The sequence below is a fragment of the Pseudorca crassidens genome, chromosome 18 (assembly GCF_039906515.1).
Source record: "Pseudorca crassidens isolate mPseCra1 chromosome 18, mPseCra1.hap1, whole genome shotgun sequence".
NCBI classification, from domain to species: domain Eukaryota; kingdom Metazoa; phylum Chordata; class Mammalia; order Artiodactyla; family Delphinidae; genus Pseudorca; species Pseudorca crassidens.
The window spans coordinates 62,845,129-63,864,768 of NC_090313.1; the positions used below are offsets into that span (position 1 = coordinate 62,845,129).

The following is a 1,019,640-nucleotide window of genomic DNA, read 5'->3' on the forward strand; positions in this document are numbered from 1 at the left end:
CCCCTCCGCGTTCAGGCTCAAGTGCAGGCCGGGGGTGGGGGCGGGACTCTGCATGGGCCCTTACGCGGAGCCGTGCTTCCTGGCCCTGCACTGGGAGCGTGCAGTCCTAGGGGAGCTTTCGCACGGGCCACACGGGGCAGCAGCAAGCCTGCCTCTATTTGAGAAACCTTTCCAGGTTTGGCTTTTTTTTTTTTTTTTTTTTTAATAAAGGGGGAGACCTTAGGCCATGGGTTCATCGATGTAGGATACGTGTGCTTTGCTCGCCATAAAGAGGGAGGCGAGATGAAGAAAAGCGAGCCTGTGCAGTGGTTGCTGGGTTTCCAAAGCGCAGAGCTGAGTGGACCGGCAGCAAATGGGACTAGGCGTTAGTCCCCTCACACCTGATGGTGCTCAGGGCCTGGTGTGGGAGCCGGATCCCGGCTGTCGAGCCTTCTCTCTCGGTTTCCTTCCAGTTTAGTGAAAGGCCCCGGCCTCCTCTCTTCCCGCCTTTCTACCCTGCCTATTCTTCTGTATTTGAAAGGCACAGTCCTATGAAGGCGAATTCGTTTCCGCGCCAATTTTGTTGCATCAATATCTACAAATCACGTTTCTTTGCGCGAAGAAAACAAGCCAGGGCCACCTGGTTTTTCTCGCCCCTGAAAGGGACAGGGGTACCCAGGCCTCAGCCTGAACCTTCCCCTCCCCCCGGCCCGCTTCGGACCGAACAGCGGTGTACCCATCACTTTGTCAGGACACGCGCTTTTCACCCCTACTTTGTTCTTTTGCAGTCTTCCCAGCTGCGGAGAGAAGGGAGCGAAAGCAAAACGAAAGCACCCGGGGCGCATTAGTCGCGGCGGCTTCCCTGAGCGCGGCGGTGGGAGGCCAAGGTCTGGGGTCGGAAGGCAAGGGTGGGCGCGGGGGCTGCGTGGAAACCGGGTGGCGGGTGGTCCCCGCAGGGCCCCCGGGAGCTGCCGGGAGCTCCATCGCTCCTCCTCCCTTGGGAAAAGCCACCGCGTGTGAGAATATACCGGCCCCGAAGGAAAAGTTTGGTCTGGGTCTTCAGTTGAAATTCGAGACTGATTGGGACCGTGCGGAGGGGTCGCAGAGGCAAAGGATGGTGGCGCGGGCACGAGCGTTGGCCCCCGGCGGATGATCCCGGGGAGAGGTCCGGGCGAGCGGGAGCGCAGCGAGGGCGCGCAGAGGCCGCCGGGGAGTGGAGGCCCACGGAATTGTTGCCCCACTGAGGTTGGATAAGCAGCCCGCTTCCCCGCAAAAACCAGAGTTCTACGCGGTATAAGGACTTAAGGGAACTTTGGTGACAACCTCCGCGCCCGCCCGCCCTCGCGGTAGTCACTGTGGGGACAAAGGCGGCCTGCGCAGACTTGGACGAGGCGCGGCCCGTGTGGGCGGCCTTAGCGGCCGCAGACTTTTTCACTTAAGAGAAGGATGAGTATCTTTATGAGGTGAAGGTAACCTCCACAACCACCCCTCAGGGGTGACAGCTACAGTCTGATCAGCTAAAAGGCGTCCTCGTTCCCCCACCTGCCCCCGCAATGAACAAACACTGGGAGATTGGCCTGCAAGATGCTCGCCCTGTCACTCCAGTACATTTGTGTAGCCAAACGCCCGAAAAGCCCCACCTTGCCCACATAAACAGCTAACTTTATTCCATTGCATGGTACCTTTCTTGTAGCAATAGCTGTGGGTTTTGGCAAGTGTTAAAAAATCATTTGATCCTAAATGAGTCGAGTGTGGAAACATAGTTTTCTGTGCGAGTAGTTTGGGTTTGTGTTTTCTCTCACTGGCGCCTAATGCACGGCGCAGCGCATAGCTGTTACACCTCTACCTGTGCAGGGGCGCTTTCGCACCGCGCCCTTTCACTCTGTAAATAAGTAGACTTGGAATTATGTACATGTGTGCATTGTTTAGATATTGCATCTCTGGTTATTCATTTCACCGAAAGGACTCAAAAACGGCTATAATTTTAAAAGATGCAAAATTGAATTCTTTTAAGCGAATCTCGAGAAGGCAGTCTTGGTTTCCTGCTAATGTTATGCCGGTAACAGGCAGCAGCCAATCCCAGACTAATTTTGTTCGTTTTTATTCCTTCCCTCTTTACCACAACTGCAAATACCAGAAAGTTCTGTGAAAAACATGGCCCACTCCACCCAAATTTCTTTATACAATGATGAGAGGAGACCTGCAGGTGAAATAGACCCGGAGGCTATTACTTTTGGAAAGACTCTTCTATTTCTTTAAAAAAAAAAAAAAACTCAGCAAAAGCTATTTTTGACTCACTCAACAGACTGATTAAAATGCTTGCTTTCACCATGCTCGCCCTTTGGTTTCATATGTGGCCGCTGTTCTCACTTTCTTACAAGTTTTTCCTCTTGTAACTTATTTTCGTGAAACAGATTCCATCAGGTTATCTTGCTAAACTGGGCGTCTATAATTATGAAGTTGGTCTTTTCTCCTCCGCCCCACTTAAAAAGTACACACACGGCCTTGAAACCCCGCAGTTGTCTTTATTTCGCACCCCTCCCCCTTTTCTTTTTATTTTAAATCTTCGCATTCGCAAATGATGCTTTGCCTGGGCTAGGTTCAGACTACAGCATCTAAAACGTTACCCGTCCGGGTAGTCCCTTAAGGCATCGAAAGCCCAACCTTGCGCAGGCCACTGGAACCCGCACCAGAAACCTTGATCTGGAGTCCAGTTTGGAAACACATCTGTGCTTTTCGCAGTAAAATGGTAACTTGCCCAAGCGATGCATCTGGCTTTAGATTTTATGCGGAATATGATCTGGAAAAGGGAACGCCTGTTTCAGGCGCGGCAACATGCCCCGCGCGGATCCCCGGGGGCTCCCTCCTGCTTAAGAGCGCGCGGGGCCTCGACCCGCAGGGCCTCAGCCAACCTCTGGGCGCCCTGGTTTGGGTTAACCCCACACTAGCTCTCTCCCTTCCCGGCCTCGCCTGGGGTCGCTCTCCGCGGCAGACGAAGCTTGTAGACGAGAGGAGAAAGTTGGAGACTGAAGATCAGATGTCCTTAAAGGGGCTGGGGAAAGGGAGAAGCTCTTCGCAGCTAGTGCCAAGAAACTCGGACACCCCGCGCTCGCCCCGAGGCGAAGAAAACTGTCCTGGGGGAGCACAAGTGTTCCCGAGACTTTGCCAAAGATTCGGGAGTCCGGAGGTAGCCTGTCCCCCACCCGCGCCCACCACCGAGTTGTTTCATAATCCCCTCTGGGCCGCCTTAGGTGAGGACCGGGCGGGGTGGCGTGGGGGTGAGGTGAGGTGAGGATGGCGGCTCTTCTCTGTTTCCCGCCCTCTTCGCAGCGGAAACGTCCAAGGGGTTAAAATGGCGTGGCGGAACGGGCTCGAGGAGCGGTGCCAGTGTTCGGCCCCGACGGGCGGGAGAAGTGGGGTGGGGGTGTGGGATCCCGGAAAGGGCTGGGAAAGCGGGGACCAAGGGGAGCTGTGAGGCAAGAGTTTCTGCTCTTGGGGGTTGTGTCCAAGGCAGTTGCCGGCGGTAGTGGGGACGGCAGCGGCAGCAGGGGAGCCAAGCGATGGTTAGTGCACGTCTTGGCCCACCCTGGGCAAGGTTATGTCAGGAGAGCGCTCTGGCACCGAGCTCTGGCCCGCGGAGAAGATACTCCCCCCTCGGGCTCTTTCCGCGAGCGGGGCTGGGCGGGCGCGGAGGGGCGGGCGGTGCGCCGCGCGAGCCCAGGGCGCTGAGGTCGGCAAGTCGCGTTCGGAGCGGGCGGCGGCCCTTCTACGGTCTACGTGGAAAAAAATCATCTAAAAGAGCACCCCCTCGGCAAGCAGCCCTTTAGCGCCGGTAAAGAAGATAGAAAGGGACTCAGGGAACGAGGGAAGCTCAGTTTAGAACTTCCAGAGTTTCCAGGTTTGTCCAGCGAGTGGGACTCTGGATAGCTCTCGAAGAGCTGAGCCCATTTTCCCTTCCAGAACAAAACTAGAGGAGCATTCCTCCAGGGGAAGGCTTAAGTTCAGGCCCCACGTGGAACCCGAGCAGCCCCCGCCGCCTGACCTCGGGCTCGCTTCTCCCAGGGCGGCGGGGAGCGTCCTTTCTGAACCGCCCCGGGCGGGAAGCGCGCGATTCGGAGCGCGCTCCGCTCTGGGCCCTGCTGCGGGCTCGGACGTTAAGGCAGGAAACGCCTCGTCCCGTTTTCAGTCTCCCAGTCAAAACATTTGGCTGAATCTCGAAATAACTTTTTTGATAGTCTGGAAAAGAAGCACGACAAATGGACTCACCATCAGCCTTGCGTCAGCGAACCATTTCCCCTGGACTACAGTGAGATTGGTTTTTTCATTAGTTGCAGGAACTGAGTTTTTGATGATTTACCTGGCTGCTCAGGCTCCTGGGTGTATTCTCCTCCCCTCCTTTCCCACTTCATCTGTCAACTCCCTTCTCATTTTTTTTTTTTTTAAAGCTCCGCATACGCAATTGCATCGTATTCTTTGTAACATATGTAGCCTCTAGTCTAACTCAGCCTCTATCAGTGGTCAGCACAAGCCACAGTGTTTGCATAGCCCTTACAAAACGGGTCATGTTTTCGGTTCCTTTGATCCACAGAGACGAAAAAGTTTTGCTTTGCATTTCCCTCCCGCCCCCCCCCCCCACCCCCCGCCATCGCTTTCAGTGACAGTGCTCTCCTCCCAGTTACAAGTTCCTTCTCCTCCCGAGCAGTTCGGGATTTATTTTTACAGGGACCTAAAGAGTTAGGAGAAATTCACCGTGTGCTGACTCACCTTCACTTCCCCACCCCGAACCCCCCGCCCCAGACAGGATTAACACTAAAAGATGTAATCAGTTAAACTAACAGACTTTAATATCATTAAACATGGATCTCTCCACTAACCTTAGCAGTTACGTCACTTCGAAGAAGGAAGTAATAAAAACAAAATTCTTGCAAATAAAATAAAATTATGGAAGCTGTCCCTTTGAGGTCCGGATGCAGAAGAAAGTGTTTGGTCTTTTTAAAAGAGCTCTTATTGATAAACAATTATTAATATTAAATAAAATTTATAAAGCCAGCCCTATCAGGTTGTCTGCACATAGTAGGTACTCAATGAATATTTAGTCTCCCTTTCTTCTTCCCATCCTTGGAATTTTGGCAGGAGATAGACTTCCCAGTGGCTAAGAAAATTATGCTCAAACTTCGCTTCTGGTTCATGTAATCTCCACTCACTCAGACAAACAAAACAAAACAAAACAAAACAACCAAACAAAACGCACACACAAAAACCCCAAAAAAACCCTCACAAAATTTATCCAGGGAACTTTGATAGCTTATTAAAACTTAATGGAAATAGCTAGACAAAATAAAAAGTATGGTGATTACATACATATAAATCCGAAACACATTAAATTATTTCGAACTTTTCAGTGGCTGTAATAGGTAACCATTGCCATTTGATTTCGTTTACCAATTTCTACAGTAAAAACGAAAATTGTGGGCTCCCGCTCACTTCTCGAGTTTCTGCTAGAGCAGCCTTCACCCACGCACTGATCTATCTCGACCTCATGTTTTTCATAGCGCAAATTTTATCAGACGCTATTCAGCTATCCACTTTTAAGACTTGTGCGCGCGCTCTCTCTGTCTTTTTAATTTTAAAAAATAAAATGAGAAAATAGAGAAGGAGGTTGTAGCACTCAGGGGTGGAGGAAACCCACCTGCCCGCTCCTCTCTCCCCGGTCTCGGACTCGCTGGAGGAGAGAGTCGCCGGGAGCGGCTTTGCGGATCTCGCCGGGTCACCTGGTCCAAGCATATTTTCTTTGAGGCCCATTCGCAGGAGTAAACAGTCACGTCGTAGTGAGTTTCTTGGCAGCTTTGCACTGCTCTTCAAACAGCAGAGAATTATCGCACGTTCGTCTCCGCTTACAAGGCTCCTGCCTCAAACTGTCAAGTATTAAAAAAGGGTTTCGAGCAGCCCTTTTGCCCTTTCTCCTTCTAAATGACGAGGCCGGTCACGGCGGGTGACTTTGGCGTCTGCCGCAGGTCTCAGCCCCTTGGAGCCGGGCTGCCCCGTCGGCTGAGCGGGAGAACAGGGGCACCTAATTAGTCCGTGGCTCCCGCCAAGGTGAGCGCGTGGGCGCAATGCGCGCTTCGCGAGAGCTGCCCCCAAGTTCAACCCAACGCGCCTGAGGAAAACTTGGGGCTCCAAAGTCCCCTCTTTAGACAAGCGCCCGGAGGGGATCTTTGGAGAGACCTAGGGGCGCGGTCGTGGCTTCGGGACCAGGACTTTACGGTTTTGAGATCTATTTATCTCGTTCTAGAAAAATACCCCATACGTGAACCCATACGAATACCTCCCCGCTCTCCCCTCCAGTGGTCTGCAAGCCCCGGGTGCGAGCATGAATCCTGAGTCCCGCACCGGGTTCCCGCTCGCGCAGAGCCCAAGGCGGGCCGCTGAGGTCACAATAAGTTCAGAGCCACGGATCCGGGTCAGATTTGAAAAAAAAAAAAAAAGTATGTTCCAAGTCCGGCCCGGAGCTGATGTCTGGGGCTCAGTCCAGCTCCCCCTCAAAATCCTTCCCAGAGTGCAGAAGTTGGTGATTACTTCGTGCAAACTGGACGTCGCGCTTGAAGGGCCGGCGGAGCCACCGGCTTGCCTTCGGGGGGTTCCTGGCATCAGTGGGACCAGGACGTGTCATTATTGTTGCAAACGGAGACGTGAATGGAACCCCCATCCTCCACCACCCCCGCGGCCCGGAATAACTCCAGGGCTCTCTGGTTTGGATGTCTAGGGGTCGGAAGGGCCACGGCTCCCAGGACCCCTGGGGTCCCGATCGGGCCTCGCACCGAGGGGCGCGGGGCAGCGGGGACGGCTTCGCGCGCTGAGCCGGGGCCACCGAGCAGCGGCGGCCCAGGGCAGCCCACGCGGGTTCCGGCGCCGCAGCGAAGTCAGAGGCGCTTCCAAGCTCGGCCTGGAGCGAGGGGCGCGCAAGGGGAACCGCTTCTCGAGCTTCGTGGAGCAGGCAAGTTTGGCGGGGAGGGGAAGGCGGGGAGGAACTCTCTGTTTCTGAGGGTCTGGTCGGTCATAGGAAGCGCTTGGGGTGCGGGTCGCAGGATTCTGAGAGCTCGAAGCGGCCGCGCTGGGCCTGGCCTGAGCGACCCGGCGGCGCTCCCAGCCCAAGCGGCGCGGCGGTCTCCGCCTTCTGCGTGCGGGCCGCAGTCGGGCCACAGGTCGTCCAGTTGGGGCCGGCCTAGCCCTCAGGGAGGCCTCTGAAGATGGCCGGACGGCAGGGAACCCCCAGGCCCCGGCCTAGACGCGGAGAATTCACAAGGGTATTTCTAGGCCCCAGCGGCCTCTGGTCAGGGGTTAGCTCAGAGTCAGGTTTCTGCTTCCACCAAAAAAGAATTACACAAGTTTTCCAGATCTGCAGTGATCTTAAGGCCGACTGCTTTCTTAGGAGCCTATAGGTATTTTTGCCTGTAGAAGTGAATTTGAGCCATTCCTCTTTCCCTCTTGTGAGCTGGTCACAGGCCTGGTAAAGATTTATACCAGGCACATTCAGGTCTGTGCCTCCTTCTTGGGACGTGGTGTGTCCCACACACTGCTGGGCCTGCGGGGTGGGTGGGGGGAGGAGGTCCTGCCCTGTGATGGGGAGGTGAGCTTCCCTGCAGGACTAGTCTGATGGGGGTGAGAGGCCTACCTGGAGGACGGCAGGGGAGGCACGGAAAGGAGGAGGAGACAGGCCCTGAGCTGTGTGTGGAGGGCTGGAGGTGGTGAGGGTAGCCCTCTCCCTAAGAAAAAGAGGCCTGTGGAGTTTTGCTGCCTGGACTAAGAAGACAGGGTGGGTACGCCCAGTCTAAAGGTGGATGGCACAAGACTCCCACCTCCCAGAGACCAAACTAGGATGGCATATCTATATTTTCCTGGCTGTTCCTTCTATTTTAATTCTTTCCCATTTGTTTTCTGTTTACTCTTTAGTAAAGTGTTTCTGAAACTCTTGCCAAAAGGAGGTCATTCAGTTAACATATTTATTGAGAGCCCATTGCATGCCAGGAATAGGAATGGGATAATTAATAGGACGTTTCCTGACCTCACAGGGCTCACAATCCAATTTTCTCTATAGAGAAAAAACAAGGCAATTAAAATATGCTGTGAAAAGGGACACATGGGCTTATATATGGTGAAGTGAGCGTGGCTGTTTAGGGCTACTTACAAGAAATTCAATATTTCTGGAACATAGAGGGGAGAGGACTGGGTGGGGGTGTAGAGAGACAGCCTTGGGTGATTAACCTGGACCCAAAAGAGAGGTTTAAAGTGTGAGCAGTGCATCATGGGGCCTTCATGGTGGTGGCAGGAAATGATGCTAAGGGGGGCATGGTGCTGCACTAGATCAGATGCCCTCTAGATTTCCCTTCTGGTGTTAAGATTTGAAGATTCACTTTTATTTTATTAAAGGATCTGGTATTCTGTGCCAGCATCTGCTGAGGCATGTATAGATTAAAATATATATATATATATATATATATATATATATGCTTATTCTACCTACATGGTTAATATTTCACACCTTGAAAAGAAAAAAAGAAACCTAAAAACGAATTTAAAATATTTAAAAAAGAATTTTTGGCCGTGCTGTGAGGCTTGTGGGATCTTAGTTCCCCGACCAGGGATCAAACCCGGGCCCTCGAGTCCTAACCACTGGACCACCAGGGAATTCCCCTTAAAAATTAATTTTAAGAGAACTCATCTAGCAGAAAATTTTGTGAAGATACTGCAGTTAGAAAATTGACATTTGAGATGAAACCTAAAATAGTGAAGAAGATACTGCCCTGACCTCATGGAGTTTACAATCCAATGGAAGATACAGAGAAATAAATACAAGTTGTTCAGCATCCCTGGAATATAAAGGGCACCAGACAGGGCAGGCTTTAAACTCTCAGAAAGTCAGATCATGGGGGTGGGGCATTTAGCTCAAGGTAGCTCAAAGAAGTCCAAAGGAGAAATCTGGAGAGCATTCATAGGAAAGAGAAAGCTTTCATGGGTTGACACAGCCCTTATCCTCTCTGGAAATGCCGGTGCCTTCATGACATTTGTGAGTCTCAGGACTGCTATAAGCTAATGACTCTTCTCTAGAGGGACAAAGGAAAAGTCTTGCAACTAACTGGACTTTAAAAAATGTTAGTTTGATGTCTTAATGATTAATTATGAAAATACCTAGATGTTGTACTTTTAATTGGAACCACTGAATCCGTTTGTAGCATTTTGGTAGGGGCAGGAGGGACAATAAATTGAGTCCCTGCTGTGTTTCATAGGCACTTCACGTACATTGCCTTTCCTAACCCTCATAACAACTCCATGAAGTAGGTGTTTATATTTCTATTATATTTCCATTTTATAGATGAGGAAACTGAGGCCTAGTGAGTTTATTATGCGAGGTCACTTGGCGAGTCAAAGTGGCAGAGCTATCTGACTCCAAGTCTGTTCACTCTTCTCATGAGGGCTTTTCGCAGCCCAGAGGGTGATGATCCTTGAAAAGAAAATCATATTAAGAGTATTCACATTTGAGGACTTTCAATCCCTGTGGAAAAAATAGGGTTGAGTGAACTTATAGTATCCCTATAAGTTATTTTAGGGTTGCCAATATAAAAATTAAGGAGATCACAATAAGTAGGAATGTTTTATACAGATTGAATTCACACATGTGATTAATTTGTCTTTACCATCCTTGCTTGCTAGAAAATTTCAGAATAAAGAGATGCTGATGTATTAGTTTTGTTTTATTATACAGAGAAACATATGTATAGTCTTATATTTAAATGGAAACTCCCTCTTTATTTCACAGTTTGTAGTCTCTAAGTCACTCTCCTTGGGTTGTGACTGAATATAGCTTGTCATTAGTATGTAGACCATCTGGGGTTTGTGATTGGGGGAGGGATTATGGTAATATTATAATTTTATAGATTGATAACATTTGATAGGTAAAAGGAAAAGACGTTTGTGGGGTTATTTTTAATCCTAGGATTACGTTAATCAATCAATTCAATAAATATTTGTTGAGCACATACTACTGCCAGGCGAAGACAAATCGAGTCCTTGCTGTGGAGAGTGTGTCAGGAAGGAAGGAATACAATGTGTGCTCAGCTCCTGCTATGTGCCAAACACTCTCCTAGACGCATTTAATGCTTCAGACAAACCTGCTGTCTGTCCCTGTGTATAGAGTACATGCAAAAAAAAAAGGGAGGCTCAGAAAATTTAAATAACTTGTTCAAGATCACACAGCTTGTAAATGGCAGGGCTCCAATTCAAGCGTGGCAATAAAGAGTATGCTTTTTCACTACAACACACTGCATTCTTGCCTGTGCAAATACTAAAAACTGTGAGTACTTGCTAGTCATTTTATCCTTCCTTGGCCTGTGTCCTCAGCTAAAACAGCTGGATAACTGTTCTTATCCTGTTTACCTCATGGAGCACTCTTAAAACTCAAACTGTAAGAAACTTTTTTTTAAAAAAACTGTCCCTAATTGTTTAGCTGAATTGGATCTCACAGGAGAAAAAAACATATTAACTCTAATAACAGGTTTATTAATAGTAGTCTATTGATGGAAAAAATAGTTTAGTCCAGTAGGATCAGAATTTGATGAATTACTGCTGTTCTTTGTTTTATTAATTAATTTAATGCCAAACATTTATTGGACATAGTAGAATTGCACTGAGCCAGTGGATACAGCGACTATGTCAAGTTACTTTTCCAAAAGGGGCTTCAAATCTAGTGGGTGAAATAGAATATATAAACAGGTAAATAATGAAAATGTGCTATAACAGATGCCCAAGGTTTCTTGAGATCTAACAACATTCTGAGCCTCCCTCACCAAGGCTAGAATCTTTGTCTCCAAAAGTGTTTATCAAGCTAGGAGACACCTGGGCAGCTCGTTAAAAACATGGAATCCCACTTCACTCTCATATAATCAGATTTTCTGGAGGTGGGGCCTGACTCTCCATTTTAAACAAATTCTCCAATAGTTCTTATTCTAGTTCTAGACCAGAATTTGGGAAAAAGAGCTAGACCACTTGATTATAGTCAAGTGGCCTAAAGAAAAACAGTCCCCTGGTCCCTAACTGGGATGTGGTTATACTCTACCAGCAAAGGTTAAGAATTCAAACCCACTTAGGGAATTTGGTATGCTAAAGGGTGGGAAAGGTTGATGGGAAATTTTCAAAGCAGATGATGATACCATACAATTATAACACATCATATTGGGGGGAGAAGCATTTGGGCTAATAGTCTTACCCATGAGTTAATTTAAAATTGTGAGTGGTTGCCACTCAACTCCAGAGCATCTAGTTGATTAAATAAGAGTAGAGGGCTTCCCTGGTGGCACAGTGGTTGAGAGTCCGCCTGCCGATGTAGGGGACACGGGTTGGTGCCCCGGTCAGGGAGGATCCCACATGCTGCGGAGCGGCTGGGCCCGTGAGCCATGGCCGCTGAGCCTGCGCATCCGGAGCCTGTGCTCCGCAGCGGGAGAGGCCACAGCAGTGAGAGCCCCGCGTACCGCAAAAAAAAAAAAAAAAAAATTGATAATAAAATAATAGGAGAGTAGAGAGTTCCAAACGTTCTTTTATTTTTTTAAGCCAAGGAATCTTTTATTCCAGTGAAACTTTAATGGAAGGCTGACACATAAAGAACTGCCGTGGCTGAAGAAAAGGATGGGTGAGGAAGAGGTGGGTGCCCTGAAAACCACAAGTGCAGCTGGGAATTCAGCAGCCTGTGAGGGATTTGAGCCAAGGACCAGGCTTGTGTTCCAAGCCTGGCACCATGTGGGCACATAAGAAGTGCATAGTGTTTGATGGCTTCTATGGACTGAATGTGTCCCACCCCTGCCAGATTCCTATGTTGAAACCTAATCTCCAATGTGATGGCATTTTGAAGATGGGGTCTTTAGGAGATGATAGCTTATGAGGGTAGAATCCTCATGAATGAGATTACTGCCCTTGTAAAATAGACCCCAGAGAGCTCCCTTGCTCCTTCCACCAGGTGAGGCTACAGTGAAAGGACTTCTGTCTATAGACCAGGAAGCAGACCCACACTGGACACTGACTCTGCTGGCACCAAGATCTTGGACTTCCCAGCCTCCAAAACAGTGAGAAATAAATTTCTCTTGTTTCTAAGTTACCCAGTCTATGGTATTCTGTTATATTAGCCCAAATGGACTACAGTGACTGAATGAATAAATGAGTAAAATGGCATAATTTCTGCTTCAAAATGTAATTGAAGAATGCAAAGCTTGCTAATATTTTTTTATCAGTAAAGACTAAAGTAAATAATCCATTTAGTGGCTTATTTTCATCACCAAATTCTTTTGGCCACTTATGGTCTTACTTGCCTTCTTTGAACATGAATTTATGAAGCATTTGGTCTTTACAGTCTAATTTCCTCCAGGACTGTTTCCACTTGACTTAAACAGGAAAAGAACCCAGGTGAAGTCAGGAAAACTGGTGAAATTCAGGCTGTTTGTTTTTGGGGGGTGGAGGTGTAGGATAGGACAAAAAGGAAGAAAGGAAACCATTTCTCTGTAAGAATGACATGTGATTAATTTTAAAAATAAAATTTATTTTTTACCTGATGATGAAAATAATATATTTTCACCGTAGAAAGTATGGAAAATACAGTAAAACACAAAGAAGGAAATAAAATTTACTTTTCCTATCATTACCCAGAGATAATGCTGTTATTGATGTCTATCATTCCAGTCATATCTTTATACAGTATTCTTTTTTTTCAAATTAGGATTACATCCTAATGTGTTTTTTTGTTTTTTTTTTTTTGCGGTACATGGGCCTCTCACTGTTGTGGCCTCTCCCGTTGCGGAGCACAGGCTCCGGACGCGCAGGCTCAGCGGCCATGGCTCACGGGCCCAGCTGCTCCACGGCATGTGGGATCTTCCCAGACCGGGGCACGAACCCGTGTCCCCTGCATCAGCAGGCGGACTCTCAACCACTGCGTCACCAGGGAAGCCCCCTAATGTGTTTTAAACTTGCTTTTATCATTAAATAATATACATGAATATTTCCTATGTCATTATTGTTCTATAACATCATTTTAAAATTTCTACATCATAATCTATGGAAGAATATACCACATTTTGTCAAACTAATTTCTTATTGTTGAACATTTGGGTTATTTTCCATTTTTTCACTAGTATGAAGTGTGTGACATTGAGTATCCTTTAATCTTTGTGTGTGTGTGTCTGTGTCTCAGTATTTATGGTATGTTTATTTTTTAAGGCTTTTGACCCTCCAGAATGGTTGGACTCTTGCTGAAAATGGATGCAAGTTCTTGGTCCTCACACTGCAATGACCATCTGGCTATTTATGATCTGTACTGGTTATTTGACAGGGAGCACACCACTTTCCTAGATTTGGGAAGGAAGGGAGGGTATTAAAGCCCTGGGTGTAGTGTAGGTATTTCCCAGATATTTGCAGTTAAAAAGCTATCTCAATATTTTGTTTTTTCTTAAAAAGCAGCATAGTCTGAGGAAGGAAGGCTGATTAGCTGGCTCCATGGCTGCAGCCTCATGCCTGCAGGGTGTTCTGAGTGTTTTCTTCTCCAGAGCCTCATGGTTGTGCCTAAATGAGACATTACCCAAGAAGAACCTCCACCACCATGACCACCACTGCTTCTGAACTGAGTCTGTCTTTGGCTATAAATTTGCTTTGGAGACTTCTCTAGAAGTTAAATTTGTTTGTGTGGAGGCTGAAACTAGTCACTTGCTCACATGTGTAACATGAGTCACATTAGAATAAAGATCTAGGATGGTGGTAAATTGTTCTCCCTAAACTGAATCAATAATGGCAGTGGATATTAGCACTTATAACTTACAAATGATATCTTTCCCAGTCCCTCTCAGTTCAGTCTGGGTTTGACTTTTTTTTTCATTACCTATACACGAAGGGTGTGTGTGCGTGCACGTGCGTGCGAGTTATTTTGGAAATTTTGAACAAGATTTTCATATGTTATTGTGGTATACTGCTATAACCAAGTGTTAATTCAATACACACACACACAGACACACATACACACACATACACACACACACACATTACTCGTTTAGGGAAATACACTGACTTCTCTTGCTCACAAAACTGAAAAATTGGCAGAATCTTTAACTTGTAACTTGGCAGTATTGCAATTTACAGGCAAGGAAGGCAAGCTAAATTGGGTGAAAATTGTTTGAAAAAAAATTTTGAGTCTTAGACAGTGAAAATCATGTGGCTGAGTGCGCACATTCGGATGTTTTCTGCTTGATTTTTAACCACATCCATTGGCACTGCCAGAGGCAGTTAAAGCTTCCCAGTGAAGACGTGTGATGTCCAGGGGAAGGTGTGGGGATTTATGGCTATCCTGTCCATGCTGTTACTGTTAAAATGACTGTTGGTTTACTTGTTTTGAAATATTGATTAGGGAAATATGAAATGTGATTTTATCGAGCTTCATAAATCCACCTTAATTATGAATTATATAAACACAGACTTGGGGGTTGGGAGGACAAAATCAGACATGTTTGCAGGCCTGAGCTTTTTCTGTGGGTTCCTGGAACATTCGTGGTGACTGAGACGCAGCAGGAACCTGACAACGCTAAGAACAGGCTTTCTCTTCTGAATGCTGGGGGCTTTGAAACTGTCTTCATAATGAGGGAGGATTCATAAAGTAATGAAAAGCTGTTTCCTTTTTAAAACGTTCAGACAGCAACACAAACATCTGGGAATTTATTTAAGTACTCTGGTTCCCTGAATTACCCATTTCCTTAACATATACTTTACTTATTTTTCCGAGAGGGGGTAAATTTCCACTTTGTGTTTTTCCCAGTTCAACCGTGTTAGGCTCCTCATTTTAGCATTTAGTTTGCTTGATATTTAAGAGTACAAAGTAAGGCCCTATCACTCGAGCTATGATTTGGGGGGCAAGGGGGACTGGGATGTTATCAGGTGTGTGGGGCGAAGTGATTTTTGTGTGGTCAAGTTTCATTACATTATAGTTTCACATAAATCAAATAAAGGAATAGATGGCTAAAAAGATCTAGTGTATCTTTTAAAAGATCATTAAGCAACAATATTTTGCTCAATACTTGAATTAAGCAAAACTTCCATTCTTTTCTCCTTTTCAGAATTTAATTCCTCTTTCCAGTTTCTGAAGTCATGAGACTTCTCTTTCTTTCTCTTTCTTTCCCTCACCCTGCAATGTCTCAAGTGGTGAAAATGCATGTGTGGTGAAGGGAGGTGGGGAGTAGTGGTCAGAATTCCCAGAAAGCTAGGATGAGAGGACCCAGCTTGATTTCTGCACTTGGAAAATAGTTTATGTCTATTTAGGGATGCGAGATCCGGATGGGTATAAAAGTCGGGACATACTTAAATATTTCAGTATGTAATATCAGATGATGAGTCAGTGCAGCATTTATAGCTTCCTGGGTTGTCAGTGTGGTTTGGTCTCTTCTTCTGTTTTACTTGTCATATTTGTAGTAGGTAAAGTCAGTGTGGTTTTAAATGTTCAGGATTGGGCTATTTTTAACTAACTGGACAATATTATCATATGTGGCTTGCCAGTTTATAATCAATTAAAATATGAGAAAAAATATGAGATCTATTGATTAGCATGACTATACTAAATAGAATTTAATTTAGTTGATTTATTTAGTAGGAATTTTAGGACATCACAGTTACTACTGTGAACTTCAATGGCTTAGAAGCAACAGTTGTTACTATGCAGCATTGGACATGGAAATGTGAGGACTGGGCTTAATAGATACACATCTAGTGGTATAACCTGTCAGTTGCCTAGTTTAATATCCTGTTGCCAGTTGAAATACTATTCATTTACCCTCGCCTCGTAAAAGTAGGTTGCAGGACATATTTTAAAAAATTCTAGCTATATGAACTGGTTAGTTTATTTATTAAAAAAAATTTAAACAGTAGTTAATTGTGATTTGTGGGTAATTCCTTTTCCCCCCATTCATTTAATTTCTGCTTCCTTAAATAAATGAACGAGTATTCTGGATGTCTCCTTCTCCACCTCAAATTTAGGAGTATTGTGAAGTGAGACTAATACACTCGACTATGGAAAGGTATATATTTACACCGTATTACCTGGGTTCTCTTCTCAGTGTCTCTTTCTGGTTCAGATGGAATTACCAATTTTATATCTAGGTCTGGTGAAATAAAAACTGAGGGAGAGGGGCCTCCCAGGCCCCCATTTTCTGAAATGTCATGTTGCCTGACATGAATGAATACACAGTCACACTCTGGTACCTTGGGACTGTCAGTGAATATATGCACAGATCCCAACTAGGAGAGGATTCCCTGTGAGGAAAAGATAGGCCTAAGGCCCTCTAAGTATGAGGATGTGTTGCAACAAGTCCCAGAAGTAGTTCATTGTTGAGATCCAGAATTACATGTTTGGTTTTGTGATACATGGAACCAAAGCGAGACTTTCATTAGCAAAGGTGAAAGTGCCTAATTCTGTGATATCAAACTTAGTTGATTAATGAGAGGGCTGACAGTTTTGGATGTTTTTGTTTGTTTTGGTGTGTGTGTATGTGAAGAGGGTGTTTGGTGAGAGCTAGGCAGTGTGAGAACAGTTCTGGGGGTCTGATTCCTTTGGGAACAACCCCAAGTTTCTCATCTGACCCTGGTAATCTTTGATTATCATTCAGCACAGTACCTGGCTCTTAATAAACGGGTCTGTTTCATAGCTGCAATAGAAATCGATCCCTCTACCATGTGGTCACCTCTTCCCTGTCTCCACCCGCCTGCCCCCAAATTTGGCCTTTCATCTTGAGATTTGGGTCACAACCTCTGTGGAAGAGGGTGGAAAAAAGCAGAATTGGCAGTTATCCCAGTGATCTGAATTCTAATAAATCAAGGTCTACTTTATTCTACTCTTTTGGGGGGAATTGTGCCTGTTGGCATTTTGTGGGAAGGATGCATTTCTTAATGACTGACTCTACCTCAAACTTTTTTTGGACCAAGAGGGGCTATAAAAAATAAATAGTTAAAAGGGGCACAACTGAAAGTGTAAGATTTACACTCAAGCCAAGAACTTTATTTGCATATCAAATAAATGACAGAGTCATGCTTGTAGTCTCAGAATCTCTAGCTATCATAATCAGTAAAGAAAGTGAAACCAGATGTTTTCATTTAAGCTTTGAATTGTGTTACTATTAAAATAAAAATCAAGTTTCTTTAAGTATTCTTCTAGGTCCAATCTAATCATTTTTTTCTACGTAGAATTCTTGGAAAGGCCAGTGGCATTTTGAGAGTGGAACCTGGAGTTTTGTTGGATTTAACAGTTCTCCATGAAGCTACATACAAATTTTGTTCATTTGCCCTTTTGCTGTATATTTCTTAAAGCGCTATTTTTGTTGTGGTTTCAGTGATTCTCATCCAAAAACATAGCAGCCTCATGTCATGGAAAAACACTGGACTGGGAGAATCAAGTCTCGTCTCAGTCCTTCCATTAAATGAAAAGATTTGAGCTTTCGGAAAACCACTTTAACTCTTTGCACCTCAGTTTCGTCAGCTGCGTGTTGGTCTGCCACGTAAGGTCACTTCTTATGTCTACTATTTTTAGTCTTTATTAGAACAAGCACATTTCAATTGAGCTACAAGGATACTCGTCCGTAGAAATTAGACATCTCAAGCTTCAGCATAACACTGCTTAGCGTTTAAAGTGAGTGTCAATGTTGGCAGAGTGTGTAAATCTTAGCATTAGAAAAGCAAATACCATTAACTTATTGAACTGTTTGAAATATTTTAATGTATTAAGAATAACATTTAATGTTTTTTCTGTTATGCTAGTAATTCATGTTTATTGCAGAACATTTACGAAATTCAGAAAAAAAGAAAAAAATTGATCTTAATCTCATCACTCAGAACTAACCAGTAATATTTTGATATATTTTCATTCCTTTTGGCTCTTTATATTTCTCTTACATTCTATGCCATATATGATTTATTTTTACAAAGTTTGTAAAATATTTTTACATTGTTTGTGCTATTTTGTATTTTTTTTCACTTGAGAAAACATTGTGAGTTGCTTCCCATGTCCTTATTGTGAAACATGAGTTTTGAAAGCTTTTTATTTTTGACTATAAAACATATATTTACCAGATATAAAGATTTAAGCAATAACTAGTTTTATAAAGCAGAAAATTAAACTTTCTCTCTCTTCACACACTGCCAACTCACTTTGTCTCAGTCATATTCCCTGGAGGCAACTCCATTTAAAGCTTGGGGTATATTCTTATGGTCATTAAAAAGTGTAAGTATATAAATATATATGTATGTCTGTGTGTATGAGTTTTTTTCTTAAATAAGGTCATTCCACTCAAGCCACTTTACACTTTGTGGTTTTTCAGGCAGCATCACAGGTGCATAGTTTATTTTTTCTTCCAGTTTTATTGAGGTATAATTGACACACAGCACTGTGTAAGTTTAAGGTGTACAGAATAATGCTTTGACTTACATTGTGAAATGATCATCACAATAAGTTTAGTGAACGTCTATCACCTCATGCAGATGCAAAATTAAAAGAACAGAAAAAATTTCCTTGTGATGAGAACTCTTAGGATTTAGTCTCTCTTTTTTTTTAATAAATTTATTTATTTATTTTTGGCTGTCTTGGGTCTTCGTTGCTGTGCGTGGGCTTTCTCTAGTTGTGGCGAGAGGGGGCTACTCTTCGTTGCAGTGCATGGACTTCTCATTGCGGTGGCTTCTCTTGTTGCGGAGCACGGGCTCTAGGCGCGTGGGCTTCAGTAGTCGTGGTGCACGGGCTCAGTGGTTGTGGCGCACGGGCTCAGTAGTTGTGGCTTGTAGGCTGTAGAGTGCAGGCTCAGTGGTTGTGGTGCACGGGCTTAGTTGCTCTGCGGCATGTGGGATCTTCATGGACCAGGGCTCGAGCCCGTGTCCCTTGCATTGGCAGGTGGATTGTTAACCACTGCGCCACCAGAGAAGTCCAGGATTTACTCTCTTAATAACTTTCATATATAACATACAGCAGTGTTCATTATCTTTATCATGTTGTATATTACATCCCTAGTATATACTTATAACTAGAAGTTTGTACCCTTGGACTGCTTTCATCAAATTCCTCCTCTCCCCACTCCCACATCTGGTAACCACAAATCTGATCTCTTTTTTTCTGTGACTTTGTTTTTGAAGTATAATTGATCTCCAACACTATGCTAGTTCCTGTATGCAACATAGTGGTTCGATATTTCTATACGTTTCAAAATGATCAGCAGGGTGGATATTTTCTAGTGGGTATGTACAGTCAGCATTGCCCCACAGTGATTCCATTCATGGTTGACCAATTTTATTTAATCAATCTCCTATTGCTGGACATTGTGGTTGATTTGAAATTATTTTATTTTGCTTTTAAAAGTGTTGCACAAATATCTTGTATGTAAATTTTGGGGTCATCTTTGATTATTTCCCTAGAATGAATTCCTAGATGTAAAATGACTGGGTCAAATGTTATATACATGTAATTTTTGGTACATATTGCCAGTTTTCCTACAGCAATATCTTCCTGGTTTACATTCCTGAGAGCCATGTATGAGAAGCTTTTGTCCTGTCCTTTTCCAATTCAGAACTTGTCAAAATTTAAAGTAAAATTTTCATCATCACTGAGTCAATTTTTACCTCAATTTTAGTTCAGGATATTCCTTTCAAAGTATAGGAAAAAAAGTAATTCAAAATCTCTGGTGCCTTCATCATCTTTGATTCCTCTGGTGAGACTTTGTAAAGGACCCTTGGAAATTTTGAGTTCTACTATACTATATTTCTGTTTTTATTTAGTATCATGAACTCACAGATTAATGATTTATATATTTCGTCTTTTAAATTTTGAAACTGGCTGGCTTAGATTTCCTCTCCTATTAAAATATAAAGTCCTTTGGGAATGAAACCTATTAAAGGACATTGTTATTTATAGCCCAGTAACTAGAATCTGGTCTGATTGAGCTTCTAAAAATCTTTGTTAGTGGGAGGTGAAGAGAGCCCAAGATTGGAGGATAGGGTGCCTTATCTAAGGGGAAGGGTCATTGTTGGAAGAGGGAAAGGGGACCAATGGAGATCCAGTGTAATGAATAGCAATTTAAATACATTGGAGTTAAAAATTGCCAAGATCCAAAGCTTTTTCTTAAGCATATAACAGTAAAGGTAACCATATTTTATATGCATTGAAAAACAGACTTTAACACTTTGGTTTTAGCAAACTGTGACCATTAGTAGCAAACCACAGTTTCATTCAGTCTTTAAAGAAATGTGTGTTACATCTTAGTTGAACGTTTTCCTGGTCTTTAGATTTTGTGACTGGAGATACATTGGAGTTATTACTAGGCTTTTTTCCTAGAAAAGAGAACTCCCAAATGGGCAATGTTTTGAAATATAGCCAGCACCATTTTAATACAGCACTCTACCGTGGGGTTCAGTTTATGACAATGGAATGCAACAGTAACTAGTCACAAAGGAATTGAGGTCATAGTATAATGGGGAGCAGGTTCAAGCCTAAGTCAGGATGCTTGTGTTTGATTCCTGGCCCTGGATTAATTAATAGTCCACATTACTCTGGACAGGTAAGGTAGGTCATGACAGTATAGGCATCTAATACATAATAGTGTGAGCGAGCAATGCCACTTAGGGTCCTAACACTCCATGATATCTTCATTAAATCAGGTGGTCAAAATACAACTGGAAAAAAGAACACCTAACCACCGAGTTCAGTTTAAGCCATACAGACAGGACTTTTCTTCCTCTTCTCCTGAGTTTGTCCAGCTATAGCAAAATATTGGTACCAGTAAGATATAAACTAGAATCTGTGACCTTTTTTCTTCATTCATTTATTCAGCAAAGGTTTATTGACTATGACTATGAGTCAGATCCTGTGCTAGTCACTTAAATTTACAGTGGTAGGAGTCAGGGGAGTCAGACTGGAAGGTACACAGAAAAGGAGCCCACCCTACATCTGGCATCCCTCGGTTCTGCATTGAGATGCAGATGCTTGGGCCTGTCGAAAACTTCATCACTGGCTCCCCTGTGAGAGATAAGAACCCGTCTTTGCAGTTATTGCTGCCTGACCCTTCTTCAGTACACAGAGGTTGGAAGGGGGAAAAAAGCAAAATTTGAATATTAAAACTATCCCTGTCCTCATAGATCTTGATTCTTGAATTTCGCTGTCATGCTAATATCTTGAGTCATTTATTTCATAGATGGTAGCGATTTGTTTTTGATAAGTAGCTCAGTACCTTTTCAATCATCAAAAGACCAACTTGTCCACACAACAGGATAGTAAATTAAAGACACATTCTAAATACACTTTCACACACACAATTCACAAATGTATGCAGGAACACGCATACAACTGTTAAAACACCCTGCCTTGCTGGTTCTTTTTTTAATTAATTTATTTGGTTGCACCGGGTCTTAGCTGTGGCAGGCGGGCTCCTTAGCTGCGGCATGTGAACTCTTAGTTGTGGCATGCATGTGGGATCTAGTTCCCTGACCAGGGATTGAACCTGGGCCCCCTGAATTGGGAGCATGGAGTCTTATCCACTGCACCACCAGGGAAGTTCCCTTGTTGGTTCTTAAGAATAGAATTAGACCAACAGTTGAGAAATACAAACTGAACCACATATATTTGGGGAAAAAATTATACCTTAAGAAAAAAACAAGTTCTGAGGCGGAAATGTGCTATTTGAGAAACAAGAACTTGTAAAACACCACACTTTGTCAAAACTGGCTTAATGGAAGCAGCATCTTGCCAAAGTGTATCTAATCAGTATTTCACTGTATCGAGGCCACAAAGTAGGGAAGGTTTCATCTTCAGTTTTGCAAAAACCGTTTTTCTTTCTGTTTTTTAAAAAGTATCCTGTCGTAATCAAGAGTAAAATATTTAACTTCTGAATACATTTATTGGATTCTTATTTAATAAAAATTGAGAAAAAGACTTGTAAAGAAAACTCTTGGTGTATTCAGTGTGGCACGTTCTCCGAGGCACAGGAACCCAGGGTGCTCTAAGAAACACTTTGACATTTTCAGGACTTTCTGCCGTCTGGGATGTAGATCAAACCTGCAAGGCATATCTGACCACCTCAGGACAAGGAATGATCGTCTCAGGCATCAATCATGCTCTATGTTTGATGAAAGATTGGGATAGAGTCGAACCATGCATTTCAGTGTGGGACTTTAACATTTGCATTCGGCATTTATTAGCTGATGAGTTACTGGAGATTGGCATTCTTTTGGAGAGCCGATATTATCTAGTCATTTAATTGCGGCCTAGAGGTGTACGGAAGGGTGCCTCGGACAGCATGTTTTCTGAGTGTTGGGCAAGACTGATGTTCACAAAACTTGTAGCTGAACGTAACATTATCCAATGCTAGTCTTGAAAATACATTGACTCTGCAAGAGATTGTGGAAAATTTAGAATAACTAAGACTTACATTTCCAAGACTACCTTGGCTTTATGAATTAAATTCCAGTATCTTTCTCCAGTTTTCTCTCTGTCACCCCATCTGACCATCCCTAGACCCTGTTTAACAATCCTCAAACCCCTTCCCCAGTCCACTTTAATGGACTCAACATCTCAGATTTCACTTTTATTTTTAAATTAATTTTTAATTGGAGTATAGTTGATTTACAATGTTGTATTACTTTCTGCTGTACAGCAAAGTGAATCAGCCATACATATATATATATATATCCACTCTCCTCTAGACTCCATTCCCATATAGGTCATTACAGAGCACTGAATAGAGTTCCCTGTGTTATATAGTAGGTTCTTATTAGTTATCTTTTATATATAGTAGTGTGTATATGTCATCGGATTTCACTTTTAGTATTCTAGGAATTTATTATGTAAATCAGAGCAAGAAGCAAACACAGACGAAAGAAAAAAATTGATCAAAAGTGTGGAAAAATAGGACTATATGAGGGTTAAAGGAGCCAGGATTATTTAGCTTGGAAGAGAGAAACTTGTGGGTGGCTTAATATAACTTTTCAGGTATATGAAGGGTTATTGTATGGAGACTGGTGACCAGCTGTTCTCTTTGCTGCTGAAAAGAGGACAAAAGGAAATGGTCTTTAACTTCAGCAGGGGGTAGCTAGGTTGAACATAGGGAAGAATTCCCCCAAAGTGAGGTTTGCTAAGCATTGGAATGGATTACCGTGGAATCTCTTTCTGGAGATGTTTAGAAATAAGTCAGAAACTGATGTGGGAGGAATGGTTTAGGTAGGTGGAGCCTTGCTTAAGGCACTGGAGAATCAACCAGATGACCTGCCCTTTGCTGGTCCCTTGAGTCTACACCAAGCCAGCTGGACCTCAGTCTGACAGGGTATGGAGGAGTGCCAGGCTAGTTCATGCCTTTGACTGTTTTAGCAGATGCTGAGCCAGTGTTCACGCTGCCACTGGCTTGATTTTCTTGGTATCTAATTATTATTTGGTGGGAAGTAGTGATCGGGGCAGGGGTGGAAGGAGGTTAAGAATACTGCCTTGTCATAGGCAAAAATATACATAGGCCCCCTTCAAAGAATTCTGAGTGAGTAAGGGTAAATTCTATGAAGTGTGAGAGGCCCTTGTAATTTTGTTCTTTCTTTTTTTTTAGGCCTCAAATACTTTTTTCCCCTCAGCAATATAGCTTCTATGTGTTCATTAAAACTGCTCCTTCCTTAAAGCTTTTGAGATACAGAAGTATGTGTATGTCTCTGAAGAAGTGTCCTATTTAGTTCTTGTTAATAAACTAATTAGAATAGTAGAATTTTAGGCTTGGTTGGAATCTTGGAGTGACTATCTTGTTTAAAGCAGTGGAAAAGTTTTTCCAACCTTATTAATAATCCCCAAATTGTATTGCCATGACAGTAATAAATAATATAAATATTACCACAAGAATTAAGTAAAATCACATTAACCAAAATAACTCAGTGTGTTATTTTTAACTCAGCTGTAAGTATAATACTTTTACTGAATTGTTCTATTTTTAAAAAATTTAATTTGTCATTTAGACACGACTTAAGAGATTTGACAATCTTTACTCAGTTTTAAGTGCTAAAATTTTGAATACTGGCTAATAAAATATTCTTGGTTGCTTCAAACATGATTATTCCAATAGAACCACAGTGAAAGATTGAATCAATACTAATAGCTGATTATGAACACACACACAATCAAATGTAAACCCTTTGTTACTGAACAGTTCAGATGAAAGATTATACTACTGCAGTTTTTAGCCTAGAGATTTTTCTCTTTCAACTATTTTAAGAAGTTTTGAGATTAAAACTGTTTTAAACTTTACTTCTGACATCGTCCTACAAAAATGTCATTAAAGAAAACGAAAGTAACATTTCACTGTGCAGCATCAGACTAATGAACGTGGTGTATTCTTTCTCTTTTAGTCATTTCCTTTAATGCTCCATTCACAAAGATTCATAAAGAAGCAACTGCGTCGAGGATGTGCTTTGGCAGGCAAGGAGAGGACATGTGTTCAATTTCCCACCCCGTTGTCTGGCTTTGAACTATTAATATAAAGCCCAGAAACCTGAACTCTCACCTTTCCTTCCCCAATAGGGGTAACCAGACCTATTCATATTAACCTGGTGAACATCCAAAAAATTAATGGGTCAGTCTGATAGTCTTAGGGCTTCCTAAATTTTCTTTGTTCTTGCAAGATATTCAGGTCTATAAAACCTAATTTATTCTTAGGGACACCAGCAGACTGTCTGAAGTCAGATATTTCATCTAAAGAATATGACAAATGGGGAAGTAAGGGCAAGAAGCCAGAGGGAGCTCGATGCTTCTGGCCCAGGTAACACTTGATAAAGTCAGGTCAGCAAGTCTCTCAGCTTTACTAACAATGACAGCCTGAAGCTTGGGTTTGGTCAATAGCCTGTACGTGACTTCTCTCTAACTGGAAAGGTCATATGTCAGAATATTTTTTCAGTTTAAAAAAAATCTGCTGGCAGTTCATCCTGATTTCTTGACACAGTTTTGGAAAGGAGCAAAGCTAGAATATTTGATGCATCTCATGGGTCTATGGTAGAGTTCGACACATGTGCACGCACACTTGTTCTTAAGATTTCTGTGTGGTCAAGAGAGCTTGCTGTTCAGAACTCAAAGTTGGCCTAAGACACCAGACTACAGTACTTGCTTTCTTTGTTCTGTTTGACTGAACTAAATGTCTTCAAGTTTCGTTTTCAATTTTTATTGTAAAAACTGTGAAGGCAAGGTATTTGCTTACTGCTGGGATTTGATTCTATCTTAAAGACCTGGAGCAGAAGTTTTATACAGGTTTCAGAAAGCTGGTGTTTTATGATACATATATAGTACAAGGTATAAAAATGTAAAGTAACCCAGTAAGAGTAAAAACACCATAACAAAAACTAAAAAAAAATCCAAAGTTGAATACTTAGTACACCTCTTGCAATAGAAACCCAGACTTTTAAGTGATTGCAGCATGCATTTAACGTGAGGAATCTGTGAACGTTGTTCCCTAACAGTTAAAAGATCTGATGGTGTTATATGTTTCTGTCCTCTTATTCATGTTGGCCAGCTATTCATATATTCAGATGCAGTAGATTCATGGGAGAATTTCTAGCAGGAGTTCTGGTATATTATTCTGTGTTATGCTTTCTCTATCTTTTTTTTTTTTTTTTTTTTTTGCGGTACGCAGGCCTCTCATTGTTGTGGCCTCTCCCGTTGCGGAGCACAGGCTCCGGACGCGCAGGCTCAGCGGCCATGGCTCACGGGCCCAGCCACTCAGCGGCATGTGGGATCTTCCCAGACCGGGGCACGAACCCGTGTCCCCTGCATCTGCAGGCGGACTCTCAACCACTGCGCCACCAGGGAAGCCCTCTCTATTTTTTATGATGCACATCCTATTGATTCTGCTCATGATGGTAGAAAGGACTTATTTTGGATTATGATTGCACTATTGATACACATTTGATACTTTGTCTAAGATAATCAAAAATCAGGTAAAGGCAAGAGTATTTTAGCTTTTTAATTAAGATATGCATTTCCCACCTGCTCAGCCTAAAAACTGTCTTGTAGGATTAAAGGGAAGGGGAGTGTTCATGGGAAATCATTTTTAAAGGAAAAAAGAATGATACATAGAGTTAAAAAGCAACAATATAAACTGTTAAAGGACCAATGTTTCAACACAAACAATATCCAAGTTATATAAAAGCCCTGAGTATGATCCGTTTATTGTTATTAGTTTTTAGGCTTTGTAGTCTTTGGGGACTTTGCTGGCCTGGATATCTAGTTCAGTAGAGTACATTCAGCTGCATTGTGCATTTTGAGTTCTATGGAACTGCTGTGCTTCATCCCTATTTACCTCATCCTTGTGGGCAAGCATCTGCTTTTTCATCTTACTGCTTAGAACTGCAGCTGGATTTCTGGAATTTTGTGGCTGTCTGGTATTTTCTTCTGCATATTAATATGATTAAATTGTACCAATGGTTCTCTTTTGATCCCTTCAAAATGAATATACTCCTAATATTTTTAGATTATAAAAATAAGATAGCTTTGTTGGAAAATATTCGAACAGTATAGGAAAGTACAGAGGTTAACAACAAAAAAGACCCCAGGATAACACTGGTAGTATGATAACACATTGGTGATCATCCTTACAGATGTCTCTCAATGTACATATATTCACATATAAAAATGTATAAGTAAATACACATGCACTTTTACATAAATGAGAATACTAAACAAACTGTCTTGTAACCTTTTCCCATACTAATAACTACAGATATACGTCACTATTTTACTGGATGCATTATGTATAATGTGTATGGAATGCTGCCTGGCATTCAGTAGGCCCTCAACTAATAGTTGTTGAATGAATAAGCAATAATTTAGTTAACCAATCTCCTATTAATGGACATGATTTATTTCCAAGTTTTCAGTATTGTAAATTACGTTGCCATGAATATCCTTTTGCACCTTCTTGGGTCACATGTGCAATGATCTATTTAAGGAAACTTCTTAGAAGTGGAATTGCTGGGTCAAAAGGTAGAAATATTTAACAGTTTGACAGTGACAAACTTGCAGAGTTGCTAAATTTATGCTAAAGTTGTTCAAAATTATACCATCAGCCACAGTACACGAAAGCGTCTGTTTCCACACTTTCTTCCCTACACTCTGATAGTTACCAGTGTTTTAGAATTTGCCATCCTGATAGAAAAATGGCTGTACTGGTTTTATTTGCATTGTTCACATTACAAGCAAAGCTGAATATCTCTTTACATATTTACTGGCTGTTATTCATTGTGTGTTCTTTGTCCAATGGTTTTCTCTTGAAACACCAGAGACCTGTTTTATTCTGCTGAAGGCATCTAATTTTATAGTCCCCAAATATACCCCAAACAGGTAATAAAATACTTCCTTTAGTTGGGTATACTGGTAAGTGAACATGGGGAACCATAGTCCTCCCTTGTCAGAGAGAACAAAGAAGAGAATTTGGAGATTTTACCTCTTAGCGTAGTGTCTCTTTGTCTGAGGACCACTACCAAAGTTTTAAGAGGTTTGTTAAAGAGGCAACAGTCATCTGGACCAAAGATTATGTTGTTCAATATCTGGATTCCAAAAAGTGGGGAAAAATCAGCTTATTATTTATGTATATTAAAATGACACACTATTTCCAACTGCTAGATACAACGTTCACCTTTCCTCTGTTTTTGTTTTTTTTAGCTTCATCAACAGGCTTCTGAAATGTGTGTGTGTGTGTGTGTGTGTGTGTGTGTGTGTGTGTGTGTGTATTTAATTAGAGAGAAACTCATTCCTAACTTCATATGTAGTGTTGGGACCAAAACTTATTCAGTGAGGCTAATTTTTTTTCAGATCAAAGTTGCTACTGAATTCCCAATATGAATAAATCACAAGGGTTTTAGTACCCTTCCAGAAAGTGATAATAAAATGCTTGTTTTTAAAAACAGTAGGTATGTTATGTCCAGTGGGGTTAGTTCAATTCTTAATTTTGCAGACCAAAATGCCAGAAAATGAACTTTGGTTTCTTGGTGAACTGACTTCCAGCAGAGAGATTGTGAGGCGTGTGACGTGTCTCCATACTTCCCCCTTCTTCAGCCTCCTTTTTCCACTTGGCACACCTTGCTCAGCCCTCTAGCCTTACTTGGAAAAACGTCCTCATCAGTGAGTACTTGTGGGGTTAGGGTGATAAGGATTCTAAAGGAAAGAGTGCCTTGTTTCAATTCAAATAGCTTGATTAGTCACAGAGATACTTAATCCACTACAAATAGTAAAATCCTCCAGCAAGCTTCTTTGTGTTCATCAGAGTATTTTGTGCTTGTTTAAGGGGAAAAAAAATGAACAAATGAATGCAAACTATGCAGGAACTGTCCAGTTAACAGAGCTCTAATTTTCCTGATTCTAAATTGTGTAAGCATTTGGGTATTTTTAAAATTTAATTTTTAACGTATTTTAAATTTGTCTTTAAAATGTACATAACATACAATTTACCATTTTAACTATTTTAAGTGTATAGGTCAGTGGCATTAAATACATTCATGTTGTTGTGTGGTCGTCACCACCATCCATCTCCAGGACTCTTTTCGTCTTGTCAAATTGAAACCCAGTACCCATTAAACAGTAACTGCCCATTCTCCCCTTCCCCCAACCCCTGGCAACCACCATTCTATTTCGTGGAGATTTTTTTGAGGGATAGTGTATTATATCTCTTTCTTTTAAAAATAGGATAGAAATCCATCTATCAGGAATGGTTTTAGTTGCGTGTCTGCCTGGACACACAGTTGGACAGTCCTATAATTTAATGCATCTTCCTGAAATGCGTTTCGGGTCATTTCTACACATAACTTTAAAAAATACTTCATATGAGTACTAGAGGTTCTTGCATCTCTTATCCCACTAACTTTTTGCAGCCATAAGAATATCTTATTAAGGATTATGCAAAATAACCTCCTACAAATCCTGATATTATTACACTGCCCAAAAAACTTCAAAGCATCAGGAAAGTTTTTTTTTTTTTTTTTTTTTTAACTAAACCAGATTCAGCTGGCTACCCCAATTGGCTACAGAGTACTAAAGAAGAGACTGAACTTGATCCTGCTGCCCTTGCATACACAACACTCCCATTGACTCTAGAGAAGACTTAAGTGCATGAAAGGATTCCAAGATCAAAAGGTTAGCTCTACGGGGAGCTGTGTCTGGCTCAAGCAATCCATTTTTTTTTTCTATTGACAGTGAAAACGTTTTATAGTTCTTTTTCAAGGTTTTTCAAACTTTTACAAAAACAGGCTACTTGTGAAAAAGTGAGAAGGCATCTAATTGAACTATATCCAGAGGAGATCATGGCAGAGACCAACCGGGAGGAAAACATTTCTAAATCAGAGTGATATTGGCCAATCATTTGTATTAAAAAAAAGTTTTTGAGGCACCAGCTGAGGGAAATTTTCATTATGAGACCTGGTTGGGCTGTGAAGCAGAATGTGAGATAAATTAAAACACAAAGTTTGTGAGTTTTTATCCTTGTCTGTTAATGACAACACTTTCAAGGTTATATAACCTTTACATTTTATGAAATCTGTGAAATAGGAAAAAATACATGCTTGGGCAGATGATCAACCAATATTTAATTCATTTCTGGGAAGATAAATGCCTTAAAACATTTCAAAAGAGAAATATCCTTTAGGAGAGTAATTAACAAGCAGGAGTAGTAATAGCATTTTTGAGGCAAGTGAGATACGGTTCTACATGTGAATTTTCTACATCTATTGCAGCTCCTTAGTATATCTAAGAATTTATTCATTTATCAAACATGTTTTTGGGTGCACTTACTATGTGCCAAACGTTAATCTAATAGTTTTCCAAAACTTCAACTGAACAAGTGTACAAGGAAGTGGATTACATTTAGTAAAAGAGGATCGACAAAATACTTGAGACAAGTATTTTGTATTCTCAAATCACTCTTCGTTAGTAAATTTACCTCAAGAATTTTCTCCAGCTTCACCTGGAATGTACAAATTTTTATGGCAAGTGGCTTCTGTGATCTGTCTCCTAGGAAAAACTGTTCTAATGTTTATCCTAATATAGGTACCAGGACAGAGAACGGTACATTGAACTGACTTGAAAAGCATGTTTTATAATCAGAAAACCGATTTAATGCCATTAAGTTGTTGTTTTTTGTTTTTTGTTTTTGCCATTAAGTTTTGATCTTAAGCATCCTCCGTTGTATGAGCAATGGAAAGGCTTGGTGAGGAGCTTGTCTGAACAGTTCTCTCGCATTTTCACATAATTGGGCTTGACAGTTTTCTGCCATTGCACAGGATAACTGCAGTTGATGGTGTTCATGTTTTTACTTAAGGGCCATTGAATTGTATTAGAAACTTTATACTACTCTCTTGTAATCCTGTAAGTCATTTTTGAGTTGCATGATTGAAAGTGAATAATAATGTACCGCAAAACAAAAATTACTCATGCAGTTAAAGCTTTCTGTGTGTAGTTTTAGAAACAACCAGTCCACAGAGAATAGGGCTCATGAAAGAAATGAAAATACATGTTCATCCCTACCCACTCCTTGTTGTCTAGGCTTAGTCAGATCTGGTGAAAACATTAAGTCACTTACCCTAAGTGGTATTGGATAGCTAATTTATTCAGCTTCTGGAAAGTACTGAGTTGATGCTTACAGAGGCAGGATTTAAAATTTGGGAGGGTGGAGGAAGGTTCTAGCAAACTCTTCCACGTGCCCAAAGGCCCACAGAAATCATGTGCTTTTTTTTCAATTACCTTAGGTTTTCTCGGTAATTTTTAGGTGTTTCATGGGTCATGTTCTTGTATAGTGGTTAAGTTGGCTTGCTGAAATGGATCTAAAAGAAAAGACTGAGAGCAGTGACTGATTGAAAAAGAGTTAATGAGTGGGTACTCAGAAAATTGAGGAGGTATAACTCCCAAATTTCTCTTCTAGCCAATTAATAGTAAGGTCTGAAACTTTCCCCATTAGTGTCAATCAGGCCATTGTTTCCAAGAAGGGGCCTGCTAAAATTCAAATATGTCCCTTTGGAGTCTTAGCACATTAATTTAGGTGATTTTGTCAGGCTACCTAAGCCATTATCTATGGAACTAAGAAAGAAGGGTCCAGGAGGAGTAACTTGATAGATACTCAGGTATTAACAGAGAAGGAAGTTGGAAGAAGAAAGGTCCTGAGAATATAATACCATCTGTTGAAGGCAGGCCAGGTGTAGGCACATAGCATGGAAATTTGGCAGCTTGAGGTGGCATAAACATCCTAGAATGATGGCTTTGTTGGGGTTGGGGATATTAGAAACAATGGAGTCACTCTGGTAAAGAGGGTTTAGGTGTCACTGAAGACAAATGCAACCTGTTTCACAACCTGATTTGGAGTTTGGTCTTTACAGTAGCTCTTCATAGGAGATTAGAAAGCCTTAGCCTATATACGGGGAAAGGCTTCATCTCAAGTCTTCACTCTGCTTGATTGAGGCTGCTTGGGTTGGGGTGCTGGGTCAAAGGAGAAGTTCTGAAGCCAAGTCCAGACTCAGGGGAAGGATTCTATCGTTTAATGATTTCTGCCATAGGTCCCAGGGGAACAAGTGGTCGGTTATTGCAGCCTTAGATTCTGCTGCATTTTTGAGAATTAGGTACATCAGCAATGACAGTGACAACTCAGTCCAGTCCTGACAAGTGTGAGAAGAGCTTGGGGACATCCAGCTAATGAATCTACAGGAGTTCTGGGCAGCCTTGATGGGCTGAAGTATTCTCCTTGCATATTTGTATAAACCTGGAAAATTGTTTCTTGAAGAGATAAGGAAGTGATATGTTTAGACTTGGATCAGCATTTCCAGCACATCTATTGATGGGCTAGCTCTTCAGTGTGTACATGGCAACGGGATGAGCTATTATTAGTACTGCTCATATCATGGGGTATCAGAATGTTTTTTGCTACACAGATGAGGAGGCTGAGGGCATTGATTTATTGAAATTACTGTTGACCTTTTAGCTGTGATTCTTAGTTTTTTCTCTAATGTCAGACTGTAAATTCTCATGTTCTTGAGAGAAGATTTTTGAAGACAATAAAACACAGACTCATCTTTAGTGGAAGAGTTTTTCTTGAATGTTTGCTATGTTTTTGACATTGTGCTGAGTGCTGTGAGGATACAAATGAAGGAGGAAATACCCTCAAGGAAGTTATCATTTATTAAGAGACCCAAGGCATTCCTGGACCACTGAAATAATGACAGTATATGAGATATACTGTATATATATATATATATATATAAGTATATATATATATACTTATAATGATTTAGTAGTTTAGAAAAAGGAAGGAACAGTGGGATTATTTAAGGAGCTAAAATACCATAGTCTGCTCTTCTCATTTAGTGGTCAGTGACTCTGGAGTTCTGTGAGAGAGGGGCTAAGGAGAATGGAAGAAGGCTTATTCATCTCTTACTTCCTCACTCAGCAGTGTTGCTCTTGTAAACTCAATGTCGACAGAAATTTGGGAATTGATGGGAAAATTATTTTCAGAAATGGAGATGAAGGTAGTAATGGTAGAATATATTTTTTAAAAATTAATTAATTGATTTATTTTTGGTTGCGTTGGGTCTTCGTTGCTTGCGCGGGCCTTCTCTAGTTGCGGCGAGTGGGGGCTACTCTTTGTTGCGGGTACGTGGGCTTCTCACTGCGGTGGCTTCTGTTGCTGCGGAGCACGGGCTCTAGGGTGCACGGGCTTCGGTAGTTGTGGCTCGCGGGCTTTAGAGCGCAGGCTCAGTAGTTGTGGCGTACGGGCTTTGTTGCTCCGTGGCATGTGGGATCTTCCTGGACCAGGGCTCGAACCGGTGTCCTCTGTATTGGCAGGCAGATTGTTAACCACTGCGCCATCAGGAAAGCCCTGATGGTAGAATATTAACCAAAGGTAACTCATCTTCTGTCCACCAACCCAAAGAGCTGAGTGCACATATGTACTCTTCTAGGTACTGCAGCCCATTCCTGGATGGTCACAGGTCTGTCTGAGGTCACAGGGACTCACCTTGATTTCTGGTTTTCCAGTCAAATGGATGTTTCAGGCAGGGAGAGGCAAAGAGCCATATATGGATTTCCTTTCTTCCTCATTGCTTCTTCCCTCCTCTCACCTCCCTGCCCCATTCCTTGTGTTTTTACGGATTTCTTTCTCTCCCTTCCTCCTAGTGGTACATCTACTTTCCCCTAGCATTCCTAGTTTCTTTTTCACAGCTCTTCATGGCTGTCTACATGCCATTGTCTCTGTCTAACTCTGAAGAAGGGAAAAGAGAAAGAAACAAGTGTTGCTAAGCAAGACCCTTCCCTTCCTTGCATGTTTGGAAAACCACCTCATGGAATATAGCTCTTGAAGTACAGGGTTTGAATTATCTTTGTTGTTCTGTACACATCCCAGTGTGCTTAAGTCATTCCATTAAGTTTAAGTGAGAGCAATAACAGTCACCTGTCTTATACAAGACATTCTGAGCTTCATCCTAGATGCGTGGTGCATTGCTCTATCTCTCTCATTCATTAATTCATTCACTGAATAAAGAGATAAGCAGAAACCAGATCCCGTTAGGCCTTCTAGGTCAAAATGAAGAGTTTAGTTTTGATTCTAAGAACTGTGGAAGACCGGGAGACTGACACAGTCTCATTGGGGTTTTTAAAAGATTTGGCTGCAGTGTGAGAATGGATGAAAGAGGTCAAGGGCAGGATGAGGAGAATGCTCCTCTGAGAGGCTATTGCAGAATTCCAGGCTAGAGATAATGATGTTTTAGACTAGGCTGGAGTAGAAATGGGGAGAAGTGGACCAGTTCTTGCCAAAATGTGTATTTGCAGGCCCAGTCCTATTTCTCACACTGCTGTAGACTTCATTTATGGCTGGGGACTGGCTTCAGCATTCACATGCTTAGGTTAGTGTCTGAGCAGCTGGGTTACACCCATAGCAGCCAGGCCTCATTGGATCGGATGTAATCTTTACCCACGAGCCACTCATGCATATCGTAGGGGCCTGATGCTGCTCAGAACGTTTGTTTGACAACTTGATTACTACATTCCACTGGCTTAAAATATTTTTTAATAAAAAAGAGATGCTGGAACTGGTGGTTTAATAAATTGCAAAATGCTTCTCCCACCCATTTCCTGCTTTATGTGCACTGTCATGTGAGTTATTTCATCCAATCAATCTGCTGAGAAAAGAATTTTAATATTTGGGGCATAAGGATGCCAGTGTGGCTTTGGAAAACACCAAAAAACACTGGACACGGCAGGGGTCATTTTCACAGATATTTGCTAAGGGTTGGGTGTGTGCAAGATAAGAAAAATGATGTGGCTTCTGCTTCCAAGAAGCTTGAGAAGAAGAAAAAGTAACAAAGTTACCGAGTATCTTTTAAGTTGCTGGCCTTTTACAACCTCCACCTGTTCAGTGCCTCTGAGGTGGGTGCCATTCTTACCCCTATTTTATGACAAGGAAAGAGGCACTGTCATCTGTCTCGGGCCACACTGCTGTCCTGTGCAGAGCCACAAGCTAAGCCCAGAGCCCATGGTCTCCCCACTCCGTGCTGCAGGTACCACTTCACAAGATGTCAGAGATCTTCTGTTTGAATGCTGCCCCTGCTGCTTTACAGCTACAAGATCTAGGCAAAAATGCCTTACTCTCTCTGAGCCTCAGTTTCCTTATCTAAAAAATATGGATAATGGTATTTACTCAAAAGGGTATGTGTGAAGCATGTATGAATGTTCCTGGAACACAGTAGCCAGGAACTAAATTTTGCATTCCATTTATTTTGTGAACCAGCATTATGGCAAGAGGAAGTGTGATATGATTCTGTTGTAGAGTACTAAGCAACCATGGCAAGATTTTTTGTTTCCAACCGCACAACTGTTAGAAAATCTTGCATTAGGCATTTGGGTATAGGGGTTAGGAGAAGGATGTAAGACTATGGGATTTGTGTGCAGAATATCTGTGGGAAGGGAGACATTCCCAAGCATCCTGGATCATCCTACCCAATTCAGGTAGCAACAGGAGGGGAAAGAGGCATTGTTTATATAAGACATATAAATGAAGCCCTCACATCCTGTGGGGGCAGTTTTGTGTGTCCTTTGGAGCTGAAATTAATGGATATTTCCCTTTGAAAGATCAGCTCTACAGGCAATATCAAAGGGACCTCATACTGTCTTTTTGTGAGGGATCATATTTATGTTTTCAATATGATGAAAACCAGTTTGCCCCCCCTGAAACTAGACATGTAAGCTTTGATAAGCTGACAAGAGGGGAGAGAAGACAACAGCTGCAACCTTCCAATCTATAGCAGGCTCTTAAAAATAATGTGTGAGACAATAGTCCTGCTAAGTTTTCTACAAAGTCACCCATCATATGCATGTGAAGAAGATAAGAAACTACGACTCTGGGAGAAAAAAAGGGCCAAAAGGCTAATCTTAATCATTGAACTGTATCACCGTATTTGTCCGAAGTTTTTTTAGAGTAGATCATGGAGGCAACATTTGAGGGGGGATTCTCAGTCTCACTGGCTGACTGTGCTTTATTAAAATCATTGAAGCATAGATGATTGCTGGACCTTTACTCTTCTTTCCTTACTTGGTGTCTGCTTTGAACCAAATCTCACTGGATATATAGGAGCACCCAGAGCCTTTGTTAGACTCATCGGTGTCCTCTCCACCCTTGGATTGCTTCTCTTCCAATGCTGTTTTCCTACCATGTGGTCTATTCCACACCAGTGGCCAGTCTCCAGCAATCGAATAATGAAAGCTCTGTAAAAGGTGCTACCAGTGTGTCCACAGAATTATGTGTTTCTAAGTCTTGCAAAAGCAAGATGTTTTGGGTACAATCACTCAAGGTCACCTTCTCTTTCACTCTGACTTCCTCCCCATCACCATTTGTCAGCTGCCATCTGAGTGATGGGCATATTTTGGATCCGGCTAAAAGGAAGTTGAATTGGGGATCCAAGTAGTTTAGTGGGATAGTTTTAAGTAGTTTGCAGTCCCTTTTGTAACCATCTGGGTGAGGAATGGCTTCTACAAATACTCCTACCACCTTGGATGGCTCACCAGCATGGATGGGGAGCTCAGGTGAGGGCCAGAGGTCCTAAGGATGTGAGCCAGTCCTATGGCATTCATCACAGGAAGTAATGGGGGTAGGTGGAGGGGAAGAAAGTGTTGAAGCAAGGTTTGAGAAGCTCAACTGTGGAAAATACTTACTTCAGCAGACATAAAATTGCGAGCAGAATATTGATGCCTAGCCAAATATATTCTCTCTTGTCTGGAATATGCTTGATTATGTCAGATATCCAATTATAAACTCACTATATGTATGAATAGTATGGAATAGATTTGATCAGAATTAGGCAGAACAGCAAGAATGTCTGGGTGAGAAGATGCATGTTTTTGGCGTCCCATTCTGGATCTCGTCTTATTGTATCTGTTGCATCTTGTCCCAACAAAATTTGGTGGTTTCAGGGGGGAAGGACGCACAAAATTGCCACCAAAGCACGAGAAACGCCCTGAGAAACAAGTGTTCTGGTGACAAAATTCTCACACACATTCATCAATAAGCCACAGTATGTGGTATAAGAGGAATTCACTTATCCAATTATGTAACTCAATGCAATGTAGAAACATTAGAATTGTTCTTGTGTATGTCATAGTTTCAGATTAGTTTTGTATTTTTTCCAGAATTATTGTTCATACAAAAATTCAGGTGTGACAGGAAGGATGTATCTCTATTGAAAGCCAAAAGTGAAAATTGAAAGAAAATATTTGCAGTACTTGTCATCTTTAACAAAAAAATGTAACTTGTGTAATTTCTTTACTCATTCTCCATAAATATTCATTTTTGTATCGAATTTTGTATTTTATTTTCCTTAAAGAGGGTCGCAACATTTGTATAAGCTTTAGGCCCTCTAAAACCTGGATCCTTCGTTCCTTGTGTGGGCGTGTTCAGTAGCAGCTGGGCAGCTGGAGGAACGTGTGTAGAGGGGAAGCAGCGTGCTGAAACGGAAGGAGAAACCTTGATTCTACCACCTACAAGCTGTGCGGCTTCAGCAGGTTCCTTAGCCTCTCTAAACTTTAGTTTCCTCAGCTGTAAAGTTTGGATGGTCCTACTTCACAGGATTGCTGTAAAACCTAAAGGGATACTTAACACAGTGCGGGGCATGTGATCAAAACTCCATATATATTTTTATCCTTTTTTTCTTCTTCTCTCTTGCATGGTTCATGGGTTTATCTTAGGTCAGGGACCCAGGGGAGAAAATATTTTGTCTTTTCAAAATGAATTTTTTTTTTTTTACATCTTTATTGGAGTATAATTGCTTTACAATGGTGTGTTAGTTTCTGCTGTATAACAAAGTGAATCAGTTATACATATACATATGTTCCCATATCTCTTCCCTCTTGCGTCTCCCTTCAAAATGAATTTTGATAAAAGGTTATTAAAAAGAGAGCTGGGGTTCTCCCTGTGATGCTGGTCTTTAACAAGCCCTAGACAAGATGAATCACCATGGTATTTTCTCTGAGTATAAAGCAAAGAATGAAGTGCTTTCATCAGTTATGTAGAGTATTGGGCCAAAAGTTCCAGTTCAGTGTGTCTGCCACCACACACACACACACACACACACAAACACACACACACACTCACAATCATTTGATATGGCTCAAGGATTAGATAATTCTGAATCACTGAAGTTTTTCTTCAAAACTTCATCTGTCAATCAAAAAATATTGATAAGCAAAGCCTCAAGTCATATGCTATATTCTCATGAGATGCAGGAATCTGGGAACTTGGGTTTGCGACTTGTGGGGTGTCCTTGTGAGCAAATAGTTTTTTGTGGGGTGTACCCTGGAACAAACAGCACAACCTTTCTGATAGGTTTGCTTCAGCCACATGCATGCAGAGATAGTCTCTGTGTGGTGGAGGGTGGGAAGTGGAAACAAAGTTCGCTAAATACTGACTTGCTGTCAGGGTACGAGTTAGTCTGCAGAGCAGACTAGACTAACGTCTGTGATGCTGGACTATGAACTCTTTTCTTCGAGGGCAAGATACAAGAATACTTTTTATTTTTCATTTCCTACCAGTGCTAGTACATAGTAGGTGTTTGTAGTATGCATCGAATTGAATTATAGTCTATCCACATACAGTAAAAGTAAAAAGAAAGACTTTTAAGGTTTCCAAAGGGTGATTAATAAGCATGATTATTACGTCCCTTGTCATGAAATTTTAGAAGAAGGGGAATGTTCTTCAAATGGGGAATCAGAATTGGTCTACTTCACACACTTTGCTGATAAGCTCTTCCTTCTCTGTGTGAAAGAAACCAAACGTAAACAAGTCCAGGGACGTCTGAGAAGTTAGCATACTTGTAAAGACCAAACAATCACAAGTAGACTGTCAGCTGAGTGAAGACAGGTGTGGACTCTAACCTGGAGGCAGTTAGAAAGAAAACTTGTTCTGAGACTACCTCTGTCCCCCTGTAAGTGGCACACATGACTGATTTCTAGTGAAGAGGAATTGTTGGTCAAGTAGGAAAGAGTCTATGTAATATGTGTCCTGACGAGTTATACATTTGCCCTCGAATTAAGAAACCTGGGTGCGTATAGCTTATCCATATTTTATTTGAGGCCATCTTGGTTAATTTTCCTGCTTTCTAAACTACTGAGTGAAATAAACTCAGGTGTTGTCAAAGTGAACCCACCAAATCTGGCTGACATCTTGGTGTCTGGGTGAGATCCACCTGGGATGTAGTCTATTGGCTGCTAACACACACACACACACACACACACATACTTGTTTAGAAATATTTATCCATGCCCACTGTGTGACAGGGGTGTGAGCAGGCACGATCCTGTCCCCAATGCAGAACAAATGAGCACACGGCCATGTCACTTATTTGGCTATCGCAGGAGACCTGGACCTTATCCTAAGCTTCTAGCAGTGTTTCCAGAGGTGGCCGGGCTTTCTCTCCCAAAGGACAAGACATGCAGGTTACCACTGAGACAAATGCCCCATCCATTGTCTTCTGGGCCACTTAAACCTTGATCTATTAATTAATCATATGAAACAATAGAAAAAATTTGAGAAAGATAGTCTCAAATAGCCATATTTTAAATTTAGAATATTTAACGGAAGTTAATTGATAATTTTAAGGCCCTTAATAATAACTACCCTTAATTACATCAGTTTGCTTTGGACTGAGATTCCTGGGATAAGTTTTATTTCTGGTTGGAAAAGAGCATTGAAATAGTACTTACCTTATATTGTCAAATTTTTAGTGCTTGGGTATTTGGAGTCACACAGCTGTACTCTTTGTGGGCTCAGGAATGCTAGTTATTTCAGACTGCACCGTGACTGGCTACAGCTAGTTGAATAAAATTCCTGCAGTTCATCCATTCTTCTTCTACCAGCAGGTGTCATTATGGAAATATGAAAATACTGTAAATTCCAAAGTTGTAGGAACTGGCTGTAAGAAAGAGCAGTAGCACTCTGGATATTAAAAAACAAAAAGAAATCATTTGGTGCTAACCAAGAGCAGCATGTTTAATTACTAATTTGGCAATGTTCTACAATATAATGTAACTGGCACAGGATTTCAAGGCACATACGTAATTTATTTTAATTAAATTAAGCAAATATTTATTAAAACCTACTCTGGGCTCATAGGAGTCTCAAAAGAAAACTAAGACCATTTTTATCCTTAAGGAGCTGGCATGATATCTGGGGAGAAAAGGATACATTCATGAAATTACAGTGAGCAGAATGAATTAATCCTTTTTTTTAACATGCTGGATTGAAGTGCATAGATAATAAAGGTAGCAAAAGTTCCAGTTGGAGCAGCTATGTAGTATTGTCGATTCTGGGCTCTTCAAAGAATATTTTTTACATGTTTAAGTAGAGAGGAGCTTCAAAATTATTTGGAAATTAGATGGCTCATTCTTTCCTTTCTTGCTAACTACTATCACCTATGTTTCTCCATACATCTAAAGTAATAATTACAATAATTACATGTGTATTGGTTAACCAAGCATGTAGTAATTGCTTGTAATAGTTTGCTATAATCAACTGATTAATATGATCAAATCTTTCTAAAAACTAAGGTAAATAATACAAGTGGGCATTTTTACAGGGAGACTTACACCAGGAGCCTGGGTAAGAGTATTAGTGTACTAGATCAGGAGCAATGCTTCATCTACTCTATTTCCCCCTCTAAACTCTGAGTTCTTCCAAGGCATGGGATATGTGGCATTCCTCTTTGCATTCCCGCTACTCTAATTCTGTATCGGTACATGTTTGTTGAATGGCTAGATGAATGATACTATCACCAAAGAGTAGGGTATTGGCAATCCTTCCTACGTTATGTTGTTAGAATGTGTGTTGATATTAGACTAAGAAATCTCAGGTTGAATAATTCAGAAAACTGGATTGAAAAGTTGAGAGCATAGATCCTAAAGTTTTCTCCTTTGGTTCCATTAGTCCACCCAAGGAAACTTGTCTCAAAAATTATTTCCGCATACTCTATAAAGGACATTATAATTCATCTAAATAGAATGTGCTTAATTTTAGACCAAAGGATGTATGTATTATTCTTTATTTCATAACCTCTTCAATAGCTTGTTTCTGTGGTAGTAATCCACATTTTTCAATGAAGGCAGCATGTTTACTGTACTCATACTAGTTCTTTTTATTTGAAGGTCATTGTTAATTCACCAGCTGCTACATGATGAAAATGATGTTCTCAGCCTCCTTTGGTAGATTGAACTAGCTATCATTTTTGCCTCTCTTACTTAAATCTCTAGCTGTTTACTGACTTTCCCATCTTGCTTTTTTCTCTTGTCACCTCCAGCTTAACATGTGAAGAGGGAAATCGTTTTAGCTTGTAAGCCACTTACTTCTGTTGGTCATACCTTTTCTCTTAATGGTACCATCATTTTTCCAGTCGCAGGCTAAAAACTTGGACGTTTTCTTTTTGTTAAATCCGTCCCCATCCAGTCAATCAACAAATCATTTATACTTCCTTTGTGTTGCTTTGTTATAAGTTCTTTTCTTCCTTTCTATTTCCATTACCAGGACTCTGGGTTAGACCATGCATGGAGGAAGTAGCCTCCTGGATCATCCTGTTGTGTTTCTCCTCTTTTTTTACTCCATCAATGACTGTGAACATTTTAGTTAGAATAATTCAAACATCAGCACGAAGTCCATACTCTTTATGAGCGTTGCCATGGATCCTCATAATATGCTATCTGGTAACTACTCTAACTCAAATCTTGTATACTTCAAATGCTTTGCTTCAGTTATGTGGAAAAATGCAACCTCCCAATCCACGAATTCTCTCTCCGACTTCTAGATTTTTTTTTTTTATTGTGGTAAAATATACGTACCATAAAACTTACCATTCTAACAATTTTTAAGGGTGCATCTCTGCAAAGTGTACTCTTTGAGAGGGATGTTTTTGGAACAGAACATTAACTGAGGTAAGAAAGGAGTCAGATTCTGCTTTCTACTTTCCCTTTCTGGCAGTCCTCGTCTGGGTACTTTATTTATTTTATTATTATTACTATTTTGTTAGTTTCTGCTTTATAACAAAGTGAATCATTTATACATATACATATGTTCCCACCTCTCTTCCCTCTTGCGTCTCCCTCCCTCCCACCCTTCCTATCCCACCCCTCCAGGCGGTCACAAAGCACCGAGCTGATCTCCCTGTGCTATGCGGCTGCTTCCCACTAGCTATCTACCTTACATTTGGTAGTGTATATATGTCCATGCCTCTCTCTCACTTTGTCACAGCTTACCCTTCCCCCTCCCCATATCCTCAAGTCCATTCTCTAGTAGGTCTGTGTCTTTATTACTGTCTTACCCCTAGGTTCTTCATGACATTTTTTTTTTCTTAAATTCCATATATATGTGTTAGCATATGGTATTTGTCTTTCTCTTTCTGACTTACTTCACTCTGTATGACAGACTCTAGGTCTATCAACCTCATTACAAATAGCTCAATTTGACTTATTTTTATGGCTGAGTAATGTTCCATTGTATATATGTGCCACATCTTCTTTATCCATTCATCCGATGATGGACACTTAGATTGTTTCCATCTCTGGGCTATTGTAAATAGAGCTGCAATGAACATTTTGGTACATGGCTCTTTTTGCATTATGGTTTTCTCAGTGTATATGCCCAGTAGTGGGATGGCTGGGTCATATGGTAGTTCTATTTGTAGTTTTTTAAGGAACCTCCATACTGTTCTCCACAGTGGCTGTATCAATTTACATTCCCACCAACAGTACAAGAGGGTTCCCTTTTCTCCACACCCTCTCCAGCATTTATTGTTTCTAGAATTTTTGAAGATGGCCATTCTGACTGGTGTGAGATGATATCCCATTGTAGTTTTGATTTGCATTTCTCTAATGATTAATGATGTTGAACATTCTTTCATGTGTTTGTTGGAACTCTGTATATCTTCTTTGGAGAAATGTCTATTTAGGTCTTCTGCCCATTTTTGGATTGGGTTGTTTGGTTTTTTGTTATTGAGCTGCATGAGCTGCTTATAAATTTTGGAGATTAATCCTTTGTCAGTTGCTTCATTTGCAAATATTTTCTCCCATTCTGAGGGTTGTCTTTTGGTCTTGTTTATGGTTTCCTTTGCTGTGAAAAGCTTTTAAGTTTCATTAGGTCCCATTTGTTTATTTTTGTTTTTATTTCCATTTCTCTAGGAGGTGGGTCAAAAAGGATCTTGTGATTTATGTCATAGAGTGTTCTGCCTATGTTTTCCTCTAAGAGTTTTATAGTTTCTGGCCTTATATTTAGGTCTTTAATCCATTTTGAGCTTATTTTTGTGTATGCTGTTAGGGAGTGTTCTAATCTCATTCTTTTATATGTAGCTGTTCAGTTTTCCCAGCACCACTTATTGAAGAGGCTGTCCTTTCTCCACTGTACATTCCTGCCTCCTTTATCAAAGATAAGGTGACCATATGTGCGTGGGTTTATCTCTGGGCTTTCTATCCTGTTCCATTGATCTTTCTGTTTTTGTGCCAGTACCATACTGTCTTGATTACTGTAGCTTTGTAGTATAGTCTGAAGTCAGGGAGCCTGATTCCTCCAGCTCCGTTTTTTGTTCTCAAGATTGCTTTGGCTATTCGGGGTCTTTTGTGTTTCCATACAAATTGTGAAATTTTTTGTTCTAGTTCTGTGAAAAATACCAGTGGTAGTCTGATAGGGATTGCACTGAATCTGTAGATTGCTTTGGGTAGTAGAGTCATTTTCACAATGTTGATTCTTCCAATCCAAGAACATGGTATATCTTTCCAACTATTTGTATCATCTTTAATTTCTTTCATCAGTGTTTTATAATTTTCTGCATACAGGTCTTTTGTCTCCTTAGGTAGGTTTATTCCTAGATATTTTATTCTTTTTGTTGCAATGGTAAATGGGAGTGGTTTCTTGATTTCACTTTCAGATTTTTCATCATTAGTGTATAGGAATGCAAGCGATTTCTGTGCATTAATTTTGTATCCTGCTACTTTACCAAATTCATTGATTAGCTCTAGTAGTTTTCTGGTAGCATCTTTAGGATTCTCTATGTATAGTATCATGTCATCTGCAAAACAGTGACAGCTTTACTTCTTCTTTTCCGATTTGGATTCCTTTTATTTCCTTTTCTTTTCTGATTGCTGTGGCTAAAACTTCCAAAACTATGTTGAATAATAGTGGTGAGAGTGGGCAACCTTGTCTTATTCCTGATCTTAGTGGAAATGCTTTCAATTTTTCACCATTGAGGATGATGTTGGCTGTGGGTTTGTCATATATGGCCTTTATTATGCTGAGGAAAGTTCCTCTATGCCTACTTTCTGCAGGGTTTTTATCATAAATGGCTGTTGAATTTTGTCAAAAGCTTTCTCTGCACCTATTGAGATGATCATATGGTTTTTCTCCTTCAATTTGTTAATATGGTTTATCACATTGATTGATTTGTGTATATTAAAGAATCCTTGCATTCCTGGAATAAACCCTACTTGATCATGGTGTATGATCCTTTTAATGTGCTGTTGGATTCTGTTTGCTAGTATTTTGTTGAGGATTTTTGCATCTATGTTCATCAGTGATATTGGCCTATAGTTTTCTTTCTTTGTGACATCCTTGTCTGGTTTTGGTATCAAGGTGATGGTGGCCTTGCAGAATGAGTTTGGGAGTGTTCCTCCCTCTGCTATATTTTGGAAGAATTTGAGAAGGGTAGATTTTAGCTCTTCTCTAAATGTTTGATAGAATTCGCCTGTGAAGCCATCTGGTCCTGGGCTTTTGTTTGTTGGAAGATTTTTAATCACAGTTTCAATTTCAGTGCTTGTGATTGGTCTGTTCATATTTTCTATTTCTTCCTGATTCAGTATTGGCAGGTTGTACATTTCTAAGAATTTGTCCATTTCTTCCAGGTTGTCCATTTTATTGGCATAGAGTTGCTTGTAGTAATCTCTCATGATCTTTTGTATTTCTGCAGTGTCAGTTGTTACTTCTCCTTTTTCATTTCTAATTCTATTGATTTGAGTCTTCTCCCTTTTTTTCTTGATGAATCTGGCTAATGGTTTATCAATTTTGTTTATCTTCTCAAAGAACCAGCTTTTAGTTTTATTGATCTTTGCTATCGTTTCCTTCATTTCTTTTTCATTTATTTCTGACCTGATTTTTATGATTTCTTTCCTTCTGCTAACTTTGGGGTTTTTTTTGTTCTTGTTTCTGTAATTGCTTTAGGTGCAAGGTTAGGTTGTTTATTCGAGATGTTTCCTGTTTCTTAAGGTAGGATTGTATTGCTATAAACTTCCCTCTTAGAACTGCTTTTGCTGCATCCCATAGATTTTGGGTCGTCGTGTCTCCATTGTCATTTGTTTCTAGGTATTTTTTTATTTCCTCTTTGATTTCTTCAGTGATCACTTCGTTATTAAGTAGTGTATTGTTTAGCCTCCATGTGTTTGAATTTTTTACAGATTTTTTCTTGTAATTGATATCTAGTCTCATAGCGTTGTGGTCGGAAAAGATACTTGATACAATTTCAATTTTCTTAAATTTACCAAGGCTTGATTTGTGACCCAAGATATGATCTATCCTGGAGAATGTTCCATGAGCACTTGAGAAAAATGTGTATTCTGTTGTTTTTGGATGGAATGTCCTATAAATATCAATTAAGTCCATCTTGTTTAATGTATCATTTAAAGCTTGTGTTTCCTTATTTATTTTCATTTTGGGTGATCTGTCCATTGGTGAAAGTGGGGTGTTAAAGTCCCCTACTATGAATGTGTTACTGTCGATATCCCCTTTTATGGGTGTTAGCATTTGCCTTATGTATTGAGGTGCTCCTATGTTGGGTCCATAAATATTTACAATTGTTATATCTTCTTCTTGGATCTATCCCTTGATCATTATGTAGTGTCCTTCTTTGTCTCTTGTAATAGTCTTTATTTTAAAGTCTATTTTGTCTGATATGAGCATTGCTACTCCAGCTTTCTTTTGGTTTCCATTTGCATGAAATACCTTTTTCCATCCCCTTACTTTCAGTCTGTATGTGTCTCTAGGTCTTAAGTGGGTCTCTTGTAGACAGGAAATATATGGGTCTTGTTTTTGTATCCATTCAGCTAATCTGTGTCTTTTGGTGGGAGCATTTAGTCCATTTACATTTAAGGTAATTATCGATATGTATGTTCCTATTCCCATTTTCTTAATTGTTTTGGGTTCGTTATTGTAGGTCTTTTCCTTCTCTTGTGTATCTTGCCTAGAGAAGTTCCTTTAGCAGTTGTTGTAAAGATGGTTTGGTGGTGCTGACCTCTCTAAGCTTTTGCTTGTCTCTAAAGGTTTTAATTTCTCCATCAAATCTGAATGAGATCCTTGCTGGGTAGAGTAATCTTGGTTGCAGGTTTTTCTCCTTCATCACTTTAAATATGTCCTGCCACTCTCTTCTGGCTTGCAGAGTTTCTGCTGAAAGATCAGCTGTTAACCTTATGGGGATTCCCTTGTGTGTTATTTGTTGTTTTTTCCTTGCTGCTTTTAATATGTTTTCTTTGTATTTAATTTTTGACAGTTTGATTAATATGTGTCTTGGTGTATTTCTCCTTGGATTTATCCTGTATGGGACTCTCTGTGCTTCCTGGACTTGATTAACTATTTCCTTTCCCATATTAGGGAAGTTTTCAACTATAATCTCTTCAAATATTTTCTCAGTCCCTTTCTTTTTCTCTTCTTCTTCTGGAACACCTATAATTCGAATGTTGGTGCATTTAATGTTGTCCCAGAGGTCTCTGAGACTGTCCTCAGTTCTTTTCATTCTTTTTTCTTTATTCTGCTCTGCAGTAGTTATTTGCACTATTTTACCTTCCGGGTCACTTATCCGTTCTTCTGCCTCAGTTATTCCGCTATTGATCCCATCTAGAGTATTTTTAATTTCATTTATTGTGTTCTTCATCATTGTTTGTTTCACCTTTGTTCTTCTAGGTCCTTGTTAAATGTTTCTTGCATTTTGTCTATTCTATTTCCAAGATTTTGGATCATCTTTACTATCATTATTCTGAATTCTTTTTCAGGTAGACTGCCTATTTCCTCTTGATTTGTTAGGTCTGGTGGGTTTTTATCTTGCTCCTTCATCTGCTGTGTGTTTTTCTGTCTTCTTATTTTGCTTATGTTACTGTGTTTGGGGTCTCCGTTTTGCAGGCTGCAGGTTCGTAGTTCCCGTTGTTTTCAGTGTCTGTCCCCAGTGGCTAAGGTTAGTTCAGTGGGTTGTGTAGGCTTCCTGGTGGAGGGGACTAGTGCCTGTGTTCTGGTGGATGGGGCTGGATCTTGTCTTTCTGGTGGGCAGGTCCACGTTTGGTGGTGTGTTTTGGGGTGTCTGTGGACTTATTATGATTTTAGGCAGCCTCTCTGCCAATGGGTGGGGTTGTGTTCCTGTCTTGCTAGTTGTTTGGCATAGGATGTCCAGCACTGTAGCTTGCTGGTTGTTGAGTGAAGCTGGGTGCTGGTGTTGAGATGGAGATCTCTGGGAGATTTTCGCCGTCTGATATTATGTGGAGCTGGGAGGTCTCTTGTGGACCAGTGTCCTGAAGTTGGCTCTCCCACGTCAGAGGCACAGCACTGACTCCCGGCTGCAGCACCAAGAGCCTTTCATCCACACGGCTCAGAATAAAAGGGAGAAAAAGTAGAAAGAAAGAATTAGTAGAAGTAGAAAGAAAGAAAGAAAGAACGAAAGAAAGAAAGCAAGGAGGGAGGGAGGGAGGGAGGAAGGGAGGAAGGAAGGAAGAAGGAAAGGAAGGAAAAAAAGAAAGAAGATAAAGTAAAATAAAGTAAGATAAAATGTAATAAAGTTATTAAAATAAAAAAATAATTATTAAAAAAAGAAAAATTTTTTTAAAAAAAGGACGGATGGAACCCTAGGACAAATGGTGGAAGCAAAGCTATACAGACAAAATCTCACACAGAAGCATACACATACACACTCACAAAAAGAGGAAAAGGGGAAAAAATCATAAATCTTGCTCTCAAAGTCCACCTCCTCAATTTGGGATGATTGGTTGTCTATTCAGGTATTCCACAGATGCAGGGTACATCAAGTTGATCGTGGAGCTTTAATAATCCGCTGCTTCTGAGGCTGCTGGGAGAGATTTCCCTTTCTCTTCTTTGTTCTCACAGCTCCCAGGGGCTCAGCTTTGGATTTGGACCCGCCTCTGTGTGTAGGTCGCTGGAGGGCGTCTGTTCTTCGCTCAGACAGGACGGGGTTAAAGGAGCCGCTGATTCGTGGGCTCTGGCTCACTCAGGCGGGGGGGGGGGGGGGGGGGGGGGCGGGGGGGAGGGAGGGGCACGTAGTGTGTGGGGGGAGGGAGGGGCACGTAGTGCGGGGGGGGGGAGGGAGGGGCACGTAGTGCGGGGGGGGGGGGAGGGAGGGGCACGTAGTGCGGGGCGGGCCTGCAGCGGCAGAGACCGACGTGACGTTGCAGCAGCCTGAGGCGCGCCGAGCGTTCTCCCGCGGAAGTCGTCCTTGGGTCCTGGGACCCTGGCAGTGGCTGGCTGCACAGGCACCCCGGAAGAGGGGTGTGGACAGTGACCTGTGCTCGTACACAGGCTTCTTGGTGGCGGCAGAAGCAGCCTTAGCGTCTCATGCCCGTCTCTGGGGTCCGCACTTTTAGCCGCGGCTCGCTCCCGTCTTTGGAGCTCCTTTAAGCAGCGCTGTTAATCCCCTCTCCTCGCGCACCAGGAAACAAAGAGGAAAGAAAAAGTCTCTTGCCTCTTCGGCAGGTCCAGACTTTTCCCCGGACTCCCTCCCGGCTAGCTGTGGTGCACTAGCCCCCTTCAGGCTGTGTTCACGCCGCCAATCCCAGTCCTCTCCTGGCGCTCCGGCCAAAGCCCGAGCCTCAACTCCCAGACCCGCCCGTCCTGGGGGGTGAGCAGACAAGCCTCTCGAGCTGGTGAGTGCTGGTCGGCACCGATCCTCTGTGCGGGAATCTCTCCACTTTGCCTTCCGCACCCCTGTTGCTGTGTTCTCCTCCGTGGCTCGGAAGCTTCCCCTCCGCCACCCGCAGCCTCCGCCCGCGAAGGGGCTTCCTAGTGTGTGGACACTTTTCCTCCTTCACAGCTCCCTCCCACTGGTGCCGGTCCCGTCCCTATCCTTTTGTCTCTGTTTATTCTTTTTTGTTTTGCCCTGCCCAGGTATGTGGGGGGTTTCTTGCCTTTTGGGAGGTCTGAGGTCTTCTGCCAGCATTCAGTAGGTGTTCTGCAGGAGTTGTTCCACGTGTAGATGTATTTCTGGTGTATCTGTGGGGAGGAAGGTGATCTCCGTGTCTTACTCTTCCGCCATCTTCCTCTTACTCTTCCGCCATCTTCCTATAATTCTTTATTTTTGGCTGTGTTGGGTCTTTGTTGCTGCGTGCGGGCTTTCTCTAGTTGTGGCAAGTGGGGGCTACTCCTCGTTGCAGTGCGCTGGCCTCTCACTGCAGTGGCTTCTCTTGTTGCGGAGCACGGGCTCTAGGCACATGGGCTTCGGCAGTCACAGCACGCGGGCTCACCAGTTGTGGCTCATGGGCTCTAGAGCGCAGTCTCAGTAGTTGCGGTGCATGGGATTAGTTGCTCCATGGCATGTGGGATATTCCTGGACCAGGGCTCGAACCCGTGCCCCCTGCATTGGCAGGCTGATTCTTAACCACTGAGCCACCAGGGAAGCACTGGGTACTTTTAAATCATCTGGTATCAGCTTTGTCTCACACAAGTACAGGTACATCAGGACATTAGCTTATCAATGCTCATTGTTATTTTATTTTTCTTTTAATAAATATAGTTTCTGATAGAACAGAAAGATCAATAAACAATGTCAAGGAGAGCAAAGACCTTGGTCTCAGTCTTGAGGATAGCTTTCAGAAAACAGTGGCTGGGATTTCCTTGTCTTTGATCTTGTTTTCTAACTGCCCAAATCTGCATTGTCACAGATGGGCATACTTTTGCAGATCAAGGAAAAGATGAATCCTGTGGCTTAGGAACAACGATTTCTTCAATTCCTTAACTGCAGGCAGGATATAGTCTTTTTGAGAAATGGCAACTGGACTGCAGGCATCTTTCTTCCCTCAGAAGAAGAAATGGATCCTCAGTCGGCCTTAACCATATACAACCCTTGCTTTATGTTAACCTGTGTTGAAATCTTATAGATTCTGTCCTCGATTTCTGAACTCGAAAATCTCTTGAAATACTATACATTACCCTTACTGGCTTCCCTTTTTGAGCTCTAGGGAATAATCCAAGTGTTCTCAAATTTCTGATATAAATATGTTCCTCCAGGGATCTGCAGTGAAAATGAAGCGTTGTTTTACCACTGAATACTGTGTGAACCCAGTCCCTGCTTTGATTTTGAAACGGACCATATTTGAGGCAATTCTGCTTACAGCTATGGCTGAATTCTCCTCTTCCTTTCATTGCCTCCGGGGCTGGGAGCCTCTGATTGCATGAAGGTGGGGTGAGAACTGTGACCTGCCATAAGAAAAGGAAAAGTCGGTGCTTACTCACCCAGTGAACCAGGGACCCTCAAGAAAAAGGGCACTGGAAACAATCCCCCCTTAAGACAATCAAACATAAGAAATGCACAGCAGAGTGCTGTGCACATAATAGATGCTCAATCAGTATTTGTTGAATAATAGATGGATGCAGCAGAGGGCAGCAGTCATGCTCCCAGCTCAGCCTCTCTGGTGGCAGCCTCCATCTCTGTTTATCCTCTCAGACCTTAATTCTTCATCCCTTGCCCTCACATCGCTGCTGTCCCATTGTTGCTCTGGCTTATCTTCTCTAACCCAGGGGAAAAGACAAGGACTGGTTTGGGAAACGCATTCTTAGGCAGGACTGGACTGATGGCAATTAGAGGACATAAAATGAGGATGCTTCAGAATCAGATCCCTATGCAGCTTCTTTCAAATGCAGACATAGACACCTGCCTCTACCTTGGGTTTTCCTGTCCTGATGCTTCAGTAGGTGGGATGGTCATTGGTGGCCAAAGGGCTTTCGTGGAAGAGTGACTATTCAGTGTCCAAGTTGGGCTTCTAATGCTTTGTAAGCCAAGGGGTTTAAAATCATCTGTGTTCACAGCACATCTTATTCCAGCAAGCTTTGGATGAATTGCATGCTGTTGACTCTGGAACTGGGATATGTTCTCCTCTAGCTTCTCACCTTTTTAGAACATGGTTTGTGTCTGTCGTGTTGTGTCACCTCTGGCTTTCATAGGGCCACAACTATCTGTTAAGCAGTGGAAACCGAGTGTGGCTTTTCTTAAACTCTTCTGGGGCAGTTTCTACTCTGGAGGAGGTTTCTCTTTTCACCACCTTTAGGATAATTCTGAGAATTCAAGGAAATTTTGGTATCTTTTGGACTTTCAACAAAGTGTATTTGCTGGTAAGACTAAATATTCATGCAGATTTACTGTGAGTGACACTGGGTCTTCATTTGTAGGGTCAAGTTCAACACTTTGATTAGGGTCAAGTTCACTTCGATGTGTCTTCTTTCCCACTGTGTTTTTTCTTCTGACTAGATTGGAATCTTATCAACTGTATGTTTAGCTTAAACAAATACAATTATACTTAGATAATTTTGCTCCCTACTCCAACCAGTGAGTGCTTGCTTTGGGGCACACAGGAGATGATAGAAAAGAGCCTGCCGTTCCCTGCGTTGTCTTAGTTTCCATGTGCTGCTCATGGTGTGAACTTTTCCTTGTGTTGAGAGTGATTTTAATGTTGATTGGTACAACATATTGTTGTTACCACATAGTCTCTAAACAGAAGCTAGGTCTCTGGTTTTAACCAAAACCATGGTCATCTGTTCTACCTTTGGAGGAAAATATGGATGTGTTGGCCTGAACTGAGGGACTGTGTCTCTCCAACATGGTGCCCTCCTTAGGGATTTTGAAGGGTCTTTTTTTTTTTAAAAACATCTTTATTGGAGTATAGTTGCTTTACAATGGTGTGTTAGTTTCTGCTTTATAACGAAGTGAATCAGCTATACGTATACATATATCCCCATATCTCCTCCCTCCTGCATCTCCCTTCCACCCTCCCTATCCCATCCCTCTTAGGTGGTCACATAGCACTGAGCTCATCTCCCTGGTGCTATGTGGCTGCTTCCCACTAGCTATCTATTTTACATTTGGTAGTGTGTATATGTCAATGCTACTCTCTCACTTTGTCCCAGCTTACCCTTCCCCCTCCCTGTGTCCTCAAGTCCATTCTCTACTTCTGTGTCTTTATTCCTGTCCTGCCCCTAGGTTCATCAGAACCGTTTTTTTTTTCTCTCTTTCTGACTTACTTCACTCTGTATGACAGACTCTAGGTCCATCCACCTCACTATAAATAACTCAATTTCGTTTCTTTTTATGGCTGCATAATATTCCATTGTATATATGTGCCACATCTTCTTTATCCATTCATCCGCTGATGGACACTTAGGTTGCTTCCGTGTCCTGGCTATTGTAAATAGAGCTGCAATGAACATTGTGGTACATGATTCTTTTTGAATTATGGTTTTCTCAGGGTATGTGCCCAGTAGTGAGATTGCTGGGTCTATTTTTAGTTTTTTAAGGAACCTCCGTACTGTTCTCCATAGTGGCTGTATCAATTTACATTCCCACCAACAGTGCAAGAGGGTTCTCAAGGGTCATTTTGATCATATGTAATTTTAGCCCTAAGCACTGGTTTTAGAATCTGTCCCCTAAGATATTACACTATAGTAGTGTCTGATTTCTCTTTATGGTGCCTTTTGTGGCATAATTCAGAGTGGTGACATTTTGTGCTCCTTTTTTTTTTTTTTTTTTTGGTATGCGGGCCTCTCACTGCTGTGGCCTCTCCCGTTGCGGAGCACAGGCTCCGGACGCGCAGGCTCAGCGGCCATGGCTCACGGGCCCAGCTGCTCAGCAGCATGTGGGATCTTCCCGGACCGGGGCACGAACCCGTGTTCCCTGCATCAACAGGCGGACTCTCAACCACTGCGCCACCAGGGAAGCCGTTGTGTTCCTTTTTTATTGTAAAACATTTTCTAGTCTTCCTAGGTGATGAGAATATAATTGGAGCTGGTATTTGTTGCCTTCTCTACATGTGCTATATAGGGTCTATGTAACCTTACTGTTGATCTGGGATATTATGGAAGAAACTTAGAGCCACGCCTGGAGTCAAAATATTGGACACATCCCAAGTTGCTTTTTTAGAGTTAATTGATGGATGCTTATGCCACAGGATACTAACAGTCATAAAAATAAGCTAAGATTTCACCAAAGCTCAGTCTTTCCCCATTCTGCTTATTGTGGATCGTAAGCTGTTATAATAAGAGGAAAGGTCTGCACTGAAAGGGGCTTGGGAAATATGTTGAAATCTGAAGATGGACTTTGCCTAAATGAAACTCACATAAAGCCAGGCTTCCTTGTATAGGTCTAATCTCTTGTAAGTGCAACTTTCAACAACAGTCTAATTCGAGAAACCTTGAAGCATAATGTAAATATTTACCCTAAGGTTTACTTTAAAAATATTGCAGTATAGGGATTTCACGTAGTGAAACCATACAGAAAGCTTCCTAAAAATTCCCTTTGCATCTCTTTCCTTCTTGCCAGTTTTGTACTCAGGACAACTGGGAAAATCTCTCTCTTGTTCTGCGAAGAGTGTACTTCTGGGTGGCTTTCCCATCCTGTGCTCTCCCACACCACACACTGGTCTCCTCTGGAATGTGTACTCCCTAGCTCAGGCGGGTTTTCTTGTGAGCATACGCTACCCTTGCTCCAGAATTCTGGTGAATGGAAATTTCAAATCAGTATGAAAGTTTTGCTCTTATTTACACTTTGATCTTGGCTGAGACATGCTTGTTGTTACATTGATATAATGTGTTGAGTCAAGTCCTCTAAGACCCTGCAAACCAGATCAGTCTGCCTTCATTCTTTCATTAAATCGGTGGGGCCACTAAGAGGGGAGGTGTACAGTTATAGTTACAGTATATACCAGACGGTGGGCCCAAAGCATCACTCCTCCCTTCCCCTCTCAGTCTCTCCTTAGAAATTATGTTGTTTAAAGCAGCCTGCTTCCAGAAGGCTGTATGAAGGTAGTAGATTTAGATGTAAATGGCCCTGACTGAATCTGGCAGCTCTGAATATGGCGGTGTCAGTGGGGACTTATTTCCTTTTAAGTCTGTGTGTGCCTTTTATTCCAGATCATTCTTTGAGTTACTGCCAGAGCAGGACATATGGCTGTGGGTCAAGGGGAGAGGCAAACAACTAAGACTACTTGACATATCTTTATCTTTTACACAAGTTTGCTATAAAATTTGTAGAAGCATCTGTATTAGGGTTCTCCAAAGAAACAGGATGTGTGTGTGTGTGTATATTTTATATATATATATATATATATATATATATATATATATATATATTTGGCTTATGTGATTGTGGAGGCTTAGAGGTCCCAAGATCTGCAAGCTGAGCTTGCAAACTGGGGACTCAGGAGTGCCGGTGATGTAGTTTTAGTCTGAAGGCTGGCAGGCTTGAGATGATGTTTCATTTCAAGTCTGGAGAGAGGAAAAAACTGATATCTCAGCTTGAAGGCAGTCAGGCAGAAGGAATTCTCTCTTACTCATCCCTTTTGTTCTATTCTGTCCTTCAACTAGTTGGATGGGGCCTACCCACAGTAGTGAGTGCAATCTGCTTTACTCAGTCTACCCATTCAAATGTTAATCTCATCCAGAAACACCCTCACAGACACACTCAGAATAATCTTTGATCAAATATCTGGGCACTCTGTGGCCCGCTGAGTCAAGTTGACACATAATTTTTTCCATCACAGTATCCACAAGATTGTAGGAATATATAATTTACAATTCAATTTCATTCATATGTATGGATATTACTTGATGGATATGATCATACTTTTAGACTTCAGTAAAAGGAAAGGCATGGGAAAGTTGTAATAAAGTTATTTATTTCACATGTTTTTCTTGAAGAGTTATATTGATCCATAGATCTTTCCTCCACTTCATTTAACAATTTAGAGTATATACTTTATATTGCTGTCCTGACATCAGGAAATGATAAGAGTTCTTTCTCTGTTCTATGAAAAGATGACGCTCTTTTTCTCTATAGAAGGTGCTTATATCCACTCCATAAAGTCTCTAAATGGTTTACCCACCTCAAAAGTAACAGTCAGACCAGAGTTTCTGCGTGAATCATAGCTTAAAAAAATCCTGTGGTTTTTTTTTTTTTTTTATTCTCTTCATCTAACTTGGGTTGTCTCAGAGAAGCCTGCTTGAGCTGACTCACCTCCATATTATGCCTTCTGGGTTTTGTATTGTCAGCTTTCTTCATCTGAGAATTTGACTGAGAGACAAGTCTGTCAAAAGATTACAGCTTGATCCACTTGGTGGAGTTATTTGGGCCACAGTGCAGGGAAATACCTGTTGGGTGGGATAGGCTTTCTGGGTGAGGGGCTCTTTCTTTCAGAGGTGGCTTATGCCAGAGGGGTGAAAATATAGCTCCTAACTTCTTAATGCAATTAACTGGGAGGCAACATATGCTGTAGTGGTGTTATTTCTGTGGTAAACCTTCTCAGAGGTCTTTGGACCAGTAACTGGTCCAAAAGAAAGACTAAAGAGAAAGACTGGCTTTACTTGAAGTCTATGGTCTTTCTTATTGCTGTCCTTTGTACCTTCAAACCAGACTCCCTCCTTGGTCACCCGATCCCTCTCCCACCCATGTCATTTCCTTTGCTGCTGGTACAAGTGTGCCCACCTTGTTCCAGACCTTCTCCTGGACTGTTCTTTATGCCCATTCAACTAATATCTCAAACTTGACCTTTGTCTTTTCTTTCCAGCTTTGTGCTTGCCCCTTTGGGTTGATGAGATTTTCAGTTTCTTCCACTCCCGACTCGTTTCTAACTCTTCTTATTTCTAGGCCCTTGAAATAAATACTTTTTCCAACCCCACTCTGGACTCTGGGGCCTCATCCTGTGCTTCCTTACCCAGGCCATGGTGGGAGGGGTCAAGGAGGAGAAATCCGACAAATACCCTATGAGGTCCAATTTTCAAAAATCCTGCACTTAACCATAGCAACTCTAGAAGTAGCAAGCTCATTTCATGGTGATTTGGATTAAATTTATGTATCAAACAAACAAAAATAAATATATGTATAATGATTTCGTTCCAAGATTATTTTCTTTCCAGGCTTGTGCTTGCTCAGATCGGAATTTTACTCCTCTAGGACGTTAATAGTAAATCACCAAGGGAAATGTAAACTCTGCCACTCATAAACAGCCTCTAACATGGATGAGCTAGAGGGCTAAGCCAAAGGGAGAAAAATAGGAAATGTGAGAAATATCAGTTTTGGAATGGATAATTTTTAGATAATATATCTATCTAGTAAGTTCCCAGCATTTTAAGGGGCAACAGGAGTTTGATGACAAAAGAATTAGGTGATTAAAACATACAGGAAGCCAATCCTAGTAATTAGCCGTATTTAGGTAACGCAGTGTCACTTTGCTCAGGGACTCAAGCAAAAAGTCTGTTTTCAAAACTTTTCTAAATGATAAAACTTTGTTATAATTGAGTAAAATTTTTTTTACTGCAAGAACACTCTTTGTCAGAAGGAATTAAGAATTAATTATCCTCATATAATTGGACTCGGTTTTTCTCATTAACAGTAAAAATTTGTGGCAGCTTGCATTGTTTTTACCCTGGGGCTTGCTGGTCATAAAGCACTCTAGAAACAGATTAATTTGTAGAGCTTATTCTGACAAGAAGTAAATACAAAGGTAAAGTATAGTTTGTATAGTACTATTATCATGGCAGTCTTGGGCATAATTTATATATAAAGAAAATAAAAGAGCAAACATACTGTCAAGCTGATTGCCTGTAAAGAGCTTTATTGAAAACAGTTTTCTCCTTTTAAAAAGTGATTTATTTTAAATGTGCTTTTAAAAACAAAGGTCTTATTGATAACCATTTTAAGTATATTATCTCAATGTGGGATTTAAGTAAAAGGTCAAATCTTGTAGAAGTATTTTTGGTATGACTCAGTTCTGATCACAGACAGACTTTATCAAGAAAATGAAATTAGTTAACATTTTCAGGCCTGAGTACTTGTTTAAAGAGGCAGCAACTTTTTTTTTTCTTTCCACAGATAAAGAGTTCAAGGAGAGAACTTTGATTAAGAAACATGGGAGGGGCTTCCCTGGTGGCGCAGTGGTTGAGGGTCCGCCTGCCGAGATGCAGGGGGCATGGTTCGTGCCCCGGTCTGGGAGGATCCCACATGCCGCAGAGCAGCTGGGCCCGTGAGCCATGGCCCCTGGGCCTGCACGTCTGGAGCCTGTGCTCCGCAACGGGAGAGGCAACAATGGTAAGAGGCCCGCGTACTGCAAAAAAAAAAAAAAGAAAAAAAGAAAAAGAAACATGGGAAATGAAAAATTCAAAAACCTGTTGTGTACATGTTCTTTAAACGAGTTAACACTATATAAGAGGGGAAAAGCACTGGCTATGCTACACTAGAAGAAGGAACTTAATTCACACCTGTAATTTTTACAGTGTGGACAGATGAATCTCAGATCTTTTGTGCTTGAAATTATTTATTCAACTTGTTCAACTAAAGGGCCTACATTTTATATCAGAAAAGCTACTGTGGAACTTTTAATTTAAGTCCTGTCTAGGAGTTAGTCTTTCGCCCACCTTGGACCCTGTCCTGAGCATCTATGACTTGTCTTTTTCCTGGATCTAGTATGATTCCTACAATTGGCCAATGAGAGTCAGGCACCCAGTCACAGTAGGGCAGGCTCCATTTGCAGATGGGCTGTGTGACTCAGTGCCCACAGACGTTTAGTCATTTAGCTCCTTTCCCACGGAATAAGCCCCAACCATAAAAGTAATTAACCTTAGGTAGTCTAGAGGTTCATCAGAGGCAGGGAAAGAAGGACCTTTTCACTTTCCTTCTCAGTCCTGCTGCTCTCCCCAGCTTTGTGAGTGACACCTGAAGTGTGTACTTAGCAAAGAGCAAGTGGGACTCAGGTCCCTGGAAAGCACTGCTTGGTAAAAGCTCTGAGCATCCTAAAGTATTAAGCAACAAGAATCTATTATTCCCTAATTTTCCCTGATGGGGAAACCTCTTTAACATTGAACTTCATTTTCTTTACCCCCATTTCCTGCTCTTGAAGTGGCGAAAAAGAAAGCTTCCTCTAGGAGTCTGAGGGGGCCACTGCTCAGGCGGCTAAGCCCTCCAAGCATTCCCTTCTGTTTGCACCCCTAATAACCTCTGATTAGATATGAGAGATACTGCCAGGCTCTTCCTGCATTTCCATCTTAAGCTCTGGCAAAACAAATGCCAAATCTTGGCTCTTTTCCATTTAAAATAATCCTTCCTCTTTGCTGTGTGCATTGGGGTTAGAAATACTGACTTAAGTTGTGCCAGACTTGCTTCCAGCTTGCCTGTTCTCCATCACCCCCTTCTTCCTTGCTAACAGAACCCGATTTTGTTCATTATTGGCAGCAACATGCCCTATCCCGGGCAGTGGATCTTGACTGGTCTAAGCCAATTGGGATATCTTTCCCAGTCTCCCTTGCAGGTAGGGATGGCTGAGTAACCTAGTTCTGACCAGTAAGACTTAAGCAGCCTAAGTCCACTGGGAGGAAGTGAGTGGGGAGGGGCAAGAGAAGGCAGATTCCTGGGGAAAGTTTTTGTGCTCCTGATAGAAGAGTACAGAAACTGCTGGACTTCTTGCCCCTTTATCTTGGCTTGTCTGCAAATGTATTGCTTGGAGCTGGTGCAGCCATTTTGTGGCCATGAAGTATAAGCTTGACTCTGTTATGTGAGAACAATAAACCTACACCCACATAAGCTACTGTCATTCCTTCCATTACTGGGTACAGAATTTTTAATTGACACACACCAAAATGGAGATGTACAAGGAAAATATAGTTTCTTTAATTTTTTTGTAACTGATTTCATTTTCTTCTCCAGCCTTCACATTGGAAACGATGGTGGTGGAGGTAGTAGTAGATACTGACATTTATTAATTAATGATAATTTAATTTATTTGGGTAAATGACCCAGTTGTTTGATTTTTCTTCCACTAACCCTATACCTCTCCAAGATGATATTTGGAGAAAATGGGCAGGGTTTCTTAAGCAGTGGCATGCTCTAGCTGGCTTGCACTGGCTTACCAGAACTGATTGTTAAATCCTGGGGAATTTTGTAAGTCAGTTTTTAAATACAGTCTTTATTAATAACTAAGTTATACAAACTTACAATTAAAGAAATAATACTGACAAGAAAGGTAATACTCAAAACTCATCACTTCCTAATTATTTGACTATATTTTACTGTTATCTATGTTACTGAAGTTATGTCTCTTGTATCTGTAAGTGGAAATACTATAAAATTGTATGCTTCTATGAACCTCATCTCTTCCCAACTCTAAGTTCAATGGTGCAAAGGTGAAATCTTCCTTGGTGGCAGTATTTACACCAAGAAAATCTCTAAATGCTACAAACCAGGGCTTTTCCTCTCTGGAGAGTCTGTTGTTAAACATATATTGGAGCACCACTGGTATTAAGTGACCTCAAGGTCTATGCAGAGACTTAGGCCTTTGTGCTGCCTTCTGTTCTCCACACCAGTGTCACTTCTCTGCAGGTCGCTGACCATCTGCTGGCATCTGCTTCTGATGAACCTGGGCCTCTCTCTTATTCTGGTTGGGCCCTGGTGGTTGGTCTTCCCTAGATGACCTGACCCACCTCATCTCTTGTTGACACTATACGCACTCCTGTGGTCTGTTGGGATTCTCATTTATTTCCTGACTGGGTGGTTTGTTCTGTGGGCCTCGGCTATAGGATCTTTTCACTTTTGCCCTGGCAACCTCCTTGGAAATCCCCAGGAAGCCCTCCATGGGGCACATGGGAATTTCTGGATCCCTTCCATGCCACAAGGGAGCTGAGGAAGACCTTGGGGTGCTACCTCAGACCTTCCTCTCATCATACCATTTTCCCTCCCGGGAGACACCTCCATACTGGTGAGGAAGTTATTCTGGGATGAGGTTTCTTCTTGGAGTCCCAACAGGAAACGGGGGCAGAAACCCCTCTACTTTTGACTTTCCCCTCAACTTTTACCTAACAACCTCTTACTTTGAGAGTTAGGCCCAAGGCAAAGAAACCATGCCTTACCTGTCTCCCTACTTATGTCTCTTATTTTGAAGTCACCATTCACTGGAAAGTTTAATTTCCCCTTCTGGTTGGTAGGAAATATTTCTAAGTTATGTCCTTTCTGCAGAAGGAGTTGCTTTTACCCTTTCTCTGAGGGCATAACGGTGGAAAGGCTGTAGAAAACCTGATTTATAGGAGAGAATGAATTAAAAATACAACTTAACGTATATAAAAAATGATCCCCATCGTGCTTATCCATATGAGTCGTCTTGCCCAAACTTTCACTCCTCAGAACTCCATTAACTACTCCAGGGTACCCCAAATCTGAGAGTAAGGAGGAATAACTGACAGACATTTGTCATTGAAAAAGCACCAAAAAAGAATGAGTAGTTGCATTATCCTTTATGTATCAGTACTTAAAAAGAGATCTTTTGTAATTAATAAAATCTTTGAGTCTTTTTGGGTACTAGAAATAAAAGTGGGTGTAAAAATAATAAAACGGGCTTTAAGATGTTAAAATATACTGTTACAGGGGCAAATTAGGAACACGGCAAAGACTATTGCCAATGCTTTGCTACTCCCACTTGCAACAATTCTTTCAATGCCCCTGGCATGTCTATGACTTCAACTGAGTCCCAGCCATCTGTCGAGCAATGTCTCCCTTTATTGTTTTTTTAAAAAGATTTATTTATTTTTATTTTTGGCTGTGTTGGGTCTTCGTTGCTGCATGCAGACTTTCTCTAGTTGTGGCGAGTGGGAGCTACTTTTTGTTGCGGTGCGCGGTTTTCTCATCGCGGTGGCTTCTCTTGTTGCGGAGCATGGGCTCTAGGCGTGCGGGCTTCAGTGGTTGCAGCACGCAGGTTCAGTATTTGTGGCTCACGGGCTCTAGAGCACAGGCTCAGTAGTTGTGGTGCACGGGCTTAGTTGCTCTGCGGCATGTGGGATCTTCCCGGACCAGGGCTCGAACCCGTGTCCCCTGCATTGGCAGGTGGATTCCTAACCACTGCGCCAATAGGGAAGCCCCCTTTATTGTTAATAGTTTAAGATGTCACCACCTCCTTAATTGCATTTAAAAGCTTAAATATGCTCTTATTCTTTCTGGTCATAAATAACAATTCATGTTCATTTTAGAAAATACAGATAAACATAATAAAAGTCATTGTCTAGAGACAACCACCATTAATACCTTGGTGTACATCCTTCATTAATCCTTCTTCTACAAATTACCTTAAATGGCTGCACAGGATAGGTCACGTTCATTTTTATCAGTTATAAATAAGAACTTATTTGTGGTCTAACAATAACTTCAAAACCATTAACTGACATTCAGAACCTATTGAAAAGTCATGGGGAAGATATCCTTGTTGGGGAGATCTTCCTGGTGTACCTTAAATCACTCTATGCCTTTGTCATTTTGCTTCTCAAACTCCGAAGTCTTTTCCCCCTCTTTTACATTGATCAAAATCCTCCCTGTCTTTCAGGGTCCCTTGAAGTTCTACCTGTTTAACCTCCTTCAACTATCCCGCTCACAGTATTCTTCCCTTTCCACGGATCCCTTATTACATGTGTTGTTCATTTCGTACTCATTTGTACATTTTCTCAAATTTTTGCCAAACTGTTTAATGTCTTGTAGAAGTGTTTAGGGCCAGAAAGCACTTTCATGATCACCCAGTTTATTTAAAAGAGATCTTGTTATTACAGAGATCTTGTTATTACAAAGATTCTGTAACTGGGATTAAATCCCTGTTCCCCTGACTCCCAGTCTGGCTTTCCATGATCTCAGATTGCACCTCTTCATTGACTAAGCTAGCTAATAAGCCTTAAATGCTAGGAGCTACTATTAGCACATTCTCCATTTTAGGGATGAGGAAATTGATGTGCAGCTAAGTAATTCAACTCAAGGTCAAAGAGTTTGTAATAGGGTGGAAACCAACTGCACCCAGACCACTGACTGCAGGATTCCTGCTATTAATCCCACTTGGTATCACCTCCTGGCTGTGCTGTCACTTCAGAAAGGAGAGTTGGATGAGAACTGAAGACTGGGTTTGACAAGTAGGAAATTTTTTACCTTTGCCTGGGAAAAAGTTAGATTAGATTAGATTAGATTAGGTTAGTTAGATTCTAACTCATGGGGCTCAATTACAAGAAGTTGAGGAATGAATGGGAGATGAGGTGGCTGAGGGCCTGAGGACCACAGATAGGCTTGGTGGTGAATGCAAGGGCGTACAGGGCGGTGGTTTGAGGAGTAGGTGGAATTGAAGGAAGGCTGGCGTTATTGATTGATTGGTTGGATGGAAAAAGCTCAGTAACTGATGAAACATCCTAGAAGAGGAAAACAAGGATGGGGTCAAGATGCAGGAGTGACTGGCCCTGGAAAGGAGTAGGAGACTTTTCTTTTTGGACAAGAAAGACGTGGGGAAGATGAGTGGAAATAAAACCTGAAAGGTGGAAGGCGTGGAAGTTGTGGATAACTGTTTTGTTTGGAAGTTAGGGGCTGGGGTTGGGGTAGGGGACTCAAAGAACACGGAGCAGCTTTGGAAGTGCTGCTATAGGGAAAAACAATAGAGGAATATTTAGGGTAGAGCTGAGGTTGGAGCTCTTAAATTTGTAATTTAGATAATCAACAGTGCTTTGAGAGTCTCTCCTGTAGTACCAGAACACTCAGAACTGGGGAAATCAGAGAGCTGCTGGGGATTGTTGGGGAGAGGTGACAGGTCAGGACAACGGGACAAGAGAACGGAAATGTTGATGAAGATGTTGATGTGAATGACCAAGTGTCATTGTCTGTATTGTTGATGACCAAGTGTTCAGAACTTGTTATGAGTATGTCTCATATATTTTACATTTTTGGTATGCCTAAGGACAAAGAATACACAGGCATAAATATGCTTTCACATTAAACAACAGAAGTCCACTGAATTCACTTCTCAACTCCCCCTGCAAACTTTGGTGCTGGAGAAGAGGGAAGGGAGGTCTCTATTGAAGAGTACATTTTATCACCCATAGTGGTGAGTATATGTTGATGGATGGTAAGGGGAGTGAGGATTTTTTCCAGCCACCCGTGGGACCCCTAGAGTGCTGAGTCACTGTCTTCAGGGTGGAGAGAGACAGCCTGTCTTTTAGTGGATGCCAGGAGTGACATAATGGTGAGAGTGCTCCTGTTAGACCAAGAGCCCCAGGAAGAAGCACAGGGCGTCGTTTTTACGGGGCTAACTGGGAGTAGCCATGGTTCTTATCAGTTGCCACCTGCCGTCAGCTGTTTTCTCTCTACTTGGTCCCAACCAGTCTAACACACTTATTATAAGTTCAAACCAGCACTTACATCAGCATCATAACATTGCTTACAATTGTAGGCCTAGAGGATTTTACTAATTTAATCAGTAATCTGGTGATCAAAGGGAGAGGGTTCATAACGTGGGCATTGGGCCAAAGAAACAGTCTCACAGGGGTTTTCCTGGCCTTTTCTCTGGCCACAGGTATGGAAGGAAGAAGTGTCAGGAAGGGTTGATTAACTGGGAGAAAAGGCAGGGATTGAGGAGTTGGATGTTTGGTGAGGCAGAGGAAGAGGTTTAGTGGGAGAGGTAGCAAGGCAAGAGTACATGGATAGAGGGCAGGATCTTCAGGTTTATGTTTTAGTTGCATTCTGACGCAGGGCTGGAAAGAGAGGAGAGCATGAACCTGGGAGTCTGACCAGCATGGTTTAGCATCCCAGCCCCTGTTATCTCTGAACAGGGGTGCTATAGCCAAGCTTTTGGTTTGTTGTGAGGGTTATAGAAAACGACGTGAAGCTGCTGGTATAGTGCCTGTCATTTGCCGAGTACTTGGGAAATCGGATTGGCCAAGTCATCAAGGAGAACACTGAAGTTACCCAGATGCTGGCAGGAGTCCAGGGGCGAGAAAGACCTTGGAGCCGGATGCCAAGGCCTTCAGACGCCCTGGGGGAGTGGATGGAAAAGGACGGTATTACATGATAGACGCACATGCTTCAAAGGAAGAGGCTCTCGAGGAAAGACAGAACAGCAATGGTTTGGAAAAGACAATGAAGAGTGAGGGGACAGCCTTTTTATGGGGTGGGCCTGGAGGAGTATGTCACCTCCGCATCACTCAAGGCTCTTCTACTGTTAAACCCCAAGGCCAGTTCAGAGGCTCATCCTGCCTCTTATTTTTTTTCTTCTTCTTCTCTGCTTCAGGCTCCTGGGATAGAAGCTACTTTTCTTTCCTTTTAGCAATTGCTAGCACTCCTTCTTTCCCTTAGGTTTCTCATCTCAAAATTAGCTGTGAAGTGGGACACATCCACCTGGTTACCCTTCTTTTTTCTTTATTGACCCTGAAGATTAGCAAATACCATTAATTTTTAAAAACTGTGGTACAACACACGTAACATAAAATTTACCATCTGAACCATGTTTATGTGTACCGACCCGTAGCCTGAAGTACATTCACACTGTTGTGCTACCATCACCACCATCCATCTCCAGAGTTCTTCTCATCTTGCAAAACTGAAACTGTATACCCATTAAACAACAATTTCTTATTGCCCCTTCTCCCAGCCCTTGGCAAACATCATTCTACTTTCTGGCTCTGTGAATCAGCAAATACCCTTTTTGTTTTAAGGACTTCAGAGCTCTTTACTACAAAGGAGCAAACAGAGGGGAGAGAGAACAACCGTAGGAGTCAGCCGTGTAGCTCCTGTGTGGCAGGAGCTGCACCCTTCTCCTCTCTCCAGGGTGTTCGTTGTCAGTCTGCTGTAGGTAGGGAACGTCAGGACGTGCAGTGTTGCTCCTCTCACTCCTGGGCGTGGGGTGTCTTGGCTGCCGCTGCACTCTAGGTCCCCCCACCTCCCACCCCTGCAGCTAGTGATACCCAGGTCTCCAGCTCTCCTCCACAGAAGGCCCATGCTTTGCCATGGATGGAAGACTCTGAATGATGACATGACCATGAATTACCCCTTTTTCTCTAGGACCTCCTTCCTTGCTGGTCTTCCTCAGGCAAAATCCGCCCAGGACCATTACGGATGCGAAAGGTTGATTCACCTGCTCGGTATAGAAAAAGGGGCAAAGGTTGTGACTTAATCCAATTTACTCATTAGATTGTTCCCCACAGATGTTTTCTTTGGGAGAACACAACCACTCCTCTTCACTACAGCAGGCATCCCTCCTTCCTGCCTCCCTTTCTTGTTCCTGGGGACCCTTCCTGGGGGAGGGGTGGGCTCTGGGTCCTTTTGCCTGCAGGAGGCTTATGGGCTCTAGAAGTGGGGAGCTCAGCAGTCCCTTCTCCCTTGGGACTGGGTGGGCTTGGCTGAGCACAACTTTGAGGAGAGCAGCTCTCAGGCTCTCCCTCAAAAGGCTGAGCAGGCCCTCTCCTGGCACTTACTTCACAGTGCATGCTGTGTTTTGTTTCTCACCACTAGGATCACTCTGTAAGAGAAGCGTGTGTGTGTGTGTGTGTGTGTGTGGTGTGTAATTCTTAGAGCTGCCCTGTTGGTTGAGGCATAAAACTGAAAACCGTCACAAGCTCAGATTTGTATTCTGAAGTCAAAGCTAGCCTGATAAAGCCATCTTTTCATTCAGCCGCCGCTTTGTTACAGTCAGGCACTGACATACTTTACTGAAGTGAAAAGGTGAAGGCAGATTAAGAATTTATGGAAAAACAAACTATCGGAGGCATTATACTCACTAGAATTCCACACATTTAATTTTGTTGTTTTTACTTTCTTGCATCAGGCCTTTTAAATCTTGGAAGGAGAGCAGATGTTTGGGATTTCTTTTTCTTTTTTCTGTTCTGTTTGGAAATAAATTCCCTTAGTGTGACAGTTCAGACAAGCTGTTTGGACTGCCACTGTGGAATGCTCCAGAGGTGGGCAGGGAGGAGGCGTCTCGATTCCATGATTAAGGCGTGACTGCACTGGGAGCTCCACTCAGCCATCTCCAGTGAAATACCATGAGAAGGTACAGTTGGAATCTGACCCACAAGAAATAGCCTGAGTCCTCAGGCCAAAGTCATGATTTTAGATTTGCTTAGTTGCTTAAACTTGGTTCCAGAGGCAGGCTGTGTATCCTTTGAGCAGGATTTGTGTACCCGGGATCCTCAGGTGTGCCTGGTGGCTCTAGAAGGCTGGCCGTTAGAGCTACTGATGTCTGCTTGGGGCACCTAAGTGGAAACATTTGCTGTATCTCAAATGAGCTGGCAGAGTTTTAAATTTACTACTGTACGTTTCTGCCGAAATAATAATACGCCACGTCACATATGTGATTTCCCTGCATAGTACAGTGGTTGGGGAAAAAGCCTGTGGGGTTGGCCTCCTGGGTTTGGATACTGGTTTTGCCTTTTGGTGCCTCTGGTTTTCCATTTATGAAAGAGGGATAGTGGTACCCACTTTTTAGGATTGCTGTAAAGATGAAATGAGTTAATGCCTAAAAAGTGCTGAGGGTAGTGGTTGAGACATTGAAAATGCTCTGTAAAGCTGCTATTACCATGACATGAAAAGGCACTTTAGGGATATAGCTCTTACGAAGGTTTTTCTTTGTGTGTGTGGGCAAGATGGTGGGACAGGCTAAGTTTGAGCTCGAGGTCTTTTAGATAGGCTGTCTTTTATCAACCTCTTCTATGTGGCATCTCTCCCCTACGTCCAACCCAGGGTATTGACACTCTCGTTGCTCTCAACCCTCAGCGGCTCTCGAGAGAGGTCAGCTGCCCTGAGATGTTCGTTTCCCAGGGATCTATGCATTTCAACAAAGCATAAATGGATGAATGTAATTGAGGAAGGAATTTGGGAGACTGGTTAACGACTTAGATCACTGACCAGAAGTCAGACCCTTTGAGAAAGGGGGTTTGGGAGAAGAGTGGGAGAAGTTGCCCAGAGTCATCAAGTAACACCCCAAATGCACCTTCCTGAAGTTATCTGCCCCATGCACTCGGCCAAATAGAGATTCTTTGGTTTACCATCTCCTCAGGCATGTGTACGCCTTATGTACACGCTTGTGTAAATTGCTTTAGATATTCAAATGGCTTTTTTTCCCTGAAAATCTAGTAGAGATCTGATTCTGAAGGCCTGGGAGTTTTGTTTGTGAAGGAAGATGAATTTTGGGATACAGTGGAGGAGGGGTGGTTTGGGTAGGGCCTTGGGTATCTAAGGGCCAAAGAGAGGTAAAAAGGAGATGGGTTAGGGCTCAGAAGAGAGGTGAGAGCCTGCCCAGGAGAGCACAGGATGGAATGATTATGTTTGAACAGGCCTGGGTCAGACTTCAGATCTTTCACCTAATAGCTCTGAGAGCAAGTTATTTCATTCCCTAATCATGTTTTGTTTTTTTCTCTTTGGCGCCCTAATCAAATATCTGGTGCTACTACTTAATTTCTGTGGTTTAGCATTTTATATTGCCAAAGAGGAGCAGGATTTTGGAAATCGAATCCCTTTATTTTTTGGTGTTTCATACTTTTTTCTTTCCAGTGCTAAACGTGGGTGGAGAGGTTTATTAGTTTGCTAAGGCTGCTGTAACAAAGTGCCACAAACTGGGTGGTTTAGAACAATGGAAATTTATTGTCTCACAGTTATGGAGGCCAGAATTCCTAAGTACAGATGTCAGCAGGGTTGGTTCCTTCTGAGGGCTATTGAGGGAGAAATTTGTGCCTCTCTCTGAGCTTCTGGTGGCTGTCTTCTCCCTGTGTCTCTTCATGTTGTCTTCCCTCTATGCATGTCTGTCTCTGTGTCCAGATTTCTCACATTGGATTAGGGCCCAATCCTACTCCAGAAGGACCTCATCCTAACTTAACTAATTACATCTGCAATGACCCTATTTCCAAATGAAGTCACATTCTGAGGTGCTGGGGGTTAGAACTTCAGTATACGGATTTTGGGTGGGGCACACAATTCAACCCATAATGGGAGGGTTTTTTTAAGTAGTCTCCGTGCATCTGGGCTCATATAGCAAGGACCAGTTTTCTCCAGATTCTATTCCTTCATTGGAGTGATATCCGCATGTCATATGTTTCCATCCTTCCCTCCAAGGTGTCTGTTTACATATCTGGCCACCATTTGATAATCTTTTCATCTTCATGTGTTTTGAGTATGGAATGGCTATGATAATTCTCTGATACTAAGGCCTTATCTGGTGAAGACTGTAAGATTTATTTCTCCATGGGTCATTCCCCTTGGGGGTAGTTGTATAATTTGAAGCAGAAAATGACTTGCCTAACTAATTTACAAAGATACTTTAATATTACTAAGTGTCAGATGACAGGATAAATTCTGGGATGCCTTTGCCAGCGTCTCCATGGTATGGGCAAATGTAGCCTGTGTCAAGGGAGTCTAACACCAGCCCTGGGCTCCAGAAGCAGCCATTTCTTTCTCACACATTTGACTTTGTCATTCCTGGGCCCGTGTGCCTGCATAATTGTACACTTAAAATAAGGACATTAAGCAGAGTATGGTGGAGGGAAAGGCTTTTCAGTTTACCCAGATGTTTCCAGTTGTTTGAGCCTATGGACTACTCTCCAGAAGAAGGCATCTTATTGGAGTAAATGTGAGCATGCTCACTACACTTATAATCTGAAAAGGTGGTTGGTGCCCCTAAGCAACCAAAAGAAGCCAAAGAAAATCCAGAACCCCTAGAAAATGTTGGTAAGTTTAAGGAGACATGCTGCAGAAAAGAACATGGAAGAACCATTTGCAAATTTATCTAATTTAATCTTATTATAAACTTGTTTCCAGTAAGAAATTCCTTCTAGTGAGTAGAACACAGCAAAATTTGAAGCGCTTTTTAAATTTGACTGAAGAATTGTACTGGGAATTTATCCCAAGGAGATTACTGGACAAGTAAATATGGATTTATGTATAAGAATGTTCATTTCTGTGTTCTTTATAACAACCAAAACTAGAAATCATTTAAACACCCAATATTAGGGGACCAATTGAATACATTATGATGGTATGTCCATTTACTGGAATATTATGCAGTTGAACAATCATGTAGAATCTATTGACATTGACACATATTTATAATATATAGTTAAGGTTACAAAATAGTATGTATAAATGAAACATTTTTATAGGAAAAATTGTTTTCATAAGCCTAGAAAAAAGTGTAGAAGGATATAGAGCAAAATATTAATAGTGATTATCCTATGAGATTGAGTTATTAATCACCTTCTATTAAAATTTTTTCCATATTTTCTGATTTTTTTCAATAAGTATGCATTACTTTTATAATAAAAATAACAATGAATCAATATGAAAATTGCCTTTGGAGTCTCTAGATGACCACTTAATATCTGAAAGTTTTGCTTTTCCCAGCTTCATAGTTCTTGAACAATTGGCCCCATTCAGATTCTGACATTATAAACTGCCACACTTTTGATCAAAAGGCTTATATTTTGATCAAAGCTCAAGGACTGTTTATTGCTACCAAAACATTTAAAACCCATTCTACCTAGTGAGCTCTGCTCTTCCCTAGTTTGTTGACCTTGATTAACCTCATGAGTCTGAGCTCATCTGGGTGGGTCCAGAACAGAGTCTACCCCATTTTCAAAAAGCATCAGCATGTCACCATCTGCTTGTGAGGTTTTTGAAGCATATGGATCAGCTCAGAGCACCAACAGTCCAGGCCCTGCAAGAGCATGCCACCTCAAATTGTCTGCTCTTCATCACCTTCATCGAAGCTTGGCTGAGAAAAGTGACGTTTATGGGAGATTGTTTAGAATTCACCTTTTCCTCTAGATGCTACAAGTTCTATGCTTGAATCAAGCCAAACCAACGGAAATTTCCATTCTTGGAATATATTTTCTAAGCTTCTCATGACATTATATTCATTTAAATATTAGTCTAGAAAAACAGGAAGTTTATTAAAAGGACACAATGCTGTTGTCTCACAGAATTCTCTGAAAGAATTCCCCCAGGCCATAGGGAGGACCAGAAAGAAGACCAAAAATCAGAAAGACTCTTACTTGCACCTCTAGTTTCTGCTTCTTATTGTGTCAGTTTCATTCTTTTTTTTTTTTTTTTTCTTTGTGGACCCAGCCTTCTGAGTGTCTCTGATCCAGGAACCCACATGTCCATGAACAGAATAAACAAGGTGGCTTGAGCACCCCCTCATCCCCAAGGGTGGAGGAGATTGGCCAGGGTAGGGGAGAGTAGCAGTAGGGGGAATTGGGTAGTTTTCACAGAAAAGGCATCTATTACATTCTGGCATTTTTAAAGAAAAAAGTATTGTCATGTTTTTCTCATTTATAGGGCATAGACTATGACAGAAAGCCTTATTTTATTTACTTCTATTTTATCTGCTTCTATCTATTCCACCACCTTTGGAGGTGGCATATATTTCTATTACCTGGAATTCCCTTTACTAGAAGTTCTTGCTTTGGGAATAACCATTCTTATGTCCTAGATTTTAGAACTGAAGAACGTGGGAATTCCCTGGTGGCCCAGTGGTTAGGACTTGGCGCTTTCACTGCTGTGGCCCGGGTTCAATCCCTGGGGAGGAAACTAACATCCTGAAAGCCATGTGGCATGTCCAAAAAATAATAATATAAAAAATAATAAATAAAATTGCAGACTGTTACAAGAAATAGGTGTAGAAAATCATTTAATGCATTTTTGGGTAGGAATGGTTTGAGGTGACTATCAGGGACATCACTGCAGCATCTCGATAACGTTCACATGACAAAATTGCTTTAGAACATTGTGATAAATATTAGATTAGAAAATTAAATATAACTAATTCTTACTTTTCTCTGTGGCTCAGAGACAAATGTGAAGCTCAGCTGTAGCTATTATCCTAGGCTCCTATGTTGTGTATTTGTGTTTTTCTTTTTGTTGGTCTAAAACCCCTACTTTTGTTTATATTTTCCCTGGTCCTGATGCTCTTCTTCTTATTTAGTTTTATCAATTATTGCACGTATTTTTATTGGAAACACCACAAAATCTTTAGGAGGGAAGCCAGTCATAAATAAAGACCAAATTGTTAATCTTCAATAAGAGTTTAATTCCCAGCCCACTGCACCATGCACCTTTCCATCTGTCAAAGTTAGTTTTAAAATTGCTGCTTCTTATAATCTAAAGGGGTTAGCAACGTAGAAAAGTCATATAGGGATAGACACAAGGAGAGATGTAGGGGAGCTTTTACTGTCACCCTACATAGAACATTATGTACCAGTTCCCTAGAATATCTATCCATAAGGTTGGTGTCCAGGATACTTCTGTGCATACTTTTTTCATGTAAAACTGTGTATCGATAGATAAAAGTTGTCTTCATGTTAACAGGAGTCAGCTTGTGCATGTGGTAAAATAAAATCTATTTGATATTGTTTGTTAATTCATATGATGCCTTTTTAGTCACTATTATTTTAATATAAAACACAAATTATATGTATGTGTATCTGTGGCATATGTACACATATAATAGCTGTATTATATGTATATATTATATAGATATGAGAGTCAGATATAACACCTGTCCCCATAAGGATATACTTAAATATGAAATCTCATACCCAGTAACACTCATCAAGTGCTTTTTTTGGCCACTTTATAATAAAATTTTCAAACTTTCAGAAAAGTTGAAAAAATTTTATAATGAACAACCATATGCCCACCATTTAGATTCCGTAATTAACATTTTACTATACTTACTTTATCACATATAGATATCTACATACCTATCCCTCTATCCATTCATCAGTACATCTTATTTTTTTGGATACATTTTGAAGCAAATTAAAAACATCGAAACATGTCATCTTGAAACACTTCAGCATGCATATCTTCAGCTAGAGTTAAATATTTTCTATGATTTTTTCCCCCCTTTGAGGTGAAATCCACATACAGTGAAATGCACGTACCACTGGAAAACTTTTGATAAATGCATACAGCTGTGTAAACCACTATTAAAATATAGAACATTACTATCATTCCAGAAAGTTCCTTCCATGCTCCTTCCCAGTCAGTCCCCATGCCCAAACCCCTAAGGCAACAATAGTTCTGATTTTTTCCTATCATAGATTTGTTTTGCTTATTCTAGAACTTACAACTAGAATTATATAACTGCTTTTGAGAATAAAAGGGAATTTTTCTTTTATTGTTAACACTATTTAAATTTCTGCGATACTGATACATGGCCCTCAGGGTCCTAAAGTACATAGAATCATAGATTATTATCAGTGGGATATTATCCAGGGCAGAGCAGTAGTTTACCCTTGGATCTGGTTGACAAGAGATAGCTTGGACTATGTTCTTGGGCAAGTTGCTTCCATGAAATTTTTTCGTTGTGGTCTGAAAAAGTGAAGAGCTTTTGGAAGAGAGTCTAGTGAGCAATCAAATACCCCAAAGTCTGCAGGTGTCTGGCCAAAGATTGTTAGTCAGCTCAGAGAATGGAGACACTCTGCTGGCTGGCTGCCCCCAGGGACGGGGACACATCCTGCCTTGAGGCCCCCAGCTGGGGGGAGGGGCAGAGGAAGAACAGCTAAAGGATGGGCAGCTCACTCTCGACCACTTCACCCCAGACACTTCTTTTCTTTTTCTCTTTTTTTCCATTGCCTCTCTGTCCTATTGACCTTTAATTTCCTTTCTTTTCATTCTCTTCCTTCTCTGCCATTCCCCCGGAGCAGCCCAGCCTTCTGATCCTGTGCTCCAGGTCTTGCTTGTAGCTCCCAGCACCCGCCAGACGCTCTTTGGGGTGTTCCTTCCCAGAGCCCTCCCGAGAGCGTGAGGACAGTTCCGTTGCCCCACTTAGCAGGGCTGGGGAAGTGAGAGCTGCTAACCCGCCGAGGCTATGAGTCAGCAGTTCTCCCCTTGGACGCGGGCCTGGGGAGAGACCCTGGGAGAGGATGTGGAGGAGGCGCGCTTTCCTTTCCCAGACTGGAGATCAGACGTCTCCAGGGGCGGGGGTGGGGAGTTGGGGGCTGGAGGGCCGGGAGCACAATTGTTGTAGTGCTGTGTTCACGTGCTTGTACACATCACTGAGTTTGTTTCTGTGAACTAGTGTCACAGTTCTAAAATCTGTTCTTAAAGTCTTTAGCTCTTAAAAAAATTTACTTGAAAATAAATTTTATATAGGTCTCAGAAGGTTGAGAAAATATACCTACTAAGTGTGAGAAGGAAAAAAATACATACAGGCTAGTTAAATTAATCATCATGTCAAAAATGTATAATGTGATTTTCAAAACATGCTGAACAGTAAGACATCTTTTTCTTTATGTTTAAATTTTCAGTTTGATGTTTATAAAAAGCTTTATACAAACTAGGCACATAATAGGTATTCAGTAAGTTTTTGTTGGTCACAGGAAGTGCAATAAATTAGAGATCATAAGAGATTACTCTTATTTAAAGGATTGAGATTTTCTACTATTTTTAGCCAAAGAACAATGTGCACTTTTGAATTCAAAGAGTCCTTATTACTGATTGGGAGTTTGGCTATTTTGCAAAAACTGGTTACTACATAATGTTATATGATGGTGTGATATCTTTTTAAGTTTAGGCTTGATATATAGTGAATTATGGGGCTTTTCTCCAATTTTGAGTAAACACACTTAAAAAAAAACCCTCTGGTTTATTTATCTTCATGTAGCTTGCGTCACAAAGTTTATTTCAGTAGTCACTTAAAATTAAATTCTTGAATTCTCACGTTGTATAGAAATATCCCAGGAACCCTTTCTCGGTTGAACAAGACTTGTATATCGGTTCATGAGGCATAGTGTTATATTCTTGTAGTTGGCTGTGGCTATAGCCAGTTTGCATTTCTGAATATGGTGACACAATTTTTAATTAGTTACAGCCACTGGTGAGGATCGTTGACTAATTTAAAAAAAGGCTCGGCAAACACTTGGGCATTGTATCCTGCTAACACTCTTCACAGATTATTCCTTTTCTAAACTAGATTCCTCTTGATGAGATTTAGACTCATTTCCTCTTGTTTGGCCTTGAAAGGTGACTAAGGCCAGCTATACTCCAACCTCTGAATACAGCCGGAGCTCCAAAGCCTGGTTTCTGTGTCCTTGTCTTCTCTATGGGGAAGGTGGAATTGCTTTCCCTGGGAGGTGATTATAGCTTAAGCCATATTGCTTCTCTCAGTGGTGTGATTCATCAGGCCTCTGGTGAGAAAGGTAGACTTCTTTCAGGAAAGAGTAGCCAACATTTTGGCACCTCTGTTGTCACTAAACACCACAAGGTAATGGAGTACTTCACACACCCTAGAGATCCACATATGCTCTAGATAGAGCCAAACTATTAATCAGTGCCATATGAAGAGGATGTCTGTGGAAACGGCCTCTCTCTTCCATGTCAGGATTTTTTCAGTTTAACATGAGTGTATGTGTTAAGAGGCATATCATAGAAAGTATCCTGAGACTAGAGGGTCTATTTGAGTAACTAAGAGAGTTTATATCTAGAATAATGGAATGAACTCTGTCCTAGGCCATAAATCCAGGTATCTTTGTTCTGAAATGAAACAATGCCTAGTTATAAAGAGTTCATTTTCTAGGGCTTCTAGGGAAGCCCTAGAAAATGGAACTCTTATACATTGATGATGGGAATGTAAATATTGTAGTTGCTTTGGAAAACAGTTTGGTAGTTCCTGAAAAATAAAAACAGGTGCGTCCCTGGTGGCGCAGTGGTTGAGAGTCCGCCTGCCAATGCAGGGGACATGGGTTCGTGCCCCGGTCCAGGAGGATCCCACATGCTGCGGAGTGGCTGGGCCCGTGAACCATGGCCGCTGAGCCTGTGCGTCCGGAGCCTGTGCTCCGCAATGGGAGAGGCCACAGCAGTGAGAGGCCCGTGTACCGAAAAAAAAACCCCAAAAACAAAAACAAAACAAACAAACAAAAAACCCCAGCAAGGTTGGGATGAGTTTTATAAATAAATAAATAAATAAAAAAAAACAGAGTTACTGTATACAGCCTGGCAATTCCACTCCTAGGTATATACCCAAGAGAATTGAGAGCAGATATTCACACAAAAATTTATGCATGAATATCAGCATTATTCACAAGCTAAAAAAGTAGAAACAACCCAAATGTCCATCAACTGATGAACGGATAAGCAAAATGTTGTATATCCATGTGATGAAATATTAGGGATCTATAAAAAGGAATTAAGTGATGATATATACTACAACCTTCAGGAACTTACACTAAATTAAAGAAGTCAGACACAAAAGGCCATATATTGTATGATTCCATTTATATGAAATGTCCAGAATAGGCAAATCCATAGGGACAGAAAGTAGATCAGTGGTTGGCTGGGACTGGGGGGAGGGGGGAATGGGAAGTAACAGCTAATGAGTGCTAGATTTTTTTTTTAAGGCACTGAAAATGTCCTGGAATTAGATAGCGGTGGTGGTTGTACAACTTTGTGAATGAACTAAAACCACTGAATTGTACTCTTTGAAAGAATGGATTTTATGCTATATGAATTGTATCTCAATTTAAGAAAATGCCAATTGAGGGACCGTATACAAAATACCTGTTCAGTAATTCTCAAAATTGTCAACGTCACAAAAAACAAGGAAAATATGAGAAACTGTCACACCAATAAGAGTCTAACGATATCTGACTAGTAAATATAATGTAGTATTCTAGATGGGATCCTGGGTTAGAAAAAGGACATTGCAGAAAACCTGAGGAAATTTGAGTGAAGTGTGGACTTTAGCTAATAATAATGTAGCAATGTTGGTTCATTCATTGTGAAAAATATACCATTCTAGTAGAAGATGTTAGTAATAGGGGAAACTGGGTGTAGGGTATATGAGAATTCACTGTATTAATGTCACAATAATCTCAAGTATTGTAAAATAAAAAGTTATTAAGAAAAAGTAAGTAACAGGGGAACAATGTAATTAAGAGCCTATTGGGTTATTAGACATTAACTCCTAGAGATAAATAAAATATTGAGTCCTTCTAACTTTAGAAATGTGATTTCCTGTACAGTTTGGCCAGTTGAATTTTGGGCTGTAAGTTTCACCAGCCAGCTTCTCAGCCAGTCTTGGATTAATCATCTGTTTGTGGACTCCAGGGAGAGAGAAACACTGAGGGAGGAGTGTTCCCATCAGTGGAAAGCCCCCCTCTCAGACCCTCCCCTCAACTGGCCTGCTGTGCAACTTTATTCTTTTGAACTGTTATTATATCACGTAAAGGTGATGCAGTCCTGTTGTGGCAGGTATTTGCTGCGTGCCCATTACATCAGGCATCTGGGAGAGACCAGGGTGAACACAGGCACAACACCACACATTTGAAGCTAATTGCACACATAATTAAGTACATTGTGATAATGAACATGATGAACAGGGTACTTTGAGAGTATATAATAGGATCTCACCCGGTTGGCAATTGGAAAAGGTGATGGAGGGAGTGCAGTTTAGCTGAGGGGGGGTGGGCAGTAGGAGTACTTGGGGTGAAGAAATAGGGCCTTTCTGGCAGAGGGAATGGCATTGGCAAGTGTCTAAAGGGGACAAGGATTTGGGAGGAACTGAAAGAAGACGCCCATAGCCCTGAGGTGTAGGGGCAGGTGCTGGGGTGAAGGGTGGAGCAGGAAGATGGGTGTGTGATTAAACTGGAGAAGTAGGAAGGGGCCATTAGAAAGTCACTGACAGTTTTTAAGGCTAGAGGTGTCTTGGTCAGACGTGTATTAAAAAAATAATTCTCTTTGCAGTGTATAGAATGGACAGGGGGAGCAGCAGTGGAGTGGGGAGGCCTGTTAGGAGGCTAATACTGAAGGCAACGGTTACAGGGGCCTAAACAGGGTGCTTGTGGTGAAGAGCAGTCAACTGAGTTGAGAAAAAATTAGGAGATGGAATCAAAAAAAAGATTATGGGGCTTCCCTGGTGGCACAGTGGTTAGGAATCAGCCTGCCAATGCAGGGGACACGGGCTCCAGCCCTGGTCTGGGAAGATCCTACATGCTGCAGAGCAACTAAGCCCGTGCGCCACAACTACTGAGCCTGCGCTCTAGAGCCCGCGAGCCACAACTACTGAGCCCACGCGCCACAACTACTGAAGCCTGCGCGCCTAGAGCCCTAGCTCCCAACAAGAGAAGCCACCACAATGAGAAGCCCACGCACCACAATGAAGAGTAGTGCGCCGCTCGCTGCAACTAGAGAAAGCCGTGCACAGCAACAAAGATCCAATGCAGCCAAAAAAAAAAAGATTATGGAGTGATAAAGAACATTATTTATACATACAGATAACATAATACAAAGACCGTTTTACTAAAAAAATATCAACACAACGTATTTGTTAAAAAGCAAGAGAGAAAGCAACAACCTGACTAACACAAGGAAAAATTAAAACCAAGGCTCTGGTAAGAAAAACCAAAAGGAAATGCCTGGTATTTTTTTCAAGCACAATTATTCTTTCAAAACAGCCACTACAGTGTTTTTCAGAAAGTTGGCTTGCTCTTTATCAAATTATATAAGATTTGTCACATATGATTTGTGTCTGTTTTTTACTTTGCCAGTGGTTTGGAGAATAGTGATGTGTCTTACGAAGTTAGACTAAAGAGACTGTTGATTTGAAAGGAACTCTGAGGCAGGCCTGGCTCAGTCGTCAGTGCCCAGTGAGACAGATTCAGGACCCTATCCCAGTGAGGGTGTTCAGTGACAAGGCAGGCCAGCGGCAGGGTCAGCTGTGACTCTGCAGACAGACTCACACCCACAGCTGCCGCCTGGCTGCATTACAAAGGTGTATCGGCAGAAGAATTTTGGCTGTCTGAACACAGCCTTCACATAATCCTTAGCCTATATTTTACAAGTTCATTTTGTAACACACAGGCACGCTTTTTATGGCATCTGGAGCATTTTGCTGAATGAGTCGGTAGTACACTGCTGACCAGACAGCACATTTCCAGATTTAGATTATAAGAGAAAAACAGCAAGTGGTAAGTTCAGCTGCAGGGCATTGAATACTTATACTGCAATTCTCTCCCCAAGCCCTGGGCAACTGTATCCCATGGGGACAGTACTGTAAAGCACGTTAGACAGAGATGGTCCTAGGTGTTTGCTTTTATGACTGTTGGTTACACTCTCTCTGAGACTGTGCTGTTATCACATTGGAAACATTCTTCTTTTTTATTTTTTTACATCTTTATTGGAGTATAATTGCTTTACAATGGTGTGTTAGCTTCTGCTCCACAACAAAGGGAATCAGTCACACATATACATATGTTCCCGTATCTCCTCCCTCTTGCGTCTCCCTCCCTCCCTCCCACCCTCCCTATCCCACCCCTCTAGGTGGTCACAAAGCACCGAGCTGATCTCCCCGTGCTATGGGGCTGCTTCCCACTAGCTATCTATTTTACGTTTGGTAGTGTATATGTGTCCATGCCACTCTCTCACTTTGTCACAGCTTACCCTTCCCCCTCCCCATATCCTCAAGTCCATTCTCTAGTAGGTCTGTGTCTTTATTCCTGTCTTACCCCTAGGTTCTTCATGACATTTTTTCCCCCTTAAATTCCATATATATGTGTCAGCATATGGTATTTGTCTTTCTCTTTCTGACTTACTTCACTCTGTATGACAGACTCTAGGTCCATCCACCTCATTACAAATAGCTCAATTTTGTTTCTTAATATAAGAAAGAAAACTGGGGGGAGTGTCAAGAATTGGCATGCAAAAACTATGATAGAATGGCCAGTGGATGGTTGTACTGTTTTCTGACCATTCATGAGCCACAGGAGGTAAGTGCAGCTTGTAAAAAACAGAGGTGGTGAGAGACAACCAGTGTTTACTGAGTTTGCTTCAAACTGTGTGCATCCTACATTTTTTAGGTTCTTGGTGATGTTGGGATAATTTGGAGGGGACATAATGATGTTCACCGACAAACAGCTTTCTGAAGGAGCTGAGAGTTCATACACTGTTCCACATGGATCAAAGACTCCCAGAGCCTTTCAAATTATGATCACATTTACCATTTAAGGTTTTTGCCCAATTTGTCCAATTTGACTTTTAAAGATGAGGGAGGATTATATGTCAATTATATCTCAATTAGAAAAAAGAATGAGGGAGGATTAAAAATCATAGTAGAGTTAAATATATGAAACCTTAATTTTAAATGGTGTCTATTAGCAAGTTTGCCCTCAGTGAGAACAAAAATTTAAAAACGTTTGTACTGGAGATGCCAGGCGTTGCTTGCCCACCCCCAGTCCCTTAATAATTATGTTTTGTTTTGTTTTGTTTTGTTTTTTTGGTTTTTTGCGGTACGCGGGCCTCTCACTGCTGTGGCCTCTCCCGTTGCGGAGCACAGGCTCCGGACGCGCAGGCTCAGCGGCCATGGCTCACGGGCCCAGCCGCTCCGCGGCATGTGGGATCTTCCCGGACCGGGGCACAAACCCGCGTCCCCTGCATCGGCAGGCGGACTCTCAACCACTGCGCCACCAGGGAAGCCCAATAATTATGTTTTATCCTACACAATTTCACCCTGTCTGTCTAGACCTTGGTGGGCTCTCAATTTCACATTCAGGGATGGCTCCGGCCAAGACTGACTCGTTACCGAGGACCTGTGTACACTCACTTACGAAGATCTTATGGGTCCTTCGGAGTCAGAAGATGGGAAACAGAAGTCTAGGCCAGCTAGCTAGAAAGGTCCTGTGGTAGATTTAGCACAAGGAGGCCACTTTGGTCAGGTGCAAGCTGAAGTTACAAAGAGGCCAGTTGGTAGAGGGAAAAGAATGAAAGTAACGTGTGGAGAGGGAGAGATGTGGTTAAAGAGAGAAGGAAGAGTAACTTCCTATGATCCTGATGTTTTCTGAGCCAGGTCTAGCCCATTTATCTTTAAAATAAATCTAATTTTTCCTTGAGGTAATCTGAATGAGATTCAATCTTTAAAAGAGAAATTATCATTTTCAATGACATCTGCCTGCGTGGTTGGTGAACAGTTAAAACTGGCAGCAGGAGGGATAAATCCCCCTGGTAATCAAATTTAGCTATGAAATTTGGTTTTAAATAACAGAATATTTTAAAGATTGCTACTTCCTTGTTCAGTCCAGGTTACTTTGGGGGCAACCATCATTATTTCCATTCATCCAAGGCATACTTGCCTATATATAAGTTTTGTCTCACCTTTTGTGAGATTTCCTTAAAAAAATACTCTGTTATGGCTTACTCTTTGGCTTTCATGAAACAAAACACGAACTAAACAAAACCTGCCTGGGTCCTCTGAGGTTGGATTGAAACAAAGGGGGAGGTTGTGAGACCCAGCCATGTGCCTGATGACTAAGATGGAACCCATGTAGGAGTTAAGTCAGTAATAACATGCCTATTGCTGCAGCTCAAGTTGCCTGCAAACTCTCCACACTTTTTAGCAAACATTATTTTGAATGTCGTAGTGCACAGAGCTGTTCTTGAGGGTTGGGCTAAACTTGACTCTGTGGGAGAATAAACCTAGAATTCCAAATGTGGTGATCCCAACAGTGTATGTGATGCAAGACCAATTTTCCACTTGTGCTGGGTGGGTTTGTTCAAATCTCACACAGAAATGAGAGATGCCAGACAGAGTGTTGACTTGCCCCAAACATAAGGTAGTAATTTAGGTTTTATTTTAAATAGGCATTAGAGTCTGGGTAATCCAAAATTTTAATTTAGGAAGGAGCCTGGGAGAATAGCAGAGGACAGGAGCTAGGTGGCCCTCCGATGAGGGGCGGGAAGTGGAGGAGTAGAGGCCTCACATGCTTCCGTCCATTTCTGGAAGAGTTATTTTGTGATAAACTCAAGGCAGAGTCTAAGTCTATGTCTTAATATGAGTCTGTAACCAGACCTAAAGGAGATTTTGGCGTTGTGATTTGGGGTAATAGTTTCTTTCTTTAACATGCAGATGATAAACTTTAATGATTAAAGCATTATGGGCCGACTGCAGTGTTTAAACACTGACCCAGTTTCGACAGTGACCTTAATCAGGGTGGCCTGGGAAAAAGGGGGCTTGGGGAGAAGCTTGGAAGAAATAGGTCAGAGGGATTTCTCCCAGCTCTTCTCAGGTAGTCACAATGGGCTTTGCGTTCTTATTTTGTTCTTTTTTAATTAATTAATTAATTTTTGGCTGCATTGGGTCTTTGTTTCTGTGCGTGGGTTTTCCTCTAGTTGGCGTTGAGCGGGGGCTACCCTTCGTTGCGGTGCGTGGGCTTCTCATTGCGGTAGCTTCTCTTATGGTGGAGCATGGGCTCTAGGCACGCGGGCTCAGTAGTTGTGGAGCATGGGCTTAGTTGCTCTGCAGCATGTGGAATCTTCCCGGACCAAGGCTTAAACCCGTGTCCCCTGCATTGGCAGGCAGATTCTTAACAACTTCGCCACCAGGGAGGTCCTGGGCTTTGTGTTCTTTAAGCAAAGCCCAGGGGTTGCGTGAAGAATTCTCGTCCAAAGGCTGCTCTAAGCAACTTACTCTTGGTTCAAGTTGATGCTTGTGATGCTGGGTCATTCTCTTGGTTTGTGGAGGATGTATGGTATATTTATTTAATAAATATTTATTGAGCACATACTGTATCCCAAAAAACCATGCAGATGGCTGAGAATATAGCAGTAAAAAAAGCAAAGTCTTTGTTCTCATGAAGCTTGCTTACTAGTGCAGAAAAGCCTGAGTTCAAATTCTGACTCCATCAGTTATTAGCTTCTTGGGTTATTTAACCTTGATTAAGTTAACCTCTCTGTGCCTCTGGTTTCCGTATCTGTAAAATGGGGTGACAAAATGGTACTTTCTTCCTAAGGTTGTTTTGAGGATTAAATGAGGTAGTACATGTAAAGAATTCAACAACAATGGATGCATTGTAGTAAGAACTAAATATAAACCATTACATATCAAATGAGCTTCAGCTGCTATCCAAGGGCAGGAAAGAGCAAGAAAGCATTCATGCATCTGGTTAGTACAGAGCAAGTGTTCAGATGAAGTCTTCTGCTGAATGTGGTTATTGGATGTGGAATTCAAAACTTGTGAAAAGCAAAGGGACTCAGAAACTTTCATTTAGGTAAACATTAGTCTTTGAAAAAGAAGCCTAAGTGGAAATGTAGTATAGAAATTCATTGACTGTTCTTTCCACAGGGCTTCAGTGATCACAATTGTAGTCAAGAGATCTTGCTTGGAATTAGTAGGTAAAATAAAAAATTTGGACCCCTTTAGGAGAGGAAATGCTCCCCAGCCCCAGTGGAAGATGTGCTATGTGGATTTGCTGTTGGGTCACCTGGTGTTCTGAAACATTGATACCACACTTCTGCTTTGTATGGGGGAGAGTGATTTGGTAACTCAATTTTTATATGAAATCTTGAGAATTCTGTGATTTCGAATCCTGGCGTTAACAAAAATCAGGCTGTTTGAGCTCACCTGTCATTCTACTACCTCCTAGCTCACTTTATCTGCAAAACAAAGCAAGTTCAAAGAGTAACCTTTGGTTAAAGCAATAGGACTTAGGAAGCAGTTCTACATGAATGGATGCCCACATGGGTAGGATGCCTGTGATATCGTGTAGCAGATGGCAAAGCACATGTACCTTGCTTCAGGACAATATGTACTCATACCTGGAGTAGATTCTGATGGGCAATGTCAGTTCTCTTATGTTTAGAGACACAACACTCTTTAAATAGAAAGCCAGTTGTTCACCCAGATGCTTCTAGTTTGTATGGTCTGCTCCTTTGAAATTTCCAAATATGGTTCTGGGGAAAATGGGTACAAGTTCTTTCTTTTTGGAGCAAAGACTTTTTGGAACAAGGGCCGTGTTACTGATGAAAACGTTATACTGGGTCTCATGGCAATTCATTTATTGCTTTCTTGACCCTGTGTCATCCAGGGAGTGTCAAAAACCACATGGTGCTTCTGAGCCCTGCAATTTTTGCAGTTAAGTCTCTGATTTAGCTGACAGATGTTAAAACACAGACACAGCCAGATAACTCCCCAGTGACAACACAGATGCAAAAACTGAAAAAGGCAGTTATTCCAGCTTGGGAGGGATTATACTGACGCTCCAAAGTTTCCTCCTGATAACCCTTACATTTTTTTTTCCTGGTAGCCTAATATGGCTTAGGTTAGAGGAAACTGAGTCTCTTCCCTTTTTTGTGGATTCGATCTCCCCATCCATACACCTAAGAAAATGTGCCTATCTGAAGCACAGCAGATCAGGGGAATATTAGCAATAATAACGGGCTTAGGTCTCGTTTACGGCCAGCCCAGCTCTGACTGAGCAACTTTTGGCTCTGAAGAGAAAAAAAAAAAGGAGATCTTAGATCTGAAGGGAACTTTCCTTGATGCTCACCAAGGCATTTTTATGGATTAGGACTTTCTGTGGGTCACAATGGACTAGTGGATGCAGGACTAGAACCAGGTCTCCTAAACTCCAGGCAGGGTCTTTTCCCATTGGGTCTTGCCCTTTTGTGCATCCTCAGCCTGTCCTCCAGCTCCCACCTCAGGTTTCCCCTTGACATTGGTGTTGGGGACCAGGGATGCACAGTGGAAGTTAGGGTAGGGCCTCTTACTCTGCCCTGTGTTGGGTGTGCTTCATTGAAGCCCATTTCCTTTCGGGAAATGCTAACCACAAGCATGGTTAGATTTTTTGACTGCAGAGCTAGTTTAAAGATGTGAGTTGATAAATGAAGAAACTGAGTCTCAAAGAGGGTATGTAACTTACTCAAATTTCCATAGTTCACCAGGAAAACAATTAACAAATATTTATGGAGCAGTTATGATGGGTCAGTCCTGTGGAACCTGCTGAGGATTTGACTGAGAAGAAGACAGTTGTGGTTCTTACCCTGGAAGAACTTCCTGTCCAGTAACAGAACAGACAGAAAACAAACAGCCACAAATGGGAGGAATTTTATGAAGGGGAAGTGCAGGGTCTAGCTGAGAGCTTAACCTGGTCTTTCAGAATGTTAGTGGAGAGTTAAAAGAGAGGCAAAGATACCTTTCAGTGATCTGCTTTCTTACCCTATTTAGATATTTGGATCAATTTTTAAAAATTCTCTTTCATGTAAAGTTGTTCTGGCACTTTTCAGACCCTTTCTATCATTACCCTATTATTATTATTTTTTAATAAATTTATTTATTTATTTGGCCAAGTTGGGTCTTTGTTGCTGCGCGTGGGCTTTCTCTAGTTGCAGCAAGTGGGGGCTACTCTTCGTTATGGTGCGCGGGCTTCTTGTTGTGGAGCACGGGCTCTAGGCGTGCGGGCTTCAGTAGTTGTGGCTCGCAGGCTCTAGAGCGCAGGCTCAGTAGTTGTGGCGCACGGGCTTAGCTGCTCCGTGGCATGTGGGATCTTCCCGGACAAGGGCTCGAATCTGTGTCCTCTGCATTGGCAGGCGGATTCTTAACCACTGCTCCACCAGGGAAGCCCCTCATCACCCTATTATTTACTACACTGAAGCATCTGTTCAAATTATGGCCTCATCACAGGCCACCCTAGGAGAAACTGAGGTGGGGTGGGCGGGCTTGCAGGGCTCATAGGGGAACTGAGGCCCAGTACACTCCCAAGGGAAGCTGCTGTCTCCATGGCTTCTGGTTGCCTCTAGAAAAAAAATCTAAAACTTCATTCATAGATTTATGACATTTGCCACTTGCCTGCGTTTGCCTGGGCTACCATCACGTATCCTGGTAAGATGGCCCCTTCCGGCTCACAGACTTCTTTTCTCCATGTTTTACTTCTCAAACTTTGGAACTTTTCTACATGACAGCCATTTTACTTGCACCATCCCTTTCTCTGAGCCATGCTGCTTCAATTCACCCTCTTCTGCTCAGAGCTCACCTCTTCCTGACAAGCCTTCCTCCATCAGCCTCCCACAGCCCTTGTGTACCAGCTGCAATTGGTTTTGTATACAGTTATGTATTTAAAACAATTTGTGTTCCTGTCTGTTTTCCTTATGTGCATCCTTTCTTCTCCTGTGGATTACAAGTGTCCTGAAAAGAGGGTTTGGGGCTCCCATTTCCTTTAGGGCTTAGATTTCCAAGAGAGCAGCGACTGACGGCTGGGCAGACTGGACCCCACTACTTCAAAGGCAAGATGGGAGAGCAGGTGTCGGGGGATTCATGACAGGAATACAGTGGGCAAGAGCAGTTGTCTGAGGCAGGACGGTAGGCCGAGACATGGATTTGCTGTGTGACTTTAGACTGGGTTTCAGGTTCCTTGCCTATAAATGTGTGCAAGCACAGTGTCTTCTCCCTTTGGGATCTAGTGATGTACTGTTTAGGAGGGTGCCCTGAGTGATGTAAAGCATTAAGACTGTGTCATAATGTCCTGCTCTCAGACCCTGCCAAGTAATGTAGAGGGCCAGGAAATGTCACACAGGCTTTTTTGAGTTGGGTCTGGACCCAATCTTAGTCTTTGCCGGAGGGATGGACAGTGTTGGGTGACCCAGATGACATAGTCAACATGGCTGTGGGCACTGGCAAGGAGGCCCCTCAAATAAGAAAACGATGTCTTGGAAAAGTTTTAGAATTTGATATATGTGTAATAGTTGATACACACACATGTGTGTATAGTCGTCCCTGGGTACGCAGAGGGGATTGGACGAGGACCCCTGTGGGTACTAAAATCCTCGGGTGCTCAAGTCCCTTATATAAAATGGTGTAGTATTTGCATATAATCTATGAACATCCTCCCATATACTTGAAATCATCTCTAGATTACTTACAATACCTAATACAAAGTAAAAACTATGCAAATAGTTGCCTGTGTGTGATAAACTCAAGTTTTGCTTTTTGGAACTTTCTGGCATTAAAAAATATATATTTTTGATCTATTGATGGTTGAATCCACAGATGAGGAACCCTCAGATATGGAGGGCTGACTGTATATAAAAGCATTGAGGTTTATATATATGATAGGGAAAACCAAAACTTAATGAGATTTCATTATACTCATTTTAGGGTCTAAACCCCAAAATTGTTTGCAATTTTAATTACAGTTGGGGAGTGGGCATAATAATCTCTTTAGTGCTCATGGCCTCAGAAGCCCTTAAATCATCGATGTGGGAACTGTCCCTCCAACTCAGAGTGCCAGGGTTATGTCTGCGACCCGTTCTGGTTCTTTCCCACCTTCTTCTGTTTTCCATGTTGGTAAAGACACATAAATGTCTCGGCTCAAGCCCAGTCTCCAAGCCATCAAGACAGAGTGAGGCTCTGCACACTGTCTGCACTCAAGAAAGGATGGCCAGACTCAGAAGCCTTGGAGAGGGGATGATCCTCTGTTAGAGTGGAGTGCCTCAGGTCATACCCGGTTTGTTTATTGACGGCAGAGTCACTTATCACCACCTTTTATGGACATTTAAAAGGCCAAAGGCAGAAAACCCAGTTCTAAGTGTACACTCCAAAGATTTGAAAACGGGGTCTCAGAGAGATTTGTTATCGTCCCTCTGGATTAGGTCCCCAGCAAAGGCGCTCCTGTCCAGTGTCCTCTGAGCCAATAGAACGAGACTGAGTTTGATTCAGAAGCAAAGGAAAGCTTTGTTCTTTGATCAAAGAATGGAGAGGTGCAAGCTCGGGCTCTAGAGCACATGCTGTCCCTGCCAGGCCGTGCGCAGGGCTGCTTTATAGAGTCTCGATGGCGGGGAAGGGTCCGGGTTCTTGCAGGGCGGGCACAGTCGCTCTGCTCACCGCTGCAGGTCCGGTGCCAGGGACAGCGTCTCCGCACGCAGCCCACCGCTGCCATCTTGAATCGAGGTGCCGTGTACGGCTTCTCACACGGCCCACCCAGCTGAGGTGTCGGCACCGCCATTTTGCCCCAGGAACTCTAGTCTGAAGTGCTGGCTGTGAGGCCTCTGCACTTGGCCGCCTATGAGCAAGTGAAACTAGACTAAACACACAGGGAAAAAAGGTTAGACTTTATTTTATTAGCCACCCAGATTCTATTTTTATTTCCCAGGAATTGTTAATGGGCTCTACCAGTGACAGATTTGCACACTCATGTTCATAGCAGCATTATTCACAATAGCCAAGAGGTGGAGACATATCTAAGTGCCCCTCAGTGGATGAATGGATAAGCCAAAGGTGGTGTATACATATCATGGAATATTATTCAGCCTACAACATGATGACCCTCAAGGACATTATGCTGAATGAAACAACCCAGTCACAGGAAGACAAATACTGTGTGATTCCTCTTATATGAGGTACCTAGAATAGTTAAAATTATAGAGACAGAAAGTAGAATGGTGGTTGCCAGGGACTGGCAGAGGGGAGAATGGGAAGTTATAGTTTAATAGGTGGCGAATTCAGTTTTGCAAGATGAAAAGAATTCTGGAGATTGGTTGCACACAGTCTAAGTGTACTTAACATTACTGAACTGTACACTTACAAACAATTAAGATGGTAAATTTTATATTAACTGTATTTTACCATAATTAAAAAAAAAACCCTCTAATGCCCAGGCTGTACCACAGACCAATCATATCAGAATCTCTGTGAGTGAACCTCAGGTATCTGTATTTTAAACTTTCTTCAGGGTTAAACCAAGATAGAGAACCACTGGGCTCAAGGCAGGTAATCCAATCCCCAGGTCACTGCTGTAATCCTGGGGTGCAATGGGAGGGACTGGAGTCATGGGATAAAACAAATTGCATGGTTTGAAGAGAGAAATACCAGCATTCAGTGATAGATTAGCTATGGGGAATAAGACAAAGAGTGCATTAAAGAGGTTCCCAACGTCTTAGAGTAAATTGTGGATTTGTGGAAAAACAGTATTTATCGGGAAGTGTTTGGGGAGGTTTCTGGGGATGATGATTTATTTGATGATTTGGTAATGTACTTGGGTAGAAATTTCTTAGAGGCAGCTGGAAATTTTCATACTCAAAATAATTCATCCATTTTCTCCATAGATACCAGAATTCCATTTTTATATTAAAAATTAAATTTTATTAAAAAATACCAAAGGCAGAAAAATTGCCCTATAGCTATAATATCTTCAGGAGCCAATGATATACCTCTTATTTCAGAGCTCCTTTGGCATAGCTGTGAAGCTGGAGGGCTATGTCCTTCCCTTGTCCTTCTCTTCCCTGCCTCTGAGTGTTCTATGCAGCCCCTTTCTCAGGACCCCATTTAAGTGTGGTTGCCAGTTCCTCCTACCTTTCTAGAAAGCTCATAGTCATCAAATTCACATTAAGGCAATATAAACTTCCTGCAGTAGTTTTTCTAACAGCACTCACGTTTTTGAAACAAACTGAATGAAGAGAACCATGTTTAACGAAAAAGAATAAAACTTGAAAGGTGACACTTGCAGGAAGGAGAAATTCTGTATAAGAAATTTTGATACTCTCAGGTCTCTGGAAAGCACCTCCCCAAAAAGCCCTGGTTAGATGTTCTGACTGAGGTGAGTGGGTGGGGGATTCAGTGAATCACATGCATCTAAAGAGGTAGATGGGCCCTGGGAGGAGGTCACCGAGTCACCTAGGTGACCTAGCCTTAGAGATGATGGGGACAAAATCAGTGGGACATTAAATAATTTTCCTCTGTCATAGAATCATATTTTCTAAGCAGAACAGAGTCATGCCTCCCTACTTTACCCCGGAGTATTCAGTAGACCGAGGATTCAAGGAAGGTCTTTGAAACTTTACCCCAAATGGACTTTGAGATGCCTTCATCACAGTGCCCACAATTGCATGCTATGACTTGTAGCCGTTGCCATGTTTATATTGGACAGTTTAAGGGGGAAAGCCCAGGCTACCCTGGAGAGAAGCAGAAAGAAAAATTAGACAGAAATTCTGGAAAGCTGGCAGATATGTTGGTTGAGCTTTTATCTCTCTTTCTATTTCATTGTCTGGCACGTATAGGTAGTAAATAGACCCTTGTTGAATGCATGAAGACATAGTAGAAATAGTTTCTGTGTGATGAATTTTATGTTTGTAATTCTGTTGTGCTGACTATGTCTGGGTGGCATGTTGAAGCAAAACCCAGAAGGCCTGGATTCCAGTTTTAGTTGTGTCACTAATTTGTTCTGTGATATTGGCTCAGACACTGACTTCTCTGAGCTCGTTTCCCTTGTAAAGAGGGGACAGTGAAGCTGTCTTTCTCACTCCCATGGTTGTTATTCCCCATTAAGTGAGATAAAGGACGTGAAAGTGACTGAAAACTCTAAGGTGTGCTACAAATACAGAGTACAATCATTTTGAAAGCACTTGACTTTGTAGAGGATTGTGTGAATTAATGCATATTGATCGAGACACTTGTCTCATTAGGTAAAAACTGAAAGTAAAACTCGTGTACTTTAGAATGAGAAAATAAACTCAGCAACTTGTGTAACACTAATTTCAAGAAGTAGATATTAATTTCAAGAAGGAAATTTGTGAAAAAAAAAACAAACCCCAGAACTGAGATGTGAAGAATGTTCAACACTGTTGCCTCTAACTCCCAAAGTCCAACATTTTTACAGTTCTCCATAAGAAATTTACATTAGGGTTAAAACCCATCAGTATCTGTGACCAAATACTGAGATCTTGCCATGTGCCAGGCATACACCATCAGGCACCAGGTATCAGAGTTATGTTTCTATTGCTATTCTTAGAGTAATCACTGGTTTATTTGGCCAATGGCTGCTAGTGTTTCCAGGTGTGTGTGTGTGTGTGTGTGAGTGTGTGTGTGTGTTTCCTATCACAACAGTTTCGTTACCTTGGCAAAGTGCTATATCCACTTATTTATATGACAAAGGCCTTTTTGATGTGTTAACGACCTTACAGGGTTTAGTGCCACCAGGACCTGTGTACATATTTTACTTTACCTAACTTTAGTCTTAAGTATATTCTTGGATGGCCACTGAACATAAGTTTAATATTCGCTGAATTAATAAAGTATTAGTTACTGTATTCTCTTCAAAATAAACATAAACTTAATACAGCACGGAAAGGTGAGCTGACCTTTTATTTGACCTTGGCTAAGTGAATTGTGCTTAAACATTTTGTAGTGGTTTATAAAGTTGGGCTACTCTATAGTATATTAAAGGATTTATTTAAAGGTTGACTATAAATTTGGTGAAAGTGAAAAAGCATCTTGCACTTTTTGATGATTTTCATTTTTTCTCCTAAATACAGCTAAAGCTTTATCTGTCATAATGAGAGTTAGAAAGGTCAAATGACCACATCTTTTTTAAACCAATAGATCCTTGCACAGTAATTTTCTTTCTTACATTTTGCAAGTGCTATAATCTGGGAAAAGTAGTGATAAAACTCAGATACATTGCAAAAAAGAGTGAGTAAACATACTGTTGATGCTGCTTGCCTGTTATATACATCTGGTGCTTATGTACTTAAACTAAATAGGAAAATCTTACTCATCTCGGTAGAAAAACAGGGTAAAGATTACAACTTGGGGACTTCATGATATTTTGTCTGTGTGCAGTTTGTCAAAAGGCAATTTATCTAAAGCTGGAAAAGGATACGGTTTGGCTGACTAAACTGTGGAGTGATACAAGTGATACGTAACGATAAAAATGCTTAGGGGAATTTTTGGGGCGCTCAGATCAAGTGTACAGTACTGTGTGGGTGTAAAGAGCAGACTTCTCCCTCTGCCTCTCTTTTTGCACAGTTTTCAAAACTGTGAAAGTTGCTGACATTTTACACCACATGCTGGACCGTTAAATCACAATTTTTGTGGTCACTTGTAAATCTGTCTGGTGGTGGAGGGAAAGCTTGTTTGTGCACACTGGGACATGCTTCTTTCTCATGTGCTTCTCCTCTTTTCAAATCGCACTGGATAGTTTTGCTTCAGAATCCAAGGCTCCCTAATCTGAGAGTGATTTGGGTGAGAACGCCGGAGCTGACTTATTTTCATATGTGCTCTCTGAAGGGAGGCTTGAAGGATAATTCAGAAACGCAAGTCTCCCAACGCTCAAACAAAAATTATCTTTCTGACCAGCTTGCTGCATGCCTGAAATTCTGACCTGAAGGGATTTCTTCCTCCCCAACACTGGGATTTGGAAGTCCCTAGGATATTTTAGTGGGGCCAGTTATTTAAACTCATTTTCTGTCTCGTCAGTAAAATGGGGCTACTGATAGTTACTGGTAAATGATCAATACTTGGTAAAATGATCAGTATTGGTAAAATGATACTAATACTTTAAATGGGGCTACGGACTCTTACTCAAGTGGGTTTTGTGGAGATCAAATGAAACAATGCAAGGCCAATGCTTGATATGATGCTAACTAGTAATAGTTGTAGTTATTACTATTTTTCTTTTTGTTGGGAGGGAGAAAGAGAAGGAGGAATAGGCCATTAACATAGCGGGGGATTTTTTTCCTTCCCAGTTACACCCTGGGAGGTCACAGAAGTGGTGCTGAAGGAAGGCTTTGCTGTTCATTGTCTAAGAGGGCTTCTTCGGGGTGGGTAGAATCAGCAAGAGAAACCCCAGATAAGATGAAGAGAGGGGATGTGGGAGGGGAACCACATACTAATATGTTCATTTGCAAGGCTCTTTAACTTTTCAAAGCACTAAGTCATCTGCTGACCTGTTTTCACAATTTATGGGTAAAGTTGGCAGGGTAGGTATTCTTTTCCTGCAAGGGAGGAAACCAGAGTGCTGATAGGTAAAGGAACTCACCTTCTGTCACACAACAAGTTAGTGGTAAAACTGGGATTAGGACCCATATCTCCGATTCTGAGCACATCACCCTTTCACTGTGTGACATCCTCAGAATTAAATGGTCTCCTTCACAGGTGTGTGTTCAGACCTGGGTCCCTACTGATGAGCCTACTGTTGGCATCCTGCAGAATAGCAGGGATGAGAAATATTATAGATTCGTGATCCAAAGGACTAGTTTCAGCTGGAGATGGCTGAAGTAATAGCACTCGAGTCAGGTGAGTTTTCACTTCCTGGCCGTGAATGGGGGTTTCTACCTGAAACTGGGCCAGGCAGAATCACTGACTAGGGAGGTCCAGCTCTAGCCCAGAGTTCTCTCTAACAGCATTGCTGCATTAAACTTCAGAGTCCCGTGGCTACACTGAAAGGAACAAAGAGGAGATGCCAATAATGTCGAGAAATATCAGGAAAGTGTGGTGCTGATGGCTTTCTATCACCTTTTCTTGTCCTTCCTTCTTTTTTTCATTTGACTGATACAAAATAATTCTAGAAAATTAGAGAGGGGTTCTGTAGATGTTATGCTTTTGTGTTATGACTTTAACTGCAAAGCCCTCAGGGGCATTGGACTTCCTAATGTTTAGGGGTAATGGCAGGATTTAATTTTAGGTAGAAAAGGGTTGAGTGGGAGTCAATGTGTTTCCCAAATCATCAGCATGCAAATCATGTAAGCATATATGAAAAATTCAATAACTTGAAGGTAATTTTCTGGAAAGTAAAATTAATACACAGATCTTTGGCCAGAAATAAGGATTTGGAACTTTCTTTATGCATAGAGAATTCCCTAGTAGGCAAATCATAAGTTAATGTTGAGTATTTATAGTTTATTTATTAATTTAACATATTTTTTTTTATAGAGGAGAATTAAGGTGGTTTAGGTAAGAACACAGATACACTAAAACCAAAGCAGATGAACTCAAGACAAAAACTAGAAAGAAGAGGGCTTCCCTGGTGGCGCAGTGGTTGAGAGTCCGCCTGCTGACGCAGGGGACACGGGTTCGTGCCCCGGTCCGGGAAGATCCCACATGCCGCGGAGCGGCTGGGCCCATGGGCCATGGCTGTTGAGCCTGCGCGTCCGGAGCCTGTGCTCCGCAACGGGAGAGGCCACAGCAGTGAGAGGCCCGCGTACTGCAAAAAACAAAAAACAAAAAACAAAAAAAAAAAACACTAGAAAGAAGAAAGGAAAAAGGAGAGGGTCACAAAACATCAGTGAGAACTCCTGGGTGTGGAAGTGTGTATATAAGTGTGTCCTTGAATTTCCTTGTGGCCTGAGAAAAGATGGTGCCAGAATGAGTTGGATAGCTCTCATTTCCTTTCTAATACTAGAGTGCCTATTTCATTCATTCATTCACTCACTCATTTCAATGAAACTTACTTGATCTGTCTTGTATTACCGAGGCTCTATGCTGAGCACTAATACAGTAGTGAACATGATCCAGAAGTATTTTCCTTCATGGAGCTTATAGTTTTCTAGGTTGGCATGTAGACAAATTATTACAATATGCTAAGGTCCTCAAGATGTGCAGCAAAGTATGGGAGCATGCAATAGGTGCATTAAACCTAGAGTGGGGGTTAGGGAAGTTTCTGTTACCCAGTGAAACATTTGAAACAGCTCTACCTGGCTGGTAACATAAATAGCTTGCTATTGGATTTCAGGACTACTTTTCAAAAGGAGAGTCTGATTTATTTGCACACGACTTAAAAATTAATTAATTAATTGAACGAATGTCAGCAAGCACTCTACTAGTTTTTATTTGGTGATTTATGGCTTGAAATAGGGTCTGCATTATTGGATGTTTTCCTCAGTATGTGATCTTTATCCTGTTTCTGGGTCCCTTTGCTATCTCTACAGATACTTTTAATATGAGAGCTTGGCTTAGTCATAAAGACTCCACTTCTGTTGGTTTACCCCAGTCTTGAATGATAAAATAGGATGAGATAATTAATCAAAATATTAATACTCCCAGGACCGTTTGGAGAACTAAATAAAGTTTTTAATGCAATTTGAAATGTAGTGTAGGGCAATACAAAGCTGAAAAGCTTTGTGTTGAAAAAGATTGTATGATACATGTAAAATATTTCTGCTGAACCAGCAAAAGAGTCCTGTATTTTATAGTATAGAGAATTCCTCTAAGATGGAGGAGGGGGTAGTGTATTTAAGAATGTGGAATAGCTCTCTGAGCCTGCCCGTGTGTCTATTCACGCGTACTTTTCCCCCTCCTAATAAACACTTTACTTGTTTCACTAAAAAAAGAAAGAAAGAAAGAATGTGGAATAAAGTCAAGTTCTGGTTCTGCCACTTTCTAGCCATGAGAACTTGGGTAGTTTACACAATCTGTTTGTGCTTCCATTTCTTCATCTGTAGCAAGGGGATAATAATATTTATCGTATAGCATTGTTACGAGGTCTCTATAAAGGCACTTAAAGTACTCAGCCTAGTGCCTGGTACATAACAAAGCCTCAATGAATGTTAGCTGTTCTTAATATTAGGATAGAAAATGTAGTGTTTTTATAGATACAAAAAAGTATTTTAATTTGCTATGATATTTGAATTGGAATCTACAAAAGACATGTCTTTTAAGAGGAAGTAGGACCAGCAAGGACAAATGGCAACAGCTTTGTTAACCTAAAGATTCTATGAGGTCAATATGAATGGAAAAAAAGGGTTATGTAGTAAACATCTACCTTGTTCTTGTAATCCTCATCATATTGGAGAAGTCAGAGAAGCCCAGGATTCTGCAGAGAAGCGATTTTTGAAGGAGGCAAGACCTACTGAGGCATAGAGAAGCATTAATGCATGGTGGTTAAGAGCACAGACTCTGGAGCCAATCTGAACCCCATCTACATTTGGTAGCTGTGTGATCTTGGGTGAATTACCTAACCTCTCTGTGCTACAATTTCCTCATCAGTAAAAGAAGACAATAAAAGCACCTATCTCATTGGGTTCTTGTGAGGATTAAATGAAATGAAAAAGTGTCCCAAACAGTGATGCCCCATGGCTCTCAGTAAAATTAGCTACTACTATTCATCTTATTAGGATGTAAGCTTCTTGACAGCAGGTATTTTTTGCCTGTTTTCTTCTTTTCACTCATGTATCTCCAGTACTTGAAAAGTGCCTGACATGGCAGCTGCTCAGTAAATACTTGTTGAGTGAGAAAATATATGAAAGCTCTGTTAATCAAATAAGAGGATGAAAAAAGCTGGGCTAAAATGTTGAAAATGATTGAAGCTGGGTGGTGGGTCCATAAGAGTCTATTAGATGATTCTCTGTACTTTGTGTATGACTGAGAAATTTTATAATAAAAGTTAAAAAGAGACTAGACTGATGTAATAATTTGGAGATAACCAGACATTAAAAAAAATTCTTTGTATCCCTTTTTCTTACAGCTTAAATACAAAACATATACGATGTTTTGTATATACACTACAGTACTACTAGAGACTGGGGAAACTGTGGTCCCCAAAGGACACTTGTTTCTCTTTTAAGGGTTCTGAATGCAAGCAAGAATTTCAATAAAAATTAACAGAGCTGATCTGCCAACCGGCACTGTTCTTCTTTATCATCACCCTGTCATCATACACCCAAGGGGCTGAAAGGAACCTTGGAGTTGATTTGTCCACCTCCCTCGGAGGTTACTCAGGTAGCTGTCGGCATTGTCCGCTCCCTGTCAGCACTTCAGCAGCTCCCCTCCCTCAGGCCAGAGGTCACCATCCCCACTTCTAACTTCTCAGGGGACTCCTGATCCAGACACAGTCGTCCCTCCAGACTCTGCCTTCCTATCTTCCCTTTGAACCTCTGCCCAGATCACTTTCTGACCATCTTGGTTCTCCTCTTGACTCTCCCTTCTCATCTTGCCCCATTCAGGTGTGATGATCTGGTCACGGAATACACACCTTAGTCCTGATGTGACTCTGTGTGGGATGCAGCCTCTGGGAGCTGCCCGTGGTTCCTCATGACAGCTCTGGTTAGAGGGCTTCCCTCTGTAGGAAACCCTGTTCAGGCCCCCAGGGGTTGCTGGTCAGGAGTTTCCTCCTGGCCCCTTGCCCCTGGGAAGCACCATCTGATAAGCAGCGTAAAGAAACCCATTTTAATAGCTCTAAGGTAGGGTCAGTGGAAAGAGAACTCCATAGTCATACTCCTTGAGCCTTCGAGGTGGGAATCATGGAAACCCTGGAAAGCATTTGTGGTAACAGACGAGCTTATTTTAAATTTAATACAGTTGATCCTCATTATTCATAGGAGTTCTGTTCTGTAAAGTCACTTCGACCGCTGAATTAGTGAATACTGAATCATTGCTTTTAGGGGAAACATGAGGTTCAGTTCCTACCACTCTGTGGTCACATTTTTGTCATCGATCAATACAAAACCTTGTTTTAGGTGTGTTTCTGTTTAGATGATTTATTTAATATATTCATTAGCCACCAGCACTGTAACTGATGCCTGAATGACTTATCTAACAGGTCTGTCCTCTGGGAGGCACATCACAGCCTTCTCGCACCTAGAAACACTAGACGGCACTTCAGCTCTATGTTTGGGGTCATGTTAAACAGTGAAATTACGAATAAAAAGTACAACGGGGCTTCCCTGGTGGCGCAGTGGTTGACAGTCCGCCTGCCGGTGCAGGGGACACAGGTTCGTGCCCCGGTCCGGGAGGATCCCACATGCCGCGGAGCGGCTGGGCCCGTGAGCCATGGCCGCTGAGCCTGCGTGTCCCGAGCCTGTGCTCTGCAACGGGAGAGGCTACAACAGTGAGAGGCCCGCATACAGCAAAAAAAAAAAAAAAAAAAAAGCACAACGATGTGAAAAACGTGGAACTTAGTTGACCTTGAAAAGGATACTTGTTTATACCGTAAGAGTTGAAACAAGAAGGTAGAGTATTGTCTTGTTTGACCCCAGCTGGGAACGTGTGCACCAGGCGAATCAAAATTTTCACTGCCCCTCATGTCTTCAAATGACCATGAAAGTGCTGTTGAGTATTGCTTTGGGGCTTAACAAATAAATTTTAGCAAGTAGAGGAACTTGCAAATATGGAATCCGTGAAAAATGAGGATTGACTGTATATCCATGAAGCTTGCACAGTATGTCATTATGTTTAATAAAACAAAACATACAATTTACTACATGTATGCTACAAAATATTATATATAGTCATGCAAAATCATGGTTCTTCATTCCATATCTTTGATCCAGCAGATCCGAAATGAGAAAATTAGATTATAAGGTGAGCTGCAAATTTTTAAAATATGATCTCTTAAGCTTTAAACCTTTAGGCTATAGATATTGTTTATATATTTATATACATTTTATGTATATATTATATTACATTATGTCATGTCATATTTTGTCATTTGTATAGCTCACTATCTTATGTTTTTTTTGGCTGCATTGTATCTTCGTTGCTGCACATGGGCATTCTCTAGTTGCAGCGAGCAGGGGCTACTCTTCCTTGAGATGTGCGGGCTTTTTACTGCAGTGGCTTCTCTTGTTGCAGAGCACGAGCTCTAGGCATGCGGGCTTCAGTAGTTGCAGCACACAGGCTCACTAGTTGTGGTGCACGGGCTTAGTTGCTCCGCAGCATGTGGGATTTTCCCGGACCACATTGGCAAGTCCGTGTGCCCTGTGTTGGTAGGCGGATTCTTAACCACTGTGCCACCAGGGAAATCCCATAGCTCACTATCATAAAGTTTCCTTTATTGCAGTGGAAAAAGTTGAACTGAGATAATTTTCAGTGATTACCTGAAATATCATGTTTATACCTAAAGAATATATTAAAATCTATTTTTTATTGAGATATAGTTGATTTACAATATTACATTAGTTTCAGGTATATAACATAGTGATTTTTATAGATTATACTCCATTTAAAGTTATTATAAAAAAAAGTTATTATAAAATATTGACTATATTCCCTGTGTTTTACAGTATATCCTTGCAGCTTATTTATTTTATACACAATTTTTTTTCTCACTTTTATTTTATACATATTTATTTTATACATAGTACAATTTATACATATTTATTTTATACATAGTTGTTTGTACTGAACACTGTACATATTTATTTTGTACATAGCATAAAATACTATGTATAAAATATTTATGTTATACATAGTAGTTTGTACTGAACACTGTAAATCTAACCTGAAATATTTTAAAGTTTTTCTCCTTCATCTTGATGAAGAATTATCAGTAGGAGATATCTATGGTTATTGTCACTCCACAAAAATCATTTCCAAATTTATGTCTCTAATATCTTCAAATGGCAAAGAACTTTCACATTTAAAATATTATGAAGGCAAAGTTGCCTTAGCTTTAAGTGGAAAACTAACCATTCCAAGGGCAATGGTCATATGGAATATATTATTAGGAGCTTTCACTGAGAAGCAAAGGAGAGTTTTGTCTTGCTGGGTTAGCAAATCAAGGGATAGGAAATGGAGGTTTCAGACTAGGAAGGCATCCTTAACTCTGAGCATCTAGAGGTTTCCCAGATGTGTTTCTGCTTCCCCAGTCTTGGGAGTTAGCCTCTTGTAACTTCGTTATAGGGTGCTTATACCATTGTCACCTCATCTTCACGGATGCAACATGATGATGGAATTTGGGGGATGACTGGACGTTTTTCAATGCCTATTGATCACGAGAAGGGCACTTTTTAGGATTCACTGGTGCTTGATGCAGTGGTAGAAAAAGCTATCCAGGAAGATAAGTTAGAACAGTATATAATCTTTTACCCCCAGGATCCAAAATGTTCCTGCATACCACGCCAACAAGGCAGATAAAAGACAGTGTCCATCCAGATGCTAAGCGTAGGGAGAGATGTGATAAAACACGCCACAGGTAGCCCAGACATGGAGTGGGTAGACTCCCTGCAGGTGTGGGGTCCTTTAGCCTGTGGACTTTAACTTGGTCTTGGGATGTGTTACAGGAAGTATAGTCTAGTGGATTCAGTTGGAACCCTCTCACTGGAGTGCAGCGTTCCGTGTGGACTTGGTTTTACACAATGGAAAATGAGGAAGTGATTTATGAAACAGTTAAACCCAAGGAGTGTAGTTCTTAAAGTGTACACAGTCACCACAGAATAAAGAAACACAAGGGATGCTGGGACGAGGAGAAGGAAGCATGGAAATAAAACCGAGATTGGATTTGAGAGTCTGATTCATACCCAGTGGAGTTGTTTGGCCCATTGCAGACATTAATCACAGCACATGATTTCTCAATTGGGTGCTGGGCATGAAAAGTGCTGGGAGCTGAACCCAGTTCCCTCAGTGATACATCTTCTCTCAGTCCCCAGTGTGTGGTCAGGCTCACTGCTCACAAATTCCACCGAAAATAGTTTTTCTTTTTCACACTTAAAAATTCTTTCCAAACAAGTGTTTCCTTTTAACATTCCCAAAGCAGATGGACTTTTTGAGCTTCGTGTTGCTTCCAGCTCTGTCAGTGTCAGAGGCCTCAAATTAATTCCAACATCTCATTGCTGTTTTCCCTTAAGAAGTCCTGATGGTATTGTACTGACTTTGGGTTCAATCTGCTTATGCTTAGTGGAATGCCCATTAGACTAGCATTTCCACCACTTTGTCCCATCGGTCTTGGTCCAGGAAATGCTGTGATTAGCATGGGGGTCCTGATAGTCATTCTCTATCACCTTTACTTCAGCCCATTGGTTGTGAAACAGTTATACCTAGTTAAAAGAGGAAAGAAGTCAGATGGAGAGAAGAGGGGTGGGGCATTGGATATTATTAGAGCCTTGAAGAATGAAGGCCACAGAGTGAAAGCCATGGCATATTAAGTTGCTCAGCTTAGTAAAAGCCACAGGAAACAGCAGCAAATTGTTACAGAAAATTCTTTTGAGCTGTCCTCAGCCCATTCTCTCCTGCTTCTGTTGGTGATATTTGGACACACTGTGTCTCCACACACGTTCACACATGCCCTGCCCTGACTTCTGACTCGGTTTTATCCCTGGGCATTAGGTTCTAGGCCATCTTTATGTCTTTTGTGTGAAGGTTCATGCCTGATTGCTTTTTATCACCCAGTAAGGAAAAGACCCAACTAGGTGAGGCAGTGCCCACTCTCCCACCTTTTCTTCTCTATTGCATCATTTCATTTTATTTCTCTGTCTAGCACTTAATACTCTCTAGGGTACTCATTAGTTGACTGGTTTATTTTCCATCTCCCCCAACTAGAATGTAATTCTATGAAGGAACTCTGTCTTGTTCAATGTGATGTGATCTCTAGGACTAGAACTGTCTTTGGCACATAGGAGCCCCCAGGAAATATTTATTTACTCACTGACTATGAAATGATGAGAGAATAATCTTGCATCACGTGTTGTGAGTGTATGCAAGCATCCAGCAAAGTGACTGGCATGTAGCAGCAGTTCACAGTGACTCTCCCTTCCCCCATGCTCACTCTAAAACGCATGCTCAGTTACAAGCCCAAGGGTAATAGGATCACTGTATTGTTGACTCTACTTTTAACTCTTTTAGCTCTGTTTCTGACTTAGTTTCGGCCTTTGGCACAGGCCAGGAGGGCACAGTGAAAACAAATGCACCTGACTACTGGAAGTGGGGATCTTGGCTTGGGTTGCAATCTTGGTTTGAGCTCTGATTCACTGTGTGAACTGTGGGCAACCTACTTAACCTCTCTGATTCTGTTTCTTCATCCATAGAATGAAGAGGTTGGATAGATGATGCTTAAGGTCCCTTGCAGTTCTTGCCTTTTATAATGTCACCTCTTTACCTTTCTTTGAATGTGAGCACAGACCACTCTCTTCATACGAGAGTAAACATACTTACAAAGTGTTCTGCAACCTTTAGGGAAATGCTGAAAACACTCAAAGTGTAGTATCACTATGAATATGCACCACTCTCCTCTTTGTTTCATCAAAGATCGCAGATCACACGTTTCTCTGCCATGTACTTTAGGAGTCTTTGTACTTGAAGTGGATTTAACAAATCACCCTTTATATTTGCATAGCATTTTCATTTGAGGATATCAGTATTTATTTACAATCTGTCATGAAGTGCTATTATTTTTTTAAAATAAATTTATTTATTTATGGCTGAGTTGGGTCTTTGTTGCTGTGCACAGGCTTTTCTCTAGTTGCAGCAGGGGCTACTCTTCATTGCGATGTGTGGGCTTCTCATTGCGGTGGCTTCTCTTGTTGCAGAGCACGGGCTCTAGGCATGCAGGCTTCAGTAGTTGTGGTGCACAGGCTTAATTGTTCTGCAGCATGTGGGATCTTCCCAGACTAGGGCTCAAACCTGTGTCCCCTGCATTGGCAGGTGGATTCTTAACCACTGCGCCACAGGGGAAGCCCAGTGCTATTGTTTTTAAAGAAGTGAAAGGATGAACTGTTTGAACTCTTAAGGGTCATCTATATGTTTGATTCTGTCAGTGCTACATGTTAGAAGTCCAGAGTTACAAAATACATTTTGTTATCATTAATGCACTACATAATCCCATCATAAGAACCTACTTATTACCTGAGTTAAGAGTATCACTTGCCAAAATGTTACCCCACCTGTAACTGGGTCTTGAGTGTGCTTCCTGAGACCTTTATTTACTCTTCAATCTATTGCAATTTGAACCCTCCTCCTTGGTTCTCTGAGCCTGCTCTTGCTTTGTAGTAGGTGCTACCATCTACAATCCAAATGTATATGGTCATTTGTTAATCTGTATCTTATTTGATGGTTCCATGGCAGGTTTCCCCGTGCCCTCTTACTATGTCCTATCTCGTTCTTGCCCTGAATCCTACATCCATGCTTTGTACACCCTCTTCTCTGACTGGAGTGTTCCCAACCTCACCCACCTGGCAAACTCATGCTCATTTTTGAAGATGTGGCTCAAACATCTCATCCTCTTTGAAGCCTTTCTGACCTACTCTCCCTATTCTGGGAAGAACTGGCATTTCTGTTCTTTGTACCAGCATTATGACAATACATACCAAAATTAGAGTATTTATTCTATATTACATTTTTTTTTTTTTTTTTGCAGTACGCGGGCCTCTCACTGTTGTGGCCTCTCCTGTTGTGGAGCACAGGCTCCGGACGCACAGGCTTAGCGGCCATGGCTCACGGGCCCAGCCGCTCCGCGGCATGTGGGATCTTCCCGGACCGGGGCACGAACCCGTGTCCCCTGCATCGGCAGGCGGACTCTCAACCACCGTGCCACCAGGGAAGCCCTCTATATTACAATTTTTTGCATGTCTGTATCACTTACTGAGAATTCATTGTAGATAAGAATTTGTCTTTTTAAGTTTTTATATTCTTAGGCATAGTCTAGTGCTTTCATTAAATGTCTGTTGAATGAATGAAGGAATGAATGAATATATAGGATTTAATTTCTGGCCCCAACATCAAAGTTATAAAGGATTTTGATCTGTATATATGAAATACTCTTTGAAATGGCTTTCTGGGTAGTAATAGGATTGAAAGGTAAGTTCAGAGGATTTTATGAATCCTATGAAGGATGTTGTAGTTAAGGCATGAATCAAGTTGTGTTTTAGTTTAAATTAATTCATCCAATTAAGGGATGTTAATTAGATCAACCTGCTAGCAAGGGGATTAGAACTGGTATTATGATGACTGGTTTCTTCTCCATAAAATGTAGCTTGCATAGTCTCTGGACACACTAATGAAGTGAAATTTGTGCAGCAGTCTGTGAATTGATTCAACTGGCAAAACTTCAAATATGTTTAAAAAATATGGCTCTCATAACTTTTTACTGCTTTATAATTTTTAATTGAAAAAATGATTTAATATCCAAACTAAAGAAAAACTTAATAGAGAAATCAAATCACTGATATATCTGTCATCCTAACCAACAGATATTTTAATTGTTCCATGTTACCTTCCCATACATGCTTATTTTCAGATAGTTGTAATCATGGGATGTTTTTGTTTTCCTACAGACTCTCTATATATGATCATCTAAAATGGATATATAACAATATTTACCAAGAGATATTTTACAAATGCTAGTTTCTTTAGCTAGAAAAATTTAGCTAGCTAAAATCTCTAGATTTTAGCCAACGTCACTTTAGGGAAAAGAAAACATCTCTGAGATCAAATAAGTTTGGAAAGCTGTAAAAGTAAACACATTCCTTTACTGTAGGATTTTCCAAAGCCTATAATATTGTCATAGGATTTAATAAAAAAGAGGATAGTATAACTCATTTTCTTCAAATTAATTTTAACATGAAACTATAAAAAAATACACAATAAAACATCTGTTCCACAGGTAAGTGCTTAGAACACACTTTGGAAATCAGTGATGGGTAGTATTCTGTGGTGTTGCTATAACCTAATTTACTAACCCATTCTTCTACTGTTGGACAAAGGTATTCAATCACACTTGTGATAAAGCCCAAGATCCTTAACATGGCCTACAAACACATATGATCTGGTCCCCCTTGGTTCATCTTCGACCACTCTTCCACTTGACCACTGTGCTGCTCCCACTCTGGTTTCGTTCAGTCCTTCCAACTCACTAAGCTCTTTCCCATTGCAGGTAGGGCTTTTTTACATGCTGCTTTTTGACTTTTATATGTAATAGCACATTTATCCTATTTCCTTTCATTGAGTCATTTATTAATTTACTACCCATTTTTCAGGAAATATAATTAGTAAGAAAGAAATATAGCACTATTGGTTTCATCGTCAACAAGCACTATGTTGCATGACATTTCCCTGTCTTTTCAGGAACATCCAATCATGTTTCACTGTTATGGGTGTTCGCCTAGCAAAACCAAAAGAGAAAGGCACATAACAGATCACAATGCCAAATAACAGTGAATTTCAGACCATTTATTTTATTCCCTTGGTTGATAAGATTGTTAGCTCTTTTCTTTCAGGGATTTTCAGAATATATGTTTCACATTGTCACACATCGTAGCTCATGAGGACTTTGCTCAAGAGTGTGACAAGGAAGTGGCAATTTGCTGTCTTCCACTCTCTCGAAGGCCTGTGGTGCTCTAAAGGAAGTGAGGGATGACTGTTGACCTACTTAACACAGCCTCCCAAGAATGCAAAATGAAACCTGGGGTACACACATGCTCCTCTGTATTTTGCTTCTAGTCTGTAATTTTATCATTAAATAGGATGAAAGCATAGAAGAAATATTTATCAAAAGTATGACCCCCCAAAGCATAGAATGAGGTTTTGGTCCAACCCGTTGATTTTACAGAGGAGCAAGGCAGATCCTGAGCTTGGGCCACTGCACAACTTCAGAAGGTGCCATTCACGTAGAGTGTGATGTGAATGAGGCTTCTGGAGTTGTTCAACTTGGCAGCCCCGTTCAGAGAAGTTAAGAGACTTGCCTGAGGTCACTTTGTGGTCTCAGGCTGTCACTCTTATATGTTTGATGATAGAATCAAGAATTAAACATTTTTGACAGGCTTGAGAGATGGTGAAATTAATGTAAAGCAAAAAAGTGTAAACTATCCAATTTAGGTTTTGAAATCAATTGACCCAGTCCAAGCTGTGGAAAACCTGACTTGAAGGTATTTAAATTGGAAAGGTCTTAGACAGAGTTAGTTAACTAACCACAAGCACTGTGTTAGGCAACCCAAAGGCTGTAGCTGTGAAATGGTCTCGTGGAATCCTAGGCTGAAGTAGTAGAGATAGAGCATACTAAACTCCCAAATTGGTCAGAACACAACAGAAATATTGTGCTCAGTTCTAGGCGTCATATTTTTTAAAAAGTTATATTGAAATACAGTTGATTTACAATGTTGTATTATTTTCAGGTGTATAGCAAAGTGATTCAGATATATATATATATATATATATATATATATATATATTCTTTTTAAGATTCTTTTCCATTATAGGTTACTACAAGATACTGAGTATATAGAAGTCATATTTTTAAAATTGATACTAACAAATCTCTGATCCCCAAGTCACATGCCTGGTACCTAATAGCAACTCAGTATTCAGCTAGGCTCTTGCTGAATCAACTATGCTGTATGCAAAGCACCTGGCATATAGTAGGTGCTCAGTAATGTTAGGTCTTCCTTATCTTCTTTGCAAGGAGGGCAATCAGAATGCTATAGGTCCTGGTAAACATGCTGACTAAAGACCCTTTCAAGAGGTTGGGAGTTATTTCTGAGTCTTTGAGTCTTCAAAAACTGAGAGCTTGATTCCCTACTTTTACAATGTTTGTTGTGATTCCTTACAGACATATAGATTTGTTATTATTAAGACTTCATTGGATTTGTAGAAATGTCAACCAGTCAGACTTCCCCCCCTCCCTCCCGTCTTTCCACATTTATTGAGGGCACAGGCAATGCGCTAGTCTCTACGTATTCAAAACTTAATACTTTATGATTTCTTTGAAAGGACTTACTGTGAAGGGAAGTAGATAGACATGAAAACAAATAAATTACAATATAGTGTGATGGTTGTAGCAATAGAAGTATGTAGAGGACATAGATATAGCAATTCAATTCAATAAATACTGGCTTTGAGGATCTTCTATGTACCAGGCACTGGTGTTAAGTCCTGGGAGATACAGATAAAACAAGGCACACACATCTCTTGTGAAGATTAAATAAGTAACTACATGAGTGTAAGTATTTTGAAAGGGGAGGCACAGGCCACCATAAGAGTGAGAGTCAGGAGAGGAGAAAGGGTTTGAGCTGAGGCTGAGTGAAGGATATGAGTTCACCAAGCATGAAGAGAGGGGAAGAATGGTCCAGGTAAATATCACAGATGAGCTGAGTGTTGTTGGATTTTCCCTGAAACTTAGTATCTTTCGTAATAGGCAATATTCTTTTGCAAAAGTCAAGTGTGATAATCATTTCAAGTTGCTTTCATATTTGCTGGAAAGAAATAACCCAAGAAGCACACACACTTAGCAAACTTGGAAAGCCATATTTGTTCTTGCGGTGTTGGCCTTACTTCTAGGCAGAATACAAGGTCTTGTCTGTTGGTGTGAATGAAAAGACTTGGAGCAGATCCTCCATTCTTATATGGAGACTCATTTCTTAGGACAGCAATTTCTCTCAAGGGCCTCTTACAAAACTTGCCTACCATAAGAAGATATAAAACATTTACGGGAGTGAGTGCAACAGATTACTTTTTGAAGAAAGAGAAAGGGGAAGATGGGCAAAAAACTTGTTGGAGTGGGGAAAGTGAACAGAAATTAAGAATAATGAAGATGTTTAAAGGTGTTGTGAGGTCCATAGAAAGGGGAGGTCTTGGAGGTGGATGGCAAGGTCTTCCAGACTCAAACTGTCTAGAGCTGACCTTGAGGGTTGGGTTAAAAGAAAATATTGAAAACTTAAACGATTTGCACCAATCCTTTGAATGTAGGAATAGTCTTTGAGGAAGTACGAGTGGAAGATCTTCCTTGCAACACGTACTCAATGAGACTTCTCTGGCCACCCTCACCTGGATGGGATTAATCACCTTTTCTTCTGTACTTTGTATATATCTCTATATTTGCAGATATTGCATAATGTATTACTTTTTTTTTTACATGTCCTTATCTCTTATCCTTCTCTGAACTACTTATTCAGACTTATTCTCTCAGGATTCTCAGCACCCAGATCAATAGCTGAGATTTGGCACCTTTCTGTTTTTTTTGGATGAATTAATGAAGAATTTTGAAGGAATGGAAAAGTGAAGAATGACTTTGATAGAAATTATATTGGGTTGGCCAAAATGTTTGTTCTTTTCTTCCTGTAACATGGCTCTAGTAGCACTTAGTTGTCTTTAACTTCATTCAAAACAATTTTGTTAGATTGTATTGTGACAGCTGTCATATCAGCATGCATTTAAAAAAAAACTCATCAAAATTGGTGAATTTTTATGTAGCCATTTTAATATTGAAGATGGAAGAAAAAGGCAACATTTTCAGCATATTATACTTTATTATTTCAAGAACAGGTAAAAACACAACTGAAATGCAAAAAAAAAAGATTCGTGCAGTGTATGGAGAAGGTGCTGTGACTGAGCGAACGTGTCAAAAGTGGTTTGCGAAGTTTCTTGCTGGAGATTTCTCACTGGACGATGCTCCATGGTCAGGTAGACCAGTTGAAGTTGATAGCGATCAAATCGAGACATTAATGGAGAACAATCAATGTTATACCACGAGGGAGATAGCCGATATACTCAAAATATCCAAATCAAGCATTGAAAATCATTTGCACCAGCTTGGTTATGTTCATCACTTTGATGTTTGGGTTCCACAAAAGTAAAGAGAAAAAAACCTTCTTGACCATATTTCTCCATATGATTCTATACTGAAACGTAACAAAAACATTCCGTTTTTAAAACAAATTATGACAGGGGATGAAAAGTGGATACTGTACAATAATGTGGAATGGAAGAGATCGTGGGGCAAGCAAAATGAACCACCATCAACCATACCAAAGGCCGGTCTTCATCCAAAGAAGGTGATGTTGTGTGTATGGTGGAATTGGAAGGGAGTCCTCTATTATGAGCTCCTTCCGGAAAACCAAACGATTAATTCCAAGTACTGCTCCCAATTAGATCAACTGAAAGCAGCACTTGATGAAAAGCGTCTGGAATTAGTCAACAGAAAATTCATAATCTTCCATGAGGATAATGCCAGACCGCATGTTTCTTTGATGACCAGGCAAAAACTGTTACAGCTTGGCTGGGAAGTTCTGATTCATCCACCACTTTCACCAGACATGGCACCTTCAGATTTCCATTTATTTCAGTCTTTACAAAATTCTCTTAATGGAAAAAATTTCAGTTCCCTGGAAGACTGTAAAAGGCACCTGGAACAGTTCTTGGCTCAAAAAGATAAAAAGTTTTGGGAAGAAGGAATTATGAAGTTGCCTGAAAAATGGGAGAAGGTAGTGGGACAAAAGGGTGAATACGTTGTTCAATAAAGTTCTTGGTGAAAATGAAAAATGTGTCTTTTACTTAAAAACCGAAGGAACCTTTTGGCCAACCCAATACAAAAGATAAAAATGTTGCGGAGAAAAGACAGGGAAAGAAGTGTTAAGTAAGAAAAGCTGTGATAGCATCTAAAGGGGCCTGACCCAGTTTGGGACATCAGAGGAAGTTCCCTGAGGAAGTTATATTGAGTTGAGGTCTGAAAGATAAACAGGCATTAACTAAAAAAAAGGGGAAGCTTGAGGGAGCAACCTAGGCAAGGCTACTGGGTGGTGATGGAGATGACTTAAGAGATAGATAGCAGGTAAAGTCAATAGGGCTTTATTATTTCAGTAGACAAATATTTTATTCCAGACATACCTCTAGCTCTGGAGGCATGATGGTGAATGAGAGAGATTTCAGCTCTCAAAGGGCTTACATTGTAGTGGAGGGAGACAGATCACAAACACGCATGCAAACAGATCATTTGTTGATGGTGCCCGAGAGGGAATTGACAAGAATGCCCTCAGGGCTCTAGGTTGGGCAACTGGATGGATGCTGGTGCCATTCACCAAGACAAGGAATGCTGAGGGAGGACCAGACTTGTCTGGGAAGAGCATGGGTTCAGTTTTGGACGTGCTCTTTGAAATGCCTTCGAGATGAACAAGTGGGTGTCAAGTAGTCAGTTGTAAATACATGTGGGTTTGAATTTCAGCATTGCTGGGTCTGAGATAAACATTTTGCAGTCTGTAATGTATATATGGTAATTAAAGCCACAGGAGTGGATAGAACTGCCCTTATGGCCACACAAGCCACGCACTGTACAACTTGAGGGGGAACCAGTTACATAGACCATGGTGTGCATAGTGTCTCCTGGAATTGCGCAGAGTGGTGGCCATTGAAGACCTAGGGAAGGAATATGGGGTGAGAAGGAGGGTGACCTTTTAGGATCAAATATTGAGTAACTTCAACATTTAAAGGCCAGGCAGAAAGGAAGGAGCTATTAAGAGAAAGTGAGGAGGAACGGTAAAGAGCCGAGAGGAAAACCTGGAGAGTGATGTCAGTGAAACCAAAGGAAGAGAAGTCTTCAAGGGAGCAGTGGTCACTATGTTCAACTGCTGCTGAGAAATCTAGTAAGACAAGGTCTGGACATATGGTCATCTCAGGTCTTGTTGGCCTTACTGAAAGCTGTTTTGGTGGAGTTATAGGGTGGAATAATAAGGCCCCACAACTGATGTGTCCTAGCTTGTGACACTTGGAAAAATGTCCTCACCCAGTCATACAGGATGAGCCCCAAGTTGGAGTGATTCACTTCAGAGAGAGCTGGTAACTTTGCAAGAACCCTAATTTGGAGGTGTTGGGTTTGGTAGTGGTTAGGTTTCTGAGCAGTAGTTTTTCTTCTTCCTCTTCCTCTGCCATTTTATTGTCAGGAATATGACATTGATTACAATGGCAGTGTCTGAGGTGATGACAAGAGAGTGTTTTTGGAAAAGGGGCTGGAATTTCCAGCACACACATTGAGTTGATTCTACTGTTATATTTGAACAGCACTAATAAATTGGGAAAGCATGGTGCAGACCACACACGACTTTTGGAAAGTCTTCCACTGATGTAAGGAGCATATTCCTTAAACCCTTTTGTTTAAATATATACCACGGTTGCCCAGTCCATCCATTGCTCTTTAAGGGGTATCAATCTTCTGATCAACTTGCAGCTTATGATGTTTCTCAGCCTCTTCAATAGAAACACATGCAAAACCAGTGTTCTCTACGTGGGAATTAGTTTGGGGGAAGAGTCTAGAGAGCTCAGTGACTTTAAGACACGGTTGTTGGGACTGGCAGGTCCCCCCTCTTTCTCTTGTCCTCAAGGTTTCTGTGTATCGCGTCTACCCAAGGATCTGCTCTCTGAATGTACAGCATGGAGCTGCCCTCCAAAGTGCTCTTCAGAAAGAGCCCCAAGAATTGGGATTTATGCAGGTTCAGAAAAGGATCTTTCGAGTCCATTTTCAAAGACATTTCCCAAGAAATTAAAGAATCTCTTATCGAAAAAAATGGTTTTGCTGTTTATGTAGGCTTGAGATAGACCATTGTCAAAATTCAGTGCATGTTGCAATGTAATTCACTGGAAGGAAAATATGCTAGCAACATCATTTCTAAGCAGGGAGCCTGGCACTAATTATTGGCTTCTTCTTAATGCCTGTACTTGCCAGATCTAACATGTTTTAACCTTATACAGCATAGCTGTGACCCTGAGTGTTACTCTCATTCACACAAAACTTGTGAACTCAGGAATTCACCACTAAGTACAGCCAAACCATATTAAAAGAGTGGACATATATTCACTTTTCTAATGTAACTCTGCACACACAAAGAATTGATAACCTGAAAAAGTAAAGAATATATAAAAATGGTAATGTGAAACAAAAAATTCAAGCTAAGGGAGGGTGTTGTTTTGTTGTTCAAAAGTAGAGAGTCAACAGAATATTTAATTTCACCTATAGGTTCACTGGAAGCAGCTCTGCCCTTCTAGCACTCCTTCAGTTTGCAATGAATTCGTGTTTAGAACAGACTTGGGGGATGGGACCCTCTCTGATTCTTTGAGAACAACTGGGAAGCTAATGAAAAGAGATCGGTCTTGTCTTGAGGAGTCCTATTGACAATATGCCTAATAGAATAAAGGTCAACCTATATTTATTTTTCAGTCCCCGAATATTTCCATCGTTCTGGAGTGTGCATAGGAATTGCATTCTTTATTTTTGGAATGAAAATCTCTCAAGAGGTAAGTATTATTCTTTCAAAGAAAATACCACAGCCACCAGCACGGTGGACTCTTATTCTTGTTCTCACTATTACTTTTACCACTTGCTTCTCTTGTATTCTCTGTTTGAATGGTCAAATGTCAAGTATTGCAAGAGTTTCTGGGCAGGAAGCCTTAGTCTGCTAAGTCAGTGACAGGCATGCTGTCAGTCAGCTGAACCTGGGACAACTGTTACTGGTTTCTGCTGTTGTAGTGCCTTGGAGATGACATCCCAGTGATAACTCTAAAAACTGTCACAACCATTTGAAGTCTTTCAAACACTGATATTGTCATCAAGGCATTCACTGACCTGCACGTTTGGAACAATCAAGAGATTTTTAAAGCAATGTTGCATATATACAATGTTGAGAAGTTAAAGAAGCAAAGAAGGAAGGCCCATTCAATATTAAAAAAATTTTAAAATAAAAGTGATACTTGCTTATTGCAGACAACTCGGAAAAGACCATTTAATAGTAAGAGGAAAATGTTCCTTTTATGGAGACTATGTCTTTTATCATCTGCATGTATTCTTGGGGACTTGACTTCATGTTGATATAGGGCAACAGTATCTCACACCACTGCCCTCTCTGCTTTGCACCTCTGCTCCAGTTTTCTTTCCTTTCACAACATGATAAACAAAACCACATGTTATTTGTGTGGTCAAGTTAAAGGAAAGAACATCTCACCAAAATAAAAGAACTACAAGTGAAATATAATAAACCCAGTCTTATTACAGTTTTTCTTTTCTAAGTTTTTCATACAAGCTTGAAATAGTCAATATGAACCTGTGGTCATATCTCTAGCCATCTATTCTCTCTGTGGGCTGCCTCCAAGGCTGGCTTTCAATCCACTGGAGAACGTTTATCCCAAACGACAGGAGTTTTGATGTTTCAAGTTCCTTTTCAACTTCAGCTTGGCTTTATTGACGTTGAATATATTTCTTCACTGTGTTTGCACTGGTACTAGAGCTGTCTGTGTGAACAGATTTGACCAGGTTGTGGATTATGCATTATTCATTCTTCACAATTTCTCTTGACAGCCATTTTTTCTTCCTCAATCCAGTTTATAGAATGCAGGTGTACCCAACAACATCCCACGTCCTCAGATATATTTAAATCCCTCCTGTGTTACACACGTACACACACACACACACATACACATACACACATACACGTAAAGGGCCTTACAAGAGCCCTTTAGCTAATAGTTCTCATGTTTCCTTCTTGGAGTGTGATAGGATAAAGGTTATTAATATAAGAACACTTCTAGTTTTTAAACTTGTCTCCCTTCCTGAGCAGGCCTGGGAGAAGGAAGGTGAACTGCCAAGGGGGTCCTGGGAGCAAGGTGCTGGAAGAGCATTTGGGGTAAAATATTAGGGAGAGATCTGTGGTGACCTAAATGGGAAGGAAATCTAAAATAGAGTGGAGATATATATAACTGATTCGCTTTGCTGTATAGCAGAAACTAACACAACATTGTGAAGCAACTGTATGCCAATTAAAAAAAAGTGTTGGGGGCTTCCCTGGTGGCGCAGTGGTTGAGAATCTGCCTGCTAATGCAGGGGACACGGGTTCGAGCCCTGGTCTGGGAGGATCCCACATGCTGCGGAGCAACTAGGCCCGTGAGCCACAACTACTGAGCCTGTGCACCTCAACAAGAGAGGCCGCGATAGTGAGAGGCCCGCGCACCGCAATGAAGAGTAGCCCCCGCTTGCCACAACTAGAGAAAGCCCTCGCACAGAAATGAAGACCCAACACAGCAAAAATAAATTAATTAATTAATAAACTCCTACCCCCAACATCTTCTTAAAAAAAAAAAAAGTGTTAGGGAGAGAGGTTTGGAAGCAGTTTAATATGTGAAGACAATAGAGGGAGAAGGAAGAAGGTGAAGTATAAATGTCATGTCATTCATGTTTTATGTCATTCATGATGCTTGCATTATTCATGATGTTTGCATTATTTTCAAATTATTTTTGCTTGCATGAATTGGGATTCAGACACAAGGATGGTAGTCTTATAAGCCTTACAGAGATATATGTTGTATCTGCCCTTGATGTTCATTTTAACCACATTGCGTTGTATAAATGCCTGTTATGGTGCTGGTGGGAATGAGTGGGGTGGAAGGCTCACATGGCCCATGGCTTGAACTTTCATCCTCAAGTCTCCACCACAGACCCTGGAACTGTCCCTCCTTGATTACTCTCATGCTCTGGGCTGTGCCCCCTGCAGAATTCCATAGAATTGTGCTAGTGCCATGAGAATAATACTGAAGCACATTTCCCAACCCTCCAAGTTATGTGCTGAGAGTAACACCTGACCACTGTGTGAGTGGAGGGGAACCATCTCCTGACTATATGTTTCCATGTTTTGAGTGGCCTGTTGCAGATTCAGCTTCCCTGACATAAGGGCTGGAACCAAGCTCTTGAAATGCTCTCATTAAAGTAGGCAGCATTCTTGCTTTGCTGGAGTCCATAGCCAACCCCTAAACTGTGACCCAAGGTGGCCCCCAAATAAAGCATACCCCAGACATTCCTGTTGATTCTTAGGTCACTCTTTGCTGTCACCATCAAGATTCCAGAGGATCCAGTGACTTAGGTGGCAGTCTTTTCCATCTTCACATCCTTTACAGTGACTCTCGCTTCCCTCTCTACCACGTCCATTTGCTGCAGCATGCTTGCTTAGCTGTTTAGTGGAAGAAATTGTGAGATTTTCTCTGGTTGCTTGCAATATCTAGATGATTGACATATGGCCCCCGACTTAAAGTGGTTAAACATATGAGTTTTTTGATGTTACTAGGGTGTGAAAGTGATGTGCATTTAGTGGAAACTGTACTTCAAATTCTGAATGTTGATCTTTTCCCCGGCTAGTGATATGTGGTATGACACCCACTCATGATGCTGGGCGGTGGCAGCGAGCCACAGCTCCAAGTCAGCCACATAATCATGAGGGTGAACAACTGATATACTTACAGCCATTCTGTACCCATACAACCATTCTATTTTTCGCTTTCAGTATAGTATTCAATAAATTACACGAAATATTCAACACTTAATTATAATATAGGCTTTGTGTAAGATGATTTTGCCCATCTGTAGGCTAAAGTAAGTGTTCTGAGCACATTTAAGTTAGGCTAGGCTAAGCTAGGATGTTCCGTAAGTTAGGTGCATTAAATCCATTTGACTTATGATATTTTCAACTTATGATAGGTATATTGGGATGTAACCCCATCATAAGTTGAGGAAGATCTGTATATATATATCTGTATATAAATATCTCTGCATGAAGACATATATATATATATATATACATATATATATATGCGCACCCACACTCATATTTTTTTTGGTGTATGGAGTGGGAAGAGATGTTATATATATATATTCATATATGTGTCGATATATTTGGTATTTTATATATCAAAATATTTAAATATTTATATGTATTATTATATTCATACATAAATTTTCTTATGTTTTCTTTCCTATTTTCTTTGTTTTTACTTTCTAGGAGACTTCTTGAATTTTAACTTCTAGACCTTTTAATGGGTTTTCCATTTTTGCTATCACATTTTTTTTAAACTTTATTTTTATAATTAATTAAAAAAATTAGGGCTTCCGTGGTGGCTCAGTGGTTGAGAGTCCACCTGCCGATGCAGGGGACGCGGGTTCGCGCCCTGGTCCGGGAGGATCCCACGTGCCGTGGAGCGGCTGGGCCCGTGAGCCGTGGCCGCTGAGCCTGCGCGTCCGGAGCCTGTGCTCCGCAACGGGAGAGGCCACAGCAGTGAGGGGCCCGCGTACCGCCAAAAAAAAAAAAAAAAAAAAAAAAAAAATTAGTTTATTTTGGCTGCTTTGGGTCTTCGTTGCTGCGTGCGGGCTTCCTCTAGTTGTGCTGAGCGGGGCCTACTCTTTGTTGTGGTGTGTGGGCTTATTGTGATGGCTTCTCTTGTTGCGGAGCATGGGCTCTAGAGTGCGGGCTCCAGTAGTTGTGGCTCATGGGCTTAGTTGCTCTGCGGCATGTGGGATCTTCCCGGACTAGGGATCGAACCCGTGTCCCCTGCATTGGCAGGTAGATTCTTAACCACTGCGCCACCAGGGAAGCCCTCTATCACATTTTTTAATTTCTAAGACTTTCTTTTGTTCTCTGAATACAATAAAAAATCAGTTTTTAAAAAATAAGTGCAATAGTCTCTTATCTCTCTGAGGTTATTAGTGACAGATTATTTTTTGACGCTTTCTTTTGCTTCCAGAGTCTGTTTCCCCAGAGTGCTCTTTTTCTGTTTATTTTGTATTTGTCTTTCAAAATGGAAGTTCCCCTCTAATATTTCATATCTTTAGTTGCCTGCTCATAGGTAAAAATGGGGCCTCAGAAGCAGATTGGAAACCTGTGTGTGTGTGTGTGTGTGTGTGTGCGCGCGCACGCGCTACACCTGAGGGTCATCTGGCTGGGCCGTTTGTAGGGTGAATTTCTAATGTTAATAACTTTAGGTTTTTTTTCTCTTGGGCTGGTTGGAGAAGTCTCTTCCAAGCTCCTGCCAGAGGGTATAAGCCTCACCCGTAGTGTTAAGGGAGTTGAATGAGAGAAGAGCCTGGGAGTCTCAACATCTTCCTGCTTTTACTTCATCCTCCTGTTTTCAGTATGACACACCCACCCTCAGTGGAGCCTGTTGTCTCAAAATCCAGAGACCTATTTTACTCTTTCTAGAGAATAAGCCTCTGTCATCTTACGGGAGGGCTGCTGGCGGGGGGGGGGGGGGTGGTGGTTTCTGAAGACCTCTAAAGAAACCTACTTTTAGCCTGTCCTTCTTCCTATTTCCAGAGATGCCCAAGCCTTCTGGAGATTCAGAGGTATAAACTGGGTTGCTTTAGGGCTTTCCCCAAATGCCAGTTTAGGATTCAGCTTTCTTTGTTCTGTGATGTCAGTTACCATTTTTTCATCAGCTTTCTGGATTCTAATTTTTATTTTTTTTTGCTGTTATTACCTCTCCCTTCTTCATACTTATCCTTATGGGCTTATGCCTCTTTATAGTTATTTTGGTAGGATTGGGGGATGGAACAGTGTGAGTCCAGCCCGTCATTTTTAACAGAAACCCTTTTACAGAGATTTTATTTGTGTTTCCCCCTGCCAGCTTTTTATTGCTAGGCTGACACCATGCTGTGCCCTCTAAGACCTGGCTGGCAGTGGGGTGGGGTGGGGGGGGTGGGGGTGGAGCACTGATGTAAGGCCAAGCTCAGGCAAATGTTTTCCACCTCAGGGTGAGTTATTTTCAACTGATTTCTCATATCAGTTCCTTAAATCACTGCCTTCTAGTTGAGCTGCTCCACTTATTCTTCAAGCAAGACCCCTACAGTCTGAGTTCTAGCCATAGAAACAGCTTAGGCTCAAAGTAGAACCTCTTTCTCTCATCACAGCTTCTTTTTCCACTTAGGGGAGTTAGGGGTTAGCTATTCAAACTGGTCATGGTGTTACACTGTTCGTTCATTAATAGTTGAACATTTTCCCTTGTGTGAGCATTAAAATCCTAGCTATGGAGGCACTGTGCAGATATTGCATGTGCTGGGGCTCGTTGGTAGAGAACTTGGTTGGAGATATTCTGATTTTCTAGAATATTTGTTTCCAAAGATACTTTGTTTAAATACTGAGTTATATACTACAGTTCTAAACACAGTTATGTTCTGAATTGTATTTTCAAAGAAGCATACGTGTTGACATGATTTTTTTTTTTTTTTTGCCTTGGATGGCTGGTGATATAATAAGAAAACAAATAACATAACATCCAGAGAGGTCTATGTAAAACGTTAAGACTATCAACTCTAGTACTTATAGCCTGCATAAATCTCCGTCCTTTGTATGACATAAAATTACCAAAAAGATATCCAGAGATGTTTCATCTTAATATTTTCACATGTACATCAAAAGAATATGAATGCTTCCAAGATGTTAGGCTGTTTCATTGAATTTCACAGCTTTGCATCCCGAGTCAGGAAGCTGTAGTGGAGTTGTGCTGATACACTAGCACTGAATGCCAGCACATGCATATGCTGACACATATGCTAAACGAAGAGTCAAGACGCCAGCACTCAGATGCATCCCATCCCAGACTCTTCTCATCTACATTCAGAGCCAAGGTGGCCCCTGCTGGCCTTCCCTAAACTTTCCCTCTGGTTATGATTCGAGACTAATCATTTTATAATCTCAGGTTAATAGCACTGTCCATATAGTTGAAGCATGGCTCTTGATACATTTCCCAAGCCTAAGGCTGCAGTCTTTATTGCCAAAGTAGTAAACCATGGTATGCAGTCCTTGTGGTCGGCCAGCTTTTTATCTTCCTGATATCTCTGTGAGTACCATTCCTTCGCAATTCTCAGGCCTTGAGGTTCTGATGGGGCTGACTCCAACCTCTCGACCCAGAGGTGGGCACATGACCAGACCTGGGCCATTAAAGAACTCGATTCACCTGACTGTAGCAATGGCTTAGGTGTGGACATTTGACGCAGCCCACCTGTCTGAGCCTGCCCTGGAGCTCTTGCTGGAGCTGTCTGGGAAGAGGTACAGTCTTTTTTGTGGCTCATTAGCTGTAAGGACAGTATACGTCTAAAGCTACTAGTGGCCCTCTTGCTACTCCTGGGGGAGAGACAGACTGAGAAAGGAGTCAACACAGAGGAAGCAGGGCTAAGGGATGGAGGAATAGAGACAGATTCCCAGTGATATTATTTGTACCTCAGTATTGCCCCTGGACTTTCTAACTATGGGATTCCAATATATTCTCCTTTGAAAAGTGCTGGTTTAATGGGAGTTTTATACCCGCGATGGAAGGAGTCTTGACTAATATGGTTGTACTGGTCTCCACCAACTGTACTTTGCCGAACTGTGTACATTTGGTCAGATTACAGATGGCAATCAACTTGAATTATCCAACGGGGTGTCTGTTTTGATTCATTGAACTTGATATTTACTAAATCTCCAGTTTGTATTGTGTGGACACCAGTGAACCAGCAGTAATGAACTGACATACTAGCCGCAAATAATTCACTTTGGCAAACTGTCTACCTCCCAGGGCTTAGAGTGCTTACCTGTAATATGATGAAATTACTCGGTTCATAGAGACCCTGGGGTAAGTACTTCACATAAATCCTTTAGGGCTCCTGATTATACTTAATTATAGTAGCAAAAGTGATTTTACTGTCATTATAAGATGGCTGTTAATCTCTCAGTTGATCAGAATGTAAAAGAAATTTCTCAAACTTTATCTAATTCTCCTTTAAAAAATTTTTTTAAAAATTATTTTTATTTATTTATTTATTTAGGCCATGCTGTGTGGCATGCGGGATCTTAGTTCCCCCACCAGGAATTGAACCTATGCCCCATGAAGTGGAAGCACAGAGTCCTAATCACTGGACTGCCAGGGAATTACCAACCTTTATCTAATTCACAAGTGATTTATTAAAATAGGTTTTTCAGGATAAAATCTGAGAAAAATCCACATAGTTTATTCTTTTGTGTGCTCAGGTTATAAATATGACTTATTTATGAAATGTTGATAGGTAGTGTTCTAGAGTATTGGTGTGGCAATTCTTAAAATATTTAAAGAAGACAGTTTTTAAAATAATGCCAATAATAAGTGATGTAACATAACATTGTTAATGCAGGTTGTTAGGGTCTCTAAAGAGTATGCATACCAACAAATCAAATATATTTCAAATATTAATTGACTTTTGTCAAATTCTCTTCCAACCTCTCTTTCTGTGTCGTGTGTACTAGAACTCTTCCTTATCTACCTTAATTTGGTCTTCTGTCCTTCCATTCTATTATTCTTTTTTTTTTTTTTTTTTGGCGGTACGTGGGCCTCTCACTGCTGTGGCCTCTCCCGTTGCGGAGCACAGGCTCCGGACGCGTAGGCTCAGCAGCCATGGCCCACGGGCCCAGCCGCTCTGCGGCATGTGGGATCTTCCCGGACCGGGGCACGAACCCGTGTCCCCTGCCTCGGCAGGCGGACTCTCAACCACTGCACCACCAGGGAAGCCCTATTATTCTTTTTAAAAAATGACTTTATTGAGATATAATTCACATACCATAAAAGTCACCCATATAAGTATACAATTTGGTTTCCATCCCATTATTATTACACAGAAAATAAGTATTTTTTGTTTCCTTCATTACACTTATCAAAATTTGTAATTACCTATTTACTTCTTTACTTACTGTTTTATGCAACATGATCCCAATTTTGTGAGAAAAAATAATGTGTGCTTCAGAAAGGCAAAAACCAAAACAAATACAGGGTTGTGATATGTTTTACTTTCTTCCTTGAATTTTTTGCGTTTCCTAAAGTTTCTACAATGAGCATGAATTTTTTAAATTATCATTAAATGGAGGTCACTTTAAAAATAGCCTTCAGTGCAACAGTATGGTGAATCTTAGCATTGTAATGTTTAGCTAAAAAAACGTTCCAAAGAGAACAAACATGATGTATTTATAATAGGATCCAAAATAACCAAAATAAAAATACAATTTTTGTGAAGAGTATAAAGCAATAAAACTATATAAAACAAAAGCAAGGGGGTGGTGAATATGGGACTTGGAATGATAGCTATTTCTGGTGGGTGAAGTCAATGGGATGGAATGGGGAACCTGTATAGTTAGAGAGAGGCTATGGTTAAGATTCTAGCTTTTGTTTGTTTTGTGGGCACTTATTATTAAAATGAAGAAAGAGAGAGAGACTGGATGGATGGAGAGATAAATAGATAGATAGATGCAGGCCATATTTAAAAAACAGTTTTCAGTCTTCTTATTCAAGCTGCCTATCCTGCAGATTATAGCACTTTGCTAGTGGATCCTGTCACTAGAAAGTGCTGGGGTACCCAGGGCCAGAATTGCAGGCCCAGTACCACCCAACCATGTCTCTGTGTCCTCCTTCCTCTGAGAACAGCCAGAACAGGAGTAAGAGTGGAAGCAGGGCACAGCTGACACTCAGCTGGGACACACCTGTCTGGCAGGCCAGCCTGTGTCTGTGCTGTTAATTGTGTGCCTGTTCTGATTGATTGGACCCTGTTCTGGTTGCTCAGCATTTTCAACATTTTGCCTGGTGTGGGAAAAGCTACCCAAGCTCATTCATTGACAGGCTAATCAACCACATTCCTATGCAGCAGCACGATGGCAATCAACTTGTACTTGGGCTGATAATTGCAAAGAGGGGGAGGAAAGGAGGTAATTGTAGGTTCAAAGAGATAATACCTTTTATTGTGGTCAGTTAGATCTGTATGTAAAGGGAAGAATTTTAAGTCAGAAAGTGGCTCCACATTTCATGGTGCCCCCAGTGTCTGCTCTGCTCTGTTTTCTCAATATTTCCCAATGCGAGATGTGTCATCACCTCTTGTCTCTGCTCCTCATTTTAGACACATACTTTAGGTGAAAAAGATTTCTGAAGGGAGGAAGGAGAAAGATGACAAAATGCCCTTTGGTAAATCCTTCCAAATATAGAACCAGGAGTCTGGAGTGGTCCTCAGAGAGATATCCACTCAGCTCCCTCACTGCACAGACATAAGGCACAGACCCTGAGGGCCTCAGAACTCTGCCAGTATTGGCAGGTCACCACCAGGACCCAGGTCCCCCACCTCGCATCCCAATGTGCATTTCACTATACCACATAGTTTATAGCATGTTTGCATGTAGAGAAATATGGTTTACAGCCACTTCAGAACCATGTCCTGCCATGCAGCCAGCCACACCGGGACCCAGTCTCACTTGCCAACAGGCTGGCAGCCACCACATGTAGCAGGGCCTGGCAGCTAATTGACCGAGGGTCAGCCCCACCTACCAACATGCCCACGATAGCCCCACCACAACAGAGGGACCCATGCAGCCCACTCCTAGAGAATATAGGTCTGTTGACCAGGGGAGAGTGTGCTGCTAGGTCCCAGAGGACATCTTCTACATAAGGCCACTTCTCCAAGATGAGAAATGTAACTGACCTACCTAATACATAGAAATAAACAGAATTGGGCAAAATTAGGAGAAAAGATAATGTTCCAAATGAAGGAACAGAATAAAGTCCCAGAAGAAGAACCAAGTGAAGTGGAAATAAGCAATCTATCCAATAAAGAAGTCAAGGTAGTGGTTATAAAGATGCTCAATGTACTTGGGAAAAGAATGGATGAACACAGTAAGAAGTTTTATAAAGAGTTAGAAAATATAAGGAAGGGCCAAACAAAGCTCAAGAATACAATAACTGAAATAAATAAGATACTAGAAAGAATCAGCAGTAGATTAGATGATTAGATGAGATGATACAGAGGAATGGATCAGCAAACCGGAAGACAGAGTATTGGAAATCACTGAAGCTGAACAGAAAAAAGAAATACAATTTAAAAAAATGAGGATAGTTTAAGAGACCTCATAACATCAGGTGTACTAACGCTTGCATTATAGGGGTTCCAGAAGGAGAAGAGAAAGGGAAAGGGGCAGGAAACTTATTTGAAGAAATAGTAGCTGAAAACTTCCCTAACCTGGGAAAGAAAACAGACATCCAGGTCCAGGAAGCACAGAGAGTCCCAAACAAGATGAACCTGAAGAGGATCACACCAAGACACATTATCATTAAAATGACAAAAACTAAAGATAAAGAGAGAACCTTAAAAGCAGCAAGAGAAAAGCAACTAATTACATACAGGGAACTCCCACAAGACTATCAGGTGACTTTTCACCAGAAACCTTACAGGCCAGAAAGTTTAAAGTGATGAAAAGGAAAAACCTACAACAAAGAATACTCTACCAGGCAAGGCTATCATTCATATTTGAAGGAGAGATAAAGAGTTTTACAGACAAGCAAAAGCTAAAAGAGTTCAGCACACTAAACATGCTTTATAAGAAATGTTAAAGGGACTTCTTAAAGTAAAAGAGACCATAACTAGAAATATGAAAAGCACAAAAGGAAAAATCTCATTGGTAAAGGCAAACATACAGTAAAGGTAGTTGATCACTCACTTATAAAGCTAGTAGAAGGGTTAAAAGGCAGAAGTAGTAAAATCATCACTATCTATAATAAGTAGTTAAGGGATACACAGAACAAGAATATGTAAAATATGATGTTAAACATAGTAAACATGGAGGGAGGGAGTAAAAATGCAGGATTATTAAAATGCATTCAGACTTAAGAGATTATCAATTTAAAATAATTATATATGTATGTGTGTTGGTATATATGAACCTCATAACCACAAACCAAAAATCTAAAATATATACATACAGAAAAAAGAGAAAGGAATCCAAGCCACATTAAAGATAGTCATCAAAAGAAGAGAGCAAAAAAAGAAGAAAGAAACAAAAAAGAACTACAAAAACAACAAAATGGCAATAAGTACATACCTATAGATAATTACTTTAAATGTAAATGGACTAAATGTTCACATCAAAAGACATAGAGTGGCTGAATGAATAAAAAACAAGACCCATGTATATGCTACCTACAAGAGACTCACTTCAGATCTAAAGATAAACACAGACTGAAAGTGAGGGGATGAAAAAAGATATGAAAATGGAAACAAAAAGAAATCTAGGATAGCAATACTTATATTAGACAAAATAGACCTGAAAACAAAGACTGTAACAAGAGACAAAGAAGGATATTACATAATGATAAAGTGATCAATCCAACAATAATATATAAAAATTGTAAATATATATTCACCCAACAAAGGAGCACCTACATACATAAAGTAAATATTAACAAATATTAAGGGAGAAATTTATAGTAACACAATAAAAGTAGGAGACATTAACATAGTACTTACATCAATGAACAAGACAGACAGAAAATCAGTAAGGAAACACTGGCCTTGTATGACACATTAGACCCCATTAACTTCACAGATGTATAAGCATCCAAAAGCAGCAGAATACACTTTCTTTTCAAGTGCACATGGACCATTCTCCAGGATAGATCACATGCTAGGCCACAAAACAAGTTTCAATAAACTTAAGATTGAAATCATGTCAAATATCTCCTCAACCACAATAGTATGAGACTAGAAATCAACTACAAGAAAAATGCTGCAAAAAATACCACCATGTGGGGGCTAAACAATATGCTACTAAACAACCAAAAGTCACTGAAGAAATCAAAGAAGAAATAAAAAAATACCTGGAGATAAATGAAAACAATAACACAACAATCCAAAATCTAACTGCAGCAAAGCAGTTCTAAAGGGAAGTTTATAGTGATACAAACCTACCTCAGGAAACAATAAAAATCTCAAATCAACAATCCAGCCTTTCACCTCAAGGAACTAGAAAAGGAACAAAAAAAAACCCAAAGTTAGTGGAAGGAGAAAAATCATAAAGATCAGAATATAAATAAATGAAATAGAGACTAAAACTAGAAAAGATCAATGAAACTAAGAGCTGGTTCTTTGAGATGAAAAACAAAATTGATAAGCCTTTAACCAGACTCATCAAGAAAAAAAGAGAGAGGGCTGAAATAAATAAAATAAAAAGTGAAAGAGGAGAAGTTAATACTAACACCACAGAAATACAAAGGATCATAAGAGATTACTATGAACAATTTTGCACCAATAAAATGGACAACCTAGGAGAAATGGATAAATTCCTAGAAATGTACAGTCTCCCATGACTAAATCAGGAAGAAATAGAAAATATGAACAGACTGATTACTAGTAATGAAATTGAATCACTAATAAAAAAATTCCCAGGAAACAAAAGCCAGGACCAGGTGACTTCACAGGTGAATTCTACCAGACGTTGAAAGACTTAACACTTATTCTTTTCAAACTCTCCCAAAAAATTGAAGAAGGAACACTTCTGAACTCATTCTGTGAGCCCAGAATTCCCCTGATCCCAAAAGCAGACAAAGATACTGCCCCCCCACCACAAACACACACTGAAATATTACTTAGCCATAAAAAAGAATGAAAACTTGACATTAGTGACATGTACGGACCTAGAGCGTATTATGCTAAGGTGAAATATGTCAGAGAAACACAAATACCCTATGATTTCTACAGTATGGAATCTAAAAAACAAAACAAATGAACAAAGATAACAAAACAGAAACAGACTCATTGACACAGAGAACAAACTGGTGGTTGCCAGAGGGAGGGGGGATCAGTGAAATAGGTAAGAAAGATTAAGACAAATTTCCAGTTATAAAATAAAGTTACAGGGATGTCATGTACTGTATAGGAAATATAGTCAATACTATTGTAATAACTTTGCATGGTGATGGATGGTAGCTTGATTTATCCTGGTGATCATTTTGTAATGTGTAAAAATATCGAATCACTAGGTTGTACACCTGAAACTAATATAATATTGTAAGTAAGTCAATTATACTTCAATAAAAAAGGAAAAAAAACAAAGTACTGACACATGCTACAACATGGATGAACCTTGAAAACATTGTGCTAAGTGAAAGAAGCCAGACACAAAAGACTACATATTGTATAGTTCCATTTGTATGAAATACCCAGAATTTACAAATATATAAAGACAGAAAGTAAATTACTGGTTGCTTATGCCTGGGGAGGGGATGGGAGAATAAGAAGGTGATAGTTAAAGGGTGATGAAAATATTGTAAAATTGATTGTGGTGAGGGTTACAAAACCCTGTGAATATTCTTAAAAATCATTGAATTGCGCACTTTAAATGGTTGAATTGTATGGTATGTGAATTATATCTCAATAAATCTGTTACCAAGACAACAAACACACACACACACACATGACAATAGGACTGCACTAGACCTGATTTGCTCTTGGGGTAGTGGTGGTGTCTTTTACTCTGATTCCTGGGAATCATTGTGTCTCTTCCCTGCTTAGTATGTGAGCCATTCTAATAAAAGTTTTTGACCTGTGGTGTTTACAGATGGCGTTAGTTATTTGATTTAATTTTCCAAGGTAATGTCTACATCTTCAAAGGGATTTTTGAGAGTTTTATTCCAAAGGGGAACGTGATATGGGAATTTCAGGCTGTTCAGGAGAATAGAAGCAGTAGTTTGTGGATAAGGGACTTTCAAGCCACAAAAGTCATTCTTGGTTTCTACTTTGCAGAACGCATTCTCGGGGTAGGGCTGCTGATGGTACATCCTCTTGCAAAAGGTGGTCTTTATTATTCAGAACACAGGAATTCCCCTTACTCTACAAATCTTTGTTCCTTGATGACCATAAATTTAGGTGAATGAAATCTTTTTGTGCATTTTCAGAAACCTCCAAAGTTTGGATTATGTTAGGGTGTCAGCTTTTTTACATGCTGAAGCTGAGTTGGGATTGGGCGATGGCCCTGAAACAATATCTTTATCTCTGTTAGCACCAGGCTGTCAGTCTCCAGATCCACTGTTCACAGCCACATGGATCACTGAGAAGGTTCACATCTTAGTATGGTTTGGTGGCCCTGTCTGGGCATCCACTGAGTTCTACCCACTGGTTCTTGCAGTGCGTCTGAGGTGTGCTCCCATAAGGGGCCCTGGACTTGCAGAAATTAATTTTGCAGCCAGAGAATTTATAATTTGCAACATATGGCGAGTCATTTTTAGCAGCTTTCCTTCTTTCTTTTGCATTTTCCCACACCCACTCCCACTTACTGTTGGCTGCCCTCCCAGTACCTTCTCACCACTAGGGACTTATATTAAAAGGCAGATTTCTGTAGGCTCTGCAAGAGCCACAATTGCATTATTTGCCTCTTGTTTTCTTTTAATTATCATTTTTTCACATTACTGTTCCTTTATGCTTACAGATTACACATTAAATAAGAGTCAAGGATACAGACATTGGGCCAGGAGGAGGAATCTACATGTCTTGACTGCTATAGGATGGGCAGGGGACAGAGCAGCATGGTAGTGGTGAAAGTTGCAGTCTTTGGCTTCTACAGAGAGGCAGTGTGGAATGGAGGGCTGGGGTGAGAGGCTGAGTGATAGAGATGAAAGAGCATGGTGTTTTGGAGTTGCACAGACACTAACTGGAATGCTAACTCATCCACTGATTGGCTGTGTGATTTGGGGCAAGTTACCTGAAGTCTTCAGCTTCAGTTACCTTTGCCTTGTCTTGTCAGATGAACTTGCAAGGTTGTTATGATAATCAAACAAGGTGATGAATATGAGTATACTTAGTGGCACATATAAAGCACTTCATAAATATTATTTTCCCTTTCCTTTCATTAAGAGAGAATGAGAGGGCTTCCCTGGTGGCGCAGTGGTTGAGAGTCCGCCTGCCGATGCAGGGGACACGGGTTCGTGCCCCGGTCTGGGAAGATCCCACATGCCGTGGAGCGGCTAGGCCTGTGAGCCATGGCCTCTGAACCTGTGTGTCTGGAGCCTGTGCTCCGCAACGGGAGAGGCCACAACAGTGAGAGGCCCGCGTACGGCAAAAAAAAAAAAAAAAAAAAAGAAAAAAGAAAAAAAAAAAAGAGAGAATGAGAAAAAAAAAGCCAAAGACATGAAAATCCCCATGTTCTATTAATAACAGTCCCCATTTTTCTTTTCCATAATATTTTCATAATGCTTTAAACCATGTGGGTAATTGTTTCAACATTTAATTTTTCCACTGAATTATTTAACTGCATTTATGACAAGCACGTATTTATTTTGAGTATGTCAGTGGAACCATTAATTTATTATAATGGATTTACAACATGCCCAGATATTTTTTCACTATTATCTTTGTGGTGATAGAAAACTATGCAGCCTCCCATAGATTTATCTTGTTTCAATCACACTTTAATCAAAATGAATTCCTGAAAAGTCTAGATAAGAGTCCCCCAAGAGCAAAGGAGTAAGAAGATTTTCTCCAAAAACTGTATTTAAGCCTGATAGTTTATCAGTCCGGATGACTCCCACTTTTGTCCTCAAGTTTTAGCAGAGGAAGCTTGGTGGGCATTTTATCTCGGGAGGGGGCATAGTGACGGAAGAGAAGTAATGAGATTAGAAATTTCTTTTTCTAAAGAAAATGGTTATTTTGCACATCTGGAGAGTGGTCCAGTCGTTTGTTTGGTTCCCAGATGCTTCTGCAGCCCACACTTCTGTAAAGATTCTCTGCCTGGCATGTCTTCATTGCCTTCAAAGGGATTTCTTTTTGAGCAAGGTAATAAAGTTCATTTCCACAGCCTTCCCTGATTGATGCCTCCAGACTGGACTGCCAGTCCTGATGGGCAGATGAGTACTGAATTCCCCATTTAGCACTCTCAGGCTTTAAACATTCAAAATGACATTACATAAAACACATGCCTTTCATCACGTTTATTTTCCCATCAGCTCGTGGCTTGAGAGTTTAGGTTAACCTTTCAGTTGTAACCAGGGTTTAAAATGAACAATGAAAGCTTCATAACAGCTCTTTCTTGAAATTTGTTCCTTATTAAATTTTAAAAAATTTCCTTTATTTATTGGCAGGGGGTGGGAGGCACTGAGGTGTGAAGCTTGGTCATGAGGCTTAGTTGCAAAAGAGGACTGTAAGCATAGGTAGTTGCAGATTAAAAATACGTTAGCAATTAGTGTTTTCCACCTAATGGTTTAAAACTGAAAAAAAAAAAAATCTCCAGCTGCTAAAGGTATTACAAAATAAGGACAGGCTGAACAATCCTGCATTAAAAAAAAAAAAAATCTCATTCTGGGAAAAGCTTTGCCCTTCTCATTCTTAGCCATAATTAAGACGAGGCAATAACTATTTAAATTTGTGTGCACAATGATACAAATTTCTCCATGAAAAATTTACAAAAGCTGCTAAATAAACACGTGGAGAATGTATTATTTACTAATCGTAACCTCAGCTATCAAACACACAATTTAGATCTACCTATTCTATAAATCAAACATTCCCCAGAAGGAACACTGACAGCTATGTTTAGAGCTTGAAATGGGCCTGTTTATTTTAGGATGAGATAAAGATCGACATTAAAAGGTTATTAACCAACATTTATTGCCCTTTCTATGGACTTTACCTAAGAATGGTTTGATACTTAAAACTTGATGAGGTAATTTGAATGGTGCTAGCTTTTTTTGATAGTTATTAATGCTTTGTCACAACTGTTTCATTTCTTTAAATATATGATTTCAAATGTTTTATCATATTTTTTAATCTAACTGTATGTCTTAGGTACAAAATGTTTATTTTATGAGAGTGTAACTTCATGAAAATCAAGGATAAATGTGGTTTTATTTATAAAAATTTGCTTTTCCCCCAACAGCTTTGAGTTCTACTTCTGCATATTTTATTCACTCCCAACTAGGGTGGGGAATGAGGAAAGAAAAACTGGCCTTCTAGGTTCTTGAAGATGAAAGCTGCCACTTGTGTGAGGGTTTTTTCCCCACTCAAGCTAGGAGGGACTTTACCAGCAAAGGCCCAGGACACCACTGACAGCATAGAATACCCTTCTGTGGTTCTTCCATGAGACTACAGCTGGAAGCAGGCCCAAGGGCACACTAACCCTGTCCACTCAGTGTGTCCTGGTCAGACACCTGGCTTTTTCAAGCCTCCAGAGTAAACTCCCAGGAGATCCACAGTGAAACAACAGGCTGGGAGGAAGACCACAGCCTACATGCAAATGGTCTTCTCAGATCATGTATGTACACAAATCTGAAAGCTTAGGGAAAGAACAAAATAAAAGGCAAGAATGCAGGCAGTTTTCATCAAGCTAAAGCTTCTAGATGTACTCCAAGTCAGCCTGAGCTATCGAAGTGATTGGACCACTGAAACAATTTATATATATATATAATTATTTATTAAAATTTTTTAACATATTTATTGGAGTATAATTGCTTTACAATGGTGTGTTAGTTTCTGCTTTATAACAAATTGAATCAGCTATACATATACATATATCCCCATATCTCCTCCCTCTTGCCTCTCCCTCCTACCCTCCCTATCCCACTCTAGGTGGTCACAAAGCACTGAGCTGATCTCCCTGTGCTATGCGGCTGCTTCCCATTAGCTATCTATTTTACATTTGGTAGTATATATAACTCCATGCCACACTCTCACTTCTTCCCAGCTTACCCTTCCCCATCCCCGTGTCCTCAACTCCATTCTCTACGTCTGCATCTTTATTCCTGTCCTGCCCCTAGGTTCTTCATAACCTTCTTTTTTTTTTTTTAGATTCCATATATATGTGTTAGCATATGGTATTTGTTTTTCTCTTTCTGACTTACTTCACTCTGTATGACAGACTCTAGGTCCATCCAACTCACTACAAATAACTCAATTTTGTTTCTTTTTACGGCTGAATAATATTCCATTGTATATATGTGTCATATCTTCTTTATCCATTCATCTGTTGATGGACACTTAGGTTGCTTCCATGTCCTGGCTATTGTCAATAGAGCTGCAATGAACATTGTGGTACATGACTCTTTTTGAATTATGGTTTTCTCAGGGTATATGCCCACTAGTGGGATTGCTGGGTCGTATGGTAGTTCTATTTTTAGATTTTAAGGAACCTCCATACTGTTCTCCATAGTGGCTGTATACATTCCCACCAATAGTGTAAGCAGGTTTCCTTTTGTCCACACCCTTTACAGCATTTATTGTTTGTAGACTTTTTGATGACGGCCATTCTGACTGGTGTGAGGGGATACCTCACTGTAGTTTTGATTTGCATTTCTCTAATGATTAATGATGCTGAGCATTCTTTCATATGTTTGTTGGCAATCTATATATCTTCTTTGGAGAAATGTTTATTTAGGTCTTCTGTGCATTTTTGGATTGGGTTGTTTGTTCTTTGATACTGAGCTGCTTAAGCTGCTTGTAAATTTTGGAGATTAATCCTTTGTCAGTTGCTTCACTTGAAAATATTTTCTCCCATTCTGAGGGTTGTCTTTTCATCTTTATTATGGTTTCCTTTGCTGTGCAAAAACTTTTAAGTTTCATTAGGTCCCATTTGTTTATTTTTGTTTTTATTTCCATTTCTCTAGGATGTGGGTCAAAAAGGAACTTGCTGAGGTTTATGTCATAGACTGTTCTGCCTCTGTTTTCCTCTAAGAGTTTTATAGTGTCTGGACTTCTATTTAGGTCTTTAATCCATTTTGAGTTTATTTTTGTGTATGCTGTTAGGGAGTGTTCTAATTTCATTCTTTTACATGTAGTTGTCCAGTTTTTCCAGCACCACTTATTGAAGAGGCCATCTTTTCTCCATTGTATATTCTTGCCTCCTTTATCAAAAATAAGGTGACCATATGTGCGTGGGTTCATCTCTGGGCTTTCTATCCTGTTCCATTGATCTATATTTCAGTTTTTGTGCCAGTATCATATTGTCTTGATTACTGTAGCTTTGTAGTATAGTCTGAAGTCAGAGAGTCTGATTCCTCCAGCTCCATTTTTCTTTCTCAAGATTGCTTTGGCTATTCGGGGTCTTTTGTGTTTCCATACAAACTGTAAAAAAATTTTTTCTAGTTCAGTGAAAAATGTCATTGGTAGTTTGATAGGGATTGCATTGAATCTGTAGATTGCTTTGGGTAGTATAGTCATTTTCACAGTGTTGATTCTTCCAATCCAAGAATATGGTATACCTCTCCATCTGTTTGTATCCTCTTTAATTTCTTTCATTTAGTGTCTTATAGTTTTCTGCATACAGGTCTTTTGTCTCCTTAGGTACATTTATTCCTAGGTATTTTATTCTTTTTGTTGCAATGGTAAATGGGACTGTTTCCTTAATTTCTCTTTCAGATTTTTCATCATTAGTGTATAGGAATGCAAGAGATTTCTGTGCACTGCTACTTTACCAAATTCATTGATTAGCTCTAGTAGTTTTCTGGTGGCATCTTTAGGATTCTCTATGTATTGTATCATGTCATCTGCAAACAATGACAGCTTTACTTCTTCTTTTCTGATTTGGATTCCTTTTATTTCTTTTTCTTCTCTGATTGCTGTGGCTAAAACTTCCAAAACTATGTTGAATAATAGTGGTGAGAGTGGGCAACCTTGTCTTGCTCCTGATCTTAGTGGAAATGGTTTCAGTTTTTCACCATTGCAAACGATGTTGGCTGTGGGTTTGTCATATATGGCCTTTATTATGTTGAGGTAAGTTCCTTCTAAGCCTACTTTCTGCAGGGTTTTTATCATAAATGGGTGTTGAATTTTTTCAAAAGCTTTTTCTGTATCTATTGAGATTATCATATGGTTTTTATCCTTCAGTTTGTTAATATGGTGTATCACATTGATTGATTTGTGTATATTGAAGAATCCTTGCATTCCTGGGATAAACCCCACTTGATCATGGTGTATGATCTTTTTAATGTGCTGTTGGATTCTGTTTGGTAGTATTTTTTTGAGGATTTTTACATCTATGTGCATCAGTGATATTGGCCTGTAGTTTTCTTTCTTTGTGACATTTTTGTCTGGTTTTGGTATCAGGGTGATGGTGGCCTTGTAGAATGAGTTTGGGAGTGTTCCTCCCTCTGCTATATTTTGGAAGAGTTTGAGAAGGATAGGTGTTAGCTCTTTTCTAAATGTTTGATAGAATTTGCCTGTGAAGCCATCTGTTCCTGGGCATTTGTTTGTTGGAAGATTTTTTTTTTTTTCTTTTTTTGTGGGCCTCTCACTGTTGCAGCTTCTCCTGTTGCGGAATACAGGCTCCGGACATGCAGGCTCAGTGGCCATGGCTCATGGGCCCAGCCGCTCGGTGGCATGTGGGATTCTCCCGGACTGGGGCACGAACAACCTGTGTCCCCTGCATTGGCAGGCAGACTCTCAACCACTGTGCCACCAGGGAAGCCCCTGTTGGAATATTTTTTGTTGTTGTTGTTGGAATATTTTTAATCACAGTCTCAATTTCAGTGCTTGTGATTTGTCTGTTTATATTTTCTATTTCTTCCTGGTTCAGTCTTGGAAGGTTGTGATTTTCTAAGAATTTGTCCGTTTCTTCCAGGTTGTCTACTTTATTGGCATATAGTTGCTTGTAGTAATCTCTCATGATGCTTTGTATTTCTGCAGTGTCAGTTGTTACTTCTCCTTTTTCATTTCTAATTCTATTGATTTGAGTCTTCTCCCTTTTCTTCTTGTTGAGTCTGGCTAATGGTTTATCAGTTTTGTTTAATCTCTCAAAGAACCAGCTTTTCGTTTTATTGATCTTTGCTATTGTTTCCTTCATTTCTTTTTCATTTATTTCTGATCTGATCTTTATGATTTCTTTCCTTCTGCTAACTTTGGGGTTTTTTGGTTCTTCTTTCTCTAATTGCTTCAAGTGTAAGGTTAGGTTGTGTATTTGAGATTTTTCTTGTTTCTTGAGGTAGGATGGTATTGCTATAAACTTCCCTCTGAGAACTGCGTTTGTTGTATCCCATAGGTTTTGGGTCGTCCTGTTTTCATTGTTATTTGTTTCTAGGTATTTTTTGATTTCCTCTTTGATTTCTTCAGTGATCTCTTGGTTATTTAGTAGCATATTGTTTAGCATCCATGTGTTTGTATTTTTTACAGTTTTTTTCCTGTAATTGATATCTAGTCTCATAACATTGTTGTTGGAAAAGATATTTGATACAATTTCAATTTTCTTAAATCTACCAAGGCTTGATTTGTGACCCAAGATATGATCTGTCCTGGAGAATATTCCATGAGCTCTTGAGAAGAGAGTGTATTCTGTTGTTTTTGGATGGAATGTCCTATAAATATCAATTAAGTCCATATTGTTCAATGTATTATTTAAAACTTGTGTTTCCTTATTTATTTTCATTTTGGATGATCTGTCCATTGGTGAAAGTGGGGTTTTAAGGTCCCCTACTATGACTGTGTTACTGCCGATTTCCCCTTTTATGGCTGTTAGCATTTGCCTTATGTATTGAGGTGCTCCTATGTTGGGTGCATAAATATTTCCAATTGTTATACTTCTTCTTGAATCGATCCCTTGATCATTATGTAGTGTCCTTCTTTGTCTCTTGTAATAGTCTTTATTTTAAAGTCTATTTTGTCTGATATGAGCATTGCTACTCCAGCTTTCTTTTCATTTCCATTTGCATGGAATATCTTTGTGCATCCCCTCACTATCAGTCTGTATGTGTCCCTAGGTCTTAAGTGGGTCTCTTGTAGACAGCATATATATGGGTCTTGTTTTTGTATCCATTCAGCCAGTCTATGTCTTTCGGTTGGAACATTTAATCCATTTACATTTAAGCTAATTATCAATATGTATGTTCCTATTATCATTTTCTTAATTGTTTGGGGTTTTTTATTGTAGGTCTTTCCTCCTCTTTGTTTGCTACCTCGAGAAGTTCCTTTAGCATTTGTTGTAAATTGGTTTGGTGGTATTGAATTCTCTTAGCTTTTGCTTGTCTGTAAAGGTTTTAATTTCTTCATCAAATCTGAACGAGATCCTTGCTGGGTAGAGTAATCTTGGTTGCAGGTTTTCCCCTTTCATCACTTTAAATATGTCCTGCCACTCCCTTCTGGCTTGCAGAGTTCCTGCTGAAAGATCAGCTCTTAAACTTATGGGGCTTCCCTTGTATGTTATTTGTTGTTTTTCCCTTGCTGCTTTTAATATCTTTTCTTTGTAGTTAATTTTTGATAGCTTGGTTAATATGTGCCTTCGCTTGTTTCTCCTTGGATTTATCCTGTATGGGACTCTGTGCTTCCTGCACTTAATTGACTATTTCCTTTCCCATATTAGGTAAGTTTTCAACTATAATCTCTTAAAATATTTTCTCAGTCCCTTTCTTTTTCTCTTCTTCTTCTGAAACCCCTGTAATTTGAATGTTGTTGCGTTTAATGTTGTCCCAGAGGTCTCTAAGACTGTCCTCAATTCTTTTTATTCTTTTTTCTTTGTTCTGCTCTGCAGTAGTTATTTCCACTATTTTATCTTCCAAGTCACTTATCCGTTCTTTTGCCTCATTTATTCTGCTATTGATTCTGTCTAGAGAATTTTTAATTTCATTTATTGTGTTGTTCATCATTGTTCATTTGCTGTTTAGTTCTTCTAGGTCCTTGTTCAATGTTTCTTGTATTTTCTCCATTCAATTTCCAAGATTTTGGATCATCTTTACTATCATTACTCTGAATTCTTGTTCAGGTAGAATGCCTATTTCCTCTTCATTTGTTTGGTCTGGTGGGTTTTTACCTTGCTCCTTCATCTGCTGTGTGTTTCTCTGTCTTTTCATTTTGCTTAACTTACTGTGTTTGGGGTCTCCTTTTTGCAGGCTGCATGTTCACAGTTCCCATTGTTTTTAGTGTCTGCCCCAAGTGGGTAAGCTTGGTTCAGTGGGTTGTGTAGGCTTCCTGGTGGAGGCAACTAATGTCTGTGTTCTGGTGGATGAGACTGGATCTTGTCTTTCTGGTGGGCAGGACCGCGTCTGGTGGTGTGTTTTGGGGTGTCTGTGACCTTATTATGATTTTAGGCAGCCTCTCTGATAATGGGTGGGTTTGTGTTTCTGTCTTGCTACTTGTTTGGCAAAGGGTGTCCAGCACTGTAGCTTGCTAGTCGTTGAGTGGAGCTGGGTCTTAGCGTTGAGATGGAGATCTCTGGGAGAGCTCTCGCCATTTGATATTACGTGGAGCCAGGAGGTCTCTGGTGGACCAATGTCCTGAACTCGGCTCTCCCACCTTAGAGGCAGAGGCCTGACATGTGGCTGGAGCACCTAGACCCTGTCAGCCACAAGGCTCAGAAGAAAAGGGAGAAAAAAAGAAAGAAAAAAATAAAATAAAATAATGTTATTAAAGTTTTAAAAATAATTATGAAAAATAAAAAAATGAAAAAGTACTAAAGAAAGAAGAGAGCACCCAAACCAAAAAACAAATCCACCAATGATAACAAATGCTAAAAACTATACTAAAAAAAAACCCGAAAAAAACAAACAAAACGGACAGACAGAACCATGGGACAAATGGTAAAAGCAAAGCTATACAGACAAAATCAGACAAAGAAGCATACACATACACACTCACAAAAAGAGAAAAAGGAAAAAATACATATATCATTGCTCCCAAAGTCCACCCCCTCAATTTTGGGATGATTCGTTGTCTATTCAGGTATTCCAGAGATGTAGTGTACATCAAGTTGACTGTGGAGGTTTAATCCGCTGCTCCTGAGGGTGCTGGGAGAGATTTCCCTTTCTCTTCTTTGTTTGCACTGCTCCTGGGGTTCAGCTTTGGGTTTGGCTCCGCCTCTTCGTGTAGGTCGCCTGAGGGCGTCTGTTGCCCACCCAGACAGGAGGGGGTTAAAGCAGCGGCTGATTCGGGGGCTCTGGCTCACTCAGGCTGGGGGGAGGGAGGGGTACGGAATGCGGAATGCAGGGCGAGCCTGTGGCGGCAGAGGCCGGCATGAGGTTGCAACAGCCTGAGGCGCGCCGTATGTTCTCCCGGGGAAGTTGGATCACGGGACCCTGTCAGTGGCGGGCTGCACAGGCTCCCGGGAGGGGAGGTGTGGATAGCGACCTGTGTTTGCTCACAGGCTTCTTGGTGGCTGTAGCAGCAGCCTTGGCATCTCATGCCCGTCTCTGGTGTCCGCGCTGATAGCCGCGGCTCGTGCCCGTCTGTGCAGCTCCTTTAAGCAGCGTTCTTAATCCCCTCTCCTCGCGCACCAGGAAACAAAGAGGCAAGAAAACGTCTCTTGCCTCTTTGGCAGCTCCGGACTTTTTCCTGGACTCCCTCCCGGCTAGTAGCTGTGGCGCACTAGCCCCCTTCAGGCTGTGTTCACGCCGCCAACCCCAGTCCTCTCCCTGGGATCTGACCTCCGAAGCCCGAGCCTCAGCTCCCAGCCCCGCCTGCCCCGGCGGGTGAGCAGACAAGCCTCTCGGGCTGGTGAGTGCCGGTTGGCACTGATCCTCTGTGCGGGAATCTCTCCGCTTTGCCCTCCGGACCCCTGTTCTTGGCTCTCCTCCGTGGCTCCGAAGCTTCCCCCCCCCGCCCCCTCCCCCGCCCCTGTCTCCGCCAGTGAAGGGCCTTCCTAGTGAGTGGAAACCTTTCCTCCTTCACAGCTCCCTCCCAGAGGTGCAGGTCCCGTCCCTATTCTTTTGTCTCTGTATTTCCTTTTGCCCTACCCAGGTACGTGGGGGAGTTTCTTGACTTTTGGGAGGTCTGAGGTCTTCTGCCAGCGTTCAGTAGGTGTTCTGTAGGAGTTGTTCCACATGTAGATGTATTTCTGATGTATTTATGGGGAGGAAGGTGATCTCCACTTCTTACTCCTCTGCCATCTTGAAGGTCTCAGCAATTTATATTTTCGTAGGAGTTTCTTTTGAAGATCCAAAATTCCAAATCATTGCTGAAGGCAGTCTAGGGAGCCTAATGATTCTGTCAACAAACTGTAAAACACTGTAAGCAGTCAGTGGAAGCATGTAAAACAGAGTGCTTTTTGAATTATATCTGGATCTTCAAAAACAGGGTTTTCTTGGGGGGTGGGGTCAGGGAATATTCTTCCATTTTGTTTCAGTGGGCAAGGAGAAAAGAAATGTCCAGGATACCTAAAGATGGAAGGAAAGGGAGAGGGAACGGTTAAGGACATGGAACTGCAGCTGCCTTGAGGAAAGGGAAACATTAATAAATTATTATAATAAGTCCATATTATAAATAAATAATTGTAATAATTACAATATAATAATAATATAATAAAATAACATAAGAAAATAAATTATATATATATACATCTTTGTATGACTTTCTCCTGTATACACCTATATCCAGAAATGGTTTGAGATGGGTTATCTTTATCCAGGCCAGTCTTGGAGTAGGGTAGGATGTGGATGACCAACAGGGATCACAGTCTGATGCTGTTCTTTTCTGCCTGTAGGCCAATAATTGGGCTGAATGATGAGTCCAGGTCTGAGGTGGGGGTGAGGGTCAGGGGTGGGGAGATGAAGGAGATGGTACCACCTGCTCTTACTAAAGGTGCTCAATTACTAGCCCCACAGAGTTGGTGTGTTGGGCAACATAAGATAGGGTGGCTGGTGGTAACCAGCTTCCTCCTTCTCTTCCTCCACACATTCTTCTGGGACTTTAAGCTGCCAGTTTTGACAGTGGCTCACCTTTTCTTGTTCTTCCTCCCTGTAGAATATCTCTACCTTCTGTTTATTTTTGTTTTCTCTGGTTAAAATTTTGACTCCATCGAATGAGATTGGTCTTAGTGTTCATTCACATGAGATGGTACCTGTATTTGCCTATGTGTACATGTGTGGATGGACACACTCATATATGTTTGCGTTTGTGTTGGGGAAAGACACACCTAGTGATTTGCTCTGTATTCGACATCCTTTACAGAGAATGCTAATTGTTTCCTAGCTTAAATTTATCAAGGAAATAAAATAAACTAAAAAATATTTATCAAGAAAACAAACAAATGTTTTCTCTTTTATAACTTGTCATCAATCTTCTCTCATTAGGAGCTGGAATAAAGTCATGAGAATTTGTTCTTGTCTTGCATTACTGATAAGGAGAGTCATAACAAAAATGCTAGCATTAATTTATATAGTGTATAAATTATACTATATTTGTATACAGTATTGCATTCCATAGAGGTCTTTGAGAATCTCATACCTTAATCCAAAGGAATAACTTATAGTAGGAATGTTAGGCTAAGTGAAGAGGCTTTCAGCGTCCTTCAGATCACACATAGTAGTTATCACCTGCTGGCTCCAAGAAACTGGTGTGATTTTTTTTGAGAGAATGGTAGTCATGTTGAATTTGAGCTGTCTGCGAGACATTCAGATGAATATGTGGATGGATAATTAGAAGTATAGTTTCGAAACTTGAGGGCCAGAGGTGTGAAATTTGGGAGTCATTGGTCTGTGAGTGGTAGCTGAAGTTGTGGACATATGTAAGATTACTGGAGGAGAAATGAGGAAAGAAGCTATCTAGGACAGGCTAGGACAGAAGTGTGAGCTGCACCAATGTGTGGGCTATACTCTTAGTGACCTTCAGTCTTCTTAGGCTGATAGCACATATACAAGAACTTACTGCATAGCACTGCAAGTGTAAGGGATGAAGTTTAGTGGAAAGTTAAGGCAGTCTGTTTAAATGTTGCTGAAAATAAATTGATTAGATTGCCTCTTTCATGCAAAGATGGAAGTTAATGGAATTCAACCTACGAAAGATTTACTAACTGTAAAGGACTGTGTTCCATGCCAATGGAGAAAAATCACAGATGAATTAGAACAGTTCTTACTCCCAAGAAGTGAGGGAGACAGATGTGGAAACATCTAACTGTAATATAAGGATGAATGAAATAAGAGCTATAATAGTTGAATGAAATGGGAACTTAACAGAAAGAACAACTAATTTCAAAGCGGGTTCGAGGGATGTTTCACAAAAGAAGAAGGATGACTAAGCTACAAAAGGCAAAGAAGTGAGGGGAGAGACTCTCAGTGTGACTGCCCCTGTCATGCCCAGGCAGGAGGCACCACAGGGTTGAACGGGGCTGAACCTGCTGGTGGAACACTGAATATTCTGGAGTTATCTGGTCACTCTCCATGTGCAACCTCTCTACCCTCCACATCCCAGACCCTACACAAGAGCCTCCAAAACACAAAGCCCTCTTCCTAACCAGCAGTTAGGAAGTTAACAGTGCCTTCCCATTGATACTCTCAAGCAGTTAAAAATGGGTACTTCACAGTTTCTCACACATCGGAGAGAAAACCCCAGAACAAACAGTGCACTTCACATAATATTCCTATTGAAATATAGTGGGAATCACTTTAATAGCACTGAGAAAAATTCAGCAAGATATAGTTTGTTTAAAAGATAAAAAAGGGGCTTCCCTGGTGGTGCAGTGGTTGAGAGTCCACCTGCCGATGCAGGGGACACGGGTTCGTGCCCCGGTCTGGGAAGATCCCACATGCCGCGGAGCGGCTGGGCCCGTGAGTCATGGCCGCTGAGCCTGCGCGTCCGGAGCCTGTGCTCCGCAACGGGAAAGGCCACAACAGTGAGAGGCCCGCGTACTGCAAAAAAAAAAAAAAAGATAAAAAAGTATTGCTTTAGTGTTACCAGTCCTCCCGAGTCTGGCCCCAACAAGGGTCCTTTTGCCTGGTGTCACTCAAGCCAATAGAATGAGGCAGTGCTCGGTTCAGAAGCAAAGGAAAGCTTTATTCTTTGATTAAAGAATTGAGAGGTGGGCGCTCGCACACTAGAGCAGACGTTCTCTCCATGGGCGGGGCTGCTTTACAGAGTCTCGTCAGCTGGGGGGTGGGGCACAGAGGAAGCGGAGTTCTCGCGGGGCTGCCGCAGCTGTGCTGCTCACGGGGCAGATCCCGTGCCGTTAGCGTCTCTGCGCACGGCACGTCTGCACCGTCTTGAAGCGTGGTGTCTGCCACACGGCCCGCCCAACTGAGGTGGGGATGCAGCCATTTTGCTCCAGAAGCTCTGGTCTGAAGTGCTGAGTGTAAGACCTCTACACACGGTACCCTACAGGCAAGTGAGGTTAGTTCCATCTTATTTTTCCCAGGGACCCCAGTGGGCTCTGTCGGTGATATTAGTATCTGAAAAAGAGCAAACAATAATGGACCAAAGCCGGCCAGTTTGAGGGGAGTTTATTCTGGTGGAGACCAGTGCCTGGAGGCATAACCACTGGGTTTTTGAAGGAGAAATAACAAAAATGAAAGAGAAAGGTACTACTTTTCTTACACTTCAGTCTTTCCCTGGTACACACGGTGCTGTCAGTTCATTTGTGAGGTCTTCATGTGTGAAGAACTTTGCCGGGTGGATGCTGAAGTTTAGCCTCTGCTTCATCTCTTTGTTATGTGAGATTTATTTTAAGTGATTCTGTCAGTCTTATATATGGTTCTTGCCTCTTTGTATTGCGTTTAGTTAGTACTTGGGCTAAGTTGGAAGTCCACCTCAGCAAGGTCTTGATTTCTTTTCATGCTCTCTCCACAAAAGTGAAAAGCTAGTTCGTTTGCTGACGTAACAAAAGAAGCGCTCAGGGTATGATATAAATATAAGTAGGATATCCTTTCTTCTCTGAAGCCTCTTGGGCTATCTTAGACATAATACCTCCTGTCATTTTACTACTTCTTAGTCCGTTCGGGCTGCTATAAGAAAATGCCATAGACTGGGTGGCTTCTAAAAAACAGAAATTTATTTCTTTTAGTTCTGGAGTCTGGAAATCCGAGATCATAGTGCCAGCATGGCTGGGTGAGGGCCCAGGTCACAAACATTTTGTATCTTCACATAGGGGAAAGGGTGAGCAAGCTCTCTGGGGCCTCTTTTTTTTTTTTTTTTTCTTTGCGGTACGCGGGCCTCTCACTGTTGTGGCCTCTCCCGTTGCGGAGCACAGGGTCCGGACGCGCAGGCTGAGCAGCCATGGCTCACGGGCCCAGCCACTCCGCGGCTTGTGGGATCCTCCCAGTCCGGGGCACGAACCCGTGTCCCCTGCATTGGCAGGCGGACTCTCGACCACTGCGCCACCAGGGAAGCCCGCTGGGGCCTCTTCTAAAGGACACTAATCCCAGTCATGAGGGCTCCCTCCCAACCCCTGCCCCCAACATAATCACCTCCCCAAGGCCCCACCTCGTAATACCGTCACCTTAGGTATTAGGTTTTCAACATATGAATTTTGCCGGGGTACACAAACATTCAGACCACAGCATGTACCTTGTAATTACAACTACTGTATATCACGATGGATAATAAGAATTCAAATATTGACATCGTTGTCTCCTCCATTGAACTGTGAGTGACAGGAGGGCAGGAACTGTCTTGTTAAGTAGTGTCAGCACCGCACACGGTGCAAGCCACATGGTATAAGCTCCATAAACACTTTTCAAACTGAATATATGAGTATTATAGAAATTATTGCATCCTAAAGATCCTATTTGGATTCTCCGAAGCCATTCTTTTCTATATGGGTCAAATTGCTGAAGAAAATTTGTGAATACGAATTATGTTCCTGAACACATTCTACTCCTAGATAAGACAATGCCAAAGATGGCTTGGAAGAACTATAATATAGTGGGGAAAATCAGTGGTCTAGATTAACTGGGTCTTAGCTCTGGCTTTGCACTATAAACCTTGTAATGGTGGGCCTTCTGCAAGTGTTGTTGCCATTTTTAAAATCATACCATGGCACCCAATCAGTATTGCAACCTGCTTGGGGGTATGCTCAATGAAGACAAAGTAGGATTATTTTATCCTGTGATCTGCGCTTTTGTGAATTTATTTATTAATGCAGTCTCAGAATCTCCCTCTCTCCTAATTTTTTAGAGTCGGCATGATGTATTACTGCATTTTAAGAAGCTTCTGGTTAATTAGAATTTTTAGATTATTCAAATGGGACAGCTGGTAATATTCTGCAATTTTGAAATGTATTTTTGGGACCTGAAAAGGTCTTTACAGTAACTCTTAAGTTTGTTTTAGCTTAACATTTGACTAGTTGTGATACATTTGAATACTGATTCTGTATTTTAACATATTAGTTATCTTGCTCATTTCCAGGTCATCTGTAGATCTGATAAATGTACTTGCTAAGTGTTCATATAAATCATTAGCTTAAACTATTAACTAGAACAGATTTAAGGACAGAGGCCTGTAGTACTCTGTCAGAGACTTTCTTCCATGTTGATAACAAGTGATTAATTAACACTCTGAATATACTTAATTATAACTAGCTGTAAAGCTATTCTGCTGAACTATCATTCAATCATATGCTTATAAAGATTCTACTTCCTACCTGACCCTAAAATTTCAGAGGACTCACTAGGTTGGGATGATTTTAATTTCTACTACCTGAAAGTCCAAAACAAATCTAAATGTGGACTCCCCCCTGCTGCTCACACGGCAGCAACCAAGATTCCCAAGGGGGCCCTGGAGCCCCTCCCTGCCCCCAGTAGAGATTTTACAAGTTTGAAGCTGTTTGGTCAGAGATGGATCTTAAAATTGGTATATGTAAGCCCTTGAAAAGCTCAGCTATCTAGTTCTGTCCAGTGATTTTCTTTTTCCTAGTAGGAAAGATCCTTTTATTGGGGTGGACACTGAGCACACACTAGTCCATGCTAAAATAACTTAGAAGAAATATCTGGAAGGGCTGACTTCTCCCCCTTAAGCACTCTCGGAGCAAGGTCTGAGCACAGAACAGGTCCCGGTGGAACTCAAGATGAGGCAAAGTCTTTAAGCCAGGAGAAGGGCTCCTGTCACCCAGCCACTTCAGGGCCCCATCCTGAGACCTCTGCAGACTCGCTCCAGTTTTCCAGAGGAGAACTGTGGGGCATGAGCAGGGGGAACTGGAGCCAGGGAGGTGAATAAAAATCTTGTTTTTTTTAAAAAGCGTCTACCAACATCACACTACTGGGTCTGACGTCCTCTTTAACCATTGCTTGGTACATTTTACAGCATAAATAAAAACTCAAGGAAAATAAATACGTCGGCTCCTATGAGGTTGGGAGTGAGCAGATTGGCTTTAGGGAAAATTAGAAAGTAGACTGTAATTACTCTCCCAGTTTGGGACAACTTTCCCTTTTTCTGTGACAGATATTTTTGCTCCTGGAGGTTGGTTGGTCTTCCTGGTTTCTCCCAGCTTCCCTTGCTCTGTCTCTCACCAGCCTGGACACACCCTCTTCTCTGAGATTCCTTTTTCCTGTTCAGATTGTCACTCTATGGTGACCATTGCATGCTGCTAGGTAATGGAATGGAGATATCTGCTTGCATGAGTGCAACTCTCTCTCTCTCTCTCTCCCCCCCACACACACACGTCAGTGATGAGCCAGGAAACCTCTGGTCTCCCAGCTACACACAATTTCGGAGAGCTACTTTTCTGACTAGTGTCTATACTACCCTGCTTGGCCCAATTTACTGTTGTGGATGAAGAAAGAGCAGGGCCAGTGTCATGGGCAGGTGACACATGGCCCCATATTCAGAAGGGCCCTGCATTGTTTTAAGGCTGTGCTGTTGCCATCTTTAAATTCTTAATTGTTTTTGAACACGTAACTGCATTTTTATTTTTCATTGGACACCACAGATTATGTAACTAGTCCTGATAAAGGGTTAAGTGTCCTGCTGCATGATGTACCTGTTTCCTATAGCTGGGGAATCTGTTTTCCATGCCCGCAGCTGCTCAAAGAATCTACTTCACATTTATTTTCTAGCTGCATATTTTCCAATAAACCATCTTTTAAAATGATTAATGGGTGTTTTCGAAGAAAACGATTTCACCCAGGCATTCATCTAATGGAACTATTTGTTTTACTATGCTGAGGTCGCAGTGGTCTCCAATCTTGACTTTATTTAATTTTTATGTCTGTATGTTCTCTAAATTAAAAAAAAACCCAATCAGAACAAGTCTGTATACCAGACCAGAGGAGATGTAACATATATCTGAGATTCAACAAAGGTTTAATTGGTACATACTATGTGCTGGACCCTGTTCTGGAGGCTGGAGATGGAGCAGAGAATGACAGCGTCCCTGATGTTGTACAGACTATATTCTAGTGAGTGGAGACAGACAATAAGCTGTTAAATGAATACATAATAAACTAGTAAACACATAAGCAAGTGTGATAATTTCAGGTACAGATAAGTGCTAAGCAGAAGGTTAAATTGGGTCATATGTTAGAGAGTGACTAAAGGTGGCTTTAGCTTTGTGGTCTGAACAAGTCTCTCTGAGGAGGTGACTTCTGAATTGAGACCTAAATGATTTACAATGTAAGTTTCAAGTTTTGGTAAAGCTTTAAAATGTTAGCTGTAACTCATACATTGTTCACTGTTTCAGTGAACTGTGAAATCCATTTAATAGTTGTTCAAAGGGCAATGGTATTTGTTCTCAGTGAAAACAAACATGTCTCCAGAAGGCATCAATCCTGAACTCTGTGGATGGAGCCTTAGAATGGTTCTACTCCAGGGAATTTACGTGCTCAGTGGTAAGTTCTGCTTTAGTTCACTTGTCGTCAAGGCTGTTGGCCTTGTTTACGTGCCCCATATGTGGGGAGCACTTTATTAGGAGTTGTTTGTAGTTTTAGAGGAAGTAGAAGTTACAGAACCCACCCTTCCAATTTACTGGAGAAGGCAGGGCAGAACCAAGGAAAGGTAGATAAAAGCACAAAGCACAGAAATCCAGGCATCACCAATGACAGCTGTACATGCCCAAGGGCCACAAGGGATGCTAGAGTCATTGGGACCGGATAGGATCACTCACCATGTACACTGATTTCTCCTACACTGTTTCAAGCTAACCTTTTCCCCAGCTTCTCCATTTCAGAACTCCAGATTTTTCCCTTCTTTAGGTTGGGTAGGTGTAGTAACAAAATTTTAGGTCTTCCCATAGCTCCATGTTATTAAACTTTTCTGTGGAAAATAATAAAGTTTGGGGATTAGAGATAAAAAAAGGAGGCGGAGGCATCTTTCTTTACCTGATGGCCATGTTACCATAATGGTTTTCATCTTGTTTGACCAGTTTTGACAGTGAGACATCTTTGGTGAGACTTATGAAGCATTTGCAAATTGTTGCAAAACTCCAGTCCTCCAAGCTGCTGGATTTTTTTTCCTGTTTAATTTTGTGGCTTTGTGACAGAATTATAAGGAAGTAGAAGTTAGTTTTTGCTTTTGAAAAAAGTAATAGTTTTATTCACACGTGCACACATTTGAAAGAAGTAGTGTGGAGGGTCTGACCGAGATACTCTAAACCAAATTGTTAAGAATGTTAATGGAATTAAATGGGAGGCTGCACCTGTTTTATAAGAGGTGCTGGAAAATGGATTGTCTGTCACCAGTACTGGATATTCAAGGATGGAGACAGGAGGACAAAAGAATTGTGGTGTGTAAAATGAACAGGAGATTTTCATTCTGAAGAAATAAGAGCAGATCAGGAGTGTTATTTGTCTTGTCTCAGATGGGGGATGTCACCAGGTAAAGCCAGAAATGTCTGGCCAGAGATGATCTTTAAGGTGTACGACATCATCATTTTCTTGCTCTGGTCTCAAAAGAATGGTCAGTGTTGAGAACAGTCACCTCTGAGAGTAACCTGGATTTCAGGTTTCTTCTTTCCATCAGTCTATGGTGATATGAAAAAAACTAGAGGTGGCTTTTCATCAGTAATAAAAAAAGAAAGATCTCTTACATTTATTTCTTTAAGGACAGGTTTATACTTCTGCTTTTCTGCTTATTAGGACAAAGATGATGAACGGCGGTTTCCAGATGTATTTTTGAAAAAGATGAAAAAGAAAGAGCTGTGTTTGATTGACCCTCCTATTCCTGGGAGCAGGTGATTGAATGGGAAGTAGAGGCAGATGTGGATCATAGAATGAGCCATGTGAGCAGTTGCTTTGACCATCCCTGTGTTGCATGTATTGTGCTTGTATGTGTGTTTAATCTAGGATGTTAACTATGCTTAACCTAGGATTTAATCTAGTGGAATTTCAAAATTAAGCCTTCAACAGTATATGTGAATAAATCATCCTTCAAATGAGTTTTCTAATTTACAAATTTTAAGTTTGCTTTCTTTGGCATTATAGCTGGACTGTTCTACCCCAAATGCAGATCTAAGCTTGTTACCTCCCTGATTATGGTCCTGATGTGGCTGGTCCCCAAGCTCCTAAGCAACAGGATATGAGCCCTTTGTGCATTGCCTTCTCTCCGTCTCCACAGCCTCATTTCCTGCCCTCTCCCCACTTCACACTTGACCTCTTATACTCTAGTGATCCTTTCACACTCTGTGCTGCTCTACATTTCACAACAATCCTTCTCTCTGGAATACGCTTCCTGTTTTCCTCTACTTGGCTGACTCCTACTGGATAAGCCATCATTCTCTCCAGAAAGTCTTCGCTTAAAATATGGGCCCCATCTCTAGGTTCTTTGGCTTCTGGCTTACTACTGAATATATTAAAATTTTTGTTTCAGATGTAATTTGACCTTTTAGCCTATAAACATCTTATGGGAGGAGACTATGCCTTACTCATTTTTGCATACATTGAATGCAATGCCAAACACATAATATGTGCTTAGTGTTTGCCAACCACTTCTGAATATTAGGCACTCAACTAGTATTTCAGTTATTCCTAGTTAGTAGTAAGATTGAACTGAAAAAATGCAAGAAAGTTTCATAATGGTAAGTGGTTAATAGCAGTTATGTCAGGAAGTGAGTAACAGATTATTTTTTCCTCTCAGTGGTAAGGTCGCAGTATTTTTATTTTTATTTTTTTAATTTTATTATTATTATTATTATTTGCGGTACGCGGGCCTCTCACTGTTGTGACCTCTCCCGTTGCGGAGCACAGGCTCTGGACGCACAGGCTCAGCGGCCATGGCTCACGGGCCTAGCCGCTCCGTGGTATGTGGGATCTTCCCAGACCGGGGCATGAACCCGCATCCCCTGCATCGGCAGGCGGACTCTCAACCACTGCGCCACCAGGGAAGCCCAGGTCGCAGTATTTTTAATGAGTTTAGGTAAATCCACCGCCCATGTAAAGTGTATGTATGTATATATATATATATATATATATACACACACATATATATATATACACACACACACACACACACACACACACACATATAGCATGTGCAGTAGGGATCACAGGTAATACTTAGAAGTAAGGGCTATGAGAATTGGGAAAGGTCCTTAGATGTCTTCCAGGCTAATCATCTGTGATGCAAGAGTCCTTTTATAATATTTCTGACAAAGAGTCATGTAATTTCCACCTAAACACCTCTTGGTAGTGGCCCCTTTTTATCTCACTAGGCAGCTCATTTCATTTTGGGGCCATTTAAATTTTCATAAAGCTCTATACTAACCCAAGTCTCCTTTCTTATAACTCCTATCTACTGGTCCTAATTCTTCCTGTTGAAGAAAAGGAAGATACGGTAAATCTAGTCTTTCTTCTTCCTTTGTAGACATTATTGGTGAATCATCAGGTGTCCCACAGAACCTCTCTCCAGGTTAAGTTTCCTTAAGTCTGGCAATTGCTCGTCATATTTTGGGGATTCTGTTCCCCTCACCATGCCAGTCACTTTACTCTGCTGTGCTTCAGGTTTTCCAGATCTAAGCATGTTAGTCCAGGTTCCCTTATCAGTACAAATTTGAGCAGTACTCTGGCAAACATTAGACTGAACTGACGCCTGAGATTACATTAACTTTTTTGGTAACCATGACACTTTGCTGACACTAATGGAATTTTCAATCAATGAAATCTTTTAGGATTGTCTTCATACTGTTGCTAAGCCTTTTTGTGATCTGGTCTTCTGAATGATGCTTATGTCTTCTGAATGATGCTACCCAAGAAACTTTCAAATCCACAAACAGTGACCAACTATTGATAATATGTGTAGACCAAAACCAGGATGAGACAATGCCCATGCCTGAAGGTCTAAAAAGTACTTTCTAATAGTTTTTATTTTATTTATTTATTTTCCTTTACGCATGGAGACAGAGACTGTAAAGTCATCAAACCATTTGAAGACTAAGATTTCCAGAATTTATTTATTCAAATTAGTATTGCTCTTTAAATCAGTGACCTTGCAAGATTATGTACTTAGTCAAATGATGTCTCATTATTTGAGTTATTAGGACAAAATGTTTTTCAATTACCTACTCTGAGCTAAGCGCTCAACTACTTTTTTAAACTTCTACCTTTGAATAGTTTTTAAAGCCAGTGAATGAACCACACAGGAAAATATTCTATTTTCAGTGGAGGTTTTTTTTTTTTTAAATCCCAAAGTTCTAGTTCAGCCGACTTGGCTCCCTATGACCTTTAGTAATCTCCAAAAATCAAATGTACTCAAAAATGACAATTTAACAGATTAACAAACATCCCCATGCAGGCCCCTGGAGCAACTGACTGCTGGGATGGCCAAAAAAAGCTTCACCAAGGCCTTGCCGGCACCTTCTCTATTTAAAAACAGGACTCCTAGAAAATCTGTCTGGAGGTCCTAGCTCCTGCCAAAAAAGATTTTTTTCCTCCTCTAGTCTCAGACCAATTACCAAATCACTCTACAGAGAACCCAAATGAAATATTACTCTACTTAGTTGGTCAGAAAAGTAATTAAACCAACCTGCCATGGTGAGCAGGCCTCCAGCCATTGTTACAGTTACAGCAACTGCTGTGGATTCCAACTCAGATGAAAGCAGGTGTTAGACAGGTCTGTGCATTTCACAACCACAGTCCTTAGCAGTGGTAGCGAAGGACTCTGTCTTAGATTCAGAAAGGCAGCTCACAGCCCTTGTGGGTATGGTGTGAGCTAACATTACAAAGCAAAATTTTTAAAAAAACACACATTAAGTATGGCTGGTGATGGTTGTTCAGAGAACTGAGAGAAACGGATTTAAGTTTAATCCTAACTGAATCTAGGATTTGTTTGCTCTTAAGAGTTGGAGTGATCCCAAACTCATTCAATGAGGCCACCATCACCCTGATACCCAAACCAGACAAAGATACTACAAAAAAAGAAAATTACAGACCAATATCACAGATGAATATAGATGCAAAAATTCTCAACAAAATACTAGCAAACTGAATCCAACAGCACATGAAAAGGATCATACCCCATGATCAAGTGGGATTTATCCCAGGGGTGCAAGGATTCTTCAATATATGCAAATCAATCAATGTGATACACCATATTAACAAATTGAAGAAAAAAAACCATATGATCATCTCAGTAGATGCAGAAAATGCCTTTGATAGAATTCAGCAACCATTTATGATAAACACTCTCCAGAAAGTAGGCATAGAGGAACCTACCTCACATAATAAAGGCCATATATGACAAACACACAGCAAACATCATTCTCAATGGTGAAAAACTGAAAGCATTTCCTCTAAGATCAGGAACAAGACAAGGATGTCCACTCTCACCACTATTATTCAACATAGTTTTGGAAGTCCTAGCCACAGCAATCAGAGAATAAAAAGAAATAAAAGGAATACAAACTGGAAAAGAAGAAGTAAAACTGTCACTGTTTGCAGATGACATGATGCTATACATAGAGAATCCTAAAGACGCCATCAGAAAACTACTAGAGCTAATCAATGAATTTGGTAAAGTAGCAGGATACAAAATTAATGCACAGAAATCTCTTGCATTCCTATACACTAACAACAAAGATCAGAAAGAGAAATTAAGGAAACAATCCCATTTACCATTGCAACAAAAAGAATAAAATACCTAGGAATAAACCTACCTAAGGAGGTAAAAGACCTGTACTCAGAAAACTATAAGACACTGATGAAAGAGATCAAAGATGACACAAACAGATGGAGAGATATACCATGTTCATGGATTGGAAGAATCAGTATTATGAAAATGACTATACTACCCAAAGCAATCTACAGATTCAATACAATCCCTATCAAATTACCAATGGCATTTTTTACAGAACTGGAACAAAAAATCTTAAAATTTGTATGGAGACACAAAAGACCCCAAATAGCCAAAGCAATCTTGAGGGAGAAAAATGAGCTGGAAGAATCAGACTCCCTGCCTTCAGACGATACTACAAAGCTACAGTAATCAAGACAATATGGTACTGGCACAAAAACAGAAATATAGATCAATGGAACAGGATAGAAAGCCCAGAGATAAACCCATGCACCTATGGTCAACTAATCTGTGACAAAGGAGGCAAGGATATACAGTGAAGAAAAGACAGTCTCTTCAATAAGTGGAGCCAGTGGGAAGACTGGACAGCTACATGTAAAAGAATGAAATTACAACGCTCCATAACAGCATACACAAATATAAACTCAAAATGGATTAAAGACCTAAATGTAAGACCCGACACTATAAAACTCTTAGAAGAAAACATAGGAAGAACACTCTTTGACATTAATCACAGCAAGATCTTTTTTGACCCACCTCCTAGAGTAATGGAAATAAAAACAAAAATAAATAAATGAGACCTAATGAAACTTAAAAGCTTTTGCACAGCAAAGGAAACTATAAACAAGAAGAAAAGAGACCCCTCAGAATGGGAGAAAATATTTGCAAACGAATCAACAGACAAAGGATTAATCTCCAAAATATATAAACAGCTCATGCAGCTAAAAATCACAGAAACAAATAACCCAATCAACAAATGGGCAGAAGACCTAAATAGACATTTCTCCAAAGAAGACATACAGATGGCCAAGAGGCATGTGAAAATCTGCTCAACATCACTAATTATTAGAGAAATGAAAATCAAAACTACAATGAGGTATCTACTCACACAGGTTAGAATGGGCGTCATCAGAAAATCTACAAACAACAAATGCTGGAGAGGGTGTGGAGAAAGGGGACCCCCCTTGCACTGTTGGTGGGAATGTAAATTGATACAGCCACCATAGAGAACAGTATGGAGGTTCCTTAAAAAACTAAAAATAGAATTACCGTATGATCCAGCAATCCCACTACTGGGCATATACCCAGAGAAAGCCATAATTCAAAAAGACACATGCACCCCAATGTTCATTTCAGCACTATTTACAATAGCCAGGTCATGGAAGCTGCCTAAACGCCCATCGACAGATGAATGGATAAAGAAGTTGTGGTACATATATACAATGGAATATTAATCAGCCATAAAAAGGAACGAAATTGGGTCATTTGTAGAGATGTAGATGGACCCAGAGACTGTCTTACAGAGTGAAGTAAGTCAGAAAGAGAAAAACAAATATCGTATATTAACACATATGTGGAATCTAGGAAAATGGTACAGATGAACCGGTTGCAAGGCAGAAAGAGAGATACAGATGTAGAGAACAAACGTATGGACACCGAGGGGGGAAAGTGTGTGTGGGGGTGGTGGGATGAAATGGGAGATTGGGATTGACATATATACACTAATATGTATAAAATAGATAACTAATAAGAACCTGTTGTATAAAAAAAAAAGAGTTGCCACAAGCACAACTTTTAACTAAAGGTAGCTTTTGCTCTTATCAGCCAACACTTCTGGGCTTTGTCAACATCATCAAGTTCAGGAAGTATACGACTTCTCTTAATACTAAAAATCACTAGGTGTCCTGTAACCCACAGTCAATATTTAGGACAATCTGAATTTCTGTAATTTCTTTTATTTACCAGATGTTACTGAAATTCTGCAAAACTACAGAGTATCTTCAGTGTTTGAAAAGTGAAGCAACACACATTTTGTTTCAGATGGCAAACTGAACAAATTAGTTATAACTTGTCCTACAGCACTGCATAAAATTTGGTTAAAAAGTATGTTCAGTCCTTCTCAGATTATTAGGAAATAAACAAAAATGATAAAAAAGGAAGAAGAAATGTCAAGATGCCTAGCTGAAACAAGGACCATATTTCAGTTAGTTAATAATAATAATTGTATTCTAATGCGTTATGTTACAGCATAATGAGACCATGGATTTTTTTTTAGCTGGGAAAATTGGCCATAGACCAGCAGTACTTAAGAAGTTAGTCTGAGTAACATAATTTTAAAAACTAGTGAAGTAAGGATTTTAATGCTTTCAAAAAGATTAATAGCGTGTATGCACATAGCACTGTGAAATTTATGAAGCATTTTCACATTTCAATAAAGGATTTTGTGGAGGAGGTGGCAGAGCTCAGATGTTTAAGTGGCAGGACCTGGGTTTGCTGTTCTGTGTGCTACCCGTTATTGATTCATTAAAACTCACTCAGTCAATCCAAGTCTTCCTGATTGAATAGATTTGTGAAAGCCTGGGTATTGTGTTCATATGTGGCATGTAGACTCTTGATCCTAATGGTGACACAAGTATTTGTAATGTAGATGACATATTAAAATTTTTTTCCAGGTGTATTTCCATCTGTTGTAGATCTTGATATTTGGGGGGTTTCCTACTTATTGAGATGATGGGCTCAATCGACCAATGAAAGAGGCTTTTCTAAATATCTGAAACCTATCAAAAATAGGGTCCGGTGGGCTCAGATCGTTCAGTTTCTTCCTGACGTGTTCAAAAGATTCCTGTTCTGCCTCTGTAGGCTGATCCAAGGGTCTTGCTGCCCTCGGGTGGGAGGAAGATATGATGTAGAGAGCAATACACAAAGCTTGCCCTTCCAGTCTGGGATGATTATGGGAATAAGGAAGTCAGATGTCAGCGTCCTTGTTTCTCTTCTTCCAGGGCCCAACGTGGGATAGGGAAGGGGATGGGGCTTTAGAAAGTGTCATTCATACTGGAATGAGGGAGCCAAAGAAACCCTTTGCTCCTTTGGACTAGTGTGGTGAAGACTGAAGCCCTGCAGGAAAAATGCAGCTGTGGGCTTGGTACCATGGCCAGTGTGGCATATGAGCAAATGGTGTTGGGAACCTAAGTCAGCAATTCTGGATCCCCTGGGCCTGTGCATGGTACATAGAGGACTTTTAAGTTACTTTATGCCTATGGAGGGGAGGTTGAGATGCTGAGGGTCCTGGTGAACTAACAGAGGTCCTGATAAAGGACAGAATTCATTTTTGGTGAGATCTTAAAGATGAGGATAAATAGCTTAAATCATGGGTTCCAGCAGTGAGCCCTAGCATGTGACCTCAAATGGCCAGGCAGACTCATTTGCACCTCTGTGGTCACCAGTTCAGGGAGAAGCTCAGTCCAGCCACTCTGCAGAATCCAGATGACCCCATATGGCTCTGAGGACCCGCTTTCCCTCTCTGTCACATAATCATATATGATCATTGCTGTCTCCTCCAACAAGCCATCATCTTGGATTGGAGAATGAGGAGGGAGAGGAGACTTTACCCAAATAAATCAAGCAATTAATTAAAGGGACTGCAGTAATTGTTGCATTGAATCAAGTTTGCTGGATTGGAAAGACCTTTAATTTTTTCCCAGGCTTGCTCTAGAGGATAGGGGCTTATGAGTGTGATCATATGGGTTACGGAATGAAAGTAGAAATTCCTGTATTTTATCAAAGCTAAGATGCCATTGATTAATAGAAAACCATTATTTTATGAATTACTAAGAAAAAGTAGAGCTACTATGTCAGTCAGTGTTCAACTAGAGAAGCAGAACTAGCAGGAGATATGTATTAAGAGATTTATTACGAGGAATTGGCTTATGAGATTGTGGGTATTAGGGAAGGTTAGGAAGAGCAGGATGCAAAACTTGGGCATGAACTGAAGTTGCTGTCCACAGGCAAAATTCCTTCTTCATCAGGGAAGTCTCAACTTTGTTCTTAAGGTCTTTCAACAGATTGAATCAGTCCCACCCAGATTATCTAAGATAATCTCCTTTACTTAAAGTTAACTGATTTTGTAAATAAGTTCAGTAGTATCATGTTTTTTAGATTCCTCATATAAGTGATATATGATATTTCACTTTCTCTGTCTTACTTCACTCAGTATGACAATCTCTAGGTGCATCCAAGTTGCTACAAGTGGCATTATTTCATTCTTTTTAAGAGCTGAGGGGCTTCCCTGGTGGCGCAGTGGTTGAGAGTCCACCTGCCGATGCAGGGGACACGGGTTCATGCCCCGGTCTGGGAAGATCCCACATGCCGCAGAGCAGCTGGGCCCGTGAGCCATGGCCGCTGAGCCTGCGCGTCCGGACCCTGTGCTCCGCAACGGGAGGGGCCCGCGTACCGCAAAAAAAAAAAAAAAAAAAAAAAAAAGAGCTGAGTAATATTCCGTTATATATAGGTACCACATCTTCTTTATCCATTTCTCTATTGATGGACATTTAGTTTGCTTCCATGTCTTGGCTATTGTAAACAGTGCTGCAACGAACATTGGGGTGCATGTGTCCTTTTGGACCATGTTGTTCTCTGGATATATGCCCGGGAGTGGGATTGCAGGGTCATATGGTAGCTCTATTTTTAGTTTTTTAAAGAACATCCATTCTGTTCTCCATAGTGGCTGTACCAATTTACATGCCCACCAACAGTGTAGGAGAGCTCCCTTCTCTCCACACCCTCTCCAGCATTTATTGTTTGTAGACTTTTTTTTTTTTTTTTTTTTTTTTGCGGTACACGGGCCTCTCACTGTTGTGGCCTCTCCCGTTGCGGAGCACAGGCTCCGGACGCGCAGGCTCAGCGGCCATGGCTCACGGGCCCTGCCGCTCCACGGCATGTGGGATCTTGCCGGACCGGGGCACGAGCCCGTGTCCCCTGCATCGGCAGGCGGACTCTCAACCACTGAGCCACCAGGGAAGCCCGTTTGTAGACTTTTTGATGATGGCCATTCTGACAGGTGTGAGGTGATACCTCATTGTAGTTTTGATTTGCATTTCTTTAATAATTAGCGATATTGAACATCTTTTCACGTGCCTCTTGGCCACCTGTATGTCTTCTTTGGAGAAATGTCTACTTAGATCTTCTGCCCATTTTTTTGATTGGGTTGTTTGTTTTGATGATATTAAGCTACGTGTGCTCTTTGTAAATTTGGCGACTAATCCCTTGTTGGTCACATCATTTGCAAATATTTTCTCCCATTCTGAGGGTTGTCTTTTCATCTTTTTTATGGGTTTCTTTGCTGTGCAAAAGCTTTTGAGTTTAATTATGTCCCATTTTTTTTTTTTTAATTTCCATTACTCTGGGAGATGGATTGAAAAAGATATTGCCGTGATTTATGCCAGAGAGTGTTCTGCCTATGTTTTCCTCTAAGAGTTTTATAGTGTCTGGTCTCACATTTAGGTCTTTAATCCATTTTGAGCTTATTTTTGTGTATGGTGTTAAAGAATGTTCTAATTTCATTTTTACAAAACAGAGGGAGACTCAGAGACTTAGAGAAGGAATTTATGGTTACCAGGGGGAAAGGTAGGGGGAAGGGATTGTTAGAGAGTATGTGATTGACATGTACGCACTGCTATATTTAAAATGGATAACCAACAAGGACCTACTGTGTAGCACAGGGAATTCTCCTCAATATTCTGTAACAACCTAAATGGGAAAAGAATTTGAAAAAGAATAGATACATGTATAGGTATAACTGAATCATTTTGCTATGCACCTGAAACTAACACAACATTGTTAATAAACTCTACTCCAATATAAAATAAAAAGTTAAAAAAAGATAGAAATGAACTTATTTTTTAAAAAGTTTACAAAGAAACTCAACTGATTATGTATGTTAATCACATCTATAAAACACCTTATAGTAATACCTAGATTAATGTTTGAGTGAATAGCTGAGGACTGTAGCCTAGTCAAGTTGATACATAAAACTGACCATCACAGCTACCAATTAAACTATGGTAGGTTATGGTATGGCATATCTCAATTTTAGAGATGTTAAAATACAAAAAAAATTACATTTTAAACTCTATGAAATATGGTACATTTTCTGGGTGTGGTGAGTAAATTTAGAACTCTGCTACATAATTTCATTTAGTAACTCTGGAGATTAGTAGTGATTTTGTAACACTATAATAGCTTGTAATTCTAGAGATTAGTAGTGATTTTTGACTACTCATTTGCAAACAGGAAATCTGAGATACAAAGAAGGGGAAGTCATTTCCTGAGGGTCCCTTCAGGCAGGGCTAGATTTAGGAAGCAGTTTTCCCCCTCACTGTTCTTTGAGTCTAGATCTCACCATTTTATAAGAATCACATTCAAAACAAATTGGTGAAATGTGAATTTTGATTCCCAAACTGGTGTCCCTGATCACCTGACTGTTCCAAAAGGTATAAAAACAATTTTAAGGAGCCAAATGGAAAGTGTACACTTAATCTGAGGCCAAGTGTCATGGGCTAAATAAGATGTTAAGTTGCTTTGCTTTTGGCCAGAGTTCTATCTAGTCCCTTGGGGCACTTTGTTGTCATATACTGATCAGAAGCTCTGATTACCAGTCAAATGGCGTAATGTAGATCACTTACCTTTCTGCACTCAAATTCATTGTCCACCTTTCCTTGCTCTGCTCTGTATCATAGGGAATTATATTTCCCAGGTTTACTTGCAAATTTACTTATGAGTAGGTTCAGCTAATGGAATACATCAGAGAAAGTCTAGAGGGTGGAAGAGGGGGAGAAACCAGGGATCTTTCCCTTCTGCTCTGCCTTGGGCTGTGCCTCCTTCGTTGAATGTGTTTTCTCAGTGGCTCTAACGTCCACTGGACAGTCCCTCCCTTTATGGTCCTATCCCACTAGGCAGCCTCCACTGTGGTTCTGGTACCTGCTGGATGGCTGCAGCTTTGGACTCTAACAGCAACACCCCCTCTTATTGTTTCTTCAGACATAAGAATGGCCGTGGCTTTCTGCTCTTGCTGGGTTCTGGGTTGTCTCACCATTTCCTGGGTGCTCCTTCAGCTCTCCTATCATCTGTGCAGTAAATTCCTCATGTTAAATCTTCTCTGTTTGGAATACCTTGAGTGGTTTCTGTTTTCCTCACTGGACCCTAAATGATACATATAATTTTTTTTATTATTAATTACAATGGGAAAAATAAATCAATTATTCCTTGAGAGATACAAATTTGGGTAGATCCATCATTCTAAGGATGGCTTCCAAGAGGAAAACTACAAGAAAGAAGAAAAGGTCCTTGGTAGTGGAAGGGTTGGGAAACCCCGTGCAGTGGGGGCGTATGAGGTAGTGCTGAAGGAGGCTTGGGAACCACCATTTCCATATGAGGAAAAGAAGCCCCAGAGAAATAGGGGGTCTTGTCCATGGTCACTCAGTGACTTGGTGAATGAATAACCAGAACCAGCACTCAGTTGCTTCTACATTTTGCATAGTAGAATTGTAAGGGCATTTGCAATCAGAGTGAGCCAGTTAGAACCCCAGATCTACTGCTCATTTGCTCTGTGACTTTGGGCAAGTCACTTACTATCTCTGATTGTCAGTTTTCTCATCTCTAAAATGGAGATAAACTTCACAGGGTTTGTGAAACTGAAAGCGGTTACTGTAAACATACTTGGCAGAGTGCTTGGGCAGAGTAGTTACTAAATATGATATCTTTCCTTCCTCCCAAGCATGATTTTTCTTTAACACTATCCAGGAATAATAAAAATTTCCAAGAAAGTGTTTTTTAAAAAAACTTTCTTAAATTTTCTCTTTTTCTTTTACTGACTTGCAACAAAATTAAGTAAAGGAGCCAACAAAATGCTTCAATAATGTAATTCAATGCTTTAAAAAAATACTTGCATTGTGTTCTAAACATCCTTCTCCATGCTATCTTTAGTTGCTGTTTGACCCTTAAGACATCAGAGTGACAATTACATCTATATGAAGTTATAGTTGCTGTGGACCTGCTGTATGACACTTGGCAATCAGTAATCACTTAGGCCTGCTTTCCTTTGTTTTCTGATTGATTACAGACCAGAAATAGATCTTGTTACTCCAAATATGATTCTTTCAGAGTTCTGCTTCTATGTGCCCATAAGCTGGACGTTCCCACCCTTTGGCCCAATTGAAAAGCTGAGCTGCATGAAAAGATGTCAGCTCCATAGTCACAAGTGCTCCAGTCCCAATCTTGTCATCTACTGCTGCATTGGTGTAAAGAAGGAGTTATACTCCTCAACCTTCTTTTCTCTCTCTCTTTTTTTTTTTTTTGTGTGGTACGCGGGCCTCTCACTGTTGTGGACTTCCCGTTGCGGAGCACAGGCTCCGGTCGCGCAGGCTCAGCGGCCATGGCTCACGGGCCCAGCCGCTCCGCGGCATGTGGGATCCTCCCGAACCGGGGAAGGAACCCGTGTTCCCTGCATCGGCAGGCAGACTCTCAACCACTGCGCCACCAGGGAAGCCCAACCTTCTTCTCTTTTGAGATCCTACTGGATTAGAGAACATCTGAAAGAGCAAGGTTGCTTTTGCTTTCAGAAGGCCAGTGCCTGGAGCACAGGGAGCCATCTCCTCTTACACCGCCCCTGCTTGCCTTACCAATCCCATGTTTTGGAGAATGTGTTGCACTGATCTTTTATTTATTGCCTTTGAATATTGTTGTCACTCATATATTGCACCTTGATATTCTTGGTTGCATATGGGAGCTTCTTCATTTTGAAGTGAGATTGGATTTAGGAGGTTATGGTTTTTCCCAGTTTCCTTATGTGTGACTGTGATGCAAAGCAGGCAGTGAGCTGGCTTAAAGCTTTAGAATGGAGCAGAGCTATGGAAACAGATCTTCCCCTGGTTAATGCTTTAGATTTGCTGTTATTGAAAAAATGGATGAAATAGGCTGAGGAGGGTAGGTTATGGAGTCCATGCTTGCCTAACCAAGGCCACTAGAAAAGCTGGTGGATATGGTTATGTTTAGAGGGTTAATCAGAGGGTTTAAATTCTATGCAGACTGCATTTCAACTCTCCATTTTAAAATGCTCTTTATTTTTTGCTTGCAGAGTACCAGAAGCAGGGGCCTCAGGAAAAGCAGTCCTGTGCATGACCTGGGGGTGATGGGACACCTCTATTTATGGCAAATGGCTTTGACTTCTGTGGGATTGGGTCATATTGTTACAGCTGCAAGACTAAAAAGGATTTGAATGATTATATTTTGACTAGTATTCTTCCTACACTTTAAAGAAACAGGGAAACTTTTGTTTCTCTCTTTCTCTCACTCAATCTTTCTTTACTTTTCCCTCATTCCATTTCTCTTCCACTTCCTCCAAATCCCCTTTTTGGAGACTGTGTTGCAGTAGTCTTTTCTTAATTGTCATGGAATATCGTGTGCCACTCAGAGTGTGCACCTTGGTATTCTCAGCTATTAGATATGGAGAACTTCACTTTGAAGTGAGTTTGGGTTTAGAAGATGATTGCTTTCCTTGTGGTTTCCTTTCAGGCAACTCCATTGTATGTGATAATGATGCAAAGCAGGCAGAGGATTGACTTAAGGCTTTAGGGTGGGCCGGAACTATGGAAACATATTCTTCTTTAGTTGTTACTATTAGTGGGCATGACTTCATTGCCAGCCCAATGACACAACTGATTGTTGTCAACAAAGAGAAAGTAAACAAAAGAGAATGACGAGGTAGCATATAATTAAGAACAGAAAGAGAAACTGTCAGTGTCTGTAATCATTAGATGCCAAGAACATGTCTAAGCATCCTGACTTTCCATCATAGTTATTATTTTTGTTTGAAAAAACTGGTCTTTGCAGTTCAGTGTACTTTATACTCAGTAGTAGTAAAGAGACTTATATTTACCCATGTTTGCAATTTACCAGACACTGTACTGAGCACTTTATTTCCTTTAAGCCTTGCAATAACACTTTGAGATAAGAATTTATACTAGTACATGGATCAAGTGCTTATCACACATGCACACACACACATACATGCAGGCACACATATGTGCCCAAGCCCCTGTTGGAATTTTTCAATTCAGATAACTGGGATGGTAGTGAAATGGCCCCAATTTTAAGCCTATTAAGCTACTAAGGAATTTGGTCATCTCTCAATACAACCATCTCTCCCATTCATTACAACTATAAACACTGGACAAAATACAAGCCAAAAAACCCCCCACAAAAACATGCTATTTGAGGATTCTGAAAACTGAATCAAAGCAGACAGATTGTTGAGGAAGGGCAACACATGGATAAATCACCACATGGTGGTGAGATTCCCTTTTCCCCCTCTTCTTTCTTACAGCTTTACCCCAAGGGTGGGTACCATTATGGAACAGTGAGGGAGTGATGGCAGTATAGGCAGATAAAATTGTAATGGAAAACCAGTCCTTCTGGCTATAGAAACTAGGAAAAGGAGCCCTTGGGGGCTGGAGACTGAGAAGAAAATACTAGAGTGGAGAGAACTGGAAAACAGATCCCTAATTCTGTATATGAATCTGCACGTCTCAGAGTCATTCTTGAAGTACAAATGGGAGTGACAGACTCAACCAGCATAGCAGGGGCTTTGACGACTAAACTGAAATTTGCACCAGTGCCCATAGATGGGAAGATAGAACCTGCGATGTGAGCCTAAACAGTTGATTGCTACTGAAACAAAAACATCAACATTGTCCAGACAATGATAACAGGACTTAGTGTCTACAAAATATAACATTCGAAATGCCCAGATACATTTCAAAAGTTACATAAATATTTAAAAAACCAAGAAAATGTATCCACATCTTTGCCCCAACAGAAAAGATAATCGGCAAAAGCCAAAGTCAATGTGACTAGATGTTGGAGTCATCAGACAGGCTTTAAAGCAGCTCTTATAACTGTGTGCCATGAGGTAAGGAAAACATGCTTGAAAAGCATGGAAAAAAAGGAGCTCTTAACAGGGAAATAGAAAGAGAACCAAATGGATATTTTAGAACTAAAAAATAATATAATGGAAAACGTAGAACTGAAAAAATACAATATCTGAAAACTGGATGGGCTCAATAGCAAAATGGAAATGATAGAGAAAAGAGTCAGTGAGCTTGAGGATAGATCAATAGAAGTTATCCAATCTGAAGAACAGAGAAAAAAATTGAAGGAAAAAAAAAGAACATAACTTTAGGGCTCTGTGGGACAATATGAGTATGTGTGACTGTAGTCCCAGAAGGCAAGGATAAAGAGACTGAGATAAAAAAAAGAAATTGAAGAAATAATGGCCAAAATACTCCCCAAATTTGGTGAAAAATGTAATTTATAGATTCAGGAAGCTCAATGAACCTTAAATAGGATAAAAATTAAAAAACAGTATGTTAGAACTCATCAAACTCAAACTTCTAAAAACCAATGATAAATTAAAAAATCTAGAAAGAAGCTAGAGAAAAATAGCACATTATGTACAGGAGAATACAAATTCAAATGACTGTAGATTTCTAATCAGAAACTAAGGGAGGCCAGAAGGTATTAGAACAGCATAATGTGCTCAAAGAAAACAACTGTTAACCCGGAATTCAACATCCAATGAAAATGTCTTTTAGGAATGAAAGCAAAATAAAGACATTCTCAGATGAAGAAAATTTAAGAGAATTTATCCCCAGCAGATGAACATTTCAAGAAATGCTAAGATAAATTCTTCACACTGAGGAAAATGATACTAGAGGGAAGCTTGACTCTTTAAGAATGAGAGAACAGCAACAGGAATGGTAAATGTTTTTCTTCCCTGTACTTATGTATGACCACTGAAAAGAAAATTTATAACATTTTGAAGGGATATATATATATCATGTATAACATTTTGAAGGGATATATATATATCATGTATAACATTTTGAAGGGATATATATACATATGAAGGTACAATACATATGACAACTCTATTGTAAAAATCAGTTAAGGCATATGTGGTTGCAAGACTTCTACATTTTATGTTAGTGGTGGCATATTAATTCTATGTAGAATGAGAAGATCAGGTATGTATATTGTAATCACTAGGCAAATCACTAAGAACAAAAAAAATACAACAAAATAACTCCAAAATGGACAAATAAAACGAGAGATATAGCCAAAAAGCCAACGACAGGTTACAATGGAATATTAAAAAATATTCAAATAATCCAAAAGAAGGCAAGAGAAAAGGAGCAGATGTAAGAAAATTACCACAGCAATAACAACAACAGAGACAAACAGAATACAAATTAAAAAATGGTGCATCTAAATTCAACCACAGCAATAATTTCATTAAACATTAATGGTCTTAATACTCCATTAAAAGACAGAGATTGACAGAGTGAATAAAAAAGCAAGACTCTGCTATGTGCTGCCTCTAAGAAATACATTTTAAATATAAGGACACAAAAAGGTTGAAAGTAAATACATGGAAAAAGACACATTATACAAACAGTAAACATTACAAGATTGGAGTGGTATTTAAAAATTTTTTTAAATTAATTTTATTGGAGTATAGTTGCTTTACAATGTTGTGTTAGTTTCTACTGTACAGCAAAATGAATCAGCTATGCATATACATATATCCCCTCTTTTTTGGATTTCCTTCCCATTTAGGTCACCACAGCGCATTAAGTAGAGTTCCCTGTGCTATAAAGTGTGTTCTTATTAGTTATCTATTATATACAAAGTATCAATAGTGTATTGTGCCAATCCCAATCCCCCAATTCCTCCCACCCCTCCTTCCCCCTTGGTATCCATACATTTGTTCTCTATGTCTGTGTCTCTATTTCTGCTTTGCCAGTAAGATCATCTATACAGTTTTTCTAATTCCACATATATGCATTAATATTGATATAGCCACTATGGAGAACAGTATGGAGGGTTCCTTAAGAAACTAAAAATAGAACTACCATATGACCCAGCAGTCCCACTACTGGGCACATACCCAGAGAGAACCATAATTCCAAAAGACACATGCACCCCAATGTTCATTGCAGCACTGTTTACAATAGCCAGGTCATGGAAGCAACCTAAATGCCCATCAACAGACGAATGGATAAAGAAGATGTGGTACATATATACAATGGAATGCTACTCAGTCATAAAAAGGAATGAAATTGGGTCATTTGTAGAGTCGTGGGTGTACCTAGAGACTGTCATATAGAGTGAAGTACGTTAGGAAAAAAACCAAATATCTTATTAACGCATATATGTGGAATCTAGAAAAATGGTACAGATGAACCAGTTTGCAAGGCAGAAATAGAGATACAGATATACAGAACAAACGTATGGACACCAAGGGGGGAAAGTGTGGGGGTGGGTGGTGGGATGAATCTGGAGATTGGGATTGATATATATACACTAATATGTACGAGATAGATAACTAATAAGAACCTGCTGTATTAAAAAAATAAATAAAATAAAATTACAAATCCCCCCCAACAATTTATGATTACCAAAGGGGAAATATGGTGGTGGTGGTGGGGATAAATCAGGAGCTTGGGATGAACATACACACACTAGTATATGTAAGTTAGACAACCAAGAAGGACCTACTGTATAGCACAGGGAACTCTACTCAATATTCTGTGATAACCTATATGAAAAAATAATATCAAAAAGAATGAATATATGTATATGTATAACTGAATCACTTTGATGTACACCTGAAACTAATACAACATTGTAAATCAACTATACTCCAATAAATTTTTTTTTAAATGTTTAAATTTTTTTAAATAATAAAAAAAAGAAGATGTGGTACATATATACAATGGAATGTTACTCAGCCACAAAAAAGGAACAAAACTGGATCATTTGTAGAGAGGTGGACGGACCTAAGAGTGTCATACAGAGTGGCTATTTTAATACTTCAAGGCAAAGAGTATTTCTAGAGATAAAATGGGAGGAATATCAGAATGATAAAAGGGTCATTTCATCAGGAAGACTTTTCAATTTTATGTGTATGCACTTAATAAGAGAGCCTAAAAATACATGCAGTAAAGATTGACCAAACTGTAGGGAGAAATAGAAGTTCCACAATTGTGATAGAAGATTTTAATATTCTCTCTCAGCATTTGATAAACAAGTACACAAAAAATCAGTAAGGATACAGTTACATTTAATAACACTATCAACCTTCCTGATTTAATTGACATTTATAAAACACAACATTCAACCACAGCAGAATACACATTCCTTTCAAGTGCATATAACATTCACCAAGATGAAGTGATAATGACCAAAAACTGGGTTATGGGCCATAAAACAGAGCATACTTCTAAATATTTCAAAGACAAATGACAAGACAAATTAGAGAGTATTTTCACTGAATGATGGTGTAAGTACACAAAGTTTGTGAGGCAGAGCTAAAACTAGTCTAAAGCTGGTACATCAGAGTGAAAACTATGGTTTTAAGTGCTTATGTTAGAAAAGAAGAAAGATTTAATATCAGTGACCCAAGGTCCCACCTTAAGAAACTAAAAAAAGACAAGCAAAGCCAACCTAAAGTAGAAAGAAGTGAATAATAAAGAACAGAAATAAATAAATAAATATCAGACAGGTAATAGAGAAAATCAACAAAGACGAAAGATGTTTTTTTGAAACCACGAACAAAACTGACAGATCTCTAGTAGGATGGTCAAGGAAAAAGGAGAGTCAAAACAATTCACCAATATCAGAAATAAAAGGGTTTTAACCACAGGCTATATAATAGGGTAATAAGAGAACACTATGAATAACTTTATACCATCAAATATGACAACTTAAAGTGGACAGATATTTTGAAAAATGCAACTTACTAAAATTGATGTAAGAAAAAATAAAAAATTCTGAATAGTGCTGTATCTATTAAAGAAATCAATTTTGTTACAAAAAAATTTTCTCCAAAAGAAGTTGTAGAGGTCTTGAACATCTTTTGTAAGATTTAGTCATAGACATTTTATGACATGATATTACTGTGAATGGGATTATTATTTATTTGTTTGCTTAAAATAAAAAAATTATTTCTCCAGCTTTAACAAGATGATATAATTGACATTTAACATTGTGTAAGTTTAATGTGTACAATGTAATGACTCTTCTCTCTCTCTGTCATGATTACCACAACAAGGTTAGTTAACACATCTGTCACATTACGTAGTTACAATTTTTTTGTGTGTGGTGGGAACTTTAAAAGCCTACTCTTTAGTAACTTTCAAATATACAATACAGTATAGTTAACTAATGTTGTACATTACATCCACAGAATGTATTCATTTTATATCTGGAAGTTTGTACTCTTTGACCATCTTCACCCATTTCTCCCATCCTCCACCCACCCACCCACCCACCCACTCCACCACCACCACCAATCTATTCTGTCTCTATGAGTTTAGTTTTTTTAGATTCCACATATAAGTGAGATCATACAGTACTTGTCTTTCTCTGTCTGACTTATTTCACTTAGCATAATGCTCTCAAGATTCATCCATGTTGTCTCAAATGGCAGGATTTCCTACTTTATTATGGCTGAATAATATTCAGCTATATATCTATACCTATACCTATACCTACATACATATATAGCATATCACATTTTCTTTATCCATTCATCTGTTAATGTACACTTAGATTGTTTCCATGTCTTGGCTATTGGAAATAATGCTGCAATGAGCAGTGTAGTCTAGATATCTCTGAGACAGTGATTTCATTCCTTTCAGGCCAGAAGTAAAATTGCTGGATCATAGGGTAGTTCTATTTTTAATTTCCTGGGTAACCTCCATACTGTTTTCCATAGTAGTTTTACCAATTGATATTCCCATCAACAGTGCACCAAGGGTTCCCTTTTCTCTTCATCTTTGTTGGCACTTATCTCTTGTCTTTTTGATAATAACCATTTTAACAAGTGTGAGGTGATATTGTTTTGATTCTTCATTTCACTGATGATTAGTGATGTTGAGTACCTTTTCATGTACCTGTTAGCCATTTAAATATATTCTTTGGAAAAATGTCTATTCAGGACATTTTCCCAATTTAAAAATGGATTATTATTATTATTTTCTGCTGTTGAGTTCTATGAAATCTGTATATATTTTTGAATATTAACCCCTTACCATTGCAAATATTTTCTGCCATTCTGTAGGTTGCCTTTTCATTTTTTTGATAGTTTCCTTGCTATGCAGAAGATTTTAGTCTGATGTAGTCCAATTTGTTTATTTTTCTTTTGTTGCTTGTGCTTTAGGAGTCATATCCATAAAATAATTGCCAAGAACAATGTCAAGGAGCGTTCCCCCTATATTTTCTTCTAGGTGTTATTGTTTCAGGTCTTACATTTAAGTCTTTACTACATTTTAAATTAATTTTCGTGAGTGGTGTAAGATAGGGGTCCAGCTTCATTCTTTTGCATGTGAATATCGAGTTTCCCTAGCACCATTTATTTAAGAGACTCTTTTCTCTATTGAGAATTCTTGGCTCCCTTGTCAAAAATTATTTGACCGTATATTCATGGGTTTATTTCTATGTTCATGATTCTGTTCCATTGATCATGTGTCTGTTTTTATGCCAGTACCATACTCTTTTGATTACTATAGCTTTGTAATATAGTTTGAAATCAGGAAGTGTGATGCCTCCAGCTTTGTTGTTCTTTCTCTAGATTGCTTTAGCTATATGGTGTCTTCTGTGGTTCCATACAAATCTTGGGATTATTTGTTCTAGTTCTGTGAATAATGCCATTGGAATTTTGATAGGGATTGCATTGAATCTGTAGATTGCTTTGGGCAGTATGGACATTTTAACAATGTTAATTCTTCCTATCTGTGAGCATGGAGTATCTTTCCATTTATTTGTGACTTCTTCAATTCCTTTAATCATTGTCTTATAGTTTTAAGTATACAGATACTTCATCTCCTTGGTTAAATTTACTCCTAGGTATTTTATTCTTTTTGATGCAGTTCTGAATGGGATTGTTTTTTTAATTTCTCTTTCTGAGAGTTCATTATTAGTATATAGAAATGCAACTTATTTTTGTATATTGATTTTGTATCCTGCAACTTTACTGAATTCATTTATTATCTAACAGTTACTATTATTATTTTTTTGGTGGAGTCTTTAGGGTTTTCTATCTAATATCATGCCATCTGCAAATAGAGACAATTTTAGTTCTTTCTTTCTGATTTGGATGCCTTTTATTTTTTCTTATGTTACTATTATGGCAAGGACTCCCAGTACTGTGTAAATAAAAGTGGCAAGAGTGGGTATCCTTGTTTGTTCCTGATTTTAGAGGAAAAGGTTTCAATCTTTCATCATGGAGTATGATGCTAGCTCTGGGCTTGTTCTATATGGACTTTATTATGTTGAGGTATGTTCCCTCTACACTCACTTTATTGAGAGATCATGAATGAATGTTGAATTTGTCAAATGCTTTTTCTGCATCTATTGAGATGATCATATGATTTTTATCCTTCATTTTGTTAATGTGGTGTATCAAATTGATTGATTTGCACATGTTGAACCATTCTTGCATCCTGGGAATATATCCCACTTGATCATGGTGTATGATCCTTTTCCATGTGTCATTGAATTAAGTTTGCTAATAATTTGTTGAGGATTTTTACATCCATGTTTATCAGGTATATTGGCTTGTAATTTTCTTTTCTTGCAGTGTCTTTGTCTAGTTTTGGTATCAGGGTAATGCTGGTCTTGTAAAATGAATTTGGAAGTGTTCTCTCTCCTATTTTTTTGGAAGAGTTTGAGAAGGATTAGTGATAATTCTTTAAGTGTTTGGTAGAATTCACCAGTGAAACCATTTGGTCCTGGATTTTTATTTGTTGGGAGATTTTTGATTACTGATTCAATCTTTTTACTAGTAATTTGTCTGTTGAGATTTTCTTTCTTCATGATTAAGTCTAGGTAGACTGTATGTTTCTGCAGTTTATCCATTTCTTCTAGGTTGTCTAATTTGTTGGCATATAGTTGTTCATAGTAGTCTTTAGAGATCCTTTGTATTTCTGTGATATCAGTTGTAATTTTTCCTCTTTCACTTATAATTCTATTTAGGTCCTCTCTCGTTTTTCTTTGGTGAATCTAGCTAAAGTTTTGTCAATTTTGTTTTTCTCTTTGAAGAACCAACTCTTGGTTTTGTTATCTTTTCTATTGTTTTCCTATTCTTTATTTTATTTCTTTTGGCTCTAATCTTTACTATTTCCTTTCTGCTACTAACTTTGGTATTAGTTTGTTCTTCTTTTTCTGGTTCCTTGAGGTCTAAAGTTAGGTTGTTTTTTGAAATCTTTAGTTTTTGATATATGTGTTTATCACTACAAACTTCCCTCTTAGAACTGTGTTTGCTGCGTTTTTAGTTTTGGTATGTCATGTTTCCATTTTTATTTATCTCGACATTTTGTGATTTCCCTTTTTTTCCCTATTCTTCTTTGATTCACTGGTTGCTCAAGAATATGTTGTTTGATTTCCATGTATTTGTTAATTTTCCAGCTTTCTTCCTGTTATTGATCTCTATTTTCATTCTACTGTAGTCAGAAAAGATATATTTTTTTTTTTTTGCGATACGCAGGCCTCTCACGTTGCGGAGCACAGGCTCTGGACGCGCAGGCTCAGCGGCCATGGCTCACGGGCCCAGCCGCTCCACGGCATGTGGGATCTTCCCGGACCGGGGCACGAACCTGTGTCCCCTGCATCGGCAGGTGGACTCTCAACAACTGCGCCACCAGGGAAGCCCCAGAAAAGATATTTGATATAATTTCTATCTTCTTGAATTCATTGAGACTAGTTCTGTGGCCTAACATATGATCTATCATGGAGAATATTCCATGTGCACTTGAGAAGCATGTATATTTTTCTGCTTTTGGATGGGAAGTTCTGAAAATGTCTCTTAAAGTTCATCTGGTCTATTGTTTTGTTTAAGACCAATGTTTCCTTATTGATTTTGTCTGGATATCTACTCATTGATGAAAGTGGGACATTGAAGTCACCTACTACTATTGTATTGCTGTTTATTTTTCCCTTTATGTCTGTTAATATTTGCTTTATATATTTAGGTGCTCCTGTGTTGGATGTATACCTATTTACAAATGTTATATCTTCTTGTTGGATTGACAAATTTATCATTATATAATGACCTTCTTTGTCTTTTACTACAGTCTTTGTCTTAAATTATACTTCGCTTATTATAAGTATAGCTTATGCTTTTGGTTTCCATTTGCATGGAATATCTTTTTTCATTCTTTCATTTTTAGTTTCTATGTATCCTTAAAGCTGAAGTGAGTCTCTCTTGTAAGCAACATATATATGTTTTTTTAAAAATTTAATCCATCCAGCCACTCTATGTCTTTTGATGAAAGAATTTAGTCTTTTACATTTAAAGTAATTATTGATAGGTATGGACTAATTGTCATTTTGTTCACTGTTTTCTGGCAGTTTTGTAATTTTTTTGTTCCTTCTTCTCTTGCTATCTTTGTGATTTGATAGTTTCTTTCATGATATGCTTAGATTTCATTCTCTTTCTCTTTTGTGTATCTACAATAAGGTTTTGCTTTTTAGTTACCATGAAGCTTACTTAAAACAACTCATATTCATAGCAGTGTATTTTAAGTCAATAACAACTTAAGTTCGAATGCAATCTAATACTCTATATTGTGTAAATGTCACAATTTACATATTTTTTATCTTGTGTATACATTAACACATTATTGTAGTTATAGTTATTTTTTACTACTTTTGTGTTTTAACCTTCACATTAGATTTATAAGTGATTAACTCACTTCCGTTACATTATTCTGATTTTAACTATATAATTACCTTTACTGGTGAGATGTATACTTTCATATGTTTTCCTGTTACTAATTAAAGCCCTGTTATTTCAGCTTAAAGAAATCCCTGTAACATTTCTTATAAGGCTGTCTAGTGGTGATGAACTCCTTCAGTATTTGGTTGTCTGGAAAACTGCTTATCTATCCTTCAATTCTGAAGTACAACTTTGTTGTGTAGAGCATTTTTGGTTGGCAGTTTTATTTTCCTTGATCACTTTGAATGTATTATGCCACTCTCCTCTGGCCTATAAAATTTCTGCTGTAAAATCTTCTGATTAGTAGTCCTGTGGGGGCCCTTGTATATAATGAGTGTTTTTCTCTTGCTGCTTTTAAGAATCTCTTCTTAAAAAGGGAGGGGGGAAGGGCAATATGGGGTTAGGGGAAAAGAAAGTTAATATGGGATTATATGAAATCATGTATGTGAAACTTTTGAAAATTGTAAAACACTATAGAATTTAAAGAATCATTCAATAAAAAAATCTCTTCTCTTTAATTTTGACAATTGTGATACGTCTTGGCATGGGTCTTTTTAGATTCATTGTATTTGGAACTTTCTGGGCTTCCTGGATCTGGATGTCTGTTTTCTTTCCCAGGTTAGGGAATTTTTCAGCTATTATTTCTTCAAATAAGTTTTCTGCCCCTTTCTGTTTTCTCCTTCTGGGATCCTGATAATGTGAATATTGGTCCACTTGGTGATCTCCCATAGGTCCCTTAAACTCTCTTCAGTCTTTCTTCATTCTTTTTTTCTTTTTGCTGCTCTGAATGAATGAATTCCACTATCCTGTCGTTGAGTTTGCTGATCCTTTTTTGTGCTTCATCTAGTCTGCTGTTAAGCCCCTCTATTGAATTTCCCAGTTCAGTTATTATATTCTTCAGCTCTGTGATTTCTCTTTGGTACTTTCTGTCTGCTTCCTCTGCACTGAGCCCTGGGGGTGGGGGGAATAGGTGGTTAAGAACTATTTCTTTCTCTGCTACCATCCTGTTGAGCCTGTGAACACAAGCCCCACTTGCCATGCTGTCAAGGCATTGCAGGCTATCAAGGAATATGTCCTCTGGGCAGCAGCCATAAAAGCTGGGGCACAACATGTACATACAAGCTCCTTATTCAGAGACACCGCTGAGCTGGAGTAGACAGAGGGAAAGCACAATGATAGAGTCTCCGCCTCCCTGGTCTCTGGAGAGGATTGCAGTCAGCCTCTAGATGTGTGTTGAATTAGAAGCCTACCCCTCAGGCCCCAGCTTTTAACATAAGCACGCAGGCCTCTTTCAGGGAAAGGCTGGGTGTTTCTGTTTGCTGCCTCTGCGTTGTGGCTTGGAGTTATAGCCAGTAAGAACTGTTTCTGTTGGTTACAGTCCCAAGGACCCATGAATGTAAGCCCTACTGGCTACCAGAGCCAGTAGATTAAGATGAGTCCTCTGGGCAGCAGCCACAAAAACTGAGGTGCCAGACCTGTGCTTAAGCTCTTTTCCAGGAGATATCAATGACTTGGAGTGAGGCAGAGGGAAAGTGGAAAGTCGATGCCTGCTGTCCTCTGTGGTCTCTGGAGATTATTGCAGTCAGGTCCCTAGATATGCTTTCAATTAGAAGGCTACAGCTTTTTTTTTTTTTTTTTTTAATCTTTACTGAGGTATAATTGCTTTACATTGTTGTGTTACTTGCTGCTGCATACCAAAGTGAATCAGCTATATGTATACATATATCCCCATATCCCCTCCCTCTTGCCTATCCCTCCCACCCTCCCTATCCTACCCCTCTAGGTGGTCACATAGCATGGAGCTGATCTCCCTGTGCTATGTGGCTGCTTCCCACTAGCTACATTTGGTAGTGTATATATGTCCATGCCACTCTCACTTCATCCCAGCTTACCCTTCTCCCTCACTGTGTCCTCAAGTCCATTCTCTACATCTGTATCTTTATTCCTGTCCTGCCCCTAGGGTTTTCAGAACCTCTTTTTTTTTTTTTTTTTTTTTTTAGATTCCATATATATATGTTAGCATACGATATACCACATTTTCTTTATCCATTCGTCTGTTGATGGGCACTTAGGTTGCTTCCATGACCTGGCTATTGTAAATAGTGCTGCAATGAACACTGGGGGTGCTTGTGTCTTTTTGAATTATGGTTTCTCTGGGTATATGGATTGCTGGGTCATATGATAATTCTATTTTTAGTTTTTTAAGGAACTTCCATACTGTTCTCCATAGTGGCTGTATCAATTTACATTCCCACCAATAGTGCAAGAAGATTCCCTTTTCCCCACACCCTCTCTAGCATTTGTTGTTTGTAGATTTTCTGATGATGCCCATTCTAACTGGTGTGAGGTGATACCTCATTGTAGTTTTGATTTGCATTTCTCTAATTAGTGATGTTGAGCAGATTTTCATGTGCCTCTTGGCCATCTGTATGTCTTCTTTGGAGAAATGTCTGTTTAGGTCTTCTGCCCATTTGTTGATTGGGTTGTTTGTTTTTGTGATATTGAGCTGTGTGAGCTGTTTACATATTTTGGAGATTAATCCTTTGTCTGTTGATTCGTTTGCAAATATTTTCTCCCATTCTGAGGGTTGTCTTTCCGTCTTGTTAATGGTTTCTTTTGCTGTGCAAAAGCTTTGAAGTTTCATTTGGTCCCATTTGTTTATTTTTGTTTTTATTTCCATTACTCTAGGAGGTGGTTCAAAAAAGATCTTGCTGTGATTTTTGTCATAGAGTGTTCTTCCTGTGTTTTCCTCTAAGAGTTTTATAGTGTCGGGTCTTACATTTAGGTCTTTAATCCATTTTGAGTTTGTTTTTGTGTATGGTGTTAGGGAGTGTTCTAATTTCATTCTTTTATATGTAGTTGTCCAGTTTTCCCAGCACCACTTATTGAAGAGACTGTCTTTTCTCCACTGTATATCCTTGCCTCCTTTGTCATAGATTAGTTGACTCTAGGTGTGTGGGTTTATCTCTGGGCTTTCTATTCTGTTCCGTTGATCTACATTTCTGTTTTTGTGTCAGTACCATGTTGTCTTGATTACTGTAGCTTTGTAGTATAGTCTGAAGTCAAGGAGTCTTATTCCTCCAGCTCCATTTTTTTCCCCTCAAGATTGCTTTGGCTATTCAGGGTCTTTTGTGTCTCCATACTAATTTTAAGGTTTTTTGTTCTAGTTTTGTAAAAAATGCCATTGGTTATTTGACAGGGATTGCATTGAATCTGTAGGTTGCTTTGAGTAGTATAGTCATTTTCACAATACTGATTCTTCTAATCCATGAACATATGGTATATCTCTCTATCTGTTTGTGTCATCTTTGATTTCTTTCATCAGTGTCTTATAGTTTTCTGAGTACAGGTCTTCTACCTCTTTAGGTAGGGTTATTCCTTAGTATATTATTCTTTTTGTTGCAGTGGTGAATGGGATTGTTTCCTTAATTTCTCTTTCTGATTTTTTTGTTGTTAGTGTATAGGAATGCAAGAGATTTCTTTGCATTAATTTTGTATCCTGCTACTTTACCAAATTCATTGATTAGCTCTAGTAGTTTTCTGGTGGCATCTTTAGGATTATTTATGTATAGTATCATGTCATCTGCAAACAATGACAGTTTTACTTCTTCTTTTCCAATTTGTATTCCTTTTATTTCTTTTTATTCTCTGATTGCTGTGGCTAGGACTTCCAAAACTATGTTGAATAGTAATATTGAGAGTGGACATCCTTGTCTTGTTCCTGATCTTAGAGGAAATGCTTTCAGTTTTTCACCACTGAGAATGATGTTTGCTGTGGGCTTGTCATATATGGCCTTTATTATGTTGAGGTAGGTTCCCTCTATGCCCACTTTCTGGAGAGTTTTTATCATAAATGGGTGTTGAATTTTGTCAAAGGCTTTTTCTCCATCTATTGAGATGATCATATGTTTTTTAATTCTTCAGTTTCTTAATATGGTGTATCACATTGTTTTGCATATATTGAAGAATCCTTGCATCCCTGGGATAAATCCCACTTGATCATGGTGTATGATCCTTTTAATGTGCTGTTGGATTCTGTTTGATAGTATTTTGTTGCGGATTTTTGCATCTATATTCATCAGTAATATTGGTCTGTAATTTTCTTTTTTGTAGTATCTTTGTCTGGTTTTGGTATCAGGGTGATGATGGCCTCATAGAATGAGTATGGAAGTGTTCCTTCCTTTTCAGTTTTTTGGAAGAGTTTGAGAAGGATGGGTGTTAGCTCTTTTCTAAATGTTTGATAGAATTCACCTGTGAAGCCATCTGGTCCTGGACTTTTGTTTGTTGGAAGATTTTTAATCACAGTTTCAATTTCATTGCTTGTAATTGGTCTGTTCATGTTTTCTGTTTCTTCCTAGTTCAGTCTTGGAAGGTTATACCTTTCTAAGAATTTGTCCATTTGTTCCAGGTTGTCCATTTTATTGGCATAGAGTTGCTTATAGTAGTCTCTTAGGATGCTTTGTATTTCTGCCTTGTCTGTTGTAACTTCTCCTTTTTCATTTCTAATTTTATTGATTTGAGTCCTCTCCCTCTTTTTCTTGATGAGTCTGGCTAAAGGTTTATTGGTTTAGTTTATCTTCTCAAAGAACCAGTTTTTAGTTTTATTGATCTTTGCTATTGTTTTCTTTGTTTCTATTTCATTTATTTCTGCTCTGATCTTTATGATTTCTTTCCTTCTACTAACTTTGGGTTTTGTTTTTTCTTCTTTCTCTAGTTCCTTTAGGTGTAAGGTTAGATTGTTTATTTGAGATTTTTCTTGTTTCTTGAGGTAGGACTGTATTGCTAGAAACTTCCCTCTTAAAACTGCTTTTGCTGCATTCCATAGGTTTTGGGTTGTCATGTTTTCATTGTCATTTACCTCTACGTATTTTTTGATTTCCCTTTGATTTCTTCAGTGATCTCTTGGTTATTTAGTAACATATTGTTTAGCCTCCATATGTTTGTGCTTTTTATGTTTTTTTTCCCTGGAATGGATTTCTTTTTCTTTTTTCAAATTTATTTATTTATTTTTGGTTGTGTTGGGTCTTCGTTGCTGTGTGCAGGCTTTCTCTAGTTGTGGTCAGCGAGGGCTACTCTTCGTTGCTGTGTGCAGGCTTCTTATTGTCGTTGCTTCTCTTGTTGTGGAGCACGGGCTCTAGGCGCACAGGCTTCAGTAGTTATGGCACGTGGGCTCAGTAGTTGTGGCTTGCAGGCTGTAGAACTCAGGCTCAGTGGTTGTGGCGCACGGGCTTAGTTGCTCTGTGGCATGTGGGATCTTCCCAGGCCTGGGCTTGAACCCATGTCCCTTGCATTGTCAGGCAGATTCTTAACCACTGTGCCACCAGGGAAGCCCCCGTGTAATTGATTTCTAACCTCATGGCGTGGTGGTTGGAAAAGATGCTTGATATTATTTCAGTTTTCTTAGATTTCCTGAGGCTTGATTTGTGACCCAAGATTTGATCTATCCTGGAGAATGTTCTGTGTGCATTTGGGAAGAAAGTGTAATCTGCCATTTTCGGATGGAATGTCCTATAAACATCATTTAGATCTATCTAATTTAAAGCTTGTGTTTCCTTATTAATTTTCTGTCTGGATGATCTGTCCATTGGTGTAAGAGAGGTGTTAAAGTCCCCCACTATTATTGTGTTACTGTCGGTTTCCTCTTTTACAGCTGTTAGCATTTGCCTTATTATTGAGGTGCTCCTATGTTGGGTGCATATATATTTATAATTGTTATATCTTCTTCTTGGATTGATCCATTGATCATTATATAGTGCCCTTTCTTGTCTCTTGTGACATTCTTTATTTTAAAGCCTATTTTATCTGATATGAGCATTGCTACTCTAGCTTTCATTTGATTTCCATTTTCATGGAATATCTTTTTCCATCCCTTCACTTTCAGTCAGTATGTATCCCTAGGTCTGAAGTGGGTCTCTTGTAGACAGCATATATATGAGTCTTGTTTTTGTATCCATTTAGGGAGCCTGTGCCTTTTGGTTGGAGCCTTTAATCCATTCACATTTAAGGTAATTATTGATATGTATGTTCCTGTTACCATTTTCTTAATTGTTTTGGGTTTGTTTTTGTAGGTCCTTTTCTTCTCTTGTGTTTCCCACTTAGAGAAGTTCCTTTAGCATTGGTTGTAGAGCTGGTTTGGTGATGCTGAATTCTCTTAGCTTTTGCTTGTCTGTAAAGCTTTTGGTTTCTCCATTGAATCTGAATAAGATCCTTGCCGGGTAGAGTGATCTTGGTTGTAGGTTCTTCCCTTTCATCACTTTAAATATATCATGCCACTCGCTTCTGGCTTGTAGAGTTTCTGCTGAGAAATCAGCTGTTAACCTTATGGGAGTTCCCTTGTATGTTATTTGTCATTTTTCCCTTGTTGCTTTTAATAATTTTTGTTTGTCTTTAATTTTTGTCAGTCTGATTACTGTGTCTCAGCTTGTTTCTCCTTGGGTTTATCCTGCTTGAGACTCTCTGCGCTTCCTGGACTTGGGTGGCTATTTCCTTTCCCATGTTAGGGAAATTTTCGACTATAATGTCTTCAGATATTTTCTCGTGTCCTTTCTCTCTCTCTTCTCCTTCTGGGACCCCTATAATGTGAATGTTGGTGTGTTTAATGTTGCCCCAGAGGTCTCTTAGGCTGTCTTCATTTCTTTTCATTCTTTTTTTTTCTTTATTCTCTTCCGTGGCAGTGAATTCCACCATTCTGTCTTACAGGTCAATTATCTGTTCTTCTGTCTCAGTTATTCTGCTGTTGATTCCTTCTAGTGTATTTTTCATTTCAGGTATTGTGTTTTTCATCTCTGTTTGTTTGTTCTTTAATTCTTCTAGATGTTTGTTCTTTAGTTCTTCTAGGTCTTTGTTAAACATTTCTTGCATCTTCTCGATCTTTGCCTCCATTCTTTTTCCAAGGTCCTGGATCATCTTCACTATCATTATTCTGAATTCTTTTTCTGGAAGTTTGCCTATCTCCACTTCATTTACTTGTTTTTCTGGGGTTTTATCTTGTTACTTCATCTGGTACATAGCCCTCTGCCTTTTCATTTTGTCTTTGTTTCTGTGAATTTGGTTTTCATTCCACAGGCTACAGGATTGGAGTTCTTGCTTCTGCTGTCTCAGAAATTATTGGTATGAACAAATTTTGTTGGTTTTGAAACACATTATCAGCAGACTTTTTAATGTAATGTAAAATTTAATGAATTTTAGTGAACTTAAATTCACTAAAATATCTTCAGTGCTTGTAAATATTTGAATGATTATATAATGTTAAAAAAATTTAATCACCTGCTGGTGCAAAGTTTCTCTTTGATGGTGACCAAGAATTCTAAAGAGATCATGGTTTAAAAAGCCTGTGTCAGAAAGTACATATACTTAATTTATCCATAAAACCTTATATGACAAAATTATTTTCAAAGGAGCAAACTTAGTTTCACATTAAAAGCCTGAAAAGATCTTATTTGGAAGTTTTAAGTATTTCAGTACTTATTATCTTCCCTAATACTTTTAGTTTATTTTAAAATCATAAATATATAATAAAGGAAAATCTAAGGATTTTCCTCCAGATCTCTAGTTTACCCCATTGTGCCATTTTCTCTGAGCAGCATGGCATGACAATGTTGGGAAACAGTGATTTAAAGAAGAGTGCATCATATAGTCGTTGGCTACCTATCTTGTTGTCAGGTCTCCAGTGAGCTGTCTAGTATCTTGCCTTCATCAGCTTAACCCATTGGCAAGAATTCTTTATGTCTGTTCTTTGCATTATGAAGAAATTTTGCTCTAAAGCTCTTAAGTTCTTGTAAATCAAAGTAGGTGTTAGGGTGTATGAGTACAGAGATTGTGGATAGCAAATGTGAGTTTCTTAATTCATTCCAGCCTCAGCTCTACCCTTGGAAAAACAGCTCAAGCCACATGGCCCTTAGAGTGAAAGATCACTGCTGATCAAGAACAAAATCCTTCTCCCACTAGCTGTTTTTTCAGAGGCTCCTCTTGTAGTAAATGGAGGTGGTTGCCTTGCAACCAGAACTCAGAGCTCTCCTGGTCCTGAAAGAGATGGCATTTGGCTGGTGACATATGCTTCCTTTCCAAAGTTACTAGAGTAACTTTGGGGCTTCTTCTTGGGGCTGGAGAAGTTGTGTGGTGGAAATTACAGGCATCTTTCTGCCTGAAGTAAATTACTTCATACTGGACTTCAAGTTCTTAGGCCCAACTTTTTAGGTTCTAAAATTGGTAAAGGTAAATTTAATAAATGACTATTTCTTATGACCAGTAAACACTCAACCCTGGATTGCACGGTTTTATGATGACCTTAGCTCTGGCACTATGATATAGCAAAAAGAGCACAGCCTTTGGAACCAGGCAGGCTTAAGTTCAAATCCTAACTCTGTCACTTAGTAATTGGCCTTATCCTCTCTAAGTCTCAATTTCCCCACCTGTGTAATGGAAAAGTACTTTATAACTCATGTAATTGTGACACAAATTAAAATGGGAAAACATATGGCCAGCACCCAGTTTAATGCTTGGCACACAGTATTCAGTAAATGATGGGTATTATTATTATTGTTATTATATCCTATAATTACATTCAAAAGGACAAATATTCAGACTAAGATTGCTAGCAGCTTGAGTGAGGGATAGCTCATTTAACTTTTGTGCTCATTTCAGACTTAAATATTAATTACATCATCTCAGAACTAAGTCAGAACTACTTTCTTCCCCCTCTTACCCTGAGGTGGGAGTAGGAGGCAGTTGACTAACTTTCTGTGGTTTAAAAACTAAATGGAGATTTTAAAAAATGAGAATGCTAATAGTGGTTCTCTCGGCTAGTGGAATCCCAGGTGCTTTTTTGTTTCTCCTTTTCACTTTTTCTGTATTATTCTGTAGTCTGTAAAAACTAACCTGTTTTCGTTTTGTAAACATAATCCAGAACAACCAAAGTAAATGAGTTTTACAATGTAAAGATTTCTTTTATTTCACTGAAAACTTGCACTGGCAGCAGGGCACATCCCACCCCACTCCGCTCTCCCCAACCAGGACTTGTGTGCTGCAAAAATCTCTGTCATCCCTCCATCCCTGTTCCTTTCAGGTGGTGGCTGGAGCAGCCCTGATAATGGTGCTGGAAAGGTTTTCTCTTTTTCCTCCAGGCAGGAGGGAACACGATCCGCATGGCAGGCGATCAGTGAAAAGCAGCAGCAAAACAATACGGTTAATGTTAAAACATAAAGCAGAATAAAACAGAAAACCTAGTGCAGGTTTAAGAATCTGGGAGACCAACTAGAAAAGAGAGGAAAGGAAGCGGGAGGTGGGGTGGGGGTGGTGGAAGCAGGATGGATAAAACTACAGTTACAACAAGAAGGAAATGGAAAATAAATAAAGGAAATTCCTTAACCCAGAGTAAGCCCCTTGAGGGAGTTTCGTTAGAGTGGGTGGTGGGGGGATGGATAAAATTCATATAGGACTGTATAATTTGTCGGGGATTTCTCTAAAATCAATTAAAAAAGAACAGCTTAGAAGAATTCAGGTAGGACTCATTTGAGTTTATTTCCCTCTCTGGCAGTCTACACTTTCTGAATGTGTGGATTTATGAGTTTTAGATCATTTGTTTCCAGTCCCACTGAGGTAAATAGCTCAGTGCAGTTGGTGCATTTATGACTCTTGTACAGAAGAATGCAGCTGATGAATTACTTCCTTTTATTTGTCTCTTGACCAGAAAAATGTATGGTTTTCTAGCAATTTGACTTTTAATCTGTAGCATTTTTCTCTTCATTTTCGTTGCAGGTGTAGTACAGTTGCAGGTTGTAATCCAGGGATGTACAGCAGTCTGGTAGGGTGACCCAGAGGTTACAGATCGGTGTCATGCAATATGGTAGCCACTAGCCACATGGGCTATTAGTCCTTGATGTGTGGCTAGTCCAAGTTGAGATGTCCTAGAAGAGCACATCAGGTTTTGGAGATTTAGCATGAAAAAAGGAATGTAAACTATCTCATTAATAATTTTCACTTTGATTTACATGCTAAAATTGTATTTTGGCTCTGTTGGGATAAATAAGATACATTATTGTAATTAATTTCATCTGTTTTGTCTTACCTCTTACTTTTTAAATGTGGCTACAGGAAAACTTAAAATTGCATATGTGGCTCGCATTTGTGGCTTGCACTGTATTTCTGTTGGATGGTGTTGAAGTAAGAGCAGGCACTTAGGAAGTTCAAGTCCTCGCATTGCTGTTTCCTGCCTCATGACTTTGGGTAAATTATTAAAAATTTCTAAGCTTCAATTTCCAATACCCAGTTAAATGGGGGTAATAATACTTACCTCACAGGATTGTGAGGAGTATTAGCTGAAATAATTGTAGTACCTGGCACATAATATGTGTTTGACAAATGTTACTTCTCTTCCTTGTGCATTTTATTTACTGCTAGTAAATGTAGCCACGTTATTTACAAAGAGCTGTTTGGGATCAGGATAAAGTAGCCTGTACCTGTGTGGTACTTTTTATCCAGAAGGTTAAAGTGCTTGGCAAATATCAGTCACACGAGGTCTGAAAAGGGAAGACCCCATTTTTGGCTCTGTGGAGCATGAGACTGTGGCTGAGCTTTGTGCCTGCTGGCATCTCTGCATCATTCAGGCTGACCACTGTGATTGTTAGACATACTTGGAGGCACTGCTTAGTGGTCTGTTAAGCTGCTGAAGTCCCTTAGGTTCTATTTTAAAGCCCCCAGATACGTTTCTGATCTTGCCAAAAGGGCATACCTTCAGCTTCCTGTGCTAACAAGTAGAGTATTCCTGCAGGCATTTTAAAGCACACAATTAAGAAACAGGGCCAGTCTCTTCACAAGCCATATTTCTTTTCCTCCTCCTTATTCATTTTCAGCCTTTGAAGAGTAAAAGCATGAAGTATGGAGTTGGCTTGCCTTTTTGAGTGCTAAGCTACTATAACCCTTGGTTGTAGGTTATCTTCTTTTTTTTTTTAACATCTTTATTGGAGTATAATTGCTTTACAATGGTGTGTTAGTTTCTACTTTAAAACAAAGTGGATCAGCTATACGTATACATAGATCCCTGTAGGTTATCTTTAAGGATGGCACTTTGTCAAAAATCAACCCCCATCAAGCACTTGTGAAAACACACCCTTCTGTACTGCCTGCCTGTCCTTCTCTACTTGCAAGCTCTGTGTCCCCAATTGCTAGAACCATGAAATGTGAATTTTTGGTAGCCCCCAAGGTGGCTTTTGCCCACAAAAGGCAATTCAAGGGACTTACTTTGGTTTTAAAACTAATATTCAATTTTTAAAGTTGCATTTGAAAACTTAGTTTTTCCTTTAATTTTAAAACTTAGCTTACAGATCTTACCACTCTATTTCAATAAATTTTAACAATTACTCATAAGATGGCTTTTGAATAAGGTTTTAATTTACAAACTTAAACTCCTCGCTTTATTTACTTATTTTTAAAATTAAATACCTTGATTTTTATAAATATGTCAGTTGTCTGACTTAAAACTTTTCTGAAGATTTAGGTAATGCTTATAAATCTGTAAAATCAACTTATAAATATGCTGATTCCTAAGTTGTCTTAAATATTCTAATAGTGCACATAATTATAGTAAGATTTATATTTAAAAATCACAAGTCTATGTCAGTTACTCAATTAACAATTTTAAATTGGAATAACAAGGCCGACCTATTGCTTTTTTAGGTCAAAAATTGCTTAAACATTACAAGAATGCTCAGACTCCGCCTAACTCTATTGGGGAAATGACCTTGGAAGTTGTAAAAGGTAGACAAATAAATGAGATATATCCGGAATTCAAAGGAGTATCATTTTAATATCTCTTCAAGTTGTATGGTCCTAAGATGTAGGAAACATATGAAAAGAATGTAGGAGTACTTCAAGGTTCTTTAAATGGAAAACATTTTTCTGTAATGTACAAGACCTTCTCATGGACATTAAAAGGATAATAAAGGAATATTATGAACAACTCTATGCCCACAAATTTGATACCTCAGAAGAAATGAAAGCTAGTTATTTGAAAGACACTATCCAAACTCACAAAAAGAGAAACAGATAACCTAAATCGTCCTATATTTACTAAAGAAATTGAATCAACAAATTAATAAGCTTCCAAAAAAGAAAGCACCAGGCCCAGTGAATTCTACCAAATATTTAAGGAAGAAATGATACCAATTCTCCATAATCTTTTCTAGAAAAATAGAAACATAGGGAACACTTCCTAATTCATTCTATGAAAGCAGCATTACCCTAATACCAAATCCAGGTAATGACATTACAAGAACAGAAAGCTACAAACCAATATCTCTGATGAACATAGATGTAAAAATCCTCAACAAAATGTTAGCAAAAATTCCCAGCAAGCTATTTTGTGGGCATCAATAAATTGATTCTTAAAGTTTATATGGAAAGGTAAAAGACCAAGCATAGCAAACATACTACTGAAGAAGAACAAAACTAGAGGAATTACACTATCTGATTTCAAGGTTTATTATACTGTTAAAATAATCAAGACAAGACATCATGGTACTGGCAAAAGGATAGCTATGGAGCAAAGCAGAGAACTCAAAACAGGCCCACACAAATATAGTCAACTTATCTTTGACAAAGGAGTTAAGGCAATTCAGAGGATAAAGGATATTCTTTATCTTTTCAGCAAATGGTGCTGAACAATCAGAAGTTCATGTGTTATAAAAAGTGAACCAAGACACAGATCTTACATCTTTGAATAGCTGATTTTTAGCTGTGATTTTTTAGTGTGAAATTTTAATTAGTTTATAGTATTGGAACATTTAAGAGAACTTAAGATTCACCATATTTATAAATTTAATTTATCAGATATATAAGAATTACTTGAAGTTCATAGGATAATTTGTTGGCTAAATATAATTGAAGTACTTTAAAAAGTAAATTGAATATATAAAATTTATACATTTAATTTTAAATATTTGAACATTAGAATCAATATCATCTAAAAGTTCTTAAGAGTGACTGCTAAAATTTGTTAGCATTACAAATATAGAAATATTTGTAAGCTAAACTTAAAAGTTTAGGAAATAATGAGGTTTATGTCTTTTTTTTAATCAAATGAATATCAGGTGCTCAGAATTGGGTCAACTGGAATCCTTGGCTCATGACACATTCTCATCATTGGCCAATGCCTGGTGTTTATTTGGTTGGTAATGTTAATAAATTTAACACACTTAATATTAGTTTTTAAAACCAAAGCAAACCTCTGAATAGTCCCTTCTTTATGCCAAAACGTTCTGTGAGCACACATTCATAGGATGGGGGTGGGATGTGTAAAGTGTCTAAGACGTGTTTTTATGTATAAAAGTGACTGATCAGAAATAGTAGCATTTAACTTATTAAAGGCAGGACATTTGAGCAATAAAAAAAACCAGATAAAATGGGAAAACACTCTGCAGATGAGTCTCTATTATGAAAGGCCAAAGGATAAGAAATTTAAAATAAAGAGTTCTATATCTGGAATTAAATGGATAACTAATAATTAGTTAGATCCAGTAACCTAAAGTAACTGTCATATTTTATAACTAAAAATAAAGCAGTTTGCACAACAATTAACACTTTCAGTGATCCCAGTCAATGCTAGTTAATAGTTTTCATCATTCTTCAATGAGGTAAGTGTTATCTTCATTTTAGACAAATAACTGGAATCCTGCAAAGTTACTAGATGACTCCTGATACCTGTCTAAGTACTGTAGTGGGTGAGGTAGTATTCATGATATTTTGCTGAATCTACAAATAAGTTTTTGTTGCACAGGATATAATTTCTTTTAACATCTTTATTGAGGTATAATTAACATACAATAAACTGCACATAGGTATAGTGTACAATTTGATATGTTTGAACATTATATACACACATACGTGCGCGCGCGCACACACACACACACACATATATATATATGCTAAAACTGTCATCACAATCCATCAAGATAATAAATCCACTATCTTCAGAAGTTTTCTTGGGCCCTTTTGTAATATCTCCTTCATTCCCCTCATTCCCCAGCTAACCAATGATCTTTATGTCATTGCACTTATTAATTTGCACTTTCTAGAATTTTATATAAATTGAAATACACAGTATGGGCTATTTTTGGTAATCTTCTTTCTTTCACTCAGAATAATGATTTTGAGATTTATTGATGCTGTTAATGTATAAGTAGTCCATTCCTTTTTATTGGTGAGTAATATTCCATTTTATGGTTATATTACAATTTGTTTATCCATTCACTTGTTGATGGACATTTGGGTTGTTTCTAATTTTTGGCTATTATAAAAAAAAGCAGCTATGAACATTTGTGTACAAGTCTCTGTGTGGACATATACATTTTTTTCCCTCTGTGGCAAATACCTATGAGCAGATTGGTTGGATAATATGGTAAGTGTATGTTTAACTTTTAAGAAATTGCCAAACTGTTATCTAGAGTGACTGTACCATTTTACATTCACACCAACAGTGTATGAGAGTTCCAGTAGCTTCACCTCCTTGCCAGCCTTGGGTATGATCAGTCTTTTAAATTTTAGCCATTCTGATAGGTGTGGCATGGTACCTCGTTGAATTTTAATTTGCATTTTGCCAAAGACTAATGATGTTGAACATCTTTACATGTGCTTATTTGCCAGTTGTATATCTTATTTTGTGAAGTGTCTTTTCAAATCTTTTGCCTACTTTTAAATTGGGGTTTTTGTTTTTTATTATTGAGTTCTTTATCAGATGTGTGATTTACAAATATTCTCTTTCAGTTTGTAGTTGGTCTTTTCATTCTCTTCAGTCTTTTAATAGCAGAAGTTAAAAACTTTAATGAGTTTTATTTTATCATTTTTTTCTGTATGGGTTGTACATTTGTTGTTATATTTAAGAAATCTTTGCCTATCCTAGTGTCACAAAGATTTTCTCCAATGTTTTCTAATAGATGTTTTATAGTTTTAGGTTTTACATTTAGGTCTGTGTTTCATTTTGAGTTAATTTTTGTATATGATGCAAAGTATAGATAAAAGTTTATGTTTTTGTATGTGGATATCCAATTGTTCCAGCACCATTTGTGGAAAAGTCTATCATTATCATCCACTAATTTGCTTTTGTAGCTTTGTCAATAATCAATTGTTCATATACGTGTGGATCTATTTCTGTACTCTCCAGTGATTTATCTGTTCTGTTGATTTATCTGCTTGTCTTTATGCTGATACCACACTGTATCAATAACTGTGACTTTATAATAAGTCTTGAAATCAAGGAATGGAAGTCCTCCAACACTGTTCTTCTTTTTCAAAGTTGCTTTAGCTATTCCAAATCCTTTGCATTTTCCATATGAATTTTAGAATTAGATTCTACAGAAAAGTTTGCTGTCACCCATTACAGAAAATTGGATTTTGATTGAAATTGCATTGAATCTATAGGTCAATTAGGAGAGAATTGAGGTCCTAACAAAATTGCGTCTTCTGAGGTTGCTCACAAATCTACTTAATTAGACACAATGACAGAGAATCCCACTGCCAAATGCTCTGTGTCATGGAACTCCCACTCTTCCCTCAGGCAACATGTGGCATCTGATGTTCAGACTGAGTAAGATGTCAGTGCTGATTTGTATAGTAAATTCAACACCAGTAAAGCTTAATTCTTTTTCTTTTAAAAAAATAAAAATAAATTAAAAGTCAACTTCTAATATTTTCTTCCCATACCTCAATGGATCAATACTGGGAACAATGTTCCCTGCTTAGGAGAACACTGGTAAAATTCCTTTCTATCTCTAAGGTGCTACAAAAGAATACAACATTGCACCCTGTTCATCCCAGTGATCAAAATTTTATTGTGTTCTGTGATTACCGAACTCGGTCTCCAGGGGAGCAGCCACTTAGCTGTTAGTCTCCGTGACTTGGGGGAGAGAAGGGATAATAGACAGCAGTTGGCAGCCTAGCTTGGCTAAGTGTTAGAAACAAAACACAGCTATTACTTCTTAGCCATATTGCTCTGATTGCTATTTGTTGATGAAATCTGTGGGAAGAAATGGCAATGCATATAAACAGGAGAAATTTAGTCATAATTTATGTCTTTAGAAAATGCCAGCAGCAAAAATCACTACCAAAATATTCAAACCACCTATGACTAATCACAGTAATCACAGGATGACCTGTTACCCTTGTGAGGTGGTAATCAAGCGCGTTAAAGACATTCCCCCTAATTTTGAGCATTTTAAAGCAATATGATGCCACGATTCAGATTTTCCTAGTGCAGGTGTCCACAATGTTTCCAACTTTATGATATTTTGGAACTTGAACATTTTTCCCTCTAGACATTGATGGCACACACTAAGTAGAACTAGCAAAGTGAGGCCTTGGCTTGCTAGGCAACCCTTAGAGTCACCCCTGGCTGGATCCCTTTCAGGTCTGCCACAGTGGCTCTTCCAAACTTTTACATGCACTGACGTTCAATAAATTTTGACTGAAGTCTTCTCTGTAGCAGGCACTGTACCCCCACCTTTCTCCATGTGTTCTTCATTCTTAGCAGATAAATAAAAACGACAACTTTTCAGTGAAACTTTCTCTTTACTTCCAAGTATGTCCATTTCCCCACGTCTTTACCTCTGCCTTCCTATCTCTCAGGAAGAGGCATCCTTTCTAAATTTATCCTCACCCCCTACTCTCATTCCAGCTGATCCTTCAGCGTCACTTCGAAATTTGTTCAGATATCCTGCTTCTGGTATATCTTCAACCACTCCACCTGGACCTATCATGCCAGAAAGCAAATCTGATATCTCCGTGCCTGCCTCCCCACCCCCAGATACTTAAACACTTCAGGGGCTGCTATTACTCTTAGGAGATCCTAGGAAAAAACTCTTCCGTGTGATCTCTAGAGCCCTATATAGTCTGGCTTCTGCCTGCCTCTCCATTCTTACCTTTCACTTGCTCTTCCTCTCTCTGCTCTAGACATACTGGACTTTCAGCCCCTCAGACACATCTTGGGCTTTCCCCTACTGTACAGCCTTGCATGAGCTCTTTCCTCTTTACTTATCTCTGCCATCTTTGTTCATTTCTATAGGGAAATCTTACCTGACAAGCATCATTTCTGTAGGGAAACCTTCCTGGCAAGATCCAAGTCTTCTACTGTAGACTTCTGTGGCCTGGCATGGGTCTTTTCCTTGGCCCTTATTATAATTCCCATTTTACATTTAGTTTGTGTTACTATTTGATTAATGTCTGTCTCCCTCACTAAGTTATAAACTCCATGAAAGTAGGAGCCTGTGTGGTTGTGCTCACCATTAAAGACCAGAGGCTGACCCAGTGTCTGGTATTTCAGAGATGTACTTCAGAAAATACTTGTTGGATAAAGAGAAGTGGGTATTTCTTGTCTCAGAGGTCACTTGTCACATTCAGATTGTCACATTTGACACCTCCCCTTTTCCTGATCTTATCCTATTTGAACTCTGCCATATTTGACACTGCTAACCACCCTATCCTTGAAATTCCTTCTTCCCTTCTTTCTGACTTAATTCACTTTTTTCTTTTATTGCTCTTCTCTCTTTTTTGTCTCTTTTACTATCTTTTCTTCTTTTTTTCTATTTATAGCTTCATTGTAGATAATAAATAAATACATGTTGGAGGAATGAATGAAATGTTAGTTTTTTTTAGCGTTCTGTCATTGGTCTTTTTTCTCCTCCCCTCTTTTCCTTGGTGATCTTATCCAACTCAGTGGCTTCACTATCATCAATATGCTGGTCCAGACCTGTATTTCCAACTGATTACCTTCATGGAGCTATCCTAGAGGTATCTTAAAATCAACCCAATTAAAACCAGAGGGATTCTCTTCCTAAATGTTCTTCTCCTGTAACCTGCTCTCAGTAAATTTCCCCACTACCCAGTTAGGAGGGTCTAAGCCCAAGACCTAAGATCATCCTCTACTCCTTTCTTCCCCTTCCACCAATACCAAATTCTATTAATGCATGTGAAATGTCCCTCCCTGCTCTCTTATTTATATGTTCCTAAATACTACTGCCTAGTTTTGTAGTTCTCAAACTCTTTTTTTTAAGAAAGAAAACCCTTTTAAAAGATGAACTCTTACATAGGCAATTTTTATATAAGGCAGATGAAGAGGAGCTACTTTGGTTGAAGGTGAGGGAAAGGATCTTGGAGCACTCCCCTTGCCAAATGAGGTGGTACCAGAAGATGCTGCGGTTTGAAAACCACCAGCCTATGTGATTGCAGCAGCCTTTAAAAAATGCTTTAAAATTTTTCAGGTGTAAAACACAGAAATAATACTTACCCAGGAGAGTTACTATGAAACTTAAATATAGGGCCCTTGGCATGTGGTACACACTCAGCAAGTGACAGCTGAAATCACTATTATTCCTTGTAATCTTTCCACAAACTAACTTCTTAATTTCCACAAACTAACTTCTTAACAGCCTTTGCTGTTTTCTTAGATATATTCAATTAATCACTCAGTCTGGATACTTCTTAATATTTTCTCTTTTTCATTTTCATTCTCACCTTTTCAGTCCAGACCCTCATGGCCTCATTGCCTTATAACCAAACCATCTCCTAATTAGCCCTCATTCTGCCCATCAGTCCCCCTATAGCTCATCTGTACATTTTATTACCAGGTCACATATACTTCTTGGCTCTATACTAACCACAGGACAAAATTCAGACACCTTAGCTTGGTAACTACCATGCTCTGGGACTGGTCCTTACTTTCATGTCAGCATTTTCTCCTTTTACTCCCTCACACAGACCCTCTGCTGAAGGCAAGCTAGGTTTGTCATTGCTCTGGAACACACCAGGAATATTCCTGCTGCTACTCCGTGTTTTTTCCTCATTTACAGTGGAGGAAGCACTCCGATTCTTTAAGTTCTAGGCGTCATTTATTACACAGTCCATTCTACCTCACCAGTTCCTGAAAGACTCCAACTGGGTCCACTTTTGCCTGTTAGGAGTTTTCTTTCTTTCTTTCTTCCTTTCTTTCTTTTTTGGAATTGATGTTCTTTTTTTAAATTAATTTTTATTGGAGTATAGTTGATTTACAATGTTGTGTTAGTTTCCTCTGTATAGCAAAGTGAATCAGTTATACATATATCCACTCTTTTTAAGATTCTGTTCCCATATAGGTCATTACAGAGTATTGATTAGAGTTCCCTGTGCTATACAGTAGGTTTGAAGCTTTCCTAAATGCACACCAAACCCCAAGCAGTTAGGAACCAATTTATTTATCTATTTAATTTTTTACCTTTTAATTTCTTTTTTATTGAGGTATAATTTGTATACTGCAAGGTACATAAATAAATTTATACATATGTATACATTTGTGTAAACATAATATATACAGAAGATTTAAGGTATTGATATATAAGATATAGAATGTTTCCACCACCCTAGAATTCTCCCTTTAACCCCCAATCAGTTGATACTCCCCCTCCCCGCAAAGCTAACCACCGAGGAACCACTTTATTAATTGGTTCATTCGTTTATTTAATAGGTGTTTATGAAACACATACTATGGACTTAGCACTATAGTAGGTGCTGTGAATACCATAGTGACAAGATAAATACAGCCCTTGCCCTCAAGGAGGTTATATCTAACGAGGATGGCAGAGGAAAAAAAGCAATTATGACAAAGCAAAGTAAGTGCTCTGATGGGGGATGTAAGGAACTGTGGATACATATAGGAGAATATCTAATATAGTGCAGGGGCATGTCGAGGAGTATGTCAAGGATGGCTTCCTATGGAGAGAGACTGTTAGACTGAGGCCAGAAGGATGAGTGGAGTTGAGTGATGAAGAGGAGGGGAGATGTTCCAGGCAGAGGAAACATTGCTATTGGTGTCTTAGGGGCAGGTCAGTTACTGGGAGGTAGAAGAGCAGGAAGTATTCCTGGCAGGGTACATCTTTAGCTTAAAAAGAACCAAGGAAACTCTGGAGAGGCTGAGGTGTAATGGGTGTAATGCTTTCTCCGTCCCTTCCTTGGCCCCTCTCACCTTCCCTTCCCCTTAAATGCACACACACCTCCTTCTTTCAGGTTTGGCCCTCTTAGGGATTATTTCCTCACTTCTAAGCTTGAAGTCAATCTTTGATCTGAAGCAGATGACTTTCAGCAAACCACTAGGAGCCTGCCCCTTCCCTACCTCTATGTGACAACCAAAAATAATTTGGACACACAAATCATGAAACCACCCAAGCCCTGCCTAGAAGCCTCATAACTCTTTAAAAAAATCTTCCTCAAATAGTGGAATTTTGTGGGTTTGTTTGATCTTTTTATGTTGCTGTTTTCAGGATGTAACTTTTCTCTTTTCCTCTCAAGCCTGGGCTCCAGGCAGTTATCCAAGAGAGGAGAGATCTGGAGTCCTTGGCTGGTCCCGGGGCACACATCAAGGCAGAGATGAAAATATAGGCAAATGGTCTGGGATGTCTTTATGAACACCACTCAGATGACTTGGCTGAAATCTTCCTCTTACATCAGAACTCAATGGTTTTAACAACACAGTTTGATAAAAACATTTTCTTTAGCAGTTGTGTTACCGTCATTAAGATGTAACCTTGGTAACTCTATGCATGATTTAATTCCTTTTTGAACTAATTGCTCTTGTTTTATAGAAATTTACTGGGTTTCTTTCCAGGTTCAAAAGGAGTTTTAAAATTGACAGTCATATGGATTCTCTGCTTAGCAGAATCCTCTACTAGTTTTTGAATGTCCTTACCTAGAGATTATTATTACACACAAAGCAAAATAAAAATTAATTTGAGATTGAACCACTTTCCAGTTTTAAAATGGAGATAATAATACAGGTCTTCAAGTTCTTGTCTGAAATTTCTGGGGCCAGATATATTTAAGAATTCAACTTATCGTGGTGCATGGAAAATAAATTTTTGGTGGTGAGGCTGTTGTAGGGTGTACAGAAGTAGAAATATAATGTTGTACACATGAATCTTATGTTATAAATCAGTTTCCTCAATAAAATATTTTTAAAAAGAAATCAAAATTTTGCAGATATTAGAGAAATAATGTGCTGGCTGTATTACATAGTATCTCAGTCAGGGTCTCGGGTCTAACCTGATGTGGAACATATGAATGCCCACAGCACATCAGATAACCTCATGTTATTTCACCAAATGAGGTTTTGGTGCCAAACTTAGGAAATAAACTTTTGGTTTTCAGAGCATTTTGGATTTTGGAATTACTGATAAGGAATTCCACATCTTGCTTCACTGAAAGAGTTGTATCAAGTGTGGTGTTAAGTCAAAAAATGTTTGCAACATAAAATATTATTTTAGAGCCACTGGAGCATCTTTGTCCTTTTTGACACATATGTTCTTGCAAAATCCTTTTTGGTTATAAATACAGTAATTCCTGTATCTGGAAGTTCCATATACTGCTCTCTCTTCTCACTTACTACCTTACTATCTGTTGCTCTTTGTTGAGCAGGCCGGCTTTCCAATACAAATTTCCTTTACTACAAATGGCAGGGTTGTTCTTTCCAGACATCTTATTGCACACAGCCTTTATGTCTCTGTCACCTGTTTTGAGAACCTTTTCTGAAGTTAGTTGTTTAGTTGACTGTGGCGGTCCACTGGGTAGCTCAGACTTAGTTATCTAGAAACCATGCTACTTGGGGGCATGGAAAGAGTAAAGTACTTAGAATCCTCAGAACTCCTGGAATTTCACTTTATTTCTGCTTTTTTCTATCCATGGTGATGATGGCACACAATTCGTCTGATTTGTCTGAATCTTAATTTCTCAACTTCAAAATATGGGCCTTTGCTACTTTTCAGGCATGATGTGAGGTAAAATGAGAAGATGTTGCTGCAGGCAAGGAGATTCACTAAAATTCAAATTCAAGGAAAGGGAACTATCTGTTTTCAAGGTCTGTACATACTTAAGGTAGTATCTATTAATAAATGTTGGGTTATACAGCTTTATTCCTGCTTAGATCTGGATACGGACCATTTATTAAGTGTCTGCTGTATCAGGAACTGCAGGAGGCATTCTTATTTAATTCTAACAACACCTCTTTGAGGTGGCTGCCATCATTCTCCATTTGAGAGATGACAGAGACTCGGCCAAGGTCACACCACTATCTAGTGCCTGAGCCAGATTGAAAACCAGATTTGTTTGATGGTTAAGTCAGCACCCCTTCTACTTGCAAAGACTGTTTTGCAACAGTGAATGTTTTGGGGTTATTGTTTTGCAAATTGAGAGCAAGATGGGATTCATAAAAATTTAGATAATCTTTTTCTCTTGAATATAAATTCCAGACAATATCAATAAATCACACACTTTGGAAGCTCAGGGGAAATTAATCATTATTTGATGCATTGGAAAATCTTCATTTTCTCTTCATTCACTCATTCTTTGTGATAGAATTTATTCTCATCATTCAATCCTCATAAACAAGCAGAAATGTACTAGTTTAAAAAACCTTTATCAGTCCAGTCTTCCCTTTTAAGTCTCAGAAACAGTAAAACAACATAATTTTTCTTTACTATCTTCTTGGCCTAATTGTTCACTTGCCCTGAATGAATTGTTGAATTGAGAAACCCAGATGAGACTCCCAAAGCATACTTCTTTCTTATTTCCATTAAGTGGCCAGTTTGCAATGCTTTCTTAGTTATCAGTGACTGCATTTACTGAGACCCTGGGTGTCCTCACTCAGAGATGAGGGCCTGGGGGAAAGGATGGGTTGGAGATGGGAGATTGGCTAATAAAGACTGTGGAGTCTCTTTATTTTAGTCTCTCTCTCTCTTTCTGTCTCTCATTTAAGATGATCAGAGAAGGTCTTTCTGGCTGTGAGAAATACACCCCAAGGGATGTTGGAAGGCCTATGGCTCACAAAGACCTTCCTTGCCCCATCCTTTTGCTAACTGGGATTTCATTCTAGAGAGTAAGAGCCTCTTTATGGATTCAGACACCTCCTGGCTGCATCCAGCCAAGTGTTAATTAATGTCTAAGTGTCAGTGGCTCTAATTAGGTAAAATATCTAGATGGAATTAGTCTTTGTGAAAAGGACTTTAAGTGAGAATGAACTTGAGGAAAAGAGAAGAAAATTTGGATTCCAGATTTCATATGACTTCCTTCTGGGTGGTGACTGTGGGGACAGGGAAGTAGGATGTGAGATAAGTAAGAGTTTTACTGGCAAATGTCACATTCATTTAGAGGCTTCATGACCTGAGATGTCCTTGATTTTTTTGTCTGTCTTTTCCATAACTGATTAAAAATCAGTTATTGAGCACCTCATATGTGTTCAGACATACAGCCCTAGATCACATGCTAGTGATCAAGCATGAAGGTAGCCCTTGCTCTCCTGGAATTCTTAGTCTAATAGGGGAGATGGATGTTAATCAAATAAACTACACACAATATTGTAAAATTGTGACTGAAGACATTTATGGTGCTGTTAGAGAAGACTTGTGATGGATTAACCAGTGGTGGGATTACTATACCCTATTTTCTTGTAAATGTCAGGAGCCTTAGATACTTTATTAGGTATTAAAAGGAATATACTAGTTTAAAAAAATGATTAGTCATGTAGTTTGTAAATGGACTGCTGGATTGAACTAGTTTTTAAACACACGCACAGAAAAAATATATATATCTGTGTGTGTATACATTCAAATGTAAATATTATATACATATAATTTGTTTTGTTTTGTTTTTTTTCACTACCATCTTTACCTGATTATAAAAGCAATGTAAAGGTATCATAGAGAGTTTGGAAAATCATAAGAAGTACAAAGAAAAAATCATAATTCCCCAGAAATAATCAGTGTTAACTTTAAAAAAAATTAAATATTTATTTATTTATTTATGGCTACGTTGGGTCTTTGTTGCTGCGCGTGGGCTTTCTCTAGTTGTGGTGAGTGGCAGCTGCTCTTCGTTGTGGTGCGCGGGCTTCTCATTATAGTGGCTTCACTTATTGCAGAGCATGGGCTCTAGGCTCGCGGGCTTCACTAGTTGTGGCACATGGGCTTAGTTGCTCCGTGGCATGTGGGATCTTCCCGGACCTGTGTCCCCTGCATTGGCAGGCGGATTCTTAACCACTGCACCACCAGGGAAGCCCTAGTGTTAACATTTTGATGTATATCTTTCTAGTCCTTTTTCTAGACATATGTATGTTTAAAAACATAATTTGGATCATATTGAAAAATTATTTTTCACTTTAAAAATACTTTTCGTTGAATTATAAGCATTTCTTATGTCATTTATTTACTGCATTATATTCTACATTTGCATCGTAATTTATTTTATTATTCCTTTATTGTACCCAGTGATGTATCCCATTTTGCTACCATAAATGATACTGTGAAGTACAGGTTTCTATAATTTATGACAGCTTTCTCAGGCTAGATTTTGAGAAGGAAAAAAAAAGAAAACAGAGTCAAAGGGATGAAATTTTAAGGTTTGTAATATGTCCTACAGAACTGCTTTCCAGATAGATAATATAAATCCAGTTCCTATTAACAAAGTATGAGAGTGATTATATTGCTGATCACACTTATCATCATTGAATGTGATAATTGTTATAAATAGTTGAAAATATTATTTTCTTTTAATTTGCTGTTTTAGTCTACTAATGGAATTAATTTTTTAAGATGTTTGTTAGCCATCTGTATATCTTTTATGAAACTCAGTTCATGTTCTTTGATCATTTCTTTAATGTGGTTTTTAGTGTTTTTCTTATTGTTTGGTAAGAGTTTTTGTTTATTAAGGATACCAATCTTTTGTCATCTACGAAGTTTTCCAGGTCTTTTTGTTTAAAAGAAATTTCTAATTTTTATGTAGTCAGATCTACTTGTTTCTTCTTCTTGATTTCTGTTGCTTTTATGCTGAGAAAGTCTTTCCTTAACTTATTAATCAGAAAATATTTTGTCTATGTGTTTTAAATCTCGATGAATTTTCATTGTGGGGCTCATAATATACTTCAGCAAACTGGTGCAGTGCCTAACATGGCACATCTGAATATGAGATATGGTCACTTCATGTTTGAATAATAGTTTGATCTCAATAGAGATGGGTCATTGGGGCAGTTCTTTAAGCCACATCTTGAAAGAAGAGGAAGTATTACCCAGTTAAACAAAAGGGTGAAGATCATAAAAGATGGGAAATCATCACAAGGTTTTAAGCAGGAGAGGAACATTATCAAACTGACAATGGGAAATTTAGGTAAATTATTCTAATTTACTCTAAACAGCAGAGGAAAGGATTGGAGAAGATAAGATTTGAATCTGGGCAACAATTAGGAAAGAAAACGTTACATTTATCAACAATATTTAAGAAATGGGGGAGGTAGTATTGTATGGGCTAGAGATAAACAGACTCAAGAAATATTTAGATTGTAGAATTTGTCCACTCCACCTCTGGCCTTTTATTGACCTTAAATATGGACAAAGAAGGCAGTAGAGCATAGAGGAAATATATAGTGATTTGGGAATGAGGGCCATGGCTCTGACACTAGCACTGTCATCTTTACTACTTACTTCTCCTCTGAGGGCTTCTACTTCTTTATTATTATAAGTGCTTTCTGGGCTTTCTATCCTGTTCCATTGATCTATATTTCTGTTTTTGTGCCAGTATCATACTGTTTTGATTACTATAGCTTTGTAATATAGTCTGAAGTCAGAGACCTTGATTCCCCCAGCTCCGTTTTTCTTTCTTAAGATTGCTTTGGTTATTCTGTCTTTTGCGTTTCCATACAAATTTGTTTGTTCTAGTTCTGTGAAAAATGCCGTTGGTCATTTGATAGGGATTGCATTGAATCTGTAGATTGCCTTTAGTGGTATAGTCATTTTGACAATATTGATTCTTCTGATACAAGAACATGGTATATTTCTCCATTTGTTTGTGTCACCTTCGATTTCTTTCATCAGCATCTTTTTTTTTTTTGGGCAGTATGCGGGCCTCTCACTGTTGTGGCCTCTCCCGTTGTGGAGCACAGGCTCCGGACGCGCAGGCTCTGCGGCCATGGCTTACGGGCCCAGCCGCTCCGCGGCATGTGGGATCTTCCCAGACCAGGGCATGAACCAGTGTCCCCTGCATCAGCAGGCGGACTCTCAACCACTGTGCCACCAGGGAAGCCCTCATCAGCATCTTACAGTTTTTGGTGTACAGGTCTTTTGTCTCCTTAGGTGGACTAGATTATTTTTAAAGTCTCTTATAGCTTTAAAAATTCTCTGTTCTCATAGTTTTAGGTACCAGTTTAGTGCTTTGAAACTGCAAAGTAGCCTGAGAAATCTTGTGAAAATATGAACTTGTACTTTTCTAGGATTTTTACTTCCTGTTTTTATAAAATTTGAGCTAGAGAGGACTCTAAAGAGTGTCAGAATGAGCCCCTGCCTGCTGCTTGGCCAGCTGAACAGAGGAGGTTTCTGATGCCCAGAGGTGAGGGTTGTTTAAAGGGAATTGACAGCAGAAGCACAGCCCTCTTACCTCTCCAGTGTGTCTTATAGTTGGCATCATTATTATATTCTGATGTCTTGGGACCAAAAATGAAAATAAAGACATGCTCAGAAATGACAGCCATGTAGTAAACGAAATACAGCTATTAGAAATTCAAAAACTGAGGTTCAAATTTGTTGGCAATTTAGGTAAAATTTGGGGTCTTGTTCATTCAATTAGAAAATGCTTGCCCAGCTCTGTGGCTAATTACGTACTGAAACAATTTAGCTTACTGTCATTTTAGTCTTTAGTGCGGGCAGAAAAACTGAAGGATGTAAAAGAGACATGCCTTGCATTTTGGGAGTTCCTTGTTAATGATACAGTACTCAATTCTTGTTCGTCAGAATTCGTACTATGTGAAATACCTTAGAATAAAGCAAGTATACGAAATTAAAAAAAAAGAAATGTTTTTCCCCCCTGCCGGCCATACAATTTAATCAGTGTGCTCTTTGGTATTTACTTGGCTATTCTCTGTCATTTTTGTCTTGAGGCATTAGAATTGGGTCTATATTCTGCTGTCTGTTTTCCAGTCTTATCTAAGGAATGTATAAGCAGCTTAACCCTGTCAAGGGTAGAGTGTACTAAAATGGCCTCTTCAGGAAGGACCAGAATTCCACTCCTGAAGCCATTAGCTGTGTCTTGCTCACATGAAGCTTATCATGCTACCCTCAGAAAATTTCCATCTTATCACGGGCTGCATCATAAATAATGGAAAAAACTGTCTGAAGCAGCTTGAGTGTTTTCTTAGGTTGTTTGGAAATTTCCAGCTCCATGTACTTGACAGAAGACCTCTGACCTCAGGGATAACAGCATGAAGGCGAGGTATGGCTCCTCATCGGCCAAGGAGAGCCCATAATTGCTCTGCAGATGCTTTCTATTATTTTTGTCGTGAAATTTCTGACTGTGGTCACTAAGAGTATGGGAAATGAATTCACTTCAGGAAAAAAAGCCTAGCAGAGAGAATTCGTTCCTCAAATGGAAAACTTTTAAAAGCCTTTTATTTATGTGCCTGTAATTGTAAGAAGGAGTTTTAAATTAAATGTTGCTATTGAAAATTTATTAGTTCTTATAAGAAGCAATTTTAGGGAAGGCTTAGGTTAATATCTAATTTTTAATGTATTTAAAATTCTTCTAGGTAAATTTAAAAAGATGAAGTTTATATTAGTTATTACAAGTTGCCGAAGGTTTAAAAATGAAATTTTCTCAGTCCTCTCATTTTTTGTTTCTAAAATTCTTTGCACACAGTAACAAACAGTCTTTACATATTGTGAAGGCACTGTTTCTGCCTTTGGTCTAAAATAGAAGCAAAGTGTTGGTTAACTCATAGCTATGCACTTTTGTTAGCCCTCAGTTTTGTTCATTCTGTCGTCTAACCTAAAATGTCCTTTCCTCTCAATTTCTGACTGTAAAAATTGTATTTGTCTTTTAAGATTCAGATCAAATGTTACCTTCTTCTATCTCCTAAAACAGATTTCTGAGCAAAGACAGGTCTGTGAACATTTAGGAATAGAAGCAGTAACCTGCATGGATTTTTTTTTTTTGGTACACGGGCCTCTCACTGTTGTGGCCTCTCCCATTGCGGAGCACAGGCTCCGGACGCGCAGGCTCAGCGGCCATAGCTCACGGGCCCAGCCACTCCGCGGCATGCAAGATCCTCCCGGACCGGGACACAAATCCGTGTCCCCTGCATCAGCAGGCAGACTCCCAACCATTGCGCCACCAGGGAAGCCCACCTTCATGGATATTTGATAATCTGCAAGAAGTCGTTCCACACTAACCTCATCTCTTTTTTACATTATTTTTTACATTGTTACTCATTTTTACATTACTCATCTGATAAGTATTTTTTACATTATTACTCATCTGATAAATAAAGAAAATGCAATAGACATGATCTTTGGATTTCAATAAGTCTTTGATAAGGTCTCTCTTGATAGATTTGTGGTCCATGTGATAGTACAGTTAGGTGGATTAGTAACTGGTTAAATGGCTGAAAGTAAAAATGACTGATTAACGGCTTTTGGCCTATGAAATACTTCCTGTGGAATGCTGTCAGGCTTTGTCCTAGGAACTATCTTAGAGAAAAATTGTATTAATGATGAATCAGTTGGGATGGGTTTTAGTCCATGCTGTAGTAACAAACAATGCCCCTCCTCCCAAATTTAGTGGCTAAAAATAATAAAGGTTGATTTCTCTCTCAAACTACAAGTCCATCCTGGGGTGATGGGGATGGGTGGGAGGTCTTGATCTGTGCCTTTGTTGTCCTCATCATTTGGAACATTGCTGGCTACCTACAGCCACACCTAATCTCAAGTGGGTGGGTGTGCGAGTTGGCACGTGCCTGCAAGGAGAGATCTGCCATATTTGTGAAAACCTCTAGTGACTATCACACTGATGGGACAAACAAAAACATAAAATAGCCGTGGATGACATGAAATTGGGGGTATAGTAAATGGGATTTCGGTCAGAAGACCCGGTAGCAGGTTCTGAACTCTTCGACTTATTATTTGTATGGCCTTGGGCAAATCATTTAACTTTCCTGTTTCCTTATCTATAAAATGAGACCGTCAATGATGTTAACATCCCAGGTTATTATGGGGTGTACTGGTGTCTGGTACTAACTGGTACTTGTGTCTCTTGAGTTTGGAATCAGCTTTATATATAGGTACTTTATTCTTGGATGTATAAAAGATTTCTATTGCAAAAGAGGATTCATAATATTATCTTTATCCATGTAAAAATTTTGCTTCTTTCTAAATTTAATGTAATTTGTTTTGAATTGCATCTTGCATCTGCTTACCTTGCCAATCTTAAATGATACGTGAACTCACTTAAACATAGCTCATTGTTATTTATCTAGTCTGAAAGCCTTTTTTTTAATTTAAAAATTTTATTTATTTATTTATTTTTAACGTCTTTATTGGAGTATAATTTCTTTACAATGTTGTGTTAGTTTCTGCTGTATAACAAAGTGAATCAGCTATATGTATACATATACCCCCATATCCCCTAGCTCTTGCGTCTCCCTCCCACCCTCCCTATCCCACTCCTCTAGGTGGTCACAAAGCACTGAACTGATCTCCCTGTGCTATGCAGCTGCTTCCCACTAGCTATCTGTTTTACATTTCGTAGTGTATATATGTCAATACTACTCTCTCACTTCGTCCCACCATACCCTTTCCCCTCCCTGTGACCTCAAGTCCATTCTATATATCTGCGTCTTTATTCCTGTCCTGCCCCTAGGTTCATCAAAACATTTTTTTTTTTTAGATTCCATATATATGTGTCAGCATACGGTATTTGTTTTTCTCTTTCTGACTTACTTCACTCTGTATGACAGACTCTTTGTCTATCCACCTCACTAAAAATAACTCAATTTTGTTTCTTTTTATGTCTGAGTAATATTCCATTGTATATGTGTGCCACATCTTCTATATCCATTCATCTGTCGATGGACACTTAGGTTGCTTCCATGTCCTGGCTATTGTATATAGTGCTGTAATGAACACTGCGGTACATGTCTCTTTTTGAATTATGGTTTTCTCAAGGTACATGCCCAGTAGTGGGATTGCTGGGTCATATGCTAGTTCTGTTTTTAGTTTTTTAAGGAACTTCCATTCTGTTCTCCATAGTGGCTGTATCAATTTACATTCCCACCAACAGTGCAAGAGAGTTACCTTTTCTCCACACCCTCTCCAGCATTTATTGTTTGTAGACTTTTTGATGATAGCCATTCTGACTGGTGTGAGATGATACCCTATTGTGGATTTGATTTGTATTTCTCTAATGATTAGTGATGTTGAGCATCCTTTCATGTGTTTGTTGGCAATCTGTATGTCTTTGGAGAAATGTCTGTTTAGGTCTTCCACCCATTTTTGGATTGGGTTGTTTGTTTTTTTTCATATTGAGCTGCATGAGCTGCTTGTATATTTTGGAGATTAATTCTTCGTCAGTTGCTTCACGTGCAAATATTTTCTCCCATTCTGAGGGTTCTCTTTTCGTCTTGTTTATAGTTTCCTTGCTGTGCAAAAGCTTTTAAATTTCCTTAGGTCCCATTTGTTTATTTTTGTTTTTATTTCCATTACTCTAGGAGGTGGATCAAAAAAGATCTTGCTGTGATTTACGTCAAAGAGTGTTCTTCCTATGTTTTCCACTAAGAGTTTTATAGTGTTGGGTCTTACATTTAGGTCTTTAATTCATTTTGAATTTATTTTTGTGTATGCTGTTAGGGAGTGTTCTAATTTCATTCTTTTACATGTAGCTGTCTAGTTTTCCCAACACCACTTACTAAAGAGGCTGTCTTTTCTCCATTGTATATTCTTGCCTCCTTTATCAAAGATAAGGTGACCATATGTGCGTGGGTCACACTCACATATGGGCTTTCTGTCCTGTTCCATCGATCTATATTTCTGTTTTTGTTCCAGTACCATACTGTCTAGATTACTGTAGCTTTGTAGTATAGTCTGAAGGCAGGGAACTTGATTCCTCCAGCTCCATTTTTTTTCCTCAAGATTGCTTTGGCTATTTGGGGCCTTTCGTGTTTCCATATAAATTGTAAAATTTTTTGTTCTAGTTCTGTGAAAAATGCCATTGGTAGTTTGATAGGGATTGCATTGACTGTGTAGATTGCTTTGGGCAGTATAGTCATCTTCACAATGTTGATTCTTCCAATCCAAGAACATGGTATATCTCTCCATATGTTTGTATCGTCTTTAATTTCTTTCATCAGTTTCTTATAGTGTTCTGCATACAGGTCTTTTATCTCCTTAGGTAGGTTTATTTCTAGGTGTTTTATTCTTTTTGTTGCAATGGTAAATAGGAGTGTTTCCTTAATTTCTCTTTAAGATTTTTCATTATCTGTGTATAGGAATGCAAGAGATTTCTGTGCATTAATTTTCTTTCCTGCTACTTTACCAAATTCATTGATTAACTCTAGTGGTTTTCTGGTAGTATCTTTAGTGTTCTTTATGTATAGTATCATGTCATCTGCAAACAGTGACAGTTTTACTTCTTCTTTTCCGATTTGGATTCCTTTTATTTCTTTTCTTCTCTGATTGCCGTGGCTAAAACTTCCAAAACTATGTTGAATAATGGTGAGGGTGGGCAGCCTTGTCTTTTTCCTGATCTTAGAGGAAATGGTTTCAGTTTTTCACCACTGACAACGATGTTGGCTGTGGGTTTGTCATATATGGCCTTTATTATGTTGAGGTAGGTTCCTTCTGTGCCTACCTTCTGGAGAGTTTTTATCATAAATGGGTGTTGAATTTTGTCAGAAGCTTTTTCTGCATCTATTAAGATTATCATATGGTTTTTATCCTTCAGTTTGTTAATATGGTGTATCACATTGATTTTTTTTGCATATGTTGAAGAATCCTTGCACTCCTGGGATAAACCCCACTTGATCATGCTGTATGATGTTTTTAATGTGCTGTTGGACTCTGGTAGTATTTTTTTGAGGATTTTTGCATCTATGTTCATCAGTGATATTGGCCTGTAGTTTTCTTTCTTTGTGACATTTTTGTCTGGTTTTGGTATCAGGGTGATGGTGGCCTTGTAGAATGAGTTTGGGAATGTTCCTCCCTCTGCTATATTTTGGAAGAGTTTGAGAGCGATAGGTGTTAGCTCTTTTCTAAATGTTTGATACAATTCGCCTGTGAAGTCATCTGGTCCTGGGCTTTTGTTTGCTGGAAGATTTTTAATCACAGTTTCAACTTCAGTGCTTGTGATTGGTCTGTTCATATTTTCTATTTTTTCCTGATTCAGTCTTGGCAGGTTGTGCATTTCTAAGAATTTGTCCATTTCTTCCAGGTTGTCCATTTTACTGGCATGGAGTTGCTTGTAGTAATCTCTCATGATCTTTTGTATTTCTGCAGTGTCAGTTGTTACTTCTCCTTTTTATCCTTTTTTTTTTTGTATAGGCACTTGATCCATTTACATTTATTCCCGTAATTTTTAAACTAAAATTTTCTTTTGGGCATGGTGATTTATACTTTCTGTTTAAATATTTCCCTTTATTCTGACTTATGCTATATATACCATTTGCTTCGCATTTTCCTCTGAATGTAAACATCCTGTTTTTCATTCTACTAATATATACCTTAAAGAAATAAAACCCAACCCCATAAATGCTGTCTTTTTTTGAAATATCAAAATCAAGAATGAAATAATTACTTATGACTCCAGACTTTGAACACTGGTCTTTTTTTTCATCTTTGTGCTTTAGATTATTTTCATATGCCCAGATTTATTTCTCTTTACTTGTCCTTGAAGGACCAGTCTTAAAGTACAGACAAGACATGGAAGTTATCCAGTGGTGCACAGCTTCACCTAGGTAAGTTACGAAGGGTCCTCTTTGGGGTTAGATTAAAAGACTAAAAAGGACATATAGCAGGTGCTGAGTTGACAACCAAGTAGTGGTAGTGCTGGAAAAAGTGGCTCCCGTTCTGGGACTTCTTTTCCTGGAAACTGCTCCTGAGTCTCTCTGGCACAGATTCCAATGGCTCCTTGGAGAAAAGACACAGTGTTATGCTCCCAGTCAACAAATAAGTTTTCTGGACCCACAAGCAAACTGGATCAGCTGGGAGCAGGCAAAGACAAATGCATAGGTAGAAGGAAATCAGTATAAATGTAGTTTCCTGTGGTAATGTGGAAACAAACTTGTCTCAGGGTGACGCAAGATGTAAGACCCACTCTAGAGCCTGAAACACTGAAGTGGAATAAGCACAGATGCTGGTCGCCTGCTGTGGATTAAGGAGGATTATTTAATTTTGCATTGGAATCCAGAGTGCTATAATTTCTAATGTTCCATGTTATTGCATAGATGGTTTTTCTTATTTCATATTTTCTTTGTTCATGTAAGTGGTTTTGGAGGAAGGTTTTTAGAATGTTCTCTCATTTCGTAGCCAGAAGCCCAAGGGCATTTTTTTGTCTCAGAGGACAGAGCTCCAGCTCAAAGGATTTGTGCTTAGGAATTTCAGGCACCAGTTGGCAGACAGGGGCTTGTGTCAACTCTCCAATCTGAATTCGGGATGGATCTAAGAAGCCATTTAAGGCACAAACTTAGGTGAGACCTATGAGTGAGTTTCTGAGAAAGGATTGGGGCAGTCCAACTCAATCCCTGCAGCCATGCAAAACATTTGCAAAATTCAAGCACTTTAGTGAAACACAAATACACATTATGTAGCAAACAGAATTGGGATGGGTTTTGCAGAGCTAAGGCATTACCTTACCAAAAACAAACAAACAAAAAATTCCAGGATTTTAATAGCTAGGCACAAACAACTTTAGGATCTGTGAGTAGCAGCTGCAGCGTTTAAATAAACACTCAGCCTCTGCACGTGCATACGTGGAAAGGCCTGTCAGTATCACTTTTCAGCCACACCTGCACTCCCAGATGGCGACCACTGCCAGCAGCCTTGGCTCCTCAAGAAAGGATAGTCCCAGATTGTTTCAGAGAGGTTTACTGACGGGAAAATAGCTACCCATAATCTCAGGCCAACACTGGGAACATTCCTGTGCATTTCCTTTATCATGTATTAGAAAAGGTCCCACGTTTTTTCCCCCCCCCCCCGCCAAAAGACACCAGTTTTGAGAACTCAAGTCTTTTGCAATGAGTCTGGAACACAAGCCCATTCACTTGTATGAAAGTGGATTTGCAGAGTCTCCATGAAAACTGCCAGGGGCTAGGTGGGACTGTGATGACCCAGGGCAGAGCCACTGAACCAGAGCTGGCTCTGGGATTTGAAATGATAGCCACTTGCTGAGTTGCTTGGGCTAAATCTGAAATGATAGCTCAGCTGCCCATGTTCTTTGACTTCTGGAAACTCTCTTCCCTCATGGCTTTCCCAGCATGGCCCATCTGTTTTACCTCCTCTTTCTCTGTATTCTTCCTTAGTCTCCTCGATGCTTTTTCTTTTCAGGCCCTGAAATGTTACTGTCTTCAGAGCCATGTCCTTGGCCCTTATCCTTTCCTCCTCTGCATGTCGTCTGTGGGTCTTCCAGATTCCTGACTTCAGCCCCACACCCACATGGCCATCCCCCTTTGGGACATCTCCTGGGTCTCTCTGAGCTCCTCAAACGTCCCTGTCCTAACTGTGTTCTCTGTCTTGGCTACTAAGTGCCTCTGCCCCTCCTGAGATTATCTATCTTTCCTCACACCACCCTTGTCCTCTCTTTGATTTTTCTCTGCAGCGCATTGCCTTTGCTCTCTCATTTGGAAAGGTCTTTATTAAAAAAAATCCTGTTCGTAGACTAAAAGCTCTGTGGAACTTTACCCAACCCTCCTCTCTCTCTGCTGGAATTAATTGCTGCCTTCATTGGTAAAATAAACATTACTGAGGACCTGCTGGGCGCGAGGAACAGGGCAGGTACTAGGGACCCTCAGGAGTCTGGTGCAAGAGACAGACTATGGTCAGTTAGCATTTGAAGTGGTGCAGTAAAGACATGTGCTAAGTGCTGTGGGAGCACAAGGGAGGGCGTCACTAACAAACCATTTTCAGAAATCCCCAAGGTAGGGAGCTGGGAGCAGAGGGCGGTGAGTATAGAGCACTCCCAATCGAACAGCTGGACTTGCTGGACGATTTCTTCTTGACTATCCCTCCCAGCTTCTAACCTATCTTTCTTCCTCCGAACTCATCTATTGTCTATTACTCCCATTGGGAAGCTCCACAGAGTGAAGACAGTTTCATTTCTCCCTTTTCCTCTTTCCAGATCTCACAGTGAACTCATGACTTTAATGTCTTTAACTCCTTCAATGAGACATGGTGGTGTTGGCAAAAATACACCTGCAAACTGAAAGCAAATTTTCAATGGTGCACACTCATGATGAACCTCCATTTTCTGTTCCCTTTAAAATTGTCTCATCAGAAATCATCCCCTGCCCTGTGGCCTGTTCATTTCTTCCCTGTGGGCTTTGTTGTTTGACTCATGCTGTACTGATCATGCTGTCCTTCTTTTTCCTGGTGAAAATGATCCTGGAGGTGCTATATATGTAGCACATCACTACATCATGCTTCACTGTCTAACATGTTCTATCAAATTGTTATTCCAAATGAGTGGAGAGACTAGACTCCATTTGGGAGCTAGGACAGCAAAGGGAATTAGGCATCTTGGTCACTGCCCCATCACATGGAATCTGGCACGGAGTTGATATGTAGGATGAACTCAGGGACGATGAATTTGAGAGATAGAAGAGAGTTTAGCAATCATCTAGTTCAACATGCTTATTTTACAAATGGCAGAATGGAAGCCCAAAGAAGTAAAGTGATGTGTCCATGGTTCACAGAGAATTAGTGGCCAGTTTGCCTAATGTCCTGTTCAGTGGTGCTCTTTCTACTTCACTGTCATACCTGGAACTCTGTAGTTGCTTATAGCTCTAAGCCTTAATCTAATTAAAATAGTCCTTTGAGGTAGGTTTATCCTAATTTACAGAGGAGGAAACTGAGGCATATAGAGGATAAATAATTACCCAAGATCACATGGAACCTTTTTAATAATCTATATTCTCACATACAAAATGGGAATTAAAATATCAATCTATGAAATGATAAGAAATTAGGGACGTAAAATTTGTGAGATAGTATATCATGAGCTATTAATTTATGTGTTTCTTTCCTTCACTTTCACTCCCTTTCACTTTTTGATCCTCTTTTATTTAGGCAGCTAGATAAGAGGGAATCAGAGAATTGACCCAGATATCAAAGACTAAAATTCTTAACTCTTAGTTTAGAAAAAAGTCCTTGCAGTGAATATTTACTTTTTTTTGTCTGTTAACAGTTCTGAAGCCCCTCTTATGTTAGGGATTCTTCAGTCACACAAGTCTTGGTGGAAGGCAGTCTCCTGCCACTCACTGTGGAAATAAATGGTGGTTGGATGTTCCATCTTTCTGCTACCTGGCAGCCAGCTTGCGGATGTGTGAACTACTCTTGGCTCCCACCAAAGACTGTGTGTGAAGGTGGTGATCCAGGGATAACTAGTGGTTAGTCACAGTGGTCACAAAGGCATGCTCAGGGGTGGCAAGGCCCTAACTATTCAGTGTTTGGTTTCTGCTGTCCAGCTCTTTGTATTCTCAGCTGATTCTCTAGCCTTCCCAGTGATTCTGTGAACCACCCAGTATTGGTTCAATAAATTCCTTTTCTGCTTAAGTTAGCTGGAGTTGTTCACAGCAAGAGCCCAGACTGCTACAATCCAAGTTTAAGACATAAATATTTGAAACTGAACCTGCAAAACAAATTTTCTCCAACAAAGACGTGACAGAGCCCTTGGTGACAGAGAGCTGGATAAGTAGGGATTTCAGAGAAGGGACTGTGTGTCTTGCCTCTCCCTCTCACTCTGTGTAACAGAATGGAGAAGTTTGTGTTCAAGAAGCGAAAGGATATGTGTCCCATTCTCCTCGAATCCGCGTAGGAGGCTGCCTCCTACAGGTTCCTCATGCTGCCAGTAGTGGAAGCTGAGAGTTAGGGTGGCTTCACTGGGTAGGGTACCAGGTAGTGAGGAGGCCCACAGCTGAGCTGCCCATCTGGTCTTCTGTTACTCTCAGAACATCTAAGTTTTCCTGTGTCCTGTGGAAGGTGTGGAAGTTGGCTGAGGGAAAGAGGAAGGATGAAACTAAATAGCACCAGAAAGCAGGAGGGCCAGTGGAACTGAATGGGTCTTAGGATTCCACCTAGGGGTTTGCAGCAGAGGGTGGTACTGGTCGCATAGTCAAAGACAAGGTGGATATACAGACATCTTGGTAGTGCCAGCCTGGAAAGGTGGCCACACATGGAAACCAGGTGAGACTAAACAACTCAGGTATCCTGTAGAAGAGAGAGGACAATCCCAGACCAAAAACACCTCTGTCCCCAACGCTGACACCAAGACATTCTATAAACCCTCTGGAACTCAGGTCAGTCCAGGGCGGAGGGAGAAAAGGATAGAAAGAAGAAAACCTGGAACTGACTTAACAAAAGTAGCAATGATTGAGAAAACCCCGAAGGTTGGAGTTTATCCGGAATCGATGAGATTATGTTTTCTGCCACTGCTGAACTGGAGTTCAAGATAGAAAAGCAGAGTCGCATTTTTGCAAACCTGAGATTTGCGCTTTGATGCAGAAAAATTGCTTTTAGTAATTCAGGCTTTGGGCAGACATTATGATTAGGAAGGTGTCCAGTGCCGTCCTGGTCAGGAGGACCACCCAGCTAAACAGTTTCATCTCTGAGCCACTTCTCTGTTGTGATGGAAACAAGGCAGTCCTCAGCTTTCTGGAAATGTATTCAGTTCTGGTGCATGCAACTTTATACAGCTGGGATGTAGCCACATTGGTAAACAATTCACGGGACTGTCTGAGAAGCGTGATGAAAACCATAGTCAGAACACCAGCATCCCTGATACACAATGGAGCTGCTTGCGGAGAGCACCTGGACAGCCACATGGGATTCCATTCCTTTTTTTCTTGACGTTTCATACTTAAAACAGTTTAAAAAAATTTTAGAGACCTTTCCAGGGTAGCAGTTGCAAGCTGGATATTGAGAATATCTATTACTCTTTGTCATGGATTTGAAGGACTGGTTAACTAATGATCTGTATGGGTCTGGCAAATGGAAAAATTTTAGAGATGCTTAGCATCACCTGCAGTTTTCCATCACTTTCTATTGTTCTTTGAGATTCAGTTTTCTCCTGTGCAGGAAGTTGCATCCTCATATGACTGATGGTAAAGATTCAGCTTTGGGCCTTTGCCAAACACTCACAATTGAGAACTGCCCAAGAGAAGCCAATGTGGTAAAAAGAAAGAAATAGCAAGACTAATGACTATTACTAACGCTTATTGTCCGCACTTACACACATGGACCAGTTCCTTTTCAACACAGCCCTGGCTATATCACTTGAGAATACAGGCTGTCTAAGTGTACACTATCCTGCACTAACTTTGGAGTCTGAAGGTGTTTGGTACATGTGTTGAGGGGTGGGAATGAGGTGAATTTGGAGTTAATAGAAGACATGAAAGTGAGTCCTGGGATTCTGTAAGGCTGATTTTTTTCTGATGCTGAATGTGGTGCTTTGGTGTGTGCTGGAGTGGAAATAGGAGTCGGGCACAGTCCAGACCACATCAAAGTAGATTAATGTCCTTCTTTAAATGAGGCTTAGAGGATCTGGTCATTGGTGGGAACCTTCACACTGAGGGTGAGCAGGTGTGGGAAGGACCTTTGAAAATGCCTCTGAAACACATGCAGGGTGTGATTCCACCTCAAGTGGGAAGGTGAAAAGCCAGAGTCCTGCTGGTCTTCTGTGATGAGATTGGAGAGGTGCCTCGACCTAACTAACCAAGCCTCGCCCCGAGCTTGGGGCAGTGGGAGGCTTAATCATAGCTCTGCAATTAGCCTTTTGCATGGGATCCCGATGAGTCCCTTCACCTCTTTATGCCTCAATTTCTCCTCATGGACAGGAGATGACTTACTAGTTCCCTCCCTTCTAGAGGATTAACTTCAGAAGGAAAGGTGAATGTGTTGTGGACCATTTGTTTTGTGTGTGGCAGTTTTAAGTTATTAGTTTTTAAAATCAGTACTTTTTAATGGAAACAACTTGACCAAAAATCTGTCACAGGATTTGAGACCCATTAAAAAAGTTTAATGAAAAAAAAAAAAAAGGGCTTCCCTGGTGGAGCAGTGGTTAAGAATCCGCCTGCCAGTGCAGGGGACACAGGTTCGAGCCCTGGTCCGGGAAGATCCCACATGCCGTGGAGCAACTAAGCCTGTGCGCCACAACTGCTGAGCCCGTGTGCCACAGCTACTGAAGCCTGTGTGCCTAGAGCCCGTGCTCCACAACAAGAGAAGCCACTGCAGTGAGAAGCCCGCGCACCGCAGCCAAGAGTAGCCTCCACTCGCCACAACTAGAGAAAGCCCACGCGTAGCAACGAAGACCCAACACAGCCAAAAATAAATAAATAAATTTATATTAAAAAAAAAAAAGGAATCCTCAGCATTTTCACACATCAAATGCTTCATGAGAGCTTAAGAACACTGTTATCCCGGCAGCATTTCATCTCTAAATGTTAATTTAATATATATGTTCTCTACTAGCCATGATAATTCTTAAGATATCCGTGTGGTAGGTTTAATGCAATAGAAAAAGAGTGTCAGCCTGCACTTGCACTTCTGAGGCTGGGTCAGCATATGCCCCAAAAGTGAGACACAAAGAATTAAGTCAGTCATCTAGATTCTGGCTTCTTGGTATTGTGCAGACAAATTATCTGGGTGATGAAACTGGGGTGTCTCAACATCGTGTTTTGGAATGTGTCTGTGTATGTATGTTTGTGCATTGTGTTTCTGTCAAGTGCGTGACCTAAATCATTCTTCTTGGAGATGTGTTCAGGCTCAAAGCTCAGCTTTGTGGCAAATTCCAGTTTTCTCGCTCGAGTGTTCCAGGTGTTGATTTCTGTTTCTCATTTCCTCCTCTGATGCCTTATCTCTTCTGTTCTTGTGCCTCTCACCATGTAGCTGGAGGCTGATGGGCTGAAGTGATTAGGCCCACAGACCCCTGAGCACCAGGCCTGCTTCAGCAGCACCTGCTACCCCTTTATTTCTTGTTTCTCTCAACCTCAGATCCTGCTTTTTTATTCATCTGCTATTTGGCAGTCACCCTACATTTCATTCCATCACCATGGGGATGAGGCCCGGGGCAAACCAGAAATGGCAGTTGCCTTGTTTGATAGACTGACCAACTTTCCAGGAGGCCATGGCCCAAAAATGCAGGCGATGGTGCAAGGAGAACAAGTCAGCTGTGCATTACTAGGCCATGTCTAGATATCTAGAAAGTAGCCTTTTTCTGTGCCCTGCCACTAAATTCCACTCGCCTTGATTAATATTCACAGAAGGGCGTACAACTTTTTAAAAAAATTGTAGTTAAAATGCACATAACACAAAATTTACCATTTTTATAATTTTTAAATATATAGTTTGGTGGCCTTAACTACATTCACAATTGTGCAACCATTACCATCATTCATCTTCAGAACCTTTTTCATCTTGTAAAACTGCAACTCTATACCATTAACAATAAAGATTTTAAAAATATCCATTCTCCTAGTCCCTGGCAACCACCATTCTATGTTCTGTCTCTGTAGATTTGACTACTCTAGGTACCTCATATAAGTGGAGTCATGCAGTATTTGTCTTTTTGTAACTGGCTTATTTCACAGGGCATAATGTCCTCAAGGTTGTAGCATGTGACAGGATTTTCTTCCCTTTTAAGGCTGAATAGACCATATTTTGTTTATCCATTTATCCATTGATGGACATTTGGGCTAAGGTTGTGCAACTTGTATATGAGGTGGTAAAAACACCACAACCTTTATGGTCAGACAGATTTGGGTTCCAGTTGTGGCTCTGTTATTTTTAGTATGACCGTAGCAAAGTTACTTAGCCTCTCCTTAAAAAAGTACTTTAAAAAATTTAAAGTATATCTTACATACAGAAAAGAGTATAACTTACATGTCCAGTTTGAAGAACGATAACATAATATATAATATAATAGTAACACAACAATAGAACAAGCAGCCACATACTAGCCACACAGACTAAGAAACTGAACATTACTCCAACCTTTGAAACCCTTCAGTGCCCCTCCTGGTTCCCCTTCACAGCTTTTTCTTGACCTGAAAATTTGTTCACATTATTCCTTTGTTTTTCTTTCTTTATTATATGTGTAGATCTCTAAACAATGTATTATTTAGTTTTGGTGTGATTGTTAAACTTTATGTAAGTGTAATTCCACCGATTTTTTTCCTCCAAGCTTTAAGTTTTGAGATTCATTTATGCTGAGTGTGTCACTGTAGTTGATTCATTTCCATCATCATAAAAGTATCCCACTCCCATTCTATGGGCATTAGGTTTATTTCCTCCCTTCCTTCCCTCCTTCCTTCCCCGTCCCTCCCTCTCTCCCTCTCTCCCTCTCTCTCTCTCTCTCTCTCTCCCTCCCTCTTTCTTTCTTTTCTTCCTTCCTCCTCCCTCCCTTCCTCCCTGTCTTTCTTTCTTTCTGCTACAAACTTCTGCTCTGAACTTTCATGCACATATTTCCTGGTACACAGGTGCAAGAGTTTGTCTAGTGTACCTACATAGCAGTGAACTTACCTGAGCATAGGGTATATGCAAGTTTCTAGGTAATATTCAATTATTTTCTGAAGTTGCGCTCTCCCAAGTTGTGCTTCCACTGTCAGTATATGAACATCTCCATCAGGTCACATCTTTGCCAACATCTGGCAATGCCATTGAACAATTTTCTTCCCCTGGTGGGGACACCTGGTGGGTGTGAAATGGTCTTACACTTTCTTTTCAAATACTTAATCTCAGTTATCTTTATTGAGTGCTCTCTGGTGATAAGTGCAATGTATATAGTGCACAAATGAGAATTATTTTAAAACAAGATTTTTCTTCCATGAATGTGAACCTGGTTGAACAACATAACAACATAGATACTTGGTAACTCTATGTAGAGATGACCTGTTGTTGCTGGGAATCAATACTGATATAAATATTGATTAATCCCTAAGTTGACTTCTTACCTTCATCCAAGGAGGAATGGAGACTTTTTCCAAACCATTGTGTCAGTCATCCAGAAATATCTATCAGGCTTTGACTAGGGACATAACAAAGCATGGAGAAAATATATGTCTTAATTTATTAGTAAAGGGGAAGAGAAACACAAGGGAGGGTCTGCTGAGTTCAAGACAGAGTGATAGGTACTTTCATATATGTTAATCCCCACAATATACTCTTCAAAAGAGGTATAACATCTGAGTTCTTAGAGATGGGGAACTAGACCCAGAGAATTGTCAGTCAACTAAAAATATATTATAGTTCTGAGTGTGTTCCAAACACTGTCCTTGAATACAAAATGAATACACAAGATTCCTGCTCTAAAGAATTTTATACTCAACCTGGCAAGGAAAACAGATGTGAATACAACTGTAATTGCATTTTCATGTGTTAAGAGGTATGATAGGGCTTCCCTGGTGGCGCAGTGGTTAAGAATCCGCCTGCCAATGCAGGGGACACGGGTTTGAGCCCTGGTCTGGGAAGATCCCACATGCCATGGAGCAAGTAAGCCTGTGCACCACAACTACTGAGCCTGTGCTCTAGAGCCCGCGAGCCACAACTACTGAGCCCGCGCGCTGCAACTACTGAAACCCACACGCCTAGAGCCTGTGCTCCGCAACAAGAGAAGCCACTGCAATGAGAAGCCCGTGCACCGCAGCTAAGAGTAGCCCCCACTCACCGCAACTAGGGAAAGCCCTCGCGCAGCAACAAAGACCCAATGCAGCCAAAAAAAAAAAAAAAAAAGAGGTATGATAGAGGTATGCTCTATATACAGTGAAGGCTTCTCAGGGAAGAAGACACTTGAACCAAGCTTTGAAGGGTTAATAAGAGCTGGTCAGGTAGCAAGAAGGGACACTCCAAGTAGAGGGGACAGCATGAGCAAAGTCATGGGTATGAGAAACAGCATTCCCTTTCTCAGGAAAGTGCAAAAGAGGGCAGTATCTGATGTAGGGAGATTATAAGGGGTGGGAGCAAGGGTAAGAAAGAGGAGTTTTGGAGACAGGCCAGGGTTAGATCTTGTAGGACTAGTGGGAGTCCTAGAAAGGAGTTTGAACTTTATGGGAGCCTTCAGTAAGGCAGGGGAGTAACATGGTTGGATTTTGGTTCTAGCAGAATCACTTGGATGGTTATATAGATCGGTGTACAAGGCTGGGTGCAGGGAGGTTAGGATATGGTAATGATGATTCAAGTAAGAGATGAGGAAGGCAGAGGCAACAAAGGTACATTTCGATTCTGTTCAGGTTTTAGTGACTAGTGGACGCGATGGCTGAGAGACCTGTCAGTATTTAGGCATCATTCACTGAGATAGTGAATAAAAGGTGAGCAGGTTTGAGATGAATGGATAAAGAAGATGTGGTATATACATACAATGGGGTACTATTCAGCCATAAAAAAGAATAAAATTTTGCCATTTGCAGCAACATGGATGCATCTGGAGGGTATTATGCTAAGTGAAATAAGTCAGACAGAGAAGGACAAATACTGTATGATATCACTTACATGTGGAACCTAAAAAACACAACAGACTAGTGAACAAAATGAAAAAGAAGCAGACTCACAGATATAGAGAACAAACTAGAGGTTACCAGTGGGGAGAGAGAAGGGAGAAGGGGCAACATTGAGGGTGGGAAAAAAAGGGTTATTATGGAATTATATAAAATCATGTGTGTGAAACTTTTGAAAATTATAAAGCACTATAGAATATAAAGCCTCTTTCATTCAGGAAAAAAATCAATTAAAAATTTTTGATTTCAGAAGGTTAAAGTGATGAGCAGGTTTGGGGTGGGATGTGACAATGATTTCAGGGATGAACATGTTCAATTTGTGGTGCTTGTAGGACCTTCAAGCAGAAATGTCTAGTAGGTGCTTAGAGTTTCTAGGCTGACTGACTCATTTTACTTTACCTGAGATTTTCTCAGTCTTAAAGTCCTGAGTCTCAAGAAATCCTTCAGTCGGAAAATGGGATGGCCTAAAATTCAGTAGAGTCTGGACTAGAGAAACCGGTTTGGAATTTATGGAATGGCTTCCATAGGGAATGTGGAGAGTGAGAAGAGAACAGGGCCAAAGATGGCTCCGGAACAAACCAACCTTTGCTGAACAGCTGAGGAAGAGGAATTCATGAAGGAGCTCAGCAGGGAAGTCCAGGGAAGCAGCAGAAATCTGAGGTGGTGAGGTTGTGAAAGCCAAGGGAGAAAAACATCTGTAAATGAAGGAATCGTCAGCTGTACTGAAGACTGCAGAAAACTGACTATCGGATTGGATTTTAAAAGTAGTCAGGACTGTTTGTAATAACAGATTCATTTTGTAATAGGAATGAAATCAGCAGAGGGGTGACCAGCAAGCAAAGAAGGGGGCACAGACTTTTAAGAAACTATATGGTGAAGTGACAAAGAGAAGAGTTGTATAGTATAGAACACAGTGATGAGGGAGAGTTTTGAAAAAATGAGAGAGAGAGGAGCTTGATTATATGATAAGAGAAAGAAGTCAGTGGAGAAAGAGATCTAAGGCACAGGGAGGATAATTGTTAGAGTAACTGGGAGGGATGGGGTCAAGAAATGGGTTGGACCACAGTAGACTCCTCTTTTGAGACCAAAGATATCAGTGTGTGGAGGGAGTTTGTGGCAAGGTCATGTAGCCACTTAGCCACAGATTTGGGATTTGAATCAATGTGTGCCAGACTTCAAAAGCCATATTATTTTCACCTCATCACAGAAAAATATATTCAAGCTCAATAAAAAATGTCTACATATATGCTTAATCACTTAGTGCTACACACATACAGATATGTGTGTAATTGGGGAAGTGACTGGAGCAATTGGAACCAGGTATAATTCATCTAGGGAGCTTAACAGGAAAGGTGAACTTTGAAGAGATTCGTTGAGAATAGAAGAATATGGTGAGGCAAGAATTAGTTTAACATTAAAAAAACTTAAGTTGTTCTTCAAACCATACTTCCTTTTAAGAAACTTGCCTTGACAAAATAAGAAATTTGCTTCTTGTCCTTACTAGTATGTAGATTCTCAATAGATGAAATGGATGTAGAAATGTATTTATTCCATGTAGCAGCAGGATTACTAGTCCCCACTTCTCCCATTTCCATGTTTCCTCTTCTTCCATAGTAAAAGAATTTTAAAGTGAGATCATGACTACTCAGCTAACCACTACATTTCCTAATATTCCTTGCTAATGTTCTTGACCAAGTTGTGGCCAATTGAATGTGATCAGAAGTGACATGTATACAACTACTGGTTGTGCTTTTAAAGGGAGAGATGTGTCATTTTGCCCTCCTTCCTCCACCCTGCTGCCTGGAATGCAGAGTAGTAATGGTGAGTCATCTTGGACCAGGCAGGTGAAGGCAATATCCTAGCGATGGTAGAGCAGCAATATAAGTGGAGTGGGGTCCCTAACACTGAGGGGCTACCATATATAAGCCATTGGTAATTTGCATTTATGTTACAGCATTTGAGCTATATACCACATTGCTAGTAATAAAACGAACATAAAGTTACTTATTTTCTTTGCAGGATTCATATACATTTACAATATTATACTGATGTCTGAATTCTTTGCCTATTTCAGCTTTCTCTTAAAGGCTTCCAGAGAGAGCATCCCTATGAATTTAAATTCCTTTACCTGGAGACTAGCTCAGAGTGATACTTACATACAGAAACACCCAGGAAGGATGGGGCAGACTCAGAGTTGGTCCAGATCATCCTTGTTCACAATCTTTACCTTTGGTCATCAGGTGCAATATATATTTTCTTTTTCATCTACCTCATTGTTTTTGGAAGCTGCTGATAAATTGGTTTATCGATTAGCACTGCATAGAGCTGTGAATAACAGAAACCTGACTAGTTAGTGGCTTAAACAAGTTACGGTTTTAATTTTTCTTGTGGAACAAGAAGGCTGGAAGTGCTTCACAGTGCACTCAAGGATCCCCTAGGCTGCCTCTGTTTTCTGCCCAGCAATCTTTAGCATGTGGTTTTTGTTCTCATGCTTGTCACTTCATAGTTCCACGTCAGGCATCACAACTGTGTTTCAGGCAGGAAAAGGGTTAAAGGTGAAGGAAAGAGTGCAAGCTAAATGAGTTGGCTCCTTCATTTTCATAAAAACTTTATAATAATATACATACAGAAAAGTTTACAAATCACAAGTGTATAGCTTGGTGAATTTTTACAAAGTGAACATGTCAATGTAACTGGCACCCAGAGCAAAAACCAGAGCACTCTCAGTACCTTAGAGTCTTTTTTACTGCCCCAAAAGTCCATCTTCTACACCCAAAGGAAGAGCATAGATTATTTCTGCCTGATCTTGTACTTTATCGAAGTGTATATAGCATGTAATCCTTTGTGTCTGGCTTCCTATGTTTAATATGTTGTTTGTGGGATTCACCCATATTGTTGCATGTAATTGTAGAACATTTATTCTCACTGCTATATTATTCCAATGCATGAATATAAATTTTTAAAAATCCACTCCAGTATTGGTGGGCATTTAGATAGCTTGCAGGTTTTAGCTGTTATAAATAGTACTTCAATGACCATTCCAGTACAAGTCTTCTGGGGAACAAATGTCCACATTTCTGTGGATATATTCCTAGATGAAGAACCTCTGAGTTACAGATTATGCTTATGTTTAGCTATGATACTGCCAAACAATTTCCCAGAGTATTTGTACCAATTTACTAATCCACAGCAATGTGTAAAATTTTTGGTTGTTCCACATCCTTGTCAACACTTGGTATTATCTGTGTCTTTTAGCCATTCTGGTGGGTGTGTAATAGTCTCATATTGTGTTTTTAGTTTTTATTTCTCTGATAACTAGTGAATCAACTAAAGTTGAACAACTTTTTCTATGTATAAGTTTATTAGCTATTTGAATATTCTCTTTTGTGAAATACTTGTTCACAATTTTTTGTTCTGTTCTCACTGTGCTTGTCATTTTGTTTTGTAGAGCTCTCTATATCTTCTGGATGAGAGTCTTGTATTAATTTGCTAGGGCTATGATAACAAAATACCACAGACTGTTTGGCTTAAACAACAGAAATTAATTTCTTTTTGCTGTGGAGGCTAGAAGTCCAAGATGAAGGTGTCAGCAGGATTCGTTCCTCCTGAGGCCTCTCTTCTTGGCTTGCAGATGGCCTTCCTCTTGCTGTCTCTTCACATGGTTGTCCCTCTGTGCATGGGTGCCCCTGCTATCTCTCTCTCTCTGTGTCTTACTCTCCTCTTCTTATTAGGACATCAGTCAGACAGGATTAGGGCCCACCATAATGGCCTAATTTTAACTTAATTACCTCTTTAAAGGCTCTATCTCTAAATATACAGTCACATTCTGAAGTATTAGGGGTTAGGGCTTCAACATGTGAATTTTGTGGGTGATATAATTCAGTCCATGACAAGTCCTTTGTTATATACATGTATTATAAATATTTCCCTCACTGTTAGTTGCCTTTTTATTCTCTTAATGGTGTCTCTTTGATGAGCAGAAGTTCCTAATATTGTTTAATTTATCAATTTTTTTCCTTATGGTTAGTGCTTTTGGGGGCCTATTTAAAACTCTTTGTCCATTCCAAGGTCATGAAAATGTTTGTTCTCTTGTGTTTTTTTCTAAAAGCTTTATTGTTTTACCTTTTACATTTGGATATACAATGTTTCTGGAATTAGTTTTTACATATGGTGTGAGGTGGCAGTCAAGACTGATTTTTTTCTGTGTGGAACCAACATTGTTTATTGAAAAAACCATCCTTTCCCTATAGCACTGCAGTGTGTTATTGTAAATTAGGTGATATCTCATTGTGGTTTTAATTCTCATTTCCCTGATGATTAGTGATATTGAGCACCTTTTCGTGTACCTGTAGGCCATTTGAATATATTCTTTGGAAAAATGTCTATTTAGTTCTTCCCACTTTTTAATTAATTTTTTTGTTATTGAGGTATGTGAATTCTTTATATATTTTGGATATTAACCCCTGATCTGATATATGGCTTACAAATATTTTGTCACATTCTGTAGATTTCCTTTTCATTTTGTTGAATATTTCTTTTTTTAATATGTATTTTATTTATTTTTGGCTGCATTGGGTCTTAGTTGCAGCATGTGGGATCTTCGTTGAGGCATGTGGGATCTTTTTCGTTGCAGTGCATGGGCTCTTCATTGTGGTGTGTGGGCTCCAGGGTGCGTGGGCTCTGTAGTTGTGGTGTGTGGGGTCCGGAGCATGTGGGCTCTGTAGTTGACGCCTGCGGGTACTGTCGTTGAGGCACGCAGGCTCAGTAGTTGTGGTGTGTGAAGGCTTAGTTGCCCCGTGGCATGTGGGATCTTAGTTCCCTGACCAGGGATCGAACCTGCATCTCCTGCAATGGAAGGCGGATTCTTTACCACTGGGCCACTGGGGAAGTCCCTGTTGAATCTTTTTTTTTGCTACTCAGAAGCTTTTTAGTTTGATATAGTCCCGTTTGATTATTTTTGCTTTTGTTGTTTGTGCTTTGGGTATAATATCCAAAAAATCATTGCCAAGACCAATGTCAAGGAAGTTCTTCTCTATGTTTTCTTGTAGGAGTTTTACAGACTCAGGTCTTATGTTTCAGTCTTTATTCCATTTTGAGTTAACTTTTGAGAGTAGTTTAAGATAGGAGTCCATTTTCATTTTTCTGCATTAGGTTATCCAGTTCTCCCAACACCATTTGTTGAAGAGACTATCTTTTCTCTATTGAGTGTTGTTGGCATCCCTGTCAAATGTTAGTTGATCATATACGCAGGGGTTTATTTCTGGGCTCTCTCTTCTGTTTCATTGGTCTATGTGTCTGTTTCTATGCCAGTACCATACTGTTTTGATTACTATAGCTTTGTAGTATAGTTTGAAATCAGGATGTGTGATGCTTCTGGCTTTGTTCTTCTTTCCCAGAATTGCTTTGGATATTCAGGATCTTCTGTGTTTCTATACAAACTTTAGGATTGTTTTTTCTATTTCTCTGAAAAATTCCACTGGAATTTTGATAGGGATTGCATGGAATCTGCAGATTGTTTTGGGTATTATGGACATTTTAACAATTAATTCTTCAGATCCATGAACATGGAATATCATTTCATTTGTTTGTGTCTTCTTAAGTTTCCCTCATCAGAGTCTTGTTTTCATTCTTTCACGTCCTTGGTTAGATTTATTCCTACGTATTTTATTGTTTTTGGTGCTGTTGTGAATGAGATAGTTTTCTTTATTCTTTTCAGATGTTTTGTTGTTAGTGCACAGAAATGAAACTGATTTTTGTATGTTGATTTTATATACTGCAAATTTAGTAAATTTATTGATTAGTTCCAACAGTTTCTTGTTTGAGTCTTAAGGATTTTTTATGTATAAGATTATATCATCTGCAAATAATGACAGTTTTACTCCTTCCTTTCTGATTTTGATACCTTTTATCTCTTTGTCTTGCCTAATCACTATAGCTAGGATTTCCAGTAATATGTTGAACAAGAGTGGTGAGAGTGGGCACTCTTGTCTTTTTCCTGGTTTTAGAGGAAAGGCCTTCAAATCTTTCACCATTGAGTATGATGTTAACTGTGGGTTTGTTGTATAAGCCACATACATTTTAGAATCAGTTTATTATTTTACATATGCAAAACCCTTTAGTTGACTCTCTTTTAAAGAGGTTTCCTGTAAGCCCCGACCAGTGACTTCTCATCACATCTCATTGGCTAGAACTATGTCACATGGCCATCTCTAGCTGCAAGAGTGACTAGAAAATGTAGTATTTTTAGCTGTATATATTGTACCCTGAATAAAATTGAGATTTTCCTTACAAGAAAAAAGGTGAGAATGGACATTGTGTAGGCAACGAGCAAGTTCTGACTTAGTTGCTAATTCTTCCAAAACTAGTGGAGATGAAGGAAGAAGATAGGAAGTGATAACCTTCCCCACTTATCAGATGAGCAGAGTTCCACGGCTTTTGCTGTCACAGCTGGAATTACATTGGTGCAACTCAGGGAAATTGATGGTTCCTATTATTCCCTTGTCTGCTAGAATTGGACCGAACAGGAATGAAGGTCCTAGCAACTCTTCTAGTGAGATCATCTGTTCCTTACTACACTGGTTTTGTCTGTTTCCTCTAGACTGTGCAGAAAGTAAGAAACGTATATTTGTATACTAATACCCCAGTTTTTCCATATTTATTGAAAAGGACCAAGAATGAAAAATCAAGCTGCATTAGCCAGTTTCTCTGAGAAGCAGCCACCAGGATGGCGCAAGGATTTTATTAGGGGAACACCTGTGCGAGAGAAAATGGAGAAGGAGTTGGCAGAGCCGTCAGACTATGATGCAAGTCTAACCACAGTGAAAGAGAGAAGGAAGGACGGTTGGGTGGAAGAGTCCTTGCAGCCTAAGAAAGGTTCAGCATAGCCACTGGGGAGCCCTTGAGCCAACACTGGCCATCAGGGGAGTCTGCTTCCCTAGAACAGGACTACCTGCCATACCTAGTCATTGGCTGGGAGCAGCCTGTGGCAAGAGTGGCCTTGGTACAGATGTGACAGTGGGTATCAGAGTGCAGCAGTTAGAGACCTTGGTCAATGACATTCCTGTAGTTGGAGATCAGCAAGTTACAGTCTCATGACAGCCTCAAAACCTTAATAAGCTTTTGCTGGAAATTAAAGAGAGAGCTGGATGCCCCTTACTTTTGTGAAATACAGAAATCCAAACTGGTCAACATCTGTTAACATGAATTACTTTAGGAAAGGAGTGAAATAATGGTGAATCAAAAGAGAAGGGATAAACCATATTGGATGTCCCCAGAAGTCTGTAATACTAGAACTGAGTTATTCTTGAATTATTTTCTTAAGTTCTACGGAGTCTTCTTGATTAGGTGCCATTAGCTTTCTTAAAAATTTAAACAAAAACTTTTCAAATAGGTTGACTTCTCAGGTCCAAAAACATCTGCACCAGACATTTGGAGTGTAATGACAGAGCAAAACAAATAGAGGGCAGTGTCTTCGACCTATGACTTGACAGATTCACAGATGAGAGTGCTTTTGTTTTAAAAACAGACAACCTGGGCATATAAGCAAGATATCAGACATGTGAGAATCAACTTTTCACTACTTGTTTTATTTTTATATTTCACACTATCAAGTCCTAGTGTGGGCAAGAACAAGAAAGCACCAACACTAAGTTTGCCAAAACGCCCAGACAGGCATGTGACATCCACAGCAAAAGGGCCTTCAAACGTGATTTATTCTTCTGTCTTCTCCTAAGTCACTGTTTGTGCTGATAAGGTGACCTAATTTACTTAAAAGTGAAATGGAGAAGCTCAATGAAAATTGAGTGAATCCCAGGTTTATGTGTTGAACATCTCCATTAGCAGAAGGGCCATAGGCAAAAAGGGTGGGGGATATGCAACCAGAAACAGGTTTTCACTCTGAACGAGATTAAGAGACTAGAAGGTGCATGAGATAATTTCAGTTAACTCCCCATTTTGCTGCCCGAAAGACCTGGAAGAAGAGGAGGAGAATGTCCTAAATAACCTATTTTCTGATTCTTTCTTCCTCTTTATTATACATGGTTTAGCTGATGGCTTTCCTGCCATTTCCCTCAGGGAGATAGTCTTCAAAAAAAAAAGCCATTGGTAGCAAGCAATTTTCTCAGATGATTTTCATTTTCTCATGAATGATTTTTTAAATTAATCTAGAACAGCCCTGAAATTCTTTTTGTCCTCATATTCACTCTCCTAAGATACCTATGAACCACTATTCATCGTTTTAGTCTTCCCATCACCTGGCTGTGGCTCTTCTTCCTTTTCTGACTTGTGGGCAAGTCACATCCTTTGAGAGAATTTACCACACATATAATTTTGTCAGTGGCTGTTGGACACTTCTTAGCTCTTGAGAGGTCCCGCAGCTTGTGACTGAATGACAAATTTTAGTGATTTCTTCCCAAAGGAACTTATTCAAATGCAACAGAATTTCCTTTCACATTTGAATCTTTTCCTGCAGCAATTTGAAGCTGTGAGCCCCAGCTCTGTGAAATGAACTATTAGAAATCACCAGAGTCTATAAGGCTTGGAAATATTACAGAACATTTGGTAAATTAAAAAGCAGTCTTGGGACTCTCTTCAGCATACAGGGGAAGTTTCAACACATTTTACAAGAGGAGAAAGTAACGCAAAGAGTAATTTCAGTCTTCTCTGCTGATTACCCCTCTTAGAACTCTCCCTCCCCTCCCTCCAAGGGGGTTAGCAAGGGCAGCTGGTTGCAAGGCTGCAGCTGTTCTTAATTGTTGATTTTAGCTTTGCAGTGGTCCCTGGTGGGAGAGGATGCCATATCTGCCCCCTGGAATGGACTTACAGGTGTTTGAGGAATGTTTTCTTTCCTATGGGTTACTTGACACTCTTAACAGACAAGCTATTATGATATACCAGCTGATGTCGGGAGACATGGTCTTAAATAGCTCCTGTCTTCTCCTTCCCCCATTCCTCTCACATATAGACCTGCTGAAAAAGATCTGCTTTCTGTGCATTTCCCAGTCATTCTTCTCTCCATGCTCCCTGCAAATGGGCAGGGTGCCTCAACAGCAAAAGAGAACGTCAGGTATAAGATCTTTATGAACTTGCTCAAAGCAGGGCCAGATTAAAATGGGTTCCAAACTGAAATGCCTTGTTTAAAAAAAATGAGTATATGAGAAATATTAGCTTTTTTTAAAAAAAATAAAAATGCTACTTGGGCAAAAACAAATCTGATTTTATTTTTGTTTTGTTTCCTAAGAGTTAATATGCTAGAACTTGGGTTCTAAGTTAGGGCTGGGCATGCCTTCATGCTTGTTCTGTTGATGTCATGATAGAGTTTCATTAGCTGGCTGTGGATGTCACATGTGAAGATAGTAGCACATTGAATGCATTAACACTAGCACAGTAATTGCCACTCCTTCCTCCCTTAGGTTTTGGGTACCTAAGGCTCCTTCCTTGGACCCCATGCCTATTCTTGCCCACCTCTGACCAATCCCTCACCCCTACCCTGACAACCCACTTCTAGACTATGCTCTGAGACCAGCACCTAGACTTCTGTGTCTACCCTGGTGTGCACACACCTAGGTCTGAAGAGTGGCTATATTTGGAAGTGGAATGAGAGGGGACAGAGCCTGCACGTGCTGGCTACAGTGTCCACATGCATGTAATCAGTGCCCCTCAGGTGCAGCTCAGAGCTGGGTGAGCAAAGAAAGGGGCTCCCTGGGCCTGGTCTCCACGTGTGTTCTTGCCTGGATCTTATACATATTAGGGATGGACCTGCATGCTACCTCTCCTACTGGCTGATGCAATACTTCAAAAAAGGCAAACAAACACGGGTTTTAATTTCAAAACTAGGTTAAATTTCTCACTCATTCTAGATTTTAAGGCAAGCACACAGGAAAGTAGTCTCAATGTAAACAGAAAGTGAAACTAACCAGTTTGAGTCCCCCCTTTTTTTTTTGCGGCATGCGGGCCTCTCATTGTTGTGGCCTCTCCTGTTGTGGAGCATAGGCTTCGGACGCGCAGGCCCAGCGGCCATGGCTCATGGGCCCAGCTGCTCCGTGGCATGTGGGATCTTCCCGGACCGGGGCACGAACCCGTGTCCCGTGCATCGGCAGGCGGACTCTCAACCACTGCACCACCAGGGAAGCCCTAGTCCCCTTTTGAAGATACATGAATTGCTTCCTTTGGCAGACAATGAATTATTCTGACATTGATTTGAATGTTTGAAAGTTATTGATATTTTAGTAAAGTACATCCAAAGGATCAATAGTAACATTTTGTTGCAGTGCAATGAATGTTGAACAGTATTTAAAAAACCCACAAATTTTGCAAGGGTCTTGAAGGCTGTTCAGGTTCAGAGCTATAGTAATTAGCATAACCACAACTCTGAGTTCTGTTAGTTCAGTTAAACACCTGGATTATCAATCAGGTAAAAGGCTCCACAAATTTATTACAGTGTTTAGCCTAGTAAGGGCTCAGTAAATATTTACTGTATTTTAAAAATTGACCCAGTGTCTGGAAATGTTTGGTTACAGTAGTTTGTGCAATAGTCCAAGATAGAGTCAACATAAATCTCATGGTGTTTCAAGGTGTTTCAATAGCACTGAAAGCCAGCCCTAGCTTCCAAAGCCAACAGCTCTGACGACTGGTTATAGATACTTTAAAGTGAGAAAGTGGAGCTAACTTTTCCATTTACTATCAAGTAGATATAAGAGTGCACTCACCTCAGTGTGATTTGACTCATATCCAGAGAACTGGCCCACTTCAGTCTCAACTTCATAATGGTTTCAGTCCATTCATTGGTCATTGTCTCTTTGATCTTCAGTTCACTGGTTTGAAGTGGTTTAAGATAAACTATGCACAATGATTTCCGTTAGGTTCTATCCAGGAGGGTGCATTATCTTTCTGTGATTGTGGATGAATTTGGGAATGGGTGAATAGAGGGGGAGTTATGTAGTCAGAAGATTGATGGGCTCTGAAGAGGGTGTCCACTGGGAGCCCAAGGTAATTCATGAAGTGGTCCCAGCCTCCCACTTCCTGGCTCCCACTTTGCCTTAAAGCATTGTGGGGTTTTCCCCTAAGGATCCTATTTCCTTACCTTGAACACCTTAATTCGTATTTTATCTGTTATGTTCCTAAATGGCCTTGAATTTCAGTACTTTCAAATTGTGACTCTTGACCCATTTATGGTTGTTAAATTAAATTAATGGATCAAACCAGAACTGAAAAATGAAATAGAATGAAACAGAGTAGAAACTATCAGCACACATCTTAGGGAGCGGGGAAAGTATTGGTTTTGCAGAATTTCTGTTTCGGTTGTGTATGTAGGAGACGGTACTGAAAAGTGCTGTAAAATTTGTATTCTTTACACGGGTGGTAATGAGAAAAATGTGAAAAGCACAGACTTAAGGCAGGTTGTTTGATTTTTAGGCAGATGGCAGGCATTAGGAAGGAGAGGGAGGTATAGGGGAAGGAGACTTTCTGTGCATAACTTCTACCACTCCATGTAGGCAGTCATCCTCCCAGTTTGCCTACTCATTCAGATCATACTTTTTTTTTAATAAAATAATAACTTGGATTATTTAAAAGTAGATTCAGTTGCAGGTCATACCTTTCGATATTGCTTCTTTATCCTTGCTTTGTAGAGGACCATCACAATATCACAATATTCTTCAGTGAATACTTTTCTGATTGTAAGGTGCTTTTGCCCATTCCATCCCACTTTATTTTGGATTCTAGATTCCAAAACCTAGGTTCATCCCTAGGTTCAACATCCTGCCTCTGAAAATCCTCCAGCAGATTATTCTCTAGCCTATTTTGATGACTCAGTGTTAATATAACCACTGCCTAGAAGGTGATGCATTTAGCTGAAGGTATTTCCTGTGTCTGATTAACTTTTAACTTTGGCAGTTATGTTGCTGTTACTTAAGTAAGGTATGATTGGCCTTATGACATCTCCAGTAGCCAAGGGATGGTATTAGAAGGGAGTGAAACAAGCAAGTGACACTGGTTTTCAAGAATGAGGGTCACAAGTAGAAGATGATGACTCCTGGATGCTAGGCAACTCTAAGGGGTCAGGGATGGCCCAGCATTTTATTACTCACTGGCTCACGGAGAACTCCACTGAGAGTCACAGACAGACTCAGGCAGCCAGCTGTTTTTCAGAGAGATGGTTTTGTTGTAGTGTTATCCTACTACCATTCTGGGGGCCCACCTATTCCATTCTGGGAACCTGCTATTGTTAACAATCCACTCCCTCCAAATCAGTTGCTGTTTACTAAAAGCCTGCTGGTACTATTCCCCTGGGGATCTATACAGGAAAGGTAGAACTCTGGGATGAAAAGATGGGGGCTAACCTCTAGGGCACTTGGTTAGTGGAAGCTATTTGTTTTCAGACCTCTTCCATTAAGTGACAGTGGCTGATGCCAAGGAGAGTGAGAGTCATATTGGCTTTGTGTCTCTGTTGAAAGCTCCTCACATTCACCAAAGCAAAATGCCTCCTTGGAGAACTCTCAAGACCAGAAAGAGTTAAGCTGTGTGTCTGCACTGTGTGGCTTTGTTCTGGCAACGTCCCATCAGTTTAGGTCATTTCTGATGACTTCACTCTCCTGGTGACATCAGCCTCTAATCTCCTGAAGGTGAATTCATGTGCGATTGCTTCAAAATGCTCACTCCCTGAGTTCTAGGCCATTCCTGTTGATATATGGACAGAGCCTGTCTTTCGCAGGCCACAGTCTGTTCTGTTCACCGCATTTGTGCTTACCGTATCATATTACCGTGTGGACATTATGTCACTAACTGGCACAGCCCGGCTCAAAAATGAAATGTGCTTTTGCAAGCAAAAAACCAAAAGCTAACATCACCTCTCCCCGTGCCCTACCCCAGGTATAAAATAAAAAGGTTAGAAGGATGGCTTGACTATATTTTGGTTGGATATTTTTCTAACTGCTCTCTCTTTCTGTACCCTCTATGTGGTCTGACTGTTGATAGTATCTTTGTCTTAGTTTTCAGTTCATTATACCCACTAACTCTTGAAAATGTTTGGTTACTGATGGCACAAATTAAATCCAAGACCTTGAAATAGTTTAGCCTTGTTCTAAAATATCAATCTATAAATGAAAGTAGCCTGTTTACCTTCTAGCACCATTTCCTTTCCTTTACCATTCAAATGTCATGAAAGAAAAAAGAGTTGTCAGGAAAGCAACCTGGGCTTATTGGGTGAGTGCCCAGGGTCCACTTCAACCAAGATGATATAGGCGTTCACTTGCCCAAAGCTGACAGGGACACGATGCCTCTAAGAATTGTGGGGCATGGCCTGGAAGGGTCCCTGGAGTTTGCCTAGTCTTAGGCCAGTGTAAGCACATATTATGCCCCTTTCTGCCCTTCTTCTGCTATCCACAGGCTGTGGTGACACCCAGTTATGTCACTAGGGATTCAGAATGCCACAGGGTCTCCCTGAGCCCTGCTGTCCCCCCATGGCTCCCACTGCTGCTGGGAGGGAGTGTGCTCTGGGGTTCTATGTCCTCAGATGGGACCTGGACGGAAATGAGGCAGAGGAGGGGAGCCTTTCTGGACAGAAGCAGAATCCCCACACCATTTCCAGGACCCTGTGCATCCATTTCTTCTTCTGTTTAATGGCTCTTGGCAGTCAACGGTACCTTCTGGTGTAGAGCTAGCGGGGTACACACTGGGGTTTAAAATCATGTCAGGAAAATTTCATACTAACAGTATTTTTAAGAGGAGAGTCTGATGTTTAAACAAGGCAATACAATGCCACTTTCACTGTTTATCTTTATTTCATATTGAAGGGAAAGAAAGACATGAATAGAGCAGTTCACCCTTACAAGTGTCACAGTGCAGTTTTCAAATAGTCATGACCAAGTATATTCAGTTTTGGGGTCATCCACAGACTGCAGGGTACTGAAAAGATACTCTTTTTTTTTTTCTTTGCCTCTTCACGGAATAAATTTAGAGGCTCTTATTTTTTTGAGGAAGGAAATAAAGTCCTTGGATGGCTTGAAAATATATTTTTAAATGAAGGATTGTTAGCCTTTCTGAGTTTCAAATCTGTTTTAGTTGAGGGCGGGGATGGGGGTGGGGGATTGGCTGCCTCAGAGGAAACTGGGGGAATCTTAGTCCAGGATGCTGGAACCATCACCATTCACATCTGCTCAGGATATACGAAGATATTGGACCTTTTTAAGGTCTAGTATGAAGTAAACCAACTTCCTTTCTCCTCCTGCTGCATCTCCAAGAAGGTGGAAATATTAGAAAAGCCTCTTTATAAACACATTCTCAATGCCATCCTCTTTCTTCGTTCATGTAGAGAAGAAAATAGAAAAAAAGAATAATACAAAAACCCAGAAACCTAACTGAAATAAGTGAAATTTTAATATTTGTGTTTTGTACCCAAATTCTTACTTGTCTTCTAGTAGCTTGACTATTATACACGCACACAATTTATACGTGCACGTGCTTTACACATGGCCTTGCTTACTCCCTTCCCCCCAAATAAGTACTCCCGAGGAACTGAAATTTCCCACTTCCTTGCAAGATCCTGGAGAATAAGAAGGTAAAGCTGAGAAGACTGGAGGAACTCCTCCTTCCTAGCAGTGAAATGTGTCACGTGGACAGTTGGGCTGCAGCCTTATTTGAGGATGAAAATAGTGGTAGGTGTCTGCCTATTTCAGGAGGGAGGGTGTGGGTGGGTTGTAATAAGGAGCCCTGGATGAGCTGAGCCCTGTGTCTTTCGCACATGCAGTATTGTGGTGGTCCCTGTAGAGGGAATGCTTCCTATCTGTTTCTGAGGAGGTTGAGACATGTTTGCTTTTGCAGCTGGAGAGGAAAGGCAGGCAGTAGCAAACTAGGTAGTTTGCCCATAGTATCATTACTTTGGTGATGGCATAAATCACCAATCCTGCAAAACTAACGGGTTCTTTGATGAGCATGCCCTGCCATCAGTTTGCTGAGCACTTGTTCTCCAGGTGGGATTGCTAAGCCACCAAAGGGGCACACTCCCCCCCAGTTTGGGATCTGAAGTTGACTGCATAGTGTCCACTGTCTCACCAACTTCTCCTGCATCCCAGTGGGGAAAGCCTCCCACCCCCTACCTCCCTCTTGGAGTATTGATATTTTGCTTAATTAGGCTCAGGCCATGCCCAGCTGCAGCAGCACCATCAGCTAGATGCAGACTTGGGAAGATGCTGGTAGCTGGAAGTATAGAGGAGAGGGAGCCTGTCACCGAAAGGCTGATGTGCACATGTACATCCACCAAAGGATGTGATGGACACACTCACATCAGCAGATCTTTCACTGAAGCTCTGCCATCTACTGTTGGCGTGACCCTGAGCGAGAACCATAGCCCCACACAAGATATTTACCATTTGTCCTGGGACTCTGGATCAGAAGGGAAAAAGTCCTTGCTGGAGCCATCAGTGCCTGCAGCCAGTGGAATGATAAACACTGATGTAGTTGGTGCTGAGTATTGGTTTATTTAATGAAACAGCCAATACAGCCAAAAAGGTTTTTGAGGAGTCTACCCTATCTAGAAGCCAGCTGAGGGAGTCCTGATAATGTGTGCACAGTCATTGCCTGACCTGCACCACCCCATTGAGATCCTTTGAGTTTGTGATCTGATGTGACATTCCCACTCGGGACCAGTCACCCCAGGAGGACCTTCTTTAGCCCCGGTGGTCACCAATGCCTGTAGTCTCCTTGAATGCTGGGGCACTCACCTCTCAATATGGCACCTTCATCTTTGTTTCCTATGCCGAGAGCAGAGCCTGGCATACACAGGTCCTTGGGAACTACTTGATGAGTTGAACTGTTGAACTAATTAAAAATTTGCTGTCTAAAATAAACCCTGAACACGAAAACAGTCTATAGATGAAACATTAAATTTCAGTGTCCCAAGGATGCAAAACATGTAGTTCTTTGAAAGGACCCATCTTGATATACGTATACAAATCCACCAACTTTTCTTCCATTTGACATGTTTTAATAGTGTGGTCATGGAGTGGGCTTCCAAACAGGGTTAAATCTAAGGATGGGGATTCACGGTTTTCTCCAAAATGGGAGATCTTAATCTAGCATCTTGTTGGTCTGCTGTTTAACTTCTCTGTTAAGGAATTCAAGGAGGTGTCTTCCATAGAGGTGGCTTCTCAGATGATCTTTTCCCTCTAATATCCTCATCCAGCTTCTTCTTGACAAAGAAGCAGTAACACTTGTTCACGTCACACAATTTTTGTTATTAACTTACCCACCCCTGCCACCCAGCACTACATTGGGAGAGCTCCGTGAGGACAGTGATCATGCCTGCCACCATAGCATCTTGCCCAATGCCTGGAGCATAGAAGATACTTAATATTATTATGTTTAACGAATGAATTGGTAAGAATAAATGATGGCTAGTGAAAACAGAGGGGTTCCTGCCCTGGCTTGGTATATTGCACTGGATCCTGACAACTATCAGCACATGTGAAAAAAGAAGTGGAAGTCAGTTCTCCGGTGAATCTAGTTTTGGCAGTGCATGATAGGTGTTTGGCCAACAGCCTCTCACTGTAGGCATTACTCACACATAAGCCATAGAAGCCTTCCCAGAGAAGTTTGGGACTTTGTGTGTGGGTGTCTGTGTATTGTTGTTGCTGTTAATTTAGCATTATAAACATTGTGGAATATTACATGCATAAAAACTGCACATGACAAATACATCCAGCTTAATATTTTATCATAAAGCAAATAATTGTAGAACTACTTACCAATGGCCTACATATTTGCCAATATTGGTATTGTCAATCTTTTTAAATTTAGCCACTCTGCTGAGTATTTCATTGTGGTTTTATTTTGCGTGCTCTGATTACCTATTACCCATGCAGTGGAGTATATTTTCACATGTGAGTTAGCCATTTGGATATTAACTTTGGGAGGTGCCTTTTCAAATTTCTTCCTCATTTTTTCTATTGTGATATTTCTTTTTCTTACAGATTTGTAGGAGTTGTTTATATATCCTAGATATAAGCCCTTGTTAGATATATATGGAAATATCTTCTCCTACTCTATAACTTCTGAATGGTATCTTTTGAAGAACAGAAGTTCTTTTTTTAAGTTTTTTTAAACTTTTTTTTTTTTTTTTTTTTTACAAATTATACCAAACACTTAAAACATTTGGGAACATTAAACATTAATTCTTAATTCAAAATAATGACATTCATAGAATATATCCTGGTGTTGGCCAATATGAAGTTGACTTAAATTTAGTATTAAAAAATTTTTTTTATTGGAATATAGTTGATTTACAATGTTGTGTTAGTTTCAGGTGTACAGCAAAGTGCATCAGTTATACATATACATATATCCAGTCTTTTTTAGATTATTTTTCCATATAGGCCATTACAGAGTATTGAGTTGAGTTCCCTGTGCTATACAGTAGTTCCTTATTAGTTATCTATTTTATATATAGTAGGGTGCATATGTCAGTCTCAATCTCCCAATTTATCTCTCCCCCTCTTACTCCCTGGTAACCATAGGTTTGTTTTCTACATCTGTGGCTGTATTTCTGTTTTGTAGATAAGTTCATTTGTACCCTTTTTTAGATTCTACATATAAGTGATATCACATGATATTTGTCTTTCTTTGTCTGACTTACTTCATTCAGTATGATAATCTCTAGGTTCACCCGTGTTGCTGCAAATGGCATTATTTCGTTCTTTCTTATGGCTGAGTAATATCCTATTGTATATATGTCTCCCATCTTCTTTATCCATCAGTGGACATTTAGATTGCTTCCATGTCCTGGCTATTATAAATAGTGCTGCAGTGAACACTGGGGTGCATGTATCTTTTGGAATTATGGTTCTCTCTGGATATATGCCCAGGAGTGGGATTGCTGGATGCTCTATTTTTAGTTTTTTAAGGAACCTCCATACTGTTCACCATAGTGGCTGTAACAATTTACGTTCCCACCAACAGTGTAAGAGGGTTCCCTTTTCTCCACACCCTCTTCAGCATTTATTGTTTGTAGATTTTTTGATGATGGCCATTCTGACCAGTGTGAGGTGATACCTCATTGTAGTTTTGATTTTCATTTCTCTGATAATTAGTGATGTTGAGCATCTTCTCATGTATTTTTTGCCCATCTGTATCTCTTCTTTGGAGAAATGTCTATATAGATCTGCCCATTTTTTGATTGGGTTGTTTGTTTTTTGATATTGAGCTGCATGAGTTCTTTGTATATTTTGGAGATTAATCCCTTCTCGGTTGCTTCACTTGCAAATATTTTCTCCCATTCTGAGGCTTGTATTTTTGTTTTGTTTATGGTTCTCTGTGCAACAGCTTTTACGTTTAATTAGGTCCCATTTGTTTTTATTTTCATTACTCTAGGAAGTGGATTGAAAAAGAACTTGCTACAATTTATGGCAAAGAGTGTTCTGTCTATGTTTTCCTCTAGGAGTTTTATAGTATCTGGCCTTACATTTAAGTCTTTAATCCATTTTGAGTTTATTTTTGTGTATGGTGTTAGGGAGTGTTCCAATTTCATTCTTTTACATGTAGCTGTCCAGTTTTGCCAGCACCACTTATTGAAGAGGCTGTCTTTTCTCCATTGTATATTCTTGCCTCCTTTATCAAAAATAAGGTGACCATATGTGCGTGGGTTTATCTCTGGGCTTTCTATCCTGTTCCATTGATCTATATTTCTTCTTTTGTTCCAGTACCATACTGTCTTGATTACTGTAGCTTTGTAGTATAGTCTGAAGGCAAGAAGCCTGCTTCCTCCAGCTCCATTTTTCTTTCTTAAGATTGCTTTGGCTATTCGGGATCTTTTGTTTCCATGCAAATTGTAAAATTTTTTGTTCTAATTCTGTGATAAAAGCTGTTGGTAATTTGATAGGGATTGCGTTGAATCTGTAGATTGCTTTGGGTAGTATAGTCATTGTCACAATATTGGTCCTTCCAATCCAAGCACATGGTATATTTCTTCATCTGTTTGTTGCATCTTTGATTTCTTTCATCAGTATCTCATAGTTTTCTGAGTACAGGTCTTTTGCCTCCTTAAGTAGATTTATTCCTAGGTATTTTATTCTTTTTGATACATTGGTAAATGGGATTGTTTCCTTGATTTCTCTTTGTGATCTTTCATTGTTAGTGTATAGGAATGCAAGAGATTTCTATGCATTAATTTTGTATCATGCAACTTTACCAAATTCATTGATGAGCTCTCTAGTTTTCTGGCAGCATCTTTAGGATTTTCTATGTATAGTATCATGTCATCTGCAAATGACAGTTTTACTTCTTCTTTTCCAATTTGTATTCGTTTTATTTCTCTTTATTTTCTTATTGCCATGGCTAGGACTTCCAAAACTATGTTGAACAGAAGTTCTTAATTTTAACAGAATCAATTTGATCTATATTTTCATATACAGTTAATGCTTTTTGTGTTCTGTTTAGGTAGTCTTTCTCTACCTAGCGGTTATGAATATATTCACCAATATTATCTTCTAACAGGTTATTGTTTTCTCTTTTACATTTGATCTATAGTACACCCAGAATTGATTTTTTGTGTATAGCGTGAGAAAGGAAGTTGACTTTCAGTTTTTTTCCATATGGGCATCCTATCACACCATCTTTGTTGAAAATTTATCTTTCTGGATTCTTCCATCTATTTCATCATATTCGTCTATTCTTGGTCTTATATTATATTGCCTTATTTAGTATTTTTTTTAAGCTAGTTTTGTTATTGAGTAGATGGAGTCTTCCAAAATTTTTCTTTTTTAACAATATCTTTACTATTTGTAGGCCTTTGCATTGTACATATAAATATTGAAATAAGCTTATCAAGTCTGTCCTCTCATCGTAAAAGTTGAGATACTGATGAGGATTTCATAGACTCTAAAGATCAGTTTACAGAGAAATTATCTCTTTACTATATCAAGTTTTCGAATCTAGGAACAGCTTCCCTCTGGTTTATTTGACTTTTATTTTTTTAATTAATGTTTGGGTTTTCTGAGTTAACTTTTTTTTTTTTTTTTGCGGTACACGGGCCTCTCACTGTTGTGGCCTCTCCCGTTGCAGAACACAGGCTCCGGACGCGCAGGCTCAGCGGCCATGGCTCACGGGCCCAGCCGCTCCGTGGCATGTGGGATCTTCCCGGACCGGGGCACGAACCCGTGTCCCCTGCATCAGCAGGCGGACTCTCAACCGCTGTGCCACCAGGGAAGCCCCTTCTGAGTTAATTTTTATATGTGGTATAAGTTACATATCAAAGTTCATTTTTTGAACATAGCTATCCAATTGTTCCTGCACAATTTTATAAAAACATTTATTATTTCTCCATTGACTTGACTTTGTGCCTTTGTTGAAAATCAATTGTCCATATGTGTTTGCGTCTCTTTTTGGACTTTCTGTTCTGTTCCAGTGATCTATTTGTCATCCTTATGTCTATCCCACTCTATTGGTTATTGTATTTTTAGGTAGTGTAAATCATCCAACTTTGTTCTTTTTTGAAATTGTTCCAGTGACCGCAGGTCCTTTGCTTTTCCACATGAATTTAAAAATCATTTTGTTGATTTCTACAAAAAAGCCTACTGAGATTTTTATTGGGATTACGTGTTGCAGCTATAGGTCAGCTTAGCAAAATTTGACATCTTAAAAATATTACATTCTCCAATCATGAACAACATATATCTCTCCATTTATTTTTTATTTTATTTTATTTTTAAAATTTTATTTATTTATTTATTTATTTTTGGCTGCGTTGGGTCTTGGTTGTTGCACCCAGGCTTTTTCTAGTTGCAGCAAGCGGGGGCTACTCTTTGTTGTGGTGTACAGGCTTCTCATTGCAGTGGCTTTTCTTGTTGCAGAGCATAGGCTTTAGGCACACAAGCTTTAGTAGTTGCGGCATGCGGGCTTCAGTATTTGTGGTGCACGGGTTTAGTTGCTCTGCAGCATGTGGGACATTCCTGGACCAGGGCTCGAACCTGTGTCCCCTGCATTGGCAGGCAGATTCTTAACCACTGTGCCACCAGGGAAGTCCCTCTCCTTTTATTTTGATCTTCTTAAATTCTTTTTTTTTAAAGTTTTGGTGAGTGTTCTGGAAGCTCATCACCTACTGGCTGCCTTTCCCTGTCTCTTTCACTTTCTCTGAAGTAATTGCTCTGTTTTTTGAAAATTTTTATTTATTTATTTTTGGCTGTGTTGGGTCTTAGTTGCGGCACGCAGGATCTTTCATTGCGGGGCATGGGCTCTTCGTTGTGGCACATGGGCTTCTTTCTGGTTGCAGCGATGGGCTCCAGAGCATGCGGGCTCACTAGTTGCAGTGCCTGGGCTCTCTAATTGTGGTGTGTGGGCTCCAGAGTGCGAGGGCTCTGTAGTTGTGGCACATGGGCTCTCTAGTTGTGCCCCATGATATGTGGGATCTTAGTTCCCCAACCAATCGAACCCACATCCCCTGCATTGGAAGGTGGATTTTTAACCACTGGCCCACCAGGGAAGTCCCAGATCTTCTTAAATTCTTTCAGCAATGTTTTCTAATTTTCCTAAGTTTTTCATGTTTTTTGATGTTATTATGCATGATATTGTTTTTTTAAATTTCATGTTCTGATTGTTAATTGCTTGTATGTAGAAATACAATTAATTTTTGTATATTGGTATTGTAATACTGCAACCTTGCTGTGTTAGCTCACTTTAGTTCTAATAGCTTCTTTGTACAGTCCATCAGATTTTCCATCCTGATGATCATGTCATCTTCTTCCTTTTACTTCTTGCTTTCCAATCTTTATGCCTCTAATGTCTATTTATAACCTTATTGCACTGGTTATAACCTTCAGTGTAATGTTGAATAAAAGTGGTAACAGTAGACATCCTTGTCTTGTTCCTGATCTTAGAGGGAAGTGTGATGTTGACTCTTGGTTTTTGGTAGATATCCTTTGTCCATTTGAAGAAGTTCCCTTCTATTCCTGGCTTGCTGAGAGTCTTTATGAGAATGGAGGTTGGATTTTGCCATATACTTTTTATACATGTATTGAAATGATATATATTTTTTCTTTTTTTTATTAATATGGTGAATTACACTGATTTTTTTAACATCTTTATTGGAGTATAATTGCTTTACAATGTTGTGTTAGTTTCTGGTGTATAACGAAGTGAATCAGCTATATGTATACATATATGTCCATATCCCCTCCCTCTTGCGTCTCCCTCCCACCCTCCCTATCCCACCCCTCTAGGTGGTCACAAAGCACCGAGCTGATCTCCCTGTGCTATGTGGCTGCTTCCCACTAGCTATCTATTTTACATTTGGTAGTGTGTATATGTCAATGCTACTCTCTCACTTCATCCCAGCTTACCCTTCCCCCTCTCTGTGTCCTCAAGTCCATTCTCTATGTCTGTGTCTTTATTCCTATCCTGCCCCTAGGTTCATTAGAACCATTTTTTTTTAAAGTCAGCCTTGCATTCCTGGGACGAATTGCACTTGTTTATGATGTTTTATCCTTTTTATATATTGTTGAATATGATTCCCTTAAAATGTCTGTGGTTTTGTTTTAAGTGTAATGATGGCCTTGCAGAATGAATTGGAAAATAACCCCTCTTCTTTAGCTTTCTGAAGAGTTTTTATAGCAATGGTATTATTTCTTCCTTAAATATTTAGCTGAATTTACTTGTGAGTCTTTCTGGCCTGGAATTGTCTTTGTAGGAAGGGTTTTAACTATGAATTCTACATTTTTGGAAATATAGGACTATTCATTAAAGTAACCTATTTAATTTTGTGTGAGTTGTGGTAATTTGTGTCTCTCTAGGAATTTTTGCATTTCACTAACGTTATCAGATTTATTGGCATAAGGTTTTAACAATATTTCATTCTCCTTTTAGTATCTGTAGAATCTGTAATGATTTTACCTCTCTCCTTGCTGATATTCATAAATTGCATTTTCTCTCTCTTTTCCTTATTAATCTGGGGAGAGGTTTGTCAGTTCTTTTGGTTTCATTAATTTTCTCTGTTTTTTTCTTTTTACTATTTCATTGTTTTCTCCTCTGATATTTTTACTTGCTTACTTTGGTAGTTTCTTTAGTTGGAAGCTTTATGCTAGTGATTTGATTCCTTTTCTGACATAGGTGTTAGGGCTATAGATTTCCCTTTAAATTATTGATTTAGCAGCATCTTACACATTTTGATATATTGCATATTCATTTTCATTCAGTTCAAAATAGTTTCTACTTTCCCTTTTGATTTCTTTTTTGATCTGTGGGTTATTTGCAAGTATTTTATTTAATTTCTAAATATCTGGAAGATTTTCCAGAGATAATTCTGTTATTGATTTCTAAGTTAATTCCATGGTGGTCAGAGAACATACTTTGTATGACCTGCATCCTTTTAAATTTATTGAGACTTCTTTTACAGCCAAGAATATGGTCTATCTTGGTCATGGTCAGTGTAAGATAGAAAAAAAAAGGGTATTTGCTGTTGTTGAGTGGAGTTTTCCATAAATATAAATTAGATCGAGTTGGTTGATTGTGTTTTTTAAATCTTCTATATCCTTACTGATTTTCTCTGTCCTTATTCAGTCAGTTATTGAGAGAAGGTTTGAAATCTCTGATTATAGTGGGGGCTTCAATTACATGTATATTAGGGTGTTTGAAGGCATACTATAGCTAATGCTCTGTTAATTATTTTTTAGTCTTTTGCCTCTTTGCGATATATTTATTTTAGTGTTATTTTCTTCTTCAATGTCTTATCTACTGTGAATTCTTTCCAGTGGTGCTTTCATCTCGACAAGTTTGATATGGTTCTTTTTGTAATATCTTCTCTCTCACTACTTAACTTTCTGAACATTTGGAATACAGTCAGAATATCTTTTTAAATGCCCTTTTTTGTTAATTTTAACATCTGTGTGAGTTTTGGGTTGGTTTTGATTGGTTGATTTTTCTCCTCAATATTTTCCTGTTTTTTGCATGCCCAATAATTTTTGATAGAATGGCGGCCATCGTAAATTTTACATTGTTCATTCTGGTTATTTTATTCTTATAAATTTCTTGAGCTTTGTTCTGGGCTGGGATTTCATTAAATTTCTTAGAAACTGTTTGATCCTTTAAAATCTTACCTTTAATATTTGTTAGGTGGGAGTAGAACACTGTTTGGTCTAGAGCTAATTGTTTCCCACTACTGAGGCAAGAACTTTCTGAGTACTCAATTCTCTGTAAATTATCAGGTTTTCCAGTCTGGCTGGGGGAACAATCACTTTTCCTGTCCTTGTGTGAGCTCTAGGAATTGTTCTTTGTAATTCTTCCCTGGCTTCTGCTAGTTTCCCCCATGTATACACTGATCAATACTCTGCTGAGTGCACAAGGGAGACCCTCTACTGATGTCCAGTTCTCTTTCCCTACAGCTCTTCCTTCTCCCTCTATCCAGCCAACTTTAGCCACATTGGTCTTTCCAAACTCTTAGCTGCATCTCTTCACCGTAGGAAGTCTGTTAGACTACATCCCCCTTCCTCTGTCGTGGTCTGGAAACTATTTCATGGCAGTCTGCTGGTACCATTGTAGGGCTCTTCTCTTTCTTTTTCTGTCCTATGCTTTCTCTTGGGTTCTGTTCTGATAATTATTCACTATCATTTTAACTTTCTTATGCCGTCAAACATATGTTTTTTATATTTTATCTGATTTTTGTAGTATTCTTTTGTAAAAGGTTTGGTAGTCATTACTGTTTCCACTTGTTGGAATAAGAAGCCCCAAACCTTTTAATTTCAATGACGTTTTCTCCAGAGGAGTGAGCAGTTATTTCAGGTCTGGTGGGGTCCCCAGGTAGATTCTAAGTGAGATTCAGAGATGGTCATCTGGCATGTCTGACAGTTCTTGAGGAAGAGCCTAGTGGAAACGTCTTCTCTGGTGAGGATTGAGCAGACAATTGAGAGGGTGCTGATCCTGAGGGGAGAAGGAGCCAGACAGAATGAACTTCACCCAAGAACTGAATCTGGGTTATTAGAGAAGAGGAGGAGTAAGTATTATGTCAGTCATTCATATTTCTTTTCTGTCCAGCTCCCATTAGATTTACATAGAGTTGCACAGAGAGAGTTGACTTTATGTTAAAACAGAAAGGGCACTTTTACTAAAAATTCTGCCAAAAAATAAAAGGAGCCAGAGGCCCTCCATCAGCAGCTGGGAACAAGAACCAGTGAAATTTGAGTTATTACTGTTAATATGACCCTTTAAGAACACCCTGGCTGGTGAGGCTTGGAGAAATCAGGTTACATACGGGCCAGGTTAGCCTGGAGCCAGCTGAAATTTTATGGAGTTTCTTTAATAGAAAGAGTCCCTGGAATCCCCCTCCCTCCCCCCTGTAAAATAGACAACTAATGAGAACCTACTGTGTAGCACAGGGAACTCTACTCGATGCTCTGTGGTGACCTAAATGGGAAGGAAATCCAAAAAAGAGGGGATATATGTATATGTATAGCGGATTCATTTTGCTGTACAGTAGAAACTAACACAACATTGCAAAGCAACTATACTCCAATAAAAATTAACTAAAAAAAAAAAAAGAGTCTTTGGCACAAACCCATTGTCCATCAGAAACTAGCCTGAGGCCAGAAGCTCATTTTACCTTGACCTCAGAATGTCCATCAGATGGTGAGGCTCTTGCCTGGCACTGATATTTTTCTGGGCTGGTATTCAGATTGACTTGAAGTCCTTAAAATTTTGCAATGAGTCATACATAGGTCCAGGTTTGCTGAAACTTAATATGGCAATTTTTGGTAAACTGTAGTCATTGTGAAGATATAAAATGATTAATATGGGGACTTCCCTGGTGGCGCAGTGGTTAAGAATCTGCCTGCCAATGCAGGGGACACGGGTTTGATCCCTGGTCCGGGAAGATCCCACATGCCACGGAGCAACTAAGCCCGTGCACCACAACTCTACTGAGCCTGCACTCTAGAGCCCGTCTGCCACAACTACTGAGCCCGCGGGCCTAGAGCCCATGCTCCGCAACAAGAGAAGCCACGGCAATGAGAAACCCGCGCACCGCAACAGAGAGTGGCCCCCACTCACCGCAACTAGAGAAAGCCCGCGGGCAGCAACAAAGGCCCAACGCAGCCAAAAATAAATAAAATAAATAAATTTATTTAAAAAATGATTAATATGATGCATAAAATGAAAGACAGGTATTGGAGGTGGGGCGTGGGGAAACTATTTCCAGTGAACATAGCTCTAGTTCATCAGATGAAATCTATATTTCACTCAGCAGAAGGTACAAATCTGTATTGCATTAACTCTGCAATTCTAACAAAAACAAAGACAGGATGGCAAATATTTAAACAGTGATTAAAACGTTGCCCAGGCAATAGGAAATGTCTCCTCTTGCCATCTGTTTGCTTGGACGAAATAAAATAAATGAGGGGCACACAAACCATGTCTTCCTGGTTGCTCTCAGGGACCCTTCTCTGGCACAGGGGCAGCACCCTCAATCATGAACTTGAGTCCTGCGGATCCCACTGGAAAGACCCTATTGAGAAAGAACTCTGACATCTGTAAAGGCTAAAAGGGTCTCCAATATATATTTTTCTTTTAACATATTTTACTTATATAAATGGCAGGGTGCGATCAGAGCAGATTTCTCTACCAGAAGTTTGAATGCTTGATTCAGAACAAACCCATATTTGATTTGGTAGTATAATTTTTCCCCCCAACTCCCTCATTTGGCTGCTTGCCAGCTGTTAGTCTAATTGCAGGGGTGGCAGCCTGAGATTCTACAGCCCTCCAGGGCAACTTGAAGAAAATGTTGCCATTACTAATTACGGTGATGCTGTGATTGAAAATAATACTCTGCTTTTGAAAGACCTAAAATGATATGACAGCACAGAAGCACCTAAGTGCACCTCACAAATCTATATTCTATTAAAGTTCAACATTACATTCATGTCAAAAGTGACACTGAGAAGGTCTCACTCCAGCTTTTAGTCAGGATGACCACAACTTTGATCCAATCCCACTCAGCGTTTGCTTTAGTCATCTTGAGAGCGGAGCTGTTTGGTGTGTTGGCACAAAGTTGTCGCAGTGCTGCTATGCTCTTTTGCAGGTGGACAGATGGCCTGGTGACTTAATTCACATTGGTAAATAGCATTCACTGTCACATTCTCAGCTCTGGACTAAATACTGCAGGTGAGCAGCCAAGGGAAGAGGCCGTGTTATGAAGTGAATTGTGTCCCCTCAGCGCCCCCACCCCCCAAAAAAAGGATATTTTGAAGTCCTAACCCCCAGTACCTCAGAATGTGATCTTATTTGGAAATAAGGTCATTGCAGATGTAATTAGTTAGGATGAAGTGACCCTGGAGTAGAGTAGCCTCCTAATCCAATATGACTGTGTCTTTATAAGAAGATGGCCATGTGAAGACAGAGACACACATGGAAGCATGTAACAATGAAGGCAGAGATTGGAGTTATGAGGCTGCAAGCCAAAGATTGCTAAAGACTGCCCAAAACCACCAGAAGCAGAAGAGAAATGGGGAAGGATTCTCACTTAGAGGTTTCTGCAGGAACGTGGCCCTGTTGACACTTTGGTTTTGGACTTCTAGCCTCCAGAACTGTAGACAATACATTTCTGTTGTTTTAAGCCACTTGGTTTGTGGTACTTTGTTCCAACTGCCCTAAGAAACTGCCACAGTGTGGAATGCCTTGTGTCCTTGAGCAGCATGGGACTGGTGATGGATCTGTTACATATGCACAGTGTAGTAAGGATGACATGTGGAATGGACAGAGGACCAATGGAGACAGAGTTACTAGAAGAGGCAGTTTTTTTTTTTTTTTTCCGCCACATTTTGCGGCATGTGGGATCTTGGTTCCCTGGCCAGGGAAAAAACCCGTGCACCCTGCGGTGGAAGCATGGAGTCTCAACCCCTGGACTGCTTGGGACGTCCCTAGAGGAGCAAATTTTAAGCTGATTTCAGGGTGTCATCATGCGAGTCCTCAAACTCATTTGAAGTGATTTTGTTTCCCCCCTGTGCAGTCTGGACCCAAGAGAAGGCAATCTGTAATCTGGGCTGAAGTGGCCAAATCTTTCTCCTCCCACCACAGAGAGTACACTCATTTGAATAACATGAACTAGTCCCGGCTTAATAGACACCCTCTTTATTACTAGTGGGTCAACAAAAGTATAGGGTAGCCTAATTGCAAAGGAATTCGGAATGTAGAATGTTAAAGCCAAGGGTCCAGTGGCTAATTATTCCGCATCCAGTATAACTTATCCTAACCCAAGTAGCTGGTCTAAAACCCAAATGACTAGAACCCTGATGAAATTTCCTTTTAAGGTGCTAAAACAGAGATTCAGACTTTGAATTTGTTGAATTAGTGCAAATTTGGTTCCAGCGCCAGTCTAGCAGCCCATTCCAGCCCTCATAATGTGAACGCAGCTCACTTGGTTCCATGCCCATGCTGGGAGCTCCAGGAAGCTCTGGTGCTCCCGGCTGGCTTCCTACCATACCAGAGCCATGTCCACTCTCTAAAATGAGTATCTCACCATGTTGCTTCCCGTGTACAACCTTTTGGTGGCTCTGACTGCCTATGGATCAAATTGAAGCTTGATGTTTTAACAAGCCTCTATGATCTGTCCCTGCTCTGGACTCCTCTCCTGCCATCCTCTCCTTTTAATTTTACATCTAGCTTCACAAAATTACTTGTCGTTTCCACAGTGCATACTTATGTGTCCTGCCCCTGTGGTGTTAACTTACTATCCCCTAAAGATACAATGTCATTTCCTTCTTTTTCTACTAGGAAGACGCTAGATAATCTTCAAAACCTTGTAAGGAACACTTTCCTATGAAAGCCTTCCTTGACCTCTGCCTCCAAATAGTCTTAAAATAGCTTCTTTCTTTGTATTATTTTTTACATACTTATTTACTATGCATCTCACACTGTATTTAATGATTTGTTTATAAATCATCTCCCAATTAAACTGTAAGGGAAGGAACTATATCTTATTTATATCAGGATGCGCAGTAGTACCTACAGAAGGTGATTAGTAGCTATTTAAATGCATTTGTTCACTCAGCAAATATTTATTGTGGCATTTAATGTGCCATTCATCGTTCTGGACCTTGAGTAAACAAGACAGATGAGGAGATTGCCTACAAGGAGCTCACATTCTGGTAGAGAAGAAGGATAAACAAGTAAACAAGCAGAAATGATATATACTTTCAGGTAATGATACGTGCTATGCAGAAGAACAGAGGGCTGTTAAGAAGTTGTTGGTCATTGGAGATCCTCTTAGACTCACACGTCAATGAAACTTACTAAAAAAGGCAGACTTCTCTCTAATCAACCTTGATTGCTGATGGCTTTCTTATCCATATCAGCTTAACGTTCTGGTAGAATCATGGTGGAGGGATGGGAACATATGAGACATACCAGGCCAGGAGCTTTGCATACATTATCTTGTCAGATTTTATAATGCCCTTGAGACAGGTGCTGTTACAGATGAGCGAATAACCTGAACTTCAGGGATGTCAAATTATGTGTATATGGTGTAGTGTCTGAGTGTGTAAACCAAGATTCAAATCCAAGTAGTGCTGGGCTACTTGGTTAACACCAGTTCTACAAATGAATTCAATAAACAAACACAATAAAGGGCTGACTTTTTGCCAACCCCTGTTGAAGTGCTTGGCATATACTAGTGAATAGAACAGACAGAAGTCTCTATGTTTACAGAAAATAACAAGTGTTGGTGAGGATGTAGAGAAATTGGAACTCTTGTGCACTGCTGGTAAGAAAGTAAAATGGTGCACCCACTCTGGAAAACGGTGTGGTATTTCCTTAAAAAATTAAAAATACTATTAGCATATGATCCAGCAATTCCACTTCTGGGTATATACCCAGAAGAATTGGAAGCAGGATCTCAAAGAGATATCTGTGCAGCCATGTTCACAGCAGCATTATTCACAATAGCCCAAAGATGGAAGCACCTCACGTGTTGTCCATCAGCGGATGAATGGATAAACAAAACATGGTCTATACATACAATGGAATACTATTCAGCTTTAAAAAAGGAAGGAAATTCTGACACAGGCTACAACATGGATGAGCCTTGAGGACATTATGCTAAGTGAAATAGGCCAAAAGACACATACTGTATGATTCCCCTTATATGAGGTACCTAAAGTAGTCAAATCCATAGGGACAGAAAGTAGAATGGTTGTTGCCAGGGGCTGGGGGAAGAGAGAAAGGGGAGTTGTTGTGGGTACGGAGTTTCAGTTGGAGAAGATGAAAAGAGTTCTTTGGATGGCTGGTGGTGACGGTTGTACCACAATGTATATGTACTTAATGCTACTGCACTGTACACTTAAAAGTGGTTAAGATGATAAATTTTATGTTATGTGTATCTTCAATTAAACAAAATCCCTGCCCTTGTGGGACTCACATTCTACTTGGGGGAGACAGACAATGAACACTAAAGAGATCAAAGATGTATATTATAAACTTTTTTGGGAAGAGAAGAGTGATATAGAACAAAGCAGAGAAGGTTAGGAAGAGGATTGGGAGGGCTGGGGGCAGGGAGAGACTATTTTCAGTTTTTAAGAAAGGTGGCTAGCTCTATGGTCTTTTTCAGCTAAAGTTAATACGTTGTCGATAAGTGTGTCAGCCATGAAACTGTGATATTTTCCTTGGCATCTGTGTTTTGCCCAGAAATCTCTGGCTTGTTGGAGTCTTGAGTTACAGTTTAAAGTCTCTCAGACATAACTTTCAAATACCAGTGGGAGGAGTCCTTCCCAGTAAGGCTGGTGGAGTCTCACATGGGAACACCCAGAGGGGCTTGTTTTCAAATTTGTGAGGAAGACAGCCAGGAGGGTCATGTGCATCACATTAGGGAATAATAATCAGTAAGAGGGAGCGTTAGGAGCAGAGGTGGAGCAACTTGGTGGGATGGGTAGTTCTAGGCAGGGGAAGAGGCTCTAACACTGTAGGCTAGATGATGGTAAGTAAGTGCAGGGTTTCTACTGTTAACTATTTACCTAATCCTCTGACTCCTTCAGCAAGTGTTCTGAGGGCCACCTCTGCATGTGCCTTTGGGCTAGTTCCTGAGGGTTGAGATAGAAAGAGTCGTGACCTCAGGGAGTGCATAATCTAGTAGGAAAGTCAAAATATATGCCCACTGTGAATAGTTAAATAACAACAGCATACCGTTTATGACAAAGTACCCAGTTGAGTGATAGAAACAATAAATGCTATAGACAAGAATGGAAGTAAAAATATTTAACAACTGCTACTGCACAGGCATCAGAAGGGCTTAGAATGGATGGGACCCAATCAGAACCTACTCTAGGAGTGAACAATCCATGACCAGGAATATCAGTCCTGGTTATGGGAGCTTTGAGGAGCAAGGGATGGGGCTACCACAAGACATTTCAGGAAGGAGATGGAACTCGGACTGAGCCTGGAGTGGTGGGAAGGGAGAGAGGAGCAGGAGTAATTAAGTTAGTTTCATGATGTAAGTGGGATTCTTGGAAGATGATTCTGACAGCTGTGTGTGGGATGGAGTCACGTGGGGAGAATGAAGGAGGAAAACTGGTGAGGAGGTTGTTATAGGATCTGAGATTTGCAGTGAGGAGAGTGGAGGACAGGATATTGGATAGAGAAAGGCTCACCCATGAGAGAGGGAGCATTGAGGGGTGGAGAGTAAGTAACTCTATATCGTACTGACAAGGGCCAGTGCATTTCTTTCTTGCAGTGAATTGTTCAGATGTGACTAGGAAGTGTAATAAAAGCATAATAAGGTGTCAACTTAAGCCACTGACACTCCTCCCACTCCCCTCCCTGAAATTCCTCTTTTATGACACAACAGGGAGTTGGAAAATAATATTTGTGAAGATGGCTTGCAGAATAGAGCCGGGTGCCCCACAGGAGTAGCTTTGTCAGCAGGAATTACTCTGAGGTCTTCAGTATTTGAGGGCACAGAGGCGGGCATCTCAACCTTAGCCTCTGGCTTGGGTCTGGAACAATGTTTAAAATTCCTTGAAGCCTCCAAACACTGGAATCTCTATCCCAGGGAGTCTCACCTTAGAAGCTATATCTGGATATCCAGAACCATGGGAAGTGTCCTGACCTGCAAAGCCCAAGATTATCTTCTTAAAACTGGACTTTGGGCATGCAGCTCTCTGACTCTCCATCTAGATAAGCTTTATGCGGAATTTAGGAGGCCCTAAGAGTTGTAGGGCTTCCCTTCTATAGTTTTTTTTTTCCCCAGTGTTTTCTTTTTTTTTAAATTATTTTTTATTGGAGTATAGGTGCTTTACAGTGTTGTGTTAATTTCTGCTGTACAGCGAAGTGAATCAACTATATGTATACATATATCCCCTCTTTTTTGGATTTCCTTCCCGTTTATGTCACCAAAGAGCACCGAGTAGAGTTCCCTGAGCTCTACGGTAGGTTCTCATTAGTTATCTATTTTATACATAGTATCAATAGTGTATATATGTCAATCCCAATCTCCCAATTCATCCCACCCACCCCTTTCCCCCATTAGTGTCCATACGTTTTTCTCTATATCTGTGTCTCTATTTCTGCTGTGCCAATAAGATCATCTGTACCGTTTTTCTAGATCCCACATGTATGTGTTAATATTGATACAGCCACTATGGAGAACAGTATGGAGGTTCCTTAAAAAACTAAAAATAGAACTACCATATGACCCAGCAATCCCACTACTGGGCATATGCCCAGAGAAAACCATAATTCAAAAAGACACATGCACCCCAATGTTCATTGCAGCACTATTTACAATAGCCAAGACATGGAAGCAACCTAAATGTCCATTGACAGAGGAATGGATAAAGAAGATGTGGTACATATATATACAATGGAATATTACTCAGCCATAAAAAGGAACGAAATTGAGTCATTTGTAGAGACGTGGATGGACCTAGAGACTGTCATACAGAGTGAAGTAAGTCCCTTCTATAGTTTTAATTTGAGTCCTGATCAAAAACTCATCAGGCAAGTGGTAATGTTTGTATAGATCTCTTTGAAAAGAGGATGAGGAAGATATATGACTGAATGCATTTCAACTTCCAGAAAAACTACTTAAAGGTGAGAAGTAAAAAAGAAATAGTAGGTGGGTGGGGTGGCAGACCAGTTGGAGCTCACTAACTTTAGCTATGGGAGTTTTAGCTAAGATGACTTTAGAAAACTGCTAGATACTTTATATCAATCAAAAGTACATTTGAGTTAACGTGCTAGTGGATTACAGCATTAAACATAAGCACCATCACATTTTGTTTTCTTGTTAAAAATTTTTTTTAACATCTTTACTGGAGTATAATTACTTTACAGTGTTTTCTTGTTAAAAATTTTTTTTAACATCTTTACTGGAGTATAATTGCTTTACAATGTTTCTGCTATTTAACAAAGTGAATCAGCTATACGTATACATATATCCCCATATCTCCTCCCTCTTGCGTCTCCCTCCCTCCTGCCCTCCCTATCCCACCCCTCTAGGTGGACACAAAGCACTGAGCTAATCTCCTGTGCTATGCAGCTGCTTCCCACTAGCTATCTATTTTACATTTGGTCGTGTATCTGTATCCATGCCACTCTCTCACTTCATCCCAGCTTACCCTTCCCCATCACATTTTATTATGATTTACTATGTAGCCAGGAAAGTCAACTGGGATCCTCAACTCAGGGAATAGACTTGATTGAGCAGAGAAGGCAGGAGTAGGAGGATGTGGGGATGGGAGGGATTTTGAAGCTGTGAGCTACGAAGACCAATTTAAGCAGGTCAGTTGCAGGCAAGAGAGGGTATCCGAACAGTGAGAGGGCAGCATGGAACGTCAGGATGGGTGTGAGGCAATTGGGAAGGAGCAGAGATTGACGCGAGCCATGATGTAGAGCTGAGAGCCACTAAAAAACAAAGCAAGGACCACATACTAGATAGTGTAAAAGAGGAATAAAACATGGTTCCTGTCCTTGGGTGTTCGCAGCCAAACAGGCAAACAAACAAATAATTTGTGTGGGAAGGTTTTTAGTTGAAATTTACAAAAACTCTGGGAACAAGGAAGAATAACTGCGAACACCCACTGAACACTTTTATGCCAGACACAGTTTTAGGTGCTCTGTACATATTATCCCAACACCCCTATGATGGTCACTATCATTATCTTCATGTTTATGGGTAAAGAAACTGAGACTAAAAAAACAAAAAAAAACAAAAAACTGAGACTTCTTAGCAGAATAAGTAATTTGCCTAAGCTGGTAGGTGGTAGAGCAGGTATTCTCTAAATTTAACATGATCCCAATAAATCCTGGGATTATTACTTATTAATAGGGTGTAAATTTAAGCTGCTGATACTCCTCTCTCTCCCTTCTCTAAAAAAAAAATGTTTTGGTGGCAGGGACTAGATTTTAAAGTTCATATTAAAATTTCTGAAAATTCTGAAAAAGAGCAATAAGAAGAAAATAGAACTACTAAACATTAAAGCATTACATAAAGTTATAATAATTTAGATATTATGATGCTGGTTCTATGAATAAATAAATTAATGATACAGAATACGAGTACATCTGGAAATGTCTGATACTTATGTGCTAGGAATGTAGTGTATGATAAGGATGTACATTATGTCTAATGGCAATGGTTGTTTGTTCTGTAAATACAATGAGATAATTGGGTAGCCATTTGTAAACATATACACACATATACACACCCTGCATACAGTCACAACCCTACTTCATTTTGCACACCAAATGCACTCAAGATTTAAATATAAGACAACAGATATCATAAAAGTACTACAGGAAAACATGGTGGTATTTTAAAATAATTTACCACAGGAAGGCCTGTCTAAGCCTGGTAGACACTTCTGAAGCTGTTCAAGGAAAGGTTAATAAAATAAGCAGCATAAAAAAATTTTTTTGTCATTAAAACACTGTAAACAAAGTTAAAAGACAAACAACAAACTGGAAAACATATTTGCAATGTAAGACCTAGATGAGGCACTACTGTTTTGTTCTTACATGGTAGTATGAGATATCTATGTGTTTAAAGTCACTGGGGTTTTTATTTTATTTTATTTTTAAATATTTTAAGAGTTTGTGTTATGTGTGTGTATTTAATTCCATTGAGTATTACCACATGTTCTGTGTTTTATTTGTGTATGTACCACCACAATCAAGATATAGAGCAGTTCTATCACCACAAGGAATTTTCACATTACTCTTTTATAATCACATCCACCTCCCTCTTGCCCCACTTTCCCCAACTCAGACCCCAGACAATCACTAATCTGTTCTTCATTTCTATAATGTTGTCATTTAATGAATGTTATATACATGGAATCATACAGTATGTAACCTTTTGGGTTTGGCTGCTTTCACTCCACATAATTCTCCCGAGGTTCATTCATTCAGTTTGTTGCATGTATCAATAGTTTGTTCCTTTTTATTACTGAGTAGCAGATCATGGTATAGATGTACCATGGTTTTTTAAACCATTCACTCATTGAAGGACATCTAGGTTGTTTTAGTTTTTGGCAATTACAAATAAAGATGTTATGAACACTTGCATGCAGATTTTTGTGTGAACATAAGTTTATCTCTCCGGGATGAATGTCCAGGAGTGCAATTGCTGGATCATATGGCAAAACATGTTTAGTTTTATAAGAAACTGACAAACTTTTCTAGGGTGGCTGTATTATTTTACATATATGTATATATGTGTGTGTGTGTATATATATATATATATATATATACAGTAAGTCCCCTACATATGAACCTTTAAGTTGTGAACTTTCAAAGATGTGAGCATGCTACTACCCAGATATCACTGGATCATTTTGTCAAGAGGGTAGATAGAATTGAATCCAGCAAGGAACGAGAACCTGTGCCATCAACGTCAGGCATGAGTGAAATTGCAACTCGCCCTCCGTCTACTACTGCTGATGATCCTTCAGCTCTACCATCTCCCACCTCCTCTCCCTCCTCCAGTCAGTAACTCTTCTTGCCTGTTCACTCGATGCCAGCCCCTGTATGCCGGCTGTTGTACTGTACTACTGTACCTTTCAAGATAATGTACTGTAGGATTAAAAATGTTTTCTTTATTTTTTGTTTGTTTACTTTTTATGTGTTATTTGTGTGACAAGTATTATAAACTTATTATAGTACAGTACTATATAGCCAATTGTGTTAGTTGGGTGCCTAGGCTAACTTTGTTGGACTTACGACCCAATTGGACTTGCGAACATGCCCTTGGAACAGAACTCATTCATATATAGGGGGCTTACTGTACTATATATGTAAGTATGTAATGTATAATACCAATAATTAAAAGATTAACAACCACAAGGAATTAGCAAAGGGCAAGAACAGGTAGTTCACAGAGAAATAAGTACAAATGGCTCTTTGACATGAAAATGTACCTAACCTTATTCATAATATGAAATGTAAAAACTAAAATTACAGTAGATACCATTTTTTTCACCTACCAAACTTGCCAAGGACAAAAAGTTTGAGAACACATTCAGTGTTTGGGGAAACAGATAAATTCGTACATTATTGATGGGGATATAAGCTAATAAAGCTTTATGAAGAACAACAACAATATTTTTGGAAAATTTTAATGCCAATACCCTTTGATTCAGCAGTTCTACCTCTAAGAAACTTTTCAATAGATATAGTTATATATGTGTGAAATTTATCAATTCACTCAACAAGTATTTATGTGCCAGAATCTGTTCTAGCTGCTTGGGATACATTGTGAATAAAACAAAGATCCCTGCCTTTGTGGAGGTTGTATTCTAGTAAGGGGAGATAGACAATATATAATAAACACAGTAAATAAGTGATAAAATATAGAGAAAATGATAGGTGCTCTGGCAAAACAGAGCAGGATAAAGGAGATTGGGTGTGCTGGAGGTGGATATGGTTTGCAATTTTATTTTATTTTTTTCTTCCAGCTTTACTGAGATATAATTGACATACAGCATTGTATAAGTTTAAGGTGTACAGCATCATGATTTAATTAACATGCATCATGAATTGATGACCACAGTAAGTTTAGTGAACATCCATCATTTCATACAGATACAAAATTAAAGAAATAGCAAGAAAACTTTTTTCCTTGCGATGAGAACTCTTAGGATTTACTCTCTTAACAGCTTTCGTATATAACATCAGCAGTGTTCATTCTGTTTATCTCTAGTACTTATTTATCTTATAAATGGAAGTTTGTACCTTTTGACCACCTCCATCCAATTCCCCCTCCCACCCCCACCTCTGATAAACACAAATCTGACATCTTTTATATGAGTTTGTTTTTGAAGTATAGTTGACCTACAATACTATGTTAGTTCCTGTTACACAACATACTGATTTGATATTTATATACATTTCAAACTGATCACCAAGATAAGTCTAATTACAATATGTCACCATACAAAGCTATTACATATTTATTGACTATATTCTTCACACTGTACATTTCACACTCATGACTCATGTATTTTGCAACTGAAAGTTTGTACTTCTTAATCTCCCTCACCTATTTCTTTCCTCCTCCTGACCTCCTCCCCTCTGGTAACCACCTGTTTTTTTTTCTCTGTATCTATGAGTCTGTTTCTGTTTTGTTTTATTTTCATTTGTTTTATATTTTTAGGTTCCACGTAGAAGTAAAGTCATACAGTATTTGTCTTTCTCTGTCTGACTTATTTCAGCTTAGTGTAATACTCTAGGTCCATCCATGTAGTCACAAATGACAAGATTTTGTTCTTTCTTATTGTTGAGTAATATTCCATTATATATATATATATATATATATATATATATATATATATATATATATATATATGGATGTATGTATGTACTGGCAGCATATGTAAGGGTTTTTGTATCCATTCAGCCACTCTGTTTCTTTTGATTGGAGCACTTAGTCCATTTACATTTAAAGTAATTATTGATAGGTGTGTACTTATTGCCATTTTGTTAATTGTTTGGGGGTTGTTTTGGTAGTTCTTTTTTTCTTCTTTCATTGTCTTCCCTTATGATTTGATGACTATCTTTAGTGTTACATTTGGATTCATTTCTCTTTTTTGTGTGTGTATTTATTATAGATTTTTCGTTTGTGGTTACCATGGGGTTTATATATAGCAATCTGTCTCCCTCTCTATATATATGTATATATGATTATATCTACATATATGTATATATACATATATATGATTATTTTAAGTTGCCAACCTCTTAAGTTCAAATGCATTTTAATGACCCTGCTTTTTTACTCCCCTCCTCCCATGTTTACTGTTTTTGACATCATATTTTACATCTTTTTGTTTTGTGTATCTCTTAACTACCTATTGTGGATACAGGTGATTTTACTCCTTTTATCTTTTAACCTTCCTACTAGCTTTATACACAGTTGATTCACTTTCCTTACTGTATGTTTGCTTTTACCAGTGAGACTTTCCCTTTCGTAATTTTCATGTTTCTAGTTATGGCCTTTTCTTTTTCACTTACAGAAGTCCCTTTAACATTTGTAAAACTGGTTTGGTGGTATTGAACTTGTCTGTAAAATTTTTGATCTTCCCATTAAATCTGAATGAAAGTCTTGCTGGGCAAAGTATTCTTGGTTGTAGGTTTTTCCCTTCCATCACTTGAAATATATTGTGCCACTCCCTTCTGGTATGCAGCGTTTCTGCTGAAAAGTCAGCTGATAGTGTTCTAGGAGTTCCCTTGATGTAACTTGTTGCTTTTCCCTTGCTGATTTTAATATTCTCTCTTTATCTAATTTTTGCCATTTTAATTACAGTGTGTCTTGATGTGATCGTCTTTGGGTTGATCCTGTTTGGGAATCTCTGTGCTTCCTGAACCTGGATGTCTGTTTCCTTTCCCGGTTAGGGAACTTTTCAGCTATTATGTCTTCGAGTATGTTCTCTGCCTCTTTCTCTCTCTCTTTGCCTTCTGGTACCCCTATAATGAAAATGTTAATATGCTTTACATTGTCTCAGAAATCTCTTAAACTGTTCTCATTTCTTTTTATTCTTTTTTTTCTTTTCTCTGTTCAGCTTCAGTGATTTCCACTACTCTGTCTTCCAGTTTGCTGATCTGTTCCTTTGTGTCATCTAATCTACTGTTGATCCCTTCTAGCCTAATTTTTATTTGTTATTGTACTCTTCATCTCTGTTTTGTTCTTCTTTATATTTTCTAACTCTTTATTAAAAAATTCTAACTTCTCACTCTGTTCATCCATTTTTCTCCTGAGTTCTTTGAACATCTTTATGATCCTTGCCTTGAACTCTTTATCAGGTAGATTGCTTACCTCCACTTCTCTTAGTTCTTCTGGAGTTTATCTTGTTACTTTGTTTGGAACATATTCCTTTGTCACCTCATTTGGCCTAATTTGCTGTTTTTATTTCTATGTTTCGGTAAGTTGGTTATGTTTCCTGGCCTTGGAGAAGTGGCCTTTTGTAGGAGATGTCCTGTGTGTCCCAGCAGCACACTCCCTTCTGGTCACCAGACTTATGTGTGCCTCCTATTTGGGCTGTGTGGGTCCTTCTGTTGTGGCAGGCTGACTACTGTGGGCAGTCTGGCAGATATGGCTGACCCTCTAGTTGGTTGGTTGCCAGGCCCTTCCTTATGTGGAGGCTGCCTGCAGCTGGTTGGTGGGGCTGGGTCATGAGGAGGCTGAAGATCTTTTTTGCCAGTCTTGTGGTCTTTTCCATCAATAGTTTCTCTGTAAATGGTTGTAATTTTGGTGTGCCCATGGGAGGAGGTAAGCTCAGGGTCTTTTTATTCTGCAATATTGGCCACTCCTGGGTTGCAATTTCAAATGTATGGTTGGAGTTAGCTTCATTGAGGTGACTTGAGAGCAACAACTTGAAGAAGATCCAGCAGAGATATTTAGTGATTACAGAATATTGTGCTTCCCTACATTTTCCAGACCCCTGCAATTAGGCAGGGCCCTGTGACTAGTTTTGATCAATAAGCTGTAATTGGAAATGATTTGGGCAGAAATATTTGAGAGTTGGTACATGACCCCCTCTTTTCTTCCCTGCTGTGGCAACTGCAGAAGCCTCATATGACGATAGCAGAGCCCTAAGATGGAAGCAGCCCAACTATTTGGCTACCACTTGAAAGAATACCATCCTTATGAATAGTCTACATAGGAATTTTATGTGTTTAAACCACTGATATTTTGAGGTTTGTTTGTAGTTGCAGTCTAGCCAAGCCTCACAAATTCAGGAGGTAAGAGAGTTAGCCATGTGGATATCTGGGGGAAGGGCATTTTAGGCAAAGGGAACAGCCAGAGCAAAGGCTCCAAGACAGGAGAATGCCTAGATGGTCTAGCAATTTATGTACAAGTTTATTTATGAATCAATGTTTCAGTAGCAGAAGGTTGGAAAGAAGCTAAATGTTCTTTGATAGAGGACTTTTAAGTAATTGTGGCACATCCATTCAAGGAACTACTAAGCAGCTAATACTATAATGTAGCTTTGTAACTAATTAACAATATAACAACATAATTTGTAACTAATATTACAAATAATTAAGTGGCCCTTTTTGCAATGATATGTAATGATCTCCCAGCTATGTAATTAAGTAAAAAATGCAAGACTAGAATAGTGTGAATAACATAACATGGTTTTAAACAAATGGTCTATTTATTTAAAAAATATGTGTGTACTCATCTGTATATGTTTATTTAAGAACAAGTTTATGAATGTTAGAGACTCATCTCCATGGAAATATTAAGATGTGTCACATGCAAAGAGTGGAAGAGTGTCAGGGTTCTCAGCTGGGGGTGATTTTGCCTCCCCAGGGTCTGGAGACATTTTTGGTTGTCATGAGAGATGCTACTGGCATTTAGTGGGTAGGAGCCAGGGACGCTGCTAACATCTTACAATGCACAAGGACAACCCCCATAACAAAGAATTATCTACCCCCCAAAATCAATGATGCTGAGGTTTAGGGGGCCTTGAGTAAAAGGTTTCAATTGGGCTACTCTGAAATGGTGAAATGTACTAGTGTGTATTACCAATGCTTCAAAACATCTACTTTTTCATCTGTAGCGTATGAGCTAAGGTCTTCATAAGAGCCAGCTGCTGGGCAAAGAACAATTGAACAAGAAATTCTCGTCAGCTTTCTTTCTTTTAACCAATCCTTTTTTTTTTTTTGGCTGGTTAGAAGAAAAAAATGACTTTCTATTTTCTACCAAAAGCTGCATCTGTATTTGAATATACTCTTATGGTTATAACAAATAATGTGCTTCAACAAATGGAAAAAGCATCATAAATGGCAACAGATGTAGCTTAGTGCTGACTTTACATGGTGGCAAGCTCTCCTATAAGACAAGTGATGCTGCCTTCTTCCCACTCAGAGCCATCAAACACAATGCTTACAAATTAGAAAGTGATGGCCATTGCTTTGCTTGTTATGATCAACTAGAAAAACAGGCTTCGGCTTATTGGATCTATTATTGAGCCCTAATTAACTGTGGTGTTTGGACATTCTGAGGCCTATGGTAAGATAAATAATATTTATGGTTTCTTCAATGTATCAAATCATTGTTTATAAAATACAGTGTAGGATAAAATACTCGCCTTTCTCAGAGTTTAGACCACAGAGTGACCAGGCACTCATTCTGGGGTTGTGATTGAAACACTGGAGCCCAGCATGGGTAATCTTCACGTAGACACTCTAACCACACATGTCACAGTGCTCAGCAGCGTCTCAGGCCCATGCAGACTCCTCGACGGGTCCTTAACCAATGCCCTTAACATCTCCATGTGAGCTTTGGGTGGAATTGAGGAAGGGTAGCATTAAATACACTGAGTAATCTGAAAATGAAGGGTGGGGGAATGAAAAACAAGTTCAGTTGGGTTCAAAGAAAATTTCTGAGAATGTCAGCATTTTCCATTTTGGAGAAAAAAAGATGTCTTTAAAAACTTTTCTGTAGGAGAACTTGCTAGAATCTCATCAGTGCATATATGAACTGAAATAGTATGGAGAAAAAAGTAAACAAAAAAGTAAAGTCTTAAAGACCCAAAATAAAATCAGTGACGACAAATAGACCTCAGTTTCCTTATCTGTAAAACAGGGAGAAACAATTTGAAATCCTTGGAGCCAGATGAAGTTTCAGAATTCAAAGTGTTCAGTATTTTAGAAAAGTAAAAATAAAGTAAACATGTCATTTATTGTCTGGAATCCTGAGAGGGGTTTGGGACACTATCCCCTAATGAAATACACTAGTATTTCTGTGGTGAAATGTGCATCAAATGGGTTAAATAAAGACTATAAGCTGCCTCACGTTGGGTCACGTCAGCTTTTGCTGCCAAGTAAATTTGCTCTAGACTTAACGAAAAAACTTTTTTTCCGAACTTTTGGATTTATGAATTACAAATGAGATAGAATTAAAAAAACGCTATAATGGATAAACTGTGTGTAAACTGTGTACAGTGCTGGGATACAGTAAGCATGAAACAACAATGGCTATTGTTGTTATTAGTAGGTTGAGCCATATGAAAGTTTTGTTTTTATAGGTAAAAAATAATCAGATACTTTAATTATAATATTATTGTCACCATTGGAATTCTTTGGATTGATATCTATTTGGCTCTATTACTATTCCATTTCTTTTCTTTCCTTCCTTTACATACCTTTCCCTCACCCCCTCCCTCCGTCATGCCCCCTTCCTAAAATCCTTGCATATGAAATGTGATGTGAGTAGTCATCTTTGGTTGGGTTACTAAACAGGCTCTTTAAGCATCATCTACTTGTATAGGGGTAGAAGGCGTGCTTAAAGAAGACAAAAACCAAGACCAAAACAAAAACAGTAAAACAGGCAGCAGGCATTTTACTTGTCGTAGATTTCCATGCCTTTCTTTCTCAGCAAGCCCTAAGTGTTCTAACCACAGTGATTCTGATGAACAGCATTTCCAGAGCTGGTAGTCTGGGCTGAGTTAGAGAGATTTGAGTCGCATCAGCACAGAGTCCAGGCCAAAGTCATGGTGAACTGGCATGAAAAAAAAACACAACACAACACAAACACAGAGCAGCCAGCTGCCAACCACCTCAAAATTGTACCTAAATGACCTGCTGTTCATAACTCCATTTCTCTGCATTCCTTTCTGACTGTAGACCTCGGCCACTCAGATCATTTTCAATCTTAAATAATGTTATGGACCATCCACAGGAGCAGAAAAGCCAACAAACTCACAAACTACACTCTGTTTACAAGTTCACTTCCAAGGCTGATTATTTATTTCTTTGATTAAGAATTTCTATATCCTTAAGAGGACCTTAGTAATTGAAAACTGCTTTTATTTCACTAATATGTAAATACTCCTGACTTTTATAGTAGGAGTCTCGTCAAATATTTTCATGGTAATTCCTCTGATGAAGATAGAAGATCTTAATTAACCAAATAATTTATTATGAATATAAAGGCATAGAAAAATGGAATAAATATCATTGTTAATTGTTCTTTCCTTCTGGAAGATTGTTTGCTCTGTAGCAGTAATTCTTAAACTGGGGTTAAGAATTAAACCATGGTTAACTGGTGTTAGTAGGTATTTTGGGAAAAAGAGAAAGGATTCTGTGCTCGAATAACTTTGGGAGACTTTTCTTTGAACAAAATCAAGCAGGTGTTATTACTGTAGAAACCGTCATAGCTTTATTATTTTTTGAAAGTTTTATTTGGCCGTGCCCCACGACTTGCAGGCTCTTAGCTCTCTGTCCAGGGATCAAACCTGGGGCCCCTGCAGTAGAATCATGGAGTCCTAACCACTGGACCCCCAGGGAATTCCCCCATCATAACTTTTAATATACTAGTTTACGTTATGAATCTCCAAGAGGAGACTGAGTTTGTAGGAACTCCTAAGGCTGTTTGCACATGAAAATTTTCCTTTTGCCAACAAACTTAATATCTTGTGGAACACCAGTGTTGCAGGCAGTACAGTGTCTGAAATATTGTCCCTGGCCTATACTGGTAGGTCAGTTGTGATGCCTTGATACCCACAGATTTAACTGAGTAGTTAATAAGCCACTGATCATAAGCATTCATAATTTGACCTTTCACGTCCTCATGGCTGTTTGGAGTAGAAGTGGACACCTGATCCCAGGTGTCTGGGACTGGCCAGAACTGAGAAGCATGAAAAAGGCCAGCCACTTATTAAACATATAAAGAGGCTGCCATGAGAGAATAGGGTTCTTGAGGGTCCCTGAGTAAATCATAGACATGCATAGGTAGAAGTTTTGAGAAAGAGGCAGGAAAGATATGCAGAGTGGAGGGTGAGATGGTTGATGGGCTGTGTCAAGAGTTGTGGAAACAGAGACAGGGCATGTGAATCACCAGTGAGGAGGTAAATTTTGACTACCTGCCCTGGAGGGGCAAGGAGGTAACCTCATCCCTGGAGCAACTTGGGACCTTCCCATTGCTTTTGCCAGACTGGGACGTGCCCTTTCCTGGGTTCCTCAAGATAGTCTTGTACTTTTTTCCAGTGACTTATGGTTATAAACTTTCTCATTATCCAATACATTCTCATAAGAAATTCCATCATAATTTGAAGTAAACTGAGAACTCTTCACCTTCCAACTTAAAAAAAGTCGGATGAGCACTTCTGGTGTATTCCAAAGGCTACTTTTTTCCTATTAAAAATACTTTTTTTTTCCTTGCAGCAAAATTGATGCATAGAAAAATTAAAAGTGCAATAAAGTCCAAAGCAGACAATAAAAATTACCTACAATTCCCCCCAACCTGGATAATCACTGTTAAATTTTAATGTATATCAGTGTAGCACTCTTTCTCTTTCTAATTACAGAAGTGGGAGCACTCTGTTTATGCGATTTTGTGTTTTTTTTCACTTAACTGTTGTAAATATCTTTTCCTTTTTATCACAACATATTTAATGGTTAAACCATATTCTATTGTGTGTACAATTAATCACCAATGTTGGACATTTTGGGTGTTTATTTTTTCACTACTATAAACACTTCTGTGATCAATAACTTCGTAGCTAAATGTTTGCACATGTATGTGATTGTCTCTCTGATATAGTCTTAAAAGTGGAGTTACTGGATCAAAGTGTAAGCACAGTTTTAAGGATTTTAATTCTTAGGGGCAAATTACCCTCCAGAAAATCTGTGCTGATTTACATATCAAATCCAGCGTTCTCAGACAGTCAAGCTCTCTTTTCTGTGGCTTCTCTCTGGGAGCTTTTCACTGCTTCTGCATCGATATTGCTTGTCCTAAACTTGCAGCGCTGGCTCTAGCCACTTCGTCTCAGAACACTATCCCAATCTTCTCTTTCTTTTTCTGCCACTGGATCTCCCTCGATCGAATTGCCTATTGAGCAGTAGAGGAGAAAAGTGAACCCAAGTTTTTTTTTGCACCCCATCCAGCCTGAAGGAGGCAGCAGTAGCAGCAAATTAAACTCAAGCCTTACAAGATTTGCTTTCCACTAGGAAATGAAAGACCCACAAGGTTCAAGGAGCCCATTAGTGGCAAGAAAATTAAGAGCATAAACCCAGAAAATGCCCGTAGCTTGCAGCTTGGTATTACATGGTTGCTTATGGTTCATATAATCGCTCGTTTCTGAAATGTGTTTAAAGACAATGACAACTCCAGTTGCATTCCTGATATTCTACCTAGCGCCGACCACCTGTGGCCCCAGCCAACAATCAAAGAAGGTTGTGATAAATGCTACATGAGAAAATAACAGGGGAATAAAAGCATCAGTGCTGATTTTTATTCTGTAACTTTTCTTCTTAAGTGTTTAGGGGAACAGGGACTGACACGCCTATTTGTGGCCTTCAGGGTCTCTCCTACTTCCTGAGGAGCATTCTTATTTTTGCATGGCCTTCTTCCATACTGCATATCACCTCTTTTTCTTTATTCCCCCAAAATACTACTAGTATAAGACTGTTGCATGAAGTAGATTTTTCTGAGGGTTTGAGGGGTATTGCAGGGTAATTGCAGTGGAGTTTGTCAAACTTGCAAGGTCTGGGGGAACAGTCCCCACACGACTGTCCTCATTTCTGACACCAACTATAATTTCAGGGGGCTCCAGAAGGAGTCACAGTGTTACCAAACCAAACTTGGGTCCACTCACCCATGCACAGTAAAGCCAATCTACTGACACCAGGTTGTGGTGAAGGAAAGTGCAGCTTTATTTTAAGGCACCAGACAAGGAGAACGGGTGGCTTGTGCTCAAAAACCCCCGAACCCCCAAAGGGTTTCAGCAAAGCATTTTTAAAAGCCAAGTGAGGGAGGACGGTCGCAGGAATGTAATCAGCTTGTGTACAATTCTCTGATTGGTTGATGTTGAGGTAATAGGGTGGTATCACAGGGATTAACATCAGTCCTTAGACCCCACTAAGCCTGGGGGCTACATGCTTATTGTCATCAAGTAGTTAAAGTCTTCCACTTGGTGCGGGTTTTTGCATTTGTAAAACAACTCAGATATCTAGGTACTTCAAAGAGGAGCTAAAGCAGAGGATATAGGGGGAGGGTTCTGCCCTGGGAAGGCCCCATAGGGTCTTGCTCAGTTAAAACAGAACCCATTGAAAGGAGAGGGATACAGGTTAACATCACCCAAGGGAAGAGATGTATAGGGCAGAGTCCAGGAGGAGTCCCAAAGTCAAGCTTCCAACTGTCCTTTCCCTGTTGAGTCATGATGCTGTTACCTCCTCCTGACCACAGTGTGTGACAGTATGCAAAGTATTGCCCACCAGGGAATCCCACTCGAGCCTTCGGTGTCCAGACTTTTTATTGGTGCTCATTCACACACTGCTTGTGTGACTAACATTTTATTTTTATTTAATTTTAACATCTTTATTGGAGTATAATTGCTTTACAACGGTGTGTTAGTTTCTTCTGTATAACAAAGTCAATCAGCTATACATATACATATATCCCCATATCTGCTCCCTCTTGTGTCTCCCTCCCACCCTCTCTATCCCACCCCTCTATGTGGTCACAAAGCACTGAGCTGATCTCCCTGTGCTATGTGACTGCTTCCCACTAGCTATCTGTTTTACATTTGGTAGTGTATCTATGTCCATGCCACTCTCTCACTTCGTCCCAGCTTACCCTTACCCTTCCCTGTGTCCTCAAGTCCATTCTCTACATCTGCATGTGTGACTAACTTTTAGTCTGCAGACCTCTCAGAGGTTCAAGCTAATACCTTTAGTCTCCAATTTCTCTGGACCTGGGAATTTATACATTTCCCAAAGCCTCCATTATAAATCACATAGTTAGACCATTCAGTGACCAGATCCCCCTGAATGGCGTTAAAGAACCCCACAAAGACACTCCTGTCACGTAAAACATTCCAGGGGCCTACAGATCACCTCCTAGTAGCCAAGGGGCAAAAGCCAGATCTCTCTTTGGGTAAGGTTAATTCCTCAGTACACAATTACATTAATGAGACGTTTCTAGAAACTTACTGGTCAATCTTAAATCTCAGTAACTGGGACCACACTCCCTATTAATTATGTTTTTCAAGGTTCTCTCTTTCTCTAAACTTCTTAATGTCTCCCTTTTACCTCATTTCTGGATGTATATGCTGTTTTTGTCAGGCTGCCCTTAGAAATGTAAAGTTCTCTCTTTACTATGCAGAACAATCCATCTCTTTTGGATTTGCCCCAGTACAACCAGATTGAGCCCTGGAAGGCCTTTCTTGTCCTAAAAGCGCTTCAACCAATGAAGGTATTTTCCTCAACAAAAGAACCGTCTATTCTTGATTCATGCCACTCTTTAAGAAGGCAAATACTGAATGAAAGTAACCATCAGCCATAGATTTCTATACCCAGTTAAACTATCTTCAAAAAAGAAGATAAAATAAAGACGATTTTAAACAAACAAAAGTTGAAAGACTTCACTACCAAAAGTCCCTTACTAAAGGGACTTTCAAAGGATGTACACTGAGGAAGAAGGGAAATGGTCCCAGAAGGAACATCCATGATACAGGAGAAAAGTTGAGTAAACAAATAAACTAAAAGGTTAACAAGTGGGTTAATATTTTTTATTTTTTTCTGTAAGATTTATTTATTTTATAAATTTATTTATTTATGGCTGCATTGGGTCTTCGATGCTGCGTGTGGGCTTTCTCTAGTTGTGGCAAGCAGGGGCTACTCTTCGTTGCGGTATGTGGGCTTCTCATTCAGTGGCTTTTCTTGTTGCAGAGCACAGGCTCTAGGCATGCAGGCTTCAGTAGTTGTGGTGCATGGGCTCAGTAGTTGTGGCTCGCAGGCTTAGTTGCTCTGTGGCATGTGGGATCTTCCTGGATCAGGGCTCGAACTGCTGTCCCCTGCATTGGCAGGCGGATTCTTTTTGTGGTGCGCGGACCTCTCACTGTTGTGGCCTCTCCCGTTGCGGAACACACGCTCCGGACGCGCAGGCTCAGCGGCCATGGCTCATGGGCCCAGCTGCTCCGCGTCATGTGGGATCTTCCTGGACCGGGGCACGAACTCGTGTCCCCTGCATCGGCAGGCGGACTGTCAGCCACTGCGCCACCAGGGAAGCCCGGCAGACGGATTCTTAACCACTGCACCACCAGGGAAGTCCATGATTGCTTAAACTTTAAGTTCAAGAAAACCGGTCTGGATGGCAAACTGTACTTTGTAGTGTAGTTTAGTAAATGAACAAACAAGATCACAGAGATCAGCTTCTCTTTAGAATTGATTGCTTTGGAGCTGGAAGAGCTCACAGAGCTTTTCTATACCTGGTAGAAGAAATAGAGAATCAGGAAAGTACAACAGAGCTGCTGTGTTCTGACATAGAGAGGTGGGGCCATTCAAGAGCTCTGACCAGATCTCCTGACTGTCAGAGGACTGTGGAGATTTTCAAACTTGCAAAGCTGACCTGTTCTTCTCCACCTTGGGCTTCTCCACTGGGGAACTTTTGTGAAGCCTCTTTTATTTTTTTATCTTTATTTTTTTACATTTTTTTCACACCTTTATTGGAGTATAATGGCTTCATGGTGTTGTGTCAGTTTCTGCTGTACAACAAAGTGAATCAGCCATATGTATACATATATCCCCATATCCCCTCCCTCTTGAGCCTCCCTCCCACCCTCCCCATCCTATCCCTCTAGGTTGTCACAAAGCATTGAGTTGATCTCCCTGTTCTATGCAGCAGCTACCCACTAGCCATCCATTTTACATTTGGTAGTGTATATATGTCAGTGCTACTCTCTCAATTCATCCCAGCTTCCACTCTCCACCCGTGTCCTCCAGTCTTTCTTTACGTCTGCATCTTTATTCCTGCTCTGCCACTAGGTTCATCAGTACCGCTTTTTTAGTTTCCAAATATGTACGTTAGCATATGGTATTTTTTTTCTCTTTCTGACTTACTTCACTCTGTATGACAGACTAGGTCCATTCATCTCACTACAAATAACTCAGTTTCATTTCTTTTTATGGCTGAGCAATATTCCATTGTATATATGTGCCACATGTTCTTTATCCATTCATCTGTCAATGGACATTTAGGCTGCTTTCATGTCCTAGCTATTGTAAATAGTGCTGCAGTGAACATTGTGGTACATGACTCTTTTTGAATTATGGTTTTCTCAGGGTATATGCCCACTAGTGCATATGACCCAGTAGTGCTGGGTCATATGGTAGTTCTATTTTTAGTTTTTTAAGGAACCTCCATACTGTTCTCCATAGTGGCTGTATCAATTTACATTCCCACCAACAGTGCAGGAGCTTCCTTTTTCTCCACACCCTCTCCAGCATTTATTGTTTGTAGATTTTTTGACAATGGCCATTCTGACCGGTGTGAGGTGATACCTCGTTGTAGTTTTGATTTGCATTTCTCTAACAATTAGTGATGTTGAGCAGCTTTTCATGTGCCTCTTGGCCATCTGTATGTCTTCTTTGGAGAAATGTCTATTTAGGTCTTCTGCCCATTTTTGGATTGGGTTGTTTGTTTTTTTGATATCGAGATGCATGAGCTGTTGTATATTTTGGAGATTAATCCTTTCTCAGTTGCTTCATTTGCAAATATTTTCTCCCATTCTGAGGGTTGTCTTTTCGTCTTGTTTATGGTTTCCTTTGCTGTGCAAAAGATTTTAAGTTTAATTAGGAGCCATTTGTTTATTTTTGGTTTTATTCCCATTTCTCTAGGAGGTGGGTCAAAAAGGATCTTGCTGTAATTTATGTCAAAGAGTGTTCTGCCTATGTTTTCCTCTAAGGGTTTTATACTGTCTGGCCTTACATTTAGGTTTTTAATCCATTTTGAGTTTATTTATGTTTATGGTGTTAGTGAGTGTTCTAGTTTCATTCTCTTACATGTAGCTGTCCGGTTTTCCCAGCACCACTTATTGAAGATTCTGTCTTTTCTCCATTGTATATTCTTGCCTCCTTTGTCAAAGATAAGGTGACCAAATGTGCATGGGTTTATCTCTGGGCTTTCTATCCTGTTCCATTGATCTATATTTCTGTTTTTGTGCCAGTACCATACTGTCATGATTATTGTAGCTTTGTAGTATAGTCTGAAGTCAGGGAGCCTGATTCCTCCAGCTCCGTTTTTCTTTCTTAAGATTGCTTTGGCTATTTGGGATCTTTTGTGTTTCTATATAAATTCTAAAATTTCTTGTTCTAGTTCTGTGAAAAATGCCATTGGTAATTTGATAGGGATTGCAATGAACCTGTAGATTTCTTTGGGTGGTATAATAATTTTCATGATGTTCATTCTTCCAAACCAGGAGCATGGTATATCTCTCCATCTGTTTATGTCATGTTTGATTTCTTTCATCAGTGTTTTCCAGTTCTCTGAGTATGGGTCTTTTGCCTCCTTAGGTAGGTTTATTCCTAGGTGTTTTAATCTTTTTGTTGTGATGTTTTTTGGGGTTTTTCTTGCAGTACGCAGGACTCTCACTATTGTGGCCTCTCCCATTGCGGAGCAAAGGCTCCAGATGCGCAGGCTTAGTGGCCATGGCTCATGGGCCTAGCCGCTCCGTGGCATGTGGGATCTTCCCAGACCGGGGCACGAACCCGTGTCCCCTGCATTGGCAGGCAGACTCTCAACCACTGCGCCACCAGGGAAGCCCTGTTGTGATGTTAAATGGGATTGTTTCCTTAATTTCCTTTTCTGATCTTTCATTGTTAGTGTATAGGAATGCAAGAGATTTCTTTGCATTAATTTTGTATCCTGCAACCTTACCAAATTCATTGATTAGTTCTAGTAGTTTTCTGGTGGCATCTTTAGGATTTTCTAGTATAGTGTTATGTCAAGGGCAAACAGTGACAGTTTCACTTTTTCTTTTCCAGTTTGTATTCCTTTTATTTCTTTTTCTCCTCTGATTGCCATGGCTAGGACATCCAATACTATGTTGAATAATAGTGGCAAGAGTGGATCCTTGTCTTGTTCCTGATCTTAGAGGAAATGCTTTCAGTTTTTCACCATTGAGAATGATGTTTGCTGTGGGTTTGTCATATATGGCTTTTATTATGTTGAGGTAGGTTCCCTCTATGCCCACTTTCTGGAGAGTTTGTATTACAAATGGGTGTTGACTTTTGTCAAAGGCTTTTTCTGTATGTATTGAGGTGATCGTATGGTCTTTATTCTTCAGTTTGTTAATATGGTATATCACATTGATTGTTTTGCATATATTGCAGAATCCTTGCATCCCTGGGTTAAATCCTACTTGACCATGGTTTATGATCTTTTTAATATGCTGCTGGATTTGGTTTGCTAGTATTTTGCTGAGGATTTTTGCATCTGTGTTCATCAGTGATATTGGTCTGTAATTTTCTTTTTTGTGGTATCTTTGTCTGGTTTGGTATCAGGGTGATGTGGCCTCGTAGAGTGAGTTTGGAAATATTCCTCCCTCTGCAATTTTTTGGAAGAGTTTGAGAAGGATAGGTGTTAACTCTTCTCTAAATGTTTGATAGAATTCACCTGTGAAGCCATCTGGTCCTGGACGTTAGTTTGTTGGAAGATTTTTAATTACAGTTTCAATTTTATTACCTGTGATTGGTATGATTATATTTTCCAGTTCTTCCTGGTTCAATCTGGGAAAGTTGTATGTTTCCATGTATTTGTCCATTTCTTCAAGGTTGTCCATTTTATTGCCATGTGTTTGCTTGTAGTAGTCTCTTATGGTCCTTTGTATTTTTGTGGTGTCAGTAATAATCTCTCCTTTTTCATTTCTAATTTTACTGATTTGAGTCATCTCCCTTTTTTTCTTGGTGAGTCTGGCTAAAGGTTTATAAATTTTGTTCATCTTCTCAAAGAAGCAATTTTTAGTTGTATTGATCTTTGCTATGTTTTCTGCATTTCTATTTCATTTATTTCTGCTCTGATCTTTATGATTTCTTTCCATCTACTCACTTTGGGTTTTCTTTGTTCTTCTTTTTCTAGTTGCTTTAGTTGTAAGGTTAGATTTTTATTTGAGATTTTTCTTGTTTCTGAGGTGAGCTTGAATTGCTCTGGACTTCCCTCTTAGAACTGCTTTTGCTGCATCCCATAGGTTTTGGATCGTTGTGTTTTCATTGTCATTTGTTTCTAGATATTTTTAAATTTCTTCTTTGATTTCTTCAGGGATCTCTTGGCTATTTAGCAGTGCACTGTTTAGCCTCCATGTATTTGTGTTTTTTAGAGTTTTTTTCCTGTAATTGATTTCTAATCTCATAGCGTTGTGGTCGGAAAAGTTGCTTGATACAATTTCAATTTTCTTAAAATTTCCAAGGCTTGATCTGTGACCCAAGATATGATATATTTCGGAGAATGTTTCGTGTGCACTTGAGAAGAAAGTGTATTCTTCCGCTTTTGGGTGGAATGTCCTAAAAATATCACTTAAGTCTATCTGGTCTGTTGTGTCATTTAAAGCTTGTGTTTCGTTATTGATTTTCTGTCTGGATGATCTGTCCATTCGTGTAAGTGAGGTGTTAATACCCCCACTATTATTGTGTTACTGTCGATTTCTTCTTTTATGGCTATTAACATTTGCCTTATATATAGAGAAGCTCCTATGTTGGGTGCATAAATATTTATAATTGTTATTTTTTGTTCTTGGATTGATCCCTTGATCATTATGTAGTGTCCTTCCTTATCTCTTGTAACAGTCTTTATTTTAAAGTCTGTTTTATCATATGAGTATTGCTACTCCAGCTTTCTTGTGATTTCCATTTGCATGGAATATCTTTTTCCAACCCCTCACTTTCTGTCTGTCTGTGTCCCTAGGTCTGAAGTGTGTGTCTTGTAGACAGCATATATAAGGGTCTTGTTTTTGTAGGCATTCAGCCAGTCTGTGTCTTTTGGTTGGAGCATTTAATCCATTTACATTCAAGGTGATTATTGATATGTATGTTCCTATGACCATTTTCTTAATTGTTTGGGTTTGCTTTTGTAGGTCTTCTTCTCTTGTGTTTCCTGGTTAGAGAAGTTCCTTTAGTATTTGTTGTAAAGCTGGTTTGGTGGTGCTGAATTCTCATAGCTTTTGCTTGTCTGTAAAGGTTTTAATTTCTCCGTCGAATCTGAACGAGATCCTTGCTGGGTAGAGTAATCTTGGTTGTAGGTTTTTCCCTTTCATCACTTTAAATATATCCTGCCACTCCCTTCTGACCTGTAGAGTTTCTGCTGAGAAATCAGCTGATAACCTTATGGGGATTCCCTTATATTTTATTTTTTGCTTTTCCCTTGCTGCTTTTAATATTTTTTCTTTGAACTTAATTTGTGTTAGTTTGATTAATATGTGTCTTTGTTTGTTTCTCCTAGCGTTCATCCTGTATGGGACTCTCTGTGCTTCCTGGACTTGAGTGGCTATTTCCTTTCCCATGTTAGGGAAGCTTTTTACTATAATGGCTTCAAATTCTTTCTCAGACCCTTTCTCTTTCTCTTCCTCCTCTGGGACCCCTATAATTCAAATGTTGGTGTGTTTAATGGTGTCCCAGAGGTCTGTTTTCATTCTTTTTTCTTATTCTGCTCTGAGGTAGTTATTTCCACTATTTTATCTTCCAGGTCACTTATCCGTTCTTCTGCCTCAGTTATTCTGCTATTGATTCCTTCCAGAGTATTTTTAATTTCAGTTACTCTGCTGTTTGCTCTTTAGTTCTTCTAGGTCCTTGTTAAATATTTCTTGTATTTTCTCCATTCTGTTTCTGAGATTTTGGATCATCTTTACTATCATTACTCTGAATTCTTTTTCAGGTAGCTTGCCTATATCGTCCTCATTTATTTGGTCTTGTAGGTTTTAACCTTGCTCCTTCATCTGTAACATATTTTTTTGTTGTTACATTTTTTTTTTTTTTGATAGGTGGGGTGTATTTTTGTCTTACTGGTTGTTTGGCCTGAGGTATCTAGCACTGGAGTTTGCAGGTAGTTGGGTAGAGCCGGGTCTTGGTGTCAAGATGAGGATCTCCAGGAAGCCTCACTCCGATTAACATTCCCTGGGGTCTGAGGTTCTCTGTTACTCCAGCAGTTTGGACTCGGCACTCCCACCACAGGAGCTCAGGCTTGACCCCCAGCCTTGGAACCAAGATCCCTCAAGCAGAACGGCCCCAGTCACTGGGGGTTCCTCCCATCCCCTTAGGTGTCTGTAGTCCCCCACCAGTGTCTGGTAGGTGCCCTAGTTTTGCAGAGATGCGAATTCCACGTCCTCCTAGTCCACCATCTTGACTCTGTGCTAGAAATTGGGAAAAAAGTTCTATGTCCAAGATGAACAGTAGGAAGGAAATGGCATCCTCTGCTGTTGCAGCAGGGCCCCTGAAGCCTCTTTTATTTCAGTGCATGGTTCTCTTGTTGCCAGCAATGGCTGCACAGCTGTTTTCCTTAAAACAACAATACTTTTTTCCTCCAGAAAGTTTTGTGATCAGGTGACAATTATATCTGGACAAAAGCATTTGGGGAAACTTGAAGCCAGGACAAATTTATCTAAGATCATTGTTGTTGCTTTTAAACATGTGGCCAGCCTTGCAAGTTTATGGATTGGCTCCCAAAGTTTGTGCTCTGTGACTACTCTTTCTTGACAGGTTAGCAATGGAGAAGAAGAGAGACGAAGGCCACACTCCTGGGAAGAGCCGTGGGGGTGTTGCGAGATTGAGGGGTGTGTGTGTGTTTGTGTGGTGGGGTGTGTGGCTGTTGCTGGAGAAAGATGATTAAGTATAGGAGAGAAAGGAATGGCTGCCACACTTTTATATTTGGAAGCAATTTCAAAACTTGTATGTAGAGATTGCTATGCATGGATATAACTGGGAAAAGCCTCAGAAAGTTGAATGCCTTAGACCAGTTTCTGTTTCTTCCAAGAGAATGCCTGTATGGGTATGGTAGGTGGCCTCTGGATGTTCATGAATATGGTTGTTATATGTCTTCTCTTCCTGGGACTAGAACTCAGCCTGAGTGTGGCATTGGCCTCGACTGTGTGGATGGTGCAGGGTTTGTGCTGATGTCGGAGACTTCATGACTGACCCAACCTCTGTCATTGCCAAAATGTTCACAAGGACTATGCATCCTTTGCTCCAGAACAGCTGCTTTCATATGTCAGTAGTGGTGTATCTACACAAGTGACACTCACCTGTCACCAAATCCTGGTGAGCTTTTCTAGGGCCCTTGCCTCTCTCCCTCTCCTGGGTGACAAAGGTGTGAATTGTGTGGGGTTCAACTGAGGTGTTTTATTGAAATAGAGGGTTGTATTTCATTAGCCTCTATTTGGAAATGGGGATTGCAGAGGTCTTTTCTTATTGTTTGGTGTTATAAACATATGCAGGTGAGGAAGAGCAGAGGAAAGCAGTTCAGGAACTTAAAAAGGGTGGACAAATTCCTAAAATGTTAGCTCTGTGGTTCCATCTCGTAAGCCAAGTCTGACTGGCTGAGACACAACGAAAAGAATAGTAGGAAATTTAATTAGAGGAATGAGTAAAAAAAAAAAAAAAAAAAAGAATGGATATGAAAACCTGAACCTCCGAACACTTAGAGACTTCTGGAATTAAAAATACCTCAGAAATAGTTTTTTCTGACACTGCCTTGCAGATGAGCAAATAGAATGAAGATGTCCCAACATCTAGCCTGCTTTCTAGCTTAGGGCACATCATTAGAGAGCCTGGGAACTTGGCCTTGAATCGAGGACCTTTGACTGGACGAGATGGGGGTTTGCTTAAGAGCCTCCAGCTTTGTGCTCCTACCTTGGGGACATCTTCATTCAGTATCATCCCAGGTTCTCTGCCCAGATGATCCTAGTGATATCTAGGCAGAGATGATATGATATCTAACTTTTTATGTAATGAAAACTTTTTTTACTGTGTATTTTTGCATTGAGACTATTTTGTTATAGTGATTTAAGTTCTTTTGTCTTTTTCTTTTAAATCATTGCCCCGTATAGTATTATCTTCTCTTTTTTTCTAACATTTCACATTTTCTGCTTCTTTAACTTTTGCTTTCCAGTATCTGTTTCATGTGGTGATGATGAGGGTGACAATGACAGAAAATGGTTACATAGCAATCACTGTGTACTAAGCACTGTTCTAGGTGCTTATGTATGTAACCTCTGGAGGCCTGTTGTTATCCCCCTTTTATAAATGTACATGCACTCAGACATTTTCTTTTGATGAAAATAGATTTTAATTCTGATTTTTATTCACTTTTCACCCCAAGTTTTAGTTCCTTTCAAGTTTATCATTCTTAAACTTTTATTGCTAAAATTCTTTCTATTTTAAGGTCTATTGTCCATTATTTTCCATTTTCCTCTTATTTTTGTATTTTATTTGCTGAACTACCTTTGATAATTATTTTCTTTTTTGCTGCCTTAGGTTTAATATTATTTGTGTATTTTAGCCCATTAAAAAAAAATTCTTCCTTCCATACAGGAGACTGAGAAGAAGTTAAACAGTAGCAGGAGGTCATATTCAGACAAATCCAGGAAAGAGCCAACATTATGGGGGTGGGGGGAAAGATGGGGGTGAGACTGTCACAGGCTAAATAAGGGAGACCAAAGAGAATTAACAAAATATAACTTGTGAACCTTGGTTAGATGCTGGTTCTAGAACAGTAACAACAACAAAAAAATCCAGCCCAGCTAGCAAAGACATTCTTAGGGCTATTGAGAAAATTTGAATATGGACTAGAATGATTGTTTATTTTGCTAGGTGTAATAGTGGTATGAGAGTTTTGTAGGAGAATCCTTACCCTTAGGCCATGCATGAGAGAGATGGATAAAGGAAATATGGCAAAATGTCAATTATTGAATCTAAACAAAAGATGTATAGCTGTTGACTTTACTATTCCTCAAATTTTCTGTAGATTTGAAACTTTTTGTGATAAAAGAAAATACAAACTAAGCAAAAGGCCCTTGTTGATTATCTATTTTATATATAGTAGTATGTATATGTTAATGCCAAACTCCTAATTTATCCCTCCCCCCACCTTTCCCCTTTGGTAACCATAAGTTTGTTTTCGAAGTCCGTGAGTCTGTTTCTCTTTTGTAAATAAAGTTCATTTGTATCATTTTTTTAGATTCCACATATAAGTGATATCATTTGATATTTGTCTTTCTCTGTCTGACCTACTTCACTTAGAAGGATAATCTCTAGGTCCATCCATGTTGCTGCAAATGGCATTTTTTCATTCTTTTTTTATGGATGAGTAATATTCCACTGTATATATGTACCACATTTTCTTTATCCATTCATCCATTGATGGACATTTAGGTTGCTTCCATGTCTTGGCTACTGTAAATAGTGCTACAGTGAACATTGGGGTGCTTGTATCTTTTTGAATTACGGTTTTCTTTGGATATATGCCCCGGAGTGGGATTGCTGGGTCATATGGTAGTTCTATTTTTAGTTTTTTAAGGAACCTCCATACTGTTCTCCATAATGGCTGTACCAATTTACATTCCCACCAACAGTGTAGGAGGGTTCCCTTTACTCCACACCCATTCCAGCATTTAATAGGCTTTTTGATGATGGCCATTCTGACCAGTGTGAGGTGATACCTCATTGTAGTTTTGATGTGTTTCTCCAATAATTAGCTATGTTGAGCATCTTTTCATATGCTTTTTGGCCATATGTATGTCTTCTTTGGAGAAATGTCTATTTAGATCTGCCCATTTTTTGATTGGGTTGTTTGTTTTTCTGATATTGAGCTGCATGAGCTGTTTGTATATTTTTAGATTATAAAAGTAATGCATGAGTATATGTTTATTATTAAAAAATACATTTTTTCCCTCCTGTGAATCTTCCACTTGGAATTCCAGTACTAATTCTACTCTTTGTGCAATCCCCTTGAACATGCTCCCTCATTCGTCTGGATCCCTCAAATCAGCTCTACTACGCCCAGCTAAAAGGATTGAAAGGAAAGATAGGACCCCCATCACAGAGTATTTGAAGTGGTTACTTACTAGGCCTGTATATGCATATTAAAATTCTCTGAGTTGTTATGGCAGCTGTTGCAACTGAAAATAATTCAGCAAACAGGATCATTTTCTGTGTAGTTTATGGGCTCAGCAACAGTCCAGAAGCATTGGTATTTGAGTTACTGTTAGCCTGCTCAGCCAATCTCCACATGTCACAGGCTGGTAATTCGATCTATAGCTCCCTTGAAGTGAGTTTGCACTAAACACAGAAAGCTCTTTTTTTTTCTCCCTTTTTGCCAAACATTAAATGGACTTTTATGTGCGTCCTTTTTTCCCCTTACGAAATCGTGATTTGATTCAACAAAAATATTACACACCTTCCTGAGGGTTTTGTATCCTTTTCTCACAGCCACACATTTTCTGCAGCTGCCTGCCCTCTGTTCACCAGAAGGCCTGAGTCCCTAAGATGGGGAGAGACTAGCTTTGAATATAGCTGGGCCTAAGAAAGCACAGATGGCAGTGAGAAAAATATCTTCCAATGACTTTTCCTTTCAAGACTCAGGAAGTCTGCTGCTTCTCAGTGCTCTTATCATTGCTGTGAAGTTTTGATTTTTACTATCTCCAGGGGTGGCTTTCCAGGTGAATTAGAGCTGAAGCTGAAAGAGCCTCCTCTATTTAGAGAGCTGGAGGAGCCCTCCTCAGGATGGAAGCAGCCCCACCTGGCCTCTCCTGACCACCTTCCAGCAGCCAGGGCCAGGGGCGTGTCTGATGATGGAGACATTTGGAACCACGTCAGCAATGGAAGCTGGCGCCGTGTTTATTCCATCTGCAGATATGTAGATTGTGGTGGGTAGGGCAGAAGGCCTGATGATGCCATTGACTCACCACCATGCAATAGGCAGCCTGCTTTCCAGCCACTTTGCATGATATCCAGACTTCCTGGCAGTAAGACTGGTGGTTCATAGAGCCTGAAGCAGCACCTCTGAGCTCAATTGCTTCCAGTTTTTAATGATACCCTAACCAGAGGTTGAAATACCTAGGTAATAGTAGTCACAGTGATGTGCTATTTTGGGTTACTGAAAACTGAAATTTGGTTTTTGCTGAAGACAGTTTGTCAGACAATTTCGTAACTTTTATATCAGTAATATGAGGAGTCCTGTCTATCTAATTAGCCAGTTGTACTACAAGGAAAGGTTAAATATCTGTCTTCAGAGTCACTGAGTTCTTATAACATTTTAAGTTAAAATCCAATACTTTCTTCCCTAGAGACATCTAAACTTATTTGATCCAAGTTCAGGGATGCCAAAAGCCATTGTGGTTTAGATGATACCTATTTATGATTGACACAAATAGTCACAAGTGTACATAATCTTGAGTTGTGGGATCTTGCTGTCCATCTGAAAGGCCATTGAATAAATCAGAAATCTGTGCTTGTCTGGGGCACCCAAGCCAGGGGAAGTGGGAGTTTAGATGGATGAACTTCAGGGTTCAAGCCACATACACACGATATCCCAATAAACAAAAGCACCAACTACTGTAATCTACTTCTTGATTTTTCAAGACAGAGATTGATTATGAAGAAGGCAAAAAAAAAAAAAGAAGAAAGAAAAAATCAACTCAGAAAACCAACCAAACAAAAACACAACCACATATTTAATTATAACATTAATTTTGTGATCATTTCAAAGGGAGTATATAAGAGACATTAACTGGGTTCTAACTCTGGAACAGACAGGTCTCTGGCTTTGAACCCAACTCTTCAGAATGATGTCCCCCAGAAGGCCTTGCTTGTGCCTTGACACTTGACAGACAATACCTGAGGAGTAGGTTTTTCTGAAGCTTTCCATGGACAGATCTTGGAGGGCAGGCTTAGTGATACTGGCCCTGCTCATGCCCTTAGCAAAAGGAAGAAGGCAGATTGAAGGCTCCCCCAAACACTTAATGGAATTTTGGGATAAAATATTTAAAAGGTTAAAAAGCCTTTTTATAAGGGGGGAACTTCTGGTCTTCCTGTGGAAGATGACCAAATGCTATTAAAATATTCCCATTTCTGGTGAGTTAATCAATCCCCAGATATTTATAGCATGCCTTGCACAGTCAAAATCTGGATCCAGAATCGCTCATTAGAACAATTTCATCTGCAGAAAGAACTTCCCTACATCAAATGGCAAGGTCGTAACTACACACAAGAGCAAACTGCACAGCCCCATTTTAGCAGAGTGCCCGTTTGCAGCTTGCTGTAGGAGGGAGTGTCCTCCAATCCAGACACTATACTAAGAAATAAGGTAATTCAATGACAATAATAATTTTAGCTGCAGCTTAAGGGAAATTTACAGCTTTAAAATAGGAAATGGAAAGCAATAAGTAAGGAACTATAAAATAAATTGAGCAGACAGCTTTCTGTTACATTTTATACCCAGTGGTACATAGCATTTACTTTAGGAAATGACAGGCTTATTTAGAAGGCCAGCAACTTCTGGAGTTTCCCTCTTTTTTTAAAAATTGAAATGGAAGTGGGAGCAGTGTTGGATACACTTAAGGCTTAGATTTCTATTTCTTTTTAAGTTTCTAATTAGGGAGCTTTAGTCTGTGTCTAAAAGTTTTTTTTTTTCCTTTAATATTTACGTGCCATCTTATGGCAAAATAAATTTTACTGTTGATTTGAATCTGGGTATTATTAGCCATGTTTTATTAAATGATTACAGTTAGCCAGGCCCTATATTAAACACTACAATGCATTAGCTTATTTAATTAATTTAACATTATGATGTAGGTATTATTATTATCTACATTTTACAGATGAGGAAACTGAGGATCAAAAAACTTATGCTGCTTGCCTAGGACACAGCTACTAGCAAGTATTGTACCAGGAACTCAGATCTACTTGTCCCCAGAGCCCAAGATCTTCATCTATTCTGCTTTTATTCTATATCATGAATTTCACAATCTGAAGTGTGGGAACTCCTGGGAAGCCATGGGACAATGTTTAAGAAATATTTAAGGGTGCTGTATACATTGCAACTCCCATGTTGAATCATGATTTCTTTTAAATAAAGTTTCTTTAAAATAAATGCGAGAGGGGGTCTCTGACTAATGAACTCAGATCTCCAAACTGGCTGAAATTGTCATGTGCCATTCCTCCAACATTTGGACTTTAATAGACAAAGTGTGAGTGACCACTCCCTTCCCTGGGCTTCATGGACTTTAAAAATGTCCTGCCTGCCCTCAAAGTTAGAGAACTCTGATTTTTAGCATTGGTGGTGTGTGTTATCTGAATGGCAAGGGTCAGGGTGTAGGGGGAAGATGATAGGATCCGTAGTCTAAAGAAGATCTGGGAATCCTAGTAAACCCATTTCCATAGAGTCTGAGTATTCTCACCTTTAATGGAAATGATATCAATACCTATTAAATCAGAGTGTTGCTAACATTAAATTAGACAATGCATGTGAGTGAAATTTATGGGTTACTGTTTTTAGAGGTACTGAAGGTCTCCTCTACTGTTTGACCGCATGTGGGCTGGTACTTAACATCCTCTCTTTCTAAGACCTGTTAAAGTCTTTTTTTTTTTTTGTCTGGGAGTGCTCTATCCTTCAGGATCCTGGCAGGAAACAGATGGTGCACTCATACTGGGAAGAGTTTAATAAAGGGACTTTTTACAAAGGTGTGTGCTGGATTTAGGAAAAGCACTGAGGGATGTTGCAGTACCCCAGCAGGGAGCCATTTACCAACCCTAAGTCTGAAGGGGCAAGCAGAAGGAGTGTTTACCAGAATCTAGAGTTTTTGGAGAAAACCGTCTGACAGGAACTATGGCCTTTGGTGGAAGGATGCAGTCAAGCCACAGAAAACTACCAGGGAGAGATCTTGGGAAAAAAATTTCCTGACCTCACTTTTTTCCCTTGCTTTGATCTCCTGCAGGTACTCACCACTGGCTGAATCCAAATGGAAGCCAGAAAGGAAGGGAACTCTTGATGCATCCGTACAGGTTGGTCCCAAGGCAGAGAGCAGAGGAGAAGAGTGGAAAGTGGATCTGGGCAAGCAGAAGGTATGGAGCACAGCCTCATGGCCTTCCAAACATGTTAACCAATAATCTTTATCACTCTGGTCAGATTTGGCTTAATCGACGGTAATGCAAAATTATGTTGTCTTTAGTGGCTCTACCTCCCCTTCTGTATTTTCTCTTTTTAGAAACGTTCACTCTTCACTTCCAATCTGTCTTGTGTTCTTTTACTCCTCTAAGTCTTCTTGTGAAAAAAATGAACACAAGAAATTAATTCACACACTTAAATATCTTATGCCTAATTTTTATTTTTAAAAATGCATACTGATTTTCACTCCTGGGATGGCTAAGTTGCTACCAAACTGACTTCAGATGGAAAATACAAAGAACTACCTTTGAAGGCACTGGAAAGTGAATAAATGCAAGGAGATTATGGAGGGTGGTTGGCACTTGAAAGGACAAGGCAAGGAATTCCTTCCCTTATTTATAGTATTTTAGCTTAAGAGTTGGCTGTAGGCAATGTCCATAGTCTTTCTGGCCTGAAGAACTAGAGGAACGAGTTGAGAGCAGCTATAGCCATTGAAAAGTGAGGGGGAAATCTCTAAAAGGAGAGAGCCCGAGAGGCGAGCCCTAAATTCTGTGTATAAACTTCCCAAATTCTTGGCTGATCCCATGAATGTATGTGGCAGACTACAAGCAGCTCTGTAAAGGGTAAATGCACTAAACTGAGATAAAAGCTGTTGCTCAAGAAAGAGTCCTTTTTAATTTATTTTTTTGCAATTTTGCCAAAACAAAAATATCATACTCTTTGGGAGAAGTATAATATAGTTCAGAGTCCTCACAAGAAATCCTCCACAATATCCAGGATACCATCCAGAGTTACTGACATACACAAGAACAAGAATGGGGTTCTTGACCTCTTCTTAAGAGAAAATATAATCAGTATAGATCAACCCTGAGATGGCTCAGGTATTAGAATTATCAGACATGGATTTTAAGGCAGCTATTCTAACAGTAATTAGGGGAAATTTTATATCTTTAAGGGCTTGTATTAGAAAACAAGAAAATTATAAATTAATGATCTAAGGTACTAACCTTAGAAATCTAGAAAGACAGAGCAAATTAAAACCCCAATTCAGTAAAAAGATGGAACCAATTAAGATAACAGAAATCAATGAAACTATGTTGGTTACAAGAAGTGCACTTTAAATATAAAGACAGGTGTAAAGTTGACTTTTGAAAAGATAGAGAAAATTAATAGACCCATAGCTAGACTGACTAAGAAAAAATGAGCGAACACAAATCACAAATATCAGGAATGAAAAAGAGGATTAACTGCATATCCCATGGAGACATAATAAGACAATATGGTGACTACTCTTTTCCTCTGTGATTCCTGGGCTCTAGGATGCCAGAGTGCCCTGTCAACAGTCATAACTTATAGTTCAATGGGACTCTTGCTCTGTCTTCTGGCAAGAATGTACTCTTCAAGGGCCAATGCCTCCAACTCTGCAGAGCCCAGAATTGTGGAGATGGGAAGGACAAAATCCCCCAGTGAGTCACTGGAAGCTATGGCAAATGGGGTCTCTCTGGTTTCCCCCCTTGGTTACACATTTGGAACACAGAAACATTTCAGAGCTTTTTGGTTGTGGATATTTGGGTACAGGAATACTGTCATTGAGAACTCTTCTCTGAAATTCCTTCTATAAATACTGATCCATCTCCCTCATCACTATAACCTGATTTCCATGTCTTTTTTCCCTCTGTCCATGTAACATACCTCAAAGCAGACCCTTTGCTTAAATAGTTTATCTACTTGCTCCCCTACCACTTCTGGAGGGGAGAAAGTGAGTAGAGTGAGGGAAGGAGCTGGGTTTATCTGCAGGAATATAGTTAATGCTCACTACATGCTCGTTCCCCTGTATTTCCCAGTCATTTTTGCAGTTAGTCTGGCCCATGTGATTAGTTCTGCTCAGTGGACTGTGGGTGGATCTTCTGAGTTGAAGCAGTTAAGAGCCAGTGTACCTCCTCTGTGGCGCTCTTGCCCTGGTATGGCCACACTGGAGGCCACATGTTAGAGATAGTGCAGCTATGAGATGAAGGAGGCCTACCTAACACGTATCAACTAAACCTTTATTATGCTAAGCCTCTAAGATTTTGGTTTATTTGTTGTGGTTGTAAGTGTTAATTACCTTGATTAATAAATCTATTCTCTCCACACCCACCAATCATAAACATTTTAGGACCTTAATTGTAAATGTGTTTACACTTGGAAAAAGATTAGTCAATCAAGACTTTATTGAGGGTTACATGCACTTAGGATTATGCCAGGTGTTTCACTATTGAGTGCCCACTCTGGGTATGTGGAACCTTCTTTCCTGGTGGTTGTGGCCTTTCTGGACCAGATAGAAGTTAAGATATTTTAAAAACATGCCAGGTCAGCTTATTCAGTTCTTAGCAAGGCTTGGAGAAGGTTATAGCCTGCCCAGATATGCAGAGAATGTACAGTGCTACATATTCAGGGTTCTTCTTTGGCTGACTTTCTAATCCCTTCTAAGTCCCATTCCTAAAACTGGAACATCACCAGTTAATCTCTTAATGTATGTGCATGTACATGTACATGTACATCTTTCTATGTATTCTCTGTCTAGCCATGAGTATTAATACTGCTGTCATAACAGTCTTGGGGTTAGTTTATGTGCAGTTCCTACTGCTGTGGTCTTTGGTTCCTTCTTTAGTCTCTATCTTATCAGTCTTTCACTTTGAATCCACACTTTGTGGCCTCATCCTTACAACTTCTCTAATTTCCTCCTTATCCTATTATTAAATAAAAGTTAATAACTCTATAATCAGGCCAGTAGAATCCAGCAGCAGGCACAGATGTTGGGTGATTTACGTGTGTGATTTTGTGTCCAACTGTGAAGTAGGTTTTTTTTTTCCCCCTCTTCACAGATGAGGAAATGGAAGCTCAGTGAGGACGCAAGAGAAATGTGATGTGATTCTCATAGGTACAATCTAGGTAGAGAAACAATATGGATATGAGAGAAGTTTTTAATAATAGCAATATTTGTATACTATAAACAACTAAGCCTTGCTAAGAGAAATTAAAGGACAGCTATATAAATGTGGAGATATGCTGTATTCCTGGAATGGGAGACTCAGTGTTTTTAAGTTGTTAATTTTCCCCAAATTGATCCTATAGATTCAAAGCAGGCTTTTTTTTGAGTAGCAATTAAAGAAGCTGATTCTAAAATTCATATAGAAATGCAAAAGATTTAGAATAGTCAAACAACTTTGAAAAAGAACAAAGCTTGAGGACTCCCATTACCTGATTTCAAGACTTACTATAAAGCTACTATGATATAGATAGAGTGGTAATGGTGTCAAGATGGACAAATATGTCAATGGATATAATGGACAAACAAGTCCACATGTATATGGTCAATTGATTTTTGATAAAGACACAAAGGGTTCAGTGGAGTAAGAGTGGTCTTTCCAACATTGGTGCTGGAACAATTGGACATCCATATACAATAAAAGAAAAAAAAAAACCTTTGATCTGAACCTTGAAACATATATAGACCAAAAAAGGATCATAGACTTAAATGTGAAATCTAAAAGAATAAAATTTCTGGAAGGAAACATAAAAGAAAATTTTGGTGCTCTGGCATTAGGCAAAAATTTCTTAAATTTCATATCAGAGACATGATCCATAAAATAAAAGCATATAAAAATTGGACTTCATCAAAATTAAGAACCTCTACTCCTTAGAAGAGAATAAAAAAGCTAGCTATTGGAAGAAAATATTTACAAATCACATATCTAATAAGAGATTTGCAAACAATACATAAAGTAGTAAGAGAAAAAGCAGTTCAATTAAAAATAGGCAAAAGATTTAAACTGGCACTTTACCAGAGAAAACATCAGATGGCAAATAAATATATTAAAATGCTCAATATCATTATTTGTTACAAGCAAATTAAAACCATAATGAGATACTGTTACACACCTAGGAGAATGAAGACTGACCATGCCAAGTTGAGGATGTGGAGCAACTGGGAACCCTCATACACTGATGATGGATATGTAAATTGTGCAACCGTATGGAAAATAGTTTGGTAGTTTCTTAAAAAGCTAAACACATACCTACCATATGACCCAGCCATTTTACTCCTGTGTATTCACTGAAGAGAAATGAAAGTATTTGTCTATATAAACACTTGTACATGATTATTCATAGCAGCTTTATGGTAACAGTAAAAAACAAGAATCAACTCAAATGTCCATTGATAGATGAATGGACAAATTACAGTATGGTGTATCTATGCAATGGAATACTTAGCAATAGAAAGGAATGAACTATTGATACATGCAACACATGAATGAAATTCGACATAACAGATGAAAATGAGTCCAAACTGTATGACTCTATTTATGTAAAAATCTGGAAAATTCAGGCTATACTGTAGGCACAGAAAGCAGATAGGGGGATGTGGGGAGTGGGGAGTGGTGGGAGGGAAGGATTACCAAGGGGCTTGAAGAAATTCTTGGAGGTGATGGATATGTCCTCCATCATATTGTGATGGTTGTGGTGACAATTGTGGTGACAGTTTCACAGGTTGTGGTGTGGTTGTGGTGACAGTTTCACAGGTGTATAATATGTCAAAACATATTATACATCATATTGTACATCTTGAATATGTACAGTTTATTGTACATCAATTATACTTCAATAAATGTGTTAAAATAGCAATAACAATAGGGAATATTGAGAGGCAGGAGATGATAGTAGGGAGACTGAGTCTGGAGCCAGAATGCCTGAGGTACCAATTGTGGCTTTTCCACTTGTTAGTTGTGTGACTTTGGATGGGTTAGCTCTGGACTTGTTTTTCTGTATACAAAATGGAGAAAGTTCCTGCCTTGGTGTGTTGTTGTGAGTCTTGTTAGTTCATTAATGTAAAGCCCTTATGGTATTCCCTGGCATGTAGAAAGTACTTAACAAATATTAAGAAATCGCGTGCTGGGCATTATGCTGAATGCTTTATAAGAATTATCTCATTTAAACTTCACAATCCTATGAAATGAGTACTAATATTCTTATTTTACAAGTGAAAAAACTGAGGTACCAAGAGGATGTATAACCTTGCAGAGGAGGCAAGTAGCAGAATCCAGATTTGAATAAAGGCAGTCGAATTCTGCACACTTTTAATCCTATGAATAAGTGTTAACAGATGGGGCACTGACTCAAGTGCTAATAAGAAAGTTGTCCATACACTGTCCCTGTTTTCTAGGATGTTATTATCTGAGATATGTGAAACTATTGAAGACCAACATATTTGGGCAGCTTTCTGTGAGTTCCTCATGTAATTATTCCTGGCAACTGGCTCAGTGCTCACCAAACCTGTTTCTTCTTCCTGGGAACATGGTCAAACTGTATTTACCACTCCTCCTGTATCTAGTAAGGTCATGTGACTAGTTCTTGCCAATGGAACATGAGCAAAAATGGTTGTGTCACTTCTAGGCCAAGGCAGGTAGGAATGGGTGGGCTTTCTCCATTCTCCACCTCCCTTATTCCTGTCGACTAAAACATGACCTGCAATGAACCACCTTTGATGTGTTAAGCCACTGACATTTTGAGATTTGAGACTGTTTATTATAGCAATTAGCATATTCTGACTAATGCATTAGTCTTGTGCAGTATTACCTTTGCTGACATATTCCATCTCTACAAATTTCTGAAATACAGGTCAAATACCTAGATCAATTCTATTGCTAGGAGATGGACCACAGAGAAGTTAGAGTAGAAGTTTAGTTAATAAAAATAATATATAGTTAATAGGAGATAATAGATATATGAACAGTGCATGGAACCTAAGTGTTTCAATATTTAAATTCTTTCCAAAATTCCAATATTTAAATGTCCTTTATCTTACTCGTGGTAGTTGAGTGGTGGCATGTGTTCTTGGTTCAAATTCCCTATTGGCTTTTGCCGTGTGTGCTCCCTGTTTCTTGAGGCTTCAGTCATGGCATCAACTCTAGGTATTCCAAGACTTACAAAAAATTGAATCATTCCTGGCCCTCTCAGATGCATTAAATTGTCTTCCTCGGTTATTTTGAAACCTTCCATTCACATCTCAAAAACCTATTTAAAGGGACAGGTTGCCACCATCTGTTTTTCAACTGCCATTTCCGTCCCCCCCGCCAACCTTCTTGCTCATTGGAAGGTTTGCCTTCCACTCATTTTACCAACTTCCCCATCTGTGGTGTGTCTTCTTTCAGACCGTATCCTGTCTCAACTATGACAATTCATGGTCTGCTGACAGTCTTCTGGTTCCTGGCCAATTACAGCTGGTTCAAGACTCCATTAATCTCCTGGCACAAGAGGCTTCTCTCTGTTTCCTAGGGCTTCCGAATGAGAGAAAAGAAAAGGAACACTTACTTACCCTGGCTTGAGGACCATCTGTGACAGCCTGAACATGTAGCATTACTTTTATGTTCCATCTCTCCCTTTTCTAGTTCTGGATTAGGAAAAAAAAAAAAAAGCCCAGAGACAGTACCTTTTGTTCTGCTTGAATTTGAGAGGTTTGGGGAGAGAACAGCTGTTCACAAAGCTGGACAGTGAGTATCTCATGCCATTGTCATGGAGAAGGGACTTGGTTCTGGGCATCTGGTTCTGCAAATCTGCTGTTTTTGGCAGAAGGTGATCACTTATGATAGCATTCCAGGGACTATCTATGAAGGAACATGCATGGGAGATTTGATCCTCTGGTCTCATACTCTCATTTTACTGATGAGAAAACTGAGTCAGATGGAGGGCTTCTCAGAGTGTGGTCCTCAGACTGGTGCCAGTCTGAGAACCACTTACTACTGGTTGGTATAGGTACGGAAAGCAAAAGTAAGAAGCATTTAGTTAAAATAAATGAGCTACAGGGATACATTGTACAACACAGGGAATATAGCCAATATTTTAGAATAACTTTAAATGGAGTATAATCTATAAAAATTTTGAATTACTATGTTGTACACCTGAAACTAATATAATATTATAAATTAATTATACCTCAATTGAAAATAAAGAAAAGAAAAATGGAAAAAAGAAGCACTTAGAAACTTTTATAGTAATTTGAGAGAGAAATTTTAAGTCGATTGACACTAATAGTTTAAAGAACTAGGCTTATATTATATACGCCTCTTAAAAATTCTTGTATATTTAATGTATTTTATTTTTTATAACAAAATTATTTTTAGAACAATTTTAAATTTACGGAAATATTGAGAAGATAGTACAAAGAGTTCTCATAGCATCTGTCCAAGTTTCCCCTATTATTAATATATTACATTAGTATGGTGCATTCATTACAATTAGTGAACTCATATTGATACATACTTAGCTAAAGTTCATATCTTATTTATACTTCCTTAGTTTTTAACCTAATGTCCCTTTTCAATCCCAGGATCCCATCTAAGCTCCCACATTACCTTTTGCTGTCATGTCTCTTTAAGCTCCTCTTGGTTGTGACTATTTTTCAGACATTTGTTGGTTTTGATGACTTTGACAGTGTTGAGAAGTAGTGGTCAGAAGTTTTGTGGAGTGTCTTTCAGTTGGGATTTGTCTGATGTGTTCTCATGATTTAATTGGGCATGTGGGCTTTTGGGAGGGAGACCAGAGAGGTAAAGGGCATTTTCATCACATCATGTCAAGGCTACAAACATGACTTATTACTGTTGGTGTTGACCTTGATCATGTGGCTGAGGTGGTGTTTGTCAGTTTTCTCTACTGTAAAGTTATCTTCTCACATCTCCTTTCTATATACTCTTTTGAAGGAAGTCACTATATGCAGCCCACACTTAAGGAGTGGAGAGTTGTAATTTATTTTATTGTACTTTATAAAAATATAGTTTGTGATATATATTAAATATATATAGCGTGTGATATAAAAATATAGTTGGTTTGTGATAGATTGAAAACGAAAAAGGTCTTTCACCACTGATCATTTGAGAAGCACTGCTCTAAAAACCTGCTTAAGGGCACACAGATGAAGCACTGGAACTGAGCCCAGTGCTCATGGACATGTTGGCTCCAATCCCAGCTCTTTTCATTCCCCAGAGCCCAACCTGAGTATCCATCTTATTGTGGAGCCAAGAGCCAAGCTGGCTCTGTAATACCATAGACGACTCCATGATATTTCCATGGATCTTAAGAAGGGCTTCAAGTCTTAGTGAAGTTTCTGGAATATCAGTCTCACTGTGCCTTGAGATGTTACCTCTGAGCTATTGTTTATGTCAGGTTCAATGGCAAACAGATACTGAGATGAAAATTTGCACTCGGGATATTTATTAAAAGTGAGGGGAATGGTATTGGGCAGAAGGAGAAGTTGAAGGGCAAAGCAGTCCAAACAAAGGCTCTCATCAATGATATGGGGAGCACTGGATCTGGGATGTCCATTCAGAGTTGCTCTAAATTTAGGCAGAGAGACCAGGCTTTGAACACCCACACTGACCAGGTGTTGAATGCTGTCTGTCTTTGGGAAGGAGGTGTAACCTTGGGAGCGGTGGCTCCCTTAGCCCAGGGACATAACCTAGGAGGGGACTTAGCTGTGCCACCAGCAGCCTATACCTCTGGCAGCTAGGGGAATGAGCTAATGGGGGGATCTGGATGGCACCCCACAGCACTTGTTATAGATACTATTGCTGTTTTTATTTCTTTTGCCTTTGTGTTGTGTCTAGATTCTAGGAATCAGAAGGTTGTTTGCTCCACTCCTCCTTGCATTGTTAGCTGTCTCTAGTGCCTGAATGCACTAATTGTACTTTGGCTATGGATGAGGTAATCCAGCAAAGGAATGCTGGGAAGAGAGGCCATATGAGAAGGTTAGTGTGGGTGTAAACACAATGCAGAGGATTTGTATTTGTGCAATCTGCCTGCTTCTATGATTCATCTGGGACTCTGCACCCTCATAATCAGCAGCCTCCAGTGAACTAAGTGTTGCTTTCTAAAGAAAAATTGAAGCTGGAATTTCAGCAGGGAGGAAGGCATATGCCCAACAGTAATGAGTGCAAACAAACACGCAATACCAGGGAAGCCACATAGAATAAAGCTACGGGAAGATTGTTATAATTTTTTTTCATGGAAAGGGGTGTAAGTGACAGAACTGTTTTAATTGGTCAAGAATTTGTCTCTCCAGTCACTTGTCTTTCATAGGATCTCAAGCTTGCTCTTTCCCACCCATTTTGAATGGGGGTGAGACCAAGGGAATTTTAATTACAGGGCAAAAGATGGAATTTGAAAGCAGAGCAAATTTGGTACAAGTAATTCTTATGTAAAAAAACATGCTTCCTGTACTTGGCATCTTGCTTCCCCAACTCTGCCTGATGTTCATTTCTTTTATTCCTTGCAGTTTGAATTTAGACATGCATCTTCCCTTTCAGCTTCACCCTGGATTGGAGGATGCTTAGCATGAATGAACTCAACCTGGTTGATAGGATAATCTTATACTTAGATAAGGGGACTCAAAAGAAAAAAAACCCCTTTCCCTCAAAGAGCCTTTTGCACCAACAGCCTCAGGACATGGCACCCACCATTTGGATTATATGTAGCTGTGGGACAGAAAAGGGTTAAAGGACTCAGAAAGCATTGCAATGGATTTTTTTTTCCTCTTGAGATAGCAGAATGTGATCCACCATTTCTGCATAATAACCACAGACATATTACCTAACTGAGCTCTGTCTAGGTTCTGGGCACTGTGTTAAGCACTTTATAGGCATCATCTCATTTTATGTTCATAATGTTGTGACGATTATTACAAACCCCTCAACACAGATGATAAAACTAAGAGTTGCAGAGCTTAGGTAAGTTACCTAAGTGTGGAGACGGGATTCAAATCTAGGTGTTGGATACCTTTGCACCACTTCCTGTGTTGCTTCAGTAGCCATGAAATTGGGAAGGGGGAGTGGTTTGAATAGGAAAACAGGAAGTGTGCTCAGAATGGCTTCCTAGGAAAAAGGTCTTCTGAGGAACATCCTACTGTAAGCTCCTTCTTTTAGTTCAGGCCATTTTCTTTTAGTCCTAAAAGGAGAGACCAAAGGGACAATTGAGATCTGAGAGTCAGGACCTTAAGACTGAATTTGGAAACTCTTATATTGATCTGTCAGTTTGTGACATGAAGGTGGTGATGGAGGCCCATAGGTGTGGATAAGATTGTCCAAGGAGAGAAGGTACAGCAAAGAGGTTAAAGGGCACAGGCTGGATTCCTAGAAACCAACACTTAAGGGCTGTGTAGAGGAAGACAAACCAATAGGAAGGTCCAAAAGGAAGAGCCAATTTTGCTGCAATCATCTAGGTCAGGGTGGTGTGTGGTCATTTAGGAGAGGGTGGTGTGTGGTCGTCCAGGACAGAGTGGGGTTTGGTCATCCAGAGCAGGGTGGGGTGTGGTCATCCAGGAGAGAGGAGCGATCAGAGTGGAATGATGCAAAGCTGTTAGGTTAGGTAACATCTCATCTTCTAATCGAGGAGAGAAGGAAGGGAAGATGGGAGGAAAGGCAGATACATTAGAAAGTGTAGAGAAGACAAAGTTAGGGAAGGTTATGTCAGTGCCCATATATTCTTAAGGAAGTATTATAGAATGTTCTTTGGGTTTTTCTGGCTCAATTCCTTCCTTCCCAAAGTATCCTTTCAATAGTTCCTCTCATGCTGTGCATGAGCAGGAGCACCTCAAGCACAGGGTAACCCTGCTGCGGACCTGCCAGAGTAATGATGCCTTGTCAGGGATAGGTGCATCTGAGCCTTTGTTGGACCACTGGTGACTGTGGTTGCACCACATGGCCCTGTTGGGTGGTTTTTCATCCCCTGAGGATGTTCTCCAAACTTTCTTGGAAAACTTTCTCAGAAAACTGGGTGATTTGACCTTTTGTCTTAGATAGAGCTCATTTCTATCCAAGTTTGTGTTCACTGCCAGTGGAGCATCCAGGGACAGTGGCATGTGGATATTCAGCTGACTCGTCTTTTAACTGAGAACTTGGGCTGAAGGAAACTCTTGTGAATGCTAAAGTGGTCAAGTGTTGGCAGATTCATGGTAAACACTAAGATCAGATGCTTGTGAGATATTCGAGATCTGTGCTTCCTGAGTGCTCACCTCCCAGAGGTCTTCCTTGCTCTTCAATGTTCTGGTCCCTACTAGAACTTTCCTGCTCCATTTATGTGACTAGTTGAATATTCTGTTCTTTGAAAAGATATGAAACACATAAGTCAGTGTAGTAGGATCTTTCTCATAATTTTTACCATATTTATATTTCTTGCTCCCAGTAATTCAGGTTATAACTGACTTTGTCTTTCCAGGGAAGTATACCCATAGCCTCATCGCCATGGCTAAAACAAGTCTATCCCCTGAGTCTTTCCTAATTACAATATGGCTCTTGAAGTTTTAAAATTTGTGAACAAAGCTCTTCTTTCCACAGCTAGAGATACACCCATAAGACAGCTATCTTGGAGAAATCTGATTTAAATTGGAAGCAAATTATAAAATATCAGTGTAAGATGTTTTCCTGGGAGCAGGCGTTTAATGGAGGTGGGAAGAGATTGCAGTAGTGGCTCGATGTTGGGTATTTTGCATACTCTATTCTAAGTCTATAACAACACTGGGCATTGTTCCATTTTATTGCACAGGAAACTGGGTCACAAAGAAGCTAAGAAATTAACCCAGGTCCCCTAGGGTTAATTATGTTAATTAAGTGGCAGTGCTGGATTTCAGATCTTGGTTTATCTGCCTCCAGTATCTGTGCTCTTTCTATTACCCAATAGTTCTCTAACTTGACGTAAAATCTTTTGGGAGATTTGTTTAAAAAGCAGATTCTACCCGACTCAGGGGTTCTAATTCAGCAGGACTGGAGTAGGGTCAGGAATCTGTCTTTAAAAAGTGCCTTCAGTGATTCTGTTGTACGGCTTGTTGGGAAATACTGGATGGTAAAACAAGAAAGGGGGGCAACAAGGATAGATGGTGGGTTCCCCTCTTTGATAGTTTGGGGGCAGGCCCACACACCCCCTGAGGCTCACAGCCTTTCTAGACCTGGCCAGTGTTCTCCGACTCCAAAGGTGGGGGGATTCTCCTTGAGCTCTGCTAGAGGAACTTGCACTAAGGCAAGGCTTGCCAGCATGGAGGTCCAAAACTGGCCCAGAAGTTTTCAAGTTAGAAATGAAATTCCTGTTATCTTCTTCCAAAGGAAGGACCACTTACAACCACACTCTAAGCCCAGAAATGGGATCTTCCTCATCTCTGTGTTCTTAGTGTCTGGCACAAGTATCTGGCACATGGTGGGTGCTCAGTGTACATTGGGTCATGCGGGGTGGTGGGTGTGCTAGTGTCCAGTCCTGGTAGGTAGGGCTGAGGGCTTACATTTTTAAATATCTCCTGTTTGGAGGCCACATTCTGTTTGGGGGGGGGCACCCTTCTGGCATGTAGCTCTGAGGAGGCATAGCTGAGAGTCCAGATGTAGCCAGTTTTCTAAGGTACACAGTGATGAGTGTGATAGCCTTTTTTCCTTCATAATGTTTTATAAGTTGAATCTCATTTACTTGTGGGAAAGCCCCATGGAGATTAAATTTCTAATCTAGTCAGCCTGTAATTATTTCTTTGGCCGATTACTGATATTTCAGGTGGCTCCCTCCCAATTCAGAGTCAGCAGTGAGTATCATTAACTTGCCTTCTAGTGTTTCTCCCAGATCATTAGTATGAGATGAACAATCAGGAGATTCCAAGAGCCTGAAGCTTAATCAAAGAATCGTGTCTTCTTGTTCTGAGATAGCGTCACACGTTCCACAGCTCTAATTTCCCATGCCTGCAAACGTCGAGTGCTCAAGTGAAGGCCTTTGATGATTTTCAATAATGTGATTCCACGTTTTATAGGATCCCATGCCTGCCCCCTGGCTCCAGCTGTACACTATATTTAAAGTAAACCACTCATGCAGAGGAGACACGAGATAACTCACCAACCTGATATTCAAAACTTTATCATATGTACAAACTCCAGGTTTTCCTCTTAGTCCATGTTGTCCGGAAAACTGAAAATGGTCCAGGCACAACTTAATGAAAGAGTTGGATGGAAGGCATCAGGAAGTTGTAGTCGCTACAGTGGCCTGGCAGGGCCCCCAAAAGAAGCAGTAGTAATATTTTAGCAAAATAGGGGCTCCAAGGAGACTGGACATCTTCCTCCCTCCTTCCCTCTCTCTCTCTTCCTTCTTTCTTTCTTTCTTCCTTTCTTTCACAAACACTTCTTAAGCTCCCCCCCCCCACCGTATTCCAGCCACTGCACTAGGCCTCTGAGAATACAAAGAAGCAAATGACATGCCTTTGCATTTTGAGAGCTTAAGGCTCACTAGAGCTAATAGTTTGTCCAAGTGGAGCTGTGAATGGAGCGCCCGTTTTCTGAGCCATCATTTCTGCATCATTGACCCCTGACCTGGAGGCTGCTCTGATGCAGAGTGAAGTGGCAGGAGGTGCTTGAGTAATGCTCTCCTGTATCACATGCCCCCCTCCCTCCAGCTCTCCCTTCTATCCAAGAATTTCCTCATTTAGATCAGAACTGGTTCTTGGTTTATGGGAGCGTGGCAGAGGGGAGGGGGTTCAGAAAGGTCTCATTTCAGAGTCACTTTTCTTTGGGAAGATTGGAACATGATTGCTGTGCAGTCAAAACAACTGCAACTCTGAGTGCTCATGGGTTTGAGGATGTGTAGCCACTGATTCTATAACTTGGCTACTGGTGGCTGGTGGTGATAAAGACAAAGAGAGAAGAAACCTTCATGTTGGAGAAATGCAGTGTTTGTAATGAACAAAACCTTGTAACATTTCTAAGAAATATCCAGATAAGTAAAATATTCAGTACACTGTGTGATAGTTTGGTCCATACAATGCCTGTTTGTTCATTCACTCATCCATTCTCCCATCCATCATGGTGAGCATTGGGTTTGGAGCTGGGTGGACATGAGCTGCAGGCCCTGCTCAGTCCGGTGACTGGGAAACCGATGTTTCCAAACACTGGATCTGAGTGTCTTGGCATCAGGAAGAAAAGGACTTGTGACTGCAGATGTCTGGTGGGTAGAGAAGGTGGCTCTTGGCATTTAATCTATGTTAAAAAACACTTTCCACTATCATTTTACCAACACCCCAGAGCTGTAAAATATGTTATGAAATTAAAAGAGAAAAATCAGAGAAGAAACTGTTAAAATGTAGAGTATTTTAGCTGAAAAACTTGGACATTAAAAAAAAATTTTTTTAATTTGGGACAACTTTGTCTCAAAGGAGGTTTAAAAAATCTTAAAAATAATAGAAGCTTCAAAGTAGGTGGTCATTTACTATATACAGGGCTTACTGTACTTACTATATACAGGGCTTACTGTTTGCTAATGTTAAACTTATGATGCTTGGTAATTTTAAAAGTTAATTATTTTGGCACTCTCTCACTTCGTCCCAGCTTACCCTTCCCTCTCCCCATTTCCTCAAGTCCATTCTCTGCGTCTGCATCTTTATTCCTGTCCTGCCCCTAGAACCAATTTTTTTTTTTTTTTTTAGATTCCAAAAGGGTAAGCTGGGAAGAAGTGAGAGAGTAGCATGGACATATATACACTACCAAATGTAAAATAGATAGCTCGTGGGAAGCAGCCGCATAGCACAGGGAGATCAGCTTAGTGCTTTGTGACCACCTAGAGGGGTGGGATAGGGAGGGTGGGAGGGGGACACAAGAGGGAGCAGATGTGGGGATATATGTATATGTGTAACTGATTCACTTTGTTATAAAGCAGAAACTAACACACCATTGTAAAGCAATTATACTCCAATAAAGATGTTAAAAAAAAAGTTAATTATTTTGGGGTAGAAAAAAAAAGTCTTATTTGTTCCTCAACTCCAGTCACTCCAAAGTGGGAGATGGATTCTGCTCCCATCTTCCAATGCAAGCGAGTTTCCATTGGGTTGAGACCAAACTTGCACAATTTCAGCCTGAAATGATTACTTTCTGGAAATTTTCAGTGAGTGGAAAAAGTCACCACATAGAGGTGTGGATCTTGCTACCTGGATCAATAACTTTAGCTAGTTAAGATTGTCGCTGAGGAAAGTCAAGGAAGATCAAATTTCAAAGACCTAGCAAACCATTGGAAACTTCTTGCATGTGTATGTTCAAGGATTGCTTTTATGATTTATAGAAATCAAAGCACTCACTGGAATATGAATAGTAGCTAACATTTATTTGTCATTTATTATGCTGGCCACTGTGCCAAGTACTTTATATACATTGACTCATTTAATCCTAATGACAACCCACGGGCAGGTACTATTAGTTTTCCTCCTTTATAGATGCGAACATTGAGGCACAAAAAGCCTAAATTACAGAGTAGGATCAATGTGTCATTCACTTAGAAAATGAGTCAAGCACCATATGTGTGAATAAAGTGAACATTCCTATTTCCTTGTCATTTCATTTTCCTTCTCAAGTTTGGTGTGTTTTCTGTGTCTTCAAAGGATGTTGGTGACTTCTAAGTCCTTTGAAGAAAAGTCAAAATTTGAATGCAGAAGACGGTTTTGAAACCCACAGCATGAATTCATGAAGCTAAAAGAAAATCTTACTTCACAAATAGGATACTAACAGCTTGGAAAAATCCATTGCTTTTGCAGGGTTTGTTCTTGGGGTCCTTTATCTTTCTCTCTGAACACCTCTTACATTTTCTTCTCAGATAAGAGGTAACAAGATGCTACCAACTAACTCATTTCCTAAGCAAATGACACATTTACCTACTCTTATAAGTCTAAGCTTTCAGCAATTCCCTAATGCTTAGGACACATGAGATGTAATTTTCTCTTCCTGAAATGTCTAGCCTTCTCCACCATGGCTTCCCACAACTCATTCCTGACGATGCTCTGGCACCACCTCTCTCCTGTACTGAGGAAGTTTTCTGGAATGTCCTTTGAAAACAGTGTTCAATCCGTCCTCCACTGGTGTCTTAGCTCCAGCCTTTTCCCCTTGTGTTCTCCTCACATCCATTCTTCTGAATGACTCCAGTATTGGGCTATTAATCACTACATTTTATTACTGAATCACTTCCAGCCACAGGTGTTCCAGTCAGAATGCCTCCAGAGCCTGGACCTGCAGGAAAAAGTTTGCGTAGCTTCTGGCTCTGGCACCAAGCCAGGGAATCTTGGTGAATCATACAATTTCTCTGAGGCTCAAAGAAGGCACTTTGTAAATTTTAAGGCATTAACCAAAGGAAAGGAGAGATCAAGGGGTTCTGTTCTACACTTACAGGTAGGTGTCTTACTTCATTGTGATAGCCATCATCCTTAGAAACGTGTCTGAGATACATGCCCCTTGACATGCTTGGGCCTTAGGGAACACGTGTCCAAAGCCAGTGTCAACAGGGTCAGCTGGACGAACATGTTTCAGTGGCTAAGGCTGTTGGAAATTACCACTATGTTACATTTCCCTTTAAACTCCTCCCCTTGTAAAGAAGTAAAGTCAGGGCAGAGAACTGGATGGATTTGCCCTTGGCCACAGGATCAAGCAGTAAAGTAAATGGAAGGAGAGTAATCATGTATGTTAAAGACTGTCAGCATTTGCGAAACCATGGTCTTTTAAAAATATATACATATATTGCACAGAGTTTGACATTATAAAACGGATCATGTAAGCACCATAGTCTTTTATCCAGAACATTAATAAGAACTTTTTATTAAAAATTAAGATGCCTTAGAAACCACATAAAATTTTAAAAGTCTTTTCAAGGGCACCTCAGGAGATACAGCAGAATTCTCAAGCAGTTGGAGAGCTCTGCAGAGGGACACTGCACTCAGCCAATATGTCTCCATACTGGCCCAGGGCAGCCATTCACCAACTTGTTTGGTTATTTCAGCTGCTGTTAGGAGTTCTCCTTTACACACACCTGCATCATAGCAGGCAGAACGCGGTGTGTTCTTGTGAGCTGTTGACGTGGGCCCTGCAGCCCTGTGTGCGCCTCTGTCTGACCTCACCTAGCTCTCCTGAAGTTTTCTGGGTTTTGTGTGAATTCTCTTACATACTGTGAACTTAAGTACAGGATCAGCCTCCTATTCATCAGTGCAGTTTTCTTTGTTCAACTCAACTGAGCACAAACGGGGTCACTTCATTTTGAGGGCCTCAAGCAATCTGCCCTATTGTCCCCTTCTTTGCTTGCCCTCCTTTTCTCCTGGACTAACATACGGACAGTCTTTCTAAGTTTTTCCTGGACCAAGAGACCCTTCTCATGTCCAAGAAATCCTTTGCCATTCTAGGATACTGTGATTTGGCTAATAAGTTATATGTTCCTTCCCACCCTTGCTCATCCCACTTATCCCCTTCCTGGGTTCCTCACCTTGGTCCTGTCCTTTCAGCTTTTGCTTTTTTCAGAGGACAGCACCTACCGTTTTGTCTGCTGTTCACTGTGACCCCTTAAATTCCCTTCTCTTGGGTGCTCTTCCATGTCTTTTTTGTATTGCTCTAATAGCAAGCTTGTAGGCTCAGTTTGTAAAGGCATGTATTTTCCTCCTTCAGCTCCATGTGATCAGTCAGACCTGCCTTACTGTCAGCTCTTTTGGTTGAAGACCTGAAAACTCTGAGTTTGTCCTCTCCTGAGATTCTCTCTTTTGCTCATGGAGTACCGATAGAAGCTGAATAGAGTCAAGAATTTTCTGGCCTCCTGCAGTTGTTCTTTCATGTAGGAAATATTTTGTGGAGTCCCTTCTTTATGCAAGAGTGTCCTCAGTGCTGGGGATACAGAGGCCCTGTCCCAAAGGGGCTTGCATGCTTGTGTGGAAGATAGACATAGTGACACATCCTACTCTCTGTTGAATACCAGTATGCTGCGGTAGAGTTGGAGGAGGGTTGTATGGGATGCTCCATCCCACACAGAGAATGGACCACCTAATTCAGCAAGGGAGAGGTGTCAGGGAAAGTGCCACCCAAAAGTCCTAGTTGAACTGAGTTCTGAAGCATGATGAGGTGTTCACCAGGCAAAGTCAGCCAGGGCCTTCTTGGTGGAGGGAGCAGCACTGGCAAAAGCTCAGAAGTATGAAAGAGGATTGATGATGTCCAATCTGTTTATGAACCTTGTTAAAGATCAGATAGTCTTGCCTATGTGCATTTCTTGCCAGCCCTATAAGCAGAATGTGCTTTGAGTGGGTTATCAGGAAAGGTTAAAGCCTGCATAGCTGGTGTGGGGCTTGGCTGGGGAAGGGTGAATCACTTGGAAATTTTGTGTGCTGTGACAAGGCTCTTAAAGGATCCCCAGGGTTTTTGCAGAGGAGAAAGTGCTTAAAGGCAGATTTTGCAGCCAACGGTGAGACAGGAAATGGTTTCACTGGGACCAGTACTGGGACATTTTGACAGCCCTTTTTATTGGGCTTGGGGCTCTTTGGCTATCCAGTACCTTTGTGACTCTCCTTTCAAATGCCCAAGAGGGGGTTAAGGTGAAAATTTAGAGCTTTTGAGCACTTTAATGTGATTTCAATTGCTTTTTAATTTTTAATAAAACTTTTAATAAAGTTGTGCTTTAAGAGCCACAGGGATCAAGATATTCCATTTAGTAGGGAGTCCAATATTATAGTACTGGGAGATAGATGGGTTTAACAAGCCTGTGGTACATCTCTTCAAATAAGTGCAATAAGTGGTTCTGTTGGAATGGGAAGAAAGGGAGGGTGCCTACATACATGCATATATCTTTTTATTTTTCTGTGTAGCCAGTAATTTCACTCTTTGGAAGTAATTGCTGAGCTTCTGGCATCTTTGACTAATACCCTTTTCATATGATAGTTACAAGGCTCCAAAGACAGTACAGACATCTGAGCCAAACACTTTTCTCTTTCGTTTGCAAGAAATTGAACTGACAGATATACCTGTCTCTTTTGGTTCCAAGAAAATGTCTTGTTAGAAATGTGTGAAAATATATTATATGACAGTTGCTGAAAATGTTTCAGATGCAGCAATAAATTGATTGTGGTTTTGGGACCAGATGTGCACCATGTTTAGAATTTATTGTGTGTCTCCATATTCTAGCTTGGTGCTTAAGTAAACAGAAAGAAGTACTTTGCTTTTCAGTGGAACTCCTTGTGTGAATGGATGACATTTTTTCCCCCATTTAGTAATAGGAAATGATAGAAATCATGCAAATTGGAAATACTCAGTCTCCTCACATCCACTGTGTAACTGACAGGACTCAAATTAAGGGCCTATTGTTTTGTTCTGACTCCTGAGGCTGACAGTGAGACTTAACCAGCAAATGACCATAGCTTAACTGTGCAACATTTTTGAGCTCACATACAAACTAAAGAAATGTTTTTCCTGTCTTATCATAGTATTTTATATTCCTGTCTTGTGATTTAATGTGTGATAGGACCTAATCAGAACTCAGTTAGTTAGAAAGCCTGAAGGAGACATCTTTTTATTGCATATCCCTGCAAGACTCAAGGAAGCCTCTTTTCAAGGTGTTAAGACATTTGATTTTCTATGTGTGTTCAATAAAATATCCTTCTCATATGGAAATGATCTGTGTGTTGTGACTGGTCGGTTTTTTATGCTATCTCATTTTCCAGTTCAATTCTAGAGGCACGTTGTCTTGAATGGTTAAAGATGTCTCTCATTTCCTCACCAACTGAGATTATGTGTCTAGCTTTTTGTTAATTCTAGACATTTCAGCAGTTCCTGCTGATCACGTCCCAAGTCACCGTGCTAGGCAATCAGTGGACCTGGGAACCAGTGTAGGAAATGGTCTTGCCCTCAGGAAAGCCATTAGAGGGTTCACGAAGGACAGGAAGGCCAAGAGCTTCACATTTGAGACCTCATTTAATGGATGGCAACCCTCAACTTTGTAAGGGGGTGTTTATTTCTTCATTTTACAAATAATAAAACTGGGCCTCACATAGCTCAAAAATTAAGCTCCAGAGCCAACAGATGCTTGACTGCAGAGCCCACACCCTCTCTCCAGCTCACTGGCTGGCTGGTTGGAGAGTCAAGACAACAGTGAATACCAGGCTAGAAAAATTTTGAATAAAGGCTAACAAAGGTGCTATAGCATTAAAATACCACGTGGATTAAAGAGAGATCTCTGTGCACCCCCTAGTCAGTGAAGGCTTTCTGGAAGAGCATCTGAGCTGTGACTGGAAGTCTGGAAAGATGAGGGCGAAATCACGGATGCAAAGATATTGAGGGGATGAGCTTGCTGTGGTGTTGACAGGCTATATCAGATAGCTATAGAGCTGGGCTGCAGTGGGCAACCAGGAAAGGTATAGGTGGGGGCCGATGATAAAGGACCCTGGATGCAGAACGGAGGTGTTTAGACCCTTGTGAGAAACTGTGTGTGTGTGTGTGTGTGTGTGTGTGTGTGTGTGTGTACACATGCATTTCCAGAGAAAACTTTTAAATGTGGAGGTAAAATGCCATTTAACTAAAAACTGCAGCATCTGGGGGCTATACAATGTTAAACTTTTCCTTGCAGCAAGAAAAATAGTGTTTTAATTATGAGGAGAATGTCACGTTTCTTTTTCCCACCAGGGAATAAAATAAGTCAACCTCTTTGCTGAACTGAAAGCGTCTGAGAATTGTTGGCAAAATGAACAAATTTTCTTTGAGTCTCAGTGAGAGAAGGAGGAAACTGGAGAGGGGGCAATGGGGCACATGAAGGAGGACAGGAGTGCAGACTACCCTAGTCTGGCAGTTCCTCTGATGTTCTGGAGATGCCTGGACACTCGGAGGCAGATGAAAATATAAAAGAAAGAAAATTCAAAGGGAAAGGCTGATGAGCCCAGAGAGCAGCAGGGAGCATGTGGGTCTGCTCTTTGAACCTGGGGGAAGAACTGGCATTTGGGAGGGGTTTATCTTCTCTCCCAGAGAATATAACTTTTTAAATGTTTCCAACAAATATTTTTTGTGCCAGGCAGGCACTGCAGCATAAGGCCCCCCTTTTTCCTTTTTGTTTATAGAGAGATACAGAGCAAGATGCTGTACAATTTTAAAGGTGATTATGACATGTGAGAAAGGCATGTGATTTTATAACTAGGCAGAAGAAAAAAATCTAAGAGGTATGGATGACTTAAGAATTCCTTTGTAGTAATCACGTTGCCTATCTATTGATAACCCTGTTTCAAACATGGAATCTAAATTTAAGAGAAAGGGGCACACAAGTCACACCTGTATTTTTCTGGTGGTTTGAAAGAAGGCATGGGAGTTTTGTCAAATGTTTGAAAACTTAATATGAAATTTTCAGTGTGTACATAATCATTTATGTAGTGGAAGATTGGCTAGATGCTGGGGTTACGAAGAGGAAGTCCAGGGAGCTTGCAATCCCTTGAGGGAGGCAGAGAAATATGTATACGAAGTGATTGGTACTACAATATATATATAAAGAGTGGTGAAAATATAGAAGAGGAGTGATTCACATAGTCTGGGTAGATCAGTGAAGGCACTATCAAGAAGATGACAGTTGAGTGGGTTTTGCAGTGTTGATAGGAGTTTGGGTGAAGAGAGGTGAAATAAAGGAGAATGGTGAGGAGCATGATAAGCAGAGAAATATACAAATAAAAACTCAAGCAGAAAAACATGGTCCTAAAGGATACATGCACCCCAGTGTTCATTGCAGCACTGTTTACAATAGCCAAGACACGGAAGCAACCTAAATGTCCACCGACAGAGGAATGGATAAAGAAGATGTGGTACGTATATACAAAGGAATATTACTCAGACATTAAAAGAATGAAGTAATGCTATTTGCAGCAACATGGATGCACCTAGAGATTGTCATACTGAGTAAAGTAAGTCAGACAGAGAAAGAGAAATATAGTATGTACGGAATCTAAAAAAAAAAATGATACAAAAGAACTTATTTACGAAACAGAAACAGACTCACAGACTTAGAGAAGGAGCTTATGGTTACCAGAGGGGAAGGATGAGAAGAAGGAATAGTTAAGGAGTATGGGATGGACGTGTACACATTACTATATTTAAAATGAATAACCAACAAGGACCTCCTGTATAGCACAGGGAACTCTGCTCAATGTTGTGTGGCAGCTTGGATGGGAGGGGAGTTTGAGGGAGAAAGGATACATGTATATGTATGGCTGAGTTGCTTTGCTATGCACCTGAAACTATCACAACATTGTTAATCAGCTATATCCAATATAAAATAAAAAGTTTAAAAAAAAAACTCAAGCATGTTAAGGTGTACCATCTACTTAGAGAACTAACAATAAGGCAACAAGTGTGGTGCATGATGTACAGGAAGGAAAGAATGATAGGAAATAGGGTTGCAAGGATAGATTAGAGACAGATTTCAACAGCCTTAAATACCTTGCTGAGAAGTTTGAACTTTATTCCTTAGAGTAGTGCTTCTCAAGGCTTTTTGTTTGTTTGGTTTTGTTTTTTTGCATGGGGTTGCTTCCTTCCTTCCCTCCCTCCCTTCCCCTTCCTTCCTTCCATCCTCCCTCCCTCCCTCCCTCCCTCCCTCCCTCCCTCCCTCCCTCCCTTCCTTCCTTCCTTCCTTCCTTCCTTCCTCCTGCAACATGCTCTGGAAGAAAAGGATTCTGTGGTCACAAGTTTGGGAGAGATGCTGTAAATATGCACCCTTCCTCTTGGATATGCACAATATTTTCACTACACGAACACATTTTAGCATTGCTAAAAGCCAAATAAGCTCAAATAACAAGCCCTGAGAATTCCTGAAAAATCAGCACAACCAAATGGTCTAACTCTGTTTTACCCTTTGCTTCCCATTTATGTTAACACAAGGTCCCCTATTCATGTAATACCTTCTCAGATTCCCTGAAACTAATATCCCCCAAACTAGATCAGGAAATGACACTGGGGAACCACTGAGATTTTTTAGCAGGAGGGGCATTTAATCTGGAATGCACTGGAGGAAGGGAACTGGTGCCAGCTTGGAGGCTGGAAGGGTGGTAGACCCAGCACTGGCACAGAACGCGGAAAGCTGCCCCTAATCCCAGTAAGTTCTCTGTCATAAGAATTTAACTTTGTGCTGTAATTTCCATCTCCTCCACTGACCTGTGACTTCCTTGTGTTAGTTATTTTGCATCCCATGCCCAATACACAGTAGATTCAGAATAAGTCTGTGTTAAAGGAGTCAAGGGAAGAGTGAGCTACTGGAGTTGTTTAGTTAAGAGATACTGATGAAGATATGAGCCTCTTAAAAAAGGCAAGATTCTTTGAAGCTAGAAAATAAGAAAAAGCAAATGCCTAAGTCCGGTTTAGACATAGCTCTCACTCTTGATATTGACTCTGATAAAGCAGTCTGACTATTTTTTCTTAATTTTTATTAGATGCGGTATTTCACATGGATGTCTTTTCTGTAAACCACCAATAAGTTCTTTTGTCCACACTGAAATGTTTTACCTGTTCTTATGAGAGAATAAAATATAAAAGGGAAAGTGTTATTTAATATATTTATGAAGATGGAGAAATACAACAAGGAAGATAAATTATGAGCCTTTTGGTGTGGACTGACAGTTATTTTAGCAGGTAAAAGACATGTTTTCTTAATGTTTATCACAACTTTTATAGAAAAGGCAAAACAAGGAAAGAGGGCAAATCTCCATTAACAATTTACTTTCTCTCAGATTTCACAATTTGAGACTCACTCTAAAGGCAAATCTTAAAGAAAACGAGGTAAATGGTTCATCGTACATCACCATTGTCACATGTGAAATGGCAGAACCACAGAGCCCTCAATTTTGCTGAAGCTTAGAGATACCTCTCTGCAGCTTGGCCAACATCATCTGGAGGAAGTGGACAGTGAAATCAAGGCCTATGGCCGGAACAAAGCTTTGTGAGGCTGTAGGGTCCTCATGCACTGTGGTGGGGCAATATTTTGAAGTATCAGCTGAGGATTTTTCTAGTATTTCCTTGTGTTGCTTGGTTCTGGCTTCCATTTAATACACTAGGCTGGTCTAGTTTTATTGCCTTAGGGAAGGTAGGTTGTAGAGTAAGCACAAGATATAAAGTCAGTCTTGGCTTTTGGGTTCTAAAATCCTAGCTCCTTCAGGAGAGAGAAGAACCTCAGGGCATGAGAAATAGATGAGCTAGAATATCACAGGGAGGGTCAGCTTCCCACCATGAGGGGGACAAGAGTCGATGGAGCAGGAAGCATCAGGGAGTTGTGGGAGCACATTTGGGAGCTTTGGTATGGATAACCCCTGAGAAAGAGGACTGGCACCCAGTCCTTACCCAGGTCAAGCCCTGGGTAGGTGTGACTACAGAGCCCCTAGACAGATTTGTCGGAACTGGATGCACACAGGACGTGCACCTCGCTGGTGGTGCTCAGAGGGGAAATGACTGTAGGGGAGGAAGAGCCTTAGCATCAGTTTCTCATGGCCCAGTGGGGCGGGAAGAATGATTCTCTGAGCCAAGTGGATGAGTTCTTGGGTGACCCCACAGTTTCTCTCTGCCCAGCATGGTATGGAGCAGTAAGTGAATTCCTGGGCACAAGAGAGGAGCACAGAAGAAGCAAAAGCAGAGGCATTGATGGGAATGTGGGCTGGGCAGCAGTGAACTTGTTGCATGGTAACCAGGGCCAGGGTCCCAGGGGGCATCTCAACAGATGCCGCTGTGGAAAGCAAATGACGATGACTGGGAACTCAATGTCCACCACCCCCATCCCTGCCTCCTTGTTACCACTCAACCTCCCCCCACCCCTCTAGAATCCTGAAATGAGTGGACTAAGCTTCTACCCCTTCAACAAGGGCTCTCAAAATAGAAATTCAGTTGTGGTATAGAAAAATAAAGTCACACTGCTTATACACATGACTCCAGGGATTGAGATTCAAGCCTCCTTTTTGTATAATGAGGAGAAATTCCATTTGATGATGTCTAGTCAAGAATGGGCACTTCTCTGTCCTGCAGAGATCAGAATGCCCTTAAACTCAGGCCAATACAAAGAAGGGTTTGTTGAAAGGATACACAAAAAATCTCTTAGAAACCAAGTGCAGAGTAGTATAGATGGGTCTGAGGGGATTCTTGGAAAGTGGAAAATGAGGTTCTACTGTAACTAAGGGGCTGCATGAGCTCTTTAATCTCTCCCTGAGTGCCCTTCCCCTCCCTCTTCTTTCCTCGCTTTGCCTGCCTCCCCAGCCTGGGCAGTCTGTGACGGCCCTGGCCCAGGTCTCATGCCTGTGCAACCACCCTGCTAAGGAGCTGACAGTCTACTGTCCACACAGCAAGAATCTGATTGGTTCTCTTTGGTGAGGTGTCTGCTGTTGGTCCAATCACTGGCCGGCTGTTGGTGAAGTCACAGCCACATTTAGATCATCAAGAGCAGGGATGCCGTATCAGATGTTCATGGTCATCAGAAGGAGATTACCTTGTCAACTTGGGTGGTTCCTGGTTAGTACAGTGGTTTAGAGGATGTGCTTTGATGTTCAACAGACTGCATTCAGATTATAAAATGCAACGTTGGTAGAGTTACTTGATTTCTCTAAGTCTCGGTGTCTTCACTGATAAAGTGGGGATGATCATTTCTATCCTACAGGGATTCTTATAAGGATTACAGGGTTCAACACATTTAAGGAATTTAGGCTGGTGTCTGGTGCTCCACAAATACCTTATAAGTGCCAGATATCATCAATTCTATTATTAGTGATAATAAACCATATAAATTATGCAGTCATGAAATATTGACCCATTATATGAAAAGCATTTATTTATATGCATTCAAGGTAATTACTATGTGTTTGGTTAAGATCTATGGAGTTAAAATTAAAATCAGAATCACGATGTTATGCCAAATTGATACTGGTAATAATTAACGACAATTACAGTGACATTGATGATGAAAGGATAAACCTGGATAAAATTCCGTGTGGCACATATGTATTGTATCTAATTTGGATTTTATTTAAAAATCTTTGTCCTAATGGCTTTTTCCTTATCATCTTGACCCTATTGTGACATCTAGCAAGATGTGATCTTTTTCAAGATACGTGTTTCATAAACAAAATGTATGTTTATATCTGACTGTACCCAAGCTGCTAATTATGGGCATCTCTTTCTATAGCTCACTATTAATCATTCATGTCTTTGGGGTTATATAGAAAACAATTTATGTTACAAAATAAAATCCTCCCTCAAAAATGTTTGCCCTGGGAGTGAGGAGAGAGGAAATCACAAACTGTTATTATTTTCCCTTAGATAGATCTAAATATTAACATTCCCTTAGCTTTAAAGATTATTTTTATGCCGCTCCTTTATAAACAGTCGAAATACACTCACTCTTCTGTTGTCTGGGGTTCTGTCTGCAGCATACCCAAACAACCAAGCTAAAAAAAATGAGAAAATCAATTCAACAGGTTATTTGGCATTGCATGCAGAAAATAAATATGTTCGAATAGCTTAAAACATTTTAAAAAGCACAGCATATAGTAAACTGATTTGAATATTAAACACAGACTAAGGATCCCTTGCACAGTGGAGAAGTTTCTAGGTTTCATTGCAGCTGTGTTAACTACCCAGCTTCTAGGAGGACAGCAGCAGCATAATAGGAAGAACTGGAGAAAGAGGAGGAGGAAGCTAATATGTTAATAACAGCAGAAGTAGCTGTACTAGTAGTAGTTGTAATGATAATAGTTAATGCTATGGGCAGACAATGTTCTAGGCACTTTATGTATTGTAGCAGTCACTCTTTACAGCAACCTTAAGAGATGGCACTGTTATTTCCCCATGTTCCTGAAAACTGAGACTTCAAGGAGTGAAGTACCTAGTGGAGGAATCAAGATCAGAAAAACAAGAACAATGATTGACACTGATGGAATGTTTCATGTTTCTTAGCTATTGATGTGCATAACCCCACTGAATTCTCAAAGCAATCCTAGGAAGTAGCCTTCTTTATTATGCCCAGTGAACACAGGAGGACACTGAAGCTTGGAGTCTTGACTAATCAAATGGCAGACAAGGGACTGAGACCAGGGATCTAAAGCTACAGCTGGAAACTGGCCTTTCATTTTGGGGTTTAGAAGTAGTATCTTGCTGGTTTTGCTTGGACTGATGTGTTGAGAGAGAAGGAGAGTCCTGTACCTAGAGATTCCCTCAGGACACCACTCTCCCTGATAACAGGTTTTCCTTGAGCTGCTCTCTCCTACTGCCTGGGTGGAAACAGGTGCTCTTCTGCTGAGGGACCCTGATGGGACCCCCACTGCTGGAGGTGAGGCAGTAGGGTAAGGCAAGTGAGATGTTTGCCTGGGGCACAAAATTTAAGGGCCCACCAAAAATTCAATAATCAAGATAAATAACATTTTAATGTTGTATTTTAAACTATGTAAATAATAACTATTTAAGATAAATATTTTTGAAAAATCTATACCTGAACAAATTATCAATATTTAAAATAAAGACAGGATCAGTGTGGCCCTGGGTCATCTGGTACCAGGCCCCTGGATGGAGACAGACAGGAGGGTGAGCCCGATGCTGGCCGTCTGCTCATGGCCACCCTGGCTGTCCTCACTCCCACAGGGCCTTCTTGGGCCCTTTATAACATTTTGGCCCCTCTGTCCACCTCTCTACACCACTGCACACACAGGCCTCCTGTACAGAGTCACCATGAAAGAGAGGAACCTGTGTGGTGGTGCTTCTGTAGGCAACACCAAAACAATATGTCTTTATTCAATACTATTTTTAAAATTGAGGATGGCATTTTCCAATGATACGCTAAAAATGTTAAGCCTCTTCTCTTCCAACTTTTCTCTCCAAAACTCAACTAAGGGAGCTGTTTTAGAAAGAGACAGTCAATGCCTTTCCAATTTTAGATCCGTGTGTTGGACCACTCTTAGTTTCTCTTTTCTTATTTACTACTTGGGGTGTCAACTTAAGAAAACACTGGCTCTCCTGCTGGCGCGTCAGCTGGGACACATGTGTCCTGCTGATCTCTTCCAAAAGCATTGAGGAATTGTCTGGTTCCAGTGGCCTTGGGCTTTGAGGACTCAACCCAGCATTCATGATTTTGAATACAAATATGACTGCTTCCCACCCCAAAAGACATTTTATTTATTATTTTAAAAATATTTTCTTTGGGCTTCTTTAATCCTAGGGGACATTTGCTTGATGAATAGCAAGTAAGTTCCCTAACCAGACTGTTGTTATAAATACCCATGGCATTAATTCAAACCATTCGCATCGGAAACTTTTTTTTTTCTGGAGGAAAAAGGGTGGCTGACTTAACCTCAACATTTGGGACATGATTTTCCCTAAAATAACCACAACATCCATCATTTTTTTTCCTGCTGGTGTGTCGATTTTTTAATGAGAGTCTGGGTCCCTCCAGTACCTTTGGTCTCCATAGTAACAATTCCATGTGTTTACTCTGGCTTACTGAAATAAAACACTGAGGAAAAGGTCAGTGACTCATTTTTGATTGGGGGTTGCTCTAATTAGAGGATGATTATTTAAAAGCTGATCACTAACACAAAGATACTGTGTGCTTAGAAATAAGATCCATGGCAAGGATTTTAAATGACAAATTATAAAACTTTTAGATAGTGAGATGCTTCCAAACTCTGGCTGTTTCTTCACAGGTGCAGGTGTTTTCAAGATTATTATTGTTTCACCCATGTATAACCAACCTTGACTTCCTGCCATTCTGTCCTGGTACCAGGATCTGAGTAATGCATTAAGTAATGGATTAAAGTGTCTAGAATGACTAATGCAGTTATAGGAGTCTATTTGGACCTATGGTATATGCATCTGAGATGAGCTGAATCAATACAATAAAGTTTTTCTGAGGTGGCCACTGGATGGCCAGGAGAGGTGGAAACATTGCTTGAGTCCCAGTCTTTTCATCTCCCCTGTCCCTTCAAGTTGGGTTTTGAATCTGTGGGAAGGCAGAAAGGGGCCTGCCATACTTTTTGATTGTTGCTTTGGGTTGCCATTGTTTGATTTAGTAGGTATTATGCCTCTCTTTCCTCATCTGTAAAATGGGAGCAACAGCAGAATCTGCATCATAAGGTGTTTGAGGGGATTAACAATAATAATTAAGGAGGTATGTGTGGTGTTTAGCAAAGTGCAGGCTCTTATTAAACACCAAATTAGTGTTAGCTGTTATAATTACTCTTTTTACTTTCATTATTAGATCAGCACACAGGCCTTTGGATTGAGTTCCTTTGTTCAAAATTTATTTAAGACTCTGAGTGGCAAATGAAATGCTCACTTCAAGAGGCAAGAAATCATTCTGAGCAGGTGTGGATGTGTTCGTCTGTGAGGAATTCTACTCCTTTAAGCCTCTGTGAAGCTCACTTAGCTCTCTCACGTTTGAGAAGTATGGGGTATTTTGTCCTCTTGAACCCAGGCTCACGTGGACTGGCTCCCAGGACTACATATGGGCAAGGCTCAGGTGGAGAACCTGGCCCTCATGCCCCAGGTGGTTGAATCTTGATCAGTATATACAATATAAAAATATGAGGAACCTAAAAAAGTCAAGCTCCAAAAGTAGAACCAGAGAATACAACAGTTGTTGCCAGGGGCTGAGGGTGTTAAATGGGAAGATGTTGGCACAAGTGTTCACTTTCAGTTATGAGTTGAATAAGCTCTGGGGATCTAATGGTAACTATAGTTAATAAAACTATGTGTTCTTGAAGTTTTCAAACAGTAGATCGTAAGTGTTTTCACCACATGCACACACAAAAGTAACTAGGTGAAGTGATGGATGTATCCATTAACTTGATTGTAGTAATCATTTCACAATGTATGCATATATTAAATCATCACATTGTACACCCTATTTTAATCTGTCAATTATAACTCAATAAAGCTGGAAAAATATAAAACGTAAAGAGATCCAGTCTTAGCTGACAGAATTGGAAGTCAGTTGCATCCCTGTGATCCCTTGTCAGTGGCCTCACTTGTATGAGGCACCGTGAGACCAGCGTGGACACAAGTTGGGTGGGCTCTAAGAGAAGTTGCAGAAAAAAGCTGGTATCTTTTAGATAGAATTTGGGCATTTGCATGAGGTGTTTTTCTGGGTACTCGTGAAAATCCATCCCTTTGATGACTCTTAGTAGACCCTAGAAGCCAGGTCTTTATCAGGGAACTTCAACCATTCACTTACTTAACAAATATTTATGCCTATGATGTGTCAAGCGTATGGCTAGGTCAGCTGTTACCACGAATGCCATGATTCTTCTCTCTTGGAGCTTTCATTCTAAGTCGAAGAGATAGTAAACAAGTAAGAGAAAAAGAAGAAGATAATTGCAGATATTAAATGCTACAAAGGAAGGGAAAAACGTGTGCTAGAGAGCATTTATGCTCATCTCTGTATTGCTCCTAGAGGAACATTGTGTCTTCTGCAGCAATGAGGATGGATAATGTTCTGGTTGCTTCCTCTGTGGTTAAGACTGTGGAATGATTCCTTCTCCTTAAGTGTTGATACCAGTTCAGTCTTTCCTGTCGGGATGTGCAGTTGGACTGAGCAAAGTGATCGCTATTGCTATTCTTATTTTAGTTGTGAATAATAATGTTGCTAGGGCCCTGAGTCTCTGTTAAATGCTGTAATTACTGTTTTTACCATCATTCTCAGAAAACACAGTTTTGCAAACTTATTTGCTCACTATTTGCTTTTTTCTTCACAAAGCATCTCACGGGCCTAGTGCTTTCCAGAGCACCTTTTGGGAAACAGTGTTTTAGAAAGTGCAGTTTGGATGGTCCTGTGTTAATGTATTTCTGAAGAGTAATATGTCTTTGAAGAGAAATACTGCAGATAAGGCATGTCTACTTGTTGGCTATCTTAGGGGTCTGAGTGCCTGGATAAGGCCACTATTTTTGGTTCATCTTCTAGGTCTCAGCCACCTGCCTACGATTCTTTGAGATTCAGAACCCACCTCCACCCCTCCTTGTCAATGTTATTGCAGAGAAAACTATAAGTAGCCCCCCACGCAAAGCAAAGCAAAACAAAACAAAACAAAAACAACCAGTGTTTGATGGCACACATATAAGGAGATTCCATCTTAAAGATTAATGCAAAATAGATGGATATAAATCAGGCTCGTTTCTAAAGTTTACAAAAGGATAAAATGACACAGGAATTTCTTGGGGAAAACATTATACATGCCAAAAAATGTGCTGTGCTTCTCTTTTCCATCCTTAGATCATTGTAGTTCTTAAAATATTAAAAAAAATTTAAAACTATCTTCTTTGCTTGAAGTATTTTAAAATAGTGTAGCTGTAAAGGGAATTCACTTGCATATCCATTGGGCTGTCATATCCATCAGAGAGTGCAGTAGCCTGAGTCTAGTTTGCTGCTCTGGGGACCCAAACAGTTTCCAGCTTCTCCTGACCATCTCCAGCTCCACAGAATCTGGATGCTAATCATCTGGGGTCAAGTTTGAGGCCTAGAACCATGGTAATAGGTCTGAAGGAAAACTGTGATGTTTTTCTGTGGTATTTTTCCATGATGTACTAGAAACAGATTTTGGTGAGATATTTTTGAGAAAATGTTTTTGTTGTTGCTTAAAAGTATTGGGAATTATGTCCAAAAGACAGTGTCCATACACATGCCAATAGATGACCAAATGGTTCTATTAGGGGAAACCTCTCCCACCTCCTACTTCCCCTATGGTCAAGATAACACTGCACCTTGTAGCTAACTGATTAAAAGAAGGGATGCCCGGCTACTGGGTAGAGTAGAGAAGATGGCACTGCTTCACAATAGCCAATTTTGCCTCATGAGTTTCAAATACATTCTGGAAGAAGACGCTTCTTTACAATTCAAGGCATGAAGCAATAAGTCCAAAAGAGATTACTATGATCGGGGTCCCACTTCCCATACTCTAGCCCTATAATTACCCATTGTTTGTGTTACCCCTCATTTAGTTCTTTCTGTGCCTTCCTCAGAGCAAACTCTCTTCCCCACATTGTTGGCTCTTTTATTTTTGGGCTCTTCCTTCAAATGTGGAAATAGTTCTTAAACATTAATGTGTATCAGAATCAGTTGCAGAGCTTTTTAAAAAGTGCAAAATAACAGTAAAGAATATATAACTAGAAAGCAGTGTTCACCACTTAGTAATACTAATACTCATGTTTGGAGAGTATAATGTCCATGAACAATACTCTTGTACAATTTGAATGTTTCCCTATTCCAGCATCCATGGGCTGCTCATTGCTTATGTGCCTGTTGGGTTATTAAACCTAATATCATAAACTTTCTCCACCATCCCCCCCCTTTATTTAACGATAGGAAATTACATTTAATAAATTATCCTTTTCCTACTTCTAGCCTCTTTCCACTCAAGCCTTTCCTCTCCATAATTTATGCATATTTGTTCATTCATTTTTTTCATTCAGCCAGTCAGAAAACGTGCTGTCTGCAAAGAATCAACCACTCTGCTAGCTATTCTATTCTGTCATCTTGAATTCTCACAAAACTCTGAAAGGTAGATATTTTTATAGATAAAAGCAGTGAGACAGAGGTAGAGTAACTTTCCTGAAGTTTTGTGCAGCTGGACTGTAGCAGAGCCAGGAGTTGAACTCCTCACAAAAAAGCCTCTTTGGTTTGTGGGCTTCTCACTAGCTAGAGAGGAGTTTTCTGTTGATACTGCCAACTGTGTCCTGGAACAATAACCCTGAAAGTTCACTGGTGCCCCAGAGAAAAAAGAGGAGGGAAGGAAGCACAGAGCAGACACCCAACTTTATGAACTAATAAAACCCGAAAACAACCTTGGAGTGTCTGATGTGGAAAGCCTGTTTTTGATAACTGATAGAGCACATGAGGTGACTTTTATTTTGATCTTGCTGAATTTGAATACAAAGCAAAGAGAAGGTCCATTCCACCTGAAAGGAAATAAGAATGATACGGCCTCTGAGAAGATTAAATCCATGGTGGATTTTAAGTTATTTGGGCAGTTTTTGTCAAAGTTTCAAGTGCACAAAAATCACCAGGAGTCTTGTTAAAAAATCTGATTTTCTAAGTCTGGGAGGAGCCTGAGAATCTGCATTTCTAACAAGTTCCCCGGGTGATGCCCTGGACTACACTTTGAGTGCTAAGGTTGTAATGTGCTGGGAACTAATTGCACCCTGACACAGACTGGGTCGTGGGGTACTCTCTCTCCGAGGCTGACAGCTGTGGTCCCAGGTTAACTAGATGTAGAGTCAAGAGAGTTGGAATTGAAGCCAATTTTGTAGCTTGAAACAAGACACAAACTTTCTGAGCCTTTCTCTTACTTGAAAGGAGGACAACAGCTCCCATTTTACTGGGATGTTGAGAAGATCAAAATGAGATAATATGTGAAAGAACTTTGCAAACTCTGAAGTGTTAGGTTATAGCTTGGATTAGTCTGTGACTCAGTTATCCTTGCGTAATATTGGGAGAATGCTATTATTGAACCTCAGCTTGACAATTAATTCCCTAAGTTTGAGAATAAGGAATGAAGGATCTCTGAAACATGGAAGAAGGAAAGAAGGATGGACCTGAGTGAGTACCAGTATGGAAAGGGAAGTAGTATTCATGTGAAGTATGGCAGTTTGGAAAACAGGCAGTTTCAGTGAGCTTGGATGCAGGACAGAATGTACCTTCCCTGGGTATAGTTTTTCAAGCGTGCATTGAAGGAAGGTGACCCTAGGTGAGCAAAGTTAAGGAAAGTACATGGAGTAGAGTTCTTTTATCCCTGAAAAACATATTAAAAAGAAATGAGACGTGGATGGACCTAGAGAGTGTCATACAGAGTGAAGCAAGTCAGAAAGAGAAAAATATTGTGTATTAACGCATATACGTGGAATCTAGAAAAATGATATAGATGATCTTATTTGCAAAGCAGAAATAGAGACACAGACGTAGAGAACAAATGTAAGGATACCAAGGGGGAAAAGGGGTGGTAGAAGGAATTGGGAGATTGGGATTGACATATATACACTATTGATACTATATATAAAATAGGTAACTAATGAGAAGATACTGCATAGCACAGGGAACTCTACTTAATGCACTGTGGTGACCTAAATGGGAAGGAAATCCAAAAAAGAGGGGATATATGTATATTTATAGCTGATTCATTTTGCTGTACAGTAGAAACCAACACAACATTGTAAAGCAACTATACTCCAATAAAAATTAATTTAAAAAAAAGAAATACAGGTCCATTTTCAGTAGCCCAGACAAACCAGATAACCTGAAACCCTCCTGCTGAAAAACACTTGGAAATGCTGGGTAAAATATAACAAACATCCTTTTAAATGCATATTTAAGCTCTCAAGAAAATAGGGGAAATACATAGGGATATAAAACAAAGAGGAATCTGACAATTAGCTGTTGTTTCAGTTACCTTTTATTTTGTAAACTTGTTTTAGTAATTGGGGAGTTTGGGTTTAACAATAGCCTTCCAGGGTCTGAGACAAGGCATGAAGTTGTCCAGAGGTGGGTTGTTGGAACTGAGATCCCTCCCTGCACAAGCCTAAAGCTGAGACTCTCGAATTCCTGTTCCCAGCTCTGACCCTCACTCTCCTTTCACCCATTCTGTAGTTTATTCAATAAGTATTTATTCAGTGTCTCCTTTGTGTCAGACACACAGTGCTGGGCCCTGTAAAGAGAGAATTCTGGTTATTCTGAGGTCACACTGATACAATGCATTAATGCAAAAAAAAAAAGGGTTCTGAAGACTGTGAATTTCCGTACCAACATGCCATTAAGGTCCTATGAGAGTCGCCTGGAGGAAGAAACTAGCTCGTTTAACACCACCCCCCAGCCCCATCTCAGCATGCACCCTCCCATCCCTGAGGGCAGCAGTAAAAGCCTTGAAGATGCCGGCAGAGGATGGACTTTCCACAGAGGTTGGCTCCGGGGCTCATCCTGCCTCATCCTCTGAGGAATGGCCCCCTCCATCCACTCCAGGGTCTGGTGGATATCATGGAGACCCTCCAGAAAGCCACCTCCTGAGGTAGTTTCTCAGACCCCTGAACAGTACCACACATAAAGCTGGAGGTAGAATGAAGCCATGAGAGGAAGGAAAGGGTGGGGGCAGGGAGAATTCCAAGAGCCAGGGGGTTTGCACGGCCACCCCCAGGCAAGGCCTAGTCGTCCTCAGGTTGATGCTTTACAACAGGAAGACCTGGTGCAGTAGAACACACAGCCTCCCACTGTTGGAAGTCTCACAGTGCTGAATACAGTCCAGGGCCTGCGATTCTGGGGGCTGTGGGGCTGCTGGCTGGGATCCCGAGTGCCTGCTTTGCTTTGAGACAGAGTGGAGAGCGAGGAACTTTGGGGAGTGGCTGACTAACCACCCCGCAACCCCTACCCCGCCTGCCCCAGGGATGGAGCTTCTCCCATAGATGCCTTGCTGTTGGATTCTCAGGCTGGCAAACAGAAATTCTAGTTTCTGAGTCATTTAATTGGTAACATTCAAGAGGCACTATTTGTTGGTAAAAGTATAAAGGGCAGAGCTTGCCTCTTATTTCTGGGGCTGCTGTGTGGTTGGAGCACCTCCTTCTACAGCCTATTTTCAAAGCTTAGGAAACTGAGCTGGTTGATAGGCTTAGTTGAAGGTTGGGTCATTGGGGGGGCCACTGTCAACAGCTGTTTGCTGTCCAGTCAAGCGTATGTTTTCGGGTCATTTGTTCAGCAAAGTGGATCCCCTTTGAGGCATGGGCTACTTTAAAAGTTGATGGGAAAGTCCATTTTTCTTTAAAGACTGGCATCCTCCTTCTTTTTTTTTAGAAGATAGCATATGATTTTGGTGACAGAGAGATGTGGCTCTCTACGTCTGGGCATTACCACTTATTAGTTAATTGAACATAGACACGTCCATTAAACTCTCAGAGACTCAGTTACCTCACCCTGATGATAGGAATGCTTGGCTTGCTCTGGTAGAAATTGGATGTGTCGGTATTTTGGTGACTTCTGTTTGTGTGTGTGTACTTTTCAGGACATTTTTGTAAAAAGTGCACAATCAGGTTTACTTTTAGTCCCTTGCTCATCTCTGGTTACACATACACAGAGATAGAGCTCAAAGATGGACGAGGACCCTCGAGCCTGTGCCACGAGGCTGGGGGAAGTTCTCCCTAGAGAATCTCAACTGTTAGGAATCCATAGAGTTTGTCTTAGAGACATTGCCCACTGATAATGTTCAGTACACCTAGAAAGTAGGACAGCAGTCAGAAATAAAATGTAAATTTGGGTTGACAGTGTAAAAGTAGTACTCATCACCATCAGCACTCGTTGTCATCTACAAATCACTAGCTCAAGCAGTGTTCAACACAAACTTGGAGTGAATGAATATTAGTGAGGCAGAGCCAAAGACTCATTCATTCATTCATCAGATTTTTGCGAAGCTACTGCCAGGTGACAGGCAAGAGTCTCAGAGGTGGGAGCGTGTTAGTGAAGACAGCAAAGTGCTGCCCTTTCAGAGACAGACAAACTAAGAAATTAAAATGTGACATAATGTTAAGTAGTGACCAGGTATTTGAAAAAAAGTAAAGCAGGGAGAGAAGATAGTCATTTTCCAAGAGCGAGATCAAGGAAGACCTCTCTGAGAAGATGATGTTTGATCAGAGACCTGGATCAAGTGAGGGCATGAGTCATAGGGATATGAGGGGAAGCACCTCCTTAGCCATAAACCAGGATTGTCCCCCCAGAACTAAAACCTTTGGTTACTCTCGAGGCCCCAGTGAGGACTTTGGATTTTATTCTAAGTTCAAAGAGTAGCCATCACGGAGAGACATGATCTGATTTTTTTTTAAAAAAGATCACTCTTGCTGCCATATGAATGTGGACCTTAGGAAGGCAAGAGTGGAAAAAAAGAGACCAGCTGGGAGGCCACTGCAAAAGCCCAGATGGGAGATAACAGCTCATTTTTAAATGGGGTTGGCTTACCACAATTTTATTTGACTCCACCCTGAGCTCATCCTGAGCGTTCAGCCCTCTTATTCATTCATGAAGCAGGATCACTTGCTCTCAGTATTAAAGAAAATCAGAGAGATCAGTGATCCTCATCATCTCCCTTCCAAGCATGGTGCTGGGCTGGTGGATGTATCAATACACAGCAGCTCTCTCCAGTGTTTCACTGTCTTCCCTCCTTTGCCCTTCCCAAGGAGAATGGAGATATCAGTCCCTCTTCTTGCTCTTCATTTTTTCACAGACTTTTAGTTCCAGAACTGAATGTCCTCTCCTCCTTTTAACTTTCCATCTTTGAATCAAAAATTTCCATTAGTCTTCTGAAGTAATTTTGAGCATGCACCAATTGCATCCATGAACAGTCCCATCAGGGACATTTTGTATTTCGTTGAAGTTGGTCCAAAGGTTATGATATATGAATTTGGAATTGTCAGTAAAACTTGGAAAAGTTTTATTAGGTACATGGTGGACCTGGGAAAACATGTTGGAACTTGTATGTTATGTAACTCTAATAGCATAATTGCTAGAATGCTTGGGACTCTTACCAATGACTTCATTTCTCCTGAATGTGGGTTTCATGCATCTTGTTGCTTGGCTGTTTTCAGAAAGTAAGGGTAATAGCCACATTAATGTATCATCTGTTCCACGATTAGAAAAGAAACCTGAGAATGCTTTCCTAGCAAATATGTAGACACAGTTTCCTCCAACACCTGTTCTCTCAAGTCATGAGATGTTTGAAAATAACCACACAAGTTCCTGTGTCTGATCCAGTCTTTTGAATACCTACTAGGGCAACATAAAAATTTTGCTAGTGTGAGCAAATGTCATCATGGCCCTTCTCTTGCACCCCTGCCCATGGATTCAAGGAGAGTAAATACCTATTAATTTGGAACGACCAGTGGATGGTTATTTTGGTTCCACGTAATTAATCAGCAGATGAAAAACTATGTTTTTGGTTTTTTGTTTTGTTTTTTTTTGCGGTACGCGGGCCTCTCACTGCTGTGGCCTCTCCCGTTGCGGAGCACAGGCTCCGGACGCGCAGGCTCAGTGGCCATGGCTCACGGGCCCAGCCGCTCCGCGGCATGTAGGATCCTCCCGGACCGGGGCACGAACCCGTGTCCCGTGCATCGGCAGGCGGACTCTCAACCACTGCGCCACCAGGGAAGCCTGAAAAACTATGCTTTTTAAAAGTAAAATGCCTAATGTTATATTGCTTTTAAATTAAGGAGCTGGAATTCCATATTCCAGATACTCATCCACCCTGCTATACTTTGAAAGTTTAAAAATTATGCAAAAATACTTTCTAATTGTGGAAAAATTAGGAAACACAGATGAATTTTAAAAATGAACCTCAAAAAATATTTCCACCATTCAGAGATAACCACTGTTAACGTTTTGGTTCACTTATTTCCAAACATTTTTCTATACAAATATAATTACAAATATCTTTTCAAAGATGGATACTGCTTTACAACTTCATTTCCCCTTTAATAATATCTTGTGCTTTGTTAATGTCGTTCTATGGCATGAATATCGATCTGCACTGTCATTTTTAAAACTTGCATTGTTCTCCATCCCAGGATGCTAGTACTATTTATTAAATATTTCATTATTTTTTTTCCTCTTCTGAGTTGGACTACTACTTGATTAACCAATCCCCCTGCCTTAGGACATTTATTGAGTGCTAATGATATTCTAAGTGTACACTAGCACTTTACATATGTTATTTCATTTATTTAACTTGTTTACAATTTCTTGGTATTACTGACTGCTTATTCTTTACATACATTTCTGTATGATTATGCAGTGGTTATTTAAAGGTTTTGTCTTAAATACTGTCAAAGTAACCTTCAGAAATGTTCTAACAATTTATGCTCACAAAGCATCAAAAGTATTTAGCTCTTCACATCCATACAATCAGTGGGCATCACCAATTTTTAAAATCTTCTCTAGTCTTGTAGGAAAAAATGGTATCATTATTTTTTAGCTTAGATTTATTTGATCACTAGAGAAGCAAAATATTTTTCTATTGGTGTATTCATCTTTTTCCTTAAAATATTTAAAATCTAACATATTTTAAATAATACATGTTTTAACTATATGTACCCACATATACATAATTTGGTCAAATGCAAACCTTTAAAATTATGAAGTGCTCTTTTTACTGCAAGTTTTTCTTTTTCTATTTTGTTTGCTTCATTCTGTTCCTTCCTTTCACAACAGCCTCTCTACCTCCCAAGTAGCAACTAAAACAGCATCAAATGTGTCTTTTTCTGCATGTTTTATCTATCCTCCATATAATCTTCATATAATGTATAATATACATGCATACACACAATATCATATTGTTTGATGTGTTTTTTTATGGAAGTAGGATCATATGTTACATGCTTTTCTGCATCTTGCTTTTCTCACTCAACAGTGTCTCATTTGAAAATCCTCCAAGTCATCTGGTAGAGCTCCAACTCATTATTTTTAATGACTGGAATTTTTAAAAAGGCATTTTCCTATTGATAGGCATTGCTTTTGTTTCTCGTTTTTCTTTTTTCCTACCACAACTCACAATGCTGCAATCAATATCTTTTTACATATGTCTTTATAAAGAAATACTTTTATTTTATTGGAATATCCATGAATGTTATTGCTGGATGGGTCAAAGTGTGAGTATGTGTTTTACTTATAATACATGATGCCAGATCGCTTTCCCCAAAGGCTGTACCACTTCACATTTCCACCAGCAATATATGACAGTATCCTTTTCATTATATCCCAGCCATCAATAGATATTGTGGCCCTTTCTAATTTTTGTCAGTCTGATGGGTATAAAGTGATAATCATGTAGTTACTATAATTTACATATTCATGGTTACTTCTTGTGAATTTGTACGTCTTTTCATTTGCAACTTACCACAGGATTTGTCTGTGAATTGTCTTTTTCCATTATTTTATTGGGTTACCTCTTTCTTGTCTATTTGTAAAAGATTTTTGCATATTATTAACTTAGAATTTTATCATCCGTGTTACAAATTTTTCCACATCTATTATTTGCCCATTATATTTGTATATGAGATTTGTTGTCATGCAAAAGCTTTTAATTTTTATTTAGTCAAATGCATCAAGCTTTAGCTTCTGTGTTTCTAGTCAGAGTTAAGAAGTCATGAATTCTACACAACACTGGGTTGTGAGGTCTCAGATTTTTCATGTTTATTTCCTTCCAGATATATATCTAAGATATTAATACCAATTATTTTTTCTTCCAGTTTTACTGAGATGTAATTGACATACAGCACTGTATAAGTTTAAGGTGCACAGCATGACGATTTGACTTACATACCTTGTGAAATGATTATCACAATAAGTTAGTGAACATCCATCAACTCATACAGATATAAAATTTTATATATATATATATATTTTTTTAAATCTTTTTTTTCCTTGTGATGAGAACTCTTAGGATTGACTCTCTAAACAACTTTCATGTGTAACATACAACAGTGTTAATTATTAGGTTGGCCAAAAAGTTCATTAGGGTAATTCCATAACATTGTATGTAAAAAGCCGAATGAACTTTTTGGCCAACCCAAGATACTAATCATGTTGTACATTACATACGTAGTACTCACTTATTTTATAACTGGAAGTTTGTACCTTTTGACCACCTTCATCTAATTCCCCTTCTTCCTACCTCTTGCCTCTGGTAACCAAAAATCTGATCTCTTTTTCTATGAGATATTAGTATCTCATATATGAATATTAGGATATTAGTACCAGTCATTAAACAATCTATAATTTTTCTATTGATAATACTCCATGTTTATATTAGCTCTCATCTACACTGGGATTTATTTCTGGAGTATCTATCATGTTTTACTGCTCCATTTACTTGCTCCTATTTGATTATAATGATAATGATAGATAGATTATAATGATAATGATAATTTATAATATATTCTGATAATTGTTAAGGAAAATCTTCTCCTATCATTTTTTCATACTTTTCTTAAATACATTTTCTTTCACATACAATTTTAAAATTATGTACCCAATTAAAAATTTAATGGGATACCAGTTGATACTGCACTTAATTTGTAGATTAATTTTTGTAGAATTCATGTTTTTCTATTAATTATTCCCTTCTAAGAGCATGGAATGCATTTTCATATTTTCATGTATTACATATTTTAATAAGATTCTATATATCCTATGACTTTTTAATGAAATTACTTTAAAATTATTTTATAATTTTTGTCACTATTGTAAAAAGATTTGATTTTTCATTTCTTGATGCTAATTGTCAGAAAAAAGCTGTTAATTTAAAAAATATTTGTTTTTAATCCAGAAATTAGAACAAATTAGTAGTCTAAGAATGTTTTGTACTAGAATTTCTTGTTTTTTTCTTTTTTTTAAACATATTTATTGGAGTATAATTGCTTTACAATGGTGTGTTAGTTTCTGCTTTATAACAAAGTGAATCAGCTATACATATACATATATCCCCATATCTTCTCCCTCTTGCGTCTCCCTCCCACCCTCCCTATCCCACCCCTCTAGGTCTTTGCAAAGCACGGAGCTGATCTACCTGTGCTATGTGACTTCTTTTCACTAGCTATTTTACATTTGGTAGTGTATATATGTCCATGACACTCTCTCACTTTGTTCCAGCTTACCTACCCTCTCCCTGCATGTCGTGTCCTCAAGTCAGTTCTCTACATCTGCGTCTTTATTACTGTCCTGCCCATAGGTTCTTCAGAACCTTTTTTTTTTTTTAGATTCCATATATATGTGTTAGCATACGGTATTTGTTTTTCTCTTTCTGACTAACTTCACTCTGTATGACAGACTCTAGGTCCATCCACCTCACTACAAATAACTTAATTTCGTTTCATTTTAGGGCTGAGTAATATTCCATTGTATATATGTGTGACATATTCGTTATCCATTCATCTGTTGATGGACACTGAGGTTGCCTCCATATCCTGGCTATTGTCAGTAGAGCTGCAATGAACATTGTGGTACATGACTCTTTTTGAATTATGGTTTTCTCAGGGTATATGCCCAGTAGTAGAATTGCTGGGTCATATGGTAGCTCTATTTTTAGTTTTTTAAGGAACCTCCATACTGTTCTCCATAGTGGCTATATCAATTTACATTCCTACCAACAGGGCAAGAGGGTTCCCTTTTCTTCACACCCTCTCCAGCATTTATTGTTCATAGATTTTTTGATGATGACCATTCTCACTGGTGTGAGGTGATACCTTATTGTAGTTTTGATTTGCATTTCTCTAATGATTACTGATGTTGAGCACACTTTCATGTATTTGTTGACAATCTGTATATCTTCCTTGGAGAAATGTCTATTAAGGTCTTCTGCCCATTTTTGGATTGGGTTGTTTGCTTTTTGATATTGAACTGCATGAGCTGCTTCTAAATTCTGGAGATGAATCAGTTGTCAGTTGCTTCATTTGCAAATACTTTCTCCCATTCGGAGGGTTGCCTTTTGGTCTTGTTTATGTTTTCCTTTGCTGTGCAAAAGCTTTTAAGTTTCATTAGGTCCCATTTGTTTATTTTTGTTTTTATTTCCATTTCTCTAGGAGGTGGGTCAAATAGAATCGTGCTGTGATTTATGTCATAGAGCGTTCTGCGTCTGTTTTCCTCTAAGAATTTTATAGTGTCTGGCCTTCCATTTAGGTCTTTAATCCATTTTGAGTTTATTTTTGTGTATGGTGTTAAGGAGTGTTCTAATTTCATTCTTTAACATGTAGTTGTCCAGTTTTCCCAGCACCACTTATTGAAGAGACTGTCTTTTCTCCATTGTATACTCTTGCCTCCTTTATCAAAGTATAAGGTGACCATATGTACATGGGTTTATCTCCGGGCTTTCTATCCTGTTCCATTGATCTATATTTCTGCTTTTGTGCCAGTACCATACTGTCTTGATTACTGTAGCTTTGTAGTATAGTCTGAAGTCAGGGAGCCTGATTCCTCCACCTCTGTTTTTCTTTCTCAAGATTGCTTTGGCTATTCGGGTTTTTCTTTTTTTTTTTTTTTACAGCTTTATTGGAGTATAATTGCTTTACAATGGTGTGTTAGTTTCTGCTTTATAACAAAGTGAATCAGTTGTACATATACATATGTTCCCATATCTCTTCCCTTTTGCATCTCCCTCCCTCCCACCATCCCTATCCCACCCCTCTAGGTGGTCACAAAGCACCAAGCTGATCTCCCTGTGCTATGCGGCTGCTTCCCACTAGCTATCTATTTTACGTTTGGTAGTCTATATATGCCCATGACACTCTCTCACTTTGTCACAGCTTACCCTTCCCCCTCCCCATATCCTCAGCTCCATTCTCTAGTAGGTCTGTGTCTTTATTCCTGTCTTACCCCAGGTTCTTCATGACATTTTTTTTTCTTAAATTCCATATATATGTGTCTTGATTACTGTAGCTTTGTAGTATAGTCTGAAATTAGGGAGCCTGATTCCTCCAGCTCCGTTTTTCGTTCTCAAGATTGCTTTGGCTATTCCGGGTCTTCTGTGTTTCCATACAAATTGTGAGATTTTTTGTTCTAGTTCTGTGAAAAATGCCAGTGGTAGTTTGATAGAGATTGCATTGAATCTGTAGATTGCTTTGGGTAGTAGAGTCATTTTCACAATGTTGATTCTTCCAATCCAAGAACATGGTATATCTCTCCATCTATTTGTATCATCTTTAATATCTTTCATCAGTGTCTTATAATCTTCTGCATAGAGGTCGTTTGTCTCCTTAGGTAGGTTTATTCCTAGATAGTTTATTCTTTTTGTTGCAATGGTAAATGGGAGTGTTTTCTTGATTTCACTTTCAGATTTTTCATTATTAGTGTATAGGAATGCCAGAGATTTCTGTGCATTAATTTTGTATCCTGCTACTTAACCAAATTCATTGATTAGCTCTAGTAGTTTTCTGGTAGCATCTTTAGGATTCTCTATGTGTAGTATCATGTCATCTGCAAACAGTGACCGCTTTACTTCTTCTTTTCCGATTTGGATCCTTTTATTTCCTTTTCTTCTCTGATTGCTGTGGCTAAAACTTCCAAAATTATTTTGAAAAAGAGTGGTGAGAGTGGTGGGCAGCCTTGTCTTGTTCCTGATCTTAGTGGAAATGCTTTCAGTTTTTCACCATTGAGGACGATGTTGGCTGTGGGTTTGTCATATATGGCCTTTATTATGTTGAGGAAAGTTCCCTCTATGCCTACTTTCTGGAGGGTTTTTATCATAAATGGGTGTTGAATTCTGTCAAAAGCTTTCTCTGCATCTATTGAGATGACCATATGGTTCTTCTCCTTCAATTTGTTAATATGGTGTATCACATTGATTGATTTGCGTATATTGAAGAATCCTTGCATTCTGGGAATAAACCCCACTTGATCATGGTATATGATCCTTTTAATGTGCTGTTGGATTCTGTTTGCTAGTATTTTGTTGAGGATTTTTGCATCTGTGTTCATCAGTGATATTGGCCTGTAGTTTTCTTTCTTTGTGACATCCTTGTCTGGTTTTGGTATCAGGGTGATGGTGGCCTCGTAGAATGAGTTTGAGAGTCTTCCTCCCTCTGGTATATTTTGGAAGAGTTTGAGAAGGATAGGTGTTAGCTCTTCTCTAAATGTTTGATAGAATTCACCTGTGAAGCCATCTGATCCTGGGCTTTTGTTTGTTGGAAGATTTTTAATCACAGTTTCAGTTTCAGTGCTTGTAATTGGTCTGTTCATATTTTCTATATCTTCCTGATTCAGTCTTGGCAAGTTGTGCATTTCTAAGAATTTGTCCATTTCTTCCAGGTTGTCCATTTTATTGGCATAGAGTTGCTTGTAGTAATCTCTCATGATCTTTTGTATTTCTGCAGTGTCAGTTGTTACTTCTCCTTTTTCATTTCTAAATCTATTGATTTTAGTCTTCTCCCTTTTTTTCTTGATGAATCTGGCTAATGGTTTATCAATTTTGTTTATCTTCTCAAAGAACCAGCTTTTAGTTTTATTGATCTTTGCTATCGTTTCCTTCATTTCTTTTTCACTTATTTCTGATCTGATCTTTATGATTTCTTTCCTTCTGCTAACTTTGGGATTTTTTTGTTCTTGTTTCTATAGTTGCTTTAGGTGCAAGGTTAGGTTGTTTATTTGAGATGTTTCCTGTTTCTTAAGGTAGGATTGTATTGCTATAAACTTCCCTCTTAGAATTGCTTTTGCTGCATCCCATACGTTTTGGGTCGTCTTGTTTTCATTGTCATTTGTTTCTAGGTATTTTTTTATTTCCTCTTTGATTTCTTCAGTGATCACTTCTTTATTAAGTAGTATATTGTTTAGCCTCCTTGTGTTTCTATTTTTTATATTTGGGGTATTTTGTGTTTCCACACAAATTGTGAAATTTTTTCTTCTGTGAAAAATGCCATTGGTAGTTTGATAGGGATTGCTCTGAATCTGTAAATTGCTTTGGGTAGTATAGTCATTTTCACAATGTTGATTCTTCCAGTCCAAGAACATGGTGTATCTCTCCATCTGTTTGTATCATCTTTAATATCTTTCATCACTGTCTCATAGTTTTCTGCATACAGGTCTTTTGTCTCCTTAGGTAGGTTTATTCCTAGGTATTTTATTGTTTTTGTTGCAGTGGTGAATGGGAGTGTTTCCTTAATTTCTCTTTCAGATTTTTCATCATTAGTGTATAGTAATAAAATTGATTTCTGTGCATTAATTTTTTATCCTGATACTTTACCACTGATTAGCTCTAGTATTTTTCTGATAGCATCTTTAGGAATCTTTAGGGTTCTCTATGTTTAGTATCATGTCATCTGCAAACAGTGACTGCTTTACTTCTCCTTTTCAGATTTGGATTCCTTTTATTTCTTTTTCTTCTCTGATTGCTGTGGCTAAAAATTCCAAAACTATGTTGAATAATAGTGATGAGAGTTGAAACCTTGTTTTGTTCCTGATATTAGGAGAAATGGTTTCAGTTTTTCACCATTGAGAACAATGTTGGCTGTGGGTTTGTCATATATGGCCTTTATTATGTTGAGGTAAGTTCCCTCTGTACCTACTTTCTGGAGGGTTTTTTATCATAAATGGATTTATAATGGTTTATCAATTTTGTTTAACCTCTCAGAGAACCAGTTTTTAGTTTTATTGATCTTTGCTATCGTTTCCTTCATTTCTTTTTCATTTATTTCTGATCTGATCTTTATGATTTCTTTCCTTTTGCTAACTTTGGGTTTTTTTGTTCTTCTTTCTCTAATTGCTTTAGGTGTAAGTTTTGGTTGTTTATTTGAGTTGTTTCTTGTTTCTTGAGGTAGGATTTTATTGCTATAAACTTCCCTCTTAGAACTGCTTTTGCTGCATCCCATAGGTTTTGGTTCATCGTGTTTTCATTGTCATTTGTTTCTAGGTATTTCTTGATTTCCTCTTTGATTTCTTCAGTGATCTCTTGGTTATTTAGTAGTGTATTTTTTGGCCTCCATGTATTTGTATTTTTTACGATTTTTTTCCTGTAATTGATATGTAGTCTCATAGCGTTGTGTTCAGAAAAGATACTTGATATGATTTCAGTTTTCTTAAATTTACCAAGGCTTGATTTTGACACAAGATATGATCTATCCTGGAGAATGATCCATGAGCACTTGAGAAGAAAGTGTATTCTGTTGTTTTTGGATGGAATGTCCTATAAATATCAATTAAGTCCATCTTGTTTAATGTATCATTTAAAGCTTGTTTTTCCTTATGTATTTTCATTTTGGATGATCTGTCCATTGGTGAAAGTGGGGTGTTAAAGTCCCCTACTATGATTGTGTTACTGTCGATTACCCGTTTTATGGCTGTTAGCATTTGCCTTATGTATTGAGGTGCTCCTATGTTGGGTACATAAATATTTACAATTGTTATATCTTCTTCTTGGATTCATCCCCTGATCATTATGTAGTGTCATTCTTTGTCTCTTGTAACAGTCTTTATTTTAAAGTCTATTTTGTGTGATATGCTAATTGCTACTCCTGCTTTCTTTTGATTTCCATTTGTGTGGAATATCTTTTTCCATCCCCTCACTTTCAGTCTGTATGTGTCCCTAGGTCTGCAGTGGGTCTCTTGTAGACAGCATATATATGGGTCTTGTTTTTGTATCCATTCAGCCAGTCTATGTCTTTTTGTTTGAGCATTTATTCCATTTCTATTTAAGGTAATTATCGATATGTATGTTCCTATTACCATTTTCTTAATTGTTTTGGGTTTGTTTTTGTAGGTCTTTTCCTTCTCTGTGTTTCCTGCCTAGAGAGGTTCCTTTAGCATTTGTTGTAAAGTTGGTTTGGTGGTGCTGAATTCTCTTAGCTTTTGTTTGTCTATAAAGGTTTTAATTTCTGTCGAATCTGAATGAGATCCTTGCTGGGTAGAGTAATCTTGGTTGTAGGTTTTTCCTTTCATCACTTTAAATATGTCCTGCCACTCCCTTCTGGCTTGCAGAGTTTCTGCTGAAAGTTCAGCTGTTAGCCTTATGGGGATTCCCTTGTATGATAATTGTTGCTTTTCTCTTGCTGCTTTTAATACTTTTTCTTTGTATTTAATTTTTGATAGTTTGATTAATATGTGTCTTGGGATGTTTCTGTTTGGATTTATCCTGTATGGGACTCTCTGTGCTTCCTGGACTTGATTGACCACTTCCTTACCCATATTAGGGAAGTTTTCAACTATAATCTCTTCAAATATTTTCTCAGTCCCTTTCTTTTTCTGTTTTTCTTCTGGGACTCCTATAATTCGAATGTTGGTGCATTTAATGTTGTCCCAGAGGTCTCTGAGATTGTCTACAATTCTTTTCATTCCTTTTTCTTTATTCCTCTCTGTGGTAGTTATTTCCACTATTTTACCTTCCAGGTCACTTATCCATTCTTCTGCCTCAGTTATTCTGCTATTGATTCCTTCTAGAGAATTTTTAATTTCATTCAGTGTGTTGTTCATCATTCTTTGTTTGCTCTTTAGTTCTTCTAGGTCCTAGTTAAACGTTTCTTTTATTTTCTCCATTCTTTTTCCAAGATTTGGATCATCTTTACTATCATTACTCTGAATTCATTTTCAGATAGACTGCCTGTTTTCTCTTCATTTGTTTGGTCTGGTGGGTTTTTACCTTGGTCCTTCATCTGCTGTGTTTCTCTGTCTTCTCAACTTGGTTAACTTACTGTGTTTGGGGTCTCCATTTCACAGGCTGCAGGTTCATCATTCCCATTGTTTTTAGTGTCTGCCCCCAGTGGGTAAGGTTGGTTCAGTGTGTTGTGTAGGCTCCTTGATGCAGGGTACTGTTGCCTGTGTTCTGGTGGATGCAGCTGGATCTTGTCTTTCTGATGGGTAGGATGATGTCCAGTGGTGTGTTTTGGCGTATCTGTGAAGCTACTATAATTTTAGGCAGGCTCTCTGCTAATGGGTGGGTTTGTTTCTGTCTTGCTAGTTGTTTGGCAAAGGGTGTCCAGCACTGTAGCTTGCTGGTCATTGAGTGGAGCTGGGTTTTATCGTTGAGATGGACATCTCTGAGAGAGCTTTTGCCGTTTGATATTACTTGGGGTCGGGAGGTCTCTGGTGGACCAATGTCCTGAACTCGGCTCTCCCACCTCTGAGGCTGAGGCCTGACACCCCGCCGGAGCACCAAGACCCTGTCAGCCACATGGCTCAGAAGAAAAGGGAGAAAAAGAAAGAAAGAAAGAAAGGAAGGGAGGGAGGGAGGGAGGGAGGGAGGAAGAAAGAAAGAAATAGAGGGACAGAGGGAGGGAGGGAGGGGAAAAAAAGAGAAAATAAAATTATTAAAATAGAAAAAAATTATTAAAGATAAAAAAATGAAAAAGTGTTAAAAAAAGAAGGAAAGAAGGAAGAGAGCAATGAAACCAAAAAGAAATCCACCAGTGATAACAAGCACTACAAACTATACTAAAAAAAGAAAAAACAAAAAACAGACAGAACCCTAGAACAAATGGCAAAAGCAGAGCTATACAGAGAAAATCACACAAAGAAGCATACACATACACACTCACAAAAAGAAAAAAAGGAAAAAACATATACATATATAAAGAAATGAAAAAAAGAAGAGAGCAACCAAATCAATAAACAAATCTACCAATGATAATAAGCTCTGAATACTAAACTAAGATAAACTTAAAATCAGAAACAAATTAGATGCAGAAAGCAAACTCCAAGTCTACAGTTGCTCCCAAAGTCCACCACCTCAATTTTTGGATGATTCGTTGTCTATTCAGGTATTCCACAGATGCAGGGTACATCAAGTTGATTGTGGAGATTTAATCCACTGCTCCTGAGGGTGCTGGGAGAGATTTCCCTTTCTATTCGTTGTTCGCACAGCTCCTGGGGTTCAGCTTTGGATTCGGCCCTGCCTCTGTGTGTAGGTCACCTGAGGGCGTCTGTTCTTCACCCAGACAGGATGGGGTTAAAGGAGCGGCTGATCAGGGGGCTCTGGCTCACTCAGGCCAGGGAGAGGGAGGGGTACGGAATGCGGGGTGAGCCTGTAGTGGCCAAGGCTGGCGTGACATTGCAACAGCCTGAGGCGTGCCGTGTGTTCTCCTGGCGAAGTTTTCCCTGGATCACGGGACCCTGGCAGTGGCGGGCTGCACAGGCTTCCAGGAGGGGAGGTGTGGATAGTGACCTGTGCTTGCACACAGGCTTCTTGGTGGCTGCAACAGCAGCCTTAGCGTTTCATGCCTCTCTCTGGTGTCTGCGCTGATAGACGTGGCTCATGCCCGCCTCTTGAGCTCGTTTAGGTGGTGCTCTTAATCCCCTCTCCTTACTCACCCCTGAAACAATGGTCTCCTGACTCTTAGGCAGTTCCAGACTTTTTCCAGGACTCCCTTTCGGCTAGCTGTGGCACACTAGCGCCCTTCAGGCTGTGTTCACACAGCCAACCCCAGTTGTCTCCCTGGAATCTGACCTCTGAAGCCCGAGCCTCAGCTCTCAGCCCCACCCACCCCGTTGGGTGAGCAGACAAGCCTCTCGGTCTGGTGAGTGCCGGTCGGCACCAATCCTCTGTGCGGGAATCTCCCCACTTTGCCCTCTGCACCCCTGTTGCTGCGCTCTCATCCGTGGCTCTGAAGCTTCCCCCCCCTGCCACCCGCAGTCTCTGCCCATGAAGGGGCTTCTAGTGTGTGGAAACTTTTCCTCCTTCACAGCTCCCTCCCAGTGGTGCAGGTTCTGTCCCTATTCTTTTGTCTCTGTTTTTTCTTTTTTCTTTTGCCCTACCCAGGTATGTGGGGAGTTTCTTGCCTTTTGGAAAGTCTGAGGTCTTCTGCCAGCGTCCAGTAGGTGTTCTGTAGGAGTTGTTCCACATGTAGATGTATTTCTGATGTATTTGTAGGGAGGAAGGTGATCTCCATGTCTCACTCCTCTGCCATCTTGAAGGCGCCCCCCCATTTACTTTTAATGTGATTATTGATATGGTTAGAAGTATAGCTGTCATATTGCTGTTTTTTTCTGTTTGTCCCATCTGTTTATTGTTCCCTTTTCCCTCATTTTGATCATTAGGATACTTATAATCTTTAAAAATCTTGTCCAGTTAAAATGAGAAGTTCATTTTTATGTTGAATCCAAAGCTTCTCCCCTCTCTCTGCCCAGGTCTGACCCATGGTTCCAGGGTCCCTTTTTGTTCTTCGTAGCTCTTTCACTTCTCTTCCCCAGCTCTTTCTGATGTTTTTGCCCTTCTCCAGGTTTGAGGTAGTGTGAAGCTAGATTTGAGTTAAAAACACCATAAGTCTTTTTATTCAATGGTAGCAGTAGCAACCAAAATCTTTGTTTTTATCTTATTTATAGAAGCCTCAGGTATTTAGCCCATAGAAAGCTTTATATATTGAAAAGCAGACCTTGGTATTAGTGTATTTACAACTTTTGCAAACCTGTTGGATTTAAATGCAGGAGACAATGGATGTTGGAGCTTGGTGTATAATTGCTTACCTTAAATAGTTATTAGTAACTTAATTACTCATTGTGTTATCATTCTGAACTAAGATAGGATGTCTGCTAAGGTAATGTGAGGTACTGTAACAAAAAAATCTTTTTTTTTTTTTTTTTTGTGGTACGTGGGCCTCTCACCATTGTGACCTCTCCCATTGCGGAGCACAGGCTCTGGACACGCAGGCTCAGCGGCCATGGCTCACGGGCCCAGCCGCTCCGCGGCATGTGGGATCTTCCCGGACCAGGGCACGAACCCGTGTCCCCTGCATTGGCAGGTGGACTCTCAACCACTGCACCACCAGGGAAACCCACAAAAAATCTTAATAAGGGTTTATTTTATCGTCTAAATTTGGTTCCCTTTCAAAAGACAACTCTCTTCTCAGTAGTGATTCTGTGTTCCTTCCATCTGTGGCTCTGCCACCTTTGACATCTGTCTTCTAAGGTTGCCATCGTCATCTACATCAAGGTGGCATTGCTTGGGGAGATAGTTTTATGTGCTAAAGCCTAGGGGTGGCATACAGTACTTCTGCTCGCATTCCAGTGGCTGGGGCTCAGTTATACTTACCTGAAGTGTGGCTGGAAATATGGTTATGTGCCAAATGACGACAGAAAAGGTTTGGTAAAGAGCTAGCTAATTTCTGTGTACACGTGTTCCATATATTTAAATTTGAAATTAACTCTCAGTGAACGTGGCTCTTTTTCCCCTCTTCTGTGGCAGTATGTTGACATCATACAGCCAGGCCACTCACCTCTAACTCAGCCCTCAATAGGACATTTCTTTGTGGGAGGAAAAAAAGATTACCCATCACACTAACACTAAAGTTCCCAGAAATGTCTAAACTTGAATTTTTAAGAAAATGTTTTTGAGGGACCAGGTCTTTATATGATAATTTTAAAAGAACACTTATTAAGGTCAAGCAGTGATGTCTTCATATTTTATCCTGAGAGGATTTTATTTTTAAAAAGTAACTCTTGAATGTCTTTCTAAAGATATTTTTCATTTAAAAGTAAGAACTTAAAATTCTATTTTCTGGAGTTTTGATTTTGGACAAAAATGCATTTGTATAAAGAGTCTTGTAGAGTGTTTATGATGTCTCTGTGTTTATTATTTTTCTTACAAATCCCAATCCTCTGGAGTCATGGGGTACTCTGGGCCCAGGGACTCCAGTTTACCATTAGTTTAATGGTTCTGACCCCTGCTCTGAAGTGGATTTATACAGAGGAGTCATGCCTTGCATGTCCTGAAGTCATTAGTTTGGCATGAAAGGGTCCCACTGCTTGTGTTGTCTTACACACAATTATTTCTGAGTTGGGTTTCTGTAAAATGACCATGTCTACTTGAAGACCTAAATAATTTAAGAGCAAAATGCTTGTGGGGATGACAGCATTTGAGGGCCAGTGACTATCTGATCCTACATTTAGGTCAACTGTCTCTTCCCATTTAGTTACTTAGGTTGTAATCACTTAATAATTTGGGTGGTATCCCTTTCTGAGAATGGTAAATATTTCCCAACTTGGCCATAGAAATGGTTCTGCACATTTGTCAAACCAGCTCTGAATAGTCTGTTGGGAAATTCGTATGCTTATTTTATTACTGAATATGCTGCTTATGAATTTGGGGTCCTAACTGTATCTGTTTTTTAATGTGTGGTCTTCAGATACAATAGCTGTCAACTCATATGCCAGGAGTCAGGGCTTTTAATTGCTACTGTTTTCTCAGTACGATATGGAGGAAGGTTATAATCTGGGAGTGGGAATGGGAAAGGACTTTTGGAGCTTTGAGGAGAGAAGGTGTGATGTGATTGCCTAGGAGAGAAGAGGATGGAATGGGGCAAGGAAGAGTACTGTGATTTCTGGGTAGCATTTTGCTGTCATAGATACAGAAGACTTGAGAGGTAAGAATTGGGGTCTGTGAGATGAGTGGGGGTCAGACCTAGTAGAGCCTTGCAGGCTGTCATAATGACTTTGGATTTTGTTTGAAGTGAAATATGTAGCCATTGGAGGGTTTGCACAGTGTCATGACACTATCTGACTTAGAGTTTAAAAGGATCACTTCAGTCACTCTGTGCAGAATATTCTGCAGAAGCAGGAAGAGGTTTATTCAACAGTCTAAACAAAAGATGCTAGTGGCTTGAACTATGCTGGGAGTGGCGGAGGTGACGAAAAGGGGTTGGATTTGAGTTATATTTTGAAGCTAGAGCTTACAGGATTTGCCAGTTAAAAGTAGAGTGTGATAAAAAGGCATCAAGGATGAATTTAAGGTTTAATCCTGAGCAATGCATGGATGCTAGTGCCAATTATATATCAGGTTTCTCAGCCCCAAATAAACATACAAGATCAATGCCAACTGTGCTGGTATCCTCAAAACAGCAAAATAATCTCCACGTTATTTTGGAGATTTATTTAGGTTAATGTTGCAAATAGCCTCACATTGAAGAAAAAAAGGAGGAAAATTTCAGCATGAACACACCAAACAGGAGGTCTAAGATGTGTAATTTTTCTTAGTATTTTAGCATATTTTCTTTTAATTTTATAATTCCAAGATTAATTAAGTAGATATCAATTTAACCTAACTTCTGGAAATATGCTGGAAATTTCTTCTTTCAAAAAAATGACAGATACAGAGTGAAGTAATTCAGAAAGAGAAAAACAAATACTGTATGTTAACACACATATATGGAATCTAAAAAAAAAAATGGTTTTGATGAACCTAGGGACAGGACAGAAATAAAGACACAGAGGTAGAGAATGGACTTGAGGACACGGGGAGGGGGAAGGGTAAGCCAGGACAAAGTGAAAGAGTAGCATTGACATATATACACTACCAAATGTAAAATAGCTAGTGGGAAGCAGCTGCATAGCACAGGGAGATCAGCTTGGTGCTTTGTGACCACCTAGAGGGGTGGGATAGGGAGGGTGGGAGGGAGGGAGACGCAAGAGGGAGGGGATATGGGGGGATATATGTATACATATAGCTGATTCACTTTGTTATACAGCAGAAACTAACACAACATTGTAAAGCAATTATACTCCAATAAAGATGTTAAAAAAAAATGACAGAATTCAGTTAGTAGTCTGGAGCTTGTTAGAGTTTTCCAAACAATAAAACAAAGTGTATTTATTTTAATGGGAAACTCTGCTCTGTCCATTCAGTATTTTAATATTTTTAACTTTTTCTTCTTTAAAACTGAAATAAAACAATAGAAGTCTGAAAAATGAATACGCTGTTAACTTTATAAAGAGAGATGACACTTCGTTCCTCCCTGTTAAAGTTTGTCCCAAATTTTCCCAGTCTGTTTTTGTTTTTTAATTTTACTAGCTTTTTGAGTGGGCTAATCACATTTCATACCCTCTTACTACTTCAGCTACTTCATTCCTTTTTTATCAGCTCATCAGCACACTTTCTGGACAACTGAGAAACAAATGTCTTCATTTCCGTCCTTTTAAATGTAAGGACTTCAGAAGTTTCCGTAACTGCTCACTAACCAGAGAAAACCAAAGGATGCTAAGACATTTCCCCCCACAGTGCAGTTTATCCATTTTCTTTATTGTGTTTGCAAATGATGCCACTGGGACTGAGGGAGGAAATGAATGTATTGCGCAGGAATCTTTGTTTTGCGATTTGGAGAGATCAAGAAGAAAAATAGTACCTGGATCTTTTAGTTACTTCTTCAATTTGTTTCTTCTGCTCGTCTTGTTTGGTGAATGATTAATTTCAGGTGAAAGGAAGCAAGTCCTTTAGGGTCTTTCCCCTTAATCAGAGAACTTGATGGCTCTAGTTGGTGCTTTAAACAGCTGTCAGGTTTGTGGATTGGTGCTGCGGCGGGAAGCCCACTCTGATTTCAGAGGTAAAAGCAATGCAGAGCTTGGGTTTTGGAATTCGACTTGGGTACAGATTCTAATGTCACCACTCTCTAGCTGGCCAGGTCATTTAGCCTCTCTGAGGCTCCACTTACTTGTATATAAAACAGAGATAATAGTACTTACACAGTAGTTGCGAAGATTAAAATGAATAATGTATCATGCAATTACCATAGTGCCCTGCGTATAATAAATACTCAATAGTTGCTAGCTATTATTATTTTTCAGTTTTATTAATTTGTAATTTAAGGAGTATAGTAAGATAGGAGTATTACAGATATATTATTATATTTTTTATTTATAAGATGTTTTGTTTGAATTTTGGGGAACCAGACAGTGCTGGCCCCAGATACTTTCAGTCAATCCCTTGACATGGGAAGGAGAAAGTCTTACCATGATACCCTTCAAACAACAAAAAAGAAGTGGTACTTCTGGGTCTTATATTTGTTTGTTTTCTTTTTAAGATATATCATACCTTATCGTATAAATTATTATATATACATGTTTGTGTATATATATGAATGTATGTATGTGTGTATATATGTATGAATTATATATATATATATGAATAAGAAAATGTTCAGATTAGAGAAAATAGTACTCTACTTTCTCTAGGTACCCCTAAAGATCTAAACCAATAGTTATTAAAATGTAGTCTCCAGACCAGTGGTATCAACCTCACCTGGGAACTCGCTAGAAATTCAGTTTTTTGAGCTGCACTCTAGAAACTCAGCAATCTATGTTTCAGTGAATCTTCCCAGTAATCCTGATGCCCTGTAAAGTTTGAGAACCGCTGGAATAGACATGTTGCAATTCTAGGTTAATGATTTTCTATCTAAAACATACTTGGTTTAGCTGGTGTCTTGTTTCATGTAGTAACTTTTAAGCAACCTGTAAATGCTGAACTAAAATCAGACGGTAATATTACAAACACAAATGCTTTGTTCGAGAAATGTTTATTGAGTGCTTACTAGGTGCAAGGCATTGTGGTAACATGCTTTAATGCACATTTATTATCACTGTGTTTGGCACAATGGGCAAGTATAAGACCCAGAAGTACCACTTCTTTTTTGTTGTTTGAAGGGTATCATGGTAAGACTTTCTCCTTCCCATGTCAAGGGATTGACTGAAAGTATTTGGGGCCAGCACTGTCTGGTTCCCCAAAATTCAAGGAATGGGACAGAAAACTGATGATGGTGTCAATCCTGTTAGGCGTTTACCGGTTGGACAGCAAGGGGACACACCATAGGAGGAGGAGCATGGGTGCCTGCCAGTTCCCCCACCTACTAGTGGCATCCTGTATGACCTCACCAGGTTGCAGAAGGACACTCCTCCCCCACCAAAACCTTAATTCAGTGAAATGTAAAACTTTTATGACCTCTTGGGAGGTGTTGGTTCTGTATCATTGTTTTTAGTATGACTAAAATGACTAATGTTCCCCTATATCATCTGTCAGATTAAATAATGACTACATATGTTAAGGGAATATTTGGAATAAAATAAAAAGCACAGGGAATAATATAACATAGTCCTATACAGTCACTATTTAGATTTAACAAACATTAATGTTTTGCCATTGTATTAGCTCAGGTTGCTGTAGCAGAATACCGTACACTATATCGCTTAAGAACAGAAATTTATTTTTTCACAGTTCTGGAGGCTAGAAGTCCAAGATCAATGGGCTGGTTGATTGGTTCCTGGTGAGAGCTCTCTTCCTGGCTTGCAGACTTCTTGCTGTGTCCTCACCTGGCCTTTCCTCAATTCCTGTTCATGAAGAGAAAGTGAGATCTCTGGTGTCTCTTCTTATAAGGACACATTTTATTGGATAAGGCCCCGACCTTATGGTACATTTAATCTTCATTACTTCCTTAGAAGCCCTTTCTCCAAAAACAGCTATACTGGGGATTACAGCTCCAACCTATGAATTTTGGGGAGACACAATTCTGTCTATAACCACCAGGCATCTGATTTTACCCTCCTGACCCCCATTCCCCCTTCTTCCTCCCCACAGACAGATTTTTTGAAGTTAGCATGTGTTCTTCCTCTCCTGACATTATACATTTACTGTACACATACATGCACAATTTATGTCAATAAACACTCTATTAATGCATATAATGTGCTTCACATTTGAATGATATTTGCTTTTTTCTCTCACCATTTTATTTCTAACATTTATCCATGTTGATGCTTTTAGATCTAATTAACTCATTTTAACTGCTAATTGATGCATTATTGAATGAATCTATCATGATTTATTTACCTATCTAATAGTAATAGACATTAAAAAGTAGTTTCCGTTATTTTCACCATTATAAGTGATCCTGCATTAAGTATCCTTGTGCATGGTTTCCTGTGGATATGTTCTAGAGTCTCTTTAGGGGATATACCTAGGCTTGGAATTCCTGGGTGGTAGGGTATGTATCTACACAATCAGTTTTATTAGATATTGCCAACTTCCTCTCTCTTTTTTTTTTTTTTTTTTGCGGTACGCGGGCCTCTCACTGTTGTGGCCTCTCCCGTTGCGGAGCACAGGCTCCGGACGCGCAGGCTGAGCGGCCATGGCTCACGGGCCCAGCCGCTCTGCGGCATGTGGGATCTTCCCGGACCGGGGCACGAACCCGTGTCCCCTGCATCGGCAGGCGGACTCTCAACCACTGAGCCATCAGGGAAGCCCTCAATTTACTCTCTTAATAAAAGTTTACACAAATTTTAACTTCTACCAGTAGAGTTTTAATTTCTACACATCCTTCATAACTCTTGTCAGGTGTCTTAATATTTGTTTATCTCATGAGTATAAAACACTATTTTATTGTTATTTTAAATCTACATGTCCCTGATAATTCATGAGGTCAGTAATCTTTCATACGTGTATTGGTCAGTCAGATGGTTCCTTGTGAATTGACTGTTCATGTCTTTGTCTACTTTCTATTGGGTTGGTTGTCTTTATGTAAGTTCCTTATATAATTTTATTGTTAAAATTTTGTTTATTTATAATGATTGCAACTATCTTCTCCTTGTCTGTAGCTTGATCTTTTTCACTTCTAAAAAAATAATGTTCTAAGTAAATAGAAGGTTTATATTTCAACATAGTTGAATGTATCAACTTTTTTCTTTTATGGTTTGGGCTAATTATGTATTATTTAAGAAACTATTTCCTACCCAAGGCCATAAAGATATTTTCTTTGACAAGTTTTAATTTCTGAGCTCTCCATTCTTTTCCATTGGTCTGTCAGTCTTTTTGCACATTGTTTTAATTATTATAACTTTATAGTAGCTTTGGTATCTGATGGAGCAAATCCCTTTTCTTTAGTCTCCTCTAAAAAGGTCTGGACCATTTTTGACCTTTATTCATCCAAATAAAATTCAGGAAAAGCCTGTCAATCTTCATGAAAAACTACAATATTCATTGAGATTTCCTTGAATTTGCAGATTAATCTGAGAGGGATTGACATCTTTATGATATTGAGAGCCTTCTGGTAAAAGAATATGGCATATCTTTCCATTTACTTGAGTGTTCCTTTAGATTTTTCATTAACGTTCTATGATTTCATTCCTTCAGATAATATAGAATTTTGTTAGATTTATTCTCAAGAAATTTACAGATTAAAAATAATTCAATTTATTATGGAATGAATATTTTAATTTGTCATCCATTTTCTAATTGGTTGTTTCTTATGCATGGGAATGCCATTGATTTTTTTAAATTAATTGATCTTGTATTCAGCAACCTTACTGAACTCTCTTATTCTAATAGTTTGTGAATTCCTTTGGATTTTCTGTGACAATAATATGTTCTACAATTAATGCCAGTTTAGAACCCATCTTCTCTTTCCTCTTATATCTATTTCCTGTCTTATTGGATTGGAGAAAACCTCCAGTTACAAGCTGAATGGTTGTGTCAAGAACAGCCATGTTCTATTTTTGACTTTATAGCAGATGCTTCTATCACTGATCACAAAATAGGAGGCTCATTTTTTGTGGATACTTTTTCTAGATGAAAGAAGTTTTTTCTTCTTCCTACTTTGCAAAGACTCTATATTATGAAAGAATGTTGACTTTTTTCATCATGTAATTTTTCTGTATCTATTTTTTCTTAACCTATTAATACCGTATTTACAGTAATAAATTTTACATCCATTAAATCATCCTTATATTCCTGTTTAAAGCTTGTTTGGTTGGCTAATATTAGAATGAAGAACTTTTGCATCTGTGATCTATAATCATGAAAGTGATTGAGGCTATAATTTCACTTTCTCATACAGTTTTTGTTTAGTTTTGATATTAAGGTTTTGCAAGCCTCATAAAAATAACTGGACAGCTTTTACTCTTTTTTGGTCTCTGGAATAGTCTGAATAAGAATGAGGTTGTATAATATTTAAAGGTATGGTAAAATATACCTGAAAACCTCTCTGGTTTGGATGCTTTGGTGCTTCTTTATGGGATAGTTTTTTATTTTCAACTACCAATTCATTTTCTTTAATGGGTATATATTTTTTTCCAGGTTTTTCTGCTGCTTCTTGAGTCACTTTTGCAATGTTATTTTCCAGGAAGCTGTCTATATTTAAGCTTGTAAAATTTATTGACTAATTTGTTCATGGTATTCTTTTATAATATTACAAATTTTTACTGTAGCTCTATTTTGTCTCTTTTCATTCCTAACTTTGTTTATTCTGCACACACACTCTTCCTCTTTTGTATTCTCTCGCCAAAGATTTATCTATTCATAGAAAGAGCATTTGATCTTGTTGATACTATTTTTTCTTTCTTTTCTATTTAATTAATTCCTTCTCTTACTGTTATTCTCTTTGTTTTTATCCCCCTCTGGGTTTACTTCATAGTTTTGAAAATAATGTCTTCAGTTGAATACATTAATTATTAATTTCGAAAATTTCTTTTCCTACTCTAAGTCTATATATTTTCCTGTAGGTATCACTTTAGCTGTATACTATAAATGCATTGTTTAAGTCTATTATTGTTTATTTCTAAATAATTTCATAATTTCCATTGCAATTCTTCTTTGATCCTTGAATTATTTGGAAGTATATTTTTAGTTTTAAAGTACATGAATTAAATTTTTTTATTGATTCCTTATTTTATTGCTTTATAGTTAGAGAATGTGGTCTATATGATATCATATCTTTTTTTTTTTTTTTTTTTTGCGGTATGCGGGCCTCTCACTGCTGTGGCCTCTCCCGTTGCGGAGCACAGGCTCCGGATGCGCAGGCTCAGCGGCCATGGCTCACGGGCCCAGCCGCTCCGCGGCATGTGGGATCTTCCCGGACCGGGGTACGAACCCGCGTCCCCTGCATCAGCAGGCAGACTCTCAACCACTGCGCCACCAGGGAAGCCCTGATATCATACCTTTGATACTTGTTGAGACATCCTTAATTCAATAATATTTTTGAAATTGTTTCATGTATACTCAAAAAGAATGGCAGTCTCTATGGTCATGCTCATTAGATCAAGCTTGTTTATTCTGTTGTTTGAATCTTCTGTAACTTTATTTTTTTCCAATTGTTTTAGGAATGTTGCAATCTTTCATATAGATGTGATTTGTGAGATTCTCTTCGTAACTCATCAACTTATGGTTTATATAGTTTGAAATTATCTTGTTAAGTGAATGTAGCCAAGTGTCTATAGGGATGGGTATAGAATTAGAGCATAAGGATTTGGCAGATGTCAAATACCAGAGATAGAAACCAGAGGAGCTGGAGAAGAAATGCTTTTTCCCAAACTCTAAGCCAAGAGTTGACATAAAAGTGCCAGGCTATGTCTGCCAAGTTCATGGGAAAAAGACTCATATCAGGGACCATGTACTGGATGAGGAGTGAAAGCATAAAAAGGGGGTCCAAGATGAAGTCAGCTGGATGTAACTCACAGCCAACTGTTTTTAACTGCTTCCATACCTGTGTATTTGTTTGAAAGAGACTAGAATTGAAAGTTGTTACCTGTCACTGAATGCTGACAGGAAGAAATTCCTTTGGTTGAATAAAACATATCAGAACAACTTCTAACATTTAATCAATTACCACCCACACTTTCATTTTGGAAGGATATTCCTGACTTTTGTATACGTCTTTTTAAAATCTTAATATCACATTTCGTATAGCCCTTTGTGTTTTGAACTCCAGGAGGATGAATTATTCCGACTGTCTTACTTAACTGGCTGTTATTGTCTGGAGGAAACTTTAGTGAGTTCAATTTACCTGGTAGCCTTTCCTGCTGAGATTTTGTTTCTGGTAGACTTCACCACTGAGCAGAAATACTCCTATTACAGCACTCGGTTTATCTGTAGATGAAAACCTTTGCATCTTAAATAAAACACTCAGCTAGTGGGGTTATGTTTGGCTCTGTTTCTCTTCATCAGTGCTTCTAAGTCTGTTTGCCAAGTCTGAGGTCCTGGACTTAGACATCTTGGAGGAACACTGGGGGTAAAGGTGCTTTCCATTTAATGTGCAAAATAGCATTTTGCTTTAGGCTATTTTGCTCAACTGCTCCGAAGTAATTTACCTTGGGGAGCAGAGACCAAGACTGAGACATTCAAGTCTAAAAGGAAACTAATTTTTTAAAAAGTACATATAGTTGTAAGCAATCAACAAAGGGGAGTTCATGAAAATTATTCTTCAACCCTGACAGGGACATTCTCTGTGCTAAAAGATGTAGCTTTCTCATAAACACAAGGAATATGTAACCCCTCTCTCCTCATTCCTTTATTACTTTCAGGTCTCTTAATTTGGGGTGAAGAAACCAAGCAAAGTTTATGGTGATGTTCATTTTAGTAAAGCAGACAACTTCTCAGATGATTTAAGATTCTGCCCTTCTCCAACTCCATACAAACATTTATCTCCTATGTTTAGCTTATGCAAATAAAAGGGACTTGTGGGGGGTGGGAGTGTATGCCAAATACCCTATAACTGCACAGTCTCAAATTTTAGTTTCCTAGTACAGACTGATATCTAAGCTGGTGTGACATTTTCAGTCTCCAGAAACCTTATAACAATCTTTACAAATTCTGTAGTTGAGTCTGAGCATTTTCTTCTTTGGTCATTAGATTATACTGCTCCAAATTCTACATGGTAGGTCTGGCAACAGATCCCTTCCATGAATAACTATTGCTTTTCCAAATTCAAAAATACAAACACAGAATAGCTACAATAAACAATAGATGATCTGAGAGTTAATTTTTCAGGAGGGAAAAGAACAAGAGTCCAATTAGACAGCATTCACTTCACGACTAATGTTTAATCACAGTAGTTCCAGAATTATCTAACTCAACTGTAGCCTCCATACTTTGATTATGTCTCTTTGCTAAATTAATCAGAATTAATTTTGAACTTAGATCCTTTCCAGGGTAGATCCTAAGTGCTGGGTCTTCAGGCCACCTTTCTGTTAAAATTCCCTTCACTTAACTTTTTTTTTTTTTAATGGTTACTAGCAACTTTTCTCCTTCCCAGCTAAAGGTGGTATACTTACCCTGCTTATGTTGGTAGAGTGTGGACCTACTTAGATTCTTAGCTTGTCTGTATACACTCACTAGGGAAAAGCCATGCTGCTTCTCTGCCCCCTGTCCATTGGACAGAAGGTAAAAGAGCCCACAGGCTGCCATACATTGACAGTGGACATCTTTACCCGATTAGGGGTTGACCAGTTAAAAGGAAGTCCTTGTCCATTATAATCACAAAGAAGAATAATTTGTGCCACACTTCTTTTCCCAACAACCTATGAAGTTGAAAGCAAGAAATTTATACAAAAACAGAGGTTAAAATTTTTTTTGATCTAAACATACTATAAATATTTCAAAAATTGTTGAAAACCTGTAGTTTGCATGGGACTTTACTCAACAATGCGTGTGATTCCACATTTTACAAATTAGGAGGAGAGATGAACATGTATACTAGCAACTGTAATTTCAAGTAGTTATAGAACAAGGATACTATGTACAATACAGACAAGCAGTGTTTACACAGTGATCCTTTCTGGCCAGGGAAGTCTTCTGGAGAAAGGTGCATTTGTATTGGGCCTTAGAGATGGGTAGGAATTATCAATGGGCAGACATATTTCAGTGGCACTAGGACTACTTTAAATGGAGCATGATTGTAAGTCCAACAAACTGCATGAATAAGACCAAGGAATAGGAGAGAATGAGTCACGCTCAAAAACAAAGAAACTCAGTTACATTGGGTAGAAAGGGGTATTAAATGGCACTGAGAATTTAAGGAGGTGTCAGACTGTATAAAGACGGAAGAATGATAGAAGACTCAAGATGTAAGTAGAAGTCAGATTATGAAGAGTCATTGATGACGGGGCTTTGTAGGCAATGGGAATCACTGAATTTGGGCAGGGCAATAGTATGATGACAGTGTATTCACAGGACTTTTCCATGGTGCCTGTGGTAGGGATTAGAACCAGCAACCTGCAGGTGAGGAGACCAGCTAGGAAGCTCTTGCATTAGTCTGAGAGTTAGAGTCTTGAACTGAGAACAAATCACATCTCTACCTATCTTGTAAGGGACAGATCCAGGTTTGGTGGAGCATAAAGCTTGTATGATTTTGGGGAGTCCTCTTTAGGAAAAATAAAACAAATTTACAAGTAAAAATTGCTATGTTTCTTCTTGGACCTTCAACAGGGACATGTAAATGAGGGGCCTTGAGCCCCACTTCATGGTAAATCAGCCTCTGGGTGAAAACCATGAGAGTTTTTGAGTTAGAATGATTTGCCCCTCTCATTATTGTTAAATGCATCTGCTTGTTCCAGAGAGGGAGGTTTTATGACAATTGGCTCAAATAGACAAATGAAACAGTTTAGGCCATAAGCAGAAACTGCCTATTTGTACAAAGCCTGGGTCAAGTGGAAAAACCTTGTTTATTTCATCTTTACAAATTTTAAGTTAGTCATTTGCAACATCCAAACCACTTCTAAAATTTAAGAACGTTTGTATGATTGAAAGTGGAAAATAAGGATTGGCTGTGCAGCGCCTTTGGTTCAAATCCTATGTCATCTGTTTCACTATGAAAAGTGCTTAGAATAGTGCCTGGCACATAACCAGTGCTGAGTAAAATATTAGATATTATTGCTATCAATGGGGAGTTTAAAGAGAAAATGAATGAAAATGTGTTGAAAACAAGATGCATGTTAACTGCTTTTAAACAGATCACTTGCCTGTGGGGATTGTTACCATTGTCACCTAAATTTAGATTTGCGAAATGAGTTCCAAAGAAGTTGCTTATTTCCTTGTGATTTTAGGTTCAGGTAGTTTTTAGCTGGCCGCATATTGAATTACCTGGGACACTTTTAAGTCATACCTTTGCCATGGCCCCAACCTGGTCAATTTGACCAAAACCTCTGTGGTTAGCGTGGGCATCAGGATGGATTACAGGCTCCCTGATGACTTTATTAGACAGCAGAGTCAGAGCTGGAAGCCAGCGTGTGCGACCTCCCAGTGTTTTGTGATGACCTAGCTGTTAGGCCCAGAGCAACCTGACTTCAGCCACAGGTGAGATTACCTGAGGAGGGTTCAAATTTTCTTTGTTCTATGTTATTATTCTATCAAAATAAACGATAACTCATTACTAAAATAGGTAAATGTTGAACAATGAAGAAGATACTCCCAAGAGTAAATTAAAAAAAAAAATCTTTCACACTCATTCTTAACTATATTAATTTATTCCAAAGCCTAATTGCCTCACAAATCTCCATTACAATGGTTCTTGTAACCCATTGCTGTTTCTTTTAACTTAAATGTAAAAGCCCTTCCTGGAGCATTCATAAAACCCTGAAAACAGTGGTCCTTACATCAAAAATCACATACTGAAAACTTCCTAGGGATTGGGCCTTGTGTTAGCTCTGTATGTACATGATCTCTTTGTCCTTATAACCCTCCATATGAGATAAGCACAATTATCATCCCCATTTTACAGATGGGAAGTGAGTTTCCTTGGTCATACACCTGGTACGAGGAAGAGTTTAAGGGCATGTGTACTAGAAGGGATGAAGAACAGAATAGTGGCTAAGAGCCCCATGTAGGGGTCTGACAGAGCCAGCAGGTTGTCAGCTTCTACTCTCTGCACTTTGGTTTCCTTATCTGTAAAATGCGATAGAAGTACTCACCTTGTAGATTCATCATAGTTATTATGAGGATAATAACCATAGAAGTGGTAAGTGCTCAGAAGTGACAGCTATTAATTAATGAATCAGATGTGCTGCTATGAGAGAGTCCTCTTTTTCGAATGCACTCTACGTTTTTAGTAAGTTAAAATTTTTATTATATCACAAAGAAATGCATGTAATTGTAAAAAAAAAATAAGAAATCAAGTAAACAAAAATTTAAATCACTGTTAATTCTCCAACTGAGAGAGAACTTATTTTTTCTATCCTTTGTATTTTTTCTGTAATTTACACACACATTATTTAGAACGTGATGGTGTACGTTATTGTTCTTTTAATGAGGTTTCATTCAGTAATGTTTATGTTTTCTATTTTGCGTATAGTCTTGCTATTATTCTTTCACATGGGTGCTTATGCCCATAGACGGTTAATACCATTAAAGATAAACCAGGCTCTTGCCACAGGATCGTGCATGATTCAAGGACTTGCTGTTTTATATAATTTGCTTGTTTTTTGTGGGCAAGGCTGGTTCTTCTTACCTTACACAGAGTGGAGTCAGTGCAAAGAGGCAGGAAGGAGCTTGCTTGGAGGAAGTCTGTCAGGCATTCTCCTTGTATGAAGGTCATGAAGGCCAGAAGTTGAGCATGTTGGGAGACACTAAGGCGGTCTAGGTGGCAAGTTCCAGAGCTGCTCATACTACAAGGGGGAGTTAATGTCAAATGGAGTCCTAGGGCCAGGACACAATCAAATCTTAGGCTTGTGAGGGACCTAATATACAAATGGACAATTGCTGGACCATATATAAGAATAAAACTCTGACATACAACCTGCAGCAACCAGTCCAGGATACCAACCCCTTATCAACGATAAATAGCCCAGAAAGCCAGCCTGCTAGACGTCAGGCTTGCAGGAAGTCAGATTGACATCTCTAGTGACAGTACAGGAAGCTAAGCAATTGGCACCAAGGACTTGATTAATAACTGACAGCTTCCTACAGTTTTGTCCCCACTTCCAGCTTAGGACCAACTAAAGGAAGACAAACATGCACCCTGACCAATCACATCGGATGCCCCGCTTCTAGTTAAACCACCTCCAGCTTTCTCAGGCCAACAGCCTCCAGCCAGGGCATACCTGAAGGCTTCCTTTTATCCCACTATCAAGCTTTCCCATTCCTGTACCTGCCTTTGAGTCTCTGCTGAAACACAAGTGATTGTGGCTGACAACCTTGCTACAGTAAGCTCTGAATACATAGCCTTTGCTCTTCTCATTTGCTTGGTCTTCATTTATCTCCACACTTGCTTGATGCCCAAGATAGGCTGCTCATGTGTGACCACTGTCAGATAGGGCCCTATGCCTTTGATGGAACTATATTTGATCTCTTTTTGTGAGGTAAAGGCTATTTTTCTGGAAGGCAGTGATCATAACTTACCTCAGTATTTCTAATGCCTAGCACTGCTGGCTCATAGAAAAGACTGCTGAAAGGAGAGGGAATGAGGTCCCACTCACAAGGATTAGGCCCATTCTTTTCCAATATGGAACCAGGAAAGCCCAGTGTGACTAGTCTGTCTTGTTTTGATAGAATTAAATGTCATTCCAAATTCCAGCTTAAATATAAACCAAACTGGAATTGACCTGGGAATGAGGGGAATTTCACAGCCTGAGGGAGTTTGTAAAATCTCTAGAGCACTATTTTAAAATCTTTTGGGCACAGCTTGCCCCTTTTTTGTTTAACACCTTCTCAACCTGCATGAATTTTGAGGGAAATTGAATTTAAAAGATTTTTTTCCTTAGCTAAATGGAAGCAGGTGCTATTCAGACAGTAAAGAAAACCATGGCTAAGTTAGTTTGGCTTGCTTGTTATCCCTGTTTTCCAGGAAGATAATTGAAATGTGACCTGTGGCCAGTTAATTGTCACTGAGATCGAGTTTCATGAGGCTTCTCCGCTGATACACATCTACACCAGAACCCTGACCAGAAGCCCCACATCTCAGTTATGGCCCATATCAGCTCCAGGCTCCCTTTTTCAGAACAGAAATACCTGTCCAGCATTAGCACCGGGGCCTGGAATACTACACTTAGCCTATATATTGACCTTGATTGGTATGTTCTTCCAGAAGACTCTCCACATTCAAACACTGAAGAAATTTTATTGTGTAGCTAAAGCTACTTCACGTGTGGGAACAAAATCCAAAGGTGAGTAACTCTAGAGCGATTCATTCTCAGAAATTCTACACAGATTTCAGGACTGTAGTGTTGTTGCTTTCTCTGCTAAACATCTTTTTACAACTTGTCACTAGACTATAAGCCCTACCAGGGCAGGGACCTCGTCTGTCTTATTTATTTCTGTGTCTCTTGTACTTGACATATAATAGCACCTACCAGGAATTTGTTCAGTGTGTTATGGGATCTTGGAATTCAGAGTCACTTGACAGAAGGTGCTGAAATACAGCAGACAGCAGAGACAGAGAACAAAGACCCTGTTGTAAAATACATGCAAACAAGAACACTACAGCAACTCTAATTGCACAAAGAAAACTGTTTTGGCTAGATATTTATTAACAAATAGACAATTTTCTATTAGTAGAGCTCTCTCCTGTTAGAGTACTTGGTGAGTCTGGAAGTTCTGCCTAATAGGCTTAGGTGAATCTCAGATGAGTAATCTGATTGCCTCATTCAGAAGAGAAGATTTAAAATAATGCCAGGTTACCCTATAGTGGCTTGTGGGTAGGGCATATAACAGAGTGGCATAATGAGCTCAGACCACCGGTGGGAGGAAAGCAATCCTGTGTCCCCTGAGGGTCCTAAGGGGAACAAAACTTTTTCTTAAATGTTGCTGGCTAATGGAGAGAAAGTTTCCTCAACTTAGTTGTAACCTCTCCCCCTAAGCAGCCTAGTGTGAACAGCTGTGCCAACTCTGAGCCATCTATTTGTACAACCAAATTCTTACTACATTTATCACCTAGTTTTCCCACATCTCTCTCAGCAGTCTTGGTGGGTGGGTGGGGAGGAGAAGGGATTGTGAAAAAGATGAGTCTCTTAACATTGACTTACGTGGTGGGGCATGAGGGGTTGTAATACAGCATCTGTTTCAACCTCCTTTTACTGTGCCTTCCTACACGGCAGGGCCTGAAAAGCAAAAAACTACATTTCCCAGGCACCCTTGCAGCCTGAGTTGTGGGTGGGGCTTAGATACTCTTATTTGAAAGGCAGACGTGTTGCTCCTGCTGGCAGGGAGGATTAAGGAACATGTGTTTTCTCTGTAGCCTTATTCGTAAAGGCTCCAGGGCGCGGCCTCTAGTATAGTGTGTGTTGAGAGGCGGGTCACTCGGCATGCATATTGCCAGTGCACATGGTCCTCTGGTGGAGTCCTGGAACCAGCAGCGATGGCAGGGCATGAGGAAGTCTCTTCCTCCTGGCAGGGGGGTGTGTTTGTAGACCAGCTTCCCAACCAGCAGGCAGCAACCTAGGTGGCCTGGTTCTGCTGTGTGGCTTGGGAATTGTTTCTGCAAGAACCTAGAGTTTGTTTCGTTAACCCTCCCAATGTCCTGTAAACCATTTAGCTCACTGTAATAAACCCAGTTCTGCTTAAACTAGCCAGATTAAATTCTTTTCTCTGCGGTGGAACCCTGACCACTGAGGGGCTGAATCAAGCTTTCTGAGTTAGATACTACTGAGGGTTGCCCTCCCCCATTGCTATTGGCTTGGTTTTAGACAATTATTTGGAAAACCACTGATGTGTTACTTTTGGTTCCTGAATTCTAAGCCATTGTGGATTTGTCCACTGTATTCTAGTAAGTGGTAAGCAATTAGAAATACAAGGTTATGGGGTTTATTATGTTTAATAAAATATTGAATCTGTTACATGTTAAATTCTGTTTTGTTCAGAAAAGTGTTGAGCCTACTAACGTATCTATCCAGGGGCCTGAGCTGAGAATTGCCTTGTCTGTTGTTAATGAGCCTTTGTTCCTGGGTGTCTCAGAAACCTCTAGATGATGTATAATATAAAAGCAATACCAATAACCATTATAATAAAGCATTATGTTTGTGTCCTTTATTATGGTTTTTGAAAACATGATCTCTTATATCAGAGTTAAGGGAAGGTATTGCAAAAAAAGAAAAGTTCTGAGATGTATGATAGTTTGTTGAAAGTCACGAAGTTAGTTAATAAATAGAGGAATCAGGCCTATACCAGATCAGAAAAGCTTATCTTTGACAACAAGAAAAGCAACTGCCTGATGTAACAGGTTTCCTCCAATAACCAGCCAAGAATAGCCTGATATAGCTAAAGGAGCTAGGTCCCCTTAAAAAAAAATTAATGGGGAAAGGTTCATTGGATGGTACGAAAAATTGCTGGTGCATTTAGAGCTGTCACTTTGGGTGCAAAGGACTGTGTTATTGACAGGAGTTGGGGGGTGAAGGGCTAGAGACAGGAGTCAAGCTCAAGTGGTTCCTTGCAATATCTATTAGTGCTGTGAGGTAAGCTTGCATTACAGCTTTATTCCACCAAAGAAGGATGTGAAAAGTGGCCTTAAGGAAAAGACATTAGGGTGGGCTGAGGCAAGAGAGGAGGAGTGTAGAGCGACTTGTGGAGAAGGAAAACAGACTACCTGCTGGGCTTAGTGCCTCAGTTAACGCTTTTTTGTTTTGTTTTGTTCTTGCTATTAATTCCTATTATTAAAGGGTTCTTCAAAAGGACCCTGTGGGTTTGAAACAGAGTGAGAGTAAAACATTCTTTTCCGCCAGATATCTCTTCGTCCCTTCTGGCTAAAACTTTCCTGGACTTAAGTTTTAATGTTCCTGGTACATGAGGAGGTGGTTTTTTTTTTTAATTTTTAATTTTTTTTTTTTTCTGTGGAAGGATTTACGTGTAGCCAAATGTTTCATGGTCCTATCTGTAATGTGCTTTAAAGCCTTTTCTGAAAGTGAAATTTGTTTAAAGGAAAGGCTGTTTCCTACCAGTTGGAACAGCATCTAGAAGTATGACTCATGCAGCTGGTCCCAAGGGTTCTGATAGTAGAAGCTTGCCACAGAGCAAGCAGAAAGACGTTAACCTTTATAACGCTGCAGATCTGTCTTTGGCAGCCCTGCCACCAAGAACCTAAGCATTGCTAGTGCCTTGTGTTGTTTTGCTTCCATTGGGAGGACAAGGCAACTGACTGATATTAGTAACTAAAGACTGAGGTAAATTGATGGTTGGGAGGAAAGTAAAGTGGCAGCTCAGCTCTCCAGTTCCAGGACTTGCCTTAAAACCCTTGCCTGGTCTGTGTATGGGCTGGAAAGGGGCTCTGGCCATATCCTTATATCATGGAAATCAGGCTTTGCACACAGGTAGACCTGGGTTTGAGTAACTTTACTAGATGTTTGGTATTGGGAAAATTATGTAATCTCTCAGAGTTTGGGTTTCCCCATTTGTAAAATAAAGGTGATGTGAGCATCAGAAAGCTGTTGGGAGCACTAGAAAAAATGCTTTAAAGACACAAGCCGGGCTTCCCTGGTGGCGCAGTGGTTGAGAGTCCGCCTGCTGATGCAGGGGACATGGGTTCGTGCCCCAGTCCGGGAAGATCCCACATGCCGCGGAGCAGCTGTGCCCGTGAGCCATGGCCGCTGAGCCTGCGCATCCGGAGCCTGTGGTCCACAACGGGAGAGGCCACAACAGTGAGAGGCCCGCGTACCGCCAAAAAAAAAAAAAAAAAAAAAAAAAGACACAAGCCACGCTGCCTCCTGAAACATAATATGTACTCAACGAATGGCAAATGACCGTTCTGATTATGCTCAGGTTATTTGCTAGTTAATTCCTTAACCTTGTGCTGAATTTCTCTTTTCTACTTGTTTCTAAGTTTCTCAGTTTCCTACTCAAATCTATCCTTCCCTATTTCTCTGTGTGTTATGAGCATGAGGTTTACATATAGTGTTTCTATTTCTGTTTCTCAGAACTCTTATGTATATTAAAAAACAATCCTCATAACAGTCTGCAAAGCAGGCAGCCAGGAGGGTGCATGTCCTTATTTCAGAGATGGGAATCATGAGTTGAGACACTACAAAAAAAGAGGTAAAGAGAGCATACAACAGGAGCCCCTTATTCTGGGGTTTATCGGCTTTAACTCCCTGAAAATGAATGCAAAAAAAATTTGTGGTGCATTTTGATTAAGAGATGGTCTTTGGCTTTCATTGGATTCTCAGAGGGTCTGGGATCCGTACCCCCGCCGCCAAAGCTTATGAACTACTGTGGTTAAAGACGTCCGAGTCTAGAGAACTACTGGAAGGCATTTCCTGGTTTCTGCATTGATGCAGGCAGAATAGCAGTGTGTGGCTGGTGAACCACTTCCATTAGAGTTCCCTGGGCTGCTTCTAAGATGCAGATTCCTCACCCCAGCTCAGACCTGCAGAATCAGAGTCTCAGGAACTGGAGCTGGAGAATCTGGCATTTGAACAAGTTCTCCAGGTGATTTTTATGTCTTCTAAAGTTTGAAAATCCATGATGTGGTAGTAAAACTTGCCTTTGGAGTGAGATCCCCATGCATTATGGACCTACCACATACAGCTATGGGAACCTGGGGCTGTTACTTCAGTTTTCTCAACTGCAAAATGGGGAGGATAATCATACCTCCCTCATAAAACATGTGTGAACATTGAAACAGATGTCTGTACAGTGTTAAATTAAGGGCTTAATGTGATAATTACTCAGTAAGTGTTAGCTGAACTGATAATAATGATTATTACCAGTGTTATTATTATCAGTACTATTATTTGGAAGGTAGGAGCAAACTGAAGGCCCTGACTCTGTGGGAAGTTAATGGATAGATCCAACTGAGTGTTTACTTCAGTAACTTTTGTGAGTCATCTGGTTCAACCACATAATATTTGTCAGTGATCGATTCTGTATTATGAAGACTACTGAAATGAATGAATCAGTTAGATTATAGTTAATGGGAAATTTCCTTTCCTTCTTTCCTAGTTTCCAATTTTCTACTATAAGTATGTATGATTAAAAAAAAACCAAACTCTTGTTTCAAAAGAGAGCCTTTTGTACAATTTACTGAAAAATAATTTATTGTTTATTATCTGTGACATGTTGTAAGTTCTTTAGTTAATTGGTCAGAAACTTCACCCCTTCTATTACGTTGTTTGAAAAAATTAAATTGTACTTAAATTACTTTGGCTTAAAGGGCCTTTTTCAGGAACTGAAACATATTCTTAGTAGGAGGCCCATCTGGGGAAGCATGATATTCTTGCTGCAGGTATTAGAATTCTAAAGGATGTTTCCTGATGTTGGAATTGTTGCCTGTCCTCTTGAAAGACTGGAAAATTCATTTAAGAGTCTCCTGCTGAAAGAGCTTACAGAGAGACTGAGAAAACCTTTTAAAATGCTCTCATTCATCTTCAGAAGGGCATACAGTACTTTCCATATATGTTAGGCTTATTTTTTAAAAGATAAATGAATTTTTTAAAAAGAACGGGTAAAACACATCATTATAGAATTACACACACATATATATATATATACACATGTATATATATATATTTATATATATACACACACATATATATGTGTATCTCATATGTACATGGATTATAGATTGAAAATCACACAGTTCAAATCAAGACCAGGAGCAAAGACAAATGAAAAAATACAAACTATTAATAATGCTACTACCCAGCATTGAACCTTGGGCTTAGTATTGGTTGTTAAATTTTTTAATGAGTTGCTCATGAGAGGAACAAGTGGCAAAGACCTATGGTGACAGTAAACTACTCACGTAAGAAAGATGCAGCAAAGGACAGCAAAACCCAGGGACATAAGCCAACCAGGAGGAACAGCATGCAATTAAAATTCAAAGCAAATTCACAAGTCTCACAAGGAATATTTCAAGGAAACACAACTGTGAGGGTGAATTAAAAGTTTGTGGCAACTGGTGAGGAAGAATAAAAGATAGTGGAATGGAAACAGAAGAATCTGCTGAGAAAAGTCTCCTTCTCTTTTCTCTTTCGTCTTCTCTTGGACAATGAATTGTCTTCAGTTGCCCTTGAGTTCCTTATCAAGTACTGCTCTTGGCTTTATGCTTTTGTCGGATATGGCTGCAGCTTGAGCTCATGCTTCAAATGATACTCTGGCACTGTGAGGTGTGTGTCATTGCCAGACATTGTCATGGCCCCATTCATTGCAGGAACAACTCAGCAATGTGATTGAGTGTGAAGGAAACACCCAGAGGGTGTCAGGGAGCAGTTTAGGTGGTTTGGGCCCATGAGATAGTGGGTGAGCATGATCCAGCTGCACAAGTTGATAGAACCACTGTGTCCCCCAATCATTTCCTCATGCAGAGCCAAAAATTAAAACTGCCATGAGCAGGAAAATGCCTGGGCTGAGCCTGTGATCAAGCCAAGCTGGTCCATGGTCAACTGAGAAGAAAATGGCCTAATCGGAAGCCCAGGTCATCTGTCTTCTTCAGATCTAATGTCAGTCACCATAATGTCCACTGTGCCTTGACCTGAGGGAATTTCCTCTGCTCCATGTGTGCCCAGATCCTCTCAGACCTCCCCTCTCAGTCTCTAATTTTTCAGTTCAACAGCTACAGCCAGTCTTCACGCTGTGGTGCATTCTGTACTCTTGGTTTCCAGTCCTGTTCTCATCTTCAGCTCCTAATCTTCAGGAGTAGGGCTGGAGAACTGCTTCATTGTTTCACTCAGGTAAACCTCTAGAAAAAATTGCCTCTGCAAGTCAGGCTTACTCTGTTATGCATCTCATTCTCTGGGTCTCTGTCTCCAAATCTCTCTCTCATAGATACATTTATGATGTATGCATTCCATGTTTTCTGTCTTTGCTCTCTCCTTATTCTTAAAGGTTTCCTCCTATCTTTCACACATAAGATTCCTGCTAACTGTAATTATTTCCCTTGCATTAATAATAACTTTTATTATGGGTCCAATTCTCACGATCTTCTTCTTTTATTGCCTCAATCCATTTTCAATTTTGCTGAAATTATATATATTATATGAAATTATATACATATGTATATACATATACATAATGAAATTAAAAGGGAGAGAGCCTTCTCTTCTGAATCAGATGTCTGTGGGAACCTTTACCTTTCTCAGCTCTCTTGTTATAGAGTGATGTCTCTCAGCCCCATACAAACAACAGTTGACATAGTACTTCTAGGCTGAAGATTGGACTTAGCTGATGGTATACTTGAGGTTATCCTGCTAGCTCTTGAATGATGTACAAACTTTATGAAAAAAAAATTGAAGCCTTGTAAGGAACATTTCCAGTCATTCGTTTCCTGTTGGAGCATTTTCTTTTGACAGAGTCAACTCAAAAGTATCCTTGAGAGACAGTGGGGTGGGCTGCACCAGAGGAGGGAAGGGCCATGAGCATCAGGGTTCTAGCCTCCCATAAGTCCGGTCATCAGGCTGGCTTTCCAGGCACGGAGACAGGCACGTGAGTTTCCCACAGAGCCTGAATAAATCAAATAAGGAAATGGATGAAGGTGTCGGTTTCCAGCACTTAATTTCTCCTGTGGGCTACTAGGCAAAGCCAGGGACCATTTCAAACTTGAGTTTCTGCAGCACGCAGTGTTGCATGAATAAAAGTAACAGTTAAAAGTTGGCAACTTCACACAGGGGCAATCAATCTTAGCATCTCAAGGGAATGGTTTGGTGAAGTCGATCCAAAAGTATTTAGGAATGAAGTTCATGGGCTATAATTTTGGTCTGCTTCCAGGCTTGCTGTTAGTATGCTATGTGACTGGGTCAGTGCCTCAGTTCCACTCTCTTAATACACTGGAAGACACCATCACATCAGCTGAGCTGGCATAAGAATTTACTAATATAGGTGAGGCAATTTATTTTTTTTAACATCTTTATTGGAGTATAATTGCTTTACATTGTTGTGTTAGTTTCTGCTGTATAACAAAGTGAATCAGATATATGTATACATATATCCCCATATCCCCTCCCTCTGGCGTCTCTCTCCCACCCTCCCTATCCCACCCCTCTAGGTGGTCACAAAGCACTGAGCTGATCTCCCTGTGCTATACGGCCACTTCCCAGTACCTATCTATTTTACATTTGGTAGTGTATATATGTCCATGCCACTCTTTCACTTTGTCCCAACTCACCCTTCCCCCTACCCCTGTCCTCAAGTCCATTCTGTATGTCTGCATCTTTATTCCTGTCCTGCCCCTAGGTTCTTCAGAACCATCTTTTTTTTAAGATTCCATATATATGTGTTAGCATATGGTATTTTTTTTTTCTCTTTCTGACTTACTTCACCCTGTATGACAGATTCTAGGTCCATCCACCTCACTACAAATATCTCAATTTCGCTTCCTTTTATGGCTGAGTAATATTCCATTGTATATATGTGCCACATCTTTATCCATTCATCTGTTGATGGACACTTAGGTTGCTTCCATGTTCTGGCTATTGTAAATAATGCTGCAATGACATTGTGGTACATGACTCTTTTTGAATTATGGTTTTCTAAGGGTATATGCCCAGTATTGGCATTGCTGGGTCATATGGTAGTTCTATTTTTAGTTTTATAAGGAACCTCCATACTGTTCCCCATAGTGGCTGTATCAATTTACATTCCCACCAACAGTGCAAGATGGTTCCCTTTCCTCCACACCCTCTCCAGCATTTATTGTTTGTAGGGTTTCTGATGATGGCCGTTCTGACGGGTGTGAGGTGGCACCTCATTGTAGTTTTTATTTGCATTCCTCTAATGATTAGTGATGTTGAGCATCCTTTCATGTGTTTGTTGGCATTCTGTATATCTTCTTTAGAGAAATGTCTATTTAGGTCTTCTGCCCATTTTTGGATTGGGTTGTTTGTTTTTTTGATATTGAGCTACATGAGTGCTTGTATATTTTGGATATTAATCCTTTGTCAGTTGCTTCATTTGCAAATATTTTCTCCCATGCTAAGGGTTGTCTTTTTGTCTTGTTTATGGTTTACTTTGCTGTGCAAAAGCCTTTAAGTTTCATTAGGTCCCATTTGTTTGTTTTTATTTCCATTTCTCTAGGAGGTGGGTCAGAAAGGGTCTTGCTGTGATTTATGTCATAGAGTAGTCTGCCTCTGTTTTACTCTAAGAGTTTTACAGTGTCTGGCCTTACGTTTAGGTCTGTAATCCATTTTGAGTTTATATTTTGTGTATGGTGTTAGGGAGTTGTTCTAATTTCATTCTTTTCCATGTAGCTGTCCAGTTCCCAGCACCACTTATTGAACAGGCTGTCTCTTTCTCCACTGTGTATTCTTACCTCCTTTATCAAAGATAAGGTGACCATATAAGCATGGGTTTATCTCTGGGCTTTCTATCCTGTTCCATTGATCTATATTTCTGTTTTTCTGCCAGTACCATACGTCTATATTACTGTAGCTTTGTAGTATAGTCCAAAGTCAGGGAGTCTGATTCCTCCAACTCCATTTTTTTTTCTCACAATTGCTTTGGTTTTTCGGGGTCTTTTGTGTTTCCATACAAATTGTGAAATTTTCTGCTCTAGTTCTGTGAAAAATGCCATTGGTAGTTTGATAGGGCTTGCACTGAATCTGTAGATTGCTTTGGGTAGTAGAGTCATTTTCACAATGTTGATTCTTCCAGTCCAAGAACATGGTATATCTCTCCATCTGCTTGTATCATCTTTAATTTCTTTCTTCAGGGTCTTATAGTTTTCTGCATATAGGTCTTTATTCTCCTTAGGTAGTTTATTCTTTTTGTTGCAATGGTAAATGGGAGTGTTTCCTTAATTTCTCTTTTAGATTTTTCATCATTAGTGTATAGTAATACAAGATATTTCTGTGCATTAATTTTGTATCCTGCTACTTTACCAAATTCATTGATTAGCTTTAGTAGTTTTCTGGTTGCATCTTTAGGATTCTCTATGTATAGTATCATGTCATCTGCAAACAGTGACCGCTTTACTTCTTCTTTTCCAATTTGTAATCCTTTTATTTCTTTTTCTTCTCTGATTGCTGTGGCTAAAACTTCCAAGATTATGTTGAATAATAGTGGTGAGAGTGGGCAACCTTGTCTTGTTCCTGATCTTACTGGAAATGGTTTCAGTTTTTCACCATTGAGAATGATGTTGACTGTGGGTTTGTCATATATGGCCTTTATTATATTGAGGTAAGTTCCCTCTATCCTACTTTCTGGAGGGTTTCTATCATAAATGGGTGTTGAATTTTGTTGAAAGCTTTTTCTGTATCTATTGAGATTACCATATGGTTTTTCTGCTTAATTTGTTAATATGATGTATCACATTGATTTGCATATATTGAGGAATCCTTACATTCCTGGGATAAACGCCACTTGATCATGCTCTATGATTCTTTTAATGTGCTGCTGGATTCTGTTTGCTAGCATTTTGTTGAGGATTTTCACATCTATGTTCATCAGTGATATTGGCCTGTACTTTTCTTTTTTTGTGACATCTTTGTCTGGTTTTGGTATCAGGGTGATGGTGGCCTCCTAGATTGAGTTTGGGAGTGTTCCTCCCTCTGCTATATTCTGGAAAAGTTTGAGAAGGATAGGTGTTAGCTCTTCTCTAAATGTTTGATAGAATTCGCCTGTGAAGCCATCTGGTCCTGGGCTTTTGTTTTTTGGAAGATTTTTAATCACAGTTTCAATTTCAGTGCTTGTGATTGGTCTGTTTATATTTTCTATTTCTTCCTGGTTCAGTCTCGGAAGGTTGTGCTTTTGTGACAATTTGTGCATTTCTTCCAGGTTGTCCATTTTATTGGCATATAGTTGCTTGTAGTAATCTCTCATGATCCTTTGTATTTCTGCAGTCAGTTGTTACTTTCTCCTTTTTCATTTCTAATTCTGTTGATTTTAGTCTTCTCCCTTTTTTTCTTGATGAGTCTGGCTAATGGTTTATCAATTTTTTTTATTTTCTCAAAGAACCAGCTTTTAGTTTTATTGATCTTTGCTCTTGTTTCCTTCATTTCTTTTTCATTTGTTTCTAATCTGATCTTTATGGTTTCTTTCCTTCTGCTAACTTTGGGGTTTGTTTTGTTCTTCTTTCTCTAATTGCTTTAGGTGTAAGGTTAGGTAGTTTATTTGAGGTGTTTCTTATGTCTTGAGGTAGGATTGTACTGGTATAAACTTCCCTCTTAGAACTGCTTTTGCTGCGTCCCATAGGGTTTGGGTCATTGTGTTTTCATTGTTATTTGTTTCTAGGTGTTTTTTGATTTCCTCCTTGACTTCTTCAGTGATCTCTAGGCTATTTAGTAGCATACTATTTAGCCTCCATGTGTTTGTATTTTTTACAGTTTTTTTTTCCTGTAATTGATATCTAGTCTCATAGCATTGTGGTCGGAAAAGAGACTTGATACTATTTCAGTATTCTTAAATTTACCAAGGCTTGATTTGTGACCCAAGATATGATCTATCCTGGAGAATGTTCCATGAGCACTTGAGAAGAAAGTGTATTCTGTTGTTTTTGGATGGAATGTCCTATAAATATCAATCAAGTCCATATTGTTTAATGTATCATTTAAAGCTTGTGTTTCCTTATTTATTTTAATTTTGGTTGATCTGTCCATTGGTGAAAGTGGGGTGTTAAAGTCCCCTACTATGACTGTGTTACTGTCAATTTCCCCTTTTATGGCTGTTAACATTTGCCTTTTGTATTGTGGTGCTACTACGTTGGGTGTATAAATATTTACAGTTGTTATATCTTCTTCTTGGATTGATCCCTTGATCATTATGCTGTGTCCTTCTTTGTCTCTTGTATTAGTCTTTATTTTAAAGTCTATTTTGTTTGATATGTGAATTGCTACTCCAGCTTTCTTTTGATTTCCATTTGCATAGAATATTTTCCCATCCCCTCACTTTCAGTCTGTATGTGTCCCTAGTTCTGAATTTGGTCTCTTGTAGACAGCATATATACAGGTCTTGTTTCTGTATCCATTCAGCCAGTCTATGTCTTTTTGTTGGAGCATTTAATCCATTTACATTTAAGGTAATTATCCATATGTATGTTCCTATTACCATTTTCTTAATTGTTTTGGATTTGTTATTGTAGGTCTTTTCCTAATCTTGTGTTTCCTCCCTAGGAAAGTTCCTTTAGCATTTGTTTTAAAGCTGGTGCTGAATTCTCTTAGCTTTTGCTTGTGTATAAAGGTTTTAATTTCTCCATCGAATCTGAATGAGATCCTTGCTGTGTAGAGTAATCTTGTTTGTAGGTTTTCCCCTTTCATCACTTTCAATATGTCCTGCCACTCCTTCTGGATTGCAGAATTTGTGCTGAAAGATCAGCTGTTAACCTTACGGAGATTCCCTGGTATGTTATTGGTTGCTTTTCCCTGGCTGCTTTTAATATTTTCTCTTTGTATTTAATTTTTGATAGTTTGATTAATGTGTGTCTCAGTGTGTTTCTCCTTGGATTTTTCCTTTATGGGTCTCTTGCACTTCCGGGACTTGATTGACTATTTCCTTTCCCATATTAGAGAAGTTTTCAACTATAATCTCTTCAAATATTTTCTCAATCCCTTTCTTTTTCTCTTCTTCTTCTGGGATCCCTATAATTCGAATGTTGGTTCGTTTAATGTTGTCCCAGAGGTCTCTAAGACTGTCCTCAATTCTTTTCATTCTTTTTTCTTTATTCTGCTCTGTGGTAGTTATTTCCACTATTTTATCTTCCAGGTCACTTATCTGTTCTTCTGCCTCAGTTATTTCTGCTATTGATTCCTTCTAGAGAAGTTTTAATTTCATTTATTCTGTTGTTCATCATCGTTTGTTTGCTCTTTAGTTCTTCTAGGTCCTAGTTAAACGTTTCTTGTATTTTCTCCATTCTATTTCCAAGATTTTGGATCATCTTTACTATCATTACTCTGAATTCATTTTCAGGTAGACTGCCTATGTCCTCTTCATTTGTTTGGTCTGGTGGATTTTTACCTTGTTCCTTCATCTGCTGCGTATTTCTCAGTCTTCTCATTTTGCTTAACTTACTGTGTTTGGGGTCCCCTTTTTGCAGGCTGCAGGTTCATAGTTCCTGTTGTTTTTGGTGTCTGCTCCCAGTGGGTAATGTTGGTTCAGAGGGTTGTGTAGGCTTCCTAGTGGAGGGGACTGCTGCCTTTGTTCTGATGGATGAGGCTGGATCTTGTCTTTCTGGTGGGCAGGACCACGTCCGGTGGTGAGTTTTGGGGTGTCTGTGAACTTATTGTGGTTTTAGGCATCCTCTCTGCTAATGGGTGGGGTTGTGTTCCTGACTTGCTAGTTGTTTGGCATAGGGTGTCCAGCACTGGAGCTTCCTGGTGGTTGAGTGGAGCTGGGTCTTAGCATTGAGATGGAGATCTCTGGGAGAGCTCTCGCTGATTGATATTATGTTGGGCCAGGAGGTTTCTGGTAGTCCAGTGTTCTGAACTCGGTTCTCCCACCTCAGAGGCTTAGGGCTGACACCCAGCTGGAGCACCAAGACGTTGTCAGCCACATGATTGTTTGGTGGGAAGAGTCTTGGTAAAAAGCAGATTCTGGGGAATTCCCTGGCAATCCAGTGGTTAAGGCTCTGCGCCTGCACTGCAGGGGGCATGAATTTGTCCCCTGGTTGGAGAACTGTGTCAGGCACCCAACACTTGAGAGAGCAGAAGAAGTGGATGAAGTGATGCCTCAGTTACTTGCTGGTTGTGGAACCCAGGTACAGCCCAAATCTCCCTGAAACGGTTTCTCACCTCCACTCAGCCCCAGGGCTGTTCCAACGTTGTTGGGACTCCACCTGTCACTAGGGACTGGTGCACCTGGTCCCCAGTGTCCGGCCCTCAGCTTGATGAAGCAATTTGTAACCCTCAAATTGATAAGCAGTAGCACGTGATCATCTCACATTGTTGAAAACTAGCCATACTTGATATAATGTATTCTAGTCTATCAGCTCTTAATAGTTATTAACAAAATATGATTGTATTTATTCTGTGTTTAAATCTAGTTGACAATATCTGCATTGCCTTGTGCTATTTTAAGCTATATATTTTCTTTGAAGTACTTCTCCAGCTTAATTATTTGCATGTGGTATTCCTATTAGATTATTTCTATGTTTTTTTCCCTCTACTGCTTTCCAAGTGTTCTCTTCCTTAAATGTCCTTTCTCTGTCTTTATCCTAGAATTTTGCATTAGTCCCAGTATTTATTGGACCTCTTCTCCAGTGTTTCATTAGCATTTCATCCATGCCTTCTCAGAATTCCTTCACATGGTTCAGCCATTTTTATACTTCTTAAAACTTTTAAGCCTTTGATTAAATAAATACATGTGCCAAAACACATAAAAAGTCTTTGACTGGGGTAAAAAAATGTCTCAGAAATGAATACAATTCTTATAAACATGTTTATGTACTACATTAAGTTCAAAATAGTGTGTTTAACATTGCACTTGGTACAAATTCTAAGTTTAATTTCTAAAAGATTCAGTAAATATATACTCAGAAATGCCTATAATTCTTATAAGCAGTTCCTACCTACCTGTCAATTGTCAATATTAACATTTGCAAGTTAACAGATGACACGCTTTGACACAGTCACTAAAACCTTGTCTGTTTATTTCTGGAGGGATCATGTGAAAGCCACATCAAGCTGAACCTTGGAAAAATATACAAATTTTACATAGAAGGAACACATAGAAAATAGAGGTTTTCCAACAGTGTATCTATCCAGATGTCTTAGGGCCTTTATCCAATTGGTCTAACTAGACCAGTTTCACCTCTTATGGCCACTCCTATGCTTTAGAGACAGTGGTGTTTGATAAAGTATTTGGTTGCCAAAATATTTTTACTAAATGCTGCCCATTATCAACTGAGACCTTGTGTACACACACACACACACCCCCCAACACACACACACATACAATACATAAACAAATAAATATAAGATATAAAACATCAAGAAAAAATCACTCCAAATCTCACCACACAGAGATAGCCATCTAAGTTAAGATTTTGCTGAATGTGTTTAAAGTTATTTCTCTGCATGTATGTGTGTGTGTGTGTGTGTGTGTGTGTGTGTGTGTATATATATATATATAAAAAACCATATACACAAAATTTCTACCTAAATTAAATCATATTATACATGCTTCTCTGCAATATTCCTTTTCAATCAGTAATGTGTCATGGACATTTATTCATGTCATGGACACTAATATTATTCAATATTAGTCTGTTTCATCAATTTTAATGACTATATAGTATTCCATTACACAGACCTATTGAAATTTATTTAGTCATCCCTTTATTGATATAGGCTGTTTTTAATTTTTTTAATTTACAAAAAATGTTGCCATGAACATCCTTTGTGTTCAGATCTTTCCAATTATTTCCTTAGGATAATTCTTAGAAATAGTTTGGGTAGGTAAATATATTTACATCTTTTATGTATAATGCTAATTTGCCTCCAGAGAGGCTATGTTTCTTATATGAGTTATAATATAACTTTGAAAACACTAGTCCTGAAGGAGACAGGACTTTTGTTGTAGATGATAAGTTGAAGAGAGAAAAAGCTGTGGTCTTGGGGAAAAGAAAAATAATGGAGTCATTATGAGTACAACTACCATGCATGTTGATTTTCTGAGAGTAAGGGTAGGATTGGGGAGAATATAGGATTGGAGTCATCACTGTGGAGGATGAGATGTGAGTTGGGAAGTTGTGTTAACAACAGTAACAACAAGAATAGTGACAAAAAGCCCAACTTGAACAATTAACAACTACTAAGCCTTTGTTCTATAGATGTACAGTCCTATGAACTTATAGCACATCTTGGATTCTTGAAGTTTTGAAGCCTTTATTTGGGAGGAGGGGCAATGAGTAGATGACAGCTTTATTTGGGAGGAATGTGTTGAAGACATTTTCATTTGGGAAGATGATGAGTAGAAGGCACCTTTATATAAGGGGAGTGACGAAGGGAAGGTACCCAGTTCTAGGGATTGGGGAAAAAATGGCGAACTAAAGATGAAGGCTCTTAGGTGGCAGGTGGTCCCTTTTGAACAACCGACTATGTGCTCCAAGTTCTGAAGGAAGACAGAGAAACCTGCCTGAAACTAGTAGATTGCCTAGATGGAACATGGCTGATGGAGTCAATCTTATAAAGGTCCAAGGACAGAGGGGGTCAGAAATTGTGGCCAGACAGGAAATATGTGCCTTGCATGGTTACTTGTTCTGTTCCATTCTTGATGTTCCTTCTATATTCTGTTAAAGAAATAGTTTTATTCCATTATTCTATCTCTCCCCATTATATATATATCTCCCCATTAGACTGCAAAGTAAAAAGGAGAAAATGAGGGGACACTCCTACATCAATACAAAAACTAAAAGCAAACTATTATCAAAGTGAACTCCACAATAGATTTTAAAAATACATCATGACTAAGTATGATTTTTCCCAGAAATTTAAGGATTATTTGATGTTGAAAAAAGATCTATCAATGTAATTAAAAATTTTAACAAAGCAAAAAGATAAAATCTATCTCATTGGATGTAGAAAAAAGGAATAAATAAAATTCAGTGCATTCATCATTTTTTTAAATGGTCTTAAAAGTTACGGCTGCCATGACAAATTATTGCAAACTTGGTAGCCTAAATCAACACAAATTTATTCACTTATAGTTCTGAGGGCCAAAATCCAAAAACAGTTTTAAGGGGCTAAAACCAAGGTATTGTCAGGTCTGGTTCCTTCTGGAGAATTTAGGGGAAACTATTTCCTTGTCTTTTCTAGTTTCTAGAAGTTGCCTGCATTCCTTGTCTTGTCATCTCTTCCTCACATCACATCATCTTTCTTCCCCTGCTTTCATCATTACATTTTATTTTTCCTTTAATTTCTGTACTCAAATCTCCCTTCACCTCCCTGTACCTTAATTACTTCTGTAAAATCCCTTTTGCCATAAAGGTAACATTCGCAGGTTCTAGGGATTAGGATCAGGGTAGCATTGGGAGCCCTTATTCAGCTATAGAAAGTTAAGATTAAGAGTATAAATTGGTCAGCTACTTTGTAGAGGCCAATTTTGTAGTTTCTTACAACACTGAAAGTGTACATATTCTGTGAGCTGGGTTTTTGCTTCTGGCACATGTGCAAAGGAGACATAGCCAAAGATGTTCATCGTAGCATTGTTTACATTAAAGTAAAAACCCCATAATATTATTATAATAGAGGGGCAGTAAAGTGCAGTGCTGTAGTTAGAATATAGTCTTTGGAGCCAGCCAGATGTAGATTTGAGTCCTGGTGCCATCATTTACTAGCTAAATGATTTCAGGCAGACTAGTAACCTCTTGGGTTTACTTCCTTCCTCCATAAAATGGAGGTAGTAACAATAGCCACATCTCTGGGTTACTGTGAGAATTAAATAAGTAAATCCATGTAAAATGGTTAATTACACAGTGCTTAATACAAGATACACTCTAAAAATGTGTATAACAACACCACCACTAACAATGATAATAGTACAGTTGAAGGATTGACTTAGTTGATTGTGGAACAATTAAATGCTTAGGGGACCAAAGAAAAAATCCTCTTTATACTATGTTGCTCCAGAAGACATGTGCAGGACCTGAGTGGATACTAGAGGCTGACATATTTTAAACAAATGTAAGAAAGAGCCTTCCAACAATTACAGCTCTCCAATGATAAAGCAGGCAGCAGAGCAAAAATAAGAGAACTCCCTGTCTCTGGATGTTTTTAAACAGTATAAAAGACTATCTGGCAGAGATATTGCCAAGGAGATTCCTGTTTGGGTAGGAGTTGGAAGACATACATTCTCAGGTCTCTTCCAGCTCTAATAATGAAATTATATTTTATTTATTTAAAATATTTAATTGGGTTTTTCTCTGAAACTAGCATACCTGTAACAAGCCAAACCACAAAGCAACACAACAGGGTGGAGAAGGCCAGTCTCTACACCTAATTCCATTCTTCTGGGGTAACTGGTATTGACAGCTTGGTTTGATGCAGATGTACATCACTCCTCCACTCTCTTTTCCCGTCCTAGTGTTTCCTATTTTTTAGACCATAAGATCATACTATATATGCTGTTCCACAGCTTGACATTTTTTACTTAACATATCATGGATATAACTGATTTTAAAGTTCGTGTAGAAGAATGTGTTCTTGAAACACTAAGACAGTTTTGATAATTGTCTTATCAGATATTAAAATTTATGATAAAGCTACTTAATCAAAATTTTGTGGTATTAGCACAAAAATAGCTAGGTAAATGATAATAGGGAGTCCAGGAATAATTGTAAATTCCTATGGGAATTTGGCCTTTTAAATTAGTAAGAAGGGACTTCCCTGGTGGTGCAGTGGTTAAGAGTCTGCCTGCCAATGCAGGGGACATGGGTTCGAGCTCTGATCTGAGAGGATCCCACATGCCGTGGAACAACTGGGCCCGTGAACCACAACTACTGAGCCTGTGCTCTAGAGCCCGCGAGCCACAACTACTGAGCCTGGTGCCACAGCTACTGAAGGCTGCATGCCTAGAGTCCGTGCTCCGCAACAGGAGAAGCCACCGCAGTGAGAAGCCCGAGCACTGCAATGAAGCATAGCCCCCCCGCTCGCCACAACTGGAGAAAACCCACGTGCAGCAATGAAGACCCAGCACAGCCAATAAATAAAAATAAATAAATAAATAATAAGAAAATGATTCCCACTCCTCCCATCTGCGTGGATGCTTGCTGTGTACCAAATATAAAGACGATTATATAAAAATAAAAGAAAATTTAAGGTATTAAGTGCAAAATATTAAAAATATTAGAAGACAACTTAGGACATCCTTTGTATAACCTTGGGGGGCTGTGTGTGTGTATTGAGGTAGACTTCTAAACAACGTAAGAAATCTAGAAGCCAAGAAGATTGATAAATTTAACCATATAAAACATAAAGACATTTTCTTGGAAAAATAAAATAGACAAAGGTTGAAAGCAAATCATGTAGGGAGAAAATATTTGTAATACATGTAACAGTCAAGGGGTTAATGTCCTAAGGTTCTTATTATATTTTAAAACCCCTACAATTGATAAGGAAAAAATAAGTAACCCAGTTTTAAACTGGACAAAGAATATCAACAGGTAGTAGATGAAAGAGGAAATCAGGTGTTCAATACACAAATGAAAAGATGCAAACATCACATGTTGTGAGGGAAATGCAAATCAAAGTAGCAACAAGCTCTCATTTTCATGCATTATACTGGCAAAAATGTAAAAGACTCATAACATCTAGAAGTAAAAAGAATGTGGGGAAATAGCTCTCATAAATTGCTCTTGGGAATGTGAAATATTCTCTTTGGAAAGTGATCTGGTAGATTAAAGTAAAAACTAATCATCTTCTTTGACCTGTCAGTTCTGCCTTTAAGAATCTCTCCTAAAGAAACGAAGTCATGAAGATGGCGGAAGAGTAAGACGCGGAGATCACGTTCCTCCCCACAGATACACCAGAAATACATCTACGCGTGGAACAACTCCTACAGAGCATCTACTGAACGCTGGCAGAAGACCTCAGACCTCCCAAAAGGCAAGAAACCCCCCACGTACCTGGGTAGGGCAAAAGAAAAAACTAAACAGAGACAAAAGGATAGGGACGGGTCCTGCACCAGCGGGAGAGAGCTGTGAAGGAGGAAAAGTGTCCACACACTAGGAAGCCCCTTCGCGGGTGGAGGCTTCGGGAGGCGGAGTGGGGGAGCTTGGGAGCCGCGGAGGAGAGCACAGCAACAGGGCTGCGGAGGACAAAGCGGACAGATTCCAGCGCAGAGGATCGGGCCGACCGGAACTCGCCAGCCGAGAGGCTTGTCTGCTCGCCCGCCGGGGCGGGCGGGACTGGGAGCTGAGGCTCCGGCTTTTGTCGGAGCGCCGGGAGAGGACTGAGGTTGGCGGCGTGAACACAGCCTGCAGGGCGTTAGTGCACCGCGGCTGGCCGGGAGAGAGTCCGGGGAGAAGTCTGGAACTGCCGAAGAGGCAAGAGACTTTTACGTCCCTCTTTGTTTCCTGGTGCACGAGGAGAGGGGATTAAGAACACTGCTTGAGAGAGCTCCAGGGACGGGCGCGAGCCGCGGCTAAAAGTGCGGAGCCCAGAGACAGACATGAGACGCTAGGGCCGCTGCTGCCGCCACCGGGAGGCCTGTGTGCGAACACAGGTCACTAGCCACACGCCCTTCCGGGGAGCCTGTGCAGCCCGCCACTGCCAGGGTCCCGGGATCCAGGGACAACTCCCCCGGGAGAACGCACAGGCGCGCCTCAGGCTGCAATGTCTCCCTGGCCTCTGCCGCCGCAGGCCCGCCCCACACTCCGTGCCCCTCCCTACCCCCGGGCCTGAGTGAGCCAGAGCCTCCGAATCAGCGGCTCCTTTAACCCCGTCCTGTCTGAGCAAAGAACAGACGCCCTCCGGCGACCTACACGCACAGGCGGGGCTAAATCCAAAGCTGAGCCCCTGGGAGCTGTGAGAACAAAGAAGAGAAAGGGAAATCTCTCCCAGCAGCCTCAGAAGCAGCGGATTAAAGCTCCACAATCAACTTGATATACCCTGCATCTGTGGAATACCTGAATAGACAACCAATCATCCCAAATTAAGGAGCCCTGTGGATGAAAGGCTCTTGGGGCTGCAGCCAGGAGTCAGTGCTGTGCCTCTGAGGTGGGAGAGCCAACTTCAGGACACTGATCCACAAGAGACCTCCCAGCTGCACATAATATCAAACAGCAAAAATCTCCGAGAGATCTCCATCTCAACGCCAGCACCCAGCTTCACTCAACGACCAGCAAGCTACAGTGCTGGACATCCTATGCCAAACAACTAGCAAGACAGGAACACAACCCCACCCATTAGCAGAGAGGCGGCCCAAAATCATAATAAGTCTACAGACACCCCAAAACACACCACCAGACATGGACCTGCCCACCAGAAAGACAAGATCTAGCCTCATCCACCAGAACACAGGCACTAGTACCCTCCACCAGGAAGCCTACACAACCCACTGAACCAACCTTAGCCACTGGGGACAGACACAAAAAACAACAGGAACTACGAACCTTCAGCCTGCAAAAAAGGAGACCCCAAACACAGTAAGATAAGCAAAATGAAAAGACAGAAAAACACACCGCAGATGAAGGAGCAAGATAAAAACCCATCAGACCTAACAATTGAAGAGGAAATAGGCAGTCTACCTGAAAAAGAATTCAAAATAATGATAGTAAGGTTGATCCGAAATCTTGGAGATAGAATGGACAATAGAATGGACAAAATGCAAGAATCAGTTAACAAGGACCTAGAAGAACTAAAGATGAAACAAGCAACGATGAACAACACAATAAATGAAATTAAAAGTACTCTAGATGGGATCAATAGCAGAATAACTGAGGCAGAAGAACGGATAAGTGACCTGGAAGATAAAATAGTGGAAATAACTACTGCAGAGCAGAATAAAGAAAAAAGAATGAAAAGAACTGAGGACAGTCTCAGAGACCTCTGGGACAACATTAAACGTACCAACATTCGAATTATAGGGGTTCCAGAAGAAGAAGAGAAAAAGAAAGGGACTGAGAAAATATTTGAAGAGATTATAGTTGAAAACTTCCCTAATATGGGAAAGGAAATAGTTAATCAAGTCCAGGAAGCACAGAGAGTCCCATACAGGATAAATCCAAGGAGAAATACGCCAAGACACATATTAATCAAACTGTCAAAAATTAAATACAAAGAAAACATATTAAAAGCAGCAAGGGAAAAACAACAAATAACACACAAGGGAATCCCCATAAGGTTAACAGCTGATCTTTCAGCAGAAACTCTGCAAGCCAGAAGGGAGTGGCAGGACATATTGAAAGTGTTGAAGGAGAAAAACCTGCAACCAAGATTACTCTACCCAGCAAGGATCTCATTCAGATTTGATGGAGAAATTAAAACCTTTAGAGACAAGCAAAAGCTGAGAGAGTTCAGCACCACCAAACCAGCTCTACAACAACTGCTAAAGGAACTTCTCTAGGCAAGAAACACAAAAGAAGGAAAAGACCTACAATAACAAACCCGAAACAATTAAGAAAATGGGAATGGGAACACACATATCGATAATTACCTTAAATGTAAATGGACTAAATGCTCCCACCAAAAGACACAGATTGGCTGAATGGATACAAAAACAAGACCCATATATTTGCTGTCTACAAGAGACCCACTTCAGACCTAGAGACACATACAGACTGAAAGTAAGGGGATGGAAAAAGGTATTTCATGCAAATGGAAACCAAAAGAAAGCTGGAGTAGCAATTCTCATATCAGACAAAATAGACTTTAAAACAAAGACTATTAGAAGAGACAAAGAAGGACACTACATAATGATCAAGGGATCGATCCAAGAGGAAGATATAACAATTGTAAATATTTATGCACCCAACATAGGTGCACCTCAATACATAAGGCAAATACTGACAACCATAAAAGGGGAAATCGACAGTAACACATTCATAGTAGGGGACTTTAACACCCCACTTTCACCAATGGACAGAACATCCAAAATGAAAATAAATAAGGAAACACAAGCTTTAAATGATACATTAAATGAGATGGAGTTAATTGATATTTATAGGACATTCCATCCAAAAACAACAGAATACACATTTTTCTCAAGTGCTCATGGAACATTCTCCAGGATAGATCATATCTTGGGTCACAAATCAAGCCTTGGTAAATTTAAGAAAATTGAAATTGTATCAAGTATCTTTTCCGACCACAACGCTATGAGACTCGATATCAATCACAGGAGAAGATCTGTAAAAAATACAAACACATGGAGGCTAAACAATACACTACTTAATAACGAAGTGATCACTGAAGAAATCAAAGGGGAAATCAAAAAATACCTAGAAACAAATGACAATGGAGACACGACGACTCAAAATCTATGGGATGCAGCAAAAGCAGTTCTAAGAGGGAAGTTTATAGCAATACAATCTTATCTTAAGAAACAGGAAACATCTCGAATAAACAACCTAACCTTGCACCTCAAGCAATTAGAGAAAGAAGAACAAAAAAACCCCAAAGTTAGCAGGAGGAAAGAAATCATAAAAATCAGATCAGAAATAAATGAAAAAGAAATGAAGGAAACGATAGCAAAGATCAATAAAACTAAAAGCTGGTTCTTTGAAAGGATAAACAAAATTGATAAACCATTAGCCAGACTCATCAAGAAAAAAAGGGAGAAGACTCAAATCAATAGAATTAGAAATGAAAAAGGAGAAGTAACGACTGACACTGCAGAAATACAAAAGATCATGAGAGATTACTACAAGCAACTCTATGCCAATAAAATGGACAACCTGGAAGAAATGGACAAATTCTTAGAAAGGCACAACCTGCCAAGACTGAATCAGGAAGAAATAGAAAATATGAACAGACCAATCACAAGCACTGAAATTGAAACTGTGATTAAAAATCTTCCAACAAGCAAAAGCCCAGGACCAGATGGCTTCACAGGTGAATTCTATCAAACATTTAGAGAAGAGCTATCACCTATCCTTCTCAGACTCTTCCAAAATATAGCAGAGGGAGGAACACTCCCCAACTCATTCTACGAGGCCACCATCACCCTGATACCAAAACCAGACAAGGATGTCACAAAGAAAGAAAACTACAGGCCAATATCACTGATGAACATAGATGCAAAGATCCTCAACAAAATACTAGCAAACAGAATCCAACAGCACATTAAACGGATCATACACCATGATCAAGTGGGGTTTATTCCAGGAATGCAAGGATTCTTCAATATACGCAAATCAATCAACGTGATACGCCATATTAACAAATTGAAGGAGAAAAACCATACGATCATCTCAATAGATGCAGAGAAAGCTTTTGACAAAATTCAACACCCATTTATGATAAAAACCCTGCAGAAAGTAGGCATAGAGGGAACTTTCCTCAACATAATAAAGGCCATATATGACAAACCCACAGCCAACATCGTCCTCAATGGTGAAAAACTGAAAGCATTTCCACTAAGATCAGGAACAAGACAAGGTTGCCCACTCTCACCACTCTTATTCAACATAGTTTTGGAAGTTTTAGCCACAGCAATCAGAGAAGAAAAGGAAATAAAAGGAATCCAAATCGGAAAAGAAGAAGTAAAGCTGTCACTGTTTGCAGATGACATGATACTATACATACAGAACCCTAAAGATGCTACCAGAAAACTACTAGAGCTAATCAATGAATTTGGTAAAGTAGCAGGATACAAAATTAATGCACAGAAATCTCTGGCATTCCTATACACTAAGGATGAAAAATCTGAAAGTGAAATCAAGAAAACACTCCCATTTACCATTGCAACAAAAAGAATAAAATACCTAGGAATAAACCTACCTAAGGAGACAAAAGACCTGTATGCAGAAAATTATAAGACACTGATGAAAGAAATTTAAAATGATACAAATAGATGGAGAGATATACCATGTTCTTGGATTGGAAGAATCAACATTGTGAAAATGACTCTACTACCCAAAGCAATCTACAGATTCAGTGCAATCCCTATGAAACTACCACTGGCATTTTTCACAGAACTAGAACAAAAAATCTCACAATTTGTATGGAAACACAAAAGACCCCGAATAGCCAAAGCAATTTTGAGAACGAAAAATGGAGCTGGAGGAATCAGGCTTCCTGACTTCAGACTATACTACAAAGCTACAGTAATCAAGAGAGTATGGTACTGGCACAAAAACAGAAATATAGATCAATGGAACAGGATAGAAAGCCCAGAGATAAACCCACGCACATATGGTCACCTTATCTTTGACAAAGGAGGCAGAAATGTACAGTGGAGAAAGGACAGCCTATTCAATAAGTGGTGCTGGGAAAACTGGACAGCTACATGTAAAAGTATGAGATTAGAGCACTCCCTAACACCATACACAAAAATAAGCTCAAAATGGATTAAAGACCTAAATGTAAGGCCAGAAACTATCAAACTCTTAGAGGAAAACATAGGCAGAACACTCTATGACATAAATCACAGCAAGATCCTTTTTGACCCACCTCCTAGAGAAATGGAAATAAAAACAAAAGTAAACAAATGGGACCTAATGAAACTTAAAAGCTTTTGCGCAGCAAAGGAAACCATAAAGAAGACCAAAAGACAACCCTCAGAATGGGAGAAAATATTTGCAAATGAAGCAACTGACAAAGGATTAATCTCCAAAATTTATAAGCAGCTCATGCAGCTTAATAACAAAAGAACAAACAACCCAATCCAAAAATGGGCAGAAGACCTAAATAGAGTAGGGTATACTGGGCATATACCCTGAGATAGGGTATACTGGGCATATACCCTGAGAAATATGCCCATATGCCCATATACTGGGCATATACCCTGAGAAAACCATAATTCAAAAAGAGTCATGTACCAAAATGTTCATTGCAGCTCTATTTACAATAGCCCAGAGATGGAAACAACCTAAGTGTCCATCATCGGATGAATGGATAAAGAAGATGTGGCACATATATACAATGGAGTATTACTCAGCCATAAAAAGAGACGAAATTGAGCTATTTGTAATGAGGTGGATAGACCTAGAGTCTGTCATACAGAGTGAAGTAAGTCAGAAAGAGAGAGACAAATACCGTATGCTAACACATATATATGGAATTTAAGAAAAAAATAATGTCATGAAAAACCTAGGGGTGAAACAGGAATAAAGACACAGACTTACTAGAGAATGGACTTGAGGCTATGGGGAGGGGGAAGGGTAAACGGTGACAAAGCAATAAAGAGGCATGGACATGTATACACTACCAAACGTAAGGTAGATAGCTAGTGGGAAGCAGCCGCATAGCACAGGGAGATCAGCTCGGTGCTGTGTGACTGCCTGGAGGGGTGGGATAGGGAGGGCGGGAGGGAGGGTGACGCAAGCGGGAAGAGATATGGGAACATATGTATATATATAACTGATTCATTTTGTTGTGAAGCTGAAACTAACATACCATTGTAAAGCAACTATGCTCCAATAAAGATGTTTAAAAAAAAAAAAAGAAAATGAAAAAAAAAAAAAAAAAAAGAAACGAAGTCATCAGACTGTAAGACTGTATATTCAAGGATTCTCACTATAGCATTGTTCAAAGTGTGAAAAAGCTGGAAAAGTCATCAATGTGTATAATTAGGGCATTGGATGAATAAATCATGGTACGTTTGTACGTATTTTTTTTTTTTTTTTTTTGCGGTACGCGGGCCTCTCACTTTTGTGGCCTCTCCCATTGCGGAGCACAGGCTCCGGACGCGCAGGCTCAGCGGCCATGGCTCACGGGCACAGCCGCTCCGCGGTATGTGGGATCTTCCCGGACTGGGGCACGAACCCGTGTCCCCTGCATTGGCAGGCGGACTCTCAACCACTGCGCCACCAGGGAAGCCCCACGTTTGTACGTATTTTAAAGAAGAGATATTGACTTGGTGGTTAGATCATAATTTTATTGATTAACAAGAAACATTTTTAAGTTATGAAAGTAGCACATAGTCAATATAGAAAATTCAAAAAATAAGTATTAAAATTATAAACTTCTAATTTATGTTTCTTAGAGTTATGTTTTGGCTGGTTTTCCAGTTCTCTGTGTGTGTGTGTGTGTGTGTGTGTGTGTGTGTGCACGTGCACACACATGTACACGTATATACACAACATATATTTATATAGTTATATTTATTCCTACTTATATTTGAATTTTTAAACTTAACAATAAATGGTATTTTCTTTCCATAAAGATGCATTAAATACTATTTTAAATGCCCTAATATTAGTGCATCCTGAGGCTATAGCATTACTTGTTTTTGCCACTAGAAACTGAGGTGGTTTACTGTTTTCAGTGTTTAAAATAATACAATGGATTACTCATACATTGCGGGTGGGAATGTAAAATAGTACAGGCACTCTGAAAACATTTTGGCAGCTCCCTAAAAAAAATAAATATGCAACTACCATATGACCCAGCAATTGAACTCTTGGGTATTCCTCCCAGAGAAGTAAAAACTTATGTTCACAAAAAGCCTGTACACAAATGTTCATAGCAGCTTTATTCATGAATCTCAAACTGGAAACAACCCATGTATCCTTCAGTGGGTGTATGGTACATCTACACCAGGGACTACTACTCAGCAATAAAAAGGAATGAACTATTGAGACATGCAACTTGGATGAATCTTCAGGGAATTATGTTGAGTGTAAAAAGCCAGTCTCACAGATTTCATACTGTATGATTCCACTGGTACAACATTCTTGAAATGACAACGTTATAGAAATGGAGAACTCATTACTGATTGCCAGGAGTTAAGGAGGAGGTGGGAGAGAATAGGAAGGAGGTAGGTGTGGCTATAAAAGGGCAATGTGGGAGAGCCTTGTGATGGAAATGTGCAACATCTTGACTTTATCAATGTCAGTACCCTAGTTTTGATATTGTATCATAGTTTTGTAAAATGTTATTATTAGGGAAAATTGAGGAAAGGTTATACAGGATCTCTTTATATTGTTTCATAGAACTGCATGTGAATCTACAATTATCTGAAGATTAAAAGTTCAGATTTAAAAACATCAACACAATGAGCATTCCTATACATGTAGAGGCTGCATTTTGTTTCTCTAGGCTATATTCCTGGAGGTGAAATTTCTCCTGCAAATTGTACTATCACTTTTTTTTTAAAGTTTTTGTTTTGTTTTGTTTTTTTGATGTGGACCATTTTTTAAAGTCTTTATTGAATTTGTTACAATATTGCTTCTGTTTTATGTTTTGGTTTTTTGGCCGCGAGGCAGGTGGGATCTTAGCTTCCCAACCAGGGATTGAACCCACACCCCCTTTGCACTGGAAGGTGAAGTTTTAACCACTGGACTGCCAGGGAAGTCCCTGTACTAACGCTTTTAAGGATTTCGAAGCACATTGTCAAATTGCTTTTCTGGAAGCTTTGTACAGTTTGTATGAGCCTGTATTTTCAGATAAGGTAGATTGTGGCTACAGTTTTTCTATAAAAATAGCCAACATTATTGAAATCTTGCCATTTGTGGGACACTATATTAAGCAATTTGTCTTTTATTTGACTCCCCAAAAGGCCTATGGGGCAGGCCTGATGTTGTCCTGACTAAGTGGATGAGGAAACAAACTCAGACAGTTGAGGAACCCCTCCAAGGTTCCCTGCTGGCAAGTGACATGGTAGAGACACATACTAGGTTCATTTAACGCCAAAGCCAGTGTGCTGATCACTGTACTATCTTATGCTCTTATTTATTACACTACCTGTTAGTTTCCAGGCATGCAGTCTAGGGATGAAGAGAATACTGTGCAGAGATAGGAAAAATAATTTCTGTCTGAATAGCACTGGGACTTCAGAAGACCTAGCGTTGTATGACACAGATGACACTTCTAGAATCAGTATTCACTGAAGTCAGGCTTTTCTGTGGCCTGTGGCTCTTTGGAGCTCTGCAGAACTAAGTGGTGAGCCTAAGGCCTCATAATGGTTTTTTTCCCCAAGAAGTATTCTGCTTGCTTTTAAAGCATAGAGGTAATGATGGTTGCCTGTTGCTGGTGCATTTCTATTAAAGACAGTCCTAATTTTTTAATTACTATATAACACGTGTAGTTTTGTTCTCAACTCATTTATAGGCCACATGGAATGTTAAAATAGGGAAAGGTACATTATACATGTTGTTGTGTGTACTCCATCTATGTGAGGCCGCTCATCCTAACTCTCATAAATGTACCAAAGCTTTCATCCTCCAGTTGTTCTAAGTAGGAGTTAATCATTTTTATTAAGTGTTTCCCAGAAAGTGTAAAGCTTCTTTTTTGTTGTATGATTTTCAAGTTTCATTTTATGTGCTGGGTTGAGTCCTCCAGGAAAATGACATTTTCATGGCAGTCCTTTGTTTATGTAGGTCTGTATTTCACTTGAAACTACTTAATTTGATCTATTTGTCTAATTTATTAAAGTGTAGCTGATAACATTTAAATTAGGGGTTGATAGTTTTTCTAGTACAGAAAAAGTCAGAAACCAATTTGTTTTGCTAGTCTTTTAAGACTTGGAGTTTTATATGATTTTATATAAAAAATCATTGCCTTTAATTCAATTTAAATAAATGCTCTAAATCAGTTAATAAAAACTGGGTAAAATGTTTGAATTATTGTTATAATTGTGGCTCTGTAGGTTCTGATTAAAGTGACTTGGTTAATTTGTATAGCATGCCATTCATTCATTCGTTTTACTCATTTTGTTCCCCATTACACATTAGTTCACATTTCCCTAATTACTCTGAATTACTGTCCTCCTTTTCAAAAAACAAAGTTCCAGCCTTTTCAATTCCTCTGTATGTGAAAATCCTCACCCTGCCTTGCTTCTTTTTTATTGCTCTTTTGTGGAATTTTTGTCCCTTTTGGGAGAAGATGTTAAAGATAAGTTATGGATGATTTATGAAATAGAATAATAATATATCCCATATTTTTTCCAAATCTTTTTGCTTCTACTGCCTTTTTTTTTTGGATTACCAATGTGTACTGAGCATACATCTTTATCGAGCTGTCCAGAAAGACGACTAAGTCTTTTTACAGGTCTGGAAGCTCTCCATGTCTTCTTCAGGGCCAATGTTAAGAAGGGTTGTAAATTGCCAAGAAAGCAAAAATAAAAATTCAGATGTAATGAACATCTTATGACAGAGGTGATTGAGTTCTTGGAAGTGAAAAGTAATTGGATCTAATTGTGAATCCCAATTGTTTATAGCAGGAACATGTGTAGAATTTATGAGTTTGGATGGTCTACTCCACACTGAATGTAAGTAGTGTTAGCTCCAAGTAACTATATAAGTAAAGTGTGTTACTTCAAATCATGCTCCTTATTGGGCAAACCAGATGACAGTAATGCTGTTCCAATGATGTTTCAGGCTTTTCCACTAAAAGGAGGTCTGGAGCAAGAGTGCCCCATGGTGGTTCTCAGCACTTTTTTTATGACTTCATGCTGTTTGTGTGTGTAATCTGCACCTCTCACTAGTTGTTCTCGCTAGTTGTTCACTTCAGTGGTTCTCAACAACGACAGGGCCAAGAGTGGGTGGCAGTAGGGTGCACTGGGCACATTTGGTGCAATGTTGGGGCATGTGCTCTTAAAGATGCCTCCAGGAGATTATGATCCACTACTCCCACTGCTACCTGCCCTACTCCTGTTGAGAATAACAGAGCAAGGGATATAAGGAAATACTACTTTAAACTCTATGCCCGTAAAATGGAATTTTCCAATATACTGCTTTCTTAGAAAATTGTGAACTATCAAGATTGACCATAAAAGGAAAAAATATTATAAAGACAAATATGAAAAAATTTTACTGTCAAAGATTTATATCCAGGGCTTCCCTGGTGGCGCAGTGGTTGAGAGTCCACCTGCTGATGCAGGGGACACGGGTTCGAGCCCCAGTCCGGGAGGACCCCACGTGCCGCGGAGCGGCTGGGCCCGTGAGCCATGGCCGCTGAGCCTGAGCGTCCGGAGGCTGTGCTCCGCAACGGGAGAGGCCACAACAGTGAGAGGCCCGTGTACCACAAAAAAAAAAAAAAAAAAAAAAAAAAAGATTCTATCCAAAAATGTTTTAGAACCATAGGGTTCTATGGGTAAGTTCTTTCAAACTTTCAAGGAACAGATAATTCTAATGATATAAATAAGCTGTTCCTATATAACCATATATGATTCCAATATTTTTTAAACAAAATGCATATGTACGCTATTATTTGGAGGAAAAAGAATGTAAACAAAGACTCCTAAACATTAAAGGCATTTGTATCTGTTTGGTGGAATTTAGGGTTTTATATTTTTCTTCACACTTTATTTTCCAAATTCTCCACATTGAACATGGAATATTTTTTAAATTTTGTCTTTATAATTTTTTTTTTTTTTTTTGGTACGCGGGCCTCTCACTGTTGTGGCCTCTCCCATTGCGGAGCACAGGCTCCAGATACGCAGGCTCAGCGGCCATGGCTCACGGGCTCAACCGCTCCGCGGCACGTGGGATCTTCCCAGACCAGGGCACGAACCCGTGTCCCCTGCATTGGCAGGCGGACTCTCAACCACTGCGCCACCAGGGAAGCCCTTGTCTTTATAACTTTATAATTCAAAAATCAGTGCATTAACCTTTCTTGAAGAAAGAAAGTAGATATGACTACAATGAGTGACAGGTCACCTGAACAAGGTGTACAAACCCTGTGACAAATACCCACCTTACACTGAAGAGGCCTCCACAGAGCAACTTTTGTCACTGTTGTTAACAGGTCCTCAGCGATTCCCCTAGCCTGGTGGCTGTTTGCCCTGGCTGTATGTTAGACTCATCTGGGAAGCTTTGAAAATTATCTCCCAGGCACTGGTATATATTTTTTACACTCCCCAGGTGATTCTAACACACAGCCAGGTTGAGACCATTGTCAGAGGCTCCCTGTGTATGTGTTAGAGAGTTCTGACATTTTGGTTCATTCTAGCAGCCAAGGAAGTGGAAGCCAGGGGTCCCTCTGGCAGGATAAGCTGAGGAAAGCGAAAGCCCATCCCCACCCTCAGTCTGTTTTTTGGCCGTTTGAGTATAGGACAGAGCCTGCACTTCACCACTGTGTTTGCCAGGTATTCAGTCTGAATATCTGTCCTTCACTGAGATACCATTTGGGATAATAGCTCTCTAGTGAATATTACTCACTATGAGGCTATTGTTTACATGAAGTCTTCAGTTCAACCCTTCTTAGGGAACGAGAGGTTTAGTTTAGTTCCTGGTGATGTGCAGTTCTAAGAATTTCCATTACACCTGGCATGGATGTCAATTCTATTTCTTATCACTCAATAAAAACAATTTATTAGGAAAATAAGGTTTAGAAGTGCCAGACTACATACAATTCAGCCCTTGGAAATCGTAAATGTCCTAAATCTTGTTGGACATCAGGAGAGGCAACTTAAGATATGTCTTTCCTTAAGGCTCCTGGCTGGGAGCTGCGTCCTGAGGTCTGCACTAGGCTGGGGAATGAGACTGTGCAGATGGTTGTAGGCCAAGTGAGAAGGGCTTGGACAAAGCCTGTTGGCTCTGGTCTGAAGTCTGGCTACAGGCTTTGGTCTTGTCCACTCTAGATACACTTGGTTATTATCACAAATAGGAAGCCCAGTTTTTTGGCAGTAGCCAAGGATGAGGAGCCAGGTGGGCTTAAGGAATGTGACACGAAACAGGGCTTTATTATGCAGTTCTTGGTTTTTCCATTGAACTTTAAAGGAGGGGGCATAAGGATAAATGATCAGGGAAAGAATGGAGAACAGAAATTTTTCTGTCTTTCCCAAACATCCTGTAAGTCCTGTTATGTCCCTGCCCATTTTAGGTAATTTATCTTTAAAATATACAGCCCTCTGGAGCAGTAGGAAAATCATTACTGTATCTATCTAGCTGCAGGAACATTTAAGCTTTCATAAAGCCCAATCTCTCTTCCTTCTTGCCCTCATCATCCAGTGCATCACAAAGATTTTGTAGATGCAAGTATTTTCCATCAAGCTTATGAATAACACCACTTGGCAGAAAACCCTGAACAAAGAACCAGACTGCAATGTTTTGTAGTGACTTTACATACAATGTGCCTTAATTACTGGCAAGCCTGTCAGGAGCTTATTCCCACATGTGTCAACACTTTCTTAATACACTGTAATTCATCATGTTATCATGGCAGAAATAAGGTACTCTACGTCCTTGAACTCATCTTTCTTCAAGTGCTGGTCTTGAACTGTGTATCCCACTGCAGTGTCTTCGTCTGGTGAACAAAGACCAGTATATAGCACTGAAACAGTAAGATCCCTGGAGTCCATCACCAAGCACTTTTGCCTGGGCTCTGCAGCACACTACATCCAAGAAGCACTGCTTTACTGTCAAAAGGACATTATCTTAATAGTGGCAGTAAATCCTGAAAAGCAGTCTAATTTTAGACAGACAGCTTGGCTAAGAAGGAATCCTATCATTTACCCCTTTTGACAATTTTATTCATTGAGTTAATTTTCATGCTAGTTGTGTGGTTAAATTAAGATAGAATTTTTTCTCTTTATTAAAAAAAAGAATGCCTTTTGAATTGGGGGAAGGAGGGAAGGATGGGGAAAAAAGAATTCTCAATAATAAACACTGCATTTCAATTGGAAATAGAGTAATTTGAAAAGCTATATTATACTTTCTGGATCATCTCTTAACCCTTTGGCTTTTTTGAGTGAATTTATAAGTGGGCTTTGAGCCTAATTGTAGATGGTTTGGAGAAGGAGTGATGAATCTGAGTCTTGATTCAGGGAAAAATTGGCATTGAATTCCAAAGCAACGTTGAGTTTAATAGTTATTCAGGTTGCTTATTTAACTTTTGCATTTCATTTTCATAGCTTAGGAGAGAGAAGATAAGTTTATCTACCCAGAGTTTAGATTGCTTGATGTATGCTTCATATGATCTCTTGGGTAAGACAGGCATTTTAGAGAGTTCAGGAGGAAGGCCTAAGGATCTGAGTATGGGAAGCAGAAGCTTTCTTTCTGGTACTGCTGAGGCTTCAAGGAAAGTTCTCTCAGTGTGTCCATCTTGCCATTTCTTTCTTTCGTTTTTTGTTTTTTTTAATAGATCTTTATTGGAGTATAATTGCTTCACAATACTGTGTTAGTTTCTGTTGTACAACAAAGTGAATCAGCCATATGCTTACATATGTCCCCATATCCCCTGCCTCTTGAGCCTCCCTCCCACCCTCCCTATCCCGCCCCTCTAGGTCATCACAAAGCACCAAGCTGATCTCCCTGTGCTATGCTACTGCTTCCCACTAGCTAACTATTTTACAATCTTGAGAAAGAAAAATGGAGTTGGAGGAATCAGGCTCCCCAACTTCAAACTATACCACAAAGCTACAGTAATCAAGACAGTATGGTGCTGGCACCAAAAACAGAAATATAGATCAATGGTACAGGATAGAATACCCAGAGATAAACCCATGCACATATGGGCACCTAATTTACAACAAAGGATGCCAGAACATACAATGGAGAAAAGACAGCCTCTTCAATAAGTGGTGCTGGGAAAACTGGACAGCTACATGTAAAAGAATGAAATTTGAACGCTCCCTAACACCATACACAAAATAAACTCCAAATGGATTAAAAGACTTTAAGACCAGACACTATAAAACTATTAGAGGAAAACATAGGAAAAACACTCTTTGACATAAAGCACAGCAAGATCTTTTTGACCCACCTCCTAGAGTAATGGAAATAAAAACAAAAATAAACAAATGCGACTTAAGTAAACTTAAAACCTTTTGCACAGCAAAGGAAACCATAAACAAGACAAAAAGACAACCTTCATAATGGGAGAAAATATTTGCAAATGAAACAGCAGACAGAGGATTAATCTCCAAAGTATACAAACAGCTTATGCAGCTCAACATAAAAAAACAAATAATCCAGTTAAAAAATGGGCAGAAGACCTAAACGGACATTTTTCCAAAGAAGACATACTGATTGCCAACAAACACATGAAAAGATGCTCAACACCACTAGTCATTAGAGAAATGCAATTCAAAACCACAATGAGGTATCACCTCACGCCAGTCAGAATGGCCATTATCAAAAATTCTAGAAACAATAAATGCTGGAAAGGGTGTGGTGAAAAGGGAACCCTCCTGCACTGTTGGTGGGAATGTACATTGATACAACCACTATGGAAAACAGTATGGAGGTTCCTTAAAAAACTAAAAATAGAACTACCAAATGACCCAGCAATCCCACTACTGGGCATATACCCTGAGAAAACCATAATTCAAAAAGAGACATGTACCATAGTGTTTATTACAGCACTATTTACAATAGCCAGGACATGGAAGCAACCTAAGTGTCCATCGACAGATGAATGGATGAAGAAGATATGGCACATACATACAATGGAATATTACTCGGCCATAAAAAGGAACGAACTTGAGTTATTAGTAATGGGGTGGATGGACATAGAGTCTGTCATACAGAGTGAGGTAAGTTAGAAAGAGAAAAACAAATACCTTATGCTAATGCACATATATGTAATCTAAAAAAACGGTACTGATGAACTGAATGGCAGGGCAGGAATAAAGATGTAGACATAGAGAATGGACTTGAGGACACGAGGTGGGAGGGGGAAGCTGGGGCAAAGTGAGAGTAGCATCGACATATATACACTACTGAATATAAAATAGCTAGTGGGAAGCAGCAGCACAGCACAGGGAGAGCATCTTGCCATTTCTTAAACCTATTCTTTGATGACCATTTCTTATCTTCAACTGTTGAAATACATGTGTGGGGTCAATGGTGGCATCTTGGTCAACAATGGAGAGACCACCTGTTTTGCATCAATTTTTTATATTCACACGGCATTTTTCAATAATTGGAGCAAATTACATGTGGTAGAGGTACATTAACAGTCCTTAAATTTTAACATTTGTCAAATATGGTGCATAAGAATGCCATAGTATAAAACATATGAATAATAAGCAACTCTTCTGCTCATCATAGCAACGATTCCATCTCTCTCTCTTTAGGCACGTAATCATGACACAGTTATGACGAAGTTAAGGAATAAAAAGAAGAATACATTTTCTCTTCTAGAGACCTGTATTTCAGGTGTGTGGTTTGTGTATGGTGAAGTGCCAGTAGGAGGGATGCTGTTGGTAAATGTAAAGACTGTGGAGGGAAGGGATGTAGGGTAGTTAGTTTAGGTTCTAGGGAGGAGTTGTCTCTGGAGTTAGACCCTTACTGATAAGAGCATTTATCAGAACAGAAGAGAGAGTGAATTCCAGGAAAAGAGAAAAACAACATACAATAACTTTTCTGAGGATGCAATGCAGACAACTCTAAAGGAAGTTTTCTAAGTTTCTAGTGAGATGCAGCATGTTAAAATATACATTGAATGACTTGAGAGGATGATAAAGCTTAATATATAGGTTTTTTCTTCCAAACTTGCTTCTTTTCTTGTGTTCCTTTGTGTATTCATGGAACCAACATCCCATCTGTTTTCCAGGTTCTAAATCTCAACAGGATCTTTGCTCCTTCTCTTTCACTTTTGCCTGCATCTGAATGTGCAGCAAAATCCTGTTGATTTTCCGTAATATCTCTGCAAGGCCTTCCTCTGCTCACTACTCCCTTATCCCTGATCTCAGACTAGCAATAACTTCTCCACTGGGCCCTCATCCTCCAGTCTCCCTGCCTAATTTATTATGCTTCAGTTGTCAGGTTAGGTTTTTTGGAAGCACAGTCTTACACTCTCCTGCTCAAAGCTTTCAGTAGTGCTCACTGCTTAGAGAAAAGTTTCCAAATTCCCTTTCCTACATGCAATAATTTCTCCATTTTGGCTCTGTAGAGCTTTTTATCCTATATAATGCAATTGAGCCAATGCTACTCCATGCTTGTCTCCTTTCTTGATTGTTCTTTCTACTTTGAACTCAATGCCTGTACCATCTCTGCCACAGAAAAGAAAGTTAGTGAGAAGTATGCTGGTGGAGCCCTAAGTATTAATGTAGAAGATAATCATTTGCCTACTACTAGCTGTGTGACATTTGGCCTTTTGTTGAACTCTCTGTGCCCCAGTTTTCATATTTATGTAAAATGTATATGATAATATTTAATAATAATAATAATAATGCCTATCATGTAGGGTTATAGTGTTTATAATTCCTATACAGCAGTTGGAAGAGTGCCTGGAACGTTTTAAGTCTGAGTTGATGTTAGTTATTATTATTATTAATATGGAAAACAGGGGATAGGAGATAAAAGGAACCATGACTTGGAATAAAGTTCTTAAAAATAAGCTTAGTGGGAAAAATAAAAGTACCCTTAAGCCTTGACAAGCTTCGGGGAAATAATTACAGTGGCCAATTTGTCTATGAGGATTTGGGATACAGGAGAAATATGGTTGTTTTGCTGTTATTATTCTTTTAAGGGAGTCTTTCTGAAAATTATGCTCAGAAGACCACATTTTAAACTTATGGCATAAAGAGGCTTTGGTTGATAAGACCAGCCTTTTAATCATCAGATAGCAGAATGAACTGGAGGATGATCTTTTTTTTTTTTTTACATTTTATTGAAGTATAATTGATTTACAATGTTGTGTTAATTTCTTCTGTACAACAGAGTGACTCAGTTATACACACACACATATATATATATATTCTTTTCCATTATGGTTTGTCACAGGATATTGAATATAGTTCCCTGTGCTATATTAGTAGGACCTTGTTGTTTATCCATCCCATATATAATAGTTTGCCTCTGTTAATCCCAAACACCCAAGCCTTCCCTCCCCTCCCCCACCTTGGCAACTGCGAGTCTGTTCTCAATATCTGTGAGTCTGTTTTTGTTTTGTAGATACGTTGATTTGTAGTGTATTTTAGATTCTACATATAAGTGATATTGTATGGTATTTGTCTCTCTCTTTATGACTTGCTTCACTTAGTATGATAATCTCTAAATCCATCCATGTTGCTGCAAATGTCATTATTTCATTCTTTTTGATGGCTGAGTAATATTCCATTGCATATGTATACCACATCGTCTTTATCCATTCACCTGTCGATGAACATTTAGGTTGTTTCCACGTCTTGCCTATTGTAAATAGTGCTGTTATGAACATAGGGATGCATGTATCTTTTCAAATTATAGTTTTGTCTGGGTATATGCCCAGGAGTGGGATTGCTGGATCATATGGAAAATCTATTTTTAGTTTTTTGAGGAAGCTCCACACTGTTTTCCATAGTGACTGCACTAATTTACATTCCCACCAACAGTGTAAGAGGGTTCCCTTTTCTCCACACCCTCTCCAGCATTTATTGTTTGTAGATTTTTTGATGATGGCCATTCTGACTGGTATGAGGTGATACTTCATTGTAGTTTTGATTTGCATTTCTCTAATAATTAGAGATGTTGAACATCTTTTCATGTACCTATTGGTCATCTGTATGTCTTCTTTGGAGAAATGTCTATTTAGGTCTTCTGCCCATTTTTCAATTGGGTTGTTTGGTTTTTTGTTGTTGAGTTGTATGAACTGTTTGTATATTTTGGAAATTAAGGCCTTGTCAAGTTGCATTGTTTGCAAATACTTTCTCCCATTCTGTAGGTTGTCTTTTCGTTTTGTTTATGGTTTCCTTTGCTTTGTAAAAGTTTGTAAGTTTGACTAAGTCCCATTTGTTTATTTTTGTTTTTATTTCTATTGCCTTGGGAGACTGACCTAAGAAAACATCGGTACAATTTATGCCAGAGAATGTTTTGCCTATGATCTCTTCTAGGAGTTTTATGGTGTTATATCTTATGTTTAAGTCTTTAAGCCATTTTGAGTTTATTTTTGTGCATGGTGTGTTCTAACTTCATTGATTTACATGCAGCCGTCTAACTTTCTCAGCACCATTTGCTGAAGAGACTGTCTTTTTCCCATTTTACATTCTTGTCTCCTTTGTTGAAGATTAATTAACCATAGGTGTGTGGGTTTTTTTCTGGTCTCTCTGTTCTGTTCCATTGATCCTTATGTCTGTTTTTGTGCCAATACCACAATGTTTTGGTTACTGTAGTTTCGTAGTATTGTCTGAAGTCTGGGAGGGTTATGCCTCCTGCTTTGTTCTTTTACCTCAGGATTGCTTTGGCAGTTCTGTGTCTTTTATGATTCCATGTAAATTTTAGGATTATTTGTTCTAGTTCTGTGAAAAATGTCATGGGTAATTTGATAAGGATCACATTAAATCTGTAGATTGCTTTGGGTAGTTCTGCCATTTTAACAATATTCTTCCAATCCAAGAGCATGGGATAGCTTTCCATTTCTTTGAATCATCTTTAATTTCCTTTATTATTGTTTTGTAGTTCTCAGTATATAAGTGTTTCACCTCCTCAGTGAGGTTTATTCCTAAGTATTTTATTGTTTTTGGTACAATTTTAGTTTTTTTATTTTTGAGTTTTTGCGGTATTATATTTAGTTATTTTGGCTGGTTTAATCGCGTTGTTGTTTTTATTTTTTGGCCATGCCACGCAGCACATGGGATCTTAGTTCCCTGACCAGGGATTGAACCCGCGCCCCCTGCATTGTATGCATGGAGTCTTAACCACTGGACCGCCAGGGAAGTCCCTAATGTGATTTTAAAAAGGACTGTTTGTTTACACTCCCTTTCTGGTATTTCATTGTTAGTGTAAAGAAATGCAACCAATTTCTGTATGTTAATCTTGTATCCTGCTACCTTGCTGAATTTGTTTATCAGTTCTAGTAGTTTTTGTGCAGAGTCTTTAGGGTTTTTTCTACATAGTGTCATGTCATCTGCATATAATGACAACTTTACCACTTCCCTACCAATTTGAGTACCTTTTATTTCTTTTTCTTGTCTGATTGCTGTGGTTAGGACTTCCAATGCTATGTTGAAGGTAAGAGTGGGCATCCTTGTCTTGTTCCAGATTTTAGCAGGAAGGCTTTCAGCTTTTCACCATTGAGTATTATATTGGCTGTGGGTTTGTCATAAATAGCTTTTATTATGTTGAGATATGTTCCTTCTATACCCAATTTGGTAAGAGTTTTTATCATGAACGGGTGTTGAATTTTATCAGATGCTTTTTCTGCATCTTTTGAGATGATCATGTGGTTTTTGTCTTTTCTTTTGTTGATGTGGTGTATCACATTGATTGATTTGCATATGTTGAACCATCCTTGTGACCTGGGATGAATCCAACTTGGTGGTTGTGTATGACCTGGAGGATGGTCTTTATACTCCCAGCAACAGAAGATGGTAAAGGCATTCATTTATAATGAAAAACTACACCTGTGGTTTCCAGATGAACCTGTTAATGCAGTATGGGGGCATGGTTGGTTACAACGTACTCCCTGGAGCTGGGCAGTAGGGCTGCAAGTCCAGAGTCTGCCTCTTACTAACAATGCTGCCTTAATACTCCTGTGCCTAAACTTTACTGTCTGTAAAACGGGATTAGTAATTGCACCCAGCCAACCAGTATGGTCATTGTGAAGATTCAAGACATTAATATATTTAAAGTACTTTGAAAATGCTAGCTCCATAGTAAATGCTCATTAATTATTAGCTGTGGTTATTATCTACCTGAGGACTATGAAGTAATACAAATCATAGTAAAGATGCTCAGGAGAGTAGGACTAAAAATCTTGATGAAAAATGGAGAAAAATGTCAACAACACTCAGCAAATACTGACAGTGAAATATGTGAAATTGTGGAACAGAGTCACCAAGGATGAGGGGGAACGTCTGTAGTTTAACTCATGTAAGCTCAGGCAAAATACAGGGGAAGTATGCCACGGGAAGTGTTCTTATGCTTGCAAGATTATGGACAAGATGACCTAATAAAGTACTTTTACCATGAATTTCTCTGGTAACTTGATTAGAAGGGTGGAGAGACTGTTCTTTTCAGTGAGGGAACTACTTTAAGTGTTTGTGCCAGGTGAGTCTGTGCTGATTTAGTCAGAAATGCTGATTTCTGAGCTTGGTGTTGACATGCATCATCACATTAAAAGGTAGGGACTCTTCAGGTTCCAAAGTCCAGTGCAGAATGGAGTTATCCACCTGACTAATTTGGGCTAAAATTCCACTGCAAAATGAGGGGAAGGAAGATTTGAATTTAAATTATCTGGAAAATTACTTTAATTCTCACTACCATTTTGCATGTTACAAACATTCCTGACTTCTAGATATTTTGGAAAACAAAGTTTGTGGATTAAGGGGTTTTTGATGTGCCTTCATAAAGAATGTTTGATGTATTTTGATATTTCTTGGCATCACTTTCAATGTGTCAGACTAAACACAGATGCCATGTACATCTTCAGATAAGTAGTCTCTACTTTCAATTTTGTTTTTTCTTAGGAGGAGGACACTTAGGTTCATTTGTAGAAGTAATGGAGAGAAAGTTTAGCATTCCCCACAAAGTCATAATAGTATATGGGGGTTGGGGGCATAGTGTGTCTTTAAAAAGCCTTTTTAAAATAATAACTGTAATAATATATTCTCAATATTATATTATTTACATTTGAAAATAAATGAAAACTTTCATTTTCTTAGTATATGTTACTTAAAGATTGTAAACGTTTTGGCAGATATAGAGAAGATGCAATGATTCTTAGTGGTTTTCAAGAAGGGGTATCATAATATAATAAAGGGAGCCCTGTATGTGTGAACCTGTTCACTAAAATATGGTTCACTTATTTTTTAGTGAACCAGTTCAGCATCTCAACAGAAGGAAGACCAAAATTTTTGACTGGGATAATCTCAGTTTACATACATATTAGGAAAAGTGAGATGGTGCAGTAGAAAAGTTCTGGGTCAGAAGTTCAAGATCAGGGTTCCTGTTGAGCTGGGGTTCCAATTCTGAAACCTTGAGCAAGTCACTTAATCTCATCAAGCCTGTCTACTCATCCATAAAATAGGAGTAATAATAATATTCTTTTATGATCCGTAGAGATAAAATATACACATAATAAATGTCAAAATACTTTTCCAATTGTAAAATGCTAACAAATGAAGACACTGTTATTATTGTGATACCATCACTGCCATACCTGAACTTAACTTAAAAAAGATAACAAAGACCCACTTACTGTAAGTCCATGCACACACACACACAAGTATTGTTAAATATGCCATGATTTATATATTTCTGGTTAAAGTATTCCTTTTTTTAAAAAACAAATGTTCTTTCTACTCTCAATTTAGAAGAAAGGAGGACAAGAGGTACTTTAAAAATAGATGAAGGAAGCACAGTAACCATCTCCTTTATCCTAAATTTATCCAGCCCCTATGCTTGATAGTGAGTGATCTGTACATGAATACACTTTTGAGACCATAAAGAATTATTTCAACTTTAGCCTCTTCTCTAGGGGAATGGGAATACTTAATATTCAGGTCTAAAACAATTATTTCTCTGAAAATAACATTCTTCTGATTATTCAGACTTCATCCTCTTGCTTCTGGTGTCTTTTTGGCATGAAACAGACAGCTGGAAACTGCAGACCTTCTGAGATTTTGACTTCTCCCTTAAGAACTCATGATTGGACTCTTGACCTTTGATCTTCTCCATCCTGCTCTCCTGGAGAGCCCTCATCTGACAGTCCTGGTGAATGAAGGCAGAGATAACTATAGAACATCAAGTTATTGCACAGGCTTGTGTCTCTATGGTTAAATACTGGGTTTCTGTCTCCAAATTAGTAGTTTACTATGTTTTCTTAAGTGCTGGAAATTTATGGAGCTATCATAGTTGAATTCTTGTTCCTAAAACAAAAACAAAAGAAAATACCACTTGCTGATTTCTTTCTATTTTTGTCTTTGGATGGCTTATATTGCCTTGCAGTAGCAATCAAGAGTGTTATAGAGTTGTTTTCCTCAGAACCAAATTGTTTTGTGGGGGGTATTTCATTTATATTTTTTATGAATGATGCTGTCCTCAGACCCAGGTAATTACTGATAGAGAGAGTAGTGTTTACATTATGTTAAACTGCTAGCTATTTCTTTGACTTTCTAATATTTTGTCTGACAGTAGAGGTAATTGGTGAAATGTGAAATCTACTGTATACTGACAAGTACCTAGAAGACTTAGAAAATATTTCAAATTGTTTAAAACTAGGGACAAAATCTGTGGAGGGGATGGGATTCCTAAAGCTAATTCACAGTATCATAAAAACTCAAGTTAAAAGGCACTTTGGCCCCAAATAACTTACGTAGATATTCCCCCTGCCTTAAGGAAGGGGAGCATAACTCCCATTCCTTATGTATGATATGCACAGAGTGACTCCCTTCCAAAAAGTATAGTATGGAAATTGGGCAGGGCGGGGAAGGATTGGAAGGAGAGGAAGAGAAACTTTAGAGAAGCTTGCCGCATACTACCTCAGCTGGGTGATCAAGGCCAACACTGAGAGTCACAAATCATATTGATAATAATGTGCCTTTGATATGATGTGATGAAGAAGGCACCTTATCTTGAGAAAAACAACACACAAATTCCAATACTGGGGCATCCTACAAAATACCTGACCAGGACTCCTCAAAACTGTCAAGGTCATCAAAAGCGACGAATTCTGAGAAATTGCCACAGCAAAGAGGAGCCTAAAGAGACAAGACAACTAAGTGTAGTATCGTATCCTGGATGGGATCCTGGGACAGAAAAAGGGCACTATGTTAAAACTAAGGAAATCTAAATAGACTATGAACTTCAGTTATCAATAACGTATCCATATTGGTTCATTACTTGTACAAATGTATCACACTAATGTAAGATGTTGATAATGGGGGAACCAGATGTGAGGTATATGGGAAGTCTCTGTACTATCTTTCAATTATTCTGTAAATCTGAAATTACTCTAAAAAATGAAGTCTACTTTTTTTTTTTTTTTTTTTTTTTTGTGGCGATACGCAGGCCTCTCACTGTTGTGGCCTCTCCCGTTGCGGAGCACAGGCTCTGGACGCGCAGGCTCAGCGGCCGTGGCTTACGGGCCCAGCCGCTCCGCGGCATGTGGGATCTTCCCGGACCGGGGCACGAACCTGTGTCCCCTGCATCGGCAGGTGGACTCTCAACCACTGCGCCACCAGGGAAGCCCTGAAGTCTACTTTTTAAAAGACGCTTTGTCAGCTGTTCAGCTGATGTCCTTCTAGTGATCACAATTATGTCAAGACTCAATTTTCAATTCAATTTTCCTGAATTCTTTGAATAACAGGCAACTCATCATTTTGAAAGTGGTACTTTGATTAATGCACAACTCTTTGTATTTTGTCTGTTTGTTTGTTTTTCAGTAGGTAGGAATAGCTACCAAAGAAATTTGAGGTGGCTAAGATTGGCTGCTCCCCGAAGAACTTCCCACGTGGCTGTAATAAAAATGTCTCAGAAGAGATTCTTCCCCTGTACATTTATTGCACTATCATTCATTAGCAAGCAAGCACAAAGCACTTCCAAGGATCTGTTATGTGAGTTTGATGAAGTCTAAGCTCTCTTTGCTTTTCAGCACTTACCACATATTGTTTAAAATATTTACTCCAAGGAGGCATGATATTCCAGAGTCAGGATTTTGTGCCCTCCCTCCAGTAGGTACCATGAAATCAGAAATCCTCTTAAACCAATGACTGGAATCAGGCATCATTCCTAATCATTCAGGTTGTAGGATTCATTGGATTTTCAACTTCTCTTCATGCAAGAGTATTTCTAAACTGTTTTGGCCAATTCACATATCTTGGCATTTCTTATTTCACCTATGAGAGCCCATTTCTAATATTCATTATGCTCAATAGCCAGTCACTCATTTAACCAACAAAACCCATTTTTAACATTCAGGATGCTAATTAGTAAAGTAGTTTGTTCATTGAGATGCTGGGAGCTGAAGGACTTCTAATACATACTCTGGAGCATTGCCTTTTCTGATGTAACGTAGGTGACTCCCCATAAACGATGCATTCTGGGCATCATAGTAGCTAACCATCCTTAGAATTAAAGCTTTAGTTGGTCAGACATTATATTACATTGATTATATGGAATGTTTTGAAGTAAATTACAGACATCTGTACAAGTAAATTCTGTTATTTTTAAACAACTCAACCCAGAAATCTGCTTCTATCCATTCTTTCAATTGAGGCAGTGAAGCATGCTTAAGTTTGCCTCTGAGATGAATACAATGCTTGGGTACGGTATTCCTGAGAGTGAACTCCAAGTGTTAGTACTTCTTGGGACAGCATGGTGGGAAGGAGGAGAAGGGAATAAGGTGGGGTGAACACAGTGACAGAGAAGTGCTTTGGATTCACTGTCAGAGAACTACAGTGGGCTAGGCAATCTTATTTTCCCTTAATCTAGAATGTTCTATTTTTTGGACAATAGAACTAGCTTTGAACACAATGTTTCTTAATATTCCACAGAAATGTGATACATAGTTCACTCCCTTATCAACAGTATAGTAGAACCTCCAATGGGGAAGGACTGGAACATGTATTCCCTTGATAAAAACAATACAAATAAGAAACATGATCATAATAATAGTGGCTGACATTTATGTAGTATTTACCATGTGCCAGGTATAACTTCTATTAATGGTTCTAAGTACATTATATATGCTAACTCATTTAATCCTATTCTAGGAAATCTAGGAAATCTATATATGGGAAACTATTACCAGTCACTGGGTAGACGATCTCACATTGTATACTGGAAAAAGTTACAGTTCTATGACAAAATGGCAAGATGGCAGTGTTAAAGAAAATCTAAAGCAATTAAAAAGAATGGCCACGGGCTTCCCGGGTGGCGCAGTGGTTGAGAGTCTGCCTGCCGATGCAGGGGACACGGGTTTGTGCCATGGTCCGGGAAGATCTCACATGCCGCGGAGCGGCTGGGCCCATGAGCCATGGCCGCTGGGCCTACGCGTCTGGGGCCTGTGCTCCTCAACGGGAGAGGCCACAACAATGAGAGGCCTGCGTATCGCAAAAAAAATAAATAAATAAATAAAAAAGAATGGCCACGTAGAGAACAAGCAATTTAATACCATCAGCATTCATTGAACCCCCACAGATTGCTTGTCTCTGTACCTAGATAATTGAAAAATTACTAGAAGATTAACTCACAGTCCTTACAGGTACTGGTGCAAAGCATATTTTACTTAAATTTTTATTATCTTCTAAGCTTTTATTATCCCTTACATGTCCCATAGATGTAGAGATGAGATATGATTTGTAGAAGAAAGAAAAGTGACTTATTTTCAATCTCTGTTCTATAAGAAATTAGGAAAACAAGAATTCTGGGAAGATGGCAGCAGTGGCTTTTTATGGCTGAGTAATGTTCCATAGTATATATGTGCCACATCTTCTTTACCCATTCATCTGTTGATGGACACTTAGGTTGCTTCCATGTTCTGGCTATGGTAAATAATGCTGCAGTGAACATTGTGGTACATGACTCTTTGAATTATGGTTTTCTCAGGGCATATGCCCAGTATTGGGATTGCTGGGTCGTATGGTAGTTCTATTTTTAGTTTTTTAAGAAACCTCCATGCTGTTCTCCACAGTGGCTGTATCAGTTTACATTCCCACCAAGAGTGCAAGAGGGTTCCCTTTTCTCCACACCCTCTCCAGCATTGGTTGTTTGTAGATGTTCTGATGATGCCCATTCTAACCGGTGTGAGGTGATACCTCATTGTAGTTTTGATGTGCATTTCTCTAATGATTAGTGATGTTGAGCATCCTTTCATGTGTTTGTTGGCAATCTGTATATCTTCTTTGGAGAAATGTCTATTTAGGTCTTCTGCCCATTTTTGGATTGGGTTGTTTGTTTTTTTGATATTGAGCTGCATGAGCTGCTTGTATATTTTGGAGATTAATCCTTTGTCAGTTGCTTCGTTTGCAAATATTTTCTCCCATTCTGAGGTCTGTCTTTTGGTCTTGTTTATGGTTTCCTTTGCTGTGCAAAAGCTTTTAAGTTTCATTAGGAACCATTTGTTTATTTTTGTTTTTATTTCCATTTCTCTAGGAGATGGGTCGAAAAGGATCTTGCTGTGATTTATGTTGTAGTGTTCTGCCTATGTTTTCCTCCAAGAGTTTTATAGTGTCTGGCCTTACATTTAGGTCTGTAATCCATTTTGAGTTTATTTTTGTGCATGGTGTTAGGGAGTGTTCTGATTTCATTCTTTTACATGTAGCTGTCCAGTTTTCCCAGCACCACTTATTGAAGAGGCAGAGCACAGGGAGATCAGCTTGGTGCTTTGTGTCCACCTAGAGGGGTGGGATAGGGAGGGCGGGAGGGAGACGCAAGAGGGAGGGGATATCGGGATATATGTATATGTATAGCTGATTCATTTTGTTTTACAGCAGAAACTAACACACCATTGTAAAGCAATTATACTCTAATAGAGATGTTAAAAAAAAAAAAGGTAACCAAGAAGGACCTACTGTATAGCACAGGGAACTCTGCTCAGTATTCTGTAATAACCTAAATGGGAAAAGAATTTGAAAAAGAATAGATACAGGTATATGTATAACGGAATCACTTTGCTGTACACCTGAAATTAACACAACATTGTTACTCAATGATACTCTAATATAAAATAAAAATTAAAAAATCAGACTTTGGGAGATAATTAGGAAATTATTAATATAAGTAAAATAAGTTCACTTATTGCCTTAAAGGTAAAATTGAGATTAAAATGACATTATTTCAAGTTAGATACTAGAGAGGTGGAAGCAATGGGAGATGTATTTACTGGCTGATTTCAGTCATGCATATAATAGGGAACCAAGATACTGTAGCAAACAAAACAAAACAAAATAACACAAACAAACACACAGTTGAGGGAAACTAAAGAGGAAAAATTTTCAAATTTATTTTTTAAATGAGATATTATTGATCACCAAACCTGGTCAAAAGCTGCACCAAAAAGAGAATATTACAGAATAATTTCAATATGAATAGTGATAAAATTTTTTAAATAAAATATTAGCAGCATATTAAAAATAATACATCATTACCATGTGGGATTAACTCCAGAAACACAAAGTTCATTCAGTATTGGAAATCCAAAGAAGAAAGGAAAAGATTATAATTATCTTTGTAGGTGCAGAAAAAGCATTTGACAAAATGCATTGTCCTTTCATATTATGAAACAGACAATAAAAAAGGACTCATGAATATTTTTAAAACATTATAATATACCTCAGTGTTAAAGCCTTTTACTTAGTTGAGAAATACTGGTGTGTTTCCTTCTAAAGGCAGATTCAGGAACGAGACAAGGATGCCCACTATCTCCACCACAATTTAGCATTGTGTCGGAGGTATCAGCCAAAGCAATTAGAGGAAAGACAGCAATTAGCTGTAAGGAATTGGAAAGGAAAAAGTAAATTATCTTTACTTATAGATTATATTGGATTGAATGTCTAGAAAAGGTATCAATTGAAAAGCTACTATAAATAATAAAAGAATTTCATAGAGTGTCAGATTATGAGATCAGCATACAAAATAAGTAGGTTTTATACATAAAAAACAAAAACTGTTCAATTTATATAATGGAAAAGAAGACTCCACTTAGTCAATAAAATAAAATAAAATAAAAAATGAAATGAAATGAAGTGAAATAAAATTCCTAGGTGTATATTTAAAAAGATATTCAAAAACTATGTGAAGAAAACTATAAATGTTTCCCCCAAAATACAAAAATAAATGTGAGCAAATAGAAAGGAATACTATGCTCTTGGACAGAATGATTCAACAATATAAAGTTGTCAATCCTCCTTATATTAATTTACACATTTAATGCTGTTTTTTAATTTTTTATAATCAATTATACAAGTTGATTAAAAAGTTCATTTGGAATAACAAATAAAGAAGAATAGTCAGGAAAAGGACAAAAATAGAGAATGGAGCAAGTGCAAGCTGATAATAAAACACATTATAAAGCCTTTATAATGAAAAGACAGTGGTTTATGTACATGAATAAACAGATCAATGCATCAGAATAGAAAATCCAGAAATAGATCAATTACCTATGCAAATCAGTAGGGAAAGAGATGGACTTTTAAAAAGTGTTGTTGGGAAAGCTGGATGGACTTATGCAAAAAAATAAAATTGCACTCATTCTTCACCCTGCACATCAAGATAAACTTCACATGTATCTGAGATTTAAAGGTAAAAAATGATACCCTACAAGTACCAGAAGAACATACAGTGGAGAAAACTTTTCTAGAACTCAAAAATCTGAAACAATAATAGAAAAGATGGATACACTTGATAATATAAATACAAAGAAATTTTTCATGGCAGAAAAAAATCTACCATAAGAAAAGCAAAAAGACAAATGACAAACATGGAAAAATATTTGAAATTTATATCATGAACAAAGGGTTGTATGCCTTACATAAAATGAATACCTAAAAACAGAAGGGTAAAAGATAACTCTACTGAAAAATCAGTTAGAGATAGAGACAATTCACAGAAAAAGAAATGCAAATACCCTTGGCCATATGAAGAGATACTTAGTCTCACGTATAGTAGGAGAATCACAAATTAAAATTACATTGAGATAGCACTTAACTGGCAGATTGATTGTCATTAAGAGCCAGAATTTTTGACTGGGAAAAGAAAATACAAATGTCAGATGAAGGAGGTTAAGTAAAAATGCAGTAGTCTTAAATTGAAATTTATTTTATCTCAAAAAATACCAAACACGCTCAAAAAAAATACCACCATCTTTTCAATGCAAAGAAGTAAAGACAATTACCAATCCAGTGATAATGAGGATTCAGATTGTGTTATTTAAATCTCAATTCCCAATAAAAAGAATCAGGACTATAGAGAAATGACTGATTCTAGGTCTGAGTCAGGAAATGTACCAGCTTAGCCTGGAACATCTTGTCATACAAGAAAGCAAGGAAGCTTTAAGATTACTGGGATCTGTGCAAAGGGAACCGTTTGGAAGTTGCTCCTACTGGCTAAATTTTGAGCATTAATAAGGACAGAAATGTCAATGAATTGTGATACATAAATATATTTAAACCCATGAGTTCTAATGGTTCTAAAAACATCACTTTGTATTTTATAATAACTATAAATAGAGTATATATAACCTTTAAAAGTTATGAATCACTATATTTTATACCCATAACTTATATAATATCGTACATCAACTATACATCAATAAAAAAGAAACCAAAAAACCCCTATCACTTTGGTCACTTTTGGAAGACTTAGGGAACCAATTCAATATTTTGAGGAATAGAAAAGAAATATCAGCATTTATCCTGCCTTTCCTATATTAAAAATACTTCAGGGTAAACCAGCAACTGATGAAGAGAAATTTCTCTTGGCGATGAATTCTAGGTAATACATAAGACAAATAAGAGAAATGAAACATCATCCTTTTGCAACCCATAATGAATGAGTGAACCTAGGCAATAATCATCAATAGCTGCTCACATCGCCAAAAGAGAGACAATTAGACATTATATGTCCTTCCTGATCAAATTTCACATTACCACTATGAAGTATTCTGGCCAAAAAATTGAACCTGAATCCGTTTGTCTCTAGGTCTAGTTACAGTCTTACAGGATCAGAAGGAACGGCAGAACATATTCAATGAGGCCATGGGGATGCAGTCAGCAAAATCTGGATTGAAGAAAACTCTGTAGGATAAGCAATCTGATATTCTCAACAACAGAAAAAAAAAGGGCAATGGAAAAAAGGAGAAAAGAGACCTACATTAAAGAAACATGTCAACCAATAATAATATATGGACCTTATCTGAATCTCAATTAAAAAAAAAAACAAACTCCTCTAAACATTAACAAGATATTTGATACTGCTAAGAAATCACTGTTAAACATTTTTAAGGTATGATAATGGTATTGCAGTTTTATTTTTAAAAAGAAATTTTATCTTTTATCTAAAAAATCCTTAGAAATATTTATGGGTGAAATGATATTTTCTTGGATGTGCATCACATAATCAGGGGATAGGGGAGTGGCTTGGGGTACAGGTGAAACAAAACTGTCAGTGAATTGATAGTTGTTGAAACTAAGTCTTAGGTACTTGGGGATTTTTTATACTATTCTACATTTGAATATGTTTGAAATTTTCTGTGGTAAATGGTTTTAGAAGAATTAGGGAATGTCTCTTTTTTTAAAACACAAGTTAGAGGACTTCCCTGGTGGCGCAGTGGTTGAGAGTCCGCCTGCCGATGCAGGGGACGCGGGTTTGTACCCCGGTCCGGGAAGCCACATGCCGCGGAGCGGCTGGGCCCGTGAGCCATGGCTGCTGAGCCTGCACGCCCAGAGCCTGTGCTCCACAATGGGAGAGGCCACAACAGTGAGAGGCCCGCGTACCGCAAAAAAACCCAAACAAACACAAGTTAGAGTTTAGGTGTAGAAAGTGTTAACCAAGCATATAAGAACTTCTTGAAAACACTTTTTGGAATCACTGCAGTCCTAAACACTATGCCAAATACTTTCCCTCTTATTTGACAAATCATTTATATTTTTAAAGTAATTTAATTTAGATGTTTCTACTTAGCTCATTCAAATATTGCATGAGAACTATTGGATGTTCAATTTCCACTCATCCAGTAAAACAAAAACCCCAAACCAAAAAACAAACAACAAATGCTTATCTTTTAAGTTGTGAATAGACCATAAAAATAGACAAAAATAGACAAAAGAGACCCCCCCCCAAAAAAAAGCAGAAGCTGCCAGAACTTCTTAATATCTGGGCTCAGAAGTCCCAGAACATTCTTCTACTTTCTGTTGGTCAAAGCAGTCACAGGCCAGCCAACATTCAAGGCAAGGAGGAAATATACTCCATCTCTTGATGAGAGGAGCAGCATGTACATGCAAGGGAGAGTGGGTCTGTTTGGGGTCATCTTTGGAGACTAGCTACTACAATTAGCTTATGTGCAAAGTCAGAGCATGCCTGCTTATCACAGCCTGCCTCCTATCAGCTGGGATGATATATATATTTCATACCTCTCTACATATATAATACAATATATAAAAATAATCTGTACAATATAGTATATTGTATATGTATATATACAAAAAGTAAAGTATGCTTTGGTGCCAGCTCAGCCAGGTAGGCCCACGTGAATGACACATACCTCTATTTCTGCTTGAAAGGAAAAATTACATGGTATAGGAAGAGAGCGTAAGGACCTGAATGGGAGTCTAAGAAAGCATACAAGTTATATTTTAAGAGCTCTTCAATCCACTACATATCTCACAGATATATGGGTACAGTTTCTAAGTCAGCTACTATCTTGTGACTGATGCGATACATGGCTTTTCTTGGGGGAAAATACTTTATCTTTGCTTTAGGCATTTCTTCTCTGATTTGCCTTTTTGGTTGTGGGGACTATGTTTTTAAACCCACTAAATGCAGGGAAACAATGTCTTTCTTAGCTACTTGTAAAAGGTCATATGGAAAATGAGCTTGGGCAGAGTGGGTCCAACTAGACATGCAAGCACATGCATAAATGAACACATTTAGAACATTGTTTGTCAGTGTTAACCCTTTGCTTACACGGAAAAAAGGAGACTCTTTCCCTATCTTCAGATGGTTTTAAGCTAAATTTGCGTGAAGTAGAAAACAGAAGTGAATCACTAAAATTTTTACTGATCTTTTTAATGCTAGAGCTCTGGGAAGACCAAGTATGGAAGTGGGCGGATGCTCAGGACCTTTCCTCTCTGGTCTAAATTAGGACAATAAGCAGACCAGAGCTTCAGGAAAACTTTTAAAGGCCTCTAGCACTATAAAGATTATGCTCCTCCAACACACATAAAAAGAAAACTAACAATACACTGTAATTAAGTAGAAGATAGTAGAAGATATAAATAAAATATTCTGACTTTTATGCTGATTTTTCCCGTGTGATTAACAATTTTTGTAAAACAAAATCATGTTCTTTCAAAGTTTTTTTTTTTCTTCTCATGATGTAGTGTTCTTGCTTTATTGGGGCCTCCATACCTGCATTGCTTTGGGGCAATATAGCACTGGCCCAGATCCATCTTCTCAGGAAGCCCAAATAATTACCTGTCAAGAAACCTGGTAGGATGGTCTGCTCACCAGTGTAGTTTATTGACTGATAGTTTTGCACTGATCTAAGAGTACTGTTTACTTTTGGTTGGAATATGGCTCCTTTGGGGAGAAACTGATGAGGTTAGGTCATCCTCAGATTTCTGGAAAATATTTTATTATAATAGACCTAGCCATACTAAGAAGGATTATGATACCTCATGGATCACCTGCGAGGAAAAACTCTGGTCTTCAATGCCATTATTTCAGCAGCAAACATAAAAATATTTTAATCCATTTCCCAGAATGTAGGTTTCTAAATTTTTAAAATTCTGCTTTATGATTGCCGCATATAAAGAAGAAGGGACTTGAATGTATGCAGTGCTGAAAGAAACTCTTTTGTAGAGGAGTATAACTAATGGGTTTAGATAAATGCTTTTGGTAGAGATATTGAACACATATGCAAAAAGAGGGTTTGCTTCTTAAGGGATATAGGAGAATCCTGTGTGAGATGCACACATGGAAATAAACAATTGTAATAAAAGTTTTATAAAATCCAGCATGTCTTTCTATCAAGATGGAGCAAAAGAGTAAATACCCATGGCACATCAGTAATGTCTGAAAGGTTGAGAGCTTGTATGATCTGAATTAAATTTTATGAAAATAGTGTAGGAATTGATGATTTCATTTTGAGTGCACAAGTCATTTTTCTGCTTATATTTTTTTCTTCTCTCTTCTTTCCTTCCCTCCCTCCCTGTCCCAGCACCCCTCCTCCTCTTTACTTCTAAAAGAAGAGAGCACTGTTCCCAGAACTCTCTCAGGCTTTCTTAATTGAAAGCAATGGTTCTGAGTCACTCCTTTACATTAAGTGAAACACTTTACATGAATCTCCAGGGATGAAGTGATTAGCACAGCAAGAAGCCGGTGGACTCTGGTTGTCCCTGCAAGTGGTGGAAAGAATTAAATACAATTTTGCAAAGATAACACTGAAAGAATGGTATTTTCTTTCAAAACATGTTCCTCTCTGAAACATCAGTGCAGACATACATCGAGATAGAAACCAGATCGTATTTCTAACAGTTGAAGACTCAGATTTCGTCAAACCAGACTGTTTGTTCTCATGCCCAAACTGTATCCTACACTGTCCCCTTGTCTGGACTCTAATGGAATATAACATTAACTTCGGACAGTGGAGGCTGAGTTGGTGCCAACCTTGCTAATGAACATGTGGTTTCAATAATAATGTGGCTACTTGTGTGTTAGGTGGCGAGGTGCCAGGTACTTGATGTCGAGGGGGCAACCGATGTAAAAAGTACCATCTCCTGATATGATTGTATTTCCAAAAATGCTCTGGGCCCAGAGTGAGACTCAGCGAATCAAGGGGTGTCACTCAGTATCAGGGAGCTTAAGGCATTGACAGATGAGGAGGAGGCCTGCAGATCTCTCTGCGAACCTGAAGCATCTCACAGTCTTGGTGATAATGAAATGGATAACACTGTAGTGTGGAAAAACTTATCCTGCCCCAGGAGGGGAGTGGGAGGGGAAAGGATTAGAATCACTCCCTGCTTCAAGTTCTTGGTGTTCTGGACTCTGGGACTTGAGGGTCTGAAAGCTAGAAGACAGTGAAATGAATTACAGTTTAATGATATTCCCACTACACTGACAAAATGGATTCAATTACATAATGGTAGCATTAAATGTTATTAAGAAGGGTTCCAGAGTCTTGAGGCCAGACTCTCAGAAAATCACGATAAGCTGCTTAAAACAGCTGAAATAGCACATTTATAGGCTTTCCAGCCCTCGGTTTGTTGAAGAGGAAAAGAGTTACATTTACTCAAATATTCTGCTGTGCTGGTCTGTTATCAGGGCCCTAGTACATGGTGAGGGAGTGTTAGGATATATCTGATTTGATTATTCTATTTTAAAATGCACTTTTCCCCCCAAAATGCTTTGTGAAGGGCAGAGCTAAATGGCTTGCCTGAGGCCCTGGTGGCCTTGGATGACTTGGTAGGGCAGTGATTTTTCTTGGAGGCAGGATTGCTTCTATAGGTGACCAGGTTTATAGAGGATGGACAGTTTTTCTTCAATTCTATCTTCTCCTATGAATGAAAGACTTTTTATTTTTGTTTTACTTTAAAATTTGCATACTATAAAATTCATTCTTTGTGGTGTACAGTTTTGACAAAAGCATGGAGTTGTTTATCTGCCACCATAATCAACAGAGTATTCCATCGCTTCAAAAAATGTCTTCTGTAGTCAGTTTTCTTCTTCACCTCCAACCCCTGGCAACCACTGACCTTTCTCCATCTTAAAGTTTTGCCTTTTCCTGAACATCACATAAAGGGAATCTATAGTATGTGGTCTTTTGGGTCTGACTTCTGTCACTTAGCAAAATTCATTTGAGATTCATCCATGATGTTCATGTATCACTGGATTATTCCTTTTTATTTTTGAGTAGTATCCCATTGTATGGATGCACCATAGTTTATTCACCTGTAGGACATTTGTGCTGTTTCCAGTTTTCCGTGATTATGAATTAAGTGGCTATAAACGTTTGCATACAGGCTTTCTGTGTAGACACAGGTTTTTATCTCTCTTAGGTAGAATCCTGGGAATGAGATTCCTGGGTCATATATAGTAAATATAGGTTTAACGTTACAAGAAACAGCTAAATTGTTTTCCAAAGAGGCTATACCAATTTGTTCTCATTGGCAAAGTATGGGAGTTCCAGATCCTCTGCATCCTTACCAACTCTTGGCATTGTCAGTTTGTTTCTTTAATTTAAATCATTGTAGTAGGTAAGTAGTAATAGCTCATTGTGATTCTAATTTGCATTTCCCTAATGATTAATGACGTTGAGCATCTTTTCATGTGCTTATCTGCCATCTGTTTGTTTTACTGGTGAAGTGTCTGTTCAGATCTTTTATCTGTTTTTAAACTGAGTTATATTCTCATTGTTAAGCATTGAAGGTTCTTTATATCTTCTAGATACAATCATTTGTCAGATATGCTAATTGTAAATATTTTCTCTCAATATTTGACTTGTCTTTTGATTTCCTTATGGTATCTTTTACGGAATAAAAGTCCTTAATTTTGATAAAGCACGATACAATAAATATTTTCTTTTATAGATTGTCTTTTGATATTATATCTAAGAATTCATTGGTTAACACAAGGCAACATTGATTTATCCTGTTTTCTTCTAGGAATTTTCTAGTTTTATGTTTTACATTAGGTTTGTGATCAACTTTGAGTTATTTTTTGCATAGAGGGCAATGTATGGGTTGAGTTTCTTTTTTGTGTATACATATTCTAATGCAATTTGTTAAAAAGACTATTCTTTATCCTTGGAATCACCTTTGCAAATTTGTCAAAAATCAGTTGGCTATATTTGCGTATGTTTTTTCTGGAATCTGTTCTGTTTCATTGATCTATGTGCCTATCCACACACGGAACATGTGTTCTTTTTACTGCAGCTTTATAATAAATCTAGAGAACAGGTAGCGTGCGTCCTCCAACTTTGTTCTTTTTTTATCCCAAAATTGTTTTGGCTACTCTGTTTGATATTTATAAAAAAAATTTCTATTGAGATACTGATTGCATTTGCATGGAATCTATAGATCAATCTGGGGAGAATTGACATCTTAACTATATTGAATCTTTCAATTATGAACTTGATATATCTCTGCTTATCTCAGACTTTACTTTCTTTCTATCAGTGTTTTAAATTTTATAGCATATATATTCTGTATGTATTTTGTTGTTTATAACTAAGCTTTTTTTTTTTGGTGCTGTAAATGGCACAGGTTATATATTTTGAATTCCACTAACAGTTGTATTTCTGTATTGCTGCTATATAGAAATACAATTGATTTTTTGCATTGACTTTTTAGCCTACGACCTTGCTAAACTCACTTATTAGTTCTAGGAGCATTTTGCGTGTGTGTGTGTGTGTGTGTAGATCCCATGTATCTCCTTAGAAAAACATTTGAACTATGAATAGAGAAAGCTTCACTTCTTCCTTTCCAACCCATATGCCTTTCTTTTATTTCTTTTTCTTTCCTTATTGCATCAGCTAGAATTTACAGTGTGATGTTGAATATGAGTAGTGAGAGAGGACCTTCTTGCCTTGTTCTTGACCATTTGAGAAAAGTATTCAGTCTTTTACTGTTAAGTATGTTATCTGTAGAATTTTTGTAGATGCCCTCAGTCAGGTTAAGGAAGTCCTCTTCTGTTCCCAGTTTGCTGAGTTTCAATGGTAAATGGTTGTTGAAATGTGTAAAACGCTCTTTGTGTCACCATTAAGACGATCATATTATTTTCTTCTCTACTTTATAATATGGTGAATTATACGGATTGATATTTGAGTACTGAACCAGCCTTGCGTTTCTGGAATAAATCCTACTTGTAGGATCTTTTAAAATGTATCTTTATATATTGCTACCTTAAATTTACTAATATTTGTGACTATGTTTATATAAGGATTTAATGTTAACATTTTCCTCTAAGCACTGCTTTAGGTGCATCCCACAAAGTTTTATACTCGTTTTTAATTTTCATTCAGTTCAAAATATTTTAAAATTGACCTTGAGACTTCCTCTTTGACTCTTGCATTATTTAGAAGTGACTTAATTTCCAAATATTGGGGATTTTCAGATACCTTTCTGTTACTGATTTCTAATTTAACTTCAGTATGGTCACAATCTTAGTATGATTTATTTTTTAAAAAAATTGGTAAAGTTTGTTTTATGGAATAGAATATGATCTATCTTAGTGAATATCACAAGTGCACTTGAAAAGAATATGTGTTCTGTTGTTGGGTGTAATATTATACAGATGTTACTTAGGTCAAGTTGGTTGATGGTACTGATCAGGAATTCAGTCTACATTGTTCTATTAATTATAGAAAGAGGAATGCTGAAATCTCTACAATTGTGGATTACTCTCTTTCTCATTTTTGTTCCATTAATTTTTGCTTCAAGAATTTTGAAGCTCTGTTGTTAAGTGAACATGTATTGAGGATTCTGATATCTTCTTGGAGAATTTGTCTGTTTGTCAAGGGATTATTTTCCTCTTTTTCCCTGGTAATATTCTTTTTGAAGAATACTTCATTTTATATTAATATGAGTATGCCAGCTTTTCTTCTGGTTATTGGTTGTATGGTATATATTTTCTATTCTTTTACTTTAAACTTAACTGTGATTTTATATCAAAGTGAGTTGCTAGTAGACAGCATATATTTGAGTCTTGCTTTTTAAATCCAACCTGACAATCTCTGTCTTTTAATTAGTATACTGAGATTGTTTATATTTACTGTTATTATTAATATGGTTGGATTAAAATTTTCCCAGTTTGCTGTTTCCTATTCTATCTGTTCTTTATTTTTGCCCTTTTCAACTTTTGGGGGGGATATTTTAATTTTTTTATCACTTAATTTTATCTTCAGTGTTGGCTTGTTATTTATACCTCATTCTTATTTTTACCTTTTTTGTGATTTTCCTAGGGTTACAACATGCATCTTTAATTAATCTGAATTTATCTTCAAATAGTATTATATTGCTTCACATGTAGTGTAAGGACCTTACAACAGTATATTCACAATTCTTCCATCCCATACCTTGTGCTATACATTTAAATTTTTCTATGATATAAGCACACAGTAAACTGCTACCATTTTTGCTTTACACAGTCAATGATCTCTTATAACGCTTAATAATAAGAAAATACACTTAACAAAAAAACCTTTATTCATTCTCTTTCTGGCATTCTTCATTTATTTGTGTAAATCCAACTTTCTGTCTGATATTGTAGTCCTTCTGCCTGGAGAACTTCTTGAGTATTTCTTATAGTGTAGCTCTACTGGGGATGAGTTCTCTGGATTTTTTGAAAATCTTTATATTTCCTTCATAAAAACATGTTTTGCTGGGTATGGAATTCTGGGTTGACTTAAAAAAATCTTTGCTTTAAACATTGTCACCCCATTTTTTTTTCTGGCTTTCATGATTTTCAATGAGAAGTTTGTTCTTAACTTTCTTCCTCTGTATGCAATGTGTCTTTAGTTTTGTCTTGTTTTTAATAAATTTTTTTAGATCAGTTTCAGATTTATAGAAAAATTGTGAAGGTAGTTACAATACACACCATACCCACTTTCCTCTATTATTAATTTATATTAGTATGGTACATGTTACAATTAATGACCCGGTATTGCTAAATTATTATTAACTTGAGCCCATATTTGGTTCAGATTTTCGTAAGTTTTACCTAATGTCCCTTTTTGTGTTCTAGGATCATATCCAGAATACTGCATTCCTTATACTCCTCTTGGCTGTGACAGTTTTTCAGGCTTTCTTTGTGTTAGATGACCTTGATAGTTTTGAAGGGTACTGGTGAGGTGTTTTTAGTGTTTTCTCAGTTTGGATCTGCCTGGCAGTTTTCTCATGTTTATTAATTTTAAAAAATTTTAATTAATTAATTTATTTATGGCTGTGTTGGGTCTTTGTTGTTGCACACGGGCTTTCTCTAGTTGTGGCAAGCAGGCTCTACTCTTCATTGCGGTGTGCAGGCTTCTCATTGCGGTGGCTTCTCTTGTTGCAGAGCACAGCTCTAGGCGCAAGGGCTTCTGTAGTTGTGGGACACAGGCTCAGAAGTTGTGGCTTGCGGGCTCTAGAGCACAGGCTCAGTAGTTGTGGTGCACGGGATTAGTAGTTGTGGTGAACCTGTGGCATGTAGGTTCTTCCCAGACCAGGGCTCGAACCCGTGTCCCCTGCATTGGCAGGTGGATTCTTAACCACTGCGCCACCAGGAAAGTCCCTCTTTCTGTCCTCTTTAGAAGCAAGTGAGTGTGCACAGCTCAGGCTTAAGGAGTGGGAAGTTATGCTCCACTTCCTTGAGGGTGGAGTATCTGCATATTTTATTTGGAATTCTTCTGCAAGGGAGATTTGTCTCTTTTCCCTTGGTGACTTATTTATTCAGTCATTTATTTATATCAGTACTAATGCATCTTTTATTTTTGTCTGCCTTCAAAATTTTCTTCTCCTTTCTTTGTTTTTTAGCAGTTTGAGTAGGATATGTCTAGAGTTTGTTCGTTTTGTAATTGTGTGTATCCTCCTTGATGTTCTTTGTGTTTCTTGGATCTGCAGTTTGATATATTATCATTCATTTTGGAAAATTTTTGGTCGTTATATCTTCAAATGTTTCTTCTGCCATATTCCTTCTCTATTCTTACAGGATTCGAATTAAGCATTTCATAGATATTTGTCATTGTCCTACATCCTTTGGATATTCCATTCTGCTTTTTTCACTCTGCTTTTCTCTTGTCTTTCTATTTGGTTAATTTATATTGAACTATATTCAGGTTTACTGATTCTTTCCTTGACTGGGTCAAATCTACTGATGAACCGCTCACTGGCATCCTTCATCTCTCTAACTGTGTCTTTTATTTCTAGCATTTCTACTTGAATCTCCTTTGTAGTTGCCATCTAGCTGCCGAAATTACTTGTCTGATTCTGCATGCTGTCTCCCTTTCCCTTAGAACATTTAACATATTAATTATAGTTATTTTAAAATTCCTAACTTACGGTTTCAACATGTGTGTCCTATCTGAGTCTGGTTCTGTTGATTGACTCTTGACAGTGTGTTGCTTTTTCCTTGCTTTATTTTTGTATGCTTTGTAATATTCTGTTGAAAGCTGGACACCTTCTGTAGGACAGTAGACACTAAAGTATGTGTTTTGTGTGCAGAAATAAACACACTTCTCTCTGCTAAGATTTAATGTGGATTACTGAGTCAATATAGTTATGAATTGAGCTGAGATTGGGGAATCTTATTGTTGCTATGGTTACCCATAAAGAACTATAGACTTAAGATTCCTCTAGGGATACTTTGTGTTTAGTGTTGAGACTGGTTTGCCAGAAGGTTTTTTCTCCATGTCCATTCTCAGCTTTTGGTCGTTCCCTTTGCACTATGCTTCACACAGAGTCTCTTTCCACACATATAATTCTTCCAGCACTCCTGCACTGTTGCTTGCTACTTGATGCTTGTTATCCTGGTGATGTGGAGTCAGGAGTACATTCTCTGTTGTTCTCATTAAGCCTGTCTTAGGCAGGAACTTCATCCCTGCAGACCTTTTTCTACATATTTTTCAATTTTTAATTTTTTACTTTAAAATATATGGTGTTTATTCTTAAAGATCTGGGGAGAAGTAAGGAAGTATCCTGATGCAGTTTAGACCAAAAAACATATTTGAAAACCACCTCTATGCCAGACACAGTGCTGAAGGCTTGAGATGCAAATGTGACTACAACTTTACTCATCCCATTCAGAAGCTCTGGGGCAGAGAACCACAAAGTGGTAAATATTACAACCTAGTGTTTGTCATGATAGGAGTAAACTCTAGGTGCTTTGAAACTCAACAGAGGGCCTTTTAGCTTAGTGTGGATAAGGGTGAAGTTCAGGGAATTCTTCCTTTAGGAAACCCAGGCAGATCATCCTCTATCTAGGATATCTTATTATACTTTGTATTTCTTCAGTCAAGTGACAGTGGATTTGGGATGAGAGAGCGAAAGACCTGAGGATCTGAAGTAAGAATGCGAGAGGTAGATGATTAAACAATGGAGAAATACAGCACCTGCTGGAAGTCATAGTCTCTGCATTACTTCAGGTATCTTCATGGTGTTATCTCTAGAAAACTCGAGAGTTATTGATTCAGACAAATCTGGGCTTGAAATCTGGCTTTCTCACCTACAAGCTGAGGAACCTTGGGCAAAAAACCTTCCCAAGTTTCAATTTCCTCATATATAAAATGGTTAAGGTGTTTCCTATCTCATAGGATTGCTGTGAAGATTATATGAAGTACCACCATCTAGGAGAAGATTCATAATGAGTATTGTTACTATTTTTGTTGTTGCTATTTGCAGCCATTAAATTTAATGTTCTAAAATTCTTTAGGTACCTAATGATTGGCTCAACCCAAGGTATTCTAAGGAGTCTACTTGAAAATGAGAAGCACGTGTCCTTCCTGTAGAAGTTCTTCCCAGAATGGTTGATTCTATGCCAATGGTGAAGAAGCAGCTTGCAAATAAGATCCCATAAAAGTATATCTAAAAACTCAACTCTTATGGGCATCTTGTCCAAAAGCTTAAATCTCAAGAGTTTTCTTCAGCAAGCATATAGGCCCCATAGAGTTCATAACCCTGCAATGTCTTGGCCATGTGTACCCATCTGGTATATTCAGCCACCAAACTGGGCTATGATATTGTGTTTTCTGGACAGGATTAAGACTGAGTTCTCTTGGGCTCAAATGACGCCTGCAATCAGGGGCAAGAGGGCTGTAATCGAAATGTCATTCAACAAACATGCCAAAAAAAAATAGAAATGGAGATGACTACCTTGCCTTGTGGTGAGTTGCCTCCTTTGGGGGATTAGCAAGATGGTCAGAGGATGAACAGAAGGCAGCACTACATCTCTAGCCCTGCTTCTTCCTTTAGCATATAATCTAGTTTTTTTAGAAACTGAACACCAGTGATGTGGCTATGACAACTTCTTCCTTAGAAAACCGAGATTTGTCTTCTTCACAAATAGAGACTCTAGTTAAGATTATGGGAGCTGAGTGGATAAGGGGTACTTCTGTGCCAGTCTTTTTTTTTTAATTTAATTTTTTATTTTTTGCATTACGCGGGCCTCTCACTGTTGCGGCCTCTCCCGTTGCAGAGCACAGGCTCCGGACACGCAGGCTCAGCGGCCGTGGCTCACGGGCCCAGCCGCTCTGCGGCATGTGGGATCTTCCCGGACCGGGGCACGAACCCGTGTCCCCTGCATCAGCAGGCAGACTCTCAACCACTGCGCCACCAGGGAAGCCCTGTGCCAGTCTTAATTCCCTCATTTTTTCATTCATCAGAAAGATATTCAGTGCTTTTGCCTGCGATTGGCTGACCTTCAGGGGATAATACTGGATTTTTTCTTTTCTAATGGAGTTTATTGTCTGGTGAAGGGACATAGCTATTAATCAAATAATTGCAAAGATAAGCGTATTTCAGAGATAATTACACTGAAAGAGAGTTTACTGATTTGGGGGTTCTGGGAAGTCTTCCCTGAGTGAGATGATTTCTGAACTAGGTGAGCTGGTGAGGGATGGGGCGAGGTGTATAGAAAGACACATACAACTGGTAACTGGAACAGCATGCACAAGGGTCCTGGGGACAGAGGGGAGTGGGACATTTGATGAACTGAAAGAAGAGCAGTGAAAATGTGGTATGAGAGTGAGGGAGGAGACAGGTGCAAAATTAAGCCTGAAAAGTTGGCAGAGGTCAGGCCAGCATGGCTTTATAAGGCATATGTAGGTTTGGGTCTGAAGAGTTTTAGGTGGGGTAGGGTTGGTAGGGGTGACCATGGTCTAGTTTGAAAAGATCACAAAGGCTGCAAGGTGGAGACTAGATTGGGAGGACAGGAAGAGTAAATGTAGGAAGACTGGTGAGGAACTATGAGGAGGGTTTCTTTTTTACTTTGTAGATGGGAGAAACTTGACACTATATATATATACATATATCTATATCTATATATCTATATAGGTATCCCAATGGGAAAGGTTCAAGTAGGAGGAAATGCTGAATATAAAGGAGAAAGGAGGGAGAGATAAAGTTTCAGGTTCCTGAAAAGGCCAGTGTAATAATTGGAGCAATTGGTCTTAGAAAGGAGAAGGGCTAATTCTATCTACTCTAACAGAACGAAGAGAAGAGAGGATGAACGTAGATGAACATAGTTCATCGTGGGAGCTCCTGTCTTGTGGCTTTTATTTTCTTTGTGAAGTAAGAAATGAGAGTTTGAAATATTCACTAGAAAGGTGGGAGAAAGAAGTGATCTAAATGCATGTAGGAGTCTTGCTGAGATGTGTCAAGGACACATTGGCTTTGGTGTCATGATTTCACAATGATGCCATCTGCTCTATGTGTCACTTTCTCCAACAATACTCATTTATTTGGGCTCAGACATAAAGAAAAAAAATAGTTGGGTTCAGGTAACATTGGCATTTTGTTAGCAGCTGCTGATATAAATATAAAAAGGAGAGTTTAGGGCACTGGCAAATGTGTTATTGAAATGATGTACCATGGAATTCAAGTTTGGAAAGGAGGAATTTAAAAAAGAAAGCTGATGGATTGGGAGGAAATAGAAGGGTCAGTAGAACAGAGATCCTAAAAAGGTTGAAGAACTTTTGTTATCTGAGGAGTCAAGCCTTTAGCTAGATCGAAAGGAGTTAGTATGAACATGATTTAATGATTTTGGTGGTAGAGAGATTTTGGGTGATGATGAGTTCCAGGGTAGCACTGAGAGATAATTCATATATATATATATATATATATATATATATATATATATATAAAATTTTATTTGTTTATTTATTTATTTTGCGGTTTGCGGGCCTCTCACTGTTGTGGCCTCTCCCATTGTGGAGCACAGGCTCCGGGCATGCAGGCTCAGTGGCCATGGCTCACGGGCCCAGCTGCTCTGCGCCATGTGGGATCTTCCTGGACCAGGGCACGAACCCGTGTCCCCTGCATCGGCAGGTGGACTCTCAACCACTGTGCCACCAGGGAAACCCCTCCATGAATATTTTTATGTTTCGGCACATTCTGGGCTTTCTGAGCAAAGAATACTGGCAAACTTGGTTAAAGGATGACTGAATAGCAAGTATGCCTTAGAAACTAGAGATAGTGTATTGGTCCAGAGAGATTTAGAGACCTGTTTCTCATGGAGTCATGTGCTTGCATTTCTGGGTAGTAAAAACCTAGGGACCTCCCCCTCAAATTCCCACAGAGAATTTGTTCACATTCCAGAGTACTCTGCTGTGTGGTGTACTGGTTATCACTGCATAATGAACCTCCCCAAGATTCCACCTCTTGGTAGGGGAGCATCATATACATACAAGGAGGAAAGGGATTCATGGTGACCATTTGGAGCAAGTGCTGTAGTCTCCCCTCTGGCTACAACAGTTCATCTCTCTCCATGTGGAAAATACACTCATCCTCTCCTAAGACTGCCCCAAAGCCTCATCCCACCATAGAAAAAGGCTCAAGTCAAGGTCCGGGATCTTACTGTCTAAATCAGCCCAGCTGCAGATTCGATGCCTCAGGTACTGTTTCACAGGTGCAACTCTTTGTAAGTGATTCCTCTCAGTCTGAAGATCTATTAACTAAAGAGATAAGTTACGTGGCCCCCACATTGAAGATACAATAACAGAGACCTTCAAGATGGTGGAAGAGTAAGACGTGGAGATCAACTTCCTCCCCACAGATACATCAGAAATACATCTACAAGTGGAACAACTCCTACAGAACACCTACTGGACGCTGGCAGAAGACCTCAGACTTCTCAAAAGGGAACAGACACCCTCAGGCGACCTACATGCAGAGCCAGGGCCAAATCCAAAGTTGAACGCCAGGAGCTGTGCGAACAAAGAAGAGAAAGGGAAACTTCTCCCAGCAGCCTCAGGAGCAGCTGACTAAATCTCCACAATCAACTTGATGTACCCTGCATCTCAGGAATACCCGAATAGACAACGAATCATACCAAAATTGAGGTGGTGGATTTTGGGAGCAACTGTAGACTTGAGGTTTGCTTTCTGCATCTAATTTGTTTCTGGTTTTATGTTTATCTTAGTTTAGTATTTAGAGTTTATTATCATTGGTAGATTTGTTTATTGATTTATGACTCTTCTTTTTTATATATATATAGATATATTTTTTTTTTCCTTTTTCTCTTTTTGTGAGTGTGTATGTGTATGCTTCTTTGTGTGATTTTGTCTGTATAGTTTTGCTTTGATCATTTGTCCTAGGGTTCTGTCTGTCCTCTTTTTTAGTATAGTTTTTAGCACTTGTTATCATTAGTGAATTTGATTTTGGGTTTGGTTGCTCTCTTCTTTCTTTCTTCCCTTTTTTTATTTATAATTTTTAAAAATTTTTAATAATTAAAAAAATTTTTTACTATAACTTTCTTTTTTCTTTCTTTCTTTCTTTCCTTTCCTTTCTTCCTTCCTTCCATCCATCCATCCTTCCTTCCTTCCTTCCTTTCTCTCTCTCTCTCTTTCTCTCTCTCTCTCTCTCTCTTTCTTTCTTTCTCCATTTTCTTCTGAGCTGTGTGGCTGACAGGGTCTTGGTGCTCGGGCTGGGTGTCAGAACTGTGCCTCTGAGGTTGGAGAGCTGAGTTCAGAACATTGGTCCACCAAAGTCCTCCTGACCACATGTAATATCAAACACCGAAAGATCTCCAGGAGATCTCCATCTCAACGCTAAAACCCAGTTGCACTCAACAACCAGCAAGCTACAGTACTGGACACTATATGTCAAACAACTAGCAAGACAGGAACACAACCACACCCATTAGCAGAGAGGATGCCTAAAATCATAGTAAGGCCACAGACACCCAAAACACACCACTGGACGTGGTCTTGCCCACCAGAAAGACAAGATCCAGCCTCATCCACCAGAACACAGGCACTAGTCCCCTCCACCAGGAAGCCTACACAACCCACTGAACCAACCTTAGCCACTGGGGGCAGACACCAAAAACAACAGGAATTACGAACCTGCAGCCTGTGAAAAGAGACCCCAAACACAGCAAGTTAGGCAAAAGAGAAGACAGAGAAACACAGCAGATGAAGGAGCAAGGTAAAAACCCACCACACCAAACAAATGAAGAGAAAACAGGCGGTCTATATGAAAAAGAATTCAGAGTAATGATAGTAAAGATGATCCAAAATCTTGGAAATAGAATGGAGAAAATAAAAAAAAAAACGTTTAAAAAGGACCTAGAAAAACTAAAGAGCAAACAAACAATGATAAAAAGCACAATAAATGAAATTAAAAATCCTCTAGAAGGAATCAATAGCAGAATAAGTGAGGCAGAATGGATAAGTGACCAGGAAGATAAAATAATGGAAATAACTACTGCAGAGCAGAATAAAGAAAAGAGAATGAAAAGAATTGAGGACAGTCTTAGAGACCTCTGGGACAACATTAAATGCATCAACATTCAAATTATAAGGGTTCCAGAAGAAAAAGAGAAAAAGAAAGGGACTGAGAAAATATTTGAAGAGATTATAGTTGAAAACTTCCCTAATATGGGAAAGGAAATAGTCAAGTCCAGGAAGCGCAGAGAGTCCCATACAGGATAAATCCAGGGAGAAACATGCCAAGACACATATTAATCAAACTATCAAAAATTAAATACAAAGAAAAAATATTAAAAGCAGCAAGGGAAAAACAACCAATAAAATACAAGGGAATCCCCATAAGGTTAACAGCTGATCTTTCAGCAGAAACTCTGTAAGCCAGAAGGGAGCGGCAAGACATATTTAAAGTGATGAAAGGGAAAAACCTACAACCAGGATTACTCTACCCAGCAAGGATCTCATTGAGATTTGACAGAAAAATTAAAACCTTTACAGACAAGCAAAAGCTAAGAGAATTCAGCACCACCATACCAGATTTACAGCAAATGCTAAAGGAACTTCTCTAGGCAGGAAACACAAGAGAAGAAAAACACCTACCATAACAAACCCAAAACAATTAAGAAAATGGTAATAGGAACATCCATATCGATAATTACCTTAAATGGAAATGGGTTAAATGCTCCAACAAAAAGACATAGACTGGCTGAATGGATACAGAAACAAGACCCATATATATGCTGTGTACAAGAGACCCACTTCAGACCTAGGGACACATACAGACTGAAAGTGAGGGTTTGGAAAAAGGTATTCCACACAAATGGAAATCAAAAGAAAGCTGCAGTAGCAATTCTAATATCAGACAAAATAGACTTTAAAATGAAGATCATTACAAGAGCCAAAGAAGGACACTACATAATGATCAAGGGATCAATCCAAGAAGAAGATATAACAATTGTAAATATGTATGCACCCAACATAAGAGGACCTCAATACATAAGGCAAATGCTAACAGCCATAAAAGGGGAAACTGACAGTAACACAGTCATAGTAGGGGAGTTTAACACCCCACATTCACCAATGGACAGATCATCCAAAATGAAAATAAATAAGGAAACACAAGCTTTAAATGATACATTAAATGAGATGGAGTTAATTGATATTTATAGGACATTCCATCCAAAAACAACAGAATACACATTTTTCTCAAGTGCTCATGGAACATTCTCCAGGATAGATCATATCTTGGGTCACAAATCAAGCCTTGGCAACTTTAAGAAAATTGAAATTGTATCAAGTATCTTTTCCGACAACAATGCTTTGAGACTAGATATCAATTACAGGAAAAAATCTGTAAAAAATACCAAAACATGGAAGCTAAACAATACACTACTTAATAACCAAGAGAACACTGAAGAAATCAGAGAGGAAATCAAAAAATACCTAGAAACAAATGACAATGAGAATACAATGAGCCCAACCCTATGGGATGCAGCAAAAGCAGTTCTCAGAGGGAAGTTTATAGCAGTACAGTCCTACCTCAAGAAACAAGAAACATCTCAAGTAAACTACCTAACCTTACACTTAAAGCAATTAGAGAAAGAAGAACAAAAAATCCCCAAAGTTAGCAGAAGGAAAGAAATCATAAAGTTCAGATCAGAAATAAATGAAAAAGAAATGAAGCAAATGATAGTAAAGATCAATAAAACTAAAAGCTGGTTCTTTGAGAAACTAAACAAAATTGACAAACCATTAGCCAGACTTATCAAGAAAAAAAGGGAGAAGACTCAAATCAATAGAATTAGAAATGAAAAAGGAGAAGTAACAACTGACACTGCAGAAATACAAAGGATCGTGAGAGATTACTACAAGCAACTATATGTCGATAAAATGGACACCCTAGAAGAAATGGACATATTCTTAGAAAAGCACAACCTTCCGAGACTGAACCAGGAAGAAATATAAACAGACTAATCACAAGCACTGAAATTGAGACTGATTAAATATCTTGCCACAAACAAAAGCCCAGAACCAGATTGCTTCACAGGCGAGTTCTATCAAACATTTAGAGAAGAACTAACTCCTATCCTTCTCAGACTTTTCCAAAATATAGCAGAGGGAAGAACACTCCCAAATTCATTCTCGAGGCCACCATCACCCTGATACCAAAACCAGAGAAAAATGTCACAAAGAAAGAAAACTACAGACCAATATCACTGATGAACATAGATGCAAAAACACTCAACAAAATACTAGCAAACAGAATCCAACAGCACATTAAAAGGATCATACACCATGATCAAGTGGGGTTTACCCCAGGAATGCAAGGATTCTTCAATATAAACAAATCAATCAATGTGATACACCATATTAACAAATTGAAGGAGAAAAACCATATGATCATCTCAATAGATGCAAAAAAAAGCTTTTGACAAAATTCAACACCCATTTATGATAAAAACCCTGCAGAAAGTAGGCATAGAGGGAACTTACCTCAACATAATAAAGGCCATATATGACAAACCCACAGTCAACATCATTCTCAATGGTGAAAAACTGAAACCATTTCCTCTAAGACCAGGAACAAGACAAGGTTGTCCACTCTCACCACTACTATTCAACATAGTTTTGGAAGTGTTAGCCATAGCAATCAGAGAAGAAAAAGAAAATAAAAGGAATCCAAATTGGAAAAGAAGAAGTAAAGCTGTCACTGTTTGCAGATGACTTGATAATATACATAGAGAAAACTAAAGATCTATGAGAAAACTACTAGAGCTAATGAATGAATTTGGTAAAGTAGCAGGATACAAAATGAATGCACAGAAATCTCTTGTATTCCTATACACTAATGATGAAAAATCGGAAAGAGAAATTAAGGAAACATTTACCATTTACCATTACAACAAAAAGAATAAAATACCTAGGAGTAAACCTACCTAAGGAGACAAAAGACCTGTATGCAGAATACTATAAGACACTGATGAAAGAAATTAAAGATGATACAAACAGATGGAGAGATATACCATGTTCTTGGATTGGAAGAATCAACATTGTAATAATGACTCTACTACCCAAAGCAATCTACAGATTCAACGCAATCCCTGTCAAGCTATCAATGGCATTTTTCACAGAACTAGAGCAAAAAAGTTTCACAATTTGTATGGAAACACAAAGGACCCCGAGTAGCCAAAGCAATGTTGAGAAAGAAAAACGGAGCTGGAGGAATCAGTCTCCTGGACTTCAGACTATACTACAAAGCTACAGTAATGAAGACAGTATGGTATTGGAACAAAAACAGAAATATAGACCAATGGAACAGGATAGAAAGCCCAGAGATAAACCCATGTACATATGGTCACCTTATTTTTGATATAGGAAGCAAGAGTATACAATGGAGAAAAGACAGCCTCTTCAATAAGTGGTGCTGGGAAAACTGGACAGCTACATAGAAAAGAATGAAATCAGAACACTCACTAACACCATACAGAAAAATAAACTGAAAATGAACTAAAGACCTAAATGTAAGGCCAGACACTATGAAAGTCTTAGAGGAAAACAGAGGAGAACACTGTATGACATAAGTCAGAGCAAGATCCTTTTTGACCCACCTCCTAGAGAAATGGAAATAAAAATAAACAAATGGGACCTAATGAAATTGAAAAGCTTTTGCACAGCAGCAAAGGAAACTGTAAACAAGATGAAAAGACAACCCTGTTAATGGGAGAAAATATTTGCAAATGACGCAACTGACAAAGGATTAATCTCCAAAATTTACAAGCAGCTCATGTAGCTCAATATCAAAAAAAACAAACAACCCAATCCAAAAATGGGCAGAAGACCTAAATAGACATATCTCCAAAGAAGATATACAGATTGCCAACAAACACATGGAAGGATGCTCAACATCACTAATCATTATAGAAATGCAAATCAAAAGTACAATGAGGTATCACCTCACCCCAGTCAGAATGGCCATCATCAAAAAATCTACAAACAATAAATGCTGGAGAGGGTGTGGAGAAAAGGGAACCCTCTTGCACTGCTGCTGGGAATGTAAATTGATACAGTCACTATGGAGAACAGTATGGAGGTTCCTTAAAAAACTAAAAATAGAACTACCATAGGACCCAGCAATCCCACTACTGGGCATATACCCTGAGGATACCATAATTCAAAAAGAGTCATGTACCACAATGTTCATTGCAGCTCTATTTGCAATAGCCAGGACATGAAAGCAACCTTAGTGTCCATCAACAGATGAATGGATAAAGAAGTTGTGGAACATATATACAATGGAATATTACTCAGCCATGAAAGGAAACGAAATTGAGTTATTTGTAATGAGGTGGATGGACCTAGAGTCTGTCATACCGAGTGAAGGAAGTCAGTAAGAAAAACACAAATACCGTATGCTAACACACATATATGGAATCTAAGAAAAACAAAAAACGTTCAGAAGAACCTAGGGGCAGGACAGAAATAAAGATGCAGATGTAGAGAATGGACTTGAGGACATGGGGAGGGGGAAGGATAAACTGGGACGAAATGAGAGAGTGGCATGGATTTATATATACTACCAAATGTAAGATAGATAGCTAGTGGGAAGCAGCCTCATAGCACAGGGAGATCAGCTCGGTGCTTTGTGACCACCTAGAGGGGTGGGATAGGGAGGATGGGAGGGAGACACCAGAGGGAGAAGATATGGGGATGTATGTATGTATATATAGCTGATTCACTTTTTTATAAAGCAGAAACTAACACACCATTGTAAAGCACATATACTCCAATAAAAATGTTAAAAAGAAAAAAAGATACAATAACAAAAGATGTAGGATAATACAAAAAAATGAGAACTGTAGGCATATAGCAGTTACTATTCCATAGCAATTCTGGGTCTCCCTCCCGCATTATGGCAGGCACATAATGCCAGTTGCTATATTAGGACTCAGTCTTGCTACCTGAAAACATTTCTCCATGGCTCTTATCTCTGGTTTTTGATTCATTCTTACCTATCCATAAGAAATTATCTTTCTTTGCAACTGAGTGGCTATTTCATTCTGCTTCCTAAATGTAGAATGTTGGGGCCCTGGGAGCACTTTTTATTTTGAACTCTGTTCCTTTCAGTCCAAGCCAGTGATGTTTCTCTAAACACTGTTCTCTTAATTTTGTGCGTTGCCTGTGAATCTTACTGGGGCTCATTTCATTAGATGAAAGCAGCATTCATAAATCTCTAAGAGATTAAATAAAATTAAAACCTATTGTTTGTGTATATAACATGTATGTGTAGTATTGTTTCATGTATGTGTTACATTTCACAAATTGCTCACAGCTACATCTTTCTTTTTAATCTTTATCCTGAGGCCATATATTACTTTGAGACCCTTTTGCTGAATGGATATATTATCTTAGGCCCTCTATAGTTTCCTTAAATTCTATTAAAAAACGGAGCAGTTCCGTTCCTAACTCATCTCTTTTTATCTGTACGTTATCATATGTTACTTAAAGAAACTATTTGGCACTTTCAGTGTTCTGCCTGGTATTCTCTAGCCAAATTCACCAATTCATTAGGAATATTATCTATTTTCCATGTTATCATGGCTGACATATTGCCAAACTTTTCACCACTACGTAACGCTAGTCCTCTTTCTTTCAGCCTCCAGTAACATTCTCCTCATTGTCTTTTCAACTTTCATTAAGAGACAGTACGGTACTGGCACAAAAACAGAAAGATAGATCAATGGAACAGGATAGAAAGCCCAGAGATAAACCCACGCACATGTGGTCACCTTATCTTTGATAAAGGAGGCAGGAATGTACAGTGGAGAAAGGACAGCCTCTTCAATAAGTGGTGCTGGGAAAACTGGACAGGTACATGTAAAAGTATGAGATTAGATCACTCCTTAGCACCATACACAAAAATAAGCTCAAAATGGATTAAAGACCTAAATGTAAGGCCAGAAACTATCAAACTCTTAGAGGAAAACATAGGCAGAACACTCTATGACATAAATGACAGCAAGATCCTTTCTGACCCACCTCCTAGAGACATGGAAATAAAAACAAAAATAAACAAATGGGACCTAATGGAACTTCAAAGGTTTTGCACAGCAAAGGAAACCATAAACAAGACCAAAAGACAACCCTCAGAATGGGAGAAAATATTTACAAACGAAGCAACTGACAAAGGATTAATCTCCAAAATTTACAAGCAGCTCATGCAGCTCAATAACAAAAAAACAAACAACCCAATCCAAAAATGGGCAGAAGATCTAAATAGACATTTCTCCAAAGAAGATATACAGACTGCCAACAAACACATGAAATAATGCTCAACATCATTAATCATTAGAGAAATGCAAATCAAAACTACAATGAGATATCATCTCACACCAATCAGAATGGCCATCATCAAAAAATCTAGAAACAATAAATGCTGGAGAGGGTGTGGAGAAAAGGGAACACTCTTGCACTGTTGGTGGGAATGTGAATTGGTACAGCCACTATGGAGAACAGTATGGAGGTTCCTTAAAAAACTACAAATAGAGCTACCATATGACCCAGCAATCCCACTACTGGGCATATACCCTGAGAAAACCATAATTCAAAAAGAGTCATGTACCGAAATGTTCATTGCAGCTCTATTTACAATAGCCTGGAGATGGAAACAACCTAAGTGTCCATCATCGGATGAATGGATAAAGAAGATGTGGCACATATATACAATGGAATATTACTCAGCCATAAAAAAACGAAGTTGAGCTATTTGTAATGAGGTGGATGGACCTAGAGTCTGTCATACAGGGTGAAGTAAGCCGGAAAGAGAAAGACAAATACCGTATGCTAACACATATATATATGGAATTTAAGGGAAAAAAATGTCATGAAGAACCTAGGGGTAAGACAGGAATAAAGACACAGACTTACTAGAGAATGGACTTGAGGATATGGGGATGGGGAAGTGTAAGCTGTGACAAAGCGAGAGAGAGGCATGGACATATATACACTACCAAACGTAAAATAGATAGCTAGTGGGAAGCAGCCACATAGCACAGGGAGATCAGCTCGGTGCTTTGTAACCACCTAGAGGGGTGGGATAGGGAGGGTGGGAGGGAGGGAGACCCAAGAGGGAGGAGATATGGGAACAAAAGTATATGTATAACTGATTCACTTTGTTATAAAGCAGAAACTAACACACCATTGTACTCCAATAAAGATGTAAAATAAATAAATAAAATTAAAAAAATAAAAACCTCTTCTTGGATGTGCAATGATAAAAAAAAAAACAAAAGTGTCATGGCCTTCTGGCCTCTGCCTGTTGCCTGGTTCAAAGCCAATATCACACTTTTTGGATTTTGTTATGGTGTCACTATAGTTCCAGGTACCAGTTTCTTTTGTGACTGTCTATGGCTACAAAACCATCCACTCCAAAACTTAGTAACTTGAAACAACTATTTTGCCCCTTACAGTTCTGTGGTTTGCCTGAGCTGGCTGTGTAGTTCTCATTTGAAATTACTCAGGGGTTTGCATTCAGATGGTAGCTGGGACTGGAATCCAAGGCTAAACTGAATTGAATATCTAAGATGATTTCTTTATTTACACAGCTTTGGTGCCTCAGAAAGGATGACTGGAACAACTTGAGACTAGCTGAGCATTTCTTTGCTTTTCCATGGCCTCTCCATGTAGGTACCTTGGGCTGTGTCATAGCAGGAAGGTGTCAGGGTATCTGGACTTCTTACATTGGCAGCTGGTTTCCCCCAGAGCATGTGTTCCCAGTGACCAAAGTGAAATCTTCAAAGCTCCTTAAGGCTAACTTTGGATACTGTACAGCATTATTTTTGCTATATTCTGTTGGACACACATGCCAGCCTTGATTCAATGTGAGAAGGATCTAGATAAAAGCATGAATCCCAGGGGTAGAGTTCATTGGTGGGGGTGGTGAAGTGGGGTTAAGAGGAATCTGCTCCATGGGGGTGTGGATTATTCATACAGAGTAACAGGAGGGAAGTAATGGTCTGGAAGCAGAGAGATGGGTATTTATGGAAGTTTGTCTTCTGTATCCTTAGTGACATAGGAAGCCAATCTTCGGCTGAAAAAGAGGATGGGGGAGGAGGTCTTTTCTGATACTCAGGATAAACCATAGGGTTTGACAAAAGCTACTTTACTGTAGCTTGCTTATAAGAGCACAAGGGACATTACAAGGTACTTTCTGGGTCCACAGGTAGTTCATTACTGAAGACATAAAATGAAATAACCCATGGGAGAACTCATACCACTTGGTCATCTTTTCTCTTTTATTTCTTGGACTTAATTTCTTTTTTTTTTTTTTTTTATCCAATCAGAAATTTAAAAATCCACCTTCGACTCCCTTGGTTTTGTTCAGTGTTCAACACAGTTCCTCCTGCTGTGGGCAGTATGTTTTTTTTGTTGTTGTTGTTGATTTTACAGTTGAGTTGCCACAAAAATGTTTGAATCCAGAGCCTTAAAATTTCCAACTCATCCTTGTGTGTTTCTTGTTTTCCTCCTTCTTTTCTGCATTCAAGAAATAAGCAAGAGGACACCCCTGCTTGTCTCAGCCATTCTACAGGAGGCTGCAAGGGTTGGGGAGGCAGCTTCCCCCTGAACTTGGCCACGCCTGGCCTTGCAGCAGCCAAGCTCCAAAGAGAAACCACCACTTCCTCCCCCATCCACAACACCAGCTTCACAGGCAGCTGGGCTGGTTAAACATTTAAGTTTCACTTTGGGCTACTATAAACATTTGCTTTATTCCAAAAAGCTGAACTGGGGGTTATTTTCAGGTATTCCATAGGGATATAGGCCATTTTTACACCCCAGTACATTGCATGGTTTGAACCCTTTTTTCATAGTTGCAGTGCCCAGAGGTCAAAAATAAGGTTGAAGTAAAATCCTAACACTGACCCTTGGGTTCCCTGGATGAGATGCTGGTCAGTGTCAAGACTATTAGAAAACCAGCAAAGCTGTGCCAACTTGTGACTCTTCGAGGTGTCAATGGTTATGCTCTGGTGGGGAGGAAAGAGAAAGGGGGCTGAGGTAGCCTAAGACTCAGATTTGGTTTGAGTTTTGGCTGGGATCAAAACTTTAAAATGGTAGTGTGCTGAATTCTTTTGTCTTCCCTTGCTGTCTTGGATCAAGGATCACATAAAAATACTCTGAGTTTATTTTCTGTGAAATAGTTGCAGTTCACCTTTGAGTTGATGAGCATTTGCACCTAAAAGACCATAAACAATGGAAGCGTTTACAAGATGCTGTGAGTTGGCACAGACCAGCAGGAGAGGAGAAAGCACTTAGGACAAGTAAATATTTTACAGCGCCTACATTTTCAGACTGCATCTGCTTTAAAGGGCAGCCTCCTTTCTCTCTCCTGACTCTCATCTCCTCTCCCTTCCCTTTCCTTTCGCTTGCTTTCTTTCTGTCATTCTTTTATTATTTTTTTCTCCCTCAAAATTAAGTTTTCCGTTTAATTCTACCTGCTTCCTCCGAGAGTTAACTTGTTAGTTAGCTATTTTAAATATTTTGTAAATTTCTCTGAGCTTATCATACTTATTTTCTTGGCTGACCATCTGGAGTCTTTCCATGTAAGGAGGCAGTCTGAACTAGAAAGACTCGAACTTTAGAGTGGCTTGAGTTGGGTTACACCTGCTGCTACAAAGCCAATCTTTATGAGAAAAAAAAAGAAGAGAAAAAGAAAAACATGCTAAACAAAACAAAACAAAAGACTGCATATAGGCAGCCTTAGTAAGCTACATGCCTCTTTCTACCTGTTGTCATTGTTTTTGTACGTGAGATTTGTTTGGGTTTTGGAGGGGATACCTCAATTTACAACCTCCATAATCCTCACTGAATTAGTTTGCTGTGAATACCAAGAGGGGGCTCCTAAGTCAGAGAGAATGATTTCTTTTGGCTCTAAGGAGCATTTGAATTTCCACAGCAGTTTGTTCCAAAAAAATGCTCATTTTAATAATGAAAGGTATAATGGAACAGAACATGTTTCTAGACATTGTTTGTTTTTAAATTTAGTGTAGGGTTGAGTGTTAGGCTCAGTTAAATGTTTTTGCAAATGAATGAATTTTCTCAATTTTTATAATGCTGAAAAATTAATGACCAGATGGTAAAATACTCTGACTGTGGGCATTATATAAGGCATTGAAGGACACTGCCGAATGGAGGCAGATGTGGTTTTCCTCTGACTCCATAAAGGATGTGGATTTTAAAATGCAATTGGGCTTAATATCTCATCTTAATCAGCATTCCATGGCATCATGTCAATTCACCATAAAAATTAAAGAAAGTTTCTATTGGTTAGGGAAAAGAAAGAAAGTAAAGATGTGATTGCTCTGTGGAGAAGATTAATCAAGTTTATGAGGGAATAAAAATATTTTGTACATATGTGGCAAAGCTTCTCACCTGAGAGCTCTCACATTCTGCCGAAGGGTGTAGACAATTTATGATGAAGTCATATCAGGTGAGAGTGAGCGATTTGCCCATGGACAATAAGAAGAGTTTTCCTTGCACTTTTTGCAAGAGGCCTAGTTTTTCTAGAGCCTGACACAGAAGTCTGAGGGTAATTGAGAAAAGATTCAAATGTGATCATCAGAAAGCTATTTCCCAACGTTCAGTGAATATTAGCTGAAGTTTTTCTCATTTAACTCTTAAATAGGGGTAAGGAAAATTAAAAGTGGTGGTGGTTGGGGGGAGTTCTCTGAGTATTTAGTCAAAAGTTTCAGTTATGCAAGATGAGTAAGTTCTGGAAATCTAATATACAGAATGATGACAATAGTTAACAATACTATATTGTTACTTGAAATTTTCTAAGAGGGTAGAACTTAAGTATTCTGACCACAAAAAAAAAAAAAAGAAAGAAAGAAAGAAACATAGAATGGTAACTGTGTGAAGCGATGGATATATTAATTAGCTGGGTTGTGGTGATTATTTACAATGTATACATGTATCAAAATACCTTAAATATACACAGTTTTTGTCTATTACATCTCAATAAAGCTGAAAAAGACGAAAATTTAAAAATACAAAAAAAAACAACAAAAACTCATTGCCAAACCAAAATCACCTAGATTTTCTCTTATGTTATCTTGCAGAAGTTTCATAGTTTTGCATTTTAAATTAAGGTCTATGACCGACTTTGAATACATTTTTATGAAATAGGAAAAAAGAGATGAAATTTTAAACAAAGAACAAATCTTTTTTAAAAAAAGAAGGACAGATAGTCCTTTGCAGCTCTGGGGCTCTATGTTGGAGTATGGCCATTTTAGCTCATCTTGAGCTCCTCCTGGCTTTACCCTGCACAACAGGATGCTGTGCTGCTCAGGCAGGCAACTCTGCTACATTGCTTGATTGTTTCCATGATATGGGCTAAAGTCCACAATAGTTAGGTTGGCATCTTTGCAATTATTTCATTTGTGTCATATTGTAGGTTTTGTCAATCTAGCACTTCAGATGGTCCCCTACACTCCAAATTTTGGTCTCAGTCTGGTGGGAGTCACTCCCATGCTTTATGACATGTATCTGGATTGGTGATACCAACTCTGGAATTTTTAAAAATTATTTTTCATTGTGTTAAAAAATGAATAACATGAAATTTACCATCTCAACCATTTCTAAGTGTACAGTGCAGTAGTGTTAAGTACATTTGCATTGTTGTGTAACCAATTTCGAGAACTTTTCCATCTTCCAGAACTGAAACTCTATACCTAATAAACAGCCACTCCCCATTCTCCCTTATCCCCAGCCCCTGGAAACCATTCTACTTTCTGTTGCTATGAATTTGATTATTCTCGATAGCTCATATAGGTGGAATCATATAGTATTTGTCTTTTTGTGACTGCCTTATTTCATGAAGTATAATGTTCTCAAGGTTCATCCATGTTGTAGCTTGTGTCAGAATTTCCTTCCTTTTTAAGGCTGCATAATATTCCATTGTGTGTATATACCAAATTTTGTTTATCCATTCATACCTCAATAAACGCTTGGGTTGCTTCTACCTCCAATCTGTATTTCTTAGGATTCAACATAGTTTGAGTGGCAATGCTGTTCTATTCGTATTTATACAAAAATCTGTCCCAAAGCCTTAATTTGTCTTCCTATATGAAACATCTTTCCCCAAAAAGCACTTTACAGATGTTAAGACAAAGTTTCAACTTGAAATAAGGCTGCATGTTCTTTCACTATTTTGCTGGAGAATTTTCCGACAGGTCCATATAAGGATTATCTGATTCTCTAAGGAAATGCACCATATTTGCTGTTGATTAATGCTCAGACCCTATGAAATGTGAATTCATAGATTTTGTCCAGTAGTGATGCATGTGATTTATATCCAGTAGAAAAGATGATCATATAGGTTGTACTTTTATTGCTGTGTGTGACATTAACCAGTATTCTATCTTATCTAGCAATCTTATTCAAACATTCATTCTCCACTGATATATATATCAGTGATATTAACTGAATCTTTCCAACATGCTCATGTTATATGCATGTATGAGCTGTATTTGTAACTAAAAAAATTTAATTTAATTTCTTTCCTGCCAGAGAAGCCAGTGTAAATGACCACATTTCTTCATTTTAGTGAAGTTTTTGTTACCAAGCTATAGAGGAGCCTGACTGTGTCTGAACAGTAAGCATGAGACCTATACTAGTATAAAGTAGCAAATGGCTTTCCACTGAATATAATTATAGACTGACTTTTCTTTCTTTTTCTTTTTTAAGGAAGCTGACCAACAATACAACAATAAAGTTATCCTATTTGTCCAAATGTTTTAATCTAATATAAGGACAAAGTAAGCCTACATGTTGCTCTTGTGAAGAGAACTACCAGGCTTCTGTCCATCACAACTCAACTATGAGTCAGGAAGCTAAAGGGGCCTCAAGGTGTGTTTTCCAAGTCAGAATAGGAAGGCTGGCTAAGCTCATAGGTTTTAACAAAGATATTAATAATAAATAAATACAAGGTGAAGTTTCCATAAACTCTGCATTCTCATACCCACCTGCAGCCAAACCTCCCTAATTTGGAGATGTGCCCCCTCTTTTTTGCAAAGGGTTTACTATAATGGTTCTGCTCTGCATTGGCAAAGAGCAAATAACTGTGGAAAACAGGTCAGAGACAATCAGCCCATGCTGATTCCTTTTCCTTTCTACCTAGGTGCATGCGCGCGCGCGCGCGCGTGTGTGTGTGTGTGTGTGTGTGTTTGCACCACACATCAACAGCCATGCAGCATGGAATTTTAAGTGTTCCAGAGATCCTTTTATTTGACATTTAGTGAAGAGCAAGTGGCCCATTTTAAATGTGTATCCCTAAAGATCAGGGATTTATTCTTAAGGATGGAGGTAATATATTGGTTGCCTTCCTTTTTAATATCCAGTACCTAGAAGACAGACCAGCATGAATTAATCAATGCCTCATAGAATTCTGAAATCCTGTTTCTTCTTTTGCCTCTTGTGAGAAAGAATACTAAGATAAATGGTAATTTCTAGACTAAAATTAAAAGAAGATTAGAAAAACAAATGATATATTTCAATTAGTTAGTACAAGGGCATCGTGAACTCTGTTAAAAGCCTCCCCTACAACTTAATCATTGTCACATTGCAACCTCTACCTTGATAAAAAGAAAAACTTTAAACTATGGCCTTCTCAATTTTATCCATCTATGTGTGGGCGCTCTCCTCTGTGAGAGTATCTGTTTGAGTTTGACTCTAACTTATTCAATCAGCCAATATTCCATTCTAGTTCAGTAGCCCTTTGGCTAAAATGGAAGAGTTGGTGGTCTCACCCTGGGAATACACAGATACCTCCCTGGCATAGTGACTTTACCCTGTGGAGTCAATGGGTGACAGATGAAGAAATTTCTCTGCTGAAGTTGATGAGTCTCTGTCCATTTCTAGGAAATCTTTCTTAATTCTGGTTTTATAATTTTATGAACCTCTGCTTTACAAGCAATACTTGAGTTTCAGGTTATTCCAGTCTTTTAAGCAAAACTTGTACCCAGCTTTTTTTGTGTGTGGTGGTGTTTTGAATTCTTACTTTGATGTCATGATATTTCAGGAATAACCACAAGCGATTCTGTAATTCTTCCAGCCATTTTATTTTTAACCTGAAGAAACCATGGTCAGTGTCAATAAATGTTTATTGAGTGTCAGCTGGGTATGAGCCCTGTCCCTGGCATTTAAACAAGTCTGTTTCAAGTAGTCTGAGTTTCCAAGATGTTCCATTATCTGATTTAGGAGTCAGATATTTCCCCAAAGCGGTCTTCATTGTTTCCTAAGTTTTAAAATTGTTTCCAGTTTTTAAAGACATTCTCTGTAAGACAAGAGTGTCCAGCAGTTTTCATTTATTAAATGCTTACTATGAGCCAGAAACAGTTTTACAATGTATTTCCTAATCTTAATCCCCCCCCCCCCAGATTCACTAAATTGAGGGATGACTCTTAATGATTCCTATTTTAGAGGTGACAACACTGAGGTTTAGTGAGAACATATTTGTTCTGGGTTGCACTGCAATCATGGAATTCAATTTGAGTCCAGGTCTGTCTGATTCCACAGCCCCTCTGCTACACCATATCCAGTTTGATATTTGTAGCCTTTTGTAAATTCATACTCAGTGCCATAATATTTCAGAAATTATGAATCATGTGGTTATACATCTTAAATCTTAGGAAACCAGGTCTGCATCAGTGCATGTTTACCAAGTGCTGAATGACTCTGTACTTAACATTGTACATGACTCTTTTGCATGCTCTGGATTTCCAAGTTATTTCATTAACTGATTAAGGTTAGACATGTTTTGGAAGGGGACTTTAAGAGTGAAACTTACTTTAAATTCCCAATTATCCAGGATATTTTGTTTGAAGATGAGAACAGCTGGCAGTTTTAATTCCCTAAGTGTTGAAATATTGTGGAAAAGAGAAACCCCAAACCAGCTTGCTAACAAATGGCTTAGTGAATGAATCAGCAGGATTGAGCTCTCTCTGGTTCTTTTTGGATGTGTTCTCTGTGTCCCCACGATCTGGGTGTAGTGTGATGAGCTGATCTGCTGAGAAACCAGAGTTGAAAGAATAAACAGGGTTGACAGAATAAACAGAGTATGTACCCTGATTGTGGAGGGAGGTTTACAAGTCGGCTTCCTTCAGCAGCTTTACCTCACACGCCTGGCCTTCAGGGAATGCGCCAGAGCTTCCCCTTTGGGAACGGGTGGAGATGGCTTAGTGCCTGTGATTTGTTTGCTTTCTCATTGACCAGTGCAGGGTTCTAGGAAGGCCCCGGTGGACAGAGGCTGCCATTGGAGGAGCCCAGAAAGCTGGACATTGCACAGTGAAAAACACATGCAGGGGTGTGCTGAGGAAGGAGAGGGAGAGACTGGGACACAGTCACACACACACACACACACACAATTACTTAACGGAAAATAAATGAATTCATTAATGTGGATTATTTGGGCTGATACCTCAAATTCAATGTCATATTTGTCTAAAAAATTTTCCATTTTATATTTGTCAAGTGCTCTCCCCTAAGGAGCTTTAAAGGCCTGTGCTGCTCCGTAAGAGCTGATCAGCTGGCACTGTTAGATGAGCAAGTTGGGTGGAGGATGGGCAGCTAAGGGATATTGAAGAGGGAGTTGAAGAGAAAGGGAAGAACAAGCCTCAAGTGCCCACAGTGGTCACTCAGCATCGGGAACAAGAACAGGAGGAGCACAGTGAGCCTATAGCAGAGCTCCCTTTATCAACAGGGCTGTTTGGCCACCTGAGGGACCTGGGCAAATTCCCTTGCTGAGAAAAGCTGTTATCTGGGAGTGAGTTCTGAAGCCTGAGTGTCCTTGTCAGTGCAGTCCTGTGCTTTGAGCATGTTCCAGATGGTTCAGGAAAGATGTAGAACTTGTTCATAATTTGTGTAGCGGAACAGCTGCACTTTGGAGCCTAAGTGGTGACATCCCAGAGGTGGGCACGAGGGAGAAGGGGGAGCTGGTGGTTAGTGACAGGGAGGCATGTGTCTCCTGGGGTGCTTTGCGCATCTCAGGACTGACTCCCAGTGACCCCAGCCCCCGACCATGGGCCACCAGTGTGTACTTGTTAACATGAGCTCAGGCATATCTGTTGACCCCCAGGACAGCTGCAGCTTGAGTTAATAGCACATAATTCAGCCCCTCACTGAGGCTTTCCTAGAAATACAACCCCGTACTCTATATGGATTCAGTCCAGGAACTCCCTTCCTATCTGAGAGAGCAAAAATGCATCTTTTGGCATTTGCAGCAGTTGGATGAAGCCTCAGTCACCAGTATCTCTACGTCTCTTCTTCTTCCGGTCCTATGTGTCCCCACTGCTCTTCTTAGAGCAAGGTTTGTGAGACATAGTAAGGACATCCCGCCACATTCAGGATTCTTAACTGTAGGATTTTCCCTTGTGGTATAGAGAAGAGAATCCTGATTTTTAGTCGTCAGGAAAGAGAGGCACACCTGAAACACAATGAAATTTGAAGGTTAAGGTCTGGGGGAAAAGAATGGAACTGCGAGTTAAGACCTTGCTGACTCAAGAGTTCTTTCTCCTCTTTAGGTGTACACGTTCTTTTGATTGCATCTCCCGAAAAGGCATGAAATTTTCAAGGTGACATTTGTCTCCTTGGCACTGAAACCCAGTCTACTGAGCATGATGCTATTAACTGAAGACCCTGGAACTGAGGAGGATGTCTTCTTGTACGGAGTGAACGGAAATGGAGAGAAGCAGGGTAGGAGGAGCTGCTCTTTGCATCTTTTAAAATTAGTTTCATAATTTTCCCCTCCATTCTTATTCCCTTAATAATGTGCTTTGCTCTTTGAAGCTGAGACTCCCTGTTCCATTTGAAGTCAGAATTTCCTTCTGTCTTTATGATAGCCTTAGAGAAGTTCTCCTGCAGGACATAGATGGATTTCATAGATGAAAGGAGAAAGCAAAGCCACTCCAGAACACGGTAGAATGGCCAGGCACTATTTATTTATTTTAGAGGTCGTGGCAGCTGGGGAGGAGTGTTCAAAAGACCCAAAGTTGTGTATGAATTATGATGTGATGTGTTCACTTTTAGCTCACCACCGGGCAGACCTTCAAAGTTAGTTCTCAATGGGTTTTCCTCAGGGGCCACACCATCATCTTCCAAATGTGAGTCTGAAGATGCTTCCCATCTTACATCACTCACAAATAACTGACAGAGCAATAAGAAACAAAAACTATACAATTTACAGCTCACCCTCTCTGATGTGTGGTGGGATGGGGGACACAGAGCAAGGCCTCTGAGTTGATTGCTTGTTTCGCTAAGAGAGCAAACGCACTAGCATATTAAAATTATTAGAACGCCTTTACACAGATTAAATGGAGCTTGATTTGGGTCGAGGTGGCAGAGGGGAAGAGGAAAGAAACCGAACAGCATGAGCCAAGGATTTGCTGAACATGTTTTTTTTAAAAAAAACGTGCTGATGGGCATTAAATTAAGTAACAACCAAAGATTACACAAGAGTAAACACTGCTGCTAATGTTTGATTAAAAGCTAACTGAGGGCTGGAAGTGACTCCAGTTAATTTACAGATCATGCAAACAACAGCCCCAGGGGACTGGGACTGCTAAGGGTAGGGGAGTTTTATAGGCAGAAGCCACATTTTTAAATGTAGAAAAAGAAAACTAGAGCTGAAGGAACTGCTTTATAAAGTTCTGGGAAGGAGAGAGAGAGAGAGAGAAAGAAAGAAGAAAGGGGGTGCAGGGAATAGAAGGGGGAATTGTGTCTGTGCCTGCTGGGCTTGGGTAATAAAAAAAAGGGATGTGTAACTTTTAAATAACTCTTCTAGGAGGAGAGAGTGTGCTAGGATCAAAAAGTTAACTGTTCCTGTGGGACAGGAGTCTTAATAAGTTCTAGACTGTGCCAAGTGTTCCATATACCCCAAATGAAAGAGTGTAAATTCCCCCATGTGATCAAATAAAATTGATTTAACTTCACAACATTTCGCTTCAGGTTAAAATTTAAGTGTAGAGTCAAGCAGCAAATGATAAAATTATAGTCCCTTTTCAGCACAACCTCTTTTCATACAGTTTTAAATGCTTTTATAATGGGATGTGTCATTTATTTAGTAATATAGCAGTCACATAGCAGTTGATAGCCTTAGATTGGGGTTTCATCATGTATTTTAATTTTCTAGGGCATGGGGGATGACCATAATTGCTGAACAATTCAATGGAATGGAATGGGCTAATTCAGCACTTTTTTTCCCTGCATTTTTCCACAGAATATCTAAAATCTTCTTTCTCCTCCATCGTAGTATGTTTATGAAAGCTAGGCATTTAACCCTCATATTTCCTGGGCTTGAATAGTTTTCTTAATAAGACATAAAACATTTGCAAACTCGACCCATTTAACTGAGCATGTCATTATGAAGGAGATGGCAATGTTCAGTGTGTCAGGGTTGGATCCTGTCTGCCTGGTGTTTGGCTACCCTCAGAAGATACTCCAGAAAACCCAGTCTCTCCAAAGACCCTTCTTTTTTTTCAAGTTTTGTCTTCTCTCAGACAAAGGCAAAAATATCTGCTGTGCTAGGCCAGTCTTTAGTTTAATCTTGGAGTCTGAAAAACAAACAGTGGTAAGGTCTGGATAACATTGATACACATTTCTGTGTTTGCCCAGATGAAACTTTAAAAATGCTAAAAGCCACCAGACTCTCTGCTCTTTCCCTTAATTGCCCTGGATTATCAGGCTGGAGAAATAGCATGGGCGGGTATGTTCCAGTGCTATTAAATCTTGTGCTAACTTTACTGATACCGGCAGCCTCGTCTGCTTTCCAGCATTCTCCAGGGACCCTCCCAGCATGTCAGAAACCAAACCTGTCTACAGGGACAGAGCTGATGCCAGAACTTGTGCTCTGCGAGAGGCTAGAAGAGAAAAATCTGTCTCATCCCTTCTGCACTGTCAGTTGACTCCCTTTATGACTTTTATTACCAAATCCAAAACTTGATGGCCAACCTGACTAAGGTCACTGGCCCCATGAAGATATTTTTAAAAATTGAAAACCACTTGGCATTTTCAGTTCTTACCATTTACGAGTTTGCTCAGATATTCTGATGAGCAATTCCAAACAGGAAGGTGTATGTGCCAAACCATAGCAAAACTGAAAGTGACACTTCAGAGTGACTGGAATTAGTAGACATTTGTTTGGAACCCCTTGTCCTCCGTACTTGACGTTAAAAGCAAAGGCTAGCATCATCCATGTCTACTGGGTCAGTTATTAAAGAAAACTGAGGAAGGTCTAAAGGGGATTGGGCTTTCAGTTACGGAGATGTTTTGAAACTCAGCTCACTGTAATTCATAAAAAGTATGACATGAATGGACAATTATAGATATTGTCACACTCTATGAACAAACAGCTAGATTGTGATGATGTGGCATTTCATTTTCTTGTGTTTAACAGAAAATATGACATTTGGTTGCATTTATTTGGCACTTTTGCTCTTCTACTTTAACCTGAAAAATGAAATGTGTGCAGTTTCTCAAAACTTCAAATCACAAAGTTGGGGGACGGCAATGGTATCATAATAACAATAATAACTGAAATTTATTGTGTATCTACTCTGCACTGCTCTAAGCAACAACCCTGTGGTGCAGGAACTGTTGTTCTTCCATTTCAAAGTTTAGGAAGCAAAGCACAAAGAGATACACCAGGTGTCCACAGTCACCCAGCAGTCGATGGGGGAGCCTGGGTTCCACCACACCTGTCTTTATCCAGTCTTGGGCTGCATCAGGGAGAGGAGACATCATCATTCTGCATTTCCAGGCACCCACATGCATATGCTCCCCATTTTGGTGCCACTGGACCCTGTCATCTAACCTACCTTGGCATGTCAGACCCTTCACACTGGTGTGGGGCAAGAGGGATTGGATTTCTTGAAGCTCCATTCTCCATTATGCCAAAAAAAAAACCCATCTCTTCCCACAACTGAGAACCCACATTTCATTTTTTTAAAGAGTGGTCTATTTTATTGGAAAAGAATAATAGCTACAATAGCTTACTATACCTCAGATATTATTCCAATTACTTTATATTTCATATTCATTTTATTCTCACCACAGCATGAGGTAGGTAGTATCTTTAGCACCATTCTAAAGGTGAGTAAACTGAAGCACAGATAGGTCATGTCGCTTGCTTAAAGCCACCTAGTTAGGGGGACGCAGAGATGGACTCATAACCAGCAGATTGGTCAGATGGTCCATGGTCTTAACACTACCCTCTCTCTCCAGTGAGTTGGGGACTAGCCAGGCATCTGAAGGCTAGCAACGAAATGACTTCAGTCAAATAATTTGGACTGGGTTTTATCACAGCTGATTGTGGAATTGGCCATTTCATCACTAAAGCGAGCTGATACACTACCTGATACAGCAGCTCATTCCAGAAGGAAGACACTGGAAAGATGTACAGAAGCCTGGGTTATTCTCCCAGCTGCTCAGACTGGGCCATTTCTGACTCTTACTCTCTGTGTCTTGGTTATCCTGCCTCAAATACAACAAACAATAGCCTCTTTTATTGGTGTGATTTTCCAGTTTACAAAACAATTTCTCACACATTGCCTCCTGTGATATGAGCCTCACCGTGGTTCTATAAGGTGTGATTATTCAGTTAGGACCTTCAGGAACCTATAACTCAGAGACACCCAGGGCTGCAAAACTCATTAAAAGAGCTAGACATGAAACCTGACTTTCTGATACTAAGCCAAAATGTGTTTCAACCATATCCCCAACTCTTTCTGCAGTAGAAATAACCTCTTAGAGCAACTTTCCGGTTACATGGCAGTTTCAGTGGGAGATCTTATAAAACCTTCTCCTAGTTCCTTACAGCAAGGCTCCATGAAGTGGTCCAACCAGCTGCCCGAACTGGCTGAAGACCACCCACATGCTGCTCACACTGTATTTTGTACTTGAATCCACTTCTTGTGGTAGACAACTTACAGTGGTCAATGAAGACATTAGAACTAGTTATGCTTATCAACACGGGCTGGGGCGGAGCCCACAGACAGGGCAACAAGGTCACCAACCACACAGAGGTGAGAAGCATGCTTAAAATGTGCTGGGCTTTGGGTTCCACCCTCATGATTTTAGTGAAGTGTTGCTTTATCTTAAAGAAATGAACAAGACCCATTGTCAGTGAGTAGGGGAAAGTCCCCTATGCTCCCCTCCCTCCTCCATTCCCTTGGGCGTGGGATGCTGACACAGATAGGATTAGGTGGTTGGCCTAGTTATTCATGGCAACTTGCATAGCTTAACTGGAGGCTGGATACTGGACCCTCAGCCCAGAATTTCAGAATAGTCTGGGCAGTTTCCACAGATTTGAATCTGGAACCTGGAAGCAGGCTCTTACAACATATTCTCAGATGGTATGACTGGCTGGCTTATAAACTCTTCCTAAGAAAGCTGAAATCCTCTGCTCCAACCAGCGGAGGGAAGGAGTGAGGGGAGGAAAAGAGAAGGACCTGGAGAGGAAAAGGCAAGAAAAAAAAAAAAAGACTTTTAGAAGGAAAACTCACAAAGCCCCTTTCCTAAGAAGCCTTTAAGCTGGAGCCGACCAGCAAGGCACTAGCAGACACATATGGGCAGGTTAATGTCCCTAAAATCAAGCAGGAGCCAGTAATAACAGGGTCAGGCAAATAGAAAGTTCCAGCTGGTAAGGAAGTCTGTGCAGCACCACACCATTACCCCAGCAATTACTCTAGATGTAGGACTGGCTCCCCAGCTCTGGGCACACACACTGGGGCTGGAGAAGCAGACTCTGCTTCTCATAAAGCATTATCCTCTCTGGGACAGATCCCTGGAGAATCAGGACAGCTTTACAGTAAAATCAAGCATTATCTCTACCGGGTTTTGGAGGCCAGGTTAGAAGCTGCTTGTCTGATTATTGCCAGTAGCTGGGATGATTTGTTGGCAGGGACCTGGGTGGAGGACGGAGAGCTCTGTGTGTGTGTGTGTGTGTGTGTGTGTGTGTGTGTGTGTGTGTGTGTGTTGTGACTTTGCAAGTTGCGTGGCAGTTGTGAGATACAGCAGTGTTTGCTGCTGTGACTGAGGGCCCAACTTGCAGAACTATTTGTTACCACTTACCATCCTTGGGTGGTTTGGGTGTGCACTTCTTTAGGGGAACAAACTGAATATGACAAGTTTCCGAGGTTGGTGGTAGCTGCCAATTTCTTGCCTGTCTGTTGCCCAGCTCTTTCTTTTTTCTAAAGCAGTAGAGTACCGGCTTCTGTTTCATTGGTTTCTATTTCTGTGAAAAACATTGCAGAACCACTTTCCTCATTGTTCCCACTAAAAATCAACCTTCCCTTCCTTTTTGCACTGGAAGGGCTGACCCCCATTCACCCAATCCATTCCCTCCTCAGCTGCTGCCAGCACCAGATGGGTTGCTGCCATCAGGTGATGTTCTGCCCTGGCCAGGGGAACCCATACTGTATCCCTAAATAAGTTCTAGATGAATTAAATACATAAACATTAAATAAAATTTAAAAAAACACAAAGGAATAAAGGAAATTATGGTAAATATTCATCAATTCCTACTGTGTGGAAGCACTTTTAAAGAAAAAAGGTAGAGGAAGAATTTATGAAAAGGTCAATTTTTTGGTATAAAATTGAAAACTTGTATACATCAAAACTCATGATAAAAAAAAGCGTAAAGCAAAGAAAAACCTGGAAAAATGGCAAAATATAAGGGAAAGATATAAACATGATTAATACATGAAGAGCTTCTAGAAATCAATAATTAGAAGAGAAATATTCTAAACAAAAACATTGTCAATGTTCACAAAAAGGCAATTCGTACAAGCAGAAAAAAATTAGGCAATAACTCAAAAAATTTCAAGCTTACTATTTATTTAAAAACAATTAAAGGAAGACTGATTTTTGTCTATCAAACTGGCGAATGTTTTAAACAAACAAAACAGATAATTAATATTTGGAGAAAAGTTCGGGAAAAAGTATCATACAGTGCTGGGGGAAGTATAAGGATTTTTCAAGTTTTCCAGTTGTAAATGCGGCAATATGTATCCAAAGACTTAAAACTGTAAATAATATTTGACCTAATAATTCGTCTTCTAGGAATATATCCTTAGAAAATATTTTTTGAGAAATATAAAGATTTAGGTTCAAGGATGATTATCACAATGTTATTTATAACAGGGAAATATTCCAAATATAGTTTTAATTAATTACAGTACACTAAGCACTGAAAATCACGTTCTTGAAAATATTTAAGGCTTTGGAAAAAACATAAAAAATAATATGAAGTGGAGAAAATATGATGTAAAGCCACATGTACAAAAGCTTCTTTTTTTGGTAAAAAATGTGTGTTTGGTTATATATGTATATACATACATAAGTACACAGAAAAAGGACTGGAAGTATTTGCACAAATGAAATATTAATAGTGGTTCTCAGGATAGTGGAATTATGAGTGGTTTTAAAATTATTTTTATTTGGTATTTCTCCAGATTTTCTGCAAAAAGAGTGTATTAACTTTATGATCAGAAGCATAAATATTATTTTTGTAATTTTCTTTGTTACCAAGGGCTCCCCCTGCTGCTCACCTAAAAAATCGTGGAGGCTTGGCCTCCTACGTGTTGCTCATTTTCCTCATCTTCTAAAAAGCTCTGTTCTTGATCTTGATGACCACTCTCTACTTCTTATTTGCCTTAGGAGAAAACTCTACTAATTTGAATATTTAGAATGATATATCAAGCCTTTTTGTAAAAAAAAAATTGAGATATAATTCACATACACTAGTCATTCATTTAAAGTGTATGATTCAGTGTTTTTTTAATATAACATTGTGCAACTGTCACCAATATCTAATTCCAGAACAGTTTCGTCACTCAGAAAGAAACCTCGTACCCATTAGCAGTCATTCCCCTTTCCCTGTCCATGGTAACCACTACGCTACTTTCAATGTCTATGGATTTGCCTATTTTGGATATATTATATAAATTGAATCATACCATATGTGGTCTCTTGTGTCTGGCTTCTTTCTCTTAGCATAATGCTTGTAAAGGTCATCTATGTTGTAGCAAGTATTGTCAGAACTTCATTCCTTTTATGACTGAATAATATTCCATTCTTTGAATATTCCATATTTCATTTATCTGTTCATCAGTTAATAGACACTTACGTTATTTCCACTTTTTAGCTATTATAATTAATACTTTTATGCATATCCACATATAAGATTTTTGTGGAGATATGTTTTTGATTCTCTTGGGATATATACTTAGAAGTGGAATTGCTGAGATATTATAACTCTATATTTAACTTTTTGAGGAACTGCCCAACTCATTTTCAAGGTGACTATATCATTTTATATTCCTATTAGCATTGTATGACAGTTCCAATCTCACCTAATCTTCACCAATAAGTATATACTCCCTTTCTAATTAAAGCTATCCTAGTGGATGTGAAGTGTTATCATTATTGTTTTGATTTGTATTTCTCTAACAACTAATGATGTTGAGCATCTTTTCATGTGCTTGCTGGCTATTTGTATGTCTTCTTTGAGTAAGTGTCTATTCAAATTCTTTGCCTGATTTTTAGTTGGGTAATTCGTCTTTTTATTGTTGGCTTATAATAGTTTTTATATGTTTTGGATACTAGACCCCTATCAGATACATGGTTTGCAAATATTTTCTCCTATTCTGTGGGTTGACTTTTCACTTTCTTTTTTTTTTTTTTTTTTTTTTTGCGGTATGTGGGCCTCTCACTGTTGTGGCCTCTCCCGTTGCCGAGCACAGGCTCCAGATGCGCAGCCTCAGCGGCCGTGACTCATGGGCCCAGCCGCTCCACAGCATGTGGGATCTTCCCGGACCGGGGCACGAACCCGTGTCCTCTGCATCGGCAGGCGGACTCTCAACCACTGCACCACCAGGGAAGCCTGACTTTTCACTTTCTTGATCGTGCCCTTCAAAACATAAAAGTATTTTGTTTTGATATGGTCCAATTTATCTATTTTTTTTCTTTCATTGCTTGTGTTTTTGCTGGTGTGTTTAAGAAACATTAGCTATTGTTTATTCTAAGATCTTTGTAGTTCTGGCTTTTGCATTTAAATCTTTGATACTTTTTTTTAGTACATAGTGTGAAGCAGAGTCTGCCTTTATTCTTTCCAGTTGTTTTGCACCATTTGTTTAAAAGACCATTGTTTCCCCCATTGAATTGTCTTGATACCCTTGTCAAAAGTCAATTGATCATAAATTTATTGGTTTATTTTTATACTCTCAACCCTATTCCGTTAATCTATATGACTGCCCTTATGCCACAGTCTTGATTGCTGTAACTTTGTGCTGTAGCTTTCAAAATTGAGCAGTGTGAATCTTCCAACTTTGTTCTTCTTTTTCAGGTTGTTTTGGTTATTCTAAGTCCCTTGAATTTCCATATGAACTTTAGGATTAGCTTGTCAATTTTTGCCATAAAAAGGCATTTGGGATTTTGATAGAGATATTCTGGAATCTATAGATTAATCCAGATAGTGAGTATTCCTATCTAAATAGTTTTAAGTTTTCCAGTCCATGAACACTGGATGTATTTATAGTTATTAAGATGTTTAAAATTTCTTTCAGTGATGTTTTATATTTTTCACTGTACAAATCTGACACATTTTTGTTAAATTTATTCCCAAGTACTTTATTCTTTTTAACACTGTTGTAAATGAAATTTTCTTAATTTCACTTTCTGATTGTTCTTTGCCAGTGCATAGAAATAAAACTGACTTTTCTAAATTGAGCTTATATCCTGCAAGTTTGATGAACTGGTTTATTAGCACTCATAGATGTTTCTGTATTCCTTAGAGTTTTCGGTTTACAAGATCATGTCATCAGCAAATGTAGACAGATTTACTTCTTCCTTTCCAATCTGGATATGTTTTATTTCTTTTTCTTCAGTAATTGTCCTGATTAGAAAGTCCAGTACAATGTTGAGTAGAAGTGGCTAGAAACAGCATTCTTTTCCTGATATTCTTGGGAAAGCCTTCAGGCTTTCAGCATTAAGTAGGATGTTAGCTGTGGGTTTTTCTCAGATGCTGTTTATCAGGTTGAGAAAGCTCCTTTCCATTTGTTTGTTGTGTGTTCTAACATGACAGCATTTTTAACATGGATTTAGTCAAATGCTTTTTCTGTGTTTATTGAGATGATTCTGTGATATTTGTTCTTTTTTTCTATTAATATGGTGCATGACATTGATCAATTTTGGTGTGTTAAATCAACGTTGCATCTCAGGGATAAATTCCAACTCATTATTTTGTGTAATTCCCCCTCCTTTTCTGTTTATGTTGCTGAATTAACTATCCTAGTACTTTGTTGAGAATTTTTGCAAGTACATTCATAAGGCATATAGGTCTGTTTTCTTGTAATGTCGTTGTCTGTTTTTGGTATCAAGGTAACACGGATCTCAAAGAATGAGTTGGGAAATATTATCTTCTATTTTTTGGAAGAGTTTGTGAAGGATTGGCATTAAGTGTTCTTTAAACACTTGGTAGCATTTATCACTGAAGCCATCTGGTCCTGGGCTTTTCTTTTGTGGAGAGTATTGATTACTAGTTCAACCTATTTCCTTGTAAAGGTTTGTTTATATTTTCTACTTCTTCCTGAGTCAGTTTCTGTAATTTCTCTTCGTAGGAATTGTCTGTTCATCTAGAATATATAATTTTTTGGCATATAATTATTAAAATAGTTCCTTTTTAAACCCTCCTACACTGTTGGTAGGAATGTAAATTTGTGCAGCTACTATGGAGAACAGTACGGAGGTTCCTTAAAAAAACAAAAATGGATTTACCATATGATCCAGAAATGCCACTCCTGGGCATATATCTGGAAAAAACTCTAATTTTAAAAGATAAATACACCCCAGTATTCATAGAAGCACTATTTACAATAGCCAAGACATGGAAGCAACCTAAATGTCCATTGACAGATGAATGGATAAAGAAGATTTGGTATACACACACACACACACACACAAACAATGGAATACTACGTAGCCATAAAAAATAGGGAAATATTGCCATTTGCAGCACTATGGGTGGGCCTAGAGATTATCATACTAGGTGAAGTAAGGCAGACAGAGAAAGACAAATGTCATATGATATCACTTATATGTGGAATCTAAAATATGATATGGAAAACATAGGCAGAACACTCTCTGACGTAAGTCACAGCAAGATCCTTTTTGACCCACGTCCTAGAGAAATGGAAATAAAAACAAAAATACACAAATGGGACCTAATGAAACTTAAAAGATTTTACACAGCAAAGGAAACCATAAACAAGATGAAAAGACAACTCTCAGAATGGGAGAAAATATTTGCCAATGAAGCAACAGACAAATGATTAATCTCCAAAATACACAAGCAGCTCATGCAGCTCAATATCAAAAAAACAAACAACCCAATCCAAAAATGGACAGAAGACCTAAATAGACATTTCTCCAAAGAAGATATACAGATTGCCAACAAACACATGAAAGGATGCTCAGCATCATTAATCATTAGAGAAATGCAAATCAAAACTACAATGAGGTATCACCTCACACCAGTCAGAATGGCCATCACCAAAAAATCTAAAAACAATAAATGCTGGAGAGGGTGTGGAGAAAATGGAACCCTCTTGCACTGATGGTGGAAATGTAAATTGATACAGCCACTATGGAGAACAGAATGGAGGTTCTTTAAAAAACTAAAAACAGAACTACCATATGACCCAGCAATCCCACTACTGGGCATATACCCTGAGAAAACCATAATTCAAAAAGAGTCATGTACCACAATGTTCATTGCAGCACTATTTACAATAGCTAGGACATGGAAGCACCCTAAGTGTCCATCAACAGAAGAATGGGTAAAGAAGATGTGGCACATATACACAATGGAATATTACTCAGCCATAAAATGAAACGAAATGGAGTTATTTGTAGTGAGGTGGATGGACCTAGAGTCTGTCATACAGAGGGAAGTAAGTCAGAAAGAGAAAAAAAAATATTGTATGCTACACATATATATGGAATCTAAAAAAAAAAAAAATTGGTTCTGAAAAACCTAGGGGCAGGACAAGAATAAAGACACAGACATAGAGAATGGACTTGAGGACATGGGGAAGGGGAAGAGTAAGCTGGGATGAAGTGAGAGGGTAACATTGACATATATACACTACCAAAAGTAAAATACATAGCTAGTGGGAAGCGTCCGCATAGCACAGGGAGGTCAGCTCAGTGCTTTGTGACCACCTAGAGGGGTGGGATAGGGAGGGTGGGAGGGAGACACAAGAGGGAGGGGATATGGGGATGTATGTATACATATACCTGATTCACTTTGTTATACAGCAGAAACTAACACAACATTGTAAAGCCATTATACTCCCAATAAGATGTAAAAAAAATAAAATAAAATATGATACAACTGAACTTGTATACAAAACAGAAACAGACTCACAGACATAGAAAACAAACTTTTGGTTACCAAAGGGGAAAGGAGCGGGAGAGTGATAAATTAGGAGTTTGGGATTTACAGATACACACTACTATATATAGAATAGATAAACAACAAGGATTTACTGCATAGCACAGGGAAATATATTCACTATCTTGTAATAACCAGTAATGAAAAAGAATCTGAAAGAGAATCTGAAAAAGAATATATATATATATATATATATATATATATCACTTCGCTGTACACCTGAAACATTGTAAATAAACTGTACTTCAAGAAACAAACCAACAAAAACGTAACTTGAGGGTTCCAAATTTTGTATTTTGCATTAAAATGTTCTCATCTTTCACTTTGTTACCTAAAAAAACTAATATAGCTCCATGAAACAACCCTTCATGAATTATTTACTCTCTGAGGAAAGAGAATATTCCTAGTCCATCAGAACGTCTACAAATAATAAATGCTGGAGGGTAAAGGGTGGGGAGAAAAGGGAACCCTCCTAAACTGTTGGTGGGAATGTAAATTGGTGCCGCCACTATGGAAACAGTATTGAGATTGCTTAAAAAACTAAAAATAGAGTTACCCTATGATCCAGCAATCCCATTCCTGGACATTTATCGGGAAAAGGCAGTAACTCTAATTTTAAAAGATAAATGCACCCAGTGTTCATAGCTGCATCACATAAGTTTTGATATGTTATCTTTTCATTTTCATTCATGTCAAAGTATTTTCTAATTTCCCCTGTGATTTCTTCTTTGACTCATGTATTACTTAAGAACATGTTGTTGAATTTCTATATATTTGTGAATTCCCCAAATTTCTTTCTGTAATTGGTTTCTGATTTTATTCCACTGTGGTTGGAGAACATACTTGTGATTTTAATCCTTGTAAATTTATTGAGACTTGCTTTATGGCCTAACATATGGTGTATCCTGGAAAACCTTACGTGTGTACTTGAGAAAAATGTGTATTCTACTGTTGTTGTGTGGAGTGTTCAATAGATGTCTGCCAGGTTTAATTGTCTGCTAGGTTTATAGTGTTTTTCAAGTTTTTTAAAAAATAAGTTTTATTGAGTTATAGTTGATGTAAAGATTAATACAAATTTCATTTTAACAGTATATAAAAACTTTGCCCCTGTAGAGCTCCATACCTTCTTTTCTCCTTTGTGTTGATATTGTCAACAAATACAAATTTGTACATTGTATGCTTATCAACACAGGTAATTAATACTTTATAGTAAACACAGGTTATTATTACTTTATAAACTTCTAAGAATAATTTCAGAGAAAAAATAATTATAAGCAAAAAATATGTTTATACCATGTTGTAATAACCTTTACCAATGCTCTTTATTTTCATGTGAATTTGAGTTATTGTCTAGTATACTTTTATCTTAGCCTAAAGGACTCACTTTAATAACTTTTATAGGGTGGTCTGCTAGTGACAAATTATCTCAATTGCTTATTAGGAATATCCTAATTTCTCCTTCATTTTTTGAAGGATAGTATTTCTGTATAAAGAATTCTAGGTTTACAAACTTTTCACCCCCAGCCCTTTGAATATGTGATTCAACTGCTTATGGCCTCCACAGTTTCTGATGGGAAATCAGCTATTAATCTAGTAAGATTAGAACATCCTCCAGTAGAGGATCCACTGTAACTGATGAGTTTTTTCTCACTTGCTGCATTCCAGATTCTCTATTTGTAGTTCAACAGTTTTATTATGATGTGAGTAGGTGTGGTTCTTTTTGACTTTATCTTACTTGGAGTTCATTGAGCTTTTTGGATGTACAGACTAATGTTTTTCATCAAATATGGGAAGTTTTTGGTCATTATTTCTCAAATATTCATTTTGCTCTTTTCTCTCTCACTTCTGCTACTGGGTCTTCATTTATGCATATATTGGTATGCTTGATGCTCTCTATGTCTCTGTTTATTTTTCTTCTTTGGTATTTCAGTTATAGAGACTGGATAACCTCAATTGATCTGTCTTACAGTTCACTGATTCTTTCTTCTGCCTGCTCAGTTCTACTACTGAGCTCCCTACCCCCAGCGATTTTTTCATTTTTATTATATTTTGCAATTCCAGAATTTATAGTCAGTTCATTTTTATAATTTTTACCTCTTTACTGTTATTCTTTATTTGTTGTGATATCATTCTTGTCCTTACCATTAATTCTTCTGATATGATTCCTTTGTTCTTTGCCCATATATATTTATTTTTAACATCTTTCTTGGAGTATAATTGCTTAACAATGGTGTATTAGTTTCTGCTTAATAACAAAGTGAATCAGCTATACATATACATATATCCCATATCTGCTCCCTCTTGCATCTCCCTCCCACCCTCCCTATCCCACCCATCTAGGTGGTCACAAAGCACCAAGCTGATATCTCTGTGTTATGCGGCTGCTTACCCTTCCCCCTCCCCATGTCCTCAAGTCCATTCTCTACGTCTGCCTCTTTATTCCTGTCCTGTCCCTAGGTTCTTCAGAACTACTTTTTTTATTTTTTAGATTCCATATAAATGTGTTAGCATATGGAATTTATTTTTCACTTTCTGACTTACTTCACTCTGTATGACAGGCTCTAGGTCCATCCACCTCACTACAAATAACTCCACTTCGTTTCTTCTTATGGCTGAGTAATATTCCATTGTATATATGTGCCACATCTTCTTCATCCATTCATCTCTCCATGGACACTTAGGTTGCTTCCAAGTCCTGGCTATTGTAAATAGAGCTGCAATGAATATTGTGGTACATGAGTCTTTTTGAATTATGGTTTTCTCAGAGTATATGCCCAGTCGTGGGATTGCTGGGTCATATGGTGGTTCTATTTTTAGTTTTTTAAGGACGCTCCATTCTGTTCTCCATAGTGGCTGTGTCAATTTACATTCCCACCATCAGTGCAAGAGGGTTCCCTTTTCTCCACACCCTCTCCAGCATTTATTATTTGTAGATTATTTGATGATGGCCATTCTGACCGGTGTGAGGTGATACCTCATTGTAGTTTTGATTTGCATTTCTCTAATGATTAGTGATGCTGAGCATCCATTCATGTGTTTGTTGGCAATCTGTATGTCTTCTTTGGAGAAATGTCTATTTAGGTCTTCTGCCCATTTTTGGATTAGGTGTCTTGATTTTTTGATATTGAGCTGCGTGAGCTACTTATAAATTATGGAGGTTAATCCTTTGTCAGTTGCTTCATTTGCAAATGTTTTCTCCCACTCTGAGGGTTGTCTTTTCATCTTGGTTATGGTTTCCTTTGCTGCTGTGCAAAAGCTTTTAAGTTTCATCAGGTCCCATTTAGTAGTTTTGTTTTTATTTCCATTTCTCTAGGACATGAGTCAAAAAGGACCTTGCTGTGATTTATGTCATAGAGTGTTCTGCCTCTGTTTTCCTCTAAGACTTTCATAGTGTCTGGCCTTACATTTAGGTCTTTAATTCATTTTCAGTTTATTTTTGTGTATGGTGTTAGTGAGTGTTCTGATTTCATTCTTTTCCATGTAGCTGTCCAGTTTTCCCAGCACCACTTACTGAACAGGCTGTCATTTCTCCATTGTATATTTTTGCCTCCTTTATCAAAGATAAGGTGACCATATGCACGTGGGTTTATCTCTGGGCTTTCTATCCTGTTCCATTGTCTATATTTCTGTTTTTGTGCCAGTACCATACTGTCTTCATTACTGTAGCTTTGTAGTATAGTCTGAACTCCGGGAACCTGATTCCTCCAGTTCCGTTTTTCTTTCTCAAGATTGCTTTGGCTATTCAGGGTCCTTTGTGTTTCCATACAAACTGTGAAATGTTTTGTTCTAGTTCTGTGAAAAATGCTATTGGTAGCTTGATAGGGATTGCATTTAATCTGTAGATTGCTTTGGGTAGTATAGTCATTTTCACAATGTTGATTCTTCCAATCCAAGAGCATGGTATACCTATCCATCTGCTTGTATCATCTTTAATTTCTTTCATCAGTGTCCTAAAATTTTCTGCATACAGGTCTTTTGTCTCCTTCGGAAGGTTTATTCCTCGGTATTTTATTCTTTTTGTTGCAGTGGTAAATGGGAGTGTTTCCTTAATTTCTCTTTCAGATTTTTCATCATTAGTGTACAGGAATGCAAGAGATTTCTGTGCATTAATTTTGTATCCTGCTACTTTACCAAATTCATTGATTAGCTCTAGTAGTTTTCTGTTAGCATCTTTCACATTCTCTATGTATAGTATCATGTCACCTGCAAGCATTGACAGGTTTACTTCTTCTTTTCCGATTTGGATTCCTTTTATTTCTTTTTCTTCTCTGATTGCTGTGGCTATAACATCCAAAATTATGTTGAATAATAGTGGTGAGAATGGACAACCTTGTCTTGTTCCTGATCTTAGAGGAAATGGTTTCGGTTTTTCACCATTGAGAACAATGTTGTCTGTGGGTTTGTCATATATGGCCTTTATTATGTTGAGTTAAGTTCCCTCTATGCCTACTTTCTGGAGGGTTTTTATCATAATGGGTGTTGAATTTTGTCAAATGCTTTTTCTGCCTCCATTGTGATGATCATATGGTTTTTCTCCTTCAATTTGTTAATATGGTTTATCACATTGACTGATTTGTGTATATTGAAGAATGCTTGCGTTCCTGGGATAAACCCCACTTGATCTTGGTGTATGATCCTTTTAATGTGCTGTTGGATTCTGTTTGCTAATATTTTCTTGAAAGTTTTTGAATGTATGTTCATCAGTGATATTGGCCTGTAGTTTTCTTTCTTTGTGACATCTTTGTCTAGTTTTGGTATCAGGGTGATGGTGGCACCTAGAATGAGTTTGGGAGTGTTCCTCCCTCTGCTATATTTTGGAAGAGTTTGAGAAGGATAGGCGTTAGCTCGTCTCTAAATGTTTGATCGAATTCATCTGTGAAGCCATCTTGTCCTGGGCTTTTGTTTGTTGGAAGATTTTTGATCACAGTTTCAATTTCAGTGCTTGTGATTGTTCTGCTCATATTTTCTATTTCTTCCTGGTTCAGTTTTGGAAAGTTGTGCTTTTCTAAGAATTTTTCCATTTCTTCCAGGTTGTCCATTTTATTGACATATAGTTTCTTGTAGTGATCTCTCATGATCCTTTGTATTTCTACAGTGTCAATTGTTACTTCTCCTTTTTCATCTCTAATTCTATTGATTTGATCTTCTCCATTTTTTTCTTGATGAGTCTGGCTAATAGTTTATCAATTTTGATTATCTTCTCAAAGAACAAGGTTTTAGTTTTATTGATCTTTGCTATTGTTTGCCACTCCCTTCTGGCTTACAGAGTTTCTGCTGAAAGATCAGCTGTTAACCTTATGTGGATTCCCTTGTATGTTATTTGCTGTTTTTCCCTTGCTGCTTTTAATATTTTTTCTTTGTATTTAATTTTTGATAGTTTGATCAATACGTGTCTTGGCATGTTTCTCCTTGGATGTATCCTGTATGGGACTCTCTGCACTTTGTGGACTTGATGGATTATATCCTTTCCCATATTAGGGAAGTTTTCAACTATAATCTCTTCAAATATTTTCCCAGTCCCTTTCTTTTCCTGTTCTGCTTCTGGGACCCCTATAATTCAAATGTTGGTGCACTTAATAAACTCTAAATGCTCAACTAAGATAAACATAAAACCAGAAACCAGTCTGTCACATACAGCAAACCCCAAGTGTATAGTTCCTCCCAAAGTCCACTGCCTCAGTTTTGGGGTGATTCGTTGTCTTTTCAGGTATTCCTCAGATGGTAGGGTACATCAAGTTGATTGTGGATATTTAATCCACTGCTCCTGTGGCTGCTGGGAGAAATTTCCCTTTCTCTTCTTTTTCTCACAGCTCTTGGGGTTCAGCTTTGGAGTGGCCCTGCCTCTGTGTGTAGGTCACCTGAGGATGTCTGTTCCCGCCCAACCGGACGGGGTTAAAAGAGCAGCTGCTTAGGGGGCTCTGGCTCACTTAGGCCAGGGGGAGGGAGGGGTATGGAATGTGGGGCACGCCTGTGGTGGCTGAGGTCAGTGTGACATTGCAACAGCATGAGACGAGCCATGTGTTCTCCCAGGGAATTTGTCCCTGAATCACGGGACCCTGGCACTGGCGGGCTGCACAGCGTCCTGGGAGGGGAGGTATGGAGAGTGACCTGTTCTTGCACACAGGCTTCTTGGTGGCTGCAGTAGCAGCCTTAGCGCCTCATGCCCGTCTTTGGTGTCTGCGCTGAAGCCGCGGCTCGCATGCCTCTCTGGAGCTCGCCTAGGTGGCACTCTGAATCCCCTCTCCTCGCACACCCCGGAACAACTGTCTCTTGCCTCTCAGGCAGTTCTAGACTTTTTCCTGGACTCCCTCCCGGCTAGCTGTGGCACACTAGCCCCCTTCAGGCTGTGTTCATGCAGCCAACCCCAGTCCTCTCCCTGGGATCTGACCTCCAAAGCCGGAGCCTCAGCTCCCAGCCTCCACCCATTCCGGCGGGTGAGCAGACAAGCCTGTCATGCTGGTGAGTGCTGGTTGGCACCGATCCTCTGTGTGGGAATCACTCCAGTTTGCCCTCTGCACCCCTGTTGCTGCACTCTCCTCCGTGGCTCCGAAACCTCCCCCCACCGCCACCCCCGTCTCCACCAGTGAAGGGGCTTCCTAGTGTGTGGAAACTTTCCCTCCTTCACAGCTCCCTCCCCTAGGTGCAGGTCCTGTCCCTATTCTTTTGTCTCTGTTTTTTCTTTTTTTCTTTTGCCCTACCCAGGTACTTGGGGAGTTTCTTGCCTTTTGGGAAGTCTGAAGTCTTCTGCCAGCATTCAATAGGTGTTCTATAGGAGTTGTTCCACATGTAGATGTATTTCTGATGTATTTGTGGGGAGGAAGGTGATCTCCACGTCTTACTCCTTTGCCATCTTGAGGGTCTCCTCTTTGCCCATATTTAAAAGAGCTGATTTAAAGTCTGTGTCTAGTATGTCCAGTGTCTCATCTTCCTCAGGGACAATTTGTCATGTCTACATTTTCCCCCTGTGTATGGGCTATACTGTCCTTTATCTTTGCATGTGTTGTAACTTTTTGTTAAAAATTGGATATTGAAAATAATATAATGTGGTCACTCTGAAAATCAGATTCTTCCCCCTTTGAGGTTATGGTTGGGGTAGTGGAATAGTGACATTTCTAAATGAATTCTGCAACGTCTGTATTTTTTGTTTTGTGTAGCCACTGAAGTCTCTGCTCTGGTCAGCTAATGATTATAAAGAGATTTTGTTTTTAGATGCCTGGAACCAGTAAGTTTCACAGTCTTTGCTGAGGGACTCTGTGTACGTGTTGGAGTACACCTTCAACACTCAGGAAAGAAGTTGACAGTATAGCCTTAGCCTTCATTGCTTGCTGTACAGAGCCTCACGTTTAGTTAGAGGTGAGAACTTAGGGCCTTCTCTGATCTTCCCTGAGCATGTGCAAAGTCATGGGCTTGCACACAGTCCCGTACATGCATGTGGCCTTCTAGATTCCCAGGAATATGTTGGAGCTTTTCAAAGTCACCTATGGACATCTCGTCTCATCTTTTCCTTTAAAGTCTTTTGGCTAGTCTGTTGTTTGCACCAACTGTTTTCTACTGCTTCGGGCAGCTACAGTGTTCACCACTTGGCTCTAAATGTTTTTGACAAATACCTCTGAAGAAAAGGCTGTTTGCCTTAGGTGATCCGTGAATCAGATCAAATAAGGACAGTCTTGCAAGTGGAGTTTCCCAGGGTACCTCCAGACAGGTCAAATAATTAAAATTCTCTGTAAATGTATATTTGAAGAAACTGTAATCTCTTTCAGAAGAATTAGCCTACAGAGAAGGAGAAGATGGACTGGGGCACAGTGGAATGTGATTTAATGTCAGTGATTAGCCTGAGTCTGTGTGTGTGTATTTCCTCTTTCATGTGGCTTTCCTCGTTGATACCCAGCGCTTGTTTGCCAAGTCTCTTTGGCCTTAAAGGGGTCGCCTTACTAGCTATGTGATGGATTATTTGGATATGACGCTTGTTGAATGAATCCTTAGCTTTTCTTCCTCCCTTGAACTGGTGTAGACACTCCCTCTTGGGCTCTGGTCAAAGTCACTTTAATCATTATAGATTTAAGGTCCCCAAATCTGAGAAATTATAAATTAACATGTTAAAATGGCAACCAAACCCCTATATTGTCTCTCTAAGACTACAACTAATATAAACAATAACAGTTATGTAGTGAATGCCTACTTTGTTTCACGTGCTGTACTGAGCACTTCACATACATTAGCTATTGATAAAATAGTACTATTATTTCCCTGGAGGAATAAACTGAGGCTCATAGAGATTAAGTAACTTGCCTAAGGTTCCACAGTGAGTTAATGATCCAGGAACAAATGTGCACTAAAGGATTGCAATAAAAATTTACTATTTCAGACTAATGGCGGTGAGGCAACCTGAATTTGTGAGACACATGCTTTAATAAAATACATTTAAAGCTAAAGAGTTTATTGCTTCCTCAGACACTGAGTAACTTAAACTGTGTATGGAAAGAGAGCAGTTGTATCCTAGGGGGTCTTGGAAGACCTACAGATAAGCATTACTTATAATTAGCATGTCACTCTTAAAGCATTGTTTATAATTAATGTGTCAGTTATTTATAGTAGAAGAAATACTTCTGGATTATTTTAAAAGGATTTTAAGAAACAGTTTATCTTAAGCTATTTAAATTATAATTCTTTACATCCTTGATTTGCTTAGGATTTGCTCAGCAAACCTCAGGCCAGTCCTGTAAGTGACTCTGAATTGATGAGCGTGTGGACTAATGCAGCTTAATGTAGAGGATTGTGGCCATCCTTGTTTGGCTCTCTTATTTAAAATACATGTCTTGCTCCTAGTGTTGTACCTCTGGGTTGATTCCAGTTTTGGACTATTTCATAGAGAACTATGATAAACATCTTTGTGAGTAAGGGTTTTCCACATTAAGGATTTTTTCCCCTTAGGCTAGACTCCCAGAAATAAAATGACTAGGTTTAAGGTTAAGAAAATTAAGCCCCTTGAGACACATTTTCAGGCGTCTAGTTGAAGAACAACATCCAAATAGTGAAGCCACCTGAATGGCACAGATGCCGTCAGGCCTACTGCTGAGTCATCTTATTTGTGCAAGCTCACTGGGGGCACCACTTTACACTATTCAGTATCCCGTGATAAACCATAATGGAGAAGAATATGAAAAAGAATATGTATATGTGTATAGCTGAGTCACTTTGCTGTACGGTGGAAATACAACATTGTAAATCAACTATACTTCAATAAAATTTTTAAAAATGAAAAGAATATATATACTTGTTGACTAGGACTGGCTGTTTGGATATCTGTGAGGTTCACTTTTTGTAATGATAATACAATCAAAGCCTCTAAGTAATTGGATTTAGTTCTAAGAACCTGGAGTCTTTCTTTGAAGGGACCTTTTACAAATATTAGCAAGTATCAGCCTTAATATCCAACTTGTATGCCTTACTGAGTTTTCATGAGATTAGCAGCCATTACTAGATCTTTGTCTGGAAGTTGAAATGAAAAGCAGAGAGTTGCAGTGGGCCGAGAGAACACTTCTGTTTCATGTCCCCATGCTGTTTTGGTCCAAATGACTCAGATAGAGTACTACAGCTGTTTCAGCATTCTTGGGTTTTGTTTGCCAGCTCTATTGGAGACTAAAGCTTATATAAGTAATATAAAACCTCAGCATTTACAACATAAAGGCACCACAAGAACTCTCAGACATTAAGCTTTGGTAGGATTTTATTTGGAGGAATTTTATTTTAAAATGTAATATCCTTTTCCTTTCTTTGGCAAAATAGAATCAGGAGAACTTGGATGGAACTCTACTGCTTATGAAAAGTCTCACCCTGTTCATATAAGCAAGTCTGTCACCCTTGATTGGAAAGTAATAATTCATAAAGCTTAATGTTATTATCATCCCTCTGCCTGGAGTGATAGATATTCTTGAGGCCTTTTAAATAAAAAGTTTAAAATTGAATTTGCAACTCAAAAGATTGTTGGGTTCAGATGTTAGTTTCCTGCTGAGTAGCTGGGAAAACAATTCTGAAGTAGCCAGTAGTGTGTTAGGAATGGCAGTTTTATTAAATGTCTTGATGGAGTGCAATGAAAACACACTTTTGGTGTCTTTATGAAGCCTTTCCCTCTACAAAAATAATAGTTTTCTCATAGATGTTAGTGTTTGCCTTCACTCTACTTATCTGGTTATTCTCCCAGTTCGGGTTTTCTGCAAAGTTTTTCAAAAGAAGGTGAGATTTGGTTTTAGTTAGTAGCAGACCAGTAAGATTCTCATGTATGAACAATTGTCTGACACTGCTCAGAGATTATGATTTACATTGCATCATATAATTTTGTAGAATAACAAGTCTTAAACAATCTACTTGGTCTAAAATAGTGCCATTGAGTATTTTGCTCTCATGGTGATGAACCTTCTAACATCACAGATCTTGATGAAGTCCTTGAAGGAGCTGGGTCTCGCTGGAAGGAAGAGAACCATCCAGATGTGGGAAGGCTTCTCTCACCCAATAGAAAGCCAGCAAGTTCATTTAAAAGGGTATCTTTCAATTATGAAACCTGGCAGGCATTAAAGGACACTTGGCAGTTGAACTTTGCAAAAACATTTGCACTGGCGGCTAAAGAGGACCTTCTCTTTTGCCGGTTTCATGAAAAAAAAAAAAAAAAGAAACATTTTGCAGTTTCACCTCAATTTCCTCTCTCCTTTTTTCCACAAAAACAAAAGGTGATTTTTCAAGGGCCCTGTATCAGCATTATTTGACATCCTCATATGGGTTTGACCAAATAACCAACCAAATCCCTTAGGATGAAAATTGAAAATTTGTTATGATTTCCACCCCTCACTCCCAGTCTTGTCTCTCAGTCAATGGCAAATTGTCTCTTTTCCCAGTTTCTTTATTTTTCCCCCTATGGGCAAAACACTGCTGCTATAAAAATAAAAACAGTGAAATTCCAGTCTTGACTAAATTTGGGAATTCTCGCACACATGAAAAAAAATCTTTGTTTCTCCTCGGGAAATTGGCAAAGTGAAAATTGACAGCTTAGCTTTTCTCACATTGGCACATATATTAACTTCAGGAATTGGATTTTTAAATGATTTTAAACATATTTTTTAGGGAAAAAAGTGCTACTTACATGTAAGTGTGGCCTGTGTTTATCTCCACACCATATATCCTGTATGGCGATCTTTATAACCAGACTTGAAGCGTCCCTTTCTTCCTGGGCATGGATGTAGCTTTGTAAGAATGGATGCCTCTTCCTCCCTATTCCTCAAATCAAGACATTGTCTATTCCTGCTTAGATAATTGGGAATTGTGGCGGGTAAGGTAGCATCAGACTGCCAAGTGACTGGCCAGTTAAGGGCATTTTTGATTTTCTGCCAAGATATTGACAAAGTTCTCACATCAGCAGAGTTTGGGTACCCTGTACCTTAGAATATTTGTCTATGATATAAAATAACCCTGGATAATATTATTTGTATCATTCAACACACTAGTGGTTCAAGTCCTACTCTATAATTTGTGTGTACATGTATGTGTGTTTTCTTCTTCAGTGTTTATCCTTAACGGAACAAAATAGTTGCTCTAAAATCCTATGCATAAACATAGGTGTAACAACTGGTGAAAAGACAAACGGCAACCTACTCAGATTTTTTAAGCTCCCAAATTTAACTAACTCTCTTTTTCTGCACATATTTATTTTGTAATTTTGTTTCTAATATCCAAATTATATGGAAAATTTTGTTGTCTGCTGCATTTTCTGTGAAGCTTTAGACCCCGCCTGTAAGATATGGAGGGATTGTCTTGCATTTTGCACTTAGATGTGCCTGTGGGGAGCATTAACCCATCCTAGTATAAAGGGAGAATGGCTAGCTGGTGGAACTGGCAGGGGGAAATCTTTGCTGTTGCTCGTGAAGAGATCAAGCCATCTTGATTCACCATGATTTACCAATTCATTCCCTGCCTCCCTTCCCCCCTCTAGCCTCTATTCTCCTGTGGCAGTCTGAAAAATGGCCTCCCAAAAATGTCCAGGTTCCCATCCTCAGAACTTATGAATACGTTACCTTACATGGCAAAAAGAACTTTGCATATGTGATTAAGAATCCTGAAATGGAAATCTTATCCTAGATTATCCAATCTTATCCTAGATTATCCTGTGATTATCCAGATAATCACAAGGGTCTTGTATAAGAGTAGTGCAGGGAAGTAAGACAAGGGAGAAGGCAATGTGATTAGAGAAGCAAAAATTGGAGTGATGGGGCCATAAGCCAAGGCACTTCCTACAAGCTGGAAAGGTAAGAAACGGATTCTCCCCTAGAGCCTCCGGAAGGAGCCAGCCCTGCTGACACTTTGATTTTAGCCCCTTAAAACTCCTTTTGGATTTCTGACCTCCAGAACTGTCAGAGAATACATTTATACTGTTTTAAGCCACTAGGTTTGTCATAATTTGTTATAGCAGCCACAGAAAATTAATACACCTTCCCATCTTCCCCTCACCTTCTAGTAAGAATCTCTGACCTTGCTACTGTCTTCATTTTTGCTTTTGGTCAAGCTTTTCATTTCTGTTCCAGTCCTCTTGACCAAAGATTTGCCTACTTTCCCTTTAATTAACCATCCTCTATACGTAGATTCTTGCACAGCCAAGGAACTTGTCAGTTTTACCCTTCAGTAAGGACCTGTGGTTACAGAGTCAGAGTAACATTTCCCAAAATGTGTTCCATGACATATAGGTCCTTGAATATGTGAACACAGGGTATACAGTGAGGAAATGTTGCTTATCATATTCCCCTATAAGAGGCTCGTACTCCATATTAGCATTTTAATGATCCTGAGAAATTCTACAATTTTGTTTAATGCAATACTTTCCAAATTTATTTGGCTACAGAACATTTTTTTTCCATACAACAAATATAAACATGTCCCAGAAATGGGGTTCCGAGGAGCTGGCATGGGAAAAAGCTGCACTGGGTTATACCCGGGGTGTTGGGGATGCCAATATCCTTCTCCTGTGCCCTGAAACAAATGTCCATTTGGCCTATGAATGTGAAAGGAAAGCCAGCTTTCATCAACCAGGGACTGCGCTCTGTAGACTTCCCCTGCATTAGATGAGGGATGTAAGAAAACTGATGGAACAGGCTCTATGTACCTATGGCAGTTTCCTACTTGGCTTCTTGGTAAATGTGTTTGAAACTCACATGGATAGATCTGACTCATGTTTCATAGATCTGCAGTGGCAGGGGGCCTTTAGTATATAGATCCAGTGGATTTGCCAAGCAATGGCTTGATCGCAGACTATGCAAACTCTTTTAAGATGTGTGCTTAAGATCTGAAGAAGATGAGAATCTGTGAGAACCTCCCAAACGGCACAACCTTCCTGGTTCCCAAATCCAGGAAGGGTACTCTGGCCTAACTGGGGTCAGGTGCCCCCTCTACACTAGTCAGCACTGACTAAGGCACAGGTCAGATATACAGTCGTAAAATTAGCTAACATTTATGCAGTCTTTGCTCTGTGTTAGGAATTGCTCTAAGAACTTCACACATATCACAACTTTATACAAACTTCTGAGGCATAGGGAGGTTAAAAATAACCCACCTGAGGCCACATGGCTTGTAAGTGGCAGCACAGAGCTTTGAACCCAGGCAGGCTGGTCCCAGAGCCCCTGTTCACAAACCCCTGTATTGCATGCAAGTGAGAAGACGGTGAGCTTGGAATCAGGTAGAACTGGATTTGAACCCAGACTCCTTGCTGTAACCTTGGGCGAGTCTCTTATTCTCTCCCAACTTCTGTTTCTTCTTTGGAAAATCATGATATGAATAACTGGTGTCAGAATTATATCATATGCTTGCCAGTCTGTTAATATACTCATCTCTCCCACCCAACTGACCTTCTCACCAATCTGTTTTGGGAGAATTATGACTGTCAATGGGTGTGTGATCCCTTTAAAGAAAGAGGTTACATTCTGCTGCTTGAAAAACTATGCTGAGTTTAGTTATCGCTTTTTCTTGAATTATTTTCTTATTAAAAAGTTTTTTTCTCATTACAAAAGTAATACATATTTATTTTAGAAAAGAAAGCTAAGCAAAAGTAAGAGAAAAATTTTAAATCCACAGTAATTCTAGAAGATAATTGCTGTTAACCTTTTGGTGTTAATATTATTTCTGATGTGTTTTTACTCTATATTCTCTAAATAGTGCTTTCATACTGTATACTTTTTACCCTGTATGTTCTTTTTCCAAATGATAATTTGGAAAAATTTCTAAAATGCAATTTTGTAAAAACTGCTTCTTTTCATTTGGTATATCATGGAAAATTCTCATGCACTAGATAGTCTACAACATTTTTTTAATGACTCCATGATGGGGACTTAACCAATTCCATATTGTTGAAAGTTTAGGTAGTTTCCATTTTTGTTTCTGGCTGTTGTTAAACAATGTTACAATGAACATCTTTGAAACTCATGTTTTTGACTCATGATTAATAGAGTCAATCTTTTTTAAAAGTTTTTTTATTTTTATACAATTTAAAGGTTACTTTCCACTTAGGTTATTGAAAAGTATTGGCTATATTCACTGTGTTGTATAATACATCCTTGAGCCTATCTTACATCTACAATTTGTACCTCTCACTCCCTCACCTTTATATTGTACCTCCCTCCCACTAGTAACCACTAGTTAGGAGAGTCAATCTTAGTGACAACATTTTGGATCCCTAGAAAGCCAATCGCATTGAATTGCAAGCGGAAAGACCTGATTCATTCAATTTATATTTACTGTGCCAGTGCCCAGGGTATAGCTAAATAAATAATACCTAAATAATACCTAAATAAATACCTATTGACAAGGATGAATAGAATCTAAAGCAATTGCTTCCTTTCCAGGTAGATCATGCCAGCAGCTTAGCAAGCAGAATCCATGAGAGTACACCTGGCAGGTGAATGGCTCGGAGGCTTATGTGGCCTGGCTCTTGTTCATATCTTGTCGGGTATGAATCACGACCAATAAACCTTCCCAATATTCTAGAACGAACAGGACACTTTTGGAGCGTTGCCAAGCTTAGCTTTTCAGATACTGCCCCCAACCCTTACCAGGGCTTTGTTTTTCTTTTGGGAATGAATGGTATTACTGATCATCAAGTCATGGGGCTTTTAACTCATTTGCTAAGAAATGATCTTCTAAAGTTACTAGTAATTATTTTTCCCTAGAGGCTCAAATTCTGAGAATTTTCATTCTTATTAAAATCTATGTGTTATAATCACGTTTTTTTAACAATGGAATATCATGCAGCCATCCATAAAGATATGTTAGATCTATGTTTTGACATGGAAAGATATACATAATGGTATATTACATTCATATTAAACAAATACATATATTTATATACATATGTTCATATGTGCACAGAAAAATCAGTGAGCATATGAGAGTTGTTACCAGTTGCTACCACTAATGCGTGGGAAGTACTTTTATTTTCTACTTTTTTCTTAAAGTGTTATTTAAATTTTCACAATGAGTGGGAGTTTTCTCTTACAGGAATTAAAACAATAAAGGTAGTCATGATGGTTTAAACAGACAAATACTTTTTTAAAAAATAAATTTATTTATTTATTTGATTATTTATTTCTGGCTGCGTTGGGTCTTCATTGTTGCACGTGCGTGGGCTTTCTTCAGTTGCAGCCAGTGGGGGCTACTCTTTGTTGCGGTGTGCGGGCTTCTCACTGTGGTGGATTCTCCTGTTGCGGACCACAGGCTCTAGGCGCGCGGGCTTCAGTAGTTGTGGCTTGCGGGCTCTAGAGTGCAGGCGCAGTAGTTGTGGTGCACGGGCTTTGTTGTTCCATGGCATGTGGGTTCTTCCTGGTCCAGGGATCAAACCCCTGTCCCCTGGATTGGCAGGCGGATTCTTAACCACTGTGCCACAAGGGAAGTCCTGACAAATAATTTTTTAAATGCAGCTTGTATTATTGTTTATGATGATAGGGAGATAAAGTTAATTTATATCTTGAATTCAGCTTTTATGATTTGGGGGACTATAATATATGCTCCCAGCATTTATAATATATCCTTTAAAAATGTGTTTTGATTAAATAAGTAGACTCTATTTTGCATACGATGCCATATTTTTCTCATGACTTCTCATAAATATATGTTCCTTAAGTATATAAAAAGTATTTTGCTGGTGCATTAATTTATTCACTCATTCATTCATTCCTTCAACAGACATTTACTGAATGTTTTGTTTCTTGCACTGGGCCACACTGGGGATATGGTTGCAAGCCCACAGACAAGGTCCTGCACAAAACATAATGCATTCATTCCAAGTGAAAATTGATTTTTCACAAGGTAATGGATGCTAAACTAGATAGCATTTCACTGGTATTCCTAGTTTAAAACACAATTAACTTCGGAAAAGTAAAAGTCATGAAGAGAGATCAGAAGGAATCAAGTGTTTAAGAATTTATTGCTCAAGTCATACCAAGTGCAAGATTCTCAAAATCTTTCACAATAGACTATTAATTAGGATCTCCTCCCCCCATATTATACTCATTCTTTAACCTTCACAGTCTTGAAGAAGATATTCTTCCCTCCTTGGCAAATTCTGAATGATGCCTGCAGGATTAGAGGATGGCCTGATATTCCCCGTTCTCGCATTCTGTTCTATGTTCATTACTAGTATGAGGACATTACTAATATGTGCATCTTTAAGGGACTTCCAGTTCTAAAACCAGTAAAGTCCCAGGCAAATTGGGACAAGCTCATCACCCTGAATAGAAGGGAGGTTGCAGACTTCTGTGAGTAGTGAAGGATGGCCTGAAATGGGATTCCAGATCTGCCTATATTTACTATAATTTCAGAATAAAGATGAAATTTCTAAGAGAGTAACTTAGGGTGTGCTTTCTTTTTAATATTTACCCAATTTCTTATACACTTAAGATCTATGCATTTTGTATAAATTATAACTCAAAAGTCTCAAGTCACAAGCAGGAAAAAATTTACAACATATGTAAGAGTTGAAGAAGTAATATCCTTAAGATGTAAAGAACTTCTATGAATCAATAAAAGAGGTACAGACCAGTAGAAAAATAAAGACATAAATAGACAAATTTACAAAAGAAAAATACACATGGTAAATTTAAAAAAATAGTTACCCCATTTTCCATGTTTTCCTTTTTTACCTTCATGCCCAGCCTAGAGAAGCATCAGATATAAACAACAATGAGAGAGAACTCCAGGTCAGAAAAACAGTGAGCTCTTGACTAATGGAAGCCATGTGTCCCTGGCAGGAGAGTGACTTTCAGGGGCTCTGGTAGGTGCCCACTGCCTGCCCACAGCACCCCCGTGACAGCACACCCTCAAGAGTTTTTTGAACAAGAGCTTTCCAAAACAACACCACAAAGTGCATCCCTCATTGTCTCTTTGTGATGGTCCATGGAGCGGCCAAGGGTAGACTTGGGTAGCAAGAGTATAATCACTTTTTATTTTTGGAAGCAGAAAGCACATCTACTTATTGGCAGCTAAAACGCTGGCATTGGCCAGAGGGAGAAGTTTAGATTACATGGCTTCCCAGTGCCCTTGTTTATCTAAACTAACCCCTGGGGCAATGGCTTTGGCAAATCTCTCAGTGGTTGCCTTTGAGGAAATCTACCAGAAGTCTTATTCCTTTGTTTTGAAATGTGGATATCACTTGTAAAAAGTGAAACAAAACACAATGAAACAAAACAATCCTTTCAATGACCCTGAGCTTCGTCCCTGCTCCCCCGCTACTCCATCCCGTACTCTTGCTGCTGTGGCTCTGTGGAGCAAGTGCAGGGGTGCCCTCAGTGCCCTGAAACTAAATGCCAGCCTCTCCCAGCTAGGCCCGATCCAGCAGGACCCACAACTGGTTATGCAGGCTTTTTGGCTAGATTTGGGTTTCTGTAAGGAGTAGTTGCTATTGCCACGGTGATGTGGAGAGCTCAATCTGCCTTCAGCCGTGGACGTAAAGGGATTGACACCGTTAAGCTCCATTTTGCCAGAGAGAACCATAAAACTTTGAATTAGAGATTACTTAACAGAAATGAATTCGAATTCAAATAATAAAAAGTGATATCTCCCAGAATGAGTGGAAAGATCACTGATAGTCAAAAGACTTGGGTTCCAGTCCTAGCTGTCTGCTGTCTAGCCCTGTGTGCTGGGCCCATCCCATCAGTCAGATTCTGGACTTCAGTTTTCCTACCAAGTAAATGAGGAGGGTAGGTGGTGTCATCTTCCCCTCAAATTAGTTAATTTGGAACATTGTTCTCATTGACTCATTCAATGATTTAACGTTTATTGTCATCTTCCAAGTATAAATTAAGTTTAAACACCCTATTAATTACTCCATTACTTAATTGAACATTAATCAGTGTTTATTATGCTCCAGGCACTGAGAGATGAGGAGATGAAAATATTGCCTGAACGCTTAACAAGAAAACTGGTGTAAGAAACAGACAAATTTGTCACTAATAGTATTATCCTTCACAGTTACCTTTAAATCTTATCATTTCTATATACATTTAAAATGTCATCTTCTCCATATGCCTCCATTTTCTTTTATGCTACCTTGGACAGTTTCATGTCTCTTGTTGTCTTTTACATATATTTCCTTGCATTCTTAACTATTTGTATTTCTATCTCATCTGTTCTTTCCTCAAGCCCATTAAATTTGAAGACAGGTGCTGAACTGGGTCTCATTGTTTTCTGTCTCCAAAGGTACTGAGCACAGTGAGCACACAGTAGGTGCTCAAAACATGTTTGTTCAGTTGCCTCAACTGATGGAATCCTAATTAATGGCTTTTTATTGTCTGTGTCCAGTTGCCCTCTGTCAGTGGTGCTCTCTTAGTGTACTAATGACAAAACCCCAGACTCCTTTGATGCTGGGGTGTTTACCTAGAAGCCAGAAAGAAACCTTTCAGGAGTGAAGCATTGTTTTTCCTTGAAGACAGAATACTCACATTATCAACCCCAGGATTTTAAGAAGAGCTTTTGCTAACATGAAGTATTCTGGATTATGGCACAGGTATTATGACACCCTTTTCACATCAACACCAGGAATATACATTGCCAGCAGCCGTAGGTTTGGATTTCCCTTAAACCAGCTGTGAGGTCTAGATGGAGGTGAGAATTTGCTAAGGGCCACTACCTGCTAATGCAGCTCAGGAAACAGATATGATCTGGGCTTATTATGTTGCACTTAGATGCAATAACTTGATACAGATTATTTTTAATGAGTTCACTTTAAGAAGTGGCAGCAGCTGTACTCTGTTGAGTGTTCACGTGTTGTATGAGAGTCTGCAAAGTAATATTACTATTTATGGAATGCTTCCAAAGTGCCAGGTTCTCATCACGTGTGCCATTCCAATGAATCCTCACAATGAGAGTGGCAGATTGAGAGGTATAATGCAGAGCAGGTGGCAGGCAGTGTCTTACTCATGAGTGGGGGATGGTGGAAATAGAACTAGTTCATACAATCAGACAGTGATCTCAAATAAAGCTGTGTATGTACAACAGTTATTTGCTCCAAGATTGTCATCCGAATAAGCCAGAACATCCTTATATTGATTTCCGGAAGATTTTGATAACCCTACTCCCACTGCATTTCCACCCCCCCTCCCCACCCCCCCACCCCCCCACCCCCACCCCACCCCCCGCCGCCAAAACAAAAGTAAATCTTGATGGGGAACTCTAGACTCCTGGGAATATGCACATTCACTTTCATGGTTCAATAGATACAAGCTTGAAAAACTATCTGACTGATGTTTGGAAATCAACTAGAGCAAGACTGGCTTTAAAAAGAAATATTACAAGCCTCAGAGCTCCTAGTTGTATTCTTGACAAAGGCCTCTGGGTTTTTGCTTCTCTGCTCTCCGCATCTGGAGGTGGGAATATACCTGAGCTCAGAAGCTGGTTTTCAGCAAAGCCTCTGGAGATGGAAAGGACAGAGGAGATGCCTCAGCATCATTCATCCATCTCCAAATGATGACTTTGGATTTACACTGAAATCAGACTTTCAACACAAATGGGCCACTGCAGTTGGTTTACTCTTGGCAAAGTAAGATTTCCTGTTTTTCAGAAAACAGACGTAAAAAGGTTTAGACAAGAGGCTCAAGAGCTTTCTTGCACACCAATCAGTTCTTGCAAAATAACATTTTAATTATTTAAGTGCAAGTGAATCAGTAACATCTGAATTAGATTTTCTTTTAAAAAAAATACAACTGGCTTTTGAAACTAAAGGGAGAAAGTGCTTGGTTGGCTAAAAGCAATTTAGGTTTTGTGGTAACTCCAAAGTGTTTGAAAAACAATTTACATATTTGATGCACTCAGAATGTCTCTGGATTGGGCCTTGTTCCCAGGATAAAATACACAATAAACATTGACATTTTAGATAGGGGTCATATTGAGTTCCATTTCACAGGGTCTCAAATTTAGTAATCAGAAGTTGAAAGGACCTGTCCTTATTTTTTACATGGTACATTTTCAAAAAATTAACACTCTTTTAAAAATTATTCAAATAATGAAAACATCTTATGAACTAGGCTTTTCATGGTATCTAAGTAGAATAATTTGTCAGTTTAATAACATTTTTGTAGCTACTTTTAACTGAGCCTATCTTGTAAAAAGGGGAAATCATTTCAGGAAAAGTCTAAGAGTATTTAGGTTCTTGGGACTACAACACATTTTCCTGTAAAATGAGTCATCAAGATAACTTGTAGAACTTAGATTTGGTTATATTCATGGGATGTTCACACCAAATTGGGTTGGTTGTGCTTATTAATCAATTTATGCTGCTCTTGCATTTTTTAAGAAAGCTCTTATTTAACCAGTATAGATATTTTCTGGTTGACAGTTATAAATCCAGTCACCAGAGTGAGTTGAGTTTTTGACTCACCAGGGTGAAGTTTAGGTGAAAACCCAAAACCAGAAGATGTCCATTGAAAGACATTCACTGATCTAAGAAATACAGAGAACTAAAAGAAGATAATAAAAATCACTCATAATTCCAGAGATAACCATCTTTTAAATGCTTAATCAGAACCAAACCCTCCAGAGGCAAATAGGTTCGAGCCCCAAAGCCCCCACTGGGAGAATCAAAATATATATTGTCCTATTAAAGACCCTGAGAAACCTGCCGTAAAAAAGAGACTTGCCCAAATGGCCAACAAAGTGGGGTACATGCACAAAACGGAACACTATAGTATCGCTATTTGGCAATAGAAAGAAATGAAGTGCTGATACATGCTACAATGTGGGCGCACCTCAAAAACATTTTTTTTTCAAAAACATTTTGCAAAGTGAAAAAAGCTAGACACAAAGACCAAATACTATATGATTCCATTTTATAGGAAATATCCAGAAAAGGCAAATCCAAGACAGGAAGCAGAGTGGTGGTTGCCTGGGTCAAGGGGAGTGACTGCAAATGGGCACGAGGTTTCTTTTCTGAACTCTGGAAATGTTCTAAAATTAGACTGGGATGCTGCACAACTCTATACACTTACTAAAAAAAAAATCATAAAATTGTAAACTTAAAATTAAGTGAATTTGGGGGTATGTAAATCATAACTCAATAAAGCCATTAAAAAAAAGACATTCACTGATCAATAAGAACCTATTGATTGAAACTTGCTATGAACTGACAATGTGGTTTGCAATCTAATGGACTTAAAGCTAGAAGATTTCAGTTTTCTCTTCAAACATGCAAATCATTTAGTCTCTTTCCCCTGGTCTATGGATGCCCTGTCTGGTTCAGGTCAATGGGGAGAGAAGAAGCAACTTGACATTAGGTCCTCAAATACTGACAAGGTAAAATTCTTCCTAGATTTTCATGTTGGTTTGGATTCTCTAACAGTACCTTGTCTTCATTAAGTTTCTGCTACTTCTATGAAGTATCGATAAAGTGTGTACCGAGCCTTTTGCTTGAAGCCTGATCTTATTTCCTTGAAAATAGATGGTATTTAATAAATGCTTGTTTAATTGAATTGATTTTATTTAATTAGGCCATACTTTTACATTGGAATGATGTACCTCATTCATTCCTGTATTGTTTCTTTTTGAGTATCTGTTGTAATGGACATGATGAATGGAACAGACAAGTTCTTGTCCTTATGCCAGGCATTATATAAGGTGCTGTAGACTTAGAGATGATAAAATCAATCTTAGATCTCGAGAAGCTATGATGCAGAGAGAGGATAAATGTAAAAAGAAGTAATTATAGTTCACAATATGGGCTGTGTGTCAGAAGCTACAGTTACCTACCTCAACATCTGCTTTCCCATTTCTCCTTAGAAATTAATCCCAGCTTGTATCTGGGTACATAATCTCCAAGAATAACCAGTTCTACTCCCCAGCTTGCTTTGCTGCTAGGTATGGTCTGGGGAGATGTAAAGGGAGCTATATTACGTGCACTTGCCAAGAGGAATACTTAAAGGAAGCTAACTTAGCAGGAGGGGCTGCTTTTTCACAGTTGCCTTCCTTCTTCTTCTGGACTGAAACTCCAGCAGCTGTCTTGAAACATGAAGTGAACTTAATACAGAAATCAAATGCTAGAGGGCTGAAGAGATAGCAGCTTAGGTCTCTGATGATACCAAGAGGCAGCTACCAAAGCAGCTATCAAACTACCAATGGCATTTTTCACAGAACTAGAACAAAAAATTTCGCAATTTGTATGGAAACACAAAAGACCCTGAATAGCCAAAGCAATCTCGAGAACGAAAAAAGGAGCAGGAGGAATCGGGCTCCCTGACTTCAGACTGTACTACAGAGCTACAATAATCAAGACAGTATGGTACTGGCACAAAAAGAGAAATATAGATCAATGGAACAGGATAGAAAGCCCAGAGATAAACCCACGCACATATGGGTATGGTCACCTTATTTTTGATAAAGAAGGCAAGAATATACAATGGAAAAGACAGCCTCTTCAATAAGTAGTGCTGGGAAAACTGGACAGTTACATGTAAAAGAATGAAAGTAGAACACTCCCTAACACCATACACAAAAGTAAACTCAAAATGGATTAAAGACCTAAATGTAAGGTCAGACACTATCTAACTCTGAGAGGAAAACAGAGGCAGAACACTCTATGACATAAATCACAGCAAGATCCTTTTTGACCCACCTCCTAGAGAAGTGGAAATAAAAACAAAAATAAACAAATGGGACCTTAAAACCTTTTGCACAGCAAAGGAAACCATAAAAAAGATGAAGAGACAACCCTCAGAATGGGAGAAAATATTTTGAAATGAAGCAACTGACAAAGGATTAATCTCCAAAATATACAGGCAGCTCATGCAGCTCAATATCAGAAAAACGAACAACCAAATCCAAAAATGGGCAGAGTACCTAAACAGACAATTCTCCAAAGAAGATATACAGATTGCCAACAAACACATGAAAGAATCCTCAACATCATTAATCATTAGAGAAATGCAAATCAAAACTACAATGAGGTATCACCTCATACCAGTCAGAATGGCCATCACCAAAAAATCTACAAACAACAAATGCTGGAGAGGGTGTGGAGAAAAGGGAACCCTCTTGCACTGCTGCTGGAAATGTAAATTGATACAGCCACTATGGAGAACAGTATGGAGGTTCCTTAAAAAAGAACTGCCATATGGCCCAGCAATCCCACTACTGGGCATACACCCTGAGAAAACCATAATTCAAAAAGAGTCATGTACCACAATGTTCATTGCCGCTCTATTGACAATAGCCAGAACGTGGAAACAACCTAAGTGTCCATCGACAGGTGAATGGATAAAGAAGATGTGGCACATATATACAATAGGCTATTACTCAGCCATAGAAAGAAACGAAATTGAGTTATTCGTAGTGAGGTGGATGGACCTAGAGACTGTCATACAGTGTGAAATAAGTCAGAAAGAGAGAAACAAATACCATATGCTAACACATATATATGGAATCTAAAAAAAACCAAAAAACAAAAAAGGGTTCTGAAGAACCTAGGGGCAGGACAGGAATAACGATGTAGACATAGAGAATGGACTTGAGGACATGGGGAAGGGGAAGGGGAAGCTGGGATGAAGTGAGAGAGTGACATGGACATATATGCACTACCAAATATAAAATAGATAGCTAGTGGGAAGCAGCCACATAGCACAGGGAGATCAGCTTTGTGCTTTGTGTCCACCTAGAGGGATGGGACAGGGAGGGTGGGAGGGAGATACAGGAGGGAGGAGATGTGGGGATATATGTTTATGTATAGCTGATTCACTTTGTTATACAGCAGAAACTAATACAACATTGTAAAGCAATTATACTCCAATAAAGATGTTTAAAAAAAAAAAAAAGATGAAGCTACAAAGTCATCCATTAGTGCTCCACAGGGCCTTTGTGGTATCTGTAGTGTCCCGTCTAGGGCTGTATTGATCTGGGCCTGCAATCCTTTGTTTAGAACGTGGCCCTAGATTCACCATGGAACGCCCTTGTCTGAAAGAGCATAGATGCCAGTATGGGATCTATTGTGGTCAGAGATTCACTTCCAAGTTGTCCAAGGAAGTTAATACAAACTACCCACAGGTCTATAAGTCAGAAAAAAAGACTTTTGGCATTTTGCTATTGCCCTGCCAAGTCTTTTGTCTATTAATATGGCATGGCGTGGATTCTGGAACTAGTCTGCCTGGGATCTGCCATTTATTAACTGTGTGACCTGGTCAAAATATCTAGCTTTTCTGCGCCTCAGTCTCCTCCTCTTCAAAATTGTCTATGTGAAAGGCTGTGTGTGTGTGTGTGTGTGTGCACATGTGTGTATAAGTTTTAGATTATTTCTATTTGACTTGTGAGAATTTTTTATATATTAAGAATGCTAATATATTGTCTTCCAGAGAGAGTAAAAATATTTTTTAGGCTTTTCCTGCCATTTAGTTGTTTGTTAATTGTATTTTTGACATATAGGCATTTTAGTTCTTTATGTAGTCAAATAAACCAATTTTTACTTTTTGATTTATACAATTGCTTTTGTAAGAAAGTTTTTCTCATCCCAATAGACATACTTGTATGCCAACCTTATTATACCATTTTTACATTTAACCTTGGAATCCATTTAGAAGTTATTTTATACAGTGTATGAGTGAAATTCTGAGTAATATTAGTATTTGAAGATTCAGCCAATTTTCTAAGCACTATTTATTGAATAAGTCATTACCTTCTCTATTAATGTGTGTTTCCTTTTCAGACATTAAATTCTTATACATAATGTAGTCTGTTTTTAGCCTCATGATTCTTGCCAGTACCACACTGCTTAATTAAAGCAGTACTATATTTTAATAGTCATACAAGTCTTCTGGATTACTTTACTTTTTAAAATCTTCTTACCTGTTTTTTTCTTGTTTATATATCCAAATTAACTTTAAGTCATTTTCTTTCTAAGAAAATTTCTACTGGAAAAAAGAAATAATTTAAAAATATTCAGTCTCCCAAATAAAGACATGATCTTTTCTCTTCTTATTACATATTATTACAGTTTTCTTCATATGGGTCATGCATGTTTTGAGATTAGTCAGTCCATAGGTATTTCACTATTGTCTGCTGTAAGAGTCTGCAAGGCTATTCCACTTTTGTATATGTGCAAGCACACACACACATGCAGAGATAAAACTTAGCATCTGATATAAACTGCTGCTCTTTTTATTATTTGGCCTTTGTAACCAGGTAAATGGCTCTCTTTCATTCAAAGAAAGCATCCGTCTTAATATCTCTTTGTAGATGATATTTTAATCTCAACATCCTTGAGCACTTGCAATGATGTCAAGATGGCAGTGGCAACAATGAATCCCAAACTTTCCTAATAGATGACTCTATTCTACTAAGGAGTAAATGGTCAAGTGTCATTTTATGAATGGCAGCTAATTCTTTAGAAACAATACAACACACTGAGATAATTAATAAATGATCATTGCTGGGATCTTTGAGCCTAATAAATACCACCCTGTTCCCTGCTTGATTTACAAATCAACTGATAAATAAAACATGAGTCAGCAGATGGAGCACTTTATTACTCATAATGGATAACTTGAAGATAGACTTCAGTATGAGAGGTAAAATGAGCCTCCCAGCACAGCCTCCCACTGGTTCAGCTACAGAAGGAAGGATCTTTTCATAGATTATTTCAACCCAGAAAAGTGAGAGAATGGCTATCACCCTCAACCCAAGTAATAGTCTTCCCCTTTGATGGGAGGAGCAAGGGGTTACTTGTTAAAAAAAAAAAAATCCTTTTTCGTGAAAACAAGGAGGGAAAAGAGATAGTCCCTCTCAAAAATCAAGGTCAGGGTCAGGGACTATAGGTTTGGTATAATCTCAGGCCAAGAAATAGGCTTGACTTCCTTTTATTGGTCCAATTACTTGTTTTCTCAGTACGTATTTCTGTGTCCACCCTGCACCAGACATAGTTCTAGGTACTGGGGTCAGCCCTGAAGACTGAAGGCAAGACTGAAAGTCTCTGCTTTCTTGGAGCTTACAGGCTGGAGGAGAAAATACAGACCACAAACAAAACAAAGAGAATTATTAGATGGTGATAAGCCATGAAAAATAAAGCAAGACGGTGGGACCAGATGAGAGATAGGGGTAGAACTTGAATCTTCACGTGTCTCCTAGGAGACGACATTGAGCTGTGGCTCAAAGGATAAGGAGAAAAAAATCAGCCACGTGAAGATCTGGAAGAAGAGGGCTTCCGGAAGGGGCAGCAGCTGAGTCCCTAAGGCAAGAACAACCTCAAATTGTCCCTGAACCTACATCTTGTGTTCTTGTGAACCTGCAGCAATAGCACAGAGAGGGAGCTTGGGGGGTCTCTGACAGATTGCTGCGGCCCTTGGAGGCTAGAACGCACTATAATTGGGCATGGTATTTCAACTATAGCAAGTATTTTTTGCCTTAAATCTTTACTTGTTTAAAGAACATGTAATTGAAATAATTACTTTTGCTCTTGGTAAATCCTTATGAGGGAAAGGAAGCCCTCTTGATCTGGAAGGGTGGGAATGAGTAAAAACTGAGACCACAGTCTAAACTCTTAACACTCTTAACACCTGTGACTGATGGTGTTGGACAAAGACTTCTCTAGTGGCCATGAGCAGATGATCCTACTACCTACCATATGTGCCAGGCACTGGGGATAAAAATGTGGGTAAGATAAACTTGGTTCCGGCCATAAGCAAGATGCTTATGGGGATGATAGGTGCTAAGAATAATTAAACAAAGCATTGATTTTTTTTCCTGGTTATTTCCTAGGTATTTTATTGTCGTGTGTCTAGGTGAATGAAATTATTTCCCCCATTTTATATTTTAGCTTATTATTGCTAGTTGTAGTAGTTTGCAAGGGCTGCTACAAAATACCACAGACTGAGTATTTATTTTCTCCCAATTCTGGAGGCTGGAAGTCTAAGGTCAAGGTGTTGGCAGGTTTGGTTTCTTCAGAGGCCTCTCTCCTTGGTCTTCTTGGTGTACCCTCACATGATCTTTCCTCTATGCACAAATATGTCTGTTGTCTCTCCTTGTGTCCAAATTTCCTATTCTAATAAAGACACCATTTGGATTGGATTAAGACCCTCCCTAATGGCCTCATTTTAACTTAAGGATTGAGGAGAGATGAAGAACAGCAGCTGAGAAGAAGCAACTACTGTGATAGGAGGAAAACCATGGAATGTGATAATGGAAGACAAAGTGTCTCAAGAAGATGGAATGATCAATGATGTAGAATACAGCTGATGGGTCATATAAGAAAGAATTGGTTTGTAAAAGGACTTAACAAAGGGAAAGTTATTAATGACTTTGACCAGAGTAATTTTATTTGGGTGGTATAGATGAAAGCCTGATTAGAACAGGCTTAAGAGGGAATAGGAAGAGGGAAGTTAGAGAAAACTAGTATGAATAATCCCCTCAAAGAGTTTAGCTAAAAAAATAGAGCAGTAGCTGGAAAGGGAAATAGAGAGCGTATCTTAAAATCTTTTACAAAAAATCAACTTTACTGACGTATAATTTATATACCATAAAATGTACCCATTTTGAATGTTCATTTTGATGAGTTTTGACAAACTTATATTCCTGTGAAACCACACCATAACTGAAGTAGAGAACATTTGATCATGCCCCAAAGTCCCCCTGTGCCACTTCCCAGTCAATCCCTCCACTGCTGACCCAGGCAACCACTAACCTGCTTTCTGTCACTATAGATTATATTTGCCTTTTATAGAATTTCATTTAAATGGAATCATACAGTATGTACTCTTTTGTGTCTGGATTTTTTTTTCACCCAATAATAATTTTTTAAAAAGACTTGACCATGTTGTTGAGTGTATCATAGTTTATTCCTTTTATTCCTGCGTAGTATTCTGTTGTCCATATATATTACAACTTGTCTATTCATTCACCTGATGATGGACATTTTTATTCTTTCCAGTTTTGGATGATTGTGAATTGAGGTGCTGTGAATTTTTGCATGCACCTATGCTTTCATTTCTATTATATAAATACTTTAGAAATGGAGTTGCTGGGTGAAATGGTAAGCATCTGTATGATTTTTTAAGAAACTGCCAACTTGTTTTCTAAAGCAACTGCATGATTTTCATACCAGAGATATATGAGTTCCTGTTGTTCCAAATTCTTCCAACATTTGATATTGTCAGTTTTTAATATTAGTTAGTCTAGGGTGTACGTAGTGGATATCTCATTGTGGTTTTCTATTTCTTCTGGCAGTTTTGGCAATTTGGAATTTGCAAGGAATTTGTTTACTTCATTGAAATTGTCCAGTTTATAGTTTTAATGTTATTCATAATATGCACTTAGCTTGTTCTTAATGCCTGTATGGTCTGTAGTAATGCCTTTGCTCTCATTCCTGATATTGGTATTTTGTGACTTCAATCATTTTGTTCTTGTCTATAATGATTAGTTTAGCTAGGGTCTCATCAAACTTGATGTTTCCAAGGAACTGACTTTTTAAAATTAACATATGATTGATAGAGATTGGTTTAAAATGGCAGAGTAGAAGGACATGTGCTCACTCTCTCTTGTGAGAGCACCAGAATCACAATTAACTGCTGAACAATCATCAATAGGAAGACACTGGAACTCACCAAAAACATACCTCACATCCAACGACAAAGAAGCCACAGTGAGATGGTAGTAGGGGTGCAATCACAATAAAATCAAATCCCATAACTGCTTTGTGGGTGACTCACAAACCAGAGAATAATTATACCACAGAAGTCCACCCACTGGAGTGAAGGTTCTGAGCCCTACGTCAGGCTTCCCAAACTGGGGGTCCGGCAATGGGAGGAGGAATTCCCAGAGAATCAGAATTTGGAGGCTAGCGGGATTTGATTGCAGGATTTTGACAGGATTGGGGGAACAGAGACTCCACTCTTGGAGGGCACACACAAAGTAGTGTGCACATCAGGACCCAGGGGTAAGGAGCAGTGACCCCATAGGAGACTGAACAAGACCCACCTGCTAGTGTTGGAGGGTCTCCTGCAGAGGCGGGGGGCAGCTTTGGCTCACCGAGGGGACAGGGACACTAGCAGCAGAAGTTCTGGGAAGTACTCCTTGGTGTGATCCCCCTGGAGTCTGCCATTACCCCACCAAAGAGCCAGTAGGTGCCAGTGCTGGATCGCCTCAGGCCAAACAACCAACAGGGAGGGAACTCAGCCCCAACCATCAGCAGACAAGTGAATTAAAGTTTTACTGAGCTCTGCCCACCAGAGCAACACCTGGCTCTACCCACCACCAGTCCCTCCCATCAAGAAGCTTGCACAAGCCTCTTAGACAGTCTCATCCAACAGAGGGCAGACAGCAGAAGCAAGAAGAACTATAATCCTGCAGCCTGGGGAACAAAAACCACATTCACAGAAAGAAAGACAAAATGAAAAGGCAGAGGACTATGTACCAGATGAAGGAACAAGATAAAACCTCAGAAAAACAACGAAATGAAGTAGAGATAGGCAACCTTCCAGAAAAAGAATTCAGAATAATGATAGTGAAGATGATCCAGGACCTTGGAAAAATTATGGAGGCAAAGATCCATAAGATGAAAGAAATGTTTAACAAACACCTGGAAAAATTAAAGCACAAACACTTAGAAGAATTAAAGAACAAACAAACAGAGATGAACAATACAATAACTGAAATGAAAAATACACCAGAAGGAATAAATGAAAACAGCCTAAGAGACCTCTGGGACAACAGTAAATGCACTAACATTCACATTATAGGGATCCCAGAAGGAGAAGAGAGAGAGAAAGGACCCAAGAAAATATTTGAAGAGATTATAGTCAAAAACTTCCCTAACGTGGGAAATGAAATAGCCACTCAAGTCCAGGAAGCACAGAGAGTCCCAGGCAAGATAAACCCAAGGAGAAACACGCCGAGACACATAGTAGTTAAACTGACAAAAATTAAAGACAAAGAAAAATTACTAAAAGCAACAAAGGAAAAACGACAAAAAACATACAAGGGAACTTCTGTAAGGTTAACAGCTGATTTCTGAGCAGAAATTCTTCAAGCCAGAAGGGAATCGAATGATATATTTAAAGTGATGAAAGGGAAGAATTTACAACTAAGATTACTCTACCCGGCCAGGATCTCGTTCAGATTTGACAGAGAGATCAAAAGCTTTACAGACAAGCAAAAGCTAAGAGAATTCAGCACCACCAAACCAGTTCTACAACAAATGCTAAAGGAACTTCTCTAAGCAGGAAACACAAGAGAAGAAAAGGACCTACAAAAACAAATCCAAAACAATTAAGAAAATGGTAATAGGAATATACATATTAACAATTACCTTAAATATGATTGGATTAAATGCTCCAAACAAAGGACACAGGCTTGCTGAATGGATACAAAAACAAGACCCACATATATGCTGTCTACAAGAGACACACTTCAGACCTAAGGACACATACATACTGAAAGTGAGGTGATGGAAAAAGATATTCGATGCAAATGGAAATCGAAAGAAAGCTGGAGCAATACTCATACCAGATAAAGTAGACTTTAAAATAAAGAATGTTACAAGAGACAAGGAAGGACACTACATAATGATCAAAGGATCAATCCAAGAAGAAGATGTAACAATTATAAATATATATGCACCCAACATAGGAGCACCTCAATACATAAGGAAAATGCTAACAGCTATAAAAGAGGAAATCAACAGTAACACAATAATAATGGGAGACTTTAACACCTCACTTACACCAATGGACAGATCATCCAGACAGAAAATTAGTAAGGAAACACAAGCTTTAAATGATACAATAGACCAGATAGATTTAATTGATATTTATAGGACATTCAGCAGATTACAGTTACAGTTTCTTCTCAAGTGCACACAGAACCTTCTCTAGAATAGATCACATCTTGGGTCACAGATCAAGCCTCAGTAAATTTAAGAAAATTGAAATCATATTAAGCATCTTTTCTGACCACAACACTATGAGATTAGAAATAAATTACAAGGAAAAAACCCTGTAAAAAACACAACACATGGAGGCTAAACAATATGGTACTAAATAACCAAGAGATCAGTGAAGAAATCAATGAGGAAATCAAAAAACACCAAGGGACAAATGACAATGAAATCATGATGATCCGAAATCTGTGGGATGCAGTTCTAAGAGGGAAGTTTATAGCAATACAGTCCTACCTCAAGAAACAAGAAAAGTCTCAAATAAACAATCTAACCTTACACCTAAAGGAACTAGAGAAAGAAGAACAAAGAAAACCCAAAGTTAGTAGAAGGAAAGAAATCATAAAGGTCAGAGCAGAAATAAATGAAATAGAAACAAAGAAAACAGTAGCAAAGATCAATGAAACTAAAAGCTGGTTCTTTGAGAAGATAAACTAAACTGATAAACCTTTAGCCAGACTCATCAAGAAAAAGAAGGAGAGGACTCGAATCAATAAAATTAGAAACGAAAAAGGAGAAGTTACAACAGACACTGCAGAAACAAAGCATCGTTAGAGACTACTACAAGCAACTCTCTGTCAATAAAGTGGACAACCTGGAAGAAATGGACACATTCTTAGAAAGGTATAACCTTCCAAGACTGAACCAGGAAGAAATAGAAAATATGAACAGATCTGTCACAAGTAATGAAATTGAAACTGTGATTAAAAATCTTCCAACAAACAAAAGTCCAGGACCAGATGGCTTCACAGGTAAATGATATCAAACATTTAGAGAAGAGCTAACCCCCATCCTCCTCAAACTCTTCCAAAAACTTGCAGAGGAAGGAACACTCCCAAACTCATTCTACAATGCCACCATCACCCTGATACCAAAACCAGACAAAGATACTACAAAAAAAGAAAATTACAGACCAGTATCACTGATGAATATAGATGCAAAAATCCTCAACAAAATACTAGCAAACAGAATCCAACAACACATTAAAAGGATCATACACCATGATCATGTGGGATTTATCCCAGGAATGTAAGGTTTCTTCAATATGTGCAAATCAATCAATATGATACACCATATTAACAAAATGAAGAATAAAAACCGTATGATCATCTCAATAGATGCAGAAAAAGCTTTTGACAAAATTCAACACACATTTATGATAAAAACTCTCCAGAAAGTAGGCATAGAGGGAATCTACCTCAACATAATAAAGGCCGTATATGACAAACACACAGCCGACATCATTCTCAATGGTGAAAAACTGAAAGCATTTCCTCTAAGATCAGGAACAAGACAAGGATGTCCACTCTTGCCACTATTATTCAACATAGTATTGGATGTCCTAGCCATGGCAATCAGAGGAGAAAAAGAAATAAAAGAATACAAATTGGAAAAGAAGAAGTAAAACTGTCACTGCAGATGACATGATACTATGCATAGAGAATCCTAGAGATGCCACCAGAAAACTACTAGAGTTAATCAATGAATTTGGTAAAGTAGCAGGATACAAAATTAATGCACAGAAATCTTTTGCATCCTTATACATTAACAAAAAAGATCAGAAAGAGAAATTTAGGAAACAATCCCATTCACCATTGCAAAAACAACAAAAAAATATCTAAGAATGAACCTACCTAAGGAGGTAAAAGACCTGTACTCAGAAAACTATAAGGTACTGATGAAAGAAATAAAAGATGACACAAACAGATGGAGAGATATACCATTTTCATTGATTGGAAGAATCAGTATTGTGAAAATGACTATACTACCCAAAGCATTCTTACAGATTCAATACAATCCCTATCAAATTACCAATGGCAGTTTTTACAGAACTAGAACAAAAAATCTTAAAATTTGTATGGAGACACAAAGACCCCGAATAGCCAAAACAATCTTGAGGGGAAAAAAAATGGAGCTGGAGGAATCAGACTCCCTGACTTCAGACTATACTACAAAGCTACAGTAATCAAGACAGTATGGTACTGGCGCAAAACCAGAAATATAGGTCAATGGAACAGGTTAGAAAGCCATAGATATACCCACGCACGTATGGTCACCTAATCTTTGGTAAAGGAGGTAAGAATATACAATGGAGAAACAACAGCCTCTTCAATAAGTGGTGCTGGGAAAACTGCACAGCTACATGTAAAAGAATGAAAGTAGAACACTCCTTAACACCATACACATAAATAAACTCAAAATGGATTAAAGACCTAAATGTAAGGCCAGACACTATAAAACTCTTAGAGGAAAACAGAGGCAGAACACTCTGTGACATAAATCACAGCAAAATCCTTTTTGACCTACCTCGTAGACAAATGGAAATAAAAACAAAAATAAACAAATGGGACTGAATGAAACTTAAAAGCTTTTGCACAGCAAAGGAAACCATAAACAAGATGAAAAGACAACCCTCAGAATAGGAGAAAATATTCGCAAATGAATCAACAGAAAAAGGATTAATCTCCAAAATATATAAACGGCTCATGCAGCTCAATAATAAAAAAGCAAACAACCCAACCAACAAATGGACAGAAGACCTAAATAGACATTTTTCCAAAGAAGGCATAGAGATGGCCAAGAGGCACACGAAAAGCTGTTCAACATCACTGATTATTAGAGAAATGCAAATCAAAACTACAATGAGGTATCACCTCACACTGGTTAGAATGGGCATCATCAGAAAATCTACAAACAACAAATGCTAGAGAAGGTGTGGAGAAAAGGGAACACTCTTGCACTGTTGGTGGGAATGTACATTGATACAGCCACTATGGAGAACAGTATGGAAGTTCCTTAAAAAACTAAAATAGAATTACCATATGACCCAGCAATCCCACTACTGGGCATATACCCACAGAAACCATAATTCAAAAAGATACATGCACCCCCAATGTTCATTGCAGCACTATTTACAATATCCAGGTTATGGAAGCAACCCAAATGCCCATCAACAGACGAATGGATAAAGAAGATGTGGTACATATATACAATGGAATATTAACCATGAAAAGGAACAAAATTGGGTCATTATAGAGATGTGGATGGACTTACAGACTGTCATACAGAGTGATTAAATCAGAAAGAGAAAAACAATTATCGTATATTAACACGTATACATGGAATCTAGAAAAATGGTACAGAAGAACCATTTGCAAGGCAGAAATAGAGACACAGATGTAGAGAACAAATGTATGGGCACCAAGCGGGGGTAGCGGGGTAGGGTGGTGGTGGGATTAACTGCGAGAGTGGGATTGACATATATACATTAATATGTATAAAATAGGTAACATAAAAACCTGCTGTAAAAGAAAAAGGAAAAAACGATATAATTGATATATAACGTTATATTAGTTTCAGGTATACAACATTATTCAATATTTGTATATAATGGGTAATGATCACCACAGTAGATCTAGTTAACATCTATCACCACATATTATTACAAATCATTTTTTCTTGTGATGAGAAATGTTAAGATTTACTGTCTTAGCAACTTTCAAGTATATAATATAGTATTATCAACTATAGTCACCATGCTATATATTACATGCTCACAACTTACTTTATAACTGGAAGTTTGTATCTTTTGGCCACCTTCACCCATTTCACCCACCTCCCATCACTTGCCTATGGCAAGCAATAATCTCTGTATTTATGAAATTGATTTTTTGGGCTGTTTTTTTGTTGTTTGTTTTTTTTCAGATTCCACTTAAGTGAGATCATATGGTATTTGTTTTTCTCTGTCTAACTTATTTCACTTAGCATAACGCCTTCAAGGCCTATCCATACTGTCACAAATGGCAAGTTTTCTTTTTTTATGGCTGAATAATATTCCATCCTCAACTTTGTTTGCCTCAAAAAGCTTTTATTTCACCTTTATTTTAAAGGCTATTTTTACTGCATGTAGAATTATTGGAATTATAGATTTTCTTCCCATCCCTTTGAAAATACAATTCCGTTGTCTTCTGGCTTGCATAGTTTCTGTTGAGAATTTGTATATTATCTTTGTTACTCTGTGCATGAGATCTTTATTCTTTGTTTGCATTTAAGATGTTCTCTTTATCACTGATATTTAGCAATTTGATGTTTACAGGCCTTTGAATGTTTTGTGTGTGTGTGTGTGTGTGTGTGTGTGTGTGTTCTGCTTGGGATTTGTTGTGTTTCTTGAGTCAGTGGGCTTAAAGTTTTAGTCAAATTTGGAAAAACGTCAGCCATTATTATTTTAATTTCTTCTGAGACTACAATTACAAAGTACTGGACTACTTAATATTACTCCAGAGGCCACTAAAGCTCTGGTAATTTTATTTTCAACCTCATATCTCTTAGTGTTTTGTTTTGGATAAATTCTATCTTAGTGCCTTCAAGTTTATTGACCTTTTGTTTTGCAATGTCTAATATGCTGTTCATCTCATTCAGTAAAATGTTCATTACAAATATTGTATTTTTAATCTCTAGACATTACATTAGGTTCATTTAAATAGCTTCCATGTCTCTCCTCATTATGTTCATGTTTTCCTGTAAATATTTGTATATAATCTTAATAGTTGCTTTAGCATCCTTGTCTATCATTCCTCAATCTCTGTCATTCCTGGGTTGGTGTCAATTCACAGATTTTCCCCCAATTATCTGTCACATTTCCTGCCCCTTAGCATATCTAGTAATTTTTTTTAACTGAAGATGCACATTGTGATACTATCTTATTGATTGTCTGGATCTTGTTGTCTTCCTCTAAAGAGTGATGGCTTTTTTTAGCAAGTAGTTAAGATTCTTGTAGATCAATATGCTCCTACTGAAACCTGTTTTTAAATTTCACTTAGGTATGTGTAGAGTAGACTTCACTCTAGAAATAGTTCATTTTTATCACTAAGGCATAGTCCCTCTGGTACCTCTATTAAATGCCCTTGGACTTTGCTTATATCAAAATATAGTTACCTATTGTACTATGGGCCCTATAACAATAGAGATGTGCTTTACTTTAGCTCTGTGAATTGTCTTCTATTATTAAGTTAATTTTGATTTTCTACCCCCCCCACACTTTTCTCTGTTTTCTTTCTTCAGCTCTGTTTTTTTTTGGTGGGGGGTGAAGTAGAAAAGGATAGGCTTATTTCTTTGCCAGGCAAAGGGGGACACAGTGGGCTCCTGACCTTGAAGAAAACAATGTTTGAATCTGCCCTTTGGAACTCAATGAAGGTCATGGAGGCTGGGATCTTGCCTACAAGAAATGGGGGACAAACGGGCCTCTATGCCCAGGAGCCCCATGGGGCCTCACTCAGTTTCATTCCACCCTTTTCTTTGATACTTCTCAATCTTGAGGACTGATATTGGACAAGAAAGGGAACAATCATTTTGGATAGAGATGTTAATCATAAATGGAGGAACTCTCTGTTTTAGGGGGACTTGGTTTTAATCCCCACTTTGGTTTTTATCTTTCCCCAAATCTTTCAGGGAACTGGGCAATGACTGTTCTGACTACTTCCTGCTGATATGGGGGCATAGCCCTGCCTAATTTGGGGGGAATAGATACCGAATTAAAAATATTTTAGTTCCACATCCTGGATCCAAGTCTTGTATGATTAAGATCTCAATTTCTTGGTCTGGTTAGAGGTAAGAGGAGTGACAATTGGAACTTTAGTAGACAGAATGGATCTCGTTTCCTTAGGAATTCAGGAGAATAAGTCTGAAGGCCAGTTTGGAACTGGTACTTAGGAGAGATTTGTTGTAGCCAGTTGTTTCCCAACTGTTCCTTGTATGGGGAAAACCCATCAAGGCAGTCCTGAAGACCTGGAAATAGGAAGCTGACCACATTTCTAGCAGTTAGAATTATCAAAAGAGTCAGCATATGAATCTATAGGTAGAAGGTATGAGAAAGGCTAAGAAAACAGAAATTTCATTCCGCTTGTCAGAACAAATACTTAAAGTTTCCCAAAGGGGAGACGTGCTCTTCTCGGGAGTCTGCTTGTTGGCTGTAGGCAGGCTTGACTGGTCAGTCTCTGGTAATCTTCTTACTCTGGTGTGATGTACCCATGGTTCTTTCTTCAGTTCTTATTAGACAAGTGTTGAAACTTTGGATCATCCCTCCATGCTCTAAACTTTTATAATATCCATCACATTCTTGTTTACATTGTTTTCTGGGAGAATTCCTTAGCTTAATCTTTGAAATTACTAATTTATTAATAGATGGCAGTATTTATTCTGCTATTCAGCCAATCTCTTGAGTTTGCTTCAAAGATTATAATTTGTCTTTCTTTCTTTTTTTTTTTTTTTTTTGTGGTACGCGGGCCTCTCACTGTTGTGGCCTCTCCCGTTGTGGAGCACAGGCCCCGGACACACAGGCTCAGCGGCCATGGCTCATGGGCCCAGCCGCTCTGCGGCATGTGGGATCTTCCCGGACCAGGGCACAAACCCATGTCCCCTGCATCGGCAGGCGGACTCTCAACCACTGCGCCACCAGGGAAGCCCTATAATTTTTCATTTTTAAGATCTCTAACTGGTTCTTTTACATAATGACTTTTTCATATTTCATACATAGGATACCTTCTCTTGTTCTATTTGTTTATTCTATTAATTGTATCCTCAAGTGTTAACACTCCTATTTGTTGAGTTTGGTATTTTTTAAGGTGTTTGTTGAGTCTGTGTTTATGCTTCTTTCAGATTCCCTCCTATTTTTATATGGATGCTACTATATATTGCAGTTACTTTCAGTTATTACAGGGGAGAGGTAAATTATTCAGCAGCTGGGCAGTATGTGCCAGTGGCTCATCTTCTGGGTAAGTGGGATTACCTCTCCCCCCAGGATATAATTAGGCTCTCATCGGACTTCCCTGTCTTTTGGACCTAAGCACTTGTATTTCTTACTGCACCCTCAGAAGCAAAAGTCTACTGCTTATATCTTGTCCCAAGTAAGGGAATGAATGGATGGATAGAGAAAACTACTGTCATGGATGCTCTCTAAGTCTAGTGATCAGCAAACTCATCTTCTAGACACTATTCGTTATGTACATTGCTCTGCATTTGAAGTCTTCTAGACCCACTTCCAACTTATGCAAGTCTTCTTATGTTTAATTACAGAGTTGTGTTTACTTCCATTAATTCATTCCTTTTTGCTTTCTATATTTAAAGGGCTTCTGAACAAATTTGTTCTACCAATAAAATTTTCTTGTTTCCTGGAGTGATTAAGATTTTCTTAATTTTTCTGTAATTTAATAATCAGGGGCTTCCCTGGTGGTGCAGTGGTTGAGAGTCTGCCTGCCGATACAGGGGACATGGGTTCGTGCCCCGGTCCGGGAGGATCCCACATGCCATGGAGAGGCTGGGCCTGTGAGCCATGGCTGCTGGGCCTGCGCGTCCGGAGCCTGTGCTCCGCAGTGGGAGAGGCCACAGCAGTGAGAGGCCCACGTGCCACAAAAAAAAATCAGTATTTGAATTTCTTCTGTATTTTTATTATATATCTTCTTCATGTTTATTTGTTTACTTCTGTTTTCTTAGTAAAATTTGCCAGTATTTTATGTTCCATATTGTTGATTTCAAATAATCAACTTCTATGATTATTAATTTATTGATTTTTCTGTTTTCCAATTATACTGATTTCCTTAAGTTTTTTTCTTAATACCTTGTTCATTTATTTTCATTGTTTTCATTTAATAATAAAAATATTGAAATTAATAATTTCCCTCATTTAACAGTTTTAGCTATATCTCAAGTTTTGATTTCTAAGATTATTAAATTATTTTCTAAATTAAAAATGATAATTTGACTATTAAGTCAAAGATGAAATGGGAGGGCTTTGTAATTTCTAATTACTAAGATTTCAAAAAAGTTTTCTTTTTTGTAAGTCGCAGCAAATATCTCAGCATATATCATTAATTCTGATTAAGTTTACGCTCATCTATAATCAAGTTATGAAGTCATCTCTGTGCTAATTATTGTGGTCAGAGTGATGAGAAATAAGACAATCTGGCTCAACTTAAAGTATTTGATGGATAATGGGGGACGGGTGGTACACAAAAGACTGTTTACATGAATGGGGAAAGAGAAGAATGGATTCTGAATGGCAACCAAAAATATCCAGTGAAGTAGACATCGATTTTCCTTTTTTATTTTATTAAGAATGTCATAACAGCTGCAACATTATCTTAGCAAACACTACTAATGATACAGAAGTTAATAACAAAAATAACAATCATGTTTACCTTTTAACTCAATTTTAAAACTCATTTTCTCCTCATACCATCCATATTAAATAATTAGGATTTATATTATTGCTCTTATGTTGCAAATATGAAAACTGAGCCTTATAAAAATGAAATAACTTCTCCAATGATCTACACTTATTTTCACAGGAACTATTTATAGGGCTAGCCAAGAGAGCATACTTTCCAACTGCAAATTCAAGTAAACACCCTTTGTCTTCTTCACCTATATTCCAACAAGTTTTTCTCATTTTAAAATTGCCATATAATTTTTGGTTACAATTACCCCATTTTGAATTGCTACCAAAAAACCTATCATTTTCACTATATGATTACTTTTTCTTAGGGGTAAATTATATATAGCCTTAACCTCATAATTCTGGTTAAGCTGATGTGGGTAAATAATATGATGTTCTTTCCAATAGCATATTTGAAAATGCCATCACAATGTTTATAGCTTTTCTTTTTCTAGGTTTAATGGTTTAAAATCTTATTATTTTTTAAACCAATTTATATAGGTTGCATTTATATTTATTAAAATAGTGCTTCCTATAATCTCACAATTTGGTAACAGTATTCAGTCTTTTACATTATGACTCCCTAGTTTTCTACTGTTTAGTAGGGTCAAGAATTTTTTCAGTTGAAACTTTCAAGCAAGATACATGCTTGGTTTTTAATGCTTTGATGTTACAGTGATAGGGCAATTTTCATTAAGGAATAGTTGCTTTAACTCTATTTTTTAGGCCTTAATTTTATTCCCTGCGCTTACATACATTGTGATTTATAGTAGTTAGAATTTACAATAGCTTGACCATGTTTTGCATTTGGCATAAAAGTGCAAATCATTCATTACAAAGATTCATGATTTGATGCTCATGTTTTAGCTTAACACCATGACCAGAATCATTTAGTTCTCTATTTCTATTTCTAGCCAAACTCAAAATAGAAAAGACTAAATCAATGCCTTGGATATAATTCCTACTTTATCATACAATTCCTGATCATATGGGACTGTCTCCTTTCTCTGAGAAACATCAGAATGTATTTCATTTTATCTGACTCAGAATATTGATATTAGGAGTATCACAAACTTATAAAATCCCTAATAATATGGAAGAAGTTGGGAATATGGGGCTGAGTTTTAATCTTGAAAAATGACTTATACTAAATTTTAAAATTTTATTAGAAGAGGTGTCTATTTCTTAACCTTTATATATGTAAAAAGAACAATGTGATATAGTAGAAAGATCTCTGGCTTTGGGTTTGGAAGGTTCTAGATCTATCTAGTATGGGCTCTCACATGCGGTAGCTGTGAACATTGAGCTGGATACTTGGTTTCTCTGAGTTTGTTTTCTCATGTATTTATGGTAATAATATTTGTTTGATCTTAAAGGGTAGTTGAGAGACTCAAATGAGATCACACATATGGAAGGAAACTGCCAAATGCAGTGCAACGTGGTGGCTGTATTAGCTTTGTGTACACATCTGTGCTTCAGGCCTGAATGTAAAAAAGAGTGCTCCACCAGCCCATATAGGAAGTGAGAAAGGGGTGAAAACCTACAGGAAGGGCCCCTTTATTTTAAAACATTCTTAATTCGGATTGGTCAACACACATCCTATTGTATACTGCAGAGGACAGCATCATCATGGCTATATCAGGATCGTATCTGGTATTGTCCCTCTTGCTTCCATGGAATGATATTTTAGAAATTCTCAAGTGCTTGCTCATGACTCTGACACGCTATCAAATTGTAGTGCATCTTCCTGATATTTTAATTATGATTGTTACAAATACAATGTAATTCTTACACTGATTTTTGAAGCACTTAAAATATTTTTCATCTCTGACTTTATTTTTATATTTGTAACTACTTTTGATAAGCATATCAATTATTTTAGTCAAATTGTTATTCAAACGATTCATTCAGATTAATTATCTTAGTAACTTCATTGTGGAAACATTTATGTAACACTTAAGATATAGATAACTTCTGCATACTGAGAGTAATACTAAATCAAATAAGGTAGAGTCTTCAGGCAACTTTATATTTAAGTTAGAACAATGGAGATCCACACAACTAACCCTAATAAAATGTGATAAGAGCTAAAAGTAGTGATATAAATAGAGTGATAAATAGAGCTTTAGCTTTGACTGGACACCAATGTACATTTTTTTAAAATTTGGTGGCCAAAGGTAGGGTGCAAAGACCTGACATTTAAACACATCAAGTAATTCTTCTATTTATCTAGAGCAGAGTCCACAAACTGTTGTTTGTAGGCTAGATTTGTCTTGCATATGTTTTTGTGGGTTTTTTTTTTTTTGGCTCACAGAATATTTTAAAAATTTGAACCAACACAAAAACATTAGGAGATCTCATACAAAAGTCCAAATTTCCCAGTTTCTTGTGACATTTTTTAAAGATTTGCCATTAGTCCTTAACTAATGTCTATAACATTAGTCCTGCTTTTGTACATGATGAAAGTAGATGGAGATGAATAGAACATGCCTACCTTAAATTGTCCAAGTGCTCTCAATTTCACCACTAGCTGTGCCACTTCACACACCCCTCTGCTTGTCATTTCTGAAACACCCACGCTGGCTCCCATCTCATGGCCTGTGCATTTGCTGATCTCTAGTCTGGAATCTTCTCTCTGTCCCTTCCCCCCACCGCCCCCCACCCCCCCACCGCCCTGCCATGTACCTGTTAGCTCAGTTCCTCAATTCATTCAGGCCTCTGGTTAAAGGTCACCTCATTATAGAGGCTTTCCCTGACCTCCCTCCCTAAAAGGACACTCTTATCTTATCACTGTTCCTTTATCCCACTTAACTATTCTTTGAGACACTTACAGCCATATGGCATATTTTATATTTTTTATGTGTTTACTTGTCTATTAAATATGCCCCTCTAATGGAACATATGCTTTTTGAGAGCTGGGCCTTTGTTTTGTTTACCATGGTTTTCCCACCACCTATCACAGTGCATGGCACAGACAGCCAATAAATACGTGTTGAGTGAATGCTGTTGAATGAATCTGTTGAATGTATACACATGTGTATAATGTACATTACATCTAACATGTACAAAAATGTTAAAATCTGCAATATATATTATAATGACCTGAGAAACTGTTCTCAGGGTCTGACCACCTGCATAGTAAGTGAAGAACCTTGTTTGATCATGGGTGCTACAAATTCAAGAGGCTGCGGAAGGCACATGATTTGGAACATACAGTTCATTTGGATCAAGCTGAAATTCTGAGCATTTTGTGGTTTTTCCTTAACACCTGATATATAACTCTCCTACCAGCATATTGTGCAGTTTTATTTCAGGTCATGTGAAAACCACAAAGTTATGGAAGCATGGGGGTGGGAAAGGGTTGTAGAAAATAACACATCTTATGGCTTTTTGTTTCTGAATTTTCATACTTCTTGTAGAGCTCTGCATTGGAAATAAAAATTTGTCAGGACTATCAGGGGAAAGAACTGAAGAAACGTTTGACAGGATAGATGAGAAGGAAATGGGGGAGGGAACATTTGAGTCCAGATGAGTTTTACCACGATGTAAAAATAAGCTCCCATAATCCCCTGTCCTCATTGTGCCCCCAGCAAATGACACAAACATGGAAAGATTTATGTAATTCAGTGGGTCTCACACTGTTAGGAAGAAATATTGGAACCAGGGAGTGAATGTCACTGGGAAACCCTTACCATGAACTTGGCTTTTCGCCAGCCTGACTCTGTGGTATGTGTGTGTTCCCCAAACAATTAAGAAGGATTTCACTTTGTTCCTTGGCAGGTCTGCCTCATTCCTATGCATTGCCACCTTCTATTCTTTATTCTTTTCTTACAACTCAAAGGAAAAGTATACACTCCCTGTTCAAGATTTCTTCCCCATCTATGACTTAATGGCTCCCCAAATGTGCTCTACTCTCTGTTTTATAATATAATTTTAAGGCATTCTCATTTATCCAGAGAGTGTTTATTGAGTGCCCACTAGTTCTAGGCGCTAGGGATACACAGTAGAATAACAGATAAAGCTTTCTGAACACTTTTTATGATCTGAGTGAGCTCCATGGGGAATTTTACAGATACTGGTTAAAAAATCCATCAAAGAAGGATGTTGAGAAAAAGTAAACAAAAGATGTTCCTTTCCTGCAAAAGATAGACACTTAATCCTGGTGTTCTGTGGAAAACCTTACTATAAGATGTATAGGGAGGTATGTATGCCAATGGTTCTCTATCAAAATAACTACAAATTCTAACACCTGAGAAGAATGTCTCAGAAGAAGCCAGGAGCAGATGTTTCGAGATATATGCATAAACAGCACACGGGAACGTGCTTATGTATTTTATTAGCATTTCTTCTTCAGGCTGAGATGCCTAACCTAGAGATATAGGAAGAGTACGCCAACACCGTATAGAAAGTTCTCAACCTCTATTGATGCCTAAAGATAGAAATATAAACATTAATTTGGAGACCAACTGAGTAGGTGGGCCCCTGGGTATGATGGGTATCTTTTTTGGGGGATGTTTTAATCAGCAAATTATTGAGATGACATCATATATTGTTTTTAGCTGAATTCTGTGGCAGAAAGTGTGTAAGAGAAACCACAGTCCTGTAGGAAAGTTAATGTCATTCAATATTTCCCATACTCTTTTAAACCAAGATTGGAACAGCAGTTTCCGTAGCAGAAATACTTGGTTTTGGGAAGAGTTTTCTTTGCTCCTCCATTGGCTCCATAAGTGGACCCTTTTGGGGTTTTTCATGAGTTGTGAATGTGTAAGTATAAAATGCACTCCTAGGCTGTGCTACCCATTTGGAGGGGGGAGGGTAGAAAAGTTCCTGGGAGCACAGCGGTGAGGTAGCCCTTTCTGCTTGCTCAGTTGAGGCAACTGAGCCTTTAGAGAAAAGGAAGTTCTGATATTTGATTTTCTGACTAACTCTTTTACTAAGAAAACTCTTACTTCTCATGCTTGGGAGTTGAAAATATTTCTAAGTCTGTTTACCTTCATTAGGAAATACTGTTCACAAACTGTAATGGAGCCTTTGGTCAAGGTTGAGGATCTCGCACCCTTGGGTGCCTACAGTGGAGATCATAACTGTGGTCTAAATGTAGAGGAGAGGACATTCCATAGATGTTGGATTTGGGACAAAATCTCTAATGAAGACTTGTGTGTTGCCTTTCTGAGAGCTAATAATTAATACTCTGGGTAGCTGAGCCCCTCAGATAAAAGCATTTTGAGAAGAAAGAGGCTCTCGGGAAGTTATTTCTAAGTTATGTAACTAGTAAGTGACAAGGGAATGATTCAAACACAAAGCCTTAAAGATAAACAAAACAATCCCATTTTATAAATAACTAAGTGGGACCCAGAGAAGTAGGTGAATCGCTCAAAACCAGAGAACAGGTGAAAAGCAGAGACAGGCCAGGCCTCTGTCTACCAGGCTGACCTTCCTATCACACCATACATCTTGCTGTATGCACAGCCCATCAGGGTCTCAAGAGCAGACCTGGGACATAGAGAAGCCCTACCATACCAGCTACAGCACAAACAGAACCTGGTCACTCTTTGCGGAAAGGCTTTTTGCTTCTCGCTATCATTTATCTGCCCTCCCCCTATATGTCCAGACTCTAGCAGGTTCTTTACTTCTGTGATCCTCACAACAACACTATGAGATGGTATTATCATTATGTTCACTTTACAGATGGGTAAACTAAGTCCCAGTTCCATTAAGGAACTTGCTCAGGGATGCACAGGTAGAAAGAGACTGAGTTGGGGTCCAAAATTTGGTCAATGGGACTTGAACCTATCCTCTTTCCACAACACACAGTGTCTTTCACTGTTGCTCTGGGGATGAGGGGAGAAGGTGCCTTGAGCAAACATCTCCTCCTGCCCAACCCCAGAGATAACTGCCATGCTTGGCCAGGTGCCTGGCACCTGTGAGCTTGGAGCCAGCTGCAGCTAGACTTTGCAGGCATCAGAGCCTGGGCTGAGTGGGCATGTCACTCCCAACTGTGTGCATGAATGTTTGATTTGCCTTAGCTCACCACTGGGTGGGGTCCACTTTGGGCAGAACACTTAGTGGCTGAATAAACACTCAGAGCATCTTGGAAAGGCTGCATGGGCTGGTGGTTTGACACTGATTTGGGCTGTTTGGAGAGGCGCCACTTAAAGCCAGCTTTGACCACTGGTACGCTCTTGAGAGACCTTGCCTTCTTAGCCTCTCACTGTCCTCGTTTCCTTGGAGGTCAACTGAGGACAAACAAATCCTATTATTTCTGCTGAGTTTCTCTTCTCCAGACTGAGGACAGAGGCAGGAGACGCCTCTGAAATGCTGGACAAAGTAAACTAAAAGCCGCCAAAATGGAAGAGGCTGCTTTAGAACCTTACACCTGGGAGGGTGATAAAGACACACAACCCAGGGCACAGATGGAGGAAATTCTTTGTTTGTTATATTCTCAGAGGCCCTTGGAGCTGCCCTGTGCGGAGAGCTGTTTCCTTTTATCACAAGGACTCGGTTAGAGGCTTTGCAGAGCCTGTGCTGTTGGTTCCTTCCCTGGCTCTGACTTGGATATTAGAAGGGCGTGATTGCTATGACCATGAGCCTGAGAAAGGTGCAAAAGAATGGGAGTTTGTATGTGACTGTGAATGCTGCTGCATTAATGCTGGAGACGCATGGACAGGAAGAGTGCTCTCAATGGGCCAAAACAGCCAATTACATGGAGGAAGTGGGGAAGCTCTGCTGTGAATTACTCAAACTTCAAGCTAGAGTGTGAACACTGGGGACTAATTCATAGTGTTTTCCTATAGTCCATATAAAGATCTAATCTACGCACTTAACGAAAACTCACAGGAGATCCCAAAACTAACCTAGAAAAACGTCTTCGATATAGTAAATGTTCTTTTGAGTATGTAAAACTGGTTTTTCCTTGACTGATTGAAATGAGGCACTTGGAGATTCAAGATGGTTGGTGAGATAATAAAATGCCATTGTGTCTTCAAAGAAGTAATGAGCAAGAATCAAGGAGGATAAAACCATCTGTGATAGGTATTATAGAAACTTCTGCTAAAAATATCCCAAAGGAGAGCCATCTCTGGAGCTTGAGAAGCATCGTTGACTTTTAAAATAGTCTCTTTTTCTAGTCCCCGTTGATCTTTACCCAAATAAAATAATCATACTTGAGTAAATTATTTCTCACACTGTGTCTCACAGAGAACACTGAAATTACTGTGGAGCTGAAAAATTAGTGACAGACATAAGGGACGTGTTACTCTAAGTAGCCTGGAAAGGTGCCTAAGGTGTGATTAATGAGCATGTGTGAGTCAACCGTGGAGGTGGGACCTCTGAGTTCAGTTTCCTTTCCTTCATGCTAATGAGCAAGGAATGGGGACTAGCTTAGATTAAGGAAGTTGATTTAGGGTCTGGATAATTGAGTCATGATAATGAGGCCGTAAATAAGAGTTTTGCCACCTTCAACCAAGTGCCAAGTTAGGCCTTTTTTATTGAGTGACTATTTGGTGGGGATAAGGGAAAATAGCATTAAAATAAATGCTGAAGACTTCTTGGAGAATAAAAAACAGATATTTAAGGGGAAAACAGCTACGTCTTCCTTATCTTTCAAGGGTTCAACTTGAATAACTATAAATAACCATTCTCCCTGCCAGGAGGCCTCCCTTAACTTGTCTAAAAAGTTAGTCCCTGATCTTATAATTGCATAGCTCCTTGGACTTTTCACAATTGTAAATCTATAGTCAGTTGTGTAATTATTTGTTCAGTATCTTTCTGGAGACAAGGGACTGTGTCCATTGTCTTCACCTCCATATTTCTAGCTCCTATCCCTGTATCTGGCACATAGTAGAAATTTAATAATATATGTAGAATGAATGAGTGAATGAATAGCTCCTTCAAAACTACTACTAAAATTTGTTGTTGTAATCTCATTCTTTACACATTAAGGTTGTTTGAAGCATTCACAGAGATATTGGTCTGATCAATTCAATATCTTTCAAAGGCTAGAAGTTCTCTAGATGAGCTACTGAAACTAAGGATACATTTTTCCAAAATAAATTCTGGATTTCCCGCTGATAGTATCTATTCGTAGCTGTTTTACAGCACTGAGCAACTCAACTGCATTGGGTTCATATTTCTGGAGGGGAATCCCCATATCAAAATGCGATTCCTCTTCTCTCACTTGTCAACAAGCCTTCATATTTCCTCATATGAATCAAGATTTATGAAAATACTATTGGGGAGGATTATCAGAGTTATGGAAGCCAAAGAATGATGGTCACTGGGTCTGTCTTACAGGTCATGACTAACGAGTCTTCACTGCAGTTCAAGTTGTAAGCCATTTCCATGGCCCTGTAAGCAAAGATCTTGGTTCTTAACGTGGTACCAAACCTATAGAGTAAAAAGTTTCCTTGGAATCTCTCAGACTGCTTTTTTTTTTTTTACCCCTACTGATTTAGGAAGAAATTTCCAGAATAAATTTCAAAGAACCATAAGTAAACAAAGAAGAAAGTTATAAAATTGATGAACTCAGGAAAAATGTGCTTTCCCTCCCTGCTCTCTTTCAGGACATTGATAACAAGGTTTTGAAGGCAAGTTGTTAAATCAGGTGAAGGTGCGAACTTTGACCTATCATATCTTCTCTGAGTCTAACTTTGTGTTTTCTCAAAAAGCATTTCTAACTTCACAGAGCCAATATGGGTGAGAGGAAGATGCTTAGGACTGCACAAAGTGCCCTTTGGAAGCATATGCCTTGCATAGCCTCTATGGAGGGCAGTATTCATCCCATGTGGACTCTAGTGAAGCGTTTTTCCACACCTGAGATGACAACAGAATGTTGCTGTGAAAACAAGTTGATATTTTTCACTTCTGTTTCTATCTGGTTGACTTTGAAACGTCACTTTTCCAGTCAGAAAGCTGTTCACTCCACAGTTGTGGATGTGTGCACATCCCTTCCACACAGCAATGAAATGCTTCACGGTTGATATAATGAAGTGAGGAATGATACAGTAGACTAGCACGGCGACTAGTCCCAGGTCCTAGTTCTGGTTTTGACACTATTTCACCTTAGGCTTCCTATTCTCTGAGTTTTGGGCAAATATCTTGTTAAGCCTTAGTTTACTTACCTGGGAAAATGGGTAAACTGAATAGATCATCTGGTTTGATCTTTAGAAGCCTTGTGTTGTGTGAGTCTGCAATGGTCAGGCGAGTGGATGATCAGGTTCTTACAGACCATGGCTAAAGATACTAGATCACCCATGCCAAGGTCTGGCAATTTTAGCTGTTTCATCGGGGCATTTCATACACTCTCTCTCACTCTGTTCTCAATCTTACTCTACATCAATAAGAAATACAAAGAAGGAAAATACTGGGGCACAAGAATGCATATAGTTTGCTTACATTTACCTTTTATAGCCTGCACTAGGAGGTCTCAAATAGTACTGCTTTATACCATTTAGACAATTTAAACACTTTTCAGCAATTTTGATAATTCTAGACATGTCACTATTTAAGCACATTTTCCACTATCCAACCAAAGGTTTTTTTCCTTAGCTTGACACTTCTGCTAGACTTCTAAAAAAGTACTCATTTGAACACAACAGTTTCTAAATTACAATGTTGACTTTACTAACAATATGATAATAACAAATAGTTATAGAATGTTTTGCAGTTCATTTTGTCCTTAGAACACATCCCATTAGAGGTGTTCAAAAAAAATTACTGTTTCTCTCTAAGTTTGAAAGACAGTAGGCAAGCATGAATGTTGTATTGATGAAGAGGGAGCAGATCTTTAGTCACCAGTATCTCTCACTTTGGAAATACCCACTTTGTTTTTTTGCAACAATTTTCATTCATTTGAAAAGCAAAATTCAAATTTGGTTGAGCCCCAAAGTGGTGCTTCTAAAAACTCAGAATTTGATCTTGCTTGGCAGATTTACAATTTAAGGAGAGAGAAAGAAAGCTATTCAGCTACAGAGGTGGATGTGTGCAGATCCCTCCTTTCATACAGAAAGCAGAGAAGGCTGCTTCACAGAGAGCAGAGAGGGCCATACTTGCCCCTACAGCAGTCCCACTCTTAGACCTAAGGAAGCACTTGAGCCTTTCTCCTCCGAGGGCTTCCGAGAATATCACTCCTCAATGACAAGTGGCCTTACCAATAGTGTCCTCTCTTGCAGTGTCCACCTGATGTACTGACAGCCTACTCTTCCAGGTCAGCCTTAAGCTGCCCAGGGTAAAGGAACAACATGTCTCGTGTGAATGGGACCACTCTTAACACTCTGCCCACAGGCTTTTCTTATCTTCCCTGTTGGTAGTAGTGTGTGAAAGGCAGGGTATAGCCAACATTAAAAAGTTCATATTGCAGGAATGCAGAGGTTCCAGGCTAAAGAATACAGGAGAAGACATGGTTAGAAGATGTGTTGTTCTATGTTTATTCTATGAAATTCTAAACAGTAAATTTCATATGACCAGAAAACAAAGTGTTGTCCACATCAGCCTATGTATTCTGGGTAAGACTTGTATCTGTGCTCATTATCCATGAGCCAATAACAACCTTGGAGGAAGTCTTTGGAAACCAGGATTCACATGGCTATGATGTAACCAGCATCAAATAAATGCAGGGGCAAGAGCTGTAATGTTTCAGTACATACAGACTCTGAAGAGCCATGGTTTTGCAAGTAATAGCAATACGGCTATTTATTGTCTCATGGTGGAAGACATGAAATTAGCAGCATGGGCATAATTGGCAATATAAACCCTAAAAAGATAGTTCCTGGACTTGAACAGGAAGCGGTGGCACCTAGATACCATGTGAGCTAATTGGACAACAAACAAGTATGTAAATACTCTTCCCTACCCATTACTCCATATCTTTATTGATAAATTACTATATCTCACATGGATCTATGATTTTATAACTTTTTAATTGAGGTTAAATTCATATAACATAAAATTAACTTCTAAAGTGTACAATTCAGCAGTGGCATTTAGTACTTTCACGTGTTGTACAACCATCACCTCTATCTAAATCTAGAATATTTTTATGACACCAAAAGGAAACACTGTAACTACTAAACAGTCACTCCTCTTTCCTCTCTTTCCCCAACCCCGAGCAACCCTTAATCTGCTTTCTACCACTATGGATTTCCCTATTCTCGATATTTCATATAAATGGAATCATATGATATGTGGCCTTTTATGTCTAATCTAGAAAGAATTCATAGAGATGGTGATTGTCAAAGCAGTGATTTGAATGTGGGAAGAAGCAGGACTTTGCTGTGAAGGCAGAGAAGGCAGAGGAGTGGCCAAAGTTGCTAGAATAGGGCAGAGAGATGAAGATAGGGCTTGTAGTGGGAAGAATTCATTTGTGGAAGGCCTCTATGACTGTAACTAGAGTTTGACAGTTGCAGAAGGCAACTGGGAATGCTTGTAGGATCATTAGAAGGGGGACAGGTGATTTTCACTGCTGTTTGCAGGAGTGAGTGCTGAAGTCAGGAAAGTTGTGATACAGGCTATGACCTAGTGCTATGCCAAAAAGGTTGAAAATAAAGAGGCAGAAGACAGGAATAAATAAGGTTCCCTCAAGGTATGTGGTTATAACTCTTTACTAGTTCTCTACTTAACTTAAAGTTTCTGCTAATTCAAGAAAGAATTGAGTATTCTAAGAATCCGTTAAAAAAAAAACATTCTAAGTGCATGGATGACTAAAGAAGCTCTCTATGCCTATAAAAGGTATCTGCTTATTCATAATTAACTACTCTCCAGAGTCTCTAATATTCAACAATTCCACACTTTCCTTCATTCAGATTTTCATTTATTCAACAAATATTTATTGAGCATGTACTTAAGATCATACAGAGGAGATTCAAGAAGCAAAGGTGTGTTTGGACTAGATTAGTGGTTTTCAACAGGTACAGTACCTCTATGGTGGGTTTTGGTACTTTGGGTGTATTTTTGGTTGTTGCAGTGATTGGAATGAACCAGTGGCTCATGATGGAGGTCAGGGATGTTAAGTGGCCTGGTTGTTCTCAGAACGGTCCTGCACAATGAAGAATGATCCATATCTACACACTTTCCTAATAGCTCAGACATTCAAGTAGGTGGAAACTCTGTTTATAATTATCCAACCAAAATCTAACTCAATATATATAATTTTCCAAACTTAGAACTTAAACTAACATATATATACACACACACAAATACTTCTTCATAGTTTGAAGAAGTATGAGACTTTCGAAGAATGGTCCTACTGTGTATATTGAAGGAAGATAGTGCTTTGTTTCATTCAGCACTTCACCAAGTATTGTTCACTATTTTGGAAAATGGCATCACCAATGGTAATACTGAACCTTGTGTTTGAGTCTTCATCAATCAGTCTGATATTCTAACTGCCATGTTTGTAATAATTCTACATATAATTATGTTGAAGGATAATATTTTCCACTTTGATTTGAACATTTTTATTTATTTTTTTAACATCTTTATTGGAGTATAATTGCTTAACAATGTTGTGTTAGTTTCTGCTGTATAACAAAGTGAATCAGCTATATGTATACATATATCCCCATTTCCCCTTCCTCTTGCATCTCCCTCCCACCCTCCCTATGCCATCCCTCTAGGTGGTCACAAAGCACCGAGCTGATCTCCCTGTGCAATGCAGCTGCTTCTCACTAGCTATCTATTTTACATTCGGTAGTGTATGTATGTCAGTGCTACTCTCTCACTTCATCCCAGCTTACTCTTCCCTCTCCCTGAATCCTTAAGTCCATTCTCTACGTCTGCATCTTTATTCCTGTCCTGCCCATAAGTTCTTCAGAACCATTTTTTTTTAGATTCCACATATATGTGTTAGCATATGGTATTTTTCTCTGATTTACTTCACTCTGTATGACAGATTCTAGGTCCACCCACCTCACTACGAATAACTCAATTTCATTTCTTTTTATGGCTGAGTAATATTCCATTGTATATATATACCACATCTTTAACCATTCATCTGTCAATGGACACTTAGGTTGCTTCCATGTGCTGGCTATTGTAAATAGTGCTGCAATGACCATTGTGGTACCTATATCTTTTTGAATTATGGTTTTCTCAGGGTATATGCCCAGTAGTGGGATTGCTGGGTCATATGGTAGTTCTATTTGTAGTTTTTTAAGGAACCTCCATACTGTTCTCCGTAGTGGCTGTACCAATTCACATTCCCACCAGCAGTGCAAGAGTGTTCCCTTTTCTCCACACCCTCTCCAGCATTTATTGTTTCTAGATTTTTTGATGATGGCCATTCTGACTGGTGTGAGATGGTATCTCATTGTAGTTTTGATTTGCATTTCTCTAATGATTAATGGTGTTGAGCATTCTTTCATGTGTTTGTTGGCACTCCGTATATCTTCTTTGGAGAAATGTCTGTTTAGGTCTTCTGCCCATTTTTGGATTGGGTTGTTTGTTTTTTTTGATATTGAGCTGCATGAGCTGCTTGTATTTTTTGGAGATTAATCCTTTGTCAGTTGCTTCATTTGCAAATATTTTCTCCCATTCTGAGGGTTGTCTTTTCATCTTGTTTATGGTTTCCTTTGCTGTGCAAAAGCTTTTAAGTTTCATTAGTTCCCATGTGTTTAATTTTGTTTTTATTTCCATTACTTTAGGAGGTGGGTCAAAAAGGATCTTGCTCTTATTTATGCCATGGGGTGTTCTGCCTCTGTTTTCCTCTAAGAGTTTTATAGTGTCTGGTCTTACATTTAGGTCTTTAATCCATTTTGAGTTTATTTACGTGTATGGTGTTAGGGAGTGTTCTACTTTCATTCTTTTACATGTAGCTGTGCAGTTTTCCCAGCACCACTTATTGAAGAGGCTGTCATTTCTCCATTTTATATTCTTGCCTCCTTTATCAAAGATAAGGTGACCATATGTGCATGGGTTTATCTCTGGGCTTTCTATCCTGTACCATTGATCTATATTTCTGTATTTGTGCCAGTACCATAAAGTCTTGATTACTGAGAACTATAGTATAGTCTGAAGTCAGGGAGTCTGATTCCTCCAGCTCTGTTTTTCTTTCTCAATATTGCTTTGGCTGTTCGGGGTCTTTTGTGTTTCCATGCAAACTGTGAAATTTTTGGTTCTAGTTATGTGAAAAATGTCACTGGTAGTTTGAAGGGATTGCACTGCATCTGTAGATTGCTTTGTGTAGTACAGGCATTTTCACAATATTGCTTCTTCCAATCCAAAAACATGGTATATCTCTCCATCTGTTGGTATCATCTTTAATTTCTTTCATCAGTGTCTTATAGTTTTCTGCATACAGATGTTTTGTCTCCTTAGGTTGGTTTATTCTAGGTATTTTATTCTTTTTTGTTGCAGTGGTAAATGGGAGTGTTTCCTTAATTTCTCTTTCAGATTTTTCATCATTAGTGTATAGGTATGCAAGAGTTTTCTGTGCATTAATTTTGTATCTTGCTACATTACCAAATTCATTGATTAGCTGTAGTAGTTTTCTGGTATCATCTTTAGGATTCTCTATGTATAGTATTATGTCATCTGCAAACACTGACAGTTTTACTTCTTTTCCAATTTGTATTCCTTTTATTTCCTTTTCTTCTCTGATTGCTGTGGCTAAAACTTCCAAAACTATGTTGAATAATAGTGGTGAGAGTGGGCATCCTTGTCTTGTTCCTGATCTTAGATTATATGTTTTCAGTTTTTCTCCATTGAGAATGATTTTGGCTATGGGTTTGTCATATATGGCCTTTATTATGTTGAGATAAGTTCCCCTATGCCTACATTCTTGAGAGTTTTTATCATAAATGGGTGTGGAATTTTGTGAAAAGCATTTTCTGCATCTGTTGAGATTATCACATGGTTTTTATCCTTCATTTTGTTAATATGGCTTATCAAATTGATTGATTTGCATATATTGAAGAATCCTTGCATTCCTGGGATGAACCCCACTTGATCATGGTGTATGATCTTTTTAATGTGCTATTGGAGTCTGTTTGCTAGTATTTTGTTGAGGATTTTTGCATCTATGTTCATCAGTGATATTGGTCTGTAGTTTTATTTTTTTGTGACATTTTTGTCTGCTTTTGGTATCAGGGTGAAGGTGGCTTTGTAGAATGAGTCTGGGCATGTTCCTCCCTCTGCTATATTTTGGAAGACTTTGAGAGGGATAGGTGTTAGCTCTTCTTTAAATGTTTGATAGAATTTGCCTGTGAAGCCATCTGGTCCTGGGCTTTGTTTGTTCAAAGATTTTTAATTACAGTTTCAATTTCAGTGCTTGTGTTTGGTCTGTTTATTTTTTCTATTTCTTCCTGGTTCAGTCTCGGAAGGTTATGCTTTTCCAAGAATTTGTCCATTTCTTCCATGTTGTCCATTTTATTGGCATATAGCTGCTTGTAGTATCTCTCATGATCCTTGTATTTCTGCGGTGTCAGTTGTTACTTCTACTTTTTCATTTCTAATTCTGTTGATTTGAGTCTTTTCCCTTTTTTTCTTGATGAGTCTGGCTAATGGTTTGTCAATTTTGTTTATCTACTCAAAGAAGCAGCTTTTAGCTTTATTGATCTTTGCTATTATTTCCTTCATTTCTTTTTCACTTATTTCTGATCTGATCTTTATGATTTCTTTCCTTCTGCTAACTTTGGGATTTTTTTTTTCTTCTTTCTCTAATTGCTTTAGGTGTAAGGTTAGGTTTTTTATTTGAGATGTTTCGTGTTCTTTGAGGTAGGATTGTATTGCTCTAAACTTCCCTCTTAGAACTGCTTTTGCTGCATCCCATTGCGTTTTCATCATCAATTGTTTCTAGGTGTTCTTTGATTTCCTCTTTGATATCTTCAGTGATCTCTTGGATATTTAGTAATGTATTGTTTAGCCTCCATATATTTGTATTTTTTACAGATTTTTTCCTGCAATTGATATCTAGTCTCATAGCACTGTTGTCAGAAAAGGTACTTGACATGATTTCAATTTTCTTAAATTTACCAAGGCTTGATTTGTGACCCAACATATGATCTATCCTGGAGAATGTTCCATGAGCACTTGAGAAGAAAGTGTATTCTGTTGTTTTTGGATGAAATGCCCTATAAATATCAATTAAGTCCATCTTGTTTAATGTGTCATTTAAAACTTTTGTTTCCTTAGTTATTTTAATTTTGGTTGATCTCTCCATTGGTGAAAGTGGGGTGTTAAACTCCCCTACTATGGTTGTGTTACTGTTGATTTCTCCTTTTATGGCTGTTAGCATTTGCCTTATGTATTGAGCTGCTCCTATGTTGGGTGCATAAACACTTAACAATTGTTATATCTTCTTCTTGGATTGATCCTTTTATCAGTATGTAGTGCCCTTCTTTGTATCTTGTAATAGTCTTTATTTTAAAGTCTATTTTGTTTGATATGAGAATTGGTACTCCAGCTTTCTTTTGATTTCCATTTTCCTGGAATATCTTTTTCCATCCCCTCACTTTTAGTCTGTACGTGTCCCTAGGTCTGAAGTGGGTCTCTTGTACACAGCATATATACAGGTCATGTTTTTGTATCCTTTCAGCCAGTCTTTGTCTTTTGGTTGGGGCATTCAATCCATTTACATTTAAGGCAATTATCGATATGTATGTTCCTATTACCATTTTCTTAATTGTTTTGGGTTTGTTTTCGTAGTCTTTTCCTTCTCTGTGTTTCCTGGCTAGAGAGGTTCCTTTAGCATTTGTTGTAAAGTTGGTTTGGTGGTGCTGAATTCTCTTAGCTTTTGCTTGTCTGTAAAGGTTTTAATTTCTCCGTCGAATCTGAATGAGATCCTTGCTGTGTAGAGTAATCTTCGTTGTAGGTCTTTTCCTTTCATCACTCTAAATATGTCCTGCCACTCCCTACTGGTTTGCAGAGTTTCTGCTGAAAGATCAGCTGTTTACCTTATCGGGACTCCCTTGTATGTTATTTGTTGTTTTTCCCTTGCTGCTTTTAATATTTTTTCTTTGTATTTAATTTTTGATAGTTTGATTAATAAGTGTTTTGGCTTGTTTCTCCTTGGAATTATCCTGTATAGTACTTTCTGTGCTTCCTGGACTGGATTGACTATTTCCTTTCCCATGTTAGGGAAGTTTTCAACTATACTCTCTTCAAATGTTTTATCTGACCCTTTCTTTTTCTCTTCTTCTCCTTGGACCCTTATAATTCGAATGTTGGTGCATTTAATGTTGTCCCAGAGGTCTCTGAGATCGTCCTCAATTCTTTTCATTCTTTTTTCTGTATTCTGCTCTGCAGTAGTTATTTCCACTATTTTATCTTCCAGATCACTTACCCATTCTTCTGCCTCAGTTATTCTTCTATTGTTTCCTTCTAGAGAATTTTTAATTTCATTTATTGTGTTGTCCATCATTGTTTGCTTGCTCTTTAGTTGTTCTAGGTCCTGGTTAAATATTCTTTGTATTTTCTCCATTCTATTTCCAAGATTTTGGATCATCTTTACTATCATTACTCTGAATTCTTTTTCAGGTAGACTGCCTATTTCCTCTCCATTTGTTTGGTCTGGTGGTTTTTTACCTTGCTCCTTCATCTTCTGTGTATTTCTCTGTCTTCTCATTTTGCTTAACTTACTGTGTTTGGGGTCTCCTTTTCACGGACTACAGGTTTTTAGTTCCCATTGTTTCTGGTGTCTGCCCCCAGTGGGTAAGGTTGGTTCAGTGGGTTGTGTAGGCTTCCTGGTGGAGGGGACTGGTGCCTGTGTTCTGGTGGATGAGCCTGGATCTCATCTTTCTGGTGGGCAGGACCAAGTCCGGTGGTGTGTTTTGGGGTGTCTGTGAGCTTATTATGATTTTAGGCAGCCTCTCTGCTAAGGGGTGGGGTTGTATTCCTGTCTTGCTAGTTGTTTGGCATGTGGCATCTAACACTGAAGCTTGCTGGACATTGGGTGGAGCCTGGTCTTAGCGTTGAGATGGAGATGTCTGGGAGAGCTCTTGCCAATTGATATTATGTTGGGCCGGAAGGTGTCTGGTGGTCCAATGTCCTGAACTCAGCTCTCCTACCTCAGAGGCTCAGGCCTGACACCTGTCTGGAGTACCAAGACCCTTCTCACACGGCTCAGAAGAAAAGAGAGAAAAAAAAAAAAAAAAAGAAGAAAAGATAAAATAAAATGAAAGTTATAAAAAATTTTTAAAAATATTATTAAAATTGAAAAATTTAAAAGTATTAAAAAAAAGAAGAGAGCAGCCAAACCAATAACCAAATCCACCAATGATAACAAGTGCTAAAAGCTAAACTAAGATAAACATAAAAATTAGAAACTGGTTAGTCACATACAGCAAACCCCAAGTCTACAGTTGCTCCCAAAGCACACCACCTCAATTTTGGGATGATTTGTTGTCTATTCAGGTATTCCACAGATTCAGGGTACATCAAGTTGATCGTGGGGATTTAATCCACTGCTCCTGAGGGTGCTGGGAGAGATGTCCCTTTCTCTTCTTTGTTCGCACAGCTCCTGGGGTTCAGCTTTGGATTTGGCCCCGCCCTGCGTGTAGGTCGCCTGAGGGTGTCTGTTCTTCGCTCAGACAGGACGGGGTTAAAGGAGCAGCTGATTAGGGGGGTCTGGCTCACTCAGGCCAGGGAGAGGGAGGGGTACCTAACGTGGGGCAAGTCTGCGGTGGCAGAGGCCGGCGTGACGTTGCAACAGCCTGAGGTGTGCCATATGTTCTCCTGGGGAAGTTGCCCCTGGATCACAGGACCGTGGCAGTGGCGGGCTGCACAGGCTCCTGGGAGGGGAGGTGTGGACAGTGACCTGTGCTTGCACACAGGCTTCTTGGTGGCTGCAACAGTAACCTTAGCATTTCATGCCCATCTCTGGCGTCTGCGCTGGTAGCCGTGGCTTGCGCCCACCTCTGAAGTTCATTTATGCAGTATTCTGAATCTCCTCTCCTTGCACACCCCAAAACAATGGTCTCTTGCATCTCTGGCAGGTCCAGACATTTTCCCGGACTCCCTCCCGGCTATCTGTGGCGCACTAGCCCCCTTCAGGCTGTGTTCACGCAGCCAACCCCTGTCCTCTCCCTGGGAACTGACCTCTGAAGCCTGAGCCTCAGCTCCCTGCCCGACCCCGCCCCAGCAGGTGAGCAGACAAGCCTCTTGGGCTGGTGAGTGCTGGTTGGCACCGATCCTCTGTGCGGGAATCTCTCCGCTTTGCCCTCCGCACCCCAGTTGCTGCGCTCTCCTCCATGGCTCTGAAGCTTCCCCCCCACCACCCCTGTCTCCGCCTGCGAAGGGGCTTCCTAGTGTGTGGAAACCTTTCCTCCTTCACAGCTCCCTCCCACTGGTGCAGGTCCTGTCCCTATTCTTTTGTCTCTGTTTTTTCTTTTCTCTTTTGCCCTACCCAGGTATGTGGGGAGTTTCTTGCCTTTTGGGAAGTCTGAGGTCTTCTGCCAGCATTCAGTGGGTGTTCTGTAGGAGTTGTTCCACATGTAGATGTATTTTTGATGTATTTGTGGGGAAGAAGGTGATCTCCATGTCTTACTCCTCCACCATCTTGAAGGTCCTCTGAAGGATAACTTTTGAAAGTGCTTGTAATTATGACTTTCATTCAGCTATAAAATGAGCCTGTGCAATGGTTAATTTAAACTTGACTAGGGTAAGGGATGTCCAGATATCTGGTAAAATATTTCTGGATGTGTCTGTTGAGGGTGTTTCTGGAGGAGATTAGCATTTGAATTGGTGAACTGAGTAAACAGATCATACTCACCAATGCAAGAAGGCATCATTCAGTCTGTTGAGGGCCTAAATAAAACAAGAGGAAGGGCAAATATGCCCCCTCTGATTGAGTCGAGACATCCAACTTCTCCCGCCCTGAGACATTGGTGCTCCTGGTTCTTGGGCATTCAGACATGGATATAGACTGAGACTTACACCATTGGCCCCCGGATTCTCAGGCCTTTGGACTTGGACTGAATTATACCACTAGCTTTCCTGTTTCACCAGCTTGCAGACAGCAGATCCTGGGACTTCTTGGCCTCCATAATCACATGAGCCAATTCCTATAATAAATGTCTTGTATATATTTGCATATATCCTACTGGTTCTATTTCCCTGGAGAGCCCTGATTAATATAGCCTGTGCCAAAGATTCTTATTTAACCCACCAATTAATAGAATGCTGAGATAAATTTGTAAATAGACAAATAGATGGAAACTGATTGGTATCCAAGGGAAATAGTCATTTATACTCTACTAGACACATTTTACTTTTCTATGGAAAAGAATCATTTGCAGGGCTGCCATTTGTTTTTTTTTTTTACAGCATACAGAGTTGTTAGCTCAAACGCAATGAATGAATGATAAAGATATCCCAGAAAAGTGTGCGAAACAAGGCACTCAGTAATCTGCACATTTTTTTGCCCATTGCAAAACCTTATTTTTTTTTCCTGATACTGTCATCTGGCTTTGTCTTCTCGAGTGGTTATGCCTGAATATTTACATAGGAAGATGCATGCCTTTTAAAATTATAAATTATTTTCTTTTAATTTTAGTTTACATTTTAATTAGAGAAAAGTATTAATTATTTAAAAATTATGCATGTAGGTATAACATATTATCTGTGGAGTTCATTTTAGAATACTAAATGAGATGTTAGAAGATATTTGTTATAAGAAAAGGGACATTGGTTCTGTTAGAGTTGAGGACAACTGGATTAAATAGTCTTTAAGGCACCTTTCAACCTCGCAATACTTGCTGACATATTGATTTCAGGATGTCTAATTTTAAATTGTTTTCCATACAGTTTTTGTGTTGCAGTTGCTCATCACCTGATCTCATAAACCCCAATCTTCAGTAAAAGTCTGCTACTCTGGGGAGAGATGAAATGGGGAGGATGCCCAGCATAGGGGCATGTAGAGCAGAAAAGGGCCAGCCTACTTCAGGGGTAAGAAACAGACAAGAGAGAGGGAATTTAGGAGCAGAAAATCAGAGCCAGAAGTTGCACCAAGACCCAAGCTCCGTACCCCTGCAACTCCGGAGATATCGCAGAGCCTGCTGGATTCCCCACAAGCCTCTTTATTTATTAAAGAACAGGGTGCCCCTAACCTATTGCAAGACTTCAAAACTCCAGGAGGATGGCAAGCATATGTACCTGACCACTTGGAAGGGACAGAGCAGAACTTCTGACAGAGGGCACACGTTCCCAATTAACTGGGTTTGGGGAAGAAATATAGAAGACAAACAGAGGACAGAGACTTGGGAAAGAAGTAGTGAGGAAGGAATGTGGGTGAAGGACAATAGGAAGGCCAGCTGGGCTCTTGATGTACTCCAGAGAACAATTCTGTTGTCAGGTTGTAGCTTTATTATGGTAATATTTTATGATATACCAAAAAATCTAATTCATTCTTTGGGTTTTGTTGTTTATATTAGGTGCTTCCTCAGTGTAGGAAAATAAGCTAGGTTCTTCATAAATTAACATCAGCAGAGCCTGATGTGGTTTTATTTCCACACAGTATGACTATTCCTTAGTTGAAGGATTTGCTTCTACTTTTGTGAAACCACAGAGCACTTCATCTCGGCAGCCGTCTTGAGTGTGCATCAGCTGTGTCAGCAGATATCTCTAAGACAGTATTGCTCCCCTGGGACTTCAAGCAGGGATTTTCTTCTTTAAACCCCCCTTTTATTTAAGTGCTGGCAACGGGGTTATAACGAGGAACATATTTCAGAACCATTTTCTCCATCCCTATGTATTTCTGCAATCTTTATTTCAGTAAATAAAACCCAGGGTCCAAGTCCTGCTTTCCCAGGACAATTTCACCTCTCACACAATAGTGTGTTTCTAAAATATTAAATCAAGGGCTGTTGGGAGCAACCTCAGAGCGCAGAGCAGCACGAGTTGAAGCAAACATTTTCTTTATGGGGACTTTCATCTGTGTCCTTCTTCAGATATAACAGAGGAAAGGTCCAAAACGCTGCATTTTTCTTCACACAGACCCCAGGTTTTCTGACATCTGGAAAAAGTGGTTTGCTATAGGGACCTTCCAGTAAAATTCTCTTTCAGTTGGATTCACATAAGACTATACTGCTTGTTTATAGTCTGGATGATAGTGACACCTCTCCTTTCACTTGGCAGTGCTAGAAGCTATTTGGACAGAAATGAAAGTCCTTGAAAAAGCATTAGAGAAATTGCCATCCTCCTGCTGTAAAGGGGTGAGAGGTGAGATTGTCCTGGGGTACGGGGCAGCAGAGATGCAGGGGAGCCAGGCGTGCAGAGGAGAACCTGAGATGACAGCCCTTTTGGTTGGCTTAATAAGCGTCTGGGTAATGCAGAACAATTGTTGACCCCATTCATAATCCTAAGCCATCAGTCATCACCCCCTTCCCTTATCCTAGAAAGAGTTTTCCATAGCACAGGATTTTGTGGATCTGAGAGGGGGTTGGCAAAAGAATGGAAAAGAGAATGGGAGGAAACTGGAGAGAATAATCATAAAGATGAAAAATGGACAAGATATATGAAGGCAACCCATCCCTCGCCTGCTGCACAGCACTGCTCCCTGAGATATATTTACCAGCTCCTCGTACAGACTGGATTCAAATGAGGCAAATTAGCAGGCTGCCATCACTTTCTTTGAGAAACTGTCAACAGATTAATAGATCTTCCCAGTATAGTAATTGCCCTCAAAGTGAGCCTATATTTTCCATCACATCACTGAATTTATATTTTCCTTGGAGTAGCCTAAGCCTTTGTTTATGCCCTTTGAACGCTTGTTTCATATCCACCACTATCATATTTCACTTTAGCAGTGTGATCTCTTGGCCAGGTTATACAGAGTTAAGCCTTTGGAGTAAATCCTTCCAACCCATAATTATTTTCGTGCTGCTTTTCATATTTCCTCTGTGAACCATTGTGTTCTTGTGCTTTGGGGCTCTTCCCTGTGCAGGGATAATGGTAGTGGAGCTGTGCTTGAACCCTGATGCCTGGAGCGGGTTCGGTACTTGGGGGTCTGCAGCTCTTTCTGGCTTCCACTCTTGCTTTATGACAAGTTATTAAACCTCTGGAAGTCTAAAATTTCTTACTGGTGACAAAAGTAATTTTTGCCTCTTCCCTCAATTCTTGGCCGCTAAGTTCCTTTTCATACTCTGTTAACCTCTACACCCAAGTCTGGAGGTGTCTCATTCTCAGAGTAATCTGTCCCCACCATGTCTTATGACCCTTTTGAATATGGGGACAAGATTAAGAGCACAGAGAAAAGAGAAAGGACAGGTTCTCCCACAAAAGGAGAGGGTATGAAGAAATACAAGTTGCAGTGTAGAATACAGACAGAATTTGATGTCAGTAGAGTGAGAATTTGAATTTCTTGGAACAAAAGTGTTAACTAAATACAGTGTTTGCATCATAATGTACAGTCTCGAGGCTGCACACAAGATCACCTTCTTTGCATCAGATTCAGTTGGTGCTTCATTTGCTCTCATCAGCTTGATTTTCTGCTGCTCTGTTCTTGATTTTTTTCTTTCACCAAACCTCAGGCTTTTGTACTATTTTTCTCCCATATTTGCTTAAATTTTTTTTAATTCATCTATATCCTTTGGTTTTATAGAGAGGTCTTGAGAAAACCTGAAAACCATTAGGACTTCGAAAGGCTGGTTGATTAAGATGCCTTCCCCGCTCCCATTCTCTCACTTAAAGGAAAAGTTCTTCAAAGTCCTACAGCTACGAAGAACATACTTTTAGGATCCATTCTTGTGGTTACTTTAACGTCTGACCTTCCTTTGACATTGTGTCTGTGAAAGACAGGGGATATTGCCAGAGATAAAAATTTCAGCCCATGCCAAGTCCCAAAGAGTTGACCCTGATTCATCTTGTTAGAGTGAAATGCCCCCCCTTCATTCACTCACACCCCTTGAGTGGAGCAATACTCAGACCTTTTTGTGCCCCCCTTCCCCAACTCTCCCCACCTCCTCCCAGTTCATAGAAGCAGAAGTTGCTCCTGCATCAAGGAACTGAGCAGTCCTGACGAGGTCCTGCATTTTCCTGCCTGCTACCCTGGTTTGCCCTCTCTACTCTTCAATGCTGATGCCCTGGGAGTGAGGCCTGGCCCGGGCCCTGCTTTTGAGAAGGCTCCTCTGAGCTCCCCTCTGCCTACAGCTGCCCTCCAGGTACAGGGTCCATGAGCCTACTCAGAGCTTACACAGCCTTTACTAGACTTCCCCTAGAGAGCTGGGACCCAGGACCCTTAACGGCTGCACAGCAGCCCAAGCCCCCTTCCAGGGCCCGTGTGCGATCTGGTATCTGGCCTTGAGGATGAGCCAGTGGGGTGCTGTGTGGGCAGTGAAGGCAGAGCTTGGAATCGAGGGCTGGGCTGTCAGCTCTCTGTGATGTTGGACAGAACCAAGGGAGGAAAGGGTAATAGGATGGATCACAGGCTAGGAGCTGGGTGACAGGGCGCAGCTTTCCTTAAGCCCCCATGTTCTGGAGTCTGTGAATTCAAAATGGGTACTAGGTCTTCCAGATGTATTTATTAAGATGGAGGGGTAGACACATTTCACAGTTTATTAGCTTGCTGTGTCACTTTTAAATATCTAGACCTACACTAAGCGTTCCTCCATTTGCATTTCTTGTCCTAGGCCTACTGGGACCCGTGTCAAGAGCAGGCCTGTTCAGGACTCAGCTTGGAGCAGTCTGATTTTGTTGCTCGGGGTGAAACCTATCAGAGAGGGGTGCTTTCTGCTGAATAAAAAGGGAAGCTGGAGGCTGAATTCCCTAGCCTAGCCTTCCAGGGGTTCCTAGAGCTTTTCCATTGAAGTGTTTGCCCCCTCTAGGGAATGTGGCTTTCTGGGGAAAGAGCTGCCATAGTTCCAGAATCTGCCAGCTGTGGGGAGATATCTCTGGCACATAGTTTCCTGGTGGCATATCAGTGACCTTGCAAAGCTGACTGGGCAGCAGAGGTGGGGTGCGGGGGCTGCTCTATTTTCTTACAGTCATCACTCAGACTGAACCAAGCACATCACTCTACACCCATGCAGTGTAGGGAACCAGCCTCCCTTTCTCTATTTAGCACAGACATTGGTGCTGTTTGATTCCCAAAGCACTGTTCATCTAAAGCCCAAGTCACTTGCATCCTTTGAGGAAAGGGTTAAATATCACCATGCTCTTTTCCCTAAGTTAATCAAAAAGTAACATCTTCAAAATGGTGATTTCTTTTTTTGTAAACCCCCCAAATAATATTATTAAACATTTTCATGCTGATGAAATAAACTTTTCAAAGTAATATGGAAAAAATGATTTCATTTAAACACCTTTTAGCCAAAAAAACATATGCTGCTGGTTAAGCAGTGCAGGAGTAGAGACTTTTGCAGGGCTTCCCTGTGTATCTTGAGGTCTGTGGTTCAGCACGGGCTCTGACATTGACTTGGGACTTGGCTGGAGTAGAACCCAGCAAGCAGGTGGGCCCATGTGTCCTGGTAGGTCCCCAGAACGCAGACAGGTTTGTACAGGAGAGCAGTGAAGTGACTGAGTGTACATGTGCACGGCTGTGCAAACGTCTCTCCAGAAGCAGCCTTCCAAGCCGCGCTGCAGCCTCTCAAGTCTTTAGGTGTCCAGAGCACTGACCGATTTATGACTAACGCACGCGTTTTTGTGTTCAGGCTACCCACAGATTCAGGACCATAAATACCTGCCAAAGAAGAACCTTCTATCTTCTCAGTAATTGCTTCATTTTACAGTCTTAGGAAATCTCACCATAAGTAAGCAGTGTGCTAGGAACCTTAGCATTAGCTACTAAGATTTAGCTCCTTTGCAAATAAATAAGAGAAAGTGAAAATACAAACTCCTTCCAGCAACCCTGAATAGGCCTGTCTGAGAAAAAGTTATGCATTCATGTAATAAATATTTATCACGAGCCTACTATGTGCAATCAGTGAGGGCAAAAGGTGTGAACCAGAGGGATCAGAAGGGTGGGCTGAGCAGGGACAAATGGAATGCTGGCTTCTTGTCCTGGCTTTGGACATATTGATTCACCTAGTAACTGTCTTGATGAAAGTTACTTATATCCTCTTGCTTCTGTTTCCACCAACACAGTCATGTAGTTTAAGTGTGCTCAGTGTCTGCTGCACACACTGGTTATGAACAAAGACAACAAGGCTCAACAAAGTTTAACACACTTTCTTTTGTTTAACAAACACTTATATAGCTCTTACCAGGCACTGTTCTAAGCACTTTACAAATATTCATTTAATCTTCATAACAACCCTGTGGGGCGGGTATTATTATTCTCTGCATCTTAAGCATGGAAAAACTGAAATACAGAGTAGCTAAGTATCTTGCTCAAGGTCACATAGCTAAGAAGTGGTGGGGCTGGAATTGAAACCTAGGCAGGGTGACCAGTCATCCTTATTTATCCAGTACTGATGGGTCTCTTAGAATGGAATTTTCCGTGCTAAAACTGGGATAGTCCTAGAACAAACAGAGACAATTGGTCACCCGAGAAGTCCAGCCTCAAATCCGTGTCAGTTGTTAGAACTCATTACTTCCTTAATTCTTCTGAAGTCATTTGTTAATGGTCAGCGTAATTTTCAAGGACTCCCATCTGGTTTCTGTTCCTGGAGGGTGGGGACATGAGACTGGGAGATGTGCGTGTGGCCTGTTGAGGTTCTGGGAAGGGAGAGACCCTGCATGTTTTGGAGCTGGCACTGATTCCATCAGTTTTTCCCACATCAATGGGTCCAGATGTACTTGATCCTGAGAAAAGTGTCTATACTGTTCTACTTTGCTTCTTTCAATCACAGAACAAAGGGAATAATAATGACTGAAAAGATAAATGTAATTGGTATTTGTCAGTTTTGATTAATTGCAAACTGTACTTTCAAATATACAGCCCTTCAGACCAGAAGTGATCCTTTCCAGAGATAGAGTCATCTTGGGCTGCCATAACAGGCAGAAATAAATAATTATTTCTCACAGTTCTGGAGATTGGGAAGTCCAAGGTCAAGGTGCCAGCAGATCCAGTGTCTGGTGAGGACCCACTTTCTGGTTTGCAGATGGCCATCTTCTTGTTGTACCCTCACATGGTGGAGAGCAGGGAGAGGAAGCAAGCTCTCTCAAGTCTTGTCTTATAAGGGCACTAATCTCATCATGAGGGGTCCATCCTCATAACCTCATCTAAACCTAATTACCTCCCAAAGACCCCATCTCCATATACCATCACACTGGGGATTAGGATTTTAACATCTGAATTTTGAGGGGACAAGAACACTCAGTCCATAGCACCTTCCTGCCCCTTCCTCCCCAGCCAGTGCTAATGAGCAATCTGAAGAGGACAGTGCATTCTCTGACCAGACTACTTGTCCATTGTGGGCAAACATGTCCACACTGGACCCTACAGGGCTTTAGCTCTTTGTGATGGACAAGTTGCCCTCCCCAACCCATACCCAGGGCACAGACCCCTTGCTCTGCAGGCTTCACTGGTGCCATAGCATTAACAATGCCCAGAGGAGTTAGAACAGAGCAGGATTTCAAATGTCCCAAATATTGTGCTCAAGAAAAGAATCATTGTCTGGTCATAAATTCCACATATGTTCTCAATAGATAACCATCTTCTTCTTATTTTCCAATGTTCTTTTGTGCCATAGCACTCAGGCTCAGGTGGCCTTGGGTATGAATCCCAGTTCTCTCACTTACTGTTGTGTGGTTCTAACTGAAACTTAGTTTCCTTCTCTCTAAAATGGGGATATTCATGCCTACCTCACATGCCCAGCTATAATCTGGGCCATGCACCTAGCTTAGTGCCTGACCCATACCTGGTACTTAATACTTGGTACCGTGAGGAACTTCCATGCAAGGATAAAGCCTGAACATCCGTTGGTAATTCATATGCACATTATGTTTAGCAATTAAAATGTAAATGTTTTTTATTTGCTCTGATACGGTAATATATTTGCATAGGAGAGCTATGTAAACATAGACAGTGAAGTCTGTCTCTCAACCATAGTTCCTAAACTCCCCTTAGTTTCTCTCTGCAGAAATAAATGTAGTCTTTTCAGAGCTGTCTTTGGCTTACAAAAGCAAATACATACAATAGTCCCCCTTATCCGCGGTTTTACTTTCCATGGTTTCAATTACTTGGGGTCAACAGAGGTCTGAAAATATTAAATGGAAAATTCCAGAAATGAAAAGTTCTTAAGTTTTAAATTGTGCGCCATTCTAAGTATTGTGATGAAATCTCTCTCCTACCCTCTCTGTCCCACCTGGGATGTGAATCATCCCTTTGTCCAGCATATCCTGCCTGTTAATCACTTAGTAGCCGTCTAGGTTATTAAGTTAACCATCTTGGTGTTACAGTGATTGTGTTCAAGAAACCTGCATTTTACTTAATAATGGCCCAAAGCACAGGCGTAGTGATACTGGCAATTCGGAAATTCCAGAGAAACCGTAAAGTGCTTCCTTTAAGTGAAAAGGTGAAAGTTCTTGACTTATTAAGGAAAGAAAAAAAAATCTTATGCTGCGGTGGCTTAAATCTATAGTAAGATCAAATCTTCTAACCCTGAAATTGTGAAGAAGGAAAAAGAAACTCATGCTAGTTTTACTGTCACTCCTCAAACTGCAAGTTATTGCCACAGTGTGTGACAAGTGCTTACTGAGGATGGAAAAGGCATTAAATCTGTGCAATAAGATGTTTTGAGATAGAGACCACATTCACATAACTTGTATTACATTATATTGTTATAATTGTTCTATTTTATTATTAGTTATTGTTAATCTCTTATTGTGCCTAATTTATAAATTAAACTTTATCATGAGTGTGTATGTGTAGAGAGAAACAGAGTATATAAAGCGTTTGGCACTTTCTGTGCTTTCAGGCATCCACTGGGGGTCTTGGAAGGTATCCCCTGCAGATAAAGGGAAACTACTGTACATACTTTATGCTGTCTCCCCCTTTTGTACACACAGGTTTTTTTTTTTTACTTAGAGTACCTTGGAGATTGTTGAGTGCAGAAACTGTATTTTTATTTATTTACAGCTCTGTGGTATTCCATGGTATGGATGGCATGCCTGCAGTCTCCTATCTGTAATTTCTAACTTAAAAAAGAAAAAAACCTGAAACCAAAAGTTTTCCTAAGTTTGTGGCAAACTCATTTTGCCGGAAAAACATAATTGACATGAGTTGTTTCTCCCACTTTGTATGAATATTCATAGTTTTTCCACAGAAATATTAATGGATTTGATTACTGAGTGTTGCCTAAGAATCCTCTGGGGTGTTACATAATATATAGTACCTGCACTGTATTAACTTTCTGAATTTCAAAACATTCTGACATGCAAACCACATCAAACCCTAGGGTTTCAGATAAAGAATTGTGGAGCTGTACCATAATTCGTTTAGCCCCCTGTTGCCTGCCACTTGGATTTTTAAAATACTTTTTGCTATTGCAGTGTTATAGTAAATACCTTTGTACATATGTCATTTCACATGTGTAAAATAATATACATAGGAGAAATTCTTAGAATTGTGATTGCTGGGTCAAAGAATAAATGCATCTGCAATTTTGACAGATTTGGTTAAATTGTCCTCCATAGAGGTTGTATACCTTTTTACTCCCATCAGTCTATTTCCCCATTTTCCCAGAATATAGAATTATTCTTCTTCATTTTTCCCATTTGAATAAAAGTGAATATCTTCTCATACTAAATATGCAGGGCCATATTTAGTTCCTTTTCTGTGAATTGTTCATCTGTTTTGCTCATTTTTTTTACATTGGATTATTGGAATTTTTCTTATTGATTTGTTGGTGCCCTTTATATATAAAGGAAATGAACCCTTTCTGATATAATTCACAATTTAAAAAAATTTTTTTGAAATATAGTTGGTTTACAATGTTTGTTAGTTTCAGGTGTATAGCAAAGTGATTAAGTTAAATATATATATATATTCTTTTTTTTACATTCTCTTCCATTATAGGTTATTACAAGATGTTGAGTATAGCTTCCTGTGCTATGCAGTAGGTCCTTGTTGGTTATCTATTTTATATACAGTAATGTGTATATTTTAATCCCAAACTCCTAATATATCCCTCCCCCCTCCCCTTTGGTAACCATAAGTTTGTTTTCTATGACTGTGAGTCTATTTCTGCCTTGTAAATAAGTTCATTTGTATCATTCTTTTTAGATTCCACATATAAGCAATATCATATGATATTTGTCTGTCTCTGTCTGGCTTACTTCACTTAGTATGATAACGTCTAGGTCCATCCATCTTGCTTCAAATGGCATTATTTCATTCTTTTTTATGGCTGAGTAATATTCCATTGTGTATGTGTGTGTGTGTGTGTGTGTGTATATATATATATATATATATATATATATATATATATATATATACATACCACATCTTTATCCATTCATCTGTCCATAGACACTTAGGTTGCTTCCATGTCTTGGCTATTGTAAATAATGCTGCTATGAACATTGGAGGTGCATGTATCTTTTTGAATTATGTTTTTTCTCCAGATACATGCCCAGGAGTGGGATTGCAGGATCATATGGTAGCTCTATTTTTAGTGTTTTAAGGAACCTCCATACTGTTCTCTATTGATAATTCACAATTCTTTTCTGGATTGTTTTTGTCTCTTGACTTTCCTTGTGATGGCTTCTGCTATTGGGTTTATTTATTTGTATATTCATTCATTTATTGATTCTCTCTCTCCACAAACAACTTTCCTTCAAGCTATGTGTTTTTATTCTGTATTTTGCATGATCTATTCCAATTTTTTTTTTTTATCAGAAGGGAAAAGAGAAAAGGAGGGTGAACAGCTATCCATATGACCCAGATCTTAGGAGAATCAGGAAATTGATAGAAAACACTAAACATTTTCAATTCAGCACTTAAACTGAGTGTCGTTTTTTTTAATTTTTGTATCTATTATAACAATAGTAACTTTCATCAGTGCATAATAAGATACATTTTGGTTCTGAAAACAAATATTTATTTGTCTCAGAAAGTACACCTGTCTGAACATCCCGGAACCGTGCCTGTCATCTGGCCCCTGCTTTTCTTTCTCAAAGCACATTCTGCTTGTATGTGTGCATGTGTGCATATGTTTTGTTTTCAAAAATGTCACTCCTGTCCTCATTTGCCTTTTGCAAAAGTCATTAAAGAGCAAATTTGATTGGTTATCCATGTATTTTATAACCATATCAGGCATTGAAGACTGTTTATCATATTTCCAAAGAAGAGACAGGTATTTGAAGCAAATACTTCAAGACAAATGAGACTTCTATTGAAATCATTGAATTAACTCAACTATTCAAATCAAAACATTAAAATTAAACTGTGGTTAACCACCTGACATTTCAGCAATATTGTTACATATGCTGTAGTAAGGACATAAAGCTGAAATTTAAGAGGGAATAGATCCTAGTATTAGCCTACAGAGGTGCCTATTTTATTAAGGTTCTGTTTTCTGCTCATCCTGTAGTTCAATTTGCATACACTTTGGGCTCATGTAGCCATCATCTTCTCTTTCATTTTAAACCTGTGGTTAATTTTCAAGTAAGGGGGCCCGAGGGGTGAGGCCCGAGAAGGGCTGGGGGTGGTCAGGAAGGGGCCCCTGCAGAAGGCAGCCCTCTGTTTATTCAGAGCGCAGGTGCAGGGAGGGTGGTGTGCCCCTGGGGCTTCCCCCAATCAATCACCCCACCTGGGCCACTGGGCATCCCCTCAGGGCTGCTGTGCACAAAATGTAGCCTTTCTCAGTGACATCCCAAACAGGCAGAGGGGTCAGAGTTCATGGAGAACAGGACTTTTACTACTTGGCTGTTTTTAAGATTTTATCCAAAAGTTAAATTGGGGATAGGGTCCCAAGTGGTAAAAATCTAAATAGTGTCTCTTTCCTTTCCACTTTCCCTTCTCCCTGGAGCTGTTCCAACGGTACCTTCGACTTCCTGCCTTGAGCCTCCCCACTCCATTTGAGGAGATCACTGTTGTTTTTTTCCTCCTGTGAAACTCCCGCTTAGCTTCCAGCCTTTGGAAGAAGTGCCTAATATTTTCAGCAGTGAAAACCTGTCTTTGCAAGCTTCAGAAATAGAATGTTCCTCTAGGAATAAAGAGGTGAGATCATAGCCTATTCTGAAGCTGGCAGCCTCTACCCAGATAGATGTCAGAGGACGAAAAGGTGAAGAACTATGCAATATACTGCAGGGAACAAAGGAAGCTCTGAAAAATTATTAATTATGTGCTTCCTCAGGGTAAAACACTGTATTAAGGATGGGGCAGAGAGAGAAAGAAGTAGAGATGCAGTTTCTACACTTCGGCTTACAATCTAGTTGGAGAGATAAAATAATGGCACATTAAAACAGGAAACAATGAATCAGGTAGCTCATGGTTTAAATCCTAGCACTGCTAGTGAATAGCTGTGTGACCTTGGCAGATTGCTAAACCTCTCTGAGCTTCTATTTCCTCATCAGTAAACGAGATGATCATAGCATCTACTTCACAGGATCGCCCTGAGGATTAAATGGGATAATGTATTTAAAGCACATCACTAGGCCTTTAGCAAGCCTCAGTGGATGTGAATGTTCATTGGTTCAAACTAAGTATATGCCAAAAGAGTAAGGCAGACAATGGGATCTCCAGGAATTCAGAAACAAGCAACACCCACCACGGATACGATGATCAGAGAGAAGTCTTCATGAGGGAAGAAGAATTTGGCCTGGGCACTGAAAGAAGTGAAAAACTTATATATGTGGAGGGAAGTGGATTGAAAATTTTAGCTTGGTGGATGCAAGTAGGTGCTGTTAGAGCTCTGGGGTGGGGGGGGCTCTCCATTTTATGTGAACAAGAAGAGCTCCACCATTACCATTTTATATACTGGGGAGGTGGGTCTTCCAAATAAGACTTTGTTCGAAGTAAGGATTCTGTTTGTTAAAAACAAATTGACAGTAACTAATGAGAACCTACTGTATAGCACAAGGAACTCTACTCAATGTTCTGTGGTGACCTAAATGGGAAGGAAATCTAAGAAAGAGGGGATATATGTATACGTAAAACTGATTCATTCTGCCGTACAGCAGAAACTAACACTACATTGTAAAGCAACTATAGTCCAATAAAAATTTTAAAGAAATTGAAAACCAATGACTCAATGAAAAGCAGTTAGTTAATGAGACAAAACAGTGTCTGAAAAGATCATTTATATTCTCTAATGTTTGTTTGAGGGGTCATTCAGTAAACACCTGCCTGTGCTGGGCAAGGAGAAGACACAAAGATAACTGATATACTAGTGGGTCCTGCTCCCAGTTTCTGCTTACAAGGCAGACAGTGCTGGACAGGCAGACAGCCTGCATGAATTAAGTGAGAGCACCATAAGCAAAGGGCTACTGGAGCCATCAAACTTGCCTGGAATACAATGGAAGGGTCCAGACTGAAGGGTCCTGGAAAGGATTCATCATTGGGGTAACAGGTGACCTATGTGGCTGGGCCATGCATGCTGCCTCTGTATGTAGGATACAGAGGGGTGCCTTTCCCCCTCCAAAGATATACTTGGGGATGCTCCCCTCTGTAGAAGGGATAAGGTAGGCAGTGTGGGAGAACAAAGGGAAAAGTTGAACTCAGGCAATGGGACCCCAAGTGTGAGCAGGGGAGCCAGTTATGCTTTTGCTCAGGACCTGTACCTGCAAACTTGGAAGTGCATTTGGACCCCGACAGAACGTGGGGTAGGAAGGCAGGGCAGGGCTCTTTGGGAAGACTTGAGTTAGTGATTGTTTTCTAGAACTGCTCTGACTTAGCCTTTCTGCATCTGCCTTCCCCTTTCTGCTTTAAAAACCACTTCTTAAATACTTGTGCTAGAAGGAATAGTCCTCTGTGGGTAGAAATCTGAGTGCAGGATGAGAGGGGTCTACTGATCAGATGAGCGGACTCAACAATGTGAATGAAATTAGGCGCACCTAGCTCCTTTTAGGGACTTCATTTTCATATAGCTGCAGAAGGGCATGTCTAGTACATCTTTGGATGCCTTGTGGAGAATGGATGCATAATAAACTTTTGTACCATGGAATAAAATGAAGCCAAATGGGGCATAGCTTCATAATTAAATTTACAGATGAAACATGATAGAGATAGGATCTCAGAACACCAGTGACAATTGAGAAACTGCCCCAAAGGGATGGAGGGGAAAGGGACTAGCTGCATGGGCAGGAAATAACAACTGGAGGTTTGACCTTGAACAATGGAAGGGTAATTCACCTAGGGTGACATAATTGAAAACACAGATATTCAGCCTAGAAAAGGCACATTGAAATCTAAAACGTTGATAAGGGCTTGGGGAAGTTAAGTAGCAAATTGGTTTGCAGATTAAATCAGGACAAGGCTGCAAAAGCTGAACTCCAATGAGGGGTCTGCCAGGCTTGTAGCCCTGCTTGGCTCTACTGTGGACACCGTGGGCCGGTACAGGCAATAGAAAGGCTGGGAAATCATAAAATAGGAACACGGGGCTCCCAAGATCAGTGTCATAAATACACATAGAAAGGTGGGCGAGAGATGATATCTGGGAGGCCATTGGTTGGTGAAGGTCTGAATGTGACAGAGATTATGTCTCTTTGGCTTGAATAAAGTAGGAACAGCACTTTGTCCTATTTGAAATATGTGTTGGGAAGAGGTGGGGTTGGCAGGCTTCAGAGAGGAGGCTGGGGGGCTGAAATATGAGAAGAAGAAATTGATCAGGAAAGGCTCTCCTTAGCATTGAGCACAGAATGTGGCACATGGTAGCCCACAGTCAGAGTTATTAGATGAATTCAAGTTAGCTGTAACCAGCCCCCTGCCCAGGTAAATAATACTGAGGGCTCTCCAGTGGAGGTGTGGATCCACTAGTCATCTTGGGGTTCTCCAGGTGGCCCCAAGCTGGCATATTATATATATATATATTTAAGAGTTTCACAGTGTCCAAGTCTATTGCTTTGGGCATGAGTTAACTTTTTAGAGTTTTATGTCTTTTCATTAACTCTCATAATAGTAGCCTCATTTTTAAAATCTTTTTCTTTTTGTAGTAAGCAAGAGTATGGAGATTAGTGTCTTTAGGCCCATTTAAATAGTGTCTTTGGACCCACATGTCAAAACAATCTGAGAACCAACAATTGAGAAAGTGTCAGTGATCTGGTTTAGAGACTAATTTAGTATTTGTTATCTTCCCAGTTTTGCAGGCACAAGAGGACTGTTAGATTTCTGTCCCCTCCTTTTGCCACTCATGTTGGTGATTCAGTCCAAGGGATTCTATCTCCTTAAATGCCTTTGCAGCCATCCCCTTCTCTCCATCCCACAGCACTGACTCTTTCACCTGAGGAGATGCCGTGGCTTCATCCCTGCTCTCCTCATCTCCTGCACCGTCCCCCACTATCTGAAACTGGGCTTTGACTGGGTTACTCCCCTTCTCAAAAATCTTGAGTGACCTCTCGTTGCTTTTTTTAAGGTATTCTCAAATCCTGGTCTGTTATTCAAGGCTCCCATCACTTGCCTCTCCTACCTCTGCAGCTTCCTTATCACTCCACTTCCGGTACCTGAGATAATGCTTCCCTCCCCAGGTCCTAGGCTTTCCCCAGGGACAACATCTTTTTTCCAGGCTTCCTTCCCCCTAGCAGATCTTCCCTGTCCCACCTCTTCCCTCCCTCTCCCATATCCTCAGGTCAAAACCTACTAATCTTTCAAGGCACAGTTTAGACACACAAGTCTTCCTAGTTCCTCCTGCATGAGACTCTTTCTCCCTCCTTTTGGCCCCCATGACACTTGCACTTTATTTGACCATCTCATGGGAGATAGATGGACCAGAGTTGCTGTGTTGTTGTGTTAAGAGCACTTGCTTTAGAGTTCAAAACCATGTAACGTCAATGAGTTTAAGCTTCCCTATCTATGAAATGTGTGTGACATGCTTAGCAAGGTGGCTGCGATGATCAGCAAGAACGCATGGCACAAGGTGAGAGATCAGTAAATGACAGCTATTATTACTACATACTAACTAACCTAAAAGTGAAATATGTTAGGTTGTTACATTTATACATGTTCATGTCTCATCTTAAGCCTTATTCTGGGCGTTCCCTTGAGGCAGAGTTCTTGACTAACTCATCTTTGTACCTTCTGCAGCACCTAGCACGTCACTTCCCATCAACCAGGTCCTCAAAGAGTGATTGTTGATAGCCTCGATGACCGAATAAACAGAAACGTAATCAATGGCACTACATGGAATGCTCTCTTGGGGCACTCATCTTGTTGTTTGACTCAGTCTGACCTTTGCAGTTAAACTAAAGTGACTGCAAATTGCAAGCATTTACAGGCGTGCTGGTGGAAGCACAGGCATGCTGATGAGCAGGTTGTAACCTGGGGGATTGCCTGCTTGGGTTATACAGTAAACTAATTGACTTCCATGCCTTATTTCCTCCCTTTATTTGACTAATCCGAATCCACCCAGCAGCCAACACATGGAACAGAGCCCTAGAAATGCAGGCAGGTTTCCTTCTTCGGGTCCTCTGGGAGCTTCACTACCACAACCATTATTAACTGGCTGGAAACAATTTAGCATCTGGCTCCAAAGAGGTAGAAGTGTATAGAATATGGAAAGGGCTGAAAGTACATCCCATGCTGTCGTTTAAACAATATTCTGCCTCTAAAAGGACCAAATCTAAACTGTTTTTCTAAGAAAATGTGACTGTAGTCATTTTTCTTGAAAGAGCCCAACGTTTCTAGTCTTTTGATAACAGAGACTGGGTCTAAAGGGGAGAGGTCATTGCATAGAACAAGTTCTGTCCAGAAGAATTTTCAGGGAGGCTTTCATTCTGAACTGTATTTTCCCACCTCCTCCCGTTATCATGTACCCTCATGCCCTTCTGGTACCACCCTCGGAACTTAGTTCTTGTTTTCTCCCCTGGGCCATGCATGCCCTTCTCCTGGGGCTGGATCCTGTAGTCAGACCCTTTCTACTTCTCTCTCTCACTTTCACCCTCATTTGCTCCCAAAGTAGTCCTAAGTGCTCACCTGTTACCCATTTTGTGAATACACGTGCTTTAAAATTTTTTGTGTGTGTATGCAGGCTTTTTGTGTGAAATAAGCTTTCAGATCCTTTGGGTATATACTTAGGAGCACAATTCATGGGTTATATGGTAAGACTGTGCTCAGCTTTGTAAGAAACCGCCAAACTGTCTACCGAAGCAGTTGCACCATTTTGCATTCCCACCAATAACGAACGAAAGTTTCTGTGGCTCTGCATCCTCACCAACAATCGGTATGGTCAGTTTTTTGGATTTTAGCCATTCTAATATGTGTGGAGTGGTATCTTGTTGTGGTTTTAATTTACAATTCCCTAAAGACAAATGATGTTGCCCCTCTTTTCACAGTTATCTACTGTCTGTACATCTCCTATGGTGAGGTATCTGTTTCAGATCTTTTGCCCATTTTAAAATTAGGCTGTTTGTTTTCTTATTGTTGAGTTTTAAGAGTTCCTTGTGTAGTTTGGATACAAGTTCTTTGTCAGTCTGTGGCATATCTTTTGACTTTTGTAATAGTGTCTTTTACAGAGCAAAAGATTTTAATTTCAATAAAGTCCAACTTATCCATGTTTCATTTCATGGATCATGTTTTTGGTGTTATATGCAAAAACTCACCACCAAATCCAAGACCATGCAGATGAGCTCCTGTTTTCCTCTAGAAATTTAAAAGTTTTGTATTATGAGCCTAACTTCTTATTTTAAAAAAAGGTTTCGCATTTTGCATTTAGGTCTTTGATCCATTTTGAGTTCTTTCTTGTTCAGGGTGTGAGGTCTGTGTCTAGGTTCATTTGTTTTGTTTTGGTTTGGTTTTTGCATATGGTTCTCCATCAAAGAGTGCTTCTAATGGTGGAAAGATTTGGGTCCCATCTGATCCACCTTCATTCAGTGTCAGCCCTGGAAACTAGAGATGTTTTTATGTATGCATCATTTTCTTTCAAGTAATCTTCCCCTAACCTGCCTTTAAAAAAGTTAAAACAAAAGCTAAATTGAGTAATCATACCTGTAAATTCATACTGGGGCATTTTCATCAAAGTGACATCACATTTAAATATTGTACTGGAGAAATGGTCTACTTTCAGGGAAAATTTTTTCTACTGGCTTGTAGGTACAATTTGAAGATTGTAAACCTTGGAAAAAAGAATTAAGGTCCAAACTCGTTTCCTCTGTCCATTCTCAGCTTAAACATTTCCCGAAGTTCTGAAAAAAACAGAAAAGGTCTGCTGTTAGTACTGAAGAGGGAAAAGATGGTTGCTCAAAAGTTGTCCTCAAGCTTCATACAGAGTAAAATGCCTAGTGATAGGCAAATGTTTTCATTGGCAAGTTTCTGAAGCCTTTTCAAAATAAGATGAAAAGACAAAACAAGGTTGGTTGGGAGATAGTTTAAATAAAAAGAATATAATGCTAAGCATGGAGAGCAGAAAGTCAGGAACCCAACTGAAACAAGGATAGTCAACACCATCAGAAGGACTTATTGAAGTAAGGGAAACCGAAAAACCAAAAAATCATTGACAATATAGAAGTGCATCCTTCTAGAGGAAAAGTATTTCAAAGGAAACCAAGCTATGCTTCACTCTAACTATTGTCCTTAAGTGAAACGTGAAATTGGTGTTCCAGAAAGATGCAATATATGACATCTAAAATGGCAGGAGTTAGTTTCTTTAGTACCACTTATTCACTTGTCTGGATCTACTCATTCTTTACACACTGAGAGCAAAATTGTGCCAGTCTTGGTTTCTTAGGTCACTTGGGTCCATATTTACAATAGGCCCCAAATTCTTGTTCTTGGAATTGTTAGGTAGAACCTTGGTGCTTACGGTTGAGGTTCTGTGGCAGAACCCAGGGAGGGAAGATGTCCCTCCAAGTTCATATTTTATTTTTAAAGAATCATGTTGGGGATCTTGCAGATCAGCATTGTTTACCTTCTACTTTATTGATGAAGAACCTGAGGTTCAGGGAAGTTATGCTATTTTCAAGGTCCAATTTTACACCCCTCTTGCATATATTAAGAAAATTGCTGCAATAGGTTTAAATATTGGTCTAAAGCAACCAAAAACAGTGTGTGAATGAATGTCCCTAAATCCATGTGTGGTATAAAAGTGTGTTCCAACCAAGTTAATTGTATGCTATATGCAGAGAAAAATAGACTGAAAGGATATACACCAAAATATTAACAGTGGTATTCTCTGGGATATGGGATTATAGGAAATTATTATTTTTCTTTATTCTCTTCTCTGTTTTACAACTTTTCTACAGTGAATGTGTATTACTTTTTTAAACAGAAAGGTAAGCATTAGCAACTTGGAATTGTATTTTATTTTATTTTATTATAAATGGTTTATTATAAATGGTTAAGATGAGATATTTTGCATTATGTGTTTTCTTTTTTAAATTTTTATTGGAGTATAGTTGATTTACAATGTTATATTAGTTTCAGGTGTACAGCAAAGTGAACCAGTTATACATATACACGTATCCACTCTTTTTTTCCCGTATAGGCCATTATATAGAATATTGAGTTCCTTGTGCTATACAGTAGGTTCTTATTTGTCATCTATTTTATATATAGTAGTGTGTATATGTCAATCTCAATCTCCTAATTTATCCCTCCACCCACCCTTACCCCCTTGGTAACCAGAAGTTTGTTTTCTACATCTGTAACTCTATTTCTAGAGTTAAAATGTATTTTATAAAGAAATAAAATTGTACGCGAATATTTTCTACCCAAAGTAGTGGAAGACAACGAAAGGAGGCTATGGAATCAGTAAAAGCCAGCATCTCCCAGGGGAATAGACACAGGCTATTTTAAGGTATCTTTCTGAAGATGTCCAGATCTAATAGGAGAGGGTTTCAACCAGGAGTTTAAGCCACTTGAATATATGGCAGAGACAGAGACTTCAAGATCCAAAGAATGAAAACCTAGGGAGGAAAGAGTACCTGAGGATAGGGATGGTACTGTAAGATGCCTCCACATGAAAATGAAGGTGCTAAGAAATGCAAGACCTCTATATCCACAGGTGCAGAGCTGGCCCCAATCATGCATCACTGGGTGCTCACATCTGTTTGAGTGAACAATAAGGTGTTACTGGATAAAATTCATGTTCTCTGCTAGTCATAATTTACATTAGCTCTCCTTCTTCCATATCAAAGCAAGTCTACCTTGCTTTCATGCCCAAAGTCACACAGTTGGGAGATAGTAGAAGGCTCCCAACTGTTCCATTCCCTTCCATCACTGCATGCATCCCCTCTTTTAAGTCACTCGATTTACTATATACAGGTTTTGTGCCTAAAAGCAAATTCTAAATTCTTAGAGGCCAAGTTTAGTCTTAAGTATAGGTAGGGTTGGATTAGGTGGTATAATAAAAGACCAAAAAGTCCATTAATCCAAAAATCTCTTTTTCATGTGGGAACCTAAATGCTTGAGAATTTACCTTAGGAAATAACTCATTCCTTTGGGCTAAAACTTTGGGTTTCATGGAGTTCTTCATGTTAAGGCCACATAGCAGAAGTACCACCTAAGTAATGAGTCATGGGGTTTCATCTGAGCCATCATGAGCCATTGAGCAAGTAGTTCAAGCTCCTTGAGCTTCTGTTTTGTCATCAGTAAAAACTTTTGAATACCTCTCAGTCATCAGACTGCTCACCAGACTTCTCGTCCAGCATTACTGCTACACAAGGAAGCAGCTTTGGAGGTTCTAATGGGGGAAGATTAAAAAAAGAGCTCTAGCTCATGGGCCACTCTTCACTGGGTTCAGAGTCGGTGGGAGATTGAAGAGGGAAGCCGTGGAAGCTGCGGGTCCAGAAGAGATGGGAGGGCCCCATATGGAAATGCAAGTCAGACCACGTTTGTGTTGCACTTCTCACAAGGACGAGACTGTCTTTCTTGTCCTCCCCTTACCACCTAGCACATAGTGTATACCCCACAAATGTCCATTCCTTTTGCCCAGAGTGATTCTCTTCATTAGAAAATGTTAAATCTGTTAGACCGTCTCACATCAATTAACACCTAGAGCCGGACTACAGGATTCGAGGAGCACGTGGATCAAACCCATGCTACATAAACCCCAGAAGTTAAGGGAATGTTGGTGGGATTCCTCTCCTCTTTCTGAAGACACCCCTGATCTACCTCTTGGAAGTACCTGTTGTTCTTTAGTCCAGCCCTTTCTTACCTTGTCGTTTTCTAATCTAATCCATAAGGAGAGTCTACACTCACAAGTACATATAGATTGATTCAGGCCCTTAGCGCCTGCTACGTATCACGATCACCGGGTTTCACTGGGTTCCCATCCTGTGGTGGAGCTAAGTTTGCCAGTGGCTTGAAGGGGCGGAAGGAAGGGCAGTCAGATCTGAGATGATGGAGAAGCTGGATAAGTACCCTTCAAGTAACGGAGTTGCCTGGCTTAGCTGGAGTCTCATGTGCTGTCGTTATGGAAGTTTTCAGCCAGAGAATCAGAACCTCCTGAGAAACACATGGTTATCAATTAGTGCCTTAGGCCAAGGGGGGCCTATTTCCTTCCTGCTGGAGCTGGATTTTTATATTTACAGAAAGTACTCTAAAATGTGTGCCTTTCTTAAAAAGCTTAATTCCCTGTGTCCTAAGAAAGGGAAAAACAAACAAACAAACAAAAACCTCTGCCATTTAAAAAAGGAGCCCAAATATTGTTTGATGTTACTAGAACTGAGACTAATGGTGAGTGCTTCTACTCATTGTAGTGTGGCAGATATGGTTGTTCATTAGTATTTCTCTTCTCCTGGTGATTTTCCATTAATCTTGATTCAAGGAAAATTCCAGCTTGTGTGGTCAGCTTTCTAAAACTTGAAAGCCCAGTTGGTATACATTTTAAAATTCATCAAATCATGAGGAAAAATGATGCCTTTAGCATTTTACGTTTTCTTAGGTGTTTCTTGTAAAGCTTTTGGATGATTACAAAAAATTATTCATTTTAGTATAGCTTTGTCAATATATGTGTATCTCAAATTTGGATTTCAATTGTATGCAGTTTTGTATACAATTACAAAATATAATAACTTTTTAACAAAATATAACAAGCATTTCTTTTTTTCAATAGGTATTCTTCTAAGGCATGCATTTTATGGCAGTGCAATATTTTATTGTATAGCTATAGGGTGATGTATTTAACCATTTATTTAATCCAACCCCCATTGGACTGTCTCCATTTTTTTCACTATTATAAATGAAGCCACGATAACCAGTTCAGCATATATTTCTTTTTCTCTGGTTCAAAAGAATAATTTGAGGTTACCTCAAATTATTTTCACTAGACACATAGATATGAACAGATTTTCCAGTGGTATTTGCCAACTGCCATCTTCTGTTGTATATTCCTAAGATGTTCACTGCTCTCAGGGATGCTCCACCATTATTCTTTCTGGATATCTCAGTAAACTAAGACTGGAGGCCAACCATGGTGGTACTGGAGGTACTGAAGCAAATGCATGAGAAAGGAGGGATATTGAGCCAATATTTGTATTTCAAATAGCAGCAGCAGCTCCTTCAAGTTCTGCCTGTAACTGAGATTCTTATTTTACCCTATCAAAGACTTGAGCCAACCATAACTAATGCAAGACATTTTAATTATTGGTATCAGGATATATAAAGTGCCTGTGTTCTTAATTTCTCTTACCATCTTATCAATCTCTACTTTTGCAAGTGGCTCCAAATGGTGTTTCCAAATCTCTGGCATTTTGCACTTCATGGATGAAATGGAAATGAAGGTGATATCAGAAGTGATGGAATGGAATGAACTTTTCATCCAGCTGAAAAAGCATCATGAGCTACTGAAATATAACAGCATATATCATAGTCAAGTTGTCAAAGGGGGGATATTTCACAGCTATGACCTCACAGGTATAAAACATAAGCCATGTAATGTGTAAGGAAACCCAAGACAATCTTTCCAGATTGTTTTAACTAATAAGATTACCATATGGAAAATGACTTTAACTAGTTAAAATAATCTAATTTTAAAAATATTTGGAAATTGTATAGATTTTTCCATTTTCAAGGGCTTAAGTTTCATATTTATTACCTATGGCAGAAAAAAGTTATATTATTTGTTATCTTCACATCACATGTTCAGCCCCTGAGTGTCCAGGTAAGGGACCGAGTTTTTCACACTTTTAATGTTTGAGGTCCATCCCTGTCTGCCTTATCCTTCATTACTAACTGAACCACAGCTGCAGGTGGGATCTGGTGAGTTAACTCCCAGCCAACAGTAGAGCTTTGCCAGCAGCTGTCAAAATCAGTCCGTAGCAGGCTTTAGCAAAAACTGTCCTTTTGACTTTCCTCACACAAAACTCATATCCAACTCGAACAATTCATCAAGGACTTTTGATGGCAGCTCTGCGAGTTTCTGAGGTTACTTTAGAAATCCTATTGTTTCCTTTTATTTAAGTGTCTTTGTTTTTCTTCAGAGTAAATTTGATGACATTTTTTTCTTCTTTGCATCTCAGCTTCCTTATTTAAGATTAAGAAGGCTTATGGCAAAATCAACAGTGCTGGAATCATTTGATAATTTATGTAAACACTCTCTCTGATCATTATCAGCACTCTCACTACTACTGGATGAGTACTCTCTTTCTTCCCCATTTTTGAAAAACACAAGTTGATTTAGGTGACCACTAGTGGGGAGGGACAAAGGTGAACATTATCTGGAAATTTTTGTACAAGAAATACCAAAGCTTCAGTGAAATTTTCCACTTTTAATGAACAGGTTTTTTCCACCTAAGGTGTTGCAACATAGTAGACATTTGCTGGTGACATGCTGTCCTGAAGGGTAGATCATTCCCATTTCAAACCTTGTGAAAAGTCCAACACCCACACCAAGGTATGTACAAGTGTCCAAGGAGTGTACATCTCATGATGACATTTGATCTACTTCCAGTCTTCATTGCATCTTGTTTTCTGTTCTGTCTTAGTCTCTGCCTTTGCCATTGGCTCCAACATAGAATGCATCCTTTTCCATGATTTCCTCCAAAAACAAAAACCCATGTAGGAACTTAGTTATGTAAGATTTTCCTGAATGTTTGGGGGAATTGGAGGGGGTTTATAGTGAACCGTGACTGGCATTCCTGGTGATAAAAGTCCCATGGCTCCTTTATCTCTTCTCTTAATTTTTCTCTTTGCTCTTTCGCTCTTTCTCAGGAACGCTCACCCTACTGCTGCCCACCAGCATCTCCGATTTTCTCATGCAAGGCCACTGGCTTCCTCCAATTCTTTCACAAATGATGCTGGGCCAGATGTATCTCTTGGCCCATTCAAGGATTTCACTGAAGTTTTGACACTCTTATACAACAATTTCTAGATAAGAAATTCATCCTTGTCCCCATGCACTCTCTGGAGAAAGAAGGGAACAGAGCTCTATTCTCAATCAGGAGGCACATTCATGAGAGTCAACACTGAAGACCTATTAAGTATTTACTCCACGAATCTTACTTTGCTTTCTGGAATTTTTGTCTCAGTCCCCCACAATTTGTTCTTTTGTTAGTCCAGTCCCTCATAGATAATAATTCCTCAAATATTGAGCCAAAATCCCTTTCCAGATTAGTAGACATAAGGATCCTCAGTGTATATATTGGAAACCAAGCTGGATACACTTGTGCAGAGTAAATCACCACTTAGCTCCCCAGTGGGGATCTCATCAGTTCAGTGACAAAATGACTGATGGAGTCGGACAGAAAAATGTGCATTTTTGCTGTCCAGCAAAATAATATGTAAAAATACATCACTTTTTAATGGATGTAAGGAAAGTGAATAATTCAATCTGTTTAACATATAAAAGCAGCAAACTCTTACGTGTAATCATGAAGTTATTATTTTTGAAAACGATCTATTGGCTTGCTATTACCACTAAATTGAAAAGGAATGAAGACAAGATTTGTGAGCTGTAGCTGGAGTTGGGGAAGAGCAGAAAGGAGGAGGAAACTGAGATGACTGGAGACGAATGTCTCACCTACAGGAAAAGCCCAGCAGTGCTATTAGCATCCCCGTAATTATGGCTAACATCTACTCACACTTCCTATGGGCTCCACATGCAATGTCTCATTTAATCTTAAATCAGCCCATAAGAGAGACTCTATATTTGTCTGTCATAGAGAGGTTAAGTAACTGGTGCTCAAGGTCACCCAGACAGTAAGGGCAGAGTCTGACTCCACAGCTGGTGCCCTTGACCTTCACAGTATATTGCTTCCCTGGAAGGTCCAGGAGGGAATTTTCTTTCCCCACATGAATGTGTATGAGAATTCCAATGGCTGTGACCAGTAGGATACCTTTTGTGGATCACAGAGCATTGTCTTGCCTTACAGAGGTTACATGCAGTACTCATTACTATGTGTGTCGTTTTAGTGCTAATAAAAGCTACTTTCTTTATTTTGACACCCACTGCATTCCTATTAGGTAGGAAAGGAAGGTATTATTCAACCCATTTTACAGATGATGAGAATGAACATTCTAGAAGCTTTGCATCTTAAAAAGAAAGGAGGTTTGGAGTAATTCAGAGCTTTATTCATGCACTGGCCCTACCATTAACTGACTGTGGTGCCTTGGGCAAGTCATGTACCCTCCATGGGGCTCATTTTTCATATGTAAAGAGGAATATTAATACCTCCCTCTAAGGCTATGGTGAGCAGTAGAGATAATGAGTTTAAAATACCTGTCCCAGTGTCAGGCACACAGTGGGCTTGTTCTTTGTGCCCAGAAGGTTCAGTGTTGTCTTTCCCTTGGGTTTGAGGGAAAATGGGGTCCTTAATTTCCAACTGTGATGGCTTCCAACAGGTCAGAATCAGGAACTGGGCATTTCCTCACATGTCCTATGGAGAAGGAAGGTAAACTTCCCAATTCAGTGAGCCACCCAATTGCCACCCATCTATTCAGGGAAAAGGAGAGGAGATAGCATGGAGAAGAGGGAGGGACTATTCCTCCAACCAGGTCGATGGAAACACGGAGATAATACATGTGAAGGCCCTGAGCACGGAGCCTAGAATAAATTAAGTGCTTAATAAATATCTGTTCCTTTCCTCTGTTTTCCTCACTAAAATCTAAAATGTAAGGCCCTGTATTAACTTTAGTACGTGAGTCAAATACATTTGCTCTCCATGTAAACCATTCATGCATCTATGAGAGTTGAGTAGAATCCCCCTCAAATCAGGTAAGGAGCTGTGCACTGTGACTTTCTAAGAATGTCCATATGCCTCTTCTCAAAAACATTATTGCTGTAAGAAGTGCCATTATCTTCACAGTTTCCCACATTAAAAAAAATAGTTTTTATGTTTTTCTCCCCTGATGCCCATCCGTTCTTTTTTTTTTCTTTTCTGGAGTAATTTGAAGCAAATCCCAGACACTTATACATTTCACTTACAAATAGTTAATTATGAATTACTAACAGATAAGGACTTTAAAAAAATAGCTACAATACCATTATCTCACCTGGAAAATTAATAATAATTCCTTACTATAATCTAATACCCATTCTCCAGTTTCCTCAATTGTCTCAAAAATGTCTTCTTAGAGTCGACTTGCTTGGATTACATTCTTTCCTTTTAAATTTCATTTCTCTTGTTCTCTCTCCTTCCCTATTCTAGAAACTCTTTAAAGGATCTTTCAAAGATACATATGGGATGGTGAAACAAATTAATTCCAAAATAAGTGAGAAAATATGGCAAAGGGGTGAATACAAGTAGAAAAGACAGATGGAGCCAAGATTGGGTGAGGACACAAAACACCTGCTGTGAAGCTGCACGAGCCACCCATTTCCTTCTTCATTTTCTAGTAGGCATTACAAAGAGGACACATGTGCATTTGTGGGACTCAGAGTTGATAGCACACAATAAAATTGCTTAGGAGAAGCAGGAGCCGAGAGACATTTTTGCTGGAGATGCTGACAAAAGGGACATTGGGTAATCTGAAAACCCATGTTCTCCACAGACCCCCAGGTTCTCTTGAAATACAAGAGCAATGAATGTCACAAGGATTTTTAAAAATAGCATCCTGAGTATTCTAATGGTACATCTGAGAATCAACTCCCTTAGAGCATAAACATTTTGGGGGGTTATGTCATGACCATGCCCAGATCCCTGTAACCTTCCTAAGGGACTGCTTTAAGCCTGTTGCTCCCTTGCTCAAGGCTCTTTGGTTTTTCCTTATCGTCCACTGCACGTTCAAGTTCAAGTTTCTCTACTGCAGTGATGTTTCTCAACTTACTCTGCTGGTGTCTCAGATCCTGAGGAAGAAAAGAATTTGAAGAAGGAAGTTTGCTTAAGAGTTTCAAAAGCTTCAGAGAGGCAGAGGAAAATGAGAGCCTAGAGAGGCCCATGGAGTTGGTCACTAATTGTTCATGGAGTGATCGTTAAGAGAACATTTTCTGAAAAATGGCTGGAGGTCAGAGGAGACCTAAATTTAGGACCATAATGTTTAGCACTTAAACACTCTTTGCTTGTTTCATGTAGGCTTTAACTTTGTCATCTCAGTAGCCGGATTCCAGTCCCAAACATGTCACTACTGTGGACAAGTGACCTAATCTGGGTGTACCTCAAGTTTCTCATCTGTAAAATGAGGATAATGCAATAATACCTCTCTAGAAGGTACTTACAGACAGACTGAGTGAGACACACAGAGGAAGAATATGTTCGTGTTAGCTGTCATCCCCCCCCCCCCCAGGTTGAGGGCCATGCCTCTTTGTATCTAACAGAGCAAGTCTTTTTTTTTTTTTTTAACATCTTTATTGGAGTATAACTGCTTTACAGCGTTGTGTTAGTTTCTGCTGTATAACAAAGTGAATCAGATATATGTATACATGTATCCCCATATCCCTTCCCTCTTGTGTCTCCCTCCCATCCTCCCTGTCCCACCCCTCTAGGTGGTCACAGATCACCAAGCTGATCTCCCTAGCGATGCAGCTGCTTCCCACTAGCTAGCTACCTGTTTTACATTTGGTCGTGTATATATGTCAGTGCTACTCTCTCACTTCCTCCAAGTTTACCCTTCCCCCACCCCGTGTCCTCAAGTCCATTCTCTACGTCTGCATCTTTATTCCTATCCTGCCCCTAGGTTCTTCAGAACCTTTTTTTTTTTTTTAGATTCCATATATATGTGTTAGCATACGGTATTTGTTTTTCTCTTTCTGACTTACTTCACTCTGTATGACGGACACTAGGTCCATCCACCTCGCTACAAATAACTCAATTTCATCTCTTTTTACTGCTGAGTAATATTCCATTGTATATATGTGCCACATCTTCTTTATCCATTCATCTGTCGATGGACACTGAGGTTGCTTCCATGTCCTGGCTATTGTCAGTAAAGCTGCAATGAACATTGTGGTACCCGACTCTTTTTGAATTATGGTTTTCTGAGGGTATATGCCCAGTAGTGGGATTGCTGGGTCATATGGTAGTTCTATTTTTAGTTTTTTAAGGAACCTCCATACTGTTCCCCATAGTGGCTGTATCAATTTACATTCCCATCAAGAGTGCAAGAGGGTTCCCTTTTCTCCACACCCTCTCCAGCATTTATGGTTTGTAGATTTTTGGATGATGATAGGTATAGATAATTCTGTTGATTTGAGTCTTCTCCCTTTTTATCTAGATGAGTCTGGTGAGTGGTTTATGAATTTTGTTTATCTTCTTAAAGAAAAAGCTTTTAGTTTTATTGATCTTTGCTATTGTTTCCTTCATTTCTTTTTCATTAATTTCTGATCTGATCGTTATGATTACTTTCCTTCTGCTAACTTTAGGTTTATTTCGTTCTTCCTTCTCTAATTACTTTAGGTGTAAGGTTAGGTTGTTTATTTGAGATTTTTCTTGTTTCTTGAGGTAGGATTGTATTGCTCTAAACTTCCCTCTTAGAACTACTTTGGCTGCATCCCATAGGGTTTGGGTCACCATGTTTTCATTGTCATTTGTTTTTGGTATTTTTTGATTTCCTCTTTGATTTTTGATTTCCTCTTTGATTTCCATTACTCTTTAGTGATCTCTTGGTTATTTAGTAGTGTACTGTTTAGCCTCCGTGTGTTTGTATTTTTTCAGTTTTTTCCTGTATTTGATATCTAGTCTTACAGCACTGTGGTTGGAAAAGATACTTGATATGATTTCAATTTTCTTAAATTTACCAAGCCTTGATTTGTGACCCAAGGTATGATCTATCCTGGAGAATGTTCCATGAGCACTTGAGAAAAATGTGTATTCTGTTGTTTTTGGATGGAATGTCCTATAAACATCCATTAAGTCCATCTTGTTTAATGTATCATTTAAAGCTTGTGTTTCCTTATTTATTTTCATTTTGGATGATCTGTCCATTGGTGAAAGTGGGGTGTTAAAATCCCCTACTATTATTGTGTTACTGTCAATTTCTCCTTTTATGGCTGTTAGCATTTGCCTTATGTATTGAGGTGCTCCTATATTGGGTGCATAATTATTTACAATTGTTATATCTTCTTCTTGGATTTATCCTCTGATCATTATGTAGTGTCCTTCTTTTTCTCTTATAATAGTCTTTATTTTAAAGTTTATTTTGTCTGATATGAGAATTGCTACTCCAGCTTTCTTTTGATTCCCATTTGCATGGAATATCTTTTTCCATCCCCTCACTTTCAGTCTGTATGGTTGCCTAGGCCTGAAGTGGGTCTCTTGTACACAGCATACATACAGGTCTTATTTTTGTGTCCATTCAGCCAGTCTATGTCTTTTGGTTGGAGAGAAGTTCCTTTAGCATTTGTTGTAAATCTGGTATGGTGGTGCTGAATTCTCTTAACTTTTGCTTGTCTGTAACGCTTTTGATTTTTCCATCAAACATGAATGAGATCCTTGCTAGGTAAAGTAACCTTGGTTATAGGTTTTTCCCTTTCATCACTTTAAGTATGTCCTGCCACTCCCTACTGGCTTGTAGAGTTTCTGCTGAAAGATCAGCTGTTAACCTTATGTGGATTCCCTTGTATGTTATTTGCTGTTTTTCCCTTGCTGCTTTTAATATTTTTTCTTTGTATTTAATTTTTGATAGTTTGATTAATATGTGTCTTGGTGTGTTTCTTCTTGGATTTATCCTGTATAGGACTCTCTGTGCTTCCTGGACTTAATTGACTATTTCCTTTCCCATGTTAGGGAAGTTTTCAACTATAATCTCTTCAAATGTTTTCTCTGACCCTTTCTTTTTCTCTTCTTCTTCTTGGACCCTTATAATTCGAATGTTGGTGCATTTAATGTTGTCCCAGAGGTCTCTGAGATTGTCCTCAATTCTTTTCATTCTTTTTTCTTTATTCTGCTCTGCAGTTGTTATTTCCACTATTTTATCTTTCAGGTCACTTATCTGTTCTTCTGCCTCAGTTATTCTGCTACTGATTCCTTCTAGAGAATTTTTAATATCATTTATTGTGTTGTTCATCATTGTTTGTTTTCTCTTTAGTTCTTCTAGGTCTTGTTAAACATTTCTTATATTTCCTCCATTCTATTTCCAAGATTTTGGATCATCTTTACTATCATTACTCTGAATTCTTTTTCATATAGACTGCCTGTTTTCTCTTCATTTGTTTGGTCTGGTGGGTTCTTACCTTGCTCCTTCATCTGCTGTGTATTTCTTTGTCTTCCCATTTTGCTTAATTTACTGTGTTTGGGTCTCCTTTTTGCAGGCTGCATGTTTGAGTTCCCGTTATTTTTGGTGTCTGCCCCCATTGGGTAAGGTTGGTTCAGTGGGTTGTGTAGGCTTCCTGGTGGTGGGGACTGGTGCCTGTGTTTTGGTGGGTGGCACTAGATCTTGTCTTTCTGGTGGGCAGGACTGCATCTGATGGTGTGTTTTGGGGTGTCTGTGACCTTATTATGATTTTAGGCAACCTCTCTGCTAATGGGTGGGCTTGTATTCTTGTCTTGCTAGTTGCTTGGTGTGGGGCATCCAGCACTGGAGTTTGCTGGACGTTAGGTGGAGCTGGGTCTTAGCGCTGAGATGGAGATCTCTGGGAGAGCTCTTGCCAATTGATATTACGTGAGGCCGGGAGGTCTCTGGTGGACCAGTGTCCTGAACTCGGCTCTCCCACCTTGGAGGCTCAGTCCTGGCACCTGGCCGGAGCATCAAGACCCTGTCAGCCACATGGCTCAGAAGAAAAGGGAGAAAAAAAAGAAAGAAAAATATATTTTAAAATATAAATAAATAAAATTTAAAAATTATTAAAAAAAAAAGAGTAACCAAATCAATAACCAAATCCACCAATGATTACAAGTGCTAAAAACTATACTAATATAAACATACAAATCAGAAACAAGTCACTTGCAGACAGCAAACACCAAGTCTACAGTTGCTCCCAAAGTCCACTGTGTCAATTTTGGGGTGATTCGTTGTCTGTTCAGGTATTCCACAGATGCAGGGTACATCCAGTTGATTGTGGAGATTTAATCCACTGCTCCTGAGGCTGCTGGGAGAGATTTCCCTTTCTCTTCTTTGTTTGCACAGCTCCCGGGGTTCAGCTTTGGATTTGGACCCGCCTCTGCATGTAGGTCACCCTCAGACTTCTGTTCCTGCCCAGACAGGACAGGTTTAAAGCAGGGGCTGATTAGAGGGTTCTGGCTCACTCTTGCCAGAGGGAAGTTTATGGTAGTTATAATGGGCATGCAGGGTGATCCTGGGGTGGCAGAGGCCAGCGTGATGTTGCAACTGCCTGAGGCACGCCATGTGTTCTCCTGGCGAAGTTGTCCCTGGATCTCAGGACCCTAGCAGTGGCGGACTGCACAGGCTCCCGGAGGGAGGGCAGGGCAGGGGGGCATGTGGATAGTGACCTGTGCTTTCACACAGGCGTCTTGGTGGCTGCAACAGCAGTGTTAGCATTTCATGCGCATCTCTGGTGTTTGAGCTTATAGCCGTGGCTCCCACCTGTTTCTGGAGCTCGTTTAGGCAGTTTTCTGGAGCTGCCTTCTGTGGGCAGACAGGGAAGGAATCCCCTCTCCTGGCGAACCCTAAAGCAATGGTCTCTTGCCTCTTAGGCAGTGCCAGACTTTTTCCCAGACTCCGTCCCAGCTAGCTGTGGCACACTAACCCCTTCAGGCTGTGTTCACGCAGCCAACCCCAGTCCTCTCCCTGAGATCTGACCTCCGAAGCCTGAGCCTCAGCTCCCAGCCCCCGCCCACCCCGGCGGGTGAGCAGACAAGCCTCTTGGGCTGGTGAGTGCCGGTCGGCACTGATCCTCTGTGCGGGAATCTCTCTGCTGTGCCCTCCACACCCCTGTTGCTGCGCTCTCCTCCGTGGCTCCGAAACTTCTCCCCCGCCACACCCCGTCTCCACCAGTGAAGGGGCTTCCTAGTGTGTGGAAACCTTTCCTCCTTCACAGCTCCCTCCCACTGGTGCAGGTCCCGTCCCGATTCTTTTGTCTCTGTTTTTTCTTTTTTCTTTTGCCCTACCCAGGTACGTGGGGAGTTTCTTGCCTTTTGGGAAGTCTGAGGTCTTCTGCCAGCCTTCAGTAGGTGTTCTGTAGGAGGTGTTCCACATGTAGATGTATTTTTGATGTATTTATGGGGAGGAAGGTGATCTCCATGTCTCACTCCTTGGCCATCTTGAAGGTCCACTGCACAGCAAGTCTTAATGTTTACTACAGTCTGCATCTGCTTCCCTTTCATTGTTCTAAAAATTTTCTCCTATCTCTTATTAGTAAATCTCTGAAAAGGATGTTTTTAAAGAGTAAAGCAGGAGAAACAATTGTTTAGTTTTTTCACGTTAAAAACGATAGCAAATAGTTACCAGGGTTTGAGGGGAGAAGAGTGGGGTAGTTAGTGTTTAATGGGTACAATTTCATTTCTGGATGATGGAAAGTTCTGTAGATGGATAGTGGCAGTGGCTGCACAACAATGTGAATGTACTTCATACCACTGACTTGTACACTCAAAAAGAGTGAGAATGGTAAAGGCTATGTATATTTTATCACAATATAAATACTATAAGAAATATAGGCTAAGAAAGAATTACAATTTAATTTAATTCAATAAAAATCCTAAAAAATGCATAAACAGTTACAGAATTATAAAGTTTAAAAGGCTTACTGACTCACTGACTCTCCTGAGGAACAATTTAGTCAGTGAGAAGCTTTTTCTAGAGTAGTCACACACCTTGTTTTGAGGTACAATAAAAAGGTACGATAAAAACCCCAGCTCCCACCAGCAGATGGGCCCTCTGGTACCATTGTGAGATGTGGAAATGGCACTGGTTTGAATACACTGGAGATTCCAAACTTTATTGTCTGAAATTCTGTTTGCATTCAGCCATGACCCATGTTTCCATGAGATCATCTTTCATCAGATCATATTATTTATGAAATCCAATTTTGGAAGAAATGGATCCAGAATCATTCTTTGGCCACATCAAGGTCTTCAGTGGGATGGCAGAGTCAAGCCATCTGGCCACACTTTTGTTTTTGAAATCCACTGAACACGATTAAAATACAATAGTTCTTGAAAATTAGAAAGGAAAATATACATGAAACTTGAAAACAGCCCAACTCCTGATTAACACAGTCAGGTTGGGCTTGGTTAAGAGGGGAGGCTGAAAGGAAAGCTCAGGTAACACAGAGTCTGCCTGAAGTAGGCCAAGTATTCTAAGGAGAGAAGTCAATGGCTTCTATGAACAGCGAGGTCTGGGTAGGAAGGTGAACTTGGGGGCATCCCTGAGCCTTGTGAGAGGATGCAGAGCTTAAAGAGGAAAGGAAGAGACATGCCATCTTTGCTAAAAGGCAGCATGGAAGAGTGGGCGATGGCCTTGCAGCTGAAGGGAGATAAATGCTGATGAATGCCTCTGTGTTGACTATCATGGCTGGCCAAGCCTACTTCCTGTCAGATGGGAGACAAAACCACAGGGCAGAGAGAAATCCAAGCGGATGATTGACCCAGCTCACTTCTCTGTACTCTCTGCCTTATCATATTTTAGAAAATAGTTCACCTATGTAAGAACAGTCCACATAATAAATTAATGAGTAATCTAACAGAAATATGAGTATTCATGCAAAAGGAGTTTGTGTGGAACATGATGCAAATATACTGCAAAGAATAAATAGATAAATGAGAGGGACATGGCAAAAGGCAGGTTAGCATTTCATAAAATTTTGCCATAATGTAGATAAAAGTTGTAGAGAAACACTTTTCCATTAAAAATGATAAATATGGCTTTTCTGAAGCAATAATTCAAACAAGAGCTATACTGCCTCAAGTAAGAAATAGTTATATTACAGAAGTGATTTTTAAAATAGAAAACATAAGGCTCTGGAAAGAAATAAAGAGTAGATTTAGAAAAAATAAGGGAAAATAAATAGGAAAGAATATTTAAATATTTAAAATGATTATTGAGAATATTATAGATATGGAAAGCAGGAAAAGGAATTTCAACTTTCCCATGAATTGTGTCTCTAATAAAGGAAACAGAACAAATATAACAGAATAAATATTTCATCAAATAAGTAAGACCTAAATCCATAGTTTGAAATAGGTACAGCTGTTCCAGAAAAAAAAAAAAAGAATCAGCAAAATCAACACTGAAACATGGATTAGTAAAGCTGCTGGACTTCAAAGATAAAGGATAGAATCTAGGCCTTAAAAAAAAAACCATCAAACAGAAATAAGAGGAAAAATATAACTTTGGTTATAGAATTTTCTTAGCAATATTAACTATTAGAAGATGATGAAAAAAAATGTTGCCAAGTCCTCAGAAAATGTGTGACCCAAGAACTTTTTTTACATAGTCAAATTGTTGTTTGATATTTCCAAGCATGCAAGAATGCCAGGAAAAAATAACTTCTGTGTCCTTTCTTTAAAAAAATTACTTGAAGATGCCAATCAAGAGATGAAAGGAATAGCTGTGGTGGTGAGAAGAGCAAGCACTGAATTTAAGACATGGAAGCAACCGCAACATCCACTGACAGGTGAATGGATAAAGAAGATGTAGTATATGAATAATGGAATATTATTCAGCAATAAAAAATAATGAAATAATGCCATTTGCAGCAATGTGGAAAGACCTAGACATTATCATACTAGGTGGAGTAAGCCAGACAAAGACAAATATCATATGATATTGCTTATATGTGGAATATAAAAAAAAGATACAAATGAACTTATTTGCAAAAGAGAAATAGACCCACAGACATAGAAAACTAACTTATGGTTACCAAAGGGGAAAGTGGGGGGAGGGATAAATTAGGAGAATGGGATTAACACATACACACTAATATATATAAAATAGGTAACCAACAAGGACCTACTGTATAGCACAGGGAACTATACTCAATATTTTGTAATAATTTATAAGGGAAAAGAATATAAGAAAGAAAAAAATACATATATGTAAAACTGAATCACTGTGCCTGTACACCTGAAACTAACATGACATTGTAAATCAGCCATACTTCAATAAAATAAAAAATTGGGAAAAAAGGCTTAAGGCTAAGCAAGTGTAGGAATTATGACTACAGAATACAATGTAATGTAGAAATAATAATAATAACAGTAAAATAATAGTAGTGGTAAAACAAGCAAAAAATTGAGAGATAGGGAGAGGGAAAAGCAGTGTAAGCATGAGTTCCTCACCTTTGTAGCACGATTTCCAAACTTACCATTTAAAATGATAAACCAAGTGATGGAGGTGTCAATGTATTAGTTTAAAGTACAAAGGTAACAACCAGAAGTATTATTGGTGATAATAATATAATAAGCCAAAATTGAGCAGTGTAGGATAGGCAAGATGGAGTAGGTGTAAGTGTAGTAATTGTCTCATGTTTTGTAGTGGTGAGTCATCAGGTACTATATAAAGATTTTAAAATATGATAATACATAAAATTATAAAGGTAACCATTAAAAGATCCTAGAACAGACTATAAACCTTTAGAATTATCAGAATGAAAATACTCACACAATAAAGAAACCAAGGACCATATAGGAAAAAATACATATGTGCGTGTCTTTAATTTGTGTGTGTGCGACATTATAAAGGAAAAATGCAATGAAGGATGATGGAATTGTGACCAAACATTTCTCTCATATCCAGAAGTGTGAACCTATTGAAAGAAAAAGACTCTAAGCTTAGATCACAAAGCACAATCCAAATATATGCTCTACTCAGACAAAGGTAGCCAAAATCATGCCAGGCAAATGCAGCAAAAGAAGCAGGGCTCCTGGTACTCATGTTAGTTCAGGGCGAATTAAGACAAAATCATGAAAGATAAAGAAGGACATTTTATAATAGAAAAGGATATAATCCATAATGAAGCTCTGATTTTCATGAATTTTTATGTATCAAATATCAAAGCATCAAAATTCATAAAGCAAAAGCTACTGGAAATATAAAGAGAACAAAGGAGGAACTTGCTGACAAGAGGAAGCTTGATTCTCTTCTCTCATCCCATGAGAGTAAGAAAAACAAAGTGAGAATAAACCGGGTTTGAACGACATAATTAATAAGATAGATCTAAGCAGTAGACACACACACATCTGTTTTTCTAATTATATCACCAAAATGAAAAATACATCTTCTTTTTAACTCTGCAGCATTAAAAAAAAAAAACTACAGTAAAGTAATCCTCAATAAATCCCACAAGCTGAAAAGGTGTTGAACAGAACGCATTCTCCTAGCTTAATGAAAAAAACATATTAATGACAAAAATAAACAACAAAAACTCTATTATCCAGAAATTTAAAAGCCAAACAGAGAAGAATCTCCCATGGAAAAAGCATGGATAAAGGCATTACTCATCTCATGCCAGTGAGTTGTTATGTCACCTGTAGGGCTTGCTACTTCATTGACTAAGCTTCCCTGCCGCCCCCAAAAAAGGCAGGAATAAAATTAATTTCTTCAATGTGCTTTTTCTAAACTAGAAACTTCCTAATAAACATGTACAAGTGCTCTGCTATGTTCATCCTAATCCCTTATATAGGTGTGTTAAATTTATTTAGAATTTAATTGCACTTGCCACATATAAGAGAATAAGCTATCTTAAAATTCCTTTTTTGAATTACTGCCTTGGGTTTAAATAAACAAGCTTATTTCCTTATGTATTAAGACACTGCAAGTAGCCAGTTGGAGCAGCCTGACTTAGGAAGCAGACAAGGTGAGGCTGTCATCACCAAGGTGGCATTGCCATTGTACTGACTCTGGAATCTGAGGCCAGAACTCCTGGGTGAGCCTGCTCACATTTTTGTCTGTACTTGGCCTGCCTTGGCTGTGTGCTGATGAAATTTCTGCTCTCCCTTCCTGTCCTGCAGCTGTACAGACATTCTTTGCACCTCTAGGCTGTGTTCTGCTTTGCCCACGCCTGGTATCTGGAAGCCTTAGGAGCTTGGAAACTACGGATAGCCCACTCCCATTTTCTTGGTGAATATCTAGCACCTGACCCACACGACAGCCTATTGGATGACCAATCTGTCATGAGTTTGTGCTTTCCTGACTCACTCAGAACTTTGCCTCTTCACTTATCTGGAAGGGGTCTGGTACCTTGCTGGCAGAGCTAAAGTATAACTGTGATCCAGAGACACTGTCCAGATTATCTCCTCCAGGGACCTTCATCTAATATTTAATAGTTATCCTCTACTCATGCAGCTTGGCTTGTGCATACAATTGTGCATACACTACTCAGTTTTTATATTAATTTCCTTTCATCTTTGTTTATATGTAAATAATTGGTGAGAAAATAATATCTGATTGAGAAAAAAAGATAAGCACATGGCCATTGAAAACTCACTTCATTTCTGTATGTACATATGGCTTTTAAATTTCTGGATAATAGAGTTTTTGTTGTTTATTTTTGTCATTAATATGTTCCTAGTACACAGTGTACTAGGTCCCAACTCCTTTGTCAAAACCTGGAGTCCGGGAGGAGATTGGAGCACAGTCTCTGATAAAATTTATAGTGTTCACCACAATATTCAAACCAGCCTTCAATATTTGGGGGAAAGTTCTTTGTAGCAAAAGCATCCTGATGCAGCATTATGTGTGATAATGATGAGTCTATTTTCTTTACAAAGGCAACAGATCTTGATATTTTTCTTCAGGGGCACCATCAGTGCAAATTGATTCACATATGTCAAGCATTAACTTACGCTTTCAAAAAGCAGGCACTGACAGGATTGAGCTCATCAGTTCCTTTGTAATTGTTTGCAATGGTTCACCAAAGATTTCTTTGATCTGTTTCTCCTTTATGTATATCACAAACATGGAGGCTCACTACAGCCGTCAACCTCAGATGACTCAGATGAATACCTACTTTGAGAGGACTAATGTGGCTATCTTCCACAACTTGCTCTTTAATGAATTCTAGAAAAGATCACATCATTTTCTCAGGAACCTGAAGAGAGGGTTCTTTTCTGCATTTGCTTCCAGTACTATTTTTGGGAGGAATCCCTTTCAATGCACAAGATTCCACTAATTTTTAAATTATTGTATGAAATTTCCTTCTCTTGCCACACAAATATGCAATAGGACAGGAAACTCAGAATAAACAAGGGCTCCTCAGGTGCCAAACCCAAACATTTCAAGACATTTCTAGAAACAGTCTCATATCCAGCAGCATAGCCTTCTCTTGTTGAAAGGTTAGACAGTTCTGATGGTTTGAATTTGAAAAAAAATAAATTACACCAACACATTGAAGTGTATAGCCATTGTAGAATGAACCTCTAAGGAATATAGTTCTGCTCCCACTTATGTTTCTTTAACATGGCTCACTCCCAAATATATGGATATTTCCCTGAGTTGATGCTGAGTTTTGCTTAGTGAATTAGCCTTGGCACTGCCCATATTACCTGTGTAAGTGTTGTGATAGCAGCTAACTTTTAACAAGCAGTTTCTATGTTCCAGGCTCTGTGCTTTCCAAGCATTATTGCATATAATCCTCACAACAACCCACTGTGGGTTAGAATATTATCATCGTTTTATAGAAGCAGAAATTGATGCTTAAGTATGGTTAAAAGAACGGGTTTTTCAAATCCCATTTCCCACTAAAAGGAACCAGGTGTTCCTGGAGAAATGGCTAATTCTATATCTGGAGAGGAAATATGCGTGCTGAGCCTACAATGCCTTGTCTTACCACACAGCAACGGAGCTAGAAAAGGCTAGTGAGGTTAGGGTGACCAACCCATCCCAATTTGCCCAGCACTTTCCCCATTATCAAGCTGAAAGTCCGTGTAACAGGAAACCCCTCATTCCCAGGCAAACTGGGACAGTGTTTATGTCAAAAGGACCCATGAGCCAACTTCAATAGCCTCCACGGGACAAAGAAGGATAATTTGAGCATAAACAAAGATAATAACTATAATATATTGAAATACATCAAATATATATAAATCCATGAATGCATAGTGATACTAAAAAAATAACAAAAACACAACGAATTGGTCACCACTGGAGAGAACCAACTCATTATTTTGAAAATCAAGCATTTATCTGGCCTTTCTAAAATAAACAGTATTCTTGAGTATTAAAATTGTAGATGAGGCGAAGTTTTTTTCTATAAAAGTATTCCAGCTAATGCATGAAGATAAAAATTAGAATACTGCCATTCTGCAGCCCCTAATGAATCTAGGCATTGAGCGTAAACAGCTGCTAATTTCACCAAAAGAGAGACAACCAAATATTATATACAACCTGTTGGAAGAACTAACATCACCTATGAAGAATTCGTCTAGATCTAATTACAGGAAACCCAGAGGACACAGGGCCATGTTCAACAATATCCAGGAATGCAATCAGCAAAACACAAACTGTGGTAAATTCTACAGGACAAATGACCAGTTTTCTCCAGCCAGTAATTGTATGAAAAAAAAAAGATGAAAGCAGAATGTAAAAATTAAAATAAATTTAAGAAATATATAACCAATTGCAATGTGTGGACATTATCTGGAAAATGATTCAAACCAATAAACTATAAAAAAATAGAAATTTTCAGATAATTGTAAATTTAAACATTGATTGTATAGTTGATGATGTTTAAGAATTATTTTAAATTTTTAAGTGTGATAATGGTAGCCTGGTTTTATTTGTTTTAAATGAATCTTTATGTTTTAAAGATATGTACTGAAATGTTATAAATAAAATGATATAATATGTTATCTGGGATGTGCTTCAAAATAATACACTGTAGGGGTGGGGGAATGGGTTACAATGTAAATGAAACAAGACTGGCTGAGTTAATAATTGTTGAAGTTGGGTGAGAGAGGTACATGGGGATCCTCTACTATTGCATCTATTCTTGTAGATTTTAAAAATTCTTCATAATAAAAAGGATAGCAAGAGATAAATTGTTGGTGAGACTTTTTTTCATTTATGAATTTTATTTTTTTAAAAACGTTTATTTATTTATTTATTTTTGGCTGTGTTGGGTCTTTGCTGCTGAACACAGGCTTTCTCTAGTTGTGGCAAGCAGAGTCTACTCTTCGTTGCGGTGCGCGGGCTTCTCATTGTGGTGGCTTCTCTTGTTGTGGAGCACGTGCTGTAGGTGCACGGGCTTCAGTAGTTGTGGCACGCAGGGTCAGAAGTTGTAGCTTGTGGGCTCTAGAGTGCAGGCTCAGTAGTTGTGGCACACGGGCTTAGTTGCTCTGAGGCATGTTGGATCTTCCCGGACCAAGACTCGGACCCTTGTCCCCTGCATTGGCAGGCGGATTCTTAACCACTGAGCCACCAGAGAAGTCCCAAGATTAAGTTTTTAATGTCACATAGGTAGAAAGTAGATGAGCCAGGATTTGAGCAAACAAAATTTTAGTCTAGAGTTGAATTTCTTAAGTTCTCTACTATCCCAAAAAGTATCATGAAAGGTGGGTATTAATCAAACAATGACAGAGAGCTGAACAAAAGCAACTTATCACTTCTCATCTCCCTAGTGATAGTCATTTCAGTCTAAAATGTCAGATGGGCTCTGCGTAAATTTTAGAAAATTGAGCTTTTTCTACATGGTTTGGCTGAGCTACAATAATGCTTCTATATTTATTTTTCTGCAATTTCTCTTTCTCCAAGGAAGAACATTCCATTTCCCTAGAGGATGCATACATTCCTAGTAAAGAATCTCTCAGGAGACAATGATTATTTTCAAAGGAAAGTCAGTCTCAAGCCTTTACTTTGCCTAAAAGATGAAACTTAATTTCAGTCATTTCATGCTTCTGTGTTTCACTTAAGGATTTTCTAAGTCAATTCATGGTTGACTTGTTGACTTCCCTCCTGCTTCTCAGTGGAATTGTATCAAAATTCTGAGTGCCTTAAGCCATCAGGGCATGGGGAAGGGACAGGAAAAAGTGTAGTCTTGTTTGTCATCTATCCATGGGGAATCTGCTGCTGTATCCTTAGCCATATTGGTGTTCAGACGTTGGCAGATATACACATGTAAGAGCTCTATTCCCCCATCTAGTCTCTGTCCAAAGCCCAATCAGATCGTTTTGCATCTCACTTGGCCCAGTGGTAGGGATCCTTCAGGCCCACTGACACTCACTGAGCACAGCTCCCTTGGGTGAGCTGCTTCACCCCTGAAGCTGTGTCAGGACCCACTGCCCAGTCTAATCTAGTGCTGCTCCAGCCACTCAGGGTAGGGAGGAGATCTGTATCCTTCCTGCTTCCTAGGTTCCACTTCAGAAACGAGACACAGATCTCTACTCTCATGTCCTCCAATTTACCAACTGTTCCATTGTTCTTCCCCTTGTAGATTTTGACCTCAGGAGAAGACAGAGTATAGTATCCCTTATCAGACTTCCTTAGTATTGCTTTCCTTTTACTCTTTTTCTTCCCCACGTCCAAGGAAATTTTATCTAGTATCCAGTGGGCAGAAAACTCACTCTGTCTGCTCATGTAATCTTCCAACTCTTTTGTCTCACATCTGGACCTCAGATTTTGAGGTTCAAAAGCTAAGAATTAACATTTAATTTTTGTTCTCTACAGTCAGCTGTGACCTTCGTACAGGCAATAGATTCTCCATATCTAGCTGGCTAAATACGGCAGGGTCATGGGTTAACAGGGAATATGCAAAATAGACCATAGCTGCTGACACATTAAAACACTGTCTTGTCACAAGGGGATAGTAATTGTACTGAATGGGCTGCAGCAGAAGTCCATAACATCTGGAGTACTTTCTCTTTACATAGCTACTTCTGAAGGAAAGTGGTTTCAATTTGTCCTTTCCAGCATAAGCTGCTATGACATGCCATTTTCTTTTTAAGTGAGACTAAGTCTTCCAATCTAGGTAGAGATGATTAGACTAAAGAGCAATTTATTGGACACAGGCTACTGCTTATGAACTGAATACGAGGGAAGATGTCTTGGAAGTAGCTGGGCAAGGTATTTAACCAATAAGTTCAAATATTGACCAAATAGTCAACTTATATTGGACGGGTACAAACTGACCCAATCAAATCTTCCCCTTTATGATTAATAGTTGCTAGAAAAACAAAGAGAAGACCGTTCTGTTGAGCTAAGGTAGCCATCCCAAAGAATGCTGAGTAACTTGTTGGTAACCAGAACTCCCACTGTATACTGCAGTGTGGGGAATTTGGGGGTATAGAAATGATTGTGTGGTTGAAGGGGTTAACTCCCATGCTACCTCATGTTCTCAAATATATTTGCATTACTTCTGTATCACCTAGGTAATCTAGCATGCATTTTCCCTGGGTCTATAAAGAAATTGATGACTACTACAGTTCCTACTGTCTTAGTTCTGGCTACTATAACAAGAATACCATAGACTGGGTGGCTTAAACAGCAGAAATTTATTTCTCACAGTTCTGGAGGCTGGAATCCAGAGATTAGGGTGCCAGCATGGTGGGTGGTGTTCTGGTGAGAGCCGAAGTTCTTCCTGGTTTGTAAACTGTCTTCCTAAGCCCTCTTGTGACTCTTTTTAAAACAGGACTAGTCCCATCACGAGGGCTCCACCCTAAGGGCCTACTTCCCTCCCAAAGGAATACCATCCCACTGAGGGTTAATAATAGCATCCCACTGAGGGTTAAGATTTCAGCATATGAATTTTGGGAGAACATAAATATGTAGTCTGTAACACCTACCTTATAGGATTTGAAATAAATGAAATAAACTTCCTACCACAGTGCCTGCATCATACTAAGTAGCAGCCTAATACATTTAAACTTTCTTGTTGACTACTGTTGATTGACTCATTAATTTATTGCTACTATTGATTGACTCATTAATCTATTGCTACTGTGGATTTTAGCTGAACCAGTGTCACTAAAATATTTTCACTATATTTAGAAACCCTCAAGAGCCTTAAGAATCATTATTTAGTGATCATTATTAAACATGTATTAAAAAGTTATGTTTATTTGCTACAGTACTAGGAAACTCAGTGGCAAAAAGTTTTGCATTTATTCTTTCTGAAAGTTATGAAGTCCCTGAGGTTAGAGAGGATAAGCAAGAACCTCTTCTCCTCTCAAAATTTTCTAATCTCATGAAACAGGTAATTCTTGTTGCTTCCTGAATTGAGAGGAAAAGAATGTTACATGATTTGCTAAAAATTATCGCAGACCTGGTGACCATCTGGATCTCCTGACTGTGTCTGTAATGTCCTCTCCAGAGGGTGGCACAGTTTCTGTAATAACGTGCCTTCGTGATCTATTGCTGTATAATGAATCACCCTCACACTTAGTAGTTTAGAACAACAACATTTATTAACTCATGGTCTCTGAAAGTCAGGAATCTGGGGGCAGTTTAGTTGGGTGCTTCTGGCTTAGGCTCAGTCAGGAGGTTGCAGTCAAGATGTTGGTCAGGGCTGAAATCACGTCAAGTTGAAGTGAAATGATCTGCCTTCAAGCTCACTCGTGCCTCGTGGGCTGTTGGACTGAGGGCCTCCGTTCCACATTGCCTGTTGGCTGGAGGCTTCCCTCATTTCCTTAGCATGTGGGTATCTCCATAGAGCAGCACCCAACCCAGAAGCTGGCTTTCCCCAAACTAAGTGACTCAGAAAGAGAGTAAGAAACAGAGTGACCCCAGACAGAACCTTAGTCGTTTATAACCTAATCTTGGAAGTGTCTTCCCTCACTTCTGTCATGTTCTTTTTGTTAGAAGCAAGTCATGGAATCAGGCCCTGCTCAAAGGAAATTACACAAGGGCATACATACCAGGAAGTGAGGTCATTGTGGATCATCTTGAAGCCTACCTCCCACACAAGGACACATCTGACACTGTCCCAGGCAAAGAAAAGGCTGGGCCTTAAACCTCTGTGCCACAGCTGCGTTGCTTGAGGGGTTTTTCTGACTATGTGGAGAGTTTTAGTGTGAGGACATCACATGTCAAAGAGAGAACTTACAATGGATCTGAAAGTAGATCTAACACCACGTTGCTAAATTCAGTTTAACAGAGATAATCAGAGTGGAGGGTCAGAAAGAGGGCTCTGCTTCTTCCATGTTAATAGTCTCAGGCCTGTTTAAACCCGCTGGCCATTCAGCAAATGTCACTAAGTTTTTAGGGATTTTTGTTTAGAAAACAGCTCCAACCCAAAAGACAATGAGGGGGTGTCCTTAGAGACTATCCGTGTTTCCACGTTTACAGATTTCTCACCGGAGGCAGCTGTCACAGAGGGTATTAGAAGAGCCTGCATCGTACCAGGATCAGCTGCCTCTGCATTCACTAGGAGTCTCTTAGTAATATATGATAATGATTTTGTCTTTTAAACCTTATGGTCTTCTTGAAATATCTCTACAGTAGTACCTATACTTATTATAAGATTATTCACAGAAGGTACTTTGACACAAACACTTCTTCAGCCTTCCGCAGTCTTTGAATCTATGACCAAGGCCAACAATGCACAGAAAAGAAATACATGTGGCTGGTAGTGCATAGGGTCAATGGGCAGCATGTCTCTACTTCCTGCAAGGGCCATGGGAAGGAATGGGTGAAGAAGGGTTTCAGTGGGAAAGAACAACAGACGCCATAGGGGAACAGACACTCCCACATATTGCCAGTAGGAGGGTATGTTTTTACAACCTTTATGGAGGTCAATTTGGCAATATACATTAAAATTACAACATACTTATACCCTTTGATCCAGAAGTCCCACTTGAAGGAATTATCTTGAGATACATTTTCACATACATGTGAAATGATATATCTAAAATGTTATTTATTGCAACTCTGTGTGTAGTAGCAAGCCTGGAAATACTTAAATGTTCATCAGTGGAGGAATGGTACAAAAAAATAATGGCATGTCTTCATAATGTAAAATTATATAGCTGTAAAAAAAAGTATGAAGCTGTCCACACAAAAATCTGGATGTGGACGTTTGTAGCAGCTTTATTTATAATTGCCAATATTTTGAAGCAAGCAAAATGTCCTTCAGTAGGTGAATGGATAAACTGTGATACATCCATACAATGGAGTATTATTCAGGACTAAAAAGAAATGAGCTATCCAGCCATGAAAAAGCATGGAGGAAACTTAACTGCATATTACTAAGTGAAAAAAGTCAATCTGAGAAGGCTAGATTCCATATGATTCCAACGATATGACATTATGGAAAAGGCAAAACTACAGAGATAGTAAAAAGATAAGTGGTTGCCAGGGGTTAGGGATGAGGGAGGGATGAAAAGGAAAAGCATAGAGGACTTTTAATGCAGTGAAGCTACTATGTATGATCCTATAATGTTGGTTAAGGTGTTATACTTTTGTCCAAACCCATAGAGTGTATAAAATCAAGAATGAATTTGAACTATGGACTTTGGATAATAATGATGTGTCAGTGTAAGTTCATTGATTGTAACAAATACACCCCTCTGGTGAGGGATGTGATAGTGGGGTCAGTTGTGCATGTGTGAGGGCAGGAAGTATACGAGAAATTTCTGTAGTTTCAAATGAATTTGCTGTGAATCTAAAGCTACTCTAAAAAGTTAAGTCTATTAAAAAAAAGTATGAGGATGCTCTTTGTGTAGTAACATGGAACATCTTTAAGACATACTGGTAGACAAAAGCAGGGTCTTTCCTGTGAGATCATTCAGTGGAAAAAGAACTTTGAGTGATGGGGTACCCACCTTCTTAATGTAGCTCAGTGCTGTGGGGAGGTATTTATATAATTTTCCACCTGGACTTATTTGCCTTTCCTAATATGCTATAATGTTTGGGGAGAAGGACTATACTCAAAAACATAACTTCTCTTATCTTTTTGGTTTTTTTATGGTAAAAATACTTATCAGGGGCTTCCCTGGTGGCACAGTGGTTAGGAATCTGCCTGCTAATGCAGGGGACGTGGGTTCGAGCCCTGGTCTGGGAGGATGCCACATGCCGCAGAGCAACTGGGCCCGTGAGCCACAACTGCTGAGCCTGCGCGTCTGGAGCCTGTGCTCCGCAACAGGAGAGGCCGCGAGAGTGAGAGGCCCGCGCACCGCGATGAAGGGTGGCCCCCGCTTGCCACAACTAGAGAAAACCCTCGCACAGAAACGAAGACCCAACGCAGCATAAATAAATTAATAAAACTCCTATCCCAACATCTTCTAAAAAAAACCCAAAACAAACAAACAAAAAAACCGAAAATACTTACCAGATGTTCCCTCTTAACGAAATCTTAAGTGTACTATGTATTGTTGACTGTGGGTATGATGCTTAGAGCAGGTCTCTGGAGCTTATTTATCTTGCTTAAGTGAAACTTTGTGCTTCTCGTTTATGCCCCTTAGGGTAACTCCTCATTTCCTCCTCTCCTCAGCCCCTGGCAGCCACCATTGCATGCTTTGATTTCATAAATTGGACTTTTTAGATGCCTCACATGAGTAGAATCATGCAGTATTTACCTTTCTGTGACTGGCTGATTTCATTTAGTGTGATGTCCTCAAGGTTCATCCATGGTGTTACATTTGGCAGAATTTCCTTCTTTTTTAAGGCTGAATAATATTCCATTGTATATTAATACCAAATTCATCTGTCGATTGACAATTAGGATGTTTCCACATCCTGGCTATTGTGACTAGTGCTATAGTGAACACAGGAGTCCTAATACCTCTTTGAGGTCCTGATTTCAGTTCTTTTGGATAAATACCCATAAGTGGGATTGCTAGATCACCTGGTAGTTCTACTTTTTTATTTTTTGAGGAACCTCCATACTATCTTCTGTATGCTATACCATTTTGCATTACCACCAACTGTGGGCAAGGGTTTCAGTTTCTCCACATTCTCACCAATGCTTGTTGTAAAATACACTTTGTCTTATTTTGGAAGTGTTGTTTGACAGCATCTTCTGTTGAGAAGTACAGATGTATGAACTCCAAAGGGCTTCTGTGGGTGGCTCAGTATCAGGTTGCAAATCCATAGTACATCCAAATTAGCCAGTTTATCTTGATTCAAAAACAAACAGTTCATTAATCACACCATAACCTCCTCTCACCCTGTCTCCCTATTGCCTGCCTGTAAGGGAAGCTACATATTTATTTGTTGAACAAAGCAAAGCTCCTGGTTCCAACTAGTGGAAGAAAAGTTCAAATTGCCAAACCATGATGTAATCAAAGGCTAATGGTGAATAACTTTGAGGTCACATCTATGGTATAGAATTATTTGGAAGAACAGGGGAGTCTTAGGCAGTTAGAATGCCTTTAATGACATTGCCATGGAAAGAATGTGAGCGTGTTGGCAAAGTTAACTGTATGGGGACTGCTTTTGGCCATCACCTCAGAGGGTCCAAACAGGCCTGAAATTGGTGGGAACTCAGAGCTAGTGCCCTTTAAAAGAAAAGAAAAAAAAGGGGGAGGTAGAAGAATGGAACTGTTGTTTCTGGAAGATACGAGCAGCAATTGTCAAACTCTGATCCTCTGGTTTAGGAGAGAAATTGTAAGAAATGGGAATGACCTAACCCAGAAGGCAAAGAGCATATTCCCACTGGCTCTGATGACCCTAAAAATTCTTTCCAGATGCGTGACTTCATGGAAGGGGAGAAGAAGTGCCAAAGAGGAAAGTGGGAGGGAAGGGAAGGTAATGAACCACCAACAGAAAATAGCGGGAGGAAAGTTCTTTATGTTTCCTCTGAAGAAATCTTGTTATTTTTAGTTCTCACCAGAATTTGATCAGAGAAAAAAATTTTTTTTCTGAAACAATAGATAACAACTATTAATGGTGTATAATTCCATATCAGCTTCCACTCTTACCAGAGTAGTTAAGGTGAGTCTCTCAGTACTGACTGAGTCCCTGAGTCAGGTGCTGAGGAACAAAGGTGAAGTCAAGGAACCCAGAGGACCTAGTGACAGATCCCTGTAAAACATGGTTTCTCTGAGCACGAGCCAGCTGGCCAGACATGTGTCTGCTAGGGCTTCTCTGTTCACAGCCAGACCCAGCCACATGGGTTATAGTGACCAGCTGTGGTGGGGCCAACCAGGGGCCAAGGTAGCCAGGGATCTGGCCTTGAGCCAGCCTGGTACTTGAGCTTTCTTCCCCTGGAAGGAAAATGAGAAGATACTGGTTATATTAATGTTGAGTATTTTTTAATAAGCAAGCTTGATTTTTATCATGTTATAAAATGCTTGTTCCCAAGAATTCTCTTACACTCTTTAGGTGTGTGGTATACGCTGCTATGTCAATTTGATGCCCTTATGCCGAGAAGCCAACATTTCGATTTCACGGGCCCTAGGAACTTTCGCTTTTGCAGGCTTCTTTCTCCCCTCCCGCTAAATTTAAATTATATTTTAAAAATATGTTTTAAATTTATTTTAAAAAGTTAGATTTTATAACTGTATTGTATAAAGAAAAATATATCAATACTATATATCATCCTTTTATTCACCCTAAAAGTTTATTTTTCCCATCTGATTTTAAAAGAATTTAAAACATTTTTCTGGGTCCTTTAAGTATTGTGGCCCTAGCACTGAGACTGCCATGCCTGATGGATAAATTGGTTCCAGATGCCAGCCTAAACCTCATTGTCACATTAATGCCTCCAGTGGAGATGGTAGTAGATGGCATGGTTCTGAATTCACTGTAGCATTGTATACCAACCAGCTGGCATGTAGAGATGCCAAAGTATATCATTTTTTATGCATGTATTCGGATCAGTGTTATTTCTTATTTCTTGTATCAGCTCAGGGCATTTCAAATGTCTTTTTAACTTCACTGCTTGCTATATGTCCCACAATGGTATTCAGGGAGATGAAAAGTAAGAAAAATAGGATTCAAGCAACAGAGCCATTCTGAAACTCGAGGGAGAGGGAATTGCTTACAGTTATCTTATGGATGATCTGAAAATCGAATGCAAAGAGTCAGTAATCATTCAATTCATAACAAACATTGCTGATGAAAAGAATCAATAGAGAATAAAATTGACAAAGGCTAAAACCGCACAACATGAACTTTGTTGTTGCCGAATATGGATAGGAAAAGTAAAATCTTGGCAAATTTTGGATCTGCAAAATTTGACACAGGAAAATTGGATTTTATAAAAATAAAAGATACAGATCAAAATTCACTTTGGCAAAACTATAAAATATGATAAATCAAAAAGTAATCAATGAATAAGTCCTTGAAAAGGTGAAAAGGCAAAATAAAAAGAAATCCTGATCCCAATAACTTTTCTAACACAAATGCAAAATATAAAAATATAACTGCATTGCATAGGCAATTTATCATATATTAAAATATGGGTAATAGAATTCAATTTGGAAAAAATAATCAATGTGAGTAGAATTCTAATTAAAATGTTGATAGTCATGAATATGTACTCAATACATTCTTATAATTTAAATGACGGAAATAACGAAAATTCAGAGTTAAAATGGTATAAAAAGATATAGGATGTCCCAAAAGTCTTAGTGCAGTTTTAAATTATTAAAATAATTTACTTAAAAAATCTATCTTCCTGCAATAAAGTTTCAAATGTTTAATTTAGTTATACATCATATATTATTGTAACTGCCTAAGGATGTTCTAGAAGGATAGTCCCAAACAGATACCAGTGGTAACCTCTGGGGAGGGATGTGGGGTCACATGGAACAGAGTTTATGAACTTTTTGAGTTTGTAAGAGTTTGAGACTTTCTGCTTTTTATTCTGTATGAAGTTGCACTAGCCCCATGAGCCAGCTAGGACCCAAAAGAGGCAGATTCTGTCTTTAAAAAAATCTCTTTGGCTGCCCATTGCTGGTCCTGCTTTTCCACCACATCAGTAGCACTTCTAGTGTCTTCATCACTTCCCTTCAACCCTTTACACACTTAGCCTCGCTCATTTTCTGGAGTTGCAGCAAATTCCCCTTCAGCACTTTTTCTCTCTCTCATATAGGAGTATCCATCTTGCTTTATGGTCAGAAAATATATACAACTTTGTGGAGTAGGTATGATAGGTATTGTTACACCAGTTTACAGATGAACAAGTGGAGAAGAGTATAAAGTACTTCTCCCAGTCATAAGACTGGGTTTTATGACCCACATTCCCAGCTCAGAGGTCCCTCTATTGTAAGGTTACTCTTCTGAGCTTTTAACCTGGAAGGTGTAATATATATAAGAAATGTGCTACTTTAAAAAAAAACAGATCCACAGTCCACTTCCTGGATCAGTCAGCTACAATGGATCCCCATGGCCTAATTAAAATAGTCCAACTATAGATGTATTGGAAAAACAGGGACTTAGAAGAATTTGGAAAAAATTATAGTGCAAATACAATGATTTTCTAAACATTCCTTTACATCTGCAACTCCCTTTTAGGTCTGTGTGATGATTTTGCAGTTCACTAATTTAAAGGTGTACTTAGAGATAACAAGGAGAGAGTAAGGAGGACAAATGAATGCTCTTCTCTCATTGCTAAAAAGGATATGCAGGCTCTAACATAGCCTCCTAATAAAACTCCGATTCTCTTAAGAATTAAGACTGCAGGAAGTCTTGAAGTTTTACAGTCTAGAGAAGAGGGGGATCCAGCACCCCCTCTGCCTCCTGCTGTGCTCTTTCTGGATTTCCCTTGCCACCTGCATGTAACCTCCATGAGTGCACTTGTCTGGCCCTAGAGTGTGTGATGGGGCGCTGTTGAGTCTGTGCCTAATCCACATTTCAGCAGTGAAGCTGCCAGCTGCTTCTCCGTCTAGGAAGAGTCAAAAAGTCACTTTGAGTTGATCTCTTATGTTCTTCATGAAGACCTCTTGGTTAAGCAAGTATAAGGTGAGCAGACACTCCCTGCTCCAGGAGAAAAGTAACAAAACCTTTTCTATCACCTGTATTAGTTGCCTGTTAGCATGCAAAGCTCTGGGAAGGAGTGGAGCAATTTTTCACCACCACCTTTGTTATCACTACTTTAATTGAAGAAGCCACTACGGACTAAGGCAAAAGCCTTCTCACCAGTCTGCCAGCTTCTATTGATATTTTTATTCCTCTACAATTTGTGCTTCATGCTATACCCAGAGCAATCTTTTTAAAATGTAACTCACGTTCAGTTACTATTTTGCCAAAGCCCTCCAGTGGCTTCCCACCACATTCAAAACAAAGTCTAAATTCCTTTCCCTGTGGCCTACAGGACCTTCCTCATCGCCTGTGACTCTGAACCTTGCTTTGTCTACTTTAGCTACTAGCCTTTTTGCTGTTCCTCACATATCAGTCTGGTTCTGCCCAGGCCTTTGTGCTTGCTGTTCCCTCTGCTCTCAACACTCTTCCCCAGATCTTCACGTGACTTGTTTTCTCAGTTTATTTATGCCTCTGCTCTAAGCTCTTCAGAGGATACTTCCTGGCCAATTTATTCAAAGTGGAACCCATCCACCACTACTACTTTAGCCTGACTTTGTGCCCCTGTGGCATCTGTTTCTACCTGTCATTACATTATTTGTTTGCTTATTATCAGTATCATAAACTAGAATGGGCACACTCTGAAGCCAGGAATTTTGTCTTATTCACCCCTGTATCTCACATAGAATATTGTCTGACCAATAGTCAGCATTTAATAATATTTGTGAAAGAAGGAAAGAATCTTGACCTCAGTATTATAATTTTTATACATTTTCGTTCTCAGAAAACCTGAAGATAGCTTTGATACATCCCTTCAGAAGATAAGACAGTGTTTCTCCTCAGCTGTTTACTTGTCAATAATTGTCAGACCTGTTTCTTTGAGGTTTTTCCAAGTCACCATTGTCCGTGGATAATCGTGGGCAGCCTGGACAGAGAGCTTCCACTCAAGGTCGTCTAGTCTAGTCCTTGACTTTAGATGCACTATTGCATTGCCATCTCTAACCTGAAGTTGGCGTTCTCATTTGATATTACCTGAATTACTTTTCTTTCTGGATAGAATCTTGTTAACTCCCCATTGTCTCTATGTTGCTCCTTTTTCCCCCCCAGTTGATTTCTCTCAATGGGAGCTGACCTAATCAGCAGGTGGGGATTTAGAGCTATTCACCCATGCCTTCTTGACTTTCTGTTTGTGTCTGTCTCCACTTAATGAAATTACTGTTCTTCTTCTAAAGAGGCAATTAAAATGCTTTGATTTTTCACCAATAAATGATATTCACCCAACTTTTTGGAACTCAAAATAGAATAACTTGCTTGAGGAGAAAGTGGTCCAGTCCTTGCCTTAAGAGAAAGAGAATAACCTTCCTTAGGCTTCTCTCCATTTCCTCCTATGAAAACCAATGTTAACAGTTGGTGTATATCCCCTTAATAACTTTTTTCACACTCATGTAAGTATACACAGAGAGTTGTTATTTGATTAATTTCATAAAAGTTAGTATCATCCTGTGTACATGACTCCAACTTGCTTTTCTCCCTTAACATGACCTTATGCATGGCGCTCTTCTAAAATCAAGTAAGAGCTCCTACACTGCTTTTTAAAGTAGCAAAAGATTCCTTGATTTAAATATTGCCACAATTTATTCACTCATTTTCTCCCATTGAAGGTCAGAATTTTGCCTTCTGTGTGTTCACTGTTGGTTGACAAGCCCCATTCCATGACTATGGCCCTACTGAGCATTTTAGATAACTTGATTTCCTGCTTAGCGTTTCTACAGAAATTCCAACTCATCATCAGAAAATGGAGGTTTGCTTGAAAAGCTTTAGGTAACTTTCCTAGTGCCACCCTCCTTCCCTTGCCATTGATCTCATGCAATAATGTGGTTAGAAATTGTGAGGTGGGACTTCCCTGGTGGCACAGTGGTTGGGAGTCCGCCTGCCGATGCAGGGGACACGGGTTCGTGCCCCGGTCCGGAAAGATCCCGCATGGCGTGGAGCGGCTAGGCCTGTGAGCCATGGCCGCTGGGCCTGCGCGTCCGGAGCCTGTGCTCCACAGCAGGAGAGGCCACAACAGTGAGAGGCCCACGTACCGAAAAAAAAAAAAGAAATTGTGAGGTGGTGTGGAGTGTTTAATGGGATAAAGACTTTGCATGTGCTTGTGAACAGAAAATAGGCACACAGAGAAAGCCCTGTAACCAGAGGCTAGGGGCCAAATTCCAGTTTTAATTCCAGTATCTAATTAACTGTGTGATCTTGGTAAGTCAGTGGCGCTTTTAGGGTCTTAAGTTCTTTCAGGTTCAATTAGGGAGGTAGGTAATAAAATGCTTCTCAGTCTAGGGAACTTTTGCCATCAGAGTATGCAGCAGCTGAGGGTTCCCCAGGCTATGGGAAATAGGGAGCATGTTTCTAAGATACGTGATTTAAAACTTTTTTAACACAACATGGTAAATCAACTATACTCCAATAAAAATTTTAAAATATTTTCTATATTTAAACATTCGTGGACATCTTATGGCATACAGTGACAAATCTATATGAATGAGAACAAGACTTGGGACCCAAAAGAAAATCCCTAGTTGTAGTTGTCTGTCATGGGGATTGCTCTTTCTTTTCATCATTTTTACAAAACAATGCCCTGAGCAGAAACGTCCTACCAGGTTCCCTCCAACTCTAAAAATGGTGAGGACAGGACAGTGTTCATTCCAAGTGCACCTGTCTCTCAATTTAGGCAGTGGATAAGTTTCTGAAAAAGGTTGAGAAATTTTAAATGACCAGGTAAAAGAGTATATTTTAGTGGCGCAGACTTCTTAAATCAGTCATACCATGTTGCATTAATTAGAATAATTTATTCATTTAACAGATACTTACTGAGTGTCAGCTCAAGGAGGAGTGAAACAGGAGGAAAGGCACATGAGGGACATGTGAGGCCTGAGGAGGAAGTGTGCTTAGAGGCCAGCGCACCTGCAGTGAGGGTGGGGAAGGTAGTAGGAAATGACGTTGGACAGGAACCAGGTTCTTCCTGGGCCCCACCCTGGACCAATTTAAACCTAATTGATAGGGGTAGCACAGGTATATGTATAATTTAAAGCTTCCTAGAGGACTTAGATGCCCACTAGGAGATGAGAATCACTGATGTGGGACCTTGTTGGCTTTTACACTGAGTAAGGTGAAAGTCATCAGAGAGGCTTTTTTTTTTAAATTAATTAATTTATTAATTTATTTTTGGCTGTGTTGGGTCTTCATTTCTGTGCGTGGGCTTTCTCTAGCTGCGGCGGGCGGGGACCATTCTTCACCGCGGTGCGCGGGCCTCTCACTGTCGCAGCCTCTCTTGTTGCAGAGCACAGGCTCCAGACACGCAGGCTCAGTAGTTGTGGCTCACAGGCCTAGTTGCTCCGCGGCATGTGGGATCTTCCCAGACCAGGGCTCAAACCTGTATCCCCTGCATTGGCAAGCAGATTCTCAACCACTGCGCCCCCAGGGAAGCCCATCAGAGAGGCTTTTAAAAATAATTTTTTATTGTGGTAAAATACATATAATATAAAATTTACCATCTTAAGAATTTTTAAGTGTACCGTCTAGTGGAATTAAATACACTCATAATATTGTGCATCTATAACCACCATCCATCTCTGTAACCCTTTTTATACCATAAAACTGAAATTCAGCGCCTATTAAACAATAACCCCTCATTCTCCTCCCCCCTCAAACCCCTGGAAACCACCATTGTACTTTCTGTTTCTATGAGTTTGACTAGTCTAAGTATCTCATGTAAGTTGGAATCATACAGTACTTGTCTTTTTGTGACCGACATTTCGTGTAGCATAATATCCTTAAGGTTGATCCATGTGGTAGCATGTGTCAGAATTTCCTTCCTCTTTAAGGCCAAATAATACTCCCTTGTATGTATATACCACATTTTACTTATTTATTCTTCTATCTATGGGCCCTTGAGTTGCTTCCACTACTGTGAATAATGCTGCTATGAATATGGGTGTACATGGGTGTATGGACTCTGTTTTCAGTTATTTTGGGCATATACCCAGAAGTAGAATTGCTGCAACATATGGAAATTCTATTTAAAAATTTTGAGGAATAGCCATGTTGTTTTCCATAGTGTGTGTACCAGTTACCTTCTCACCAACAGTGCAAAGGGCTCCAAGTTCTCCATATTCTTATCAACATTTGTTATTTTCTGTTTTTTATAGAAGCCACCCTAATGAATGTGAGGTGGTATCTCATTGTACTTTTGATTTGCATATTCCTAATTATTAGTGATGCTGAGAATCTATTCATACTCTTATTGGCCATTTGTATATCTTTTTTTCTCCAAAAAATATCTACCTATTCAAGTACTCTTCCCATTCTTGATTTTTTTTGTTGCTGTTGTTGAGTTTTGGGGTTTTCTATATATTCTGGATATTAGTCCCTTATCAGATATATGATTTGCAAGTATTTTCTCCCATTCTGTGGGTTGCCTTTTTCCTCTGTTAATAGTGTCTTTTGATGCATAATATTTTTTAATGTTCATGAAGTCCAGTTTGTCTACTTTTTCTTTTGTTGCCTGTGCTATTGGTGCCATATCCAGGAAATCATTGCCAAGTGCAATGGCATTAAATTTTGCTCTATGTTTTCTTCTAAGAGTTTTACAGGTTTGGACTTCCATTTAAATCTTTGATCAATTTTGAGTTAATTTTTGTATATGGTGTTAGATAACGATCCAGCTTCATTTTCCGGTATGAGGATATCCAGTTTCCCCAGCACCATTTGTTAAAAAGACTGTCCTTTCCCCATTGAATAGTCTTGGCAGCCTTATCAGAAATCATTTGACAATATATGCGAGGGTCTCTATTTTATTCAGTTGGTCTATACATCTGTCTTTATGCCAGTACCACATTGTTTTGATTACTGTAGCTTTGAAGTAAGCTTTGAAAAGAGGAAATGTGAGTCCTCCAGCTTTGTTTTTTCTCAAGATTGTTTTGTCTATTCAGGATCTCTTGAGATTCCATATGAGTATTAGGATGGGTTTTTCTATTTCTGCAAAAAAAAAAAAGTCATTGGGATTTTGATAGGGATTGCATTGAATCTATAGATGACTTTGGGTAGTATTGACATCTTAACAATATGTCAATCCATAAACGTGGAATCTGTTTCCAGTTATTTATGTCTTCTTTAATTTCTTTCAGCAATGTCTTGTAGTTTCCATTACACGAGTCTTTCACCTCCTTGGTTAAGTTAATTCCTAAGTATTTTACTCATTTTGATGCTATTGTAAATGGAATTATTTTTTAAATTTCCTTTTCAAATTGTTCATTCTTAGTATAAGGAGATGCAACTAATTTTTGTGTGTTGACTTTGTATCCTGCTACTTTGCTGAATTGATTTAATAGTTCTAACAGATTTTTGTGGAATCTTTAGGGTTTTCTCCATATAAGATCATATCGTCTATGAACAGAGATATTTTTTCTTCTTCCTTTCCAATTTGGATGCCATTTATTTCTCTTTATTGTCTAATTTCTCTGGTTAGAAGTTGTAGTACTATGTTAAATAGAATGACAAAAGCAGATACCCTTGCTTTGTTCCTTATCTTGGAGGAAAGGATTTCAGTTTTTCAACATTGCATATGTTGTTTGTTGTTGCTGTTTTTAACATATATAGCTTTCATTATGTTGAGGTAGTTTCCTTCTATTCCTAGTTTGTTGAGTGCTTTTATTATGAAAGTATGTTGAATTTTGTCAAATGCCTTTTGTGTATCAATTGAGATAATCATGTGTTTGAGCCCTTTCTTTCTGTTAATATTACGTATTACATTGATTGAGTTTTGTATGTTGAACCATCCTTGCATTTCAGGAACATATCCCACTTGACCATGGTGTATAATCCTTTTAATTTGCTTATGAATTCAGTTCGCTAGTATTTTGTTGAGGATTTTTGCATCCATGTTCATTAGGGATGTTAGTCTATAGTTTTCTTGTAGTATTCTTTGTCTGGCTTTGGTATAGGATAATGCTGGCTGCATGGATGAGTTTGGAAGTGTATTCTCCTTTTCAATTTTTTGGAAAAAAATTTTTTTGAGAGATATAGGTATTATTTCTTCCTTAAATGTTTGGTAGAATTCACTAGTGAAGCCATCAGGTCCTGGCCTTTTATTTGTAGAAAGATTTTTGATGACTGATTCAATCTCCTTACTTGTTATAGATCTATTCAGATTTTCTGTTTCTTTGTGGTTTAGTCTTGGTTGGTTTTGTGTTTCTAGGAATTTGTCCATTTCATCTAGGTTATCCAATTTGTTCTTCATAGTACTCGCTTTTACTCTTTTTATTTTTGTAGAATCAGTAGCAATGTCCTCACTTTCATTTCTGATTTTTAGTCTTCTCTGTTGTTTTCTTAGTCCATCTAGCTAAAGGTTTTATCAATTTTTTGTTGATATTTTCAGAGAACCAACTTTTAGATTCATTGATTTTCTCTATTGTTTTTCTATTCTCTGCTTCTTTAATCTATGCTCTAATTTTTATCATTTCCCTTCTTCTGCTAGCTTTGGGTTTAGTTTGTTCTTCTTATTCTGGTTCCTTAAGTTGTAAAGTTATGTTGTTGATTTGAGACCTTTCTTGTTTTTAATGTAAGTTTTTAAAATAAAGCTTACAATTTCCCCCTTAACACTGCTTTTGCTGTGCCCCATAAGTTTTGGTATGTTTTTCTTTCATTTGCCTGTAAGTGTTTGCTGATTGCCTCATAATTTCCTCTTTGATTCATTGGTATTTTAAAATGCATTTTTAATTTCCACAAATTTGTGATCTTTCCAGTTTTACTCTTGTTGTTTATTTCAAGCTTCATCCCATTGTGGTCGAAGAAGATACTTTGTAAAATATCTGTCTTTTTAAATCTGTTGAGAATTAATGTGTGGCCTAGCCTATGGATTATCCTGGAAAATGTCCCATGTGCACTTGGGAAGAATGGGTATGCTGTTGTTGGGTAGAGTGTTCTGTACACGTCCGTTAGATCTAGTTGGTTTATTGTGTTAAGTCCTCTTTTTCCCTTAACTATCTTCTGTCTGGTTTTTCTCTCCATTATTGAGAGTAGGGTATTGAAGTCTCCAACTATTATTGTAGTGATATTTCTCCCTTTGATTCTTTCAGTTTTTACCTCATATATTTTGCTAATCTGTTATTAGGTGAAAAAATGTTTATAATTGTTATATCTTGCTGTATTGAAACTTTTATTAATATAAAATGTCCTTTTTTGTCTCTTGAAAACTTTTTTGGTTAAGGTCTATTTTGTCTGACATTAGTATAGCCACTCCTGCTCTCTTTTGGTTACTATTTGCATGGAATATCTTTTTCTATCCTCTCACTTTCAATCTAGTTTAATCTATTTTTGTCTTTGGATTTAAGGTGAGTCTCCTATAGACAAACTATAGTTGGATCATACGTTTTTATCCATTCTGCCAATCTCTATTTTCTGACTGGAGATTTTAATCTATTTCCAAGTAAGGTAATTACTGACGAGAGCCTTACTTCTGTCATTTTGCTGCTTGCCTTCTAGCTTTTTGTTCCTCATTTTCTGCATTACTGTCTTCTTTTCTGTTTAGCTGATTTTTTTTTATAGTGAAACATTTAAATTCCTTTCTTATTTCCTTTTGTGTATAGTCATAGCTGTCTTCTGTTGAGTTTGGGTATTACATTTAATATCCTAAAGTTATAACACTCCAATTTAAATGTATACCAGCTTAACTTCAATCATAGTTCTTTTTTTTTTTTACATCTTTATTGGAGTATAATTGCTTTACAATGCTGTGTCAGTTTCTGCTTTATAACAAAGTGAATCAGTTATACATATACTTTTGTTCCCATATTTCTTCCCTCTTGCATCTCCCTCCCTCCCACCCTCCCTATCCCACCCCTCCAGGCGGTCACAAAGCACCGAGTTGATCTCCCTGTGCTATGTGGCTTCTTCCCACTAGCTATCTATTTTACGTTTGGTAGTGTATATATGTCCATGCCACTCTGTCACTTTGTCACAGCTTACCCTTCCCCCTCCCCATATCCTCAAGTCCATTCTCTAGTAGGTCTGTGTCTTTATTCCTGTCTTACCCCTAGGTTCTTCATGACACTTTTTTTTTCTTAGATTACACATATATGTGTTAGCATACGGTATTTGTCTTTCTCTTTCTGACTTACTTCACTCTGTATGACAGACTCTAGGTCCATCCACCTCACTACAAATAACTCAATTTCGTTTTTTTTTTTATGGCTGAGTAATATTCCATTGTATATATGTGCCACATCTTCTTTATCCATTCATCCGATGATGGACACTTAGGTTGTTTCCATCTCTGGGCTATTGTAAATAGAGCTGCAATGAACATTTTGGTACATGACTCTTTTTGAATTATGGTTTTCTCAGGGTATATGCCCAGTAGTGGGATTGCTGGGTCATATGGTAGTTCTATTTTTAGTTTTTTAAGGAACCTCCATACTGTTCTCCGTAGTGGCTGTACCAATTCACATTCCCACCAGCAGTGCAAGAGTGTTCCCTTTTCTCCACACCCTCTCCAGCATTTATTGTTTCTAGATTTTTTGATGATGGCCATTCTGACTGGTGTGAGATGGTATCTCATTGTAGTTTTGATTTGCATTTCTCTAATGATTAATGGTGTTGAGCATTCTTTCATGTGTTTGTTGGCACTCCGTATATCTTCTTTGGAGAAATGTCTGTTTAGGTCTTCTGCCCATTTTTGGATTGGGTTGTTTGTTTTTTTGATATTGAGCTGCATGAGCTGCTTGTAAATTTTGGAGATTAATCCTTTGTCAGTTGCTTCATTTGCAAATATTTTCTCCCATTCTGAGGGTTGTCTTTTCATCTTTTTTATGGTTTCCTTTGCTGTGCAAAAGCTTTGAAGTTTCATTAGGTCCCATTTGTTTATTTTTGTTTTTATTTCCATTTCTCTAGGAGGTGGGTCAAAAAGGCTCTTGCTGTGATTTATGTCATAGAGTGTTCTGCCTATGTTTTCCTTCTAAGAGTTTGATAGTTTCTGGCCTTACATTTAGTTCTTTAATCCATTTTGAGCTTATTTTTGTGTATGGTGTTAGGGAGTGATCTAATCTCATACTTTTACATGTACCTGTCCAGTTTTCCCAGCACCACTTATTGAAGAGGCTGTCCTTTCTCCACTGTACATTCCTGCCTCCTTTATCAAAGATAAGGTGACCATATGTGCGTGGGTTTATCTCTGGGCTTTCTATCCTGTTCCATTGATCTAATAATAGTTTTTAACACAGTAATCATTTAATAATTTTTAACATACAAAACTCCTACTCCTTTAGAACTCTATCCTCACTCCTTTCAGTTGTTGATGTCACAAAATTATATCTTTATACACGTGTGCCCCAAAATATAAGAATTCTTTTAAATGTATTGGTGTCTAAAATTTTGTAGAGAACGAAGTGTGAGGTTACAAACCAAGGGTGTAATAATATTAGCTTTTAGACTAATCATTTTTTAAAATATCCTAGTCTCTTAAATCATGTAGAAAACATAAAATGGACTTATGCACCATTGTTACAATAATACCAGCTTTTATAATTACCCATGTGTTTACAATTATTTACATTATTGAGAGACATTTCTTCATACAGTTTCTAGCCTTTCTAGTGTCCTTTCATTTTACCCTGCGGGACTCCCTTGAGCATTTCCTTCAGGGCAGGTGTAGTGGTAACGAACTTTCTCAGCTTTCATTTATTTGGGAATGTGTTAATTCCTCTGCTCTTGGAGGGCAGTTTTGTTGGATGTAACATTCTTGGTTGAGAGCTTTTTTTCTTTGAGCACTTTTAATATATCAGCCTACTGCCTACTGGCCTCCAAAGTTTCTGATGAGAAATCTACTGATTATCTTCTTGAGGATCACTTGTATGTGATGAATTGCTTCTTTCTTGCTGCCTTCAAGAGTCTGCCTTCAAGAGTCTCTTCTTTCTGCTCCTCAGACTCAACAATTTCCTTGCCCTATCTTCAACTTCACCAATTTTTTCTTCTGCCTGATTAAATCTGCCTTTGAATCCTTCTAATGAAATTTTTATTTCACTTATTGTACTTTTCAGCTCCAGTTTTCTTTTTGGTTTCTTTTTAGGTTTTCTACCTCTTTGTTGATCTTCCATTTTGTTCACACATCATTTTCTTGACTTTCTCCACGTCTCCCTTTCATCCTTTGAATATCTTTAAGATGATTGATTTAAAGTCTTTGTCTAGTACACCTGCCATCAGTTTCAAGGACAGTTTCTGTTGACTTATTTTTTTTCCTTGAATGGATCATACTTTATTTTTTGTATGCCTTTTGAGTTTTTGTTGAAAACTAGGCATTTGAATCTGATTACATGGGAACTCTGGAAATCATATTGTCTCCTGCCCCCAGGGTTTGCTAGTTCTGTTATGGTTTCTGGGTTTTGTTTTGTTTTGTTTTGTTTCTCAATTGTTGTAGTCTGTCTCTATGCCAAGGATCATCGTGGTATAAACTTAAGATCATCTCAGGTCTTTTCTGAGCCTATGCCTTTCCCTGGACATGTGCATTTACTTTCTAATTTTCCCCATATATGCAATTGTTTTTGAACATCCTAGCCTTAATGTCTGGCTCCCAAAAGGGGGAAAAAGAGAAAAATGAGGAGGTGGGGAAGGGTTCCAGTTCTTTAAAACCCCTGTAAGTTACTTTAGCCATAAGGGAAGAGGCTTGCAACGATGCAGGGAGGTGCAACAACAATGGTTGCTCTCCTCTTTGTCTGCATCTCTGTGATCAGAAGCAGCAATCAGCTATCAAAGCACAGATCCCTAACATTTGGTGGACAGGGTAGTTTTTGCCTGCCCTGGCTCCTACAAGCGGTGTGCAGGCTGCTCCAGGAACACATGCACAGCTGCCTGCCATGCAGCTGGGGGTAGAGGATAAGTAGCTGTTACTGTAGTCTGAGCTGAAACTGACAAAAATTAATTACAATTTACTGTTCAAACCTTTCCCTGGAAGTTGCAAGCCAGACTCCAGAGTTCCAAAATAGTTACATCAGACAGATTCTGCCAGTGCATCTGTTGTCTAGATGGGGAGACAGATTTTTGGTGCTTCCTGCTCTGCTCTCATCCCCAAATCCTCTCCCATTGGTGAGTTTTTAAACAGACCTCCTCTATGTCTATGAATCACTCTGGATGCTGCATTAAGAACTGACCACAGGGAGGCAAGGGTGGGTAAAGGGGGACCTGATAGGAGACCACTCCAATAATCCAGGTGAGATATAATCATACTTGACCACCATAGGGTTCTTGTGTTGATAAATATTTGAATCTGGATCTATTTTGAAGGTAGAGCCTCCAAGATATGCTGCTGAATGAGAGGCAAATACAAATTTATGGAAAAGAAAGTGAATATAAGAAATGCCTATTTTTAGGCTTCCCTGGTGGCGCAGTGGTTGGGAGTCCGCCTGCCGATGCAGGGGACACGGGTTCGTGCCCCGGTCCGGGAAGATCCCACATGCTGCGGAGCGGCTGGGCCCGTGAGCCATGGCCGCTGAGCCTGCGCGTCCGGAGCCTGTGCTCCGCAACGGGAGAGGCCACAACAGTGAGAGGCCCGCGTATCACAAAAACAAAAAACAAAAAAAGAAATGCCTATTTTTGAAATGAACAAAAATAGTCATGGAATTGTCCCAGGAAGCCACAAGGAACATTAGTTTTGACCGTTTGCTCTGACATTCCCGATCTTCTTCATTAAAATTCTTACCACCATTTTTGGTCATGGGCACTGGTTTTGCAGACCCAGCCCTTTCTCTCCCCTGAACTGCATTGGCATGACCTGGTCTTACCATGTATTCTCATGGATGAAGCCTGTGACTACCCTTTTCAAAGGGCCTGAAAACATCCATTTTGGCTCCAAAGATGAAAGCTGTTTTCTGCTTCTCAGCTGAGGGCCTCCCAGAGATGATAGCCGATATTTTTGCAGTAGTAGCTTTATTTGGAAACACACAAAACCACCTGGAAAAATAGTATAGCCTATTGGTAGCTCTCCTGAACTACTTTGCTAGCATCAGAACCTCTAAAATTTTAGCAAGTATTTTAAATTGTGTAACTCTGAAATCAGTATGTCTTTCCAACAAGGAGTTGGCCTGCACTCTTGAAGACTGTAATATGTGACAGTAAAACACATCACTCATCTGCTTTTTCAGTCTCTGGTACTCTCTACCAGGGGTCAGTTTATCCTTGAGAACCAGAAAATATCTTTGAGATCCTTCGAATCAATGAGGAGCACTGGAGAGAAGGGAGAAATCCCTCACATGTGACAGACATTTTAGGGGATGTAGTTATAATTATTCTTGTCTTCAGACTCCCAAAAGTACAGTTCAGTCAACATCGTGAATCACGGAATTCTCTCACTGGTAAGCCCCCTTTCAAGGGTGTTAAATGTCTTGCTTGGCACTTTGTTTTATTTAGCTAACTTTTCAGCCTATTTTAACACGTGGAACCTCCTGAAACATGAGCCAGAGAGCGTACGAATCTAGCTCCATTTCGTTCTGGTCTGTCACTTTGGTGTTGGCATTTTCCTCACTCTTGTTTCCAGTTTGAGTTATGAAACCATTTCAGTTCAGTTTTAATAACCTCCCTGGCATGGCAAGCTCTACAAGAGCTGCCAAACTTAATACGTTGACTCCTTGTGAAGAGGGCAGCAGCTCTGGCCAGTGGAGGCCGGGAGGTGGATTTTCTATAAACGCATCCGTTTTCCATTACAGCCCTTTCTGATTTGGTAGCAGACTGCCAGGTGCAGCTGGTTTCCTCTTCTATACACAGTCATTTTTGACTTTGGTTTCTGAATTTCCTTGCCTCCTGACTCACCCATGATCCTCTGACTAAATAAACTACCTCGTGATCAATCTTCCTGCCCGCAGAGTAGGTCCCAGAGCTCAGCAGCCATGAGAGAGCTAGCTTCACCCTGCACGACAAACCTCTGATCAGTGACTTCCATGTGTGTTTATGGAGGCTTCCACGACCACCATAGGGAAACAGCTGCTCTGGTGCAGAGAGAGTGCCGTCTTTGTGGAGTAAAAGCAGGATTCGATTCTGTAGATGGATTTCCACATGAGCTGCAGGCATACCACCGAAGGTGTCAAAACTCTCTGAAGCTGCACTCGTGAGAACTTTCCCCCCAGCCACTCCTCTGCAACAAAACAAAGGTCAGGCTAGGAGTCTGGGTCCCTAGTCTTCAGTCTCATCCTTTCCTAGATTCTGTGCTTATTTAAGATGAAGACACACTCATCTCATTGGATAAAGGACATGAAAATATTCATTTCTTACAAAATGTGCAATAAACTGTAGATTTCACGAGCAGGTTTATAATATAGAGATGCCCTGCTTTAAGCCAATGAAATGCATGAAATTCCAAATTTATAAGCAAATAGAAAGGTGAAGGCAGTATAGAATTACTTACTTTACAAGAAGCGTGGCGATAAGAAACTTTAAGTAGCTATTCTTTATACGGGCAATAATATACCATCATTTCTTTATTCAGATAAGGTGAGCTACTCCTATAACAAGAGTATTTAGTAGAAAAAATAGGTCAGGGACAGATTAAAAAGGCTGCCCAAAACTGGTGTGTAAATTCCCATTTGGGAATGTGGCCACCTATAATTTCCTTTAGAACCTCAGCTTAATCTTATTACACTTCCACTAATATTCTCTCAGGGAATTAAGTGTTGGGGGTTGAGGGGTAAGGTGTCCTTGGGTTTTAGCTGCTTCTTACCACACGTGTTTGTGGCCTCCGAAAGCAGAGGCCTCAGAGCAGAAACCTCAGAGATGCAAAGTCACTGTGTGGAAAGAGCGCAGACATCTGGGCGTCTTATCACCTGGGAGTTCTCAATCTTTTCTTCTGCTACCGCCTGTGATGGGTGATGATTTATTTCCATGGGCACAGACTGCAGGCTGCTGCATCAATAAAATAGACCAGGAGTGAAGTGCCGCTCGGCAGGTGCTGGCTGAAACCCCACCACTTTCTCCCCTGCTCAGGAAAGCGTCTTAGAGCGCCAGTGAACAACAGAAGCAGCATTGGAGGGGCAACTTGGGATGTACTCTTACTGCTTTTACGTTTATCATCTAAAAACTTTGGTATCTTCTAACTCTTTTTAGTAACAGTTTGCTTGTTATAAGCATCCCCCCTGAGATTTGCCGGTGCAGTCTGCCATTATAAGGCTACGGACTGGAGGCCTGGAAGGGATTTGTCCTCTGAGCATCCAGGTCCAAGAAGTCAGGAACAGCCTCCCCTTTGGACAGCTCCAGGTCCTGGCAGACCTGCTTAAGGGATGGAGCTACAGAGAGGAAGACAGAGGGGAAAACTCTTGCAGGACTTGGAAAAACCCCTCTTATGCTTTTGAGTCAGATCCTCCCATGCAGGTAGATGCTCATCATTCTGATCCAGCCAGTTGTTTTTGTTTTGTTTGTTTTTTTTCCTTTTTCTGTTGCCAGTGGTCTTCAAAGGCACAGCCCTTTTCTGAAACATCACAGGACCTTCTAATTAGCAGTCTCTGGCTGTGTAGAGCTGCAGCTTGTTTTATGTGTCCCAGAATAACTAGGCTTTTGCAAGTTTTTAAAACCCAAAGTTTGATTCAAAGATATATCCTTAATTTATTGGTCCCAAGTTAAATGAGCACAAATGCTTTTGTAATATTGAAAATTATTTTTAAATTTAATAAAAATGTTCATGGAACTATTTTTTTTCCTTACTGGAAAAATAAGATATTATAGCAACAAAAAATGATCTTTAAAAAAATGAAAAATCTCTTCTTATTAAAACTTTTCTTCTTTCTCCTCCCCTGACCACTGGGGGACTTAACAGAATTCAGGTTCCTTGAATGGGAACTATGCTGGAGCCTGGTGTGGGGCTTGCCACTTTGATTCATCAAGGTTATATGTTAATTAGAACAAATGGAAAAGGAGAAATTACCTCCTTATCCAAGGAGTGTCCTCAAGAAAGAAGAGTCAATGGGGACAACAGGGGCTTCTAAATTTGGCTTTGCAGAGTCTCTTGTAGGCATGGGTGAAAAGTGGGGAGGGAGAAGGGAGCAGATATGGATTGAATGTTTGTGTTCCCCCCAATTTATGTGTTGAAGCTCTAACCCCCAGCGTGATGACACTTGGAGGTGGGGCCTTTGGGAGGTAATTAGGGTAAGATGAGGTCACGAGGGTGGAGCCCCCATGATGGGACTAGTGTCCTTAAAAGAAGAGGAAGAAACCAGAGTCTTCTCTTTCTCTCCACCAGATACAGCAAGAAGAAAGTATTTGCAAACCAGAAAAAGGGCTCTCACCAGACACCTTGATCTTGGACTTCCTAGCCTCCAGAACTGTAAGAAATAAATGTTTATTGTTTAAACCGTGTGGTAATTTGTTACAGTAGCCTGAGGTGACTAAGACAGGAGGAGAAAAGGTTGAGGGGAGCAAATTCAGGTTTTTTCTTCCAACTAGAGAAACTCCACTTTCAGAAAAAGAGGAATTATCTTTTTTTATTCAAAGTGCTGTGTGTGTATGTGTATAGACATTCTCCAGGCTTATTATTTGATACCAATGCTTTATTGTCATTTAATGCCAAGTGCAATTTAAAACTTGGGGGCGAGAAATGATTATACTCTAAGAAATTGCCCAAATTTCCTGTCTCCTAAGATTACTAACTTACAGAGGAGGGAACAGAGAAAAAAATTGGATTAAAAAAAGTTACAAGTAATGAAAAAAGACAATTCTATCTTTTTTTTTGGTATGGGCAACTGCACTTGATATTGTGAAATCAAATGATATTATACCTCCAGGAACTCTTCCAGAAAGAGCTACTCAGTAAGGGGAGATTCATCATTAGTGCATTCAGAAATTATAGCTCTGGTATGTTTGCAAAGGATCATACATAGTCTTGAAACCTCAAGAACAGCAAAGTCAATGAGTGTCTTTAGAAGTGTGTATTCCTCTCCTGTCAAAGAATCTCTCTGCATGAGTGGCAATTGTGTGCTCGATTTGAGTAACTGTTTCTTCTAAACAAAATTCAAGCTAACAGACCCATAGATCTTAACAGTACAGACCATCCTGTAACAGAATGGAAAGAGATGTTTTTGAAAGCTTGATTGTTAGTGATGCCCATTAGTGTCTTTCAAGTAGGTAAATAGTATAGCATGTAACCATAAATATAGATTACAATGGCATGCAGTATTATCATAAAAGAGGGAATTAGACCAGGGAACCTCTTCTCTATGCTAGAAACTGTTCCTCAAAATGCATGTAGTCTACTAACCGAGGAGATCTGGCTTTTATAATAAAAAAAAAGGTACCTAATAACACAAAATCTGTGCCCAGTAGCCTATTGTTACTGGTCATTATGAGAGACATCAGCAGTGAGACTCAGAGATGGGATGGTGGTAGGAACATGGGCTTTGGAACTTGATTCACCCAGATCCAAATCCCAACTCTCAGCAGAGTTATCTGAGAAAGTTATGAAGCTGCTCTGAGTCTTGTTTTCCTCCTTTGTAAAATGAGAACAAAATAACACATCTCACAAGGTCAAGTGAGATATGAAAATCATCTAGCAAAAAACGCCTTGCCCTCAGTAGCCACTCATATATATTGGGTTTCTTCTTTTCTTACAGTCTGAGAAAGGGTGTATTATCTTATCGGGGGACAGGAATCTTAGTGATTCAGCTAGGCTTCCCTTTTGATATTTTTCTGCATGATCCAGAATGCAAGGCCAGTACCTGGAGAAATGCATGGACATGTCCAGGTAGAATATTAATGATAGGAGCTGCGTGGAAGTTGTTCCATTCACTAGCATCAATGTGAGCTTACCATCTTCAGGTTCTGCTGAAGTGCATGTGGTGCCTGAGTGTTTACCTGCCTGGTAATGGCTCTGCCTATCAGCAGTGATGAAACCTTTAATGAAGAAGTTTTCAGAAGTCCTTTGAATTCCATTTCTTGGAGATGAAGTAGGGAAAAATCAGTTTTCTTGGAAATTATTGCAATCTGGCAAGAACTTTGAAAATTGTTGGAGACACTGAAATTGGCTTGGAATTATCAAGCATTTCTACTCTGTTTTAAATATTAGGCTTCCTGATGAGATTTCATTGAAGAAAGATTTCTGTGGCTCCAAAGAATTTGTAAACCATTGGCCTAGTGCAAGAGAGCCATAGTCTGAGAATGAAGAACCCCGTACTAAACTGAGTTCTGTCACTCATTTGCTGTGGGACACTCTACTTTTGTGTGTCACTTTCTTCAGAGTTAGAACAGGGGAAAGATCATATATTGGGGGTATGACAGTAGACTTTTGTTTTTAAGCCTAAAGCAGTATCTACATCACAGAGATCATCTGAAAACCCCAAGTTCACTTTTTCCTCAACAGAAGGTTTGCTGTTGTTTAAATTATCTCAATATCATAATTGCCTTGATGGCCCATCTCAAAACGCAGCTGAAATTAATTAGTTCATTGTAGAAAAACAGAACATCTTTTTGCTTTCTTATGTTTTTTAACATTAGGCAATAAGAAGTTTCCTAGTTCTTTCAGTTAAAGAAAGGACAATTATTTTTATATAAATTTGTTTTCCCACCCATTCCAAAACAATATTTTCATGGAGCAAACCCCAGGAATAAGTAGAAAAAAACTTCCCGAGTTCCAACTAATCAGTGTTTCCTGTGAGTTCATCAATCCAATTCAACTGAGGGTGAAAACCACCTTTGTTCAATTAGAGTATGTGGAACGCTATGTCCTTCACACCTGCTTTTCTAGTATACACAATGTGCAAACATTAGGCCAGACAGGCACTGCAAATTTACACTGTGGAAACATGTATCTAAAGATTCTCACAACAAGAACTATTTTCCAGAGCAATGCTTTATAATTAATGAGAATGCTTGTGAGCGTTCATAAGAACATTGTGCAATAAACATAAATATTTGATTACTTAATAAATGTAAATGTGATATGAAGTATAACAAACACTGATTTAAAAGCTGACATTAATTGCCAATAGAAACTTAATCATAAGCTATTAATTTACCATAACATCTGGGAGTCTTGATTAAAATTCCAATAAGGCAAAGAATTGTAACCTATTACACTCAATTTAGAAAAAGCAAATAATGACCATTTCAATTGTAAGCTTTTGTCTTACTCACCATGCACAGCCCTTACCAAATGTAATCCTACCATGAGATAACTTTCCTATTTTTTGAAAAATGGCAGATAGAACACAGTGTACAGCAGGTTTCTATAGAAGCAAGATTTGGAGCTGAAGGAGTATGGAAGCTTCATAAAGATTTGCATCATTCATATTTTTATTGAAATGAGGATTTGGTTCAGGAAGAAATGGTAACAAATTGGGCTGAAGAATCCAGTCATGGGGAGCTCTAAAATGGATTCCAGTCTTTATTGGGAGGAGGAGAAAAGGAGGCAAGAAAATCACTTTCCTCACTCTTTACCCCTAGGCTACCAGCTGCAGCCCATGAAAAAGATCTCAGCCTCTACCCTTGCCATTGGAGACCTCCTTAACACTTGCCATTACAGGAGTCACTAATCTGATTGATCAGAATTTGAAAGTGATCAGACCACATTTGCAGAGGGCATGGTCTGCAAAGGGGCCACCCTCCTGCTGTTCTACCTGTGCCTAGGTGGGCCATTAGCCTCCAAGTCTGCCCCATAGGCACAGGCATGTTTCCTCTCTCCCTCTCTCTGTAGGACACCTCACCGTACAGAATCCAAGATTTAGATTCAAGGTGGAAAGCCTCACTCTCATTTGCTTTGGTTCTAAGTCCCATTTTCCTATCCAGTTTACCTGAAGTCTGGCCTTTTTTAGTTTTCAGCCACTTACCCAGATTAATAAGTTGATATTTCATGTTCCATTTCTCTAGTTATCACTATTTGTTCTGTCAAACATGAGTGGGAAAGAGAGGCAAGTAATCATCAGGGAGTATTTTGGGGTGAGAAGGGGCATAGGGTACTTAAAAGGAGTCTTCTTCAGTTCTCAGAGCAAAGAAAACAAAGACAAAGCATGCCAAGGAGAGACATCCTGGAAGGATGTTTTCTCTTCCCATCCCATCTCTTCTGTAGTAGCCACCTGATGCTGCCTGTATGAAGACTTTCTGGAGGTGACAGCTGACAGAAGCAGAGCTGCATCTAGTGCATGAACCATTACATGCTCAGAGACAAAAACAAGTGACCAGGGAATGAATAACTCGGAAAGATAAACTGAATGCAATGTTTTGTTTTTCAAAATAACATTTTGTTTCCTGATTTGATGTGTATGTGGAAAATAGAAAAAAAAGCATAAAAAGGAAAGCAAATATCATCTGCATCCTACTAACCAGGAATAGTGATTTTCTGTTTCCGAGTTCCCCAAGGCCACCTCTAAGCTGTTGGCTGCCCCGCCTGGTTCTGCTTAGACTCAGCTGCTGGTTAGAGTACAGGTGTTAAAGACCTCATTAGCACACTTTTGCTACTCACTTGGAGAACTAAATACTCTCAAGTGACTCTTAAGTTCTCCCAGCACAGTCCATTTCTGCAGCTGGCAAGTCCAGAGTTTTAGAAGTTTGTATGTCTCTGCGGCCTTCTCTTGAGCCATTCTGATTTGTCTTTCAAAAAGGACACATATGTAACTGCACTGTGTTAGGCCCAGCTGTTCCTGATTTCCCTGCTCCAGCTTCCTTCCGCACACGTATTACTGGTTTCATTTTATTTGTGGGGCAGGGAGGTACTATCATTTTTATTTCTTTCCCACCACTGAACAGAGAAACAAAACAAGAAGCAATGGTTTAAAACCATTTCTTTCTTCACAGCTCCAATCTAAACTGTCCAAGGAAATTAAGTCCCCATGTGCTGGGGAGTTGTATTTCTGGCTGAAATGCGAGTAGAGGACAGGACCTTTCTAACTGTTGAATAGTAGGGCACAGAGAAGCCAGAATCCTAGACATGGTATTGGGTCCAACGTGCTCCAACATGCATGTGCCCATGGGTGTGGTGAACATGCTTTTTCCTTAAAAAGCAGGGCGAGGTCTGAAGAATACAGTTCAAGTAACAGAACAAAGTGATTTTTTTTTCCCCACAAATGTATTTTCTTCCAACATTTTAAGCAATAGATCACATTGTTATATTGTTCTTTCTAATCATTCCTCTTCTGTTTTCTTGTCAGCCTTCTCTTTCTTCTCCTAAGTATGGATGTCTCCAGGGTTCTATTCTTGATTCTTTGTCTTCCTCCTTTATAAACTCCCTCTCAGGGAACTGCTAGCTCACCTTGACTTCAGTTAGCACTGCTCTGCAAAGGACACCTAGACCCTCCCTGAACTTTCCTGAAAAACAGTGTAGCAAAGCTAAGAGTGTGCATTTTCAAGTCCCAGAGCTACACTATTGCTGTGTGCCTTTGAAAAAGTTTTTCAGTGTCTGGGCCTCCATTTCTCCATCCATACAGTGGTGAGCAAAGCATGAGACAGTACTTGAAGGCATTTAAGTATTAGTGAAGGTGTGTGGGTCGTAAATTATCTCAGGAGAGTTTGTTTGTTTGAAAATGTCTGTATTTCATTTTGATTAAAACCAACTTAGGGTCCCTTTATCTTTTGAAAAAGTCATGCATGCACGTGGAAATTTTCAAAATTACAACAGGGTATTCATACATGTAAGTCCCTCTTAACTTTTATCCCTCAGCCACCTTCCAGAAGAAACTACTTTTTCATGCCTCACCTTTTTCTAGCTGCTAAGAAAATTCTCTTGGAATATCTCTTGAAATATCTTGCTGGATATACAATAATTTATTATTCATTAGCCAATGTGTGGATTTCAGGTTAATTCCAATTTTATTATTAAAATCAGGGGTGGACAGGTTTGAATATAACTGAGGATAGATTCCTAGAACGGATATTGATGAGTGAAAGGATATATGCAAATTTTGTGATTAGGTTTTTTGAGCTATAATTTACACACAATAAAATTAACGCTTTTAAGCGTGTAGATCTGTAGGTTTTGACAGATGCATACAGTTGTACAACACCACCAAAATCAAGACAACAGAACACTTCTATCACCTCAGACGTTTCCCTTGTGCCTAGTGACTCCCTGGAGTCAGCAGATTGTGAAACTTTAAGGAATTTTCAAAGCCCGTTGTTAAAAACAGTCATTATTTAAAATTAAATTACATAAACTTATAATTCAATATAATTATATTTTTAAAAAGGTAATAAGTACTAAAAACTTGTTGCTTCCTCATTATTTTACACTGTACTATTATCTGTGGCTGTGTAGTTATTTATATCTATTTTATCTGTATGGTGGAAATACCATATAATAATGTGCTGCTTTGCATCTCTTCCCAACTCTACGTTCAGTGTCATCACTTTGGGAGGTTAAAATTGGCCATGATGGGAATATTTACACTAGAGAAATTGGCAAATGCTACAAATCAGAGTTTTTATTTGGAGAGCTTGAACATTTACCAACATACTATGTTCACATCCCTTTATGCCACCCCCAGCCCCTGGCAGCAACTGATATATTTTCTGCTCTTATAGTATTGTCTGTTCCTGAATGAAAGAAATCATACAGAATGTAGTCTTTTGAGTTTAGCTTCTTTCATTTAACCTAATGAACTTGAGATTAATCTATGTTGTATGAGTAGTTGTTCCTTTCATTGCTAAGTAATATTCTATTGTATGAATGGATATACCACAGTTTGTTTACCATTCACCTGTTGATTGATATTTGAGCTTTTTGCGGTTTGGGGTGATTATGAATATAGCCATTATATATATTAACATATAGATTTTTAGTGAATGTTAGTTTTTGTTTGTCTTGGGTAAATACCTAGGAGTGAGGCTGTGGGTTCATATGAGAAGCATATGCTTTACTTTAGAAGACGTTGTCAAACTGATTATCAAAGTGGTCATACCGTTTTGTATTCTGACAAGTAATGTATAAGAGTTCTAGTTACTCTTTATCCTTGCTAACTAACATTCATTTTGGTCAGTTTTTAAATTTTAGATATTCTAATAGGTTTGTAGTGGCATCTCATTGTCACAGGAGCATTGGTCTGACATAACCTATTACAAGGTTCTTACAAGTAGAATCTTTTAATTTTTGAAGAATATTTTCACAAAATACATAATTTATAAATTGACTGTTATTTTCTTCAAGAACTTTGAAGATATTATTCCATTGGTTATTGGCTTTTAAAATCTTTACATTGTGAAAAGTCAACAATCAGTTTTATTATTTCTCCTTTGAAGGTAATATGTCATTTTTTTCTGTACCTGTTTAAGAGTTTGTTTTTTGTCTTTGGTTTTCAGAAGTTTTATTATTTTGTGCTTATATGTGATTTGTTTGTGTATTTATCCTGCTTGGGGTTATTTGAACTTCTTGTACCAATGGCTTGGTGTCTTTCATCATTTAAAAAAAAATTTACAACCGTTATCTCTTCAAATATTACTTCTCCCAAGACATTTTCTTTTCTACTTCTGGGACTCAAGTTACCTGAATTTTAGACTTGTTAACCTTGTATTAGGTTCTTTTATCTATTTTGTCTACTTCTGTCTCTCTACACCTCCATCTAGATATTTTCTCCTATTTTTCACTAACTGTGTTTTAAGTCTTCTGTTAAGGCTATCCATTGATATCTTAATTGCAGTTACTGTTTTTTCCATTTAGTTCCATTTTCATATTTGTAATAATTTCTGTTCTTTCTGAAACTCTCCCACTTGTTATTTAATTCCTCAAAAATATTAACAATAGTTATTAAAAGTCTATGTCTATTCCAAACATGGACTTTATAATAACTATTTTGTGAGTCTGTTTATAGTGTCTGATTTTTTTTTCTTGGTTTTCAGTCGAGATTTGCATTTTTTGTATGCCTTGTTACTTTTGATTGAGTGTTGGACATTGTGTATGGGGCATGGTAGACATACTTTAAGTTTCTGGCTTATATTATAATGTTATTTTGACCAGAGAGAATTTACTTTTGTTTCTAAAAGACAACTAGACTAGGATAAGATCACCATAATCCAATTAGGGAATGAGATGATCAAATCTAGGCTCCAATTCTTATGAAGTCTGATTTATTTCCAGGCCATACTTATTCCTACTGTGTAAATTTTGAGGGTCCCAAATGAAGTCCGAGGGTATATACCAGGTCCAATCCACCTTGGTGGGCTTTGAACTCCAATTTTCACCAACCCCAATCCCCACTCCTGTGAAACTACTGGAAACTCCCCAACTTTTCAATCTCTCAGGCACTGATTTTGAAATAGGCTGTCAATCCTCTTGAGGGAAAAAGTTGCCCCAAATGTCAGATCACGACTCTTGGATTTCCTTCTCATCTGGATCTTGGCCCTCCAAATTCTTACTCTCTTGATAGTTTCAGATGCTCAAACACATTTTTAAAATATATTTTGTCCAGTTTTATATTATCTCAATAGGAGGGTGAGCCCTGAGCAGTCTAGATAGTTATTTTGGGATGCAGTACTCCATCAGTAGTTTTCAAAAACTTCCCAGGTGATTCTCTTTTTTTTTTAAAGTACTAAGGATCTTTATTCTCAGGCCTGATATTGAATCTGTGGCTGCAGATGATGTCACTATTTTGAGAATAAAAGGTCCCATTATCTTCATCCTTTGCAAGTCTTCAGCCGCAAAGTTACACCTTATTCTCATAACAAGATAAGTGAATCAGGCTGGAAGGGGATTTAGGAGGTACACTGACGATAAAAGCAAAGGGGAACACACACTTTTACAGGCATATTGTCCCAGTTAACCTTGAAAGTTAAATTTCAGATTAATTTACAAAAGTAGTGACAGACCATGATTTCAGTGAAAATCAACGCAAGTTATACCTTAAAAAAAAAAAAATCAGTTCAGAAATACTAAGTCAGGCAGGCATACAAAATTCAGAGTATTAAAAAATGCAAGGGCTGGTTGCCCAAACAGATATATCCCTCAGAAAAAGGGATTTGAAAATGCTGAGCAGAACCAAAGGAATTAGAAGCTGAATTAGCAGACAAATTCCCTCATTTTGTAACTGTGGGCAGACATTAACTGGCGAAGTTTACTCAGCTAGATTAAGGGTGTACATAGATCTAATTCCTGGTGCTATTTGCAACTACACATATCTAAAATACAAGGAGATAAATATCTGGAACACATTAGGCCCACTGATTTAAACAAAACAGTTCAACAGTGGGGGTGAAGTTATTGTAGCACAGCAGCACATTATACATATTTAAGAGATTAAATGGAAAGAAATAATCTCTTAAAGATTTTAATGCTCAGTTTTGATACACAATCAAGTTTCCATCCAATTTTCTGATGTATAGCAAACTGTACTAGCTTAAAAAAAAAAGTGCTTCCTTCAGTTTTCTTCTACACTTTTTTTGGCCTTTCAAAACTGAGCACTGGGTCATTTTACTGTAAGTAATGTGATGTTATATATGTACCTTCTAATTGCACGTTTTAGGAATAAACAAAATCCATATTTCAGTAACTGAGAGTGTATTTATAAAATGAAAACCTCTCTATCAAAATACACTTTTCACTGGGAAAAATAAATAAAACGACAAATGGATCTACACAAAGTAAAAATTAACTTTGGTAGATTTCAGTGCAGGACAGTCCATAACAAGCGTATTTGACCTTACTCCCCCAGAGCTGATCATCTTCCAAGTTCAGATTTTAAAAATATTTTTTAATTGAGATTATTATGTTGACATTTGTTTCTCATTCCACATCATCTTCAGCCAAGCTCTGAGCACTTACATTTCTCTGACTAATTGTTGGGAGCTTAGTCAGAAGCATCTGGAACACTGGTGGTGGAAGAGTTTGCTGCAATACTTACAGTAACTGCTGTGGATGTCCACACACAGCAATTGCATTTGTCAGATGGTCCACACCCTTCTCATATTCACCTTGAGCTAGTAACTCTTCACCAAGCTGTATTTCTTCGAGGAAGAATTTCTGAACGCCTTCAGCATCTTTAAGGTCAGGTAATTTGGAAAGTCCAGCTCTCTCCTTGGCAAGCTTCTGTTTCTTTCCTCATTCTCGAACTCTGTTCTTGAAATTGGGGTCACTCCGTCTCTTGCGGTCGAAGTAAATGCAGTACCCGATGGAAACGGCGATGGCGCTGTTCTGGCCCACCATCTTCTCTCCAACGAGGAGTGGGGTCGGCGGCGGCGGGGCCGCGAAGAAGCTGTTGGCTCAGGACCCTTGCAGCAGACTCCACCGGTTAGTTCCGACGCCCGCTTCCCTGGTGATTCTAACGGGCAGCTGCAGTAACAAACCACAGACATAGAGCATAAAAGGCATGTAAGATTCTTCATGAATTGATTCCTTCAAATCTATGCAACCTAATGTTTTACCACAGTCTTTTCTCTATCCACTGACTCCCAAGCCCATATGCTTTCCAGCCTGATGGAACTACTTACCATTTCTGATGTGCCAGACCACAGTGCTCTCTCTTATCTTCAAACTTTTGCATTTATCACTCTTCTTTGCCTGGCCCACTCCTTTATTCATCCTTTATATCTCGTTTTAAGTGTTGCCTCTTCAGATACTACACTTAACTGTTATGTGTCTTTTGCATCAGTTTGTAAGGCTTTCTAGGATCTGTTTGCTGCTTTAAAAGTAGGACTAGGTCTTCTGAGCTATTCTGTCAGTCTGAAGTTCCACTTCTTTCCCTTCAATATACCTACCATTTCTTCCTCTTCTGTCCTGCCACCACCTTATACCCAATCATTAAGGCTGTGAGGTCCTTGAAGGAAGTAACTGACACGGATGCTTAAATAATTGTTATTGAGTTGAATTAAATGAAACATTTTTCAAAAGTAAAACTTCACGAAAACAAGACTGCTTCAGAAATCTGAAGTCTGTATTTAATCAGTTTTTGTTAAATTCAGTCCATATATACCTGAATAGTAGAGTGAAAATAATATCTGCTCACTGTAAATGAAAATAATGCTCAATTCTTACTCTGTTGAGTAATTATTTACTCTGTGATGACTTTCCTGGAGATACCATGTATTGACTAACTTAGTGCTTGATGTGTACCAGGCGTTATATTGATACTATCTTTTCCCATGTGTCTTACCATTTAATCCTCACAATAATTCTATGTAGTAGATGCTGTTGTCATTAAGGCTAAGAGGTGCTAGGTCTCCTTACCAAGATTATATATCTGGTGAGTGGCTGACTCAGGACACAAACAAGGTATATCTGACCCTTAAACTCATACTTGTATAACATTATACTAAACACTAGTAGAAAAAGCACGGCTTTACACCTGTGCTCAGACCTTATTTCCATCAATGGTGTATCATAGTACAAACTAAACTTTCAGATCCTCCGTTTCCTCATCTATAATAACTGAATTCAATACTTCCCTGAAAAGTTCTGAGGAAATGGTCTGGCATGATGTCAGGTGTGTTATAGGTGCTTGATAAATATGATTACACACACACGCACACTTTGTCCACATCTTTATTTCTTTTATTGCTGACTTCTTCACACCATCTGTTATTAGACTATAACTACTTTAGTTATTTATGCATTCTTTTTCTATACTCTAGGCGGTGCTAGCATGGTTTTAACTAACTTCATATGAATTAATTACTTACCAGTAGTGACATATTTATTATCAATTGCACAATTGCTTTATGGAGTTCTAGTAAAACATTACTTCAAGTGTAAAATATGTCTAGTTAAGAACAAATTACCCATGCTAATAAACAAATTTGACACAAGCCATTATTTGCTGAGCTTAAAGCTGCATTTGTTGAAAAGCCTCAAGTCATTTCATTTTTGCTGAAGACTCATATTTAAGTAATTGTGTAACATAGTCATTCATTACTGTCAAGCTACACTTCTCTCTGCCTTTACAACAAAGAACACAGTCCAGCATTTAGTGCATGTTCTACGGAATTATTTCTCATTGGGGGGAAAAAAAGACAGATTTCTAAGAATCCTGGATGAAAGGAAAAAGTAATGGATTAGTACTGTTCAATATATTATTTCATAAAGTGGTCATAGTTCAGCACACTTGCTTTTAGATTGTCCGCCTAGGTTTATCTCATCATTTTGATTAAAAAAAAAAAGACCACATTGATATTAGTTCCCTTGGTTGGTTTGAATATTAAGATCTGTTTAACAACTGCTTTCTGCACATACAATTGGTTCATCCATGCAAGGGGTCCATTTGTGACCCTGAAGTGGGTGAGGACACCTGCAGGCCATTTATAGGACTGGCCAGAGAGGTGGCTATAGTGAAGGGATTGGTTTCCTAAATTTTTCTGACAAGAATCACCCTGGGCACTTGTTAAATGCAGAGCTTCCCAGGTCTTGCTCCTAGAGACTCTGATTCAAAGGGTCTGAGCACTTGAAAGTCTAACAAAAAGCCCAGGTGACTTTTCAGACATATCCTCAGGTACATTTGGAAAACACTGTGGTAAAGGTTATGTGAGCTTTAAAAATACTTGTTTATTTGAGAAAATGGATGCAGTTTATCCTCTTGTGCTTCAGTATGTATATATCCAAAACCCTGCAGGCTCTACCTTCAAATGTGTGCATGTTTCTAAACCTGCTTCTCAACAAAGCATATTTCATTAAGTTTATCTAAGGTTATCGGGAAGAGATGGATTTATACAGAGGACTCTGGAGAAGGGAAAGGAAGCAGCAGCTCCCCTGGATATAACACTTGGGACCCAAACTCTCACAATCCATTTTCTGGGAGGATTCAGCACTGGAATAGCTGCACTGGGGCTGAGCAAAACCCCACTTACCTGCCACAAAACAGTTGCTACATTTTAAAGGGAAGTAGCGTTCTGTTTTTTCCATGAATGGCTCTTGCTACCATGGCTCCAGGGGGTTGAACCAGGGATCAATGGGGAAACCAGGAGCACTAGGCACATGAGAAGCCAACTCCCTTTGCAAAGGCTTGGTGAGAAATTTTGTCCAATAATCACAGTTCCAATCCAACGAAAACCCCTTTTGGAAAAGAGTAAATGCCAAGGTACAAAGAGAAGGCAAGATTTTCAAGTTTAGACTGCATACTGAATGACACTGGCCAATTATCCTGGTTTCCTAAAGCACTGAGACCCTGAGTGACTAAAGCTACTGAGATTCGTCACCTATTATACCACAATTCCATAAAATCTTAGCATAGAGACTTTTCCCCAAAGTCATCTATTCATGTCGCTTTCTTGCAGGCCTAATTAACAAAGTAATATAAGCACACACTGTCCAAAACTGAGCACTAACCCCATGTCAATCAACCACAGAGAGCTGTGGGTCCTGGGAAGTTCAGCGTACAGCATATATTAGCTACTTTGCCTTTAATCTAGAAACCTGGCTCTACTGGTGAAGGTTTATGTAATTTTCAATGTATATAATGACCAGTACATCATGGCACCATCTAACCAGAACGGATGCTGGCTATCAAATACCAACTTTGTTCAAGGTTCTTAGTTGAGAACATACAATCTACTCGAACTAGTTTAAGCAGGAAGGGATTTATTTAGAAGTACTGAACATTCACATAATCATTGTGAAGGCTAAAGAAATAGACTCTGATCTCAGTTTTCAGGATATGTCTCAAAACAACGCTGCAGAACTGGAAAGTCAAGGGAGCTGCCACCTTTGACATGATCAAAAGCTAAACAGTCAGCTAACTGCTGCTACAGCACCTGGCTCCAGAATCATACTGCCCTCACCGCAGTCCACATAAGTAAAATAGATGCTTTGTGATCGACCTCTCTCCCCACATGTAGCTAATACTGTAGTGTGTCAACTCAAACTCCTTTAAGCTCTAAAGCGTGGTCCTGAAGCATGGTCCTGCAAATGCCAGGAATGTTGGCTGCAACTCACCACTAAGAATTTCCCTTGGCCATAGGAAGCTGCATAGCCTAAAGAATGCATTCCACGCCATTGACTTGTTGCTCCAGGGCTACAAAGACCCAGCCTCCTTGCTTCAATTAGGGGCAACTCTGAAGAGCCATCCTGGCTACAGAGCATTTTTTTTTTTTTAACATCTTTATTAGGGTATAATTGCTTTACAATGGTATGTTAGTTTCTGCTTTATAACACAGTGAATCAGTTATACATATACATACGTTCCCATATCTCTTCCCTCTTGCGTCTCCCTCCCTCCCACCCTCCCTATCCCGCACCTCTAGCACTGTGCTGATCTCCCTGTGCTATGTGACTTCTTCCCACTAGCTATCTACCTTACATTTGGTAGTGTATATGTGTCCATGCCACTCTCTCACTTTGTCACAGCTTACCCTTCCCCGTCCCCGTATCCTCAAGTCCATTCTCTAGTAGGTCTGTGTCTTTATTCCCGTCGTTCCCCTAGGTTCTTCATGACCTTTTTTTTTTTCCCTTAGATTCCATATATATGTGTTAGCATACTGTATTTGTTTTTCTCTTTCTGACTTACTTCACTCTGTATGACAGACTCTAGGTCCATCCACCTCACTACAAATAACTAACTCAATTTCGTTTCTTTTTATGGCTGAGTAATATTCCATTGTATATATGTGCCACATCTTCTTTTTTTTTTTTTTAACATCTTTATTGGGGTATAATTGCTTTACAATGGTGTGTTAGTTTCTGCTTTATAACAAAGTGAATCAATTATACATATACATATGTTCCCATATGTCTTCCCTCTTGCGTCTCCCTCCCTCCCACCCTCCCTATCCCACCCCTCCAGGCTGTCACAAAGCACCGAGCCAATATCCCTGTGCCATGCGGCTGCTTCCCACTAGCTATCTACCTTACTACGTTTGTTAGTGTGTATATGCCCATGACTCTCTCTCGCCCTGTCACAGCTCACCCTTCCCCCTACCCATAACCTCAAGTCCGTTCTCTAGGAGGTCTGCGTCTTTATTCCTGCCTTACCCCTAGGTTCTTCATGACATTTTTTTTTTCTTAAATTCCATATATGTGTGTTAGCATACGGTATTTGTCTTTTTCTTTCTGACTTACTTCACTCTGTATGACAGACTCTAGGTCTATCCACCTCATTACAAATAGCTCAATTTCGTTTCTTTTTATGGCTGAGTAATATTCCATTGTATATATGTGCCACATCTTCTTTATCCATTCATCCGATGATGGGCACTTAGGTTGTTTCCATCTCCGGGCTATTGTAAATAGAGCTGCAATGAACATTTTGGTACATGACTCTTTTTGAATTATGGTTTTCTCAGGGTATATGCCCAGTTGTGGGATTGCTGGGTCATATGGTAGTTCTATTTTTAGTTTTTTAAGGAACCTCCATGCTGTTCTCCATAGTGGCTGTATCAATTTACATTCCCACCAGCAGTGCAAGAGGGTTCCCTTTTCTCCACACCCTCTCCAGCATTTATTGTTTGTAGGTTTTTTGATGGTGGCCATTCTGACCGGTGTGAGATGATATCTCATTGTAGTTTTGATGTGCATTTCTCTAATGATTAGTGATGTTGAGCATTCTTTCATGTGTTTGTTGGCAATCTGTATATCTTCTTTGGAGAAATGTCTGTTTAGGTCTTCTGCCCATTTTTGGATTGGGTTGTTTGTTTTTTTGTTATTGAGCTGCATGAGCTGCTTATAAATTTTGGAGATTAATCCTTTGTCAGTTGCTTCATTTCTTACAGAATCAGCAGAGGCCTCTGTTGCTATTGTATCTCAGTTTAGCTTCTTCTTCCCATCAGAAGCAAGTGGGTACAATTATTATAATGAACAACAAGGTCTGAGTGGCCGCCAGGGAGCCTGACTCATAGAGAGCCATGGAGATGATGAATAGAATATGGCATTCCTAGGGGCAAGAGAGATAGGCAACTAAAAAGGGTATTTCTCAATCTATACAATCAAAAGAAATTAAAAATCGATGGTTAGGAGACTAAGGGCAGCAACGCCAATAAGTAGTTCCTAGACTTGAGCTGATTCTTAGATCTGGAATCCACTGACTGAAGAGGAAGCTGGGTAACCAGGACGAAGGATCCCAGAGCACCATGGTACTTGTATATCGTAGTGATTCTCCCTGCCCCTCCCTAAAGGGATCTTTAGCTACTTGCTTGGGTAACTATATACTGAGAAAAGGAAAATACTCAGATATTTTGAGAACTAGTGGACATGGACTCCAAGTTGACCTTGATAGCTGGGTACCTGAAGCAACATGGCCCCACTGTTGGATATGAGAGGTAATAAATGGAGTTCAGGCCCAGGTGTAGATCACTGGGTCCACAGACCCACCTACTGGTCATTAAATTGCTTTGCTAGGTGCCTGTGTTACGATTCCAGCACTCAGGTGGTACCTGAGTGGATATTTTGAATGGACATATGTAGTAGTTGGCAAATCTTCCACACTGGTTTCTTGGCCTGGGAGGTTAGCACTACCATAGTGGGGAATGGCAAATGGAAGGCTTTGAAACTGCCTGCCTCTTCCTGCCAAGATTGTAAATAGAAAAATGATATCACATGTCGGGGTCAGTGACAGAGGGAAATGCCAACACAAACACTTTGGAAGCTTTGGTAAGTCTATGAGCTTCAGAGGATAGGAGGTAACCCTTTGAAGTTCAGAGGCCCCATATCAGTACAGTTTTTAGGGTCTGGGCATGCCAGCGCATCGATTCCAAAGTAAAGGGCATGTTATTGTATCTTGTACTTCCCACCACTAAGAAGGAAGCACGTGTGTGATAGACCTCTTCAGGTTTGGGGCACAGCAAATTGCACACCTTGGAATATTTGTCCAATCCACTTAAGTAAGCCTGCCTGCTGGGGCAGCTGGAGTTGGAGCAGGAAGGGAAGAACAGTAAGGGGCTGTGCAGCAGGACCAAGTCTCTGTACCATAGCCAGGCCACTTTGGCAATACCAGGGCACTAGAATAGCGATACCTGTGGTGGAAACAGTTGCCCTGTGGAGTTTATTTATCCTTATAGGGGAAATTTATCCTTATAGGGGAATCATAACACAGGCACCTAGCAAAGCAATTTATATCTGCAGCATAAAATTATATTCCATTTGAAGAACCATTAGGCCCCTAGCAAGGCAATTGATATCTGCAGCATAAAGTTATATTCTATTCCATTTGAAAAACTATTAGGCCCTGACCATGGGCATCAAGTGGCCATCTGGACAGAGCTGCCCATCTGTCAGATCCACCAAGTCATATGGTTTGTGGCCCAACAGCAATTTGTTGTAAGATGGAAGTAGTGCATCTGGGACTGACACAAATTAGCTGCACAAGCAAGTGACCCCCAATCCCTGTGTCATCCACCACTCTTGCACTGGTGTCGCTCAGTGCACACACATGGCCACATGGTGAGTCCCCTATCGCCAGCTGACAGAAGTGGAAAAAGGCTAAACTTCATTCACAGATGGGATGCTGTCCTCTAGGACACAATACACTCAAAACCAACCAACATTATATGGTGCTGTGCCCCCAGTAGGTAGAATGCACGTGCCTATGAACTAAGGGGTAGAAATACGAGTACCCCAAATTATCACACTCCCAGTGATCTACTTGAGGGAATCTGTGCTTTCTACCCCTGAACCTTTAGGCACTATGGCTCATCATGCCAAAAGACCAGCAGTCAAGTCATCATTGCAGTTAGGAACAATTAGCGCTGATCACCAGAAGGAGGTAGCGAGTCGTTGCACAAAAGATGCGATGAACTACAGTTCTGGCATTCTGAAGACTGACTGGAATTGACATCTTTTTGTTTGACCCTGTACAGTTTTGATGATCAGTGGACAAGTGCAGTAGTCAAGCCTGGAAAGAGCATGCTGACCAGGGATTCAGACCTTGCTTCAGGGAGGAGGATTTGGTCACCGCAACAGTGAAGCATCTAGAGCAGCGGAGGCGATAGCTGGGAGTGAAGGGAACATAGAAGGAGCAGCAGAGAAGGGAGACCATGAGTATCAGTTGTGGCCTTAAAACCAGCCGCATCAGTGGAGACTGTATTCATTTGACCAACCTCCTTTATAAATTTTCTCCAGAAATGATGCCAACCAAAATCCCAGAGAAGCTGTTTGCAGGTGGGGTAAATATGGTATAAGCAAGTTAGTCTGAGCAGCACAGTGGGTGTTCGGTAGTGGACTTTAGGGATCTGTTCTGGGCTGTCCACGTTCCCCCTTCAGGACCCAGGCACACATCCTCCCAGCTGCCAAGAGAGTTGATTGCTGATCGCTCTGTCCATCTTTGAAAATCGCTCTTGACTATCAGGAGCTGCCTTGCCCAAGGTGTGCCTTGTCCCTGGGTGCAGCCTATGTCCATTGCCTAAGAGATGCAGGGTACAATATACTAGTCCCTTCCGTCCTGATGAGGGACTCCTCTGACTGGCCTTCCCAGTGCAGAACACCCGTGGGATTGGTTGAAGTCCCCTTTACAACTACATTACAGTTCAATTTCTCTAAACTCGGTCCATTCTTGCTTCTCTCTTTTCCTTCTGGGTGTTGTTCCTGAAGACAGTCCCTGATAAATCTTCTGTATGCAAACCTTTGTCTAGGAATCTGTTTTCAGGGGTTCCAAACTAAGTGACCATATAACTTGATTTCAAATCTAAGATGCACTGCATCTGATTACTGCAGTCTACTTCACATATGAAACACTGTTAGGGGTCTGGGAAGTGCAGTAGTGAGCCTTGCAAGCTCTGAGCTACGGGAAGGCATGCCTGGATGGGGCAGACTGTGTGCAGAGAGGGTTGGTTTGCAGTATCCACCGTGGCAGCTCACGAAGATACGTCTTAGAAGCCTGTACAGCATGCTGATCTGCCTTCAAAAGTGGGAAATGGTGGCTGAAATTATTATTAAATTTTTAAATTATTCTTGGAGCAAAGAGCAAACTTGCTTCTACCTCAATGTCTTTCTTCCCCTAATTGTCAGCACAGAGTGGTTTCTCCTTTGGAGTTGGCTAAGCACTGCCAACAGGCCAAGTAACAAATTGTTCAAATATGTGCATAGAATAACTCTCTGTCATGTGGGTTTGGAAGCTTTGTGAAGGGTACTGATATTCACTGATGATTTACTTTGTACCAGGCATGGCATAAGGTGATTTCCTGATGGATTCAGGAATAACGACTTGATGTTTTGGGTATTACCATGCAGGAAACTGGAAACAGAAACTGGGGACTTAAATCAGTGTTTTGTTTTATTTCGTTTTGCTTTTGTATCATAGTGGCAGCTGTGGGATTTGAACTTTCTTCTGACTCCTAAGTCCATTCTCTTTCCACAATACTGTGATGGCTACTGAAAAGCAGGGAGCAAGTCTTCCTTCTCAACCAGAGTCTAATTGAGCGGCTTGCTCTGTTGGGCTGATGAAACAAAGGGTCCTGGTTTTACATTTCCCCAAAAGATGTGTCTGTCGTGTGTGGTCTCACTGCCGTGGAGCATATCCTAGGCAGCAGTCCATCCCATGTGCCACTGGACACAATGGGAATCAGTCCAGATAGACTTCCCAGGCTGGCCACAGCTCCAATACCATCCCCATGCAAACAGCTTGGGGGTCAGGATCTGCTAAAAGCAGAGCGGAAGGAGTGCTTTTGTGTCTTAAAAGCAGTGCACAAGTCATTCCAGTGTTGTGTAGAGAAGATGAGCTTAAAGCAAAAACTTGCAACTGCAACATCTCAAGCATCTCTACCATGCCAGAGGACAAGAGGTCAAAACCTTTGTTAGCAAATTAGAAGGCAGTTTGGACCTTGTCAGTTACCTACCTGAACACATGGGAAGAATTTTTCCCATCTCTGCTCAGTCTGGTCTAAGAATTGCATTTATGGGAAAGGAACTAACATTTATTGAGTGACCACTGTGCCTGGGCACTAAATTCCCCCAGTTACACTGTGAGTTTGGGCATTGTTACCAGTTTTTATGGGTAAAAAAATTGGGACTTGGGGAAATTTAGTAAATCACCCAACACCCCCACACTGAGGAATAGCTGGCTGAAATGCAAGTCCAGTCTGTCTGGCCTGAAGCCCACGCTTTGTCTAAGACACTGTTTAGGGAGAAAAGCAAGACAAAGTGAATATTGCTGAGCTAGTTTCATCAGAGCTCTTTTGCTGAAATGCATTTGCTTCGTCTGTCTTAGGAATCAAAAGTGGTTTTGCAGCATCTCTCTGGAAGGGATGTGTTCACAGATGGTGCATAGATTTCTCAGCCAAGAGCTCTTAAATATTATGTGACTATATTCTCCTGAGGAATTCCCTGAGCACACTGGGTCTTCGTGCCTTAGACTACATGGACACCTGCACACACAAAACTCACACTCTGCCGTCTGCGTTCTCACACACAGATGCACATTTTCTCCCATTCTCTCACACGCTCCCTCTCTCACAACACACCTGTTACTGCCTCTCAACAAAGGCAGTTTTGTACTGTGAAAGCACCAATTCAGAAGGAAAACATAAACCATATGGAGGGAATGGCAGAAGGGAAGTTCTTAAGCAAATAAATAACATAACTTGTCTCATGAATTTTCCCATTTTCCCTTGGGGTGAAGATGAAGTAAAGGGAACTAGTGCCCACCTGCCCGGTGTTATTACCAACTGCAGTTTGTTTCCAGTTTTAATGGAGAAAAGTAGCCCTTTCCTAGGACTAACCAGTCAGTGACCAATGGAGGCAGAGCCTGGAAATGTCAGCTGCTTGAAGGAACTGAATGTAATGCAACAGATTCCAGAATATTGAGGGAATTTAAGATATTCCTTTGTTGAGATTAGCTCCAAGTCCCAGATACCCAGGAGAAGATGTAAGCTGGTACCAATTCATATAATTTTCCAATGGTAGTCCTACTAAACTATATGTATCTATAAATGTATAAGTTGTCAGGTCAATAAAATATATTTTTTTCATTATCCCACTGAGTAGAAAACACCATGTTGAATCCTGCAGGAGGTTTTCTAAGTTGTTATTTACAAAAGTGTCCTGAAAAATCCAAGTGCTTGATGTGAGACGCTCAATTCAAAACTGAAGAGTCCCGGGGTTTTCTCCCATTTTCTTTTGCCTATCTTTCTCATCGTGGAGAAAGCAAACCTTAGCAAAATAAATAAAAGCAGATAAAGTGGCCTGTGAAGAAGTGACAAGCGTGGAGTTGATGGAAATAAGTTTTTAGTGATCATTTTCCCAGTTTCTTCATTCTACAAATACACAAGAGGCCCACAGATATTGCCGAGATGGTTCTCCAGGATCAAAAGCTGGCAAGGAGGGAGCAGGGCAGGGCTCTGACCCCATGTCCAGTGTTATTTTCCACTATATTACCCTGCCTGGAAGGAGACTGTTAGAGAGTAAAAGGGAAGCCTGGAACTTTCCCCACAGGTATAATTTCTTCATAAGACAACATGAAAATGAGTTAAGTTGATTCCATCTTCAGAATGATCCCTGTGTCCCAGGAGTCATGCAGATGTGACTATCTTGGAATAAGTTTGGAGAAATATTAATTTTCTCCCTCCTGTGCCCTGAAATGAATTGGTTGGTGCGGTATTTTGCATCGCACGGCTCCTGATCCAATTCCAGGGAGTGTCTCAGGCACCAAGAAGGCTGGAAGCCAACATTTGATATTTCTGTCTTAAATTACACTTGCAGGGCCCATGAACATCTCATTTGCTAATTCCATTTCTCACAAAACAAGCCAACATCTGCCTTTTGTTATTTCTAACCCTCGTTGTTTTTGAAACACTCATAATACGTTTTGAGTAAAAGGGCCTTTACAAAAACTGCCTGGCAGGGCCTGGACACAGTTATACCACTGGCAGAAGGCGCACACCCTACCTCTCCCCTTGTCACCTACACTCAGAATGCTTCCTGAGACTACCTGGAGTTTGCCCAAAAGGTGGGACTTCAAGATCTCTGGAAATGATAAAAAGAGAAAGAATGAACCAGGCAATTTGTGGTGAAGGCATCTTACAGGGTCAGGAGGGGACAAAGGCGAGAGCCTCCTTTCCTTTCCTCGTCACACATGGCCAACTTTGCTATTTTCCCTTGAACCCCCATTTTTCATAGAGGACATTCTCCCACATCCCACTGCTACGTGGAGAACAGAAGGGAATGCTTGAAAGAAGGAGAGAGGGGAGAGAGGGGAGAATATTTTCTGCTTGGGTCCCATGGAAATGAAAAAGGGGTTTAGGAGATGGGAGGAGGGCTTTGGGGAGGGGGGCTCCCCATAATGATTTTTTAAATTAATTTTTATTGGAGTATAGTTGATTTACAATGTTGTTTTAGTTTCTGCTGTACAGCAAAGTGTATCAGTTATACACATACATATATCTACTCTTTTTTAGATTCTTTTCCAATATAGGTGAAAGGGGGGGGATAAATTGGGAGATTGGGATTGACATATACACACTACTATATATAAAATAGATAACTAATAAGAACCTACTCTATAGCCCAGGGAACTCTACTCAGTACTCTGTAATGACCAGTCACGATTTTCCATCACAAGTTTGGCTGGTCTGTAAGATATAGCACAGCAGCCCCATTATGAAGGAGATCGTTTAGGTCACATTTTTAATCTGTCTTTTATTCACTGGAATCAATCCACATTCCTTTGCAACAAGCGAATCGCAGTTGTTCACTGGAGTCACAGAAAAACTGAGGCTTTGGAGTACAGCTGACATAAGCAAAGGTATCCCCCCACCGGCCCCCGCACAAGGAATTGTGTAAAGTCCCTGCTTAAAAGTCTTACTGCTATTTCACAAATTCAGCCGAACTCAGGACACCTGGGGATAAAGGGTAGTGTGTATGATAGAAAATGAGGAATCAAATTTAGAGCTGAATGTTCGAATTAAAATTCTGCCTCTGCTGATTTCTGACTGGATGGCCTTCTTTGAGTGGCCTGAGTTCTCTGAGCCTCAGTTTCCTTAACCATAAATTAGAGAGAATTTGTGAGATTTAGTTGAAAATCAAATAATGTTAGATGAAAGCACCATGAGGATGCTCAGTAACTGTAAAGGCTATTCAAGTGAGAGGAGTGGCCATCCATGCCCAGCTGGCGGCTGACCACTCCTCAGGGGTCTGTTCTCCCCCAGGAAAAAGCAGAGCCCTTGCATTGAGTTATTAGACTTTATGAAACATGACCTCACTGTGAAATCTTAAGCAAACAGAAGCTTTTCCATTCTTTTAATTGAAAACATTGCTAAAATGTTCGCTTGGCCCATTTTCTTGCCTTATGAAGTAGCACAGAAAGGACAGAACAGAATCTTGATTCCAGCACTTTCAGAAGCCCCAGCATCACCAACTGGCACCAGAGATGTGAACGTGGAAGAGGAGATTTCACTGGGAAGGAAGCAGAGAAGAAACGGGGGCTCAGGGAGTTCAGGGCACATCCTCCACTTCGTGTCTGTCCATAGTGGAGCCTGAACCAGCTGGACTGTGCCGAGTGCCTGCTCCTCCACCCTCCACGCCCCCTTCTCTTGCAGTCAGTCCTCTCACACTCAGGTCATGGGAACTCCTTCTCCCATTTGCTCAGGTCCAAACCTCTGAGTCCCCCTTGACTCCCCTCTCACACTTTCCACATTCACTCCATCAGCAAACCCTGCGGGCTTTGCCGTTCTGTCCCGAGAATCCCACTGCTCTTTACCATTTCACATTGCCACTCCAGTCCAAGCTGCCATCGTTTCTCCATAGATGATTTCAGAAGCCTTCTTGTTTCTGCCCCCATCTCAAGGTGGCACCAGAGGAAGCCTGTTAAAGTAAAAGTCAGATCATGTCACTCCTCTGCTTAAACTCTCCAGTGGCTCCCCACTTCACCCAGATGGAAGCCGAAGTCCTTGTGAAGCTCTAGAAGATCCTCTTATCGTGGCTGCTCGTTTTCTCTCTGCTTCATCTCAATATTCTTCTTTCACTCTTTCCTGGCCTCATCATTGTTGCTTAAACATACCAGGCATTCTCTTGCTCCAGGACCTTTGCACTTGCTGTTCTCTTTCCTGGACAGCTCTTCCCCTGGACACCTGCAAGGCTGGCTATCTCATCTCCTTTTGGTCTGTATTCAAATGTCACTTTTTCAATGAAAACTTTCCTGGTCACTCTATCTGAAAAGGTAACTTCCTCTCCATTCCCCTCCCCCTAAACTTTCTAAAACTCTTTTTGTGCTTTATTTTTCTATTCGCACCTATGATTATCTCGTATATTACACAGCAGACTTACTGTTTTATTTTCCTCCCCAACTAGGATGTAAGTTTCATGAAGTCAGGGAGGTTACATTTTTTCTAGAGCAGTGCCTAGCACAAAGTAAGTACTCAATAAATAATTTTTAAATAGATGAATTGAGTGACCTCAAAAAAACCTGACCACAGTAGTTTAAACAGAGAATAGAAATCTTACACAATTGAAGTTCCAATTGGGCAGGCTAAGGCTCTATAACAATGCCATCAGGGGCCCAGTTTCATTCCATTTTTCCATTTCACCACTCTTAATCCATAGGTCTTTATCTGCAAGCTTTTTGCTTCACAGTTGCAAAATGGTTACTGCACCACCAGATTACACGTTATCTTTCCAAAGCAGAAAGAAAATGAAGTAGAAATAAGAAATGGAAGCATGAGGAAAACAACAACTTTCCCAGAAATCCTCAGCTTATATAACATTAACCAGAACTTTGTTCCATGGCCATCCCTAGCTTCAACATCAAACAAAATCTGGGGTTTTATTAGTGAGGAAGAGAGGGGAATGGATGTGGGGCAGCCAGCTCACAGCATCTGCCATAGAGCTTAAGTCTCTGTTACTCTTCAACACCAGCTCTTACTTCTCTGCTTGGGCGGGATGGGAAGGGGCTTATGAGACCTCAAGGCAAGCAGAAGGACATGGGGAGAGCCTTAGGTCAGACTGCTGCTGGAGAAACAACTTCAGTCCTAATCTGGAACAGGAGCTCTGGAGTTGAACACTTAAAACACTTCAGCAGCCACGTGCCCAGCTTGGGGATGAAGCTGACCAGAAAGGCTAATGGAAACGCAGAGAAAGAGAAAGATGCATGCAGTCAAGGGGGAAAGTCCCGGTAGCCTTCAAGTGTTTGCTTCCAGGGATTTTCTAGCCCTGGTGATGGTGACACTTTTCATTGTATGCTTTCATGTAAGTGAGAGACAGGTGACTTTAGACTTGACTTGCTGTCCTATCTAAGCCAGCAGTTCTCATCAAGTAAGAGTCAGCTGGGGAGGTCTGTCAACTTATACTGTGTGTGCCTGTCCACACTCCTCCACAGCAAGAGGGGACGCGTGAAATCTGCAGTGCAAACCCTCTTCATTTCCCCCAAGCCGTGAATATTTTCAGACACCTCCCCAGATGATTCTGATACCCACCCCCGCTTTAACAGTGGGGCCCCTCTGTTCTAAACCCAAGGCAGACGATTTGGTGCAGAGGATCAAGATGATCTGTGTGAATAGCCGATTGGGGTCCCTGTCCCTGGAGCGATACAGATTCCCTGTGCGATGAGCTATGCAGAAAGCATGCTGTGAGGTCTGAGCCTCCTCATATCCTGTGTTCAAAAATAGGTCCGATGCCACTTGGGGGCAGGGGAGTGAGGAAAGTGACAAGAGAGAGATGGGTCTATCTCCTTTTTCTCAGAAAGCCAGTGTTAGGAACCTGGGCTGTGGCTTACTTATGGTGTCTCTGTTAACTTCCACCTCACTGCCAGTCACCACCCTGTCCCTGTCCCAGCTCTGAGGCCAAGCCCTGTCCTGCAGCTGTGCCCTGCTTGTAAGGCTGAGGGTCACCATGGAATGGGCTGCACGCAGACTGAGAGCAGTGCTGCTGGAGGACTCCAAATGCCAATGCTCGCTGCAGAGCCTCGGGTGGGAAAGCAGTCACTAGACTTATTTATTCAGCTCCTTTTTCTTTTCCAAATGGCCAGAATCCTGGACTGAGAAACAGAGTCTGACCCCTTCAGCACTCTGGTAAGAAGGGCTCACTGCCCTTCTGGGGAGAAAGAGAGGTTTATACCACGTGTCTGCTGTAATTATGATGACAGGAAGCGCCAAGAGCTCAGGCTCTTTCCCCAAAGAGTCCTGACGAGGCTGAGGACAGAAGATGGAACCTCAGTTTCTCCACCACCTCAGAGGCTTTGCCCAGGCTGCCTGAGAGACTTCCTTGTCTTTGTAACCATGGACTGGGTATGGGCAAGAGAAGCCCTCTGTGTGTATTGGTTCAGTGGGAGGGGGGAGGGGGAGGACCTACATACTGTGATTTAAAAGCGCCATGACATCTAGAAAGGTCTCAAAACCTGTTACAAAATGGGTAGTGGTAAGGTCTGGAAGTTTGACTTGTGAGAAAAGATTTGGGGCATCTGATAGGAGATTTCAAATAGTTGAAGGAAAAATTAGGTATGTTCTTCAAAATATCAGCAGGAAGAGCAAGGGAGAAGTTGCAAAAAGTTACACAAGTTCTTCCTGTTTTCCTTTGACTCAGCAAGAGCTGTAACACAATAGAACAAGCTTCCTCTGGAGGTAGTGAGCTTCCTGTCTCTGGATGTATTCAAGCAAAGACTGAATGGTCACTGAGCAGGCACGTTGTTGAGTGGACTTCTCTTTGGGTGGAGGCATAGCCTAGATGGCCTCTTCCAACTTCGAGCGTCTTAAACCTATGCTGTCCCCTTTGCCTGTGTGACTCCTGAATGTCTACCACTGCAGACGGCAGGTCTCTCTCTTTCTCAAATTACTCTTGAGGGAACAAACACTAACAGTTCTCACTGGAGGGTTAATGCCTCGGAAGCTTTTCTCTCCTGACAGTGGGCATGACTAGGCTGAAGCCTGGCTGGGCTTCAGCTCCCTCCTCAGTCGACTCTTACAGGTTAGCTGGCAGTCTCAGTACAGTCAGCGTGGTTACTCTGCAGGGCAGCTTCCAGATAAGTTTCTAGCTCTTCAAAAACAGATTCCCGAGGCCTCTGATGTGATACTGATTCAGCAAGTCCGAGGTAGGGTTATAAAAATGTTTTCAGGTGATTCTGATGGTTAGTCAAGATTTGGGAACATTTTCCTAAGCTTTGCCTCAACCAAACCCCCAAGGATCAACTGGGAAGGATGGTTTTGACCTTAATCTATCAAGCATGTAAATTTCTGTGGGATGTTCTTAATCTGATCCACATGTTTGCCCAGCCCTAAAAAGCTGCCTCTGTCTTCTGCTCCAAGTCCCAGACCCACTGGCCACTGGCATTGCACCTTCACTGTGTCTTTGATGGCCAGCGCTCTTCCATCCCAGCCACACTTCTCCCGCACTTCTTCAACCTACATCTTTTGAGACTACTCATTTCAAAAGACGTCATGACCCCCACAAAGATGGCTACATTTTTTCAACTGTTTGTACATAATGTTCATCTGGGATTTGAACCTGATGTACACGTTTCACTGTGTGGTCCTGGTTTGTTTGTGTATCCTCTCCCCAGACCCTACCAACCTCTCTTCCTGAAGGACCAGGACTGTGCCTTCCCTCTTGGGATCTCCTGCATCTAGCACAAAACTAGGCACAAACCCTGTGCTCAGTATTTGAGGAGGGAAGGAAGGAAGATGAGAAGGAAGGACGTGTTTGTCCCAAGGATTACGTCTGGTTTCAACAAAGATTGCTTGAGCATTGTGCAAAAATGCTCGTAACAGACACAGTTGGGAGTGGGGCAGCACGCGTGCGTGTGAAATGCACAGGTTGGGGACTCTGAGTGCTATTAATTTTTTCTATGTCTTATCAGAGTCATAAGGCATCATTAGGCTGAGAGCACAACACACCACTCTCACCTGCCTTCGGCTTCTCCCAATATAAGTCTCCAAGGTGTTACACTTCTGCTCATAAAGACAGCCGGTTATTCTGACGGCGGAATTTTCTAAAGTCATTTACTGACACTGTTTTTTAGCAAAAACCATGAGTACCATGAGACGAATACATTATGGAGACAACTGTCATCACAACCACATGTGGTATTATTTACTCACGTCAGTTTGAATGATTAATGTGGAAAAGTGGCTGGGCAGCTAATAAGATTGAGGGCTGTGTGATTTTAAACAATGCCCACAGTGTCTGTGGCAAGTCACAGAGACATGAATCGCTGGTACCACTGCCCCCCTCTGCTGACTGGCTTTCTCGGCTGTGTTCTCCCCCCACGCTCCCCACCCCCAGAGACTCCAAATTTTCCAGCTACAGCCAAGGAGGAGAAAGTGGGGACGCTTTTCATTTCAGCAGCCTGGGGTTGTGAGCGGTGGCAGCTATCTGGCTGACGTCACTGGTGACTCCTCAGACAGCCAGAGGACAGAGAGCCTCATGGGGCCTTGTAATAGAGTCCAGGATTGCTGGCCAGTCTTTGCCCCCTTTAACGCGTGGCTACGTAGGCAATGTTAAAAACCAAATAATGGTGCATTCTCCAGAGAGCCATCATTGAAATGGCAGAGTTTAAAAGAGAACAAAGTGCTCCAAAAAAGTCAGGGATCTGTTCTGTAGGCCTGTCAGGTCTGTAAATATCTAGAATCTTGCTTACCAAGTACTGGTTTGATGTACGGCCCCAGGGAATGAGAGTTTTCTGTGTTCTTTTCTTTGTGGAAAGCCTGAGAAATGACACGATAAAACAGTTTATCAGCATCCACCCTGACTACTAGTCCCATGCTTATTACTATTACCTCCCTTTTACTGAGAGCTCAGTGTTGAGAGTTTGCTAGAACCATACTAAATGCCTTGAGCGTGTTGCCTTGCTTTAATCTCAGAGTTGGGGTGGGAACGGAGGTGTAGGGAGTTAAAATAAGCTGCTCAAGGTCAGGCAGTGGTAAGTGACCAGCTGGGACTGGAATCCAGGGCTCTGTGACTCCAGAATCTGAGTTCGTCACACATCTGCCTTGTGTGTCACCCGCTTTCATTCCATTCCTTTGGTTTTTGTGGTGTGTTGCGGGGGGGGATATGAGGCTTATTAGTCTTATAAGAAAGAAGTAGAGGACTGCCTACCACATGGTGATGAGCAGGCCCATGGGTGGGATGTGGGAACAGTGGCGCTGGGGGTGAGGTGATAGGCAAGCGGGCTACTGTCTCCAAGAGAAGACAGTGAAAAGAAACTGGCTTTCTCCTTCCAGCTTATAAATCATGGCGCCAATCTCAGCAATGTTGGTTGAGGAGTATTCTTTTCCAAGAGTACTGGAAGGATTCAGGATTCAGTGCAGCTGTGAGGCAGGATTGTCTAGTGCATAAGATACAAGACAGATTCAGCAGAAACGGAAAACTCTGAATGTCTCTTAGAAATGTCCGTCGTGGCTCTGACCCCTGCTGAGGAGTTTCCTAATACTCTGAAAGGGATCTCTGGCAATCTTGAGGCACACGATACACACGTTTGGACATGGCTGTGCTCCTCATGGGGCCCTTGGTCCTGCTACAGCATTCAGATGGTGGTCACGCTTCTTATCACCCCTGCAGGCAAATCCCTGTGAAGGCTGCTCGGGGACAAGATGAGAGGCTGTCAGTAGGGTGCTGACACCACTGGTCCTTGTGTGTGTGGTTTGTGATACTAATGTCAGACAAGACCTGGAAACAGAGTCAGTAGCTTATTTTCCTGTTATATGAAAAAAGCTATATTTTTCATGCCAGCAGACAGCAACAGACAAAAAGACTCTTTTTCTGTCTGAGAAGTTTATAAAAGTGTTCAAGGTGAGATACAAGGAAAACCAAAATGGAGTGACAATGTTAAATCTAAACATTTGGTTCCTTTTACTAAGAATACTAATTCCTATTATTAATTTCTTTTATTTTGGAGGTTTTTTTTTTTATTCCTATTTCTTTCCTGTTTTTGACTTTTGATCCAGCATTAGTCATGTTTGACCCAGCATAATCTCACACCACCATTGCGTCAATGTTTTCCTATCTTCATCCTGCTTTGGGGGACAGGTATGGGAATAAATTTACCTTTAAAACACAATTATTTTGTAATTATCCCTTTTCACTAAAATGTCTGGCTAGAGCTACCTGGTCTGACTTACTTTTTTTTTTTTGATGTCTCCTGACTTGAAGACAGCCCCAATGACCAAGTCTAGATGGTAAGATAGAAGCATATACATCCATTGAAACCTTCAAAGTACCAGCCACAACATCAGCTGAGCCAGCTTCCCAGACTCTTTACTCTTGGCTAAATATTGGACACAATTTTAATTAATCATGTGACTAGATCTATTAGTGTCAATGATCCATTTTGATTGACAGTAGAGCTCCTTTCAAGCTAACAATGCCACAACATTTTGTGCCCATTATATGTATGCAGTGTTTCTCAAAAGATGTTCCTAGAAGAGAATTGCCCAGAGTGCTGATAAAAATGCAGATTCCTGGTCCCCACTCTAAGCCTACTTAGTAAGACCCTCTGGAGGTGGGCCCAGGGACACACATTTTTAAAATAAGCTCTGTAGGTGATTCTTGGATGTACTAAAATCGAAAACCACTGGTTTAGAGCTCAGGTAATTTGAGCAACACTTGTAGTTCTGCATGGTCAACATTAATGATTAGGGACGGTTCAGAAGTCCTGAGAACGGGCATTCATCTATTTATTCATTCACTGAGCCTTTATCGCATACCTCTGATATTCAGTCTTGGACCGAGAGCCCAGATGAGTGTGGATTCTATAGAAGCCTCATTTTCCTTGCCTTTGGAATGGAAACGTGGGTCTAAGATAGTGGTTCTCTTGGTGTTTTTCAGACAGCATGAGGCTAGAACCCACTGTGATAGACCCGTTTCGTCCTTGCTGCTCATTTGCTGCATCATTCTCCTCTCTGTGACACAGGTTGCTAAAATGTTGAGAAAAACTAAAGAAAGAAAGAGCTCTTAATATTTAAAACTTTGTTTTAAAAATGTTCGAGGGCACTGGTGAGCTTGCGGATGTGAAAGAATCAGTTTCCATTTATTTATACTACTTTCAAAACACATTTTTAGCAAGGTTTCCCTGGAAATTTTATTGTTGCCTTTTAAAATATTCAATAAAGGGGGCTTCCCTGGTGGCGCAGTGGTTGAGAGTCCGCCTGCCTATGCAGGAGACACGGGTTCGTGCCCCGGTCCGGGAAGATCCCACATGCCGCGGAGCGGCTGGGCTTCTGAGCCATGACCGCTGAGCCTGCGCGTCCGGAGCCTGTGCTCCGCAACGGGAAAGGCCACAACAGTGAGAGGCCCGCGTACCGCAAAAAATAAATAAATAAATAAAATATTCAATAAAATCATCATGTGATTAAGATAAAAGAAACAGTGGTTCCTCAAACCTGCATGTATATCAACATAATGGGGAGCTTGATAAAAATGCATAGTCTCTCCCTACACACCCCCTCCTCACACACACACACCACACACACACACACACACACACACACACACACACACGAACACATTTCTACAGAAACATGTTTTTCCCCCCACTGGTTACACTTTATATCCTTTCTAGAATAAGATAAAATGTTAGATAGATAGCCCATATTTTAATTAATCACCCCACTCTTGTTGTTCAAGGTGATGGAGTTCAATTCTTAGTTTCATAACGAATACATACCATGTTGATTTTTTCATGATTTCACCATTTCCTTAGGACAGATATCTAGAAATGAATACTTCATGTGGTAACTTCTCTGAAGTTGGCTCAGCTCTGCTTTGCCCACTCTCAATGCCAAAGTGAGACTATGTCCCTGAGAAAGCGTGGATAGGTCTATAGGCTGGTCTCTGACCTCAAACCGTGGGGTCGTTAGGATAGAGGGGAGCTGCTATAACAAAGACACCCCACAGTACTGTGGTGTAAATCAGATGGAAATTTATTTCTCTCTCACTTTACTGCTCAGATAAGAATGGTTCAGGGCGAGTAAGAAGACTCTGACATTCTTAACACATGGCTTCCATTTCTGGTTTCAGAGTGACACTCCATTCTCATTGTTTTACAGACAATGAGAAGGAGGAAATAATCTGGGGGAGCACCCACCAATTATCTTAAATGCAAGATCCAAAAGTGTCACACGCCATCTCAGATTGTATCCTTTTGTTGGGGACCCAGTCACTGGTTTCACGTAGCTGCAAGAAAAGATAGGAAAGGAAGTAGTTACCTGGACATCCGTGTGCTCAGCTAAAATTGGGAGAAGAGATTTGGAGACACAATTAGCAATCAGCCACACTTCCAACTGCGGTCTTAGAATCCAGAAGATGAGCAATCCAGAAGGGATTGTGTATTTGGTCCTTTATTCTATGATCCCAGTCTCGCTCAACTTTGAGCCTTTGAGATGTAAGCATTAGAAACATTAGAGTCAGATGGTGAAACCTTTACTAATCTGGCAAAGAATCAAGGTTCATTACACTCCTAAATGTGGCATTTTTTTTTTTTTTTTTTTTTTTTTTGCGGTACGCGGGCCTCTCACTGTTGTGGCCTCTCCCACTGCGGAGCACAGGCTCCGGACGCGCAGGCTCAGCGGCCATGGCTCATGGGCGCAGCCGCTCCACGGCATGTGGGATCCTCCCGGACCGGGGCACGAACCTGCGTCCCCTGCATCGGCAGGCGGACTCTCAACCACTGCGCCACCAGGGAAGCCCCTAAATGTGGCATTTTTATAGAGTATGGACAGACTGGAGTTGGCAAAGTGCAGATGTCATTGCTGCAGGTTGATTTGAACTCCACAGTGCATTTTTCCTCTCTTTCTCTCCCTCTCTCTTCTTCACTCTCTTCCTCTCATTCTCTACATTTCCATTCTGTTTTGGAACTCTCCTTTTTGCTACTGATAGGTACACAAGGAAAAAATTTAGGGTATCAGTGGAAAAAAAAACAAGTGCTAAAGTAGAATTTTCAGCGAGACGCCCAACAGTGGTCTATTCGCACAGCTGAAAGCTCTACTCACAAATCTCTTTCTCTTTTAGATTTGTGAGGAACAAGGGGTTATATTCTCTGCGTGGGATTTTGCTTCTGGGCTAGGGTTGACTGCAAGTTTATTGGAATGAGCACTACATTTCGTTTTGTTTTTTACCATAAGGGACTTCTGCAAAGAGCCCCAGTGTTGCGAGGAAAATGGAGAGAGTTTGAAGAACAGTTCTTTCCCTTCATTCAAAATTAGGTTCAATCTGGAAACCACTGGTGATTTTTCAAGTCTTGTTTTGAATGAAATAAGCAGACATATTTGAATTAATTCACATTGCAAGGTGACTCTTAGCACTGAGACTGAGTTAGTGCCTGATAGAAGGAACTCTGAGCCAGCAATCACAAAGCCTTGTGCCTTGTCCTAGCCTTGGCCTTGCCACAAACTCTTTGTAGGACTATGGGCAAGTCACCAACACTTCTGTGCCTTGTTCCCCCAGTTATATAAATTCAGAGACACTTACACTTCTGAAAGAAGAATAATTATAGATACTCTAGTCCGACTTTCTTACGATAACACAGGAAGACTGAGGTGCCGTGAACCCTTGTTGATCATCCTCTTCTCCATGAACCAGGTAGAGTAGATCATTCCCTTCTTGGAGATCCCTGGACCCTACACCCTAGCACTCTATACTATAAAGCTCACAATACTGGGTGGCTTCTATTTTATTTATGGGTCTGCTTTCCCATGGACTTCTTAAAAACAAAGCCCATTTCTTACCTGTATGTGTTGTCCCTGAAGTGCCTAGTACTATTGTTGGGTCATAGTAGGTGCTTGATGTTGGATAAATGAATGAAATAAAGTACATCCAAAGTCAGATTGCTGGAAGGGGGCTGGTTAGTGGCTGGTTAGGGCCAGGTCAATCTCATTTTTCTCAAACCAGTCTTTTTTTTTTTTTTTTTTGCGGTACGCGGGCCTCTCACTGTTGTGGCCTCTCCCATTGCAGAGCACAGGCTCCGGACGTGCAGGCTCAGCGGCCATGGCTCACGGGCCCAGCCGCTCCGCAGTATGTGGGATCCTCCCGGACCAGGGCATGAACCCGGGTCCCCTGCATCGGCAGGTGGACTCTTAACCGCTGCGCCACTAGGGAAGCCCTCAAACCAGTCTTTTTCTTATTCAACCTCTTAGTACCCTCAAGAATAAAAGTAAAATGTGATGTCAAGTGAAAGAAGTACTTGAGCGCTAGAGATTCTGGTACAGGATGTGAGTGATTTCCTCTGCTCAGGCTTGATCTACTGTTTAGTCTGTTGGTCGTTAATGACGATTTGTTCTTATACTTGAATTCCTCTGCTCAGGCTTGATCTACTGTTTAGTGTGTTAATGATGGTCTGTTCTTATACTTCTCTGTTCCTTTTTTCTCAAGAACCTTTGTTTGAAGTGGTTGGATAGAGGTACCTCAGGCCAAACCAAGGAAGAAGATATTCCGCTGAGGCCCAGGTCACTTTGCAGGAAACTTTAATGTCAAAATCTGAAGACCACGGTATCCACTGTCTAAGATGAGGTCTAACTCTCCAAGATGAGGCTTGCAGGAGCTGCCCTAAGAAAGGCAGAGTGCCTCCTGCCTTTGGAATTGGGCACAAGACTAAGAAGCCTATGCCTGGGGCTGTCACCCAGGTCTTCAGCTGACAGTGCTGGGCCTGTTTAAGAATGGGGTCCCCGCTCTGGTCGTCAAAATAACTGCTCAGAGCAGGGAAGGACATAGCCCAGAGTCTCAGGAAGTCCTGAAAGGGGCTGCTTTTAGCACACAGAGGGTCTAAGACAACCAAAGCCACAGCAACAAACTGAGGAGGAAGGAAGGCAGCTGGGGGTCACTGGGAGAAACGCTTCCTGCCATTGTCTGGCCACACGGGGTGGGTTGAAAATAAAAATAGGTGGAACTTGAAGACTGGTTGTGTGTATCTGGAGCCAGATCCACGCAGAGAATCCATTTGTGCTGTGTTTGGGGGCCATGGAGAAATGACCCAGGGCGTTTCAGCCCTGTGGATATGGGATGCGGAGGTTGGAGACCCAAGGAGCGAGGCTGAGAAGCCTCGGCCACGCATTAAGCCTTCCAGAGAGGATTTCTCAGCCTGTGGGTCCTCCCCAGCAATGTCTGACAGAACCAGAACCATACAACACAAAACACTAGAGTCATATACACTCCGGGCAAAGCACAGAGCAGCAACGTACTGTTTCATAAATGCTAAGCAAAGGTTGAAAGTCAGGTTTTCAAGCCTTCTTGGATTCTCACCTTGTTTCTTTAAGATTTGTTGATAGTCCAAAAAGGGCTATTTGGGGATCTTGTATTCTTATCAGGCACTTTTTTTCTTCAGTTTTTTCTTTTTTGGCGTTTGTTTTAGTTTGTACTATGGAGAATATCAACTATGTACACAAAATTAACATAATAATCTAATGAGCTTGTTGTACCCATCAACCACTTTCAACAGTTATCAACTCATGGCCTGTCTTGTTTCAACTGTATCCCCATCTACTTTTTCATTCCATATTATTTGGAAACAAATTATAGACATTATGTAATTTCATCTAAAATATTTCATGTTGTATTTTTAAAACATAAGGATGCTTTCTGAAAAACATAACTATTGCATTATTATGCCTAAAAATATTAAAATTCTGTAAGGTCATCAAATATCCAGTAAGTGTTCAAATTTCCAACTCCTGACATCTAACCATGTCTTCCTCCTGGTTCCCCTCAGACCTACTGAATCCCCTGTCCAGAGAGAAAACCAAGGCAGACTTATCATACAAGGAAGGGAACTCTGATGCCCTGGTCCTTTTGTTTCCACATATAGTAATGTAACAAACACATGGTATGCCAGGAGCAGAGAGGGCGACCCCCAAATTGTAGGCAAGCACACTGGCAACATAAAGAGAAAGTAACTGACAAATCCCTAATTTGGAAGATACCCAGAGAGGCTGGGCCTGGAGCCAGGATCTTAACAAGTTTCCATTGTTATTGGCAGCCAAGGAATTTAGAAGCAGACAGGGGACCTTCTTATCATGGGGAATTTTGTTAGCTGAGGCTGTATGCATTTAAAAAGCATAATCAACCTGCAGTGAGCTAAGGGATTAAACATGATTTTTCTCAACTTGAATGACCCCTCTCCCTAAATTAAGCTGCCTATTTAGTGCCCTTAATAAACACATAGATAATTCAAACCATGTGGCAGCAAATTGAAAACATGGGCTTTTTGAACTATGTATTTTCTTTCTCATGTTGGAACATTTCCCTCGAGAAAATCTCAGGTCTCATGATTATGGAAAAGAAAGAACTGTATATCTTTCTGATTAAGTGTTTCATGATACACACATACACATTGATCAAGTTTTTTTTTCTTGGCTAAAGTGAAGCATATGCTTCTGAGAAAAGTGTTCCATTGACACTCCTCTGGCAGCTGCCTGGTATATTTGTCAACAAAACAAAATGTGAAAGGATTATATTTCTATAAAAGTAATTACATTTCAAAGCAGCTTGTTATTATATACCATGTGGCATTATATTGAACCAAGATGCTATTTTCTGCCTGATTGTTAGAAGTAATGATCTGTATTCACAAGTCAGTAAAATATTCAAATATGTATCTTCTCTTTCGCTTGATTGCGGAAAATAATACTCCCTGCTGGAATACCTGGAGGTTTGGACTGAACGATTTGACGTGCCAGTTTTCAGACATCTATATTCATCTACTGACTCAAAATACAGCCTACACACATGCAAACACAAAATATTTATTTTAACATTAGGAAGCTTGATTTGGATCAAAAATAATGTGACTAAGTTTTTTTATAATTTCTGTATATGATTTTCCCTTTTCCTTGAATTAATGAGTCACATCAAAAAGTGTCTCAACTTTTAGAAGCTTTGTTACAATTTGCTTTGGTGTCTTTCATGTATGTCCAAAAAATGGTCCATAAACAGTTTTCCATGCTCATGGACCTCATCTGGTCTCCTCATCTTCTCTGTGGTCAAAGTACTTACCCACGCAGTTTTCACCACAAATTCTCTAGAGATACAGTCTGCAGCTTCCATTCTGATTCCAAGCTTGTGACCCTCCCCATTATCAAGCAGAGTCTTAGACAAAATTGGACAATAGGACAAATCTGGAACTTCCAGTTTTGATCTGTACTGGCTTTCTCCTGCTATGAGTGAGGCAAGTGGAGGATCCTATCGGTAGACCAGTCTTGGCTTCTGCAGACACCAAGGCTATTTTAAAAAGAGGAGATTCAGCCACCTGAAAGCTGGGGAAGTACTCCCGTAGGCCAGTTTCATCTAGTTAAAACTTTTTGTTTTCTCTTGGAAGACGGACATCGAAAAACAAGTCTTCAAGGCCAGACTTTAGCAGGACAAGAAAGCCTAATTGTCTGGTAAAGCATGTAAGGAGACAAGAACGTGAGCCTTTTGAGCCTATTACGTAGTAATAGGCCATGGAGCTAGCACCACCCACTCTTTGAATTAGTTCTCTGAGTGTCCACTGCCTGACTTCTTTGTGGCAGACTGTCTGATGTCGGTAATCAATGGTATCATTTGAAGGAGCCAGTCTTTCAGACCCAAAGCATGAAAGTTTCTGAGGAAGCCTTTATACTGTATTAATTTGTAAATCTAAATATTGCATGCAGCTCTCGGTTCAACAATGCTCCTATTTTTCTAATAATGGACTGAAACTAATTGGATACAGGACACAGCTAGCTGGTAGGCAAGCTGAGATGTTTCAGTTAGCTTCTGAGACAATACATGGCAGAAGAAAGCAAAACTCCCTGGCCTATTTTCTTAACGATGTGATTAGTGCATATCTCTGCAAGAAAGCAGCCTAAGAGATTGGCCTTAACAAATTATTTAGAGGTTATACTTAGAAATAAATAATTTCTATTTATTTTAGAAATCATCTGAACAGTTCAAAAATAAAAAGACATGGGAGGGTTATAGATAGCTAGTATACATTTTCATGTTTTTACCTCCTTACCAGGACTATAGAAAAGAGAGATTTATTCAAAGCAAAATGACTGTTGATGATGACTTTTGTATTGAATCTAGTACTACTTGTGTAATCAAAGTGGAGATGCTTTTTCTTCTCATTTTCTCACATTGAACTCCTGGTATTTATAAAATGTATATAACACAATGCTCTAACAAGTGGTACCTTTTGGTTGTTTAGACATGAACAAATCCTAGTAGAGGATGGTACAACAAGCCCAGTGAATTTATTTTATCTAGACTAGCCCTCTAAAGCCTTGCTGTCCAGTATGGTACCCACTAGCCACCTGTACTTATTTATATTAAAATCTCAGTTGAAAACTCAGTTCTTGAGTTGCATTAGCTGTATTTCAAACTACCGTTTTAGACATTTCCGTCATTGCAGAAAGTTCTTTTAGCAAGTGCTGCTCTAAAGAATCCTGAATTCACTGGGTAATTATTCCAGCTGTCCACACTCGATCTCTGCATATTTCTCAACTGGGAAATAGGAGGGTGACATTACATAGTCTTGAGGATCCTCCCATTTCTGAGCATCTCATCCCAAGCTCTTTCTTGATACCTGGGGGCCAGTTCTGCATGACAACTCTCAGAAAGGCCACAGTAAGAAAGAGAGCAGTGTTGTGGAGAAAATGTCTTGGAACCTACAGACCTTGGATTTAGTAACTCCCAGCACCATCAGTTCAAGCTACATAAGTCGGGAAATGTCACTCTATTACTTTGAGTCTCTTTACTCATCCATCAAATGACGGCACTGAGCTGAATGATGTCTAAGACGTGCTTTGCGCTAAAGTTCTAACATATTACTGGCTTTTAAAAATATTCCTTGCTTATGAGGTCAAATCAACCAGATTTTGGTATTGTGTAGTCTATGCTATTTTCTTTGAAAACAGTCTGAATTCTCACAACACCCAATCAAGGAAGGGGAAACATTACTGTTTTCCTTTCCCTGAAAGGTTTGCCGCAATGGAGTCCTCCCTGCACCCAACATTTGGAAGACGTGTGAAAAATGGCCGGTCACGCAGCTGTTTTCAATATAGAGATACTTGGTATCTGTGTGCAGGGTATCAGAATGATCAAGGTTTTTACTTTTCTTCCAAAAATTTGGGTGTCTTGCAGACTTACCATGTGAAAAATACTTAGTTTAGTATTTTAATTTGATCTTTAGCTAGTACACTATGGCCTTTACTTTTTAATATTATAAGCAATATAGAAAAAAAAGTTTTTTAGACATTTCATTTAGAGGGTTTGGCATAAATGTTTCCATCAGTGTGGTCTTTGTTCAACTGACATTAAATGATTAATTATGGAATTTTTCATGTGATGAGTTTATCTAGAGCATTAGAAGACCAAAGCTAAAATTAAGGATCTATACATTTATTCAAACGATATTTATTGACCACTTTCTATATGGTAGGCACTATTCTAGAAACTTAGCACTCAACAATAAATAAGAGAAACACAAAGCTCTCTTCTAAAGGTGCTTCTGTTCTAGAGGGGAACCTCTGGTAGAGTTTCTAAAGCATATTCCATGGAACTAGATTTTCTGAGATGCTAACAGAGATTACACAGGCAAAGACTATCCTCAGGTAAGGTGAGGAAATTGTGTACGAAACAAAATTAAAATTTTGTTTGTTTACTGCTGTGGGATTTCCAGAGTTTTTTCATTGCCAAGCACATTGTGAATTTTTGAGATTAGAATATAGTAGGGAGTATGAAATAAACTCGTTTGGTCACTGAACCCTTTTTCTCTCATAGAAATCTTCAAGAAAATGATTAAAGCTCTATTGAAAAGGAACAGCTTGGTAGAAAACCTTTATAGCTGAATGATTAGCTAAGTCATTAAGACAAAAACCTCTTACAGTCCTTAAATAGAGTCCAACTGATACTTTCAATTCACTAGTCTCTTCGCGGTGGGGTTTAGACCTGGACATTCCAGGCATATGAAATAGTTGGGCAGGCTACCGAACGCACAGCTGGTGCTTGGTCATCTTCAACAACCAAAAGATCCTGAGAAGGGTCATAGGGGATGATGGGGAGTTTGCTTTTTAAAGGTGTTTTTTGGTTTTGGGGTTTTTTTGGCCGTGCTGCATGGCATGCGGAACTTCCTCAACCAGGGATCAAACCCGCACCCCATGGCATGGAAGCACGGAATCTTAACCACTGGACCGCCGGGGAAGTCCCAGGAGTTTGCTTTTTAAATCAGAGCTGTAGCAACGCCACACCGACCATGCAGGATACCCAGAGTCCTTGGGCTTTAGACTCAGAAGGACCGGGTTAGAATCCCAAATCTACCTTTTCTTTGCTGAGCATCCTCAGATGAGTTGCTTACCTCTCTGAGCCTTTTGCCCTGCTTGTAAGAAAGAAGATATGACGGCCACTCCTTGGGCTCATCATGAGTCTCAGATGAGATCTTGTGTGAGCACAATTCATCATCTTGGCTCTGACCACAGAGCAGGCTGCACTGGCGTGAGCCACCTGGTCATGCCCCTCATCCAAATGGGTATTTTGGCAAAGCAGGGAGCTGGGATCCACACTCTCTTATTATATACCTAAATGACAGAACATGGCCCTTGCCCTGCTTATAAAGAATTCTTGCTCCAGCCAAAACACTCAGCATCGAAGACTCAATAATAGATACAAATCACATTCAGATTTATATAATCTGAGTACAAAAAGTATGCTTACATTTCCAGTCACTGTTAAATATGGCATTGCTTATATGTCATTATGTCATTCTTTATTTTTAAAAAGGGGGAACGGGCTTCCCTGGTGGCACAGTGGTTGAGAGTCCGCCTGCCGATGCAGGGGACACGGGTTCGTTCCCCGGTTCGGGAAGATCCCACATGCCGCGGAGCGGCTGGGCCTGTGAGCCATGGCCGCTGAGCCTGCGCGTCTGGAGCCTGTGCTCCGCAACGGGAGAGGCCACAACAGTGAGAGGCCCGCGTACCGCAAAAAAAAAAAAAAGGGGGGGGGGAGCATGCTTACTTTTGTATTATGCCATTCTTTTTTTTAAAAAAGGGGGGATGTCATTCTTTTTTTAAAAAGGGGGGGAACATGCTTATTTTTGTATTAATTATGCTAGCAAGCTGATTCTTCTCAAATAGACCAGTGCAATGCAGAAAAGATTGCAGAAAAAAAATTTTTTTTACCAAGATTGTCATTTGATTATTGGGAAAACTGGACTTTCCTTGAGTAATTCTGTGGAATTTACCATCTTCTAACTGCTATTACAATTCTTTGGTTAGCAGCCTCCCTCTCCCCAGTTGAGAGGCCAAGAAGAAACTGTTGAGTGAAATCCTCCATCCACCCCAAGTGGTCAGGGCTGACATTCAGGGCGCTCTGGTTAAGAAATAGTTCTCCCCACCAACAGCTTTGAGAAGGAAAAGAACAAAAGCGAGCTCTCTCCAGAACAGGCATTAGTGATGGTTGAAAGGTCTAAGGGGAGAGATTTGCTGACTTGACAAACCATGATTACTTTTTACAGCTCATGAAACTGTCTTCTTAAGAGACATGCTCTATGGCCTTAAGTTTTTGCCCTCACGATTTTAGAAATGTCATCTTTTGGAATCACAAGAAGCCTCAGTGAGAAAAGGCGAGATTAATAGCGTAGCTTTGCCCTGATGCTAAGCATCTTAGCATTTGTTGCCAAACAGAGAAGAGAATGGAGAACAAGTCTTCAGAAGCCCACAGGCTGGGGAGCTATGCTATCCCTTAGCACAGATAACCCCCAATCCCACTTTTTTCCTTAATAATAAAGTTTGTTAGTCTCCTTTATTTTATAAACCGATAGTGAACAGTCCGGGTTGAATCATGGATTTACTCCTTAATAGGTGGTGACCAGGAGCACATCACTTATTAACCTCTGTGAGTCTTGATTCCTTCTTGTGTAAAAAGAGGGTAGTAGCAGGCTTCTCTTTGAGTGTTGGGATAATCAACAGCTAAAGAGACCTGTTGAAATGTAAGTCACATAATGTCACTCATCTACTCAAAATCCTCCAAAGGCTGCCCGTAACATTCCGAGTAAAAGCTAAAATCCTGACGGTGGCCCACAAGAAAGACCCCACAGGATCTGCTGCCCCATCCTCCTCTCTGATCTCTTTCCCTAGTAAGCTCCCCTCTAACCGTGCTGGCCTTCTTGTTATTGCTTACACAGGCTGGGCTCATGCCTGCCCCAGGGCTTTGGCATATACTGTTTCCCCTGCCTAGAGTGCTCTTCCCCAGATGTTGGCATGGCTTGGATCCTTAAATCTTAGTGTCTCTACTCAAATTATCTTCTTCTCAGAGATCCTATGGCTCCTATTCAAAATTGTGAACTCTCTTCCTTCCCTGCCTCAATTTCTTTTCTCCTTTCCTACTTTATTTGAAGTGCTGTGGATAGCACTTATTACCACTTAACATATATATTTTACGAATTTATTCTGTTTGTAACCTGCCTGTCTTCTCCTGAATGAAGCTTATGAGGCAGGGATTTCTAATTTGTTCACTGCTGTGTTTCAAGCCTGGAACAGTGTCTGACACATAGTAGACACTAAATAAATACGTGTTAGATAAATGCATATTAAATTATAACACCATGAAAGCACCTAGCACTGTGCCTTTAAAAAAAAAAAAGATGTGAAGAGATAGGGGGAGAAACATTGACTTGAACGTGCAGCATGTTCAAAATTTTACTCCACTATCTCGTAGCGAATGTTAAAAAAACAGCCCACAGATGAGAGTCACAAAGGAAACGCATGTTTAAAATAAATTTTTAAAAAGGAAAAAACAATTTTTATAGAAGAATGCCATGTAATGTTGAAGGAATGATTGAATTAAATACAGCCCCTAGTGAAATAACTGATTCCAGCATGGGTCATCGGTGGATGTTAAAACTAGGAGATGAGGGCTTCCCTGGTGGCGCAGTGGTTGAGAGTCCGCCTGCCGATGCAGGGGACACGGGTTTGTGCCCCGGTGCAGGAAGATCCCACATGCCGCGGAGCAGCTGGGCCCACGAGCCATGGCCGCTGAGCCTGCGCGTCCGGAGCCTGTGCTCCGCAACGGGAGAGGCCACAACAGTGAGAGGCCCACGTACCTCAAAAAAAAAAAAAAAAAAAAAAACTAGGAGATGAGAGATGACTGGGGAAGTGGATAGTTAAGCGGGGCTAAAATATCAACCCACAGATTTCTTGCTAGTCATATAGGTAGACATTTTTTAAACCCAATTATTCTATCACCTTCATTTGCTGTGTCAGAAGCCTCAGGAGATAAGAGCAGAGCAAGGAGGCGGGTGCTCCTGCATGAACACTTCCACCCCCACTAGAGCCCCAAACCCAGGGCCCCAGAGCTTGTTCAGGACTAGGCCTGTAGCTCCTGGCATCATGGCCCAGAGTGTTCTACGTGGTGTGTGTGTAGCAGCCTGCAATCTTAGACCTTACCAATGGAGCTGACAAGCGAGTTATATTTACTAATGAAAACAGCTTTATACAGAACTTTATTTTCCCAGCTTACCCTATTTTTACTTCTCCTTCTTTTCACTCCTAGATAATTTGATTCAAAGTCTACTTATGTTTTTTTAAAAAAAAAAAAGAAGAAGCAACTAATGTCAGTGATCTCTTCTAGTCCCCATTGTTCCTTATCACTTTCATCTGATGGCAGATCAACAGTCTGGTGAGGAGAGAACTTCACCAGCCCCATCTGTCCACCCACCTTCTCTGTAAACTGTCACAGGGAGAGACTGGAGCATGAACTAACATTGCTGTCAGTTGTAAAACCATCCAGGGACTACGTTTCCACAGAGAGGGAGAAGACAGAATTCAGTTGTCAATTCAGTTCCTCAGTTGACTCCTGAGGAAACTAGGAATGTGGTGCCTGTAATGGAGTCATCTGGCCTTAGGCATCCTGATGACTAAGCACTCTGCCAGGAAGGCTCTCCCAGCCCAGTCTTTCTTTTCCTCTTCTTTGTTCTGTTATTCCTTTTGAAAGGAAAAGCAAAAATACCTTTCCATCCTCAGTGGAGAATTTATCATGGGGAATAGACGTCAACAAGTCTTGAGAGTAGCTGGGCCCTAGACAGCATGAGGACTTGCTTGTAAGTGATACCATTTTAAAAATATCAGCTCGGTGCTTTGTGACCGCCTGGAGGGGTGGGATAGGGAGGGTGGGAGGGAGGAAGATGCAAGAGGGAAGAGATATGGGAACATATGTATATGTATAACTGATTCACTTTGTTATGAAGCAGAAACTAACACACCATTGTAAAGCAATTATACTCCAATAAAGATGTTAAAAAAAAAAAAAAAAAAACAATATGAAACTTCACAGGAAAGCAGTATAACACCCAAGAGCACAGTGGAGAGAAGGGCCACTGGGCCCCAGGATGGAGGAACCTCACGAACCACATTCCTTTTTCTCAGCCCAACCTTAGGAATCCCCCCTCCTGGGTTTTGCAGCCTGGCTTTTGGTTAGGAAGTTTACATGTGATTTAAAAAAGAATACAATTGCTCTATGGATTTGAGTATGCTGGCGTTAGAGAAGACAGACCAAGTATGGAGTTGGTGTTTCTGATTGTCACAGCCAAGGCAGTTCTGTGGTGGTCCCGATAGATCCCCCCAGTTCATTTTCTTCTCTTGCTTTTTGAGAGTGGGCTCCCAGTTTTTATCTCCATGGACGCCATACTTTAAAAGTTGATTTTAAGCATGCACTGTATCATAAGTAACTGTCTAGATAGCCTTAGGGTTTTCATTTAGCTTTATAAAATATCCCTATCTGATATTCCTCCTGGATGAATGGATTAGGAAATACAGTTGGTGAGGTTCTGGAGGGCTAGTCTGAGCCCAGTGAGAGGTGGGGTGAAAGAATCTATCCCACATTTCCTCTGACATTCCACAATCAGAGTCAAGACCCAGCATTAGGAGGCTTCAACAGGGCAGTCCCGGGGGATCAGCCCAGAATAGGCAGCTATGAGGTCAAAGCGTAAAGTGAACAGTCGGAGTGGAAGGACTAGCGGAGACCTGTAGAAATTTCCTAGGCCATGGGGTATTTTTCAGAGGTTTTAATGTAGTACCCGTTGCCTCAAGCATAAATGGGTGAATATTGGAAGAATCTAAGGAAAACAGATATCTTCAGGCACCCAATACAAATTTTGGGGACCTGCATCAGCCCAAGGGGGCATGCAAATGGACAATGCAACCCATACATGCCCAGAGAGCTCTGACCCACAAACTCTGCAGCAACTGGCTCAGAATGAAGGACCTGGTCAATGACTGTCAGCTTCCCTATTTTTTGTCCTCCATTTACGACTCATGACCGATCAGAGAAAATCAAACATGTTCCCCAAACCCATCACATAATATGCCCTGCTTCTAGTTTGCCCAGCTCCAGGTTCCACAGCAACCTCCAACCAGCATACCTGAAACCTTCTCTTTTTTCACTCTGAAGCTTTCCGACTCCTCTGCCTGCCTAGAGTCTCTGCCAAAGGCTAGTGATGAGGGCTGGCTCCCTCGACAGCAAGCTGAATAAATAGCCAGTGTGTTCCCCTTTGAGTAGTTTTTGTTTATTTCCACAGATCTACAATAGACATATGAAGATCCATTTTTTAAACAAACATCCCAGAACCTGCAAATCTAATTAGCACTGCCCTTAGTTCTCCAGAGTATTCTCTTTGAAGAATTAAGATCTTTTTAAATGATCGCATCATCACTCAAAGTGTTTTTGGCGCGCCTTTTTTCAGCGTTGAATTTAGAGCCAAGATAGGGTTATAGGGTTGTGGGGGGGGCTCTCTTTCCATTTTATCATGTTTTCACAGTTTCGTTCTCTCTCTCTCATACGTACACACACATACCTCCCAGTACATTTCATTTCTGGCTTAGAATATGCCCTCTGCCATGTTAATGTTAATCTTACTCACCAGCCCTATCTCCAAAATGATTTTAAATCATTTCCCTAATTGACCCACTCCCCTACAAGAGTTTGTTATTTACCAAAATGATATTCCAAAGAGTGACTCAAGGTTTTGCCATCTATTTGAGAGATTTGTCACAGACTCCTCCTGTCTTTGCATTTTGCAGTTCCCACGGTCAAGTATTTAATACATTTTCCCTTGTCCCAAATCCTCCCTAAGTCCATTCTGCATCAGGTCCTTCCTCAGATGGGAGACACCACTGGCATGCAGACCAGAGTGTGGAGGGTAGATCTTATCTCTCTCTGGCAAAGGAGATGGTGTGTTTTCATTCCCTAGATGCATGCACAGGACAAGCTCTTTTGTGTCTGCTCTTGTCATGCCCTGGAAATGGTACATCAGCATCTGTAGGAGAGATCGGTTGGTTTTGGAGACTTGTAAAATTTGTGAACAAATGTAGATTGCAAGCAATCATTCGGGCTTCATTCTCCTTATGAATTCCTATGGTAAAATGGTACTTGTCCCTATACATCTCTATTTTTGTTCTCAAGGTTCAAACATCAGAATTCTGCCAAGTGGCTCTTTCAGTCTGGGTAGGCTTATAGTGATTCTGCCTCTTGTAAAGGAACTGAACAAAGCAGCCCCAGGTCAGCAATGTTCATTTCTTTGAAGTCTGGAGTGTACAGATACAAATGTTAGAGACATGCTGGAGTGTTTATGATGTACTCAGGCCATAGAGCTGAAAGCCCACTGAAGGACAATTGCTGGAAATGGTCTACAAACAATTCATAATAAGCATATTCAAAATGAGCACTTTGCTTTGAAATGATAAAATCACTGAATTGTTTGGAATGCCCACATTGATCCTTTGAAATTCTTCAGACATTCCTCCTGTGGAATGCTATGAGGTTGGGGATAACTGGAAGGATATTTCAGCAGTTTCATTCTAATTTTTCACTCTATACCAGCTGCTGGGGGTGGAGGGTGGGGAGGAAGTCTTCGCAATCCTTCTCTTCTCATTCTTATAGCTCAAGAAATTTCCTGTCCTGTTGGTCCTTCTAAAACGTTAATTACTACTCAGGGATACGTATATTGGCACTCCCATCCTGTCTGCACAAATGACCTTGGGGGCTGACAGGAAAACCAAGGGGACTCAGAGTCTGGTGGTTGCCTCTGTGCATATTATCGCCTCACTGGGACACCAAGGTAATGAGGAAAGGGCGCTTCTCCACCCATGTTTCCTGATTCAGGAATGGCAACCATTTTTCAGGATCCTAGGCAGCTCTAGGGAAGAGGTCATCCCCTTAGCCTGCTGCCTTTTGTCCCTCCCCTGCCCCTAACCTAGGATTAGACACCTCTCCTCAATTCCTCTCTAGCACTCTGTGCTGATCTCCATCATAATATGTCACCCTAATTGCTCAGGTACGCATTGGTCTCCCAAGAGACTGCACATTCCTTAGGGCAAGACTACATCTTATACTTGCGTTACCTGCTGAATCAAATAAGTAATAGTGAGAAGTGACTCAAATCAGAACTCAGTGGTGAGCATCTCAGGCAATCAGGGAATAAAATGCATAAGTATAAATACATATATGTTTGAATGACATGGTTTCAGTCCTCTGGGAATTACTTGTAGAAGTAAGAAATAAATCTATGTAAAATAAATCACAGTGAAAGTATGCCATAAGACTACATGACCATTTCCAATTGACTTCTTGTGAGACCCAAAGCACTTAACAGATATAAAATCACTTAAAAACTTAAAACTTTTAGGCCATACATAATGTCATTAATATAATGTTTTAAAACCTCATCCTATTTCTCTCAGCGACAGAAGATTTCAGGCACTGAAACTCTAGCAGAAGAACCTTCTATTACTTCAGAAAACCTAATATTTGGAAAAACATATAACTTGGCTAATGATATTAAGGCTATTTTGTCTGTGGGTTTGATCTTGTTCACTGCAACCTTTAATTCACTTGATTTCTCTGTGTATCATTTGGATTAGATCGAAAGGTTTCTTGCAGCTTTGAAATATTATAATTTATTTATTTGTATTTGCTTTATTTTTCTCATAGAAAGATACATAGATAGATATACAGATATAATATATAGCCAATATCATAACATGTCACTCAGAACAACTTCAGCATGCATTTCCTAGGAATAAGGGCAGTCTACTACATAATGACGTTTTCTTTATCACAGTGAAGAAACACTAGCATTTATCATATAATATGCAAGCCCTATTTAAATTTACCAAAATTGACTTTCATATTTTCTTTCTCTGATGCAGGATCCAATCAAGATTCACATATTTTATCATAGTACAGTTCTCATTTCTCCTGCCTTTGCTTTTTTTTTTTTTTTTAAATGACATATGTCTTTCTGAAGAGTTCAGGGAAATTGTCTTCCAGAATATCCCACTGTCTTGTTTTATATACTTGTTTCTTCATGATTGAATTCAGGTTAAACTATTTCATAAGAATACCATATAAGAATAATACATAAGTGATATTGTGCATAAGTGAAATGATTTTCATTATTTTTAAGTATTTTTAATCATATGTAGTATAAAAGTATAGCAGAGGGCTTCCCTGGTGGCGCAGTGGTTGAGAGTCCGCCTGCTGATGCAGGAGACGCGGGTTCGTGCCCCCGTCCGGGAAGATCCCACATGCCGCGGAGCGGCTGGGCCTGTGAGCCATGGCCGCTGAGCCTGTGCGTCCGGAGCCTGTGCTCCACAACGGGAGAGGCCACAGCAGTGAGAGGCCCGCGTACCGCAAAAAAAAAAAAAGTATAGCAGAAAAATTATAAAATAGGAAAGAAAGGAAGCCACCAATCATCCCACTGTCCTAACTCATACAATAATATTTTGATGTATTTCCAAGCTTTTTCCTATTATTATTTTTAAAATAGTTTTAATCATACTGCAGATCTAACTTTGTAGTCTGGTTATTTTTGATATAACATCACATGATAAGCATTTTCACTGGAAATAATGGCAATAATACTAACAGTACTAACTACCATTTACTGAGTTTATTGAGCATTTATCCAATTGCAGATAGCACCAAGCACTCTCTTTATACTATTTCTTTTAAAATTTATGACAACACTTTGAAGTAGATTTTTTTATTATATCCCCATTTTAGAGTTGAGGAAACTGAGACTCCATTCCACAGCTGGTAAGGGGTAAAGAAGAGATTTGAACCCAAGTGTATGTGACTCCATTGCAACATCTGTCTCTAATCATTTTTACTGAATGTGCTTTGATTTATTCATTTCATGTAGACACACTAGTAGACATTATCAGCCTAGACCTGCCCTGATTTTAAGAATATTTCCCAAGCCCTGACTTTTTTGGCCACCTCCTTTGAATTATGAGCATAACCCAGACTGACTTCAGAAACTAACGCTTCCTATTTTTCCCCCAAAGAACTTAATCTAAAACAAATCTGGTTTTCTAAAAGTCTATTTTCACTTATCAAGGAAGCAATGCAATTTGTAGGTAAATGACAAACCATCAAGGATAACAGGTAGGAGTGAGTGAACAAAATAAACCAAGTGAGACAACTTCTAGGTGGCCACCAATGGTGCCTAGTCTGTGACAGCGTTCTGTCCCTGAACCCTGGAGGCCCCTCCTACAAGGGTATTGCCATTGACAGCAGCATGGCCATGGGTCGTCTGTCTTCTCTTTGGCTCTACCAGAAGACTCTGAAATTTATTATTTATTTATTTATTTAAATTAAACTTTTTATTTTGAGCTAATTGTAGAGTCACATGCAGTTGTAAGAAATTATATGGAGAGACCCTATGAAACCTTTACCCAGTTCTGCACAACGGTAACATCTTACAAAACTATAATGAAAGAACACAACCAGGATACTGACTTTGATACAGTTAAGATAGAGAACATTTCCATCACCACAAGGACCTTCATGCTACCCTTTTACAGCCAATCATTTCCTTCCCACCCCTGCCCCCTCAACCCCTGAGGGACTCTGGAATTTAAGCTGCACAAAATCATTCTGTTGTTAACTGCCTCTGATCTAAACACACCCCACTGATTAGAAATGTGTTCGATGTCAAAGCCCTGATAAACACAAATTCTAATACTTCTAAATGCACTTTAATGTGGGTTAAATGCCTACATTTGTCTCATAGCCCACAGTGCCAGCTGGGGAAGAGTCAGCAGTAGCAGCAACCCTTGCCAGCTCAGCCTTTGGGAAGGCTCCGAGCACAGCAGGAAGGAGCTGAATGCATTTCAACTGCAGCCAAGTTAGTGGTTTAAGCTTCATAAACATGTCTTAAATGTTATGACTCTTATCTTCATGCCACGGCATTCCTACTCAAAGAATAGCTATTAAAAATAAAACACACAATTCAGCAAATAGTTCTAAGAACTTTGATTTTTAAAAAAAAGAGTTGATTAATCATTTTTGGTTGCTTATCTTTCTTTTGACCTTTTCCTCTCGATTCATCTCCATATCACAGTTAGGGTACTCAATCATTTACTAAAAGGATTAAGACAATATAAACTCCTTGTGATTAAAAATGAAGTGAAATGGAATTCTCCATAGTTTTATAGTTTTACCTGACTCTGGGACTGGAAGTGGTGATGAGAACTTAGCAGGGTTTCTCTTATGATAATTTTCTTCAATACTTGGTATTGAGAATGAAGGGAAGAAAAACAAGTTTCACGATTAACCCATGAAACTAGCTACACTTGATTAATGTCCCAACCCTAGGAAGTTATTGCATGATGCTGTTTGTAAAGAGTGTAAAGAGCTTCTGTATTACCCAGATGTGTCAGTTATCTATTGCCACGATGGTGCTGTATGACAAACAAACACAAAATTTCAATGGCATAAAATAATAAGCATTTATAGCTCCTGCATTTGGAGTGGTTACCTAGACAGTTGGTTATGCTGATCTTAGCTGTGCATGTTCACATATCTGGGGGTCAGTTTGCTGTCAGATGATCTAGGCTGCTCTTAACTAAGACGACTGGAGCAATTTGGTTTTGCTTCACATCTCATTCTCTAGCAAGTCTATTCTCAAGGCAATAACAAAAACACAGTAAAGCAAGTCCCAAGGTGCAAAATCATTTCAAGTCTTTATGTCACATCTGCTAAATTCCATGGGGCAAAGTTAGTCAAATGTTTGAACATAGTTTCAAGGGTAGAGAAGGTTACTCTATCCACAGTAGGAGGGCACTTCAAAGTTGCGTGGCAAAGACATGGTTAAAGGGAGGGGTAAAAACTTCGATCCATAATTTCAATATACCATATCAGGTAATTCTATGCCCTGTAGGGTTAAAGTCACTATGAGTGGTCTGCCAATAGCTAATATCCAGTGCAGATTCAATCATGAGGCCAAACTGTACAAGAAAAGTGTCACTTGGGTGGCTGGTCTCATAATCCAAGGTGGAAGAAATGATTTGGCATCAAAAGATGGCCAGAAAGATTCAATTATTGTTAAGATGTCAATCCTTCTCAAACTGATCTGTAGATTCAGTGTAATCCCAATCTAAAATCCAGCAAGCTGTTTTTATAGAAATCACCAAGATAATGTTAAAATTTATATGGGAAAGCAAAGGAAACTGCAGTGAAAACAATTTTGAAAAAGAACAAGGTTGATTTCAAGACTTATATAAAGATACAGTAATCAAGTATGTGTCTCAATGAAAGGATAGCATATAAACCAATGGGATAAAATTGAATCCAAAGCAGATGCACAAATACATGGCAACTTTATTCATAATTTTCAAAAACTAAAGAACCAAGGAAATTCAATAGAGATAGTTTTTCAAGAGATTGTGCTGCAATTTGGACATCCATATGTAAAATTATGTGCCATGGCCCATACCTTGCAAAAATCATATATGCAAAAATCGGTTCAAAATGAAACATAGACCCACATGTAAAACCTAACAATATGAAATTTCTAGAGGAAAATATAGGAAAAATGTCTTTGCAACCATAGATAAGGCAAAGATTTCTCAGCTGTGAAACAAAATGATGAATTATGAAAGAAAAAAGATAAGCAGGACTTTGTCAAAATTAAAAACTCCTGCCCTTCGAAAGGCACTGTTAAGAAAAGGAAATGAATAAGGAAGCCACAGACTGGGGGAAAATATTTGCAAAGCAAATTTATTACAAAAGACTTGTATCCAGAATATATATTAAAAAATCCTCTGACAAATAATAATTAAAAAAAACCGAGCAAAAAATGGGAAAATATTTGGACACTTCACCAAAGAATATATATGAATGGCAAAGGAATGAATGAAAAGATACTCAACATTATTAGCCGTTAGGGAAATGCAAATTAAAACCGCAGTAAAATACCAACTTAATTCTATTTGACCACTAAAATTTAAAAACCAAGATCTAGAACTGATGAGAATATGGAGCAATTGGAGCCCTCGTACAAAATGGCGCAGCCACTTTGGAAAACTGTTTGACAGTTCCTTGTAAAGTTAAATGTCACTTATATGGCTGAGTATTTGGGTATTTACCCAAGGTAAATGAAAATACATGCCCACACCAAAACCTGTATGTGAATGTTTATATCAACTGTGTTCATAATCTCCAAAAACCAGAAACAACCCAAATAACCACCACCTGGTGAATGGATAAACAATCTCTGGTACCTTGGTACAATGGAATAAAAAGGAAAGAACCTAGCGATCAAGAACATGGATATTCGAATGCATTATGCTAAGTGAAAAGAGTCAGACTTAAAAAGCTGCCTGCTCTATCATTCCACTTGAATAACATCCTGGAAAAAGAAAAACTATGGGGACAGAGGAGTGGTTGCCAGGAGCTAGGGCTGGGATGACAGGAGTGAACACAAAGGTACACAAGAGAACTTTTTGGGTGATGGAAATGTTCTATATCTTGATTGTGGTGGTGCTTACACAACTGTATGTGTTTTTCAGAATTCATAAAACTGTACACCAGAAAAGAGTGAATTTTACTATATGTAAATTATACATCAAAAAACCTGACTTGAAAAAAGAGGGAGCTAGGAAAGCAAAATACAGAACCATTTACATCATAAATCAGTAGGTGAGTGGTTGAAGCCTCAGATCTGACCACCAAGATGGGCTCATCTCTTCTTAGTCTTTTCAGTCAAGATCTATTGTCAGAAGAGACATTTGGAACCAAAAGCTTTAAAACTTTTAATACTCCTTGACCCACCTTCATTTCTAGGAATTTATCCTAAGGAAAAAAATCGTAAATGATTTTCCTCAAAGAGAATTATTGGCCACAAAGTTCAAAATTCCAAAAAATTGGAAAAAACCTTAATGCCCACCAAAGACTGCTGACAGTGGAAGGACTGAGGGTGGAAATATTAAATAAGCTTTGGTGCATCCATTCAATGGAACACTATCTGGAAGTGGCTATAAAAGAATATTTAATGCTCTGGAAACATGATCTCCATATACTAAGTTTAAAAAAAATCAGATAACAAAAGGGTGTTTATTTTTGTGCTAGTACCATACTGTCTTGATTACTGTAGCTTTGTAATATATACAAAAATAAACAAATGGGACGTAATTAAACTTCAGAGCTTTTGCACAGCAAAGGAAACCATAAACAAGACGAAAAGACAGCCCTCAGAATGGGAGAAAATATTTGCAAATGAAGCAACTGACAGGATCAATCTCCAAAATTTATAAGCAGCGGGAGAGGCCACAACAGTGAGAGGCCCACGTACCAAAAAAAAAAAAAACAAAAAGAATGGACTTGAGGACACGGGGTGGGGGTGGGGAGGGGGAAGCTGGGGCGAAGTGAGAGTAGCATGGACATCCATACGCTACCAAATGTAAATAGTTAGCTAGTGGAAAGCAACAGCATGGCACAGGGAGATCAGCTCAGTGCTGTGACCACCTAGAGACGTGGATAGGGAGGGTGGGAAGGAGGCTCAAGAGGGAGGCGATATGGGGATATATGTATGCATATGACTGATTCACTTTGTTGTACAACCGAAAGTACAGTATTGTGAAGCAGTCATACTCCAATAAAGATCTATTTTTAAAAAAAGAGTATTTATGGCATGATCCCTCTTTTGAAATGTGTGGTGAGAGAGACAGATACAAAGACTGGAAGGGTGAGTATGCCCAAATGCTAACGATTTTTGCCTCTTGGTGGTGGAATTGTGAATAATTATTTTCCTACATTTTCTGTCTCTTCTGATGAATACATATTTCTTTCATACTAAGAAACAAAATAACCTCATGTTTTTTTTAAAGGCATTTGTAGATTATTAAGCTAAAGAGTGAGTCCCATCACACTTGGTCCTCATGGATGTCCTAAAATTTGTGTAGTTTTCATTGAGTCCAAACAGTTAAAAAGCTGAACCCAAAGTGTCAGTTGAGCTCCTAAGAGGAAGGAGGCATTTGACCTTTTAAGAATCTTGGAGCCCTGCCATATATCTGCTCCTGTCCGACAAAGAATGTGAAGCCCTACTGAGAGAGAACCAGGTGCAAAGAGGTGTGTTCATGAACCAAAAAGACTTCAGTAGCGGCTGATAAACTAGATTTTTGGGGGGTTTTTTAACATCTTTATTGGAGTATCGTCGCTTTACAATGTTGTGTTAGTTTCTGCTGTATAGCAAAGTGAATCAGCTATACATATACATACATCCCCATATCCCCTCCCTCTTGCATCTCCCTCCCACCCTCCCTATCCCACCCCTCTAGGGGGTCACAAAGCACTAAGCTGATCTCCCTGTGCTATGCAGCTGCTTCCCACTAGCTATCTGTTTTACATTTGGTAGTGTATATATGTCCATGCCACTCTCTCACTTCATCCCAGCTTCCCCTTCCCCCTCCCCGTGTCCTCAAGTCCATTCCTTATGTCTGCGTCTTTATTCCTGTCCTGCCCCTAAGTTCATCAGAACCTTTTTTTTTTTTAGATTCCATATATGTGTGTTAGCATACGGTATTTGAAAAACCCAGTACTGAGTTGTTATGGAAGTGTTACATTTGTGAGCAAGACCTGTGTGACCATAGACAAGAGTGCCTCCTCTCTGGGTTTTATCTGGAAGATGAAAGAGCTGGTCTAGGAAGTCTTTAAGAATCTACCCTTTTCCAGTTTTCTGGGATTTTGGGGGGTGGGTGGCTGAACCCAGACCAGGATGAATTTCACTATTCCTTATCCATTTGCATAAATTGATGGGCTTTGAAGCCTATGTTTTGACTAAAGGAGGAGGGAGATTATTCCTGTTTTTAATTTTCTGTGATGGGAAGGAGAAACTGCGTGAAAGGAAAGAGCAAGTTATTTATTCCCCCAGGATCCCTTGTATTCAGTTGATGACTCTGTTGAGAGAAAGTTTGAGGCTAGAAAATGACTGAGGTTTCCTATGAGAGGCTTTGAGATCCTCGGTCTTCAGTGCACAGCGGTGCCACTGTGGGATCCATGTGACAAAGAGCAGCGCTGGGCAGAGAGACACTTCCCCCACCCTCCAGGGAACCAGCACTCCTTCAGCTCCGTGAGGACCCGTAGGTTTGGGATCTTGGAGAGACAGCAGCCCAGTATGAATATTAGTATATTCTGCATGGTCCCATCAACAAAGCCAAGTTTCATTGCATCTGAGGCTGTACAAGCTGTGGACTTGAGCAAGGGGCTGCTAGAGCGAAAGGGAGAGATAATAGCAGAAGGTGTGTGGTTAGTGTCCTTGTCAGGCCCATGAGAACACATAAGGCACTGTTGGAAGACTTCTAGAATCAGGGAAGATTTTTTCTCATTTGAAAATGTTAAGTGCTGAGGATGCCTGTGGTGCTGTTCTCAACAACAGAGAAGGGTAAGGGAGCTGGGGTGCTGATCCACCAACTCCCATCTGTTATTGGGAGAGAGAAGGCTGTTAACTCCCTAGCACTTCCAGCTTGCCACGGGTACGTAGGGGACAGAAAGAATTGGGTGTCAGAGAAAACCTTCAGGCTGGAATCACAAGTGCTGGCAGTTGGAAGTTGATCCAGCATGCACAGACGTGGGAGAGGCTGTGGAGCCAGGGGGGCAGTCTGCTACAATGTGGAGGAAGGGTATCTGAATAGCAGTTAATAGCTAACATTGATCGACTGACTAATGTGAACCAGGGGCTTCTATATGCACCTTATGTACATTATCTCAGGTATTTCTCACAACATTTCTATAAGTAAGATCAACCTGTTACTATCCTCATTTTCCAAATGGAGAAAGTGAGACTCGGAGATGTTAAGTAACTTTCCCAAGGTCTCTCAGCTAGTTATTGGAGATGCTGAGATTCAAAATCAAGCACTCTTCCCCTTTCCAGAACATGGAGGATTATGGTACAATTGATAGGACAGCATAGAGGCAACTAAACAAAGCAGAAAACCACACAGCGTGCACTTGGTGGTAGGTACTGGTGTCCCATATGTCCAAGTCCTCATGAGGATTCACAGCAGCAGAGAAGAACTACCTAGAATTAGGTCTCCAGCAGGCATGAGAAGCTATAATTCACATTCTCTCTGGCTTTTTATAACCTCCTCCTTCTACATCCCATTCTTACCTTATCAAAGTTATTGAAAGTTTCTAACTACATGTTTACCCCAGGACATTACTGAGGATTAATTATGAGATTGAACAAATCAAATGTCAATTTCTCATGTGTAGTATCACTCAGCAGGCTTATGTTTCAAATATGCCTGAAGTTATTCCTGCAAAGGGGAAAAAGAGGGAACTGAGGACAAATCTCCTGAAGCAAAGAAGGCTTATAGAGGACACAGTAGGAGCTGCAAATACAAATGTCTCAGGGGCCAGTCCAGCATCATAAAATGAGGAAAGCAGCCTCAGTGCAAGACAATAGGGAATAGTGAGGACTATGGTGAACAGGCAAGCACATTCCCTGTCTAAAAGAAGCAGCACTACTCAAGCTACTCATCTCAGTCAATTATTACCATTTGGGAATGTGGGCTCATTGCTTCCAGAGCATCCAAAGGAAGCTTCAGGGAGTTGAAAATATGGATTTTTATAGGTAATTTTCCAAGTTTTAAATATCAGTAGCTAATTTACAATTATTTAAAATTACTATGTGGGCTAATTTATGACCTTTGCCTTAACATTTGTAAGACTGGTTGCCACTGGAAGTGGGATTCTGCTTGGGTGTGACCCTGAGTGCTAGAAATAGGAAGAACGAGTGGAAATTACATAGAAACAGGCCTTGGTCCAAAAGAAGAAAACATTTTCTTATTCGGATAGAAAAAAGATGTAATTCAAAGATAGAATAGCCAGCTCTAAAGGAGTGAGCTGCTCATTTCCAGTGTCAATTGGATGATCTTTCTGCCAGAACAGAGCAAAGGAGATCCAGGCATCAGATGGATGAGATGTTAGACTTTCTATCTCCCTTCCAATCCTGAGCTTCTTTGAATCAAAACCACTGTTTCCTTCATTAAAGTTGCAATTCAAGCTGGATTAGACAGAGTGAGTCTTTTGGTTTTACTTACTGTGTCATACATAGCACACATGTGTGTCTCTTCTATTAATGGAGGATGTTATTGGGATGTCTCTTCCAAAGGAAAATGTTTCTAAGGCTATTTATTACAATTTTATACTTCCTATCTCATGAGCTTGCCTTGCCCTGAGTTGGCCTATGTTTCCTCAAACCCACCCAGCAAGGCTCAACTTGGCTTAGCTGTGTCTCTGCTGGTATTATTTTTTTGTGGAAATAAATGCACACAGACTCTGATAATTTACATATGTTCAGAAGTAGCCATAAGGAGAAACCAACACTTTCCTATACATATAAAAATTGCTATAAATCTGGGGTCTGGAAATGAGTAATTTCTCTTCCTCTGAACACATATATTTGCCACTATTGGTGTTTTCTGCACTCTTGAAAGCATTAACTATAACAATACAACACTGAAACATGTGAACATTTAAGCAAAAATAATTTGGCCAGTTAAACCAGATACATCAGTTAATTCAATGACAAAAATAAGTCAAACGCTTACTTAGCTTTGGCCTCGCATGAAGGCATTCAGAACACCATTGTCTTTTATTTTTGACAGCTGCGTCTGGTCCTCATCTATCCATCTAACACTTGCAGTAGATCTTGACTTCGGTATGAAACTTGCCCAAATCTTCAGATCTACAAAGGACAGATTTTAACCATTATTCTGAAAATGGTTTCCCTTACATAAGTAAATGAAGAAGAATTAAAAAAAAAAGGAAAGACTGTTTTACATTAAACTGCTTATTTTAGCCATGAAGATAAGCCCTAGCTATTCTCAGATGCTGAAATATTCTGGTTTGGAACATCTTTACTGCTTGGTTCTTGGCCTAGAGCCTCATCATGCTATAGAATTTATTTGAATGTTCTGTTTTTCAAATTGTTTGTTTGCAAAGTCTAATCTGGTGTGTGGAACTAGTATTATCATTAAGGATCTTTTATGTTCAAGGCTTGTGCCTGGCATTTAACATGCAGTGTCTCATTTAATCTTCACAATGACCCAGTGGTTGTGAGCACTGTTACTCACATGAGAAAGTAGGGTCAAGGGGTATAAGGATCTGACCTGCTACAAGGGGCTCAGTTCAGCCAGCTCCAAGGTTCATACGTTTTCCTCAGTATCACAGAAAAATGATGGGGGAAAGGAGAAGAGAAACCCATCATAAATTTAGGTAATCCAAAGTTAAAATTCATTTCTGAAATCATTTCTGAAACTATCTCCTTGAGTCGTAATTCAGTTGCACATTAAATTAAACTGGAGGGAGACCTGAGTACAGATACCTGTTGATTAACCTTAAAGTAAATCTGTGAGATAGAAAGTCACTAAAGTCCTTGTATAACAGACTGCTCTTGCTTCTGGCTTTGACTTTCAACCGTTAGATTGATGATTAGCAAGTAACATAGGGGTCATGTGCCCCCCTCAGCCTTGAGCAAACTTGGGGAGTTTTCTTTCCCTTGATTTACACAACTTGTGTATGTCTTCTCTGGTACACCTACAGTGCTCAAAACCTGCCCACCCTAAGGTCGATATCCTCATTCTGTACTTATTTTCTCCTTGAAGTTTAAACAGTATGTGGAATCAACATTTCCTTTTTTTCTTAGTGCTTTCCACTAAGGAGTTATAGTGAGAGCTGCATTCAGTTCAACTTTCTTTCCCCATTTCTTTCTCTTCCCTGGTTTAGTGTGTTGAAAAAGTCTTTTCATATCAGCATTTATGCAGCATCTAATTTTTTTTCACTCTTATCCAAAGGCACATTTGGATTTACTATTTCACTTGAACAGTTGGTGTTCACTGGCAGCAACAAGAACAAAATTTATAGCAGCAAATGGAAGCTGAACTTGCATGCTGGCTCTGCACCGGAGCACTTTGTGTTTGCCATTTCCTAATTGTGAAAACAATATGTCCAAGGTTTTGCAGTCATCAGCATTCTAACATAACGATTTCCATCTGGTCAAAGGAAGAAATTCAGAACCTCTATCTCCTTGAATTTAACTCCACTCTAATGCAAAGGTAACTGGCTTAGAAGAATGTGGGAAGACAGGAGAAATTCAGATGAAGTATGTTCTGAAAAGTGTCTGTAACATCCACTTATCCATGGAATACTTTTCCTGAAGAACACACGGGTAGGGAGGGAATTTGCCACGATCTTCTTAATGGGAGCAGCTCTAGCTGGAGCAAGATGACAGGATGACTTGGAGGTGAGAGAGCATAGAGAAGGCAGGATGATTTGTGGGGTATTTCAACTGGAGGTAATAAGGAGTCAGAGATCCATAGCGACGAAGCAGTTGGAGAATAATACCGAGGCAATCAAGGCCAACAACATGGTAATCAGAAGCGGTTTAACATCCCATCTCATCCCATCTGGCATTAAGAATTTGGCACCGGTTGTTGAAATATGAACCTCGTGATGGCCCTCACACTCTTCCAGTGACCTCCCTCACTCATTAGTGTGGTGTGGAGCTGAAGCCGAAAGAAATGTAGCATAATATTTCAAATGCTTGGTTTGCATTTTTCCACTTTCATTGATTCAACAAATATTTATTAGTCACTACATTGTGTGTCAGGAGTGGCGTTAGGTGCCGAGGTTACAGATCACAGGCAGCTCTTGGCTGTCCGTTATAGATAATTAAATGAGAGACATAAAATACGCATAGAATGGTCATACTGTGAGGTGTTTCAGCTGAAACAACCCACAAGAAAAACTTTTCTACCTATTAATCTTTTTCTTTATACTTTATATTCATCTTTTTCTTCCTGAAATGAGTATGGAAAGGAAATAGGATTCCAGAAATTATCCTACAGTTACGCTTTATTCTATAGAATAAGCACGTTCTTGGCAGGAAGAGGATTCTATCCACGATCTCCCAATTCCTAAACAGCAGCAGCATTGCTAACCATCAACCTCCAGAGTGGAGGCCATAGCCTAGCACATTCAGTGAATAGGTGTCTGCTGGCCAAACAGAGGGAGCTTGAATAGGTCGTTAAAGCCTGTGAAATCACGGCTCCAAAATGATCCTTGAGGGCAGCGGCATAGGGGACAGACCCTGTGAGGTAGTTGCCTGCTTCCCTTCTCAGATACACATCAGTCTGCAGATGGGAAACAACCCAGGTTCTGCCCAGCATATGGCCTTTAATACTGGCAGTAGGGTCCCATGGGTCCTACCCCCTCCACCCACAAACAGAACTGCCAGTCTGTCCCCTGCTTTCCTCATCCCCATGTTCTGTTGGAAATTCAAGCTGCGTGATCCCAAAAGTAAGAGAGGAAAGGGTCAACTACGGTACTTACTGAAGCTACAGAGCCCCAGTTCAATCCATTCTTGCAGAGACTCCTGTAGGAAGAGATGGCAATGAACGCTTACCTGTGAGCCATCCTTCATCCGGAACCACCAAACTCTGACTCCTGTCTCCTGTTGCTACTTCTTCTACCTTGGGTCCCACCAAGCCCAAAGTCTAGGGCTAGAAGCCTTGTCTCATCCACACTAACTTGCCTTGGGCAACCTTGTTTTTGTTTTTGTTTTTTCTGACTTGTCTCTCTCCTCATCCTGGCAGTGAATCCTCTCTGGGATCTCATCTCCCTCTCCTGTTACCCTTCTTTATTAGAGCAACTCCAGTCTATCCAACGTGTTTCAAGAACATTAAACTTGAGAGGGAAGGCAGCTCTGCTGATATGTATTGATACGTGTAACAGGATATAAAAACAAGACTTTTCTGTTGTCTCAGTGTTAGCTGAGGCCCTAGAGATAAGAACAAATGTTGTTAAGTACCCATGTATTCTAAAGAGATGTAACTTGTTCTGGGGTGACCAAAAATTGGCCCAGGAACCCTTAGCCCTTCCTTCAGTCTCAGGTATATATATAAGGGGAGACCTGTCAATTGATGAGGAAAGCAAGGATTTCATCAGAGACAATTTTTAGGCTGTTGAAATATTTCCTCTCCCCTTGCCAGTGTTTCCCTCTCCTCTTAAGCAAGTGAGAGGGGGCTTCAGAAACCCCCTTGCAGAACAGACCTGTGTAGAGTGTATTCGTTTCCTATTGCTACCGTAACAAATTACCACAAATTTAACAGCTTAAAACAACACATTCATTGCCTCACAGTTCTGTAGGTGAGAAGTCCAGTGGGCTCAGCTGGTTTCTCTGCTTTGTGCTGAAATTCAGGAGGCTCTAGGGGAGAATCTGTTTCCAGGCTCATTCAGGCTGTTGGCCGAACTCAGTTCCATTCGGCTGTTGGACTGAGGTCCCTGTTTCCTTGCTGGTTGTCAGCTGGGGACTGCCCTTGGCTCCCAGGGCCTCTCTCTGGTTCTTGCACAAGGGCCCCTACATCTCAGAGCCAGCCAGAGCACGTGGAATCCTTTCATGCTGCCGTATCTCTCTGACTTCAGCCAGGAGATGTTCTCTGCTTTTAGAGGCTCATGTAATAATACTGAGCCCCTCTGATAACCCAGGATAATCGCCTCATCTTATAGTTCATAACCTTAATCACATCTGCAAAATCCCTGTTGCCATGTAGTGTAAACTATTCCCAGATTTCAGGGATTAGGGTGTGGACATCTTTGGGGGGACGTTATTCAGCCTACTACATAGTGAGTGGGACCTGAAAAAGTCAGAGGATGAGAAGCTAAACAGAGCAGCCCATGGCAGCTGAGTGAGAAAGCGGGCAATGATGGAATCAATTGTACTTCCACTGATGATACAGCTTGTTTCCTGTGAGGACTCCAGGGAAGGCATCTGGACTTGGTTCGCCTGGACTGGTGCTTTACCTAAGAGAAGCATCAGGAGCCACAGGTACGCAGAAGAATGAAGTTAGAGGTGGACTACAGGAAGCCAGGGGCTAAGGGGAAGTAGTAGCAGCCAGTTGGAGGAGACACCTGTGCTGGGAAACCACAGTGGGAGCTCCCCAGTGCCCAGGGGAGGTATTTCTGAGGAATGCTAAAGGTGTCTCATGAGAGAAAACCTCAGCCTTCAGATAACGCCACACCCAGATAACTCTCTCGAATGACAACCTTGCCATTCCTTCCCACTGCTGTTCCAGTGCTGGAGGATCCAACGGCAGCGAATGAATCAAGAGGAGTAGGAGACCAAGGTGGGGGGAGAGGTGAGCCTGCCCACGCCACCACTTCATCCATGCTGGCCTCCTGAGGCAGGGCTGAGCTGGAGGAGGGAGGAAACTTCCAACTGAGTGAGCAATTGAAGCTTCTGTATTAGACCGAACTGGAACTTCAACATCTCAAAACACAAAGTATTTGTTAATACCTGAGAGCGACATACAAGTTATGGATCTGCCTAGGATCCCAAAATGGGAAAACAATGTCATCAGTCAGTTGTAACAAAGAATAATGTTGCTTTCTGCTTGCTCTTGTTTAATAGACCAGATACATAAATTACCCAGCCCCTCTCTAGCAACCTCTAAGATCTGATTACCAAAACTATCTCAGGGAAAGGACCACGCATCTCCATTAACAGGAACTCAGACCCTTGTTGAGTTAAAATGTTTGGTTACACTTTAATGATTTCAGTTGCAAAGCCAGAATACTGAATTTTTATGTGATATATTATTTATGTGAAATAATGCCTTGTTGCTACTGTATTAAACAAAAATTCTCTGAGAACTGACATTTAAAGAATATTTTAACTAGTCAAGAAGGGCTGACATTGTTTGATCTGTGATCCTTGGGCTACTTTTTTGTGGCATCATGGAACAAGCATTCTAGACTAATTGTTCTAGAATTGGGTCTTCTGCTAACTATATACACATAGGCAGATCATTTCACCTCTGTGAGCTTCATTGTAAATTGGTTAACAGGAATGTCTGGCCTGCGCATCTCATGGTATTATAGGGAGAATCAAGTGTCATAATGGTCATGAAAACATATTTCTAAATTTTAATCTCTCTCTATATAAAGGTGTTATTAGTAATTGAGGATTTCTATATATTCCATAATAGGTAATACATTTTTAAAGAAATCTAAGATTGTTTAATGGACTATTAATAGTCCATTGTGTAATAGTCTATGCTTAATGGACTATTTCTGAAAGGACACGTAAGAAACTGGTAACAGTAGTTGCCTTCAGGTATAGACTTGAGTGGTGGGGAATAGAGAGACTTATTTTTCACTCTATTCCTTTTTGTACATTTTGAATTAATACCATATGTATACATTATGCGTTCAAACAAATAAAATTTAACAATAATTTGAGATACTTAAGAAGGAAGCTATATGTTTATTCTTAATAATAAACTGAGTATAATCGAATCTTTCTGTAAAAGGGCTTTTTAGGGTCTGTAATGCTTCAGGATCAAATGAGATGATTTAGTTAATGCAACCAGCACAGAACTTGGCACGTAGTAGGTGTTCAGAAAGTGGTAGTGCCCTTTCTCTTGAGGTCATCCTTATGACTATCAACCTCTGGTGAATTAGCTATACACAAGGACATAGCTCATGGGGTGCTGGGTATTAGAAAGTTTATTGGATTTTACTAGGATGTTGGACACAGATGGTAAGTAGGACTGTCAGAAAGTTGATGAATCATCTGGAAAACTAGTGGGAAAAGGTGAGTGAAGCCAGAAACAGGCCAGAGAGGGCAAGGAACAAACAGGTCTAGAGAAAGGCAACTTCGCTCATTATATCATGTAACCTGCTTTTCAGTTGCTGATGTTTCCAGAATATTAAGTGTATTTTGCAAATTAGAGTTATTCTAATCTTCATGGTATTAAATGGTCATTAAATAACAAATAGCTTGATATCTCATTAGACTGTGGAATTTTTTTTCTAATTTATTATTTTATGATTAGGAGCAGTGAGTCCATAAATCAGAACACTTTATGGGCAGCTGTAACACCTAGCCCTAATGCCAAGACTGAGATTCTGATAGCATAGCTATTAAAAATGAAGACTCCTGAAAGACTGCAATTCCTGCTAACAGGTATGCCCAAAGCAGCCAGACACTATGTCTCCCTTTTTGTTTTAATGTAGCTGCATCGATTCTGCTATCCTGTCACAAAGCAAGAACCCAGAATGACCTTAGGTAGCAGGCAAAAGGAAAACAAAACAAAATTCAGAAAAGCTATCCCGTATAGAAATCACCACTGATGTTAAGGCATTACTGATACTGTTGAGGTGACTGTGGGACAACTTAGAATCTTACTGCTCAGAGTGTGGTTCCCAAACAGCATCATCAGCACCACTGAGGAGCTTGTTCCCAGCGCAGACTCTCAGGCCCTCCCCCTGGACCTTCCAAATCAGAATCTCTTGTTTCACAAGATCCCCAGGCGATTTCTATGAACGTGAAAATTTGAGAAGCCTGGATTTGAGTGTATCAATGTGTTTTAGGTGAAAAAGATCCTAACGGAAAGGCAGCATTCGTTTTATCTCAGTAAGGAGAAATAGTCAACTTTGGATTGTTCCATGAGAATAAATAATTAGTAAATAAATTCAGCCAAAAATATAACATGGAGTCACTTTCCAAAGAAAGGCTTTGGGACAGTAGAATCATCTGGGGACCATGGGAATTGAAAGAAGGAAATAGACAGGAAAAGAATAAGCTCAAAGATGGAGGCTATAAGTCTTGGCAAATGATTGAATGTAGAGTCCAGTCTCTCCAAACTGGTGACTAAGAGAATGTGGAGGCTTTTCACTGAAGAAGACAATCAACTAACTAGTGAGATACCAATCAGACAAAGCCCCCATTTATAACCAAGGACATTTAAAACCTAGGACATTTTCTTTACAAGATTGTCTATTCTTTGAATCAGTGATTCTGTTTGACACCAAGCATTGCTTTTACTGCCCCCACCATGGATGCTTGATTTAAAAGACTTCATCTTTCACTCTCCATTTGTTAAGTAAGGATATTTTCCCCACTTTTATTCATAAAAGTGCTATTGACCAGTCTGAGATAATGTGTGTTCCCACTAGGGTTGCTATAATTTCAGCAAAAGCAAAAAAACTTAATAACTTAATTGGTGTATACACTTTCCCATATATGGTTTTGATTGGAAAATAACTCAAGAGTTTACTGAAAGTGTGACTGTGAATAAGAATCTACTGCACACCTGAGTGAAAGTTCCCGGGGCTGTAGGGGAAGGAGAAAAACGGAGGACAACAGTGGGAGCAAAATTAAGAGAAAGTTTTACTGTCTCTGTCATGAGCGCTTCCCATTAAAGAATTCAGTTAAAGGAAACAGGCATGAGCATATATACTTGGGAATGCTCAGACCCGTCCCACTTGTCAACAAACCAAGGAAACAATAGACATCAGCCACCAACTGGTGACTCTTTATTTTGACTCTTGGTAATAATAAATTAATGGAAAAAAAATTCTGAAATATCACTTCCAATGTGGAAGACGCTCATCATTCTAATTGTAGGGGACAAGCTGTAATCTACTACAATGATTCATTTCTCTCGGAAAGTCCCTGTATAATAAGCCAGACTATTAGGACACTAGCCAGCTTTATGTTAAATTTTTGGTGGTTTAAGGAATTTGTTATAACAGATGACAGTTCTGATAGTGGAAATTTGCCTGCATGTAGCCAAAGTCTTGACCTCTTAAATAAATTTTCCGTTGGCAGAAGACGGGATTTTCAGTAAGGTTTTCAATTAACAAAAAGTTAAGACACTTTTTCTTAATGGAGTAACTTTTAAAGGTGTGCTGACTAGATAAAAGAGAGTTCCATGTGGGTAAGTTTAGAGAACAACATAGCAGCTGATATGTGTGGGTGATTATTTGGGTCTCAGCTTGAACAAACAGAACAACTTTTAAAATCTCCGTTCTGTGTGCAAGTCTAGGTGAAGTCATCTCAGATTTGAGTCATGCTTGTGGGTTTCCACGTGTTACAAGGACCAGGCGAATATGCTACCATGGTTCAGTATTAATAGGAGTTAATACGCGGTTTATTTAGCAAGTTAAAACTGTTCCACATTAGACGGGACTTTACAGCAGTTTTATAAGAAGAATGGAATGAACTGAGTACAGTCACTTGAATTAGAATATCTTTTATATTCTCTGTGTTCCCACGGAGCTGATCACAAACCTGGAGAAGCATGCTAGAACAAGCAGACCAGAAAATGAAACTCTTCTCATTTTAGCTTTGTGAAGTAGGCACAATTCAAAGCGTTAGCCTCAAGTATCTTTCGGTGCATTTTCTGTTTTATTTTCTTCCTTTCCTTCTTTATAAGTCAGCCAAACTTTGTAAGGTCATTAAAAATGGGACTTTGGCAAACTTAATGATGAAATCAGGAAAAAATTGGGCTGGAAAGATCCTTTGAGTGAGTCAGATCTAGTGCTTTGTCTCCTGGCACCTGACATCTCAGGACTGTGGGAATCGAATGTGGTGATGTGTGTGAGAGCACCACTAAAACACAGCAGGCAAGCATGTATAAACATATACATCATTATTTTTATGAATATGGCACCAGACTGTCTCAGATTAGTAGAAAGTTTTGTTGTTTAAAATAAATTCTATTTCCATATCCACCCTAAACTTATCTATCTACCTCTAATCATATAGGACCATTCCCTCATTCATTCCTTAACAGAGAAGGAGAAGAACTGGTCACAGTCCTCTCTATATAGTGAAACCTACTTAATCTGACAAAAGGAATTTTTTTAAATGAAGAAAAGTAACTCCCTAAAAAAGAAAAAATAAGCTAGAAAAAAGTGAGCAAACAACTGCATGAACCAGGATAGAGAAGCCTTTTCTAAGTAACATTATACCGAAGGCAGGAAACTTAAAAGAAAAGATTCATAGATCGGTTGTATATAAATTTTGCACATTTGCATGTTAAAGGCCACCATAGGAGAAAACAAAACTCAAGTTATAAACTGGGAAAATAATAATATTTGTAACTCATATGGACAGAAAAAAAATTAGGTTATTTATTTGCTGTATTTATTGCTATTGTTATATTTGCTGTATTTATTGCTATATTTATTTGTTACTACCAAAATATCACTAAAATGAAAGTAAAAGAATAAAAATAATACAAAATTACAAAGAGAATGAAAGAAGAGCCAATAGCAGCCAAGGGATAGCGACAGATTTTTGAAAGATGGAAAAATCAGCAGAGCTGAACAATCTGAGCGCCAAGTACCTGCAAAGGAAATGAAATGTGAGCCAGTCTCGGCAGAGCAACACTAGGAGGTTCAGGGATGGGAAGTACCAACTAGTGTGGAGGGCAGGGGACTTCCCTGGTGGTCCAGTGCTTAAGAATCCACCTTCCAGTGCCGGGGGCACGGGTTCGATCCCTGATCAGGGAACTAAGATCCCACATATTCTGAGGTGCGGCCAAAGGATTAAAAAGTGTGGAAAGGAGAATAATTTACAAGAAAAATGCAGTATCCAGTAGTATGGTCACTGTTTCCAAAACCACTAGAAAAGAAATGCAAATTTAAAAAGAGATCAGGACTTCCCTGGTGGTCCAGTGGTTAAGAGTCTGCGCTTCCACTGCAGAAGGTGCGGGTTTGATCCCTGGTCAGGGAACTAGAATTCCGCATGCCACATGCACCCCGCCCCCCCCCCCCCCCCGCAAAAAAAAAAGAGATCAGTACCGGATGGAAAAGGCTTAAAATACACTATTCAGCATTATATCCCTGACACTCTTCTGGGTCTCCCAGAGAAAGTAACAGATAAAACAGAGTCCCACTGCAGGAATGCAGACCCTCACTACAGGGAGATCAGCAGGTGACTGGGAAAGGTTAGCAGGACCTAGGACTTTCTTTTTCTTTCACTCTTGATTTCCATGAGTTTTCCCTCAGCAGCAAAGCATATCATTTGTCCTCTACTGTGTGACAATGTGGAATATGTCCCAGACCCTGACACCCAATGGGATGAGCCAGACAGGACTGACCTGGCACAACAATAGAGACCCAAAATGATAGTAATGCAGGGTACGGTATGAGTGAGTTTATTCAAGAGGACTCTTTAATGAAAGATAAAAAAAGAAGATAGAACTTATACCTGAGTGGGAGGAGACAGAAAACAAACAAATATTGTTTATGTCAGGTGGTTACAGCTGCTAGTTAAAGAAATAAACAGGGGTTCCTATTTTCTGTGCTGTGGTCATGGAAGGCCTCTTCCTTCAAGTAGAAGAGACCTGAGGAGGTGGGGAGCTTACCCCTCAGTTTTCCGAGAGAAGAACAGTCCAGGCAGAAGGAATAGCAGGTGCAAAGACTCTGAGCAGGGAGAGTGCTTGGCTTGTCCAAGACCGGTAAGTAGGCCCTGGTCACTGGAGCCACAAGATGTGGGAAGGAGTGGTAGGAAATAAAGTCAGAGAAGCGGCCAAGGTCATGTGCATCCTTGTAGACCATGATAAAGACTTTGGTTTTTATTCTGAGTGAGACCAGAAACATTCAGTATTCTGAGGAGAAAAGTGGTGGAATCTGACTTGTATTTGACAAGGATTACTGACTCCTGTGTGGGACATGAATTTGGGGGAGAAAGAACAAAAGTAGGGAGACCAGTTTGGAGACTACTGACACAATCCAGGCAAAATACCATGGTAAGGGGTATAAAGTGGTGAAGGAGGTGAAAGAGTTAAGAAGTGGTCAGATTCTGGATACATTTTCAAGGTTGGGCCAATAGGACATGAAGATGAATTGGATGTGATGTGGGAGAGAAAGACAAGATATTTACAAGATATGGGGCCTGAACAACTGGAAGGATGGAGCTGCCACATATTCAAATAGGAAGACTGTGGGAGGAGTGTCTGTGTTGTTGCAGGATGCAGAATCAAGAGTTGGATCTTGGTCTTACTGAGTTTGAGATGCCTATCAGACATCTGAGGAGAGCTGCTGGTAGTCAGTCTGGAGTTCAGAAGATGAGTCAGGACTAGACAAACCAGTTTGCTCAGCAGCAGCCAGAGGATGCTTATTTTGAGCCATGGCACTGGGTGAGCTTACTCGAGAGTGAGGGTAAATTCAAGGTCTGTACTAGTGGGCACTGAAGCACTTAGAGTTCCTACATGTTAGGAATATAAGGAGGATGTAACTGAGAAGACTGGAAAGGACCAGTCAATAGAATCAAGAGTGAAGGTAGATCCAGCCAGGGAAGGAAAACCAAGAGAGAATGGTGTTCCAAAGGCAAAATTTAAAAAAAAAAAAAAAAAGGTGTTTTGAGATGGAGGGAGTGAACAATTATGCCAAGAGCTGCTGATTGCCCAGGTAAGATGAGGACCAGGGCTTGAGCACTGGACTGGGCAAATGAAGAGCAGGTTTAGTGCAGTGGTGGGGAAGGAAGCCTGTTCACAGTGGGTTCGAGAAAAATATGAAGGGAAGAAGTAGAAATATAAGTAAAGACAACCGTTTGGAGTTTTGCTGAAAAGAAAATTTTATATTTACAAACAGCACTCATCTCTACAACAGGGGTAGTCTGGACTGACGGCATGTACAGTATATAAGCTTCAGTCTTGTTAACACAATTCCCAGCGCCCCCATTGGCAATGACTTTGAGTCTCTGCCTGGTGCCAGCAGTGGCCTACCCTGCCTCCAGTGCCTCTAAGTATGAAGTGTATGCAAAGGGAAGCAGCCCAGGGAGGAGGGAATCTGGGTCCCAGCCATAGCTAGCCAGCCACACGGTCTTGGGCAAGTCACACACTACCTCACTAGGCTGTGATTTCCTCTCCTGTCTCTTTTTGCTCTAACCTGCTTTGATTCAGAGGGATGTGCACTGTGTACTAGTTTGCCAGATTCTAGGGAGGGTGAGAGGCTGTACATTACTTCCAATCCAAGGTTTGGTTCTTCCCTCCTTCAGCCAGCAAAGGTCCTGTGGGATGTGGAGAGATGGTCATTGGAGGCAGGGAGTTGCGGCCCTGAGGCTGGACCTCAGCCCCAAGCCCAGGCTGTGACTGCTCCAAACCCAAGGTTTTTAAATGCAAAGAGTTAGCCTTCCATGCAATTCAGAGTAAAAAGTCAGCCTCTATAGCATAATTCAGCATTTTTGTAAGTTTAAAAACAGAAGCCCTCGCACCTAGAGCCGGTGCTTCGCAGCAGAGAAGCCACCACAATGAGAAGCCCACACACCGCAACGAAGAGTAGTAGCTCCCGCTCGCCACAACTAGAGAAAGCCCGCGCACAGCAACGAAGACCCAATGCAACCATGACTAAATACATAAATAAGTAAATTTATTAAAAAAAAAACAGGTGCTAGTAAATTTAACAAAGAGAAGGAAGGGACGCCAGCAGTGAATCAGAAGCTCTGCTCAAGTCTACTCAGACCTGCTGGTTCAGCAGCTGGAACTGATCTGACTAGATTGAGTTGAACAGTTTGACTCACTTTTTATATTTATTTTTATATATTTTCTGTACTACATCGAGTGGTAGATTTTTTTTTTTTTTCACCAAGTCAAATTATTTTACCAGTTTGGCATGTAGCCTATGAATATTAGCAAGTAACACCAATCATTACGGTCTTTGTCTAGACTTCTTAGTTTTGGATGGTTTGGGTTGGAAATGCATTCCTCTTCTCATTTATTTATCATATATTTTCTAAGCATTTTCTAAACATCAAGTATGTGCTAAGCATTACCTTAGGCCCTGAGGATACAAAGATCAAGAGTGTGTGGTCCCTGACTGCAAGAGGCCCATTGTCTTATAGGAGAAGGAACCAAAAAGTGTGGTCAACAAGCAGCCTGATAGCCAATGTGCTTCTCACTCCTGTCCTGTGGCCTGGGATTAGGTGACATGGTCCTGCTGTCCTCCTAGGTGCTTTTAAACTTGTGAGGTCCCAGCCCGGCTCACCCTCCCCAGCTCAGCAGTCGTGTTTTTTTTTTTGCCTCCTTTTACCATTCCCCTGGGCAAAGTTCCCAGCCCTTTCCCTACTCTCCTAACACCGCCACCCACCTTCTCCGAAGACAATCCACCTCTCCAACAGCTTTTCCCGAATCTATGTGGGAATCAGCCAGCATCGTTCTCAGCACTCTCCCCCTCCCTCTTTGTATATAGCAAAGGCTTCCATTTAACTAGAAAGACATGTTTTTTTACTTAAATTTCCCTTGAAAATATAAATTAAGGGTAAAAATTGCATTTTCAAATCACAAAAGTTTTTGCCAAAATCCAAAATGTTTGAAAAAATAGATCAAGAGGCTTTCTTAAAGCATCAGGTTTTCCCATCTGTGGTTAGATTTGTGGATCACATATGAGGCCCTTTCATGCGTGGATGTGATCATTCCAAGAGCCTTCTGGCTGGGTCTTTTATTTCTCCAGGCAGGGGTGGTGCGCCATGGGGGTGGGCTGAGTACCTGTGAGTCTAAGCAGTAGTTCCTAGTGAGGGCTGTGACCTTGAACATGTTCCCTAACTCCCTGGGTCTCAGTAAATGAGGATGACCCCAGCTTAGCCCATAACTGAGCCTGGAGATTTCATGTCTCAGGGCATACTGAGATTCTTGGATGAAACATGGACTCCCCAATTAATCTTTTTCTTATCAGTAATAGGGAGGAGAGATGGGAGGTTGAATTATCTATAGCCTTAATTTTATAGGCAAGTTCAAACACTGAGCTATGTTTTGTAAGACAATGTTTTCAGCACTGTACATTTTGAACATCTGCTGGAGATGCCCAACGATGTGGGGCGAAGTTTCTAGCTGGTAATGGAATGAAGACCTTCCTCTCCTGAGCTATAGAATGAAGGGCTATGTCCTCTAAGGGCAAGGGATTGGTATTATTGCTATGCTGCAGCCTATAACCTTATGAGTTCTGTGGTATTTTTTGTCCTTAATATGTTAATATGTGCTAAGTGTTATCTGAAGGAGAGTAAGTTGTGTGTGTATGTGTGAGCTGTACCTTGGGGTCAAGTTAGACTTTGAACTCAGTGTCAAAGCTGGCCCTGGTCCACTCTGTTCAAGGACCAGGGTTCTTCTCCCCGCTTTGAGACTTCTTAAAATGTAATGTACTTATAAACCACTGGGAATCTTGTTAACATGAAGATTCTCTTTCTGCAGGTCTGTCGTGGGACCTGAGATTCTGCATTTCTAACAAGCTCCCAGGTGAGATGGATGCTGTCTGGCCTGGGACCACACTTCAAGAGCAAGCCTTCAAAATGCACCTGAGGCTGCAGCTATTGGCGGTTCGCAGGACCATACCACCAGCCTTTAAGCAACTGTGGCCACAGGTACACTTCTCAGGAGATGGGAAGAAGGTAGTCCTTGGGTAGGAAAGGAATCACATTAGCCTGGGCTTTGGGAAAAAGGAAAAAGAAAAACAGGAAAATGCAGCTTTTTCCAATTACAGATAAGAAACTAGTTGTTTTAAAGAGAAATGAGAAATGTAATAGACTAAAATCGCAGTACCCTATGTAAATTCTAGGAAATATTGGTCCTATGGGATGTTAACAGGAGTTGTGTGCAAAAGCAGCTTCTATGCTCAAATGAGTTCTAGAATCTAGAATGTAAACACCGGGTTAAACAAAGTTTAATAGGTTTTCTTACCGCAGAACTTTTCAGAGGCTTTTATAAGTAAATGTGCCTTGTAGATCTCCAAGAAGGACATAAAGCATGCAACATTCTCCAAATGTATTTTCCAAGGAAACCCCTAATTTTTTTCAGGGAGGCTAATAGGACTAAATCTCCGTGGAATGCTCTTTGGGAAAGGGTAGCATAAGCTCGTGCCCAGAGTCAAGTGCATCGACTGTCTCACTTCTTCCTTCACCTGCCCTAGAGATTACAAAATGGAAAAGTGGTTGTTTTCTCAGATTCATTTGCTGATAACTTAGCCATTTTTTAGTACGCTCATGGATCCACAAACATCTTACCGTTATTTATTTTTTTTAACAAATGTCACATAGTTTTTACAAGAGTCAGGGCTGAAATGTAAAAATCATAACATCTGTTCATCTCCACATTATATCAAGACTGAAAGGTATTCTTTCCCTACTGTTTCCTCTCATTGCTAATAGAAGGGTGGAGGGTGGGAGTAGAAGAAAGGTAATTAGAAGAGTATTTAAAACGGTAAGAGGAGGGCATCGATTTCATTGCATATCGTCTGTAATTAGGGAAGCCTAGAAGGCTTGATTTGGTTAAACAGGTTTGAGTAAGCTTTAGAATTTCTCTTTGACATTCAAGAGTTTGTCTGGGTGGATAGCAGGAAAATATAGGATAATCAGACATGGAGGTCGATGCCTCCTCCAGATTTTGCTGAGAGGTCTGCATACTGGTGAGTATTTAGTTGCCCATAAAAGTCAAGACACTTTCTGAAAGTGAAGCAGGCAACTGGAATTTCTGTATTTCTGTTGCAAGCAGGCAGGAGAAGCATTTCACATGGTTATAGCCACAAACCAGTATGCAGAGAGGGCATCCAGTTCACTGAATGGCTGCATCCTCAACCAAAATTCTCTTAATAATCCTTGGGGAAAATTCGATCCAAGGGATGGAGCAAATGAAGTGGGGTGTGTGTGTGTGTGTGTGTGTGTGTGTGTCTGAAGTGGTAGGTGGCTGGGATTGGAGATGAGTATATTTATGAATTAAATAAAATAATAAATACTGTACTTAAATATAGTAAAAGTGGAAAATCATCCCTCCCCAGTGATAGCATTTTCCTCCCCACTGGGGAGGTGTTGGACATATCAGAGCTGGCAGGGTAGGGCCTGCATTGTTGGAGTTGCTAAGGCGACGGCCTCACTGGCCAGAGATCAAGCCCAGGCAAGCTCACAGTTCAGCGTCTTATGAGCTCTTTCTTATTCTAAAATATTGCAGTGATAATTGCTAAGAATCATAAACAGACGAAAGGAAGGTTATCTGTGTTTGTCTTTTCTTCCTGCTTAGCCCCTTTCTTCACATAATGCCCTTTCCCTAATTGTCTGCACAACTTAACACCAGTTACTCCCAAGTACAAAGCCAATGTCCATTTTCCAGAATGAAGAAAAAAAACAGGTTTGCCAACTTGAACATATAAACCTTTAGGCATCTAAGTGAAATAGTTAAAAATCTACTTACAATATTTAACTTATTAATTTCCACATATGTGTATGAATTGCATAAAACTGAAAAGAAAATTATATTCACTCAATTTGGAAATATTGCTCCACTCTGACATTTCATGAAGCAATGTGATTCAAATGTGTCATGTGTATCTTGGCTGTTGTGAGTGTGCCATCATTAGAAATCCTGTTTGATCTTTTAACAGTTTTCCCAAACACGCTATCTTCTCTGACACCCAAGTTTGACAACACAGTCATTTTTAAATCCAGATGTGATGCTATCACATGAAATTTTATCCCATACCATAAGTACCCATTTCCACAATATTAGAACAGACTTTTCTTTCTGTAATTCATCATTTATGGGTTAGTGATCTCTGTGATGTGACCACTTACTGTATTGCCTTTTAAAAAAACATGTCTACAATGACATACAATACTTGAAAGGATGAAGTTGACCACCTAAAGGAAAGATGATTACACTCTGTTAAATGTCTCTGACTCGTTTTTATTAATTTCAACTTAATTCTATTAGATGACCTAACAAAATAATTTTAGTAACAACAATAGCTGACACTTCCTGAGCCCTTAGCATTTGCCAGGCGTTGTTTAACCAAGTTATGCACAGTAACTTAGGTAAGGGTCTCAGAAAGTGGAAGATGAGGTTTCCTGAGCAGATACAGCTGTGGACCAAGTGAAAATGTCACCCACTCTGAGTGTGGAAAGCATCACCCACAAATCATACAGAATGGTTTCCACTTATATGTGCATTACTGCTGTTTAATCACCTGGTTACCACACACACACACACACACACACACACACACACACACAGAAAATGGCCACCCTCTCCTTTCCCCACAGGGAAATACGAAGACAAGATCTTAACAGCATGCCTTGTTTTAGTTTAGTGGTTCTCAACCATGTCTGCACATTAGAATCATCTGAGAAGCTTTTAAAAAACACTGATGATGCCCAGGCTTCACCCCAAAACAAATAAAGCAGAATCTCTGGGATGGAGTCAGAGCATCAGAAGTCTTTAAAGCACCACAGCTGATTCTAATTTATAGCCAGATAGAGAACCAAAGTTTTAAATTAATAAACATAAATCGAAGGCCCTCATATCTCTACCTAGATAAAGAAAATAGTCTCATATCTCTGTCTAGGAAGTTGGGAAGTACTCACTATACTCTTTCAGTATTCTGAAGATTTTCAACAGTTCTGCGTTATATGAATGCCTGGTTGCACTTTGCTTCCCTTTCTGTGCTTCCATCCTTCCTTGGCCCCATCCTTTAAAATACCCACCTCACCTGTGCACTTAGAACATACCAAGTTCTCCTGGACTAATAGCGCCACCCAGAGACTGGTACAGGGAATTTATCTCCCCACCAGCTCCTTCCCACTCACCAGGGGGTACACTCCCAATTCAACTCTGTACCCTGCTTGCCTACACTCACACACACAGATCTTCCAGTCTTCAGTTGATAACACTAGAGACATTCTCCTTCTGATATAGCAACTTTGCTTCCACATTATTATTCTAATAAAGCCCACATAACAAAGTAATAATAACTTCCTTTTTGACCTTATATCATACATTGTACCAGGCATTATACATAGCTATCATTTATGCCTGACAACAAACCTAAGAAAGACTCATTTTGCAGATAAGGACTCTAAAGTTTGGAGAGAAAAAGTAACCTGCTTAAGATCACCCAGGTAGCAAGTAGTGGATCTGGGGATCAAATTCTGATATATCTGACTGGAAGTTCTGAACTTGACCATTACCATAAGCTCCAGCTTCACTGACATGTAACTTGTACAATTGCACAGGGCCCTGTGCTCAGAGGACATCATGCTCAGTTTAGTGCTCTCCATCACTGTCTTGAAATTCTTATTAATTTCTGAACAAGGAACCCCACATTTTCATTTTGCACTGGGCCCCACAAATTAGGTAGCCAGTCCTATTCCCCAGGCTATGTCGAAAATTAATAAAGGCCAGTCACTCCATTTCCTTTGGTAACCAAAACATACTCAAAACATGGCCAATTTAGGGGGAAAAAATAACATTTAAAACAAATCTGTGAACTTGAAGATAGATCAAAATTACCCAATCTAAAGAACAGAGGGGGAAAAGATAAAAGAAGAGGAAGGAGAAGATGAAGAACAACAGAACAACAGCAACAATGTCTCAGGGACCTGTGGTCCAAATCAAAAGTTCCAGCATATATGTCACTGGAATTCCATAAGGATAGAAAAGAATGGGATAAAACAATTATCTGAAGAAACAATGTGCAAAAATTCTAAACTTTGGTGAAAGATACACATTTACAAATAAAAGAAGTTCAATAAACTCCAGCCAGGATTAACATAAAGAATATTACACCTCTGTCTACATGAGATAAGCTTTACATATAAAGACACAAGTAGACTGAAAGTAAGTGGATAGGAAAATATATTCCATGCAAACAGTAAACCTAAGAAAGCTGGAGTAGCTATGTTAATAGCTGATGAAGTAGATTTCAAGACAAAGAGTTACCAAAGTAATAAAGGGATGTTTCATAATGATAAAATATCCAATTCATTGGTAAGATTTTTAGATATAAATGTGTGTATGTGTCCAATAACAGAGCTTCAAAATACATGGAACAAATAATGACAGAATTCAAAGGAAAAAGAGACAATCCCACAATAATAGTTGGAGAGTTTAACACCCCTTCCCCAGACATTGATAGACCAATTAGACAAAATAGTTCAGTAAAGACATAAAAGATATGAATAATATTATCAACCACCTTAACCTAATTGATATCTGTAGAGCACATCATTTAAATTAGAATAGAATAGACATTTCTTTTAAGAGCACATGTTCACCAAGAGAGACCATCTGCCTGGCCATAAAGCAGGTCTCAACAAGTTAAACATTTAAAAATCATGCAGAGTATATTCTTTGATTACTATGGAATTAAAATTAGAAATCAATAACAATGAGATATCAAGAAAACCCCCAAATCATTGGAAATTAAATGACACTTCTAAATAATTTATGAATCAGAAAATAACTTATAGGAAAAATTAAGAAATATCTGAAACTGAATGAATATAAAGATATTAAATTTGTGAAATACATCTAAAGCAGTTTTTAGAGGAAAATTTATAGCTTTAAAGATTTTTTATTACCAAAGAAGAATGGTCTAATATTGATGATCTAAGATACTACTTCAAGACAGAAAAGAAGAGCAGAATAAATCCAAAATAAGTAGAAGAAAGGAAATAATAAAGATAAGAGCAGAAATCAAAACATTAAAAAACAGGCAATAGTGAAATTTTACAAAGCCAAAAATTGGAAAATACCAACAAAATTGACAAATACCTGGTTAGACTGAGGAGGGGAGAGGGGAGAGAGAGAGAAAGGAAGAGTGAGAGACAGAGAACACAAATTATTAATATCAAAAATGAAGGAGGGATTATCACTACAGATTCTACAAATATCAAATGGATAATAATAAGTAATTAAATAGATATTGCCAAAAATTTAACAACTTAGATGTGGTGGACAAATTTTCTTGAAAAATACAACTTACCAAATCTGACACAAGATGAAACTGAATTTTTGAACAGCCCAAAATCCAGTTTAAAATTTGAAGTTGTTATTAAAAATATTCCCAGAAAGAAAACTTCAGGGTCAGATGGTTTCACTGGAATATTCTATTGAACATTTAAGAAGTTGGGGAGCAGGGAAAACGCCAGCTTTACACAAAATCTCTCAAAAAATAGAGGAGGAGTGATCACTTCCCAACTCATTATATGAGACCAGGAAATCCTCAATACAAAAAACTGTCGAAGAAATTAAAAAGCAACAACTGCTAAAACCAATATCCCTCATGCACATAAAGCAAAAATACTTAACAAAATATTAGCAAACTGTAATCATCAAAAAATAAAAAAAGATAACTTATTGTGACCAAATGGGGTTTTTCCTAGGAACTCAAAGTTTGCTTTAACATTCAAAGTTGAATCAATGTAATTCACTACATTAACAGAATAAAGGAGAGAATCCATATGATCAGTTCAATAGAAGCAGAAAACTATTCCACAGAATTCAACACTCCTTCATGATAAAAATTCTCAGCAAACTTAGGAATAGATGGAAACTTTCACAATCTGATAAAGGTAATCTCTAAAAAACCTGTAACTAACATCATATTTAATGGTGAAATGGTGATTAATATTTCCTCTCTAAATCAAGAATAAAGAAAAAAAATGCACAATCTTACAACCTCTATTCAGCATTGTACTAAAGGTCCTAGTTAGGTAAGACAAGAAAAGAAAAAGAAGGCATGAAAATTGGAAAGGCAGCAGTGAAACTCTGTCTGTTTGCAGAGGACATGGTTGTTTATATAGAAAGTCTTAAGGAATTTGAAAAATGACTACTAGAAATAATAAATTAATTTGGCAAGTTTTTAGGATAAAAGGCTAATGTACAAAAATCAATTGTATTTTTAAAAACTAGCAGCAAACCTTTGCAAAGTAAAATAAAAACCATTCCATGTGCAATAACATCAAAAAATATTTGGGAGTAAATGTGACAAAACAGCTATAAGTCATATAGTAAAACTATAAATATTTCTAAGAAAAATTAAATAAAGACTAAATAAATGGAGAAATATATACCATGCTCAAACATTGAGAAACTCAATATTTAATTGTTAATTCTCCCCCAGTTGATCTATAGATTCAATGTAACCTCATTCATAATTCCAGCAAGATTTTTATAGAAAATAACAAACTGACTCTAAAATTTATCTGGAACGTCCAAAACAATCTTTTAAAAGAAGGACAAAATTAGAGGATTTATAGTACTTGACTTCAGGATTACTAAAAGCTACTATGCAACTGGCATAAGGGTTGATAAATAGAGGGGGCCAAGGGGAAAAAGGATCTCCACCTCTACCTCACATTATACGCAAAAATTAATTTGAGATATTCATAGACTTAAACATAAAAGCTAAAAACACAAAGCTTTTTGAAACAAACATAGGAGAATATCTTCATAACGAGAGTAGGAAAAGATTTCTTAGATAATACAAAGTAGTAACCATTAAAGAAAAAATTGATCAATTAGACATCATCAAAATGGAAAAGGTCCCATTGAGAGATACCATTTAAAAATTAATTGGCCAGCCACAGACTAGCAGAAAATATTTTAAAATTCATATCTGACAAAGGAGTAATATACAGTAAGTATATCTATCTCCTCCATGGTAATAAAAGAGACAAACAACCCAATAAAAATGGGTAAAGGACTTGCACAGACACCACATGGAAGAAGATATATGAAGGACCAATAAGCACATGAAAAAGTATTCAGCATCATTAGTCATAAGGGAAATTCAAATTAAAACCACAATGCAGCTACAAACTCATTAGATACTAACAATTTTTTTTTAAAACTGAAAACAGCAAATGTTGGCAAGAATACGGAGCAGCTGGTACTCTCATATCAATACATTGTTGATGAGATGGTAAAAAGGTACAAAGAGGTACAGCCACTTTGAAAAAAGGTCTTACAGTTTCTAATAAACCAAAACACATATCTACACTACAACCAGTAATTCTACTTGTGGACATTTTTCCAAGAAAAATGAAAATATAAATCCACAAAACAATTTGTACACAAAAGTTAACAGTGACTTTATTCATAACAGTAATAACCAGAGAACAGCATAGGTGTCCATCAACAGGAGAATGGATAAACTGTGGTATATTCATACAAAGGAATACTACTGAACTGGTCACTCAGAAAAACAACAGATATCAGAAAAACTACAGATAAATGCAACAATGCAGTTGAATCTGAAACACATTATGTTGAGAGAAAGAAGCCTTGTGTAAGAGTACATATTGCATGATTCCATTTGTATGAAGTTCTGTAATAGGCAAAACTAATCCGTTGTGAAGAAAATCAGAATACAGGTTTCCTCTGGAGAGATGGGGAGAGGGGTCACCTGGAAAGGGCATAACCGAACAGGTTGGGATAATGGTCATTTCAATGATCTTGTTGGTGGTTTGGGTTACGCAGGTTGTATGCATTTGTCAAAACTCATCAAATAGTGCCCTTAGGATTTATGAGTTTCATGTTATGTGAATTTTACCTCAAGAGAAAAAAAATAGCCTTAAACAAATACTAAACTCTTTTAAATAAGTAATGACTCTAGTTTATGATACTCATACTGAAACATGTAGAGGACAATGTACTCAGGAATGCATCTTACTCTGAAATGTATCCAAAAGTTGACTGATAAATAAATAGAAGGATTGTAGATGGATAGATGTAGATTTAGAGGAAGTGATATAACATGTTAATTTTAGAATCTAGATGGTGAATTTTTGCTATAAAATCATTTCAACTTTTCTATAGATCTGACATTTTTCATAATAAAATGTTGGGAAAAAAACCTCAGTGGTAACCACAACAGTTGTTTAGAACCTAGGCCCACAAAAGATTCTTTTAGGGAGGAATATTTTATCACTGACATTGTTTGGAATTGCCAGCACATGGTGATAATAAAAAGCAGATTGACTTTCAGTTGGGTTTATTATTGTTTTTAAATTCTCAACAGCAATGCACACCCTTATTGCCTGCACCCATGGTGGGCCCTCCTACTACACTGCCCTGGGTACATGGTTAGTGTCATACAGTTGGAAAAGCACATTGACAGGAATCAAAGCCAGATCTGTCTGATTCCAAAGCTCCTTCCATGCCAATAAACTCTTTCCACATTATCCTGCTAGCTATGCTAAAAATTATACAAAGATGAGAAAGTCATAATTCTGGCCTACACGGAGATCATAGTATAGTAGAGACAGATCCATACTTAGATGTTTCTAATACAAGCTGCTGGAGGAAAATGGGAAAGCTTCTTAGAAGAACTGTCTCAGGTGTCATTTGCTCCCTACTTAAACCCATTTGGTGTTGTTCCATAGTTCATAAACTCAAGTCCAAAATCCTTAACATGGCGTAAAAAGATCCTCCATGATCTCAGCCCTTTCTACTTCTCTGTCTTCATCTTGGGCATTTCCCAGTAGGCATGCCTCCAAAAATAACACACACACACACACACACACACACACACACACACACACACACACACACACACACACACACACACACACACACACACACACACACACACACTACTCTGGCCATACTGGCCTGCTTTCTGTCCTCTTCATCATTTTCCTTCCTGCCTTGTGGCCTTACCTAGGCAGTGCCTTCGCCTTCTTCCTGGAATACTCTTCCCTTATTTCCTCCTCTCTTCCCACTTCCCACTTCACCTAGACCAATCCTATTCATTCTTCAGGACTAGGACAAAAGGCTGTTTTCTCAATAAAGTCTTCTCTGATTTTTCAGGCTGAGTGGCCTGGCTTCTCCTTTAAGACACAGGACAACATGTCTTATGTAAATTTGGATACCTCATAGAATCCAGGATAGTGTGATCTGGAACCGTATTTGACTTGTTTCAACAAATCTTTGTTGAGTGAATAGAACTGAATGGCTTATTAGGTGAATCCATGAATGAATGAGAGGCAAGACTTTAACACCCAGTGATAAGCTGGAGATGGAGGGAAATACCATACACACAGAGGCAGAACTTTGAGCCAGATTCCAGAGTGAGGAGGAATGAGAAGAGATGCAAAGACCTGGGTGTTGGGTACTTTCTGAGATGTTTTTTTTTAATGGAATTTTTAAAAATTCAAGAAGCTCCTGTGCTGGAAACCTGGCCAGGAACAAGACGTAAACTACATTTTGTAAGAAGCAGGTAAATTAGAGGCATTTGGGAGAGCCTGAAAAATGTCTCACCAGCCCTGTCTCTAATTAGAGTTTCTGGGAATTGTTTCTTTTCTACTATATCTCACAACTCCAAAGAGACCAAAACTGGGATATGATCAGGTCCCTGGGAATTCCCACTCATTAGCGTAATCCCATCCTACCTAGTCTTTTTTGGCCAAATGCTTGGATGTATGGTGACCCTAGACTCTCTCTTCAGGGCACGTGAAGCTTCCCAGAGAAATGATTCTAAATGCCCTACCTAGTCTTTTTTGGCCAAATGCTTGGATGTATGGTGACCCTAGACTCTCTCTTCAGGGCACGTGAAGCTTCCCAGAGAAATGATTCTAAATGCCTAGAATTTCTTATTAAATCAGCGAGTGGCTAATGGAAGGGTATGTAGAGAGAGAAAGTGTGGAGAGGTGAATTCTGCCTTGTTACTGAGACCACACGGACTTCTCATTGATTTTTGCTCCATTTCGTTAGTCCTGACTGGAGCATGGAGGTGCACTCAGCAATTTAAATGTTCCTAAAAGAGCTTGAAAATGTATGAAGGGCTTTATTCCCAAAAATTGCTCACACAATTTTTCCTGCACTATTTAGACTTCCATTTATTGATCCCTTGGTATATTCCATTCTAATGATGCACAAATAGGAAAAGGATGAACACTACAGCAGTACACACAACGACCTTGAACCGTAATAAAGTAACGGTAAACCCTTCTCTCAACATCTGGAGTCCTGTAGGCAAATTTCCTATAAAGGAAATAAAGAAGTTATTTTAAATCCATGTCCACACAAAGATTTACAAACCATAGACTTATTTTTCTCAATCTTTTGTTAGGTTTCTCTGTGACTAAATCTGAATTTCAAATTCCTAGTGTGTGTAAAGTCAGGATATTAGCCTAATAGAGTTTTGCCTACCCCCATAACAGACAGAAAGGACATTGCTAATCAATCACAGAATCTTTTGCAGCCCAGCATACCAGGCAGTCACTACCAATCAGCTGGAGATTGCACGTTAGTTGAAATCTATTTGTTGCCCTGGAACTAGGAGATCTCTTAGGCTTTCTATAGCTCATCTCCGAAAGCTGTGATTCTAAACCCCTAACCCTAATCCTAACCCTAACCCTAAAGCATGCCTACACAAAGCAATAGTCCCAAATACAGAAGCACATCAATCTACAAACTTTTCAACTCAGGAGTTTTCATAGATACAAACAAATGAACCAGAGCAAAAATGTATCAATTCTATTGAGAATCCTATATCATTACTTGGATCTTATGAGTAAATGGACATCCCCAACCTTTTTTTGACCTTATCTGCTTGTAAATGGAAAGACTTCTATAAAACACATTTTCTTTCCATTTTCCTCCCCACCTCCTCAATTCTTCCTGAAGGCATAGAAACACTTAGAATAGCCTTACCCACTTTGGGTCCTTCAAATCTTTGCACTCTGGGCAGCAGTGTCCCTAGCACTACCGGCTTCCCCATCAAAATCTCTCTTGGGGAAGATCTCTCTCTCTCTGGGAAGTCAGTTGAACTGAGGTATAGATGATGGCTAAGGTCTGAATGATCTCCTCTTAACATATTTGTACTTTATTAGGGACAATATTCCAAGCCAGAGGAATGCATTTCCAGTTGTAGAACTGTTTTTTGTTTTCCACTTAGAAGGATTAGAAAGTTATATGGGAGAAGCAGCAAGGGAAAGGGCCTTATCAGTCCCCCTAAATGATCAGGATACCTAATCCTCCTCCTCAAACACCAGCTTTTACTTCCATCTATATTTGCTCTTTAAAGTACCTGGAGCATCTTTTCTGAAGATACAGTTTATGAACCACCTACAAGAATGCCATGGGTGTTTGGTAAATATTCAGATGATTGAGCTCTATCCCTGAACTAAAAATCAGAATCTTTTAGGGTAGATCTCAGAAATGTGCAGGTCATCAAGTTCTCCTTCCCCATCGAAGGAATTCTTACACAGAAATACATTTGAGGACAACTGTTTCAAAACAAAGGCTCACCAAGTTAGGCTACACGAACATTTACACTTTTCCTGTTTTCCTGTTATTTCTCAGCAAGGTTGTAAACCGCTTGAGAGCAAAGACTATATCTCATACCTTAAAGAATTCCCCAGAGCTTCACTTACCTCATATTTTTAATGATTTTATATTTTGAGCAATGCTTTCCCGATTTATATCATTAAAGAAATAGCATTATCTCATTAGAGACCATGAGAATTCAATGAAATGGGCATTAATCATATTATTTAAATTATGTATGAATTAAGCACGCATCCAAAAAGACAGTAACTCATTGTCCTTTGTCCGTTTTATGAATTTTTTTCTAGTGTTTGCATGAGAGCCAAATGCACAGTGCGTGCAAATCATCAAGCATGGCATGCTCTTTGGTGCACTGCTGTGATCTTATTATATTTTGGAGCCAAAATTATTCTCTCCAGAATTGGAAATCATGATCTCACGTATAGATGTTTCCTTTCCACACAACTTCATGAGTACATCTAGTTAGTTAAGTGAATTTAAGCAATATTTGCTTTGCCATAGATGTTCAAAGAAATGTACTTAATATACTCAAAATGTAGTTATTGAATATTTTCTCAGAATCTCCATTTTCTCCATTGGTAAAATGGGTAAACAATGCTTGTCCCTTTGTGGGGTTGTCAGGGAAGTTAAAGTACAAGAGATTTTTAAAATTTTAGATCAGGAATAGTAGATACAGATATGTTTGTATTTTTAGATCATCTGGGAAAAAATGCAACAAACTGATAAAGGAGCAAGACTAAAAACGATTTGGCCTTTTTTGTGTGTGTAAAAGGATTTGGTGGAAAGTTTATTGTTCTCCCCTTTGAAAATGAAGACTTTGGCCCTTGCTCTTTTTTTTTTTTTCTTTTTTAAAGTTTAAAGAAACCCTTTAGGATTTTTTATGACTTCAATAACCACCCCAGGTCCTTTAAAGATCAGGCAACACCTTCAGCTTGCCCAAGGAGTGCGTATTTCTTGGAGAGGGGAACACCATTTAAAGGCTAACAGAGGAAGCCACACTCAGGATTCAAAGTCTAGGGTTAGTATTTAGTGAGGTTTGCAGCCTGTTTTCCTTATATGGTGATGACTGAAGAGAAACTCCCAACCCCAAGGCACAGAGATTGAGCAGCTGCAACGCTGATGAGGTGGGCCTGAGATCAACTCGGTCATTGGTCTGTATAGACCAGAGGCCAGTAAACTTTCTGTAAAGCGTCAGATAGGAATTGAGCTTTGCGGGTCATATGACAAGTTGCAACAAGTGAACTCTGCTGTGTGTGAAAGCAGCCACAGACAATAAGTGAAAGAATAAATCAAGTTGTGTTCCAGGGAAACTTTACTTACAAAAACAGGCGACAGACACACAGGCTCCAGTTTGCCAACCATCAGTAGAGACTGTGAAACCCTTCTCCTCGGGTGAGAAAGAACTCCAGCGCTGGCAGAACCTGTGTTTGGAGGTTCAGGGTCATTCAGGATGCACCCCTCCATTCTGTAAAAGGTGGCAAAAACTTCCTACCTCAAAGGCTGCAAAGTAGCCGATTCAGTTGGTTTTCATAGGGTCTAATTATTTCCTGCCTTTGGCTGAAATTTGTTAGAGAGAGAGAGGAGAGAGAAGAGAAAGAAGGATAAGAAGTAAATACAAAGGGAAACTGCATTATACAAGGAAATTGACAGATTCTGGTGGACAGACCCCTGAGGCCAGAGCAGGTTTGCTGACAGGGCAGCTAAGACAGAAAAGGCGGCTAAACAGTGGCCCAGTGAGGGTCTTTTAAAACAATGGACATACCATGTGAAAGACTGAGCACGTGAGGTTAGTGGTTGAGAGTACAGCTTCTGGAAACAAGCAGACCTACGTTTTAAATCCTGGTTCTACTGTTTACTAGCTGTCTGATCTTGAGCATATTTCTTAACCTCCAAGCCTCAGTCTTCTCATCTGTAACATGGGAATAAGAATACCTTAACTTGCAGGATGTCTGAAAAGAATAAAAAGTACGTTGAACCTTTAACACAACGTAAGTGCCAAGTAAATGGAAACCACTGTAATAAATGAGGTTTTGAGCAGGAAATTCATATTGAGAGCAACTAAAAATTAAAATGTGATTAGTCGCAGGTGAGTGAAAAACAAAGCAGTAAACTCAAACATCGTACTTCTCTTCTAGAATTCTGTTTTCTAGGTCCATTCATTTTTTTATTCAGCAAATGTTTCTCACCACTTACTATATTCTTGGCACTTTACTAGTTTCTGGGGTTACAAAAATGAACAAACTTTCATCACGTCTGACAACAGAAAATTGAGAGGGCCTTAGTGGCTGTACTTGTTATTAAGCTATTGTTTTTGAGTTGCAAACCCACCCCTATACTCTGCTTAGTGATACTGAATGTGACGTTCTAGAAACCACTTTTCACCTTTGTCAGTACCGTACTGCTTAGTAACAGTCTTCTATACCAAGGTTATAGAAGCTATGCTCCATCAAGTCATTACTCATCTGTGGGCTTCATTTTCCTTGCTTATACAATGTAGCCAAGTAACAGTAAAAGCCCCTGAAGGTCCGTAGGAGAATCGAGCCCTTGGACTAGTACCTGGCACATACAACTATATAAGTGTTTATTAAAATAAACAAATATTTGTTTATTTAATAGCAATTAAGTTAAGTGTTTCATTTTACAACCCAATTTTATATCCATTAACTCATTTGATTCTTAACTAATCCCACAGTGAAAGGAAATTAACTTCCAAAATGCTAAAAATAATAGTCACACAGTTCAGGTAAAGCAGCGAGGCTTTGTTGGCCCCACCGAGACTTACTTTCCTTTGCCTGCGAATCAGCTATAATGTGGCCTTATTCTTCATCATGGGTGTCAGTGAATAAATTTGGTTTCCTGATACAATGTGTGAGCTTTCAAAATTCAGTAATTTTATTTAAATAATTAACTTAGTTAAGAAAATAGAAAAATTATTAAGCTTTTGACATGTCCTTCCCTTTCTGGATATTATTCACTTTTCAGTATTACACACATAGATACACACACCCCTTTAATCAGTGTAATTTTACTTTTTCTAGAAAAATTCTATTTAGGCCCACCAAGTTTTCCACTGAACTTATCCCTTTACAAGTAAACCTGTCTGCTTCCACCCTGATTTCCAGGGCCTTCCAAGTGACAATTGGCAAGAAGAAGAAAAGAGGCCACCCAGTAGATAGGAAAAGAATGAATTTTGACTTCAAACGGATCCATATTTAAACCCAGGCTTTGTTACTTAGCTGCAAGACTTTGGGAGAATTACCTAGCCTGTCCTGATGAGAGGGCATTCAGCAGAGTAGATACTCAGCAATATAAATATAAATATTTATATTTAATATATGTAAGCATCTACTTGTGAAATATAAACTTTAGAACTGCCCCCAGACATATCTTTCTAAGTAATGTAACCGAAAGGAAATAATAATGAAAAGCAGAATGCATTATAAGTAGCATTTTGATTATTCCAAAGTAGATGACAATCATTATTGCTAAGAAAAGTAATCATAGGTGATTAAATCGATGCTTTCTGCGTTAATCCTCAAACTGCTGTAGCTATGCTGTTTGCGTGTTGGGCGATTGTATTAAGGGATGAGGTTGATTTTGTCTACATACCTCATATAGAAATGTGAGGCATTCCATTTATGCTCTCAACCAATAAACATTAAAAATAAATACAGCTGTATGTGTGTGCCTGGATATATAACATGAATGTATCAGCATAGAGAGTGTGTTTTATTTTCTTATGTCTAATTCTACCTTAACTTTTTTTTTATAATGGTAGGTCTTCTATTTTATTTTATATATTTATTTATTTTAATTTTATTTTTTTGGCTGCGTTGGGTCTCCGTTGCTGCGCGCTGACTTTCTGTAATAGTGGCGAGCAGGGGCTGCTCTTGGTTGTGGTGCGCAGGCTTCTCATTGCGGTGGCTTCTCTTGTTGCTGAGCACAGGCTCTAGGTGCGTGAGCTTCAGTAGTTGTGGCACGTGGGCTCAGCAGCTGTGGCTCGTGGGCTCTAGAGCGCAGGCTCAGTAGTTGTGGCACACGGGCTTAGTTGTTCCGCGGCATGTGGGCTCTTCCTGGACCAGGGATTGAACCTGTGTCCCCTGCATTGACAGGCGGATTCTTAACCGCTGTGTCACAGGGGAAGTCCCTGAGCATGTGTTTTAGGATCACAGAATTTAGAGGCTGAGAGGGACCCTATGGATGCTCTCTCTCACACGCTTCGTTTTATAGATGAAGCAAACCCCCAGATGTCACAAGTCCAGGTCAAACATCTAGTTGGTACTGGATGGTCACAGAACACAGGTTTTCATTGCTTCTCTCTCCACCACCCATCTGTCTCCTCTCTACTGTCCTCACAAGTCACCAGAACAGCTCAGCCTGTGAGCCTGTGCTGTGATTCTGTGAGTGATAATTTTCCGTTCACACTTCCCAGGCCTGTTCCAACTGGAAAGATGGGAGTTGTAAACTTTGACTTATGCAGTTGAATGAGACATTGTTTGATGGAAGTATGTGGGCGGGGAAGCTAACAAACCCCAATTGCCAACTCTTGAAGCAAACATGCTCCCTTTATCCCCCAATGTAGTTTTTGACGTAATGAGCATGGCTTCCAATTTTCCTTGCAAATCAGCACGCTGGTGACCATGGCAACTGGCATTCTCAAAAGACGCTCTGTCAAGGGGCTTTGAAAGGCCTACAGACATTTGTATTAGATGGGCACAGCCACTCTGGCCAGTGCTTAACAAACACCCAGCTAGACTGTGCTCCTCAAAATGAAGCACACAAACATTTGTATTTCATTAAACAGAAATTAATAAGACTCCAATAGGAGGAAGCAAAGGGGACAGTTTTTTGTGTGTATACAGCTGTGTTATGAAGTAATACAGAGAATGCTCATATGAATAATGATTGCACATGTGTGTTCAATTTATCTCTTTTACCTTTTACACGGTCTCCTTTAACTTTTTTTTGTATAGGTTTTTCAGAATCGATCATAGCTGGCCAGGACAGCTTTCCTGAATGCTCCTTTTACACAACAGGGCCCCAAAAGCACTTCTATATTTAAAAGCACCCTGGGTCATAAGTAAATTATACTTCTGGAAAATGTAAATGTTCTCTCTTCCTTGATGACAAAGGACATGAGTCTATTGCTTTGACCCTATTAGAGGGGGAAATAAGTGTGGAAGTCTATGTCTAGAAATAATGAGCCTCTAAATTAACAAATAGTATAGGTATGGTTTTTAGTGCAGCGAAAGACAGACTCACAAGAGAGGCAGTGTTCTCGTGACAGTCCTTCCTCTGGTCTCCACCCGCACCTTTTGGAGGGGTTGTTTGCATCCCCATAAAAGAAAAGGAGGCTGGTGCAGGAGGGTAGTAAATGTATTTAAAGGGGAAAATGGAGGGGAGAGAAATAGAAGGGAAAGAGAAGGAAGAGGAGGAGGAAGAGAAGGAGAAAAAGAGAGAGAGAGAGAGAAAAAAAGAAGAAAGCAAAAAGATATTGAGAAATTCCTCAAGATGCTGATTGTACATGCTTTTTGAGTCCATGGGAGTCTCTTTCATTTATTCAGGCAGGTCCATCTAAATGCTTTTCTTAAAAGGAATTAGCAACAAAAAAGCAGGGGTGGGGGAACTAGTTGGGTTTCTGACCCAGCACCCAGATATAAATGAGCTGTTCTTTAGTCATCAGAACCTTGAATTCAATGAATCTTTGCTGGTCACAGCTTTTCTTGACTTCTTCTCTCCTAATACGACATTCATTGATAGACTTCCAACTTGATCACAGCTCCCTTTCATTTAGGCTACATGGCACTTTGGAATTTCCCTACCTGCCAAACCTCCACAGAACTTTCCTTTCTAAACTCCAGAGCACATGCCTTTAAGGCTAGCTCTGTTTCCTTCTGGCCTGTGATTTGCTATTCTTGTCACAGCAAGCAACTTCTATTTTCCTCTAAACCTCCATCTTTCAGGCTGAACTTGATCGCGCGTTGGGTGGGTGGGTGGGAGGTAGAGCATGGGAATGTTTCTCTTTCTAGAAGTTATTATAAAATGGGAATTTTTATGCCTTGTGGGCAAATCCCTGCAGATAAACAATGTGATGTCAGCAAAAGTGCAGGCGCTCCCTGAGCACCTTCCAGGACTGACCAATTTGGGGAGAGGGCCCCCGGAAAGAAGAGTAGTACCCTGGCCCAGATGGTGGTTCACATTTAAAAGTAACAATCCCACCATGTCTTCAAACAATTCTAGACTTTGCACCCAAATATAAGTTGCTGAAGTAATTTATAACTGACTTGTTCAAGTGTTTTTCCTCAATATCAAGGTGTATTTTTAACCACAAGTGGGGGTGAGCAACACATTTAAGGGGATAAATGGATACGTTTTTCAAGTTTGCAGTTTGTTAAGTTTTGTTAATCTTATTGTTAACAGTGCTAAATAAAAGTTAAAATTATTCCAAGGTTGATCTTCAACACTGTAATACACATTGATCAAAGTGAGAAAATAATCAGTTAACTATGGTTTCTTTTGTTCTTATTTCACCCTTGTATTTGTTACTTTTTGCTGCGTAACAAATTGCCCAAAACTCAGCAGTTTAAAACAACCGTTATTTTGTCACAGTTTCTATGAGTCAGCGAACCTTTGGCTCAGGTGCTTCCATGAGGCTGTAGTCAGGCTGTCAGTGAGGCTGTGGTCTCATCTGCAGACTCCAGTGGGTCCTGTTCCAAGCCCACTTGCCTGGTGGTTGTTAGGCCTCAATTGCTCGTGGGCAGTTGGACTAAGGACCTCTGTTTCCTACTGGCTATTTCCTACTTCCTACTGAAGACCTCCTTCAGTTCCCTGCCACACAAACCTCTCCGCGGAGCTGACTAAAATCATGGCAGCTAGCTTCCTCCAGAGTGAGTGACGAGAGAGAAAGAGAGAGAGAATACTCAGGACAGAAACCACAGTCTTTTTATAACTTAATCTCAGAGGTAACACTCCATCACTTCTGTTGTTTTCTTTTCATTGGAAGTGAGTCTCTACATCCAGCCCACAATCGAAGAAGGTTACACAAAGAGGCAGGGATAATTGGAGACCATCTTAGAGGCTGCCTACCCCAGTCCTTATTTCTAAATAGTATAATGTATAATCCATCACGGAGAATGTCTTGTACTAGGGCACTGAGACTCAGTAATTAGATGCCACAAGCAAATCTGAGTTCCTTTGGAAATTTATTGTCCCAGAGGAACTCAACCAACTTGTAAACACATGCTTTTAGACAAGGGTCAATTTATTCCCCATCTCCCTTCCTCTCCTTCCTCACTTCCCCTCCATATACATATTTTCCATTTAAAATCCAGTATGTTAACTAGGCTTAGCATTAATAGGAAGTAAAAAAACAACCAACCAACCAAGCAAAAATCCTGACTGACTTTGTCCCAACTAGCTGCATGGCTTTGGTAAAATCATTGAACTGTTATAGCAGCCAGTCCCTTTATTTGTTGAAAAAAATGGTTTGAACCCAGTGATTTCTTAGGTTTCTCAAATCCTTGGAAGTATATGAGACTATGGTTCCACATGTGCAGACTTGGGATAAAGTAAAATGTGTTACAGAAATAAGGACTTCAGAGGGCTACAGTGAAGGTTAAATGGATGAGGTCTGGGGATTTTGTAAAGCACTTTGTACACTGTAAAGTACCATACATGTGTAAGGCTTATTATTATTTAGCCTTTATCATAAAGGGATCAGGACAGACAATAATGAAAACAGTCTTCAGCTGCTCTCAGGTGTCACTCCATACGTCCATCTTTTCACAGTGGAGAAACAGCTTCATCAGTAAGCGGGCAAGAGGGGAGGAAAGTGACCTGCCTCCTTCCCTCACACTGAAGACTCTCCCTTTAGTTCAATGTATTCCCAGTGTGCTGGGCACTCAGGGGCGCTCTCTGACTTGTTTAGCTTGCCCTTGATCTCCATGTGTGTTTCTCTGGCTGCCTCATCCACAGCAAGAACTTCTCTCCTGGACCATCTCCTGCAGATTGTCCCTTCCCTCTACCATCTCTTTACTCTGTCTTCTGTCCTTCGGACACCTTCTCTCTGAGATCTCGCTATCGCTTAGGTGGTGACTGCAATGTGGGTCATTAGTCAGTGTCAGCTCCACCTTCTCCCACAGCAAATTGCTAAATATGAAGCCTTTTAAATATAATCGAGTATAGATTTTATGCACAGAAAAGACTTTTCAGGGTTTAGGCGGGTTTCTAAAAAGCAATATTAAACTTATTAAACTCATATTAAAAATGCAATTCATCTTTCAGCTTTTGAGTATATCCTGTAAATCATATTATTTTATTTATAAGACCAGCATGTTTTAGCAATCGCTGTTAAGGATCCCTTGATTAATATATTGTCTCATTTTATAAACCAAAGTAATTAAATACCTTATAATATTTTAATTCATTTATTAATATATGTACTTTTAAATACTTGAATTGTATAATGACAAACATTCCCATGCATCTAAGTATTTCCTATAAATCTAATCAAGCAATTTTTAAAATGTGATGAATCTTAAGTTCAATAAAATGTTCCAATATTGTTTATAAATTTAGTAAATATGTTAGTCAGTATAGGCTAGATTATGATGTGATAACAAATGAAACGTGAAATCTTGATGGCTTGACACAATGAAAAAAAGTCAACCAGACACCATTAGCAGAAGTCTTTATTCAAAGATTCCAGGCATAAGAAGTTTCCAAGTGGGATTTCTAACTTAGAGAAGGAGGGCAGAATGTTTTATAGGGCTTTAGCAAGAAGGGGTCTGCTGATGTTGAACCAGTTTCAGGAATAGTTGAATCAAGGAGAGTTTTCAGAAGAGAAATGTTTTTGTGTGTATTAACAGCCATGGTTGCAGCAATTTGGATTTTATCAAAAGGGGTGAAGGCTAATATTATCTGCAAGAAGGGGGTGAGGGGGACATATCTATTGGGAACAAAAATATGTGAGAGTCACAGTGAAAAAATTCTCTTTCATGGTCTCTCACAACACAATACAGTTTATTTCTCCTTCAGGTGGGTCCAATGTGATTCACATAGCCCTTCTCCATCAAATACCTACACCAGCCAGGTCATATGCTTCCAAGGTCACCTTCACAAGAAAAGGAAGGGTGGAGGAGACGTGCCTACTCTGCTTCTACCTGAAATAAATATTAAATAGAGATTTCTTAATATGAAAATATGAATGATACAATTTTAATTCTCTAAAAGATTTCTATACTTACTTCTGTGTCTTCCCAGGGTTTCTAACTATGCAATAACAGTTATTTGGGAATTTACTTTCTGAGACTGTATCACAACTGGAGATTTTAGCAAGGATGCTTACTGTAGGAATTCATGCCTGTAACTGGAGCATTATAATTTAAAAACAGGCTTGTCACCCTCAGAACCTACATAGCCCATATCCCTGTAGCATTCATGGAATAGTGCAGAACCCGGGTCATTACCTGTCATGGCTGCTGAGTCACTTATTTAGGCTTTGCATTTCTTTGACTCTTAAGACATATAAATGTCTTCTTCATCTAATTCAAATACCTTTGAACTTGATGGAAACCTGCATTCTTTTCACAAGCATTTATGAGTCTTAAAATATTAAATGGAGGTGAAAAAATGTATATTCATCTTGAAGGTGGAGGATAAAGACGGAAGATGCTACCAAGATGGTTTAAGAGTAGAACCCTTCTGCCTGCCACCCACAAAACAAACAAATGAAAACATTCTCACACCATAGAGCTTAATCCTCTGTCTTTTATGTGCTAAAAAAACCCACATCATTTGCCTCCCCATCATTACAGAAAGGCCCCTTTCCCTTGGAAAGATCCACATCCAGGAAGGGACACTGTGGCTAGCAATAGAACCAAAGATGAAAAGGTAAAGTCCCTCCCACAAATGTGTCTCAGACTGGTTGGGGGAGAGAGACTTGCAACCAACAAGTGCACATGTAACGGGAGCCTGGAAAGTAGGCAAGGAGACATTGCTAGGGAGGTGAGGAAGCATCTTCCTGGTGATTAACTGGGGTAGAGTGAGAGAGAGCCAACTGCAAGCAGAAGGACACTGATGGGTAAAGATGCAGAGGAGTGTGAGAGCAAAGCAGCAGTTCAGCGTTGCTGTGAAATGGCCCTAGAAGGATGGGAAGGTGTCGAGTTACGAAGGCTACCAGGCACTGTCATTAGGATTCTGGATTTAGTCCTAGAGCTGATTGGGAGGCACCAACAGATGTTAAGTAGAGAAATAACATGATTAAATTTTCATTTAAGGAAAATCAGTCTAGTGTGAACAGCTAGGGAGGGGAGCTGGCTGAAGATAGGGAGACAGATCAGAAGGCGGCTGCATTTATTTATGTAAGATGTGGTGAGGGCCCACATCGGAAATTATACACGTGCAGTCGGAAGAGAAAATGAATGATGTTTTCAGGAGACAAACATCGAAAGAAAAGCAATTCTTTGGGTGAAGGAAGAATTTTCAGAGTCAGGAGTTAGAGGATTATACAAGTGCCCTAAACAGCAAAATGGGAAATAGACCTGCAATTCCCAGAGTACAGAATGCAACCTCTGTATTGAAATGCTCCACTGGCCATACTGCCCTCCCTGCCCCATTCCCTTTAACCTGCCTTTCAGCAATCTGAGCTCCCTAATCTGCCCTACAGTTTCCCCAGTAACCTGGCCCATGGCCCATCTTTCTTCCAGAAACAGATCAGACACTGACTGCCTCTCTGACAAAGAGCAATCCCATCATCACTCCAGATCCCAGATTCCACATCTATAAACTGTAAACAATAATAGTACTGCTTCCTGGGTTTGCTGTGAGGACATGAGACAACGTCTGTGAAAGTACCTGATAAATGTCTGTAAAGCACCATACGAATGTGAGGTGTTGATGATGAAAGCCAAATAAAAAAAGGAAGGAATAGTAAGGCAGGAATGCAGAAGGAGAGAGGGAAAAGTGGATGGAGCAATGTCTGGAGCTGGTCACTGTGCACAGGATTAAGTACAGACCATGCTCGTAGTTCCACAGTGAGATTCAAGCACTGCAAACAGGGGAGAGTACACTGGAAAGCACATGGGCCTTGGACTTGGCCAGGCTTGGGTTTGAATCCTAGCTTTACCACTGGCTAGCTCTGTGGCCTTGAGCAAGTCACCTAACCTCTCTGAGCCCTCACTCAGAGGGCTATAAAGTATAGCCCTCTGTATAGATATATACAGAGGGCTGTATATATAGTATAGATAGTATAAAGATACTATCTCCTCCCTTACAATGTTTTTATGAGAATTAATTGAGTTAACACTTAGAAGCTAGGTAGTATACAGAAGGGGTTTGAAAATGTTGGTTTCCTTCTTCTACTTCTACTTTCTTTCTTCCCAAGAAGTAATATAGTTTCAGGAGAAACTCAGCTTTTATGAGAGCTGCTTTCAGAAAGGAAAATATACTAGCCTGAATTTTCATCCTCTCCCTTCTAGTGCCAGAAGTGGTTAACATCAATCAGTGAAATCTCCAGGTGACCCAAGGGCCTATATTATTCAGAAACATGTGGACTGCTGATGAGAGCACAGTGAGTCAGAAGAATAATGGACTCAAGTAAATCAAGTGTCTTCATGTGTTACTTAAAATACATATATGTGAACCCAAAATCTCAGTAATTTCGGACACAGTTTTTATGTATAACATTTGTTCATTGTTCCATTGGAGATCTGGCAAATTTAGCTTTTGGAGGGGACTTTGGTCAAATCTCTTTAATCCTCAGGACATCAGATAGTCTGCCAACGTGGATGGGATGTAATTTCTTCATAAAGTTAGAGCATTCACTACTTAAGAATACAGAAGGATTAGGTATATTAAGGGAACAATGCTGCCTCTTAGAATGAAGTTGTGCTTTGGGCTGTAGAGGAGTTTTTCACTCAAATCTAAGAGTCACTAAAGATGGAGAATTAATGGGAAGTGATAAATAACTTTTATTCCTATTACTTGAATAGCACTGGGTTCTTCACATTAATGTTTCAACATAGAGGACTTGGGATGCAGAAGGAGAACCCCTGGGGTGTAGAGAGGGAAAGGGAAAAGAAGGAGGAGAGATGGAAGACAAGAGAAGGGACTGGAGGAATTCAGTTTCTTCACGGTCCAATTCCCAGCTTGGTCCTCTTCTGGCCATATTGGGCACTGGAGGAGAGAACAGACAAAAAGGGGGAAGGAGAAGAAAAGGGAAGGAAGGGATAGAAAAGAAGAACAGGAGAAATCTGGAAGGCAGAAAAAAGAAATGTAGAAGACATTAGGAAGAATGCATGTCAAATTGATGCTAGACTCAAAGTTAAGCTTAATAAGCTTCAGAAACGTATTGACCCCTAGTGTATGCCAGGCACTGTGCCGGCAGCTAGGAATGCAAAGGCGGAGACCTGGTCATCATTTCTGAGGCACTCACAGGACAGAATCAAGGTTGGGGAGAAACCAAGAGAAGGCCAAGAAAACTTGGCATTGCATTGACTATTAGGAGGCCCAAAAGGGGTCAAGTGCTTTTTCTCTAAGCACTTTTGGTGATGAATTCCCTTTCATCTAACGTGGTTTCTATTGACATTAGCTTTCAGACTTTTTCAGAAGATTTCTTAAAGGTACTGTTTAGTAGGGAGGCTGGGGGAGAAGAGTGGGGAGAGGTGTGACTCTGCATCTCAGCCAGTTTCATTCCCCTATCCAAACAGATGTTGTCTGGCTAGAGCAGCACAGCATAAAACATGACTACTGGATTTGGCATAAAATGGACCAATTAACCTTTGCTGATTGAGTCCTGTAAAAGTAACAGGACTGCATTACCTCTGGATGCTGTTTAAAGAAGGACAGTGTCAGCCAAATTGCTCATCACCTGTCATGGTCATCAGCATATTCCAAGCAGCTGCATGGCTCACAGTCCCCTCCGTCCACCTGGAGCCCTGCAGGCCTGTGCTGGGCTCTTAATAAGCTTTAAACATGAAACTCTCAAGATGAACCCAATTCAGCTGCTCTAAGAGTTTCTGCCTCAGGTCTGGAATAATGGGAATAAAACGTCAATTTCCTCCTCCTTATCCTCCCATATCACTTACCAAACTTTGGGAATCTCTCTTTCCCTTTTTTATTACTCTCTCCTTCTTTTCTCATACCTTTCCACCTTTTCAGCACCCTCTCTTTATGCTGTTGACAGTCACAGGGGTTCCCACACTCTAGGCCTAGGTCAGTGGTTCTCTGTTCCTGAGAAATCCCTGGAAAACTAGTTAAAACTCAGGCAGGCAAGCCCCACCATTTATGCTTCTCATTAAACAAGTGTGGAGGAGTGTGGCCTCAAAATCAACATGTTTAGCCCCACCCCTCCCACCTCAGGTGATTCTGACACAGGTGGTGGGTAGACAAAACACCGGCAGCACCCGAACAGCACGGCTGGCACGCACTGCTCAGGAGAGAGCTGTGTGGAGACTTGACACCCACATCCTGCTTTTCCTCTGACCTGTGTGACTCCTCTCTCTGCAGTGGCTCCTCTTCCTGAACCCAGGAAGAGCCCCAGGGTTTTATTCTCGGTCCATTGCCCTTGTTCTACATACCCTTCCTGGTTGGTGTGATTGGAAGCACCTATACCTTGAAGGCTGAAATGTTTATTTCCAGGCTGGATCTTGCTTCAAAGCTCCAGACAGACATGCCCACCTAGAAAGACCCGACAAGTACTTCAGCTTAACATGCTCAGAACTTCAGTCATGAGTTCTGATTCTGGATAAGACGCATAAGCACACTCCATCCCCCTGACTCTCTCACTGAATGCGGCTCTAAAACCTGGACCAGGTTTGAGGACTCTGAAAAGTAGCAAGCAGACTGGGAAAGAAGACCAGAGTTCAAAGTATGTACCACTGTACTGGTGGTGAGTTTCCCTTTTTTCCTCCAGTGTCCCCCAACCTGGACGCAAGACAGCCTAAAACCTAGAAGTGGGAACCAGATGCACAGAAGGTGCTCCAGGAGACACCCTTGGCCCTAGCTTGGAGAGTGGGAAAGGGCGCTTCTGCGGTAAATCTTCCATTGTTTCTCTCCTCCTGTGCCCTGGTGCCCAGCCCTGTGTCAGCAGTTCCCACAGGGGCAAATGCTATGACTTGCTTCATTTTCCTAATGGTGTGTTTTGAAGGACAGATGTTCATTTTGACAAAGTCCTATGTATCTTTTATATTTACTCAAATATTTTTCATTCTAATGTTCTTCATTTCTTCCTGTCGCTCTGCATTTCCATCTGGGATTATTTTTCTTCAGCCTGAAGAACGTCTTTGAGGATTTCTTATAGCGTAGGGCTGCTGGCAATAAATTCTTTAAGCTTTTGTTTATCTAAAAATCTCTTTATTTCACTTGCATTAAAACTTTTTTCTTTTTTGTGCAGTGTATAGAATTTTGAGTTGGCAGTGTTTTTTTCATCATGTTAAATATATAATTCCATGTCTTCTAGCCCCATTTTTTCTTATGAGAAGTAGCCATCATTCATAGAGTTACTCTCCATTATATAATGTGTCTCCTTTCCTTGGATGCTTTTAAGATTTGCTCTTAGTCTGTGGTTTCCCGCAGTTTGACTATAATGTGATTAGTTACGTTTTTATCTGCACTTATCCTGCTTGGGGTTTGCTGAGCTTCATGGATGTCTGGGTTGCTCTTTTGAATCAAATTAGAATATTTTCAACCAATATAGTTGCACATTTTTTCTGCTCCATTTTCTCTCTCCTCTCTTTCTTACATGTGTCCTAGACTCCTTGAGACAGTTCCACAGCTCAGTATTTTAAAAATCTCCTTCTCTCTGTCTTTCAGCTTAGATCATTTCTGTTGACCTGTTTTCCGTGTCTAGGGACTTATTGCCAGTTGTAGGAAATGATTCTTTTTCAGACACTGTGTTTTTCAGTTCTTGCATTTAAATTTGATTCTTTTTTCAATTTATATACCACGCCTCACAGTTCCCCATCTCTTCACCCATTATACCCATACATTCCTATAAATTCATTAACATATTTACCATCATTATGTTAAAGTCTTCATCTGTTAATTTCAACATCTGGTTGGTCTGTGGGTCTCTTTCTGTAATCGACTTTTGACTATGTGTCACATTTTCCTGTATCTTTGCATGACTAGTAAATTTTTATTTTATAGTAGATGTTGTGGATGAAACTTTATAGAGACTGTGAATTCCTGTCCTTCTGAAAAGTGTTGACATTTGTTTTAGAAGGCAGTTAAATTACTAGCAGATGACCTTGATGTATGAAGGCTTGGATTTAGGCTTTGTAAGGGTGGTTCTATTTCAGTTTTGCAGCTGGCTGTAGGGTGAATCCCCTAGTCTGAAGTCCTAAGGCATAGCTTCTGGGTTTTAATTTTAAAACCTTGAGGCATTTTTTTCAAATCTGTTTAACTTGGCAGGACTTGAATTCCAAACTATGTCTCTAATAGGCAACTGTTGAAATCTCTGCTCAGTTCTTTCAACTTTCTTGCTCTTGTTTCTCCCTGGGCATCTTGGAGTCTCATCCCATGCATGTGTAGTCTAGGGATCAGCTGAAGATTTGAGTTGAGTATCTACACAGATTTGGGGGCTTCCCTCTCTAGAATTCCCCACCCCACCCTTCTCAATTTTAAGCCTCTCTGGAAGTCCCAAACTCCACCTTCTCATTCCTCAGTCCTGTAGACTCCACTTTCTGCTTCAGCTCCACCTGCTACATTGATGGACCTGGGAGTAGTACCCTTAGGGAGGGGAAAAAACATGTAAATGTGGATCTCAGTAAGGATCAAATCCTCACCAGTCTCTGCCAGCTTTTGTTCATCTCCCAGTTGTTTGTTCGTTTTTTCCCAGCATTTATAATTGTTATTGTCAGGAGAGTATCCAAACATTCCACTCTGCCATTACTCTCTTTTTCATAATTTTCATCTGTTTTCCCTCTGTGTTATGGTCTGGATAATTTCATCACATATATCTTTCCATGCATTAAATTTCTCTCTGGCTTTGTTTCAGTGTCTATTTAATCTGTCAATTGAGTTTTTAATTTCAGTGACTGTGTTTTTCATTTATAGAAATTTTATCTTTTTCACATCAGCCTTTTTTTCCCCAAGGGCCTTGTTCTTTTCTTATGTTTTTAATTCCTTCTTAAGTTCCTCGTCATTTCAACCATACTAATTTTATAACCTCTATCTGAGAGCTGTATTGTCTGCATATCCTGGAGGATCAAATAAAATTACTTACTTGGTCAGTTGACTTCTAGTCATGGTGAATTGTATCATTATGTGTTTGAGCTTTTGACTCAAATTTGGATTTTAAGTTTATGTTCAGCTGAGTTTTATCTGTGGAAATGATCTATGATCCTTGGTGAAGTGTATAGCCCTGCAAAGAGATGTTATACTGAACTACCAGATATTCCAGTGCTGTCCCTGGTCTGGGTACATTTTTCAGCTAATTTCTTAACGTCAGGGTCCCTGTACCCTAAGCGAGCTTTTTTCCAATCAGAGTCTAGATTGAAATACATGATTTTCCTTGACAACTCCTTATGCTCATGGGTAGATATATTTATCATCCTTTCTTTTAGTGAGGGATTAGCCATTTAAAAATACTGGCTCTACAGAAGGTTTTTGAGCCTCTTCTGGGTCCAAGATCTCAATATATCAATTCCTATTCCTAAACGAGCATTAAAACTCAAGCCTCTTCACCTCACATCCATTAGAGTGGCTGTAATAAAAAACAGAACAAAACAGAAAACAAAGGTTCACATGCATGTGGGAGAAACTGGGACCCTCAAGCACTGCTGGTGGGAATATAAAATAATGCAGCTGCTGTGGAAAATAGAGTGGCAGTTCCTCAAAAATTAAAGATAGACTTACTGTTTGATCAAGCAATTCCGGTTCTGGGTGTATACCCCAAAAAATCAGAAGCAGGGAGTTGAAGTGAAATTTGTATATCCATATTCATTCAGAGCAGCAATGTTCACAATAGTCAAAACATGGAAGCAATTCAAGCGTCCATTGATGAATGAATGGATGATAAATAAAATATTATTTTATATGTATATAAATATATTTACATATAAATTATAAATAAAGTGTGATTGTTATATATAAAATATTAAAATACATATAAATATATAATATTATTCAATCTCAAAAAGGGAATAAAACTCTGATACATGCTACAACAGGGATGAGCCTTGAAGATGTTATGCTAAGTGAAATAAGCCAGACACAAAAGAGCAAATACATCATGCTTCCACTTACATGAGATATGTAGAGTAGTCAAATTAACAGAGACAGAAAGTAGAAAGGTGGTTGCCAGGGGCTTGGGGGGAGGGAGGAATGGGGAGTTGTTTAGTGTGTACAGAGTTTCAGTTTGGGATGATGCAAAAGTTCTAGAGGTGGATAATGGTGATGGTTGCACAACAATGTGAGTGTGCTTAACACTACTGAATTGTACACTTAAAAATGGTTAAGATGGTAAATTTTATGTTATTTCTATTTCCCCAATAAAGAATTAAATAAAATAAAACAAAACCCAACCACCTTAGTTCCTAAGACTGAAAACTACCCCCAGACCCAGGGAAGGCACACTGTCAGCTCATATGCTCACTACTCTAGGGATTTATCTTGCTCTTTGTAGAGGTTAACTATATGTTCAAGCATGATCTGTAACACTTCATTTACAATTACTAGATGTTTTGTTAAAGAAGGGTTTCTGTTATTTCTATAGCTTTTCATAAATACCCTAATCAAGTGAAGATTTTAAACAGAGGTTAAAATTGTCGGCTTACAGATTTTGCTTGTTTGGTTTTTACCTGAGACATTTCACACAAAAATCCAGATGCCCACCTTGTCTTGAAAATTTTGAATCTTGGCCAATATGGGACCACATTCTCGCCTGGCAATGGAGGACCCAGCTAAGTATTAGCTCCCCCTTTGAGATGGAATAAATGCTCTGGAGCTCGCCACAGTACCTGGCAGACCAAACACTGGCCCGTTTTATTTTCCTAGGCACTGAAAGTATTCAAGTTTGCAGCACAAAGCTAACAGGACTCTATCAGGTTTTTATGTGCAAATAATTTCTTCTTTTAGGAAGCCTTTTTTTTTTTTTTTAATTCAAGCCCATAATCCATTCTTTACAGTAGTCTCTTCCTCTTGTTACCGAACAGAGTTAGAAGTTTGATGGAAGGTATCCCTAAGAAGCAATAAGGTATCACAAAGTTTTGGATAAGGAGGGATCTTTAGTCTAAACAACCTCCATCACTTCCATAGACCTACCTTCACCCTTCTAATCTTTTCCGTCCCGTGTATTAAACAATATTGTATTTGCTTTCATTAGAAGGGGCATGATAGTATATACAGAACATTGCACTGGCAGTCAGAACACCTGCATTCTATTTCCAGACCTGCCTTTTACTAGCTGGGTACATTGTTCCCAGAAAGACCCAGTGACAAATCTAAACTCTCAGTCTCCATCTCTCACTTCTTCATCTATCTGTTGCTGTTTCCTCTTTCTTCTTTCCGTCCCGTAAGTATGGTGGGTCATACTTCTATTAAGCTAATGATGGATCATCTGTTAATTTAATATGCTTCTTTCAAGGACATGATTGCATTGGAGGGACTTAAAACATCAGAAAAACTAACTAGATAGCCAATGTCCCTTAAGAAGAATAATTCTAGGAATGAAAAAAACAAACAAAAACTAGTCTTCATATCAGAGAATAGCATAATTATCACTGCTCTCAGTTGCCACTTCTTTTAACTTTTAAGGTAAAAATCTCCCAGTTTTGCAAATGCTGTCAACTAATTCATTTAAACAAAACCCTCTTTGGGCAAAATAAAACATACCTATGGGCCCAATTTGGCTTATGAGCCACTAATTTAGAGAAGGAAATTCTAAATAATGGAAAAATCGCTTTATGATTTATGCATTTAATAATAGTAAACCTCAAAAGTAGCACTTAATTTTATATCATTTTACTTTCCCTAATGATTTCATACATAAATCCCTAGCCTCTTGTTAGTCCCCCGGGAAACCAAGCCATTTACTGATTTGTATTTCCACATGAGGACCTAGCAGGATGTGAGATAAAGAACGTATGCTTAGTCCAGCCAATGTTTTCATGAAATTGTAGGTTTAGGAAATGCCTCGAGAGCTTTTGGCCCAGAGATGGCAAATAACATGGTCACGTAGAGAGCCACCATTCTGCATCCTCATGGCAGACATTGCCCGGCACAGTATCTGAAATTCCCACCCTTAGAGTTTGTATATTCCCTTGGACTGAGGTTTGGAATCTCCCCAAGTCCTCTTTTTGAAGAATAGCATTTCCAAACTTGTCTTCCTTGAACCACTAGTTTTATGGGATAGCCTTAAGTGTTCAATAGTTTCTGTGGTTGTAGCAGTCAGCTAGCTTAAGTAGCAAGAGAATTATTATTGTTCTTATTGTTGTTATTGTTATTATTATACTCTGGGAGGCCAGACTTGTATGTTACTCAGCCAGCAACAAGGCAGCCAGGGCCAACAACAGGCAGAGAACAATGCCTGACCTCACTGCAGCACTTTTCTAGTAGAAACACCGCTGCTTGAGAGTGGACACCAGGCACGCTACCACAGTCTCCTCAGGAAAACTAGACACCTACAGCACTGTGCTTGTCAAGAGATGCAATCTTCCCCTAATGTACTGACTTCCTCTACCAGGTATCCCTGGGCACACATCTGAGTGGTCGCACCTAGGCCGTGTGCTTGCATCCAGCCTCAGGGTGTCCTGGGGAATGTGTAATTTTTAGAAACTGGAGGCACACACACTGTAAGGGGGTTTGGATGGTGGGAACAAGAGGTGCGTGAGCCAGCCCACGGTATCTGCCACCTGATCAAATTAGTTTAAGCTAAACTGCTGTCTTTGCTGAAAGTCTTTTCAGAGTTTTTTAAATGCTGATATTATTCTGACTCTCCCAAGAGGGTTTTTTAAAGTTATGTTACCATGAAATACTTTTTCCTAATCTTTCAGAACTAGTGTGTTCTATGGAACACAATTTGAAGATCTGTACAGTATGCCATTAGTAAATCAACCCTGAGTTTGTCTGTTTATGGTAGCAAGCCCCTCCCTGCAAATGCCTGAAGTCTTGGTAAATTTTGATGGACAGCTAGCAGAAGGGCTAAGGGGTCAGGGCCTTTAAGATGGTAGACTTGGGTGTACAGCCATGGTGGGGACCCAAAGCCGCTCTGGGCCACTCGGGAGAGGATGACCTAGTTGTATGCCCTGAGGATAAAGAACCACTCTGTCTGCATCATCCTCAAGTAGCAGCGTCTGCACCCCACAGACTATCGCTCTGTGTGGATTCGTGAGCTGGGCCCACCAAACGTATTCCATCAAGAACCTTTTGATTTAAAAACCTGGATTTAACAGCCTTCCCAAATGTGAAGGGTAATTTTCTCTTCTACTAATGACTCACTTGTTGAGAGCAAGCATTAGTTTGCAGATTACTGAAAAGAGCATTTACTAGTAATTTGCAACACATTATCATGTGGGAATCGGATTACGGCTAAGGATTCCCTCATAAAACAAGCTTTAACATTTACTGCATTTCTGGAGAAATATATGTGTTCTTTGCCTCCGTAAGGATGCAGTTATAGGCCTTATGTGGGTTTGGGGTCAGCGGAGAATACCATCTTGATTCTTCTTGATTGCTGAGATGAAGTAAACCCAGTGCAGAAGGTAGAATTAGCATTGGTCCTTACCCAAAACGATTCCTGCAGAAATGAGATAAGCCACAAGGCAGAGGGAGAATGAGAAGGCATTTGGTTGATCTCATGGAAATGGAATCTGTCGGTCTGCGGAAGGAGCGGGGAGAGTCTGTGGTCAAGCAGAGACTAGCCAGGGAGTCAAGAAACGCAGTGCCTTGTCTTCCTCTCTACTCCAGTTATTTCATTTTCTTCCTGATGGATCCTCATTTCTCCTACCCAGAGTTAGCACCTATGATGGTTAATTTTATGTGTCAATTTGACTAGGCCACAGGGTGGCCCAGCGTTTGGTTAAACATTATTCTGTGTGCGTCTGTGAGGGTGTTTCTGGATGAGATTAAATTTGAATCAGTGATTGAGTAAAGCACCCGGTGTGGGTGGCCTTGTCCAATCCCTGGAAGCCTTGAGTGGAACAAAAAGGATGAGTAAGGGAGAATTCTCCCCCTCCCCCATTCTGTTGATTCTGTTTCTATGGAGAACCCTGACTAATATAGCACCCAAAACTGGCTTTCTTCAAATGAGTTCCTAGAACATCCCCCTTTCTGTCTATCCTTGGCTTTGTCAATCAACAAATCAATTAATCAATCAATCATTCTCTGACTTATCTGCCTTAGTTTTCTCATCCATATAATAGGGGTAATTCTTCCTGTACTTAATGCAAATTCCTTGACTATTTTTCCAAATCAAATCAATAAATATCTATAAAGCAGTGGTCCTCAAACTTTGAGGACTCAAAGAGTTTTTGTTTATGTGGGTTGTACTGAACGATATTTACAATATTGTCTATAAACCACTTTAGAAATTAATTAGAAATAAGAAAGAAATGTTTAAAACACAAGAAAAAAACGCATATCTTACTAGCCACTGATGAAATTGTTATCACACGTAATTTAGCTTCTGGAAAACTCCTCTGTACAGCAGTGACAAAGTGAAAATCAAGGCAAATACAATCTTAATATTGCTATGAGAATAGTTTTGACCTCACAGACTTCCAGGAAGGTCTTGGGGACCCCCAGCATTCCCAGACACCTTGAAAATCACTGCCCTACAACATCTGCAAAGGGTCTTCCTGCCTCCTTCCCTGGATCCCTTGTTCCCCACATCACTGCCTCACCCATCTTCCTAGACACACATTTGATTGGGGCATTCTTCTACTTAGAGCCCTTTTTGTAGCTTCTTATCACCTGTAGGGTAAAGTATAAACCTAAGTACGGCACACAAAAGCATCTGTGATCTGGGCCATACCTATCCTTGCCTGAAAAACTCCTATTCATCCTTTAGTCTCAGCTCAGACAACTAGGAAATTGTGATCATTTTATCATATATTTTGCCTGGATAAAATAGACTAAATGAAAAATTCTACCAAATTGTTTTATGTACAGATATTTTGAGGATAAGTAATGGCTTTGTTGTAAAGATTTTATATTAGTGGTCAGAAATTTTTGAAATTTGATGCCAGGTGTCTACAAGACACTTTAATTTAAGGCTCTGTAAGATATTAATACTCTTTAACATTTGGTAAGTCCTTCCCCATATATATCCAAACAGTGGTTGTGTTTATATACAGAGGGGTTGCCTGCTAGAATAAAAGTATATTATCTATAAATTAAAAAAAAAACTTCACTTAAATATCATCTTATACCTTCCTTACCACTCCTTCCCTCCTCTTAGAGATGTTCCCATGAGCTCCTAGCACATCTGGATGTTCACCTCCTTCACAAAGAGTCTGTAAGCCCCTTGAAGACATAAACCACTTTTCACAGGTCTTTGTAACTAGACTCCAGTATACTGACTGACATGGTTCCTGAGACTTAGCAGACTCTAAAAATCTTTGTTAGTAAATGGCTAATGGAAGTCAGACCTGTACGTGTATTACCCATGGTAATCATTTTCCCAAATTCCATGCTATCTTCCAACATAGCTCTTCTCCCTAACATCTGAAATTCTGTTCTTGGTGGCATATACTCTCAAATAGCCATTATGAAAACTCCAGTCATCTGTCAATCCTTCCTAACTCTCGACTCTTTCACCAATTAGCTTGAGACCTCTTTATTTCTGCAGTGTCTCTCACATCCATTGTCTCCTTTCTACCATCCCCTGCCACAGCTTTAATTTACTTCCGCGTTATCTCATTTGACCAGTAGTACAGCTTCCTCATCTTCTGACAGTAATAGCCCCAGTTTCCAGACAGTGAGCTTCCTGAGGACAAAAGATTTATTCCTTACCATACTCCTGGCGTGTTGCACAGGATTCATATTGCACATGGCACATGAACTCCCACCTATCGTATATACTGTCTCCAGAAAAAATCTTTTCAAAGCAACTTCTAATCATGTCCTTTACCTGTTCAAAAATTTTCTGTGTCTCCCATTAATTACCAAATGTAGAGGATGCTGTTGATTCCCAAGGCCCACATCTCCTCGCCTCCCAAGTTTACTTGCAGCCATGGGGTACAGTCCCAGGACAATTTTTCACCTCCAAGTCCTCAGCATCCTCTTTTCTTCCTAAAAGTGTTTCCACCACTAAGGGAGCTTATTGTACTAAAGGTATAACCCAGAAGTTGAGAAAAGTCAATACCCCTGAGGGCAACTCTCAACCACTGTGGGTAGGGAGTCACTGGCTGAATGTCTGTCTTCTCAGCCCTTAGTAGGGCTCCAGTTTCTCAGAGGGCTCAGTGCCCACAACAGCAAGTCGCTCACTAACAGATATTTCATTGGCCTCTCTCCTTTCCCTGTCTCATTCCCTGGCTTCTTCCCTTGTGATCCCTATAATCACCTCTCAGATAAACTATCTGAGCCCAAACAATGACACTGAACAAAATTTTAACTTCTTGGCCTGTCATTCAAAGCACCCCATAACTTGATGCTAACCTAACTTTCCAGGCTATGTCATCTATTCCTTACACATACTACACCCTCTGGCCTAACTGGTCCGCAAACCATTGCACTCCAAGTCGTAATCACTCTGCACTTTCATTCATTAGTAATGGAGTGAGATCGCTATGATTCACTTAGACCAACAGAGCTTCTCTCCCTAGTGTAAGGAAGGGTCTAGCCTCCCTCGATGGAACCTCTCAGAGGTGGGTGGCTACACTGTGGTCTGGTAAGCAAAGGAAAATGGTACAGCTGATGGATTGACAGCCAGTAGTGTCTGCCACAAACAGGTAGCAGGAAGATAAAAAAAGAAAGAAAATAGGCAGTCACCAAATTCTACAAAAAATGCTGGAGAAGTACTGGTGAGCTGAAGTGAGTAATCTAACGTGTACACCAGTAGCAGACACTTCGTAGGTACCTACAGACCCAGACCCATTCCCACTGGCTGCCTCCCTGATCCCTCTGCCATAAGGCCCTCCCAATGCTGGCCCATACTGTGCCCAAGTGAGCATGTGTGCAGACATTTCCAGGACCCCTAGGCCTGTGCCGTGACTGCTCCCGACAGAAAAGGGATCAGAAGCCTACCACTCCCTATTTTTCAGAAGCTGCCAGCCCCTGCTGTAAAGACTCTTTGCAAAGCCAGAAGCTCCAGCTTCAGTTAAGCTACCCGTTCCCTTCTGCACGTGGGTTTCTGTTCAGCTTGGATGCAGAGAATTTCCAGCATGCTCTGGAGCTGCCATGGGCTATGAGATATAATCCAACACCCACTTGAGGTGCTTTGGAAGCATCCCTATTTTTTTGGCTTATTGATGAGCTCATGTTGAGTGAAGATATATTTCTGGTCCAATCATGAGTTCATTTCAAGACACACTAAAAGAAGGATTTTTCCTAACTGCTGACTTTAGAATATTGGTCCCTAGAGACCAGGTGCTTTTCACAGCTCCTTAGAAGCCCATAAGGAGTGATGGAAAAATGCAGCCAGGCATCTCACATGAAAGTCAAACACACTGAAATTCTATTTGCATACCTGCCTTAATTTAGCTGGTTTTTGATTCTCCTGGGGTGCCCACTTCACACCTTCACACGTCTCCCTTAACTTGTTTCCATCTCAAAGGAGGAGCAGCAATGGGAATTTTCAAGCACATTTTCTTCAAGAAAGGCATGTGTGCCCCAACTAAGTAACGGACATTTCCTTCCACAGAGCATGTTATACTCTGGAGAAGTGTTCAACTACGTTTTCCTATAGGCACACATGGCAGCCAGTCCTGGAGACCCTCACAGATAGATTAGGTCACCACTGCATTTGAAAGCCCGGACCCCCATTCCTGATTTGCCACTTCTCCCTAGCAGTGACCTCAGACAAGCCATCTGAAATGTCTGAGCCTCCTTTCTCTGATCTTCAGTAGGGGATCAGTCTAGCCATTCAGATTCCTTCCCTGGATCCCTGCCATGTAATCCCCTCCCTGGGTCTGCGTAAGTGATTCATATTCCTGCCTGTCCTGCAGCTCTGGGTGAACTCTTCCTTCCTAGAGCTGTCAGTCACCAACCTGAAACTGGCAGCATCCAAAGGCACAAATTAGCGCGTCCCTGCTGGAGGACTCCTTGTTCTCCAGGTTTCACATGATTGTGCTTCTACTTGGGCCAGTTATAGGAGGAATAGGGACGACCCCTCAGTTTATGTCATACACTACAGAAGTGCCATGGCTTGTCACTGAGACCCCGTTTGGTCCACTGCAGCCAGAGTTTGCCAAGGGGTCCCCTACCAGGCAGCCCGTGTCAACATTCCTCCTCACTGATTCAAGCTGAAGAGTAACTCACATAACCATCATACTGAGTCATTTGGAGGAAACCCAGATTCAACAGGCACCTTGAGTTGAAATAAGTGAGACACAGAGGTGGATGCACCAGGAATCAGGAATGAGGCCAGACACTCACTAGTATTTTGGTCAGTTAACATCTTGAAGCATTTTAACTTAAATCAGAAGATGTGACAGTTAATAATAATAGCAGCTAGTATAATGTTATCATTTCCTTAAATTTTATTGATTATTTTGGGGTGAGAAGGTGAATAAGAAAGTTTTCTTCCAGAGTTTTGCAGTTTTAGAAGCCAAATATGGTAGTAGATACTGGAGTCAACCTAACCCTTTGGAAACTGGAATGTGGAAACTGGAGCACTGAATAGTCATTACAGGCCCATTGCCAACTATAGAAAGAATCACCTAAGGCAGCTTGGCCAATGACTGGAAGATGAAGAGGTTGCAAAATTAAATGGCAAATTAGACAACTTTATCACTGTAGGACAGGCTGGCTGGGGAACATGCCTGGAGCATCACTTCCTTCCTCTCTGGGATGCAGGTGAATTTCCTGACTTTGGAGTTCAACTAGCTATCCATGAAGTGGAGATAAACACTTCCAAGAGTAGAGGGAAGAAACTGTTTTCTCCAAGAGCAGAACATTTATGACCAACATTTAGCACTTGCTGAATGTTCTCAGGGAACAGAGAGCTGGTATTACTGGTGTGGCCAAAGTTATCCCAGTCCCTTTGCTCTATGGTTTTATCACCTAAAGGAAGACACAGGTAGAACAACAATAGAACATACTGACAGCCGGAAGAGAAGGAAACCATCAATTCTACTTGCTTGGAAAGCTTCTAGCATAGAGGACCACGTTTAAGATGAGAATTGGGTGTGGAAACTAAAGGAAGCCATGGGGTGATTTTTTTTTTTTTTTTTTTTTTTGTGGTACTCGGGCCTCTCACTGTTGTGGCCCCTCTCGTTGCGGAGCACAGGCTCCGGATGCGCAGGCTCAGAGGCCATGGCTCACGGGCCCAGCCGCTCCGTGGCATGTGGGATCCTCTGGACCGGGGCACGAACCCATGTCCCCTGCATCGGCAGGTGGACTCTCAGCCACTGCGCCACCAGGGAAGCCCCATGGGGTGATTTTGAATCAGACCGTGGATGATGAAGATTTGGCAGAAGGGAACCTTCATATAACATCATTTTGCATGTCCAGGTTTACAAATATGAATGCCATGGCCCAAGGTTCTAGAAGAAAGCCAGCTCCTGGAATTTACATTGGCCCTAACCCCATCATCAGAGTCTGATCTTTACCTTTTCTGCTTCCTCCCTCTGCCTGAGGGAAGTACAGTCGCTTCCGCAAATGCATAGCCAACTGTAAGACTCCAACAGAAAGGACACAGCAAATTATATGAATGCCCAGAAGACTCTTAGACCTGTTTTCTTTTTGAGCCTGGACACATGGACAAGAGCTTGTTTTTAAGCTTGTACTGTACCACATTAAAATAACTTACCATGAAGTAGATTAATACAGAACCTGCCACATAATAACAGCTCAGCATATATTTGTTAAGTTAAACAAATAGCCCCTGGATTCAGTAGGAGGAATAATCCAGAAAAGTCAAGAATGGAGAAGTATTCAATAAATATATGGTGAGTGAATAAGGAGACTTTTCTGGAACCAGACTACCTAGTTTGAATCCCAGCTCTACCACAGAGAGATACCAAAGATCTCCCTGACCTTGGGCAAGTCCCATAACTTCTCTGTGCCTCAGTTTATTCTTCTATAAAGTGAGGGTAATACTTTTTAATGTAATTTTTTAAAAATTTAAAATAATTTTTAAACTCATTAATTAATGAAATAACTAGTAAGATGTTATGATTGTTTCAAAGAGCATCTGAGAAGCTAGGATATTTATAGACAATTTAACAAAGAACTATAAGGATAAGATTGTTGGGTTCGATATCACCTGGTTAATATCCAACATACATAAATGATTGGGGTTATGTGTTTCACTCGTGAGAAATTAGTTGTAAATCTCCTGGATCAAAGTCTTCAAATTAACAAGTGACTTCCCTAAGTCTGAGAACTTGACTCAAGATTAAGCAATGAGGGAAATCAAGGACATTCCTTGAGAAAATCCTTGGGCAGCCTTTGCCCTCTTACATTGAAAGGATGTGTTATCTACCTTCTTGCCTTCATCCTAAATTTTGGATAATTTTTCTGGCAGTATCTATGTTATTGGATTATTGTGAAGATTAAATGAGTTAATACATGTGAAGTCCTTAAAGCAGTGCCTGGCATTTATTTCATAAATGCTATTAAAGTAATTCTGACTATGAATTTGCCCAGTTAAGTCAGGTCCACTTAATAATGTCCAGAAGGCATTTAGAGCAAAAATCAAAAATGTTACTACCAGCAGCATTACCTTCACTTCTCCACAAAGGAGAGACTTCCCACTGGTAAATCAGAAGAGAAGTGAGTAACAATAGCTGTTGTAATTACCAACAATCACATTAGCATTTGGGGTGGGAGTAAAATGGAGCACCAGGGGGTGCTGGGCAGGGCAGAGAGAATCAAAGGGCTGAGCCCTCACCTGCCACATCCAATCGGCAGTCAGATCCCTTGAGAAGTCTTTTTCTTTTTTTTTTTTTTGATGTTGGGGGTAGGAGTTTATTAATTTATTTTATTTTTGCTGTGTTGGGTCGTTTCTGTGCGAGGGCTTTCTCTAGTTGTGGCAAGCGGGGGCCACTCTTCATCGCAGTGCGCGGGCCTCTCACTATCGCGGCCTCTCTTGTTGTGGAGCACAGGCTCCAGACGCGCAGGCTCAGTACTTGTGGCTCACGGGCCTAGTCGCTCCACGGCATGTGGGATCCTCCCAGATCAGGGCTCGAACCCGTGTCCCCTGCATTAGCAGGCAGATTCTCAACCACTGCGCCACCAGGGAAGCCCCCCCCTTGAGAAGTCTTGAACCACCTCCTTCTCATCATTCGCTCTGATGTCTCTTGCCCAGAGTGTTGAAGTGATTTCCTCACTGGGCTCCGTCCCTCCTGCTATTTCTCTGACCTCCCCTTCATCCTCCACCACAGCCACTAGAACCTGCTATAATGAGGATCCAGCCATGTCACTCCCCTGCCACCCAGCCTTCAGTAATGACCTACTCCTGAGTGATTCCTCACCATCTATCCTCAACAGACCATTTCCACCCCTGTCTCCCCCAACTCATTCTGTATACTCATCCCTCATTCATGAAGGACCACCTGCCCCCCTTTCCCAGGCTCAGAGACGTCCTTTGCTCATACCCGCTGCCCCGCTCGACCTCACAAAGCTGTACTTACCCCTTCACAGACTCATTTAGAGCAACCTCTGCTGTGAAACCTTCCCTAAGCCCAGAGGACAGCCCCTACCTGCGTTCACAGGACAGGCAGGGATTCCCCGCCAGGCTGTGTCACATCCCTTAGAGGACACACGCTCTGCCTCTCAACTGTGAGTTTCACTTCACCTTGTATTTTGCCTCTGGCCCAGTGCACACATGGTCACCAGTAGTAGATATTCATTTATCGAGTGGTATAGCCTTGCTCCAACACTGTTCCTGGGGCAGAGCCTGACTGGATGCTTAGAAGCCTAATTCCCCATCTCTCAAGGCACACACACTACACTTCTCGGTCAATTCAGGCGGTGTGCACAATTCCAGGCTGTCCTAGGACATCTCCCATATATGCCCCAACCCGAGGCCCTTCACTTAGTGTATGTGTGTGTGTGTGTGAGAGAGAGAGAGAGAACATTGAGATATAATACTAAAGCAGTGAAAGAAAAGGATGGAGGCCAGAAAAGCACCTCCTAGCATTTAAGCATTTAATAGAAAGAATCTCATTGTCAAGTACACTCTTTAAATAGTTAGACTCCACCATCCATCTGCTTTCCCCTCTTCAGCTCTAACACATCCCTTAGAGCAAGGACTACTACACTGTTCTCTGTTTCCTGGAGTGAAAAGCAGAGCGGAACTGTATCATTTTTCAAGGGGTCAAGAAGTGAAAATATTATAAGGGAAGAAATATTTCCTGAGAGGAAAATAACGTGAAGGGCCCTCGCCTGGGATTTTCAGATGTGGAAATGATACATGGGGAAGTACCTCACATAGGGATGATAAGAAACTCACATGGGTTCAGACTTCTAATCATACTAAAGACTTGCCGCTTGTTCCTGGTGCAAGTCACGTGAGGAAGGGTGATCTGGCCCTGTTTGCTAAGGTTCTCACCGAGGGACGAAGCGCAGGGAAGAACGTGAGGAAGCAGGAGTCCCGAGTCCTGGAGAACATCCTCCACTTAACCCTCCTGGGTTTTCGCAGAGGCAGCCACTCCGCCAACTGGGCCTTATTTCCAACCGTAAACAGAGAGGGAGAGCCCGGGTTGTATCAAAGGAGAGAGCAGCTACTAAGAAGTCTGCAGCAGACTGAGGTTTATTTTCCCTTTGTATGTCTGTAAATAAATGGTTTTAATTTGGGGAAACATATATCTGGAGTGTCATTGTATTGCCAAACAGACAGAGCCTCGTCACAATATGACAACAGCATCCAGAAGGTTGTCTGTTTTTCATGAAATGTTGCCCAGAGGGTGCTTGGTGTCTCAGAGCTCAGCGTGATCAGTGGTTGCCCATCCTGGGGACACATTAACACGTTAATTCTCGGGAAGAATTAACCACAGAATGACACATGCGATGCTGGGGTCAAGCGTGGGCCTAGAGTGTGCAGCGTTCTTGCCTTGGTCCTGCTGCTGCCCTTACCGCTCAGCAGCCCCATTTAACCTCCTTGTGCCTCAGTGCAAGCCTCCGGAAAATGAGATTCAGTGCAGTGCAAGCTCCCAGCGTTACTGTACCTGCTTTAAGAAAACTGAACTTGACATGCTAGATAAATAAACTCTGCTAAAAGCTGTTTCATGGGATTCTTGAAGGCAGAAAACTTCATGGTACATATATAAAATAGATGTTGATTCATTTTTAAAGTATACTTTTCATTCACACTTTCAAGAAACAATTGTTTCCTATAGAAAAGTACTTTTCTGAGTTACATGCCCTGTAGCCACTTAACTGATGCCTGTTGACATGATCCCATGGCACTTAAAAAATATGAAGCAAAAGAAATGTTAAATATCCAAATATTGTTAACATCATTAGTATGAAATCATAGAACGTTAGCCCTAAAAAACGACCTTGGAAATCATTCTGTTCTATCTCTCCATATTGCAGCTGAGAAAATTGAAACCCAGTTAGATAAATTACTGGCCATTTCTAATATTTCAAAATATGTCGCCTGTATAAAATTTTTCATAATGTTAGTTAAAGTGCTGGTCAGGTAAATTGAAACATCTCAGAACGAAATAGCAAGTATTTCCACAAGTCTTTGTTTCCCAAGTTATCTATTCACACGACTATTTGTATATCTTTTTCTGTTTTGTTTTTTTTTAAAAAAAAAAAAAAGACAAGATCTGAAGGGGGAAAGAGTAGGAGTTGTGTGGGAGAGAAATTTGTTTTTCTTCTTTCAGATCCTTCCTTACTCTTTTCATGATACAATGTGGACTTTGAGATTCCCTCTGAGGCCCACAAGGATCTTGTGTGAACCAAAATAAGGCTCCTGCTTAAGGAGACCCCTGCTGCTTTTTCTTGTTATCTTTGAGGTATTTGCCATGATGTCTGACCATCTTTCTTGTTCAGAGACAGCTTGGAGAAATTCCTGGTCTCCCAGACACAAGTGAGGAGGAAGCACATTTGGGGGAAATTTGGACTGGCAGGGAGCATGGATGGCCAGGCCATCACGGTTAGGCTGGTGTGGTTGGCCTGTGGTTGGTCACAGACTTGCTAGCTAGGGGACAAAGAGGACTCTGTCCTCAGCTGTTCAGCCAAAGAGGTGGATACTGTCATTAACCCCATTTTACAGATGAGGAAATAACAGCTAGAGAGGCTCCCTGTAGAGATTAGACATGGATGTTGTCTCAAGGTTCCACTGCATTCTGGAAGGAACAACCAGGACTACCCCCTCCTCCATCTGCATTAGTGATTCTGGACAGTGGCTGTGAGTGGAAGAGGAGTGGGAGAGGGGAGGGGTGTAAGGACACTGAAGAAGAGTCAATGAGAGCTCTGATCTGGGGTTTCAGCGGTGAAATTCACCGTCAATGTACCCAACCTGTGATTCCATGAACCACACTCTTTATTAAATCAGCGTATGAGTCCCATCAGGATTGGGGAGAATTACTGTTGCATAGATGCGCCCCCTGGGCTTGGCCAGGCTCTTCCCTGAGCTATCTGAACGTCCAGGCAGGGCTGTGCATATACCCGGGAGCACCTACTCTCTCTCCCACTCACTCACCCAGCACAGGCCCAGGGCTTCCTACCCCACTCCAGGTCCCCAGAGGAGTTGACCATGTGGGGATAGGAGAATGTGGGCAGTGAGTCTTGCATCTCCAGAAGAAGAAACCCCAGGGCCACCTAGGGAGTAGTTGGGACAGGGTAGAGCAAGGTGCATGTGCGTGTGCCAGTGAATGTGTATACTTGTTCTTGGCCACTCCAGGAATATTTGAATCTCCCCATCACCTCCCTGCGGGCCAGTTGCAGGGGTGGATTCAAGTTTTGTGAAACCTAAAATTTACACAATTGGGCTTTCTTTAAGAAAAATAATTACAGAATTTTGAATACCAGTTTGCATGAAAATAAATATTTATTTAGAATGAGAAAAGAAACTACAACAAATAACAATTTTAAAGATCTGACAAATACCAGAAACATCGCCAAGTCTAGAAACATATTTTTGTTAGCAGCCTGACACCTTTATATGTTTCCCACCTTTTTTGGCTACTCTTCGACCCACTTTTCCTCTGACAATAATATTGTAATACCATTTTCTGCAGAGAGAATGGAAAGATAATTCAATTTCAGTCTTTGCTTTCTAGCTGAAAACATTCAGCTTTACAGTTTCTTATTGGCAATGTTTTACTTTTTGTTTTAGAATTGTTGTCAAATGTGGGGAAACCTCTGTCAAGTTTCTTTCATATATAAGCTGTAGGATTTAAGGTTATTTTGAGTTTTCTTGCACAGTGACTAATCCTAGATATTCTTTAAATTGGTAACACTCATCAACCAGAGCATAACATACCATGTTGTAGTGGTGAATATGAGTTTCCTGTTTTCCTCATCAAAGTCAACACTTTATGTCAAATCATCAGGAAATGAAAAACTTTTTCAATGTGTTCAATAAATCATAGAAATGATTTACTCCTCTTCTTTCATTTACTAATCAAGTAATTCAAGAATCTGCCTATTACAGGCATACCTCATTTTATTGAACTTCAATTTATTGTACTTTGCAGATATCGTGTTTTTTTACAAATTGAAGGTTTGTGGCAACCCTACATTGAGCAAGTCTATTGGCGCCATTTTTCCAACAGCCTTTGTTTGCTTTGTGTCTCTGTGTCACATTTTGGTAATTCTGGCTATATTTGAAGCTTTTTCATTATTGCTGTATTTGTTACGGTGACATGCGATAAGTGACCTTTAATGTCACTGCTATGCCTCCCTGAAGGCTCAGATGATAGTTAGCACTATCCAGCAATAAAGTCTTTTTTAATTAAGGTATATACAGTGTTTTTTTAGACCTAATGCTGTTGCACACTTAATAGACTAAAGTATAGTGTAAATATAACTTATATATGCGCTGGGAAACCAAAAAGATTTGTGTGACTCACTTTATTGTATCACTTGCTCACTTGCATTATTGCAATGGTCTAGAACCAAACCTGAAATATCTCTGAGATATGCCTGTACTTTTGTTCCTGGAAAATATCTCTGCACACAAAAGGTATTGGCTCAATAACTACACAAAGTGACTGCGTGTCATGTACATACCTCATTAAACCCAAAGTAAAGAAATCCCCAATACAAGTACCCTTTAGCCATTCCCAAAGATGTCCTCAGCCACTCTAACACCACTCAACAACAGGGAGAAGTGAGATCGGAAATAGACAGCAATCTTAACTGATTGCAATACAAATATCTGCCTTTTGCAAATTTTACTAAAACATATGGACCATGTGAACACATTTCCTCCTCCCAGGATCTTTGAAATGCCCCTTATGTGGGAGGGCCCTGAATTGCAAGCTCCCCTGGCTTCCTGGTGAACCTGTCCCTGGCTAGCATGTAAGTTGTGTAAGTGATGGAGCAGGTACCCTTGGGTAACACATCACCTAAACATTACAGATGACCCAGAGGAAGGAAGGGAGGGGTGGAGGAAGCCTTCCTGAAACAAAGGTCACATTTCTTCATGGGCCCTGGAAGTGTAGATCCTATTTAAACAGAAGTTCCCCCCAGGCTCTAACTATGGAAGATAATTTTTCAACAGGCAGTATTTAATGCCAACACTTTCCTTCTAGTACATGGTTATGAAACACAATAAAATTATTTGGTGAAAGCAAGGGTGATATATGATCTCTAACTAAGAATTAAGTATTCTACCACCCATGGTCTGGCTTTAAAAACCATACACAATGGTCCCAAGCTGTGAAGTCCTTGGCTTGCTTTGTGAATTACCATTACCAGCCAAAAGCTGGAGATATGTTAGGTTGTATCATCCATACGAAACCTATACATGCTTTCCTCAAGAAGGAGGCTGACCTGAGAAAACCAGTGTCTGGTGCATGGGTTATACATTTCTTAAACCAAACAGATCCTCCTGGGCTTTAGTGGCCTTCTCCCAAGAGTCCCTGGCTGTGAGGCTAGGGGCTACAGTTACTTGAAAGAAGCAAATTTACCTTGAACTCATGCCCATGCCACCATGGTCACCCACTGCTGTCCAGTGCTTTGCTTACTCTCTCAGTCAACAAATGCAGCTTGACAGTAAAGGGAGAGTGGAAATGTGCCCTTCACCTTTCTTATCTCGCTCCAGCTCTCAGTTCTATTCCTTGGAAGAGCGTGGTAAAACTGATGCTGAGGAAGTGAGCTCTGGCTAGATTGGGAAGGAACATGGAATTTATCCTGTTTTTGTTCAGTATTTCTCAATTCAAATGATAGTTAAAATATTAACATTCTCCATTTTGAACCATTCAGTACTACATGTGTGTTACACATACTTGGGTTCCTATTGAATTCATTAATAAATAGCAAATGTTATTTAAATATTCTTTCAGCAACCTAAATGTTTCTAACAGCAATCTAATATGTTAACCCATACTGAAATTATTTTTAAAGCAAACTACAGAATTGAGATCAGGTACATAAACTGGAAATTGAAGATAATTTGTACGATTACAATGATTGATCTCTGTTCACTCATGTCTCAATTCTTGTCTCTAGGAAAGAATGTGACTGCAGATAAGTGCGAGGCCAGATCATTGTGGCCTGATCTAGTTAGGGTGGTGTAATCTGCCTTATGCATGATAGACACTTTTGGCCTAAAAGTTTTAAGAACTATGTATCTTCGGTAGTGAAAGTTAGACAATTATGACTCAGTTTACTGGTTCTCTCTTCTCTCTCTGCGTACTACCAGATTACACCTTCCATTTGGGGGTGGTTATGTACCTGAGTTCTGGTCGGTGGGCTGTGAGTAGAAGTGAGGAGTGCCACCACCAGGCCTGCTCGGGAGAACCTCCTAAGTCCAGCCCTTGTCCTCCATCATCCTCTGGTTGAATGATGAGGTCTATGAAGATATAGAGCAGGGCAGTCACCAGACAGAAGGAAAATGGGTCCCTGAGAGATCACCTGGGGCAGAGCCGCCGCTCCCCTTCTGGCATGCACTGAACTGTGTTGTGAGCATAAATCGAATTCTGCGGGTTAAGCCGCTACAAATTTGGGATGGGCTGTTAAAGCAGTTAGCCCATCTTGACTCGTACTTTGAACAAAATGTGCTCCTGACAAGCAGAAGGAAAATTCTGCAATAGAAAACAGGGATCCATTACAGACTTTGAAACAGACGTGGTACGTGATAAGGTTTGAGAGGATGTAAGACCTGCACTTGGAGCACACTGGATGGAGTTTGTTGTTCTGGGACAAGCAGGCAGGCAAGTGGGTCCAGAGAGTAGGTCTAGACCCTGGGTTCAACACAAGGGAAGCAGTTGGCTTTCAAAGGGGTTCTGGGATTCATCCTCCAAGGAACTGGGGCTCAGAGGTCAGAATCCCAACTTGGAGTCCAGGGCCGGAAGCTCAGACACTGGGGGAGTGGGACATGAGGGAGGAAACTCGGCCAAAGTCAATATTGAGAGAAACCTAATCCTTTTCTGAAATATGCTAATATAATAAGGGCTTCAGACACAGGGGCCTTGTATCATACTTTTAAGGCTTTAATCACTGAGCAACACTTAAAGAAGCATTTTTTTCTTTGCAAGTTTTTGCATTTTAATAAGAGAATCAGTTTTGTAGTAGGATGGGAGATGGAAAAAGAGTAGGTGTTAGTTTCTTCTTATTTATGTGTTATCTTAGGTGTCGAGTTCAGTAGCAATTGTTTACTCTCAGGGCAGGAAATGATAATGAAAAGATTAAGGGGCTTGTCCTGCTCAGATCATTAGACATATAACCTAGGAAAACGGACAGAAATACAGATTCATTTTCCTTTGGAAAATGCTGAGGACACTGAATACCCCTCTGATGGCGCATATTTTATCTCTCATAATTATTGTTGTTGTTGTTAGCTATTATTATTATTAGTTCATTCACTCAATGAGTATTGAGCCCTGATTCTGTGCCCCCAAATCTGCCAGAATCTAAGGGGGGGGGCACAAGAGAATTGTAAGAATGAACCGCTGTCCCCTACCCTTAGGAACATTCTAGAACTTATTTAGTGACTACTTATTAAGCCCCTCTTCTGGGTCACACTGTTTGGGCTTAGGAAAACAATGACTGAGGAGTTCACGGTGTAACAGATGTGTAGATGGAGAATTAAGCAATTGTACAAAACACCAAAAATTCACAAACCTCACTGCAAACTCAACTGTGCCCAAAATAAAACTGTTTACTGTCTTGATTACTCACCTGACTTTATAAATTAAGTCCCATTTTGGCTAAATTGGACATACATTGAAACCTGGGAAATTCTTGATTCCACGTAAGTTCAGGACAGCGTGGAGTGGGAGAGGGGGTGCCATGCAGTGCCAGGGCTCTCAGAGGGCATCTGGTTCTTCATCATCACCTGACGATGCTGCTTCCACTGTGATGGGCACCATCCTATCTGGTTCTCAGCCCATAGTCCCTCAGTCATGTGTGCAGGGCCTCATCCAGCCTGGAGCCCCCTTATGCTATTCTTGGGCCCCTGCGAAATTATGCGGCTGCTCCCAGGCTGCCTCAAGGCATGAAAAACTCTCAGAGGCTGTCCAGGTCCCATCTCTACTCCAAGCCATGACAGAACTTATAAGCAAGGCAATGTTACTGGTCATTCCCTACATAAGAGTACTATCAACTCCATGGAACTGACAAAGCACTAGTGCCACACTGTTGCTTCTCTGGAGTCTTTCTGCATGCTAGGATCCTGGGTAAGCCCTTGCTCTTGGATCCCACACACCTACTTGGGCATCCTTCCCGCCTTACCCACCCCTGCAGAAAAGATACACCTCTTGTTTAAGCACTTCTCACTTCCTCTCCAGCTCTTCTCTTTTGCCCAAGCTCGGGAAGCCTTTTCTTTCTCCTGGAAGTTGGAACTTCTGATTTTCATCTTCCCTGCTTTTTTCTGGGCTTTGGTTTTGGAAACTCAAAAGCCAAAAGAGACTCCCCTTTCTCTGCTTTTGGTTAACACACCCTTTCCCTGAGTCAGTAAACCACAAACAATGAGCTTTTTCTGGTTGGGGGTAGGGCAGTAGATGGGTCAAGATGTAACGATATTGTTCCACTGCACACGTGTGCACACATGCACATACCCCAACCTCCAGATTACGCAGAGATAACGGAGGTCTGGATTCACTCAGTGTCCCTCTTCACTAACGCACCGATAAAATCTGCACCACTCATGGACGTGTAACACACCTGAGCCTTAACCCTGTCTGGATTCTTGTATTTGGTTTCACTGTTTTGTGCTATTTGATGCTGCTGCTCTCTATTCCACTTTGTCTATGTCCCAGCTTAACCTGGCAGATCGGTCAGATTAGCTACTCTCTGAGTGATTTTATTAATCTCAGAGAGCTCTGCAATTTTAAAAAGTTGTTCTGACATTACGGTTTAGATTTTAAACATGAGATTCTTTAACACCTACATTTCTGTAGCACTAGCTATTTCCATTTATGGTTGAAACAACATATCTGGGCAAATGCAGAAACTTAGGCGGTTTGAGTCTCCTCTAAAATGGAGCCTACAGAATGACCGCTACAAACTCTCTTCTCCACTCTGCACTATTATGGAGGGGAGTGGTATTATAGGCCCGGCTGATTTGCGGACAGCAATTGAAAATTCTTCTGTTTAGAAACTAGCTAGAAAAGCTGTCTCCTCTTTTCTCCATTTATTTGGAGTCATTTACTCTGTGATTACTGCCTGTATTGCGTTGTCTTCATTCTCCCAATGGCAGCAACAGGGAGTTTTGATGATATCTCTCTTGCATTACTTAAGTTTTTCTGTTTAACTATTTGATGTCCACATATATGTGTGTATACACTATCAAAATGTACGTAATGCTCTGGTGGTGGGGAGGATGGAGCAAGGAATGCTTAATTTTGCCTGGGGAAAGAAGGATCGGCGGGGCAGTGAAAGCCCTATGCAATAGGTGACATTTGAAATAGGTTTGAAGAATGAATAGAATTGCACCATTCAGGAAATACGCCTATCTTAAAGGTGGCGGGTGGTAGAGAGCACAAGCAAAGGAGTGTGGCAAACAGAAAGGACCCTGAGCGAAGGCATAGGTGCATGAAATGCTGTGGTATGAAAAGAACAGAGGCAACTTCTGGTCATTAAAGGACATGCTACTTGTATCAGAAGAGAAATATCTATTGCCAGTGCTCAGCCCTGGTTGACTGAGTGTAAAAGAAACGGAAAATCTTCAAAATAAATAAATAAATAAGCACAAAAATGTAAAAAAGGATACCAAACCCAGAAACCAAGAAAGTACTCCAGAATCTACCTCCATTTCAAAAATTGTCTTTTGTTTATTGGAGCTTTGTACAGGAATCATCCTCTCTGAGGGGTAAAGAAAACTCGGTTAAGTATAATTTTAAGTTACTAATTGCTACCTACACCCCCAGGCATTAACGAACGCAGAGAGCTGCCATCCATCCTCCTTAGCGGCCCTTTGATGAAGAAAAATAAGCATCTGAAAATATAATCACTACCTACAAGGATGTTAAAACCATATAAAGTGGGGCTTTTTTGCCCATTAAAACTTCTGCCCATGCCCCACTCCAGCCAAGTCATTTTAATAATGAAGACCAAAATAATAGTGCTGAATGAAACTCCAAGAGCCTAAGTATTTGATTTGAACTACTCCACTCAGTTCTCCATACCCTCAAATCCTCAAATTATGGGGAGAAAACTTGTGGCCATTAAGAGAGGTGAGGCGAGGGGACACAAGAGCTATCAGTGGCCTCTTGGAGTTTTCCGTCCCCTGAGGTTAGTGGGTTAGTTTTGGAGCGCACCCACCCCAGGCTCTTCCCTCCTACTCTAAATTTCTCTTTGTGCGGTATCTAGAGGTTAGTAAGGGTGGCCCACCCAGAGAGTGACCACTAGCAAGCCTGCAGTGACTCCCTGTTTGGCAAGAATGTTTTAGGAGGCTTTTTAAACTTTACAGAAATAAGGATTGTGACCCTGAGAAACATACTGCCTGCAAGTTTACCCTTGGGAAGCAACTTCCAGCCTCTCCTCATTTTTTAAAACTCCCTTACATAATGAAGAGACCAGCATGCTCTCTGTGGAGCCCAGAATCTCTCATCAGAGAGGACTTTGGGGAAGTAGTCAGTTTAAAAGACAGGACCAGCTCCAGGTACACACGGTCACCCCTCCACCTACCTTCTCATCCTGCAGCACCCCACGCACAAGGCTGCTCCAACTGTTATCAGCTACTCCAGGCGGTAATCCTTCAGCAGCCTAGAGCTGCTGTTTACACTTTGATGTGTGTCCCAGCCCCACATTTTTCATCTTTGAGTGTCCTTTTTCTGTCTCTCTTTTATGAGCAAGGACGCGTCTGCTGTGGTAACTTCTGCATCCAGTTAACACGGGAGATCAGTGACTCAACACTGACCTCCATTGGTTGGCATAGAAATACCTAATCCCTTTCTCTCCAGACCCTGTACAATTTCACAGGCTGCTCAGAGAGCCTGCCAGCACCTTGCTTGGACACGCCAGCATTTCAATGGTGATTGATATTTTAAATGAGTATAAACCTACCCCATATGTAACCTGGGATTACATATGTAGATTCTGAAAAATTCTGGCCCAACATTGAACTGTGTGACCACAGCTCTTGAAGGGCCTCGAGGCCCCCGCACTGCCACACACCAAGCAGGCTGTAGCACTATTTTGCTTGCCAGATTTGGACGCTCCACGTTGCATTCACAGGGATCTGAGAAATCTAGGTCCGTTTATTTCCCTGGTGATGTTAACGACTACTCAGTTTCCAATTGATTTATTATTATCTTTTAAATGCTTTAAACTCACATTGGCGATTGTAACCCCATTTTCAAAAGGTATAATAACCTCACCTACAGACTTACCTTGTGCCAGGTACCATGTTACCAGTGCCTTCATTGTCTGCCAGGAGGTGGGCAAGGAAGGCCCACTTAGATCAGTGCCACCAAGTTTCAGCTGTGGTTCTCCTCATGGGGGTCGTCAGAATTTGTAACCAGCCAGGGTTTTCTGGAAAGATGGAAAGCAAAGTCAACAAGGGGACCTCTGGACCCTGAAAACATGCAAGCCCACTACCTTTCCTGGAAATACATCGGGAAATATTTACAGTACACCCTTTGAATCCGGAGCGGCCCCTCAGACACTCGGGCAGTTGCTGATTCTGATGGAAGCCTAACAGCCTTCCCCACTCAGGAGCTCACAGTAAGATTAAGGGAGCGATGGGGACAGGAGATTCTGATTTGGAAATAACTGCTCTTTGGTCCCACTGAACAGAGGTCAGAAAGCAAACAATATAACAGGTGTTTGTGACTGTTAAGAAAACCAGAGCCAAACCAGAACTTTCGGAGCACAAACCTGTGTTATTTGGGTTGGTGCCCGCATTTGGAACAGGATGTTGCCTTAACACCACTAGGTAGAGGTGAATTGTAAGCAGAAGTTTTAAAATATACATTTGCAATAGATATAAAAAGTTGAGTGAAATAGTCTCAATAGATATGCCTGTTGCTTCAGTGCCCTTTAATATATTTAAATATTTCGTATAAGTTTTGAATAAGTAATACATACATGGTACTAAACTATAAGGCATAAAAGGATATACAGTTAAAAGTAACTCTGTCTCTTATACCTTGTCCCAGAGTCAACCAGTTCCTCTCCCCATAGGCAACCTCTGTTACTAATTACTTATGGATCCTTCCAGATACATTCAATATGCCTATACATATGTATGCAATATATATGTACAAATGATTTTTGTAGAGGTGGTACTAGACTATTTATACTTACTTGTGCCTTGCCTTTTTTTTCCCACATAACAATACAGCCTGAATAGCCTCTCATTGCATTACATAAACTATTTTATTAGTTTTTATTGCATATATTTCATTTTATAGTGTTATATAAATTAGTTAAACAGTACTCTTTTGATAAACATTTAGGCAGTTTCCAAATTTTTACAAATTTATTAACAATATTTCAATAAATAATTAGCTCATAAGCAATTTCTCACACTTGCAAGTATAACTGTAGGAAAAAAATCTTGAAATTGGAGCTAAGTCAAAGGTATGAGTATTGGTCACTTTGATAGATATTGCCAAATTTCCCTCCACTGAGACTGTACCAATTTATACTCTTATCATCAGGGTATGAGATGACTGAATCTCTTCCTCATGGACACAGCATGTTATATAATTTATTGATCTTTGCCAATCTGAGATGAAATGGTATTTTCTTATAGTTTAACTTGAAGTTCTCTAATTTTTAGTGAATTATGTTTGTCCTTTTTTAATTAGGTTGTTAGACTTTTTCTTATTGACTTATGAGAACTCTTTCTATATTAGAATATTCTATATTAAGGAAATTAACTCATTAAAGTGCTGTCAAATATGATAGCCACCAGCCACTTTTGAGCACTTGAAATGTGGCTCATCCAAATTGCAATGCACAATAAATATAAAATACAAACCAGATATTTTAGTACCAATAAAAAGAATGAAAATATCTATAGTATTTTATATTAATTACTTGCTGAAAAGAAAATATTTTGGTCATGTCAGATCAAATAAAATAAATTATTAAAATTACTTTCACCCATTTCTTTTTACTTTTTTAATGTAACTACCAGAAAACTTAGAATTACAAATGTCTTGCATTGTATTTCTATTGGACTGTGCTAGTTTATATTATAAATTGCATACTTTTTGGCCAGTTATATTTTTATATTATCAGATTCATAAATTTTTTTTATGTCTCCTGAGTTTCACAATATACTTAGGTATTCTCCACAGCAATACTTTTGTAACTTTCCCATGGAGTGTCCTAGTATTTTTATATTTGTATTATTTACATAGAAATCTTTGATTCATCAGGAAATTATTTTGATATAAAGTGTGAGCATAGAATTCAATATTATTTTTTTCTGGAATGCAATCCAATAGAATAACTGGGCCAGAATAAGCAACATTTATTATTTAATTTCAACTTTTTTTTCCATTGATTCGAAATGCCACACGTACTTATCTTATTCTAAATATTTTAACATCTGGTAGGGCTAGTACCACATATTTTCTTTTTTTCTGAATTTTCCTGGGTTTTCTTGCTTGTTTATTTTTCTATATAAACTTTAGAATCATATATAGCCCCCAAAATTCCACTGACGTAGTAACTGTCTTTATTAAGTGTTTACATTAATTTGGAGAGAATTGAAAGGTGCGTGATACTGAGCTTCAGTTGCCAAGAATATAGTATATCTTTACATTTATACAAGTGCTTTCTTGTGTCCATGAGTAACATTGTAAAGGCTTCTTCATACACATCTATCACATCTGATAAACTTATTTCTAAATATTTTCTAGTCATATTGTTATTAAAAATGAAGTCTTTTCTACTATTAATACATATTTTCTTTTACTATATGAAGGTTAATTATTTTATATATTAATTTAACCAAGGGCTTAACTAAATGCCACTATTATTTGTAATATTTTTCAGTTGGATTACTTTTTATTGTAATTCAATATTAAATCTTTTAACCTACAAACAGGTATGATTTGTCTTTTTTTTAATTGTCTACATTTTATTTCTTTCTCTTGTGTTAATGGAATTGGCTGGGATCTCTAGATCAGTGTATATTTTAATGGTGATAGAAGACATCCTTGTCTTATTCCTGACTTTACTATGAATCGTTCTGAGATTCCCCCTTAAAAATGGTGCTAAATTTTAGATTGAGATAAATAAATTTGATTATATTAAGAAAGTATCTACTGCCATTTTATTGATAAGGTTAAAAAGTAAGAATGGCTGTTGAGTTTTATCAAGTGCCTCTCAGCATCTAGCAACATGACTTTTCATCTCTTAGTGTGGTGAAAATAAATTAACAGATTTGAACCATCCTTGCCTTCTTGGAATAAATCACACTTGGTCACAGTGTGTTAGTTTTTAATATGCTACTGGATTTTGTTTAATAATGTTTTATATTGGTTATTTTTGTGTAATATTCCTAACAGTGATATCTTATAATTTTGGTTTTCTTCTTCAGGGACACCAAGTATGTATATGTTTAATTTATTTTGTTTGTATTCCGTATCTATCCTATAATCTTTAAGCTTCTTGTCTGTTTATTCTTTACACCCTTTTTTCTGATCCATCTTCCCCATTCCTAGCTGTGTTTTCAACAGTGCTCAATCTTTCTGCAGCTTCCAATCTGTACCTTGACCTACATTTCTGTGATTTTTGGGGGGTCTTTTTTTATATCTTCCCTTAATTCTGCCAGCACATGTTTGATCTACTTCTGTTGTTTCATCATTTTTTCCTGTGAAATTGCAGATAGGTGATTACTCACTCATTTTCAAAAATTCAGGAATATATTTGGTCACAATTTTTACCTACCTCATTAGACATTTTTCCAGAGAATATTTCTTGACCACCACTTAGTTTTCCTCTTTCTTCCATTCTTGTTTTCACCTTCTTTTAACAACTTTTTATATATCCTGAGTTGATTTCTTTTTGATTAATCACATTAGAATAAGGCAAGTTTTCCTCAATCAGCTTTTTTAAAAAGGCTCTGTGAGAGAGAGGTATGGGCTATTTTCCAGCTAGTTGGAGTTTTTCTTATGAAAAAGTGGGTTATGCTAGCCTTTAACTTTCTCCAGCCAATTGATACCAGTAGCTTTGGACCACTCTTAGAGCAAGGTCACTTTCCTCCTCAGGGGCACACCAGTAGACTGCTTCCTTCAAGTATGGCATTTTTGTACAACTTTTCATTTAGCTTCATCTCCTCTCCTTTTTCTAGAAACCTCATCAGTTTGAAATCAAGAGAAGCTCTCACTCAAGCTGGTACATCCCTATTACTACAGAACAAGGGTCGGCAAACTACAGGCCAGGTGCGTGTTTTTATAAATAAAGTTTCGCTAAACCACAGCCATGCCCATTTGTTGACATATTGTCTATGGCTGTCAGAACTCTACGATGGCAGAATTGAGTAGTTGCAAGAGACCATACTGTCTACAAAACCTAAAATATTTACAATCTGGCTCTTTTAAGAAAAAGTTTGCTGGCTCCTGTTGTAAAAAGCTGGGTTTACATATCAATATGGGTCTCTTAAGACTCTTACAACTTTTTCTCAGCTCAGTGCCCAGGGGCATCTTCGCTGTGGAGATTCTTGTGTCCTTGCTTGACCTTCACTGATTTTGGAAGTCTTTTTTCTCATTTTTTGTTTTGGGGTCTCTTGTCGTTTACTACTTTTACAAAGGATAGGCTTTGCAATACTATTTTCCCTGTTTTCCTTTCTGCTTTTGGATGGTTTTCTGAGAAGTGAATGAGAAAATGCTGACTTTGCTCTGCATATTAAAATTAGAATTCCTCAGATGATATTCCAAGAACTTGTTTTTTGTTTGCCTCTTTCCTTGGTGGTTTTTTGGCCACTGAAGAAAGATCCTAGCATACTAAATATCTTTGTCCTAGATATATGTAAGTATTTTCTCTTTAATTTAATTGTTTTTATGATTTTTATAACTCTCTTAAGTATGATTTAGTTCTCAATGGAGAATATAAACACAAAATTTAAAAATAAATAAATGAGAAATTTTTCAGTTTTATATTTTCTGTTGCCCTAGATCCTGACTCATATTGAAGTAGACAGTTCTTAGTGATATTTAGCATTTTAAACTTCAGAAGTAACTGTAAATAAACCCTGCTATAAATATTAAAAAATAGTTGGAAATAATATGATTTAAATACTCCCAACTTCACCCTCAAATTCTTCTGCTATCTAGGTCTTATTTAGTTACATATTGAGCTTATTTTTGAATTAAACCAATTTTTTTAGAACTTTAATATACTTGCATATTTTCCAAAACCATTGTGTCCAAATATCTTCACTAAATTTAATTTCATTTTTACTTATAAATGTAATTTTTAAAATGAAATGAAATTTTAGTTATAATTATACTATTCAATATTTTATTTCTGCTGCTTTTCTGCCTTTCATTTTTTTAATAAATTTTATTTTATTTGTTTATTATTTTTGGCTGCATTGGATCTTTGTTGCTGTACGCAGGCTTTCTCTAGTTGCGATGAGCGGGGGCTACTCTTCTTTGGGGTTCGTGGGCTTCTCATTGCGGTGTCTTCTCTTGTTGTGGAGCACGGGCTCTAGGCGCACGGGCTTCAGTAGTTGTGGCTCACAGGCTCTAGAGTGCAGGCTCAGCAGTTGTGGCACACGGGCTTAGTTGCTCCGTGGCATGTGGGATCTTCCTGGACCAGGGCTTGAACCTGTGTTCCCTGCATTGGCAGGCGGATTCTTAACCACTGCGCCACCAGGGAAGTCCCATCTGCCTTTCATTTTTAAGAGTAGTCTTTCTGCAAACACTAAATGGTACTTCATGGGGAATTCATGAAAGGAGAGTCTTTTGGAAGAAATGTACTTGGATGTATTTGCTGTGAAAACAGTTCTTTATCTGTCTTATACATGACTACATCTCCAATTCTTAGAGCAATGTGTGGCATGTAATAGGCACCCAATATACGTGTGTAGCGTGATGGATGAAAAGGAAACTCTCTGACTGCAAGATTTCCTCTGTACTCTTGCTGTTGAGTAGGTAGGGATGCCAAAAAATGAGATAAGAGCTCCAGGAAGAGGAGTCAGTTTAGGGTGGGTAAGGGTGAAAAGGATGACTGATTTACAAATTGGGTTTAGGAATCAAAAGTTAAGTTCCAGCAATCAGGAATAGCATGAGGTGTTCAAATGAGAAATCCTTGATATTCTTGCAAATTGAGCTTTTCTATAAAATCATGAAATTAAAAATCTTTATTCATTTCAAAAGAAAAAATAGAAAAGTCAACAGGAATAACCAGAGAAATAAAAAAGCCACAAAGAGAAACTACAACGGTGTCCTGGGGTGCATTTTATTTTAGAAGGCACTTTAGCAAAATCTTTGTGTTGAAGACTTTTTAAAAAATAGGATCAATTCCCAGTTTCCCAGGTGATTTACTGTCATGAAGCTTGTCTACGTGTTGGACCCAACCATGAAAACGATAATAGCAACTTGATGAACTGTCAGATAAAGCTTGGCGACTTTTCCTCACCAACCAATGGCCCCCTAGGAAATATTAATCACTGCAGTTTTCACCTTGTACCAGATATTTAAAAAGTAAAACCTAAGAAATTCATTTCCATGTGTTTAAGTAGGGAAAAAAGAGAGAGAGAGAGGTTTCGCTCGATCTATTTCAGAAATTATAACCACCTTGGGACTAAACATTTCTTTCAGCCTTAGCCCAAAGGCAGTCACATTAGGGACATTGTATGCATTTGGGGTGATAAAAATTGAGCTGTGGTCTAACCTATTGCATAATTTTCATTCTAAAATTACTTTGCTCTGGACCTAATGGCCCCATCAGTCAAGCTATCATCTGGCTAGTTAAATGAAGTAAGAAAATAATCTCAGCTGGTCTCAGAGGAGTGGGAATTCAACTGCCTGAGGGGCTGAGATTTCCTGAGTTTGTTCTGTATCTGTTGGGCTGGCCAGCATTTGCTCTTACCTTCAACATCCACAGCAAAGGCCATTCAGGCTGGGGAAGAAGCTGCTTTAGATAAAGCCTATAACCCAAGATGGAAACACTTAACAAAGCCAAATGTTTTTTTCTTTTTGGTGGATCTAATGCACAGTGATTGTTCCTAATTAGGCGGTCTTACTCGAAAAGTCCCCCCATGCACAAATGCCAGGAAAGAGCTCTCCTTAAGTGTCTTTGAAACAAAGATACATCACGATAGAAAGTCAGTTTTCATTTACGGAATCACAGCTGCATAAACAATGTTTGTTCACTACAAGAAGAAAATTTATAGTATTTGTCAGGAAAAAGTAAGCACATCGGGGGCTCTGTTTGTGACACGGTGTCACACTTCATGGTCCTTTGAGACAGCAGGCACAAGAACAGATCAACAACAGAGGCAGCTTTCACATCGTGTTACCCTATTTCTGTTTCACATTTCAAGACGACCTTGCATTCAGACCATCTAAATTTCTATGAATGTTGGGAAAAGAGAGTAAAGTAGAGTGATGGACCCTTTACCATGCTTATTCTCTATACTTTCTGAAAGAGAATTCTCTTTTTTAAAAAAAAAATGAAAACCTAAGTTCTCTTAAGAATTTCAGTGGTTGCAGACATTCACTTTTGGTCTTGGGATTAGCCAGCCTTAGAGCAATGTTTTCCTGACTTTAAATTTCACGGAGAGTTAAAATTGGCTTTAAAACCAATGCAGAGTTTCCATCTTTTAATTTTATAAAGGTCATTTAAACAAAACAGGATATGTCTATCATCCACTGTGGGCCTCACTTTCTATAAGAAATGAACATTTTAATAGCAAAAGAGAAAGGCAAGAAAAGCAAAAATAAAAATCTCAAAATAAAGGACAGAGCCTGACATTGAATACATTTAGCTGTATGAGACAATTCAGTCTATTTTCCCTCTCCTTCTCGTTTCACCACTGAAGCTGAAGACTATGTCAAAAACTGGCCCTGGCCCACGACTGGCATTTGGAAATCACTCCATTAGGGAAAAGACCACAGAGAACTTCTGGTGCCAGGAACTGTAGAAAGGGGAGGTGTTTAGTTGCAGGCTGTCCATGCATAGCCCTTTCGTAGTCATCCATCATGACCCATATCTCAGCAATCTGTAAGTGTTTTAAAGGGGCCCTGGGGGGGAGTCAACTGTTGTGAATTTTTTAGTTTATTTAAAAATTTGGCAAAATTTATATTAAACACCGCAAGAGTCTTAAATCTTTAAAGCCCAGTGGAATTTCAAAGAGCTTAATGATGTTTTCTTTTTAATGACCTTGACCTTAGAAATTAATTTTTTAAAGTAGTGTTACTGTAGAAAGGGTTCTGAAAAATTTCAGGATGACGTGTGGTACCAATGAAAACACATAGACTTCCTGGTGGTTTCACGCAGGAAGGGTGTGTGTGTGTGTGTGTGTGTGTGTGTGTGTGTGTGTGTGTGTGTGTGTGTGTGTGTGTGTGTGTGTGTGTGTGTGACAGCTGGAAGCACCTGCCAGGGAGAGCCCTGCTTTTGTTTGTCAGGGCCCCAGAAACTTGCCACTCTGACCCTAATAAGCTCCACACTTTTGGTCCTTTATAGGGGGCTTCTAAACAGGAAAAAAAAAAGGCAGATCAGAAGAGTGCAGGCAGAACTGAATGTTAAGGACGCAGAGAAAGCATTTAGAAAGGGAAGCAACCAGAGAGGTGCCAGGAGGAAGGCCACCAAGGGGACTTCTCACAGCGAGCCCTCAGGCCTCCGTGGATGTGTGGCAGTACTGAGCAGAGCCTCATAAGCTCTCCTTTTCGTAGACTTCTTTCTGTTTAACAGAAATGCATGTCATTTGTTGGAACCTTCTGTCCCAGAAAGGATTGTAACAATTGGCATTTCTCAGAGGGAAGTCTGCTCACCTGTGAAAAGCTCCCGGCGGGGGGGCAGGGACTTCTGTGGTTAGGCCCATGGAGAAAACGAACCCATCTGGTGGGTTAAGCATTAACGGCCCTCCCGCCCTTCACCAGCCCTACCACCCGAGCCACCTGGCCTGGGAACCCCAAGCCGAGTAGGGAAAGACTAGTTATCCCAACAGCCTGATGTGTTTTAGTTGTAAGGGCGAACAGAAGGAAGGCTGAATGAGGAATCAGGAGAACTGGACTGCTCTCTGTAATAGTAAAAAAGGTGCCCGAATTCTCTGGCCTCATGTTTAAAAATCTGTTAAGATGAAGAAAATTGTTTATCAGTGTTTTTTGTTTTTGTTTTTATTCATTTCTTTACAGTACTTATTGTTTTACTTTTGTTTCCGGCAGTGGAATCTTATTTTCAATAGAAATGCTATTTGAAAATTGATATAAATAAATGTGAAGCCGGCCTGATGCTGTGGAGGAGGGCCTGGGTGAGTGGGTGCTGGAACTCAGAGCCGAGGCACACCCCTTGGGCTGGTGGGTCCCACCTGCTCTGAGAAGCCCCTGGTGAGACCACGGGGTAGGTGGGATTCGACATCCTTCTCGCCCTCACAGCTGCTGATTCTATGCTAGAGCTATAGAATGCATATAGGATGCATATATGTGGTTAAGGTTTTCAAAGATGAGTTTTTGTCTGTACCTAGAGATGTAGGGTAAAGAGCAAGAAAGGCCATGGCAAGATAAACAGCTTACTTCTGAGCAAAAGAAAAGCAGTTACGAAGGGGCTAAGGTCTAGCACAGGCCACTACCATCAGCCACGTCAGCAGAAAGGCATAAGCTTTAGTCTACAGAATTAAAAACCAATGCCTGTCAATCACTCACAGTTGAGACTGAGGTGTATGTAGCTTGTTAATATATGTGAATAGTTATGTGTAGTTTTAATATGTATAAATCTAGTTCATAGATAAGTAGATAATTTAAAGTAACAGGAAAATCTTGAACATAGCAAAAGCTGTAGAATGAATGGGAAAGATATATATATGCCTTAAAATTAAAACTTCTGTTCAAAGTTTGATTTAAGCTGTTGCATGTGAAAAACCAAATGCTCTGAAAAGAAAAAAAACTCAATAAATTCTTTTATTCTCAGAGTAATCTACAGATATCAGAACTCTTCAGATTGGTGGTACGATAGCTATGTCATGTAAAATGTACACTTACACTGATACATCTGAGTTTGACCAGAAATGCTGTAAGCCTTGGGAAGTAGGATAACAGAGTTTAAATATCCTCCCTTTAATAACTGAAAAGTCTCCATAATTTCTTCGCAATTTTTATATCCAATGTATAAACATTTTAAAGTAAACTACAGAGGTCTTTGATTTAAATATTAAAGTGATGATCCGGGAATTAGCTCTGTGTTTTGTGGCTCAGCCATCTTAGGAGATATGCATTACTTTGTGTAAGTTCTATTTATTTTCCATGATATACTTCTTTTATATAAATTATACCAAATTTCTCTCTAGTTTGATTGAAATGGTATTTCTAGGAGATATTTCTTTCTATAAATGTATTCATATCAATTTTAAAATGAAATAGCAAATGCCGTATTTTGATCTTTGAAATAAATAACCAATTTATGTTAAAGAACCTGAACTCCCATATTTAATGTCTAGAATAACAAAAAGGAGAACACAAAAATGGCATTTTAAGCAATATGTATTTTTTAACTTAGACTAAACTTCAACATGGAAAGTTTTCAAATTAGCAAAGTATTACCAGCCACACCTGATAGAAGATCAAATGAGAAATATTTTACAATCTAGTTTAAACTACAGAAAAATGCATTAGAAACGGAAAAAACTGGCTCTGCATCTATTTGAGTGAGGTCATTGTCACCACTATCATATTTTAAGGGGTCTCTGGTGAAGTGAAAATGTGGGAAATCACTTAAAGAGACAGAGGGACACTTGGAAATATTTACCTCATGATTTTGTCATATGGATTTAAGAGAGGAATCCACAAGTGGAAATTTATTATTTCAGCCCAAGGTAAAGAATACTTTAACTTTGACGATTTTGATGAAGATTTTCATGGTAGTCATTTTTGCCACCAAGAGCTTACCAATATAGCAGAATTTCCAGATATGAACACTGAATGGGTTTTACAGAACTCTTTTATTTAGAAAGGGAATTTTGAAAACAAGAAAATGAAACAAATAGAAGTTGACCCCATGAGTCCTTAGCTCTCCTCTACAAAACAATCTAGTCTCAGTCTAGATGAACCCAGGACCAATATTGATGGAGCACTGACCAACCTAGACCATCCAACCATATATTCATCCACTCACATATTTTTGAGAAATAATATAGTTCCTGCAAGTAAATTGAACCTTAATTTATTCATATAAATTATGTTGTTTATTTTTTCATATAAATGAATATTTATTGATATGTTCCTTGGAGTAATAGAACAGTTCTGTCTTCATTTTATATATATATATATATATATATATATATATATATTTGATTTACAATGTTGTGTTAGTTTTATGTGTACAGCAAAGTGATTTAGTTATACATATACATACGTCTATTCTTTTTCAGATTATTTTCCCATATAGGTTATTACAGAGTATTGAGTAGAGTTCCCTGTGTTATACAATAGGTCCTTGTTGATTGTCTATTTTATATACAATAGTGTGTATATGTTAATCCCAATCTCCTAATTTATCCTTTCCCCTACTTCCCCTTTGGTAACCATAAATTTGCTTTCTAAGTCTGTGAGTCTGTTTTGTTAAATAAGTTCATTTGTATCATTTTTCTAGATTCCACATATAAGTGACTTCATATGATATTTGTCTTTCTCTTTCTGACTTACTTCACTTAGTATGATAATCTCTAAATCCATCCATGTTGCTGCAAATGGCATTATTTCATTCTTTTTATGGCTAAGTAATACTCTATTGTATATAGAACCACATCTTCTTGATCCATTCAGCTGTTGATGGACATTTAGGCTGCTTCCATGTCTTGGCTATAGTAAATAGTGCTGCATTGAACACTGGGGTGCATGTATCTTTTCAAAGTATGCTTTTTCTGGATATGTGCCCAGGAGTGGGATTGCTGGATCATATGGTAGCTCTATTTTTAGTTTTATAAGGAACCTCCATACAGTTTTCCATAGTGGCTGTACCAACTTACAGTCCCACCAACAGTGTAGGAGGGTTCCCTTTTCTCCATACCCTCTCCGGCATTTATTGTTTGTAGATTTTTGATGTTGGCCATTCTGAGCAGTGTGAGGGGATACCTCACTGTAGTTTTGATTTGCATTTATCTAATAATTACCAGTGTTAAGCATCTTTTCATGTGTTTTTTTGGCCATCTGTATGCTTTCTTTGGAGAAATGTCTATTTAGACCTTGTGTCCATTTTTTGATTGGGTTGTTTTGCTATTGACCTGCATGAGCTATTTGTATATTTTGCAGATTAACCCCTTGTTGGTCACTTTGTTTTTAAATATTTTCTCCCAGTCTGTGGGTTGTCTTTTCATTTTGTTTATCGTTTCCTTTGCTGTGCAAAAGCTTTTAAGTTTAATTAGGTCCCATTTGTTTATTTATTTTTTTTATTTTCATTACTCTAGGAGGTGGATCCAAAAAGACATTACTGTGATTTATGTCAAAGAGTGTTCTGCCTATGTTTTCCTCTAGGAGTTTTATAGTATCTGGTCTTAATTTAGGTCTTTCATCCATTTTGAGATTATTTTTGTGTATGGTGTTAGAGAATGTTCTAATTTCCTTCTTTTACATGTAGCTGTCCAGTTTTCCCAGCACCACTTATTGAAGCACCGCAGTCATCTTTTCTCCATTGTATATTCATGCCTCCTTTGTCGTAGATTAATTGACCATAGGTGTGTGGTATTATTTCTGGGCTTTCTATACTGTTCCATTGATCTTTAAGTCTGTCTTTGTGCCCGTACCATACTTTTTCGATTACCGTAGCTTTATAGTACAGTAAAGGATAGTACAGTGAAGTCAGAGAGCCTGAGTCCGGGAGCCTGATTCCTCCAGCTCCATTTTTCTTTATCAAGATTGCTTTGGCTATTCGGGATCTTTTGTGTTTCCATACAAATTTTAAGATTTTTGTTCTAGATCTGCAAAAAATGCCATTGGTAATTTGATAGGTATTGCATTGAATCTGTAGATTACCTTGGGTAGTATAGTCATTTGCACAATATTGATTCTTCCAATCCAAGAACATGGTATATCTTTCCATCTGTTTGTGTCATCTTCAATTTCTTTCATCAGCATCTTATAGTTTTCAGAGTACAGGTCTTGAAACAGTTCTGTCTTGATCGTAGTGCTGCTTACAGAAAACTCTACATGGAATCAAACTGCATAGAACTATTAACACACACACTAGTACATGTAAAAACTGATGAAAACTGAATAAGGTTTGTAATCCAGTTAGCACTATTGTACCAATGTCAGTTTCCTGGTTTTGCTATTGTACTATAGTCATATAAGATGTCATCATTGGGGAAAGCTGGTGAAGAGTTTACGAGACCCCATGCACGATATTTTGCAACTTCCTATGAATCTATAATTATTTCAAAATAAAAGGTTAAAAATAAGTAGTTGCCTAGATAACAAGTTACCTGGATAAATATAAAAGCACCTGAGTCTTTTATTTGGCAAACCCTATTCTTCACTAGTCATACTGCTTTGCTAAGGGCCACCTTCATTTTCCCAAGAACTCATTTTATTTGTAATGAACAGTTTTTAAACCTACTAAAAGACCTCTGAGAAATTATGATGTAATAATTAGTACTCAAAAAGCCCATTTAGGAACATGTTATATATGTAATCATTGCTTAGAACTGGGTGTCATTCTGGAGTTTTAATTTTTATGGGTACCCATTGTTAATAGAAAAACCTCTCCACTCAAAGATCCTTTCAACCTGTTGATTTTAAACTACTGAAATGAGTAAAGGAAAGTGAGAGGGAACAGCTGGAAATCACATGTTTATTGATACAGGAATTACACACACACACAGAGATACACACACACACACACACACACACACACACACTCCTACTGAATTGATTGGATTTGTTGTCAACTCTTTTTCATTATTTCCATACTAATTAGATCAACTATTGAGCAGGTTCAGTCATCAAAACACCTGGAAACAATGGACCGACTGTATCTTGCATCTAGAATAGATGGTGGTTTGCACTAGAGTTAGGCCCAAGTTGAGTAAGAATGTTTATTGATGCTTTGGGTAAATTTGAATTAAATCGGCCCATGGACCCACTTAGGCTACACCTAACTTTGTGAATGTTTGTCACTTGACTTTGCAATATTTCTCCAAGAAGCAAGACCCGAGAAAAGGAGCAGAACAACGTTCAGTGCAGCCTCATGGCAATAATTCCAGCCCCATTAACTTTAGGCTCCTGATACTTAAAAAACAGCAAAGATACTCACCTTTTTAATGCAAAATTCAAAAATTTAATTTCAGAAACAGGAAATATTCTTGAAGTGGCTACAAAAAAGCACAGAATTTCATAATACAGAATAATATAGGTTTTGTATCAGCCATTCAAATTTAATTAAGCAAAAGTGTGAGGGAAATTGCACCCACAAAGTTTATCTCATTCTTTTTTTGTCTTTCAATCAAAATTGCCAGGAGAGAAAAATGGATAGAGAAGCTTTATTCACGTTCCCTCTAGGTATGACTATTCATCCTATGTGCGTGTAAACAGTATTCCTACTATATGCACATCTAGTTCACTTTTGAGTTACACAGGAAATAGGTGTCTAACAAATTATCATGTAATCTGAGACTGTAAGAGATGCAAGGGAACATATGAAAAATTGAGAGAAAAGAACAAAAGACCAATATCTGTTAACTTTATTTATACATAAAAGAATGTTTAGATACAAAAAATAATGCAATTAATAGCCTTATGAATACCTTTGCCCTCAAATTCTATGCAAGATGGTCCAAGACTTGGAGAGGGGCTGAGAGAAGATTGGGAAGATTGAGGCTGAGAGATGAGAGGGTATGGAGACAGACTTTGAGGACAGTGAGGTTGTACATAAGATAGCTGTCACATCAGCACTAAGCAAATTATCCAATGGCGTGAAAAACTTCATGTGTGAGAAGCCCTATATTTTTTATTTGAGCAGATCAATAAACCAATCATTCATTTGATGACCTCCTCAACGTGAGTCTGCAGATATCCCCAAGGACATTCATCTTCCAAATTATCCCACTGCTTTCCTCATGTTTGGGATTATAACACCTGACTCAGGTGTACTTCCTCCCCTGCCCTCCTTTCCTCCAGCCCAGACACACACACACAGGCACACACACGTATTCCAAGCATGTGCTGTGCCCCTATATGCCTCAGTTACATTTAGAGCTAGAGTTACACATGCAGGGAAGGGGAAGGGGGTTTATGGAACCTCCTCTCTTCTCTCTGTACCAGCTTAAGCCAACACTGGCTTTGGCGACTCATTTCTTGGATCACGGTGAATTTATTTTTCCACCAGATACCCTCTACGCTCCAGACATTTCATAATGCTTTTTTAAGGAAAAAGAAAGTGAATCCATGATGATATCAAATTCTTCATCAAGGCAAGAGGAACAAATTAGTGTTACATCTGTGCTGGGAGAGATTTCTATCAGCCTTAAAATTGTCTCCTGACTTATGACTGTAAGCATGGAGCAAATACGAGCTTGTCTACAAGAAGAGAAATTTATAAACCATGGCTCAGCTTTAAATATCACTTCTATTGAGCATAGCAGTAAAGAAGTCACATCAGACAAAAGTAAGCTCTCCAGTAACATATGCCAGGACCATAATAACCTAGACCTTTCTGATATGAGCTAAGTGAAACCAGGACTGTGGTAAGTTTTTGGCTGTAGAATGGAACACTGGGATCCTTGATGAGGATACCCAGATTATACAGAACACTTCTTATTCAAAGTTCTGCCGAATTAAATGTGTCTTGAAACTCATGGATCCACAGAATTTATACTCCTCTCAGATAGATTTGCTCCATAAGTATCTGGCATCAGAGCATGAAGAAGAGTGGATAATGGAGCCAACTGTTGCAGGGAATTTTTAGACATGAAAAATTTGATCCTGGTAGTCTTGTGTTCTGCATAGAACAAGTATCTGAATGGTTTCCTACCCTCCAAAGGCCTTAAGTTAAACCAAGGAAACTAATCCACTTTGGGGAGAAACTGTAAGAAGAGTAAGAGCAGTTAAATGAGAGAACAGAACTGATTCTGATGAGACAAAAGAAAATGGAACACAGCCAAAGGAACCGAAAGATAGTTTCTCTATGAGAATAAGGCATGCAGTCAAAAGGATGTAAGATCAGGCCAATCTGGGACCTCGCAGAGCTTCCAGAAAAGTAGACACAAGAGTGAGAAGAGTATCTAAGGATAAGAGAAAGGGGTATAGGTATGATCTTGTCACTTGGCTGTCCAGCTCTACTTAGAAAGTCCTCGGTATGGCCCCTCGGTATTTTTATTCCATAAGCAAATGTGCTTCTAGAAATCTATTGTTAAGAGCATACAAACATAGGAGTCCAGGAGAATGCGAGGGTTAAATATGTAAGGAAATACAACAAAGAAATTATCAGATGACTCATTTTTCTCAGCATTATCAAGAGACACCCACAAACTGTCCTCACCCACCCAAGTGTCACGCTTGTTCAAGGTGCTATATGGTCTGAAATAAAAAAAAATGGCTTGGCTCCAAGATGATCAAATCCCCCCCAGATGTTGCTTGAGCCACAAAAAAGTAGGAACTTCTGTTATGGTTGTTGTTGTTGATGATGATGATGATGATGATGACATGGCTGTGCAAGAAAATAGCCCACGATAATAAAGTTTAAAAATCTGCTTTTAAAGGTACATTTATGTAGTCTTTGGGGTAAGGAAGAAGAGAAAAAGGACCCCACTCTTCAGAGTGGCCTAGGCTGGCCCAGTCCCTGTTACAATGATGCCCATCATAATTATTACCCTTTTATTGAATGATAGCTACATGATTATTTTTAACCCAACACCTGACCGAAAAGTGCTGACTCATTTAAGCCTTAAAACTGTCCTTTTAGTTTTTTCTTTGAGTTTAGATATTTACCAGAAGATATATAAGACTTGGGAAACTTCTGGAGGAATCAAATCCCTCAGTAAAAAACAAACAGAAGAAAGAACAAACAAAACAGCTGAAATAACTAACCACATGACTAGTATGTCTTCATTCATCAGATGTTTATTGGGCTGCTGCTCTGTGCCAGGCCTTGCTGCAGCACTGGGGATACAGCCATGCACGACGTCCCAGTGCTTACATTCCAGTGAGGAAAAGCAGGTGTATTCATTTCTTACGGCTGCCACAACAAGTTATCACAAACTGGATGCCTTAAAACAACAAAAATTTATTCTCACAGTTCTGGAGACCAGGAGTCCAAAATCCAGGTGTCCACAAGGCAGCTCTCCCTCCGAAGGCTCGAGGGGAGAATCTGATCTTTGCCTCTTCCAGGTTCTGATAGCTGTCAGGATTCTTTAACTTGTGGACACATCACTCCAGCCTGTGTCTCTGTCAGGCTGCCACCTCCTCTTTTGCCTATACTGTCTCCCTTTGCCTCTTTCTTTTAAGGACATGTGATGGCATTTAGGGTCCACCCGGATAATCCCAAATAATCTCATCTCAATAACCCTAATATAATCACATCTGTCACCATCCAAGTATATTCACTTTTTTGCCATATATGGTAATATTCACAAGTTCCATTGATTAGGACATGGACATAACCTTTGGGGGCCGCCAGCCAACCCAATTACAACAGTCAATAAACACATAAATAAATTCAGGCCATTATAAGAGTTAAGGAGAAAACAAAGCAGGGAGAAGGGGTAAGAGAGTGACAGGGGATAGTATTTTCAGTAAGGGGATTAGAGAGGCCTTTTTAATGAGGTGACATTGGAGTCAATACCTACTTAAAGTAGATGAGAGAAAAGTCTTTCAAGCAGAGCGAAAAGCAAGTGCAAAGGCCCTGAGACCAGTTGTGTTTGAAGAGGTGAGAGTGGCAAAGAGATCAGTGTTGTTAGAACAGAAGTGCGACAAGAGATGGATCAGAGGCAGAATTTGGATTCCATTCTGAGTAAAACAGGCAGCCATTGGTGGGTTTAGAGCAGAGCAATAATTGATCTGGTTTATATTACTCTGGTTGATGTGTGGAGAATAGATAATGAGAAGACACCAGTGAAGTAGTCTGACAATTCAGGAAGGTACTGCAATATTCCAGGCAGGAGATAATAGTGGCTATGGAAGTGGTCAGAAGTAATCTGATTGGAGATGTATTTTGAAGGTTTTGCTGATTGAGTGGCTAGAGGTGAGAGTAATAGAGGAGACAAGGATGGCTTCAGTGTTTTTCTTTTTTGCCTATGTGACTGCACACATATGAGCCACCGCCACATGAGATTTAGAGGATGGGGAGAAGCAGGGTTGGTAATCAAGAATTCCATTTTGGAATTTGAAATGCCTTGTAGACATTCAAGTAAAGACATCCTGTAGTCAGTTGCTACAGGAGTCTGGAGTTCAGGGCAAAAGACATATACCTGGGTGTCATTGGTGAATAGCTGGTAATTTAAAAATCACCGTGGAGTAAGTGTAGATAGAGAAGAGGACCTAGACTGAACCATGAAGCACTCCAAAATTAAGAAGTTAGGGAGATGTGGAGGAACCAGGAAACAGTTCTGTGAAGTGAACTACAAAAAAGGTAAAACCATGAAAGTCTGCTGACCCGGAAATCAGAATAAGAAAGTGATTCATGTAGAGAGTAATCAATTGTGTCAAAAACTGTTGATAGATGAAATAAGATGAGCACTGAGAATTTACCCTTGAATTTATCAGTGGGGCAGTCATTAGGGACCTTAACAAGAGCAATTTTCCTGGAGTTGTGGGTACAAAATCCATTTGGTATGAGTTCAAAAGGGAATCAGAAAAAACAAATTGTAGACAACTAATTTAGACTATTGCAATCAATTTTGCTCTGAAGGTAAGGAGAAAAATAGAGTTGTAGCTGGAGAAATTGTTGTTTAAAGATTGGAGGGTGGGAGGGAGGCTCAAGAGGGAGGGGATATGGGGATTTATGTACACCTGTAGCTGATTCACTTTGTTATACAGCAGAAACTAACAACATTGTAAAGCAATTATACTCCAATAAAGATGTAAAAAAAATCAGTAATATAAAAAAAAATTTAAAAAAAATAAAGATTGGAGATCCTATAACATAATACCATGCTGATGGAAATGCTCCCATTAAGAAGCAAAAACTGGTAATGCAGACAAAGGAATGAATGCAAAAGGCAAGTCTTCAAGTAAGTGAAGAGAGGACAGGGTCCAGGGCCTGAGTGGTTGATCAGCTTCAGGTAGGAGCAGGGCAAGTCCTCCTTATAACAAAAGGGTGTCAGGGTATATGGTACATCTGTTAGTGTGAAGATGAACATGCTCTTCAGAGGGCTTTTTTTTTTTTTCAGTGCCATCGGAAGCAAGATCATCAGCTGAGAATGAGAAAAATGAAGAAGAATCAAGTTTGAGAAGGTATGGAACAAACCCCTCAGAGAGTAATTGTCAAGGACAGCACTGAATTGCCCAGTGAATTTTCTAGGACAGCACTACCCTATAGAAATACAATGCAAGCCAGAAATTAAATTTCAAATTTTCTAGTAGCCACCTTAAAGAGGTAAAACAAAACTGATAAAATTAATTTTAAGAATGTATTTTATGGGCTTCCCTGGTGGCGCAGTGGTTGAGAGTCCGCCTGCCGATGCAGGGGACACAGGTTTGTGCCCTGGTCCGGGAAGATCCCACATGCCGCGGAGCGGCTGGGCCCGTGAGCCATGGCCGCTGAGCGGCTGGGTCCGTGAGCCACAGGCTCTGCGCGTCCGGAGCCTGTGCTCCGCAACGGGAGAGGCCACAACAGTGAGAGGCCTGCGAACCGCAAAAAAAAAAAAAAAAAGAACGTATTTTATGTAACCAAATATATTCAAAATATTATCATTTCAGCATGTATCTGTATAAAACAATTATTGAGATCTTTTACATTCTTTGTTTTTAATGATAAAAACAATTTTAGTTTTAAAAGCCAACGTGCGTTTTACATTTTCAACACGTCTCAATTCAGACTAACCGTATTCAAGTGCTCAAAGTCACATGTGGCCAGTGGTTGCCATATTGGACAATGCAGTCCTAGGAAATGAAGTAGCACTAATGGAGGACATGAGGGTCCCTTGAGATTGCAAGCCATGAATTGAAGTGAGTTGGCATAGCCGTGTGTTGTTCTTAAGCCATATTGAGAACTCACGAGCAGACATGGGAGTAGGAGGAGAGTTGGTCTTGACCAAGAATGGAGTTTTGCCAGCAGCACTCAACCAAAGGGAAGAAAAGAAGAGAGCAGCATGTACAACCAAATGATTATACAGACTGAGCAAAGAACATAAGACACAGAAGTAAAAATGTGTGTGTGTGTGTGTGTGTGAAAAAGTGGTAGGGGCCATGGAAGTTCTAGTAGTCAAAGAACTTTTAGAATTATAGCTGCTATGCAGTATACAAAGATGTCTAGAATAATCCTTGCCCTCAGGCAAGCCAATCTTGACGGTAGGCATAGCAATAGCCATGCTATAAGATGGTGTGTGATAAATGCCTGTGCAGTAGCACAAAGTGTGTTTTTATGTGAGTTCAGAGGAGGAAGAGCCCACATCCTACCGGGATGATCCAGGAGGGCTCATGAAAGAAATGGTGAATAAATCAGGCCTTGAAGGATGAATGCGGTTTCAACTGGTCTGTGGGAAACACACTGCAAAGTGAGGAAAAAGCACAAGTACAGACAGGAAAGCAAAAATCTTCAATATTTCTTGGAATAGGAGTTATAAAAAACCCATAATATTAATATTTATTGATAGGGATATTGATTACAACGGGAAGGCAGCCTATAATAATGCTATGTCTTTAGAGAAGAGTCTTGGAATAATTTCCGTGGGGAAAGACAGCACCATAAAGTACAGTGGTACCCCCAGAATACAGTGTTTCCTAGGAGTGCGAGAACAATGTGCTGAAGATTGTTCCCAAGAAATGAATGCCCTTCCCTACTGGCCCATCCTTTCCCCTATACACACATGCACATGCATAAATACACACCTCTCATCTTTCATGTAAAATTCAGTCTCATAAATTTATTTCTCTTCTACGGAAATGGTCAGTAACATCTAAAAAGAAGCAATATACTTATCTTAAGATTGTGGAAGAAAATATGTGAAACCAACTAGGATTAGAATATGTGAGATTAAAAAGGCTGTGATTATTCTTATCACTTAATTGTTTTAACAGTAGGTATACTCTTACCATACAGATCCAGTTTATAATTCCTTCAGAAAACAAGCTCCATTATACTCTTTTCTTTCTAAATCTGATGCCATTTCTATTAAAACTTTAAGGGAAAAGCAGCACTTCAATTTACTTTGGTTCTCAACGCGGTCACCATTAAACAACAGGAAATTTGGTTTTTCCTAAGCATGTGTAGAGTTTTGTTGCAAAAAAAGTCACTCTCTCTTTTCCTTACTCTAAATATTTAGGGAAATCTGCCAGTATATCCACTCCGTCCTTTCTTTTCCAAGAATTTCCTACTTCAGTGGGAATATTTAGAAAGAGTATGAGAAACTAGATGTTTTCACGTGAGACTTTAATAATACTGTACTTTGTACTTACATATCATATAGCCTTGGTACTTCAGAGCTCATTACCATTAATTTACAAATCAGTAGATGAAAGCACAAGGTTTAGAAGCAGCTCTTCGCTGCCCAACAGCAAGTTATTAATGCCAATATTGGAACTGATAATTACTGACACATGTGGTGTGGTCCTACAACATCCAGAGATCATTCTCATAACACAAAATGAAGTGCTCAGTAAGTAGAACATATCAATTACCAAATATCCCATTTATTCAAAATAATTTGAAAAACCATGGAGCTCTAATCATCCAATAGCCATATTAAACCTCATAGGCCTACATTAATATGAATGTAGATTAAGGTGTCATTCAATTAAAATTAACACTTAATATATATTCATAAATGTATATACACATGTAATCCAGTCAGTTCCACAAAGTGGAATATATTTCAATCAAAAAGTCAGCAAATACGTCAAGACACTTAAAAATGTGAACTACTTTAAAAATTTTTCACCAACATGCTATAATTCCCAAGGGTTACAGATGCCACTGGTCAGACTGCTATATATGCTACCAAGTCTCTCCTTCCTGGGAATAAAAACATCCATTGTCTGCTGATCCACTTAGGAATTTAAGGTAGCCAGTCCTCTTAGCAGTGCTCGCTGTGGTTTTAATTCCAGTGTCTTGAACACTCATATGTCTGGGAGATTCTGTAAGATCTGTCTCAAGGAAGCACAGGCTACCATGTGGGCATCCGAAGGAAGATTAGCAAGAGACTGAATCAGCTTCTTGACTATCATCTTCAAACACTGGTGAGCAGCACTCAAATCTCTGTCAAACTGCTGTCCTTCAATCTGTAGAGCCAAATGACTGCAGATGTTTCTAAACTCAACACTGTCCTGAAATGAAGACCAAACACAAACAAGCAATTAGATAGGTTATGGAAGACAGTTGTTGTGTTTTGTGTACCCAGTTTCCAGTCCAGTCTTCTGATGACAGAACCTCGATTTTTCTCTCAGAGAACTACTCTCCTCCATTCTCAGCCTATGTAGTTTGACCAAAGCTGACTCCACTCCACAGCTCCAGGGACCAGGTCAATCAGAGCACATCATACCTCAGCCACTTGGACTGGCCAAGGATGGACAGATTACCTAAGGCAGGCCAATAAGCCACAGTCCCAGGATATTTGTTAGACTGGGAAAGAGAAGTTCTGTTCTACTGGAGCTGTTGGAAAACATCTTGCCACCATAAGGAGAGAATTCAAATGAAAGTGAGGCCAACACAGAAAAAAAAGTAGAAACAAGAGATTAAAGGAGACTGATTCCAATTACATTTTCTGAGCATGTCAATCTAGCTGTACTTGAACAATAAATCCCAGGATTTTTTAGCTATCTGAATCAATAAATATTTCTTTTTACTTAAGCCACTTGGAGTTGAGTTTCTCTTATTTGTTCCTAAAAGAGCTTTGACGAATATACAAATAGACTTCCTTCTTATTATTCCATAATCACTGTCTTCAAGATTCCAATACAGGATTTGGTATTTAATGAACATGGTCCCAAGAAATGTCCAATGCAGATTTAGAAATAGTTCATTGGTAGTTTTAAAGAATGAGCTAATTAAATAGATTTTTTTAATCCTCAAATATTCACATTCTAAAATCCATTACATGTAAATGGTACTCTGAAATTATTCCATATCAGAGATAATGTTGACTATATGTTTTATTTTAAATACAGTTGATTCAGACAACACAAGTTTGAACTGCACAGGTCCACTTCTATGCAGATTTTTTCCAATAAATATGTACTACAGTACTACACTATCCACAGTTGGTTGAATCCGTGGATTTGGAAGCATGGAGATGGAGGGCCAGCTGTAAAATTATATGCAGATTTTTGACTGCTTGGGGGGTTGGCACCCCTAACCCCCCATCCTTCAAGATTCAAATGTACAAATAACTGACTCCCCCCAGACTTCTGGTTCTGGCACATGGCACATGTAGTTTCCCCATAATGCCTTGCTACTATATTCTAAATAATACAGAACAAACATCCTTTCTGAGCTTGCAAGAAAGTAATGGAAATCCCCAAGGACCAGATATAAAAGAAAAGTAGATTGCTTTAGCTGCCTGCCAATACTTATCAAGAAAAGAAAGTTGGTCTCTCTTGAGCTGGGCTTGGTGTGGAAGGTAAAGTTGACCCTATGAATTTGTAACTGTGGACCTATACTACACAGTAATTCGAGTTTGTAGTTGTCCTCTATACCATATACATGTTCTTGGAACACGCATGCCAAGACATTAATTTAAAAATTGGAACTGGTCTGAGATATCCATGGACACATGGCAAAAGCAAACAAAAGCCTATTCCACAGAAACATGTTCACAACCCATGCCCCTCAGTAGTAGTCCCATAAAGCTCTGTCGAAGACAAACTCAGAATATGAAATTTTCAGTACAATCCACCATGATATAGTCGATGCAATGTAGGGCAGGATTGAACTCCAAGAATTTCATATATAGACTGTAAAATATATTTATAATGATTAAAGATATAAAAGAAGAAATAAAGTGTCCTAAGAAAAAACAGGCTTGAAAAAGAACCCAGTACCACTGCTAGAAATGACAACTATCATGACACATTAAAAACTCAATGTTAAACACCTGAATAAATACATACGAAGTGAAGATTAGTAAACTGGATGGTAAATTTGAGAAAATTACCCAGAATGCAAAATAAAGTCATGGGAAATATGAATGAGAAGTTACGTGACATGGATTGCCAGAATGACAAGGTACAACAGATACATTTCCAGGAGAGACAAGAAAAAGAATGGGGGAGAAGCAGTAGTCAAAGAGAATACTGGATAAAAATTATCCCAGATTGATTCAGATGATCCCAAATTGATCCTTAGATTCAGGAAACAAAACAAGCTTTGAGCAGAAAAAGTTAAACGAAATCCAAATCTAAACTCATTAAGGTAAAACTGCTCTTAAAAGCAACCAGAAAAGAAAAAGACGAGTTCAGTCTGGATGACCAGACAGCCAACTTCTAAGCAATAACAATTGAAGATAGAATAGAATAATATCCTCAAATAACTGTCAACCAAGATTTTTTTTTTTTAGTCCCACTAAACTACCATTTAAACATCAGGGCCAAGTAAATATACTTTTATTTAAAAGCACAAAAGGACTTACCACAAATAGACTCTTACTATCAGATCTTCTTAAAGATATAATTCATAAGGAGGAGATTCAACTCAGAAAGAAAGGATGTAAGAAGCAACAGTGAACAAAGAAACTTAAAAACACAGTGTAAATCTGAAGATTTGATTAATCAAAACAAAAATTATAACAACTAACTTGTAGTTTAAAAAAGCAAGATGGTAGGGCTTCCCTGGTGGCGCAGTGGTTGAGAGTCCGCCTGCCCATGCAGGGAACACGGGTTCGTGCCCCGGTCCGGGAAGATCCCACATGCCGCGGAGCGGCTGGGCCTGTGAGCCATGGCCGCTGAGCCTGCGCGTCCGGAGCCTGTGCTCCGCAACGGGAGAGGCCACAACAGTGAGAGGCCCGTGTACCGCAAAAAAAAAAAAAAAAAAAAAAAGCAAGATGGTTCTAAAATGCCGAGTAGCAAAACTGAGAAATTTCAGGCTTGTTAGGTATACATGTGAGAAATGTAAGGATCATCGTTAAAAGTAGAGGAATAGGAGGCCCGGGAGGCGGCACCGAGCAGGATGGAGCACAAGTGCTCGGCTGCACCTTCCCGGACCTAGCAAAGCTCTGCAGGCTTCATACCCCTTTCCTTCAACCCTCAGGAGACCGCGCTCGCTGCAGTGGACCGCGAGAATATCCGAAGGTGACAGCGTGGGAGATTCTATCCATGGGAAACCTTCCTTGGTGTACAGATTTGGAAAAAAAAAAAGGTACAGAAATAATAAAATTTCAAAATCAGCAGAGGGAAAAGGTATATCAAAACCTTTTTGATTCTACTGATAGAAGGTAAAAATGGAGAAATAAAAATACAAACATAAAGCAGGTGAATAGAAAGCACCAAATAAATCACCTTGTGAAATGCAGTGGTTGCCAGGTTGGATTTTCAAAATCTATCTATACGCTGCTTACGAGCAACACGTTTAAAACTAAAAACACCTAAAGATTGAAAGTAAATGTAAATATACTAAATATACATCAAGCAAAGAGAAGTCAAAATAAATCCAGAAAAATCATTATTAGGGATAAAATAAACTGCATTTAATAAAAGGAACTATTATTCCCCAAGAAGATATGACAGTTTTGTACTTGTGTGTGTCTAATATGATAATCTCAATTTACATCCAATCCCCAGACATAAAGACTGATTTTAACGCATCTTTCTCAGAAACTGATCAAACAACAGGACATTCAGCCTAGAGAGAAAGGATTGAAAATCTTTTCTAATCATAAGCTTGGTCTAATGGAGATAAGCAAATATACATTATTCTCAAACATCTATGTATTACTTATGAAAGATGACTTTATGATAATGCCACAAGTCTCAACTAATATCAAAGTGTATATCACTCAAATCACAAAGCAAATAAATGAGAAATCAGTAATGTATATAACCTTCCCAAAACATGTATGACTTAATCCACTTCTAAATAATTCATAAGTCAGTGGAAAAAATAATTGAAATTTTAAAATGCTGTATACTGAACAATTATGGAACTACTATATCACAATTTGTGGGCTGTAGCTCCGGTGAGAAAAGCATAGACTTAAATTCTTATATAAGTAAAGAAAAACCACTTAAACACTGAAAATCCCTGAGCTAAAAATTCAACTCAAAAACTTAAGAAAAATAGATAATCCAAAAAAAAAGAAGAACTAAAAGTTGAACCAAAGTTTGATGAGGAACTAGTTTTCTTCCTAATTCTGTGTAGAAAGAGAAGCTATTCTTTTCCCTAATAAAAACTCTCTCACTTGGGTAAGAAGAAGGACCTGGGTTTCTGGCAAAATGTTTATTAGAAAACATCCTCCAAGAAACAAAACAGACATCCATTCATTCAATTCAGCAAAACAACAGCAGCAGGACTCCGTGTGGGCTAACACAGCACAGTCCCCTTATTCGAGTATTCACAGGCTACCACCCTTCCTGCTTTTTTTCTCTTTAAAGCATTCTTGCTTCCCTGCCCTTGAGTATTGCTCATGTCTGTTCAGAAGGTATCAAGGGGCTACTTAGATAATCTGTCCCACAGTTTATGGGGTCACCTATATTGCTGCAGCACATTGCTTGGGAATGAGAAAGTAGGGGGAAAAAATGACTCTGGACTACTTTCCCAAGATCCACATCAAGGGAAATTGTCCACTTGCTTTATAGAAGTAATCCAACTCTAAGTACAAAGTGGAAGGATCAAAGACAACATGCAAAAGGAAATTTAAAATAGAAGGAACCACTGAAATGTGTGCTGACGTGTGCCTATTAGCCAGTCTGCAAAGGCATTCATCACCCAAAGAAGATTAAAATGCCTTTAAAAATATATTTGTGGGCCTAAAATCTGAAGTCAATTTCACATTTACTGTAAAGACGCAAAGAAGGCATCTTTGGGGGAAATTATACATACAATAAAATTCCACTGCTGGGCTGTACTGGTCCCTGAGGCCCTGGGTAAACTTCAGATCTCTGGCGAGCTTTGCAAAGTCTCTTTATTTTACTATTTTAGTACAGTATTTCCATTTAATCCTTTCTCAAATATATTAATAGTCAAAGAAAACAAATTAATAGGAATAGGCTTTCCATGGGACTCTTAAGCCAAGGAAGGGAAAAATAAAACAGGTGGTCACTTCTCTTCCTTTCTGGAAGGTCTGAAAGCCAACTATGGATCCAGTAATCATGGCTTCCAACCCAGCTTCTACTGCAGAAGGTAGGAGCCACCGGTGACAGCCTTAAGGCAACAGCATATTAAATGGCTCGTGGACTTTCGGTGGAAACTCACATGATCAATATTGGTGATGATTTCACTTATGGTGCTTTCCACTCAATGACAGAGTATATCCTCCCAGCAGCTTTTATTTAGCAAGTCCCAGATGCTTCCAAAAATGATGTAATATCTTACACTGTGCTTTGAGCACTTTGCCAGAATTAGAACATGATGGTGGCTGAGCAATCTAAAAGCAGGTTTTGGAACTTCTAAAGCCTTGTGTAATCTCAGATTTTTGGACACAAAATGTATTGATTGCTACAGGGGTCCAAATCGATGGCCAGCATTTACATTTTAAAGTGAGTTGAGGGACTTCCCTGGCGCTCCAGTGGTTAAGACTTCGCCTTCCAATGCAGGGGGTACGGGTTCCATCCCTGGTTGGGGAGCTAAGATCCCACATGCCTCATGGCCAAAAAACCAAAACATAAAAAAAAAGAAGCAATATTGTAACAAATTCAATACAGACTTTAAAAAATAAATAAATAAATAAAGTGTGTTGAGATAATGTCTCGTGACTCAACTAATCTACTGGGGTAATGGCCTCGGCCTATTTCCCTCAGTTAATAAATCAGTTAAATTGATTTCAAACATGTATCTAGTCTCCACTACATGACTTATTACTACACTAGATAAAAGACAATAAGACATGGTACCTGATCTCTAAAGAACTTATAATTTAGTAGGAGAAATGAGACACATACAGCATATCTCCAAATGTCCAGTGAAATGTGATGAGGGCTATGGAAAAAACACAAAAGCCCAATCCTATGGAAGAACAGACATTTATAGACTCACAATCTAAGCACTGCACAGAGTTCAAACAGAGCTCGTTCTGTGGGTGAATCCTTTCAATAGCATACCTGATGTGCACTTGTCCAGAATTTGCTTGGATACACTGGAGAAACTCATGTGCTTAGGAAGCAACCCATTAGCAGAGATGGCTCTAGCTTTTAGAACATTTCTTCCTAATTTTTAGCTGAAATCTGCCCTGTGGTAGGCAGAATTGTGGTCTCTTCCCAGACCTGTGAGTATGTTACATTACATGGCAAAAGGGACTTTACAGATGTCAGTTAGGAAGTGCAGCACTCCAGGCAGCTTCAAAGGCCCCTGGGAATGAAAGCTCAATCCTTCATAAGCACCGGAATAGCTATTAGAGCCCCGGTTCTATCCTTTAGGTAAGCCATCCGTGGACAAGTCATTTTATCTATGGAATATTCAGTTTTCTCATCTGTAAAATGGGAAAAATAATAGCTACCATGAGAAGTCCAATTAGCTCATGAATATGAAAGCTCTTTGTATTTATAAAGCATGCCGTCAATCTAAAGTTATGAATAAAGTACTCCACTAAATGGGAGGTCAGTAAGAAGAGGAGAGGAAGGAAGTGTAGAAGAGAAAAGAAAAATATTCTCTACAGAAACTTGGAATCTAATTGGTGAGCTAAAACCTATTAAAACCCTTCAGTGGAGATGTGACACAGAATAAGATTAAGGCTCAGAAAGAGTAGCCAAGTTCACCTCAGATGCAACAGAATGTCTACCATCAAAAAAACTGAAAATAACAAGTGTGGGTGAGGATGTGGAGAAATTGGAACCCTTGTGCACTGCTGCTGGCAATGTAAAAATGCTGCAGACACTCTGGAAAACGGTATGGAGTTTCCTCAAAAAACTTAAAACTAGAATTGCCATAGGATCCAACACTTCCACTTCTGGGTACATATCCAAAAAAACTGAAAGCAGGATCTCAAAATGTTATTTGCACACCCATGTTCATAGCAGCATTATTCACAACAGCCAAGAGGTGGAAGCAGCTCAAGTATCCATGGACACATGAATAGATCAACAAAATGTGGTCTATATATGCCATGGAATACTACTGAGCCTTAAAAAGAAAGAAAATTCTAACACATGCTACAACATGGATGAACCTTGAGGACATCATGCTAAATGAAATAGGCCTGTCACAAAAGGACAAATACTGTATGATTCCTCTTATATGTGGTACCTAGAGTAGTCAAACTCATAGAAATTAAAAGTAGAATGGTGGTTTCCAGGGGCTGCAGGGAGGGGGGACATGGGGACTTCTTGTTTAATGGGTGTAGGGTTTCCAGATTTGCAAGATGAAAATGTCATGGAGATTGTTTGCACAAAAATGTGAAGTACTTAACACTACCCTTAAAATGGTAAATTTTGTTTTGTATTTTTCAATACAATTTTTTTAAAAAAGTGGTTGAGACCATCAGATTATTGCCAGCCTTTGTAGAAGGGAATGGAAATTTGGATGAGGCATCAGCAAAGTGGCAGGTGAGAAGGACTGTACAGACACTATAATAAGAGAGGTGGTGTTGGAGAAAGCAGTATTTAACTCATAGGGAAAAGAGATGGCCCCACAATGAGAATGAATGATACCAGCAAAGGCTTGGAGCCAAGCAGGGGCTAGGACTGGCAGGAGTCCAGTCTGAGAAAAACAGAGCTTTGTGTTGCCTATCAGGATAAGCTAGTGCAGACAGCCTTGAATGTCAAGTCCCTGAACTTCTGAGCGTGGGAGGAACATGGCAAACCAGTGTTTGAAGAACACTGGTCAGGCCTATGAGCCTGAGCACCTACTAGGCACCAGGCTCCAAGCAAGCTCCTAATATACCTTATTTCACTCAGTCCTCACAACCGTCCATGAATGAGAGATGAAAAGAAATGCTGCTTGGAGAGATTAAATGACATCCTTAAATCGCACAGCAAGTAAGTGGCAGAGCTGGAATTAACCTCTCTCTCAAAACTCAAGTATTCATCAGAGACACCCCAAATCAGAAACTGGGCCAGATGCCAGGATGACAGAGAGAGCAGAGCTCGCCATCGAGTGCTGGGGACAGACTAATGAATGAGAAGTACAGAGCTGCAGATGCCACCATGGGGTGAACAGGGACACCATGGAAGCAAGCTGGGAGGCACCCAACTAGCTTTGAGTGAGAAACAAAAATGTCTGTATGTGAATTGTTTCATGTTTGTTTTCTGGCTATATTCATGCTATTTTTCTTAAGGTTAACTAAGTGTTACAAAGCTCAAATTTGCAATGGTCATATCCAAATTGAAGATTGTCCCATTGGTCCAGCCCTCTTCCCTGCAACATAGTTGAGAGGGTGTGGTTATCTGGAAGGGATTCAAGGCATGGAACCTTCCACGCCCCAAGTAAAGCCAACTCCTAGCTAATTAGGGACCTCCTAGTTGGAGCTCTCCCTTCCTCCGGTCTGTTCTCTCCTACCCAGTGTAAGGGAGGTCTCTTAGAAAATCCACCCCACTTGTACTTTTCTGCATGACGCATTGTATTTATTAGGAATGTGCACTTCTGAAATCTTTGAACAACTGAAAATGCACCTGCAAAGTCCAAAAAGGGAAGAAAAGTTAAGCCCATTTTTAGCTTCTTATTGAAAATAAACACTCCCATCAAAACCAAAGGCTTAAAAGCAAAAACAATCTAGCATTAGGAGTCAGTTTCAAAGCTTGTTTTCTGAAACCAACACCAATAGATAATAAAGTCAAAAATATAATATGACTTTATAGGCTCTATAATGCAGGTAATTTTAAACAATACACAGAGAAAGTTTTAACTCAACCAAAACCTTTCTATCACATCATCTTCAAAATCACTTCTAGATCTACAGGAACTATAAATCAATTCATATTCCCTTCACTCCTGGCTTTAAAATAAGTTGGTTCTTTACAAAACAGTCATTTCTTGAGCTATATTCTCTTATAATGGCCTCCACAAACGTGTTTTTTCTCACATTTTTCCCTCTCACTCTCCCTGAATGCCTAACGTACTCTACAGAGGGTATTAATGGAAGAAAGAGCTTTCCTCCAGCTTTCTGTGATGAGGTCTGACCTTAATGAACTTCGGCCTGGACAGCAAACCACTCTCCACTAAAGTTTCCCAGGGCTGGGAACTACGAGGGAGCACAAATCTCTTCCCTACACCCAACACAACCCTCCATGCTAGATGTGCACATAAAATGGGAGTGTCGTTCCTCTACTTTAGAGCGGCGTTATGAAAACCATACTATCAGGAACAGTATACTACAAATTGCCCCAACTGCATTTTGTTCATTGACATCTGGCTTTGAACAGCAAAGTCACAGGGCCCAGATCAATCACCAATTGCCTAAACTCTAGGTCAATCTCAAATAGATATGCAACTTCGTATTAATAACGCACCCAGTGAAGAACCGCAGTATCTGCCAGTCACCATAAAAAGTCTATCGCCCACAGGAAATTAAACATTTTTACTTGTGGTGTACCCAGTGTAAACGCTCACAAGTAACTAAGGTTCCTTATGCATTTGCTTTGGGTACAGTACCATTTTCATCAGAAAAGTCTCATGAAAAGCACTTTGTGATGGATACAAGCACTTGATTCAGGTATGCTCACAAGGCAAACCCCAAAATTGTAAAATAAAGCAAGGCAGCATTTCCACAAGACATTAAACATAAGTAGGTTTGTTTTAGGGCCTGCCTGCAATATCTTTCCCTAAATGTTCATTTCAGAAAGCTTTTATGTCCTGATTTTCATATCATTCACTTTATAAGGAATAACAAAGCTATAACTGAGCTACTTCTAGAGCTGTCACTTGGCCTTTTCCTGACATAAAAGCACAATTTTGTCCCAGACAAAGAGCAATCCCCTGGCTAAGGCTACTAATAATATAACCATGAGAATTTATTTCTTCAATCGAATATTAGCAATTTTTAAAGACACAATTCCCAAATTTGCAGAAACTGGCTTCACTAACCAATGTTAATGGGGAAGAAAAGCACTCATCATCAATGTCTGCCTCTGAGTAACTCAATATCCACACTTGCAGTTTGCAAAAAGCCTTAGCAATGACTGTGAAGCCAAAGCCAACAGTTTTACAACCACTGCTCTTGCTCTGTGGAATGAGAAAACCAGCATGGACCACTGAACGTGAGAGAATTATTGGTACCAGAATTAGTTAATTGCAATGGGTGAGCTCACAGGCAAGTTTTATCTGCAATGGCAGGAAAGTTCTTCTGCCTCTAAAAGCTGGCATCAGCCACTGTTTCCATGAAACTTGCTTCAGAAGAGAACTCTTGGAAACCGTAAATGTTTTTAACTATCAAAGGAAGACAGACAAAACTCAACCAGAGTGACTTCATGACTGGCTTAGTTAATGATCTCTTTGGGTTGGTGATTTTTAGTAGTTTTTAAAATCCTAGACTCTCTTCCTTCTGGTGCTCCACACATTTCTGTGCTCCCTTTGGGTGGCAAGTATTATAGCATCTTTGCCAGTGTTGCTAGTTTGATAAAGATTTCCTACGTTTACCTGGGGCTTTTTGTCACTATGTAAGGTGATCATCATTAGAGGAGACACAAATCACCCAGTGTTAGGGACTGAATTATGTTGCACCAAAATTCATGTGTTGAAAACCTGACTTGCAGTGTGACTGTATTTGGAGATAGGATCTTTAGGGAGGTAATTAAAGTTAAGTTACATCATAAGGATGGGGCCCTAATCCAATAGGATTGGTGTCCTACAAGAAGAGGAAGAGACATCCAAGATCTCTCTTTCTCTCTGGCACAGAGGAAAGGCCATGTGAGGACACAGTGAGAAGGTGACAGTCCACAAGCCAGGAAGAGAGCCCTTCCCAGAAACCAAATTTGCTCTTGAACTTCCCAGCCTTCACAACAGTGAGAAAATAAATGTCTGTGGTTTAAGCCACCCAAGTGTGTGGCATTTTGTTATGGCAGCCCAAGCTGACTATGATACTCAGTGTGCAGAATGACTATTGCAGCTGAAGTGGTGTGCAGTGCATGGCATGTATGACCGTGCCCTGACAACTGTGCACTCTCATGTACTTTATTTCAGTGTAATGTTCATAACACCCCTATGAGCTAGCACTGTGATTGGTAGAAACAGTCAGACAAAACCATGTTTGAATCGTGGGCCACTACTTCTTAGCTGCAGACTCTTCAGCAGTTCTAAATTCCTCTGAGCCTCAGTTTCCTCCCATAATAAATTTTTATCAAGCTGGTTAACTCCATCCTTTCCACCAAATTTAACAAGACTCAGTTTTGTTAAGCATTTTTAACCACCATGAAAAGACTCATTTCATGTTTGTTTGTTTGTTTTTGCATGAGTTCGATAATCTCTAAATGCTCAAAAGGAATATCAAGCGTTGGCTTCTTTAAGAAAATAGTAAACTACTGTAAAGATATGCATTATTATTATGGTGAGGGTTTCTCTGCCTTCAGGCCTGAAAATTTCACTCCCTTAATTCTGGTGGTTTGATCAGCGAGTCACTCAATGGTCACATATCTAAGTCAGTCATCAGCCATGGGCTAAAGCTGACCTCTGGAAAGTGGAGGCTTCCTGGAAGTCTCTTTGGGTCATCCTAACTCTGTTTTTGTCAACAGTCTCAAAAGTAAATACAGAGTTCAGGAGTCAGATCCATCAATATCAAGAATGAAATATAATAATAGTCAATAAGACTATTGAAGAAGATTGAGGCATCAATCAATAATAATAATAATTAATAATAATAATAAAGTTCAAAGGTATTGCAATTTACCGTGAGCAGCCAGTAGCTAAGACTTTATATGCATTATCTCAATAACGTTAAATACCACTGTTCCCACTTTACAGGTGAGGAGACAGAAGCACAGGAAGGCTAAATAACTTGCCCAAGAGTCTGCAGCAGGAAGTGGCAGAGTAGGTTTGAAATGCTTCATGGGACCTGATCGCTGTCCTGTGCTGTGCTGTTCAAGTGAGTCTTCCTCCTCTCTGTGGCAAGGAATGCCATGGAAGGCACTCCTGACGTTAGGGAAATTTCCACACACTTCCAAGTGACATGCAAGCATTATTTCCTTTAGCAAAATCCTCCTGAAACCATTCTCATGTATAAAATCAATCTGCATGTTCTTAATTTAAAAATATAGAGAAAACTCGTCCAAATCATTTGAATTAACACCAGTAATGATGATGCCAAGTCTGTATAACCAGCCCCCCTGGAGAGACAGACTGCTGTGTCCTTGAGTCTAAGTGCTTTGTAAGCATTACCTTCCAAACCTAATGGAGATACTGCCTTTTCTCCAAACAGCAAACCAAGCAAAATTTCAAGATGCTGGCAAGGAGGCAAGTCATCCAGAGAAACCTCTCCCTGCTTCTCTCCCTTCTGAAAGCACTGGCTGTTCTCAGGAGCCCTGAAACTCATTACTCCCCTGTAGGTGAATAGCAGACTCCAATAGCAAGAATGTTGAGATCCCTGTTCTTTTTTTGTTGTCGTTGTTGTTGTCTATATTCTTTTTTTTTTGGGGGGGGGGAGTACAATTGCTTTACAATGTTGTGTTAGTTTCTGCTGTACAATGAAGTGAAACAGCCATACGTATACATATATCCCCTCCCTCTTGGACCTCCCTCCCCCCCATCCCACCCACCTAGGTCATCACAGAGCACGGAGCTGAGCTCCCTGTGGAGATCCCTGTTCTTAATGGGGACTCTGGGTGCCTCTAGAAACACTGGTAGCAATACATCCAGATATCTGCACGTTTGCTCATGATGGAGAAGAAGGGGACCAAGACTCAAGGGGCTGGGTAGGTGAAGGAAGATTTGAGCAGATCTATGGATTAAGAGGAATTGGCAGAGTGGAAGCACTAGAAAATACAAAGAGAGAGGAAGGAACTGAGAGAAAAAGTCCAGGGGCAGATGAAAGATTTGCTCCAGCACTTAAGAGAAAGAAGTTATTTGGGAGGCGGAGGGGGTGGGAACCAAACAGTATTTCTTTATTAGAGACAAGAAAGAAGATGATTGGAAGTGAGATTTTTTTAGGTAGGATGGAAGATATTTGTGTCAGATGGCCTCAATTTTCTCAGTAAAGGAGTGAGAGGGTTGAGGTTTGGATGAAGAAAGTTTGAGGAGAGTAGAAAATGTTTAGGACAAAAAGTCAAGTAGTAGAGAGGGTTAAAAGGATTACCAAGTAGAAGTGGCAGCTGCATTAACCTCAAGTGGCATGATTTATAGTCCAGAGCAGAGGGCGCCATTGCTCCTAAACTGGGTCAGGCCCTCTGACAATGGTCTTCCGACCTGACCTTGCCTCTGTGATTGATCAGGGTCCTTCCTTCAGTCATATCAATGGCTGCCTTTTGCCTGCAAGACAGTCCAGGTCCTCAGCATGACCCACAGGCCTTTTCCCACCTGACCCCACCTAACTCTCCAGCATCCTTTTTTTTTGCCTTCTGCCATACTGAACTAATTTTAGTTCCCCCAAAGCCCTAGGCCCTTTCATTACCTCTTGGCCTTGGATCCCACAGCTCCTCTGAAATGCTTTTTCCCTTTAATGCCTGGAGAGTAAACATTCTTTTTTTTTTTTTTAAAGGTTACCTCCTCCAAGATGCCTTCCAGGATCACCCAAGGTAAAACTGATCACTCAGTCTCTCCTTTTGCCAACCTACCTGTGCCTTGTATACGTTCCTAGTATCACAGCGCACTTCATGTGTATCACAGTTTAATTGGCAGGGTTTTAAAAAATTTCTTGGCGATACAAAAAAAGGTACCTCTTACAGTCAAGAGCACTGGTGAGATGCAGCTTCATTTTTTAAACTTTACAGAATGAAGCAGTGCTTCACATCTGGAGGCGACCTTATCTCCCCTCCCACCACACACATTTAGCAGTATTTGGTTCTGTCAATTGGTGGGGAGGGTATGCTGCTGGCATCTACTGGGTAGAGGCCAGGGATGTTACTAAACATCCTACAGTACATAGGACAACCCCACAGCAGTCATCCAGACAAAAACGTCAGTAGTGTGGAGGTGGAGAAACCCTAGTTTAGAGTAACAATATTTATTCAGGTGAATGCTATGCTTTATTTTTTTTTATTTTAAATCAATCTTTTACAGTATATAGTGCGACCTAATATATATCAAGGTTTCCCAAACTTTGGCTTGTAGAGCAAGAATAGCAAGTCTTGAGAAATGCTCTTTCTTCATTACCCCTCCCCCATTTCCTCCCACTAGACTCCCCAGGGAATGAATGAAGCAATGTTCCAGATCAAAATTGAAAGGCCAGAAGGTCTCAGAGAGATTTGTGACCTTAAGCCAATTAGGTTAATGGCAAGGCCAAGACTGGATTCCAGAACCCCAGATTTCCACCAACCCGCTCAGCCTGGGAGGCAGCTGCTCTGTTCCCTGGCTAAATCGGCCAACACCGTTTGGTACCTTAAGAGGAGACTGTGCCCTACAAAGATGGGCTGCGTGGCTTAGCAGGAGTTTAACATGAGTATTCCTGCTTCAACACCCGGGACCCAGCCCGCTCTCACGCTACTTTATGAGAATTTAGGTTGACTCTGTGAGGCCCCCGAGCTCTGTGCGGAATTGGATTTACGCAAAAACAACTGCGATTCGTAAGTGCGAAGGAACTTCAAATAAATGTAGGTGATTTCGTCATACAAAAGGCAGAGGGAACTTAATACGTATATTTAAGGCTCTGGAGAAACGGCTTTTAATTTGAAAGGGGTGGGAGGAGCTGTCCTCCGTCCCTAGAAGCTTCACATGTGGAAAGGGCCAGAGGAAGGTTTTGGCAAAGCCCTTCTGCATCTCCGTTCTGCAGTCAGGTGGGCCCCAGGTGGGCCCTGAGTTCCCTGTCCCAAGTACCTAATCCCCGGAATGTCACCTCCCTCATTCCCACTCCGAGGTGCTGAATCTCTGGGGGAAGCTCGACTTTGGATCCTGCGACTCAGCCTCGTCTGCATCCCGGTCCGCTGCCTTGCCCCAGGGGGAACCTAAGCAGGGGGATGGATGCTGGAGGCCAGACTCACCTTCAGGTGGATGGGGATGGACCGCTCCTGCTGGAGGGGGCCCAGCAGCGTCTGCTCCACGCTGACCAGCTCCGAGGTCGAGTCCACCACGCGGGCCAGCGCGCTGCGCATCGCCATCTGGGCCAGGGTGCAGGGCCCGCGACCCCGGGGTAAGGGCAGCAGTTCCGCGCCCCCCTCGGCGCCTCGCACCACTTCCACCTCGGGGGAGCTCGCCCGCGCCCCGGACCCCACGTTCCTGGCCCCCTTGCCCCCGCCTTCCTCCCCACGCCCCTGCCCGGCACGGGCCAGCCGTGGGTCTGAGCGACGCTCTGGGGCGGCGGACACGTGGTCCAGGTCGCGTGGGCTCCCGGGGGCGCCCGGACCATCCCCCCAGCCCCACTCCTGCTGCAGAAGCTGCAGGGTGTGCAGAGCCACCATTTGGTGGCTGATGGAGGCCACTAAGGGCGCGGGGCTAGCCATCGCCTCCGCCCGCGGCTCGGCGCGCTCGGCCGGCAGGTGAAGCAGCGAGCGAAGGAGGCGGGGCGTTTGGGGTCGCCAGGGTCACTCTTCCTAAGCCGCAGCTCCGCCGCCTCCTTGCCTCTCTGCGCGTGGGGCCGGTCCCGCCCTCCGCCAGCTGTCAGTGACCTACGCTGGCCACTGCGCTCGCTTCAAGTCCGAAAAGGCTTGTTCGGAATCAAGGCTGCCTGAAGTGCTGCTTCCCTTACACCTGAAAATCAGCCAAATGCTGAGCGCTGGTTCCTCCTCCTCTCCAGGGCTTACGCTGGCATGGCCGCTCTGTGTGGATGCATCTATCCGCAGGGATACCCCGCCCCCATCTCCTCTGAAGGATGCCTACCGGTGACCGTTCACGCCTTGGGGACTGGGGATGGGAGTGCACGGGTCAAAGACCCACCGGGAATCGGAAAGTGTGAAGTGCCAGAGAAAAGCTCACAAAACGAAAACTGTGCTTGATCGTCCTCCCTCCGTTTCCCAACCGTAGGGGAATTTTCAGGAGCTTCGTGGAGTAGCCTTCAAGGCTCCTGTCCCCCATACAAAAGAAGGGGACTTGGGTATCTTCTCTGCTTTGCTCCAAGCCACATGTGCTGAGAAGGCCCGACTGTCGAAGCTGAAGTTGCATCAGGGCCCAGCTCTGCCTGTTCCTGAAGCAACTTGCGAAGCAAGGGCTTGGCACTGTCCGGATGAGGAGGCTAAATGAGTTTTTTTGTGAAACTCCCGAAGGACTTAGGCAGCAGAGTTTGAAGCTAAATCCTTTTACGAGCCATGAACCCAGGGACAGCTGTACAAATAGTTGCTGCTTTTAATTAAACCTCACTTCGCTACTTCCTTGACTTAGGAAAAAAGACTGGCAAATTTATGCTTTGATAGATTGGAAACTATTGGTGTGTGATTACGCTTAAAAAAAAAAAAAGACATTTGAGGGGAATGGTACGGAGGACTGTCTCAGAGCAGCATGGTTTTTCCACTTTTTTCCTGCATGGGAAACCATGTAGATAACCCCACACGAAGTAAAGCAGAGGACAAGGGTGCAGGCCCATGGCAGACAAGTAGACCCTAGCAGACCCAGAGGATGGGATTTCATTCTTCCTTTAGAAGGGAGAGTCCACCTTTGGTGCTGTGGAATAAGATCTGGGGAGGCCCTTGCATGGGAAAGCTACTCCAGTGAGTCCATTAGTCGAGAAGTGCAGTCATCAGAGATACGGGGAGGGATTTGGGGTCCTTTAAGGTTTCTTTAACTCTGGGATAGTATGACCCAATATAATCCTCCCAACTCTCCAGTGAAGGTTCCTTCTAATTCTCAGTGTTTTCTTCGCCTATGAAAACAAATCTGGATGCCAAGGTAAAGAAAACCTTTCTTAAACAAAAACAAGTATGTTCACACTAATTATAACTAAGTAAAAATGCATGTCTGTGCATTGACAGAGAGGAAATTACTTTGGAGGGAAGTAAATAGTTTAATATTGATTAGATTCTCTTGATCAAGTTACTTAAGTTCATAATGAAGAAGAGAAATTCTTTTTTATGTGTATGTGTTTTTTTAATCCTCAGACATTGAAATACATTAGGTTCAGCAGAGACTAACTGTGAATAACAAAAACGAACCCCTAATTTCACAAAGCACGTCAGATCTCCAGGGGTGCTCCTCTTTCCAGATACGCAGGAAATCCTAGTAGGCCAACTCTTCCACTATCAAATGACTGACTCAAAAGCTTCTTGACAGATGGAATTCCAGCCAACTGCAGAATTGAAATCACTAGACACAGGCTGACCTGAGGCCCCACTATTCTACATACCAGGCTGACTCTGAGAGCCATGAGACCAACTGAACTGCAGGAGGTAAGAGAGAGGGGGCCAGAAAACCATAGAGCCTACGGGATGGTACATGAGGCTTCAATAGCTGCCTGGTTTTTCTGGTATCCTTTAGAGAGCACTAGATTATCCAGCAACTCAAGGCTTTGTCTGTCTTGGCCATGAGCCACCTTTTCCTTTGCCATGACCTGAAATGGCTGATGTGCCAAAGCTGGATATATGAGGTCCTAACTGAGGAAAAGTATACATAGACTATTGAGATGAGTCAACAGCATAGCAGATCTGCCTTTGATCTAAAACAGCTCCAAAGTTATATACGCTGCGCTACCAGACCAGGTAACAAATTATACACTCCCTACTCACTATGCTGACAATTTGAGGCCACTGGATAATAAAAGGCACATTCAAAGGATGAAGTACTGGACACCAATATTTTTGCTTCACAGTATCTATTTCACTATTTTTTTTAAATTTAATTTAATTTTTTTTTGTGGTACGCGGGTCTCTCACTGTTGTGGCCTCTCCCGTTGCGGAGCACAGGCTCTGGACGCGCAGGCTCAGCAGCCATGGCTCACGGGCTCAGCTGCTCCATGGCATGTGGGATCTTCCCGGACCGGGGCACGAACCCGCGTCCCCTGCATCTGCAGGCGGACTCTCAACCACTGCACCAACAGGGAAGCCCCTATTTCACTATTTTATGTAAACCATACCCTAATTTCCCAGTAGCTTTCCTCCTCCTCTACACTCAGTCCGTGTCATCAGGTAGGATGAACCCGTCCCATGGCAGAAGTGGACTGGAGCATCTAGGCTGAGGCCAGTCACACATCAGTACAAGTTCCCATTGTGAATGGTCAGGAATAGGCACATGACCCAACTACAGCCAATGACAATCACATTTAGGATGCTTTCAGCTGAATGTACTGTATAAGAGAAAATAATGGAACTAGAAGAAGGTGTAGGCCAAAAGATGAAACAGCAAAAAAGGTGAATTCCCCTTTAACAAGAAAGCTTCACATAAAATAGTTTAATCAATAAGTTATTGTCTCAGATCACAAGTCTTAAGGTAGGATGGCTCCAGGGTTGATTAATCCTTAGGAGTGTCAGATATCCAGGGGTACTCCTCTTTCCAGAAACACTGGAAATCTAGCTTCATGAGGCTAACACTCCTAATATCAGATGGCTGACTGCAGTGACCCCTTGTGGATGTGAAACTGAGAAGACGTAAGTTCTGGAGCTTCTGCAGCCATCTTGTGAGTTTGAGGGGAGAGCCTGCCTAGGAATGAGCCAAAACTTAAGAGAGAAAAGCCAAGAGATCTAGAGAGAGACCAGTGGTCTTATAACACCATCTGAGCCCCACATTGTGCGGCACAAGAGGAGAGCCCCATCTCTGAGCTTTTCAGTTATACAAACCACTAAAATCTGTTTTGCTTGAATTTACTTTAGGTTGAGTTTACTGCCTCTTGCCGCAGAAAGTCACAAGTGAAGCAAACTGCTTGACGTATGTTACAGGATAGATAAGCTAATGCAGTGACCCTATGATCCAGTGCCCCTCAGGCAAACACTGCTAAAAGGTCCCTCCAACCTTTCCAGCAAGGCTTATGTCATTTACCTCATCTTTCTACTACCTTAGCAGTTGTGAGAAAAGATATTTGAGCAACTCTCATCATTCCTAAAGACTGACGGGAGCATTAGAAAATGACCAACGGAGACATTCATGACTCTGGGCAGTGTGGGATGGAAAAGGGAAAAGGATGGAAAACTCAGTGAAGTGAGAAGCAATTTTCTACCCATTAATATACAAGGTAGAGCATTGTTAGATAAACAAGTATTCTGGTGCTTTATTAATCCAAAGGTTCTTTTCCCACATGAGCAAAAGATACGAACCCCTATGTGGAATCATGAAGAAGCCGGGCACAGTGAGAACAGAAGGGATCTGGAAGAAGATACAGCTATGTGGAGCCTTTCTCAAAGGCCTTGGCAAAGCCCAGATACATTTGAGCCCTCCTTATATACTTTGGCAATTTCCTCCTAAAGGGATCCAAGAAAATTCCAGAAATGGAGCCGTTAACCTTCAACACACTCTGGTGAAGTTCATAGGTGGGGGCAAAACAAAACATGTGCAAAGAGACCAAAGAGTTATTATTCTTGAATGAAAATTATGATTGAGGAGAAACAGATGCTTAAGCGATGTACAGAGATATGAAAATGTACTGTAGAAGAGAAAACAATGGAACTAGGAAAAAATGGAAGCCCAAAGAAAAAAGAGCAAAAAAAGATCAAATTCCCTTTTTAAACACACAATTGTAATGTTTGAATATGCCAAGTCATAAAAACGCACATGGAAGTCTAATTTTGGCCTAAACATTTGATTTTCAGAAAAAAAAAAATGCAGTCCTGCCACAAAACCTCTGAATTGCCAAAAACAATTGTTTACATAGGGCAATGTGTTTTCAGGACATCTTGTATGTGCTGCCTGCCCAGACCTTGTTAAGCTGGTGAAGCTAAGGGAAGCTTGGTAAAACTAAGTGTAGAAGAATAGGGAAGTTTAGTAAAGGGAGGGAAAAGAGAAGTTAAAAATGCTGAACCCCATCTGCTTGTGCTGACATAATCTGATGTGCAGTTTAACTCCTCGACACAAAATGCAATTCTTTCTGGACATACACATCATTTTACTCGGTTCTGCCTTAATAATAAGTTTATTTCCAGGAAGAATTCTTGATGTTGGCAAAAAAAAAAAATCAGAAGTGGTTTTTAAAAGAGTAAATATAACTTTTCCTATTTCTTCTACCTTTGGTAGATGATTTCGTGCTTAAGAGTAAGAGAATGGCCATGGATTTTCATGCTGCCTATACATGATTCCAACAAGACAGCCCTGCCGGGTTTTCCCCTTTATTTCTGATTACAAGATGTAACCCCTGAAGAATATCCTTTCCCTTAATGGGAAAAATCTAAAGCCTGCTTGGGTTCCTGAACAGTGATCCCTTTCCTATGGTAATTATAATGAAAAAAAGGGGGTGAGAGAGGGGATTGGGGGCACATGGTTTTGTGTTTAGCTTTTGCTACAAGGTCACCATGCCTGTGTCTCCATGAAGTCAAAACTTCATACTGGGAGGTTCAGTTCAGTCTCCAACTCTTAAACCCTCAATTATATGTGTAGATATGGCTTGTAATATTGAAGTTGGGGGAGAAATAGTAAGAAAAACGGAGAAGAGATAAATATGGGGAGTTCTTAAATACAACTAAATTCCAGGTTCTTTAATCTTAGTGGGGAAAAAATGTGACCACCCTCATCGCTCTTCATGATCACCCTTATTTTCAAGCTCTGGTAGGTACCCTTTTAACATGATGGGGAAAAAAAATGCTTGACTTGGATTGATATATTTTTTAAAATTTGATCTTCCCTGTCCCTTTCCTTACATTCATCCTCATACCCTTATGCATTGTTTTTTCCTCTAAGAAATTATCTACTCTTGTTCTCCAGTGTCTCTTCTGTCAGGATTTATGGTTGAACAGACACTGGGGTTTTATCCACCCTCTCATTTTCTCCTCTCTCCCTTCTATTTTTCCAGTGATCCCTTTCCTATGGTAATTATAGTGAAAAAAGGGGGTGAGAGGGGTGAGAGGGGGGATGGTTTTGTGTTTAGCTTTTGCTACAAGATCACTACGCCTGTGTTTCCATGAAGTGAAAACTTCACACTGGGAGATTCAAGTCAGTCTCCAACTTAAACCCTGGGTGCAGCAAGGGAGAACTAAACCAGTTTTTTTTTTTTAACTTTATTTTATCTATTTTTTTTATACAGCAGGCTCTTATTAGTTATCTATTTTATACATATTAGTGTATATATGTCAATCCAAATCTCCCAATTCATCCCACCACCACCACCCACCCCCGACTTTCCCCCCTTGGTGTCCATATATTTGTTCTCTACATCTGTGTCTCTATTTCTGCCTTGCAAACCAGTTCATCTGTACCATTTTTCTAGATTCCACATATATGTGTTACTATACTATATTTGTTTTTCTCTTTCTGACTTACTTTGCTCTGTATGACAGACTCTACGTCCATCCACCTCACTAAAAATAACTCAATTTCGTTTCTTTTTATGGCTAATATTCCATTGTATATATGTGCCATATCTTCTATATCCATTCATCTGTCGATGGACACTTAGGTTGCTTCCATGTCCTGGCTATTGTAAATAGTGCTGTAATGAACACTGCAGTACATGTCTCTTTTTGAACTATGGTTTTCTCAGGGTATATGCCCGGTAGTGGGATTGCTGGGTCATATGGTAGTTCTATTTTCAATTTTTTAAGGCACCTCCATACTGTGCTCCATAGTGGCTGTATCAATTTACATTCCCACCAACAGTGCAAGAGGGTTCCCTTTTCTGCACACCCTCTCCAGCATATTTTGTTTGTAGATTTTCTGATGATGCCCATTCTGACTGACATGAGGTGACACCTCATTGGAGTTTTAATTTGCACTTCTCTAATAATTAGTGATGTTAAGCAGCTTTTCATGTGCCTCTTGGCCATCTGTATGTCTTCTTTGGAGAAATGTCTATTTAGGTCTTCTGCCCATTTTTTGATTGGGTTGTTTGTTTTTTTTAATATGGAGCTGCATGAGCTGTTTATATATTTTGGAGATTAATCCTTTGTCCGTTGATTCATTTGCAAATATTTTCTCCCAATCTGAGGGTTGTCTTTTCGTTTTGTTTATAGTTTCCTTTGCTGTACAAAAGCTTTTAAATTTCATTAGATCCCATTTGTTTATTTTTGTTTTTATTTCCATTACTCTAGGAAGTGGGTCAAAAAAGACCTTGCTGTGATTTATGTCAAAGAGTGTTCTTCCTATGTTTTCCTCTAAGAGTTTTATAGTGTCTGGTCTTACATTTAGGTCTTTAATCCATTTTGAGTTTATTTTTGTGTATGGTGTTAGGGAGTGTTCTAATTTCATTCTTTTACATGTAGCTGTCTAGTTTTCCCAGCACCACTTATTGAAGAGACTGTCTTTTCTCCATTGTATTTCCTTGCCTCCTTTCTCATAGATTAGTTGACCATAGGTGCATGGGTTTATCTCTGGGCTTTCTATCCTGTTCCATTGATCTATATTCCTGTTTTTGTGCCAGTACCATACTGTCTTGATTACTGTAGCCTTGTAGTATAGTCTGAAGTCAGGGAGTCTGATTCCTCCAGCTCCGTTTTTTTCCCTCAAGATTGCTTTGACTATTCGGGATCTTTTGTGTCTCCATACAAATTTTAAGATTTTTTTAATTCTAGTTCTGTAAAAAATGCCATTGGTAATTTGATAGCGATTGCATTGAATCTGTAGATTGCTTTGAGTAGTACAGCCATTTTCACAATGTTGATTCTTCCAACCCACGATCATGTTATATCTCTCCATCTGTTTGTGTCATCTTTGATTTCTTTCATCAGTGTCTTATAGTTTCTGAGTACAGGTCTTTTACCTCCTTAGGTAGGTTCATTCTTATATATTTTATTCTTTTTGTTTCAATGGTGAATGGGATTGTTTCCTTAATTTCTCTTTCTGATCTTTTGTTGTTAGTATATAGGAATGCAAGAGATTTCTGTGCATTAATTTTGTATTCTGCTAATTTACCAAGTTCATTGATTAACTCTAGTAGTTTTCTGGTGGCATCTTTAAGATTCTCTATGTATAGTATCATGCCATCTGCAAACAGTGACAGTTTTACTTCTTCTTTTCCAATTTGTATTCTTTTTATTTCTTTTTCTTCTCTGATTGCCATGGCTAGGACTTCCAAAACTATGTTGAATAATAGTGGCAGGAGGGGTGGATTAGTGCCTTCCCACACTGGCTTTCTGTGCTAGGAAAACAAGAGAGACCAGCAGACCTGCTTGCTTTATTTGTTTGGTCATTTTAATCATTTTGTTTCAAAATATTATTGAGAATGGTCAGAAAAACTGAAACAGGTAAAAATCATTTAAAAAATAAAAATCTGCTCAGCATGATTGAAGTGACCCATTTTTTTTTCCTTGGATGTAAAAGATATAAAATACTTTAAAATTTATGTTTACATAAAAATATAACATTACATATTTCAGTATAAAGACTGTCTATTTTTAAATTGTCATCATCTGGTTCTCTGCTCACTGTTAATTAGCAAGTGGGATCTTATAGATGCTAATCTGACCATAAAACTCAAATGTTCCATAGAAGTGATCAAATTTCCAAGTATTTGTTCAAAAAAATCATATGTAAATTTTATTTGGTCTGTACTTCCCATTTGAAAATTAAAACCACATTCAATAGGATCTTAAATGCCTCTGTTCAACTATCTAAGCTTCCTCAGAAGCTTAAATTGTAGTCTTTGGTGGATCATTCTTAGATAATGGTAGATAATTTGTTAAAGAAACATGAAAGGAATTCTTAATGCCCTATTCATTTTAGCTAAGAATAAAATCTAATACTTTAAGTGAACGTTATTTTAATATACAATTCTTCTTAACAATGCCTTATTTTTTTTTAATTTTAATGACTATTATTCCAAAACCAGGGTAAAATCTAAAATATATATGGTGGGCAATATATATTTTTTGCCCATATATATATTCATGTTTCTAATTAAAACTTTTGTAGCCCCCTTAAATTTCCATGCTAATATTTTAAATTCCCAAATTTAACACTCATAGAGGAAGCAATGCAGTATGCAAGCTAACAGATTGGGCTCTTATGGATGATAGAAACATCTGCCTAGAGAATTCAAAGAAAGAAACTGAAAAACTATATGAACAAAGAAGAACTGACTTCAGATACGTGTAGTCAATATACAAGAACTGATTAGCATTCCTATGTACCACAATAGCCAATTAGAAATGTCAGAGGGAAAACGGTCCAATTCATAAAAACAACAAAGCTACAAAATAGCTGGCAATATACTAAACATAAAATTTTTCAAAACTTATGGTAAAAACTACATGTAAAACAAAATTACTACAAACTATAAAAGAAGATCTAAATAAATGGAGAAAAATACTTCTTTTCTAATTGAATAGTCCACATTTGTAAAGCTATCAGTCTTCTCTAAGTTAATCTATAAACCCAAAGCAATTCCAAGAAAACCTCAATAAAATCTTTATGAAGCCAAGCAAGCTCATTCCCAAATTGAACTTCTCAAGTTGATCTAGAAGAGAAAGCCTCAAAATGGCCAAGAAATTTTTGAAATAAGAACAGTGAGGAGGGACTTTCTCTAACACATATCAAAATGTACTCTAAGCTGTACTAATTTTAAAAGTGGGGTAATGGTACTGAAAGGGACAAAGAGATAATAGAGTAAAAACAGGTATTTATATATATACTAGAAGCATAATCTCTCTATATAGTCTATATATAAGTATTTCATTTATGTCATATCAGTGAAGGAAAAATTAGTGGTATTACAATTGGCTATCCATTTGGATGAAAACAAAGATCTGTTCCAACTTCATATGCAAGCATAAATAATAAAGTGCTAAATACTTTAGTTAGAAAATACTGTTGTATATATTTATAATTACTGAGTGGGAAAGGCATTTCTAAACATGATATGGTATGTATACATCATAAAGGGAAAACTGGATAGATTTTATTACATAAACTATGAAAACTTTATTTGATGAAAGACATCATGAATAACATTTAAAAACAAGTACAGTCTGAGAAAATATATTTGCAACATAAAAAACAGGCAAAGGATTAATATATGAATATACAAAGAATAACTATAAACTTTTTTTACAAGATGGATTTTAATGAAATATAGGCAAAGGATATAGAGAAAATTAATGGTCCAATAAATATATGAAAAGATAGTCAGTCTCACTGATTATCAGGAAAATGCAAATGAAATCAACATTCAGTGGTACAACCACTATGGAGAACAGTATGGAGGTTCCTTTAAAAACTAAGAATAGAACTACCATATGATCCAGCAATCCCATTCCTGGGCACATATCTGGAGAAAACCATAATCCAAAAGGATACGTGCACCCCAATGTTCATTGCAGCACTATTTACAACAGCCAAGAAATGGAAGCAATCTAAATGTCCATCAGTGGAGGAAAGGATAAAAAAGATGTGTTACTTATATACAATGGAATATTAGTCAGCCATAAAAAAGAATGAAATAATGCCATTTGCAGCAACATGGATGAACCTAGAGATGATCATACTAAGAGAAATAAGTCAGACAGAGAAAGAGAAATATCAGAGGATATCACTCATATGCAGAATCTAACTTTTTAAAAAAAGAGATACAAATGAACTTATTTACAAAACAGAAACAGACTTATATACATCGAAAATAAATTTACAGTTACCAAAGGGGAAATGTGGGGGGAGGGATAAATGAGGAGATTGGGATGAATACACAGCACTACTATATATAAGATAGATAACCAACAAGGACCTACTGTATAGCACAGGGAACTCTACTCAATATTCTGTGATAACCTATATTAGAAAAGAATCTAAAAAAGAATGAATATATGTATATGTATAACTGAATCACTTTGCTGTACACCTGAAACTAACACAACATTGTAAATCAACTATATTCTAATAAAATTAAAATATTTTTAAAAATTCAGATATGGCCTTACTCCTTACTTCTCAACCCCTCAGGTTGGCAGAAATAAAAGTTGATTAATATATACTTAGCCAACAATGTAGGGTAATGGCTAGTCTCATATGCAATTCGTAGGAGTGTGCTGAGTCAGTCTTTTTGGAGGATAATTTTATCCTACGGAAATAATCACATATGAATCCAATTGTAGTCACAACGTGTGTAATTTTTTTAAAAAAGAAAAAAGACGCAAATAACTAGAATACCTGTCTGTAGAGGAAAGGATACATAAAATCATGGAACATCATGGAATACCAGGATAGCATATATCTCTATTACAATGAATGCTGATACAAAAAAATAGGTAGAACTGCAGGTGCTAACATGGAAAAAAGCAAGTTGCAGAGCAATGCAGTCACCTGGCAGATATTAATAGTGGGTATCTTAACTGGTCGGGCACTGTTCTAGACGCTGGGACACAGAAATAAGTAAAACAAGCACAAATTCCTCCCTTAAACTTACATTCTAGTGTAAGTTTGACTGTAAACAAATCAACAAATAAATGTCACCCATAAAGTCCAATAATGATAAGTGCTGTGAAGAAAAGGAAAGCATGGTGTGTCATTTTTTTACTGCATTCAGCTGTAGGAGAAAACCCAGTTAGTTGAGGCTTAAGTGAATAAGGATTTAGCATGTGTAACAGAAACTCAGGTGAGGGAGAGGGAAGCTGATGATAGGTTATGAAAGAATGCAGCTCCTTTTAGCTTCCTTTTGTACCATCCTCAGCATGTGGCTTTCATCCTCTTGGTTGCAAGATGGCAACTGCCCATCCATGCATTTGGTCAGGATTCCAGGCATGAAGAAGGAGGAAGAAAAAACAGGTATCAACAGAGTTCTTTTTATGTAATTGGCCAGAACACTGTCATATGGCCACCCTTAGTTGAAAAGAAGACTGCAAAATAAAATATTTGGTTTTTGTAACATCAAGAGAAGAGTCAAATAAAAGAGAGCTTGGATGTGGAGAGTGGGACAGCCAACCTACAGACACTGTGAGTCTGCTACGCACAGTGAAGGGATACATACTAATAGGCAAGGATTATCCTAACACCAGCACCTGGAAAAGACAATACAAGAAAACTACAGACCCAGGTCCTTCAAAAACAAGCCCCCAATATGCTAATAAAATTTTAGCAGATTGAATCCAACAATATATAAAAATTATAATACATCATAGCCAGTTGAGGTTTATTCAGGAATGCAATATTGATTTAATATTTGAAAATTATTCAGTGAAACACACCACACTAACAGTCTAAAAAAGAGAAACTATATCATAATATCAATAGATACAGAAAGGCATTTGACAAAATACAACATCTATCCCTGATAAAAACTTGCAGCAAACTAGGAATAGAAAGAAACTTCCCCGACCTGAAAAAGTACGTCCTTGAAAACATGCAGCTATACCGTACATATGGTAAACGACTGAATGCTTTTCCCCGAAGATCTGGGACAAGGAAAGAATGTTCACTATCACCATTTCTAGTCAACATTGTTCTAGGAGATTCTAGCTAGTGGGAAAAGGCAAGAAAAATAAACATCCAGATCAGAAAGAAAAATGTAAAACTATCTTTTTCTGCATTCAACATGATTATCTATGTAGAAAATCCAAGGGGAATCTATTTTAAAAATCACTAGAACTAACAAACGAACTTAGCTTGTTTTCAGGAGGTCAATATTCAAAACTCAATTGTATTTCTATATACTAGCAACAAACAATTAGAAATTGAAACTTTAAAAGATATGTCATTTATAACAAATCAAAAAGTAAGAAACAATTAGGGATACATATGACAAAATATGTGCAATACTTGTATGCTGAAAATAAATTGCTGAGAGAAATAAAAGATCAAAATAAATGGAAAGATACACCATGTTCATTGATCAGAAGCATTCGATATTAAGATGTCAATTCTTCCTAAATGGATATACAGATTCAACATTAACTCATTCAAAATTTCAGCAGGCTATTTTGTATAAGCTGACAAATTGGCAATAAAATTCATATGGAAATGCAAAGCCCTAAACTAGCCAAAGCAAGTTTGAAGAAGAACAAAGCTGATTTCAAGACTTTTTATAAGCCACAGTAATCAAGACAGTGTGGTGTTGGAATAAGCAAAGCAAATAGATCAATGAAACAGAACAGGGTCCAGAAATAGACCCACACATATATGATCAATTGATTTCTGACAAAATTGCTAAGGCAATTAAGTAGGGAAAGAAAATCATTTCAACAAATGGTGCTAGAATACTTGCAAAAGATTTAGAATAGTGAGAAATATTCTGAAAGAGAAGAGTGGAACGAGAGAACTTATACTATATATATGTATGCATACTCAGGTGATTTTTGACAAAAATCTATCAATGGGGGAAAGTCTTTTTAATTGATGCTAGAAAGAACTGGATATCCATATTTTAATAATAAACTTCAACTCCCATGTCACTTTGTAGAGGAAAATTAAGATGTGTCATAGTCTTAAATGTAAACAATCTATAATCATACAGCTTTTAGAAAAAAACAAGTATTCTTAGACAAGACTCCAAAAACACTAACAAACAATAATAGGATAAATATTGACAGATTAGACTCCATCAAAATGAAATGTTCTGGTACTCAAGAGCCATTACTGAGAAAATGATTGCCAAGTCACAGACTGGAGAAAATATTTACAATAAACATCTGACAAAGGACTCTATCTTAATATATACAAGTTGATAATTGAAAAAATCCTGTTTTTAAAAAGGGCACAAAATTTGAACAGAATTTCACAAAAGAAGACGTGAATAGCCAACAAACAGAAGAAAAGTAACTGAACATCATTAGTTATCTGGAAAAAGCAAATTAAAACCACAATGTGCTGCAATTTCATATTCAATACAATGGATTAAAAAAAAAAGACTGACAACAACAAATGCAAATGTAGGAAGGATGTGGAGCAATTGAAACTCTCATACATCGTTGGTGGGAGTGTAAAGCATGGTACAAGCAACTTGGAGAACTATTTGGCATCTTCTCATAAAATTAAACATACATGTCCCCTATGACTCAGCAATTACATTTCTAGGTACTTAGCAAGAGACATTCAAACATACGTTAAGTAGGGTGTCCCTGGTGGCGCAGTGGTTTAGAGTCCGCCTGCTGATGCAGGGGACAGGGGTTCGTGCCCCGGTCCAGGAAGATCCCACATGTCGCGGAGCAGCTAGGCCCATGAGCCATGGCCGCTGAGCCTGCGCGTCCGGAGCCTATGCTCCGCAACGGGAGAGACCACAGCAATGAGAGGCCCGCGTACCGAAAACAAAAAAACAAAAAAAACAAAACATATGTTAATTAAAGGACTTGTAAAATAATATTTGTAAGAATTTTACTCACAATAGCCCAAAACTGGAAAAACACACATGTCAGTCAACTGGGAGAGTAGATAAACTATGTATATTCACAGAATGGAACACTTGCCAAGAAAAAAAAAGTTTAAAATGATTGATAATAGCAAAATATACCTGAAACTTGCAGATACTAATCTGATTTCAGCAAGTGAGCAAAAAAAAAAAAAAAAAAAAAGAATATTACAGTAGGTGGCAAAATTTTGGCCCCAAAGTCATGTTGTTATACCTGTGAATATGTTACATGACATGGCAAAATGGACTTTGCAGATGTACTTAAGGTTACTTGTCAGCTGACCTTAAAATTGGGGGATTATTCAGGATTATCCTGGGAGGTCCAATTAATCATACGAATTCTTGAAAGCAGAGGCTGAAGGGGGAAGTGAGAGAGATTTGAAGCTTGAGAAGAACTCAGACTAGCTTGAAGATGGAGGAGTCCATGTGGAAAGTGTGAGAAGGAAATGGATTCTGCCAACAACCAGTGCTTGGAAGATGACTGAGCTCCAGATGAGAACCTCCCCTCAGCCAACACCTTCGTTTTGGCCTTGTGAGATCATGAGCAGAGAATTAAACCATGCTGTGCCAGATTTCTGATCTATAGAAACTGTGAGATGATAAATGTTTGTTGTTTAAGCTGCTAAGTTTGTGGCAATTTTTTATGCAGAAACAGATAACTAACGTACCATATGATTCCATTTATTTTAATTACTAGAACAGCCAAAACTAATCTATGATAATAGAAGTCAGAAAATAGTTGTCTGTGTAAAAGGAGAGAACTAATTGAAAGAGGCACAAGGGAAATTTCTAGGGTAATAGAAATATTTTATATGTTGTTTTACGTGGTGATTACATGATTTATAAAATCATCAAAATTCATTAAACTTTATATCTCCATCAAACACAAACAAACAAACACAGTGAGAGACCCTACATACCCACTAGAATGACAAAAATAAAAAAGAGTGACAGTAAGTGTTGGCTAGGATGTGAAGCAACTAGAACTCTCATGCACTTCTGGTGAGAGTATAAAATGGCATAACCAATTTGGAGAAGTGTTTGGAAACTTCTTATAAAGTTAAAGATACATTTTTCCCCATAACCCAGCAATTCCACTTGTAGGAGTTTAAGAAAAATGAAAACTATGTTTACGAAAAGACTTGTGCAATAATGTTCATAGCAGCCTTATTCATCATAATGGCCCCAGATTAGGGCCATTAGGTTGAAAAAATAGCCTAATGTCCATCAAGAAAAGAATGGAAAAACAAGTTGCCGTATATCCATACAATAATACAGTGTATACTGAGTGGCTAAAAGGAATGAATGATACTCATAGCAACATGGATGAATCTTAAAAATACTATATTGAGCAAAATAATTCCTGTACAAAAGAATACATAGTGTTGATTCCATTTATATGAAGTTTGTGAACAGTAAAAAATAACTATGGTGATAAAAACCAGGAATTCGTCGCCTTTGGGTTTGGGAGATGGGTAATTAATTGGAAAGGGCCAGGAGAAAACTCTCCAGGGTGATGGAAGTATTCTATAATTTGTTTCAGGGGGTGATGACAGGAGTGAATAATTGTCAGAACTCATTCAACTGAATATTGGAGTCCTGCACATTATATTATATGTAGATTGTATCTCATTGAAAATGAAAAAGAAATCCTAAGAAAGTAGGAATAGTATTTATTTAGTCAGCATTTACTCTCTTAGTGCAGTTAATTGAGTGTCTACTACATGCCCAGCCCCAAGCTAAGCCCTCATGCTGGAAGACAATTTTGTTTTGATGTTGTCTGTTGTTTTGACAGACGTGCTTCAAACCAGTCGTTTTCCCTTCCTTAATGACAAATTTCATCATTTCAAACAGGTCTTTATTACATTAATAGTGGAAAGTAACCTGTAGTCCACAGATGCTCAATGTAAGATGGTGTGGTATTTGCATATAACCTACACACATCCTCTCATATACCTTAAATCATCTCTAGATGACTTATAATACCGACTACCATGTAAATGTTGTATACATAGTTGTAAATACAGTGTAAATGCTACGTAAATCGTTGCCAGAGTGTGGCAAATTCAAGTTTTGTTTTTTGAAACCTTCTGGAATTTTTTTTCTGAATATTTTTGACCTGCGGCTGGTTGAATCTGTGGATGCAGAACCCACGGGATAAGGAGGCTGACTGTATTATAATTACACTATTAGCCTAAAACATATGTGTTTCCAGCAACTACAGTATGAAACACAATGTAGCTTATTTTCATAGGAAATGGAAAATTGTGTCTAAGATTTAGAATTCTGAGTCAACCTGAACCATATGAGTTTGAAAGCTAGCTTTGAGATTAAAGTGAAGGAAGCTATTGAGATTTACATTCCTTTTTCACTTCTATTCTGGCAGCATTTTGTTTGCAATGGATTGTTTATTCACTGCTTTCCTTCTTGCTGATACCATCCAAGATACGTTTTTAACATTATACTGTGGTGATTCTGAAGATTTGAAGTTTTTATAGAGAGTAGAGGGATTATTATAGAGATATAAAGTTTATTTTAAAATTTCATTTCACCTTTGCTGAGCATTTTTCTTCAAAATTTAAAGCAGTTCACAAAAGGAGAAATACAAATGATTAATAAACATATGACAGAAGTTAAGCCATTCTAATAACAGAAGAAAAATACATTACAAATTAGATACTATGCTTTTGCCTCCAAATTATCAAAGATTTATAAAAGTGACATTATCCAGGTGTGGCTGGGATGTATTATAGGTTGCTAGTGGAAATGTAAACTGGTACAATTTTTGGAAAAGCAATGTGGCTTCGTGCATCAGTACCCTTACAAATACGGAAGCCCTCTCTTCGCATGGTGCCATGTTTAACTGAAACTCAGTCATATCAGAACTGTGCAAAGTGACCTGTATTGCTTTAGATACAATAATTCCACATTGAGGAATCTATTTTGAGAAAATAAATAGGGATGCCCGAAAAGATTAACATATAAGTATATTTATGGGGCATTATTTATAATAAAAATGGGAAATAATCCACATATCCAACCATAAGGAATTGGTTAAATAAATTATGGTGCTTCCATATAGTGGAACACTATGCTTCCATAAAAATCATGTTTTCAAACAATAGCTAAAGACGTTTGGAAGTGCTTATGATATAATACTCAATAAAAAAGCAGGAGGTAAAAATTATATACAGAATGAGCTCAGTTTTATGTGAATCTGTGAAGCCATGCTCCCAAGAATATACGCACATGATTCTAGTTTAAATTGAACCAAAATGTTAAGAAGGCTCTTTCTGAGTGATGAGATTATGGATAATTTGTAATTTTTCTTAAAGTTTTCTATACTTCCCCAATCTCTGTTATGAAGCTATACATTTAAATTTTATATTTTAATATTTATAGTAAATACATTTTATAGTACATTTTTTAAATCTGGAATTGTATAGAGTAAAAAGGTAAAGTTCCCAGTCTATTTCCCTGTACAAAGGTCCAAACTGTTTTCTGTGCACTCGCATAATGGTAAAGGTATATATGCACATTTTAAAATGACTTCATTGAAAATTGTTACTACATACAATAAGCTGCATCCATTTAACGTGTACAATTTAATGAATTTGACAGATGTACCTCCCTATTAAACTGGCACCATAATCAGAACATAGGACATTCCCATTACCACCCAAAGTTGTTTCATGTCACTTTGCAGTTCAACACTCCCTCCACTAATCAATTTTTTGTTACCTTATTCTAGAACTTACATAAATGGAATTATATAGTATATAGTCTTTTCTATTTAGCTTCTTTTTCTCATCATTGTGGTTTTGAGATTCATCCATGTGGTGTGTATATAAGGAGTTCCTTTTTTATTGCTGAGTAGTATTTAATTGTATAGATCTACTACATTCTGTTCATGTATTCACCTGCAAATATTTGGCTTATTTCTAGTTTTTTACTATTATAGATAAATATTTTTTAGCATCTTTATTGGAGTATAATTGCTTTACAATGTTGTGTTAGTTTCTGCTGTATAGCAAAGTGAATCAGCTATATGTACACATATATCCCCATATCCCCTCCCTCTTGCGTCTCCCTCCCACCCTATTATCATTTGTGTATAGTATTTGTGTAGACATAATGTTTTCATTTTTCTTGGGTAAACACCTCGGGGTGTGTGTTAGTCTGGGTTCTCCAGAGAAAAAGAACAAATAGGATTATATAATAAATATCTATATAGATACATTTGTAGATAGATAGATGATAGATTGATTTATTGATAAAGAGAGAGAGAGAGAGAGACAGAAAGGATTTACTATAAGGAATTGTCTCACTTGATTGCGAAGTCCTAAAATCTGCCGTTGGCAAGCTGGCAACCCAAGAGAAATATTGGTACAGTTGAGTGTGAGTCCAAAAGTCTGAGTACCTTGAGAGCCAATGGTGTTAAGTTCCAGTCTGAGTCCAAGTCCCAGGGCAGGAGAAGACTGATGTTCTAGCTCAAAGATGATCAGACAGAGAGAGTGAATTCATCCTTCTTCAGCCATTTTGTTCTACTCAGGCCCTCAACAGATTGGGTGAGGCCCACCCTCAGTGGGGAGGGCAATCTGCTTTACTCTAACTGACTCAAACATTCATCTCATCCAGAAACACCCTCACAGACACACACAGAATAATGGTTGACCAAATATCTGGGCACCCAGTGACCCAATTGAGTTGACACACAAAATTAACCATCGCAGAATGGAATGAATGAGTCATACAGTAAATGTATGTTTACCTTTTTAAGAAGCTGTCGAAAATTTTCCAACGTGATTGGACCATTTTACATTCCTACCGTAGTACATGAGCTGTTGCACTCACTCCACACCCTTCCCAGCACTGGTACAATCAGTCTTTTTAATTTTAGCCATTCTAATAGGTGTTATCTCATTGTGGTTTCGATTTACATTTCCAGATGATGTAAAGCATCATTTCATGTGCTTATTTGCCATATGTGTATGTTCCTTGATAAAGTGTTCAAATTTTTTGCCCAATTTTTAATTGGGTTGTTTCTTTCCTTATTACTGAGTTTTGAAAGTTCTTTATATATTCTGGATACAAGTCCTATATCAGATATATGCTTTAGAAATATTTTTTCCCAGTCTGTGGCTTCTTGTTTCATTCTCTTAACAGTGCCTTTCCAGGAGAATTCTTTTATTTTGATATAGTGCAATTTGTCATTTTTTTCTTTTGTGGATTATGCTTTTGGTGTTGCAGCTAAGATCTCTGTTAATGCAGGGTAACAAAGATTTTCTCCTATGTTTTTTCCAGAAGATTTATAATTTTACATGTATGTATATGATTCATTTTGAGTTGATTTTTGTATATGATGTGAGATGTGAATCAAAGTTCTTTTTTTAAAATATGGATGCCCAATTGTTCCAGCACCACTGTTACAAAGACTATCCTTCCTCCATTGAATTGCCTTTGTACCTCTGTTAAAAATCAGTTGTTCATCTGTATGAGAGTCTGTTACTGGACTGTCTAATCTGTGTCATTATCTCTTTGTCTATATTTATGCCAAAACTATATTGTCTTGATTAATGCAGCTTTATACTCAGCTTTGAAGTCAGGTAGTGTTAATCTTCCCACTTTGTTCTTGTTTTTCAAATTTAATTTGGCTATTTTAGATTCCTTGCATTCTCATACAAACTTTAAAATTAACGTTTCGTTTCCTACAAAAGACCCTTTTGAGATTTCAGCTGGGATTGTGATGAATCTATAGATCAATTTGGAGACAGCCAACATCTTAATATTGAATCTTTCACCTATGAACATGGTCTCAGTATCTATCTATCTGTCTATCTACCTATCTATCTATGTAACTCTCCATCTATCCTAAACATTGTTAAAACTATCAAACATTATTAATATGTATATCAGCAGTGTATATATATACACACACACACAATATTGTTAAAACTACTAAACACTGCTGAGATATATATCAAATTCTATGTTGAGTTTTTTCTTTTATTTCCTCACCATAAACTTGTTATATTTTCTTCTGGCTTCCATTTTTACTAAGGAAAAGCAGTCATCATTCTTGTTGATGTTCTGAAGGTAATGTGTTTTCTTGGGATGTTTTTAGGATTTTCTTTTTACCTTTGGTTTTCACCAGTTTGACTATAATGTGCCTCAATATGTTTTTGTTGTTGTTTGTTTTAAGCCTGCTCGGTATTCACTGAGCTTATTAAGTGTGTGACTTGGTGTTTTTCAACAATTTTGATAATTCTTGGCCTTTAGTTTTTCAAATATTTTTTCTGCTCCATTTTCTCTCACCTTTCTTTCTGGGCCACTAATTACATGTATATTAGATGGTTTGGTATTGTCCCACAGGTGTTTCAGGAAAAAAATTTTTTTAAAGAACAGTATTAGATTACAAAACAGTTGCAAAGATAATATAGTTGCCACGTACCCCATAACTAGTTCCTCTGTTGTTAAAATTTGGGCCATTTGCGGATCTACTTCGAATGACATTTTCTCTTGACTGTGAGTCACACTGTCCTACTCTTCTTAGTATCTCAAATTTGGTTGTTGTATACTGGCCATGAAGTTTAAAAGAACAGTAGAGATAGAGGAAAATAATATTTACTCCTATCAAATAGCATGGCCCTTGCTCTGTTAGTCCTCTGCAGTTGGAGGCCTGGTCAATCTGATCTGTAGTTGGGCTGGTTCAGAGCTTTGTCGCAGGTATTTAGATTTAGTTCATGGCTGGTTTCATGAGTTTTAGGAGTGGAATCAGGACTTTTCTTTGTATATCTTGGAATCCTAGAGCTTGCAGGACCCTGGGAATTTCTCCCAGCTTTTCAGCCCAACCCCCAGCTTTCTAAACTGTGGGCCACCTCTTTGTGCTTTATAACCCAGCCAGGAACTTTTTGTGTTTCTGTGGCATTGTCTAGCTTTCAGTAGGCAGCTACAGTGTACTCAGTAAAGGCCTGGTGTGCCTTGGGGTAGGGGGCTTTTCTCTCAGTTCTCCTTCTTTTCCCCCAACTTCTGCACGCTGCTGCCTTGCACTAGGTGAAAGCCCATGCTCTTAGGAGAGGACTTCCGTCAGCTATGCTGCCCTGTACACAAACTTTACTGCGTCGCTGCCTTACAATCAATGAAATTCATATACCTTGGAGATTCTCTCTCATCACTCCTGCCTTGCTTCCACTTTAGCCGGCCACTTTCTTCTACTTGGGGAAGACTTGATGTACCTCTGGAGGAAATTTCTCAGCTTTCCTGCTCTGGCGCCAACTTTTAGTGTACTACTCCCACGCACTGCAGTGCAGGCTGAGTGGGTACAGACTAGCTTTATTACTGGGCACCTTGTGATTCCAATCTACTTTGCCAGCCCAAATGCAATCATTGAAAATTTGTTTGAAGATAGGCCTGTTTCTCCCTTCCTTTTGATGACCCTTCCAACATGCCCCTAGGTTGAAAGAAGCTGTAGGACCCCTCTACTAGGAAGGGCTTGATTCTTTCTAAACTGTAGTTAATGTAGGTGTTTTTGTTTTTTGTCTCATGGGTTCTCTGATGGGTATAAAGCAAATGAACAGAAACAACAAAAAATCAAACTATGAATTTGTAGTGTTTCTGGCCTGTTCTCCTTGTTAGGGTAAGAGAGACAGACACTTGTAACTTTCCTCATCTCATTCGGAAAGTAAGTTTTTTCCCCTCATTAGGTGTTGTGCATTGTCCTCAGGGTATAGGTTGTTTATCTGTCAAAAAGTTACCTTAAATACACACACACACACACACACACACACATTCCTTTTAAATATAGCTAAACAATGCTGTAAAGCCTCAAAGTTCAACATTCATACTCAGTGTGAATGAGCTTAAACTCTCCTTGGTCTTCAAAAATGCCCTCTAGAACCTCCCATATTTGCAATGGAATTTTCATAATAAATTTATTCAACAAACATTTATTTTGTACCTACTATGTGCCAAGGACTATTTCTGGACCTGGAGATACAGGATAAAAGTCCCATGGCGTTTAGATTCTAGTGGACTTAGGAACAATAGAAGGATCATGATTTAGTTGTGAGCGCCCCCACGATATGCAAGTTCACATAGTCTAACATTTGAAACAGCTATTTCAGGAGCCAAAATATTAAGGATAATTTATTCCAGATCCCTGCTGGAATAAACAATGCTTCTGAGTTCTGTACAGATGTGTAGCCAGCAGCGAACTGCCTGACTACCTCAGTTTCTAGACGTCTTTCAGCAAAGTCAGAGCTCCGCAAAGAAAGCTGAGTATTCGGGGCCTCTGTGCATTTTCAGGCACACCCTAGGGCCTCAGTCTAATGAGGGGATTACACTCTTTTGTGTGTAATTTTTCACTGGTGGCAGATTTAATGTGGATAATAATGCTCACTTAATAAGCAATACAATATAATTTAACAGAGGTTAGTAATTCAAGTTAAAATGAATTTTCATCTACAATTTTAAGTGTCATGTATGATAGAGAAGAACAGTGGATGAAGAGTGAACCTAAAAATAGTAACATCTTGAATTATGTTAGTGCATTCATTTCTTTCACTTAAACAGCTGAGATTATGAAAAGTGGAAAATGCATTTCATGGTAGAGACAATTTGGGTATAATATTTAGAGCTTAAACCAAAAGATTGTACCATTCACCTAACGTATCGTAAGACATGAAATCATGTTTACTTATACAGTTTTAGCCTATCAACTAAAGCAGCATTGGCAAATGTTTTCTCTAAAGGTCCAGACTGTGAATGATTTAGACTAAGCAAACTATACAATTTCTGTTACAACTACCCAACAACCCTGCCTTTGTAGCATGAAAGCAGCCATAGACAATAGGTAAATAAATGAGCATGGCTGTGTTTTTATAAAACTTTATTTACAAAAACAGGTGGAAGGCTGAATTTGGCTTGTGTGCCAACTCCTGAACAAAAACTTGGGAGCAGTGGAGCTGAAATTAGACTCTCCACAAGAATTTACAGGTTATGCACAAAATGTGTTGATCTATGCCTGGCTGCAGACTGTGTGTTATGCATTAATTATGACTATTGTGCAAATATTTCTAGACCTACATGATGGGATTTCTGAGTGGGTATCATATATCCACCCATACATCATGACCCTCTTCTTCAGGGTGGTTAGGGAGATAGATCTCAATAGACTCTGATGTAGTAGCTTTCCACTGGGTGGGGAAGAATTAATTAGATTAAGATCTTAAGTTATAGGTGCTTTCAACACCATTCATTCATTCAACCAGCACTATGTTGTTCATATCATGTTGGATCTGGGAATACAAAGATAAATAGAAAATAATATCTGCTCCCAAGGGTTCACAGTCTAGTGACAGGAAGTGATGAAAAAAAATAATTAGAGAGATTTAATAAATCCCATAGTAAAAGCAAGAACAAAGGACTCTGATTTGGGAAAAGGGAAGCTGTCAACTTTTCCTGACGATATTAAGGAAGACTTTGTGAAAAAGATGTCATTTATTTGGTCTTTAAAGACTAAGTGTTTGCCTGGCAGACAAATCAGAGAGGAAATTCTAGGCAGACAGGCAATTTCATTTTACTTTCTTCACTTTTTTCTTACCCCTTGTCACTGGCTTCTGTCTCCATGACTTAAACTATTCTCTCTTGAAGGACACCATCCCATCACCTCTTTCTCAGGCTGCATTTTCTCCTTGACTCTTCTGCCTCATTTCACATTGTTAATCACTGTCTTCTCCTTATCCATTATTTTTTCTTCTTCTTTTTTTTAAAACATATTCATGCTTTTGGAAGATCACTCAGCTTGAAGTATGGAAAATAGATGATATCAGAGAGACTGGTTACAATTTTATTGTGTTAATTAAAGTAAGAAATTATAGGGCCTAAGTCCTACAGAGAGGGGAAGAGATTCTAGAGTTGACTCCAGTGAGCAGGGACCAATTGGATATCGCATTGTGGGAGATGGATAAGGTATGACCCCACGAGACTGGGCTTGGTGTCTTAGAACCTTGACAGAGCAATTGACTTCTCTCTCAGAAATGCTTTCGCCCCTGGACACACTACAAAACAGAGCTAAAGATAATTTTACTCATTTCTTTAAATTATTTTTTAAATTGTCTTAAAATACACATAAAATTTACTCTCTTCACCATTTTAAGGTGTACATTTCAGTGGCATTAAGTATTGATACACTCACATTGTTGTGCAACCATCATTATCATCCATTTCCAGAACTATTTTCATCTTTTGTGAAACTGGAAGTCTGTATTTATTTTTTTAAAAAACCTCCCCATTCTCCTCCCCCTGCACTGCTGGCAACCACCGCTTACATACTGTCTCTATGGATTTGATTACTCTAGGCACCTCATACAAGTGGAATTACACAGTGTTTGTCTTTTGATGACTGGCTTATTTTACTTGGCATAGTGTCCTCGAAGTTTATCCACGTCGTAACATATGTCAGAATTTCCTTTTTAAAGCTGAATAATATTCTATTATGTGTATATTACCACATTTTGTTTATCCATTCATCCACTGATGGTTACTTGTGTTGCTCCCACCTTTTGGATATTTACTTTCTAAAGCTTAAAATAACTTTTGTGAGATGCTTATACTATTTCAAACTAAAAAATCTGCAAATTCTCAATATTTTAAAAAATGCATAAAGTTGTTATTTTTCACTAATTAGCTTAATGGAAAAAAAAGAGAGAGAGAGAGAGAGAAAAGCACAAAATTGATCTCAACCAGCACAGATTTCTCAAAATCTTCCACCTTCTATTTACTCTTTTTGTGATTTTCTCTGCCTTTCCCTTTGTTACCTTTTACGATATAGTTAAGAAGAAATTGGCTGTTATATAACCCTTAGAATAGCCAACATGTATAATGATTACTGTGTGGTAGGCAGAACTTGTTTTGTTTTATTTGCATCTTTGCCAAATAAAGCAAAGATGCATTGCTTCTTACATCCCAATTCTCTCACCTGGTTTCAGCATTCTTCTTCCTGAAGAACGTTCCTTCAGCAGCTCTTTCAGCAAAGATCTAGTTAATTTCTCAGGCTTTGTTGCTCTGAAAGACTATTTTACCTCACTCTTGAATGAAAATAATAGGACTATAGTTAGACACATCACAGTGAAACTTCAGAACACCAAGGACAAAGAAGTCTACACACTTAAGAACTTAGACATAGACATTTGGCATATGACAGAAGCAGCATTACAATTAGTGGTCTTGAGGAAATTGGCTACTTAGGTAGATGAAAACCTAAATGTAAAATGCAATATTGTAAAAGTTTGGAAGAAAATAGAAAATAATATCTTTATGGTATTGCAATAGAGAAGTAGTTACTATTACTACATAAAATTCAAGAACATAAACCATAAAAAAGATAATAAGCTTAAATATCTTAAATTTTAAGAAAATCCACACAATACGATATACAAAGTAAAAAAGCAAGGCACACACTAGGATATTTGCATAGCACACAGCAGACAATTACTACTGTGTAAAGAATTCCAACAAATCAATGAGAAAAAGTGATAACCCAATAGAAAAAAATGGGCAAAGAATGTGAATAGGCAATTTACAGAGGAATAAATTTGAATAACCAATAAACATGTGAAAACATGGTTAATCTCACCAGTACCCAGAGAAATTAAAAATAAAGAAACATTGAGATCGCCCTTTTTACTCATTGGTTTTGGCAAAGAATATATTTGACTATGACCACACAGAATGTTGTTAAGGACGTGAGAGAAAAAGAACTTTTAAAAAATCATTGGCTAGAGAGTAAATTGCTACAATCACTTTGAAAAATTTAATATTGCTTAATAAATTTGAAGGTCCACATAACCTACAACAAGGCAGTTCCACATCTAGGTATAGATCCTAAAGAACCTCTCCAACTTGTGCAAAACGGCCAAAGACACAAGCATTCATTGCAACACTTTTGTAACTGCATCTAAGGACTAGCTCAACTCAACGTGTAAACAGAGTGGTTTACATAGACTAGAAAACCATGTAGCAGTTAGGATGAAGGCACTGGACACAAATCAACCTACATAAATCTTTAGAATATGATGTATATCAAAGTAAGTTGTATTTCTTCTTTGATTTCTTCAGGGATCTCTTGGTTATTTAGTAGTGCACTGCTTAGGCTCCATGTATTTGTGTTTTATACAGTTTTTTTCCTATAATTGATTTCCAATCTCATAACGTTGTGGTCAGAAAAGATGCTTGACCCAATTGCAATTTTCTTAAATTTTCTGAGGCTTGATATGTGACCCAAGATGTGATCTGTCCTGGAGAATGTTCCCTGTGCACTTGAGAAGAAAGTGTATTCTGCCACTTTAAATAAAAAAATACATAGAAACAAATGAAAACATGACGACCCAAAACCTATGGGATGAAGCAAAAGCAGTTCTAAGAAGGAAGTTTATAGCAATTCAATCTCACCTCAAGAAACAAGAAAAATCTCAAATAAACAATCTAAGCCTACACTTAAAACAACTAGAGAAAGAAGAACAAAGAAAACCCAAATTCAATAGAAGGAAAGAAATCATAAAGATCAGAGCAGAAATAAATGAAGTAGAAACAAAGAAAACAATAGCAAAGATCAATAAAACTAAAAGCTGGTTCTTTGAGAAGATAAACAAAATTGATAAAACCTTACCCAGACTCATCAAGAAAAAAAGGGAGAGAACACAAGTAAAATTAGAAATGAAAAAGGAGAAGTCACAACTGACACTGCAGAAATACAAAGGATTATAAGAGACTACTACAAACAACTCTATGCCAATAAAATGGACAACCATGAAGAAATGGACAAATTCTTGGAAAGGTACAATTTCCAAGACTGAACTAGGAAGAATTAGAAAATATAAACAGACCTATCACAAGTAATGAAATTGAAACCGCAATTTAAAATCTTCCAACAAACAAAAGTCCAGGACCAGAAGACTTCACAGGTGAATTCTATCAAACATTTAGAGAAGAGCTAACACTGATCCTTCTCAAACTCTTCCAAAAAAATCCAGAGTAAGGAACACTCCCAAATTCATTCAACGAGGCCACCATCACCCTGATACCAAAACCAGGAAAAGATATCACGGAAAAAGAAAATTATAGGCCAGTATCACTGATGAACATAGATGCAAAAATCCTGAACAAAATACTAGCAAACAGAATCCAACAACACATTAAAATGATCATACACCATGATCAAGTGGGATTTATCCCAAGGATGCCAGGATTCTTCAATATATGCAAATCAATCAATGTGATACACCACATTAACAAATTAAGGAATAAAAACCATATGATCATCTCAATAGAGGCAGAAAAGCTTTTGACAAAATTCAACAGCCATTTATGAAAAATACTCTCCAGAAAGTGGGCATAGAGGGAACCTACCTCAACATAATAAAGGCCATATATGACAAACCCACAGCAAACATCATTCTCAATGGTGAAAAACTGAAACCATTTCCTCTAAGATCAGGAACAAGACAAGGATGTCTACTCTCACCACTATTATTCAACATAGTTTTGGAAGTCCTAGCCACGGCAATCAGAGAAGAAAAATAAATAACACAAATTGGAAAAGAAGAAGTAAAACTGTCACTGTTTGCAGATGACATGATACTATACATAGAGAATCCTAAAGATGCCACCAGAAAACTACTAGAGCTAATCAATGACTTTGGTAAAGTAGAAAGATACAAAATTAATGCACAGAAATCTCTTGCATTCCTATACACTAACAATGAAAAATCTGAAAGAGAAATTAAGGAAACACTCCCATTTACCATTGCAACAAAAAGAATAAAATACCTAGGAATAAAACTACCTAATGAGACAAAAGACCTGTATGCAGAAAACTATGAGACACTGATGAAAGAAATTAAAGATGATACAAACAGATGGAGAGATATACCATGTTTTTGGATTGGAAAAATCAACATTGTGAAAATGACTATACTACCCAAAGCAATCTACAAATTCAATGCAATCCGTATCAAACTACCAATGGCATTTTTCACAGAACTAGAACAAAAAATTGCACAATTTGTATGGAAACACAAAAAACCCTGAATAACAAAAGCAATCTTGAGAAAGAAAAACGGAGCTGGAGGAATCAGGCTCCCAGACTTCAGACTATACTACAAAGGTACAGTTATCAAGACAGTATGGTACTGGCACAAAAACAGAAATATAGATCAATGGAACAGGATAGAAAGCCCAGAGATAAACCCACGCACATATGGTCACCTTATCTTTGATAAAAGAGGTAAGAATATACAATGGAGAAAAGACAGTCTCTTCAATAAGTGGTGCTGGGAAAACTGGACAGCAACATGTAAAAGAATGAAATTAGAACACTCCCTAACACCGTACACAAAAATAAACTCAAAATGGATTAAAGACCTAAATGTAAGGCCAGACACTATAAAACTCTTAGAGGAAAACATAGGCAGGACACTCTGTGACATAAATCACAGCAAGATCCTTTTTGACCCACCTCCTAGAGAAATGGAAATTAAGACAAAAATAAACAAATGGGACCTAATGAAACTTAAAAGCTTTTGCACAGCAAAGGTAAACATAAGGTGAAAAGACAACCCTCAGAATGGGAGAAGATATTTGCAAACGAAGCAACTGACAAAGGATTGGTCTCCAAAATATACAAGCAGCTCATGCAGCTCAATATCAAAAAAACAAACAACCCAATCCAAAAATGGGCAGAAGACCTAAACAGATATTTCTCCAAAGAAGACATACAGATTGCCAACAAACACATGGAAGGATACTCAACATCACTATTCATTAGAGAAATGCAAATCAAAACTACAATGAGGTATCACCCCACACTGGTCAGAATGGCCATCATCCAAAAATCTTCAAACAGTAAATGCTGGAGAGGGTGTGGAGAAAAGGGAACCCTTTTGCACTGTTGGTGGGAATGTAAATTAATACAGCCACTATGGTGAAGAGTGTGGAGGTTCCTTAAAAAACTAAAAATAGAACTACCATATAACCCAGCAATCCCACTACTGGGCATATACCCTGAGAAAACCATAATTGAAAAAGAGACATGTACCAAAATGTTCACTGCAGCACTATTTACAATAGCCAGGACATGGGAGCAACCTAAGTGTCCATCAACAGATGAATAGTTAAAGAAGATGTGGCACATATATACAACGGAATATTACACAGCCATAAAAAGAGATGAAATTGAGTTATTTGTAGTGAGGTGGATGGACCTAGAGTCTGTCATACTGGGTGAAGTAAGTCAGAAGAGAAAAACAAATACCATATGCTAACACATATATATGGAATCTAAAAACATATATATGGTTCTGATGAACATAGGGGCAGGACAGGAATAAAGATGCAGATGTATGGAATGAACTTGAGGACACAGGGAGGGGGAAGGGTAAGTTGGGACAAAGTGAGAGAGTGGCATGGACGTATGTACACTACCAAATGTAAAACAGATAGCTAGTGGGAAGCAGCCGCATAGCACAGGGAGATCAGCTCCGTGCTCTGTGACCACCTAGAGGGGTGGGGTAGGGAGGGTGGGAGGGAGACACAAGGGGGAAGGGGATATGGGGATGTATGTATACATATAGCTGATTTACTTTGTTATAGAGCAGAAACTAATACAAAATTGTAAAGCAATTATACTCCAATAAGGATGTTAAAAAAAATAAAATTATGTAAGTAGTTATAGGGGGAATGTGATTGTATTTGAGTGTCAGCATTCATGAGATTGAACATATTCTCAGCTTTACTATAAAAGACATTTCATTCTGAATGAAAAAGAAGTGAGAGTTGAAATAATCTCACAGATGGTGCAAATGACAGTGTAAGGAAGGAGACTCTGGTGAGCAGCCTGGGGCGATCAGGAAGAGAGTAGATGCAGCTGGGCTTGTGGGAGGGGTGGACGATCCACAACATTTTCTATTCGTTTTTTAAATCCCTTTTCTTAATGTCAATTACCCATTTAATAAAACACTATAAAGTAGAGATTCCTTTTCTAAAATAAGGAATGGGTTTAATCTAAATCTTATGTTCCACTTTATGAACAAATACACTTTAAAAAGTCATTTTAGGATAAGAGTACTGTATGGTGAACCTGCAGCCAAATGCCTATCAAGATCATGCTTTCCACGTAAGTGCTTAATTGTTAGAGCAGATACACCTGACTGATTATAATGTATAAACTGCAGTATCATAACCTATCATCACTAAGGTTAAATCAAGAATAAATACAGGTTAGCATTTGGGTACAACCCCTTCCCACTCAATGAGTGACCTGATTATTTTCAAAATGTTTGCCTGCAGCTTCAGCGTCTGTGCTGCCCTGTATAGCCCCGGTCCTCACCAACCGCTGGAGAAGCAAGGAGTGTTCCTGGGCAGTGGAATATGGCGCTGGGGATGCGCTCCCTGTCTCCTGCTCTTCCTGATGGTGAGTGGATGCTCAGCTGCCATTCACAGGACACTTACCATCCCCTCAAAGCGTCTCTCATTCTATAAAAGGAAAAAGAGTAAAGGAGGGAAGAGAAAGTCAAGGAGATGGAAGAGGAAAGCAGGAACAGAAAGATGAGTTAGAAGGGCTGTGGTTTTGAAACACAAAGGCTGAATAACAGAAAATGGAAACAGAATAAAGGCATAAAAAAATTAAAGATATGGAACAAAGGAATATGAGCAATGAAATCTTAAATCTGAAAAAAAAAATGATGATAACAAGTAACAGGAGACAGCTCAAGAACATCCTGAAATTTCCTAGATTATACTAAAGGAAGAACTGGACCAAAGTGTTACTCATGGTCATTTTATGTCTGTAAGAATGTTAAGTGTAAAAATTTAATTGACGAAAAACAACCTCGTAGGGGAAATCAAAGTGCTAGTTTGGTTTAATATGGGCCTGAACAAGCTAAATACACCCACTTTCTTCAAGTGCTTTGCAATAGTCAGTGGACTTTGTGGGTTCTTTGAGACCATCTGGGATCCCAGCCATACTTGGGATCTACTCACTTTATAGTATTGGTACAAAAGCCTTACAAACGCGGTTTGTGTAGAGAAAGCAGTGATATTATAGAAAGCCAGCATTCATACAAAAAATTCCAAAGGGAGCAGTAACATAAAATGATGAAAATGCCAAAGATATGAAAAATAAAGACAGTTGTTACAAGACACAATAGCTCTGAATGTTTGCTTTTATGTGACAGATGTTTTTAACCAAAGCTCAAAGTTGGCAGTTTAAGTACACTTATGATTTTAATTTGTGTTCTATCCCCTTTTCATATTGATGTCTACTTACAACATCTGTGAAGTCTCTGTAACCTGAATTTGACAGGGGAAAGTGAACAGACTGCCTTTGGAGTGTTTCCATTAAGTCCACGTAATAGACTGTTAACAAAAATCTTAAATAGCTATTCTAATCATCAACAGCAATCTTACACAAATTAAATTAGACCCAAAGGGCCCGATTAACTTTAAAATGCCTTACAGGCATGTAACATAAGTTTAACTCTTTTTTTCCTTTGGAATAGAATGGGATTGTTCAGTGTGAGTCTGAGGTACAGTTAAAAAAAAAAGTTAGCATGCATGTTGGACTCATAAGGACTTGGAGACAGGGTTTCATTTTCTTTATCAGGAAACCACACTTCTGTGCATAGAAATTCAGTTACGCCACAGCCAGGCTCTCTGTTTACATGCAAAGTAGATGCTTTGAAAGAAGTACGGAACACAGCTCCTCTCATAAGCTCAAGGAGGTCTTATTGGTAAAGAAAGGAGGCATATAACAATAGGCACTAACATTAAAATGATGCCATTAGCAGAGGTAAGAGCTGAGCTAGAATTTCTGCAGTTCAAACACACCTATCAAGAAATAAGCTGGATTCGTGATTCAAAGTATAATTATACCATGCATCAAGGAAAAACCATTGCTATAAATATCTTCCATTCTTTGCTTTAACCAAATCCCCAGAGGCCTGTCCAAATGCATTTCTTGAATTTTCACTCATCCCAAATCCCAGCCATCATTTGTACATTTTGGTATAGTCTCCAATCCTCACACATAGTTGATAACTTCTTGTAGGCAACTTCCTTCCAGCTGCATGGAACATGTCATTTCCGCCCAAGTCAGTAGCAGTGAGTGAGAAACCCATTTCATATTAAAGAATATGAAATTACCAAAATTACCAAAACTACATTGTGGACATTTGAGGAACAAATGGCCTTTCAAGTCTTATAAAGCTATCAGAGACACCCATACTTGTCAACACCCCAGTGTTCTGGTGCCCTAACTGTAAGTGTTTTCAACCACTAGGAGTTGTTCTCTGTTCCCCGCCTCCCCAGATACTGGATCAGAGTCATGGAAGATGTTCACTGCCTGCAGAATATTCATTAGTACCTTACAGAACCAAAATGCTTTTCAGAAACTTATCCCTCTTCTATACATCCCAAGGGATTTGATGACCACCTAGATCTCCAAGGATAGAACCGGATTCATTTAAGTCAATGGCAGTCACCCAGCCACTGTCATTAGGCCAGGGATGGGCATGTAATCTGAGATGGTATAGGCAGGAAAAAAAGAAGGACTTCTATTTCATGCTTCCATGTAAACCAGGAAGCATGTAGCTCCCATTGCCACTGGCAGCCAAATTGTGAGCACGAAGAGAGCCAGTCTTAGGATGAAGCTAAGGCTGCTCTACCTTTGGAATCTGGTTATACAGTTAAATGTTCTTATAGTTCGTGCCAGCCTGAGTCAGGGATTTTAATTCCCTGCAGTTGAAAATACTCAACTGATTTAAGCGGTCTTGTGAGTAATTTGTACTTCAATGTCTCTGAATTTTTCCTAGAATTCAACCACTAGTTCATGGGGCCTGGGCCAAGAGGCTCTAAATAGTAGAGCATGTACTCTGTACTGTCTCCATTCTCTAGTGCTAGAGACCTGGTTTTGAACCAAGCATGGGCTTAGCTCTCTAAGAATGAGTTCGTCTCCCTAGAGAATTCTATCCTCATGCAACTACCCACCTGCCAAGTGTGTTCGGTTATGCCCTAAAAATATGTCAGGCTAGGCTCAAACTAGAACCCCTGTTAAATAAATAAATGTATTTTTATACATTTGAGCTAAAACCTACTTTTTTAGTTTTTCCATCTTCACCCCCCTCAATTTTAGATGAAATCTGGACTGAGGAAGGGGCCGGACTCAGGAAAACAACTGACGAGACCCTGAGCTGGGACTGAACCCATGTCCCTGCTCTCAGTTCAGGGCTCCGCCTGAGGCTCTGACACACTGTGCCTTCCAGCGTAACCCTAATGCCCTTTCCCAATGGCCCGGGAGCATTATACACGCATTACGTTGGGGATTTGGAATAACATTGTTGAAATTCTGTATTTAAGAAGTCTGAATTTTTCATATCTGCCAAATTAGTTGTTAGTACAATTACTGCTATTTTCTGAGAAATAGTGCTTAGAGGCAGTGAAAATCTAAAGAAGGACAAACCATTGGGAAAGGGCTCTAAACTCCAGGTTAAGGCTCAGCAGATGTTGTCTGACTGATGATAAGGTCAGTCCATTTATACCTGGGCTTCTTAGCATAAGTGTGTTCTAAAGTAACTGAGTGGTCATTTAACAACAACAACAAAATTTATGTATTTTAACAGAAAACAGAAGCAGAAAATGCATGCAGACTTTTGTTGTATACCTAATCCGTGTGAAATATTTAATTGTGAAGACTGCTGCCGAGCGAATCTTGGAAGCATGGTTTTCAATATACACCCCTGACTGCTCAAGGACACACACTGGCTTCTCCCCCCACTCCCTCCTCAAGTCTAGGATTCTCTGGCTGATTTTCAGAGCATCCTGTGACCACACACCACTAATCAACTATTTCACTTCACCACCTCCCGTGCTCTCCAAAACATCTGCACTATAGCCAGACCCTCTGTTTAACAACATTCTCTGATATTCAGGAATATTCCTCCCTCAGGCTTTAGCCCACCTTTAGCAGACATCTGAAATGCCCTCAACCCTTCTCTAACTGTTCAAGTTCCATCCATCCCCCAAGACTCCTCATAAACCCCTCTTCATTACCAGTGAGCCCAGTCCACAGTCTTTACTACTGAAGTGCTTGGCCTTGATTATCAATTGCTATGTTATGTTTTTCTAATTATTTCACATGCATGGACCTTTTCAAATTTGATTGTACACTTTTTAAGAATAAGCAATGATGTTATCCTTTCCCATATTCATTCTGCAGAGCACCTTGCACAGTGTGGAATGTGAAAGATCCTCTACAAATGCTTGTTGATGATGGAGAGAAGTAGCCTGGAATAGAGGTGGAGCAGTGTCGTACCCTGCTTCACTGGCGCCCCCAGAGCCTTGGTCGCCTCCGTCCTGCTCCACTAGCTTCTCATGTTAGGAAAAGCTCTTATGAGGACTGATGGCCAAGATTTCTTGTTCTCTTCCTCTTTGTCCTTTCTTCCTTGCTGTAGATTCTGAGTAGATCAGTTAAGATCTTCAGATCTATAGAGTTGGCAGACAGAATCTCAAATTTCAAAGGACATCTATGACATCGATAATCCCTTCTAGTTCCAAGTAGGCTAGGATCTAAGCTGTTTCAGCAAAGCTCTTGTTCTCAAAATCCCCAGGCAATCTTGAACATCTTGCAGAGATATGAAGTTATTTCTCATGTCTAAGCTAAATCTCTTTGGCTGCCACTCAAGTCTGTTCCCTTTATCACAGCCCTAAGTAGATATAGGGACTAGGGCTTTCTTTGCTGAAAACCATGTCCACACCATATAACTGATTTTTTAAAACGTATTTACCAGCCTATCTTCTTTACAAATTAAGGACATGGTGTTGTGTTTTATATCTGGTCTCAGTTTTAAAGTAAATGGTTATCTGTAGTACTGACTATAATAAGGCAAGTCCTTTAAATTTTCAAACACTGGGGAAGTACAGAGAAATTTTGTCACATTTGCTTTAAATATTTTAAATATTAAGATATTATGGGTATAGTTGATGCTGCCTTTGTACCATTGTCTCTTCTCTCTCTAGAAGGGTAAGGACTATCTTGAAACAAAGTGCATATTCTTCCTGCCCAGTTTAAAAATCATATATGTGTATATATCATGTGCATATATCATATGCACATATCATACATATGTGTGTATATATAGGGATATATAGCAGTCATTTCCTCATTACTTATCTTCCAATTTATCACTTCTCTATTGACTGTGTCCAGTATAGAATTTATTCTACTTAATGCATTTATTTTAACGACTGTATTTTTCATTTTTAAGAATCTAAATGGATTTTTAAAAATATACCATTGTTCTTCCTTTATTTCTACCAATTTTTAAATTTTATAATATCTTGTCACCTCTTATGAGGGCATTCCTTTATCTCTTTGGGACTCTAAGACATTTATATTAACACGAGTTTCAGATTGCTCTGTTATTTTTGTACCCTGTTGAGAGAATCCAGGTTCCTATGGTAGATTCTGTGGGCCGTGTTTTACTCAGTAATTATCCTCTTCCACATGTGTTTTGGAATTCCAGCTTCCAGGTTCATCTTAAAAGGTAGGTTTTCCTTCTGTTTATCCTCCTCATCCTTACCTCCTGTTCCACTTCTGCCCCCTTATCTAGTAATCTTGTGATTTCCTCCACTGAGCTCCCAACTCAGAGCCAAGTCTTATATCTGTAGCTCAGGCCTCCTACCCTTGGTCATACTGGGGATACCCAAGGTCCAGTCACCTAGTCAAAGATGGCTTTGCCAGGTCCTGGCTTCGAGTCTATGTCTACATCTTCCCTCATCCCATTATCCTGCGTTTCATCCATCCTTACCTCATTTCCTGGTTTGAAATAATGAGGCCACCCTGACCCCTGTCTCACATGGGGTACGTTTATTCCTGGTACCCACCAGAATGGAACTCCCAGCTGCCTATGCCTGCCTCTGAGCCCAGACTGTAGGCCTGCAGGGCCAGTTCCAACCTACTGTTCTGTATTTCCCTCCTTCCCATAGGGATGCTTGTCTGGCTTTACAACATGATCTATGCCTTTTCAGTTTTTACATCATGTCTATAAATGCTATCTGTTTGGACTAGTGTAGGCGGATACTTGAAGTATGAACTCACTGTGCAGTGTGAGCTGATGTGCTCCTCGTTGGAACAGCCAAGAGAGAACCTGGAGCACGAATGGAAGGAATGACCTCAGTGAGGCTTAGTTTAGTAAATAATTTAATAACCAGTAGGAACTTGGACATGGAAGATGAGAATCAACGAGTAGTTGCTTCACTAAGACATTCTGAGAATTCATAGAATGTCAACACATTCTTGAGAAGACTATTTGTACTTTACAGGTTGTACTTAGAAGGTTTAAAACCTTTAGATAAAATTATCTTTATAAGCCAAAATAAATCATAATTAATACTTACTAGTTATTTTTCCTTTCATAATTATTCTACAGCAATTGTTCTAATTTTTAGACTTCAAAAAATTTACTTATTCATCCACTAACAAGAATTTACTGAGCATTGATTATGTGCCAGTTTCTGTGCTATGAGAAGATAAGACAAGATAGACAGGGTCCCTGCCCTCATGGACTTTACAGATATTAACTAAATATGTAATCACAGGGACAAGTTTAATTAGTGCTGTGACAAGTGCTCTCCAGTGCCCTTTTTCATCTTCTTCACATATGTGGCTCCTTCCTTCCTGCAGGGTCTCAATGAAAATGTCATATCCTCTGAGAATCTTCTCCCCACCTGCGATTATTCTCTGGTACAGCTCAGAGCCCTGATTTAAGATGCTATCACAATTTACTCTTATTTTGGTTATTTTAGACAGTCTGTCATCCTGACTAGACTAAAAGCTCCACAAGGACAAAGAGCCTGTCTATTGTCCTACCATCTTTGCTGTCACTTGCCAGCCCCTAGCACAACGCCTGGCCCATAGATGGGACTCAACAAACATTTGCTGAATGAGTGAGTGAATACGTGAGCCACGAAGAGAAGGAGACCTAAGAAATGAGTAGTCTTTGGCCAGGAAAGGAGGACGTGAGAGGACTTTTGGGTGGGAGTGGGAAGAACTTCCCGGCAGAGGGAACACCTTGTGCCCAATTTTTGAGGGTAGAAGGAACACGGCATGTTGCAGAGGCAGAAAGAAGACCTGAGAGGCTGGGGTCATGGTGACCTAGTGGTGGGCAGGGGTCAGCTCATCTTGGTGTTGAATGACAAGTTGAGGATTTTAAATTTTATTTGTTGGAAATTGTTGGAATTTCCAACATTGCTGGAAATAAAGGGGTTTAAGCAAGGCAGTGACTTGTTCAGGTTTTCACATCATCCACATTTCAAGTGCTTAAAAGCCACAAGTGGCTAGCAGCTACCTTAACAGAGAGCACAGATATAGAGCATTTCCATCATTGCAGAAAGATCCTTTGGATAACGCTGTGGGAAAAATTGGACACTTGCTGTGTGGTAAGTGGGTTGGATTGGAGGGGATATTTCCAGGGTACAATAAAACTTGAACCTATGCAATGGCAAATCTAAGAACTTTTTGCAGTGGCAAAAAAAATATATTTAAAAGTATAACCTAGTTGAAAACAAATTTTGCATTTTGAAAGGACAATTTAACGGTTCTGAAAAGTACCAGTGCTTATATACTCATAAAACCAAGCTGTTCTCAAACATTTTGAGAAACTCTCAAAACATTTTGAGATCGAGTTCTAAAATTTGCACTGTTTTCTAAAACAAATATATCTAAAGATTGGTCTGGCGATAATGAACAGAAATCTATTAGCAAATTTACTAATTAGGGTCATGTCTACGCTTCTACGGAAACATTAAACATTTGTTTATTTGAAGTAAAGTCTCTTTAGTCAACTACCATAAATATTGGCTGCCTGTCAGAAATGATGTACCCGAATTTCACATGTTTTACATTTCCTAATAGTGACTTAGCCCACACAATATTTTTATATGACGACAGCTGTCATGAAAGCAGAGTATCTTGTATATACATTGGCTTTTGATTAATGAGCTAATGGTGGTTCCCTGTTTAAAGTCATTAGGCCTTATGTATGTTTAGCCAAAGCTCACTCAGAGTTGACAATGATGTTGATTATGTCATCCACGTTAGGGTGTAGCCAAAATGATCATATTACTGATTAGCAGTGCTCTTTTAACGGTACATCACAACCCATTACTAGGTTGTGAAATCAACTTAGTAAATGTTATCAGCATTGAATAAAGAAAAGAAATCTAATAGCCTAGAATTAGAGTACATTGAACATAATGTGTGTAAGTATTGGTTTGTGAAGCTTCTGTTTTATTTGTATGTGTGTCTTTTGGGTGATGCTGTAAAGTATATTTCTTACTGTGGATTACAGTGGAAAGCTTTTGAGCGACACTGGGCTTCTTTCATGTTTTTAGTTGCAACTATGCTTGGTTGTTCTACCTTTTTCCCTTTTCTTATGCTTTATTACACTCTTTTAGCACTCCTTGGTCAGCCCTCTGGGGAATCCCATTTTACCCCCTCCCATGGCATGTAAGGTTCTCACTTCTCCAAACTCATCTCCTGCTACCTCTTCCCCTTGCTAACCCCATTCAAGCAACGCAGCCTCCTTTGCTGTCCTCGAATGTGCCATAAAATCTGCAGTCTGGAGCCTTTGCACTGGCTGTTCCCTGTGCCTGAACACCCTTCCCTCAGATATATGCATGCCTAACTCCCTTTCTTCCTTCAAGTCTTTGCTCAAATGTTACCCTCTTAATGAGGCCCACCCTGATTGCTTTATTTAAAACTGCAACCCTCTTAGTTCTCACAAGCCCACTTGCCCTGTTGTATTTCTTCCCTACACTCTACTGGCCCTCTTCTACTGCACTATAGAATGTGTTTATTATGTATATAGCTTCTCTGTCTCCCTCTACTAGATGTAAACCCCAGGAGGGTAGGCATTTTTATATGTTTTATTTACTGATATAGCCCAAGCAACCAAAACAGTGTCTGGCACAGAGTAGGTGTCAGTAATATTGTAGAATTAATTTAGATTGGCCCAAGTGGAGAGAGAGAGAGAATGAGAGGTACCAAGCACCAAATACAAAGTAACAACCAGGAGATTATTATTTCATTATTAGGTTATTTCCTGCCTTTTATCAAAAACTTCTAAAAATTGAAGTTTGTACGTACTTTTAAAGGACAATCGTTTTATTAAGTTCTTAAAAAAATAGGAATATTTAATAAACTAATGAAGGAAGACTGAGTTTTCAGGAATGTCACATGGTCACTGTAATTACAAAAGTCAACATGAAATTGACTATTATTCTGTAGAAGATGCAGCAGTTCCTCTTGAAATAGTCACTCATTACTTATTTTTGCTGTCGAACAAAACATGGGGTGGAATTCACATTACCAGAAAAATTGTTAATCTTTTGCAACAGATCAGCTATATTTAGCAGTTGCAGTTCCTATTTTCAGCTAGTTCAACAGAATTAGTTAATAAAATATCTTATTACTATTTGAAGAGTATTTTACTTGTAGGCAGAGAACAGCAGCAATGTACTGTTTTGACGTTATAAATGAATGTGTATCTTTTAAGTCGCTTAATTATGAAATTATTAGTAAAAGCAATCAGGACTTACCGAAAAGAGAACCAGAATATTATTGTTTTAGCACCTAGGAGGAAGCACAGAGTAAAAAACAAAAACAGAGTAAAAAACAAAAAAAAAACAGAGTAAAAAACAAAAACAACCTAGAAATTAATATTTGATATTAATTAATTAATTAATTTGATATTAATTAATATTATCAAATTAAAAATATTAACTGAACAATTTTGGAAAATATATCAAAGTAGAAAGAAATGATTAAAGGACAACTATGGTTAGATGTTAGTCACCAATCTTTTATTTTTATTATTCTTCTTAGTTGTAATCATATTCTCTATACAAGTTTGTACCCTGCTTTTGAAAATTAATATTTAAATGAAAAAAATTTTTTAATTAAAAAAATAAAAACTATGATGGATTTTGTAAACAGGAAAAAAAAGAAGTCAGTATGTTTAAAAAAATAATAATAAAATAAATGAAAAATAGTCAGCATTTTGGCATTTCTCCATTCGTTAACTTGTTAGGTAACTCATAGCGTAAAAAACATGTCTCAAAAACTCTGCACTGCAGAAAATATTAAAAGCACATATAAAAGCAAAGTGAGAATAACTAGGACATCAAGCTATTGAAATTTTCTGAAGTGTATGGTGATTGCTTAGGCTGTCATGCAGCAAAACATGTAAATATCTGACTATCTGATTCACTTGACCATGGTGGCCTAGCCCTATAGGTAGTTCAGTTGCAAAAGTACATTTTGGAGCTTGAATTGCCTGAATTTTCTTACTACCTTAATTTTATGTGAATGTATGTAAGGTTTATAACTGTACACACACACACACATACACACAGGGAAATGAGTAAACACAGTGGCAACCCCAAGTTTAGCCCAAGACCACCAGGAACACCCCTGCAGTTGAACGGGAGAACACAGGCCATGGGAAGTCAGGGGCGTCTTACTAGATGGAGGATGTTGGGAGGAAGCTTGGGAGGGTTGGGCTCTGGTTGGGTGACTTGGGGAGGGTCTAAGGATGCAGGGATCCACTCTAGTTTGGGTGCTGTTAGAAAGTGGTGTCCCAATAAATCTCCTCTACAGGGAGGGGGGAGCTGGGGTGAGGATGAAGCTGGAATTAGTAAAGAAGTAGCAGTCACTCATTTCAGCTAACAGATGAAGTGTTCAGTATTTTGTAGGTGGCAGAGTGACCTGTTTTTGTCTGTGCTTTGCCCAAATCATGAAGTGGACTTGCTCTGTCCTCATTTTATTGTGGTCTCAGGACAGCCTTGTCTGAGGCGGGTGTTCTGGGAGATTTGTTTAAGATACTGGGAGAGTCACCATGATCCAGCTGGGAGCCCCAGGCCAGCTTCTGAATGTCTGGGGCTGCTCTTCTTTCTTTCTCAATAGCTTCAGTCATTCTTGTTGTTCTGTAACTGGCAGATCTCACAGTTTTATATGTGGGTATTTGCATACAAATTATGCAACCTTTTGCAACAAGTAGGATCCTGTTTTGGGTTGGGTTGGATAAGAGAGTGAATATAAAGGAAATATTCTCCCCAGAAAGAATGGTTCAGTACTACTGCTTGGTCTCTTTTCTAAATAGTTGGCCCTTTTGAGAGCTGATGCCTTTCTCCTCCCCATATGACTCTCCAGTACCGTGTTGCCTTCCCTGTTGCCCCTAGATGAGCATTTGGCAACAAGACAAAACACAAGGCAACAACTCTTTCTTAGGATGAAAGTGATGATAAACATGGATTTTCATTCTTATTTTGTTTTGAAAGAAGAATTCTCATAAGTGTTTAATAATCTATTAGAGAAAAAAAAATCACTACCCTTAGTTCAAGCTCTCTCTGTTCTGGTCACCACTAAGCACTGGTAGAGGTCACTGGATTCTGAACTGTTTTTAAAAATTTTCCCCAGTTCCTTTTATTTTTCCACTAGAAAATGAACATTTCTTATTTCTGGCATTTAGAAGAGTTTCTACGTTTCTCTACTCAGAGGTATTAATGTTGCTGTTCCCTTCTTATTCCTTGAAGAACGACCTGCTTGTCTCTTTGCGTGTTAGTATAACTAGTATAAAAATTAATTTATGGAATATTTTATGATATACTAGATGTAATCACTTTGTTCTTGTTTATAAAACTTAGGAATGGCACAGGCTACACTGACTATTACCATAACTGCCTATCTATCCACATACATGTTTATTCAAAAATATTTGTGGAGCATATGCTATGTGCCCATACAGCTTTGTCCTAGGCATTGGGACACTAGGGAAGAAGGGAGGGAAGGTTAAGAGCACAATTTCTGGGTTGGAATTCCTGCTCTGCCACTTGCTGGTTGTGTGTGTTGGGTAATTAGTTGATCTCTCTAAACTTTACATTCTTCCTCTGTAAAACATGGGGATCATGCTGATACTTCCCCTTAAGACTTTTGGGAGGACTGAAAGAGTCAGAGTTACATGTTCAGCACAGTACTTGTCACAGTTGGTATGCAGTGAAAGGCATCATTATTTTTTGAGGATAAACTGGTGAATTATTAGATGCTGTCCTTCCTCAAGGAACTGACTGAAAATCAGGCTCACTCTTTAGTGAGGTAACTGAGAAGACTGGAGGCATCTCATTCATGGGGAGGATGTTTGGAGACAGGAAGTGGAGTGCAATGAGAAGGTTTTGTCTCAGTGAGCCTGATATATGATGAAATGTTGTCTAGGCAAAGTAGATGGTGAGAGAAAAGGCAGAGGAATGAGGCTAGTTGAGAGGAGCGTGGTTCCGACATTAGGAACACAGTGTCAAGTGCTGGATGTGACAGAGGGGGCAGTTCCTCACGGCCAGACTGTGGTCAAGGTGGGGAGGGAGGGAGACGGTAGAAACTGTGGCTGGAGGGGCAAGTGAGAACCAGATCTCACAGGCCATGTGTTCCAAGCTTAGTACCTTGGACTTTACCCTGAAGACAATAGGAATCTTGAGCCAGTCTCCAACATCACCACTGGTCCTCCTTCCAAGAAGGTACTTAAATAATTTTTTTAAGTGAATAAATGAAATTGCTTAGAGATGTTTGTTGCAGCACATTTTTTTAAAAAAAGTTTTCATCCTTGGACCTAAATGTCAGAGAATGTATTATACTCTCATTCATAGGACATAGTGACAGTCATCCACGTGCACCCTGGCCCCTTTTGATTTTTCTTGCCTTCTCATTCCTTATCCATCCCCAATCCCATTCCCCTCCCTTTTAAAGGCACCCATTTCTTATGTGATACATGGCCTTAAATGTGCATATATCCTTCTAAAAGATATAATGTTGTTTTATGTGTGTTTTTAATTTACCTACATGGTTTTCTGCCATAAATCTCTTCCTACTTCTTTGTTTTCCTCTTGATATAAAGCATCCATGCTGCAACGTGTGCATCTAGTTCATTGCGGGTACCTCTAGTTCATTGCTTCAAACTGCTGCATAGTCCATATATAGTATACATTGTAGCATTTTTTAGAATAACATTTTGAAATAATCTAAATATTGTACACTAAGGATTGGTCAAGTAACCTTGGTACATTAGCAATGTGAAATAGCATGTCTTCAATGACAGTTCTGGATGCCATGGGAAATGTGTTCATGGCAATGTTAAGGTACAAAAGCAGACAAAACTGTCTTTGCATTGTGAAAACAACCACATAAAAACACATGTTCAAACAGCCAACGGCTGGAAAGGATCAGAAAACGATGAAAACAGCTCTAGAGCAATACCAATCTGCTGCCTGCCCCAGAGTTAGCATCTGGGTCCCCCTACTCAACCAGAAAGGCTTCCTCTCTGCCAGGTGTGTCCTGGAGTCAACTTGAGCTGCATTTGTCTCCCCTCATGGGAAACAGGACTGAAATAAAAAAATCTTTTCAGAAGGCTGAGATAGATCTAGTGCTGCACAATTTAACTCCCTTCAAGATTAAGCAAAAAAAGTTAAGTGCATTAAGAGTTATGTATATTCTCTTCCATTTGTGCAAAAAAAAAAAAAAGACACATAAACTTGTTTTTGAATGGAAAAATTCTGAAGAACAGACAAGAAACTGTTAACAGTGATTGCCCCTGGGGAGGGGGACTGGGGATCTGGGGTAGCAGGGAGTCATACTATTCTGAAGTATGAGACAAATATTTATTATCTTCTTTTCTAAAACCATGGACTATTAAAATTTTATTTTTAAAAGTTTAAATCCCGAAATTTCATGACTCTTAACTTTTTGAACATCGCTTTTAAAAGTCTTAATTTTTAACTCATTACAAATCAATGTCTTCCAAAACAACAAATGCACGTTTTGAGCCTCAAACTGTGCCCCTCTTTTTAGTAATGAGGACTAACCCCAATTTGAGGACCGCTTTACATGCATTTTGTTATGAATCACAAAGCACACCAGATTCTGACATTAATTCCAACGCAGAATGCAAATGATATAAAGAAACGTTGACAAGGAACGGTGGCATTAGGATTCCGATGTGATAGCTGTTGTCTTTAACGTGGATTTGCTCCACGCTTTTCCTCCCGCTAGGTGTGCGCGAGTCCGCCAGCCCTCAGAGGTGGTAGGCGTCATCCCTCCGGGAGCCCCTCTCCGCAGAGACTCGGCCTCGGCCCGCTCTCCGCAGGGTGGGGAGTCCCTGGGCGGAGGGCCGCTGGGCGCGGTGACCGGGCGCCCCGAGACTGAGACCACCCCGCCCCCCGCCGCCGCCGCCGCCGCCGCCGCCGCCGCCGCCGCCGCCGCCGCCGCCGCCGACCTGGGTCGCCGCCCCCCGCGCCGCGTCACTGGGCGCCGCGGGTGAGCACCTACCATTGGCCGAGCCGCGGAGGGGAGAGGCCGTGACCCTTCCGCGCCGGCAGGCGACGCGCCAGTGGGCCGGCGGCCTGGGCCTGGCGCTCAGTTTAAAAGCTTAACCGGGACCGCTGGCGGGCTCCGGAAACGAAACGAAATTCGCCCCGCTGGCCGCCCTCCGGGCCCTGCCAGTCCCTCCGCGCGCCGCGCTCCCCGGAATCGACCCTTCTCCCGCCATTTGCCACCGGGCTCTCGCTGAGCCCGCCCTCCCAGGGCTCAGAGGCCTGCGGCCGCCGGAACCGAACGGGCGGCATGGCGGCAGGCGTGGACTGCGGAGAAGGGGCTAGCGCCCGGCAGCACGTGTTCCTAGTCCCAGGTAAACACGCCTGTCCCGGGACGGCGGCGCGCCCGGCCAAGGCCGGGCCTCCGGCCCCGGGCGGCCCGGCGCTAGAGCGCGCCAAACAGCGGCTGGGGCGGCTCCCGGGCGGGTTCTCGGCGGCGGCGGGGCGCGCCCCCTCTGGCCCGCGGCCCCTGAGCGCGCACCGCAGAGTGTTCACGGGTCAGCGCAGAGCCGAGGCGCAGCCGGAACAGGCCCTGCGCGCCCCTCGGCCGCGCGGGCGGGACCCGAGTGCCTCGCGGAACACGTGGTTCCTCATCTTGGTTACGAGTGTCAGCAGCTCCGCTTTTCAAAACCTCAGCAGGAAGCGCAGAAACCGACCAAGCGGATTTTCCCCGTTCTGGTCCTTTGTGGATCCATCGGGTGGGCTGGAGGGAGCGGCCCAGGTGGGGGGAAAGCAGTGCGGGTTCAGGGCCCCGAGTCCTGGAGGTGTCTGCTCTTGGGGTGTAATTAGGAATCCCCCACTCGACAGCTGGCTTGGCGGCTGAGTCCTACTGGATCGGAACCTAGGATCCAGTAGGTCCACATTGGCCTGGAGGCTGCGCTGTCTTAACAGGATCCCAGCCCTGGGACAGGCCTTGGTTTGTGAGGCAGGAGGGGAGCTGGATGGTGGCAGGGGTTAGGACAGGGGTGGTTCAGAGAGGTTCAGGCAAGTAGCTAATGACAGGAATGCTGGAGCCAGTATTTTCAGCCTCCCCCGGGATGATGACCACATCCAGGGTCTGCTGGGGCTTGGGATGATGGACATCAGTTGCCACCTATGATGGCATAAGATGGCAGAGTAAATGGAGTTTAGAACCAGGGAGTGCAAGACAGAAAGGTTTGGCCTTTTCATAGGATGAAACATTGATTTGACGGCATAACATTGGCTATAAGGAAAACCGATTGTTTTCTTTATGTAACTTTGATATTTAGCTTAGCAAATACAGTATTTTTGCAGTAAATGATACTCTGATAACTATATAGTCCCCCAGTAACCTAGATTTTTATGATGGATATTGAAAATAGTTACATGACCACCTGTCAAGACTATGTTGTGCATGTTTAACTTTTCGTCCCTTTATAAAGAAGTGTACCATACATAACGTGTACCAGTTTTAAGTGTGCAACTCAATGAACTTTTCATATGTATACACCCCTGTAACCATTCCCCAGGTCAAGACCTAGAACTTTTCCAGTGAGCTCCTCTTGCCTGTTGGTAGATAGCCTCAGTAACCTCTATGCTGACCTCTGTCACCAGAAATTTGTTCTGCCTGTTTGGATAAGTGTGTGTTAACTTTGTACCTGGCATCGTTTACTCAGCTGAGGTCCACCCATATTCTGTGGAGCAGTAGTCTCGTTTGTTGGTTGGTTTGTGTTTTCTTTGCTGGGTGTATTTTATTGTATGCATATTCATAATATTTATCTCCACTACTGTGGGTGGATGTTCGGATTATTTCCCGTTTGTAACTATTACGAGTTACACTTCTAAGAACACTCTTTTATGAGGTTTTTGGTAGATGGAAGCGCTCATTTCTCTGCAGTATAGACCCAGGAGTGGAATTGCCGGTCCTGGATATTGTATGGTCAGCTTTGGTAGACTCTGCTCAACGGTTTTCCAAAGTGCTTGTACTGATATATACTCCCAGCTGTTTGTGAGAGTTCCCGTTGCTCCATATCCTCACTAGAGATGTTTGTAGTTTGTATAGGAAAAGTTAGTGCAAAATTCAGGGTTTTCACAAAATCTAGTAAAGGGCTACCTGATACATGCTTTACAGTAGAAAACATCTCTTCTCACTGTTGTCACATCAATTCAATGAGATTTTGACGGTGGGAACTCATTCAGAATCAAGCGCATTATTTTTATTCAGATACACACAATGGCTGAGAATAATTTGAATTTCTTATCTTGTTCTATTTAATCAGTATTGAAATTTTCATTCTTAAAGTATGTCTGTATCCTCACCGTATTAAACACAAAAACCTTTAAGATCATTTAATATTGATCGCATCTCTGATAACTGTTGGTTTAATATGTCTACTGTCAGGTGGCGAGAAGAATTTCAGTCTAGTTCCTGTTCACAGCTGAGTTGAATTGTGACCTTCCAACTCATTGGAGGAGGCTGAGCCAGCTGTTAAGGAACTGTTAAAGAAGAACAGTGTGGTCAGGCAGGCTGGTTCTGTAGGACTTAGAACTTGAGCTTCTAGTGCCTGTAATTCTTCTAGCTGGACTTTACTGCCATCTGCAGGCCCTGGGTGTAGAAACGCTGGTGGTCTGATAGTTAACTGCTGTGCAACTATGCTTCTCAATCTTGAGGGTATCAGTCATCTGGGGAGCTGGGCCCCATCCCCAGAGTCTCTGATTCAGTAGGTCTGGGGTGGGGGCCCTGAGAATGTGCATTTCTAACAAGTCCCCCCCCCCCCACCCCGCCCAGTGCTGCTGGTGCTGCTGGTCAGAGGACACCACTAGGAACCACTGAAGTAGGACCAGCCCTAGGGAGCTGGATTGGGAGATGGGAACAGCCAGCCTCAGATTTAGCTGTCTTTCTGGCGGGTCAGAATTTCCATGGTCAGGGGAGTGCATGTAAGTACAGGGTATGAGGCCCATCTTCACAGATGTATTTGTTGTTTCTTCCAGCCTATGGGAAGTCATCCCCAGTAAGTTATGCATTTAAGAGATGGAGACTATACCCTACCATAGGGCTGTATTATATAGTAACAGAGGTCTCTCTGCCACTCGTTTTCAGTTTGTCTGGAAAAGTCAAATATCTCAGAAAAACAAAAGCTGAAACTTGGAAGGGATACTTGGAGGTGGTCGGACGTAGCCTTGATTTTCATAGGCCAGTGGAGATAGAGCTGCCTTCCGTTTCAGCAGGGTAAGCATTCCTTGCACTTTGGGATGATCTCAAACGTTTCTCCCACACTCCCTGGAATACTAGCCTATTCGCAGCTTTGGTTACTGTAAGAGACCGTGAACATCTCAACTTTTTGGAATAAGGTAGAAGTTTCCATCTCTCTTTGCTGCCCTAAAAGTAAATGTTTAAGTTATATTTTTAATATTTTTCTCTAGTCCAAGTTTTGTACGCTTGTCAGTCCTAATAAGTTGGAGTGGATGCCAGCGTGAGAGGCCAGCGGGAACAGATTCACTGAATGTAGGAGAGAAGACTGTGTTATATGCTTCTGTGGCTGAACTCTGTTACTTAGCCATCTCCAAGGAAATGTTAAAGCATTGGGAAACCCTAATGTTACTTGAGGAAAAAGGGAAAGACAGAAATGATCTCAGGATCCACTTAGGCTGAAATCATCCCCCAGTCAGCCCCCTGATTAAAGAGCCTCCAGGTCAAACTGGAATTCAGATCACATCTTCAACTGTAGACAAGTTTTGCAATAAACTTATTCCCCTTCATTTTATGAAAATACACATTTAAAAGTATTTTAGGAAGAGTATTTCTCTTTGTTATTTTTTTCCCCCAAGATAGCATAAGTAATGCCAGTTTCTGGGGGGTAGAGGAAGGGGTACCCTTTGGGAGATAATCCCAGGCCTGCCTGCCTACCTTAGACATTCCAAATACAGTAATGACCCTTTTATGTGAGGTGCCATGATAATCACCATAAAATGTCATATTTGTCTCTCCAAAAGGAACACAAAAATAGATTTGTATAACTGCAAGCTTTAGAACTGTATTCTAATTAAAGGATTAAAAAAGAAATCAAATTTAAAAGGAAAAACTAATTTCCTATTTAATAATGGAGAAAATTTATGTTATTTCTGATTAGAGACTTGTAGCTTTTTAATAAGCCCACAAGAAACACCTCTTGTTTGAAAAGTAGAAGTTTAAAGTATGTGGCAAAGGAAGAATTACTATAGACCCAAATGACTTTTCAATGACCCTAAAAAAAAAATAAAACTTTTTTCCTCTTTTACCTGAGGGCATGTGGTTAGTCTCAGAAGAAGAAGCAAGTATTTTGTTCTTTGTCAACAGTGTTTGCTTGTATGTATGTTTGTGTTTAGAAATATACCTCGTGGGCTGAAAGCTTCCCTACTTTCAGAAGAGCTTTTTCACCAGGGAGGAACCTGCATTAACTTGGCCAGAGATAGGGAACCTGGAGGATTCAAGTGCTGACTTTAGACAACTTCTGAATCATTCAGCTCAGCTTCTTGGTAGATTTGTCATTTACTGAATAGTCTCCTGCAGGCTGTCAGCCGTTAGGGAGTCTTTGAGTTTTCCAGCACAGAGTGTATTTAACATTTTCCACACAAATCCTGAATCTGGCTTTGTCTTTATGAAACGTTTTTGGAGGGAACCCGACTGACCTTTCTCAGATGGCCACTCACTGGATCTGCTCCCCTTGCTATCCGAGCACATTCTGAAGTGGATGGACTTAATCGGTTGCCAATTGGTATAACTGGGCTGTTTCCAGAGCCTGATCTTGTCATGCTAGTAATTGTTCCAAAAGGCCCCTGGACGTTTATAAGTCAGAACTCATGACTCCCACATATTTATCCTCCAGGGCAGAAAAAAATTCATAAAAGGAGAGTAAGAAATGTTCATGATTTTTTTTCCACTTCAATTGCGGAATAGGGACTGAATGGGTTTTCCCCGTATCCTCTGAGCTTTAACCATGCTGTTAAGAAACAAACAAACAACAGTGTTCTTGAAAGCCTGGCTGTAATAAAACACACCTAAAACTAGATTTATGCTATTTATGAGCTCTGTGTCCTTGGACAGATTGCATGCTCATTGTAAAGCCTCGATTTCCTCATCTCTGCAGTGGGGAGAACAGTACCGGTCTCACGGGGTTGTTGTCTGTTGGTTTGAATTACACATACGCTCTCTCTTGCACCCCAAGCTTTTAGCCTCCCTGGCCTGGGACAGAGCAGGCATTCAGTAAACATTTGCTAAAAGAATAAATGGCTCACATTCTGTTTCTCCCTGCAGCCATTGTCTTTGCTCACGCTGTCCTTTTTCTTCCCTTTCCATTTCCATCAACTTTAGTTTCCATGAAGCTAAGACATTTGTATGTATCACAAAGTGAATTCCAGTGTTCTTTTTTCTATTTCTGCCTTTATTTTACTATCTATTCTTACTACGTATTTATTGGAACACCCACTAAAATACTTAGCGATATTGAGGTTGCATAACTTCTCTTTCTTTGAGTGCGCATGACTTTGTGTCTGCCTGGACCCCTACCCACTCTTTCCCACGTTCTCTGCTTGGCAACTACGTACTTATCTTTTAAACCCAGTGCAAGTGTCACCTCTTCCAGGAAGCCTTCCTTCTGGGCCTCTCCCCGTTAGTGTGCAAGTTAGTGGTACCTCTTAGACCACCTACACATTTCATCGTCGTTATTCAGTTCACTGTCATTTTTATATGAGTATGTATGTATTGGACGCCCAGTACCTGCCAGAAGCTGGGGAGGATCCAGGCACGTTCTCCCCGGGTGGCCCCCGTTAGCTCCTCATTGGTGGGCTCATTGGCCTTAAGCTTCAGAACCCAACCTTGCCTGGTGCCTCTGAAAGCAAGCATGCCACCTAGGCCTTCCAGCCTTCAGAGGTCCTTTATATTTGTTTTTAAAATATCTTTGAAAGTGCCTTTCTGTTCTAGGTATGACTGTTCGCTAAAGTGGAGTGAGCTCAATGGTGAAAGGGTCCGATATGCTCTGAGCCTGTTTCCTTACCTGCCTCTGGAACTGCTAGAATCCAGGCTGGCTGAGGGCTCCCCAGCCAGAGCTGGTTTCCCTGCGAGGGCCTGAAGTCCTCACAACATTTGGCAAGACTCTCTTCCATCGTCAGTTGCTCTTTTAACTTCAGTTCTGACCATCTAACTCTTCACTTACACGTTTTTTTCCCAGTGGTTTTTTTTTTCATTAACTTTTTTTATTAGAGCAGTAGTACGTACCCAGTGTAGAAATTTTAGTAATGCAGAAAAATATACAGAAGAAAAGAATTTGTCCATCATCCTGCCACTGAAAAATAACAATTTTGGAAATATTTTTTCCAGGCTTTTTGTGTTGTATGTATCATAGAATGAATTCCAGTGTTCTTAAATTTTTTCTCATTTTTCTATTTCTGCCTTTATTTCACTATTTACTCTTACTTCTTATTTGAGGGAACACTGACTAAAACACTCAGGGACACTGAGGTTACACAAGAGTACTGTCTGGTTCTGTTTACTATAGTTCTACATAGAATTAGGAAAAGATGGTTAGACTGATTTAATGGGGAGCTAGGGGGCTGAAATTTTTTTCTTTTAATTTTGATAAAGACAGAAACTCAGACAGTGACATGAATAAAGCTGACAAAGAATCTGTAGGTCGTATTTTGAGCACTGAAGAGGCTTGTTATGAGTTTACTTATAACAAATATACCAAATAAGAAGTATTGCTTCACAGAGCAGGCAGTACATACTTGAAATGGATTATCTTTTTTTTTTAATATCTTTATTGGAGTATAATTGCTTTACAATGTTGTGTTAGTTTCTGCTGTATAACAAAGTGAATCAGCTATACATATACATATATCCCCATATCCCTTCCCTCTTGCGTCTCCCGCCCACCCTCACTATCCTACCCCTCCAGGTGGTCACAAAGCACCGAGCTGATCTCTCTGTGCTATGCGGCTGCTTCCCACTAGCTATCTATTTTACATTTGGTCGTGTATGTAAGTCAGTGCCACTCTCTCACTTCGTCCCAGCTTACCCTTCCCCCTCCCCGTGTCCTCAAGTCCATTCCATACGTCTGCGTCTTTATTCCTGGCCTGCCCCTACGTTCATCAGAACCATATTTTTTTTAGATTCCATATATATGTGTTAGCATACGGTATTTGTTTTTCTTTTCCCCCCTTTTTTTTTTTTTTTTTTTTTTTGCGGTACGCGGGCCTCTCATTGCTGCGGCCTCTCCCGTTGCGGAGCACAGGCTCCGGACGCACAGCCTCAGCGGCCATGACTCACGGGCCCAGCCGCTCCGTGGCACGTGGGATCCTCCCGGACCGGGGCACGAACCCGCATCCCCTGCATCGGCAGGCGGACTCCCAACCACTTCGCCACCAGGAAAGCCCCTGTTTTTCTCTTTCTGATTTACTTCACTCTGTATGACAGACTCTGGGTCCATCCACCTCACTACAAATAACTCAATTTCATTTCTTTTTATGGCTGAGTAATATTCCATTGTATATATGTGCCACATCTTCTTTAACCATTCATCTGTCGATGGACATTTAGGTTGCTTCCATGTCCTGGCTATTGTAAATAGTGCTGCAGTGAACATTGCGGTACATGTCTCTTTTTCAATTATGTTTTCTCAGGGTATATGCCCAGTAGTGGGATTGCTGGGTCATATGATAGTTCTACTTTTAGCTTTTTAAGGAACCTCCATACTGTTCTCCGTAGTGGCTGTACCAATTTACATTACCATCAACAGTGCAAGAGCATTCCCTTTTCTCCACACCCCCTCCAGCATTTATTGTTTGTAGATTTTTTGATGATGGCCATTCTCACTGGTGTGAGGTGATACCTCATTGTAGTTTTGTTTTGCATTTCTGTAATGATTAGTGATGTTGAGCATTCTTTCATGTGTTTGTTGGCAATCTGTGTATCTTCTTTGGAGAAATGTCTATTTAGGCCTTCCGCCCATTTTTGCACTGCGTTGTTTGTTTTTTTGATATTGAGCTGCATGATCTGCTTGTATATTTTGGAGATTAATCCTTTGTCAGTTGCTTCATTTGCAAATATTTTCTCCCATTCTGAGGGTTGTCTTTTCGTCTTGATTATGGTTTCCTTTGCTGTGCAAAAGCTTTTAAGTTTCATTAGGTCCCACTTGTTTATTTTTGTCTTTATTTCCATCTCTCTAGGAGGTGGGTCAAAAAGGATCTTGCTGTGATCTGTGTCATAGAGTGTCCTGCCTGTGTTTTCCTCTGAGAGTTTTATAGTGTCTGGCCTTACATTTAGGTCTTTAATCCATTTTGAGTTTATTTTTGTGTATGGGGTTAGGGAGTGTTCTAATTTCATTCTTTTACATGTAGCTGTCCAGTTTTCCCAGCACCACTTACTAAAGAGGGTGTCTTTCCTCCATTTTATATTCTTGCCGTCTTTATCAAAGATAAGGTGACCATATGTGCGTGGATTTATCTCTGGGCTTTCTATTCTGTTCCACTGATCTATATTTCTGTTTTTGTTCCAGTACCATACTGTCTTGATAACTGTAGCTTTGTAGTGTAGTCTGAAGTCAGGGAGCCTGATTCCTCCAGCTCTGTTTTTTCTTTTTTTTGTGGTACGCGGGCCTCTCACTGTTGTGGCCTCTCCCATTGTGGAGCACAGGCTCCGGACGCGCAGGCTCAGTGGTCGTGGCTCACGGGCCTAGCCGCTCTGTGGCATGTGGGATCTTCCCGGACCGGGGCACGAACCCACATCCCCTGCATTGGCTGGTGGACTTTCAACCACTGCGCCACCAGGGAAACCCTCCGTTTTTCTTTCTCAGGATCACTTTGGCTATTTGGGGTCTTTTGTGTTTCCATACAAATTGTGAAATTTTTGTTCTAGTTCTGTGAAAAATGCCATTGGTAGTTTGATAGGGATTGCATTGAATCTGTAGATTGCTTTGGGTAGTATAGTCATTTTCTTCCAATCCAAGAACATGGTATCCATCTGTTTGTATCATCTTTAATTTCTTTCATCAGTGTCTTATAGTGTTCTGCATACAGGTCTTTTGTCTCCTTAGGTAGGTTTATTCCTAGGTATTTTATTCTTTTTGTTGTAATGGTAAATGGGAGTGTTTCCTTAATTTCTCTTTCAGGTTTTTCGTTGTTAGTATATAGGAATGCAAGAGATTTCTGTGCATTAATTTTGTATTCTGCTATGCTACCAAATTCATAGATTAGTTCTAGTAGTTTTCTGGTGGCATCTTTAGGATTCTCTATGTATAGTATCATGTCATCTGCAAACAGTGACAGTTTTACTTCTTTTCTGATTTGGATTCCTTTTCTTTCTTTTTCTTCTCTGATTGTTGTGACGAAAACTTCCAAAACTATGTTGAGTAATAGTGGTGAGAGTGGGCAACCTTGTAGTGTTCCTGATATTAGAGGAAATGGTGTCAGTTTTTCACCATTAGGAACGATGTTGGCTGCAGGCTTGTCATAGATGGGCTTTATTATGTTGAGGTAGTTTCCCTCTTTGCCCACTTTCTAGAGAGTTTTTATCATAAATGGGTCTTGAATTTTGTTGAAAGTTTTTTCTGCATCTGTTGAGATTACCATATAGTTTTTATCCTTCAGTTTGTTAATATGGTGTATCCCACTGATTGATTTGCATATATCGAAGAATCCTTGCCTTCCTGGGGTAAAGCCCACTTGATCATAGTGTATGATCCTTTTAATATGCTGTTGGATTTGTTTCGTAGTATTTTATTGAGGATTTTTGCATCTATGTTCATCAGTGATATTGGCCTTGGATTATCTTGAGGAGTGGATAAAGACTGAAAATACAATCAGATGCAGGAGGGGTGAAGATAAATTCACAGAACCATAGTGAACATACAGCCTGGCCAGGATGTTTTGAAAGCCATTTGAGCTTGAATTTTTGAAGACAAGCATGGTTTTCTGCAAACGACCTTGGTGTGTTTGCCATAAATAGGATGCCAGTTTGAACGGACCATGAGTCCACCTTAGTATGGTAATTACTCTTTCTTTAGTGTGGGGCCAATGCATCCTGATTGTGTATTAGAAAGTGTGACTGATGCTTCTTCAGGACTTCCTTAGCAGGGCCACGTGTTCCTAAGAAGGGCCGGCTGTGTTGGGGGCAGGGTGGCGGGCTGGTGGAGAGCTCAGAGACCTCTGGAATAGGGCATTGCAGTACCAGGAGGTCCAGGGTTTCTGCCTCTCTCAGTGTTAACTTCCTTGTCTCAAATCAACTTCTTCCGATTCCTATAAAACAGGCTGCATACACCCTACACCCAAGCCCCAAGCCTCCTGGTGTCTGCTGGGAGAAGCGACCCCTCTTTTCTTAGTTTTTTGTTTACGGTTTTCAAGACAGGCTTCTGACCAGCCCCTGAGATCACTTGTAACCCTAGCCTCTACCCACTGTGAGCTGTAGCCAGGGAGGGGTGAGCTCCACTACCATTACAGGTGGGAGAGAGCGATGGCAGAGGGCGCTGAGGGTAGGGAGTGTTTTGTCCAGAGGAAGGAAAAGGTGCAGGATGGACAGCACAAGAGCCGACCACTCCCCTCCCTCTCCAGTGAGACCCGCTCCGGCCAGGAGCCTCAGCCACGTCACCCAGCCTGTCTCAGTCCAGCATTCTGAGTTTCCTGTTAATTGGTGGTCTTTGAATGGCATAGAGATATGGCAGAGGTTTATTGTATGGAGAATTGGGTTTGGCTATAACTTATACTCTCCTTCCTTTGCCAAGGTTTATATAATTTTTAGGAAACCTGTCTCCTAGGCCCGTATCTTCCATCTCTTATACCATTGTAATACACTCTGATGATATTGTGTGTTATTGTATTTGACCCTCACAGTGACCATGGGAAGTAGGCAACACAAGCTTTATTATCACCATTTTACAAGACTCAGAGAAGTCAAATAATCTGCCCAACACTCAACAGGAATTAAGTGGCAAAGACTGTCAGCTCTCCTGCGTCCTCCAGGGCCCCTGCTCTGTGCGCAAGGCCACTCTGCTGGCCGATGATGGTCCTTGCCCCTGTGGGAGAGGTGGGAGGACAGGAGGGCTGGGTGTCCTCTGTTGTCAGTTTGATGACCAGGAACAAGGCACACCTCCTCTCCATGAGCCAGTGCCATTGTCATTGGACGTCCCAGTCAGGTCCTTTCTATCTCACCAGAATTTTCCTGCTTCCCGGATGTCTCAAGGCCTCGGCTCCATCTCTATATGTTGCTGTTCTTTGTGGCTTTGAGTTGGCTACAAACTTGAAGTTCTGCATCAGTTTCTTCTTCAGTGCACAAGCCATTCCTAGAAATGTGGCCATTGATAGGTCAGCCCTAAAAGAATGGAGATTTTATCTTCTATGGTCTTGGCAAAGGCCATTTTCTTCAAAACTTCAAAATGAAAAGATATTCTTAGAGGAACCCGGTACTTGGAAATTCTTTTTCTATTGCATGCCACTCTAGCTTTTCTTGGTTTGCCTCCTGTAGTGTTTGAGGAAGCTGAGAGCTTCAAAGCCAGGAAAATGACCCAGATCTCTTTGATGGCAGTACTAACATCTTGGGAAAGGAAGGCATATAGTTATTACTGAAATTAGCATTCCTGGAAGCGGCAAGTAACTTGGAAATTATGCTGATTTGTCTTGCATGCATCGTATTTGTGTCCTAGCAAAGCGTTCCCAAGGAGGTATCTCTGCCAATCAGGCAGAAGGGAACCAGTGGGTCTGAATATATTCTAATGGCTGAAGTCTAAAGAAAATGAACTGGGACCTGTTTAGGGCATATTGCATGAGTGTGAGAGTGATAATCTCTCTCTCTCTCTTTTTTTTTTTCCTATTGGATCTTCATAAGAAACCTGAATAGCCTTGATATGGTATCTAAAAATAAAATGAGTGGTGCTTTGATGTCTGTTCTTTCTTCTCCGTTTAACAGGGGGTGTGTGTTTCTCAGAGCTTATCTGCTATGTGCCAAAAATCGGACAGGGTCACGAACAAATGCCCATTGCTTCCAAGTCATAAGAACACTTGGCAAAAAGGTGGCTCTCTCTCTCTCCTGTCTCGTGTCTTTGAACTTTAAATGATATGAAGAAACTTGTCTTAACCAAGAGAGGGATAAGAACGAGCTGCCAAGTTTAAAAACTAGTTGATAAATAACTTCATATCAAGTGTACAACACCCCATACTGTATACTCTGCAGATGAAAAATAATGTTCCATTTTGGCTTGTACAATACTTCACGAGTAACTTTTCAAACATACTGAATGTTTAAGTCTATGCATTGATAATGTGCTGTGCACTCTAATTTTTAAGCATTAAGATGTCATAGATAATTGGGGGCAGAGGATATATGCAGCTGTGCATAGGGTATTGTAATCGCTAATAACATCAGTTTCCTTTTTTTTCCATTGGTCAAACTTGACTTTATCTGTTTTTATCACCAGATGTTTCTTGTATCCCACAACAAATTTCTCTCATCCTTCTTTTATCTATTTTTTGATCCTTTCCTTTTCTCTTTCTCACTTTCCTTAGCTCCCCCTCCTTCTCTTCCTTCTGCTGCACCCCTGACACTTGGGGGGTACTGGCTGGATTGGAGTGGGGCAACTGATGAGAAAGAAGCCTCTGAGGAGGACAGGACAGGAGGGGGACAGATGAGTTTGAGATGTTGTGTCATAGGAGAACAGTTATACCAAGATAATTATTGTGCTTCACAGCCACAGTTTTGTTTCCTGAGTTAAGAAGGAAGGATGGGACTTCAGATTAAGAGATTCTCTAGGGCTTCCCTGGTGGCGCAGTGGTTGAGAGTCCGCCTGCTGATGCAGGGGACACGGGTTCGTGCCCTGGTCCGGGAAGATCCCACATGCCGTGGAGCGGCTGGGCCTGTGAGCCATGGCCGCTGAGCCTGCGCGTCCGGAGCCTGTGCTCCGCAACGGGAGAAAAAAAAGGGGTTCTCTAAAGTGTCATAGTTTAAAATGTTTGTTGCCTGATTTAAATCTTGGCTCTGTGTGTAGCTGAATAACTCTGTGACCTTGGACAGGTTTCCTAACTTTAGGCAAATTTATCATCTACAAAACTGGGAGTTAAAATGGTACCTACCTCATAGAGATATTACAAGGATTATATGAGGATTATATATACATATAATCTGATGAATATATACGTGTATATATATATATACACATACCTTATATATATATATAATGTCTGGTATACAGTAAATGCTGCATACATATTAGCTTTTATTTGTTATTTTACATTCACTGGACACAGTTGTCTCTTTGTCATGGGTATATTTTCTTTAAAGTTCAAATGTCAGGAAAGTAGCAATCAGAGTTTCCTTTCTGTTGAGGTATTTAGATCAGGATGGTAAACAGATGGAAGATTTGCCGCTAGAGTTTGTGGTGACCAGTGGGACATAAAATTGGATCTTTATAGAGAAGGCAGAGACCATAAGAAAACTGTGTGGAATTGGTTAGACATCAACTCAAGAGGCAGGGCTTGAGATAATTGGAAGTTTAAGATATTATTGAATCTGAAATGCCGAAAGAGACTGAGGACCTGCTTCTGATTTGCCTGATTTTTTTCTGTTTTTGTAAAATACTCTTTTAGCCAGCATGGCTTATGTCATCTCTTATGTAAGAGAAAACAGTCAAAAAAAGAAAGTGTAAAGCTTACTCTTTAAAAAATGAAATGTGAAGTCTTACTTTATTCAGCATGGTTTTAAAAGACGGTGTTTCACATGAGTAAATTTTCCATATAAATGAAGTTTGGCTCCTTAAACATAAAAACTTGCTTTTATCATTTCTTACTGAGCTTGTTCTAAAAATCAAACAACACATTCATGTAACATTTATCGAGCATATTCCATGTGCCAGAAACTGCTGGGTACTTTACTATATGTTATCCTAATTTTTGCACATAAAATGCATTGTGTTCTGGCTTCTTAAAAAGAATACACAAGCATAATTTTATTGCGCTTTGCTTTATTGCACTTCACAGATACTGCATGTTTTTACAGATTGACAGATTGTGGCAACTCTGCGTTGGGTAAGTCTACTGGCGACATTTCTCCAACAGCATTTGTTCACTTCATGTCTCTGTGTCACATTTGGTAATTCTTAGAATATTTCAAACTTTTTCATTATGACTGTATTTGTTATGTTGATCAGTGTGATCTTTGTTGTTGTTACTACTGCAAGATTACGACTCACTGAAAGATCCAATGATAGCATTTTTTAGCAAAATTTTTAAATTAAGATGTACTTTTTTTTAAGCATAATGCTATTACACACTTAACAGACTACACTATAGTATAAACATAACTTTTATGTACACACTGGGAAACCAAAAAATTCTTGTGACTCGCTTTATTGCGATATAAGCTTTATTGTGATATTCACTTTATTGCAGTGGTCTAGAACTGAACCCACAGTATCTCCGAGGTGTTCCCATACTGGTCCTAATTTAGTCTGCTCCTGGAAAGCTAATTGTTAGGCCCTTTGGTAGTTCTGTGCTTGGAATTCTTGACTTTTATATTTTGATCTTAATATTCCCAGCACATTCTTAATGTTTCCACATAGTTAAGAGCAAGGACACTGGTTCTTAATTGAGTGCTTATTGCATGTTCTAGCCACTTTCACATTTATTTAAGCCTAACAAAAACCTGTAAAAATAATTACTATGCCCGTTTTGTAAATGAAATAAGTGAGGCATGAGAGGTTGAATATCTTGCCCAAGGTTACACTACTGAGTAAGAAGAGGAGCTGGGAATGGATTATGGATCTGTCTGACTTCAGATCTTGTGTTCTTTCTATGCTGACATGACAAAGAAATAGGTATCAGTTAAAAATAGGTTTATAGAAGAAAACCCTTCTTTACAGTCCCAATCCTACTTTTCTGATTCTTTCCCATTATTCTAAAAGCAGATATTTTTTGCTTCCCTAATTAATTTACCTATCCTTCAGCTGTGCTGATGTTGCAGGTAAAAGTTAGAAAAACGATGGAGCTTCCAAGCTTGGTGGGTGAGGAGCTAGCCCATGGGATAACCCAGGATTTTCCAAATTTAAATGAAAAATTTTAAACTATCTTTTTTTTTTTTTTTTTTTTGCGGTACGCAGGCCTCTCACTGTTGTGGCCTCTCCCATTGCGGAGCACAGGCTCCGGACGCACAGGCTCAGTGGCCATGGCTCACGGGCCCAGCCGCTCCGCGGCATGTGGGATCTTCCCAGACCGGGGCACGAACCCGTGTCCCCTGCATCGGCAGGCGGGCTCTCAACCACTGCGCCACCAGGGAAGCCCTAAACTGTCTATCTTTGACAGAGCCTTTAGCTTATAGTCAAAAGTAATTTTGTGTGCTTAAGGGACACACACAAAACTATCAACTAAGGGATATATTAGAAGTATTATAACAATATGAGTTATTTTTTCATACTAAGTCTTCAAAATCTGATGGCGGTAGATCCACTCCTCCGTAAAAGCAGTGAAAACATTGGCAAAGATGTCCAAAATCAACTTTTTCAGAACTCTTGAAATTAGCCAAAGGCTTCCAACAATCCGAGGAGTGTTTATTCAAGAAAAACTGCTGAATCTCACTGAGCAAGGTTTGTGGCATTGCAACTTGAACTGCTCCCATCTCCCTTTGCTCAGATCTACCGTAACCTTGAAAACCAGCAGGCTTGCAACCACTGGATGGGCAGGCCATGTTTGGGGCTCCTCAAAAAAAAGTCCCATTCCCAGAGCATTGTCCCTATTTGACCTGTCTTCCAGCTCCCTGGAAAAGCCCTGTTCACAGGGCATTGTTGTCATTTGACCTGACTGGAGCTCAGAACTCACTCGGCAGGAAAACCCTATCCCCAGGACCTTTGTCAAAAACACTCAGCGGCAATTGATACTCAGCTGCTGAGGGGGCAATGCCAGTTGCGGAAATGAGAACCTGGCCAAAAACTTAAAAGGAAGATACGGGAATAAAATCTCCGTAAAAGGCTTTGAAAATCTCTGACATATTCCTAGGGAATTACAGCACTGTGCACACATGCAAGGCTGTGTGCATACCTAGGAAAGACCTGAGAAGCCCGATTCTCTCACCTCTGACTGACCTTGGGGCCCAAGGGAAGCAGTAAATAAAAGCTAAGGCAGAAGTTTAAATTGCCTGAGTGTTGAAGACATGCCCCAACACACATGAAGATCCCCTCAGCAAATGTTGGGAGACTTTTTGGTTCAAAACTTTTAAGGATATCTCAGACCAGTCATTAGCTAACGCTAAGCTAACTGAGACATCAGTGTTTGCACACAACAGGGAATAGAGACTACAGGATTTGTCCAGAAAAGTCACTAAAAAAACAAATTGTAACAATTGCAACGATGACCAAAAGCAGCAACAACAATAAGTCTTAAAGAGTTAGGTAAAGGGACTCTGATTTCCAGAATTGTCACATTTATTGTTATATTATCTAAAATGTGCAGTTTTCAATAAAAAGATGTGAGACACATAAGGATATAAGAAAGTATGCCTCATACACAGGGGGAAAAAAGTAATCAATAGAAACTGCTCCTGAGGGGTCCAAGATGTTGGACTTATTCTACAAAGATTTTAATCAGCTATTATAAATATACTCAAAGAACTAAAGTAAACTATGTCTGAAGAATTAAAAGAAAGTATGACAATGAAATCTCACAAAATAGAGTATATCAATAAAGAGATAGAAATTACAAAAGAATATATAAATTCTGGAGTTGAAAATTACAATGACTGAAAAGAAAATTTCATTAGCAGGCTCAACAGCGGATTTAAGCTAGAAGAGGAAAGAAAAAGCAAACTTGAAGATTGATCAATTGATATTATCCAGCCTGAGGAACAGAAAGAAAAAAGAATTGAGAAAACTGAACAGTCTCAGAGACCTGCAGTACACCATCAAGCATATCAGAATATTTATAATGGGTCCCAGAGGAGGAGAGAAAAAGAAAGGGGGACAAAGAATATTTAAACAATTAATAGTGAAACATTTCTCAAAATTTTTTTTTTTTTGTGGTACACAGGCCTCTCACTGTGTGGCCTCTCCCATTGTGGAGCACAGGCTCCGGACGCGCAGGCTCAGTGGCCATGGCTCATGGGCCCAGCTGCTCCGTGGCATGTGGGATCTTCCCGGACCGGGGCACAAACCCGTGTCCCCTGCATCGGCAGATGGACTCTCAACCACTGCGCCACCAGGGAAGCCCACATTTCTCAAATTTGATGACAAATAATATACAGATTTAAGAAGCTCAGTAAACTCCAAGGGGATAAACTAAAGGGGATCCACACCTACTCACATCATAGTCAAACCATCAAAAGACAGACACGAAGAGAGAATCTTGAAAGCATCAAGAGAAAAATGACTTATCGAATACAGGGCGCCTCAATAAGATTAACAACTGACTTCTCAGTAGAAACCATAGAGGCTGGAAGTTAGTGGGATGACATATTAAAGATGCTGAAAGAAAAACTGTCAACCAAGGGTTCTCTGTCTGATAAAACTATCCTTCAGAACTGTGGGAGAAACTAAAGCATTCCTAGATAAAGAAAAACTAAGACCTGAAAATCACAATGGGGTCCTTCAGATTAAAAGGAAAAGGCACTGGATGGTAACTTGAATCTGCATGAAGACTATAGATCAGTGGTAGAGATAAATACATAGATAAAAATATAAAAGACAGTACAGATGTATTTTTGTTTGTAACTCTTTTCTCTCTCTGATTTAAAATATAACCTCATGTGGCAATAATTATAAAACTGTTGATGGGCTTATATAAAGATGTAATTTGTACGATAATAATAGTACAAATGAGGGGGTAATACATTGCAGGGAAATTTCTTTATGATATTGAAAATTTCAAGTTAGCATTAATCTGAACTATGTTCTTGCAAGTTAAGATGCTGATTGTTATACCAAGATAATTATTGTGCTTCACAGCCACAGTTTTGTTTCCTGAGTTAAGAAGGAAGGATGGGACTTCAGATTAAGAGATTCTCTAGGGCTTCCCTGGTGGCGCAGTGGTTGAGAGTCCGCCTGCCAATGCAGGGGACACGGGTTCGTGCCCCGGTCCGGGAGGATCCCTCATGCCGTGGAGCGGCTGGGCCCATGAGCCATGGCCACTGAGCCTGCGCGTCCAGAGCCTGTGCTCCGCAGCGGGAGGGGCCACAGCAGTGGGAGGCCCGTGTACCACAAAAAAAAAAAAAAAAATTGGGGGAATTCACAAATATGTGGAAATTTTAAGCAGCATACTCCTAAATAATCAATGGATCAAGGGAGAAATTACAAAGGAAACTAGAAAGTACTTTGAAAAGAAAGAAAATGGAGCACAGTAATGTAAGGAATGGAAGTAAAGCAGCGTTCAGAGTGAAATATATAGCTGTACATGCCTATATTAAAAAAGAAGAAAGATCTCACATCAATAACCTTATCTTTCATCTTAAGAAACTAGAAAAAGAAGAACAAACTGAACCCAAAGCAAACTAGGGGAAGAAATAAAGATTACAGAAAAACAACACAGAAAAATCAGTGAAGTCAAAGGAGGCCATTTTGAAAAGATCAACAAAATTGGCAAATCTTTAGCTAGACTGACCAAGAAAAGGAAAATTCAAATTACTAAAATCAGGAATGAGAGAGTACATCATTGCCGATCTTATAGAAATATTCAATAAAAAAGGAACATAAGGGAATACTATGAACAACTGTATGCCAACAAAGTAGATAATTTAGATGAAATGGACAAATCCCTAGAAAGGCATAAACTACAAAAACGGACTCAAGAAGAAATAGACAATCTGAACTGACCTATAGCAGGTAGAGACATTAGATTAGTAAATTAAAACCATTCCATAGAAAAAAGCCCAGTCCCAGATAGCTTCACTGGCAAAATCTTCTAAATAATGAACAAATTAATACCAGTTCTTTACATGTTTCTCCCCAAAAACGGAAGAAGAGAGACTACCTCCCAACTCATTCTGTGAGGCCAGTATTACCCTCATACCAAAACCAGACAAAGATGTCATAAGAAAAGAAAACTACAGAATATATCCCTTATGAACATAGATGCAAAAATCCTCAAAAAGTAACAAACCAAATCCAGGAGTATGTAAAAAGGATTATACACCATGACCAAGTGGGATTTGTTCTAGGAATACAAAGTTGGTTCAACATACCAAAATCAATCAATGTAATATATTGTACTATTTCAATAAAATAAAGGCCCCAAACCACATAATCATCTCAACAGCCACAGAAAAAGCATTTGAGAAAATACTCTTTCGTGATAACAACACTCAAAAAATTAGGAATAGGAAACTTTCTCAGTCTGTTAAAGGGCGTCTATAAAAAACCCACAGCTAACATCATGCTAACATATTTCATATTTTTTAATGTATTGAAATAAAAATATTTTAGATATATACATTGGGTTAAATAAAATATATCATTGAAAATTTATTTTATGTATTTTTACTATGGTTTCTAGAAAAGTTTATTACAAATGTGGCTCATATTTATGGGATGCATTTTATTTCTGTTTGACAATGCAGTTCTGGACACGGGGGCTCTAGGTTCTGGCAGATCTGAGTCTTACTCCCTGCCCTGTAGCACTGGATAGTCGAGGTGCGAGGGCAGAGGATTGAGGGACTGGGGTGGAGAAGAAGCAGACAGGGGAAGATGAAGGGGTGTATTAAATGCAGTCTTTCTGTGAGCATAGGGGCTTTGTTTTATTCACAGCTATATCCTCAGTGCCTAGAATAGTAAAATTGGTAATAGAATCAGTTTCAATGAGAGGATAGTGTTTATTACTAAATGGTTACTTATTCACATCTGATATTTGCTGTATGTACTTAGAATCTAGAAAATGAGAATGCAGTTTAGTGAGCACAGACGTGGCATTTGATAATCATCCAACCATGAGGTGAGTGTACAGATGCCTTGGAAGACTAAAGGGAACTAGACAGTGGTAGCTGCCGTTTAACAAAATGTTGTTGCCAGGTGTTTTGATAGTGCAAGGCAAATCTTTGCCCAACGATTTTTTTTTCATATTCAGGGAAAATATATCTCATGTAAAATTACCTGATTTCCAAATATTGGCACCCAATTCAAATTTTTAAAAATGTGCATAGCAAACAAAACCCTCCTGTGCACTGGATTTGGCCCAGAAGCCAACTGAATATTTAGCTGGTAAAGTGAATGCATGCTTCCTTTGACTCCTTAGGCATCAAAGCAAAGAACTCAACCAGTGTTACACACAGGAAGCCTTCCCAGACCTCCTTATCTGTGTTACATCATCTTTCATAAGGTCTAATAGTCCATGTATTTCTTCTCAGCAGTTGTTACATTTGCAGTCTACATTTGTGTGATTATTTGATTCAAGATATGTCTCTTCCATGGGACATCTGAAAACTCCCCATGGGTAGAGGCTGGGTCAGTTTTTACTAATCAATAATTAACAAATGAATGAATGAATAGGGCAGGAGAGATGAATTTTGAAATGCATGCTGTGTTAAAGAGTATAGCATCTCACTTGGAATTCTGTGTTGAAAGGTTGAGTCCAACAGCTAGTTGTTTTGTAGGCTGTATATGAGAAAAGATGACTTTTTTTCCCCTGTTACATAGACATTTCAGTGTTATCTACACTAATATATCTTAAAGCCTATTTCAGAGAACACTGGCATTTGCAGCAGAACACATTAATGTCAGTATTTATTTGTACTTAGTAATTCCAAAGTTCTCATAGTTTGACATTTTAGGCTGTAGCTAATCCTCTGGACTTACTGCTCTTCCTGGGAAAAATGGAAACACTGCTTCCCTTGAATAGTTATTAAAAATATCTTTTTAAGATTTTGGATATTTGTAAAGTTTGATTATTTTAAGCTCTGGAGGAATGGGAAAGCTGGAGGAAGAGCTGGCAAGGGTCACTAGAACCAAAGTTTTCTATTAAAAAAAAGAAAAACAGAAATCAATAATAATTTGCCAAGTTACAGTTGAAAGATTTACTGTCATACTGAAATAAAATAAAGGCTGTATTGCTGAAAAAAGAGAGGTCACCTTTTCTGTGCCTTGAGACATAATGAAGAAATGTGATGCTGGGAAGTGAGAAACAGCAGGCAGGGAAAGGAGAGAAGACCACAACCTGTTTTAGTTTGTGGACAAGTTTTTAACAGTGCTAAACTTTATCCTTTACATTTTTATAAGTTGCAGAAAGGAAAGTCTTAAAAGATTTCTTAAAATTGAATCTGTATGGTTCCATTTATATAACATTTTCAAAATGACAGCATTTTAGAGATAGAGAACAGATTAGTGATTGCCAGGGGTTAGAGATGGGGCAGAAGTGTCTATCAGTTTTTGCTTTGTGTATCTTGAAGCTCTGTATGTGTGATTGTAAACATGGAGGATTATTTCCTCCTGACCCTTCTATCATTATGAAATGACCTTCTTCATCCCTGGCAATATCCTTTGTCTGTTATTAACAGAGCCATTGCATCTTCCCTTTAATTAGTGTTAGCATGATAAGCACACTGTATCTTCTTCCTTTTACTTTTAATCTACTTGTATCTTTATATATAAATGGTGTTTCTTATAGGAAGCATATAATTTTATCTTACTTTTTTATCTAGTCTGACAATTTCTTTTAATTGGGATGTTCAGTCCATTTACATTGAATGTGATTATTGATATGGTTAGATTTGAGTGTCATTCTGCTATTTATTTTCAATTATCTCATCTGTTCTTTGTACTTTTTTTTTTTTTTTTTTGGTGGTACGCAGGCCTCTCACTGTTGTGGCCTTTCCTGTTGCGGAGCACAGGCTCTGGACGTGCAGGCTTGGCGGCCATGGCTCACGGGCCCAGCCGCTCCGCGGCATGTGGGATCTTCCCGGACCGGGGCACGAACCCGTGTCCCCTGCATCGGCAGGCGGACTCTCAACCACTGCGCCACCAGGGAAGCCCCTTTGTACTTCTTTTACTCCCTTTCTGCCTTCTTTTGAATTGAGTGCTTTTTATGATTCTATTTCATCTCCTTTGTTGTTTTATTAGTAACAGCATTTTGTTTTGTTTTGTAATTTAATTGGCTGCTTTAGGGTTTACTGTACACATATTTAAATGATTACGTCTACCTTCAAGTGATATAACACCACTCCACATATAGTATAGGAAACTCTCAATGGTATATTTTCATTTCTCCCTTCCTGGCCTTTATGCTATTATTGTCATATATTTTATTTATGCATATGTTATAAACCCTGCACTAAATTGTTATTTTTGTTTAGTCAATGATCTTTAAAGGTATTTAAATAGTAAGAAAAATTCTTTACCCCTGCAGTCACCACTACCAGTGTTCCTCATTCCTTTGTGTAGATTCATATTTTCATGGGGTTTCATATTCCTTCTAGCAGAAGAACTTCCCTTAGCATTCCTTGTCATGTGGGTCCATTGGTGATTATTTCTTTCAGCCCTTGTATTTCTGAAAGAATCTGTTGACCACCTTCACTTTTCAAGGGTATTTTCTCTGGGTTCATCATGTGTTCTTTTAGTATTTTAAAGATGTTTCCCCATTGTCTTCTGGCTTGCATTGTTTCTAATAAGAAATTTGCTATCATTTTTAGCTTTGTGCTTCAGTACATGATGTCATTTTTTTCTCTCTGCTTTTAAGATGTTTTCTTTATTACTGGTTTTGAACTATTGATTCTGATGAATAATTTTATTCCTGCTTCTTTGTGCTTTGGGTTTATTGAACTTCTTGGATGTGTGGTTTTATAGTTTTCATCAAATTCAAAACTGTTCTGCCATACTTCAAATACTTCTGTTTCCCCCCTGTTCTCTTTCAGGAGCTCCAATTCACACATAAATTATTAGGGTGCTTGAAGTTGTCCCACAGTTTGCTGATACTTTATTTTTAATTCTTCTTTCTCTGTGTTTTCATTTTAGATAGTTTCTGTTGCTATGTCTTCAAGTTCATTAATCTTTTCTTCCACCATCAATCGCATCTGGTGTATTTTTTATCTCAACTTGGGTCTTTTTAAAAAATCTTCTGTGTCTCTACTTAACTTTTTGTACATGAGGAATACTGTGTTTAATTCTTTTGTCTCTTCATTCTAACATCTGTGTCTAACATCAGTACCCCCTCTCAATAATTGATTTCTTTATTTTTCTCATTATGGGTCATATTTTTTTGCTTCTTTGAATGCCTAGTAATATTTGATTAGACATTGTGAATTTTACCTTTTTGGCAGATGAATATTTTTGTATTCCTATAAATAATCTTGAGCTTCACTCTGGGACACAGTGGAGGTACTTGGAAACAGTTTGATTCTTTTAGGTCTTGCTTTTAAAATTAGTTCGGTGGGACTGGAGCAACATTTAGTCTAGTCTGTCCCCTACCACTGAGGCAAGACCCTTTGGAGTACTGTACCCAGTGTCCTCTGAATTATGAGGTTTTCCAGTCTGCCTGGGAATAGGCCCAGTGCAGGGCCCCGAGGGCATGTGGGGTACTGTTTCCTCTAATCTGTTCAGCTGGTTTTTCTCCTGCCCTTAGGTAGTTTCATCACGTGCATGCACTGATCAGTACTCTGTTGAATACTCTACTCAAGCAGTACTCTTTGCTGATCTCTGGGGTTTTCTCTCTTTGTTGCTCAGTTCCTGCATGCTGACCTGTGAACTCTAGCCATGGTGTCTTGAGAACTCTTCGCTCCATCTCTACAACTCAGGGAGTCATCCAGGCTTCACCTGGGTTCTCCCATTCTGCACCGTGGCCTGGAAACTGTCTCAAGGCAGTAAGCTGGGGCGATCACAGGGCTCCCCTCATTTGTTTCCCATCTCTCAGATAACTGTCCTGCATGGCTCAACCTCAGTGTATTGAAAATAGTTGTTTTGCATATTTTGTCCTTTTTATTTTTGTTTTTTGGCTGTTAAATTGGGTTTCTGTTATTCCATTTGGTTGCAAGTGAAAATCTCAAAATTAGGGGTTTTTTTCTTTATATATTTAATGTCACTATTGAGAAAAAAGTTGTACCTACACCATTTATCAGTAAGCCAGTTTCTAAACATGCTTGCTATATTTAAGTTTATGAAGATCTGAAGTGGGGTAAAGGGAGTGGGGCTGTAGAAAATAAAGGTGACTGTAAGTTCCCTTCCTTCCTCAGAGCTTTCTCATTTACTCTTTGGTAGATTGTTGCTCTGCTCCCTTATTAATCAGAGTACCTTGGTTCCTTTTGGAGAGAGATTCTTTAAATGGGTTTAAATATGCCACTCAAAATATATGAGGATGTTATAAATAAAATTGTCATGGTCTTTATGTTTTAATCTATATGATTTAAACTTTGACATTAAAATATCATGGAGGAAACATAATGAGAGGACTTAACTCACCAGATATTAAAATGTATTTTAAAGCTACAATAATTAAAATATTGAAGTACTAATGCTAATATAGCCACAGATTCATGGGTCAAAATACAGTGTCCATAAATAGACTCATAAATGTGTTTGAAACACTTAGCATAGGTTATTCAGTTAGATGGCATGGAGACAACTGAACAACTCATTGCAAAAAATTAAAGTTGGATATCTCCTCCCCATATCTTATACAGAGATGTATTCCAAATAGGTTAACTATAATCTAAAAGTGCTAGAAGAAAATATGGGCAATTCACATTATCTTGAGGGAGAGAAGGCCTTTCTAAGTATAACACAAAAGATACAACCATGAAGGAAGTTATTGATGAGATTACACAAAGATTTTACATCTCCTAAGTGGTGAAATAATCATTAAAAACAGGGAGTTCCCTGATGGCCTAGTGGTTAGGATTCGGGGCTTTCACTGCCATGGCCTGGGTTCAATCCCTGGTCTGGGAACTGAGATCCCGCAAGCCACATGGTGCGCCCCGTCGCCCCCACCTCCCAAAAAAATAAAAGCAGATTTGATATCCTTACTGTGTAAAGACTCCTAATACAGTAGTAAAAAAAAAGATGAATGCCCTACTAGAAAAAAGGGCAGAGGACATGAGTAGATAATCATAATTAGGGGCAAAAAGCATGAATGTCCAGTACATATTGATTTTTTAAATGTTCTATTTAATAATAATAGTAACAAAAAATAATAATAAGAGCTATCACTTATTATTTATTATTTCTGTTTGTCTGAATATACGAACTTTAAACAAATTAGCTAGTTTAATCCTTTGAAAGGCAAGCGTACATATTATCATCATCATTTTATACATGTGACGGCTGAGACGGGACATGAGGACCCTTGCCTGAGGTGACAGAGCTGTCGGGTGCTTGAGCCAAGGTTTAACCCTTCTGAGCCCTGCTCCTCAGCACTTCTCAAAGAAGTAAATTAAAACTACCTTAAATTCCACTGCACTTCACAGAGAAGTTGATAATTTGCATAAGATCACACAATTTATAAGCAATAGAAGAGAGCTAAAATTTTTAGGAAAAAATCGTAAAAACAGAAGAAAGAAAAAGAGTAAAGTAAGTAAAGTGAGCAACAAAACAGATGTCTTTTAATTTTACAAACTCACCATTTCTTTTCAGAGTATTTAAAAGATGCTTCAAAGAAGATGAAAAGTGGGCTTATGTTTGTAAAACTGGTTAACCCGTGTTCAGGTAAGCGCTCCTGCCCCCCCCGCCCCCGATAATGGTAACTTGAACATTTTTAAAACGTTGTGGCTGAAAAGTGTGTATATTTATTTGTCTTTGTATGTTTGTTCTTCCTGAATAACTTTTAAAGGTAGGATAGCATTACATGGTGACAAAAGCAAGCTAATGACATAACCAGTCTTCTAAGATAATTCACTTGACTTAAACGTTTTTTTATTTCTTCTTAAATTTAATCCATAGAGCTGTATTCATCAGAAATGATGGCAAAACAAAAAAAAATGGAGCATGTTTGATTTCTCTCTGAAAACAGATGAATTTTCCTTGGCCTTTTTAAGCTAACTTTTCCTAAAATAGTTATCCAATATTAGCCTCCATTTATACTCATTTTATGTTATAAAGTAAAATAAATAACCAGAGTTTATAAAAAAAAAGGAAGGGTTTTACTGGACATGCCAAGATTTTGAATAGTTTCATTTTTAGCTGTACTTTCCTTATTTTGTTCAGACCGAAAAGTAGTATATATATTTTTTCCTGTCAAGGGGTGATTTTTTTGCATTAAAAACATTGTATTTTGAGGAGATACATGTTTTATCAGAAACAATTTTACCTTTATAGTCAGTGTATTTTGCTTTGTCTTATAATTTTTAGGCAAAAATATTAAAATACACAATAAGTATATAGTAATATTGGTGATACTATTTATCTCTGTGTGAAATTTTTCTCCATTAGTTTATTTTATAAGATTTACAAGGTTATTAATTTTATAAGACTTTGAGTAGATACCTGATATTTGGCAAATTAGAGCATCCTCTTGGTGACTGTCGTACTGAATAGTGAAAGCAAGAGAAATCCAGTGAGCAGTGCCGTGTTGTTATTGTTGTTGCAAAGACACAAATAGAAACAACAAGAGAGGCAAAAATTCCGGCTTCCTCCAGTTTTCTTTTCCTCAAAATGAAATTGAATGTAATTGGTCAGTTATATTATGTGGAACTCCTAGGTATATGTAAGACTAAGATGAGGTGAGAAATGTTTTTTCAAGAGAAGTTTTAGTTATCAGTAAAGCGTTTAACAAAAGGAAGTTACAAAAAAGGTCAGGCTTCTTGTAAAATTCATTTCATCTAAATGTCCGTGGACAACATTTTGCTATACTGACTATGGAGAAATAAAGGCTAACTTTTGCCGAGCGCTTACTAACGTGCTGTGTTAGGAGCTTTACGTGTACGTATTCTATCTTTTCAATCCTTATAAAAAAAATACTGAGGTAGGTTCAGTATTGCTCGCATTTTACAGATATGGAGAGAGAAGTACAGAAAGGATTATATAGCTTCCCCAAGGGCTCACGCCCAGCATGTAGTTGAGATAAACTCAAACTCAGGGCCCTGGATTTTGCTATGCTTAGAAAAAAAATTCGTGCATTGGAGGGATTCATTCAGATTCGTGCAGATGCGCCCAGTCCCCGCCCCCTTCTAACTTCCTTTTTTTTTTGGTGTTTTAAGAAAGGGAAATTTTCATCCAATTGGGTGTGGCTTTCCTCACTCCTCATGGCGTAAAGCACGTTGCTGTTGTAGGGCCCTGGCCTTTCTCCTGTGGAGCTCACCTCAGGTGTGGAGCTCGCCTCAGGTGTGCAGGCCCTGTCTCCCGCCCTCTGTATGGGAGGCTGTACACCGCCCTGGAGACAGGGCCCACAGGCCAACTCAGTTCATCTGGCTGAGCCATTAGGTTTGGGTAGTTTAAAAATGGGTTTTCCTTCCTGATCTGATAGAGGACTCAATGAGAGGCTCTGTAGCAGTTAAGATAAATGATTTGTACTTTTGTGTTTATTGGTCTAAGTTCAGTGAGGATTATACAGTTGGAAAACAAGCATCTGTATGTAATAGCTACAAGCGTTCCTTGGAGTCACTTTGTGTAGACTATATCTATGTATGTTTATGTTCATATTAGGAACATTCCTCAGAACTATTAGATAGTCTTTTGATATTTGTGTGTGTGTGTGTGAAAACTTAAAAATAAAAAACAGATTTGTTTTAACAGGGGAAGGAGCCATTTACTTGTTCAATGTGTGTCTACCACAGCTGTTTGAAATAAAAGTTTTCAAGGAAAAACACCATTCTTGGTTTATAAATGAATCAGTTCAATCAGGTAAGTGACTAGTGTATATATTTACATTAACACATACCCTGACTTTGCCATCCTTCACATCTATCTGCCCAGTTTGGAGTCTGGTCCATGGGTTTTTCTTTGTTGGCGTCAGAGCAGGGTTTAATCAAGGAGAAAGGAAAGATTTAAACAAGTTTAGATCAATAACTGTGTGTCTTAGATGGTAGGAAATTTTTAACTAACAATTCTGATTTTTCTCCTAAAACACTGACACACCCCGAGTCAGATGACTTTTGTACTATGGAGTGCACATTGTGTTCACTGGAAACTGTTCGCTCTTATCCATTTTTGAGGATCTTCAAGTTTTTAACATCTTATTTCCTTGCAAATGGATGTTGATATAGCTTCTAGAATAAAATAGAAGAGAATGCTTTCTCATATAAGTTACTATGGCCACCCCACCTGCCCCCAACACACACACCCAACACCCAATTTCTATTTCTTTTAAGAGCGTTCCTTTGATTTGGGGCTCAGTGTTGACTCTGAAGGAAAAAGGATGCCACACGTAGCCCTGACAGTTCTGGGTGAGAGTGGGAGGGTGCGTCATGGGGTATCTCAGTTCCCTCTGTCCCTCTGTCTCTCATTGTTTGCAGAGAGTGCTTTCCATAGCTTTCTAAGCCCTCTGCTTTCTGTTGACCGTCTAAGTCACCACTTAGTGCTAAGGTAGAAAGGCCACTTTGCCTTTCTTGTAAGGCATACAGAAGAAGAGTTTATTGCTGGTGTTGAATTTCATATACCTGTGTGCATGAGAAGATTTGAAGGGGTTTTCAGTTGCCGAAATGCAGTGGTAGACTGTGTATTTAGCCTGGTAGGTGCCAAGTATACATTCCTTTTTATTCTCTTTTCTTATTTTTCATTTGGCAATATATGAGAGTTCCCACTTCTAATGTAGTATACTTGCCTTTGAGTTTGGCTGGAGAGACACAGTAATATCAGATGAAACTGGAAAATATTCAGAAGCAGTGATTGATTAGCTCTCCTGGACTGTCTGACTTGGTACCTGCTTTTTTTTTTTACCTGCTTTTTTTTTTTTACCGGACCGGGGCACGAACCCAGGTCCCCCCACATCGGCAGGCGGACTTTCAACCACTGTACCACCAGGGAAGCCCAGAAAGAGCTGTTTTTAAGAATGGCTACCAGGATATTGTTTTCAGAACAAGAAACCTGTTTCTAATTTCTGAATATAATGGATGCCTCATATAAACTGAGCTTAGAGCTTCTGATAGGTTGTTTCATAAACTTCTCTTCTACTTAAAAAAAAAATAATTAACTAATGTCATCATGTAAAATTACGTCCTTAATTTTTTTTCAACATACTGTGAAATGGATTCATGTATATAATTTACGGTTAGAATTTCTTGGCTGTATAGGTAGGTTGCTCTGTTAGAGAATAAAAGTCAGTACATGTTTCCTGAAACCAAATTAATAAGCATGGAGATGAATTGTTTATTGTTCTTTTTGATGAAATACCTCTTCTGGTTCATTTCCATGGAAGAAGGACTCTGGGACGCTTGGAGGGGAGTGCGGTAGAGAAAAGTGGGGCGCAGGCAGCCTAGTTGATTTGCCTTTTTTCCTTTCAGTGTGGAGAGCACCACTCATCTTACTGCAGAGATTCCAGTTTCTTATGCTCAGTCTTGTTAGACTCCTGCCCTCTTGCATTTTTCTTTGGGAGGAGGGATGGGGTAGTTTCTGGAGTGGGTAATGACCTCTGAGCTTTGAGTCATTGACAGTTCAGAGCTGTGAGCCCAGAGCCCATAGGAGAAGCCACGTACAGAGGGAATAATATTGCTTTCCCATGGCTTCGTCCTCAAAAGCACAGGAAATTACATTTTACTGCAGCTTTGTTGATAGACTTATACAGGTTTCCTAATGTTTGCCTGATTCACATTCTGTCTGTATTCCCCCGAACCCTGCTATTTTTTTTGGCAGGGGGTGGGAGGTGGGGAGAGGAGGGCCTCTATTAAAAATGATTTCTAAAAAAGAAATGGAAAGTTAAAGATCAAGTTCAGTGTCTTGGCTGTCCTCTCCACACCAGGGATTTGAAGCTGTTTGGAGTGAAATCTCGTGGACCATGTTCTGCCTTTTGAGAGAATCACATAGTCTTGGGCCTGTGTAGGAGGAGCTTCTGAATTTGGAATTTCACATATATTTTTCAATGAATGGTTCCCACATTGGGATTAAGGTGAAATAACTAAGTTGTCTTTCCATGTTGTTGAATTCTCTTTTTAATCTGTAGGAGGTCTTCTTCACTTTGCCACACCCATGGACCCTCTGTTTCTGCTTCTCCACTACCTTATAAAGGCTGATAGAGAGGTGAGTTTCCCAGTTTGGGATATTAACAGTGGGGAAACAGAATAGATTGTTTTTTTTAACATGATCTCCTCTGTCTCCTTATAATGGTCCAAATGTAGACTCCCCACAGTTCAGGTTTAACTTGGTTGGTATACAACACCTATATCACGTGTGCTGGTACAGATCAGAGCACTGATCGGCAGACCTGAGATCCAGCATCGTGATCTTGGACTAGCTCACCAACGAGTCCTGAGAACTGCCTAACCCTTTGTGTTATCTGCCTTACTTGTTTGACAAAGTCTAACAATGAAATTCTCATTACATACTCATTAGTTTTGAAATACAGTACAAATGTTAAGACCTCAGGCCTTAAGAGAATAAAGAAGATTTATCGTCTTTCATTTTCTTCTGTGTGAGACACTGTGAAACAGGTACTCTGGGGGTGTGTCCAGCAAAAGCTCCTTAATGGGGAAGATGTAGTTGAGGAATCCCAGATGGAGTAAAATTTACCTTTGTGATATAAGACAGAGTTTATTAATAGTAATAGTTCCAGCCAGAGGTCCCAGGATACCTTTACAGTTGACAATTATTAAGGATCCCAAAGAACTTTTTGTTCCTGTGTGTTTTATCTATCAATATTGACTACATTAGAAATTGAAACTGAGAAATTTAAAAATAATTTTATTATTTTTAAAATAAAAATAAGCCCATTATATATTAACATATGACATGTTTCTAATGAAACAAACAGTAAAAGTCAGTGAGGAGTATGGTACTGTTTTACATTTTTGCAAATCTCTTTGATGTCTGGCTTGAGAGAAGACAACTGGATTTTCACATCTTGTTCTGCATTCGGTCTGTTTCCATACACTGTTTGAGTGGAAGTGTGTAAAGAATATGCAGCCTTTCACATGTGAGGTCAGAAAAGGAAGGAATTGTATATTAGCCTTTTAGATAGTTGTGGATACTCTGCTTTGATACTACTCCAAAAACCAACAAGTGGTGGTTTCTTAAAAGTTAGTTGCAATGTGGAATCTGAAACCCTGTCAATGAACTTTCCGTGTTCTTGTTAAAAAACAAAATTCAAATGAGTAAATTTTAAAGATCTTATTGGCTTTCTTGAATGATTCACGAATTGGGCAGCATCTATTCTAGCAGACAGAAAGAAGCTCCAGGGAACTGTACAAAATGAAAAACTTTTCCAGCCAGAAGGGAATAAGAACAAGAAAGTTCAACTAGACTAAAGGGGGATTGGTTGTGGCAACGTCACGTTTCTTTAGGGCATGCCTGGCGTCTATCAGGCAAATGACCTGGCTAGTGCTCGTTAGCAGATTACTGATTGGCTGGTTTAAGATTCCTCTTCTGGGTGAGCTGAAACTAATTAAATTAAGTCTCTGTTTGGGCTTAGCACAAACGACTCCATTTTGGGCCTGCTGTCTGGTTTTTAACACTCTCTTACGTTAAAATCTATTGGATCTTTCCCGCATATTACTTTGCAATATCATGCATTGGTCATTTGGAAAACATTGTCTCACTGAATTATGCGGGTCTTCCAAATGTCTACACACCTTATTACACACACACACACACACACACACACATACACACACACGCACACACACACACCTTTGTTAATTTAATATTACCAGTGATCTCTTTAGAAAACTGAGTGTTGGGAAGCTTGTCATAGTGGCAGACAAATTCTCTACAATTCTAATTTTTGCTTTAAAGTTCAAATTTTATTGTTGGCTACAAGCACTGTCAATCTTTCCCTTGAAGTGACAGGTTCACTTAATTTATGTGCTGTCAGTACTCAAGTCTGAATAACCATAGTTCATAGTGGTTCTTTTGGGTAAAAAATTGAGAAAAAGGCAGCTAGTTCTGCTCGCAACTCGGACAGTCACACAGCGCTTTTCCTTGAGATGATCTCTGAGCCTCGGCGATAGCCGAAGTACTTCAGCCACATTTGACTTTCATCACAAGAGCATTTAACCTACTTGCACTCCAAGGTCAAGATTTAAATAAAAGAAATTGCTTTCGCTCCTTGATCAAGGAAATCCTTAAGTGCAGCTGGGATTTTTTTACCTGCTTGTCCATGGCGGTGAAGAGTGCAGCGGCTGCTGGACGGTTTGCTGGTACCACCCCGACTGGTGCTGAGGAGCCAGGGCTTTTACCCACCTTTGCATTGAAATCATCAGTGCAGATGTTGACACAGTGAAAATGCAAGTAGCGTTGTAGCCTTAGCTTGAAAATAGTTTGGAGCTTGTGGACCCCCTGCAGGGGTACTGTATCTCCCAGGGATCCACCAACCACAGCTTGAAAACCTTCGAAATGACAACTTTAAGGAAGGGTGTTATTTAAACACTTAGAGGAATCTTATTTTTGCACTCTCATGTCTGCAAATAGTTTAAGTGCTTATGGGTTCTCACTGAGTACTTAGATCCATTCTCCAAAACTCGTGTTTTGTATTTATATTGGCTTAATTTGTGATAAATACTGAGAGTAATAAAACTGACTTAAAACTTTAGGTGGTGCTTTCTTTCTCCTGATGCACCTTATCGTTTCTTATTCTCCTCCTCTCCTACATTCTGTGTTCTTTATTGTGGATTAGTGAAGTTTTATTCCTTAGTTTAATCATGTTTCCCCTTACCTGGAAGCTACTGCGGTAGCCGCTGTAATTAGGGCACGGCGAGCAGTGAGGCCGGTGAGCCGTGTATCTCTAAGGAGCAGAAACGGTTCTAGTCGCTACCAGGAAGGCCCTAGAAGTATTCAGGGAGGAAGATGGAAACTTCAGGTGGCTCCCGTTCCTGCTGTTTCTAGGATACATTAGAGGGAGGAAGCCACCAACCAGCCTTAGTATCAGTACCTGTGTTGATGCACCTTTAAAGGCCCTCCCCCATTGGGGGAACTGTTTGCCTATTTCCCATTAAGACCCTGACTCTGGTGAATTAATCCTCACCCTGGCCCTCTGGGGGGCTCTGGCGGTGCTGTGGCTGGTTCAGGGAGGCAGATGCAGAATGAAGCTCATGGTGGTAGTTGGCTTTCACTGTAAACCATCTTGCCCTCTCTTCTCAAATACTTAAAGTGCCCCTTAAAGTAGCCCGTGAGGCATTCAGATATTTCCTCGCCTACATTTTAGATGTGATCTTTTCCTATTTAATTAAAAAAATATTAGTATGTACTTTCAAAATGTTGACCCATTCTTTGTTAAACATGATTTATTTTAACGTCAGTAAAAATAATTCTTCTGTCTAGCTCTCCCAACTGTTATTAACTTTATATGCAAACAAATTTCTTATTGCAAAACCTTTTTATGTATATATGGTAAAGAAAACAAGAATGAAACATTAGTGTATTATGAAATGATGATGTCAAGACTGTGTGGTAGTCCATTACATATTAGTAAAATATTACTTTAAAGTAGTTAAATATTTAACACATTGGGTGATCATGGAAGAATATAGATTAAGGTAGGAATCTAAAGACAGTAACTTGGGAAACCTGTGAATTATTCTTACTATCTGAAGGAAAAAGAGAACATTTAAATTAAAACATTTCTTGCCACTTGATGGAACCCAGGCGCTTTCAAGAGCTTCCTGAAGGGAGCCGAGAGTCAGTTCTGGAGCCTGTCCCGTTAAGGGAATCCTTAGGTGGAACAAGTGACTTTGAATTTAGTTTAAAGGTCCAGCTATGAGGTTATATATCTTTGTCTCTTTTTTTTAATGTATGAGTTTTTTGACTGGAGTACTTGCATCCTGACTGACTAAAGTCTTTTTTTCAGGGAAAGTTTCAGCCCCTGGAACAAGTTGTGATGGATGACATGTTTCCGAATTGCATCTTGTTGCTGAAACTTCCTGAACTTGAGAAGTTACTTCGACATGTGACAGAGGAGAAAGGTATGGCATACGGCCTTTGAAATCAGGTTTATGGCTGCCAGAAAAGCTGGGCATCTGTCTGAGAATGCAGTGGCTTGAAGGCCTGTGGAATGTGATGCTTATTCTGTGTGGGTCATAGGGGAAGCTGTCGTTCAGATTCGCTTCCACTTGTCAATATTCATCCTCTATTGCACTGGCTTGTTCAGTCTGCGAAATTTGAACCAGTGAAATATGGTGGCCTGTCTCCTGCAGGGCCAGGATTCACGAGGCTCAGGCTTTAGTCTCAGCTCTTCTTTCAACTAGGCTGTGACTTTAGGTAAGTGACTCAACTACTTTCTGCCTCGGGTTTCTCATTTGTAAAATTGAATAAAATCTATGCCTTTATTGATTCAAGAAACATTTATTGAGCACCTACTAAGAAGCATATGTTGAGCACTAGAGCCAGGCTCTAGGGATAGTTATAAATAAAATATTATCCTTTGCCTCACTTTGCTTCTACTCTGATGGAGACAAATGACAAGTAGGGCAATGACAGTAGGGAATAAGGGACGTGAACTCGGGGTTTTGTGGGGACGCACAGGACAGGTTTATAACCTGGCCTAGGCAGGGTGGGAAGTGCGGGTAGGGGGGTATTGTGTTGCTTTCCTGTGGGAGATAACCTCTAAGTGGAGGCTAAGTCAGAGTAGCAGCATGGATGTATGGAAAAGTTTGTCATGCTTAGCAAGATCCAAGAAGTTCAGTGATGCGTTTAGGTTAGTAAGGAAAGAACAGGGGAGAGTGCTGCGCAAGCGTTCAGGTGGTGAAGGGCCTTATACGTGTCTGGACTTGACCTAATGGTAGTGGAGTGTCAGCAGAGTTTTAAGTAGGGCAGTGCTATTGTGTGGAGAAGCTAAGGTCTGGTCCCCAGAGGCTGCTGCTGTGGTCCAGACGGGAGGTGATGGTCACCTGAGCTTAGGAGGTGGAACCAGAAGGAAGTAGCAGCCTCGTGTGTTGACTGGATGATGGTCAAGAGAAGGAGGAATCAAGGATGGCTTCTGGGTTTGTGCCTTGACCCACAGGATGGGTAGAGATGGCCCCCTGGAGACAGGGGACATGGGTGCGAGGAGCAGGCTGGGGGTGACAGAGATGAGTTGTAGGCATTCATTTGAATTTTGAGAGGAGGAAGTGAGGCAGTGTGTGAATGTGTTTTGACAGGTTTGTAATAGCATTCAGACTTAGCATCAGTGTCTCCAAAAATCATCCAAGTAGTTTTAGAGTTAATACGGAAACACAGTGTGAGAACCGAAACAGCAGGCTGATAAGTTATGGTTATTTGGGGTTCTAGATGGTTTGGCCAACTAGGGTAGTTCTTCTAGGACCAAGAAAGTGGTGACTCCAAGAAGTGTAAGCTTACGGTGGAAAAAGAGAAAACCTCATTCATTGCATTTCACATTCGAAGGTTCTACTAAATTCACACTTGGCCAGACACAGAGCTCTGTTTTGAGCCTGAGGGGTATGTGGTGCCCAGGTTTTTATCAAAGCAGCGCTATTAATGACACTCCCTGGTGCTGATCTTGGCAGGAGACAGTAATCTTTTTGTGGGTGACAAATGAAGTAGCTCATAGCCATTTCTGAAAGCTAAAGCAGTGAGGAATAATTACAAGTCATTTTCATTTTGCCAAGTTAATGGAAGCTGACAACACGATTAACTCATTAGCCAGAAATCTTCCAATAGCTGTATAAGAACAGTTGCCTGAAACCAAAACCCAGCAGCCCAAATTCAGAAATAGTATTAAAGCATTGTCATTTGTTAGTGTGCAGCCTGTGTTCCAAAGCAGGAGCTTCCCTCACTTCCATTCCTTCCTCCTTGCTCACTGACCCCCTGACCATCTGGTGAATCATTATCTGAACTGTCCTAATCTCTTTCACTTCTCAACATCGCCTAACTTTTGGAAGTTCTGCTGTAATAAAAAGTGAATGCCCTATACTTGTCTTGTTTGACCAGCTGTAAATAACCAGTTGTAAACTTCAAGCTACTGTGTGTTTCTCTTTGGATCTTTGTGGAAAATGATGTCTGTCTTAGTATGCTGTCCTTGTATACAGAAATGACATAAAGAAAAATATTTCACATATTTGTGTTCTGCGTCAAGGGGTGAAGCAAGCGATGTGGAATTGCTTCTGTTTTGATGAAGAGGCCTTTTTGAAGGTTGAGGCATTAGAGATCTTATTATTTCTTGTTTTTAAAAAATTGGGGGGGGAATTCCCTGCCGGTCCAGTGGTTAGGATTCCGTGCTTTCACTGCCGAGGGTGCAGGTTCAGTCCCTGGTCGGGGAGCTAAGATCCCGGAAGCTGCGCAGCACGGGCAGAAAAAAAATTTTTTTGTTTTGTTTTGTTTTTGAACCTTCCATTATTTTAAGATTTACAGAATGTAGTTCATTAGGGGAAGAATTAAATTATGAAGGAACTGCCAAGACTTCTAGAGAATTGCATACATCTTTTACCTGCGAAATTTAACCTAAATTACTTTGTTTTGCCTTACTGTCATTAAAAAAGAAAGAAAGAAAAATTTGAGGCCTAGGGTTTTTAGAAACCTGGCATGTATAAAGGTTGATGATATAACTGCTTTGAAAATGAAAGTACATGGGCAAGGGAGGCAGTCTTTTTAATCAAAAAATTTAAAGGTACAGAAAAACTCGGGAACAAGCTACAAATATTTGTCTCCAACCGCAAAATCAACCAGTGTTAATGTTTTGTTATTTTTGCTTCATATCTCTTTCAGGGAAAGAATTTCTTTAGGAACAATCTGGTAATCTGATCACAGGATTTGATAGCCTACAAGAAAAATTAAGAATGTATTTGCTACATGGTTTTGAGCAAATCATTCAAACTTTTCAGCATCCTTGATCTGTGAGATGAAGGGTTAAGAGTATCCCTCATATTCTTCCATATGTTATAATTAGTACTCTGCAAAGTTGTTCTAAATCATAAAATAAAGCTTTCCTTCTCTTGCCTTTAGAGTGTTGAGATCTCTAAATTACAGCATATGAACATTATTTAAGAATTGCAGTTAATAGTATCTACTATCTACCACAAAGAGATGCTTTAGGAATTAAATGAAATCATACAAGTAAATCAGTGCCCAGAGAGTGCTGGGTGTAGAGTAAGTGCTCAATAAATGTTTGTACCATTAAGGCTTGTGAACTAGAAATTTTAAATTCTTTGCTGATGTTTAAGTACTAGGTATACAGTAAGTGACCAATGCACATTTGTTTGATGGTCCATTGATTAATACAGAGTCAAGTGGTTTAAGTAGGAGAATGGGGATAATCAGATAATAATAAAAATGTCTACCATATACTAACAAATTATTATATGTCATCTCTATGCTTGTTGTTTTACGTATGTTATTGAATTCTTGCAGTAATTCCCTTTCATTGTTAGTAGAACCAGAATTTTTACAAATGAGGAAATTGAAGCTCAAAGAGTTTAAGCACATTGACTAACATAGAACTTGAAGTGGTAAAATCAAGGTTTGAACCCATGTCTGTCTGATGGCAACTCTTCCTCTTCCTTCTTACAACTGTGTAACACTTCCAGGAGACTCTGTTAGAGTTTTTAGGTGTTGTCTCATGTAAAAATAGAAACTTAATTTTTTGTTAGTCTTGTATATCCCATTAATAATGTCTCTTTGTGAGACAAAGAGAGAGACAGGAAAGGAGACAGTGGGAACTTCTACAGCTTAAGGAAAAGACAGTTCTCATCCTGGCAGTGAGCGTTCTGTTTTCCAGGCATCCTCTTTTAGTGATTGCCTTGGGTCCTGGCTGCTTGTTTGAATTAGATTCTTGTCTATTTTTAAGTTAGTATTTGGTTCCATTCTCTTTATTTTATTGCTAGGGTTTTTAACTAAGAAACAAAGAAGACTGCTAAAGAGTGGTCAGGTACTACCCGTGACAGGGAGCAGAGATAAAGAGGAAAGTTGATGTTTTTTCAATTCCATCCTCCCCACAGGCACTGTGCAGAGAGAGTAAAAACCTGAAATGCTCAAATTCCCCAGCCAGCTATTTTGATATTGGACTCCAGATGCTGTCTCAAAAGTCTGTGGCATTAAAGATCTCGTTAAGCCTGCTAGGTTTATGAGAACCTTTCCTTCTCCCTGCCGAATAAACCCAGCCACAGTTGTTTGCATCCTGAATGATGATGGTGGTGACCTTAGTTAGTTAGCACTGCCTGCTTTCTTAGTGAAGGAAACAATGTGTCTCAGTTTGCTAGCTCTGGGGCTCAGCATGCTTCTTGCCAAAAAAGCTCCCATTCAGTGGAGAGATGACAGGGGAAAGGACTAATAAAGGGTTATGAACTTCATCTTGAGTATAATACTCTGTTTCATATTGCAAGCAAAAGCTATGCTGTGCTGTTCATTGTGATTAACAGGAAGAGCCAGGAAAACTTACCTGATTAAAATACCCCAAGCACAGTTGCCAAGTTTCTATCCCCAGGAGGCAGGAAAAAAAAAGAGAGACCATATGAGTTTCTCAGTTATGGAAAACATTCAGAAAGTAGATGTGAAACTCTGCTCCAGGCAGTTTGTTCAACAATACATCAGGGAAATTCAAGTTTGTGAACTGATTACCCAATTGCTGAACATGTTATTTAATTGTGGACTCCTTTTTATTCCATCTTTATTTTGTAAACCCAATCTTTCCAGATGTTTGAGACCAGTTTTATAGGCACCAGACACATTAGGGAAAGAAACCTTTCCAGCATGTGCACATGTCATCTAACTCACAAACTCGCAAATATTAAATTTAGGACACAATAGAACATGTTATGGTATTTTTCATAATTGTGGGTAATCTGTGGCCTTCGTGAATATTTTAAACCACCTTGCTTATCAAAATGTGTAAATTTTAAAATTAAACAGTAGTTTATGCACTTCATCCTTATATAGTATTTTGGGATATTCAAGCTTGGTACTTCTTAGTGATCATCTTGTCCAGGGGAATGTTTAGTTAGAAATAAATTTGTAATTTAAAAACTTCCTAGGAAAAAAACTCCAGGCCCAGCTGGCTTCACTGGTGAATTCTACCATACTTTAAGAAAAAAATAATACTCAAAGAAATAATGATACTTAGTCAAATTCTTTTAGAAATTAAATGAAGAAGGCATATTTCCCAACTAATTTTATGAAACTGGAATGGCCCCAATATCAAAATCGAAGTTATTACAAAAAGAAAACTAATCTAGTATCCCTTATGATCATAGATGGAAAAATCCTTTAAAAATATTTGCAAATTAACTATGTAAAAAGGATAGTACATTATAACCAAGTGAGGTTTATCATAAGAATGCAGAGTTGGTTGAACATTAGAAAATCAATCAGTATGAGTCACCATATTTATACATTACAAAAGGAAAACTGTGATCATCCCAGTAGATGCAGAAAAAAACATTTGACAAAATTCAGTCATAATATAAATTCTCAGCAAATTAGAGATAGGAAGGAGCTTCTTCCTTCTGGTAAAGGACATCCATGACAAACATAAGCTAATATCATACTTCATTACTTTTGCAAGTAATATCATACTTGTAAAAGACTGAACACACTTTTCCCCTAAGATTGGTACAAGATAAGGATATCAACTCCTCATCCTGCTAGCGGAAATCCTAGCATTTGCAATAAGATAAGAAAAAAATTTGGACTTCCCTGGCAGTCCAGTGGTTAAGACTCCATGCTTCCACTGCAGGGGCATGGGTTCAATCCCTAGTCAGGGAACTAAGATCCCACATGCCAATAAATAAATAAATAAAAGCTATGCAGATCAGAAAGTAAATAGTGAAACTATCTTTTTTTCATAAACAGTATGGTCATGTATGTAAAAAGCTCCAAAGAATTTACCAAAAAAAAAAAAATCACTAGAACTAATAAGTTCTCAGGATATAAGGTCAATATAGCAAAATTCTATTTCTGTATATTAGCAGTGAACAATTGGACAGTGTAATAAAAGCACACCATTTATAATGTAAAAAATCATGAAGTTGTAAGGATAAATGAAACGTAAAATATGCAAGACCAGTACACTGAACATTACAAGACATTGCAGAGAAATTAAAGAATTAAATAAGTAGAGAGATATACCATGTTCATGAATTAGAAGACTTAATATTGTTAAGATGTCCATTCTCTCCAAAGTAATCTATAGAGTTAATGGAATGCCTATCAGGCTTTTTTTTTTTTTTGGTAGAAACTGAGAAGCTGATTCTAGAATTTATATGACTGTGCAAAGGATCTACAGTAGCCAAAACAATTTTGAAAAAGAAGAACAAAGTTGGAGAACTTACACAACCTGATTTCAAGACTTACTGTAAAGCTACAATGATAAAGAAATTATGGCATTGGTATAAGCTTAAATAGATAGATAAATGGAACCAAATAGAACAGAAGTAGACCCACATTTATGTAGCCAATTGTTTTTTTTTCAACAGTGTCAAGATAATTTAATGGGAGAAAGGATAATCTTTTCAACAAATAACCAGGAAAAATTGGATATCCATATGAAAAACAATTAACATTAACTCTCACCTCAGAGTCATACAGAAAAATTAACTTGAAATGGATCAATAATTTAAATGCAAAAATGAAAACTATTGAATTTCTGGAAGAAGCCACAGAAGAAAACCTTTGTGACCTTGAGGATTGGCAAAGATTTCATAGGACACAAAAACTACTAACCATACAAAAAAATTATAAATTACATGTCATTAAAATTAATATCTTCTGGTCTTTGAAAGATACTATTAAGAAAAGAAGACAAGTCACAGTTGGAAGAAAATACTTATATGACATATATCTGATAAAAGATATATATAAATGTAAAAGGAACTCTTTTAACACAATAATAAGATGATATCCGGCCCTGTAGAAAAATCAGCAAAAGGTTTGAACAGAGTTCGCAAAAGAAGATTTATGAATAAGGCACATGAAAAGATGTTCAATATCATTAGTCACCAGAAAAATGTAAATTAAAATCACAGGGAAATATCACTGATATCCACCAGAGTTGCTAAAATAAAACAGACAGACACTACCAGTAAGTTATGGAACAACGGGAACTCACCTGCCTGGCTAGTGGAAGCATAAAATGGTCAAACCACTTGACAATTTCTTACGACTCAGTAATGCTACTCCTAGGTATTTGCCCAAGAGTTATGAAGACGTATGTCCATACAAAGATTTGTGCAAGAATGTTCAGAGCAACTTTTTCTAAATAGCCCAAAACTGGAAACAACCTAAATGCCCTTCAGTAGGTGAGTGGGTATACAAAACATGGGATATCCATACACAGGATACTACTCCATAATACAAAGGAAAGAGCTATTGCTAGCTGCAGCAAAATGGAAGAATCTCACAGAAATTGTGTTGAGCAAAAGAAGAGGGTCACAAAAAAGAACTTACTGTATGATTCCATTCCTATGATGTTCTAGAATAAAGCAAAAACAATTCTGTAATCATAGCAGATCAGTGGTTTCCTGAGGTCTGGATAGGGGTGAGAGATTTGACTGTAAGCTCAGGGGAACTTCTTGGGCTGGTGGTTACATGACTGTATGTAGACATTTGGCCATACTCCTCAAATTGTACACCAAAAATGGGTGTGTTAATCATACGAACATTATTCCTAAATACAGTTGTTTTTTTAAAAAAATGAAGTAGAACTGATCCAGCACAAGAAGCTAAGCCTCCTGATTTCAGACACAGTTTGTTTTGGGGTTTTTTTGTTTGTTTGTTTTGATTCTTCCTCCCTCGTTGTTCTCTACAAGATAATGTTGGCTCCTTCCTGTCTCCCACGGAATCCAGTGGGAAGCAAGGCAGGAGTGACTCAAGCCTGGGCGACCAGGAAGGTGATTTGGGAGGAAGATGACACACAGAGCCTCAGCTCGGGGCTCTGGGCTTCCTGGATGGGTTTAGTCTTGCTAAGACAGGATGAAATCATGCCCAGAGAGAGATACAAGTTGGCGTCCAAGGAGGAGGCAGTGGAGCCGGAAAAGAGTCAGAGGAAAAGCCATTAGAGATGCAGAACGACCAAGAGAAAGGTTGTATAGGTCCATGGTGGAGAGTCTTTTCCCATAAGGAATAGGGGCGGAAGTACTGAGTGGGGTGAGGACTAATTGATCTCAGTAAAATGAACACCAGATGCACGGCTTTGAAGTCAGGTTGGGAAGGAATCCATGCTCCTGTTTACCAGCTCAGTGACTTTGGACAATTTATTTAACTTCACTCAAACCTAATTTTTTAATATGGGGACAAATAGTAGTTTTTACCTGAGATTCATTCTGAGCATTCAGTGAGAAACTGTGTATGAAGAACTTAGCACAGGCCTGACTATACATTAGACTCTGATGTTATTATCATTAACAAGTTATAATTTAATTTTTTCATAACTAATACTAAGTATTTGATGTGTGCCAGATGTTGTGCCATCACCTCATTCAATAGGTGACTTCCTGAGGTGACATCGTGCGCTGGGGGTGTAGGAGCCCCAGCAGTACGGCTCATAGCCTGGTCTCCACTTCTTCTGAACCAGCATTTCCAGAGGGAAAGAAGGGGCCTGCAAGGGGCTCAGAGAGTGAACGAGAGGGAGGAAAGCTATGGCACGTTGTAGAATATGTCCTTTCAGGAAATTTGGAGGTAGAGACAAGAGACAAGTGAGTGGCAGAGTCAAGGTGGGATTCCTGGGAGAGACCTGACCACTGAGCCTCTATCGAGATTGTCTCAGGCAATGATCAGAACGTCTGAGACTCATTCAGCAGCATACATGTTCTAAGTGACTGCTGTATGCTCTTAGAATTCTCCCTATTTTTGTACAAAGAAATATTATATCACCTCCAGGGAGGCTGAGTCTAGCCTCATCTGCCTTGGTTCCACAGCACGCTGTTTGCCAAGCAGTCCTGGCTCCAGGAGAGCAGGCATTGTGCCTTGGAATTCTCAAACTTCTGGCAGTGCCAGAGGTGGGTCCCTCATTTTCATTATTCCAGTGACGTGTCCTGAGGAGATGGGTGCAAAGGTCCAGCACCCACTCCATCCACCTCCTATTGCCCACAGTGTTGACGACCACAGGCTGAAGTGGGGAGGAAATGTGCAAGAGCTCAGGCCAGCCCTTCCCCATACCAACCGTTCAGTGAAACTTCAAGCAGTTTAACAGATTGCTGAAAACCACCCCTGAACAAGCAGTTTCCGTTTCCCACCATGATCATGAGGAAAGAGAAAGCGTCATTCTGTGTAATTCAAGCAGAGTCACATGTGGCGAGTTTGCATCTGGTCGTGGGAATTCCAGTGGTCACGAAGGTAACTCCTGCATGGAGGCGGGAGGCCGGAGTGGAAGAGCTGCGTCTGCTGACTGCACAGAAAGAAAGAAACCCTGTGAATGAAGTGTTACCAAGGAAATAACGGCTTAATATCATATACCATGTATGACATTAAGTTGTTAGATTACATAAAGCTAGCTGGATTGTGAGGAGAGGAAGTATAATTTATATGAGATGAAACTTTTATCTCCATAAAGGGCCAGATTGAGCCTATCATTACTCTAAATTCCCCTGAAATAGCTATGGCTATATTGGTAATACATTGAAAGATAGATATATCTTTTCTTCTTTCTCCACTAATCCCACCAGAACAGCACTAAATAGTTAACAAGATTCTTTTCCTGAATGAATGCAATGAACTTCATAGGCACCTGCATTCAGCTTCAATTTTCTTTCTTGGGATTTCCGTTTTTATTTTACAAAAGGAGTCTTTCATTGAAAACATTGAGGTGAGCTTAAAATTATTCAGAAAAATTAAGATTGCTCGGTATGTTAATTTGCTGAGTTTTAAAAATTACCTTTTGAGACAATGACTAGATTTATTGTGGTGACCATTTCAGAATGTGTATAAATATCAAATCACTACACCTGAAACTTAATATGATATTGTATGTCAGTTATACTTCAATTAAAAAATTACCTTTCCTCCAGATTTATCTGTAGAATTGTTTTCAGTTTTATTGAGAAATAATTGACATATATTACTGTGTAGGTTTAAGTTGTACAAAATGATGGTTTGATTTACATATATTTTGAAATGACTATCAGTAGATTTAGTTAACATCCACCATCTCGTATAGATACAATAAAAAGAAGGGAAAAAAAATTTCTCCTGATAAGGACAGTTTGTATAATTTGATAACTTTCTTAAATTTCCACTCATTTAATAGTTGGTTGAGATCTGAGGTATCCCAGTTCTGTTTAGGGATTTTTTTTAATGTCTCAAGTATGTTCCCAGGGTTATAAATTGAGTTTTTCAAAAGTGTGAAATATTAGGATTTTTTTTTTTTTTTGACCACACCTCACGGCTTATGGGACCTTAGTTCACCAACTAGAGATTGAACCCAGGCCCTTGCAGTAAAAGCAGAGTCCAAACCACTGGACTGACAGGGAATTCCCTGAAATATTTTAAAACTGTTATCTTGTATACGATATAAACTTACGAGTTTATTTTTTGTTTAATCCACTGCACTGTCTTTTTTTTTCTTTTAATTTAATCCAGAAATAGACAAGAAGAAATATTACAAGTACAGCAAAGAGAAGACATTAAAATGGCTGGAAAAAAAGGTACGGTACCTCTCCAATGCCTTGTGGCAGAAAGAGTTTAATGCTCCTTTTTAAACATATTTAGAGAAGGTAGTAAGCCTGACCCCAAAGACCATCTTGAACATCAACTGCAAGAGAGAAGCTGTACAAAGACCTCCAAGTGGGAGAAGAATCTTTGGCTTTTCATTCTCCCTAATTCATGTATCGTTTTAGCTTGATGTGTTCCTTTGACCTGCATCCCCATTTCCCTGTGGTCCTCACCAGTGAGAATGAAGAAGTTCTTGCTATTTGTTGGTGTAGACTTGAGTCTTTCAAGCCAGGTGATACCAGGGCTACGTGCACTTGATGCTGTCAGTCCTATAGGCGCCTCAGAGGTCGACGTTGCTCACACATGACCCACAGGGGACCAGGCAGATGGGATTCAGGCTTAGTGTCTGGATGCTGAAGAGGGGTCATCTTCCAGGCAAACCCTGTATCTTAGGGATCCTAAGAATTAGACCAATATAAGGTCTTGGGCAGTGTTTTTCAAATCGATTTAGTGGGTCACAATCAGTATTTCTCTTAGAATGGAATGGAATAGAATAGGATAGGATGTATTAAAAGATAGCACAGAGTATGGGCAAGTATTAAGTATGACTGTATGAAACGTACTTATATATGTTTTGGGGTATTGGGTTGCTGTGTATTTCTTATTATGGGTATAGTAAAGGAAAAAACAAAAAAGCTACTGGTCTAAGGATATTGCACACTTTCACCGTGACAAAGAATCTCGCCAGACCAGATCTATGGATGACAAAGTTTTTGTAAGTTCAGTGGATACCAGTTCTAGTACTGATTCCTAAGATTCTCTTCTATCTTGTATGTGAAAAACATGTTTGTAATATCATGTTACTGAGCACATTGGGAACTTGGGAACATAGAAATGAACCTTGCAGAATTAATCAGGTTCTTATGTACAGAGTGGTGAAAAGATTTGAAAAGTACCCATGTTTCACTTTTCATTTGCTTTAATGGTAAGTAGTATTTGCATTAGTAGAATTCTGTGTAGGTGAAGAATGAGAAGTACTGAGCAGAAACTTGGCATTTTGTTTTTGCTCTTAGCAAATGATAATGACACAAAATAGCAAAGTGAGGTTTATGTTTATTGATTGTGTTTCCTTTCTTAAATTCCTAGGAAGTGAGAAATTTATATTATTTATTCTATTTAGAAAATCATTACATATAAGCTTTGTGCCATTTTCTGTACTAAGAGCTTAACATACATTAACTCATTTAATCCTCACAACAGTACTATGAGATAGGTACTATCTTTATCCCCCTCTCATAGATAGAGGCACAGAGAGGTTAAGTAACTAGCCCATGGTCACAGAGCAAACCCAAGCAGCCTGCCTCCAGAGTCAGTGCTCTCATATTGTATAGGCCTTAGGAAGTCCATGTACTGAGCTCATCCCGTAGTGCTGTTACTACCCTTCACCTTTCTTCAGATGTGCAGCTATCTCTCATCTTGTGATATCTGGTGAAGGCATTTCTAGATCCTCAACTACTTCTTCCTGGATCTTAACTGGATTGAGGACTGTCTGGAAAGTCATGGGGTTTCTAAAGTTAGTTGAAAATACCCTGATATTCCCCTTTCGTTTATTTCATAGGTTAATCAGACTATGGCAGCGTTAAAAACCAATAATGTAAATGTCGGTGCCCGGGTACAGTCTACTGCATTTTTCTCTGGTGACCCGGTTTCCAGTGACAAGGAAGGTAAGTAAATCATTTCATCAGAAATTATTTTTGTCTGGAGTAAGTTGCTGACCAGAGTAAATGCCAGTCTTATGATTTTAAGATCTTAATGTCTCAGAAGCTTCACATTCTTGCCGATGTGTTCTCATAGATCTTGTGGCAGGTGTGCATTTTATTTCAGAACCAAGTAGTACTTCTGCCTTAGTTCACTTCTTTCACTAATTGATACTTAAATCATTCATTCAAGAAATATATATTTTGTGCTAACAGTAATAACAGCCCTAACAACCCTGGCTATCATTTATTGAGGGTGTGTTGTGTGCCAAGCCTTTTACTAAGCTGCCAGTGTGCACACATTAGCCCATCTGACCCTCCATCTAAGTCTCATTTTACAGTGAGAGTCCTGAGGCTGTGTCCAAAGTCACACAGCTAGTAAATGGTAGAGCTGAGCTACTAATGGAGCTTGCCTGACTCTTAAGCCCACACTCATAACCTTCCTGTTGTACTGTTCGTGTGGCACAAGGATTTCCAATGAGCTGTATCTGTTTGCATCTTACTCTCAAGAAGCATAGGTCCTACTGTAGGTCTCAGTATTTTGATTTTAGATGAAACTTTATTCAATTGGCAGTTTTTTCTTTTAGGTTATTAAGGTAAATTTTTTGCTTTTTTACAGTGTAGTGTCCTCTTATTTTTATATGTGTAGTTGAATAAAAACAGCTATCTAATACAATTAACTTTCTGAAATGGTAGGACAGACATTATTCTGACTTTAAGCTCCAATTCAGTGTTCCCCTGTTCCAGTATACAACTCCAAAACATCAGAGTTTCATCATTAAAAAAAAAAAAAAAAGAACTAGGAACGGTGGCCTGTTGGTAATTCAGGCAATCTTCGACTCGCAGAAATCCACCTTACAGTACGTTGTACATATAGATAATAGCTGGCTCCTGCCATTCTGGGAGTGGTAGACTTGCCCTTGACATCTGAGTTTACCAGCTATCAGTGTCTTTGATTGGCTTTAACAAAAGAAGAGAAGGGACTGAGTCAAATGGCTGGACAGATAGACAGATGCATGGATGGATGGATGGATGGATGGATGGATGGATGGATGGATGGATGGATGGATAAAACCATAGATTTTTGTTAAAGTACGAGAAGGGGTGTTAGAGGTTATTTAGACAGATCTTCTCATTTTAAAAATGAAAACCTGTGGTCTTAGAGAAGCAGATGACTTATTCAAGGTCACCCATCCTAGCTAGCAGGCCAGGTCTTCTGCTCTGAGGCCAGTGTTTGTACCAATCTCTAAATATGAGTCTGGGCTTGGCTACATGACCATTTAGGTTCCCAGCCATAACGTAAGCTTTATACTCTGCATTCTTTCCTTTTTTAGATCTTTAGCTTGATATGCTACCAGAAGAAGCAAACAGATGATATATTGGCTTTCTTAAAATAACTTTCTTTGTCTATTCATGACTCATTAGATAATTACTAACTCAGAACCATGAGCATATTTTAAGAAGGGTCCAGTGATAACTTTCAGTTCTGTGCTGGCAGTGAAAATCTCTTACTGAAGACTTTTTGAGAATGAGGTGGACCAGGCAGCAGTCACTTCCTAAGTAATACTGAGGCAAATTGTTATCCTAACGTTGAAGGTAGAAGAGAAAGGAAAAAAAGAAGAAAATGAATATCCCAGCAACAAACCTGGGATATTGCTTTTGGTAGTTTATATCCCCTTGTGATTATCCCATCTATTAAGTTTGATTATCCCCTAGTATTCTACAAAAAATACTGAATTAAGGAACAGAGCTTTAAAACAGATTTTCTCTTATGTTCTGTATTTAATTGATACCAGAGTTTCATTTTAGTACTGAGAATCCAAATACTTTAGAAGTAATGATTATACTCTCTGCTGAGTTTTGTTTTTTTCTGTTTTTTAAGGCATTTTATTAGTTTGGGGGTATATATAACATTCAGGACTCTTATAAAGCAAGTACTTAATAGAGACATATCATGTATTATTTCTCTTAAATGAGCATACTCATTTACTGTTAAATAATTAGATTTATTTTATATTGAAACAGACCTAGAAAAGATTAGTCTTTTAAAAAGACATGAATATTTCATATTGTTACATCTGATTTTTGAACTTTATCTGTATTCAAGGGCCTCAGCTAAGAAAAGAACCCTGAGTTCTTACCTGTTATTTAGTGGGCATCTACTGTATTGTGCTTGATTATCTCATCATATCTTTGATATCATCCTACATATCCATCCATCAGATTACCCCACTACTGTGACAGATAGATATGAGCATCCCCGTTTCACAAAAAAAAGCTTAAGTGACTCTCTAAGGCCAGACAGTGCCAGAATTTGAACTCTGGTCAATTTGACTGTAAAACTACCATAATTATTACTAATTTTTTTTTCATTCTCCATTCTGTTTCTTTCAGAGGATTATATTTGTTATGCCCATGGTCTGATATCGGATTACATCCCTAAAGAATTGAGTGATGACTTATCTAAATATTTAAAGTAAGTGTGGTTCAGCTTTAGTCATAACTAAGCATAATTGTGCTTCTTGGTTTCCAAGAAATAGGGTTTCTTTATGGCTTATATCACTTTTTCTGATAAGAGATTATTCTTGAGTTATGTCATAGACTGTATGATTTGGAGGTGATTTTTAATGGATAGTTTTTTGATTGGAACAAGCTGATTTAATGGATACTAGTTGTAGGAACCCCTGAGTGTTAGGATTGGGGTTATCGGTTGTTTTGATATTAGAGGGTAAACTGTGTTAAAATTTTATCCCCAGCCAGACTTAACTGATTTGGTTCGTGGGAAAGAAAGAGTAGAATGGCAGAATAGAATATTTTTGAAAGTTATATTTAAAGGTTTTGTACCATTTTTATTATCATTAGATGTTCACTAAGTATTTTTATTATGCCCAACACTTGGAACTCAATGAAGAATGAAGCACAATCTGTGTCTTTGAGGGGGAAGAAGGGTTTGAGAATGACCTGATTTGTGTTCCTTCCTTCATAATGATCTTTAATAAAATATAAAGACTTTATCTTAGGCTGAAAAAAATGTTTATTTTCTGTATTTTAGCAACTGTTGTTCAGATTTCATGTGTGTGATGATTTAATAGCCTTTCCTGATTCTTATAATAATTTTTTCCTCTGATACATGAATATAAGATGACTTTTTAATAGATACAGTTGCTGTTTTTAGCAAATTGCATCTTAGGTCCTACTTTAAAAAAACAATTAGTAGATACTGGTTTCTGTAGTATAGTAATATAATATGTTGAAAGCCTGCTTTGAATTGATAAACATATCCTTCTGTTTAATATTTTCCTGGATTTCTTTGTACCTGTTTATCTTGTTAGAGACTTTATGTCTTTGTATTCCATTTTTTCTAATATTATTTTTCTAACATCTTTATTGGAGTATAATTGCTTTACAATGGTGTGTTAGTTTCTGCTTTACAACAAAATCAATCAGTTATATATATACATATGTTCGCATATCTCTTCCCTCTTGCGTCTCCCTCCCTCCCACCCTCCCTATCCCACCCCTCCAGACGGTCACAAAGCACTGAGCTGATCTCCCTGTGCTATGCGGCTGCTTCCCACTAGCTATCTACCTTACGTTTGGTAGTGTATATATGTCCATGCCTCTCTCTCGCTTTGTCACAGCTTACCCTTCCCCCTCCCCATATCCTCAAGTCCATTCTCTAGTAGGTCTGTGTCTTTATTCCTGTCTTACCCCTAGGCTCTTCATGACTTTTTTTTTCTTAAATTCCATATATATGTGTTAGCATATGGTATTTGTCTCTCTCTTTCTGACTTACTTCACTCTGTATGACAGACTCTAGGTCTATCCACCTCATTACAAATAGTTCAATTTCGTTTCTTTTTATGGCTGAGTAATATTCCATAGTATATATGTGCCACATCTTCTTTATCCATTCATCCGATGATGGACACTTAGATTGTTTCCATCTCCGGGCTATTGTAAATAGAGCTGCAATGAACATTTTGGTACATGACTCTTTTTGAATTATGGTTTTTTCAGGGTATATGCTCAGTAGTGGGATGGCTGGGTCATATGGTAGTTCTATTTGTAGTTTTTTAAGGAACCTCCATACTGTTCTCCATAGTGGCTGTATCAATTTACATTCCCACCAACAGTGAAAGAGGGTTCCCTTTTCTCCACACCCTCTCCAGCATTTATTGTTTCTAGATTTTTTGATGATGGCCATTCTGACTGGTGTGAGATGATATCTCATTGTAGTTTTGATTTGCATTTCTCTAATGATTAGTGATGTTGAGCATTCTTTCATGTGTTTGTTGGCAGTCCGTATATCTTCTTTGGAGAAACATCTGTTTAGGTCTTCTGCCCGTTTTTGGATTGGGTTGTTTGTTTTTTTGTTATTAAGCTGCATGAGCTGCTTATAAATTTTGGAGATTAATCCTTTGTCAGTTGCTTCATTTGCAAATAATTTTCTCCCATTCTGGGGGTTGTCTTTTGGTCTTGTTTATGGTTTCCTTTGCTGTGCAAAAGCTTTGAAGTTTCATTAGGTCCCATTTGTTTATTTTTGTTTTTATTTCCATTTTTCTAGGAGGTGGGTCAAAAAGGATCTTGCTGTGATTTATGTCATAGAGTGTCCTATGTTTTCCTCTAAGAGTTCGATAGTTTCTGGCCTTACATTTAGGTCTTTAATCCATTTTGAGCTTATTCTTGTGTATGGTGTTAGGGAGTGATCTAATTTCATACTTTTACATGTACCTGTCCAGTTTTCCCAGCACCACTTATTGAAGAGGCTGTCCTTTCTCCACTGTACATTCCTGCCTCCTTTATCAAAGATAAGGTGACCATATGTGCGTGGGTTTATCTCTGGGCTTTCTATCCTGCTCCATTGATCTATCTGTTTTTGTGCCAGTACCATACTGTCTTGATTACTGTAGCTTTGTAGTATACTCTAAAGTCAGGGAGCCTGATTCCTCCAGCTGCGTTTTTCATTCTCAACATTGCTTTGGCTATTCGGGGTCTTTTGTGTTTCCATACAAGTTGTGAAATTTTTTGTTCTAGTTCTGTGAAAAATGCCAGTGGTAGTTTGATAGGGATTGCATTGAATCTGTAGATTGCTTTGGGTAGTAGAGTCATTTTTACAATGTTGATTCTTCCAATCCAAGAACATGGTATATCTCTCCATCTATTTGTAGCGTCTTTAATTTCTTTCATCAGTGTCTTATAATTTTCTGCATATAGGTCTTTTGTCTCCTTAGGTAGGTTTATTCCTAAATATTTTATTCTTTTTTTTGCAATGGTAAATGGGAGTGTTTTCTTGATTTCACTTTCAGATTTTTCATCATTAGTATATAGGAATGCCAGAGATTTCTGTGCATTAATTTTGTATCCTGCTACTTTACCAAATTCATTGATTAGCTCTAGCAGTTTTCTGGTAGCATCTTTAGGATTCTGTATGTATAATATCATGTCATCTGCAAACAGTGACAGCTTTACTTTTTCTTTCCCGATTTGGATTCCTTTTATTTCCTTTTCTTCTCTGATTGCTGTGGCTAAAACTTCCAAAACTATGTTGAATAACAGTGGTGAGAGTGGGCAACCTTGTCTTGTTCCTGATCTTAGTGGAAATGCTTTCAGTTTTTCACCATTGAGGACAACGTTGGCTGTGGGTTTGTCATATATGGCCCTTATTATGTTGAGGAAAGTTCCCTCTGTGCCTACTTTCTGGAGGGTTTTTATCATAAATGGGTGTTGAATTTTGTCAAAAGCTTTTCTGCATCTATTGAGATGATCATATGGTTTTTCTCCTTCAGTTTGTTAATATGGTGTATCATGTTGATTGATTTGCGTATATTGAATCCTTGCATTCCTGGAATAAACCCCACTTGATTATGGTGTATGATCTGTTTAATGTGCTGTTGGATTCTGTTTGCTAGTATTTTGTTGAGGATTTTTGCATCTATGTTCATCAATGATATTGGTCTGTAGTTTTCTTTCTTTGTGACATCCTTGTCTGGGTTTGGTATCAAGGCGATGGTGGCCTCGTAGAAGGAATTTGGGAGTGTTCCTCCCTCTGCTATATTTTGGAAGAGTTTGAGAAGGATAGGTGTTAGCTCTTCTCTAAATGTTTGATAGAACTCGCTTGTGAAGCCATCTGGTCCTGGGCTTTTGCTTGTTGGAAGATTTTTAATTACAGTTTCAATTTCAGTGCTTGTGATTGGTCTGTTCATATTTTCAATTTCTTCCTGATTCAGTCTTCACAGGTTGTGCATTTCTAAGAATTTGTCCATTTTTTCCAGGTTGTCCATTTTATTGGCATAGAGTTGCTTGTAGTAATCTCTCATGATCTTTTGTATTTCTGCAGTGTCAGTTGTTACTTCTCCTTTTTCATTTCTAATTTTATTGATTTGAGTCCTCTCCCTCTTTTTCTTGATGAGTCTGGCTAATGGTTTATCAATTTTGTTTATCTTCTCAAAGAACCAGCTTTTAGTTTTATTGATCTTTGCTATCGTTTCCTTCGTTTTTTTTTCATTTATTTCTGATCTCATTTTTATGATTTCTTTCCTTCTGCTAACTTTGGGGTGTTTTTGTTCTTCTTCCTCTAATTGCTTTTGGTGCAAGTTTAGGTTGTTTATTTGAAATGTTTCCTGTTTCTTAAGGTAGGCTTGTATTGCTATAAACTTCCCCCTTAGAACTGCTTTTGCTGCATCCCATAGGTTTTGGGTCATCGTGTCTCCACTGTCATTTGTTTCTAGGTATTTTTTAATTTCCTCTTTGATTTCTTCAGTGATCACTTCGTTATTAAGTAGTGTATTGTTTAGCCTCCATGTGTTTGTATATTTTACAGATCTTTTCCTGTAATTGATATCTAGTCTCATAGCGTTGTGGTCAGAAAAGATACTTGATACAACTTCGATTTTCTTAAATTTACCAAGGCTTGATTTGTGACCCAAGATATGATCTGTCCTGGAGAATGTTCCATGAGCACTAGAAAAAAATGTGTATTCTGTTGTTTTTGGATGGAATGTCCTATAAATATCAATTAAGTCCATCTTATTTAATGTATCATTTAAAGCTTGTGTTTCCTTATTTATTTTCATTTTGGATGATCTGTCCATGGGTGAAAGTGGGGTGTTAAAGTCCCCTACTGTGAATGTTTTACTGTCGATTTCCCCTTTCATGGCTGTTAGCATTTGCCTTATGTATTGAGGTGCTCCTATGTTGGGTGCATAAATATTTACAATTGTTATATCTTCTTCTTGCATTGATCCCTTGATCATTATGTAGTGTCCTTCTTTGTCTCTTCTAATAGTCTTTAAAGTCTTATTTTGTCTGATATGAGAATTGCTACTCCAGCTTTCTTTTGGTTTCCATTTGCATGAAATACCTTTTTCCATCCCCTTACTTTCAGTCTGTAAGTGTCTCTAGGTCTGAAGTGGGTCTCTTGTAGACAGCAAATATATGGGTCTTCTTCTTGTATCCATTCAGCCAATCTGTGCCTTTTGGTAAATGTAGCATTTAGTCCATTTACATTTAAGGTAATTATTGATATGTATGTTCCTATTCCCATTTTCTTAATTGTTTTGGGTTCGTTACTGTAGGTCTTTTCTTTCTCTTGTGTTTCTTGCCTAGAGAAGTTCCTTTAGCAGTTGTTGTAGAGCTGGTTTGGTGGTGCTGAACTCTCTCAGCTTTTGCTTGGCTGTAAAGGTTTTAATTTCTCCATCAAATCTGAATGAGATCCTTGCTGGGTAGAGTAATCTTGGTTGCAGGTTTTTCTCCTTCATCACTTTAAATATGTCCTGCCACTCCCTTCTGGCTTGCAGAGTTTCTGCTGAAACGTCAGCTGTTAACCTTATGGGGATTCCCTTGTGTGTTATTTGTTGTTTTTCCCTTGCTGCTTTTAATATTTCTTTGTATTTAATTTTTGACAGTTTGATTAATATGTGTCTTGGTGTATTTCTCCTTGGATTTATCCTGTACGGGACTCTCTGTGCTTCCTGGACTTGATTAACTATTTCCTTTCCCATATTAGGGAAGTTTTCAACTATAATCTCTTCAAATATTTTCTCAGTCCCTTTCTTTTTCTCTTCTTCTTCTGGAACCCCTATAATTCGAATGTTGGTGCATTTAATGTTGTCCCAGAGGTCTCTGAGACTGTCCTCAGTTCTTTTCATTCTTTTTTCTTTATTCTGCTCTGCAGTAGTTATTTCCACTATTTTATCTTCCAGGTCACTTATCCGTTCTTCTGCCTCAGTTATTCTGCTATTGATCCCATCTAGAGTATTTTTCATTTCATTTATTTTGTTGTTCATCATTGTTTGTTTCATCTTTAGTTCTTCTAGGTCCTTGTTAAATGTTTCTTGCATTTTCTCTATTCTATTTCCAAGATTTTGGATCATCTTAACTATCATTATTCTGAATTCTTTTTCAGGTAGACTGCCTATTTCCTCTTCATTTGTTAGGTCTGGTGGGTTTTTATCTTGCTCCTTCATCTGCTGTGTGTTTTTCTGTCTTCTCATTTTGCTTATCTTACTGTGTTTGGTGTCTCCTTTTTGCAGGCTGCACGTTCGTAGTTCCCGTTGTTTTTGGTGTCTGTCCCCAGTGGCTAAGGTTGGTTCAGTGGGTTGTGTAGGCTTCCTGGTGGAGGGGACTAGTGTCTGTGTTCTGGTGGATGAGGCTGGATCTTGTCTTTCTGGTGGGCAGGTCCACGTCTGGTGGTGTGTTTTGGGGTGTCTGTGGACTTACTGTGATTTTAGGCAGCCTCTCTGCTAATGGGTGGGGTTGTGTTCCTGTCTTGCTAGTTGTTTGGCATAGGATGTTCAGCACTGTAGCTTGCTGGTCGTTGAGTGAAGCTGGGTGATAGTGTTGAGATGGAGATTTCTGGGAGATTTTCGCCGTTTGATATTATGTGGAGCTGGGAGGTCTCTTGTGGACCAGTGTCCTGAAGTTGGCTCTCCCACCTCAGAGGCACAGCACTGACTCCTGGTTGCAGCACCAAGAGCCTTTCATCCGCACGGCTCAGAATAAAAGGGAGAAAAAGTAGAAAGAAAGAATTAGTAGAAGTAGAAAGAAAGAAAGGAGGGAGGGAAGGAGGGAGGGAGGGAGGAAGGAAGGAAGGAGGGAAGGAAGGATAAAAAGAAAATGATAAAATAAAATAAAGATAAAATATAATAAAGTTATTAAAATAAAAAAATAATTATTAAGAGAAAAAAAAAGAGGGATAGAGCCCTAGGACAAATGGTAGAAGCAAAGCTACACAGACAAAATCTCACACAGAAGCATACACATACACACTCACAAAAAGAGGAAAAGGGGAAAAAATCATAGATCTTGCTCTCAAAGTCCACCTCCTCAATTTGTGATGATTTGTTGTCTAAAAGAGGGAAGGAAGGAAAGAAAGAACGAAGATAAAGTAAAATAAAATAAAGTTATTAAAATAAAAAGTAATTATTAAGAAAAAAATTTTAAAAAAAAACGGACGTTTAGAACCTTCGGACAAATGGTGGAAGCAAAGCTATACAGACAAAATCTCACACAGAAGCATACACATACACACAAAAAAAGGAAAAGGGGGAAAAATCATAAATCTTGCTCTCAAAGTCCACCTTCTCAATTTGGGATGATTCGTTGTCTATTCATGTATTCCACAGATGCAGGGTACATCAAGTTGATCGTGGAGCTTTAATCCGCTGCTTCTGAGGCTGCTGGGAGAGATTTCCCTTTCTCTTCTTTGTTCTCACAGCTCCCAGGGGCTCAGCTTTGGATTTGGCCCCACCTCTGCGTGTAGGTCTCCGGAGGGCATCTGTTCTTTGCGCAGACAGGACGGGGTTAAAGGAGCAGCTGACTCGGGGGCTCTGGCTCACTCAGGCCGGGGGGAGGGAGGGGCACGGAGTGCGGGGTGAGCCTGCGGCGGCAGAGGCCGGCGTGACGTTTCACCAGCCTGAGATGCGCCGTGCGTTCTCCCGGGGAAGTTGTCCCTGGATCCCGGGACCCCGGCAGTGGCTGGCTGCACAGGCTCCCCGGAAGGGGGGTGTGGATAGTGACATATGCTCACACACAGGCTTCTTGGTGGCAGCAGCAGCAGCCTTAGCATCTCCTGCCCGTCTCTGGGGTCCGCGCTTTTAGCTGCGGCTCGCGCCTGTCTCTGGAGCTCCTTTAAGCAGCGCTCTTAATCCCCTCTCCTCGCGCACCAGGAAACAAAGAGGGAAGAAAAAGTCTCTTGCCTCTTCGGCAGGTCCAGACTTTTCCCCGGACTTCCTCCTGGCTAGCCGTGGAGCACTAACCCCCTGCAGGCTGTGTTCACGCCGCCAACCCCAGTCCTCTCCCTGTGCTCCGACCGAAGCCGTGCCTCAGCTCCCAAGTGCGCCCGCCCTGGCGGGTGAGCAGACAAGCCTCTCGGGCTGGTGAGTGCTGTTCAGCACCGATCCTCCGTGCAGGAATCTCCCCGCTTTGCCCTCCACACCCCTGTTGCTGTGCTCTCCTCCGCGGCTCCGAAGCTTCCCCCTCTGCCTCCCGCAGTCTCCGCCCACAAAGGGGCTTTCTAGTGTGTGGAAACCTTTCCTCCTTCACAGCTCCCTCCCACTGGTGCAGGTCCCGTCCGTATCCTTTTGTCTCTGTTTATTCTTTTTTCTTTTGCCCTACCCAGCTATGTGGGGGATTTCTTGCCTTTTGGGAGGTCTGAGGTCTTCTGCCAACGTTCCGTAGGTGTTCTGTAGGAGCTGCTCCACGTGTAGATGTATCCCTGGTGTATCTGTGGGGAGGAAGGTGATCTCCGTGTCTTACTCCTCCGCCATCTTCCCGGAAGCACTCCCTATTTTTTTTATATTCTTTACTGCTGAAATTTTTAAGTTTTGGTTAAAGACTTGAGGAGAAAGATATGTCAATTAAACTCTAATACAAGAAAAGTAAAGTTTGTATGACTTTTTGTCAACAGTTAAAATAATTTTCACTTTTGTATATATTCTAGATTCATCATTTATGATGAAAAAATACAGTACCAAAATGCAAATTTTTAGAGGCTAAAGAAAAGCAATTCCATTTCAGCAAATGACATCTCATTTTGTTCTTTCTCAGACAATTCCAATACTTAGAAGTAAGGAGGCAAATGAACATTTATTCACTTAGAAAAATTTCACTCTTTCCACTGAGGTGATTGAACATTAAGATATATGGAGGTGAAACTACTAGATGAAAGTAGGACTTACTAAGTCTGAAGTTGGCCCAGTTTTTCTGTTTGCTTGTCTATGAAAAACCATGACTATGATTTTTATTTTTTACTCCTCAGGCTTCCAGAACCTCCAGCTTCAGTGCCAAGCCCTCCATCAAAGGTAAGAAGCTGTGACTAAGCTATCTTTGGAGGACTTAGAAAAATATTATACTTTTGCCACATAAATTTAGTTTAGTATATTTTAAAACATACTTCATTCAACTTATGTGGCATAAAGATTATACTGGGTTCTTCATCAGTATTTTTATTTCTGTGGCTTTTACGTGAATGATAAAGTGCTGTGAGAATCAAAGAGTTGATTTTAGCTGGATACCTATGTCAAAATATTAAAGAAGTATAATTAAAATTAAGTCTTCTTGAGTGAGCTAGATCCTGTAATTAACTTTATTAATCACCAGGAATACTCTAGAACTAAAACTCATTTTTCCAAATATAATTGTCATGGGCACAAAGGCACATAGAGCATGATTTTTGCAACACAGAGAAGCTATCAGTGGAAAACCTTTCCCCTTCCAGATGTTCTCAAACTGCCACCCACAGCTCCTCTGCACTGTGGGCTATGGCCTAGGTTTGTCTCCCAGATATAGGGAGTAGAGAAGCCAGCTATAAACCACACTTGAGAGCAAAGAGTAGCATCCCGAAGTCCAGGCGTGATCGCAGACCAGTGAGCGCTGCTCAGACACAGGGAAGTAAACACGTGCAACAGCTTGTCAGTGAGGGCATTCTCCTGCCAGAAGAGTAATGAGTGCTTTGCAAATGAATGTAAGGTGGGTGTTAAACAACTTTCCTTTTTCCCTGCTTTCGAGGTGACCAACATACTCAGGATATTTTTTTTTTTAACATCTTTATTGGGGTATAATTGCTTTACAATGGTGTGTTAATTTCTGCTTTATAACAAAGTGAATCAGTTATACATATACATACGTTCCCATATCTCTTCCCTCTTGCGTCTCCCTCCCTCCCACCCTCCCTATCCCACCCCTCCAGGCTGTCACAAAGCACCGAGCCTATATCCCTGTGCTATGCGGCTGCTTCCCACTAGCTATCTACCTTACATTTGTTAGTGTGTATATGTCCATGACTCTCTCTCGCCCTGTCACAGCTCACCCTTCCCCCTCCCCATAACCTCAAGTCCGTTCTCTAGGAGGTCTCCGTCTTTATTCCTGCCTTACCCCTAGGTTCTTCATGACATTTTTTTTTTCTTAAATTCCATATATATGTGTTAGCATACGGTATTTGTCTTTTTCTTTCTGACTTACTTCACTCTGTATGACAGACTCTAGGTCTATCCACCTCATTACAAATAGCTCAATTTCGTTTCTTTTTATGGCTGAGTAATATTCCATTGTATATATGTGCCACATCTTCTTTATCCATTCATCCCATGATGGGCACTTAGGTTGTTTCCATCTCCGGGCTATTGTAAATAGAGCTGCAATGAACATTTTGGTACATGACTCTTTGAATTTCGGTTTTCTCAGGGTATATGCCCAGTAGTGGGATGGCTGGGTCATATGGTAGTTCTATTTGTAGTTTTCTAAGGAACTGTTCTGTTCTCCATAGTGTTCTCCATAGTGGCTGAACCAATTCACATTACCATACTGTTCTCCATAGTGGCTGAACCAATTCACATTCCCACCAGCAGTGCAAGAGTGTTCCCTTTTCTCCACACCCTCTCCAGCATTTATTGTTTCTAGATTTTTTGATGATGGCCATTCTGACTGGTGTGAGATGATATCTCATTGTAGTTTTGATTTGCATTTCGCTAATGATTAGTGATGTTGAGCATCCTTTCATGTGTTTGTTGGCAATCTGTATATCTTCTTTGGAGAAATGTCTATTTAGGTCTTCTGCCCATTTTTGGATTGGGTTGTTTGTTTTTTTGTTATTGAGCTGCATGAGCTGCTTGTAAATTTTGGAGATTAATCCTTTGTCGGTTGCTTCACGTGCAAATATTTTCTCCCATTCTGAGGGTTGTCTTTTGGTCTTGTTTATGGTTTCCTTTGCTGTGCAAAAGCTTTGAAGTTTCATTAGGTCCCATTTGTTTATTTTTGTTTTTATTTCCATTACTCTACGAGGTGAATCAAAAAAGATCTTGCTGTGATTTATGTCAAAGAGTGTTCTTCCTATTTTTTCCTCTAAGAGTTTGATAGTTTCTGGCCTTACATTTAGGTCTTTAATCCATTTTGAGCTTATTCTTGTGTATGGTGTTACGGAGTGATCTAATCTCATACTTTTACATGTATCTGTCCAGTTTTCCCAGCACCACTTATTGAAGAGGCTGTCCTTTCTCCACTGTACATTCCTGCCACCTTTGTCAAAGATAAGGTGACCATATGTACGTGGGTTTATCTCTGGGCTTTCTATCCTGTTCCATTGATCTTTCTGTTTTTGTGCCAGTACCATACTGTCTTGTTTACTGTAGCTTTGTAGTATAGTCTGAAGTCAGGGAGCCCGATTCCTCCTGCTTCTTTTTTCGTTCTCGAGATTGCTTTGGCTATTCAGGGTCTTTTGTGTTTCCATACAAATTGCGAAATTTTTTGTTCTAGTTCTGTGAAAAATGCCAGTGGTAGTTTGTTAGGGATTGCATTGAATCTGTAGATTGCTTTGGGTAGTAGAGTCATTTTTACAATGTTGATTCTTCCAATCCAAGAACATGGTATATCTCTCCATCTATTTGTATCATCTTTAATTTCTTTCATCAGTGTCTTATAATTTTCTGCATATAGGTCTTTTGTCTCCTTAGGTAGGTTTATTCCTAGATATTTTATTCTTTTTGTTGCAGTGGTAAATGGGAGTGGTTTCTTGATTTCACTTTCAGATTTTTCATCATTAGTATATAGGAATGCCAGAGATTTCTGTGCATTAATTTTGTATCCTGCTACTTTACCAAATTCATTGATTAGCTCTAGTAGTTTTCTGGTAGCATCTTTAGGATTTTCTATGTATAGTATCATGTCATCTGCAAACAGTGACAGCTTTACTTCTTCTTTTCCGATTTGGATTCCTTTTATTTCCTTTTCTTCTCTGATTGCTGTGGCTAAAACTTCCAAAACTATGTTGAATAACAGTGGTGAGAGTGGGCAACCTTGTCTTGTTCCTGATCTTAGTGGAAATGCTTTCAGTTTTTCACCATTGAGGATGATGTTGGCTGTGGGCTTGTCATATATGGCCTTTATTATGTTGAGAAAAGTTCCCTCTATGCCTACTTTCTGCAGGGTTTTTATCATAAATGGGTGTTGAATTTTGTCAAAAGCTTTCTCTGCATCTATTGAGATGATCATATGGTTTTTCTCCTTCAGTTTGTTAATATGGTGTATCACATTGATAGATTTGCGTATATTGAAGAATCCTTGCATTCCTGGAATAAACCCTACTTGATCATGGTGTATGATCCTTTTAATGTGCTGTTGGATTCTGTTTGCTAGTATTTTGTTGAGGATTTTTGCATCTATGTTCATCAATGATATTGGCCTGTAGTTTTCTTTCTTTGTGACATCCTTGTCTGGTTTTGGTATCAAGGTGATGGTGGCCTCGTAGAAGGAATTTGGGAGTGTTCCTCCCTCTGCTATATTTTGGAAGAGTTTGAGAAGGATAGGTGTTAGCTCTTCTCTAAATGTTTGATAGAATTCGCTTGTGAAGCCGTCTGGTCCTGGGCTTTTGTTTGTTGGAAGATTTTTAATCACAGTTTCAATTTCAGTGCTTGTGATTGGTCTGTTCATATTTTCTATTTCTTCTTGATTCAGTCTTGGCAGGTTGTGCATTTCTAAGAATTTGTCCATTTCTTCCAGGTTGTCCATTTTATTGGCATAGAGTTGCTTGTAGTAGTCTCTTAGGATGCTTTGTATTTCTGCATTGTCTGCTGTAACTTCTCCTTTTTCATTTCTAATTGATTTGAGTCCTCTCCCTCTTTTTCTTGATGAGTCTGGCTAATGGTTTATCAATTTTGCTTATCTTCTCAAAGAACCAGCTTTTAGTTTTATTAATGTTTTCTATTGTTTTCTTTGTTTCTATTTCATTTATTTCTGCTCTGATCTTTATGATTTCTTTCCTTTTGCTAATTTTGGGTTTTGTTTTTTCTTCTTTCTCTAGTTGCTTTAGGTGTAAGTTTAGATTGTTTATTTGAGATTTTTCTTGTTTCTTGAGGTAGGCTTGTATAGCTATAAACTTCCCTCTTAGAACTGCTGTTGCTGCATCCCATAGGTTTTGGATCATCGTGTTTTCATTGTCATTTGTCTCTAGGTATTTTTTGATCTCCTCTTTGATTTCTTCAGTGATCTCTTGGTTATTTAGTAATGTATTGTTTAGCCTCCATGTGTTTTTGTTTTTTACGTTTTTTTCCCTGTAATGCATTTCTAATCTCATAGCCTTGTGGTCAGAAAAGATGCTTGATATGATTTCAGTTTTCTTAAATTTACTGAGGCTTGATTTGTGACCCAAGATGTGATCGATCCTGGAGAATGTTCCATGGGCACTTGAGAAGAAAGTGTAATCTGCTGTTTTGGGATGGAATGTCCCATAAATATCAATTAAATCTATCTGGTCTGTTGTGTCATTTAAAGCTTCTGTTTCCTTATTTACTTTCATTTTGGATGATCTGTCCATTGGTGATAAAGTCCCCCACTATTATTGTGTTACTGTCGATTTCCTCTTTCATAGCTGTTAGCAGTTGCCTTATGTATTAAGGTGCTCCTATGTTGGGTGCATATATATTTGTAATTGTTATATCTTCTTCTTGGATTGATCCCTTGATCATTATGTAATGTTCTTCCTTGTCTCTTGTAACATTCTTTACTTTAAAGTCTGTTTTATCTGATATGAGTATAGCTACTCCAGCTTTCTTTTGATTTCCATTTGCAGGAATATCTTTTTCCATCCCCTCAGTTTCAGTCTGTATGTGTCCCTAGGTCTGAAGTGGGTCTCTTGTAGACAGCATATATATGGGTCTTGTTTTTGTATCCATTCAGCAAGCCTCTGTCTTTTGGTTGGAGCATTTAATCCATTCACGTTTAAGGTAATTATCGATATGTATGTTCCTATGACCATTTTCTTAATTGTTTTGGGTTTGTTTTTGTAGGTGCTTTTCTTCTCTTGTAATTCCCACTTAGAGAAGTTCCTTTAGCATTTGTTTTAGAGCTCGTTTGGTGGTGCTGAATTCTCTTAGCTTTTGCTTGTCTGTAAAGCTTTTGATTTCTCCTTCCAATCTGGATGAGATCCTAGCCGGGTAGAGTAATCTTGGTTGTAGGTTCTTCCCTTTCATCACTTTAAGTATATCATGCCACTCCCTTCTGGCTTGTAGAGTTTCTGCTGAGAAATCAGCCATTAACCTTATGGGAGTTCCCTTGTGTGTTATTTGTCATTTTTCCCTTGCTGCTTTTAATAAATTTTCTTTGTCTTTAATTTTTGCCAGTTTGATTACTGTGTGTCTTGTCTTGATTACTGCTGCGCTTCCTGGACTTGGGTAGCTATTTCCTTTCCCATGTTAGGGAAGTTTTCGACTATAATCTCTTCAAATATTTTCTCTGGTCCTTTCTCTCTCTCTTCTCCTTCTGGGACCCCCATAATGCTAATGTTGTTGCATTTAATGTTGTCCCAGAGGTCTCTTCGGCTGTCTTCATTTCTTTTCATTCTTTTTTCTTCCGTTCCACAGCAGTGAATTCCACCATTCTGTCTTCCAGGTCACTTATCCGTTCTCCTGCCTCAGTTATTCTGCTATTGATTCCTTCTAGTGTAGTTTTCATTTCAGTTATTGTATTGTTCATCTCTGTTTGTTTGTTCTTTAATTCTTCTAGGTCTTTGTTAAACATTTCTTGCATCTTCTCGATCTTTGCCTCCATTCTTTTTCCGAGGTCCTGGATCATCTTCACTATCAATATTCTGAATTCTTTTTCTGGAAGGTTGCCTATCTCCACTTTATTTAGTTGTTTTTCTGGGGTTTTATCTTTTTACTTCATCTGGTACATAGCCTTCTGCCTTTTCATCTTGTCTGTCTTTCTGTGAATGTGGTTTTTGTTCTACAGGCTGCAGGCCTGTTGTTCTTGCTTCTGCTGTCTGCCTTCTGGTGGATGAGGCTATCTCTGGTCCGTATTGTTAAAGACACTGAAGGCCATATCCATAAGAAGGTTGAGAGGGGTTTGGGGACCCACGGCAAGCTTTTGCAGCTTCCTATGGATGTCAGGGGCCGAATGGTAAATGAAGTAAGTTGCAAGCACAATGCGTCCCTCAAAAGCATCTGGGTCCACATTTGTATACTTTCTGAGGGAATCTACCAGCCAGGCCCGAAATAGGGCTGGATTTTTGTCCTCACCTTGGGCGATCTCTTAAACCTCATCATAGTTGACAGGTTTAATTATGCGCTGGTGTCTCATCCCTTCAGTGAGGCAAAGGATCATGTGGTCTCTTCTAGGGATACTAGGTTGGCCTAGTTCATAGTCCCAATTGGGATCAATCAGTGGCACTGCTGTCATGCCCACAGGGTAATAATTGGGTTGGACAGTGTATAATCCATCAGCATATGCTTGAGCATGCACCCAAATACAGGTCTTTTCGTCACGGGTGCTGCAGTGGGAAATGGCAACATTCAGGTCCTTCCAAATAAGGTCGTAGGAAAGCATTAGTCCCTGGAATTCTTCAGTGAACTGGCTAGGATCCTCTGAGAATCGGCCTAAGTGAGTGCAGCACTGGTTGAGGTCAGACAAAGAAAGGGGGTGCAGACTCTGGTCATTCCCTGAGGTCTGCCTGTTGCTTCTTAGAGGGGGCAAAGGAGCTCTGGCTGCACTTCTGGTATGGAAGGATAAAGAGGCTTATATGGTGCTGGAGGGGCTGAAGATGGCGAAAGAGGACTTGGGTCTTCTGTCCGAGACTTATTTTCCTGCAGAGATACTACCAGAGGGTGTTTTTGAATAGTTTGAACAGGTCCCAACCTGCAAGGTTCCCTAACACAGGACTTGCATAGCTCCAGGTTCTCTCTTAGGGTCATAAGGGCCTGAACATAAGGAATCTCTGTCCGTTTTCCATGCCTTTCGCAAAAAAATTCTAACTGTACGATGGTATTATAGTGGAGGCTTCCATTTTCTGGCCAAATCTCATCATCCTCAAGTTTATACTGGGGCCAGGCTGTATTACAGAAGAAGATGAGCTTTTCCTGTTTAAAAAAATCTAGAGAAAACTTGTCCCAGTGACTTAGAATGCACCCTGAGGGGTGAATCCTTGGGGATGGAGGAGATGCTCCCCACTGATCCTTCAGGGAGAGAGGGCTCCCATAAAAGAGAGGAGCACTACAGTTAGGATGTCCCTTTAGGGGTTCCCTCTGTCAGGACTGGCTACAGGCATCCCTGTTCACCTAGTCCTGTCAACTTTGGCCAATGTCAGGGTAGTTAGTGGCCCTGCCACATGGCAACTCTGCCAGCCCCAGAGTGCTGGGGCCTGTGTCCTATCCTGACAGCTCTGGTACCCAGGATGAACGACCTTCCTGAGGGTTTCTCTGTAGATTCTCTGACCATTGAGTAATCCATGTGTTCCAGGGTGTATTCCCCTGGAACAGACGTCTTCATAGTTCCAGGAGCTATTTAGGTCCCAGTCCCCTTTCTCTAAAAGGGTGGTCAGGATCTGAAAACAGGCACTGGCCACTAAGGGAGGTGGTATGTAGGACTGTGTACAAGCCTCCTTTCTATTATCTAGAGAAGTCTTAATTTCCTTTCATTTACAGTCCAAGTAAGACTGCATTTTATATTTCCACAAAGTTGAACCTGATCACAGTTAATCAAATGGTCCGTGCCCCTGGCTGCCTGTGGAAATGGCTGGAAACTTCTCTTGACATGCCCTGTGCAGATGCAGTAGTGAAATGTGTAGGACCTAGCAGCTAGGTTGGAAAACGCCTGACAGATTTCCTCCCCCCATTTCCAAGGAAGTAATAAGAGCAAGATAGAGACACAGAGACAAAGATAGTCAGACGTAAGTGGACCTGAAATAATCCTGTGGGGACAGCCACAGGGAAAGGGAGGGTGTTATGTTTTAAGCTTGTGTGCCTAAAAACGTTACATGGAAGTTGTTTTAAGGTGGGTGGACAGACCTATCTTCTCTCTAGTCCCTTCCATGACCCACATATCCTTACACGGCAGGAGTCTTGTGGTGGGAAACACCCTGGTGTCTTACATATGCTTGACCCATGCCCACGTATGTTGCAGCAAGCAGGTCCAAAAGGTGACAGGCAAAGGGAGCAAAAGGGAGAGTAATGACAAGAAGTCAGGCAGTGGCTCTCAAGCACAAGTGAGATGAGAGGCTAAGACTTGCCAGGGAAAGGAGGAGGGATATTTGACCTCCCAATAATTCTCCTGGCTGGCTTACCACAGATGTTGCCAGAGGGTAGGTTCTTGTTTCCTCACAGAAAGAATTCAGAGACAAGTCACAAGAGGCCAAGTAAGCAAAGCGAGGATTTATTGAGAGATAGTAAACTCTCAGGAGGGAACACGGGCAGGCTCAGACAAGCTGAGGCTCAGCCCCTTTGAAATGACTAATGGTAGGCCCTTCTTACCCTCAGATATTTTGGTGGACACCGAAACCAGTGAGGTCACTAAGTTCCTAATAAATCAGGATAAGTCCTAAAGGTGATTTCAGAGTCTGGAAATCAGGTTTTGCTGGCCCTAGCCAAGAAACTCACCCCATCTCTCTTGAAGTTCATATCCTGTCCCTAACGCAGCTTCCATGCTTGGATCTCACCCCTCACATCAATATTTCTAACCAATACCAAGTACTCATTCCCAAGTGCAATGAGTCTAGCCTGTCTTGCTGCCCCTGCCCCTAGTGACCAGTGGAAGAGGGAGGGAAAACGCCAGTTGTCCGGCATTTACAATATGGCCCTCCTAAGGCCTACAGAAAAGTCCCCACACCTCACGACCCCTCTTGTAACGGTGGCCTCTCTCCTCAAGCCGCGTGGGTACACCCTCTTGGGCAAACCACTTACAGGAATGGCTCAGCTCCTCAGAAGTGCGCCAGGCGTGCACTGCCCCAGACGCCTGTCCCTCTGCGGCCTGAACATAAACCAGCTGCCTTCTCAGAATAACTCCAGCTCTCCTTCCCCTCCCCAGGATTGGCTGTGGCCTTGCCTTGGATAGATAAGGCCCTGCTTGCGGGACAGTGCACGCTAGGCCAGCTAAGTAATCAGATGAACCTAGGTGTATCCCTCCATAATATCCGCCACTCCTGAAGTAAGAGGCTGATGGGCCTCATCCTGGCAGCAACTGGAGCAGCTGTTGTTTGGTGGCCCCATGGGCGGCTTTGCCTACCTTGAGGCAATGCTTTGCAACCTGCCAGATGCTCTGTCTCCTCTGGCCAGGACCATGGGGGACCCCCTTTATTTCCTAGCGAGTGTGGTGATGGATAACAGACTGGCCCTGGACTATCTGCTAGCTGAACGGGGAGGGGTGTGTGCAGTAACCAAAAAAATGTGCTGCACCTCCATCACCACTGCTGGCCAGGTGGAAGAAGATATGCAAAAGATACACGAACAGGCCCAGGGGCTCCACACTTGTGGGAAGGGTGACCCCAGTGCCAGCTCCACATGGACTGCAGTCAGCGGGGTACTACCAAACATGACCTGGTTCCTACCCCTGCTTGGACCTCTGACTACAGTAATATTTTTGCTGATTTGGGGCCCCTGCCTTTTTAGTCTCCTGTTTGTTAAGTCTGTTTCTTCAGGTTACGACAGTGTCACCTACATGTGATGGTATGCCAGGGATTTCAGCCCATCCTGCAAGAAGATGGGGGCCATCAACACCCACTGGACAGGGCTGCAGCCTCCTTCTACTCCCCACTCCCCATCTCTGCCGCTGTACATGACCCTGAGACCTCCTGTCTCTGACAGAGCAAGGTGATCTGGACCCCACTGGTAGGGACAATGCCCCTGCTCAGCTTGAAGCAGCTACGGAAGACGGACCGTCGACCCTTTGACCCTTAAAAGATTTTAAGGGTCCAGACTCCCCGAGGGGGGAGACGTTAGAGCAGGCAGTTAGCCAGACATGAGCAGAGGAGGGAGGCACAGGTCATGTGACAGGAGACCATAATACGTCTTGCAATGACAGGGGTTCTAGGGGCAAACACAGAAAAGCGGGAACCTCCGGGCTGACAGGAGACCATATGTCTTGTGAAGACAAGGGTCCTAGAGGCAAACAAAGAAAGGCAGGAACCTCCTGGTCGGAATGTAACCTTTTGCTCATTATGCCCTCATTACAGTAGAATTAGCATTGCAACCAGAGCAGTACCCATCATGCACCGGCACCACGACAGATCCGAGCAAAGCCAAATAAGGACAGAAACTCCCCCTCCTCTCGGGAAGGTGGACCTGGGATGAAAACCAGGAAATTACCCCCAAATCCCTCCCTTCTTGATGAATATTCCACCCAATCATTTTCACACCCCGTATAACCAGCTTGCCGAAAGGACTCACTGCTGCTCACCTGAGCCTGCCTGCGCTCCCTCCTGAGAGTGTACTGTCACTCAGTAAATCCTTTGCTTACTTGGCCTCTCAGTCTCAGCTCTGAATTCTTTCTACAAAAATACGAGAACCTACCCTCTGGCCGCACGAAGACAGCCACAGACAATTCATAAGCCAATCAGTATGGCTGTGTTCCAGTAAAACTTCATTTATAAAAACAGACAGCCAGCTGGACTTGGCCCCTGAGCGGGACTTGGCTAAGCCCAGATTTAGATCTTGGCATCTCATTTCTCCTACACTCAACTTCACCTCCTAGATTATTTTAGTCGCTTTCTGAGGTTTCCTGCTCTATTGTGTCTTCCTGGGGCTCCGGTTTGTACATTGCAAACTTCACTGGATGATGTACCGTAGTTGAAGCAAGTGTAGGACAATGTCTGCTGCTAGGTTTCCCGTCTGTGTCTAGGATTTGATTGATTTTTACAGAAATATAGTTGATTGTTTGCAGGAAATAACGTTCCAGTGACTGTTAGGTATCTTTGCATCTGTGTTGTAATCCGTAGCATGGAGCCTCTCGTCCTTAATATGTTTTGCATTATTTTATTACTATTATGTTTGACTGTGTTGAGGCCCGGCTTCCAGTTCTCACCCCCTTGCATCTTTTGAATTTATCACTGTCAGCTGGCAGAGCTGAATGCAATCAGTGGATTTGGAGATGTTCCTAAGTGCCTTCTTTGCAAGTCATTTGTAAGAATAAGACCAATCTTAGCATTAGTTCCTCTGTACTTTTCTGTCTGCCTTTTTTTCCAGAACTGTACCCATTTAGTCAGACCCTTTGTTACTGTCTTTCTGAGCCACTTTTCTATTTCTTCTGAAACATTCCCCCAAATCTGTAGTGATTCAGTCTTTTAAATAACAGAAATTTAAGTAGATGTTACAGTTAATGTTTTTTTCCCAACGTATTCAACAGTGTGCTGGTGAAAAATTTCAAGACGTGTCATTTTACCCACTTGTATTGTACACGGGCTGTGGCATCTTTTAGTAGCGACTCTACAGTTCTTTGTGTAGTGAAAGCTGGGTGTGAAGAGTGAAGCTGGGAACAAATCTGCATTTCCTAGGGTGGGTCCATATTGGGTCTTGTCAACCCAGCGTCTCCACAGAGAGCTTGAAAATCTGTAAAAGTCCAAGTTGTGATCCCTGTGCAGTCAGTTCTCCATGTTAAACATCAAGACTTACCTGCCCTGCTATGTGCCTTTTACATAATAAATGTGTCAGATTCCTACCATAATATGAACATATGGCCACAGTCTAGCTCTTGACAAGATTCTCACATTCATTGACTGGTGAAAAATGCTCATGTGAAAGGTGAAATCATGAAGTAAAGGTTGACCTAATTGCATTGGGTCCAATGGAAAGAGCACTTGTACCATAGTTGAGATCTCACCTCAAGTCCTCTGCTAGGTGACCTTAAGCTGTTCACTTAACCTCTGTGCTTCCTTCTGCTTGCTTTGCAAGGTTGTTCTTATGTGGATAAAATGAGGTAATTGAATTGAAAGGAGGTAAGAACATAAAGCTATACAAAGATGGTGACAGTCAGAATGCTGTCCCTGTATTCCTAAATGGACATTACAGCAGCCCTGCAGGTGAATGAAGTCGGGGTTCTGGCTGGACCCCGGCCATCTTAAAGGAAATTCTCTTCTTTGCCTTCTGTGCCTGCATTCACCCCCCCTCAGACTGTCCTGGAAGTCAGCAGTCACCTCGATGCCCCCTGTCCCTGGTACATACATTATGTGATCATACCGCTAGACAGCCTAAGGGCTGGGTCATGGGCTTGCCTGCTCACATCTCCCCATCACCAAGGCTGCTTCTTGGAAGGGACGTCTGGCTTAGTTCCTAGATAATTGGCAAAAAGCGAAGGGACTTGTAAAAAGTAAGCCCTCTGCAGGGTCTGCTGCTCCATTTGACCTCGCTACTGGTCCAAATTGCACATACATGTTGGGTTTTTTTTTTAATGGACTGATGTAAGTGTCAAGCTGACGTTTGACACTTCACTGCTCTAACATTGCAGAAAGTAAAGTTATCAGATGAGCGCATAGAAGCAAAAGAAGATTACACTAAGTTTAACACTAAAGATTTGAAGACTGTAAAGGTATGTGTCTGGGTGCAGCAGCAAATACTCTTGAATCCTGTGGCTGTTGCTGCATGGGGACTTCGAGGAACGATTGCATGCTTGATTGTGATTTTATCATTTTAACCATGAAGAATTATTAACTTGCATTTCTGTGACTTAAGAATTAATTCAAAATTATGAATGGTGATGAAAGCGTCAAGCAAAGAAGACTTTTTACAGATAAAGAAATGCAGTATACTTATTTGCAAGAGTGTGCCTAAACTTTGCAATATATTCAGAGTGATAGGATGGGGCAGAGGAAGGGGCTCCAAAGGTAATTTTTTGTCGACTCTGCTGCCCAGTAGCTTCCCAGAAATTATGACAATGACAACAATTATTAACAACTCCATAATTCAGCAACCACCCCAGCAAGTATTTTCATAACATTTCTTACTGATTTATCCTATACATCATCATATATATATATACACACACACATATAGTTTGGGGTTCTGCCTTTTTCATTTAGCTCTATATTGTGAAAATGTTCATGTCATTAAGCTTTCTTTGAAAAATTATTAATGGTTTTGTGATATTCAATCATGTGTTATTTTATTTCACCACAGGGAATATAGTCTATTTAATCATTCTCCTATTTTTGGACACATAGGTTACTTCTGCTTTTTTGTTTTTGTTTTAATGAGGTGATAAACATTCTCATTTATAGTCTGCATCTCTATTTCATTAGACACAATTTAAAACTAAGAGTAAAGGCTTAGAAAACATGAACTCTTTCCATGATTACTAGTATACATATATATAGCTAAAATGCTTTCCAAAAGTGTAGCAGAAATTTGTACTCCCAGCCGTTATTGCTGATGAGTGTTCATCTCACATTCTTGACAACATCAAGTATTATTTTTATTCTTGAAAAATTTGCCTAAGTAGGCTACTTTAGGTAGAAAGGTTGTTTTTCCAAATGCTTATTGCCTATCTGCATTTTTGCAAATTGTTAGTTCATGTTTCTTGCCTGTTTTTATATTGGGATAGTAATATTTTTCTTGTTGATTTGTAAGAGCTCATTCTAAATTCAGGCTATTAACACTTTTCATGACATATAGGGTACAGATAATTTTCCAGTTTGTTTAGGCTTTTCATTTGACTTTTGAACTATTTTAAGTTTATCTGAGGATTAAATATGGAAGTTTTTTATGATTTTCTCATTATTTTTATGCTTAGAAAGACCTTGCCTTGCCCCAAGATAGGTTAACTTCCACCTAGATTTTAAGAACACTTACTATCCATAGATTTAATGTTTTCTAAAAATTGTGTTCTTTAATCTACATGTAATTTATCAGGGCATGGGCTATCAGGGGATAATCCAACTTGAGATTTGGCTAAAACAGCTGGTTATCTCAGTGCCTTCTGTAAGCAGGGACATTTTCGAGTTTCTCTGTGAGGAGTATTTCTGCCCCACCCTTCTAAGTGCTGCTTCCCATTGTATCCACTTGGGCACCGCACCAGTGAGATAAGAGGTTGGACCAGGATGTCAGTTAATTGCAGGGGATGGAGGATAACTTGTCTCAGAGACTGTCACTTTTCCCCATCCAGCCAAAATATAAGCCTACTAAATTATAAGTGACAGAATGTAAAAAGCAAATTTTTAGGGATCATATATTGACTGTGCCCTTAACAGATACCTTGGCAATGGCTCTGTCTCACAGTTCCCAGAGAGATAGATGATTTTTTCTTTGCTGATTCCCATCATTTATGCTTTTGCTGAACACTGAAGTAAAATCAGCTGCTATTTCCCTTCTGCCAGTTCTTGTTATAGGACATGGCAAAACAAAACAAAACAAAAACAGTGACCAGGAAGAGAGAGAATTTTAAAAGGCAGAGTTATTTGGAGTCAGCTTTTTAGAAAGTATTTTTTTGTTGGAGGAAAAATGGGACAGCTATCCTGCTGGTCCTGGATGCTTTGCAATACAGGTTATCTTTTGAATATAATAGCTTTGTCCTTGGTTTCCCATAGAGCCTATGAATAAAATCAGATGGTAGATTGTTGTGAATTATTCATCATTTGGTAATACAAGGCTGTAATTCCTCCCTCTGACAATTGCTGCCTGTGTCAGTTCCATCGTTTGTGTTATTTCACTTAATACACCCTCCAGAATTATTTCCCCTAAAGTAAACCGTTGGTTGTAACATTCCACTCCTTAGAAGGTGGCAGTTTTGTCTCCTGCCTCTTTTAACATATTTTGTCTCTTAGATCTGAATTCTGAATAGAAATCAGAACTTTTAAAAAGAATCACTCCTTTATGAAGCATGTCAGCAGCAAATGCTTACCTCCCTTAACGAACCTTGAGACATGCATGGTCTTGTTTGATTTGCATGTATGATTTATAAATGTTACATTCATAACAATTTTTCTCTCTTATTTTCAATAACAGAAAAATAGCAAAATGACTGCAGCTCAGAAGGCTTTGGCTAAAGTTGACAAGAGTGGAATGAAAAGTATTGATTCCTTTTTTGGTGCAAAACATGTTAAAAAAATTGGAAAGATTTGAAACTTTGAAAATTAAATCAAGCAAAAATATTTGCCTTCTACATGTCCCATTTTCAGCCTTCCTCCATTCCACTGTACTTCCTAACCCTTAATTACCACCTTTTAAAAAAAAGTAGGAAGGGGGCAATTTTCAGATTCACTTGAACATTTCTTTGTGTTTGATTTTTGTGTTTTCCTGAACAAAATATGGGAAAGTAATTGTATAACTTCATGGCTTGTGGCCTTTGGAGTTTTGTTTGACATCATGAAAAGTAATCAAGTGAATAGAATTAACCTCTAGCATCACAATTTCCTCAATAAACTGATGTGTGACGATATTTGAGTGTATGCCTGTTATTTTATGCAACGTTGCACATGGTAGCTATAGCAATATGGTTTTCAATATACTGAGAGAAATATAACACAACTATCAGATAAACTACTACTTTTTAAAAGCCTTTAGTTTTGGGTAAATCTTTTGTTTAATGTATTTTCTGTTTTATGAATACATGTTCTTTGCAGAAAATAGAGAAAAGTATAAAACAAAAATTATAATCTCCTGACTTTGCATTACCTGGAGGTAATATGGTGTATTTTCTTCTATAATAATTTTTAAAGGAATTATAATAGTAATTTTATAACCTTTTTTCTTGACATCATTTTGTGAGCATTTTCCCAGGCTACTCTTCTTCATAAATATACTTCTTTAATGACAGTAATTTTTAATTATTTGAGTATTTGATTATTTAATGATCATAGTCCTATTTTGGACATTTGTATTATTTTTAAACATTTGCTATTGGAAGAATCAGATTCTATGTAAATATTTGTCCGTATCTTTTATTGTTTTCTTAGAATGGATTTTTAGAAGTGGGCTTACTGATGAATAACTAAGTTTTTCAAATATATACTTTTGGGAATATATTTCACAGAAGGGTTATAGTATCTTGCACTCTAACAAATGATGGTATGAGTCCTTATTAGCTTTGAGTAGTGTCTTTGCAAATAAGTGGAAAAAAGGCATGTTGGTGTGGTTTTAATTCACATTTTCCTGATTAATAATGTCGACTGAAGAAAACCCCACACAACCTGAAAGTTGAGAGTTATGTTTTATTCAGGGAACTTACAGAGGACTATAGCCTGGGAGGCAGCCTCTCAGATAGCTCTGAGGAACTGTTACAAAGAGGTAAGAGAGAAGCCAGGATATGTAGGAATTTTTGTTGAAAAAAAAAAACATGCAGTCAAACATCAAAAGATTACTGCTAATCATACACACACAAAAGAAACCCCAGACATCTCAAGTTAATGAGTTTAGTGCTTTTCTGGGTATGGGAAGATGCAAGAGTCTGGGCTCATTGAAATTACTCCTTTGATATGCATCTGAACCAGTATTCTGGTTCAGGGCCAGTATTCTGTTTTTCTCCATCCTGAATTCCCCTCAGGGCACACCGAGGTGGGGGGGCGGGTGAGGGGAAGCTCTGCAGAGGCTGATGGCTTGATGGTGGGCAGCATTTGTTGTTTTCTGAAATGGCAGGCAACATTTTTTTGTCCACAGTAATAATAATGTTCATTTTTTCACATTTACCTATCATTTGCCATCTTATAGAGAATTATTTGTTTATGCCCTTTGTTAAATTATTGGAGTATCAGTATTTTTCTTATTGATTCTAAAAAGTATTTTATAACTTAAAGACATTCATTTTTGTCCACTGTGTTCATTGTAATTTTTTTCCCTTGGTTTGTAATTATTTTCTCATCTTTTTATTTTTTCCATTAGATTTGTAGGATCATTTTTACAGGTTCTAAGAGTAAATTCTAATGGGTTTTACTGAGATTTTGAAAGACCCATAAATTATTTTGAGAAAAACACATCTTTACAAAAGTCAGTGTCCTTATTCAGGAATATGGTATTTGTCTATATTTACTAAAATCCTAATCATACCTTTCACTAACATTTGGTTCTTCATCTTCATGTAGGTTCTAGATACTTCTTTTTAGGAGTATCTCTAGGTATTCTTGTTGCTATTAATGAAATCTTTTTTTTTTTTTTTCAGTTATATCTCCTAACTGGCTATTTTGTGGTAAAGTATTACATTTTTATATATTTATCCTTTAAATAACTAATTTACTAAACTATTAATCTAAATTTTAAAATTTTATTCATATTGGGTTTTCAATGCATAATAAGGTACATAATTTTAACTTCGAAAAATTTGTGTGCAGTTCTGATAGTTATAGTAGCTCTTTTATATCTTTTATATCATATTACATGGGTAAGACTACCTAGAACAGTATTGAAGAATAATATGTAATAGTAGTTATCTTTGCCTAATTTGTGATTTTATTAATGTACGTTACCATCAGTTCTGACACTAGCTATTGTTAATGGGATAAAGAATATCTATCTTTGGTATTTCCTTTTATACTTAGTTTCCTTAAAGTTTTAATTAGTCATTGGTATTGGTTGTTATCAAATATCTTTTTGGCATCTCTTGTGCTGGTTGTAGAGTTTTTATCACAATTAAACTGTGCTTGAGTTCCTACACTAAACTCTACCTGGCAGTAGATAAAGGAGAGCATCATGGATGCTCCCTCTCTGGTTTAACCATTGTCAAATCTAGTTCTCAATTAGGTTTTCTCGGCTTTTATTTAGAATGTTTGCATCTATATTCGAAAGCAATATTGCTGTTAGATCTTAGTGTTAGAATTCAGCTGGCTTTCAATCTTTCCCAGTATTCTGGAAGGAATAATTTTGCATAAGAACAATCTATTTCTGGAAACTTTTAAAGAACATCCATGGTAAAACTGTCTGGCACTGAGCCTTCTTTTGTCTTCTTTAATCTGGAAAAATTTCTCACCTATTCCTTGTCTTACTTGACCTTGACATTTTTGAAGAGCACAGGCTGGTTATTTAGTCGAATGTTCCTCACTTTGAGTTTGCCTAATGTATCCTCTTGATTAGATCCAAGTTTTACCTTTTGGGCACCCACAGAAGTAATGCTGTGTCTTTCTTAGTGCACCATGTCAAGAGTCACATGACTCAGTACTAGGGATGTTAACTTTGATTGCTTGATTAAGGTGGTGTCCACCAGGTTTATCCACTGTAGAGTTATTATTTTTCTCTTTGTAATTAATAAGTGATTTGTGGGCAAATACTCTGGCACTTTTAAGTATTCTATTCCTCATTCAGCATTCACTCACAAGTTTTAAAATAAAACTGATGTTTTTTCCAACTCCATCATTTCTTTTATATTTACTTATTTTACATTTATATTTATTTACTTTGACATTTTTCTAGAAGGAAGGGCTTTCCCTTCTCTACTTATTTATTCATTTATGAGCTTATATCATCATGCACTTGAAGGTTATTTTATCCAGTGATTTAAATTACATTATTCTGTTCCTCATATTGTCCCAGAAGGGCCAGTAGGAGTCCCTTCAAGCTGCCTACTGTATCTTTTTGTTATGTTTCATTCATTTTTAAATACTTCATTACTTCTTCTGCAAGAGGGTATTCCAGACTCTTCATGTATTTTCCGTGTCCAAGCCCTGGAATCAGCCTCTTTCCCAAGGAGCCAGGGTTCCTTTTAGAGGAGAATGGTATTTAGAAACCAAGACCCAGGCAAGAGGTGTGCTTGCTGCTACTGTCGATCTATGTGTGTGGTTTTTGTAGATTTCCTTTATCAGACTGAGGAAGTTCTTCTCAGTGAGAGTTTTAATCATGAATGGATATTGAATTTTGTCAAATAAGTTTTCTTCATCTATTGAGATGATCATGCAGTTTTCCTTTAGTAAAGGAATATATTTTAATATGTGAAGTATAATGATCGATTTTTGAATGTTGAACTTTATATTCCTGGGATAAACTCACTTGGTCTTTTCATATATAGTATTGTGTTTTATTTCCTAATATTTTATTAACGATTTTTTTAATCTCTGTTCATGAGGGATATTGGTCTGTAGTTTTCCTTATTTGTAATGATTTTGTCTAGTTTTGGTATCAGAGTAAAGCTGACTTTATTAAATGAGTTGGGAAATAGTCTGTCATCACCCATTTTCTGAAAGCGTTTTTGTGAGATTAGTATTGTTTTTCCTTTTTATGTTGGACAGAATTCACTAGTGAAGCCATTTGGGCCTGGAATTTTTTTTTTTCTGGGAAATTTTTTAGTTACTAGTTCAATTTCTATAATGTAAAGCTATTCTAATTTTCTTCTTTTTCTTGTGCCAGTTTTAGTAATTTATGTCTTTCAAGAAATGTATCTTTCATCTAGTTGTCAAATTTATTGGTATAACTTGTTTCTTATATTTTTATTATCCTTTTTATGTCTGTGAATCTAGTGATATTCCTTCTTTCATACCTGATTTGGTTGTGTCTCTTCGTTGTTTTCTTGATTATTTTCATTAAATTTGGAAAATTTCTGGCCAGTATGTCTATAAATTTTCTGTTCTTCACCCACCCACCCCCTTTTCTCTTCACCCTCTTCGCTTCTGGGACTCCAGTTACATGTATGCTAGACGACTTGATGTCCCACAGGTCCTTTAACTTCTGTTCTTCTTCTTTATTTTCAATTTTACTTTGTCTTGTAGTGTTTTATTTTCTATAACCTCAGTGAATTTTTATTTCATATATTGGAATTTTCAGCTCTAGATGTTCCATTTGGCTCTTTTTTATATCTTCGCATTTCTCTCCTCATTGTGTTCTCCTTCAAGTAGTTCGTTAACAATAGCTGCTTAAATGTTCTTGTCTGCTAGTTCCAACATCTCTGACATTTCTGTGCCAATTTCTTTGTCTTTACTTTTTTACTTTGAAATAACGTTAGACTTATAGAAAAGTTGCAAAAACAGTAGAGAGTATACATATACCCTTCACTCAGCTTCCTCTAACCTTAACACCTTATATAACCAGTACAATTATCAAAACCAGGGACTTTACAATAACACAATATTATTAACTAATCTACCCCCTTGTTTGAGTTTCATCTATTTTTACACTAATGTTTTTCCATTCCAGGGTCCAGTCCATCCTTCCACATTGCATTTAGTTAAGTATATCTCCTCTTTTCTGTAATGTGTCTCTCAGTCTTTCTTTATCTTTCCGTGACCTTGACACCTTGAGAGTACTGGTCAGTTATTTTGTGAAATGCCCCTCCATTTCTGATACCTTGAAATTGTGCTAATATCCTGTTTCTCATGTGATCATTTCATAATACTAATAACTAATGATACTAATAACAACAAATACTGTCTAGCATTTATGTGCTTGGCACTGTTCTGAGCACTTTACGTATAATAATTCATTTAATCCCCACAGCAGCTGTAGTTGTAAGGCAGGGTGCCATAGGAGCCAGGAGAGTGACACCCAACCCAAAGGGCAAAAGGATGAGAGAAAGGCTACTTAAACTCTTGAATTATCACCCCTGTTGAAGGTAAGCTACTTAACAGCAGGAACTCTGTGCTATTCACCTTGTGTCTCGCACAGAGTATGCAGTTGGTAGATGTTGGTACACACTGGATAGGTTGGGCACAAATGTTGACTCTGTACTATTCACCTTGTGTCTCGCACAGAGTATGCAGTTGGTAGATGTTGGTACACACTGGATAGGTTGGGCACAAATGTTGACTCTGTACTATTCACCTTGTGTCTCGCACAGAGTATGCAGTTGGTAGATGTTGGTACACACTGGATAGGTTGGGCACAAATGTTGACTCTGTACTATTCACCTTGTGTCTCGCACAGAATATGCAGTTGGTAGATGTTGGTACACACTGGATAGGTTGGGCACAAATGTTGACTCTGTACTATTCACCTTGTGTCTTGCACAGAATATGCAGTTGGTAGATGTTGGTACACACTGGATAGGTTGGGCACAAATGTTGGATAGGTTGAGTATTCTAACCAGTGTCCTCACTAATTGAGACTTGACCTTTTTATCCCAAGGGTCAAAGTCATGATCTTGATCTATCTTGGTCTTTCAAATTGTCTAAGCTATTACATGACCTTCTTGTTGGTCCTTGAATATGCCACACTGTTCCCATATCAGTGCCTTTGTGTGACTTGTTTATCTTTTATATCCTTCCTCCAGATCTTCACATGATTTGTTCCATCATGTCATTTCAAGCATCTCAAGCATCATTTTCTCAGAGATGCAATTCCTAATTCCTCACTTGCCTCCAATCCTCTCCCATCTTCCTGCCTCACCCTCTTCATAGAACCTTGCCTGACTAGGTCACAGTTATGTCCACAGCACCTAACATGGGGCAGCGCAGAGCAGGCCTTCTATAAAGGTATGAGGTAATCAATCGATCAATCAGTTAGTCTGTACCGGACACCTCAGAAAAGTGTTCTGCAGTACAAAATGGGGTTCCTTGACATTTTATGGCTGAACTTTGGAATTCAAGTTTCATTCTGAGTGGTTGTCTGTGGTGCTCTTAGAGTTGAAGTTTAAGAACATATTCATAAACTCCTTGTAGAGGCTTAATAGAAATAGATATAATCTTTAATCTCTGGATAAAGGGCTGTGAATTTTCTTCTATCAGTTGATTAAACTTCACTTACTGTAGTCATTTTATCTGCGTCAGAATGTCTCAAGTTAGAATACATTGTTTACATCTGTGCTGTTAATAAATTTGCTTTTACATGGCATTTAAAGATTATTCATATAAAGCCCATAACCTAAATTATTGAAGTTTGAGAGTATATGTGGTCTATATACTCCTTGTCTTCACAGAAGCTTTTATTTTTTCCCAGCTTTATAGAGGTATAATTGACAAATTGTATATATTTAAAGTGTACAATGTGATGTTTTGATACACAAAGATTGTGACATGATTACCATAACCAAGCTCATTAACATATTTGTCACCTCACTTGTTTACCGTGTGTGTGTGTGTGAGATGAGAACACTGAAGATCTATTCTCTCAGCAAATTTCAAGTATACAATACAGTATTATTAACTATAGTCACTACACTGTACATTAGATTTCAGGAGCTTTAAATAGGTGCTCACATCATGACTTAGCTATAGATTAAATGGGAATCTGAAATCATCAATTTTCTTTTCTTCCATATTTGAGTTTACTTTTGATGTCAAGATACTAATCCTACTTGCAATGTGCAGTGTTAACTAGGAGTTGAATAGTAGTTGAAGAGTGAAAAACTAAAGGTGTTACACCTACCTGCCAAGTGCTATTCTGGGGAATAATATTAGGAACAAATCAGTGTGGACTTTATATATATACATGCACAATATACACAAATTGACACACATGTATATACACACACACTTAAATACAAATACATGCACATATACACATATGCACCCACAAACATACATACGTATATACAGACATACACGTATATATCCTATCCTTCCTTCAAATTTAAAGAATTTCAAACTAGAGACTTTTTAGACTTTATTACCACAGGTACAGTACCAAACATTGGGGTAGCGCAGAAAACTCAGATCCTTTGGCACTTTGCTTATCTTACTTACATCATTTATCTTTTTGATTAATGTGCTGAGTTTGGGGAAAGTTTCAAAAGATTTCTGCAAACTCTAAAACCACTTGTGTACACACACAAGAGCCTCCATCATTTTCATCAAACCATTCGTATTTCTGAAACTGATCTCAGATTACCAACATCCTTTCCTTTTTTGTGCCTGGTTTATCTTCGATTTAAATCTTCCTTGTACTCTAGCTCTCAGGCTCTTTCATCTTCCAGGTTTGTGCTTCTCGGGTTCTGACTCCCAAAGAGATTCCCCTCCATCAGGTTTAATGTGGATGTCAAGGGGGACTGGGTTTCATCCGTTCAGGTCTATTTTTAGTGCGCCGCCCTCCACTCCCACGCTCCCGTTTCTCTTACTCTTACTCGGGGCTTTAGCCAGACACAAAGGCAATTTGGAAGTGAGAAGCTGAAATGTACCCATTTACACTTACTAAATGTACAGTGTTTATACTGCATGCAAACTTACGATCACAATAACAGTAAACAGATGAAAATGAAGTGAAAATGAGCAACCGTGTTTCAAACGAAACTAAAAAGTTTACTTTTAAAAAGTAAAATAGTTGGTCTAAAAAGGCCAATTAATTTAAAGGAGCTGGATTTATACTTGGTTGTAGTCCTAATCCTGCCTTAACTCTGACCCATGGACAAACCACTAGCATGGCTGACCCACAGTGGTGTCTTCCGTGTGAGATGAGACTAGATCATTGGGTTGTTTGATGTCCTGCCCTGCGGTCACTGCTGCTTGGGGCGCCTCATCTCCTCCACCTCTGTGAGGCTATGCCCTTGATTAGCATCTGTCCTGTGCTCACCCCGCATCAGGCCCTCGTCTGAGCTCCTTGGGTGGATTCTCTCATCTGTTTGACTGGAAGCAAATACACCAACATGTTCACTCTGGCTGTTGTGTTCATGTTATATATTTGTCTCTTTTCTTCATTTTCCATAGATTACATTACTTTGCAGTGGAAAGAACTGCAAAGAGCATAATTCTTAGAAAGTAATAACAAAGACTGGCAAAGTGCCTTGCAATTTTTAAGCACTTTTCCCATGAATTTATGTGTTTAAAATCCTTCCGGAAACCATGTGGCACAATTGGTATTATTTCCTCCATTTTACAGTTGAGAAGGGTAAGGTCATTTCATTTGCCCAAGGTCACACAGCTAGTAAACTCAGGACTTCCGACTGCCGGGCTCTCCGCACCAAATTAACTCCCTTCCCCAGAGGCCCTAACTTTGACTTGCGTTGCATCCTGGGAAGTCACCCCTTCACCAGATTTGAAAGACAGCCTCTTCACATAGGTTAAGCTTGACTTTCTCTGTTCTTAAAGTTGATCTAACTTAACTAGCTGCCTTGTATCACGTATTTTTTTTTTCCCAAACAGCCCTTTCTCCAGGACTAATCCAAGATTTGGAGATCTCCAGAGTTAGCTGCATTATACAGTTGAACCTCTTGGTGGAAGGCAAGGAGCTCTGAGTCTAGGAAGGCAAGTGAAAGGCCATTTGTTAGTGTCCTTGGACGATGTCCACAGGCTTTGACCTCATCTGAATAAGGCAGAAATGGTTAGATTCGTACACCTTTTGATACACAGACTTATACACTCCTCCAGTTTATATGCTTCTCAGGGTCGTTAGACTGATGCAAAGTACCTTATGTTTAATAGTACTTTACAGTTTTTACAGCAATCCTGTATCAGTAGTTAAATTAATCTTTACAGCAACCTTCTAAGGTAGACTGGAAGGGGGGTGTATCCCTGTTTCATAGATGGTCCAAGTGAGGACACCCAGACTGTGAGTGGCCAAGCCCGAGGCTGCCCTTCCACCCTCAAGCCCAGCCCTCTCTCTTTTTTGCCTCCCCAAGGTTCTTATTGTTGTGTATATAGCTTTATGGCCATTTCTCCTTCAGTAGTCTGTTTTAATTGTGAATTTTATCCTAAGAAAGGAAAAATCAGATTTATTCTGTTTCATCTTTTTGCTCTATTCATAATGAATTCTGCAGGTCAATTTATCCTCAGCAGTGCTGAGCCAGAATGAAAGCTTCTACTTAGCTATTGCATTTGCATGCCAAGTCTTTAATTCAGCTGTCAGCTTTTTAGCATTTACTGTACTTTTGTTAATAAATGTTATTTTGATGGTCTCACACTAATCAAGCCTATTTGAGACAGGGAGGGGCGGAGGGAAGCACCGAATGTGATTTACAGAAGAATCAGAGCTTCTTTATGGATGTTAAGAGAATTGTTACCTTACACATGTGCTTTAATCAGAATGTGTAAAATTAAAGTTAGTCAAGTTATAAGTTCTTTCAAAAGAAAAAAGGAGCCAAGGAATAAGCTTAGATTCATTTATTCTTTTAAGAGCATATACTGAGCACCCGCTTTGTGCCAAATGTTGTTCTAGGCACTAGGAATGCAGCTGTCCACATGGCAAAAAATACCTGCCTTCGAGAAGTTTCTGCTCTGGGGGGCAGCTAGATGGAGTGTCAGATATTGCCGGGGGCTGTGGAAGAAGCTGAGCAGGGAAGTGGACAGAGTTCTGGTGAGGCGGCTGGTCAGGGAAGGTCTAACCTCTGTCACATCTTATCCACTTACAGCATAGAAGTCTGATTTCCATCAACTTCTTTTTTTTTGATACCTTATAGCTCCAGAGTAAATTGTTTGACTTTGTGATCAGTAAGAAACCAGCTTTCAATAATTACACTTGTTCCATGGCATTTTTCAGGAGGATATTAAGGACTACTACTTCCACCAGCAAGTCTATATTTATTTTTTATACATTGGATCTGCATAGGAAAAGAGAAGAAAACATGGTTTAAGAATTATTCACCTTAGAACTTTTTTTCATCTGTTTCTTGTATTATCATTTTTTTCCTAAAATGAGGGTATCTATTCCCTGAGTTTGGGCAAGCTTAACATTATTTTGTATTTCACTCCCTTTGAACACTGGAAGGAAAATGTGCGTCTCACCCACCTCCAGGAGCCTAACATTAGCCCTAGAATGAGGTCGCCCCAAAGGAAACCGCTTCCTTTGCCTGAGGGCTTCTCTTTTTTATTTATTTATTTTTGGCTGCATTGGGTCTTCGTTGCTGTGCACGGGCTTTCTGTAGTCGCAGCGAGCAGGGGCCACTCTTGGATGTGGTGTGCAGGCTTCTCACTGCAGTGGCTTCTCTTGTTGTGGCCAGGCTTCAGTAGTTGTGGCACGTGGGCTCAGTAGTTGTGGTTTGCGGGCTCTAGAGCACAGGCTCAGTAGTTGTGGCGCGTTAGTTGCTCAACAGCATGTGGGATCTTCCCTGACCAGGGCTCGAACCCTTGTCCCCTGCATTGGCAGGTGGATTCTTAACCACTGTGCCACCAGGTAAGTCCCAAAGGCTTCTCTTTGAAGCACAAATGCACAGCTGCTGATCTCAGGACTAACCCAACCAGCCTTGCTTTTCTGTTCTGGAAGGTGCAGATGGTCCTCGGGATTGCAGGTGACTGCTTCTCCTCACCAGGATACAACATGTATTCTCCTTCTCTCCCTAGGTGGCAGCACAAAGACAGAAAAGGGACAAGTGACAACAGATCCACGCAAGACTTGGCTGCTTCTCACGTGATTTAAGACACTCCCAAAGGGCTAAAACTTTTTCTTCTGCACTTCCTAGAAAATCACCGAATGCCAAGAGATGTAAAGGACTAACCAGGAATGTTTTATTTCTGTGATCAATACCGCTAGTCCCTTCAGGCAGCAGCAACTCCCCCTGGAGGCGACTGGCATGGAACTAGAAAGCACCCCTAGTGTGATTCTGCCCTGAGGAATTCAAGCCATATCACCCCTCTGCCCCAGCCTACCCACCATAAAGGTATGGGTTTTTAACAGTCTGGTGCTTCAGATTTCAAAACATTGGGAGGAGACGGCTCATTGTGAAAATCGGGTCATTTCTAAAGCTGGACCCTGTTGGCCTGCTGTTTTCCTGGGGTCAGGACAGCACTTTTAGGTTTTCATGTGGTGACTATAAGTACTAGATTCCACACCAGAAGACTTGACAGACCGAGTTTCTACCCTTATTAAAAAAAAGAAAAAGGGGGAATTGCCGGGAGGACCAGGGGGAGTAGTCAGCACGTTCACTGCCATGGCAGGGGTTCAGTCCCTGGTCAGGGAGACAGGATCCGCAAGCTGCATGGTGCAGCCCCCCCCCCCCCCCCAAAAAGAAAAAAGAAAGCCTGCCCTTTCTTTACTCCTTATCAGTTTGGCAGCTTCTAGTTCATAACAATACCTGAACATGTGCATTTTATGGTGTGCCGGAGTTGTAAACATTGCTTCATTTTTAAAAGATTTGTCCAATGTGTGCATTATTGTAGTTATTTAGAGTGCGGGCATAAGATATGGGGGAAAGTTAGAAGTAGATGCCAAAAAGTAATTTAGCAGGGAATTCTGATGCATAGTGAAGACGTTTAGGGGGCGTAGGCAGGTTTTGTGCAGACAAGTCCAGGAGTTTGTGCTGACTCATCAGCTTGACCTGCAGGGGGATTCGGGTGGAAGCCACTCGGGTGATCTTCGTGCCTCCAACAGGACCCCAAACCTTCTCTTTGGGAAATAATTTTGTTTCTGAGTCTCTAACTAACTCCATCAGGTAAGTAGGTTCTGGAAAGTACTCTGTAATTTTTTACACACCTCCTTTCACACAGGGAAATTTTCTTTAATCTGTAGGACCTTTAACACTCCCGCGCTTCCGTACCTGATCGTGTGGTGTAGTTGTAGTGAATCCTCGTCTCCAAAAACTCAATTCTAGGAGTCAGTTGTGGAATTCGGGATGTAGCACAGGCTTCCAAGAGCGAGCGCTCCAAAATTTCCTGTTTGATTGATAGCCAGGCCACGTGGGTAAGAATCGAGAGCCTGACACATAGGTCAGCATAACACTGTGGTGTTAAAATCGGGCTTTTTCTGCCTTCTCCTTGCACGATCCCAAATACTGTCCTTGGAGGTCAGTGGACATATATTTTGGCCCAGAGCAACTTCGGGGTGTGTTGTGTGTCTTTGAGCAAATCGGTTCTCCTTTCAGGACCACATCTCAGGGTGGGAGAGAAAACTGGCTTGATGCTGACTCTCCCCTCCTCCTGGAAGACTCACCCCTGGGAAACCTGTGTGGGCACTGTGCTCCCACTTGTGTGAGGCTCCCCCAATTTGAGAAAGACTTGGTGGAACAGTTCTGTGTCTTCTACTGGCTCCACTTCTCGGCTGTGTCTTGGCCCTCTGCCTCCCCTCCACCACCCTCTCAGCACACACACACGCTCACACGCGTACTCACTGCCTCAGATTTCGTCCAGCCCTTGGTGGCCAAAGCCACTGGATCCTGAGGACACCCAGGTCGTCACTGGAAGCCCTACTCTCTTACCTGTGCCCCAACCTCATATTCCACTGGCCTCTGAACTTTGAATAACTACTAACATTTCAAATGCAGCACACCTAACATTACAGAAATTCATTATTGTTTTTTCTTTACACAAGTAAAGATGCTTCCTCCAAAAGTTAAAAAGAGAAAGCAAGAGCTGTTACCACCCTCACCCCCACCCAGGCTCCTCTAGGAACTGTCTCCTTGGCCCTGAATAAGGTCCTTTTAGTTACCCAATTTCCAATATCCAGTTTCCTCTATCCTTTTTCTAGCTGGCAGCCCTATAGTCACTTTTCATGCAACCAACTTCATTGTTTTATCTAAGAATCAAATCCTGTTGATTCCTCCTTCAGAAATACCCCCCAGGACAGAAATGCTTCCCAGCACTCTCACATAAACCCCCTCCCTTCTGCAGCCAGCTGCCACCAAGGATCAGGTTTCCCACCTGATTGTCAGCTGTCTTGAGGGCAGAGATCACATGGCCCAGGTCTCGTCACAGAGCTGAGTGTGTTTCGTGTGTTCCACGAAAGCACGTGAGTCATTGATGCACAAATAAAACGAGATGCTTGGGCTTCTCTGGTGGCGCAGTGGTTGGGAGTCCGCCGATGCAGGGGATGCAAGTTCGTGCCCCGGTCGGGAGGATCCCACGTATCACGGAGCGGCTGGGCCCGTGAGCCATGGCCGCTGAGCCTGCGCGTCCGGAGCCTGTGCTCCGCAGCGGGAGAGGCCGCAACAGTGAGAGGCCCGCGTACTGCAAAAAAAAAAAAAAAAAAAAACAATAAAACGAGATGCTCCTTCTCTGTCAAATTGTCAGTAGTGCTCAGAGCTGGAGTAGCTGTGGGAAATGGGCACTGCTAAGGAGAATATAAAAAGGTACAACTTCTGGGGAGGCCGGGTTGGAAACAAATGTCAAAAGCTTTAAATGTTTGCACTGCCTTTGCTTCAGCAATACCCACTGTTAGAAATACAGGCTTAGGAAATAATCATGAATGTGTGCAAAGCATTAGCTATAAGAGTATTCGTTGTGAGACTATAAATAGTGAATAATTGGAAAAAAAACTAAATTGGAGAGCTGAGGGAAATTAGCTTTTAAAATTGGTGTTCAAAGTATAAGTAATTTCTCTCTCTTCTGTCCTTTTTTCTTCTTGTTTGTCTCATGTTAGAAATTTTTATGACAAACATATATTACTGTTACATTAATACAAAAATAATAACCTTAAAAATACTGGGTATATTTATACCATGAGTTCCTTAAATTTTTTCTTTCAAGCTTTTTTTTTTTAGTTTTTAAAATTAAGTTTCTTGGAGAAAGAATTGATGTTTCACTATTGTGTGTTTAGTATTCAAGTGTATTCGTAGCAAATCTATAAGTAATCACTTAATTACTCTTCTTTCCTCAAAGCTCTGACAGTTTCAGATCCCTGCCATTGCTTCCTTGGCTTCACTTACCCAGTCAAAACTATGTTTCGCTTTAAACTGTATGCATTTGACATGTACCCGGATGGTGAAATTAATTAATTTTGCTCTGAAGATTTACTAAGAGCCCCAGAAATCATTGCAGATACTCTGGGGTATTTCACAACCAGACTGAGAATTACTGTATCTGTCTACAAAACTGAGGTGAAGCAAAAAAAACATGACTGATTAAAGAAAACACAGAAAATAACCTGACATTTGTTGCTACTCGCCCTTTTCTGGTTTTCTTCCCTAGCACACAGTAACCAAATTACTCAAATTCGAAGTAAGAACTGAAGTCCCTATCCCACCACCCCCTGCTTCACTTCTGACTTCTCGGTGCTTTCTCACTGCTCTTAGGGTGAAGCCCCACATCCTCCCCGTGACCTGCAAGGCCTTGCCTGCCAGAACTCCAACCCTTCCATCTCGGTTACAGACACACTACTTTTTTTTTTTCTGGCTCCACGGCTGTTTGTTAGACCTGCTGTTCCTCACCTAGAAGGTTCTGCCAGCCCTTGCGAATTAACTAAGTTCTGATCTTTCTGAGTTGGCCATGGGAAGCCTTAGGGAGGCTCGGCTGACCTTCCAGGCCAGGTCAGACTCCTTGCAGCAGCTCTCCTGGCAGCCAGTACATCTCCTTCCTGGAACTTTCACAGAGACGTGGTGATATTTGTACACATAACGATTAGACAAATGTTTCTCTCTCCAACTACACAGAGCTTCAGGGAGGCAGAGACCGTTTCAGCTTAGCATTTCTGCAGCAAACAGGTCACACAGCAGGGCTGAGACCACCTTCCTTGCCTGCTTGCAGGGTTGGCCCTTGGTCGATGTCTAGAACCTTGGCTTCTCACACTGAGATCCTCCGAGCGGCCCACTGTGCCCCAGATGGCACAAACAATGTGGTGTATGCTGAACACCTGCTTTTCTACTGGGGCTCTGGAATTTGGGAACGTGCTGGCCAGGGGGTGCTCACGTGATCAGCCCCCAGTAAAGACCTCAAGCCGAAGTCTCCAGTGGTCTCCCAGACAGTCACTGCCTGCCTGTGGCCGCACTTGGCTGGGGGTGCACTCTGCGTGACCCCTCTCGCGGGGGCGGGGGGAACGAGCCTGAGGAAGCCTGCACCTGATCCTTCCCACTCCCCTTTCCTTGTGATTCGCCTGTGTCCTTATCACACAGCTGTGATAAACCTCGGCCGTGAATACAACTGCATACAACTGCTGTGAGTCCTCACAGCAGAGAGCGGTATGGTCAACACACCATTGTATCCCCAGAACCCTGCACAGTATTTGACATTTCGTAAATGATTTACTACCTATTTTCTGAAAGGAAAATGAAAATGATCTCAGAGGACTAGGGCTAAGGCTACCCTGTGGAAATTCTCAAAGGAACTAAGAAACAGAACTTATCAACTACATTCTAATAACCCAAAGAATGTACATACTTCTAAAAACGGCAGAATGAAATTGATTCAGGAAAGTTAGCAATGTCAGAGCCTGTCAGAATTTCTTTCTCACAAAGACGAATGTTCTGGATCTGTGACAGGGCTGGGGAGCCATGGGCCAGGACCTGCACACGGCTCCCCCCATGAGGTTTCCAGCTTTCCTGTCCCCTCCCTCCTTCACCACGTCTGTACACTGTCAGCCCATTGGACCAAGCAGAGTGACACTCAGTATTGGGAGCAACGCAACTTTGGAATCATCTGGAAGCCTTAAAAAAGACATGCTGGGACCCCACCCCTAGAGATTCTGATATAATTGGTGTGCTGTGTGGTCTGGGCACCAGGACTTCCATGTGCAGCCCCTCCTGATACCCTCACTCCCCTTCTTTTCCTCTACTGCCCCATCTCTACCTTGACAATTGTATTTCCCAAGGTCCAGGCTCCCACTCAAGGCCAATCTCTTCTTACTTTTTGGAAGACTTCTTAAAATTTCTGTTCTCAAAATTACTGTTTTCTGCCAATAGGCAGGCACACTGATCAGAGGAAGAAATAACACCTTTTATCTCAACAGTACCGGAGGGGAGCCACTAGGACAAGCAGGCGGAACTCAAAACTAAAAATCAGAGCCATTTCAGAGCGGGTCATGACTAAGAACATCCCGACAGTGCGAAGTCATTCCTGAGAATGTTGTTTTTAACAATGATCAGCCATCTACACCACCACTCGGCTGCCCCCTCTCCCCCATGCATGCTTCACTGACCTATCAAATGAAGTTAATTAATTTTATTTTGAATATTTGATAAGAGCTCGTTATCCTTGATTAGGGTGCGCATGTCACTTACTGCCTTTGGGAAGCACTCTCCTCCAGGAAACGTAAACTCATCCGTTGCCAGTTTTCCACTCTTCTCTGGGGAAGACAGCCGACTCTGAGATGCATCAGCGTTAATTGGCAGAGCTGATGGTGATTTCTCTCTTCTTTGTAGCACCCAGCAGGGCTGCTCAGGGAATCCAGTGGGTGATAAACTGGGTGAGGAGGGTTATCTAGGTCTTGAAAGTCAGCAGAGGAGTTTGAAGTGGATGGAAGTGTAGGTTCTCAAACAGAAGAGAGGAGCCGTGAAAGAGGGAGGGCTCTGTGGAGAAGGTGGGCCTGAGCTGGAATGACTAGATTTAGGCAGGTGTGGCCCGAAGCCAGGCCCAAAGGAGCAAAGAGCTCCTTTGGGAACGCATGCACCTACTGTGCGCCCACCTGCCCTTTGCTCAGAAGGAAAAGTGGAGAATTCCTGAGGCAGTCTCAGCTCTGGAGAATCCCTTTAGGGTATAATTACACTCTTCCTCTGCTTGGTGCTGTGGCCTAAAGGTGGCAGTGGAAATGCCAAGTCAGGTTGTGGTTAGAACCTCTGCCCCTGGGAGAGTCCACAAAGGCTGGCTAACAGGCCTGGGTGGACGTGGCCTGTCCAGGGGCCCTGGGGTTGGGCAGGCCCAGGCAGGAGTGAAGTCAGGAGACCTCATTTACTCAGGTGCTAAGAATGGCGTCAACTTTCAAAGCCCTCACCAGGCAGAGGTGACAAATCACTTAATGGGCACTAATCATTTTGTGGCTCATTTATCTTCCCAGTGAATACTTTTCAACACAAGCATTTACATTTCCAAAGAATAAGGCCTTGTAAAAAGGCTGGTGGAATTTATGGCTGCAGGAAACTGGCTCCCAGTTTGCTCTGCTGACAGGTTTATAAGGCCAAGGAAGTTCATAAGGTAAAATGAATTTCCAAGCAAATGAATTTTTCGGAAATGAGTTTTTGATCTTTTTTTAAAAAAAAAAAACATATACCAAGGTTATTTGCATTGATTTCATTAGTGAACAATGAGAAGTTTTCAAAATGCAGTATATCTTATTTTTTTTAATGTGAGCAAAAGCACCAATGGCTTTTTGTTTGTCTTATTTTTAAGAAACGGTCTGGGTAAAAGATTCCTTGGGTCTTCAAAGATATTTATTTGGTCTATTTTTTAAATGGATGATTTGTCTAAATAATTTTGTTAAAGTTAGTAAATATCCTGTCGTTTAGAGTGTAGTTTCCAGAGCACTGGCCTGGCCAGGCAGAACGTGGTTACCGTAACACGTAACAGCCCGAATTCGGTCATCAGGGAACCAAGAGCAGAGGGGGATCCAGTTATTTCGGTTGCATTCAGGATTAGAGACTAAATCAGTACGTATTAAAAGGCCTGGATTTTAAAAAATTGCCATGGAGATGGGAAGGAAGGCAGGAGGCAAGGGCCCTGGAGACTGGAGATGCTACCGCAGCCCACGCATGTCAGGCAGGACAGGCCTTCACACCTGCGAGAATTGCTCCGAGAAGAACATTTGGCCCCAAAACCAGGAAGGCCAGGATTTCAGTCCTGGCTCTGCCATCCTGAATAAGTTATCTAACCCCTTGAAACCCCTATTCCCATGCCTCTAAAATGGAGCAGGTAATAATACGTGCTCCCAGGAGTATTAACATATGTAAAGTTCCTAGCCCAGAGCCAGGCCCTAGTCATTTTTCTCTACAAGTTAATTCTTCACTTGACACTTCAGAGGCCCAAGCTGCTCCCCCATCCAAGCAGCCTTGAGCCTAGATTCCACTACCCGTGATTCGTTTCTTGGACTTAAACCTTGGGTTGTCCACCCTGTCTTAAGGCTTTAGAGAGCCTTTCCCCTCACTGGAGAAATGAGGTCCAGAAAGATAAGACGTCTTGCCCAAATGATAAACCAAGAAAATACCCTGAATACTTTAAATCTATAACCGGGGGTAATCACCAGTTAAATCCATTTCACCTGTAACCTGTCTTTACACATCGAAGTTGTTTTACTTGTTGCTGCAAAAGACCCGCACGTCATCCAAGGATCAGGGAGCCTAAACAAGATGTTTGCCCGAGGTGTCTTCCAGAAACTTGGCATCACCTGTGTCTATATGGAGCTGAGAAAGTTAAGTCTGGAAAGGACCACTGACCCTCCAACCCGCCATGCGCGAGTGTCCTCTAGGTGACCTTCTGATGTCAGAGGGCCGAGAACTCCACCCTCAGATCAGGCCGGGTGCCTCCGTTTTTGAACGTGCAGAGGCCTGTAGCTTAGTTACACTTGCACAGAACGACAATTACCCACCTTTTCCCAGTAACCTTTCTGCGAGCTCTCCACGCCCCAGACCGCCCTGCTGCTTTATGCTTTATCCCATAAATACCTGCACCCCTTGCCTTCGGGGAGGTGAATCTGAGACCTCTTTGCTCGGATGCCTCTCTTTGCTGCAAACCTCGGTGTCTCAGCGTTTTGGCTTGCTGAGCATCAGGGAAATGAGTGTGATTTGGCAACAAATCTACCTGAGTCTTCAAGATATCTATATGCTCTGGAAAATGAAATCCCCTATCCTATTATTTTTCTTTAAAGGATTTTCAAAATTAGCTGCTTCAATCATTTAGGCTTTTCATGTCAAAATTTGAAATACTAACATCTGCGTAGCTTTCTGGTTTAAGGTGAAGGTGGGAGGTCTGTCTTTTCTTCTTTCAAGTTGTAGAAAGCAAAAGGGAAATAAGAAATGAAGGCTTAATTTCCATTTTCACGAAAAATAGGGAGTTAAAGCTGAAAACTACAAAACAGGTGGATGGGCTGGAAAAAGCAGGGGAGCATATAGGAGGGAGAGGAGAGGACAGTACTTGACTGCAGAGATCAGGATGAGTCAGCAAAATGCATTTGTAAAAGAGATCAGCTGAGGAACAGAATCTAAGCGTCATGTTTACAACAGAGAGACGATGTACAAACAGGGCAGCAAAAACCCTCCAGGACCCAGTTTGGTTGTGGAAAGTAGAGGTGATGGGGTTTTAAAAAATCGCATACTTGCAGGGAACGCCCTACCTACAAGCAGCAGGGAAAAAGATGCTTTTTGAAAAACCCCACAGCTGCTTGTCATTATTGGCTGGGGGCAATATATCTATAACCAGCACAAGACCCTGGTTCATAATGAAAATTCCTGCTAGGCTGGGATGTGGCCCTGCAAGTATCTGGTCCAAGAAAAACTCACCTGCCTCAAAGGTGAGGCATCAAAAAGAACAAACCCAAGTTATTTCAAAGATACAGACCCAAAAAAGATCAGGAAAAATAAACAGCAGATAAAATGCTGCCAGAGAGCAGACAAAAACAGTAAGAAAAAAAGTATTTTTACTACCAATGTAAAATATTTAATGAAGCAGTTACCTCTACAAAGCCTGGGCACAAAGCAGAGACGCAGGAATCTATTTGGCAGTGATAACAGGACAACAAGAGACAACATGTGAGCTGACAGGGTCCAGGGTACAAATAGGAGGAAAAGAAAGAAACCAAAGAAACAGGGATGAATTGGAAGGAAAAAGAGATAACAATAAAAGCTTAAGTAAGGAGCTTAGAGGATCAAAATGAGAAAAACCAAGCAAAATTAAATGGATATGGGTATAAAAAAGATTTAAACAGGACACAAAGTGAGCATAATATTGACGCAAAAACCTGGTAATAATTGTACAACTGAAAAAACTTTACTGATGCAAAAAAAACAAAATCTTACCAAATAGACTCAAGGAACTCAAAAGAATAATACAATGTGACAAAGCGGGGTTTATTCAATGCAAAGGTGGTTCTGTTACTGAAAGTGGGTGTCCAGCTGCTCGCTGCTCAGAAGCCAATAAAGAGGCAAGCTTGGTGGAAAGGAAAGTTTGCTTTATTTCAGAGGCTGGCGGCTGGTGGGGGGAAATTCCCGGCCAAAGGCCGACTCCCCCCACCTCCACTGACAACCAGTGGGGCAAGAGCTTTTATAGACAGAACGGAGGGAGGGGGCTACCTATAGTGATACAAACAGCATGGTCAGCTCTGACAATCATCTTGAAATTGGTCCTGCAGTGATCTGCTCAGCATCATCTTGATTGTTTTAAGTAGAGTTAGGCTTCAGTTCCAGGGTCAGTTTGTTCCCATTTCCTTGAGGCCAGTTCTCGGAATCGCGGCAGCTTATGTCATGGCTACAGTCTGGTCATCGTGTAGTTAACTTCTTCCGTCTGGTGGGGTTATAGGATCTACAAGCCAGCTCACAGGATAGGGCTCAGAATACTACCTATAGCCCTTGAGAAGGAAATAAAGATCCTTAACTTTGCTCCATGACTAAACTATTATTGTTTTGTCCTGTTTGACCGATTTTCTTTGTTTCTGCATTTTCTCACTTCTCTGATTAAACTTATTCTTTGGCTAAAGTTTTTCTACAGACAAAAGGCAGTCTGGGGACATAGGGAAGGACCATAGGGTACTGCTCCATTTCAGTTCAACATTAGGAAGTCTAGTTATGTGAATTCAACATATTAATGATCAAAGAAAAATATGTATCTCTTTAGATGCTTAAAAGTAAAATTCAGTGTCCATTACTGACGTAAAAAATTCAGTGAATTAGGAACAGATGTGTACTTCCCTAACAAACCAAACTGAAAGTCAACATTATGTTTAAAGGAGAAATACCAATAGCATTCCTATTAAAGGCAGGAATAAGATTTAAATGTTATAAACAGTTAGAAAAGAGAAATTAGACATACAAAAATTGAAGAGTAAAGTTATCATAATATGTATACTTGGATAACCCAAAAAGATCATCTGAAGATTATGAAAAGATTTCAGTAAGGTGGCTTAATATAAAATGAACATTTTCAAAAGCTTTCATGCATTTAAACAACTTGTTAGAAGATGCAATGCAAAAAAAGACCTTTTTACACTTACAGTAACAACAAAAAAAAGCCAAGGTAACCAAGAATAAACCTAAGAAATGTTCCAGATCTATATGAAAAAAACTTTAAATTGATCCTAAAAGACACAAGAGCAGTCTTAAACAAATGCAAATATTCTTGAATAAAAGGAGTGAATTTTATAAAGATGTCAAATCTCCCTGAATTAAATATCCCTGTGTTTAAATACTACCAAGATAATTTTGTAACTAGTAACTATATATGTATGCATCAGAACAAATTCCAAGTGGATCAAAGATTAAATGCTAAAAGTAATAGAAGAAATTTGGGAGACTTAAAATTCTTTATAGCAAAAATCAACATAAGCAAAGTTCAAAGACAAGTGGGGAAAAAAATATTTGCACCTCATCACAAAGAACTAATTTTCTAGAAACTGAGAAGTAAAAGGGCAAGCCAATAGAAAAATGGATGAGCAAATGGACACTTTAAATGAATGGAAATAAACCAGACTGCAAATGCATTTTTCCTTTGACTCACTAATTTTAGTTCTGGGAACTTATACTTGAAACAGTATAAAAAAGATATACAGGCAAAATTATTCATTACATCTTTGGTTGAAATAACACAAGATTGGTAACAACCTGAATGCTCATCTATGAGGGGCTAATTAAATAAATCATGTGTACCTGTTCAGGTTATCAGTTGGTATAGGACCTCAAAATAACAGAAGTCAGAACAACAATGTATTATTATCTCTCACTTCTGTGGGTTGATGGGGCTCAGCTGGGTGCTTCTCACTTAGGAATTCTCGTGGAGTTGAGGTCAGATGGTAGTTGGGCTGGAATCACCTGAAGTCTCCACTGTTTTCCTTGCCCTATCTGGGGTGTGGGCCAGCATGGCAGAAATAGCTGGGGACCAACCGAGCATCTCTCTATGCAAGGTCTCTCCATGTGGGCTAGCTTGGGCTACCTCACAGCATGGAGGTCTGAGGGGCATCAATGACTTCTCCCCAAGCACCTGGCCCCCCAGGGGGAGTGTCCCCAGTGGCAGGAGGTGGGAACAGACAGCTTCATTCATGACCTACAAACACAGCCTCACTTGCACTATATTCTGTTGGCCAAACAAGTCACTAAGGCCACCACATATTCAAGAATCCATCTCTCAATGAGAAGAGAAGCAAAGAATTTGGGGCCACCTTTAACTTGCCACATAATGAAAGCATATGCAGTTATAAAAAAGAATGAGGATGGTCTCTACACTGACACGGAAAAACTCCCGGTTTTGTTGAGTGAAAAAAGCTAGGTGGAGAGCGCTGTAAAAAGTTTCTTTTGAGTAACACAGGAAGGAGTGGGGAATACAAACACCCATGTGTGTTTACTTGTATTTTAATACAGAAAATATAAACAAAACAAAAAACAATTTTGTCAACGAGAACAACGGGTGCACAGGTGTAGAAATAGGAGAAAGATATCTTAACATACGCCTTTCTATATTATTTTGACTTTTGAAGTAAATTGACAAAGAAAATACTTGGATCTTAAAAAAAAAAATCCAAAGGTGCTCAACTTTGCTCCTTTCCTCAGAGCGTTGGAGCTACTTGGGGAAGGAATAAGGGGTCTTATTTTTACAATCCTATAGGTTTCCAAGGAAATCTTCTGTTTTACCTCCACAATAGTTAAAATCAACCCAGAAAAATGGTCCATCAGTTATATGGTTAGTTACAGCTGGTAATATTGCCTACAAATTGTCATATTTGTGCTGGCCTGAGGGTATGGACAGGGGGTTTATTGTCCTTCATCGTCAAACCCAAACTACCATTTAAAATGCAGTTTAAAATGTTGAAATTGTCAAAGTCGAAGATAGTCAGGGGTGTGCTGGTTCATGAAAGCCAATTGTTAAATATTCAGGAGTTTTGCAAGCCATTTGTTAAACTATTGGTAGCTTAAAATCAACAGGACGGCTGATTCCAGTATATAAACAAATCAATTTCAGGTTGCAATGAGTGTTAGGAATGAAAAACACAGGGAAGTGCGGCACAGAAGGAACTGGAGAGAGTGCTCACTTATACCAGGCCATCAGGCAATGTGGCACATGAAAATAATAATAGATTTCATCAGTGAGACAGGATTTCCACTCTCTTTCTATTTTTGTAAGAATCCATACAGACATGGGTTGTATAAGGATTTTTTTTTAAAAAAATAGTTAACATTTATTGCACAGTACATGTGCAAGGCACTATGTGCTTTGCAAGCATTATCTTGCTAATCATCATAACTTTTTGATGTAGGCACTGTGATGATTGCCATTCTACAGAGAGAAAATTGAGAGTCCAAAGGTGGAAAGTGATTTGCACAAGCCAATAAGCAGCAGAGCCAGACTCCAAATCTGGTGGCTTGGCTCCAGTGCCCACTCATTTAAACATCTTGCTGGAAAGCCCATTACATTATTATTTGAAAAACTCAAACACATGAAGGAGAAAAATAAAGTCACCCATAATTCTAGTTCCTGAAGATGACCACTATTAACATTTTGATCTAAATCAGAGGCTTTCAACTGTTTCTCCACCCCGATCCATCTGAGGACTGTGGCTCACTTCTGTGAGTAACTGTGGCTCAGTCTGAACAGATATTGTCAAGGGTATGAAGACTGAAATCTGAAAAATCCCACATGTGGTTTTTATACAGTCTGCTCACTGTCTCATTTTATTTCTTTCAATAAAGGGCATGGTTTTTCAAAGTTCACATTGCCCACGATCAAGTGTAAAGAAGTTTGATATGTTTTTATTGGAATGGCTAATGGAAAGCTTTCCTGCATTGTTCCATCCCTACTGATTTATCGGTACTCTCACTGGCCAGCAACTTGCTTTACTTCTCTGAAGATGCTAAGGTATTATGGAGCTATACGCATACATGCAGTCACGATACGATACGTATGTTACCTGAAAGCATGGTTAATATTCAGATACACACACACAAACACACATACACTATTTTTTGCAAGAGCTGGGTCAAAATCAATTCTGATTTTGCCAATCACAATCACTTTGAGTCACAATCACAAGATTATAATAATATTTTCAAATGTGTTAAAGAGAAAGGCAAAACCAATTCCTTTTTTTTTTTTTGCGGTACGCGGGCCTCTCACTGTTGTGGCCTCTCCCGTTGTGGAGCACAGGCTCCGGACGCGCAGGCTCAGCGGCCATGGCTCACGGGCCCAGCCGCTCCGCGGCATGTGGGATCTTCCCGGACCCGGGGCACGAACCCGCGTCCCCTGCATCGACAGGCGGACTCTCAACCACTGCGCCACCAGGGAAGCCCCCAATTCCTTTTTAATCAGAGGGTTTTTAATTTTTTTCTATCATAAGTTGATGGCCACAAAGATTTTGAATGGTTTTCTAAATGTATTTCAATATTTGGGAAGCTAAAATGACTAATGATTATATGCGTGAGTGTGTATTTCTGATGCTCATTAATCACAGGCAAAGTAGTAGACAGCTCAGGTTCAATTAATAAATTATCCCTGCAAGTCTGGGCATCTTGAACTTTCACAATGGCACTTGTTGAATCTGGGAAAGTGTGAGAGGCTTCTCTGTAAACTGATTTTTCTTTTGGTCAAATGCTTAATTTGAAAAACTTTTTGATGTGTGAAGAACTTATAATGAAGACAAATTTTTGTGTAAAGATATTATATGCCAATAACTTTAACTGATCATGGACATTAACCAGTTGAATCACATTAGCTATGACATATTTCGAGGCTGTTAACCTCCATTTTAGTTCTCCTTGATTTAAAATTTTTTTAATTCCTGATTTTTAATTGGTTTTCCCATTTTCTTCACTCTGATTTTTTCCTCTCAGTTCATTAGTGCTTGGTCTCTATGGAACAAGGCCTTGCTGTGATGGGGTGTGATTCAGTCTGGCTGGTCCCGCCCACGGGGTGATGTTCTTGTTGCTTTGTTGAGTGCCTGAGTGATCCATCCTTGAGCGATTTGTGACTTCGGTCTCCTTTGTGTTTGTCACTAGTGTTTTCAATCCTTTTCAATTCAGGTCTTTATTGAAGAAGATACTTTAATGATGTTTTTCATTCTTGCAATGCAAGTTTATAACAGTATTTCCAAACAAATGTGTTCAATAGAGATGAAAAAAGTCAAACTGATTTTTCCATAAGCAGAAACTTAATTTTTTCCTAACGTAAGACGAAGCTGATGCTCTAAATGATTTTGAATCTCCTTAAAAGTTTTTCCACCCTTGAATAAGATAAAACAAGTCATGTTCAGAGTGGTGTTTATTAGTCGCTGGCAAATTAGTAGACGGTTCCTGACACCCCCCGCTTTGTTTGATTAATGTATTCTCTCTACAGTGGGGCCTCATTGGCATTTGTTGATCTGAGAAAGCATTAGAGATTCCTACATAAATCTATTTTATTTATTTTATCATATGCTTAGTTTAAAAAGTGTCTTATATAAAAGATGTCTTTCCTTTTTCTCAGTTCCCACTGGCATCAGCCTAGCCTAATCCAAGGCCATGACATCGGAGGAAAATTCAGGGGCTGCAAAGTCCACAGCCATGGACCAAAGCCCACTCTGAGTTTTCTCCTCCAGGACAGAAAAGAGCAATGGCCAGGATCTGAGGGCACTTTACTTTTTGGTAATATGGGTTCATTCCAATCCAGTCTGGGACACACTGAGTGAACCTTACTGCATGTTGCAGGCTCCAAACTAACCATTTGTTTAAACAGCTGGATAGTTTAGGTGAAAAATTCAGTTTTAACGTTTTTTTACATCTCTCCTGTTGAGTTCACTCCAACTATATGCATCTGATGTAGGTGCTTTATAAGGGTGCACGAGCTAGTATGCATCGGTTGAACATTAGGAGGGTGCAACCTGGTGGCCAAGAGCTAAGACCAGAGTTGGGCAGGGCCCAGTTCTTACCTCTGCACCTGTTTCCCCATCTATAAAATGTGGATAATCATGGCACTTACCTCACACGTGCAGGACTACAGCACGTGGCTGATGCCTGGCCTATAACAAGTACTGGACCGATAGCACCCACGACAGTATCACCACCATAGTTTCCCACATGAGCACCTATGTACCTAACACTGCCTGTTGACTGGAAACTGCTCTATCAGGTAGATACCAGGCTATGACCAGCCCCTCTTCTCCTTCAGCCAACTGGAGCCCTCCATGCGGGGGAAGTGAAACAAGAGAAAATACTCTGAGGCTTCGCATTTGGAAACCGGAAAACAGATGCGCAGAGCAGCGCCCACCTCTGTTTGAATTGTACACTGTAACAGGTTTTCTGATGCCACCTTTACAAGGATGAGTTAAGCAGTTCGTTGACATATCATTATCACGTTTTGAAGTTAAACAGCCACAGGATCTATGAACTCTCATCACGCAGTTAATTATTCCTGGATTTCTCTGTGCTCTTGAAACATATTCTATTTATTTAACCCTCCCCTGGGAGCGCTGGCTGCCTTTGTCCCCGTGACACAGCCAGTGGTGTAAAACCTCTGCATCTGTCAGATATCTCCATGTGGAACATAATTGCCTAATTTCCATTTGAAAGTACAGCCCTGACATTACAACTACATAGACCCACCAGTGATCACAATGATGTCCTGACACCTACAAGGGGATGGAGGCGGAGGGGTGCCTGATGCCATAATAAATGTGCACCAGATGAATGCTTGCCTTCAGATGGACCAGGTCTGAGTTTACAGCTGCAGATGAAGTGTTCCATGGGAACAAAAAAAAAAAAAAAAGAAAAGAAAAGAAAGAAAGAAAAAGAAAAGACTAAAGAAAAAGAAACCAACAGATTAGCATCAGCGTGAGTCTGGTGGAGCCAGATGGCTCTCTGTGGAAACGGAGCTTTCCCGCTTTCTTCCAGTAACCCCGACCAGCAGACAGCGAGCATGCTAAGAGGGGAGAAAAATGATCTCATGCCTCAGCCAGGCACATGATTCTCCTTCTTTCTCTCACACACAACTTGAGCTGAAGGAAAGTTGGAAAAGAAAAAGGGGTGAAAAAGAAAGGGCGGGGAAAGTCAGGTTGTCATTAAGAACAAGCTGGTCAGAGCCCAAAGGAGGGTGAGACACAAGCCCCTGGCCAGGCAAGGCATCGGACAGCCAGGCTCAGATGCCCACGAAGGGGAGAGCCATGCCGAGGGAGGTCCGGGAGGTGGGAGGGACTCAGCCCATGTCCACCAACTTGTCCACAGAGGCTTCGTGTATAAGAGGCTGGGAGATGGGTTAAGAAGCCATGGGATTAAGCTCTGCGCTCCTTGGGGAAGGACGGTGGATGGTGTTTTCAAATTCTTACTAATGAAAATATCCGCCTCTCTCCGTGGGCTGGAGGCCAGGGTGTTTGTAATAGTCCTTGGCCTGCTGGACCAGGTCGGAAGCCGCACCAGCCATCTGCTTGGATCCCAGTCTTCTGTGCCCCTGGCCTGTGCCCTGAGGAAGGCACTGGAGCCAGACAGAGTTCCTGGGTAAAACGAACCTAACAGGTTGTAAGTGTGGGAGGGGACCTCCGAGGACCTAAGGCTGAGAGGAGGCTCATCCCAGCGTCACTCCGCCTTCCCTGCTGAGCAGAGCATTCACTGCTCATAAACAAAAGTCTGTGATCTGGAGTGACAGCCAGACCCTGGACTGATGCACCTGGGGCGGACCACCAGATGTTGGTGTCAGCACACAGCACTGGTGGAGGCCGGCAGTGTGCAGGAGTACCATGAGCTAATCTGCCCTCTGAGTGAGTGTGTACACACCCCAGCTTGGCACTGAGGCTCCCGAGGGCTCCCACCCAGAGAGGTGCGTCCCAGAACGAATGCTCCCTCGGGAGTGCCGGGGGCTCACGGAGCACGTTGTCGGCCTGGCTAGGTCTCCCTGGGCACCTGAAGTTTGTCTCCACCAGTGTTTACTCCAAAGAATAAATAGTAGGCTCCAGGGGGATGCCAAATGCACGATGTAGTCATTCAATTACAGCTGGAAAAGATTATTTTGATCCTAATAAACATGGAACAAAATCCTCTCCATTTTCAACCAGGGCTGGGGCACCTGCCTCGCCATTTCTGGCATCTTCGGTAGAGCTGAGCATTAAACTGGCATATTCTATCAGGGTCAAGGAAGCTGCCAGCTGGGAGCTGGGGCCACAGGCTCCTGCTTTTCTCCTTCCAAAAACAAAACAAAAAGCCACTACTCCACCAGGCAACCGTTTTGCTCTTCATCCCTCAGGCAGTGCTACCACCTAACTGCTCCTAGTTCTGTCTGGGCTGGCTTTCCTCCCTCACCGCTGAGCTAAAGGATTTTGAAAAGAAAGCACACAGGGAAAGTAACAGGAATCGCGAGCTGGATCATCTTTCCTTAGCCCCACTTTAGCAGTAAGACCACTTAACTGGAGCATTAAAAAAAATCACATTCACAGAGGGATTACTAAGCGTCCGTAACTCTTCTAAGGGCTTTGTGTATATGTCACGCAATCCTCATGACACCCCTTCAAGGCAGGTCCTCTGATTATCCCCATTTTACAGAAGGAACATTCAGACACAGAGATGATAAGCAACTTTCCCCAACACACACAGCTGCCAAATGGTAGAGCCAGGATTCAAACCGGGCTCTACCTGGCTCCAGGGTCCACACGTCCAGGCTGCCCTGACTTTTTTGATGTTGTCGTAATGTTGAACAGCACGTCTTCTGCTTAGGCTATTTGCCAGCGCCAGGGGTGTGATCTTGGGCTACTAAATCTCCCTGAGTTTGTTTCCTCATCTGTCAGTTAGGGACTGGAAACATTGTCTTATCATGGGGTTGTTGCCAAGAGCAGAAGTAACGTGTCACATGCATGCAAGGCCAGTGCCTAGAATTTGGTTATCTATAAATGTTAGTAGTTACTATTGTTGGAAATATCAAGAGCATCTTTGTGCTCCTGTATTTCACTGTGAGGCAGTGAAATGGGTGGCGCAGCTGTCACTAACCCCATTTTACAGGTGGTAAAATTGAGATACCAAGACATCAAGCAGCAGAGGCTGGCCAAGAACCCACATCTCTGGAGATTGCATTCAGTCTAATCCTGGCTTGTTCTGGCCCTTCTGAACTACGGGCCACACCACCTATTTCTAGACACAAGACACAGTTGTTGTCTGGAAGGACAGCAGAGCAAAGAATTCAGCTCTTTCCGCCTTCCCTTCCCCTCCTCCTCCTGAGATTGGCAGCCGACAGTCAAATCTGCCCTCCTAGGAACTGCTGAAGACAGTTAACGCCTCTTGGGACAAGTAAGGTCCCAGCAAGAATGAATCACAAAATTACGTGTGCCCTTCAGATTTTCCTTCTTACATAGGTTAAAAAAATACTTATTTTTTCACCATCACCAAGTGCAGATGCTAGACCACCAGACCGCTTCTCTGCCGCCCCTTGCCCCTGACCCCAGGCCTCTGAGAGCATTTCCAGCACTCGCCACTCGCCACTGCCCAGATGTCCCCATGCCGCAGGAAGAAGCAGTAGAGGGGCCTTCTGAGTCTGAAGGCAGCCGGCCAAGGGACCTGGTGGCTGGCGGCACTCTGCCTAATTTCCCAATCTTTCCTAACTCTGCCCTTCCGGCGATTTTCACATTTTCTCCTCCATTTTACTTTCAGAAAATCTCTGGGGAATGCGGCTTTTGTTCTATCGCTTCACATAATTCCCAGGGCTGGGAATGAAAATGATTTCCTTTCACAATCCCTGGCTGAGTGCCTTTCACATCCCGGCTGTGCTCTGGGGCGATTTATAAACTGCGGGGTCTGGGGCTCTTTCTTCCTCCTCTCTCCCATCATCATTTAGAATAAGACATTGCCCATGGCCAGCTCTGAGGTCAGGGTGTCCTCCGAAGTCAGCCACTGGGGCTTCTGCTCCAAGGCAAAGACTCAGTCGAACCACAGTGATGAGAGCAGGAGAGCCGTTCACTCCCGTCAGAAGAAAACAGAAGGAGGCCCTACAGCCCAACTTCTCATCCACGAGAACAAACAAGACCCAACGTCTCCAAGTATCGGGGTTGGCTTTGAACTGAGACTGTGAAAGCACATTTTCCAAACTTGTCAGGATTGTGTTTCATTTCTAGACCTTTATTCTCAAAGGGACAATGAGGAAGAGATGCAGCTTAAGAAGTCTTGAGCTGAGAAATGAAGTTACTTTTCTTTGCTGCCATTACACTGAGCAGGGGAAAAATTAACCCGAGGGGTTCGTGTTTCCCTGTCACAACAAAGCACAGAAACCAGACAGCAGCATGTCATTAGGAAAGCGATGTACCTTTGAGCTGAAGACCACTGTCCGTCAGCTGCCTCCACGGATTCCTGTCCCTCCACTGGACTCCCTCTGGGTGCCAACTGGTCAGAAGCTGAAACAAGACAGAGGGGTGAGCCGAACAGTCAGGCCTCAGACTGGTCCCGGGTCAGGGGCTCTGTCTGAGCCCAGCCCCAGGGAACAGAGTGGACACCATGGGCTTACTTTGCTACCTCCTGAGCAAGAGAACATCTTCATAGCTGAGGCCACAAAGGTCCATTCAGACCTATCTGCCTTGTTACATCTTTTGTCTGAGGCTGTGTCATCTTGTTGGTCACTTACCAAATCTTTACTCGTGCCTAACTCACATAACAGCATTGAGCCTCCATACCTGCTGCCCTGTGACTGTCTACGAGGTCTGAGCATCCATACACACAGGGTTCAGACCCAGTGCTGCCATGGTTCATCACTAACCTCTCTGGGCCTCGTTTGTCCTCATCTGAAAAGTGGGGAAATAACGATTATACCCTCCTCTCAGGGTTGCCGTGATAATTAAATTAGATGCCTTCTACAAAGTGAGTACACAATGCCCCACACACAGCACAAACTCAAAGAAGCCAATTCTTATTTCTAAGTATGGGAAGAAGCCCATGGGGAAGGCACCGAAAAAGAACCTGGGTCTGTGAGCCACAACGAGGAGGGAGGTAGCGGGACTCGAAAGGAATGGAAACAAGGAGGCTGGGTAGAGACACATCTCCTGCTCACCCTGTACTTTCATTTGGAGAGGTCAGCATCGAAGATTTTAAAGTAATCTATATTCCCATTTCTCTGTCTCTTTTTTTTTTTTTACACTAATCATTGTTCCAGAGACGCTCAAGTTCAGAGAGGCTCCCATATTTGATTTGAAGCTCCAGAGTTCTAAAAATTAGGAAATGCAGGCGGGGCTTCGTCTCCAGCCTTCTGTCCCCAAACGAATGAATGACTTCCTTTGACATTAGGGGCTGTTAGCACCTCCCTTCCTCCTGAACCTGGATCAGTGATTACCTCTGTTTTAAGATCCTAAAAGCAATGGGTAATTTTTAGCACAAAACAATCAGATGGAGGCAAGTTCAATTTGCTAACGGACTGGTCACTAATGAACATAATTGATGACACAGGTGGAAAAACGTGGGCTACTGGACCTTTCCCCAGTCTCTCCCAGGCTCAGGCCCAGGATGAGGTGAGAATTTGGCGGATCTAGAACCATGTCACTGGGGCAAATCTGGGTGATGATTCATATGGAGTATTTTGCTCGTGCAGAAGTTGGGGCTAAACTGACAAGGTTCATAAACCCCTCAGATGCGGCATTTGTATAAGGTATGGGTTTCGACGGGAGCTGGCTAAGTGGAGTTGTCATTAACTACAGGTTCATTTGCGCATCGTGGCACATCCCACCCCACTCCAAACACATGCAAAAGACTGACTCCTGCTCAGCAGTATTTTATGCTCTTTGGAAATAGATTATTCCCATATGGGGTGGGATTTTGGTTTTGTTTTTTTGCTAATTCACTACTAGTCTTTTTCCAAATACCCTTTATCCCTTTCACTTTGAATTACAGAGTTCATTGCAGTATTGTTTTTCTTTGAGATGTAAGCCCTATTATAATTTAAAAAGGAATTGAATTTTTCAAAAATGGAAACATTCAGGATAAATGATAAGGACAGTATGTTTGAAAAGTCTGAGTTCAGTTTTGTTTTGGCACCATCGCAAACGAAGGAAAAAGGAACTGATTACAGATGGGAATGTAGGGTTTTTTTCTACTGAGAAAAAGTAGTACTGCCTCCAGTTTGCCCATCAGCATCAGAAAAGGGTTCAGCCTCCCCATCTAGTGTCTCCCTGTGCCTCAGCTCCTCCAGATGTAACAGGATACTAGACCATACATCCGTCTCCTACTCAGCTCACAGAAATGTTATAAGAACTATGAGAGAAAATCTCCACAAAGTAGTACTGTGATCACAGAAGTTATTTGGTTTGTCTTTGTACCCCAAGTAGGGGTTACCCTAATAAAAATAAAAAACTGAACAAGAAGGAGTTGGAGTTGCTTTAAAAAAAAATAAAAATAAAAAGAGGGAATATAGCAAAGAAAACTGTCTCTTTACCTATCGACAGTCAGGCTCTGTTTCTGATGTGCTCCTGCTTCCCGACGGCACCAAGATTTCTTTGTAACCAGGATGAATAATCTATTTTCTGGTTTAACCTCTCACAAAAAATTTTGGACGTAAACTCAACACTAGGAAATAATATTTCACAAATCTCTCAGTCTCCCCTTTATGCAACACCTCTTCATGTTTTTCTTCCAATTTCTCTTCTCAAAAAATTTTTCAACTTAGCTTTTCACCGCTGATTCCGTTCTCTTGCATCCACAGCACAATTTTCTCTCTTCTAACCTGGCCGTGTCTCATTTTCTCACTTGTGTCTTAACCGTGGTCCTCCTCCATATCTACTCCCATTTCACTCCTATGAAACTCTCCCCTTTCTCTCCTTGAGAAAAAAATCCCCTGATTAACAGTGAGAGAAAGACGACCAGCTAGGATTGTGTTGGGGAAAGAACTGAGATGGCCTACTGAAAGCTGGACAGGCCAAATTTTGAGTTCATGCTGCCTGACAATTCAAACGAGACTTGGTCAACATGGAATTGCAAGACTCTCTTGGAATTTCTACACATATATATTTGACATTTTACCCCAGTGCAATTCCACAATCCAGATGGTGGAAGAATTTCCTTGTTTACTTGAGATAAATTCTCATTCATCGTCTTTTGCTCCCATGAGACCCACTGCTCACAGCCCCTGAGGACTGCCTATTAGGAGCATCATTTTGCTACAGTTTAATGCTCATTATCGGGCAGAGTTAGGAAATGCAGCATTCTGGCTAATTACGTTTTCTGACTAATTGAGAATTACAATGTACATCTTCCATGGATTACTAATATCTAGCCACCAGGAATAATCTAAATACCAAAGCTAAATTGAACTCGGTTAGTCCTTCTTGGAAAATTCAGAGGTAACTTCAGAATATCAGGGTCATCAGAAATGGATGCACATGTGCAGAAGTACAAGATAATTGGGGTTTCATTTGATACAAAGTAAATGTGGCTTTTGGTGTGTAGCACCATGGGAAATAAGTGTACCATTTCAAGCACATTATTTTTTTTTTTTATAAAACTCGAAATGTGTTTTGAAATGTTTTAAATGTTTAAAGGAAACAAATTCATCACCTGCTAATTTACCAAACAGTATATGTGATAATCCCAATTCTGTAACAAAAAGTACACATGTACACACATACCCTCACATACAAGTCTGGGAGGATGGGCACCAAAATTTTAACAACAGTCTCTCTGGGTGATGGAATTAACAGGTGCTTTTGTTTTCTTCTTTCGGTTTATCTGCACTTTCTGGTTATAAAAAATAATAATTCCTTCTATAACGTAAATGAATAAACAATCCTTAGTTGAGCAAACTAACACAGCCCAATAAATAATTAAAAGCAGCACAGAAACCCATTTCAATGTAGATTAAGAATGGATTAAATGAAAAGAGTGGTAGCAGAAGAAATCTTCCCCTGTTTGGAAAACAGCCATCACACATGCTATGTTGTCAAATGTGAACTTGGCCGGGGGGAGGGGGGGGAGCAGTGCATAAGTGATAGCAAGGTGGAGTCTGGGAGAACGCTGTTGTCTTGGGGAATATACATGGGATTTGGGTCATCGCCTGGACGTTACAGGCAGGGCTCTGTGGTCATAAAGGATATGATAGGATTTGGGGTTACAAGAAGGGATTCTTACTTTTGCAATTAAAATAATTCCTTGTCTGCATTTCTGCATCTGTTTCTAACCTCCTAGATAGAATCAGATATGGGAAATCACAACTTGGTTTCAGTACTGATTCTCCCCCAGTGGGGAGGGGGCTTGGCTGGAGCCTGAAGTCAGACTCTGTCGGGTCTCCCCAGTACCCTGTCCCGGTCCTTCCCAGCACAGGGACGGTTGCTGGCCTTTCTGTCCCACCCCACCCGTAACTCCCACCCTGCCCTGCTCCGGCCTTTACTCTGCGGGGTCTCCACATGTAAGGAGCACCTTATCTCCTCCTGCTTGGTTCCATCAGGGTTAATTTTCCAATAAATCGACCTGCTCTGGGGGGAGGGCAGGCTGACCGCACCATAGTGTTCATGGGTGTGAACAGAGAAAGGAGCCATGGATGCTAGAAATATTTGTGGAGGGAGACACCGTCAGTGAGAGAATTTTATCCTAGTGATGAAAAGGGTTCAATGGAGTCTCCACACTTGGGGGAGGGGTTGCCATTCTAGGATCACCCACCCCCTTGCTTCCTATTTCTGTCCATGGGCAAAAGAGGCCATGCCCTGGAGGAACTACATCTCCAGCTTCCAGAAGCCCCTGCATTCTCCAGGGACCAGAGCAGAGGCCACATCCTTGCCATGCCCATTCCTGCCGTCACCTGCACGTCCTCTAAGAGTCTTTCAAGTCCTCGGTGTGTCTCCAGCCTCACCTGTGCTCGCTGTCAGCCCTGTAACACCCTGCGCTCACCTTGCCTGTGGCTCTCCTTCTGCCTGCTGATCTAAAGCTCCTGTGTGCAGCAAACCAGTATTATATTTTTAACCCCTGTAGCACCACTTAGAGTTTTGTGCCAAGCCTCACATATTTGTTAAGTGAATGAATTCTCAACAATAGGGTCCCTAAGTGATTAAGCAGTCGGCACACCTGACCTGTCTTCAGCACTTTACAGCTTTCGGATGATACACAGTATCTCATATGTTCCTCAAAGCCACCTCCCTCGTAAAGCAGGCACTCTATCACCTGTGCCTTCAGGATGAGAAAAATGAAGCGAAGAGGCTGAGGCTCGCCCCAAGTGACACAGCTGGTGACTGGATATCAGGACCTGGATGCAGGCCCAGGAATTCTGATGAAGGGCCAATGCTCCTTCCACTATGACAACGGTTCCTGAGCCCAGCAGCTCATCCGACTGCCCCGTGGAGGTGGCTGACCAACCAGAGCGGAACAAACCCTTTTCTGGACCTGCTGAGTCACTCTCTGCACAGGCCCCGCCACCTGTACTGTCAACCACGGGTGATTCTGATGCCCTCCCACCCACGGCTGCCTCCCACCCACAGCTCTGATGCCACATCCCGGCCAATGATACCAAAGCTGACAACCAGTGACTTTACCCAGAAGTCGCATGTTCCTCCAGTATTTACCTGCTGATTTGTAAAGAGTTCATTTACACCTCCCAGGATCTTCCTTCTATGGAACGCTGCTGGGTTAACAGGTCAACTTCTAGAAAGCCTGAGGTTAAAATTGGCTATGCCATTCATCAGCCCCAAGTAGAAGAGACTGGGAAAGTCTGACAGCCATGCTTATGAAGGCCTCAGAAAAGCTGTTGAAAAGCTTTGGAGCCGAGAACGAGGGCCCAGGTTCCGCAGCCGGGCTCCAAACCAGCTGGATCTCAGCTCGTTGGACACGTCTGGGAAAGGCACTTGTATCGTCAAGACTCTGTAAAGCCAGGGGCAAGGACCCTGGCAATTAAGTGACCACAAACCCATCCAAGAATTACCCATGGGGGTGGGAAAGTTCTTCCTGTTGGGAAGAGTGAGTAAAATATGAAGGGAATCGGCAAGTTCCCCAGCAGGCACGCTGCTTAAACTCAGTCAGGAGAGAGACCCTCAGCACTAAAGTTCTCCAGAACGATTAGGAATTGTTGTAAGAAGTCCTCCGAGCTGACTTAACCTGCCGTGAACCCAGCAAGTGGACACCCACGGCCTGTGATTTATGGGGAGGAGTCGCCTCCAGGGAGGAGCCCGGGCTGCCTGCCTAAGCGCCGTATGCGGGTCAGCCTGGAACCCATTATGATAATCGTTGGGGGAATCAGCTTGGAGACAAGTTGAAGCAAGTTGAAATTTGAAAAACACATTAACAGGGGTCTGAAGAGATGCCAGAAGAGCCTGCCAGCAGGGACAGCTGGAAGGCCAATTTTTTAGTCAATACTGAAAGGTGGTTGCTTAAATATCCGAGTCAAACACATGATTTCTCTCCGGCTCAATACTCCCGTTTAATTGCGCTGGGGAGTCTCTCCACTGACACATCTAACACCCAGATACAGAGCGGAGTGAAAGAAAAGCGTGTTATTGAAGTGCAAATGAGGTCCTGGGTGGAGCCTGCAGGCCTGGGTCCGGCTGGAGAGGTTCCTGCCGCCCCGCGGGCGCTGGCTGGGCTTCCCGGCGACCCCGGCAGAGAGGGCTGAGGAGGGCGGTCCGTCTCAGCTGCCCTCATAGAGGGCTCTGTGGGTCGCGCCTCGCCCCTGCAGCTCCACGGACTGCCCAGGCCCCAGGGGAGTCTTCAGGAGCCAGGGTTCTCCCAGGGAGAGGGAGGCACGGCGCTGGAGCCCAGTCAGAGGGAAATGCGTGCCCCTGCGGAGCAGTCGCAGGCCTGGCCAGCAGGTGACAGCCTGGTGAGGTTGATCGGTGAGGAAAGCCTCGACTGGCGTCCTGACGTTGGGAAACAGGCTGGTCTCTGAGGTATCGAGACCCAACAGCCTGACCTTTGGAGGGAGTCCTGCCAGACTAGTGGTGCCTGATGGGAACCCTTTCCCAGGATGACGCCCACAGAGGGGCCCAGGACTGGAGGTGAGAGTTGGGGCAGCCCTCACCTACCTCAGAGCTAAGCAGGACGTTATCCGATGTAGCTAGAAACCCAGGAGAACTGGGACCTCAACCAGGATGAAAAGGAAAAGGCAGGCCCTGGGGGCAGGTGACACGAATCCCTCAAGGCAGAATCAGTGATAAGAAGAAGCCTGGCGAACTGGAACTCAGAGCACCTGCAGAAGCCGTAAATGCACTTCCTGATTCAGTGGGTCTGGGTCTGGGGGGCTCGCCTGAGGCCCACGGCCCAGCTGGCTTTGTCCTCATTTCCCCAGGCCTCCAGCTCACGGGACACGGTTTCCCATTCACCCCCAGCGTGTGAGCTATTCCTTGTTCACAACTCCGCTAATCACACCCAACAATCAGAAACCTGTTCAGGTGGGGCTCAGAGGATCTGACGCAAACATGGCTGGGCCATCCTGAAGCCAAGAAGTCCAAGTGCAGCTGCCTATGCCTGGGGGAACTCTGAAATCGACCTGGTCTCTTCCTGAAGGAGGGCTCCCATGGATGTGGGCTGCCGCAGACAGACAGCCTGAGGAGCGTCTTGCTTCCTCCACTTGCTGGTTGTGCGACCGTGTACAAGTTATACCACCTTTCTGAACTTCAAGTTTCCTGCCTCTCTTATGGGACTAGGCACGGGACTGGTGTAGCACAGGACTTGCATCAAATACGATCATGTGGGTAAAATGCCCAGGACAACCAATATCAGTTCCCCCCACCCGCCAAACTGAGGTGGCCTCAGGTTCCCCTTCTCTTGCTGTTGGGTTTAATTTTTGTCCAGGGAAGCAGCAGTTAAACGAGGTACTGCATCAGGGTCCCAGGGGAGAAATTTGTCTCTCACCTCTTCGCAAGAGGCCAGCCCTGCCCAGCCCTGTTGGTTTCTCCCATGGAGGCACCCCCTTACGCAGCAGAAGTTTGAAAAACGAATCTCTTCGCCTTCCTGGAGCAGGCGTTCTTAGGGCTCCCCCTGAGCTGTTTATGGAGCAGCCATTGAGGAATACCAATGGCAGAGGTCTTCTCCCCTTGGGTGTCCCCATGGAGACCCAGCAGCTCCTAGCTTGTCCCGTACTTCATGCTCACACTTCTTGTGTGTAGATAGGGAAGCGCAAGGCCAGGCTTTCCACGGCTCTGCCCACCTCCCTGACTTCGTCCCCTCCAGCTCCCTTCCCCTCCCATCCCTCTCTAGACACACTGGCCCTCTTACTATCCTGTGAACTTGCCAAGCTTGTGTCTGCCTTAGAGCAGGGTGCTGCCCGGAAGCCCGCAGCTGGAGAGCCGAGTGCTTGCCCTCCAAGAATGCTGCCCCCTCCAAGAACCCTTCTTAGCCCTCTTCTCCATTACTCAGTTTTATTTTCTTCTTAATGCTTATCACTACCTGAAGTGATCTCATTTATTTTGTTACATGTTGGCTGTCTCCCTCTACTAAAACCCAAGCTGTGTGAAGGCAGGGGCCTCATGTGTTTAGTCCAAGGAACATCACAGATCCCACATAATGCCTGGCCTCCACTCTCTGCATTCCTGGAGCATCAAGAAACATTACTGAATGAATGAATCTATGAATGTTACATTCCAACTGTAATAGCATTGGACAGCTGTTCAGGGCGTGAACACTGTCAGAAACATGTTAACTGTAAGCAGGTAGGGAGCGGGGAGGGGAGGAAAACGCCTCTGGGTGATGGCAAGAAGTCTGCTTTGAGCTTCTCATGCTCCAGAATCCAAGATTCTACCTGCCCCCAGATCAGAGCAAGGGAAGTTTTGCTCTGTCTCCTTTCACTGGAATTGAACAGAAGGGTGCTGGTCATTCCCTCAACCTCATGTTCTGGGATCAAACTAGAGGGAAGTGTACAGGCACTGGGGCGGTGCCCAACGCCAAGGGCTCAAGCGACACTCAACCTAAGAGACGTCTATTAAAAAAAGATAGCTAACTCTTTGCAAGGATTATTAAGCTGTTCTAACTCTTTACGTGGATTGTCTCATTTGTCTTATGAAATTGTCTCAGTGACCAGGGATGGTTCTTGAAAGATCCCTGGGACGCGATCCTCTGTAACAGACACACACTGCTGCTTTGCCTCAAAAGCTTAACTCCACCGGGATCACCGAACCCTAAATGGGGTTTCCAGAAAGGGAGAAGGAGGCAGTGGCAGCACGAAGCCAGAAAGGAGAGGGGGGCGGGCCTGCTGCTACAGTGGTTCGTTCTGCAAGCCCGTCCCTGGTCCTCCAGCACTCCGCTGGGACCCCACTGGGTCAGTCCTGAGAAGGACTCCTGAGAGCAGTCGAGGGTAAGCATGAATTGCGAGAAACCCTCACTTCCACCGCCTTCAGGGACAACGAGGAAAAGAGGGTCCCTGCGCCGGGCTTTGTGGTGGGGTCCATGCTCTGAGGTGTCTAGGGGAGCACCACGCGGTACCGGGAGGTCTCCAGCACCCCTCCCTCACAGGCAGCGCGCCACCGAGGGCACCGCGTGCAGAGAAACTTCATTTTGTGGGTTCACGGCGGCTAATAAGTTTTTCTGAGGATCACAGGTTCTTTTGGAGGGGGCAGGGAGGGCCCTTTTCATAATGAGGGACTCCCACTTGGGACACTTGCGGTGGGGAGCTGGGTGGGTTGAGGGACCATTTTTAAAAAAGCTTCCTCAAAACACAGAAGCATCCTGCCCCGGGGCCCCAAACTCCACCTGAGCTGCCCCACTCCGGCCCTTTCCCCTCCCCGGGAGCCGGTCCTCTGAGGCCGCGGCAGCGCTGGGAGGCTCTCTAACCATCTGGGCTACTCACCGCGGGCTGGTTCACTCTTGGGGAGCAGCTGCCGGCTGTCTGCGGACCTCATGACGGCCAGAGTTCCGCTGTCTCGACGTCCCTGAGCACTCGCTTCCGCAAGAAAAGCACGAGGAGAAGGCCCCCGAGCAGGCGCCCAGGCGGGGCCTTCCTAACTGCCGCGGAAGGCAGCAGCTCCGAGGCGCTCCTCACGCAGGTCACGCACGGAAGACCCGGAAGAGCACTGCCCAGGCCCCGCCCCCAGGGCACGCCCGGCTCCCCTCCAGTTCAACCGCTCGGCCTTTCAGGCCTCCGCGAGGCACCCAGAGCCCGTGGGCGTCCCCCAGGGATGACCTGAGGGAGGACGCAGCTTGGGAAGAGCACCCCGCGCGCGGCAGTCTTTCTGTTTCCCCTCCTCCATCCCGGGCTCTGAGAGGCTGATCCAGCCGCCTGGGGGAATGTCCCGTGGCCCCTGGAGGCTCACGGGTCACATTCTCGGACGCCTTGGACACTGAGGTAGCAGTGTCAGCACGGGGTCTCCCCTGAGGGATCCCGGCCTTCCTGTTCCTGCTGGAGCTGCGCCCCGGTGCGGATGTGGGGAGGGGAGGGGAGGGGCAGAGACCCCCTTCCCCAGAGCTTGACAGCCAAGACTCAACGTGGGAAATCCTAGGCTGATAGGGAAAAGGTGAGGGAAGTATAGACAAGCATGAAAAATAAATAAATAGAGATGGGGGCTGACATCCGCCCAGAGAAAGGGGTGACTTTCCTCTATTATAAGCCATAACCGGGGGCTACCTACCCCCTACCTACCTGGGTGCCTTTTCCCATTTTGCACCAGACACTGTTTGGGGTCCGGGAGGGGCTGTCCCGTCCGCCCTTTTCACATCCTCTCCTGTCCTCTTTCTCAGGGTCCATCTTGAGATTTTCAACCAAGACATCCTTACTCATTTCTGTTTTGTTTCCAGCTCAGAACTGAAAGTGGGTTAGATCCTACTGACACAGACCATGTTCTAGAATCCTGTTTCTCAGATTTCCAGCTTGAGAGCCACCCGCAGCGGGGGGTCTGGGAGGAAGTGGTCTCGGGTTTGAGCTAGGAACACCTAGTTTGTTAACCCTGTACAGGCCTCTGTCCTGTGGGGAGGACCAGCTGGTGAGAAGGACCGGCGATGTGGGTGGGTGAAGCGCCCAGAGCCTAGAAATTCAGAAACTCTAATGAGGGTGGCTCCTGGTTCTTATTAGCCAAAGCTATTTCTACTTTTTAACTTAGGTCTTTCTATCTCAAGTGTCTCCAGCAATAAGATGTGGCCCAAACCAGTCACAGCTCACAGGCATGCTAAGGTGAGCTGCTATCGGAATGACAGCACCACCAAAACCATTTAAAAAGCTTTCAAATTTCTATCTCTTCGTTGGTATAGCCCCACTTTTAAAAACAGTAACTATAATTCATTTGTCCCAAAGAGACATCCTTCCTAAATTAGCTACGTAAACGAGGAACCTCTGGATTTAGAGATTTTCCTCTGCAGGCCCCAGGAGCAGCTAAAGATTAGCTTCTGTCAGAATGAATCCATTTCCTTCACCAGTTTGCTTCAGAGGTTCAGGAAGGTTTGCCTTCGGCTACTGAGTCTCCCCTTGAGGTCAGCATTTCCCAGCATTAACTAGGGCGGTTGTTAAGAAACCCTGACCGTGTGGGGGGATGCGCTCCTCCATACAGCTGAAGGAGGCCTCTTTGGTGGACTCCCGCCAAATGATGTTTTAACCTAAACTCACTCTCTTGCCGTCACTGGAGCCAGGTGAGTCACAGATTTTGTCTTTCTTCCCTGTTTTCAAAGCCAACAGACAATGAGGAAGGTGGAAGCTGCCAGTGTGTGAAGAAAGCCTGTCTGGAGCCTCCCTGGAGGCTGAAGAGCAGAGGGAAATCCTCCCCCTGCTGCAGGAGGGGCTGAGAGAAAAGCCCCTTCCTTGGACAGGGAAGAACCTTGAAAACAAACGCATGAGGGACCCTTTAGGCTGGTTCCATTAGGCCAACTCAAGAGACATCCTAACATCCAGGATGCAACAGAAGAGTGTTCAGGGCAAACTGGTCGCACAGATCCTCAGGGGCTGTTACCAAATGGAAGGTTGCAGCGTGGGCATGGGCAGGGATGGTACCCACGCTGGCCCTCAAACCCAAGGAGCTCACTAAACGCAGCTGAAGTTGTTAGTGAGGAAAAAAAAAACATTCAGCACAAATGACAAGGCTTATCTTTTTTGCTTACCCTCAGGATCAAGCCGAGTTTGAGGTCTCCCCATGATCTCATCCTCTGAAGCATTCAAGTTCTGGATCACAAAGTATGTGGTCATTTTCCCTTTCCCTTTCACTTCAATTTCACCCCTCTCAATTATTTCAAAACCTTGATTTTCCAGGGCTCTGCCCAGAGAAAAGAAAAATGCCCCTGATATCCAAAGATCGCAGGTCTGCAACTTGAGAGTCAGCTGCAGTGGGAAGGGTGATGCGAGAAGAGGAGTACAGGGAGGGGACCATGCAAAGGGACAGGGCTGCGGGATGACTACGAAACGTGGAGTTGCTTATGTATTTACTGGCCGCTGAGAGATGCTGGAGACAAACCACAGAACGGTGCAGACCAGCAACGTTTCAGATTCATGGCCAGCTGCCTCAGCCAGGGCTCAGCACTCATCAACCTTCCCTCGTCCTTGGCCAGTTTTGTGGAGATTGCAGACCTTCACCATGCTCATCACGTTCCCGCATTTAGCACCTGCCCTCCCCACCCTCACGCTGCTGACCATGCCTCCTACTTCGTGACGTGATCCATCCACAAAATTACAACCCTTAGAGCGGAGACCCTGCACCTTCTCATCCCATTGACCACACCCATCCTTTCCCCCAACCTGAGAGGATGTCTTGTTCAAGGGCATCCCACCCACGCTCCCTTCCTACCTCCTCAACACTTGGCACCCTGGACCACCTCTTCCCTTATCTTCAGCTCCCTCTTCACTTGCCACCTCCCCTCAGCCTGCCAGCACGCCAAGGTCTCTTCCATCCTAAATAGAAGTAAAAACCGTCTCACTTGATTATCTTCTGCTTTAATCCCATACAGACACAACTGCTGTTGTAGCATGAAAGCAGCCGTAGATAATATGTAAATAAAGATCCTGGCTGTGTTTCAATAAAACTTTATTTACAAAAACAAGCAACAGCCGAGATACGGCCTGTGACTATAATTTGCCAATCCCTGAACTGCACCATATGCTCCTTGAGAGCAAAAACTATCTTATAGTAGAGGCTCAACAATATTGTCTGCCACAATGTCCTCTGTAAGTGTGGCATGGAAGGAAAAACACAGGCTTCCTCCACTACCCCCATCTGGTGGCTACTAGGCACTCTGTACGTTCTGGAAGAAAAAGGGACAAAGAGAGGCACGAATAAGTGAATGGTTACCTGCAGGCCCTGGGGCTAAGATGCACTTTGTTGGGAAGCCCGTGACTTTCCATCCTACAGACTGTATTCACAGTGTCACCAAACAAGCAGTTCCGAGGCATCTTGTCCCCCATGACACCTGCCAAGACTGGTGCCGTAGGGATGCCCACTCCAATCTGCAGAGAGAACCTCACTGAAAAGGGACCATCAGATACTCTTGTTTTTATTTTTAAATTAAGGTATAATTTACATAAAAGGCATACATAAAATGCAGACCTTAAAGTATTTAGCTCCACGAGTTTGGCAAATATCCCTGTAGCCACCATCCAAAATAAAATACAGACTAGGTCCATCACCTTTGCAAAATTATCTTGTGCCCCTTTCCAGTTAAGGTCCATCCCTCCCTGCAGAGGTCACCACTTTCTTATTTCTCCTCCCAGAGATGAATTTGCCTGTTCTGCAACTTCACATAAATGGAGTCATATAGTATATTCTGTTTTGTATCAGACTTCATTTATCCAAGTCAATGTTTTTAAGATTCACCCATACTGTTATATGTATCAGTAGTGCATTCTTTTATTTCTAAATATTAGTCTACTGTAAGAATATATCACAATTTATTATGTCCAGTCTTCTCTTCACAAACATTTAGGTTATTTCCCATTTGGAGCTGTTGTGAACATTCTTTTACAGATCTTTTCATGGACGTACATTTTTCATTTTTCTCAGGAAAATACCTAGAAATAGAATTCCTGGATCACAAGGCAGATGTATACTTGTATTACAAATATTTTTCCCATTCTGTGATTTTTATATATGCATTTTCCTTAATAAGCATAAATTTTTAATTTCAATGAATGTATTAGTTTGCTAGGGTTAACAAAATACCACAAACTAAGTGGTTTAAACAACAGAAATTTACTTTCTCACAGTTCTGGAGTCTGGAAGTCCAAGATCAAGGTGTCAGCAGGTTTGGTTTCTCCTGAGGTCTCCCTGCTTCGCTTGCAGATGGCAGCCTTCTTGCTGTGTCCTCACATGGTTTTTCTCTGTGCACACACATTCTTGGTATCTCTTCATGTATCCAAATTTCTCTTCTTATAAGGACACCAGTCAGATTGGATTAGAACCCACCCTAACAGCCTGATTTTGACTTGTTACCTCTTTAAAGGTCCTATCTCCCAATACAGTCACATTCTGAGGTACTGGCGGTTAAAGCATCAGCATATGAATTTCAAAGGGAACACAATTTGGCTTAGAACAATGAAGTTAACCACTGTTTTGCTTTCATAGTTTGTGCTTTTTGAAGCACTAAGAAATCATTGCTTACTTCAAAGTCATGAAGCTATTCTTCATATTTCCTTCAAGAAACTTTATGGTTCTATCATTTAGGTCTGTAATATATATCAAATTAATTTTTATAAATGGAGTGAAGTAGGATTGAGGTTCATTTTTCTTCCCATATGTATATTCAATTGTAACAGAACCCACTTTTTTTTTTTTTTTTTTTTTTTTTTTGCGGTACGCTGGCCTCTCACTGTTGTGGTCTCTCCCGTTGCAGAGCACAGGCTCCGGACACGCAGGCTCAGTGGCCATGGCTCATGGGCCCAGCCACTCCGCGGCATGTGGGATCATCCTGGACCGGGCCATGAACCTGCATCCCCTGCATCGGCAGGCGGACTCTCAACCACTGCGCCACCAGGGAAGCCCAGAACCCACTTCTTAAGAAGAGATTCCTTCTCCACTCAACTGATTTGGTACCTTGGTCAAAAATCGATTGTCCTTAAATAAGTAGTCAATTGCTGGGCACTATATATTGCACCAGTGATCTATTTGTCTATACTTCTGCCAATTCCACTGTCTTTATTACTGCAGCTTTAAAATAAATCTTGAAATTAGGTAGTGTAAGTCCTCCAATTTTGTTATTTTTCAACATTTGAAACAGTCTATTTTTATTTTCCAATTTGTTTATCCTTAGTATATAGAAATTCAACTAATTTTTGTATACTGCTCTTATATCCTGTGATCTTGGTAAACTTACAAGATCTGGTAGTTTACTGCAGTTCCTATAGGATTTTCTAGGTGCACCATTGTTTGGTTTATGAATAAAAATAAATTTACTTTTTCCTTTCCAATACTTATGTCTTATTTTTCTTTTTCTTGCCTTATTGCACTGGGGTGGGGATTTTGGTATATTTGACTAGAAGTGCCCTTCTTTGAATTTACCCAATTTGGGTTTCTTTAGCTCTTGAATATGTGGGTTGATATCCTCCATCAGTGTTGGGAAATTCTCAACCATTGTCTCTTCAAATATTTCTTCTGACCCATTCTCATTCTATTCTCCTTCTAGTACTCCAGTGCACATATGGTAGCCCAATTGATATCCTGCAGATCTAGGATGCTCTATTCCACTTTTTTCACCCTGTTTTCTTCTTTATGTGTCAGTTGGAATAATTTCTATTGCTCTGACTTCAAAATTCCTGATCCTTTCCTCTACTGTGTCTAGCCGCTTTTAAGCCCATACATTGAATTCTTCTGATTTCTGACATCTTGGTTTTCACTTCCATGGGATGGATAGATAAGTAGTGTATATGTATATCTCATCAGTTCAAATGTGTTGTTCCCCTTTTCCAGCAGATTCTTTAAAATATTTATCAAAGTTATTTTAAAGACTGTCTGATAATTCCAACATCTGGCCATCTCTGGATCTGCTTCTATTGACTATTTTTCTCTTGGCTACACACCACACCACCATTTTCTCATTTCTTCTTACAGCTCATATTTTTAACAATTTAATTGTATAAAAGTACAGTGGAGACTGAAATAGGTAATATTTACCCCTCAGAAAAGTTTATACCCCTTCTTCTGGCAGACTGCTAAACTGGAAACTGAGTGAATTGAATCTGTATTTTAGTTAAGTCAGGGCTTTTTCCAGAGATACTGTTAGATTCCATTCAGCACTTTTTTCTTTTTAACATCTTTATTGGAGTATAATTGCTTTACAATGTTGTGTTAGTTTTTGCTGTATAACAAAGTGCATCAGCTCTATGTATACATATATCCCCATATCTCCTCCCTCTTGCACCTCCCTCCCACCCTCCGTATCCCACCTCTCTAGATGGTCACAAAGCACCGAGCTGATCTCCCTGTGCTATGCAGCTGCTTCCCACTAGCTATCTATTTTACATTTGGTAGTGTATATATGTCAATGCTACTCTCTCACGTCGTCCCAGCTTACCCTTCCCCCTCCCTGTATCCTCAAGTCCATTCTCTACGTCTGTGTCTTTATTCCTGTCCTGCCTCTAGGTTCATCAGAACCATCTTTTCTTAGATTCCATATATATGTGTTAGCATATGGTATTTGTTTTTCTCTTTCTGACTTACTTCACTGTGTATGGCAGACTCTAGGTCCATCCACCTCATTACAAATAACTCAATTTCATTTCTTTTAATGGCTGAGTAATATTCCATTGTATATATGTGCCACATCTTCTTTATCCATTCATCTGTTGATGGACACGTAAGTTGCTTCCATGTCCTGGCTATGCAGCACTGGTTTTAAATATTATGAAGGCTGGATCAGGACTTTCTCTCCAGCAGGACATAGGATCTGAGCACCACCAAGGTTCTGAGGACGTCCTTATGCTAACCCCAGCCAAGCTTCCAGAGCTTTGTGAATTGTGGGAGATCTCTTTCTGCTTTACAGCCCAACAGTGAGATTTTGGGCTGTCTCCTTGTTCTTCACTCCCACCTGGACTCTCTGCACCTTGGGAGATTTTTCTCTACCATTCTTCGCTGCCCCCAGACTTCAAAGGGTCATTGTAGTGCACTAGGTGAAGGTCAAGAGCACCTCAGAGCAACTTGTCTTAGTTCTCCGACTCTAACATTACCCTTCCATGGACCACGGCCTTGCATTTGGGAAAGGCCCACACTCCTCTAGAACTGGTGATCTCTCTCAGGTCTCCTCCCCTATCCCTAGCCTTTGACCAAATGAACCTATGCATTTGGTGAAGACCTGTGGGGAAAAAGTTGGTAAATGGGTACTGACTCTGTGGCTAGAACTTAACAAAGACAGGCTCTTTGGGATTCTAACCTGTTATTCCAGCTCCAAGGTGGCCATTAAAAGTTCACTAAACTTTTGCCGCGGAGCGGCTGGGCCCATGAGCCATGGCCGCTGAGCCTGTGCCACAACAGTGAGAGGCCCACGTACTGCAAAAAAAAAAAAAAAAAAAAAAGTTCACTAAACTTTAGACTGGTTTCTTCTTACCCTCACCTCTGGTAGATTACTTCTCCTGGGGCTCTACAAGGGATGAATGTAATCAGTCATGGGTGTCCTCCTCAAAAGGGTTTGCCACTTTCTGGAATTTGGTTCATTTATATTTCTTTGCTATGTGATTTTTAAATTTTTTTAACTACTGGCATGGAAACAGAATTCTCTTGCAGCTTTCAATATCCCAGTCAGACTTACTTGTCTTTTCATCTTTTCATGCTAGATTTTCTTTTCCCTAAAATAAGATTATAAATTTCTCTAGGAAAAAGAATCTACCATACATTTCTCTGAATCCTTCAAAGCACCTAGCACTCATGCATAGTGTGACCTCAGCAAATGTGTATTAAAGGTTTTATGAATGAAAGAATAAAAGATCTCAATGAATATTAATTTTAAAACTGTAGAAGTAGCAGCACAATTCTCTTAAGAGAGAGAATGTTTCCAGCCCTCTCCCCCACTTCCTTAAATAAACCCACATGATATACATTTTCTGGTGGATATTTAATGATGCTCTTAACTATGTCCCTATTCTTATCTTAGAATTGATAACATCGTTTCCTGTGTTTTTCTTGGTAAATCCACTACGCAAGTTTCCAGGAATTCATTGTTTAATTTCATTCTTTTTGGTGTAGCACTATTATTATCTCTGTTGCCACGCCTCCTTCACAAACAGACACACATGCTGTCTATTTACACAAGAGTATATTTTCAATTATTCTTCAACAGCTTACATTAGAATTCTTTAACCAAAACACTTATCTCGTATCTGACCACCTTATCTCTTCTCCCTCATTACCCCCCATCTTGATCTTTTAATTTATTACATTGGGGGTTTTATACAGCAGCTGTATCTGTGTGTTTGCAATGGGCCGGTATCATGGACATGATACATGGCCAGCTTTTACTCTGAAGACTGCCATGGACACCATAACCAGGACCTGCAGCATTTCTCAGCTTCTAAATTACTGAGGTGATGGCGAATGTGGTGCATTTTCAGAATCTCCTACCTAGGGATTATCATTTGGGAAAATCCTATTCCATCTTATAAGTGGCTTTATTTATTTTTAGTTGGCTGTTTATTTTGCAGATCTGACTGACAGGAGTGGGAAAGCGATCTAGATTTTAAAAGACTGAGACACTGCTCTACGCCACCGCGAGGCAGTTAGGATCAACCGAGCAGACAGAAGACATTTACTTTTCATCACCAAACATGTCCAACTGTTACACTGTGAACAAACTTCCGTACGTGGAAGAGTAGCTTCCTGTATTCCTGTGAGAAAGGCGAGCAGATGTGTCGCTCGTGGCCACGTGCTGAAGGGAAAGCTATTCTGAATATCTTATGGCACCCCGGTGTCTGGACGGCTGGCTGGAGACAGTTGCACACCTCAGCCTGAGTTCCAAGCCTGTCAGACGGCATGCTGGATATACAACTTCCCTAAGCGAAGAAAAGTGGGCTGTTTAGTGAACCTGAACCACTTGTTGAAAGTCTCGAACAAAAAGGCAGGAATTAGAAGTGAGCTGGCTCCCTATGGATCGAGTGCTACAAAGTCAGTGAGGAGACGCGCTCAGCGCTGTCCTAGGTCATGGACAAAGGAAGCCAGTGTGAATCGCATCACAATCCCGAGCTCCACAGCCTCTTCTCAAATTTGAGAGAATAACATCCTGACTAATATCTCTATTACTTAGTAACATAAGCAAGAGAAGAGACGAGTTGGGAGAAATGACCCATTTTAATTACTGTCACATACCCAGTAACCATCCGAGCAGACTAATAAACAGAATTCCACTTTTTTTGTGCGAGGTGGCTGGTATTAAGCAAAGAACTCAGCTGCTCTCTGCCTGGATGGGTTCTCCAGTAACAGGATTCATCACTTCTTTTGCAGAAATTCTCATCCCCAAGGCAAAGTTAGCTATTCTTTGAGCGTGGCTTCCAATAGACACTGGCACACCCCCTACCACCATATAAGCATCAGGTTGTTTCCACCTGTAAGGAGCAGCGGTAAGGGGGGATTCAGAGGGTTTTCTTAATGCACTAAACACTAAATATTTTTGTCATTTTCCATGTATTGATAGAAGGACCATATTAAAGCTGGTGGTTATTTTCTAGGGGCATGAGGGGAAAGGTGAGAAGAAAAATGACTCAGGAAACAGCCATGAGGGAGCCAAAAGGGCTTTCTGCTTTTGGTGGAGACAAGTCCCAGAGAAGACAAAGCTCCTGGGGTCATTGTATGATGCTGTGTTTTAGATCCACATTATTTAGGTTAGACTTGCTGCTGAAATGAAGGAGTACTATTCTCTGGAAAAACAGTATGCCCCTCAAAGGCAATCTTAGCATTGGGTAGTATAAGAGGATTTTTTAAAAATTAAAATCCTAAAATACCTCTACTTCCTTTTTAGTTCTTCCTCCCAACCCCACTCTCATCCACACCAAACCCCAGACCAGTGAGGGGAGAGGAAAATGAGGACCCACCGCCAGGTACGTGACCTGCCTAGGCACACAGGGACACGCACCCCACAGCACCACACGCTTACTCTGTAGACATCGTGGACACTGGTTAACCTGTCGAACTTGGAGTACATTAAATTCAGCATTATTCACCATCTGGATAGGTTCACAGGCAGCACAGATGTTCGTAAATGTCACTATGTCGCTGAAGAGAATTGTGCGGGTTTTAAATTCTCCTGCAACATAAACCGGGTGTCAGTGATAGCCAAGGATGGAGAATACCAGTTCTACCAATTCTGTATTCAAGTGCCCTTTGGGAACCAAATCTGACTGTGCCTTGGAGTAAAGGAGCCAGAATGCCCATCACCATTCACCATGCACCCACCAGACATTTATTGTCTCTTATGATCTGGTCATCATGCTGGAGAATCTTATACTGTGAAGCAGACGGGGTCCCTGCCCATAAGGAGCTCCTAGTCTAGTGAGGAGTCAGAACGCAAACAAACACTCAATAAGACATGCAGAGTGGGCTTCCCTGGTGGCTCAGTGGTTGAGAGTCCGCCTGCCGATGCAGGGGACACGGGTTCGTGCCCCGGTCCGGGAAGATCCCACATGCCGCGGAGCGGCTGGGCCCGTGAGCCATGGCTGCTGAGCCTGCGCGTCCGGAGCCTGTGCTCCGCAACGGGAGAGGCCACGACAGTGAGAGGCCCGCGTACCGAAAAAAAAAAAAAAGACATGCAGAGTGCTGGGGGATGACAGGATGGATTGGGTGGGTACGGGCTTACAGAGAAGACCTTGGCAGGTGGGCCAAGGCAGAGCCTGAACTATGGGAGACCCAAAGGGAAGCGAAAGTTACTCGAAGGGGAGATTACTACCAGAGGCACACCTGCCCAGCCTCAGAAGCACCACTTCGCCACGTACCCTCTTGTTCTAGGGATAACGCCCTGCAGTACTGACCTTCATGGTGCCTTACCTTGGCGCTTGCTGTGCCCTTCTCCTCAAATGCCTTTCCCTCATTTTCTTGCTGAAATTCAGCCTCAAGGCCCAACTCAAGTGCCACACGTTTTATATCGGCCTCCACACGCACACCCACCCCTGTCTTTCTCTTCTGACATTTATATATTATTAATTTCCATATTATCTATGTTTCCACAGTAACTTACGTGGTGGAAAACGTACGAATTTTGGAGTTAAATGGACTTCTGACTGGTTTCCAGCTCTTTTACTCATAAACTGGAGTGAATTTTCTTAGCTGTTATGGCTAATAACACCTCCTTCACAGAAATGTTCAGAAAATTAAGTGAGAAAGCATACGTATAATGTCTAACAGAGATGCTGGCACAATAATTTCTCCTTAATGCACATAAATTTCCTTTTTGTCGGCCACCCCACCCCTATAAACGTATTCTGTATGTATCTGTCAAACCCACAAGACTAAGAGCTTCTTTGGGTCCCCAGGACCCGGGACAGCACCCTGGCAATTTCCCATGCTTGTCTGGTGAATGAACACTCGCCGGTGACAAATGGAAAGTGAGTTTGGAGTAAACATGGCATTCGTCCTCCAGAAACGCCTTGTTCTCCCAGAATGGTCCTTAGAGGCACCCCATGATTTATTTAGTGTGTGAGTGTATCATTTTCAGTTGTAGTGAAGAATGCCCATCAATGGTCACTGCGTTGTTTTTATTATTCTCAATGTAGAGAAAAGAAAACTAGGCTATGCAGCTTAAGTAATTAGACCAAGACCGTGTTGCTTGCCAGAATCCAAACCCAGATCTGCCTGGTTTCAGAGCCGGCGCCCCTAACCACCAAGAAGGGCAGGGCACTCCTCACCTGAGGCGACCTTTCTGCCTTCCTTCAGCTGGTTGGCCACGTGCTCAGGCAGCACGGCGTACAGCAAGGTCTCCGTTTTCTTCTCTTCGATGGCCGAGTGCTTGGAGAGGACCTGCAGCTCCTCCTTCTTCCTCTCCAGCTGGCTGGACAGCTCAATCTCCTCCAGGCGCCACTGGTTCAGGAGGACGAGGTCCCTGGTGGTATCATGGGGGCGATGTCGGAAAGGTGCATCTGGCGCTCCTCCAGTTCATGCAGGCTGCGGAGCTTAGGGGAGCACACGTATATCATGCACCACATGGACTCCATCCAGATCATCTGGCCTTCCCCCCACGGCGAGAAACGGGACAATGCAGCATGTCACCTGCAGGCAATGACGCAGCGCACCAGACCACCACTCAGAACACGTCCTTCTCTCCACGGCACAGTTCAACTCCTTCCCTTTTAGCCGAATATCATGAGTTATCTGTACTTCCTGTCTCCACGCACTCCTCTCCCCATCTCTCCACAATGGCTCTCTCCACTCTGTTTTTTTGACCTTAAGCTGACTCCCGTCCACGGCCTCCAAGCGACCTCCCCCAGCACAAGTCTGTAGTCCTTTCCTCACTCAGCCCTTCTGCTCTTTGAGGGTGTTAAGCAAACCCTCCTTCCTGGAATCTCACTTCCTAGGACTTTCCTGATGCTGCTTTCACTCAGATCTCCCCCACCTCTTTTGATTTCTCCGTCAAGACTTTCACTCATTCTTTAGATGCTGGTGTTCTCTTTTCGCATTCCTCAACTACATCCTCCACCGGGCTGACAGAGAATCTGAATTTACAGAGAAACCTTGCTTCCTGGACTCAGGATGCCTATTATTTTTAACAATAGATGTTTATTATCTTATTATGAAAGCAGTAGACATTCACCGCAGAAAATGAAAAAAGTGGGGGACTTCCCTGGTGACGCAGTGCTTAAGAACCCACCTGCCAATGCAGGGGACAGGGGTTCGATCCCTGGTCCGGGAAGATCCCACATGCCACGGAGCAACTAAGCCCGTGTGCCACAACTACTGAGCCTGAGCTCTAGAGCCTGTGAGCCACAACTACTGAGACCACACGCTGCAGCTACTGAAGCCCGCGCACCTAGAGCCTGAGCTCCACAACAAGAGAAGCCACCACAATGAGAAGCCCACATGCCACAACAAAGAGCAGCCCCTGCCCGCCACAACTAGAGAAAGCCCGCATGCAGCAACGAAGACCCAACACAGCCAAAAAATTTTTTAAAAATTTTTTTAATTAAAAAAAGAAAGAAAATGAAAAAAGTGGGAGAAAATAATAAAAATCACCCATAATCACATCAGAGATAATTACAGTTAATATTTGAGGGTATATCTTTTTACTACCCAAAATTGGGATTATCAGCCATCTTTTTGTAACCTCAATTTTTCACTTAAATTATGTAATAGGTATTCTTCCATAGCATTAAATATGGATAGGTATTATTTTTTCCTGGGTACATTGATTATACTGTATTTTACTTAAGCAGTAAGCTAACATTGATTATATTATGTCTATTTTATCATTCCACAAACAACATTGCAATGAACAAGCTTGAGGTACATCACTGTGCATAACTGTAGCTATTTTGTTAAAGGATATATTCTTAGACAAAAATATGCTCATGTTTAAGATTTTTGATACATATTGCCAAATTGCCCTCTAAATTGTGACAACTTACACTCCCAGCAATGACTGTTTTTTAAATTATTGTATTATCTATTAGGTATTTATACATGAATGTCTACAACTGAACTTGCCTTCAATCCCCACTGTAACTCTCCTCTTTTTTAATTCTTTTTTTGTTTTTGTTTTATTTTTTTAATTTAATTTTATTATTATTATTTTTATACAGCAGGTTCTTATTATCTATTTTATACATATTAGTGTATATACGTCAATCCCAATCTCCCAATTCATCCCACCACCACCACTCCACCGCTTTCCCCACCTTGGTGTCCATACGTTTGCTCTCTACATCAGTGTCTCTATTTCTGCCTCACAACTTAATTCTTTTATTACAGACATTTTTAGTTTCTACCATGAGCCAGGCACACTGTTTTAGGTGTGGAAGGGGGTACAGCAGCAACTCAAACTGACAAAGCTGCCCTCAAGGTGTTTACATCATGTCTTCTCTTAGTTAATCACACCTTTATGACCCAGTTACCTAAGCAAGAAAATTAATAATTACCCAAATAGTCTCTCTTTTTCAACCTCTACATCCAGTCACCAATTTCTGCCTTAAATCTGTTCCCGCATCACCACCCCAGAGCCACTGCCTGACTGCATTCAGCACTCAAAACTTCTCACCTGCTCTCCAGGAACAGTCTCCCCTGGCCTCCCAGACTCCATCTTCTCAATGCTCTGGTCCATCCTTCACAGGGCTCCAGCGTGATCATTCTAAATCTCAAATCTGATCCCAGTAGACACTTAAAAGTATTTCCAGTGACATGATAGAGCTCAAGTCCTCATCTCACCAGCCTTCTCTCCCATCATTCCCTGTACAACTCACTCGGGGTTCCCAGAACATTTCATCTTCCTCTCCAATGTCTCCATGGCTCTGCCTATGTTTGTGCCTAGAATACCTGACTATTGTCAGTCCAATAGAAAGCTCAAAATATGTGCCCCCTATATCATATAAAATATGTGCCCCCTATATCATATAAAATATGTGCCCCCTATATCATATAAAATATGTGCCCCCTATATCATATAAAATATGTGCCCCCTATATCATATAAAAAATTAACTCAAAATGGATTAAAGACCAAATGTAAGAGCCAAAACTGTAAAGCTCTTAGAAGAAAACGTAGGAGAAAAGCTTCATGACATTGGAGTTGGCAGTGATTTCTGGGATGTGACACCAAAACCACAGGCAACAAAAAGGAAAAATAGGTAAATTGGACAACATCAAAATTAAATGCTTCTGTGCATCAAACGACACAATCAACAGAGTGAAAAGGCAACCCACGGGGTGGGAGAAAATATTTGCAAATCATAAGGTGTTAATATCCAGAATATCTGAAGAACTCCTATAACACAACAATAAAAAACCAAACAACCTGATTTAAAAATGGGCAAATAATTTGAATAGACATTTCTCCAAAGAAGGTATACAAATGGCCCATAAGCACATAAAAAATGCTCAGCATCACATCATTAGGGAAATGCAAATTAAAACCACAGTGAGATACCACTTCATACCCATTAGAATACCTATTATCAAAATAACCAAGAAAAAAACCCCACCAAAAAACAATAACAGAGGATAACAAGTGTCCATGAGGATGTGGAGAAATTGGAACTTTTGTGAACTACTAATGGGAATATAAAATGGTGCAGCAGCTATGGAAAACAGTATGGAAGTTCCTCACTAAATTAAAAATAGAATTACCAAATGAACCAGCAATTCCACTTTTGGATATACACTAAAAGGAATTGAAAGTAGGGGCTCAAAACATTTTTACGCCCATGTTCATAGCAGCATTATTCATTATTCAGAAAGTGGAAGCAATCCAACTATCCACTGACAGATGAATTGATAAGTGAAATGTAGTCTATACATGCGGGAATAATATAATAATAATTCAGCCTTAAAAAGGAAGAAAATTCTGGAGTATGCTACAACAAGGATGAACCTTGAAGGCATCACGCTAAGTGAAAAAAAGACAGTCACAAAAGGACAAATACTGTACGATTCCACTTATATGAGGTACATAAATCAGTCAAATTCATAGAGACAGAAAGTAGAGTGGTAGTTGCCAGGGGCAGGGGGAGGGGAAAACAAGGAGCTGGTATTTAATGGAGTTTCAATTTCGCAAGATGATAAAGTTCTGGAGATGGACGGTGGTGATGATTATACAACACTGGGAAGGTACTTACCACTGCTGAACTGTACACTCAAAAATGGTTAAAATGGTAAATTTTATGTTATGTAAAATTCACCACAATTGAAACAAAACCAAAAACAAAACATGTGCCCTATTAACAGTAGGTCAGATGATCACGTTGCTGTATAAAGGACAGGCCATTTCAAGAGTACAAATAATAGCGCGTGCATTCTAAAACTTTTGGTTACAGACCAGAATTTTATAATTATATATAAATATAATTAGAGTTCATGTCTAAACTAGACATGGTTGAAGAAATAAAATATATTGTTAACTATAGATTAAGCCAAATGGGAAAAACATATATACTGCTCTCAATGTAGTCCCCCAATTTTTATCCAACTTTTTTCAGGCGATTAGAAAACTGCTTCTTTCCTTTTTTGCCCAGTCTCCCAGAGCAGAAAGCAACGAGGAGGAAGGAGTTACTACCTCGGAGTTTGAGTGCAGGCTGACTTCTCCATGCTGCAGGCATCATCTCCCTTTGCGCCTTCAGGACAAATTGTTGATAAATTTGCAGATGTTGAAGGTAACCTGGGGATGGACGATGGAGAAGTACTCATCTAATCGAATCTTCTGGGTTTGGAGTCCCGGGACGTACTTCTGAATGTTCACTGCAGCTTGTTTGACCCACAGCTATCCACAGAGGACACACATGAGACCACGGAAGAGACAGCAACCTGCATGTAAACTTTCCCCTAGAAATAGCATCCGCCCATGATTTGTGACTTGCTAGGGGGAAAAGGGCCAGTAATGGAAAAAATACCATGGAAGCAATAAATATTATTTTAAAAAGCAAATCTGCAGCTAATCTCTGAAAGAGCAAAGAATAATTGCATGAGAGTGCCTGAAAGCACAGCATTTCTCTGACTAACAAGAAACAGAGGTTAAAGCTCTCAATGGGGATAATATTTCTTCCCTTGCTTCAGTCCTCTCTGTCTTTCTGTCTTTGTGTCTGTCTCTGTCTCTTTCTTTCTTTGGAATTAACTAATAAAGAAACCAGAAAAAAGTGTAGTTGGATCTGATGCCCAGGTCTGGGTGAAGGAACCCATCCTGGAGGTGGGGAGACAACTTTCACTGCCATCTCCAGGGAACACACAGAAGGAAAAAACAAAATGAGCATGCTTTACATAAAAAGTCCAATGCCAGCCCAGGTTATCCAGAAATATTTAAATTAACTTCACTCTGTCAGGCTGCAGAAATCAACCTAGTCTTATGGAATAGTGTCATTAAATTTTTGGTTTCTATGCCCAAAACTTAAAAAGAAAGGGAGTGTTTAAGTAGACCAGAATTTTAAATGTTAATAGTAGTAATAATAATAATATCCTCATGGCATTGGGGAAAAGCCACAGTACATAGCTTTATAATTCCCTGGTTGTTTCATATAGGGGTGTTTGATTTCCTTAGTTAGATCATAAATTCTCTGCAATCAGAGATGACCCTCAAGTGAGTAAACATTAGAGAATCTGTATCCAGCATCCACTGGTAGGTGGAGATTTGACATGTCTGTGCATTCACATAAATATCAGAGGAAATCAAAATGGCTGAAGGCATTTTAACTGATAATTTTTGGACCAATTTATTTTGCCTAATTGCCCTTTGAATGAGTCCATAATCAATTCAACTTAATCAATTTTATCCAAGGAAATTGATAATGACCACACTTCAATGGTCACCATCTGTCACACCTCCCACAGAACAATGGCGTGAGTGGGCACAGGCCTCTCCTCCACCTTCAAGATGCAGAAAGAGAAGCTTGGTGGAATTGAGCCATCCATGGTAGCCACGAGGATGGGGGGAGTGGTCACATTTAGAATCCCACCCTGCCATTGCTACAGTGTTCTTTTGTCTCTAGTGATTTCAGTGTCATTTCCTTTTTCTTTAATGGCAAACTTGCTCTTGCACTCACTAGTTCAAACCCCTTGGCACTGCTCCCTTCTGTGCCTATCAAGAAGATGCGGCGTTCTGGTTTCTGGAGGATGCTACAATGAAAAGGAAGGCAGTGGTCCTGCCAAGCTAAATCCTAGCCTCCCAAACCCTGGGTACTCCTCAGGGACTTGAAAGGCCCCCCAGCCGTAAAACACTATATGACTGGGGGCGCAGTGGTTAAGAATCCGCCTGCCAATGCAGGAGACACAGATTTGTGCCCTGGTCCGGGAAGATCCCACATGCCGCGGAGCAACTAAACGCGTGCGCCACAACTACTGAGCCTGCGCTCTAGAGCCTTGGAGCCACAGTTACTGAAGCCCATGCGCCTAGAGCCCGTGCTCCACAACAAGAGAAGCCACCGCAATGAGAAGCCCACACACAGCAACGAAGACCCAACGCAGCCATAAATAAATTAATAAATTAATTTAAAAAAAAAAAGACTATGTGACTTACTCCTCTCCCCAGCCTATCCCCAGTTCAAGAGGGAAAGGGCCTCTTACTGATTCATCAAATACCACATGGAAGGGAAGAGCATCTCAGAATGTCTTCTCTTCAGTCCAGAGCCACTCGGGATAAATTGGTTCAAAGGTGTCCCTGAGATGCCCTGGATGGAGAAACAGAATCCCGTTCACAGGCAACTCAGGCCACCAACCCAAGAGAGTATCTCAAATGTTTCCCGGGCAAAGCGCAGTCCCCGCTGCTCAGCACAAGCTCCCTCAGTGTTTCCAGATGGCCACGGCAATTCTGCTTCCAAATTAAAACAAACAGAAAACTTGCTACCAGGTTGAGAAGCCCTCCTGCCCCCTGCCAAGTTTCTGCCCGCCGCTGAAGAGTTCCTGGGCCAATTGAGTGTGTCTCGCCATGAAAACAGGGCCGGCATTGAAAAGCTGACAGCCAGACAATGAGCTCGCGCAGCACAGCGCGCACGCCCGGCCGGTGTCAGGGACATTTGCCATGGAGCTTTGGAGACTGACAGTTTTGGGTGGCACATGAAAATTTAACCAACAGCCCTATTTGGCAGGGGGTAGAGATTCGAAATGGAGCCTTTTTGATATGAAAATCTCCTAGACAAAGCACGTCAATTGCATGTTTGACTCGCTTGCCATGGCTTGAGGGACTCAAAATTCAGTCCTTTGAGCCCTGCAGACCTTCTCCCAGACACATGTCATCACGACCCACGGGGCATGACCAGGAGTCTCCAACTCCCTTCTCCCAGTGGGCCGGAGCCCCTGTTCCGACTCGGATCTTAGGTGCTGATCGTGAGACCAGCGCAGCGCCAACAGGGGCACTTCTGAGAACCTAATGCCTTCATTTTGCGGGTGGAAGATGGAGGACTTAGGTTCCCCAGGGACAGAGCCAGAAATCTACTATCCTGGTTCTCGATCCAGGGTCCTTTGCACTCTTGGACACCATGATTCTTATCTACAGACTTCCGGGCCAGAAATACATCCCAGTCCCGAAGGCCTGAGGAGCTGTGGAAAATTCAGTGTTCTTGATAATATGTCAGCACTCATCCTCCTTCGCTTCAACACAGTCACCAAAAGGGGTTGATTCCAATCCCCTCTCCAGCGGCTTCCCCTGATTACAAGGAGAAACTGCGCCTCCAAGTGACCCCCAACACAAATAAAAGGGGCAAAGGAAGACAAGTTAGAGTTTGATGTTTTAAAGTTAAAAGCCGTGCCTGCCAAGTCCAAGCCCTGAAGAAATCAGTGACATCCTGATTATAGAGGACTCTGCCCATTTGTGTGCACAAAGCAATCGTTCTGCTCTGAGAGCCAAGGTTGGGAGAAGAGCCCACTTACCTTTTCCAAACATGACTATGCTTCTCACAACTTCGCAGCTGGACTTTTTCACGGGACAGAAACACTCAAATATTTCTCTTTCATCCTAAGGAAAGCTGCCTCCAGGGCCTGCAAATGGCAGGGAGAGAAGCATACAGGTCTGGTCATGTGACAGGAGATGCATGAGGATACGCTGTTCCTCTGTGATGGGGCCAGAGGAACAGTGAGGCCACACAAGATGAACTTGAGCAAAACTTCATAAGCCCCCAAATTGTTATCCAATTAATCCTCATGCTGTTTCTCCACCAAAGGCAGCAAGAACTTTTTACAAAATCTCAAGGTGAGGCTGGCAGGAAAATCACACAGAAACTTCTCTTCCTGTGGTTGAAGATCCTGCAGTGAAAAGACTCTGAGGCGAGCTTTGACTACTCTAAGATATAAACATTGTGTGCTCCAGGAATCACAGACTTCTCTGGATATTCGTATGAGCTCTATGGACACAGAGAGTTGTGCACCTAACAGGTGTGGTACCTAAACAGATAACAGTCACACCGCGAGCTGCAATTGAGGCAGCCAACCACAGGCTCATGAGTTGACTCCAGATCCCCAACTGGCCCCAGCTGCACAAGCGGGCACTCAGGACTTGAAAAGTCAATTTACACCACGAGAACTGCAAAATAAGCCACCAGATCCAAATTCCAAGGACTTTACATCGCCATTTTTTTTTACAGGTAAAAATGTTTCAGGCTAAGGTCCATCCCAGAGAGCCTCCCAATTTTTTATCCAAATGAACTTATTCCGGTGGTTCTCAACCAATAGTGACTTTGTCTCCTACCCCTACCCTGGGGATACCTGGCAATGTCTGGAGACATCTTTGATTGCCACAGCCTGGGATGGAGGGGGAGAGCTGGGTGCTGCTAGCATCTAGTGAGTGGGCTAGGGGTGCTGCTAAACACAGACAGGACAGTGCCTCATAACAAAGATTATCTGGTCCAAAATGTCAACAGTGCTGAGACTGAGAAACCCTGCCATAAATCCACAATTAGAAGGTCCGGTTCTTTGCATAGATTGTTCCAAGACTAGTCACTCCACCAGGAGGAACTGTGCTTTCTGAAGACACAGCACACTGGTACCTCTTGGTCTCTCTGGCTGTCCTGAGTGTCTTGTGATCCCTTTGGCTTTGCCCTTCTCATCTGTCTGTGCGACTTCTGCACGATCAGAAACACAACGTGCTCCTTCTTCCCTGTCCTCTCCTCCTCTTGATTCACGTCAAGGATATCCATGGTCACGTCAATGTCAAAGAGGTCTTTGGCCACAGCCTCCGTGATACCTGCCGCAGAAGGATACCTATTGGTGAGGGATGGCGGAAGGCAGTAGTGTCAGCAAAAATCATAAAATAATCAGGTTATACAACTTTTGATAAATATTCCAGAGTTCACCAAGCCCAGGCCCTGCATCAAGGCAGGCAGCATATGACAGATTAACAAATTAAAAATCAGTAACTTCAAAGCAGAGATTTACACACTGGATACTAAATATATCCCTCCTACTCTGATTTCTTTTTTTTTTTAACATCTTTATTGGAGTATAACTGCTTTACAATGCTGTGTTAGTTTCTGCTGTATAACAAAGTGAACCAGCTATACATATACCTATATCCCCATATCCCCTCCCTCTTGTGTCTCCTTCCCACCCTGCCTACCTCAACCCTCTAAGTGGTCACCGAGCTGGTCTCCCTGTGCTATGTGGCTGCTTCCCACTAGCTATCTGTTTTACACTTGGTAGTGTATATATGTCAATGTCACTCTCTCACTTTGTCCCAGCTTACCCTCCTCCCTCCCCGTGTCCTCAAGTCCATTCTCTATATCTATGTCTTTATTCCTGTCCTGCCCCTAGGTTCTTTAGAACCTTTTTTTTTTTAGATTCCACATATATGTATTAGCATAAGGTATTTGTTTCTCTCTTTCTGACTTACTTCACTCTGTATGACAGTCTCTAGGTCCATCCACCTCACTACTGATAACTCAATTTCGTTTCCTTTTATGGCTGAGTAATATTCCATTGTATATGTGCCACATCTTCTTTATCCATTCATCTGTCAATGGACACTCTGGGTCTGGTTAAGCCACCTGCGTAGCTGGTACGATGTGGCACAGACCACTTCTATCAGAGTAGTAATGGAGAAGCATCTTCCTGTCTGCTCCTCTCTCCACACAAAACGATGGTGCATTCATCTCCCAATTAAAAGACACAGCATATTTTTCCCAGTGGATACAATTTCTCTAAATTATGCTTTTGAGGTTTTGTGAAACTTACTCATTACATCATGCAGAACTGTATCCCCAAACCCCCTCCAATCACATAAAAATAAAATCTACCATGGTTTCAGCCCCTAAAAGTCAGGAATTTTATATTATACCTAATCACATAACCAACTCTATATGGCAAGCATTAGCTCCATTGTAAAGAGGAGGAAACTGAACCTCAGGGAAGTTAAGGCCAAATTCATGGTAGAACATCTTGACACCCAAATGAACCTTTCTGCCATGCCATGCTGCTTCTACCTACACTCCAAGGAGTGGATGGCTGCCATTCTTGGCCTGTGACTAAGGGACCATGAGCATCTTTACTCTGAAAGATCAGGGTCTCAGAGGAATTGGCAAGTGGAGAAAAGTTCACCTCTTGTTCTGGAAGGATAATGCCATCTGTGGTGCAAAGTTGCATGTCTGGAAAATCAAGGATACATCAGAAGAGATCATCTTTCTCCAGGAATAAATGTTGACATCAAGTGTGTACCATCTCATGGTAGATTATGTCACGACATAAGGATAAAGACTTTGCCTGGGGGAATTCCTGAGAGAAACAATTTTCTCTCCCATTTGATTAGTAAGCAGCTCAGCACCCTGGCTCACAGCTTTTGGTCTGAGTGAGAGAAGAGATTAAGGAATTGTGTTCCTTCTGAGATTTTTGTTCTCTTCCAAAGTGGTGGTGGTAGTGGGGGCTGGAGGGGGAGTAGGGAGGAGGCGGGGAGGGGATGCTAGTTAAAATGAAGGTTTTTTGCCAAGTATTTATCTTTCCAAAAGCATATACAAAGAGAAAGTATGTATTTGTGTGTTTACATTTTGACTGAATCTAAAGATTTGAGGCAGCACATATAAAAAGCATATGATGAAACAGAAAATTAAGTTATTTCAAAAAATTATATCCAAACCCTACATAGCAGAAAAATAATAATAACAGAGTACAAAAGGGCTGAAATTAAAATCCGCAAGCTTTTGCTACCATTTCCACCCTCACTCCTCACCCTAGCCTAGGCCACTTCCTAGACATACTTCTCGAAGTTTGTGCTTTTAATCCTTCTGGTCAATGTCTCCAGCTCTCTAAATAATAAGATTATACTTTTATTTTTAAAAATTGAAATAGGGTTTTATAAAAGTGGAGAACTAGGGCAATGAGAACATAATGAGAAGTCGACCAGAGCATGGTCTTTGGAGACGGACGCACTTGGGGGTGGGTCCTGGCTCGGCCACCACAACCTGGGCAATTTGGGACAGTTACTTGACCTTTCTGGACCTCAGTTTTTTCATCTGTATAATGGGAAGAATAAGAGTACCTAATCTTAGGGGTAAGAGGATAATTCAATGTTTATACATGAGTTAGCCCAATATCTGTCTCATAATTGGCCCTCAAATGAAGGTTAGCTAAAAAATAACAAGATTAAAGGCACAGTTAAAACCAGAAATGTAAGCCTTAAGGTACTGCGAAATTACTAGAGACAGACATAAAGAAAAAGTCAGGTTTATCTTACTGTATTTTTGCCTAAAGAGATAATCTATAACCTTTTGTCCAGTAGAAAGTACTATACAACAATCAGATATCATTGCACGTATTTTATTTCAGCTTGTGTGTCTGTGTATAGTATATTCATATGTTTTATTTATCTCATTATGTGCAAAATGTCCTTACTGACCCCAGAGAAGTTCTAGCCTATTGCTTCTCTAACACTGGTTTTACCATATGAAGGAATGACTATCAGAGGAGGGGTAGCAGGAGTAGGCATAAAAACAATGGACTTGGGACTTCAGAACCTTGGTTCCTTTCATCTTATTCCTAAGAATGACAATAATATTGTGAGAACAATATCTGGAACATAAAAGAGATTCCACAATATTTTTATTTAATGAATAAAAAAATATTAATATCTTCTCCAGAACTGTGACTTAAAATATTAGCCCAATTTTCAAATGAAAGATGTGATATTTATAATACTATGGAAGATTACTTAAGGGCCTTAATTGTATTTCTTTCCATAGTAATTGTAGTGCTTTAGCAGAGAAATTTTAGAGGAAGTTGCCATATGAATGATTGTAATTTTAAAACTGGCCACACAGAAAAGAGAGGAAGAAAACATAAAGGAAGGAAGTTATTAAATATGGAATGCCCTATCTGGACTGATTACAATGCTAGAGATTTCTACATGTTATCTCCTGTAATCCACACATCACTATGGAGTAAATTTTTTTTTCCTATTCATTCCTTTTTGTCTCTCTGTGTGTCCAATGCCTAAAAAGTACTTGGCACATAGTAGGTACTCAATACATATTTATTAAACAAATAAGTGAAAAAAATTGAAAACCAGAGAGGGCAAGTAACTTGCCCAAGATCACACAGCTAGGAAGCTGCAGAGCTGGTCAGACAGCATCATAGGCTCATGTGACCCCACAGCCAGGGCTCTCTTCACTCCCTCTTCCTGAGTAGTTCACATGATAACAACAGGACGGATCCAACTACTCATCCTACTTGAAGTCAATTAAGTCACCAAGCCTCTTATTCCTTACTTGAAAATTGGAGGAAATAACTGTTTTCCCATTTAACACCTATGAGGATACATTGTGGTTCATGAGGCACTTTCACATTCAGAATCCCACTTTCTCCTCATGACTACCCGTCAAGGGTAGTTATGAGCATTCAATATAGAAACGGTGAAGAAACAGCTTAGCAAACTCTGAAGGGCCCTAGAAACAAATATTAACTATTTTATATAAAATAATAAACTATTATTATGATATGTGCAAGTGCCGCTTTGCCTTTTCAATGAAGCATTTTCTTTTTTAAAAAAGAAAAGGGAGCCTGGCCATTTAAATTTCCAATGATCTCTACAAACAAGAAAACCAAGGACTGAACTCCAGAAGGACATATCCCAGTAGGGAAATTAGTTTAGCACCTCAGGCAGTCACTTCGTGGGTTAATCAGAGTTGGATGGTTTCCGATTCTGGCTCTTGGCCCTGTCAAGTCTTTCCTTCTAATACATGAATAAATGAATCTGGCTGCACAAGTTATTTATCAGCTCCTTCCAGGCCAGGAAACCTGAGGAGGGATTTTGCAAATCCACTGAAACCTGACTGGCTCCCAGCCTTTGTTCCCATTGTGATCAATCTTCTGGATTTAATGTCAACCCCCCCACCAGCCGCCATCAGAATAGGCCCTCCCCCATCACAAAGGCGACCTCTCCAGCTTGCCCTGCTTTGATTCTTGCCGGCCAGTTTATAAAAATGGGCAACAGGTTTTCATTTTCCATTCCTTCCCCCAGAGAACTCAGCCCACCGATGCCGCGTACCGAGCATTCCACAGGCCCCTGGCAACTGCACCCTCTTGGGGGAAGCGGTGAGATGGCCCAGAGCTGCTAGAGTCACCTGCCTCTTCTCAGGGCCAGCAAGATCAGACCTAGATAGGCTTACCTGATAAGGGAGCGCCAGGTAACTCTGGAGGGCATCTAGGTTTTCAATAAACTCCGTGAGAGGGGCTTCCCTGGTGGCGCAGTGGTTGGGGGTCCGCCTGCCGATGCAGGGGGCGCGGGTTCCTGCCCCGGTCTGGGAGGATCCCACGTGCCGCGGAGCGGCTGGTCCCGTGAGCCATGGCCGCTGGGCCTGCGCGTCCGGAGCCTGTGCTTCGCGGCGGGAGAGACCACAGCAGTGAGAGGCCCGCGAACCGCAAAAACAAACAAACAAACAAATAAAAAAATAAAATAAACTCCGTGAGATTTCCTCCCAGTGTCCGTAACATCCGGTCATCGCCAGCCATCTTGCAGGATTTAAAGACGTATTCCCCAAAGAGTTTCAGAATGGCTTCCATGCAGACACCTGTGGAATCCAAAATAAAAGCACCGGCCGGCCAGGTATTCATTCGCTTCCAAAGGGTTCCAATCCCAGCTCTGTGATACGTTTCTGAATTCTCTCTAAGGCTTCACTTTCCTCATCAGTAAATGCCAATAATACCATCGAGGTCACGGGGCCACCACGAGAAGCCCCATGCAGACTGGCATCTAGTAGGTGCTCGTTAAATTGGTGAGTCCCCCCCAGTCCTACCCTGGTCTTTTCCATGGCTCCCATGGCAGAAATTTCTCTAGAATCCAGAAGGGGGTTCAAAGCTGTCAGTTTCCTGTGACAATCTCTCTTGCCATCTTTAGACATCTTTGAACACAATGGCCATTAAATGAACTAAAAATCTATCTCTGAGAAATAATTAATATTGCAACTGAAAAACAATACCAACAAATTCATACTATATCAATTGAGCCAGAAGAGGATACCAAATATTTGCAATGGTTTCCCCTTTCTCTCTCATCTCCTCAGCATCCTAGTCTTGTTTTTTTTATGATAAGACCAATTATGCAAATATTTATTTTTAGGATCTTTATATGCTATTTACTCTTTTTTTATACAGCAGGTTCTTATTACTTATCTATTTTAAACATACCAGTGTATACATGTCAATCCCAATCTCCCGATTCATCCCACCACCACCACCACCCCGCTTTCCCCCCTTGGTGTCCATACACTTGTTCTCTACCTCAGTGTCTCTATTTCTGCCTTGCAAACCGATTCATCCGTACCATTTTTCTAGATTCCACATATATGCATTAATATATGATATTTGTTTTCTTCTTTCTGACTTACTTCACTCTGTATGACAATCTCTAGGTCCAACCATGTCTCTAGTCTTCTTTTCAGGGCAGTTTTTACATTACATCCTCCACAGAAATTTCTCTGACTGTCCTACATCACACTGACTTCTCTCTTCCTAAGGGCTCCATTTTTCTTTTCTTCCTAACTGTATGGTAATCCTGCAGGGCAGTGACGTCACACTACATGTTTTCTGAGCTGGACACAAAGTGGGTGCTTGAGAAATCCCTGGGGGTAGGTTTTCGGTGTGAGCGGGGCTATTGCCGCATCTGCTCTGCTGGACTAGGTTGCGCGCCATCATTTGCTTTGTGGAGGGCCATGGAGTGTTTTTAAAGAATGCTTTTTATAGTCCCTGAAACCGTCATTAATCGATGTTATTTTACTCAGTGCTTGCCAAAATCTTGTAAGAGAGATCACCTTATTAACATGTCCCCTTTTTCACAGGTGAGACCGTGGAGGCTGACAGTCACCTATGTGAATTGACCTAAATTACCCAGGGTGGCAGAGGCTCTAACTCTAAATGAGGTGCTTTTTGTGCCATATCCCACAGCCTCTGGAGCAGCAGTTAGAGAGAAAAGGGGTCTCCCCCCAAGGTAGGGGCTGCTTATAGGTTTTCATTATTGATACAGGAGACAGCACATCCATTCTCCGTGAGAGAACACTCTCTTATTTAGGCTGGTGTGGTGAATCACGATAGGTCCTGAGGGCCGGGAGAAAGTCTGGAATACCCAGGCTGATGGGAGACCTGCCAGATTCACAGTCACCAGAATCCGTGGCTGGACCCTTGCAGGTTCTATGAGGCTCTGGCTGGGCCTAGAATTCACAAGTGGCTTTCAGCTCTCCAATTCCTACGCTCTCCAGGACCAATTCCTACGGGAGCGGCAAAGGATCCGAGGAGGTCTGGGCACTTTCCAGCCTCTCCTTGCTTCCTAGGATGCCCTGAGCAGCAGCTTTCCTACAGCTCGTTGTTCACAGCCAGACGGTTGGACAGATCATCGTTCTGCAAGCTGAGCAGAGAGTCCCCACTGAGTTGGTCAGGTCTCATCGGAGATGAATTATGTATACGTCCCCAAAATGTATTAGCCAGGTCTTCAGGATGCAAACGAAGCTTGCACGGTAGGGTGGGTGTGGTATGTGGCTTGTGTTAATTGCCTCTGCCGGGTTCTCTGCTCCTGGGTCCGTCCCTAGCTGGATGCAGGCAGGTTTGTCTATAACAGCAATCAAGAGCCACCTGCTAACCCCCAAGGGAACTGGAATAATAAATTCCACTCCTGTCTTTTCCAGTGCTGATGAGCCCCTGGGAGGAGAACTCCTGAAAAGTACATGGACACGTGTGGAATTGTTCCTTCCTCTTTCCTCCTTCCACCCCTCCTTTCCTGCTAAATCTAGCTTGTTCAAGCTGAGGAAAAAGAAAAAAACAAAAAAAAACAGCTGTGCTGCGCATCCCCTAGGCTGGAGCTCTGAGCAGGTGCATCCTGTAACCTGCTGGGAAAGTACAATCCCAGAGGCCTCCCCATCCCAGGGACCTCTCTCAGGGGGACTGGGCTGTCTGCAAGACCAGCAAAGTTGTATTAAAGTGGCAGTGGCAGCCTTGTGTAGAGAGACTGTCTGCTTGACTTTTAGGTCTATAAACATACAAAAATCCATGAAGTTTATTGTTCCAGACACTGGTTATTTTGTCTCTGGGCACCCAGCTCTGTTCATAGGAAGGACATCTGGCGGAGTGGCCGACTCTTCCCTGAACAAGCATCTTGGGTTTGGGTGTGGTCTTTTCCATCCGTGCTGGGTTTGGGGCTTCCTGTAGGATTTGTAGTTGAGAATGCTTGTCCAGCAGAGGACAAAGGTCACTTTTCAAAACCAACACCTGAATAGTGTAGTTACACAGTTTCCCCTCAGTGAACTTAGGATTCCACAAGCTTTCTAAGTCACAGGGGGTCAGAAATATATAGGAAATGCCAAGAAAATGCAAGACAGAATGAAACACAAATCGTAGATGCCTTAGCATATTTTTTTGGTAGTGCCAAGGAGAGTCTATAGCATGCTTAGTATTCTATCTTTTGTGTAGCAAATAAGGGGAAATAAAGAAATATCCATCTATCTACTTATTTGTACAAAAATAAACACAAGAGACTATTGAGACTGTTTATCTTCAGGGCACTGGGAATGGGTAGAAATGTTAGAAGGGTTATGGAGAGTGTGTGTGTGCAGGTGGTGGGGAACTTCTCTGAGTGTAACTTTTTGCAGAGTTCTGGTTTGCAGAATCATGTTAATGATTCATACGCTTAAATTAAAGAAAATAAGATCGATAAGGATAGGGAAAACTCTAAGATGGAATAGAAACATAATTAACAAAACAGTATTTCAACAGAAGAGTTCTGAATAACCTAATTGCCCAAGAAAAAAATAACCCAGTAAAATTTGAACATGGTATTTAGACTTTCTCCTTAGGCTAAAGAAAAAACAAAATTTAAACAAATATTTGACTGTAGCGAGTAGGCTTCCTTCTCACAGCAGTATGGGTCAGCAATTCTGAAACGACTTTCTAAACACTCAAGGATGAAACCTGTAAGTAAATACGTGGTAAACGATGGGAAGCAGCTTTCTTATTCTGCGAGAAAGAAGACTAGAATGAAGCTTGTGGTGTAGGTTAGGAAATCTACCCTAAGAAGACCACAAAACCCATCACAGTTTCAGATAGATGGATAGAAAGGAAGAAAGAGAGGGAGGAAGACGACAGAGAGATGGATGGTGTGTGTGTGTGTGTGTGTGTGTGTTCAGGGTTCCTTGGAGAAATGGCAGATTTCAGGGCTGGGGCAGGAAAATTATGAGTTTATAACATCTTGTCACACCAGAAAGTAAAGAAGTGATCAAAGAATGATGGGGGATGGAGGGTGGGAGGGGGGCACAAGAGGGAAGGGATATGGGGATATATGTATACATATAGTTAATTCACTTTGCTATACAGCAGAAACTAACATAACATTGTAAAGCAATTATACTCCAATAAAGATGCTAAAAAAAAAATAAGAATGATGGGGACATGTCAAGGACACAAGGACCAGCTTGGGGGGGCTCTAACTGGCTAAATCTTGGAGAATTTGAGCATCAAAATAATTAAAGGATTACAACCTACTAAAAAATGAGTCAAGCGTTCACACTGGGTTGGATGGATAGATGGATAGATAGATAGATAGATAGGGAAAATTCTTCCTTATAGTAGAAATTCAACTAATAAATGTAAAAGAAATGATATACTTAGAAAATCACCATTTGGCCACTCTTATAATTTATATTAATTCAGATAAGAATCACCAATGAATACTAAAATTAGGGAAGGAGAAGTTTGAGAAACAGCAAGATAATATACATAGTCTGAAAGTATCTTCTCACAAGATACTAATTTCAAAGGGGAAAAATAATAACTTTACAGTGGAGAAACCTGGCAGATTCCATATTAACTAAGCGATCAAAGTTGACAGCAATAATGGGACAAATCGACATAAGATGCCTCCTGATACAATGAACTGGGAAGGAAAAAACATTACTCTGTGGTCTTTCCACCAAGAAAGCATAGCCTGAATTGAATCATGAGAAGATATCAGATAATCCTGAGTGGAGGGTCATGCTACCAAAGAGCTGACCAGAACTTTCCAAAGATGTCAATGTTATAAGACCCAAAGAAAGACTTGGGGACTGTTCCAGACTGCAGAAAGCCAAAGAAATGTGACAACTGACATGATCCGGGGTTTTCTTTTGTCCTACAGGTCATTACTGGGAAAGCTGGAAAAATCTCAATGAAATCTGTAGATGAGATAATAGCACCGTATCAATGTTCACTTCCTGAATTTGATAGTTGTACTGTAGTTACTTAAGAGAACTTTTAGGGATAAAGAGACATCATTTTCTTAACATACCAACGATTCAGGAAAAAAAAATATAGATATAGATATAGAGAGAAGGATAGAAGCAACATGGTAAAATGTTAACATTTGGGGAATATAGATGAAGAGTCTATGGCAATCCTTTGTACTATTCTTACAAACCTTCTGTGAGTTTGAAATTATGTCAAAGTAAAAAGGTTTTTCCGATTGTCCTGAAAAGACCTTAGGAAATCTAATATAAGAAGACCACAGTTTATCCACGGCCAGCTGAGATACGGCTGGGTCCTGGGCCTCTGTAATATTCTGAATTTTGAATTTTGCTAGGTATAATCAGGGTATTATGATCATGCTTTAAAATGTCTTTATGTTGTTAGAGACTCATACTGAAATATTTACAGGTATAATTATGGGAAACCTGAGATTCGTTTTAAGACTCCAGCAAGAACAAAACCAGAAAAAAGGGTAGAGGAACCAGAGAGATGAAACGAGATTGGTGAAATAGGAATAATGATTGAAGCTGGGTGAAGGGTATGTGGGCTTCAGTGTATAATTCTCTCGACTTTAGTGTATGTGTGAAAATTCTATTAAAAAGTGGGTTTTTTTTTTTTTTTTTTTTTTTAAATAGAAGACTTCTTCGATGGCAGGGAAATAAGTGTCACAAAGCGTCTGTGCTTGGCTTCCCAGGAGAGCTGTAGAGGCTTCTGGGGAGTTTTTCAATTGGAATAATGTATAAACTCAAACTTTCTGACTTAACAAGCTTGACTCTTTGGCGTCACCAGGAAATGTTTACTAATTGCTGGGCGACAGCTCAAGGGAATGGAAAGAGCAGAGGTAGGCTGTGCAGGGCAGTGGGAGGGGACACCTGCTAAGGCTCAGTGGGGGCCCCAGAGCCACTGCTGCCCATGCTGGGTCTTCTGGGCAAAGGGCTGGTCAGGGCTAGACTTCCCACGACCCTTGCCTGCTTCCCATCACCCAGAAACAGGCAACAGGAGCTACTCTTCATGGTGACCCACCTGAGGCACCCAGAAAAGCATGTGCTCTTCCACAAGACAGGGAAGTGATTGCCACGCATTTTTGAGAGTTTTCTGTTGAAAATGGGTATTTTTTTCCCCAAAGCTTTGGTTTCCAAAAGAATAAGTTTTAGGTATCAGGAAAGAACTATTCACCTAGAGTACTCTCCTTCTCAAATAATATATGGCTTTAGCCAGGCACAAGATAACCAGTGGGGAAATCTTCTGTGAGGAGATAGAGGCCTTTAAGAAACGGAGAAGGGAACTTCCGTGGTGGTCCAGTGGTTAAGACTCCACGCTTCCATTGCAGGGGGCACGGGTTCGATCCCTGGTCAGGGAACTAAGATCCTGCATGCCACACGGCGTAGCCAAAAGAAATTTAAAAAAAAAAAGAAGAAGAAGAAAAGGAGAGGAACAGCTGCCCATGTTGGTACCATAGGCTGCAAGAAGGAAACAGACTCTAAATTGGGAGGGCTGGGTTCCAGGTGCAGCAATAAGTTGATCAGGCAATAGAGAAAAGGGAGCTGGGAAATGGATGCAGGCAGCTCAGGTGGGAGACCCTTTGCAGCCAGGGCGCAGTCTCACTCATGCCTGGTATAAGCTGCCAGCTTCCTGGTGAGCTTTGAAACAGAGACGTTGGCCCAACTAGGGGTCCACCGGGTGGTCTCAGTGGACCTGCTTTGCTGGTCCACTGAGAGAGAGGGGCCTGCTCTGCTGAGTACCCACTCTGTGGTAGGCACTTTGCTTACATTACTGGACATCATCTTCAGGATAACCATCCAAGGTAGGTGCTGTAGGTACCAGCGATGTTTACCGATGGGGAATTTGCCCCCAGGTTACCCTATTAGGAGACAATACAGCCAGGGGACTCACCCAGGGCTCGCTGATTCCAAAGCCCTCACCAGAGATCTCATGCCCACCCAGCCAACTGCCCCTCCCGCCCGCAGGCTGCAGCGATGGCCTTGGAGCCGGGACACCTGAGTTCCAGCTCCAGTTTTGGTTGGTTGCAGGGTTTGGGTTGCTTATCCTACCTCAGAGGGTCACAGTAAAGACCAAATATGATGAGGCCTGATTTGAGGACTTTGTAAAATTTTATGTTGTTGCTCTTCTTTTTACAGAGGTAGGTGCGGAGAAGGCTTGCCGATGGCTAACTGCTGAAATGCGTTTCACTACTGGTTTCTTAGCGAGCCAAGCCTAGACGGGCACGACTGTGTCCAATGGCTGTTGTGTGTTGTTTTGAATTTTGTCACTTCAGATCACTAATAACCCACTTACAGACTAAGTAGGCACTTATTCATATACAGAACAATTCTTATGCAAGGCTCAACCTGCCATCTGGTCCCATCCTGAATTATGCTAATTAGAAAGCACAGAGCTATGCAGTGGCAGAGTGGTCTGGAAAAGTCCCAACAATTGCTTAAAGGTAGAGAAACGGCATTCTGGAGCCCACTTGGAAGGCAAAGCACTAACGAGTGGTAATGGAGCGTGCTTTTTTCTTTGTCTAAGGGAAGAGTTTGTCTCAATTGACGAGTGTCTTTTATTAAACAGTGAAATGCCCTTCCTGCAGACTTCTTTCCTTCGGCAGGGATTTGCTCTCTCTGATTCATGGGAGATAGATGTTAGACATGATAGATAGAAAGATAGAAAGATAGATGATAGATAGATAGATAGATAGATGATAGATAGATAGGCAGGTAGATGTACAACCAGGGCACTCACCCAGGTCTCTCTGATTCCAAAGCCTTTGCTAGAGACGTAGTCAGTCTATATATCTATATCTGTATCTATGTCTGTATCTATTTCTATCAATAGGTAGATAGATGTGGAGAGAAACTACACAGCCTATACTTCCCAGGGCCATCCTGTCTCCAAGTCTCAAGCATGTGTTTACTCAGATTTGAATCTCAGCTTTTGATTTGAAAAATGCATTCACTGTTCTTATATAAGGGATAGGTCAACAGATGTCGTTGAGATAAACAAGAAGAAAACACCCTTCTGATTTTCAAAGCCGGACAGATAGAAATCACAGCGGTAGACTTTGGCCTTTGGTAGAAAGGTGGTGTGAGTCAGACCACACATTGGTCTATAAACTTGTTGCTGCCTCTGAACATATTAGTTGGTTTGGAACTGTGAATGCACTGCGGCAGGTGTGTGACGGGGTCTCTCTGCTAAAGGTACTGCTACACCACATGGTGTCCACAATCATACATAGTTACAAAAACAGCCTGGGCATGATATTAGACGTATGTAGCATTTCCTTCTGGACATATAAAAACTTATTAGATTCCGGTACTGGTCTGTCAGGGCTGCCTTAACTACATACTGTAGACTGGAGGGCTTTGGACTTCTGGCCTCCACAACTATGGGAGAATAAATTTCTGTGGTTTGAAGCCACCCAATTTGTGGTACTTTGTTAAGGCAGCCCTAGGAAATTAATACAGAGGGAAGGAAGGGAGGAGATTTTTTTGAGAACTTATTATACACCAGGTACCACATTTGGTATATTCCACATACATTATCTCATTTAATCCTCAAAACAACTCTGAAGGGTAGATCTTATAATTATTCTCATTTGAACAGTGAAAACTATGACGGAATAAGTTAGTTGTCCTCGGTCCTTAAACTAGAAAGGCAAAGAGCTAACGTCTCTCTTTGTCCTGTAGCTGTGCCCCTTAGTGCCTGGGGAGTGAGCAAGTTAATATAATAAACCATCCCTTGCTGATATATCCATTCTGGGAGTACATGTGCATTGTAAATGGGACCATCCATATATTGTCCCCCCAGTTATGACCCTGTCAATGGCATTTTAGTGTCTGGGCAGATGGCAAGATGTCCCATGGCAGAGCAGATGAGGGAGAATGGCCCTCAGCACCCCACAAAGCACACCATATCCATTTCCAGAGAAACACAATGGGATTCTCAGTGCTGTTCTTTCTGACAGCCAGAAGTCATTGTGACGATCTATTTCAAAGATATAACAACATCTGTCAGAGACAACATCGAGGCCAAATATGACAGTGGTGTTGCAGATGATGAAACTCTGTGTTGCTCACAATTTTTGCCCATAAGACGCATAAGGTTACTCAAATGGAAAGGATGAGTTACCAGGTTGGGGTGGGTCTGAAATCCAATACGACTGCAGTCCTTATAGGAAGAGGGAAATTTGGACCTAGAGACATAGACACACAGGGGAAAGGTGGCCATATGAAGACGGAAGCAGAGATTGGAAGTATGCCATCACAAGGAACACTTGGGGTCACCAGGACCTGGAAGAGGAAGGATTCTTCCCTAGAACCTTCAGAGGGAGCTTGGCCCTGCTGGCAACTTGATTTCGCACTTCTGGGCCCTGAGCTATGATAGAATAAATTTCTGTTGTTGAAGCCACCCAGTTAGTAGTACAGTTGATGCTCATTATTTGTAGATCCATATTTGCAAATTTACCTACTCCCTAAGTGTACTTGTGACCCCCAAATCAATACTCATCAGAGCTTTCGTGGTCATTCGTGGATGTGTACAGAGCAGGGAAAAAAGTGAGCCACCGAACATGCATGTTTCTGGCTAAGGTCACAGGAGGCAATGCTCTGCGTTCTGGACTCGGTTCTCAGACTATAAACAAGTGTCCTCTCGGCAACCTATGTAGTACTACGTTTTTGCATTTTTGTTCTTTTTGTTGGTCTGCTGTTTAAAATGCTCCAAAGCATGCTGCTGAAGTGCTGTCCAGTGTCCTAAGCACAGGAAGGCTGTGATGTGCCTTACAGAGAAAATACATGCCTTAGATAAGCTTCATTCCGGCACGAGTTACAGTGCTGTTGGCCGTGAGTTCAAAGTTAATGAATCAACAATACGTATGGAAAAATGTGTCTTTAAACAGACACACACACAAAATAAGATTATGTATTTATGAGTTATGCAAATGAAAATGGTTGTGGCCAGAGGCTCTCAGGAACCTAACCTTATCTTTCCTAGAGGAACAATGGCTCAGTATTTGCTAATTCAGTGTTTGTAAACTTTACAGACCAGAGCTACCGCAAATAATGAGAACTGAACATACTTTGCTACAGCAGCCCCAGGAAGCCAAAAAAAAGCCCTATTCAGACTTACCAAGAACCTTGCAAGCCTCTTGGATGAGCTTAATGGTGATGACGTCATCATACACTGTGTAAGTCATGAAGGCATCCTGCACTTCTGCAGAAGCTCTGAAAGATAAATCAAGGTGCAATGGAAATCCAGCAACTGGAGCTTTGCCCCAGGAATATATCCACCGACCCAGCAAGATATAGAAAGAACACTCCTGATCATAAGGGATGGGAAGCATTAGAGTGTTTGGGTGTCAGCTCTTCAAAGAAGCCTTCCCTGGAGCCCAGTTTGGATCAAGAGCTCCCTTCTTGAGTACCCACAGCAGGCTATGAGTTTCCCCAACTTCTATCCAGATTATTGGTCTTACCCTCTAGACTGGGTTCCTTGATTGTGACTTTTATTGTGACACCTTTGAAGACCCTGCAGACAGCACTGTGCTTGGCATGTGTTAAGAACCTAATACATGGTAGTGAACTTGGAGCTCTGTGGTCATGGAGCCTCCTTCTCTGAAGCAGGTAGAGTAGCTCACGGTTTTACACTGTGCTTGGCTGGGTTGTAGGAGTTACTGCTGGACTTTGGTCTTGCAACAGCTAACCAGACCTGGTGAAGAGAGGCTTAACCTGGGCGTCAGAAGGTTTGCACTCTTGGCTTGGCTCTAGTGTGAATCACTGAAGTGTAGTTAGCAATTCAGTCAACTTAGGGGGAAGGAGGCAGGTCAGGGAATGCTTCTCTGAGACAGGGAGGTTTCATTGGAACTGAGGAATGGTTAGGCCAAGAGGCGCATTCTGGACACAGAGAATGTGCTTCGTGGCAGCAGAGAGCACATTTGAAGAGCAGCGAAGAGTACAGCACATTTGAGTTGATCCCAGAACACACCGTAGTATCTCGGAATTGGGGGAGGTGAGAAATTTCCTAATTGTCCAATTTCCCACCTTATAACTCAGTTTCTTCCTAACAGGAATCTCACTTCCCTGCAAGGCAATACATTCTATGCACAGACTACTCTCTCTGAAAGAAGGCTCTTTCTTAAGTTGAGCTGAAACCTACTTCTGAGCCCTATTAATACCTCCTATTTGTTGAGCATCTGCTTTTGGCCACAGATGACAGATTATTTCTAATGACCCCTTGTACTGTTGAGGAAACTGATGCTCAGAGAGGTCAGGGTCTTGCCAGCATCAGCCAGTGGACAAATGAATGATCTCTGAAGACCACATACATCCTGCATTTTGCTGCTGCTACTGGCCTTAGTTCTGCCCTTAGGGGAAAGGCAAACTGGGCTGGTCCCACCTCCAGATACCTAGCGCTCTGTATTTGAAGATCCTTACTCACTCCTAAATCTTTAAATTTTTCTCCTTTATCTTTCTGGAATTCATCTTCTTCACTGCAAAATACGGTAACGATAACTGTCCCACCTTTCTGACAGGAGTATGGATAAGGATAAAAGAGGAGAGAGCTTGGGGAAAATGAGAAACACCGTCTCATGTGCCAGGAGGAGCTGCAATAGTACTGAGGACACAGAGGTGGCCTGGGAAACTGGGGAGTGACTCGGGGTGGGAGGCAGGAGACTGTCCCAGGCCCATCCTGACACAAATGAGCTCTGAGGGGAAAATCACTCCCTCTCTTTAGGCCTCAGTTCCTTATCTGTAAAATAAAGGAGGTGGTTGGTGAATTCAGTGTTCCTCAACCATTTTTTCAATCCATGTTCCTCCTCTTCATATACATACTCACTGGGGATTCTCAGACAGCCCCAGGGGCCCTGACCCTGCGGTCGTACATGACTGAACTAGAAGCTCCCTGAGTTTCCCTCTGTTTGTAAGGCTTCCTGCTCGGGTGCATGTCTGTACAGTGGTCCCTAAGCATCAGCAGATGCAGCTCTTCAGAGAAACTGGTGGGGCCCGGGGCAGATGGGGGATCTAAACCACCACCTCTCCCTTAAGTGGGGTGCTCTCTGCCATGTGGCCATCACCCTCCACCTCCTCCCCAGGGCCTGTGGGCCTTTGTGAAAACACGTGCCCTGCTTCTGTGTCTATGAGCAAAATAGAAACGTAATGGGCAAGACCCATATTTAAACTCGGTGTAGTACCATGGTTTGTTCTGAAGGCCCCAGAAAGATTATGTCATTTCCAGGACCCTTGGAAATGGAACAAACTCTGTGGCATCCCCAGGCCTTTGGTGGGACCACCCATTCATACCTGTCTGGGCCTGGCAGCCTCTTCTTTCCCGTAGGCTGACCTCATAGCACTTTAGTGTCAAAGTGTGTATATGTTGCACATTTCTGGAATGCCAGACATGCCCAGACTGTTATGATTACACAGAGATTGTCAGCCTTGTTTACTGATCCCAGGACCTTGCATCTAACACTTCTCACGGAGTCAGTGCGTGCTTACACATAGAGTCATTTGAATCGCTTTAGTGAAACAGTATGTTTACCAAGAATTAAAAAAATAAATAAGCCAACTGATATCTTTCTAATGAGATGGCAAAGCCTCTGGTAAGAAGAGAAGGAGAGAAAAATGGCCATCAGAAAACATGTTAAAAGGGATTGGGGATTGGAAAATCAATGAATGCGGGAAACGAAGTGAGAGGTCAATGTTTCCAGCTCAAAAAAGAGCGGAGTATTTCACGTAACACGAAGAGTGCCAACCACGTAGGTGGTCACACAGACACATACTCAGGAGATCCTGCGAGTCAATATTTAACTAAAACAGTCAGCCATTAACTATATGTTCCTCTTTAGTTAGTTCCAGCTAATGATACCCAAAATATCTGGGCAGGAAACCACGGCCAGGCTGCCTCTTCCAGGATAACTTGGGGAGCAAAATAAACGTACAGATTCCTGGACCCTGGAGGTGGTGTCTGGAAATCCATATTTTTTTAACCACTTGTCTCTGATGACTCTCCAGGCTTGGACACCACTGCTCAGAAACACTTTCTAGGATTCAATCTGGCAAGGCAAAGGATTACAAATTATAGATCTTACATTGTTCGACATGACTAAACTGATGTAATGGTTTCTAAGAGTCCAGAGTGAGCCGTAAAGCCCACAGGAAAAATAAATAGCACTCTGTAGCCAGTTTCAGGCCAAGAAAATGGGATTGATTGTAAAGCATGGGAAATTGTTCCTTCATGAGTTCCCTTATGGCAGGTGGGGAATTCATATAACAAATCTGAGCATCACTGCGTGACCCAAGGTATAGCTGGGGAAGGGGAGGTGCTGAGAATTGGTGGGGGAGGAGGGGTGTTGTCCTAGTGTCGTGGCCATCTGCTATTTGGAAGACGCAGCAGCCTGTCACCCAGCCAGTCGTCTGGCTGGTGTCCACAGCTCCCCAGGCTTTCATGACAAGTCCAGACTTCTTGGGTTGATGCAGAGAGTCCTTCATGACCTAACACCTGGACCACCCCCACTTCTCTCCTCCAGACTCCCCTCTAGCCGTTCCTCCAGCTACTCAGAATTCCAGCCATGCCCATTCTTCCTCCCTCCCTTCCCACAGACTCTCCCTCCGTGGGAAGGGCCCTCACTCCCTCTTATCTGGCTAACTTTTGTTCCTCCTTCCCAGCTCAGCCTAAGAATCACTGACCCTGGCTGTTCTGAGCAACAGTCAGATGCAGGCATCCCTCCTCAGAGCCCAGAGCCTCCCCGTGTTTACCTGCCTTAGCACTGGCTGCAAGTGGAGGCTTGGATTTACCTGTCCAAATGCTCCCTAGACTACAGAGTCCCAAAGGGCAGGGGAATGTCATTTGACTTCATATCTTCAACACCTACCATGGTACCTGGCACACAATAGGGCCTGATGGATATTTATAAGAGAATTTAGCAGATGAGAGACACCTACCTTGACAGAGGCTCACACATTCACTGCATGTGAGTCGGGAGACCTGGGAGCTAATCCTGGTTCTGCCATAATGCAGCTGGATAACTTGGAACAGATCTCACTGTGCCTCCATTTCTTCATCTTTATAATGATAGTATTGGGTTAGGTCAATGTCTCCATGGAGATTTTGAGGTCCATCCCTCCCCTCTCGTGCCCTCCACTCTCCCCAGCCAGCACATGACATGATTCACTGAGAAAGACTCTGATGCGTCAACCAGCAGTTCTCAAACTGTGTTCCATGGAACCCCTGTGGGTCCCTAAGATGCTTTTAGGGGTCCATGAGTTCAAAACCACTTTCATAATAAAATCAAGACATTATTTGCCCTCTTCACTGGTTGATATTTGTGCTAATGGTACAAAAGCATTGGTGGGTAAACTATTGGCGCCTTAGCATGAATAGCAGTGGCATTAATCTGTACTAAGTAGCCACTGAATTCTTCACTGCCACACATTCATGGTTTAAAAAAGACAAAAGAGGAAAGGTCAGCTTCACTTCAGATCATCCTTTATGATGCAGTAAAAATTATGTCTTATTAAATCTTGGCCTTGAGTACACATCTTCTGACCATTCTGCGTGACAAAGTAGGAAGCATGTGTACACAGAAAGCACTTTGCTGTATACAGAAGTGTAGAGGGTCACCTCAAGGAAAAGCACTTCTGCAATTGTTTTTGTGAGCTGAATTAGCCACTTTTTTTAATGGAACATCATTTCTACTTGAAAGAACTGCTGATAGACAAATAACAGTTACTCAGACAGACATTTTCTTAAGAAAAGAACAAAGTTAGCTTGTCATTTCAAGGAAAGTAACTGACAGAATTTGTTGCCAATGATCAAACTCAAGCTTTCAAGTGAAAATTGGAATTTTGGAAAACTTGCATCTGCTACTGTGAGCTCATTAGCTCCCCAATTCTAAGAGGCTTTGGTGAGATTGTGGTGATATTGACAAATGTGATTTTGATATTGTATAATGTACTGTATCATGTCAACATTCATAAGATCTGCATAACTCAAGGAGCTAGTATTTTCCAAATGGCAAATGCATGACAGCTCAAAACGATGATAAAAGATTTATTTCAAAGGGTAACACAGGCCATGGGACTTGCACATAACAGAGTACAGAAAGGGCCATTGGTGTGGTTTCACACTCAATATTATAACAGATCTTTGAGAAACAACCACTTGTGAAGCTTTGGTGGGGTTTAAACGATTCACCACAATTATCTAAAAAGAGAATTAAAATACTTCGTCCTATATTTTCATCATATAGTTCAACCAAAACCACAGATCACAGCAAACAGAGTATGGAAGAGAATATCCAACTATCTTCTAGCAATTCAAATGTTAAAGTGATTTGCGAAAATCTGAAAAGAGTGACATTTCAATTTTCTCCCTAATTTTTTTATTTGGATAATGCAGTTATTTTTCATAAATATAATATTTATGCTGACATGTAATAAGTTTATTATTGTATTTTTAGATCAATTAATAAATGACTATTTTTTAAAGTTTCTCAGTTTAAATTTCTAATATAGTAAATGCCAATAAATGAACAAAAGTCCTTGGGGTTTTTAATAATTTTTAGGAGTAAAAAGCCTACCTGAGACAAAAATGTTTGAGAATTTCTCGTTTACACCCAGAGTGAATCAGATTTACTTTTGAAGCCAACAAGGCTGAAGCTGCTAGGGAGGAATCAACCCTGCCCAGCCCCCTCTACCTTGGAGCCATCCCCAGCATGGAGGGGGCATCCCCGTGTGCCCTGATGGTGGTCCTGGGTACCTGTGGGAGGGACTTCTGGTCACCCAGCCCCCAAGGGCCACCTTCCCCTGGAAGACCCAACAAGCATCCAGACCTTAATGTGACCCCCAAAAAAGACATCCAAAGGAAAGGCCACAGTCCCTTAACTGGGGACCGTCTCATCCCAGAGAACTTGATAGAAGGCGGGGGAAGAAGCGGGGAGACAGGTAGAGATGAAGGGCTGGCCTTCTCCTGGGACTTGCTACCAGGAAAGAAGTATGCCTTGGTAAGAAACTGCTGAGAAAGTTATAGATGTACAGAGAGAGATTTGTCTAAGCTATCAATAAAAATAAAACAATAAAAATAATTTTCAGCCAGCCATGTCAGAGGAATATTCATTCTACTCTTTTTATGGAAAATGATCTTATTAAATCATTGTCATATGAATGGGCAAACCAACACCAGCCAAAGGTGTGAGTAAAAATGTTATAAAAGTGGATCAATAGTTAATTAATGATAGTAATAATAAATAAACTTTACCTTTGGGACCTTTGATGTTTTGTTATCTGTCAGCTTTTAATTTTTTTCTCATTCTAAATAAGTGCTCACTTTTGTAGCTACGTGTTTATCTGTAATTTTATATTCTTTTTTAAAGGAGGCTCTCCAAATTATAGAAGCTTCAAGACCTATAATATCTGTTTTCACCCGTGTTAAATTTATCTTCTATATCTTCCCACTGAACAAAAATATTTTTCAAGTTTTACTTTCAATGGTCTTTACTAGAAAAACAATTTCTATTATATATATAAGAATATAATATTAAATAGGTATTTTAAAATTTTCTAAGCCCTTGAATATTCTGATATGATCTTTGGGGAATAAGTCCCCCCAGTTGCGATATCCTAACCAAACTGATTTCTCAGGGCCCTTCTAGTTCTGATGACCTATGATTTCAGGGAGCTAGACAAACCAGCAAACACATCCATGGCCAGAAATGGAGGATGAGTTACACGACAGGCAGCGTTCCTGGATAGAAGTTTAAAAATAGAAACTCTTGGCTTTCAACTACTTTTAAACTAGACATTATTTACGGAAAAAGTAGGGAACTTGGAGGGAGGGGGCGCTCTCGGTCTCTAAGGAAGGCTTGAGAGGCTCAGTGAGTCAATGGGAACAGAGGAAGTAAAGAAGAAGGGACATGAATGGGAACGATCCTGATTATTTCTTACTCAAATAGTTTTTCAGTAGATTTGAAGGGATGCTTTTCAAGTTGTCAAAAGGTTAGGAGCATTTCTCATTCAGTAAGAACGAAAAGCCTAGAATGTATAGGCAGGGACCCTTGACTTTAGGTCATAGAGCTCTTGGAGATTCTGATGGATACTATAGACCTTCTCCCCAGAAAATACATGTAGACACATGTACACATTTTCATAGATGATTTCAGAGGTTCTCAGACCCTCCCAAGCCCATTCAAAAACCTCCAGTTAAGAAGTCCTGACCCTGAGAGAAGCCATGTAATTCCACCCACCTCTCCCTAAATGGATTGGTTTGGGCTTGGTAGTCATCACCCACCTACCATTCATGAATTTACCTCCCCTTCACACATACATCAGTCATCCCTTCTCCACGCATTGTTTACGCAGCGGAGAAGATATGCCAATCACGGTGGCGCTACACATAACTCTTCTTAGGGACCCTCCCTTCCAAAGTACACCTGATTGGGCTTGGTGTGGGCACCTGACCAAAGCTGGCCCATCAAATCCTGCCTTGGAGCATCTGGAGTTGAGACACTGAGAAACTGAGTCAATCAGGTGATGGTAATCTCTTGAGTCAAAAGGACATATAGAAAAGTTTGAAAGAAACAGAAATTAAGAGACTTGCAGAGAGAGCCAGGAGAAGGGAGTAAATATGAAGAGAGACACAGAAATGGAGCAAGTCCTTCTGAACTTCCATTTCCTCTGAGGTCTCTCTGTACTTCCTGCAATGGAACTGTGTGAGTCCCCTGAATCCTTCACCTAACTCCTTTAAACTTCAGTTCACATGGTGAATCACTCATCCTTGAAAGCAAAATCCTGGACTAAGTTCTGCAACCAAAGTGCCAGACACTTCACCTATGTTAGCCATCTCAATCCTCATAAGTGCATAAGTGAGTCCCCTTCTTATCCCCATTCACATGCAAGGACACGGAGGCTCAGGGACCTCAGTAACCCACTGCAATTAGAATAAAATTTCAACTGCTTTCTGTCTCCTGCTCACCTATATTCTGATCCTTAGCGACTTCTCCACTTCCATCTTCTACCAGACTCTCACTTCAGTCACACTGAATTTCCTTCTGGGTCTCAAATTCACCAGACTCAGTCCGACCTCAGGACCTTTGCACTTGCTGTTCTCTTCACCTGGAACACATGTACCTCCCTGTCTCAAAGCTGGCTCCTCCCTGCGTTTCAGCTCAGATATTACCTTTGCAGAGAGGTCTTTTCTGATCATTTCAGGGAAACTGGCATGTTTTTCTCTGGTCACTATCAAGGACCCTATACTTTTTATAGCACTTAGCCCAATCTGAAAGATTTTCTTTTATTTATTCTTTATTTACTTGTTTATAGTCTGCCATCCCACCATGGAATACACATTCTCAGAGAACAGAGCCCTCATCTGTTTCCTCCATCACTATTCCCAGGACCAGGAATTCTGGTTGGCATACACTAGGAGTTAAATAAATACTTGAGTAAATAAACTTCCCCGAGTCAAACAGCTAGTAAATGACCCAGGCAAAAAGTAAATGTTTATCTGATTCCAGGGGTCTTACTATACTTAATCTATTAGTTGTTTCTCACCGTTAAGTCTTGATAAAGGTTTTAGCCAGGAGGTTATGAAAGAGTGGTTCATAATTAGAAATCTATAAATCTAGGGCATATGAGAGGGAAATAAACAATGCAGACAAAGGAGGAGAAACGTCTGTTTCTGATTATTTCATATAAAATAAAAGTTATGTTGTAAAATCTGGAGACATACTTTACTTTACCTAATCGTTTCTTCTTAAAATTTCTGTAGGAATTGATGGGGTTTTCTTTTTTAGCTAAAATTCTATTTTAAAAGCACCAGGGAACTTGTTATTTCAACGTAGCCTGAAGGAGATCTTTGCACACAAATAACCTTGCCTTAATTTGCGTTTTATAAGTTGAGTTTTCTGCACTACAGGTTTTGTGTTTTTTTTAATGTGTTCTAATACGATGCAATTTTTGTCACTGGTTGAGCTTGTTAGATAGGCTTTTTGCTTTTGGTTTAAAGATGCATTTCCAATGCGATCACATAAGTGTCTAGTGCTCTACATACAAACACATCCTTTGAGATTCAGTTAAGCAGAAAATTGGTACTTCAAGATTAAAGAGGTGAAATCTAGTGACACAAACTCAGGACATGGCCCCGCCAGCTTCTTTGTCCCTGGACAAGTTCCTCTGATTCCCTGGCACCTTTCTGCACCTCTTGCTCAAATGTCCTGATCACCTTTGGTGCCTGTGGATGCCAAGGCTGGCCGTTTGTTTGGGGAGGCTGTGAGAAGTACCCCACTGGGGCAGGAAGAGAAAATGTACCATTTTCAGTGAGGTCACACCAATGATCCAAAATGGAAAAAGCTTCTTCCATCTACTTACATATGGGAAGCTGGGGTTTTTTCCCCCTAGATTTGCAAAGATCCGTTGAATATCTCAACCAATCAAGATCCTGAGAGCTGGTCATGCTACGTCTGCTCCACATGTAAGGGTGGGCAGGAAGCCTTCTCTAAATAACACAACTCAGCTGCCTGTCATAGGCAGACAACGCCCTGTTTTACCTCCAATGATGTCTAAGTGCTCCAGCTACTTCTGGTTATTTTCACTTATTTCCAGAGCCCTGACCTCTCTCCTAGTCAGGACAGACTCTTCTGGGCCTCCAGCTGAGCTAAGGCTCAGCTGGTATAAGGTTCATCAATCAAAAATCAATCAACAAACGCCTATCCCTCCCTCCCTCTCCCAGGCCGGTCACTGGGGGTCCTCCAGGCAGGTGTGGACAATGGGTGTTGGGGACATCAGTCCGAAAAGAGGAGCAGAGGCAATACCATCCACCAAATGATGCTAATTTTAGGAGCCAGGTTTCCTCTAGGCAAAGCAGAGGCCCTAGAGGAACGTCTGCCTCTTCAAGATGGAAGGCAGGGTTATCTGACCAGCAGCAAAATGGTGCCTGTTAATGTCAAATATAGTCTAATCCCAATGCTGCACCTGGATATTGGAGGAGGAATGACACTTACTGGGTACCTACTATGTACTTGGGGTACCCTAGGAGACCCTAGAAGACAGGGTCTTCCCCTTTCATCAGTGAGGAAACAGAGCTTCAGAGAGGTGAAATGACCTGTCTTAAGCAGCAGAGCGTTTCTCTCTGAAATACTTGGAAATGAGTAGTCTTTGCCTATATAGGCCAGAGCTCCTTTTTCCCACCCAAACTTGTAGCACGCTAAGCAAATTACCCCAGGGATGCTGTGGAAATGGCCCGGGCTGCCTTTTCCTAGACGAGTGGGTCAGGTCATACGTGTGTAGGCAGTGGCTGCGGTGACATGGTCAGAGGGGCCGAGGCTGTAGGGCCCCCCTGGCTCCTCCCCAATTCAGTCCCCTGTTTAAGTCTCCACAATTCTCAGCTCCAATTACTTCACCTGTAAAATGGGCGCGGGCGTGAGGAAAGTTTGCACTAAGCATTTTGATTTGTTTCTACATTACAAAAGCAATGAAAAAATACAGGTATTAGAAAAAAAAAAGTCAGTCATCTAGCATTTGATCTTGCTGACTCCATTACTATGAATAATTAATTATTTTGTTCCTTTTTCATTTGTGTAGTTTACTCAGTGGCTGTGTAAGTTGGTGTCTTGTTTTGAGGAGGCTTTTTGTTTGTTTATTTGTTGTTGCTGCTGTTTTTACTTAAATTGTAAAATTTTACAGGTTGCTTCACGATCTTTGCAATCATCCGAATAATGGTGCATGTTCCTTTTGCCATTCCATTTGTTTGTTGGTTCGTTTTTGAACATTTAAAGAATTTTTTCTCTTACTATTTATAAATGTAAGGCTATGTTACATATACATGCACACCCACCCATATATATGTTGTATATAAGTATGTGTGTTTCTAAGGGTATCAATTCTCAACAGTCAATTCTCAAGAATGAAATTACTACTTCAAAAGATTTCCACATTTTCATAGTTTTGGTACATGTTGTCAAATTTCCAAAAGGGCTGCGCTAACTTAAAATGCCATCAGCAATTACTCATTTTGCTGCATCTTAACCAGAATTGGTTATTATCATTTAAATTTTTTTGAGATTTAATAGGCAAAGCACTGCCTAACTGTTTCCATTTGCATGTCTTTCATTAACTGAGGAAGCTAATCATTTTTCCATATTTTTCATTTCCTCCCTCTTCATAGGACCAGGAGATTTCTGAGACCCCTTCCACCCCATCCCCTAACATTTCAAGGCTGGAAGACTCCAAGAAAGCTGAGGGACAGCGTAAGGTTACTGGAATCAGACAAGAGACTATATGAAGATGTAAATAACAGTGTTAAGTGTTTAATAGACAGAGGCAGAGAGGAAAACTATAACAGTTATCTAAAGAAAACCTAAGGAGGGATTCTGGCGAAACTTAAAAGGGGCATCCCGTCTCCTGTAGGATTTTGGCAGCTCCATTTATGTGCCATGGAAATAATGCAGTTACTTTCTCTTCTGCAATTAAAAAGAGTAAATAAGAACTCATTCATGAAATAAAAGGTAAAATAATGTTGGTATTATTCACATGAGAGCCCTGTTTTAAGGCTGGTTCTGGGAATTGAGATAGAAACCTTCCTTAAAGGCAGATATGAGATACCAGGTTTTTCTGTATTTACTTGGTGTGTTCAAGGAATGTGAATTGATCTCCCTAGTAACAACTAACTGGTTTAATCAAAAGGTTAGTAAAAAACCTTTTAACCTTCAAAACACTGGGGGCTTACCAATTGTACCAGAGGGTTTTCATTTTTCCTTTAATATACTTACTTCAGCTTTTCCCAATGTCTCTTCACTGAATTTCTCTATCACAAGAGACTGCAGACAGGTGTTGATGAATCCATACTAGAACACGAAACGAAGGAGAAATATGGACACTGAAGCATGGAAGCCCCAGTCATAGACCTCTGAAGGGTTGCTTTTAGGAAACGTGCATTGGCATCCTAAAATGAATGGGAAGTGAATTATACCTTTTTCCTGTTTCTTGTGAGTTTACTGTGCTCGTTCCCAACTTAGGGAAAAATCATTTCTATAGAGAAAACGTGAGCTAAATTTGAAATCAGATTAGAACTGGAAGAGGTTCATTGTAATCATCTTTGAAATAGGAAATCGTTTGGATAGAACAAAGAGGTCAGAAACACAACGGTGGCAAAGGGGTTGCTTAGAGGGACGAGGACTGGCTGTCATCTCCTGTCACGTCAGGAAGGCAACGAAAGTACAGTTTTCTTTCCTTTATAAAAATGAATCTAAGGGGCTTCCCCAGTGGCGCAGTGGTTGGGAGTCCGCCTGCCGTTGCAGGGGACACGGGTTCGTGCCCCGGTCCGGGAAGATCCCACCTGCCGCGGAGTGGCTGGGCCCGTGAGCCATGGCCGCTGAGCCTGCGCGTCCGGAGCCTGTGCTCCGCAACGGGAGAGGCCACAGCAGTGAGAGGCCCGCGTACCGCAAAAAAAAAAAAAAAAAAAAGAATCTAGGGATGGGTGTGATTGTGGAGGAAGACATATAAAGTGCAGGAAAATAAAGGGAGACAGATACCAACAATAAAGAGCAAGCATTGGAATTAACAAAAAGAATTTTCTACTGGGTTTACTCTTTCATCTGTGATATGCCTTCTTCCTTCCTTCAGATTAAAAAAAAATTTTTTTAATAAAAAGAGAGGGTCCATGAATGCCTCTGCTGAGTGAAGGGCAGTGCAACCGACGCAGGTCAGCCTACTGTCCACAACATGGGCTCCTAACGAAGGGGCTTGTGGATGAGTGGATTCTGTTTAAAAGCACCAAGAGGGCTCAGTTTTAAAAAGATATCTTTGTAGAGTGAAGAATCGTCCTGTCTCACAAATATCAGCCTGAAGGTTTATCTTATAAGTTTGAATTTTCATCTATGGGGATTTCTCAAAGGGAACGAGGCTGATGCCACCAGGAAGGAGAGGGCTCTAAAGCCTAGCAGCTCTTTTCTGGGAACAAAACGTGTGTCCTGCTTGGTTGTGTCTTCAGCTCCCCTTAGATGCGGTCTTTTCCCCTTGCTTCATCTTTTCCTGGCTCTCCCTGCCCCACCGTGTGGTGGGGCAACCCAAATGCCTTCTGCTCTTCCCCAAACAGAGAGCACTTCTCTGACCGTCTTCTCCCCCTTTTGTTCAGTCACCTGTGGCAGGTCTCAGCTCCATTGCCATCTTGTCTCTAAGACCGTTACTGCTCCCTGCACTGGACACTGGCTGACCTTCCCTGTGTCCCAGGCTTACCACTAGACCCCTCTATGTCCTCATCACCATGGGACTGACTTGTTAAAATATCACGTGCATGCACACACACACACACACACGCATATTTCCTATCTATCCACCTTTCTATAACACACGCACCCATATACACACACAACACATAAAATGTATGTGCTATATGTATACATACATATATACTATTTTTTCCCCTCTCCTTTGCTAAATTACAAGCTTCCTGGATCAAAAAGTAGATATAATTTATCTATATTTCAACTAAAGTGCCAAGACAATCCTTGGCACAAAAGAAGTATTTAATAGATACTTATTGAATAAATAAATACTGAATTGAAGCCTCAAGTCCAAACTCATGAAAATTGTTAAATACATTTTAAAGGCATTTAAAATCACTCCAACATTAACAAAGATAGTAACTTTTCATCCTAACAATCTTAGCAAAAAGAGTGCCGAGTCCAATGAAAACATCATGCCTAAGCCTCCTAGTGTGTGACAAAGGAAACCAGGCACAGGGGAATCCAGCTGTCAGTTGCTGGGTTATAACCACATGAGGTAACGTAGCTCAGTTTGATGACTTAGGGTCAGTCTAGCACCCTAAGTCATTTGGGGGCATTCAATGGCCCCCAAAGCTGGTGGCATAACTAATCATTGGGGGCCCTGAGCATATAGTTCAACCCCCTCACCCTCTGCTGATTATAAACATGCTTTTTTCCTGGGCGCTGAAATCATGGGGCTTCCTCTGTCCCCAGAGAGAGCAAAAAAGTCTGGTCCCACATAATTTGTTCAATGTACGTCTTCGGTCTTTTGTATTGACTTCTCATATACCAGGTCACAGGGATTTTTCCCTAACGAACTCCTTATACATTTGAGGGCCTAAGTGAAATGGGTAAGCATGACAAACAGCACCCAAGTTCTCTAACACTTGGGAACTAGCTGATAAACAGGTTAGTTCATCAAGCAGGTAGGCGCTCTCATTGGCTGACGGCATCCAGATCTTTCCAGGGCTACTTGAGTAGTAACCATGGCACCTCTGAGAAACATCAGTGTTCAGAAGAAGCAATTTGTTTCTTTTTATTTAAAGTCCAAAAATGTTAAGGTTTCACTAAATCTCCAGTAAAGATGACTTTGCAGAGTCCAAATCCAATCCTGCTTACCGTGCCTTCCATCTGTTGGCTGGGGGATGGGGGTCCATCATGCTACACAGCCCGGGACAGGGGGTGTGGCTGAGAGGAAATAACTTGGGCTCTGAAGCCAGAGGGGTTTCTGTCTCTGGGCCCTACAGCTGTGTGGCTTCGGGTAAATTACCTAACCTCTCTGAATCCAGTCTATTCACAAGGTAAACTGGAAATCAGAGTGCTTACTCTTGGAGGACTGTTACTGGGGTTGTAGAGTAATAGTTCTGGAGCCAGACTGCAGGGGTTGATCGCCCACCCCTATGTCTCACCAGCTGTTTGACCCCAGCCCTTCACCAAATCTCACTGGTCTTTAATTGTTTCATCTGGAAAATAGGGATGAGAATGGTCCCCACCTCACAGGGTTGTAGTAAGGATTAAACAGGATAATAGGTAAGAGGCACTTGGCACTTAGCAAGTGCTCAGGAAAGGACAGACAGTCTTCTTAGATAATAAGCATTATGATTAATAGCTGTTGGACAAATGGGAGCTGAGGGGAAGTCAGGGCAGAGGATGCTGAGAGCTGCTTACCATGTCCTCACCACCTCATCTTCAGGTCTGAGCGATCACGACCACCCTGTCTGCCCCCAGTGGTTTGGGAGAATCCTGGGTATCTGCGGAAACCTGTCCTGTAGAGGTCGGGCACCCCTACACCCACCCTGGGGAAATCAGAGCTGACCCCTGGCCCCCAGGTCAGGAGCTACTCAGGGGGCCCTTACTTACCAAGGGAGTAAAAAGTAAGGCTGCCTCCCCACCCCAGGAGAGTGCATGGGACCTGCTGCCAGGCGCCCCGGGGGCACAACCCCAAGGCTGACCCTGAACTTCTCCCCGAGGGGCCGACACCACAGCAGCACCTTTCTGCCAGCTTGAGTCGAGCACTGGGGAGGTGGCCCTCGCCGACTGCTACCCGCGGTGGGAGAAGGCTTGGAGGACGAGCACATACTGATCATGCTGGACCCTGGGGCTTATGGTCGCTTCCCACTTAATCTCGCTGCAAATTCAGAAACTCACTTTGCTCGCTTCCCTGTCAGTTCCTCCTCAGCGAGGTCGGCGCTGACTCTCTATGAAGGCTTCGTTCCTGGATTGGCTTATGGGGGAGGTCAAGATCTTCGAACCACCCAAGGCTTTTGCAGTCATTCATCCTTTCATTGGTCAGATTGTTGGTCACCTACCTGCGTGAGGCCACGGTGATGATGAGCATCTGGGGAGCGTGGAGGCGGGTTGGGGCTGTGCTCTCAGGTGGCCACTCATGGCCGCAGAGCACGCCCAGAACCTGAACTTGACTTTGAGGATGCGCCTGGGATCCTGCTGGAAGACTGCCTCCGAGATGACATTGCCTAGCGAGAGGTCTTTTTAATTCTCCTTTAATTAAACCTCCTTGAATGTGGTCCAGGAAAGGCCTGCCTTGTCCTGAGCTTGACTCTATAATGTTATAATGTGAGATTCCCTGGTGCCTTAAAGCTTTATCCTCCACCTCACCTCCCCCACTGCTGCTCCCTTTCAGGCTCTGGTAGCCTATTTGCTAGAGGTCTATTTATTTTTATTTTTATTTATTTATTATTTTTGCGGTACGCGGGCCTCTCACTGCTGTGGCCTCTCCCGTTGCGGAGCACAGGCTCCGGACGCGCAGGCTGAGCGGCCATGGCTCACGGGCCCAGCCGCTCTGCGGCTTGTGGGATCCTCCCGGTCCGGGGCACGAACCCGTGTCCCCTGCATCAGCAGGCGGACTCTCGACCACTGTGCCACCAGGGAAGCCCTAGAGGCCTATTTCTTGAGTGTTGTGATCAGAGGTGAGAAACCCAGGCACTAATCATGTCAGTGAATGCTGCCTGCAGCACTTCCAACAGACACGCCAGCTTTGATGTGAAAACAAGAGTAAAAATAAATAATTATAGTAAAATCAAGGGGTTAGGTAAGCCCTCCAGGCTGCAGTGCTCTGCAGAGGTACAGGACAGCCACATGGATGTGACTCACGGTCAAGGGAGCATGTCGCAAACCCAGCAATGCCAGAGACGGAGCCATTCCCCGGAAATGAATTCCCAGGCAGCTGACACGCCCTCCTTAAAGTACAAAGCACCTTTATCTTTGTATCCTCAGCATCCAACACTTACAGAAAAATTCCAGACAATGTTGAAAGATCTCTCCCTTCTCACTGGGCACTACATCACCGCCCCCTGCGCATCAGATCGCTCTCCCATCTTGCCTCCCGGCTCCTGGGTCTCCCCTTAGAAAGCCCTCCCTGCCTCACCGTCCATTAAGCCTTTTTGGCTCCCTTGTCTGTTTCCCTCCTGTCTGACTTGCACTATCCTCTCCCCAGAGAGACCTAATACTCAGAGAGGCTGGTGCTCGTTTAAACAGCGCCCTCTACTTCCTTTCTGAAACAGAGACTGCTTATCTCAAAAGCTGGCCTATGGGCTGTTCCTATGTGGAAGGAAACATGTGGTCAGGATGAGAAAAAAAAGGCTCTGGAATAGGTGATTTCCATAATTATGCTTCCCAAGCCTTTGCCACCATTCAGCTGACAGTCTCCTTTCTTCCCTGCCAAGTGGGCTTGCTCTGGCCGGGTCTTATGCACCCCCCTAAACCCGGCCCCCAACCCTGCTTTTTCAAACACACCAGTACTCTCACATTTCACAATAAGTAAATGGTTAAAAAAAAAAATCTCCATTTCTTTTTCATGCAGCAGATGGCAGGTCTCAGGAACTCAGTGGAAATGAGGCTTTCTGATTTTCTAATAAATTTCAGCATCTCACACAAAAAGCACAAGCTCATTTTGATTCTGATGTTAGTACCATATGGCATATCATTCTCGAGCTGTGGCAGCTTCATCCTCAGGGTAACAAGGAAGGGGGATCTTTCCTAGAACAATGAGATGGAGTTGGTAGGGACCAATTGGATGCCTCGGTGAATACCATTTGATAATAATATTGTATATGGCAGCAGAGCAATTATTTCTCTTTTATGGTATGTGTTAATTTTCGCTGCCAGTTTTCCTAATTTCGACTGCCACCCAAAGGACTACTTCCTGTAAATACTCTGTAAACATTTGAAAAGACATAGGACATGTGAGCACCGAGACAAACGTCCTTGGATTTTGAAACTGTCTGGAAAATTGGCTGACGTTTTATATGTTTTTCCATCATGTAGACAGCCTGGTGAGAAGTTGCAGTACATGGAAACTCCCTCTCTCTTCCATGACATAAGGGGCCTCCTGCCCCTACTGTGACTGTGGTTCTGAGAACCATTTCTCACTGCTTCTTCTGTTGACCCTCCATGTGCAGTTCGACGAACCCTGACAAATGTCTACATCCGTGTAACTCACACCCTAATAAAAAGATAGAACATCTCCATCGTGGCAGAAAGTTTCCTCGTGCCCCTTCTCAGCCTGCCCTACCGCGCCCAGCCACTGCTGTTCTGATGATGCGCTCTATAGATTAGTTCTGCTTACTCTTGAACTCCATACGAATTGAATCATACAGTATGTTTCTCTTCGGTGTCCGGATTCTAACTTTTAACCCATGTTTGGTGCATTGAAGAGTTCAAACCCCATTCCCCACATTAAACATAAGTCTGTAAACACGCAGCCTCATTTGATACATAACCAACGATACGTAATGAGATCCTACGAGACACCTGCTCATCTCCTGTGGTCTGTGTGTCTGACATGCAGTGAGAAACACAAACCTTTCCTTTTTCATATGACAAGGGCGGAAGGGTGAGCTATCAGAGGGAGGTTCCAGGGGTATATCTCTATAGATGGAGGAAAGAAATGAGAAGGAGAGTGCGAAGAAAGAGTATCTGGAAAGAAAACTTTCTCTGATAAAATATAACCACTATCTGTTTTTATTCGCTTGTTGAATTCCTAGGACTGCAGCGGCCATACTCTTGTTGGGGACCCCCAGCCTACCTCTGGTTCCCTCTCAGGGCCTAATACAGCAGGACCACCAAGCAGAACGTGGCCAAACTCCTGGACTCCCAGACGCCCTTCTGATCAAAAATATCGCCCGCTCCCCCCACCTCCATGGGCCTGCCTGGTACCTGAAATTCTCATTGCTTTTGGCTACAGCTTTGACAATTCTGCCAAAATGAAAATAGTATCTATTCCTTGGGCTAATGAGATCAGCTAGTATTTGCTGGGCTTGCTAAGAGGGAAGGAGACACAGAAGAGAGAAACTCTGATGTGTGTGCATCAGAAAGCTAAGGGTATAGAGTGCCCTCTTGGAGAGGCCAGCTCTGTGGGGGATGGCAGAGGGGGGCCCTGGACCCAGAGAAGGTGAGAGTTCAGCTTTGCTCAGAGAAGAGTTGGTACCGTGCTTCAACCTTGCTGGGACCAACCTTGCTGAAGGAAGCCTTTAGGTAGAAATGGCTTGGCTAACGGCATAGCTGTGATACATAGATTCCTTTCAGGCATATTTTCATATTTGGAACTTTAGTCCATGGAAACAACAGGGTCCCCTACTAGTAAGAATCTTCAGGAAAAAATTTCCAGAAGACAAAGCAGCTTATTTTCTAAATGTTCATAGTAAGGGCTTGTTGTATTCTTGTCATGCTAGCCGTGAGAACAGCTCACTTCCACCAAGTCTCACTGTGGACCTGGCACAGGGCACTGTAGGATGAACCACATGAAATTGCCGGTCTTGTGGGTCAAAGGCTGCTGGATATCGGCAATTTCATTTGATTGCACTTAATATTAATTCATCCTTACCACGATCCTATAAAGCAGGACAGAGGCTTTTCCTCAGTTATTGAACCCAGCTCACCTCCACTCCCTTACAGCCCCTTGCTCCCTGGGAACGGTATCTATGCTGTTCTGAGAAAGGACACACCTCCTCCGCTTTCCGTTTGAATTTCAAACCTCCGTGATACGGCAAAAGAAGCAGCGGAATTGTTAGGCGTGAAGCGTCACCGTGTGGCCCAATGACCACATAGCACCGGGCTGCGGTGTAATTAATCCCTCCATCCGAGGGAAGGCCGCCGTATGTGGCTTTTTTTTTTTTAAATCTTTATTGGAGTATAATTGCTTTACAATGGTGTGTTAGTTTCTGCTTTATAACAAAGTGAATCAGTTATACATATACATATGTTCCCATATCCCCTCCCTCTTGCGTCTCCCTCCCTCCCACCCTCCCTATCCCACCCCTCTCGGTGGTCAAAAAGCTCGGAGCTGATCTCCCTGTGCTATGCGGCTGCTTCCCACTAGCTATCTAGTTTACGTTTGGTAGTGTATATATGTCCATGCCACTCTCTCGCTTTGTCACAGCTTACCCTTCCCCCTCCCCATATCCTCAAGTCCATTCTCTAGTAGGTCTGCGTCTTTATTCCCATCTTTCCCCTAGGTTCTTCATGACTTTTTTTTTTTTTCCTTTCTTTTAGATTCCATATATATGTGTTAGCATTTGGTATTTGTCTTTCTCTTTCTGACTTACTTCACTCTGTATGACAGACTCTAGGTCCATCCACCTCATTACAAATAGCTCAATTTCATTTCTTTTTAAGGCTGAGTAATATTCCATTGTATGTATGTGCCACATCTTCTTTATCCATTCATCCGATGATGGACACTTAGGTTGTTTCCATGTCCTGGCTATTGTAAATAGAGCTGCAATGAACATTTTGGTACATGACTCTTTTTGCATTATGGTTTTCTCAGGGTATATGCACACAAGTCCTGATCAGGTGGAAGAACACAGCTCAGAGGACTGGAGTCAGGTTTGCGTCCACTCTATGGGACCCAAGATCTGGATTAATCGTGAAAAAATCATTCAGCCTTCCCCAGGTGGCCGATCTTCGGGGTGGTAGTCCCAGAACTGCAAAGTGAATACACGTTTGCCTTTGCACCTTACATACAGAAACCAGGCAAGACTGGAGGTGAGGATCAAACAATGGCTTGGCGCTCCTCTTAAGGCTAATTTAAGACCACATTCAGCAACCTTCAAATCTAACCTAATCTATACTTTCATTTAAGTCCAGGAAAAACTGCAAATAAATCAGGTGATCTGGGGGCCATGTGTAGAGACTGCATGACAGTAAGGGACTCTCACATTGTAATCAATCGAACATACTTATATATTTTTCAAGAGCCCACGATAGTACCGATTGCAATATTTATTGGGTGCTTGCACTGTGCTGAGTGCTCTACATGCATTACCATGTTAGGTGTTCTTAACACTCCATGAGGTGGATACTTGTGCTGTACCATTTACAACGGGGAAACTGAGGCTGAGAGTGAGTGGTTGAGTGTCATGTCCAAGGCTGTCGAGTGGGTGGAGGGGCTGAGATTCGAGCCAGACCCCTGACGGCAGAGCCTACTCTTACGCTGGTGTTGGTTCAGTGCTGTCTTCTTCCAAACAGTTATTTCAAGAGGCTATGCCTTCTCCAATTATGTCCAAAACATTTTAGAATTTCTCTTTTACATCTATTTTCAGAGTATGTGGCAAAATCTCTGACTATTCTAAGTGATGGTGAATCCCCATCCTTTAAGGTGAGAATAGTTAACAACGACTGTATAACAGGCACTTTAGGAGGTAGAAATCGTTTCACCCTCACCATGACCCTGCAAGTTAAGAAGCAGAATTATCATGCAGATTCATGTTTGAGAAACACAGGCCCAGAGAGCCTAAGTCACCTGCTCACGTCTACACATCCTGGGCTCCCAGGTCTGCAGAGGACCACCAGGTCAGAGAGGGTAGTTTGCTCATTGGATGAGCCAGCATGAGGGGCCTGCTCCAACCCCACCGGCTAGGGACCAGAGGCCATGCAGAGGAAGGGGCGCCTGAGTCACAGAAAGGCACCACTGCTGTCTGCAGTGGTCCCAGAGGGCCTGTTCCATCGGAGAGCCTGAGTGTCCAAAGAAATCTGGAGCCGGGCCTCATGAGTAGCCAGTGAGCTCTCTGGACGTAGACGATACCATTTTGAATCAAAATCAAGGCTGCTTTTCTCACCTGGCCTTGGAGCATGCGCTGCTGGTCCTGCACCCTACCCCCTAAATTTGGTGCGTTTTTTCATACCATACATGGTCCTTCTAGCCTCTCAGTGTTGGGATACCCCCGGCCTTACCTCACTGCCCTCCTAGACCTCCACTCAGTATCTTCGTGGCAGCATCCCCCTGTGGCTTCCGACCCCAGCTCTATGGTGGCAGCTCCCAGTTTTAGATCCCGGGTTCCACCCTCTCCCCTGGGCTCTGCACACAGATGGCTAATTTCCCACTGGGAGCTCTATGGAAAGCTGAAGTGAATATATCCAAAATAGAACTTTTAAAAAAAAATTATTTATTTATTTTCAGCTGCATTGGGTCTTCATTGCTGCGCTCGGGCTTTCTCTAGTTGCGGCGAGCAGGGGCTACTATTTGTTGCCATGCGCGGGCTTCTCATCGCAGTGGCTTCTCTTGTTGCAGAGCACAGGCTCTAGGCACGCAGGCTTCTGTAGTTGTGGCACGTGGGCCCAGTAGTTGTGGCTGGCGGGCTCTAGAGCGCAGGCTCAGTAGTTGTGGTGCACGGGCTTAGTTGCTCCGCGGCATGTGGGATCTTCCTGGACCAGGGCTCGAACCCGTGTCCCCTACATTGGGAGGCGGATTCTTAACCACTGTGCCACCAGGGAAGCCCCCCAAATAGAACTTTTGATTTCACTCCCCACCCCAAACCCCCTGCTAACCGGCCCCTCTCTTACTCAGCTTCATAAATGGTACCTTCATTTGCTAGTTCTCAGGCTAAAACCCCAAATATCCACGTCTAATTCGCGGCAAGCCTGAATACCTCTAGGTCCTCCTTCAGAGTTTATCGGAAGCCCACTCATCTTGAATTACCCCATCCCCCCACCCAGGCCCCAGGCTCCACCATCTCCTGGCTGGGCCACTGCCCAGTGACCCTACTGGTTTCCCGAGTGTTCCTTTTGACCCCTACATTCCAACCGCCACCCAACAGCCAGAATCATCTTTTAGGGACTAAATCAAATTACGTTACTTTCCTGCTCAGAACCCTCCAAGGACCACCCAGCACATTCCCTTCTGCATCCTCAGGGTCCCCTGATGCTGTCCTGCCTCCGGACTTCCCATTGGCTCCTTCCTTTCCTTTTCCTGTTCATCCCTCGTCTCACTCAATGCTCACTCACAGGTCTCTGTTCAAGCATCATGTCCTCTGAGATGCCCTCCTGACTAAGCGCCCCTCCTGCCCGTCCACTCTCTAGCCCTTTCTCTATTTTAGTTCATAGCATTTATCATTGCCTGGCATTTTATTATACTTAAATATATATACACATAATATATAATTGTTTACTGCCTATACACCTCTCCTCCCAAATGCATAGGGATCTCGTCCTGTTGTCCTGCTCTCAGCGCCTGGAAGAGTTCCAGCAAATATGGGTGCTCAGTAATACCTTAGGTATAAATTAACAACATCCTTGATTTCCCTCAAACATGCCGTACTCCCTCCAGCCTGAATTTGCCCGTGACATTTCCTCAGCCTGAATCTCTCTCTGCAGTCCCATCCGTTTACATTTCAATGCCTCATTTTCCCCTACAGATCTCAGCTCATTGTCACTTCATTCATTAATGCCAACTGTCAATCAGTTGTTCAGTCAACAAACACTTTTGGTGCAGGCACTGTTCTCGGCGCTGGGGATAGAGCACAAACAGAACAGACCACGCTACTGCCCTCGTGGGCTCACGGTCTGATGGGGTATAGTCGTGTGTGTAAGTGTGTGTACATGCTCATGTGTTAGATCACAGTACACGTGGTGTAGCCAGCATAAAGCAAGGTGGAGATTAAGAGCAGTGACGGTTGAGACATGGTGGTCTGGAAAGGCCTCTCTGAGGAGGTGACACTCGAGTGTTGGAGTGTGACAAAGGAAACCACTCGGGATCTAGAAAGCCCTCCCCAGCCACCCTGCCCGACTGGCTCAGAGCCCCCACTTACAAGTTCCCCAGGACCCTGAGGGCCTCCCTCACAGCGCTTGCCACAGTTCACATGAAGTGGTGTAATCCTCTGACTCCTGTCTTTCCCAGCAGTGTGAAAGCTCCGTGAGAGGCTCTGTTTAAATGATTTCCCCAGACGAAAGGCTGGGACATAGTACACACTCACAGTCTCTATCAGATGGCAAGTAAGTGGATAAACAAACATGGGCAATTCCCCCAAGAGAACGTCCAGCGGCCTTTGGCATCCTCCGTGGCCTGTGAGGTCAACCGAAATGGCCACGTGGATTGATTTACAAAGTAGATCCGCCCAAACCCTCCCCTCGCTGCCACCACACCCCCGCCGCTCCTTCCAGGGAACGCTGCCTGGGGCACTCCGTGTTTGATGTGCATGTGATCCACACGGGGACCCTGGGCAGGATCTACGACAGAAGTCAGATCTGGGGCTTCAGAGCCTCTTCCTGAGGACTTGGGAAGCTTCGACTGGTTTAATCCAACAGCTTTTCAGGGGCTAGCCTCCAGGCTCCACCCCTCCACAACTAGACTGCATCTTCTGAGGGCTCTGCTCTCCTCTCTTCAGCTCAATTCTTTCTTTTTTTTTTTTACATGTTTTTAATTGGAGTATAGTTGAGTTACCGTGTTAGTTTCAGGTGTACAGCGTAGTGATTCAGTTATATATATTTTTCAGATTACTTTCCATTGTAGGTTACTATAAGATATTGAATATAGTTCCCTGTGCTATACAGTAAATGCTTCTTGCTTCTCTATTTTATGTACAGTAGTTTGTGTCTGTTACTCTCATCCTCCTAATTTATCCCTCCCCCACCCCCTTTCCCTTTTGGTAACTGTAAGTTTGTTTTCTATGTCTGTGAGTCTGTTTCTGTTTTGTATATAGATTCATTTGTATTATTTTTTTAATTCCACATGATATATATTTGTCTTTCACTGTCTGACTTCACTAAGTATAATATTCTCTAGGTCCATCCATGTTGCTGCAAATGGCAATATTTCATTCTTTTTTAAGACTGAGTAATATTTCCTTACATATGTAAACCACATCTTCTAAAGCCAGTTGTCTGTTGATGGGCACTTGGGTTGTTTCCATGTCTTGGCTATTATAAATACTGCTGCTATGAACATTGGGGCATATGTACCTTTTCAAATTAGAGTTTCTGAGTGCTCGATTCTTTTTTTTTTTTGCAGTACGCGGGCCTCTCACTGTTGTGGCCTCTCCCGTTGCGGAGCACAGGCTCCGGACGTGCAAGCTCAGCGGCCATGGCTCACGGGCCCAGCCGCTCCGCGGCATGTGGGATCTTCCCGGCCCGGGGCACGAACCCGCGTCCCCTGCATCGGCAGGCGGACTCTCAACGACTGTGCCACCAGGGAAGCCCTGAGTGCTCGATTCTTGATCCCCATCTGACCAACTCTACACTCCTCTTTTGACTTCCCCCAATCTATCCATTCTGGCTTTCCATGGCCACTCAGTAGAAACCTTGCCCTTTGGTCAAGGTCATCCCCTTACTGTCCACTTTCTGCAACTGTCCTGATGACTGTCCTTTTGCACACTGCTCCCCCCAGCCCCCGGAATGCCAGCCTTCCCCAGCACTCAGTGAAGCGATAGGTGCTCAGCACTGTTTTATCTGAGTTCGTCCTATCTTCCCCCTTTTGGATGCCAGTTGCCGAAGGGCATAAAGTGGAGCTTATAGTATTTTGCTTGGTGCATAGCAGTTGCTTAATCAACTTGATAGATTGATTGAAGGAAAACATCACTCTTGACCAGCAGCGATGTTTATGTAGAACTGCTGCCTGTTCCAAATCCTTCCAGGGTTGACGTGCTAACGTTTTTCCAATTGGGAATTTTGTACAATTGAAAAGTCTTCCTGAAATAGGAACCTGTCAGACAAGACAGAATTCACTTTAACAAAATGACAGGGTAGCTGCTAGAACCAAAGGAATTTGGAAATGTAAGCTAAGTCAGAGTTTGCCATAGATATTGGGCTGTTATAAACAAGCTTAAAAGAAAGTTGGGCCAGATTAATAAGACGAGCTAGAACATCTTGTGATACGATGTGTGGTAGGCTGAATAATAGCCTCCCAGAGATGTCTCCATCCTAATCCTCTGGACCCGTGAACATTACCTTATTAGGCAAAAGAGAATTTGCAGATCTGATTAAGTTAAGGGTCTGGAGCTGGGGAGAGGAGTGTGGATTATCCAGGTGGGAGTGATATAATTACAAAGGTCCTTTTATGAGGGAAGCAGGAAATCAGAGTAGTTGGGGATGTGACCACAGAAGGAAAAGGGCTGGGGTGAGGCAAGGAAGGGGTCACAAGCCAAGTAATGCAGGCGGCCTCGGGAAGCAGAAAAAGGCAAGGATATGGATTCTTCCCTCAAAACCTCCAGAAGGAACCAACTCTGCCCACACCTTGATTGAGCCCAGTGAGACTGATTTTGGTTCTTCGGACCTCCAGACTGTAAGAGAATAAACTTATGTTGTTTTAAGCCCCTAAATTTGTGGTAATTTGTTACAACAGCAACAGGAGACTAAGCCACCATGAAAAGGCCATCAGTGATGAGGGGACTGCAGCTTCCTGTTAGAACCACTCTGGGCTCTAAGAGTGGGCACCGGAAAGCTCTGTCCTGGCAGCCCTGTTCTCAGTTGCCCAGCAACCAACCAAAGAGCTGGATGTATAGGATTCATACTAAAGGCTCCCAAGTCTCTTCCATGTGAAGGAGAAGATATTTGGGTGGGAGTAGAAACCAAGGCTAGAGAACAAGCCAGGTGCCTGGGACTCACATCCTCTACTTGGACATTCTGTCTAGGGATAGGTGGATTTTCATGTATCAAAACAGAGACAGTCCTGGGAAAGCTAGGGCGCTAAGGTTACACGACAACAATGAGCTGATTGAATAACTAGTCAATTCAAGGGAGAAAAGCATCAATCACATCAGCTGATTTTACTGAATTGACTTCTATTGTCTCAAATGTTATTCATTTCAAGACCCCAGCAGACACCACCTCAAGATTCCCCAGGCAGAGCCCAGATCCTGGGGTTTATCACCAATTTCAAAGACCTAAAATCATCCCCAGGACAAGCCAGACTTATGTTTCTAAATCATGGAATTTTTCAGGCAGTCTGTGTATAGTCTCATTAAAGACAAAAAATATACAAAACATGAAGCAAAAGAGAAAAGCACAGCTTCATGTTCCATAAGCAATAAATGCTAAAAAAAAAAACAAGACTCCAAACATCCTGTCTGTCCTGTTTATTTTTTTCTTATCTATACAAGCAAAATATATACAGTGTCTTCACCACATAATGTCAAGGTTGATCTACGATAAACTGTAGTTTGATAAGAGGCAGAGTAAAGAGGTCTTTATTCTGAGTCTATCCTGAGCAGTGAACTCTCATTTGTGGGGCTTCAAAACAAGGCCACGTTTGGGGAAAAGAAAGATACATGGTGATGTAACTTGGTGGGTGTTAATGCAGTTTATAAAACAAATCTCCCAAACATTTACTCTTCAGTCAAGCTTCTGGCTATAGTGGGCTTAATATAAGCAACAAAAAGAAAGGAAACTCCCAAACATTGACATTGGCACTCAAAAAATAATAAAGGCAACTATTAAGACATTTCCAATATATTTTCATTCTGAAAATGTGTTGATATAAAATTTCTTGCCCCACTCCATGTTTTCCTCTTTCAACACTCAAACCTCCAAGTCATCAATTCTCAAAGTATGGACCCCAGACCAGCAGAATCAGCATCACCTGGGAGCTTTTTAAAAAAATTTATTTAAACTACAAAAAAAGAAAATTTAAGCATGTCACATAATTATTAGGTTTTTTTTTTTTCTCATAGCAGTTACAAATACTTAGATTCAGAGAGTCAGGTTCACATAAATAAAAGCTTCTTTCTACAAAAAACCTGAACAATAGGAACATCATTCATCGCATGGGCCTCGCAGAAGGGAAGCTTTATTCAGTCCTCAGAGGGACCTTAGCCTAAAGCATCCTTGGCTTAATTTCGATTACTGGTGTTTCCTAGTCTGTCTCCTTCCCTTATCGCCATTAACACTCCTGCACCACCCCCCGCAAGGTGAATTCTTTTTTTTACAAGAAAATGCCAGAAGAAATAGGTGAAGATGGACAAAGGGCAGTGTAGTCTCCAAACCAGTTGTTCTCAAACTTGAGGGGTCAAACTATATGCAAACGCGCAAAAAGTACGTGAGAAAAGCAAAGAATATGTCAAATCTGTAATTCAGACGGTTATGGAAATCAGAAATCCTTTCTATTCCAAAAGGTTCTGATTGCCCTCCGAACTGGGGGAAGGGAGGGGCGTAGCATTCCTACACTGGCTCTATGGGTATCTATTAGGATTCTGGAGGCTGCGGGTGCCCAGGCAGGACACACACCTTCCCCCATCCTACTGCCAGGACACTGGCCTTGTCTTCAGCCTAACCCGGCAGAAGTTTCCAGAACACTGTGAAAAGGGTTAGGGTGAAAAAAAGCTGCTTCCCAAACTGCATTCTGCACAAAAGAAGGCAACTTCAGTACATGACCGTAACGTTTCTGAGCCCTGTGGGGAGAGGAGCTGCCTCTTTGAAAACTTTGGCCCAGAGATCCATGATGGGCAAATTGGTACAGGGTTTCCTGTACCAAGTGGGACGCTCGCAGCCACCTGGACAGATGCATGGAGAGCCAGGGACAGGCCAGAGGAGGCCGGGAATGAGCCTGGACCTTCCATTCCTTCTGCTCTTGAAGACCAGCAGGGCTGTAATGACCAGCCAACCCGCCCGTGCTGGGAAAGCCAGGCTCCAGGAGGCCCCTAAGGTGGGCCCTCCAGGAGGCCACGGGTATGTTTGGCACTGGATGGGCACCGGCAGGCAGTGTGCTCCTGGGCCTGACTTTGTGACAATTTCCAGTTTTAACTCTACCAGACACCTCCTTCTGCAGTGAAAGCAGACGCCTTCGGGGGAACCCAGCCTGAGCCAGGCTGCAGGGCTGAGGCAGTCAGGGCACTGTTCGTTCCCAGAGTCTCTCCTGAAGCAGCCACTGCCCTCTGGGGTTCTCTGTCTCGTAGCGGTCCTCCCCCGGGGATGCCAGGGGCTCCAGTGCAAAGAGCTCTGCGTCCCAGTCTGTGTCGTCCCCCGAGAAGTTGAAGACGATCTGTCTGGAGCTCACCAGGCTGGAAGGGAGGAATGAGGTAAAGGGTTTAAGTCTGGCTTGGCTGGCCACATGGAGAAGGGACACTCTGATTTGCCATCCTGACGGAGCCCATCAGATGCTCCCCTAGTGCTGGGCCTCGTGGAGGACAAAGCAGTATCATCATGGGGGCTGTGGGTGGACCTCAGCTGGACCTCAACGTGGCCTTGGAGGGGGAGGATGGGTGATGAGGGTTGAGTCCTGGTTTTAATATGTCCAGTACATAGTCCATTCTTATGGGAGGAAAATGCCATTTAGAAAAGCCCTGAACCCATCAGAGTTGGATGGCTCTTGTAGAAACAGAGGAAGACAGGTTGACAAGCCAAGACAGGCCCTTCTGTTGTGAGAGGTGAGCTCCCTGCAGCATGGCCTAGGGTGGCCGGATCAGGAGCGCACATACTTCTCTGAAGGAGTAAGTCATGGGGATTTGGGGGTTAGAGGTGGCAACTCGTCTTGGGAGAGAGGCCAAGAGATGGTGGCAGGAGGGCCAGGTGGGGCCTAGTCAGCGACATGTTCTCCATCCAAGCCTGGCAATGCCCTTCTACAGCAGGGCCATCTAATTGGTTCAGTGTTGCTTCCCTCATGGTGCTATGCCCTCCTCAACCCCAAAGTCTCATTAAAAATCTGCAGCACACAGTGTGTCAGTGGCACTTGGGGGCAAGAGTCAAAGAGGATGGACAGAGCCTGAGGGCTAAGTGGGCCGGAAAGGGAGAGGCAGGTCCAGAGCACAAGGTACAGTTAGGGGTGGGGACAGTGGTGAACCAAACTAGAATGTGAATATAAGACTATCAAAAAATGTTTTAAACTAAGACCTCCCTCCCCCCATACACAAAAGAATGATTTTTCCATGTAAGATGGGGGTTCAGGGCACCTAAGAAGCAAGCCAAGAGTCTGGTGCACATGAGAGCATCTTGGTTATGCTACGTGATCTGAGCACTCACTCTTTTTTGCAGGCTTTGGGCTTAAATTTCAACGTGCTGAAGGCCCCTTCCACAGCCTTGGGCAAATAAATGGGGTGCCTTTCGAGTCTCCTCTGAGTGCCGAAGGTCCTGCGCTCCGTGCTCCTCCGGAACTGGCCGGCTGTCGTGTGCCCAGCGATGTCCTCGGAGCACCGGCGGGGCACCCGCAGGATCCAGTTGGAGTGCAGGCTGTGCTCCCGGGAGCTGGTGGCCACTGGAAGAGAGAAGCAGGGCCCCCGGGAAAGGAGGACTCACCATGCGGAGGGGAGCAGAAGGCCACGGAGAGGACAAATCCAGCTAAGAACCCACAATACATACATACGTAAAACGAAATTCTTAGGAAGGCCCGGAGAGCCAAGCAAAGGGGATGATTCAACTCTGCAGTTATCGTTTGGGGAGACAATGCACTAGCGTGTGTCCATTAAAGACAAGCACATAGACCTACGTTTACTGACTTGGAAAGATGCCCATGATGTCTTGTAAATTGTTAAGTGAAAAGAGTGGATGAAAAATAGCACAGAGATCTTGTTTTTGTTTAAAAAGAGTAATAAAGTGAGTCTGTTTAAAGCCTTTTTGAAAGGACGTACACCAAACTGTTAACAGTGATTATTAACTCTAGGTGGTAGAATTACAGGTCAAATTCTTTACTTTCTTCTTTATACTTTGGTGTATTGTTTGATTCATTTGATTTACAGTGAACATACGTTACTGTGGCTATCAGAGAAAAAACATGAAGTCATTTCCATTAAAAAATTATAACTGTGAAGATGACACTTGCGTCCTCAGTAGATTTCATTGTCCTTCCAGCAACGTCTGGATTTCCCAGGCCCGACTCTGAAAGAGAGGGCTGTTCCTTGTCAGGGGCTGCCGTGGGAGAGGGGGGCAGACCAGTTACCCTGCAGGGTACAGTGAGCTTGGGGAGTGGGAATCCCCTTCCGTGAAACTCCACAGAACCCAGTGAGAGCCGAAATCTCACAGATACATGTCCATCCGGGCTAGAAAAACAACAAACACACCACAAGAATGTAATCTTTGAGCATTAAATAAAATATTTAATATTTAGTATTAAAAATTATTTAGTATTGGTACCAGAAGCCGTTGCCTTAATAACCAGGGGCCAGTAACCGCTAAGTTAAATCATCATTAATACACCATGAGGGGCAAGTCGACGATGAAAGAAACTGACAGCTGAGTAATGGAATTTAAAAGTGGGCTCAACTCATGAATGTGGTTGTTATTTGCTCTCCATCAGGAGACAGCCAGTGATACACCTTGGCAAGGAGAAAAGCACCACCTCGGCCTTCACCTCACTCCCTCTCCAACAATCCAGACTGGGCTTGAGCAAGCACCCCGGCCCTCTCCTGTCTACACATCCTCGCAGTGGTGGCCCATGAGGGCCACAGGGGGAGTGCTGGGGGGAGGGGGGGAGAGGGGTGACAAAGTAGGTGAAGGGTCAGAGTCGGGTCCAGCAGACAGGGCTGCCCAGAGCCAAGTTAGCTCAGGTAGGGTCACAAGCCCAATTTTTAAATATAATTTGTCTATTCCCTTTTCTTCTTCTTTTCTCAATTCTGGTAAAAGACACATAGAATTTACCATGTTGCCATCTTGTAGTGTACAGTTCAGTAGTGTGGAGTATATTCACATCATTCTGTGACAGATCTCCAGAACTTTTTCATCTTGCAGAACTGAAACTCTAAACAGACTTGTGGTTGCCAAGCGGGATGGAGTGGGGGAGGGATGGATTAAGAGTTTGGGGTTAGCAGATGAAAACTACTACATATAGAATGGATAAACAAGGTCCTACTGTATAGCACACGGAACTATATTCAATAACGTGAGATAAAACAAATAGAAAAGAATATAAAAAGAATGTATACATATGTATAACTGAATCACTTTGATGTACAGCAGAAATTAACACAACATTGTAAATCAACTATATTTCAGTAAAAAATTAAATTAGTTAAATTACATTAAATTTAAAAATCACAACAGCTGTTTAAAAAAAAAAAACAATTGTAACTCTATACCCTTTTAACAACCCTCCAACTCATCCCTTTCTATAATTGTTGCCCTATTGCTTTCCCTCCTGGAGCCTTACAAAATTCCACCCCATCTCTGCTGTGGAAAATGGACCACAGGGAAGGAGTTTTTGTCCAAATACAGCCTGAGGACTTAAGGGGTAGCCTGGAGTGGCAGCAGCGGCAGCAGCGACAATGAAAGCCAGGGCCCCAAGCAGTAGAGCAGGCTCAGGGCCAGGCTTCGGCTTGCAGATGTGAGTTTCCATTTAATCAAAGAAAGTCCACTCCAGAGACCCCACTCCACCCACCTCCTGCCACCGGGATGGCACTCACCATCGAAGTCCACGTCTTCGTTCTGCGGGTCAAACTCAGCAGCCCGTGGCCGCTTCTCCGTATCCAGCTCTGCCATGATGGAGTCAAAGAAGGCGATGGCCTCCGCCACATCTGCGCTGAACTGCGAGTGCTTCTTGGGCGCTGCTTTCTGCTAGAGATGAAGGGCAGAGAGGAGAAAGCAGAGCTGCCTGAGCCAGCCTTGGGGCGCCCACACACAAGTGACATGGAAAAGGACCACATGTTACTGAAACTAAACCAATGTGAAGTTACGAATTTGCAGGTAAATTTGAATACGTGCCCTTGAAAGGAAGGCAGATGCTCCAGATCCACACTTGCTGTAGGTCAATGGATTTCGGATTATCTCCAGGAGGGGGAGTGAAAGGGTGGGTAGATCTGCCTCCATCTTGGTCAGGGACTGTTATTGACCATTAAGCAAAATAATTTGTCTTTCTTCGGCCTGTTGCCTGCTGATAAACCCAATTTGGAGATTGTACAGTTCCTTAGGTAGGCGATGAGATGCTCACAGCAGGAAGGAGGGGACGAGATATGTTGAAAATAAAATACTCCAGAAGAGTTTTCAGTACGTAAAGTGGCCAAATTTCGGTTCAATCATGGAATAAGTTGAAGACAAATTGGTGCGATTGTTTGAACAGTGTAAGGAATAATATTGGGTTGGCCAAAAAGTTTGTTCAGGTTTTTCCGTAACATCTTTAAAGTAGTTTTAAAAAAAATCTACAGAAAGCCTAAGTAGGTTCCAGGTTCTGTCCTGACTCATTCTTCATGATGTTAGCATCACCGTCACCATCATCACCATCATCATCATCATTCTCTTCGCAACAGCCCACAGTCAGTCACCAGCGACCGGCATCACAGAAGTTCAAGCACCATGGTGGACTTCAGTGGAGAACTCATGATGTAGGCACAGAATCAGCATGTGAACTAGAAAAAGCTCCCTGAAGAATTTAGGAAATAAGAGAACTCAGGGAGAAAAAGGAAAGACAATATGGGTTAGCCTGGGCTACTTGGACCAAATGTAGAGTTCCTTTATTTTTTGTGTGCACTTGAAAGTGGGATGGTATTAAAAATGAATGTGATTTAATTACAGATTTGCATGTTAGGAAACTGAAGGATGACATCTCTATATACGCATAAGGTTTTGGTAAAAGGCATGCATTTTGTACCACTAGGAAGCATTTGTACCACTAGGAAGCCATGCGGCTTGCAGGGCCTCAGTTCCCCGGACCAGGGAGCGAACCCATGCCCCCAGCAGTGGAAGCACAGAGTCCTAACCACTGGACCACCAGGGAATTCCCAGGAAACAATTTTTTGTTTGTTTGTTTGCGGTACGCGGGCCTCTCACTGTTGTGGCCTCTCCCGTTGCGGAGCACAGGCTCTGGACGCGCAGGCTCAGCGGCCACGGCTCACGGGCCCAGCGGCTCCTCGGCATGTGGGATCTTCCCGGACCGGGGCACGAACCCGTGTTCCCTGCATCGGCAGGCGGACTCTCAACCACTGCGCCACCAGGGAAGCCCCAGGAAACATTTTTAAATAGAGGATTTTTTCCTTTTATATTTGTAAGGAGCATTCTTGGAGAAAAAATTTGGAGAACCACAACATACACTGAACCTTTTCTGTTAAAAGTGGAAAACTATTCACATGTAGTTATCTCACCCCCTTCAAAGAGCCCATTAAAATGAAAGTGGGTGGGGGGAAGTTGAAACCCGGTGTCAAAGAGAACAAGCGAGAGGTCGTCAGTGAGAGAGAGATTTCCAAGAGCTCCTGCCAAATGGAAAGCGGTTGAAGCAGGGGAATTGATGTAACAGAGCAGAGGGACCGCCCTCCCAGAGAACTATGGGTGGATGAAGCAGCTCAGAAGGGAGACAGTTTGACCCTTGGAACCAGAAATGCTCCAGACTTGGCAACACCAGGCACACCAAGGGTTGGAATGAAAAACTGAGGGGCTGGTTGAAAGTCTGTATGAGCACAGAAGGCTGGGCCACCAGCATCCTTCCTGCAGGCAGATAACAGGAAGACTCATATCTGGAGTCAGGTCCATACGCTTTTATCCTTCCTGTGTTTTCTCTTGCTGTCCCTCTGCCTTGAATGCCTTATCTGGCCAAGTCCTATCCAACCATCAAGATGTGGCTGAGACAGCTCTTTCTCCAGGAAGACCACCCTCTCCTGGGCTGTTTCCCTCCTCCAGGCTCCAAGGTCCTCAGTACCTAATCTAATTCTACGATAACACATATTATTTTAGAGAATTTTTTGTGAGGTGGCAGAGAGAGAAACAAAGAGAAAAATCGAGAGAAAACAAAGAGAAACAATCGAGAAAACCATATGATCTGGACTGAGCCCCAAAGGAAGGTTGAATATTGTTTAATAGAAATGCAAGGTCTGTAGGTTTTCCCATCTCAAAATCCATCTCCACATGGAAGGGACATCACTAGGTCCCTAGTAGCAACTGCCATCAGTGTCTGGCTGAACGCAAGAGTCTCCGCCTTGCTCAGGGGCACCATATTCTTTTCCATCTGAGTCACCCTACAATGTCATCTAAGCTGTTCATTCCTCAGTGTCCCCAGGAAGTAGACGTTGGTCAGAAGCTCAGAGCAGCCTGGATCAATTGCTTTCATTTATTAAAAGGCTTAAAAGAGAGTCAACTTTGGTGTCTTAGCTATTAAAGGCTAAGAAAACAGCAATGAGCACACTGCCAGTAGTTAGGTTAACACAAGCCCTTGACTGTGGCCTCTTGTGAATATCTCCAATCTCCTCAAGAATTATCCTCCAAGGATAATATTTACAAAATAAAAAAATAAATTACCAGCATATACATCACCATCTCAACCACTGTACTCTCTGTCCATCAAAACTAATGGACAGGGGCTTCCCTGGTGGCGTAGTCGTTGGGAGTCTGCCTGCCAATGCAGGGGACACGGGTTCGAGCCCTGGTCTGGGAAGATCCCACATGCCGCGGAGCAACTAGGCCCATGAGCCACAACTACTGAGCCTGCGCGTCCGGAGCCTGTGCTCCGCAGCAAGAGAGGCCACGATAGTGAGAGGCCCGCGGACTGTGATGAAGAGTGGCCCCCACTTGCCACAACTAGAGAAAGCCCTCGCACAGAAACGAAGACCCAACACAGCCATAAATAGATAAATAAATAAATAAAAGTGATTTTTTTAAAAAAACTAACAGACAAAGACCCTTTCAGCTGCACATTTCGTTGGTTATTCCAAATATTCAAACATGTTTCTTGTTTGTAAAATTTCAAGCTTGGGGACTCAACACTCCCACACAGCTCACCCTCTCTGCTGTGCTTAGCAGTGATTGCCTTCCTGAGCACAGCCAGACACTGACAGATAAGCTCCTTGGCCAGCGCTTAAGAGTCTGCTCTTCGGGGCCTCACATCCGGGGCTCTGCTGGACCATTCAGTACATTATCACCGTTATAAAGCTTGTTTCTGTTAAAAGAGCTTTTGGATCCTGGTGTGGCTGGAGAGTGAGACATTGGTGACATTATTTGTGGCTGACCCCTATGTACCTGTGTGACCAAGTCTCATCCCCAAAGAGAGCTCTCCCCAACTTGCCTCAATTACCATCATCAGTTTCGCCCAAGCCCTTCATGGAATGAGGGAGGAACATAAATAAATGAAAATGAATAAACAATTGCTTTCCTTCCTTCCTTAGCTCTGCCTTCCTTCCCTGCAAATGAAAGCACCACCCCTTGAAGGAGTCTGAGGACCCAGTTGGGGGCGATGATGGTTATGAATGGTTATGACTCCCCCCTCATCTCTGTCCGGGCAGTTCTCACAGTGGAGCCCAAACCCAGCTGGAGGTTGGACCCTTAGTGGATGCTCTTAAAGAATCTCTACACTGGCCCTTTCCCACATCAATTAATTTAGATAACCGGGTGATTCTAGTGCAGAGCAATTGGGACCCTCTGCTCTCTAAGGATCCAGGCACAGGGAAGGCAGCAAGAGGGGCCGTGCTCCCGCCTCGGGGTCTGGTTTACGATGAAAACCTTAAATACCAGTCTCATGCCCTGAATTTACAAGAGCAGACAGGAGTGTCTCCATGAAGACAAGGACACAAGGGACAGGACCCAAGGGGATAGGACACAGCTCAATGAAGGAAGAGGACAAAGTTCCTGGATTACAGCGCCCGGACCTTATGTCCCTGTGTTTTTCCCATTGCTCAGCACATAGAGACCAGGTAAAGGGGCCCCACCCCCCCTGCCCCATCCCCTTACTAGCTACAGGTATGAGGGCATCCCACTCATAGGCATGCACCTACCTTTCCCACCCAGTCCCCAAACGTGACCTAAATCACCTCCTGGCTTGGGGGGGAGGGCAGTTTCCTCTGCTTGTATTCATGCAGTTTTGTTTGCAATCTGGGTATACTGTTTGGTATTCATCTCTGCTAGTCTTCATTTTGACTAGACATCAAGTTGTTTGTTTCTCTCTCCATCATTTCTTTTTGAAAACACAAGTAAATGTGTATTAACCCACTCTTTAAAAAAACAAAAGGTAGCATACAATATCCCCCTGTGAATTGCTTTCTTCACTTGGTGTATGCTAAGAATAACTTCACAGCAGTAGAGATTCTCCTCTTCCCTTTGAATAGCTGCACAGTTCTCCACTACACAGACACACTGTAGGAGTGAACTACGGTCCCCTATTGTTAGAGCTTCGGGTTGTTTGAAATCTTTTGCTGTTACAATTAGTGCTTACACATACATCATTTTGCACTTTGCCAATAATACCCTAGTATAGGCTTCTAACTGTAAATATTCCGCTCGTTTTACAGACAGAACGGTAAGCATCAAGTGATCTGGCAGGTCAGTTAAGTAAGATTTGGTTAACAAATCTATTGTACTTTATAAAGTATACTTTTTTTTTTTTTTTTTTTTTTTTGCGGTACGCGGGCCTCTCACTGGTGTGGCCTCTCCCGTTGCGGAGCACAGGCTCCGGACGCGCAGGCTCAGCGGCCATGGCTCAGGGGCCCAGCCGCTCCGCGGCATGTGGGATCTTCCCCGACCGGGGCACGAACCCGTGTCCCCTGCATTGGCAGGCGGACTCTCAACCACTGCGCCACCAGGGAAGCCCTAAAGTATAATTTTAAATGTCTCCAAACGAATTTTGTGATGATTTATCTGAGTACCAATGAAACTGTGGGTAATCATCAGTCAAATCCATTTCACCTGTAACCTGTCTTCCCGCATCAAGGTTGTTTTAATTGTTGCTACAAGACTTGCCTGCCCTCCAAGAAGCATGGAGCCTAAACAAGGTGTTTGCCTGAGTTGTTTTCCAGAAACTTGGCATCACCTGTGTCTAGTTGGAGCTGAGCCAGTTAAGGCTGGAAAGGACTACCAACCCTCCAACCGGGCATGCGCGAGTCTGCTCGGTGACATTTTGACATCAGAGGGCTGAGAACTCCACCCTCAGAGTGTGCTAGGTGCCTCCGTTTTTGGACGTGCAGAGGCCTGTAGGCTAGTTACACCTGCACAGAACAACAATTACCCCAACTTTTCCTTAGTTCCCCACACCCCAGACCGCCCGGCTTCTTTAGCCCCTTGCCTTCCAGGAGGTGGATTTGAATTTGTTCTCCTGCCTCCTCGTTTGGCTGCCTTGTGAATAAACCCTCTCTTTGCTGCAAATCTCGGCATCTCGGCGTTCGGGCTTGCTGTGAATCAGGCAAACAAGCCTGGTTTGGTACCACCAAGGCTAATCTACAAGTCCAGGCTCCCTGGGCCTTTTCAAGTCCTAGTTTAAACTCAGGCTGATTCCGGCTTTTCCTGCCTTTCCCGCAGCTTCCATGGGCCTTTCTGGCCTCTACTACGACCTTGTCTTGGTCTCCAGCCAAGACAACTAGCACAAGAGCTGCACGACTGAGGCTCAGGGTTCCGGGCTCAGGCTAACATCACAGAAAATCTACTTTACAAAGCAGGGGTTGCACAAAGTGGGACGTCAGTCATCAACACCCCTGGGTGAGACCCAAATAGTTCTCCCTCTCTGAACTCAGAACTCTAAATAAAAGTGGACTGCCTCGCCCCGCCACCGCCCCCCCCACCCCGATCTTGACTTTTTCCTAGCCCAGAACTGAACTACTTTGGAAAGGCTGGCTTCCTGTGGCACCTGCTCAGACCTGGGTTTCGCAGGGCTCATGTTCCTTCGCCAGCAGCCCTTCCGCGGCCCCAGGGGAAGGCGCTTTCTCTGAAAGCCATCTGTACTGCATTGCCGACTCCCCTCTAACCTTCAGTGGCCTTAAGGTTATCATTTTCCAAGCCTCCCCGTCCCACCCCCTCACAACAGGCCTGGGTCTTGGATTACTTTCCCCGGATAGAACACTTGCATCTTTCCAAACCAAACTCCACCGTATTTCTCATTTTAATTTTTGAGTCCCCCAAGGCAGTTTATTTTTCTGCCTTTCGTATCACCTCCCATCCTGCCTGGTTTCACCTGCCCTTGGGGTACTTGGGCTTCTCCAATCTGTTTACTTTCTTCTGGGATCTGTCAGTATTTGTGCAAGAGATCTGGATGCTACAAAATGAACTTCCAGTTGTAAACAGAAGTATTTTGTCAGAGGTTAGGGTAGGGGGACATTCTAAACCCAGCCAACGTCAAGAGGACCATCTAGCCTCCTTCCCTCCTCCTCCTGGCCTCACTCCCCGCCACCTCTTCGGAGGGCCAACTCACATGGTACCTCCTTTCCGAAGCTTTCACTCATTGCAGCAGACAGACCCACACACATCTTTTCTAGGCTCATATTCTGCCTTGTGTGGACAGCAACGTTGTACTATACCCTCAGAGCCCCACACTAGACCCGTGATCCTTAACCTCGTCTATGAAATAGCTTTGGCAAATAGCACTCACAGATAAGACTGTCTTTGGATAGACGCTCACTTGCAGCCACCACCTACATGAGACAAGTTGTCGGATATACCCAACTTCCAACATTCTTGTTGTAATTCTACCTGTTTCTCTTCCAACACATCAGTGTGGTTCAGGCAGTGATGCTGAGAGTTGCAGCTTCAGATTATGGGCTGCATCAGGGCAGGCGGACTGTCTTTCCATCTATGAATGTGGAACACCTATTTCAATGCCTGACATGGAGTGATTTGTTGAATGATTGAATGTATGCCATATACATGCCATTATCGTAAGTTTATATTCTCCAACCAGTTTGCATGTTGCTAATGTATACTTTTGGATTTAACTTAGCAAATTTTGAGAACTCTGTACTCCTTATTTTTATGGAGTCTTATAATACTGTTTTGAGCTAATCGTACCTGGAAATCAAAATGTCAGTTCATTGTGATGAAATTTCCAGGATCAAATGTGGGACTGGTCTGGATTGGAGAGATCATTTTCCCTTGGATCATTCAGCTGGGTGAAATGAAATGCAAAACAGCTCAAATTATCCACAAGCAATTTAATGTCCTCAAAAGAAGCTTTTCAGGATAAACCTTAAAAGCTCTAATACATCCTCTTTCCTTCTGCCATCCTTGAAATGGCTATTCAAGATCAAGTCCAAAGCAATACTTATCTTATCCTTTTTTTTTGGCTGTGCCAGGTCTTAGTTGCGGCACGTGGGATCTTCTTTGTGGCATGTGGACTTCTTAGTTGCGGCATGCATGCGGGATCTAGTTCCCTGATCAGGGATTGAACCTGGGCCCCCTGCATTGGGAGTGCAGAGTCTTAGCCACTGGACCACCAGGTAAGTCCCATCTTATCCCTTTTATGTTACCTCACCTAAGGAAATGTGTACCCATCATTGAATAGGGGTTTGTGATAAAGGAATAGGAGCTTAAGAAATGAGAACTGTAAATCTGAGATGCAAATAACTTGGGAAAAGGTATAATCGCTGAAATTTAAATACATATGTACACATACCCACATCCAAATTTTCAGTAGATACGCTAATGGTAGACTTGTCAGAGCTGAAGGGAAAAAATAGTGATATAGACAACAGAGCTGAGAAAATCAGCCCAAAGAGATAAAAAGAAAGGACGAGGTTTGTCACACGCTGTAGTATAACTAAACTTGGGAATTACCTCTCATAGCTAAACATTACAATCATTTTGGAATCGTAGCTGCACGTCTTTTGTCTTTGGTATTCGAGGTTTCAGACTCACAGTCTAGGCTTGGTCTTTTTTCTCCCGCTTTATAATCTGAAGGCCATTGTTTCCTTTGCTACGACCTGGTAACTCCTCCCCTTAAATATCACCTAAGTGACCATTTCACTTTAGTTCAACACTAAGTGAAGGTTTTTTGCTCACACTTATCAAACTGTTCGAAGCCTAACTAACAGAACTGAATTAATATGCTTGAAACATAGTATAAAAATCTTCACGCCCGATACGTGAAACATCACAATCCAATGAGAGAAGGGGTGGATTTGTCCATAAATGGTGTTGAAACTTTGCTATTTGGGAAAATTTCAAGTTGGATTCTCACATCCCACTACATGTAAAAATAAATTGCTGAATAGATGAGAGGGTTGGGTTTTTTTTAAATGGAACTATAAAAAAAGGAGAAAAATGGCAAATATGAAACTGACCTTGAGCCATAGAAGGACTTTCTAAGCACGAAGCAAAGAAGTATCAAAGACAACAATCGACATATTTGACTACATAAAAATCAATAGTATTTGTAATGATAAAATTGTACTATTAAGTAAAATTAAAAGATACATAACTTTGAGAAAATATTTTTAAGACATGTGGCAGACAATGTACTCACATCCTTAATATGAGTCCAGATAAATAAAAATATTTAGTAGAGCCAAAAAGTGTATAAAGACATGAATGGGCAATCCATTAAACAAGAAGTACACATTGGTTTGATAAAATAAAAGGGTCATTTGCTTAAGCAATAATCCAAAAAAAAGTACATAAAACAATGCAGTTAATCTATTATTATCAGTAATCTTTAAAAATTAATGACACTACTTGGTGCTGATAAAATGCAATAAGAAGGGCTTTCTAACTCACTGTTGATAAAAGTGTAAACTATAAAATATTTCTGGAAAACAATATGTAGAAGAATCTTTAAAAATGAATGGCCTTTCACCTTTGGCCCACTAATCACACTTTTAGGAATCACTGCTAAAAAATGCCTTATAGACAGAGTAAGATGAATTTATTTATAATGTTTAACAATTGTTTAAAGAATGTGAGTTGTTAAATTTTTTGCCATTAATACTTTCAGTTTTCAAAAACTAGTTAATGAGACAGAAAAGAACCCACAATATAAATTATAAAAAAGCATATGGTATGAGCCAAATTTAGTAAATTTATACGTATACACACTTTAGGGTTGCCAAATTTAGCAAATAAAAATATAGAATGGCAGTTAAATTTCAGTTTTATATAAACAGTGAATAAATTTTTAGTATAAATAGATACCAAATATTATATGGACATAATTATACTACAAAAATCCATCGTTTATCTGAAATCCAAATTTAAATAGGCATCCTTTATTTTACCTGGCAGCCCTAATATACATATCTGCAACTATACAAGAAATAAATGATTGAAAGAAAATATACTTAAATATTTTATAGTGATTGTCTCTGGATGATAGGAGATAGGATTCTAGATCATTTTTATTTTCTTCCTTACACTTTTCTGTGTTTTATAAATTTCATTTAATGAGCAAATATAACTTAATAATCGGAAACAAATGTTTACCTAAAAGAGTGTCTTTTTTGATGGTAAACTCTGATCCATTGCATGTGGGATGTTTTGATTATTAGGATCATTCCATATGAATATCCCCAAACTATATTCTACTCCATAAAAAACAAGATAATTTTCCACTCACTGAAAACCACAGACCTATTACTTTTCCAGGTCTTCCATCAAATTTTGTAAAGTTCCATTCTTAAATTACAATTGGAGCTTCTCAGGTTATTAGTTTATTGAGCATCTACTATATGCCTGGAGCTTCACTAGAGGTTGGAGATAAAAAGAGAAATAAGACATGGTGGCCCCACTCAATGAGCTCACAGCCAGTAGCAGACACAGCAAATGAACAGACAATTATGGTGCTGTGTGCTGACTGCTGGGTGCTAGGTGCTGAGTGCTGAGATAAGGGTCAGACCCAGAGAGGGGGGAACATCCACTGCATTAGATTAGATGAGAAATGGCTTCCTGGGGCAGTGCTTTCTCTGCTCTCTTAAAAGACAAGAAGTTAGCCAGGTGGGCGGGGTGTGGTAGAGAGGAAAAACGGAAGCCGTAGTACTGTACTGTTTCTAGGCTGAGCAAACGGCACATGTCTGGGAGGTAGATTGGGGAATATAATTACCTGTCGTGTGGTCTGACTGAGAGGGGCTGCAGGAATCGGATGCTCTGTTATCAATGATTATTTTACTGTCTGCCGTCTTCTGGAGAGCGCTGCCAGGCATAATAGAATAGTCTTTGCAGCTCATATTGAATGTTCACTGCCCTTCAACTCTGCCAACCAGATACAGGCCAAGTGATAGAGACCTCCAGTAACTGATGCTCACAGGAAACCTGCACTTTAATATCACTGTGTTTTTGCAGAGAGTCCCCCCCAACAGATCTGAAAAATAAATCCCAGTGGTATGGAAGAGACTCAGAACCTTCTTCCCATTGCATATGCAATTTATATATGGATGATTTGGAATGTTTTTAGATGAATTGGTTTCAGATCTTTCTACCACAGAGGAGAAAAGAAATCTATTTGCTGTTGACTTGGTCTTATTTCATGAACCAGGATTGAATGGCCAATGATAGAAAATTGATTCTGAAAGTTAACTATTATCAGAACAAAACTACTTGAAACAAAAATCAATCACTTTTGGCAGGCATTCTCCGTAATTCCACTGGTTCTGTTTAAGTCATTCTTGTAGCAGGTGAATTTCTTTGGTTGGAGCAGCGTGGGAGGGGGGTTGGTGCTGGGAGGGGTGTGCATTTTGCAGCTGGTTCATCCAGGCAGACATCTCGGGGATCGAAGCTGCTCAGAACGATATGATTCACAGGTGAATTAATGAAATTTCTTCTGGCTGTGGTGGGTGACCAGGAACCCTGGCTTTGGAAAATGTCAGCCCAAATCTTCTGGGGAGAGTTCCTTGGGGCACTGCAGGCAACCCAAAACTGCCTCTCTGGCAGCACAGACACTGTGATCCACCCAGGTCCACTTAGGTGGCCCCGTTCTCACAGAGGGATGCTGGCTGTTTACCTGTTCATCTGGCTTTAAAACCATGGGGAGCTATCCTCAGTGAGGACCCCAAATGCTGATGAGCACTCTGGGCAAAGTCAGAGCATAATCTCAAGCTTTTCCTCCTCATGTCCCATCAAAACCCAAGCTCATGGACTGTAAAAAGGAAGGAAGTTCTGACACAGGCTACAACATGGATGAACCTTGAAAACATTATGCTAAGAGAAAGGAGCTAGTCACAGTATGACAGATACTGTATGATTCCAATTATATGAGGTTCCTAGAATAGGCAAATTCATAGAGACAGAAAGTAGAATACAGGTTTCCAGAAGCTGGGAGAAGGGGAAATGGGGAGCCACTGCTTTCTGTCTAGGATGATGAAAAAGTTCTGGGAATGGATGTAGTGGGCTACACAACACTGTCCTTAATGTCAGTGAATTGTACACTGACATTACCGTTGAAAAAATGGTTCAAACGGTAAATTTTAAATTTTTTATGAATATTTTACTTAAAGAGGATATTATATTTTAAGAAATAAAAGATCATTGTCAAACCTTTTATAAAAACACTCTCCTGATTCCTAAATGAAGTGTTTTTAGAGCCTCCATGACCTCTTAAGGAATTCATTTTCTAGTGTTCTACTAATATACTTTCAAAAAGTGTTCTAAAAATATATTAATTAGGGCTTAATAGACTTTTGGATGAATTGTTATGGGTTTATATAAATGATCATTTGGAAAAGCTCAGAGAAAGCTCTGATGTAAAGAACTCTGATTATTGTCTGGCACTTAACCATTTGAAAGGTGTCCAGCGTTACACATTTTTCTTTAAAAGAAATTTATATAGGGCTTCCCTGGTGGCGCAGTGGTTGGGAATCCACCTGCCAATGCAAGGGACACAGGTTGGAGCCCTGGTCCGGGAAGATCCCACATGCCACAGAGCAACCAAGCCCGTGTGCCACAACTACTGATCCTGTGCTCTAGAGCCCGCGAGCCACAACTGGTGAGCCTGTGTGCCACAACTACTGAAGCCCACGCACCTAGAGCCCGTGCTCCGCAACAAGAGAAACCACCACAATGAGAAGCTCGCGCACCGCAACGAAGAGTAGCCCCCGCTCGCTGCAACTTTAAAAAAACAAAGTCACTTTCTGAGTACTGAGTGTTAGGACTTAAATATAGGATTTGGGGGAGACAAGATTCAGCACATAACAGGGGGTCAAGGGAAAAGAACAGAGTTTGCCCTAAATCTGAACATCAGCAAGTATTTTCTACCAATGCAGGAAGGTGATGACATTCCTGAAGGAAGGGCCTTTCCGGATCCCCTGCCCCTGCCATGCACAGAGAGCCAGGAAGGCCACCTTGCTAGCCACGGAGACCGCACCCACCATTTCTCAGGCATGCCCAGCAGACAGCTCTTTCTTTGGGAGCAATAGGGAAAGAGAGCAGCTTGTCTCCAGGCTCCTATACACCTCCTGCACCATACATTTCAGAGCAGTGAACACTGGACTCCCTAGTATGTGCCAGGTCCTGTCACAGGCCAGATCTTGCTTCCTCCTCACAAGGTATATTCTTATTTCCGTTTGTATGCTCCAGAAATAGAGGCCCAGAGAGAGAAACTTAACCTGACAAAGGCACAGAGCTGCTAAATACAGACCTAAAATTCAGGCCTTGATCTGACTAACTCCAAAGCCATTTTAAAACTCTTTCCTGACTTATTTCACTAAGCATAATATTTTCTAGGTCCATCCACATTGTTGCAAATGGCAGTATTTCATTCTTTTTTATGGCTGAGTAATATTCCATTATATATATATATATCTCACATCTTCTTTATCCACTCATCTGTTGACAGACACTTAGGTTGCTTCCATGTCTTGGCTATTGTAAATAATGCTGCTATGAACAATGGTGTGCGTGTATCTTTTCAAATTAGTGTTTTCGGGTTTTTCAGATATATGCCCAGGAGTCGGCTTGTTGGATCACACGGTAGCTCTATTTTTAGTTTTTTTAGGAACCTCCATACTGTTTTCCACAGTGGCTGCACCAACTTACATTCCTACCAATGGTGCAGGAGGGGTCCCTTTTCTCCTAGAGAATACCACACTTAGTGAAATAAATCAGACAAAGAAAGACAAATACTATATGCTGTCACTTATATGTGAAATCTAAAAAATAATACAAATGAATGTATATGCTAAAGAAACATACTCACAGATACAGAAAACAAATTTATGGTTACCAAAGGGGAGAGGGAGGAGGGGAGGGACAGACTACTATACATAAAATGGATAAGCAACAAGGATTTACTGTGTAGCACAGGGAATTATACCTATTATCTCGTGATAACCTCTAATGGGATATAATCTGCAAAAATACCGAATCACTATAGTGTATACCTGAAACAAACACAATATTGTAAATCAACTATACTTCAAATAAGAGCAAACAAACATAAAACCTCTCTCCTGGTTACACCATGGTAAGAGACATCTCCTGAGGAAATCCCTACACTGCATCATGCCTGGGGCCTCTTCACAGCCATCCCTACAGGGCCAGGACTGGTGTTCTACCTCTAACCCCTCCCTCTGTCTTCAGAGGCTGAACTAGGAATGGAGCTGGGAGGAAGAGTGCTAGGTTCTACCAAGAAAGGACTCCATTCTGCAGGAAAATGTAGTGCCTGGTGGGAATCTAACCAGAACTAAGAACCCCAGGATGCTCAAGCTGGAGGTCCAGAAATCATGGCAACCCCCTCTGTCATCGGAGGTGGCCCCAAAGTGGAGGGGGGGGCTGGCCCACAAATCCACAGCTGGTTGGCCACAGGGGCAGTACTGGAACCTAAGAGTAAGACACTTTGTATGGGCCCCAACCCTGCCCTACTTCTGGAGTTCAAATGGTTATTTAAACTGCTCCCGCCTGGGATAAAATGCGGACAGTTGAAACCAGTTGGGTGAGGCCAAGCCCTAGAGATCTGATAACAGGCCAGTAGGTCACTCAATGCAAATGGGACTTGCAGGCGTGCAGGACACTGGGGGGGGGGGGGGGCGGGGCATTGCTGGGCCACACAGGCCTGCTCTGAACACCTTGGAGCCCAGCCATCAGGAGAACAATTGGTGGCAATTTCAAAATAGCTTCAAACTTCATTTTTTTTTTTAATTGAGGAAACAAAGGAATAAGTAACAGTGAGTTGGGGATCTTAGCAAAATCAGAAGAGCCTCAGCTTGGTCTTCTGCGATACAGAGGGACTTTCTCCCCCCTGCCCTTCTGGCATTTTTCATTATTGGAATTATCTCAAGAAAAGGTAATGTGTACAAACACTGTAACAAGTACGAGATAAAGGCAAGTTCTTTCTTTCACTCATTTCCTGCTTGGTCTGCCTGGGCTGGAAGCCTCCAGTGCCCAGCAAAGTTGTCATTCAATCTCCTTCGACTCACAGACTCTCTCTGAGGCTGTGCCCGAGTCCCCCCAATACTCGGGCTCACGGAACAGACAGAGCAAATCCTCCAAATGTTCACTTTTCACTGGGATTTTTAGATGTGACTGTAATCATAAAAATAACGAAAACTTGTTGGGCAGTCATATGCTGTCACTCAAATGTCATACAAGCATTCTCTCACCCGGGAAGTGGGCAGGAAGTGACAGATGTGCCCTGCAAACCGTCTGTCTGACACCAAGCCCGAGTCCTCCCCACAGGCTGCTATGTGGATGTCGGAAGCTGCTCCTTCCCGTGGTCTCCGCGTGAACACTCAGCATGGGACCAGCCATCCTTCCCAGGCTGGCGAGATGGCAATGGAGAGTGTCTGAGGTGGACGGAGCTGCCAGCCAGAAGGCGCAGATGAATTAAGCTGCGCGTGTATGATCCAGGGCTGCAACCCGCGTCAGAGGCTCTCGGAAAAGCGCTCGCGTCAACTGTACTTCTCGGCGGCGGCACTTACCTTTATTGCTTTGGAGGCGGACTTCTTTGCTCCCCTGGAGGATTTCGAGGAGGTGGAGGAGATGCCCGGGGCGCGGCTGGGCTTCAGGTCACTGAGGCTGCTCAGGTACTTTTTGCGCAATGCCAGCAGCTCCTGTAAGTACTGAAGGCAGTCCTGGGTGCGCGAGTACATCCACGCCCGGTCCCCCTCCTGCTGCAGGTAGTACAGGCTGGTGTCCATACTGCTGGCGCTTTTGTATTTCTTTAAGGACTCGCTGAACTTCTCCCCGTGGTCCCCGACCACGTACATGGAGCTGCTGCGGATCAGCCTCACCGCGGGGCTGGCGCAGTCGTAGTAACGGCTCTCCGCCACCTCCGCCTTCCTCTGCGGGCCGGAGTGAAAGATGGAGTGGAGCTTTCTGAGCATGGTGCTCGATTTCTCTCTGTGGGTGCCTTCCAGCTGCCTGCGCAGCGCCACTTGATCTAGCTGGGGGCCCAGGAGCCAACGTGCAGGCCTCCTGCCATCTGTCTTCCCGGAGGCCTCTGATTCTTGGAATCCCAGCGAGTGTGGGCTTGGTCAGGCGGGCGACCCGGGCATCTCTCATCGGGGGGACCTTACATCCAATAACCCAAATGCCATAAACCACCTGAAGACGCGAGGGAGCGCGCTGTGAGCTTAAAAGCAAGCTCCCTGGCTGGCTTTATGCGCCATTTGGTGCGCATACCTTCCACGCTCTTCCATCGAAGGGCCCAGCTGGATGCAGAACACGTGACATTGCGTTTCCTGCTGAGCTATTTTCTCTCTTTTTCCTTTTTCATTTCTGGATGTGGTCTCCCTCGATTTGACTCGACCGTGGTGTGGATTTTTACGTTTCCACCTCGGCTGATCTGGCCCTGGTCCTGATTCCCTGTCTCCAAAATGAAATCCTGCTTTTCAAAGGCAGCACTAAACCGAAGACAGCGTGTTGCTTGAGGTAAAATCCAGTCCCTGGAGATGGACCCGGATGGACACAGCCAGGGCCTTTGGCAGGAGGCTCTCAGATCCCCGATAAAGTGAGCTCAGAGCAGCACCTGAGCGTCCTGAAGGCGCCTCGGCCCGCGGTAACGAGACCTCGCCGCCGTTACCAGATAGCAGCTCATTGTGGGGACCGGAGGCTTCAGGTATCCGACCACAACTTTCTGCACAAAAGCCTCAGTGAGCTGAAGGTGGCCACATATATGGGGCAAATCCCATTCTTTAGCTCGAGCACGTTTTCATTTAAATAGACTCTCTACAATCAGACACGAACTGATTTTTCAAGAGCCTCGTCTGAGTACGTTAGAATCTCAGGGACCTTCCCTCTAGAATTCTTCCCAGGCAAAGGCTACACGTCATTGCTGCATTCATTCTTCTACACAGTCTGTTTCTCTCGCAAATTTCAGAGAGCTGAAGCCTGAAAATCTCCAGCACAGGCGTTTTCTTAAGCTGAGATGAGTGTCAGAGGAAACTGTGAGCCCCCAGAAATCGTAATAAAATGTTATGGGATGTGTGTATTGGAATGGTTTACGTTTGCTGGGGTTTTGTTTTTTTTGAGGAAGAAAGTGTTCATGGTTTTTTTTTTTTTTTTTTTTTTTTGCGTTATGTGGGCCTCTCGCTGTTGTGGCCTCTCCCGTTGCGGAGCACAGGCTCCGGACGCGCAGACTCAGCGGCCATGGCTCACGGGCCCAGCCGCTCCGTGGCATGTGGGATCTCCCCGGACCGGGGCACGAACCTGCGTCCCCTGCATCGGCAGGCAGACTCTCAACCACTGCGCCACCAGGGAAGCCCGTGTTCATGGTTTTATCAGATGTTCAAAGAGATCTGCGATACAAAAATAGATTTTTTTTAGTGTTTATATCCTGCTCTAGAAAAATAACCATGCCTTTTAAAATGTAACTTAAAAGGACATTAAAAATGTATTCTTCTTGAGTGCATCCTCTGCAGGTGACATTCTCCCAGGCACAGTGGTAAGATGGTCCCGCATATGTAGACACATTTATGCTTTACATCTGCAGAGCGCTCTAGGGCTGATGAAGCCGCTCCACAGATGTTAATTTATTGAATCCTTGTGGCTTCCTTGAAAGAGAAGCATCATTTCCATCACCATCATTATTGCTCCTCGATTCGCAAGTGAGAAGGGGAGCCTGGAGAGGTTAGGAGGCTCAGCTAGGGTCTAATCAGGCGAGTGAGAAAGGCATCCTCAGACCCAACGCTGCAGCTTCAAGCCCGGTATTCTGGTCCCACTGCCCCTTGCTGCCAGGGGCTGTAAAGTCATGCGCTCCGAGGTCTCCTGCGGGGGGCGGGGGGGGGGGTTTCTCTATCCGTCCCATTTCTCTGGCTTCACACAAACACAATATCCAAGAACCCAGGATGGACAAGAGCTGATAGAATTTCTTCTCTGAGAAATCCAGGGTCTGTGACCACACAGCCTTTCTTGGTAGCTTGTGCCAGTGGGCTTATGATGATACTTATTCCACATAGATTGAGAAAACGTTTAAATAGATTAACAATGAAGTCTAATCTCTATCATATCCAGAGTGTCACAAGAACCTAGCCTCTATCTTCATGGGTGTTCTCCTCTTCTCTACCCCTACCTTCCAGCTGGATTCTTCCTAAGGGCCAGACTTAGGAGGAAAATTGAGAGAAAATTCTAGCAACATCATTTGCTGAGCACTTCATGAATACTAAGGGGCAGGGTGGAAGCAGCAGCCATGACCCAGCCAGCTGACTCTCCCACCTCCTGTCCCAGACCAGCCCCTGAAGCCACCCTCTCGCTGGAGCTCCCACTGAGGGGGTCGAGGGGAGGGAATACTCTCCCTGCAAAAGCATTTGTCATCTCTGCTCAAGAAAATTCATCCCAAGTGGCAACTGCTTTTATACCATATTAGATTTTCTCATGGCCCCACTAGAAGAAATGGGTGGGAAATCACCGTGTGGTATTATAAAGTGTGTTTCAAGGACACGACGATTGCCCATCAAATCCCAAATTAGGCACCGTGGGCTTGACTCTTCCCTTGCATCGTGGAGAACACTGGGCAAGCAACTAGGTGGGGAAGGGGGAAGGGCCTGCGTCCTTGCCCCCAGCCCAGCCCCTCCATACCAGCCCCACTGTGGACTGGGAAACAGCCCACTGCTCTTGGAGAACAAACCTGGTCTCTGTGGAGCTAGCAAGAGCCTGGAGGCTTGACCAGGACCCCAGAGACTCAACATAAGGTGACTCCTTGTAAAAAACCTTGCTTTATTCCAGAATTTCTCAAAGCCAAAGGGCAGAATCCCAGGACAGGGCAGAGCAGTCCAGAGGATGTGCTCTGTAGCTGGGGGCAGGAAGCGTGGAGGAGGGTGATCGAGCTTCTGTCTGCTCCCAGGGGAGCCTCATCTGTGCTGCTGGAGCCGTGGTGATGCTCACCGCCTGGTGTGCAGGGCAGAGGGTCAGGGAAGAATGTGAGTGTGGGCCTCGCTCAGATGGGGTTTGAGTCTCAGATCCGCCAGCTTGGGGAAGTTACTTAAGCTCTGAGCTTCAGTGTTCTCATCTTCACAAGTAGACATTACCTATTCCATGGAGTTGTTATCATGATTAAATGAGGTAATACAGAGGAGCACTTAACAGGTCATATTTGCTCAAGCAAAAGTAGCAGTTATTACTTTTATAATATGAAAATATTACTATCACTTCTAATTTACAGCTGCAGCGTACAGTTGCCAAACTATTGTGTCAGGCAAATGTTTTTCATCCAGGTCTCTCATCCTTCAGTATTTGTAGAGATCAAAGGCTCAGGTGGCCCAGCCTTAAGGACGATGAGCTTAGAAATCACTAGTTTAGGCTGCTGTCCTGAATAAAGCTGAGCTTCCCTGAGAGGCTAGTTGTCCTGAGCAGCCCACCTGCTGAGAGGGCATTCCATCCCCTTCCAGCACAAAGTCCGGTGAGCATCTAATCCCTTCCCTCCCCCACGGTGGGTTCCTTGACTCTTGGTGAGGTGTAACTGGGGACGTTCCCAGTGGGACGTGCATCTCAAGGTAGTTGCTCCTTCAGCCCCGCCAGGCTGCAACTGCGCTTTCTATAAAGAATCTGGAGTCAAAGAAAACAATCTGTACACTTGCCCCATGTCTAGAAATCTCCTTGGCCGTATCCCTGACAGGAAAGCAACTCTGAGTGAGCACTTCTCAGAAGTCAACTAACGTGGAGAGGAGGTACGATGCGGGAGGGGATGCAAGGGAAGAAGGGAGAAGCTGAGAAAAGGAAGAGATCGAATCATCTGTGCTGAATATTTAATGGAGTGTAAGATTACAAAGTTTGACAACGTGTATCCCGTGTCACGCTGGTCCATTTGCACAGCCTACTGGAACATTCCGCTTTGTAGTTGTGCTGTGAATTGTGAGGAGAAGAATTTCCCCAGGAGACCGGCTTCTCTGACCCAGACGCATTGCCCTGTGTCTCAGGACTTCTGTACAAGGAGCACAGCCCTCCCGGGGGGGCAGAGCCACTCCTGTGCCCTTGGGCTTGGCTCTCCATGTTTGGAGACAGCAACAGAACAACAACAGATGGCTTTGCAGTCCCTTCTTACCTTAACATGCTTGGAAGTCCTTAAAAAGTGTGCCTGTAAAGAAACATCAGCTCCTCTCTGAGGTTTACAAGACTGAAAGCATCCTGGTGCCTGAGGACACGGACGGTTGGTGGCCGCACTTGTGTCCTCCCCTGGAGGGCACATCCCCAGTTTGGGAACTGCTACTGATGGAAGGCAGAATGGGCGTGTCTGAGAGTGGGGGGTAGAGGGGCTAGGCTGGGCTAAGACCACAAGTGACTAATGAAAGACTGTGTTGGAGAAAGTTGGAGCGGGGACTGAAGGTGGCATCAGGCAGTTAAAGGGAGCTTGGAGGCCAGGTCAACAACTTTGGGTTTGATTCAACTGAATATTTTGTCAGAGGCATCGTCACGTGATTTCGAAAGACTGCCCTCTCTAGGCCAGGCAAGCAGTCCTCACTGGCTCCCTTGACGGGGTCCCCTGGTACGGTGCACAACCCATATAACTGTACATGACAACACGGACTGGTTAAGAACTTAGAGCAGAAGATGGTGTGGCAAATGGGATTGTGAGAAAATTCCATTTAGGAACCTTAAATAGGAGCTGTGTGGGATTTAGGAAAAGTTAGTGCTTCATTTATGTTACTGTGTATAAGCCATCCCAAGACTTAGGGGCTTAACTCAGAAATCAATTCATTTGCTCACAATTCTAGTTTAGCTGCACTTGCAATGAGTGTATCGGTGGTGTTCCTGTGCCTGTATTCAACAGTGGCCAGGCTGGGGCGGGGCTCGGCAGGGAAGCTGGGACACACAGCCTCTCCTTTCTCCACATGGTCCCTCCAAGCAGGGTAGCCAGGATTCTGCCATCGCTGCTCAGGGCTTCCAATAATGCGAAGGCAGAAATCGCCTAGGCTTAAGGCTTAAGATGGGAAAGAGCACCGTGTTCTTAATTCTATTGATTAAGTCAAATCATAGGATGAGGTCAGATGAAGGGGAGGGGACTCCACAAGGATATGAGTATCAGAAGGCATGGCTCATCAGAGCAGGATGACATCAGTCTGTTGGGGAGCTGTGTTGACCTGCCAGGTAGAAGGATGAGGACCTCATTGGAGGGCAGCCAGTGAATAGTTTCTCTTCTTAAGAATAATCCCCAAATCATTTATATTTGACTCAGGGTGTATTATATATCTCAATCAGTTTATCTTCCTAAGTACGTTCAGCAAAGATTAATGACAAAATAGGTTACATTCGCCAAAATCAAGCATCATAAATCACTGCAGGAATAGGTCTCACTTTTTCCCAAAATATAAAAGGAATGTGGATAATTAGGAGTGAATTATATAATGCTTGGAAAGATAAATTTAGGGACACAATTTATTCTTAATTATTTTCATGGTGACATACTGCAGCATGTATCAGGACTCAGAAAAAAGATAGTCTTCTCATGAAGGCTTGTGTTTCTGTATTCAACATACATGACTATCTACAGAAAAATCGGCTGTGATTTTCCAAAGCCCAAGTGGAAGGCTAAGCCTGACAGTGCTTTGGGGGTTGGAATGGGATGAAATATATGCCTGTCCAGTTTTATCTCATTTAGCATAAATGCTGCACCTCACCTCCTTCTACCAGCCTCCTTCCCCACACTCGCCTTTTTCCTCTGATATTTTCTTCTTCCCTTTTCTCTCCAATTGAAGGGTATTATTCTAGAGTATCAGTTTGGCTTCCACATCAGAGGTAAAATGTACCCATTTCTTTCTTGTATATCACGTGGAGGAAGGTGATCCAGGGCAGATGCCTCTGCTCCATGTGACCATTCAGGGGCCCAGGTTCCTCCCATCTTGTTGCTCCTCATTCCATAGGATTATTGCTCTTGCCTGCACTGGCGAAGATGACTCAGAGTAAGATGTCTTTGTTTTAGCCAACAGGAAAGTGGGAAAGAAAAGGATGTACACATCCTTTCACTTTTATTCACCTCCCATTGACCAAAATTTGCTCGCATGGCTGCCTGTAGCTGCACAGGAACCTGAACACTGTGGTTCTTCACTCAACGGACTTGTGTCCAGCTCCAGCTTCCATTGTCATAGCAGCTGAAGGAGGACAAGGAGCAATCTCTGTGTGAATGGCTTGGTTTCATTCGTGGTGTAAGGAAAGGAGAAGAGAAAAGCAGATGAAGAAGAAAATTTCTCCTTCTGGGACTCAAGTAGAGATGTAGGGGGAAAATCATTTTCCAGGTTTTGGCAAGAAGATGAAGGTATTTCCGACTTTTCCTTCCCAGATAAGGAACTGACCTCTAGCTGCCTCTGCTGCAACAATCCTGCAGAGGAAGCCAGGAGAGCGTGCAGGAGCTCCCTTACACCCCGCCCATGCTTCCTCACTGCTCCCCAACTCCTCCCATCCCAGGAGTGATCGCTTCCTGGGGCTCCCAGGGTTAGGCCAGCAGGCATCCACTGTTGGATGAGCCTCAGCGACTCTCTCCTAGAATCAGCAAGGAGCCAAGACAAGGACAAAACACTGCAGCTGCCCTAATGGAGCATTGAAGGCAGCCTCAGCGATGTGCTTGCATTGATTAGAAGTGGGGACCCTCTTCTTAAGATGGCGGCAGTAACTCAGAAAATAGTTAGGTGACCACATATCCAGTTTGGCTGTCACTTGTCTCTGGCATAGTATAAATAGCATCCAGAGGAGAGAGTCTTGTAGCCTCTGCAAAACCACTGCGGAGCCTAGGGTACCAGAGCCGCTGCTGGCAGCCCTTTGATTCTCAGGCCCAAACGTAGGGCATGTCCCACGGCTCCCATGCATGGAGAACAGAGCCTCCAGTCATCAAGGGGAGGGTGAAACAGTTCTCAGAACCATTTCCATCAATAGCCCCGGTGTGCACTGGGAGAGGATTGTCTGATGGGAATTAAGTGCCCTTCACTCAACCTGGTGAATTACTCCATTCACAGGTGAGGTCAACAGGTGCAAAATGCTCAAAAAGAATCTAAATGTGTCTGGTGGCTTGCCCTAGCACAGCCAGAAATGAACTCTCTGCTGCTGCCATGGTGTATAGAGTCAGAACGAAAAGAGCCAAAAGATGGAAACAACCCAAATGTCCATCAGCAGATGAATGGAAAAACAAAATTGATACACAAATGCAATGGAATATTACTAAGTTTTAAAAGGAATGATGTCCTGACGCATGTTACAACATGCATGAACCTTGAGGACATTATGCTAAATGAGATAAGTCTGTCACAAAAAGACAAATATTGTAGAATTCCACTTATGTGAAGCACTTAGAGGAGTCAAATTCAGAGAGACAGAAAGTAGGATGGTGTTTGCCAGGGGTTGGGGGAAAGGGAATGGGAGTTTGTGTTTAATGGTTACAGAGTTCTGATTTGGGGAGATGAAAAGGTTCTAGAGATGGATGATGGTGACAGCTGAACAGCAATGTGAATGCACTTAACGTCACTGAACTGTGCACTTTAAAATGGTTAAAACAGTTAATTTTGTGTATATTTTATTTTTCACGTTAAAAAAATAGATTCCCAAGGCCCTCTTGGGGAAATACTGACTCGGAGAGATTGGGGAATATGGAAATTTTATTTTTTTAAGAGACCTCTCTGAAGAGTATGATCATCAGGCAAGTTTAGGAAACACTGCTGCTTCCTCATGAGATGATAGACGTAAAGTGTCGGCGTCCACACTTGATTGATGGCCACTCAATAGATGCTTGCTCAGTTCATAGTAGCTATTGTTATTAACAATGTAAATGGTTTCATCTGTAGAGGTTCCATGTGAAAATTACAATAATTATCATAGCCAGCACTGATTAGGTATGCTGGGCTTTTACATGTATTGTCTCATTTAATCCTCACAACCTTACCTATTAGGTAAAATTATTATCCCTGTTGTAAAGATGAGGACATTTTGGAACAAACAGCATAATAATGCAGCCAACATCCTGACTCCATTGTGTGATGGAGTTGAGATTTGGATCCCAGAGGCCAGACTACCGTAAACTGGGATATTTGCGAGATAATAATAAGCTCCAGGAAGGCAGGAACTTTTGTCTCTCTTGCTCATGGTTTTATCTACACTGGCACATAGTAGGTGTTCAATAAATATGTGTTGAATGAATGGTTCAGCCTTTTTGTGGTCACCCAAAATCGTTATCTGAGTACTTGTCAAAGGAGAAACATCTTGGGGCCAGTGTAGTGTTATTTTTTTGAGTTGGGGATAAGATGCCAAGTCCCTGGTCTGACGTCCTGTTTCCAGCACCCCAAAGGCCCCTTTCATTTCCCTCTGATTTGAGAGGCCCTGAAAAAGCACCAGATGTGAAAGGAGACTGAAAATCAGAGTTCTACTTTCAGATCTGTCAATGATTGCCGTGTGATCTTGGGAAAGCCTTTGGTTTCTTCAATAAAATGCCAAACATAACACACTCTGCTCTCTCCCGCCCCTTCAAGGGAGGGTTTAAGGATTCCTGTGCCTTGCAGTCTGTGGCAGTTGGTAGCTGAGCTCAGGGTTGAGGGCAAGGTGAGGAGTCACCCACGTGTACTCAAAAGGGTCTGGAACTGTCCTGAGGGACTCAATGAAGGATTCAGGCAGATCCAGAGCCCAGACACCTTGAACCGTGCAATGGGAAGAATGGGATTATTCCAATTTGCATACCTCCCTGGGGATTAAGCACATTTAAATTAAAATAAGATAACATTTATCACTTGTTGGAAAAGACGTTGAGAAAAATACTACTCAGCGTTGCAAAGGTAGGAGAAATTGAAGGGGGGAAAGAAAAGATACTCTAATACCCTGTTAGTAAGGGTACACATTGGAATAACATTTTATCAGGGTAGTTGAGAAACTCACATCAAAATCCTTAAAATTGTGCATTCACTTTGATCCAGCCATTCCACTTCTAGTAATTTATCCTAAAAAATAATAAATCATGGATGTGCTCAAATATTTGGCCAAAATTTCCCATAACTGAGAATTAGCTAAATAAATTATGCTTATATGATGGAACAGAGCACAGTTATTTAAAATGATGCCCTAGAACAACAGTTAATAATATGAAAAGAAACTTACAATGTAACAAGTGAAAAAAGTCCAATGTAAAACAGTGTGTGCAACATACTCCCTTGTGTGTATAATGACTATCCTGGGTATTGTTTTTGTAATAACTATAAATGTGTTATTTTTAGGTCATGTAGGGAAAGAATACGTACATAAGAACTACTTATAGTCTATTAAGAGAAAAAGGCAGTTAGAAAACAGTTTGTGAAATAGTTAATACAGTATAATACAACTGTTGAATATATATTTATTTACATATTTATATAAAGAAGATATATCAGAAATATATATATATATATGATCAGAAAATGAAAGCATTAATAAACTTAAAATTTTTGTTAAACCATCATCTTGTTCTAAAGCACTAGTTCTGCAGTTTTGTGCTTTAATTAATGCCCACCACAGGTAGATGGAACCAAGCTAGAGGCTTAGCAACTCCCCCAGATAGTCTGTGATGTATCTTGCTTCCCAACCAGTTTTAAGATTGGACACATCTCCTTGGGACCTTGTGGGTCTCTATTCTGATCACTTCTTTCAGTTCTGCCCTTGTTTCTGATTAGTTTGAAAACAATTTTTTCAAGACTGCTTTCTTTTTTTTTTTTTTTCTTTTGCGGTACACAGGCCTCTCACTGTTGTGGCCTCTCCCGTTGCGGAGCACAGGCTCCGGACGCGCAGGCTCAGCGGCCATGGCTCACGGGCCCAGCCGCTCCGCGACATGTGGGATCTTCCCGGACCGGGGCATGAACCCGTGTCCCCTGCGTCGGCAGGTGGACTCTCAACCACTGCGCCACCAGGGAAAACCCAAGACTACTTTCTTATATGACCCTCACCCACCTTGTATCCATCAGTTCAGTGTCATCTAAAGTCAAACCAGGGGGAGGAGCTCTGCCACTGAGCACAGTGGGGAGAGAGGAGAGTTTGTTCTGAGGTCTGTGGTGTCCACTGCTGTGTCTCCCTCGCTAATCAGTTGTCTTTGCTCGTCTCCAGAGAGTGAGCGAAATCAGAGCCACCTGAGGTGACTGATCAGTCAGTGTATCAGACAATCCAGAGATGAGAATCCCTCCCCCTCTCCCAGCTGCCCTCGCCCTCCTTACGGGGCTCTCTCGTGTGTTACGCGTCAGCACAGGTTGGTTTCGCTGCGGTAATAAATAACCCCCAAACTCGTTGGCTTGTTACACAGATTTTGCTCTCAATCACATTGCAAGTCCCTCGAGGGCTGGCCGGGGGCTCTGCCTTTCTGAGTCTCCTGGGGACTCAGGCTGTTTACCACGGCAGGGGGAAGAGAACGTGGTGAAAGGCGCGTCATTCCTAACCCTTCCAGGGCAAGTTACACGCTTCCCTTCTGTCCTCACTTCATGGACCAAAGCGAATTGCACGACCTCTCCCAGCTTCCAAGCAGCTGAGGAAGTATAACCCTAGCATGTGTCTGAAGGAGAGCTGCACCACCTGTGAGCAGCCAGAATAACTTCTGCGCATCCTAACAGTTTGGTCGTGCCTCCAGCCTCCCCTTTTAGTACAATGGGAGAAAAAATCGCCTCTCCTATGCAGTTAAATCCGCCTCCATCCCCTAACCCAGCACCTGGCCCATAGAAAGTACTGGCTGTTGATCAAGTGAATGAATTAATAACTTGTCTCACATAATGAGGAAGTAAATCTAGGCCTGTGTTGTGCTGTCAGTTGTCAACTTTGTGATACTACTCCCACTTCTCAGTGGGCCTTCCTTTCCCAGAATCCCCTTCCTTATATGGTCCAGGCTTAGTTTTCCAATGGGAGGAAGCTGCCTGAGATTTGGAAGGTGGAAATGAGGAGAAGCAATCGTCCCCTGGAGGCCCCCGGGGGCCAGACCAGACACAAGGGTCACAATGGTTTCTAGGCTTCTTGGCAAGCACCAGAGCTGGTGGGAGATTTCCCAGAGATTCTTGGGAAATGTAGCAGTTTCCCACCAAACTTTAGAGAAGCACCCACTTAGGGGTTTCAGGCTGCCTTTCTGGTCCTTTCCATGATCTCCCAGCTGCCTTCACTCCCCCAATTTCTTCTCACTTCGTGTAAACCCTAATCCCTCTATTAAACCTCTATTCCTCTGAACAAGGCCTTCCTTTCTTTCTCCTAGGAGTTAAGTGGGAATTTTTCCTTTTAATCCTATCCCAAAGAAACCTGTTACTTTTGCTCATAGGAAAACCCTCTATGTAGGATTTGCTGGTTTTTTCCTCCTCAAGTCTTGGCTGGACAGGGGATGAAGAACCGCTTCAGACTCTGAAGACGGCCCACTACTGACAGCCTCTCTCCTGGGCAGACATGCCAGTCTCTCTCCATGACAAGTAAATTAGAAACAGGTGTAGCTAGAGGCAGTCAATCTTTCAAGGTTTGCAAGAAGATGGGCAAACGTGCCAGGGACCTGTCCATCCTGACCTGTAATGGCGTTACCTTCTGACTAAATTCTCAGCTCCTCGGCCGACCCCTTCCAGCAAAGCATGTTATTTCCCTCTGCTTGGAATCGGAGTGAAACTGCTACTGTGCATCAAATATTGATGACTGGTTGAATTGAGGTTCCCAGGGCAGAGGTTGCACTGCTCAAGAATGCATATTTCATCTCTAAGCCCTTTAACTCCCTTTGAGTGGGAAACGGCTGGCTATTCAACGCTGTAACTCAAAGAGGTGATGGAGAGGGTCTCACACCTCTGCCACAGGGCTGGGGGGATCAAGCGATTACTGCAAATGAATATTGAAATATGTCCAGATTCAGCAGGATTCTGGGTGCTTGTGTGGAATTAGGTCACCTCGGTTGCTGGCACTGAGCCCCATCCCGGACTACCTACATACAGCCTTCAGGCTTATCTTTTTAATCAATCAACAAATATTTACTGGAGGCTCCTCTGTACTCATCACTGTCCTAGGCTCCATGGGGTTTTTCCTCTGGCTACTCCTTCTCAGTCTCCTTCATAATTTCCTCTTCCTCTGTCAGTCATTAAATAAATACAACCACAGCACGATTCGCTAATATTTACGGAGCTGTTAAAAGGTGGTGGTGACTGTGATTTCTTTCATTGGGCTGAGCATGCAAGTTTTATAACTTCCACCAGAGGGCAGCACCTGCACGCACTCACTCCCAGCTCTGGGCAGTGTGGACAGCAAAGCAAGAATGATCCACGCTGATGTAATCAAGGTGAACATAAGTTGGAGGGAAAGGAAACCTGTTCAAATTAATGAGTGTCCAGATTTCGTGTCTGTGCCTGGGTGTGTACGTATATGAACTGATGGAGCTACACGCAGATATTTGTATCTTGTAAACTGCAGCAAATGCATAGTCACCCTTCAGCACCTGCCATATGCCAGAACTTGTACTTCTTGCTTTGATTTTTTTCTTTTAATAAGGAATCATTTGTAAGTAGTATCTTACATGAAGACCAGTGCCAACGAAGTGCACTTGTCTAACGCATAAATAAGCATTCCCCTCTAAGCTTGTTGACCCCACTGAATTGGCTTATAAAGCATCTTTTCCGTTAATAATAACCTTAAAAACAATAGTGTAATTGCGCTCAGGAGAAAACACTACTTTAACAACCTGGTGATGAGAGGAGGGTGCAGGAGAGAATATTCAAATTATTTATTGACGTTAAGACATTTCTGAAGTGAGCTACAAATTTAAAAAGCATTAGCTTCTGATCCGTGTGTTAAGTTGTCCACATGCACCCAAGGTTCTGTGATGGCTTATTTGCAAACAGCAGCGTATGTTCAAACGGGGGGCGGGTGCTGTGCAAAAGGGAAGCCCTTCGCAAGGTCTAAAATAGAGACTTGTGAGAGTGTGGACTTCATTGTCCTGGCCTCCAGGGGACAAAGGGTCAGGCAGGACAGGAGGAGATTGCCACGGGGGTTCTGGCCCAAGACTGGGGTTGGTGGTTGCTGGGTTTTTTGTTTTAAACTTTCTTTTTTTAAAAAAAATTTTATTTATTTATTTATGGCTGTGTTGGGTCTTCGTTTCTGTGCGAGGGCTTTCTCTAGTTGCGGCAAGTGGGGGCCACTCTTCATCGCGGTGCGTGGGCCTCTCACTATCGCGGCCTCTCTTGTTGCGGAGCACAGGCTCCAGACGCGCAGGCTCAGTAGTTGTGGCTCACGGGCCTAGTTGCTCTGCGGCATGTGGGATCTTCCCAGACCAGGGCTCGAACCCGTGTCCCCTGAATTGGCAGGCAGATTCTCAACCACTGCGCCACCAGGGAAGCCCACTGCTGGGTTTTTTGATAGACAAAGACCGAGGCCAGATCATTGTGCCAAATGAGGAACCTGGTCCGGGGGAAGGGCTAGGGGCCTGGGGGATTTTGCACGATGAGAGGGGGAGGGAGAAGGAGAGGGCGGGGAAACTGGAGATACCTCTTGAAGGAATGACAACCAGCAGCTACAGAGTTCTACCCACCTGCCAGGCATCGGTCTAGGCAATGCATCGACCCATTCGATCCTGATGCCAGCAACGAGGTGGATCTGAGCTCCTTAAAATGCCACTCGAGACCTCCACCTGATTTTCCAGCCTGGTATCTCAGGCAGGAAACCACCCTCCTTCCGTCTTGGCCCTCGGCCCCCAGGGCAGCGAGAGCAGAGGAAGCGATGCGGAGTGGGGAGGGAGGGAGGCGGGTGGCAGCGTTGGGTCCACACTGGCCTGTGCTCCACGGCAAAACGCAGACAGAGCGGGCCCCTCCGCGCCTGCGAGGGGGGAGGAGGAAAAGCGCTGCTGGCTTCGCCCACCTCCCGCCTCCACCTGTCAAAGTCAGACTGTCCTCGGCTGGAATGGCCACGCTGTAGCTGCCCAAGGCTGAGGTTCCTGGGTTTCTGGAGTCTTCCAGGCTCCTCTGCAGGCTGACTGCTCCTGACTCTTTACTCAGGAAAGGGAAAAGGGAGCATGAGAAGAAGCCTTCCACAGAGGAAGCCTCTTTTCCTTCCCTTGACAAAGCATTTTCTGACTGCACACTCCTGCCCCCGCACTTACAGAGAAAGGCTGATATCTTTGAGCTTTAGAATTCAGGCCTTCTTGGGCTCCACGGGAAGAGCTGGGCAGGAATTTCAACCATCCTACACGTTTCATTCAATAACTGCAGTGGCAGCTTCCTATTTTCCCACTAGATGGGGTCCTTGATCTCTACCACTCGGAGTTCCAATCATTTAAATCGGCTCCGAAGCCTGCTCAGAAAATTTTTTCAAAGCAGAGAGAGATCTTCTTTTATAGGAAGTGGCCATGGGCTAAAATCGGAGAAGCCCTTCATCTGTATCTTCCGGAATTAGCAACTGTGATAAGGGTGAAGATGTTTGCAAAAGAAACCTAGCAGATCTGAAATAGGGATACAAATGGAGTCAGCTAGAAAACGTGTCCTATAAATACAGAGCCATTTTGGAAAATGCTCCCGCTGGCTCTGCCTCTTGAGACAGGCCAGAGGCATTAACTCTAGACAACCAGGCTGAAAAAAATCCTTGGGGCCGGTCATTGCCATTTTGCTTGGTCAATGGCAGCCTAGTTCTGGTTGATCAGCCCCAAGCCCCAGACACACAACTCAAGAAGAACGAGGTGGTGAAGCCTTCTCGGACATCTTTGGGCAGCATTGATATAGTGTTAGGCCTAACAAGAACAAAAAGTCTATATTTTAGCACAAGACACAGAATTCTCCAGAACCCTGTACAAGATTGATATTTTTACGTCATTTTATAACTTTGCATGTATGAGCAGAACCCTTGACAAGCAAACTCAAAATCTCGAAGTGTAAAGTTTTCATAGATAGAAAACCATTTTAAAGAAGCCTCTTTTTGAAATGCTTTCACAAGGTGCCACAAGAGGCGTCATCAGCATGTTTTGAGGATGATGGTGAGACAAAAGCACAGGATAAACTTTGACTGTTTACATTTTTATTTACTGGAAACCTGTCTGCAGGGACCTCCGCATTTCCCCAGGATGAGGGCTCTTTTTGACAAGTGGCCTCTGGGTGCTTAGCCATTGTGCAGACAAACTCTTGGGGTACTTTGTCATCGTACTCCACCATCTCCACTCAAGTTCACAGCCACAGGCATCGCCTGGGAAAATTGGGGAAATTGAGGGGAACGGATACTGGGCTTCATTTTCATTACGTGTTGGGAACCAGCTCAAGTAGTTTCTTAGGAAGTAAAATCAGAACTTCAACCATCTGGGAAGGTGGCCTGTCAGTAATGTGCTTCCCTGAGAGATCGGGAGACGGATGGTGGTGATGGTTGCGCAACGATGTGAATGTGCTCAATGCCACCGAACTGTGCATTGAAAACTGGTGAAGATGGTAAATGTTGTTACGTGTATTTGACCGCAACTAAAATTTTTAAATTAAATTTTTAAAAATGTGTTTCCTTTAACACATTTCTCCGTCCTGGCCACAAAGCATATATCAGCTCAAATTTGGCATAAATTCTGTGCAAATTGCATACACTTTTAGCAGTGCTACAAATATCTTCTAAAAGGACTGTCTATGTAATGGAAGCTCTGGTCCTCCAGAAAGCTGCCTTGGCCATCCTAGTCGATGAAATGGACTGACCCAGATGAGCCCGTTGATTGCCTAGCGATCACTCCTTGTGCCACCGGAAAGATGCTCACAGTAAGCCCCGTGACAGTAATCATCCTTCCATCCCAGTGTTTGGCCCAGAATGTAAACCAAAACTCAATTATTGCTTGCCGAAGAGAACTGAATTCTTTGGTTTTGTGTAGACCTTACCTATATGTATACTCCTGGAATCAAGAAATTACCAACATCTTCTGAGATGTTAGCCATCAGACATAATTCCGGCCAAATACCAAAAATGCCACAAAAGGGGCCACAGGAAGTCCAGAGCTGTAGAATCCTCAGCTTTTCAGAAACTCTCCACTCTGAACAGTGCCCGAAGGGTCAAGCATGGCCGTAGAGAGAATAATGCCATAGACCCACCCCCCAAAAGGTGTTCGCATCCTAATCGCCAGAACTTGTGAGTATGTTACCCTACCTGGCAAAGGGGAATTAAGGCTGCAGATGGCATTAAAATTGCTATGGGCCACCCCGCCCCTGCCTTCCATGGGCTTTTAGGCTAGGGAAGGATTTTCCAAATTGGTACATGAAATGATTTTAGGTGGTACATAGATATCTTTTATTTTAAATAGATGCATATTCACTTTAATGTATGTTTAAAAATATATATCTAGGGCTTCCCTGGTGGCGCAGTGGTTGAGAGTCCGCCTGCCGATGCAGGGGACACGGGTTCGTGCCCCGGTCCGGGAAGATCCCACATGCCGCGGAGCGGCTGGGCCCGTGAGCCATGGCCGCTGAGCCTGTGCATCCGGAGCCTGTGCTCCACAACAGGAGAGGCCACAACAGTGAGACGCCCGCGTACTGCAAAAAAAAAAAAAAAAAAAATATATATATATATATATATAGCACATCAAATCTTCAATTCTTAAATATTTCTTAGGCTGAGGCTCAGTTTGAAAAAAAGAAAATCACATAATCATAAATAAATATAAACTAAATATAAATTAAATATTTAAAATGTAAACAAATAATGCAGGAACTACACAGATGAGACAAAAAATCTGGAGATTACAAATGACTGCGTTTTGGAAACTGCTTAAGTATTTTACAGACAAATATGTGTTTAATATGATTTAAACTTTAAGAAGACCATGGCTTGGGCTAAGACAAGCTAAATCCACAGTACAAGGGGAATAGCAGGTGTGAGGGGGGCTCCTAACTCAGTTCAGGGGATTCAGCAAAGGCTTTTTAGAAAAATTCATGAAATGAATTGTATTCCTCTTAATTTTTCAGCCCAGGTATATTTGCTTGGACTCTTCAGGTACGAGTGGTGGACACCCACCATGGAGAAAGAGGGGTCATTTGTAGATGAGATGCTTGATGGACCACAGTGGTCTCAGGTCTCAGAGTGACAAGCCTTTCTTCCTTTCTGCCCCTGTATCTTTCTTTCCCTGTCCCTCTCGCTGCACACTTCCTGTCTCAGTGATTTTCCAAGACAACGTGGAAAGTAGCTGCCTACACGCTTCAGCTCCTCTCTCTTCCATTCAAAAGACCAGCTAGACTGTGGTGCTGTTTACACAAGGTCCATAGTCACCCTGTGGCTCCAGGAGGGGGCAATTCCCAGAATCAGGCTGGGAATAGAGATGGAGATCCAGACAGACAACCTGGTGTCACAAACTGGGAAAGTCTTCCTTCCATCAGCTTCCAGACTCCTTTGTGTCTGACCTGAACGTAGGAACCACCTTCAGGCCTAGAACAACATTTTCTCTTAGGTCACCTTGAGGATGATGGTGGCGTGATCAGAGAGCTGATGTGACAGAGGACCTCAACCCCACCACCTGACGGTGAGCCAGGAGTTCTCCTGCCAGATGTTTAGGGTGTCTTGCTGTTTATCCTATAGGAGGGGAGACAGAGATCGAACGTGGTTTAGCTTAGACCTGAACATTTTGCTTTACATCTCAGAGAATCACAGGATTTGGCCCTCCCGCCTTTGAGAGATTTGTGTCATTCAGTGGCCAAATCGTCAGCACATTTATAGCTCTTACTATGTTCTAAGTGCTCTACGTAGACTAACTCAGAACAGCCCTGTATATAGAGCTGCCGTTATTACCCCCATTTCTGCAGATGAGGAAGTTAGGCACAGAGAGGTCAAGGAACTCGCCCAAGGTTACACAGCTAGGAAACGCAGAGCTGGGACTTGAAAGCCAATCACTCTGTCTGCAGAGCTTAAGCTCCTTAACCAAAAAGCCAGACAGACCGGGGTTAAAATCTTACTTCACTACTTACTGTTATAAGGTTCCTCTAAATTACGAATTCAGCTGTAAAATGGAACAAAAAATATTTACCTTACAAGGTGGTTGGAAAAACTAGAGAAAAAAAATATGTATCTGTACTTAGCCCAAATTAGGTACTTAATCAAAGGTAGTTATCACCGGTGTTTGAGAACAAGAGTGAACCTGAAAGGCATTCAGCTCCCCTGTATGTCTGGTGATAGGGGGTGTTCCCATTTTCCACGATGACGTCACCTCCCTGGGCCAGCTCCCATTTGGGCCGGTTCACTCTGCTGTGAAGGAATAATCAATCTGTTACCTGGTACCATAGGTGGGCGAGTGCCGTTTACTGCTTCCTGCTTACTGAAAGCACGCGTGGCGCCTTCTATACGATTAAGATTTCCATTCTCCCTAACTAAGGTGGAGCACACGTACAGTACAGGGCGCCATTGTAGGCATACCGCTTGAATGTTACACGTGCAAATGCCCAGATCCGCGCAGAGGACATTTCCAGCACTCCAAAGACTCCCACTGCTCCTTCCCCATCAATTCGCACCGTCCCGCCCCCCTCCCGAGGTAGCCACCGGTCTGACTTCTACTGTCTTAGGTTAGTTTTTTGCCTGTTCTTGAACTTCGTAGAAATGGGGTTTCTGGGTTTTCAGTGCCAGCATTTTCATTGCGTTCTCCAGGCAGGTGAATGAGCAACCCACGGGCATTTTTAAAATGTTGAATGAATAAAGCAGGCTTAGCAGAAGCCCGAGTGTATCATATACTAATAAACGTTCACTAAAATTCAGAGGTAGGCAGTTAAATATTGACACCTGTATTATGCCTCTCACAGAGACCTTGCCAAGGATTTGTAAGTGGCAAGGACAAGGAAAGAGGAAGGCCTGTCACCATAATAGGAATTTAAGAAATTTCATGTCATTACTTTTACTGATATTACTAAGAATAGTAGTTAAGGGAAAAACCTAGCCTTTTCCACATTGATAATACCCCAGTCCTTATACAATGAACTTGGTATATACATTGCTTCAATGAATAGGTATTATCCGCATTTTGCAGATGGGAGAACAGAAATTCAGAAAGTTATGTAAATTTCTCAAGGTCCCACAGTAAGGGCAAGGGTCAGGATTTGAACCCATCTCTGTCAGATTCCAGAACCTGTGTTCTCAGCCACTAGGCTATGCATAGATGAGAGGCAGGTGGCATCCTGAAAAGAATGTCAGCTTTGGCAAAGGACAGAGGTGGGTTCAAATCCTGCCTCTGCCTCTCACAGTTGGCTAACCAAGTAAATGACCCTAAAACCCTCAAGCAAGAAAAGAGTAGGGAGGGGTGACAATACTTACCTTGCTGGCTTGTTAAAACATAAAGAATAATATCTGTAAAGCGCCTCTCTCACAGAAGGCACTCAGCAAACGTGGCTGTTAAGGCTATTCACCATCGTGCTCACCAGAGGCAAGACACCCTCCATGACGCACATGGCTGCACCTGGCAGCACGGTCAGCCCCGCCAAAGAAGCACCTGCTGGCCGCGGTGAGCCTGCATCCTCTGTCTGTCACCTTGCACTTTGTAAGCCTTCCAGTAGGGTCTGTCTGTCTTGGACTGAAGTTCCCATATGACACTTTGCAGGCATGGCAGCAACTGAGCACACAAGCCAACAGATGTATCTGAAGAGCTCGAAGTAACCCGTCAATTCAATGAAACAACTGTTATTGATTTCTGGGTTTTTTTCCTCCCCACTGGTTGTTTAGCTGAATTGACGGGTGTTGGGTGGAATTGATGGCACCAGCCAGTCCTTTTAGTGTGCTAGAGACAAAATGACAGTGTTTCCCAGAAAATGAATGCATCTCCTCATTAAAGAGAATGTTCAAGCAAATGATTTTTTTCCTGTGACAGTGGCTCTCCTCTGTGGCTCCTTCTGCAGAGGGAATTAGGAAGCATTTAAGGGGACCCTCACTGCATGTCAATATGCTGATAAGCTGGCTCCCTTTCCATTTCCTGACTATTCCCAGGGACTGAATAGATGCCAGAATGAATCCACCAATCTCTCTCTCCCCACACAGACTTTTGCCAGTTCTGAGTCACTGAAACCCTTGTGTTTTATATATCCCACCCCACCCTTACCCCTGAATCATACACATAAAAGCTGATTTTCAGCATTAAATGAAAAATACAGGCTCTTTTGCAAGTCAACAGTGTGCCAACTCTTGGCGGTGATGAATCACACACCTATAATTGATATTTTCTTCCCCAGGGGTTGCTCTCTGTGGGTTTCAGACAGCACCACGCTTGTTTTCACTGACAGCGATGCAAAAAACAGATGTCAGAACGAGGATTGGGAGGGCAATGGGTGGGCTTAGGGGGTGTAGAATGACGAGAAGCGAAAGGGAGCCAAGTCCACAGAATTCTGAAACTTTTCTTTGAGTCGCTGAGCTCTCAAGTTTCCTCCAGCCACAGGGAGGGACCAGCTAGGCGACCCCCTTTCAAGAAATAGATTACAGTTGAATTTTTATTGACTTTTCCAAAAAATCAATTTCTCTCTCTCTCTGAGTCTTTGCTGCTGTCATTAATCCCATTGTGGTGCCCAGATCTCAGGGTTATTGTAATTAGCAGCACAACTGAAATTCTCACATACAATAAAAGAAAAAAAGACCCTTAGGACCCCGGGGTCTCGCTCACCATACAGCCCCGTAAGTCAGCTTGGAATATGCAGTGTATATTTTGCATTTTTATGGATTTTATACAGCATGGATGTCTGATTCCTGGAAATTCATATGTAATACAGTGTGACACGAAGACTGGCTTGACACAATGCCAGTTTTTAAGAATTTGATTTGCTCCTCCCGGATTGACATACTTTATGATGCGCAAAAGATAAGGCAGGAAATGAGCCCCCCTCACTGAAAACTAACGAGGGATTGTGAATTCGAATAGGAGGCACTGGAAAGCAGATGATTTCTCAGTGGTATTAGAAGAACATCTCTTAAAATGGCAGGTGTAGAATGAGTGGGAATACCCATAAGTGATTTAAAAAAAAAAAACAAAAAAACCTCTTAGCAAACTAGAAATAGAGAGTAAATTCCTTAACCTGATTTTTAAAAGTATCTACTAAAATCCCACAAAGAATGATAGTCGTACTGGTAATCACCAACGGCACTCTCTCTGAAATAAGGCACAGGGCAGGGAAGGCTGTGGGCAACACTTCTAGTCAACATTGTGTTGAAGATCCTGCCAGCATAGTAAGAAGAAGAGAAGAAAGTCTGCAAGGATTGGGAACAAAGAAACAAACTGGCAGTTTTCACAGTTGATATGATTGTCCAAAAAGAAAATTCAAGAAATAACTTATAAATAAGTGGACTTAATAAGCAAGTTCCACACTGCTATCCAATATCAAAATCAATATGCCAATATCAGTTAGTATCCTAGATCCAATTCATTTAGCCAACAGATACTTATTGAGCACTTACTACGTGGCCCAGTTCCATGAATAAAACAGGCAAAGAGCCCCGCCTTCTTGAGCTCACCTGCCAGAGCCACTTAAACAATGTAATAGAAATGAAGTGAGTGGGAACAGGAAGACTAGATGGTCAACAAACCTAGTGGGGGAGCCTCATAGCCATCAGAGTTCTTCTGATTTTTGGCGGTTCCAACACTGTGTTATTTATGAACATGTGCATCTGCTCTTGGATCATCAAAGACCAAGTGGAGTAGACAGAACTCAAACCAACACAACAAGAGCTAAGTGTGGCCTTTGTCTAGCAGATAAAATATTAAAAAAAAAATCACACCCCTAAAACTTAATATGGTCTCAATAGTATCGACTATTCAGCAATTCATATTCAAATTTCCCTAAATGTTCTAATAAAAGTCTTTTATAGCTGCTTTTAAAAACCTAGGATTCCATTAATGCTCACACAGTCATTTGTTTGTCATATTGTCTTAGTCTCCTTTAATCTAGAACAATCCTCCCACCTGTCCTCCCACCTGTATCACAGGCGGTGACTCCCATCAGTCAGCCCACTCGTTCAGCTACACTTTCTGGGTTCTAGTAACCACTCCTGCTTCTAGCCCCTCAGGATCCCCACTGTTTCTAATTCCAGAATACTGGATTATTGATTGTTGATGTTCCTAAACTGCTCACATCTTCATAAAATGTCCCATTAGTAAATGCTCCTCAAATTACCAAGATTTTTCCTACCCGAACACTGAACAAGGAGAGAGTACAGATAGAGAAGAGACCCAAGCACTGGGACCTGGGACGGTCAACTCAGTAGGTTGGGAAGAAGAAAAGAAACAAGCAAAGACCAAGAAGGAGAACCAGTGAGTGAGGTGGGAGGAAACTCTAGATAAAGTGCAGGCATCCTGGACATCCAGTGAAGAAAGCGTTTTAAGAAGAATGACCAACTGCGCTGATGGTGTGGATAAGTCAGGTGAGGCGAGGACTGACTGAGAATGTGCCTTGGTTTAGCAACATGGAGGTCATTGATCGCCTTGGCAAGAGTGAGTTCACTGGAATGCAGATGGAACCCGTCCATGTAGAGTGGTCGCAGATAGGAAATGAGATGAGCGGAGGCTGCTCATCTCTTCCCAATGGTGATAGGTAATCATGGTTTCTGAAAAATCAGACACAAGACTACACTTAAGCCATGTTTTTAATCAGCACAGTGCTATGCAAATGTAGAGACTCCCAAATAACAATGACTAGGAGTAGGTCACCATTAAACAAGCACTAAGAGCTATACGCAGGGCCGGGTTTTTACATATGTATTGTCTTATTTCATCTTCATTATAATCCCATGAGACAGAATTATTATTCCCATTTAATTGATTCACCCAAAAGATATTTATTGAAAACATACAGTGGACCAAGTACTATTCTAACCAATGGGGATATATCAGTAATCAAAAGAGAAAAACATGTCTGCTTTAATAGAACTCACATTCTGGTGTAGAATTCAAATGAGGGGTTGTGACATAGAGAAGTTACTTCATTTTCCCAGGTTTAGAAAGCCAGGAAGTAGAGGAGCTTGAGTTGTTTTTTTTTTTTAATTATTCTTTCCAGCACATATTTTGACTTCAAAATAGCAAACAATTAATTTACAATTTAAAAGGTTGTTTAAAAAAACAAGCATCACTTTAAACTTTCTACATGATAGGCCACAGCAAGTCTCAATTCTACATTCAAATATGAAACTTCAATTGTCCAATATTTGTCAAGGTCTAAGATAAAAAACTCAAATATCTCTCCAAGAAACCCACTGGTAGTTTGCTGCATTTGAACTCCAATGGTAGTACAAACACACACACACACACACACACACTCAAACATACACACTCTCTCTTACACTGCTTTCATATACACCTCTCTGGAAGGGTCGGGGAAACACATACCTCAGCATTAAGTGTATCTGGACAAGTCAGAGGAAGGAGTGGATTTCTAGAAGAATGTATACAAAACCACCTTCTAAAGTTGAAAGCCCTGTTTAGATATTTGTCTAGTGGCAACAGTTATAAAACCTGTGACTCTAGGATTCCCCAAATCTCTCCCTGAAACAGAGCCTAAGGAATGACCCACTGAAGACCTGTACCTTCCCGTCCAGCAAGGGCAGGGGGCCCTGCTTGCTGGACAGGATGGAGGAATAAATAGGATTGCCCATGGGGACTGCAAGTCTCTTTGTGACACAAAATGACAGGAAAGTGACAAATGGCCTTTAAATTTTATTTTCACGATTAGAAAAGTCTCAATGCTCCATTTATTTATTTTTAATCTTCTGGGTGGATGTCTCTTTTATATATGCATAAATGCTTGATTGGGTCTCAACTAATCAATTCTAGGGGTTCCTGATTCCACCTAGGTATGTTGGATGAAAACATACTTTTCCTAACTTGATTACTAGGTTTTGGATGTACTGTACATCCTCTTGGTTTATGGCTTTTATTTTTTATCTCTGTGAGCTCTGTGTGCTCACAGAGAAGCTTTCAAAATCACTTACCTTAGGCTCTGCAGCTGTTGCCTCTCAGTATGTGTGTCCAGCCAGAAGATGAAATTCCTATGAACAAATCAAATGTGGTTTCTAAACTTTCGGCTGGCTGTACTATACAGCATTCCTGATAGAATCTCCAGAGTTTTGTGCTTTCTAGAAAGAAGAAAAAGGGACCCTTCATTGCTGACCACCTAGTATGTACCAGATGCTCTAACAAATACCTTATAAACATTAATCACCATTTGTTATCTCTGTTTCATAAACAGGAAAACACATCTGTGGGAGGTCCAGTTAGTAAGAGGCAAAGATAAGATGTGTTTAGATTATCAGTTACTTAGATCAGATGAGCAGTTTCTCAATGACTGGTAAAGTTTTATATGCCAGAGATTGCTAGTTATCCCCCAGTAACTATTCTCCTTTCTCTCTCAATTTTAGCTGAACAAATAATTTCCCAAAATCAAGGTTACATTTCCCAGCCTTCCTTACAACACAGTGTAGTCAAATTTCTGATGAATGGGAAGTAAGTGGAAGTGGTGTGAGCTTCGTCTAGGTTGCTCCATTAAAATAAAAGGGCTTTCCATTGGTCTATAGCTCTGTCTTTTTTCCAGTACCATACTGTTTGGATTACTGTCACTTTATAGTATATTTTAAAATCAGGACGTGTGATGCCTCCAGCTTTGTTCTTCTTTCTTAGGATTGATTTGGCTCTTTGTGGTCTTTTGTGGTTCCACATGAATTGTAGGATTTTTTTTTCTGTTTCTGTAAAAAAAAAAGTAAAAAGGCCTTGGAATTTTTGTAGGGATTGCATTGAATCTGTAGATAGCTTTGGATAGTATGAACATTTTCACAATACTAAGTCCTCCAATCCATGACCACAAGATGGCTTTCCGTTTGTTGTTCTCGTTTAATTTTTTTCATCAGTGTTTAATATATAATTTTTTACCTGCTTAGTTAAGTTTATTCCCATGGAACAAACATAGAGCCCAGAAATAAACCCACATGTATATGGTCAACTAATTTTCAACAAGAGAACCAAGAATGCACAATGGGGAAAGGACAGTCTCTTCAATAAATGGTGTTGGGGCTTCCCTGGTGGCGCAGTGTTTGAGAGTCCTCCTGCCAATGCAGGGGACACGGGATCGTGCCCCGGTCCAGGAAGATCCCACATGCCGTGGAGTGACTAGGCCTGTGAGCCATGGCCACTGAGCCTGCGCGTCCGGAGCCTGTGCTCCGCAACGGGAGAGGCCACAACAGTGAGAGGTCTGCGTACCGCAAAAAAAATTAAAAACTTAAAAAATAAATGGTGTTGGACAAACCGGATATCCATATGCAACGAAATGAAATTGGACCCATATCTTATACTATACACAAAAATCAACTTAAAATTGTTTAAAGACTTAAATGTGAGACCTGAAACTGTGAAACTCCTACAAGAAAATTCGGGAAGAAAGTTCCATGACATTGGTCTTGGCGATTATTTCATGGATATGACACCAAAAGTACAGGCAACAAAAACAAAAATAAACAAGTGGGACTCCATCAGACTAAACAGCTTTAGCACAGCAAAGGAAACAATCAACAGAGTAAAAAGGCAACCTATAGAATGGGAGAAAATATTTGCATATCATATAGTAAAAAGGCAACCTACAGAATGGGAGAAAATATATGCAAATCATATTTGGAGTTAATATCCAAAATACATAAAGAATTTATACAACTCACTAGCAAAACAAAAACAAGCAATCCAATTTAAGAATTATTCCCATCACTAATCCATATCTCTTTGTGCTCTTATCCTGAATTTTGACCAGGCTCTATCCTTTAGCACCCTCAAAATTCTAGAAATCCCACAAAATGACAGTCACTGGCCTTGATGTCTTAACTTCCAAGTGATAAGCTGAGCAACAGTGATTTCCTTCAGTTCGCTACTTGCTCCCTTGCTGAAAACAAACAATGAAAGAGTAGTCACAGGGATTGAAGCTCCTTCAGCGCTCCTTGAAAGAGACAAAACAGTTAGGAAAATGTTCCCTCTGATCTAAGGGATCTATTTTACTCTCTCTTTGTTCTGACCACTTCTTTGTGATGTAATCAGACTTCCCCAAGTTATCCTTAGATAGAAATGTGTACCTTTGGGGGGAAAGTCAGGCTTCTGTTGCAGGCTTTGATTTACTGAGTTCCCACACCTGGCCAAGCAGCGCACATACCATAGATCCAATCTAAGGGCCACCTACACGTTCATTAAAATACAATGGACCCACGTCAGGAATAACATAATAAGACACACATCAATATCCTGAAATCACAAGCTACGTGTTGTGTCTGAAGGCGAGTTGCCTTCTCCATTACTCCTCCAAAAGTTCCCTTCACAAGCTGTGAAATTCAGCGCCTAGAATTGAATTCCCATGCCTTGAATGATGCTGGACTTTCAAAATTCCTTGCACTCTCTGACTCCACAAGGCCAGCCATCTGTCTTGGCTGATAAATTCTGTGTTCACAAGGGATACATTAAGTTCAAGGCATTCCATTTCCAGGGACATATGCTACATTCATTCTTTTTCTTTTGTATAAATTCTCCTCGATAAATAAAGTTGACATTTAATTCCAGCTCTATTTGGAAGGTCAGGAAACTCTGAGCTCACTTCTTCTCTTCATACCCAAGAAGGTCCTGGGTCCCAGAAGTCAGTGTGGCTTGATGGGAAAAATGGGTCTTGAAGCTCACACATCTGGGGTTGAATCCTTCTCCCAATTACCTGTGTGACTTTGGGCAAATTATTAATCCCTGCTGAGCCTTTGTTTCACCATCTGCAAAATGGGGATGGTGGTAATACTACTTCGCAAATTAGTAACAATGTGCGTATAGTATCTCATATTTTATATTAATTCAGTAGAGGCGAGTATTATTTATCCTGACAGAATACAGAAATGGTTAAAAACGTGAGCTTTTGTATCACACAGACCTGGCTTAGTATTCACATCCGTACGAAGATTTGGGAAAACATGTTTATCTTCCTAAATTTGTTTCTGTGTCTAGAAAGTATTAGTGAAAATGAATGTACTTCTTGTTGAGAGGATTAAGGGTGATTTTTGCAAAGCATTCAGCACTTGGAATGTGCTTGATAAATGGTAACTGTTATTGTCCTTGATGTTCCTATTTTTATAATTGGACACCTTCCCAAATACTGGCTTAGAATGGTCTTTCTTTTAGCAGAGTTATCTACCAAGTCAGTTAGAGAGACAGCTCCATGCCTTGCAGCCCATGTTTCCATTTTGCCCACCCTGTAGCTGAGTCCTGGGCATGAGGACAAGAAAGGGTTTCCATTTCTTGATTTTTGTGGCCTCTGAAAAATGCCTTGGTTACCACACCCGATTTTCAAGGTGACTAAGAAAGCCATCGGCCATGATGCTTTCCTCCTCACAGGTGGGAAAGCGGCCCACGGAAACGCTGAGCCTGAGGTTATGGAGGCTTGTAGGGCTGAAAGTCCAGGAAAAAATTCAACGCTATCTGCTTTTAAGGGAACAAGTAAAGATTATTATTGTTACTCAGGCTATGAGGTCTCTGCCACACAGTGCCTGCTACCTTCGAAGTTTCCCTTATTGATGTTCATTTTAAGCCCCAAGTAATGTTCAGATTGTTGTGTAAAACTCTAAATCATCTTCCAAAAGAGGGTTATGCCAAACCCATCTATCTGAGTCCTTGCTACTAAACGGCTCATCTCCTTGCTCAAAGGCAGTCCTTCAATCAGTTCCTCTGGCATTCTTACTAAAAGAAGAGAAGCTGATGGAGTTTGAATGCCCAGACCTAAGCAGGATGGGCAGAGGAAGAGTTATCCACAAAAACACATCCAATCAACTGGCTCTGATTAACGTGAAATATGGGAGATTCTGAAAGGCATCTTTCACGAAAGAGATTGGAAGAGACTACACTCAATTACATTTCCATGACCACTCATGACAGAAACCAACCCTATATCCAGCTGAAATGAATATAAATAGGGAGAAACTGCCCTGAAAGGATTGAAAATTAAATTACTGCATGGAAAGCATGCACCTTGTATTGAAACAGAATTTTACGACTGTGCCAGATTTGTCCATTCATCAATACAATTTGAAACGATATTTGCGATCATGTCTCAAGAACCTTAAATGCTGGCATTTCTACAACTGGCATAAGAAAAAGATAAAAACGAAAACAAAACCACAAACAAGCAGATGGCTCCCTGGCATGGCCATCTGTATGGTAATGAGGAATGAGGGGAATCTCCCAAAAGGTATCCAGGATTCAAGGATTAATGCCCCAGGGTTGATGGATATAATATACATATACACATAATAATCACATATACATGATGATTATATAATGTATACATATACATATTATTTAATATACATATATACATAATTATATATATATAATCACTATTGTACATGATAGCCACATACATATATGGCTGTCCTGTGCAGTAGTGAGGCCAGGGCAGATTCCTCTTAGCACTGACATTCCTGGCAACCTAATCAATAATCAGTACTTTATTAAACAGTTGTGATTTTGTAGGCAGCGTCTATTTCACTCTCCAAACTTGAATATCTACTAGAATACACTTAAAAGGCCAGTGCTGGACACATTTGTTATTAATTTAATACATAATACATTGAGTTTATCTATCTACATTATATATATATACATATTCATCATCTATATGTATCCAGCTTCTAAAATTGTCTTGTTTGAATTATTGTCCTTTGCTTGCTTTAACCGTCAGAAACTGAATGTGACATCTAGCAACTTCCACATCCAGCATCCCATCCTTAGCCATCCCCATCCCACGCCCATCAGCCACAGCAAATCTACAGGTCTTCAGTATTCTTGATTAAGCCTCACAGCAATAAATAAACCTGATCAAGTCATCCTGTAATGGCAGTTGCCAAAGAGGCTTACAATGAATTGACAGGAGAGTTTTGAGAAAAAAAATCATCACTCCATATATCTCTGAAGAATGCACAGGAAACATGTTTGAAAATTGAGCGTATTGTAGGCCGTATCGTAAATCACAGTAAATTCCTCAGTAAGTTCTGGTGGAATTGGGACCCAGTCCTATGGGGTAGTCAACTGATTACAGCATCCTTATATTGGATTTTCCTGGTTCACTCTATCAGTGCCACTCTCCTGCTCCCTGGAAACCATCCCGAATAAACCACAGGTGTTTTCTTTTGCACTTACTGTCTCCATCCTGCTCAATTTGGATCCTACACTCAGCAGTCTCTCCTAAGAGCACAGATTTGTCCTGCAAGGGAGCTGTAGTTTGTTTTGAGAGTTCACAGATCCAATCCATGCTAGCACTTGCCAATAAACTGAAGATTGGGAAATGTTCTTCAAGTTTTTCTGTTCTCAGAACAGCCAACTGCACTTTCCTGTGAAAATGTGGGAGCAGTTTTGAGGTTTTTAGCTACCAGAACTCTCAGAAAGCCCTCTGATTTCCTTCCATTATCACCTGTTGTAGTTGCTGATCTCAAGCAGGTAAGGTTTCTGTACCTAATTCATGCCAACCAATTGCATTTGGGGGTTCATGTGAATACTTTCTCACCTGACTTTTATTGTAGATGTTGTCTGTTCATTTGGCTTTGTTCTCCTACTGGCATTCCATTCCATTCCACAGCCACACAGTGTGGAAAGGATATACTTAATAAATGATCTGCAAAACTGGTGATTGAAAAAAAAATTGGTGATCATCACTCTACAAGACATACCCAAATAAGTTGTAGATGAATTGAGATGAATGTTAAAATGTAAACATAGTGAGAAGAAAAAGTAGGTAGTGATGTATCATATTTGTTAAGAGGAAATTGGTTTTCTAAGATTAAAACTCTAGAATACAAAGAAAAAACATTATAGACTCATCTATATAAATTTTCAAAACCTGATAGAAAGGAATGACAAACAAATTAAACAATAAATAACAGGCAAGAAAAATACTGACAGTTAATATGGCAGGCAAATGATTAATAATTTTAATATATAAATACTATGGAATAAACCAATATGGATGACACTACAACCTGTATGGAAAAATGAGCATAAAGCATGGACATGTAATTTGTTGTAAAAGAAATACAAAGACTAATAAACACATGAATAATTGTTAAGCTCTCTAGTAAGCAAAAAATTGCAAATTAAAACAACAGTATAGTATCTTTTTCCCCAAAATTGCCAGTATTTAAAAACCAGGTAATGTCTTTTCCTAGAAATGATGCTGAAGAGCTGGCATTTGCAAGGACTGCTATCGAGAATTAAATCGGCACAATATTTCTGGAAGGCAATTTGTATTAAAGGGGGGTGGTAATCATTTTGCAATATGTAAGTGTATCAAATCAACATATTGCACACCTTAAACTTACACAACGTTATATGTCTATTATATTTCAATAACCTGTGGGTGGGGGAAAAGGAACACAATACTACCCGGTAGTGTTGCCAAAAGGATTTAAACGTGTGTCTGATCAAGACTTTGGGTCCAACGACCAATTTACAGGACATACAAAAGACAGAGGAGCATGCCGACTTGAGTCAGTATCCAGTCTTTTCTACTTCTAGCATTCCCTTTCCTCCCTCCCTCCAGCACACAGATTAAACATGAGTCTGATCATGTTTACATACAATCCATAAAACTATAGGAGCCATAAAACTTCAGGAACCTTGTGTTTGGGGCTCCCTCAACAGTGAGACCACCCCCAAGTCTGCATTGATGCACTTGAACCTGCCAAGCATGCAGTCCATGGGGAAAAGTGAAATGGGATGGGGAAGGGGGGAGTTAATGCTTTCTCTGGGTTTGGCCTCTTGCTTATGCTATCACAGCAAGTGATGAAAGGCTTCACTGTTACTTTCACTTTGGCTTGTTGCTTTAGTCACTCTAACACCTGACAGTTCAGCTCTCTACAGCTCAGCTGATCTCCTGACAAAACATACAATCATGATAATCATGCTTTAAAGATATTTGGGGTTAATTTTAGATCCAAGATCCCACATCATTATGAACTATTTCTGCACTTAATAATAAATGCTTTCATGCTTGTTAAATCTCCTAAGACCACCCACTGCAGCCAGATAACTTTATATTCTACTACAGGTCATTGTAGCCTTGATAGCTTGTCTGAAGTCCACTAGCAAGAGGTATAAACCTTCCTATACAAACATACGTGTTAATTTGAGACTCCTCTGTTATTTATATGTCTTGTCCGTTAAACTTCCCTGTATCCCGTCCAAATACTTCTCTTCCTGTCCTCGACAGCACCCCCATGAGTCTCATCTTACCTACCATTCAAGCTAGAACTGTAATAGAGTGAAAATACATTATCAGTCTGCCTATTGCCCCTTCCTTCAAGGAAAACATCCTTCTTGTATTCAAGGTTGTCAAGATGGGAACAATACCGACCGCATTTTAGTCCCAGAGATGGGCATGTGACCCAAGTGTGGACAGCGGAGGGCTCCAGCCCTATGGTCACAATGATGGTTTAGAGACGGTTATGTAAGCCAGGCTGAATCACGATCTTCCCCAAGGAGTTTTTTGCCATGGGTATGGGAAAAGATTCTTTTTCTTCTTCTGGGATCTTGAGTTCTAAAGTCTATAAGTTCAAGCTACTTTGAGACACCTTCCTTGACTAGAAAAAAATTTCTGCTATAGGAATGAATAAGGCCAACACTCAAAGGAAACAGAAGAAGAAAATAAAGAGATTGAAAAATTGACTCTTTGGTTCCAATTATACCCAAAGTGTACCTCAATTTTATAGTTACATGAATCAATAAGTTCATTTTCCTTTGTTTTAAATCAGTGTGAGTTGAGTTCATTAATTGCAAACACAAAAATTCTGATTAATACATACAGTACATCACAGTTGTGTGTTTATTTAACATAATGCTTTCCTGGATAATTGTGTCAATGAGACTAGATCTGAAATTAAAACCGTAAAGTGAAGATAATAGCATTCAATTAACTCTGTCACATATTCATTTATTCAACTGTCATTATGGAGGGTGAGATTTCAGAGGGACGATAAGAAATCATTTATAGCATAAAGCTCTGATATCTGGATTGCACAATTCTAATGTCTATAAGATGAATAGAATATGGCTATTTCTGCTTGAGAAATGAGTGGTTTCTGCCTAATTTTGAATTTTTGCCTTATTGTGTGCTCTGAATCAGTACTTCTATGAGTGGAAAATATTAATTCTCATCAGAACCCATTTGAATTCTGACAATAGTTGTGATTTGTATTTGCATCTAATTACATTTTACTAAAAGGAACAAAACTGGTTGTAGCAGAGATGGAATCCTATTGAGTCTTTAAAGATACAGGAGTCTACAAAAATTACAGTAAGAGTCTGGTGAAGTTGGAAGACAGTAGGTGCTTGAAGAGTCTCATGTTTTCACCACCTGAATGTAATGTAAGATGTGACACATGCTGGATGTGAGCATTTCTTAGCCCTGGCTTCTCAGTGAACACACACACACACACACACACACACACTCTTGTTGCATGCCTTTAAACACAACATTCACACACATGCGTACTTATACACACATGCACTCAGATTCTCTTTCTCTCTCTCTCTTTCTAGCTCCTTGAATACCTAGAAGTTACTGGCCACATTTATTATCCAACCAATTAAAAGAATGATTAAAGAAGCTACAAAGTGTTAACATGTCTGTAGATTTACTCATTTCATCTACCATTTGTGATCTGCTCCAGGCTTTCAACATCTTTAAGACAAACACTGCACAATTTATTAAAAACATACCACATCCACCCCAAATTTTTGATGGCCGTGTTAGATCTTTTATACAGATATCCATGATATTGTTTTCCACATGTTGGGAAAAAAGTTTTATTTGAAGAAGCTTCATGATGGTCCTGATTCCTCTGTTTTTGCATTCATTCATTTCCAAGAAGTTTTTCAATAGATTTGTTTCCAAAATCCTGCTGCATATCAGTATTCCCTGGGGAGCTTTCTTGGGAATCCGGGTGTGGAAACCTCTGCTCTACAGCCCTGTCACTCACCGTGTGGTCTGAGGACAAGCAGCACTGGCATCACCTGGGAGCATTTGAGAAATGAGGACACTATGGCTCCATTGCAGACATAGTGAATCAAACTCTGCAACAAAGATCCCCATGTGAGTCTATGCACATTAGTGTCCAAGGAGCAACTGCAAAACATGGTCAACAGAACTGGATCCTCTTCTCTCCGTTGCTATTATCCAAAATTCTCACTTCTACTTCATTAAGAACATTATAATGCACTTAAATTTGATTTATTCTTCATCTGTACTTTGCTCCCCAAAAATTTAAATCTTATCATTGACTGCAGGTAAGAATAAGGCTTCAACTTGTAAAGGCCTCTTTGATGTCTCATTTTATTTTATTTTCAGAAGCGTATTCCCCACAGGTCTGCACCACTAAAGTGTCCTGAGTTTTTCCTCCTGTATTTCCTGAGCTTTGCTTCCCATGAAGGTTTTACTTCCAAGGCTATTTCATCTTAGCTGTGACCTTGCCATTCATCTCCTGCTACCTAAATTTTCAAAATCTTTCCTTTGACAGTCTTCCCAGGCTTTTCTCTGGGCCAGCTTTAATTCTGGGCTAATGTGGAGACCCATTTTCTGTAGGCTCTCAGGTTAGATGCAATGAAATATTCCAACTTCAGATTTCATTCCTAGGAAATTGTCTGCCAATACCCACTTTCTGGCTGTTCCTACTTGACTTCAAAATGTCTAGATAAAGGTGATTCATCAATCACCTTGACATTTTATCTTCCCAGTGCTGGATGCTTGGTGTTACTCAAACCATCTTCTTGAGGATTCTCAATTTTCCACTTTCCATCTGAATATTTTGATAGAGGCAGGAGATTGAAAACACACAAAAACAGTGATTGGCTTGTTATAATGATAGCAGGAGGGAGCAAGCAATGATAATCAGAGTGTGAGGGTTCTTATGAGTGAATTCTGCCTCAGTGTCGTCACTTCCAAAGACCTGCACTGCCACTCCCTTTCAGTCACCTCTCCCATGGTCAGACACTGGACTAGGCCATTATCAGGAATTGTCCATATTTGACACCCCAGATGCCAATTTCCCACTGTCTGGGCAAAAATCTTTTGTCTATCGGACTTGTATTCCCTCATCCATGCCTGTTGACCCTGATTCTGGCTGAAATCAACCAAAATATCAACTCAGCCTTTCAGCAGTTTCCACAGGAAATCAAATTGTTTAAGCGTGTCATCACATCTGAGGTCATAAGTGAAGATGTTATGGAAACACACAAAAAAGGTTGCATATGGTAAAATATTACTGTTTTCCAAAGTCCAGACCTCCCCAAAGAGGGGTCTACCCTCCTCACACCTAGTGCCTAACCCACAGACTCCTCTCCCAAACCCCCCTCCTCTCCTACTCAAGTCTTCACTCAAGTTCTCCCATCTCTTGTGCAAGGAAAGTCCATTCTGCTCCCAGCTCCTACTCCCCCCAAAGCCAGAGTATCCATTGAAACAAATGTCGAGTATGCTGCGGAGTTTCAGGAATGAAGACAGGAAAACGTATTGGTAAGGGATGAGGCCAAACAGCCAAGAATATGAAATGATGAAGGAGTTCTGAGGGAAGGGGTTTGCGAAAGAATCCATTAGAAATCAAGGTGTGTTTGCACCCTCTGTACCGCGTGCTGACCTAGGTTTTGCATCACTGATCCTCAGTGTCTGAAAACTATATGTAATCACTATAACTGAAGTACTACTGTGGGTAGGTATCCATCCATTAGGACTTAACAGCATAGAGGTTAGATGCAAGGGCTCTGGAATTCAACTGCTTCCTTACTAGCTCTGAACACGTTACTTACCTGCTCTGTGCCTCATCTCTAAAATGGGGGTAATAAAAGTACTGCCTCCCCGCCTAGGGGTTCCCTGGTGGCGCAGTGGTTGAGAGTCTGCCTGCCGATGCAGGGGACATGGGTTCGTGCCCCTGTCCGGGAAGATCCCACATGCCGTGGAGCGGCTGGGCCTGTGAGCCATGGCCGCTGAGCCTGCACGTCTGGAGCCTGTGCTCCGCAACGGGAGAGGCCACAGCAGTGAGAGGCCTGCGTACCACCCCCCCCCCCAAATAAAGTACTGCCCCCAAGGCAGATGCAGCATTTGTAGAGAAATGATAATGAAAATTGGTATATAGCGTTGGGTCTCCCAGGTGTCTTTAAGCTGGCAGTGTATTTCTTTGTTATTTTAAAAACACAACATTCTACATTTTAGGTAGAATTTTTTTAATAGCCTAAAGAAAGGCTACGTGCGTTTTGACCAGAACAAAGAGGTGCAGGACTTTCATATAAAAGGGATCATCCAAAATTAGTGTAGTTCAAAATATTCGTCTAATTTTGAGGGTTCCGGTAACAGGTGACAATTTAACAATTTTTGAAAATGTACTTTGAAATTGGTATTGGCATAGTTACTCTCCTTGAGGTAGGATTTTAAAGCTTTTCCCACACGGGCATTCTATCTGGCTTGGGACCAACCTCAGAACAAAGCAGAACCACCTCTTACATGCACACGGTTGCTCTATTGTAGGTGCCCCCAACAGCTCGCTTGAAGGAACTCAGCTTGAAAGGAGAAATTGTATAGTTTTAACGGCATATTAATTTGTATAAAATAACCTGCTCTGCTAAGAACCACAGTGTTTTGATTTGGTGCTTCGATGATATTTTTGGTGTGAAAATTATATTGTATCCACAAGGACTGTATTAATTTGCCAAAATTTTGTAAACTAGTAAAGTTATTACCTTCCTTCAATTTATACTTCCAAAAGTCTTTATGATTTGGTCTGCTGTACTCTGGGTTGGTTATGCTCACAGAAAACATAGTCGTCACCTGGAAAAAAAAGTTTAGCATAGAAAGTAACAGGAAAAGTCTGCAGTAAGAAAGTCTCACATACGTTAAATCGGAGTCCAAAAAAAAGTAGAGAGAGTGAGGAAGAGGCAATACGTGATGAGATGGTGACCATTTTCTAGAACTACAGAAGGATACCAATCACGTACTCAGGGAGTTCTATGAATCCGAAGCAGGAAAATAAAAAGGATGCCACACCTACAGAGACCATGGTGCAAACTCAGAAAACCAAAGACAAGGAGGATGTCTTGAAAGCAATTAAAGAAAAAAATGCATATTATCTGTGAAGAACTGGCCAACAAGAATACTTTTCAAGAGCAATAAAAGAAGTCAGAATGTAATGAAATTACTGGTTTGATGAGTTTTTAAAAATCTAGAAGTCTATGTCTAGCTAAAATATCCATAAAGAAGGAAGTTCAATGAAGATATGTTCAAACAAACAAAGATTGAGTTTTCTACTCACAGACCTACGCGAAAGGAAATTCTGAAGGATGTATTTCAGGAAGAAGGGAAATAATCCCAAACAGAAGGTTTGAGATACAAGGAAAAATTAAAAATAAAGGTAGTAGCAAGTATGAGCTTAACTTCAAATAAATATTAATTATGCACGGTAATAGTGATTATAATTTCTTATGGTTTTAAAAATATATATAGAATTAAGATGTACAACAACACATGACAGCATATAAGTCAGAAGAAGTGTGAATGGATTTAAAGTATTCTAATGCCCTTATATCAGCACACAACCCAATAGAAAAAGAGAAAATAACTTGACCAGGCAAGTCACAACATAGGAAATGCGAGTATTAAATAAATATATGTAAAGGTGTTCAATCTCGTTAGTACTCAGGTAAATGCAAATTTAAACCACCCTGAGGTATCACTACATAAGCACCAGAACAGCTAAAATATAAAGAAATGATAATAGCAGGTATTGACAAAGATGTGAAACAATGGAATATTTCAAACATTGTTCATGAGAATGAAATTGGACAGCAACTTTCAAAAACAGTTTAGGAATATCTACTAAATTTGAAAAAACCCATACTACATGATCCAGAAAGGTGTATACCCTGATATATACAGATTAGATAGATAGATAGATAGATAGATAGATAGATAGATAGATAGATAAATCCAAGTGTTATATATCCAACAGTAATATGGACCAATAGTTATGTAAAAGAATGTTCACAGCAGCATTACTTGAAATAGTTGAAAAATGAAGACAACCCCCAAATCCTCAATATGCAATGGTTTTAATGAACTGTGATCTATTCATGCAATTTAAACTTGTACAAAAATAATGTTGAGCAGGGCTTCCCTGGTGGCGCAGTGGTTGAGAGTCCGCCTGCTGATGCAGGGGACACGGGTTCGTGCCCCGGTCTGGGAAGATCCCACATGCCGCAGAGCGTCTGGGCCCGTGAGCCATGGCCGCTCAGCCTGCGCGTCCGGAGCCTGTGCTCCGCAACGGGAGAGGCCACAACAGTGAGAGGCCCGCGTACCGCAAGAAAAATAATAATAATAATAATGTTGAGCAAAAGAAGCTGGACACAAAACAATACACACTATATGAGTTCATCTTTTAAAAATGCAAAAAGCAGGGAAAACCAAATATCATGCTTAGGTGGGAAAACTATAAAGCAAAGCAAGGAAGTGATTCTCATAAATGCCAAGAGGGTGGTTACTCTTGGGGACGTTTCAAGGGAGCTGATGCTTCAGCTTTGACTTGACGAGTGCTTACACTTACACAGCGAGCGGCTAAATCTCTGTACACTTTTCTGTGTACATTATATTTCACTATACAAATGGACTGTTAATAGTCTTTTTATGAAGCGTTAACTTGTGTAAGTTACTTAACCTCTCTGAACTTTAGTTTTCGCATCCTATTTAGAAATATATAATAATATCTGTGGTATTATAAGAGCTAAAACTTCTGACTATCATAATACCTCTGAATGTCATAATACCTCCATACAGGTATAGAAGTTTCTTTCAATTTCCCCTCAACACCCTCCTTTTACTACTTGCCTTGGTCCTAGATGTTATTCACTTGGCCAGGGGCTAAAAGGAGAGGGTGGAGAGCTTTGAAACAGCCAGGGGACCCATAGAAGGGTGCTTTGTGCTCATCTCTGCTGCCATTGGAAGTCTCACCCCAAATAGGCAGGAATAAAGGTTTACTGTACCAAGTTCCCCTAGGGCAATAATAATAAATGGGCCAACCCAAGGGAGTCATATGAATGTATTTCAACTACCTGATGAATTAAGGCCTTTGGCGGTAGAAAATAACCATCATGTTTAATATGGTTTATATAGGAAAATCCTTTCCAGGTTCCAAATGTACAGGACTAACTTAAACATTCCTCTACACATTCATTTTTAAAAATTAATATAATTCATGATCATGCTTTCTAAAAATATCTGTTAACTAAAAGCCAAGTAAAGCATACCCATTAAAAACAGCCAGAAAAATAATAATGATTTTTAAGAGAGGAGAGTAGATGTTATCAGGCAATTGGGATAAACTGGCTACTATGGTTGAGGACCAGATCTATGGCCAAGACTCCTGGCAGCTCAGTGTGGTGAAAGGAACACCTGCCTTTTCCCCACAGGGCAGTGACCAGAGGGACGGGGCTGACGGGAGGGGGCGGGATACCAAGGAGCCCAGGGCATCTGCAGGTTTCCTAACATCTCTGGGCCTGTTTTCTTCTCTATAAAAGTGGTGGGATTGACTAGATTACATTAATGTCAGTTTTAGTTCTAGAATGTTGTGAATCATCCTTGATTCACTGATCAATATTTTTAAATACCCAGTTTATTCAGAGAAACAATTGATTTTTCCTGGCATTGGTTTGTAGGAGGACTCGTGTCTGGCCCCATCTTCCTTCACCCATCAGCTGAATTCAGCAGATAGCTGCTCCTGTATTCTGGAAGCAAAGCTCTTCTATGGTTCGTCTTTTGTGCTTTCCAGGTTTCCTCTTCCGTCCCTGCCGTCCTTCCCAATCTCCTCTTCTGCCTGTTTCACCCACCAGACTTCCAAATGGGGGCTTCCTCTGTGCACTAGCTCTTCTCCTGTCTGACTCAGCTATACTCTGTCTGCGTCTCCTTTTCCTCCCCACAGTGTGAAATGCCATCTCTGTGCTGACGGCTCCACAAATGTTATCTCCACTCAGCCCCCCGTCATGTCTTACTCACTTTCACACTATTCCCCTAGAACACACTTTACTCTTCCCTACCTTGGGAACTTTAGATCTGCTGTCTCCTGTTTCTAAGACACTCTTCAAGTCTTTTCCTAGTCCTTCCTTTATCGTCTTAAAACTCACTTCTTCAGAAAGCCTGTCTCTCTCCACTCTATCAACATAAGCACCTGCCAATCATTCTCAGTCACATAGCCTAGTTAATGTCTTTTTAGCACTTGTTACAAGCTATCAATATTTTCCTTTATTTATTTGTTACTTTGTTGTTCGTCTCCTCCATTATAACCCAAGCACTGGGAGTACAGGATGGTATCTGTCTGTTCTCCCAAGGACCTAGCACAGAGCCAGGCACAGAGCAGGTGCTGATAAATTTTTGTTGAATGAATGGGTGTATGAATATGATTCTTCTGGTTTCTTAAGCTAATAGAGCCCCTCACACTCTTTTCTGGTGACAGAGTCTAGAACACACGGAGTCTAGAACACCTAGAGAAAATGGGTCTTAACAGAGTTCTTGGATGTCTCTCTGAAGGATCAAAGCTTCAAGGGAGGTTTGGGAAAGAGCAGGATGGGAGTCATTCCTAGTCTGCTTCTCTGAAGAGTGTCCTAAAAAACAATTCTGCTATGTTATCTTTTCCAAAGATGGCCACAAAAATACTTCCCAACCCACATACTTTTCTTAAGATGTGATGCAGACATTCCTCCTATTGAGAGGTAGGCTCTGCATTCTTTCCCCTTGAATCTGGGTAAGCTTATAACTTTAGCAGAAATGACATTGTGTCTTACAAGTTCCCCTGAACAAAGAAACAAATAAGAAACAAGGCTACAGCATAAAAGGGAATACAGCTTTTACCTGGTTCTCCTGGCATACTTGCTCTTGGAACCTAGCCACCGTTCTATGAGAATGCCCAAGCAGCCACATGGAGAGGCCATATGGAGGTGTTCTGACCAATAGCCTCAGCTGCAGTAACAGATGAAAACCAGTATCAACCAACAGACATGTGAGCGAGGAAGCCTTCTAGGTGATCCCAGGCCTCCAGTTACCAAGTGAACCCAGCCTTTGAGTCTTCCTAGTTGAGTCCCCTATCATGTAACAGAGATAGGCCATCCCCAGATCGCCCCTCTCCAAATTCCTGGCCCGCAAAATCAGTGAGCATAATAATTTTTTTAAAAAATTTTTATTGGAGTATAGTTGATTTACAATGTTGTGTTAGTTTCTTCTGTACAGCAAAGTGAATCAGTTATACATACACATATATCCACTCTTTTTTAGATTCTTTTCCCATATAGGTCAGTACAGAGTACTGAGTAGAGTTCCCTGTGCTATACAGTAGGTCCTCTTAGTTATCTATTTTATATATACTGGTGTGTACATGTCAATCCCAATCTCCCAATTTATCCCTCCCCCTCGCCCTTTCCCCACCCTGGTAAGCATAACTTACTTACAAAACAGAAATAGAGTCAAATAGAGTCACAGATGTAAAATGGTTTTTGAAGCCATTACATTTTGGGGTTTTGTTAGCAGCCGTAGTAACCAGAACACCAATATTATTTGCTGTTAGTTATAAAATGATTCCTATTCTCTCAATATCAGTTGCACAGGTGGTGGTATTGATACAACTGTGAAGATTTGCAGACAAGAATTCTACCTGGAGAAATGAACAGTTCTCCCACTTATGTATAAAATTAACATGTTGCAGCGAGCTAGGGTCGGTTCACACTGGCTTATGATGTACACATTCCCAATGTGTAAATCTTTTCCCAACCAGCCATGGTGGAAATAATTACACCATGGAAGTTGGCAAGCACTATAAATCAGGGCTTTTTTCCCCTCCTCCATAGAACTGGCTTGCCAGTCCACCTCTAGGAATGTGTGGCTTCACTTCTTGGTAATAATTTTTCTGCCCTATTATAAAAAAAGAAAATTGGCAGTTTTTCCTCCAAGGCTCCTTTAAAGCCACCTGTGATGTTCCAAGAGCCGCAGGATGGCTCCCTACTCTAACATCCTCTTCCAGCATTTCCACGTTGGACCGTCCCATCCCTGCAGAGGTGGAGCAAGCCCAGATGTTCTGGGAGGGGCTGAGTGCCCCCAAGATTCCCTAGGAGAGAGGGGTTTTCCTGACTCCACTTAATTTGTGCCCACAGAATGTTCTCCTGCTGGCCAGTAAAAGCATGTCCAGCAGGTCCAGCTCTGCCACATTTTCAGATGGGAAGGCACCCTCCATTCTCTTCTCTGCAGTGGCTGAGGACCACGCATATTACCCAGACACACACAAAAGGATGAAGCAGGCCCATGAATTAAGCCTCTAATAAAGACTTGTGGAATTGCATTATTGTCAATTCTCCCAGCGCATGAGTGGTACTTTCTGATGCCACTTTAATAAATTACATCTCCAGTGTATTTGCATAGCTATTAAGTATCTTCATTATTAGGATAGGAAATTGGGCAGCAAGGGATGAAGTATCGAGCCCTATGCTGGATGAACACAGTGGGAAATCCTAGAAGTAAAACCAAGTTTTGCATTCATTCAAACTAGAGTTTGAGGAAGAAAGATTTTAAACTTTAGGGTCATACAGCCTCATATCTTCATGTCAGCATTCTGCTTCTAACAACTTACCCTACAGATATATCTGCACACAGACAAATTAACAGATAGGTATTATAAGGACGTTTACCCAGGTATTGTTTGGGTTAATCAGTAAGTTACTAGTTTAAATTGTGGCCACCCGTGCAGTGAAATATTTTAAAAAGCCATTTTTAAAAGGAGGCAGGCCTGTATATATTCACATAGGAACATCTTTAAAATACTTTAAGTGAAAAATCAAGGCTGGAAGTCCCTGGTGGTCCAGTGGTTAGGACTCCCGCTTTCACTGCCAAGGACCCAGGTTCATTCCCTGGCTGGAGAACTAAGATCCCACAAGCCACGCAGTGTGGCCAAAAAAAAAAAAAAAAGTCAAGGCCATGCAGTCTGTAATGTTGCAAATTGGTCAAAAATAATATATTCATATATGTGAGTATTTGCATGGAAAATGTCTGAAAAGAAGCAGGAAAAACTGTTGGAGGGGTTAGGTTGAAAGGACAAGAAATTTGGCGTGGAAAAGAGCCTCATTTTTCATTGTAAATGGTTTTGTTATATGTTAAATTTTTAACCATATGCATATCTTTTTTCCTGATGGAATCATTTATTCGATTACATCATTTAAAAAATTTTTAAATTTAAAAATTGAGGTAAGATACGTTTATAACATTACGTAAGTGTCATGTGTATGAAGTCACATCACTAACACAACTTAATACAACTTAATAAAAGCACTTAATTTGTGTTAAGATGATTGAAATCCTTTTAGACAATTTTATTCCTCCTCAGCTTTATTGTTCCTGAGAAGATCTTCCAGTTATTGTTTGCTAGTCAACCACGCCCTTGTAAATTCACTCCGACCCCAAGCAGCTCTAAAAACATATCTGTTTTGTTTGTCACTTTATCTTCAGCACTAGAGCAGTACCTGGTGCACAATAGAGGCAAATAAACAATTAAAATATATAGTATGTACGATGGTGCTGTGAAAAAAATTCAGCAGAGAGGGAGAGGGGTGAAGTGCAACTTTTTAAAAAGGTGGTTAGGGCAAGTTTTATTGATAAGTCAATATTTGAGTAAAGACTTAAAGGATTTAGCAAAGCAAGGGATGAAGCAATTGGGAATAAGAGATTTCTAGGCAGAAGAGTAGCAAGTGCAAAGCAATTGGGAATAAGAGATTTCTAGGCAGAAGAGTAGCAAGTGCAAAGCCCTGAGGTAGGAGTGTGTCAATCAAATAATATGCTGAATTCTTTTAAACTTTACACTTTAAATATACATAGAACATTCCTTAACTTAACACAGGAACATGAACACAGTAGATTTGATTTATGCCATCATTTCTTTAATTCCCAGGGTTAAAGATGCTAACCAAGTAAACAATTTTATTATTTTAAGCAAATGGAGGTGACTGTTCAAAGGGAACTGGAGCTGAGGTTACTACCCAAGAGAATTGAGGTGACCCTTCCAAGAAAGTGTGGGTGATCCCTCTGACAATCGAAGTTGCTTTTTAACAAGTCATAGATATGCAGGGCAATTTTGCAAATAACCCTGAACCATAAGATTTGAGCCCCCTTTTCTGGACATCATCGCAATAAGGACACCCAGCCCACACCTGTCTAATGGAGTCATCTCTTAGCTCACACAACTGGGTTCAGGTTCACATTGACTAATTCTCCAGTCTGATTTGGGTCTGCAACCCCCTGAACTGGAATCGACAAACCTTCCTGTCACCTGATTCTCAGAGTCTCCACCACTGTAATGACACCTTGTTTCACTTTCTGTAGGGCTTTCTGATTCTCAGCACTTTCTTCATGGATCTCATCCGACTTGACCTCCACATGATATGTCGACTTGACCGACACTCTTATTGACTAAGCCCGTTCCCCAAACTCTCACCTCTGACTTCCATAGCATAGTCTCCCACTAATCTAGGCTCTTTCCTAGTCTCCCCCTGCCTGGGGCCCTCCCTTAATCAGTAATGTTCCGAGGGCTGCTTTGACTCTTTTCTCTCTCCCCCTACACTGGCTTCTCACTTAAATGCTCATAACATTCTTCCTACATTAACCCACAGGAAGAAGGAGGCAATTTCCACTCCCATCCCCATCCCCATCATCATTGTAATGTATAAGTAATGGTACCTGCTGAGTATTAAACAGAAAAACCAATGACTCAGTGGATAACGTTTATCATATATAGAAGAAAACTAAGAGATTGTGTAGAAACACAAAACTATGCTATTTGCGTCTGTCCAAGCTCAGTCACGCTGGGCCTTCCTCTCCAAGGGGCACAATTGGAGTGAGATTTTTAGCTAAGAAAGCTGAAATCTGAACAAGCGTATTTTGCTCTTCCTGAAGAAAGGCTTGAATAGAAGGATGTGGTCAGCAGGTGACCTAAAGAAAGAGCAGCCAGACAGTGCAGCCCTGTATCCACTGCACAGACCAGAGGGGAGGGAACCCGTGTGTTCTGACCTGAGAGCTCGCCTCCATGCTTCACGCTCTGTTTCCCCATCACCATCCCCAAGCCCCACCCAGGGTTTGCCCGAAGTAAGGGGTCCATAGCCAGGGTGCTTAAGAAAAGAATCCTATCTTTTGGTGTGTGGGTAAGAAAGAAAAAATATCAATAGAAAAGGCAGCAATGTCCCAGCCCCCATCTCAGCCCCACTCCTACCCTGGTCCTCAGGTGGAACCCCTCCATGGGTGCAGGCAGTGTCCTCAAGCTGATGGTGACTTACCACAGACATGAAGCTGTCACCTGTTCCGGGACCATGGCTCATCAGCTCGGGACTCTCACTTCCAGGGAGAGCAAAAGGAAGAGGTTGGGACCTTGAGACCATGAACTCAGGAATCAAACCAGCTGGGTTCAGATCCCGCTCAGCCACTTCCTGGTTGTATGCCTTCAGCAAGTTCCCTGCCTTACTGTACCTCAGTTTTCTTATCTGCAAATTGGGGATAAATAGAGCATCTAAGTCACAGGGTTTTAAGCACTCAATGAGCCAAGACAGCGCCTGGCTCAGAGTTAAATTCTCGATGTCACGCTAATGGGCGGGAAGCAGCAAGACGACTACGAACCTCAGTTCTGAGGAAATTCATTGCCTCTCCCAGTTTCTGCTCAGGAGAGCCAAGCTTGCTTCACGGGGGTCCTTTTCCCCCAAGGCAACTGCATCAGAAGCATGGCACTTATCTCTCTCTGGTTATTTTTTTCTAAGACCCAAGCAGGAGGGAGGAATCAAATGACTGCTTTATCCTCCTCAGAGCAAACAGTTTAATAAATTATAGAACATTCTTCTGGCTGGTTCCTCTGGAGAGGCCAAAGTTACCTTTTGAATTATGATATATTTTGAGCTAAATATTTCTACCTAAATCCTGAACATTTCCATAGCCTTATGTTTTCCTCTGGTTATTTGTTTGCCATTTTTGTTTTTTTTTTTTTACAAGGGAGCAAAAACATTTGTAGAAAATAATTCTCATATATAAATAAAAACAGCTACAGAAACAGACTCACAGACATAGAGAAGAGACTTAATGGTTGCTAAGGGCAGGGGATGGGGGCAGTGAAGGATTGGGAGTTTGGGATTAGCAGATGCAAACTAGTATATATAGGGTGGATAAACAACGAGGTCCTACTGTATAGCTCAGGGAACTATATTCAATATCCTGTGATAAACCATAACGGAAAAGACTATGAAAAAGAATGTATATATGTATAACTGAGTCACTTTGTTGTAGAGCAGAAATTAACACAACATTGTAAATCAACTATACTTCAATAAAATTTTTAAAAAAACTCCACTGTTTTTTTCTCAACCTCAAGGTTAGCTATGCAGCAACAACTTTAAGACACAGGCTCAACAATCTCTGGAAATATGTATATGAATATTCTGGACCAACAATTCAGTAAGAATCGTTCATCTCACTTGCTTACCTTGGGTTTTACGCTCGCGAAGCAGCCTGCTGGTCATAATTTGTCTTACAGGCAGAGAATGTATTGAGTGGTGAACTTGAGTCTTTGGGAGAATTTTTAGTATTTCTATTTCTCACTCTAAATGAATGAATTGACATGGTGATCGTACATCAATCTCTTGTGAGTCAGGTGTATACAAAACAGCCACTAAAACACTGGTTAGTTCTGGGGGTCCTAGCAAGTCAGAGTTCCCTACCCTCTACATCCTCTAGAATGCTATGGTCACACCCAAGTGTGGTTACCATTTTGTGAGCTCTGACTGGACCTTCTAGTTTACCTTTATAACGTCTCCATTTGGTTCTTAGCTACAGCCGCAACTACCATAGTTACACCTCCTACTGTGCCTTCCCTCTGCATCTGCCCAGCAGACCCTAACTGAGTGTCCCACAGGCATGTCTTTTTTATTTATTTATTTATTTTTGGCTGTGTTGGATCTTCGCTGCTGCTTGTGGGCTTTCTCTAGTTGCAGCGAGCGGTGGCTACTCTTCATGGCGGTGCACGGGCTTCTCGTTACGGTGGCTTCTCTTGTTGCAGAGCACAGGCTCTAGGGCACGTGAGCTTCAGTAGTTGTGGCACGCGGGCTCAGTAGTTGTGGCTCACGGACTCTAGAGCGCAGGCTCAGTAGTTTTGGCGCACAGGCTTAGTTGCTCCTCGGCATGTGGGATATTCCCGAACCAGGGCTTGAACCTGTGTCCCCTGCATTGGCAGGCGGATTCTTAACCACTGCGCCACCAGGGAAGCCCCCCACAGGCATTTCAAGCTCAACACTTCTAAGACATAATTCAGAGTCTCACCCTGCAAGCCCATTCTTCCTGCTGCTCCCACAGGTGGTAGGGGATCCTAGGAGAGATTTAAGCCGACTAGTTACACGATCCGGTTTGCATTTCTGGTTTGCATTCCCTACCTGGTGTAGAGAATAGATTGTTAGAGGACAGGAGTGGATACAGGGGGTCAGTTAGGAGGATATCACAGTCATCTAGGTCAGCAATGATGTTGGCCTGGACTGAGGGATGACATTGAAGAGGGAGGGAAGGAACACTTACGAGATATGTATGAGGTGTATTTGTGATGACTGGATGTGAAAGGTGGGACAGAGGAAGACATCAGAGATGACCCTGGGTTGTGGTGGATGGTGGGATCATTCACTATGAAAAGGCAGCAGGTTTGGGGAGGAAGATCATCATTTCTCTTTTGGACATATTGCATTTGACACATCTCTGAGACATCCAAGTGAAAATTCCATGTAGGGAATTGGACTTACTCTTTGAGCTCAGCTGGGAGAAATGGGTCAGAGATACAAATTTAGACGTTGTCAGCCTATTGATAGTACTTGTATTCATGGGCATGCATGGAATCATCAAGGAAATGATTAGAGAATGTAAAGAGAAATAGAGATAGAGCCAGACAGAGAGAGAAGAACTAGAACAGAGTGACTCCAGTACAAGAAGTCAGACTGATCTGTAGGATCTGGTAAAGGCTTCTGAGCCACAGGGTCCGGAGCTGTGGGAGGAGAACCGGCAGGGGTGATGTCAAGAGAGGGGGATGCTCTAGGGAGGAGGGCATGGCCACCTGGATGGGCTGCTGCTGAAAGATCAAGTTGAAGTGTCTATAACCTTTCCCTTGGGAAAAATTCCATAATAGAATTGGAAAATGTTTATCACAAAACCCCCCCAAAACAAACAAAAAACAGCTCTCTGGATAGCCATAGTTTATGGTTTGAAATGCAATGTAAATCCTAATTACATATAATAAACTTTTCAAAAATGATTTATGCAGCACCAAAATAATTGAAAAAAAACCCACACGATTTTTCATCCAGAAAGTTTGTCATTTCAACGTCAGACAGTTGCATGTTTCCAAATGTCTCAGTGTTTGGCAACATAGAAACCAAATGGGCAGGTGTTTGGCTGTCTTTTTTTTTTCCCCATGAATCATCCTGATATTTAGCATTATGTGCAAAACAGCCTAAAACTTTCCACAGCTCACTGACCCACATTCCCACCTTTCTAACATAAAGCTGGTGGTTGCACCTTGATCTTTTTGGTTATGCACTGTTGGTTTCTTAAATCACTTAGGACACCATTTGTCAGTGTTCCCAGACTCACAGATAAAATATCACATGTGTTCCCTCCCACCATGAAGCCAAACCCAGATAAATTTTGAGTCAGTAGCACGAGCCCTCCAAGATCCTCACATCAGGCTTTGCTTGTTTCCTAGGAGACGAAGCTATGCAGCTAGTTACTATTCCAAAGCACACAGCCAGATTCCCATCACTATGATATATTCCATTTTCTATTCAGTTTCATCCCCAGGAGGAAACTCAGGGGTTATATGGAATTGCACATTAAGACTTGCCCTTCTGTCAAACATTAATAGGATCACGGAATCATAATTCAGAGGGAGACTGGGGAACTCATGGAATCATTTCACTCACCATCAGCAGAAGAACGTTTAACGTAACACTGAGGAACTAAGGAATCCCCATGTTTAAAAGACAGCTCCTTTCCCCTCCATCAGAAATGATTCTACAACCTCCGGCGAACAATTCTCACTGCTTAGCAGCCTCTACCCTGTGAGAATCCTGGGTGACATGGCGTCAACACCCATCACAGTAGGAGATTGCTAGTCAAAGATAGACTGGGAAGAAAATGATCTAATTCACTTAGCGATGATTCAGATATAATATTTTGAATTCTGGAAAATATTATGGAAAAGTGAAAGCACCAAAACACAGCCAGTTCACAATATAATGTTTTCCACACTAGATTACTCAGGCCAGGAAGAGTCCAGAGGTCACTTGGGTCAACTCTTGAGGAGATGTGGGAATTAACCACTGTCACTCAGTGTACCCTTTTTTCATGCTTCTTCCAGTAAATAAATCTCCCAGTGGGATGAGACTTAATTATTTGAACTGTGTCTGCTCTGTTACATATCTTTGAAAAAATGTTTAGTGTCCTCCAAGGAATTAGAAAAGGCATCAGAACATCCACCGTCCATGTGCTCAGTCACCCTTTCAGCAACATTGGTAGAATGCCTACTGTGTACTAGGCTCACTGTTAAGTGCTAGGCATAGAGGCATCTGTTGTAATGACATCCTCTGTCAATCACTGTGATAGACAGAGAAGGTACAGTGGTGAGTGGAAACGTCTGGGCTTCGTGAAACTTATCATTTAGAGGTGGAAAGAGGGAATGATCAAAGTACCACACAAACAAATACAAAATGACCACTACGTTAGATCCTCTGAAAGCATAAATAGGGGGACCCACCTAATGAGGGAGGAAATAATGACTAAGAGGCAACCTGATGACCAAGTGAACCACGTGAAAAGTATCCCAGATAGGGAAACTGGCACAGCAAAGGCTCTGTGCCTGGAGAGGAAGTGCAGTTGGTCATTTGAAGAACTAAAAAAGGCCAGTGTAGTCGAGAACAGAGAATGCAGAGAGAATGGCAGTGGGGTTGGTGTGGGGGACAGTGGTGACACATGGGTGGAGGTTTGGTACAGCTCTGCTCTCCATCCTAAGAGCAACAGGAAGCTCTTGTAATCCTTCAGGCTGTACAGGGAACGCCACAGCCAGATTTATCTTTCAGGAAGAGCACTCTGGCTACAGTACAGTGACTAAATGAGAGGGGCAGGAATGGACGCAGGGATCCATTTGAAAGATTAGTGTAGTAAGCTAGCTTAGAGAGAAGGGAGGAATGGACTAGGGTGATGGCAGTGGAGTTGAAGACAAGAGAAAATTTCAGGGCACATCTAGCAAGCAGAAACAGCAGGACTTGGTGATGAACTGATAAATGGTTAAGGGAAAGGAGAGTTTTCAAGGATGAAACCTCTGGCTTGCATACTAGGAGGGATGGTGATACCACTTACTGAGATGAGAAACAGAGAAGAGCATCGTGGCGGGGTGAGCGGGTAGAGAGGATGGGCGTGGCCACCACGAGTTCAGTTTTCTATGACTTTAATTGGAAGTGCCTTTGGGACCTCCAAGAAGAGACGTCAAGGAGACAGTAAGATCGACAAGTCTGAGGTACAGAGGCGATGTCGCAGTTAGAGGTTCGTATTGGGAGCGTATGTGCATCCGTTGAAATCATGGGTCAAGGGAGAGAGTGCAAAGTAAGAGGAGAAGAGAGCCTAGGAACAGACTTTGAGGACTCCAGTCCATGAAACCTGTGGAAGAGGCTGCATGAGAGCCAAAGTAGATGTGACCAGAGGGATGGGAAGCAAACCAGGAAGCGTTATACCATGGGAACCCAGAAAAGAGACTGTCCCAAGAAGAAGGGAGGCATTAGTGTCTAAGGAATCTGAAGCCTATGTGGAATGGAAGGAAACGGAGATGACAGATATGGACAATGCTTTCAGGAAATGGGCTGTGCGAAGGAGTGAGAGCTGATGAAAGAGGATGTGGAGCTTAAAAGGTCTTTTCGTTGTTCAGCATGAGAGACAGGACTATTTAAACGTTGATGGGAGAGATCTCTGGAGAGGTTGAAGATACAGCAGAGAGAAACGGCAAGCGGCAGGGCAACGTTTCTGGGAAGGACGGATGGGATAGGAGCCTTTAGGTGGAGAGATTTTATTTTGAGGATAGTCATTGTGGGTGTTGACAACCCATGCAATTGCCTGAGCAAGCATCTGTTGCCAGCATCATGGTCCCAAAGATACTGGCAGTCCCTCTTCACATCGCCACCCTGAGGCGGCCAGTCTAGTCAGAGCACTGCCTACCAGTCAACCCAGCGGAGTGGTCATCTGAGCCTGAGGCTTTGTTCAAGCCCCTGCCAGTCCCACAGTAGGGCTACCTTCTCATTCAGTGGCCACGTTGTTTGTAAACCCAGAGCACGACAAAGGGCTCTGGACCCCCAGACACAGTTCTGGCAAAAAAGCTAGCAAACGAGGTGAGTACACCCACAGGGTCACATAAAAGGTCCGGGGTTTATGGAGGTAAGGAGGAACCTTTCATCCTGGCTTTGGATTTGAAAAAGGTGATCACTGTCAGGTTGCTTCTTAGCTCTTGAATAAGCTGGCAGCTGCTCAAGGGCAAGAACTGTGCTTTTTTATTTATGTCCCCAAGTGTCTAGCACTATCCGGGATACAGTTGATGGACCAGGAGGCCAGGATCCCTCACAGGGGGTGGAAAGAGGATAGAGAGAGAAATGAGGCTGGAAAGAGAGCCCGGTGGAGGGTCAGCGCCGGGTTGAGGTGTTCGCCCGTATTCTGTGAGTCGATGGGGGCCGTGAAAGTTCTTCAATCTGCAGACCTATCCAGAGACCTTTAGGGTGGTTCAACTCCGAGATGCGTAAATAGAAGTCTTTATGAGGTTAGGGAACAGGTGGGGAGACGGAAACAGGAGTAAGAAGGCCGGGAACGTAAATATGTGTCTTGGAGTTTTAAATTGCAGCTGGAGCAGCTGTAAAATGAAGGCATTATTGGGGTGGAAAGGATGATTTTGAGCCAAATGTCAAAGTCCTCACTGGGCCAGGGAAGGAACAAGGAAGTCTGTTACATCAACCCACCAGGAGCAAGGGGACCAGAAGGGGTGGGGAGGATGTGGAAGGGAAGGCAGAACAGCCTAGACCTCAAAGAAAGGCTTGTGCCCTTCCCCTTTCTGTTTGATGAATTCTATTCACTCCTTAAGTCTCAACTTACATTCTCTATTCTGTGAAACCTTCCTCCTCGTTCTTGCCCACCCCGCCCGACCCTGCTCAGGATGTATTGTTTCCTCTCTTCCATCCCTTCCACGGCTCTAACAGCGTTTCGAAACTGAACTGCGCACACATCTGTCATGACATTAATTACATTGTATTGAGGTTTGCAGTGTACTTGTCTGGATCCCCCAGTAGGCAGGTGGTTCAAGGGCAGGGGTTTATCTTATTTGAACCAGATCCATCACGATACCCAAGTCAGCATCTTTTTTTTTTTTTTTTTGTGGTACGCGGGCCTCTCACTGTTGTTGCCTCTCCCGCCGGGGAGCACAGGCTTCGGACGCGCAGGCTCAGCGGCCATGGCTCACGGGCCCAGCCGCTCCGCGGCATGTGGGATCCTCCCGGACCGGGGCACGAACCCGTGTCCCCTGCATCGGCAGGCGGACTCTCAACCACTGCGCCACCAGGGAAGCCCCCAAGTCAGTATCTTCTGAGGAGAGAGTGAGGGCATGGCATTGGTGTGGAGGCGGGCAGGTGCATTTGGACAAGATACAGATCGTGAGAGAGCTCATGGAGAGAGAGACTTGGAAGCTGACAGCAGAACAAAGTGATGATTAACACCCAACACTTCCCACGTGCCGGGCGCTACCTCCATGTAATAACTTCTCAGTCCTCACAAGCCCTTAGTGTGCCTGTGACACAAACAAGGAAACTGACTCTCAGAGAAGTTACAAAACTTGCCTCAGATCACAAACCTAGTAGGCGATAGCGTGAGAGTCTGAACTCGAGCATTCTGGTCAGCGCGAGGACTCAGACCTACCCACTACGCATACTGTCCTGCCTCCTAGTGAGACGCCTTCAAAGGCAGTGTTACGGGCTAAATTTTGTACCTGCAAATTCATATATTGGAACCCTAATCCTCAGTACCGCAGAATGTGACCGGATTTGGAGTTAAGGTCTCTAGGGTAATAAATTAAAATGAGGCCATTAGGGTGGGCCCTAATCCAATCTGACTGGTGTCTTTATAAAAAGAGGAGATTTGCACACACACAAAGACACCAGGGATGTGCACACTGAGGAATGACCCCATGAGGACACAGAGAGAAGGCGGTCGTTTACAAGCCAAGGAGAGAGACCTCAGGAGAAACCGCATCTGCCAACACCTGGAGCTTGGATTTCCAGCCTCCAGAACGGTGAGAAATTAACTTCCTGTTGTGGAAGCCACCCAGTGTGTGGTATTTTGTTACGGCAGCCCTAAGAAACGAAGACAGGCAGAGTGGTGGAAGACTGGGTCACTGAAGCAAAGTGTGAGAAGAGGGAGAGGAACGACAGCCAACATCCCAAATCTACACCGTTAATAAGATAAATAGCGGATCCGGCCACAATTCCCAGAAGACATGACCGTCCTCTCAGGGGCCTGGAGGGCAGCGTCCTGAGTCTAGGGTTTCCCCGTATTTGTACATTTCCACAGCACTTTTCCAGAGGTCTTTCACGTTCCCATCTCATTTTTCGCCCACCACCTGACAGTTGGAGGGGTAACCATGGGCACGGTGTGGGATGTCTGGCCTTGGACTCCAGATCTACCCAGTAAACCGCAGGCTGAGAGTTCTTCCGGAGGCTCCAAGACAGGACCACTATCTTTGCTCTCCCCTATCCAAGCGGAGTCATTTATATTTTAATAAGATTATTTTCCAACTCAACAGTTTATCGTTTCATGTATCCCTTTGCCATCTGGTCCCCTTATGCTTGCCTGTAAGGCTAGTGGCTTTCTTTGTCTAAGTAGACTTGTCAATAGTTGATAATTTTTCTTGTCATGATCATAATATTTATTTTTCACATCAGACAAAGTCTTCTGGAGACTTGGAAGAAAGATTCTTTTTTCATGTTTCTCTTTAACCTGAATATTTTATTGCTGGGTTACTTCCCCAACCAGGGATCAAACCTGCACCCCTGCAGCAAAGGCCTGGAGTCTTAAACACTGGACCAACAGGGAAGTCCCAGAAATGTATTTCTTAAAATAAAGAATTAAATAAAACTGAATGAACAAAACTTCTCAACCTCTACTGGATACCCTAAATTAGTGTATTAGATCAGGCTGGGCTTACAACAAACGAGCCGGAAGATTTAGACTCATGCAGTGAAGAGGCCTAACTTCCCTCTAACTTGAAACTCAAACCCAAGCAAATCCCATGCCCAGGAGATTTTTACTTTTATCTTTGTTCAATCTCTAGCCTTTAAATTTCTTATCTGAAAGCTACTTACCTTCTATTGTTTAAAACCTTTGGCGTTGTCCCAATTACTTTTGGCCTTCTTGATTACTAATCTATCTCTTTCACTGGCAAAATCAAAGCTCTTTACCATCAGATTATTTTGAGTTTTTCCTCCAATAATGGTGTCAGGTTCCTGGTAGGGCTTCCTCTAAGGAAGCTCAGCTTGGTGGGAGGGCCGGCCCTGCCCGTGGGGTCTGGAACAAGATAAATTGCCCTCTCCTTACCTCAAAAGTTCCATGAGGCCAGCCACTGCCTCTGACTTGTTCCAGTGTGTGCCGGACACCCAGCCAATGCCTGGCACACAACGAGTGCTTAACAAATAAATAGACGACGGTCTTGTTTTCTAATACACCACCCCATGCTACAACATCCACAGAGGCTGAAACAGTATTCTAGGTGAAATACAACACGAGAGTGTGTTCAGATCTGTCTGAGAAAAAGTGATAAAAAAATCAGTGACATCTTGTAATCATATGCTCCGCGGTTTCTAGAGGGCTTCACGTTTCCGCTGCGATTTATGCCAAGAACCCCATTTTAAGGACAATGGAAGCCCCGCAGGTTTGTGTGAGGATTAAAGAGATTGTGCGCATAAGGCCCCTACCACAATGCCTGACTTGTAGTGAGAGCTTCTGAAACAGCTCACGATCTACCCAGTTTCTCTAGTGACCTGTCGGACTCTGGTCAGAAATCAGCTTTCATTTTTCCTGGCCTATTACACCCTACCTCAGTGTTCCTCCCATTCTCACGTGGATGGGAACGTCTTTAAGGAGGAGGGCAGGGCGTTCTAAGCAGACCAGTGACACTCCTCTGCCCGCATCTTACAGCGGGGAGGGGGAGGGCGTTGCATCTCCCCAACAGTTAAAGTGATCAACGTTAAATAGCTGGAAGTAGAGCCCAGGAACCATGTAAAGTTATGGGCAAAATACCCTATTGCGATCGCTACAAGGTCCTTGCTCTGATTACCCGCTGACAGCTCTTTTACCAAAAAAAAAAATTACAAAGTGAGGCTCCAGGGACCCAAAAACTTACGCGGGAGCCCACGCACAGCTGGATACGGGTGCTCAGAGGAACAGTGAAGACTGTTCAGAATTTTTCTCTTCCCGATAGTAAAGGCATCACTGAGTCACCATCTGAGGCTGTGCCAACAGTAAATAACACTTGTGTCCCCTGCAGTTGAGGGGGCCTGAATCAATGTATCATTTGAGATGCGGTCCAGGTTTTTGTCTGGTCTGACCTTTCTCTGGATATTTGAGAAAGACTGAAATAATTTAAGCAGCATCTCATTTTCTAAGGGCCATGCTAATTTCACTGTTTCTTCTCTGTTCTTTTTCTTAGTGTTGCCTTCCTGAGGGTGTACCTGGTCCACCTATAGACTTCCTGGCAGATGACAAGGACTCCATCCACATTAAATGGGTCACCCAGCTCCCCGACTCACTCACTGGGTGGCCTGGGGCAAGGCCCTTGAACTCACTGGGGTTTAGCTTCCTCGACTGTAAAGTGGAAAAATGAACCTATTTCACAGACCTTTGTGCAGGATTAAATGAGGTGACAAATATGAATTGTCCCTACACAGAATAGACAAAGGTAGGTTCCCTCGTGGCTGTAAGGATAACAAGGTAGCAGAATGTTCATTGGACTTACCTATTTGGCCACTTTTATCACTCCCTTTAACCTGGTCTCATGCACACTGTATTTGTCCTTCTACTTTTCTTTTTTTTTTTTTTTGCGGTACGCGGGCCTCTCACTGTTGCGGCCTCTCCCGTTGCGGAGCACAGGCTCCGGACGCACAGGCTCAGTGGCCATGGCTCACGGGCCCAGCCACTCCGCGGCATGTGGGATCTTCCCGGACCGGGGCACGAACCCGCGTCCCCTGCATCGGCAGGCGGACTCTCAACCACTGCACCACCAGGGAAGCCCTGTCCTTCTACTTTTCAAATAGGCTATAATGACCTATTGATTTCAGGGAGATGTTACATGTGTATAGAACTGCCTCACTGTCATCTTTGCCATTTTGTGTCCTTCTGGTCCCCCAGCTTTCCTTCCCTCCCTCTCTAATCAAATGCTCAGGGCCCTGTCCTGCCACACACTTGCTGGTCTCCGCACTGGGAAAGCTCTCCTCACTAACCCCCTCCACGCTGGGGCTGCTTCCCTTTCATTCACTCAACACGTATTTATTGCTCGAAGGACTATTCCAGGTGCTGGGAATACAGCAGTGAACAAAACAGAGTCCCTGCTCTCCTGGAGCTGGCATTCCATGGATAGGATTGGGGAAGAAAGAACAGGTAATTAGTCAACAAACTTATCATATGTTACGTGCTGGCAGAGTTATAAGAAAGAGCAGAGCAAGGTAGGGGATACTGTGATGGGTTTAGTTGGGAAGGGCTCTCTGATGAGGGGCCATTTGAACAGACTCCTGAAAGACATGTGGTAGGAGCCTTGCAGAAAATCTGGGAGAAATTATTCCAGGGAGAAGAAATGGCAAGTGCAAAGGCCCTGAGGCAGAAGAGAGCTAAATATGCCTTCCCAAGAGAGCGTTCCCTGACATTCCAACTTGAATTACATTCTCTCTCAGGGCACACTGTTCTTTTCTTCACAGCATTCATCTCCACTGATGTTTTATATATATATTTAATATATACTTGTTTAATAAGTCTCCCTCTCCTGATTATAAGCTCAGTGAGGGCAGGCCTCATATCTGTTGCTGTTTTCCCTTATTTGTATATCCAGAATTCAGCCTCCTGTTTGGTATTTAGTTATCAACTGCATGGATAAATTTAAGATGGTCATTAATGACATTGTGCTTTAAATCTCTCACAACATTCCTTTAGCCTCATCTGAGAATTTTCTTTTAGGAATTGGTACATGGGGTGGGAGGTGGGGGGAGTCTCCTTTGAACTGGCATGCTCCTTTCTTTCAGCTAATGAGCACAAATTGAGTATAATATATCCATTTCTGTTTTGTGTGCAAGGAATTTTATGCTCAGTAAGGACAATTCAGTTAAGATTTGGGGTTGGCATATTTACCTGTGTTTTTTCTTGATGATGAGATTGCATGTCTATTCTTCTTTTGTTTAGTTGGATTTCTCTTTTATGTAATTTAATTAAGATAAGAATCAAAAGGAGTGACATTTAGGTAAGTAGGAAGAAAGAACAGAAGGGAGGGGAGAGGGAGAGAGGAAAACAATGGATTCCCCTTCAGTGATACCACTTGTCACTGCTTTGCAAATTGAGACTGGGAATGTAGCTAGCTCATGCTTTAAAAGTAATGATAGCTGCCTGGTACTAGTGCTTAGCATGTATCAGGACCAATGCTACGTATTTTTATGTATGATCTCATTAAATTCACAACAGGCTCTAGGGTAGATATCAATAGTCCCATCTTACAGATAAGTAAATAAAGGCTCAAAGAGGTTAAATAACTTGCTTTAAAACAGAAGAAAGAAGAAATGAGTGCCTCCCAATGGCTTGGACAGGGCTGTCAGAATTAAATCCAAACTGTTTTGATTCTCCCTGCCCCCAAGTTCCATCCAGCCTCACCCTACTAAGAGGCGGTGAGGCCCTCCAACGGTGATCATTAACTCACCCCAGGTGCTGAGTGGGGTACTTTACAAACATCCATTATCCCCTTACAACAACAACCCCTGAATGCAGGTGCCTGCAATGGTCTTTAAGTTATTTTTAAAGGCTTTTTTTTTTTTTTTAACTAGCAAAAGAATGCATGACACCAATTGTAAACTGGCACGTTGGTGGTGGGAAGCCACTCAGACCTGTGCTAAGAAAGGTGATAATGAATTCACTGTTGGCAATTCTGAGGGAACTGTACGAAAACACCTAGATGTTCTAACTGGTCCAGAAGTAGAACTGATTCCTCCTTGCTTTCACCGTGCGGCTGGGGGTTTCTCGGTGGGACTCGCGACGCTGGGGCTGAGGAACCTCCGGGCAATCCCTAGGATTCTGAATTCCGGGACTGTGGGCCCAGGGGAGAGGGACGGCTCACTCAGACATCACACGCGGTCACAAAGCACAGACGGGAACACGCGGTCAGCAGACACCCAGAAGCGTGCACATACAAATACATACCAACCCACAGCGAACCACAAAGACAAGTGCGCACGACCACACAGACCTCGCCCACTCATGCATTCACACCACTCATAGGCGTGCAACACGCGGGCTCACGCGAGCTCGCGCACAGACTCACAGCCGGAGCACACA

General features: G+C 40.4%; 4 protein-coding genes, 1 long non-coding RNA gene and 2 pseudogenes across 25 annotated transcripts; 2 read left to right on the plus strand and 5 right to left on the minus strand.

The window, feature by feature from the left end:
• The first annotated feature begins 2,600 nt into the window (after nt 1-2,600).
• On the plus strand, nt 2,601-721,695 carry LOC137210905 (uncharacterized). The gene is made up of 11 exons (XM_067712973.1): nt 2,601-3,230; nt 56,641-56,856; nt 109,695-109,771; nt 273,208-273,334; nt 423,026-423,197; nt 560,909-560,992; nt 632,671-632,840; nt 688,517-688,607; nt 703,706-703,769; nt 720,239-720,275; nt 720,877-721,695. Exons 5-11 carry the CDS (start codon nt 423,119-423,121, stop codon nt 721,120-721,122), a joined length of 771 nt encoding a protein of 256 aa, XP_067569074.1. The 5' UTR covers nt 2,601-3,230; nt 56,641-56,856; nt 109,695-109,771; nt 273,208-273,334; nt 423,026-423,118; the 3' UTR covers nt 721,123-721,695.
• LOC137210907 (mitochondrial import receptor subunit TOM20 homolog) lies at nt 569,151-570,945 on the minus strand (annotated as a pseudogene).
• DLEU7 (deleted in lymphocytic leukemia 7) lies at nt 705,741-722,477 on the minus strand. Its single transcript, XM_067712974.1, has 2 exons — nt 721,677-722,477; nt 705,741-706,799 (listed from the first exon to the last, which is right to left on the minus strand). The coding sequence occupies exons 1-2, from the start codon at nt 722,133-722,135 to the stop codon at nt 706,593-706,595; spliced, it is 666 nt and encodes a 221-aa protein (XP_067569075.1). The 5' UTR covers nt 722,136-722,477; the 3' UTR covers nt 705,741-706,592.
• A 1,429-nt stretch (nt 722,478-723,906) lies between these two features.
• RNASEH2B (ribonuclease H2 subunit B) lies at nt 723,907-850,867 on the plus strand. Of its 18 annotated transcripts, none has more exons than XR_010936781.1 (14): nt 766,448-766,803; nt 780,446-780,493; nt 791,995-792,066; nt 794,092-794,199; nt 796,454-796,530; nt 800,291-800,405; nt 810,943-811,007; nt 812,633-812,738; nt 815,166-815,247; nt 824,032-824,074; nt 836,472-836,552; nt 841,113-841,139; nt 847,945-848,046; nt 850,078-850,867. XR_010936781.1 is itself a non-coding variant. In XM_067712960.1 (13 exons), exons 1-13 carry the CDS (start codon nt 766,740-766,742, stop codon nt 844,124-844,126), a joined length of 945 nt encoding a protein of 314 aa, XP_067569061.1. In that variant the 5' UTR covers nt 766,447-766,739; the 3' UTR covers nt 844,127-844,316. The 18 variants fall into 18 exon arrangements, 14 of the variants coding, with proteins under 14 accessions (XP_067569064.1, XP_067569066.1, XP_067569071.1 ...); XR_010936782.1 differs by lacking the exon at nt 847,945-848,046 and adding an exon at nt 844,370-844,484 and having other exon boundaries at nt 766,449-766,803; XR_010936783.1 differs by lacking the exon at nt 850,078-850,867 and adding an exon at nt 844,370-844,484 and having other exon boundaries at nt 766,449-766,803; nt 847,945-847,995.
• LOC137210913 (uncharacterized) lies at nt 846,460-879,440 on the minus strand. 4 transcript variants are annotated; one of them, XR_010936795.1, is made up of 5 exons: nt 879,250-879,440; nt 869,815-869,902; nt 851,271-852,675; nt 849,527-850,073; nt 846,460-849,338 (listed from the first exon to the last, which is right to left on the minus strand). It is a non-coding gene; the product is annotated as an uncharacterized lncRNA (long non-coding RNA). The 4 variants fall into 4 exon arrangements; XR_010936792.1 differs by lacking the exon at nt 849,527-850,073 and having other exon boundaries at nt 852,370-852,675; XR_010936794.1 differs by having other exon boundaries at nt 846,460-850,073; nt 852,370-852,675.
• A 1,374-nt stretch (nt 879,441-880,814) lies between these two features.
• LOC137211071 (guanylate cyclase soluble subunit beta-2-like) lies at nt 880,815-904,896 on the minus strand (annotated as a pseudogene).
• Nucleotides 904,897-942,944: 38,048 nt separating this feature from the next.
• On the minus strand, nt 942,945-961,965 carry C18H13orf42 (chromosome 18 C13orf42 homolog). The gene is made up of 4 exons (XM_067713244.1): nt 961,561-961,965; nt 946,450-946,597; nt 944,078-944,309; nt 942,945-943,119 (listed from the first exon to the last, which is right to left on the minus strand). The coding sequence occupies exons 1-4, from the start codon at nt 961,963-961,965 to the stop codon at nt 942,945-942,947; spliced, it is 960 nt and encodes a 319-aa protein (XP_067569345.1).
• Between the last annotated feature and the right edge of the window lie 57,675 nt (nt 961,966-1,019,640).

Bases quoted from the DNA above. Each gene is read 5' to 3' on its own strand.
- C18H13orf42 (XM_067713244.1), bottom strand. From the start codon at position 961,965: ATGCTCAGAAAGCTCCACTCCATCTTTCACTCCGGCCCGCAGAGGAAG. The intron at 944,310-946,449 runs GTGAGTGCCATC...TCTCTCTTCCAG, and splicing joins CGAAGACGTGGACTTCGATG to TGGCCACCAGCTCCCGGGAG. The intron at 943,120-944,077 runs GTGAGTGCTCAG...CCTCCCTTCCAG, and splicing joins CCCAAAGCCTGCAAAAAAGA to CCTGGTGAGCTCCAGACAGA.
- DLEU7 (XM_067712974.1), bottom strand. From the start codon at position 722,135: ATGGCTAGCCCCGCGCCCTTAGTGGCCTCCATCAGCCACCAAATGGTG. The intron at 706,800-721,676 runs GTGAGTCTGGCC...TCTTCATTTCAG, and splicing joins CCATCCCCATCCACCTGAAG to GACAGTGTTGAGTTTAGAAA.
- LOC137210905 (XM_067712973.1), top strand. From the start codon at position 423,119: ATGATGCTATTAACTGAAGACCCTGGAACTGAGGAGGATGTCTTCTTG. The intron at 423,198-560,908 runs GTAGGAGGAGCT...TCTCTCCACCAG, and splicing joins CGGAAATGGAGAGAAGCAGG to ATACAGCAAGAAGAAAGTAT. The intron at 720,276-720,876 runs GTAAAACTGATC...TCCTCCCACTAG, and splicing joins GCCTTCCAGGATCACCCAAG to ACTCCCCAGGGAATGAATGA.
- RNASEH2B (XM_067712959.1), top strand. From the start codon at position 766,740: ATGGCGGCAGGCGTGGACTGCGGAGAAGGGGCTAGCGCCCGGCAGCAC. The intron at 780,494-791,994 runs GTAAGTCTACTG...ATTTCTTTTCAG, and splicing joins TTGTGGCAACTCTGCGTTGG to AGTATTTAAAAGATGCTTCA. The intron at 815,248-824,031 runs GTAAGTGTGGTT...TTTACTCCTCAG, and splicing joins GACTTATCTAAATATTTAAA to GCTTCCAGAACCTCCAGCTT.